The 1,153,433-nt window shown below is 41.6% G+C and overlaps 3 protein-coding genes, 2 long non-coding RNA genes, 1 other non-coding gene and 1 pseudogene across 15 annotated transcripts; 2 read left to right on the top strand and 5 right to left on the bottom strand.

The window, feature by feature from the left end:
* Positions 1-39,047: 39,047 nt before the first annotated feature.
* Positions 39,048-144,689, bottom strand: LOC124722117 (methionine aminopeptidase 2-like). The gene is made up of 9 exons (XM_047247323.1): positions 144,371-144,689; positions 137,614-137,790; positions 97,798-97,923; positions 89,880-90,034; positions 83,746-83,983; positions 75,978-76,072; positions 69,365-69,506; positions 49,068-49,242; positions 39,048-40,147 (listed from the first exon to the last, which is right to left on the bottom strand). Exons 1-9 carry the CDS (start codon positions 144,516-144,518, stop codon positions 39,895-39,897), a joined length of 1,509 nt encoding a protein of 502 aa, XP_047103279.1. The 5' UTR covers positions 144,519-144,689; the 3' UTR covers positions 39,048-39,894.
* A 28,563-nt stretch (positions 144,690-173,252) lies between these two features.
* On the top strand, positions 173,253-205,564 carry LOC124721295. Its single transcript, XR_007006314.1, has 2 exons — positions 173,253-174,053; positions 202,489-205,564. It is a non-coding gene; the product is annotated as an uncharacterized LOC124721295 (long non-coding RNA).
* A 32,997-nt stretch (positions 205,565-238,561) lies between these two features.
* On the bottom strand, positions 238,562-818,393 carry LOC124721462 (ligand of Numb protein X 2-like). 7 transcript variants are annotated; one of them, XM_047246450.1, is made up of 15 exons: positions 818,367-818,393; positions 766,532-766,603; positions 627,109-627,117; positions 558,986-559,292; positions 535,143-535,235; positions 502,222-502,337; positions 331,159-331,265; positions 288,402-288,524; positions 280,688-280,790; positions 276,406-276,620; positions 269,411-269,800; positions 265,292-265,414; positions 249,129-249,316; positions 248,729-248,887; positions 238,562-241,054 (listed from the first exon to the last, which is right to left on the bottom strand). In XM_047246450.1, exons 4-15 carry the CDS (start codon positions 559,258-559,260, stop codon positions 240,919-240,921), a joined length of 2,028 nt encoding a protein of 675 aa, XP_047102406.1. In that variant the 5' UTR covers positions 559,261-559,292; positions 627,109-627,117; positions 766,532-766,603; positions 818,367-818,393; the 3' UTR covers positions 238,562-240,918. The 7 variants fall into 7 exon arrangements, with proteins under 7 accessions (XP_047102406.1, XP_047102407.1, XP_047102409.1 ...); XM_047246451.1 differs by lacking the exon at positions 818,367-818,393 and adding an exon at positions 818,349-818,365; XM_047246453.1 differs by lacking the exons at positions 766,532-766,603; positions 818,367-818,393 and adding an exon at positions 705,978-706,078.
* On the bottom strand, positions 359,907-359,981 carry Trnat-ugu. Its single transcript has one exon. It is a non-coding gene; the product is annotated as a tRNA-Thr (tRNA).
* Positions 590,339-590,456, bottom strand: LOC124723628 (annotated as a pseudogene).
* Positions 818,394-872,155: 53,762 nt separating the features above from the next.
* LOC124721228 lies at positions 872,156-963,167 on the top strand. Of its 3 annotated transcripts, XR_007006298.1 has the most exons (4): positions 872,156-872,654; positions 872,770-872,918; positions 947,142-947,322; positions 962,032-963,167. It is a non-coding gene; the product is annotated as an uncharacterized LOC124721228 (long non-coding RNA). The 3 variants fall into 3 exon arrangements; XR_007006299.1 differs by lacking the exons at positions 947,142-947,322; positions 962,032-963,167 and adding an exon at positions 922,647-922,789 and having other exon boundaries at positions 872,157-872,654; XR_007006297.1 differs by lacking the exon at positions 947,142-947,322 and having other exon boundaries at positions 872,158-872,654.
* Positions 916,253-1,001,994, bottom strand: LOC124721226 (guanine nucleotide exchange factor C9orf72-like). 2 transcript variants are annotated; one of them, XM_047246082.1, is made up of 7 exons: positions 999,993-1,001,993; positions 985,245-985,472; positions 955,584-955,688; positions 949,382-949,590; positions 930,049-930,210; positions 922,614-922,764; positions 916,253-916,853 (listed from the first exon to the last, which is right to left on the bottom strand). In XM_047246082.1, the coding sequence occupies exons 1-7, from the start codon at positions 1,000,737-1,000,739 to the stop codon at positions 916,758-916,760; spliced, it is 1,698 nt and encodes a 565-aa protein (XP_047102038.1). In that variant the 5' UTR covers positions 1,000,740-1,001,993; the 3' UTR covers positions 916,253-916,757. The 2 variants fall into 2 exon arrangements, with proteins under 2 accessions (XP_047102038.1, XP_047102039.1); XM_047246083.1 differs by lacking the exon at positions 955,584-955,688 and having other exon boundaries at positions 999,993-1,001,994.
* Positions 1,001,995-1,153,433: the final 151,439 nt, after the last annotated feature.

The raw sequence follows: 1,153,433 nt of genomic DNA, 5'->3' as shown, positions 1-1,153,433 counted from the left end.
GAAGTTCAAATTTTTGCCGAAAAGGTCACTTGGACTACCTCCACTAACCTAAGTCATCCGACTGCCACCTCTTCCTAGGAATTGGCGGGGAAAGTACTCAGACAATGCTGGGCTACTGGATATGATGGACATAAGTCTTTATTTTTCAGGCAGTCTTTATTTAAACAATTTGAGGCAGTAGCTCCATCCAATGTATTCACCATGAGGTCCATTGTTCTGGGATGCTGTTACTTTGGAACAATTTATTTAGGGACGGATTTCACGTAGATACAAGATATTCGCTCTGACGTGCTTGGGGTCACAATACACAACTTACAGACCTGCAAACTACTCGTAAATCACCGAAATAATGCAGTGCACTGATGTGCAGACACGAAAACACCTCTCACATTATCAAAATAACGCATGTAAAACGCTCTGCAGACATGCCCACTAATTCTAAACTGTCCAAATAATGCATTACATAGCATACAGACCTGCAAACTAGTCTTAATTTACCGACAAAATGTAGTACACTGATGTACATGCACGCAAACAACTTGTAAATTGTCAAAATAATGCATGTAAAAGGCTCTGCAAACACGCTCACAACACTTAAACAGTCGCAAATAATGCACTGCACAAACACTCAGTGCACATAAGAAACGCTTTCAAACTATCGTCAACTGCAACATATTAGCAAACTGCCCCCTACAAAGGTTCCAACACCACCGACAATGGACACAAGCCACCACTGGAGAGACGAACGCAGGGGTGTGAGCCATTGCTCTCAGACCATTGCCGCCTAGAGCCAGCTGGTGAAAGTCTCCTCTATTTTCGGGTATAGGCCCTACAGTTGGAATTATTCGACTGTTATACTGACATCACATGTCTATGTAAATAAAGCCAAGTCACCCTTTGGACGCTCATGTGTTCACCTAATCAATGTGGCTGAGGCATATCTACTGGTCCAGCACCGAGAGAGATGTTTGCATAGCGTCTCACCCTTGCAGACGCAGCTGAGAGGTTCTCAGTGTTATACTGACGTCACAGGTCACGCTATAGACATCTGTTTCAATGTTTCCCAGAACAGCACAGGCTGCATTGTTCCTGACAATCGTAATGGGACACGAACTGCGTCTAGCCGCACGCGCTTTTACCTGCCCAGTGTGGCTGACGCATTGCTGCGAAATGTTTGTGTAGTGACTCACCATCGTAGGCGTATCTAAAAGGTTCTCAATGTTATACTGTCGTCACATGGCTATGTAAATAAGAGCCAAGTCGACTTCTCGGAAATAGTATTTAACGATCGCTTTTGTAGGAGCTTTCGTGATGTCTCAGCTTGTCCGCATGGAAATTCTTGTCTTAACAGAACCTGTTTACGAAAATAGCCCAGAATAACGCGGAATGCATTGCTCCTGATGCTCCCTCCATCTCATGTTACCCTTCCTGAAAATCGTAAAGTCTTGCTATCAACAAACATCTCCAAAACGCAGATGTTCTCACCACTATGTAGAGGCTGCTACAAAGGATGTCTTGTGAATCAAAGGAGCATTGTGATTGGCTGTTACTGAATTTACCCGCCAAATTACTGATGCTGCCAGTGTGGAAGCACTGTCCGCCTTTTTCTTTCTGCAGATGAGACTTTCAGCAGCAAAACTTATGTACAGATCGCGATATTGCACTGACAGTTTTACCCTGCAAAAGTGGCCTACAGAAGACTCTTACTCAATTGCACTGTTCTGCCAATGAGAACGGAAGCTTGAATATTTCAGGGTGAAACCGAGCTCCACGTACCATAGCAATGTAGTAAACACACAATTTGTATCCTGTGCCCAGGCCCCCACAACTGCACGAGTGGTAGACCGTGAAGAGCGGACAAACTGAATAGCTGGGCGGCGGCCATTAGAGTGGTAAACTGACGCGCGGAGTTCGAATGTTTATACATCGGTTTTGGTTATAAAATGCCTTCCCTTCAGTTAGGTCATAAAGATAATGCCTCATTTAAATACGTTACTACAATATATTTTTTAATTTATGAACAAACAGTAACTAGTCACTGTTTATGAATTTATCTTACGTACTACATGGAATCTGCCGTTGCTAAAAGTTATGTACTGGACCCCTAGCATTTTTCGTAGTTCATTTACGATAGATGTACGCAAAATGCATCAAAATACTCGAAGATTTGCCCACTATATTAATAGATATTTTCTGCCTCTACCTTGCTTTAGATTTTATGACGAGAAGTGCGTTATATATGGCATAGTGATTGGCAACTGACGACCAAAATATCAAGTTTCAATCTAACCTAGACCATGAAAACATTACCGATCAGCCAACTTTCTTCAAAATGATCAGAACATACACTCCTGGAAATTGAAATAAGAACACCGTGAATTCATTGTCCCAGGAAGGGGAAACTTTATTGACACATTCCTGGGGTCAGATACATCACATGATCACACTGACAGAACCACAGGCACATAGACACAGGCAACAGAGCATGCACAATGTCGGCACTAGTACAGTGTATATGCACCTTTCGCAGCAATGCAGGCTGCTATTCTCCCATGGAGACGATCGTAGAGATGCTGGATGTAGTCCTGTGGAACGGCTTGCCATGCCATTTCCACCTGGCGCCTCAGTTGGACCAGCGTTCGTGCTGGACGTGCAGACCGCGTGAGACGACGCTTCATCCAGTCCCAAACATGCTCAATGGGGGACAGATCCGGAGATCTTGCTGGCCAGGGTAGTTGACTTACACCTTCTAGAGCACGTTGGGTGGCACGGGATACATGCGGACGTGCATTGTCCTGTTGGAACAGCAAGTTCCCTTGCCGGTCTAGGAATGGTAGAACGATGGGTTCGATGACGGTTTGGATGTACCGTGCACTATTCAGTGTCCCCTCGACGATCACCAGTGGTGTACGGCCAGTGTAGGAGATCGCTCCCCACACCATGATGTCGGGTGTTGGCCCTGTGTGCCTCGGTCGTATGCAGTCCTGATTGTGGCGCTCACCTGCACGGCGCCAAACACGCATACGACCATCATTGGCACCAAGGCAGAAGCGACTCTCATCGCTGAAGACGACACGTCTCCATTCGTCCCTCCATTCACGCCTGTCGCGACACCACTGGAGGCGGGCTGCACGATGTTGGGGCGTGAGCGCAAGACGGCCTAACGGTGTGCGGGACCGTAGCCCAGCTTCATGGAGACGGTTGCGAATGGTCCTCGCCGATACCCCAGGAGCAACAGTGTCCCTAATTTGCTGGGAAGTGGCGGTGCGGTCCCCTACGGCACTGCGTAGGATCCTACGGTCTTGGCGTGCATCCGTGCGTCGCTGCGGTCCGGTCCCAGGTCGACGGGCACGTGCACCTTCCGCCGACCACTGGCGACAACATCGATGTACTGTGGAGACCTCACGCCCCACGTGTTGAGCAATTCGGCGGTACATCCACCCGGCCTCCCGCATGCCCACTATACGCCCTCGCTCAAAGTCCGTCAACTGCACATACGGTTCACGTCCACGCTGTCGCGGCATGCTACCAGTGTTAAAGACTGCGATGGAGCTCCGTATGCCACGGCAAACTGGCTGACACTGACGGCGGCGGTGCACAAATGCTGCGCAGCTAGCGCCATTCGACGGCCAACACCGCGGTTCCTGGTGTGTCCGCTGTGCCGTGCGTGTGATCATTACTTGTACAGCCCTCTCGCAGTGTCCGGAGCAAGTATGGTGGATCTGACACACCGGTGTCAATGTGTTCTTTTTTCCATTTCCAGGAGTGTATAAAAAGTTATTCTGTCGGTCGGAAATCTTGCCTCCTGACAGCGTGTAACCATTTTTGTAACACCTGTGGTTTAGAGAAAGTAAACCTGTAAATAGATGCACAGACATTATGCTAAAACCTTGTTACAAAAACATTTATTAAGCAAGTGCACTGACATACAAAACAACTTAAAATATCCACATACCTGTGAAATGTAATATTCGTTCCTTTCTCGAATTTATTTGTACAATTAATCGATGCACAACTCTTCACCATTGTACTTCTTTTGATTGGAACGTACAGACAGTAGAATTACGAGTAACAAATACTGTATGTATGCCCCAACAAACATACAACGTTGAATCAGGGTCTTCATAAACAACAATACTACACAACACATCCGACTACAACCACTATAATGGCGTCCAGCCGAAGGTTCAAATTATCCCGCGACTGCAGCGCTATAAATGAATCTAGTTATTTTTTACAAGGTCTTTGCCTGTGCCATACGAAATCGACCCTTTTGCATCATGCATATAGATATCGACTGTCAGACACTCATACATATACACACTCAGAACTGTTGTACAAAGTCGGGCTCGGTTCCTCTCGGAACAAAGGCGTTTCTGTTTCTGTTTCTGGCCCTGACCTGCTTGCTTGCTTGCTAGCTTTCTACAAACATCTCCAAACTTTGGGATTACAAGAACATACGTATTTTCACATAGTTAGCCAGAATATTATACCACTTATGCGATACCTCTCGATAACAGACACACAGCAATATTGCTTGCGTAGCAGTATCACTCGCACAGTATAATTCCGAAGAAATAGAGTGGAAATTATTTCTCTAGAAATTCGAAATTTTAGCGAGGTGGAGCGTGCCATAAACCACTGAATAATTAGAAACTTATCCCGTCTGTGAAGACCTTTACGTCAAAACTCGAAAAAAAAAAAGTAGAGGAAACTGATATTTCCACTCGCGAATACTGATGTCGGTGATGTAACAGACTGCAAATCGTTCTTATAATTTACAAAGCCAACTAAGGTGTTTCTCATGTCTAGAGAAACAGAAAACGTGTCCTCCACCCATCTTTCACCTGCTAGATGTACACACCACATTCAATGTCCCATCAACTAAATAAAGGCGCGAAATGTGTACAAGCAGTCAACCGGACAATTTGCCTGGGAGGGAATAATGGTCCAGCACAAACACTCGTCCATATTGAATCTTCTCAAATTTCCTTGCGATCACGAAAGTATCCAAAACATACTATGTATTAGTTCGCTATTCGTCCGTCTTGAGCATGATGCAGTTAAGGCAGCTACATTCCTGGATCCCAACAGGCCTCTGCATTCGGACAGCTCCAGTCGTTAGCTGGAAACGTGAATCATTCCTTCCACAGGCCACTGGCGCCGACAGAATCTTCCTAGGTAACCGGCCACATACATATTTTATAACTGTACTTACAATTAAATATCACGATCGCGGTCTCAATTGGACTACATTTGACAATGAGCTAAGTATCAGGAATACACTCTGCTGACAGCTGTGGCTCTGGAAATAGAAATATCTGTACCATTCTTATGCCTTGACATACTTTCCCCAATGCTATGACAGTAGTCGATGTCAGATCCATACCTTCCTTACGACTGGGCATAGTCATTCCCCTTGCACATTTCGGAACACACACACACACATACTTTGTAAGCCAGATGCTCAAGGCAAACCTATCACACACCCCTTACTACTAAGTATAATAATCCACCAATAACTGATTGCTGGCGATACGAAATAATACTGACCGAAAATCAGCGATGGGTGGACATGTCTCATAAGTTTTTCTTGCAAGTGGTATCACTGTGTCTTAGAAAGGAGTTGTAACCGTCTTACAAACAGCCAGATGTTAAAAAACACGACCATATTACTATCACATTCAGTCTTGGTTCTACAGATGTACGCAAGTATCCACGTTAAAAGCTATTCTGGCTTTATAAATCAAGGTATGGCATTACCTTCGAATGAAGTGGTTTTTCCAGACAAGTACCGTGACACTGAATATAGACGGTGATAGCCTGAGTATATCTTATTATCAGACCAACAGTGCAGTTACAGTGTGTAAACTTTTAGATGGCAGACCTCTCCCTAGTCCTGAATCGGTAGAAATCGGTAAACGTCGGAAGGCTTCGGCAGGCACGCAGTTTCGACTGCTGCCAACATTACGTAGCTGACTAGCTGACTGTGTTGTACAAGGTAGCCATTGTCGTCTGCTTCGTTATTGTTTTGCGCTGTACTGTTCTGCGTGTTTTTACCGTGCAGTTGCGCAAAACATTATGAAAATGCGTGAAGAGGCAGTTGCTGGCCCATCTCGGGAGTCGCCAACAACCCCTACCGGTAGGCCTACGGCTAGCAGGAAACCAGTATTACGTAGCGATGCTCGCAAAATTATATTGCGTGTGATTGAATGCTGCGAAAGGGAAAGGGAGCAGAAAAAATTGCTTCACCCCATTTACAAATCTTCAGTGAGAGCTGCTACATACACAGGACAAAGCATGCGTAGCATTGGAAGATTCGAACAGTTTTCCAAGAATCATCCTGGCGTATCACCACAAACGCCTGGCAAGAAAAGGTCAGTTTCCATTTCAGATATTTTGTTCGCGATCACTTTGAAGGAGCCCCCTATTTCGTCCGAATTACCTTATTTGTCATTTTTCCTTGCTACCGTATTGCTTTGTATGGAAACACCACTGGTTACTGTATTATTTCGAAACACATTCATATTACAGTACATTTCCAAATTCAAAAAAATACACGCAGTGCAGAAGGCATTTTCTTATAAATCTTTCTCTCTCTTAACTTAGGAAAAGAAGTGGAGAAATCGAAGTAATGATCGATGATTGCAACCAGCGTGTCATTCGCGACACGATAGCGGAATTTTATTCAGTGCGGAAGATTGTGCCGAGCCTGCGAACACTGCTTCCAGTTCGGAGAACAACTCACCAAAGTTTCATTGCAATCAGATGATTGGTTTGTGAGGTTTGTGAGCGCATAGTAGACAAACATATATATATATATATATATATATATATATATATATATATATATTCTAATGTACATGACGATTTCAGTTTTGTTCACAAACAACATTTAAAGCGAGTTTTACTTCCAAGCTTTTCGTCTGCTTTTGTGTAACCATGACGCGCAATTTGTAGTGCCAACACTGCAACTGGTAGGCGTTATGTCCACATAACATATTTTCTTTCTTTGTGCATGAGGAATGTTTCCTGAAAGTTTGGTCGTACCTTTTTGTAACACCCTGTATACACAGCAGCAACTGCGTAAAAATGGATGTAACTGTTTTATGTTACCAGAGCCACATTCACGAGATTGAGTGATAGCTGCCGGTCACAGCGGTATCAGTTACACGTCTACAAGCGATCGCAGAAATAAAATGCATGACAATGTTGTTTTTTTACCAGAATCGCTTTCCACACGGTCGTGACAGTTCCTTGGTCGCCGGCCGCGGTGGCTGAGCGGTTCTAGGCGCTCAGTCCAGAACCGCGCGACTGCTACGGTCGCAGGTTCGAATCCTGCCTCAGGCATGGATGTGTGTGATGTCCTTAGGTTAGTTAGGTTTAAATAGTTCTAAGTTGTAGGGGACTGATGACCACGGATGTTATGTCCCATATTTCTCAGAGCCATTTTTTTGAAGTTCCTCGGTCACACCAGGATGACGTGTTCTACGTGTGTAGAAAGGAGTACCGTGTATTTCCATGGAAATACACTGCACATGCCAATATGCGTTTTGCAGAAGAAAAGCAATATTCTTTCTGACCACCTCAGTGATACACAGACGCACGAATAGGATTACTAGGGTATCTGGACAACATGATTATTGTACATGTATACAGCTACAGGAGCATGTCGACACGAATTCGTTGTCTCTACAAGAGCCTAACGCTATCGGTAGTGGGAATAGCTTTCTGAAACCCCTTACAAAGCTTGCGACTTTACCGATAGATGTGTGGTACCCCAGCATAAAGATGAGAAAAGTCCTTACACCTTACAGGGAGGCCATAATTATGGCGCTGGTAGACAAAAAGTTTTTCTTCCACAACGTTTTTCAAACATGATGGTGGGACTATAAATAGCACTCACATCGTGTCTCTCATCAGTGAGTGTGTATTGGTTCAAATGGCTCTGAGCACTATGGGACTTAACATCTGAGGTCATCAGTCCCCTAGAACTTAGAACTACTTAAACCTAACTAACCTAAGGACATCACACAGATCCATGCCCGAGGCAGGATTCGAACCTGCGGCCATAGCGGTCGCGCGGTTCCAGACTGAGGCACCTAGAACCGCTCAGCCACACGGGCCGGAGAGTGTGTATTGCATCACAGCGAGACAAGATACACTTCTGATGGAGGTCGAGTAGATACTACAACACAAACAAATTATTAGACGACTTTAAACAATCTAAACTAGTTAATTTCGATGCATGGAAACAATGCATGTCCACATGAATATCGCTGTGTATTTGTTACTGTCGCTGAATGCTATAACTGTTATCACTTGATACAATACAGATTGATAGTCACATCTCAACATACAATTGACTATAAACTGTTATAAACTATTCCGACTAATAGTTATGTTAGGTTGCAGCCGGATCTGAGCTAAGACGGTGCTATTGTCGTAGGCAATGATTACAGAGTGGACTCAGCAGCACTGCACTCTAACATAAGTAAGCTTCTGGATGCGGTGGCGTGTGGAAACTGCCGAGCACATACCATTGTCAACGCCTCTCATTCGTTTCTGCATCTGGCAGAAACCGTTTTTAGCCTGTGGTGCCGTTGTGTGGTATCAGCTACGACCATCGTCGTGTAGTGCTGGGTGACATGGCGACAGCAGGGGGAGGCGGGAGGAGGTCGGAATACAAATGCAGGTGAGGAGACAAGGACTGTAGCAATGGCTGATGACACCTTCCTCTCCACACCCCGGTATCCACTTCGTGAGTGACTGGGAACAGCAGTCAAAAAACTGGTCACAGAGTGTACGTCCATGTATGGGGATGTGGACACTGTGGCCGGGAGGACAGCAGGCCGAAATCCAGGGGCATCGTGATGGCTGCCCAGGGCTGGCGCCTTCACGGACATCGATTTGGGCTGCAGGACCGGAGGTGATGTGGACGATGGCAGCAGTGGTAGTGGCATGTCGATCTCCACTGGCAACACTCTGGATGGTGACGACCACGACAGAGATGACTGCTGCTGTGGGCCCCAGAAGCGTTCTGGGTCTGTGGGCAAAAACTCTGCATCAGAATCGTTGACATAAGAGCACCACAACTGGTTCTGGTGACGTCAGTGTATCCCAGAAGAATCTTGAACGATGCAAGAGGAATGATCCAATACTTGTGTGATGACACCGTGCACCCAGCACTGTTTCTTGCCAAATACTTTAAACAAAACTTAGTCGTATGGCTGAAACTTTGTTTGATCTGATAGAACGAACTGTTTCCACTGATGCTGCAGAAGATGCGATAGGTGACGATGACCGTGTAATAATTCCACCGGTGACTACCCATCATGTCATACGGAATTGTAGGAGGAAAGAAAAATCTTTAAGGCCTGCTGCAGTGTGTGGTTTATGCACATGACTTTTGAATGCTTAAACGTACTGTTCAGCTTCACCATTAGATCAAGGGCGAAAAGAAGCAATAATTACATGGTGTACACAGTTGTCGGCACGAAACTGTCGAAAATGGACCTACACGAATTGTGGTCTGTTGCCCGAGACTAGAATTTTGGGGGAAACCTTCACGACAAAAAATAGGAAAAAAGCCGATACATTACCAACAGTAGTAGTGGATTTCACAGGGACTACAAAAGGAAATTTAGAGTATGCATTGACAACTGACAACCATCACGTGTTCCAGAATGGACCCTCAACATGAATGTGTGTATGTTGCCATGCTCCAGATGGACATGGCCATTGAAAAATTCGTTGGGTGGAATAGGTTGATGCTCTACGAAAACATTCCAACGAGAGGTCATATACTGAATTTGGGCATCAGTACCCTGCCAAGTATAATTACGTTGGGTGACTTGCTTTGTGTGAACTAGGCCCCAATGACCTTGATGTAACGAAGACAAAATCTCGCTGAAGGTAATGAGGAATCACAACCCATGCACAATCACTCTCTGTACGCAACAGCAGAACACCTGACTGTGTGGATAGTGCGCGATGATGCAAAAAATAGTGATGCACCAGTTGGCCACTGTGGGTACCTGTATTGCAAAACTAGTTGAAGAGCTAGGTCAGAACCAGTTGCTCCACAGTATGCCGAAAGTCAAGAGGAATATTTTGAACAATCTCAAAATTTTGAGTATCAATTTTATAACATGATGTCTCAGATAGATCAAATACTGTGTTGGCACCGGCCAGTAACTGAGACAACAAATCAGCGATTGAATGTTACACAGTGGGTCTGTACAAAAACCCGTACTGATAAACAAACAACAGAGCCCAACACTGCAATTTTTGCATTGTCTGTGGTGGGAGACGCTTGGAACGATTAAACAAAGCCATTAAAGGCCGATGATGAGTAAACAAATAGAACTTCTGACCATGCAAATATTGATGGAACTTGGTAAAATCATAGATAACGCAGGCACCTATTTTTCAAGTTGACTGTAATTGCATTGCTCTTGTTGAGAGTTTTCGAGGCAAAAGCAATGGGCCTATCAGATTAACCACTTCTATGAGAAAAAAACAGCTCAAATCCCGTAAGAGAATGCATTTGCAGCTAAGACAACAAGCTTGGTTGGATCAAAATCAATGAGACAACGATGACTTAACATTGCGTCCTTTAATCGCTGAAATGCTTCCTGACGTTCTTGGGACAACATAAAAGGCCCAACATTGTCAGTTTTGCACTGTCCATACAGCATAGCCCAGCCGATTCAGCAGGGCAAAAATCTGGCCAGCGTTTGCAATAACATTAATGAAATACATTAATTTGCCTGTGATGGCATGTAACTCCTTGATGTTATGGCGCACCAGATAATCCTTAATCACACAAATGTATATCCTGTGCAGTTATGATACATTCTAAACACTCAAGTTCTCTGTGGAAGTTTGAGCACTATTCCTTGTTACACTTCAAGAAAGCCACAGTAAGCACGTTAAACAAACATTCTAAATTTGCCAAATGTTCAGCAGGTATACGACACTAGTGGGGCAATGGTGGAGTCACCCCACTCTGCATTGTTGCCAAATTTATTCAACATGGTGGATCCACGATGGCTGCCATAGATGTGGCAATGTCGCACTCACATCGTGGTGGGAAGTTCAAATTTTGATGGGAAAATAGGTGAACTGGGCTACCTCCACTAACCTAATTCACTCCCCTCCCACTTCCCTCTCCCTTCTCCTTCCCAGCCCCCGCCCCTCCCATCTGGAAATTGACAGGAAAATGACTCAGTCAGTGATGGGGTGCTGGATAGGACAGATGTAAGTCTTTATTTTGTATGCGTTGCTTCCCTTCCTTTCTCTCCCCCATCTGGAAAGGGAAAGAAATGGCGGGAAATTCACTCAGTCTGTGTCTAGCTGCTGAACTGGGAGGATCTCATGATGGTAGACTAATATAACATGCACAAAGCACTGTTTAAACTATTTGTTTAAGAATATTGTTTATTTATTTCTGAAATCGCAATACAACTCGAAATTTATGTTGGTGTTTAAAACAATTTAGATGATGTTAAACAATTGTGTTACATTTCTTTATTCTGATAATGAAAGGAACCACATAACTACACTGCCCAGATCGCGCTAAACATATCTGAAAAACTTACTCGCAAGTGCTCTGTGCACCAGAGTCGTACCCACTGGAAGTTGCCATACACGGGGCCTCTTCACACCAGCCACCGGCCACCACCAACTGCGGGTATGCGCAATAAGCACTTCCTGTCACTCTGGAAATACCTGCAGCCTTCCTCCTCATCTCTGGTGCACTTTCATTCATTGTGGCACACAGATACCCCTTGTCATTGAACATGAACTGCTTTAGGATTTTGGTGTTTAAGCAATGTGCAGAATATTGTCACATAAATATCTTGAAGATGTCACAGGAACTAAGTGTGCCACGGCACAAAGAGAGAGAGAGAGAGAGAGAGAGAGAGAGAGAGAGAGAGACAGACAGTTTTGCAGATGATGTAAGCATATTTAAAGAATTTGCGATGTAATTACATGTTCTACTACAAATACACAGCCACACTTGAACATGGACTCTAAAAAGATCACGGCATACTTGTGACACCTCCTAGCTTTCCTCCCTGAGACACTTCAGGCGCTTTTGTGGGAAATACCACATCCTTCCCTTGCCGTTAAGCATGAGCTGCTTCAGGATTTACTAAATCCTATTGAATACTACATCTCTAAAACACTTTCAGAAAGATCGCTGCACAGTAGTTTGCTTCAATTTTGTGATGTGTACCGCCACACTTGAACACAGACTCTAAAAAGATAGTGGCACCACTTTCCACACACGATGCCATATGACCTGGGGAAACTTGTGTTTGAAGGGGTTAGGGGTTCGACACATTTGTATTTGTCACGTGCAGCCTTTGTCTGGAGTATATGTGGAAGGGGTAAGGAGTGCAGGATGTAACTTGATTCAAGAAAGAAGTGCCAAAAGTGATAAAAGGGGGGAGGGTGGAGTATCTGATAACATGACTGGGACTGACATTGAGACTGGCGCATATTCATGCAAAAGCAGTCTGGTCAGGCTCGTTGGGCAGCGACACCAGACTTTCAGTTGGGAGCTAACAAAAAGTGCCGTAACTCTGTCTGGAACATGGAATAAGCCCACTCCATCATGCTCCTGCAGGAGGGCAAGGGAGGAATATTGAACTTTAAATAATATCCTGGTACAGACAAAGAATCCTATCTCCATCAACATACAGCACACGAGGGTAATCGGAACTAGGAACACTTAGGCCACATGGGAGATGCGTGAGGCACGGTAAACATTCATGTATTGCACACACTGTACAATGTCGAGGGATCTAAGCCAGTGGTCCACAAGGCCAGCCCTGACAGTTTGGAGAAGATTCCTACCGTTGGTTGCCACTGAACAATGGAGGTCATTCATAAAATCAATGCCCAAATAGCGGATGCTGGTAGCCACACTTAGAAGGGGGCGACATATCTCTCAGGTAGACCCTCACCAATGAGCAGAACCTTCGATTTGGAAATGTTAAAAGAACTGCCCAATGCCTCCCCATATGTCGCCACCCAAGATGGAGCCGCGCGGTCATCATCTTCAAGAAGGATGTAGAGGACAAGATCGTCAGCATTGGCCGTGCAACAGAAACGGTGCCCATGCAATGTCATGCCCACCAGGCACTGACGAAGCCCCTAGATTAGGGGCTCTAATGCCAAAGCATTCAGTATCGTGGAAAGTGGGCAACCCTGTCGGACAGAGCGCTCGATCGCTAGAGGCGCAGTGAGGCGACCATTACAGAGATTCTTGAATTCGCGCCACTCAAGACCCACACTACCACCGTTATTATACGAACCGGAAAACCCATGTGTTGGAGGACCAATATCAGAAAGGAATGGTCGACACGGTCGAACGGTTGACTGAAGAAAAGCAATGCTAATGCTCCAGGTAAATGTTGTGACCGCGTGACTGCAATCATGTCCCTGTAACGAAATTTGGAAATTTCTGGTAAGGTCTTATGGGACCAAACTGCTGAGGTCATCAGTCCCTAAGCTTACACACTACTTAATCTAACTTAAACTTATTTACAATAAGGACAACACACACACCCATTCCCGAGATAGGACTCAAAGCTCCGACGGGTTGTCATAGATCTACCAACTGTGTACGATGTGTAAGGCCAATGCCAAATGAAGCTTTCTCTTGCAATATGGGGTAGTAGAAAAGGAAAAGACAGTATGAGCAGTTATGGGAACTGGAAGAAGGATGAGAATTTTACTACTGCATCATGGTTCATCTCCAAACTACATACATGTAGTGCAGTCCAGAGTAGATCTGTGACCCTCATGATGCATTCACGTCTGTCACCTAAGCATTCCATCATCGTTAGTTTGTACCGTACAACAGAGAAAAACTACGCTAACGTCATCTGACAGAGGACTCAATAAGATTTTACCTCATGTCTTTCTTCCAATATATCAGGAAAAAAATACTGTCTGTGTGCTGGCACTGAGCATATGTGGCGATCCTATTAAATACACAGGTATCGATCCACTGGAGCAGGTGGCCAGTGATCAAAGTCGCTTGCACAGACCAGCGTAAAGTTTCATCACTTGTACTGTAGGAGTCCCATATCCCGCAAACTATCAGTCGCAAGAGAGAATCCCTGTGTTTTTGTTTGACACATTGTTTTCTCTTCCGTAACACTACCAAACAAAAAAACCACACAAACTTTATAAATATACTGCAGCTTTGTACACCATCATACATTTTGTTTTTACCACCACGACTTCAAGGTCTGTGTCAGATTCTAAGATGACATTAACACATTTTGATCCATTGGCTGTCGCAGAAAACTAGACATCACACAGTGTAAATTATGTTGCTGCATCCACAACACATAGAATGATTGAAACAAAAGATAGGGATGGTGTTTCTTTCTGATGAAAATGTGGAAGACATCACAACATATGGAAAATGGAAGAGATTTATGGCATTGTGGAGCGTTTCCAAACAGCTGTCTGAAGGTGACTGATGACCTCTACATTTAACCTCATCTTTCACAGTCTCAGGGTAACAGATGTCTCAGTGTACCAGTGGACAGATGAAATAGAAAAGACATCATCAATATATTACAATGTACTGTAATAAGCATCACAGTTGACAATGTGATCAGTTTTAGCAATTTTACCAGTTTTTCCATAATTTCAATGCCAACCAATGACATGGCAACATGCTGTCCAATTTCTGTATCATTGCCAAACCACTCCTCCACCACTTTGCAAGTACCATATCTAGACTGCGAATGTAGATAGATGACTGTGCAGTACGTCCAGTCATTGTTAATTCTCGAAAATATGTATACCAAAGTATACGAAACAGCATCCTATACGGATAGTTTCTACCACTTCGATTCATAGTGTGTAATACGATTATGATTGCCCATCTTTCCTTAAGCTGATAGGAGTCACAGAGCAACCTCGCATTCTTAGGATAAAGTTAGAGATTGAAATGTCTTCTCGCACTGTCTTTAACCAATCCTCCCTGCAACACTGTCACTGATTTAATTTGCAGCTGAACAGAAGTCGGATGCTACTATATGTGCTATATTCCACGTCTCGTACAGGAACAGAGCGAGTGGAGTCCGTAACTGCTGTTCATCAAAGACTGTTCTGCACCAATCTTACTCACGGCACCCATCGAAGTGCACAATATCTCTCCAGGTGCGTGCATTTTGAGGACGTTAGCACCCCTTATCTATATACAGAAGATATGAGAGTGCTGTGACGATACAACAGACAGTTAAGAAGAAACCGTGTGGTTTTATACATGAAGGAGCTCCAGACAGGCGGAGTTTGAAGCATTTTACGTAAATTAACTACGCTAACAATTCTAAAGTATTGTTCTCGTGTCTGGGGTCAGTACCAAGAAGATATTGGTTGGAGAGAAATGATCATAGAACATAATCACATGCACTCTAATGCAGGACAAAAGTGTCCAACGCCTGAATACAGCTGCCCTGCAAGTTTTATCCTACTCACTATGGTGACAAACTTCATGGAGATAAAATTACTTCCTTCTACATAAAAAAAAAATAGAACCTTTGTGATACATGCACAATATAACTTTACAGAGGTGTACAATACCCACTGTTCACATCTGATCATGGTTCAGAAGCTATACTATGCTCACATCAGTCCTATAAAATGACCGTCAGCAATGGAGAGTGCCCCTTACAAGGAAACAGACAAATGCATAGCAGCAATGTTTGACATGTAGAATTACACGCCATTCTGCCACTTACTCCATAAGCATGACATCTGTCAAGCAGATGTATACACAGGGATTGCAGTACCTCACAAACACCTGGCACTAACTTAAAATCACCATAGTTATGAAACTGAAGGCTCGATTTACTCCCAAGATGGGCTAGAGAAATGGAACACGTCCCATACATTTTCGTCCGTCTAGAGGAGGGTGCTGAAAAACGTTTTGCATCGACGGACATGTTTCATCATCACAAAAATGGCTCAAATGGCTCTGAGCACTATGGGACTTAACTTCTGAGGTCATCAGTCCCCTAGAACTTAGAACTACTTAAACGTAACTAACCTAAGGACATCACACACATCCATGCACGGGGCAGGATTCGAACCTGCGACCGTAGCGGTCGCGCGGTTCCAGACTGTAGCGCAACTATGTCTACAGCCATAGTCTCAAAAAGCCTAGAGGCTTCAGTTATGGTTTGCAATGGAATTCGCAGTTGTGTTTTTTGTGAGCGCTGCACGCAAGGCCGACCCAGCCGCCCAAACAGCAAATAGCAATATAGGCAATTCTGGCCTGTCTGTTGCAGTGGAAAACTTGGATGCTATCACAGCAGTGAACGATGATACGAGTCTGGAGTGACTTCGATATTACTAACTAGTTTTGAAGTGGAGTTTCGCTGTATAATATAGCATTTTCAGAAACAAAATCAGGCAATGTGGCATATTGCTTACAATCTACATCTTCTCTCTGAGCGTGTTTCAATTCTGCTGTAAGTACTTCATCTGCTTGCACCCCACAGGCCTTTCTACTTTGGGCATCGGCATTTTTATGGAATCTGCCAGATTTATAGCATACTTCACTCTTGTACTCAGCTAACTTTAAAGCCCAACATGTCATGTGGCTACTGGGGTCTTTTAAATTTAAACGCCATAAAAGGGCAGCCTGGTAAGTTATCGCAGTAAATCTCATGCCATGTAAGTAACGTTTAAAATAGTTAATAGCAAACATCGAAGTTAGCAATTCTTTTTCCATGGAACTATAGGTACTTTCATCTTTATTGAGCTAGCAAGAAGCGTAACCAATAGTTTTTTCTTAGCCAGTGTGCTCATGACTCAAAGAACTGCCCTTGGCGAAGTTGGAGGTGTCACGCCAGAGTATAAATGGTTTTTCAAAGTCAGTGTCCACGAACAGAGGTGCACTTATTAGTACCTCTTTAACTTGTTCCCTGGCGGTTTCACACTTGGAAAACCATTCAAAAGCTACTCAGTTTTTCAACAGGCTTGTTAAAGGTTTAGTCATCGTAGTATAGTATTTTACAAATCGATGGTAGTAATGGAACTGTCAATAGCTTCTCTCAGCCAAGGATCCAGCTTTAGTGTGAGAGAACTAATCATGTGTCCCAAGTATTGAAGTTGTGACTGGACAAAAAATCATTTTTGCAACTTCAGACGTAAATGAGCATTCTGCAACCTCGCTAATACTTTCTCAATCACTCAGCATTCTCTTTAATGGTTCGAGAGAACAATATAGTGTCATCTAAACAGACCAGCCAGGTGGTTTGTTTCAAGCCTCGTAACAACAAATCACCAAATCTGTGGAAAGTGGTTTTTGTGTGTGTGTGTGTGTGTGTGTGTGTGTGTGTGTGTGTGTGTGTGTGTGTTTTTCACAGCCAACAAGGCATCTTTAACAAATCTGTCCTTGGGAAGTTCTGGAAGTCTACTGGAATCTGGTGGTACGTCAGTGCACATCACGAGTAATGAAAAACTTGCAGTTCACCAATCTGTCTAGTGTTTCGTCAGTTTTTGACAAGGAATAAGTATTAGGCGCAGTGACCTTGTTTCCTGCCTTCATATTTACACATAGGCGATAGTTGTTCTCACCACTGATTGATTTTCTTTGGTATGATCACGGCAGGCAATGTCCAAACTAACAGGCTCCGAATTATTCCTGCGTTAATCTGTTGCTGGATTGGTTCTTCCATAACAGACTGTAATTTGTGTGGAATTCGGTATGGTTTTTGCACCATTGGTCTTACATTTTCAGTAGGTATTTCATGGTAAATGAGATCAGTAGCGAGCAAGTACCGCCATGCCATAACAAGCATGAATATTCTATCAAAACCAGATACAATAGACTCTGATCAGAATCTGTTATATGTGACTGATTACTTTGCAACTGTTGTTCAAATGGTGGCATGGTTGTGTGTACTTCTAAGAGAGATAATGACTTTTGTAAGCTTTGTCTCTTACATCTCTCGTCAGCACGGGGTTCCTCATCCTCAGGTGTTTTCTGTATACTGGTCAGTATAGTTTCTCATTGTATTACTGCATCTCATATACCAAACTCATCTACACTCACTAATACACACATTTTCATCCTTCTCTTTACATGCACCTGCATTCTATTGAGATGTTATTTTGGGTGAGCAGAACAACGAACTGATGGCCCCTTTAGTATCTTGGATTTTGCTGGTCAGCTACAGAACCTTCCCAGTACTGCCACTGATCACAGAGGGGTGTTGGCCTTTTAATCCCATAATAGAGGATTTAGTCAGAACTCAAGAAATAGACCTTTTCTCCACGGTTTCTCACTTCTACATGGTGTGATCACCATCTATACGAGGGGTTACCTCACTGATTTTAACACTATGTGGCCTATAGTCCATTACAACCTGCTCACATTACAGAAAGGCACTCCTGAGGATGATATCAAAGTCTGGGCTACTCTGCCTTGTAGCCTCCATCCCAGACTCATAAGAGGTGTCATTAATTGTTAATTCAACTGCACGTATAACTGTGAGATTTTTCATTTCTGTGCCCAAACCACTAATGCAACAATGGATCGGTTTGGTGGCTAACCTATCTGGGTGCCCGTAATCACTAAAAGCCAGACTGGTTTTCCTTGCATCTATTCCTTTACAATCATACTTGCAACCTCGTCCAAACCTCAGTAATTTACAGGGTTTACAGTTCCTACTGGATCCCAGTTTGGGTGGATGAACCTGCCCCAGAGCATTTCCCCGATTAAATCGCCCATTTCTCCTGTTGTGGGAAGGACCACCACGGTTATGGGTTGACCTATGAACTGAATCACTGGTAAACATGTGATGTGTGTCAAAGTCTCGAATAGGAGCAGCAATATATCATCCTACTTCTTCAGTAAACAAATTAACTCCCTTGTGGAGTGAAGTTCAAGAAGCTACTTTGAAGAGTCTTTTCATTTTACGAGTTAATACCGCAGGTAAAAACATCAATCACATATGGCTTCAGCTTCTTCTAGAAGCATGTCCTTACAGGTTGTGTCCCAACCAAAGGGCTATGTTTTGCACGAGACAGCCCTTATTGGGTCAGCATAGTGTTCTATATTTCCACTGATGTTTGGCTAACTGTTGACATTTTGATGATGATGATCATGATGATGATGATTTATGGGTGAGGGCGCTAAACAGCAAGGTCCCCAGCAGTAGGGGGCCAAAGAGAGAGCTGGTGCGTTTTGTTAGTGTGGGTTGCCTACACCAGGGGCAGGTATGCGCTCAGGGGCACACCAGGGGCAGGTATGCACTCAGGGGGGCAAGCCTATTGTTCTCCTTTGATTAACAGGTGCTTAACCTATTGTTCTGCTAAAAGGATCCTTCCCCCTCCCCCCCCCCCCTCAGGACACCTTCAACCCACCCCCTCCCTATTGCTGCTACAGGTACATTTTAGGTCTGAGTTATTGGAATAGCCCTCTGTTGTCAATTTGATTGACTACTTAATTAAATTGATTGATTAATTAACCTCTCCCCCTCTGGTAAACCCCCTTCCCTCTCACCCTCCCTCCCAGAAATTGGTGGGAAAAAGACTCAGTTGATCAGTCATTTGGAGAGAATTCGATTGCATATATTGAATATTGATTAAACAATTTATACACTGTATGGAATATTGTTTATTTAGTTAAAGATTTTGTCCCGAAATCGATTTCAGTTTATGAAATATTGTTTAAACAATTTAGACAATGTGTGGAATATTGTTTATTTAAAAAAAATTATGGGATTCAAGGTAGTGTATGGAATATAGTTTATTTATTTATTTAAAGAATTTTTTAGGAAATTGATCCCCCTCCCTGCCACCCCATCCCTCCTCTCCCCCACGCGTCCTCTACTCGGAAACTGGCAGCTGTGCAGTGGAGAGGAAGGATCTCATTAAGGGAAATTCAAGGGTATATTGTTTACTGATTTTTAAAAAAAAAAAAAAAAAAAAACAGTTTTCAGGGGTTGGATTTCTCTTGTTTATCATTCTCTGCTGTGTGGAAAGATGCAGGTCTTGTAAGAAGTAATTAAATCTATCACCCATCTTTTTATCCAGATGGCGCAAGGAATACAGTCATGAAACACACATCACACATAATTACACAGTTAAAAATCTTTTGATCACAAAGCACGCACAGCCCATCGTCTCCTGTGCACTGGACTGCATAGAACGCAGCCACACATGCTGCCAGAGTCTGGATGCACCGGCAGCCCCCACAAAGTGATGACATGGCTGGCAGGTGTTGAACCACATGCAGGTGTTAATTTGGGTCCCACAAAGAATGAGGCGGCAACATCCCTTTCACACTTGACACCTGAGAAATACCTGTGGAAACACGTGTCTACCTAGACACCGTTGCTGACACGATGACGCATGGCTGTTGAACTTGCGGTCCAGCGAGATGTTCGCATAGCAGATCACCCTCTGAGAGGTTTGCATAGTGGCTCACCCTTGCAGGTGCAGCTAAAAGGTTGTCAGTGTTATAATGACGTCACATGTCTATGTAAATAACAGGCAAGTTATAGACACGCTATAGAAATTTTTGCGATGCTCCCCAGAATAACACAGGATGCATTCTACCTAGCAATCCTAATGGGACAGCCCATTCATTACACATCAGTCCCTTCCCAGAAATAGTAAAGTGCCAAAGAAATAGTTAACGGTCACTAAGCAAACATCTCTCTAGGCACTGGATCGGCAGGTACGCCTAAGTCACGGTGGTTAGGTGAACACATGCGCGTCCAGGGGGTGACATGGCTTTATTTACATAGACATGTGACGTCATTATAATACTCGAAGAATTCTAACTGTATACCCGAAAATAGATGTGCGGCTTTCACCTGCTGGCTCTAGGCGGCAGTGGCCTGAGAGCAATGGCTCACGCCCCTCCGTTCGTCTCTCCAGTGGTGGCTTGTGTCCGTAGTCGGTGGTGTTGGAATCTTTGTGGGGGGCAGTTTGCTAATACGTTGCGGTTGACGATAGTTCGAAAGCGTTTTTTATGTGCACTGAGTGTTTCTGCAGTGCATTATTTTCGACTGTTTAAGCGTTGTGAGCGTGTTTCCAGAGTCCTCTACATGCATTATTTCGACAATTTACTAGCTGTTTGCGTGACTGTACATCAGTCTACTGCATTAATCAGATAATTTACGAGTAGTTTGCAGGTCTGTAAGTTGTGTATTGTGACCCCAAGCACATCAGAGTGAGTTTTGTATTGGTGTAATAAATGAACTACATGAAATCTATCCATAAATAAACTGTTCCAAAATAAATAAAGTACATTCGTTTCTATCCAGCAGCCCAGAACAGGCCGACTCCTTTTCCCACTATTTTTCCCACATACCGCCATCTTGGATTACGTCAGGGAAGGGACGACAGCACCCTCTGGTGGCAGTGTTATGCACTAGGTCAGTTGGACTCCAGACCTCATGGTGAACACACTAGATGAAGCTACTGCCTCAAACTGTTTAAATAAACATTGCATGCAAAATAAAGACTTCAATCCATTCTTTCCAGGAGCCCAGCACAGGCTGAGTGCTTTCCCTGCCGATTCCAAGGAAGAGGTGGTGGTCGGGTGACTTAGGTTAGTGGAGGTAGCCCAAGTGACCTTTCTTCCTGCCATTTTCTTAGGTTAGTGAAGGTAGCCCAAGTGACCTCTTTCCGCCAAAATTTGGACTTCCCACCATTTTCTGGGGGGAGGGGAGGGTGTTAGGTTAGTGGAGATAGCCCAATTGATCTATTTTTCAGCCAAAATTTGAACTTCCCATCATGACGTAATTGCGACGTTGCCATACCTATCGCCGCCATCTTTTATCAGCCATCTTGAACAAATTTGGCAACAGTGCAGAGTGGGGTGACGGTGGCTTTGTCCCACTACTCCCAGCATCCTCGCATTAATGATATACTGACAAGTATGGTGAAAATCAATTAAAAATAACAATAAAATGGAAAACCAAATTGCATTCTCACACAAGAATCGAAAGGCAACCCTGATACGATGAGCATCAGAAAAGGCCGCAATAAAATCTCGACAAGACACAGTAGAATAACTGGATAAAACCATGGACAAAATACCAGTAAACACACACTTAAGAAAAGGGTCAGATGACTGGCTGGATGACTACTTGTAAGTTATGAGCGACCGAGCCATTCTGTGACATGTTCATATCTCACACCTAGTATTTTGGGAAGATTTCTGGACATCTAACAAAAATGCGAAATAAACACCTCATTATCAGTTAAATTTGAGCTCAGGTCTTGTGGGAGACTCAGATCGACTGTGAGGTCGGCATATAATGCATACTCAATTAAAATGCGACGTATTAATAGCTGTGCCTCGCAGTTGTGACATACTGGGAGCTCCTTGTATCATAACATGAAGCCAGGTGTCAATGTGCAATGTCCCACACTAAGCTATGTAAGGACTAGTTCTTTAAACAGTCGTGTGTGGAAGGAGGTAAGCCAAGGTAACACTGAAGGTTTTACAGAACGTGGTTTATTATTCATCACTTCCACCCACTGATCCTATCACCATCAGGTGGCCTTCCTAGTCACAAATGAGGTGACAGCCTGCAGGGGGCTGAACAGTGAGCAGGAGGTGGAAGGAAGTGAGCATCATTGGCAGCCACGTCAGTTAGTTAGTTATCCCACATCCCTGCGTGTCTGGGAACCCAGCACAAAATCATTTCCTTGCCTTCCCCTTGCATGAGAAGGAGAGCATCCTGCACTTCTTGAACCATCTGAGTTGCTGGGCACAGAGAAGGGCACTCTGAGAATTTGAGCAGATGAGTAATTTCTTGTCATAATGTGGTCTCTTCTGCTCCACTGCCCTCGGGATAGCAAACAATTCTGAATAATAAACAGAAAACTACTCTTGTAGCGCTGTCCTGAGGTCATGTAGGAGAACACGACAGAGCAACCAAGAAAATCTCCCTGCTTAGACCTACCTATGAAAACAGTAAATTGGGCTTCATTAGTAGCCAGGCAGATGCCGTACTCCAACCCTGGTTTGGACCCTAGTGCTCTCCACCTGTAATAACTTAAGGTTCCCCCTTGTACAGATCCTAAATGGCCTCACTGCCTGTGGCTGGTGACTGAACAGCCATTCCAGAGGCGGCTGTGCAATGCAGATGGATGCTGGCGATGCAGGAGCGTACAAAGCCCTATATGTTTGGCATACCATGAGAAGTAGTCATCGAATAGACAGCAGAAGCTCTTCAGCCACTGCACATAGGCTAGCAACAGGACTCTTGTGACAGGCCACTATTGACAGTCTAATATCCACATGGTGAACCACATCCTTCATTTTGAGGTATGAAGGACTTTATGACCCCTTAACCTGGCATCCGTATTAAAGTCGAGGTCGCACAAAGGTCTTACAAAGTTGGTGCAGGTGTGTCCTGTTAGCTCTCCAAGACCTGTGATTGACGCATTTAGGGATGTTTAAGGCCTTGAGACGTCTACGTTTTAGTTCTTTAAGGTGTGGACAACCGAGTAAGCTTATCATCAAAAGTGAGGTCCAGGTACTTCACCTTTTGATAAAAAGGTTTCTCCCTATTTTAAAATGGGTAAATTAAAAAGAGAACAGAAGCGATTACAATCAACACAAACAATTTTCTACAAAGAGAATTTAAATCTGTGGTGTAAGACCATTCCTCCAACAACGTGATTGTCAATTGCAATTCGCGAGTACCCACTGCAAGGTTGGAGAATGCACAGAAGATGGAGAATTCGGCCACAAACAAGGAACACAGTATGTGACGCACTGTGGTCATACTACTGTTTATTGCAATGGCACATGCAGCGCCTCAACCTTGTATCTAAGGTACCTGTCCGAGAGGAAGTACCATATGATGGTGGGTAGACATCCATAGAATCCGCACTGATAGAGCTGCAACATAATATTATACCTTCATGTAGTGTCATAGGACTTTTCCAAATCGAAGAAGACATGGATAAGATGCTGCTTAGAAGGATAGCTTGTTGAACTGCTGCTCTGAGCATACCTCCTGATACTGGGTGCAACTTTGTATGGACTTGGTTTTGGGAAGCAACACTAAGCGCTACGCTCCAGTGCCTTTCCTACACAGCTTGTCAAGCTAATGCTATGGTAACTATCGGTGTTAGTCCGTTCCTTCCCTGGTTTTAAAATTGGGGTTAAAATAGATTCTTTCCACAAGTTAGGAAAGTCTCCTGTTATTCAAATTTCACTGAAGAGCTGGAGGAGGACCTTCTCCAACCGTGGGTCCAACTGTTTCAATGTGCAATACTTTATCATGTCATGTCCAGGCAATGAATCACAAGGTACTGACAATGTAGAATCTAACTCCTACAGGGAAGGGCGATTGTATTCCTCCACGTTGGTGGAATGTAAATCAAAATCAGCCCTTTTCTATGTCTCCCACTATCGATGGAAAGCTGGATCCTGGATAGGTTCGGCCGAAAGGGACTTATATAATTCAGCCAGTGTCAGAGCCGTGTCTCTTGGTGATGTTAAGAGAGACCCCTGCTCTTTTACAGCTGCTATTGGCCATCGTGAGTTGTGCCTTGAGATCCTCTTGATTGCTCCCCATACATTACTAGCAGATGTTGACCTATTGATAGAGTTCAGGAATCCTTGCCAAAATCTCTGCTTACTCTCCCAAATTATTCTCCTTGCCTTTGCTCAAATCATTCAAAAGGTCATAAGATTCGTATCGATAGGGCACTGATTGAATCAGCACATAGCCACCCTCCTGTCCCTTACTGCAGAATGACACTCATGATTCCACCAAGGGATACGTTGCCTCCCAGGTGTGGCTATTAACTTTGGAATGGACGCATCAGCAGCCTCGTGAATTACAGCTGTTATGTGATTAACCCAGTTCTGGACACTGTCACACTGTTCAAAAACAGCTAATTACCTGTAAAGCATCCAGCTAGCCTTTCTGAACAATCATCTCGATGGCATTCTTTTGGGATCTGCTCCATCAGGCAGATGGATGAAGATAGGGTAGTAGTCACTACCATGAAGGTTGTCGTCCACTCCCCATTGCGCAGTGTCTGCAAGGGCAGGTGAACAGAAGGAGTGGTCTATGGCCATAGACGAACCATTAGAGGTGCTAAAATGTGTAGGGTTACCTATGTTCAGCAGTATGACATCTGTAGTACTTTTCTGGTCCTCAAGTATCCAACCCCTGGGGCAAGTGGTGCTAGAACCCCATTGTGCACTTTGTACACTAAAGTCCCCTAAAAGAAGGAAGGGATAGGGTAATTCATCAAGAAGATGTGTGAGGACCTCCCTGGGAATGGGTTCACAGGGCAATGAGTACACAGAGCACACTGTAACAGCAACATTGGCTGCTGTTTGAATAGTGACCACTTGCAGTCTTGTGGTCAAGGGCACTGGTGAGGAGTGGAAAGTGTCCTTGATGAATGCTACTACCACCCCTTCACCCTGTCAACAGTAAGGTTGTCTTTTCTGCAGAGATGATATCCTCCAAGTACAGGTGCCTCAGTCTGTTTAAAATGAGTCTCTTGAAGACAGAGGCAGAAAGGTATATTCCACTGGAGTATGGGGACCATTTCACTGGTGCGGTTTTAATTTACCCCACTCAGTCTTTGTGCCAGGGTGGCAAGGCTCTTTTATAGCGAGTGCAGGTGGAGGGGCTGCCTGAGCCTGGTGATGAGGCTTCCAAATTCATGATGTCCTCATCAGTCATACATGCCAGAATGATGTCTTATGGCGCTAGGACAGCTTTCGAACTAAATGATGAGAGCCTTTCCCTGCTCTCTTGCCCTTCAAGGATGAGGAGGGAAGTGTGAGTTGAGAGGCACTCTGCTTTGTGGAGAGTGGGCATTGAGAGGCATTCTGCTTTTGGGGTGCGTTCGTGATGCTCACTGTGAAAACATTGCTGGTCTCTTTTGTCACAGCTGCCTGGATCTCTATCTCTTTACTAATTTTGCTTTGGGATGTACAGGTGCAAGTTCAGGTGCTGGTGGTGGATAGTGGTACACTGGACGCCGTTTGTGTCAAAGTGGTTTCTGCACAGTGAAGAATAAGTGGCAAAGATAGAGGGTTTTGTCGTCTAATATTCCTTTTGACTTCTGCATAAGGAATCCGTTTGATCATGTTTATTTCCCGAATTTTGCGTTCCTAAGCAAAAACAGGACAGTCTTGGCTCGGACTGGGTGGCTCCCTGAGTAGTTAATGCAGACTGCTGGAGACGGGCAGTCAGTCCCAGCTTTATGAGCTGCCTTTCCACTCTTCCTACAGGTCGCTACATCATGCCATCTAATCGTCATATGGTCAAAGTGCTGGGATTTGTAGTATCGCATATGGATAGGTACGTAAGGCCTAACCCTAAGTCAGAGGAACCCTGCCATGTGGTTTTTAGGGAGAGTTGGAGATTTGAAGGTAACAGTGAAGGTGGTGGTCTCAATTTCTCCATTATTCCTTCCCATCCTCTAATCCACACCTGCTGTCCCATGATGCTCATTCTTGTTTCAGCTATGATACGTCCACATCCATGCTTTTTTTCCTGTTTACTTTCGAAACATTCTTTTCTGTTCACACTGTTTTTGGAATTTTGAAGGACTGAAAGTTGTGAGGATTAGTGCTAAATAAAGTGAACATCCCCAACTGTCCATCACCATAAGCTCAGAAACAGTTTGGCCTGCTTAGCTTGTTTAAGTTTGAAACATATCTCAGTTTTTATAGTCTCTTATGATGTCTCCAGCATTAGGAGACTGAGTGTTAGGCAGAGAAACATGCCTTGGGTCGAGGACTTTTTTCTTTTCATAAGTGTTTATCCCATTTTAGTACAAGCTTCACTCTACTGAGGTGTTGACAGATTAATTTATTCAATTTGGGAGTCACTGAGAGTCGATGCAAACCACGACAGACCCTCATGAAACTGTTACTGTAAAAGCAGCATGGAACAGAAATTCTAGCTAGTACCCGGACTGCAAAGAAATTCATGTAATGAAAATCTAGGCCCTAGTAACAGAGTTATGCCGATGGCGTCCCCATATACAGTACAAGTAAGCTGTGAACTCTAGCTACGAAATTAAATTAGGTGTCCAGGATAATACAGTTTTAATGTTTAAAAAGGCTCCCCTCAACTTTACAAAAGTTTAGCAAATGCAGGTTAACAGAGTAATAAACCATACACGAGACAACATAAAAAATAGTGATGAAAACATTCAGCTGAAATACTGGGAGATGAGAGAGAGCGCAAGGTTCTATGTTAAGAGGCTGTGGCGTCTCTCAAATACTTCCAGCCACAATCTAACAATCCCGCAAAAACTAAACTGTAAATCTAGCACTCCCAAACTTCATTACTGCATTGGTCCGAGTAGTAGGGCAAAGTTCTTTCTGGCACATTTTGTTTGTAGGGGTTCCATACATTGAAGGGGTAGCATACATTCAGGGGGCAACCTACAGTTCTTTTAATTGATTTATGAACCCTTAAGAGTTGGTTTATGACCCTGTGGACATACATAATTCATACTTCTGAGAAACCCCCCCCAACCCTAGCCACGACCATCCTCTTCCCCAGCCCTCTGGTAATCCCCAATCCCGTTCCAGTAGAATCACACTTTTGATATAAAATTAATTGATCAATTAAGTAACCCCTCCCCTATGGGAAATCCTCAGCCCTCCAGTCCCCTTCTCCACTCCCCCTCCCCCTCCCCATATGGAAACTGCCAGGAAAATGACTCAGTATGTGCTAGAGAGGAAGGACCTCACAACACAAAATTCAAATCCCCCCTACACGTATACCACAAATAGATTCTATAAAATAAGCACCCACTAACAGCTCCAAGCAGATGCATGGTGCTTGAGAAATAACTCCCTTACTGCAATCTGCTGGGACTGTCGTGACAATATGTCTGCTTCCTAAAGAGTCTGAAAGCCTTGTGCCCAGACCCACAGACAACTAGTGAGTGATCCCAGCGACCCAAGCGACATCAGTGGGGACTACTGGCTGCTGATCACATCACAAAGAGTGACGTGGTCTATCCCCATGTATATAGACAGACAAAAACGAATTAAGTCATTAAATTTCATGAACACCATATATTGGAGGGCCTTGTATGCAAAGGCATTTGAGAACACAGGTACCTTCCTCCACTCGTTGCTTGTAATACACGCAATCATGAAGGCAGCCAAAACAAATACTGAGAAGTAGTTCACAATTTACCCATCCTGAAAGCACCGCGAGTGTCACCACCTGGACAGTTCAGCGACCGCAGAGCAAAAGTCGACATCCTTTAATATTTGATACCTGAGAGATTCCCACCAAACCACCACCTCTCTAAGTGACACTTCCTGTTTGTGTGTGAACCAACATCTGCAAACACGCAGATGGAGGCTTTCATCCCTCCTCGGAATACTGTTTTCCAATTGGTTAATGCTGGGGACAAAGGAAGACCATACAACTGCGATTAAAAACGGCAGGAAATAGTCCATTTGCAGTATCCTACTAAATTATTTGTTATATAAAGGAGTCAAATACATTGCTTAAAACCTTCACTACCACCTTACGATGATCCTTCTCAATTATAAAACATTTTTTGAACATTTGAACATCTTGTATGCACCAGAATTTGTGAACACAAGCAACCTCCCCCAAACCAATAATTCCACTGAACATATCTACTGAAAAAAGCCTTCCGATTGCACACACTTATGATCGTGAAGCATGCACTGTTCGCTGACAGCGGAAGAACTGCAGTCACGCTGACCACACCAGCAGTTGCCGCTGTACCAGGCACTCAGGGCCGCCAAGCCATCAACTGGGGACAAAGTCTTGGAAACTTAGCAATCTTTTAAATCTGGTATGCTTTTTTCCTTTTTTTGTTATTTTTGCAACAGTGTCCTGACCTGTTTTGCAAACCATGTGGCATCTGTTCTCTCTCTTGTTAATTTACTAGATATATGTAACACTCAATTTCCATCAACACTATTTTTTTTAAATTAAAGCCACATTTTGTTGATACATAATATCAGAGGAATAGAGACTGTATCCTAGGAAAGCATACTGCAAGTTTTCATCAGCTTTTTTAAATAGATATATATTTTGTGTTTATTGGGATGTTACAGTACTTAATCTCGGTACAACACTCTTGTGGTCATTAATTTCGGTATCTTTCATGATGCCACCCAGAGGTATAGTACAGTGGACAACCATTTACACTTTGAATGCGTTCCCAAAATAATAGCTCAAAACAATTTCCAGACAAAGAATTTACTACAGTTTTATGTCCACTACCAACATATCCAAGAACCAATTATTAATTTATTTTGGTTGTCAAGTGTAATGTCCATACACACTAACTCTCAGTAACTATTTCCATTTCACTACAAGACAGACTACTTGCAACAGCAACAAACACGCCCCCACCAACTGAGTTTAGTCTATCCTTTCTGTACACTGTTAGTTTGTTCACGTGAACTTACCTTTGGTTTCAGACAGCTTTCAATACCTGCAATGATTTCTGCTTCACTTCTTGCTATGAGGTCTGGTTCTTTCCCAACACAGCTAAAACAACTGTGGTATTGATGGTGCCTAGGTCTACCCCTGTCTTGTGTTTGGTACTCTCTCTTTGAGACTGTACTGTATTCTTGTTTGAAGTTTTCTGAAACATTCTAACCTAAGAAACTGCCCCGTCCACTTTGCACAGCCTCTGCCACCAGTGTAACCACCTCCTGTGTATAGCAGACTCCCGATTTATTCCTTATATTTCGACACCTCTCCACTCTATGATGTAAGTCGAGGAATCTGCAGCCTACACAATCACAGTACCACCTGATTCTCTGATTCAGACCCTCCATTCAGCCTTATACCAAACGTCCACAATTGGTCCTGTTGACAATGCTGCAGATGAGCGGTTCCGTCTTTGAGGATGTTGCGAGTCCCTGCGCCCAGGCACTACGGGCACATACTCCTTTGCTTGTGTGGGGAGTTTCCAGCTTGGGTATAACAGTGTGATCGTCGCCTCGTCAGGGGGCTACCACTGTGTAGATATTTGGTAATCCCGCACGCGCGTGCACACGCACACACAAAATGGCTACAATGTTGGGTTCTGGGCATAGTACCTTTGCAAGAAAGGAAGGGTGCACAGAGAGAAAGACACAAAAGGGGGAATATACACCGCGCTGGGCGGCCTTCTATGAATGATTTGCTCTTTGGTAAGACTTGGAAAAGTAATAGCAGGTCAAACCCAACAAGGACCACATAGTTAAGCATGGAAAGTTGTAGCATGCCAGAAGAGAAGAAAATGAGTGTGCAAAATTACAAATCAAATCCAAGCACAATCAGCACCAAGAAGACTATTCAATGGAAAGGCAGAGAGGCAACAAGGACAGCAGAAGAACAGACTTTCAGCAAGGAAAGGGGAAAAGGGAAGTATTGCTGTAAGGCTGGGGACCCATGGTGCTCAAGCACAGACTCAGGAAAGAGATGACACTCCCCGAGTGGGGGAAGAGGGAGGTGGGGTGCATGTTTGTGCAATGGATGCTCCAAGCATGTTGCAATGCACAGGTTGGATAAACATGGTATTTAATGTGACTTCTGAAATTTTCCCGGCGTATTTCTTCTTCTAATAATTTCCGGGTATGCAGCCGGATCCCGTCGACGCACTATCCCTAACGGGATCCGGCTGCATACCCGGAAATTATTAGAAGATGGTATTTAATGTTACCCAGCAGCAAATTTTCACTTCAAATAAGTGCACTTTCAAATATATAGCCTTTATTTTAATTACTGTTTTTGTTTTATTTCACAGTGTCGTGTTGTTTGTTTCATAGGGATTAGTATTTTATTCCCTGCTCCACAGATATGCAACTGGTGCAACATTTGTTTTTGCAGTTTTTATAGTTATAACAGTCTCACTGACCATAATCTAATGTAGAACATACAGACAGTCTGCAAAAACTAGTACAGACTAGTTCAATCCATTAGCTATGCTCCCGGGTAAAGGAAACTCCCAGAAGTAGAAGTGGTTCAACAAAGTAATTCATTTTCGAATGTTTATTTAAGTGCAGTGAGACATGATTTGTATTTCAAGTGTCATAAAATCACAGCCTACATAAGGGAGGTGTAGAGTCATTGAGAGTTGGAGTGTAGACTCAATTGTGTACTCCTTCAGCACAAGTCAACAGATAGAGATTTGTCACTTGTTTATCATGTTCACAACCTTGAATCATGCACAGTTTTGATATGAATGGTCAAAAATAGTATTTCCTGGAACAGTTTCCCAGACTAATATGACTTAGCCCCTATTTCCACTTCCCTAGAGTCGTTCTGAAGATGCATTAGAGAAAGCAATAGCACAGTTAAGGTGATTGGTGCCAACCACTGTTGTTGAAAACTAAAAGATAATGCACAAGGGCTCATTCTCTAAAGAGAGAGAGAGAGAGAGAGAGAGAGAGAGAGAGAGAGAGAGAGAGCCCACACAAGTAAAGTCTCCTTTGACTTGTAGTACTGAGGTTAGTAAGTAAAACTGCAATATAGCAAATAGTGTGCTGCAACGCTCAGTGTTTGAGCGGTCACGGCTCGCCTGTTGACGGGGGGACCGAACCTCTCGTGTCCGGCCCCACACGACTCGGCTCGGTCACTTACTCGTCTCATGTCTGATGTCCGGATTCCGGACACGCGGATAACCGAGCATGACCGGTCACCGCTGACGTCTCACCTCGCCTTGTCCCGGCTCGCTGCACTGTACTGTACAAATCCAACGCCTCTCTCTCTCTCTCTCTTTCTATTTCTATTTCTCTCTCTCTCTCTCTCTCTCTCTCTCTCTCTCTCTCTCTCTCTCACACACACACACACACACACACACACACACACACACACACACACACACACTATATATTTATCTCTGTCTCTGTCTCTCTCTCTCTTTTAATACAAAAGTAACGTTACCAAGAACGGATAAGTAACACAGCTAAATTCATAGAGCACTTTCTTTTATAATATTTATTCCCGTCTTCCTAACGTCCGGCCATCCTGATTTAGGTTTTCCGTGATTTCCTTAAATCGCTCCAGGCAAATGCCGGGATGGTTCCTTTCAAAGGGCACGGCCGACTTCCTTCCCCCTCCGTCCCTAATCCGATGAGACCGATGACCTCGCTGTCTGGTCTCCTTTCCCCAAAACAACCAACCAACCTAACGTCCGGGAATTTTGTTGTAAATAAAACATTGATCACAAGAGACCAATCTGTGTTAATGTAATGTGTTGTAAGCATCATATAGTGCATCTGATTATGCGAATCAGTCCACATATCAACTCTCGCAGCAAATGTTTTATTAATAACTTCCGCCGGCCAGTGTGGCCGAGCGGTTCTAGGCGCTATAGTCTGGAACCGTGCGACCGTTACGGTCGCAGGTTCGAATCCTGCCCCGGGCATGGATGTGTGTGATGTCCTTTGGTTAGTTAGGTTTAAGTAGTTCTAAGTTCTAGGGGACTGATGACCTTAGAAGTTAAGTCCCATAGTGCTCAGAGCCATTTGAACCATTTAATAACTTCCGCAATAACAGAAGGCATTATGTTGTTTCGTATTGCATCAGCTTGTTCTTTGACATGTCTGCTTATAGTAGAGGGATGTGGCATGACATCTGCCACGTTAACTTCTCCATAATGGGCACCTAGATGTATTAATTCTTGGCCTAGTTCTCTGAAACCACCAGAAACAGCATTAAAAGGTCTCATATCTTTAGCATGCATTGCAACACACTTTGCTGTAATACTATTTTTTATTATTGCCGGTATTCCTGAAGGAGCTGTATCTTTGTGAGGTTTGTTGCAACTGTATTTCTTTCAATGAGTGGTTCCCGAATGGAAACACAATAATGTGGAGCAGTTTATGCACGATACGTACCCAGTAGACGCACTATTTTCGTCTACAACCAACAAAAATGTGCTCCATACTTGGCTTTTTAGACCTTCCTGTCTCTTCAATGTGTAAACATTGGTTTCAATCTTACGTCTTACTGCACTGGCTTCCCCGCACTGCATGATTACAGAGAGAGAGAGAGACACCACAAATGAGAAGCCCGTACTGGCTGCGGTCTCACACAGATAATGATACGTGTAATGTGTTTGAAGTTACGTGCTACGTATTCGGTCACGGCTTCTATGTTCAGTCACTAGAACTAGTGCGGACAGCCTATCCAGTTAGGGTGTGCTCGCCCCATCTCGTATTTTGTGCTCGCTTACTCGGTCATGCAGGACTCTAATAGCAAACACAGAGTTAGCCGATACAATCCATAACTTCTGTACAAAAATTATCACATCCTTTGATGGAAAGAAATCCCTTGTAGGTGATAGTTTTAGTTATGTATTTCTTGAGTTCTGATTAAGTGTAGACTTTTTTTCATAGCTGGAATTCTCTCTTTTTGGTCTAGAAAACAGATAAAATGTTTTGCATTTGGCATCTATGCAGTCCCATTTCTTATGTGTTGGTATTTTTCCATAGCTGGAGTTTTCAAGAAATCAAGCTATATAAACTCAAACACAGCACAAGTATCAAAATTTTCACTAGCTCAACAACTCATTCAAATGTGGGAATTCATGAATATGAGAAGTGGTTCCTTCTTGGCCACATTTTATACGTTAAAAACTGTGTCTGCAAACTAGTATTTGGTGATGACATGAATGACTTTACAGATCTAACATCCCATGACTAAGAATGACTTATCAGCAAACCTCAAACATTCAGTGATAATTATGCATTATTGAAAAGGCTGTAGATGCCATGTTTGAAGACAATGCACATTTCCAGATAAGTCATTTTTTTAAATTTACCCATAACGCAATTGTTTGGATTTTCTCATTTTTGAACTGAGATGTCTGGTATTGTAATCATGTAATGTGTGTGTCGGTTTTTACTTATCTTGCAGCCCCAATTGTACAATATCAACCAGCCCCTGGTTTACAGATGACATTCATGTTATCGGCATTCAAACTTCACAATTTTCATGACATTTATCTTGTTGAATGGACTCTCATTGAACTCTGGTGTTAGGAGATATTTCATTCCATATTGAATTCAATAATTTCACCAGACTACTTCACAAACTGTCATACAGTGCTCTGCTCCAATATTGCTGCCTTCATTCCTGTCCTGACTGAATTCTTTTATTTGACTAGATCTAGTAAGTACCATTTCCTAATACTTTCTTTTAATACACAACCTTTCCAACAGACCAGACCACTGCTGACAAATAAATATGGAAGAATGTAGTGAATAATACATCTATCAAGGAAGAACTACTAAATATGACAATATCCTTTTCTCATCTCAGCTCTCACATCTAAAATATATTGGCAGTTGACCCCAACATAAAGCACATGTAACATATTGTGCATCAATTGGCAGACAGATTCATTATTGTATTATTTCAATATTGCAGATCAGTCACTGTAATCATAAAGGATCTAGGAATACACAGATAGAATGATTTAGGAACAGATACATAAAACTAATCATAGGTAAGGCAGATGCCAGACCGAGATTCGTTGGAAGAAACCTCAGGAACTGCCATTCACCCACGAATGAGGTAGCTTACAAAACCCCCGTTCAACCTATACTCTAATAATGCTCATCAATCTGGGATCAATACCACATACCATCGATACAGGAAATGGAGATCTGAAGAAAAGCATTGTGTTTCATTACAGGTTCATTTAGTAAGGGTGGAGGGCATCACAGAGATGCTCACCCAACTCCAGAGGAAGATGATGCACAAGAGGCATTCTGCATCACAATGTGGTCTACTGTTAAACTTCTTAGAGTTGAACATAAAGTTAGAGAGATTTGAGCTCACACAGTGGCTTACCAACAATTGTTCTTCCCACAAACCATTCACAGATGGAACAACAAGGGATGAAGTGACAGTCGTACATGAAGTACCCCCTGCCAATCACTGTAAGGTGGCCTGTGAAGTGTAGATGTCGATGTAGATTAAAGTATGAGATTACCAAGTGTTAGTTATCACCAGCATTTCACCTTCTCATTCAAGTAGTTGGATCACTACTCTTAATGTAACAAAGACTGAATTGGTTCAACTGAAATGAAAGTATATTGTTTAACTCTTTATTTATTGGCAGGATTTAGGAGTCAGCAGCTTCTGTCTGGAATTCTGTAACTCAACAGCCTGTTAGACCTGTAGGGACACAAAGGTTCCATATTTCATACAGTTTATGCTCCCTATGCTGCATGGCAATACAGTCTGCATGCCATTCTGAAGCCTATACATCAGCCTGGAATGTGGAAACCTGTAACGCAAATGGCTGCTCAGTGTGTGAAATGACACTGAAAGGTCACGTAAATAAAAGTAAGGTAAATTATGATTTTTATGTAGTTACCTTTATATGTGCTAATGTTAACTTGCATAAAATATCAATACAGTACCCTTGTAATATTCAATTATAACATGAAATATGACTGGGACTTGGTAATACCACCAGGTCCAGGCGATGACTTCACTTTCTGTCAAATTATCATGGAAATGAAGTATGTAGTGTATCCAGAACCCAGAAAGATGGAACAATGATTGAAGTGGGGGCACTGACAGTTGTACAAGATTACAATGTACACAAGGATATTAAATAGAAAGTCAGAAACGTATTGGTACCGACTGTTTTATGCAATCGTGGAAATGATTCTTGTGAGTTCCTATATTTCATACTGTGATGTAAAAGGGACACTTCCATTGATTGAGTCCAAATGTAGAACTACACTCTGTCTACTCGTATTTGGAAAGCAAGTGTCCAAAAAATGGGATTGTTTTAAAAGGGATCAAAATTCTGCTCTTTCAACTCCAAAGAGAAGGAAGATACCATTTTTGGTATCAAATGATGTATGTTTTCAAAATGAATGATCTCTCTGGCTAAGATTTATCAATTTGAGAGGCAGGTGTGAACTATGCTCATCTACGAAGGTGGAATTTAGACTTCATTCAAATTGTTCAGAGTGTAACTTTTTTGTGTGTTAATGAAAAAAACAAACTGATTTCTTTTGGGACTTCTCAGTCCCTAATGTACTTTGCCTGTATAGTCCTGCCGGGACTTACAAGTCCTCTGAACATTGTATGCATTTCAATGACTTTGTATCATTTTTTAATTATGGTAGTGAAGTAATATAATGCACTGTTGAAAGGCAAAATCAAACAATAGAAAGTCCAAGATGGAATAACAACAATATTGAAAGAATTGATTGCTACTTGTCACATAGGGGAGGCGTTGATTCACGAGCAGGTACAATGAAAAATGTCAGTAAAATATTTTAGCTTCCAGACACAGTCCTCCTCCCAAAATAGAGAACACACACTCACACATAAGCACAACTCAACACACATTTGGTGCAGTGAAATAGGGAGCAAATGCATAAGCACCACACAGGAAGGAAATTCAAACAACAAATTGAGAAGACTCAACCTTGAAAATGCCATACATCAGTAACATCAATAGTATGTAGTGCTTATGTATTTCCCCCCTATTTTACTGAGTTCTGCTTTGATTGGTGGAGATGACAATGCATAGGCATCTACTGTTCTTCTAAATGTAATTGCTGCATTCCTCGAGTGATATTTCAGTATTTTGTAAAATATTATGTAAGGGTCTCTATGAACTTTTACGAATGCAATTATTTTATATGCTGGAATTGCCAAAAAATTATGTCTGTTAACAGACAGTTTTTCTTCTCGTACCCTAAAGCCACCCAATGGCTTCTCCCATTATCATAATTTTTGACTTTTCAAAGCTGTTACACGCACTCTTCCCGCATGTTCCATAGCAGTCCACACTGCAAGTGGTGTTTATTCTGGCTTTTGGCAAGTGGTCACTTTAATGTGAATGGACCGTATTTCTAGCATTCTTTTTCGCTGTGCCCATCTGCAACTCAGGGCAATACTTAGGCATTCAAGCAATTACATCATGACAACCTCTATTTTCAAACTACTAGGATTTCACATAAAGTGAGAGCAAGAGTATTTCTTTGTTCTAATTATGTCCAGACAAACTGTCAGCACAATGCATTCCAGTGCAAGAGAAGACACATGACTAACCAAATCAGAGGCAGTTCCATAATTTGCAGCATTGGGGTAATATGTGGACTCAGAATTCATCTCTCACAGACTGATATCCTGCACATTTTATACTACAAACGTACTACATATTATGACAAGAAATTTTTGTGCTAAACCCCAAACTTCAAGAGTACTATACATCCAGAAAGATGCACAATAATGTTAACCACCAAAACTGTAAGTGTTGAGAGAGACCCATTTTCTCAAACTTCACCTTCACCTTCATATCTATCCAGTTATTTTCCAGAAAATTGTAGAAATCCAGACCAGTAAAAATAGCTGTGCATAGTGTCTGCACTTACATTATAGTCTACGGAAGAACAGAGCAATTTGAATGAATGCTTTGCCTTAAAGACTAATCACTTAAACACATGTGTAAGAAAAGTACCTACACTGATGTGCAAAATTTAAGGAGAAAGTACCTTTCACATGATGTGTCACTGCCAAATACAACAGCTAAATGAAACTTTGACTATACATAGAATGAAATGCTGCAGTATAGTACAGATGGTGATTGAAAGAAGTATGCAATGAGATAAACAGAAATGACACTTTCATTCAAAGACACCAAAGTACTGTGATTCATGACGGTCCCTTGGGCATTACAAAAGGCTTGTTACAGTTCTTGATAGGGTGTGTGATCACCATGGACAGCACTGCATGCTCTGAAACATGCTCCCATGCTGGCCCCAAGGTTGGTAAAGAGTTCTTGTGGCAGGCATTCCATTTCTCCACCAGTGCAGTTGACAACTGCTGGATTGTTGTCGGAACACATGGACATCCTGCAAATGCATCTTACATGCGCTCGATGAGATTTAAGTCAGGGGATTGGGTAGGCCAGTCCATTCGCAAAATATCCTCTCATTCCAAGAACTATTCTATACGTGATGTTCAATTCAGTCACCCATTGTCAGCCATAAAAATGGTGTCAGGGTTGAATAAACCACTGAAAAGACACACAAGGGGAAGGAGTACAGCATCATAACAACATTGACTAATGAGTGTAATATGTCAAAAGATCTGGAGATCATACACCCACATAACGGACTGTCTATGCACACCATAACACCTGGATCACAAAACCATGGTCTTTGACAATGTTCCTGGGTACATTACGTGTTCCCATCCATCATATGATGGTATGTGCAGCAATGGTGAACACGCTGGTTTTGATTGTCCAGGTGTTATGGTGTGGAGAGACATAATGTTGCATGGGCATATGATCTTGGGCATAGACATGGTACAGTCATCAGACAACATTATTGTGATGCTGTGTGCCTTCCCCACGTGTGTATTTTCAAGTGTGCACTTGGCCTGGACTTAATTTTTATGGATGGCAATGCGCGACTGTGTGGAACAGTGCAGATGGAGGTGTTCTTGGAAGAGAGGATATTCAGTGAATGGACTGGACTGGACTGGACTGGTCTGCTCATTCCTCTGGCATAAATTCCATTGAGTACACGAGAGATGTGTTTGGGAAACATACTGCAGCACATACACATGCATCAATGACCATTCAGCAATTGTCAAGGAAGGAACGGAACACCCTAATACAGAAAGTCCTTACCAACACTGTGGCCAGCATGGGAGCAAATTGCAGAACGTGCATTGCCATTCATGGCCATTACAAACCCTATTAAGAACCACATTCTGCCTTTTGTAATGTCCAGGGTACCATCTTGAATCGCAATGACTTCAGTATAATAGCTGATTATAAATGAAAGTGTCTTTCCATTCATTTCATTGCATATTTCTTTCAATTACCTTCTGTACTTTAATGTAGCATTTCTTTCTATATATGGTCCGAGTTTCGTTGAGCTGTTACATGGCCATGACCCATCATGTGAAAGGTACTTTGGTACTTTCATCCTTAAGTTTTGCACATCAGCATATAGATAATTTTCAGTACTTTTTAATTGGGGTTTTTTGTAATTAAATCACTGTTAATTTTCTTCAGAGACATTCATTAACAGAATATAAAGACAAACAGAACTTTGAAAAGTTCATATCCAGACAAAACAATTATAGATTTTACACCACCAATTTTATATACTCTGAACTGTACTATTTAACATGTCATGTGGACCTGGCCAAGGTGACTGCACCAACTTTCTCCATTTTCTTCATGTTATGGGGTATATTGCTTTTACAGCAAAAATTCTGGCTATTGCAACTAGTAAACTGTAAGGATGACGTGATATCAGTAAATCCACTATTTATGATGAATAAAATCAAGATCATACACTTTCACAAAAACTGATACATGGAAATTATATGTAGGCTCAGAATCAAAATATTGCAGCCCCTTTGTATTTTGCACACTTTAGCCTAAAAAACAGCTATATTATCTTACTTGACATTTATGCTACATCCTAAATTTTGTTGTGTTACACATTTAAGAAATTTAGTCAGTGCATTAAGGAAGACACACAGTAAAATTAGCTATCAAATTCATTGAAAAATTTAAACCAGAAATTAGGGTGTTAATGTTATAAATACTGCATTGATTTGTTCCAGCACCAAGAAAGGTATCAATACATTATTCATTTTATCAACATTCATAATATGAAGGTCTGCACATATTACTGAAAATTTCACAACGTGAGTACATAAAGTGTCAATGTTTCACAACAGAAAGTCTTCAACATGCCACTGTATGAGCAATGGAATCTGGTACAGTTCTTACCAGGAAGCTGCGTTTCACAATAAAAAAAAAGTTCAACATTGTGTATCATACAAGTAAAGAAAAGGAACTATCACAAAACAAGAAAATGAAAAGTACTGTTGCAAGAATTCAATAATCTTCACCCCGGCTCACTACTTCTTTGCATGTTGGACGCAACAAAATTGTATGCTCAAACTGTGCAGTGTATGATCCTTTAACATCACAAAGTGGCGGATATGCATCAACTATGTGTTTGTCCTTCAGATCCTTCAATGCCATGTGGTATTTCGTACAACCGACTCTTTCTAACCAGCGACGGCAAAATGCTAGTGTGCCAAAATGCTTGTTTATTGTATTCAGTAATGACTGTGAGGACTGCAACCTGGAACAGGAAAAAAATTGCAGGTTTCTGTAGTATCACAGGTACATTAAATGGTAAAACACACACACACACACACACACACACACACACACACACACACACACACACACACACACACACACACCTCTTTTAATTTGATAACAAATGATATCATCTTGCTTACAATTTCTGTTAGGTCTAGATGCTGTATCAGCATCTAGACCCCCCCCCCCCCACACACACACACACACACACACACACACACACACACACACACACGACCATACATAGTCTCTCACTGATGATGCATATTTTAACATTTTCTATTTAACGATGATTAAGGTTTTTTTTTAATACTGTTTCAACTGGAATGGAACTATTACCAAAACTTCACAATTATCTACACTAACAGAAAAAGATTGCAACACCAAAAAATAATTGATGAAGAGTAATGAAACTCCGGGAAAACATTTGTCTAGGTAACATACTTAAGAGATTGACATTCCACAATTGCAGGTTAATGTAAGCACTAGATAAGCCATTGCAAACGTAAAATGCTAGTACATAAGTAACCAGAGTAGCTGCCAGCATGTTGAATACAAGCATGCAAAAGTGCATGTACTGTGTTGTACTGGTACCAGATGTCAGTTTGTGGGATGGAGACCATGCCTATTGCACTTGGTCAGTCAACACAGGGAGGGTTAAAGCTTGTTGCGCATGATGCCAGAGTTGTCATCTGATGATGTCCCATACGTCCTCGATTGGAAAGAGATCTCGAGATCAAGCATGGCCAAGGCAACATGTCGACACACTGTAGAGCATGTTGGGTTACAACATGTGGTATGTGAGCAAGCATTACCCCATTGGAAAACATACCCTGGAACGCTGTTCATGAATGGCACCACAAAGGGTTGAGTCACCACAGTGATGTACAAATTTACAATGATGATGTGTAGGATAACTCTGGGAGCCGTCCTGCTCCCATACGATATCGCATCCCTGACCGTAACTTCAAGTGTAGGCCCAGTGTGTCTAGCATGCAGACATGTTGGCTGCAAGCCCCGAAATGGCCTCTTCCTAACCAACACAGGGCCATCATTGGCACTGGGGTGGAACCAACTTTCATCAGAAAGCACAACAGGTCTTCACCCTGCCCTTCAATGAGCTGTCGCTTGACACTATTGAAATCACTGGGATGCACGCTATAGGGCTTATGGCTCGGAACTGGCCTTCAAGTAACCAATTTGTAACAGTTCGTTGTGTCACTGTGGTGCCAACTGCTGCTCAAATTACTGCTGCAGATGCAGTACAATGTACCAAAGCTATAAGCTGAACACATAATGGTCTTCCTTCTCCATAGCGCCACACAGCCGTCAGAGGCCTCATAATCTTGTGACTGCACAATCCCATGACCACCACTGCCAGCAATCGTGTACAGTGGCTACATTCCTGCCAAGCTTTTCTGCAATATCGTAGAAGGAACATCCAGCTTCTCATAGCACCCTATTAAACAACCTAGTCCTAACTGAGTAACGTGTTGATAGTGGTGTCTTTGACACCTTTAAGGCATTCTTGAATAATATCAACTCACCACGTCCAACTTTAAGGTAAGTAACACACACAGCCTTTACAGCATATATTTAAAGCAAACCTCATTTGCATAGTGGTGCTACTATCACTACATTACATGACTCGTGCAAAATTTTAATGGACATCACCTTTGAGACGTGGAAACATGCCTACCAACTTTTGTTTATGTTGCAAAACTCTTTCTCAGTGTTGCAATTTTTTTACTGTCAGTGTAAGTTAAACGATGGTTTGGCATGACCCACACAGTTCTTCAGTTTCCATAGTGATAATTTGTTTAATAACATGACTCAGGACTCTATTGTGTACAACTTTTTCAGTGATACTTGCTGGGGAAAGTCATCATAATACAGACCTTATAGAGGTCTGTCTTCCTCTTTTCATCTAAATGCATTACTAATGAACATTTTAATGACAGATAACTAACAGTTCTCAAATAATATGTTACACAGGTAACTCACTATGATACTGATGTCTACAATACCAGAATTTTTATACTGCAAAACATCCCGATGGTGATGGTGATGGTGATGATGATGATCATGATCATGATCATGATCATGATGATGATGGTATGTTGATGTGGGCGCATGACAGGGAGGTTTTTAACACCCATACCAAAATTTCATGAGATGAGTGTGGTTAAAGGGTGCAAAATGATAAAAATGTAACTACAAATAAAAACAGAAATAACATCTTAAGAATGTGCACACACACACACACACACACACACACACACACACACACACACAAACCCTATCACTGTCGCATCCCCACCCACGTACAAAACACAATGGAAATATGCGAGATTGAAAACACTAAAAAGAAAAAAGCAAGTGAGAGAAGTAAAAGAATACAACAGATAGCTGTGGCTGGCCAATCACTGAAACAAAATGGGTCAGCCAACCACTATGCAACAGTATGCATGCATGTGTGGTGTCCGTTCTTTCAGACATGTCCGAAAGGACAGGCACCATGCAGAATCCGCAGCTGATTCCACGTAACGTCCTGAAGCAGTGATCCCCTCCCTTTCCTTTCCTCCCCCCCCCCCCCTCTCTCTCTCCACCTTCAATTTACATACACTATGCAACACACTAAAATCTCCAGCCTAAAAGCTTTGACTGGAGTCAAGACACTTCACACAACTTTAAAACCTTTATCATACTGATCTCGTCATCAGCTAAAATAGAAGGCAGATCCTCACCGAAATTACCTGCTTCTTTCTTATCACAATATAAAACGCACTTAGTAAAAATGTGACATTCAATGATTTACATGCCACAGTCATCACAGACCACGAGATCCTCTTGCCGTACAGTGACCAATTTGGAGGTGGGTCAGGGTCACTTTACACCACCTGACTGACATGCAGATCTCCCATAACCATATAGTTGCCTTTACCAAGTGCAGCTTATTCCCTCATTGCCAGCCACCTCAAATGTAATTGAAACACACAGAGATTGAAATGTAAAATCTGGAGTTCAATCCTTACTGTAATAATTCTGTGCCCCTGTAGGAACCAAGGTGGAGATTTGGTCCAACCTTGATGTAAAACTTTCAAACCAACAACACCCATCTCTAAAAGGCAATCCTTTTTGTGAATCACATAGAAACTAATCACTCGTTGTCAGTTATGAAGAAGCCTTTCCATTGGTGGAAGAGCCACTGTATGGTGTGCAGATGCATACGGTGTGAAGAGTATTCTATAGACCTCTTGCACAATGACTTGTTGCCTTATGTGAAGCAGTCGCTCAATGGCCTCAGAGCAAAAACTAAATATGAGACTGGTTCTAATTACACCAGTGGCCAGCTCAATTCCTCCAGAGCGCACCACTCCCAGGAGGAACAAAAGACAGAGATGTTGTCAACAAACACAGAACACTAACCAGGAAGTTTGCCTACTGATGCAATACTATTAATAGCTATTGCACACAGTCACACTTAACACCAAAACACTACCTTGATAGACAATCGTTCTCTTGCCCGAAGGGGTCAGACATGACATCACTGATTCGACACCTAAAATAGCATGTCAAGGAGGACTGCATAAACATGTGAAGACTGCCTCAAAAAATGCATTCACGGAACTGTGTGAGAATAATGTGTCTCCGAGTTGTATAGTAGGTATTATCGATGTCAAAAAGTCTATGCACTAAGTGATGCCAGTGCAGGTATACTTGTTACAGAGCTGCTTCCAGGAACGCCAGGTTATCAAAAACGGAGCGTATCTCCTGAAACCATACTGAAAGCAATTAAGGAGCTGTTGGATTCTAAGATCTATACAATGCAGTGGTTGACCATTCGCTCCCAACATATTTCCCACACAGCCATTGAGGATAACTGTATAGTAATGACTTCGATAAGTGAGGTCCTTCCCAGATTGCAAAAGTGGAATTAAAACTTCAACTCACCACAAGTCATGAAAGTGTCCTGGCACCCAAATGAGGTTAAAAAGTTTGAAGAGGATTTCCTTGCTCCACCATGTGATGTGGCATAACACAAAACATTCAATGTTCAGTCTAGCAGTCTCTGTAATGGTGATGCAACATGGGTTTAAATTGCCCAGTACTACACAAAGATATTATTTTTGAAGGATTTCATCTTGTTTTCGGCTGTTAGGATTGCTGGAGCGAAATGAAATCCTTTAAAAATTTTATAGACGCTGTGGACCCATTCTACAAGCAAATAATTGAGAAAGGTATTAAGTCTTAAGTGTACCTACTTATTGTCAATAGGTTTTATTCCTCAGGAAACCATTACACTAGTTACAGACTACTTGTCTAGCCAATGTTAGTGACATCTTGTATCTGAAATGTACGTCCTTTAAAGCTCTGCCACAGACTCTATATTGCTATTCGAGGATATATCACCTCACTAACAGAGAACCTGCAACTACCAGACAACTGACGAAGAATAAAGATGAATGGATTGTGGTTTATCTGCATCCTTTAAAAGAATACTGCCTGCCTTTAGACTTCTAGCAGTACTTCCTCTGGAGAACCACTCATCATTACATGCTTGATTTTACAGTAACATTTTTCCATTGAGCAAAGCCTTTTGGTACGTGTTAATTATTTTTCATGTCTTCAAAATTTTTCGTATTTATTAATACACAAATAAATGGTCAGGATTCTATTGGTACAAATTCCAAAACAATACAATCATTTTATTACAACTGTAAATTACGCCATGCTAGAAGACAACACAAAGGAACCCTCAGATATTTAGACATGGTCACAAAATAAATGGGCTTGACAAATACAACTATAAGAACAAGGAGAACATTTCATAGTAGTAAAAGCCTGTGTGTTGTGATATTATAGGCTCCAAGCCTAGCCTTTGGTGAATGTGTGGAATGTAAATGGTGGTTGGAAATGACAGTTTTCCTGGGAGCACAGAAGGGGTTGCTCAGTTACCTGTACACAGGATTCTTGTTTTTGGGTGACTGACAGTTGCTGAGGAAAATGCATGTTCCAGGTGAGTGGCAAGTTGGTAATGTTTAGTCAAAACACATGATTCAGTGTTAATGTGCATTTACACCTGACACTTTTCTCCAGAGTCACACAGGAAATCGCTCTGACTCTTTACATACTGACAGATATCATTTGAAATTTATGTAATGGATATGTGCCTGATAGCTCCCAAAACATTATAATTTATAATGAATACACGTTAGCCTTAAAAGAAGAGTACAGTAAGGTAACTGTTGAATCAGTAAAAAGCTACATTCAGTTTGTCAGTATGGAAAGTGTAGATTTATATATTATTCTGATTTGTTTGACAAATTGAAAAAATCCACTAGCTGAAGCAACTGAATTCAAGTTACTAAACCTATAAGAAGTGGGATTTGATAGTAGCTTATTCTCCTCCATTTCTCTCAAGTACGACTTACTGAAAGTTTCTTTTCATTTTTTACCCAAATATTTGGACGAGAGACTTCTCATTTTGGCTGCAACATATTTGGCAAAAACATCAAAATTATCCTTTTCTTCATTCAATGTGCATATAGTTCTCGCACAAATAAATCACTTATTCTAACAAATTTACTCTTCATCTTGATGGGTGTTAGGTTACAATGATTCACTTCCTCAGTCTTTTGTGATGTGTCTTGACTGGCAGATGTGTATTTGTTTCCATTTGCCGCCTCCTGCACTGCACCATTCTACTCAAAATACAGTAAAGGAAATAAATGAATTAAGTTTATTACAACTTGTACCAAATGTCATTACTTTTCAATTTTTGTTACAGTCACTACCTACATCAGAAGACAGTTAATGTTGCCAACAAATTTAAATGAAAGTTGACCTTCCCCATATGTTTGGTTGGTACTGATGGCAAACACACTCTTATCCTAGCTCCTCCACACAATACTGGCAGTTATTATTTTAACCATGAAGAGCAGCATAGTGTGGTCTTAATGGCAACTTCTGATGCCATTTACAAATTCCTCATTGTCATAGTTGGCAGGAATGGAAGAGTAACAGATATGGGAGTTTTCAAAGGCAGTGGGGTTGAAGATTTCATTAAAACCACATCATCAGGTCTCGAACTGACGCCCCTCCCAGGAAGAATACCGCGTGTGCCACATGTTTTTGTAGCTGATGATGCTTCTCCTTCACAATCTCATAGTATGAAACCATACACATTTAACAGTTCAGGTTTCATCAGAATTTATAACTTCAGACACCCTAGAGCAAGGTGAATAGTGGAAAACACCTCTGGTATTAAGTCTATCAGACTTGGAGTATTAAGGCTTCTCTGTCTCCAAACTGTGTGGAATCTGTAGTTTTGGCCCTTTTCAGTTCACGTTACTGGTTATTGTTTAAAACATATTCTGCAAACTTACACACATCTAGAGGCATATTTGACTAATAAAATTTAGAAACAAGTGAAATAATACATGGCAGTAATTAAAGAACTAGTTGAAGAATGCTATAGTAGTATGTGAAGTGTGGAGAGAATATTTTGTCAGCAGATAAGGCGAAGTTCCTATCCAATACAGATTCATGTTAACAATTAAACTGGAATAAATAAATAAATAATTAATTTTTCTTTGCTTATTAGTGGTAAATTTCCTCCTGCCCATTTGCACGCTAAGCTTTCTTACATAAGAAACAGCAAATTGAAGTACAACCATTTTGATACATGCAATAATTCTTCAATGCCCTGGCAGATATTGTCTTTGCGCTGTTAATTTGATTTCTTTCAAGTTAGGAATTTTTCCTTGAATCTCTTCTACAGTTGTACTAAATTCTTATACCATTTCTGTTAAGGCATTATATTTCTTCACGCTGTCTTTACAACTTTTACAAGTAACATCCCAAAGTTCAGGTTATATGTAGTACATGTTAATTCTTCAACTTTTAACTGCTCTTTCTTGTCATCCAAGTTCGCTCGACACTTACTGCTTGGTGCCAGGAAATTAGACAAGCAGCCACCTTCCGAGATAATTGTTGGGGTGAATTCGAACTTGCAAACAAACAGTGTTTACAACTGCTCGTACAGATGTGTAAACACATACCATTGGTGGTCAAAATATAAATTTCTGACACAAATTCTTCACCAGTTACATTAGACACAATTTCTGACATAAATGTCATGCAACAGCTGTCAGAATTAAATGTACCTTTAGCAGAAGTAGTAGTTTAACTGTTACCTCCAAACTTGAGTGTTGTTGCTGCATAATGCTTGCACAACTGGAAGTACTTTGCCAATGTTTCAACTGCCAAATGTTTACGACAGACAACAGTGCAAAATAAACTATTCTTTTAATCCAGAAACTTGTTTGCCTACATATTTGGTACCTATGCCTGCCTGTAACTGTTTCAGTTATACTGTATTACAGACATTGGAAAATAGTCGAGGGGATTGTTGGACTTTATGGGAGAATTCTTGTTGACCCCTAGACTATGGGATTCCTTACGTGTTTCAGGTAAAAAATGCACTATCTTAAAACTGCCTCCTCCTATGTCAATACATTTCATCAATTTTTTCTAGATAGTGTATTCCATCCCTGATATAATACTATACAAGAACACCCATCCACAAAAAGCAAACAATGTAAAGTCCACATTGGAATACCAACAATTATGGAAAGAACAGATTGCTACTCACCATAAAGATGACACATTGAGTTGCAAACAGGCATAATGGAAAGACTGTTGCATATTAAGCTTTCGGCCAAAGCCATCATCAGAAAAGAAACACACATGCACTCACACCAGCAAGCACACCTCACACACGACTGCTATCTCTAGAGAGAGAGTGAGGTGTGCTTGTTGTCTGAACGCATGTGTGTTGTTCTTTTCTGATGAACGCTTTGGCTGAAAGCTTGATATGCAAGTCTTTTCGCTGTACCTGTCTGCAACTCAATGTGTCATCTTCACGGTGAGTAGAAATCTATCCTTTCCATTATTGCACATTTACAAAAATAAAACAAAACAATTGTTTCCCAGCAACAAATTTCTTTGTATGTGGCTACAGGCGCATAAAAAAAATCTTGTTAATATGGCAGATATTCCAAGGCCCCACAATGGTCACAGTATTTCCAGCAGATAAAATCTAATTGGATTATTCCATGCAGGGCTGCCAGGTTTCCATCAATTGCTTTGATTGCTGTTCCTTGTCTAATGGGAAGATGTAGAAGCAAATCACATCTCAAGAAACAAAGACAGATTTCTTACTAAAATGTTCCTAATGTAGTTGAGGAATTTCTTTTGTATGTGTTTCTGATCGAGATAGAGTCGGTGAAAAGCAGCAAAGTTGTGTATTATCCAAGAAAAGCACTAGCACTAAATATAAACAATTACAAGAAGAGCAGAAAAGTATTAAAAACTGTTCTGGATATCCTGTTAAGGTCATTATGTAAAATATACTAGAATGAATAAAAGTCAGCTGTCATCAATGTCATCTCTGTGCTAGTCTGACAATCTTCTACTACTACTACAACTACTACTACTTTTGTTTTGCTTTTTCTTCTGTTACAGGTACGACAGAACCATGAACCCAATGCAGCACAGCAGTGTTGCCAGACAGACTGATTATTCTTCATGTTTTGCCATCACTATCAATAACTATACTGAACTCAAACTAATTTCAAGACTGATATGAAGTAGGAACATAAAATTCCAATCTAGACAATTTATTTTATTAATATGTGAACAAAAATGACTTTCCAATGAACCTGTGAATCATAAGAGAAATCTTATGAGCAGTTTTTGTTAGGAGTGACTCCATCTACACACATCAAAAGGGAAATATCTGTAGAAATGCCACACTTAAGAGGGATAATTGGTATAAATATATATAGTATCATGACATTCACTAACAGCAATAAGTCAAGAATTTAACTGACCGTAAGTGACCAGGAGATGCATCAAAATTCTTCATATAGTGAGAGACTTCCATATCTTCATGGACCTGACCACGACCAGTAGATCCAAATGTCTCTATTGCGTATACTTCATTTTCTTCCATTACTGTAGCTTCACCTCCTTTTACTATAGGCACAGTTTTTCCTGCATGAATTCCTGAAAATATAATATTTAAGTATATTTACATTTTCATAATATAGCAACAATATAAAAATACACCATAAAATTACAGGAGGAACAAACTGGATTTTAAAATATTTATCAGATTGTTGTCACAAGCAAACTAGAGAAGCATTTTGTTCTGTCGTACACTTCAAGCTCTTTACAGGGAAAGTGTAGCCATCCTTTTCCTTACTGCTTAATGTTACTGGAAGTTCATGATTGGCTGAAATAAAGTCCTGTACTTTGTTTGTGTAACACAGGAAGTATTGAGTATTTTCATAAGTTTTGTGCTGTGTAGTGCCTGCCGTACTTTTCAAACCAAGAAGGAAAGTAACTTTATAGGTTTCCTTCTGAAGGGAGAAATGCAGTAAGAAGAAGAATCAGGTTGATGAAAATCAGCAGAGCAAACTGACAACTTGCAAGGTAACCTTGACTGTGGGCAGTACATACAGTTTTCGTGCATTAATGTAAATTATAAGATTCAAAATTCACCGACAAGTACATCACACAGCAAAGACCTGCAGTGTTTTAACTTGAACAAACTTGTGATGAAAATTGCTGCACAATGTTGTGGGGTTAAATTCTTAATGTATATACACTTTATCTATGGACAGTTGTAGTTAATGTGCAATTCCTGAAGCATGCTTTTCTCATTTGTTTACTAGTGCTTCTCAGTATTTTATGGAGGTGTCTTTACTACTGGGAACAGTCTCAAATGCAGATACTAGGAATGAGATGTAAAATGTTGTTATACATGATTTTTTTAAATTAAATTACTTTTGAGCCATTTAGTAAGTAGCATATGATAGATGAACAGTGTGTTACTCAAACATTTTGCGCAGATTGTTACCATTATCAATAATGTGTGCAAAGTTTTGTTGTTTTACAGTTGGACCTTTTTTTTTTTTTTTTTTTAACTTTCAAAAATTATTTTGATGGACAGTTAAGAAATTTTTCGCACCTTTAATGACAACAGTCGTAATGAGAGTATCTAATACTGATTTCATTGTCTAATCAGAATTACTTCACTCAAGACGAATTTGAAACCAGTAGAGCTGATTAATTAATGGAGCTTAGCTCAATGCTGTACCAACCATTTCCTGCCATCGTAAACCACCAGTGGTACGCAAGTCCACTGCTGAGAGGAAACATGTTTGAAATACAACCTAAGGAACCAGGTGACACAGAAAAATAACTTTTACACCTTCAGTAACTTTGAAATTTTAATCATACTAACTGCTGTTGAATCACAATTGTCTGAAACACTATAACAACACATCTGATTTACTGGTTTAATCAACAGAGTGTACAACATTTAGGCCCATCAGGCTGCTGATCATAAATTGACCACATACATAAAGCGAGCTGAAGTACTCTTTATATTGCTGGGGCAAAATACAGCAAAATACATCTATCTTATCGATAGTCACTGTATATACTTTGTCGATGAATTAGAACAAAAGTTTTGCTTTCTCACAGTTGCAGTAAGGATTATACCTTTGAGTGTACTCCTTTGGAGACAACATTTCATGGTCAGATAATTTTAACTGTGAAGTGTGCAATGGATGTAGACTCAAATATAGCATTTCTTGCAGCTGTACATGCTTGAAATGGGAAACTATTGGTATCAAGTGCCAAATACCTTGGAGGAGGGAGGAGGATATTAGTGTTTAACATCCCACTGACAGAGAGATCATTAGAGAGAGAGCACAAGCTTGGATTAGGGTTGGATGGGGGAAGGAAATCTGTCAAGCCCTTTCAAAGGAACCACCCCAGCATTTTCCTGAGGTGACCAATGGAAATCATGGAAAACCTAAATCAGGATGGTCAGATGTGGGTTTGAACCATCATCCTCCCAAATGCGAGTCCAGTGTGCTAAAAATACCTTGGATAGAATGCACTGTAGAGTGTTTTACCATGTCTTCTTTTGACTTGCATTCAGTTGAAAATACTGGCTACATTTAGTGTTTGCCATGAGGAAACTCAATGATATGCTTATTATAAAAACTGTTAAAATGAATTATGATTCAAATATTCAAGATGGAAGTGCAATACTGTAAACAGGAACATACGACACAAAAATGGGTTAATTTCCGCAGCTATTAGGTTTTTCTGATGATTGACAAATGACAAAGGAAGTATTTTAGCGTGGTTAAGAAGTTACCAAGAGATATTTTATCCCCTCAATGTAATGCTTCAGTTGTGTTTATTAGCACATTATAATTTTTGAAAGACAGCATCTTCATTAAAAAGTAAAATTTGTGATTTTAAGTATGCTTGGTTCAATGCTTTATTCACCTTTGAGCGTCTTTACGTGTATTCAATGTAAAAAATCTTATGCACATTATGTACAAGATACATATACTGAAGAATTAAGTAAATGACAATAAATAGTTACTCAGCATGATACATATAGTTGTAAAATAAAGTTGTTGTTTATTAGGTTGGTGCGTCAGTTCATAATGTTTTTGTTTTGCACACTAGCATTGCCGAATGGCGAAATCTGAACATTTCCAATATACTCTTCTGTATGAGTTCAATAGAGAGGCAACAGTAACAAGAGGCAGCCAGAAAGATTTTTGCTGTGTATGGGGATAATGCCATTGGAGAGAGCACAGCAAGAAAATGGTTCTCTCATTTTTAGGAGGATCATTTTGACATTAGTGACTCTCCATGATCAGTTAGACCTTCGGAATTTTTAATGATCATTTAAATGCACTAATCCACAATTATCCCTATCAAGTGTCCTTCAGAACTGGCAAATGTGATAAACTGTGATCATTCCACCATCATCGACATTTGCATGCAATGGGGAAGGTTCAAAAATCAAGTTATTCGGTGCTGCATGCTCCAAGATAAATCATCAGTTGGCCATATGTGCCTCTCTGCTTGCGTATCATCAATTGACTTGTAAACAACGCCAACCATTCCCATCCTATATTGTTACTGGTGGCAAGAAATGGTGTATTTCTGTTAACATACGGAAAAGAAAGGAATCACTGAACTCAAAGAACGCAGCAATTCCCTGTACAAAGACCTGCAAGCATCCACAAAAAATAAAGTTATGCATCTAGTGGAACAGTGATGGTGTAGTGTAGTACGAATTGCTATCCCAAGATGTAACCATCACTGCTGACATTTACTGTCAACAACTGACATGTTTTGCAGATACAATCAAATAACAAGGACCTGAAAGACTGCATGATGTGATCCTACTCCATCATAATGCCCGCCCACATTCTGCTAGGTGGACAAAAAACACTACACAAAAGTTAGATTGGGAAGGCATTCCGCAACCACCTAATTCACCTGACCTTACACCCTCAGATTTTCACCTTTTCTGCTCTCTACTGAGGAGCCTTCAAGGAACATGGGTTGATGAGTTCTTTGCCTCAAAACTACATGATTTCTACAGTTGCAGAATCGAAAAGTTACCCCAGCATTGGCAGACCACTGTAAATAGGGAAGGAGAATATATTATTTGTAATCATGTTCAGGTAATTTGCTGAAGTAAACAAGATCAAGATATTTGTAGCCAGCCTAGCGTATGGTGAATTAATTGAGGCACAAAATCATAAGGGCCACAGGCACAGGAACAAAGTTCTGAGAGAAATAGATTTTTGTGAATATCAAATTTGTAGACAAACCACCAACCCTATAGGTCTAATTTGTTTCTTAACCAAGTCTTGACATCATATACTTTCTATGAAAAAATAATGTACCTCCTTCATGTTATGAAAATTTAATTAATATTCAGGTTTATATTTTTTATTAATATTAATTCACAATATTTCTGTGGGTAGTGTGTTCTGACATTGGTGAAGTTTGTAATTAATGAGAAATTACAAACAGAACGTAAAGAACAGTTACTAAATGCAACACACACAGAATTATGATTTGTTCCAACACTTTACAATTCTCATTACCATCATTTTCATTAGGCACATTCTGTGGTTTGCTGTTCAGATAAAACTGCCAATATACCTCCAACTAGGCACATGGATCTGGTTCTGTGGTAGTGTTGGTGCATAAACACTGTCCTTAATGAAACCCCACATGAAGAAGACACAGGGCGTCAAACCGGGTGTCCAAGAATGCCAGTTGAGAATTGCTAAGTCGCTGGCTGTTTGATGATGAATCCAACGGTTCAGTAATTTCATTCAGATATTCACGCACTTGTCGACTCCATTGAGAGGGTGTACAGTCTTGTTGAAAAAATGAAGGTGACCTCATTCAATTTTGGGGACAACCAATTTTGTAACACATCAAAATACTACTTACTGTTAATCGTGTTTCCATCAAAGGACAGACGAACTGTAAACAGACGAGAGGGATATCGCACAAAACATATTAACTTTGGGTGAATCTCTTACCTGTTCAGTCTGTGCATGTGTGTTCTGTAGGCCCCAAATTCTAACATTGTATTTGTTTACTTTCCCACTCAGGTGGAAAGTCACTTCATCACTGAAGAAAATGCATTGTGTGAAACTGTTATCATTGTCAATAGTATTCTGAAGCTCCTCAGAAAATGCCACACGTTTGCGTTTGTTGTCATGACATACAGCCTTTAACAGCTGTACATTGTACGGCTTCATAACCAACCGAAGTCTCAACAAGTGCCAAATTATTGTTGCAGGCAGTTAACTCCCGATTAGCACGACGAGTCAATATTGTAAGACTTTGTTGGAAAGCGGTTTGAATTCATGTAACTTTTTCCATCAGAAACATGAGGGTAGCCAAGACTCTTACCTTTACTTACACATCCTGTGTCTACAAACTGTTGATACCATTTATAAATGCTCCATCCATATGGTTGATCAGTTTGGTACCTCAAAATGGAATGTCTTTACACTGTAATCACAGGATACACTTCGCAAACTTGAGAACACACAATGATTTCTGCTGAGGAGTAGCCATTTTGCAACAGGTGAAGTTAATCAAGAAATGTGAAGACAACTGATGTCTAGCAGCAATGCATATAAACTAAGCAACGTATTCGTTCCTCCAATACTGAGCCGTGGCACAGCGATCAATAGGTCTGACAACATAATACTTTGTAATATGTATATTCTTCTTTAAACACCCTGTATTTAGCAAATGGTTAACATTTCTATTCTTAAACCAAATGTCTATATTTATATTACCAAAAATTACTAGTGTCTAATATCTGTTTGAGTAACAAGATCATCAGTGTCTCCAGCAGTTGCACAAACAAATCATCTTTGATTCAGGAGGCAGTATAATGAAGTAACTATTAATTTCCTGCTCTGGCAACATTTTGGCTGCAACTTCAACTTTTGCCTCTACACGAAGTTTACTTACATCTATAACTTTATAGATTAATTACACATTACTTTTAACATGGACAGATACATCACCGTGTTTTATAGCACAGGGAACTTGCAAGGGTAGCAAGTGGTCAGCTGAAATATTGCAGAAAACCATGAAGCTTGTGGAAAAATGGGGTACAAAACCTTGCTGGAAAACAAATTAACATTTCTTTTGGAGATAACCCTCAGCTGTACATTACAGAATGTGAAGTTAAACTTCGTGTACTGAGAGAACTCGTGGGTTCCCTAAAAGTCAAATTTGACCTCCTGATAGCAGAGATACAACCTACAGTTCTCATGATGTACGATGTTAGTACCACTCCGTCGTTGGAGCACAATTCTGGCACTGGCTGTATCGATGGTAATGCTCCGATACCACCTGCAAAATTTTTTTCTTACACTGCAGGTTCTCATGTATTTTTCTTTATGTGGGCCGTATTGGGTACAGATGGAAGCAAACAATATTTTACCATTATTCAGGAGCTTATTTTTCAAGTTCATATGTCAAGGACACAACTGTAACAATTTTATCTGAATGTGAGGCACCTGGAATGAAAGTTCATTGTCTAGTATCTCCTATAGGAGGGCAAAATCAAGCTGTATGATGAGAACTGGGAATTACAGTTGGTACATGTTTGAAATTGACAAACTCCTGTCAGCTTTCTTGTTGATACACCATTCTTTTTTTATCAGTGGGCAGTCAACCTTACAGCCCCCACCCCCGTACAACACTATCTAGAAACATTACCTTCCATGTAACAATGTACATATTAGTCTTGTGTCACAGCTGTCTAAGGTAGACAATAGTTTAAGTTTGAAACTGGCATCCAAAACTGTGCAAAAGGTGTTTGACGCCAAATCACTGTAACAAAATGAGAGTTGGTTTGGACACTGTGCCGATTACTTACCAGACTGCTGCTGCCATTGATTATTTTGTGAAGACAGGGAAACTTCTAAGGAATGATTTGACCACAGCATAGTTCTTAAATCAAGTTCATAATTGGATTTATTCGATTCATGACTCTTGAAGTTCCATCTATACCTCTGAGTGATATTAACAAACAAATACATAATGAGGCATTACTTGAAAACCAGATCATCAGAAGGGCATTTGGACGCCAGTCCAGTCTAGTGTATTTTTGTCAACTGCAGGTATTTTAAAATTGCACGGCACATTTATGAAGGAGAACGGGTTTTAATTTGTACTGGCAGGGAGATTTACACATGACGCGTTTCAAAAATTCAGTACCCACACCAGGTAAATTCAAATCAGCAACTAAGAGTTATCACTCTTATTCAGAATTTTTACAGGTACCAGTAACTACAGTGATGAAACTGATGACAGTAATTTCTTAGCAAAATTTGATGGGAGAGACTGTGACAATTAGCAGAAACATGCTGAGAAAATTGATGAATCAGATGATAGCATGGTATGTGATAACGAGCAGCAGCCTCTCTATTGCTTATGTGAGCACACTGTTACTCTGCAAATCATGTCAAAAGAGCCTTCCAGCATCTGAGGAAAATTCCTAGACATCTATTCTTTTACATCTGAAATAATTTACAGAGACCTCATTTACTCAGCCATCAAATGCAGTTTTCAATGTTTTGCTGAACACAGACATGCAGATGAGAAGCAACAACAACAAGTTACTCTCAGGTGGATTGCTACTAGATGATCTAACCACTTACATTGCTGAGATGGTGAAGCAAAGAATAATCTTCCCAGAAAGTTGTATGTGCAGGAGAAGATAATTAGAAGTTTGGTGACAACAAGGATTCATTTACTTCTGCGAGATGAAAGTAAAAGATATAGTGGGTTAGTGGTGCAAGGCAGAATAAGCATGGCAAGGAAGAAAAAAAATGCACAAGCCATGGCTGTCAAAATAACTTTTTGGTTAATAATTTGAAACAGTGTATAAATGGTTTTGAGTGAAATTTATTCAGTGATATCAGTTACATCCTAAAATGTGTGTACTGTGTTCATACATTATGGTTCCCAAGTATCCGGACACCCCTAAAGATACACGTTTTCCATATTAGGTGCATTGTGCTGCCACCTACTGCCAGGTACTCCATATCAGTGACCTCAGTGGTCATTACAGATCATGAGAGAGCAGAATGGGGCACTCCACAGAACTCACAGAGTTTGAACGTGGTCAGGTGATTGGGTGTCACCTGTGTCATACGTCTCGACGCGAGATTTCCACACTCCTAAACATCCCTAGGTACACTGTTTTCGATGCGCTAGTGAAGTGGAAACCTGAAAGGACACGTACAGCACAAAAGCGTAAAGGCCAACCTCATCTGCTGACTGACAGAGACCGCCAACAGTTGAAGAGGGTCGTAATGTGTAATAGGCAGACATCTATCCAGACCATCACACAGGAATTGCAAACTACATCAGGATCCACTGCAAGTACTAAAAGGTGAGATGTGGGAAAACATGGATTTGACGGTCGAGCGGCTGCTCATGAGCTACAAATAACGACGGTAAATGCCAAACGACACCTCGCTTGGTGTAAGGATCATAAACATTGGACAATTCAGCAATGGAAAAACGTTGCGTGGAGTGACGAATCATGGTACACAGTATCGTCATCCTATGGAGGATGTGCATATGGTGAATGCCTGGTGAATGACATCTGCCAGTGTGTGTAGTGCCAACAGTAAAATTCGGAGGAGCTGGTGTTGTGGTCATGTTTTTCATGGAGGGGCAGGCACTCGTCATTGTTTTACGTGGCACTATCACAGCACAGGCCTATATTGATGTTTTAAGCACCTTCTTGCTTCCCACTGTTGAAAAGCAATTTGGGGATGGTGACTCCATCTTTCAACATGATCGAGCACCTGTTCGTAATGCACGGCCTGCAGCGGAGTGGTTACATGACAATAACATCCCTGTAATGGACTGGCCTGCACAGTGTCCAGACCTGAATCTTACAGAACACCTTTGGGATGTTTCGGAACGCCGACTTCGTGCCAGGCCTCACTGACTGACATCGATACCTCTCCTCAGTGCAGCACTTCGTGAAGAATGGGCTGCCATTCCCCAAGAAACCATTCAAGCACCCAACTGAATGTATGCCTGCAAGAGTGGAAGCTGTCATCAGTGCTAATGGTGGGCCAACACCATACTGAATTCCAGCATTACCGATGGAGGGCACCACTTGTAAGTTATTTTCAGCCAGGTGTCCGGATACTTTTGATCACATAGTGTACATTTGTATAATACGAGAATGGTCTTTGAGGATACTTCATTGACTGCAACAGATGAAGCTCCTGCAATGATTGGTAAAATAATACAAACATGTTATACTGTGTCATAATTATTCATTGTATTGTCAGAATGTAATAATTATTACAAGGCAAAGAATACGAATGTGACTACAAACTTCAGCATCACGAGTCCACTGTGTATTGTCGGCAGCCTTTGGCCCCATTCATGAATAAGAGAACACAAGTTGTGTGCCCACGGGCAGCCTCATGGGCAGCTCATGCACCCAGCCCTGATCTGGGCATTTAGTTGCTCAACAGTTGCACATCTATTCACCTGCCCACACCTCTACAGCTGTTATTCACCCACGTCACATACGGTCCTTGACACAACACAGTGCCTCGGCACTGGTTTTGGGTAACACAATATTGATACATATGGTATACATTACCTACAGTGGCACATGAAAAGGTTACAAACTTGCCATTTCAGAAATGCTTTTACTCTTGGCCTGAAAGCCAATGATCATGCCCTTTTGGACATCAGATTAGTCGCTCAGTTTCTGCATTATGACAACAACTGCACTGCTTTCCATGTCCCCCAGCATGCTTTATATACCGTCCACTACTAGGGCTGCCACCAACCGCCTATGAGTGGTTATTGCATGATGATGTTGAATGTAGGTGATGGTCACATTAATGTGACTGGACCAAATATTTCCTGTAAAGGGTGCACGGGGGTAGGGAAGTCTGCTGCACACCATACAAGTTTACCACCTGCTGTACAGTTCAATAGTCTCTGTGCTGCCAATTTTCAGCTAGAAATTTTTGCGCACCGCTTGAGCAACACTCAGGCACTGTCTTCTTCTCTCTCTCTCTCTCTCTCTCTCTCTCTCTCTCTCTCTCTCTCTCTCTCTCTCTCTCTCGCCCTCCCCCCCCCCCCCCTTTCTCTCCGCAAGTACAGATGAGTTTAATAATGTTTAATACATGCCAGTTAATCTGTATGGGAAAAGTCGTATTAAACGAAAGGAATATGTTGGGTTGTTTGGTTTGTTTCTTTTATTGATGTGATCTGCTTCATATTAATTCAGCTTCTGACTAAGTAATGAAATAGAAATTTAAGGTCAGGTATGGTAATGGCCAGTGATTTTTCTTGGAGGGTACTGATTCATCATCATCTGTATTCTTTTTACAAACTTTTAAATTGAAGTCAAATACCTGTAGGTCATTCTGAAGAGAGATACCACCACTTCTTTACTACTGCCACCACATTCGGACATCGATATTGAGATGTACACACCAATGCTGGCTGTGCAGAAATGTACAGATTCACAGTTGCACCGCAGGCAACACAGATACCGTGTCAGTCGCGGAGTAGGCAACGAGGCAAGTGCGCACACATTCTTCAGCTAGTTGTGTTCATATATCCCAACGATTCCAGTTGCCAACACTACTGTTCACACACAGTGACATGCTTGTTCTCTGTTATTTCTCTTGGTTCACTTTTCACGTTTCATTTGTGCATTGTCAACGATTCTTGGCTACACAACTGAATTCCTCTCTGTTTGTCCTTTCGGATTTGTGTATGGTTTGCCGTTGTCCACTTGGTCTTTTCAGCTACTCACTGTTTTTCTCAGAAACTACCTGGCACAATCCCAACCGGGTTGTGCCTCACAGCAGCTTTTGCAGGGTCAAATAACACTGCAGGATAAGATTCAGTTGCAACAAAAAGTTCAGTACGAGCAAATGCAGGAGCTGATGAAGCAGAACATGGAGCTCGTGCAAAACATGGGCATGCAGCCTGTGGGTTAAGTACTTATGGGACAATCTTCACAAACATCTCTGCCATTTGTTGTTTTGACGACACCATAGAAATGTGGGGAAACTACCTGCATACATTTATGCTGTATTACAAGACAAGAAACATATCAGATCCTGTAGTCAGAGTGCTCTGTTACTTAGAAGTAGTAGTAGTAGTAGTAGTAGTAGTAGTAATCTGTATGAAACAATTAAAAAGCTGCTGAAGCATAAGAATTTGCTGAACTGTTCACTCTATTAAGTGAGCATCTCTGTCATGAAACTCATACTGTGGCAGCTTGATTGCAGTTTAACCAATATAGGCAGTGTAATAATGCGGCCTGGTTGGCAGTCTGCAAGGCCTCGCCAGTACATGAAAGTTTGAATGTATGAACTGAATTATTCCATACCCTGAGTCTTTAATCAGAGATTTAGTTGTCAGATTAGTAACAGACAAGGAGGTCCAGACTAGAGCTCTAAAATTGCCCAATCCCAAGATAAGTTCAATCTCAAATATTGTCAAAACATTTGAGGTGTCGGCAGCAGATAAAAATGCCTTTTCAGATATGAAGGAGTACTAAAAATAATAACAAAAATAAAAAAAATTATTTTTGAAAAAATACTTTCCCTTACAACTAATACATTTGTCCCACTAGTGCTTTCACTGTTCAAAACATTTTTTGCAGTCATCTTTAGAAATGACTGGCAGCTCCTCCCTCGTTTTTTTCTCTCCATTTCTTCAATGCTGTCAAATCGATTTCCTTTCATGCTACTTTTCACACATGGAAATAAGAAAAAGTTGCACAGAGCCAGGTCAGATGAGTAAGGTGCATGGGGTAGTGGAACCATGCCATTTTTAGCCAAAAACTGTCTTACCGAGATGGCTGTGTGTGCAAGTGCATTGTCGTGGTGGAAAAACCAGTTTCCTGTCTGCCACAAATTGGGTCTTTTTGACAAACACTGTTTGGCAATCTTCTTAAAACTTCCGAATAGAAGTTTTGATTGATGGCCTGATCTGGGGGTACAAACCCTGAATGAACTACACCCTTGACATAAAAAAAGTAAATCAGCATTGTTTTGATGTCTGATTTGACTTGACAAAATTTTTTTGGACGGGGTGACGATGTCTTATATTGGCTTGACTGTTGTTTTGTTTCTGAGTCATAGCCATAGCACCATGACTTATCACCAGTAATGACCAATGACAGAAAATCTGGATCAGTGTCAAGCTGTTGCTTCAAAGCTCGACATTTCAACTCAATGTTCCTTTTCATTGTTGGTCAGAACCCGAGCAACAAACTTGGTAACAACTCTTTTCATTCACAAATATTCCATTAAATTTGCTGAACCGAGCTCCAATATAACACATTAATCTCTGGCAGTTGATCAATTGCCTGTCTATGGTCTGTTATCAAAAGCTCTCAAATTTTTTCAATATTTTCATTGATTCAGACAGTTCATGGACGTCCAGAACAAGGTTTGTCAACAATAGATATGTCGCCATTTTTAAATCTAACAAATCACTCGTATACTTGAGTTTTTCCCATAGCGTCAGCTTGGTAAGCTGTTTTCAATATTAAAACAGTTTCAGCAGCATTTTTAGCAAGTAGAAAATAAAATTTCACAGCAGCATGTTATTCATTTAAACTTCCCATCATTAAAAAGAAACAAGAACAAAAGAGCACTAGCAAAAACAGTCACTGCAGATGAACAGAACAAGCCAGGTCATTGATACAGCCGACACTAAACTGGCAACGAGTTGCGCTATACATACCTAGCGGCAGAAATGCATACTACACAAGCTCCACCCACAGCGATTCTATTTCAGTTTTTTTTTTTTACCTCCTCATAGTTAACAAATAGCTCATCTCTTTACTACCACATGTTGATAAATTACTCCCCATGATGACAATCAGGGTGTGAGTTCTGTGCAAGGAAACATTTCTTGCTCACAAGTAGATTTCAATGGACTTAGTAAACAGATACATCCATGCCGGGAATCTTGATTTCGTTCATGTTCGTTAGATAGTAAGAAAAGTTCCCCCTCAGCACTGGATTCAACCTCACTGCTGCGTAAATCTTGTCCAATTGTTGGAGTGCCATGAACTCTGGCAATGTCCGTATTTCTTTGAAACATGCTAGCCTGTTGCAGGGTACTATGCAGTGGCGCGCCACAGCAAGAAAACAGCACTCCGCATCGATATACAGGTGTTCTCCAATACAATGTGGCTGGCAGGACCACACCAACCATCAATGTTTGCTAGCTCCAGTCTCAGCAGAAGCTAGCTAAGTGCCTAATAAACTCCCAATTGAGTTGGATATTAGTGGTATTATGACCCAATTCCAGGTGGATATGGAGGCAGTAGTTTCTCTGATTAACCAAGAAACTTATCAGCGTTTGGGCTACCCTGTTCTACCGCCACTGCAGAACAGGTTATTTTGTACAGCTGGCAAAAGATTTCTTTGTGAGGGAAAATTACTGTTTGGGTAAAATATAAGACCATGAAACAGGAAATCACTTTGCTAAATGTAAGTTTGCTGTCAGCTGTAAATACTTTTGGTTTACATGCGTTTGCCACATTTGGTATTCACATACTGGATGAGGTGAAACTGACGTCCAGTTCAGTATCGCTCCAGGATTTAGAACCATTATTAGAGACTTACCAACAGTTAATCAAAACAATGTTTGGTAGGATCTAAGAGTTTGAAGGGCATATTTAACTTTGTTGTGTCTAAATTTTGTTGTGCATAACCAGTTCAGATGTCAACATGAGATGCAGTAAAGCCCGAGTTAGACATATTACATGAATTGAGGGTAATTGCACCAATCTCAACTAGTCAGTAGGCAGCTCCCAAGATGATCATAAATAAAGCGAATGGGTCCAGCAGGATTTGTGGTGATTTTAAGACCATGATTAACATAAAGTGTGTCCCATTTATCTTCACCACCCTAAATAACTGTTTGTCCAGATGCAAATTACAAAATGTTCCAAGCAAATGTTATTTAGCCGTCAGGGGGACATCAATCAGTATGATTTCCTTCGTTATAGATTTGTTTTTTACAAAGATATGAACAGTGGTATGACTTTTTTACATGGCACCCTGTATTTTTTAGTTGGTAATTCATTTCCTCTCCTAAAGACCTATTCAAAAATGTATCACAGTGTACCATTCACTGAGACACAACGTTATTAATTACATAACACAACACTGACTTTGAGCCCGGGATCTCAAACTTGTCCACTTGCTGGAGTTGTCAGAAAACAAATGAAAACCAAGTAAAAACATAACACAAAACTGACTTTGACTCTCCTGTACCATTGCCCAGGAGTAGAACATTCAAAGGTGCTCAAAGTGGTTATCCTGGACACCGATACACTGGTACACTCGTCGAATGAAAGAACTATTTACTGCTCCTAGTGTTGCCTGCTGAAGAGAATTACAAGCAAGCACAATACGTTCGTGCATGTCCTCTGGAGTTGTTGGAATACCGCAATAGACAACATCTTTAATGCATCCCCAAAGAAAAAAGTCCAGAGGATTTAAATCAGGAGACCTAGCAGGCTAAGTAACTGTTCCTCCTCGACCAATCCATCTGGCAGGATACCTTTGGTTCAGAATACGATGTGCATGCAAGGCATTATGTGCTGGACATCCATCGTGTTGATCCCACATAAGCATTCTGGTTGTTAGTGGCACTTCATCCAGAAGAGGAGAAAGAATTCGTCTGAGGAAGTTAGCATACGCTGTGCCATCTGGACTAACATTGATGAAATAAGGGCCAATAATTGTAGTACCAAGCATACCAAACCAGAAATTAACTCTCAGGTGACGATGATGTTCCACCTGTCTAAGCCATCGTGGGTTGTCGTTGGACCAACAATGCATGTTCCTTGTATTTACCTGTCCTTTGTTTGAGAAGGAACATTCATCAGTAAATAGAACATTGGAGAAGTTCGGGTTGGCGAGGATTTGCTGCTGTGCCCACTGACAGAACTGTACCCGATTCTGGAAATCATACCCACGCAATTCTTGATGTGGGTTTACATGGTAAGGATGGAACCGGTGATGTGTAAGAATACAATGTACACTCGTTTTAGGTATGCCAATCTCGTGTTCAAGCTGTCATGTGCTCACATGTGGATTCATAGCAACTGAAGCGAGAACAGTAACTTCGGCAGCTTCGTTTGTGCGAGTGCTACGACAACTGCGTTGTCATGGGTTGAAACTTCCCGTTTCCTGAAGCGTCGCAACAAGACGAGAAAACATCCATCGGGAAGGTGGATTCTTGTCTGGATATCTCTCTCTGTACAGTTCCGCTGCCTGTGTAACATTTTGCCTACCTTCAACAACAACAATAAAAGAAACGTTATGTCGATGCAGTTTGTAGGAAGGACAGCCTTTACTGTATGCCTACTCTACACAACAGTATTTAAAGGGACTAAACTACTGTACTAAATGTACCAGTACATAAGAAAACAGTATTGCAATTACTGTTCTGCTAACTTACATTCCCCATAGATGAGTAGCATTTCTACCTTCTCTTCGTTCATGTACATTCTACTCGCATAACTATTCAACTGACGATGGTTGACGGAATGACGGGTGTGCTTTCCACTTATGTTTACATCTGTCCTCTGTCAACGTCAGTATGTGGATGTGTTCCATTACCCCGAGTACCTGCGCTAATCGCTGGGAGCATCAACGTCAATGTTGTGTTATGTAATTGATAACATTGTGTTTCAGTGAATGGTACACTGTGATACAGTTTTGAATAGGTCTTTAGGAGAGGAAATGAATTACCGAGTAAAGAATACGCGGTGCCATTTAAAAAAGTCATACCACTGGTCATATCTTTGTAAAAAACAAAGCTACAATGAAGGCAATGATGCTGACTGATGTCCCACTGACGGCTAAAGAACATTTGCATGGAACATTTTGTAATTTGCATGTGGACAAACAGTTATTTAGGGTGGTCAAGATAAATGGGACACCCTGTACAAAGTAAGACTGACATTCACTCAATCCCTCTGCAGAGGAACTTTCAAGAAAGGTAGCAGGGGCCAGGGATTTTCAAAGATTGATTTGAAGGGTGCATACCTGCAGTTACCTCTACATGCAGATAAGCAGAAAATCCTGGTAGTAAATTGCCTGTTGGAATGTATCAATACAAGAGGTTGCCTTTTTGGGTCACCTCGGCACTGGGAATTTTCAAGAGATATGCAGAGCAACTAACTCACGATACTCCTAAATGTGTAACTATTTGGATGACGTGTGGGTGACTGGTGCTACTCGTGAACACCACACGCAAACTTATCAACTCTATTTCAGCGGCTGCTGGAGAACAGACTCCATTATAACTTTGGGAAATTCGAGTTCTTTGTACTGTCCATTCAGTATACGGGGCGTATATTCAGCAGTAAAGGGATTAAGCCTGATGGCACAGTACATAGGTGCAACTGAGAAGCAGCCAGCACCGAAAAATGTGAAGGAATTGCAGTCTCTTCTGGGGAAAATGAACTACTATGCAATGTTCATTCCCCAGTTGGCTCGCTTGTCCATCCCTTGAACCACTTGAGGAAGCTGTTGGAAACACACCTGTGGCCACCTCCACAAGTAGTGCCATTCGTACTGGACAAGACAAACCTGCCACCCTCGCAACGAATGAGACACAATACAGGTTCAGGTCTGTCTTCTTGGATAAGAATACTGAGGGTACAAAGCAACAGACTGCTTTTGTGTCTAAAAAGACACTCTTGCAAATGTGGGAAAATTATTCACAAATTGAGAAGCTAGGACTAGCCACTTTGAATGGCACTAAAAATTTCCACGTTTTCCTACATGGGAAAAGGCTCCAGTTACTTACAGACCACATTCTCATCTTACAGACAAAACAGTGCAGTGTTTGCAATTGCGCTCTGTTTTTGAGCGATTACCATTAAGACATTCATTTTTGGATCACTGCACTCATGCAAAAACCGACGCATTATCACGCCTCCACAATGGCCCCAACATTGAGTTTGACTGGATGGAAATTGTGTTTTGCTCTAGGCAAGACTATACACCACACCTTCCAAGATTTATTATTCACTACTCATGAATTGCCAGTGACTACTAGCCAGTACCACCTCCTGTGTAGTCTTGTCAGTAGTGCAAAGTGGTTGGCCAGAGTGTCACCCAAAAGAATCAGACCCAGTCTCATGAAATTATTTTCCTATGAAACATGGGCTTAATGTTGTTCAGGGTGGAGTAGTTATCTACAGAGGATGCTAAATGTCGCATCATGGTTCCACCTCTGCTCTGTGGATGCATCCTTCAGCTGCTACATATGTTCCATTGGGGGTCATCGATGATGAAACCTTAAATTTGGTAGCACATTTACTGGCCAGTACACTCTAGCACACAGTGCGTGCTAATCAGGCGTGCACTCGCAAAAAAGCCTCCCCTGCAAGGATTTCCCTACGGCACTGGTCTGAGCATTTCGGAAGAGGATATGCATCGACTTTGCCAGCCCATTTCAGGGTTCACTGTGTGACCTCGTTGTGGATGAGTTCTGATTTTCCCTGTGTGGCACGAGTCTCATCTACGAGCGCACAAACTATGATCAGAGTGCTAACTACTATTTTCGCCACAGAGGAAGCCACTCTTATCTTAGTCTCTGACAACAGACCTCAGTTTGTTTCTGCAGAATTCGAGGAGTTCTATGAATGTAAAGGAAAACAGCTGCCTCTGTCTAACAGGCATTGAACTTTAAGTGGTCACAACCTTCCAGGCACAAATGAGGAAGGCACTGGTGCCAGTGCTCACTGACGTGGCCTTCCGATTCACCTCAGCCATCCGACGAAAACCTCACTGAGATACTGCACGGGCACATGCTGTGCACACTCCTCGATCTGCTACGAGGGCCCTGCAGATGTCGAGCTCAAGTTACACACCACAATACCGGTAGGGCGAGTTTCATGTTGCACTGTAAGCTGAGTTGGGCACCCGACATAATTCTGAGCCATGAGGGGGTGCCAAATATACTCACTGTGGCCAGGCAGAAGAATTTGCTCTGTCACCAAAACCAGTTGCAGCCGTGACACATGCACGAGTACCCTCCACTCCAACCCTGCGCAGGACTACAAACCCAACCAGTCTCGGTGACGAGGCTTTCAGGGCATTCCCACACACTGCCAATGCTCCTAGATTCACAAGCCAGACACAGCTACACCTGAACCATCACCACCAGCAATGGCAGCAGCCAACATGCGAACCAGTGCAGAACTGGCAACCCATGGAGGCTGAGTCACTTCCTGCACCAACAATCTCAATGCCTCAGCAGAAATTGCAGTTAGTTAGTTAGTTAGTTAGTTTATGTCCCATGGATCATCTTTCATGCAAATTGTAATGATGTAGAATGAGTCATTTTACATTCACATTTCACATTAATTTGCAAATATGGCTATATGCTGAACATTTATAAGTTTTTTTAATTAAATTAAATCTACAGATGTGAGTTAGTAATTCCTATCCAACGCCTTTTACACATTACAATGATAGTAATTCTTCTGTGGAACAGAAGGAGTTAAGGAGAAACTTTCAGTTTGTTTTCAAATTTTGCTTTGCTGTCTGTCAGACATTTTACACCACTGGGTAAGTTACCAAAAATTTTGGTTGTGGCACTGTGCACCTCCTTTTGTGCTAAAGACAACCTTAATGTGGAGAACTGAATGTCATTTTTCCTTTTGACATTGTAATTACGTACCTCACTGTTCTTTTTGACGTGCAGTGGATTATTTACAACAATGTTCAGGCAGTAGTCAGAATTCCCAACTCCTTAAACAGATGCCTGTAAGATGATTATGAGCGAGAACTGGATATTATTCTTACAGTACATTTTTGATCAATATAGATTTCCTTTCTTAAAAGTGAGTTACCCCAGAACATTATTCCATATGATATTGAATGAAAATATGCAAAATATGTCTCTCCTCAACATTTGCAATGATTTGAAGTGCAAATGAGGCTGAACTAAGTTGTTTTAGGAGTTCCAAAATGTGCATTTCCCAGTTTAAATTCCTGTCAATATGGACACCTAAGAATTTATAAGTTCCCACCTTATTTATTACTTCCTCATCATGTTTTACACTTACCATTGGTATACTACCCGCAGAGATGCAGAATTGAATGTGACGTGCCCTTTTGAAATTGACAAAGAAACCATTTGCAGAAAAAGTACTTTAGTGAGTACTAGGAGGGCTTGTGGCAAAAACTGAGGCCTAAGCCCCAGGGGTATGCACTGTTCTCTACAATTGTGATCCTGTCTGTCTCAGCACACAGCAGGGGTTTCGAAATACTTGGTCAATGCACTTCTGTCCTCTGCACACTCACCACTATGGTCATCTTCACTCACTGTCACACTCTCAACTCTCAAGACAGACTGGTGCCAAAATAAGGGTCCTGTATAATAATTCCTAGTAAACAATGCTATTATGTTTCAACATTTACATCTGCAAGTCCAATCAGAAAATATAAAGTGCCTTTTTCCCAAGGACCTAGATGGAAGGCAATGTGTCAAGAAAAGTGAGGCCAATAAGCAGGAACAGATTTCACTTTCAAATACAGGGTCCACGAAACTGATAAATAAATAAAAATAAAAGTACAATAATTTAAGAAAAGGCAGTTTAAAACTCAACCACATTATTAGGGACAAAAATATTCTGCTGAGCAGCAAATCAGAAGAGCCCGTTCATTGTCAAATGACGTACTATTACCCCTAATTGCATACAATATTTTACTTTGAAATGTACAAAGTCTTCAAGCTTGAAGCTGCTACTGCAAATTTCACTGCACTTGTTGAAATAGCACTGCCATCGCTCTGGTGCTGCCCTGTGCCACAGTGGCACCATTGCAGCAAATTTTGTCTGCCAAGAAGCCACATCAGTGTGAGAAGTGACTGAAGCTACTCTCTGCATATAGCATTGGTCATCATGATTGCAATGATGGAAATTTCTATCTGAAGAAAGGTACAGTAATTCATGAAAAGGTCAGTTTGTGGGGTCCCCCCTCCCCCCCCCCCCTCAGAAAGTGTAGCAGACATAAGGATTTTGTGTGTTTCATTAACTGGTCCAGAGTGCAACAATTCATCTCTGAAGAAGTTCTGTTGATAATTCCTGGGAGTGGGTTTCCCATTTTACACACGTTCCATGCTAATGTTGATGTCTCTGTTAGGAATAAAAGCCACTTGTATTTTGTATTAAACCATTTGCAGGTGATGAGTGATGACAAACAAAAACAGATTTAAAATGACCACATTTTAGGTTTGGACAACAAGTCTTTTTCTGAATTTACTAAGAGAAAGCACAGACATCCCATTTCACTCATACTAGAACTTTACAAGGATGACAGTCATAATAAAGCAGGGGTCAAACTGACCACTGTCTACCAAATATCGATCTATAATATTTGATACACATTTTGAACACAAATAACATAAAAAAAGGAAAGCACAGAAAACAATTCATGTAATTCAACTGAATTGAAACACATGAGGTGAAAAGAGTCATAACTTGATATTTTCTTTAGTCTAGTACACAACAATACCTACGATTGTATGTTCCATCTCAGCTAACACCAACATAAATATTTCTGTGTTTTGATCTCTGTCTGCATTTCACAAACAAGCCTATCCCTATTCTTGCTTGAAACAAGCACAATCAGTGTTTTACTGTACAATATTAACATTATGACTTTAACTGTAGTTCACAATAACAATAAAATACATTACTCACTGTACTGTGATATGGAGTGACCATTAAGATTGCGAATTGATTTTACTGGATATGTTTTGCCATCAATTTCCACCTCATATGATTCCATCACTTCCTGGATCTCTGCACCAACATCACAAAGTGGAACATCAATACCGGCACACTGAAAAATATTTTGAAGCTTGTCAAGAAAACCGTGTGGAATGTCATTAAATTAAAAAAGTGATGTAGCAATAATCACACAGTATTCTACATAAATCTAGCAACTGCAAACAACATGAGACTTCTCAGTACACAAAAATATGTTGAAAAATTGGTACTACGCACCTGAAAAATATGAGTGACAACCACTCCCAATCTGATCTTTTCCTATTACTAATAAAAATTCCCAGCTTGTAAAGAAAAAAATTTTATTTCTTCACCCTCTCTCCAATTATTTAAAGACTACTTGCAGAAAATTTCCATCAACAAATTTGAGGCACAATGAACTATAATATTTTTGCATGCCCAAGATGTGTAGGAAAAGATGATTTGTAATGAAATGAAAATCAATGTTAGACGAGGAACATTCAACCTGTAGCATCATGTCCAAATACTAACAATTCTGAAACTGACAATTCAATTAACACACAGTCTTACATGCAAGATACTCTCTTCCACACACTTTAAATGTCAAGGACGTGAATTTGTTGTCAGGACCATTTATTTAATACTCTGAGAAATACAGGTAAAGAAATTGAGAATAATGAGACTGATGCTTCCATCGACTTATTGCAGTAGTTTCTATATGTTTGTCTTTCGACAATCTCCTCCTCTCATGCCAATAATGAAAACACCAAAAATGGAGGACAGGGTGAGCAGTGGCAACATTACAAAAAATTACAGTTAACTTTTCCAATGCTGCCACACTTATGTAAAATAATTTTCACTACACTCATTGCATCTCATCAAAATTTCCATCCTTTACAACCTCAAGGTCAACAGGACATTGAACTGAGCTCTCTTCCTTTAACTTCGAAACGCAGTCACCAAACTTTGTTTTTCCTTCCAAATTGCTTCAAAGATCTTGGCACATGCACCACTATACACCTACCAAAGCTGTTGCTTTACAGAAACAATCGCTGTTCTACCAGAGTCTGCATATGTAGTACAACAAATTCACATGTCGTAGATCCAGGTTATGAGGAGGATGCTCTATAACTTTTTTGCCTACTGTAAATAAATGATTGATACATGTTTTGACCAGTGTGGTGGAGTACAGTAAATTTATTGTCCTCTTATCATGTACAGGTGATATAAATTATTTTCAGGACTTTAAGCATTCATCATTTTGCAAACAGCTTCCCATTGCAGTAGTCATTTTTCGTATTACGTGTACCTATATTTGTTTTGTGGAAAGAATTTCAGGAAAACTAAAATGATCATTTACAAAACTTTTTCTAGGAGTAAAAATTTAACTATAAAATTTATCGAAACCACTTACAGACATGTCACCACTGAAAATTTTTAATGACTTATCTTCACCCAATTGGAAGTATTACAACACAGCACCGCAGTTTCTCTGATATGGTGCAATGTTACCATATGTCATTCTTCACTACTTGATTTAAAAGTATAAAGTAAATAGCATATTACTATAAATGACAACTATGGTTGCATGTTATAAAGTTTGACAATAACTGCTTGAATTGAATGTTCTGCTAGTTAAATGGCAGATTTAACTTTAACCCAGTGGAAAGTAGATGTTCTGACCCACAGTGTTTTACATTCTGATCCGAACAGAGCATATATGATGGGAAAAATCATGAAGCAGAGTCTGAGGTTATTTCAGTACAAAACTGAATTTATTAATTACACAAATATAACTGACTGGAGCAACAATTATGTATGGATATAATGAAACACTGCCCAGAACAGTAAATAACAAATCAGAGGAGAAAATAAAACTGTTGACTGTTGATAAAATTATGAACACAAGATTATTATTATTTTTTTTTTTTTTTTACCCTCAACTACAAAATTAACATATATCTTTCACATGTTACAGAAACTGATTTGCTTCAACCTTCTCCATCAATACCAGTTTGTTCCAGGAACTATTCTGTGAATGTAGAGATTATGTTCATAAGCAATACATTTTTTTGTATGACTACTCACAGTGGTGCGAGTATTTCGAGTTTTGACACAATGGCCACAAGGAGTTCAGTTGTGTAATAAGATTGTAAATGCTATTTTTCAAATAGGATGTACTTTTGTTTGTAATATTCATACATGATCATTATATTATCAATCAATGTATCAGAGATATGGTTTGTTTTTAAATTTTTATGTTTGACAGAAATCAATTTCTAAATGATTAATGGAAAATCTCATATAAGATGTGAAACAAATACTAACAAAGAGATAGAGGGGCTGGCCAGTACTTACCTCAGCTCAGTACAGCCGATAGATACACACAAAACAGAACTGAAAATTTACATTCCTAGCTTTCGGAACTTTGTTCCTTCATCAGGGAGGAGAGAGGGGAAAAAAGGGAAGAAGGGAAAGTGGATTCAGTTACTCACAACCCAGGTTATGAAGCAACAGGGAAAGGTAAACAGGGAGGGTAGCAAGGATGGAGGCATGGTTGTCAGAGGGAAGCCAAAGATATTCTACTGTAAGTACTGTGCCAGCTTCAAACCAAAGAGGATGCATACAGAAGTAAAGTATAAAGATAAACACAACTATGTAGGATGAAAAGATGCGTGAATGGCTAAAGAGGAAAGGGAAAGAGGAGAAGACTGAAGAGTGAATGGGAGTGAGGTTGTTTAACGTAGGTTCAGTCCAGGGGGATGGCGGGATGAAAGGATGTGTTTTCCCTGTTGCTTCATAACCTGGGTTGTGAGTAACTGAATCCACTTTCCCTTCTTCCCTTTTTTCCCCTCTCTCCTCCCTGATGAAGGAACAAAGTTCCGAAAGCTAGGAATGTAAATTTTCAGTTCTGTTTTGTGTGTATCTATCGGCTGTACTGAGCTGAGGTAAGTACTGGCCAGCCCCTCTATCTCTTTGTTAGAAATCAATTTCTATCATACATAACGTAAAGGATTGTTCTCATTCTGAATTATCTGTTATCAACAAGAATTTCATCAATGTTCTCAATATTCTTACTTTCCGAGTTCTGTTCATTCGTTTATTATGTTATTTGGATTTTTTGCAAAATGTGTGTAGATTTCTATTGCCTCCGAGATGCTCATGTAGCTTCCTTTTTCAGGACTATGAAGACTAGAAGGATTAGTGTTTGTATCAACTCTAGAGTGTTTATTGTCTTGAAGATGAGTGTTTATTGCCTTGAAGATACATAGTAAATGTGGAGAGGCTGTTTTGATTTCTGTTTATATGCTCTTTGTATCTTACTGCAAATTTTCATCTTGTTTGTCTAATGTAGACCTTTTACAGTTACCACATTTAATTTTGAACAATTATGAAAAGATGATGTGATGAGGTGAAGACAGGCACAAAGAAAAGATTGTTACACACCACACTTTCAGCCAAAGCCTTATTCAGAAAATAAAGGAGAAATACACACACACACACACACACACACACACACACACACACACACACACACAAAACAACAGGAAAGTGGTCTGATCCGCTCTCCACAAAGTACCACTGAGGACACGTAAGACACTGAGGGACCGCGTACATCGAGCGGCCAGGTAAGACATGGGACGACCTTCCTATCATGCATAAGCCCCAGGAATTTCGTAGTTTCAACGAACAGAAGAGCAATGGACCCAAGATGTAAAGATGGTGGAAGAAACCAATTGTGCGGCCAGAAATTTGTACTAACAGTTTTGTCAGCAGAAAAGTAAAAGCCACTGTCGATGCTCCACAAGTAAAGGCAATTGAGACAACACTGAAGATGCTGCTCAAAGAGACAAGTCCATGGAGACTGCAATAGATCACAAAATCATCAACAAAAAGAGAGCCAGAGATGCCCAGTGGGAGACAGGCCATAATAGGATTAGTGGCGATAGCAAAGAGCATGACGCTCAGGATGGAACCCTGAAGCAACCTGTTTTCCTGGATAAAGGTGTCCAACAAGGCATAATCCACATGTACCTTGGAAACTCTGTCATTTAAAAATTCCTGAAGAAAACAGGAAATGCCACCTCAGAAACCCCATGTATATTGTGCACGGAGGATACCAGTCCTCTAGCTGGTGCCATAGGCTTTCTCCAAATTGCAAAACACAGCCACAGTCTGGTATTCCCACAGGAAACCTTCCATCACATGGGTCGACAAAGTGACAAGACGTTCAACTGCAGAACGGCGCGCTCGAAATCCACATTGTGCAGTGGTTAGTAAACTGTGAGAGTTGAGCCACCATAACAGCCGGGCATGAATCATACATTCCCTCAACGTGAACACAAAACTGGTCAGAGAAATGGGGTGGTAGCTACAAGGAAGGTGTTTGTCCTTGCCGGGCTTAGGTATGGGTATGACAGTGGCTTCATGCCAGCATGAGGGAAACATGCCCTCTGCCCAGATGCAATTCTACGTATGAAGGAGAAAGTGCTTTCTGCAAGAGAAAGGTTATGCAACACCTGGATGTGAACATTGCCTGACCTTGGGGGCAGAGGATCGGGATGAAGTAAGAGCATGATCTAGCCCCTCATAGTAAAAGTGGCACTGTAGCAATCACTATTCTTAGAAGAGCAGATTATCACCAGAGGTTCCTCTTCTTATTTTAAATAGAGGAACACAGGGTGATTGTAGGTGGAGCTCAAAATCTCCACAAAATAGTGGCCCAACCTGTTGGAGATAGCACTATGACAACATCTGCTATGGTCAGGTCAGAAATTGGGGAATAGACATTGGCCCCAGAGAGCCATCAGAGGTTGGCTCACACAACAGAAGAGAGAGTGGAACTGTTAAAAGAACTAGTAAATGAAATCCAGCTAGCTTTTTTGTTATCGCAAAGAATGCGACAACACTGTAGGCGCAACTGTTTATAATGAATGCAGTTTGCCATCATACGATGATGGTTAAAAACACTGAGAGCATGTCTCCGCGCACAAATTGCGTCACAGCATGCCTCAGTCCACCAACAAACCAGGACAAGGTGAGGTAAAGATGAAGTGCGAGGAATGGAACATTCTGCAGCGGTAGGGATAACACTGTCAAGGTAGTCCACATGGTCATCACAACTGGGGAAATGTTGTTCGATGAAGTTCGCCAGGGAGGAATAAAGTCTCCAGTCAGCCTTGGTAGGTTCCCATTTAGGTGTGTCTACAGGCGGGGTAGGTGTCAGCAGAAGGATAGCACACAGGAAATAGTCACTCAAGCACATGTCAGAGAGAATGGACCACTTGAGATGACAGGCAAGGTGGACAGTGCAGAAGGAGAGGTCCAAATGGGAATAGGTGTGCATGGAGTCTGAAAGGAACGTGGGCACTGCACGTGAATCCTGCATTTCCATTGTGCTGCCAATTATTTGCACATGATTAGATGTAGATAAAAAGCAAAAATGTTAGCAAATATACAAATTTATAGAACTTAAAAACAGTCACAAACTATGAAACATTAAATATAACACCAGTCTGCCAATGTATGCCTGTAGTATTTTCAAGCTTATTTCTTTACATTATTCAGAAGAGGTGCAAACACAGAGCAACTGTTTTAAGTATATCATCACCTGCTCCTTGTAATGAAATAGAAATAAACAAAATAGAAGGTGACATATTTAGAAATATAATATCAACGTATGCACAAATCACATTTTAAAAAAAAATAATGGAATGTTTACATATTAAGATTAAGATAGGAATCTGACACAGATGAGATTGCTCTGGGGAGGGCAGATACACAATGACATGGTGGAGTAGCTGGGAAACAGGGGTGGGGGAAGAATAAAAGAAGATGGAGACTAAGTGATTACAGAGTGGAAGGTGTGAGAGAAGATTAGTGAAGTGGATAGGTGTGGAGGTGGATTTGGGACACGGACTAGCAGGCACTGTGACTAGGATTACAGGACTGAATGATGTGTTGGGAGAGCAAATTAAATTACTTGAAAGTAGATATTTTGTAATCAACCAGCAAAACAATATGGAAATACAAGTGAAAAATGTTTCTATATCTTTAACAACAATATAAGGAATAGGATAGATTGCTACTTGCCACAAATATGACCCCCTAAGTTGCAGACAGGGACAAAGAAAAGGCTGTTACAAATGCAGCTATCGGACAAAGCCTTCCTCAGCAAAGAAAACATATACACAAGCAAGCACAACTCACGCACACTTGGCCACTGCCACCAGCAACTCCAATTGGAGTTTGTCTACAACTCAATGGGTCACCTTTGTGATGATTAGCAATCTACCCCATTCCTTATATTACTGTTATTCCAACTTGGAGTTTCTATTGTTTGTTTCTATATTCTTATAAATTTCATTTGCTATACATTTTCTTGCTCAATAATTTCTGTCACATTCAGATAACATGGCATTATTATTCTCTTTGACAAAGATATGATGAGGAAATCAAAATCCTATAAGTTTCTGTAAGATGGTTAGTGCTGCAAACACAGCTATAACAAAGTGCTGTACGAAAGATTACCAGTAATTACTGATTGTAACTAGTAGATTCTTACCCTTATTCCTGTATTTGTTGCTTCTCGTACAGCTTCAATAAGTGTATCGTACTTTGGATTGAAAGTCAATGTGAAAGCACAGTCTATTATTCGACCTGCAACAGAGTTAAACAAAATACATCTTTTATATATTTGAAAAACATATTTCCACCACCAAGAGCTTCTGATAAATGATCCTTTATTTACTACAAGTTTAGATCTTCAGATTGACTTATTTGCAAATGGGAGCTATACAGAGAAGCATGAAAGACTTTGCCTAATAGTCCCTGCACATGTACATAAAATAAAACTGAAGAATTTTTCTCCCCTCAAAAAATAAAAAAGAGCCAAGTAATACTGTTATTATTGTAATATATGTGGAATTCAAAGTTATCTGGCAAAGGAGGATTTTGAACTCAGCTGGGTAGCATCATCCATACTTTGCACAAAATATTGGATATTGCATTAATTTTTGCTCAGTCCCTAATTTGGGCACTCCTCATTGTTTGATTAGGCTGCAAAAAAAGGGGAGGGCAAGCAGGAGAGAGTTACTTAACCTTCCAACTAGAGATTTATTTGAAAGGATTTTGAACAGACAACTCCAGCATTTATTTGCCTTACAGTACTCTAAAACATTTAGAGATCTACACTGGAGCTTCTGGTGTCATTACCTTTCATCTGCATCAACATACACGCTCCGCAAGCTACCGTATGGTGTGTGGCGGAGCGGAGGGTGCCTTACTTCCTTTCCTGTTCCCCTCGCAAGCAGAGCGAGGAAAAACAACTGCCTACATGTTTCTGTATGGGCCCTACTCTCTCTTATCTTACCTTCATGGTTCTTACGCAAATTGCAGATTGGTTGCAGTAGAATCATTCTGGCTGTCAGCTTAAAATGCTGGTTCTCTAAGTTTTCTCAATAGTGGCCCATGAAAAGAGCCTCATCTTTTCTCCCGTGATTCCCACTTTAGTTCACAAGGCATCTCCATAATTTTCAGTTACAACTCTTTGGTGACACATAAGGGTCCACTTTAATTGGATAGCCAGAGGTCACCCACACCTAAAACACTGACACTCTACATTATCTTATCTTTGTTGTGGAAGAACTTAATGGTCAGGATGTAGAACACTGGCTTCCTTCCATTTCTCCTGGTCTGCAGTCAGGCCAGCCCATCATGGATGAAATGCTCAACAAAACCACAACAGCTTATGCAGCCTGGACCTCACCATCTTCACTACTGGTTTGTGTTCAGTACTTAGAAGAACAACAGATTTTACTTCTGAATCCTTCAGGGCTTTGCAGCCTTAGACGTTGTCTACACTGATCACAAGTGTTGCACTGCTGTCCAGCACTTTGACTTTGAACAGGTGCAGTCCATCTGCTCAATGTATAGATTTCACTGAATGTACAGAGACCGAGCAACAGTCTATGTTTTGCATGATCCAACATCATCTTGAGATTCTCCTCGGTGATATCATCGTTTTTCTGCTTGGCCTATAAATTTACCCACAAAACTACCTTGTATACTAACTTACTTTGAACTCCACAGATTTTCATTTTTAACACTGTCAAGCTGGCATATAGTTAGTCAATACGGTGTCACGCTCCAAACGAGTCCGGTAAACGAAGATTTCGCTACAGGGCAGTCAAAGTGGGACAGTGCACCACAATATGGGCCACTGTCAACCGGGCGCCGCATCGACACTGAGGCGGGTATTCATGGCGCAGGAGGTAGCCGTGGGTCGCCCGAGCGATGGAGAACCACAGAGTCCCTGCAAGAGGCCCGCATGGAGGACTGCTACACATTCGTAGTCTCCTTAATGGCTCGCAATTTGTTGTGCGAACTGAGACTATGCCACTCTGTCTCCCAAAGCCGAAAAACCTTGTAACGTAAAAACCAATGCAGGTCAGTTATTGGAATGCCGATCTCCATAAGCGGTTTCCGTGTTGCCTGCGTGGTCAGCCTGTCAGCATGTTCATTGCCTGGGATTCCGACGTGTCCTGGGGTCCACACAAACACCACTGAATGACCGGACCATTCCAGGGCATAGATGGACTCCTGGATGGTCGCTATCAAAGGATGACAAAGGTAGTACTGGTCGATAGCTTGTAGAGTGCTCAAGGAGTCAGTACACAGAAGAAGTGACTCCCCAGGTTATGAATGGATGTGCTCACGAGCACAAGATATAGCCACCAGCTCTGCAGTGAAACACTGCAGCCATCGTGCAAGGAATGCTGTTCAATATGTCCTCCATGGACATACGCAAAACCGCCGTGACCATCAGCCATCGTGCCGTCGGTGTAAATCACTTCATTGCCTCGGTACATGTCAAGATTCGAGATGAAGTGACAGCGGAGAGCTGCGGGGTGCACTGAGTCCTTTGGGCCATGTGAAAGGTCCAGGCAAAGCCGCGGCCTAGGTGTACACCATGGAGGTGTACGAGACTGGACCTGGAGTATAGGTGGTAACAGCAAGGACCCCAGTACGGATAGAAGGAATCGGATGCAAACTGCAATTGTACGCCCTGACATGGGCCCCTGATGCGGGAGATGAACCGCTGTGGGTGGGAAAAGGAGACGATAATTTGGATGCGCAGGAGAACTACGAATGTGTCCAACGTAACTGGCAAGAAGTTGTGCACTGACCTGCAATGGAGGAACTCCAGCCTCCTCAAGGCCACTGGTCACCGGACTTGTCCTAAAGGCTCCCCTTGCTAGTCGAACGCCACAGTGGCGCACTGGGTTGAGTAAACGCAATGCTGAGGGTGCCACCGAACCATAAAACAGACTCCCATAGTCAAGGGGGGATTGAACAAGGGCTCTGTATAGCTGCAGCAGCATAGAGGGATCTGCACCCCAGTTGGTGTTGCTCAGGCAGCAGAAGGCATTGAGGCGCTGCCAGCACATCCACAACGAAGGTGAGGAAGCCCAGTCAATCGGGAGAAAAAAAAAACAGTCCTAAAAATCGATACGTCTCCCCTACAGTGAGGAGAGTGTCAGTAAGGTAAAGTTCTGGTTGGGATGAATGGTATGACACCGAGAGAAGTGCATAACACACGACTTTGCCGCCGAAAACTGAAAGCCGTGGGCTAGGGACTATGACTGCGCCTTGTGGATGGCTCCCTGTAGGCGCCACTCAGCAACACCAGTACTGGTGGAGCAGTACGAAATGCAGAAGTTGCCTGCATACAGAGAGGGTGAGGCGGATGGCCCTACAGCTGCTGCTACTACACCGTTAATGGCCCCTCATGATAGATATACACTCAATACAGAGCCCTGCAGGACCTCATTCTCCTGGATACGGAGAGGGGAGGGGGGGGGGGGGCACCAACTTGGACACAGAAACTACAAAGTGACAGGAAATTCTGGATAAAAATCGGGAGTGAGCCTCGAATACAACACTCGTATAATGTGTCAAGGATATGACGTTGCCAGGTGGTGTCATACATTTTTCATAAATAAAAAAGGATGGCAACAAGGTGTTGGTGTCTGGAAAAGGCTGTTCAGATGGCAGACTCGAGGGACACAAGTTTATCAGCAGTAGAGCGACCCAGGCGGAAGCCACCTTGGCATGGAGCCAGTAGGCCACATGAATCCAGGACCCAACCCAACCGCCGACACACCATACATACCAGCAGCTTACAACAAATGTTGGTGAGGCTGATGGGCCGATAGCTATCCCCATCAAGTGGGTTTTTGTCGGGTCTGAGCACTGGTATGGTGGTGCTCTCCCACCAGTGTGATGGAAAGATGCTATCGCACCACATCCAGTTGAAAATCATGAGGAGATGTTGCTTGTAGTCAGATGAGAGATGTTTAATCATGTGACTATGGATCAGATCGGACCCAGGAGCTGCATCGAGGCAATGTGCAAGGGCACTGAGGAGTTCCCACTCTGTAAATGGGGCATTATAGGGTTCACTGTGGCGTGTAGTGAATGAGAGGACATTCTCTTCCCTCTGCTGTTTGAGTGTGAAAGGCTGGGGGGTATTTCTCCGACTCAGAGATGCGAGCAATGTGCTCAGCAAAGTGCTCGGCAATTGCATTTTGCGTCAGTAGATAACACACCATTTATGTTAACACCAGGAACACCTGTTGTGGTCTGATACCCAAAAGCTCATTTGATCTTTGCCCACACTTGGGAAGGTGATGTATGGCACCCAATGGTCGACACGTACCTCTCCCAACACTCCTGTTTCCACATTTTGATAAGCTGGTGAACACGGGCACAGAGCCATTTAAAGGCTATGAGGTGCTCCAGGGATGGGTGCCACTTATGCCACTACAGAGCTCGCTGACGCTCCTTAATTGCCTTAGCAACTTCCGGCGGTCACCAAGGGACTGTTTTTCACCAGGGGCACCCTAAAGAACGAGGGATCGCGTTTTCAACCGCAGTAACGATCATCATCGTCGTTACCTGCTGAACCACCACATCAATATTACCGTAGTGGGGGAAATTCAACGGTGACAGCAGAGGTGAAAGTTTCCCAGTCCACCTTGTTTAAAGCCCATCTGGGCAGGCGTCTGTGGGTCTGACGCCAGGGCAGTGACAGGAAGATGGAAAGTGGTCACCACCACACAGTCTCCAGTGGATAGATGGGAGAAAGCCAGGATTGCAAACCGAGAGATCAATGACCGAATATGTGCCATATGACACACTGAAATGTGTGGCAGCCCCAGTATTTCAGAGGCAGAGGTCGACTTGTGACAGTAAATTTTCGACATCCCTGTCTCAGACAGTAAGAACTGTGCAACCCCACAAGAGGTTATGAGCGTTAAAATCTTCCCAAAGTACGAAAGGTTTAGGGAGTTGATCAATCAGTGCAGCCAATGCAATCAGGGGTACTGCAACATCTGGAGGAAGATATACGTCGCAGACAGTTATTTCTTGCGTCATCTAAATCCTGACAGCTACAAATTCAAGAGAGGTTTGAACGGGCACAGGTTCACTGAATACCGAGTTCAGGACATAGACACAAACTTTACCTGACACACTATTATAGTTGCTACAGTTTCTGTAATATCCCTTATAGCCACAGAGGGCAGGGGTCCGCATTGCCAGGAACCAGGTTCCCTGGGTGGCAATGCAGAAAGCACTTGTAAAGCTTTACAGTTGCCGTAGCTCAGCCGAGTGGTGGAAAAAACCACTGCAATTCCACTGGAGGATGGCTTTATTGTGAGGCTGGGAAGGCACGAAGTGCACAAGGAGGCAGGTTATGCCTCAGGGTCACCTACTGCCTCTGACTATTTGTAGGCATTTCTATGGTGGATGAAGCATCAATGAGATCCAGGTCCGTAGGGGATGCTAAGATCTCCACCGCATCCTCAGATTCTCCACCACATCCTCAGATACAGAACTGATAGGGAGTGGTGGTGTTGGGGCCACCAGAGGGTCCTGTTTCTTAGCAGACTTCTTAGTTTGCTTGCTCTGTTGCTTCTCTCTAGGGGCTTGCTGGGAAGATTTCTCCGAAGCAGCTTCAGGCATAGGGGAAGACTGTGAAGCTGTTCATCCTGCAGCTTTTGGCTCCTTGAGCCACTGGCGAGTGTCCACCGTGGCATTAGTGGAGACATTAGGAGAAAGGGCCACAAAGGACCTCTTCTGCACGAGAGGAGCCGGAGGAGGCTGTTGCTTCTCCAGCAGTGGTATATGATGCCCTTGCCATGCACCATGTGGTAGCATGCAGAGTATGTAGATGTAGACATTCACATTGTCATCATGCAGTACGGTACATAAATTGTCTGACCAACAAGGTTTTTTCCACGTACGAAATAGGTGAAAATTTCATTCCACTGCATACTACTTGGAAATGTACATCACATACGATTATAAATATGGTTGGCTCCTGTCAGTTTCATTGTAGTCCTAAAGCTGATTTTTCTAATATTTTTGTGGACATGGCAAAGGTCTACATGGATCACGTCGTTTAAGTGGTTTTTGTGTTTCCGCAGCTCAAGTGGAGAAAGCAGAGTAATAAGGCTCTGTTATGTCATTCTCACTAGCGGAGTATTTTCGCAGAACCTCTATTTCATGCCAACAATGTAGTAGTTGCCCAGTGGTGACAACAGCTAGAACACCGACAGCTCCTTTCAGTCTAACTTTTAAAAAAATTAATAAAAGCTTTTAAAAATGATTAAAAAAAATCAGCAGATGCTAATTTGAGGTATTATAAAAAACTAAAAAATGTTTTCTTTGGAAGAAAAAGATAGGTGGGAGTACCATGAGACAGTAGAAACTGAGAGAGAGAAAACGAGTATGAACGATGAAACATATCATCCAGCTATTACCCAATCTGTATACACAATAAAGAGGTTTCTGAACAGTAATGCTTTTTAAGAATCACATTAATAACTACTCCAGGCATGTTGATTGCTGTTCCAAACAGTCCCACACATTTTCTATGGATGATTCAGCAGGCCAACGTAGATGTGATAGGGTGTTGCAAGCGTTTTTCAAAGCAGAATGTATATGTGCAGCCCCATGAGCAGAGCTGTTGTGATCTTGGAAGACTGGAATGTCTACATCATACTCATCATGAAGACGCAGAAGAAGGGGCTGCATTTGCTCTGCAATAATGTCGAAAGAAACATCCCAGTTCACGTTCACAGTAATCTGAATGAGTGGAAACAAGTTACAATATAGAAAATACCCCCAAAATATCTCAAAACCACACCTGGCCTGCACTCGACACCTCACAACATTTGAAAAGACACAACTCTTCAGACCACATTGTGTGCCTTCAGTCAGCTACCATTCAGTTTCCGCATCGCTCGACCCAGAGGAGACACTCAGCTTTATGTGCCCCTGTCAGCAACAACATTTTGTAACATACTGGACTCCAAAGGTACACTGCATGCACTTCCCTCTGTAACGTCCGCTCAGTAATCGGTTGAGAGATACCTGCTTTTCCTGACAACAGCAATTCCCATTGGGCCTGAAATTGACTGTAACTGATGAGGAGTGACACTCGTCTCCAGTCATCTCAGCTATAAACTTTCTTAAGACCACATTGTTCTCACAATACACCACAAGGCTTCCAGGCATATACCATTCCTCATAAACGTGTCTGACAGTCTGTACTGACACACGGACAAATCGAGGAACTTCACTGAGGGCTACTTTCTGCTATTATATCACATCTGTACATCGACCCATCTTAGTGCTCCGATCTGATACAACCAACAACAGCATACACAGCACTTCACTGCCACACTTTGCGCCAGCGGCAGATGGTTCCTACCACTTCTAAGCTTTATAAAATGCTCCTGAGTGACTGGTGTGCTCTTGGGGGGGCAGGGGGGAGGGGGACTAATATTTTGTCCAGTGAGTTTATTTGTTAGTAGGGCAGTTGTATTGTACAGTTTGTGCTGCAATGTTAATTTTCAAAACTGCTGCAAACGTCTCAACAAGAAAGACCCTTAGGAGCATTTTATCAACTGTGAACCATATATCCTGCTTGACAATCCATTCCACATTCACAAATATGATGATTACTGCAGTCACCACTAACAACAGCAGAACGATAATAATAATTACTTTCACAAAAGAAAATATTATACTCCTCCGACAAGCATAATGTACTATCCCCTCTCGAGTTTGTGAATTTATTTAGTATTGTTAATAATAGTATTACACGTATTATGTGCTGTTGTGTTTCCTAGGGCAAATCAGAGTAATTTGATACATATATGAGACTAAATGCAAATAAGAATACAAAACTTACTTTCAAAATTAAAGTCATAAACTGTTTTTGGATAAATAGGATTGTCGCACTTGACAAACTTGTTGCTTACCATTGATGTGAGTTCCAAAATCTATCTTCGTAACATCATCGTACAACAAAACAGTAGAATCACCACTGTTTGGTGTATAGTGAGCTGCACAATGGTTGCGAGAACATCCAGTAGGGAAGGCCAGACCTGCCTTCAAACCATTCTCCTGAATTAATTTGCGAGCTACTGATTCCAGCTCCTCACAAATTTGTATCATTGTCATACCAGGTTTCACCCACCGCCGAATGTATTCTCTGGTCTGAAAACATAAATCACTAATAACATGTAATGGCTCAGATAAATTGTTTATAGAGGTGATATTTTATATTGCATACCAACATGATCTTCAAAAATTTATGGCATCACAAAGCACATATGGGATCAATTTCTATCTCTGAACAACAGAATGCCACATTATCTTCGACTGTTGACAGGTTCCAATATTCCTTCCTTCCTTCCTTCCAAAACAACCATCGAATTACAAATGGCTTCTACTATCTGCACGATTTTCTTCCTTCGTGCAGATCATCATCTTCAAATAATGTATACCTGGCACCAAGACTTTTACAATATGCTACAAACACAGAGAAATCTGACTTCTCACAGAAATTTTGATGTAACTGCATATCTGCACCTAGATTCTGCTTCACTACAGAGTGCTCACTATATGGTACATTTTATTACCCTTTATAGTACTGTTTATCCCCCCCCCCCCCCCCCCCACACACACACACACACACACACACACACACACACACACACACACTACACAGTGGGAAACGAGGGTTACATGCCTCTTTATGAGCTGTCATACTAATTTTATCTTCAAGAAGGAATCTGTAACGGATGTAGATTATTCATAAATTCCAAAGCAAAAGCATTTCTTGGAACTTTCTGTGGATGTTTTTAGGAGCTATTACATTTCTTTTTTGAATGTCCACAAGTTTAAATTTTTCAGCACTTCCATTACACTCTCCTGTGACATAAACACGCCTGTTACCATTCGACTGTACTTCATTGTACATCCATAATTGCGCGCGCACACACACACACACACACACACACACACACACACACACACTGCCAACTTCATACAAGCCTTCATAATAAGCTTAAATTTATCTGATTTTTCTCATTCCTGTTGTTTCATGAGATGAATGGGGAAGGACGTAATATGTTGCCCAATTTCTTAGAAATCTCATTCTTCGAGTTTTCACAATATACCACTACATTACGCACAACACCTCTCTTGCAGTATCTGCCACTGAAGCTAGACGAGCATCTCCATAATGTTCACGTCTTTACTAAATGAACCCATGACAAAATGCACCACTCTTCTTTACCTCTTTTCTTAATCCCATCTTGTAAGGGTCCCCCACTAACAAAAAAACTCTTGGGAACCAGCCAAATCATTGTTTTGTACGTCAAGTTCTTTTATGCATTCCTTAGTGTTCTCTCAATGAATTTCAACCTGGCAATTACTTTTCCTGTAAAACTTTTATATGATAGTTCCACTTCAGGTGGTCATGAACTGATACTCTTAGATATTTTACTGTTGCCAGTGATTTATTGACAATCATGTAACTGAACAATCTACATATTTATGCACAACAAGTAAGGATAAGAAAATTTTGCAGAAATGATACAGTGAAAAATAAATAGAAATCTGCAATTTCCAGGGCCGACTGTATAAACATCACTGACTGGAGATCAAATTTGACACTGGATCAGAAACTGAACTACGTTCAGGACTCAGCTCTATTGTATAATGCTAAACTTGGCTCCACCTAAGTAGGTTCAGATTTGATCTTAGGTAGCACGCAACATGCTTTGCAACATGGCTAACATCGGCTACTGAGACAATTATTGCACTTCCACCACACATATTTATCATACATCGTAGATATGCAGTATTTATTTGAAGGTATCATGTTATAATCATGGGAACAAGTGGGCAGAAAAAGGAGTGATCATCAAATTTCTCTCAATGCAAGAAAGATTTGCTGCTGGAAGTTGTGTTGGGCCAGTATAATGATATCTCTGGGGGGACATCACTGTAACAAACAAGGTAAAGGCATGGAGAGAAGCTGCTGTTGACTTTAATTCTCTCATAAGTTTAATACCTTATGGACAGCTCTGCAAGCTGTTGCTATGTCTGCTTTAAACAGATCAACAAGCAATATCTGAAAGGTTCCTGTGGCGTAAAATCTTAAGGTTAACAGCAACATGCACATTACAGTCAGTGGTTAGTTTCAACAGATAGTCTGAGATCCTTAGTTACAATTGCTCTACAATACTTTTCTCCACATGAAACCTCAGCTTAAATGACTTGTTACTTAACTCCAAGAGCAGGTTCACTCTTTCACGGAATGTGCGGGGAGCTCGTTTGGTCTCGTCATCATTGTCCTCAATGGACAAATCTGAATGCTCAGATATTTGTAAAGTAAATGAAAGGAAACAATGTAATTCACATCACATAGGTTTATTGCACACAGAATTTTGCCCAACAGTGGCCAAGAGCACTTGGAAAATGGAGAGTATGGTATGGTTTCAATGGTATGGAATGGCATGGTGATGATGTTATAATTATCTTTACGACCAATAAAGTAGAGAAAGTAGTAACAAATGGAAGAAAAATATTCCAGAATTGACATGGGTTTGAACATGTGATCTTCTGCACTGCAGTCCACAATGCAACCTCTGAGCCATCTAAATGAATGAAGCACAAGTATGTGGTTAGTGTACACCAAAATACAGTACTTGCTTATGTTCTATTTATCAATGCATGTGGAATTGTCATCGCAGTTTAAGGACGTGTTAAGTAGTTAAAAACTTAATACAAATTGCATAGTTACTTGAGCCGAAAGAGAACACATACAAGTGGTGATGAATCATTATTGGCTGCTGTCAAAATTCCCGCACTTAATTGTTCGCTTCAAATATTCTGAATTTTCCTTTCCTAATCTGCTGCCATATGGGTATAAAATGCCTCTGAACTTATCACATAAATTATGAGTCATCTCCCATGAGCTGTTTATGAGATTGATCATTAAGTACACACTTTAGGCAGTAATTTCCTTAACCTAAACTACCACACCGAAAAAAGTATTTTGAGCGTCATCAGCGTAGGAATGGCATAGTCACATATTTACTTGGCATTTTAATTTTAATAACTTTTTTTGTTATGTCAGCTGGTATCTGCTAAAAACAAAGGCAATGAATCATAGTGTCACTACACTATCATCTGATGATCAGAGCTGAACCCGACTTTGAATTGCGAATTTTCGGTGACTTGGCATTTCCAGATTAAGCTTGATCTAAGGTCGTTTTCCGTCTTATCCTAAGGCTAATTGCTTTATACACTGGCCCTAAGTGGTACAACACAAAATCAGCAGTCTTTGTGAAATATCACAGAATTCCCTATTTCTGCATAAAAATGTTGTAAATGAATGTAGCAGTTTACTAGTGTTGGTAGACGATTGTTATCGAATAGCGAAATTGTAATTTTTTTTTTCCTTCATTACACTGAGAATTGTGTACAATCAAACTATCAGTTGATTTCCTGTGTAAAGACCTCTAGCTCTAAATTGGCTATCAAACTGAAACATCCTCCTTCCAATGACCACCCTCCAGTAACAGCTTTAGTTACCAACACAACATTTCCTGACAATTTTGCACAACCTCCCACGTGAAATGGGGCACATTTTTGAGAAGTGTTTAATGCACTGCATCAATTAAACTACATATTTTTTGTAGTACACAAGTACAAATGTGAAAACACCAAATATCGCACTTTAGTTGTGTTAACATGTAAATCAACACTATGTTTGGTCATATTTTGCCTTACCGTAGACCCCAGTTTACACCACAGATCACACGGTCACCACAAACTTCAAACACAAATGGTTAAAATCATACCGAATAAATATTGAAATAAGCATTCTCACTGTTCTGTTTTAATGCCAGAAGCACATTTGCATGCAGTCATGTGGCCTGTGCTCTGATTCGCTAATTAGAGCAAACCGAGCAAGTATGATGTTGATTTATGCGTTCGTGAAGCTAGAGTGCTGTAATTGGCACTTTTTGTATTTATAAGTGTGAACCACCAAAAACCTGCAGTTTGACTGACGCGCTGCATTGAAGATCTCCCCAATGCACATTATTTTTGGTACAATTTGTTGTGCAAAAACATCTGACTATCAGAATTGCTGAATGAAACTACACTGTGTAACAGAATTAAACGATCACTTTTTTGAAACCCCGTAACTGTCTCTCACTGTTTCACGTTAATTTCAAATTTGGCTCAAACATGCCTACAGCCTTCCTCTGTAATGGTACAAAAGTGTGGTGCCCTGCGGCATCACTGATGTACATTCATTCACAATGCATGCAATTTCAGAGATCATGCCTCTGTACAGTTCACAGGCCTACTGGCACACTCTGGTGGGCCGCCAAAGAAACAGTGTTATTTAAGCAATCGCAAACGAGTGCTCGGCCTATACTGTAACCTGTATTACTGTTGTCCAGTCACTGTGTTGAGTGCTACACAGAACCTGTACTTCTTGTTTGTTCTTGCTATGACAAACTTGATGACAAGTGAGGATTACATTTTCTCCGAGTGTTCATGTCAGTGCTGAGTCACCCAACAAACGTCTTCATGGAAGAAATCCTCCAACATATCATTGCCCAACAGCAAGCTTTTGTGCAACAGCAGCAGGCTCTCGCCACCGCCCTCAATCCAGTGGCATCTGCATGTTCGCGGCAGGTTACTCTCCTATCAGTGCAATCATCGCCCTTTCTGGCATATGATGAATCGGCTAAAGATTCAGACTCCTACAGTACATGGTCACACCAACATTTCCATGTTTTTCGTGTGGGCAATGCTAACCCAAGTAGGGCTTTCTTTCTTGCCTGATCTGCAGAGTGTGCGCTGATATGAAACTTCCTCGCAGGTTAAAACTGTGTGCCAGACCGAGACTCGAACTCGGGATCTTTGCCTTTCGCAGGCAAGTGCTCTACCGTCTGAGCTATCCAAGCACGACTCACACCCCAGCCTCACAGATTTACTTCAGCCAGTACCTCGTCTCCTACCTTCCAAACTTCACAGAAGCTCTCCTGCGAACCTTGCAGAACTAGCACTCCTGGAGAAAAGGAGTGCTAGTTCTGCAAGGTTCACAGGAGAGCTTCTGTATAGTTGGGAAGGTAGGAGATGAGGTACTGGCAGAAGTAAAGTTATGAGGACGGGGCATGAGTCATGCTTGGGTAGCTCAGATGGTAGAACACTTCCCTACAAAAGGCAAAGGTCCTGAGTACAAGTCTCGGTCTGGAACACAGTTTTAATCTGCCAGGAAGTTTCATATTATTCCATACCCAATTGCAAGCTGGAAGTATGCACGATATTGTTGCGGAACTGCTCGTCTCATACAACTTGTATCCAGTACCTGTACCAGCCAGATGATAGTTTAGTTGTAAGAGCCTGAATGTCCACTTTTACTTCACTCTGCACATATCTATCTAAAAAAATATTAGAGCATCAACCAATTTTTAACCTTTTTTCTTTTTTTTTCTTCTGAAGGCATAGTTGTTTTGCTGCTCTTTGTGGGCAATGTGAGCGTTCAGAGGAACAGCTTTTTCAGTGACATTTTCAGTGGCTATGTCTTGTTAAAAACACCTTTCTGTTGACAGTAAGATACATGTTTTGTCATAATTGTTGTATATCAAACACTCTTCCTCATTTGTGAACAAAACTAACATAATTATATGTGACTTCTTGTATTGTAACCAACCTGCATCTCTCTCTCTCTCTCTCTCTCTCTCTCTCTCTCTCTCTCTCTCTCTCTCTCTCTCTGTGTGTGTGTGTGTGTGTGTGTGTGTGTGTGTGTGTGTGTGTGTGTGTGTGGTTAAATGTTATGTTGGCTTTTTTATATTTTTTATCTACAGAAGACCATAGAGGCTGAAACAGTAGTGTTGCTCAGTAATTAATTAAATTTAATGTACAATAACTTTACAAGATACAATTAAATGGAAAAATGTCAACTGAGGATTTTCATTGCTATCACGGCTAAAAAATGGAGCAGTGTTGGAACATTACGTTAATTTTGTGGTCACATATGTACCTAAAAATACAATAAATCTACGTATGATATGTCACCTACCTGTCGGTGAGCTTCTGCAGCTATTCTAAATTCATTATAAATGTCAATGTTCATGTGGTCAATTGCTTTCTGTTCTTCTGAAGTGACACGCTGCCTAGCAGTACGATAGTCTCCAATAACGGGATAGTCCAAGCATTGTCCTACTGGATAGAAACCTATAAAAAGGAGAAAGGCACTCAAAGATTTTCAGTCTTTCAAAAACTAACATTCACTTGACATCCTGAGTACAGAAAAAGATAATTGGTGTATATGACAGACATCTCTAAACTCTCATTCACACTAACTCTCTCTCTCTCTCTCTCTCTCTCTCTCTCTCTCTCTCACACACACACACACACACACACACACACACACACACACACAGAAATAAAGCCCTATAACACTCCATACACACACTATTCTCCCGTGAGCATTTCACTGAAGAGCATTTTTAGTACGGCTGAAATTTCCAACACGATCATCCTTACAATACAAAAATCACTAATTGTTTCAAACTGTTTCAACAATGCATGTGCTGAAAAACTTGTTTGCAAATTGTCAGGAACTATCAGGTATTGGTGCGTGAACAAGTCAAGCCGATTGATTGCAAGACTGAAGTATGAAATTACATTTCAATCATCTTGAAACCTTAGTGTTCTTGTGCGAATCAACACCTATCACAGAAGCACAGATGTTTTTTAAACACACTTAATTATGTGAAATGTCACTGTTATTTGCAGTTGTAAATAAATTAGTCTGGCTGTAAGAATGGTTTTTAATTTCTTTATTGCATAATTATGTTCTTGCGCTTAAGTCAGATTACACAAAATATTACAGTTCTCATAATCATGCAAAGTTGGCAAATGATTTACATTTGAATTAAGGAGCCTTTACAGTGGGTGTGTGCATAACTTTCTACAAACATAAGCCATTTATTGTGTTGAGGACAAACCTTTTGATGAAGCCATGTGATCATTATTCTGTAAAGGCATTAAAACGTAACAAAATACTACTTTATGCCCCACGGGCTATACAGCCATGGGTTAAAATTAAGTAATTGTTCACTTTTTAGAATATAAAAGGACAAAATAATAAGTCACTAGAGTCATTAGAAACTGTTTTATTTAAGGCATGGTATAATTATCTTACTTTGCCATGTATTTAATGTAGTTCTTAAAAGCCTTGAATTTAAATAAGATGCCTAGATTCAATCAAGCATGCAGACACGGGGTTAGAAATCATACATTCAGTTTACATAATGTTATTTATGCTATTAGGTTTTCACCGACTGATTCCAAATCATGACTGGTTAATACTTTAACATGTATCTGTGTTCCAGAACTTAAAGTCTTATCCAAATTGTATACAAGACATGCCTAAAGTATGTTCAGTATGTGGATGTAGCATTGAAACAGATGCACACTCATTCATACCACACTTACACCATTAGAGATTTATACTGGCAAAACTAATTAATTTTCAATAAAAATAAATCTACATCTACATGAATACTCTGCAATTCACACTTAAGTGCACGGCAGAGGGTTCATCAAACAACATTTGGATTATTTCTCTACTGTTCCACTTCTGAACAATGCACGGGAGAAACAAACAGTTACATCTTTCCATGTGAGTACCAATTTCTCTTATTCTATTATGATTATTAGTTGTTCTTACATAGCTGGCAGCAAGAAAATATTTTTGTTTTCAGAAGATAAAGTTGTCAATTGAAATTTCATGAAAACATCTCGGTGCAACAAAAAACACCTTTGTATTAATTACATGCCAACTCATGTACCATATCTGTAGCGCTCTCTCCACTATTTTAATACAATACGAAACGAGCTGCCCTTCTTTGAACTTTTGATATGCCCTCCATCAGTCCTATCTGATATGGACCCCATAATGTGCAGCAATATTCCAGAAGAGGACAGACAAGATTGGTGTAGGCGGTCTCTGGTACACCTGTTCCATCTTCTAAGTGTTCTGCCAATAAAAAACAGTCTTTGGTTCACCTTCCCTGTAACATTATCTGTGTGATCCTTCCAATTTATGCTGTTTGTGACTGTAATCCCTAGGCATTTAGCTGAACTGACAGCCTTTGGATTGGTGTGATTTATCATGTAATCAAAATTTAATGGTTTTCCTTTAGTACTCATGTGGATGACATCACACTTTTCATGACTTTAGTAAATGTTACGTGACATCATCATCTACAAACAAACTAAGACGGCCGCTCAGGGCCTGTAACACTACTTTCAGGAATGCCACTTATCAATTTTGTTTTACTCAATGACTTTTCGTCAGTTACTGTGAACTGTGACCTTTCTGACAGGGTATCACAAATCCAGTCCCACAACTGAGACGATACTCCATAGGCATGCAGTTTGGTTAGAAGCCGCTTCTGAGGAATGGCATTGGAAATCTAAAAATACAGAAACACTTTGAGATCCCCATTGAAAACACTCATTACTTCATGTGAATAATGGGCTAGTTGTGTTTTACAAAAAGGATATTTTCTAAACTCATGCTGACTATGTATCAATATACTTTTTTTTAGGCACCATATTTATCCGATTATAAGACAAGGGTTTTTCCCAAAATCATCATTCAAAAAATATGGATTCATGTTATATTCACAGATTTAACTATTGCTGCTGAGGTCAATGTTTTTACATTGACTAATAGATTAATGTAAGGGTTGTCTTACATTTACAGATGTAGCTTTGGCTATTGAGGTTTTGTACAAATTTATTATGAAGAATCCTAAAGGTTAGGGCTTAGCAAACAATACTTTCATTTGAATAGGCTCATGATTGCCTAATTCACAAGAACACTCCATGCAGTAGTGGCCTTATGCAATCACGCTAGTGCAAGGCATACGTGAGAAACTATGAACTAGGCACTATAACAATATAGTGCTCTGCTTAAAAACTGACATTTTTGTGAAACACAGGATGAAATAACATAGCTTTAAATTCTATCAACTTAAAAACTTTAGTTGTATTTGAACAAGTTTGCAATAAAAGTTCACGTACATGTATGGGCACTGTATAAGTACATTAAGGCTGCTTTGTAAGTAAAGGTAACACTCAAAGGCAAAAATCTTTCCCTCAGAAACCAGAAAGTCTGAACCCACGTCAGTGGTCTATTTCGTTATGAGAAACTATAATGATTTAATAAGTGGGTTGCAAATGAGAACTTCAGTTGCTGTTTGATGTATTAAACCACCAGAGAAAAATGTCATCAGCTTTTAGAACACGGTGGAGACATTAAGATGAAGCTAGAAAGAAAATTAACCCAGAGTTAAATGTCTAACAAAGAGAATAAATCACATTGAACTGACAGCAATTGTCATTGCAAGAATAAATTACAGCAGAAAGACTCATTGTGGAGATACTACCAACAGACATCACTAGCTTATGGAACGGGCAAAAGTTCGAGATTTGGTCTGACCCATGATTGCGATCTTTTATTTACGTATTAGCTGCTGTTGTTACATATGACTAGCACCTAGAAGATATTGCCTTCCGTGTGTCAGTATTAATCAGCCTGGTTGCTACTATGGTGAGTGCAGGGACCGGAGCGAGCAGGCAGTAAATTTCATCATGCTGCCAACTATGGGAATCTATATCGCATATCTGGGCTTTTTATAAACATCTACCATGTTTAAACTGGAGTTTGCCTGAATCTATATTTACTCGAAATTGAGCTGGCTTTAAGACTGGCCAAATACTAAATAATAGCATACATTTCTGTTAGAAGTCTAGACTGAGGCCAGTAGCATACTTCCGTATTTCATTTGGCAATGTTGTTGATGCTCACCATGAGATATGAGGAGAATGATATGGGGAGTGTCAGCTGCTGGTTCTACACAGCCAATAAGAGAGCAGTGGGCACATGATATGTTTGGAAGCAATAAACATTGCTATTCTCACTTCAACACAGAAGCAAAATCCACTGTGTGTTCAGGAAAGAAACAGCTTTGTTCCCAGATCCCAACATAACCACAACCTCAGAAATCCCAACATCTTCAGAAGAAATAGCCAAATATTTGTGACAACAAAGATATAATATTCACAGTTGTCCTGATAGGATGATAATTAAAAATACTGATACCACAGATGACAAGCTAAGAAAAACAAAAAATGCAGTGAAGATAAAAATTATTGGAAGAATTCGTTTTTGTTTATTTTATTTCTCCTTATGTTATCAAAATGTAGACAATGAATAAATGGCACAAGTTTATAACAGGTGTAGTGTTAACCTTTTAGGCAGATACCTTACGTCAATAAAAGTCTGTAGTTTTGATTAGACAGAATTTGCCAAAAAATAATATTTTTCTTAAGGAACCTGATAAAAAATGGGGGTCGCCTTATATTCAGTGTCATCTTATACTTGAGTAAACACAGTAATTTGTAATGTTTGAACATAGCATATGTTCCAAAACACTACTGCAAATCATCATCAGCGGTATGTGTCTGCCATTTCAGCAGATTATTCATATTGCCTTTCTTGAGCATAGGTGTGACCTATGCAACTTTAAGTATGGATCATCAAGCAAGTTGGGGTACATGACCACTAAGTATGGAGCTATTGCATCAGCATATTCTGAAAGGAATCTACAGTTTGGACCACAGGCCTTGCCTTCATCAAATGATTTAACCTGCTTCACCACACCGAGGACATCTAATTCTAAGTTACTCACAGTGCCAACTGTTCTTGAGTCAAATTCTGGAATAGTGTCTTTGTCTCATTTGGTGAAGGAATTTCAGAAAACCATGTTTAGCAACTCTGCTTTGGAGGCACTGTCACTGGTAACATTACTATTGCTGTCATGCAATGAAGGTACTGATTGCGTCTTACAGCTGGTGTACTGTACACATGACCACAATCCCTCTGAATTATCTGCCAGATTTTGAGACAGAGTTTCAATGTGGGAACTATTAAAAGCAGCTACAATTGAAGTCCATGCTAAGCTTTGAGCTTCAGTAAAAGATTGCCAATTTTAGAGGTTCTATGTACTTTTTTTGAATCTGGCATGCTTTTTTCATTGTTACTGAACCAAGGTTCTGATCTGTTTAATATACTATGGGGGATCAGTTCCAATTCTTATTAATTTATTTGGTGTAATTGTCATTGATTCTATTTCTTTCAATTTCTACAACATCTGGTTTACTCTTACATATTCAGTTTGTAAGGAGAGGAGATGGCTTCTTAGGAAGGTATGAAGCCAGTTTTTATCTAAAGTTTTCCTATAGACATATTTTGCATTTATATTTGGTGGATTTTGATTTTACAATATTCAGTCTTACCACAATGACCTTGTGGTCACTAATTCCTGTATCTATCATGATGTTCCCTATTTGTTCGAATTATTTGTTGCTAAGAGGTCAAATATTGTTTTTGCAACCATTTACACTTTGTGTGATATTGCAGTGTCTGTGTTGTTCAAAATTAAGATGCAAAATTCCTTGGGACATGGATGCATGTCTGAAGGAACAGGTACTGTGGCGACTACAGCAGTTATGAAATACATGAAAAGCATTCACAGTTGCAAATATGGACAACCATCAGCTGTACACTGGAATGACAACATTGAAAATTTGTGCCGGACCAAGATTCGAAACTGTATTTCCCACTAATTGTGAGCAGTGACCTTACCATTTGGCTATCTGTGCACAACTCACGGTCAGTCCCAAACTTCCACGTCATCATCCATACGTCTGCAACCTGTACTCTTACATCCATTATGTATATCCCCATACAGGAGACATTCTGGGTATGGCTTTCATGGAGTTATATGGGCCATGTACCCAGATGGCTGTTAGTGTGATGCTGCCAATACTCAGACCGAAGATGCTATTTCATTTTAGTCTGTTTTATCTACTGACAGTGATATGGATGTAAATCTTAAAGAAGATATAGTTGTGAAGGAACTGGCCAAATTATTTCACTGTTCTTATTTGTATTTTGTCTTTATCACTTTTAGAGATTCTTGTATAACAATTCTGATGATGAATGCTTGATCTTTGAAACGTGTGAAGTTCTTGCATGTATGTCCGAAGCAACTTTGCATCATAATTCGGATCAACACAGCACTGCAATATCATATTTATCCACTGACACTGGGCAAGCGACTATCAAGTAAAATGTCTTCCCTGTACAGGAATATACATAATAGATGTATGAGTACAAGATGCAGATGCATGGTTGACAACATGTGGATTGTTGGGTCTGGCCATGAGTCATGCTTGTATATCCAAATGATAGGGCGACCGATAGCAAAAAGTGGGAAATCAAGGTCTGACTTATGGCCCAGCTTCAGTTTTCATTGTCATCATTCCATTATACAGCTGATGGTTGTCCATATTCACAATTGTGAATACATTTCATGTATTTAGACTTTGAGTGGGTTCCTGAACTATTTTTCGAAAATAATTTTCGGAGAAAGCATTAGTACAATTTCAGATAAATGCAAAATTTCTGATGCACAACATTCAAATGAATCAGGTAAGGTCTTGTTACTATAACTCTGATATGTGCCACAAAAGAAATAACACTATGTGATGAGTTGATCTCTAGCTGCTGTTGGCATCTTTGATATGCCATGTGGACATCATTTTCTTCACTGTGAACAAAGACTGCTGAAGTGTCATTTTCTGCATAATGCAGATGCAGTGTGGAGCAACAGGGAAAAATTATTTAGTTTGTTTTTTTAGTATTTATAAGTTGAAATGTTTGGTAGACTTGTCCGATTTTTGGATAACGCAGTCTTTTACAAGGGCCTGAGAACTATTTGTGCAACAGTCAGAAAGCAATGGAGAACACACTTTTCAATAATCTTCAGTCCACAGGTCTACAACTGACCTCACCAAAACAAGAATAAAGTGTTCTAACTCTCAAAGAATAATGCAGAGGAGTCAGGATCCACGACGATAAATGAAAGTCTACTGTTGTTTAACTGACTAAAATATTCTGAAAAAATTTCACACGCACTAGCATCAGTTTTGAAAATCATTGAACTTATCCTGTAGTATTCAGCACTCGACACAGCTAAAAATGGTTCAAATGGCTCTGAGCACTATGGGACTTAACATCTGAGGTCATCAGTCCCCTAGAACTTATATGTAACTACTTAAACCTAACCAACCTAAGGACATCACACACATCCATGTCCGAGGCAGGATTCGAACCTGCGACCGAAGCGGTCACCCGCACTAGGGATTTTGCACCCAGTTTTAAATAGTCCTGCACCTGGTCTCTGCAGTGTATTAAGGTAGTTTTTGTACTGTTGGAAAGTTAGGATGATGTCTTTCTTTTCAGTAATGTTACCGAGGACAGCTGCAGGCCATGCAGCAGAAGACAGAGGAACCCACAGAATAAATGTTTTGCACAAATGAAGATAATGTCTGTATGCTTCTACTACAACAGATCAGTTATAATCTGTGTGTTACCTTCTTGAAAAATCAATATGCTACTTGCACTCAAAATCGGAAAAATCATTAAGAAGAAGAAACTATTTTCAACTAATGGTCCCTGTCAAGTTTTCTCGAATGGTCATTTTATTGTCAAGCAAAAATAATGTTGCTCCAGTCAATCTGTAACCAATTACATCATCCATGAAGTTCTCTCCATACCAGTACAACTTTTTCCCACAAAATTTTCATGAGATTTTTGGGGGCACTTGAAGCAAACAAATCATAATGCTAATTGCAATCTTGCTTGACATAGTGTGGCAGATTCATGTAATTCAATGACTACAGCAAAGTCTAACATATTTTAGTATTAAATCAGAACAAAATTTTAAACTGTCAATAAAATTACATTTAAATTTAAACTGAACAGTTAAATGGAAATATAACTGCCCACATACAAAAAGAAAGAGAGAGAGAGAGAGAGAGAGAGAGAGAGAGAGAGAGAGAGGACTTTACTGTACCATTTGGGAAAAGCTCTACAATAGGTATGGATGGTGGGTCCGTCTGCTTTCTTTCCCCTTCTTTCTTGTCATTGTCCTTGCCCTTTCCTCTGTTACGGCGCTTCTTCTTCTTGCCATCCTTAGCACCTGTTAAATGAGGAAGTTACAATAATTATTTTCCAGTGACTAATCAATAATTATTCAAGTACCTGAAATACCATCAAACATTAGGCTGATCACTGAATTATAAAAATAACTCAATTTTCGATAAATAGCACAACACTTGCATAAAAGGTACATGAGTACATTAGAACATACCTGAAAATCTGTCAGAAAAATTTTCACTTGAAGCACAACAATGAAACACGAGAAGTATATTTTCTGGCACAGTAAGACAAATTAACATGTATTGTTTCTTCTCAACTGCTAATATAAAATTAAAGGAGGAGACACCAGTTACATAATTTGAATCTTCGTCCTGTATATATCAGTATCTCATGCAAATGATTGCAATAAGCAAGATAACACTACTGATCTATAGTAAAAACAGCAGTCAACCAGTCACAAATTAAAGATTGAATAACAAAGAAGTGAAGGTGACTGTTATACAAAATATCTAACTTTACCACAACACAAATGTTAATTTATAATTTTCATTAATAGCCAAGTGTGTTAACTTGCCACTTCCAGGATTCAGGGAGGCATGTCTGTCCTAAATCAAAAAATCCATGCCATTAACAACAAGGGCTCATGTGCCAGTCAGCCTGACTGTGTTTTTAGGCAGTTTTCCATATCCAAATAGTTAAATAATGGGCAGGAACACATGTCCTGCCTCCAATAAATGCTACACAAATGTTTGGAAAACATTCTCACAGTTGAACATGTGATTGATACTAAAGGCAGACAGATGGGGTACACAGATTCCATTATTATTATTATTATTATTATTATTATTATTATACATTTTGAGACAAGAAAAGCTACTGTATTACAGAACTTAGTAATGAAGACATCCTCAGGCTAGAGACCCAAGAGACTACTGTCTCTAGTCACTGAGGCTAGTGGCCAGAGACTGGGCGCGCACAGAGGGTGTGTGTGTGTGTGTGTGTGTGTTGTCTACTTTAGAAAAAGGCTTTTTGGCTGAAAGCTCACTTGTTCAGCCTTTTTTTGTTCTGCCTGTCTGCAGATCAACATCTCCTCTACATGGCGAGTAAGCAATCCTTTTCCTAATATTGTCATTATTCCACCCTGTATTTTCCACTGTTCGATTAAGAAGGTATGCTGATCCAGTATAATATTATTGACTTCTTGTGGATGGTAAAAACCATAAAAAAACTGTCTGTGATCTCAAAAACAACTTATTTCATTCCTTTCTATTGATACTATACTGATCGAGAAATCATTATCACTATGCAAGGTAGTTACAGCACTCTGCAGACACTGACATATTCTTTGCCACAGTGAAGGCGTGCAGGTGAGGGTGGTGGTTGTGATGATGATGATGATCATTATTATTATTATTATTATTATTATTATTATTATTATTATTATTGAAGCTTGTGGGCACTCAACGGAAAGGTCATCAGCACCCTTACACTCATTAAAACAAACAAATGTGGCTAAAACCTTGAAAATTATTCCACACTGGTGCACTCAAATCAAGCACACAATCACTCAAGTTGAGATGCTCTAAAACAACGGAGAAAGAGTAAAAATTGCTATACATTAGATTAAAACACGAGTAAAATGACAATGGAGCTAAAAGAATGTAACAGGTAAATGTGACTGGCTGACCAATTACTAAAATATGGGTAAAACAGTCACCCAGTTAACACATTAAAACCATCACCCTAAAATGTTGGACAATTCACAAAACTTTAAAATTTGATCCACATTTTTTGAACATTACTCAAAAGTGACAGCAGATCCGTCAGCAAATCCGCTGCGGCCCGCTAGTCAGAATATACAACACAGTCCAACAAAATGTGGTGCACTGTTATCTGTATGCTACAAGCAGCACATATTGGAGGGTCCCCTTACCAGAGCAAGAAGCCATCCATCATAGGACTGTGGCCTATGTGAAGAAGAATGAGGAGGACCTCAGCCCATCGACGTGGCTGGAAGGAGGAATGCTACGGCTGCATTGTGGGCTTTATTAGATAGAGCTTACTGTATGTCACTTCCAGCCACTCATCCTCCCACTCACGCAAAACTCCAGAGCTCAACAGCGAGGTAATAGCATGCAGAGGGATGGCACAATGAAATACCTGATGACAACTTGCGGGGAACATAAGGAAGGATCTAACAGACAATGCTAGATCTGCCCTTTCATTCCCCGCAAGTCCTATGTGCCCTGCTACCCAGCAGAAAAACACTTCCTTGCCCAGTTGTCGTAGTTGGAGGAGAGCACCCTGGGTATTCCGTACTACTTTATCTGCTGGGTACAAATGTTTCAGAGAGTGAAGGGCACTCAGGGAATCAGAACAGAGAAGAAATTTAGTACTGGAAGAACATGTGGTCTGCTTCAGTGCTCGCAAGATTGCACATAATTTGGCATCAAACACAGTAAAATCATGAGAAGTCGACCCTTGAGGACATGATCCGGGAAAACAACAGAGCCATCAGCAGAGTCCCCGTTTCAACCCATCCATAAGGACGGCTACATAGTTGTGGTGCTCAGATAAAATGTCAGAAAACAATGTATGGAAAACAGCAGCAGTAGTGCAGTCCCTCCTCGGGGTTGCCTCAAGTTTCCCCAAGTGAAATTCCCTGATATTTCCCTGCTTTCCAGACAAGTTTTAGCATTTTTCCCTGACAAATTTTGAGATCTTGAGTGTGGATAAAGTCTTAGATTGACAAAAAATATAGGGACTTCCATGTTTCTAAATGTGTGAGCAAAAATCTTAAGTACTAACATCAACATCTTTTGTAATGAACTGTTTTTAGATGGAGAAAGCAAGCCAAACAGTACATGTGGTCCATTAAGACCACGGACGTTATTTTGTTTCAAGAAAACGAAACACATTTGGTGACGAAAATCTGCATTTTCTTAGAGTCACAAGACATTTTTAAAATACATACCTTCACTGATTTCAGAAATAATCTCATAAAAAAGTAGGCGTCTTAAAAAAGTGTGTAAGGCAGGGAAGAGCTGTTTAAACCAACACTATAAGTGACCACCAATAAAATGTTAGTTCTACTATGCTCATTATTATCAGTTATTACTCACTGTGTTATGTCTATTATTTTAAAGGTAATGTATGCCCACCTGCTTAACTGAGTGGTAACGTGTTTTCCTAACATGCAGCAGGCCCAAGTTCGATTCCTGGCCAGGTTGGAGATTTTCTACACTTGTGGACTGGGTGTTGTGTTGTCATGATCATTTCACTATCACCAACATGGAAGCTGCCCAATGTGACATCACCTGAACAAAGACTTGCAACCCGATGGCCAAACTTCCCCGGATAAGCCTCCTGGCCATCAATGCCACACGATCATTTCATTTTACAGGTATTTTGTATTTTTTCTTTCGAGAAATATATGAGTACATAGTGTAGAAACTGCCAGCAACTGCCACAATTGCCTTCTTCTTGCCATCCATGCTTTCCAATATATGAACTACTTTCGAAGTTCCAAAATGTACTAGAATAAATCACATGTCTATGAAACACCGCAATGTACAACGTACTTGCAGTGAGACAGTCACAATTCCTGAAATCCAGTGCCCATGGCCTTTGGCCTGCCGAGGAGCACTGCAATCCTGGGTCCATGGATAAACAACGGAAATTTGCCGCATTACGCCACACAAAAACAAACCCAGCCTGCGGGCAGATCGATGAGACTAGATCCAACGGGCAGAGCTTGCACATTAGTGGGAAACAATGGGCTTTAGATCAGCAGACACGATCCGTTACAGATACCCACAGAAATTGCGAGTCATTGGAAGTCCACTCATGTGGCAAGCTGTTCACATGCCACAGACACAATGTTGATAAAAAGAGACTGCAGTGATCAATCCATGCAACAGATAACTTGCTTGAATACTCTGAGATTAAGTACTAGTGAGGATAGGTAACAACTCTCCATGAAGATGATTGCCGAGACAGGAATGTAGGAAAGAAATCACACTATCACAACTAAATTTTCAGCCATAGCCTTTTTCAGAAAATGAGAGCACGCACACACACACACACACACACACACACACACACACACCTTCAATAATCACGCAGACACAACTCATGCACATATGACCACCGTCTCCGGCCACTGTATCACCAGTCTCTGAGAATCAGATCTGAACAAACCACTCCTCATGCCTCTCTGCCTCTTGGCAGCTGCAAGGCTAGTGGCAAGAAGTGGTAGCACTGACTGCAAGCTGAGGGGAATGGCAGGAAGGGGAGAAGTGGTAAGAATGAGGGAGTTGGGAAGTAGTGCATGTGCTCAGCTGCACCCACCCAGCAACAATGCATTACATCTCAGTACACAAAAAATTTCATCTACTAATTCAAAAATGAGATTTTTCCAGTGTTTTCTTCAAATTTCCCTGAAATTTCCTTGATTTCCCTGACATGTTTGAAATTCCCTGATTTCAAGAACTTGTGACAATCCTGCTCCTGTACTGCAACAAATCCAAAATTACTCCGTGCCTCTGCAGTAACCAGGGCAGCAGATGGTTAAAACCCTGGATTTCGGGTCATAATTGTTCCACACCAAGTAACTCCCAGCACACACTGCACGCGGATCTGAAACAGCTTGTTCCTCATAGACAGTTGAGGAAAAGGCATTTCAGAGTTGTACGGTATGTGGGTGAAGATGAAGCTGCGAGGAACTTACATGCCTGATGCACCATGAGGAGCTGCCACTGGATGGTAAGTGGTGGTTACCCAGCCTCAGCACAGAGACTGCGTGTGGGACTGGTCCTACAAGCACCCATGGCCAGCCAAATCCCCCCATCGTGGACAGTGTCAATTATCTTCAAATAACAAGGTCTCACTGATCTATACACAATGCATCCATACCCCGGCTGTGAAAGCACGAAAGCCCTATAAAACTAGAGCTGATACACCCTGGCCACTCCCCAAGCCCTGTAGCTAAGGTACTTTATGATGTTTAGTGCCTTGAGACTGGGCTTTCAGGTCTCTCAGTTGTGGCAACCATGACAAGTTGGAGTAAAAAATGAGGAACAGACCTCAGTGAGTCTCTAAAATGTGGGATGGTGTCCATCATATACAAGTCACATAAATCAAAAATATGACAAGAATGACTGAAATGAACACAGACACACTTACTTGTCTGCAGAAAACTGAAAATCTGCCTCTAAAGCCCAATTCTCTCTGCACTGTAAGCTACAACTGATGGCTCGCTGTTGCAACACTGGAGGGGAACAGAAAAGACACAAAATTCTCCACCAATAACGAGCACTGTACAGGACTTCATACCATATACATGAGACTGCTTACTACTATGGCAAAGAGGGTAACACTTAAAACACTGCCCTAAGGGACACCATTATCCTGCTCAAATTGGTTTGACAGCGCATCAACTCAAGCCCTAAAAGCCCCTAAGACAGGAAAGACTGATGCAGTTGCACGAGAACACTGTGTCTCCAAGTAGTGTCATATGCCTTACCAATATCAAATATGCCAATACAATGATGTTTACATAGAAAAGACTGCTGAATAGCCACCTCCAGACACACTGGACTGAAATCTCCAGAGTCCAGACACAGAGTGGCTAAGGACTTGCCTGGTCTCTAACAACAAGACCAGACAACGGCTAACCATTCACTCTAGGGTGTTTCCTACACAGCTCATTAAAGCGATACTCCTGAACTAACTAAAGGAAGGTGTGTGGTCTTTTCCTGGTTTGAGGAGAGGTATCAGAATTACCTCCCTCCATGAGCTGGGCAAGTTGCCAAGTTGCCTGTCTGCCACATAAGATTAAAACATTCGAGGAGGATTTCCTTCAATGCTTCTGGCAAATGTCGAAGCACACAGAATCAGATTTGGTTGTGACTGGGTGCAGTGTCAGGAGTCTCTGACAATGCCGATTCCAGCTCCCACATGAGAAAGCCGAGTTGCAGAACTCAGAACTGTTGAATCTGAAGTCCAACCTGCACCTCTCTACAGTCGTATCGTAGCTACGAAACACTGGATCCTGGCTTGCATTGGCAGTAGTTTTTGCAAAATGCTCTGCCAGCGACTCTGTGATCTCCAGGCGTTGTTTGGAGACACCCCCGTTTCAGTACTGCTGCTATTGGTAAACGACTGTGTTTACTGGAAATCCTCCGGATTGCTTCCTGTACTTTTGTAAAACAAGTGGAAAGGTTTATAGAGTCCAGGAATGCTTGCCACGACCTTTTCTTGCTCTCCTTAATTACACGTCGAGCGTTGGCTCTTGCGACTCTAGAGGATATGAGGTTGTCTGCTGTAGGGCGGCATTTACATTGTCAAAGAGCCGCACACCTGTCCCGGATTTCTGAACAGCACTCATCTGTCCACCAAGGTACAGGCTGTCTCCCAAGATGACTTGAGGACTTTGGGATGGATAAGTCAGCTTGTTGGATAACTCGTATAATGTGGTCCACCCATTCACAGCCAGATGGCTGAATAGTGTCCAGTTAGCCCTGCTGACCACCCATTTTGGTGGGTTCTGTTGAAGCAATGCTCCATCTAGTAAGTTAACACGGAGTGGGAAATGGTCACTGGAATGAAGGTCATCAATGACTTCCCACTGAACAGAGTCTGCAAGGGCTGGAGAGAGAGGGAGAGGGAGAGAGAGAGGGAGAGGGAGAGAGAGAGGGAGAGGGAGAGAGAGAGAGAGAGAGAGAGAGAGAGAGAGAGAGAGAGAGAGGGGGGGGGGAGGGGAGGGAGGGGGGTAGCGTTGATGGCTGAAGGCTGAAAATGATCCAGTAGTAGCACAGAGGTGAGTGGGAGTACCAGTGTTTAGGATGCACAGCTCTTGGGATGTCGTGAGGCCCTCCAAAAACTGACCCCTGACAAGGAGGACAAGTGGAGGTCCAGCCCCAAAAGACATGATGGCATTGATGTCTCCCATGAGGAGATATGGGTGGGGGATTTGTTCCATAAGATCTGTGAGAGCCTCATAGTCTATTGCATCAGATGGGGGTAAATACAGCAAGCAAACTGTGATCCTCTGACACATGTGAATGCCAACTGCAGCTGCTTGCAAGTCAGTACCCAAGGGGAGAGCAGAGGAGTGGTGTGAGTTATTTACAAACACGGCAACACTTCCCTTGGCTCTTTCCCCAGTCAGGTCATTCTTGCAACAGACTGTATAGCCCCACAGGACAGGGACACCAGATACTTTGAAATATGTTTCCTTCATACAGATGCACACTAGGCATTGCTGTGCTAGGAGCATCAGTTCCTCCGTAAGTGTCCTGAACCCATTTAACATTCCACTGGAGGATGGGCGCCATTTATCTTGGAAGTTGTACTTTCACCCTGTCCTTCCACCTGGGAGGGGAGCCTACCATATGAGGAGGCTCAGCTTCGGGGTGAGATGATTGTCCCAGTTTGGCACCTAGCTCTAATGGAGAATCAAGGGATACAGCAGAGAGGATGAGTTCGACATTGTCGGACAATTGACTTTCTGGCACTGTCAGTGGTTGATGTTTTGTCTTTTTTTGTGCTGAGTGGACTTTGGGGGCACAACTGTAGCAGCACTGGACAGTGGACCAGGCTGAACCTTCGGAATGGCAGCGAGCTCCACAACAGCTGCAACCACAGTCCTGTCTGAATTCCTGGGTGAAGGTATGAGCTTCAAAATAACTGAAGCAGAACAAGTGCACTGGCAGATGCAGGTACTAGTGCTGGCTGGCACTGGCAACCTCCATTTTGTAGCAGCGTCAGTTTTAGGGACTGGCTATTTAAGAACAGACACAAATTAGGTAGTGAATGTTGGGGGCTGCATGGTCTTATACATCTTTTTGGCCTCTCCATAAGAGATACACTTATTTGTTTTTATTTCCTGTATCTTCAAGAAAGACACTGCAGTCCCTACTCTAAACAGGGTGAGTCCCAGAGCAGTTGGCACACTTGACGGGAGATGAACAACCAACTCCATGTGCAGCCTTCCCACATTTGCCCCAAGTGGCTTCTCCCTTAAACCAAACAGTAGTGTGCCCAAAGCACCGGCACTTAAAACAGCACACTGGTTTTGGGAAATAAAGCCATAGGTTTTGGGAAATTAAGCCATATGCTAAGGTGAAGGAAGCCAAACCCTAATGAGCTCTGGAAGTTTTGTGCTGCTGAAAGTCATTATAAACAAGTCTGATTTCATAAGACTGCCATCCACCCTTTTCATGATGTTTTGCACATCAAAAAAGCCTTCCCAGGACCATTCAGCTTTCAGTTCTTCTCGGGGAATGTCAAATAGATCTCGACCAGGTCAAGGTGTTGTGCAGTTCAGTTTCAATTGCATACTCCCTGAGGCATTGAGCTTTTTGGAGATTCTTCACTTGTCGGTAACTTGACATTTGAACCAACAGAGTGCCATTTCGCAAGCACTTGACAGATTTTAATGTTCCAGCAATGTCCTCCAATCCTTTTTGTATATAAAAAAAATATGGTGAAATTTTGTGGAAAGTGACCTCTTTTCTTTTAATTACTTATTAACTCATTCTGAGGAACAGCATGTGTTCTATAAGAAGTGACAGACAGGACTGGCTTCCCAAGCTTTCTTGTTAGACTGGGTGTTGTTACCTTCCAGCAGCCCACTCTTTCTACTGGGAGGAGGAAGGGAGACTTTTGAAGGATCAATCATGTGCCAAGGTAACACCTATACAACTGAGGCAGGAGGTTCCACAAAGATTGCCCTCTAACGACTATTTCACCTCAACAACCATGCATCTCATCAGCGTACCATACACCTTGAGATTGATGTTTTTTTTTTTTTAATACAGGTTTATTCCATCCTTGCGATCTGCGTAGTCAACCCAAGATCCCCATTCCCTGTGACACAACATTCCACCACCATGCCACAATGTGGTTGCTGAAGCATACCCAGAGCTTTTGGTGACAGAGGACTGGTGATGCTTACCAGTCCCCAGCTAAGGAATTCTGGGATCGCCAAGCCCATACCCAGCAACTACATGCTGAGCCCCTGAAAGTGGGCGAGGGTGAGTCTGTGGTCACATAGACATGCATTTTCCCTCGCTTCAGTCAGTTGTCAGAGTATGCCAGCTAGTAAGGACATGATCATCATGTCTTTCCACTTTGCTCCAAGCAAGAATAAAATAAAGAAGTCTCTCAAAAAATTTGTGCAGCCTTCCGTCTGGTACAAGTGGCAGAGATGGATGTGAATAAAACAAAAATAAATAAATAAAAAATAAATCCATAAGAAGATAGACAACAATTATTTGAATAATAAACATCAATGTGGAACTTGCAATGAAGTATTGTCACATGAGTGTAAAGAAATAATCAAAGATTGTGAGTCATCTCTCAACTAAACAATCCAAGGAAGCTTATAACCATTCGATTTCTTCAAAATGAAACTGAAAATTATCAGCAGCAAACTACTACAATTCTGGTTATAAAATAGTATTGTTATTTGTTGATTGAAAATAATAATATGTTGTTGTTTATTTGATTTAGTAATTTTTAAATCTGATTTTGTGTGTCCATTGTCAATGAGAAAGCGTTATTAGCCAGCTACAGAGTCGCTAAAGCAGGGACGCCGCATACAGGTGCCAAGAATCTTATTTTGCCAGCAGTCCTGGATGTGGCTGAAATTATGTTAGGTAAGCAGGAGGAAGACGAGCTAAAAAGGATGCCACTTTCTGATAATACCACTGTATGCAGATTAAACAATACAGTCAGTTACATTTGAGAACAATAAACCTCTAAATTAATGAAGAGCCCGCATTTTGCTTTGCAGTTTAGATATTGCAGATTGTGAGCTTTGAAGCTGATGGAAGACATTTTATTTTGTAAAGCACTAGCTGTGAGCATTATGGGCCAGTGTTTGTACGATGTTTTTAGAAAGCACTTGCAACTACCAGACTCATTGAACAAAATGTTTTGCCATTTGTAGTATGGTGCTAAAGCTATGGCAGGCAATAAAGGTAGGCTCATTGCCAAATTAAAATCAATAATACCAAATGTTTCATGGACACAATTCTTTCTTCATCAATAAGCTCAGGCATCCACGGTTTTAACTTCTGATTTAAATTATGTATTTAAGGAGGCAATGAAACTTGTGAACTCTACTAAAGGTAGAGCATTGCCAACTCAACTGTTTCATATTATCTGTTAAGACTTGGGTTCATTCCATGAAAATCTTTGTCACACAGAGGTCAGATGGCTTTCCAAGGGAAATATATTGACACAATTTCTTGAACTAAAAGCTAAACTGTCAACATTCTTACAAGATTCTAAATCTGGTTATGTGAATTATTTTTGTGATGACATTTGGCTATTAAAATTAGCATTCTCACTGATCTTTTTAATCACTTAAAAATTTTAAATGACAGCTTCCATAGCAGAAAAGAAAACATCACAATGGCAAAGGACAAAAATCAAAGGATTCCTCACAAAACTTCATTTACTGTCAATGTCTTCACAAAAGATGGTATTTGAGTCTTTCCCTTACATACAAAAGATTGCTCAAGAAATTGCAAAGCAATAATCAGTGGTAGTAAGTTCTCACATTCCCTGCATGATACAGAGCTTGAATAATTTGGACAAGAAACTATTACGTTACTTTCCAAAGCTGAATTCTGAAGCTGACAAAGGGCATAGATGGACACTAAACCCTTTCTGGATATTTCTGTACAACTGGCTGATCTGAGCACAAGGATGAAAAACTACATAGATTTTGCTGCTCATGGCATGCTTAAAATGGTGTTTAATTCACATCTTTTGGAGGAAGAGAAAAGAAGGATATCCACTGCTGGCAAGAGATGCTCTGAAACTATTAGTGTCATTCGCCACTACCTGTCTATATGAATTTGCATTCTCTTCAGTGGTGAACATAAGACTAAGAGGAGGAAACAGGCTTCAATTAAAAAAGGATATGGTTATTTGTGTCTCAAAAATAAAACCACAATTTGGAAAATTATTAATGAACAGGCACAGGCTTCTCATTGATATTGTTGTATTTTTATTGTATTGTAGGACCTACAACTGTTGCTTGCTTTCATCATTCCTTATCAGCTTCCATGCTCTTCAACTGTTCTGTTTCATGTCCAGATCAAATAGTAATTTAGCCCATCCCTGCCTTCTTTGTTCAGCTATGTTTCAGAGCAGTTCTCCCAGTTCTGTATCTGACTGAGAAAGAATCTGCTACAACAGTCACTCAAGAGGTCTTATGAACTTGCATCAAGGCCAGATTTAAACTGGTTCCTCTATATCCACAAGGAATATGCCTCCTTGACTTTTATTTACAAGTTCTGATTGCAATTAGTGTAGACAAATATTTAGAATTGGCAGCCACTGAACATAGAAAGATTTAGAAATCAATAAAAAGTTTAATCATTCTGTGCATGTACTGCTCATCGAGTGATAGAGTGGACAATTGCTTTAACAAACTAACTGGAGTCCTAGACGGAATGTCAGCCCCAAAAATAACACTATTATATGTTTAGACAGAAATATAAAGACAAATGTTGAAGGTGAAATTATTAATAACTCCCTATTCATTCTGAATACTTTTGGAATGTCATAAATGGTAAACACTGCTACTAGAGTATCAAAAAGTTTAGCATCCGTCTTACATCATGTACTTACACATATAGACAGGGAAAATGGCAAACTATTATAAAAGATCTTTGCCACTCTGATAATTGCTGTAACATCATAGAGCTAAAGACAGGCTTGATAAAACCCACAATACTGCAGGCCTACAAGAGATCTTCTCGGAACATAAAATAATACTTTTTCTAGTGAACTGGAAAATCAAACCTGGAATGAAGTACATGTGGAAAACAGTATAGATGGCTAAGTTCTCTAATGCTGCACATTTTTTAAATTAATTTTTGAGGAGACATTTCTGAAAGTAACCACTTCAAGCAGCTTGGAAAATAAACTAATAACTGTGAGGATCAGAAAGTCCCTCCACACCCTTAAATTTCTCAGTTCTTTACAAAAGCACACCACCAATGCACAATTCCTAGATTTCTATGACATGTACCAAAAGATAAATGAGACGGTATTGCTTGCTGCAAAAAAGGTGTTCAATGACAAAACAATAGATAATGCAGCAAATAAAAGCAAAGCTGTATTGGTATGTCATAAAATACTGAAGTGTAGGAAGAAGAAAAACAAAAGAGGTAGTAGAGCAACAGAAAATCCTCACAAACTGGCGGATTTTGTAAACAAATATTTCTCTGGTATAGTGGAGAAGTTTTAACTAAATGTGGAGAAGTTTTAACTAACTCTTGCTAAAACATCCCCAAAGTGAATTACACAGCACACACAATAGTGATGCTTTCCACAATAAAACTTGAAGCCAGGAATAAAATATGATATTTAGACGTAAATGAGGTTCTAGTCTCTGTTCTGAAAGTGAATATGAATCCTTTAACTCAACAACATTTTGAAAAGACAGATTGCTACTCACCATATAGACAAGTTGAATCACCAACAGGTACAACAAAAATACTGCCATACATTTAAGCTTTTGCCAGGAGGTCTTCTTCCGAAGTAGAAAACACAGACACAGTCACACAAGCACAACACACAGACAAAAATGACCACAATCTCTGGCCACTGTGGCCAGACTGCAATTACGCATCATGGAAGCAGCCATTTGGTGTGGTTGGTGGGGGTAAAGAGGTGGGCATGTGGTGGGGAGGGGGACGGATAGGAAGGTAGGGGTGTGGGAAAGTGTAGTGGTGCTTGTGGGAGCATGCACGGACATGGTAGGGACAGGGTAGCACCACTAGGTGCAATCGGGAAGTTGGGTGGGGCAATGGGAAGGGAAAGGGAGTGTTAAAGGAGAGAAGTAGAGAGTGAGGAGAACTTTTGGGTGTGTTGGCACAATATAAGGCTGTGTAATGCTGGAATGGGAGCAGGGAAGGGGATAGGCAAGTGAACAATTGGAACTAAATGTTGAGGCCAGCAGGTTTAAGGGAACATAGGATATATGCGAGGAGAGTTTCCACCGATGCAATTTAGAGAAGCTGGTGTGAGTAGGACGGTTCTAGATGGCACAGGCTGTGAAGCAGTCACTGAACTGAAGCTCACTGTGTTGGGCAACGTGTTCAGCAAGGGTGGTCCACCTGTCTCTTGGCCATAGTTTGTTGGCAGCCATTCATGAGGGCAGGCAGTTTGTTAGCTGTCATACCCAAATAGAAAGCAGCAGTGGTTACATTTTAGTTTGTAGATTACAACTGCTTTCACAGCCTTTCATGGAAAACTGTGGCCCAGAGAGCACTGGACCGTCCAGCTGTTGAACACGCTGCCCAACACAATGCACTTCACTTCACTTCACTTCACTTCACTTCACTTCACTGCACTGACTACTTCACAGCCTGCACCATTTGCAGCCTTCCTACATATCCCATCTTTCTGAACAACACTGGTGGGGAATCTCTCCACAACATATCGTATGTTCCCATAACCCCCTGGCCTGAACCTTCACTAATCCCTATTCTCCCACCTACCTACCCCTTCCCTACTCCAACTTCAAAACAACCAAGCTTTATATTCCATCAACACACTCACTATTTCGTTTTCCTCCTTTTATCCCCTTCCCTATTTCTCTGCTGCCCTTACCCCCCCCCCCCCCCCCCAAAAAAAAAAACCTCCCAACTGCATCCAGCAGCCTACACTGTCACCACCACATCCCTGTATGCTCCACAAACAGCACTACACCTTCCCCACCCCTACCCTTTCATCTCTTCCCCCTCCTCGCTCCGTGTCTCCTCTTTATTGCCACTACCCATGGCACACTGCTGTTCCCATCAGCCGCAGTTGCAGTCCTGCCAGTGGCAAGAGACAGTCTGTGTGTGTGTGTGTGTGTGTGTGTGTGTGTGTGTGTGTTTTCCCCTACTTTGGAAAGAGGCCTTTTGACCAAAAAGCTTAAATGTATAGCAGGCTATTTGTTGTGCCTGTCTGTGACTCAACATCTCCATATGGTGACTCACAATCTATCCTTTTGGTAATAATGTTGTTATTCCATAATGGACTTTTCATTGTTTGATTTAGTACTTTAATTCAAGTATTTTTTTCCAGATTGCCTGAAGCATGCACAAGCTGGTCCTTACTAAAGAAAGGTAATTAGGTGAGTATAGAAAACCACAGGCCACTTCCTGAAAACAAGGGCTTTCGGTCTTACTTGGAAAATAGGGTGCAAAAGGTAGAGATAATTCAGGAGCTCATTTTCAAGGATAGACAACTCCACTTTTCACTTTTTTACAGGAGAGACCAAACATTAATATATAGCAATCTATATGGTGTAGAGTACTGAGTATTTATCAGGTGATTCTTATTATCCCTTGAAAGTAAATTTCAGTTAAAATTTGGTGGGTGTGTGTGTGTGTGTGTGTGTGTGTGTGTGTGTGTGTGTGTGTGTGATTTTGGAGCTTACAGGTGCTCAATGGTAGGTTATCAGCACCTTTACACACATTAAAAGAAACAAATGTGGATAAAAGTATGAAAATAGTTTCACACAGTGAGGAGGAAACCTATCAAATGACACTTGTGCACTCATTCCCACCTCACTCGCTTTATCCTACATAATCAGAGGGAAAAAGTTGAAATTTGAAAATAAATTTATGAGTTGTCCTGTTTTGTTGCACATTTGAGGCTCCTTCAGCCACCTTCCAATTGCTTTTATCTTTTAGCTTTTCCTGCTTCTTTAGAATGAATGAAGTTCTTGCACATTGTGTTCCACAACTACACTTAAGGTATGGCTGAAAATACAACGTCTTACGACAGAAGACAGTCTGCCATACTGAATACGCATTGTACAGGGTGATTCAAAAAGAATACCACAACTTTAAAAATGTGTATTTAATGAAACAAACATAATATAACCTTCTGTTATACATTATTACAAAGAGTATTTAAAAAGGTTTTTTTCACTCAAAAACAAGTTCAGAGATGTTCAATATGGCCCCCTCCAGACACACGAGCAACATCAACCCGATACTCCAACTCGTTCCACACTCTCTGTAGCATATCAGGCGTAACAGTTTGCATAGCTGCTGTTATTTCTCGTTTCAAATCATCAATGGTGGCTGGGAGAGGTGGCCGAAACACCATATCCTTAACATACCCCCATAAGAAAAAATCGCAGGGGGTAAGATCAGGGCTTCTTGGGAGGCCAGTGATGAAGTGCTCTGTCATGGGCTGCCTGGCGGCCGATCCATCGCCTCGGGTAGTTGACGTTCAGGTAGTTACGGACAGATAAGTGCCAATGTGGTGGCGCTCCATCCTGCTGAAATATGAATTGTTGTGCTTCTTGTTCGAGCTGAGGGAACAGCCAATTCTCTAACATCTCCAGATACTGTAGTCCAGTTACAGTAGCACCTTCGAAGAAAAAGGGACCAAAAACGTTATTGGCTGAAATGGCACAGAAAACGTTCACCTTAGGCGAGTCACGTTCATACCGAGTTGTTTCCCGCAGATTCTCAGTGCCCCATATACAGACATTGTGACGGTTGACTTTCCCGTTAGTGTGGAAAGTTGCTTCATCACTAAACACAATCTTTGAAACGAAAGATTCATCTGTTTCCATTTGAGCAAGGATAAAATCACAGAAATCGATTCTTTTAAACTTATCAGCTGCAGACAGTGCTTGAACCAATTTCAGATGATAAGGTTTCATAACTAACGTTTTTCGTAGGACTCTCCATACAGTTGATTGTGGAATTTGCAGCTCTCTGCTAGCTCTGCGAGTCGATTTTCCTGGGCTGCGAACAAATGCTTGCTGGATGCGTGCTACATTTTCATCACTCGTTCTCGGCCGTCCAGAACTTTTCCCTTTGCACAAACACCCATTCTCTGTAAACTGTTTATACCAACGTTTAATACACCACCTATCAGGAGGTTGAACACCATACTTCGTTCGAAATGCACGCTGAACAACGTCTTCGATTCACTTCTGCCGTACTCAATAACACAAAAAGCTTTCTGCTGAGCGGTCGCCATCTTAGCATCAACTGACGCTGACGCCTAGTCAACAGCGCCTCAAGCGAACAAATGTACAACTAAATGAAACTTTATAGCTCCCTTAATTCGCCGACAGATAGTGCTTAGCTCTGCCTTTTGTCGTTGCAGAGTTTTAAATTCCTAAAGTTGTGGTATTCTTTTTGAATCACCCTGTAGTATGGAATGCCAGAGAGATATTCCTGTCATTTTATTGGCTGCTGCTGAGTTGGCCAAATATGAAGAAAAAATGTAACGGAGCTATCCAGTTGTGTTCCATAGATCATAACCCACATTTCTTGAACACATTTCAGTTCATTTTTTGAAGTGTGAGAAGATTATAATTACATTAAAGTTCAAAAGTACTACAGGAATCAGTTATCATTAAGTTTTATGAACAATGGAGGTGTCCCACCTTTAATAATGTCTGCTGCTGATAACTTTTTAGTAAAACAATTGTCAGGCACAGATGTGCCTCAGTGTCATGTGTTGGTTCAATACTGTTCTTAACATGTATCAATGACTTTCCAGACAGTATAAGACATGGAGAAAAAATTTTCTTTGCTGATGAGAGCAACAGTCACTGAGGAAGCACCACAACTGCTATTAGAGAAAGCAAGGGGCAATATGTAATTAATTAATTAATTTGTACTAAACACAAAAAAGCAGCTTGCACGTCAGGACAAAGATGGAAAACAACTCTGTTGCATTAAGCATAAATGAGAAACCTATAGCGTGTGTAAAAATCACAAAGTTTTTAGGGATTAATACTGAGTGTTGATTAACAGAAAATGAAGACACAAAGATACCAGAAAAAAAGAATGTCATTAGCACAATATGCTCTCAAGGTTCTATAATCAGTTTGTAACACCAAATCTCTTTGGGTGACATACTATTTCTACATACACTCAATTATTAACTATGGGATTTCTTTTTTTTTTTTTTCTGGGGATCAAAGGTGCAAAACATGGACACAGTTCCAAACTGCAGAAAAGGGTCTTAAGAACAACAAAGTGGTAGCCACACTCTAAAAGTTGTAATCACACTCGTAGTAAAGAAATCTTAACAAAACTGTATACTTGCTTCATCAAATGAGTACATTTATCAATCTGTTGTGTGTATCAGGGAAAACTTTAGTATTTCACTAATAGCTCTATGTAGCATGGAGAGCTGCATCAAACCAGTCTCAGGACTGAAGACCACAACAACAACAACAACAACAACAACAACGATAATGGAACAAGAGCCATTTTTGACTTTCATTCACCAAAGCAAAAACAAACAAGAAATTCAAAGCAGCATGTTCCATCAAAACATCTATAGTGCATGACAGTAATGTCCTCCTTTTGAGCACAATATCTCAATCATTATGGGGGGATGCTGACTGAAGGGGGGATGCCAGACTGAAGGGGGTGCATGCAGAAGTGCACGTGGCTTAGCAACACGTTTACGGACTTGGCGACAGTTCTCTGAACATAGTGAAGGGCGTACAGAGTGCATAACAGCATGTTCATGGTCCTGGAGTCACCAGTATGTATTCATATTGTGTGTAGTGACACACTGCAAAACTACTTTCGATATTACAACTTTTCTCATGCAAATCATGAATAATCAAAAGAATATTGTACAACAAATTTCATGCTACAAAACATTCACAGCACTCTTTCTTTTGCATACACCACTCACCATTTCGTCTAAACATCACTCTTACCTGTACAATAGGACATAGATATTTCTGTGGATGCAAAAATATCACTACACAGGAAGGTTGGGAAGAAACAGAACATTGACTGATGGGAAATAGATCATGGTAAATTTCAATGTCAAAATATGAGTACATAGCACACTACATTAGGAAACTGATATCTGTTAGCAGCAGGTTACAGTTCAGGTCTATGACAATACCTTCAAATGAGGAATGGAAGAACTGTTTAATGTGCCATTTTTTTATTCAATTGCCTCTATTGCAAAGTTTTTGAATAAAATTACCAGTTTCGGTTATGCAATACCCATCTTCAAAAGCTACAATAAAAGTGAAAGAACGTAAATTACTTTACTTACATTAAATACAAATGACAATAAGTATAACAAAAACACATTATAGCTCTTATTCTGGCACACTGCAACAATTGATAAGATGTAAAAGTAACACAAGTAAAAACCACCATGCATGCTTCAACCAGCTATGTATAGGATGCAAAGTTATCCTAGATGTCATCAATGCACGCATAACGTACAAATACTCATACAGTAACAAACAAATACCAATACAAAGTAATTAAAAGGAAGTTCATTTAAAAGTACAGAACTTTTAAGATATATTTAGTTGTATGAGAGTTGCCCAGAAAGTAATGCACTGCATTTTTTTCCTTCAACAGTTCTTTATTGAACACACATGGAAGAATGGTGTTTTACCTACACATCCTATTTTTCCACGTAATGTCCCTTGTCATTCCATGACCTTCCTCCAGTGCGGAACAAGGGCATGTACGCCCTGTCAGCATCAATCCTTGTTCTGGTTTTGTTTTGTTTTGTTTTAGGGTGCAAAAACATCTGGGGTCATATGTGCCCAAGTCAAAACTAGACAACATGAAGACACAGAGAATTTAAAGAATGGACTATACATCAATCCCAATTGACATAAGAGAGGACAGCTAAAAACAGGGACGTGGGGCAAAGGGCTACAAAAACACCATACAGAAACGAATGTCCAAAGCTGAAAATTAAATGGCCTTCACCATATTGCTTTGATGGATAAAAATTAAAACGTGGCCGACAGCCCAGGCCTTTGCTAAAATGGCCGATAACTCAGACAGCAAACCCAAGTGGGTATTGTAAAACATTTAAAAAATGGACATTGAGCACCATGTATCATACGACGATGGCTAAAAAGGCAGTGACCAATACGCAACCTAGTTAAAATTACCTCCTCCTGGCAGGAGGGCCGAGATGTGGTCGTCCACGCTGCTGAGACAGGCTTAATAAGCCAGAGCTTATTCCTATGACGGGAGGACCAATAGTGATGCCAAAGAGATACCACCACCCGACAGATGGCAACAAAGAGATCATTGGAGGGAATATAGGAACTAGCAGGCTGAGGTACGAGGACTGCAGCCTTGGCAGCAGCCTCATTTCCTGGCAGACAGACATGGCCAGAAACCCACATAAACATCACAATGGCTCCACCAAGAGTGAGCAAGTGACAGTTTTCCTAGACCCGTTGCACTATGGGATGGGCGGTGTACAGCGCAAATGGGACTTTGAAGGGCACTGGGAGAGTCTGAGCAGAGGACACAAATGAAAAGTCTGTGGCACCGGATGTACTCCGTGGCCTGATACAATGCGAAGAGCTCAGCTGTAAATACTGAGCAGTGTGCCAGAAGCCAAAATCGAAAGACATGGGTGTCAATGACGGAAGGCACATCCAACACCACAGTCAGTCTGAGAGCCATCAGTGTACACAAAGGTACTACTGCCGAGTTCAGTGTACACAAAGGTGCTATTGCTGAGTTCCATGCAAAGGTCTTGAAACAGAAGGGCGGTAGAGTGAGACTAGGAGTAGTGTCCCTTAGGAAGCGAATGAAGGCCAAGTTTAACACAGGCGCTTCACGAAGCCAAGGTGGTGAACAGTTCACACCCACCAGGAAAGTTGCAGGTAGTGTGAAGTTAAGCCGCCGCATTAAGTGCCGAAAGCGGATGCCAGGAGGTAACAGACAAGAGGACGCACCCCATTACTGGCGATGAAAGAAATCATCGAAGGAGGAGGGCATAGGAGGTGTGGCTACACATGGCAGATAAACAGCATGCATATCTGATGAGGAGAAAGTCATGACGGCAGGACAGTGGTAATTCAGCAGCTTCAGCATACAGACTCTCAACAAGGCTAGTGTAAAAGACGCCGGTGGCCAGATGCCACGATGGTGGATAGTGTTGAGATGATGGATGTGCAGATACATAAAAAAGTACCCATAGTCTAGTTTAGAATGGACAAGGGACCGGTACAAAACAGAGGAGGGTAGTCCGATTTGCACCCCTGGAAGTACCATTGAGGACACACAGACATTTAGGGACCACGTACAACGGGCTGCCAGGTAAGACACTTGAGAGGACCAAGAGTGTCTCCTGTCGAGCATAAGCCCCAGGAATTTCGTAGCTTCAACGAATGGAAGAGCAACAGGCCCAAGATGTAAAGATGGTGGGAGAAACCAACTGTGTCATCAGAAATCCATACAGATGGTTTCACCAGTGGAAAACCGAAAGCCATTGTTGATGCTCAAGGAGTAAAGAGAATCAAGACATCACTGAAGATGCTGCTCGGTAAGACAAGACTGTGGAGAACTGCAATAGTTGGCAAAATCGTCAACAAGAAAGGAGCCAGAGATACCGGGGGGGTGGGGGGGGGGGGGGGGGGGGGGGGGGGGGGGAAGACAGGTCATTATATGATTAACGGCAATAGCAAAGAGGACGACGCTTAGAAGGAACCCTGAGGCACACCGGTTTCCTGGATAAAGGTGTCCGCAAGGCAGAGCCCACACGCACTTTGAAAACTCAGTATTATAAAAATTCCTGAAGGAAACAGGGAAGGCGGCCATGGGAGCCCCACGGTAATGAATACAGAGGATACCAGTTCATCCAGCAGGTGTCGTAGGCCTTCTCCAAATCGAAAAACACTGCAATAGCCTGGGTCTGCCCCAGAAAACCTTTCATGGACAAAGGGATGAGATGGTCAACTGCAGAAAGCCCGCGCTCGAAATCCACACTGTGAAGTCATTAGTAAATTGCGAGACTCAAGCCACCATAACAACCGGACACAAATCATAAGTTCCACCACCTTGCAAACTCAGTGGTGAGAGTGATGGGGGCAGTAGCTACAAAGTAGGTCTTTGTCCTTACCAGGCTAAGGTATGGGTCTGACGGCGGATTCACGCCAATGTCCACGAAATGTGTCCTCTGCTACAGATGTGGTTGTATGTATTAAGCAGAAAGTGCTTGCCTGCATGAGAAAGGTGCTGCAACATCTGAATGTGAACAGCGTCAGGCCCTGGGGTGGAGGATCGGGATGAATTGGGAGCATGATCTAGCTCCCTCATAGTAAAGGCGGCATTGTAGCAATCACAATTCTGAGAATAGAAGGGTATCGCCTCAGCCTCCTCCTCTTGTTTCCGATGGAGGAAGGCAAGGCGATAGTGGGAAAAGTTCGAAATTTCCACAAAATGGCGGCCCAAGGTGTTCAAGATAGCAATAGGGTCCACAATGACATAGCTCACTACTGTCAGGCCGGAAACTGACGAATGGATCTGGGTCCCACAGAGCTGTTGGAGGTTGGTCCACATGACAGAGGAAGAGGTGGAACTGTTAGAAGAACAAGTGAATGAAATCCAGCTAGCTTTTTTGCTATCATGAAGAACGTGACGACACTTGGCATGCATCTGTTTATAATGGATGCAGTTTGCCATCGTAGGATGACAGCAGATAGTACATCTCCGCGGGTGAATTGCGTTGTGACGTGCCTCAGTCCACCAAGGGACTGGGACACGGTGTGGTAAAGAGGAAGTGCAAGGGCTGGAACATTCTGCAGCAGTACGGATGACATTTGTGAGTATTCCACCTGGTCATCAAAACTGTGGATATCTTTTTCTTTGAAGGTTGCCAAGGAGGAGTAAAGTCGCCAGTCAGCCTTAGTAAGCTGCCATTTGGGTGTGCACGCTGGTGGGGTAGGCGTCAGCAAATGGATAGCACACAGGAAATGGTCACTCGAGTAGGTGCCAGAAAGAACGGACCACTCAAGACGATGGGCAACCTGGGCAGTGCAGAAGGATAGGTCCAAATGGGAATAGGTGTGCGAGGAGTTGGAAAGGAATGTAGGTGCTCTAGTGTTAAGGCAGAAGAGGTTGAGTTGATTAAAAAGATCAGCCACGAGGGCAACTCTCTGACAGTTTCTGGGAGAACCCCGAGGGAAATGATGTGCATTAGTCATCGAGTAACCGGAATTGGAGAGGTAGCTGCCCAATAAGCTGAAGGAAGTCTGCCCTGGTAACAACGAATGATGGAGGGATATAAATTGTACAAACGGCAAACATCAGGTGAAGTATGAAAAGGTAAACTGCAACAGCTTGAAGATGGGTAGTCAGGGAGATGGGCCGACTATGAACGTTATCCCCTACTAGCAGCATGACGTCCCCATGACATGGAATGTCAACCTCAGGGTGAAGGTCAAAACGAACCAGGAAGAAATGTGATAGCTCAAAGCGGTTGTGAGGACGCAATTTTGTTTCCTGAAGGCAGAGTACAAAGGGACACTGTGGTGCTAAAAGCAGCCATAAATCCTCTTTGTGGGACCAAAGGCCATAAACATTTCACTGGAGGAGAGTTATGAGGAGGAAAAATGAAGGGGTGTCACCTCGGCAGCTGCCGAGTGACAGTATGAGAAGACTCGCTGCTACAGAGCACACAAGCAAGAGGATTCTGCTCCATGAGGTCCACAGAAACATCGGCTTGCTTGTGCTGTCAGTCTGTGGAGACAAACACAGAAAAACGGCTGGTGGTTGGTTGGTTGTTTGGGGGAAGAGACCAAACAGCGAGGTTATCGGTCTCATAGGATTAGGGAAAGATGGGGAAGGAAGTCGGCCGTGCCCTTTCAAAGGAACCATCCCGGCATTTGCCTGGAGCGATTTAGGGAAATCACGGAAAACCTAAATCAGGATGGCTGGACGCGGGATTGAACAGTCGTCCTCCCGAATGCGAGTCCAGTGTGCTAACCACTGCGCCACCTCGCTCGGTAAACGGCTGGTGGTGCACACCGGCGTTACGGAGGTACGGCCAGACTAAGGTATCACATGGGAACACCATCAAAGAGGATCTTCGAGTCGGTGAAGGAGAAGACTGTTTGCCTTTCTTGGACTTTTTCGAGCCTTTCCAGTTGGCTGGAGGGACACAGGTAGCCCTCACGGTAGTATTCCTCCTGTCCTTTCTGGCCTACCGGCTGTGTAGCTGGTGGCCTTATCCCTAGAGGTGAGAGTTTGATGGCCTGTTGCACAGCTGGACGGGGGGATGGCAATGCTGCCTTGACACTGGGCGATTTCACAACCTCAGTGCTGAATCTGAGGTCACATGTCTGCATGGCCATGTCCTTCATGGAGCAAGAGGTAGCAAGAAGACAACTATAAGTGCCAGATGGGAGAACGCAGGGTTTGCGACTGGCCAATAACTTGCAGGCGACAGGGTAATGCAGTTTTTCCTTTACCTGGATCTCCTAGACAGCCCATTCATCAAGATACACGGGACAATCCCAAGAGGAGACGGTATGGCTGCCATTGCAGTTGATACAGCGGGGAGAAGGGGGCAGACAATCTGCCTCATGCGCATCCCTACCATATGTCACATATTTGGCTGTGTTTCAACAAGACGTTGTAGTGTGGTTGAAATGATGACACTGGTAGCAGTGCATTGGGTTCGAAATGTATGGCCGGACTGTGATAATTTCATAGCCTGCTTTGATCTTGGATGGAAGCACCACTCTATCAAAGGTGAGAAAAAGAGTGCAGGTGGGCACTAAGGAGGAATCTATCTTTTCCATCACCCAAATGGATGGCAATGACACCCTGATCAGAGAGGTAAGATTGGATTTCTGTCTTTGTCAGACAGTTGAGCAGCCTAGAGTAAATAACACCACAGAAAGAATTCAGAGTTCTACTGGCTTTGACACGAACAGGATAGCTGTCGACAAGCGAGGCAGCAAGCATTTGTTGCACTTGAGAATCAGAAGTAGTCTCCAAAAGCAAAGTCCTATTCTGTAAACATGATCAAGATTTCACAGGGCTGACAACTGAACAACACCTTTCTGAATAATAAATGGATTTACCGTGGCAATGGACTGACTGTCTCCAGTATGTGATACCACGAGGAACCGTGGTGCGGATGGAAGGGTTTTCGAATCATTAACCTCATTCCATTTACATTTTGTTGACACTGATTGTGAAGATGATTGGCTCATTGAGAGAAACCTCCCCCACGATTGCCACTGTCTCTGATGGCATGCTCCTTACAACTGGGGGGCTCCTTTAACAAGGGGACACACCCACCTCAAGTGACTGCTGACACTTCACGTCACACCTCCCGAACACCTGAAAGAGAGACCAACTGGCAATTTGGAATGGGAGGACCTCAGGCAATCACCCCTCCCTGGGCCTGGCCTGTACCAGCAGGTATGTGCGAACCCTACCTGCCGACCCGGGGATAGGAATTACGCGTTACCCAGTCACCTGTTACATGTCAGATGTGTGGGTCGGCAGTCAGGAGCGCACAGGGAGGAAGAAGAAAAAGAGGAACCTCAAATGATGAAGCAGAGGAACGAAAGGAGAAGGGAAACAAAGAAAGGGAAAAGGAACGAGAGACAGTAGTGAAACTGTCCTCATGTCAACGACAGACAATGCAGAACACTCCAATAACACCCCAGACCCAGACATGTTCCCCAAGGGAGGGAAAAAAGAATAGCAAGAGGATAGACAAGCAACATGGAAGGGAAAAGATGCTGCAAAGGCTGGGGACCCGTGGTAGCCAAGCACGAACCCGCCAGAGAGTGGCAAGCCCCCCTGGGGGTGCCTTGTCCTGGTGGCGGAGCCAGTGCTTCACTGTGTGAATCACTTCCTCGTTGTCCTCAAAATGTCTTCTCAAGTCGTAATGCATCTGCCCTCACAAATGACATCATCACCTCAATGCAACATGTCAGGTGTGACAGCCGTGCATGGTCTCCCCGATCGCTGCAAATTGTGGAGCTCCACTGAACCGCCTTCCGATGACCTCACCCTCCGTGCCCAGCGACTAACTGTACTTCTGTTGACAGCAAATGCTCCATAGACTTTGCACAAGCATTTGTGAATATTCCACCCAGTTTCTATCACTGCAGTGAGAAATTCAATGACGGCACGTTGCTTTTAATGTACATCACCTACAGACACCAATTTGAAACTGTCCTGCAACTACGCTATCTGTCAGAAGTGACAGAAACTTGGCGCACTCACTCAGGAGACTTCAAAATAATACATATGTTATGTTTTGCGTTCATATCATTGTTTTCAGCTGAGAAAAAAAAATGTGCTGCATCACTTTCTGGGCAAACCTTGTATATAAGAAAGCAGGATTGTGAAAAAAAGTTTAACCATATGAAAAATGTATTTGTCTTCTGACAGTTTAAAGCTGGTAAGAATTTTACACAATGTTGAAATAATAGAAATTGCTTACAAAAATAATGCTAAAATTGAATACAGTATGATAGCTCTAAAATTAATCTTGGAGAGAAGGAAGATGGAATAAAATTCAACAACATGCAAATTTCCCTTTTTCTCATATTCCATTTTATGTTTTTGATTCAAACTGTTATAAACTGAAAATAAATCAGGAAATAAATTACAGGAGTATTTCATTAAAATAAACAGATAGCACAATTCATAGCAGGAAGGTAGTTAAGTGCAGCGGTCATCACCAGGTGACGCAGGCTGCTTGAAGTTGGTTACTCTTGGCTAGAGTTGTTGTTGTGCTATTTGAGGTAACAGACATTTCTGGAGGGAGCGGCACACTGGCCCGTGTGTCACGCCTGCACAGAAAACAACAGATGACAGCTGCACAGTTTGTCTCTGTAAGCCTTTGATGGTGCACACTAACACTTCTATGTGCCCGAATTATGAAGTTAATAACGGGCTACATAACGCACTTTTCAAAAATATTTTAGCATAAGGAACAGTCGTGACCTTGTGAAAGAGACTGTTTCCGTGTGCTGTCACTCACCTTTTGGTCGCTTAATAAATATTCATTACGTCTCTATTTTTAGAACCATTAGCACAGGCTATTTGTTTCAGCATGTCGACTTCTTTATCTATTTCTTCTTCAGACAAGGAAAGCTGTGTCATACAACAGATCACCAAGTTAAAGAAGACTTTTTCGGTTCACCAAAGACGGCATAATTTGTCACATATTGTGCTGTCTGTGGTGGTGGGTTTTAATGAATGATCGACAAGTGCTTATTGCCTTTTTTCGTGATTTTCATGCCAAGAAAATTTATGCTGTTCTCTTTCTCTGTTTCCATTTTGAAATTAATCTTCAAGTGCCTAGAACTTTTCATTTGGACAAATTATTAAGGTAATTTACTTGTCCTTCGTAAAGAAAAATTGCATCTATTTTTTAAAATAGGCTAAGTTTTGTTTAAAAATAGGGAACTCTACAAACAACTCATTTTCCAAGTGATTAATACAAATTTCTGCCACTGCCACTGTTTCCAATGACAGCCTTCTTTTTGTCGATATATTTTATTATTAAAGGTAAAGTAACCGAGGAATAGAGTTATTTGGAGGAGCTCAATGAATTTGATTTAGGCAGTACACATCATCTTGTATCAAAGTAGATTCATTTTAATGACTTGTACAGTCTTATCGACTGTGACACCAATGTATAAGTTAGCAATGTCGAGAGAGGCTAATCCTGATTCTTCTGGTAGCCCTATGTTGTCAGTCTCTTTCATAAGGTCATAACCATTCTTTATGCTAAAAGATTTTTGAAAACTATATACAGCTTTTAGTTTGTTATTTACCCATTTATTAACTTTATAATTCATGCACACAGAAGTGTTATCATGCACTGTCGAAGGCTCGCATAAAAAGACAGTACCTCTGTCATCTAGTTTTGTGGATGCATGGCACACGGGCCAGTGTGCTGCTCCCTCCAGGAATCTCCGTTATCTCAAATAGCACAACAAGAACTGTACCCAAGAGTAAACAACATAGAACTATGAGTAACCTGCACCATCTGGCGACAGCTGGCACATTTCACCACCTTCCCACTATAAATTATGCTATCTTTTATTTATTTTAATGAAATACTTTTGTAATTTACTTCTTTTCATTACTTTATGTCCAGTCCTGTTTTATTTTTATTACTGACTATTCTAATCCAAACAAAACTGAATACAAGAAACAGGACAATACACACATTTTCTAATTTTATTCCATTTTCTTCATGTATGAGACTAATTTTAGAGCTATAGTAATTTACTCAATTTTAGGCTGATTTCTGTAATCAATTTTTATTTTTTGAACATTATGTTAAATTCTGACCAGCTTTAAACTGTCAGAAGACAAATACATTTTTCATATTGTTAAATATTTTTTAACAATCCTGCTTGTTTATACAACTAACAACATTTTAAAGATCTGTACTTTTAAATGAACGTCCTTTTAAATACTATGTACAAATATTTTGATGTTATGTACGTATCAACGATCTCTAGGATTAATTTGCATGCTATATACTGTATATCTGGATGAAGCATGCATGGTAGTTTTGACTTTTGTTATTTTTACACCTTATAACTTCTTGTGGTGCAACAGAATGAGAGCTATAACACGTTTTTGGTATAACTACTTTTTGTTTTTAATCTCTTAATGTAGTATCTAATAATTTACTTTCTTTCATTTTTATTGTAAATTCTGAATATAGGTATGGTATAGCCACAACCAGTAAAGTTATTAAAAAATCTTTGCAATTAAGACACTCAAAAATTATGCACATCATGATCACTCTCCAGATTGTCACTTTATGCCAAATTCTGTTTAATCTACCATCGTTACTGGGGAAAAAAAAAAAAAAAAAAAAAAAAAAAAAAAAAAAAAAAAAAAAAAAAAAATGATACAGCTAGCTGGCTGCAGATTGCACACCCATTTCTGTGCTTACAGCATCCAAAGAAAATACGGGTGCTCAGAATGACGTAAAATTTGAACAGAATATTATTGACACCGTGGGAAACATCATGGAATAAAAAAAATTACCAATAGATGGCATTGTAAGCATCAGAATATGCATACCAACAGACGCACGGCACATGACTGTTACTCAGTTTAGATAAGAGATGCGCAACATGACTGTCTCCGTGGAGGATTGTGCGCTGCTGGTAAAGTTCTTTTATAACAGTGACTGTGGGCCAATAACTCTGCAGAAGTTCCAGACACTCGAGGGTATGAAAAGAGGCATTGGCCTGATGTCTGCTAAGGGTCTGGAGAAAATGATTACAAAATTCAAAAAGACAGTTTCTTTTGAAACGCATTGTGGGAGAGGGAGGCAAGCAGCTGATCTGATATCTATCAAAAATGTGGTCACATCATTGCAGGAGGGGTTGAGATGTGGTGTGCAAACACACAGCGCATGAAGAATTGCTGCAACTCTGGACATGCCTGTGAGCACGGTGCACAAAATCCTACAAAACATTCAGCACTGCTATCCACGCAAAATCATCAATGTTGAGGAGTTGCTTCCTGCTGACCTGCCAGCAACACAAACGTTCAACCTGGAATTTCTTGCTTGGGTGGACATGGGCAATGAATGGCTATGCAACATTCTGTAGACAGAGGGTGCCAATTTCCATCTGCAAGTACACATCAATAAGTAGAACTGCAGAATATGGGCAACAGAAAATCTGCACGAACATCAACCGATACCACTATATTCTGCAAAGGTGACTCTGTGGTGTGGGCTGATAGCTTCATTCACAGAAGGGCCATAGTTTTTGAGGATGTGAGTCCTGCAGGTTCTGTTACCTGTACCACCACTGGTAAACACTAGGAGAGTCTTTTAAAAACCAATGTCATCCTCACCCTCAACAGCATGGATGTGTGGGTAGGATCGTTTTTATGCAACATGGTGCTCCTCCACACATTACATAGCCAGTGAAGCAACTGCTGCAGAGGAATTTCGGAATGCTACTATTATCAACTGTCATTTCCCTATGGACTGGAGATCCAGATCACCTGACCTTAATCCATGTGACTTCTGGTTGTGGGGTTATATGAAAGATGTTGTGCTCAGTGCTCCAATTACAAACTTAGCTGAACTGAAGGCATGCACTGCGCAATGCATTCTGAACGTGACCCCTGAGACACTCCTACTTCTTGTAGAACATGCTGTTTCTCGATTTCAATTAGTGCCAGAAAACTGTGAACAACATATTGAACATGTCTTGCGCCATTCTCACAACAATTAAAAACTGATATCATTTTGCTTTTTATGCGGTTTTTGACCACAGGGCTATTAAAAATCGATTTATCCCATCCAATGTGGTACAACATTACCGTGGTGGGTAGGCTTATCTAACTAAAGATGCCGCAACTGTAAACTGCCAAACTTTCATTTAACTTTGTTGTCCCATGACAGTTCCCCCTGCATCAATAATATGCTGTTCGAATTTGATATCATTCTGAGCAGTGGTTCTCTTTCTACAGCAATTTGAAACTGGAACTTTAAATATGGACACCCCGTATTTATCTGACTTCTAAAGTCACCTGACTTCAGTCCTACTGCACACATCTGAAATGCCAGTCAATAACAGGAATCTCAGATATTGATACCTCACTGAGGTAGAGCACTAGTTCAGTTTGAGGGGGTATATGAAGAAATCCGTCATAGTTTTATAATAGAAGCCAGCCAGTCAGCTAAAAAAATTTAGGGAAAGAGAGAAAACTTAAATGAGGACGGTCAGGTCTCCATTTGAGCTCAAGGTTAAGTCTAGTGCCTTAATCACTGTGCAACCTCAGACAGGTTAGGTGACAGTTGAACTGTCACAAATCGTCCTAGATTTCGGGAATTTCTATCATCTCATGAAGATCGTACAGGCATGTCTAATGCAACTAATCAGTAATGAAATTTCAGTCTTCTCAATAGCGAGGTGTGTTCAAAACATTCGTAATTTCATGCCAATGGTGTGTTGGAGCAAAAAGCAACTGGCATCCCTGCACACACCTGTGTCTAACGTGTAATTGCCAGAAGTTTTATTGTTGTATATCTGTTAGTTTTTGTTCAGTGCTGTATCGAGTAGAATGTTGTGTCGCACAGTTTGCCAATTTCAAGATGGCAGAATAAAGGGAGCAATGCATCTGAATTGAATTTTGCATGAAACTCAAGGAAACCTTTACACGGACACACCAAATGATGCAGGAACCCTACGGTAATAAGTGCATATGTTGTACTAGGTTTTATGAATGGTTCATATGGTTTGAAAATGGCTAGACGAAGTTAAAAGATGATCTTCGCTCAGGACACCAATGTCTACCAATGGCACTCATGTCAGGAATGTCAATGAAGTTAAGAATGCCAATCAAAGACTGACCGACAGAGAGACTGCAGAAGAATGTAACGTTTCATCTGGATCATGTCATTAAATCCTGAAATGAATCATGTTGCCACCATGTTCATACCACGGCTCACAAGTCAAGACCAGAAAGACCTTCGCCTCACAATCTGTGAAGAGCTTGTGGATTGCGCAAATGAGAATGAGATATTCCTTAAGAGAATCATAACTGGTGATGAGACATGGGTCTACGGTTATGAGGTTGACACCAAGATTCAGTATTCAAAATGTGTCAGGAAAGGTTCTCAATGGCCAAAACACGCTTACCAGGTCAGGTAAAATGTCACACCCATGCTAATAGTTTTCTCTGACACTGAAGGATTATTCATCATTAATTGGTGCCACAGGGACAAACTGTTAATTGATAGTACTATCAGACATGCAACACCTACGAGAAAATGTGAGAAGGAAATGACCTAAAATGTGGCAAGACAATTTATGGGTCTTGCATCACAATAACACAGTCGCACATTCATCCCTGTTGGTCACTATGCTGCCTCATCCTCCGTACTCTCCAGACCTGGCCCTTGCAGACTTTTTTTTATTTCCAAAGTTAAAAAACCCTATTTAAAGGACAAAGACTTGTCATGATATACAAGATAAAAGAAAATTTACAGACGGCACTTTGTGCGATCCAGCAAGAGGCATACCAAGACTGCTTCCAGAAGTGGAAACAGCACTGGGAGCAGTGTATATCAATTGTGGAGCAGAGTATTTCGAAGGAGACCATGTACAATAAGTAAAATGTAAGCACAGAAAAATTTTGTGGGCAATGTTCCAGAATTTTCTGAACAGACTTCATATTTGCTACTGCTGCTGTTATGGAGAAAGAGTCTGTCATGTTTCACTACATTTTTCAAGTAAACACTTAAACAACTATCAATTAACCAGTTATTAAACTGTTGAGTATTTGTGTATCATCTGAAGCCTGTTTCTGCTCACAATAGCTATGACTTGCTGGAATTTGTTTATTGAGTAAGAGACCTTTTCCTTAAAATTACTAAAAAATGAACCAACGGCACTCCAAATAGTCTAAACAATCAATATGGCAATGACATCATTCAGGGCCATCACTTGTCCTGCACAAAATACTTTTAATTAGACACCACCCATGGTACACAACCTTGAAATAAATTAGTGAACAAAAAATTATTTTTATTGCAGGCTTCACGGCTAAACTGATAACCAATTACTCAATATGTCCTTGGATTCAGAAGTGACAAATGTCTTGGATATTATTGTTCATGGCAGCTACCAGTAAATATCACCCTAATGACTCGAATAGCATGCTTCATAACTCAAAACAATGAACTATTAACCAATATGGGAAATTGATACAACAAAAGAGAAGAACATTAAATTAGTGGTGGTGGTTAGTGTTTAACGTCCCGTCGACAACAAGGTCATTAGAGACGGAGCGCAAGCTCGGGTTAGGGAAGGATTGGGAAGGAAATCGGCCGTGCCCTTTCAAAGGAACCATCCCGGCATTTGCCTGAAACGATTTAGGGAAATCACGGAAAACCTAAATCAGGATGGCTGGAGGCGGGATTGAACCATCGTCCTCCCGAATGCGAGTCCAGTGTGCTAACCACTGCGCCACCTCGCTCATTAAATTAGTGATGAAATCTTCACACTTCAGTTACATGCAAGATGTAAGATAATGATCAATGGAATGCTCTTTAAGTAAATCTGTAAATAAGTTGCACAAAACAACTTGTAACAGCAAACACAGACACCAAGGGATCAAACTTTATGTAGATTTTGAGTTACATGAAGAAGAGAAAGGGCTTAAATTACTAAGAGTGAGGAGGATAATAGTAAAAATAAGGATGAATTGAAAGAGGCAGATGGGTCATTCCATTTTAAATCAACACAATTTTGGGAGATTTTCAGAACTGATGTCTCAGATTTTCATGTATGCAGCAATATATCATAGACTTATGAAAAAATACCAAATTTCAGTTATACAGCACAATTATTTTTGAAGTTATTAATTTTTAAAGATTTAAATTTTTTTTTATAAAAATTCATATTTTTGCACCCTTACATGTCCATATGCTGGCAACCAGTGATGATATAAACCTGGGAGTGGTCTCATTTTAAAGCTGTTGAATGGGGCTTTAATATGATATGCCACAAGATAGGGGTTACAATTTTTAAAAATTGAAAACTTCAAAATTAAATTTTAAAATTTAAATTTCTCAAAAAGTGGAAATTTTAAAAATTTCAAAAAATTATCAAATATAGTTTGTAATGTCTTAATACATATATCAAAATTCTATCATGGGATCTCAATGGGATCATAAGATAATGGGCTTCAGGAATACACGTTTTGTAAATAATTTACCAAATTAGTAAAATTTTATTTTTGAATTACTAATTTTGTTATGCAGTGTGCAGGACACTACTAAATTAATAAAATGCAATGAGTACTTTATTGTGTACCATGTGTGGAAACCTCTCTTTAAAAGAGAACTGAAGCTGATTGACCTACAAATAGAGAGAAATCCTTTTTACTCAGATAAAATGGGGATTTCCCTCAGGGGAAATCCCCTTTCACAAGGTGGAAGTTGATTGGTCAAGCAGATACGACCATTCATTTATTGCCAGTGTAGCATCAGAGTTGCTTGTATGAAGTTCATTTGATGTTTCCTGTGATATTGTATGTTTACAACACAACCAATTTCTTGGCCACTGCACTTATTAATTTCTCACTGTTTTTCCTTTGCAGGATGGATACCACTGACAAGATAGTAAAAATCGTTTGTTTTAATCCTTTTAATATGCCTAATCACTCTCATGCAAGAAAAGGTTTGATACTTGTTACTTCATGGATGTGTGAATTGATTCCAGGAACACCTGAGTTATCCAGGGTCTGTGACAGTTGTAGGAAGCAGCTGACAAAGTTGAGAAATGAAAAACATAGAGAAATTTCCACTTGAACTAGCAACATACATGAAGGAGGTCAGTCTGATACTAAAATTGAAGAAGATGTTGATATGCCATTTTCTAATGAATGTGAAGCTCTGAGTTCTCTTAACAGCTCTCTTTTAGATATGGGAGAATCGCCTGTAAACAAAAAGAGGATGCAATCCAAAATTTACTCTATTGAGAAGGCCAACAGAATCAATGTGGCTGTCAAGAGAAAACTGTTAGTGAATGCATCTAGCAATGATGAGAATGATGATTCACAAGACGAGTTCTTAGCACATGTAAAGAATGTGTACAACAGCTTCACTAGTAAGAAAAAGAAGCTTCAACTGCTGACTCTTATGCCCGACAGCTGGAGTGTGAGGGAAGTAATGCAGGGTTTTTCGGCCTCTAACTACTTAGTTTGACAAGCCAAAATGTTGAAGAAAAAGGGTGCCTTGTCTTGTGCTGGTCTGAAACCAGGAAAAAGTCTGTCAAATCATACCATTCATATTGTTAAAGGATTTTTTACAAGTGATGAAATGAGCAGAGTGATGCCGGGGATGAAGGGCTTTATATCAGTGGAAGATGGCAGCACAGGTGGTAAATAACATGTTTCAAAAAGGTCGATGCTTAATAATTTAAAAGAAGTGTATATAGTTTTCAAAGAAAAATTCCCAGCTGTAAAATTGGAATTTTCTAAGTTTGCAGAACTTAGGCCTAAAAATTGTGTGCTAGCAGGTCAGAGTCGAACACACTCAGTCTGTGTGTGAACCACTCATCAGAATGTGAAGCTTATGTTTGAAAACGCAAGAATGAGTTCAATGACAGATGGCAAAATTAAAACATACAAGGACTGCCTGCAAATGATGGTTTGCAGCCCACCATCAACTGACTGCTTCTTTTCAAATTGTGTTTCATGTCCAGGTACTAAAAGGATTAGAGAACTTTTGGAAAAACCATATGAAGACGATGCAATTGAGACTGTCGCATACAGACAGTGGATCTCTGTGGATAGATGTAACTTGGAAAGAATTCAAAAACCTAAGTGAATTTGTTGATGTATTTTGTGAAAAGCTTCCTGTCTTCCTTCGTCATAACTTCACAGCAAAGGAACAAAGTGCATTTCTGAGACATACTAAGGAAAATCTTCTGGAATGTGAAGTGGCTGTCATTTGTGACTTTTCTGAGATTTATTCAATCATTATGCAAGATGAGGCACAATCATGTCATTGCTCAAATAGTCAGGCAACCACCCACCCTTTTGTGGTGTATTTTAAAGAGAAAGAAATCAAACATTTAAATTTTGTAATAATATCAGACTGCCTCAACCACAACACTACAGCCGTCTACCTGTTCCAGACAAAGTTGATGGAATATCTGAAATGTAAGTTTCAAAGACCTCCCAAAAAATTCTTCTGTTTCTCTGACAGCTCTACGGCCGAATACAAAAATATAAAATCTTTATTAACTTGCGTAATCACAAGCAAGATTTTGGAGTTGAGGCTGAATGGCATTTTTCAGCAACAGCACATGGCAAAGGACCATGCGGTGGGCTGGGAGCCACAGTAAAAAGACTAGCAGCCAGAGCAAGCCTACAAAGACTGTATAAGGACCAATTTATGGATGCAAGGCAACTGTTTGAATGGTCACATCAGTACATATCTAACATAGACTTTGTATTTGTGACCCTTGAAGAATACATTAAAACTGAAGAACAACTGGCCAACCGGTACAATATCGCACCCAGAAACTTCATGCCTTCATACATCTCAAATGTGGAACCAAAGTAAATGTGAAATTATTTTCTTCTGCAGTTGTTTCAAGCATATTTCCTGTTGTAAAGGACATACAGCAGATAATATTTGCAGATATTAGTGGGTATGTAAAATCAATCTATGGTGACACTTGGTGGTTGAGTTATGTTCTGGATAAAGATGAAGACTGCAGTAAAGTGCAAGTTACATTCCTACATCCTTTAGGTCAATCACCCTGATTTATATATCCCATACCACCCGATACACTGTGGATCCCTTTTGCAGATGTGATATGCAAAGTGAATCCCGTCACACAGACTGGCTGAACATACAGTTTACCAGACAGTGAAGTGAACAAATGTGTAGGTATCTTCCAACAATTGAAGTCTCAATGAATTAATTTGTTAACCCTTAACTTTACTCATAATATTGGATTTTTAATGTTACACTTATGTCTCTATGCGACCTTACTCCATTAAAAAAAAAAATGTAAAAGTAATAGCTACTGCTTGTTTCATTGTGATGTGTAGCTTGCTTCATTCAATGAACTATTAAAAATTTTCTGAAATGATACTAATTCTGGTATTTTTCACAAAATGTGTATTTCTGAAGTCCTGTATCTCCTGATCCCATGATAGAATTTTGATATATGTATTAAGACATTACAAACTATATGTGAAAAGTTTTTGGAATTTTCAAAATTGCCACTTTTTGAGAAATTTAGAATTTTAAAATGTTCATTTTTTTAATTGTAACCCCTATCTTGTGGCATATCATATTAAAGCCTCATTCAACAGCTTTAAAATGAGACCATTCCCAGATTTATATCATCACTAGTTTCCAGCCTATAGGCATCCAAAGGTGCCAAAATATGAAATTTCTTCATAAAAATTTAAATCTTAAAAAATTAATAACTTCAAAAATAATTGTGCTTCATAACTGAAATCTGGTATTTTTCCACAAGTCTATGATATATCGCTGCATACCAAAAATCACGGAAATCTGAGACATCAAGTCTGAATCAGTGTGTCAATTTGACATGGAATGACCCAGATGACTTATCTTACCAATATAAGATATTACTGGCAAATGGCCAATAGCTTTTCAATGTACCACTGCCTTAAAAACGAAGAAGACATTTAGAGTCCACAGTGTCATCAGTCTAACATCTCTAGCAGAAAAGATGGCACAGACATTTAAACTGACAGCTACAACAAAATTGAGTCATAACACGAGAATATCAATTTTCTCTCGGAGCAAAAACAGATTGTGTAACTGTAATGATGACAATTCTCTCTGAAAGAGTACTAATAGGAAAGAATTCTGCATTTACTTCATGGGCAGAATGCTCATCCTTTACGCAGTATCTCACATAAAAGCGAGTATGTGATTCGAATGTAAGGGAGACAGAGCCACACACCCACCTAAACTGTATGGAGGGTGGCTGGAAACAGAAGTCTGCAAAGGGAGAATCATAAAGACTATTAAATACACTAATAGCCTATCACTACTGGGGAGAAATAATATCTTACAAGATTGAATGAAACAGGCAAGAACTATGGCATAGATGTAAATTTTGATATGTATAAAGAAATTAGTGTGAAATACCACTACAAATCTTGGTTTGAAAACTGGGCAGTAGTATAAGAATTTCAAATATTTGGAGTGTCTGGTTGCAAAATATGACTACCATCCAGGAAATTAGACTGCAGTTTAACACCACAAAGCCTTCACTTATAAAGAAGAGGAGTAGAGTAGTCAGGGATGGTACTTACAGAAGCAGTTTAGCAGGTGTTACGTTGGAGAATTTTGGAACTTAGAACTAGAGGGAAAATGAGAAAGGATAAACCTTTCTGTAAGGTTTTGAGATGTATTGCTAGAGTGTAAACTAAACTGGAAGATAAAAGTACATGAGCAGTTAATCACAAGTTACATCAAACTGGGACATTTCAAGATTTTGATTTTACCTTCTCAATTTCTACCAACTTCCTAAAAATTCAGGATTAAAATCTAATGTACAGTCACACTGTGTGTTCCATCGCATTGCCATGTCCTGTGACTATCTGACAGGTACAATAGTCCAATCTAAAAAAACATGACATACAAAACTGCCTGTAAACAATGGTGAAACGTTTCCTAATTGAAATTACGTATCATACTGTGCAAAGAATTAGTATTTTCCTCATTCACTTTTCAAAGCATTGAGCAAAATGTTTTATAAGTCTTTTGTGTGCAAGCAAAGCAAAGCAAAATCTTTTGTCAACTATAGGTTTTATGAGCAGAACTGCATTAGATACGGTAATTGCTGCATGATACAGAAGTAGTTTTTTTAAACTACTGCTCCTCTCTACAAACATATTTGTGCAGTTTAAGTTCTCCCCTTCTGCTTCGGCTTCATATAGTTCGGGAAACTATAGTATCTGCTCAACAAGCATGTGAACTTTAAAATAATAGTTTTTATATATAAGAAACTTCCAGGAACGGTCCCCAAGACTCAATTCTAGGTCCACTGTTGTTTCCCATTCATGCACACGACCTTCTATTTAATATACAAAAAGCAGAATTTCTTCTCTTTGCAGATGATACTAGTACTGTAATCAAGGCTTACAAAAGTTGATACTACCTATCGGATTTGACCTGTGACATCATGAAGGTGGCAGCCAACACACACACACCCATGAACAAACATCAGTAACACGCGAAACATTGCAATAGAATGAAAGTAACGGAACAACTGCAGAAGTATGGGGTTTTGGCAGGGACAAACTAAATAAAAAACAATAACAATTGTGACACTATCCAAAAAAAAAGTAACCAAAAAATTATGCACATGAATTCCTCAACAACCAATTCAACCAAAAAACGCAAAAAACAGACATTTGATATTGGACATTTTGCTTGACCTAGATTCAGCTCGAACAAGATAGTGAAACCTGGAACCCAGACAACCTGAAAATTTGGTACAGCAAATTTTGTTTGGCCTATATAGCTCACACGAAGCCCATGGTACACACAACCCAGAACTAGGAGAAGTAAATATTATCAAAACCTAACAAGACCAAAATAACTACAACATACCCCATGACACACATGACTAAAAACTACTAAATATGAACTTACACTAGCAACGCAAACCACAAAATCATAAAAATCTACTCCAACAGAAATTTTGATATGCCCATCTCAAAGAAAATTACAAACATAAAGAAACAGACTACACTTCTTGCAATAAAAGACCAAAAATAGACATGCTTACTAACCAAAGTCAGCTGACAAACAATTCTAGACTTTTATGTGCACACACACACACACACACACACACACACACACACACACACACACACACACACACACACCAAAAGAACAAAATAGTCATTTCTGAAACACTGAAAACACCACAACATACACTCATCCTTGTTTCAGAAAAGACACACTTTGCCCAGTTTAATAAATCCTGCACACTGATGGCACCTTGCACACTCCACCACAAAGCCAGATAACTGTCGAAATTTAATTGTAGACCCCATATTTCCACCCATAGCACCCACCAATGAATGAGTAGTGAATTTTGTTGTAAACTCTATACCTAGTATCAAGCAAAACACCAAAGGAAAACAACTTTCAAATCATTAATAGCACAACGAACTAACAATTACAAAACAGAAAACAAATCAGTGGCCAGTAACTAATGATATTCAAACAACTCATTGACAAGGCAATGAAAAACTCCCATAACTCCGAGTAAAACAGAAAAACTCTCATAACACCAAGTAACACACAGCATGAAGTTCAATTCCACACTAACATCACTTACAAACAATTTAGACACAAACATTCCACACTGCTTACTCCAACACACCCTCTGCATACACAATCCATTTAAAACACACCATGCCTCAATGACATCACACAACATCACGAGTGAAAGACAATGAGTGGTATATGGCCTTTCGGTTAACCTCTAATCAATCCAAACATACAAACAGCAATAGAAGAAATGGTAAATAATGATCTTGAAAGTATTGCCAAGTGGTTTTCTGCAAATGGTCTCACTCTCAATTTCAAGATCTGACAGCCACGTCTAACATTTGGCGAGGGAACAACAGCTTGAGTGCCACATTCAAAATTTTTAGGTGTCCACATTGATGGCAATCAACTTAGTTTAGCCACATTTGCACTTTCAATAATTGCAAATCTTGGGGAGAGAGAAATCAGTGAGTCGACATATTTTATAAATTTTCATTTTATAATTCATATGGAATAAAGTTCTGCAGTAACCTATTTTAAAGAAATTGTTCATTGAGGAAAACCATACTGTAAGAATAATATGTGGTGCTCACCCACGATCATCTTGCCTACAACTGCTTAAAGAGATTTTTTACTACTGCCTCAAAGTATATTAATTCCCACATGAACTTTGTTGTAAAAATCACCAGCAGCAAAAGGAACAATGATGTAAATAATTACAATATAAGAAGGAAAAATGACATTCATTACTCCACATTAATGTCATCTTAAGCACAAAAAGGGGATGCACAATGTCGCCACCAAAATTTTTAATCACTTGCCCAAGGATATAAAATGTCCGACAGAGAGCAAGTTAAATCTGAAAACAAACTGATATTGTTTCTCCCTGATAACTCCTCTTATTTTGTAGAAGAATTGCTATTATTGTGAGGTGTGAAAGGTGGTGGGTAGGAACAGCAACTAACATCTGTACATTTAAACAAAAGCTTACAAATGTTTATCATGTAGCTGCAATTACAAAATAATTTGAGATGTGAATGTAAAATGAATCGTTCTACATCATTATGATCAATCTTACAAATTAGTCAGGGAACATGAAACTAACTAAAAAATATGCTTGAGGTACTCTTCATACCTTCAGAGGTCGTGTCTGCCACCACACTGTTCCCCTGTGAAGCTGTTGCAGAATCAGCTCCAGCAAGTATATCAATACATCCATTGATACTCATATCCCTCAAACGTTGTTCTATTTTGTCCTCATCTTCTCCCTGGATATCTCCAGGTGTGGCATCTGCAGCTGCTGCAGCAGCTCCTGAACAATTGAACGATTACAGAGTACTGATTCATACAAAAAATATTTATTTATTTATTGGCCTATGATATGCACATGGTGATGCACAAACATACATTTGATGTTGGACATTATGATAATTTGCTTGCATGAAGTAATTCGGCGAAAGTTTATACAAACATGAGCTTACATACATGTTTTCTGAGAAGTTATGAACACACAAATTACATACTCAGTTACACATTTGTATTTTAGTGCTGTATTCCTCTGACACATATACACAACAGTACCTGGTTGGACATTCTTTCTACACTTAATCTGCTTAGTAGCAGATGATACAGATGCAAGATTTTTGCACATGCTTGCATTAATGTTTTACTCTTCACAAAATTCTTTGCTGCAATTTGTTTCATATTTCTTTCTGCCCATGTGGAGCAGAAATTCACTTGCACTGTAGAAACAAAGATCAAGTAGGAATGATTTTAATTTTTTTATTAAATATAGTCAGGGACTTACTGTTTTTTATTTCTGATATCAGGCTATTGTCTATTTTAATGCCTTTGTTGAAGGGAGAGTTTTTAAAGGCAGAGGTGCGCATTTCTTTAACATGGAGTTTCATTTTCTGTCTAGTACCATAGTCATAGGCATTTACATTTTTATTAAATTTTGTAATATTACTTTTTACAAATTTGCATAGTTCTAGCATATACAAGCTGCCAAGGGGTAGGACGAGCAACTTTTGGAAGAGAGGTCTGCAGCTATCAGTTGGCTTTGCCTTATTCATTATTCTTATAGCTCTCTTTTGGGTGAGGAGAATGTTTGGGCTATGTGTAGAGTCTACCCAGAATATAATACCATACAGCATTACACTGTGGAATTACGCACAGTAGGCTGTGTGAACAATTTCTGGGCTTGTGCAGTATGCGAGTATTCGTAGGGCACAGCACACTTGGTTTAGCTTACTATTAGTTTTATTAATGTGTGTTTGACACTTTAGATTATGCTGAATCCATAGGCCTAGAAACCTTGTTTCTGCATTTGGGGATATTTGAGAATTGTTATCAGGCATAATTTTATTGGATCTTAGGTGGAAATTTAGGTAAGTGGTTTTCTTTGTGTTAACTATGAGCTTGTTTTTCTCAAACCAATCATCAAGTTCGTCTGTATTTCCATTTATGGCCTCTTGGAGTTCATGTTCATTTTTGCTTGTTATAAGGATACTGGCATCATCTGTGAAGAGTGTACTGGTGCTGGCATTGATGTTTGACAGTAGGTCGTTTATGTACACAAGGAAGAGCACTGGTCCAAGTATTGAGCCTTGGGGCACACCTTGTGTAATACTGCAGTAGTCAAGAGTAATATGTTTCGATATGTCCTTAATTGTTAAGTTTTATTGACACTTTTTGATTCCTATTCGTCAGGTATGAGCTGAACCAGTTTAGTGGGGTACCTTTGATGCCATATAACTAAAGTTTGTTGAGAAGAATCTTGTGGTCTATGGCATCAAATGCCTTGGACAAATCTAGGAAGATCCCAATTGGGTCATTCCATGTCCATTCAACTAGTTTGTGAAAATGTTCCAGCTGATAGTCTCAGATTTGGCTGAAATTTAGCACACCAATGCTACCAAGTGTGGAACACTCATGTACAAAATTTTAAGTTCCCCTGCCAATTAGTTCCAGAATTATGGCTTGTGAAAGAAGGTGGCGTGTCCCGGAAATTGCAACCCGCATCTGGCAACCTATCTTCAGACCCAACTTCAGGTCTTAATAACTTTGGAACTACTCCACACAGTCCAGTGAAATTTTTACAACCCAGTAACATCCATTTAGAGAACACACTCCATTAAACAAAACATTAACATCATATTTCTGGGGGAAAATAAAAAAAACCAAAATGTGATTAAAAAAATGTAATAAGTTAAAAAGGTAAATATTGTAGGTCCCCTCCATGCCAAATAGAATTAGCTCAAAAAGGGTATAAATTTTTTTGTCGTAAGCTTAATGTGGCCTAAACACACACAGAACTCATCTTCCCCATATCAGTCACACAAACAGAGTTACATGCACACGAAAATAAAAAAATTTGAAAAATTACCTGAAAAACATGGATTTTCTAAGTGTGGTAGCACAAAAGCGACAAGTGATATCCCAGCCAAATTTCAAACACTGCATAAGTAGACCATAATATAATATGTGGAAAAATTTCAACTTGTTATTGCAAGCCATTTGTGTATAATAAAAGTTGACAGAGATGTATTTGGTTACGTTTCTTTTAACACAATTTAGCAAGTAATAGTGATGATGCAGACAGCTTGTTTCAGATAAAGCTGCAGCTATTGTTGGGAACCATTAGGCAACAGAAAGTTAAACAATGTTAGTTTTTAGGGACATAATGAGTCATTGTTAGGCAGGAACAACAAAGGAAACAAGCAACAATTACAGGTTACTCAAGTTTTTAAGATTCTACTTCAGACTGGTCAGTACTGTTGTGGATAGTCAGTATGGAGACAGAAGAGTGTTCTAGTGGTGCTTTTGTTCAAACAAATTGCAGTATTGGTAGAGCACAAGCATCTGAATGTCATAAAACAACATATGGAACAAAATGTGGCATTCCCTTTGTACTGTATGATCTGGGTGAATCGGACCAAGATTTGTTGCTATGGAGGTCCGGGATACATCCTGTGGGCACAAGAAGTACAGTTCCAGGAACTTTAGTGTTTGTTATCATCATATGAAAGTGTTTCTGGATAAGTATTCTTTCCTACAAAGAAGTTGTTTTGATCCATTTCGGATTCATAAGAAGACAGTGAAGTGTAGCCTCAGAGAAATTGATATAAAATCAGCACTGAAAATGAAACAGTGCATGGGACTTAATATGAAACCAGGGCAAAAGTTATATTCCAGGTGTGTTACACTGCTAAAAAATGAAGAATATTCTGATAATTTACATGACAGTGACAAAGAGTATCAGCCACCTACACCACACCGGATGAGCAATTAAATACTTCAGTGACTGCTCTTGGTTTGTCTCCCATGAAGACATACAAAGTTGGGAAAAGAGACACGCCCAGCTATGGCAGAAGAAAACTACAAGAAGCTCAAATGGAATTTAAACACAAAATAGCTGACACACTAATGGTGGAAGAGGTAGAACTATGTTTGTGTATGTGACCCCCATCAAAATGCTAAGCTGATGTTTGCTGCTATAAAGGATTCTGGTCTGGATTACAAAGGTGCAATGAAGCTGTTAGTGTGTGACATCAGTTCCTACCAGTGCATGATACACAGGTGTGAAATGTGTCCTGGTAATGCAAATCTTGCAGAACACATGAATAACAAACTGTGTGGTGAACTCCTTATGGATGACAATGAACTTGTTTCTTATAAACAATGGACACACATGGATCGCACAAGTCTTGAAACAAAGCATAGTACAGTGGAAGATTTTGTTGAAATGTGTTGTCAAAAAATCGACAAACTGACCACACACAGCAACAGCACAATCAGCTTATCTCCAGTTTTGTAAGGATAATTTGAAACAAGATGAAATTATAGTAATACTAGACTTTTCTGAAAATTATGCATTTATAGTTCAAGATGCCAACCAAGGATATCATTGGGACAACAGTCAAGCAACTCTCCAGCCATTTGCGATTTACTATAGAGGTGAATCAGGTGATGTGTCTGTCATGAACCTGTGCATTTTTAGTGACTGTTTAATTCATGATGCCATAGCAGTTCATGCCCACATTCACACTGTCATGGCATATGTGAAAAACAAGGTGCCTCACATACATTTTGTCAAATACTTTAGTGATGGGGCAGCTAGTCAGTACAAAAACTGTAAACATCTCAAAAATTTATGCATGCATTACCATGATTTTCAGATTCATGCAGAATGGAATTTTTTCACAACAAGTCATGGTAAAAATATATGTGATGGTATTGGTGCTACCATTAAGTGCATGGCATCATGAGCTAGTCTGCAGCACCCTACAGAAGGTCACATTCTAACACCTCTTCAATTATTTACCTGGGTACAGAAAAAATATCTGTAATACAATCATTCTATGTTTTGAAATGTGAGGTGAAATCAGTTGAAAAGTTGCTAAAAAGCAGACTAGAACATGTTAAAACTTTTGCAGGCACAAGGAGCCATCATCACTTCTTTCCAGCAGACTTTCACTATGTGCAGATGAGCAGATTGTCCGGTTATAACTATAGGTTCACGCACACCATGTCTCTTCACAGTGTGTCTGACTCAGGATTCAGAAGCGAAAGCAGCAACATACAACCAGGTTGCTATGTTATTGCTGTTTATGATGACAAATGGTACTTAGGATGTGTTGCAGAGTGTTGTGAAGCAGAAGGTGATGTACTTGTGAACTTCATGGCACCAGCAGGACCAGCAAGATCATTTCATTGGCCACATTTGGCAGACAGGTGTTTGATTCCTTTTGAACATATTCTTATGACAGTTCCACTTCCTACCACAGTGTCAGGAAGACAGTACAATTTGCCACTCAATGTACAGAGAAAAGTAGCTAAAGTGGGGGAGAGAACTTCTGTTTGAAGCACAATCGACTGGTTTTTAGCAGTTAAGGTGCAGTAAACATTAATGATAGGTTGTGTTACTCTGTCTATATGTTGTTGCTTAGTGATTAAACCGTTGTGGGAGAGGATAAGAAGAGGCAGAACAGTTTACAATATGTTTTTACAAAATTGTGTTGTGGAACAATGGCCACATCACCAAATACATCTGTCAACTTCCACTGTACACAAATTTCTTGCAATAACATGCCGAAATTTTGAGATATATATCATTATGGTCTACTTATGCAGTGTATGACATTTGGCTTGGATATCACTTGTCCCTTTTGTGCTACCACACTTTGAAAATCCATGTTTTTCAGGTAATTTTTCAAATTTTTGTGTGCATGTAACTCAGTCTTTGTGACTGATATGGGCAAGATGAGTTCTGTGTGTTTAGGCCACATTAAGCTTACCACAAAAAAATTTATACCCTTTTTGAGCGAATTATATTTGGCATAGAGGGCACCTACAATATGTACCTTTAAACGTATTAAATTTTTTAAATCACATTTTGTAATTTTTTATTTTCCCTCAGAAATATGTTGTTGGTGTATTGAGTCATGTAGTGTGTTCGCTAAATGGATGTTACTGGGTTGTAAAAATTTCACTGGACTGTGTGGAATATTTCCAAAGTTATTAAGACCTGAAGTTGGGTCTGAAGATAGATTGCCAGATGCGGGTTGCAATTTCTGGGTCACACCATCTTCTTTCACAAGCCATAATTCTGGAACTAATTGGCAGGGGAAACTAATACTTTGTTCACGAGTGTTCCACACATGGTAGAATTAGTGTACTGAATTTCAGTCAAATCTGAGACTATGAGCTGGAGCCTCTAATTGAACTGACATGGAATGACCAAACTGCTTTTTGTTTTTTGTCTAGAGCATCTAGGGTGGAGTGTAAATACTCATATATGGCAGTTGTCGTGGATTTGTTTTTTCTGAAACCATGCTGGGCATCAGGTAGTATCTGGTTCTTATCAAGAAAATTTATTAGTCTTTGGTGATCTAATCTCTCCAAAAGCTTGCCAAACATAGGTAACAGCGATATGGGTCTCTGATTTTCTGCGTTGAGTTTTTCACCTTTCTTAAAGGTTGGAATTACTTTAGCCACTTTCATGCATTTTGGAAATGTACCTGCCATCAAGGATGAGTTGTACACATTTGAGAGTGGGAGAGATATTTTATTTATGCAGTTTTTGACGATAAAATGTGGGATGTCATCGATTCCAGATGAGAATTTATTCTCGAGGTAATTTGCACTTAGTACAATTTCTTCAGGAGTAGTTTCCCTGAAGAATATAGATTCTTCAGGAGTTGTTTTGTTTTGTCTGTTGGGTGTGAGTTTGTTGATGCTTTGTAACAGACGTTTAACAATATTCTCATAGTAAATGTTGAAAACATTTGCAATTTTTTGTGGATTAGTAACTCTGGTGTTGCTGTGGATCAGGATAGTGTTTTCATGTTTACGTGGCTGTTGATTTGTTTCGTTCCTTATGATGTTCCACACTGCCTTGGTTTTGTTGTGCTCTATCATCCTAAACAATCCAGAAAATCTTTAAAGAAGCATCAAATGCAGAAAAGTGTCAATGCAGAAAAGTGTCATTACCCAGTTTAAAAACTAAATCAAGTCTGCAAAGTCTGTGTTAACCTTCTACACCTTCTTTCATATTTGAAATCTGGAAATGCGTGGCATATAACATTTAAAGAAGGGCCCAAGATTTCCAGTTGCATGACAATGTTGAAATTCTACAATGTTTCAATCAGTGTTGCAAATTTCTTACATGTTGGATCTGCCATCCACTGAATAAGCCACTACAGTTAACACAAAAATGGCACTGTCAATACGGACGCAAAAGATTTATATGTATATATAACAAACTGTCACGTCGAAACGTGTACCAGACAGCAGCAGGAAATCCCAAGTGAATATAAACATTATTTCGAAAGCTTATAGTCACGACGTATGTCGCAGTTACGCATAGCCTTCACTATGTTAATATGTACCTGCTTTCCTCTTCTTCTTTTTTCTTCTCTTCTTTTTCGAAGCATCGGGTGCTCCTTCTTCCACCTCTCCATCGTCCACATCGTCAGCGAGCTCTTTATCAGACAATTTTTCTTCCGATTTCCCAGTGTCATCCATTGCGGCCGCCATTCTTCTCCAGAAACACTATATACTGTACTGCGCGTATTTATTTCTCAGTTCTACAATAGCTAACAAGTCCAATCAACAAAACTAGCCTCACTTCTAACCGAAATTCCACCTACACTGTGTACATTGTGTAGATCCACAGCACAAACACATTGACTCTCGACTCTCGGCATCAAAGTGTAATATCTTCCATAGCACTTCCAACGGTACTCACTGGTTCTCACTTGCATTGGGGATAGAGATACGCAAAACCGAAAACTTTGGAGAATCGAGCAATCCATTCTCGGGAACCAAAAAGTAATCGAATGCAAAACCGAGAACCATACAGCATCATACACTTAAAAAAAGGTCCACCTGTGTACTTCCGTGTCTTTAAATGCAGTTAAAAGTGATGCAATTTATCTGCCTCAAGCAGTGCGGCTAAAATCAATTTCCATCGTTTGCTGAAGCCGAGCACATTCAAATTACGGGGCTCGATTTACATTCTTCAGCGTCACCATAAAAATTGTGAAGTCAAAGCCAGTTATATGCAAGCATTACTCAAAACTGACAGTAACACCTGATGTTTGCTGACACAAGTTGAAGGAAATATTGGAGGACTTTGGGTCGACGTTGGCTCTAGTTAATACAGATTATATTCAAATCTCATGTCTTTCTGGAAGGAAAATCATTATCGAATGTTCCACAACAATAATAATGAGAAATTATTCAGAAGTCGAAATGTCTCCTATTTAGTTAAAGAGCCCTGATACCGTTTCGCCATATGGTTTTGTAGGCCATAAAACATTTCGACTATAAGCAAGATCGGTTAAACTATTCTCTCAGTAGACCTGTGAAAGTAACGAAAAAGGTGTACCCGTATGCACTCGTTACTAAAACAATAGTTCTCATTACAAATGTATCGTTACTCGTTACTTTCGTCTCTAGGAAAGTACAAAAAAGGCTCAGTAAAAACTGAATCATAGCAAAAATTATTCAGAGTAGAGAAGATTTAAAAGAAGTATATAAAAATTATCAGGAGGATAAATGTTTAGCAAAGGGTAAGCTCCACAGATACGCCAAGAAAGCGTACAGCAGGATGAAAAGGGTACCAAAAGCCAGCTACTATAAGCACAAAATTGAAACTTCCTCAAATGTCTCCAACACTGTATAGGAACACATAAACACAAACAGGAGAGAGACAGAAGTACCAGCTCATGTAAATACCGCACTTCCAAAGGAAGGCACACAACTAAATGATTCGTATGACGTACCAGATATTTTCAATCAGAACTACATAAATGTGTTGGACTGGTTGGCCAGAAACCAAAACATCCAAATAGTAAATAACACTGAAGCGGGATCGTGTGGGTATCGCCACTTACATGTCAGTCTTGCAGTGAGCCGACTTTACTGTGCACCAACGCACTTTGTTCAGGATGTAGGCTATGGTGACGGTGTGGTAACAGGAAATGATAAGTAAACTTGCCGAAAACGCATTTATTTTACCAAATGAGTAAATGAACAAGTGACAAGAATGAAATGAGATCTCAATGTTCAATAACCGGGGATCGTGACAATTGTTTCTGCATATCAGTTCCACTCGAACACCGACCCTGGAGGGTGTACACTCGTCGCGTCCTATCGCGTGAGCGAGGGAGGACAATGAACGCGTGTCCAGAAAAAAAGAACTTTTTCTCGCAATCGCGGGGCGCCGTGTGTTTCACGGAAGCGACGAAGCGAAGGCGGAAACGAACGGAGAGGGCCAAACAAACATGCGGAGCTCGCGTTAAGCATGATGCACGTGGTTCGCAGATTGAAGTTATGGACTCTCGAAAAACGTGTCTGGACTTACGGCGACTCACTTCGCACTGCCGTTGCTTTTTTGGCTGACCCGCGTCCGTGCGCGCCACACGTTGCCAGAATGTCGCCTATCGGCAGGTATGCACGCCGATGGATATCTGAGGCAGCGAACTTCGTGACGGCCGGGTGGGCAGGGGGGGGGGGGGGGGGGGAGGAGCTCTGATCCGTTCACGCATTTTTGCGGCACTGCCGCCACAACATAAAAAGCTCCAAGACGGTAACAGACTGTATAGTCCTATCACCTGCAGATGAGTCAGAATTCATAAATATAATTAGATCCTTAAAAAAAGAATAATTTAGAGGGGCTGGATGGAATGTCTCCTACAATAATTAAGCATATTTCTAAATACATACAAACAGAAGCCTCACACATTCTTTATAAATCAAACACTACAAGAAACAATATTTAAAAAAATTTCTTAAAGAAAAGCAAAGTAATTCTGATATATAAAATGGAAAACAGAGTGAATCCCAGAAACTACAGACCTATTACAGTCACTGTCCAAAATTGTAGAAACAGACATAAAGGATAGGATAGTAGATTTCATAGAGAAACATAATGTAATGAGTACCACACAGCATGGTTTCAGAAAAGGTAGGTCTAGAAAGACAGCAGTGGCAGATTTCACAGCTTATGAAGTCATGACATTAGAAAACAGGAACAAGCTTACAATTTTTTCTTCGACCTACCAACAGCCTTTGATTGTGTATGTCACAGAGACCTGTTACAAAAAATAAACCAATATGGCAGAAGAGTAGAGCAAAAAAATTATCAAAACATCTATCAAGAATAGGCAACAATGCATAGAGATAAAATATAGAAACAGCAACAGACTGGACAATGTCTTCTAAGCATTCAAAGAGGTAAAACTGGCGCACCACTAGGTTCGGTATTGGGACCATTACTTTTTATTCCATATGCAAATGACATGCCAGAAGCTGTAAATGAAACAGTAATCATGTATGCTGATGATATGTCTCTACTAATCACAAGTAAATTTGCAAAGGACATTGAAATCAGGAAATGCTTAGAGATGGATAGGGCATACAAATATTTTTTCTTGGGGGGGGGGGGGGTGCAGCCTCTTCATAAATGGATGTAAAACAACTTACATGAGAATATAAGTAGATAGGGCAGTTAAAGCAGATGATCTTGATATCAAGCTTGTGGGCTCCAGCAATTCACAAGTTCATTGTAGCAAGTTTCTGGGGTTGATGGTGGACAGTCTCATGACATGGGAGACTCATATAAATCAAATATGCTCAAAAATTAACACAAATATATTTCTCATGAGAAAAGTGTCACAAGCTGTTGAACATGACACTTTGCTAAAAATGTATCATGTTCTAATTTATCCACATATCTCTTACTGTATACCTGTGTGGGGTAGTGCAGCTAATAGACACATAAGCAAATTACTTACTCTCCAAAAGAGAGTGATTAAGTCACTGGAAACCAAGATAGTGCTTAAGAAATAAATTCAGAGAATACTGACAGTGCTTCCTATGTACATAAATGAAACAATTGTGTACATAAAAATAAACTGTACAGCTTTGATGAACAAAATATACATAACCACAGTACTAGGTGTAAAGATAATTATTATATACAGGGTGGTCCATTGATAGTGACCGGGATAAATATCTCACGAAATTAGCATCAAACGAAAAAATAAGAAGCGCAAATGCAAATCTGTTCGAGCATGTCGGGGGAAAACAGATGGTGCTATGGGTGGACCACTAGATGGAGCTGCCATCGGTCAAATTAATAGAAATTGCATTTTTAAAATAGGTACCTTCATTTTTCATTACGTATTCGTGTAGTAAGTAGATAAATAGGTATGTTTGATTTGAAGCATTTGTTTCACTTTGTGATGGATGGCGTTGTAACATTCTCACAATTGTAGTAACACACCCAATATCACTGTGTGCAATTCATTACTTAAATTAGGCATGATAATACGATTGTCCAGTCATAATAATTATGCAGAAGACATAATCTTGTTAAAATAGAACGTTTTACAGTAGCAGAAAAGATAGATGTGGTGTTTATTTATGGCTATTGCGACATAAATCCCAACCAAGCTTGTGCTATCTATGTTGATCGTTATCCTGACAGACATCATACAAGTGTCCAGAACTTTAATCGGATAGTTAATGTATTTGAAGAAACTGGAAGTGTTCAGTCAAAGAAGAAAACACAACCAAGAACTGCAACAAGTGAAGATGCCGAAATAAGTGTTTTAGCTGCAATTGAGGCTAATCTGCCCACCAGTAGCAGACAAACTGAGCGGGAACCGGGAATTTCAAAAACGCCGGATTTAAGAATTGTGCATCATTATACATATCACCCTCACCATATTTCTGTGCACCAGGAATTGCATGGTGCAGGATTTTGATCGCCGTGTAAATTTTTGACACTAGGCACAAAATAAATTACGAGACGATGACAAGTTTTTTCAAGAGTTCTATTTAGTGATGAAGCTTCAGTCACAAATCGAGGTAATGTGAAACGGCATAATATGTACTATTGGGCAACGGAAAATCCACGATGGCTGCGACAAGTGGAACATCAGTGACACTGGTGGGTTAATCTATGGTGTCGAATTATGGGAGGACATCTAATTGGCAATGCACTTTCTACATGATGGATGTGTGGCACATAGCACACATGCAGTTGAAATGGTATTAAATAGAATATTTATGGTGGGTGGATTGGTCGTAAGGCACCATACCATGGCCTGCATATTCACCAGACCTTACACCTCCAGACTTCCAGAATGAGATTTTCACTCTGCAGCAGAGTGTGCGCTCCAGACTTCTTTGTTTGGGGAAAATTGAAATATATTTGTCATCGTGATCCACCACAACGCTTGAAAACATGCATCAGCACACTGTCAATGCATGTGCGACAAATACTGATAGCAATCTACCCACTGTTGAGAGGTATTTCGTTACAGATATTGCCAAATGCACAAGTTGAAGGACATCATTTTGAGCATTTATCACATTAATGAGGTTATGACAGTTGCTCAGGCAGTAACAGCATGCATTCCTGTAATTTACGATAAGATCACAAAACGAAATGTATCACATTGGAACAACAGAAATAAAGTCCAAACATAACTACTTTTTGTGTTTTAATTTAAAAAACCACGTTGTTACCAAACGTTCATCTAAATGGGTGAGGCGTATTAGAAATGTTGGAATATTACAGCGCCATCCATCACAAATCGAAACAAATGTTCCAAATCAAACATTCATATTTATTTATGTAGGAATACGTAATAAAAATGGGGGTACCTATTTAAAAAATGCAGTTTCTATCAATTTGACCTATGGCAGTGCCATCTAGTGGGCCATCCATAGCGCCATCTGTTTATATATATATATATATATATATATATATATATATATATATATATATATATATATATATATATATATATAGGTTTAATAAAATCGGTAATTTTTTATATAGAAGGCTGTGGATTGTTGCGTTATGAAGGTTAAATTACGTGTTTATAGCTTAGTATGAGCAGTTGCCAGCGGGCTCGTGCGTATGCGCAGAGCTGAATTCGCGTATGAGCAGTGCCTTCCTTCCGCTTCTGGCTACTTGGAGCGTGGCTGTTTGGTGTATGAGCAGTAGCAGCAAGTAGCCAGAAGCTACCCAGAAAAATTTTCCTGGTGTGCCCAAGCTGCCAGATTCGCGCATGCGCAGAGCAAGCTGAGTTATAGTGGGGGAGTCCTTCCCCACGTGACCCGTAGCCGTGTATATGTTTCGTGTCTTCGTTTACAGCTCCCATGTCAAATGAAAACAAAACAGATTTCTGTGGCTGGGAGCCATCAAGTGAATTAATATACATTCTCATAACCATGAAAGACCAAAATAAGTTAGTAGTTTCAATTTTCTGATTTTATATTATTTCCACGTTATTAGCAATCAACCATTAATGTCTTAATGAAGCTATTTCTGTCTGTTTTATAGAGAAATTTGCTTCAGTTAATTTTTTTTTCCGCTGAGGCAGTTAGTTTATATGAAACGAAGTGTTTCATCCCGCGCTATTGGCTACTTTCAACCTCGTTCAATTTAAAGTGCAAATTTTCATTTTCTGGGACGAATGATGTTATACCACAATAAAGAACCAAACATGAGAATACAGAACTGGACCTCCAAGAAAATTGGTATCACGAGAACCACATGAAAAGCTGAATATCAGGTACTTCAGTGTCCATCTGGACATAGAAATGTGCAATTAGAGCGGAATGAAGCATTTTAGAATGGTTTATGAAATTCCGATGCTGCTGGAGTAGTCTCTGATGTCCTGTTCCTTTTATGGCACTGTAAGATCTCTTAATGCTATATATGTACGAACATATGTAAACATTGACTTGAAGCTAAGTAGGCAAATTTGGTCGTAGTTTTGAAATAAATATTTTGTTTCAAATATAATGACAGCTGTAGCAGAATTTTATAGATCTGCCTTCTGTGAAAGTGTTTTTCGATCACAAGGCACTTGTCTAGTACTTCCTCAGGGCCTGAAGTTATTTCTTAATTTGTGTTTACTTCTTAAATTTATAGAATGCCATTCTATGCTAAATTTTATACTGGCAGCATACCATGTTTCATCGTTCTAACTTCCCACATGACTTCATATTTATTCCTAGAGTAGAATATAAACTGTCAGTTGTACAGTTTCTTTGCCTCACAGACAACCATGTTAATTTTTTCTCATTTTGAAATAGTATTGAAATTTATTGTCCCATATTCCGGCGTAAGCTACACAAGAAACTGTCTCTTTTTTTTCTTTCAAGTAATTTGTATTCCATCCTAGTAGCTTTTTGCAGTGCTGTGTAGATGTAAACCTGTTGGAAATGCTACATAACAATATTGCACAGTACGAATTTAAAAAAAAAATAAATCTGTCAGTCACCCCTTAGCAAAATTTTATGGTACTTCGAGTTGTGGAGTCTAATACTGAAATGGTATTTTGCCAAGAACTGCTTCCTTATTTGCATCCTTTATCTGTGTGGGATACGATAAAGCAATTGCTCTAAGTACAACTCAGTGTGTCCTTTCAACAACATGCCACACGAGCGGCACGGCTACACATGGTCACGTGATGCCCCACCAGAAATACGAAGAAAAGCGTATGAGCAGAGCAAGCACCAAGCACGGGCTGCCTACGTCATTGTAGCTGCGCATGCGCAGTACAGCCTGTTGTCTGGCGCTTTCTGGTAACTGCTCAAACGAACCATATATTTGTAGCACTGTCTAAACGGTACCATATCGTTTCATATTATAATTACGAGTTGTATGTCGAAGTGCCAAAGTTTTTTTTCCCAGGAAAAGTGACGAATAGATTGTTAATACTCTCAAAAAGTAAAGTATAACGCCAAAACGAAGTGTTTTTAAGAAACGTGGGTTTCATGGTAGTAGATTTTCGAATAAAGGGAAACATTATGTTCAACATGTGGCGTGTGATGCTACAGACAATGAAATACAGGCAAACTCGTCAGTATCTAGAGAAACACCCATTAGTGCTTCGAAGATTACGATAAAACGTTGTGATACACAGTTTTCCCAAAACAGAAGTGATGTGAATGGTAGGTTAGGATACATTTTGATAGATTTGCAAATCCTAACAAGGGTCTTAGGTGAATGTGTCTGTTGTAAAATATGTGGAGGGCCAGTTAGTTTACACAAAGACAGTGAGGTATCGAATGGACTAGCCAGGAAACTTGTCATTAATTGTGCCAGTTGTAAATACACTCATTCGTTTTGGACTGATAACCTCAAATGTTAAGTCCCATAATGCTTAGAGCCATTTGAACCACTCATTTTGGAATTCTGATAAGTGTAAGGATAATTATTTTGAAGTAAATGTTAGGCGGTTTTATGTGTTGAGACCTATTGGCAAAGGACACACTGCAGCAGAAACAATCTGTACCATGATGAATATGCCACATCCACCTTGTAAAATCGACAATTATACAGGATTTATTGGAGCTGCTGTGGAATCTGTTGCATGTGAGTCAATGAAGGGTACTACAAAATGAAGCTGTTGAAATAAATGATGGTATGAGTGACATACCAGTAGTTTTTGATGGCACTTGGCAGAAGTTCAGCTACAGTTCTAAGAATTCTGTTGCTATGGTGACCAGTGTGGATACTGGAAAGGAAATAGATTTCCAGATTTTAAACAAACGTTGTTATAAGTATAAATCAAGAAATGAAGAAGTGCATATCGGTGACAGAAATTATGTAGGAACAAGTGGTGGTATGGACGCCTCTGCAGCTACTGAAATCTTTAGTCGATGTGTGAACGGAAGGGGACTGTGTTACACTAAGTTTTCAGGTGATGGAGACTCGAAAGCATATAACAGTGTAGTAGCAACTGAGCCTTATGGTGAGAAGATTATCACAAAACTGGAATGTGTTGGTCATGTCCAGAACAGAATGGGCACCAGGTTGAGGAAGTTGAAACAAAGTTTGAGAGACAAGAAACTTTCTGATGGTAAAACCATAAGAGGCAGGCTGACAGACAAAATGATTGATGAACTACAACAGTATTATGGGATGGCCATAAGAAATGATATGGAAGACTTGTTGAAAATGAAGCAGGCAGTATGGGCTACCTTCTTCCACAGACTGTCAACTGATTAAAAACCAGTACACCACCGTTGCCCTCCTAGACCTGATTCATTACTCCAATGCCCAGTACTCAAACAGTTCATACAGCCATTAACATTCCATCCCAGCAGCTGTCATAGCTATCATAAAACCTATTTACAGAGACCTGGCAAATCCTGAATTACTGAAGATGTGTCTGCATGGTTAGACTCAAAATCCCAACGACTCTTTCAATAATCTTATATGGACTCGCTTACCAAAAAATGTTTTTGTTGGAATGAAGAAACTAAAGTAGGGGGTCAGTGATGATATTATTGCTTTTAATGATGGCAACATTGGTAGGGTGAAACTGCTATAGCATATGGGAATTAATCCTGGAGTAAACTACGTCAGAGAACTTGAATGGATGGACAAGGTTCGCATTGATAAAGCAGAGTATGCAGTACTGTTGGCCACTAAGGAGTCCAGAAAGAATAAAAGAAGAAAAAACTTGGAAAAAGATCAAGAGGATGATATACAGTATGGTGCAGGCTGCTTCTGAGTGACTAAAAATAAAAAAATTAAGCATATATCAAGTCAGTTACAGTCTTTTGAAACTTTAAAAGTCGTTCCAGAAAATTACAGTTTCTGTTGCATTTTTCCATAAATCTCAGAAACCACTCTGATTAGAGTATCCAGATTTTCAGGGAGTAATAACATATATATCCTGAGTCTACTGAACTAAACGAAGAACATAATGTGATGTATAATTAAAATTATTTAGGATAATGTACAAAAAAGTACACAAAATTTTAAGCATGTAATTAAAAAAATTGTATTTCTGAAAGCAGTGGCTGAAATGCTATTATTGTATTTCAGTAGAATCAGAACATAAAGTTTAATGTCCTGTAAAAGTTTCATGTCAATGGCTACAGTGGTTCCTGAAATACAGGGAAGCCAAGTCATTAAATTTAACATTATTGGGATAGGGCATTCCAACTCCTCTTACACAGTTTGTGGTTATTGTCAAAGTAGATAAAGTGGTATTTGTATTTAATTTCCTTTGTAGTTTCTTAGTTTTAATACTTGCACTTCACAAATCTGACTGTAACTGCAGTTTGTGAAAATAATCTTTCTTTTCTTTATCAGTCATAAGAATATAAGCTGAACATTAACTACTATAAAAGGATAGAAATTATCCACCCAGTATGTGACAGGATTCAGTACTGAATTACCCAATCCAAAGTGTAAAACCTAATTTCATGCAAGCTACTCCTGACGTATTAATGACTATCTTCAAATGTAATGTTATATCAGGGCTCATTGTGAGTAGAATGTGATGAGATTGTTGGTATTTGCAGGAACTACTGCCCAGGAACCAAGACCCTGTCCGCCCGCTGATGGACGCATATTTCAACATAGAATACATCTTCAGATATAACGCGGGGTGGTCCACCTGTGAGCCCTACCCCAGATATGATGTGTAGTGGATCCGCCTCTGAACATCGGTCTGGATATGTAAAGGTAGGCAGATTCACACTCGAACATTAACTCGGGTGTGGTATATTGCGGATCTGCATCCTAGCACCACTCCGTACATTGTGCATAGCAGATCTACTTTCAAACACTATCCCAGGCATGTCATATTGTGGATCCACATCCCAACATCACTCCGGACATAACATGCAGCAGATCCACACTCGAGTGCTAACTTGGGTCTACTGCAGCCCTGGGAGCCATATGCGACAGAAGCACATACACAGAGGTACAGAAAACAGAGCAAAGGCACTGCAAATGTGGAATATGTGGGTGAAAGTGACTGGATGTAATCGAGTACAGTGGTGTACTACACCTCCCGATCAGAAAAAAAAGTGTATTTGCACTAGGTGTTGGTAGCTCTACTACATTTACAAGCAATTGTAGAACACGGAACGAGAGGTTATGTCATGATCGAATGGATAGAAGTGAGATAAAAAAATCGATATAATTGCGAAAATTGAGGGAAAATACGTATAAATTGAGGGAAAATACTATGAAATGCGGGGAAATTGAGGAAGTACTTGCGTGTCTTCTGGTTGGCGCAGAACAATTCTTGTACATGGGAACAAATATGCGACAGCGAGAGACATCTGAGAAAACGTCGACGTGGAAGGGAAGGGGACCAGGAAAACCGTCACTATTTTTTTCGTCAAGTCAGCATTCTACTGTATATCTATCGAGGTAACAGTGATACACGCGAGCTGACTAATGTATTTGACACTTTTCAGAAAAACAGAGAACCATCTGCCTCTAAATTTACATGCATCTGTGTTACAGGATAACAGAGAGTGACCAGGGTGATTGATTGAGATGGAGCTGTATGATTTAATGGCAGACTGATGATGCATTCTTGAGAGGGAGCTGTTGCTGCAGGTCATTTGATCAATTTTTCCGCTGTTCTGTCAGGACTCATGAGTCGCATGACATTACCTGCGTTCGACTCGTATACAATAACGTACTCTGTATGTCGTGACTTAGAGCACTGTCTACTTGCAACCGATAATAGTAAACCTTTCGGTCATCAGAGAACTTCCACCTCATGTGCTCCATTTCCCTGTCGCTTCTTGGGTATAAAATCGAGACCTCAGTTTCATAACTAAGATGATTCTAAGTTACCGATAGCTGCTTGTGAGACACTGCAATCCCTATGTATACATCTGCTTGACAAATGTGCTGTTGATAGAGTTAGTGGCGGCATGACATGTAATTTCACATTTCAGACACCGCTGCTATGCGTTTATCTGTTTCTTTGTAAGAGGTATTCTGCATTACTAATGATCATTTTATGAAGGACTGATGTGGGCATAGTATAATTTCTGAACCATGATCAGATGTGAACAGTGGACGCTATACAACTTTGTAAAGCTAATTACGCATGTATCACACAGAGCCGATCTGTTAAGACAGTAGTTTCTTTATTTTACAGTTTGTTACCATAGTTTATCGTAGAGAAACCTGCAAGAAGGATGTATGTCATGCACTGGAAATATATTTCTTTCATTGGGATATTAACAGCGCTGAATTCCACACAACTGTTGTTCTGGTCTTCAGTCCTGAGACTGGTTTGATGCAGCTCTCCAGGCTACTCTATCCTGTGCAAGTTTCTTCATCTCCCAGTACCTACTGCAACCTACATCCTTCAGAATCTGTTTAGTGTATTCATCTCTTGGTCTCCCTCTACGATTTTTACCCTCCACGCTGCCCTCCAATACTAAATTGGTGATCCCTTGATGCCTCAGAACATGTCCTACCAACCGATCCATTCTTCTAGACAAGTTGTGCCACAAACTCCTCTTCTCCCCAAGCCTATTCAATACCTCCTCATTACTTATATGATCTAACCATCTAATCTTCAGCAATCTTCTGTAGCACCACATTTCGAAAGCTTCTATTCTCTTCTTGTCCAAACTAGTTATCGTCCATGTTTCACTTCCATACATGGCTACACTCCATACAAATACTTTCAGAAACGACTTCCTGACACTTAAATCAATACTCGATGTTAACAAATTTCTCTTCTTCAGAAAGACTTTCCTTGCCATTGCCAGTCTACATTTTATATCCTCTCTACTTCGACCATCATCAGTTATTTTGCTCCCCAAATAGCAAAACTCCTTTACTACTTTAAGTGTCTCGTTTCCTAAACTAATTCCCTCAGCATCACCCAACTTAGTTTGACTACATTCCATTATCCTCGTTTTGCTTTTGTTGATGTTCATCTTATATCCTCCCTTCAAGACACTGTCCATTCCGTTCAACTGCTCTTCCAAGTCCTTTGCTGTCTCTGACAGAATTACAATGTCATTGGCAAACCTCAAAGTTTTTATTTCTTCTCCATGGGTTTCAATTCCACACAACTGATAGGTCAAAAACTGAAGCTATCTAACATTACTACACTGTTGGCAAAGCTATGACAACTTGTTTCCATTTCCACCAAATGATCAAAACACTGTCCTGTCGCACTAACTTAGGTCCCTCTGTTTCTAAGTGGGTTGCAGACAGTGGTGTATACAGCTCTCTCCTATTTCTGCTCAGTTCCGACTTAAATTGGAACGACCACACTTGCAAAGCAGCAGAAATGGCAGCAGTTGCAAGAGGCATAGGGACCATGTAAGATTTTACTGTAGCAGATAGGTTCGAAAAAGGTGACTCGTTACAAGATATGAGAGTGCCAGAAATATAATTCACTAGTGGCTGTAATCATTAAACAACTTCTCCATCAGATACAACACAGGTATGTGGTTGAATGGGAAGACTTGATTCCAAATCATAGACATTATTTCTACTGGAAACCATAGCACTAGAGATCTTAAAAGCTAGTCTACATTTCTTACTTCGTCAATCAGCACACCGTCTACTGTTTGTGAGCCTTCTCAATGACCCATCGCCTATAACCCAGTCGATATATCACCGAACCTCTGATGTGGCATTTAGACAGAATGTGTTGCATATACTGGAGAGATATTTAGCAGTGGCATGATGGAGTTGCAGTTTCATACCACATTCCTTAGCCGAATCACTTTATAAACTGGGTAATTTTATTACGAGGTTGCACTGTCAGCGACGTATAACCGCACTGTTGGTCTGATAATATACATCCCGGCGATCACCACCTATATTCTGTGTCACGGTATTTGTCTGGAAAAACCTTTTCATTTGGAGGTAATTCCATACCTCGATTTATAAAGCTGGTATAGCATTTAACATGGATACTTGTCTGCACTGTAGAACCAAGACCGCTTGTTATAGTAATATGGTCATGTTTTTTAACATCTGGCGGTTTTTTAAACGATTATGTCTCTCTTTCTAAGACACAGTGGTACCACTCGCAGGAAAAACTTATGTCACATGTCTACCTATAACTGATTTTTGGTCAGTATTACTTAGTAGTAGGGGGTGCATGATAGGTTCACCTTGAACATCAGGCTTATAAAGTATGTGTGTGTGTGTGTGTGTGTGTGTGTGTGTGTGTGTGTGTGTGTGTGTGTTGCGACATGTGCAAAGGAAATGACTATGACCAGTCGTAAGGAAAGTATGGATTTGATCTACATCTACATGGAAACTCTGCAAATCACATTTAAGTACCTGGTAGAGGGTTCATCGAACTACTTTCACAATTCTCTATTATTCCAATCCTGTATAGCGCACGGAAAGAATGAACACCTATATCTTTCCGTACGAGCTCTGATTTCCCTTATTTCATCGTGATGATCGTTCCGCCCTATGTAGGTGGGTGTCAACAAAATATTTTCCCATTCGGAGGAGAAAGTTGGTGATTAGAATTTCGTGAGAAGATTACGTCGCAACGAAAAGCGCTTTTGTTTTAATGATTTCCAGCCCAAATTCTGCATCATTTCTGTGACACTCTTTCCCATATTCCATGATAATACGAAACGTGCTGCCTTTCTTTGAACTTTTTCGATGTACTCCGTCAGTCCTACCTGGTAAGGATCCCACACCGCACAGCTGTATTCTAAATGAGGACGGACAAGTGTAGTGTAGGCAGTCTCCTTAGTAGGTCTGTTACATTTTCTAAGTCTCCTGCCAATAAAACGCAGCCTTTGTTTAGCCTTCCCCACAACATTTTCTATGTTATTCTCTCGAATTTAAGTTGTCCATAAAAAATACCTAGGTACAAGGGCTATCCACAAAGTACATTACGTTTTGGAATTAAAAATAAATAAAGTATTGGAAAAAGTTTTTATTATATACAGATGAAAGCCACACTTAAATACTACTTTTTTACATAGTTGCCATTTAAAGTAAGGCACTTATCGTAGCGATGGACGAGCTTGGAAATTCCTTCGTCGTAAAATTCGGCCACCTGCGCCTTCAACCACGTGGTTACCTCTTCTTGAAGCTGTGCATCATCATCAAAACACTGCATAGCCAAACACTTCTTCATTGCTGGGAATAAGTGGCAAACGCTCGGTGCCAGGTCGGGACTGTATGGTGGATGAGGAACTCCCACTTAAAAGATTCGAGAACTTCACGAGTGGCATTTGCCGTGTGGGCCAGGGCGTTGTCGTGAATCAGCAAGATCTTTGAGCCCAACTTTCCCCTGCGCTTGTTTTTTATTGCTCTTCTGAGGTTGTGCAGAGTTTGGCAATACCTTTCAGAGTTTATTGTAGTGCCTCTTTCCAGGAAATCCACAAAAATCACACCTTTTCTGTCCCTAAAGACAGTCGCCATCACCTTCCTTGCCGACATTGTCTGAAAGCATTTCTTGGGTTTTTGGGGGGAATTTGTGTGCCCCCAGTGCATTGACTGCAATTTTGTCTCGCAGTTCACATGCTTAACCCATGTTTCGTCACCAGTAACGATGCGATCGAGTAATGAGTCGTCATCTTTCTCGTAAGCGTCCAAAAACGTTAACGCTGCAGCCATTCGCTGATTTTTGTGAATCTCTGTCAAGATTTTTGGTATCCAACTTGCACAAAACTTGTAGTAACCAAGCTTTTCGGTAATGATTTCGTGCAACAAACTTCGTGAAATTTGTGGAAAACTCATAGAGAGTTCCGTTATTGTGGAATTACGGTTTTCACGGACCGCGGCATCGACTTTTTCGACAAGTTCGGCAGTCACTATGGTGGGGCTTCCACTTCGCTCTTCGTCGTGAACGTTAGTTCGGCCATTTTTAAATTTTATGACCCATTGACGCACTCCACCTTCAGTGATTATGTTGTCCCCATACACTTCACAAAGCTGCCGATAGATTTCTATCGGTGTACAGTTTTTTCCAGTCAGAAACCTTATTACAGCACGCACTTCACACTTCACGGCATTTTCAGTTAACGCTGACATATCAAACTGTCACAGTAACTCAACAGAGTACAGCACGAACCTCTCGCTAGCACGGCAGGATGCCGACTGAGCGGCGGAATGCCATGACACCAAGATGGCCGCGCTAGCCCCGCCCCTAACGGATTCAAACGAAAACGTAATGTACTTTGTGGATAGCCCTCGTATTTAGTTGAATTTACGGCTCTTAGATTAGACTGATTTATCGTGTAACCGAAGTTAACGAGTTCGTTTTCGCACTCATTTGGATGACCTCACACTTTTCGTTATTTAGGGTCAACTGCCACTTTTCGCACCATTCAGATATTTTTCTAAACCGTTTTGCAGTTAGTCTTGATCTTCTGATGTCTTTATTAGTCGGTAAACGACAGCGTCATCTGCAAACAACCGAAGACGGCTGCTCGGATTGTCTTCCAAATCTTTTATTTAGATAAGGAACAGCAAAGGGCCTATAACACTACCTTTGGGAATTCCTCAAATGACTCCTGTTTTAGTCGATGACTTTCCGTCAGTTACTAAGAACTGTGACCTCTCTGACAGGAAATCGCAAATCCAGTCACATAAATGAGACGATATTCCATAAGCACGCAAATTTACTACGAGCCGCTTGTGCGGTACAGTGTCAAAAGCCTTCCGGAAATCCATGAATACGGACTCGATCTGAAATCCCTTGTCAATAGCACTCAGCACTTCATGTGTATAAAGAGCTAGTTTTGTTTCACAGGAACGATGTTTTCTAAACCCATGTTGACTGTGTGTCAATAGACCATTTCCTTCGAGGTAATTCATAATGTTCAAACACAATATATGTTCTAAAATCATGCTGCATGCCGACGTAAACGATATGGGCCTGTAATTTAGTGAATTACTCCTACTACTTTCCTTGAATATTGGTGTGACCTGTGCAACTTTCCAGTCTTTGCGTACGGATCTTCCTTCGAGCGAACAGTTGTATATGATTGTTAAGTTTGGAGCTAATGCATCAGCATACTCCGAAAGGAACCTAAGTGGTATACATTCTGGAGCAGAAGACTTGCTTTTATTAAGTGACTTGAGTTGCTTCACTACTACGAGGATATTTACTTCTGCGTTACTCATGTTGGCAGCTGTTCTCGATTCGAATTCTGGAATATTTACTTCGTCTTCTTTTGTGAAGCATTTCTAAAGGCTGTGTTTAGTAAATCTGCTTTGGCAGCACTATCTTCGATAGTATCTCCATTGTTATCGCGAAGAGGAGGCATTTATTGTTTCTTGCCGCTAACATACTTCACATACGACCAGAATCTCTTTGGATTTTCTGCCAGGTTTCGAGACAAAGTTTCGTTGTGGAAACTGTTATAGGTATCTCGCACTGAACTCCGCACTAAGTTTCGAGCTTCTGTAAAGGATCGCCAATCTTGGGGATTTTGCGTCTGTTTAAATTTGGCATGTTTGTTTCGTTGTTTCTGCAACAGTGTTCTAACCCGTTTTGTGTACCAAGGAGGATCAGCTCCGTCATTTGTTAGTTTATTTGGCAAATCCTCTCAATTGCTGGCGATAATATTTCTTTGAATTTAAGCCACATCTGGTCTACACTTATATCATTAATTTGGAATGAGGTCTATACAAGGGCAATGTACTTAAGGACAATATTATCGAAATGGAAGAGGATGTAGATGAAGATGAAATGGGAGATACGATACTGCGTGAAGAGTTTGACAGAGCACTGAAAGACCTGAGTGGAAACAAGGCCCCGGGAGTAGACAACATTCCATTACAACTACTGACGGCCTTGGGAGAGCCAGTTCTAACAAAACTCTACCATCTGGTGAGCAAGATGTATGAGACAGGCGAAATACCCTCAGACTTCAAGAAGAATATAATAATTCCAATCCCAAAGAAAGCAGGTGCTGACAAATGTGAAAATTACCGAACTATCAGTTTAATAAGTCACGGATGCAAAATACTAAAGCGTATTCTCTACAGGCGAATAGAAAAACTGGTAGAAGCTGACCTCGGGGAAGATCAGTTTGGATTCCGTAGAAATATTGGAGCACATGAGGCAATACTGACCCTACTCCTTATCTTAGAAGCTAGGTTAAGGAAAGGCAAACCTACGTTTCTAGCATTTGTAGACTTAGAGAAAGCTTTTGACAATGTTGACTGGAATACTCTTTTTCAAAGTCTAAAGATGGCAGGGGTAAAATACAGGGAGCGAAAGGCTATTTACAATTTGTACAGAAACCAGATGGCAGTTATAAGAGTCGAGGGGTACGAAAGGGAAGCTGTGGTTGGGAAGGGAGTGAGACAGGGTTGTAGCCTATCCCCGATGTTATTCAATCTGTATATTGAGCAAGCAGTGAAGGGAACAAAAGAAAATTTCGGAGTAGGTATTAAAATCCATGGAGAAGAAATAAAAGCTTTGAGGTTCGCCAATGACATTGTAATTCTGTCAGAGACAGCAAAGGATTTGGAAGAGCAGTTGAATGGAATGGACAGTGTCATGAAAAGAAGGTATAAGATGAACATCAACAAAAGCAAAACGAGGATAATGGAATGTAGTCGAATTAAGTCGGGTGGTGCTGAGGGAATTAGATTGGGTTCAAAATGGTTCAAAAGGCTCTGAGCACTATGGGACTTAACATCTATGGTCATCAGTCCCCTAGAACTTAGAACTACTTAAACCTAGCTAACCTAAGGACATCACACAACACCCAGTCATCACGAGGCAGAGAAAATCCCTGACCCCGCCGGGAATCGAACCCGGGCGCGGGAAGCGAGAACGCTACCGCACGACCACGAGCTGCGGACATTAAATTAGGAAATGAGACACTTAAAGTAGTAAAGGAGTTCTGCTATTTGGGGAGCAAAATAACTGATGATGGTCGAAGTAGAGAGGATATAAAATGTAGACTGGCAATGGGAAGGAAAGTCTTTCTGAAGAAGAGAAATTTGTTAACATCGAGTATAGATTTAAGTGTCAGGAAGTCGTTTCTGAAAGTATTTGTGTGGAGCGTAGCCATGTATGGACGTGAAACATGGACAATAACTAGTTTGGACAAGAAGAGAATAGAAGCTTTCGAAATGTGGTGCTACAGAAGATTGCTGAAGATTAGATGGTTAGATCATATAAGTAATGAGGAGGTATTGAATAGGATTGGGGAGAAGAGGAGTTTGTGGCACAACTTGTCTAGAAGAAGGGATCGGTTGGTAGGACATGTTCTGAGGCATCAAGGGATCACCAACTTAGTATTGGAGGGCAGCGTGGAGGGTAAAAATCGTAGAGGGAGACCAAGAGATGAATACACTAAACAGATTCAGAAGGATGTAGGTTGCAGTAGGTACTGGGAGATGAAGAAGCTTGCACAGGATAGAGTAGCATGGAGAGCTGCATCAAACCAGTCTCAGGACTGAAGACCACAACAACAACAACAACACGACCTCAATCAGCCCATCATCTACTACTACTGTCTGTCATTGCCTATAACTCAGTGGATATATCGCAGAACCTCTGATATGGTCTCGAGACAGAATGTGTTGCAAAAACTAATGAATTATCTAGTTGGATGCGGTGTGATGCAGTCGCAAATAGCGCTTGCATACCACGTTCCTTAGCTGAATCACTTTCAAAGTTGGCTGATAATACGTATACCTACGATCACCGTCATGGTATTTGTCCAGAAAAAACGATCTCATTCAGAGGTAATGTCGTACATCGATTCGTGTAGAGGGTGTAGGTTTTAACATGGATACTTGTGTGCACCTGTAGAACCATGACTGATTGTGACAGTAACATTCGCTAGTTGCTGGAATCGGTTTTTTTTCTTTTCTTTTCTTTTTTTTTAAACATCTCACCAGTTAAATGTCTCCTTCTAGGACACAGTGGTAGGACTCGAAAGAAGAACTTAAGAGACATGTATGCCCATCGCTGATTTTCGATCAGTATTGTTTTATATGGTAGGCAATCACTTACTGACGAAGTAATATACTTAGCAGTATCAGTGGATGCGTGGTATGTTCGCATTTGAGCATCAGGTTTATAAAGTATGATGTGCTTATGGAAAGGAGATGAGTATGCCCTGTTGTTGGGGGGGGGGGGGGGTAAGGATTTGACCTTTAGTACTGTGTTAGGAAGGGGAAGTATGTACAGTTGTAAGGACGGTACAGCTATTTCCAGAGCCACTGCCGACAAGAGGGTGTATTTATGATACTTCGCTCATTCTTGAATGCTGTTCAATTTAGGGCGCGATCATGACATTTTATTGTAAGTATAATGATAAAGATATATGCGACCGGTTTCCTGGTATGATTCCGTGTATGCAAAGTCCGTGGTGGTAATGACTGACATCTCCTGTTAACAGCAGTATCCGTGCGAATGCAGAGGCCTGTTGGATTGTAGGAATGTATATGAGTTAACTTTGCCCTTGTCTAGACGGGCAGATAGCGAACTAATACTTAGTATGCGTTGGGCGGCTTTCGTGATCATGTGGAACTTTGAGAAGATTGTCTGATTGTGATGGATTGTTATTCCCTCCCATGTAAATTTTCCGGTTGACTATACACATTTTGGGGTTTTATTTAGTAGAGAGAAGATCGAATGTGGTGTGAGGAAGATATATATGCCTGTTCTCTAGACATGGGAAAGACCTTAGTTGGCTTGTAAATTAAATGGATGATTTTGAGTATGTTAGATAAGTGAGATCGGTATTCGCAGGTGGAAATATGATTTTTCATGTGTTTGTTTCTAGTTATTCAGTGGTCTAGCGAACGCTCCACGTAGCTATTTTTTGTGTTTGTAGAAATATGATTTCGAGTCTATATGTCGGGAATTATGTTGCGTTAGCGATCGGGAGGCTACTGCTGCGTACTTGATACCGCGAAGTATGGGGAAAATGGTATAATGTTATGGCGAAAATACGTGTGTTCTTGTAATCTCCGAGTCTGGAGATGTGCATAGAAAAGCGAGCAGGCAAGGAAGCAGAGAGAGTAGCCCATTTGTGTCGAGGGGGGAAAAGATCGCCAATTTATAGAACAGTTCTGAGAGTGACTTCGGATCACTGATGTAAAAGGGATGATTTTGTATGGTGGCGGATGTGAACTGTATGTTTACTAGATCGACACGGTACTTGGTGATATATTGCTGGGATGGTGATCGGTTTCACGCTCCAGTATTCTTGAGAGTCTGGTATGTGTATATATTGTAATGTAAAGTTACTGTGGCTAACAGAGTGTAAACTGTGTATATATTGCATCATAAAGATAGTATGGTTTATGTTATGGCATGACTAGAGAAGATGATTGTGTGTCCTATCGTGAAGGACGTATAGATTGAGCAGACTGATAACGACGAGGGTATGAGATAGAGTTTTTAAGTGGAAAATTATATGTGCTATAGATAGGACAGATTACTTGTACATTGATTGGTGTCAGAGTGTAGCAGCAATCGTAATATTTAATTGTAGCTGGAATGGTAGATATGTTCCTGGCTTCCAATATTCTTGTGAGTATAGTATGTATTTTATAATGTGGAGAGAATTTTGTGGATTTAACTGTCAATGCAATTTAGCGATCTATGTAAAATAACCGCAGGAGGTCCGAGAAAGAATAGGTGGATGGTGCTTCGATACTGGCGGCATCAGTAATTCAGCGAGTAAATTGGATTAGAGCAACTGGACAGTGGACGGTGGACTGTGCTTGCGCTCATTGATTGCATTACTTCGCGAGTGGCTCTGTAGGCTCTGTTATGCACTATTTGGACAGTTTACGAGTACTGAGGGTATCTACACATCAGTGTGAAGAATTATTTGGGAGCAGTTTGCTATTGTGTACTGAAATTACGAGTTGGTTGCGTGTCTGTGGGCTGTGCAACATGACCCCAGGCACATCAGGGTGGATGTTTTTATGAGTGTGATAGACATACTCTATACTTAAATAAGTTGTTTGAAAATAAATAGAGTGCACTCCATCCTTACTCACCCCAGCAGCCCAGAGCAGGCTGAGTCGTTTTCCCACCATTTTCCCTCACCATCTTGGTTAACGTCATGAAAAGGACGACAGCGTCCTCTGCTGGTGGTACTGAGTACTAGACCTCATGGAGAACACACTGTTTGCTGCCATCATGGATAAATGTACTTGCATCATCAGCTGGTGTCACGGAGGCGTCCTCTGGCAGCGACGAAATGTACTTAGACAGTTGGGGTCTGGAGCTTGTGGTGAACCCACTAGGTGGCGCCATCTTAGATTATGGCACTTGCATCATCACTTGACGTCACTACAGCGTCCTCTAGTAGCATCGATATGAACTAACTCAGTTGGGGTCTGGATTCAGTAGCGAATGCACTGTTTACCGCCGACATCTTGAATAACTGTACTTGTGTCATGATGTGACGTCACGGTGGTGTTTTCTGGTGGCAGGGATATGAACTAGGCCAGTTGGAGTCCAGACCCAATTGCGAACACATCTGCTTGAAATTGGTTAAATAATAAAGACAAGTCCTTTTTTCCTGCCTTTTTCTTAGGCGTGACGCATTATCCTGTTAGAATTTGAACTTCCCGCCATTTTTTTTGGATGGGTTAGGTTAGTAGAGGTAGCCCAAATGACCTATCTTTCGACCAAAATCCGCCATCTTGGATGACGTCATGTGATGTTGCCAAGTCTGCATGATGCCATCTTGGATGACGGCATCGCCACCATCTTGGATACATCTGGCAACAATGCAGAGTGGTGTGATGTCACCTTTGCCCCCCTTTGAGGGCCGTATCTCATATACTAGAATTGAGAATCCTGCTGGGGGGTATCATGACCCAGTCAGGTTGCCAGAAGAATGCCTCCATGTACTGGAGGCAGAGCTCCTTAAAGCCCTAGATGATCCGAGATATAATAACATTAAATGTAATGCAGTACTCTGCTGCAAATTGACTCACCCACACATACAGCAGGAGGCTGCTGAGGAGAATACCTCGCACTACATCTGGGTTGATAATGGCACTATATCTCAGAGTACATCAATAGGCGAGTGATATTGTGAATCCACCTTGGGTGCTATTCTGGCCTGGTTTTCCAAGATGGAAGTAGGAGGGTCAGCGTAATACCACACCTCGAGATCCATATTCATGTCTATGACCCGTTAAATCGAGTGTCCAGTTGTATCGGACTCCCTGAGGATAAGAAGAAGAAGCAGGCTTGCATTAAGATTCAAAATAAAAAGATAGCACTTGTTTTGCATGGTCAGTCCTGACTTGCAAATGAAAAATTAAACAGCATCTAGAGCACACATATCGATACGGAATAGGTCTTAACAATTGTGGATGTTATAACCTTGATGATATCGAGGTCCCTGTAAAGATTCTGACATCCCAAAATTTGAAGCACAAAATCCTGGAACATCGGTTCACGTTTATGGCCCGAAGAAGAAGCAGAAAAGACAGCCAGATAGCAAGACAAGCATGCAATAGTTGACCACTCCATTTTTCGAAATATGCAGGTGAGTGTGATCTCCATGTAAACATGCTGCTCTCCTCTGAAGGTGATAATCAGCTTTAATGGATCAAAGACGTATTCCGCCTCCTTTACAGCCAATTGTAGAAACATGAGCATAAAAAACATATTTGCTTCAGATGTCTAAATACCTTTTCAGAAGAAAAGAATTTAAAAAGGCATATGGAGGACTGTGAATCCAAAGAACTGGTGTGTGTTGTTATGCCTACAGAAGAAAACAAGTTCATTAAATTCAAGAATGTTCACCACCAGGAACGATGTCCGTTAGTTGTATACTCAGACTTCGAATGTCTCCTTGTCCCTATCATCCACTGTGAAGGGAACCCCTTAGCCTCACATACCACTTTCATGCAAATACACATACCATATGTGGGGCGTACCAACTCGTATGTTCATATGATTCAAGTCTTAACCGCTATGAATGTTATGTGAGGAGTTAATCCTGCAGTTTGGCTGCTCACTGAGCTTGAAAAACTCTCATGAGATGTTGATAGGCTTTACAACACCAACATCCCCATGGCCGAATTAGAAGAGAATAAAAAATTATACAATGATGCAGTTAACTGTCATATTTGTGGGCTGTTGTTAGACAGAAATGCTGGAACTCCCCATAGAGATCACTGTCGCCTTACAGGGAAGTTCTGCGATGCAGCCCACAATGCATGCAATTTGAAGTATCAGTTACCACGACACATACCCTTTTTTTCCAAAATTTAAGTGGGTATGATGCTCACTTTCTAGTTGAGCAATTGGTTAATTTCGGTTGGGAGAAAAATCAGGAAAGTATCCTGCCTGAGTGTGTTGAGAAATATATTTCATTCTCCAAACGAATGACGCCGAAAATTACGCTCCGCTTCCTTGACACGCTACATTTTATGTAGGTGCCACTCTAGAAACTTGTTGAAACTCTACCTTGGGAGAATATGCATATCACCTGATCTGCATACCGCAATGAGGAAAAGTTTCAGCTTGTAACCAGGAAAGGAGTTTTCCCTTATGAGCAGCTGGATAGTAAGGCGAAACTCGATGAAACCAGGCTACCTGACATATCTGCACTAACCAGTACTTTCACAGGCTATGCCATAACTAGTGCAAATTATGAGCATGCCATGAATGTCTGGCGGGAATTCAACATTCCAAATTTGGGTAACTTTGCAAGACCATAGATGGACATGGACGTGTTCCTGCTTGTGGATATTTTCGAAAATTTCCAGAGTGTATGCTTAGCCACATACTCTCTGGACCCTGCATTTTATTACACGGCACCTGGGTTGTCCTGGGATGCAATGCTCAAGAAAATGAGGTGCAGCATCGAACTGTTATCTGATGCTGATGTAATTCTTTTCTTTGAGCGCAGGATCCGTGGAGAACTTTGCCAGTGTATCCTTAGACATGCCAAGGCAAATAATCCATGTATGGGTGCAGGGTTCAATGCATCCCTCAATTCAATTTATATTTGGATGTCAATAACTTACACCGGCACGCCATAATGCAGTGAGTGCCGGTTGGTGTGTTTCAATGGGTGCCCAAAAACGAATTATAGGGATTAGCTGGAAAAATATTGGGTCTGGTGGGTGATTCTGATGCAGGGTATGCGGTGGAGGCAGACCTCATTGACCCTGTTAGTTTGCATGAAATGACAAGTGACTTGCTGTTATGTCCATAGCAACAAGTTCTGTGAGGAAGCACTATCCCTAAACTGATGATCACCATTGGACTCAATCAGCGATATATGTAATTCATTATCATAATCTGCAGCAGTCTCTCAGGTTAGGGATGGAGCTACATAGAATGACCCAGGCTATCTCCTTCAATCAGTCCCCCTGTTTGAAGGAATATATTGAATTAAATACCAAAAAGAGGGCAGGCGCAACTTGTGATTTTGAAAAAAAATTTTATAAATTGATGAATAATTCTATTTTTGGCAAAACCAAGCAGAATGTAAGAAATGAACGTGATAATTTGATTAGAACAGAATGGGGCGGGTGTTGGGATGTAACAAACTGCATCACCAGACCGAATTTTAAGTGGGTCACTATTTTCAATGAGAACTTTGTTGCTGTGGAGATGTCGAAGGTTATAGTAGAGATTACAAAACCAATCTATTTGGCTATGTATATACTGAACACCTCCAAATTTCATATGTACCGTCTCCACTATGAGTTGGAAAATGATTACAAAATTTTTTTAAAAAATTAAAAATGTTCAATGTGTATATATATAATTGAACCAAAATCATCAAAAAAGTTGAAAAACTGTAAATGAAGGAAAAAAATAGTTTACCATATTTCTCACTTTTGCATTTCATGTGCATGTGTGATTGTATGAGTGCATGTGTAAATAGATTAGTTTTTAAGTTTCACCTACTGCTAGCTATCCATGTCATACTAGTTTTAAGTGTGAGTCCCACCCATTTTATTTTAGTGCAGCTGGTTGGGATGAACATTTTAAAGCTATCCACTTCATTGTATAATTAAATTATTTTAGCTGCTTGAGGTGGAAAACGTTTAGAGCCAGCCAGTTCAGGGTATAATTTAAATCTTCAGTTTGGGTGGAATTTCACTAGTAATAGTATTAGTGTAAGAGAAATTATACCTCTGCAATAGCCGTAAACAGTACTGCAGGGTAAAGTAAAAATTTTTTTCAGTCAGTACTATTATTTTCAAAACCATGAATTGTAAATAAAAAAATCAAACAGTAACAATAACTGTGAAGTTAAAAGCAGTATTACTTTGTGTATTGTATAAACAAGTTTTGTGGATGTAAAGCTGTGTTATTGCTTTGAGTATTTATGTCTGAATAAAAAAATTGTTATTCGTTACAATACGTCTTTGTTGTCATTTCACAAATCCCTACCCTTAGAAATGTATATAAAGACTGTGCAAGACGCACAAGATATTAGTTTAAAGCATGAGGGATGTGGCATGCAAAATGAAGGAAACAAAATATATGTAATGACTGCTGGGATTTCGCCTCTCATGCTGCACGAATAAGTTTTTGGAAACAGGGGGAGGGTGATTGTATCTGCTTCCAAAGGCACATAGCAAACATGACTCCTGTGTTTGAGCCATAGACATGGGATCTGTACGAAGATACATACAATCTAAGTAGGAGCTAGGTAGAAAGAAAGAAAGAAAAACACAGACTGTGAGGTAAAAAAATCAATTATTTTCATTAATCCAACTTAAAAGTAATTTTACATTTTCATAAGCAGACACAGCACTATTTTCACACATTTTCTTCCTCTCGAGTTTATGGATAGCAGGCCACCTGTAGAATTCCAGATCTTGAATAGATGCAAACTTGAAGATTCACTCCATCCATGTGATCTTCTTCTCGCCTTTGACGTAGATAATGGTCTCAGGATGATCAAATATACGAAGTGACGCCATCATTTCTTTATAAGGTATACCAGTATTGTCCCAGTGGAGTCCATGAAAGAAACGTTTTAGCCACATGTGATTACATTTTCAAGCAATTTGGGTGCATAGATCCTGAGAAACCAGTACCCAGAACAACCACCTCTGGCCGTAATAACGGCATTGATGCGCCTGGGCATTGAGTCAAACAGAGCTTGGATGGCATATACAGGTACAGCTGCCCACACAGCTTCAACACGATACCACAGTTCATCAAGAGTAGTGACTGAGCAGGCACTTGGGAGAAATGGTTTACTAGTTACCTGGAGCTCCAATGTTAGGTGCGTTATGGATCCATTTAGGGCTGTAAAGAATTCCACGGTGTAACTGGTGTCTGTGCTGGGGGGTCGTCATCCGAGAGGTGTAGGAGTGCCTCTCTGTGGCTGTCAAGGGTCCAGCAGGGTACAGTACTCTGCAAGTTCTTGCTCATGTCGCCACTAATGACGCTTGTCGTTGTGTTCTGAGGACATTCTCAGATCTTGTGGCAGCTGGCAGAAGTGAAGAGTACAGAGTTATAGGACTCCACTTGATAGGTCAGGGGTGCACTACAGAAAGGAAGCAACTATTCGGGTAGTGGAGTATTGTGGGGTGCATATGAGGGTTTTCTAGGCTAGGAGGTACTTTAAGATCCACTGTACAACATTCATCAGTCGATACGCAGTGAGTGGAATCGGGTTGCGTACCAAGTACAGACAATTCACCTGCAAAAGTTTCAACAGTAAACTGTTGCAGTATTCGTAACATAGTTCCAGAATTTACTGCCCTCCAGAAGATTTCTCTCTCTCAGACTGTTCTTGGGACTTAGAGCTGGCTGAAGCCCGATGTATAAAGCTCCCAACTATTTAGCGTGTCGTGGAACATGTATTGGCAAGACAGATTAAACGCCATAGGAGGGGAAGTGTTCATTGCAGTTGGCAAAAATACTCTATCTATTGAGGGTGAATTTGAGTGTCACGGACAAGTTATCTGGTCAAATGGAACAGGTCTAGTCGAAATTAAGAAAATTTATGGATATTTTTACCAGTCACCTGATTCCGCTGTGTCTGTTTGAGAGTCACTGAAGGAAAGTCAATGGTCACTATCGCGGATATACCCACATCATCCGTTATCAACTTTAGGTGACTTTAACCTACTGCGTATAGACTGGAACATCTATGGATTCACTGCATATAGTACAGACAGTCTTGCGAAATGCTTATAAACAAGTTTCCCGCAAACTGCCTTGAACAACTAATTTGGTAACCCACATGTAATGGAAATATTTTGGGTTTTAGCTACGAACAGGGCTGACCTTATCGACAGTGTCAGTATAGATACAGCAACTAGTGATTAAGATAGTATCATAGCGAAGATGGCTATTTAAGTTATTAAATGTGTCAAGTAAAGAAGGAAAAAGACAGAAAAAGCAGCTAAGCATTTCTTAGCATCCCACTTAGACAATGAATGGACATCATTTAGGCGCAGTATGATAGACATAGAGGGATTACGGGCAGAGTATAAACTGACTGTAAATCGGGCTCCAGAGATGTATGTGCCAAGTAAGTGGACTAAGGATGGTGAGCATCCTCCATGTCTTAATAATCAATTTCGGGAATTCTGAGAAAACACAAAATTGTTTCACTCTCGGTTCAAAAAGAAATGCGCAACTATTGACAATCAAAAGTTAGTAGATCAATGCACGAAGGATATAACTCCCACTGACATATCGCAGCAAAAGATCTTGCCGAGAACGAAAGAAAATTCTGGTCATACATACAATCACTAAACTTCTATCAAATCACTCGTCACAAAGTCTGGGTTGGCAATGGAAGATAGTAAAAGGAAAGCTGAAGTTTCAAATTTCACTTTTAAGAAATAATTCACGCAAGAGGATTGTATAAACATACCGTCGTTTGACAGTCATACAAACTCGCACATGGAGGACGTGGAAATTGGCAATGGTTGAGTAGAGAAACCACTGAAGAGCTGAAGACACATATGTCACCAGGTCCAGATGGAATGCCAGTCCGGTTTTACAGAGAGTGCTCTGCAGCATTGCCTCTTACTTAGCCTGTTATTTACCGCGAATCTCTGGCACAGCAAAAAGCCCCAAGCGATTGGTAAAAAGCGCGGCTGTATATAAGAAAGATAAAAGAACTCATCCGCGTAATTAGAAACCAGTGTCCTCGACATCAGTTTGCTGGAGAATTCTTGAACACATTCTGAGTTCATATAATAAATTTCCTTGAGACAGGATAGCTTCTGTCCACAAATCAGCACTGATTTGGAAAGTGTCGCTCGTGCGAAATGCAGATTGCCCTTTTCTCACATGATATCCTAAAAACCATGGATGGACGCCACCACCCTTATTCCACATTCCTAGCTTTCTGGAAAGCATTTGACACGGTTCCCCACTGCAGATTGTTGACGGAAGTGTGAGCATATGGTTTAGGTTCTCAGATATGTCAGCGGCTCGAAGACTTTTTAAGTAATGGAGCCCAGTATGTTGTGCTCGACTGTGAGTGTTCATCGGATACAAGGGTATCGCAAAGAGTGTCCCATGGAAATGTCGTAGGATCTCTTTTATTCTTTAAATACATAAATGACCTGACGGACAGAGTGAGCAGCAGTTTGCGGCAGTTTGCTCATGAAGCTGCGATGTACGGGAAGGTGTCGTCATTGAGTGACTGAAGCAGTGTACAACATTACTTAGACAAACTTTCTAGTTTGCGTGATGAATGCGAGCTTGTCCTAAATGTAGGAAAATGTCAGTTAACGCGGACGAGTAGAAAAATAGTCCTGTAATGTTCAAACACAGCATTAGTAGGTTGCAGGTTGAACAGTCATTTCGATTAAGTACCTAGGCATAACGTTGCAAAGCAATATGAAATGGAATGAGTACGTCAGGTTAGTAGTAGAGAAGGCGAATGTTCGACTTCGTTTTGTTGGGAGGATTTTAGGAAAGTGTAGCTGATCCATAATGTAGACGGTGTACAGAACTTTAGTGCGATCCATTCTTGAGTATTGATCGAGTGTTTTGGATTCCCAACAGTCAGATGGAAGGAAGCCACAGAAGCAGGCTGATAGATTAGTTACCGGTAGGTGTGATCAACCATAACCACCACCACCTAGAGTCAAGGCTGCGGCGCGAATTTCATAGACGGGCCACCATTTTGTGTTTAGAAGCGTTTCAGTATGTGCACGTATGTTGGAACATGGTTTACAAATGCTGTGTACAAAGGTGTCGTGAGAATTACGGAACTAGACCGAAAGTAATGGTATTTTCCTTTCCGAAAGATTCGAATCTGTGTCGGAAATGGCTTTCAGCGATTCATTGGGACAATTTCCAACCCACTCAGCACAAGAAGGTAGGCCTATCTAAAAACCCTCTACCTAGTACAATATTTTTTTTTTTTTTTGCTAGTGGAATTTCATAAATTTTGGATACATTTGACTAAAATTGTGAGCAAAAGTTCGCAGTAAATAGTATTTGTTTTCAAGTGGCTTTATTTTGATTTTGAAAACGAAATATAAACTTTTATCTCGTGTTACATTTTATTCATGTTTAAATTTCTGTGCACTTTGTATTTTGTTACGCATTACCGATACGTTTTATTTTCAGTTTGTGAGTGGGTGTTATATTTCACTCTCGCGTTAGTTACCGGGAGTGCTAATGAATGTTGAAACTGCTGTTTTCATGTTTAAAAATCGATCTCTCTGTATGAAGCATATCTATGTTGTTTTTCTGTATCTTAGTTTTTCCCGTTATTAGGCATTATCCACCTTACTACCAAATGATCATAATTGAACCTAACCTAGACTTCAGGTTATGCTGCAGAATAGATGTCATGACAACCAGATTTCAGTGGTGTCCTGTATCACATGAGCCGCCTCATATAACGATATTCTCGTTAACAGCACATCCAGTTACTTAATCTGTCCGGTATCTTAAATGTTCCAGTTGGTTAATTGACACGTCAAGTGTCGTTTAGTTCATACAGTACGGAATGTTTAGTTGGTATCTTCTTAACATACTTCCAGTTGGATTGTCATTACCGTCTTATTGAGGTGTGTCATTTATGTTGGCATCTGTTCAACTTTATTTTGTGTTTGGCTTGCGTTTGCTTTGCAGTTGTTCTTCTATCCAAACATGAAATTTGTGCTATATCAAGACCCTCATTCAGCGTTACTCATGTACCATGACAATGAAGAAACTGTAAAGTCAAAATTACAAAATAATTGCTATGTTAACATGCAGAATCCAGTAGATCACTGAAATTTGGTGACACTTAATCCATAATAGGAACTTCACTCTTATAATTCCATAAATATCACAGTACTGCTGTAACACAAGCAGTTCACAGGTATATTTATCATACGCTAATGCATGTTGAGGCATGCTCCTAGTGCTTATAGTACTAATTAATAAAAGAATATTACAATGCATTATGCATGTTGTTGTAGATCATGGTATATTATTGCTAGGCCTAAATGATTTATGTACTTCCACTAAGGTGTGACCTGTCAAGTTGATATTGGTGGAAAATGAATGAGTTTCCAGTGTTTTTTTTATTTTCACATACAGACACACATCTCTAGATCATGCTGTATACTGTACTGGCTCACACTACTTTGTTGTAGGTTTGTGGACTTCACTTCACCAAATCTGACATCTGCCGGTGTACGGAATGTTATGATGAAGTGAAAGTCACAAAGCTTACTGTCAAGCTTTCAAGACCAAGACTACAGAGGGTGCTGTTCCATCAGTGTTACCAGGCTGCCCATGCTATTTGTGTACTCCATCCACCATCACTCGAGAAAGTGCAGAGGAAAAACGAGCTAGATTAGACAACGAATGTCTGCTAAGACCAATTAATGATAGTGTAGTAACCAAAGCACAGTATGATTTGAGTAAGCTGTTTTCTACGTTTGAAGCATTTCTGCAGTGCTTCGAAAGAGAAACCATTCCCTGAGAGTGGACCATTGGTAAGAGAAGTGACTGTGTCCTATTTCTACCGCTTACTGTATTACCCATTCCATCTATGTCTGTATCCGCTGTAGTGACGAATGCGTTGCAGTTGTCCTCCTATCGAAGTAACACTGAGATAAGAAAGATAGGCAGTAGCGAAATATCAGACAAACTTTCAAATATCAATGATTTGTCTACAGTATTAGACAAAGCGAAAGAATTAGTCAGTGCAAAAGGAAATTCATTAAAAAGCCAGTGCCTTCTTATACAGGTCATTTTTAATGATATGTGCAGTTCTGTAGATGAAGAAAAATGGAAACAAATTAAATTCTGAAGTTGCTATGTGGCAGTGAGGAAAACTATAGGTTTAATCCTCACTTTTCTGTATTTTGTTGTATCCTACATTCCCAATGCCTATAAATTTTTCAGGTCTTCTGGCACTCTTATTCTTCCTCATCCAAGAACTTTACAGAAAATGTGTTCCTCATATAGTAGGCCTAATGGTACTCATAATGAACAAAATGAAGGTGCGCCCCTCCTGTTTATTAAGAAAAAATCTTTGCGGGAAAGTGATTGTACCATTTCTTTAATGATGGATGAAATTCATATTAAACCTTATTTTGATTACAAGGGAGGAAACATTGTGGGGGCAGCATTTGATAGTGACAAGGCTGCTACTACAGCATATGTCTTTATGATACAATCATTGCTGTCTTCTTTTAAAGTACTAGTGCATGTCCTTCCAGTGAGAAACATTGTAGCTGAACAATTATTTTTGTATGTGAAGAAAATATTGTGTGCCCTTCATGACATTGGTTTCAAAGTTATTTGTGTAGTTAGCGACAACAGTGCTATAAATAGGAAATCTATGGCACTTTTTAGCTCACCTCCAAAACTCAATACAGTTTACCCACATCCAGCTAATCCAACTCAGCCACTATTTTGTATAATTGATTCTGTCCACATCCTTAAGTGTATACGTAATAACTGGGTTAATTAAAAGGACTCTCCAGTTTTGCTTAAATATCCACAATTAGATGGAAGCAGTGATTATTGTCAGGTGTTAATGGCATCTTTTGAAACATTGTGGCAGCTTCATAAGATTGAATGTAATGGTCTACTTAAGCACTCATATGGCCTTACTTTGAGGTCTCTCTATCCATCTTCACTTGAGAACCAGAATGTGAGCCTTGTTTTGCAGGTATTCATTGAATATACAGCTGAAGCCGTTTCAACTGTAGGGGAACAGAAAAACTTATTACATTACCAGACAACTGCAGAATTTATTAAAATTATACTTACATGGTGGAAAATTCTAAACATTAAGACAGATCACAAAGGTGTTCGACTAAATGATCCCTTCCAGTGCCCTCTGTCTTTAAGTAATAATGATGAAAAATTAGTTTTACTGGAAAAGTTTCTTGAGTGGCTCGATAGGTGGAAGGACTTAGGCCTGAAAAATAATACCCTTTCAAAGGAAACCCATATAGCTCTGACACACAAAACCTATGGTTTGATTGAGATGGCAAGGTACTAAACTAAAGAGCTTGGTAAATTTTTTTTTTTTTTTTTGTTGCCCTGGAAAAATTTAAACTGATTCTCTGGAAGCAAGGCTCTCAGTATCTCATATCTGTGAGACAGATTTTTGAGGTGGAAGCCAAGATGAGGATGCAGAACTTGTTACCATTCATGTTGAATTCAAGTACTTTTGATAAACTGCCTGTTACTGAAGGGTTCACCTTTAATTGTATTGAGACTATACAAACAGACTCTGAGTTTTTGGTTGACGTTATGTATTTGGAGGAAGATTTCAGGCAGGCAGAAACATACCTTCCAATATTAACTTATTTAGCAGGATATTGTGTTCACAGTGTACTGAAGAAACAGCAGTTTGAGGTGTGTTGCAAATACCTTCTCTTAGACAAAGAAACGTGCTTGCATGGCGAACAACATGTTAGTTTAATCAAAAATTTGGACGGGGTGGTCTGTTTTTCCCTCAGCCTGATGTTGTGAATGTTGTTATTTACAACGCCATTACTGAACGGAAATTAATATCAGTCCCTAATGAAAAGAAATTTTTGTCATCCAACAGTCAAAGGGTGCTTGTTCATAATGTAACCATAAATGCTGTTCAGGAGAAAAGTTTCTTCTTAACAGACTTTGTTTGCAGTAATGATCATTCAGCAGACAAAATACTGAAGTTGTTAGCCAAAGCATCCATCAATGCATTATTAAACAATTACATTAAGAAAAAGAATGACACCTTTACTGCTTCCTTTAAGAAACGGAACCTTAGCACATTTTAATTTACATACAGTTTACATGCTAGGACATTTATCAGATGTCTCAGGAAATTTGTATTAAGTGTCACACATTCAGTTAAACTGTATTTGGTCTAGTGAAAGCAGAGGAAGGTTCTGTAATCCATATTGGTGTAGCACCTTCAACTGAATGCACACTAATTGTCATTTGGTCCATATAGCCTGTAGTTTAGGATGATTTGCTTCCAACAGTTTCAAATGTCAAAAAGTCATAACTCTGTCCGTGCAGGCTATTCAGCTGAAGTAAATACTTTGTCCAGCACTAAAGGCTAGTTTCCACCTCATCATTGTGAAATGTTATTAGATTGTGTACACATCCATCTGTGCACTTGATATTAGCCTAAGGTTGAAACTGGGCCAGTGTTTCCCCGTAAAGTCTTTATGTCATCCAGCTATTCTGTGCAGAAATATTTACATCTTCCTTTCAATTTGTTGAGCCTGTGCTGCCCAACAAGAAAAAAATCTGTTAAAGTAATTGTGTACTAAACCTCATTACATTGGCATGCAGACATATAAAACTTTCAGTGGCATATTACAATACTACATAGGGAAAGCCAAAAATGGATTGCTCCCATTTTCCTGAAACAGAATGACACCAGGGTGTTTCCTAAAGTAGTTACTTCTCATAACAGCTATTCATCTAAATTTTGATACAGGCTGTCAGTATTGTTGCACACAGGTAACATTTAGTTATTGCTTTGCCTATATTATTTTACTGAGACACAGTTACATTCTAGTAGTTTTTTTTAAACTTTGCTCATAAAACCCCGTGGCAGTGTGAGGCTGTGTGACAGACTTGGAGTGCTCATGCATTTAATCTGCTAGAAAATTTCATAACAGCACACACTTTGGCACTGAGTGAAAAGTTTGTTCTTGAACTGTCACTAGTGACAGAAAATCACTTCACAGCATTAAAATACAGGTGAGGTGTTTGATACACTCAGTTTAATTGAAACAGTTTATTCTAAGATTTATGCAGCAGGAATAAAGTGAAAGAGTGCTACAATTTCTTTTCTTAAGGTGATGTTTATATAGTAATTAAAGTAAAGTTCTTCCCACTTATTTACATGGAGAGTATTCTTGCAAATGTAAAGGAGTGTTGTGTTGTGGCATTTTATTTGAATGTCTAAGATGTTATATCATACACCATTCAGTTTAATTTGTAATCAATGTAAAATCATTACAGTTTTGATTTATGTTGTACATCTTTAGTTAATCCCAGAGTTAGTTCTTCTGATTTACTTTGTTTACACATAAGTTCATTACAAAGAAACTGGCCTGCTTCTAGCTTATGGCAAGGTTTTCAACAAATGTTGCATAGCTGTGCAGTTACATTATAAAAGAGTTATTTCAGTTGTTGCTCAGGTATTCAACTGTAATGTGAGGTTGCTCATACTCAGTATTGCCATTACTTATTAGTTTCAAATGAGTAGCAACATTTTCACGTTGTTGAATTTCCTTCAGTAGTGCATCATCGCAGTGGCACCTTTATACATACATTCCAACAAATGTTTGTTGCTCTGTTACTCTGTCTGAGTTACTACATTTGTCAGCAACATAAGTCATCCTTAGTCACAATTACTAAATTTTACAGACAGAAAGACTGGTAATGTAACCTGTTATAAGCGTCTGACATATTTTTCAAGTGTGTCATTTTTCACGAAATACAATATATCAAATGTGTACAACTAATCAATCATTCTGTGTAATTCCACTGAACGTAGAAAAGGCTTGCTGCCTTTTAAGATGGAAATTGTGATGTTTTTCTGTAATGGAACCAGGTTGTGCCCTGGATTTTGTACTGTCAGCAGGGGTAACATTGGCCCACTTTTCCACAATATTTGACATGTTAAGCTCTTGGTGGCTGACAGAGTACTGCTAAACTGTAATACAATATTTTTTAAAGCATCTATATTCCAAAATCAGTCTATTGTTACCAGATTTTAGAAACTGTTTTATGACCGTAATATTTTTTTTAAAAAAACTGGACCAATGTTACCTTTATGTGGGGTAACTTTTTCTCGCATGTTCAAATCTGTCTACAAAAACCTAAAAAATGCAATGAGTCAATGTTCAACCAACCAAAAAGGATCATATAATAATAGAATGTTACTAAACTTCAATAAGTCATTTAACTTCCAAAATTGAGTTATATAACTAACATTTAATGGGAGAGAATGTAAAAGGAAATACCGATTAGTTTATTTTTATTTTATTATTTGTTGTAAAAGCTCAGAACAGTTTAAATATTGCAGAAATTGATTAAATAAAGTTGTCCAATTCAGGAACTGAAAATTGGTTCCTTTTTTGGTTCTTTTATTTTGAACAACACATCTTTCAAGAATATAACATCGAATCTGGTCTTTCAGGCCACCTCCAACACAGCCCATCTCATTAATCTGTCTTATTTGTCCTGGATACTTTTCCCCATTGAAAAGGACAGTTACAAAGTCATTTTCAACATAATCCTCATTACAGTTTGATGAACACTCCTCAGGCACTGAAAATGTTTCACCTTTTTCACTTGATCCCTCCAGTGATACATCATCAGGATCACCACCACCTGAGCAACTTGACAGTCTGATTCTCTTCTGTCTTTCCTTATTTTTCTGGAAAAATGGAGAAGGGGCAGGTATCTAAGCAGCAAGCGGTTGCAGATTGTTTAACCGAGATGCTTGTCCCAGCATCAGTTGAGGACATTAAATATTCACTTCTTTTTCTAACTGTTCTAGGAATGCATCTCCTACCATGTCAGCTTGATTTTTATTCATTGGCAAGCATTCTATAAGCTTTTCCCTGTTTAATGGAAAAATTCCACACTTTTCAAAGCCGGATATAAGATTTTTGGATATGTTCACTTTTAAGCCATCCATTAGTTCATATATTAAACATGTCTTTAGGCACTGTAGTAAACTTGGAGCTGGACTTGGACTCTTTCCACTTCCTCAAGATCCCCCGCCGTAGTTTCTTCATTGCAGCAAAAACAGCAACATCCAATGGTTGTGTGAGATGACTTGTGTTAGGTGGTAAACACACAAACCTAATGGCATTTTCCTCTCACACCTGAAGCACTTGTTGGTTATTATGGGAAGATAGATTATCACCAGTGATTACAACTGGTTGTTCTTCGTGCTTCACTGCAGGGAGAAAGTGAGGTAAAAACCAATCTTCAAGTGTCACTCCCTCAAACCAGCCACTTTTGGTTCTGTTGTATCAAGTGTGCTGAGGTCCGTTTTCTTACTAAAGTTACAAATGTTTTCTACATATTTTGCACCTCGTTTGCAAATCACCTTCTTACTTCCTGGCTCATCACAGAGGTTCATTTCGTCATAATTCCGGATTCTGGACAGTGGAACATCTTTCGTGGCTTCACTTAAGTTTTCCATATAACTGTTCAAGTCTTCTTCACTGATTTGAGCTCTGACCTTTTTGACATTTGAGCTCATTCTAACAGAGAGTTCATTGTGGCGTTTAAAAAGTATTTTGTCCACTTATAACCAGGCAAATTATTCTTGAACACAGGAATATTGTCACCCTTTTTATCTAAATAACTTTAGACAGCCATATGAAAGTCCAGTTCATCAATTGGAAATCCTTTATGAGATGGTGTTGAAAGGAAAGTTCTTCCTCATCTGTAGACAGTCGAGGCCGACCTACATTTTTTTGACTGCTTGCCAGCAAGCCTGTTTTTTATGATCAATCTGGGTATCCCAAACCTTTGTTCTGTTTCACGTTACGTCATTTGATGTGCAGGAATTGCTTCTAATCATTCTTCCAACTTCTCCAGTGAGTAATTTGCGTATGATCTGCAACAAAGTTTCTTCTTGTGTATTCGTGGCATTGCTGTAAAATAAGAAGGAAAACATTTTTCTGCTTCATTGGGAAGAATTCTGTTCAAAAGAGTAATGAATCTTTAAAATAATTACTGTTAGATAGCGAAATAAACAACCTGTAAGCCTAACATCGTTTGGACCAAAGTAACCCCAAAACATGGACCAATGTTACCCTATGGTGAAATACAATATTTATTTCGTACTTATATGGAGAAATTGACATCTCTCTAAATCTTAATCTAGACAAACGAAGCGATAACAAAAACTACTTACTGAAAATTAGATCACTTCCGTAACTTATAACCAAATGACAGCTGGAATCACACCAATTTGCTGCGAGTTGCAGACCATAACAAAACAAGTGCTGCTGCAGTGGCAAATTTGTGAACTACAAAAACAGTGAACAAGCAGTGTAGCTGATGCTGCCACCTATCGTTTAAGACTAGAAACATGGATATTCGTTGATGTATGTAAGAGCTGCGAGACAAAGAATCTTTGTTTTCCTCTGGGCCAATGTTACCTCCGAAGGGCCAATGTTACCCCAGCTGACAGTAACAGCTTTTTCAGGACGTACAAGTACATTATGTCTGACTTAAATATATTATTGTTCATTACTTCTAGTGTTTTATACATCCTACATTAACATAAACTATTAATAATTATATTATTTTAAGTATGCTGAGGACTACAATTCTCATGTTGCAGTAATTTCTCTACATATTACAAAGAATTAAACTTGCTATAGTCACCAGCAGTGATTTCTGATCTATCTCTGGAGTTACTAAAGTGTCCCTTGTCCTGAAGTTTAGTTCAGTTCTTCATATCATATACAGCATTCGCTTTGTTTTACAGGATAGCTTGATTTCCGTAGTGAGTCACTGTCTCCCGCAGTCACTTAGGTAGACACTTAATGAAATTCTCTTAGGAAATACAGCTTCAAACAATGGAACAAATTAATCTAGAAATAGGTTATTATTGATGGTTTTAGCTTGATACATTGTCTCATTCCAACTGCTGCAAATGTCTGCTGAAGGTTTGCAGATGTTCACAGTAGACTTACATACACGTCCTATTGATAAAACTACTGTTGTTTGCAGCTCTTACAGCATGCATTTTGAACAGCTGACCATCATGGTCGGGAAGACATCTAAAGTTTCACTTGCACATATGTTGCTAATTCTTTTATCTGCAGAGTATTGTCAATCATGCTTGTAAAGTTCTTTGCAACTCTTGTGAGAAAGTAAACAACTGCACTCAGCTTAATACATGCTCAAAATCTGCCGTATTTTTACATGAAAGAAAATTAACATTACGATAACAAAACATGATTATTTTTGTTTCTGAGAACAGGTGAGTTAAAAGTAATTGTTTGCTTAGGGAATGTACTCAGCTTTCCTGAGGGAGCTCTATAGACAGCTACCACATAAACAGGCAGTGTATTAACAAGGAATTAAATGCAACAATTCTCAAACTGTTGAGCAATAATACAATTTTTATGTCCATAGGCTTGGATTCTAACTGTTATATACTATTAAACATGCAAATGTAAATCTGCGAAATGAAACAATATTTTATTTAGAATACTGAAGGGAGAGGAAGTTAATATTATACATATATAATATATATTATAATTATAATAATATAATTATAATATTGCAATAATATATATATAGAACTGTTTTTCACTTGGTCTCATATGCCGGTTCTCTAAATATGCGCAACAGTGCGTTGTGGAATGAGTATCGTCTTTCCTCCAGGGATTCCCATTTGAATTCAAGAAGCATCTCCGTAATACTTGCATGTTGATCCACCACTACCCAGAGAGAAGGCCACAGCACACTCTTGTGATGTCACACAAAGCAGGCCAACCCAATGAGATATTCATAACACCTCTTATATCTCGTAAACCGCTGGAGATATCGAAACAAGATTTTGGCAATTATATATATATATATATATATATATATATTGGCAATTATATATATATAATTATATAATATATATATATATATATATATATATATATATATATATATATATATATATATATATAAATTGCCAAAATCTTGTTTTGATATCTCCAGCGGTTTACGAGATATAAGAGGTGTTAGGAATATCTCATTGGGTTGGCCTGCTTTGTGTGACATCACAAGAGTGTGCTGTGGCCTTCTCTCTGGGTAGTGGTGGATCAACATGCAAGTATTACGGAGATGCTTCTTGAATTCAAATGGGAATCCCTGGAGGAAAGACTATACTCATTCCACAATGCACTGTTGCGCATATTTAGAGAACCGGCATATGAGACCAAGTGAAAAACAGTTATATATATATATATATATATATATATATATATATATATATATATATATATATATAATTGCAATATTATATATATGGCCTTCTCTCTGGGTAGTGGTGGATCAACATGCAAGTGTGTGTGTGTGTGTGTGTGTGTGTGTGTGTGTATATATATATATATATATATATATATATAGCAAAGTACTCTTCTCTTTGTGTGGTATCATTTGCCAAAATCTCGTTTCGATATCTCCAGCGGTTTACGAGATATAAGAGGTGTTAGGAATATCTCATTGGGTTGGCCTGCTTTGTGTGACATCACAAGAGTGTGCTGTGGCCTTCTCTCTGGGTAGTGGTGGATCAACATGCAAGTATTACGGAGATGCTTCTTGAATTCAAATGGGAATCCCTGGAGGAAAGACTATACTCATTCCACAATGCACTGTTGCGCATATTTAGAGAACCGGCATATGAGACCAAGTGAAAAACAGTTCTATTGCCACCAATGTATATTTTGCATAAGGATCATGAAGGTAACATGCGAGAAATTATTGCTCTTTATTATACTCAAATCAATGAAACACTTTTACAACAAAGCTTTTCTTTCTTTTCGCCACCCCATTGGAAAAAGAACAGGCTACGCTTACAAATTACTTTAAACATAATTTAGAGAAAAAATGGGATTTTTATGCAACAAAATAAAGTTAATACCCTAGCAAGGAGGTCATTATAACGCTTGGCTATCTTTGAAACATGATCAAAATCATTTTGTTGAAAGCATAGCAACTCTTGTTTCTCACTTATATGAATGTGTATTAAATTCAGATGATAAAACTACTGTTCAGTATGTTATTTTTTCCAAGTGTTGTGTAGCTTCCACTGTGCTACAGCACAAGTCTATCGCCAAATGTACCTTAACCTGAAAGTAAGATCACTAGTGCTAATAAGTGAACCAAGTGTGTCGTGTACTGTTATAGAAAAATAACAACAAAATTTTGATTTATCTAAAGTGTCACTTTACTTTGATACAAGAATAGAAGTATACTCACCCACGATGAAACATTGATGTGATCTATGTGGAACCTTGTCAATCATAGTAATACACCTATGAGGATATGGACTTTCTTTGACAGAAACACTGATTCCTGGAACTGCCTGGCATTACTCCTCAATTGTGAGGACTGGAATGGGGTGAGCTCAGCCTCGTGATGTCAATTGAAGAGATACTTGATCATGTAATGGCAGCTCGACTTCATGAAAACTGACAATGGCAGAGAGAACTTTGTGCTGACCCCACATCCAAGGGTCCAAAATACTGATTGGCTGTTTCGTTTTATTGGGCAGTAAAATACTGAGCTGTTTTTGGTAGCATATAATATTTGTGTGTTGGTGTAGGAACTCCCTAATTCGCTTACTTCCAAAAAAATTGATGTGGCTTAGGAGAGGGCAAGGAAAGGAAAGGGCATGGTTTAGGAGAGGGAGGGGGATGGGCAAGTGGTGGCACCACGCTTTTATCTCTTTCCCTCAATCTGGTGACTAAAAGTTAGAAAGTCAATTGTATCCAAAGTCACTATCACATTTCTACTCGCATTGTCCCACGAAATAGGGGCCTGTGACACAGTCAATAATGACCTGTCCGTCATATGGGGAAACTAAGCTTGGCGGTGTTCTAGAGAAGCAGGCTATATATATCAGCACTGGGGTTCACCATCTCACTTCACTCATCATCGTGTTATGCTACACTATATATCCATCCATTGCACTTACCTACTCTCCACAAATAGACTTACACTACACCTTTCACACATCCACGCGAAAAGGGGCAACTGTATGGATGAATAACACCCTTTCTGCTAGGTGGCAAAAATGCTACAATGTCATCCAAAAAAACCTAACATTGCCCGGGTATTCACTTTGCCAGTTTTCTATAAGAAAAGTGTACAGTTTCTGCATGCTGGGTGCAGCTGCTTTGCGTGCCTACGGCACACTTTTTGTACATGTCTCTATGGCTAAACTTCTTCATAGCTCTGTAGGTGGCTGTTGTTACCACTTAATGCTGTTTGTGCATCGCAGCTGAAAGCTGTCAAAAGTGCTGCCGGGTGTTTAGGATCCGTTAAGTTGACTAGACTGTAGAAGTGCCTTAAGTAGCAAAAGAGAGCTGTATTAAAACCTCATGCATGATGCAGCGTTTTTTCACAAATCTCTTTGTTGATTACATCATATCTCTTGAACACTGTGTCTTTCAATGATATATTTGTGTACATACATTCAGTGGCATATTTGGATACTGTCTGCAAAATATGTTGCGAATAGAGTTAATAGCAAAGAAGTAATAAATTTAAACATCCTGCATAATGCTGTAGTTTTTCACAAATCTCAATGTTTATATCGCCATATCTCCTGATCTGTGTCACTTACAATTGTAGGTATCCATCCTCTGCCGGGCTGAAAACCACTATTAATTTGTCATGATGTAGACTGATCGACATGTATGGCGTCATTAGACGCAATAGAAGAATATTCGAGATAGTGCCATTTATTACTTACTGACAATACAAGTAATTGCTACTTCTTCTGGTGGCTATGTAATCCAGAGAAAAAGCCGCTGTATCCAATATGGACTCACAGCTTCCCAGGGTGCTACATCAGCTTGGAGTGGAAGTCTATGACTCCTTGAGGTAGGCACGTCCCATCAGTTGCTCTGCTTGTGGAGATGATGGCGACCACAGTGTGTGTGTTTTGATTCACATGCCGCTTTGGGGAGTTCTCCATTCCTCCCAGCTCACTGCCCGCCTTGTCCCCTCAGATGGACAGTGATGTCAGTTACCACATAGCTGTGCTGAATTCTTGACCTGGCCTGCCAGTGCAATAGTTCTTCAGACCCATGTGACACTGGAGTTTAGGGCAGTCTGTGCACTGGACTGGAGTTGTGTTGGCAGATGCTTGGTGTACCCATCAGCACTGGATGCCTCCAGCAGCCACACCGTGAGATCGCTGATCGTCTCGTAGGGCAGCAAGTGCGAGATCAACACTAGAACACTCTCGTACACAAGTTGTAACCACAGGATCACTTGTGAATGATATGAACTGCATCGATCGTACTGAGCGAGTGCTGAAAGGTAATGGGGGTGGAGTATTTATGCCACCAATGAGAGGTTCTGTTCTACGACGTCCTTCATAATGACCAAATTGATTTTGCTCTTCCTGAACCATTAGTGATGTGGTCATTCTACATTTGCTTGACGAATTTGTTACAGAGTCTTTATTGCTTAGTCAAACACTAGCTGGTTGTTTGCGCATCCTCCCTAGTAACTCTTAGGCAATGTTGCAGGAATAGGAAAGCTGTTAAGTCTGTACTGTTCTAACCATTTTTCGCTGAGTTGCTTGCAGTCCCTCTTGAGAGTGGCGAGGTAGCTGTTTTGCCTGATCCAGTAACACTGTTGAAATGTTTACGCTTCCCAGCTAGCTGCTGGCTACATTTCAGCATGATAGAGTAACGCCATCCGTTAGAACTTAGAAATGATGTAATTTTTATAGCTACATTTGGCGAAATATGTGGATACTGTCTGTAAAATTCATTGTCAATGGTGTTAGTAGCAAAATAGTAATTAATGTAAACATCATACATACATACATTAATCCTTGTTCCATAGATCATGAATACGACATTTCATAATGCTGTGGAATGTGTCACTTTAACATAAGTTTCCTTTACACAAAATAATTAATTAATTTTTTTACAGTTACTACTTCATATCTAAGAATTCATCTATTGAGTAGAAGGAGCTGCCATTCAGATATTCTTTTAATTTGCTTTTAAATGTTGGTTGGCTATCTCTCAGACTTTTACTACTATTTGGCAAATGACCGAAGATTTTTGTGGCAGCTTAATTCACCCCTTTCTGTGCCAAAGTGAGATTTAATCATCCAGAATAGTGAATATCATCCTTTCTTCTAGTGTTGTAGCTATGCACATCGCTGTTATTTTTGAATTGGTATGGTTTATTGATGACAAATTTCGTAAGTGTGTGTGTGTCGGGAAACATTCCTCACACACAAATAAAGAAAAGATGTTATGTGGATATGTGTCCAGAAACGCTTAATTCCCATGTTAGATCTCATTTTAGTTTCGTCATTATGTACTATACTTCCTCGGTTCACCGCCAGTTGGCCGAATTGACTCGGTGCTTGTGTTGACATGCGACTCATTGCTCTACAGTACTAGCATCAAGCACATCAGTACGTAGCATCAACAGGTTAGTGTTCATCACGAACGTGGTTTTGCAGTCAGTGCAATGTTTACAAATGCGGAGTTGGCAGATGCCCATTTGATGTATGGATTAGCACGGGGCAATAGCCGTGGCGCGGTACGTTTGTATCGAGACAGATTTCCAGAACGAAGGTGTCCCGACAGGAAGACATTCGAAGCAATTGATCGGCGTCTTAGGGAGCACGGAACATTCCAGCCTATGACTCGCGACTGGGGAAGACCTAGAATGACGAGGACACCTGCAATGGACGAGGCAATTCTTCGTGCAGTTGACGATAACACTAATGTCAGTGTCAGAGAGGACAAACGAAGGAGTCTCAAACGTTTCGGCCTTCTGTGATGGTCCCCTCTTGGGTTTGACCTCCTTTTTTCTTCCAAATTTCCGTCGTCAGTGCGTGCCATTTGGGGAAGGACACCTTACGTGGTGTTTTTGTATTGGTCCATCATGCTCCACCATCTTGCATGTTACCTATTGTCGTGTGGGGGGGACTACGCCCAACATCTTCTGGGTTGTCTCCTTCTCGCCTTGTGCGCACTCTTCTTCTTAGCGCCTACGACAACTGTGGACCCTTTAAACACCTAACATCCAGCACGGTAGCCAGTCCGTTGTGGTGGGGTCGTCATGTACCCTCTTGGTGGTAGCCCCCTGACCACGCAGGGATCGCACTACAGATGCCAGAGCTGTTTCCTCCCCATGCATGCCAAGGAGTATGTGCCCATCTTGTCTGGGGCACGGGGACTCCGGGCAACGGGATATCGGCCAGGTACCCGTTGCTTTGGCTGGGTGGCGCCCTTGGGGAGAGCCCTCGTTCGGAGTAGGTGGCATCTGGGCGGATGTGGCGCAATGAAGCGCAATAAATCACACCAAGCTGGTGGTCGCACGGCCACCAGCGTCTCTAAGCGAGGTAGAGTCGACTTCGATGCTGCGCAATATGACCCTCAGACGTTCCCCTCGTTGGCTGTGCCATGGGAGGGACGCCAATCTAGTGCCAAGCGGGAGCCTTATGTACCGCAATACCTTGTCTGCAGCAGGACTGATGGTGACTCCTTTCTTCCGACGAAGCCTATGTTGTTTGTGGAACACCTGGAGGATAAGTTTGGGGAACTGGCAGGGTTGTCAAAAATGAGGAATGGGTCCATCCTCCTCAAGACGTCATCCCCAGCCCAGTCACGAGCGTTGCTCTTGTGTGATAAGCTGGGTGACGTCCCTGTTACCGTCACTCCCCACAGTAGCTTAAATATGGTCCAGGGGATTATTTACCATCGGGACCTCTTGTTACAATCCGATGACGAGCTGAGAGCCGACTTGGAACGGCGTGGTGTGCATTTTGTCCGTCGTGTCCATCGAGGACCCAAGACAAACAGGGTGGCCACCGGTGCCTTTATCTTGGCCTTCGAGGGTGATGTCTTGCCCGAGAAGGTCAAGGTAATGGTTTACCGTTGCGACGTGAAGCCATACGTCCCTCCCCCGATGCGGTGCTTCCAGTGCTGGAAGTTTGGGCATATGTCCTCCCGTTGCCCATCCAGCGCTACATGTCAAGATTGCGGACGCCCCTCTCATCCCGATTCTCCATGTGCGCCCCCGCCTGTATGTGTCAACTGTGGGGAGCACCACTCTCCATGCTCGCCGGATTGCCCCGTTCTTCATAAGGAGCGGAAGATCATGGAATTTAAGACCCTGGACCGGCTTACTTATCGAGAGGCTAAACAGAAATATGAAAGGTTGTATCCTGCTTCCCTTCGAACATCTTATGCTGCAGCCACGTTATCGTCGCCCGCGCGAGCGACGGTTGTCGCTTCATCTGTGCCGCCTTCAGTGGGCCCTCGGGGCCATGTATCTCTGTCTGCCCCCCTCGTGCCTGGGGGCAAGCCTTCCTCTATTGCCCCCTTAGCAGTTGGGGGCAAACCCTCTTCTGTCGCTCCCCCCAAGCTTACTTCGGGAGTGACATCTGCTCCACAACTGGGAGGCTCGATTCCTCCCCCTCCTTCTCCGGCGGCGTTGCCTCCGCCGGTTCCTCTCTCGCGGAAGGGGTCCCTCGGGGCTCTCCCTTCCTCCGTTTCTTCTCCTTCCCAGCCAGATGTCAGCCAGTGGCTGAAGGTTCCGCCACCTGCTGATCGTAGGGCTTCTGCGTCGTCGTCAGCCTCCGATGCTCCTTCAGAGAAGCTCTCCCAGCCCTCTCACCCTAAGGGCAGACGCGAGAAGAAGGAACGGAATGTGTCCAAGAAGAAGGACGTTCCGGCGGTTTCAGCACCGCCTGCTGTACATAGTCCTGGCTCCGGGGATGAGGTGGAGATCCTCGCCTCTGCCGCGGATCTCGCCCTCACGGAACCCTTGGGGGCCTCTCCTATGGACTCAGCTGACTCTCCCCCAGTGGCGGCGGTTGGCTCTGAAGCGCTGTCTGCCTCTTAGTCGCATTCACGCCCTCCCAGTCCCTTCCTGCTTCCATTCTCCAATGGAACTGCGGCGGTTATTTCCGCCACCTGCCAGAGCTCCGGATGCTTCTGAGTGATTCCCCTGTTCTCTGCATTGCTCTGCAGGAAACTTGGTTTCCTGCACTGCGGACCCCCGCCCTTCGCGGTTATCGGGGATACTATAAGAACCGTGCTGCCTGTCAACGAGCGTCAGGTGGGGTTTGCCTCTTTGTTCACCACTCTGTCTGTAGCTCGCCAGTACCCCTTCAGACGCCTTTAGAGGCAGTTGCTGCCAGGGTTGAGCTCTCGCCGGCTATTACTGTTTGCTCTATTTACATTCCTCCGGATGGGGAGCTCCCCCGCCATGTCTTGGCTGCGCTGCTGGCTCAACTCCCGCCACCATTGCTGCTTCTGGGCGATTTCAATGCCCACAACCCTCTATGGGGTGGGACTGCCTCTGATGACCACGGTCGGGCCGTGGAGCATGTGTTGGCTCAGCTCGACCTTAGCCTCTTGAACACCGGTGCTCCCACGCATTTCAGTGTTGCCCATGGCTCGTTCTCGGCCATCGATCTCTCTCTTTGCAGCCCCGGACTTGTCCCATCCCTCCACTGGAGGGTGCACCCTGACCTGTGTGGTAGTGACCATTTTCCCATCTATTTGTCACTACCCCAGAGTCGTTCTTCTGGGCGCCTGCCCCGCTGGGCTCTCCACAGGGCAGACTGGCCGGCTTTTACTTCAGCTGCTGCCTTTGCGTCTCCCCCACAGGGTGACATTGACGAGGTGGTCCGTGTTTTAACCACATCCATAATTTCAGCGGCCGAGGCTGCCATCCCCCGATCTTCTGGCCTCCCTCGGAGGAAGGCTGTACCCTGGTGGTCGCCAGAGATTGCTGAGGCTATTCGCGACCGTCGGCGGGCTCTCCAGCGGCATAGGCGGCACCCGTCTCTCGAGACCCTCATCGCCTTTAAGAGGCTCCGTGCCCTGGCCCGTCGTCTTATTGCACGGCGTAAGCAGGAGTGCTGGGAGAGGTATGTCTCATCCTTGGGCTCCCATGTCTCCCCCTCACTCGTGTGGTCCCGGATCCGGCGGATTTATGGTTACCAGACCCCTATGGGTGTCCCTGGGCTCTCCTTGGACGGCGCTGTCTGCACGGACGCTGCCGCCATTGCTGAACGGCTTGCCGCGCACTTTGCTCAGAGCTCTGCGACTGCCTCCTATCCCCCCGCCTTTCGCTCTCTAAAGGAGCGAGCCGAGCGGACACCGTTCTCATTCCACACGCGTCGTTCTGAAACATACAATGCTCCTTTCAGCGAGAGGGAATTCCTTGCTGCCCTCGCCGATTGCCCTGATACGGCACCAGGCCCAGACTGCATCCACGCGCAGATGCTGAAGCATCTCTCCAGGGACTGCCAGAGACACCTTCTCGCGATATTTAATCGCATTTGGAGCGAAGGAGTGTTCCCGTCGCAATGGCGAGAGGGTGTTATTGTCCCCATCGTGAAGCCTGGTGCGGACCCACAGGCGGTGGACAGCTATCGTCCCATTACCCTCACCAACGTTTTGTGCAAATTGCTCGAACGTATGGTGGGGCGGCGTTTGTGTTGGGTCCTTGAGTCGCGCGGTCTCCTCGCTCCATCCCAGGGTGGCTTCCGTCGGGGCCGGTCTGCAGTGGACAATTTGGTGCGGCTGGAATCTGCTGTCCGTACGGCTTTTGCCCGACGTCAGCATCTCGTTGCTGTATTTTTCGATCTGCGGAAGGCGTATGACACCACATGGAGGCATCACATCCTCGCCACGTTGCGTGGGTGGGGTCTTCGTGGTCGGCTCCCGGCTTTTCTTCAAAACTTTTTATTGCGCCGCTCTTTCCGGGTGCAAGTCGGTGCCACCTCTAGTTCCTCTTATATACAGGAAAATGGGGTCCCGCAGGGCTCGGTGTTGAGCGTCTCCTTATTTGTAGTGGCCATTAATGGTCTGGCAGCAGCAGTGGGGTCGTCGGTGTCTCCTTCTTTGTATGCCGACGACTTCTGCATCTCATTTAGCTCCACGACTACGGGAGTCGCCGAACGCAGGCTGCAAGTCGCCGTTCGCAAGGCAGCATCATGGGCTCTGACTCATGGCTTTCAGTTCTCTGCTGCCAAGACTCGAGTAATGCACTTCTGCAGGCGTCGGACGGTCCACCCTCATCCTGCACTTTACCTCGACGGCCACCTGCTTGAAGTGGTGGACACTTGCCGCTTCTTGGGACTCGTGTTTGATGCCCGGCTCACATGGGTTCCTCATGTTACTCAGCTGAAGCAAAAATGCTGGCGGCACCTCAACGCCCTCCGCTGCCTTAGCCACACGTCTTGGGGTGCAGATCGCTGCACGCTGCTGCGGTTGTACCGAGCCCTTGTGCAGTCCCGGCTTGATTATGGGAGCCTGGCCTATGGGTCTGCGTCCCCCTCAGTGTTGAAGTTGTTAGACCCTATACACCACTGTGGGGTTAGGCTTGCCACTGGCGCTTTTCGCACCAGCCCCGTGGATAGTCTACTGGTGGAGGCCGGGGTTCCCCCGCTGCGGATTCGCCGCCATCGTCTGCTCGTCGACTATGCTGTCCACGTTCATTGCTCGCCAGATCATCCCAATCGTCGCCTGCTTTTCCCTGCTATGGTCCTCCATCTGCCCGAACGGCGACCTAGGTCTGGGCTTTCCGTCGCTGTCCGCGTTCAGTCCCTGCTGTCGGAATTGGGTTCATTCCCTCTTCCGCCTCCCTTCCGGGTCCGTGCACCTACGCCTCCCTGGTGTTTGTCCCGGCCGTCCGTCCGTCTGGACTTGGCACAGGGACCCAAGGACTCGGTTCCGCCTGTGGCCCTCCGTCGCCGTTTCCTTGCTCTCCTCGCCTCATTTTCGGACTGTCGCCCCGGCTTTGGAGGTCGGCCTTACGGCTCGCGACCAGCGGATGGTGTTGCGCCGTAAGCTGATTGGGATGTGGGCTGCTGAGTGGCGTGGCATGACAGCCCCGAATAAACTGCGGGCTGTCAAGGGGACGACCGATGTGTGGCGTTCCTCCCTGCGGGCTTCTCGCAGGGACTCGGTAGTCCTGTGTCGGCTGCGCATCGGCCATACATACCTGACGCACGGCCATCTGTTGCGTCAGGAGGATCCCCCCTTGTGTCGGTGTGGGTCCCGGCTGACGGTCGGCCACATTTTGCTGGAGTGTCCTCGACTGCGCACACTACGGCAATCTTTTAATCTCCCGGGCACTTTGGCTTTGGTTTTATCCGACGATGCCTCCATGGCTGACAATGTTTTACATTTTATCCGTAGTAGTCGTTTTTATGGTTCGATTTAGGGAGGTCCTGCGCTTTTCCCTTTCTGTGTCTTTTGTCCTTGTGTCTGTTGCTGTTCTGGTGTGCCGTCAGATGGTTGACTCTTTCCTCTTTTTTTTTTCTCATGGTCAGTCAACCAGTCTCCGGCCATCCTCCTTTCTCCTGTTTCTGTCTGTCTGGTGTTCCTCTGTCCTGTTCTGGTCTGTAGTGTTTGTTGCTGCATTTGTGTTCTTTTAGCGCCTGGGGGGACGTCTCCTCCCCCTTTGGTTTTTATCTGCTCCATAGATTTTCGGCTCGCCTGATTTTGGAATGGGGGACTGATGACCTTCGCTGTTTAGTCCCCCTTAAACATCCCAACAACCACCACCACCAGTGTCAGAGAAGTTGCTGCTGTACAAGGTAACGCTGACCACGTCACTGTATGGAGAGGGCTACGGGAGAACCAGTTGTTTCCGTACCATGTACAGCGTGTGCAGGCACTATCAGCAGCTGATTGGCCTCCACGGGTACAATTCTGCGAATGGTTCATCCAACAATGTGTCAATCCTCATTTCAGTGCAAATGTTCTCTTTACGGATGAGGCTTCATTCCAACGTGATCAAATTGTAAATTTTCGCAATCAACATGCGTGGGCTGACGAGAATCCGCACGCAATTGTGCAATCACGTCATCAACACAAATTTTCTGTGAATGTTGGTGATGTCTTGATTGGTCCCCATGTTCTTTCATCTACGCTCAATGGAGCGCGTTATCATGATTTCATACGGGACACTCTACCTGTGCTGCTAGAACGTGTGGCTTTACAAGTACAACACAACATGTGGTTCATGCACGATGGAGCTCCTACACATTTCAGTTGAAGTGTTCGTACACTTCTCAACAACAGATTTGGTGACCAATGGATTGGTAGGGGCGGACCAATTCCATGGCCTCCACGCTCCCCCGACCTCAACCCTCTTGACTTTCATTTATGGGGGCATTTGAAAGCTCTTGTCTACGCAACCCCCGTACCAAATGTAGAGACTCTTCGTGCTCGTATTGTGAACGGCTGTGATACAATACGCCATTCCCCAGGGCTGCATCAGCGCATCAGGGATTCCATGCGACGGAGGGTGGATGCACGTATCCTCGCTAACGGAGGACTTTTGAACATTTCCTGTAACAAAGTGTTTGAAGTCACGCTGGTACGTTCTGTTGCTGTGTGTTTCCATTCCATGATTAATGTGATCTGAAGGGAAGTAATAAAATGAGCTGTAACATGGAAAGTAAGCGTTTCCGGACACATGTCCACATAACATATTTTCTTTCTTTGTGTGTGAGGAATGTTTCCTGAAAATTTGGCCATACCTTTTTGTAACACCCTGTATGTATTGTGAAGGAACTGTGAATATCCAGAGTTCCTTAAATAAATATCTGCAAGGTGATTTTGGGTGGGCTCCAGCTATTATTCTGACTACACGCTTTTGTGCAATGAATACTTTCTCTCTTAATGACAAATTGCCCCAAAATATGATGCCATATGAAAGCAGTGAATGAAAATAGGCATAGTAGGCTAATTTACTGATATGTTTATCACCAAAATTTGCAATAACCCTAATAGCATAAATAGCTGAACCTAACCATTTCAGCAGATCATCGATGTGTATCTTCCAATTCAATTTTTCATCAATGCACACACCCAGAAATTTTGAGTATTATACCTTAGCAACAGACTTCTGTTCATAATATATATTTATCAATGGTGTTATGCCATTTACTGTACAGAATTGTATAAACTGTGTTTTCTCAAAATTTAGTGAGAGTCCATTTGCAGAGAACCACTTAATAATTTTCTGAAAGACATTATTTGCAATTTCCTCAGCTGATTCTTGCTTCTTGGGTGTGATTACTATACTTGTATCATCAGCAATAAGAACTAACTTTGCATCTTCATGAATATAGAGTGGCAAGTCGTTAATATATATTAAGAACAATAAGGGACCCGAGACTGAACCCTGTGGGACACCATTCTTGATACCTCCCCAGCTAGAGGACTCTGCTGGTTTTTGTAGACTATCTGTACTGTTAATTTCAACCTTCTGCAGTCTTCCAGTTAAGTATGAATTAAACCATTTGTGCACTGTTCCACTCATACCACAATACTTAAGCTTATCTAGAAGAATTTCATGATTCACACAATCAAAAGCCTTTGAGAGATCGCAAAATATCCCACTGGGTGATGTTTGGTTATTCATTGCATTTAATATTTGATCAGTGAAAGCAGATGTAGCATTTTCTGTTAAAAAGCCTTTCTGAAAACGAAATTGACATTTTGTTAGTACTTCATTTTTACAAATATGTGATGCTACTCTTGAACACATTACTTTTTCAAGACTCTTGGATAAAATTGTCAGAAGTGAAGTTTATGTTTTCAATTGTTTCTTTATCTGCTTCTTTATACAATCAACTGTCTTTGTTTTCGAAAATTGAATGTATTTTTAAATAAGCTATTCTGGGGAAAGAATTTCCATTATAAGTAGATAAACCATCTGTTTGCAATAAACATATTGCAATAGATTGTTGTAATTAAGACAGCAACTATGTTGTAACGAATCTGTTAATTTTTGCCATATTTAGCTAGTGGAACAGAATAAGAAGGAGCTTTCTCAAAATATTTGCTGCTGTTTGCTATTAATTCTAAACGATTTGTTAATGGATTGAATTCTTGTTCTTTTTGGAAATCTGGATTAATGTAATTATAATAAATTAGAAGCAAATGTTTCCTTTAATCTACTATCTGGACTATTTAAAAGATCTATAATATGGTTTCCAAGCTGTTTGTTAACTCCTGGACTTGTTAATTGACAAATGAATTTAATGCAGTTTTTAACTCTAGAGTTAGAATTAATCCAAGTTAAACAGTCTTTTCCAACAGAGTTATTGTTGTTTACTATTACATTATAACTTCTTTACATTCTCCTTGCATTCAAAAAATAAAATTATTTGTTAAATATTTACACATTTCCTCTTTATTAAAAATTCCTGCAAAATCTTGTGTTATGTCTAAATCCAATAAATAATAGTGTTCCTTTTTAAGTTCTTCCAAAATCTCTGCTAACTCTCTTAAAAGTGTATCGAGTTTAACATCTGCTAATTCTATTTTGTAAGGAATAACAACAGGATTTTTATATTTTTGTTCAATAATTTTTATATCTTTGCTAGTAATTTGTTTGGTTCCTTTAACTGTTTGTGTATTAGAATCTAAAGAATTTTTGCTTTAACTCCATGTCTTGTCAAATTAAATTTAGAAAAATCTAGATCTTAAAATACTATTAAAACCACCACTTATTTCCCATTTTACAAGAAATTTTTCCTTTCTCCTTCGCAATCTATAAAATCTGTTATTTTAACTACCACAATATTGTCGCAAAATGGTTCTGTAATTGGTTTAAATTTTGTTCTCCATTTGTGTAAAATATATCCCCAATATTTGTAACAAGATTATTATTATTCAAATTTTCAGTAAATAACCATAAGCCAAATCTTGCGTTGGTTGGTTTTACTTTATTTCCCAAAAGTAGTGTAATGGAATATTTATTATTTTTTTATAGTAGACATTTCATTCTGAACTCCTATTTATAGAGGAAGAACTCCCATTTATAGAGGAAGAAATTTATTAGTTTTGCAAAAAAGTAGAGAAGCAAAATTGTTAATATAAAGGCATTAAATTTAATTGATTTGAAAAAGTAGTTGAAAATGGGTAGAGGGAAGTAAAGTGAAGTGATTTTCTTACCTATATGAAATAAAAAAAAAATGCTTTGAGTCCACATGACAATAAAAGTTATGTCTTGGAAAATGGAATAGATACATTAGCATATGGCCATTACAAGTTATTAAAAGTGTAATAAAAAATTTTTATAAATAAATTTAATAAAAAATTTTTCTATATAAATTTAGACTATAATCAAGAAGCTCAATGATGTTAGTGTCTTGAAAAAGATTACAAAAATAGATGAGCTAAAGATAAATGTTTTATATGATGTTACAGGCAGTGAATATTTAAATACTGGATTTGGAGAGAAACTTTCTCTAGAGCTCAATATTGATTTTAAGATTACTTTATCAAACAGATTTTCTAAGTTAATTACTAATTTGGATTGTAAATAATGGGAAAAGGACAAATAAAACTGAAATATAAAGCAATGAAGAAATTTAAAAATAGAAATAATGAATTTCGTGATATAGAGTACACGATGTGAATTTTTTAATATAATTTACCTTTGTTAACTAATTCATTTTATACTTTCTTTATGAAGATTTTCAGGGTAACAGAGATTTGACAACCTATAAAATGTAATATTAAATTTAATTTCTTGTGATCACTTAGGGAAATGAGTCATTAAATTTATTTCCTTATGATCACATTGTAAATGAAGTAATGAACTTAGAAATCGGTTGGTTATCGACTATAATGTGGTAATTAGTTAAAATTGGTTGAGTTATTGAAAGAATTAGGTATTGAACTAAAGCTTAGAAATTGGTTGAGTTATTTAAATAGACTGAATTTTTTTAAAAAAATCAGTTGTGTTAATTAGAAAATGTGGTAAAAAGTTAAGTGAGCCAGAATCTACAAAATATATCTACTCACACCTAGACCATCAGACCGGCAGCATTTACCAATGGCTAACATGGTATTCACTTGCCGTTACATTGTAGCAGCATGTTGTATTTTGTATTGTGTAGAGTAGATTTTGGTCAGTATTTTTCTTCCATTGCCTTTTTTCCTTGTTTGGTTTGTCACCACAAAAGCTGTGGATTTTATTGTTCTTGCATTTAAAACTTAGTATATGCCAAGAAGGCATTTTTTTTCTTTAATTATAAAAAAGTGTGTTCAAATTGGCTGTTAGCTCTGTTTCCTGCTGACTGCAGGAGACAACAGTTATTGGCGACAAGGATGGGATTTTCATTTTCAAAAGGAATGGCCTCCTCAGCGGAACTTCTTCAGTCCTTGGTGGAAAATCTACGGCAGATTCAGGCAACACTCACAAGGTCAGAACATCGCTCTCACTCCCCAGCGCTGCAAGAAGTAGCTCATAGAATAGATTCCACTGCAGGTAAATTGAACACTTTGTATGTGGCTCCACTGACATTTCCAGCTTTTGATAGGTCTGTCAAACCATGGTCAAATTATGTAGAACGGTTGGAACAACATTTACTGGCACATGGGGCCCACGAAAAAGTCAAAGTTGGGCTTTCTTTTTAGCAACAGTCGGTCCGTAGGTGTAGTGTTAAATTCAACAATTGAACCCTGAGTAGTCCTCTCCCAATCTCTCATATACCCATATTAAGGGCTGCCTTTTTGAGCACTTCGACGCACAAATACACGTCACCTCTGCCCATCAGACCTTCTTCTCTTGTCGCAAGTCACCTGGTCAGAATTATCAGGAATGGATTATGATGCTCCAGGGTCTCTGCTTCGATTGTAAATTCTGGTGTGTCAACATTGCCTGCAAGCAGTCTTATGCCTCTTTGTTGATCCATTATGTGGTGGTATTTCACGCACCAGACGAGTGTTTTTGGGCTGATATTTTGAAATTACAGGACCTGTCCCTCGACACCTGTCTGCTTATCACTGGGGCGTTTGAACAGTCCCACCGGCTATAACCACCACGTCTTGATCCAGCTGTTTTTGCAGCTTGCCAGTTGGCTAGTGCCAAGCTGGATTCTCATTGATCTGTTGGTCCATCTCATGACAGGAAGTCTTTCACCCAGCTTCCCTCCTGTCCAGACTGTTTCTGGACTCACCAATGGTTGGAGTGCCCCCACTGGTGAGCAAGATGCATGGCTTGCAGCCAAGCAGGCCATATCATCATGGTTTGTCAGGCTTTGCAGAAACATCACATAGATGCCACACTTCCTGTGGATGCACAGGCTCATCATGAATTGTCACCTCAGGGCCTGGATGCCTCGCATTCCATTGACGGCCAAATATTCTCCATCATTCCCCAGTTGGGTAGCCGCTTTCTCCTCCCCTTGGAGGTCACACACCCTCCTCGCCCCATTGCTCAGCAAATACGAAATGTTGTTCTCATCCTCCACATCGGGCTGCAGGGTTTCGCCGTGCATGTTCAGCTTCTTGTCTCTGCTGTTTCTCGTTTTTTTAAGACCCGCCCTATCCCCTTTGCTCTCCGAGACAGGCTCCAGGTGGATCTTCGCCGCTTACAAGATGAAGGCATCCTTTCTCATGTCGTGCACAGTTGCTGGGTGATGCCTATCGTGATAGTCGAGAAGCCGAACGGCGCTTTACGCATCTGTGGCAATTTTAAGGTCACTGTCAATTCTCGGTCCATCATCGATGCCTATCCTATCCCAGCTGTGGATGACATACTCACGTCTTGCGGGATCGACCATTTTCGCCAAAATTGATTTGTGTGATGCTTATTTGTAGCTGCCGTTGGATGAGGAATCGCACAGCAGATCCTAGTTATCAATATCCCGTGTGGCCCTTTCTGGCTTGGCATTGCCAGTGCCCCCGCTATTTTCCAAACTTATTTGGCACACCTCACATGTAAGGTGCCTGGGGTGGCCAATTATCTGGACAATGTTATCGTTGGTGGCTCGTCCACAATGGACCTTGCGGACAAGCTGGATCGGCTGTTTCAAGTTTTTGCCGAGGCTAACCTGCATTGCCGGAAAGAAAAGTATGACTCTTTTGCATAAGAGGTCAGCTATCTCGATTTCACGATTAATGCCTGCGGCCTACATGCCTCCAAGGAGTATGTCGAGGTGACTCGAAACGTGCCTCCTCCCACCAATGTGAAGCAACTGTAATCCACCCTCGGTCAAATCAACTATTATCGGCGTTTTATACCCTACACTGCCGAGATTTCGGCGCCCCTGACCAGGTTATTGTGCAAGGGTGTGCTTTGAGTTTGGGACACGGAGTGTGAGCAGGCTTTCACATGTCTCAAGTCAGCTCTCTCCCACTCTCCTTGTCTGGCCTCTTACAATCCTTCCCTGCGCCGCATTGTCACTGCCAATTCCTTGGACTATAGCCTGGGAGCAGTCCTCTCGTGAGTGGTCGACATCGTTGAGAGGCCGGTGGTTTTCGCATCCAAAAAATTGAATGACACTCAAATTAAATATAATCAAATTGAAAAGGAAGCTTTGGTGATGGTTTTCGCCCTGACGATATTCTACGATTTCGTGTATGGTCGTCATTTCCCGCTGCAGTCTAATCTCAAACCTTTGGTTTCTTTGTATCACCTGGTTTCTGCAGGCCACCTCCAGCATTGAGCACTCTTCCTGGCGATGTTCGACTTTGATATAGTCTAGCGCACATCTGAATGGCACGCAAATGCCAATTATCTGTCCTGGCTGCCTGCCAGGGCGGACCGTGAGTTTAACACTTCCCCCTTGGTTTGTTACCATGTGGAACCGGACGTGGATGCAGCTCTGGATGCACTTCCGTTGGATTCCAATGCGGTCCAGCGGGCCACCGCTCAGGATCAGCCACTGCAAGCTCTCTGCCGCCAAATCGCTGGGGGTTGGCCAACCAGCTGTCGTAGCATCCACAATGCAGAGGTCCAGCAATTTTGGGATCATCGGCACAATATCTTTTTCCGCAGTGGCATCATCCTTTTGCATAGTGATTTAGACGTTCGCTGGGTGGTCATACCGCATGTCCTCAACCTCCTCCACACTGGCCAATGGGGCATTGTCCTCAGCAAACAGCTGCCCTGCCAACACCTTTATTGGCGCAGTATGGATAAAGACATTGCCTCCCTTGTGTCAGCCTGCACTACGTGCCAAACACGTGAGCACCCCTGCGCCAATATTTTTCATGGCCAGATGCAGTTGCTCCATGGGAACATCTCCATTTGGATTTCGCAGGGCTGTTTCGTGGTTCCAAGTGGCTCATACTGTTCGACTCTGGGTCAGGACATCCTTATGTCTCCCACATGATGAACACCACTTCTACTGAGACTGTCATAATTCTCTGGCACCTCTTTGCTGTCAAGGGACTCCCCAAAACGATTGTTACGGGTAACGGTCCACTGTTTACTTCGACCGAGTTTAAGCAATTCTGTACTGCCAATGGAATTTCCCTCATCCATACCACCCCATTTCACCCTGCATCAAACGGCTGGGTGGAACGTTTTGTGCGGATATTCAAGACCCAGCTCAATAAGCTGCTGAGCCATCACCTGCTGGAAGAGGCCATGCTTTTTTCCTGGGTATGTACCGCATCACCCCCCATACCATATAAGTCCAGCAGAGATATTCCCCCCCCCCCCCCCCCCCTTATCTGTACTGGTTTCTGAGGCTTCTCACCCTTACAACTGCACGCCATTACACTCCTTTTTGTGTCAAGCAGGAGGTCTGGGCGCTAACTTTCTCTCATCCACAGGCACGCTGGGCACCTGCCATCATCACCGAGCTCTGCGGCCAGGCAATGGCATCTCTCCAGTGGGCCGACGGTTCCGCCGTCTGCTGACACCTCAACCAGCTCTGCCTCCGTCTGGTAGACCACGACACCCCAGGGAAGCTGCCAGTGCCTATCGCCGACTGCCTTGTGGTGGAACCTCTGCTTCCGCCTCCACCGCAGCTGCTGTCTCCACCGCCAGCTGCCCGTGCTGCATCACTGCCTCCCACCCCTGCTGGCCATGAACCCCTGGATGTCGACCAGGATGCCCCTACTCCTGTGGATGTTTGTGGTGCTGTGCATTTTTTTCTCAGGGGGAGAAATGTCGTAGCGGTTCCTTATTGTTAGAGGACCCACAGAACCGACACACAAGATGGGTTGCTAACTCCGTTTCAGCAGCACGGAGAGAAACATCGCCAGCAGACAGAAACAATAACAGACTTTTCAAATAAACACGGAACTACTTCAGCAGACAACACACCAACTCTGTTCCACCAATAGGAACTTATATGTCTGATGTAGCTCTCTGCCGACCTGGCTTTATAAGCACGCCTAGACAGGCAGTGTTTACCAACCTCTAGGAACAGCTCCGGCCAGTACTTACGCCAGCCCTAGCATTGTATTCACTCGCCATAGCATTGTAGTAGCATGTTGTATTTTGTACTGTACAGTAAATTTTGGTCAGTATTTTTCTTGCATTGTCTTGTTTCCTTATTTGGTTTGTTACCACAAGATTTGTGGATTTTCTTGTTATTCTTGCGTTTAAAACTTAGTGTATGCCAAGAAGGCCTTTTTTTTCTTTAATTATAATAAAGTGTGTTCAAATTGACTGTTAGTTATTTTTCCTGCTGACTGCAAGACACAACAGTCACAAATTTGATCATCATAAAATCCACACGCTTTAAGAGGAACCCCAGGGACCTTGAGAAAATCAGAGTGCTGGTTGCCGTAACTCGAGTGCGAATTATAGCGCTGACCTTTTTCAGTACAACCATCACTACTGATGTATTTTGTCCCCATATATTTTTCCCTTTATTGCACCACTGAATGAAAATGAGATTAATCATTTATTTTTGCAACATGACAACGCCACTGCTGATAAGGCACACCAGTGCCTACGACTTTTTGATGAAATCTTTGGAGGCAGAGTAATTACGAAAGGTCTCTGGGCCATGTGCTCAACAGATCTGTCACAGCCCAACTATTGCCTTTGGGGTGCGGTTAAAACATTTGCATATCAAAATAACCCAAAGACAATGGATGAACTAAAGACAGCAATAATTGGTTATCTGCACTGAGTTACAAAAGAAACATTGGCAAAGGTGTTCACAAATAAATGTAGACGTGTTGATCTATGCCTTAAAGAAAGAGGAAAACATTTCCAGTGTCTACTATGATAGTGATGAGTATAGTGTATTTAACTGTAATTAATATAATTAATAAATTTCATTGTTTTAATTGTAATAATGTTGAATCCCATCTCCCAACATGACTGCAGCCACTAGCAGTGAATCCAGGTCCCTAGCTTATACAACAACATGAATGTACTGCCAACCTTAGGGATTGAAAACAGCAACCAATCACATTATTTCTAAGAATCAAGTCATGGCAGCAAGTACAGCTCATGTGAGCTTTGTTCCACAGAGAGCTCACTGTGCTCAGACTCAATACCATCACCAAAGTTGATAGACATCGCTAACAGTAAAAACTGGGCATGTACACATCATATCAACATCATGGATAGATATTACCACGATTACCCTAACATCTTCCATTGCTTGACAGTTTGTGGGTGTGCAGTTCCACCCATCAGCTATGACCAGTGGTGTCATGAGTTTATGATGAGGAGTATTGTATAGTGGATTTCTGTGGCTGTTTGAGTAACATAAACTATAATTCTTATTTACTTCATGTATGTATGTTTTGTTTTCTTTCTGTGGGTATTTTTATCATGTTATGTTTGCAATATAATTTGTGGTTAAAGAGTTATGTATGGGAACTGTCATTATAATTTATAGTAGCAATATTTGTTTGAATGATCTTTTATTTCTGGATATGTTTGTTTGTTTTCCTATCCTATTGTGCTTGCAGTATAAATGATGTTTCAATAATGTTTGTGTATTGAGACTGTCTTGTATTAACTGTGATTTCTGTATTGTGTAATGGATGCAATGGTTGTATTTAATGCTCAAGTGTAGCAAGAGATGTGTGGGGCCATGAGTCATGCAGTAAATTTTACAGAAAATAGGAGTTATTTGTGATTATTGTGTGTGTGTGTGTGTGTGTGTGTGTGTGTGTGTGTGTGTGTGTGTGTGTGTGTGTGTGTGTGGGGTCCATTATTTTTGTGAGTTTTCATTAGATATATATTGTGATTTAGTTTATGATTTATTTAGGATTTACTTTTGTGGTATCACTGTCTATACTTGAGCTCTACAGGGTTACCCAGGATGAATGATCAATATTCAGAGATTTGACGGGAGTGCTCATTTGAAGCATCTAACTTCATATTGGCATACACCCTATTCCAAAGGTTTTCAAGGTAGAACATTTAATGTACATTTGATTTTGGGCTAGTGGCACACTCATATGTGCCTTAGTACCCACCCTGCTTGAAATTTCATACTAGCCCAACCTACCTCGTTGCTTTCCACCTCTTTGCTTGGTGTATCTTTCTGCAGTTAAACTAGCTCACTGCATACACAGCTGTCCATGGTGTTTCTTGAGTGAAATAGTGGGAGGGATTGAGGGTGTATCAGAGTGGTTCATCAGTTAGCTGTGTTTGTACATGTGCTGGCTAAAATGCCACACATCTACATTAATGAAGAATATCCAGATGTGGTGTATGCTTATGGCTTCTGTGATGGTAGTGCCCCTGCTGATGTTGAAGAATATCATGGCACTTTCTGACATGTAGAATTCCTGAGTGTAGGATGTTTACTTACAGGTGAATGTGTTACAAATACATACTTTTCAATTGATTACTAACTGTTGTACATGCACACATTTGTAAACCTGACAATGTAGGGAATAATACAGGAAATAAATAATAATGTATGTCAAATGTGTTCTATCTTGGAAATCATTCATAATAGGGCATATGTCTATGTACCTGTCATATGCCTGAATACTTTAGCATTCCTCCTTGGTCACACTGCACAGGTCAGTTCCAGTTGTTATTCCACATTCCATTATTATTCACAGTTTATCATTAGGGGTGTACTGTGATTTCATTTAGGATTTACTGTTTTGGTATCACTCTCTCTAATTGTGTTCTATAGGTCAGTTCTAGTAGTTGACTCCACATTCTGTTATTTTTCTTTTCTTTTAGATAGATCTTGTTCCTGTCTTTGTTGTGTCTCCATCTGTTTTGCTATTACTGTACCATGATTCTGAGGTTCTTACATTACATGTTATTTTCTCCCCACCCAAAGCCAAATTTTCTCACAATTTCTTCATTAGTTTCTATATTTGTTATTAAGAATTCCTGCAAGTCTATAATTTGTAATTACAGTTTGGAACTATGAAGACATTGATGAGCAGTAGTCACCATTCTGAAATATTGTGTGTGTTATATCTTTGGGTCCAGTATGATGCCACTGCTCGAGGCTGATGGGTGGAATTACGCACGAGAATTTATCTGGCAAGGCCACCTCTAGAAGAATCTTATCATATACCACTTCTGTTGTAACTTTTGGCCATCAACAACCAGCTGTCAACCTGAATTAAGAGCAGTGTCAATGACCCAGTGGCAGGACGTACTGCTTTGTACATGCTTAATTTCAGTGGCTGCTTCACAAGCAATGCTCTCTGGATCTGCCTGCTCCATACCAGCTTCTTCAAATTATACAGATGGAAATTGTTCTTAGAATGTATCCTTTGATCCTGCAATCCTCTTAGCCTTAATCTCCACTAGACCCTGCCCCACACTCTCCACTTCATTCATTCAAAGCTCACTCACTCCTCTCTGCAATCTTCTTCGTCCTCTGTTCTCTCTATCATTCCTGATACCCTCTCCAAATTATTGTATACCATGTACAGCTCCTTCTGCCTGCACCAGGTTCAGTTCACCAGTTCCACCAGTTAAGTCTTACATGAGAGTACAAGTTCTTAAAGCCAGAGTCCATTTCAGTAAAATTCTTTTGGGTGTGTGATCACATAAGGATGTTGTAAACATACCACATGGCAGTTTTATCACACTGTGACACAGTCACACATCTGGTAGACAAAAAAGTTTTCTTATTTGTGTTTGTGTCTGTTGGACACTCAACTCAACTGTTTGCTTAGTTGTTACCTGTATTATCTCCATTGTTTACATTCCTCTAATAAACTTCCATCATCATATCGAACTATAGCAGCAGGTTATTCTAAAATGAAAAAACGAGTTATTCACTCACTAAAAAGTTACTCCAGCTGCATACACAGTATTTTTTTAAATATACAAGGGTGTTGTAAGAATTATATCTGGTGGTGGTTCAAGAACTTTCTGTCTTTAAAGGTCTTTTAATGATTCAATACCAGGACTAAACACAATTTTTATAAGGACCTCAGAACATTAACATTAGTTCAGAAAGGACTCAAAAGCAAGAGTACATATGTATTCAGCAATTTGGTAGATTATATCTTTTGGGGAAGGCAGTGGAGTTCAAGATAGAATTAAAAGTTTTTCTGCATGCTAACCATGTTAACTCCTCTCACTACAAACAGGTTCCTAAATTTGATGTGAAATGAATTATACTAGACACATAATTCACATTCAGCCTTTTTTAATTATTATTTTTCAGTTTTAAGTCATTTGATGGTATTGTGCATAAATAAAATACACAACATTGACTTCCTTCCATATCTCAAAAACTTTTATTGAGACCTATGAATTGTACGATTCATGTACTTTTGTAACTTGTAATTTTACTAAAAGTGTCATGGCCTTTATTGCAGTGCTCCATCATTTCTAAAAACGTGGTCCCATCTAAAGACAGATTCCCATAGACTGTTAGCTAGTTGTTTGTAAGCAGCATATTAATTTAAACCTGTGTGTTGCAGCATCAGTACTAATTACAGTGAGAACAAAAAGAGGAAAGAAGCCAACATATGGGACAAAAGAAACACTTACTCATATAACTTAAGGAAAATCATTTATTTTGTGAGAAGATCTCAGAGTTAAGATTAGCTCAGTTGCAGCCACACACTATTGGGCAAGTCAAAAGCCATCAGCATTACTGACACATGAGAAGAAGTGATTTGATTGCTAGCTGATTTAAGTGCTTAACATTATAAAATATTTAGTACCTTTGACATGTGAATGGGACACACTTTTACACTAAATGAACTTTTCCAAGTACACATAAAGGAACATTGAAGCATGCCATGCAGAAATGGATATAATAATCATGGAAACAACAATAATAAAAGTGAAACATTCTGGAAATTATAAAAGTGCCTGTCATTAAGAATAAGGAGCTGACACTGTTTTTGAATGAGAGAAAGAAATTCGTTGACTCACACTTTATTCACTGTAATATAAAGCAGACTGTCTATTCCCTGCACAAGTAGCATAGTAAAGAGCAAGAAAAAGAAAAAACAGTGCCTGCCTACCACTCAGTTGGCTGTCACTGATGGACACAAACACATTATAGTAGCGCTGTGACCAAGCTAGCTTTGGTTATAGAGACCCTAGCAATCATGGGTATGACAAGTTGGTGAAGATCAATGCCGGGCATGGCATACTAAACATCATGCATGCAGGGTGTGCGGGCTGTGGGCGGAGCAAGGCTCCACCTGTCTCGGACTTGCTTGGCCCTTCTCGGAAGTACCCAGAACAGCATGACAGTTCATTGAGTACTGATTTGATGGGGGTGCATTTAAGCTGAAAATTGTGTTGCAGAAGGGACACTGAAAAACACAGTCCAGGTCCCCAAGCTCACTGGAATGAAAGAAAACACAAGGTTTGAAGAATTATGGCCTTGAAAGAATTACAAAAATAGTGTTTTAAACATTTTGAGGGCACTGCTAATCTTAACATCTGTTCTTGAAACCATTTGACATTTCAGTTGAAAAAACCCTTGAGTATGTGCAGATGTAACTGATTCATCTGCAAGGTAATTCCTTTTTTAATGATCAATCCATTTAACTTTAAAACTGCCCAGCAAATCCATATTGCTCTCCTCACATAGAGTTTCCACATCTGTGGAATGACGTCTCCATAATTAGGTTGCAAAAGTGCTACAATATTTTGATCAACATGTGTGTGTGAAATAAGTTTTTTTTTTTTATTATGAAACTAGATAATTCATGATTACATAGCAATCTGAATACAAAAATCTGTGAAATTGTCTGTATCTGTCCATGTAGTGACAGGTTGTACTGAATAAAAATTATATATGTTTTTTATTTATGTTGCTGAGAAATGAGAAATATAAAATAAAGTAATATGCAGCATGACTCTATTGCCATTTACATGCAGCTAGTTCACTGTTTCCCCTCATCCTCTTCATCATGCCCAGGCTCCATGGCATGATGGTAGGGGAAGTGTCCAGCTAGGCAGAGCGCTGTGGCACAGGTTGAGAGCCAAATTCTTGGCCGCCCTTGGTTTGGATGAACAATGTAGGAAACGACAGATCGCAATGCACCATAAAGATGACACATTAAATTTCAGACACTTACACATAAGCTTGGCATTCTGGCCCGAGCTGCCAGGGTTGGTGGTCATGCGTGCATGATGTGTGCTTGCTTGTGTGTGTGTCTTTTCCTGATGAAGACTGTGGCTGAAAGCTTACGTTTAAGTATTTTTAATTGTGCCTGTCTGCAACTTAATGTCTCACCTTTACAGTAAGTAGCAGTTTATCTTTCCCTACATTGTTGGTATTCCTACCTCGAGTTTCCTTGGTTTAGATGAATAGTACATGGGTTGCTGACATGGACACACAAAAGGGAATGAAGCGTGTTCAGCATCTACACTGAAGAGGCAAAGAAACTGGCATACATGCCTAATATCGTGTAGGGCCCCCGCGAGCACACAGGAAAGCTGTATCACGACGTGGCATGGACTCGACTAATGTCTGAAGTAGTGCTGGAGGGAACTGACACCACAAATCCTGCAGGGCTGTCCATAAATCTGTAAGAGTACGAGGGGGTGGATATCTCTTCTGACCAGCACGTTGCAAGGCATCTCAGATATGCTCAATAACGTTCATGTCTGGGGAGTCTGGTGGCCAGTGTAATTGTTTAAACTCAGAAGAGTGTTCCTGAAGCCACTCTGTAGCAATTCTGGACATGAGGGATGTTACATTGTGCTGCTGGAATTGCCCAAGTCTGTTGGAATGCACAATGGACATGAATGGATGCTTACGTATGTTTCACCTGTCAAGAGTCGTATCTTGTCTTATCAGGGGTCTCATTTCACTCCAACTGCACATGCCTCACACTATTCCAGTGCCTCCACCAGCTTGAACAGTTCCTTGCTGATATGCAGGGTGCATTGATTCATAAGGTTGTCTCCATACCCTTACATATCCATCCACTCAATACAATTTGAAACGAGACTCGTCTGATCATGCAACATGTTTCCAGTCATCAACAGTCCAATGCCAGTGTTGATGGGCCCAGGGAAGGTGTAAAGCTTTGTGCTGTGTAGTCATCAAGGGTACAGGAGCGAGCCTTCAGCTTTAAAAGCCCATATCGATGATGTTTCATTGAATGGTTTGTATGCTGACACTTGTTGACGGCCCAGCACTGAAATCTGCAGCAGTTTGCAGATAGGTTGCACTTCTGTTACATTGAATGATTCTCTTCAGTAGTCATTGGTCCCATTCTTGCAGGATCTTTTTCTGACCACAGAAATGTCGGAGGTTCGATGTTTTTGCAGATTCCTGATATTCGCAATACACTTGTGAAATGGTCGTATGGGAAAATCCCCACTTCATCACTACCTCAAAGGTGCTGTGTCCCATTGCTTGTGCCCCAACTATAACACCACATTCAGATTCACTTAAATCTTGATAATCTGCCATTGTAGCAGCAGTAATTGATCTAACAACTGTGCCAGACACTTGTTGTCTCATACAGGCATTGCCGACTGCACCACTGTCTTCTGCCTATTAACATATCTCTGCACTTGAATACACATGCCTATACCAGTTTCTTTGGCGCTTAATGTAATATGCTATCAATGAAATAATACTAAAATGAAAAAAGAAAGAAAAGCAAACTTGATAATGAACATCCACAACTAAATTTATGGCATTGTTAACTGTCTAATAATGTAGCAGTCTCACCATTTTATTTAAGTGACTCTGACCTAATGGCTAAGTGCTACCCAGTTTGACTGCTACAGGAGTTGTTTCAATTGAATTCTGGCTGGTTAATAATGCCTCGTCTAAGGAATAGAGGTTTTTATATTAATGGAGGACTCAAAAAGGTTGCACAAAGTAAAGTTACATATTCACTTTTAAACACTACTGAAGACAGTCACTACCATTTTCATAATTTTCTATTCATGTTTAAGCTGGGCACAGGTCAAATATATTCAGATGTTTCACACGCTGTTGTGACAATTTGCACACATTATCCTCACTGCAAACCATTGGCTGGCACAATACACATGAAAGCATAATTTCAGCACTCTGTATTTATAATCACTTTTTGGTAAACACAGTTGTCGTAATTCAGTAAAATTTGGTCAACGGACAATGATGCAGACACACTTTCAGCAGGTATGATATTGCCTCCTCCACTATGCCGTTACCCCAAACCTATTCAACTGCATCTCACAACAATATCACTCGCTAGCTGCACTCAGTGCTTGGCTATTGATTCTTGGCCTAACCTTGACCTGTACAAGTAAAATATGCTAATCTTTGAGTAAAGGACCATGGACCCCTTAAATTGCTGCTCTAAAAAATTTCTTTGGAGCCACAGACAAAAAAGAAAACAGAAAAAGTTGCTGAGGGTTACAAAATAGATAAAGATCATTAAATTTGAGAACAAACAATAAAATTATAATGTATCAGCAATTAAAAATCCTCTGAATCAGGTACTGAGCTGCTTATACAAAAATTCACTATATCTTAATGAAAAATGATAAGTATTACCAAAACTTGTGATTTAAATTTAATTACAAAGACTCTTTTTGTTCAGTAGTTTGTGCGGGTTGTCAAACATGATTGTTGGTGGTTACTTTTTTCACAGCACAACACAAAAATCTGACTTATTTTAGCTACCCCCATTTGTTTGACTTCCTTTGGGACTTTTGGCGACCTTATTTCAACTCACCTCAGGCACCACACATGAAAGGTAGAGAAAGAATACCATAAATTGATAGCTATTCCATACTTATCGTTACCAAACTGTTGATACTAAATACGAGAAAGAAAATATAATTCCAGTGAATCACATTATATAACCAATTGGCAATGGTTTCAAAGACCTTTTCAACTCTCAAACATCTATAATGTATATATGCAGACTGAAGCAGCAAATGAAAATTTGCACCAACTCCAGGATTCAAACATGAGCCTCTTGCTCACTAGACAGATGTGCTAACCACTACATCACCCAGGCACAGTGGCTTTGCACAACTGTATGTTCTACCATATCATGACTCCCTCCTCCATCCAAATTCATACCTCATTCCACATGGAATTCCCCATAAACTTGAGCAGAATCGTAGATGTTCTCTGACTGTATTGGAATAGCACCACAGCATCAAGTGAAATGGGGGATCCTGCCTGAAATCCAGGCATAGGTGCTTCGAGCAAATGATATGATATATGGCTCCTGTGACATTTTCAAGTCTCAAATACCTATGATGTACACACATAAAAAATTTTTTTGCATCAACTCGGTTCTGAGAGTTATGGAACCTCTACAGAAAATTGGAATAGAGATCAACATAAACATCATTTCCACCCTTTTCACTGCTCATGAAAACCACACATTGCATGTTGTACCACCATACAGTGAGACCTTCAGAGGAGGTGGTCCAGATTGCTGTACACACCGGTACCTCTAATACCCGGTAGCATGTCCTCTTGCATTGATGCATGCCTGTATTCGTCGTGGCATACTATCCACAAGTTCATCAAGGAGCTGTCGGTCCAGATTGTCCCACTCATAACGGCAATTTGGTGTAGATCCCTCAGACTGGTTGGTGGGTCACGTCATCCATAAACAGCCCTTTTCAATCTATCCCGGTCATGTTCAATAGGGTTCATGTCCGGAGAACATAGTGGCCACTCTAGTTGAGTGATGTCGTTATCCTGAAGGAAGTCATTCACAAGATGTGCATGATGGGGGCACGAATTGCCATCCATGAAGACGAGTGCCTCACCAATATACTGCCGATATGGTTGCACTATCGGTTGGAGGATGGCATTCACGTATTGTATAGCCGTTACGGCACCTTCCATGACCACCAGCGGTGTACGTCGGACGCACATAATGCCTCCCCAAAACAGCAGGGAACCTCCACCTTGCTGCGCTCGCTGGACTGTGTGTCTAAGGCATTCAACCTGACTGGGTTTCTTCCAAACACGTCTCCGACGATTGTGTGGTTGAAGGCATGTGTGACACTCATCGGTGAAGAGAACGTGATACCAATCCTGACTGATCCATTTGGTATGTTGTTGGGCCCATCTGTACCACACTGCATGGTGTCATGGTTGCAAAGATGGACCTCACCATGGACATTGGGAGTGAAGTTGCACATCATGCTGCCTGTTGTGCACAGTTTAAGTCATAACACCATGTCCCGTGGCTGCATGAAAAGCATTATTCAACATGGTGGCATTACTGTCAGCATTCCTCCGAGCCATAATCTGTAGGTAGCAGTCATCCACTGCAGTAGTAGCCCTTGGGCGGCCTGAGTGAGGCATGTCATCAACAGTTCCTGTCTCTCTGTATCTCGTCAATGTCCGAACAACATCGCTTTGGTTCACTCCGAAATGCCTGGACACTTCCATTGTTGAGAGCCCTTCCTGGCACAAAGTAACCATGCAGATGCAATCAAACTGCGGTATTGATGATCTAGGCATGGTTGAACTACAGACAACATGAGCTGTGTACGTCCTTCGTGGTGGAATGACTGGAACTGATCGGCTGACGGACCCCCTCTGTCTAATAGGCACAACTCGTGCATAGTTGTTTACATCTTTGGGCAGGTTTAGAGACATCTGTGAACAGTCAAAGGGTCTTTGTCTGTGATACAGTATCCACAGTCAACATCTATCTTCAGGTGTTCTGGGAACCAGGTTGATGCAAAACTTTTTTTGTTGTGTGTATATTTGCAGTCTGAAGCAATGAATGAAAATTTGTACCAAGGGAGAGAGACTTGGTAGGATAGTTCATGCAGTTGTGCAAAGCTACTGTGCCAGGATGGTGTAGTGGTTAACACTTCTGCCTAGTTAATAGGAGACTCTGGTTTGAATCCTGGCCTTGGTACAAATTGTCATTCATTGCTTCAGTCAGCATATATGTGCCACAGATGTTTGAGAGTTGAAAAGGTCTGGAACCATGTAATGTGGAACCATATAATTTCAATTCATTGGAACCATATAATTTCAGTTCATTAAAACACCTATACCCTGGTTTCAGGCAGCAACTGAAATCACTCAACAGAGGAAAGTCCACTGGACCTGACGGGATACCAATTCAATTCTACACAGAGTACGCGAAAGAACTTGCCCCCTTCTAACAGCTATGTACCGCAAGTCTCTAGAGCAGTGTTCCCAACAAAATTTTCTCGAGGACTCCCTCATCGAGCATGATTGGTACCTTGTCATATCACAGTACCAAGTACCTAAAAATGCCTAATTAAGAGTCTTTTTATACGTTTTCTATTTTTGGTACTTACAAGAAACATTGACATATTCATTATTGAAAAAATATTGAGCTTAAAACTGCTCATGCAGGAAGTGGCCAAAACAAAAAATCTGTTATCATACGAAATATATTTTTTATTCTAATAGCATCTAGCGGACCCCTCTTGCATAGCTCACGGACCCCTGGAGGTCTGCGGACCACCTGTTGGAAACCACTGCTCTAGAGGAACAGAAGGTTCCAAATGATTGGAAAAGACCACAGGTAGCTCCAGTTTTCAAGAAGGGTCGTCGAGCAGATGCGCAAAACTATAGACCTATATCTCTGACATTGATCTGTTGTAGAATTTTAGAACATGTTTTTTGCTTGCGTATCATGTCATTTCTGGAAACCCAGAATCTACTCTGTAGGAATCGACATGGATTCTGGAAACAGCGATCGTGTGAAACCCAACTCGCTTTATTTGTTGATGAGACCCGGAAAATATTAGATACAGGCTCCCAGGTAGATGCCATTTTCCTTTACTTCCGGAAGGCATTCGATACAGTTCTGCACTGTCGCCTGATATACAAAGTAAGACCCTACAGAATATCAGACCAGCTGTGTGGCTGGATTGAAGAGTTTTTAGCAAACAGAACACAGCATGTTGTTCTCAATGGAGAGGCGTCTACAGACGTTAAAGTAACCTCTGGTGTGCCACAGGGGAGAGTTATGGGACCATTGCTTTTCACAATATATATATAAATGAGCTAGTAGATAGTCTCAGAAGTTGCATGCGGATTTTCGTGGATGATGCTGTAGTATACAGAGAAGTTGCAGCATTAGAACATTGCAGCAAAATGCAGGAAGATCTGCAGCGGATAGGCGCTTGGTGCAGGGAGTGGCAACTGACCCTTAACATAGACAAATGTAATGTATTGTGAATACATAGAAAGAAGGATTCTTTATTGTATGATTATATGATAGTGGAACAAACACTGGTAGCAGTTACTTCTGTAAAATATCTGGGAGTATGCCTATGGAACGATTTGAAGTGGAATGATCATATAAAATTAATTTTTGGTAAGGCGGGTGCCAGGTTGAGATTCATTGGGAGAGTCCTTAGAAAATGTAGTCCATCAACAAAGGAGGTGGCTTACAAAACACTCGCTCGACCTACACTTGAGTATTGCTCATCAGTGTGGGATCCGTACCAGGTTGGGTTGACAGAGGAGATAGAGAAGATCCAAAGAAGAGCAGCACGTTTCGTCACAGGGTTATTTGGTAAGTGTGACAGCGTTACGGAGATTTTTAGCAAACTCAAGTGGCAGACTCTGCAAGAGAGGCGCTCTGCATCGCGGTGTAGCTTGCTGTCCAGGTTTTGAGAGGGTGTGTTTCTGGATGAGGTATTGAATATATTACTTCCTCCTACTTATACCTCCCGAAGAGATCACTAATGTAAAGTTAGAGAGATTCGAGCACGCATGGAGGCTTTCTGACAGTCGTTCTTCCCGCGAACCATATGCAACTGGAACAGGAAAGGGAGGTAATGACAGTGGCACGTTAAGGCCCCTCCGCCACACACCGTTGGGTGACTTGCGGAGTTTAAATGTAGATGTAGAACCTCCACTTTATTCAACACTGAGGTGCTATTCAAATACAGTTGAAGAACCTATGCAATGCTGCTCAAGTTTAGGGGGAATACCAAGTGGGCTGAGATGTGAAAGGGAATTTGGATTGAGGAGGAAGGCATGCTAGGATAGTCTGTGTAGCTATGTAAAGCCAATGTCCTAGGGTGGCATAGTGGTTAACGTATCTCCCTAGTGAGCAGGAGAATCATGTTTAAATCCCAGCCTTGGTACAAATTTTCATTTGTTGCTTCAGTCTGCAAATATACATAGTTGACAATTCTTTACTCTCTTAATAGATCAGACAAAAATGTAGTTGCTATGTTAATGCTTTGAACATGTCTTATGTAACTATACACAATTATTATTAACTTGGTTGCCAAGAAATAAATTTTGGAAGAAATTGCCATTTTATTATGTTATAGGTTACTTGTGATTAAATATTAACAACCACTCATATTTGAGCAGCAAATACCTGTTAGTTATAGCCGGCCAGGGTGGCTGAGCGGTTCTAGGCGCTACAGTCTGGAACCGCGTGACTGCTACTGTCGCAGGTTCGAATCCTGCCTCGGGCATGGATGCGTGTGATGTCCTTAGGTTAGTTAGGTTTAAGTAGTTCTAAGTTCTAGTGGACTGATGACCTTAGAAGTTAAGTCCCATAGTGCTCAGAGCCATTTGAACTATTTGTTAGTTATACTGACATATGCTTCAAAATTTAAATTATTAGTACTCATCATCTATTAAATAGTGCCATAAGTTTACTCCTGAAGCCTGGTACACATACATGCATTGTCAACCTCAGTATCTGACCAAACTATCCCCATTATCAACTTGGATATCTAATCAGACCATTAACTCATTAATTCTTTGCCTTTTATGAATAGCACTTTGCTACTATCAACGTACTCTTTTTGTTGTTACTTTCATACAAATACATATAGACAAAAATAGGACAGTTTGTCAGAAAATAAATGACGTGGTTCAAATATTAGCTCTTAAAATACTTCACATTTCATATACCTTTCAACTCATATAAACAAAGCGTATCTCTCTCAACTTAATATCAACACCTCAAATATTTCACTCTTGCAACATTAATCAATCTCCTTATTTATGTCAATAATCACATAAAAATTCCTGCATGCTACTTAACCAATCCATACATCATTAACCTCATTACATTAATTATTCTCATATTTCCTATTATTCATCTAAACAAGTAACTCCTCATCTGTGTCATTTTACATTTCTGCCTATTTGTCACAATCACCAGCTATTAAGTAAGCACAATTGTTTACAGTTCATCAGCTCTCTCATGACTCATGAAACAAATCTATAAAATTGTATAGGATTTTTTATTGATACCAATTAGCTTCACTCAAACTTTAGACAGATGCTTCCTTTCAGCTCTGGCACTCATCTCTGTTCTCCTGGCACAACTATATCTGACGTAAAACAATTACATAAAACATGTTTCTCAAAGCTGCAGCAATTGTCAGAAGGGTTGCACTTCTGTCATGCTGAACGATTCTCTTCAGTCATTGTTAGTCTCATTCTCGCAGGATCTTTTTCTGGCCACAGTGATGTCGGAGATTTGATGTTTTACCGGATTCCTGATATTCATGGTACACTCGTCAAATGATCATATGGGAAAGTCCTCACTTCATCATTACCTTGGAGATGCTGTGTCCCACCACTCTTGTGTCGACTATAACGCCACATTCAAACTCACTTAAATCTTCATAACCTGCCATTGTAGCAGCAATAACCGATCTAACAACTCGGCCAGACACTTGTTGTCTTATATAGGCATCGCTGACTGCAAAGCCTTATTCTGCCTGTTTACATATCCCTGTATTCGAATATGCATGCCTATACCAGTTTCTTTGGTGCTTCAGTGTATATAGGAAATAAATCTCACCCAGCTGGGAACATAGCAGTCACCAGCTGATATACCAGCAACAGTTTCTGGTTCCTTGCTGCTGTTATGAATCTACTTCACTGTCTGGTTTATATCTGTCTTCACATGGATAGTATCTTTTTTTGTTTTCAGTATGTTCCTTGCCATGAGCTTGCTTTGTTGGCACATTAATTCCACAGTGTTTGGATGTTCGATCCTATGTGGTCCTTTATAAAAGTGATTGTATTTATGTATCTCAGAATTTATTTTCCTTTAATTTGGCCTGCACCTTTACTAGCACCAAGTTCCCCACTCAATAAGTTATGGGTTTTACTAATTTCGTATGTCTATCTTGTCTCCACTTTGTCTTCACCCTCATACTCGGATCCACTGGTTTTAAATTTTTCTCCCATGTTGTACCACTCCTGGTGGGTATTCTAATAACTCACAAAAAATACTCTCAGATTCTTGGTTAAGTAGGATCTCACATGGTACAAATCCCTGACATGTTCCAATTATTCCAAATATTACTTCCATGACCCATGCTTCCTGTGACAGTATGTCCTACATATATGATTCAGCTCCTTCATCATCCGTTCCGCAAGGTTGGAGGTCAGCGTTTATCTGGAGATGACAAACTGATCTGTCTGATCTCTATCAAGCATTTCCCTCCAATCTTTCAACCAAAATTGTGATCCACTACCACTCAGGATTCATTTAGATGTACATACATTACTGAAAGAGCTGTTTTCAAACTTATTAATGACAGGTTCACTGGTGGCCATTTCCAATCAGTAAAATTCACAAATTTGGAGACCAGTTCTTCAGAAACTAGGATTTGTGCATAGTTCTCCAGTGCTGCAGGCAAAGGTCCAGACAGATAATGGCTACAATGTCTTTAATCGATGCTGATTTGGTTGCAGTGCCTATTACACTTCTGTTGGAATGTGGCCAACTTAGTCTTTTGGCAGGTATCACAGGTACTTAGTACCTTGCATATACACTTGCCCATGTTATTAAAAGTACAATCTAATTTCAGCTTCTCAAGACATTTCTTCAGTCCATAATAGGCATTGCTGTTGTGTATACCAGATTAACTTATCAACTACATGTTCTGGCACACACAGTTTCCAATTTCCTTCACTTCCATTGTTTCTTCTACATACACATCTACCTCTATACTCTGAAAACCACCATGAGGTACAAAACAGAGGGTATGTCCCATTGTACCAGTTATTAGGGTTTCATCCCATTCCATTCACATATAGAGTGTGGGAAGAATGGATGTTTGAACACCTCTGTGCATGCTGTAATTATTCTAATCTTATCCTCATATCCCTATTTGTGTGATATGGTGGGGATTCTAGTACATTCCTTGAGTCATCATTTAAAGCTGGTTCTTGAAAGTTTGTTAATAGACTTTTTGGGGATAGTTTATGTCTATTTTCAAGAGTTTTCCAATTCACTTCCTTCAGTATCTCTGTAGCACTCTCCCATGAACCAAACAAACCTGTGACCATTTGTGTTGCTCTTCTCTGTATATGTTCAGTATCCACTCTTGGTCCTCTTTGGTACAGGTTCCACATACTTGAACAATATTCTAGAACTAGTAGCACGAGTGATTTGTAAGCAATCTCCTTTGTAGACTCATTGCACGTGCCCAGTATTCTACCAATAAACCAAAGCTTTATCCACAACTGAGCCTATGTGATCATTCCATTCCTTATTCCTGCAAAGTGTTACACCCAGGTACTTGTATGAGAGGCAGTGGCTCATTGATATTGCTGTGCAATGAATAAGTACAGGCATGGATTTGGGGAATTATTATAAATTTCGCACAGCTACAGCTGAAATGTAGTAGTTATGAAACCAATTGGCACATATGATGGTAGGCATGGGCAATGTTGATATTTTGCAAACAATTCTGTGAGGCAAGTTTTTGACACTGCTCGCGGGGGAGGCAAGCACTGTATAGAAGAGTGAAGTAATCAGGGCAGCACAGGGCACTGACATTGCAGTTACAACAGTGCCTAGTGACCCTTGTGTAGGGGCCGACTCAGGCTGAGGAAAGCTGACTTTCTAATTACTAAAGTGCCCTCCACTTATCGCTCCCAGAGGAACTACGTCAGAGGTCTAGCAAAAAGACATATAAATAAGCGAGCCCAGAGGCTCAAATCAGGCAGTCATGTTGCCATTCTGTCTAGGTCTAGAACCAGAAAGAACGATGACTGCTTAATTTGCAGGCCAACCATGACAATCTTCTGGTGATGGATATTGGCAGCCAACTAGCCTGCTGAAACTACCTCCAACCTTCACTGCACAGACGCTTCATAGCTGTGCAGGGCAACCACACCTAGGAGCTGCACTGGCGCAAGGAGTGAGAGGGCTGCTGGCCTCTGCTCTCTGGGTGACATCATCCAGCAGACTGCAAGCTGCCATCTGCAGGCGCAGTACTGGGATATGAACTCATGGCCCACGAAGTGCAGAGCTGTCTGCAGTCACTGAATGAGCTGACCTGGGCAGACAGCCAGAGCTGCTAAGTCTCACTACAATGACAGCAGTCGGCTGCTTCCCTGTGGTGCTCTACATGGTGTCCACAAGTTGTGCTTGAGGGAGCAGTCATCGGTGTTGCAGGCTACCAGTGCAGCCAACACATGTAGAGGCCACTTACCCATGTTGTGAGTAAGAGTGTTACATCTACAAGGCTGTGCGACCGGACACCGATGCAGCAGATTTCAGCAATGCCATTGACACTGACCCACGCACACTCACTGCATGAAGCATTCATCAGGATCAGTGAAAGGTTGGTTGTGAACCTTCGAGCCAATAAAGTCAATGGCATACTTGCCGGTGTTTCTCTGCACACTTCAGCGTGAGTCATCTTTCTCTTGCAAACCGTACCTCTCGGTCGTTGTGACGTATTACAACCCCTGAGCTTGGGGGGGTTGTTTAATATTACAGTCATAAGATACCAGGTTTTTTTTTCCATTTTGTGACGTGAACAATTTTGTGTTTCTGAGCATCTGAGGCAAGTTTCCAATCTTTGCACCTCTTCTAAATCTTATCAAGATATGACTGAAGTCTTATGCAGCTTCTTTCAGGTACCAATTCACTACAGATAACTGCATCATTTGCAAAAATTCTGAGATTACTGTTAATGTTATTTGTAAAGTCAATAACGTACAACATGAAGAGCAAAGGGCCCAGCACACTTCCCTGAGGCACACATTAAATGACATTTGATGATGACTCTCCATCCAAGATAACATGATGTGTCCCTCCTACCAAAAAGTTCTCAATCCAGTCACAAATTTCACTTGATACCCCATATGATCGTACTTTAGAGTATAAGCAGAGTTGTGGTACTGAGTCAAGTGCTTTTTGGAAATCAAGAAATATTGCATCTACCTGAGTGCCTCGATCCAAAGCTTGTGAGAAGTTGGGTTTCACATGATCGTTGTTTTCGGAATCCATAATGGTTGGCATTGAGGAGGTCATTCTGTTCAAGATACCTCATTGTGTTTGAGCTCAGAATATGTTGTAAGTTTCTACAACAAATCGATGTCAAGGATATTGGATGGTAGTTTTGTGGATCACTTCTACTACCCTTATTGTAGATGGGTGTGACATGTGCTCTTTTCCAAGAACTGTGTACGGTTTTTTGTTTGAGAAATCTACAATAGATTAGAAAACGGGCTAACTCAGCTGCAAATTCAGTATAGAATCTGAAGGGATTCCATTGGGCCATGAAGCTTTCTTCAGTTTTACTGATTTCAGCTGTTTCTGAACATCACTGAAACTAGTACTTATTTCATTCATCTTTTCAGTAGTACAGGGATTAAATTGGGGCAATTCTCCTGGATTTTCCTTTGCAAAGGAACATTTGAAAATAGAGTTAAGCATTTCAGCTTTTGCTTTGCTACCCTCAATTTCAGCTCCTGTCTCATTCACTAGGGACAAGACACTAACTTTGGTGCCACTAATAGCCTTTAAATACAACCAAAATTTCCTTAGGTTTTGTGAAATATCATTTAACAGTACTCTGCAGTGGTACTCATGAAGGCATCATGCTTTGCTCTCTTGACAGCCACAAACATTTCATTCAGCATTTCGCTATCTGTAGTCCGACGCTTTGATTTAGACCTATTATACAGTAATCTCTGTTTCTTTAGAAATTTATTTACAGTGATTGTATACCCTGGGTGTCCCCTCGCGCTGTGAACTGTTCTACTGGGTACATATCTATCCAGTGCACTGTAAACTATTCTTTTGAATTTGAGCCATAGTTTGTCTACGTGCTATTGTCCTGTGCTGAAAGTTTCAAGTTTCTCATTGAGATATGATAATACTGATTTTTTATGTAGTTTACTGAACATATATACTTTACTGCTTGTTTTAGCTGTCCTTTGTACTTTAGCAATCATTGTTGCCACAACCATGTCATGGTCACTGACGCTTGTTTAGATGTGGACAGCCTCAAAGAGGTCAGGTCCATTTGTTGCCATTAGATCTAATATATTTCCATCGTGAGTGGGGTTCCTAATTATCTGTAATATATCACAGGATGTCTTATCACACCCACCACTAACAAAACTGTAGTTTTTGCAGTTGGTTGCCATATGATTAAAGTCTCCACCGATCATTACAGTATGATTGGGTAACTTACATACAAGCAGAATGAGGTTTTCTCTGAAGTTCTTTGTTATATCAGGAGATGAGTCTGGTGGGCGACAGAAGGATCCAATTATCATTTTATGCCCAACCCTGATACTGAGTCTTGCCCAAACAATCTCACAATTTCTATCTCAGTGGATCTGAGTTTCTTGTTACTGTGACAAATATGCCACCTCCATTTCTCATTTGCCAATCCTTTCGATATACACTTAAATTTTCCCCAAAAATCTCACTGGTATCAATTTCAGCTTTCAACCTTTCTGTACCTAGAATTGTTTGAGCTTCATTGTTCTTCATGAGCACTTGAAGCTCTGGCACTTTGTTGTGAATGCTTTGGCCCTTAACCACTAGGATTTTAATGCTCTCACCTGTGGGAGGCATTTATTTCGATCTTACACTGATACGTTTGAATTTCCTACAGCTGTCGTTATCTGTATTGGATAGAGAGTCATCTAATCTAAACAACCCTTGTGTGCACCCCACACACTATCTGCTACTGAGTAGAAGCTTCTGCTGTGTAGTGCACACCTGACCCATTTGAGGAACCCTACAATTCTCAAAACTATGGCACAAGTCCAGAAAGTAGCAGCATAGCCTGTCACAGAATCTTTGAAGTCTCTGGTTCAGTGCTGCCACTCGACTCATACCAAAAGGGCCATGATCAGTTCTGGGGACAGTGCTGCAAATTGTGAACTTCATTGCAACTCCATACACAAGGCTGGAATTCTCAACCTTCTCTGCCAGTTTCTGGATTGACCCAAGTATGACCTAGAACCCAGATGACAGGCATCATTTGTTCCAATGTGGAGTTGGTTGCACCCTGTTCCCTCAATGGCTGCTGGAATAGCCTCTTTAACACGTCGAATGAGGCGGCCAAACGTACACACCAAGTGCACCTAGTGTCCTTTCCTCTCCCTTGCTGCCATTTTGCTGAGGGATATCGTCATTTGCCGTGTGTAGGAACTACTGATGATTACGAGGCCCCTACCTTTTTGCACTTGCCTGCTCTTGACACTGGACAAAACAGGGTTTCCCCAAAACTAGTGAAATGAGTCCCACTAGCTCAGTTTCAGTCTAAGACAGCACCTCAAATTTGTTGGTTATGGGGATCAGTACAACACCCTGAGTCCTCCCTGGTCCCTATCCACCCTGTACAACATGCCTAGATTCACCATTGACACATCACTCACAGTCAAGTGGATGAGTAATGATGTATTCTGTACTTTCTGCAGAGGAGACAGCATCCACAGGAGAGGATAGCCAAAAATCTTATTTAGTGCACTACCAAAGGAAATTAAAAGTATACCAATATTCCACATATTCAAAAAAGAAATTTAAAAAAATGTTAATTAGCAAAGTTTTTATAGTGTCAAGGAATACTTAAATCACCAGCATTCAGTATACAGTAGCTTATTTCCCTCATCATAATGACCCAAAATGCTCATTGAAAATTAAATTGTATTCATTTATTATTCTAATTTAGCATATTATGAATGTTGTTATGCATATGGTTTCATGTAATAATATTTTATTTATGGACATATAATTGTAAATCTTTTCATGTCCTATTTTCTATGCACCCTATGCAAGGCAATGTATGACAAGTCCTATATCATTTTTATAATGATGAGATACAAGGATGCTAAGTAAATAAATAAATAAAGGTAGCTCTGGTACCGATATCACAGGTACACGACTCTTGGTAGCTCTTTCAGTGCACTGATTTGCAGCATATGCCAATCATTTGACAGTAGTCAGGGCGATTTCCTGCTGCTTTTGAATATCAGCCAACTCATCCCGTGTTCGAGAACAGCAACAGTGGGGCTGCAATTTGGCTGGTGCAATGTATTACAAGGTAAATTAAACCTGCTGATTATCTTTTAATCTGTTGGGCTAAAAAGTTGCTAATTCCCTATAAGAACTAAAGCAAAAACACAAAACGAGATTTCTATTAAGACAAAACAAAAACCTGTGGTAAAAATTACCAATTTCCTAGAATGTTTCGAGGTTAATTATAGTTGTTAGCAAATTCAAAAACAAAGTTAATTTATGATAAATGCAGATAATACAGAGGACTGCTCCTCTTTAAGGGGAAAACAATATGTAACACAATATGTTAGTTAAAGTATCTGCTACAGTGACTAAATCACAAACATCAATATACTACAAATTACTCTTAGATTTTGCAAAGGACAATAGAAGCTTCTGAAAAATCACAAAAACATACTTTTATTTGTGTTGACATAAAATGATATTCAGGGCAGATGTATTCTTTGGCAGAACTGAGAACCACAAACGCTGAGTCGCTACAAAATACGTCACGTATCCAAAACACTCATACCGCTAACTTACGAAAGTATAGTTTGAAAGTGTGCGAAAATTCTCAGAAATAACCTATTTCTAGCATAACTGTAGAATGAAATTAGAGAACAATTGTTTTGAACAAGGATAGCCCTACTGTTCTCAAACCACAATCAAGTTTAAGCCTACAATTGATGATAACATTATGAGTTTACTGCAGCACATGCGAATGTTCGAAATTTCACATTACAAATGGGTATTGATACACTCAATGAAAGATTATGCAGAACCTATGTGAACAGTAAAATATGTGAATCTAGAACTTTAGATCAGCAGATGAATCTCCTACACATGGTCTCACAAAAAGGAAAGTTCTGAAATAGTCTTTTATATATAAATAAACGTGCGTATTGCACTGATTTCTCACTTATTTGTTTCTGTCACACTTCTACACTGGCGCGCTGAAGAAGAACACTGCAGTGTGAGTTTATTTCAGTCAATTATGTAGTATTCCATTGTGGATGTAATAGTATCTACAATCTCTTCTTCTCAAGCACACCTACATTTGTTCTTAATTATTTTAAGTTTGTCATCTTCATTTTGCTCCCTAGGTACATTCCTCAATAACTTCCTTATGAAGTCTTCATGTTCCCCTCCCTTCATTAGGTTGAACCGAATTTCTTCACGTTGCAGCCTGTTCACTGTTATCCTCCGAGAATCACTTGATAGTCTTGATAATGCATCAGGTATTATTTTAGTTTTTATGGGCTTGTGTGTCACTTCAAAATTGTAGACTTGTAGCGCAAGTGCCCATCTTGTTAACTGACTGTGGCTTGATTTGCTGATGGTTAGAAATGGCATGGTTTTGTGGACAGAGACCACCTTCACATGTCTTCCTGCCAGATAGTGACAGAATCGTTTGGAGCCACACAATTGCTAGTGCTTCCCATTCAGTAATAGAATATTTTCTTTCCCATGGATTCAAACTTCTGCTACCAAAGGCTACAGTTTTTATCACTTTGGTATCCCTGTTTTCTTCTCTTGATATAGATGTAGGCCTAATCCATAATCCGAGCTGTTTGCAACCCTATAGAAGTCTTTAGTAAAATCAGGAAGGTACAATATCTCTGCATTACACAAGATTTCTTTAATCAATTCATATTCCTCTTCACATTTTTCATTCTAGTGCCACATCAACTTTACCTTAGTTTGCTTCCTCAAGTTCAAGGCATTGGGTACAGGATCCTTGAATTTTCTGTAGAATTGACAGACACTGAAAAATGCTCTCAATTGTTACTTACTGCTGGGAATGGAAAACTGCCTAGCAGCCTCCAATGTACCTGGACTCAGGCAAATACCTTCTTCTGAAATTAGGTAGCCTTGAAACTTCACCTGCAATTTACCAAATTCTGATCTGTTCAGATCTGTCATCACCCCTGCTGTCTCAAATGCTTCAAGACCTGCATCTAATTTGTCCAAATATTCATTCCATGGCTTGCTCACAATGAATGTATCATCCACACAGGCATTGACTTTACTGAGTATCTCTTCGCCTATATTTTTGTCCAGTGCTCTGATAAATTTGGAAACAGACACATCAAATCCGAATGGCAAAACTCTGAAATGGTAACTCCTGCCAGCATACGTAAAGATGATATGCTGGCGAGATTCGGGAGACAGAATTAAGTGCCAGTAGCCAGTGCTCAGGTCAATACTACTGAGTATTTTTGCTCCTCAAAACTCCCAAATCAGTTCTAGAATTTCAGGCCGGAATTGCTTTGGTTGCACGATTCTGTTCTCTGTGTGCACATCCAACACCGCCCTTACTCTCCCATCTTTTTTATCCATCACAAAAGAAAACTCTTATACTGACTGTTAGCTCTTTCTATAACCCCAAGGTCCATCATCCTCTGTATCTCTCCTTCTACTACTCTCCTTTTTGCCTGAGGAATGTGATACTGTTTAATATTGAATGGTCTGCAGTCTTTTATCTTCAGTCTGCATTCTACCCCTTTCATGATACCCAACTGCTGATAGAAGACTTTACAATATTTGTACAATACTGTAACCAGTTTCCTCAAAACCTCTTCATTTAAGTGTGTCCTTGTACTAATCCCACACACACTGTCAGCACACCTCCCTCCTCTACCTCTTCATTTAACTGTTCAACTGTAGGCCTCTCTTCGTAAGTTCACCCACTTAAATCCTCATCCTCGTCCTCCTCATTCTCCTTCTTCTGCTTCATTCTCTTCTATAAAAGTTAAGATCCTCTTCTCCCCTTTTCACCCTTTCACCTCAACAGTGCCTTCATCAGACCTCACTACCACTTCCACAGTGTCAGAATTTTACGTACTGCGCACTTCCGCTTCTCGGTAGCTTAGTTCAGATTGTTATGAGCAATTATAGTGAGCAGTCATTGTTGTGAGCTGCTGTTATTTTGACTTGGTAAGTAGAATAACTTGTTTGAGGTTGATGCGACCCCACCACACAGTTTACATTACGAACTCAGTAATTTTAAACACTTTATATTTTGCATTTCTTACAGAAATATCATTCAACATGGCTAACAAGGCCAGAGTGGTTGTTTATGATCCAGATTTGCAGACTGTTATCACTAAGTGGTTACATGAGGTGGAAGATATTGAATACAGTGATGCTGAAACTGCCAACGAAAGTGATCCTGAACGCAACAGTGAACACAATACTGAATCAGAACTGGATATATCAGATAGTGATGAGTGTGAACAAGTTAGAGAAGGAACAAAACAGAACACTTTCTATGGACGCAACAGCTATAAGTGGTCAACACTGGAACCTAAGAGAAATGTTCAAATGCCTGCTCATAATATTATAGTACATCTTCCTGGACTCAAACAGAATGCACGTCTTGGCCATTCTTGTACACCACTGCAGGTATGGGAATGCTTTTTTTCAGAGGACATGCTAACTGAAGTTGTAACACACACAAATGAGAAAATCTAACAATATGGATGTAGACATGCTGATAAAACCAGAACAGAATTGAGAGATGTTTCACTGACAGAAATGAAGGCATTTATTGCATTACTGTACTATACTGCAATTTTCAAATCCAATAAAGAGAATCTTGAATCCCTCTTTGCTATTGATGGTACCAGTCATGATATATTTTGCTGCACAATGTCATTGAAACGAATGTTAGTTCTGCTAATCTGTCTTCGGTTCGATGACTCCGGAACTAGGAATGAGAGACTGAAAACCGATAGTGCAGCTGCAGTATCATATCTGTTTAATTCACTAGTCAGGAACAGTCAAGACTGCTACTGCATAGGAGAAACAGCCTGTGTTGATGAAATATTGCTAGGATTTCATGGAAGATGCAGATTTAAAGTGTATATGGCATCGAAACCTGAAAAATTCGCCCTCAAAATCATGATCTTATGTGATGCCAGAACACATTATCTTCTAAATGCCTACATATATATACCATCAAAGGCAGCGATGGAATGGGTTTGTCATCTGAGGAGAAGAAATTATTGATACCATCACAGAGCGTAATTCGACTGGCCAAACATGCCCAGGGTACTTGGAGAAATATCACAGCTGACAATTACTTCAGCTCAATAGAAGTTGTTGATGAATTGAAAAAATTGAAGCTAACTTATGTAGGCACTCTGAAGAAAAATAAAAGGCAAATTCCATTAAAGTTCTTGCCACGAAAAGCATAAACAGGCCTCATCCGAATATGGGTTTACTAAAGACAAGACCCTGGTTTCATATGTGCCCAAGAAAAATAAAACAGTGGTATTAATTTCATCTATGCTTCACTCTAAAAGCATGGATAATGAGACAGGCAAGCCCGAAATAATACTTTTTTATAATCAAACTAAAGGAGGTGTTGACAGATTAGGTAAACAATATACGACCTCTTCAACTAGCTGGCACACCTGTTGTTGGCCAATGGCAATGTTCTTTGGAATTCTTAACATTGCTGGTGTAAATTCACATGTACTTTCTTCAGCCTTCAGGGACAATAAACCCCTCTCAAGATTTGATTTCCTAAAGGATCTTTCAAGGCAGCTGTGTGAGATGTACCTAAATGAAAGGTTACTCAATGCAAGACTACCTAGAGAACTCGGAGGTTCTATTGGACGTATTCTCAATAAGCCATTGCCTTCTTCAGTGCAAAATGTTGGTCCAGTGAAATGGAGGAGGTGTTTCCTGTGCCCTCGATCATCGGCTAAGAAGACTGAAGTGGTCTGTATAAACTGCAAACGACATATTTGTACATCCTGTAGGCACTCAATCTGTTTCGAGTGTGTGAATGAATGAAAATTTGCTCAAGTACATGGTTTGTGGGATTACATTAAATTGAACCTTACCTGATTAATCTTTGTTTTGTTTGATATTTTGGGCACTAATGCACATAACTGAACTGCTCTTAATTTCCAAAGTTATGTTTCAAACTTTTTTTGGTAATTAACAGATACTTTACAATTTGAAGTTGGTGAGCTAAGGAGATATTACTCTTTAAAAAGGCCATTCTTATGTTTCAGTTTTGCAAAGCTGTTTTGATGGCAGTAAAGACTACACAGCAATGGGAAGAGCCTGTATTCATTACTTTATATTTATGTTCAAATGCCTGTCTAGAAAAATCGATAAGAGTCTGGGGTATGTAAATACCCCACGACACAGTTTAGTTCATAAAACATTCGTGACACCGACTTGGGGTTAATCAGCAAGAATGGTTCCCACCACACTTAAGCCATGTCCACACAGCTACTGGCAACATGTTTCAGTTGGAAACATGGTTTCCTGCAGTGTTTCACAAGTGTTTCATACTTTGCTTGATGTCTCTGTTTCTGTCCATACTAGCAGAAAACATTTCTCAATTTATTCGCATCATCTGCATCGCTGTTTGTCGTATTGTTTCGTATTGTCTACCATGTCATGTCTAGATGAGAGAACTATATGTGCTGCTGCAGTATTAATGCTCAAAGGTTTACACAAACAAAATGAAATGCATCTTCATAGTTTTTTCTTTTTGCATTTATTTATCATGACTTTTGGCGTGAAGGTCATACACCCATTTCTCAGTGTTTTGGAGTTTAATGGAAGAAGGTTGGTTTTAAAATTACGATATTATTTTGATGTAGGAGAGTATAGTAGTTGGTAACGGTTGATGACATCATTTTAGCTGCTGTATGAAATCGATTTGCTAATGTGCAAAGAGATGTCACTGTCAAACTAAAACATGCTAGAGAAGAGGTGGTGGGAATAACTTACTACGGGAATTGAATATGCAAGACAGCTGTAGTTTCCGCAATTTCCCTCAGACATCATCTGCCGATTATGAATTTCTAGCAAATATGATAGCAAACCATGGTGCCACTGAAGAGATGTCTAACGGTTCGCTCGGTAGTCCAGGGTTCCTAGGGATGGCTACCATCGCAAGGGATCATGACAGCCTGATCTTAGTGACATCTGTTGGTTTGCTCAGTAGTTGAGGGTCCCTTACGATGTTGACTCCAGACTCCTGCAGTAGTAGGGGTGAGTCTTATTACATGCTGGTAAAGTCACACGTGACATCATTATGATGTGCACCCACTGTATCGAAGTTAACAGAGACCGTTATCAACTTTTGTGATCATTCAAGGTGCATAACTGTGGTAGACGTTTTTGCATATGAATTAAAGGAGCGGCTCATTGTGTCCTCAAATGGTCTATTCATTGCAATTTTGGAAGATAATGATGTCTGCTTTTTCTTTGGAAGTATGAACCTGCCAACTTTCGAAAAATAGACTATGTAAATGGTAAAGTTGGCTGTTGTCAGAATGCAGTTACTGTGGCTTACTCAGTTAACTGTAAATGTTTAGTAACAGAGATCTCATTAGCTGCCACATGGCAGCATTGTATGGAGTCCACATTAAACTTGACCCAGGTAGGGAACTATCTTCAAGAATGATTCAGTTGTTGAAATTAAAGACTGATATGTCTAATGCCAAAGCAGAATTTGACAGATACTTTCCATATACCAATTACACATACCAGTATCACTGAAGAAATGCATCAGAGAATCTGAAGTTGCCCTGTTGGTTTATTACTACTATTAAGAAATACTGAATCTGACCTACTAACACCCTTTTTAGAATTTCAGTCTCGCCTGAGTGAAAGACAGGTGACAGTTTGACTCATTTGCTGCGAGACATCAGGAAAGTTATTAGTCAAATCTTAAGTTAAATTTAACTTCTCATTTCGTTTCTGTGTACATGATAGGTACAGCATTTTTGCTGAAAATAGTGACCAAAGAACTTTTCTCTCAAATGCCAGTTACTCATCACAGTCTTAAAAACTTGGGCATGACTAGTGGTAATGTATGTAAGCAAAGTAGTCTACATGAAAAATAATGCACTCCTCTTGAATGCAAGAGGGCACAGCATGCATTAGATTATTTTTCCAGGCGATTTAATACCTTCATCCCATTTTACATGGAATTCAACATCTGGCATAGTCCATATCAATTCAGGCAGGCTAGGAAAAAATCTTCTCTTTATAGTCTCAGATGTTATTGAATTTAGCGTATGTTAAAATGAAGGACTGAGTAAGGAACACACATTTTTTTGTTTTCTTCAAAAAAATTTCTGCTGTGAGATACAGCCCTCCAAAGATGACATTACACATACCATTCTGAAGATGCAAATTTTAGAAAAAAATTTTAAAATGCTCTATCTCTGGAACAGTTCTAGATATTTTGTTGGTGTTTTTTTTATTTGAAAGATAATTGCTTTATGATTACAAAGAAATTGTCCATTTGGACTTATTTGCCAAAGTTCTTTTACTATAGCATTCTGAACTTTTTTATAACTTATGGAAAACAACTTTTTTTCAAAAATGCAATCCATAAAATTTAGATTTTTTTTCTGTTGATTAATAGCATTAGTACATTCCCTGACAAGGAGAGCTTCCACTTTTAGATTGAACAGGTTTTATAAACAATTGAAATTTTTGCCATACATAAAACCTGTTTTAATACCACATTATCACATAACAGGCATATAAAAATCAAAACCTAGCCGTATTTAAAATAATTTTGAAAGATGAATAAGATACTCATTTTTGAAGCACTTTAAATGGTTCCAAAATGTATGTGAAAGGCCCAAAGACTTACAGGTTTCAATTTATACAGCTTCTGTGCATTCTGTTTTGTACTGAAATTAGTCAGTCAATGAACTAAAAATGTGTTCCTCTACTTCAGTATCTTTCTTTGATATAGAGTGATGCCTTCCTGTAGAACCAGTAGGAACTGGAGCACTTACAATCTTCAAAACATTGTGAGCAGGAAGTGAGCACTGATGGGGTTGCTGTCCTTCGGCTGGACACCTATATCCGACAGCTGGTCCATGTGGTAGCATAAAGTTCACTACTATTTCGTTTAACTTGTAAATGGTGTCTGTAATCTCTGCAATCCACCAGTCATAGTCTCTCTCTCACACACACACACACACACACACACACACACACACACACACACACACACACACACACACACACACACCTTCTCAGGCTGTGAATTTGAATATTATCCTGCTGTTTCTGAACGAATGAAATTTCTTCATTCTTGCTCTTTAAAGTGCATGCAATATGAGTTCACCCATCACTTTGAGTCCAAAAATGTGTCTTCTGAATTCCTTTCACAGGAGTAGTTTGGACCATTCTTCTTTTTTCTGCTCATGGAATTCTTCGATTTCCTCTTTGGACAAAAGAAGATGTCATGACTCTCCTAAAATACTCAGAATTCTGAATCGCAGCTGGCTTTGGTCTGAAAGGATTACTTTTTGTAGCATGATGCTTCAGGAGGCCTCAGGAGGCCTCCTACACCATCACAAGGCCTCTTCCCATGACCAGTAGCACTGTATACCCAATCAATTGGCACAAGCAACTTACTCAATTCAAAAAGCAGGTAACTATATTTTTAAAATGACTAGGAGCACCATCAGAAATAATGATGATGATTTTCTATGCCCCTGTTTGCAGTTGAAGAATTTTGCACATTGCTAGCAAAGTGTGTGCTGAGTCATGTCCTGTATCATCACTTATTTCTGCAACACTTGTGGCCTTGTTTTGAAAATATGTCACTCCTTTAAAAATTGAAACCTGATCATAACTCCAATGATACCCTTGTACTTCTTGTGGGAGAATTACAGACCAGTTCTCAGCAAAATCACAGTGAAGCACTAAACATAGTTCCTCAGGTTGTACACACCCTTTCATTTCTGCAATGTGTTGTTGTTGCCATTTCTTCATATGCAGGCGTATTACTGCTTTCACTGACCATTTGCCAAGTTCATCAATGAAACTGCCAAAGGCAACAGTTTTCTTAATTAGTTTATTTTTCTCCCATGTCGCATGTGTAATTTCTGCAAAGTTATCTGCTATGTCTTCCATGCCAAATGGCTGTAAAGATAGTCCTCCCTTTCCAGGGCAGTCACCACATTCTTGAAACAAACAAGTCTATCACTTTACGTCACACGCCCAACCAAGGTGTCATATGTCATGTGCTCCAGTAAGTTCAAAATTCGCGCAGTACACACATAAACAGACATCCCTAGGTGGGTGTGGAACTACCCACTTAAGTCATAGTGCGTAAAATTTTGATCTTCCAATATGTGAAGTTGTATAGTTGCTCTTATAAATTGCAAAAGTTTCTTCAATACTTTGAGTCATGTACCTCTTCACTTTCACAACTTTTTGACCTTCAACTGTTACAATTATAGTGCCTTTTTTGTTGGCACTCTGGCGAGAACAGTCTCATTTATCTTCCAGATAAAATGACTGCACTATTTGAACTTGAGCTGCTGCTACAGGATGACCATGATAGACATCTTGTCTTCCAAAGACTCCTTTTACACACCTCACATTTCTTGATTTGCCTACCATTTACTTTGATACTGATTGAACATGGTTCAAAATTATTTTCTTTGAAAATGTCACTGGAATAATAGTTAAAACTTGCACATTTTCACTGTAGGATGTACAATATTCATTAGCTAAATTGATATTTGTGAAAAGTTCCTGGCAAGAGGTGCAAGAGTGCTTTGGTTCATTTTCTTCTGAAGGTGGAATTTCTACTTTGAAGAGTGTGGTCAGTTTTGCTGTAGTGTATTCATACATAGCTTTAGTAATTTCTCTGTTCTTTCTTGATGCATAGAGCTTATGACTCAACTTCACTGACCACGGTTTCTTAACAGGACTAACACCTACCTCTGTAGTTGACTGATTCAGGGTATTTAATTCTTCCTCTATTGATCAAAATCTGTATCATCTGCACCATGGGAGGCTTCACCTTGTTCAGATACTATCACTGTTGTTATTCTGTCAAAACATTTAGAACACAAAAGGTTGTCACTGGAAACATCTTCATCTTCACTTTGAAACAGAGTCTTCAAATGAGAACACTTATTCCCAACCAGAACAAAGTCTGTTTTTTGTTTCTCTTATATATCACTCTTTTACGGATATTCAAATAGTCACCACACTTCAATCTCCTGTGGCTCCAGTCTGAAGACACTTGAAACAGTCCTTTTCACAAAACACCCTGCAACTGTGTCAGCTGTCAACTTCCTCACAAAAACACAGAACTCACTAGATGGTCTCAGATTTCTTAGAAGCCTCTCCAGTAAACCAATTAGCACTGAACAACTACAATACAGAAACCTGTAATGAACTACTACGACAAAGAAACTGACAAGAAACTACAACAAAGTGTAAGAAATATCTGTGGCAATGAAAGTGAAAAGAAATAACTGCAACAAAGAAAGTGAAAAGAAATAACTGCAACAAAGAAAGTGATAAGAAATAACTGCAACAAAGAAAGTGATAAGAAATAACTGCAACAAGGACAACAGAAATAAACATTGTGACAAAGAAATTAGTGAAGACATACATTACCCTTGAATGTTAAAAGAAAAAGATTTTTTAAAATAAAATCTGTCCAACTTAAAAGTGGAAGCTCTCCTTTAGAGATAATATAATACTACATGGTACTAATCAACAGAAAAAAATCTAAATTTTCTGGATTGGCATTTTTGAAAAAAAAAAAAAAAAATACTGTAAATTATAAAAAAAATTCAAAAGGTGGCAGTAAAATAACTTTGAAAGATATGTCCAATCGGAAGATACCATTGTAATCATAGAGGAATTATCTTTCAAATAAAGAAAACTCTAACAAAATATCTAGAACTGTTACAGAGATACAGCATTTTAAAAATTTTTCCAAAATTCTGATCTTCAGAATGCTGTTTGCAGTGTCATCTTTGGAGGCCTGTATCCCAGGGCAGTAATTTTTTGGAGGAAACAAAAAAAATACGTGTTTCTTACTTACTCCTGAATTTTAACATATGATAAATTCGATAACATCTGAGAATATGAAGGTAACCTCCCTGCCTGAAGTGATACGGATTATGCCATCTACAGAATTCTTCGATTTAGTGCTCATCAACTTTGGAAACTGCAATGAAAGTACAGTTGCAAATTTTAAAATGTGTTGAAAGTAAGTGTCAGATGAGAAATGTTAACAAATTGTTGTGTTTTACTGATATAAAGAACAATTTGCAAATATTGTCAGCTTAGTACAGTCACTTGAAACTGGTATTTGAGAAAAAAAAGTCTTTGGTCACATTTTCAGCAAAAATTCTGTACCTATCATGCACACAGAAAAAAAATGAGAAGTTGAATTTAACTTTAGATGTGACTAACGACTTCTCTTATGTCTCATGGTGAATAAGTCCGACTGATGCCTGACTTTCACCCTGGTGAGATTGACAAATATTAAAAGTGTGTTTGGAGGTCAAAAAATGGCTCTGAGCACTATGGGACTTAACATCTGAGGTCATCAGTCCCCTAGAACTTAGAGCTACTCAAACCTAACTAACCTAAGGACATCACACACATCCATGCCCGAGGCAGGATTCGAACCTGCGACGGTAGCGGTCGCGCGGTTCCAGATTGAAGCGCCTAGAACCGCTCAGCCACTACGGCCGGTGTTTTGTCAGGTTCAGTAATCCTTACTGGTTGTAATAATTGGTTGTCAATGTGGAAGATATCTGCCATACTCTGCTTTGGTGTTAGACATTTCAGTCTTTAATTTTAACAACTGAATCATCTCTGAAGGTATTTCCCTACTTGTGTCGAGTTTAACATCAACCACGTACAATGCTGCAAATCGGTAGCAATTTTTGCATTAAAAAAAAAGGTATTCTCGGTAGTTTTTAACAGAGGACCTCTGTCACCAAACAATTGCAATTAACCAACTGAGCCACAGCGACTCTATTTCGACAAGAGCCAATGTTACCATTTACATAGCCTATTGTGGGTCTTTTTTTCCGAAAGTAGGCAGGTTGATGATTTCAAAATAATACAGACATCAATAGCTTCCAAAATTGCAGTGAATATACTACCAAACTGTGGCCAAGAGCAAAACAGACCACCCAGAGGCACAACATGCAGCTGAACATAACATGGTTAGTTTTAATGGCTGCTTCACAATCTGGATGATCTGTATGGGTCCTCCCCTTACAACACATTCTCCACTCCCAAAATTATCCTGGCCTCAACCTAAGGTAACCTACTGTATCCACTCTCTCCACCCAACAGTTTCTGCCCTCTCTGTATCACCTCCTCCCTCTCCACATCTCCTCACCCTCTTTGTGTGCTGCCCCCTGCCATTGCATCTGCCCATCTTTCCTCATCCCTGCTCCTGTCCTTTTCTGCTCCGTTTCCCCCACCCCTCCTCATTTCCCTGCACGACAGCCTCCTGACACTGTATCTCGTGGCAGTCTTGTCGTGCCTGATACCAGTCCCTGTAGGCTCTGCCAGACGACGCTTTTCTCTCCTTCAAACTGTACCCTGCTATACCTTTCCCTTCCCCTTCCTCTCCAGACTGCTGCTTCCATTCAATGTGACAGTTGCATTCTGGTCTGAACTGCTGAAGATGGCAGTCATATGTGCACTTGCTTGTGCGAATGAATGTGTGTGTGTTTCCTTTTCTGAAGAAAGTTTTGGCCAAAAGCTAAATGTGTAACAGTCCATTGTGCCTGTTTGCAACTCAACATGCTATCTTTACAGCCGGTAGCAATCTATTGCTTTCCTTGTATTGTTGATATAGCAGCCTGGAGTTTCCATTGTTTGATTTAACGACAACCACTGCTGTGTATGTCTCATTAAATCTATGTTCCCTGAACTGCCATTGGAAAATGAAACCAGAATATATCATGGCAAGGCACAGCTCTTTGCTCCCTAATATGGACTACTATAATTTTGTAAGGGTTGAGGATGACACTACATATTAAATTTGGAGTTATGCGATGACAGCCTACTCGGTAGGTAATTATACTAGTCAGAGAATATTAAAGTTTTGAATTTCTTTTCACCGAGATATGTTCTAGCTTAAAATACAGGTGTACTGTCAAAAACAACAGTCAAGTTCTCCAAAGTTGGTTAAACTAATATAATATCTGATGAACTTCTACATTTTTGTTCTTGTTTTACATATAAATTACAACCAAGTGAATCAATGATTGTATACGTAAAGATTCATCCTTCTATGTCAAAGTTTCGGTCACACTCGCCTATTGCTTCATTGACAGCAAATTAAAATCAAATCATTCATTGCTTTTCGTACATGAATGATAATAACCAATCCGTCATCTATCCAAAAGAAATTTTTATCACACCACAATCTATAAGTTATGTGAATAAATTGCGCATAACTTTCAATATGTAAACTATTTATAAAAGTGGCTTGTACTTGCCACCACATTTATTTTCTACTTTTACTGCTATACTGATTCTGAAATGTACATTCCCTTTTTTTGTCATTCATTGATGATTACATGCCACATTTTGATTTTACAGTCTATCTCAGATGACGAATTTTAGTTCGTGTTGTCCTTTATTTTGGGTGTTTCTCATTACTTTTATTATTTTCTTTCCAGTTCTGATTATTCTTATATATATGACAAACTATGATTCTCCTTTCTCTTACTGTACATATTATCCACACTCAAAAGTGTTTTTCCCCATTATTTCATTAAACTACTACTACTACCACCACCACCACCACCACCACCACCACTACTACTAATTAAGAGCCTCTGAGTACTGAGAAAAGTGGGCCTTAGGTCTAATGACATCATACCTACCATGAACACCTTCCCACAGTGGGATAGTTCAGATTTTGTGTGGGTCATTTAAGGAGAGAACTAAACTGATCCAAATTAACTTTTATGTCTTCACCCATTACATTTTCTCCCTTGTAATGCAAATGAGTTCCTGGCCTTCAGAAATTAAGTGTGTAGATTCTTAGAATGAGATTTTCACTCTGCAGCAGAGTGTGCGCTGATATGAAACTTCCTGGTAGACTAAAACTGTGTGCGAGACTGAGACTCGAACTCGGGACCTTTTCCCGAGTTCAGGTCTCAGTCCAGCACACAGTTTTAATCTGCCAGGAAGTTTCATGTAGATTCTTCTTACGTAATGTCCCAAACTTCCAATAATACAGTACTGCTTCCTTTTTTGATGGAGGTTTAGTCAACTAAACTTTCCACATCTATTCTTATATTTATTCTGATTTTAGTTCCAGAAGGTATGGACATATGCATCCATAAAAAATTAGTGCTGGTATCACAAACTCATTAGTCTTTTTTTAAATTCCTATGGAAACAAAATATACTTATAATATTCAGTAGAAATAGGTACAGGGATTTAGATGGAAGAGTAAAAAATACCATTTATATTTCCTCCAGTGTTTTATTAGATCTATATTCCAATAAACAAGTGGCCTTAAAATATGGTGTTACTCATAACTTATATTTTTAACACTTGTTTGCCACAATGGAGATTGGTGTAAAAGTGATATAAAAATCACTTACATCTCTTATCAATTTGATAATGTATCCGTCAAGTGAACACAAATGTACATTAAACTGCACCCATACAGAAAGTAAGAAAATATATGACTAAGTCTTTTACAGTTCATACTTTACCACCAACACTTAAATTTTTGTTAGGCACAAGAAGTATAGTAAAAATTACTTCTTGTAGATTCTATTCTGTAACCTCAGGAGGCAAAGGAACTATGCTTTCCTCTATCTGCCATCTAAGCAAAGGTGTAAATGAACAATCAAAATACTGTCAGAAAATTGTCTGTGGCTATCAGTAATCAAAACATAGTAACAGTCAAGAATAGATGAACTGTAGGTATTACAAAAAGTGTATAATTCAACAATCTTTGTAAGTATAAATCACTATACAGCACTAAAACTTACGTCAAAACAAGTGAATTTTGAGGTACTACTAGCTCTCCCTCCAGAGAGAATTGGGAGGGGGGGGGGGGGGGGGAGACCACTTATAAACAAATTCCTAGTTTACAGAAGGTAATATTGTTTTGACATAAGTTCATTTAAAATTTTATCTATCAATCTGTACAGTGGTCTACAATGAGAGATGTTCTGGTAAAAGAAAGTCAGTAATGTGACCTCACATAGTAAGGCTCCATTTTAATGCGAAGTTTAATTTAGTTGTCAAGCTGCTGGAAATGTTCTGAGATGGGCATCTATAAAAAGGACATTAATTTATCTGAAGAAGATAGCACAATCTCAAAACTGTGAAATACATGCTGTCATTTCTTCCAAAATAAAATTATATAATTTAATATATATAGTCAGTGTTATTCATCAGCAACAAAACAGGGAAAAGTCAAATTATAAAACAATGCTACTAGTTACATTTATTTAAAGAAAACTATTGTGCAGAAATTTCAGTGGAACAAAACAGTCTGCCAGTATGACTGTCCAAAATCTTGGAAAAGACAGGTTGCTGCTTACTGTAAAGAAGACACTTCAAGTTGCAGACAGGCACAATTAAAAGACGTTTACATAAAGCTTTTGGCCACAGCCTTCATCAGTGAAAGAGAGACACACACACTATTCACGCACACACAACCAGCAACTCCAGCAGATGCTGGAGGGCAATCGTGTGTGTAAGGTGTGCTTTCTTTTGTGTGTGTGTGTGTGTGTGTGTGTGTGTGTGTGTGTGTCCCTTTCACTGCTGAAGGTCTTGGCCAAAAACTTTGTGTAAGTGTCTTAATTGTGCCTGTCTGCAACTTGACGTGTCCTCTTTATGGTGAGTAGCAATCTGTCTTTTCGTACAGTGTTGATATTCCTACCTAGAGTTTCCATTGTCTGATTGTCCAAAATCTTGTGATGTCCCACTGACAATATTGAAGATGTAACATTGATAAGATTATTTCTTATTTGATAATAGAAGTAATCAAGTAGCTGCATTATTATAGGTGTAACAGCTAACTGCATACATCACAAGAATGTGGAAAATGATGAATATGGATGCAAAAGTGGTCCAATTTCTTATACAGCAAATCATGAAATAACAGAGTACATGGGATATTCAACTTAATTTTTTTCCACCAGTTAAATGAAAAAGTATGTGATACACATACACCCTGTACTTGTCTAAAGCATAAGTTTTCAAATTTATTAGCACAAGTGTATTGTTATGTAAGAAATTTCAATCCAATTTCATAGTCTGTGCTCCCCAAAACATAAATCTGACATCAGAGGATCTTAAAATATATGTGAAGCACCTCAATGTAGGGCAACATCATTTTTTTTCTCCACGGCTGATTTAAAAATTCAACATGCTACCACGTAATATCTGACATAGCACTGTTCATCCAGAATAGTACAAATCTAACTGTTGGAGGTGTGTACCAATCTTAAGCACATAGAAATTTTTAATATCATATTGATATCTGAGATGAATGCCATAAATTTGTCATTTCTGGTATACAAAATAGCATCTATAGTAAAATTTTTCATGTCTTACTTCAATTTCTCACGAATTTATGAAATAACCATTTTATAAAATAGTAGATGGACATATGTACACATACACACAGATATAACTGTTAGAAGACTTTTGGAAATGTGTACAATACACATTTTTTTCAGAAACTCAGATCACAAACATTAGAAATAATCAACTCTTTGGGGCTAAAACACCAACCACATCAGTCCTCAGTACAAGTACAATGCAATAATTCTATTTTTGGAAACATATTCACTTCACTTATAACTCTGTTCCTAGCCAAGAGACAACCTCGAGAGTCACCTTACTGCCTGTTTGTTTTAACATTTTCACTGCCGCTGAATGTTTTACATTCTCCAGACTGTGTCCATCCACTGCCAAAAGACGATCTCCACACCTACAAATATTAAACATTTGATTAGATAAACAATTCCAACGATGGTACCAATTTTTTGAACTAAACTTAACTTGTAACTGTAGAAGTTTACAGAGTGAGTGAGTGAGTGAGTGTGTGTGTGTGTGTGTGTGTGTGTGTGCGCGTGCGGGGGAGGCGGCATGAATACACATGGTTGTGTTGTATAGATGACATCTTAATTCTCTGTATTTTATTCAAATACAGAAAATCACACTCTCAACATTTGAGGATGAAGGAAATAAAGAGCTAAAGCAGTGAATATTTCTGTGACTTATTTGCAGAACAAACATTAGATCAAATATATTTTTTGTTCCATAAATTCACGGTAAGGAGATCCTCAAGGATGTCGAACATGTTACAAGACAAGAATTCATAACATATATACTAACAAATGAGATATTTATGTTCTTTTGTAGACCCTACATAATATCATTGTCACAGGTATGTAATAACTAAAAATATGAAACACACTTTCATTTAAAGGGTAATACCAAACTTGTCACAAACATGTAAATGTAGGTTACAGTAGTTATGCGTCATCTAACCCACACATACATTGATCACATTGCTCCAATGAAATAGTGCAAAAGTCATATTTTATGTAACTCACATGATTTGATACTATTAATCAAATATTTATTAATAATATCAAATAATGTTAGTGTTACATGTAATGTATCTTCTGCACTATTTCATTCAAGTACAGTGATCAATGTGTATACTGGTTATTACAGGTCATTAACCTCCTCACCTCCTACCCCCCCCCCCCCTCCCCCCGCCCCCCATTTCCCAAAGAACAATGGACGTTGGCATTTGTGAGGTGGCTTGCATGTGCTCAGCGATACAGATAGCTGTGCCGCAGGTGCAACCACAAGCAAGGGGTATCTGTTGAGATGTCAGAAAAGTGTAGTTATGAAGAGGGGCAGCAGCCTTTTCAGTAGCTGTAGGAGCATCAGTCGGATGGTTGAATGATCTGGCCTTGTTTACATCAACAAACATGGGCTTGCTGTGCTGGTACTACAATATGGCTGAAAGTAAGAGGAAACTACAGTCGTAATTTTTTCCTGAAGGCATGCCTCTCAACTGTATGATTAAATGATGATGGCATCCTCTTGAGTAAAATATCCCCCATTCAGATCTCCAGGCATCCTCAGGAGGAATAAAATTGGTGTACAATAGGTTGGAGCATGTAATTTTAGATCCCTTAATTGGGCATGTAGGTTAGAAAATTAATAAAGGGAAATGGGTAGGTGGAAGTTAGATAGTTATTGGGAATTAGTGAAGTTTGGTGGCAGAAGGAACAGGACGTCTAATCAGGTGAATGCAGAGTTATAAAAACAAAATCAAATAGGAGTAATGCAGAAATAGATCTAATAATGAATAAGAAAATAAGAATGCAGGTAAGCTATTATGAGCAGCATAGTGAATGCATTATCACAGCCAATATAGACAGGAATCCATCACCCACCACAGCAGTAAAAGTTTATATGCCATCTAGCTTTGCAGATGATGAAGACATTGAAAAAAATGTATGAAATGAAATGAGCGCATGGCATTGTTGGCTGGGAGGCCCCATCCAGGGAGGTTTGGCCACCAAGTGCAAGTCTTATCGCAGTCGACGCCACATTGGGCAACTTGCGTGCCGGTGATGAGGATAAAATGATGATGAGGACAACACAACATAGAGTCCACTAGCGGAGAAAATCTCCGACCCGGCTGGGAATCAAACCAGGGCCCGCTTGCATGGGAGGCACCCATGTTACTACCCAGCTAAGCAGGCAGGGAAAAAAAAGAGATAAAATAACCTATTCAGATAGCTTAAGGGAGACAAAAATTTAATTGTGATGGGGAACTGCTATTCAATAATGGGAAACGGAAGACAAGGAAAACTAGTAGGTGAATATGGGCTGGGAAAAAGGAATAATAGAGGAAGCCGCCAGGTAGAATTTTGCACAGAATGTATACATGGAAGAGACCTCGAGGCACCGGAAAGCTTCAGACTGATTATATAATGGTAAGACAGATTTTGGAACCAGATTTTAAACTATAAGACATTTCCAGAGGCAGATGTGAAATGACCACAAATTATTGGTTATGAACTGTAGATTAAAACTGAAGAAATTGCAAAAAGGCAGGACATGAAGGACATCAGACTTGGATAAGTTGAAAGAAGCAGAGGTTGCTGAGAATTTCAGAGGGAGCATTAAGCAACAATTGACTAGCACAAGGGAAAGAAATGCAGCATAAGATCATAGGGGGTATTGAATTTAACTGACAAAAGCAGAAAATATGAAAATGAAGCAGGTGAAAGATAAATACAAACATTAAAAAAATGCGAACAATAGAAAGTGCAAAATGGCTAAGCAGGAATGGCTAGAGGGCAAACTTGAGGATTTTTAAGCATATTTCATTAGGGTAAAAATACAAACCATATAAAGGAAAATTAAAGAGGCCTTTGGAGTAAAGAGAACCACCTGTATGAATATTAAGAGCTCGGACAGAAAACCAGTACTAAGCACAGAAGGGAAAGCTGAAAGTAGGAGCATATAGAAGTTCTGTGGAAGGGATCTGAACTTGAAGGCAGCATAATAGAAAGGGAAGAGGATGAAGAAGTATTGTGAGAATAATTTGACAGAGCACTGAAGTCTAAATAAGGTCCCTGAGTAGACAACATTCTGCCAGAACTACTGATACCATTGAGAGAGCCAGACATGATAAAACTATTCCATCTGGTGTGCAAGATGTATGAAACAGGTGAAATACCCTCAGACTTCAAGAAGAATGTAATAATTCTATTTTTTTTTAAAAAAAAGCAAGTGCTGACAGAACTATCTGTTTAGTAAGTCATGGTTGCACAATACTAACAAATTCTTTAGAGAAGAATGGAAATGGTAAAAGCCAACCTCAGGTAAGATCAGTCTGGATTCTGGAGATATGTAGGAAAATGCAAGGCAACATTAAACCCACGATTTCTCTTAGAATATGGGTTAAGGGGAGGCATCCCTACATTTATAGCATTTGTACGCTATGAGAGTGTTTTTGACAATGTTGACAGGAATGTTCTCTCTGAAATTCTGAAGGTGGCAGGAGTAAATTACAGGGAGCATAAGGCTATTTACACCTTGCACCAAAACCAGGTGACAGTTATAATAGTCAAGAAGCGTAAGAGGGAATCACTGATTAAGAATGGAGTGAGACAGGGTTGTAGCCTATCCTTGATGTTATTCAATCTGTACACTGAGCAAGCAGTAAAGGAAACCGAAGAAAAATTTGGAGTAGGAATTAAGAAATAAAAACTTCAAGGTTGTCCAGTGACACTGTAGTTCTGTCAGAGACAACAAAGGGCTTGGAAGAACAGTTAAATGGAATGTAAGTCTTGAAAGGAGGATACAAGATGATCAACAACAAAAGCAAAACAAAGATAATGGAATGTAGTAAAATCAAATCAGGCTATGCTGAGAGGATTAGCTTAGGAAATGAGACACTAAAAGTACAAGATGAGTTTTGCAATCTGAGCAACAGAACAGCTGGTGATGGCCAAAGTAGAGAGATGTAGATGGGCAATGGCAAGGAATGCATTTTTGAAGAAGAGAAATTTGTTAACATTAAACATACATTTAAGTAATAGGAAGCCTCTTCTGATGGTATTTGTCGAGAATGTAGCCATGTAGCGAAGGAAAAATGGACGGTAAACAGTTTAGACAAGAAGAGACTAGATGGTTTTGAAATGTGGTGCTACAGTCAAATTCTGATGATTAGATTGCCTAAATACTGAGGAGGTACTGAATAGTGTGTTGTTCCACCTTTGGATAGCAGGATTTTTTGTGTGGCATTCATTCCGTAAGTCCTCAACAGGCTTCCAGATGTATGTGGCATGAGATTTCTATGCACAGGTCATGCAAGTGCGGAGCTGCTGCCTGGTACTGTTCTAGGTGTGTTCTGTAGAGTTCAGATGAGATGAATTTGGTGGTGAAGACACAAACTGTCAGTGAAGACAACAAGAATGGAGAGACGCTGGTGGTCCACAATAATGTTCACATAGTCCACAGCTGTCACAGTATCTCGTATTACTACTTCAGGCCCTAAGGAAGACAAGATGAGTGTCCCCACAGCATAATACTGCCCCCTACCAGCCTGCATCTGACGTGCAGTGTATGTTTTGAGCAGCAGCAGTTCACCTGGATGACAGAATATCAGGACATGAACACTGACCTGTTGTAACAATAAACATAATTCATCCAACAGAGTGAAACACTTCCACTGAGCCACAGTCCAACACAATGATCCCGTGCCTACTACAGCTGTAATTGAGGATGTCATCAGACAAAAGTGGGAACACACAGGGGTTGTCTGCTGTGGAGTCCAATGTTCAACACTGTGTGCTGAGTGGTGTGCTCTGAAACACTTGTGAGTGCACCAGCACTGTTTTCCCTTAGACCAACCACAAGTCACTGCCTATCTTGCTTTACAGAGCGGAAAAACTTCCAACCTCCACATTCTGTGAGATGTGGATGTCTGACATCTACTCATTACCTACTCGTGGTTTCACAGTACTTCAACCACTTTCGTAGATGCACAGAACAATACCAAGTGAGCAGCCAATTGACTGAGCTGTTTCTGAGACATTTGTTCCCAGGTGCCAAGCCATAACAATCTGCCCTTTGTTAAAGTAACAGTCAGCAGATTTCCCAATTTGCAGCCTGTACTGCTGCTAGAATGTTTCTTCATTTGTCTCTGCTTTGCATATACACTTTCATTACCATGTCACATGCCTACAACATCACCAGGCAGTATTCAGTCTCACCAGTGTACATAACTTGGTTCTGCTAAGAAATTCATCAATTGGGTGGAGTTGGGCACCAATAAATCTGTTGGGCTCCACTTAAACTGAACTTTATTGGTAGATAAACTTATTATGGCTGCCAACTGAGAAGGCATGCTTCTGAATAACATACACATTTCTGGGCAAAAAGGAAGTTAACTTTATATCATTAAGTAGATTATTATTTTCTGTAGTAGTGATTTCATTAATTGAGCAGTCAGTTTGAAAAAAGGTATATTATTTGCGACACATTTCTATTAAGGAATAAACATATTGGGAAATAGTTGTTAACACCCCTGGTTCCTCAAACGCACTGCGATATTCCTGAATTCACGCCACAAGTTATTTGTATTAAAGGGTTTTGAACATTGAAAACATTAGCTTGACTTGATGAGTTACCCCAAAAAAATTACCTCACATGCATATTACAAAGTGAAAGTAAGCCAAGTACAACAGCTATTTTATTGTGAATCTTCAAATTCTGTCAGCATAATTCATGACAAAATAGTTCTGTGGATAACATCCCAATGTCAGTGTACAATGGGCACAATATTTCAGCAAGCGATCACATTGCCATCGTCAGGTGCACTGATGATGCTCATAATGATGGCGATGCGATTGGTTGCTGAAATATTGTGCCCTTCAGATACTGACATCCAGCCATTCATCGTGACCTATTTCATCAGCTATTTTATTTTGATACAACCAAATACTGACAACATCTGCATTGTAGATCAATATCTGTTTAGATGCTTCAGCTGTTATGTGGTAAAATCCCTCCAATTAAAATTATTGTCAAGTGATGTGTTGTCTGAATTTTATTTTATATGAAAGTTTGTCAATAAGGCAAGGAGCGTAGCTATTGTTCCAGCTACTGTTATACTAATATTAATTTCTTCTCATTTTACTGTTTCACCAAGTGGGATCTTATGCATCTGATTCAGTTCTGTTCTGAAATAATGCCAAGCGAATGTTGTGTGCTTTGCAAGCTTTTGACACAGCATTCTGTTTCATCTTGGTGTGTGAGTTGTAGTGTTAATTTTATTTGTTGCTTCAGAAAAAGATATTAACATATTTTTGCTGCAATTTTTCCATTGGAACATCAGTATGACTCTTGATTTGCTTCCTCATGAACGGTGAGATCACATTTATTGTAGGGATCAAGTCCCAGCAAATTTTTTACTTTCTGAGAATTAACAACTATAAATCTGCCCTCTCCGGTAAATTGCTCCTATGCAACATCTGTAATAAATTGACCTTTGCCTGGATTCTGTTGGCTGTTGTAGCTAAATAGTGAACTCTGAAACTCAATTTTGGAAATCCTAATTTCTTATATACTTGTAGATAGATTAATTATGGAAACTGGTTAATCTGAAATGTCAATGGCACTTTCTTAACACAAAATGTTACAGATAAAGATTTTTCATTTGCAGAAAAGATCATTCACATTACAGTTTGACCATGAAAAGTTACTGACTGGTTCATGTTCATTGTGAATGTCTTTCGATTTTTTATACTGAAACACTTTTTTAAGCACGAGTGTCCCATTTTGATGCCTGCCCACCTGTGTCCTGATTTTTTACAATATTTACAATGTCTGTTTCAAAATAAATAATGTTCTCACTTGTGGTTAACACCAATGTGCACAAGATTTGAATTTATTGTTAAAGAATCTGTTTACGAAATGTAGATTCCTTCATGGTCTTTGTATGCTTTGTGACTGTGCTGATAACATAGCCATACTGGCCGCCCTTGTGGCATCAACATGAGGTCATCTGCACCCTGCAGTGTCGTTGTCACTCAGCCTCTGTTACAGTTGTGGATATACAGACTTGGCCTCTCTCAGAGACTTGTATTGGGTGTTGATCTGTACTTGCATTTTAAAATTAAGTGAAAGGAGTTTATCGAACACTATGCATGCATCTCATTATTTTACTCTCTGTCGTAGAACCCACCAACTCCTTGGTACCTACCAGTGGGATGACCAAATAATTATCATTTGTTGTCACCCAGACACCTACACAGCATCTTGGTCCATCCTTATACCACTCCCAACCTGGCACATTCTACTCTAGTCCTGTCACAGGCTTCTCCCATTCCATCAGAGGTAAGGCCACCTATGGAAACAGCCATGTCTTATTTTTGCAAAGCACATGATGTTAGGATGACCACCAGCACAGCAGTTTATCAGAATGAATTGTAACCAAAAGCAAAGTTAGTCACCCATTGGCAGATCACACTGTTGAGCACAACATGCTTGAATTCAATAGCTGCTTCACAACCCACGTCATGGATCTCCCCCTCCCCCCTCCAGCATCAGCTTTCCTGAACTATGTAGTAGGGAGTTATGCTTGCAACACAACTTTTGCCCCCAAAATCCTCCTGGCCTCAATCTCTGTCAATCTACTGGAACCACTGTTGGGCATGCATATGGTAAGTACCAAAACTACAAATAAATGAATTGGTATACTAAGTAACCAGTGAAAGGAAAGTGGGACATAAATCTGCAGTTAAAGCTTAGAAAATTGAACTGTAGTAACAGACAAACTGAAATGTGCAGGGATACAGCAAAACAAAGAAAATGCTACAGTATATGCACAGTAACTTGTCATTTCTTGTGAGGAATGCTGGGAGGACATGAACATGAGTCCCACTTTGCACACACATCACTACCCCAAGGAAGGCAACAAATAAAACAATAAACATGTATGTATGCTTTTAGCTTTTACAAAAGCAGAGGTAAAAAAATGGAGGTCATGAGTGCTTAAAAACCAAATATAATTGAAACATAGTGAAGTTTTCATTTTACTACACAAAATATGAATCAGTACTACCTTAATTTTCCATCCTTAGCTGCTGGTGAGTTTTGTACAACAAAAAGAATGTGTATAGCTTCCGGACCTCGCACAGGATCTTCGCCACCAACAATGCTGAATCCTAGACTAGAGCCTGGGATCCTGTGTAAGACTACAGTTTTTGGAAACTGAAGGCACCTGAAAATGTATAAAACAGATGAGTTGCACTAAAGAAACAAATATTTAGACCTTGCTAACACTACAGACAATAAGGTACTTCAATCATAATGTTAAGGAATGATTTGGGAGATTTTGTGCTCAATGGATTCACAAACTTTTGTGCCCTTACTGGCTAGGGGTACAATAATATTTTAAATTTTTTAAATTTTGAACACATTTCATTTCTGTTGACTCTTGTATCTCTTGATTATTGCATTACCTTGGTAATTTTTGCCAGTAAACCCAGGATGGTATAAAGTTGAGTGAACCTGCTGATGTTTCAGGACCTTCAAGAACTTCAAGAGTTACTTCTCTCTTTTCTACTGTAGCTTTCAAGATAGCTACTGCCTGTGTGTGAGTAAGACCAAGGAGGCTGGTTCCATTTACATTCAATAAAATATCGCCTTTCTGAAAAATTAAAATAAGTGTATTGAATTAAGGTAAGCTGTGGAAATCAATCAAATACACATAATTCTGTTTCCTGATTAGAAAGGGAAAGTAAAAACTGATAAATATGTTATTTATCTTATATAAGGCTCACTAACTGGTGGCACCACTGAAACAACTAGAAAAGTAAAACACACACACACACACACACACACACACACACACACACACACACGCCCCTCTTGCTATTCCTCTATCTTTCAATTTTAATGCAGGTCCTTTATCAACTGATTGAAACAGATAGGAAACAAGGCATTATTTAAAAATTCAGTTGTCCATGCACTGAACAGAGGTAAGAGTCATTCCAAATGTTGAACCAACAATATTAGACACAGTGAAAAAATTATACATGCTAATGACAGCAGTATTATAGTCACTGAGAAAACAAGAGAACTCTTTGCAGAGAAAACAAATGAAACCCTCAAGACCAGGAACAAATGCTGATTCACAGTTGAAGTGGTGTGAAAACATGAAGATACTTACAAACAGAAGCCATCAGCATGTTATGATTGTCATCAGTGTGTAAAAACCAGTGTCTTTAAGACACTTCTTTTCTGGGGAGCTAAATATTGTGTTCATACTTACCGTCAGAAACTGCTTGTATTGGTACCTGGATAGATGCTATGTTTGTGTCTATGTTCTCAACTGTTGTTTGCCGTTATGTGGAAGAAGAATAAACTTTGGCTCATTGTGGCTGTGCTGTTTGTGGTTCGCAGTGTGATACAACTGGCAACAAGTGTGGTGTTCCCTTCCATGTGCACAGGTTATTTAGTTGTTTCTTTGATTCTTATATCTGTGCAGGCAGTGCTCCAATCTCTCCTTGAGTAGCAGCAGGCTCTTACAGTTGCTATCAAGAGTTTGTAGTCCACACTGACTGTGCAGTCTCCATGCTGTTGACATACCCGCTGCCGTTTCCCTCTTAAGATAATGTGGTGGAAGTTTGGGAGGCTAACGAAAACCAGCTTTGGCAACACTTTCTTCCATTTGCTGTCACTGATGCAAACATGTTTGAGGCTTTGTCCCTTTCTTTGATTTCTCTTAGAATCTACCAGTTGCTGCACCAGGTAGCCCACTCCAGGAACCTGCATCACTTTTGTTCAACGAAATGTACGAGTTGTTCTCAAATTATCAACATAAACGCACACATGCCATTGCAGTGCACATACAGTCCTATCATTGTCATAAATAGCCCCACCAGTCTTAGTAGGCTTGAGCAGCTGAACTCTGTGGCCTCAGTCGCAAATGTCAGTTTGTTACCAATGCTCATCACAATTCCTATACTAATTGCACGGTCTGTGATGCCATCGTCTGGTCAGCTCATGATAAGGAAGTGTATCAATGCACAGTGTGAGAATCCACCTTTGGCTGAAGTCTTAAATACTTCTCAGTCTTTCGAGGTATCTCGTGCTGTCTGATCAGATTGAGGCTCGACATGATGAGGCCGTGGTGCCTCCCGTTCCTGGTTGTTGGAAGTCAGCCAGTTCTCAGGGGAAGGACAATGTGGCAGCAATACAAATGCAGCCTCTGCACCACATGGGACAGCAATGCACCAAATGACAACAACAATCACTAGAACCACAGCGATGGCAGCACCCCATGCTCTGATCTCACCTGTATTGTTTCGTGGAAAATAACAGGGGTATGTGCCCTAAGCGCCAGGTGACTTGCAACAAATGGCGGAAAAAAGGATGTACTGAGTCTCAGTGTGGTTCTTAGCCCCCTCCTGTGGAAATGCACATGGATGTTAATTGGGTGTCTCCACTGCTTACAAATTGTAACAAACTGTTTGTTGAAGTGTGAGTGACAGGCAAGGTGCTCTGACTACAAATGGACACAGGTGCAGCTGTGTCTCTTACCAGCAATTGGATTCTATGTATTTTGAGTTCTCGTCTCTTTTCTCAGATGGGTTAGGTTGTGGCACTAATTTTGTGGCCCACATTACCCCGAAACTTATGGTACAACCAAGCTTTTTCTGTGTGTTCCGTATTCCAGTGGGTTTGTGTGTTTGAGTGAAATCTGAATTGGACAGGCTGCCATGGCACATTACATCAAGTGAGTGGTCTATCTCCCTCGTGACTGTCAAAGAACCGATTGGTCAGTGTCACCTCTGTGGCAACTTCAAAGTTTCGGTTAACGCTCAATCTATTTTATCACTGACACCTACTCCTTGCCCAGTCTGGACGAGTTACTGATTAAACTCAAGAGCCAGTTTTTCTCCAAAATTGATTTATCTGAAGCCTATTTACAGGTGCTGTTGGATGAGGATTCTAAATGGTTCCTTGTGATTAACACTCCCTTTGGGTTGTACCAATATCACTGCCTCCCGTTCAGTGTGGCGAGTGACCCTGGTGATTTTTCAGCATTTTTTGAAACAACTGACAGTGTCCACTCCAGTGCATCAACTGTCTCAATGAGATTTTCGTGATGGGTGCTTCTGTGTAAGAGCATTTACGTAACTTACACACCTTGTTCACAGTCTTACATACTGCAGGACTGAAATGCAACTTGGCCAGTCACCCATTGTGTATTTGGAGTTTGAGGTTTCTTGGGATAGTTTCAAGCCTTTACGTTATCTTGTTGCCTTAGTCACAGCTCTGCCTTGCCCTCCAAATATCAAAGAAATACAATCATTTTTTGGTAAAATTGCTTAGTATCACAAATTTATTCTGGACACAGCTGTGTTGGTCTATAATCTCCTTGAGCTGGTTCAGAAGAACATTCCTTTTCAGTGGATGCCAGCCTGCAAGCATGCATTCACACTTTTGAAATCTAAATTTCATTCTGTTTCTTGTTTGGCTACAGACACCCCTCAGTACGGACTTGGAGCCATTCTCACACATTGAAATGAGGATGGTTCTGAACATTTGATAGCTTACAGATCAAAAACACTCAACTACACTCAGCAGCACTATTCCCAAGTTGATAAGGAAGTGCTTGCTATCATCTACATTCTCAAAAATTTTCATATGTTCTTATATGAGTCTACATTCCACCTCGTTACTAACAACAAGTTCTTGGTTTCACTGTTTAATCCTCCCGCTTTGTTGCTCGACAAAGCAGCGCACTGCCTCCAGCATTGGGCCTTGTTTCTGTCTCACTACAATTATGAAAAAAGTTTTTGGCCTACTGCACAACATGTGAATGCTGATTCACTGTCCCAGTTTCCGATGGGGCCAAATCCTATTTTTGATAAGGATGAACTCCTTCATTTTCACTTAGATGTTAACGTGCAGTGTGCAGGGGAAGGGTTTCCTATTATGGGCCCCCAGATTGCACCTGCTGTCACTGCTGATACAGTTTTGCATTAAATTGTTCACCTTGTTTAGAATGGCTGGCCAGACAGGTCTCTAGCAAGGCTTCACATCCTTTGTGTAACTATTTTGCCCTACGTCACCACCTTTGGGTGTTTGATGGAGGTGTTCTCTGAGCTATGGATGGGATGTCGCCTAGAGTTGTGATCCTGGCCACCCTATCATGGGATGTGCTTCAGCTCCTACATAAGGGACATTGTGGGGGCCTCACATACTGTTATTGCCCCTTTGGCGTTGATGGTGACAATGCACATCTTGTTGCAGCCTGCCCTCAGTATGCCACCTAACAGGCGGCACTGCATGCAACACTCTCTCTGTAGCCCACTCGGCAGTGACTGAGGGAATCCATCCACGACAATTTTGTGGGACTTTTTCTACATGCTTACTCATTGTTGGTTGTTGAAAACTTCCATACATTATCCACAGTCCTTTGACATCAGCTGTGGCAATGATTCACGCTCTCCTCACAATTTTTTCTATTGAAGGTTTGAATTACAAGCTTGTGATGGATAATGGTCCACAGGTTGTATATCAGGCCTTCTACGATTGCTGTGCTCATCAAGACATTCACTACTTGACTGCTGCTCCTTTTCACCACCATTCTAACAGTCAGGCGGAACATCTCATCCGAAGGTTGAAATGAAGAAGTATGTCGCTGACTCCTACACGGACAATGCCTTGACAAACTTCTCGAGTTCGTACCAGTTTATACCAGTGAGGGACTGGAATCTGACCGACATGCTCCATGGATGTTGGCTATGGACTCTCCTGCATCTGCTCATGCCACCTCCCCAATGCCCACCGCCGTGGCCCTTGTCACGGTTTGCTCCTGGCTCCGTGCTCTGAACTTGGTGGTTTGACCACTCACCAAAGCGGATTCCAGCTACAGTCCACAGCTGCCAAGGCCTCCACCTCTGTATTGGTTCACACCAGTGACAGGCTAATGGCGCACCACCATGAACAGCTGCATTCTCGCACCACGGCGAGGGCCGCAGAATCCCCGCTGCTCCCTCCACCTCCTTCCTCACAATATGTCCCTGTCTCACAGAGCATCTGTGCTGCAGAATGGACCCACCCTCCTTGTGGCTATCACCACCTCCTGCCTCACCTCTGGGGTCCAGCCCCTGGCAACTGCTGCTGGGCCTTCCCATAATGCTTTGCTGCTGCCTGCGATTCCGCTGCCAGCTGGTCTCGTGCCTTCAGGTCCTACAGCACCAACACCACCAGTACTGCTGACCGAATGGCTGACTGTTACACTTTTGGTGCAGTCCCACCACATTTAGGGAATGGACATCTAGATGCTATCAGTGTCCTAGCCACCAGTCTTCTCGTAACAGTACATCATGGAGAAGTAGCTGCCTTGTGTGTCCACAGCCACTCCACTTCCACCCCTGTTCACCAGTTCCAGCCCGGAAACTCCTCCTGCCACCACAATCACTGCCTGCAGCGTTTGCCACAAGAGGCCACAGATGTTTTAACAATCACCCCAACATTCACAAGTGGAACATCATTTCCTCAAGGGGGGAGTGGGCGGGCTGCTATAATCCCATACTTAATACTTGGATATTACACTGTAAATATTATGCCAATGGCATCTGCATGAGTTGGCCACTAGATACCAACCTGCAGTGAGCAACACAGCTTGTCCACACAGCATGGCATCCACCACACCATCTACTGGAGCTCTCCTCTTTATAAGCGCATTGCAGCAGGCACTTGCCTTCATATTGTGTTCATAGTTATTGTCAGCAACTGCTTGTATCAGTACCTGGATTGTGTCTATGTTCTCAACTATTGTTCACCTCTCTCTCTCTCTCTCTCTCTCTCTCTCTCTCTCTCTCTCTTTTTCTACTAGGACTTGAGATAATTGAGCTTTATTTGAATGGTCAAATGCCTAAAGCCTACGGGAGGACAACGGTTCAATCCTGCGTCCGGCCATCCTGATTTAGGTTTTTCGTGATTTCCCTAAATTCCTCCAGGCAAATGCCGGGATGGTTCCTTTCAAAGGGCACGGCCGACTTCCTTCCCCGTCCTTCCCCAATCCGACGACCTCACTGTCTGGTCTCCTTCCCCAAAAACAACCTAAAGCCTACATGCATCACCACACACATATAAAGTAGTATAGTATTTACATGAATCAATGTGCAAAACCATTATACAGGGTGTTACAAAAAGGTACGGCCAAACTTTCAGGAAACATTCCTCACACACAAAGAAAGAAAATATGTTATGTGGACATGTGTCTGGAAATGCTTACTTTCCATGTTACAGCTCATTTTATTACCTCTCTTCAAATCACATTAATCATGGAATCGAAACACACAGCAACAGAATGTACCAGCGTGACTTCAAACACTTTGTTACAGGAAATGTTCAAAATGTCCTCCGTTAGCGAGGATACATGCATCCACCCTCCGTCGCATGGAATCCCTGATGCACTGATGCAGCCCTGGAGAATGGCGTATTGTATCACAGCCGTCCACAACACGAGCACGAAGAGTCTCTACATTTTGTACCAGGGTTGCGTAGACAAGAGCTTTCAAATGCCCCCATATATGAAAGTCAAGAGGGTTGAGGTCAGGAGAGCGTGGAGGCCATGGAATTGGTCCGCCTCTACCAATCCGTCAGTCACCGAATCTGTTGTTGAGAAGCGTACGAACACTTCGACTGAAATGTGCAGGAGCTCCACGTGCATGAACCACATGTTGTGTCGTACTTGTAAAGGCACATGTTCTAGCAGCACAGGTAGAGTATCCCGTATGAAATCATGATAACGTGCTCCACTGAGCGTAGGTGGAATAACATGGGGCCCAATCAAGACATCACCAACAATGCCTGCCCAAACGTTCACAGATAATCTGTGTTGATGACGTGATTGCACAATTGCGTGCAGATTCTCGTCAGCCCACACATGTTGATTGTGAAAATTTACAATTTGATCACGTTGGAATGAAGCCTCATCCGTAAAGAGAACATTTGCACTGAAATGAGGATTGACACATTGTTGGATGAACCATTCGCAGAATTGTACCCGTAGAGGCCAATCAGCTGCTGATAGTGCCTGCACATGCTGTACATGGTATGGAAACAACTGGTTCTCCTGTAGCACTCTCCATACAGTGATGTGGTCAACATTACCTTGTACGGCAGCAACTTCTCTGACGCTGACATTAGGGTTATCGTCAACTGCACGAAGAATTGCCTCGTCCATTGTAGGTGTCCTCGTCGTTCTGGGTCTTCCCCAGTCGCGAGTCATAGACTGGAATGTTCCGTGCTCCCTAAGATGCCGATCAATTGCTTCGAACGTCTTCCTGTCGGGACACCTTCGTTCTGGAAATCTGTCTCGATACAAACGTACCGCGCCACGGCTATTGCCCCGTGCTAATCCATACATCAAATGGGCATCTGCCAACTCTGTATTTGTAAACATTGCACTGACTGCAAAACCACGTTCGTGATGAACACTAACCTGTTGATGCTACGTACTGATGTGCTTGATGCTAGTACTGTAGAGCAATGAGTCGCATGTAAACACAACCACCGAAGTCAACATTACCTTCCTTCAATTGGGCCAACTGGCAGTGAATTGAGGAAGTACAGTACATACTGACTAAACTAAAATGAGCTCTAACATGGAAATTAAGCATTTCCGGACACATGTCCACATAACATCTTTTCTTTATTTGTGTGTGAGGAATGTTTCCTGAAAGTTTGGCTGTACCTTTTTGTAACACCCTGTATAGCAATGAGCTGGGTAAACTACTTTCTGTAGGCAGGTAATACTTTAGGTGAGTGAAGTATCCACAGTGTGTACACGTAACATACCCTTCAGAAGACTAACTCACTGAAACTTCATTAATTGGCAACTATCAACATGCACAAAACTTACAATGTAATACTCTGTTTTCTCAAAATTATTATACAGTAGTGAAACCAGGAGCTTTACTGCCACAATGTCAAAAAACCTGATAAATTTCAAAAGTAACAACTGAACTTCATTGTTAAGGATAAATAAAGCATTGAGTATTGCATTCCAACTTCTAGGTTTGTGATTCACAAGCAGCTCATAAATATTTAGCTGAAATAGTTAGGACATGTTTGCCATATTTCTTATGAAATCATTTACAGTGAACTGTGGTCTGGTAAAAAGCCTCTTGGGGCTCCTCTGAGCTGTCACAAAGATCATCTTAAATGTACCATGAAGATGAACAGACTCAAGCAGCAAGATGTCTGTCTGGCTTTATGACGACGAATGCAGTATGCATGGATAAGCTAAGAGAGAAACAGGAAGGTTTCACCAAAAACAAACATGTACAGCTTTACTTGAATATAACATCATCCAAAATACTTGTATATAAAAACATCATCCACATCTCTGTATCAATGTCAAAACCACTCAATCTCCAAGTTTTCTCATAACTTTCATTTATATCCTATATACTTCTCTCCTCCGTGCACTTACTATGTCTGCCTGTAGCTTATCAGTTCTGTCCAATCTCCTCATGAGAGAAAATTTCAAATCAGTTTCTAGCAATTGTTCCCAAGTCAATTCTGTGTCCTTTCTATTGATGCTTTTGATTACAGTGAACTGGTATACCAGAGTTAATAACTGTTTTCACTCTGTACTTTATCTGATAATGAACTATTGCAATTATTCCATTTATTTTCTTGGTGCAGCTCAGTTCACACTTACAAGTATGACCAATGGTTTGGATAATTATGCTAAAATTACTAAAGTAGCCAAGCAGGAATTGTCAATTGAGTTTATTATGAATTCATTTCAATTTGTAATTTTTGTCACTTACAAGGAAACATCACCAACTTGAGCTCATGTTTTAAGGAGAAAAAAGCATACTAGCAAGATACCAACCCCACATGAAAATTTGGGCCGTAATGCTGATATATGCAGTTATGACCTTCTGAAAGTACAACTTTTAAACTTTTGCATGCACTATTTGTTTGACACTAGCTCTGCCCCCACTCTGACTGCCTAATGCCTGAGTGCCAAATTTTGTACATGGAGTGACAAACAGAGCTCTCCTATTCACTGGGGAAGGTGGACACACCTGCCCTATGTGTTTTCAAATCTTGTTAGAGAACATTTTATTTTACACGTGCTGCCATGTATCCTGTGGTATGATGGCACGATAGAAACAAGTAGATGTTATGTCAATATCCATGTCTTTAAAGCTAAAATGACATTTTGTGGCTTTCATGTTTATACTTGTGCACAACAAAAACATTCAATTCAATTTGTGATGTACCATTGAATCACACTGCATCTGGTAGTGAGATTACTCATGCAAAGCAACTTCTGAATGGATATCTGTGGCATCTGTAGTCAAGGCTGTGTACTGGGGAAGGGTCTGCAATTGAGTGTATGCTAATGTAAGCTGAAGGTATTGCAGAATATGCACAAATATGCCACCTCTGTATAGAACAATGTGGATATCTATTTTGACTGGCTCTTGCTACTGCTAGGAGGTGATACATGTCACGTCTGACTGTGAATTAAAATAATCACCAACAGATATGTTTATTGCCTATTAAACTATACAGATTTTGTGTAATTTATTAAGTAAATTTGTAATGTAAATGTAGTTATGCAAATTTTGTGATTTAGTTGTTACACAAGAGAGAGAAGTTTAAGTTTTATATAAAAATTATAAAAATTGGCAGGAATGTATACACTAACTCAGTGTGAAGTGGTACAGTAATTGTGGCACGATGTAGGCTCTGAAAGGTTTATTGTGGTATGATGAAAGTTTAGAGGAAATCTGGAATAAAACTTTAGACCACCCATCGAGATATAATTTATAAGAGCTCAAGCTACTAATTTAAAGCCACAAAAGGAAGAGGACATAAATCTGGATACATTACACGTACATGATTAATGTACAATTCACAATAAAATGTATGGCAGAGGTTTCAAACTATTTCTCTACTATTCCACTCTTGACCGGCATGCGGGAAAAATGAGCACTTCAGTCTTTCTATGCAAGTTCTGTTTTCTCCTATTTTATCATGACCATTTTTCCCTATGTAGAGGGGCACCAACACAATATTTTTGCAATTGAAGGACAAAGTTGGTGATTGAAATTTCACAGGAAGATACTGCCGCATTGAAAAATGACTTTTTTTCCAATGATTTCCACCCCAATTCACATATCATGCCCATGACACTCTCTCCCCTATTTTATGATAATACACAACAAGCTGCACTTTTGCATTTTCTAAGTGTTCTGCCAATAAATCACAGTTTTTGTTTTGTTATCCCCACAACATTACCCATGTGATCATTCCAATTTAAGTTATTTGTAATTGTAATCTCTAAGTATTTGGCTCAATTTAAAGTTTTTTGATTTGTGTGATTCATTGTGTAACCAAGATTTAGTGGATTTCTGTTGGTACTCATGTGGATGACTTCACACTTCATTAGTTAGAGTCCATTTCCACTTTTCACACCATACAGGTACCTTGTCTAAATCATTTTGCAATTGGTTTTGATCAGCTGATGACTTTACAAGACAGTAAATGAGAGTATCATTAGCAAGTAATCTAGGAGGGCTGCTCAGATTGTCCCCTATATCATTTATGTAGATCAGGAACAGCAGAGTGCATTTAACACTTCCTTGGGGAACACAAAATATTACTTCTGTTCCATTTCATAATATGCGAAAAACCTATCAGTTATGCAACAGTTGAAAAGTGTGAACTGTTTGTAAGAGCATCCAGAGTGATTAACACTAATAGCTCTGCTCCATCAAATACTATTTCAGAAAATTTGTAATAAATATTGTCTATGTAAGCACACTTTACTATTTATCTCCAATATCTAGGGACCAGAAAAATTCTCATTTTATGATAAATGTAAATACAGATGCAAATTCTGCTTCAAAATGCGACAATGTGAAACTACCTAATACAAGCTATTTTGTAGCAAATTGTATCCAAATGAACTATTTTATCAAGACAGCTTTATTTTCTGCATATAAATAATAAAAATGTAATGATTTTTCAGTTACTCATATCATATGTTATCTTGAAAAGGCAAATTTCGAAAAGATAATTTGCACAGGGATGTGTTTGCAAAACAAGAAGTGCACAACTTATCAACGGTCTAAATGTTCTAATGCAATTCCAACTGTGGGTAGTTGAATGATCTGTGTAAGATACATGCCACTGCCCCATAATGCAACATATTACCACAGTCTAATATACACTCCTGGAAATTGAAATAAGAACACCGCGAATTCATTGTCCCAGGAAGGGGAAACTTTATTGACACATTCCTGGGGTCAGATACATCACATGATCACACTGACAGAACCACAGGCACATAGACACACGCAACAGAGCATGCACAATGTCGGCACTAGTACAGTGTATATCCACCTTTCGCAGCAATGCAGGCTGCTATTCTCCCATGGAGACGATCGTAGAGATGCTGGATGTAGTCCTGTGGAACGGCTTGCCATGCCATTTCCACCTGGCGCCTCAGTTGGACCAGCGTTCGTGCTGGACGTGCAGACCGCGTGAGACGACACTTCATCCAGTCCCAAACATGCTCAAAGGGGGACAGATCCGGAGATCTTGCTGGCCAGGGTAGTTGACTTACACCTTCTAGAGCACGTTGGGTGGCACGGGATACATGCGGACGTGCATTGTCCTGTTGGAACAGCAAGTTCCCTTGCCGGTCTAGGAATGGTAGAACGATGGGTTCGATGACGGTTTGGATGTACCGTGCACTATTCAGTGTCCCCTCGACGATCACCAGTGGTGTACGGCCAGTATAGGAGATCGCTCCCCACACCATGATGCCGGGTGTTGGCCCTGTGTGCCTCGGTCGTATGCAGTCCTGATTGTGGCGCTCACCTGCACGGCGCCAAACACGCATACGACCATCATTGGCACCAAGGCAGAAGCGACTCTCATCGCTGAAGACGACACGTCTCCATTCGTCCCTCCATTCACGCCTGTCGCGACACCACTGGAGGCGGGCTGCACGATGTTGGGGCGTGAGCGGAAGACGGCCTAACGGTGTGCGGGACCGTAGCCCAGCTTCATGGAGACGGTTGCGAATGGTCCTCGCCGATACCCCAGGAGCAACAGTGTCCCTAATTTGCTGGGAAGTGGCGGTGCGGTCCCCTACGGCACTGCGTAGGATCCTACGGTCTTGGCGTGCATCCGTGCGTCGCTGCGGTCCGGTCCCAGGTCGACGGGCACGTGCACCTTCCGCCGACCACTGGCGACAACATCGATGTACTGTGGAGACCTCACGCCCCACGTGTTGAGCAATTCGGCGGTACGTCGACCCGGCCTCCCGCATGCCCACTATACGCCCTCGCTCAAAGTCCGTCAACTGCACATACGGTTCACGTCCACGCTGTCGCGGCATGCTACCAGTGTTAACGACTGCGATGGAGCTCCGTATGCCACGGCAAACTGGCTGACACTGACGGCGGCGGTGCACAAATGCTGCGCAGCTAGCGCCATTCGATGGCCAACACCGCGGTTCCTGGTGTGTCCGCTGTGCCGTGCGTGTGATCATTGCTTGTACAGCCCTCTCGCAGTGTCCGGAGCAAGTATGGTGGGTCTGACACACCGGTGTCAATGTGTTCTTTTTTCCATTTCCAGGAGTGTATCTCTACTCAAGTGATTGCAAAAGGGTGTATAAATTAGGCTCCACACTCACTAAAAACCACAATAAAAATCAGAATAAATAATACTGTTTACATTCACTGAATATGGTATTCAGCAATGTAGCTTATCCATCACTTGGTGCACTACTGTTGCAGCATACAGTGAGAGGGTTGCATACATTTGTTTGTTAGTTAAAGTTCACAAGTTGGTATAATGCAAGCACTTTTAACGTGGCTATTTTAGGTGGCAGGTGTTTTGAACTGTGGTTGCATCAATATGGACCTGAAATCCCTCACTGACAATACTCTGCCAACCTCAAAAAGCAATTGCGCAGTAGCTGTACCGAAATGCCTTTGTCTTTTGTGTTACTCGTCATTTTCATTTCTTATTTTGAAATGAGTGGGAAGACTAATACTAGACTATCACGGATTTCGATTAAGATCCTTGACACCAGAAGGGATTGGTGAACCCTGCGTATCAGTTCTGCTTTCGCAAAACCCATGTGTAGGCTGCTGCCCTGCCAGAGAGAGGCAGGATTTGTTTCTTGAGACCACTCCTTTCCCATCTGGCAGACATAATTCTAATTTGTATATACTTGTGACTGTCTGTCACTATATAGTGTCCACAAACTGCACTATAGTCACTGAAAAACAAAACTTGCCTCTATCTTGACCATGCTAAAATTCTTCCCCTAACATGCAAAAGGAGTTATTTTCAACTATATTTCCACTCTAAGTGCTTTGTCAACTCTATCTGTAGTGTTGTCAGGTATGGCTTTCACAATTACAAATGCCCATGAAAGGTTGAAATTAATAATCTGCAAATTTTGTAATCACTGAATTGGGTGAGAAAAGAAAATTAATGTCGAGAACCATATTAAATTCATTTCACCAGCAGGAGAAAGCTGCTACTGCTCAACAGAAATGATTTGTTTAAAGCTTTATACAGCCAAAGGAAGGAAACAAAGGCCCTTTTGGAAAACAACTGTTGAAAGTTTTGCAAAAGCAAACATTCCATCACAATCTTCCACACTCAGCACTTTTTATCAAACAATTTCAAAGCATTAAGTCTCTGTCTTCACTCATGAAGTGTGACAACCTTTTAAATTTGTGCATCTGGTCATTTGCAAACAAGGAAGTCATATGCAAATTTCAACAACAATATATGCATATTTTACCAAAAATAAATGCACATTTTGCCAAAAATTGATGCGAAATTCGCCAAAAACAGATGCTACATTTTCTTGTCCTTACCAATACATTAATATAGACCCGCTTCTGTCTTACTGTGGGTAAACATGGGCTTGGTTGTTATGTTTTAACTAGAGGGATGGTACATTTGGAGTTAAAGAAGAGAATTCTGTTTGATTATCAGTCTAAAACTAATATTGATAGCTCTGGAGCCACCCTTAAAAGTTGTGGCTTCTTTACTTATTTTAAAATGAAACACTGGAAACTCCAGGTAGGAATATCAACTACGTAGGGAAAGGCAGATTGCTACTTACCATAAAGAAGACACATTAAATTGTAGACGGGCACAATTAAAAGATACTTACACAAAGGCTTTGGACACAGCCTTCATCAGCAAAAGAGAAACACACACCATTCATAAGTACAAGCAAGCACACCTCACGCACACGATTGGCAGCTTCAACCAGAAAGCAGCATCATGTGGTATGGAGGCAGCAATCTGGAGGGGACAGTGAAGGAAAGGATAGTAGTGTATGGGTGAGGAGGAGAGAGGAACACTGTATGGCAGATTGTGCAGTGACTAGAATGCCAACAGGTGCAGCATGAGGAGGTTGTGGGGCAAAGAAGTGAGGGGGAAAAAGGAACAAAAACAGAGAGGAGTGGGGAAAGATGGGCAGGTGCATTGCCAGAGGGCAGCAACCAAAGAGGGTGGGAGCAAAGAATGGGGAGGAGATAATACGACAGAGGGGGTGGAAACTGTTGGGTGGAGGCTGTAGGGACAGTATGTTACAGGAGCGGAGAATGTATTGTGAGGATAACTCCCATCTTCGCATTTCAGCAACGCTGGTGATGGAGGGGAGGATTCAGGTGGCTTGGGTAGTGAAGCAGCTGTTGAAACCAAGCATGTTATGTTCAGCTGCATGTTGTGCCATGGGGTGGCCTACTTTGCTCTACCATGGGATGGCCTACTTTGCTCTAGGTCACAGTTTGGCGATGGTCGTTCGTTCTAGTGGACAGCTGGTTGGAAGTCATACCACAACAAAATGCTGTGCAAAGATTGCAGCAGAGCTAGTAAATGACATGGCTGCTTTCACAGGTGGCCCGGCCCCTGATGGGGTAGAATAAACCTGTGACACGACTGGAATAGGAAGTGCTGAGTGGGTTGATTGGGCAATCTTGCATCTGGGTCTTCCACAGGGATATGATCCTTGTGGCAAGTGACTGGGACTGGGAGTGGCATAGGGATTGATTAGGATGATGTGGAGGTTGGGTGGGTGATGAAACACCACTTTAGGAGGGGGTGGGAAGGATCTTCAGTAGGGTGTCCATCATTTCAGGGCATGATAGTAGGTAATCAAAGCCCTGGTGAAATATGTGGTTCAGTTGTTATTGTCTGGGGTGGTACTGGGTGACAAAGGGGAGCATCCTTTGTGGCTGGTTCTTGGGGGTGGTGGGAGGATTGAGGGTGTGAGGGGGATGGGCATGGGAGATCTGTTCACATGCTAGGTCTGCAGGATAGTGCCAGTCTGTAAAGGCCCTGGTGAGACCCTCAGCGTACTGTGCAAAGGACTCTTGTCATCCCATATATGCCATCCCCAGGTGCCCAGGGTATATGGGAGGGATTTTTTTACATGAAAGGGATGACAACTGTCAAAATGCAGATACTGTTGGTGGTTGGTGGGTTTAATGCGAACAGAGGTGTGGATAGAGCCAGCAGAGAGGTGGTGGTCAATGTCTAGGAAGGTGGCATGCTGGGTTGAGGAGGACCAAGTGAAGCACATTGGAGAGAAGGTGTTGAGGATGTGAAGGAATGAAGATAGGGTGTCCTAGCCCTTTGCAACAGTTTAAATGTATTATCATTTTTTCATTTACTTTAACCTGCTAATACACAGGATTGAGAAAAAACAGATGTGGGGCTAATTACAAGTGGCCCTACTCTTTTCATAAATGATCAAACGAAGACCAGATGGAGGTCCTTTCATATACAGAGCAAATAAAGACTGGATGGAGGATTAGAAATTGTAGCACAAAATTAAAGACTCTCCCAAAACACATAATTTTCAGTACCAAGTGTAGTGCAAAAACGTTGGAAAATGTGACGTCAGCAACTGAAACTGTTACTGGAATAGAATTGGTCAGAAGTAAGTTATTTTCATTTGACATCACATCTAGAGCCATCACCATATATGTGGCAAATGAACTGTCATTTTAAGTTTGTACGTGAATTCAGCCTCAAGGAAAAACAGGTCAAAACCAAATTTTGACATTTGACAACTATCAGTTACCATGTTTTAGTAAACTGCTCCCTGAGGTTTATGAAATTTTTACATCAGAACAGGGAAAAATACCAGATTTAGAGACATTTCCTAAAAACTGCTGACTGTGCAATATAACCTAAAAACTGCCAATTTCACATAATTTTTTCCATCATCATTTATGTGACCTTTTCCTATCCCTGCCCACAGCCCACTTGACAACTAAGGTAAATTCATATAAAAATGTAAATGGCTACTCTAACGGACACACATGGTAGAAAGCTGTGGCCAACACTTCTTATTCATCCTCAATATTTATTAAGTTGCTAACAGTGCTTGCCTATTTGTGTATTTTAATAGAATATTTACTTTATTTTCTCTTTATTCACTTTAGTTTTTTCAGTAAAGTTCTCTGACACACAGTTATGGTTTATGTGATTCTGGAGTAATATTTTAGAGATAAACAACAATGTTTAAAAAATATCAGAAGAATGAGCAAATTTAACACAGAGAAAAGGTAAAGGGTTTCAATCTTACCAATATCCGCATTGTTCTTCCAACACAGCCTTGAGGGTGAATATTTGCAATGTAAATTGGTATGTCTCCTTCATTACTTCCAATTCCACCACCTATGCGCATTCCAAGATTTTCTTTTGGATCCTGAAAGAAGCAGAGAATAATACATTACCAATTATTAAACAAGTAATCCAAAGGATAATAACCTGCCAAAAACCTAAGAGGTACTAAAACCACTTCTTTTCACTTTTGCCATAGTCAAACACTGACAATGTCCATGTGTGGGGGAGAAAACTGAGAAATAATACTCAAACAAGTGGCACTGCACATGGCATGGATTGTGTCTAAGGACAATGAACTAACCTATGAAGAGAGACTATTTCTACATTTTTAACATACGCAACAGAGAGAAATATAACACACACAGTAACCACAAGAAAAAGATTCTAAATAAAATTGCAAAAAAATTGTTCCTGCCACACAGAGGGAGATGGATAGCAACATTAAAACGCTGACAGATAAATAAGATTTGGAACATTTGGTTCCTCTTGTTTGGCAAAAGAGAGAGTAAAGTGACCTACAACTTCTCATGTCCTGACAATTAGAGTATTTACAGAGTGAATTTTTACTCTGCAGTGGAGTGTGCACTGATTTGAAACTTCTTAACAGCTTAAAACTACGTGCCAGACTGGGATTCAAACCTGGAACATTTGTGTTTCATGCAAATGCTCTACTGACTGAGCTATGCTGGCAATGCTCACAACCCCTCCTCATAGCTTTACTCCATTTTCTCCACAAGTCCTGCAAGGTATGCAAGAGAACTTCTGTTATGGAAGATAGGAAAGAGATATTGGTGAAAGTAAAGCTGTAAGGGCACATCACAAGTCGTGCATGGATAGCTAGTCAGTGGAGCTTTTGCCACAAAAAGCAAAGGTTCAGGGTTCGGGTACCAGTCCAGCGCACAGTTTTAAACTTCCAAAAAGTTTCTATTACAGTATTTGTCAGCTTTTGTATGAGATTTAATTTGGTGCCACTTACATAAAAGATATTTTTTGTCTTCATTAAATCGAGTACATGACTGTTTTACATGAAAGATCCTCTGCCTCCGCATGTAATTTTCTGTAATATAGGATGGTGTGAAGGAATCTCGCTTATACATGAACTTTTCTTTATCAGCTTTAATCTACAAAATGAAATTGCAATGGAGTTGGAATTAATGGTACAAAGCAAATTATATTTCATTTTCATGTAATTACAGGTTATCTGTGGCCAATATTTTAAGATGTGGTACTGCACACACAGAAATTTCACATTATGTCCGCCAATAAGATGTGTCTATGTGGCTGCCTTTTCTTGCATGTACTTCACATTCCTTTGCTGGTGTTTTCTTAGCTCTCTTTTCCAAGTTTGGAAAACGTCTGGCTGTAAGGGGAGTCACTTTTAGTGTTTGAGGTGGGTGTCCAACCAATGATCCTTATCTTGGAGGAGATATGATTAACTGTTAAGACAGACTGATAATGGATTTTGTTCTGCTTTTTACCATTGTAATGTTACTTTTAATACAGAAAGTCACTGAGCAAGCCACGTTCAATAAATGGTGGATAAAAACATTGATAATATCCTTTTCAGTCTGGTCCATGGCATTCACTACCTGTGCAAAAGGGAATCACTGCTATCCACAGCTCCAACATTCTAATCACAGCCCATGGAAACAGACAGCTGTTACACGATGCCATATTTTTAACCTACTTTCAAATCCATCATCATGAAACATGGTGCACTGAAAAGTTTTCTGCTTATAGTGCTGCTGATACATTGTCCATAAAAAGGAGGAATTTCAACCAAGACCAAAACTGCTTTTCTGGAAAATAGTGTGTCAAGTGACTTCCTCTCTATATATAAATGATCCACCACCTCTTATAGTGGTTCCACTACAATGGCATGCTACTTTCTATGAGCTTAGAGCTGCATGTGTAATTTCAGATTCCCTACACCAATATTCTTTCATGCAAACAAGTGAGCTATCAATGGTCCGCAGTTCCACTTCTAGCTGTTGCAGTTTATTTCTTATTGACTGGACATTTTGGCGAAGAACTGATAAACACTGAGGACTCCTTACCTTGGAGCCTTCTCGTTTTTCTTGTCTTCCTCTAAAAAATCATTTTGGATGACAAGGAGCTACAGTTTCCTTGTCATTCACTTCACTATCCACTGTTGTTTCTGCTGTCTCCTCACAAATTTTTGCATGTTTCCTTGTCATTCACTTCACTATCCACTGTTGTTTCTGCTGTCTCCTCACAAATTTTTGCATGTTTTGCTGTTAATGCTGATGGTTCTATTGCTTCTAATTTTTTTGAGGTGTTTTTGTTGTTCCTGTTGTGTCTGATGGTGACTTAGCGACTAAGAGTTTGCTTCTGAAGTTATTTTCGTGTTTTTTCTTTCTTTTTTTATTTTCTTGGTTATCAGGTTCTTCATATATTCCTTACCCAAGCTGTTCAGGTGTAGTCTGTGTTTTTTGTGGAATGTGCATCCTATATCACTCACACCAACGCATTTCACATTTTTAAAATGCCTGCAGATTTTAGCAACCTGATTATTGGCACTTTGTATCTCTTTATTAACACAGAAGTGCCTCATAAGATCATGCTGATGCAGAATATTCACAATTATGACATTTGTATGTGTGAGATTTTTCAGACACTATTTAAGATCACGCATAGCACTCGCCATTTGGTTTTTGTATATGTTATTAGAACCTCCCAAAAGTACAACAAAGTCTTTATCATATAGATTTTTTTACCTCTGTGGATGCAATTATCTTTTTAATTTTACAAAGTGGGGATCCCGGTTTCACTATACCACACAAATATATATTACTTTCTTCTCTTAGTTTATTTGCACAACCATAACCATGACTGTCTGAAAGCACAAACAGTTTCCTCTTGGATTTTACAGTCTGGAAGTCATTTTGTGTTGTTTCACTAAACACTTTAATACAACTTTGGATCGGCAGATTTCCACTGTCCATTTTTACACTTGGTTCCTTATTTGTCAGTGTCAATACATTTTCTTCTCCTGCTTTATTCACACTGTTCTTTTGTCTTTGCCTCGTTCATGAGATCTGCACGGGCCTGCACTTCCACAGGCATCAGTAGAAAGTACTTGAAACAAGTTTTCATGTACACAGATGTTACTTTCACAGTTTTTTTGATTTAGCACTTGTTTCTTGCTGCTATTGTATGCCACATTTGTTCACTTTTCCTTAACAGTCGCACTATCATGCAAAAATTTCAGCACATTCAGTTCACTTTTTTCAAGCTGTAATTTCAAAATACCCATTTTTAAAGTGCCAATAATAAACTGTAAACTAGTTATGTGTTCATTTAGTTTGCTAATTTCATCCTTACAGTTTTCACATGGTTTCTTCTAAACAGAAAAACACATTTTTTTGGAAAGACACATGCTTAGCTTTTACCCTTGCTGTCATCCTGATTCAAGTTTGTTCACCCGGCTCTCACCATCAATCAAATCTTTTATTAGGAAGTTTTAAGAAGATTGCCCATCAGTGTTCATAAAAAAAACCCAATTTGTGGCAGACAAGAGACTGGTTCCTCCACCACAACAATGCACCTGCACACAACTATCTCTGTTTGAGTATAGGCTGACCTTTGTAGAAAACACAGTGGTTGAAACACTATGAATAAGAGGAAAAATATGTTCTGTATGGAAATTTCAACACACTACAAAAATTTTGGATATGGTTGAATGAGATTTTTAAAAATCATGAGTTGAGCTTTCACAAAGGGGTGCAAAAAGCAACTGTTAAAAACTTTTAGCACTGATACTGACCATAATTGAGTTATGTGATTTTTGGCCACAAATGGCACCATCTGCGGCAGTGATCGCAATTCAAATTGTGTGAAAATATCCGGGATAGTGCAGATTTTGGTACATAATTGTTCTCTTGGCAATTCAGTGGAAACTATTAGGGTTTTCACTACACATTATGCTGCTTAGCATATAGAGTGTATGCTAGCCAATATTTGAAATTAACCATAATTTGTCTATTAAGAGAAGAAATGCTGTTTGGTTATAAAACTTTTCTGTCACAAACTGAAAAGAAAGAAAAATAATCTTTACCTTATGAATAGTCACACACTTCTGCTGCATTGAAAAATTAGAAGCATATGAGCTCCTTTGGATGGATGAATCATCTGCCACTTCCCGGACATTATTTGGTGTATTATCCGATGTCTGTGGCTGTGCAACAGTTTCTATTGACTCCATGTGGAGAGCGTCACAAGACTGGCTGTGTAGTCGTTCACGTGCAGCATATGTTGCTGGCACAACATCAGATGAACGAGATACAGCAAAACACTGTGACAACACTTTATCCGGGCTACCTAAGGTCTCTGGTGCCGATTTTGTCCGACCATGGTATAAAGGTGGGAGCCGATCGGCTTTCTCCTGTTCTGGTGGTGGTCTTTTCAGCTTCTTTCGTGCAATCACAAGTGTTACACATTCATTGCTCTGCAAAATAAAACAAACACAGTAAAAAATGAGCAGACCACTCACTCTAACCATTCACTAAAAATTTACTGTATCCATAGTGCAATACATAGTAAAACTAGTCAGAAAGAGTGTGATATGTGAAGACTGTGTGCTGGAGTTCTATTGGGCTAATTGTAGAGGGGAACTGAGTGGGGAACTCTTATGTGGACCTCCCATGGGACTGTAGGCCCTGCAAAGAAGACAAGAGGATCACTGAACAGGAAGCAAAGATGTTTGTCTTTCAGGCTGAATTAGATCTACATCTGCATTTACATAGATACTACGCCAGCCACTGTACAGAGCTTGGCGATGGGTGCCCTGTACCACTTCTTGTCATTTTCCCTCCTGCTTCACTTGCAAATAAAGTGAGGGAAAAACGACTATCTATATGCCTCTGTATGAGGCCTAATTTCTCGTATTTTATCTTCGTGGTCCTTACATACTATGTATGTTCACGGCAGTAGAAATATTCATCAGTCAGCTTCAAATGCTGGTTCTCTAAATTTTCTCAATAATGTTTCTCAAAAAGAACATCGCCTTCCAACCAGGGATTCCCATTTGTGTTACTGTAGCATCTCTTAACACACTCATTTTGTTCGAACCTACTGGTAACAAATCTAGCAGCTCACCTCTGAATTGCTTTGATGTCTTCCTTCAATCTGACCTGATACGGATCACAAACACTTGAGCAGTATTCAAGAATAGGTCGCACCAGCATCCTATATGCGATCTCCTTTATAGGTGAACCACTCTTTCCTAAAATTCTCCCAATGAACTGAATTTGATCATTCACCTTCCCTACCACAGTTCTCACACACTTGATCCACCTCATATCACTTTGAAATATTACGCCCTATGCCTAGATATTTAAACGACTTGACTGTGTCAAGCAGGACACTAGTAATACTGTACCTGAACATTACAGGTTTGATCTTCCTACTAATCCACATTAACTTACATTTTTCCACATTTAGGGCTAGCTGCCATTCATCACATCACATCAACTTTTATCTCTCTACAGTCATTCAACTTCAACACCTTACCATAAACCATGGCATCATCAGCAAACATTCGCAGATTGCTGCCCACCCTATCTGTCAAATTGTTTATGTATATAGAGAACAACAGCAGTCCTATCACACTTCCCAGGCTCACTCCTGATGATACCCTTGTCTCTGATTAACACTCACCGTCGAGGACAACATACTAGGTTCTATTACTTAAGTAGTCTTCGAGCCATTCACATATCTGTGAAATTATTCCATATGCTCGTACCTTCATTAACAGCCTGCAATGGGGCAATGTGTCAAATGCTTTCCTGAAATCTACAAATATGGAATCTGGCTGTTGCCCTTCATCCATAGTTCTCAGCATATCATGTGAGAAAAGGGTAAGCTGATTTCGCATGAGCAATGCTTTCTAAAACCATGCTGATTCATGGACATAAGTTTCAGTTTCAAGATAGTTTACTATATTCAAACTGAGAATATGTTCAAGAATCCTCCAGGAAACAGAAGTTAGGAATATTGGTCTGTAATTTTGCAAGTCCATTCTTTTACCCTTCTTGTATACTGAAGTGACCTGCATTTTCTCCAGTTGCTTGAGACTCTGCTGAGCAAGATATTCATGATAAATGAAGGCTGGGTAGGGGACCAATGCTGTGGAGTACTCTTTGTAAAATTGAACTGGGACTCCATCCGGACCTGGGGATTTATTTGCTTTCAAATCTTTCAGTTGTTTCTGTATGCAAGAGATGCTTATTACTATGTCATCCATATGGGAGTCTGTTCAATGGTCAAATGATGGTACGTTTGTATGATTCTCCTGAGTGAACGATTTCTTTAATGTAAAATTTAAAACTTTGGCTTTCGTTGTTCTATCTTCAACTGCCACACCAAACTGGTCAACAAAAGACTGAATCAAAGCCTTAGACCCTGTTAGTGATTTTACATACAACCACAATTTTCTTGGGTTCTCTGGCATATCTTTTGCTAAGGTGTGACAGTGGTAGTTGTCATACGCTTCACGCACAGGTCTTTTGACAGATGCACGAATCTCTTCTAACCTTCACTTGTTGTCATTTAGGTGTTCCCTTTTGAACTGAGAGTGCAACAGCTTTTACTTCCTCAGCATCCACTGAATTTCGTTACTAAACCATGGTGGATCTCTTCCATCCTTTATCCACTTACTAGGCACAAAACTCTCCAGATCACAATTTACAATCTGCTTAAACTTTGTACATAATTCCTCTAAATCCATCTTTCTGGAACTAAGTAACACCAATTCACTGTCTAGCAGAAACACTCTCCTAGCCATCTTGACTGATTTATTAACTTTTATAATCATAGTTGTTATAATGAGATCATGATCACTTGTGATTTCTATACTGAAATTTTTGATAAGGTCCGGCCTACTTGTAGCTTCAAGGTCTAAGATATTTCCACTATGTGTGGGCTGCCGAGCTAGCTGCTCAAGCCAATTTTCAGAAAATGTGTTCAAAAGTATTTCACAAGATTGATTGTCTGTCTGCCTGTCTGTACCCCCCTCTATTGGATGCTTTGGGTACTTACATGCTACTGGCCGTAGACTTTGAATGATTCTAGAACTGTCACAGCAGAATCGGGTGGCCAGTAAAAACATCCAGCAATTAATTTGGTTGCACCTACACCCATTATACGTGACCAGATGACTTCGCTGTCACACTCAACTTTGACCCCAATAGAGAGTACATTTCTGTCAGTTGCAATGAACACTCCCCTTCCTATGGCCTCTAATCTGTCTTTCCAATATACATTCCATGACTCATTAAATATCTCAGAGCTTTCCACTTCAGGTTTCAGCCAGTTCTCAGAATAATTTGAGTTGAGAACTTTCCTGGAGGGCAGTAAATTTGGGAACTTTACTATAAATACTTTGACAGTTTACTAATAAAACTCTGGCAGTCGAAGTGGGTTTACTCTGAATGCTGTTTGACTTCCCTTGCTGGATATCAACTGGCGAATGTTCATCAGAGCACCTCAAACTACAGCCTAGCCTAAATTCCCTCATGTGCATTCCACGAGTACTTTCCTACGTGATTAGCTGCTTCCTTTGTGTAACGCATCCCTGACTTATCAAGGGGGGTCCTACAAATCCCCACACAATAATTCAGGTCTAGAAATCTACAGACAAGACCATCACAGAGTTGACGAAGCCTTTGGTTGATACCCTCCACATGGCTCCAAACCTAAGCACCCCGATTAACTCTGGGAACAATGCTGCAAATTGTGAGCTCTGCTTGCACCCCGTGTGTGAGGCCAGTAGTCTTCATCACCTCCACCAGCCACCTGTATGAACTGAGGATTGCCTCAGAACCCATGTGGCATCCGTCATTGGTGTTGACGTGAGCCATAACATGCAGACGACTACACCATGCATGCTCGATTGCCACAGGCAAGGCCGCCTCCAAATCTCAGATGACCCCCCCCAACCCCCCCCCCCGACAGGCATACTGAGTCCACCCTGGCTTTCTTTCCAGCCCTGACTGAACACTATCTGCCAAAGGAGCTCCATAATGTGCCTAACGTTGGAGCTCCCAATAACTAGCAAACCCCCCTCCCGCCCGCCCCCATGTGCCTCTTCGGACCCCGCCGAAGGAGCAGCCACCTGTCCGCTCACAGGATGAACAGGCGAGACCAGGTGACCAGTTTCCACATTGGCCCTCTGCCTCGAGTAACACAAACACGTTGCCACATGCCACTCGCCCTGCTGTGAAGGCAGATCCACCACATCAGGTGCACTAGGAGATGCCTCAGAAGCAGAGTCCGTGGGCAAAATAAGCAACACCTGAGGTGTCCCATGTGATGCATCAGATTCTCCACTACCACTACACCCCAAGGCAGCAGCCTGAAGGTGACTGACCATAGTCAAAAGCACATTCTGCTGTTCATGAACTGTGGTCAGTTCCTCCTGCATCAGCACACAGTATGCACACATCCTAGCCATCCTAGTAGAAATAACTGAAAAAATGAATTATAAAAGCAGACAATCCTAGATATGTAACTTGCTACCCTGCTGATGTGTCACTAACGGACACATTAATGAGCTATTTACCTGGATTTTCAGTGAGCAACTATTGCACTACAGACTGAATGAATTCACACTTACAAAAATGCAAGATCAAACCTCTTAAATGCAAAATTTGAACTGCGTATGTTGAAGGGAGGAACTGGGTAAACTTAAAAAGTAATGCGCAAAGCTACATTTGGGCTTCCAGTATCCAACAAGTTTGAATTGTTACCTGAAGGAGGAGGTGCAGCTGTAGGTCACAGTAGAGCATAGCAGACTTTTAGTGAAGAAACTAAGCGTAGATCATAAGAGAGTTTGGAAAGAAAAAATCTTGCTGAACGATTCTAGTCCTGGCAGGGGTGTGGGTACAGGACAAATTAGGAACAATATACCAAACTGCAAGTATTGTGAAGCCAAGTGCTAGTCTCCACTAGGTGACAGGACGTAAGTAAGTTGTGTAAGGATTTTGACAAAAAGGATTAGGTGATCATAGTAGTTGGAGCCTGGCTAAAGACAGAAATAACAGCAGTATGGGTGTCACGGATGGATCAATACTGCTGTGAGCCATGTGAATATGTAGTTGAGCAGGGTGTTGCTGACTGAAATGAAATCTCACATGAGTACAGTGTTTGTTGCTACAATTGGATGGAGGGGATATAACAGACATGGCCTATACCTGAATAACAGAGGGACAGACAGGTTAGCTGAGTAGCTGAGCTTATTGCACAAAATGAAGATGTATTTTTTTCAGAGGAGGTAAAGGGGGGGGGGGGGGGTGAAGGTGCACCATCACAAAAGCAAGATGCCTGTGGTTAATGGTTCAGTGGTGGTGGAGGGATATCTTTCTCAGGTTAGAGTCAGGAGGATTGAGTAATAAGGCCAAAGAACGTCTTGTCTGTTTGGAAAATTTAGAGGTTTACTACATCTAATCTGTATTACTCTTTCAACTTGCTGTTTTTTCCCATCATCTGTTTTTATTTTTCACTATTCTTTTCTTCCTGTACCACATAACTGAAGCTGGTACAGTGTTTGTTTATGCATTATCTTTAAATTCCAACTCTCTTTAGCAACTTTCCCTTAATTTTTACCTCCCTCTTTCATTATACGCAACAGTAATGCCCATGACAACTGACATACAGTTTCTGGTGGGTCCAGATATTCACATTTATAGTCAAATCTTTTGAACAACCCAGAATGTTCAAGTAGCATGTAGTATCAGTTTTATGTTGATGAATAAATCAATTTTCAACATGACAGACACAGAGGAGAGTATGGGTATCCTTACAAATATATAATGTCATTCATGTTACGGTTTAACGTATCAGTGTAGGCATGTTGTGGTCAATGTGTGGGGCTGCCAAGCGGACGCAGGTTCGATTCCTAGTACTGCCAGGGTTGTTTCCTTGGTGGGAGAACTGGGATGGGGTGCAATCAGCCTAATGAGGCGTCCTGAGGAGCTACTTGATTGAGAAATAGCAGCTACAAGGTCAAGAAAGCCAACAACAACATGAGTGCTGTGTGTGCTCACCCCATGCCCCTCCAAACCACACCCAAATAATGCTACTGGCAGAGCATAACATGGCAGTCAGGCCCAAATGTGGAGCTTTGGTTGTATTGTGGGCATGTTGATTGAAATCAGCTGCAACTTCAATCAAGAGATCAATTTAAATATCCAACTACATCACGGAGCCTCCTTCAGCCAGAACTAAAAGTTCGACAGAGTGTCTTGTGAATAATTGTAGATATCCAGGATACACACAGGATTCATATTTTGTAACAACCATGTGCTTGGAATTATTATCTGTGAAATTTCCAGATCACAAAAAATTCATCACGACAAGCATATTTTGACAAACATGTGGAGATAAACCCGCATATTCCGCTACTTTCATCACTGAAAAACTCTTAGCATTCTAAAGTACTGCGACCTTTTCATGCCATTCTATCATGTCCCTCTTGCATCCCCTTTTACAAAAGTAATATCAGATAGGAGCTACATCATAATGCCTCTGTGCATGCTCTAACAATGTGAATTTGAGAATAAACCACTACTCAAGCAAACAGAATAGGTGCTGAGCAGAAGACAGGCAAAGATGAAGGTTGATCATTATTTTGTCTTTTGGATGCACATTCCTTCTCAGAGCTAACCCCCCGCTCCCCCCCCCCGACACACACTATATTTGTTATAACAGTTATCAATGAACAATCAATTACAAAAGGTAAGATCAGCCATAAATCACCAAAAATAGTGATAATATGATTGTTATTTTAGTGGCTAATTTTGAAATATGTTTTTGACAGTGAATATCAATTCTGAGACCTGAATAAACCCTACCAGTTTCAACATGAAGGTCTGTTCACCAAACAAACCCATGACAAGTAACTGGTGGCTCTTATGTATCACTTTCTGCATGTGTGAGTAAACTGTTTATACTGATACAAATTAATCAAAATATTCATTCAATGCAGCACTGTGATCCTGAACATATAACTACAAAATTAAATTGTAATATATACAATAACAGATTAATCATCACCTGAATTAGCTTTGAAGCCTGATCAAGCCAACAGCTTGCCAAGTCTTTGCCATTGACAGACAGAATGCGATCATAAGGTTCTAGGTGTCCACTTTGCGCAGCAGGACTGCCCTGCATGATTTCCATTATAAAAATACCTGGTTCCATCCACCAACCACTCAGGCGAACACCAAGCTGCTGATTTGGCTGATGTTCAAGTGTTACAGTGTGAACCTCTACAACAGTAAATAAAACAAAAAATAAACTTTATGGTTACATCCCGCAGTCTCATATTCTGAACAGGTAAATCTCATTAGAAAAAGTTGTTCAATGAAAGCTATAAGACACAAATAAGAAATGGTATTTATGTCAACAAAAATTAATATTTTTATTTGGAAACATACAATTCTGAACTCTGTGGGGGAAACAGTGTTGAAGCTTGATTAAAATGTACAGCAAAAGGGAAATTTTGTAAATTATCACGAAAAAAGGATATGTGTATCACAGTCCTATGCAATGTTATGTCTGAAATTTGCTTGCATGTACAAGGCCAATGTGAAAAACACACAGTGAAAGAATAGAGTAAAAAGGAAGTTTTTCACTATAGCTTGTTGGTATAGATTAGCTATGAACCTGTGATAACACTGGTCAATGATACATACAATTCAATCCAACAAAGCTTCACATACTTATTTTTACATCTATATTTAAAACTTAAATCACATTTAGAACACATGTATTCTTGCATAAAAGTGAAGTACATGTATATCACATCTGAACTCTAATGACATTAGTTCAAAAATATTTGGGAGACTGTCATTTTTAAATAACTTTCTTGGAATTTATGTTAAAATCATATTTGCAATAATAATAACTGCATTACTATTATTATTAATATTGAATAATGAAACATTTAGAAAATAACAAAAGAATGTGTAATAGGAATTAAGTACTTCTGTTTACATCATGAATAATACCTTTATCTATGTGTTTTGAAACCACTTTCTCAGCAGTAAAAACAGTATTATATTTTTGATATAAATCAGATAGTCATCTGCGAGATGTGTCATGCCCCAATGACTAAATTTATAGGTGGCACAAATACCTTATTACATCCAAGACAAGTGATGGTTATCTGCTCACTTCTAGAAGTGTGTAACAAGTCTACAGTTATGTACCGACAGGATGAATATTACAGTTTTTGTATATTCACAGTGTGTCTTTGCCAGACTCATTATTTTGTTCAGTACCAAACTTTTTTGTTGCTGTATATGAATCTTCCAAGTCTCAAACAAACGAAACTTAGCGAAGCAATAAAAAGCTTGATATCCAAGTCAGAATGAACACATGCATAACACTCTCCAATTCCTTCAAACAAAACATTTTTTCATTTATGGACAAGACATCTGTTTATACAATCAGGTGACTAAAGTCATGTGATAGTGACATGCACATATACATATGGCAGTAGTATCATGTACACATGGTAAAAAAGGGTAGCACACTGGTGGAGCTGTCATTTGCTCTCATGTGACAAGGTTTCTGATGTGATTACGGCTGCACGATGGGAATTAAAAGACTTTAAATGTGGAATAGTAGTTGGAGCTAAAAGCATGGGATATCCCATTTTGGAAATCATTAGGCAATTCAATATTCCGAGATCTAGAGTGCCAAGAGTGAGCCGAGAATAGCAAATTTCAGGCATTAACTCTCACCATGGGCAATGCAGTAGGCACTGACTTCACTTAATGACCGAGAGCAGTGGAAATTGCGTAGAGTTGAATGTGCTAACAGACAAGCAACACTGCATGAAATAACCACAGAAATCACAGTGGGATGCACGATGAATGTGTGTGTTAGGACAGTGTGGTGAAATTCGGTGTTACGGGGCTATGGCAGTGGATGACCAATGCTAACAGCACATCGCTCGCAGCACCTCTCCTTGGCTCGTGACAATATTGGTTGAACCCTAGGTTACTGGAAAGTTGTGGCCTGGTCAGATGAGTCATCATTTCAGTATGCAAGAGCTCATGATGGGGTTTGAGTGTGGTGCAGACACCACAAATCAATGGATCCAAGTTGTTTACAAGGCACTGTGCAAGCTGGTGGTGGCGCCATAATGGTCTGGGCTGTGTTTACATGGAATGGAGTGGGTCATCTGGTCCAACTGAACCAATCATTGACTGGAAATGGTTATTTTTGGCTACTCTGAGACTATTAGCAGCCGTTCATGAACTTCATGTTGCCAAACAATGACAGAATTTTTATGGATGATAATGTGCCATGTCACCAGGTTACAATTGTTTGTGTTTAGTTTGAAGAACATTCTGGACAATTCAAGTGACAATTCTGGCCACCCAGCTCACCTGATACGAATACCATTGAAAATTTATGGGACATAATAGAGAGGTCGGTTTGTGAACAAAATTCTGCATAGGCAACACTTTCGCAACCACCAAGCACCAAGCACCACACAAGCACCACGGCTCAATATTTCTGCAGGGGCCTTCTGCCAACTTGTCAAGTGCATGCCATGTCAAGCAGCTGCACTACGCCACACACAATTAGTCCGACATGATTTTTTTTGTTTTAACTCGTCTAATTCTGTAGGACCAAATTGAGGAGCAAATCTCCAAGGTCAAGAAACATATCAGTACATGAAATTACAATGTAAAAGTAATAACAGATAAAATAAAATGTTTATGAACCCAAAAAAAGACAATCCAGAAATTTATGTAAATGCAATCAGTAATACAACACAGAAATCAGCTTAATTTTTCAAGGAACTCGTCAACATAATAGAAGGACTGATCTGTGATGAAACTCTTCAGTTTCAATTTGAAAGCTCATGGATTACAGCTAAGATCTTTGAGTTCTTGTGGTAGCTTATTGAAAATGGATGCAGCATTATACTGCATACTTTTTTGCACAAGTGTCAAGGAAATGCAATCCAAATGCAAATTAGATTTCTGCCTAGAATTAACTGAGTGAAAGCTGCTAATTCTTGGGAATAAGCTGATATTGTTAACAAGAAATGACATTAAAGAATATATATACTGAGAGGCCAATGTCAGAATCCCCAGACTAATGAACAGGGGCTGGTAAGAGGTTCACGAACTTACACCACTTATTTCCTGGACCATCCACTTCTGAGCCAAAAATATCCTTTGAGAATGGGAAGAGTTATCCCAAAATATAATACCATACATCATAAATGAATGAAAATAAGCAAAGTAGACTACTTTTTGTGTAGACCTATCACGTACTTCAGATACCATTAGAACACTAAACATGTCAGCATTAAGTCTTTGAACGAGATCCTGAACGTGGCTTTCAATGAGAGTTTACTATCTATCTGAACACTTAGAAGTTTGAATTGTCCAGTTTCATTAATCATATGCCTATTCTGTGAAATTAAAACATCAGGTTCTGTTGAATTGTGTGTTAGAAACTGTAGGATCTCTGTGGATGGCACATTGGAAGATACAATTATCTTCTGAATCTGTAGTTAATCTAGTTGGACCAGTATGTACTCTGCGTATTTTTGGATGCACACATTTTTGCAATACTTCATAGATCATGTCACATGTCACAATTGTAAACAAAAAAAAAAAAAAAACCACACACACACACACACAAAACAAACAGACAGACAGAGAGAGAGAGAGAGAGAGAGAGAGAGAGAGAGAGAGAGAGAGAGAGAGAGAGAGAGAGAGAGAGAGCTAGCTGAGTACTGGCAATTTCAGAACACAAAGTAATATCCAAATAGTGTTCCTGTAATGACACACTAATATTTTCAATTCAGAAACTGGTACTGTGCATATAACCGGTTTTATTGTAAATGGTTGTCTCTTCGTGGATTTAACAACCTCTTTCAGTGTGTAATTCAGTAAAGGCATCAGCTGTCATCTGATTAAATGAAGTCCAAGCCAATTATAAAATTACTGTCTTCACCACTGCAGACACCGAGTATAAAAATTGTTTGAATGCCAACATGAAGATGATGTGTGTACTGGTATTGTTTCTATGCTGTAATATCAGTACTCTGTGGCTTGGTGAGGATTATTACTGGCGACAGGGACAATGAAGACAAGCAATTTGTGAGTATGTGTTTGTGATGTTGGTCACTTCCCACCACTACAAGGATGCACAATCATACCAACAGAAAACCCTGTAAACTACAGAATACTGGAGACACATTAATCTAAAAGCAATATATGAACAAACACATATACCTGTGGAATTGTTACTGATTCTTAGCAAATATTTATCTTTTAATCAGTTAACAATTACTAACACAAACCTTCTACATAATGAGATGAAGAGCGGGCGGCATAACTTTCAATTCTTTCACGGTAGACGCCGAGGCGTAGGACAGGACATAATTTCCTTAGAGCCTGGCATGCCTGAAAATGTTTAGAAATTTTTTGTTACACTTAGTACAGCACACAAAACCAGAATGTTTGTGATTTATGGGCACCATAAATATTGATAGATTGTTGATGCTTGTAACAGGATCCCATCTCTTGATGATTTCTCTCTCTTAACAGGAATATGTTCATAGCAAAGCCATATGGTCAGCAGAGTCTAACGAATTCATAGACTGAGACAGACAGAGAGTGAATCAGCAAAACAGATTTCACAATTATACTCCTCTGTTAGTATACATAACTGTACCTTTCTTATAACACTGTATTTCTTGACCCAATGTTTGTCTGAATTTATCATATTTTGCAGCATTAAATAAAATGTACAATAACCATTATCAAAACATAGCAAAACATTTTTTCTTTCACACAAGTGCTAGTCCTACAGAGCACATATTGTGACACTAATGACACATTGCCCCACACTTCAATTTGGTCACCCACTGCTGAGAAACTTCAAAAGATCATGCTATTTGCAAAACTTTTGCCGACGAGGTTTTTTCACAGAGTAAAGCCTTGTGGCACACTTCCTTGTCTGGAGCTAAACAGATAACTGTGTCGCGTGCTATACACTCTGCATAAGAGTCATTATGGGCATCAGTAAAGATTTGACACTTACGGCAAAGGCCGTGAAGTTTGGCTGCCCAGGCCTTGCATGTCTAGTTTGATTTCTTGCGGCATCAGTAGAATTCAACTCACACTGCTATGATGTGTGTTCGTTTGTGATGGTAGTTGGACAATAAGCTACATGTGGGATCAAAAGTAAGATCTGCCAGTTCTTATAAAGGGGCAGGCTGACACAGTGATTGATACACCTTAGGTGGAATCCACGAGAGGAATAAGGCTTAGCAGAAATTTGAGTTGTCTCATCCCAAGCTGAAAAATGCTGTTTGAGTCTTTTTTTGTAAGCTTTCTGATCCTCGGATGGATCATCATATGGAGGAAAAGTTGGTGGACAGACCAGTGGAACAGTACCCCTCTGTTGATGGAAGCCGACAAAGTGGTCACTGCCAAAGTAAGCTGTTCAATCAGGGACAGTAGCACAGCGTCTATAATGACTAAACCTGATGAAACTACACTTAAAGACTGCACGTAAGGAAATGATTCCAAACTCATCGCCAATCATGTAATAACCAAGTTATACACAAAACCGATCCAAGTAACACAGATGTGGCTTTATTCATAAACCTCTGAACAATAACGGAAATAAGCCTCTTGGGAGTCCACACGTAACAAGACAAAAGAATCATACAGAAGATGCAATATAAATGATACACAGAACAACTGATGTCAGCAGTACATACTAAAAGAATATAGTGAGGATGAGTCAGCACTGCTCCGTGTGTGTCACCGACAGACAGAACAGTGGAGACTGTGTGTGCAAGCTTCCTACAGGTGGCCGTGGCCGGTCTGTGCTGATACAACCGGCAGTTGATTCAAGTACACACACAAGGCTACACTACACTCAGCACATTCACACTCACATGTACTAGTAGCACGATACAACATCTACCATAGCTATTGTAGCTGACAAGATGGTGTTTCAAGTTAAGCATAAAGTAATATTCTGCCATCTATATCATATTATAAAGATTGAAGAGAATGTCTTTGACATTCTAAGGCTTATTGATGACTAACAACATCTACAAAAGAAAAAAAGGTGCAACCTCGATAGAAAAAAAATTACATGTAATTGCATCACGGTCACAAATCTCTACAAAGATTTCCTATCTTCTGTTCTCAAAACTAACAACATGATATAATGAATGTTATAATTATCGTGTGCTGATCGTGAACAGCACAAAATTCACAATCAGTTATTTATACTGACAAGAGGTTATTGCAGATCTCATTGACTGAAATGAAATGTCAGTGGTCCCCGACCTGTGAGCTCTCTGGCTGGCAGCACAGAACACCACTGTCTGTTTAACATCACAAGGAAATTTCCACAATTCAAAACAACAGTTACAGAAAGCCCATCATCTTTCACTGAAAACATCCTCAAATTTCTCCACATAATGCTTGATCTTTTAGAATGGTTTACAAGAAAGCTGGGGATTTTGCTCTGATCTTGTCTCGTCCTACCATGCTCATTGCCTAACAGCCTGACTAGTTCAAAAATGGCTCTGAGCACTACGGGACTTAACATCTTAGATCATCAGTCCCCTAGAACTTAGAACTAGTTAAACCTAACTAACCTGAGGACATCACACACAACCATGCCCGAGGCAGGATTCAAACCTGCGACCGTAGCAGTCTTGCGGTTCCGGACTGCAACGCCTAGAACCGCACGGCCACCGAGGCCGGCAGCCTGACTAGTTGTGAGGTTCTCAGCAGTAGGTACCCCTAAAAAGTTTCATTGTGCTGCTTACCAATTCTGATTATAATCACATGGAAGCTTTCCTCATTCTACCGAGGAAGGACTGCCTCTCAAGTTCATTGGAGATTTTAAGAATGTATACATCAACAGTGCACATTTGTGATGTAAGCCATCCAGTCTTGTACACTGCCTCGGTGTTCAAATTCTGATACTTTGGACAGTGTCCAGTTTGCCCCCATTGAGCACCACTTTTTTTGGTGCCTTTTTTAGAAATGCTCTACCTGCCACATGGATCTGAAATGAAAAGTCTATGCCTCACTGTCAGCTGGGTCATTGGAGATAAAGTAAAACCTTGGACGGAGGAGAATGGGGGAAATAACTGGCCATGACCTTATCAGAGGTTGGCACCACCTCCCTTAGTGGGCGTGACTCAGGACTGTCTATTAACAGGGTCACTTGGTATCAGATATTCAGAGTATGTCACAGTATGTATTGTAATGACAAACTATGGTAGCAGAGTGCTTAAAGCCATAGGCAAGGACTGATGCAGTTTGCTAACAAACACCACTGACCTACATCACATCCTTTCAGCAACAATTTCACCTCCTCGGAAGGTGTAAACCTGTGGCATAGGAGCACCAGCCACATTGAAATTTATCTCCAGCATACATTCTTTTAAGTCTTACCTGTACGAGGAGATCAAGTCCTCCTGAAAGCACATTTCACTAATGTATAACTACTGTTCTGTCAAAAACGTTCGAAGATAAATTTTATTTTCCACACAGGTGGGGGAGGGGGGAGGAGTGAGGGGGGGGGGGGTGGAGGAGGGGTCCTGCAGCAGATGGAGGATGAACTGGGGAATTTTTTGTCTTTCTCATACAGACATCTACATCATTCTCATCTCTGACAAGACTAAGGCTTATTGTCGCCAGATAAAAACGTTGGCCTACTTCTTGCTGATTTATGATCTACCTTAAAAAGGTTGTTTTTGTCTTTGGTGTAGCGGGTGGTTCAGCAATTGTTTTTTGTGTATTGTTGTGGGTTATGCATTTCTAGACTTTTTGTTAACTTTAGAATCCCTGCCAGGCAGCTGAGCTGGCGTTGGTAGAACAGCATAGTTCAGAAACCTGCCACGGAGATCACATGCATCGCATCCTATGGACCCGCTGACAGAAGCATTTACTTGCGAGCAGCAGTAAGCAGCGCATGCCAGTGTTCCTGCAGAGTTAAACTGCCACGAACCTAGCCTTGCGCTTCATGCCCAGAGTTGGCGTGTACTGTCATTAGCCGTCCACACCAGCCATGTAAATTGTAACGTGCATATCTATGTGGGTTCGGACACTCAGTTTCCCGTGGTTCAATTTGCATGGTGAATTCGTTCCACTCATGGGGTTCTGTTCCCCAGTTGTTACGGAGTCACCATCAGACTGCAAAGTACCTGTGAAGAATATGTTGAGTAGCAACGGTGTCATAATTTCAGCATTTTGTAAAGTGGTGACAAAGGGCGTTCTTACAGGTGTGATATCCCTGTTCTTTTTCCTTTCCCCATTTTCATAGTATTCACTTTGGCCTACAACTGACACAGCATTTCTGCAACACTCACAGGCACATTTGTGCCTACAGAAGGAACAGCAGAAGGAGCTGCAGCCACCCACTCGCGGGGCACTTTTCTTCTCTGCCCCTGACGTCGTTTGCTGGTTCTGATGTGGCTACAGAAAGGTGGGTGAATTATCTACGCCGATTCTTGCTGCACTCTCGGGTAAGGCATATCGTCAATAGGGCTCAAAAGACTGCCTTGGTGTTGTCATCATCCAGTAGTGAGGGTTTATAGGAAGTTGTCCAAAATTTGAAGCCCTCCACTGAGCCTGGGAAGCTTCTCTTTGAGGAACTTTTCAGCCGTTTATGCAGTATTTTGACCATCAGACCCACATGGATGTGGCACAGTTGCTGTTTAACTGAGCCAGTGGTCCTTTCAAGATTGTCGTTTGTTGCATGTTCGACAGATTGCCCACACGTGCAGACCAATGTGTGGGGTATTCTGTCAAATAGGACATTTGGCAATTGTTTATGACAATCAGAGAGCTGCAAGTCAGTCATTGCATGCCCCGATGTTTTCCCTGGATTCTGGCGCTGTCTCTGATGCCCCATGCATGTCGTGCCAGTGTATTTTGCCGATGTTGATTCTGGATGGGTGGCTAGTCAAATTTAAAGTCGACACGGGAGTGTCAATCAGCCTCAGTTAGGATACATAAATCATCATGGGGTGCCCAGAGTTGCAAGTAAACACTGCATTAGTTCGGGAGGGCAATTCTCCATCTCTACAAATTATGAGAATGTGGAACGCCAACTTACACTGTTAGAGGTCAATTCGTCATTAGTGCAAAATACCTTAGGTGTTGACACCTTTTCTGTTTTTAGTTTTTGGATCATTCACAAAGTGCATTTAGTGTCTCAATCCAAACCTTTTCATGATCTGGACTCCTTACTGCAGTCCTACAGCCCGCTGTTTGAAAACGCCTTGTGCTGTGCAGAAAATAACTTGGCCCATATTTCTCTTCAGCTGTCGGCAGTCCTGAAATTTTGTCGCTCCCACCCAAATTGCAGAGTTGACAGGATCAAGGTGCCACTTCTCTATATCGTCAAGACAGTGGGCCGCCCCTTTGGTAGTGATTCAGAAGCATGATGGCACCATGAACATTTGCAGCAGTTTTAAACAGTCAGTCAGTGTGCAATGTGTTGCAGAATCATATATGATTCTGGCAAAATTTGGGGGGGGGGGGGGGGGGGGGGCAGTAGTTTTCCCACATTGACTTCTGTGACACTTACCTGCAGCTGCTGTTGGACACAGTTTCTCACACTTTCCTGGCCCTCATCCCTCCTTGTGGGATTTACTAGTTTAATCATTTACCTCTTGAAACCATATCTGCACCGGGAACTTACCAGAGATATTTGGAGCAGTTGATTCATGACATTACCTGTTGCATTAATTACATTGATGGCACCTGGGTCATGGGGCCTACTCGAGAGAAGCATTTACGGAACCTTCAGTCAGTTTTTCAACTTCTCCTGGAGAATGGCCTTTGTTGCAAGCTGTAGAAGTGTAGTTTTTCCCCCCTAAAGGTGCATTTTTTGGATAATGTGCTTAGTAAAGACGGTCTCGTCCATACATCCGATGTTAAGTCCCATAGTGCTCAGAGCCAGCCATACATCCGACCATATCAAAGTGACTGTCAAGCTACCAGCAGCCAAGAACTTGAGGGAGCTCCAGTCTTTTTTGGATAAGATTTCATATTGTGCACAGTTCATTCCCAGGCTGTGCACATCTGCCAGTCTCTTAACTGGCTTCATCAGAAGGGCATCAAGTTTGTCTTGTCTGTGGACTGTCAATGGATGTTTCTGTCTCTCAAGCAGTGTTTGTGTACTACTCCCTATCTGGTTTCCTTTACACCAGGTAAATCTTTAAACCCGGCCTGTGACGCATACCAGTATGGCATTGGTGTCATCATGTCCCATCAGAACCAGGACAGCATCACACAGTTCATCACTTATGCACTGAAGACACATCCCACTGCACACCACAATTACTCACAGGTGGAAAAGAAGGCACTAGTTACTATTTTCAGGTTTAAAAGTTTCACATCTTCCTGTACAGACTGAGATTCCTTTCATCACTGACCACAGACCATTGGTTTCCTTATTTGCCCCTCGTTCCAAGCTGCCATTTAGGATCACCCACTGATTGCAGACGTTGGTCCACTTTCTCAGTAACTATCCTCATGACATCTGTTACTGCTTCACCACCCAGCATACCAGTGCTGATGTGCTCTTGCAGCTACCAGTCGGCCCAATGCAGAATTCGATTGGCAGGTGGCTCTCATGTTCCTGTTGGATGATGCCTTGCAGCAAAACATGTCAGATTTTCTACTGACAGCATGAAAAGTCATGACTGCCACAACTGGAGATCCATCTGTTTCCAGAAAATAATTTCACCAGTCCAGATGAATTGACCAGAGTATGTCTATTCTATTGCAGATCCAATTTGACACACATTTTTCTTCTACGTGCTTAACTCCACATTGTCCCGGGGGTCTTCATGCTTGCCACAGATGAGCAATGCCGTCAAGTGGTTGTCCCCTCACAGCATTGCGTCCTTGCATTGGGGTATGACTCGGGTGAAGGGATTGGTGTGATGTCACACTACTAGCTGGTTATCAATCTGGTGTGAGCTTGTGGATGAAGGTATTGGCATGATGTCAGGGGAACGAGCTTGCAGATGAAGGCATTCTGTCTTCCTTGGTGGAGCCCACGGATTTCGAGCTGCCCCTCTCCTTCTGCCTTCTCTGCAGCTTCGTTGGTAGAGGTGGTTTCATCCCCACTACCACCAGTGGACTTGCCTTTGCTGCAGGCTACATGTTCTTCCACCCTTCTGGCAGAGCCAGCAATGTTGGTGTTGCCTTCTTCAGCGGTCAGTCCACTGCCACTTCTGCACTGGACATCACGGCCAAAGCCTGGTCATTTCTGGCTCTAAGTGGCCTTTTCAGGTGGGAAGGATTAAGTATCCCCGCCAACAGGCATCACAATGGAGACAGATAAGCTGGCATGGGTAGAACAGCGCAGTATTTCAGAAATCTGCCATGGAGGTTGCACGCATCATGTCATATGAACAGACCCACTGACAGAAGTGTTTACTTGTGAGGAGCAGTAAGTGGTGCACACCAGCGCTCCTTGCACTTCCTGTGTAGAGTAGTTGTGTGCTCGGTCGTTAGCCGCCCACACCAGCCACATGCTGAGTAAATTGCCACGCGTGTATTTAAGTGGGTCAGTACACTTCACTTCCTGTAGTTCAATTCGCAAGTTGAGCAGCTTCCACTCATGGGGTTCTGTTTCCCAGTTGTTACCGAGCCACTGTTGGCATGTCAAGTACCCGCACAGAACATGTTGAGTGGCAGCATTGTCACTGAACATAAACTGGGTCAAAGAAATATAGTGGAGACAAACAAATATCAAATAGAAATTATAGTTATATACTGGACAATTTCAAACTACATTTAGTATTGCCAGAAAAATCAGAGTTTATTAACTTATCGTGATGTCAAAGAAATAAATGTTAATTCCTTCAGACTGTGTGTGTGTGTGTGTGTGTGTGTGTGTGTGTGTGTGTGTGTGTGTGTGTGTGTGTGTGTACACTTTAAATTATAGGAAATTACCAAGTGCAATGTTAACAAAACGACATTACAAAAGAAAGAAAAATTGTGTGTACATATCCCTACCTGGTGATGTGTGGCATTTGTCATGTCAGTCCCATTAATTTCGATGAGTTGATCACCAGGGCGCAGACGACCATCCTGGGATATTAAACCATCTTCAAATACTTCTTGCACCACAATACAGTGCTGGAACACAATAATAATAATAATAATAAATATTCTAAAAGTATCTACGATCACACAAAACCAATGTAGTAAGGAACAAAATGAACAGCAGAAGAGAGGAAAGAAAACAGCAGAAAGCTGAAAAGAGCACTGCAGAAAGAAAAGCTCACTTGTCTATGTAAACATGATTCTTAGTTGGTATGTAGTGGAAAAGGTTAATAACCCTGAAAATATTATGGGAATGATTCAACAGAACAAAAATGCTAACGAATAGAAGCATCGAACACCACCCATGTAAGAAATTATAACAGATTCTAAGGCTTTCAATTGTGACTGTTTGATACAACAAATTAATAATTATAGAATAATTTTTGTAAGACAGCTATATAATGGTAATTTGATAAACTGTGAACTGTGCATGAAATATTAAAGAATGTTTATATGAGTATATTAGCAAGATCCTGCGAATCACTATTGCCGAAAATCATTTTTATATCCAATGAAATTGCATAGAGCATTCAATGTGGGACAAGCAACAGAGCCGAGGAACTACAGGATGAAAACACCAGGCAGATATGTCTAAATCACACTGTTAACAATATTCATATAAAAAGAGCATTTTCTTTATAAAGCATTTCTGACAACTATCATAAATTAAACAAACTTTTAATTAACACACAAACATATTTTGTCATATTTGTGAACTTTTACATGTTGTTTAACACACAATACTAACACATATAAAGTAACAGGAAACTTTTACAAATTAGAAAAGTCTTAAACAATTGCTGAAAAATCACAAAAGCTTTAAACTACTAGTGATACATGGTGTTTCCCCATACACGAGTAAACGAATTAAATTGCTTTTGTGGTGTCATCTACTATAAGTGTTTGATATTATAATGATGGCACCACCAGATGAATTATTAAGAGTGTTTGAGGCCAGCCTGGAGCCAACTCCTCCCAGAAGCTCCACAGCGCCACCACCACAAGCCGCTACTGACATGTTTTCGGCAGTACTTAGTTGTTGTGACAGTATGTATTCAACGGTATTAGTTGCCTATTACAGACATTGTGTGTGTGTGTGTGTGTGTGTGTGTGTGTGTGTGTGTGTGTGTGTGTGTGTGTGTGACAATGTGTTATTGGACAAATACTATAAGTTCATGGTTTGAGTGTACTTCATATTCTAACCCAAGGACACGGTAATTTATTGCTAGAACAGTACAAACACATGGAAGACAGGGTACAGTTCAATTAGAAATACAGAATTGGCTGGCAGAACCTTGGGCTCTGGCCTTTATATGAGGGTAACTCCAAAAGAAATGCACACTATTTTTTTTAAAAATCCATCTTTTATTCTACATGTTTGAAAGTTTTACAGTGTGTAGATACATCCTTTAGGAACAATATTTTCATTTCTGCACATAATTTCCATCACTCTCAACTGCCTTACGCCATCTTGGAACCAGCACCTGTATACCCGCACAGTAAAATTCTGGGCCAACCTGTTGAAGCCACTGTTTGGCAGTGTGCACAAGAGTCACCATCTTTAAACCTTGTTCCACGAAAAGAGTCTTTCAGTTTCCCAAAGAAATGATAATCACATGGAGTCAGGTCAGGACTGTAAGGCGGGTGTTTCAGTGTTGTCCATCCGAGTTTTGTGATTGCTTCCATGGTGTTTTGACTGAATATGGTTGTTCATTGTCGTGCAACAGCAAAACATCCTGCTTTTGCCGGTGTGGTCGAACACGACTCAGTTGAGCTTGAAGTTTCTTCAGTGCCGTCACATATGCATCAGAATTTATGGTGGTTCCACTTGGCATGATGTCCACAAGCAAGAGTCTTTCGGAATCGAAAAATACCATAGCCATAACTTTGCCAGCAGAAGGTGTGGTTTTGAATTTTTTTTTTTTTTCTTGGGTGAATTTGCATGATGCCACTCCACTGATTGCCACTTTGTCTCTGGTGAAAAATGAGGGAGCCATGTTTCATCACCTGTCACAATTCTTCCACGAAATTCATCTCCACCATTCTAATACTGTTCCAAAAGTTCGCTGCATACCGTTTTTTTTTTGTTTCTTTGTGAGCCACTGTCAACACCCTGGGAACCCACCTGGCATTCTGCAAACACTTCCTTCCCCTATCCCAACGTAGCGTGACAATTCGTTCCCTGTCATGCGTCTGTCAGCGGTCACCAATTCGTTAACACTCTGCACATTCTCTACACCACTGCGAGGACAATCCTCAATATTGCCGTGCTCGGTTTCATCACGTAACCTCCTTGCCCACCGACTAACTGTACTGCGATCGACAGCAGCATCTCCATACACCTTTTTCAACCTCTTGTGGATGTTTCCCATCGTCTCGTTTTCACAGCACAGGAATTCTATGATAGCACGTTGCTTCTGACGAACGTCAAGTGTAGCAGCCATCTTGAAGACATGCTGTGACGGCGCCACTCACGGGAACAGGTTGAACTAAGTTTGAAAACAAGCGGGAAGGATGTATCTACACACCGTAAAACTTTCACACATTCAGAATGAAAACTGTATTTTTACAAAAATAGTGAGCATTTCTTTTGGAGTGACCCTCGTATTCACTCATTCCAACGGGGGGCACAATCGGCAGGCTGCGCACGCAACTGCTGTTCTATTAGCAGGCCGGGTGGCCTCTAGTGGCCGAATCAAGCACAAACTTCACGTAAGAACCATGGAGCGGCATACACACACACACACACAAAACTGGTAGTCACAGCACTCCTCTTCCTTGGTACTTCCTGTGCTCACGGCCATTTCTCCTGTGGTCGACATTGGCTGCTGAGTCATGCGCACGCAACCATTGGTGTGTAGGATGGGAAGCGGCGCGAGCACAGACAGGTGCAGTGTCCACCCCTTTTCTGAGGCCACATGGTAGGACAGGCGACGTTGGTGCAGCGTCCATTTCCAGGTCCGAGTCCAACCACGGCAAGGAGGTTGCGGCGGAACAGGTGGCGCTGGCTGTGACGGCAGCATCGGCCGTGACAGTGTGGGATCTGGGTTCCCGCTGCGGCCCCCGACAGCCGATGGGGGCAACCACAGCACAGGAGGAAACGCCATCAGCGGCGGCGGAGAAGCTGAAGGCACTGGCCGTGATGTAGGAGATCTACATCTACATCCATACTCCGCAAGCCACCTGACGATGTGTGGCGGAGGGTACCTTGAGTGCCTCTATCGGTTCTCCCTTCTATTCCAGTCTCGTATTGTTCGTGGAAAGAAAGCTTGTCAGTATGCCTCTGTGTGGGCTCTAATCTCTCTGATTTTATCCTCATGATCTCTTCGCGAGATATATGTAGGAGGGAGCAATATACTGCTTGACTCCTCGGTGAAGGTATGTTCTCAAAACTACAAAAGCCCGTACCGAGCTACTGAGCGTCTCTCCTGCAGAGTCTTCTACTGGAGTTCATCTATCATCTCCGTAACGCTTTCACGATTACTAAATGATCCTGTAACGAAGCGCACTGCTCTCCGTTGGATCTTCTCTCTCTCTTCTATCAACCCTATCTGGTACGTATCCCACACTGGTGAGCAATATTCAAGCAGTGGGCAAACAAGTGTACTGTAACATACTTCCTCTGTTTTCGGATTGCATTTCCTTAGGATTCTTCCAATGACTCTCAGTCTGGCATCTACTTTACCGAAATCACTCCTATTACCTACTCCCAGATAATTTATGGAATTAACTGCTTCCAGTTGCTGACCTGCTATATTGTAGCTAAATGATAAAGGATCTTTCTTTCTATGTATTCGCAGCACATTACACTTGTTTACATTGAGATTCAATTGCCATTCCATGAACCGTGTGTCAATTCGTTGCAGACCCTCCTGCATTTCAGTACAATTTTCCATTGTCACAACCTGTCGATATACTACAGCATCATCCGCAAAAAGCCTCAGTGAACTTCCGATGTCATCCACAAGGTCATTTATGTATATCGTGAATAGCAACGGTCCTACGACACTCTCCTGCGGCACACCTGAAATCACTCTTACTTCGGAAGACTTCTCTCCATTGAGAATGATATGCTGCGTTCTGTTATCTAGGAACTCTTCAATCCAATCACGCAATTGGTCTGATAGTCTATATGCTCTTACTTTGTTCATTAATGGCTGGGCAGCGGGTCAACGTGTCACAGCACCTGCCCCTCAGCCACGTGGACGACGCAAAGGTGTTGCCCACAGACACTCTCGATTACCGCTGGCACCTATTTTGGCCAGCTGCCAAACCCGCGAACCCGAACAGCTGTGCCAGACCGGAAGCGTTGCAATGTCGTTCCTGGCGTATGGCCTGATGTCGGCTGAAGCAGATGTAAAAGAGTCTGGGGATGATGACTGTGCAACAACTCTGCCAGGCTAATCTGCGAGAACTGAGGAACCAGTCAAGAGCTACTTCCAGTGACACACCCAAAACTTATTTTTTCATCTGAGTCTTAAATGTCTGTACTAGTCGTTCTGCTTTCCCGTTCGATTGAGGGCGGAAAGAAGGAGACGTGATGTGGCAAACAGTACTTTTTTTTACAAAAATCTTCAAATTCCTGATATATGAGCTGGGGGCCACAGTTAGTAACTAACGTATACGGAGACCTTCCGCTGCAAAAATTTTTTACAAAGCAGAAATTGTTGCTCGCGCAGAAGTAGACAGACAACACACCACGTGCGGAAATTTAGAATAGGCCCCAATTACAACAAGCCAGTATAAATTCAAAACAGGTCCCGCAAAATCAACATGAATTAATTCCCAAGGCACTGTCGATCCGGTCCCAGTGACTAAGCACTGGAGGCCGCCTGAAGGGTGGTACACTGTGGGAAGGCCGCAACAACTCGCGCTATTTCCCCACCAATCTGGTCAAAAAACATGTACGCGTGCTAACACTTTTGTACGTGACACATCCCAGTAGTCCACATGTAATAAATGCATAACCTCACGCCGAAGGGCAGACACGACTACAACCCGAGGAGCAGTGTCTTCTGTAGCTAACAGCAGCACTCCATCCCACACAGAAAGACAATTTTGTAATGCAAAATAATTTTGAGTTTTTCCGGCCAGCCCTGTTACGTAAGAGAAACAACTTCACTTAAAATAGGATCTGTGGCTACCGTGGCCTCAACTTTAGTGCTAGTAATACGAAAATCATCAACAACATGTTGAGCTTCCACATCTAAATGAAAACAAAGTCATTGCTCTTTATCGGACTATATCAGGACGAATTGGCAAACGCAATAAGGTGCCAGTATTTGCATGTTGCACCCTAGGTCGAAAATGTATCTCACAATTGTATAGTGACAGGAAAAGAGCCCACCGCTCTAATCGATGTGCGGCTTTGTCCGGCAAGGACGCCAAAGGGTTAAAAAGAGACACCAGTATAGAAAAACTGGAAATTTTTTTAGCGCATACACGCTCGCCAAAGCCTCTTTCTCTATCTGAGAATAACGCTTTTGCACTGAATTTAAAGATTTAGAGGCATACGGCATAGAGCATCCACACTTATGAGCAAGGACGGCGCAAAGACCAAACTGAAGACAGATCTGCCACGAACACAAAGGTGTTGTTGACCCAGCTCAAAAGTGGTCAACCAAGGGGCCAACTGCAACGTAGATTTTAACTACTTGAATACCTAGTCACAAGCCGTGGGCCACTGGAAAGGAACATCTTTACATAATAACTCACGGAGTGGTTGGTCACAGTAGCAGCACCCGGTATGAATGTGGCAGTACGTAGTTTTGCCTAAAAGCCTGTAATTCCTTGACAGACGTGGGGTGTGACGACGCAGTAATAACACCAATTGCCGGCGCAATGGTTTCTGCTAGCACACACAACTTCAAAACCCAAATAAATAATGGACAGTTGAAAAAACTGCGTCGTGTCCAATTTGCACTTTAACCCTGCAGATTGTGAAACAGAAAACACAAAACAAAGGTTCTGCAAATGTTCCTCTGTACAGGCACCAGACACTACTACGTCATCTAAATAGGTGATGCAGTCTTGAACTGATGCAATAAGTTGCTCTAAAAAGCGTTGAAAAATTGCTAGTCCGCCTGCCACAAATGGTTCAAATGGCTCTGAGCACTATGGGACTCAACTGCTGTGGTCATAAGTCCCCTAGAACTTAGAACTACTTAAACCTAACTAACCTACGGACATCACACACATCCATGCCCGAGGCAGGATTCGAACCTGCGACGTAGCGGTCGTGCGGTTCCAGACTGTAGCGCCTTTAACCGCTCGGCCACTCTGGCCGGCCTCGCCTGCCACACCAAAAGGCAAATCGATAACTAGAAGAGTTTAGATTCCTCGTAGAGTGGCAGCTGTAAATATGCCTCTGTTAAGTCAATCTTTGAAAAATAATGGTTCTCCGATAATTTTCTAACAGCTTGTCAATGTGCGGCACAGGATAGGTATCAATGATTGATTGTGCATTATAGATTTTTAAGAATCACCGCAGAGGCGTAATCTACCGGTAGCTTTTTGACTATCACCAATGGTGCCGACCATTTACTAGAAGAAAGGCATCGAAGGCCATCTAATTCTACTTTTACTTGATCCCATGAAGTAACCCAGAAAAGAAAAACGGTGCGGGCAGGCCGTTTCATTGTAATATGAGCCAAAATTCTGTTGTACAACCCAGTCCTGGAGAAAATAGAGAGTAAAATTCGGCACAGAGATCAGCTTAATGTTGATATGGAACTTTATCAAAAACCAAATGCACTTCATCATAGATGGAAGATCCAAACAGTTTGAAAGCGGAGCCGCCAGCATTGCCACCCGCGCCGCCCCGCCAGTCAGAAGGAAGAATAGTCGCAAATAATTCATCATTTTAGGAAGAGAACCACAACTGTAACTTTTTTATATCATAAGATGACATTGTCTTGTATATGCGTATAATCAGTTTAAATAAAACTTTCTTAAACTTTGCATGTGACTTGATTATTTTTTATTACAGTAAAAGCCAAGGTAGCTCAAGATATCTTTAGCGCCTCCTCCTTGAGGTTTTTCTGTATCCGCCACTGATCCCAACCGAACAGATTTTCAGGGTAAGCATTGTCCACAACTAGGAATGGTAATGAACGAACCACAGCCTCATAAGCCACAGGTGCAGAAAACTGTACAAGAATAGGAATCTGCAGTTTGTTATAACTCGCCAGCCTCTGTGACACTGGAGTCAGAGGGAAAGAATCCAAGTCCACAGCAGTCTGAGAATTCACCGACGTTACTCCTGCACGCGTGTACACCTGCTTCTACACCTACATCTATACTCTGCAAACCACCATGAGGTGCATGGCAGAGGGTATATCCCATCGTACCAGTTATTAGTGTTTCATGTGTGCGGCGCGGGAGAAGTGATTCACTGAATGCCTCTGCGTGTGCAGTAATTATTCTAATCTACATCTACATCCATACTCCGCAAGCCACCTGACGGTGTGTGGCAGAGGGTACCTTGAGTACCTCTATCGGTTCTCCCTTATATTCCAGTCTCGTATTGTTCGTGGAAAGAAAGATTGTCGGTATGCCTCTGTGTGGGCTATAATCTCTCTGATTTTATCCTCATGATCTCTTCGCGAGATATACGTAGGAGGGAGCAATATACTGCTTGACTCTTCGGTGAAGGTATGTTCTCGAAACTTTAACAAAAGCCCGTACCAAGCTACTGAGCGTCTCTCCTGCAGAGTCTTCCACTGGAGTTTATCTATCATCTCCGTAACACTTTCGGGATTACTAAATGATCCTGTAACGAAGCGCGCTGCTCTCCGTTGGATCTTCTCTCTCCTATCAACCCTATCTGGTACGGATCCCACACTGGTGAGCAATATTCAAGCAGTGGGCGAACAAGTTTACTGTAACCTACTTCCTTTGTTTTCGGATTGCACTTCCGATTAATTTTATATGGTCATTCCATTTTAAATCACGCCTAATGCCTACTCCCAGATAATTTATGGAATTAACTGCTTCCAGTTGCTGACCTGCTATATTGTAGCTAAATGATAAAGGATCTTTCTACCTTCACGATCCTTATGTGAGCAATACGTAGGGTCCAGAATGAGATTTTCACTCTGCAGCGGAGTGTGCGCTGATATGAAACTTCCTAGCAGATTAAAACTGTGTGCCCGAGTCTCGGTCGGGCACACAGTTTTAATCTGCTAGGAAGTTTCAATACGTAGGATGTTGTTATATATCCCTAGAGTAATCATTTAAAGCCGGTTCTTGAAACTCTGTCAATGGACTTTCTCGGCGACACTCCCGCTGCTTAAACAAACCTGTGACCATATGTGCTGCCCTTCTCTGTTTACGTTCAATATTCTCTGTTAGTCCTATCTGGTATGGGTCCCACACACTTGAGCAATATTCTAGAACTAGTCGCACGAGTGATTTGTAAGTAATTTCTTTTGTAGACTGATTGCACTTCCCCAATATTCTACCAATAAACCGAAGTCTACCACCCGCTTTACCTGCAACTGAACCTATGTGATCATTCCATTTCATATCCTTACAAACTGTTACACCAAGGTATTTGTATGAGTTGGCCGATTCCAACAGTGACTCATTGATGATATAGTCACAGGATATTAAGTTTTTTCGTTTTGTGAAGTGAAAAATTTTACATTTCTGAACAAGTTGCCAATCTCTGCACCATCAACAACACGTTAAAGCTATGGTGGGAAGAGAAGTGGTAAGAAGGAGCGTCTGCTGCTTACAAACACTGCTAACATTATCACCCGTAACAGTGTGTACACTACCACTTGGTGTCTACAGGTAGCTGAATACTGGCAGTGCTCGGAGACAAATGAATGTCTTTCAACAATCCGTACAAGATCCATATCGTACAGCAGCTTGCACCACAGGACGCACAACAACGTGTTGACTTCGCTCTCCACTTTCTCGCAAGGATTTAAGTTGACGAGACTGGCCCTGGACCATCCTATGGACAGACGAAGCTCATTTTTCTCTGATGGACGAGGCGAACATACAGAACTGCCGAGTGTGGGGATCTTCACCTCCTCTGCATGATGAACGTTTCACCGTATGGCGTGGTTTCACGCCTACATTCATTATTGGCCCATTCTTTTTTGAACAGGTTGGCGCTCAAGGACCAAAGACGTGCAGTGTGACAGGGCAGCGTTACTGTGATATGTTTCGCCAGCATGTCTTACCCGCCCTACAGGAAAGAGACGCACTGAACTCAACAGTTTTCATGCAAGATAGGACCCCATCGCACATCGCTCTTTAAGTTCTCCTGCTTCTCCGAAACGCGTTTGGAAACGATCGAATTATCAGCCGGTCGTTTCCAAATGCTTGGCAGGCAACCACGATAACCTGACGACTGCACTTGCGCTGGCACAAGCAGAGAAAATCGGCACTACTTGAAATGCTCAACATGTCAACGATCATTCTTGGCAAAGATAATATTCTTTATAACAAGCGCTCAACATGTCGGCCATAATTCAGCAACAGGGACAACGTTGTGGACAGCACAGTACAGCATATCAGTAAGTGTAGTGAGAAATTGGCCTCTGGCATCTGTAATGACGGTGGATGATCGCAGTAAACTTTCAACTTCAGCTAACCCCACAACCAATCACACGGATTGACGGCTGAGGACCTGGGAGGCCAATCGTGATGGTAGTGGCAGCTCAGCACGCGATCCTCACACAGTGATGTGTCCAAGAGATCTTTCTCAAATGTAGCAGTATGAGATGGAGGGCCATCCTGCATAAAAGTCTTCTTTTCCAACAGGTGTTTATCAGCCAGGTAAAGGATGATGGAATTCTGTAACATTTCGGCTACCTCACACCTGTCACGCTGACACACTGAAAAGCAGCACCCCACATTTCCACAAAGAAAAAGGACCTCATCACGATTTATGTGGTAAATCCACACCACATCGTGACTTTCTCATTATGCAATGAGGTTTAACCGACAGTTCTAGGTCTTTCGTTGGCCCAGTTTTACACAAGATTCTCATACGGTATCACTGACGTGTTGCTACGCAGCGCCACCTCTTGGTCGGTTTATGCACTCATTTTTTGTTTTAATAATAAAACTCCATGTCATTTCAGGTATGTGTGTCAATTTCTATCTCTCTACCTACATTATTTCACGAATTAGTGCGTTTTCAAATGCTAACAACGTCTGGGTCATCGTGGATAACAATTAGCGCAGGGTAGCATAATAAGAAATACCTCACTACTACAAATAAGCACCAAGATTATGAGGGCTGCACTATTAATATGTGATGTCACCTCAAAGTTGCCTTAGGGGGAGTATGCCACTATAGGATGATAAGATACTTTTAAAATAAGGACAATGTCCAAGTATGTAGACACATCGCTAAATTTACACTTTAAACAATTATCACTTCCACCCGTGTCAAAACGAGACTAAGAAAAATATGAGGGATCATCGCAGCACCGACAGAGGTGACCGCTACCGCTACCACAAACCGCACAAGTAACTCCACGTAGTCCAGATGCCTGTGTGGTAAGCAAGACTTCGCATGCTGCACGTCTAGAAAGGGTATATTCTGGCAGCGACTGAACCACATTAAACCCTCCCTTCTCCCCCGAAATGTCAGGGAAATGTACTTTATTAAAAAAAGAAAAAAGTACTAGAAATGTGTATGAATTTGTCTCTGACACAACTTACCTGGCAGATGGCTGGAGAGAAACGCCGCGCTGTGAAGCATTCAGCTATGTCCCTAATGCTCACGACAAAGCTCCCCTTCCCCTTTCTCAGTGGACCGATAAGAATCAAGTGCCCCATCTCTTCCCTTACTTTATCTAGAGCAAATGTGTGAGCGACATCATTTGTGGTCTGCCAGCGCTCCCAGGCAGAATAAAAAGAGTAAGAAGACATAATTACAATTAATCTATCAAAACACGATATTTAAACAAACAACCTCGTGCTACACCCCTGTATTGTCAGCGTGTGCCGTCACTATTGCAAGGGTGCTTAATTAAAAGGAAAAGACTAATATTAATGAATAAATGCAATAATTTTAACAGCTGTGTGACCGGTTACGAAGTCTCGTAACCGGTTGGCCCTGACTACTATTAGCACGCAATCTGACTGCATAAAATAAAAATAAAGAATGACAAGGAATTTCCATTAACACAATTGATTAATTAAGTCCCCTGCAACTATAAAAGCTACGAAACAACAAAGCACAAGTGTAATTGTTCTATGTGTGGTAGTGTGACTCAACGTACATGTATCTGGCTCGGTTCTTTCTCAATACGACAAAATATTTTAAACACCATTTACAATGAACTAATTGAAGAACCAGAAATACTAGAATTGCACACAGAAACCAGAATTACAAGTATGTACCTGTGAGCAAGAGGGATTGTTATTAAAGAAAACTGTAATACCTTTTTACCTCATTATATATTAACGAAAATATTCCATTACACCAGCATCATAAACCAAAAGCCCATCTCCTTTCTCAAATATATTCTGACAATTGCATCTTCTTCCATCTATACATTACACCAACCGAACACTACAACATTTCAGTCAACACTCAGATCGTCTACTCTCTCGCCCAACAGAACAACGACTGCTCTCGACGTCCTCTGAACCACTATTGCGCCCAGTGCAGGCGGCGGAATAATAATCTTTGGCGCAGTCTCTGGTGCTGTGACTCAGCGTAGCCACATTTCACTATATGACTCGTAAACTGCTAGGGAAAAATTCGAGTATGTACACCTAAAACTCACTGATATAAAAAATTATTATACCTCATGTTGGATTATAGCCTACTGGTAAATAACGTTGGACACTACGAGTAGGAGCGTCTCTCCACATCGATAAATGAAAAAAATAATAACCACTGCCGTCCTGCATGGAGCTGTACACAAGAGACCTGTTTTCGGAGCTGGCTGTAGAGGGACCGACACACTGTGCAACTGTCCGTGGGCTATCACAATCAACGCAAGCCGTTCGTCGCAACATGCGGCACCCACAACCACAGAGAGCTTTGTGACAGAGCCAGAAAATACCGTGAATACTCTCATACATCATTAGCCCACGTGATCGCCAAAAGCTGAGGTCTGATACGGCGAACAGTGCACCACCAGCCGAAGTGTGCTGCAGCATAGTAAAATGCAAGTTGGTATTAAACACACTCTGATATTCTTTATTACATGTATCTCTCGTTCGTTGAGAAGTGTGCTAATGTTCTCACCTATAAGGCTGGAAATGCTTATTATTATTATTTATTTATTTGCTTCGGAAACTCACGCTGATAACTATCACATTGGCATAAACTTTGTTACTTTACGGTTTGTAAGGTTGCTGGCACCCAACTGTAACTTTCACATCAAAAACTATTTGTTAGCAGCAAATCTTGTGATGCTTTTGAAATACAAAAATGCTGTAACACACTCCTTAGATACTGATGGCTAACTTTGTAGAAGGATTTCTCTAAACCGGTCATGTAATGGTGAGCCAGTTTTGTTATCAGTAGTTGCGACCAACAAGTGAATATTACAGAGACGCTTCGTGAACTCAAATGGGTATCCCTGGAGAGAAGACGTTCTTTTCCTGGAAATTTAGAGAACTGGCAGTTGTTGCTGACTGCAGAACAACTGTTCTATCACCGACGTACATTCTGCGTAAGGACGATGAACATAAAAGAAACATTTGAACTTGTAAAGAGGCATATAGACCCGCTTCCTTCACTCACTATTTGAGAGTTACGGAGAAGGTACCATGCAACATACGATGGCTTGCGGAACTTGTACATAGAACTGGATGTGTTCTAAAAATTTAGGAGTCAGAACCGAAAGAAACGTCATGATCATGTTATCAATTACTAAGCACGAAGTGTCCTAGAGTTCATACCAGCAGTTCATATATTAACGTAGACATTACTGTTTCACGAGTCAGTCCCACAGTTGTTCTGATTATGCATTTGTACACCCTGGACTAGTTTTCCATGTAAGATCAACAATATGGTTTTCACGAAACTCTGCTGGGTAACTTTATTAGGTGCATAGTCTGAGGTAGGTTGCGTGATAATTATACCCCACTTCTACAAAATCCCACCTGTTCAGGGTACTAAGCTCACGAGCGATTACCGTAACCTGATGTATTTTTATTATGTAACACACCACGAGAAACGCGTTTCAATCCGAATCATTTCCCTTAACATGTTTTGCAAGGGATAAATAATTATAAATTACAGCGAACATGATGGGTAATCGTGGGTATTTTTCGACTGCATATTGACATTAGTGTAGCGTGGAGGAAGTGTCACACATTTCTGCATATAAAGCAACTTGTTGCTGCGTAAGAGCAGTAGGTAAGTAGCACCTAACACAATTCGAAAACATCATGAACAAACCAATCACGAAAGGGTGTTTTATCCGTAGTGTCAATATGTATTTTCGCATTTATGACTGGAAGTGTCTTCATAATGCCATGGCCGACTTACAAGCTCATATTACTTCCCAGTAGACGAACTGAAGAAAAAAAAAATACATACAGGATGAATCACCTGAAACTTGCACCGCAGATATTGCGGAAATGGAAAAGGCTATTGATGTGCAGTTTTCAGAGAATGGATTGGTAGTCAGGGGCTTGTATTGTTAGCAAATAAATAGAGTGTAATAATACTCAGAAAGCGTATTTTTGTGCGTACACTTTTTTAAATGGAACAATGCTTACTGACATTAACAAACTAAAAGTAGGGTAAATTAGCATGTCAGTGGCGTTTGATGCAGGATTCTAGTGCGAGTGATTTACGAGATATAGTATTTTAAAAGTTTCCACACCAACACTTGTTTGTGCCAGTAACCTGTGTAGTTGGTACGTACGATGTTGTTATGTTTGCTTACAGTGTGCTTGTGTGTTCCTTGAGTGCACTGACCTGCTGGTCAGTTAGTGTGTGAGAGTCCAAGCAGCAGGTCGTGAGTGGACGATGGGATTTACTAATGCAGAGAAAGCCGACATGTTCACGATGTATGGAGAGTTCAGGAAGAAAGCAGTTCGTTCTTTTACGGTGTATATGGGAAGATATCGCAACAGACATCAAGCACCTCGGCAATTATTTATCAACCTCTTCAGTCAGTTACATGAAAGTGGTAGTGGAACACCCAAATAACATACCGGAAGGAAACAAGTGACGACACAAGAGGGAGAAATTAATGTTCTTGCTGCCGTTGCAGTTGACCCGTACGTTAGCCCATGCGCAATCCGATGAGGAAGTGGCTATGAATCAGGCAAGTGTCCTACCTAATCTCCATCGACATAGGTTCCATCACTACCCCATGTCTCTCCATCAAGAACTACATGGAAACGACTATGAGAACAGTGATAACTTCTGTATAGGGCTTTAAGACAGGATACTCCAGATGTATCATATATCTTGTTTAGTGATGAAGCCACATTTACCAATCATGGCCAGTTAAACCGCCAAAACATCCACTACTGGTCTGATGAGAATCCCCACTGGCTTCGTCAGGTGCAACATCAGCGTCCATTGAGTGTAAATGTGTGGTGTGGGATAGTGAACCACGAGCTCACAGGCCCGGTTTTCATAAACGGAAAGCTGAACGCACACAAGTAATGCAGTTTCCTAACAGAACATCTTCCATGGACGCTAGAAGACTTTCCTCTGGTGACTAGGAGGAACCTATGGTACCAACATGGTAGTTGTCCAGTACAAAGTGGAAGAAGTACTACAGCTTGTCATCATGAATTTATTCCAATCGTTGGATTGGGCGCAGAGGACCTGTACATTGGCTGACCCGTTTACCGGATTTGAAGCCTGAAGACTTTCTGTGGGGAAAGCTGAAAGATGCTGTCTAGGACATACCAACTACACCCCGATTATATGCAACAACATATTACTGTAGCCTACTAGGATGTGTCTGCTCTCTGCTGATATCCTAGGATGTATGCACCAGTCATTCCATATCACACTGGAAGTGTGTATTACCACTGCTGGTGGTCATTTTGAACAAAACCTCTGAGGTCAGTTGTCTCATTACTGGTCAGCATCCACATAACTTGTGTGTGCACTGACGTTCTTAAGCGTGTGCTACTACAGGTATTGTACAAGTGTCGTGTGGGAACTTTTCAAAATACTCTATCTCGTAAATGACTCATACTAGAGTCTTGCAACGAACACCACTGACATTCTAATTTACCCTCTTTCTAGTTTGTTAATGCCTTCAGAAATTGTTCCATTTCTTTAAAAAAGTGTATTTGCATAAAAAAACAGTTTCTAAGTATTATTACAGTCTGTTGATTGGCTAACAATGCGAGCCCCTGGCTACCAATCAATTGTGTGAAAACATCACATCAATAGCAAAAATGGCTCTGAGCACTATGGGGCTTAACTTCTAAGGTCATCAGTCCCCTAGAACTTAGAACTGCTTAAACCTAACTAACCTAAGGACATCACACACATCCATGCCCGAGGCAGGATTCGAACCTGCGACCGTAGCAGTCGCGCAGTTCCAGACTGTAGCGCCTAGAACCGCTCGGCCACCCCGGCCGGCCATCAATAGCACTTTCCATTTCCACAGTATTTGCAGTGCAAGTTTCAGATGATATACACACACATGGCTGGTCAAAACTTTTCGAGCATCCATGATAGAATGTATATACTTTACTTCCGTGAACAAACACACTAAGTATATATTTTATCTCTCTGTAAGTAAGTACAATACAATGTGGTTTGTATTTTAGCCTCTTCAAAGAACCCACCCTTAACCCTCGAAACAGCTGCACAAATTCGTGGCATTCTGGAGATAAGATTTTGTAGTGTTTTTGCAGATATTGCAATCCAGCACATCTCTAAATTATTCCACAGATCTCCAACATTACATGACATCAGTTTTTTTCATCTCCCTGCCAAGTTCATCCCAAAAGAGTTCTGTGGGATTTAAGTCATGTGACTGACGTGCCCAATCATAAGTAGGGGGGCAGGTATGCACTCAGGGGCAAAGCTATTGTTCTTCTTTGATTGCCAGGTACTTAACCAATTATTCTGCTAAAAGAATCCTTCCTTTTGATTGACAGCCACTTAACCTATTGTTCCCCCACCCCCTCCCACTCCCCTGCTCCCTCGGGAAACCTCCGACCCACCCATCCCCCTCACAGCTACAGGTACACTTCCAGGTCTGAGTTATTGGAATAGCCCCTCTCCCTCTTATCAGTTTGATTGACTACTTAATTAAGTTGCTCAAGTAATTAACCTCTCCCCCTTTGGTAAACCCCCCTCCCCACCCACCCACCCTCCCTCCCTCCCGGAAATTTGTGGGAAAAAGACTCAGCTGATCGGTCAATTGGTGGGAAATCTATTGCCGTGTATGGAATATATGGAAATTGATGGCTCTTCGGTGAAGAGGAAGGATCTCATAACAGGAAATTCAAGGGTATATTGTTTATTTATTAAACATTTAGTTTTTGGGTGTTGGATTACTCTTGCTCGTCATTCTCTGCTGTTTGGAAACATGTAGGTCTTGTAACAAGTAATTACATGGGGCAAACATGATGCACAAATTAATTTTCGGCACTGTACTCTGGGTGTCTGAACCTAATGTTTGGCACTTAAACCTATTGTTCTGTTAAGTGGTTTTCCATGTCACCCACATTTCCTTAAACTATTGTACTGCCTTTGATACCAAGTTAAGTAATTCGTTATGTCCTACCACCATTTTCTGGTACGTTATTCGAATTTCACATGCTTTTGAACACTATTTCTGGCCCATTCTTCTTTGTAACCCATCCTTTTAAACTATTGTACTACGTTTTACATAAAAATTATGCAAATTAACCTATTGTTCTACACTTAACCTGCTGTTCTGCTCCATGTCACCCACGCACACACATCCTCCCCTTAACTATTGTACCGTTAACACCATATTGATATAAAAAATTTATGCAAATTAATTAAATTGATATTCTTCACATATAGGGTGCAGAATTTTTTTTAATTTGCAGCAACCTATTGGTCGGTGAAATCAATGGAATATAGTTTATACAAAAGATCACTAGTAAAAAAACACATCCTGCCACTCGACACCCGATGCCAACACCTCCCATTTGTCAGCAGAGATACATAGCTGCCGTTTTCATTCTCATATTTACTGAAATGGAGACAATGACTCACTATATTTCTTTCCATATTCCTCACACTAGCAAAAATGACTGGGAAGTCTTCACATTAGCAAAGATGATTGGGAAGGTGGAGCTTTTGCCAGCCATAGTTGTCAGTGCATAACCGAAAATCATTAACATGTTTCCCAGTGTCATCATCTTACCCAGTCTTGGTTCTATGATTGTATAGAAAATATCTGACCCCATTAACTTGGCTGACGGATGGATTTCCATGTAGACAAATAACCAGCAATCCACTCCCTTCCAACATTCTTGAATGCTTCCATACTGATTCTGAAATATAATTTGCTAACGAAAGTAGACAGTCATCCAGATACACAACATACAATTTCACCAAGATACAATCTACTATACAGCCGTCAGTACTGATGTTTGTTAGTTTATGTAACCGATTTCCGTTTCAAATAATTAAAACAAGACACACAAAATTCTGTGGCGCGCCTACAACCGACCGTCCGCGAGCCGCAGTATTTAAATTCCCGCGACTCCGCACTACCAGCAGCCGACCTATGGATCGTTACAAGAAGTTGGCCGGTGGACCGTCACAAGGCGATACTACCGGCTACACCAAGCCAGTAATCGACGCACTCACCAGCCAGCGGCAGGCGCTGATCGGACTACGTAATGCATCCACCAATACGGGAACCAGCCAGTGAGAAAGTCGTAGTCACCCGCGTCGCCAGGATTTAAGATCGCGCGCTGGCTGTAAGAGGCAGTTCATCTATCTGTTGATGACTGATATTCATCCCCGAACTCGCAGCCGCTGCTGCCGCCCTGTCCGCCGTCGCTGTCTGTCTTCGTAGTCGAGTTCCTGAGGACAGGTCCTGCTGATCACGACACTTTCGAACTCGGGAAGTTTTCAGTAGTCATTATTGAACTTAGAAAAATGTTCATATCCTTTGTTGGCACAGATTTCAGCTCAGAACCAAGGCAAGACATACTATGAGCCAGGATAGAAGACATATTATGCGCCAAGACAGTGACTCTGCCCTTTTTTGCACCAAGTGTTTGAGTTTCCTGCTAGGAACAGTAAAATTTTGTTCTTTTGTCCAGGACACGTCAAGTAGTAGTTAACCTTTTGTTGATTATCCAGAAGAATTTTGTTTCCTTTTTCGATTCATTCATCAGATAATTTTGTTCAAAGTCCTTTCAGATTGTGTGCTGATAAACGTGTTAAGCGACAGTGCTTCCTGTTCTCAATTTCTGGGAGGCTTCTCACTGGCGACGAGGTAAGGTCTGTGAAAACGCATCTTGCTCCAGGAAGCATTCGTTTTGTGCCCTGTTTCCCATGGCAAATGCAGCAGAAAATGTGGACCTCATGCACCTAGTTGTCGTCCTACTCCAGGAGATGCAGCAAACCAACGAGAGGCTGGTGGCACAACTGGAGGCCATCATCCAGTTCGCACTTATCTCAGGCCAGCTCACGTAGATCGACTTGTCGGTGTTCAGTATCTGCCAGCCACCTTTGTCCTCACCACCCTCTGACTGGGTCGATCCCCGGAACTGCTATGTCGCCTGGCTCTAACAGTATTTCTGCATCTATGATGTGACAGGTGATACACAGCGCCGTGTCTTTCTATTAGCTGATGCTGGCCCATCAAGTGTGCAACTCATCAAGCAGCTTCATCCTGAAGCTGAGCTCCAGGCCCTGCCATACACCCATACACCACCTCGAAGGCTAACCTTGCCAAATACTTTGACTCCCATATCCATGTCACTGCGGCCATTTGGAAGATTTTAGATGACAGAAGCAAGCCTCAGAAACCTATGATGAATGGATAGATCGTCATCAAGACCTGTCCCAGGAGTGTAGGTTTTCTTGTTCCAATGGTCAGTGCCGTCAGTCATACACATCCTATTTGGTAAAGGACTTGGTGTTGGTCCATGCATCTGATGAGGCCCCCACCATGAACTTTTAAAACTCTAGGACTCTTTGTTAAATGGATGCCTCCCAATCATCAGGACCTACGGACAATCTCTCCACTCCTCAGCGGCTAAGCAACACCCACCTTTGGTGTTTGCCTCACAACCTGCACCGACCAGCTGCCCACCCCAGCTTCAGTCTCAGAAATGTGATAACGAGGCCTCCTGCCACCCCCCAGCCCCCCACACACTGGCCAATATCAGCAGGATCCCTTCCCTCCAGCGTGCAGTGCTTCAGTCACCAACTCCACCAGCAGTGTCAGTTCCGTCAGTCCAAGTGTGCGTCATGTGGCAAAATGGAACGTAAGGCTGAAGTGTGTTGCTCTTGCACATCTATGTCAGCGGACAATACTCATGACAATCAGTGCAAACAAGATCGATGATAGGCCATTCTCGTCAAGGTGGACATTGTGTATATTCACTCCATCCTCCCATCTTCCACCAACTTGATGGGGCTGAATGTGTAGCTCAACAAGGGTTCTGGTCGCCTTGCAGATTGACACAGGCTCAGCAGTCAACATTAACTGGGGACACATCAGAGTGAATAGGGCCGGGCCCCCGCCCCCTACATAATTTCTCCACACCTATCAAGTTTTAGCAATGACGTGATTTCCATCGCTGGGGTCTTCCATGGGCGTGGACAGTATGGGAATGCCTGTATCATGGCTCACATATTCATAGTTTTTGTCCCGGGTGCATGTAACCTGCTCAGGCTGGACCTTTCTAATGCTCTGGGATTTGAAATTCATGATTCGACACTGGCAGTTCATGCACAGAGTCAACCACCCCATCCCAGTAGTTTCCTTGAGAAATTTCCCACCATCTTGTCAACCACCATTAGAGGGATCAACAACTTTGAAACATCATGCTGCCTCACATGATCACTAAGTTCTGTGATGACTAAACTGTGCCTTTTGCCCTCTGTGGCAAGCTCTGTGAGAAACTCAAGTTTCTGCAAGAGGATGGCCTCCTTTAATCTATTCCAAACAAGGGACGGGCAACACCCATTGTCCTGTTGGAGAAACCAAATGGAGCGATCCATGCCTGTGGACTGGTATCCCAGGCAGTTGTGGACTCGTACCCCATACTGAACATGGAGGATATTATCGCACACCTCACAGAGGTAATTGTTTGCTAACGTCGACCTTAAAGATGTGTATCTCCAACACCCCCTTGATGACACATCTAGTGAGCTGTTGACAATTAACACCCCCTTTGGCTTTTTTCGTTACTACCACTTGCCATTTGGCATTGCAAGTGCGCTGGTTATTTTTCAGTGGTATATGGAACAACCAATTCGCCGAATCCCCAGGACAGCTAATTACATTGACGACATCTTGGTCACAGGAAAAACAACCATGGATCCGATGACCACTTTAGAGGCTTTGTTCTGCACGTTTCAGATGGTAAACTTCCACTGCAATCTTCATAATTGTGAATTCTTTGTCTAGCAAGTTGAATACTTAGGCTGTGTCTTTAGTGCTTTTGGCATGCACCCCAACCCCATTTACATCGAAGTGGACCTAAAGTTCTTGATTCCTGGGGATGATACACAACTGAAGTCAGTTTTGGGGCAAATCAGTTACTATTTATCCCACATGCAGCGGCAGAGGCAGAGCCTTTTCACCAACTTGTCAGAAAGAATGTCCCATGAGAGTGGTCAGATCAGTGCAACAGGGCCTTCTGGACCTTGAAGCAGCCCCACCTGAACCTTACATGCCTTGTAATCTTAGCCGTTGGTCCTGGTAGTGGATGGATCCAATTACAGAGTGGCGGCACTATTGTCTAATATCATCAAATTATGGCCACCAGTTTATTCTACATACCTTTCACAAACCAATCCCCTCCCTCTTCTTCAGGTTTCAGCAGCAGTACCTATGGCAACAGCTCGGCATCTGCAGTGATTGGCCCTCTTCTTGTCCAGCTGTTCCTATGACATATGATTCAACTATCGGATTTTTTCCCCATCTGCTCTTGCGTGCGGATCCTGGATTCTACGTTGCCCCTGATGTCTGTTTTCACTTGGGCGCAGCAGCAGAATAGGGTGTCACTACCTTGCCCATGAATTCCAAACTAGTGAAGTGGCATACAGTTCAGGATAAAATTCTCAGGAAAGTCTTGAGATGTGTTATTTACAGATAGCTGGTGAATCAAAAGCAACTGCAGACTCCCGACCTTCAAGACTTCTTTAACTGATGCTGAGAGTTCTCCACTCTCCAAGGGGTCCTGCTGCTCCAAGGGACAATGGCTGCAAGCAGGTGGTCATCTCTGGCTGAGTCCAGCAGGGGATGCTTGACCTCCTACACCAGGGCCATTGGGGTGGGGGAGGGGAGCTCATCCTCACCGAACAGCTCACCTAACATCATCATATATATTGAAGAGAGATGGATTGCAGCCATCCCTGTCTGCATCAACATGTATACAACGGATAGGCCTAGGCGGATCCAGGCCACCTGGGCCATACCATGGTGGAGACTTTGTGTGCCCCTGGGTCCATGCACTGGCAGCATGTTAACCAGCATTATCAGGAGGCCTCCCCAGCACTCAGATATTTTCCTTCATCTACCACCTCCATCCCGTGGTCCAGGATACACCTCGAATTTACAGGGCCTTTTATTTTTTATTTTGCACAGCTAACAGAGTATCCTCAATACACATGGCTCCTTTATGTCCAGAATCTAATAGCCTTGCTGAACATTTATACAGAATTTTGAAACGTAGATGGTCAAACTGTGTCATCATTCCATTGCAGACACATTGTCTTTATATCAGCTTCCTACTGGGTCCAACCTAATGAGGGGCTGTTTCCCCCATTCCCCCCCTTTGGTACTAGTTGCCAATCACACATCCCACACTTCTGACAACTCCCTGCTCCCACCCTCACCACCACCATTATGTTACACAGGATCCTGTCTGCATCAACATGTATACAACGGATAGGCCCAGGCGGATCCAGACCACCTGGGCCATACCATGGTGAAGACTTTGTGTGCCGCTTGGTCCATGCACTGGCAGCATGTTAACCAGCATTATCAGTGAAGAGGTGCCTGATCACCAAGTAACGATTTACCTGAAGTATGTGTTCCAGAGCTTTCTTTGTGACATGCAGCTGGTGACCCAATACCATCCTGGGAAGAGGGGCACTAACAGGTCCAAGAGCACGTGCCAGCCATGCCGCTTCATGTCAGTCCTCAGCCAGGCTCTTCCCCCTGGACTAGGAGGATATGGATTCTGCCTCTTCCTCGACACCTCCATCCTCGTGAGGGTGGGGGGAATGCTGTGGCAAGTTCTCTGCAAATGGTGGACAGCTGACTGTCCTCAAGCCACAGCATTTAGACTCCCACACTACCAGCAGCCGACCTTTGGAAGGCAATAAGAAGTTGGCTGGCAAGCTGACAGCGCGCAATACTAGCAGCCACACCAAGCCAGCAATCGATGCACGGACCAGTCAGCAGTGTGCACTGGACGGATTATGTTATGCATCCACCAACAAGGGAACCAGCCACTAAAGAGTTATAGTCATCCACATGGCCAGGATTTAAGACCGCACTCTGGCCGCAACCAGCAGTTCATCCATCTGCTAAAGACTGATGTTCATCTCTGAAGTCGCCGCTGCTGCTGCTGCCCTGCCCTGTACTTGTAACCGCTGCTGTCTGCCTTCAACGTCGAGCATCTGGGGACGGGAACGAGTTTTGCTCAACATGACACTTTCGGACTTTGAGAAATTTTCAGTGGTAACTATAGAACTTAGACCAATTTCCAAACCCTGTGCTGGACACAGACGTTACCTCAGAACCAAGGCAGGACATATTACACAACATGGTAGTTTTTTTGTTCCAAGTGTTGTTCGAGTTTTCTGCTACAACCTGACAAATTTTGTTCTTTGAATCTAGACCCTTCAAGAAGAAGTTAACCTTTGTTGAATATTCAGAAGAATTTTTTTCCTTTCGATTCAACCATCACATCAGTTCTGTTCAAAGTCGTTTCAAATTGTGTGTTGATAAACATGCTAAGTGACAGTGCTTCCTGTTCGCACTTTTTGGAGACTAGTGTTTTTATAGCTCATTATCGGCTCTCATTATCGGCTCTGATTGCCTGGAATGTTTATGTTTCTACACAATTCAATCGTCAAATCATATGTACTTCCTTTAATTTTCTGGAAGGTGCTTGTTTAGATCATACCTTAACTCTGTCTTAATACATGTATGTGTGTAGGACAAATACTGTGATGTGTTTTGGTAAAGCAATCTAATCTGTATGTCTACCAATAGCAACTGTTTCCTGTTAAAGATGAGTACTCCTACAGAGAGCAAACACAACTGGGGTAAGTCCAAGGTGGCAACACTTTTGGTCATGAGATATTCTGGTCAAACCTCATTTTGGTTGCATTTGCAATCCAACTTTTAACTCCTAGCCCAGTTGTACTATTTCGTGTACGCTGTGTCGTGGATACCCTATTGGCAGGAGTAGGGATCGGATCCAACAACATGTATGTGTTTTTTGTATGCATAGTGTTTCTCTACACACCAAAACGCAATGGGAAATCTAGACTTTGGTACACTCACATACAAAATAGTATAATAAGAGCAGTCATGTGCTGCAGGAAGTGATACCCCTCCCATACAACAGGGTCTCAATCTACATGTTAAATAATCAGATATATGGACATACAGATAATAGTTTGCATTAGATTCCCACCTATCAAATAGAACTCTGTCATGTGCAGTAATTGCTTTACCGATAGTAGGTTCGTGTAGATGGAACCTAAGATACGTTTCTACAGCTTTTTTAATTTATTATTATTATTATTATTATTATTTTATTACAGGCGTTTATGGACAGTCCGCTCTGACAGTCTCTCCAATGTGCGTTCACTCTTCTCCAAAATCAATCAGCTGATTAATTGCTGAAAGCAGTAAATTTCCCACCACTGAACTGATGGAGAGACCTACCGAAATAAATGGTTAAACTTACGATTCATGGCTTAAAATTAGGCAAACGCAGAGCAATGGTATTAGTTGTTAATCTAAGTCATGTCATAAAATATATGCTAATGTTGTTGCGCACAGAGCACTTTCATTATCTATCAGTGAACTTCTCTTGGGTTCCTCTGTTGTAGTAGTAGTAGTAGTAGTAGTAGTAATTTCAATATGAGATCCACGTGAGCATTACTTTTCATTTCATGGAATGATTCCTCTTTATATTCCATCCAAATATTTTGATTCCAAATAGGTACGAGTTGCAGCTCGTATGTATTGGGAGCGAATACCACAGAATTCAAAATCCAACAGACGGTATCTTACAAATCACTCTCCGCAAATCTAAAATCAGTAAAAACGATTCGACGTATGAGGACTTACAGGGGACTGGCCCAATACGACATGTCTAAACCTGCCATGAAATTTTTCACACAGGAAGAATACACCGAAAGAAGTGCACTGTCAAAATATTAGTTGCTAAGACACACTGAATGCATTTAAAAAAATTTAAAGTTACTCAGTTTTGCCGCATGAAAAACCGCTTATAACAGCGGTTTAAATTGCCCTTGTTGCCTAGCGCGTGATCTTGCCAATAAACAGACGCAGCTGTGACAAGAGAACACGCGAATTTTAAGCACTTTGATTTACCATTGCAAAATTGTCTCAGATCGTTAATTTTTTGAACAGCTTGCAGTTCACAGTGACAGCTAAATTGCTGCAGATGTAATTGTTACACAAATGACTGGCAGAGGAAACAAAATCAAGGCAGTGTATGATGTTACATAACAGATGACGTACATCAATCGAAACTGATTTATTGACAAGAAATATTTTATATAAATTCCTGTACCATAGTTATTATGATAATTTTAGAATAACGTATATTTTATTAACAATAAAAATTTCCTTGTTTATTCTCCGTAGTCGTCCCAAAAAATGCGAATTGTGTCTTGGCTGACGAAAACAAACTTTTTACTTACAAAACGTACACCTGATAAAAGAAAAATTAATGCATTCACGCACTTCACAGTAATTACTAGCTTTATTTAGACAGAACTGTGATGGAGTAAGAAATGGTCATGGCCGATGTTCTACATATTGTGTTGCATACCAGACGTACTTTATCAAATTCGTAAAATGTAATTATGCAAACTGACAATAAACAAATGAGTGAATTTTAAGAACACTGCTACCCTGATAAACATGGAATGACAAAGAGTTGTCTAAAATAAAATTGTCCGACAATTTTCTGAAAAATACTTCAGACTGTCGAAAAAAATTTTTTATCACGGGGCTGAATCACACTATTAGTTCTTGGTGGAATCCGAATTACGAATATTAAGGCTTTTCGTCCTCTTCCTAAAGACAGATGTGTCGTTACATCCAGGTCAAGAGTCCACCAAACGAAATGAACTATTTTCTGCAACTGGCATGACGACATTTTATTCTCCTCCATTTTTGCCAGGTTTCGCTACATATCACTGGCATTGTGGTAAATGAATGTGTCATGGTATTCATTGACTGTCGTTTTTTATTCAGTTTGCATGCAGTTCTTGCACGGATCCTTACTAACTGGCTTTACACACTGGATTTTAGGGGGATAACAAGAAGCTACAAATTTATCTACAGTACCTTTTATTAAGTTCGTAGCTCGTGGTCTTGCGGTAGCGTTCTCGCTTCCCGAGCACGTGGGCCCGGGTTCGATACCCAGCTGGTTCAGTGATTTTCACCTGCCCCGAGATGACTGGGTGTTGTGTTCATGATCATCATTCATCCCCATTGTATAAATGGAAGAAAGATTTACACACTGTACAACATATGCGCCAAAATGAACCATTCGGAAGTGTGCAAGAAAAACTGTTCGAAAGATTTAGGAGTACTCGGGAGAGTCAGTGTACTGTTACCAAGGGAAATCTACAAGACTACGCGCTCTGAATTGCAAGTGAGATGAACATTACCGATTTCTAGGCTTCTTTGACCTGGCTTAACAGATTCAGAAAATTATACAAAAAAGGAAGTTGCAAAATTACGAAGTTTACTTCAAATAGACGTGTAGAGATGATGTCATTTATAGGTAGTGGAAATGAAGTCCATTCTTCTTGACAGCGCGCAGGGGAACGATGCAGGAGACCCGCACCACCATACTAGGCAAGGTCCTAAAGGAGGTGGTTTGCCGTTGCCTTCCTAAATTAACTAAAAAATATCACCCATGAGAGTCTTCAAGAGAAGTAGGTGATTTCTACTGCATAACACATTATTCTAATTTTATCTTTGCGAGGTTGGGAACATTAACTTGATACCTCATTACTATGAAACTCGGGAACCTACACAAAAACATGCTAATACAAGCATATACGATGGGAAAACAAAGAAAATTAATTCAGTTTGACTTCCATTGTTAACACTTAGCGATACTGCAGAGGCAACTGTTAATTATTTGGATATTAAACGAGCTGAAATTTCGAGTGAACAGTAACTGGACAACTGGGTGAGCGTAACTATCAGAGGAAACTGGAATTCGCTTTAAATTTACGACCACGTTGTGCTGTGTTATCTGTTTACAGATGTATCGTCAATCAGGGATGTGCGCCTGCCATGTTTCACATTCACTGCCTGCTACAACTACGGTAGGGGAGTACATTACTCCAGCCGCCTGTCAAGTTACGAATTTGGCAATTTTAAAATTTTTTTAAAAAAATACTTGCAGTGCGTCTTAGGAGCTAAAATTTTCAAATTGTTTCTTTTAGTGTATCCTTTTCATATAAAAAATTTCAGGGCAGGTTTCAACACGCTAGATTTGACTGTGCCTTTGTTAGCGCATATCAGCAACTTTTTTCACTCCATATTGTTATGTACAGAACTAGCAGTTTGGCAAACGAATGAATGCCTACCGGTTTACATCACAATACATCTTATAGCTGCAAATGTATTGTAAATGGTGCTACATAATTTGAAAAATACATAGCACATCTTATGTATAGCACTTGTCTTGCCCGTATTAATGATCTAATCCTGTTTTATAGCAAAAATATGGATTGGCAGTACTACCGCCTCTCCCTCATGTGCACAGGACTGGTGGTAATATGACAGTTTTGAGTTTTGCCTTGACACCGTGCCTCTAAAATGCACCACCTTTACACACACACACACACACACACACACACACACACACAGTCATCCCCTCTCCTGTATCTAGCCGTTAACGACCCACAGCCTCTCTCCAGCACGTATTCTGTTAGTCCCCCTATATCTCTGCATAATTTATTTTTTTTAAGCTTTGGCAGTTAGTACACTCTAAAAGCAAGCAAAACGACGCACTATGAAGGAATTTTCCGAGTGGGATGGAAATTGGTACATGTGATGTACACGCACAGAAAAATGTAAGCCCAGGATGGCTTACCGCGATGGGCAATAAAATGAGGCATACAATATCGTCGACGAATTGCTGTGCCATAAAGACGCCACGAACGACAACCAAAGGAGTCCTGCTATCAAAAGAAATGGCATCCCAGACCATCACTGCTGGTTGTTTAGCCATATGGCAGATGACAGTCATCACTGTCTGGGACATCTCCAGACACATCTTTGCTAGTCATTGGGGTTCAATTCGAATCGGGCCTCATCACAGAAGGCAATTCTACTCCAGTCGATGACATTCCAGGCCGAAAGACGTGACCGGAGGCGCTCAGACAGCGGTGGTATTCAAACCCGACTGTCGCTCGCCATACAGCCTGACAACCCAGACTGATGGGCTGGGGGCGCCCTTTCTTTTCAATAGCAGGACACCTCTGGTCGTCATCCGTGGCACCCGCTCCAAACACTCTCAGTTGAGGAGAGATCTGCCGACCGTGCTGGCCATGGTAGGGTTTGGCAAGCATGGAGACAAGCAGTAAAAACTCTCGCCATGTGAAGGCGGGAATTATACAATTGAAATACAAACACAGGGTGGCTTGCCACAAAGGACAACAAATTGGGGCGTAGAATATTGTCGAGGTACTGCTGTGCCATAAAGTTACGTTGTGCAAGACGCGACAGTTGGCTGCGACTGCGACGCTGCCCCCTCCTCTTTCCCCACCCTGGCAGACGGCGACACGGCCGCAACGCGACTGGAGTCGTCGCCGTTTCCCAAGCTCCGGTCGGCGGCGGCGGATTCAAATACATAAGAAAAATAAGAATTCCGATTTTCTTGCTGTAAAAAATACTGTATGTTAATGCAACAAAGTTACATCGGCTCCCAGAGTTAGTTTTTCGATACAGATTCTCCTTTTACTTTAAAAAATTGAAAAGTATCTCTTCCGGTTTTGCGTGTTTTTTTCGCTGTATATTACTTCTCTATCGATTGTGAGGAAAGTAAAAGGCACAAAAAATTGATGTTTGCGTATCTTACAGTTTCACATCACAGCTTGATAATGAGGTGTCTATTTTTCCGATATTCGCCACAGTTATCCAAATACTTAATTTACAAGTAACCTACTGCATAAAATTTGAGTTGTGTACAGTGAAAAATGTGGTCGCTGGCTACTTTACGTATGGTTCACGTTAGGTCATACATCGTTGCCGATGAAAAGAAGCTAACATGTCGAAATTATTTTTTAAGTTGAGATCAGATTGATATCGATCTCCGTTTCCGAGATTTGGGCTCACTGGTGCAGTGCTGCGACAGCTGCCGCAACAGTCGCGCGTCGCATCCCAAACTCGAACTGCGCATGCGCCAGCAGGCAACTTCTGACGTCACGTAGCAACCCGTCGCAGTCGCTAGTGTGCGTCGCGTCTTGGACAACGTACCTTTACGGCCATTTTGACGATCTACCGCGCCAACTGGACAGAATTTCGCGTGATATCCCTCAGGAGGGCATCCAGCAACTCAATCAATCAGTGCCACGTCCAATAACAGCTTGCAAAAGGGCAAGATGTGGACGAACAGGTTACTAACTTGCTCAGTTTGTGAGGATATCTCTCTTGAACAAATCATCCAATTTTTCTGAAATTGTAATCAATTGTTTTGTCTGTACATGTATATCACATCCACCAATTTCTGTCCCATTCATACAATTTCTTCGTGGTGCGCCGTTTTGTGTCTGTGGGTTGACATTTGGAAGACGTACAGTTTATAGATATTCTGTCTGGGTGGAGAACCTGTATGACAACTGGATGGTAAAAATAGCAACACACACCTAGTAAGGTAAGCAGCAAGAGCATATACATAGCTGTACATTTACGTATAGAGTACACAAAATGTAGAAAATACGAAAAAACGGGAAAAATGTGGACAGTATGGAAAAAATGTGGACAGTATGGAAAAAATGTCTACAGTATGGAAAAAAATGTGTACAGTATGGAAAAAAATGTGTACAGTATGGAAAAAAATGTGTACAGTATGGAAAAAAATGTTGACAGTATGGAAAATAAAAATTGGAGAGTGTGGAAAAATCCGGTTACAAGATGGTAATACATGGCGTCTGTATTTTTATAGAGAGAGAGAGTAGACAAAATTTGCGGCATAAGGACTAGATATATCCGTAAGGACTAGATATATAGCCGGCCGTTGTGACCGAGCGGTTCTAGGCGCTTCAGTCCGGAACCGCGCGACTGCTACAGTCGGAGGTTCGAATCCCGCCTCGGGCATGGATGGGTGTGATGTCCTTAGGTTAGGTATGTTTATGTAGTTCTGAGTCTAGGAGACTAATGACATCATATGGTAAGTCTCATAGTGCTCAGAGCCATTTGAACTAGATATATCAGGAAGACATGACACCATAAATACAATTAAGGAAAAAAAAACCACACACACATGATGCACAGTGAGTAATTTGAATACGTGGTAGATAGGTGCTGTGGGTCATATCTCCCCCCCCCCCCCCCAAATCCACTTCCGTACAGAAGACCTGGCCATGGGGTACCCACAATACAACACACGCACGCACACACACACACACACACACACACACACACACACACACACACACACACACAAGTGCAACTGGGCTAGGAATTCACAAACGGACTCCCAAGTACAGCCAGATTTAGAAAGTACGACCGGAGGATCACGTGATCAGAAATGTTGCCATCTTGGTCTTTAACCAGAGGTTTTTTCTACTTGTGCAAATTATCCCTTCAACAAAAACCATTTGCTGTTTGTAGACATTCTGGCCATATTGCTATATTAAAACGCATTCCTGTGTTTCCCCACACAGATACTAATACTAACAAGGGAACCTCCCCATCGCACCCCCCTCAGATTTAGATATAAGTTGGCACACTGGATAGGCCTTGAAAAACTGAACACAGATCAATCGAGAAAACAGGAAGAAGTTGTGTGGAACTACGAAAAAATAAATAAATATACAAAACTGAGTAGTCCATGTGCAAGATAGGCAACATCAAGGTTAATTGAGCTGAGGAGCGCCGTGGTCCCGTGGTTAGCGTGAGCAGCTGCGGAACGAGAGGTCCTTGGTTCAAGTCTTCCCTCCAGCGAAAAGTTTAATTTCTTTATTTTCGCAAAGTTATGATCTGTCCGTTCGTTTATTGACGTCTCTGTTCACTGTAATAAGTTTAGTGTCTGTGTTTTGCGACCGCACCGGTAACGGTGTGATTAGTAGACGAAAGGACGTGCCTCTCCAATGGGAACCGAAAACATTTGATTGCAAGGTCATAGGTCAACCGATTCCTCCACAGGAAAAAGCGTCTGATATATTCAATACGACACTGGTGACGGCATGTGCGTCACATGACAGGAATATGTTGTCGACCCACCTAACTTGTACACTTGGCGAATGGGTAAAAAGATTCTTCTACCTTACCCGATTTCGGTTTCCTTGTGTATGTGATCATCACTCCGAAAATAGTGATGAAAACATAAGAGTTTGTCACATAAACTGAAAATAAGAAATTAAACTTTTCACTTGAGGTAAGACTTGAACCAAGGACCTCTCGTTCCGTACCTGCTCACGCTAACCACGGGACCACGACGCTCCTGAGTGAATATCAACCTTGATGTTGCATATGTTGCACATGGAGTACTCAGTTTGTATATTTTGCTTATTTTTTCGTAGTTCCACAGAACTTCTTCCTGTTTTCTCGATTGATCTGTGTTCAGTTTTTCAAGGCCTATCCACTGTGCCGACTTATAACTAAATCTGAGGGGGGTGCGACGGAGAGGTTCCCTTGTAAGACTGACCAAAAATACGATATAAACCGGTACCTCCCACAAAATTAAAGTAAGTACATATGAGTTGACGGCTGAATTGTGTAGAAGCACACACATTTCTGGCAATCAGGAACGATAATGAGTTATAAAACCATGCTCTGTATGTCTATTGTTTTAATAATTTGACACGAAAATAGATTACATAAACTACCAAACAGTAATACCGACAGTTGTATCGTAGATTATATCTAGGTGGAATTCCATGTTGCGCATCACTACGATTATTCGTCATAACCAAATAAAAAAAAATGGCTCTGAGCACTATGGGACTCAACTGCTGTGGTCGTAAGTCCCCTAGAACTTCGAACTACTTAAACCTAACTAACCTAAGTACATCACACACATCCATGCCCGAGGCAGGATTCGAACCTGCGACCGTAGAGGTCGTGCGGTTCCAGACTGTAGCGCCTTTAACCGCTCGGCCACTCCGGCCGGCCATAACCAAATTACATTTCAAAATCAGTATAGGAAGTAATGAATTATAGGAATGTCGTTACAAGGAAGATTTGTTAACGGTGGGAGTGAGTGAGTGACTGGCTCTTTGTCTACGTGGAAATCGCATTTCGGTTGGCTGCTAAAGTTATCAGTCTGATGCAACCTCAACCATAATTCGCTTCACTTTCTAAGCCCCCGGTAATAGAAAAAACTTTCAGAAACAATTCCGTAGCCGACCGGAGTGGCCGAGCGGTTCTAGGCGCTACAGACTGGAACCGTGCGACCGCTACGGTCGCAGGTTGGAATCCTGCCTCGGGCATGGATGTGTGTGATGTCCTTAGGTTAGTTAGGTTTAAGTAGTTCTAAGTTCTAGGAGACTAATGTCCTCAGATGTTAAGTCCCACAGTGCTCAGAGCCATTTGAACAATTCCGTAAACAGCTTGTGGCACCGTCAGGATCAGTTTACGCTCGAGACTTTCCTCACCCTACAGCGGCCAACAGCTACAGGCCGCACGCTGTCCGACCAAGCGACAACGGCGCGGCTCTGAGAGTGTCTCTATCAACTGTCATTTTCTTATTTCAGGTTGTAGTACCAATGTTGCAGCTACTTACTGGATTTTTCATGTTGAAACTTACGAACATTGTTCAAGAGTTGTAAAATAGACTTGGAAGTGGAAAAATAATCTAACACTTGGCGACATATTATTTGCTTTTAATTTAATAGAGGGATGAAGGCAGCAGAGGCAGCTCGGAACCTTTGCATTGTGTGTGGGATGAGTGCATTTGGGCAAAACATGTCGTCGAAGGATTTTTCTTGTTTCAAGGAAGATCGTTCTGGCACGACCGATCTTCCACATTCAGGAAGTCTCAGCAGCAGACATACGTGATGAACCGTACGTGATGACATTTGCATTCGATAGGCAACGTTCAGAAGTAGGGTGTAGGAGAATTCCGTGCTCTGCTTCAGAACAAGAAAAATCTAAGCACTGATTATTACTGCATTTTTGCTTGAACGCCTTCAGTTCATACACTGAGCAGTCCTACGCAACACTGTTACTGGTGACAACTTACGATGCCTTTATGTTAACTTCTTAAGAAAAAAATTAACAGCTGAGCTTTAACAAGAGACATATACTCGAGTAAAGGACAGTGTGAATATAGTTTGCGACTTTTTAACACTAAATTAATGACTGAACCCTAATAAAAGACACATACTCCAGCACAGGTCAGTATGAAAAATGATACTTTGTATATTCTGCCTCAAAACGGATTTTGTGAACTACCCGTTCCTCCTCCATCGCAGCTGGTATTTGGTGCCAACAACTGAGACACCTTTCAGTTGCAGTGTAAGAAAAATGACAGACAAAACTGCATTGGGTATTGCTACGACACGATACACACACTGCTGATTTCAAAAACAAAACAATCCAAGAGGTTGTTTGGTAAGACACCCCTCATGCACCTATTATTCTGATCTTATGGCCTCAAATGTGTACCTTTCTCACTCATCATCGAACAACCGTCACGAAAATGTTTCAGGACGAAAACGCACTTCCAACCTGGCTTGACGAGATCTTTACCGCAAAATCAGTAGATTCCTAGAGGCGCGAAACCGATAAACTACCTGAGCATTGTGAATCTTCAGGTTTTGGCGGCGCAAAGACTGTTCCATTAAGTTTCTGGTGTGCAGCCGCAAGAATTCTCCGTTTTCTTCTAATATTTCGGCTGTATAACGTTCAGCCATATTCAGAGTGAGCCGCAAGACTTGCTGATTCGTGCCGATACAGGCACATTCTAATTAAAGATATCTTACGTTTTATTAAAATAGACTTTCGTCGAATACTGTATGCTGTACAGTGTGATATGTAATTAGAAACAACAAGACTTGCATTTTACATAAAAATAATGATTAGATATGTTAATTAGCATATATCTGATGAATTTTATAATGATGTAAGTATTGGAAATGAACGAAAAAATACAATGGACAAAAGTACCCGATTACCATTCTCCAATGCTATCGAGTGAGCCACCGTGCTTGGCGTCTAGAATTGCCTTAATTTAAAGAATTAGACTTTCTGAAGTTCCGCAGAAAACTTCAAAGCCGATTTTCTCGAGCATTTTTCAGAACTGCATCGAACTACTTCGGATATTGATATTTGAGTCCTGGACTTCACATACCATAAATACAAAAAAAGCTGCAAGTGGAAGTGAATATCGCCATTGGTGAGCGCACATAGAAGTCGTCATGCACGACGTACAGAACAGTATTTTCGTTTCCATATGCTTTATTAGTCTCAGACAGAGCCCGTTATAAACAAGGCATTGCTCTTCCATTGCAAAATATAAAACATAATTGAATAGGACAGTTAGTCTACAATGTAGATTAGTCTGACTGCACGATTACAATGAATGCCACAAAATTTTAACAAAAGCCCAATTATACATATACATAATGAAACGTAAGAAAAGAACCTAAAACTTTGAAGTTCTTATCTTAGAAAGACGGGTAAAATAGCAACTACATTCCGCAACGAAGTTATTTAAGGAGATAAGAGCTACTCTAAGAGAAAAATAACCCTTAATTTTAAAAATAATGTACAGTACGGATGATTCTACTTATCACATTCTGTTAGTATATGTACAATGTCCTCGTCAACGAGGCAGTTTCGTTGAAAAGAATCCGAGCTAACATCCCAAAGATGTTCGAGCTCACATGCGGTTCCTCTTCGACGAAATGACTTGGCTCAAACTCGTTTAGGGGTTGAACTGCACGTGTCGCATTACACGCCATAAATAAGACACTTGTGACCCTTTGGTTGAATTGTCTGGCTGATGGCAAGTTTGCGGCATTGTATGAAACATACAATGTTAACATAACATATAACAACAGTAACAACAATATCGGGAACTAAATTAACGACCCATAAAATGATGTAGGCCACACAGTTGCGATTTGGTTAGAATAACGTTTATTCAGAAAGCAAACTAATAGCGAAAGTGGTCGAATTTAGAATTACTATTACACTCGAGCGCATATCCATTTGACACAGTTCAATCAGTCACAGTCTCATCGAGAATTACAAGCCCAATACTCCATCTCGTTAACTACGCGAAAAGTTAGAATTCACACCATGCGCGTCGCTGCTCAGCGCTCAGCGACACCACACAAAGCGAAATTAAGTCGTTTCACTTCCTAGCTACCTAAAGACCGACCGTCCGCTTCCCGTCTCCACCTGCACTGTCCCTCTACCCATCCCAGCCGCGTTTCCCGCGCGCAGAATATCCTCGCTCAATTGACTAGTGCAGCCGCCCATATGATTGGCTACAGCTTATTCTACATTATTTTGCATTTTAACATATTTAAATAATCAAAGCTTGACCACTTTCACGTCCTAAATAAATTAACAATAATATCCATTACATAATAAACGTTAAATACTTTTACATAAAACCAATACAATTTCCTTCTTAGCTTTGAATGCCCGGCCAGTAGCCCTGCACCAATGTGCTTTCTGATAAATAAATAAAGAACAAATGTAATTATTATGCACTAAACTTTACAGTAAATATTTTATTACCTAGTGATTCAATAAGGTGTCATGCTGTCATCATTCAATATGTTTTGTGTTGAGAGTCGGTCGGAGTGGCCGTGCGGTTCTAGGCGCTACAATCTGCAACCGAGCGCCCGCTACGGTCGCATGTTCGAATCCTGCCTCGGGCATGGATGTGTGTGATGTCCTTAGGTTAGTTAGGTTTAATTAGTTCTAAGTTCTAGGCGACTGATGACCTCAGAAGTTAAGTCGCATAGTGCTCAGAGCCATTTTTTTGTGTTAAGGAAATGATGATCTGGAGATTAACTGAAAATACTGATCCTTTAAATTTACTATTTATTTTAAACAAATAAAGTTACAGGGTTGATATTATAACATTTGTCATTTTAATGGTTCAATTGGCTCTGAGCACTATGGGACTTAACATCTGAGGTCATCAGTACCCTACACTTAGAAACTACTTAAACCTAACTAACCTAAGGACATTACACACATCCATGCCCGAGGCAGGATTCGAACCTGCGACCGTAGCAGCAGCGCGGTTCCGGACTGAAGCGCCTACAACCGCTCGGCCACAGCAGCCGCCGAAGGTTGTTCGACAGAGAGAAGAAAAGGTGAATGTCTGAGGGCGCAAGATCAAGTGAATAATGTGGACGCGAAATGACTTCTCAGCCCAACTCCTGTGTGGTTTTTTGTTCAAAAACGTTCAAATATGTGTGAAATCTTATGGGACTTAACTGCTAAGGTCATCAGTCCCTAAGCTTACACACTACTTAACCTAAATTATCCTAAGAACGAACACACACACCCATGCCCGAGGGAGGACGAACCTCCGCCAGGACCAGCCGCACAGTCCATGACTGCAGCGCCCTAGACCGCTCGTCTAATCCTACGCGGCTTTTTTTTTTTTTCAGTCAGGCCGAATGCAGGCGGGAGATAGCGTGGAGTAGCATCACTTCACGCAGTCTTCTTGGTCGTTGTTCTTGGATTACGTCTGCGGGACGTCTCAGTTTTTGAAAACATATGTTAGCAGTGATGATTGCACCTCGGGGAAGCAATGCGTAGTACACCACACAGTGCTGTTCCGCCAAATGCATAACATTATCTTGTGTGGATGCGCGCAGCAACTGGAATACCAACACGCAAGACAAAAACGTTGCGAACTTATGCACCAATCTAATAGTTCAGGAGATATGTCACAAACATTGAGATGCGTGACAATGTTGCGTTTACTTAAGATGGAGCGCAAATTACCCAAAATATGTTCATCCAGTGTTTCATAATGAGAGCATTTAGCCACTTCCAAAAAACTTTAAGCATAATTTCAAACCTTTTCTAAACTTTTTCTAGCTTACTTACGAGGGTGAGTCAAATGGACACCTTAAATATTTTTTAAATACTATTTATTGCGCAGAAGTGGTACAAAGCTGTATCACTTTTCAACATAATCTCCCCCATGCTCAATGCAAGTCCGCCAGCGATTACAAAGTGCATAAATTCCTTAAGTAAAAAATTCTTTTGGTAGTCCACGCAACCACTCATGCACCGCGTGACGTACCTCTTCCTTCCGAACGGAATCTGTAAACATGCTGCAATGTCATTCAGTGTCACTCGGCGGTTTTCCTTCACTACGGCTTCAAATGCTGCATTGTTCTGTGGAGTCACAACTCGTTGTGCCTGACCTGGACGAGGAGCATCTTCCACTTAAGTCACAACATTTGCGAGCTTCCTACTCCATTCGTAGACTTGCTGCTGTGACAAACATGGATCACCGTACTGAACCTTCATTCGTCGATGAATTTCAATAGGTTTCACACCTTCACTACGCAAAAACCGAATAACAGAACTCTGTTATTCCCTGGTGCGAGTCGCAAGTGGGGCGGCCATCTTTATATTGATACTGCGACGGTGTGTGTGTGCATCTGCTCTCTGCTACCACCTACAGGATATTCTGCACGCTGTTTGTAGCACGCATACCAACTTATAGGATAACGGCGCGAAATTTCGATTTGTTATTACAAATTTAAGGTTTTCATTTGACTCACCCTCGTAGTTAACATCAAACATTTAACAGATTTTTGTAAAGTAATGAGAGTTTTGAAGCTGTCATATGCATGGAATTTCGATTCTTTAAAGAATCACGGGTAAACTATTAACAGCTGAGAAAGGAAATGCTAAAAACGTCACGGATAAAAATTGATTATGACCTGCCACAAGGAACTATCCCATTCGTCATTTGAAATGTTTTAAGAAGGCACAAAAGTAATAAGCTACGAGCGGAAAGTTGAAATTTTTCAGCATAACTGTTTCAAACGTTTCACTGTTTAAAACTTTTCGAACTTAGCGAGCAGCGTATAATTACTTTTGTTGCACTGTACAGCAGGACAGCAGTTTTTAACGAACAGACACGAATAGAAAAATGCTTAGCGCGATGATGACAGCACTGAAAATTTAAGCGACCGAGAGACAGATGTGATTCAAGTATTGTGGGGTTCCTGTACGTTAAGCTCAACCGAACGCGGATGACAAAGAAGTTGCCATAGAAGATGTACGAGGGCTATCCACAAAGTACATTACGTTTCGGAATTAAAAATAAATAAAGTATTGGAATTTTTTTTATTATATACAGATGAAAGCCACACTTAAATACTACTTTTCTACGTAGTTACCATTTAAATTAAGGCACTTATCGTAGCGATGGACGAGCTTGGAAATTCCTTCGTCGTAAAATTCGGCCGCCGGCGCCTTCAACCACGTGGTTACCTCTTCTTTTGGGACAGAAAAGGTGTGATTTTTGTGGATTTCCTGGAAAGAGGCACTACAATAAACTCTCAAAGGTATTGCCAAACTCCTCACAACCTCAGAAGAGCAATACAAAACAAGCGCAGGGGAAAGTTGGGCTCAAAGATCTTGCTGATTCACGACAACGCCCGGACCCACACGGCAAATGCCACTCGTGAAGTTCTCGAATCTTTTAAGTGGGAGTTGTTTCCTCATCCGCCGTACAGTCCCGACCTGGCACCGAGCGACTTCCACTTATTCCCAGCAATGAAGAAGTGGTTGGCTACGCAGCGTTTTGATGACGACGCACAGCTTCAAGAAGAGGTAACCACGTGGTTGAAGGCGCAGGCGGCCGAATTTTACGACGAAGGAATTTCCAAGCTCGTCCATCGCTACGATAAGTGCCTTAATTTAAATGGCAACTATGTAGAAAAGTAGTATTTAAGTGTGGCTTTCATCTGTATCTAATAAAAAAAATTTCCAATACTTTATTTATTTTTAATTCCAAAACGTAATGTACTTAGTGGATAGCCCTCGTATGTTGACGCCCAAAGTTGGCTGACACATGCGAAAGATCGGGATGTGGCACTCGGTGAACCTCTGAGCACGAATTTCCAGGCCGTTGGGGACGGCTTATCGGACCTTCAGGCCGACAATGCGGAAATCAAATTTCACATCTTCGAATAATCCTACAAAAATTTCAGATACGCCAGCACGCTTGCGTCAACGAGACAAAATAATTGCCGATAACTGTGCCGGCCGGGGTGACCTAGCGGTTCTAGGCGCTACAGTCTGGAACCGCGTGACCGCTACGATCGCAGGTTCGAATCCTGCCTCGGGCATGGATGTGTGTGATGTCCTTAGGATAGTTAGTTTTAAATAGTACTAAGTTCTAGGGGGCTGATGACCTCAGCAGTTAAGTCCCATAGTGCACAAAGCCATTTGAACCATTTTGCCGATAACTGTACTTAGAAAGGTAGGAAAGTTACTTCAACTTTTATAAGTATAAACGTTAACAGCACACAGCCTTCACAACCAGCGAGGTGTCAACCGCTAGCTGAGGGTCCCACTCACCACCATTAATCACCTCGCGTACTATCAGTATTAGAGCATATTTTTAATTACGTCAGATTATAAAAAAGTTGCCAGAACTTTGAATCCTCCACACATATATGCACTCGTAAAATAAATACAGCACTGTGTAGTCCCAACCAAACTCTTTCGCCTATTTAGTGGTTAATCGAGTAATCAGTGTATTACACTAAAGAAGACGCACTCGAATATATATATATATATATATATATATATATATATGAAGCACAAATTAAAAGGTCTCTATGTAAGCTCGCCATGTTTATTTACAATAAATATTTAAAGATGTTTCTGTTGTTTAAAATGATGGGCATGTGTGTGAAAATTACATATTTCATTTGTTTATTAACGAAGTAACACACTTAGAATGATGTGTGAGGTCGGAAAATTATAACGAGGAGAGGAGCTGCTCCCAACATATAAACTACTGCCACAATTAGAATAGCGGAGCTCGGTTAAGTGCAAGAGTAAATCAGTTCGAACGACGGAAAGCTCTCGATCTGTCGCGACTTGCCACTCAGTGAGGTAGGATCTGTAACGTTCAGATGACAGCTTTTGGGTGACGTGCCATGACAAACATTTTCTGTACATCAGCAGGTGACAGGTTGCGGTCGTACGGTGATACAATATGGCTGTGAGCTGATATTTCAAACTTTTACGAGTTTGAAATTCTGAACATCTGTAAGGTCTTGGAAATATTTGTGCTGCTTTTGAATGAAAAAGAATAAATGTTTTTAAGTCTTCCGTTCACTTTTTATTGGATACCATCATTGATCCTCCAGACTCTGCGCCATTTAATTATCTTTTAATCTTTTAAATGAGTGTGATTTAAGACTGATTCGATCGTACATCCCTGGGACGAAGAAAACTAGGGTATCATATTCGTCCATTGCTCTTGTTTCGTGCAACCTGGCAAGCCAAAAAACCTGCAAACACGCCGAAAATAGCAAAGGAAAGGGAAACCGAAATACTTTCTGCTCTATGCGCACTTCTATCAAATTTTCAAATAGAAAATAGAATAGAGCTTCTACTTGGAAACAATTTGAGATTCGTGATATCATCTGTACTTGCCCTGCAGTACTTGTGCATAGAATAGTGGTTTAACAAGGTTGTCAGGAGACAGGAGTCGTGAATGTACTCCTAGGGCTCTGAAGAGAAGAGTGCACAGTATTAATTCCACTCGCAAGCCGTCTTCTGAAACACGACCTAGTTCAGACTGATGTTAGAGGCACCTAGAAAAATGCAGTCACACTTCTCTGTCGTAGACAACTAAGCAGCCCCAGAAATGAGTAAATGTGATTTAGTACAGAGGAAGAAAATCAGAGTTGACGACGAGATCATTAGAGAGAGAGCACACGAGCTCGGATGTGAAGGAAATCGGCCACTTTTTCACGGAAATTACGGAAAAGCTACCTACATCTGGGTGGCCGAACATGTATTTCAACACCCGTTCATAGACTGATAAACCTGCATAAATCGGAAAAAAACAGCATCTGTCGGACTAAGCTCAAAATTTCCGTTCAAATGCGTTTGACTCGGCCCTCACATTATATTCGAGCGTAGACTCTTCGTGCAGTTACGAACGTATTGTGTAACTGAAAGATCAAAGAAAAGTTGAACCGTATCTAAATTAATGCTAATCAATACGTATCCACGAACTACTGAACGTCCAAGTCATTTTAATTAACACTTGCCTTTCGATCTATGTGGTTCTCAGTTAATAGGCATATTGTTACAACAGGAGTATTTAATTTGACTCGTTCTGTGGTTTGACTTTATCTCTTAGACTTTTGAACAACGTGCAGTATAATCTAGATTTCTATTCTACGAAAACTGTCAAAAAACATTCATAAGGTATTCCACAGAGTGGAGAGACACACAATTTTATCATCGTCGAAAGACTGCGACAAGACACTGGAAGGTATTCGTTTTCAGATAGCAGATCGTCCATGCCGATTTACGCGCATTACAGTTTGTCGTAAATCATTAAGGACGAGAGCGAGCTTCTGTCCTTCCTCCAGGCTTGTCTCCTCTGATAAATCATTCACGGCGTCTTTAGAGCGGTTTGGGCCTTGTATGTTTCAAATAATCTATTGGTAACGGAGCCTTGTTTTAGATGTACAATGACGCTTAGCAAGCCCCCTTCAGGTGAGTGGCGGAGGGTACTTCAGGAACTATTAGGGTGGTGCATAACTGGAGATCGTGAGTGGAGCTGTGGACGCCAGAAAATGGATTGGCAAGTGGAGAAATTGGAACATTTCCGACATATTCTTCTGTTTGATTTAAATAGAGGGGCGAAAGCAGCGGAGGCAGCTAGAAACATTTGCGCCGTGTATAGCGATAGTGCCATTGGACAGAGCACGACAAGCAAATGGTTTTCTCGTTGTAAGGAGGAGTGTTTTGACACCAGTGACTCTCCGCGTTTGACGAAGATCGTTTAAAGGTACACTACTGGCCATGAAAGTTGCTACACCAAGAAGAAATGCAGATGATAAAAGGGGTATTTATTGGACAAATATATTATACTAGAACTAACATGTGATTACATTTTCCACGCAATTTGGGTGCATAGATCCTGAGAAATCAGTACCCAGAACAACCACCTCTGACCGTAATAACGGCCTTGATACGCCTGGGCATTGAGTCAAACAGAGCTTGGATGGCGTGTACAGGTACAGCTGCCCATGCAGCTTCAACACGATACCACAGTTCATCAAGAGTAGTGACTGGCGTATTGTGACGAGCCAGTTGCTCGGCAACCATTGACCACACGTTTTCGATTGGTGAAAGATCTGGAGAATGTGCTGGCCAGGGCAGCAGTCGAACATTTTATGTATCCAGAAAGGCCCGTACAGGACCTGCAACATGCGGAAGTGCATTATCCTGCTGAAATCTAGGGTTTCGCAGGGATCGAATGAAGGGTAGAGCCATGGGTCGTAACACATCTGAAATGTAACGTCCACTGTTCAAAGTGCCGTCAATGCGAACAAGAGCTGACCGAGACATGTAGCCAATAGCACCCCATACCATCACGCCGGGTGATATGCCAGTATGGCGACAACGAATACACGCTTCCAATGTTAGACTATTCAAGAATTCAAATTAAAAAGTCAATCCTGTTACGCTTATTGACTTGATTTTTAAGACAGCTGGGTCATGCTGGTTCACCTTGAGTAAATATGTAAAATGTCACTTGTGAAGTGATGTAAATTATAAATTCAATAAATGTTTGTCAAATATATTTTAAATTAAAGTTTTTCGGTGGCCTGGTACGTACCACTCACTCAAATTCTCATTAGCAGTGTCGGTAGCACTTTATACTTCTGAGGGGAGACAAACGAATTGAACTGTACCGACGATAACTGCCTATGATCGGCAAACAGTGTCAAGCTGCAACTTAACAAACTATCCGACTGTTTTCATTCCCCTCATGTATTAATGACCTAGAAATACTAGAAACGTACATCTTATAAACGACACTTTTTTTATAGTTAGTTCTGTTTAACAGTCGACCAAATACTTACCAAGGCAGTATCAGCTCCACCAACGATGGTGATTCCTAGATTTGTGGACAATCGTGGTATCTCTATATGGCTGATTTCTCCTTCTAGCACAGGCAGTCGTGTGATACCTGTAACAACGAAAGATAGGACTACTTGAATAATCATCGCTACTTACGCGGCGTGCGGTTAAAGGCGCTGCAGTCTGGAACCGCAAGACCGCTACGGTCGCAGGTTCGAATCCTGCCTCGGGCATGGATGTTTGTGATGTCCTTAGGTTAGTTAGGTTTCACTAGTTCTAAGTTCTAGGGGACTAATGACCTCAGCAGTTGAGTCCCATAGTGCTCAGAGCCTTTGAGCTACTTACGCCACAGGTCTCTGTAATACATATTCTTACTGCTGGAGAAACAAATACTTTAACACCACCTATCCATTTACTTCGAGAAGATAGTGGTAGAGAATGCAGTTTAATTGCTAAGTAACTCTAGTAGGGAAACGTCATTTTGAAAAACAAAGTAACATACACTACTGGCCATTAAAATTGCTACATCAAGAAGAATTGCAGATGATAAACGGGTATTCATTGGACAAATATATTATACTAGAACTGACATGTGATTACAATTACACGCAATTTGGGTGCATAGATCCTGAGAAATCAGTACCCAGAACAACCACCTCTGGCCGTAATAACGGCCTTGATACGCCTCGGCATTGAGTCAAACAGAGCTTGGATGGCGTGTACAAGTACAGGTGCCCATGCAGCTTCAACATGATACCACAGTTCATCAAGAGTAGTGACTGGCGTATTGTGACGAGCCAGTTGCTCGGCAACCATTGACCAAACGTTTTCGATTGGTGAGAGATCTGGAGAATGTGCTGGCCAGGGCAGCAGTCGAACATGTTCTGTATCCAGAAAGGCCCGTACTGAAACTTTAACATGCGGTCGTGCATTATCCTGCTGAAATGCAGGGTTTCGCAGGGATCGAATGAAGAGTAGAGCCACGGGTCGTAACACATCTGGAATGTAACGTCCACTGTTCAAAGTGCCATCAATGCGAACAAGAGGTGGCCGAGACGTGTAACCAATGGCACCTCATACCATCACGCCGGGTGATACGCCACTATCTCGATGACGAATACACGCTTCCAATGTGCGTTCACCGTGATGTCGCCAAACACGGATGCGACCATCATGATGCTGTAAACGGAACCTGGATTCATCCGAAAAAATGTCCTTTTGCCATTCGTCACCAAGGTTTGTCGTTGAGTACACCACCGCAGGCGCTCCTGTCTGTGATGCAGCGTCAATGGTAACCGCAGCCATGGTCTCCGAGCTGATAGTCCATGTTGCTGCAAACGTCGTCGAACTGTTTGTACAGATGGTTGTTGTCTTGCAAACGTCCCCATCTGTTGACTCAGGGATCGAGACGTGGCTGCACGATCCGTTACAGCCATGCGGATAAGATGCCTGTCATCTCGACTGGTAGTGATACGAGGCCGTTGGGATCCAGCACGGCGTTCCGTATTACCCTCCTGAGCCCACCGATTCCATATTCTGCTAACAGTCATTGGATCTCGACCAACGCGTGCAGCAATGTCGCCATACGATAAACCGCAATCGCGGTAGGCTACAATCCGACCTTTATCAAAGTCGGAAACGTGATGGTACGCGTTTCTCCTCCTTACACGAGGCATCACAACAACGTTTCACCAGGCAACGCCGGTCAACTGCTGTTTGTGTATGAGAAATCGGTTGGAAACTTTCCTCATGTCAGCACGTTGTAGGTGTCGCCACCGGCGCCAACCTTGTGTGAATGCTCTGAAAAGCTAATCATTTGCATATCACAGCATCTTCTTCCTGTCGGTTAAACTTCGCATCTGTAGCACGTCATCTTGGTGGTGTAGTAATTTTAATGGCCAGTAGTGTACCTCCGTAAAGTCAGTAATTCGTGGCAAGCTGCCCTGTACTATCAGCATTGCTTCACGATTCTACAGAAACTTAAGAAGCAGTCAGATCACCTGAAAACAGCCATCGTCTTATGTATTTTGCAACTGTCATCTTTGTGTAAAGCTTCAATAATATACAGCTACCTCTGACTGTCAACACAAACAACGCTATACCCTTGGAATTTAAACTGAGTCAACACTATTCCTTCTAGAACTTATGCACAACGAAAGATATCGAAAGAAAAATGAACTCCCTGAAGCAATGGTTCACCGGAATGAAAATTTATTCACGTAAAATAGGGATTATAGAGCGTATATGATCCTATTCATAGGACACGCAGCTGCTCAGAGATGGGCTTTAACTGTGATTTTAGGATCTTGTTTTGCCTCTTCTCGCTACAATGTAGTCCTGCAAATTGCATACCAATGTCGTCTGTGTTAAAGTCTACACTATGCTTGCATCCTACAAGTTATGTATAGCTGCTAGGTCTCTTTTTCTACTTTTTCTAGTAGAGTACTGCTGTTTGCTACTGCATCCCGCCATTAACTAAATGATCCATTAAATATCTATAGTCTTCTATAGCCCGATCCACGAACTATGGCGGTTCGCGCATGTCGAGGCACGGACGGGGATTGCATTGTTGACGATTCCAAGCGACAGTCGTAGTACGCGCATGCTCATGATTTCTGCTTGAAGAAAGCATATATCCTGCAAATTATGTCTCTCGCTTGCTTACGCAGAATTTATCACTTACCATCTCAATCAGCGATGACAACTCGCAAAAAATGGGATCTAAATTCACTAAACAACTCGCTACGATCACGTTTAATCCTCACATTAGCTATGGCACTCACAGCGGAGTGCTCAGGGGACAACTGAACGCTCATTGGCTATTGGAGAATACGTGACGCAGGTGCGCAGAACAAGCCTAAACTCGACCGCCATGGTGCGTGACTCCTACTGTAGTGCCTCTGCAGCCCCTCCCGATTTTGAACTGTAATTTGCTAATGAAGCTCCACTCAGCAACGGAACTCGATGCATAACATAGTCTATACTACATGGCTGTCAGTCGTCTTTTTTATCAGATTCTTACTGCACTGGAGTACCGGCTATTCTCTGTAAGCCAGCATAATTACCAAAAACGTTTCATTAGAAAACTACAGTCTTCTTCATCATTACCCTCCAGATTTTGAAATGCGATTTGTTTATGAAGAATACCTGATACTCAAGCAGATTCCATAGCAAGTGTGTATTTGTTGCACTGTTCTATTTATTAAACACGTACGCCCCCGGTAGCCGAGTAGTCAGCGCGACAGAATGTCAATCCTAAGGGCCCGGGTTCGATTCCCGGCTGGGTCGCAGATTTTCTCCGCTCAGGGACTGGGTGTTGTGTTGTCCTAATCATCATCATCATCATCATCATCATCATCACCACCACTTCATCCCCATCGACGCGCAAGTCGCTGAAGTGGCGACAAACCGAAAGACTTCCACCCGCCGCACGGTCTACCCGACGGGAGGCCCTAGTCACACGACATTCACACTCACATTCACATTTATTAAACATTAAAACAATAGGACGACAAGTGCTCACTGTCTGTTTGCCCACTTGTCAGTCACTCACACCATAGTAGCAAAATTACCTAAGGTAGCTTCACTTACGATACAGCCAAGAGCATATCCAATTTTGATCTGGGGACGGAATAAAAAAAATCTTAAGCTGGGTCCCCCGCGCTTGTTTTGCCCTACACACAACACGAAGAAACCTATGCGAAACATTAGTTGAGCGTAGTGTGTTCGGGAAATACCTCCAGATGTTGCTTTATGGGTAGTCAAATAAATAAACATAAATATAAACACGCATTTATTTAATTTAAATTATTTAATTAGACTATTTTAAAAGTGGGAGCACGACTACTTATATTTTGAGTAGGAACGTCGGAGACAGGAAAATGAAAAACGTCACAATGCAAACTTCGCCAGGCCCAGCCTCTCCCTTCACTATTATGTGTCATCGATGCGACCGCATGTTTCATGCTACAACTGGTCTGCTAAGCTATCATACGCATTTCCGTACTTGAACGCCAAGCAATAATGGAAATGCAGGAGAAAAATGAAAACTCGGGCACGAGTAGCAGCCAACGATTTTAAAAATATTTTTCAAGGATCTCAGCGAAACGGTTTATGACGTCTCTAACGCGTTCCTTTTAGCACTCATGTGGATGACCTCACACTTTTCGTTATTTAAGGTCAACTGCCACTTTTCGCACCATTCCGATATTTCTTCTAAATCGTTTTGCAGTTTGTTTTGATCTTCTGATGACTTTATTAGTCGATAAACGACAGCGTCATCTCCAAACAACCGAAGACGGCTGCTCAGATTGTCTCTAAATCGTTTATATAGATAAGGAACAGCAAAGGGCCTATAACACTACCTTAAGAGCGCCAGAAATCACTTCTGTTTTACTCGATGACTTTTCGTCAATTACAAGGAATTGTGACCTCTCTGACAGGAAATCACAGACCCAGCCACATAACTGAGTCGATATTCCATATGCACGCAATTTCACTACGAGCCGCTTGTGCGGTACAGTGTCTGTAGGAAGACTTTTCTTTCTGGAAGGTCTGATTTCTGAACATTCGTTGTAACAACTTTGGTAAATTTAGTCTTTGTGACTTTCGTCAATCACGCTTGTGTTTATGGATCTACTTTGGCCTATGTTCTGATGACGGGCTGCGACTGAAACGTGTCACAAGATAAGAATTTCTGAACGAGTGACCGTTATTGTAGCAGTGGCGTAAATCTCCCCACGGTTGCAGGCCTTCTGGTTAAAAAATTACGCCACTCACTATGGTCAGTTTTTTTTTTCAAGATATCGACAACCATACACAGAAAACTATGAGCAATAAGTACGGGTATAGTTCGAAAAAACCTGGTCTCCATTTCAATATGTACGGTTCCTGTTGCCTCCGAAGATCGGCAAAGGAAGTTAATGAGGTATGCGAGGTGTTTTAGACGTGAACAAAAGGTCTTGAAGTAACTCAGACAGCAGGTACGGCAGATCGCATTCATAAGTCACGGTACACAGACACTTAAGGGTCCTGAAGGTTACGATTACGTTGTACTCAGACGGTGGGTACACCCATCTGCTGCCTTCTCTCTCTCTCTCTCTCTCTCTCTCACACACACACACACACACACACACACACGCACGCACACACACAGAGAGAGAGCGAGAGAGCGAGCGAGAGAGAGAGAGAGAGAGAGAGAGAGAGAGAGAGATCCTAAGAAACGGGTGAGGCGACGCGGAGACCACTCAGAACTTGGACGTGGAAGTTGTGCATTGAATGAACTGAACTAGGGCCATTAGCTTCAGCGCAGGCAATGTTGACGACCAGAAAGTTTTGCCCTTCTGGCCGTCGTTTAGAGCTTCATCTCATACTTCTGCAACTTGAAATGAACTACGAGCAATGCCCTAAGCTTCTACCATAGAACTTATGGCGTTTAGAACACAGGCTCAAGAATGTCGAATGAAGTGTTAAAACAATTCTGATTAAGATTTAACATTACCCGAGAGCATTTTCACTTTCCCCGTTTCGTGTCGTCTTTGAGCCCACCGTGACAAACAGTCTACGTGTATATCTACGTCAACATTCCGCAAGCCACCATATTGTACATGGCGCACGGTAAATTGTACCACTGCTAATTATTCCCTTACCCTTTCCTGTTCCACTCGAAAATGATTATATATACTCTCTCTCTTATGCCAGATGTACGTTGATGGCAGTAGAATCGTTCTACAGTCAGCAGCAAATGCCGGTTTTCTAATTCTCGCAAAGGTGTTCCACGAAAAGAATGTCTTCTTCATTCCTATTTGAATTCACGTAGCGTTTCCGTCAAGACTTGGGTCTTGATCAAATATACCAGTAACAAATCTAGGGTATCGTAATTATTTATATCTGCTCCGTGCTTTTGTTCACGCCAGTTTTCTCAAGAGCACCTACCAGCCTCAACTAATGGCAACGTCGCATGTGTGTAACGGAAGTAAGGACTTCTGCTTACAAAGGCTGTTGGTCGCCGGGAAGGGTGCTCATGGAAATGTAAATATGTTTTCAGAATGATATCTTCAAAGATATCATTCACAGTTGTCAGTGTCATTCGCCCAACAATATACCTTACTTTATTCTTTAAATATTTTCGAAATAACGCTGAAAAATTTAAGTTTAAATAACCTGTTTTATCGCTTTTCCTAAGCTGTCAGTGTGTCCATGGTATGCGTTCTATTTCCTGACAACTGATTTCAACGAATGTTGAATTTACGAGAAGCCACTTAGCAGACGCGAACCTTTTCTTTCTCAATGGTTATTCTATTCATATATATCTTACCTCTGGCTGCTGCAGTTGCTTTACGCCACCAAGTGCTTTGGAAGGAGATTCGAGAATTCAAGATGAAGCTGGACTTCATTAATTTTTGTTATGTGTTTAGTAGAACACCGTAACTGTAAAGTTTTCGAACAACGATAATCACACATTTTCCCAATTAGGATGCACAAACACTGAATGGACAACATCCACCACCCGTGTAATGTCTTCAAACGACAGCCTGTGAAAAATAAAGGGGATTACAGTATTTCGCTCATAGTTGTAAGAGCTCGATTTCGCAGTTACCTCAGTCTCTTGGAGATAAAGCGTATTTATATTGTTTAGCACAATACAGTTAAAAATATAAAAATAAAAAGTCTAACGAACTAACACATATGATATAATTCAGACAACATTACCTACAAACTAAAAATAAAATACACTGCTCCACAAAAGCTTGGAATACAATCTTAAAATGTAATATACGATACTAGAGGCCTCACTGACCTAGGCATTTCATGCATTACTTCGTTAGAGCCCAAACACTGAACTAAGTCTACTATTTGTATGCTTTGTGGCCGTTTCTCAATCAGTTAAAATATACCGCTGACGCAAAGGCACACCACGAGCAGTCCAGTATCAACAGCAGCTTCTTTCAGTTAGCACTGCAGTAACATGCCACATTGAACTATACAATACTTTGATAGTTGATTTACTTTCAGCAGGTCATACACAGCAAGATGCTGCCGATCGTTTACATGTCAGTCAAAGTGGTGTGTCTAAGGTGTGGGGAAAGTACACAAAGACAGGTAATGATAACGTTAGACCTCGCAGTGGTCGTTCAAAAAATGGCTCTGAGCACTATACGACTTAACTGCTGAGGTCATCAGTCCCCTAGAATTTAGAACTACTAAAACCTAACTAACCTAAGGACATCACACACATCCATGCTCGAGGCAGGATTCGAACCTGCGACCGTAGCGGTCGCGCGGTTCCAGACTGACGCGCCTAGAAGCAAATAATAAGGCCTATACAAGCTGGATCCACACTCCACTATTATGAGAGTCTAGTTGACTATCATTTTGGAAGTCCTGCTATTCGCACAGATGACCATAGCAGACACAATAGCCATAATCTCTACATCTACATCTACATCCATACTCCGCAAGCCACCTGACGGTGTGTGGCGGAGGGTACCTTGAGTACCTCTATCGGTTCTCCCTTCCATTCCAGTCTCGTATTGTTCGTGGAAAGAAGGATTGTCGGTATGCTTCTGTGTGGGCTCTAATCTCTCTGATTTTATCCTCATGGTCTCTTCGCGAGATATACGTAGGAGGGAGCAATATACTGCTTGACTCCTCGGTGAAAGTATGTTCTTGAAACTTTAACAAAAGCCCGTACCGAGCTACTGAGCGTCTCTCCTGCAGAGTATTCCACTGGAGTTTATCTATCATCTCCGTAACGCTTTCGCGATTACTAAATGATCCTGTAACGAAGCGCGCTGCTCTCCGTTGGATCTTCTCTATCTCTTCTATCAACCCTATCTGGTACGGATCCCACACTGTTGAGCAGTATTCAAGCAGTGGGCGAACAAGCGTACTGTAACCTACTTCCTTTGTTTTCGGATTGCATTTCCTTAGGATTCTTCCAAGAATCTCAGTCTGGCATCTGCTTTACCGACGATCAACTTTATATGATCATTCCATTTTAAATCACTCCTAATGCGTACTCCCAGATAATTTATGGAATTAACTGCTTCCAGTTGCTGACCTGCTATTTTGTAGCTAAATGATAAGGGAACTATCTTTCTATGTATTCGCAGCACATTACACTTGTCTACATTGAGATTCAATTGCCATTCCCTGCACCATGCGTCACTTCGCTGCAGATCCTCCTGCATTTCAGTACAGTTTTCCATTGTTATAACCTCTCGATACACCACAGCATCATCTGCAAAAAGCCTCAGTGAACTTCCGATAGTATGTCAGCGCTACAGCTGATCAGAAACCATCATAATGTACAAGATGAGAGCTTCTGTGAAGTTTGGAAGGTAGGAGACGAGGTACTGGAGGAATTAACGCTGTGAGGACAGGGCGTGAGTCGTGCTTGGGTAGCTCAGTTGGTAGAGCACTTGCCCGCGAAAGGCAAAGGCCCCGAGTTCGTGTCTCGGTCTGGCACACAGTTTTAAGCTGCCAGGAAGTTTCACCATCGTAATAGTTGCACGAATCCCATACTTGCAGCAACTTTGTGTTTCGGACGCAGAGAAACAACCGCAACATCGTGATGGTATGTATGAAAGGCCACTCTGGGATACCTGGAAATGAACAACTAGATCTCCTAGGAAAGCAAGCATCTCTACATGGAACTATTAAATATGATCAACTCCCTCTCTCAGATATGATATCCATGCTCAGAAAGCGGTTGTCATCGGACTGGTGAAAGGAATAGTCGAGGTCATCTAAAATCAATGACAGTCACTACGCACTAATTTATCCCGCAATTTCCTAGAGTACTATAGTAAGACACAAACATCGAGGAGCTTCACGGCAGTTATACCACGGCTGAAATTTAATCATTGGATACTCAACAAACACCTCCATCGGCTCAACTTAAGTGCCACCCCTCTGTGTGTTTGTGGAGAGGAAAAATATCCATACCATATATATTCCTACAGTGTCCTCGGAACACGTATCACAAAAGTGAACTTGCAAGTAATCTTTGAGCTCTTGGTCATCAGTTCCCAAATAGCCTCCACACCTTGTTATCATCCAACGATAGACCATTGTCTAAAATACTTTACAAGTTCGTCAGCAATGCCAACAACTTGATATAGCTTCTTGTGCTGCTAATCTATTGCCTTGGTAATTAGAACGCGCGGGAAAGACCAAAGCACAATTAACTGACCATATTCCCATGTGCTACTCAGCGTGATATGGAACACAGCGTATAAATGTATGTCACTCGGTGTCTCCTATATGTGTGTGTCCTAATACTGTATAGCTGAAATACCCATATTTGGCTCTTGTACGCTGTCCTCATGTTGTGTGTATATGATACTTATCGACCTGCACCAATATTCAATTCTCTACCCGCAGTTTTTGAAACAGTTCATACAACACATAAAAAAGAACATTTCATTGCAAATTTAGATACATAAACATTAATATGGATTGAATTAGGAATATCTGAAATGTTTACCAACGGCGATTTATCATTTTTATTGTGTTTCTAGTAGGATTTTTATAGCACACTACCTTTGTTACATTTTCGTCTTTCTTCCTTGTTTCAACATACTGTGGGTGTAAAATTTGTGTAATGTCAGAATCTGTCCTTTGTTAAGCTTACGTAACTTGGTACCTGGGTACGACTTAAACTAATGTATGCCGGCCGGGGTGGCCAAGCGGTTAAAGGCGCTACAGTCTGGAACCGCGTGACCGCAACGGTCGCAGGTTCGAACCCTGCCTCGGGCATGGATGTGTGTGATGTCCTTAGGTTAGTTAGGTTTAAGTAGTTCTAAGTTCTAGGGAACTGATGACCGCAGAAGTTAAGTCCCATAGTGCTCAGAGCCATTTGAACCATTTAAACTAATGTATACTCAGAACTATAAAAAATAACTGTAGTATAACATTTCCAGTGTTGAGGTGGCTGCAAGGGCACATTCCGATAGCCAATAAATTAAAAAAAAAAAGAAAAAGTGGGAATTTTTTTGTGCTCGCATCGTGGGTGCTACCATAACCAAGGTAGCTGAAGTATTTGGTGCTTCAAGAGGCACTGCATACAGGAAAGCGGGAAAACATCATGCGCTAAGTCACGAAAGTGTATGTTGAGTGATCGTGAGAAATCGTTGTTGACAAGGATTGTGTCGAAAAGTAAAAGGACGACAGATACAAAAGCCACTGCTGAATTGAATGTCACGCTAGCGAACCCAGTCAGCACCAAAACAACAGCAAGGGGATCCTTAAACAGGGAATTACAGCGCGAGCTGAAGTTCCAAAATCACTCATCAGTACTTCAAATGCCTGGAACAGGAAAAAGTGGCTCCGAAGGCATAAAACGTAGACTGTAGAACAGTGGAAGGAAGTCATTTGGTGAGATCAGTCTTTTAATTCACGCTGTATCCAACTTCTAGCCGACTGTACGTCCCAAGAGTGAAACATAGAGGGGCTTCGGTGATTATTTGGGCATCCATATCGTGGTATTCAATAGGTTCTATGGTTACTCTGGAAGGTGGCATTACTGCCAACGATTATGTGAGCATTTTTACTGATCGGGTCCATCCAATAGTACAATGTTTGTTCCCAAATGACGAAGGTGTGTGCCAAGAAGACAGGGCTCCTATTCATAAATCTCGCATCATTCAGGAGCGATTTTGTGATCTCGAGGATGAATTATCGCATCTCCCCTGTCTATCAAAGTCACCAGATCTCAATATGATCGACCTTTTGTGGTCTATATTGGCGAGAAGGGGGGTGTGGGGTGGGGAGGGACAGATCGCTATCCACCTCCATCATAGTTGCCTGAACTTACCACTATTTTGCAAGAAGAATGGCATAAATTGAAAACCATACATGACCTGTATTTATCCATTCCGAAACGACTGGGAGCTGTTTTGAATGCCAATGGTCTTCCTACACCATGTTAGGCATGGGAATGTGTTGTGTTTTTGGTATTTGCAAATTTTGTCCACCACTGGTTGTGTTTCTCGCTAGCCGCTTATGAACTGATTTCTTAGAGAAGACCGTCTTCCTTCACAGTGCCTTCTGCAGTCTCCCAAGTAGATAGAAATACCAGTAAGTAAGGCGGATAAGTATCACAAAACACACTCATTGCTGGTCGCAGATACTGAGCGGTGAAAACGAAGCCTTCTGCGACTGAAAATATCGTTTAGACGATAGCAGTATTGTGCCATGGTGTTAGTGTATCCTCTAGGTACAATGTGCTCCTGGCTTATGTTTTGTATGGTCCAAAAGAATGACCACCTCTCCGGATGGTTGAGTTAAAAACCACTGTCATTATGGTATAGAGGAACGTCGTAATTCTCTGTACTCTCTGTGTTTACGGTTGACAGTAATGATTCCTGCAAGGAAGCCTTCTTCTTATCGTTCAAAATATCGCAGAAGAACTTAAACGTACTTCAAGCTTACCTCATCACATCTTCGGTTCAGGAATGAGCGTGTGTGATGCCCACATTACCTATGCCTTTTGAAATTGTGGAACATTATACTTTTGCGGTGTGCTAGCCCTTGATGAGTGTTTAAACGTGCTTCAAGTTTCAGCAATATCGATCGCAGATATTTTTTGGCTACCGTGTTTCTTGAAGTACGACACAATGTATGATCGTGTTCTGCACGGAAGGTGGCATTCCGGTAAACGGACAACCACGCCAACGATGTCAGGGCCCCTATCAACCGAGGTAGTATTTGCCGGGCAGTCCCTCATTGCTGTGTACACAGTCAAAGATGGTACAGTAAGGCATAGAGAAGACGCCTACCGGACTCTCTGCGGTGGAGGGCAATAGGAAGAAAGGATGCAGCAAAGACGCAAACTCATGTGGCTCGGCGGCTTAATGTGAATCGTTCTGTTGTTTTAGGATGAGGCGACAGTTTTAGTGACCGAAACTGTATCCCGAAGACCGGGACAGGGCCAACCATTCGTGACATCAGAAAGACAGGACCGTTATTTGTCTGTAAGAGCACACCGTTATCGCCTTAGTACAGCACAACTGGCATCTGACCACGCAGCATCCACTGGACGTGCTGTACCGAGGCAAACTGTGTACAGAAGGCTTCGGCAGAATGATACTTATTGTCGGAGACTTGCTGTATGTGTACCTCTGACGCGTCTTCACAGAAGAGAACGTCTGGAGTGGAGTCGTCAACATGTCACCTGGTCAGTCGAAAAGTGAACCAAATCTCTTTTCACAGATGAGTACCGATTTAGTCCGGAGAGTGATTCTCGGAGGATTCGCATCTGGAGGGAACGTGGAACTCGATTTTGGGACCCAAACACTGTGGACAGAGACTGATATCGAGGTTGATCCCTAATTGTGTGGACTGGCATTAAGTTAACCACACGAAAACCTCTTCACGAAATTGTACGGGTCGATAGGCAACGTTAAACTGCTGTCAGGTATCGTGAAGAGATCCTGGGACCTCATGTGCGGGTGTTGTGAGGTGCTGTGGGCCCAGACTTTGTGCTGATGGACGATAACAGTCGACCTCACAGAGCACAGTTGGTTGAACTTTTATTGGAAATGGAAGATATTACACCTATGGAATGGGATGCTGCCCTCCCGATTTAAATCTCATAGAGCATGTCCGTGGTGCACGGGGAGACGGGTTGCATCACGTCAGCTTCCACCAACCAATCCAAGACTTGCGAGCAGCTCTGAATGAGGAACGGGCATTATGCGTCAACATGAGATTGATGATATCATTCACAGTATGCCCCTTCGTTGTCATTCCTGTATTGCTGTCAGAGGTGGTAACACACCATACTGAGCACGTTAACCAGTTGTCAGAACGTGTGTGAAAATCCGCTAAAGTTGGAAAACACCAAGAACATTTTTGTCTGTCGTTACGGTTTTTGCAGTTGTTTACTTTTCTGCATTCTTTACACTGTTTCTACTTAACCATCATCAGTGGATACAATTTCGTGGTAAAATAAACGCAACCTCGCAAAATTTCCTTTTGTTGCTTTAATTTTGGACACCAGTGTATGCTACCTCCTTAATAGCATGAATTATCACCTAAGCTAACCTCCTTAATCCCCCCCAAAATCTAGTGAAGGAGACTGGACGTACTCTGGCCTCTGGTGACGGCGTCTGGCCACTGTGAAAGCAGCCTTAAAGTTGACGGGCTTGGAGAAATGTCCCACCTAACGTGTGAACCTCTCGAAAGAGTAAACAACTCGACAAGTTCCATTTTGTTTGGCAGCTCTGTGAAGCTACTGTGGTCGGGTGGTGTGAACAGAAACAACGTTTGGCTGTTTGTAACCGATGGTGCTTCATTCATCGCTAAAGCAGCCAAGGGGCTTCAGATTCTCTACCCCAGTACGTTGTATATTACTTGCCTTGCACATGCGTTACACAGAGTTGCGGAAGAGATGTGACCAAATTACCATGATTTGGGCAAACTATGTGAAAGGTTCGCTTAAGGTGCAGAAATTCAAAGAAAAAATACCTTCACCGTCCCTTCTCCCTCAATTTGTTCCTACACGGTGGGGTTCGTGGCTTAACGGTGCTGAGCCGTAATGCGCCATCTACACCAAAATAAAGACATTCTTTTGTGAGCTTAATAGGAATGAATCAAGTACTATCAAACGTGTGAAAAAAGTCTTTAGAGACACCTCGTATGGATACTTGGCACACATCAACACCAACTTTTCGATGGTATCAAAAGTCACCAGGTGACTGGAAGCTGCTGGTACTCAACTGTGTGACGCCCTAGATACTGTGAAACATTTGCAAAGTGAGTTGCGCTAGTCGAATTCGCGATAATTTAGCTGACAAAGTGAACAACAAACTGCAAAGTGCTCTCCAGTGGAATCCGCAATATTCTACAATGTGCAAAATTTTTTACAGTCTTTCTGGGAATGCCATAACATTTGAAGACAGTGCAATAAAGTTGGCCTGCAATGACCTTGCCGCCTTCAAATACGCTCCTGCGACGTCCTGTGATGTGCAGAGGAGCTTCGCTAGGTACAAAACCATCCTAAACGACAACAGTGGAGCTTTGAAAATGGAAAACCTGAAAATGCGAATTGCGATTCAATACAGCTCTGGAGAAAATGAAGATTGGAACGACGTATTAGCTAACTTGAAATAGATTGAATAAAAGGTATGCAGTACTAAAAACACAGTTTTGTTGTTTGGATAGCTGTTATTGTCTCGACTGTACTTCGTGTTTTTTTCTTCAGTCCCATGCAGTTTCAAACACAGATAAACTTAAGTCCTATATTCACGATTTGTTCAGAAGTGAATTTTGTATTACATGATACATAAAAAATGAACAAGAATACTTTCCGACAAACTTATATAAGGTCATATTTTATTTTAGGTCGGCGTCGGCACCTTTCCTAAGCCCGACCGTTAAGGGCAGCCAATTACCCCTGCTTCGCGCCACCGCTTATCCACTTGTCTGCAGCGCGAGCTTGAATACAGTTCCTGGCAGCCGCTTCACGCGCACTGAAACTGTCACACTGAACGAGTACCAGGACGCTGTCTCTCGTGGCCTGCGTATTCTCAGTAAATGACTGTTTGTCATATATCCACCATCTGTGTTATCATGTTCGGCATACCTCGGCTGTACTCGTGTTACGCTTGCCAACACATCAACAAATAATAAAATAAAAAATAAATAAATATATAGTATCGGGGGACGCGAATCCTAATAACTTCAATGGAATTCCAAAAGCCTCAAACGCTGCCAAACGACTAACACGTAAGTATGCAGATTTTGTGTATTCGAGGCAGAACCATCTCCACATTTCAAACACACAACAGTAATTTTGGTAAACATTTTTGGAAACAGTGATTAATAGAGTATTATATTTAAACTAAAGTTCAGCCTTGATCACAACACTTATGTCACAACAACATAGGTGACCGGTTTCGGTTATATTTATATAACCATCTTCAGACCTGTGAATTAATTTTAGAAAATACTATAGACCAATCTTAAAATAAAATGAAAAGTGTCTAATGTCGACAAAATTTTAACAAGATAAAATAAAACTTATTATACCCATGGCTTCCTTGGAGGATGGTAGGCGGAGCTCTCCTCAGCTGCTACGAAGTCAACTGATGGTTATGAGTGCTGAGCATGAGCTTAAATATGCAGAGGCTCCGTCTACTTCCTCTCACACTACTTCACAACTGCCAATCAGAGTTCATAATATGACGCTATCGTCAAAGTATAAAAGTACGAAATACACTAATAACATAAAATTGATTCATTTAAAATGTCTGATTAACATATAGTTAGTATGTGTAAAACTTATTTATATTTTAGATAAAAACGGTAAACTACGATGTGTAATAGCTGTGCCCTCTATGGGCAACCTTAATATTATTACAGTGTCAGTTAAATCAAAGACGTAAAATCCTTGGAGTTGGTATATATCGATTATACCGAGTCGCCTATATCACAATTGCATCTTTAATAGATATTGCAGAATCGTCTTACTTTAACTGTACTTTTCATAGTGACATTCTTTATAACAGTAGGGTAGCAGCCAAGAGTACGTGTGGTGTGAACTCAAGAACGATCTGCAGAGGGCTGTTTAAGGAACCGAGGTACTAACAACTGATTCCCAATATATTTATGCCTTAATGAAATTTGTCTTTAAAAATATATCTTTTTTTCAAACCAACAGCTCAGTTCATGGAATCAATATTAGAAATAAGAATAACTTTCACAAAGATTTAAAGTCACTTACTTTGTTTCAGAAAGATGTCCACTATTCAGCAACACACATTTTCAATAACACGCCAGAAGCCATAAAAAGTTCAGTTATTAATAAAGTTCAGTTTTAAAAGAGTCTAAAGGATTTATTGGTGGCCAACTCCTCCTCCCTCGATGAATTTCTTAGCAGAAACGATTGATGCGTGTATGTTATTATTAATATCACAAATGTGAATATTGTGTATAATCTACCTTCTGTAGAAATTTTGTGCAGTAAGGCGTTGGCTGCAAATGCGTGCTGTAAAATGCTTTTGTTCTATTTTTTTAACTGATGCGTGGCTAAAATAGCCTAAGAATTATAATATTTCATATGCACCTAAGTGTATTAAACATTTAATATTTGGTGATAAGTTTCATATCCTTTTAATTATAAACTGCTTAAGTTTTTTAGACCGATTCCACATCCACAAGGGCAGTTTCATTTGGGATCTGTGGAAGGTACATTAGCATAACTGTTCTTTGTATTCTGACATATTACACATTGCAGAGGGTCTCTTCATTATGGATCAATTGGAGCGAAAAGAACATCGAATCACACCTAATCTAATCCGAAAGTAAGAAATATGTCACCAGTCACGAGTAACGAGCAATGAATATATCCTTCTTTTTCTGACTCGTTGAATAAAGAAAAAAGGAAAGTGATTATTGAAGTAGCGAGTTATAACCGTCAGTAGGACAACGAACTGATGTCTTTGAATACAAAGAAAAGATTATAGCGATTATCTTCAAATCTACAAGTCTGCTATTTATAATTCCAAATTTTTACTGAAATATTGATCAGTACCTCTCAGTGATGCTGTTTAAACGAAAATACACGTACTTGCATCTGGTTTTCCTCATCCTGTTGAGAGTACCGATGAAAGAAAAGTTTAAAAATTGTGCAAAATAAATTGTTTTATGATGTCTAAATGTTACTATCAAACAAATATATGTGGCGGTTTTGGATTCTTTATAATGTATTTCATTAAAAAGTAGGTCATCTGAAGAAGGAAATTGTTTCATCGGTTCTTTAAAGAGATGTCTTGAGCGATTTTACTCGCAGGGTTAGATACGCTTGATCAGAGTGTTCCCTCGACGCACGTTGGCTGTATCTCGCACCATCACCAAAATGGATTCTAGGACTCCATTAGAGTGAGAGCTGCGGCAACAGCGATCAGGTGTCACGTCGACAGCTCGCCGCGGATCCCACGCATATGATGCACTCCTGTCTACGCGCCCACAGAGAGGAGTGCCAACTTCGAAACTTAACGCTAAGCAACTTGTAATCAAATGAATCGTCACAGTCGTTAATTACAAATAACTTACGTAGACCGTTTTCAATAATTCCGAAAACTGTCATCGGACCTAAACTTGGATAGTGATGACGCGTCAGTTTCAGAGTGATAATGCACTGCAATCAAATGTAAATACTGCGCTGTTAGAACAAATGTATTACGAACGTTCAGAAATACGAAATATTTTTTAGATGAAAGTCGTTCCAACAACTACGCAAACATGTAAGTAATTTGGTTTGGAAAACAACAGTTTCTCATGCCTCCGATCATGTGGGAAGGTCGTATGTTACAGCGTGACGGGCCTTGTGTTTCCACTAGGCCACGTTTTGGAATCGATCATCGTCACATGTTGCTCACAGAATACGACTTCTATCTCAACAATAATAGCGTTGTCTGATATTCATGCGCGTCTTATAAACACACACACTTCATACTGAAATATCCGATGCTTTTACGCGAAACAATGTAACATGTTTTAATATAGAATATGTGGGACGATTTGCATGCGCTGTGTGTGCAAAGGTCACACTTGCTGATCTGTCTCTACTAAGACGCTAAAACACACACAGAAACATATCGAGCATGAAAACGATCTTTCACAATATAAATAAATGACCTTTCACAATATATATAAATGAACTAGTAGATAGTGTGGGAAGTTCCATGCGGCTTTTCGCGGATGATGCTGTAGTATACAGAGAAGTTGCAGCATTAGAAAATTGCAGCGAGATGCAGGAAGATCTGCAGCGGATATGCACTTGGTGCAGGGAGTGGCAACTGACCCTTAACATAGACAAATGTAATCAGTTACTTCGGTAAAATATCTGGGAGTATGCGTACAGAACGATTTGAGGTGGAATGATCATATAAAATTAATTGTTGGTAAGGCTGGTGCCAGGTTGAGATTCATTGGGAGAGTCCTTAGAAAATTTAGTCCATCAACAAAGGAGGTGGCTTACAAAACACTCGTTCGACCTATACTTGAGTATTGCTCATCAGTGTGGGATCCGTACCAGGTCGGGTTGACGGAGGAGATAGAGAAGATCCAAATAAGAGCGGCGCGTTTCGTCACAGGGTTATCTGGTAAGCGTGATGGCGTTACGGAGATGTTTAGCAAACTCAAGTGGCAGACTCTGCAAGAGAGGCGCTCTGCATCGCGGTGTAGCTTGCTGTCCAGGTTTCGAGAGGGTGCGTTTCAGGATGAGGTATCGAATATATTGCTTCCCCTACATATACCTCCCGAGGAGATCACGAATGTAAAATTAGAGAGATTCGAGCGCGCACGGAGGCTTTCCGGCAGTCGTTCTTCTCGCGAACCATACGCGACTGGAACAGGAAAGGGAGGTAATGACAGTGGCACGTAATGTGCCCTCCGCCACACACCGTTGGGTGGCTTGCGGAGTATAAATGTACATGTAGATGTGTATACAGGAAGTTTGTAGAGTACATGGATCGCTATGTTCCGGTAAAAATTGTGATTTTCCTGTCTGTCTGTGGACAAGACACAATTGTATACCTACAGTCTTGGTCAAATGACAAAGTGCTATGTAAAACTGGTATTTAAAAAGATTCAAAGATACATAACTGAGTACGGCAAGTCATCCACCACCACTTCTCTCTAACATTTACAATGGTTATTAAGAATGTTTCTCACGAGCTAAGGTAAAATTTCGTTTTTCCGAAAAACATCTCAAAATACTCTCTTTTTTGTTACATATGACGTAGTACTCTTGTTGACCATTTCGAGAAGCTGAATGTTGATTTAGTGAAGACAGAGAGAAAAAAGCTGTATGATGATCCTTTCGCTTTTGGGAACAGAAAGAACATGGAAGTCGACAGTTCTGGAGATCACCAAGCAATTCTGCCCCCTGAGCAGGTCGGTAATTGTGGCGAATCGAGTTCTTTCGCACTTGTTGCTGTTCTCTTGGGTTAGTCGGCTATTCAGCCAATATGAAGCAAATTAATCTGCCGTTATTATTATGTATTCATCAAGTGGCGTACTGGTCAAATGTCATCTAATAATTTTTTGCTCACTTCTCCTCGTGTCTCCACTTTTGTTGGACGTGCATCATCGGAAAGAGCAAAGCAAAACGCATGAACGATACTTACCCAAAGTGTTACTTCCTCATTTCGTCATCAGTTGCGATGCTGACTTTCGGTTTTACCTGCGGAAATTGAACGTATTAGGGTTTTATTGATATGCCGTCAATCGCTGTGCCTTTTGTTCTTGATTCAGACGATGTGGTACACCGAAACCCCGCAAAACGAACTGTCTCGTATAAGATCTCAGTCGGCCGCCTATCCCAAGAGTACACAGAATAAGCTGATAGATGTAACGAACGATCTGTATTGTCATTCTAACAAAATGAAACATGTTTTTTCTCTTGTGAAACTTACGAACAAAGTTCCTTTTTAAGGCCGTGAATATGGAAGACACGGAATCCTCGATTACCGAATGAAATCGCTCGCGGCACATAAGTATATGCAATCAGACCACTTTTAAAATTAGAACCGAAGTACTATCCCCGTTGCAGATCAATAATTTATAGTGACCGAATGTCGTCTGCGGCAAAATCACAGACGACTTTAATTTATAAAATCTGCAACAATGAATTAAATTAGATGCTGCAGCTTCGTATATTTGGCAGAATTGCAACAATGGAAAGATGCCACCGCATTCTCAAAATTTTCCAAGTAAATGTCTTATATAAACGACATATTTTGGAATTTTTTGAAGCCTGTCACCACTGGAGACAGTGTCACAAGTTATCCTAAAATCGTAACGCAGCGCACACACACATGTCATACTAACATGTGTAAATCGACCTGATGATTGAGGTTTAAAACTTCGAAACGCGTTGTACATATAAATAAACAGTGACTGATAACAGTAAACTTGTTGCTTCATTCGACGTAAAAAAAACAGCCTTTTAGGGTATAAAGATTTAGTCGGATCGAAAATTCTTTTACACAAATGAAATCCTTAGGCTATGTGATATCTTAAATTGTCTATGGCAGTATTAAAAATTTTTAGGCAAAACGTGTGAGGTTCAAAGTTATCTAGTACCATCCATGACAAGTTTAAATTCAGACAAGCTATGAGAATACAGCTTTGCAAAACTCAGGTCTTTCAAGTAATCTTTTACTGGATGCCAGTAAGAACAATGTAGGAAACACAAAACACTGAAACGAAATTTCTGGGGACAGTTATATGAGTGGGTCACATAAATGAGATAATATCGAAAGAAGTGGTTCTTCTTGGAGTGACAGTGTCTGCTATTTACGATGTAGCTACATTTTTATTTTAAATCTGTGGCCAGATTCCGTATGTGTTCAGTTTCCCTGGAGAGGAAAGTTGGGGTACTTTACTTGTTTGTGTACTGTGGAACAAGCTCGCATTTGCCTAGACGAATGTGGAAAACCATCAAAGAATACTGAAGCTAGCCGATATAGTCGTTAATCAGGAGCTGGCAATCTGTCTCATCTCCCACTTTCTACACCAGGTGCTGGACGTTCAGTCAGTAAGAGCAAAATAACTGAGTATCGCAACTACTCGTACAGACATACACCACACGACTTCCGTCGGCATTAGAGTTTGAACCAATCATAATGATAATGGTACTTAACAAGGAAATTATGACCGAGTAATGATTCTGTATTTCGTTCGCCAAGTGGGAAGATTCGAGTCTACTTCTTCGTTTTTATTCAATAAATCAAGGGTACTCCTCAATTTGTGTTATTAGTCCCTGTTTCTATGCCTTTCAACGGTATGCTTTTCGTCTTCTTTTTCCTGGCCTTATCCCGTGTCTTCGTGGGATCGGTACATCAATTTGGATTTGACGATGTTAGTGGTAGAGGTTGGCCGGATGGCCTTCCGTCGTCACCCCCTTCCATCCCGGAACTGAATTTGATTTTTGTACCCCACCTGTCTGCGTCTTACGTTGTCTGATGCGAAAATGTGAGAACGTCTTCGAAATGTTTGTGGATCGTGTAACTGAAGCGAACCGTAACTGGGAAGCCGCCTAAACACCATCAGCGCTGCCCGGCACACGGCCCTCTAAGTTAATCCGGCGGGAAGATGCTATCTGGGGCCGGCGGGCTTCCGCTAATCTCGGAAGCGGCGTGCTAAGGAGCGCGGCTGCCCTCGCCGTAAGAGGCACGCCGCTACAAGACACAATCGCGGAGCTTCTGTTGCACGTGGTTAACAAGCCAGGTCAGGCTCCTATACATAGCACAGCCGGAGGTACTTCAAACAGACGTCACAGTTGTTAGTGTCAATGCTATTGATAAAATTGATAACTGGAATATGTTAGAGAATTACCTGTATACACTACTGGCCAATAAAATTGCGACACCACGAGGATGACGTGCTACAGACGCGAAATTTAACCGACACAAAGATGATGCTGTGGTATGCAAATGATTAGCTTTTAAGGGCATTCACACAAGGTTGGCGTCGGTGGCGACACCTACAACGTGCTGACACGAGGAAAGTTTCCAACCGATTTCTCATACACAAACAGCAGTTGACCGGCGTTGCCTGGTGAAACGTTATTGTGATGCCTCCTGTAAGGAGGAGAAACGCGTACCATCACGTTTCCGACTTTGGTAAAGGTCGGATTGTAGGCTGTCGGCATTGCGGTTTATCCTATCACAACATTGGTCGAGATCCAATGACTGTTAGCAGAATATGGAATCTGTGGGTTCAGGAGGGTAATACGGAACGCTGTGCTGGATCCCAACGGCCTCGTATCACTAGCAGTAGAGATGACAGGCATCTTATCGGTATGGCTGTAACGGATCGTGCAGCCACGTCTCTATCCCTGAGTCAGCAGATAGGGACGTTTGCAAGACAACAACCATCTGCACGAACAGTTCTACGACGTTCTCAGCAGCATGGACTATCAGCTCTGAGACCATGGGTGCGGTTACCCTTGACGTTGCATCACAGACAGGAGCGCCTGCGATATCTCACCAATTGAAAACGTCTGGTCAATGGTGGCCGAGCAACTGGCTCGTCACAATACGCCAGTCACTACTCTCGATGAACTGTAGTATCGTGTTGAAGCTCAATGCCCAGGGGTATCAAGGCCGTTATTACGGCCAGAAGTGGTTGTTCTGGGTACTGATTTCTCAGGATCTATGCACCCAAATTGCGTGAAAATGTAATCACATGACAGTTCTAGTGTAATATATTTGTCCAATGAATACCCGTTTATCATCTGCATTTCTTCTTGGTGTAGTAATTTTAATGGCCAGTAGTGTAATTGTCGGCCGAAGTGGTCGTGCGGTTAAAGGCGCTGCAGTCTGGAGCCCCAAGACCGCTACGGTCGCAGGTTCGAATCCTGCCTCGGGCATGGATGTTTGTGATGTCCTTAGGTTAGTTAGGTTTAACTAGTTCTAAGTTCTAGGGGACTAATGACCTCAGCAGTTTAGTCCCATAGTGCTCAGAGCCATTTGAACCTTTAGTAGTGTAATTGTGTGAGGAAGTCTTGTCCTCAGTGCTTTTCGAATCATAGTCAGAATGCTTGTCCTTGTTGTGTTGCAGAATGGTATCAGTGCGGACGGTAAGCCACTATGGCGCAAAGTCCCACAGGCGGACTCTGTGGAGGAGGCAGGTAGCCCAACTCGTGTCGAGCACGTCTAGCTCATTACAGACTGAATTCCCCTTTAAATGCTTTGTTTCTGGTACTCTGGTACCTGTTGGCATTCTACCGTGCGAATTGCGCCTTAGTGTATTTGCATCCAGTTTAAATGGTTTTTCTTGTACAACAGATACTCCTCGAGAAAGTTCTGCAGTGGCAACAGCTTTCTGTCGCTGAAGGTTAACTTTGGCATTATGTTCAGTTGGAACCTTTAATATCACGCTCACATTGTACCGTTCACTCACTTCATACATCAGACTTCGGCTGTGCTGCAAACTGCTCGCTGTGCACTCCAGTTGCCTGCCCTGCAAGGCTGTAAACCACAACATTCTGAACCTCTGGCGAACTCTCTTCAGTAGATTCAGTCCTCTCGACTCGATCATCCACTATAAGAACTCGTCTCTACCTTTCTTTCGTTACTCTGTTTTTGAGGAAGAATGTGTGTGTGTGTGTGTGTGTGTGTGTGTGTGTGTGTGTGTAACGCTTATGCCAAATCTGCAACATCACCGTCAAGAACTTCTTGTGTATTCCCTGTAGTACCTAAATCAACAACATCGCCTGCATTTCCACTCTGTAAGAGGCAAAAATCAAGCGCGCATGCACATCCTAGTGCATCTGGTCCAAGTTCGCCAGCCATATCACAACACCCATCAAAGGTCCAAATTCGCCGGCCACATCACAACAGCCATTATCACCCAATGGGGCAAATACTATTGCACTCACATCACCCATGTTGCTGTCTCCATACTCAATCACTTTGGTACATCCCTACTCATTCCTGCTACCTCAGACTCTATAGTTCTACTTGATATTGCAGCTGGTATTTCTACATTAGTCTCCTTAACTTCAACAACTTCGTTATTCTGTGCCTTTCTTACATTCTCAGGAAACTGTAGTAAGACACCATCTACAACTAATTTAAACCTCCCACTAAAAATACACTCCTGGAAATGGAAAAAAGAACACATTGACACCGGTGTGTCAGACCCACCATACTTGCTCCGGACACTGCGAGAGGGCTGTACAAGCAATGATCACACGCACGGCACAGCGGACACACCAGGAACCGCGGTGTTGGCCGTCGAATGGCGCTAGCTGCGCAGCATTTGTGCACCGCCGCCGTCAGTGTCAGCCAGTTTGCCGTGGCATACGGAGCTCCATCGCAGTCTTTAACACTGGTAGCATGCCGCGACAGCGTGGACGTGAACCGTATGTGCAGTTGACGGACTTTGAGCGAGGGCGTATAGTGGGCATGCGGGAGGCCGGGTGGACGTACCGCCGAATTGCTCAACACGTGGGGCGTGAGGTCTCCACAGGACATCGATGTTGTCGCCAGTGGTCGGCGGAAGGTGCACGTGCCCGTCGACCTGGGACCGGACCGCAGCGACGCACGGATGCACGCCAAGACCGTAGGATCCTACGCAGTGCCGTAGGGGACCACACCGCCACTTCCCAGCAAATTAGGGACACTGTTGCTCCTGGGGTATCGGCGAGGACCATTCGCAACCGTCTCCATGAAGCTGGGCTACGGTCCCGCACACCGTTAGGCCGTCTTCCGCTCACGCCCCAACATCGTGCAGCCCGCCTCCAGTGGTGTCGCGACAGGCGTGAATGGAGGGACGAATGGAGACGTGTCGTCTTCAGCGATGAGAGTCGCTTCTGCCTTGGTGCCAATGATGGTCGTATGCGTGTTTGGCGCCGTGCAGGTGAGCGCCACAATCAGGACTGCATACGACCGAGGCACACAGGGCCAACACCCGGCATCATGGTGTGGGGAGCGATCTCCTACACTGGCCGTACACCACTGGTGATCGTCGAGGGGACACTGAATAGTGCACGGTACATCCAAACCGTCATCGAACCCATCGTTCTACCATTCCTAGACCGGCAAGGGAACTTGCTGTTCCAACAGGACAATGCACATCCGCATGTGTCCCGTGCCACCCAACGTGCTCTAGAAGGTGTAAGTCAACTACCCTGGCCAGCAAGATCTCCGGATCTGTCCCCCATTGAGCATGTTTGGGACTGGATGAAGCGTCGTCTCACGCGGTCTGCACGTCCAGCACGAACGCTGGTCCAACTGAGGCGCCAGGTGGAAATGGCATGGCAAGCCGTTCCACAGGACTACATCCAGCATCTCTACGATCGTCTCCATGGGAGAATAGCAGCCTGCATTGCTGCGAAAGGTGCATATACACTGTACTAGTGCCGACATTGTGCATGCTCTGTTGCCTGTGTCTATGTGCCTGTGGTTCTGTCAGTGTGATCATGTGATGTATCTGACCCCAGGAATGTGTCAGTAAAGTTTCCCCTTCCTGGGACAATGAATTCACGGTGTTCTTATTTCAATTTCCAGGAGTGTATCTTACACCCCTTTGTGACGTTCTTCCCTACTCTGCACATTACTGACAGGTCTAACTACATTAACGGTAGTCGGCCGTCCCGCACGAACAGGTAAACTACCCACAAGTCTTGCTCCTCTCCCTTTCAGTTTCCTCCTTCTTCCTCTCTACCTCCTCTACTTCTTTTTATTCTCTTCATGATCCCACAGCTTCTGTATATGTCCCATAATTCTCTAATAATCTCTTAGCGTTATCACGTCTGCAAGACTCAGTATCAAGTGTTTCTACTGCCTTAGACTGCTTTGCATTGTCCGATCACACCTTATCTACTTCGTCGTCTCTTATAATTCTCAGTGCCCCCTCTGCCGTAGCTTCTTGCGTTATCGAAAACATTAGTCCCTGTGGTACTGACCACAACATGAGTACCTCTCATCAATTACGCAAACATAAACGAAAAGAAACACCTAAACATGCCATTATCCCGCCGGCCTGGGTGGCCGAGCGGTTCTAGGCGCTACAGTCTGGAACCGCGCGACCGCTACGATCGCAGGTTCGAATCCTGCCTCGGGCATGGATGTGTGTGGTGTCTTTAGGTTAGTTAGGTTTAAGTAGTTCTAAGTTCTAGGGGACTGATGATCTTAAAAGTCCCATAGTGCTCAGAGCCATTTGAACCATTATTTTTTGCCATTATCCCAGCACTTCTCACTACCTTACATGCTTAAATACTGAGCCGTATTCCTTATTCTGCAGAAAACAAAATTTATGATAACACTGAACCGTAACACTATCATATAACTTCTTACTGTACCTTTACTACTTTCGTCGCGAATGGCTGCTTGTAATTACCTGAACACACCGAAATATTGACTAAACTTAGCTTCACCTCCCAGATCGCTACTCACGGTTAACATCTTATATACTACTAGACACGGGACCACACCTCTTCCTCGTGACACCCATATTACTCGTATCCACCAGGTGAAAACTAACACTCATATTTATGCCTCCTCAAAAACACCGTCTGCGTTCCGTGTCACACAATAAACTTAAACGCATCACTCGCCATAACCTCACAGTCAAACAAAAACAAAACAAAAACCTGCTCTCACCCCACCGTGTTGGACAAAACTGTACCCCTGGAGCAGTCGATTCACATTTCTCTTCCGCGGATTGAGTTTGTAGGCGTTGTCTGCTGTCGCCAAACGGTGTGGTGGCAGCTCAGTAGGAGAGTGGTAGAGTGACGGTCGATGAGCCAAGTAACGTACAGGTGGCCGAGAAAAACGTTTTATGCAGCTTTAAATATGCATCACATCATTAGCAAAGTGAGGCAGACACGCCCCACTCTGGCGACTTGGCCAGCGTCGGCTCGCACGCGGCTGGCTTTCGACCTGGCGAACAGATGCACGGCTACGAGTTCTGTGATGCTGACATCAGGCTGGGCGACGGCCAGTGGCCTCACAGTAGGCAACGGACTCGACGTCAGCGGCGTTCTGCTACATCCTCCGTGGAACGGTCGCAGCCGGCAACTCTGGTCGTCGTCGTCGGAGTGCACCGCAGAGGCGCAAGGAGACTGCCGTGCACGGGGCACGACCGGCTGTCCCCTGCTAATGGCAGAAGCGGATGGCAGGTCAGTGGCACAGTCCCACAAGGAGACTCAGTGCAGGAGGTGGCTTGCAGCTGGCGGTGCCAAATCGTTACTTCGTCTAGCGTGGACCTGGCATCGTGGTGCTGGTGCCGGAGTCCGAATGGATCTGCCTCAAAACTCACGCCTATTTATACGGCTCTTTGGCGCACCCAAAGCGTACAAGCCGAGAACGGCAGTGACGGCAGGCGATGAGACGGCGGCAGGTTCCGTTCGCCTCATACGCTGTGGCCCATTCCTCGGACTCTGGCTTCAACCTTGCTACGAGGGCTTGTTGAAAAGTAATGCATCAGAATTTATTTACGTGAAAACGCTAGCAACTTTTAAATGAAACAAACGTTATTAACGTTTTGCATCTTTATTCTTCGTGTCTACATATTTCCCGCACTGTGCCGCTAGAGGGGTACGTACTGGAGCGCACAGCTTTGCGATGTGTAACGTAAATACGTCGGTGCGTGACAAAAACAGTGTACTGTAAGCGAGTTTCGAACTCGAAGAGTTCGTTCACACATGGAGCACCCCCTCCTTCAGCATTATAATACTAGAACACAGACGAGTGTTGCGATATCTGCAACAATCCGAAGTTTTGGGTTCACTGTCATAGATCATCCTCCGTAGAGTTCCAACCTGGCCCCAGCCGGTTTTCACCTGTTTCAAATCATATAGAACACCTTCGAGGACTTCATTTTGATAGTGATGAAGTGGTGCTAGCAGAGGTGAGGTTGTGGCTCCGTCAACAAAGCCAAACATTCTACAGGACGGTATCAGCAAACTAGTCTCTCTTTGGGAGAAATGTATTCGCTGCGAGGGTGACTATGTTGTGAAATAAATACAGTGTGTTCCGAAATTCCCATTACAAGCTTCTAGGAGTTGTAGAAGGGAGTCAGTACGTAATATTTTGAATAGGAACACATGTCTGGAAACGTATCTTTTCCGTTCTACGACGGTTTCGATTCAGGTGTTTAACTCATCCACTTGCGCTTGAGGAATTGAACTGGGCGTGACGCAGAGCAATTATTAAGTAATAATTCGAAAGGAAACATAACGAAAAATCCATTTATCGCTTAAGCAAATTTTTTGTATTAACACTTAAACATTCAGTGTAAACATTATTCCAAAACAAAAAAGTACTCAGCATACTGTACATACAGGACAGTACTGATTTATTACACCACCACCTCGACGTGGCGACCGCCAACGTTGTTACAGACGTTGTATCTACGATGCATGGTCTGGTACACACTCTCCGTACCACCTGCAGCCTCTTCAGTTACTGGTGCAGCGGCCAGAACTCGTGCCACCAGACCTTCATCTGTCTCTACAGGAATCTGGTAAATTAAACTTGGCGTACGATCCCGCAAGAAGTAGTCCGCGTCGTCCTATCTGCCCTATTACATACCACGACAAGCAACTCTCAGATTTTTCCCGTTCGCTGAGTAGACGTGGACACGTTACGCATGTGACTTGAAAGCGTCATAGTACGTTTCCGGACCGGGGTTCCTATTCAAAATATTATGTGCTCACTCCACTTTACTAGTCCTACCTAGAAGCCTGTAACGGAAATTTCAGAAAATACGTATGTAGACACGAATAATGAAGATTTAGAATGTTAATAAAGTTTGTTTTATTCAGAATACTTCAAGAGTTTTCACATAAAAAATTCGAAGCCATTAGTTTCGAACACGCCCTCTCTGACCATTTAGGAGCGGCACTGGAAACAAGTCCTTACTTATTACTTAATAATTGCACTGCGTCACGCCCAGTTCGGTTCCTCAAGCAGACGTGGGTGAGTTAAACATCCGAAGCGAAACCGTACCGTTACCGGACATGTGTTCCTATTCAAAATACTATGTAATGACTCCCTTCTACAAGTCCTAGAAGCTTGTAATGGGAATTTCCAAACGCTCTGTATTTATGTCGCGACATAGTCACCCTCGCAGCGAATACATTTCTAACAAAGAGAGACTAGTTTGCTGATACCGTCCTGTATTAATGTTTGACTTTGTTGACGGAAATGAAATGATAATGAAATGGACACCCTAGCTGCAAACTGGCGCTAATGTACTTCATTGGGGACATGTTGAAAATGTGTGCCCCGACCGGGACTCGAACCCGGGATCTCCTGCTTACATGGCAGGCGCTCTATCCATCTGAGCCACCGTGGGCACAGAGGATAGTGCGTCTGCAGGGACTTATCCCTTGCACGCTCCCCGTGAGATCCACATTCCCAACATGTCCACACCACTACATTCGTAGTGCGCCTACTAGATGTTTGCCCATCATACTCATTACTCGTGGCAGATTAGTCTACCAAGTCCCGTACGAGTTCGGGCATAGCGTGTGACTTGTTGAGGGAGGCACAACTTCACCTCTGCTAGTACCGCTTCATCACTATCAAAGTGAAGTCCTCGAAGGTGTTCTGTATGACTTGAAACAGATGAAAACAGGATGGGACCGAGCCGGGACTTAATGGAGGATGACCGATAACACTTAACCCAATGCGTCAGATTGTTGCAGATGTCGCAGCGCTTGTCTGTGTTCTAGTATTACAATGGTGATAGGGGGAGTGCTTCACTTGCGAACGAAGCCAGAGAACGTCACAAAAACATTCCCGAGACAATAACGCTCCCTTCTCTGACCTGGACCCTCCCACCATTATTGGAGGGTGTTTGCTTTCGGGCATTTTAAGCTGTACACGCGAACGGCCATCTGTCCGACGGAACATACAACGTTATTCGTCTGAAAAGGCCAGCTGTCGCCACTCGATGGATTTCCAGTTGCGGTAATTGCGTGCAAATTCCAGCCTTCGTCGCTAATGAACAGCAGTCAGCACGAGTGCACGAACCAGGCGCCTGCAGCGGAGGGCCGTACGCAACAACGTTCGCTGAACGGTCGTTGAGGAGGCACGTCTGGTAATCACTTGGTTCATTCGGGCATTCAGTTGCTCAACAGTTGCACGTCTATTCGACCGTACACATCTTCGTAGCCGTCGTTGACCCTTGTCATCTATGGCTCGGGTGCACAACAGTTGCCTCCGCGTCAGTTTTGGATCGCGCCATTTTGCCATGCACAGAATATTTTAACTGCGGTGGTACGCAAACACTTTCCATACTTAGTCGTTTCAGAAATTCTTTCACCCCAGGCCCGAACCGATGATCATTCCCTATTTGACGTCAGACAGGTGACTCCGTTTCCACACTATAAAAATGACTGCACTTGTTTTCGTCGCCCCCCCCCCTCCCCCGACACGCTTTACAATACTTCGGTGTTGTTCTTTTTTCGTTTTTTGAGGGGGGGAGGGGAAATTTATTCTTTCGTTGCACGATTCGTTTGAATGTGGGCTGACAAGGGGAGGCCGCCAATTGTGAAATTCAGATCCGATTCATACTGCGCATAATAAAAGCTCATGGCCAGAGGTGTAATGTGGCAAAGCACCAAGATGCACTTCTCCGCCGTTCTCGAGAAAATCGACAGTTAAAAGAAACCGTTGCGGTAAAAAAATCTCTACGATTAGTAATTTTCTACAGCGTGGTGGTGCAGCGGTAAGCGCTTGGGTTCGTAATCCGAAGGTCGCCGGATCGAATCTCGCTCCATGCAACTTTTTTTTAGTATTTGTTTTTTGTAATTCATATATATAATTCCCGGCAATCAGTTGCAACAATTATGCATATAATAAGTTGTTGAAAGTCGTTTGTCGTGGAAAAACTGGCGACTTCGAACATCATTGTGTTTTCCGCAAACAAAGTTGTATTTCACAAATGTTATTAATTGTCTTCATAATGTTAACCACGTATAGTTAACGGAAGACGTAGAAACGAATACGTATAGCGTAAGTCAAACGTTCGAATTAGAATAGAGACCCCACGAACACAAACTTGCTGTGGTAGGTATGAAATATAAACTCCGTTACTCGATCGTTGCACTTGAAGGACAGATGTTGAATGGGCCGAAACGAGCCGTCCCATAACAGCGTAGTTGCCTGCTAACTTCGAAAGAAGGTAGATGCGGTCCCTAGCGCAACTTACAACATCGTCGAAAATCAGTGCGGACGGGACAGCTTTGGTACACCCTGTTAAACAAACGGAAAAATGGAGGCGGTACAATTGGAGAGCGATCCGCCTTCACCAACATGCATAAGCAATTCGTTAATAGTTTATATATATATATTTGAATTGCAAAAAAATTATAAAAAAATATTGCATGGCGCGAGATTCGATCCGGCGACCTTTGGATTACGAACCCCAGCGCTTACCGCTGCGCTATGACGCTGTAGAAAATCATTAATCGTAGAGAGTATTTCACCGCAACGGTTTCTTTTAACTGTCGATTTTCTCGACAACGGCTGAGAAGTGCATCTTGGTGCTTTGCCACATTACACCTCTGGCCATGAACTTTTATTATGCGCAGTATGAATCGAATCTGAATTTCACAATTGGCGGCCTCCCCTTGTGAGACAAATTTCAGACATGCCGGTGGCGCAGATTATTTTCCTCACATAATTAATACCATGGGTCTTGTTTTTTAATCTTGCGTTGTGATACATCTATACGTCTACATACAAATATCGCAAGCTACCGTATGGTGCATGGCGGAGCGTACCTGTACCCTAACAGTCATATCCTTTCCTGTTACACTCGGACATTAAGCGAGGAAAAACCAACAGCCTATATGCCTCCGTACGAACCCCAATTTCTTTTATTTTTGTGGTCCTTATGCGAAATGTATGTCGATGCAGTAAAATAGTTCTGCAGTCAGCTTCAAATGCCGGTTCTCTAAATTTTCTCAATAGTGTTTCGCGACATGAACGTCGCCTCCCCTTCACGGAGTTCACGAAGCACATCCGTAATACTTGTGTGTAGCTCGAACCAACGGTAAGAAATCTAGCAGCGCGTTTCTGGATTGCTTTATGTCATCCTTTAATCCGGCCCCGTGCGGATCACAAACATTCGAGCAGTATTCAACAATGAGTCGCACGTGTGTTCTATACGCGGTCTCCTTTACAAATGAACTACACTATCCTAAAATTCTCCCAATATATCGAAGTCGACAATTCGTCATCCCTACTACCGTTCCATTACCTATCGCTTTGTAACATGATGCCTAGACATTTCATCGACGTGACTGTGTCAATCAGCACATTACAAGTGTTGTATTCTATTGTTTTTCCTACTCATCTGTATTAACTTACATTTTTCTTCATTTAGTGATAGGTGCTATTCATCCCACGAGCTAGAAACTTTCTCAAAGTCATCTTCCATACTCCTACACTCATTGAACGACACCTTCCCATACACTACAGTATTAACAGCAAACAGTAGCAACTGGTACTCTCACTGTCCGTCGGATCATTAACGTATACAGAGAGTAATAGTGGACTATCACACTTCCTTGGGGCACTTCTGAAAATACACTTGCCTCTGATGAACGCTCGCTGCCGAGGCCAACGTACTGAGTTCTATAACTTAGGAACTATTCGTGACAATTAGTAGATAAGATGCAAGCCTCATCAGCTGCTACGTATCGCAAAACAAAATCATTTAATAGATTTCCGGAAACAACCCTTAACTAGAATGAAATTTTCACTCTGCAGCGGAGTGTGCGCTGATATGAAACTACCTGGCAGATTAAAACTGTGTGCCGGACCGAGACTCGAACTCTGGACCTTTGCCCTTCGCGGGCAAGTGCTGTATCAACTGAGATACCGAAGCACGACTCACGACCCGTCTCCACAGCTTCAATTCTGCCAGTACCTCGTCTCCTACCTTCCAGACTTCACAGAAGCTCTCCCGCGAACCTTGCAGTATATTTCTCAACAAATATCGATTAATGATGATATTTACCCTGACAAGATTCCACCTTTCACCTTTTTGGGTGGGTAAAGCAACTGGACTCGGTATTTCATCATTACATTCATCACAGCTCAACAGACTTACACGTACAAGTCGAGAACGGACGTCAGGACAGGAGATGAGACGGTGGCAGGCTCCGTTCGCCTCATACGCTGTGGCCCGTTCCTCGGACTCAGGCTTCAACCAAGCTACGAAGGCTAGTGGAAAAGTAATGCTTCAGAATTGCTTCAGAATTACTTTACGTGAAAACGCTAACAACTTTTAAATAAAACAAACGTTAGTAACGTTTTACAGCTTTATTCTACATGTCTACATATTTGCCGCACTCTGCCACTAGAGGGGTACGTATTGAAGCGTACTACAACATGGTGTGCCCCGGGCATGGATGTGTGTGATGTCCTTAGGTTAGTTAGCTTTAATTAGTTCGAAATTTTAAGGGACTGATGACCTCAAATGTTAAGTCCCATAGTGCTCAGAGCCATACAACATGGTGGTGTGTAACGTAAATACGTCGGTGCGTGACAAACAGAGCGCTCTGATCGAGTTTAGGACTCGATAAGTTCGTTAGCACGTGAAGCACCCCCTCCGTCAGCATTTTAATACTAGAACACAGACAAGTGCTGCGACATCTGCAACAATCTGACGCATTGCGTTCAATGTCATCGATCATCCTCCATTAACTCCCGGCTCGGCCCCATCCTGTTTTCATCTATTTCAAAGCATAGTACACCTTCGAGGACTTCACTTCGATAGTGATGAAGCGGTGCTTGCAGAGGTGGGGTTGTGGCTCAGTCAACAAAGTCAAATATTCTACAGGACGGTATCAACAAACTAGTTTCTCTTTGGGAGAAATGTGTTCGTCGCCAGTGTGACTACGTTGTGAAATAAACACAGGGTGTTCGGAAATTCCCATTACAAGCTTCTAGGACTTGTAGAAGGGTGTCAGTCCATGTCATTCTGAATAAGAACACATGTCCGGAAATGTACCGTTTCAGTTCTATAACGGTTTCGATTCATCCACTTGTGCTTGAGGAATTGAACTGGGCGTGACGCAGTGCAATTATTAAGTAATAATTCGAAAGGAAACATAACGAAGCATCCACTTATCACTTAAGCACATTCTTTTGTATTAACACCTTAACATTACGTGTTAACATTATTCCAGAACAAAAAGGTACCCAGTATAATGTACATACAAAACAGTATTGATGAATTACAACAGCGGCTCGCTGTAACGGCCGCCAACGTTGTTACAAACATTGTAGCTACGAAGGATGTTCTGGCACACACTCTCCATCCCACCTCATACCTGTTCAGTTTCTGGTGCAGCGGCCAGAACCCGAGCCAGCATATCTTCATTTGTTTCTACTTTGCATACGACCCCGCAAGAGGTATTCCGCGTCATCCTGTCTACCCTATTGCATATACGACAAGCAACTCGGAGACTTTTTTCTTTCCCTGAGCAGACGTGGACACGTTACGCATACGAATTGAAAGCGTCATAGAAGTGAAACAGTACGTTTCCCGACCGGGATTCCTATTCAAAATATTATGTACTCACTACACTTTACAAGTCCTAGAAGCTTGTAACGGGAATTTCCGAAAATCCCGTAAGCAGACACGAAGAATAAAGGTGTAGAATGTTAATAACGTTTGTTTTATTCAAAATTCTTTAAGAGTTTTCAAATAAAAAATTCGGAGGCATTAGTTTCGAACACGCCAATTAGACCACTTAGGAGCGGCACTGGAAACAAGTCCGACAAAATCCTTGCGCCATTAGGCACTTGAGCCTGACGTGTCGGCAGCGTGTGCTCACAGATGACTCGATTCACCAACTCAGATGCTGTTGCACTACAAGTGTGTGACGAAGCACGGTCGTATTTATCGGACTACGTTTACTCGCAAAACTGTCTCCGCTGAAGTGTCACTCGTCGCCACCGATTCCGCATAAACTCCCGATGCTACTGACATCAATAGATCATTTATTTTCCTTTCTCCCCCTCCGCTTCAATTTACAAAATAAGGACTTGTCAAGGAAACTTCTCCGCAAATATCGTCTCGCTACTTCTAGTACCTCATAGTGTAAGAGCAAAAAGCTTATGACACTGAACGACTGGTAATGCCTCTTTCCACTTTTGCCGGAATAATACAGGGTGTATTGAAAAGACTCACCTCGGAAGATGTTCTCCGTAGTTGAGAACGAAACGTCAGGGAGAAGAAGTTCTACAGATCGACCACGGCAACTTAGCCCGGAAGAGTTTACTGATAAAGACGCCGGCCGTGAAAGCCTACATGGAAAGATTGCTTTCTGTATTCCCGACACCATTTTTACTAGAACAGAAGTGGTTGCACACCGCTGCTACTTAGCGGGAACCATGTAAAATTCCAGAGTTTGCTCTTTCCATTTGAGTATGTTGTTCACGCACATATCTCAAATAATATAATGCACGGTGTACATAAAGCCCAGGAACACTTTCAATTATTTATTGCACAAGAACCAAACATCTTACAGATATCATACATGTCATTTTGAAGAGAAACCCTGGAAGTTTTTTTCTTTCATGTATACCGCCACTGCGTAGTTCGGTAATTTGCCGATAGTCAGCGCTAGTCGCAAACAAGGCGAGTTCAGGTGCGGAGCGAGCTTTCTGTATATTGGAGTTCGACAAAAACAAGTGTGCTACAGCTGTTCAGCGGATGTTTAGAACGAAGTACGGTAAGAAGCCACCAACATAGAAGGCCATTTACCACTGGCACAACAAATTCGTTACGACTGGTTGCTTGTGCCTGGCAAAGAGAAGCGGACGGGGATGGCGATGGCATTGTTGATCGCTTAATTTTTTGCGACGAAGCCACTTTCACGCAAATGGGTAAGTGAATAGCCATAATTGTCGAATCTGAGATACAAAAGCATCGACACGAATACGTTGAATTTGAGCGTGATTCCCCAAAGGTAAACGTTTTTTGTGCCTTGTCACGACGAAAACAGTACGGGCCATTCTTCTTCACCAAGAGCACTGTCGCTAGATATTCCTACTTGGACATGTCGCAGCAATGGCTGATGCCTCAAATGCAATCGGACTCTCCATTCATCTTTCAGCAGGATGGGGCTCCACCCCATTTTCATCGTGAAGTTCGTGGGTACCTGAACACGGAGCTGTCGCATCGATGGATCGGCCGTGCTACAGAAGGGGGCAGCTGTTTCACGAAATGGGCTCCCTGATCACCAGATTTCACTCCGTGTGACTTTTTTCTGTGGGGACACATTAAAGATCTGATGGATGTACCGCCTCTACCACGTGATGTAGCAGAGCTCTGGGAGAGAATACGGAAAGCGACTGCCACAGTCGACGATACCATGCTGGGACGGGCATGGCAAGAATTCGATTACCGTATTGACGTCTGCCAGGTCACTCATGGTCGCTTATCGAATGTTTGCAAAAAAACCTTTCAGAGTTTCTCTTCAAAATGCAATACGTATGACATCTGTACAATGTTTAGTTCTTGGGCAATACATAATTGAAAGTGATCCCAGACTTTACGTACACCCTGTAGTTATGATTTTTTTTAAAAATCGGATGATTCTTTTGGATACACCCTGTATGTGGTTTTTGTGAATACACAATTTTATTTACGAAATACCTTATTTCCACACTGCTTGAATATGGCAAGATTTTAAACATGGCTGAAACAGCAACTGTTGAAATTCTTCACGGTAAATGATGACAGCCAAAACAGTTGCAGGATAAAAATGGTTCAAATGGCTCTGAGCACTATGGGACTAAACATCTATGGTCATCAGTCCCCTAGAACTTAGAACTACTTAAACCTAACTAACCTAAGGACATCACACAACACCCAGTCATTAGCAGGATAAACCGTGGTCAAGAATTTTAATAAATTTTTATCTTGCAACTGTTTTGGCGGTCATTATTTACCGTGCTTGAATATGGCACAGGACACCAAGTAAACAAAGACCGTTTCGAAGCACAAAACGAGTAATATATTACTAATTCATTCCGATATAAGCATGCTCGTGTTCTAGATATTTCATGTCTTATTAAATCAGACTTTCGTATTAAGGTTATCGTGGTAGGCTGTATTTCATTTTTATTAGTACAGTGCATATTTTAAAAGCGTTTTCCAGTTACTTATTGAAAAAAAACATTACAGAGGAATTAATCATCAACAATATATTCTCTCACATTATATGAAACAGTCTTACACTGTTCATGTAGTTTACCGATTCCACGCCTGTACAAACCTCCAGATACTAAGTTAAAACAACATTTGAACTGCATTTTCGTCCACAAAAGAATTTTCTTTACGATTGTTCGATGAGGAGCAGAAAAGGTAAATATCTGAGGGCATAAGATCAAAGTAATAAGTGCGTGAGGGATGACTTCCCAAACAACCTCCCGAATATAGTTGTTTGTAAAACCACCAGAGAGCGTTACCGTGTTCTCGCAGCACGAAATGTAATTTTGTCGCTCTTTATTCTTACACTGGGACCGAAATGTGTCTCAGTCGTTGGCAACTAATACCAACTGCAATAGACACACCCCTGGGGAGGAGTTCGTAGTACAAAACATTGTACAAAGCACCCTTTTTGAGCCAGAGGATGGAAGATATTTTTCACACTGACCTCTGCTGGAGTTTACGTCTTTTATTAGGGTTCAGCCGTTAATTTACTCTTAAGAAGTGAGCATAAAGGCATCACAACACTGTATAGGAATACTCACTGAGCGATCTGATGACGTTGGAACAGAAATACAGTAACAATCTCCCCTTTGATTTTTGCTGCTTTGAAGTAGAGAGTAAGAGGTACTACTATGCCCGACTTCCGAACCTCGCCTACTGAATGCAAATGTCGTATAACTGATAATGTTCGCATTTCATCACGAACGCCAGTTTTCGAGACTTCCTGACAAGAGAAAATCTTTCATTCTAGAATGGTCTTTATTCAAACCAGAAAATGGTTTCTGACGTGTTTTGCGCTAGAAGTTCTAGCCCCCTAAACAACACAAATGCTTGAAGTTGCCTTTGATGCCTTAACTCCTCTATTAAACCCAATCAGTCGAACAATATGTGAGACTTCACGCGTGCAGCATGTGCCGCCTTGGGGCCAGGGCTCGGCTTCTCACTCGGCTATGCTGGATCCTTCTCGGGGGTACCTGGAACGGCGCGACGTTTCATTTAGCATTGCGGTGCGGCATACTGCTGTTAGCACAACTGAGTTCAGCAGAATCGTGGTGTAACATTGGTAGAACATTACGTAGGAAATCAGCATACATTGCACCATTTACATTTCCATCGATAAAATGGGAGCCATCCTTCCTCCCATAATGCCGCACCATACATTAACCCGCCAAGGTGCTGATGTTCCACTTGTCGCAGCCATCGTGGATTTTCCGTTGTCCAATAGTGCATATTATGCCGGTTTACGTTACCGCTGTTGGTGAATGACGCTTCGTCGCTAAATAGAACGCGTGCAAAAAATCTGTCATCGTCCTGTAGTTTCTCCTGTGCCCAGTGGCAGAACTCTACACGACGTTCAAAGTCGTCGCCATGCAATTCCTGGTGCACAGAAATATTGTACGGTACAATCGATGTTGATGTAGCATTCTCAACACCGACGTTTTTGAGATTCCCGATTCTCGCTCAATTTGTCTGCTACAAAACACCGACTTGGCCATCATTATTTGTTGCAGGTAGTGGTTGACGTATCATATGGGGCTGAACACTTCCTGTTCCCTTAAATAACGTAACTATCAGGCGAACGGTCCGGACACTTGGATGATGTCGTCCTGGATACCGAGCAGCATACACAGCACACGCACGTTGGACATTTTGATCACAATAGCCATACATCAACACGATATCGACCTTTTCCGCAAGTGGTAAACGGTCCATTTTAACACGGGTAATGTATCACGAAGCAAATACCGTCCGCACTGGCGGAATGTTACGTGATACCACGTACTTATACGTTTGTGACTATTACAGCGCCATCTATCACAAAGCGAAAAAAGTGGTTCAAATGGTTCAAATGGCTTTGAGCACTATGGGACTTAACTACTGTGGTCATCAGTCCCCTAGAACTTAGAACTACTTAAACCTAACTAACCTAAGGACATCACACACATCCATGCCCGAGGCAGGATTCGAACCTGCGACCGTAGCAGTCGCGCGGTTCCGGACTGCGCGCCTAGAACCGCTAGACCACCGCGGCCGGCGAAAAAAGTGGTCCAACTAAAACATTCATATTTCTTTACGTACTACACGAATATGTAATAAAAATGAGGGTTCCTATTTAAAAAACCGCAGTTGTTATCCGTTTGACCTATGGCAGCGCCATCTAGCGGGCCAACCATAGCGCCATCTGGTTTCCCCCTTCAAGCTAGACGAGTTTCGTTCTTCGCAGTTTTTTCGTTTGATGCTTATTTCGTGAGATATTTGGCCCGGTCACGATCGATGGACCACCCTGTACATATATATCAAGTCACAAGCGCAGGAGCTGGTAATGTTATTGATAACCACTTTATAAAGTGACCAGACACGTGACTAAAAGTGGTATTACCACTACAGAATGGGTCTTGTGTTCCCCATGCAAGACTGTTCGGAAATTTTCATGATGACTTGTATTTTCTATTTAATTACTGTATTATGGACTATAACGACGTCACTTTGGATATTAATGGTATTGCCTCACGGCAAATGCTTCTGTAATCACGTTATTTTTCCATTTCTTGCAATCTCTATATCTTTCTCTATGCAAACCGGCACTGCCATGCTGTCACGCTGCAGTGCAGAGGCACCATACGTCATAATATTTAGAGCCATTTTGTTGAAAAGTTGCTTATTGGAGATCCAAACACGAACGATGATACTGAGGACTTGATATTAGGCGTGTATTTCAGCTGGGGTAGACCTACTCCTCCTTGAACTCAGCACGTGATGAAATGCCATTACTCCTGGAATGACCTTGGAGATAAGGAGACGCTGATGCTGACATACTCAGAAATATGACATGTGCAATTGGCTGAGATGGTTTACGATACTACTGGTAAGTCGCTGACAGATGATGATTCAGCATTTTCCGCTAGAACACACGGTGTCCAACCACAGACATATAGGACATTAGTGAAAGAAAAGGAAAAAAAAAGGAAGGTTAAAATGGCTCTGAGCAGTATGGGACTTAACATCTGAGGTCATCAGTCCCCTAGAACTACTTACACCAAGGACATCACACACATCCATGCCCGAGGAAGGATTCGAATCTGCGACCGAAGCGGTCGCGCGGTTGCAGACTGAAGCGCCTAGAACCGCTCGGCTACAGCGGCCGGCTGACATTAGTGCAAACTATGCTTCAGTACTGCTCCAGTATATTGGATCTGCACCAGCTCGGATTGAAGGAAGATATCGAAACAATTCAGAGGCGGGCTGCTACATTTTTTACCAGCGTGTTCGAACAATACGCAAGTTTTACGGAGATTTTTCAGGATCTCAAATGCGAATTCCTGGAAGCAAGTGACATTCTTTTTGAGGAACACTACTGAGAAAATTTAGAAAATAGGCATTTAAAGTTGACTGCAGAATCATCAAAAAAGTATGTCATCACACCAGTTCCCAGAACTCCTGAAGATAGACGTTGACTGTGGATATTGTATCACAGACACAGTCCCTTTGACTGTTCAGAGATCTCATTAAAACCGCCCAAAGATGTAAACAACCGTGCCTGAGCAGCGCCTATTAGACGGAGGGGTCTGACAGCCGATCAGTTCCAGTCATTCCACCAGGAAGGAGGTACACGGCTCGTGTTGTCTGTGGTTCAACCATGCCTAGACGGTTAATACTGTGGTTCGATCACGTCAGCATTGTTGCTTTGTGCCAGGAAGGGTTCTCAACAAGGGAAGTGTCCAGGCGTCTCGGAGTGAACCAAAGCGATGTTGTTCGGACATGGCAGAGATACAGAGAGACAGGTGGTGTCGATGACATGCCTTGCTCAGGCAGCCCAAGGGCTACTATTGCAGTGGATGACCGCTACCTACGGATTATGGCTCGGAGGAACCCTGACAGCAACGCCACCATGTTGAATAATGCTTTTCGTGCAGGCACTGGACGTCGTGTTACGACTCAAACTGTGCGCAATAGGAAGCATGATGCGCAACTTCACCCCCGACGTCCATGGCGAGGTCCATCTTTGCAACTACGACACCATGCAGCGCGGTACAGGTGGGCCGAACAACATGCCGAATGGACCGCTCAGGATTGGCATCACTGCCTCTTCACCGATGAGTGTCGCATTGCCTTCAACCAGACAATCGTCGGAGACGTGTTTCGAGGCAACCGGTCACGCTGAACGCCTTAGGCACAGTGTCCAGTGAGTGCGGCAAGACGGAGGTTCCCTGCTGTTTTGAGTTGGCATTACGTGGGGCCGACGTACGCCGCTAGTGCTCATGGAAGGCGCCATAAAGGCTGTACGATACGTGAATGCCATCCTCCGACCGACAGTGCAACCATATCAGCAGCATATTGGCGAGGCGCTCGTCTTCATGGACAACTCGTGGCCCCATCGTGCACTTCTTGTGAATGATTTCATTCAGTATAAGGACATCGCTCGACTAGAGTGTCGAGCATGTTCTCCAGACATGAACTCTATCGTACATGCCTGGGATGGATTGAAAAGGGCTGTTTATGGACGACGTGACCCACCAATCACTGTGAGGGATCTACGCCGAATCGCCGTTGAGGAGTGGGACAATCTGGACCAACAGTGACTTGATGAACTTGTCGTTGGTATGCCACGACGAATATAGGCATGCATCAATGCAAGAGGACGTGCTACTGGGTATTAGTGGTACCGGTGTGTGCAGCTGGACCATCACCTCTGAAAGTCTCGCTGTATGGTGGTACAACATGCAATGTGTGGTTTTCATGAGCAATAAAAAGGGCGGAAATGAAGATTATGTTGATCTCTATTCCAATTTACTCCGGAACTCTCGGAACCAAGGTAATGCAAAACTTTTTTGATGTGTATATTTCCCGGAAGAACCATGAATATAAGATATGAGACATTAGGCCCATACTGATAGTCGTTTTTCCCTCGCTCTATTTGCGAATGGAAGGGGAAAGGAAGTTACTAGTGGCAGTATTGAAGGGTACCCTCTGCTACGTACTATACAGAGTAGGTATAAAGATGCAGATGCCTTATCTTTGAGGTCTCTGTGACATTATCTTTTGACAATGTAATGGATGACCACAAGTTACACCTGCAATAAGTAAAATTTTGTTATTTGCTAATCTTTCTGTAATCGCACTTTTAATGGCCAGCAACGTATTTCACACACCATTGCGTGTTAGCATTAATTTTTAAGACCATATCACATTGTAATATTGTCTGTCTTACAATTTGTAATTAGGAATAAGTATGTTGCTTTAATGAGCAAAATTAACACTGTAATTCGAATTTGACAAAAGACAGGTTAACGTGGGCATGTGTGGTCGACCCTAGAATGTTAGTGAACGTACCTGCATTACAAGTGTTGAGACAGAGAGTATGTCAAATACGAGGGTGTGCTGAAAAGTAATATCTCCGAATTTTTTATGTGAAAAGAACGCTTTTTAAAGTAAAGAAACATTATTAACATAAATCTTTATTCTTCACGTGCACGTATTTATTTCTCAACACAGTCACCCTGGTGACGAACACATTCCTCGCAACGAGAGACCAGTCTGATGACACCATCACTGTGCAATGTCTGTCTGTGTTGACGGAGCCACTACCACACCTCTGTTTGTACCGCTTCATCACTAACAAAGTGATGTCCTCGAAGGTGTTCTTTAAGCTTTGGAAACAGATGAAAATCAGATGGGTCCTGTCGGGACTCTATAAAGGATGGTCATTGAACTCATGGCGTCGGACTGTTGCATGATGTCGCAGTGCTCGTGGGTGGCCTGGCGTTGTCATACTGAAGGGAGGGTGCTGCATGTGTGGACGAAGTCTACGAATTCAAAACTCAATTGCAGTACACTGTTTTTCACGCACCGCCACGTTACACGCTACAATTTGGAGCAATGTAATGGCAGGGGGCTGCAAATATACAGACATGAAGAATAAAGATGTATGATGTTAATAACGTTTGTTTTAGTTTAAGAATTTTTGCACAAAAAATTCGGAAGTATTACTTCACGGCACGCCCTCGTAGTAACCACAGAAGATCGGACATGAAGCTTGCAGGGCTGCTAGATGAGTTTCTACAGCGTCTACGGCAATGCAGAACTGCACAAATGGAATTTAGAACGCGTAGCTCCTATTTTAGGATGTTTCTGCATTTGTATGATGCGAACTTGTAGTAACTAAAGTGTCGCAACTTATATTTTCTAAGCATTTAACCCCCTATGACAATTGTAAAAGAACTCTATCGGAACCACACAAGACTGTCTCCGAAGGCCTCTGCTGTGCAACTGTGTATTCATTCCAACTTTTCACACTCTTCTTCCTTTCATACCTTAAATTTCATTAAAATGATGGTGATTCAAAATGGCGATGCTGTGGGCAGCGCATACCTGAAAAGAGAGAAAGAGAATACTTAGAAAAAAACTAAGCAGTGAACTTTCGAGGCACATAAGAACAGTTACTTGGTATACAAACATAATTAAGGCTTCAACGCTACTTCACACCTGCAGGCCACGCAATATTCATGTTAATAAAAAAGGTCAGGGCGCACTGCCTCAAATTCACGTATTCTAGGTGATTAGTTTATGTGCGGTGCTTTGCCACTTGGCGGCATAAGTTACCACCTTCGTGCTTCCAAAAGTACACACAGATAGTTGGGAAAAAGAGACAATACTTCAGTTTGTAACTATCACAACTGCTCCCACAGAACAGACTATGAGCGGCATGTGAGCTTTCCATACCTATGGTTACTACAGTCGCAATACGCGAAGTAAGTGTCCATCAACTTACAGAAAACGAGCGACCTGCCCCGGCTAGCACAAAGTGTCTATGGCTGGATTACTTATGTGGTGAAGTAATAATAAAACTTTCCTACGCTATTCATTAGTGAAAGCCATATCAAAATCCCTACACTAGTTTCTGAGATAAGCCTTCACATCGAGGTAGTCTTATGCTCAGGAAATGAGTGCAAGGCAGCAGCTGCAGGAACCCTGCATCGCTGCCCGTGGTAGGGTTTAGTTTGCTGTTGCCTTCCTATGAACTGTTACTAAAAGGCAAGTGCGTACCTGTGTGGAGTGAGTGGACAGGGTAGTGATGGGTTTGTGTTGTCACGGATCGAGGGCATAGCTGTTAAGTCCCATAGTGCTCACAAGGGGACCTCCCCATCGCACCCCCCTCAGATTTAGTTATAAGTTGGCACAGTGGATAGGCCTTGAAAAACTGAACACAGATCAATTGAGAAAACAGGAAGAAGTTGTGTAGAACTGTGAAAAAATAAGCAAAATATACAAACAGAGTAGTTCAAGGGAAGATAAGCAACAATAAGGACGATAGGAACGCAGGAGCGCCGTGGTCTCGTGGTAACGTGAGCAGCTGCAGAACGAAAGGTCATAGGTTCAAATCTTCCATCGAGTGCAAATTTTAATTTTTTATTTTCAGTTTATGTGACAAACTCTTATGTTTTCATCACTTTTTTGGGAGTGATTATCACATCCACAAGAAAACCTAAATCGGGCAAGGTAGAAGAATCTTTTTACCCATTCGCCAAGTGTACAAGTTAGGTGGGTCGACAACATATTCCTGTCATGTGACGCACATGTCGTCACCAGTGTCGTATAGAATATATCAGACGTGTTTTCCTGTGGAGGAATCGGTTGACCTATGACCTTACGATCAAAAGTTTTCGGTTCCCATTGGAGAGGCACGTCCTTTCGTCTACTAATCGCACGGTTTTGCAGTGCGGTCGCAAAACACAGACACTAAACTTATTACAGTGAACAGAGATGTCAATGAACGAACGGACAGATAATAACCATGCAAAAATAAAGAAAGTAAAATTTTCAGTCGAGGGAAGACTTGAACCAAGGATCTCTCGTTCAGCAGCTGCTCACGCTACCACGGGACCACGGCGCTTCTAAGCACACTTCGTCCATGATGTTGCTTATGTGGCCCATGGACAACTCAGTGTGTATATTTTGCTTATTTTTTCACAGTTCCACACAACTTCTTCCTGTTTTCTCAATTGATCTGTGTTCAGTTTGTCAAGGCCTATCCACTGTGCCAACTTATAATTAAATCTGAGGGGGGTGCGATGGGGAGGTTCCCTTGTCAGAGCCACGGATCGGGGGAGGGGAGAGGGAAAAACTATGTGCCCGCACACAGCCTGCTCTGCTCGAACAACACAAATGGGGTCGCCCAGCTTCACGACCCCATTAAACAGACGGATCACCATCGACAGTATCACATGCCCTCACTTTCTGAGACACTGCGGAGAGGTTTGGAATAGAATCCAGGACACTGGTGCAAAGACTGGTGATGAGGAACTTTAAGCCACCTCCTCTCCTCGCCGACTAAATACTTGCAGTGAAAATTTTCCGTCACCAGGATTCGAACTGGCTTACTTCCGTGTCTAACGCCACTGCACATGCGTCCATTAAATATCTCGGCTGCGGAAGCGGGTTATAGTCCAGTCAACGAAGGAAAATTAAGGGAAAAATTCGTGTAATCTCAGTTTTTTGTACAGTGACTGGAGGGAGTGTCACGAACAACATACTGAAGATCGAGACTGGTGTGTGTGTGTGTGTGTGTGTGTGTGTGTGTGTGTGTGTGTGTGTGTGTGTGAGCATCTCGGAAACCGTGGATTCTAGCGACAACGTTTCCCACTAAAAAATTAAGCTACATTTGATTTCCTACAAAAAATGTCCGATTCACTGTTTCTCTACAGCTAATAATTTTCGCATTGCCGGGTATAGAAAATTTCAGATTATTCAAAACAGTGTTTTAATGCAAAAAATTAATGTCTATTGTTAAGAGAAGTGGGTTAAGAACAAATACTACATCTGTGTGAAGTGCCTCCGTATTAAAAGGTAAATTGTGTTATCGGGGTGTAATAGGCTGGAAATGGTAGGGGAGGAGGGGGGGGGGGTGGCAGCAGGAGCAGGTTAGAAGTGTGAGGGGAAAGTAGGTCGCCGAATTGTGGTCATGTGCTTTCCTCCTCAGCAGGTCTGCAAATGAAGAGCGAGCAGGCAATTCCCTATTCTCTCTATCGCACTACGTCGCAAAAAACCACTACAGGGTGCAATATCCACCCTTCCATAGCTCTCTTCATGAATCATGGGACCATTGCTTTTCACATTATATATAAATGATCTAGTAGATGGTGTCGGAAGTTCCGAGCGGCTTTTCGCGGATGATACTGTAGTATACAGAGAAGTTGCAGCATTAGAAAATTGCAGCGAAACGCAGGAATATCTGCAGCGGATAGGCAGTTGGTGCAGGGAGTGGCAACCGACCATTAACACAGACAAATGTAATGTATTGCGAATACATAGAAAGAAGGGTCCTTTATTGTATGATTATATGATAGCGGAACAAACACTGGTAGCAGTAAGGCGGATGCCAGGTTGAGATTCATTGGGAGAGTCCTTAGAAAATGTAGTCCATCAACAAAGGAGGTGGCTTACAAAACACTCGTTCGACCTATACTTGAGTATTACTCATCAGTGTGGGATCCGTACCAGGTCGGGTTGACAGAGGAGATAGAGAAGTTCCAAAGAAGAGCGGCGCGTTTCGTCAAAGGGTTATTTGGTAAGCGTGATGGCGTTACGGAGATGTTTAGCAAACTCAAGTGGCAAACTCTGCGAGAGAGGCGCTCTGCATCGCGGTGTAGCTTGCTCACCAGGTTTCGAGAGGGTGCGTTTCTGGGTGAGGTTTCGAATATATTGCTTCCCCCTACTTCTACCTCCCGAGGAGATCACGAATGTAAAATTAGAGAGATTCGAGCGCGCACGGAGACTTTCCGGCAGTCGCTCTTCCCGCGAACCATACGCGACTGGAACAGGAAAGGGAGGTAATGACAGTGGCACGTAAAGTGCCCTCCGCCACACACCGTTGGGTGGCTTGCGGAGTATAAATGTAGATGCAAATAAAAAATTTTTTTATCGACACTGAGAGGTGAGCCAGACAATACCGAATCGGTGCATATTACCATTCCTTTACGCACAAGAACCACTAGGCTGAACAACACAGCGACAGAACGAATTTCATCAAGCCGAGCTGTTCTAGGCGCTTCAGTCTGGAACCGCGCGACCGCTACGGTCGCAGATTCGAATCCTGTCTCGGGCATGAATGTGTGTGATGTCCGTAGGTTGGTTTGGTTTAGGTAGTTCTAAGTTCTAGGGGACTGGTGACCTCAGATGTTAAGTCCAATAGTTTCCAGAATGAGATTTTCACTCTGCAGCGGAGTGTGCGCTGATATGAAACTTCCTGGCAGATTAAAACTGTGTGCCGGACCGAGACTCGAACTCGGGACCTTTGCCTTTCGCGGGCAAGTGCTCTACCAACATTTTTTTTTTTTTAAATAATCTCATTTTGTTCGTTGTATCTGCTCGGGGCGGACGTCGCAAGACACCCGTTTCTGTTCGTTGTTGATCCATTAACTCAGTTTTTTTTATTACACAGAGCAGCTAACCCTCTGACCGAACACGCTGAGTTACCGTGCCGGCAAGCTCTACCAACTGAGCTACCCAAGCACGACTCACGCCCCGTCCTCACAGCTTTACTTCCGCCAGTACCTCGCCTCCTACCTTCCAAACTTTACAGAAGCTCTCCTGCGGACCTTGCAGAACTAGCACTCCTGAAAGAAAGGATATTGCGGAGACATGGCTTAGCCACAGCCTGGGGGATGTTTCCAGAATGAGATTTGCCTCTGCAGCGGAGTGTGCGCTGATATGAAACTTCCTGGCAGATTAAAACTGTGTGTCGGAAATCTCATTCTGGAAACATCCCCCAGGCTGTGGCTAAGCCATGTCTCCGCAATATCCTTTCTTTCAGGAGTGCTAGTTTCGCAAGGTTCGAGGGAGAGCTTCTGTAAAGTTTGGAAGGTAGGAGGCGAGGTACTGGCGGAAGTAAAGCTGTGAGGACGGGGCGTGAGTCGTGCTTGTGTAACTCAGTTGGTAGAACACTTGCCCGCGGTAGGCAAAGGTCCCGAGTTCGAGTCTCGGTCCGGCACACAGTTTTAATCTGCCACGAAGTTTCAAGTTCCATAGTGCTCAGAGCCATTTGAACCATTTCAACAATAGGCATAGACTTGCATATATTATCTTTGCACTGGATATAATCGAAAACATTGAAGACAAACTTAAAAGGTGATACTCTCAGTATCTAAACTATTACTGACGGCGCAGTACATCAAAGAACCAATAAATGGAGGCGTTGATGTCGCAGTACACCAAAGAACCAATTGATGGCACTATTAGTTTTTTACCTCGGGGACAGGAGTAGTTTTGGAAGTTTATGTCAGTGGCAGAATTAAGTGCCGCAATCTCGTCTTTACGAATACAAACTAACACTGAATTTATTTGGCTAGGATATATGGATTTACTGGTTTCGCTTCCTGTATTAAAAACTTAACGAAATTGCTTTGTTCTTTCGATAGGTTTCATTTATATTTGACTTCTTGACCAGGAAAAGCGAATTTATTGACAAAGTGATTCTGTTTTTTACCGACCGAAGTACAGGGGCGCAGCCCCGAATCCTCCCGCGGTCAGAAAAATGATATCGAATCCTCCCAAGCCCGCAAGGGTCTGAAAAACGATGGGACCGAATCCTCCCGTTTGAAGCAGGTAGCAGTTCTAAACGTTATCAATACTCGAAACAGGCAAAGGAAAGCATATGAAGTTACAGTAAAAGATGTAAAATTTTTCGCCTGTATTGTATGTTTAAAAGTTTTATCTTTTATCTTACTGAGGTAAAGTCCAGCCGGTACAGCGCCAGCGACCAAGTCCCTAATTGGACTTCAGCATCCGGTCAACAAGGACATCACTGAATTAAGACCATTGTCTTGGTTTTGAAGTAAGGAGTCAAGAACGGCTGCTTTTATGAGGAAACCATCAGGGTATGGGTCCAGAGAAATTTAGAGGTGCAATTGAAAGCTTTAAATACGGCGATTTTGCCAGCGTTTGAATCCATATCGTCTCGGCGAGACCTATTTTCATTTAATATTTAATGGAGAACAGCAGCGGTTTATCATTTACGGACGGAAGTGTGAAGCGGAAGCGAAAGCGTAGCACGCGCAGCGGGGATGAGGGCAATTGAGGCACGTCGGGAACGTGGGAGAGGATTGCTCTCCGCTTTATCATTTCTGTCTCATTACCCAGCGCAGCCAACTGGTGTACAAGAGAGTTATTCGATTTGTGTCACAAGAAATGTAGCGCTAGGGTGGTTCTCCGTTTCTGCCACGATTAGAAGCACCAGAAACTCCCCAAAAAACTAATCTACGAACATACAATTTGACTGTATGGGCGTCCGCAGCTTAGGTACGTGACAAAATATTTCTAAATTTTTCTACAGACTTAAAATCTTCTAAAAACTTTTTGGTAACCGCATTAGCTCTTAGCAGTTCCTTTACTGCAGAATCACACACAACCGCCTTGACGGTGATTTAATCGCATCCTTGGGTGTATATGTCTATGAAAAAACATAACACCAATTAGAAGGTATAGTAATGGCAAAACAAGACAATTAACCAGACTGACAGGTGGACAAATGCTCACACAACTAGTTTAACACTGGTTTGTTAAAATACACGTTCTCTCAACATTCGGATGGCGTTCGAATTGCCACAACCGCCTAAGCTGGACCGTTACAAGATGAAACATCAAAAATTCCAGTGGGTAGCAGGTGCACTTGTAACCATCTAGCTTAGGCGGTTCCGGCAATTTGAACGCCATCCTAACGTTGGGAGACCGTGTATTTTAACGAACCAATGTTAAGTTAGTTATATGAGTATGTATTCATCCGTCTTTCTAGTTAATTGCCTTATTTTACCATTATTGTATCTTCCAATACTTTTTTTTTTTCATTTATGTCTACAGCTGACGATGCGATTAAATTATCGCGAAACCGGTTATGTGATCCTGTGATAACGGAACGGCTAACAGCTGCTGTGGTTACAAAACACCTTTTTTGAAGATCTGAATAGATTTTTAAAAAATTTAAAATTTTTTACTAAAGTACGAGATTAGTTTGTAGAAACGGATCGTGACACTAGACCTTGCACTAGAGTTGCTGAGTGCAGAGTTGCTAGTGTCGAATGAGTTGACAGTTTAATTAACGAGGGCTATCCACAAAGTACATTACGTTTTGGAATTAAAAATAATGAATTGGAAATTTTTTTAATTATATACAGATGAAAGCCACACTTAAATACTACTTTTCTACATAGTTGCCATTTAAATTAAGGCACTTATCGTAGCGATGGACGAGCTTGGAAATCCCTTCGTCGTAAAATTCTGCCGCCTGCGCCTTCAACCACGTAATGACTGTCTTTTGGGACAGAAAAGGTGTGATTTTTGTGGATTTCCTGGAAAGAGGCACTACAATAAACTCTCAAAGGTATTGCCAAACTCTGCACAACCTCAGAAGAGCAATACAAAACAAGGGCAGGGGAAAGCTGGGCTCGAAGATCTTGCTGATTCACGACAACGCCCGGGCCCACACGGCAAATGCCACTCGTGAAGTTCTCGAATCTTTTAAGTGGGAGTTGTTTCCTCATCCGCCGTACAGTCCCGACCTGGCACCGAGCGACTTCCACTTATTCCCAGCAATGAAGAAGTGGTTGGCTATGCAGCGTTTTGATGACGACGCACAGCTTCAAGAAGAGGTAACCACGTGGTTGAAGGCGCAGGCGGCCGAATTTTACGACGAAGGAATTTCCAAGCTCGTCCATCGCTACGATAAGTGCCTTAATTTAAATGGCAACTATGTAGAAAAGTAGTATTTAAGTGTGGCTTTCATCTGTATATAATAAAAATTTTTCCAATACTTTATTTTTAATTCCAAAACGTAATGTACTTTGTGGATAGCCCTCGTACTACTGGCCATTAAAATTGCTACACCAAGAAGAAATGCACATGATAAATGGGTATTCATTGGACAAATATATTACACTGGAACTGACATGTGATTACATTTTCACACAATTTGGATGCATAGGTCCTGATAAATCAGTACCTAGAACAACCACCTCTGGCCGTAATAACGGCCTTGATACGCCTGGGCATTGAGTCAAACAGAGCTTGGATGGCGTGTACAGGTACAGCTGCACATGCAGCTTCAAGACAATACCACAGTTTATCACGAGTAGAGACTGGCGTATTGTGACGAGCCAATTACTCGGCCACCATTGACCAGACGTTTTCAATTGGCGAGAGATCTGGAGAATGTGCTGGCCAGGGCAGCAGTCGAACATTTTCTGTATCCAGAAAAGCCCGTACAGGACCTGCCTGCAACATGCGGTCGTGCATTATCCTGCTGAAACGTAGGGTTTCGCAGGGATCGAATGAAGGGTAGAGCCACGGGTCGTAACACATCTGAAATGTAACGTCCACTGTTCAAAGTGCCGTCAATGCGAACAAGAGGTGACCGAGACGTGTAACCAATGGCACCCCATACCATCACGCAGGGTGATACGCCAGTATGGCGATGACGAATACACGTTTCCAATGTGCGTTCACCGCGATGTCGCCAAACACGGATGCGACCATCATGATGCTGTAAACAGAACCTGGATTCATCGAAAATATGACGTTTTGCCATTCGTGCACCCAGGTTCGTCGTTGAGTACACCATCGCAGGCGCTCCTGTCTGTGATGTAGCGTCAAGGGTAACCGCAGCCATGGTCTCCGAGCTGATAGTCCATACCGCTGCAAACGTCGTCGAACTGTTCGTGCAGATGGTTGTTGTCTTGCAAAGGTCCCCATCTGTTGACTCAGGGATCGAGACGTGGTTGCACGATCCGTTACAGCCATGCGGATAAGATGCCTGTCATCTCGACTGATAGTGATACGAGGCCGTTGGGATCCAGCACGGTGTTCCGTATTACCCTCCTGAACCCACCGATTCCATATTCTGCTAACAGTCATTGGATCTCGACCAACGCGAGCAGCAATGTCGCGGTACGATAAACCGCAATCGCGATAGGCTACAATTCGACCTTTATCAAAGTCGGAAACGTGATGGTACGCATTTCTCCACCTTACACGAGGCATCACGACAACGTTTCACCAGGCAACGCCGGTCAACTGCTGTTTGTGTGTGTGAAATCGGTTGGAAACTTTCCTCATCTCAGCACGTTGTAAGTGTCGCCACCGGCGCCAACCTTGTGTGAATGCTCTGAAAAGCTAATCATTTGCATATCACAGCATCTTCTTCCGGTCGGTTAAATTTCGCGTCTGTAGGACGTCATCTTCGTGGTGTAGCAATTTTAATGGCAAGTAGTGCATAAATGAAACCTGGATTCCTGCATATTAGAGACACGCATTTGGAGGTTTCACTGAGAAGTTGAGGAGGTGGCTACAAGGAAGAGTTTGTGCATTAGTTAAAGCTCTGGAGGAGCGGTGTTCCAACATCCGTCTGCCAATTCCAGTACATTGTCTGTCTGTTACCTTAGGCGAAATGCGGGGTACTTCTTTCATCGTGGCAGCTGATAGGTTCCAACGCCTCTCATCACACTGAAAACAACGATGTCGGCGGGACGTCAAATTACACTTCCTTCCTTCGTACAAAAATAGATACAACACTGCGTGCGCTGTAACGTGAACAGAATGAAAATTTCATTCCGAAAAGGCGACCCATTATACAGGACCCCATTTAGAGCAAGATGAAACGATGAGACCTTGCCGTGAAAAGCAACAATCACAACCAGATACTAGACTAACTATTCAATTTAATGAGTTTTTATCGAAGATATTTTTTGCAGGTTTCTCATCATGCTCACGTTCCTGTTCTCCTACACAACAGTCGCCTTTGTCGGCTGCTCCAATGTTGAGAGGAATGCTCATGCCTAGACTTTTGTCACAATGCGAGTTACTTTGGAATGCGCTGCTATCTGTGCCAGTGTTCATTTCCAGTGCCGCCTAGGGAGCTCGCTACAGCTCCCTGTAGCTTTCATTTCTGCGCGGACGGTGCGGCCACGGGCAAGTTGAATCAACTGTAGACAACCACAGCAAAAATTTCCTCGTCCTTTGTATAGGAAAGTTATTTGACAGGAAGACAACTAGACGAGACACTGCACTTCTAAAAGAAACACGTTTTCGTGCAGTAATTACAGATTAGTACCCCATAATTTCCCGTGAACAGCTTATCATTAGAGTGGAAGAGGACTGGTTTTCAAAAGAGAATGAATCTGCTCGTTTCAGGAACTTAGTGGCACTCGCATCGACTAATTTGATGCAACTACTGGGAATTTAAAAACAGATAGCAGGAAAAATATTAGAAACAATAATGTTCTAAAATGGTTTTTACTGCTGTTATAGGTTACAGGTTATTGACGATTTATGAAATTCGAGCAGTTGCACTATCAATATTTTTTTGTGGGAAAGTATCTTCATTCGGCGATAGTAAAGAAATGCAAACGAATGTGAATAAAATTTCAGCTTGGTGCACTGAATGGCACCGCTTTCAAAATGTGGATTAATCAGAGATAATGCCTATAACAAACAGAAAGAATCCGATTACTAAACATCCGGTGCACATCACATCGTTTAAATATTTAGGGGTAACAGTAAGGAGCAATTTGGCATGAAATAAAACCGTGAAATCATTTGAGAAAGGCACAAAAAATTTACATTTGACGGAAGAATTATGAGAAAGAGTACAGTACTGTAAATAAAATCACAAACAAAACGTTAGTTTTACGAATTCTACAGTATTGTTCCAGCGTTTGAAGTCGTTACCGAATAAATGTGTCAGCAGAAATCGAACGAATTCAGAGACTCGCTGCTAGGACGTTACCCCTTTTGTGAACATTAATACATCTCAATTTTTATGTCATTATAGTCTGTTGCATATTATTTTAGCACAAATAAAATCAGAAAAAAACATTTTTCGACCTTCCCTTCACTTTTCGAACAGGCAGTTGAGAGCTCTATCAGGTCACAATGGTACAGTCATCGATAAACATCATTTCATGGCCAATTGTACTGATAATACCAGTTTTCCCCCTGACTGACCCATGAAACACCTTAAACTGCGAACACGAAATCAGATCTTGATTCTGTATTATAAATAGCCCAGTTCTCACATTTTAAACGACTAGCAATGAACTCTGACCCAGACCTCTTAAATTCTGGGTTTGAACTTCATCTGAAAGTGAAAATGCTTGAGAAACAGTAAGGTTGGTGTCCTGTCTGAGAGTGTTAAAGATACAACTCATTCCCCAAGCAAATCACCAAGAAAAATTCCCTCCACTTTCTAGACTTGCTTCGATTTATGCATGCACTGCTTCAACAACTTCCAGAGACAATCTGTCAGGACATGCACCTCATTGTAGATGCACATCCCGACGATGCAAAGTTTCAGTTCGTGATGAAGAATGGGGTTTTTCTATACGACTATCTGGATTGAATATAAAGTCTCAACAAAACCATAATGTTGGCATAGCTACATTCAACAGTAGCCTTACAGGCAAAGCCATAACTGATGTGGAGTATGGGCATCTGGTGAATGTTTGGCAGGATTCAGTATCTCTAATGTAGGGGGGTTGGCAAAGCTTGATATGGTCACTGACATACACCTACTTTGGAATATTTTTGTGAAATTCCAGAGTGTGTGCATGAGCACATACATCCTGGATTCTGCCTTATATTAAATTGTGCCAGGGCTTTTTATAGTACACCATCCCAAAAAAGACACAAAGACTAATATCGATACGCCGATCTTTTTCGTATGAGGGATTTGCAGCGAATTTGTCAACCTGTGAATAAGCATGCTGAGGTATAAAACCCATCAATGGGCGAGGAGTTAAATGCATCCAGCACTTTGTGTTACATCCTATAAGAGGATCTAAACAACTTACACAGACACGCCACATGACAATCTCTGATCAGAGGAGAGTTTCGTAGCTATCAGAAAAGAATTTGTTGGATTAGGTTAATTCTCAGATCTGGTTGCTGATTCTTGTGTAAGGTACTTCGTGGAGACAGAACCGGCACATCCTGATATTTTGCACGATTTGTACAGCGATCTGCCGCTATGTCTGCAGCACCTAGTTCAGTGCAATGTTTCCACCCCCGCACTGATAGCGATGCTGGTAGGTAAATACACATATATAAAGTACACCAGAAACCTCCAGCAGTGTCTGAGTTAGGGAATGAAACTGACTAGAGTAACCTGCACTCTTTCAAGCCGTCAGACTTGTCGAAGGAGTGTATCGATATTGATACTGAAGAGAAGGCTCCATGATGTGAAACTTCGAGAAAGACTTCCTTAAATTAATGTCAATGCTATGTTTAGCAAAACAATTGGGAATTTATGAAACCATTGCGAAATTCACGTAGTTTACCATTGGAAGTGGCGTTATGTCACAGGAGAGTATATTGGCAGGCCAAGTTTTAAATGGGCAACTATGTTCAATGAAGCATATGTTGCTCTGTAGATGGCTAAGGTTTTGCTAGTGTCCACAACTCCTGTCTATGTCGGTACATCAATATTTGACCAATCCCAGCTCCACATGTACCGGTTTCATTCCACACATCCAAAGTTGGTTTATACAGATAGACAGTTTCATCCTTGGGGTGAAGGATGTGATCCAACAGATCTGTCATATATGGATGTGTGGCTGATAATCCTTATGGCATAATGCCTCGAAAGAACATGGTAATAGGACCAATGAAAGAGTAGGCCGATGGGTCACAGATTTGGAGTTTGAAGGCCTCTGATCAAAAACGTATGCATATTCTGTAGATACAGGCGAAGGTGTACAATGTGCAGCCTCAAAGGCGCTCACGATCACCGATTATGATAAGTGTCTGCTCAGTAGTGATGACAATGTCCTGCGTTTGGTACAGCAAATAAGCATTTGATGGCAAGACCATGTGGTACACACTGTATTCTGAAATGCGTAATGGTGTTTCAGGATAGGATGTGCGGAGAAAGAATTTTTAAGAAAACAATTCAACACATTGTGCCATTTCTGAATTAATTAGAATTGAAGTTAGCCAATAAGGCCATTGCATGTGCAAATTCGAAGGGCCCACCAGCTAAAATTTGCGCCTGTTGTTCTCATAGTGGTAGAAGATAGCGCAAGGGACTTCTCAGCCTCCGGCTCTGGTTCAATACTTACTACAGTGCCATGCCCAATTTTTGTAGCAGTCTCTTGTTTGGTGTTAGGAAACCAGAGGAGGACACATTTCGCGAGACCATCTCTGGTAGGCCACTTGAATTCACACGTGGAATGGCTGACTGGCCAACTTCAAGCTAATTAACACAGAAACGGCGCAATGTACCGAATTTTTTTCTTAACAACTATTTCTAAGCACAAACTACCCTGCAACAGTTTTACAGGCTTTTAAGATTGTTTCAGACCACCTGACCACCCTTTATAATGTACATGTGTATATTATTAATTGAATGAACCTATGAGCACGTGTGTGTGTGTGTGTGTGTGTGTGTGTGTGTGTGTGTGTGTGTAGCTTTGTCACCTACTGCTAGTCATTAGTGTCAAATTATTTACTCTTTCCCATGTAAAAAGCGTCTACTGAAACAGTAGTTTCAAAGAAGGATACTGTAACTGTATTAAAGAATGGCAGCTGTATCAAAGACTGCCATGGGGAACGTAGAATATAGATGGTTGGTTGGTTGAGGGGTCATGTTACCAGTAGTAGTGTATAGAAAGTATCTCTGCATAAGTTTCTAGTCATTATTATTAAAGTCTCTCTAAATGTATTGCTAGCAAAGAAAAGAAATGTTATCTGAAAGTATTATAGATTGTGAGTGTATCTAATATTATAACATGGTAGTAAGATGAAGGAAGTTGGGGAAAATAGTTTTCTTTGTGTGTGTGTGTGGGGGGGGGGGGGGGGTAATAAATAATGGTGAGAGCCGTAAAGTATATCAATAACATGACATATTATTAAAAGTGATAAGTCATAAGTTTGAAGACACATAATTGCCAAAATGAGGCCTCAGCCATTTTTTGAATTTCCCGGCATTTTTACGCCTCACAACTACCTCAGAACGGCTCCTGCTGACGCTTCATATTGCATACACTACGGTGTAAAGACCACAAGTGACGCAGAATTGGCCTAGAGATGGGAGAGGAGGGGCAAGGAAGGGCTAGAGAGAAGGGACTGATGAGTCCCACCACTGCCTGGGAACCTAGGAGACTGGCCTTGGAGGGCATTGCCCTTTGAAATGGCCGATACGAAAAACAATCGGCCCCCCTGTTCTGAAACCGACCCTGATACACTACAGTTTTACGCCCGACTCGGCTTGCAGGTACAGAATCCTTTATACCAACATTTTCAAATAATATGCAATATTTTCTGCAACAGAATTACCACAAAATGGGGAAAAATATAAAGATCGAATAATCATAGGAACCATTCAGAATGAAGCACAGCACGATCCTCTTCCTACTGCTCACAACAAAATAGCGCCAGTATTACGTCCGCTGAAATTCAAACTGCTCTAGAGCCACAGATAGTACACACGTGAAACCATTGCGATGTGTTCACATCGTACCAAAGTAAGAGTAAAGCGACACCGCAGTACCTTCAGAATGTTATATGATTTCTCTCTTGGAGCGGTACTCAGAGGTACTTTCACACAACAAAGCGTTAACAAGACAGTATGGTCCATATAAATGTTTAACAGAAAATCTCAGGGATCTTAAATGGGAATACTTGGAAAAAGGATGACGCGCTTTTCGCAAATCTCTATTGGCCGAATTGGGAAAATCTGTATTCGAGAAACACTGTGCATCTATTCTGCTGCCACCATCCCGCGTCAGATATACAGACACTTGTTCATTCTTCGAACAACACGCAAATGGATTAGGAAAGAAAATGGATAGTGTTGGTACGAAGTAGACTCCGCTACTCACTGCATAGCGACTTACAGGATATAGAAATGAGAAGTGGAAGTACGAAACTACACAACCAGAACATATGAAGAAGTCGTGTAATTAAACACACAAAGAAGTATGTCACATCAGACACCATTAAAGATGTTGTTGGAGGAAGATAGCATTGACTGAAGTAAGCACTCCGGACAAACCCAGTGGCCATCACGCTAATAACGCGGTAACTAGCGTCTAACTTCGCTAATGGCCTCGTTCCGGCGAGAGTATATCCGTTTCTTCAGGCACGCTCTATCCGACTGACGCGATCAACCGATGATTAGATTCCGTAGAGCTACCAAACTGCGGAGATTTCGGTCGATACATTTCCCTTGCTGTTCCATACATTTCCAGACTAAGGTACGGTGAAGTAGTGGGCAGTCGATGTGTTCGACAAACTAGGAACGTTAAAGAGCAGCTTTGTCTACACAGCTGTTACTTTGCAAGATGGGATTGTTTAAGGAAGATGCAGATGACAAGACAACACTCGGCCACCAACTATGTTGAAATAAACATCTTGGCTCATGTTGATTGTAACGTGAATGTGTTGGGTCAAGTAACGGTACGGTCACAGAATCACCCTCGACGCACTGTGGGCTGTCGGTGCACTCGACACCTGTATCGTGGGGCCACACTACATGCCTCCAGTACTTACTGCCCACTGACAATGTACAGCCTTATGGTTCGCTATGAGATACCAACCCGACTCCAAATGTCCACTGCATGTGGCCCGCTTCGCAATGTTAAGATGGACCTCCGTTCACTGTCAGTCCTCTGCGGCCCCTGTAGGTTAGGATATTTTTACGACCACTGCTGTTACGCCCTGTTGCACGGCTGACGTCGTACAGTCTAGAATCTTGCATGACCAAGTAAGTGGGCGAGAACAGCCTACTGCATACAGGGTGGTCCATTGATAATGACCGGCCCAAATATCTCACGAAATAAGCGTCTAACGAAAAAACTACAAAGAACGAAACTTGTCTAGCTTGAAGGGAGAAACCAGATGGCGCTGCCATAGGTCAAACGAATATCAACTGCCATCTATCACAAAGCGAAAAAAGTGGTCCAACTAAAACATTCATATTTCTTTACGTACTACACGAATATGTAATAAAAATAGGGGTTCCTATTAAAAAAAACGTAGTTGATATCCGTTTGAACTATGGCAGCGCCATCTAGCGGGCCAACCATAACGCCATCTGGTTTCCCCCTTCAAGCTTTGTACTTTTTTCGTTTGATGCTTATTTCGTGAGATATTTGGCCCGGTCACTATCAATAGACCACCTTGTATATGCTGCCGGCGCTAGTCACAGTAGCCGAGCATGACCGAATCTTAGGCAATATTTGACTCCAAAGACGCTAAACGCGCACAACTACATCCAGCATAAGTTTCTCATTCGTGGTATATCTGTCTGTAATCGTGCAGCGGAGGAATCCAATGCAGTAAGAAGTAAGACTGAAACCAGTATGTAGCCAATGAAGAAACGGGAGGGTCTGAAAAATCAAATATGGAGTACTTTTCTGTTCGCTGTAGACAAAAAGTCTCATGGGTACGTACCGTGCTTAAACTGATCTACATTATTTTGTCTCCAGTTGGAAACGAATAATTTGAAGATACACAGTTGTAAGCAATGTCATACACACACATCATCTTCAGGGATGCCGGCAGTAATAAAAAATAGTAAAGCAGCAAAGCGTATAGTAATGAATGCTGGAGATGTAAGAGCTTTTGCCGTTGTTTCTGGTAAAGGTTTCAAAGAACTAGGCCAAGAAATGATTGATCTAGGTGAACATTATGGAGACGTCAGCGTTTCCCATGTCACCCCACATCCATCTACTGTAAATAGACATATCAAAGAACAGGTTGATGCAACTGGAAACAGCATAATGCCCACTGTGATCACGGCAGTTGATATGGAGACCCCGTTATCTAATACAGAGTGGTCGGTTGTGAATAAAATTTTATTTATAACCAAATTCCATGAATTTAAAAACAATAGAATAAATGTATAAAAGAGATTGAAGACAGAATGGCTGATTGGAAAATTTCACTGTAAATGTATAATTTTGTTTGTCTCTCCGACAAGGGTGTCAGTATATGGAAAATCACGAAAGGCTTCCTTGTGCTTCCCATAGTATAAATAGAGCACTTAGCTGTAATTTGACGAAGACAGTTTGTTAAATAATGCCCTGAACAGCACAGTAACAATAAATACTGCAAAAGGCGCTCTACGACTCATGACAGAAAGTGGCCTATGGTCATCTTTGAAACAAGAGGTCAGCACACGCTGGAACAGCTCGTACACCACGCTAGAGTCACGAAGTCGCTGCTTTACTGACGGAAAAGAATTTCGCTTGTTGATTACAGGGATATGATAATCAGCTTACAGTAAGGATTCTGGATTTCCTAAAACTGTTCGAAGAAGCCACGGATGAATTACAAGGCGGAAAAGAACCTACACTCAAGTTCTACTTTGATTTCCCAAATTTCAACAAATCTGCTGTGTCGGTGACAATGAGCGTGGAGTCAATTTAATTACTATAGGTACAATTACTGTTTCATTATGATACGAGGGTAGTACACATTTGCAGTTAACTGGCGTAACTGATGTATACTAAAGTGTATGAAATTTTAACATGAGGCACGACGTATTAAAAATCGAGCTCTGCCTTTTTTACGTGAGACGGTTTTAATTACTTCCAAACATAAAGTTGCTACGTTCCCCTCGCCGTCTGTCTGTGATTTCAGTATGCTCGACACATATGAGAAGCAGGAAATTCTTAGCTGTGTGCGACACTCCAGGTACGACATGCAATCTTTGGTTCAAAGTGGTTCAAATGGCTCTGAGCACTATGGGACTTAACATCTGAGGTCATCAGTCCCCTAGAACTTAGAACTACTTAAACCTAACTAACCTAAGGACATCACACACATCCATGCCCGAGGCAGGATTCGAACCTGCGACCGTAGCAGTCGCGCGGTTCCGGACTGAAGCGCCTAGAACCGCTAGGCCACCGCGGCCGGCATGCAATCTTTAACGTAATCATTTTTGTATAGTTAGTTCATAGTGTGTTCGTTACCTAGAAATAAAGATCGTTACAGGGACCGGTAGAGTAACACATCCTACGCAGCAGATTAAGTAGACCTCTTCATTTTAATGCACCCGGGCGATGACAATGAGAGTTTAAAATGTTGGAGCGTCTCTGAAAAGGATCTACCAGGGTTTGTTGCGGTTGCAAGATATACCCTAGCAATAAGCGCACCTAGTGAATGGTACTTTATTAAAGCTGGCACGTTAGTAACAAATCACCGCAGCCATTTAAACTCAGAACGTGCGAGTGAAAAGGTACACCATAAACTATACAATGTTCATAGGGTGTTTTCTTTATATAAATCGTCGACTCCTGAATTTCGGTTATAGTATTCCTTCAATGTTTACGTAATGTGGTATTTCCGCCAGGTAGAATCCGGCTTCTGTTTGGAAACGAGTCTTACGTTTTTTTTCTGTGATCGTACAGAAGTATCAAATTTCTTTTCATGCGCTGTATGAAGTCAACTATGTCACGTAAACGTTGTAGAAAACGTTGCTTGTGTGTGTGTGTGTGTGTGTGTGTGTGTGTGTGTAAATTGGTAATTTGTGGTAAGTTCTATGAGACCAAACCACTGAGGTCATCGGTCCCTAAGCTTACACACTACTTAATCTAACTTAAACGAACTTACGCTAAGGACAACACACACACACACACACACACACACACACACACACACACACACACACGCCCGAGGGAGGACTCGAACCCCCGACGGGGGCAGCCGCGCGAATCGTGACAAGACGCCTCAAACCGCACGGCTACCCCACGCGGCTGTGTGTGTGTGTGTGTGTGTGTGTGTGTGTGTGTGTGTGAGAGAGAGAGAGAGAGAGGGGGGGGGGATGGCAGGCATTGGATTTGTGCAGTAAGGCGATGTCAGACGTCAGCGCAGATCGTTCATGCTCTGTTACTCGCGTATCCGGAGGCCGGTCAACAGACAAAGTGAGTACGTAACCCAGCAGCCATGTCGGGCTGTACTCTAGCGGCTCTGTTCCTCCTTCAGAAAGCAAGTCTAAAAGGTCAAACACAGGGCATTGCAGCATTCTAGTACTGCCATTCTGTCACGTATCCGTAGCAAATGGCTCTGAGCTCTATGCGACTTAACTTCTGAGGTCATCGGTCACCTAGAACTTAGAACTAAGTAAACCTAACTAACCTAAGGACATCACACACATCCATGCCCGAGGCAGGATTCCAACCTGCGACCGTAGCGGTCGCACAGTTCCAGACTGTAGCGCCTAGACACGCATCCGTAGCACCTCATATTATTGCACCGATGCCGTACAACCAACTGGCGCAGCCGGTACAGTCAATGTAGACCAGGATAGATCGATTAGCGGAAAAAATCTTGTAGTAAATTTTCCGCAGTGCCAGGAGGAAGTTTCGTGAACAAAATACTGAAAGTCCTGATCTCCGGGGTGGGAGATTTTCTCGAGTAACTCGTACACTGCGGCTTGTAGCGAAAATGTTTCCAGGTACAATATTAAACTCCATTAAATTTTGTACAAAAAAGGGCCCTATTCACTTTTTCACTAGGACTAACAGTTTCCGCGGTACAGGAGATAGAAAAATCACAAGATTATTTAAAATCTTGCGCTAACGGTATAAAATTAATGTTTATCGATAAATGAAGTGGGTTAAAAACAAATATGTTCTGTGTCTACCACATCTGCATGCAGCAGAGCCGTATTGTGTTCCGGGAGTGAAACAGGGTGGAAGAGGGAGATGTGTATGGGATGAAAGCGCGAGGGAACGTAGGTCATGTGCTTGTGTTCATGCATTTGTATGCATGCAAAATGAAAAACGAGCTGTGCTCGTAGTGGGGGAAGTTTCCTTTCCTGAGAGAACGGTACAGCTAGCCGTACGGGATGACAAGAATTCATTTCCCTTTTAGCAGCGTAGAACAGTGTCCGTAAACTTACGTAGATTCTGTCCACATGCCTTTCTTGCGTTACTGGCAACTCGTACCTGCTTACCACGCAGGGTTAACACACTTTGTGGAAATTAAACACCCCCAGGCACGTCTGTGCACTGCGTCGCCACTAATTCGTAAGGCACGCCGGGAAGGATTGGTATAACTTTGTGAGACACCCTGTACTTACTTATTACGATGTTGTAATGTGGACAGAGTGGGGAATCACCTGCTGCACCTTTCGTTTGCAGACCTATGAAGGAGGGAAACGCATGAACACCATCAGGTGAGCCACACCTTCCGTCGTGCTTTTACCCCACACACGTCCCACCTCCAACCGATCGAGGTAGAGCAGTGCTTACAAGGGAACCTCCCCACCGCATCCCCCTCAGATTTAGTTATAAGTTGGCACAGTGTATAGGCCTTGAAAAACTGAACAGAGATCAATCGAGAAAACAGGAAGAAGTTGTGTGGAACTATGAAAAAGAATAAGCAAAATATACAAACTGAGTAGTCCATGCGCAAGATATGCAACATCAAGGATAGTGCGAGCTCAGGAGTGCCGTGGTCCCGTGGTTAGCGTGAGCAGCTGCGGAACGAGAGGTCCTTGGTTCAAGTCTTCCCTCGAGTGAAAAGTTTACTTTCTTTATTTTCGCAAAGTTATGATCTGTCCGTTCGTTAACTGACGTCTCTGTTCACTGTAATAAGTTTAGTGCCTGTCTTTTGCGACCGTGAGATTAGTAGACGAAAGGACGTGCCTCTCCAATGGGAACCGAAAACATTTGATCGCAAGGTCATAGGTCAACCGATTCCTCCACAGGAAAACACGTCTGATATATTCTATACGACACTGGTGACGGTATGTGCGTCACATGACAGGAATATGTTGTCGACCCACCTAACTTGTACACTTGGCGAATGGGTAAAAAGATTCTTCTACCTTGCCCGATTTAGGTTTTCTTGTGGATGTGATAATCACTCCCAAAAAGTGATGAAAACATAAGAGTTTGTCACATAAACTACAACAAATGAATGCAACAGTTTCACAGTCGCACAGTTTTCCCTGTGCTCTGTCAAAACATGTTTTTAACGTTTTCAAATTTTTCCGCGTGTAGACCAACAAATCCTGCATATGTCCAAGCAAATCTGAACAAGTCCTGGAATTCTGGAGAGCGAAGTTGATTATGTATGAGTGCCTGAACTTTGATAATTGACTGAAAATAAAAAATTAAACTTTTCACTCGAAGGAAGACTTGAACCAAAGATTTCTCGTTCCGCAGCTGCTCACGCTAACCACCGTGCCACGGCGGTCCTGAGCTCACCCTATTCTTGATGTTGCATATTTTGCACATGGACTACTCAGTTTGTATATTTTGCTTATTTTTTCATAGTTCCACACAATTTCTTCCTGTTTTCTCGATTGATCTGTGTTCAGTTTTTCAAGGCCTATCCACTGTGCCAACTTATAACTAAATCTGAGTGGGGTGCGACGGGGAGGTTCCCAAGTTAGCACACTGGACTCGCATTCGGCAGGGAGAGCTTCAAACCCGCGTCCGGCCATCTAATTTCAGATTTTCCGTGATTTCCCTAAATCGCCTAAGGCATATGCCGGGATGGTTCCTTCGAAAGGGCACTGCCGATCTCCTTCTCTATCCTTACCCAATCCGAACTTGTGCTCCGTCTCTAATCATATCGTTGTCGACGGGACGTTAAACACTAATCTCCTACTCCACCTCCTCCCCCATCCTGTCACGAACCAGAACACAATTCATACCTTAATACGGCTCTACTGCATTTAGAGATAAACATTATTTTATACCGTTAGCGCAATACTTCTAATGATCTTGCGATTTTTCTATCTCCTGTACCGCGGAAACTGTTTGTCCTAAAGAAAAAGTGAATAGGGGCTTTTTTAGAAAATTTAATGTGGTTCAATTTTATGCCCGGAAACATTTTAGCTAAGCCGCGGTTTTTGAGCTATTCGAGAAAAAAATCAAAAAGTGACATTTAAAATCACCTCCACTGCAACACTCACACCCCACCGATCATGTTTTTAGTACGTTGTTCAGGACACTCCCTCCTAAACGATATTTTTTGCCCTAATTGTCCTTCGTTGACTGAGCTGGTCACTTCACTTCACACCGCCGCCTGCTTCCAGATCTGCAGCATCTACAGCACGACGAGGGTGGCTGACACGTGAGTGAGTGTTAAAAACAAGCGCGTTTAACGAGCAGGCCAAACTGATATACTCGTACTGTCGACAGGGAATTATGAGAGAGTGTAGATGAGGGAACAGTGGAGTAATTCGATACGTGGTGCAATGCGGCGAGTGGTGGAAACCAGGAAAAGCGGGATCGAAGAGTGTGGATGCGCGTCGGCGGTCGGCGCCGGGCTGGCTGCAGCGGGGCGGCGCCGCTGCCGCTGCCGATCGAAGGCTCGCCAGCATCTCCCACCTCTCTCTCTTTAAAAGGAGCACACACGTGTCTAAATTTAAACCTACTTTCTATTTCTATTTTTTAATCTTGTCCTACCTGCATCGGCAAGAAATAAATGGTGAACACGTCTTTACATTTGCTATTCCTTTGGCGTCCCCAGACGTTTCATACGAAATGTCAGGTTTGTTCCGAGAAAAAAGCTAAGGCAGACCCATTATTTAATACTGAGACTGACAACAAACTAACACGAAGATTGTGGTTTGTGTGTGTGTGTGTGTGTGTGTGTGTGATATATATATATATATATATATATATATATATATAGAAGCTTCAGCCGGCCGCGGTGGTCTCGCGGTTCTAGGCGCTCAGTCCGGAACCGCGCGACTGCTACGGTCGCAGGTTCGAATCCTGCCTCGGGCATGGATGTGTGTGATGTCCTTAGGTTAGTTAGGTTCAAGTAGATCTAAGTTCTAGGGGACTGATGACCACAGATGTTAAGTCCCATAGTGCTCAGAGCCATTTTAGAGAGAAGCTTCACATTGTTGGCGTCTGAACAACATACCCTTGAGAGCAACATGTGAGATAAACGCACTCTTTTGCGGGATCTTTGTTCCGATTCTACTTACTGCTTCGGTGAATGGACATTAACAATCCCAGATCTACTTAACTATAAATACGAATAAATGTCACGGTGGTATGGAGTAGCATCCAGAAAAGTACATAAATGGCATAAGCCATTTTCTAACGAGTCTACATCTACATCCATACTCCGCAAGCCACCTGGCGGTGTGTGGCGGAGGGTACTTTGAGTACTTTGTTCTAAAGGTTAGTAGTAATGATATGCAGTTTGCGTTTGAAAATTTTGTGTTTGCTCCTCCCTCATAAATGCTCAAATTGCTAACAACAATTACCGTCCTCAATTTATCACTGGGAGAGTCCTTAGAAAATGTAGTCCATCAACAAAGGAGGTGACTTACAAAACACTCTTTCGACTTATACTTGAGTATTGCTCATCAGTGTGGGATCCGTACCAGGTCGGGTTGACAGAAGAGACAGAAGATCCAACGAAGAGCGTCGCGTTTCGTCACAGGGTTATTTGGTAAGCGTGATAGCATTACGGAGATGTTTAGCAAACTCAAGAGGCAGACTCTGCATGAGAAGCGCTCTGCATCGCGGTGTAGCTTGCTGTCCAGGTTTCGAGAGGGAGTGTTTCTGGATGAGGTATCGAATATATTGCTTCCCCCAACTTATACCTCCCGAGGAGATCACGAATGTAAAATTAGAGAGATTCGAGCGCGCACGGAGGCTTTCCGGCAGTCGTTCTTCCCGCGAACCATACGCGACTGGAACAGGAAAGGGAGGTAATGACAGTGGCACGTAAGGTGCCCTCCGCCACACACCGTTGGCGGAGTATAAATGCAGAGGTAGATGTTATCTCCAGAAATATTTATTTCTTAAATATCGTAGTATTTAAACACCGTGTTACTTTGGATGCCTGCCAAGCGCCCCCCAATAGGGAAAGAAATGCCGTAATGTAAGACGTTTGCAGAAACTGAAGAAATTAGAAATACTCGTATCCAAACATTTACTCGTGTTGTTTCAAAGAAGTCGAAATCATTTAAACAGCTTGTTGTAAATTTCTGCATTTATATATTTGGCACCACAGTGTAGTTTCTGGCGATTTCTTTAATCACCAGTACAGTATAGCATTAGACGTAAAGAAATTGCTTTCTTTAAAGAGAAACAGTCTGATTAAACTTCACTACACATAAGAGCAAAGTTGATGTAATATTCGTTACCACATCGTGGAACAAAAAAATACGAACAATCAGCATCGTAAAGAAAGTAACGCAAAAAAATGAAAACGTGAAGATGTGGAGTAAACAATGAGTGGAATAAGAGCTAACCATCGAGCACGCAGCACGTCGCTGCAAATGATGGACTGCACACTGCAGTCCAGGTTACGCACTGCCACGGGTGTATCCCTTATAGAAAGGCCTTCCCCTACGGATGGTTTCACAAGTTTGACAACGAGCAGCTAACAGGGCACATAATGGAAGGCGAAATTTACTAGCATCCTCAAGAACAACGCACTTACGCTCGTGTATACGAACTTCCCAGGCAACGAATGTTATCCCGTCGCCTGTCTTTGGTGTTCGAGGCGTCTGCAAATAATTTAAGGTCAGCGACAGTGTCGGCCGTATACTCATCGGGAAAATGAAGAGGCTGAAGACGATGTACAACAGAATGCACAGCTCGTCAAAGTCGATCATTAAGTTATTCCCTACCAAAGCTACATCACGTGAGTGTGTGTTGGTAGATGCACTAATTATCGCATCCAAAACAAGTGAAACAAATATCCATTTGAAGTTGCAGAGAAATTAAAATGTTGTCAGAAAATTGCTACGCCACGCTGCAGTATGTATTCGGCAAGATACATTCACTTGAGCCTTTGATGACAGCCAGAACAGAGGCTAACAGCTACCGTGCGCTAAATACGTAAGCGAACCGTCTAGTTGGGTTTCTGAAGGTCCCGTAGCATCTTCTTTTCACAATGTTGTACAGTTGCGTGCCCTAAAACAAAAATATTAATCCGTTACCCACAATATAGTTAGTATACTGTCAAAAACAACGACTGGACTAGTTATACGATACGAATATCCCATAGATACGGGATACACAGCGAAGAGGAGAGGAGTAATGGAACTAAAATGTAATATCTATGTACCTATAAAAAGCGATAAGCTGTAAACCAATGGTAACTGACAGCAAGAACTATTAAAGTCATTCAAAAAGAAGCAGACTGCAGGCTGAAAAATGAAAACCGCTCAAGAGATCGTAACGCCATTGCCTACGGAAGGTGTGGGTAGTGGTGTACACGTTCCGCTTTTAACCCGCCCATGCTTGCCTGGTGGCCAGGCGGGCAGGCCGCCGCGCGTTGTCAACAGAACGGGCAGGCTGCTTCACTCCCAGCCAAGCCAAGCAGAACCCAACCCGGGCAGGCTGCGGGAAACTTGCTTGCCTGCCCATATTACTGCTGAGCTGCGCTACGCAGCCGTTTAGTCTGCGCGCGTCATTGTCGTATTATGAACGTTAATCAAAAGTTTTTATTTTACCTGAGCACCAAAAGACAAACCCCAACATTTTATATATATATATATATATATATATATATATATATATATATATATATATATATATATTAATTTCAGGTAAAAAAATATTGGGTTTTATTTGTATATTCTTCCTTTACGCGTATATTTCGGGCTTCTTATCTATATACATAAAAATTGCCAAATGTGTTGATAAGCGTAAAACTCGAGAACGGCTGGACCAATTCGGCTAAATTTTTTTTGCTGTGTTCGAAATTCTCAGGACAAGGTTTTTATGAAATAAAATTTTTCGAAAATCGACCGAAAAATTGGAAAATTTGAAAAAACTGAAAGTGCGTTTTCATTGTGTCCGTGTGTTTGTATTGCATACAATATTGATGAAATTTTGCACACTATACTTTGAAACCAAGAGGAAGGTCACAGTCTACATAAAATTTCGTATGGTGCATGGCAGAGGTTCCTTTACATAACGGAATTCGACAAATTGTACGTATTTATTCCGATCTTGATGAAATTTGGCACACTTGATATTCAAAGCAGGATGAAGGGCGCTGTCTGCTTAAAATTCTGAATGGTGCATGGCGGAGGGTACTTTACTTACACACTTCTACACCAACCTACAATTTTATTCCGATCTTGAAGAAATTTTGCACACTTGACCATGAAGAGGAACATCACTGCCTACATAATATTTCGGACAGTATATTGAATAGAGTATCTTACAAAAGATTTTGACATCGTTTGCGGGTTACCATAAAAGTTCACTATGTACGCATGTTTCCATGGAGAAGGTTTTTGAATATTTACACACACACACACACACACACACATATATATATATATATATATATATATATATATATATATATGTGTGTGTGTGTGTGTGTGTGTGTGTGTGTGTGTGTGTGTGTGTGTGTGAATCTGAAAATTCATTTCATTAACATCAAGGTTTTTTGCAGCCAATATAACACGTTCACTCAACCAAAAATGGTTTGCAACTGTTAAACGACATTTGCTGCGCGCGAATTGTCTAACACGATGACTGTGAATGTGTCAGACAGCTCTCAAATTTCAAAAAGATCATAAACATTTCGTTTAAAAGAAATATATATATATATATATTTCTTTTAAACGAAATGTTATATATATATATTTCTTTTAAACGAAATGTTTATGATATTTTTGAAATTTGAGAGCTGTCTGACATTTATATATATATATATATATATATATATATATATATATATCAGTTGCAAACCATTTTTGGTTGAGTGAACGTGTTATATTGGCTGCAAAAAAACCTTGATGTTAACGAAATGAATTTTCAGATTCAAAATATGACACCTGGCGAATTGCTGACATACAAGTCGGTTTATTCCGTTACTAACCAAGATGATGTAGTCAACTATACTACGGAATTTTTAAATTCGTTGGATTTCCCCGGATTACCGCCTCCCACTCTAATTAAGTCGTATCGGAAATTATCATGTTGCGAAAGGTAAACCAGCCAGGTCTTTGTAATGGCACCCGGCTTGTGGGGGAGAAATTAAAGAACAACGTAATCGAAGCCACAATTTTAAAAGGAAAGTACAAAGGTGAAGACAGTTTGATTCCAGTATCACTAAGATTCCGACCGACATGCCATTCGACTTTACACGGTTATAATTTCCAGTGCAGCTTACATTTGCCATGTCGATAGATAAATCGCAAGGGCAGTTGTTATGTTTGTGGCATTAAACTTGAAAATCATGTTTTTCACATGGCCATTTGTATGTCGCATATTCCCCTGTCGGGACACCTTCAACTTCATTTGTTTACGCACCAGAAAACAAAACTATCAATGGTGCGTATCAAAAAGTATTGCAGTAAATACTACCTATCAATAAACTTTGACACTGATTCACTGATCACCACAAAAGTTGGCAGATATATAAGAGTTTTCATAGATAGGTGAAGAGGAGATGAACTGAGGTGGCGGTTTCCAACAGAGAGAGGACGAGGAGAAGGATAGAGGGTGGGGGGAGATGGGCCAATGGATGGATTCAAAAATGGTTCAAATGGCCCTGAGCAATATGGGACTTAACTTCTGAGGTCATCAGTCCCCTAGAACTTAGAACTACTTAAACCTAACTAACCTAAGGACATTACACACATCCATGCCCGAGGCAGGATTCGAACCTGCAACCGTAGCGGTCGCGCGGTTCCAGACTGTAGCGCCTAGAACTGCTTGGCCACTCCGGCCGGCCAAGGGATGGGGAGAGGGGGGAGGTGATCAGAGAGATAGTGGGAGAGGACTAAATGGATAGAGAGAAAATAGGGGAGGGAAGATGGACTACGAGAGTATGGAATAAATAAATGCCCAGGCAACGCAATGCAGTCTGTGCTGCACTTTTCAACACCGAAACGGATGGATATTTGTACTAAAGAAGTGAACCTCCACCCCCCCCCAAAAAGAAGATTGGTCACCTCCCCAGAAGAATAAATTATCTACGCCCCTATTAACCACTGTACTGCAATGAGAACCAAATTAAGATTTTGTAAGTCTAGATTCTTTAACTTCAGTATGTTTCAGCCAAGTATGACACCAATTATATAAATATTTAACTACGTTTCCAGGATGTATTTTACTGGTTCTGTGAATTCATTCGAAGTTGGCAAAATCATTCTAAATTGCCAAAATGCATTTCAACAAAATCGAAGGAATTGTTTCGTATCCAGTTCGTCTAAAAACTATAGTACTGGGAATACAATGGCGACCCTGAGCCATTTTTTGCGGCTCCTACGTTTGCGTCATGAGAGTCCACACTTATAGTCTAGGTCTGCGTCATGAGGGACCATATTTCGGACCATCATGATGCAGACTAAGACGACGAGTGTTTACTTGCATGATGCAAACCTAAACGACGACTGTAGACCCTCATAACACAGACCTAAACGACGAGTCTGAATCCTCATGACGCAGATGTAGATGCTGTGGAGAGTGTCTCAGAGTTTCCATTATATTCCTACTACAACACATTCATTCATGGAAAAAGACGCTCTTCATTTTAGGAGTATTTGTAGTGTCTAGGTCTTCAGCATCTTGACTCTGCATGTGGGATTCCCCTTAATATAGAAATAGAAGAATAAAATTACATTTTGCAATGTGTGTGGAACTCAACAAAATAAATTGTAATTTAAACTCATAATGTGTATTGCCTTAATCCACAAATGAATATTTTATTTTGCAGAACACTTTTCAACATAAAATATTTACAAATTTTCCTTCAGTTCCCCTGAAAGTATTATTTAGGCCAAACCAAATACTCCTAAAAATATTTGCCTACCTTTGCAAACCCAAGTAACAGAAAATTGTTTACAAACAATAATTAATGTCACTTGGGAGGATTGAAATCAAAAAGTTTAGTCTCAAATAAAAATGAACTGTATGCATTACAAAATTTCTATCTCAGAAATTGACGCCCAGAAAGCACAAGAAAGAAAACTGCACTCTTAATTAGCAAATTTGCACTCAAACTCATAGTTTCCTGTTTAATGTTCTACTGTATTCTCAATGTGTCTGCTGATTAGTGTTTGAATTAATTATGACGAGATCGTTAAGTCTGTCTGCATTAAGACGTGATCGTTTTTCGCTAATTAGGTTTCCAGCGCAACTAAAAATTCTCTCGCTAGAAGCACTAGTGACTGGTATATTTAATATTTTTCTTGCCACACACGCAAGTCGAGGAAGTCGTTGGGAGTTATTTTTCCACCACTGTAGAATATCTCCGTCGTTCACACAGTGTTCTTGCCAGTATCTGCTGACTTCATCATGTAGGAGAGGAGACTCTTCTGCCCAGTCCTCAAATTTCGCCATTTTGTACGGCCCTGGATTTGTTTCTTGGGTGCTGTGATTGGGCACTTGCACTGAAACTGTACAGGTTCCAATTAATATTTGCAGAATAATGTGAAGATCGTACTACACATAGTTGAAATTATAATAGTTTTTAGATGATGCTATCATTTATCGTCCAGTAAAGTCACCAGAAGATCAAAACTAACTGCAGGACGATTTAAATAAAGTATATATTTTTGGTGTGAAAATTAGCAGTTGGCAATAAATAATGACAAGAGCGAGGTTATCCCTGTGTGTACTAAACTAAGTCCGTTAAACTTCGTTTACAAGATCAACCAGTCAAATCTAAAGGCTGTAGATTCTACTTAATACCTCTGATTACAATTACGACCTACTTAAATAGGAATGGACACACAGAAAATGCTGTAGGCGTTTTAATGCCGAAACACTCTTTTGGAGCATTGCTACGCAGTTGGAGAGCCTTACGATTGACGGAAGAGGTCGAAAGAGTCTAAATAAGCGCAGCTGGTTTGGTATTTTCGTGAAACAGGGGAAAGAGTGTCGCGGAAATTACACAAGAGTTGGGGTGGGAATCATTACAACAATGGCGTTTTTTAACGTGGCGCGATCTATAGATGAAATTTCGATGACCAACTTACACCTCCGAATTCGAAGATATATTGTTGAGTCCCATCTACATTGGAAGAAATGATCATCAGAATAAAATACAAAAAAGCAGCGCTCAGACTGAGAGATGTAGGTGTTCTATCCCGCGCGTTGTCAGGCGCAGCAAGCTGAGCGGGTCCCGTGAAGCTTGGCAGGCCTGCGGGAACCTAGGTAGCCCGGGCTTGCGGGAGCCCGTATCGCCCGCATTGCCCACTATGCCTCAGTACACGCGCACTCTTGTGTTTACGTCGCGGCAGGCTTAACTGCATGAATGGCTGCAGAGGAGCTAGGGGCTAGCTGGCTGCAAGGGGAATTTGTACACCTCTAGGTGTGGGAACGCTGAGGCGCGAAACTCGCCGCCAGAGGGATCCATCTAACGACAGAGCGAGCACGTGCACGTGTCAATGCTCCACCTAGCCAGGTAAAAATTTACCATCCCTCGGCTCTCTTCTTCACTACAATATGGTGCTCCAAACGTAAGAGTAAATTCTCAGAAATTTCTTCCCCAAAGAAAAGCCTATGTTTGATAGAAGTAGACTTGCTTTAGAAAGGTACATGCTACGTGGTAAACGCAGTCCTTAGATGATCATAGATATGGATCATCCATTGCGTCGGGCACACTGATAGCGAAGTCACTCTGACGCCCAATTATGTGACGTGTATAACAACCAGTCGACTTATGTGACATGTCTAACCACCAGAGAGGAGCGCAGCAGCTATCACTAATTAAACTTTAATAAACCTGTACGGACATCTGACAACTTTTGCCACACCTGCATTTCCAGTTTATCACGAGTAGTCTCCACATCGCACGCTTTCAGGCCTGACTCCGACACTAACATTTCCCCTATTATTTCCAAATACCACTCCCATGGGGTACACGGAAATAGCAACACTGGGGGAATGGATTTGGTGGAGGCCGTGCCTTTGCCTGCCACAATTTATATATATAATATATATATATATATATATATATATATATATATATATATATATATAATCTCGAACAATGGAAGCATTAGTGCTGGACCTGGACATGTGCTTATAATAAATATTCAGCAGACTTGAGTGGTTCGGGCTGATACCATTTTATGTCACTGCATCTTCGTCGATTCCTTCTCCATTGATTTTTTCACAGCATCTTGGTACATTTAATTCATTTCATCTAATTCAGTTACTCATGTACACTACTGGCCATTAAAGTTGCTACTTGGTACACCAAGAAGAAATGCAAATGATAAACGGGTATTCATTGGACAAATATATTATACTAGAACTGACATGTGATTACATTTTTACGCAATTTGGGTGCAAAGATCCTGAGAAATCAGTACCCAGAACAACCACCGTTCAGGAGGGTAATACGGAACGCCGTATTGGATCCCAACGGCCTCCTATCACTAGCAGTCGAAATGACATGCATTTTATCCTCATGGCTGTAACGGATCGTGCAGCCACGTCTCGATCCCTGAGTCAATAGATGGGGACGTTTGCAAGACAACAACCATCTGCACGAACATTTCGACGACGTTTTCAGCAGCATGGACTATCAGCTCGGAGACCATGGCTGCGGTTACCATTGACGCTGCATCACAGACAGGAGCGCCTGCGATGGTGTACTCAACGACGAACCTGGGTGCACGAATGGCAAAACGTCATTTCTTCGGATGAATCCAGGTTCTGTTTACAGCATCATGTTGGTCGCATCCGTGTTTGGCGACATCGCGGTGAACGCACATTGGAAGCGTGTATACGTCATCGCCGTACTGGAGTATCAGCCGGCGTGATGTTATGGGGTGCCATTGGTTACACGTCTCGGTCACCTCTTGTTCGCATTGACGGCACTTTGAACAGTGGACGTCACATTTCAGATGTGTTACGACCCGTGGCTCTACCCTTCATTCGATCCCTGCGAAACCCTACATTTCAACATGATAATGCACGACCGCATGTTGCAGGTCCTGTACGGGCCTTTCTGGATACAGAAAATGTTCGACTGCTGCCCTGGCCAGCACATTCTCCAGATCTCTCACCAACTGAAAACATGTGGTCAATGGTGGCCGAGCATCTGGCTCGTCGCAATACGCCAGTCACTACTCTTGATGAAATGTGGTTACGTGTTGAAGCTGCATGGGAAGCTGTACCCGTACATGCCATCCAAGTTCTGTTTGACTCAATGCCCAGGCGTATCAAGGCCGTATTACGGCCAGAGGTGGTTGTTCTGGGTACTGATTTCTCAAGATGTATGGCCAGCCGGAGTGGCCGAACGGTTCTAGACGCTTCAGTCTGGAACTGCGCGACCGCTACGGTCGCAGGTTCGAATCCTGCCTCGGGCATGGATGTGTGTAATGTCCTTAGGTTAGTTAGGTTTAAGTACAGGGTTATTACAAATGATTGAAGCGATTTCACAGCTCTTACAACAACTTTATTATTTGAGATATTTTCACAATGCTTTGCACACACATACAAAAACTCAAAAAGTTTTTTTAGGCATTCACAAATGTTCGATATGTGCCCCTTTAGTGATTCGGGAGACATCAAGCCGATAATAAATTTCCTCCCACACTCGGCGCAGCATGTCTCCAATGAATTCGAAAGCATCGTTGATGCGAGCTCGCAGTTCTGGCACGTTTCTTGGTAGAGGAGGTTTAAACACTGAATGTTTCACATAACCCCACAGAAAGAAATCGCATGGGGTTAAGTCGGGAGAGCGTGGAGGCCATGACATGAATTGCTGATCATGATCTCCACCACGACCGATCCATCGGTTTTCCAATCTCCTGTTGAAAGATGAAGTCGGCGCTGTCGGTCTCCAGTTGTGGCATGAGCCAATTTTCCAGCATGTCCAGATACACATGTCCTGTAACGTTTTTTTCGCAGAAGAAAAAGGGGCAGTAAACTTTAAACCGTGAGATTGCACAAAACACGTTAACTTTTGGTGAATTGCGAATTTGCTGCACGAATGCGTGAGGATTCTCTACCGCCCAGATTCGCACATTGTGTCTGTTCACTTCACCATTAAGAAAAAATGTTGCTTCATCACTGAAAACAAGTTTCGCACTGAACGCATCCTCTTCCATGAGCTGTTGCAACCGCGCCGAAAATTCAAAGCGTTTGACTTTGTCATCGGGTGTGAGGGCTTGTAGCAATTGTAAACGGTACGGCTTCTGCTTTAGCCTTTTCCGCAAGATTTTCCAAACCGTCGGCTGTGGTACGTTTAGCTCCCTGCTTGCTTTATTCGTCGACTTCCGCGGGCTACGCGTGAAACTTGCCCGCACGCGTTCAACCGTTTCTTCGCTCACTGCAGGCCGACCCGCTGATTTCCCCTTACAGAGGCATCCAGAAGCTTTAAACTGCGCATACCATCGCCGAATGGAGTTAGCAGTTGGTGGGTCTTTGTTGAACTTCGTCCTGAAGTGTCGTTGCACTGTTATGACTGACTGATGTGAGTGCATTTCAAGCACGACATACGCTTTCTCGGCTCCTGTCGCCATTTTGTCTCAATGCGCTCTCGAGCGCTCTGGCGGCAGAAACCTGAAGTGCGGCTTCAGCTGAACAAAACTTTATGAGTTTTTCTACGTATCTGTAGTGTCTCGTGACCATATGTCAATGAATGGAGCTACAGTGAATTTATGAAATCGCTTCAATCATTTGTAATAGCCCTGTATTTCTAAGTTCTAGAGGACTGATGACCTCAGAAATTAAGTCCCATATTGCTCAGAGCCATTTTCTCAGGATGTATACACCCAAATTGCGTGAAAATGTAATCACATGTCAGTTCTAGTATAATATATTGGTCCAATGAATACTCGTTTATTATCTGCATTTCTTCTTGGTGTAGCAATTTTAATGGCCAGTAGTGTATTACCAATAGACTTTGATGAGGAATTCCGTGACGCTCCAGCGCTTACTAAATGAACCGAGTCTTCCATATCTCCTAACTGATAAAGAGACCCACACTCATCAGGGCAAACAAATATTCAGCCTGGCAGCTGTTGTTCTGAGCAGAAATTTTATGTGAGGGTCCCACTTTTCGTTGCTCCAGACCATTACTTCTGTACATTTTATGGTATTTCCAGTAGTTTATCGACAATATTTTAAATGAGATGTAAGGGATATTCCTGCGCATTTACACAAAATACCTTACATTTACTTACTGTTGAGCGTTAACAACCAGTGTCGCACCAACAGTCGATCCGTTGCATATATCTATCAATTTTGTAACGATATTCAGCCGTTTCGAGTAACAGCCTCATGGAAACACTATATCATCCATATCTAACGCTGCCTTGAGGCACTCCTCAAGTTACTTTCACATATGACGACACTGTCCAGTTAAGATTGAAGAAACTGTTAGAGTGTCCTGAATCCAGTTAAACAGTTGGTCCGATATTTCGTAAGCTCGTATTTTGCTCACTAAGAGACACTTTGGCACTGTACAGAATCCCTTCTTGGGAAGTCGAGGAACACAATTAAGCTAGGCGCCATTATCTACGGCCCTGAGTAGTAATTATCTACGGTCGTGAGTAGTATACCAGAGTTCCTACAAGCGCAGGTAAACATAGGACGACACATCGCGTCTGGTGAGCACCGTTTCCAAAACGCACTAACAGGCGTCGAGAAAAATTGCAGGATCTCGGTAGGCTGCAGCCTTGTTGTTAATATGGACTTGTCGTATAACACTATAGCTGGTAAGTTGTAGGATAACAAAGCTGGTTCCCAGCGAGGTAACGATCTTATCACATCACGCATAATGTTACACATCCGGTGTCAGGTAACCCATTTGGGCTCCTTGGTGCCCCCAATCCCTCTTCCCCAGGGAACCACCAGTCCGCACCTCCTCACCCTCTCCCCTCCCTCCCCAACCTTCTGAACCAATGAGTATCACTCATTTTTGTATTTTCAACAATTTTACGTTTTTTCATTTTTTCGTATTTTATGCAATTAAAACAGCTCCATCCCAATCTTCCCATCGCCTCAACGTCATGTTGCTCTCAGGCAGTCACACTGCAGTAGGTACATCAGTCAATGAGAACACAGTAAAATGGAAAGCCCAATGGAACAAAAAGATTGAAGCTACCCCTCGTCCCCCTTATTACCCTTTATAACTGCTCAACTGTGTAGACCTCACCAGTCGAGGTCTGCGTATCATGGAGGAGACGTTCAGATTTGTCACATAAAAAATAATTTTATAGTGAAAGGGCTTAGAAATAATAACGATGACACAAAAGTTTAAAAAAAATGGTTCATATGGCTCTGAGCACTATGGGACTTAACAACTGAGGTCATCAGTCCCCTAGAACTTAGAACTACTTAAACCTAACTAACCCAAGGACATCACACACATCCATGCCGGAGGCAGGATTCGAACCTGCGACCGGAGCAGTCGCGCGGTTCCGGACTGAAGCGTCTAGAACCGCTCGGCCACCACGGCCAGCTACAAAAGTTAAATTTATGCTATATTATTAACAATATCTTTTTGCAATACAACTTTTAGCATAATTTTGTTGTTGTTTAGTAAGTGTTTTTCTCTTATTTGCAATCGTTTTTCATATATCTCAGTGTTTTTATGTATGAAGCTGTTGTTTCCATATATACAATAACTGCAAAGCTAACTTTTGTTATTGATGTATTTACACAACTAGTTTTTCTTACAAGTTCTTAAACTTTAAGGTTGCCCACCACCACCAGGAGCAAAGTCATTTCATCGTATACGCCAAAATCGAGGGCCTCCTAGCTCCTGTGGCGCATTACGAAGAAGACCGACTGTCTCCCATACAACCTTCATAGAGCAACATGTACCATACGCGGCCGCCTATAAACTCGTATGCTACGACTCCAGTTGCAACAACTTCGAATCATACATTGGGGCTTATTCTTCTAGATATTTTCTTGCTGAACTCGAAAAACTTGCGTCGGAAGTTGGTGGCAGTTATTGCGACAACATTCTTATGATTGACTCACAAGAGAAAGATGCCTTGTAGGAACAGTCTATTGATTGTCATATTTGTGGTCCGTCGTCGGATAGAGAAGTGAAAATTTCAAGTAGACGCTATTGTCATCTAACGGAGGATTCCATGACACAGTTCACAACTTGAAGTATTAACTACAATGACACATACCTCTCAGCACTGAGGTAGAGCGGGCTCTGAACCTTTTGTCTGCAAAGGTTTAATACATTCAGGGGCAACTATATATTTAGGGGCAAATTATCCCTCGTCTCTTACCCCAGTGTTATGCTAATTGATTTATGACCCCTGACGACAATTCATCCAGAAAATTAAAATGAAATGAACACCCTTAGCTGTTTCCAGGATTTGACATACGTCAACGGGGACAGATGAAAATGTGTGCCCCGACCGGGACTCGAACCCGGGATCTCCTGCTTACATGGCAGACGCTCTATCCATCTGAGCCACGGAGGACACAGAGGATAGTGCGACATTAGGGATTTATCTCTGGCATGCCTCCCGCGAAACCCACATTCTCAACGTATTGTCACGCACTACATTCGTAGTGCCCCCGCCCATTATACTCATTACTCGAGGTGCGTTGCCGATTCCCGTAAGAGTTCGGGCACTGTTTGTGCATTCGCACAGAAGAAGAAGATGGTCAAATGGCCGGTGAGCCTTAACTATATACTAAGATGGTATCTGTTCTTTCGGACAGATACCATTGTTGACCATGCAGCTCGTTAGAATGAAATTACAATGAAATGAACATCCTTAGCTGATTACAGGCGTTGACATATGGGACTCGAACCAGGGATCTCCTGCTTACATGGCAGACGCTCTATCCATCTGAGCCACCGAGAACACACAGGATAGTGCGACTGCAGGGATTTATCTCTGACACGCCTCCCGCGAAACCCACATTCTCAACGTGTTGTCCCGCACTACATTCGTAGTGCCCCCGCCCATTATACTCATTACTCGAGGTGCGTTGCCGATTCCCGTAAGAGTTCGGGCACTGTTTGTGCATTCGCACAGAAGAAGAAGATGGTCAAGTGGCCGGTGAGCCCCTATTCCTCCCCATCACCTGCCCCTCTGGGAAATCCCCAACTCGCCCCCCTACCGCTCGTCGATATGAGCACACTTTTGATATCAAATGAATTGAATGATTAATTAAACTGATCAATTAATTACCCACTCCCCCTCTGGGAAACCCCCAGCCCTCCCCTCCCCGCCGGCCGGGGTGGCCAAGCGGTTAAAGGCGCTACAGTTTGGAACCGCGCGACCGCTACGGTCGCAGGTTCGAATCCTGCCTCGGGCATGGATGTGTGTGATGTCTTTAGGTTAGTTAGGTTTAAGTAGTTCTAAGTTCTAGGGGACTGATTACCTTAGAAGTTAAGTCCCATAGTGCTCAGAGCCATTTGAACCTCCCCTCCCGATCTGGAAATTGGTGGGAAAAAGCCTCTGTCTGTGATGAAGGGTCTCACGACACAAAATTCAAATCATTGTCAATAATATATTGTTCAATTGAATTTGCTTATGCTTTATTTAATCAGTTTGTGGAAGACAAGGCTCCTCCCTTCCCCACCCCCACTTCCCATGACGTAATAACTATAAACAGCAAAGAACTTAATGAAGTGCGGTATATTAGCCACCATTTTGGTTCACCCGTACGCCTGGCTGTCGTCCGGGTGACTTGGCACACTTTGGCGCATGCATCTGCCACACCGCAGAGGTCGGGGCGCTACCGAGGCTGTAGTTCCATCGCGCCACCACTAGGCAGCAGCATCGTTCCAATTGGCTTCCCACCCCTAAATCGCTCACTCCGTGCTGAGCTGTCGGACACGAAGGATTTTACTATGGAGCACTCATGCGAGGATCACAGGAAAAAAAGTGACAGCTGTTGCGGTATAGTATGCATTTTGCTGGATATTTTAGCTCAGTTTGGAACTATGTCACTGCAGTCTCCCGGTATGTAGTGTCCTCCAGAGAACGTAGAGTCGTAATGTATTCAACTGAGGAGATGTTGAGAGAGGAGTTAAATAAGTGTATTACCTGTAAGCATACAGCTGAGGACTCCATCCATAGTATCCCACACGAGGAACGGAAGGAGGTGATAATGATGAGCATAGGTGGATTACTTTTCAGCAAATAATGATAATACATTTCGCAATTTTTTTTAATGGCCAGTCACATGACAGTGCAAGAGTGTTATCCATCTCGTCCACCCCTGGACATTTACTGTGCTGGCCTGACGCTATCGAGGGATATGTTCTGCAGGTAGATCAGGAATATTCCACCCACCTACACGATGAGCATAGCGACTTGCCACTATGTCCGGAGCGCCTAGTCCGCCAAAATGGTTCCATCCCAAAGCTGTTGTCAACGCTGGGGAATAAACAACGTTATATAATTCACTACAGAAACCTGCAGCAGTATCTGAAGTTGGTGATGTGACTTTTTATTACCACACACGGAATCTCTTTCAACTAAGTCCTCACGACATGTGAGTTCGAAGAAGACTTTGAGAAATAAATGAATAATTCAACTTTCGGAAAAATCATGCAGAAAGTTTGAGAATACTGTAAATTTCATTTAGTTTACCGATGGAATGGGTGTTATGGCGTATGAGATTATGTCTCCAGACCAAATTTCAAACAGGTCACCATCTTCAATGAATAACTAGTCACTGTGGAAATGCCTAAGGTTTCAGTGCAGTTCACGGAAACTGTCTGTATCAGTATGTGCGTTCCGGATTTCACCAAACTTCACATATACCGCTATAAGTTTACAAAGTCTGACTCAGCCGACCCCAAGTTGCTTTGTATGGGTACAGACAGTTTCATCTCCTAGGTGATAGGCTACGATCGATATGATGTAATTAGATCATCATCATCATCATCATTTAAGACTGATTATGCTTTCAGCGTTCATTCTGGAGCATAGCCTCCCTTATACAGTTCCTCCATGATCCCCTATTCAGTGCTAACATTGGTGCCTCTTCTGATGTTAAACCTATTACTTCAAAATCATTCTTAACCGAATCCAGGTACCTTCTTCTCGGTCTGCCCCGACTCCTCCTACCCTCTACTGCTGAACCCATGAGTCTCTTGGGTAACCTTGCTTCTCCCATGCGTGTAACATGACCCCACCATCTAAGCCTGTTCGCCCTGACTGCTACATCTATAGCGTTCATTCCCAGTGTTTCTTTGATTTCCTCATTGTGGACACCCTCCTGCCATTGTTCCCATCTACTAGTACCTGCAATCATCCTAGCTACTTTCATATCCGTAACCTCAACCTTGTTGATAAGGTAACCTGAATCCACCCAGCTTTCTCTCCCGTACAACGAAGTTGGTCGAAAGATTGAACGGTGCACAGATAACTTAGTCTTGGTACTGACTTCCTTCTTGCAGAAGAGAGCAGATCGTAGCTGAGCGCTCACTGCATTAGCTTTGCTACACCTCGCTTCCAATTCTTTCACTATATTGCCATCCTGTGAGAATATGCATCCTAAGTACTTGAAACCGTCCACCTGTTCTAACTTTGTTCCTCCTATTTGGCACTCAATCCGTTTATATTTCTTTCCCACTGACATTAGTTTCGTTTTGGAGATGCTAATCTTCATACCATAGTCCTTACATTTCTGATCTAGCTCTGAAATATTACTTTGCAAACTTTCAATCGAATCTGCCATCACAACTAAGCCATCCGCATATGCAAGACTGCTTATTTTGTGTTCACATATCTTAATCTCACCCAGCCAGTCTATTGCTTTCAACATATGATCCATAAATAATATGAACAACAGTGGAGACAGGTTGCAGCCTTGTCTTACCCCTGAAACTACTCTGAACCATGAACTCAATTTACCATCAACTCTAACTGCTGCCTGACTATCCATGTAAAGACCTTTAATTGCTTGCAAAAGTTTGCCTCCTATTCCATAATCTTGTAGAACAGACAATAACTTCCTCCTAGGAACCTGGTCATATGCCTTTTCTAGATCTATAAAGCATAGATACAATTCCCTGTTCCACTCATAACACTTCTCCATTATTTGCCGTAAGCTAAAGATCTGGTCCTGACAACCTCTAAGAGGCCTAAACCTACATTGATTTTCATCCAATTGGTCCTCAACTAATACTCGCACTTTCCTTTCAACAATACCTGAGAAGATTTTACCCACAATGCTGATTAAAGAGATACCTCTGTAGTTGTTACAATCTTTTCTGTTTCCATGTTTAAAGATTGGTGTGATTACTGCTTTTGTCCAGTCTGATGGAACCTGTCCCGACTCCCAGGCCATTTCAATATTTATTAGATTCAATCACAAAATCTTTGACACATCTCGATATGCAGCAAATAATCCTTTTTCAATAACGCTTCAAAAAAAAGTTATCGGCCCGATGAAGGATGAGGCGAATGGTTCAATGATTATGAAGTTTGTGGGGCTCATATAAAAAGTGCACACCTACCGTATAGATACAGGTGTCACCCAGAGACGGGTTAAGGGTGTGCATTGTGTGGCCTGAAAGGCTGTCACGATCGAAAATTACAAGAAGTGCCTTCTAGAGGGCACTGGTGCAGCTCCACACATGGTGTGTCAAGTAATCTTTGTATCGATCATGTATGGAATAGTTTGATGAGCAGTTTATCATAGTTCTGTTAAAAATGTGTGTGAAATCTTATGGGACTTAACTGCTAAGGTCATCAGTCCCTAAGCCTACAAACTACTTAACCTAAATTATCCTAAGGACAAAGACACACACCCACGCCCGAGGGAGGACTCGAACCTCCGTCGGGACCAGCCGCACAGTCCATTGTCATAGTTCTGTGTGTGTGTGTGTGTGTGTGTGTGTGTGTGTGTGTGTGAATATGACTGTCACATTGCTTGGTTGGTTGATTTGAGGGGAGGGGACCAAACAGCGAGATCATCAGTCCCATTGGATTAGGGAAGGATGGGGAAGGAAGTCGGCCGTGCCCTTTCAAAGGAACCAGTCAGGTAAATCACAGAAAACCTATATCACGATGGCTGGACACTTGTTTAATCGTTATCCTTCCGAATGGGAGTCCAGTGTGCTAACCACAGCGCCACCTTGCTTGATGCCTCATTGCACAATATATGTGTCTATATAATGTCCGCACACTATGTGTGCTTGTACAAATATTTTGTGTGTGTGTGTGTGTGTGATTTGTTCTTCGCCTGCTGCTGCTACTGCTAGTCCCCTATTTCCCATGTACCCCATATGGTATACAGAGATATCATCGACTGAAATGTAAATACAAATAAATTATTAAGAAATGTAAATACTGTATACAGAACGATCAGAAAAAAGTAAATATTAAATGGTGACGAAATCAATCAGAAAGGAAATGTAAATATTGTATAAAAGCGTATATAGAAACAAACTGGAAAATATAGTATTTAAGTTCCAGTATCTGACTGTCATAAGAAGAGAATATCTCTGCAGCGCTAGTTGTGTATATACATCAACAAAAAATTGTAAAAAAATAGCTTTGCAAATTACTGTATATACGAAAAAAATAGCGTCGTATATAAACACACTGAGATGTGTCATCAAAAACCATTATAAAGAAGAGAAAAATATTGTCAAGAAATAACAAAAAATGATTGTAAAAACTTGTATTGCGAAAAAGATGTTAATAATAAACCATAAAATTAATTTTATGCCATTGTTATTATTCATAAACCCTTTCACTATAGAATTATTTTTTATGTAACAAATCTGAACACCCCCCCCCCTCCCCCATGATATACAGACATCAACTGACGAGGTCTGCATAGTTGAACAGTTACTAAGGATGATAAGGCAGAGGAGAGGGAGCGAGAATCTTATTGGTCCATTGTGTTTCCCATTATTTTACTATGTTCCCATTGTCTGAGAGACATATCGCATTGTGACTGGCTGAGAGCAACATGGTGACGATGTGACATCAAAAACATCGGGATGGACCTCTTGTAATTGGGTAATATACGAAAAAAATGTGGAAAAAGGTGAAATTGTTGAAAATACGAAAATGGGCGAATAATACGTAAAATTGAGGAAGGATGGAAGCACTTACATATCTGTCTGGATGTGGTCTTTGCTGGTGCATCTAATGACGTAACAGTAAACTGGTAGTAACAAACAGAAATCACGTGATGTGACTTTACGTATCTTGTTATTAAAAAATAGATAGTGTCTGATCCTCTCCCTATGCTGTCCAGCTCCTGTGTGACCCCTCACTTCCAAGTGAGCCCGTTATAAAAGATGAAGGTGCGGTAGAGGTACTTGACCGTAACTGGTTCAGAGAGTGGGGGGTGGGGAGGGGCTGGTGACTCTCCTGCGTTACCTCGATCAATTCCCGATGGTTCCCTGGGGAGAGGGAGTGGAGGCACTGAGGAGCCCACGCGGCCGACCTGTCGCCGCGTATGTAACATGACACCGGATTTGATAAGATCGTTATCTCACCGGGAATCGGCTTTCCTATCCTACTACTAATCAATCTCGACGTTACCATATCAAGTCACTGCGGCCTACCGCAGTTGTGTTCAGCATTTTAGATTCTGTTCCTCAATTCCTTATTCTTAATGATTCGCCGTAGAAGTTCTTCATTGGTAATTCATTGTGCCCAGGATATTTCTAGAACTCGTCAATAAACCACATTTAGAATGCCTCAGATTTCTTCACTGTTGCCTTATTAAGTGTTCATGCCTCCATTCCATACAAGAGCACTGGGATTACATACCTTTTAATATTTCTGAGACTTAGATTCAACTTTAAATTACGGTTGGTAAAAAAAAGCTCATCTTAAAAAGACACCTCCAGCTTGTTCACTTCCAGTATTAACTTCCTGCGTATGATTGAGTTTACCGCAGAACCAAGAACCGAGACACTTATATTCTGAAACAGTGATCAGATGAGATCTTTGCAGTTTTGCTTATTAAAATTAATCTGGAGGTCAGAATCGTTGCTAACTGTTAAATTCTTTAAATGCTTCTGCAGCGATGGTAACTCTACCGATGTAGTTGAAGACGGTTTTTCAAAATTCTTTGACCAAAGAAGCAAACTTTCCAGAATTCAAATCAAGAACTGTTGCCACCATGAGTAACTTTAAAATATATATCCTCGGTGTACCAAAGCAGCCGGCCAGGGTGGCCGAGCGGTTCTAGGCGCTACAGTCGGGAACCGCGTGACCGCTACGGTCGCAGGTTCGAATCCTGCCTCGGGTATGGATGTGTGTGATGTCCTTAGGTTAGTTAGGTTTAAGTAGTTCTAAGTTGTAGGGGACTGATGACCTCAGATGTTAAGTCCCATAGTGCTCAGAGCCATTTGAAGCATTTTTTTGTACCAAAGCAGCTGAAAACACATCATAAAGGCAAGTATTCCGGTCCACATTAGATAACAATTAGATTTCTTTCGGGGTATGCTCATTTAGCCCCGTACTTAAGTCACATAAAATTGCTCGCTCGACGAAAGATCTCTACCTAAATAAGGGAAACTTGCACAGGTCACACCAATACTCAAGACAGGAAATACGAGTTCAAAAAAAAATGTTCAAATGTGTGTGAAATCTTATGGGACTTAACCGCTAAGGTCATCAGTCCCTAAGCTTACACACTACTTAACCTAAATTATCCTACGGACAAACACACACACCCATGCCCGAGGGAGGACTCGAACCTCCCCCGGGACCAGCCGGGAAATACGAGTAATCCGATTAATTACAGATCCATATACTGTCGCCTATTTGCAGTAGGATTTTGGAACATATACTGTGTTCGAACATTATGAATTACCTCGAAGAAAACAATCTGTTGCCACACAGTTAGCAGGATTCAGAAAATATCGTCACTGTGAAACACAACTAGCACTTTATTGTCACGTAGTAATGAGTGCTATCGGTAGGGAATCTCAAATTCAATCCATGTTTATAGATTTCCAAAAGGCTTTTGAAGCGGATTCTCACAAACGCCCTCTAATCAAATTGTGTGCCTATGGGATATCTTTATCAGTTGTGCGACTGGATTCGTGATCTAAGGTCTGACGGAAAGTAACGAGTAAAACAGAAGTGACATTTGGCGTTCCCCAAGGAAGTGTTATAGATCCCTGCTGCTTCTCATCTACATAAAAGATTTAAAATAAAATTTGAGCAGCCATCTTAAGACTGTTTCCAGATGATTCTGTTATTTAACGTCCAGTAAAATGGTTCAAATGGGTCTGAGCACTATGGGACATAACTTCTAAGGTCATCAGTCCCCTAGAACTTAGAACTACTTAAACCTAACTAACCTAAGGACATCACACACATCCATGCCCGAGGCAGGATTCGAACCTGCGACCGTAGCAGTCGCGCGGTTCCAGACTGTAGCGCCTAGAACCGCTCGGCCACCCCGGCTGGCTCCAGTAAAATCACCAGAAGATCAAAACCAATTGCAAAAGATTCAGACAAGACATATGTATGGTGCGAAAAGTAGTAACTGACTTTAAATAATTAAAAGTGCAAGGTTATCCACATGAATCCGTAAACTTTCGGTTACACGATAAATCATACAAATCTGGAGACTGGAAGTTCAACCAGATACCTAGGAATTACTATTACGAACCATTTAAATTGGAACGATCATGTATGTGGAAGGCAAAACGAAGACTACGTCTTAGTGGTAGGACACTTAGAAGATGTAACACACCTGCTAAAGAGATTGCCTACACTACACGAAGCCATCCTCTGCTAGAGTATTGCTGTGCCGTATGGGATCCTTCCCAGGCAGGATTGACAGAGAACATCGAAAAAGTTCAAAGAAGGGCAGCCTTTTTTTGCATTACTGCTAAATAGGGGAGAGAGTGCCACGGATATGATACGCGAGTTGGGTATCAGGAAAACTAAGGCGTTTTTCATTGCGGCGGGATCTATTCACGAAATTTCGAACTTCATCGTCTGAATGAAAAATAGTTTGTTAACACCCAACTATATAGGAAGAAATGATCACTGAAACAAAATACGAGAGATCTGAGCTCGCAGGGAAGGATTTAAGTGTTCATTTTTCCCGCGCGTTGTTCGAAAGTGCAACGGTAGAGGATTAAAGTGAAAGTAGTTCGATGAATCCTCTGCCAGGCACTTTAATGTGAATTGCAAAGCAGTCATGTAGATGTAGCTGTGTTACGTATTCTGCCAAAACTAGTGACTCAATAGTGTATATTGGTAATCACTTTTCCACTGATTTTTATACTTATTTCTCTTCTATACAGTTTGCTTCAATTGTATCAGAATAATAGTTAAACAGGAGTGGGGAGGATTAAGATATAGTAACCCTACAGTCTCCAAAATAGTATGACAGTTTAATTGTACTGGCATACCTTAGATGTCAACAAGTGTCATTCATAATTTTTTTTCGGTTTCTTAGGCTTTCGTGCTACGAAGAAACAATAACTACAATAATAAATGAAAAGCACCAGTTTGATTTTGTTCTACAATAAAAGTAATATTGTAGAACAAAAGCAAACTGGTGCTTTTCATTTATTATAATGTTGTTCTACCAAGAACCGACGGAAGATTCTGTTAACACAATAACAACAACTCAATGGCTAAGGTAAAGATGCTGACGCTCACGTTGCGTCGCAATGCTAGTTCATGAGAAGTTTATTAAATCTGAACGAAACATTCTGTGCGTCTAGACACTACAGCAACACTGCCAAAAGCAGCTGTTCTCCCCAAACAATTGGGAGAATGACGTTTTTTACATACGCGTGCTGTCGTGGTCTCATCGAATAAGGGCTACGTACTCCGAGGTGCAAACATATGTACCTTCCCATTTTCAGATACCATTTATAAATGGAAGCAGATTTCGAAACAAAATATTACCTAGAGTGAACCAAGTTGCTGATAACAGAACCCGGAACTGACACTACGAAAAAGTCAATTTATTTCCAATGTCCATTCTCTAGGAACTCAATTTTGATTCAGAAGATGCTAAGAAAAAGGTAATTAAATATTGTAAGGATATGGGCGGCTCTGAATAACGGGAAATAACAGCGGAACTCATGAAGAGTTGATCAAGACCCACTGTACAGATGTTTCACTGTAGCTGCGTCTTCCGTATCCTCACAGAAATAAAACAGTTCCTTAACACAAAGGGCACGGACATCTGTAATGCAGATGAAAGACAACAGCTCTGTTTCACTAGAAAAGGCAGTGCGCAAAAAGAAAGGCACAGACAGCATTACAAAGGCAATTCGTTGAAGTAGATTTTCCCACAGAGTAAGGAGACAACATAACAATACAATATCCATTTACTGAATGCTGCTTCATGTTTTCAGCACCGCCACTGAGAAAAAATTTCTGCCGAACACATGGCTCATCACAGAGGCATATGCTCAAACATATTCTTAGTTCTGTCGAAATCGCATCAGAAGTAGAAAATAGCAAACCTACGTCACACATTCACTTGCTTGTCAAGTTATGGGTATATCACATCGCTTGAACTATAACATTAGTATATCTTTTACGAAAGTTTGAGTCCTTTATCCCGCTAAAATACAAATTTTTGTTGCAAACTCTTCAACAAGAGCACTGAAAACAATTTATCTGTAAAACGATTCTCTCTCTCATGTGATTGTGAGAGCTTTCGACAATGCTTGCCTGTGGAAAAATTGTTTCCAGGACGAAATGGGAGTACTATTCCTTCCACGCAGACATACTGCTGCTTATATTAACTGTGCCCCTTCTCTTTCCTCGACTGCTGTGAGTTGGAAACCTGTTTCAGCTACAGTAACAACATTTTTTATGCAAACAACGATTTTGTAAGAAATACTATTGTTTTGTTACATATTTTCTACAGATAGCTAATATATATTGTGTATAATAAAGCACTTTCTAAAATTGGGTCATTCTTTATTTTCCCTACACCAAACACATTTAGGTCAACTCTTAATACGATAGTTGTTATTACACCATGATCTTAACACATCCTTCGAAATAACTCGCCAGCATTAAGGAATCATGATTTTAGTCCCAAAACGTAGAACTGACAGACAATATCGCTGTTTATCGACATTGACGGTCTTCTATAGGGTTAAAAAAACTATTTTATTACTCGCGAAGTGCGAATCTGTACTAAACACTCATTTATCGTCTGTTAAAAAACGCCTTGCGATGTGGGAATAGTACATCATTCGAATCCAATTACAGTATATCGGAAAGAGCTGATTCAGTAACCAACAAACAACATGTAACACAAAATTTATATAATTCGCTGCCTACACCCATGTCATCAATTGAAAAACACTTATTTTTAACACATGCTCTTGCATTACTTCACTCACAGCACACCATGGACAACTGCTCGTTCAGTGGGATAGGTTAATGACAGAAAGACACCCTGAGCATAGAGGTTGAAAGCAACGAGGTAGGTTGGGCTAGAATAAAGCGTCAAAGAGGTTGGGTAGATAAGAAATGTGTGCGCGCTATTAGCCCAAAAACAAATGTGCATAAAATGTGTTTCCATCTCGGAAAACAGTCGGAATAAGGAATATAGCCGTACAAAGTTTCTTTCTTTCTAATGAGCGCTCCTGTCATATCTCTGAATATTAACCCCAACAGGCATTAATGTCAGTCCAAAAGTCACGCATCCAAGGGTTAAAATTTCCTGTGGTTTACCTAATCGTTTACGAAGTTTCCAGGAAGGGATCAGGCAGGAGTATTTCACTCTCTAGCTGAGTATATACGGTAGTAAACCTTCCTGACAAAGTGAAACTGTGTATGCCATGGGTTGGAACGTGGAGCTGCCCTCTCAAGAGTTACTAGTGCAACACAGGGTCTAAGAGAGCTCTGTGGAACATGTAAAGCATGAGAAATGTTCTAACAATGTGAAGCTGTGGGGCTCACTGCCACGCCTAGAGGGTTGAAAAAGCATCTTTCATTCTGAAGAGTTCGCTTTTTTCGAACTTCCTGGCATACTCAACCTGTATGCCACATCAGTATTCTAACCTGGAACCACACCTTCTGTGGGCAATGCCTCTATGCACTGAGCTATCTACGCAAATTAACACTACTGTCGGTGAAAGGAAGCGCAGTTCTAATTTGTAAAGAAGTTTCACTAGAAGGGTTCTTCAATATGACCAAGGCCCCTTCGAACACCTAACCTTGCTCTATTAGTCAAGTGATGCGTTTTTGACGATCTCAATACTGGCAGGCCGTCAGACTTTCAAAAGTGTACAGATAACGGCGATCAGAAACAGTTCACCGCAAGTGCTGTTCTTCTTCTGGGACAAATTCAGTGTTCAAATGTGTGTGAAATCTTATGGAACTTAACTGCCAAGGTCATCAGTCCCTAAGCTTACACACTACTTCACTACTTAACCTAAATTATCCTAAGGACAAACACACACACACCCATGCCTGAGGGAGGACTCGAACCTCCGCCGGGACCACCCGCACAGTCCATGACTGTAGCGCCTTAGACCGCAAATTCAGTGTAAAAAATTTTCCAGGAGTTGTGTCACTGGCGTATTTTTTAGATCTACCAATGGCTTTTGACACTACTAGTCATTAAATTCTTCCAGACTACCAAAGACAAGTTACGATGAGTAGTGTAGCTGTATCAGTTCAGGCACAGTCTAAAATGTCCTACCTACAATGATGGCATCAATGACATCATAGGAGGAGAGGGTAGGCCAATTGCCCTATGCCTAAAACGATGAGAAATTCAAAAATAGCAAAATTAAGCTAAGTGTAAAATTCAAGATGATGGGCTTGAGAATACGGGCTCAATCCTAAATGACACATTACTCCACGAATCCGAGATGGTGGGCATGAGGAGATGAGCACATTAGTAACAGCGTGTACGTCAGTGTCTCTTAAATTCAATATAGCGATCTACGTTGGCAGACCTAAGAGTACGGTAACAGCTCAAAGTGTCATATAAGTCCGAGAATTCAAGATGGCTGACCTGGAGATACGAGTACAGTCTTTATAGCAATCCACGATGGTGTATATGATTATACAAGTGCAGTTTTGAGACCATCTACATCGGCGTCACTTAAATCCAAGAATAAGCTACATGTTTACCTGATCACTTGTTTCATAAGTGCCGGCCGAAGTGGCCGAGCGGTTCTAGGCGCTACAGTCCGGAACCGCGCTGCTGCTACGGTCGCAGGTTCGAATCCTGCCTCGGGCATGGATGTGTGTGATGTCCTTTGGTTAGTTAGGTTTAAGTAGTTCTAAGTTCTAGGGGACTGATGACCTCAGAAGTTAAGTCCCATAGTGCTCAGAGCCATTTGAACCATTTTTGTCTCCTAAGTTTAGAATTCAGCTTAAAATGGCGGTAATTAAAAATAAAATAAAAAATAAAATATTGATTTTCCTATGACGTTATAGTTCACTTGCTCTAAGTTTAAAAACAATGCAGCATGCATGCTTAAACATACCTACCGCCAAGTCATCCGTTGCCTACTCAATTGCGCTGATTAGTTGGAAAAGGATGCCGAAGTCAGTAAGCTGGGCACATTTGTATTTGTTGAAAATACTGGCGGAAGGCACGTAGCTTTTGCCACGTAGGCCACGTATGTAATGGTCGCGTCAGCGCCCTCCATTTTCTTGATGTTCAGCATCGATACTGTTTGTTGATCCTTCTAAGTAGATGTAATCTGAAACACACTAGTCTGTGCACGGGACACATCAGCGCTGGATAGGGGCTATTTCGCTACACTGATGCTATCATTGTCGGAATAACTCTGCGACCATTTACTGGAACTACAGTCTAGACAACTACTTTTATGGCTAATAATTAACTAAGGTAAAATGTACAACACTGGAATTATTTGCGGTATTAATATCACAGAATATGTTAAACATAGGTGCGCAGAGGAAGTAAAACTGGATATCAGTGACAAATCTTAAGATGGTTACTTGAGTGCTCTATCCTCTGTGACATGCACGTGTTGATAACAGGTGAAATGATGGACGTAACTCTCACAAAATTTGTTTAGGTGTTTTTAGTTGAACATTAACGCAGAAACGAAGAATATTCTCTAGTAAAGTCGCTTTGTCATACTGTGGCAATGGTTTATTCCAATAAACAGTCTCAATGTCCACATCACACTGTATGACATGTTGCTTATACAGGGAGAGTCCGAACTCAGCCAACAAAGTGCCAAGAGTTGTTCTGGGTGGTGGTCAGACTCTTGGACGGTGGGTCCGACAGTGTTGCCGTAACTCTGCAATCACTTACTCATCTTCTTCAACAGACGATGTCCACTGTTGGTGGAGAAACAAAATAGGGCGTACAGTACCATGGTGAAACACGATTGCGCATGAGCCAAGCAAACATCTTTACTTATGGCATCCTGATGGTAGCGCTATCTGTAGACAACCGACAAAACACGCTGTAATGCGAGCTGTGGAATTAGATGAACATGAAGCAGCCTCTTCAATTTCTTGCAGCGTTGTCGTCCTCAACCTTGGTGATTTCAGGAACGTCAAGGCCAAAGACACGCTTTCCCAAGCTTATATCCTGTGTTTCTGTTTATTAAATTATCATTTGCAACTATATGGACGGCCTTCTCGCAACACAGTCCAAGAAAGAGGCAGCAGTGTTCATACAGTGATCGCCACTGAGTGTTTTATTTTTTTTTTATTTTAATAAATGGTTCAAATGGCTTTGAGCACTATGGGACCTAACTTCTGAGGTCATCAGTCCCCTAGAACTTAGAACTACTTAAACCTAACTAACCTAAGGACATCACACACATCCATGCCCGAGGCAGGATTCGAACCTGCGACCGTAGTGGTCGCGCGGTTCCAGACTGTAGCGCCTAGAACCGCTCGGCCACTCCGGCCGGCGGTTTTTTTTTTTCCCTAAACATTATGGCGCTTGGGTCCGTCATATCTATCCTTAATACTGTTACAATTTTTTTTACCAACACACAATGACACTGAATCACAGTTGTTTTCTAGGGGTGTTTATAAAGTGGCAGCTCCTGCTCTTGCACCATGATAGGAGAGTACAGCATTCGTTGTAAATTATTTTATGAGCTTCTAACTAGATGTGACTTATTTAGTTTTACCTGTGTGCTTAGTAGTTTAATTCGAAAATTTATTACGTGTTTATGTATTTACTAGGCACAATCCCACATTTTAATCTCTCTGTAGGGTAGAATTCCGCCGTCCTTAGTATGGACAGGTAATGTGATTACTGTATTCACACGCAGGCTGAGCTGAGGACCCTTCGCTTACAGCTCAAGGCAGTGCTGGCTTCGGTCATGCAGCTTGAGGCTATTGTCAATGGACTTACTGTGATGGGCCGGACGTGGAGATCTAAGGGGCGTACAGCACGTCCCATGTGTCCTTCAGTTTGTCCACTTCTGTTGCTGACCTGCTACTGACTGCACTGAGCTCACATGTGGTCAAGTTGGAGGTCTTTCCAAGATGTCGCAGACAGCAAAAGACTTTCCATGGGACCAATTTAAAGGCTTCCCCCATTCATCTCACAAACATGTTTCAGGCGATATCTGTTGTCGATAAAGATCCTGAGCCATATGCAGTCGGTTATCCTGTTTCAGAGTAAGCCTCTTGGTCTGTCAGATGCGGTCATTCATAAAGGATGGATTACTGGTGGACGGGAGCTCCAATGTTAGGCACATAATGCACCTCCTTAGGGATATGGCTGCCAAGGAAGGGAAGTTCAATATGGAGTCTGTGAGAATACTTGGGAGTCGTATCAGATGTGGAACGGGTCCTTTCAGATGCCATGAATAGCATAGGTTGCAGCCAACTACAGTTGACCGTTCACGAGATTCTTTCTGGTTTCTGGCAGCTATCTGAAGTGATAAAGAGTGCTAGTCTCGCTTGCAAGATGAAGGCAGAGCTCATCATCGTAACATCGTCGACAGAACCGATTGTGTACTTTTGGTACAGTGTGAGGTGGAGGGTCTGAATCAGAGGCCCAGAAGGTTCTGCGACCGTGTTAGGCTGCAGATTCCCGGACTTTCACCATAGGGTGGTGAGGTATCGAGTTCCGCTTAATTTGCCAGGCGTCCACTACACACAGGAGGCGGCTACACGGGTAGTGCGGTCTGTATGGTGAGGACTGGGCGGGCTTTAGGTTTAAGGGTATCGGGAAAGTTCTAAAAGGACCTCAGTTTCAAAGTGCGCAGATCAAACACGGAACGAGAGTAGACCTAAAAACAATCGGTATTATAGTCTTAAACTGTCGTACCTGTATCGGGAAACAACCAGAGTTCCATGTGCTAACAGAACGCACTAGAAACATATATACTCTTTGACAAGGATATTTCCTCTTTGAGTTTTTAACTTTATGATATTTGTGAAAATGCTTTTACTGGCTGATATGTTCTACATAAGATTCAGTGCAATGGATAAAATGCTTCTACAATACTCAAGCTGTATAATACATTCTTCCATGCCAATATTACTGACGACGAAAGTAACTCTGTTTTCGTAACTACACGGATGAACCAGTTTCGATGAAATCTAGTGTGAAGATAGCTTGAACCCTGAGGAAGAACAAAGGCTATTTTAGAAAGTAAAGAATTGTCCCATAAGAGGGTGAAGTAGGGAAAGCAACATCTGTTTTTACATCAATGAGCATAACCCATGTTAAAAAATACGAGGGTTGGCATTTACACAGTGGCAACTATTTATTCACAACCGTTACAAAAGAGTTACATGTTTGCACCTGTTACTGTCCTTCAAAGTAATCACCGGCGTTGTGTAGAACCCGTTGCCAGCGATGTGGAAGGCGTAGTATAGCGATAGCAGAGCCTGTTCTGTTGATGGTGCGAATGGAGCGGTCTACTGCCTGTCGAATCTCTGGAACAGTTCTGAAGCGAATGCCACGAAGTGGTTCCTTCATCTTCGGAATCGAATCGAAGTCACAAGGACTTAAGTCCAGGGAGTATGGTGGATGATACTGTACTTCCCCGTGCCATCGACTGAACAGAGCAGCCACAGAGCGCCCGCGCATTGTCGTGCAAAATGATGGGTGGGTTACGCAGAAAGAGTCGCCGCTTCTTTCGCAAAGCTGGTCGCAGGCGATACTCCAAAAACGAACAGTAATACTGTGCATCGACGGTCTGCGGTGGAGGAACGTTAATGCGTTACGAGAACACCATCACAGTCGTACACGCGAATCACCATAACTTTAGACCGCTCCATTCGCACCGTCAACAGAACAGGCTCTGCTAACGGTATACTACGCCTTCCACATCGCTGGCAACGGCTTCTACACAACGCTGGTGACTACTTTGAAGGTCAGTAAGAGGTGCAAACATGTAACTCTTTTGTATCTGTTGTGAATAAATAGTTGCCACTATTTAAGCTCCGACCTTACATTTAATTTTTTGCACAAAGCATACGTTATATAACGTACAGCTACTTCAACAGCACGATGCATAGATGCGGGCTCCCATCCAATGTCTGCATGACGCACGCACTACTCGGTTACGACGCTGAGCATGTCGCTGCATCGTGTGTCGGGGCAGCTGGGTGGGGATGAGGCGCACATTACGAGCTACGCTTACACGCGACGGTAATTGACGTTATTGCTCGCACAATAGCTTACTTGCCATCACTCATCACAAAAATACAACTGACATGCGAGTGCAGTCGCAGGGAAAAGCTAGTACCAAATAAACGACCACTGTTGCAGAAGTAACGAAAAAGCCGTGCCAAATTAAAAAAAAAAAAAAAAGCTAAGTCTTCAAGATTGTCGGAGCTATACAGATCCTCAAAATTTAGCACGGACTATAATGCGAGACGCCTTCCTGTCTCGAAATCTGGAATAGGATCCAAAGAGACTCTAGTACGTAATGTACACCTGCACAAAAAAGTCAATACTTTCATTGTGCAATGATGAAGGTGACGTTACAGATGATAGTGCCAGTAAAGGGGAATTACTAAATACGGTTTCCCAAGAGTGCTTCACCAAAGAAGACGTAGTAAATATTCCAAAATTCGAATCAAGAACAGCTGCCAACATCAGGGAATTAGAAGTAGATTATTCAATCTGTATATTGAGCAAGCAGTGAAGGAAACAAAAGAAAAATTCGGAGTAGGTATTAAAATCCATGGAGAAGAAATAAAAACTTTGAAGTTCGCCAATGACATTGTAATTCTGTGAGAGACAGCAAAGGACTTGGAAGAGCAGTTGAACGGAATGGATAGTGTCTTGAAGGGAGAATATAAGACGAACATCAACAAAAGCAAAACGAGGATAATGGAATGTAGTCGAATTAAGAGGGGTGATGTTGAGGGTATTAGATTAGGAAATGAGACACTTAAAGTAGTAAAGGAGTTTTGTTATTTGGGGAGCAAAATAACTGATGATGGTCGAAGTAGAGAGGATATAAAATGTAGACTGGCGATGGCAAGGAAAGCGTTTCTGAAGAAGAGAAATTTGTTAACATCGAGTATTGATTTAAGTGTTAGGAAGTCGTTTCTGAAAGTATTTGTATGGAGTGTAGCCATGTATGGAAGTGAAACATGGACGATAAATAGTTTAGACAAGAATAGAATAGAAGCTTTCGAAATGTGGTGCTACACAAGAATGCCGAAGATTATATGGGTAGATCACATAACTAATGAGGTGTTGAATAGGATTGGGCAGAAGAGAAGTTTGTGGCACAACTTGACTAGAAGAAGGGATCGGATGGTAGGACATGTTCTGAGGCATCAAGGGATCACCAATTTAGTACTGGAGGGCAGCGTTGAGGGTAAAAATCGTAGAGGGAGACCAAGAGATGAATACACCAAGCAGATTCAGAAGGATGTAGGTTGCAGTAGGTACTGGGAGATGAATAAGCATGCACAGGATAGAGTAGCATGAAGAGCTGCATCAAACCAGTCTCAGGACTGAAGACCACAACAACAACATCCTCGTCGTAGTGTACCAGCAAATCACTTAATAAATGCAACTCTTCTGGTCCAGATTGTATACCACTTAGATTCCTTTCATAGTATGCTAGTGTAATAGTTCGATACTTAGGAATCATATTAAACTGCTCGCTCAGCGAAATGTCCGTGCCTAAAGACTAGGACGTTGCACAAGTCACACTAGTACTCTAGAAAGGAAATGAATCTAATCCGATGAATTACAGACCTATACCACTAACGTCGATTTGCTATAGGATTTAGAACATATACAGTATTCGAACATTATGAATTACCTCAAAGAAATGGACTATGGACACGCAGGCAGCACGGATTCAGAAAATATCGTTCTTCTGAAAAACAGCTATCTTCATTCACAGGAAGTAATGAGCGCTATCGACACGGGATCTCAAACTGATCCCATATGTATAGATTTTCAGGAGGCCATTCATCCGTTCCTCGCAGGCGACTTCAAATCAGACAGCGTGCCTATGGAGTATCGTCACAGCTGTGAGACTGGATTCGTGATTTCTAGTCAGAAAGGTCAGAGTTCGTAATAATTGGCGATAAGTCAGCGAGTAAAACAGAAGTAGTATCTCGCGTTCCCCAAATAAGCGTTATTCACCCTATGTTGTTAATAGTACATATAAACAATTAAAGAGACGGTTATGTATATAATCAATTCAGGAGACAATCTGAGCAGCCATCTCAAATGGTTTACAAATGATGCTGTCCTTTACCTCTATGAAAGTGATCAGAAGATAAAAACCAATAGCAAAATGAATTAGAGAGAATATTCGTATGGTGCAAAAGTGTCAATTGACCCTAAATAATGATAAGTGTGTAGGACATGCACGTGAGTACTAAAAGGAATCCGTTGACTTTAGGTTAGACGATAGATCACACAAATCTAAAGGCTGGAGTTCAACTAAATACCTAGCAATAACAACAATTTACGAACAAGATAAATTGGAACGATCACATCGATGGGGTAGGCGAACACAAGACTGCCTTATACCGGCAGAGCACTTAGAAGATGCAACATGTCTACTGAAGAGATTACCTATACTACACTTATCCGTCCTCTGCCAGAGTATTGTGCGGTATGGGATCCTTACCACATAGGGTTTACGGAGGACACCGAGAATGTTCACAAAATGGCAGATCGTTTTGTACCATTGCGAATCAGGGGAGAGAGTGTCACGGATATTATACGCAAGATGCGGTGGCAGTCATTAAAACAAAGTCATTTTTTCGTTGCGGGGAAATTTTTTCACGAAATTTCAATGCTAAAGTTTCTCCTTCGAATGAGACAGTATTTTGCTGACGACCATCTATGTAAGGATAAACGTACATCATAATAAAATAAGAGAATTCGGAAGCAACACAGAAAAATGTAAGTTTCCGTTTTTCCCGCGCGCTTTTCGAGAGTGGAACGGTAGAGAAATAGTGCAAAAGTGGCTCGATGAACTGTCTGCCACGCACTTAAGTCTGAACTGCGGCGTAGTGATGTAGATGTAGCTGTAGATAACAGAAGCCCTCGATCTCCAACAGCTCGCGACAGAGTAATTCATTCTCCTTTCACCCCAATTACCTCATCACTGAGAATAGCATCACCGCTTGCAATACAGAACGCATCAATTCGTGGAACTCGCCGATGACAACGCTGTGACATGTCGTCATGCCTTTTCGCACCGAAACTGCAACTGTGCGCAGCTCTGTTGTGTTCCTGGTCTTGGTTCCAGCGCTGTGAGTTGTTTACTCAATCCAGCCAAATGTATTCCCATCCATCGCAGGTAGTAACTGTACCACGTACAACATACAGACCCGTTGGAGTCGAGAATGATGCCAGTCGTTATTTCGCACGCCAAATATCGAAACTGTCACAGAGAATGTCTGCAACAAAAGGGGCGAAGGCAAGCTGTTAGTGTTCCTATGTTAACTGCCTGCTAGCAGGAAGAGTGCGGGAATGCGACGGACTTGTCGCAAACAAACAAAATATATGCTGATTTTAATTAAACTTTCCTACTTGAGCCAGTATAGGTGGGAAACTACAATATTGGCCATTAAATTTGCTACACCAATGAGAAATGCAGATGACAAACGGATATTCATTGGAGAAATATATTATACTAGAACTGACATGTGATTACATTTTCACGCAATTTGGGTGCATAGATCCTGAGAAATCAGTACCCAGAACAACCACCTCTGGCCGTAATAAAGGCCTTGATACGCCTGGGCATTGAGTCAAACAGAGCTTGGATGGCGTGTACAGGTACAGCTGCACATGCAGCTTCAACACGATACCACAGTTCATCAAGAGTAGTGACTGGCGTATTGCGACGAGCCAGATGCTCGGCCACCATTGACCACATGTTTTCAGTTGGTGAGAGATCTGGAGAATGTGCTGGCCAGGGCAGCAGTCGAACATTTTCTGTATCCAGAAAGGCCCGCACAGGACCTGCAACATGCGGTCGTGCATTACCCTGCTTAAATGTAGAGTTTCGCAGCGATCGAATGAAGGGTAGAGCCACGGGTCGTAACACATCTGAAATGTAACGTACACTGTTCAAAGCGCCGTCAATGCGAACAAGAGGTGACCGAGACGTGTAACCAATGGCACCCCATACCATCACACCGGGTGATACGCAAGTATGGCGATGACGAATACACGCTTCCAATGTGCGTTCACCGTGATGTCGCCAAACACGGATGCGACCATCATGATACTGTAAACAGAACCTGGATTCATCCGAAAAAAAATGACGTTTTGCCATTCGTGCACCCAGGTTCGTCGTTGAGTACACCATCGCAGGCGCTCCTGTCTGTGATGCAGTGTCAAGGGTAACCGCAGCCACGGTGTCCGAGCTGATAGTCCATGCTGCTGCAAACGTCGTTGAACTGTTCGCGCAGATGGTTGTTGTCTTGCAAACGTCCCCATCTGTTGACTCAGGGATCGAGACGTGGCTGCACGATCCTTACAGCCATGTGGATAAGATACTTGTCATCTTGACTGCTAGAGATACGAGGCCGTTGGGATACATCACGGCGTTCCGTATTACCTTCCTGAACCCACCGATTCCATATTCTGCCAACAGTCATTGGATCTCGACCGACGCGAGCAGCAATGTCGCGATACGATAAACCGCGATCGGGATAGGCTACAATCCGACCTTTATCAAAGTTGGAAACGTGATGGTACGCATTTCTCCTCCTTACACGACGCATCACCGGCGCCAACCTTGTGTGAATGCTCTGAAAAGCTAATCATTTGCATATCACAGCATCTTCTTCCTGTTGGTTACATTTCGCGTCTGTAACACGTCATGTTCGTGGTGTAGCAATTTTAGTGTATTTACCGCATGGGTAATGATATTCGGACTGTGCGCTGTTGGATGTTAGTAGTTGTTAGTAATGTTAAAGACTTGCCGTTAGGCGCCGGTACTAGTACGGCGACGCAGGGTTGAAACACAAGTACCAGCGTACATAACAGTTGCAGACAGTCAACATGGGTCGGGACAATGTGAGCAGGGCTTTATTAGTCCACCACAATATTATTGCAATTGGGAGTGAGTGCCCGTCGCTCGGCTTGTCGTGAGTTTGTATCGTGATATTTCATGAGGACACGCTGAAACACTTAACATGCGCACAACTGCGCATGCGTTTTCCTTAGTCACCACTGTAGTTGTTTACTATAATGCAACCGCACGTTTCCGACAACGGCCACCGGAGACCAAGTGCAATAATACTCTAGCTGGGTTATAACCATAATTCTGTTTTACAAAAACAATAGCAATAGTGCTGCTGCTTTTCGCGAGTGCCGATGCATTAAAAGAATACTGAGAGGTCCTTGTTTGGAGAAATCCGAATCATTCGCCTATCGTTCGGAACTGCTTGGCCACCCGAACCCTTGTGCTTTCTGGCTGTGGGGTTACCTGGACAGGGTTTATCAACGGGACACTAACACACGTTGGGGGTTGATGATGAGCATAGCGGGTGAGGTAGCTAACGTCCCATCTGAGGTATTTTGGACAGTAACAGAGCAATCTCTAGTGCGGTTCCAGGCTGTCGTGGATTCAGAGCAACATTTGTAACATTGGAACGTAAGAATGCTACGCAACTAACAAACGTTACCCTCTGATGTAGAAATTGAAATATGTTTAGTTCCAGTGGTTCATTCGTTATTTCTCTTCCGCCTGTCCTTACAGATGTTTCTACAAACTTTCATTGTTCTACGATCGTCTGTTTTTCACGGGAGCACTCTCAAGTAGCGAAAGTTTAATTATAGCCACCCTGTATCTAGCATTAAATATACCCCCACCCCAAACACAAATCATAATGTGCGCAAACGTGAGCTTAAATTGCTGTTTCTACTATACCGTGAGCAACAGCTTCCAGAATGAAGAAAGTCTACTACAAAACATATTCTGCCTATAAGATATCATTTTAAAAGGAAAGGTACGAACGTCACATGAGAGTGGTAGAAGAAGATTTTTACAGTGAAGCATCCAAGTAGAAATGGCCACAGGTTTGTTTAGACTAGAGCTGTAAAGAGCCGCGATAACGCACTCCATTCGATACTCCAATGGATCTAGTACCTATAACTTTAAAAGTTGCTGAAGCTGAATGCAGATTTCTCGAAATTCTGGAGCCTGTGTCGTTGGACAATTTGTCGTCATCATGGCGGTTAAGAAACAGTTCTGTATTGTTACGTATTGTAAAGTATTGCTGCCGCAATACTCTGTTTCGTAGCACTGCTGTAGGTATGATACTGCCCTATCGCTGGGAGGAAGAGGGCAATTAGCTGCTTTGTCTTCAACAGCGAGTACAACGCATCACTGGAACTTTATCTCTACAAACACGGCAAGCGCTCCCAACTACACGCATTTAAACTGGTGCAGAGGTACTCTGATTGCAACACAGCCGCAACACTAATTGGTGTAACAAATCCCTGAAGGAGACACTGGAAACGAATAGTTTCTTACTAAAACACTGAACAAATATCTCTGATCAATGTATGAAAGTTAGTCGACACAATTTGGACCCATCCTGTAAAGAGTCGAAACACGAACGGTCGAGATTGCAAACACAGAAGTTGACGTGAGGTAATAAGTCTAAATTTTCTTATAGCTTATAAACTAGACAACAACGTGACATATGGCAAGGAACACAATCAGGCATTTGATCTTGACACAATAATCAAAGAAGGATACAGTAGTGTTCCAAAATATCCTGACATATTAGCAGTACGGAAATGATGACATGTGAGTAGAGGATGCTCCAAAAAGTGTCATCCGATTTCACTAGACTATATCTTTTTCATAACTGAAAACAGAAACTTGGAGCTAATTTTAACTTACGCACAGTGATACGAAGGTTTTTCTTGCAAAGAAGAAACCAGCAACCAGCCACAATGTACGTAAACAAATAGACAAATAGCACCGTTACCGCTTTCGAACCGACAGTTTCATCTTCAAACGGCTGTTCACATCCACATGTACATTTACTGATAATTGAATTGGTTTTCGGCTCTTTAATCCTCTTTGTAGTGAAAGATACTAGGCGCGCTGGTGACCTATAGTAAAAAGATGTTACAAACGTCCCATTTAACGTAACTGTCCCTAATAACGACAAAGCTAAACGTAAACAAATCTAATTAGCTGTTTAAATTTGTTGCAACATTCTGGGTGAAATGCACGAATAATTAAGAGGTAGATGATCTACACTTGCCGAACGAAATGATTTGCTGCTTCACGACAATGATAATACTAAACTTGTACTAAAACGTACATGCGTATCCGTCATTCTTAACAGTTTCGTTGCAAATAAATCAGAGATTGGACTTTCTGCATCTAAAATATTTACAATTACACATCAGTATTAAAAAAACTTTGAAGAGTTCCTTCAGTCCCAACATGCACGGCAGTGGCACTAGTGCACCACAGTATATTTACTGAAAATGCGTACTTCATTGCACGGTGGCTACTCTAATTCACCAAAGGTTCTTTTCCGCCGAATTACTTTTATTAGAGGTTTCACCATCGATTGCGATATTTCACGTGACCACGCGGTAGTTGTCTAGGCGAGATGACCTAAGTGTAAATTCTATTGAATCACAAATAGGTAAAGTAGAGAGACCGTTCCGCCAATAAGAAATTGACGTGAAACAGGAAACTGAGGTGAGTGGCAGCCGTTCATTAGCGCCAACGTCATCGCTTCCTGCCCCAGCTACTCTTCTCGCCACTACAATCAACTTCCCCTTTCCATCTGTTTACTCAGCGCCAGTTCTCGCTGCCGTCTCTCATGCTCTAGCGACCAAACAGTTTTATTCCATTCCCGGGAACGTGACTCCTTACTTTCATAACTAAATGCCTCTCTACAAAGGCAAGCGCGCCAAAGAAACTTAAGGCGACCAAAATAAAAGCTAACGAAGGCGTGGAAAACTTAAAAATTCTTCTGACTTACGAAAGGCAACACATTTAGCTTACTAACATCTCGTCAATGAGGTAGAGCAACTCACTGCGTTATTAAAGGAGACCTCGAAACTGCAGCGCTGGAAGACAGCCGCGCAGACTAGATGGACTGCTAGAGCTTTTCACTCAACTACCACACAACGGCCGCCTAAGCAGATGACGATAGCTTCATCGAGCGGCAATTTGAGATTTTCCCAGACGGTTTACGACAAAGGAATCAAACAATGACGATAATTTGAAACAAAGATGATATTCATGAGATACGTGTACAGTGTACAAGCGGCAAAGATATAAGAGCTCTGAGACCACTGTAGACTCCGTTCAGATGATAAAGGTCACCCAGGGGAACACGCAGGCATTTGGGCTAGTTGTATTCAAGTTCATGACATTCAAATATCGTCACCTGATATCAAAGTGACAGCAAATCCCTCTCTTCATCCCTCACTCTCCCCTCTGGACCAATGAGGAACGTGCACCCCCTACACCTTCGTCTTTTATAACTGGGGCATTTGTGTGGGAGGTGGTGTTATGGATCTACACAGCATAGGGAAAGGATGTGTATTTATTACGAACAATATTACGTGACACTAACAGACAACATATCCAGGTGGTAAGTATTCTCATTTTAACGTATTTTCCGTGTTTTGCTCAATTTTACAAATTTTCCACAATAATTTTCCTACTTAATAAACCCGTCAGGTCAGCCGAGAGCGCTAATGCGCAGCTTCCTGGACTCGGGTAGGCGCGCCGGCCCCGGATCGAATCCGCCCGGCAGATTAACGACGTCGGCCGCCTGGATGTGGTTTTCCACATCCCACTAGGTCAATACCGGGCTGGTCCCCACGTTCCGCCTCAGTTACACGACTCGCAGACATCTGAACACGTTCGCACTATTCCATGGATTACACTAGAGGCAGACAGCTTGAGTAAACTAATTCCGTCCCAGGGGGTACCGGGTGGCGGCTGGAAGGGCATCTGGCCATCCCTTAAAATTAACCTTGCCAAATCCGATCCTAAACGTGCCGACCCTGCGAAACCGCGGGACAAGGCGCCAGCGAAAGAACGAAAGATTTTCCTACTTAATAACTGGAGGCACTCTTGAGCTAGGTGGTATAGGAAGAGTTTGTGTCTATACCTTTATACCAAATTACGTCACTCTAGGTCTATTTCTTAATAACAGTTTAGTATTACATGACACCAGCACAGACCACACCCAGGCAGATATGTAAGTACTCACATTTTTACGTATTTTTTATATTTTTTCGCAATTTCCCCAAGTTTACGTATTATTCAAGCTTTTATTTTATAACTGGAGGCACTTTGGAACGTACGGAGAGGTTGTAGGATGTGTCTATTGTTCATAAGAAATTCCGTCCCATGAGTTCCACTTGCTAATACCAATATTACGTCATTCAAAGCACCAGCAAAGAATACACCCCGAAAGATATGTAATTACTCTCATAGATCCAAAATTTTACATATGTTTTCCGTATTTTCCACAATTTTACGTATTTTGTACAATTACGGAAGAGTGACGTCATGATGCTCTCAGACAATCACAATGCTCTAAGTCTCTGAATTACATATCACTTATACAGAGGCACTCCTCCCCAACTTTATAACTGGGACACCTGAGTGGTACAATAGGCACAGGTTTGTTAATAACAAGTTATGTGACTTGAGATGTATTTTCTTGTAACAGTTTAATATTTCGAGGCACCAGCAAAGGTCTCACCCACACAGATATGTTAAATACTCCATTCATTCAGAATATCACTCGATTTCGTGAGTCATGTGGCAATATCACGTCGCATCGTATCGTATCACAACGTTAAATCATGACGTCGCGTCGTGGTATGTCGCCTTAAGCCAGTCACTAATAATGTAACATGGTCCTGATTTATACATCAGTACTGTCACCACTCCATTACTAGTGTGTGATGTCAAAGTGTTTGAAACGAACACACTGGCAGAAATATTGACGTCATAGAGAATTATGTACGCACAACAATTTCTAACCAAAGATATCGCATAACAAATGCCACATTACATTACTTGATTTTGTGACGTTTTAGTAAAATTCTAACTCTTCCAACCAAAGATACTATATTTGTAGAACAGGATGCTTGCGGACACAGTGCTTAGCAATTACCCAGAAAGTTATGGTATATTGTTCTTCGACTCGTTCGACGACATTGCTGCTATATTAGATACGACCGAGAGATCTCCCGCCCGTGGTAATAACGGCAAACAAAACCCAAGACGTTGGTGAAAATATCAAAGACTAGTACACACCAAGGTAACGAGGAACGCCTCCCCTGTATTCCTTGGATAATGCTGGCACTGTATCAAAATCCTCGTACAATGGGAGAGCTCCACATGTCTGCCGAACACTACACCGGACCATCTACCCAGGAGCGGTAGAGAAATTTCCAGAATGTACGTGTAATCACCTCCGATATAGTAGCTAGCACAAATGACGCTAAATCATTCATGTCACTGCGAAACGGACACTATTGCAGCTCTCGGTTAATACAATCTACAGAACGGCAAGCTGAGTGTTTATCGTTTTCTGTTCAAATGGCTCTGAGCACTATGGGACTTAACATCTGAGGTCATCAGTCCCCTAGAACTTAGAACTAATTAAACCTAATTAACCTAAGGACATCACACACATCCATGCCCGAGGCAGGATTCGAACCTGCAACCGTAGCAGCAGCGCGGTTCCGAACTGAAGCGCCTAGAACCGCTCGGCCACAGCAGCCGGCTTAGTTTTATTACACGTCTGTGAACTGCAGGAATAAACCGTACTATCTTTTAACAGAAAAACCGCTATTTAATAGCAAAAATACACGCTATTTGGATTCGTTACAATGATATCATCAAGTGTTGAACTTTTAAGTGTCTACTGCGAATTCATCTCTCACATATCGTTAGTGCTCGGACAGCATACCGTCTACAACGTTATCGTCGATGATGAATCGCGTATCAGATAATATCGGAACCTACAACTTCTGGAAGAAACGCTGGCAGAGGCTACCTGCGCAGGGCCATTTTATTAAGTCGACTGTACTAGGGAAAAACGTTCTGAGAAGCATATGCAGTAGGTTTGGTCATGTTCGCCATCGTGAGGGGCATCATTTAAGAAAAACGCGTTCTGACATCCCGACATCATCACTCTGTAGTGGAACCGTGACACAGCTGGAAAGACGGTATTCCCGCTAGCCATAGTTGCGAGGGCGTAAGAATGCTAGTTCCCCAGCCTTGGTTCTACGTGAAAACAACAATTCAGGCGGAAATTCCACAATTCCAAAACAGATGCACGTATAGCTGTTTTGTGCAATCGACTTCCATGTTAAAGCTATAGGCATACAACACACAATTTTATAAGCCACTATAGGTCCTGACTGTCTGTCTTAAGTATAGTATCGAGATAGGGTGTTGGATGCTACCATTACCAAATGTATGTCACCCGAGACCTGCAAAAGTGTTAGCGAGTTACATTAGGTTTTGCTCTGGCGGGAATAATTGAGCGTCATCTGTGTCAGCTACCTTATCAGGGGTGATTCATTACACATACATCGCGCAAATTTCTCTAACACTCCTGTGGAGATGGTCCGGTGTAGTTTTAGACAGACAAGTGGAGCACTCCCGTTGTACGAGGATTTCGATACCGTGCTAGCAATATCCAATAAATACAGAGGAGGCGTTCCTCGTTATCTAGGTTTGCATCACTCTTTGATATTTTCACCTACATCTTGGGATTTGTTTGCCGTTATCATCACGGGTGGGAGATCTCTCGGCCAGATCTAATATAACAGCAATGTCACCAAACAGGTCGGAGAGCACTATACCATAACCTTTTCCGTGATTGCTGAGCACTCCGTCCGCAAGCATCAGCGTTCGTTGCCACATTCCCACACGCTGGAGTCTGAGGGGTGATCTACCCTCCACCAGGCGATACGATTTTCGCTGGCGTTGTTGGAGATACTGGATGACACTCTAGAGGCATATTTTGCAGCTCTGTTCTACAAATGCAGTATCTTTGGTTGGGAGCATTAGAATTTTACCAAGACGTCACAAAATCTAGTAATGTAATGTCGTATTTGTTATATGATACCTTTGGGTAGAAATCTGCAGTTCTTATAGAATTCTCTATGACGTCACTATTTCTGCCGATGATTTCGTTTCCAACACTTTGAGGTCACACACTAGTAATGGAGTGGTGCCTTACTAATGATGTATAAATCAGGACCATGTTACATTGTTAATGACTGGCAACATCATGCTCTGGGATTTATATTCAAAATTCGAGTTTTAACTCCACTATTTATACTCGCTATATGTGCTTCAATGTCGTATCCTTGGGCACGACAGTTTTGAATATCTAATCCATTTTTTCTAGCTCTTCCAGCATTGCATTAGTAAGGTATTCCCCTGTTGTCTCCGCGACGGCTCGAAAGCCGATGAAGATTTCTTCTATTGTGCCAGTTGATGTATTACTAAATCTTAAGATAACTGACATTTGTTCAACTGGACTACGGTCTCTTGTGCACTCGAGCAAAATCGAAAAATATTTTGACTCTTTTACCCTACGAATCAAACTATCAGTAACTGTTTTTGACAGCAATCTGATAAATTCATTATGAATATCGTCGCTTCGATAATGATGTGTAAGTTGGGTGTTTCCAGTCACGGCACCCTCCTTGTACCATCCGAGTTAGCAAATTGCTAAATAGTCTGCATGAAAACTCTTATTTTGAGAATTTGAATAAACCAACCACCAACGATGTCGAGTTTTCACCATTATTTAGTTTTCTTGAGAAATGAAAATTAGAAATGTACTTATGATCAACGTCCTTGGAATGATCTTCGTCGCTGTTAGACAGGGTGTTTCCGTACGAGCGTGGTAAAATGTAACAGGACATAGAGAATGCTCCACTGGACGATTTGAGGTACGGAACCTGGGATCTGAGAAGCCAGTTTAAGGTGATATGGAAGTAAACTTGTCTACGGCTTTGCCTAGTATCACTGTTTTACAGCTTATTTACAGCTAACATGCGTACAAGTTTACACATACTGTGCAGTTTATTTACATCTACATTCTTTATTTCCTTCAGCGTCGGCCGGAGTGGCCGTGCGGTTCTGGGCGCTACAGTCTGGAGCCGAGCGACCGCTACGGTCGCAGGTTCGAATCCTGCCTCAGGAATGGATGTGTGTGATGTCCTTAGGTTAGTTAGGTTTAAGTAGTTCTAAGTTATGGGGGACTGAAGACCTCAGAAGTTAAGTCCCATGGTGCTCAGAGCCATTTTTTTTATTTCCTTCAAGGAAACAAGGAGGACGACCCTGATTACTACGAAGTCATGACGCAGGTTTTTGTTTACTTGTCCACAAGGTGGCTCTATTGTATCATATTTACATTATCGCATGACAGAACGTGCTATGAATCAACGAAAGACCCATTCATTACTCAGTGCTATTCATAGACGTACAGTGCAATAAATGCAGCTGTACCGGTACTGCCGGCTGGTGTGGCAGAGCTGTTCTAGGCGCTTCAGTCTGGAACCACGCGACCGCTACGGTCGCAGGTTCGAATCCTGCCTCGGGAATGGATGTGTGTGATGTCCTTAGGTTAGTTAGGTTTAAGTAGTTCTAAGTTATAGGGGACTGAAGACCTCAGAAGTTAAGTCCTATAGTGCTCAGAGCCATTTGAACCATTTTGTACCGGTACTGTTTCGCAGAACTCAATGACATGCACCTTATGTGAAGGAAACGATCATCCGTCACGACGAGGGTTTACTCCTCCCGATCGAAGAATGCGGGAAACTGGTTCATTGGAAAGAAGAAACCGGGAAACGTGGGACCTGCCAACGAGAGGGCCTCTCGCACACCCGATTTTGAAGAGGAGATGCTGGAACATGTTGCAGCGGACCTCACTACATATACTCGTATTGCACGTGAAATGGGTGCTGCACATACTAACGTGTGGCGACTACTTCACGAACAAGAATTACACCCATATCACCCATAAGGAGTCCATGCAATGCTTGAGACTGACTTTGAACCAAGGTCGCATTGTGTCAGTGGTAGCTGCAACAGTGGACTGATCGACTAGATTTCCTCGAAATCGTGCTGTTTACTGACGACTGACCGTGATGGTATTTCAAACAGCAGGAATAGGCATGTGTGGGATGAGGAAAACCCTCACGCTGTAGTAGAGTCACACCATCTAGTACGTTTTGCTGTGAAAAGCGACAATCTCATTGTGCCACATCTTCTACCTGGCTGTCTCAGTAGCCACCTGTACTGGGGTTAGTGCAAAGACTTCTACCTGAGTTGTTGCAGAACGTACCCTTGGCTGTTCGTGGGAGGATGTGGATACAACACGACGGTACACCGCCTCACTTCAGTGTGGATGTAGGCAACCATCTAAATGCTGTATTTCTGGTCGCTGGACTGGAAGAGGAGGTCCTATTCCATGGCTTGCGAGGTCGCCTAATCTGAATCTCCTTGATTGTTTCACTTGTGTATGAGACACCAGTGGATACCGAGATGGAATATATTGCCATAATTGTAGCTGTCTGTGATATGATTCGATACACACCAGGAATATTTGTCAGGGTGCGTCAGAATCTTGTTCGAAGATGTCATGCTTGTACTGAAGTTGATGGCCGTCAGTTGCACCAGATCTTGTTCAAAATGATTCAAATGGCTCTGAGCGCTATGGGACTTAACTTCTGAGGTCATCAGTCCCCTAGAACATAGAACTACTTAAACCTAACTAACTTAAGGGTATCACACACATCCATGCCCGAGACATGATTCGAACCTGCGACCGTAGCGGTCGCGCGGATCCAGACTGTAGCGCCTAGAACCACTCGGCCACCCCAGCCGGCCCAGATTTTGTAATATACAGTACAAATGGTTTGTTCATTATGTCAATGATAGTTTTTGCAGTTAACTGTAACTAATGTAAATATAAAAGTAAACATTAATGTGATTTTATTCCTTTTATCTCCTTAAGCTGGCTTCTCCGACCTCAGGTTCCCTGCCTCAAATTGTTCAGTGGAGCATCCTCTACATCCTGTTGTATTTTTGCACACTCTTACGGAAACACCCTGTATAACTGCTCTTTAGGACCGCTTTGAACAATATCATGTAGCTATAAATATATACAAATAAATGCTTCTTTAATTTCAGCACTTACATCCCTGCTATCTGGCAGACAACACAGCTTTTCTTCGTGAGTCCCACTGTTCAACACAAGAGTTTCAGATTCTGATTGGCTAGAGAGTGATTCTATGTCTATTTCCGATATTTATGATTCATGTCTCTGTGCGTTTGGAGTACCTCCCAAATTCAACGGAGTATCAAACCTACACTTGAAACATGATTCGATAACACTCTTTCATCTTTTCTTTTCTTTCTGCAGAACCAAATTTCCATTTTCTTCCGATCTCTATCTCTCTTGGAGCCTGGGCCTGGCATGTTAAAGACATGAAGGTCATTTATTGTATCTGTAACCTGTAGACAATATCGACATTTTTACAAAATTGTTAAGGCTTTCGTGGCCACTTGTTGACAAACTGCCTATTGGCTTCTGTCTCGGGTTCTTCGGCCGACGTTCATCTAATGATTTTTCTGACGTTTCGCCAGCACGAGTGGCTGGCATTGTCAAAGCTTCACCACCGGCAATGGAGGGTGAAGCTTTGACAATGCCAGCCACTCGTGCTGGCGAAACGTCAGAAAAATCATTAGATGAACGTCGGCCGAAGAACCCGAGAAACGCGAGACAGAAGCCAATAGGCAGTTTATCGACATTTTTACTTCTTTGTGTAAGTACCTACAGCCTGTCTACGTAAATGTGTCCCATGACGTTAGGGTTACAAGAAAGCAAAAGCTGGTCGTTGCACTGCGATGGAGCGTGCGGGATGGCGGGGGGAGTGAGGTGTGATTCTCTGAATCCAGCATTTCAGGCGCCATGCAGCTATTAGCGGCAATTGCAGGAACGGCAGACGGAAGTAACAACGTTTCGTGGAAGTGTATTATTGCGAGGCTCATGTTGAAATCCATTTTTAACTTCCATATCTCAATAATCTGATTTGTACTAATGAATACCCGTTGGGCCAGGAATAGCTTCATCGCTGATTGTTTTATTAAGTACTACTGAGCACGCATTCACCGAGCAGCTGGAAACGGTACTGTAACTGTGTTTGTGGAGCCTCCGGCAGTAGTGGAAAACATAAAATCAGAGTCACGAGGCCTACTGATATACACTCCTGGAAATTGAAATAAGAACACCGTGAATTCATTGTCCCAGGAAGGGGAAACTTTATTGACACATTCCTGGGGTCAGATACATCACATGATCACACTGACAGAACCACAGGCACATAGACACAGGCAACAGAGCATGCACAATGTCGGCACTAGTACAGTGTATATCCACCTTTCGCAGCAATGCAGGCTGCTATTCTCCCATGGAGACGATCGTAGAGATGCTGGATGTAGTCTTGTGGAACGGCCTGCCATGCCATTTCCACCTGGCGCCTCAGTTGGACCAGCGTTCGTGCTGGACGTGCAGACCGCGTGAGACGACGCTTCATCCAGTCCCAAACATGCTCAATGGGGGACAGATCCGGAGATCTTGCTGGCCAGGGTAGTTGACTTACACCTTCTAGAGCACGTTGGGTGGCACGGGATACATGCGGACGTGCATTGTCCTGATGGAACAGCAAGTTCCCTTGCCGGTCTAGGAATGGTAGAACGATGGGTGCGATGACGGTTTGGATGTACCGTGCACTATTCAGTGTCCCCTCGACGATCACCAGTGGTGTACGGCCAGTGTAGGAGATCGCTCCCCACACCATGATGCCGGGTGTTGGCCCTGTGTGCCTCGGTCGCATGCAGTCCTGATTGTGGCGCTCACCTGCACGATGCCAAACACGCATACGACCATCATTGGCACCAAGGCAGAAGCGACTCTCATCGCTGAAGACGACACGTCTCCATTCATCCCTCCATTCACGCCTGTCGCGACACCACTGGAGGCGGGCTGCACGATGTTGGAGCGTGAGCGGAAGACGGCCTAACGGTGTGCGGGACCGTAGCCCAGCTTCATGGAGACGGTTGCGAATGGTCCTCGCCGATACCCCAGGAGCAACAGTGTCCTTAATTTGCTGGGAAGTGGCGGTGCAGTCCCCTACGGCACTGCGTAGGATCCTACGGTCTTGGCGTGCATCCGTGCGTCGCTGCGGTCCGGTCCCAGGTCGACGGGCACGTGCACCTTCCGCCGACCACTGGCGACAACATCGATGTACTGTGGAGACCTCACGCCCCACGTGTTGAGCAATTCGGCGGTACGTCCACCCGGCCTCCCGCATGCCCACTATACGCCCTCGCTCAAAGTCCGTCAACTGCACATACGGTTCACGTCCACGCTGTCGCGGCATGCTACCAGTGTTAAAGAGTGCGATGGAGCTCCGTATGCCACGGCAAACTGGCTGACACTGACGGCGGCGGTGCACGAATGCTGCGCAGCTAGCGCCATTCGACGGCCAACACCGCGGTTCCTGGTGTGTACGCTGTGCCGTGCGTGTGATCATTGCTTGTACAGCCCTCTCGCAGTGTCCGGAGCAAGTATGGTGGGTCTGACACACCGGTGTCAATGTGTCCTTTTTTCCATTTACAGGAGTGTATGTCGAGCACAAACTGTGAGCAGAGCGGCGCTTTCACATCGACTGACTGTGCACATTATAAAACCTACTGTATATCACACATCTCTGCAATGAACTGACAAGATAACAACTGGACTCAAGAAATGTAATGAATGACAATCGGATTACACTTAAGGTAAAGGCATATATGCTGGGTGCCACACTCAATGGCGTCCTAAGCTCACAAATTATGGTTCAAACACAAAGTTTCGTGAGTTCTTTCATTTTTCCGGTGGCATGGGGACGGCAAAATCTCATACGGTTATATTGTGGAGTAAAAAGTGTGAATTACGGCACATGTCGTCTAAACGCACCGCGGGAAGAAAGATTAGTACACCCTTTTAGAGGTTCCCACTTCACTCAAGATTTATTGTTGCAACAGTGCATATGGAGTCCAAGAAATGATTACATTTACGGATCAACAGCGCAAACGGTTCTGAGCTACCACGTATCGACTCATGCTGAAACACGTCCGAGGGGAGTTTGAAAAGTCCGAGAGATGGCACCACCAGCGCGTATCGAGGTCATGTTTAGTTAGTAGCATCTTTGGAAAGAACCGACAACAAGTTTCAGCCATATTAGTCTATTTCTTTGTATTTGGCTTTCGTGGGAATCAAGGAAGTCGAATGATTGTACAAAAAAGGATGAAAAAGAATTTCGTGTGGTGATTAAACATTACTTTATGAAAGGCAAAACGCCTCATGAGACTAAAGAGAAGCTTGATAAATATTACGGTGACTCTGTACCTTCGATTAGAACAGTTTATAAGTGATTTCAAAATTTTCGGAATGGCAATATGGGCACAAGTGATGCTGAACGACTCCAGAAATCATTAATAAAATCCACGATATGTTGGTGGATGACAGAAGAGTGAAGGTGCGTGAGATTGCTAGCGCTGTGGGCATCTCGAATGAACGGGTACATAATATTTTGCATAAACATTTGGACACGAGAAAGCTATCGGCAAAATGGGTTCCGCGACTGCTCACGCTTGACCAAAAGCGGAATCGTGTGAAGTGTTGCAAGGATGGTTGGCAGCTGTTCAGGAAGAATCCGAAGGACTTTAAGCGTCGTTTCGTCACTGTGGATGAAACATGGATACATTACTATACGCTTGAGACCAAACAACAATCTAAACAATGGGTTACCAAGGGAGAATCTGCACCAAAAAAGGCGAAGACCATTCCTTCTGCCGGAAAGGTTATGGCGGCTGTATTTTTGGATTCGCAAGGGATAATCTTCATCGACTATGTGTAAAAGGGTAAAACTCTATTACAGGTGCATATTATTCATCGTTATTTGACCGTTTGAACACCGAGCTGCAAGAAAAAGGCCGGCGACTGGACCACAAAAAAATCCTTTTCCATCACGACAATGCACCAGCACACACCTCAACAGTAGTGGTCGCAAAATTAATGGCTGGCCGCTGCTGTCGAGTGGTTCTAGACGCTTCAGTCCGGGACCACGCTGCTGCTACGGTCGCTGGTTCGAATCCTACCTCAGGCATGGATGTGTGTGATGTCCTTAGGTTAATTAGGTTTAAGTACGAGGTCTATCCACAAAGTACGTTACGTTTCGGAATTAAAAATAAATAAAGTATTGGAATTTTTTTTATTATATACAGATGAAAGCCACACTTAAATACTACTTTTCTACATAGTTGCCATTTAAATTAAGGCACTTATCGTAGCGATGGACGAGCTTGGAAATTCCGTCGCCGTAAAATTCGGCCGCCTGGATTACGGAATCTGTGCTTTCTGAGGAAAAGTGTTCACGCCGTTCGAAAATCATTGTCAAGAAAGTAGATCTGCCTTTGTCAGCAGTACATTTCAACAAATTAAATATATGAAATCACCACACTCTTTCAGGATACTCGTACTTTGGTTGGTTGGTTTGGGGAAGGAGACCAGACAGCGAGGTCATCGGTCTCATCGGACTAGGGAAGGAAGTCGGCCGTGCCCTTTGAAAGGAACCATCCCGGCATTTGCCTGGAGCGATTCAGGGAAATCACGGAAAACCTAAATCAGGATGGCCGGACGCGGGATTGAACCGTCGTCCTCCCGAATGCGAGTTACTCGTACTTTCAGAATAACACCGACCACTACTTCATTTGTGTAGTCCATTGTATAATTAGTTTATTAATGCTTTTTCTCGTCGCGACGAGCCGGTTAAAAAACATTGTTATTCGTGAGGGCTTCATGACTGTTTCTAGCTTGCAGTGAAAATGTGATGTCCACATGTACGTAGTATAATGTCTCTTATTACGTCCATATCCAAGTAATGATAGTGAAACTTATGTACTTCGTATCTTGGACGCTTTTCGCCAGGAGCACAAGGGATCACACATGTGGAAATTACGCCTTTTCGACTTTTTGTAACATAGCGTAGAGATACGTCAGCATAACGGGCAACAAAAAAAATGGCTCTGAGCACTATGGGACTTAACATCTGAGGGCATCAGTCCCCTAGAACTTCGAACTAATTAAACCTAACTAACCCAAGAACATCACACACCAGCGGTCGCGCGGTTCCAGACTGTAGCGCCTAGAACCGTTCGGCCACCCCGGCCTGCTAACGGGCAACAAGTAGATAACCTTGTTTTGTTTTCCTGCCTTGCTTCGAGATCACATGCTTTCATAATATTCCTTACTTCCTTATTCAATACCCTAACGATGAATCGCCTGTCCCTTCTTACGATCTGAAAACATTGTGGAGGGAGAAGGTATAATCCCAGTGGCTAATGGCTCACCAGTTACTGAACTGTGCAGTGTTCTTAACAAACGAATAAACAAAACAAAAAAGCATACAGAAATAGGACACAGGAAACTATTATGTACTAACGAAAAGAGATGGGGCGTTTAAACGGCGAAAAACGAAACACTACTCAGTGATAATAAAATTCAGTATACTGTAAGGCTGTAGTTTTCGTATGTGCAATACTTCGTGGCGTGGAATGTCAGATCCCTTAATCAGGCAGGTAGGTTAGAAAATTTAAAAAGGGAAATGGATACGTTAAAGTTAGATATAGTGGAAATTAGTGAAGTTCGGTGGCAGGAGGAACAAGACTTCTGGTCAGGTGAATACAGGGTTATAAATACAAAATCAAATATGGGTAATGCACGAGTAGGTTCAATAATGAATAAAAAAATAGGAGTGCGGGTAAGCTACTACAAACAGCATAGTGAACGTACTATAGTGGCCAAGATAGACACGAAGCCCATGCCTAATACAGTAGTACAAGTTTATATGCCAACTAGCTCTGCAGATGACGAAGAAATTGATGAAATGTATGATGAGATAAAAGAAATTATTCAGGTAGTGAAGGGAGACGAAAATTTAATAGTCATGGGTGACTGGAATTCGTCAATAGGAAAAGGAAGAGAAGGAAACATAGTAGGTGAATATGGATTGGGGCTAAGAAATGAAAGAGGAAGCCGCCTGATAGAATTTTGCGCAGAGCATAACTTAATCATAGCTAATACTTGGTTTAAGAATCATGAAAGAAGGTTGTATACATGGAAGAACCCTGGAGATACTAAAAATAGATTATATAATGGTAAGACAGAGATTTAGGAACCAGGTTTTAAATTGTAAGACATTTCCAGGGGGAGATGTGGACTCTGACCACAATCTATTAGTTATGAACTGTAGATTAAAACTGAAGAAACTGCAAAAAGGTGGGAATTTAAGGAGATGGGACCTGGATAAACTGAAAGAACCAGCGATTGTACAGAGTTTCAGGGAGAGCATAAGGGAACAATTGACAGGAATGGGAGAAAGAAATACAGTAGAAGAAGAATGGGTAGCTTTGAGGGATGAAATAGTGAAGGCAGCAGAGGACCAAATACGTAAAAAGACGAGGGCTAGTAGAAACCCTTGGGTAACAGACGAAATATTGAATTTAATTGATGAAAGGAGAAAATATAAAAATGCAGTAAATGAAGCAGGCAAAAAGGAATACAAACGTCTCAAAAATGAGATCGACAGGAAGTGCAAAATGGCTAAGCAGGGATGGCTAGAGGACAAATGTAAGGATGTAGAGGCTTATCTCACTAGGGGTAAGATAGATACCGCCTACAGGAAAATTAAAGAGACCTTTGGAGAAAAGAGAACCACTTGTATGAATATCAAGAGCTCAGATGGAAACCCAGTTCTAAGCAAAGAAGGGAAGGCAGAAAGGTGGAAGGAGTATATAGAGGGTCTATACAAGGGCGATGTACTTGAGGACAATATTATGGAAATGGAAGAGGATGTAGATGAAGATGAAATGGGAGATACGATATTGCGTGAAGAGTTTGACAGAGCACTGAAAGACCTTAGTTGAAACAAGGCCCCGGGTGTAGACAAGATTCCATTAGAACTACTGACGGCCTTGGGAGAGCCAGTCCTGACAAAACTCTACCATCCGGTGAGCAAGATGTGTGAGACAGGCGAAATACCCTCAGACTTCAAGAAGAATATAATAATCCCAATCCCAAAGAAAGCAGGTGTTGACAGATGTGAAAATTACCGAACTATCAGTTTAATAAGTCACAGCTGCAAAATACTAAAGCGAATTCTTTACAGACGAATGGAAAAACTGATAGAAGCCGACCTCGGGGAAGATCAGTTTGGATTCCGTAGAAATGTTGGAACACGTGAGGCAATACTGACCCTACGACTTATCTTAGAAGAAAGATTAAGAAAAGGCTAACCTACGTTTCTAGCATTTGTAGACTTAGAGAAAGCTTTTGACAATGTTGATTGGAATACTCTCTTTCAAATTCTGAAGGTGGAAGGGGTAAAATACAGAGATCGAAAGGCTATTTACAATTTGTACAGAAAGCAGATGGCAGTTATAAGAGTCGAGGGGTATGAAAGGGAAGCAGTGGTTGGGAAGGGAGTGAGACAGGGTTGTAGCCTATCCCCGATGTTATTCAATCTGTATATTGAGCAACCAATAAAGGAAACAAAAGAAAAGTTCGGAGAAGAAATAAAAACTTTGAGGTTCGCCGATGACATTGTAATTCTGTCAGAGACAGCAAAGGACATGGAGGAGCAGTTGAATGGAATGGACAGTGTCTTGAAAGGAGGGTATAAGATGAACATCAACAAAAGCAAAACGAGGATAATAGAATGTAGTCGAATTAAGTCGGGTGATGCTGAGGGAATTAGATTAGGAAATGAGACACTTAAAGTAGTAAAGGAGTTTTGTTATTTGGGGAGCAAAATAACTGATGATGGTCGAAGGAAAGAGGATGTGGGCAATGGCAAGGAAAGCGTTTCTGAAGAAGAGAAATTTGTTAACATCGAGTATTGATTTAAGTGTTAGGAAGTCGTTTCTGAAAGTATTTGTATGGAGTGTAGCCATGTATGGAAGTGAAACATGGACGATAAATAGTTTAGACAAGAATAGAATAGAAGCTTTCGAAATGTGGTGCTACAGAAGAATGCTGAAGATTAGATGGGTAGATCACATAACTAATGAGGATGTGTTGCATAGGATTGGGGAGAAGAGAAGTTTGAGGCACAACTTGACTAGAAGAAGGGATCGGTTGGTAGGACATGTTCTGAGACATCGAGGGATCACCAGTTTAGTATTGGAGGGCAGCGTGGAGGGTAAAAATCGTAGAGGGAGACCAAGAGATGAATACACTAAGCAGATTCAGAAGGATGTAGGTTGCAGTGGGTACTGGGAGATGAAGAAGCTTGCACAGGATAGAGTAGCATGGAGAGCTGCATCAAACCAGTCTCAGGACTGAAGACCACAACAACAACAATACTTCCACTGCCCATATGCGGCATGCCGAAGTGAGCAGATGGCAGGACTGCCTTCCAGCTCCCCGCTCACCCCCCAACGCTCCTGCAGTGCTCGCGTGACGCGCGGCTCGAGAAACCGCACCACAACCACAAAGCAGCGCGACCTGGCGCTCTCTCTTGTCGCGTCCCAGTCGCGTCGCAATTTGCGCAGTCTCATTTGAACCTGTGACGTTACAAAAAAAAAAAAAAAAAAAAAGCGCGCAGCGCTGCGCCGCGCCACACGCGCTATACGCGTCTCAATTTGCGCCTAGCGAGATTCGCTGCACGCTTACTTTCCGTCACACGCAGCGGCTTCACTGATGCTCTGTTGTTTCCTGCCCTGCAGGGAGCTTTGCACATTTTCTGTGATAGGTCCAGTGCTACTTTTCTTGTGAGGCCTAGTAGGGTTCCCTGAATGCTACTTGCGCTGGCCAATCAAGAGTCCCGTTTGGCAACTGCAACTGACGTCACAGCCACAGAGTGGGAACTCCCAGGCAATGCCAGTTAACCGTCGAGACGGACCAGTACATCGCGCGCTCGACGTCCAACGATCGAAAAAAATTTGATTCTAGCACATCTTAAAGCTTCATGATGAACTGCCTATCCTTCCGTTAAGGGTCATATTATTGCGACAGTTCAGTATTAAGTTAACTACTGCACGACTTTCGGGAAGTTTGCAGTGAAAAACAGAAATTGCTATGAATTTGCGTTTGGTGCATGTTAGGTCATATGTTGCAACATATGAGATGTAGCTAACATATTGAATTTTTCTTTAAACTTTGAAGGATATTTCTATCTTTTATCAAGTCTCCGGGAAGATCGTACAGGGTGTTTCAAAAATGAACGGTATATTTGAAACGGCAATAAAAACTAAACGAGCAGCGATAGAAATACACCGTTTGTTGCAATATGCTTGGGACAACAGTACATTTTCAGGCAGACAAACTTTCGAAATTACAGTAGTTACAATTTTCAACAACAGATGGCGCTGCGGTCTGGGAAAAACTATAGTACGATATTTTCCACATATCCACCACGCGTAGCAATAATATGGCGTAGTCTCTGAATGAAATTACCCGAAACCTTTGACAACGTGTCTGGCGGAATGGCTTCACATGCAGATGAGATGTACTGCTTCAGCTGTTCAATTGTTTCTGGATTCTGGCGGTACACCTGGTCTTTCAAGTGTCCCCACAGAAAGAAGTCACAGGGGTTCATGTCTGGCGAATAGGGAGGCCAATCCACGCCGCCTCCTGTATGTTTCGGATAGCCCAAAGCAATCACACGATCATTGAAATATTCATTCAGGAAATTAAAGACGTCGGCCGTGTGATGTGGCCGGGCACCATCTTGCATAAACCATGAGGTGTTCGCAGTGTCGTCTAAGGCAGTTTGTACCGCCACAAATTCACGAAGAATGTCCAGATAGCGTGATGCAGTAATCGTTTCGGATCTGAAAAATGCGCCAATGATTCCTTTGGAAGAAATGGCGGCCCAGACCAGTACTTTTTGAGGATGCAGGGACGATGGGACTGCAACATGGGGCTTTTCGGTTCCCCATATGCGCCAGTTCTGTTTATTGACGAAGCCGTCCAGGTAAAAATAAGCTTCGTCAGTAAACCAAATGCTGCCCACATGCATATCGCCGTCATCAATCCTGTGCACTATATCGTTAGCGAATGTCTCTCGTGCAGCAATGGTAGCGGCGCTGAGGGGTTGCCGCGTTTGAATTTTGTATGGATAGAGGTGTAAACTCTGGCGCATGAGACGATACGTGGACGTTGGCGTCATTTGGACCGCAGCTGCAACACGGCGAACGGAAACCCGAGGCCGCTGTTGGATCACCTGCTGCACTAGCTGCGCGTTGCCCTCTGTGGTTGCCGTACGCGGTCGCCCTACCATTCCAGCATGTTCATCCGTCACGTTCCCAGTCTGTTGATTTTTTCAAACAGATCCTTTATTGTATCGCTTTTCGGTCCTTTGGTTACATTAAACCTCCGTTGAAAACTTCGTCTTGTTGCAACAACACTGTGTTCTAGGCGGTGGAATTCCAACACCAGAAAAATCCTCTGTTCTAAGGAATAAACCATGTTGTCTACAGCACACTTGCACGTTGTGAACAGCACACGCTTACAGCAGAAAGACGACGTACAGAATGGCGCATCCACAGACTGCGTTGTCTTCTATATCTTTCACATCACTTGCAGCACCATCTGTTGTTGAAAATTGTAACTACTGTAATTTCGAAAGTTTGTCCGCCTGAAAATGTACTGTTGTCCCAAGCATATTGCAACAAACGGTGTATTTCTATCGCTGCTCGTTTAGTTTTTATTGCCGTTTCAAATATACCGGTCAATTTGAAACACCCTGTATGTAAAGTGCTTTGTACAGAACTCACGCACCAGCGAAAAAGCCAGAATGAAATATTCACAAAATTCCTCGTATCTTGTAAACGCTTTCGGATACAGAATGAAGATCTTGGTTAATGATTGTACGCAAAGAGGGAAGTATTACCCCATATGATTAATATGCGAAACTTCAATATCTGCCACTAAATTCAAGCGACAGCAGATTTTTCAATGAAATAATGTAATATTTAAGCGTCATCGATAGCTGATGAGACGAGAATTACCGTGGATTTGGAAGAATACTTGTGAAGAAATTTCAGTTTATTTTTATACTGAGAATGGGCGTTTTCATAAGCTGTTTACTTGTCTTCCCATTAGTTGCTGATTTATGATTCTGCCGATATTTCAGCTTCATTGGAATGTTACCGAGATGAATATTTACAAACTCTGCTGTGTTTTGGCGATAGAAGCAAATCTGAACGTGTCAACATGGGACCTTACGTGTTACTCACAGCTCGTAACAGATAACGTGTCTGAACAAAAATAAGGGTGATGCTAAATCTGGGGAAAATAAAACGCTACTTCCGTTCAAATTTCGGCGAAATCCTATACCCCAGTGTATTTTTGATAACGAATGATATGGATTGAAACTGGACAACGGATTTTATTTCCATATCTCAATCTATAAAAGGCGTTGAAAAAGAAAAGAGCCGTACGCATAATTACAGAAACCAGTACCTGTATGTTAGAAGTATTGACCCTGGCTGTTGAGACACTTGTCCCACTGTGACACGAAGCGGCGAATGGCTGTCTCATAAAGTTCCCGGGGCTACGATGTTAACTAGTTCCGCACGTACAGCTGGACGTCGTCGTCCGAGGTGAATCGTTTGCCCCTCAGAGCCTTTTTAAGGGGACCAAAAATGGCGTAATCATAGGAGGAGAGGTATGGACTGAAGGGAAGGTGGCCTGAGAACCTACCATTTGAATTTCTACAGGAGTGCCGCGACTGTGTTGGCCGTATGAGGCTTTAAGTTGTCGTGGAGCAGAATGACCCCACGGGTGAGATGGTCTGGTCGTTTTGATTTGATTGCTTGGCCGAGGGTGGTCAAGGTTTGCGATTAAAGCTGGGCATTCAATGTTGTCCCGTGCTGCAGGAAGTGAATCAGAAAGGGGCCATCTTGGTCAAAGAACGTCAGAATAACCTTTCCTGCAGTCGTGTGGATGGCCTTGGCCTTTTTTTTTTTGTAGTGGTGACCCTGGATGCCTCCACTGGAGACTTTGTCGTTTTGCTTCTGGTTCGAAGTGATGACACCATGACTCATCTCCAGCCACCACTCGTGCCAGGAACGCATTCCCTTCCCGAGCATAGCGCTGCAGATGAGCAGGACAGTCGGCCATTCGACATGCTTCCTGAGGTGGTTGAAGACCGTGGGGCACCCAACGGGCACGTGTACAGACATTCCTTCATGATGGTGTGAACACTTCCAACACTCAATGCGACCACGGCGGCTGTGGCTTCCACTGTCACTCGGCGGTCCAGTGTAATGAGCGCATCCACCTGCTTTTTTTTTGTCTCATTTTGTTCGTTATTGTTCGTTGCATTTACTCGGGGCGGACGTCCCATTACACCCGTATGAGTTCGTCGTTGATCCGTTCACTCAAGTTTTTTTTTATTATAGAGGACAGCTAACCCTCTTTTGTTTGTTAATCTAATTTTGTTCTTTATTGTTCATTGAATTTGTTCGTGGTGGACGTCCGATGACATCCGTTCAGATTGTTCGTTGATCCGTTCACTCAGTTTTTTTATTACAGAGGGTAGCTAAACCCTCTGACCGAACACGCTGAGCTACCGTGCCGGCATTGGACGATGTCATCGGTAATGCAGTGTGGTGTTCCAGACCGTGCATCATCGGCTAACGACACCCGTCGTTCCCCGAACAGCTTGTGCCGCGCCTTGACCCTTCTTGCAAGGGACATGCAGTGATCGCCGTACACTTGTGACATTCGTCGATGAATGTTCGTTCCTCCTACTCCTTCCGCTGTCAGAAAACGAGCAACACCTATTCGCTCTTCTTTTGACGTCTCAATATCACTATTTGCAATGCGGCTGGCAGCGTTGGACGACTGATGTATGCTGCTGATATCTCTGTACAGTCACGTGACGTGCACGCGTGCCCTCTAGCGACTGGCTGTGAACGTCCACGCTCTGGTCAGAACCAGACCTAGTTACACACCCCACGATATTACCCTCCTGCCACCGGATGCGCATTCCAGACTCCGGCTCGTTTCTTTTTGGACGCCCCCTTATAAGTAATATGAAAACCATTAACAGCATATAGCATGCCATGTTTCCTTTCCTAGCCCTATACAGAATGAGGGATTGTACTTTTTCACCACAAACATCTATTAGTTTGTCAAAAATACTGGTAATTTGTTACCATCTTGATGGTAAAGTTGTAATGGAGCTGAAATGGCAATAGAATCATAAAATAACAACAAATAGAAAGGCAAGTCAACAGTTTCTTCACATATGTTGCTCCAAACCCACAGCAATTCTCGTTTCACAAGCTGTGGATGGGGCTTAAATATTACATCATTTCACTGAAAAAAATCTGTAGTCGCTTCAATATCGTGGCAGATATTTCACATATTAGTGATACGGCGAAATACCCTCCTCTTTACGTACTATCATTGGATACAATCTTGTTTCGATATCTGAAACCGTTTACGAGATATGGGGAATTTTGTGAAGATCTCACTCTGCCTTTTTCTCTGGCGCGCGAGTTAGGGACAAAGCGCTTTACATACGATCCATTTCCTCAAGATTGGTGATACACAGCAATATCCTTCAAAGTTTACAGAAAAATTCCGTGTGTTTGCTACATTTCATATGGAGCAACATACGACATAACATGCACCAAACGCAAATTCATGCGACCTCTATTTTTCACAACAAACTTTCCGAAATTCTTGCAGAAGTTTACTTAACACTAAAAATCATAATAAATATGACCCTCAACAGAAAGATATGCCGCTCGTCATAACGCAGACGAATGAAGCTATAAGATGTGCGGGAATTAATTCTTTTAACGAAATACTTTCTTTACAATCGTTCGAGACAGATTGACGTTCGGCCTGCTTGCGCGCCTAGCCGTTCACGTTGTCAAGCCAGCCACGTTTTCCCCTTATCGCTCCAGGCAGAAGCCGGGATGGTTCCTTTGAAAGGACACGGCCTATTTCCTTCCTCATATTGGACATGACCCGAGCTTGTGCACCGTCGATGTCGACGGGACGTTAAATCCAATCTTCCTTCCTTTTTCAAGCCAGCCAGCTGGCTTCCGCGCCGAATCATACATCGCGTGAGAGGTTCAGCATACGAGGTAGCCGACACCCGTATTTGCTAACCGGCACTCATGGACGCCAGCTCACAAACTTGCAGCGAACCTTACTCCGTTTGAGACTGGGCTTCACATTCTGATGGCAATGTGTCCCATACGTTGGGCAATCACACTGTGGCGCTGATACCGTGCGTTTTGCCCATCGTCCGCTCGACTGTTTTGTTGACGACACCAGATCTAACGACAGCCCAGTCACGATAAACGTCTATTCCTTTCGCCGTTACGACTACAGCGCGCTTTCATTTCTCGACACAGTGGCTATCCAGTGTAGAAATTATTATGGTGGTTCGACAAAAAATTTGATTAAGACAGAGTTTTGCAGATGTTAGACGACTGTGTCACTGAACTACGGAAATAACAGATATTATGAAAAGCCACACCTACACGTTACAACCTAGTAAGGTGAGGAACGCAAATAGGCACTGGGAGGAGAGTAGCAGAGGTACGGTATAAACAGTGTTCGTACTCCTTATTTACAATTATCTCCATATGTCCCTGTAAATAACAGGGCTACAGAATGACTACACTACCAATACATTCTGTCATACAGTTTGTATAAATATGCTGAGTAAAAGGTTTGTTTGAGTGAATATTAATAATAGTTTTAGCAGGCACAACAGCAATATCTCAACAAGTGTAAAGTACGATATACTTCACACACAGAATATAGGAACAGCAGATACGTTCATGAGGACTTTCTCTAAAGATGTAGTCGTTGGATGTGTTCATCTCTACGTTATTTCTACAGCACGAACCCCCCTAATTGAGTACCTAGCGAAAGAATGTATCTCCTTAAAAGCTCACAGTGTGTACCTCTGGGTAGTGAGAAATATCTAATTTGTAATGCAAGATAAAAAAATTTCAGAAGGATTAACATCTGTGACAGACAGAAATCACGGAAGAGCCGAGATATTTACCCTCAATAGTACGGAAAAATAAGTGTATGATTTTTTTCACGAGGCTGTTACAACTGGCCAATGGCTAAACGGAGCACTGAAGTCTCGGTGTAGGTTCAAATGCATGGAAGGAATCGTTTTTGAGGAAAAGCTGATGCTATATTTATGTGATGCTCTGTGCCGCTGGAGAGAGAGCGCCGAGTTTTTTCAAAATCAAACGGCATACAAAACAGAGTTACACATAGTACCCAAAATACATCTCAAACGAGTAAATACATCGAAGTGCAGTTATAGCGGACAATGTGGATACTTTTTCTCTGGTAATGGAAAGAGACTTCAAACAGAACTTAAGCGTGATACAACATGTGTCGAACTTAATTAAACAATGACAACACAATAGCGCCGTACGCCAATCTCCTCCCATCAGGAGAAGATGTCTCATAATAGTCTGCCCTACTGTACCAAATGAACCCAGATACGGTTCGCGTGTTTATTAGTGCAATTTTCGTATAAAATGCTCAAAATTTTCATATCGAGCGCTGGTACATCCTATAACGACGCTTCTACACGTTGAATTTTATCTACACTTATCATTGAACATGTCAGGGTTATAAAGCACTGCATGTCTTCCGGATTCGTCAATGTTTCGTCGTAGACCTGATGTTTCATTTTTTCCCAAACATGAAAGTCCAAAAGTGTAGGCGCGCAAACCATTTTGTGTTTCCCGAATCACCGATCGATCTCCAAATGTTCTGTTAACGTCTGTAATTATCTGTGTGAAATGGGTGGGAAACCAGTCATTTTGGCGTCATACTCCCATAATTTATGTCCATTGAGATCACCAGTCGTTGCAGTCTTCGCAACCAGCTTGCATCCATCATGGAGTAGTTATACGAACACTTGCAATATCTCTTTCATACTGACAAGTGTGTAACAACAATCTCGCTCACTGAAATGTTCTCAGCTCACGACGGAACAATGAAAGTAGACCTTAATGGCCGCTAGTATTGTCATTAAAAATGATACAGCTACTATCAACGTGTAACACTGTCTACAGTCCACTTACACGATTACAGAGCACGGTAATTATGGGTGACATACGGATTGCTGCTGCTTGTCTGACACTCCACGGTGGCTGTAATGGATAATGGTTGGCTTCTTCGGACAATATTCATCGTTTCCATTAGTATCTGGATCAAACCACAAAATTGCTTTAGAGGACGGAGTTATTAACATGACTTGTGTTATATCAATGACTAGCTGCAGAGGTGTCACTCAACTTTAGCTTGTGGGACAAGAAGTTAGCATGATGCGTCACTGGAGCTGTTTCATTATCTACAGCACGCAGAGTCCTTGGTCGACATCTAATCAGTGCCAATGGAAGTTGCGAAACTGTGTCTCGATGGCGAAGCTCCTAACGACGAAGCACGTGCTTATGGGATGACATCTGTCAGAATATCAACCAGTCACTTTACCTTTTTTCTCACCTCACGCACCTATCATCAAATTTATGTCGTCATATCCGCTGCGTTAGTAATCCATTACAGTCGTGCAGATAAATCAGCTAAATATACGAGGTGGGCCAAGTCAATTGTCACTGGCAACCCTTAGCCTTGAGTTGCCTAGTGTAATAATAGTAGTGGTGGTGGTGGTAGTAGTAGTAGTAGTAGTAGTAGTAGTAGAAGAAGAAGAAGAAGAAGAAGAAGTAGTTTATAGTGAACTTGATTAGTCCTTAGTGTGACGACACTAGCAGTTTGAGATTACGTTGTTTGTTGTGGCCTGAGGAACAATTAATAGAAAGACAACTAGAGAACAGCACGTATTTGTTGGCAAACATGGAGGAAACATGACCATAATAACAATGATATTTGTGATATGTTTGTGGAACGTCTCCCAAACATCCAACATCAAACTGCAGCCGCTTAAGGAAAAACTGATACGGCAACAAGATGCAGCATACCACATTTTGGAGTTATTGAGCGGAGCACTACTGAATGGCCTCCACAATCTCCAGATATCACATTCATGGATTTTTCAATTGGCGTATTCTACAAAGTGAGGTTTATTCCGTCCAGATTCCTGATGTTGAGCATTGAAAGAACGACTCCAAACAGAATTTGAAACCATACAGTCGCGAGGATTTGCGACAAAATTTGAAAATCAGTGTTGACAAGATGCAGTGTTTCCAGAACAGCATGGAAACCACTTGGAGCATCTTTTGTAGGTTCACTGAACGCTACATGTATTTGTGTGTTGATAATAAATTTGTATTTTTATTTTTAGTGTTACTGTACCAAATGCATATTTGACAAGCTGACTTGTCCGAATCCCGTATAAGTGTCGACTGGAATAATCTATTTCTGGATTGTGTTGCCATGATTAGGGCTTTAACATACCAAGAATGGCTAAGTGAACTATTCAACTTTAAAAGTTTAAATCTAGCTGCGTATTCCTAGAATGACAATGCTTTAAATAGAAGGCTACAATTACGTGTTACTACCGTATCGCAAGAAATATGGAAAGAAATTCATAAAGCACTATCAAATTGCTAAAAGGTTACGAGGTAACGGAAACGAAAATACAGATTCTTTTGGAAACAAGAACACTCCCCACACGACCAATGCGTGACATGCCAGTCTCCATTCATAATTACGATGTGTACATGCAATTAATCTGTTCTAATACAGTTCTTTATAAGTATTATCTATCAAAAATACTGAAATAACATGAGGTACTATTTACTCTGCAACATTCCAATCAATTGTAAGGTGCGCTCTGGATATGCGAATTTTCGATCAGTCACTGCACATCAGCAATTACTATTTAACGCTGTTTACGTTAATAACTACCACCTGGAGAGACATGTACACATAAAAATGGGAAATACCGTAGATATTGTGACGAACTCAATCCTGGAATGTAGGCAGACAATGGAGGCTGCGGCACACATTCATAAAGGTTACAAGATCTTAGTGAAATGCTTGAAGACATCGTTGTGCACAATTTAATGCAAGCATACTATACGTGGCCATATCTACTCAAGACGGGATTTGGAGATAGTACCTTCATATTAGAAACATGGACCCTCTGTAATAATCCGACAAAATTAGAGATACGGTGACATTTTGACGACTGGCGCATGAAGATTGCTGTCGTCTACGTATTCAAGTAGTAAACACAGCACAACTGCATACCCGTAAAAGTAAATACAATTATAAGATTTATTTAAATCTAATTGTGTGCATAATAAAAGAGAATGGTAAGATGAAATAAACTACTGGTTATCACTATAAACTTAAATCTGACTTTTCGTAAGACGCGCAAGCCAACGGACCTCTCGGTGCACATCTGAAATCGAGAACCTTGCCGAATAAATACGAGTAGATACTTAGCCTTAATCGCCACGCTGTTCTCAGCACAACAAATGGATCGCGAATCACACTATGCTTTATTTGCTCCTCAAGTCAGTCACGAAATATGGGGTCTGGCGGATACTGAAGCATAAGTACGGGGAGCATTGGCACGAATTTTGTGCAATCTTCTGAGGACACAATAGCAACAGATATACTGAGATATACATCGCCCACTCAAAACAAGCGCTCGAATGGCAAAAAACTACACATATTGTCTGAAGTTAGGCCTCTGCAAATAAAACATTTTGTATTCTTCGAGTTAAACTTGCAAGCTGACTGGTCGTGGTCGATACATAAAATAATTCCCTGACGTTTCTTAACAAGATTACGGATGACATTGGGAGATTATTGATCAAGTATGGGGTTGACACAATCTTTAGACCCACCAAGAAGATAAAAGAAAGCTTAAAAGCGGCAAAAGACGTACGGCGTCCACCAGCGACACTTCGGTGGTATGAAATTCCATGTACTTATGGGCAGGTGCACATCGTAACGACAAACAGACGTGTCAACACTCGCCTGGCCGAACTTAATAGGAACTGCCACCTAGGACATACTGACAAATCGGCCGTAGCAAACCATGTTTTACGCGACGGAAACCACGAAATAAAATTCAATTACACGTGCGCTCATGTAGAAAAGTACACTACTGGCTATTATAATTGCTATACCACGAAGATGACGTGCTACAGACGCGAAATTTAACCGACAGGAAGAAGATGCTGTGATATGCAAATGATTAACTTTTCAGAGCATCCACACAAGGTTGGCGCCGGTGGCGACACCTACAACGTGCTGACATGAGGGAAGTTTCCAACCGATTTCTCATACACAAACAGCAGTTAACAGGCGTTGCCTGGTGAAACGTTGTTGTGATGCCTCGTGTAAGGAGAAGAAATGCGTACCATCACGTTTCCGACTTTGATAAAGGTCGGATTCTAGCCTATCGCGATTGCGGTTTATCGTATCGCGACATTGCTCCTCGCGTTGGTCGAGATCCAATGAGTGTTAGCAGAATACGGAATCGGTAGGTTCAGCAGGGTAATACGGAACGCCGTGCTGGATCCCAACGGCCTCGTATCACTAGCACTCGAGATGACAGGCATCGTATCCGCATGGCTGTAACGGATCGTGCAGCCACGTCTCGATCCCTGTGTCAACAGATGAGGACGTTTGCAAGACAACAACCATCTGCACGAACATTTCGACAACGTTTGCAGCAGCATGGGCTATCAGCTCGGAGACCATGGCTGCGGTTACCCTTGACGTTGCATCACAGACAGGGGCGCCTACGATGGTGTACTCAACGACGAACCTGGGTGCGCGAATGGCAAAACGTCATTTTTTCGAATGAATCCAGTTTCTGTTCACAGCATCATGATGGTCGCATCCGTGTTTGGCGACATCGTGGTGAACGCACATTGGAAGCGTGTATTCGTCATCGCCATACTGGCGTATCACCCGGCGTGATGGTATGGGGTTCCACTGGTTACGCGTCTCGGTCACCTCTTGTTCGCATTGACGGCACTTACAGTGGACGGTACATTTCAGATGTGTTACGACCCGTGGTTCTACCCTTCATTCGATCCCTCTGAAACCCTACATTTGAGCAGGATAATGCACGACCGCATGTTGCAGGTCTTGTACGGGCCTTTGTGGACACAGAAAATGTTGGACTGCTGCCCTGGCCAGCACAGTCTCCAGATCTCTCACCAATGGAAAACGTCTGGTCAATGGTGGCCGAGCAACTGGCTTGTCACAATACGCCAGTCACTACTCTTGATGAACTGTGGTGTCATGTTGAAGCTGAATGGGCACCTGTACCTACACACGCCATCCAAGCTCTGTTTGACTCAATTCCCAGGCGTATCAAGGCCGTTATTACGGCCAGATGTGGTTGTTCTGGGTACTGATTTCTCAGGATCTATGCACCCAAATTGCGTGAAAAAGTAATCGCATGTCAGTTCTAGTATAATATATTTGTCCAATGAATACCCGTTTATCGCCTGCATTTCTTCTTAGTGTAGTAATTTTAATGTCCAGTAGGGTAGAATAACCCAGAAGACCGTCGCCAAGACTTTACCGACTGAGGGTGCAGTTTTGAACTTTTTGTTCGGAGTGCCCCTCCACTGATTGCCGTTTATTCCGGTTGAAAGTGATGAAGCCATGTTTCATCGCCTGTGACGATGTTCGCCAAAAAAATTTTACCATCAGCCTCATAACGCACTAGCACAGATGGCCGTTCGTTGCTGTTTATGGTCTGCTGTTAGGTAGCGAGGAACCCAGTGGACGCACTCCCTTTTAGTACCCCAACATGTAGACGACTGTGTCAGCACTACCAACAGAGACATCCAGTTGAGCAGCGAGGTGTCTAATTGTGATCCACGGGACAGGGAGATCGGACAGGTTTGCGTGACTGTACTGCGATGATGACAGACGCTTCGCCTAACGACTCACCGTCCTTTTGTTCACTGCCAGGTCTCTGTAGACATTCTGCAAGCGCCTATGAATATCCATCATGCACTGGTTTTCCGCGAAAAGAAACTAAATGAAAGCTGTCTGCTTGGAAAGCACCTCCGTTACAGACCACATTTTGAAGGCTACGTATATCGCCGCAGCTACCGGGAACTTCTTGAAACTACAAGTACTGAAGCGGGAATGTTCTACGAGGTCCTACAACAAATTCCCCTTTTTTCCACCGAAACTGGACGAGAAAAAAATACGTCGCATTACTTATTGAACGCCCCTCGTAAAATATGGTATTTTTAGTTGTTCCAAATTATCTCACTTTAGACATAGAACTATAAAAAAAAAAGAAAGAAATCTGAACAAGCTTGGCGAGATAAGGAATTAGTCAGCAACAAGATAGGCTATGCTTATGTTTTCATGAAATTACCAAGGATTTCATACATTGGCTTGTAGAAAAGGAGTATTCGAAGGTAAATTTTGAGGTGTAAAATCGTCAACAACATAAACGATATCTAGAGGACTGTAACTTCATTCACTGAATTTACTTTCTTGCTAGAACTATAGTTCATCGTATGGTTGTTCAGAATCACACACAAAACCAAGTATTATATTAGGCACACCACGATGCCAACACTAAAAACAGCAGTGCAGCATTCTTTCACAGTGCGTGTGGTCTGTCCTATGAAAGTCACGTGACACAGACAAGGTATTTTGTTAATTTTGGTCTTCCGAAATAACAAGTTGTCCTTCACCGACCCCAAAAGGTCTGCAATCTTAGCTGGTGGACGTAACATCACTTTCACTTGAAACTTACAGCTGATTCTTCTCATTTTAAACGAAATGTTGCCCACAAAAGGAAGAAAAGCTAAAGACTTTGCCGGCTTGTTCTCTTTATCCACTTCCTGAGTCTTGATTTTAACTGACAGTGCTGTGTTCATCTGCTGGGTGGAATAAACATTCTTTCTACACACTGAATTCCAACATTGCACTTGTCTTTTGCAACCGATCAAGTCCACTATTGCCGCACACTGTATTTCCACTGGACATTCAATGGAGTGTAACAGAACTGTGGTTGTGACCACAGCTGTATCTTTTTCTGACTCCATTATTAAAGAATCTGTGGAAATAGGCCTGATATAGCGACTACCAGCTTAACAGTGTCTGGAATCCATCATCTCCACGATTTGTTCTAATCGAAGAAGAGACTGTGCGCCAACGGCCGTGGCGAGCGGTAAAACAGAGGACACGTCAGTCCAGCGGTTCCACCAGCGAGGGCGCTGCCGCCGTGAAGTGTAGTCCGTCTGTCAACTTGAATTCTGACTCATGTGCGGAATACTCGCAGCGCGCTATATAGGGCAGAACGGACCAATGGCTCACCTGAAGATGACTGGCAGGTGTCCAGTAGAAATTCGTGCAATGAATTAAACGACGACTGGCTGCAAGATCGAAATTTCTTTTACAGTTGTATTGTGTTTTAGTAGTACAGGTCAACTTCATCCACCAACACAGCACGGCAGCTTACGCATCAGGGGCAAAAAAAAAAAAAAAAACTATTTAAAGCCCCTGACATGTAGGCTGCCCTTCACAACAGCTGTATTGTGGGAGTAGTATCCACCTCCTTCAACGACCTGTTTCTCAAGAGCTACATATGCACAAGGGCGTGGGTGGGGACAGGGCTGAGATGAATATAGTTGGGACGGACAGAGAGAGGGGAATGAGAAGATAGATATGGATACATGGGGGAAGATGATGTCAACAAAGAGAGGGGAGAGCAGATGATGGACAGAGAGAGGGGAGGACGAGATGAAACACACACACACACACACACACACACACACACACACAGGGAAGAGAGAGAGAGAGAGAGAGAGAGAGAGAGAGAGAGAGAGAGAGAGAGAGAGAGAGAATGGGGAGTAGGAGATGAGGCAGATAGATGTGGGAGGATAAGGTGAAAAGAGATAAGGGGGGAGGAATAGGTGGTGGGAGAGAAGGCGAGGAGGAGATGTGTGCAGCATTTGTGTCGAACATGTACGCCAGCGAAGCAGTGAGGAAAAGGGTTATTAAATATAATGAACCAGCCTATGTGGACGTGGTCGCACACAGAGTGGAAATATCCATGTGACGATATTGCTACTCAAGTGGCAATATCCAATGCCCTCGCATTCCGGCAATACAGATTTAGGTTTCCTTAAATAGGGGCGGTTCCTTTGAAAACGACACAGCTCATTTCCTTCTCTTGTCCGCCTCTCCAGTGACCTCGTAGTGGACCGTACGTTAAATCCCTCCTTTCTAACACATTCCAGTGTGTGAGAGTAGTATTCTCTTGGAAAGTTATCATCAGCGACAACGACGTTCATGCAACAAAACTATACCACCTTCATTAACAGAGGAACCGCGTCTACTCGTCATCACCGATTTTGTCGAAATTTATGGTATCTGAGGTTCAGAAACGAAACTGCCTGGAGTGGGAGCGCTAGATGGCTAACCATAGCCCATTTATGTTAGCGTAGTTACTAGGCAGCGGCTGGTCCAACTGAAAGAGTACAGAACGGTAATCCGATAGTTGTGGAAACTTGTTTTTAGGTTTTTACTTTATTTACACCGCATATTAACCGAAATAATGCTCACTATATTGTATTCTTAATTTTTCATAAAGGGCACGAAAAGGAAAGACAAAGGTAAGTCAATAAATTTCCAGGACGGGATAGCACTAATAGCGTCGACGAGGGAAACAGCCACGTAGTTGCCAAAATGCAGCGTTCATAACGTGTGCAAGATGCCCAGAAAATTACTGCTTCTCATATTTTAACGGTGAATATAGTCCGCCCCGGTAGCTGAGTGGACAGCGTGACAGACTGTCAATCCTAAGGGCCCGGGGTTCCATTCCCGGCTGGGTCGAAGATTTTCTCCGCTCAGGGACTGGGTGTTGTGTTGTCCTAATCATCATCATTTCATCCCCATCGACGCGCAGGTCGCCTAAGTGGCGTCAAATCGAAAGACCTGCACCAGGCGAACGGTCTACCCGACGGGAGGCCCTAGGCACACGACATTTCCAACGGTGAATATTGCCCTCAGCACATGCAAAACAACTGTACAATAATATACAGTATTTAATTTTATGAACGTAGTTTTCATATGCGTCTTACACAACCCCGTCCAGGAAATTTATTTGCAGTCCCAAATTTTCGTTTGCCTTTCCTTTTCACGCATTTTTTTGAAAGTATTAATAAATACAGTATATTGAACATTCTTTCGGTTTATTTACAGTGTAAGTAACGTAAAAACTCAATTTTTTTTAAAACAAGTTCCCGCGTCCCACGGATTACTGTTCTGTACTTTTTTGCGCTACACTAACTACTGCATAGGAACAACGCTAACATAAATGCGTCATGCCTCGCCAGACCCGCGCCAAAAATGTTTTTTCATCTAAACGCTCGGCAATCTGGATTTACCACTTGTGTCACTTTTGTTTCTGGCCAAGCCCTACATATACCACAAACACGATGAGTAGGCGCGGCGCCCTCGTAACGTTAGCATTTATCCACTTTTTCGAGCAATGTGGCGGTTATCAGTGCATGCTGACGTTAAAGCTAACCAAGTACGCGTTTCAACAATCAAGAGGGAAGTTAGTTATGGGTTTTAGACAAATAACAACAAAAACCAAAGTGACTAACAGTGGAACACCATTTAAAGTAGTCAGTCACGAAAACCGGCGAAAATCCATAACGGGCAAAATTAATGCAATAAACAGCATTTATGTTACAACGGATAATTCAGAACTTTGCAAATGGAGAAACTAGATACTATGTCTTAAAACAGAATCAAATATTTAACAAGTGGCTTTGGACAATTTATTTCTGTAGGCAACGCAAAACTACGTAACGAACTTTGTTCAACACAAATTCGAGGAGTGTGTTACCCAAATACCTGAACTACTACGTGGAACACAACTATCTGACATTGGCAGTTACTTCAACGTAAAGACAAAAACATTCACTAGCTTTTTCAAAAAATGTCGCTAGAAATTTAGTTTAGAGAACGATTTTAGTTCGGTCGTATGAAACTGATTCTCATACAATAAAATCAACAGCAGCTCCTGAAGCTGCTCCATTTAGTGTGGAACCGACTAAGATATAGCAAGCCATATTTTCGTCCGAATCCTACGTTATCGAGTGAATATATTTGACGCAGAGAAAGGAAGTGAGTGACAAGGCTGTACGATTGCAAATGTTCTATGATGAGAATATCAGTTAGTGTCATTGTAGTACACAGTTACACGTGAATGAAGAGCGAGTCTGAAAAACAAAATCTATATTGACAACTCGATTAACAGACAAGTAAGTGTCTTTCTTCATTTCTTTGGTATATAAGCTTTTACTTCTCATATGATTCTTAACAAGATTCATTTCGGAGATGAGATATTAGAAACAGATGTATTCGCTTAGTGTGGTGAATAACAGAAGACCGAACAGCACTTAATAACAGAGCCATGGCTTTCTCGAGAGAAGACGACAATGAATGACGCTCTGTCACCAAACTTTTACAACAATTACGTCGAAAGATCCGTACCCAAAGATTGGAAATTTGCACAAAACACACCAATACCCAAGGGCTCATAGTTATGCATAACTTAAATTGGAACGAACAAATACATAATGTTGTGAGGGAAGCAAACGAAAGACTGCGATTTATTGGAAGAACACTTAGAAAATGCAACAGTTCTATTAAAGAGACTGCTTACACTACGCTTGTCCGCCTTCTTCTGGGGTACTGCTGTGCGTTGTGGTATCTGCATCAGATAGATTTGAAAGAGTAATGTTCTGCAAATACATGGAAAGAAAGATCCTTTATCATTTAGCTATAATATAGCAGGTCAGCAACTGGAAGCAGTTAATTCCATAAATTATCTGGGAGTAGGCATTAGGAGTGATTTAAAATGGAATGACCATATAAAATTAATCGTCGGTAAAGCAGATGTCAGACTGAGACTCATTGGAAGAATCCTAAGGAAATGCAATCCGAAAACAAAGGAAGTAGGTTACAGTACGATTGTTCGCCCACTGCTTGAATACTGCTCACCAGTGTGGGATCCGTACCAAATAGGGTTGATAGAAGAGATAGAGAAGATCCAACGGAGAGCAACGCGCTTCATTACAGGATCATTTAGTAATCGCAAAAGCGTTACGGAGATGATAGATAAACTCCAGTGGAAGACCCTGCAGGAGAGTCGCTCAGTAGCTCGGGCTTTTGTTGAAGTTTCGAGAACATACCTTCACCGAGGAGTCAAGCAGTATATAGCTCCCTCCTACGTATATCTCGCGAAGAGACCATGAGGATAAAATCAGAGCGATTAGAGCCCACACAGAGGCATACCGACAATCCTTCTTTCCACGAACAATACGAGACTAGAATAGAGGGGAGAACCGATAGAGGTACTGAAGGTACCCTCCGCCACACACCGTCAGGTGGCTTGCGGAGTATGTATGTAGATGGAGATGATGAAGGAAGGAGACCGGGGGGTTGGGGCGGTTAGTTACACAGGATGTTCTAAAAGAGATATGATCTCTGTTTTGGTCCGCATACGTAACCAAGTGGACAGCGCATCTGACGGCCGCGCAAAGAACCGGAGTTCAATTCGTGGAACAGTCAGGGGTTTTTCCGTAATGGGAGTACTAGAACAGGGTCAACGCAGCACTGTGATGACAAATAACGAGCTACTCGAATAATAAGTAACGGCTCCAAGCTCTGGAAAGCCGGCAACGGTATGCAGAGGCGTGTACTAGCCCCGCATCCCTCCGGGCAGAGGATGAGGCGGAGGTGGTCGGCAACGCGTGGTCCTCTGGGTCTGATCGCGGAGTTCGTTTCGCGATACTCGCTTCAGGGGGGTAGGACGTCAAACGGGCCGACTTGGAGCAGGAGAGGCATCACAGGACATTTTAATTTCCACTGTCTATACTTTTACAAATAAATTCATAAAACTTTGCCAGCATGACCAGGAAGGATTCAGAATTCACACTCATTGTAGTTGAAGTTCGAAAACATAACAAAATAATTTTTTTTACGAGTGAGATTTCATCATTTTTTTCACTTACTAATGGCTGCATTTGTTGCTATAGGTACACTTTTCTTCATACGTTAGAGAGAATCTTCGATGAATTTTGCACAGCATACATACCATACTTACCGGTGTATGAAACTCTAGAATTTATTTAATTTATGAAAAAACGAATGAGCTGTTGTATTTTAAACGTCATGTTTAGAAAAAACACAAATTTTGTAGTTAATTACCTCAATTTTTACGACAGTTTTTAATAGATTTGGAAAATTCTATAGTTCCATACACCTTTAAGTAGGGTTGGTAAGCTGTGCAAAATTCATCGAAGAATCTCTCTTACTTATGAAGAAAAGTGTACCTATAGCAACAAATGCTGCTATTAGTAAGTGAAAAAAAATGATGAAATTTCACATGTAAAAACAATTATTTCGTTATGTTTTACAACTTCCACTGCTAAGAGTGTGAATTCTGAATGCTTCCTGGTGATGCTGACAAAGTTTTATAAATTAATTTGTAAAAGTATAGACAGTGGAAATTAAAATGTCCTGTGGTGCCTCTCCTGCTCCAAGTCGGCCCGTTTGACGTCCTACCCCCCTTAATTGAGGAAGAATTGTGTTACACATTTTAGCAGTATTAAATGTCACCTAATACATTAGAAGCGCCAGTTATGCAGAGACTCAAACTACCTTCACGTAACAGCACGGTAAGGATGCACCAAACAACGAATCGCAGTAACAGTTACTGAGCAACCGATTGTTTGCCTCCCACGGGTCCGCGGAATTATTCGTTTATTAAAACAGCATTACGCACTTATAGTGTGGTCGGTTATATGCAACATATTCTGCCGTAGTAAACTGTTGACTGCTTCTGCCGCTGGTAACACACGGATATCAAAGACAGCAGAATGGAAATTAGCATTTCACGTCCCGTCGATGACGAGCTCGTACTAGCTCGGTGGAAAAAGGAAGGGAGGGAAACGCCTCGAAAGGAGCCGTTTCGGAATCGGACATTAGGAAGAAAAATAAGACGAGATGACAAGTTACACCTGAAACGGCCGAGTGGGGAATTTGTTTTTAAAGTTTAGCGGCGCGCTACTGAAGAAACGAGGGCTACATATGTAAGGTGAAGACTAGGGCGATATCAAAAAGAGTATTTGTGCGCACCGTCGCTGATGACGTTGATGGCGAGCCTGCGCTGGGAGGTCCAGGCGCCGTGTCGGGGCGGGCGGGACCAGTAGGGCGCTCCCGAGAGCAGCATCCGCGCGACTGCCGCTGCCAGCCGCAGCCACCGCCGCAGCCCGCGTCCGCAGGGCGGCGCGTGCGCAGGCGGCTCGCCGACACGTGCTGCAGCCCGCTACAGCTTCAATCCGACAATAACACCAATCTCTTTAGTAACGAGGGGAGGCCGCGACGTTTGGAACGCGGATTTACACCAAACTCCGTACACTCGTTGTACTCCGTGAGGGCAACAAAATGTGTAAGCAGTAGCGCGTACTTCTCAAGCGTTATTGAGAAAATCGCAAGATAAAGCCGGCACGGTTGCTCAGCGTGTTCGGTAAGAGGCTTTAGCTGCCCTCTGTAATAAAAAAAAACTGATTTAATCGATCAACGACGAACTTAAACGGGTGTCTTACGACGTCCGCCCCGAGCAGATGCAACGAACGAAATCGAACAAAATGAGATTTAAGAAGAAGAAGAAAAAAAAGTGGTTAGCGTTCAAAGCCTCGTAATCGGTGGATCGAGTACCGTTCGTCAGTTTCTTTTTTTTATCATCAACACAGTCATTTTCTTTACTATTTATATTCCAATTGATATAATGGGAAAATACGTGTAATCCTATGAACTTTTATTAAATTTACAATGTCATTTGGCTGCTACAAATGTTTATTATCACAAATAATACACTACTGCCCATTAAAATTGCTACACCAAGAAGAAATGCAGATGATAAACGGGTATTCATTGGACAAATATATTATACTAGAACTGACATCTGATTACATTTTGCCGGCCGGAGTGGGCGTGCGGTTCTAGGCGCTACAGTCTGGAACCGAGCGACCGCTACGGTCGCAGGTTCGAATCCTGCCTCGGGTATGGATGTGTGTGATGTCCTTAGGTTAGTTAGGTTTAATTAGTTCTACGTTCTAGGCGACTGATGACCTCAGAAGTTAAGTCGCATAGTGCTCAGAGCCATTTCAACAATTTGATTACATTTTCACGCAATTTGGGTGCATAGATCCTGAGAAATCAGTACCCAGAACAACCACCTCTGGCCGTAATAACGGCCTTGATACGCCTGGGCATTGAGTCAAACAGAGCTTGGATGGCGTGCACAGGTACAGCTGCCCATGCAGCTTCAACACGGTACCACAGTTCATCAAGAGTAGTGACTGGCGTATTGTGAGGAGCCAGTTGCTCGGCCACCACTGACCAGACGTTTGCAGTTGGTGAGAGATCTGGAGAATGTGCTGGCCAGGGCAGCAGTCGAACATTTTCTGTATCCAGAAAGGCCCGTACAGGACCTGCAACATGCGGTCGTGCATTATCATGCTGAAATGTAGGGTTTCGCAGGGATCGAATGAAGCGTAGAGCCACGGGTCGTAACACATCTGAAATGTAACGTCCACTGTTCAAAGTGCCGTCAATGCGAACAAGGGGTGACCGAGACGTGTAACCAATGGCACCCCATACCAATACGACGGGTGATACGCCAGTATGGCGATGACGAATACAGGCTTCCGATGTGCGTTCACCGCGATGTCGACAAACATGGATGCGACCATCATCATGCTGTAAACAGAGTCTGGATTCATCCGAAAAAATGACGTTTAGCCGTTCGTGCACCCAGGTTCGTCGTTGAGTACACCATCGCAAGTGCTCCTGTCTGTGATGCAGCGTCAAGGGTAACCGCAGCCATGGCCTCCGATTGTTAGTCCAAGCTGCTGCAAACGTCGTCGAACTGTTCGTGCAGATGGTTGTTGTCTTGCAAACGTCCCCATCTGTTGACTCAGGGATCGAGACGTGGCTGTACGATGCCTTACAGCCTTGCGGATAAGATGCCTGTCATCTCGACTGCTAGTGATACGAGGCCGTTGGGATCCAGCACGGCGTTCCGTATGACCCTCCTGAACCCACCGATTCCATATTCTGCTAACAGTCATTGGATCTCGACCAACGCGAGCAGCAATATCGCGATACGATAAACCGCAATCGCGATAGGCTACAATCCGACCTTTATCAAAGTCCGAAACGTGATGGTACGCATTTCTCCTCCTTACATGAGGCATCACAACAATGTTTCACCAGGCAACGGGGGTCAACTGCTGTTTATGTATGAGAAATCGGTTGGAAACTTTCCTCATGTCAGCACGTTGTAGATGTCGTCACCGGCGCCAACCTTGTGTGAATGGTCTGAAAAGCAAATCATTTGCATATCACAGCATCTTCTTCCTGTCGGTTAAATTTCGCGTCAGTAGCACGTCATTTTCGTGGTATAACAATTTTAATGGCCAGTAGTGTATAATATTCATAGCTATCGACTAGTAAACGACGAAACGTATAAAGTGATACTGAAAATGTATGCTTGACCGTGATTTGAGAAATCCCTTATAGCTGGAAGGAGCCCGAAACTACCTGTTACCTGCAAGTTTTGACCGGCACACACGGCTTTCGAAAGATGTACAATTAATCGTCACTTTAGACATTACGATTACAAGTTGCAGGATGGTATTTTTCGTCAAAACATGGAAAACATAAAGTTATGAATATTATATTATTTGTGATGATAAATATTTGTAGACTGTCTAATAACATTGTAAATTTAATAAAATTTCATCCGATTACACGTATTTTTCCCATTATATCAATTGTAATATAAATAGTAAAGAAAATGACTGTGTTGAAAATAAATAAAAAAACTGACGATCGGGACTCGATCCAGAGTTACGGGGACAGAACGGTAACCACTTTTTATTATCTCATGTTGTTCGTTTTCGTTCGTTGTATCTGCTCGGGGTGGACGTCGCAAGATACCCGTTTCAGTTCGTCGTTGATCCATCAACTTAGTTTCTTTTATTACAGAGGGCACCTAACCCTCTGATCGAACACGCTGAGTTGCCGTGCCGGCGACCACTCGGCTGCCGCAGCTTCATGGTAAAAATGGCCACGCGCACGTATATATTTGAGGACCGAAATTATCTTGCGATTTTCTCAATAATGCTTGAGAAGCACGAGCTACTGCTTACACATTTTGTTGTCCTGATGGAGTACTACGAGTGTACGAAGTTTGCAGTAAATCCGCGTTCCAAACGTCGTGGCCTCCCCTTGTAAGTAGCACTCGATTCACAGCGTGTAACGCAACGGCGAAGCAGCTCTTAGAATGCGTGTCAGAACGGTCCCCAGAATGTACGTCGAACTCGTGAATTGAAGAGCGCCCTATACACTATCTGATCAAAAATACGCCGACATCCCTATGAATAGCGGAGCTGACCACTATATAGATGGCGTCTGTATGAAAGAAGGCGGCGAGCGTTTTGTAGTGAGTAGAGCAGCAGTAACAGCAGAATAGGGCGCTTAGGAGAGCTCACTAACTGCCAACATCGACTAGTCATTGGATATCACCCGAGTAACAAATCCGTCGCGTACAGTCCGACCCTTCTAAAGCTGCCCACGTCGACTGTCGGTGATGTGGTAGTGAGGTGGAAACGTGACCAGACACATCTCGTGTACTGACGTGCATTGCGGAGTATAGTTGTAAAACATTGGAAGGAATCACAGGTGAGTTCAAAAGCAGCCCGGCTGTGCGTGCAGAATTAAGAATAATGAGGTGCAATGGAGAAGCAGCTCCTCATAAGCAACACGTTGCTGTAGTGAGTGCCAAGCGGAGCTCGTGGTGGTGTAAACAGGAACGGCACTGGTCAGTGGATAACTGGAAACGAATGATTTCAACTACACACTATGTCGATCCGATGGAACGGCTCGGGTTTGGCGAACGCCTGCCATCACGTGCAGTGCAACCAGTGAAGTACGGAGGTGATGTTCCGGTACGAGTTCTTTTCCGTGGTCATGGTGTGGTCTCCTTATCGCGCTTCAGAAGACGCTAAGTACAGAAAGATGTAAACATATTTTACAGCGTTGTGTACTGAGTACAGCAGTGGTCGGAGATGATGACAATGCACCCTGTCACCAAGCAGCACCTGTGAGGCAATGGTTTGTGGAAACAACATTCTGAAATGAACTGGTCTGCGTCATTGGGACGCGTTAACATGTTGATTTCGCTCCAGACTCCCGTGTTCATCGTGACTAACATTTCTACTTTCGGCTCGTGAGGAAGAATGGGCTGCCATTCCACCACAGGCGTTAAGAAACCCCACCGAAAGTGTACTAAAGCAGAGTTCACGAAGCCAGAGCCGAAGGGAAAACACACTTTATATTAAGTCGACTAATAGTTGTATTGATGCTTTTGATCAGATACTGTGTAACACTGGATTGCTGACCGAGTTATTTTTTAGCCTCTGCATTGGGCGTAAAGATACCGCTGTACTGGAGAAGAATATGGTCAGAATCGCCGTTTATGTAGCCATAAATGTTTGCTTTCGAAATTGTATCCGCCACTTCCTCTTCAAACAGTTTCTCAGGTATCAACACGAAGCTGAGTAAGTTCATTCCCGGCCTTCCCACCGACATAAATTTCTCGCTGGTACCGGAGTTCGAACATGGCTATTTCATGCTGGAGCTATAAACAGCATCCGTGAAATGATATCCACCCGTGAAGGTCTGGGAAAAAAAGGACTATTATGGTTTAATGTCCCGTCGACGATGGATGTAGATGTAGGTCATTAGAGACTGATCACAAGCTCGTATTTTGTTAACCGTGGGGAAGGAAATAGGCCGTGCTCTTCGAAAGGTAGCATCCCAGTATCTGCCCTACAGAAATCGCGGACAACCAACATCAGGGTGGTCGGAAGTGGATTTGAACAGTCGCCTTCCGGATGCTAGTACCACTGTGCCGCCTCACTCTGTGTGAAGGTTTCGAGTCTGCCCGTAACTTTTCCTGCTGGAATATCGCATCGCTCTAAGATTACATGCCCATCTTGATGTGGTGCAAATAACAACCAAACGCTCTCCTACATCTAAATTTATACTCCGCAAACCACGTTACAATATGTGGCAGAGTGCACTTTGCAAAGCACAGTCACTTCGTTCTTATCTTGTTCCAGTGATGAACGTTGCGCGGGAAAAATCAACTATTGGTAGTCCTCTAATTTTATCTTCAAGGGCTTTTCAAAAGACATACGTAGGAGGTAGCTATAAATTGGTTCACTCTTCTAGAAAGGTACGATCTCGGGAATTTTAACAGTAATCCGGGACCACACGAGCGAGGGGGAGACATGGGAGCCCGAGGATGAGACATACCTCTCCCAGCACTCCTGCTTACGCTGTGCAATAAGACGACGGGCCAAGGCACGGAGCCTCTTAAAGGCGATGAGCGTCTCTAGAGACGGGTGCCGCCTATGACACTGGAGAGCCCGCCGACGGTCGCGAATAACCTCAGCAATCTCCGGCGACCACCAGGGTACAGCCTTCCTCCGAGGGAGGCCAGAAGAATGGGGGATGGCAGCCTCGGCCGCTGAAATGATGGACGTGGTTAAAACACGGACCACCTTGTCAATGTCACCCTGTGGGGGAGACTCAATGGTTGCAGCGGAAGTAAAAGCCGGCCAGTCAGCCCTGTGGAGAGCCCAGCGGGGCAGGCGCCCAGAAGAATGACACTGGGGCAGTGACAAATAGATGGGAAAATGGTCACTACCACACAGGGCAGGATGCACTCTCCAGTGGAGGGATGGGACAAGTCCAGGGCTGCAAATAGAGAGATCGATGGCCGAGAACAAGCCATGGGCCACACTGAAATGCGTGGGAGCACCGGTGTTCAAGAGGCTAAGGTCGAGCTGAGCCAACACATGCTCCACGGCCCAACCGCGGTCATCGGAGACAGTCCCACCCCATAGAGGGTTGTGGGCATTGAAATCGCCCAGAAGCAGCAAAGGTGGCGGGAGTTGAGCCAGCAGCGCAGCCAAGACATGTCGGGGGAGCTCCCCATCCGGAGGAATGTAAACAGAGCAAACAGTAATAGCCGGCGAGAGCTCAACCCTGGCAGCGACTGCCTCTAAAGGCGTCAGAAGGGGTACTGGCGAGCTACAGACAGAGTGGTGAACAAAGAGGCAAACCCTACCTGACGCTCGTTGACAGGCAGCGCGGTTCTTATAGTATCCCCGATAACCGCGAAGGGCGGGGGTCCGCATTGCCGGAAACCAAGTTTCCTGCAGAGCAATGCAGAGAACAGGGGAAACACTCAGAAGCATCCGGAGCTCAGGCAGGTGGCGGAAATAACCGCCGCAGTTCCACTGGAGAATGGAAGCAGGAAGGGACTGGGAGGGCGTGAATGCGACTAAGAGGCAGACAGCGCCTCAGAGCCAACTGCCGCCACCGGGGGAGAGTCAGCTGAGTCCATAGGAGAGGCCCCCAAGGGTTCCGTGAGGGCGAGATCCGCGGCAGAGGCGAGGATCTCCACCTCATCCCCGGAGCCAGGACTATGTACAGCAGGCGGTACTGAAACCGCCAGAACGTCATTCTTCTTGGACACATTCCGTTCCTTCTTCTCACGTCGGCCCTTAGGGTGAGAGGGCTGGGAGAGCTTCTCTGAAGGAGCGTCTGAGGCTGACGACGACGCAGAAGCCCTACGACCAGCAGGTGGCGGAACCTTCAGCCACTGGCTGACATCCGGCTGTGTAGGAGAAGAAACGGAGGAAGGGAGTGCCCCGAGGGACCCCTTCCGCGAGAGAGGAACCAGCAGAGGCAATGCCGGCGGAGGAGGGAGGGGGAGGGATCGAGCCCCCTGGTTTTGGAGGAGATGTCACTCCCGAAGTAAGCGTGGGGGGAGCGACAGAAGAGGGTTTGCCCCCAACTGCTAAGGGGGCAACAGAGGAAGGCTTGCCCCCAGGCACGAGGGGGGCAGACAGAGATGCACAGCCCCGAGGGCCCACTGAAGGCGGCACAGATGAGGCGACAACCGTCGCTCGCGTGGGCGACGATAATGTGGCTGCAGCATAAGATGTTCGAATGGAAGCAGGATACAACCTTTCATATTTCAGTTTTGCCTCTCGATAAGTAAGCCGGTCCAGAGTCTTAAATTCCATGATCTTCCACTCCTTATGAAGAACGGGGCAATCCGGCGAGCATGGAGAGTGGTGCTCCCCACAGCTGACACATACAGGCGGAGGCGCACATGGAGAATCGGGATGAGAGGGGCGTCCGCAATCTCGACATGTAGCGCTGGATGGGCAACGGGAGGACATATGCCCAAACTTCCAGCACTGGAAGCACCGCATCGGGTGAGGGACGTATGGCTTGACGTCGCAACGGTAAACCATCACCTTGACCTTTTCGGGCAAGACATCACCCTCGAAGGCCAAGATAAAGGCACCGGTGGCCACCATGTTAGTCTTGGGTCCTCTATGTACACGACGGACAAAATGTACACCACGTCGTTCCAAGTCGGCTAGGGACGTCACCCAGCTTATCACACAAGATCAACGGTCGTGACTGGGCTGGGGAGGACCCATTCCTCATTTTAGACAACCCCGTCACTTCCCCAAACTTATCCTCCAGGTGTTCCACAAAAAACAGAGGCTTCGTCGTAAGAAAGGAGTCACCATCAGTCCTGCTGCAGACAAGGTATTGCGGTACATAAGGCTCCCGCTTGGCACTAGATCGGCGTCCCTCCCATGGCGCAGCCAACGAGGGGAACGACTGAGGGTCATATTGCGCAGCATCAAAGTCTACTCTACCTTGCTTAGAGACGCTGGTGGCCGTGCGACCACCAGATTGGTGTGATTTATTGCGCTTCATTGCGCCACATCCGCCCAGATGCCACCTACTCCGAACGAGGGCTCTCCCCAAGGGCGCCACCCAGCCAAAGCAACGGGTACCTGGCCGATATCCCGTTGCCCGGAGTCCCCGTGCCCCAGACAAGATGGGCACATACTCCTTGGCATGCATGGGGAGGAAACAGCTCTGGCATTTGTAGTGCGATCCCTGCGTGGTCAGGGGGCTACCACCAAGAGGGTACACGAGGACCCCACCACAACGGACTGGCTACCGTGCTGGATTTTAGGTGTTGAAAGGGTCCACAGTTGTCGTGGGCGCTAAGAAGAAGAGTGCGCACAAGACGAGAAGGAAACAACCCAGAAGATGTTGGGCGTAGTCTCCCCCCCCCCCACATGACAATAGGTAACATGCAAGATGGTGGAGCATGATGGACCAATAGAAAAACACCACGTAAGGTGTCCTTCCCCAAATGGCACGCACTAACAACGGAAATTTGGAAAAAAAAGGAGATCAAACCCAAGAGGGGACCCTCACAGAAGGCCGAAACGTTTGAGACTCCGTTTAGTCGCCTCTTACGACAGGCAGGAATACCGCGGGTCTATTCTTACCCCTGAACCCGCAGGGGGTGTGACGAAACGCGCTGCCTTTGGATTTTCACACTGCCCTTAATCAGACGCACCTGGCAAGGGCTCCAGACTAAGTAGCAATACTCATGTACACTCCTGGAAATTGAAATAAGAACACCGTGAATTCATTGTCCCAGGAAGGGGAAACTCTATTGACACACTCCTGGGGTCAGATACATCACATGATCACACTGACAGACCCACAGGCACATAGACACAGGCAACAGAGCATGCACAATGTCGGCACTAGTACAGTGTATATCCACCTTTCGCAGCAATGCAGGCTGCTATTCTCCCATGGAGACGATCGTAGAGATGCTGGATGTAGTCCTGTGGAACGGCTTGCCATGCCATTTCCACCTGGCGCCTCAGTTGGACCAGCGTTCGTGCTGGACGTGCAGACTGCGTGAGACGACGCTTCATCCAGTCCCAAACATGCTCAATGGGGGACAGATCCGGAGATCTTGCTGGCCAGGGTAGTTGACTTACACCTTCTAGAGCACGTTGGGTGGCACAGGATACATGCGGACGTGCATTGTCCTGTTGGAACAGCAAGTTCCCTTGCCGGTCTAGGAATGGTAGAAAGATGGGTTCGATGACGGTTTGGATGTACCGTGCACTATTCAGTGTCCCCTCGACGATCACCAGTGGTGTACGCCCAGTGTAGGAGATCGCTCCCCACACCATGATGCCGGGTGTTGGCCCTGTGTGCCTCGGTCGTATGCAGTCCTGATTGTGGCGCTCACCTGCACGGCGCCAAACACGCATACGACCATCATTGGCACCAAGGCAGAAGCGACTCTCATCGCTGAAGACGACACGTCTCCATTCGTCCTTCCATTCACGCCTGTCGCGACACCACTGGAGGCGGGCTGCATGATGTTGGGGCGTGAGCGGAAGACGGCCTAACGGTGTGCGGGACCGTAGCCCAGCTTCATGGAGACGGTTGCGAATGGTCCTCGCCGATACCCCAGGAGCAACAGTGTCCCTAATTTACTGGGAAGTGGCGGTGCGGTCCCCTACGGCACTGCGTAGGATCCTACGGTCTTGGCGTGCATCCGTGCGTCGCTGCGGTCCGGTCCCAGGTCGACGGGCACGTGCACCTTCCGCCGACCACTGGCGACAACATCGATGTACTGTGGAGACCTCACGCCCCACGTGTTGAGCAATTCGGCGGTACGTCCACCCGGCCTCCCGCATGCCCACTATACGCCCTCGCTCAAAGTCCGTCAACTGCACATACGGTTCACGTCCACGCAGTCGCGGCATGTTACCAGTGTTAAAGACTGCGATGGAGCTCCGTATGCCACGGTAAACTGGCTGACACTGACGGCGGCGGTGCACAAATGCTGCGCAGCTAGCGCCATTCGACGGCGAACACCGCGGTTCCTGGTGTGTCCGCTGTGCCGTGCGTGTGATCATTGCTTGTACAGCCCTCTCGCAGTGTCCGGAGCAAGTATGGTGGGTCTGACACACCGGTGTCAATGTGTTCTTTTTTCCATTTCCAGGAGTGTATTTGTCGAACGAGGGTTTTGTAAAATAACTAATCTGACAATGAGAATTCTTCCAGTGAATATTAGTTTGGCATCTGTCTTTCCTACTATTAATTTGATGTGGTCATTCCACTTCAAACTGCTCTTCACACATACTGCCAGATATTTAATGAATGCGACTGTTTTTAGTAATTGTTTAGCAATCGTGTAATCTTTCAAAGCGACCGCCATCCATCAGAAGACACCGACTACGGAATAAAACACGGGATTGATGTAGAGAACCACCACTAATGCGCATAGCGCCGTACTGAGAACAAAGCGAGTGGTCCCACATGGTTAACGCGATCGTGTCTCAACAACCGGTACCGTGAAGTTAATTACCTACCCGCCACATCAAATACGTCCTCTGCTGTCGACTCCTGAAAGGTCGCTTCCCGAGTGGTACAGTGGATACTGCTGGATGGTGATGTTATCGTAGGGAAAACATACCTGATATCGATTAGATGTACGAGTATATGCGGCAGTCAAATGAAAACGAAACACATGGAAAAAAGTTAGTAATCGCCGTAACTGTCAAAATATTTATCCCAATGTGAGACAAGACGTTCAATGACTTCACGGAAAACATTGGCGATTGCCTAAGGAACCATGACTGTATCGAGGCGTGCACCTCTAAGACCGAATCGAATCGACGGCTACGAATGTCTTTCTTCAGAGCCTGCCCACATGTTGCCAAGGAATGCTGCATAAGTTTCGCTGGGAAGCCCACACATATCCTACATACAGTCCCGATCTCTCTCCACGCGTTTTCCATGTTTTTAAAGTGCTGAAGAAAGGTACTGGTGGCCGTCGATTTGTTTCTGAAGAAGAGGAGGACGCCTGTATACATTCACGGTTCCGTAGGCAACCGCAAACATTTTTCCATGAAGGCGTTAACCGTCTTATTTCACAGTGGGATAAATACACTGAAGCGTCAGAGGAACTGGTATAGGTATTCAAATACGGGGGTTGTCCAGAAAGTAAGTTCCGATCGGTCGCAAAAAGGAAACCACAGTGAAAACCAGAAACGTTTTATTTGCATGAGTTAGGTACACCTGCCACCTACTTCTCTACGTAGTCGCGAATCCATCTTCGAGTTTCGTCGTAGTGTTGTATCAACTGTGCTTTCGGCCAGTTAACTGCACTGGTCTGCAGCTCGTTGTCTGTGAAAAAAAATTTTCTTCATAGCCAGCGGTTCTTGTGAGCAGAGATGAGACTCAGGGCGAGCCAATTACGGACTGTATTGTGGGTGATCAAACACTTCTCATCGGAAACGCTACAGGAACGTCTTCATTGAACGTACAGTGTGCGGCCGAGAATTGGCCTGAAGAAGGAACTGCTCGACAGTTGTGTTATGTGGGCTGCATGACACAGGCGAAATCTCTAACCAGGCCCTCATACTTGGCGGGAGACGCTATTCCCTACGAATCTTTTCGTGTTCACTGTTCACTCAAAACCGAAAAGAGCGACGCGACACGATCGACGGGCATACTAGGGACACTGCCCAACACATCTGTGCAAAGTTTTACCGGATTTTCAGAATGGTTTCCATTTCGCGACCGATCGGAACTTACTTTCTGGACAACCCTCGTACAAAGATATGTAAACAGCCAGAATACTGCGCTGCGGTCGGCAACGCCTATATAAGGCAGCAAGTGCCTGGCGCAGTTGTCAGATCAATTAATGCTGGCACAATGGCGGGTTATCAAGATTTGAGTGAGTTTGAACGTGGTGTTATAGTCGGCGCACGAGCGATGGGACACAGCATCTCCGAGGTAGCGATGAAGTGAAGATTTTCCCGTACGACCATTTCACGAGTGGACCGAGAATATCAGGAATCCAGTAAAACATCAAATGTCCGACATCGCTGTGGCCGGAAAAAGATCCTGCAAGAACGGAACCAACGACGACTGAAGAGAATCGTTCAACGTGAGAGACCTTTCCGCAAATTGCTGCAGATTTCAGTGCTGAGCCATCAACAAGTGTCAGCGCGCGATACATTCAGCGAAACATCGACGATATGGGCTTTCGGAGCCGAAGACCCACTCGTGTACCCTTCATGACTGCACGACAGAAAGCTTTACGCATCGCCTGGGCTCGTCAACATTAACGATGGCCTACTGATGACTGGAAACATGTTGCCTGGTCGGACGAGTTTCGTTTCAAATTGTATTAAGCGAATGAACGTGTACGTCCATGAAGACAACCTCATGAATCCAAGGACGCTGCATGTCAGCAGGGACTGTTCAAACCGGAGGGGGCTCTTTAATGGTGAGGGGCGTGTGCAGTTGGAGTGATATGAGACCCCTCATACGTCTAGATACGACTCTTGACGGGTGACAGGTATATAAGCATCCTGTCTGATCATATGCATCCAATGATGTTCACTGTGCATTCCGGCGGACTTGGGCAATTCCAGCAGGACAATGCGACACCCCACACGTCCAGGATTGCTACAGAGTGGCTCCAGGAACACGCTTCTGAGTTTAAACACTTCCCGTGGCCTCCAAACTCCGCAGATATGAACATTATGGAGCACATTTGGGATGCCTTGCATCGTGCTGTTCAGACGAGATCTCAACCCCTCGTACTCTTACGGATTTATGGACAGCCCTGCAGGATTGGCATGGTATGGTACTACAGGGATGCTGGGTTGTTTTTGGGGAGGAGACCAGACAGCGAGGTCATCGGTCTCATCGTATTAGGGAAGGATGGGGAAGGAAGTCGGCCGTACCCTTTCAAAGGAACCATCCCGGCATTTGCCTCGAGTGATTTAGGGAAATCACGGAAAACCTAAATCAGAATGGCCGGACGCGGGATTGAACCGTCGTCCTCCTGAATGCGAGTCCAGTGTCTAACCACTGCGCCACCTCCTCGGTCCTGCAGGATTCATGATGTCAGTTCCCTACAGCACTACTTCAGACATTGGTCGAGTCCATGGCACGTCATGTTGCGGCACTTCTGCGTGCTCGCGGGGGCGCTACACGATATTAGGCAGGTTTACCAGTTCCTGTGGGTCTTCAGTGTATATTAACAATACAGCGATTACTTTAAAATAATAAACAGTTTACTTACTTTTTTGTCTGTCTCGCTTTCATTTGACTGCGCTTTATTTTTAGGGTGTCCCAGGAGGAATGGCCAATATTCAGGGATATGACAGGAACGATAATTCGAACCAAAAACGTCTAGTACATATGGTCTCCAAATTGCATAGTCTAAGAGCTATGAGCACTACATCTTCGATGCTGTGAAGGAAATCTCTTCTACTGCAAGCTCTTTACTTCCCGTATTTTGAGAGGAGAAAGTATGGGCCAAAACAAGAAAAAAATGTCCAGTAAAAATGGGCTCTAAAGAACAAACCTTAAGAGGTATGAGCATTTTTTCAGTGTCGCCACTGTGAAACACGTCTCTTCTACTCAACAACTGCTCAAACCTCTTAAGGTATGTATTTTATAGCCCATGTTTACTAGACTGTTTTGCTTCGAATGACAGTTACTGTCATATCCCTCCTAGGACATTGTGTACACACAACGCGCATTCGGTGATGGGGCTCGTAGGCCCGATATCGATCATGGCACAGTAAAAAGAAATTGAAGACACTTCTAACACTCAGAGACATATTTTCTCCTAATCAAAAATAAATCAAAACTATTTATGGCGTAGGTGTGATGAATGGTAGTAATGTGTAAAAGTGGGGTCGTAAGTTTAAAGCTGGCAAAACGAATGTAAATGGCGAACAACGGAATGGGCGACCCTTGGCCGGGGCTGAATGGCTGGAAAACAAGACTGAAGAAAAGATTCGTGGCGACCTCCGATTGATTTGGAAGATACGAGCGCAATGTTTCCAGAATCCTCCCGATATCTTCTGAATGAAATCATTCGTGAAACAATTGGTTTTCAAAAATCGCGTGAGCTCACAGATCAATACAACGTCAAAAGAACCACTTCTTTAGCGGAATTTCTAGAGAACTTCGATTGGGAGATGAACAGTTTCTTGATTCTACTTGTGTATGGTGACGAAACGTGTGTGACCCACTACATACGTCAGACGAAAAGAAAATGAATGCAGTCGTGATATCCCTTCTCACCATCAGCTAAAAAATTCAAAGCTGTTGTTAGGGCTCAAAAAATCATGACCTCTGTCTTTTGGGACCTCATTCAATTTTTACTACGGGAGGAAACAATTACCTATTATTTCATCCATTTTGGTTGGAGAGCACGGCAGTTGTTTTCGTTTATTACATTTTAGAAATACTGCAACGAGCCACAGGTTTTCTTGAAATGATTTTATTATACCATTACTAGTTTTGGGCATGAGCCCATCCTCAGATGGTAGGTTTGACTTCTTACAAGTTTTATAGGTAGTAATGAAAAGTCGGAATGTGAAATGCAGTGTTGAAGCGCAGCTTTTGGACACGACGCAGGGTGAGCTAAGTCATGCAATGCCATACATCAATGCTCATTTAACAAAGGAGTTTACCCATCTTGTCGTCCTCCTCCAGACATCTGTTCCTTTGGTGTTAAACTGTCCTCCTTAGATATGTGTGTGTGTGTGTGGGGGGGGGGGGGGGGGGTTATGTAGCACTCCAGGTAAAACTTCAATGCAAATTTCTGCCACGTTGACTGGAATTGCTCAGGCTCCATCGGTGACATCAGGTGATCATATGGTTACTGACGGGACTTCTAAATTTGAAATGAGAGACAGTGCACTCATCTGCAAGAAATATCTTTAAAAATTTAATGTCTGCCAGTGATATGCCCCAGGATGTTCTAGACAAATGACTAAGCTGACAGCCATACGTGAACAGATTCTATGAGAATATATGGCCCAATATGCTGGAGTTAGCTCTCAAATTGTTCATCCTAAAGAAGAAATCGTCACTCAAAATATTATGACGCATATTGTGCATCAATATGCCCACATATGTATGAATTTACTATGCCAGATGAAGGCATGGAAGTATGTTCTTATTTAAGCATGTTCATATTTTTCCATATATGAAACATTTCAGAGAAAATAAATTGTGAAAGATACATTTTTTTTATTTCTCTCTAAAATCCCTTGCATGTCTATATCATATAGCTATCACAAGGACTTCGTAGTAACTGGTCTTGCAATAATACCAGAGACCGGAAGAAAAATACGGGATACTGCTTCCTGATGACATACATGCGATAATGGCTGGACCATCCAACTGTGGCAAGACGAATATTCTTATGTCACTGCTATCCCAGCCAGATGGGGTTACCTTCCGAGAATTTTGATGTGTTTTCGAAAACATTAAGTCCAAATACGAACTATTATAGGAGATACTGCACAGCATTAATGATGTAACTACTCAATATTCGGTGAAAGCAGCCAGAAACAGTAAAGCTGACAGTGTGTTTGCATTTGATGATAATGCACTAAAACACGCCCCTCTTCAGCAGCCACACTTATCAAGGAATATTGCATCAATTACTCCGTGACTGGACATTGCACACCATACAGTCATCTGTTGAGGGTGATGAGACTACTCGTTCACGAAATGCGGATTCTCAGTCCCCAAAATGCGCCGTTTTGCTTACTGACGAACCCATTCAAATGGAAGTGGGCTTCGACGCTAAACCAAACCATATTCACATCACACAACCACTGTTTCATGGCCCTGGGGCTTAATGGCTGATGGCTTTGAATTTTGTATGGGAACAGATGCAGGTCTTCAACAATTCGTCGCATTGTCTCCCTGTTGATTCCCACCTGTTGTGCAGCTCGTCTGATCGATTTCCTGGGGCTAGTTTGAAACACAGCGCGTGTCTTCACGATGTTTTCAGGCGTTTTCACCCTTTATGGACGACCGACATTGCCAACACTGTTATCACGAACACTACCCGTTCTCTCAAACTTGCGACTCAAATTATTGATTATTCACTTGTACGCTTGTCTTCAGCTTGAACTAGGTCGTAAACTTCCTTTGAACCGCATTTAGGCTGTTATTGCTCGCATAGTTGACCTTCACAAGCGCTATACGCTCAGGCACGCTGCTGTGCCGTGACAATTTCACGTTCAAATGGCCGACAATAACAGGGCGCGTGCGCATCAGCATACTAATTCCCATCATGATCCGCGACCAACCGTGCAGTTTGAACGTCCTAACGCAGACCCTTCATCTACATCTATACTCTGCAAGCCACCTGACGGTGTGTGGCGGAGGTTACCTTGAGTATCTCTATCAGTTCTCTCTTCTATTCCAGTCTCGCATTGTTCGTGCAAAGAAAGATTGTCGGTATGCCTCCGTGTGGGCTATGATCTCTCTAATTGCCCGTACCGAGCTACTGAGAGTCTCTCTTGCAGACTCTTCCACCGCAGTCTATCATCGCCGTAACGCTTTCGCGATTACTAAATGATCCTGTAACGAAGCGCGCTGCTCTCCGTTGGATCTTCTCTATCTCTTCAATCAACCCTATCTGGTACGGATCCCACACTGCCGAGCAGTATTCAAGCAGTGGGCGAACAAGCGTACTGTAACCTACTTCCTTTGTTTTTGGACTGCATTTCCTTAGGATTCTTCCAATGAATCTTAGTCTGCCTTCTGCTTTACCGACGATTAATTTTATATGGTCATTCCATTTTAGATCACTCCTAATGCGTACTCCCAGATAATTTATGGAATTAACTGCTTCCAGTTGCTGACCTGCTATATTGTAGCTAAATGATAAAGGCTCTTTCTTTTTATATATTCGCAGCACATTAAACTTGTCTACATTGAGATTCAATTGCCATTCCCTGCACCATGCGTTAAAGCATTGCAGATCCTCCTGCATTTCATTTCAGTACAATTTACCATTGTCACAAGCTCTCGACATACTACAGCATCATTCGCAAAAAGCCTCAGTGAACTTCCGATGTTATCCACAAGGTCATTTATACAGGGTGTTACAAAAAGGTACGGCCAAACTTTCAGGAAACATTCCTCACACACAAATAAAGAAAAGATGTTATGTAGACATGTGTCCGGAAACGCTTAATTTCCATGTTAGAGCTCATTTTACTTTCGTCAGAATGTTCTTCCACCTACGCTCAATGGAGCACGTAATCATGATTTCATACGGGATACTCTACCTGTGCTGCTAGAACATGTGCCTTTACAAGTACGACACAACATGTGGTTCATGCACGATGGAGCTCCTGCACATTTCAGTCGAAGTGTTCGTACGCTTGAGGCGGACCAGTTCCATGGCCTCCACGCTCTCCTGACATCAACCCTCTTGACTTTCATTTATGGGGGCATTTGAAAGCCCTTGTCTACGCAACCCCGGTACCAAATGTAGAGACGCTTCGTGCTCGTATTGTGGACGGCTGTGATACAATACGCCATTCACCAGGGCTGCATCAGCGCATCAGGGATTCCATGCGACGGAGGGTGGATGCATGTATCCTCGCTAACGGAGGACATTTTGAACATTTCCTGTAACAAAGTGCTTGAAGTCGCGCTGGTACGTTCTGTTGCTGTGTGTTTCCATTCCATGATTAATGTGATTTGAAGAGAAGTAATAAAATGAGCTGTAACATGGAAAGTAAGCGTTTCCGGACACATGTCCACATAACATATTTTCTTTCTTTGTGTGTGAGGAATGTTTCTTGAAAGTTTGGCCGTACCTTTTTGTAACACCCTGTATATATTGTGAACAGCAACGGTCCTACGACACTCCCCTGTGGCACACCTGAAATCACTCTTATTTGAGAATGACATGCTGCGTTCTCTTATCTAGGAACTCTTCAATCCAATCACACAACTGGTCCGATAGTCTATATGCTCTTACTTTGTTCATTAAACGACTGTGGGGAACTGGATCAAACGCCTTGCGGAAGTCAAGAAACACGACATCCACCTGGGAACCCGTGTCTATGGCCCTCTGAGTCTCGTGGACGAATAGCGCAAGCTGCGTTTCACACGATCGTCTTTTTCGAAACCCATGCTGATTCCTATATAGTAGATTTCTAGTCTCCAGAAAAGTCATTATACTCTAAGATAATACGTGTTCCAAAATTCTACAACTGATCGACGTTAGAGATATAGGTCTATAGTTCCTCAGATCTCTTCGACGTCCCTTCTTGAAAACGGGGATGACCTGTGTGCGCCCGCATCTCGTGGTCGTGCGGTAGCGTTCTCGCTTCCCACCCCCGGGTTCCCGGGTTCGATTCCCGGCGGGGTCAGGGATTTTCTCTGCCTCGTGATGACTGGGTGTTGTGTGCTGTCCTTAGGTTAGTTAGGTTTAAGTAGTTCTAAGTTCTAGGGGACTGATGACCATAGATGTTAAGTCCCATAGTGCTCAGAGCCATTTGAACCATTTGAACCTGTGTGCCCTTTTCCAATCGGTTGGAACGCTACGCTCTTCTAGATACCTATGGTACACCGCTGCAAGAAGGGGCAAGTTCATTCGCGTACTCTGTGTAAAATCAAACTGGTATACCATCAGGTCCAGCGGCCTTTCCTCTTTTGAGCGATTTTAATTGTTTTTCTACCCTTCTGTCATCTATTTCGATATCTACCATTTTGTCATCTGTGCGACAATCTAGAGAAGGAACTACAGTGTAGTCTTCCTCTGTGAAACAGCTTTGGAAAAAGACATTTAGTATTTCGGCCTTTAGTCTGTCATCCTCTGTTTCAGTACCATTTTGGTCACAGAGTGTCTGGACATTTTGTTTTGATCCACCTACCGCTTTGACATAAGACCAAAATTTCTTAGGATTTCCTGCCAAGTCAGTACATAGAACTTTACTTTCGAATTCACTGAACGCCTCTCGCATAGCCCTCCTCACACTACATTTCGCTTCGCGTAATTTTTGTTTGTCTGCAAGGCTTTGGCTATGTTTATGTTTGCTGTGAAGTTCCCTTTGCTTCCGTATCAGTTTTCTAACTCGGTTGTTGTACCACGGCGGCTCTTTTCCATCTCTTATGATCTTGCTTGGCACATACCGTACTCAACTAATGCATATTATACGATGGTTTTGAAGTTTGTCCACTGATCCTCAACACTATCTGTACTTGAGATAAAACTTTTGTGTTGAGCCGTCAAGTACTCTGAAATCTGCTTTTTGTCACTTTTGCTAAACATAAAAATCTTCCTACCTTTTTTAATATTTCTACTTACGACTTAAATCATCGATGCTGTAAACGCTTTATGATCGCTGATTCCCTGTTCTGCGTTAACTGCTTCAAATAGTTCGGGTCTGTTTGTCGCCAGAAGATCTAATATGTTATCGCCTCGAGTCGGTTCTCAGTTTAACTGCTCAAGGTAGTTTTCAGATAATGCACTTAAAAAATTTTCACTGGATTCTTTGTCCCTGCCACCCGTTATAAACGTTTGAGTCTCCCAGTCTATATCTGGTAAATTAAAATCTCCACCCAAAACTAAAACATGGTCGGGAAATCTACTCGAAATATTTTCCAAATTTTCCTTCAGGTGTTCTGCCACAACAGCTTCTGAGCCAGGGGCCCTATAGAGACATCCAATTACTATGTTTGAGTCTGCTTCAACCGTGATCGTCACCCAAATTATTTCACATTTCGGATCTCCGTCAATTTCCGTCGATACTATTGCACTTTTTATCGCTACAAAAACGCCTTCCCTTTCCCTGTCCGGCCTGTCTCTGCAGTATTCATTCCAATCCGCGTTTAGAATTTCATTACTGTTTACATCTGTTTTCAGCCAACTTTCCGTCCCTAGTACAATGTGGGCATTGTGACCGTTTATTAATGAGAGCAGTTCTGGGACCTTCGTGTAGACGCTCCTGCAGTTTACTATTAGGTACCACATTAATATTGTTATTCCCTGTTGCGTTTTGCCTACTACTACTACTTCGTCGCGTCTCAGGATGCGTCTTGCCGGGCCTAGGGAGGGATTTCTCTAACCTCAAAAACCCACATGTGCACTCCACACGTACTTCGCTGCCCTTGTAGCCGCTTCCCCTATTCAGGGGGACCCTACATTTCGCCACCCGATAGTGTTCATATGTTATGACGACTTTATTTCATATAGTTCAATAATTGTCACTCTATAGATATCGTACTGTATTTAGTTTTTCAAGGCTTATGTCACTTTTATGACTGTACTTCATTTTTTACATGTTTGTGTTTCACGTCCATTTACGACACAAGAATTCATTCCTTCAGTGTTAGCAACAACGAACAATGCACATGCCTCTAGGAAGAACATACCTATGTTAATCATTAAGCGTAATCCTATGTGCTGAATATAAATTGATCGTTGAGCTACTCCGTATCATTGCTGCGTCAATGTTCTTAACTTGCACCAGGCAAAATATTGGTATAATGTGTCAAAAGTGTACCAAACAAAAATGTCCATTTGTGAAATACCGATATTCGTGTGCAGATTCTTTACATTCGTTCTTTACACTAAAGGAAAACATTGTTGAAAGGTACTCTAACAAGTACATGCAGACACGTCTTGCCCAACAACAGACGTCCTCTCCCTTTCGAGAACAATTTTTGTACATTTTCAAAGAATGAAATTTCTTAAAGAAAAATATAATGATTTTGAATTTTTTTATCCTTTGTGTAATTTCAGCTGGAACATCCTACAAGATTTTCAAGTACACTAGCTCATTTTGTAACAGACTTTACATAGGTTTTAGATCATTTTTCTGCTATTTTATCGGTATTTCCAGGTCATTTTGATGACAACTTTCCAGATGTTTTAGTTGTAAAAATTCAGTACCTGATGTTACAGGTCCTTTCTCATATAATAAAATTAAATGAATTCTCACTAGGGACAACTGTCCCCACTGGCAGCACACTGCGGCCGCCCCAGTATCTCATGTATAATGGACTAAACGAAGGAAATATACGAGAAATTACTTCGCGGATTATGGCCAAAATGAGAATCGGGTGTGAACTGTCGGTCAAATGTGATATATGAGCCTTAAATCGCTCCAACGAACGGCTAGATGGCCATTTCTTTCCCTCAAACCTGTCCAGGATGAGAAATTGCTCTGCAGTATTTACAGATATGTTAACTAGTTTTAGGCGATAGTGGACATGACAAATTACTAAAAAGTTAAGTTATTAAGAGCTCTTTTGCAGTTGGGTTCATTCGCACACATTTCTTTTGCTTTTGTGGAGCAAGCCCTGCATCATGTTCTCGTTTGCGCGAAATCATGCACGGTGTATCAACAAGAACTATCTGATTTGGCACGCCTATATTTCTGAAACTAATAAACATATACAATGAATTTTGTTTTTTGATGAACGGGAAACTCAAAGTTTTTTTTTTCATAACTTTCCATAGGTATTAAATATGCACCCCTTGAGATGCACGGCATATGTCAATACGGCATTCAAATTGTTCCCACATTGCAGCGAACATGTCTTGAGTTACAGCTTCAAAAATGGTTCAAATGGCTCTGAGCACTATGGGACTCAACTGCTGAGGTCATTAGTCCCCTAGAACTTAGAACTAGTTAAACCTAACTAACCTAAGGACATCACAAACATCCATGCCCGAGGCAGGATTCGAACCTGCGACCGTAGCGGTCTTGCGGTTCCAGACTGCAGCGCCTTTAACCGCACGGCCACTTCGGCCGGCAGTTACAGCTTCTACAGCTGCTGTTATGCGATGCCTCTGTTCATTCATTGTTGTTGGTAAGGGGGGCATATAAACAGAGTCTTTTATAAGCCCCCACAAAAAATAATCGCATACAGTCAGGTCCGGTGACCTTGGAGGTCAGCACTGTAAGGCTCAATCGTTTAGTACAGTATGCTTTGATTTAAAAATTCCCGCACTTGCAGGTACCAGTGCGGCAGTGCCCCATCCTTTGGGTAAATGAAGTCGCTTGAATCAGTCTCCAACTGTGGGAAAATAAAGTTCTCGAGCATTTCTGCAGACTCCTTGTGAAACAATGGCGGATGCGTTCGACGTCTCTGTCAGACACTCGGGGACAGCCCGGTGATTTGCCTTTACACAAAGAACCCGTTTCTCGGAATTGTTCATGCGATCGTCTAACGCTCTGTAGTGTAGGTGGATCCAGAACAAACCTGGTACGAAAGTCACGCTGAACAATTATTACTGATCCGCACTGCGCAAAACGTAGGACACAAAACGCTTTCTGTTGTCCCAACACCATTTTTACTAGAACTGAAATGGGGGCACATTGCTGCTATCTAGCGGGAACCGTGTAAAACTCAGTTTGCTCTTTCGAACAACAGGTTGTTCACGCACATTTCTCAAATAATATAACAGTTACGATTTTTTAAATTGAATGATTCTTTTTGATAAATCCTGTATATTAAAGCACTAAATCCAACTAGACAGTAGGTAAGCAATAATCTGCTGTGAACAGTGATCGGTACCCAGTAGAAACAGGAACCCAGAAATAGTCACAAGAAGCGACGGGTTCTGGCAACGTTCCGTGAATTTTCGGTACTTACATAGCGATTTAAAAATGAGTGGATGGTCTAGCTACATTCTATTCAACGAAAATTACTTCAAAAATGGTTCAAATGGCTCTGAGCACTATGCGACTTAACATCTGAGGTCATCAGTCGCCTAGAACTTACAACTAATTAAACCTAAGGACATCACACACATCCATGCCCGAGGCAGGATTCGAACCTGCGACCGTAGCGGTCGCTCGGCTCCAGACTGTAGCGCCTAGAACCGCACGGCCACTCCGGCCGGCCGAAAATTACTTACACACGTATCTAAAGAGGGGAACGTTCTGTTGAAATGTGACCGCCAAGTTTTACCTGGTAACAAAAAGTGACTCAGAAAGCGTATTAATTTGAAGAAATTCACGGACCTCAAAAAAAGTTACATTAGCAGCCCTAGAAAATGATTTGTATGAAACATCATCTGGCAGTTACTCTGACAACGCTAGACAAATTCACTCAGCTATAAGCATGGTGTGAGTGAGCCCATGTTAGGTGACCTCGTGCCGCTGGTGCAGTCACCGTTTATCGATTACCTGGCTTACGGTGATCGGATAGGACGGCAGGAAACAGAACGTGACTGCACGCAGCACACATACGATAATAACCGGGACTGGCTGGGCACATGATAAACCGTGACAGCTCGCTAAAATCGCAAACGTGACAGCAAGCTTTTTTTAATACTCTATCGAGAAGGGCAATAACTACACCAGCATTCAGCTGCAGACAGCATGCAGTTAATGTGAGGGTTATATATTTTAGAGATTCTTCTTATTTGACAATCGCAAGAAGAACTCAATGAAGAACGAATGTTCCTACGACATCATTTGCTACGAAAAATAAAAAAAACTCACTATCAGTTTCTTTGGCTACATAAACTTGGCGTTATACCAGCCACATTTGACACAGACGATACTCATAACAATCGGTTCTAACACCGCTCAGTAAATTAAATGCATCCCGTCACGGTTGCTCGACTTTATACCATTTCATTTTGGTCTTTAAGGATTCTGAAGTATTTCGTGATTCTTCTAAACACCCCGTATCTTAGCCATTGCGTGTAACATAAAATACATATTTTTCGTCTTATAGCTTCACTTTCCGCAAAATCGGAACAGGAGTAGTATGGAGGCGCTTCAACAGTCTCTTGGCGAACCCAGTAATATACCTTCGTAACTTCCTAAACTTATCACGATAAGCTGTGTACTACAATTCAGTCATCGCAGTTATGTTCCAGGCGTTTGATAGCGGTTCAGGTGCCAGTAATAGTCGATAAATGTCAATTTATATACCTATGTTGTTTATTTGCCTCTGATTTCCAACTAGATGGCATTAAATTGGCGTCGTATTTCGCCAAACATGATTGTTGCATTCGTCACGATTTAGTGAATATTTCGAGAGAAACTTTCAATAGTGAACCTGATACTGAACAAGTACTGAATGTGGATAATCTACAACTCACGAGGAGAACACGGAGGTGCCACAACCCGATTTCCCAGAAATTTCACTCAGCGGAAGAGGGTTCAAAATAAGCGAGCACATGTCTCGGCTTATTCGTAGATACTCAATTGTTTCTGAGAAAAGGACGGTCAAGTTTTTCGAGGTAATATCTGTGTCTTTGAATGAGTAAATGGTTCAACCGAAGAGGTGGCGCAGTGCTAGCGTCACGGCTTCACAGTTTTGCGCCCCGTGTTCGATATCCAATTATTATCTGCCCATGTCAGTAGAAAATTACTACATGAATGTTTTCCATTGCATAATGAAATAATGTTTCCCTTATTCGTCTACTAATAGTATGTCTGCCGATCTACAAATGTATAGCTGCTGAGGAACTGAACGTACATGTACACACACGCCGGCCGCTGGTGGCCGAGCGGTTCTGGCGCTAGTCTGGAACCGCGCGACCGCTACGGTCGCAGGTTCGAACCGTGTCTCGGGCATGGATGTGTGTGTTGTCCTTAGGTTAGTTAGGTTTAAGTAGTTCTAAGTTCTAGGGGACTTATGACCTCAGCAGTTGAGTCCCATAGCGCTCAGAGCCATTTGAACCATTTTGTACACACACACACACACACACACACACACACACACACACACACACACACGGTAAGAATGGATAGGGCAGCAAACAATCACTGAAGTCATTGAAGTGTAGGAAGGCCAATACACACTACACCACAACTGACAAAAAATACTTCACTGCTCTAGCTATACACCCCCCCCCCTCCCCCCCCCCCCGCATCTCGTGGTCGTGCGGTAGCGTTCTCGCTTCCCACGCCCGGGTTCCCGGGTTCGATTCCCGGCGGGGTCAGGGATTTTCTCTGCCTCGTGATGGCTGGGTATTGTGTACTGTCCTTAGGTTAGTTAGGTTTAAGTAGCTCTAAGTTCTAGAGGACTGATGAATGTAGCAGTTAAGTCCCATAGTGCTCAGAGCCATTTGAACCCCCCCCCCCCAAAAAAAACAAACCTCAACTCGTAAACAACAGATCACAATGCAGCGCGCGCGCACACACACACACACACACACACACACACACACACACACACACTGGGAATTGAGGAAAATCATTGTAATAACACAACTATCGCAAAAGCCGACCCCAAAAGATCTCACCAGGAGAGAATGGCAACAGCTGCGTATGTTTCTGCCTTGCCAAGTGGGTAGAGACTAAGCAGATTAGGTACAGTCTTACTTCCCATCCTATCTCCCGTCTTCCCTCCCTCTCCTCCCCCATACATAGTGATACCGGTTTTCCAGACCTATTCCATTCTGTCGCTAATGGTACACAAAGAGCTCCATTCACTGCAGGCGTTCTGCTTTGTTCCATGTTGGGTTGACAATGATGTACTGTTTCAGGTCCGCAGAAATCAAACGTGTTTCTAGGAAATGCCAGCCCCTAGAACAGTAGTGAAATACTTGACTAATCATCATGGAACAGCCGGCAGCATGTTACAGCCCTCGGCTATGTCTTGAAGTGGAAACAGATAGCTCGAGTAGTTGAACTTGAGAGAGGGGCAGACATGCCAAGACCAGGTGGGCACTGCAGCCGGTGAGCTCACTGCGGATGATCGCTATTCGGTATGCTGGTGCCGGCCACTCCCGTCCCCGTACCCACCACAGCAGCCTCTCGTAGCCCGCACGCTCAAAATTAGTATCTGCGGAAGTCTTGTAAATAAACTGTCATGCATGTGGGTATTACATACATTTCTGATACACAAATATCAACACAGAACAGCTGCTTTCACGCTATCTATTCACATGTCGGAAATAAAATCACAGACTTTTTACACCCGACGGCAAGCTACACTACTGGCCATTAAAATTGCTACACCAAGAAGAAATTCAGGTGATAAACGGGTATCCATTGGACAAGTATATTATACTAGAACTGACATGTGATTACATTTTCATGCAATTTGGATGCATTGATCCTGAGAAATCAGTACCCAGAATACTGGCCGTAATAACGGACTTGATACGCCTGGGCATTGAGTGAAACAGAGTTTGGATGGCGTGTAAAGGTACAGCTGCCCATGTAGCCTCAACACGATACCACAGTTCATCAAGAGTAGTGACTGGCGTATTGTGACGAGCCAGTTGCTCGGCCACCACTGACCAGACGTTTTCAATTGGTGAGAGATCTGGAGAATGTGCTGGCCAGGGCAGCAGTCGAACATTTTCTGTATCCAGAAAGGCCCGAACAGGACCTGCAACATGCGGTCGTGCATTATCATGCTGAAATGTAGGGTTTGGCAGGGATCGAATGAAGGGTAGAGCCACGGGTCGTAACACATCTGAAATGTAACGTCCACTGTTCAAAGTGCCGTCAATGCGAACAAGAGGTGACCGAGAGGTGTAACCAATGGCGCCCCATACCATCACGCCGGGTGATACGCCAGTATGGCGATGACGAATACACGCTTCCAATGTGCGTTCACCGCGATGTCGCCAAACACGGATGCGACCATCATCATGCTGTAAACAGAACCTGGATGCATCCGAAAAAGTGACGTTTTGCCATTCGTGCACCCAGGTTCGCCGTTGAGTACACCTGTCCATGCGAAACAAGTCCTGCTGACGTAAATATTGCTATTAAACGTGCCTTATCAGCAAATTGTGTTGTTTATAAAAAGATCGCAGATTCGTGATGGCATAGAAAAGGGGGAAAGAAGTATACCTGTACTAAGAATAATTTGGACCAGTCTACGTAGGTGGATTTGGGATCAAAAGGAAATCTCAGGCGTTACATCAGCATACAGCGAAAATCTGAGACATTCAGGAAGAGAATTCTCCGACGTGGCAGATCAATGAATGTTACGAACAACTGACTGCTTGAAATGAAAGAGAGATTCAGGGAAAGGACATAACTACATTTAGAACACTCGTCGAAAAATCATCAATTTGTACTCACTGTAACAACTGGAGTCAATAGAGCCTCGATAGAAGAACGGAAGATAAATTTTGGTGAGATCATGGTGATGTTTTGCGAGGAAAAAAGCAATTTCATAAGATAAATATGTTCCATCTCGCTCGTCAGTTGAGAAAAACTTGGGACTCAGTTATGTCCGTGCTTTATTTCTCTGTCACAAAGCACGTCCAGATTACAATTCTATTTCGTCTTCTCTTTTTCAGCACATTTCTTGTAATCCTCGTATACCCAACTGATGTCTTAAAATTCCTCTTCCAACTCTACTAACCTATCAGTCTGTAGTTTATTCTCCCTAAGGTCGATGTTATTGCATATTAGGCCAGGATAAGTTGGACCTGTGTTCCTCCCCATCCTCTTTTAGCCTGCAAGGAATCTGCTCAAAGGAAAACTCTGAAGACAAATTTGATAAGATCTTTTTTCTCGAAAACTCAAACTCTCCCCCATAGCCTTCATATAATTATTCTGTCCAGTATTTGAACATGCCAACATTTGTGAATGAAACGTTGGAATAAATAACCACCTTCCCCGGGCATTCTTACCGTAAAAACTGGATAAAACAATCCCTCTGAAGATAGTCTTAGCTTTTCTTCACTACTGTGTAAATAGCGTTCTGAGATGCGAATACTGACCAAAAATCTGTAAGCACTACTTCTGCAATACCTATAATTCTGCTCATGTTTTAATGAGACAAGCTCACTGAGTTTCCTGATCTTAACTACCCATCTAATAAACTAATCCATGCCATTAATGAAACCTTTCTGATGTAGGTACATTTCGTAATTCACTTCATCCTAGGAAGTATATAGAACTTTTAAAAGGAATTTGACATGGAGTGAACCTTTATCTGCCCACAATATTACGACTTTTAGTTCAAGTTACTGCTCAAAACATAAGCTCAGTTATTGACGAGACATACAACAGATCCTGTCACCATCCTTACACAACTCTCACACCTACCCTACGTTTCCTAACAACGTGTATTATTTAAGTAGTTCCTCTCCACTGGGCCAATTGCTAACTTCCTAAATATTCCTAATGGCCTTCCTGATAACGTCTCTACTCTCTCTCTCTCTCTCTCTCTCTCTCTCTCTCTCTCTCTCTCTCGCGCGCTGCTGTGTATCTTCTAATTCCGCAATATATGGGAAGTAGCCCACTGTCATAGTCAATCATCTGAAGCTGCAGAACGAGCAATACATTATTTGCTACTAGTTTCAGTCAATAATAACATCTGGCGATATAAAATATTTTAGTTATACTAATGATATTCGTGTTAATTCATACTAGTAGCAAATAAATTATTGCTCCCTCAGAATGTTTACTATGAAATTCTTCTTGTAATGGTGTCTAACAGAAAGAGGAAACTAGGGGCGATGTCATTAGAGACGGATTGGGCAAGGAAGGCGAAGGAATTGGCCTGTGTATATTTTGAGGGAACCGTGGAAGCCTAAATCTGAAAGAGTTCGAGTGCAGTGGGTTTAAATTGTGCCTTTATCCGGCCGACCTGTTCATCTGTCATGGAACTCAACTGATACTCCGCTAGACTGCTTGCTACTTTCACCCTGCGCCATACTCCATCGCTCAACAACTTTCGACAATTCATTCGTTTCTCATTAACGATCAAATTTTACATCAGTAATATCAGAAATTGAGTCCGCCTTGATGCAAAACACCTTGTTACTCGTTTATTTCTTTATTATCCCAAACTAGTTTAGGTGACAAATATCACCATCATCAGTGGGGTTTTTTAATCTTATTTACTGTATGTTGCAGCATGTTTTAAGCAATTGTTGGCGCTGTTTGCAACATATTTTCTGTGCTCTTTTTTCTGTTGCCGTCTTTTTTTGTTAGTGAACATCATGTCATGTTCGTTGGATGATGTGTGGCTGCTTTTATACACAGAAAAACCAAACTTTTGCACTTTGTTTGTGATCCAGAAACGAACATGACATGATGTTCGCTGAGTAAAAAGACGGCAACAGAAAAAAAAGAGATAGAAAATATGTCGCAAACAGCGCCAATAATTGCTTAAAACATTCTGTAACATACAATAAATAAGATTAAAACACCCACTGATGATATGATATTTGTCGCCTAAACTAGTTTGGGATAATAAAAGAAAGAAACGAAAAACAAGGTGTTTTGCATCAAGGCGGACTCAATTTCTGATATTACTGTTCTATGCAAACAGGGACCAAAATAGAATAGTTCCAAGATTTTTGTTTTACAACAATTTTATACAAACGTAACGAAATGATGAAGTTTCACAGAAAAATAACGATATTAACGACTTCCATTTACCTAGAAACGGCAACGCGCAAACACGAAAGACAGATACGACTGCCTTGTAACCTTGCTTAACATCCACGTGATGAAAGAAAAGTGAAAGAACATTTTCTTTCTCAGTTAAATTTAACAGTAAACATAATACGAGATCTAAAATTACACACAGAAGTGATAAACTTCCTCGAAGTTAGTCTACGAAATTAGACGGAAACTTTTTCCGAGATGGATCTATTTAAATTCGCGGATGCTGGAATGCGACGATCTCCACTCGATGTGAGAAACTGCACCAGTGATGAATGCAGACCGCTTCAAATAGAACGGCGTGCCTCGCTCCACGTGTGCACTTCGCAAAACTAATGTCCACGGCTGATCCAGCTTCTGTCGACAGGGCATCCATCAGCAAAACTGAGCTCTAAAACCTCTGATGAGACGATAGCTGTATCTGCACTAGCTATGAAAGGACGTTTGGTGGAAAATGGAGGCCAGTGAATGGCTAAAGAAGCGTTCGCCCGGTGACGTTTCGACCCAATCACAAGCCAGATATTGTCCGCTACATTAACCTCATGGCAAGAACAACATTTAGCTCCAATCACATATCGAAGGCAGTCAATAATCTATGTCCTGACAGCGGATTACTGACTCACCAATTTCACTGACAATCTGTTTGCAACTTTCGAATATGTTATAATAATATTTCCACAAAAACTAGCACAATGCTCCTACATGAAATTTCGTAACGATTTTTATCGTAGAGTCTGGACGGAGCAGCACTGCCTAATGGATTGCATCAGTAATTTAAAAAGGGAACTTTGTTGTATACAATTAAAGATACGAGATGTTTGCTTTGCGTTCTATGATCTCTGCCCTGGCTATCCTGCATCCTGTGGTAATTACAGGCACCGAACAGTCCTTATCTATGGAAAATAGACTTTGCTGCAATCTCTAGCCACCTAAAATGTAAAAACAAGTTAGAAGAACAGATGCTTGAAGACAGTGGTGTCGTCATATGGCAGCTGAAAAAATATAACTTTATTACTCCAACAAATGGAGAAAGAGTTATAATAAAAGTACTTTGTCATACGAGCAAATATATCTTCTGGAACGTTTCTGCTCGTGCACTTCGTTCACAAAGCCTATTTCAATGTTCTCTTTCCTCCAACAGTGTAGGCCTATCGTTGAGCACTTCCTCCCACTGTAATCCTCTCCAATTCACGGCATCCTTCACCTGGCTTCTCCATCCTGTTTGTTACCTTCCAATTAGTCTTCTTCCAGATTCTGTCCATCTCAGAGTTGTTCTTCGTTGTCTTTTTTCCAATTCTTTCAATGTGGCCAAAACATTTCAGCCTGTTTCTTTCCAAAGTTTCTTTTAGAGAACTGACCTGAAGTGCTTTTCGTATTGTTTAATTTCTTATTTCTGCTCCTGCTTCTTCAATTATCCTCTGCCAGGTACTTACTTTTTCTTCCAATTTCTGCTCATTGTTTATTCATAGCATATTACTACTGCCAATCTGTTAATGACATAGGCTACATATTTCTAACATATATGGTATAATGGTGTATAAACATACAACTACAATAAAGGGAAACGTTTTAGCAAAGACCTCTATGAATTTCTGACCAATTTACTCCAAATTTTTGCATGATACTCTAATAAATGTTCGGACGGACACAAGCTAAATTTTTAAATATATGAGGTATATAATAATATACAAAGACGAAATGTTGTTAGCAAATATCTCTTAAAGTTCTTGACTGACTTAGGTTGTATATCTAGTTCCCATGCACATTTAGAAATTGCGAAGCATTGCCGGGTTCGCTTTTATTGTACTATTTTCCCCCTTACTCCAATTTCGATCACTGAAGGTGCGCAGGAAGATGAGGGCAGCGTACGTGTCCATGAGCGCCCGAATTCCTCTATTTGGACCGCCACGGTCATCATGTACTATGTATGTTGAAGGAAACAATTTGTTTATTACCACTTACTCCAACATCTGTTCCCAGAAAATAAAAAATAAAGGCATTTAGTGAGCACTGCATCTTTCGTAACTCATCGGCAGTTTATAGGCATTTAGTGAGCACTGCATCTTTCGTAACTCATCGGCAGTTAACTATATAGGAAAAGACAGTTTGCTACTAACTGTAAAGAAGACACGTCAAGTTTCAGACAGGCACCATTGAGTAAAAGACACTCACATACAGTTTTCGGCCGCCGCCTTCGTCAGTACACACACACACACACACACACACACACACACACACACACACAACCGCCAGTTAAATTAGAGATAAACGCAGTGCTATAGAGAGACCGCTTCAGCACCACGGCGAATGAAACTGTGGGTGTCACGTGGTTGCGATGTCGTCGGCATGACAAGAGCGCGACAACGCATTTCATTTCATCACGACCAGTTCGTTGCTGCCCTCCGCACGCGACACTCCATCTCCGAGGCTTTCCACGTGACACTAAGTCGAAGGTGTAGCCAGACTACCCTGTTCAGAGTCAAATGCTGTAGACAACAATATGTCGCCGGCAAAAGTATTGCAAATCATCCGTATATTCAACTGCTGAGTATCCATCCTCTAGAATTACTAGGCTACAGACATCAAGTTTTTCTTGGATCTCGACCGATGACGATGGATGGATGGATGGATGCTAATTTCTGTTGTATTTCGATCAATAATAAGTTAAAATTTCATTGTGAGTAGGAAAAAATTGAGTGTCTTTGGGCCAAAAACGTCGTGTTACCATGCGCCGATGAAGACACGCCATTTCACAAGTGTGGTTCGTACTATCCAACAGCTTATTAATTACAAACATTAAAGGACACTCTGAAAGTGATTATTGTTTACGGTACCTTTTTGATGGACATCGTGTTGGACGGATTTTGTGCGTGGCCGGGATGAGCAAGAGGAACTTTTGTTAACTTGGTGCTGAGGCTGGGCTTTCTCCGGATTCACAGTCGCCGGGCACCTGAGAAAATGAAGCATACACTGAAAGCTATTTCAACATTAGTAGTATGGTAATTTTTCATGACTAGTGGCTAATAATTTTGGTTACTGACGGCACTAATAAAGGAGGAGGTTAGTGTTTAACGGCCCGTCAACAACGAGCTCATTAGAGACGGAGCACGAGCTCGGATTAGGGAAGGATGGAGAAGGAAAGCGGCCGTGCCCTTTAGAAGGGACCATTCTGGCATTTGCCTTAAGCGATTTTGGAAAATCACGGAAAATCTAAATCATGATGGCCGGGCACGGGTTTGAAACGTCGTGCTCCCGAATGAGAGTCCAGTGTGCTAACCATTGCGCTACCCCGCCCGGTCAGACACGTAAGACTGTGGAAATAAAGCATGAAAAGTACCACATCCACAATCCAGAAAATACAGTTAAAACGTCATTCAGAAAATTGTTTACTGCTTTTCCATTAGCACGGAGGCAATACGGGAATTTTCACCCTGATGTTTTCCTTAAAGCGACTACTCTGGCGCTGTTTTGATGTTCTCTCTTTGAAATTGAACCCCTCCAATGCGGAAATTACGTCCACTGGTGGAACGTCAACGTTAACAGGTGTAAAATGAAATTCGTGTCTCACGACTCGGCTTAACGCACTAATTCTAAAATTTATTGATTGTAGTGAAAACTTTGTTTCAAATCCATCAGAGCTGCGGAAAACGCTACCTGTACTTACTGAACAGAAAATTTTCTAAGACCTTTTTCGACTACACTAATAATAAAACTGTGAAAAACCGTCGTGTCTGTCTGTTTGAACGCACTAATTTCCAAAACTACTTGATGAATTTTCGTGGGGTTTTCACAGGTAGCCTGGGGTAATGTATAGACATTATTTCATCAAAATCAAAATACAGAAAAAGGAAATCGTAATATAAAGTTTTATCTAAAATCAGCTCCTCAGCTTCGTAGTTCGGGTGTTTGATCATCAAGACGTACTACACCAAAGAACCAATAGACTACGCTGTTAATTTCTAAGTACAATTAGTACATATTGTCTAAACGTATTTTAAAAATTTAGATTATCTCTCACGAATTGTTTTGAGATTTCTGACTATGTCTGAACTAAATAAAAACAATCTATTCCTTTATGTACGCCTCTAGTAAAATATAAAATATTCTCTAACCACATCCTGATTTTTGAGAATGAAATTATCGAATACTACAAGCAAATTATCTTGACTGTCATCTAATGGTATAATTTCTACTGTTTTCGACATCAGCTTGGCTCTATTATTGCACATAGAACAGAATTAGGCAATCTTCTTCTTAAGTTGCCAATCCTAAGATTGATTTGCAGCAGCTCTCCATTCAGTGCGATTGTCGGCCAGCCTCTTCAATTCCGTGAAACTTCCGCATCCTAGGCCCTGCATTATCTGGCTTATGTACTTTCTTCTAGGTCTGCCTCTTGCCCTTTTGCCCTCCACAAGGCCTTCCGTTATAGTGTGGAGAAGACTTTCATGTCTCAGAATGTGTCCCATCCATATATCTCTCCTCTTCTTGACCGTCTTCCAAAGAACTGGAACTTCCTCCGCTCTCTGCAGGACTACTTCATTTGTCATCCTGGCCGTCCATGGAATTTTTAACATCCTTCGCAGACACCACATTTCGAATCCTTCAATCCTTCTTCTTTCGTCCTCTCCAAGTGTCCAGGTTTCGCTGCCGTAGAGAAGCACACTCCCAACAAAGGTCTTTATTAACCGCTTCCTTAACGACAGACTTATCATATTTGATGTGAGGAGTCCTTTCCTTTTATAGAATGCAATCTTTGCCTGATTTATTCTACTTATTACATCTTTCCTACTACGACCATCTGATGTTATTCTGCTTCCCAAGTAGACAAAGTCTTGTATTTCTTTCAGCTCTCTCCATTCAGCCTTATATTCGTAATTGCTTGATTATTTTGTTTGCTTGCAACTAAGATTTTTGTTTTTGACTTATTAATTTTCATGTTGTACCGTGTAGCAAGAGTGTTTTCCATTTCCTCCAACACTACTTGTAATTCTTCCTCATTTTCCGCTAGGACAGCAATGTCATCCGCAAAACGCAGCATATCAACTATTTTTCCCTGGATCCTGATTCCATTAGCTTGTCCTAACTTTTCTCTGACCTCGTCCATTGCTTTCTGTATGTACATATTAAAGAGGACAGGGGAGAGTGCACATCCTTGTCTCACACCCTGTTTAATTTTTGTTTGTTGTTGATGTTCCCCACATCTCACTATTGCCACCTCTTCTTTGTATATGTTCCATATCGTTCTCCTGTCCTTGTACTTAGCTCCAGTTTCCCTCAATATCTGGAATAGTTTTTTCCATTCAACCTTATCAAAGGCTTTTTCGAGGTCAATAAATGCGATGTAGGTGTCCTTTCCTTTTTCCATTCTAATTTCTATTATGAGCCTTAGGGCCATAATGGCTTCTCGCGTACCTCTCCCTCTTCTAAAGCCAAACTGGTCTTCTGTGATCATGCATTCCACGTTCCCTTCAATTCTTCTGAGGATGATGGTCGTCAAAATTTTTGATGCATGTGATGTTAGGCTGATGGTTCTGTATTGTGCACACGATTTTGCTGGCATTTTCTTTGGTAATGGAACAATAATACACTTTTTGAAGTCCTCAGGCAGCTCTCCAGTATCATATACACTCCTGGAAATGGAAAAAAGAACACATTGACACCGGTGTGTCAGACCCACCATACTTGCTCCGGACACTGCGAGAGGGCTGTACAAGCAATGATCACACGCACGGCACAGCGGACACACCAGGAACCGCGGTGTTCGCCGTCGAATGGCGCTAGCTGCGCAGCATTTGTGCACCGCCGCCGTCAGTGTCAGCCAGTTTGCCGTGGCATACGGAGCTCCATCGCAGTCTTTAACACTGGTAGCATGCCGTGACAACGTGGACGTGAACCGTATGTGCAGTTGACGGACTTTGAGCGAGGGCGTATAGTGGGCATGCGGGAGGCCGGGTGGACGTACCGCCGAATTGCTCAACACGTGGGGCGTGAGGTCTCCACAGTACATCGATGTTGTCGCCAGTGGTCGGCGGAAGGTGCACGTGCCCGTCGACCTGGGACCGGACCGCAGCGACGCACGGATGCACGCCAAGACCGTAGGATCCTACACAGTGCCGTAGGGGACCGCACCGCCACTTCCCAGCAAATTAGGGACACTGTTGCTCCTGGGGTATCGGCGAGGACCATTCGCAACCGTCTCCATGAAGCTGGGCTACGGGTCCCGCACACCGTTAGGCCGTCTTCGCTCACGCCCCAACATCGTGCAGCCCGCCTCCAGTGGTGTCGCGACAGGCGTGAATGGAGGGACGAATGGAGACGTGTCGTCTTCAGCGATGAGAGTCGCTTCTTGCCTTGGTGCCAATGGATGGTCGTATGCGTGTTTGGCGCCGTGCAGGTGAGCGCCACAATCAGGACTGCATACGACCGAGGCACACAGGGCCAACACCCGGCATCATGGTGTGGGGAGCGATCTCCTACACTGGCAGTACACCACTGGTGATCGTCGAGGGGACACTGAATAGTGCACGGTACATCCAAACCGTCATCGAACCCATCGTTCTACCATTCCTAGACCGGACAAGGCAACTTGCTGTTCCAACAGGACAATGCACGTCCGCATGTATCCCGTGCCACCCAACGTGCTCTAGAAGGTGTAAGTCAACCTACCCCTGGCCAGCAAGATCTCCGGAATCTGTCTCCCATTGAGCATGTTTGGGACTGGATGAAGCGTCGTCTCACGCGGTCTGCACGTCCAGCACGAACGCTGGTCCAACTGAGGCGCCAGGTGGAAATGTGCATGGCAAGCCGTTCCACAGGACTACATCCAGCATCTCTACGATCGTCTCCATGGGAGAATAGCAGCCTGCATTGCTGCGAAAGTGGATATACACTGTACTAGTGCCGACATTGTGCATGCTCTGTTGCCTGTGTCTATGTGCCTGTGGTTCTGTCAGTGTGATCATGTGATGTATCTGACCCCAGGAATGTGTCAATAAAGTTTCCCCTTCCTGGACAATGAATTCACGGTGTTCTTATTTCAATTTCCAGGAGTGTATTTGGCAGATTAATTTATACAAATTTATCTTTTATTTCTGTTCCAGCTGCTTTGATGATTTCTGCAGGCAATGAGTCAATTCCTGGCGCTTTTCCGGCTTTAAGTGCCTGTAGTGCCTGATCAAATTCAGACCTTAGTATGCTGTCTCCTAGTTCATCTTTATCTACTTCTCCTCACTTTCAATCATGTCATCTTGTACGTTGCCTCCATATAATTTCTCTAGGTATTCCTTCCACGTAAGTGCTATATCTTCATGATTATACACCATCTTATTATCCTCTCTTATTAGGGCATTACATCTAATCCTTTGTCCTCCTGAGAAGAAGCGTTTCACTGTTTTGTATGCTAATTCAAGGTTCCCTTTCTTCAGAAGGTCTTCAACTTCTTTGCATCTGTCTTTAAGGAATCTTTCTTTTACTTGCTTCAACTTCCTGTTGATTTTGTTCCTAAGCACTCGGTATGCCGTTTTCCCCTTCTTCCGTTTCATTATTTTTGAGCTTCCTTCTTTCCTCAAACATAAGTATTATTTCATCAGTTATCCACTCCTTCCTCTTTTCAGGTTTTTGTTTTCCAATTATCTCTTCAGCTGCTTTTATTAGGCCATCTCTCATATTTTCCCAATGTTGTTCTACATTCTCTATAGGATGCTGTTGAATTAGATCCTTAGCCCTTTCTTGGAACTCCTTCTGCGTCTCACGGTTTCCAAGCTTCCCTATATCCAGTTTTCCATTTCCTATTTTCTTCCTTATGCATTTGAACTTGAGTCGGCATTCCGCAACAACCATGTTGTGATCATTCACAATATCTGGGCTTGCGTATGCTCTAGGGTCTTTTAGTTGATTTCTAAATCTATTTTTGACTAGAATGTAATCAATTTGGTATCGTTCTCTATCCCCTGGTAACTTCCAGGTGTATCTTCTACGGGGGTGATGTTGAAACCACGTTTCGATATTATCAGTTGATTCCTGTTACAAAATTCTATAAGTCGGTCTCCTCTATCATTCCTTTTACCAAGGCCGTAGCGTCCAACAGCTGGCTGTACCTCTTTATCTCCTACTATTGTGTTCCAGTCTCCCATGATTGGAGGAGAAGATTAGTGTTTAACGTCCCGTCGACAACGAGGTCATTAGAGACGGAGCGCAAGCTCGGGTGAGGGAAGGATGGGGAAGGAAATCGGCCGTGCCCTTTCAAAGGAACCATCCCGGCATTTGCCTGAAGCGATTTAGGGAAATCACGGAAAACCTAAATCAGGATGGCCGGAGACGGGATTGAACCGTCGTCCTCCCGAATGCGAGTCCAGTGTGCTAACCACTGCGCCACCTCGCTCGGTTCTCCCATGATTATTAAATTTGTTTCTCCTTTGATTCCTCTCAAGGCTCCATTTAACTCTTCATATACAGCTTCAACTTCCTCATCCTCCTGGTTTGTGGTAGGCATATAGACCTGTATCACAACCGTCTCTGTATGTTTGGTATCCAGACTGACAAGTATTATCCTTCCTCCATATTGTATATATCCCTTCACTCTCTGCCCCAATTTTCGACTCATAACTACTCCAACCCCACCTGCTCCAGGTCTATCTTCTATCGTTCCTGTGTGAATTATCCTGTACTCATCACTCCAGATATCTCCGCAGTTAGGCCATCTCATTTCAGACACTCCTAGTATATCCAACTTCATTTTCTTCATTTCTTGCTTAAGGTTTTCGAGCTTCCCCATCTGCAGTAAGGTGCGGACGTTCCACGTTCCAATTCTACTATAGCTCTTTATTTCCTTTCTTCCTATGAACTGTTGAAACGAGATCTCTGGTAGTCCCCTCCCGGAGAACCGAATGAGGGGCTACAACTCCGGATTGCATTTTTACTAGAGCTTGTTTCATATTCATATTCTGGCTGCTGATACTTGAGAAATCTAATTAGATCTTTAATGAAGTGGTTTCTCCTTGCCTTCTTCATTCTATGCCGTTGGCCATCATGTGGCTCTTCCGCCTTTAGGGACAGTTTCCCATCCCAAGGACAAGAGAGGCAATAGCTTGCTGCAAATGAGTCGCCTATTTCAACTGAGAGGTATATCATCTGTTCTCAAAAAATGATTGTCTGTACCTTTATGAGGCAACTATAGCAAAGTTGCACTAGTTAGTTCTTATACATTTTTAACTCCAAATATTGTGTCCAAAAATAACAAATTATATTGTGATGGAGAGACAATTACTGTTGATAAATATGCTTCGAACAGCTTAGAAAAATTTCTCCATACAAAAGAGCCTAATATACATATACATCAAAGAAGATGAAGTTTTGAGTTATTATTGAAATTGATATTATATTTTATACGGATATAAATAATAGTATTCGAAGTGTGCTTGGATTTAGTGGCCAAACTATTCTTGCTAAAGGAAGGACTGTTACTACCGATGTTCGTAAAATCATTCCATTAGAGTTAATCAACATAAATTTTAATCTAGCTGATGGAATGTTTGTAAAGCATACAGATCATTTTCACTAAGTAATTATTATTATTACTTCATTCAAGCCTAATGTTGAATTTGGTGGACCACTAATTGATGAACCACATAATCCTGTATATATTCCAGTTCACAATAAAATTCAGGATTCAGAAGTAACTATAACTGATGAAAATAATAATTTAACTGACTTCAATTATGCTTGTGTAACAGTTGTTTTAGAAATGGCCTAATAAAATTTGATCCTTATTAAATCCAGTTTACTGATTCCCTGTGAACAAGAAAAGTAAATATAACCTGAATGTTCCTAACGAGGATAGTGAAATTAACATCCACATAAGAGATGGATGACTTCATCCTAATCATGCTCAATTGTACATGAGCCTCAAGACTGTTAAAGTAGGTTGGTCATATTACCCAAAATATGACAGCAAATCCAATGAAAAATTAATCCGTAATTATGTGGCAAAGCTGCTTGATTTTACAGCCATACAGAGAGGAAATAATGTTTTATTTAGAACTGAACATTCATTTATTTCATCATCAATTTTGTTCCACTTCAGTTCATCTCTTGCTGATAAAATAAGCATGGAAGGTCATATACTTAACAACAGAAACATATAGTGCATGAAAACTCAAACGTTTTATCCACTTGGAATGCTTGGTTCATTTTTCAATGATTAGAAGGACATCATGTTTGATGGAGATCTTTCTGTAATTTTACACTGTTTTCTAACGCTGGAAATGCTATGATTAGGTGGTACGATTACAAGAATGCTTGAATTAAAATAATAGATACTCTCTCAAATGAAGATAGAATTTTTGTAGTATCTTTGGAAATTCGTGTACCTATCTTAAATATGGGCCAAATTATGTGCAAAAGCAACGAAAAAGTAAAAATTCCGATATCCTTTTATGAATTACAAATTACTGAAGTCGCTGCATTGAGTGGTAAAAAGAATTTTGAGTTAGATATTACAAATTTATATAACTCCACAGAATCTGATATGCCTTACGAGTTCACATTTATTAAATTTCAGACAAAAGTACGAAAAAGTAATCAGATGTCTGATTTGTCAGTATCTCATCATGTTAAGATATGCACACTTTATCTTGAGAATGGAGGAAATAAAGTTATTCTGCGAGAAATGTGGAACTTAGATCCGCCAAATAATTATTTGAAGGCTTACGACTCTCTTCTGGATTTTGAAGGAGAAATGGAGATGTTTTATATAAGTTCATGTAATTTCATAAAGAATTATCCAATTTATGTCGTAAATATGACTCGTAGAAAGAATGTAGTTGCCACTCAAAAAACAACGCTGAAACTTTGTGCAACTTTTAATGATAAAATTCCTGCAACTACCCTTGCTTATGTAATTATGTATGGTAAAAAGAATCTTACATATGATGTACAGCACAAGATATTAACTGAATATTTTAAGCAAGATAGATAAGATAGCCTTTTTCATGTAGATTATGCTAGCTTTTTGAATTTTTAACATCGGTTACTATCTGGCTGAGAAATAAACAACAATCGATCTATTTGTATGCCGGCAGGCGGCGGCTGCAGTATAGAGATCCCACCTGCGACAGAGAACTGACTCGATTGACTGATTCACGAAGTGGGCGCGATCAACATAGCAATCAAACGACATTTTCCGCTTCGCTCCACCTACTTATTTCCGTCTCGATTGCTCAGTATATCTGTACTTCTCGCATAGCAGTTGAAAACTTCATTCACAGATGGAGCTGGGGCAGTGTCCATTCAGAACAGTATGGGAATATACTTCGATGATGATTATGTTTGGTTAGTGGCGGGCTCAAATGCGCGGTCGTCAGCGCCCGTGCAACGTCCCAATTCTTTACACAGTGCAATCCTGCCACTGTCGCAAATGATGATGATGATGATGATGATGATGATGACAGCATAAACACCCCGTCCCCGGGCACAGAAAATCCCCAATCGGGAATCGAACCCGGGACCCCGGGACACAGAGGCAGCGACGCTAGCTACTATACCACGGAATATACTTCGTTTCTCACGTAAAAATTATTATTCAATCTCAATTTGAGTCCTCACATTCATATTTACAATTAATTTCTTCTAAAAAAAGAAAAGCATAATGTAAAGAAAATAAGGTATTTCCATCCGAAATAAATCGAGGACCATATCTCCATTTGAAAGTTTATCACTCAACATATCTCCATTTGAAATCCCGCGTCCCGCCATCCTGATTTAGGTTTTCCGTGATTCCCTAAATCGCTCCAGGCAAATGCCGTCTTCCTTCCCCGTCCTTCCCTATTTCGATGAGACCGATGACCTCGTTATATGGTCTCCTTCCCCAAACAATCCAATCCATTTGATAGTTTATCACTCAAATATCTACTAGAATACGGTTTGTAAACGGTTTTTGCTACCTTGTACAGGCAAAGCTGGTGCTTTAGCTAATGGTTTGGCTGGCAATTACTAAATCATTTGCTGTCCTACATTCTTCGAGAACATCTGACAGCTAATCTGGCAGCTCAAGAATCTACGAGCAGAAGAAGATGGAACAGTAGCAGTATCAGAGAAACAAGTGACACATCGGCAGCAGCAGAAAAAACCCGGAGTGTGAAAATAAGAAGCAACAAACGAACAAATGGCAAGGAAAAATCCTTCGAGTTTCTCCGATTGGCCTGGAGTTTTGCTTAATTTTACTAATAATTTTTTTTAATAAATGGAGCCTCTACACAAGAAACTCAATAATGCAAACAATCCTAATTTATTTAAAAGAATTAGAGAGCTAGAAATAAATGTTTTGTACATTAGCTAGAAGTAAATGTTTTGTACAACATTACTGGATGCGGATATTTTAATACTACATACGGAGAAAAAATTTGTATGGTGCTTAATAACAAGTTTAAGATTATTGTGCCATATATATATACACATTTCAAATTAATAAATAATTGGGTTTTCAATTTGTTGAAGTACAGATTAAATTGAGATACAAAGAAAATGAAAAATATTAATAATGAGTATCATGATTTGGAATTTTTAGTTTAATTAATATTAATATTCTTACTCGCCACTGCGCTGGCACATATATGTTTTCTCAAATGACACTTACAAAATCATGATTCATTACAAAATCATTTGTAAATAAAAATATTTAAAAATTGTCTTTATAATAAAGGAAGTCATTTCCCTAGTTTCTTCAATTGATTTCTTTTTAAAAATAATATAAAAAATTTACAAATTTAGCTTTTTTATATAAAAATTCGAGTAAGTGAGCGAGAAATAAGGCGGAGCATGGCAGATATAATTTTTAGGTTCTGCGTCACCCAGTGAAAATATATCAAAATTATACATAAAAAATAGCTAAATTTTCAATTTTTTTAAAGAGTGGAAATCATATATGATTTTTATGGCTCGCCAGAAACATTGAAATTATTTCGCCTCTGATGACCAAATACTTCTCTTACAGTGGAAATTACATAAAATGACTGATGGAATTCCCATGGATTCGCCACTGTCATCAGCCATTAGCGACCTTTTTTACAGATTTTGAAGAACAAGCGTTGAACACTGCTCTCTTCCAGCCATCTTTCTTCTTCAGATCTGCTGACGATATGCAGGGTGGTCGGAAATTCCCGTTACAGACTTCTAGGACTTGTAGAGGGGAGTGAGTACATCGTATTTTGAATAGGAACCCATGTCCAGAAACGTAATCCAACGAGACTACAGAGCGTTAAAGTTACAGGCGCGGGCGTCTGTAAATGTACGTATACACAGGATGATTCCGTGATGGTGTTACAGACTTTCTAGGATGATGGAGAATGATAAATGTATTAATCTGAAGGAAGGATCCCTATACCGGAAACGAACGTGTCGAAAGTTATAAACGAAAACCGTTCTGATACCTCTGACAGTTGAATACAAGTACCGGTTCTTGTGTTGTGAAGAGTGTAGGGCAGGTAACTTTCAGTGGTGGTAGAGTGGACAAAAACGACAAAAAACGTCCAATAAACGTGGGCTCTAAAGTGCATGCCTGAGGAGTTAATGTGAAACATCTCCTGTACTGAGCAAGTGTTCATACAGGGTGTTTCAAAAATGACCGGTATATTTGAAACGGCAATAAAAACTAAACGAGCAGCGATAGAAATACACCGTTTGTTGCAATATGCTTGGGACAACAGTACATTTTCAGGCAGACAAACTTTCGAAATTATAGTAGTTACAATTTTCAACAACAGATGGCGCTGCGGTCTGGGAAACTCTATAGTACGATATTTTCCACATATCCACCATGCGTAGCAATAATATGGCGTAGTCTCTGAATGAAATTACCCGAAACCTTTGACAACGTGTCTGGCGGAATGGCTTCACATGCAGATGAGATGTACTGCTTCAGCTGATCAATTGTTTCTGGATTCTGGCGGTACACCTGGTTTTTCACGTGTCCCCACAGAAAGAAGTCACAGGGGTTCATGTCTGGCGAATAGGGAGGCCAATCCACGCCGCCTCCTGTATGTTTCGGATAGCCCAAAGCATCCACGATCATCGAAATATTCATTCAGGCCGTGCGATGTGGCCGGGCACCATCTTGCATAAACCACGAGGTGTTCGCAGTGTCGTCTAAGGCAGTTTGTACCGCCACAAATTCACGAAGAATGTCCAGTGTGTAAAAATAAGCTTCGTCAGTAAACCAAATGCTGCCCACATGCATATCGCCGTCATCAATCCTGTGCACTATATCGTTAGCGAATGTCTCTCGTGCAGCAATGGTAGCGGCGCTGAGGGGTTGCCGCGTTTGAATTTTGTATGGATAGAGGTGTAAACTCTGGCGCATGAGACGATACGTGGACGTTGGCGTCATTTGGACCGCAGCTGCAACACGGCGAACGGAAACCCGAGGCCGCTGTTGGATTACCTGCTGCACTAGCTGCGCATTGCCCTCTGTGGTTGCCGTACGAGGTCGCCCTACCTTTCCAGCACGTTCATCCGTCACGTTCCCAGTCCGTTGAAATTTTTCAAACAGATCCTTTATTGTATCGCTTTGCGGTCCTTTGGTTACATTAAACCTCCGTTGAAAACTTCGTCTTGTTGCAACAACACTGTGTTCTAGGCGGTGGAATTCCAACACCAGAAAAATCCTCTGTTCTAAGGAATAAACCATGTTGTCTACAGCACACTTGCACGTTGTGAACAGCACACGCTTACAGCAGAAAGACGACGTACAGAATGGCGCACCCACAGACTGCGTTGTCTTCTATATCTTTCACATCACCTGCAGCGCCATCTGTTGTTGAAAATTGTAACTACTGTAATTTCGAAAGTTTGTCCGCCTGAAAATGTACTGTTGTCCCAAGCATATTGCAACAAACGGTGTATTTCTATCGCTGCTCGTTTAGTTTTTATTGCCGTTTCAAATATACCGGTCATTTTTGAAACACCCTGTAGCTTTGAGGTACGACCGCGCCTATAACTTTGACGCTCCCGCGCCTGTAACTTTGACGCTCTGTAGTCTCGTTGGATGACGTTTCCGGACTTGGGTTCCTATTCAAAATACGATGTATTCACTCCCCTCTACAAGTCCGAGAAGTCTGTAACGGGAATTGCCGACCACCCTGTATTTTTAATCTGGTCGCATAGCAGTGAGGCGCTACAGTAGTTTCCTGATCAGTTCAATGGTATACATTCCAACATAAGATTTGCAGTGGCGGTGGACAAGGACGGGAAGTTACCTTTTTTTGGGTGTCTTGCTTGATGGGAAATCAGATGGACGACTCCGTCAATCTGTGTACAGAAAACTGACGCATATAGATCAGTATCTCAACGGCTGTAGCTTTCACCATCCACCTCAGAAGAGAGCTACACTGAACACCTTAGTACTCAGAGCCAGAACTATTTCGGACATCTACCACCTCGGTTACGAGATTAAGCATCTGAAGATAATGTTCAGAGGAAACGGGTTTTCTGTCCGTGACATCAGTTCAATATTGTTGAGAAAACCATGACGTGACTCTTTCAAACAAGCCAAGAGAACCAACATACAGCACGGCTTCCGTTCTGCTATGAAACAAGTAGAGTGGTAAACAGGCAAGGAATCCGACCTCTCTTCCAGCCACCCAGAAAACTTAAAGAACTGTTGCGACCCATTAAAGATATTCTTGGCCTCAGAGTGCCGGGAATTTATAACATTCCTTGCGAGTGGGGCAAGAGTTACGTGGGCCAGTCTATACGGACGGTTGCCGATCGTTGCGTCGAGCACCAACGTCACCTTAAATAGAGGCATTTGCATAAATCAGTGGTTGCAGAGCTCAGCCTGTTAAATAAGCACAAGATCTTGTTTGAACAAACGAGAGAATACTAGCTCACACTTCGAACTATTGAGACGCTGTGATCAGGGAAGCTGTTAAAAAAAACTTCAACAGAGACACCGACTATGCACGTAGCTACGTACGGAAGCGTGCACTTGACAAGGAAAAACACACTGAGGAACACATCCCGTAGTTCACCGCCTGAGCCGGCCGGAGTGGCCGTGCGGTTCTAGGCGCTACAGTCTGGAGGCGAGCGACCGCTACGGTCGCAGGTTCGAATCCTGCCTTGGGCATGGATGTGTGTGATGTCCTTAGGTTAGTTAGGTTTAATTAGTTCTAAGTTCTAGGCGACTGATGACCTCAGAAGTTTAAGTCGCATAGTGCTCAGAGCCATTTGAGCCATCACCGCCTGATGCGATCGATGGCATTGCAAGCAACGCTGGAGAGCGCAACCTCTGTACGCGCCATCATAACATAATCCAGTCAATCGGATGCCGTTCTGGGGGTGTAAAAGAGGGAACCTTGCCAGCTCACAACATCCAGTTTAGTCTCTGACGAGGATGATGGCGAATATCATCGAAAGTTTGTAATTTTATCGGAATTTGACGCGGCAAGAGGATCGAGAAATTTTTATGCATATATATGATTTTTACTCTTAAAATTTTTTTATAAAAAAACAGCTATATTTTCAATTTTTTATTTAAAAGATTTGCTATTTTTACATATAATTTTGACACATGTTGAGTGGGTGACTCACAACCTACAAATTATACCTACTTTCGAGTTTTCGCGAAATACAATGACTCGTTCTGCCTGATGACACGATTCGTTTAATTGGCGCTCCGTGATCTATTCACGGCTGTGTAGCATTCTCCAGAGTTATGAGGCGTGTTTTTAAGTAGGTACCGTTTTCAAATTAAAAAAAGACGTGCTAAGATAGCTGAATAATTTTATTTTTACGTGAAAGCCTGTGCCTTAATCTACGCACTGGCGCCATTACAGTCTGATTCTTCCTGTTTTACGTTGTGTACTGAGTATTTAAGATGCCTCCGATAATCGTGAGTCCCGCCGACTGTAAAGTTGGGGCTGTTATAAGATTTCTTAGTGCTAAAGGCCTAAAAGCGATCGATATTCATGGTGAGATCTGTGCAGTTTACGGAGAAAACATTATGAGTGATGGAATGGTAAGAAAGTGGGTGAAAGCATTTAAAGATGCGCACAAATGTGCATGATGAACAACGGAGTGGGCGTCCGGTCGTTAATGAAAGTTTGATGCAGGAAGTGGACAATAAGGTGAGAGAAAACAGACCCTTTACAATTTCCTCCTTGCGGGATGACTTTCCTAATGTTTCTCGTAGTGGTTTGTATGGCATTGTGACCGAGCACTTGAATTACTGAAAATTGTGCGCACGTTGGGTCCCGAAAATGTTGACGGATGTGCACAAAACCAAACGTTTAGAAAAAAAATGGGTTAAATGGCTCTGAGCACTATGCGACTTAACTTCTGAGGTCATCAGTCGCCTAGAACTTATAACTAATTAAACCTAACTAACCTAAGGACATCACACACATCCCCTAACGACATCACACACATCCATGCCCGAGGCAGGATTCGAACCTGCGACCGCAGCGGTCGCTCGGTTCCAGACTGTAGCGTCCAGAACCGCTCGGTCACTCCGGCCGGCCAAACGTTTAGACAGTGCATTGACTTTCCTTGAGCGGTACCACAACGACGGTGATGATTTCTTAAGCCAAATTGTTACGGGCGATGAAACATGGGTGGCCTACGTCACACCAGAGTCGTGGAAGTTGAGCAAGGGCATCGTTTTGCTGCAAGGCAATGCCCGTCCGCATGTGGCGAATCAGACCAAAGATCTCATCACATCTTTTCGATGGGAAACTCTAGATCATCCTCCGTACAGCCCCTATCTTGCGTCCAGTGACTACCATCTGTTCCTGCACTTGAAGAAACACCTGGGCGGTCAGCGTCTTCAAGACGTTTAGGAAGTCAAAACCGTGGTGATGCAGTGGTTAACAAGACAGGCGGCAGGCTTCTATGAGGAGGGTATTAAAAAACTGGTACAATGTTAAGACAAGTGCCTCAATATTGACGGAAATTATGTAGAAAAGTAGATTAAGGTACAGTCTTTCGTGTAAAAATAAAATTACTGAGATATCTTAGCACGTCTTTTTTAACCTTCTAACGGTAAGGTTGGGGTTGGATCTGACCCCAGTGAGTCTGTTTCGTTTATAACTATCCACTCCCTTTTCTGAGAGCGCTGTGGTTTCAGCTACCCCAATAGGCAGTCGTCCCGAGAACGACGAGGAGGCCACGTCAGTCTGGTGAGTGACCTGCAGCTACCCTCTCTATCCGAAACCTACATTACCCGCGCTGGTTGGATCCGACCCCACCTTACTGTTTACGTCACACTTATTAGTTTCTTTTGTGGGGAGGATTCAACCCCATATCGATGTTTATATTACATCTAAGTTTCGTTTTCTCTTCTAGTATTTTACTAAAATGGCGCATCAACTCCTTAGAACTCCTGAGGAGATACACAACTTTCTCCGATAGGAGGCTGAGTCAGAGGATGGCGAAAATATCGATGCAGAAAACTGTTCAGAAACCACCTATTACATTATGTGTACAAAGACATTTATTCTTGAGAACTTTATATTTCGAAACTGCTGACACTATAATTATTTTCTACAAGTAGTAAGAGATGTTTCTCATTTAGTTCCTATCTTTAGAAATTCTAAAGCACTCAAGTTGATGACTAACTCTGTTGATTTTTACTATGTTTTCAATAATTTTATAGACAATATTTCTATTAGATATTTCTTTTGCAATCAAGTTCCTATTATTTTCCAAGGTACTCTATATTCTTACTTATTGACTATAAAAATAAAAAAAACTTGTTATAACAAATATAATATGTGTTTAATTGATAATACAACTTTTTCCCATTATTCATTTTTTATTTTACCCCGAAAAATCGATATTTGGAGGTTGGGGTCTGATCCAACCACACCTTACCGTTTATGTCAGGAAACTTCACCTTACCGTTAGAGGGTTAATTTCAGCCGGGCGGAGTGGCCGTGCGGTTCTAGGCGCAACAGTCTGGAGCCGAACGACCGCTACGGTCGTAGGTTCGAATCCTGCCTCGGGCATGGATGTATGTGACGTCCTTAGGTTAGTTAGGTTTAATTAGTTCTAAGTTCTAGGCGACTGATGACCTCAGAAGTTAAGTCGCATAGTGCTCAGAGCCATTTGAACCATTTTTTTAATTTCAGAACGGTACTTACTTAAAAAACAAGCCTCTTATCATCACGTACATTTTACAAATGAGTATCGTTAATGGTGCCGCTGCCCCACCCCCTCCCAACTCCCACTCTTCTATGCGGTATTAACCCGCTCTTACGTATTTTATTTGTTTGCTGCCACGATCTTTTGCTTGGTATTATCGTTCCAGTTTATCTAGAATGATCCGAAGGTATCTTACTGTGTTCTGAGCTCTTATTCTCTTCCCCCATAAATTCACTGCAGCATTTTCTGGGGGGTTTTCTGCGTATATGGTATTAAATTTGTGTGTGCAAAGATAACTAGTTCAAATGGCTCTGTCTGAGCACTATGCGACTTAACTTCTGAGGTCATAAGTCGCCTAAAGATAACTAGTTGCGACTTGGATGGACCTGGGCGTATGCGCCAGTTTTCCATCAATTCTTGGCGGGGTGTCTGTGTAACGGTTAGTCTTAAGCCGCGTCCACACGGGACAAATGCGCGGCACAGGGCAGCGTACTACGGCGTCGACCAGGCGGAATTGCGCCGCATGGAGCAGACTATCCGTACGTGCGCAGCAATGTTGCGGTGTGTGTGTGTGTGTGTGTGTGTGTGTGTGTGTGTGTGTGTGTGTGTGTGTGTGTGCCCGCCCGTCAATAAAAGTACAAAACGAGGAATGTTGTAACAAAGCACTAACGAAACATTTTCTTTGATGAACTGGCACAGAGCGGAACTTGTTCGTTATTGGGCAGAGCGGCGCGGTTTAACGTACACACAGAACGCGGCGCTCTGCCGAACCTCTTTCTTTGGTTTTGCGGCCGGTGTGGACGTGGCTTTGGAAGACACGGCTTCGGTTGTTAGCGGCATGACACAGAGATGCGGGAAACGGAGTTGCCAATGTCTTTTACGTTTCTGATGTCTTCACTTCACTACGGACAAAGTTTGTGCTTAGTACGATGGGTGATCGGAAACTAAGGTTACAAAGCTGCAGTGAAACGTCTGTATTTGATTTCACGCATCCAATGCAGCCAGCAGGCAGTATATACACTACTGACCATTAACATTGCTACACCAAGAAGAAATGCAGATGATAAACGGGTATTCATTGGACAAATAAATTATACTAGAAGTGACATGATATTACATTTTCACGCAATTTGGGTGCATAGATCCTGAGAAATAACGGCCGTAATAACGGCCTTGATACGCCTGGGCATTGAGTCAAACAGAGCTTCGATAGCGTGTACAGGTACAGCTGCCCATGTAGCTTCAACACGATACCACAGTTCATCAAGAGTATTGTGACGACCCAGTTGCTCGGCCACCATTGACCAGACGTTTTCAGTTGGTGAGAGAGCTGGAGAATGTGCTGGCCAAGTCAGCAGTCGAACATTTTCTGTATCCAGAAAGGCCCGTACAGGACATGTAACATGCGGTCGTGCATTATCCTGCTAAAATGTAGGGTTTCGCAGGGATCGAATGAAGGGTAGAGCCACGGGTCGTAACACATCTGAAATGTAACGTCCACTGTTCAAAGTGCCATCAATGCGAACAAGAGGTGACCGAGACGTGTAACCAATGGCACCCCATACCATCATGCCGGGTGATACGTCAGTCTGGCGACGACGAATACACGCTTCGCATGTGCGTTCACTGCGATGTCGCCAAACACGGATGCGACCATCATGATGCTGTAAACAGAACCTGGATTCATCCGAAAAAATGACGTTTCGCCATTCGTGCACCCAGGTTCGTCGTTGAGTACACCATCGCAGGCGCTCCTGTCTGTGATGCAGCGTCAAGGGTAACCGCAGCCATGGTCTCCGAGCTGATAGTCCACGCTGCTGCAAACGTCGTCGAACTGTTCGTGCAGATGGTTGTTGTCTTACAAACGTCCCCATCTGTTGACTCGGGGCTCGAGACGTGGCTGCACGATCCGTTACAGCCATGCGGATAAGATGCCTGTCATCTCGACTGCTAGGTATACGAGGCCGTTGGGATCCAGGACGGCGTTCCGTATTACCCTCCCGAACCCACCGATTCCATATTCTGCTAACAGCCATAGAATCTCGACCAACGCGAGCAGCAATGTCGAGATAAGATAACCCGCAATCGCAATAGGTTACAATCCGACCTTTATCAAAGTCGGAAACGTGATGGTACGCATTTCTCCTTCTTACACGAGGCATCACAACAACGTTTCACCAGGCAACGCCAGTCAACTGCTGTTTTTTGTATGAGAAATCGGTTGGAAACTTTCCTCATGTCAGCACGTTGTAGGTGTCGGCACCGGTGCCAACCTTGTGAGAATGCTCTGAAAAGCTAATCATTTCCGTATCACAGCATAATCATACTGTCGGTTAAATTTAGCGTCTGTAGCACGTCATCTTCGTGTAGCAATTTTAATGGCCAGTAGTGTAAATTACGTTATTTTTCGACACAGTTTCCATATCGATTTAGGCACTTGTCGCTTCGTGAGACGAGTCTGAGTATACCCTCCTTGTATAAATCGTGTCCTTGCTTGTTCAGCCACGTTGTAGCGAAGTGCTTCACCACCTCGTCGGAAGCGAATAGTCGGCTTCATAGGTGCTCCCGTAAGTTCTCCTGCATCAGCTCCTCAACACCACATGTGTTCAAATATGTTGAGGACTTGCTGTGTCTGCCATTGCGATCCTCGTCGGTGACGTTTGTCTACCGGCTGCTAACTTTCGACACCATTCTGCGAAATGCGGACGAGACATTACATTCTCTCGGTAAACCTATACCAGCTGCCGGTGAATTTCTGCCGCGGTTACACGTTTCGTTCACATAAATCGAATAACTGAGCAGATTTCTTCGCGACACCAGTCTTCCAAACGAGTCGCCGTTTGTGTTCACCTATAACAACACAACTTGAGCTGTACGTGGCGGGTGGATGAAACTCTGCACAATTGCCAACGGCGTTGATCAGAATTACCGTACACTAATAATTTCTCTATAGCAGTCGAAACTCAAGGGATATCGGTCTTGCAGCTTTAGTTTCTGACCCCGCCTCGTAACAGTGGACAAAACTACTCGATATTTTGTAGGTATCGAGTGCACAAGTTAACCAGTTCTCGTCACTGTCCAAAAATGTGGACTTAAATGTTATGTATTTTGTGAATCTTGCGTAACACAGAGTATGCAAATAAAAGAAGCATTGAATCATTCATGGTTTCCACAAAAGTACTCTTCATATAAATTTTACTGCTAGACAAATCTTTAATTATCTCCTTATCACGACTGAGTGAACCATAGTATCGGACTTGGGTCACAAGAATTTCTATCCCTACTGGTAGTTTCTACACCTAATCATCATACATTGAACGTGAGCAACATACATGAATATAACGTAGCGACATACCACATGAACTCTTCTAACACGGAACGTCCAATTGCTCTCTCCCTTACACCTGGTCCAGTTGTAATTCTCAGGTTCGCCCACAGTCTTTTCTGTTCAGTTTTCTCGAAGGCAGTGTTGACATGAGACTCACATCAGTACTCGAGTTGACATGCGACTCAAGTCACTAACTGAATTACATGTAGCATCAGTTGTTTAAAGTATACACAAATGCGTTGTTGGTAGGTAACATGGATTAGCATACAGTAACTGACGTGCCGCACAACGTTTCCATAGCGAGATAATTTAAAAACGTACCTGTCCCAACAAGAGTACGGTTCAAGTTATTCACCGTCGTCGTGGGGAGCATAGGAAGGTTTAGCTTGCTACTATTAACTTGGGGTATCTCAATTTTTATAGGTGATCAGTGACTAAAGCTCAAAGTCGAATGCTTTATAAGGTCCGTTGACCGCAGTCGATCTCCAGCTTCTTCGATGCAAAAAGTTTTAGACCTGATGTTTTCACGGTAGCACCTAAAGCAAGAACTACATTATAAATAAGAAATTATTCGCTTATCAAATAAAGAAAGGACAATAATGTAATAGAATTCGTTTGAGCTAAAAGCCATAGTGGAATAATTGATAATGAAAACATTGATAAGCTAGCAAAGAAAACAATCTGCAAAATTTACAGCTGGCTGTCATCGAGAATTACAGATAACTGAGAAGAACAATGGTATACAGGTTAAGCTATTTATCCGCGATATCCTTTCATATAGCAGTGCCAGCGGCATTAGAGTTTAAGTCACTCATACAGTCATTACCGAATTTATATCGCGAATTGACTTCAGTACGTTATTTACTGTGTGTGTGTGTGTGTGTGTGTGTGTGTGTGTGTGTGTGTGTGTGTGTGTGTGTGCGCACTCGGGTTAATTCTACTACTAAAATGTGAAATATATTGATGAAATATATGTTGACCTTCTGGCAGATTAAAACTGTGTGCCGGACCGATACTCGAAGTCAGGACCTTTGCCTCTCGCAGTGCTCAACCGACTGAGCTACGCAAGCACGACTCACGACCCGTCCTCACAGCTTTACTTCCGCCAGTATCTTATCATCTACCTTAGCTGATCTCTCTGTGTGCTTTAGCTCATTCACTGCAGTATGCTTCATATTTTTTATATAATTCGTTGAAAAATAAAATGTTCTTTGTAAAGTGCTGATTTCCATTAATAAATAGTATAAGTGTAAGATCTTATAGGAATAATTTTAATTTTAAGAACAGCTTATAATTTCCAGTCATGTATACTCGACACAGATCCTAGACTCACGGGTAACATTAGAGGATTAGCTGCAGGAGCTTCCTGTGCACTACGTTTTTCGTATAGAAGTTAAACCATCTCTGCATCTTGCATACGAACTGTGGTCCGGCATTTCCATTCGCAGATATGAGATTCAGAGAATCGTCTGATCTACAGGGCGTTTCAAAAAGAAAGAGCAGATTTCAAACATTTATTTCTCAAAAACTACAAATGATAGAAACACAATTCAAACGTTTCTTGTCAGAGAAAGGTTCAAAGTTTTTCAATGGTCCGCGCAGAAGTTCCATGCAAATCCGCAGTGGCGCTGGCGTTTGTTTGTAGGAAAATGGCGACGACACCACAGGAACGATCATTTTGTGTGCTGCAATTTGCAAAGTTAGAGTCCATTGTTGGTGTGCAACGTGCATTCCGCCGTCAATTCAACAAACAGCCGCCTCGTCATAAGCAAATTTATGAGTGGCATCACAGATTCGTAGAAGATGGTTGCATCTGCAAGCGAAAAAGCACGGGTCGTCCACGCACATCGGATGAAAATGTCGAGCGTGTCCGTGCAGCTTACGAAAGGAGCCCTAGAAAATCCACGACACGGGCAAGTCACGAACTAAACATGTCCAAAACAACGGTATGGCGCGTTCTGAGTAACCGTCTGCACATGAAGCCGTACAAACTGCAGTTATTGCAAGCATTGCGTCCTGACGACCACAACAAAAGGTTCGAATTTTCAACTGCAATTCTACAGGACATGGAAGAGGACAATTTTGCCGAACGATTAATTTTTTCAGATGAATCAACGTTTCACATTTCTGGTAAAGTTAATCGGCATAACGTACGAATTTGGGCGAGTGAAACTCCGAGGGACGTTATTCAACATGAAAGAGACTCACCAAAGGTTAACGTCTTTTGTGCAATTTCGGTAAACAAAGTTTATGGACCTTTCTTTTTCATGGAGAAAACTATCACAGGAACCATTTACCTGGACATGTTAGAAAACTGGCTATTTCCTCAACTTCAGGAAGATTCAAATCACTTCATCTTCATGCAAGATGGCGCCCCACCACACTTCTCTGAACCTGTACGACGGTACCTAAATAACACCATTCCAGGACGGTGGATTGGAAGAGCAGGAGCACAAGATCAATGTCATCGTCTGTGGCCTCCCAGGTCACCAGACCTTACTCCCTGCGATTTTTATTTGTGGGGGTACATAAAGGACTGTGTTTATGTCCCACCTATGCCCGCTACTCTTCAAGAGGTACGACATCGAATTGTTGCGGCCGTGAATTCGGTAACTAAAGACCAGTTGCGTCGTGTGTGGCAAGAAATGAGATACCGGTTTGATATTTGTCGTGTAACAAATGGTGCTCATATTGAGGTACAGTTTTGATATTTGTTGTGTAACATTTGGTACTCATATTGAGTGAAGGACCGTTGGAATTGTGTTTCTATCATTTGTAGTTTTTGAGAAATAAATGTTTGAAATCTGCTCTTTCTTTTTGAAACACCCTGTATATGGCTTTAAAGGGAATACCAAAGAAACTGTCTGAAGCCACCAACTAGTGATTTATCGTAGGTCTTATAGTTAAAAAAACAGAGACTATCGTGTATTTATACACTTTGCGTTACATTTATTTATGTTTGTAATATATTACTAGTCACAGACCTTTTTCTTTCGTATATAATGAAGTCGGCAGAAGACTTGTGACGTCTCCCTGATAAATGCTCGCCAGTGTGTTCTTTTACAGCGATGATCCTCAATCTACACAGACACAATGGGCTCTAACTGGCGAAGAATCCTCGACCCCCCTCCTCCTCAAATACACTACTGGCCATTAAAATTGCTACACCACGAAGATGACGAGCTACAGACGCGAAATTTAACCGACAGGAAGAAGATGCTGTGACGTGCAAATTATTAGCTTTTCAGAACATTCACACACGGTTGGCGCCGGTGGCGACACCTACAACGTGCTGACATGAGGAAAGTTTCCAACCGATTTCTCATACACAAACAGCAGTTAACAGGCGTTGCCTGGTGAAACGTTGTTGTGATGCCTCGTGTAAGGAGAAGAAATGCGTACCATCACGTTTCCGACTTTGATAAAGGTCGGATTGTAGCCTATCGTGATTGCTGTTTATCGTTTCGCGACATTGCTGCTCGCGTTGGTCGAGATCCACAGACTGTTAGCAAAATATAGAATCGGTGGGTTCAGGAGGGTAATACGGAACTCCGTGCTGGATCCCAGCGGCCTCGTATCACTATCGCTAGCAGTCGAGATGACAGGCATCTTATCCGCATGGCTGTAACGGATCGTGCAGCCACGTCTCGATCCCTGAGTCAACAGATAGGGACGTTTGTAAGACAACAACCATCTACACGAACAGTTCGACGACGTTTGCAGCAGCATGGACTATCAGCTCGGAGACCATGGCTGCGGTTACCCTTGAAGCTGCATCACAGACAGGAGCGCCTGCGATGGTGCACTCAACGACGAACCTGGGTGCACGAATGGCAAAAAGTCATTTTTTCGGATGAATCCAAGTTCTGATTACAGCATCATGATGGTTGCATCCGTGTTTGTCGACATCGCGGTGAACGCACATTGGAAGCGTGTATTCGTCACCGCCATACTGGCGTATCACCCGGCGTGATGGTATGGGGTGCCATTGGTTACACGTCTCGGCCACCTCTTGTTCGCATTGACGGCACTTTGAACAGTGGACGTTACATTTCAGATGTGTTACGACCCGTGGCTCTACCCTTCATTAGATCCCTTTGAAACCCTACATTTGAGCAGGATAATGCACGACCGCATGTTGCAGGTCCTGTACGGGCCTTTCTGGATACAGAAAACGTTGGACTGCTGTCCTGGCCAGCACATTCTCGAGATCTCTCACCAACTGAAAACGTCTGGTCCATGGTGGCCGAGCAACTGGCTCGTCACAATACGCCAGTCACTACTCTTGATGAACTGTGGTATCGTGTTGAAGCTGCATGGGCAGCTGTAACTGTACACGCCATCCAAGCTCTGTTTGACTCAATGCCCAGGCGTATCAAGGCCGTTATTACGGCCGTTATTTCTCAGGATCTATGCACTCAAATTGCGTGAAAATGTAATATGTCACTTCTAGTATAATTTATTTGTCCAATGAATACCCGTTTATCATCTGCATTTCTTCTTGGTGTAGCAATTTTAATGACCAGTAGTGTATATCCCAGTAAGTTAATACCTAATTTATTTAATAATGATGGGAACTGCTGCAGATGTTTTCACCAAATTAAGAAAAGTGGTGTCCACATTAAGTCCACTACATACAATCTTTCTCGATCTTGATGGTTTCGATAGTTTGCTGGTTTGGACAAAACAGCTGTTCAGCTAAAATAACATTCCAGAATTTCACAGCAAACTTACTTCGATGGTACAGATCGGAAGATCCACAGATCAGCCCTAGATGTCTTACATTTCTTTTATGAATATTTTAGTGGCATTTTATATCCGCACACTAACATTCCTACGCCTTAGAGCAGTGCCGGCCACGACGCGGCGTGCCGGACTTCATGCCTGCAGTGTCTGCGGGCTGCAGAGGCTCAGCCTGCAACTTGAACATTCCTTCCCGGAAATACCTGGCATTGCGGGACATTTTATTTAGCACTGCGGTGTGGCATTTTCCGGTCGGCACAATTGTCTGAGCTCGGCAGATTCTTGCTGTCAGCGCTGTTTAATCTTCACTATTTGTTTGTGGTATGAAGGATGTTCACAGGTCCAGTGGCTGTTTGCACAAAAAGAGGGAGACTCGCGACCTATCGTCGCAATCCTTTAAAATGAATGGGAATGACAGAAGAGAGGGATGAGAATTCTGAATTCGCATTCAGAAAGAATTTAATGGTTTAGTCGACAATGAAAGAGCAAAAAATTACAACTATCGGCAGACGAGATTCGTTGTTCTGTACATCAAGAAGCACTTTGTGCTAAATTTGCAGCCCGGAGCACGTGAAGAACTTGGTGCTACAAATAGTAAAGTTTATGAAGTCCCCGCATTATTCCGTTGTCAATTCCACAGTTTCAATGGAACAGAAAGGAGAATATGGAGACTTCACGTATTACTGCAAAGTACTTTGGTTACATCAAGGAGCGTGCCTGTTACGATTTTTCGGTTTAAAACTCTCTATTGTTGAATTTATGACGGAAAAAGAAGTACAGGAATGTAAATTAGAACATCCGGAATAGATTGCAGACTTCCCATTTTAATTGGACTTAACCGCACACTACCCACAATAAGACACTGCAAGGTGACTTATTTCTAATTTGATGAGAATGCATTTAAAAAGAAAATCGCGTTCTGCATGGGTCACATTCAGACAAAGACAGTCCAGTTCCCTAAGCTCACTGGCGTTAAAGAAAATGGGAGGTCTGAAGAATTCACTGTGGCCTTGAAAGAATGACAAGGATAGTTTTATAATGATTTTAAGGTCACTGTCAATCTCATATCTGTTTCTGAGCTGTTTTTCGAGACTATTTGCCATTTCAGTTAAAAGCGCCCCTGGGCATGTGCAGATGTAACTGATTCACCTTCAAGGTAATTCCAGTTTTAACGATAATCTTTTTTTTTACGTTAAAACTGCCCATGACACACTATATTGCTTTGAACACGTAGAGCTTCCAGATCTCCAGAACGACACTGCAAAAGTGCTACAATGTTCCAATCGACATATTTGTGTAAAAGACCTTTTTTCCAAATATGAAACTAAATAAGTCCCGATTAAGTGGCAATTTGGGTGCGAAACTCTGTGAAATTGTCTGCATATCCATACGCCGACAATTTGTACTAGCTCAAAATTATGTTAGGTCCTCCATGGGGCAAACAAAATTAAATAGACCTCAAAATTTGTTTTGTTTTGTCACCTGTGTTTTGTACGTAGTGCGACGTAGTATGTTGCCATTTAAACGCGGCCTTTCGCTGTTTTCTCCTCTTTCTCCTTCTCGCTCTGAGATGGCATACCGTCGCGGTGGCGGAAATGTGAAGCGAGGTTGAGGGCTTTGGCAATGGTGCCCAGGCATGCCCAGCAAGCAGAAAGCTTGGCCATACCTGCTTTACAGAACCGAATCCGGGTGTCGGTGTAGTATAGATTTCGAGGGTGAATGGGTCCTCTGCGAGCAGAGTCCAGTATTTTAAGCTGTGCTGTCACTAATGTAGTTATTATTTTAGTCTGCAAGCAGCTGAACGATCACAGCTGAAACGTTCGCCAATTTCACAAACGAATACAATTTCTTGGATTTGTCCACAGAAAGAAACTTCATTTAAGAGTCGCCCAAGTCTCCTGGCATGGCTTTCGGCGCGATCCTGATCTTACAACTAGCTGTGCACACCCTTTAAGTCTCCTGAACAAGTCATAACGCTGAGATTAAAATACTTGTGGATATTTGGCCTGTCACAGATGATAGCCATATAACGCAGAAAATACACTACTGGCCATTAAAATTTCTACACAAAGAAGCAATGCAGATGATAAACGGGTATTCACTGGACAAATACATTCTACTATAACTGACATGTGATTACATTTTCACGCAATTTGGTTGCATAGATCCTGAGAAATCAGTACCCAGAACAACCACCTCTGGCCGTAATAAAGGCCTTGATACGCCTGGGCATTGAGTCAAACAGAGTTTGGATGTCGTGTAAAGGTACAGCTGCCCATGTAGCTTCAACACGATACCACAATTCATCAAGAGTAGTGACTGGCGTATTGTGACGAACCAGTTGCTCGGCCACCATTGAATAGACGTTTTCAATTGGTGAGAGATCTGGAGAATGTGCTAGGCAGGGCAGCAGTCGAACATTTTCTGTATCCAGAAACGCCCGTCCAGGACCTGCAACATGCGGTCGTGCGTTATCCTGCTGAAATGTAGGGTTTGGCAGGGATCGAATGAAGGGTAGAGCCACGGGTCGTAACACATCTAAAATGTAAAGTCCACTGTCCAAAGCGCCGTCAATGCGAACAAGAGGTGACCGAGACGTGTAACCAATGGCACTCCATACCATCACGCCGGGTGATACGCCAGTATGGCAATGACGAATACACGCTTCCAATGTGCGTTCACTGCGATGTCGCTAAACACGGATGCAACCATCATGATGCTGTAAATAGAACCTGGATTCATCCGAAAAAATGACTTTTTGCCATTCGTGCACCCAGGTTCGTCGTTTAGTACGCCATCGGAGGCGCTCCTGACTGTGATATACCGTCAAGGGTAACCGCAGCCATGGTCTCCGAGCTGATAGTCCATGCTGCTGAAAACGACGTCGAACTGTTCATGCAGATGGTGGTTGTCTTGCAAACATTCCTATCTGTTGACTCAGGGATCGAGACGTGGCTGCACAATCAGTTACAGCCATGCGGATAAGATGCCTGTCATCTCGAGTGCTAGTGATACGAGGCCGTTGGGATCCAGCACAGCGTTCCGTATTACCCTCTTGAACCAACCGATTCCATATTCTGCTAACAGTCACTGGATCTCGACCAACGCGAGCAGCAGTGCTGCGATACGATAAACCGCAATCGTGATAGGCTACAATCCGACCTTTATCAAAGTCGGAAGCGTGATGGTACGCATTTCTCCTCCTTACACGAGGCATCAACATCGTTTCACCAGGCAACGCCGGTCAACTGCTGTTTGTGTATGAGAAATCGGTTGGAAACTTTCCTCATGTCAGCACGTTGTAGCTGTCGCCACTGGCGCCAACCTTGTGTGAATGCTCTGAAAAGCTAATCATTTGCATATCACAGCATCATCCTCCTGTCGGTTAAATTTCTCGTCTGTAGCACGTCATCTTCGTGGTGTTGCAATTTTAATGGCCAGTAGTGTATTAGACTTGTCATTCTGAGAAAAGGTCAGCAGCTGGCAAACAGTAACTGCCTCCCCTAGTATGGCACAATCAGGTAATTGGTCTGACATACTATCAGGCCTCTTTTGAAGGGATTTAGCCAGCCGAATAGAAATATCTCACAATAATCTTCAGTCGACGCTGATAGTTGGTTCCACTCAGACAATTCCACAGTCTGAACCTACGCTGACCTCTCATGACCTCACTGCATTTCTGATAATGAATAATGGATGAATGCATAAGTAGTGGCACAATGGATGTACAAGAACTAACAGCGATGCAAAGACAGTACTGCCGCACAGGCGCATGCTCCATCGACCTGTGGTTCTACCCATGACTATCCACAACACCCTTCCAGAGGCCATTGCAGACAAGGCAGTGGAGCCATAGGTCCAGCAGCTATAAAGATACCAACTGGACATTAACGCGACACTTTACCCGAAGATGATGAGTAAAAAATTAGTTGAAAAATTGCTGCAAAACGACGCTGTGACTTGAGTGATAACCTAAGAAGACATTATTATCAAAATTCTCCGAGAAAGCCTGCATTCCCATACAGTTATTATATTATACTAAAAAACTCTCTGGTGATCAGACAAGGATTTCCGCCAAAACTGCCAAATGGGCTACCTAGATACATATAGCCACTGCTTGCGACTGTTTAAAATACGTAGACAAAAGGTTCATTATTCTCCTTATGTAAACAAACTGGGCACTTAACCTTATGTAAAAAAAACCAATCACTTGGGCTCGTTTTGTTTATTTAGGATGTACTTAATGGACCATAACGGTCACTTTAAATAATGTAATTTATGGCTCAAGATGGCCACCAAGCAGTCTTTGATTACCCAGGTGTCCGATTACTTTTAGCCAGTGAAATAATGCGCTTGATTAGTGGCTAGTGAATGTAGTGTTTCAACATTTGAGTTACGACAACAGGGATGTGAAATTACTGAGAGATAGGCTAGCCTCCCATTGCGTAATCTGCCAGCACAGCAGTAATGCATCGTGCAGGCGAGGCAATGACACCAATTTCGGGGTTTTCGTGTTGTTGTCCGAGAATGTGATCAGGAGTGGTGTACTGGAACAAGTGAACTGCTATCTGGTATAAATAATGCTCAGTTTTGAGCTGATTCATTCGTAGTCCAGCAGTACCTTCAGGTTTCCTGGGCTATGCCAGGTAAGGAGACAATATGAAGACACCAGCCACAGTCTACTTCCTGCAGTAAGTACCACCAGACTTGGTTCCACAGCGCAGCAAGCCTGCTGGTCCACTCTAGCAGCATGCAGGTCCTTGGCAAAAAGCAGCGGGTCACCACACAATCACAATAGCTGCCATCAACAACGTGGTGGGTGCTACCTATGCCACTCACCTTGGCCACCAGACTTCGGTCCTCTATTCTCCATCCACACAATTACAATACGTGTGTCTGACTTCCTTAACACTACACTAGACCATCTTCTCTAGTATGGTAGAGAAATTTGCATTATTTAAATAGCAGGTAACTATAATCGCCCCCAACACCAGGGACATAGTCTCTGTCACAAATGGCACTTAATTATTTAAGATCGGGTATTCCGCCACAGCAAACATGTCGTAACGTGAGGACCACTTTGCAGATAAACGATGATAACAGTTTTAACGGCAAGTACTCTATACCTCTTCCCCTTTCTCTCTAGACCAATCAGAAACGAGCGCACGTGATACCATTCTCAGACAGGTAGCACTACCAGGTGTAATGAAGACACGTAATTAAGATGTGTAAAGAAAATATCTCTGCAGTATTATTAGTATATGTGAGATTACTACAACTTTCGTTTATTAACTACAACAAAATCCAAGTACGGTCGTTGCTATTAACGTAAATTCGACTGATACACAGAATTCCACAGACACGTGCTGAACAGCTAGCACATTGCAGTGTTTAAAAAAATTATAGTTGTGAAAGCTTATCTGTGCATTAATAATGAGTATCCTTCAAACACAGGCAGGGTGCTGAAACTGACATATCCCACACTACATACTAACCACACTGGGTAAACTGGGAATAAATATAGTGACTAGATGTTTTGGCGGCGAGAATGCACGTTGGCGGTGGATGGTCTTATCTGCCGTCAGCAATGATACTGCTTCATACGGGTATCTCTTTGCTACGGCTCTGTGCAGCAGGATAGTCTACGCTGAATAATCGTCAAGGTCATCCAGATAGCCATATCTGCCTGTCTGTGAACTCCTGTGGCCGTCCTTTGTTCAACATTTTTATTGCCATGCGTTACTATAATTTAAACAAACACCTACTCCCTTGCTATAAGGTGGCCTAGGTGTCTTTAGAAGGAACTTACTTCATTCGTACACCATCACGCATACAGAAAAAGGAAACGCATCCACCCTACCCCTGGCTCTGGGGAATCCACGTAAAATAGTATAATTACAGCCACATTTAGGCGGTATGACCAAATACTGCTGTCATCATGAGCCTTTACCCAGATGTTAGATACAAATCATTAGTTGAACTGTGTTCGACGTGTGCAAAGTATTATCTATCTGTCTATAATTTTAATTATATAATATGGAAGTCGACTGCGCAAAATTGAGCTGCGGGAGTGTGCTGGTCTAAAGAGATAATGTATTCAGAGTCGTTTACTACTACCAAGGTGCATAAGTGCTGGACTGAGTTTGGGAGCTGCATCTCTCGTTTATTATAGACATTATAACTGATATTTTATTAAATATACACCGCTAAGTACGCGTTTTTGGTGTGCTGAGGAGCATTGTGCATGTTGCTCATTGTTGCTGGACCCTGTGCACCAAACCCATGACTCTGGAATATCCATATCACAACTCACGAAATATAGTGCACATTCAATAATGTTTCGAACATCATGTGGCTGGAAGCATTGTCATATTGACCCATACATGATGGTTTCTTGTTACTAGAGTGAATAATCATCGTTAGCAAAAAAATCGTTGTTGGTGGTGGCATTTCACTGCCAAGACTCATTCAAGTGTTTATCTTACACTTTTATGAACAGTAAAGCACACTGACATGAGGTCTAAACCGATATCTTCCAGAGCATTAAAAGTAAATACTTTTGACTTGTGTGGTTGTGCACACATTCCATATAAACAGAGTCAAGAACTGAAACTTCCTGGCAGATTAAAACTGTGTGCCGATGGTAGAGCACTTGACCGCGAAAGGCAAAGGTCCCGAGATCGAATCTCGGTCCGGCACACAGTTTTAATCTGCCAGAAAGTTTCATATCAGCGCACACTCCGCTGCAGAGTGAAAATCCCATTCTAGAGTAAAGAACTGGTTATAATGCTATGCTCTCTATTTCTACAGTTTTAATTATTTAACTTACATGAGTCACCTAACAGTGATTCTGACACTTCTACTGTGGACTGTATGTAGGATGGATGACTAACTATTCGTAAGCAAATCGGTGTGGGCTACATTACCTTCTCAGTGGCTTTTTTGATAGTGTTGAAAATGTGGAAGATTCTACCGACCATAAATATGAGAATGCACAGAGAAACTATACATGTCTAGAGTGTCTAACTGTCTTGCTGAAGCCGCGCGGAGTGGCCGCATGGCTTGAGGCGCCATTCACGAATTGCGCGGCCCCTCCGGAGGTTACAGTCCTCCCTCGTGTGTGTGTGTGTGTGTGTGTGTGTGTGTGTGTGTGTGTGTGTGTGTGCGTGTGTGTGTTTTGTCCTAAGCGTAAGTTAGTTTAAGTAGTGTGTAAGTCTAGGAACCGATGACCTCAGCAGTTTGGTCCCTTAGGAATTCACACACATTTGAACATTTTGTCTTGTTGACAGAGATATAGAAACAAATTATACCTTTCTTGTACGTAAAGCAGGCAATGCGCTTTGGGAAGACTTACTAAAATTATGGTATATGTAGTTCTAATATCGTTCTGCAATTTGTCTCTGGAGGAGTAATACTAGCTCAGATGTTGTTGATCATGACGTCTTTTCCGGATACAGCTCCTAAAATTCGAATACAAACGTGTTTTATTTTTTAGCTGGATGTGGAAGACTGTCTTGTTAGTGGATTATTCGATAATGATAGGATGCAATACCTCGATACTCTACTTTTAAAAAACCAGTCATGAGCTATAATGATTTGCCAATGGCGGAAGGATGTGGCTGCCTATTCATTAATCGTTTCGTCAGAAAAGTTGGCTGGGGCGGAAGTATGGTTTTTATTTGCAGCTACTATGGTTATCAGATGCACAATCCTTCCAGAAGTTTTTGTTAGGATGTTAATAATCCGTAAAAAATATCTAATGACAGTAATTCTGGCAACACAAAGGTGAGAGTCCTGTTTGTATTGCTGGTAACAATATAGACCATATTATACCTTCCTGATACGTAAAGGAGGAATTGTTTGTCGAGCAGACTTTACCTATTAAAGTTTTCGTACTTGTATATGTATCTATAAGACTGATTTGCAGTTTCTTTCGTACTTGTATATATAACTGTAAGATTGATCTGCAATTTCTCTACTGCGGGAGTAATACTAGATTAGATGTTACTGATCATGAAGTCTTTTTAATGTTGCCGAACACATTTTATATTTTTAACTGGATGTGTACATGTTGTAGAAGACCGTAGTTTTAACGAATTATTCAGAAATGGCAGGATATAATACCTTGATACTGTGCTTAAATACATCAGGATATATAATGGTTTATAAAACTATTCGCTGTATGCCTACAATTTTAATGTGGAAATCGAACACACAAAAACAGTGATACTGGCAGCTGTTTTGTAGGCAATGTTGTGGCTGAATTTAGAGTTACTCCACCGGATAATTGATAGTATCTGACCTGCCCAAATTACTTCCTATAGAACTGCTATACAAGAACATCCCAAGAACTGACAATATGGAATTATATGGGAACAATTTTTGACTGTCTCATGTCATTTGAGATTCTCGAACAATGTTAACATGAATTGGAAGTAAAATTACACGTTTCTAAAATGTTTTGTGAAAAAACTAAAGATACCAATGAATGATGCCAATGATACCAGTGACACCAATGAAAGAACATTGACTAATGTAGCACAAGGAACGTACCTTTTTTTAAGATGATCCTGGAGGTCGCCTCTTGAGAGCACTTTATCACAAACATCTGTGTTGGGACACTTGACGGATAACTTTTCTAACAATCTGAAAGAAAGAAAACACATCTTCATAAATATGTTACTAACTAAGTTCATCTACGTATTACATTAAATATACAGGGGGACCCAGAGGAAATGGTAAATATTCAGCAAAGATCGTTCGAAGCAAGCAAGTCTAGTAAACACGGTCTCTAAAATGCATACCGTAACAGCTATGGAAACTTCATCTTAGATACTGTGAAACAAATCTCTTCTACTGCAAACTCTTTGCTTTCCATATTTTGAGGGGATACAGTACGGAGAAAAACAAGATAAAACTGTATAATAAACATGGGGGGTTGTGCTGGCGGTGGAGCAGGGGAGGGGCAGGCGGGTTCGCGTGGCGTGGGGAATGGTGGAGGAGTGGCCGGTGCGGGGGAGGGGGGGGGGGGGGAAAGAATAAGGGATTGATGACAGTTGTTGTTTGGTCTCCTTAAACACGTACTCAGCACCAACATCTTAAGGTAAGTATTTTAGCGCCCGCGCTTACTGGTCATTTTTTTTTCTTTGTTTTGGTCCATATAATCACCTCTCAAAATATGGACAGCACAGAGCTTACAGTAGAAACGAATTTTTTCTCAGTATCGAAGATGACGTAGTGCTCATAGCTCTGAAGTTACGCATCTTAGAGCTCATGTTTACTATACTTTTTTGCTTCGAATGAGCGTTCCTGTCATACCGTGAATATTGACCTTTCCTCCTGGAACACACACTATAAAGTGTATGATACAACTGACAACGTCCGTGGCAGAATGATAAGTAAAACACAGATGTACTGCGCAGAAATACGCTGAGAGCGCCGATAATGTTCAACTACACACCTGACAATGAATCACAATCATAAAATATTTATGAATATGTATCTAGAGTGGCCTAGGTCGAACAGCCAACACGGATTTTCAGTTGCCCAATAATGCATGTTATGCAAATTAACATTTCCATGGGTCGTGAACGTAGCCTCGCCAGTAAATAAAATCAAATTAATATATGTCTCATCCCTCTGAATCTGAAGATGAGCCCATCGGCAGAATTCAATGCGCATATCGACTTGTTCTTCGAAGGAATACATCATTCACATTCGGCTGATTCGACGATACTAGGCTCACCGTTCCTATTAGTGCTGTATTGCGAAACCATTGAATGGTGTTAACATATCAATGGCATGTTAGAGGGATATGCCATATTCGGCGAATATTTACTATTTGCACGATATACGAGAGAGAATTGTCAGAGCATGTGCTTCGATAAGTGCTGATGTCATAAGGAATACCACTCAATCCATGATAAGAAGATTGCAGCACTGCACTGATACGACCGGTCATCACTTCGAACGCCTTCTATAAATGGACGTTCATGCCACCTTTTTTACCTTCGTTGACCTTCAAAGACCTTAGTGTTACACATCATTGGATTCGTCTCGATAGCCGCTATCAAAAAATAAGTACCAAACTATAGCACCCCATTTAAAAAAAAAAAAAACAAAGTTGACCTTCATACCTCTAACGCGACACCACCTAGCAAAAAGAAACCGACATATTATGGCCCCCATTGTCCCATGCAACATTTGTCTCATAAACTTTTCAGCTACTATCACATTTTCGGAGTTATTCTTGGTGGAAATAGTTAGTGACTCACCCTGTATAAGAGTATTTATAGCGAACAAAGATGCCACACAGATTCTAAGAATTCTAAGGAGTGCTCATTAAAGACCGAAAGAGGTACCCTACATTATCTACATCATCATCATCATCATCATCCTTCGAGCAATTCCTCAGTATTGTTCGTCAGTCTACTGACGATTTTATGTATCGAAGTAGTACTTTCTGCCACTGAAGCACACCAAACCGTACTAAAAACGACGCGTTTTTGAGAGATTTTTAATGTGGTGTATCACTGAAATCGCACATTTTTGTAATAAGCGAAAACCACGAAATATAGCACGCTAGTTTCGGAAGTACTAAAATCGAGATGGCGGTTTCTCGATTTGCTTCTATCAGCCAATCATAGCACAGACACGTGGTCTCATCAGCGAATCATAGCATCGAGGAGGGTACAGGACATGTCATCTAGTCAGCCAATCACAAAATCTCTTTTCCGTCGTTCTAACAGGCAAATGCCTCGAAAAATATTACGCGTACTATGTGGAAACTGACACAGTCTATGATAGTTATGAAACTAACACTGCCAAATCAATAGTAACACGGCCGAGCCCGCTTTGAAGCGGGACTCAGACCCCAAGAAAAAGAGTACGTTTGCTCACTCTATAAATATTTTGAAGGAGGACAAAGACTTAGTGGCTAATAAGTGTGTGGAAAGTCAAAACTATAGAACACGAAGACAGAGAGGAGTTAAAAAACGACTATACGTCAATCCCTATTGACATAATAGAAGACAGCTAAAAGCAGGCATGTGGAAAAAGGTCTAAAAAAGACACCGTACTGAAACGGAGGTAAGAAACTATAAATTAAATGAATTGATAACTAAATCAAGATCCTAAGCTGCCGACAAGCGTTGGTATACATCAACAGGGATAGTTGAAAATGTGTGCCCCAACCGGGACACGAACTCGGGATCTCCTGCTTACATGGCAGACGCTCTATCCACTGAGCCACCGACCGCACAGAGGATAGTGTGACTGCAGGGATTTATCCCTTGCATGCTCCCCGTGAGACCCACATTCCCAACTTAATGTCCACACACAACATTCGTAGTGCCCCTGCCCAGTCATTACTCGCGGCAAACAATCTTACCGAGTCTCGTAACAGTTCGGGCAATGCGTGTGCATCCGCACAGAACAAGGTCAATGGCCAGTTAGCCTTAACTGTAACATGCGACACGTCCGAAAGAACGGATACCACCTTCATATAAAAATTAAATGGCCGTCGCCATATTCCTTTGGTGGATAAGAAGTAAAATGCGGTCGACATCCCGTGCGTCATTACCTAAAATGGCCGATAACTCACGGTAAACCCAAGCGGGAACGTAAACGGTTAAAAAATGGGCATTACATCAGGAAGCGGCGGACAGTTAAAACTTGGGAGCAATGTGTACAAAGTTGTGGGATAGCGCCACTCATCAAATGACGATGGCTAAAAAGACAGTACCCAATACGCAGCCTAGTTAAAAATGACCTCCTCCCAGCAGGAGGACCGAGAGGGGATCGTCCAAGCCGCTGGGAGAGTCTTAATAATCCTCAGATTATTCCTGTCAAGGGAGGGCCATTGCCGATCCAAAGGGACACCACCTCCTGACAGACGGTTACACAGAGATCATCGGAGGAACAGAGGGAACTCGCGGACTCAGATACGAGGACTGCAGGCTTGGCAGCAGCGTCAGCAGCCAGGTCTCCTGGCAGAATGGCATGACCAGGAACCCACAAAAACATCACACTGGCTCCACCAAGAGTGAGCAAGTGACAGTTTTCCTAGACCCACTGCACTGTGTGTTGCGTAGTGTACAGCGCACATAAACTTTGAAGGGCGCTGAGTGAGTCTGAGCAGAGGATACAATTGAAAGGGCTGCGTCGCCGTATGTACTACATGGCCTGATACAGGGCGAAGAGCTCGGCTGTCAATACTGAGCAGTTTGCCGGAAGATGATATCGAAAGACATGGGTGCCAATGACAAAGGCACACCCGACCCCTTTGTCAGTCCGAGAGCCATCAGCGTATACAAAGGTACTATTTCGAAGTTCCATGCGAAGGTCTCGAAACAGAAGGCGATAGACCGAGGCTGGAGTAGTGTCCTTAGGTAGCGAATGAAGGCCAAAGTTAATCGGGCGTTTCATGAAGCCAAGGTGGTGAAGGGTTCCCACTTACTGGGAAAGTTGCAGGTAGTGTGAAGTTAAACCGCCGTAGCAAGTGCCAAAAGTGGACTCCAGGACGTAAACGAGAAGATGGCCGTGACCCATACTGGCGATCAAAGGAATCATCGAAGGAGGAGGCCACGCATGGCATACAAACGGCACGCATACCTGGTGAGGAGAAAGTCACGACAGTAGGACAGTGGCAGTTCAGCAGCTTCAGCATACAGACTCTCAACCACGTTAGTGTTATGGGCGCACATGGCCAAACGGATACCACGATGGTGGATAGTGTTGAGACGACGAAAGAGGGATGGATGTGCAGACGCATAAACAAAGCACCCATAGTCGAGTTTCGAATGGACAAGGGACCGGTATAAAGGGAGGAGGGTGGTTCGATCAGCACCCCAGGAAGTACCACTGACGATATGTAGGACATTCAGGAACCGAGTACAGTAGGCTGCCAGGTAAGACACATGGGATGACCAAGAGAGTTTCCTATCGAGCATAACCACACGAATTTCGTAGTTTCAACGAACGGAAGGGCAACAGGCCAAACATGTAGAGATGGTGGGAGAAACCATTTGCGCCGCCAGAAATTTATACAGACGGTTTTGTCGGTGGAAAAGCGAAAGCAGTTGTCGATGCTCCGGGAGTAAATACGATCAAGACAGCGCTGAATGCGCCGCTCAGTGAGACAGGTCCGTGGACAACTGCAACAGATGGCAAAATCGTCAACAAAAAGGGAGTCGGAGATGCCCGGCGGGAGACAGGCCATCATAGGGTTAACGGCGATAAAAAACAGGACGACGCTCAGGACGGAACCCTGAGGCACACTGGCTTCCTGGATAAATGTGTCCGACAAGACAGAGCCCACACGCACCTTGGAAACCCGGTCTTTTAAAAATGCCTGAAGGAAAGAGGGCAGACGCCCACGGAAGCTCCACGTGTAAATAGTACGGAGGATACCAGTTCTCCAGCAGGTGCCGTAGGCCTTCTCCAAAGCGAAAAACACGACCACAGTCTGGGAGTTCCACAGAAAACCATTCATGACATGGGTGGACAAAGTAACGCGATGGTCAACTGCATAACGCCGCGCTCTAAATCCACACTGGGCATTCGCTAGTAAATTACGAGACTCAGGCCACCACACCAGCCGGGCATGGATCGTATGTTCCATCACCTTGCAAACGCAGCTGGTAAGAGAGATGGGGCAGTAGCTAGTAGGAAAGTTTTTGTCCTTACCGGGCTTAGGTATGGGAATGACGGTGGTTTCACGCCAGCGTCCGGGAAATAAGCCCTCTGCTGAGATGCGGTTCTACGTGTTAAGCAGAAAGTGCTTTCCCGCAAGAGAAAGGTGCTGCAACACTTGAATGTGGACGGCGTCTGGCCATGTAGCGGAGGATCGGGATGAACTGGGAGCACGATCTAGCTCACTCATAGTAAAGGCGGCATTGTAGCATTCACTATTCAAAGAAGAGATGGATATCGCCCGAGCCGCCTCTGCTCGTTTCCGATGGAAGAAGGAAGGGTGATAGTAGGAAGAACTCGAAACTTCCGCAAAATGGCGGCCCAAGGTGTTGGAGATAGCAATAGGGTCCACGATGACATCGTCAAACTACTGTTAGGCCGGAAATTGGGGAATGTATCTTGGTCCCAGAGAGCCGTCGAAGCCGCGCGGTGTAAGGCGCCTTGTCACGGTCCGCGCGGCTGCCCCTGTTGGGGGTTCGAGTCCTCCCTCGGGAATGCGTGTGTGTGTTGTCCTTAGCATAAGTAAGTTTAACTTAGATTAAGTAGTGCGTAAGTTTAGGGCAGATGACCTCAGCAGTTTGGTCCCGTAAGGCCTTACCACAAAATAAAATCAATCAAGAGCCGTCGGAGGTTGGCCCATACGACAAACGAAGGTGTGGAACTGTTAGAAGAACTAACGAATGAAATGCAGCAAGCTATTTTGCTATCCTGAAGAAGGCGACGACGCTTTGCACGCATATGTTTATAATGAATGCAGTTTGCCATCGAAGGATGGCGGTTAAAACGCGCAGAGCACGTCTCCGTGCGCGAATTGCGTCGCGGCGTGTCTCGGTCCACCAAGGGACAGGCACACGAGGTGGTAATGAGTAAGTGCGGGGAATGGAACGTTCTGAAGCAGTAAGGACAACGTTTGTGAGATAGTCCACTTGGTCATCACAACTGGGGACATCTTGTTCTTCAAAGGTCACCAGGGAGGAGTAAAGCTCCCATTCAGCCTTAGGAAGCTGCCATTTGGGCGTGCGCGCGGATGGGGTAGTAGGAGTCAGCAAACGGATAGCACACGGGAAATGGTCGCTCGAGTAGGTGTCAGAAAGGACGGACCACTTAAGACGAAGGGCAAGCTGGGCAGTGCACAACGATAGGTCCAGCTGGGAATAGGTATTGAGGAGTCAGAAAGGAAAGTGTGTGCTCCACTGTTAAGGCAGAAGAGGTTAAGTTGGTTAAGAAGCTCAGCCAAGAGGGCACCTCTCTGACAGGTCCTGGGAGAACCCCAAAGGGGATGATGTGCATTAAAGTCCCCCAGTAGCAAACACGGGGGAGGTAGATGCCCAGTAAGCTGAAGGAAGTCAGCTCTGGTGACAGTGAATGAGGGAGGGACATAAATCGTACAGAGGGAAAAAGTCATGTGGGGAAGGAAAAGGCGAACTGCAACAGCTTGAAAGTTGGTAGTCAGGGAGGTGGGTTGACTATGAAAGTCACCCCGTACGAGCAGCATGAAGCCCCCATGAGATGGAATGCTGACCTAAGGGAGAAGGTGCAAACGAACCGGTAAGAAATGTAAAAGGTCAAAGCAGTCGTGAGGGCGCAATTTCGATTCCTGAAGGCAGAGTACAAGGGGACGCTGCAATGCTAAAAACAACCGTAAATCCTCTTTGTGGGACCGAAGGCCGCGAACATTCCATTGGAGGAGTGTCATGGTGAGTAAGAGAGGTAGGGGCGTCACCTCGGCGGCTACCGAGTGACAGCCTGTGAAGAGTCACTACTACAGGGCACAGAAGCAGGAGGATCCTGCTCCATGGGGTCTGCAGAAGCATCAGCTTGCTTGTGCGGTCGGTCTGTGGAGTCCAACGCTGAAAAGCGGTGGACTCCACAGAGTCCGGCCGGGCTAAGGTATCATGTGGCGACACCATCGAAGAGGATCTTCGAGTTGGTGAAGGAGAAGACCATTTGCCTTGCCGGTTCTAGGTGCTTCAGTCCGGAACTGCGCTGCTGCTACAGTCGCAGGTTCGAATCCTGCCATGGGCATGGATGTGTGTGATGTCCTTAGGTTAGTTAGGTTTAAGTAGTTCTAAGTCTAGGGGACTGATGACCTCAGATGTTAAGTCCCATAGTGCTTAGAGTCATTTGAACCATTTGCCTTTGATGGACTTCTTTGAGCCTTTCCGGTTAAAGGAAGACTTGGGTGTTGTTTGGCTAGAGGGATGGAGGAAGTCTTCACGGGAGCACTCCTCCTGTCCTTTCTGGCCTACCGGCTGTGTAGCTGGTGGCTTCGCCCCTTGAGGCGAGAGTTTTACGGCTTGTTGCACAGCTGGACGAGGGGATGGCGATGATACCTTGACACTGGGCGATTTTACAACCTCAGAGCTGAATTGGAGGTCGTATGTCTGCATGTCAATGTCCTTCATGGAACGGGGGGTAACAAGAACACAACTATGGGTACCATACGGGAGAACGCAGGGTTTGCAACTAGCCAACATCTTGCGAGTGACTGGGTAAGGCACTTTTCCCTCACCCAGCTCTCTTGAACAGAACGCACATCAAGATACGCAGGACAATCCCGCGAGTAGGAGGCACGGCCGCCATTGCAGCTGATACAGTGGAGAGAAGGAGGTGGACAATCGCCCTCGTGCGCATCCCTACCACAGGTGACACATTTGGCTGGGTGTCAACAAGGCGTTGTAGTGGGGTTGAAACGATGACACTGGAAACAGCGCATCAGGTTCGTAATGTACGGCCGGACTGTGATAATTTAATAGCATGATTTGAGCCTGGACGGAAGCACCACTCTATCAAAGGTGGGAGAGTGCGGGTGGGCACTACGGAGGAATCTACATTTTTCATTACACGATGGATGGCAGTGACACCCTGATCAGAGAGGTAAGATAGGATTTTGGCCTCAGTTAGACCGTCGAGCAGTCTGGTGTAAATTACACCACGGGAAGAAATCAAAGCTCTATGGGCCTCGACACAACCAGGATAATCGTGGAGAAGTGAGGCAGCAAGCAGTTGTCGTGCTTGAGACTCAGAAGTGGTCTCCAAAAGCAAAGTGCCATTATGTACACGAGAGCACGATTTCACACAGCCAGCAATTGCATCTACACCTTTCGGAATAATAAACGGATTTACTGTGGCGTAGGACTGACCGTCTTCTGTACATGTGACGATGAGGAACTGTGGTGCAGCGGGAAGGGTCATTGAATCATTAGCCTCATTACGTGTAAGTTTTGTAGACGTTGAGTGGGAAGATGATTGACTCACTGAGTGTAATTCCCCACGATTGCCAGCGTCTCTGATTAAGCGCTCCTTCCAACTGGGGGCTCCCTTCACAAGGGGGCGCACCTACTTTAGGTGATTGTTCACATCTCACGTCACACCTCTCGAACACCTGACAGAGGGACCAATCGGCAATTTTGGAAGGTTACAGCTCAGGCAGTCACCCCTCCCCGGGCCTGGCCTGTACCACGGGGTACATGTGAACCCTACATGTCGACCCAGGGCTGGGAATTACACGTTACCCAGTCACATGTTACGCGTCGGACGTATGGGCCGGCCTCCACAAGCGCACAGGAGGGAAGAAGAAAAGAGAGGATCGTCAAACGCCGAGTCGGAGAAATGAGGGGAGAAGGGAAACAAAGAAAGGAAAAGAGAGCAAAAAAGAAAGGTGAGACTATTCGTACATCAGCGACAGAATGCAGAACATTATTAATAATACCCCAGACATGTCCTCCAAGGGAGGAGAAAAAGAATAACAAAAGGATAGACATGCAGCACAGAAGGGAAAAAATGCTGCAAAGGTTGGGGCCCCGTGGTAGCCCACCACGAACCCGCCAAAGAGTGGCGAGCCCCCTGGGGGGAGGGCTGGAGGGAATTGATACCATGTATCATGCAGGGCTGTCCACAAATCCGTAAGAGTACGAGAGGGTGGAGATCTCTTCTGAACAGCACGTTGCTCAGTAATGTTCATTTCTGGGGAGTTTGATGGCCAGCGGAAGTGTGTAAACTCAGAAGTGTGTTCCTGAAGCCACTCTGTAGCAATTCTGGACATGTGGCGTGTCGCATTGACCTGCTGGAATTACCCAAGTCTGTCAGAATGCACAATGGACATGAATGGATACACGTGATAAGACAAGATGCTTACATACGCGTCACCTGTCAGAGTCGTATCTAGACATATCAGGGGTCCCATATCACTACAACTGTTCACGTCCCACACGGTTACAGAGCCTCCACCGGTTTGAACAGTCCCCTGCTGACATGCAGAGTCCATGGATTCATGAGGTTGTCTCCATACCGTCCATCCGGTCGATACAATTTGAAATGACACTCGTCGGACCAAGCAACGTGTTTCCAATCATCAACAGTCCAATGTCGCGGTGTTGACGGGCCCAGGCGAGGCGTAAAGCTTTGTGTCATGCAGTCGTGAAGGGTACACAGGTGGGTCTTAGGCTCCGAAAGCCCATATCGATGATGTTTCGTTGAATGGTCGCACGCTGACACTTGCTGATGGCCCAGCATTGAAATCTGCAGCAATTTGCAGAAGGGTTGCACTTCTGTCACGTTGAACGATTGTCTTCAGTCGTCGTTGGTCTCGTTCTTGCATGATCTTTTACCGGCCGAAGCGATGTCGAAGATTTGATGTTTTACCGGATTCCTGATATTCCCAGTACATTCGTGAAATAGTCGTACGGGAAAATCCTCATTTCATCGCTACCTCGGAGGTGTTGTTCAAAAAATGGTTCAAATGGCTCTGTGCACTATGGACTTAACATCTGTGGGCATCAGTCCCCTAGAACTTAGAACTACTTAAACCTAACAAACCTAAGGACATCACACACATCCATGCCCGAGGCAGGATTCGAGCCTGCGACCGTAGCGGTCACGCGGTCCCAGACTGAAGCGCCTAGAACCGCACGGCCACACCGGCCGGCAGGAGGTGGTGTATCCCATCGCTCGTGGCCGACAATAACACCACGTCAAACTCGGTTAAATCTTTATAACCTGCCATTGGGGCAGCAGTAACCGATCTAACAACTGCGTCAGACCTTTGTGGTCTTCTATAGGCGTTGCCGACCGCAGCGCCGTATTATGCCTGTTTACATATCTCTGTATTTGAATACACATGCCTATACCAGTTTCTTTGGCGCTTCCGTGTAACTGGCTAGCTTCTAGCGTAACTTAAAGGAAGACGTAGTTGACTTAGAAGGTGACGAGAAGCCAACCTTATATTTCGGTCTGCCGTGATCTAATGCCTTAAAAGTACATTGTACTCTGCAGGATAACGATGAAGAGGTACGTAATTTCATTTCATCTCTTGCGAGGTTTGAGTGTTGATATACATGTATTTTCAGCACCTAAAACCTCTGAAACTAGCTATTGGTCCCTGTATAGGCCAGAAAATGGACTTCAGTATGCGCATAAAACTGCAACGTTCATGACGTTTAAATACCGCACATCAAGGAAGCTAACCGACGAAAAACAATTGTGTTCACCATACGGCCCGAAAGATGTGTGCTGAAGGTAACTTGCTAAGGTTATTACTGTAATATGTGCTGATGAACTAATGGTATGATTCCAACTTTATTCTGAAAACATTAATTTTAACATACAGGTTTTCAGTGCATGTTCCCATTCACAACAGCCAAGAGGCATATCCAGGACATAATGAAAAGACGAAATTTAATGACTGGGCAAATGACGTAGCTGAAGGCTATGCTAACTATCGTCTCGGCAATTGAGAGCGTATTTGTCAGTGAATCTTTCCTAGCAAAGTCGGCTGTACAACTGGGGCGAGTGCTAGTACGTCTCTCTAGACCAGCCGTGTGGTGGCGCTCGGTCTGCAATCACTGACAGTGGCGACACGCGGGTTCGACGTACACTAACGGACCGCGGCCGATTTAAAGGAAGTGTGGTGTCTGGCGGTGACACCACATTGTACATATAATTCACTTTCGTTTGAGAGTAAGCTTTTTCATTTTAATCCTCTCAACTGACATTCATTATTGCTCAAAAACCATTTTCAGTTACTTATGTTTGGTAAATTAGTGAAATGTTTTTACGAAGATCTGGTCTGGCTTAAATAACTCGTTTAGTGGAACTGAAGGATATTTTGGAAATATTTACATCTCTTCTGCATAATAAAATAGTCATTTGCTATCGATCAACGCAATATATTCTAAGTTACTTAAATAAACAATATTTTGTGTTGAGTCCCACACGTATTTCCGAAAGTAATTTTATTGCTACATTTGCATAGTAACGGGAGTCTCGTAACTAGAGTTCGAAAACTGAACACCTATACACTGTCCAAAAATACTTATAAAAATTACTCGAAACAATCCTACAACGACATAATGCCTGGAGAATAGGGCGAAAATATTAATTACATTAAAAATTCAAAATTTTCAATTGGCTCTAAGCATTATGGGACTTAACATCTGAGGTCATCAGTCCCCTAGAACTTAGAACTACTTAAACCTAACTAACCTAAAGACATCATACACATCCATCCCCGAGGAAGGATTTGAACCTGCGACCGTAGCAGCAGCACGGTTCCAGACTGAAGCGCCTAGAACCGCTCGGCCACAGCGGCCGGCTGAAATTTTCTTTTTTTTCTGGCGGTATGCAACAAGGTGAGAAGAAAGCGTAACATGAATGAACAGCTTCTCCTTCCAGACACATATTTTTTGGATTAATGTAGGTAATACGAAAAATTGCTAAAATACATTTGGGGGAATTAGAACTATTTTGGATACTTAGAATGAATTTAGGAAACCCCCAATACACATCTGTAAAAAATAATTAAAATCAGTATAAGCCCTAACTACGGTCACTCTTTGCTGAAACATACTACGGTTACAGAAACTAGACTTTCAAAACATTACTTTAGTTGGTGTTCCGGTATAATAGTAATCTTCACGTTCTTAGGTGAAAAGAATCTCGATCGTCAGAGATGGTTCTGCGTACTACAGAAAATGTGTGTTAGAGGTGACTTGACGGTGATTTGAATTGTCAATGGCCAGCACTAGTCGAAACAGGGTGAAGTTGCAGACAAAACCGTTCATATCTACAAATTAATGAGACCAAAAAACACCGGAAAGGAAAAAAGGACAAAATATACCATTTTATGGCCTACAGTTACCCAAAATGAATACACAGGGTGAAGAAAAAATGCGTCTCTTGGCGGTCGGCATACGATTCCCTCCCCCAGTCGGAGGTTCGAGCCCTCCCTCGGGCGCGCGCGCGCGCGTGTGTGTGTGTGTGTGTGTGTGTGTGTGTGTGTGTGTGTGTGTGTGTGTGTGTGTGTGTTTTAAACTTAGCGTAAGTTAGTTTAAGTTAGATTAAGTAGTGTGTAAGCATAGGGACCGATGACCTTAGCAGTTTGATCCCACAGGAACTTACCACCACCATGCGATTCCTCATCCCAATTCAAGACAAAAATGTATGTAGCAAAACCCAGTCTCACCAATACGTTTAAAATAAATGCGATTTAAAAAACGAAGCGCTGGCAACGGTGTACTACCGCGGCAAAGAAGCGCCAAACTTCTTTTTCAATTAAAGCGTCAAACTGTATCCAATTAACACCTCCACAATGCGGTATCTTGTGTATTTCTTTCTATTGCTGTTACCTTTGTTTAAAAATCAGGACTTAACGTGAACTTCTTATAGCCGTAGACGACCAATTTGTTTCGTCCATAACACAAATAACGTCAATACAAAATAATAGTGGATACAGTAACATAGTCTGTATCCTATGAGGTACAAAAACCACAATAGGTACGTTACACTAGATGTAACATTATGCTAGGCACGGTTATTCCATTCTGTACGGTTGATGTCCAGGCTTATCGTCGCAGAGCCATTATGTATACGTATGAGCAACTTTCACTTTATGGAAGATGTTGAAAGGGACCACGTTGCATTTGCAAACATTTCGCTAGTCGCGGGATCATACTTTTCCGGACCCTACACAACGCACATGCCTCCACCATTGTCGAAAAGGCATGCACGCGAGCTATTAGGTTGCGCACATCCGTGGAAAGAGAACTATAAACTTGTCCCTTTCAGTGTCCCCATAAATAAAAATCTAGTGGATTAAGGGGGGGGGGGTTGTTTGGGGAAAGAGACCAAACAGCTAGGTCATCAGTCTCATCGGATTAGGGAAGGAAGTCGGCCGTGCCCTTTCAGAGGAACCATCCCAGCATTTGCCTGAAGCGATTTAGGGAAATCACGGAAAACCTAAATCAGGATGGCCGGACGCGGGATTGAACCGTCGTCCTCCCGAATGCGAGTTCAGTGTGCTACCACTGCGCCACCTCGCTAGGTTGTGGATTAAGGTCCGGGAAACGTGGACACCAGAACATTGGACGTCCACAACCAATCCATTTCCCCAAAAATGCTTCATTTAAATATTTGCGTATATTCATTCCAAAGTGTGGTGGTGTACTATCATGCTGAAACAATAGCTATCGCCGAACACCAAGTGGAACGTTTTCTAATGCGTCAGGTAAAATGCTGCAAAGAAACGTACGATACAGGGGCGCAATCAACTTGTCCGGCAATAGGTAAGGGCGCAAAAGCACTTCTCCCACGATCCCAGCCCACAGGTTTATGCCAATGCATGCCTCAAAGCCACGTTCACGGGTGACGTGGATTATGTTCCGAAGAATAACAGCTCTTGCGGAGGTTGAAAATGCCTTCACGAGTGAACCTAAATTCGTCAGTCCATATCACATTATTCATAAAATGTTCATTATATTCCACTTGGTGCAAAAGCCAATCACAAAACTGTACCCGTCGCACGCAGTCTTCTGCCCGCTGGTGTTGAGTTAACGTGTAGTGATATGGATACAGTTCATCCTGCAGCACTTAAACAACCAATATTTGAGGTGAACCTGCGTTGCAATATCACTGGTACTTCGACGAGGTGACTGGTGAACGATTTCGAGAATCGCATCCTCTGTCTGTACAGTAGAATACAATTCTTAGGACGACCTCTGTCCATTACTTGTAGACGAAGATTACCGGTTTCCGGAAGACGTTGCTACAGCGACGAAAAAGTTCTTATCGGGATGGTGTCTTCGAGGGTACCATGCAGCATATGCACGAGCAGCAGCAGCAGCTTGGTTAATGGATGCACCCAGCGCCTAAAGCATATCGATGTATTCATCGTTTGTGTATTCTATCGGTAAGGCGCCCTATATGAACTTGACAGGACCAGTTACAGCTGTGCACTGCACGGTTAGTAGACACATGCATGCATTGTAATGGACCCCACTGTCATGTGGGAGGCTACTGTCATGTGGTTGGCTAGTGATGTCCTACTTACAAACGTCAGCTCCGGACCATCCCATTCGTCCTGCTGCATATTACGGAGACTGAAGACGACTGAGACCGTAAGCTTCGTTTCCGTCACCATCACAACGTCGATGCGGTGTCGTGTTACGAAGTCCTTTAGTTCCGCTTTTTTAGTGCGAACGCCGTAAGCACTCCAGTTAAGAATGACGAGACGTCTCGTTGGCGTTCGTGGATCCATTTAAGGCGGCACGAACGCTTTGGTTATTCCTTCCACCAAGCTGAGGAAGGATGTGATTTTCTGCTGGAGCGTTGTGAAGAGCATTGCGATGCCCGTCAAAGCTTGTGAAAATGGCTTGATAATACTTTGCGATGTCAGATGGCTGCGACAGCGGGTGCTGATTCCTGCGTTCCCGGACGGTTGTGGAACCCATCAGAGAAGATTCTTATTGTCCGCCGGCGTCTGCTGAAGTGGTGCCTCTTGCTGTGCAAACACCAGCTTCGGTTGCGTCTGTACTTGCTTTACCGTCTTCGGTTCCCTAGTCTTGGTCTTGCGAAGTAATTGTTGATATTTTTCACAGCCTTTCCAAGAAGCCGGATGGTCCTTTCACGATTTGTGCATTTTGCCTTAGCTGTGCGCGGTACTGTGCATTCTTTCGAAGGATGGAAACCTCCAGGGCGGACACAACATACTGGTAACGAGCAATAATTAGCTGTGCGCTCAAATCTCTGGCACTTCATACATTTGTTTGATGGTTCAAATGGCTCTGAGCACTATGGGACTTAACTGCTACGGTCATCAGTCCCCTAGAACTTAGAACTACTTAAACCTAACTGACCTAAGGACAGCACACAACACCCAGCCATCACGAGGCAGAGAAAATCCCTGACCCCGCCGGGAATCGAACCCGGGAACCCGGGCGTGGGAAGCGAGAACGCTACCGCACGACCACGAGATGCGGGCACATTTGTTTGATCCGTCTTTGTTGTGGTGTGATTCAAATCGCACCCATGTACCAGGTAATCAAAGACAGTATAAATTTGAAAACTTAATAAATCACGGAATAATGTAGATAGAAAGGTAAAAATTGGCACACACGGTTGGAATGACAAGGGGTTTTATTAGAACCACCCCATATTGCTAGACGCGTGAGAGATCACTTACGCGCGTCTTTGGTGATGATCGTGTGCTCAGGCGCCACTTTCGTCATGCTTGGCCTCCCAGGTCCCCAGACCTCAGTCCGTGCGATTATTGGCTTTGTGGTTACCTGAAGTCGCAAGTGTATCGTGATCGACCGACATCCCTAGGGATGCTGAAAGACAACATCCGACGCCAATGCCTTACCATAACTCTGGACATGCTTTACAGTGCTGTTCACAACATTATTCCTCGACTACAACTACTGTTGAGGAATGATGGTGGACATATTGAGCATTTCCTGTAAAAAACATCATCTTTGCTTTGTCTTACTTTGTTACGCTAATTATTGCTATGCTGATCAGATGAAGCGCCATCTGTCGGACATTTTTTGAACTTTTGCATTTTTTTTTTTGTTCTAATAAAACCCCATGTCATTCCAAGCATGTGTGTCAATTTGTACCTCTCTATCTACATTATTCCGTGATTTATTTAGTTTTCAAATTTATACTGACTTTTTGATCACCCTGTATATAGTACATATTGTATGACACAGATCTTGTTGTTTTCCTTCCATTTCGAAAGGTTCACGACGAAGATTAGGATTGGTAGCAAGTCGCTGTTTGGTTCCTTCCTTGTCTTTTATTGACGTACTCTTGCCGCCGGGAAGCCTTTTTCGTGTAGTGCCCGGATCACTTCCACCACTAGAAACGACGCAGGTAAATGTTTAATGACTATCTTCAGTTCCTTTGCCTCAGAGAGGCTAGTGGGTGTGAAGTAGAAGTTGGTTTTGTTTAAAGCAGCTCATTGCCCGTTGATAATCTTCACGGGATTCCAAATGGCATTTTATACTGTCTCCCAGATAAATTGCTTTGAGAGAACCCTGTGGCTGTCGTTTGAGAAATGCATTCAACTGTACATAATTTTCCATATAATGTAGGGATATTGGCGGTAATTTGCGGCGTGGTGGTGTCACTTCTGCAGGTCCTGCGTTAGTTGCAGGGCGTTGTTCGTTTCTGCTGGTGATTCTCCTACTGTAGGCGGGGAAGGGACAATAGGAGTGAAACGATTGGCCGTTTCCACCTCAGCTTTTCGTTTGCGCGGATTCTCCTCCGCTGTTTCTTGCCGGTGGTGGCGGCGTCTCAAACTCGTCCTCTTGTGGATTTTGCGTTTCGTTTTCCCGTTCCGTTTTTCCTCGCTTTCTGACGATGAAGATACTTGGTGTGGCAGAGCTGCTTCCATTTCGTGGTCCACAATGATGTCGTCTTCAATTGGTGCGTTGGGCGCCGGTGGGAGTTGTTCCACCCAGGTGTTGTACAGCCCTGCTTAGGCAGAGCTGTAGTTGTTCTCCGTCAGTCCGCGCGCCAGTAGGGCCGCGTGGTGAGTTGTTTGCCTGTCGGTGTCCGTAGTCCTTGCATGTTCCTCCGAGGCTCGGTCCGTTGTTGGCGGAGCGGCCGGCACGGACAGAGACTGCGCACACCCAACCGGACGGCGGCCGACTAACTCCCGAGCTGCCGAGCTGTTCAAGCCGTCGCATCGCGTGCTCCGCTCACAGAGTAAGTTGCTACGGAGCGTACCACAGCGGGAAGGCGGTCAGGCAAGCAAGATTCCTTCAACGTGCGTGGGTTGGGCATACGTACAGGTAGTTGGCTAGGTTGGGAGTAACACAGCGTGCCCGTTCTGCTGACGACGTGTGGCAGCTTACTTCTGGGCTACCGAGGGCCACCACGAGTAGGTTAAAAGAAGGAATACGCACAGCTCTGCTTACAGGGCTTACCGTAAGCGACACCTTGCAGCCATGTCGACACAGCTGTTTGTGCTGTGTCATGTCCTAACGATGGCACTACACCACGGGCCACGAGTTAATATTACAATATACTATCTGACGAAGCCAATCGTGGTCACGAATTTTACTTGCCTCTTTTATTAATTTCCAGGAGAAAGGTAAGTTGTTTGCGAGGTGGTTCTCAGATAATGTGTATCAACGCTACTAGGTATAATGTTGTTAATGCTCTTACTCGTAAACATGCACGTTCCTGAATGAAAGTTTCACTCTACAGCGGAGTGTGCGCTGATATGAAACTTCCTGGCAGATTAAAACTGTGTGCCGGACCGAGTCTCGAACTCGGGACCTTTGCCTTTCGCGGGCAAGCGCTCTACCACAAGGTAGGAGACGAGGAACTGGCAGAATTGAAGCTGTGAGTCGTGCTTCGGTACCTCAGTTGGTAGAGCACTTGCCAGCCAATGGTAAAGGTCCCGAGTTCGAGTCTCGGACCGGCACACAGTTTTAATCTGTCAGGAAGTTTCACTGACTGTGTTGTTTTTCACATAGAGTCCAACATTGGATTGCTGTAATCTTCAAGGTGACCACGTAACCGTTATCAAAACATTATGCTTGCAACACGAGTCAAATAAGAATGGTTATTGGCTCAAAGTAATGTGCAGACAGTATAATAAAAGCAAACCTATGCGTTCACATTCCCAGTATGTCACTAACTATGAGGTTGCGGTCAGGTTGGAATGCGATTGGTTGTGAAATGGCAAAGGCAATGAACGGGAAAGATACAGTATCTTATTGTGGTGATAGACTGATCTGTAGCTTATTTCGAGGCCTAGGTTAGGATAAAATGTAGCGGTTTGACTCGTAAAAAATAAATTAAGTCTTTATTGTCGCATGTAGTTGACAGTTTCTTTCGATATGTTACGAACTCTCAGCAATTTAAGCTATGGTCTTGGTTGATACCTAACCGCACTCTAGGAATTCGCGATATATTCGTAAATACCAAGCAAGAATACAAATCTAACTGTTGCTCATTTCACTCGCAAGAATTTAACCTGTGTTCTTACGTTCCTGTTTCAACACAACTTGTGAAAGCATAGCTTTGCTTGTTACTGTACTGTTTCTAAAGTAATTTACACATTAACCATTCCTATTTTAATCCAGCTGCATGTGTAATATTTTCGCAGCGTTTGTCTGTTCATGCGACGAAAAAGTGTTGTTGCGATTGGCTGACTAGATGACCTATCCTGTTCTCTCATTTGATGCTTTGATTGACTGACGAGATCATGTGTCATTGCTGTGATTGGCAGAAGCAAAGCGAAAAGCCGACACCTTAATTTCAGTGTTTCCGGAGCTAGCAGGCCTTATTTGGTGGTTTAAATATTTATACTCGCGTATAGCGAAAATATGCAGTTTCAATAATACACCGCAAAGAAGACCTCTCGAAAACGCGTCGTCTTTACTATGGTTTGATGTGCCACAGTGGCAGGAAGATATATCAAATCCTTACTGTCAGTCCTACCACCATTTTCAAGTAGGAATAACATAGGAGGTATTGGACACTGAAGGATAAGCAGCATTATTCATCACGCATTTTTTTTTTTTTAGAAAGTGCGATAGAGCGTACGTTCGTCAACATACTTGTTCCCTCATATGTTCAGAAAAGATTAGGACGTCATTTCACCGAGAAAACAAAACATAATAATATGGTATAAAATTGTGTCTAGTTGCTGTAAAGGAAGCAGAACAGCTCCTGCCAGAAGAAAAGTAAGGAGGCAACATGTAGATTCTCTGCCACTGGACACTGGACATCTATATTACATTACTGGCCATTAAAATTGCTACAACAAGAATAAATGCAGATGATAAACGGGTATTCATTGGACAAATATATTATACTAGAACTGACGTGTGATTACATTTTCACGCAATTTGGGTGCATAGATCCTGAGAAATCAGTACCCAGAACAACCACCTGTGGCCGTAATAACGGCCTTGATACGCCTGGGCACTGAGTCAAACAGAGCTTGGATGGCGTGTACAGGTACAGCTGCCCATGCAGCTTCAACACGATACCACAGTTCATCAAGAGTAGTGACTGGCGTATTGTGACTAGCGAGTTGCTCGGCCATCATTGACCAGACGTTTTCAATTGGTAAGAGATCTGGAGAACGTGCTGGGCAGGGTCAATGCGAACAAGAGGTGACCGAGACATGTAACCAATGGGACCCCATACCATCACGCCGGGTGATACGCCAATATGGCGATGACGAATACACGCATCCAATGTGCGTTCACCACGATGTCGCCAAACACGGATGCGACCATCATGATGCTGTAAACAAAACCTGGATTCATCCGAAAAAATGACGTTTTGCTATTCGTGCACCCAGGTTCGTCGTTGAGTACACCACCGGAGGCGCTCCTGTCTGTGATGTAGCGTCAAGGGTAACCGCAGCCATGGTCTCCGAGCTAATACCCCATGCTGCTCCAAACGTCGTCGAACTGTTCGTGCAGATGGTTGTTGTCTTGCAAACGTCCCCAGCTGTTACTCAGGGATCGAGACGTGGCTGCACGATCCGTTACAGCCATGCGCATAAGATGCCTGTCATCTCGACTGCTAGTGATATGAGGCCGTTGGGATCCAGCACGGCGTTCCGTATTACCCTCTTTAACCCACCGATTACATATTCTGCTAACAGTCATTGGATCTCGACCAACGCGAGCACCAATGTCGCGATACGATAAACCGCAGTCGCGATAGGCTATAATCCGACCTTTATCAAAGTGGGAAACCTGATGGTACGCATTTCTCCTCCTTACACGAGGCATCACAACAACGTTTCACCAGGCAACGCCGGTCAACTGCTGTTTGTGTATGAGAAATCGGTTGGAAACTTTCCTCATGTCAGCACGTTGTAGGTGTCACCACCGACGCCAACCTTGTGTGAATGCTCTGAAAAGCTTTGCATATCACTGCATCTTCTTCCTGTCGGTTAAATTTCGCGTCTGTAGCACGTCATCTTCGTGGTGTAGCAATTTTAATGGCCAGTAGTGTAGTAAACGGCTAACCTAGCTCACGGTACACCGTTTCAGTTGCAGACTTAATATCTGACGGCGTGCAGGATCAACAAAAATTTGATTGCATTTCGCATAATTATTGACCGACTTCAAAAATTTATAGCGCTGCCGTAATATACCAGTTAAGAGGTATAGTTCTATGCTAACGGTTTAACACATTAACGCACATACTACATTTAGGAACTGTGTATACGTCTCGAGGCCGTGTAACTCAAGGCGCGCAAATTACGCGAGACTACATTCGTCCAGTATTACAGAATGAGAGTACTTAGCGACTTCCAACACACTGCACACACAATTTCAAACATTTTCTGAACTTTATACAACATCAAATACTCGTTACATTAACTCATTTGTAAAGGAATTTATCATTGGACGGGATTTACCGGTGCTCCGATATTTAGCACGGAAAGACCCATATTAGCAGGAATAGCGAGCTGAGGGGCAAAGTAGTACAGGGTGTCCACAATGAGACTCCAACATTTTAATATCCTATATCTTTCTCATTTCAGATGGTGGACCTGTGAATCCTGAACGGGCAGACAGAGCAACTCAACAAGTTTGTAGTGTGCAAATTTGATATGCCAAATGGCCGTAGTGGAGCTGCAATCAATTGTTTTAGCAAAATGGAGGATATGAAGGGGCGTGCACAAGTGATCTGGTGGTATGCAGAGACAAAATCGGCGACCCAAATGGAAAGAAACTTTCGTCGAGTTTACAACAAAGCGCCCCCGTCGTTCAAGACTATAAAGAAGTGGTGTGATCAGTTTTTGACTACTGGGACTGTTGCGAAAGGGCACGGTGGTGGTAAGCCTGGGATCAGCCAACATCATGTGGAACAAGTGCGGCGGTCATTCGAACAAAGTCCACAGAAGTCGGTGCGACAGGCAGCACGAGAACTTCGTATGAAACGTTCAACAGTGCACAAAGTGCTTCATCAGCGATTACGTTTGTACGCATATAAAGTGCAGGTTGTGCAAGAAATCAAGCCTGATGATCGACCAAAGCGAGAAGAATTTGCATGTGTCATATTAGACCGCATTGCCGCGGACGAGACATTTTTATCACGCGTGATGTTTACTGACGAGGCAACCTTTCACGTTCAGGGGCTGTCAATCGTCACAATGTGCGCATCTGGGTGCCCGAAAATACACATGCACCTAGGGAACACATGCGCGACAGTCCGGAAGTTAATGTGCGGTGTGGTTTGATGATAAATCGCATTGTTGGGCCGTTTTTCTTTCAGGAGCCGACTGTGGATGGAGCCATCTACCTGGACATGTTGGAACAATTTGCCGTGCCACAGATAACAGACCGGCAGCCAAATGTGATGTTTCAACAGGACGGTGCACCACTCCACTGGAGCCCTGATGTCCGAAAATTTTTAAATGACACATTCCGGCAACGATGGATTGGCCGTGGAGGTCCAATTCCTTGGCCGCCACGTTCGCCCGACATTACACCCCTCGATTTTTTCTTGCGGGGTTATGTGAAAGATCGGATATACGCTACACCAGCAAAGGACCTGCAAGACTTGAAATAACGCATAAGAATTGTCATCAACTCTGTCACAGAACAGATGCTCCGCAACACACGGCACGAAATCGATTATACAGGGTGTTACAAAAAGGTACGGCCAAACTTTCAGGAAACATTCCTCACACACAAAGAAAGAAAATATGTTATGTGGACATGTGTCCGGAAACGCCTACTTTCCATGTTAGAGCTCATTTTATTACTTCTCTTCAAATCACATTAATCATCGAATGGAATGGAAACACACAGCAACAGAACGTACCAGCGTGACTTGAAACACTTTGTTACAGGAAATGTTCGAAATGTCCTCCGTTAGCGAGGATACGTGCATCCACCCTCCGTCGCATGGAATCCCTGATGCGCTGATGCAGCCCTGGAGAGTGGCGTGTTGTATCACAATCGTCCACAATACGAGCACGAAGAGTCTCTACATTTGGTACCGGGGTTGCGTAGACAAGAGCTTTGAAATGCCCCCATAAATGAAAGTCAAGGGGGTTGAGGTAAGGAGAGCGTGTAGGCCATGGAATTGGTCCGCCTCTACCAACCCATCGGTCACCGAATCTGTTGTTGAGAAGCGTACGAACACTTCGACTGAAATGTGCAGAAGCTCCATCGTGTATGAACCACATGTTGTCTCGTACTTGTAAAGGCACATGTTCTAGCAGCACAGGTAGAGTATCCCGTATGAAATCATGATAACGTGCTCCACTGGGCGTAGGTGGAAGAACATGGGGCCCAATCAAGACATCACCAACAATGCCTGCCCAAAAGTTCACAGAAAATCTGTGTTGATGACGTGATTGCACAATTGCGTGCGGATTCTCGTCAGCCCACACATGTTGATTGTGAAAATTTACAATTTGATCACGTTGGAATGAAGCCTCATCCGTAAAGAGAACATTTGCACTGAAATGAGGATTGACACATTGTTGGATGAACCATTCGCAGAAGTGTACCCGTGGAGGCCAATCAGCTGCTGATAGTGCCTGCACACGCTGTACATGGTACGGAAACAACTGGTTCTCCCGTAGCACTCTCGATACAGTGACGTGGTCAACGTTACCTTGTACAGCAGCAACTTCTCTGACGCTGACATTAGGGTTATCGTCAACTGCACGAAGAATTGCCTCGTCCATTGCAGGTGTCGTCGTCGTCCCATGTCTTCCGCGGTCGCGAGCCATAGGCTGGAATGTTCCGTGCTCCCTAAGACGCCGATCAATTGCTTCGAACGTATTCCTGTCGGGACACCTTCGTTATGGAAATCTGTCTCGATACAAACGTACCGCACCACGGCTATTGCCCCGTGCTAATCCATACATCAAATGGGCATCTGCCAACTGCACATTTGTAAACATTGCACTGAGTGCAAAACCACGTTCGTGATGAACACTAACCTGTTGATGTTACGTACTGATGTGCTTGATGCTAGTACTGTAGAGCAATGAGTCGCATGTCAACACAAGCACCGAAGTCAACATTACCTTCCTTCAATTGGGCCAACTGGCGGTGAATCGAGGAAGTACAGTACATACTGACGAAACTAAAATGAGCTCTAACATGGAAATTAAGCGTTTCCGGACACATGTCCACATAACATCTTTTCTTTATTTGTGTGTGAGGAATGTTTCCTGAAAGTTTGGCCGTATCTTTTTGTAACACCCTGTAGACTTGATATTCTTCACGCTTCCCGTGGCGCCCATGTTCAAGTGTACTGAACCGTCCACCTGTGTATGAAAACTTGATGAGCTGCTGTATGATTTCCCTGTATTTGTTCATCAATAAATTGTGTTTCCCCTCAGATTTTATGAATTCGTATGTTGGACACGCTGTATTAGTGGCACGCGGCTTTTAGCAAGTGCAGCAAACAAAGCGACTGACTTGCGTAGCACGAAGCTGGACGGCGAGCAGAGCGGCTGGTTGTGCGGCACGGGCTGGCGGTCGACGGGGCAGGCGCGGTGCGTGCGCAGGTAGCCGCGCAGGCACGGCTCGCAGAAGGTGTGTCCGCACGCCATGTCGACGGGCGCCACCAGCGGCTGCAGGCAGATGTGGCACGTGAGGTCGTCGTCGACGGCGGCCGCGTACTCGTACACGTGCGGCTCGCGGCCGCCGTGCTGCACGCCGCACGCCGCGCACTTGCCGCCACCAGTCTCCATTGTGGCATCACCGACGCTCTAAATCATTCTGCCTGCAACACAGTGCACAATTTTATTCACTTCGCCTACTTTATTACTCAGATTAGTTCCGGTCGCTTACTATTACAACCGACATGGTTAACATTCTGTTGTTCTCGAGCACGAGGCTTGTGACTGTGGAGGCCTAAGACTTATTTATTTATTTATTTATTTATTTATTTAACCTGATCAAATGGCTCTGAGCACTATGGGACTCAACTGCTGTGGTCATCAGTCCCCTAGAACTTAGAACTACTTAAACCTAACTAACCTAAGAACATCACACACATCCATGCCCGAAGCAGGATTCGAACCTGCGACCGTAGCAGTCGCACGGTTCCGGACTGCGCGCCTAGAACCGCGAGACCACCGCGGCCGGCTAACCTGATCAGATTAGGGCCATCAGGCCCTCTCTTACATCGGACCAGTGATCCACACATGCAGCATTTCACACATCAGAGTTACATCATAACAATAGTTTAAAAAAGAAAATTACATTACTCTAGTGACAATATGAATAAAGAGTAATGACTAAGACCTAATAAAGTAAATGCTGGCAGTATTTTTACAACAGGTGCTATACATACAAATTATGATAAAAGCAATAATAATAACTGTTGTGTACATAGTTCCGCGTAGTCAGCGCGTACACAACTTTCCCACTAGAGCGCGCCCCGCTAAGCACAACAGGGCAGGCGCAGCGCTCGTCCGTGTCCGCACTACGAGATGGCGCTGCCATAGATACGGACCAAATTCTGCTTCCGCCGATCCGCGTATTAATATGTAACGCAGCCAATGAGATTGCTGCTAACGTAGAATCTTTTCTCCTCACGGATCACACTTGCGCAGTGATACTTGAACGTGTGAAGTATTATAACGAGTGTACAGACTGCATTTGTCGGCACCAGTCTGTACCAGTTTGCATTAGTCTGTACCAGTCTCTACGAGTTCTACAATTGTATGTACCAGTCTATAGTCAAGTTTCAGTCTGCGCCTAATAAGCTTACCATATTCCTGTACATAGCCATGAAGATAAATGTATAGACACTTTTGTCAAGTATCAGAGATATATGTGAGAATAAGATTAGCGTACCAATACCAAAGGAACTTCAGATTGCCAATTGTAAATAGCATCAAGAACCAAGTTAAGTAATTTTTATGCTTGTTATTATTTTCATAAATGTGTGTGAAAATTAATCAAGTTCTGTTTAAAGTTGGTCATCGTCAATCTACTACTCTAAGCGTGCAAGTGGCATTTCTATCGTCTGACCTAATGGCAGAAGATAAACACGCCATGATAAGACCACGAGACATATTGCTGACACTCGGTTACTTCGTTAGAGCGACAAGTCAAATAATCTGATGGTGTGTGTACTGAAGGTCTTACAGTACGTACACCAGAATAACAGTAAAAGAAATCTAATAATAATGATAAACACGAGAAAAATTGTCAATAGTAATGAAGATTTCTGCAGATGTACATTAATATCTTGGTGTGTAAAGTAGATGTTTATCAGTATGTCGAGTTTTGGGGAGGTGAGATTTAAGGAGGGGGAAAGAGGGAAGTAATGAGGTGAAGTGCATTCATGTACAGAGGAAGGCATTACTGTTGATAAAGTAGATACGTCATTGAATGTTTTTTGAAGTCGGACAAGTTTTTAAGTTCCCTAACATAACGAGAGAGGTTATTTCAGAGTCGAGTTCCCGCTACTGTAAAGGACTTGGAGAAGGTGACTGAGCGATGCAGTGGAACAGAGAGGATTTTATTATGATGGGAACGTGTGTTTCTGTCATATTGTTCCGACATAAGCGTTAAGGGCGAGGAGAGAGATGAGGGACAGTGTACATTTATAAGTCAGTAGTTGAGACAGAGTGTATGGAAATCTCTGCGTTTGTCTGCACGCAGCCAGGACAATTTTTCATATGCTGGTGAAATTTGATCAAAAAGTCGAACGTCACAGATATATCGGACGCAGGCATTCATGACCAGTTCCAGACACCGCGAATTTTCCTGAGAGAGGTTCAAATGGCTCTGAGCACTATGGGACTTAACATCTTAGGTCATCAGTCCCCTAGGACTTAAACCTAACTGACCTAAGGACATCACACACATCCATGCCCGAGGCAGGATTCGAACCTGCGACCGTAGCAGTCCCGTGGTTCCGGACTGCAGCGCCTAGAACCGCACGGCCACCGCGGCCGGCTCCTGAGAGAGGCCTTGTAGGATAATATCGCTGTAGTCAATGATTGGGAATATAAGCGCTTGTACTAATTTCTTTTTCAGATCGAAAGGGAAGAGTTTTTTATATTTTTGTAGGACATGAAGGGATGTTGATGCTTTTTTGCACACTGCTGTTACGTGCTCTGTCCAACTTAGATTTTCATCTATTATTACTCCCAAACTCTTTGCTGAGCGAAAGAAATTAATATTTGTTCCATTTAGGATAGAAGATGGTACGGATTCCCGATGTTTTGGGCTTATGAGCTTAGAGTGACCAACAAGTATCGCTTGGGTTTTAGATGGGCTTTAGTTTTAACCCTATGTCCTGTGCCCAGTTTGATAGTGCATCGAGGTCAGTATTGAAATTTTCAATAGCTTTCTTAAGATTGCTGGTTTCGCACTTATAGTTAACGATATATACATTGATGAGCCAAAGAAACTGGTACACCTGCCTAATATCGAGTAGGGCCCCAGCGAGCACGCAGAAGTGCCGTAACACGACGTGGTATGGACACGACTAATGTCTGAAGTAGTGCTGGAGGGAATTGACTTTATAGATACTGCAGGGCTGTCCATCAATCCGAAAGAATACGAGGGGGTGGAGATCTCTTCTGAACAGCACGTTGTAAGGCATCCGGATATGCTCCATAATGTTCATGTCTGGGGAGTTTGGTGGCCACCGGAAGTGTTTGAACTCGGAAGACTGTTCCTGGAGCCACTCTGTAGCAATTCCGGACGTGTGGCATGTCGGATTGTCCTGCTGGAATTGCCCCAAGCTCGTCGGAATGCACACTGGACATGAATGGATGCAGGTGATCAGACAGGATGCTTACGTACGTTGTCAGAGTCGTATCTAGACGTATCAGGAATCCCGTATCACTCCAACTGCACACGTCTCACACCATTACAGAGCCTCCACCAACTTGAACAGTCCCCTGCTGGCGTGCAAGGTCCATGAATTCATGGGGTTGTCTCCACACCCATACAAGTCCATCCTCTCGAAACAATTTGAAACGAGACTCGTCCGACCAGGCAACACATTTCCAATCATCAACAGTCCAATGCCGGTGTTGACGAGCCCAGGCGAGGCGTAAAGCTTTGTGTCGTGCAGTCATCAAGGGTACACAAATCGGCCTTCGGCTCTGAAAACCCATATCGATGACGCTTCGTTGAATGGTCGCACGCTGACACTTGTTGATGGCCCAGCACTGAAATCTGCGGCAGTTTGCGGAAAGATTGCACTTCTGTCCCGTTGAACGACTGTAGAGTGGTCGTTGGTCACGTTCTTGCAGGATCTTTCTCCGGCCGCAGCGATGTCTGAGATTTGATGTTATACCAGATTCCTCATATTCACGGTACAATCGTGAAATTGTCGTACAGGAAAATCCCCACTTCATCGCTACCTCGGAGATTCTGGTTCCCATCGCTCGTGCGCCACGTCCAAACTCACATAAAACTTGATACCCTGCCATTGTTGCAGCAGTAACAGATCTAACAACTCCGCCAGATAATTGTTGTCTTATATAGGCGTTGCCGATCGCAGCGCCGAATTCTGCCTCTTTATATATCTCTGTATTTGAACACGCATGCCTACACCAGTTTCCTTGGCGCTTCAATTTATATCAATCGTCATGCTGTACACTCTTCTACATCTACTTCCAAACTCCGCACGCCACTGCGTGCTACAGCCGTACCGCTATCGACCTATCCCCATCTTCCTCCGCAACCCACTACACTCTCAAAAAATATGTTTTCATTACTTTCACGGATGGATTAGACGGAGAATAATGTCCGCACACTTACGTGCTTAAGCAAACCAACCCGAGTCTACCGCTCAGATCTGTGCGGGATGCTACAAACAAAAGGTTTCGACACGTGCGAAAGAAAAAAAAAGCCACGGCTCAGAAGTCTGTGTTATCTGTAAGATAGGTCAACGATGTCACATGGAGACCAAATTTCACGACAGCTCGGTCCAACGTCACCGTGGACGTGTCATCGATGCGAAGGTCGTCACACACCCTCTTACCCGCATTTCACTCTTGCTTTTGACGCCTCTGTGATGGACGTCAGAACCGCGACGGCCAGTTTTGAAATTACACGTTCTTCTTATGAGCGGCCGACATTTCACAAACACAGGTGCTGATAATCGACACGAAAAGGCCTCAGGAGACAGCATAATGATCGATAACGACAGTTCGCAGTGCGATGAGCAACAAGATGTTCTAACCAACGTTCGACAGTGCATCTACATCTGGATGCACTCTCGAACGGCACGCGGGAAAAACGAGAGCTTAAATTTTTCCGTGCGAGCCCTGATTTCTCTTATTTTATAGTGATGATCATTTCTCCCTATGTATGTGGATGCCAGCAGAATGTTTTCGCAATCGGGGGAGAAAACTGGTGATTGAAATTTCATGAGAAGATCCGGTCGCAACGAAAAACGCCGTTGTTTTAATGATTGCCACTCCAATTCACGTATCATGTCTGTGACGCTATCTCCTCTATTTCGCGATAACACAAAACGAGCTGCCCTTCTTTGTACTTTTTCGATTTCATACGTCAGTCCCACCTGATGCGGGTCCCACACCGCACAGCAGTACTCCAGAATAGGGCGGACAAGCGTGTTGTAAGCAGTCTCTTTAGTAGACCTGTTGCACCTTCTAAGTGTTCTGCCAATGAATCGCAGTCTTTGGTTTGCTCTACCCACAATATTATCTATGTGAGCGTTTCAATTTAGGTTATTTGTAATTGTAATCCCTAAGTATTTAGTTGAATTTACAGCCCTTAGATTTGTGTGACTTATTGCGTAATCGAAATTTAGCTGATTTCTTTTAGTACTCATGTGAATAACTTAGCACTTTCCTTTATTCAGGGTCAATTGCCACTTTTCGCACCATACAGATATCTTATCTAAATAATTTTGCAAGTCGTTTTGATCATCTGATGACTTTACAAGACAGTAAATGACAGCACCATCTGCAAACAATCTAAGACGGCTACTCAGATTGTCTCCTATGTCGTTAATATAGATCAGGAACAATAGAGGGCCTATAACACTTCCTTGGGGAACGCCGGATATTACTTCTGTTTTACTCTATGACTTCCCGTCTATTACTACGAACCTTTCTGACAGGAAATCAGTGCTTACAACCTTAGACGGTTCAACTCTTCTCTGAGAACATCGCTCGACTGCAGCCCAACTGAACGTGATCTGGAGTGTAGCAGAACCGCAATTTTTGCTCTGGCATATAACGTGGAGCCACTAAAGACGTTTCAAAACCGCTGAATGAAACGTGGACGTGACCAGAAGCAGCAAAGGGTGTTTATGCTTTTTTTAGCCCTCCTGTGGCGGGATCACTGTTGCGATATGGACACACGAGTGGTTAGAAAAACGGCAGAGAGTCGTAAGTACCCCCCTTCCCTTTCCCCTCCCTCCCGACCAGTTCGATAACACCGCCGGTGCCACCCGCGCACCTTTGCTGTGCACTTTAAAAATGTCGCTGTATAAAGACATACATTCAGTTCCTAGGCGCCAGTATGATAGACATCCCTTACATTTCGCATACGGCCAGCAGGTTCTATTTCAGAGACGTACTGCCACACAGCCGAGATGTGTCCAAATGGTTGCCTGTCACACTGGTGCCTACGAACTTGTGAATGGCTGTCTCTGTACAGGTGCATTTTTTTAAAGTGCCCAACGAAGCAGCACAGATGGCACCGAAGGTGTTGCCGAACTGGGGAGTCTTAGAGGGAACCCCTTTGCCATTTTATTCACTCATCTGTCATTGTCACATCCCTTGTAATCATGCCACAGGGGAGCGTTAAACAAGAGGGCTAAAAAAGCATAAACACCCTTCGCTACTCGGATCGCGTTCAAATTTCGTCAAATGACTTTGATCGGTCCCTAGCTATCCCACTCTGTATCCCAGAGAAAAAATAAGGGTTGCGCTACACTCCAAAGGGGAGCGATCACGATGAGATAGATCGGAGGTCCACGATGTCCTTAGGTAAGGGTTGAATCGTCCGCGCAGTGTCAGGAGTGTTGAACATCAAGAACTCATCCCGTTGCTCATCTGAAATACAAGAGGATCTGCAGCGAATTGACGCATGGTGCATGGAATGGCAATTGAATCTCAATGTAGACAAGTGTAATGTGCTGCGAATACATAGAAAGAAAGATCCCGTATCATTTATCTACAATATAGCAGGTCAGCAACTGGAAGCAGTTAATTCCATAAATTATCTGGGAGTACGCATTAGGAGTGATTTAAAATGGAATGATCATATAAAGTTGATCGTCGGTAAAGCAGATGCCAGACTGAAATTCATTGGAAGAATCCTACGGAAATGCAATCCGAAAACAAAGGAAGTAGGTTATAGTACGCTTGTTCGCCCACTGCTTGAATACTGCTCAGCAGTGTGGAATCCGTACCAGATAGGGTTGATAGAAGAGAGAAGATTCAACGGAGAGCAGCGCGCTTCATTACAGGATCTTTTAGTAATCGCGAAAGCGTTACGGAGATGATAGATATATTCCAGTGGAAGACTCTGCAGGAGAGACGCTCAAGTAGCTCGGTACGGGCTTTTGTTGAAGTTTCGAGAACATACCTTCACCGAGGAGTCAAAAAATGGTTCAAATGGCTCTGAGCACTATGCGACTTAACTGCTGAGGTCATCAGTCGCCTAGAACTTAGAACTAAATAAACCTAACTAACCTAAGGACATCACACACATCCATGCCCGAGGCAGGATTCGAACCTGCGACCGTAGCGGTCGCTCGGGTCCAGACTGTAGCGCCCAGAACCGCACGATCACTCCGGCCGGCACCGAGGAGTCAAGCAGTATATTGCTCCCTCCTACGTATACCTCGCGAAGAGACCATGAGGATAAAATCAGAGAGATCAGAGCCCACACAGAGGCATACCGACAATCATTCTTTCCACGAACAATTCGAGACTGGAATAGAAGGGAGAACCGATAGAGGTACTCAAGGTACCCTCCGCCACACACCGTCAGGTGGCTTGTGGAGTATGGATGTAGATGCAGATGTAAATGTAAATGTAGGTCGCATTGCAAACTGTCGTTTTCGACCGCGAGATATATGTGAATCAAAGCCCAAAGGGAAGGAGTGTTTTCATTGAAGGAAGAAAGACTGAGTTTAACGTCCCGTTGACATCGAGGTCATTAGAGACTGAGCACATGCTCCGATTGTGTCCAGGATGGGGAAGGAAATCGGCAGTGCCCTTTCAAAGAAACCATCCCGGCATTTGCTTGGAGCGATTTAACGAAACCACGGAAAACATGAATGGTGGCCGAACGCAGGTTTGAACCGTTGTCCTCCCGAATACGAGTCCAGTGTTGTTAACCACTCCGCCACCTTGCTCGGTTTTCCATTGATGCTCTTTATGCCACCTCCTGACACCTTTTCGTGTCGATTCTGAATGCTCATGTGTCTGCAATGTTTTCCTCAGACACCCATGAGAAAACAGCGTGATTTCTAAGCTGGGAGTTGCGGTTCCAACCTCTGTGGCAGAGGCGTCGAGAGAATGTGTGAAATGTGGATAAAACTCCGAGTGACGACATTCGCATCGTGTGACACGCCCATGGTGACGCTGGGAAGGATTATGGTGAAATTCGGTGCCAATGTCACTTCATCAACGCACATTACACCTCACACGAACTTTGGAGCTCTGATAAGTTTCTTTTTTCCGGACGTGTCGTCAGCGTGCCGTTTGAAGCGTCGCCAAGCCCGAGCGAAACGTCGCAGGGTGCCACGCTTGTGCACAGTTACAGGGAAAGGCCGTGGCCACTTTTGAGCCTCATTTCAAAACCTCTGCGTCGCAATGGGAGACAATAACGGAGTTTCGAAAATGTGCCCCTTTAACTGCGTTGCGCAGTGAACGTCTTACAGCAGGATCGGCAAGAGTGCGAAAAACGAGGAGTGTGCAGAATGTGTCTGCGGTCCGAGGTCTGGCCTGTCTCCACACTAATCGAGACGTCTCGGATTTCCTCTGTCCTACTCGGAAGTACTCGGTACAACGCGACACTTCATATGATAGTACTATGTAACATTTTTCAGTCGGCGCCATTTTCTTCAGTTCGGCAGAATTGTGGTGTCAGCTCTGTTTATACTACGCTATTTGTTCGTGGTATAAAGGAAGTTCACAGGTACAGTGGCTGTTTGCACAAAAAACGCTGTCTTCAGACGTATCGGCACACCATTAAAAATGAATGGGAATCACAGAAGAGAAGGATGAGAATTATCAATACCTAATAAGCAGTCGCATAACAGACAGATACCTGAAATCTTCTATGGAATGACATTAAAACAGTGCGCAGAAAAAATTTAAAGATATAAATGTCGATTAAATAGGAAGAAAGTACAACGATCGACAGACGATTGTGCTAAATTTGTAGGTATGGAGCAGGTGGTGGTACGAATTGTGAATTTCCTGCACTGATACGCATTATTAGACTGTGAACTGCAACAGTTCTTGATGGAGACTTTATTATATATATTTTTGCATAGTACGTTGGTTAAGTTAAGGGGCATATCTGGAACGATTTTTCTATTTAAAACCCGATATTGCTGAATTTCTGGAGGAAAAAGGAACCAGAGTATCCGGGGTCGATTGCAAACTTTGCGAAGTACACTTGAGTTAGCAAAATGCTGTATAATTATATAGCCCAAATGATGTAGCTGGCCGGCCGGAGTGGCCGAGCGGTTCTAGGCGCTACAGTCTGGAACTGCGCGATCGCTACGGTCGCAGGTTCGAATCCTGCCTCGGGCATGGATGTGTGTGACGTCCTTAGGTTAGTTAGGTTTAAGTAGTTCTAAGTTCTAGGGGACTGATGACCTCAGCAGTTAATTCCCATAGTGCTCAGAGCCATTTGAACCATTTTTTTTATGTAGCTGTTGTTTTGTTTAAGTGATATACCACACATTAACATTTTACAGGGGATCTCTAATTAAAGTTTCCACTTACAAAACGCTGGTGAAAGGGATCCACTGCTCAAAATTACATCAAATTTGAACGGCATATTATTGACGCAAGGGGGCACCGTGGAAAAAAAATTAACGAAAATCTGACGAATAGAAGGCGCTAAGCGTCAGAATATACACACCGACAGATGAGCTGCACACAGCTGTTGATCGGTTTGCGTCCGAGACGCCCGACAAGATTGTCTCCGTGAAGGACCACGTACTGCTGGTGAAGCTCTTTTACGAGAACTGTAACTGTGCGCCAGTGTCCCTGGAAAACTTCCGGACACTCAGTTACCTGAAAAAAGGCATTAGTCCGATGACTGCTACGGGTCTGGAAAAAATGATTACAAAATTCGAGAAGACAGGTTCTTTCGAAGTGCAATGCGTCAGAAGGAGGAAAGCAGTTGATCCGACGTCTGTCAAAGAAGAGGCCACAGCATTTCAGGAGATGTTGAATGGTAGTGTGTAAACATGCAGTGCATGGGGAATTTCCTGAAGACTGGACATGCCTGTGAGCACGGTGCACAGAATCCAACGAAACACCACGGACTGCTATCCACACAAAATCACCCAAGTTCAGAAGCTGCTTCCTGCTGACGTGCCAGCAAGACAAACGTACGCTCTGGTATTTCTTGCTCGCATGGAAGTGGACAATGAATGGCTACGGAACTTTCTGTGGACAGCCAACACCAATTTCCATCCCCAAGGACATGTCAATACGCAGAACTGCATGTACATCAACTGGTACCACTTCATTCTCCACAGGTGACTCTGTGCTGTGGGTTCATGGCATCGTTTATTGTAGGATCCCCCCCCCCTTTTTTTTGAGTTCTTAGGGTTCCGTTACCTGCACCATCACTGGTAAACGCTATGACAGTTTTTGTCATTCCAACCGATCAACAGCGTAGGATCATTTTTATGTAAAATGGTGCCCCTCCATAGATTACACAGCCAGCGAAATAGCTGCTGTAGAGGCATTTCGGAAACACTAGAATTATCAGTTGTCATTTCCCTACAGCCTCGCCATCCACATTAACTCATCTTAATCCGTATGACTTCTGGTTGTAGGTTTATCTGAAACGTGTTGTGTTCAGTACTCGATTTACGAAATAAGCTGGACTGAAGGGACACACTGCGCAATGTATTCTGATCTTGACCCTCGAGACACTCGATCTTTTGTGGAGCATGTTGTTTCTCGATTTCAACTTGTGGCAGAAAATAGTGCACAGCATATTGAACACATCTTGCGCCAGCTTCACGACAGTTAGAAACCTATGTCTTTTGCTACTTATACGGTCATTGGCCCCAGGACAATTAAAAGCAGATTTTTTCCCACACTCTAGGGTAGGGCCACACCACCTACAAATTTAGCACACCACAGAGGACGTGTTTACCTAAATATCAGTGCCACACCTGTTGAATGCCGACCTTGTGCAGTCATACACATTAGACAGTAAGGATGGTGTAATGCGTTACTCAAAGCATAGTCGTCATATTGCGATTCATCTATAGTTTGTAGCCGATCCCATTTACCTTAAGAACTGCGCCATCTATTGGTGAAATGTCATTAATAGGTGTAAAAAAAAAGCATAGGGCTCTAAATAGAAAGATGCTGAATGAAACGCGTTTGGCTGTCAGGAGAGTGTGAATGATGCCGTCAAGAGCACCGTACACAAACACTGTCAAAAGATATTTCACAAAACCCAAAGAAATTCTGGTCGTGTACAGCCTATTAGTGACACTACAGTAAATGTCCAGTCCCTAGCAAATGAGACAGGAACTGAAGTTGAGGGCACCAAAGGAAAAGCTGAAATACTTAACTCCGTTTTCGAATGTTCTTTTACAAAGGAAAACCCAGGAGATGTGCCCCAATTTAATCCTTGTAAAACTGAAAAAAGGAATGAAATAAGTATTAGTATCAGTGGTGTTGAGAAACTGTTGGAATCATTAAAACTGAACAAAGATCCAGGGCCCAATGGAATCCCTGTCAGACTTTATACTGAATTTGTGTCTGAGTTAGCCCCTCTTCAAACGATAATCTATCGTAGATCCCTTGAACAAATAATCGTACCCAGTTCTTCGAAAACAGCACAGGTCATACCTGCCTACAAGAAAGGTAGTAAAAGTGATCCTCGAAACTACTGTTCAATATTCTTGACCTGTCTTATAACATAATCTGAGCTCAAACATAATGTGGTATCTTGAAGAGAATGACCTCCTCAATACCAACCAGCATGGATTCCGAAAACGTCGATCGTGTGAAACGGAACTCACACTTTTCTCAGACTACATACTGGAAGCTTTGGATCGAGCAGTCAGGTAGATGCAGTAGTTCTTGATTTCTGAAAAGCATTTGACACAGTTCGGCATTTACGCTTATTATCGAAAGTACGATCATACGGAATATCAAGAGAAATTTGCGGTTGGATTGAGGACCTTTTGGTAGGACGGACACAGCATGTTATCTTGGATGGAGAGTCATTGTCAGATGCAGAAGTAACCTCAGGTGTGCCCCAGGGAAGTTTATTCGGGCCGTCACTGTTCACACTGTGTATTAATGACTTTGTAGACAACATTAATAGTAACCTCAGACTTTTTGCAGATGATGCAGTCATCTATAACGACGTACATCCTGGATGAAGCTGTATCAATATTCAGTCAGAGCTTGATAATATTTCACAGTGGTGCGAAGATTGATAACTTCCTATACATGTTCAGAAATGTAAAATTGTGCACTTCACAAAACGAAAAAACGTAGCATCCTATGACTACAATATCAATGAGTCACTAATGGAATCGGCCAACTCATGCAAATACCTGGGTGTAATATTCTTCATGGATATGAAATGATCACATAGACACAGTTGTGAGTAAAGTAGGTGGTAGACGTCGGCCTATTGGTAGAATACTGGGGAATTGCAATCAATCTACAAAGTCCCGAGTTCGAGTCTCGGTCCGGCACACAGTTTTAATCTGCCAGGAAGTTTCAATCTACAAAGGAGATTGCTTACAAATCACTTGTGCGACCAGTTCTGGAATACTTTTCAAGTGTGGTGGACCCGTGCCGAACAGGGCTAACAACAGATATTGATAACGACTCTAGGAATATACTACAAGCCCCTCCATATCACTCACATAGGGATCGTGAGGATAAGAATAGAATAATTACGGCACACACACGGGCATTCAAACAATCATTCTTCCCGTGCTCGATATATGAATGGGATGGGAAGAGACACTAATAACTCGCACAATTGAACATAACTTCTGCCATGCACCTAACGGTGGTTTGCAGAGTGTAGATGTCGAATTTTTTTGGGTTCCATGACGTTTCCCCTGCAGCAATAAATTGCTGTTCAAATTTCACATCATTCTGGGCAGTGGTTCTCTTTCTATAGTGTTCTGAAACTGGAACTTTAATTATGGATACCCTACATATCAATATGGATAATACTTAGATGGGCCAGCTCTTAATATGAAGACTGCGATTACACCATGATCTTAATCTTCCTATGAAAAAACCGTTCCAGCATCAAAAAACAAAATGTTTTGACACATGGTACCATACTGAATACGAGTGTGTGTTCTAAAAATATCCAAGAAGAGAGAATGTGTCAATATTGCACGGCCATATGCTGGTACGAAGACTGGCTATTTTTAAATGTGACATAATTTTCTTTGTCACTGGAAAATTAGGCCAATATCTGGTATAGAGGGTCTTGTGATGGCGTATTGTATCACAAACTGGTCGCCTATAAAATAAACTGGAGATCAGCTCGGCTGATGGTGTTCCTGATATTTTTATATAAATATCAGCTGGTGTCCTACTATTCAGAAAAGCAAGAATGGATGCACCTAAATCTAGTAATATGGTGGTGGCACAGCAAAGCTTTGACTACTATGGTGTGGTATTTCTTATACATTCCGTATCTTTGGTTGGAAAGAGGTAAAACTGCAGTGCTTATAGAATTTACTGTGTTGTCATTACTTCCTCAATGTGGTCGTCTCTAGAACATACACTATTCAGTCACATATACTAATAATGAAGCGATGGCTTAGAAATGATACATAATTCAGCCTCATGCTCCATTTCGCTAGGCTGACAGCATCATGACGTCAACGCGACACTATGTTATGTTGTCACGATGCAACGCAACATCGCAATACGACACTGCGACACTAAACTGCGCCATCACGATGCAACAACACGTTGATGTAACATCGAGAATCGTGGGTCGGAACCCACATACGCGGTTAAAATTTTGCGACGTACGAAAAATGTGGATAAATATGTCAAACTGTGGAAAATATAGGAAAATGAATGATAAAATGCGTAAAATTGTGAACGAATGAGAGTACTTCCATACCCACCTGGGTGCGGTCTCTGCTGGTACCTCGAATGATGTAATATTAAACTGTTATTAACAAACATGTCGAGTGACATGACTTAATGCAAATCGTTATTAACAAACAGACAGCACTTGATACTCTCCTTACACTGCTCAGCTCCAAACTGAACCCCTCCCATTCAAATGCCCTAGTTATAAGAGCTGACGATGGAGTGCTTGAATCTCATTGGCCTATGGGTAATGGGAGGGGGGAGGAGGAGGGGAAGGGATGGGGTTCCTTAAGGTGACTTTGAGCAGTTACCGGTGGTTCCCAGTGAGAGTGGAGGGGAGTGGGGTAACCTTGAATGTAAATACTACTGAGTCCCAGTACTGTAAGATTACGCTACTGACGACGAACCACTAGAAACACTAACAATTTGTAAGATACCTGAAAGTAGCCATCTGGAGCACCTTAAGTGAAATGACTATATAAAAACAAAATGTATGGAAAAGCATATGACTGGCTTCGAGTAATCTTAAGGAATTGTAATCCAGTCATGAAAGTGGCTTACAGAACAACTGTAAGACTAATTTTTGAGTACTGTCCATCGGATTCGAATCCTAACCACAGCATATTAATGGGAAGCGTGTATAAGATCCAATGCTTAGCGGTATACACACGATCATTACGGAGATGCTAAACGAACTCCCGTGGCACACACTAGAAGAGAGGCTTTGTGTATCACAGAGAGATGTACTGTTAAAAGCAATCCGCGAGGTTACATTCCAGATGACGTACTACTTCCTCCAATACACGTATCACGAAATGACCAAAACGCGAAAATCCAAGACATTAAGGCTAATATGAAGGTTTAACCGACAATTATTTTTCCCACAAGCAATTCGCTAATGAAGGAGGGATGGAGGTTAAATAATGGAAGAACTCTACACCACATCGTTAAGGTAGAATACTGGTGTCTGGGAAAGGAAATTTTTGGTGCATTTAAAAATTATCTACGTGGTAAATTCTCCAAGTTCATCTCTGCGCCCATGGTGTCAAGGAGAAATTAAGGGGGCGCGGTGAAATGTAATGCCATCGAATGTTTTTTACGCGAAAACTCTTAAAGCTTTTGAAATAAAAACAAACGCTGACAACATTTTACATCCTTAGCCTTCATGCCCACATACTTGTACCTTCTACCGCAAAGGGCTCCGAATTGTATTGTGTAGCATGGTGGTGTGTAATGTAACTATGCCGTTGCGTGAGTAGCAGCGTGCTGTATTCGAGTTTCGAATTCAGTAATAGTTCACACATGGAGCACCCTTTTCTTCAGCATGACAATGGCAGACCATACACAACCACTGCGACGTCTGCAACCTCTTTGGTTTCACTGCCATCGATCATCCTCCATGAAGTCCCGACTTGGCCCCTCCGATATTCATCTCTTTCCAAAACTTAAGGAACACGAAGTCAAACATTCTGCAGTGACGGTATCAACAAACTGGGGTTGGGGGTTGATTTGATGGAAGAGACCAAACAGCGAGGTCATCGGTCTCATCGGATTAGGGAAGGATGGGGAAGGAAGTCGGCAGTGTCCTTTCAAAAGAACCATCACGGCATTTTCCTGATGCGATTTGGGGAAATCACGGAAAACTTAAATCAGGACGGCCGGACGCGCTTGAGATCCGTGGTGAATGTGATATTGTCTGACTCGTTATGAACAGGTATCTGTGGTGAAGATTTAGTAATAGCGAGAGAAAAATACGTAGCGAAATGCAGTACACCGCTGGTGTGTGTATTAAAACCACACAACCACGACGATAATAGGAAAAGCAGTCATAGTATATTCTCTACTTCGACACATGTATAAAACGACATTAACACCGCAAGCTAAATGTGACAAGATCAACTACTCTTACATCACGAGACAGAGGCGGTGTTCCTACTGACAAAATGTGGAAGAGGGAAGCCCGATGTGTTTGATCGTTTCCGAATGAGGTCAGCTCCGTATTTAATTACACGTTCCGTTTTCTAGGAGACATCACATGACTGCTTACAATAGTTTGGTGACTCGTTGCAACTTCTGCTGTCATAGTATAGATGTCCCCAAAAAGACTGATGCTACCCACACCCCCAAAGGATCCTGGAACAGACTTACCGGTAGTCTCCCACCAAAATCATTTCATGTGATTAAGTCATTCATCCGCCAGGAAAGTGATGTTCTCCGATTAGCCGTGGAGAGTGATTCAGGACCAGCATCAGTTAGTGTGGAGAGAGAGAGAGAGGGGGGGGGGGGGAACACTCCTTTGAATGTTCACTGTGTGATGCACAATTACCGCTGCATATCTTTGCGCGGAGAAATTATTCCGGATAATGTCATGTGTTTAGGTCATGGCTTTTTGTTTAGAGATCGCTGAGGTGTTGCTCGGACGCTGGAAAGTAAAGGCACATTTTAGAGCAAGGAACGGTGACGAACAATAGGACACACTCCTCGGAGATGTGCGCAGAAAGCTCGACGTCGCACGGTGTAAGATCAACTATAATAAAGGGTAGTAGAAAAGATGTTTGCTAATAACAAATTGTCGAAATTTGGTTAGTTCGGAGCAGTATGAAGCACTTCGTCTGACGGGGTGAAGTAGTTCCCCTATTGATTTTAACGGTGTATTCAAACCAGCAACTTACAATGCACGTGCGGGACTATAGGACAGTGGGGGGAGTGGGCATCGCACGGACTATAGGATAGTGGGGGGAGAGGGCATCGCACAACGCCGGAGGTGCTGCGCTCACAACCAGTGCAGCCGCGTCTCCTCATCTTGTTAGGAGATGCGTATTAATTAGATTTGAGGAGAGGGGAGTATGAGATCGAAGCGATGAGACACTTTGTTGACGTGGAAAGTCGTCGAGAGCAGTGGTTTTGAACTCGAGTAGCTGTGTAAAATACAGGGTGATTCAAAAAGAATACCACAACTTTAGGAATTTAAAACTCTGCAACGACAAAAGACAGAGCTAAGCACTATCTGTCGGCGAATTAAGGGAGCTATAAAGTTTCATTTAGTTGTACATTTGTTCGCCATTTCAGCCAATAAAGTTTTTGGTCCCTTTTTCTTCGAAGGTGCTACTGTAACTGGACTACAGTATCTGGAGATGTTAGAGAATTGGCTGTTCCCTCAGCTCGAACAAGAAGCACGACAATTCATATTTCAGCAGGATGGAGCGCCACCACATTGGCACTTATCTGTCCGTAACTACCTGAACGTCAACTACCCGAGGCGATGGATCGACCGCCAGGCAGCCCGTGACAGAGCACTTCATCACTGGCCTCCAAGAAGCCCTGATCTTACCCCCTGCGATTTTTTCTTATGGGGGTATGTTAAGGATATGGTGTTTCGGCCACCTCTCCCAGCCACCATTGATGATTTGAAACGAGAAATAACAGCAGCTATCCAAACTGTTACGCCTGATATGCTACAGAGAGTGTGGAACGAGTTGGAGTATCGGGTTGATATTGCTCGTGTGTCTGGAGGGGGCCATATTGAACATCTCTGAACTTGTTTTTGAGTGAAAAAAAACCTTTTTAAATACTCTTTGTAATGATGTATAACAGAGGGTTATATTATGTTTGTTTCATTAAATACACATTTTTAAAGTTGTGGCATTCTTTTTGAATCACCCTGTTCTCGATTCTGATTGACTAGAAGATCTATAACTTGAAACATTTCGTGGAAGTGGCGGAATCGAGACATATCGTGGGGATGAGACATCTGAGGCGCAGTGATGACGTTGTCGTAGACGTTAGCTAGGTTCCAATGGTTCAAATGGCTCTGAGCACTATGCGACTTAACTTCTGAGGTCATCAGTCGCCTAGAACAGAACTACTTAAACCTAACTAACCTAAGGACATCACACACATCCATGCCCGAGGCAGGATTCGAACCTGCGACCGTAGCGGTCGCTCGGTTCCAGACTGTAGCCGTTAGCTAGGTCTTAAACCCCCATGAAGCTGTGGTAGGCCGTACGAAACGACACCCAGCTAGTGTGACTGTCGACATACCATAACTTTTCGGACACTTTGCAACTGTAAATGAATACCACCCTACTTGTCGAGAATGCTAATGTTTTGGAGTGTAAATTTGCTGTGGTCGGTATTCCGACATGATTGCCTCAGCACATATTCAAAACGCAACTTTGTAAATTTCAACTTCTTGCAAGCGCTACACTCAATCCACTTCATTCGGTGCTCCTTTCCATCTATATGTGAAAGCATTCTGTCTACGTGAGCTGACCTCATATCTGCTGCATACACGCTGAAATCTACGAGCGCTCTTGTTTTAATTTCAGCTTTAATGATACACTTCAACGCGGCGTCTCCTGCTTAATTAGGCAAGCGCTAATTGTTAAGTGGCATTTTTAGCACGTATAAAACTGAACCATATGCAGGAACTCGGAGAATTTTGTCCTGCCCACTGTCAGTTCAATGACATAATTACAGCAATGAGTTTAAAAGCAGGATTTGCAGAATGTTTTCTTATTTAGACGACGCAGACGTTGAATTCGACGAAAAGAAAAGTGCGCCATCGGGTTGTTAACTTGTACAATGAGAATCTGCAGTTGGTGGCTGCTGCAATCCCTGTTACTTAACTCAGTGTGACAGCTACTTGTAATTTAGGAGTGCTCCCTAATCATTTAATTCACTCGATCAGAATGCTTGTAATTTACTGTAAGTAGTGAAAATAGTATTAATCAATAGTGCACATTGTATAATCCACCATTTATGTAGTCTGCTTACTCATTTACTTCTGCATGTAGGAATCTCAATGGAGAGTTTCTGCGATGAATTGCTTTTGGTAGATAATTTCGCCGGTGTTGAAAATAAAAGCGGAGGAATTTGAGTCGCTTACAACTCATAAACGAATCTTGTCTTGTGTGTGTGTGTGTGTGTGTGTGTGTGTGTGTGTGCGCGCGCGCGCGCGCGCGCGCGTGTTGTGGGAAGAAATCCATTCGTAAGGGCGCGCGCGCGCGCGCGGACACACACACACACACACACACACACACACACACACACACACACACACACACACACAGCTCCTCGCCAACTGCTGATCACCGGAGAAACGTACAAGAGAAATATTGCGACCCTCTTTTTCAAAGCAGATGGCTGACAGATGACAGAAAGCATTTCATTTGCAGTCTCCAACTGTTAGAACGGTTGCTGTCGCTGCCCCCGCCCCCCCCCCCCCTCGCGAAGTTGGGGCTGACAAATAGAGAACAAATAGGTCACCACTGCGCTAGTCCACTGACAAGGAGACCGCTGCCTTGCTCGAGGAACGCAGCGTTTGTCTGGCGTCAGGTCATGATAAAGACGGCCGCCTGCGATTCTCCGCAGCTTACCAGAACGATTAGTCGTTCTTTTGTAGGCCGCCCAGAGACTGATGGGGCTCGAAACGGACCCTGGCGGTGGCCGCCAGCAAGGGCAGGGAATCGCCTCCGCTACTCCCTGCGTCTTTGGGTTGCCTCATATGACAACACAACAATCTATCTCTCTGTAATAGTCTGTATTTCGGTTCTACTAGATTTTTTACGGTTACAGCAAGTTCACTTCACCAGCTGATCTGCACTGTAATCAGAGAGACAATTTAACCGCATATTTACCCTCTGAAATATACCCGAAACTAGGTAGCTCAAAGTATAGCAACCATCGGATCCCACTTCGAAAGACTCGTTCGTCTTTCAGTTTGAAGACTTAACGTGTGTGGTATCGATAGAAACGATGCCACGGAATAGTTTCTCAAGTTGGCACTATGAGAGATACCGGCGACAGCGTCCTCTAGCCGGTGCTGTCGAGGTCTACGAGCTCCATGACTGCTTCAGCCCATTTCAGCAAATGCAGACGGCCGGGACACTTCGCAACTCACCTAAAGTTATGTACTATGTTTGCTTATGTTTATCCACTAGTAAAAGTGCTTTACCTGTATTGGCAGTATCGACATAATTTCCCTTTTCCCGTTCCTACCCACGCGCCGCCTCCCAGGCGGGATACAAAAAGGTGACTCTCCAGCTCAGCAAACGGCACCATCCTCAGTCTGAATAAGTTTGCTCTTCCTACTTCACTAGGAGGACAGCGCAGTGTTGCTGTAATGAACAGAGTGAGACCGGTACAGTAAATGTGTGTGCTCGTTCCAGACGAAGTTGGTAAACCGCAGTTTAAAACCGAAAGCTACACGTCACAAGATCAACTGCTCTTACATCACCAGCCAGAAGCGGTGTTTCTTATTGTCAAAATGTAGAAGATGGAAGCCCGATGAGTTTGGATCGTTTCCTAAGGAGATGAGCTCCGTATTTAATAAGACGTTCCGTTTGCTAGGAGACATAATTTGAATGCTTGCAATAGTTTCGTGACTCAGTGCAACTTCTGCTGTCATAGTACAGATGTCTCGAAAAAGACTGATACTACCCACACCACAACAGAATCCTGGAACAGACTGATTGTTAGTCTTCCACCAAAATCATTTCATGTGATTTTAGTAGTACATCAGCGAGGAAAGCGATGTTCTCCGATTCGGTGTGGAGAGTGATTCAGGACCAGCACCAGTTAGGGTGCAGAGAGAGGGGAACACGCCTTAGAAAGTTCACGGTGCCTTTGTGCCGAAGGAACCAGCCCAGCCTTTGTACACTAGTTTCGAGATTGACCGAAGTCCGCGGAGGGCGCCCCAATCGCGCATCAGGCCAGCGCATGCGCCGACAGTTGCTTCGTGGCTGTTGGCCGCGGTGGATGACCTCGCTGGGGATATCTAGCACCTCTGCTATATAGGGCCGGCCAGTGTGGCCGAGCGGTTCTAGGCGCTTCAGTTTGGAACCAAGCGACCGCTACGTTCGCAGGTTCGAATCCTGCCTCGGGCATGGATGTGGGTGATGTCCTTAGATTAGTTAGGTTTAAGTAGTTCTAAGTTCTAGGGGACTGATGACCTCAGATGTTGAGTCCCATAGTGCTCAGAGCCATTTGACCCATTTTTTTGCTATACAGGGTGGTCCATTGATAGTGACCGGGCCAAATATCTCACGAAATAAGCATCAAACGAAAAAACTACAAAGAACGAAACTCGTCTGGCTTGAAGGGGGAAACCAGATGGCGCTATGGTTGGCCCTGCCAAAGGTGAAACGGATATCAACTGCGGTTTTTTTTTAATAGGAACCCGCCATTTTTTATTACGTATTCGTGTGGTACGGAAAGAAATATGAATGTTTTAGTTGGACCACTTTTTTCACTTTCTGATAGATAGCGCTGTAATAGTCACAAACGTATAAGTACGTGCTATCACGTAACATTCCGCCAGTGCGGACGGTGTTTACTTCGTGATACATTACCCGTGTTAAAGTGGACCGATTACCAATTGCGGAAAAAGTCGATATCGTGTTGATGTATGGCTACTGTGATCAAAATGCCCAACGGGTGTGTGCTATACATGCTGCTCGGTATCCTGGACGACATCATCCAAGTGTCCAGACCGTTCGCCGGATAGTTACGTTATTTAAGGAGACAGGAAGTGTTCAGCCATATGTGAAACGTCATCCACGACCTGCAACAAATGACGAGGCCCAAGTAGGTGATTTAGCTGCTGTCAAGGCTAATCCGCACATCAGTAGCAGACAAATTGCGCGAGAATCGGGAATCTCAAAAACGTCGGTGTTGAGAATGCTACATCAACATCGATTGCACCCGTACCATATCTCTATGCACCAGGAATTGCATGGCGACGATTCTGAGCGTCGTGCACAGTAGAAATTACGGGACGATGACAGATTGTTTGCACGCGTTCTATTTAGCGACGAAGCGTCATTCACCAACGGCGGTAACGTAAACCGGCATAATATGCACTATTGGGCAACGGAAAATCCACGATGGCTGCGACAAGTGGAACATCAGCGACATTGGCGGGTTAATGTATGGTGCGGCATTATGGGAAGGAGGATAATTGGCCCCCATTTTGTCGATGGCAATCTAAATGGTGCATTGTATGCTGATTTCCTACGTAATGTTCTACCGGTGTTACTACAAGATGTTTCACTGCGTGACAGAATGGCGATGTACTTCCAACATGATGAATGTCCGGCACATAGCTCGCGTGCGGTTGAAGCGGTGTTGAATAGCGTATTTCATAACAAGTGATTGGTCGTCGAAGCACCATACAATGGCCCGCACGTTCACCGGATCTGACGTCCCCGGATTTGTTCCTGTGGGGAATGTTGAAGGATATTTGCAACCGTGATCCACCGACAACTCCTGACAACATGCGTCAGTGTATTGTCAATGCATGTGCGAACATTACGGAACGCGGACTACTCGCTATTGAGAGGAATCTCGTTACACATATTGCCAAATGCATTGAGTTTGACGGATATCATTTTTAACATTTATTGCATTAATGTGGTATTTACAGGTAATCACGCTGTAACAGCATGCGTTCTCAGAAATGATAAGTTCACAAAGGTACATGTATCACATTGGAACAACCGAAATAAAATGTTCAAACGTACCTACGTTCTGTATTTTGATTTAAAAAACCTACCTATTACCAACTGTTCGCCTAAAATTGTGAGTCATATGTCTGATTATTCAGCGCCATCTATCACAAAGCGAAAAAAAGTGGTCTCACTAAAACATTCATATTTCTTTACGTACTACACGAACATGTAATAAAAATTGGAAATCCTATTTAAAAAATCGCAGTTGCTATACGTTTGATCTATGACAGCGCCACCCAGCAGGCCAACCATAGCGTCATCTGGTTTCCCCCTTGAAGTAGATAAGTTTCGTTCTTTGTAGTTTTTTCGTTTCACGCTTATTTCTTGAGATATTTGGCCCGGTCAGGATCAATGGACCACCCTGTATACGGCGCAAGTGCTTATTTTTTTGGGATCTGTGTATCTTCGTGGTGTATGTATGACTGCCTGGTGTTATTTGCTATATGCAGGATGCAGAAGTGATGATTTTGTATGGTGCACGGTACGATGTGTGTTTACAAAAACGATACCATATGGTGGTACAACCGTTTGGGGCTATAAACTCTCGTTGCAGATCGGTTTCACGCCAAATAATTCAAGATTTACTCTACAGTTACAGAGCAGTGTAACTGACTGAGTGTCTTTGGCAATAGTTTCCACCGAGCGAGGTGGCGCAGTGGTTAGCACACTGGACTCGCATTCGGGAGGACGACGGTTCAATCCCGTCTCCAGCCATCCTGATTTAGGTTTTCCGTGATTTCCCTAAATCGTTTCAGGCAAATGCCGGGATGGTTCCTTTGAAAGGGCACGGCCGATTTCCTTCCCAATCCTTCCCTAACCCGAGCTTGCGCTCTCTCTCTAATGACCTCGTTGTCGACGGGACGTTAAACACTAACCACCACCACCAATAGTTTCCATATTTCATCATCTGTAGACCAATTTTACACGGTTTAAACTGTCAGTGCAATATGAATGCTGTATATTTTTCCGGTCTGTACAAAAATAGTTTTCCGCTGAAATTCTCGTAATTTGTCCGTCTGTAGAAAGAGACGGACAGTGCTCCTACACCAGCAGTAGCATTTTGGCGGGTAAATTCAGTAAGAACCAATCGGGATGCTCTATTCACTGGAAGTTCCATGACGTCAGTCACGAAACATCCTTTGTGGGGAAGCGTAAGAGTCTCTAAAGATTGGCTCAAACAATACAGGGACAGAACAAGGCATCTAAGGGAAGTTCCGTGACGTCAGAGACTCATGTCTTTCTTTTTTTTTTGTTCGAGTGTTCAGGGACAAGTCCAAGCAGACCAGCCTCCTCTGGTTGGGACAGGTGGGGTGCTGTCTCTCACCTGATATTGTGGCTCCTGACCAGCATTGTAAGATATCGAATACTCATCGAAAATTCTAGCCATTTTTCTCATCTGTAGGGCAGTGCTTCGAATACCATGAGAATCTTTTAAAAATCTGTTCTGCCGTGTGTCTTTTTTTTTCGGGATCTATGATGGGTTTTGAAATATGTCATGAACTTTTAGACACGTAATTGTTCTCATCTTCCTGTCTGTGCTTAGACACCAGTGTGGGTTTCCCATTGTAGAACTGTGCTTTGGAAGGCGAGGAAGATGAATAATAAGTACCTTGACATCCCTGTCCCCAGCAGCAAATATAAACTAAGCCCCCTCAGCGTTTCAAGAAAGTGATGAACACCAAAACAGTAGGTATGTGTGTAGTGCAATTTTTTTACATCACTTCAGTCCTCGTTTCTCCGTAATTTCTACACGTACACCAGTTTAGAGGTTTGTTTCAGTTATCATTTTCGACAGAGTCTTTTTCCTGCCAATTCCGGCACCGGGGGCCGAACTGCACAACAACTCTGGGTTCGGTGTGGGGCGGCGGAGGGGTGAAGTGGACTGCGGCAGTCGTCGTGGGGTTGCGGACCACTGCGGCTGCGGCGGGGACGGAGCCTCTCCATCGTTTCTAGGTTCCCGGTTAATATACAACAACAGCTATTAAAAGATGAAGAAATATCGCTGAAACATGTAAAACCCAAACAATACTAAGCAAGTGAGGGAGTTTATTAGTTCTTACATGCATAGAAAAATCGTATTACTCATGTTTACAGCAATTTTAGCTAGTTCATACCTGTACACAACTGACACATTCGTACTCCGTTTTCTTTGTGCATTTTCCACTAACCATTTTCTTACAAACAGTGCACTTTTAAGTAGTTTTATTACACTTGCAGAATTTAAAGTCTTGAGATGTCTGTGCTATTTCTTTTTCACTTTCATTTCCATTCTTTTCATAATCGTCAGTGGTCCTATAGAGTGAGCGACTCTTCACACACACAGAGCGTAGTCCCTTGGCAAGTTGCCAAACGAAAAGTTTTTTTTTTTATCTTCTTAGCAGTAACAGCCCTGAATACTGCATATGCATTTATTCCTCCTAGGTCAAGAGTACAGCAGTAGTAGTACACTAGCCACCTTCCTGAGGAAGCCTTGCCTGAATACTGCCTGGTCATTTTGTCTAATACGCCAACACCAAACTTTGCATTTATAGTAACATTAGTTTGAAGGGAGTTCATCACTAGTACATTTCTTACTTTCTTTCCTCGATGGAACGGCAAGTAAGTATCATAATGTTTTAAAAATTTTTGTCGAATCAGAGAGGCGTTCACAGACTTTAGAGCATGTCGTATTTGTCTTCTTCGTCTACTTACGGTTCTTTCAGTGTCTTGGGAGGTTTGAGGGAAGTGAAGTAATTATCTATAGTGACGTTGCTGTATCTGGATAGAAATGATTCCATAAGACGCATCACTACATAATCTGAAACTCTTTCATCTTGGGATCGTGCAGTACCCTTACCAAGATAACGTAAATACTTGTTGTCAACACCTACAGCTAACAATTACTTTTTTCCACCCTTGTCAGGCTTCGAAGCCAGTAATTGTGTTTTACTCGGGAAGAGTTGCACATGTATCACTGTGTATGATCTGGGTTTGCAACACACGGTGCAGTTTTTTATAAATTTGTTCCAGACAGCAGAAACCAATGCCAATTTATCAATCTGTAAATGCACAGGGCGTGTAGACTTCTCGTCGAACCTAAGGAATCTCATAATTTTACAGAATCTATTTCTATTCATAGTTCCCCCACACAAAATGGTATGCCTCAGGAATCTGAATATAAACTGTGGAGGTCTGTACTTCCTCAATCTCTCACACCACGAGCGTAAGACATGCTTTTGTTTCTTCTGTGGTAATTGACCAGCTGTCATTTCCTAGTATTACTCTGTACTATTCTACTGGATTGTCAGAAAAAATTTCCCCACCATCTGAATCATCCTCCAGAACTCTTTGACAAAATTATAGCATAATCTTAAAGGGGTCAATCTGATCAATCTGGACGTTAAACGTGAAACCTGCGAAAAATCATAATCAGCTGTGCGAAATGTGCTGTTTTTCTACGTAATCAAAGTACATTCCATATTCATAAAAGGAAATGTTGCTCGAATCATTCTGTAAAACATAACTACAACTTAAAAACAAAAGGGTCATTTTGACCCCTCTGAGCGTCCTAGTGTTAAATGCTACGTAACACAGGCCTGTCAAGGTGAAATTCAATGTGCACATTCGCTAATCCGTAGTCGCCTTATACAGTACATTAAGACTCAAGTTGTGCATTTTGTGCACTTTGTATGACTGTGTTTGCTTGTCTTTGGTACAATAGGGCAGGGATTTACGGGACCTCTCCTCCTGATGGCGGGACAGTTGTTTACGGCGCTGTTATCCGGTTGCAACGAATCATTTTTCATCGTTGAAGTCGTCTATACATGCTACAGAAAAAGTATAAGTAACAAAGTCATTGTTATTTATTATTTCAGTACGTCACTCAATCTGGCGTGTTTCACCCACCTCGCCCTGTACCTTCTTGCCAACGACTAAACTGAGCTATAAAAATCACATTGATCTGTAGTTTCTTGCGAGTATACAGGGTGGTCCACTGATCGTGACGGGCCAAATATCTCATGAAATAAACGTCAAACGAAAAAACTACAGAAAAAATCTTGTCTAGCTTGAAGGGGGAAACCAGGTAGCGCTATGGTTGGCCCGCTAGATGGCGCTGCCATAGGTCAAACGGATATCAACTGCGCTTTTTTTCAAATAGGAACCCCCAATTTTTAATACATATTCGTGTAGTACGTAAAGAAATATGAATGTTTTAGTTGGACCACTTTTCCGCTTTGTGATAGATGGCGCTGTAAGTGTCACAAACATATGCCTCACAATTTTAGACGAACAGTTGGTAAAAGATAGGTTTTTTAAATTAAAATACAGAACGTAGGTACGTTTGAACATTTTATTTCGGTTGTTCCAATGTGATACATGTACCTTTGTGAACTTATCATTTCTGAGAACGCATGCTATTACAGCAATAAATGCTCAAAATGATGTCCGTCAACCTGAATTCATTTGGCAATACGTTTAACGACATTCCTCTCAACAACGAGTAGTTCGCCTCCCGTACCGTTCGCACATGCATTGACAATGCGCTGACGAATGTTAGGCGTTGACGGTGGATCACGATAGCAAATATCCTTCAACTTTCCCCACAGAAACAAATCCGGGGACGTCAGATCCGGTGAACGTGCGGGCCATGGTATGGTGCTTTGACGACCAATCCACCTCTCATGAAATATTCTATTCAATACCGCTTCAACCACACGCGAGCTATGTGCCGGACATCCATCATGTTGGAAGTACATCGCCATTCTGTCATGCAGTGAAACATCTTGTAGTAACATCGGTAGAACATTACGTAGGAAATCAGCATACATTGCACTATTTAGATTGTCATCGACAAAATGGGTGCCAATTATCCTCCTTCCCATAATGCCGCACCATACATTAACCCGCCAACGTCGCTGATGCTCTACTTGTCGCAGCCATCGTGGATTTCCCGTTGCCCAATAGTGCATATTATGCCGGTTTATGTTACCGCCGTTGGTGAATGACGCTTCGTCGCTAAATAGAACGCGTGCTAACAATCTGTCATCGTACCGTAATTTCTACTGTGCCCAGTGACAGAACTGTACACGATGTTCAAAGTCGTCGCCATGCAATTCCTGGTGCATAGAAGTATGGTACGGGTGCAATCCATGTTGATGTAACGAAACACCGACGTTTTTGAGATTCCCGATTCTCGCGCAGTTTGTCTGCTACTGATGTGTGGATTAGCTGCGACAGGAGCTGAAACACCTACTTGGGCATCATCATTTGTTGCATGTCGTGGTTGACGTTTCACATGCGGCTGAACACTTCCTGTTTCAAAAAAATGGTTCAAATGGCTCTGAGCACTATGGGACTTAACTTCTGAGGTCATCAGTCCCCTAGAACTTAACCTAAGGACATCACACACATCCATGACCGAGGCAGGTTTCGAACCTGCAACCGTAGCGGTCGCGCGGTTCCAGACTGTAGCGACTAGAACCGCTCGGCCACCCAGGCCGGCTGTATAAGTACAAGTACATCTGAGTGAAACCGGGTAACTGTTGCATTCAAGTGGTCGCCACGACCGAAGATAATAGTTCATATTTCCCATTTTGGTGGAATGAACGGCAGAGCAGAACTGTCAGCATTTTACGTCGAAAATATGTCAACCGAAAGACTATAGAACGTTTCGGTGGCCACACGGAACGTAATGTAGTTTCCAGTACGTTACGAATGGAGTAAAATCGCAACCACAGTTCTCTTAATTTGGGGGTTGGTCTCGGTAGCCGTACGGAGTGAAGACAGAACTACACAGAAGAAAGGTGGATACATGAGTAAAGATCTGGACCGTATCGTGAAGTCTGCTGCGGGCATGCAACGCAGCATCTTCTGTTGAATGTAAGAAAGTGCATTGCAACTTATGGTGACAATTTTAGACATTCTAAGTATTAAAAATGTTACCTGACAAATAAAATAATAATAACCAACGACACACAAACACTAATCCCAAAATAAAACCATTTCTTAATGGTGATAAACGTGTTTGTTTGACTCGAAAACAATCCGAAACAGAGTGTATGTTTATAAGGGCTTTTTGTTTCAATTAACTTTTTTGTCACCGCCCGGGATACTGACAGTTCCTTCTGGGACATCTGTGCACATTATAATTTAGAGTTCCCCGTTACGTTCTTTCGGTATACGAAGGCTAATCACACAAACTACTCTACGGATTTTGACACAGTTTTCACTAAGATAGACCGATTCACAGTGAAGGTTTGTGCATATAATTTATTACCGCTACGCCAGACAAGTCATCGTGCCGTAGAGAAACTATATGAGATACTCTTGTTCACTTACATGCAACACTTTTAATATATTTTTTCGTAGAGTTCGCTGTCACTCTAATATTTGTACAAATGTTCAAAAGAAAAGTTTGTAGACTAATAAGAGTAAACAATTTGTAACTTCCCATTACGAATCCTGGTGGAAGCTACGACAGATAAGCAAGGTGGCACTGAAGAGGGAACGAAGCAGCTAATTGCCATAGATAAACATACTCTGTTGACGGCATCCATCCCCTAGTACGGTACGGGCTCAGTGCCGACGCGACTTTTCCAGGTGTAGGGAAGCAGCCTACTCACGCCGTATAAAATTCACATCAGTCTTTCCATTGTGTGCCAGCCAGTCCGCTGTAACCAGTTCTGACGTCATAAATGTTGCGCAATACTTTAAAAATCAAGTAAATAACCTGAAACGTTTCTATCATGTCAGGAGTAATACTAAATCAATATGTGTTAAATATCAGTTCAATAACTTTAACCATTTTGGAAATTTGGACGTTTTTTTTTAAATCATTGGCGCAACAGAAAAGAGCTAGAAACTTAAAAATTTATATTTAGATTCCTTTTTTATAATAATTTAGTAGAAACACAATTCTGGATCTCACAAATTAAAATTTTAGTTGAAATTCATGATTTTATGGTTTTTGTCTTAAAAATTAAGGAAGCAAGATAGATTAAGTAGGCGAATAAATAAAGCTAGGATGTTTAAATTTAAGTAGAAGGGAGATTCGCTATAATCATAAAGATGTGAGAAGTTTCAACTGAATAACTATAAAACTATAGCAATAGCATATCTCTGAAGGGCAAGACCAGAGCTCGTCTACTGCGTGTAGTGTAATTAAATTAATTCTCTCGGCCAAAATATTTGACTTAGCCACGTCAGACTTTTATTATGATTACTTACCTGTATGCTGATTGCACATTTAAATTGAGAGCTTCATCGGCCATCAGCAAAGGAAGCAATGATTTATTCGATAACTTAAAGTGGTGCATTACTAGCCCAGCGGCTAGTCGGGAGAGCTGATTTGATCAGGCGTTCCCTTAACCGTCCGCACCGCGGCTTTATATGTACGAACGCTGCGCGAGGAAAAAGGCCCCAGTTCTCTCCAGACGCTGATTAGTGCACCACCTGTGCCTGGAGTCGCGTCGCGTCGGTATCATTGCTATAAACAGCTTCAGATGCCGTAATAAGTTACTCGGGATACGCGTAACCATGAAATCGTTTTCGAGTGAAGTGTTAATTCTGGGATGACTTTAATTATCTATCTTCAGTTTGCGTATGTCGCATTTTCACTTGCCGCCGCGGGACAGACATTCTACCATTATTTAGCGTGGCGTTTGATGAACATTATCATCAAATTATGGCGAGCATTCACTTAAACATTTAATTTGAACAGTTATAGTTGCATCAGCGCATTAGACTCTGAACTGCTCTGGTAGTTGGATTGTGTGGATTCTTTTTTGTCTGTGACTTTCAGAATATAGTGAACATTTTAGAGAAAATGGTTTTTGATTATGAATCCCAGACGATCTCCTAATTCCTCAGAGCTATAAGCTGTAGCTATAAATGTATTTCTCACATGAAGTGGGCACTAGGAATTCTAATTACAGGCTTAACGTTTTGCTAACCACTTTCTGGTTGCCAATATTATAGTTAGAGAGCCAGTGTTGAGAACGGCAAACAACAGCATAAATACAAAATATTTATTCTACTAATTTCCACCCGCCGCCCCACACAGGGATAAAAAATTACGTCACACGTAACTAGGAACATTTTAATGGAAACTAAAAACGCAGAGACACTCGCATTTATAAGCAGGTCAGTTAGATTACTCTTATGGTGACCACATTTTTTAACAACGAACTGGTAATGTGTACGTAATGAAACTAAATTTATGCGTATCATTAGTTACACGAATAGTATTAAAGCCAAGTTCCAATGAGCGAATAATACGGCCTCAATCGGTTTCCTCCTCCCATTGCATCCCAAGTATTACAAGTCCAATCGGAAAAAAACTAGTTGGCGGGGGAGGGCGTCGGAATAAATAAATGGAAATCCGGTGGTGCAATATCGGCCGAGAATGGTGAGTGAGGCAATACCTCCCACCCCACCTCACTAATTTTTTCGAGGATGCGTCTTGCCTTTTCTGCTGACAACAGCTGGGCACTTTTAAATTGAACATTTATTTACTCCATCCAACCGTTCACAGTGAAGATCTGCATTCACAGCTGTCCAGGTTTCAGCACTTCAAAATGAACGTCCTCGCGAAAACTGCAGCAAACACACAAAAGCATATTTCTGGGGATTTAAATCTGGCTTAGCTGTACTTCGTGGCGATCCATTCGCATGATAGCCATTTCCTGTTGCGTTGTGGATTATTATAAAGGATCCATTTTATCGTCTCCAGTAATCAAGCGATCAAAAAACGCTTTTGTAGTGTGCCGCTGAAGCAATAAGTTGCGTGTGGTTGATCGGATAGCTTCCTTTGTTTTCACCAGCACTCTAAAAAAAAAGTACTCCGTCTTCAGGCCACGAGTGGCCTACCGGGACCATCCGACCGCCGTGGAGGGTGCGGATAGGAGGGGCGTGGGGTCAGCACACCGCTCTCCCGGTCGCTATGATGGTATTCTTGACCGAAGCCACTACTATTCGGTCGAGTAGCTCCTTAATTGGCATCACGAGGCTGAGTGCACCCCGAAAAATGGCAACAGCACATGGCGGCCAGGATGGTCACCCATCCAAGTGCCGACCACGCCCGACAGCGCTTAACTTCGGTGATCTCACGGGAACCAGTGTATCCACTACGGCAAGGCCGTTGCCTTGTTTTTACCAGTCTATTGAAAATGTTCTTGGATGCTTGACCAAGGTTGGTGTAGAGAATCTGACAGTTCCTCGACTGTCGTACACGGATTTGCTCCCATTCTCGCCCTTAACATGCCATTGCCTAAAGCTGTTCGTCTTCCTGATCGATACGAGTCGGAAAGATCAAAATTACCAGATTTGTATTTAGAAAACCAACTTCGGCATTTGTGAACGTCTAATGCACTTACATAAACGTCGCAATTTTTCTGGGGGGAACTATTGCGTTACTACTCTCGTTAAACTCAAGAAGCATACGATGTCGGATATGTACTGGTATTTGACTGAAGATGGGATAGTGGCCTTTGGGCGTCAGTGATGAGTGTAGGTTCTGTCTATTAGCTAGCGGCAGACGTACAAGTGTATAGTGTAGACATGATGAGCTGCCTATTCGAGGGTGCATTCTTCCACGACACACAGGTCCTACGGTGTTGGGGGGCCATCAGTTACAATTTGTGGTCGCATTTGGTATTTCTGCAGGATAAAAAAACCAGTGCTCGCTACATTGATGATGATGATGATGATGATTGGTTTGTGGGGCGCTCAACTGCGCGGTCATTAGCACCCGTACAAAGTCCAATTTTTACACAATCCAATCTAGCTACAGTCACGAATGATGATGATGCTGCTGATGAAATGATGAGGATAACACAAAGACCCAGTCCCCGAGCAGAGGAAAATCTCCAGCCCGCCCGGGAATCGAACCCGGGACCCCGTGATCCAGAGGTAGCAACACTAGCCACTAGACCACGAGCTACGGACGCTCGCAGCATTGCACACGCTGTTATACCCGTGCTACGGGCATTTCTTCCACAGGGCAACGCACGTCCACATACGGCGGCCGCGACACATCGTGCTCTTCGTGGTGTAAAACACGTGGTCGAACCAGCAAGATAGCCAGATCTTTCGCAAACTGAACTAGTACGGAACATGATGAAGGGGACACTATCGCGCTATGCAATTCGGCATCTTTATGATCATTTGCAGGTGAGAACACACGCCTGCGTTGCCACCAGATGGGAGTATACGGTGTACCGATGCATGGACACCCTTTACTGTGAAACGTATCTTTCAAGTGGTCTGAATTTGCTATCGTTCATAATGGTTCAAATGGCTCTAAGCACTATGGGACTTAACATCTGAGGTCATCAGTCCCCTAGACTTAAACCTAACTAACCTAAGGACATCACACACATCCACGCCAGAGGCAGAATTCGAACCTGCGACCGTAGCTGCCACGTGGTTCCAGACTGAAGCGCCTAGAACCGCTCGACCACAGCGGCAGGTTTTGCTATCGTATACCCACATAATGATGAACTACCTGCTAGATCACTTGTCAATAAAATGGCCTTGTCGTTGAAGGTGTTGCATTTTTTCCGCGGTAGTGTATATTATGACGTTATCTGTGATCACGAAATGTGTGGTTCACTTACTGACGGGTAATCGCTACTCTCACGCTGTCGTGTCTCTTGGATTCAGTCCAAAGCTCACTCCGCCAAGAACACCAATTCCATTACCTCCTTTGCTATTCTGGTAGGCAACTCAACTCATTATAGATAGTATTCATTTTTACAGTAACGTTTTACGACTCGTTCAAAGTCAAAGTTAACCGAGCGTTTTAGTGAAGCACTTCTACAGAATTCCGGGAAGGAAAGACGGTAGGTTACAGTATAACGTCAATTTCAAAAAGTTAAGTGTATTCCACCCGTAGAAGCAATCGTACAAACGTGCCGCCGATGCAAACTATTGGAAAACACAGAAATCGAAAAAAAGATAAAACCATAGAAATCGAAAAAAGAGAAAAACCACAGACGATAAGTAACGGCCTCCGTCACATAGGAGACAAGCTAGACAACGAAAGGACTGAAGAACTGACGCGTCTACCTATGCTATAAGCAGTAGTCAAAATTAAATACGAATGTACGTCAATTATCTGTCACGTAATTAACTGGTATATTTAAGAGGTAATGAAGGAGTAGATAAGATTACGCGAAACAATATTGGGAGAGAAAGATGCGTGCTAGAATGACCGTACACTTAATCATTAGAAAACGGATTTACTATTGTGACTATAGTACAAGAATCAGAAAGAAAAAGTCGATAACAAGGAACGTATGTACACGAAAATAACAAGCTTATAAACAAATCTTAATGATCCCCCAGGCTGTGGTTAAACCATGTCTCCGCAATATCCTTTCTTTCAGGAGTGCTAGTTCTGCATGGTTCGCAGGAAAGTTTCTGTAAAGTTTGGAAGGTAGGAGACGAGATACTGGCAGAAGTAAAGCTGTTAGTACCGGGTGTGAGTCGTGCTTCGGTAGCTCAGTTGGTAGAGCACTTGCCCGCGAAAGGCAAAGGTCCCGAGTTCGAGGTTCGGTCAGGCACACAGTTTTAATCTGCCAGGAAGTTTCAAATCTAGATGAGTTGCAACGAATCCTTCTACCTAGAAATAACATCACACATAAGCAACAACAACAAAAAAAAACTCTTAAAATCGAACAACCTCAGGCAAATAAACTTTCTTCAACACAACATATGTGCTGGTGTCAAATATCGATACGATATTTAGCAAAAACATGCGAAATAGTTCCTTCAAAAAATGCAGCACTGCGATGAATGAAAACTTGAAGATATAGAAATCTAAATGTGTTTCGTATCTTCTGTTAAAAACAGATACAAAAATTTAATTGTCCCGACAAAAGACGAAATTAAGTGTTATTATATGCAAAGAATTAACCCTATTAAAAAAATACTAATCAGAGAAAAGTCACAAGCTCTTAAGGCAAGTTCTAAGTTTGGAAACTCAATAACACGATAACCAAGCAGACGATACACTAACAGTTGTACGAGAGGTATCAGCTGAAGGACAAAACTTGAAATACGTCGAACAGAATATTAACAGCGTTAGTTGTAAAGGAATACGAAGACTTGCACAAAATACGCACCCAACCAGTCGCAGAATTGCTTAAAGTTCTTCCTTTACATTTCAGGGGCAATTACGTTTTGTGCCCTCGACACTTTATTGGAAGATCCATAGTTATCGTTTCGTTAATATTAAAAGCAATTTTGTTCTATAAGCTGCCAAATGACGTCATTTGTAACACCAAAATAACAAAGTCACGTAAATTCGGTGGAAAGCTGTTCTGCAGCTTCAAAATTATGCAAACCACGTTCTGGGGCAGTCCTGGCGGAATGGATAACGCAACCTATTTTTTATTTATTCGAGTATACAAAGAAAATGCTTGACATAAGTTAAACAAACCCGTCAACATTTCTTCCAATCCCTGTACAAAAATGTCGACAGAATAATTATATAAGCAGAGGGTCCCGATTTCGAATGTTACCGAAATAACTTTTAAACCAGAAATTTTCATTTTTCCTAAAATCTAAGGTAAAGTCCGTTGTCATACACGATGTTATAGTAACACCTTATCCGTTTTTGGTATTTCTTATTCATTTATGCTGATGTTAACGGCCGTCCAAAACTATAAAAAAATGGCAACACGACCTTTATAAAAACAAAGATTCGACGGAACCATGAAATGCTGGCATTACGGCAGATGATGTTCTTAATCTCGTAAGCATTCCCTAAACTTGATATTACGTCCTGCCGTCAGACGCTAGTCGAAAATGGAGAAAAGGCTTAAGTTGCCTCTCCCCTACGATATCTTTTGCATGGACTAACACAAAAATTACACAGCATAGCTTCTCTCGAGAGCAACCAGGGCGTTCACAAACGTACGACAAAAAAGTGGATACCTTTGCACTTTGTTGTCGACAGTTGCTTCTTTGGAAACTGATGTACTGCTACAAAGCAAACAGAAGTAATGCCCACAAACTAAAGGAAGAAAAAGGAAAAACATGTCCAGAGGTAGAGGGCAAGAGCTCTACAATTACGGCGGCGCCTCTCGCGCAGTTAATTATCTTCCGGCTGCCGCACTCACGCTTGTTTACTCCCGCCTACAATTGCGGACTCGAATGCACACACAAAAAACATTGTCGACAACCACGATAATAAGCCATCTGCTGCCTTTCAACGGCAATGGTACATTCCATAACACGCACCAGTGATGTTACGTTTTCATTAACCCTGACATCTTCCTAGGTAAGTTTGACAATGCAAAAGGAACATCTGGTTGTTTTCGAACGCAGATTTCCATCTCCAAAATATATCATGTTCTTTCATCGTACAAGGTTAAAATTTTTAATCCATATTTTGCTTGCCTGGAATATCACAGAACAGATATTATCTATCTACCAGCTGTCAGCGAACAAGATGATACAGAGGTTAAGATCCCTGCCCGGCTATCCAGACGTCGTTTCTCTAATTCGCTTACTGCGCATGCGGTATTGTTCCCCTGACTAACTTGCCCACCCTTCCATAATTGGAATATTAATACAGACGGCTCGATCGGTTCCGTCACATCTGTATCGCCATCTAAGAAAACGTGAAATAATAAAATAACACACGAATAAACAATCGCTTTAGTTCTACCATTATGGCTACTCTAAATAAACTTTCACAACCAAATGCTACCAATCCTGAATTTCATTGTTCCTAAGTGGTACATACATTTAACTTCAACCCCACATATTGTTTGACATCGTTCTGTGCAAAATAGCTTTTATTTTCAAGAACGACTCCATGCCAAAAGGGTAATGGCTCGACAAACACGAGTTCAGAGGATGCGACTGAGTTTATTCTTAAAGAAGCGGAATCAGCAAATAAGCAAAAACTGTTAATGGAACTGCCAGCGAACCTGTAAGTGACGAATGGGCTACTTGGCAAAATGCCGCCTATTGTCACAAAGAGGTGCGGCTAGCCTGGCATTTCTCATCAGACGCCGTGACGCTAACACCACTGCCAAAGTTCCTGGAAATGATATCGGCAGATCGTCCTTACCCCAAATAGAAAATTCACAACCATTACCAGAAACCGAAAGCTGAACCTCCTTGTGCCAAAAGCTGTGGCAGCACATCGCCGTACTTCTACCGACACTTGGCTGTTAGTAAACTCGCCCTCCAATTAATGTAGTTTTCTTTTATTTTCATCCGTGCCATCTGCCAGAACGAAGCACGCGACTTTTCTTTCTAGTTAAGGTAAGCTGCACTTACTTTCTTGCTAGGACTTTTCACCACCCTATACTAAACCATACAATCGTACTAATTCAAGTTCACTTTTTATTTTTACATCTTATGACTTCTTCTATACAAGCATCAGAGAAAAACTATGGAAGTCTATATCAATGCAAGGACAGTCTGATAATTTTAGCGAACAAGAGCAACATAAATGAATAAGGAACACAAATTCCAGGGTCTGTCATCATAAACTACAGTGTTTCAGGAAAAAAAGCAAAACTTATTTCGAAGACTGCATCTCGTCTCCAAATGTCATGAATTGGGAAAAAAAAATGGCGTTTCAGTAAGGAAGGGAAGAGGGAGTAAACACAAATCTTAAGCTGAAGTTTTCAAATAACCAAGAATAGAAAAAAAGTCATTGATTTTTACAAAGAAAACATACTCGAAGGGTGCAGAAGTAAAACGCACCAACTATGGTAGAATATGGTAACAAAACATAGGCTTTGTGGTTGCACCTTTCTACTAGTCTGGAAATGAAATGGGATTATATCCCTATGGATTAGTACAGTCTATGGACTTTAAGTCGGAATTTGAGAAACGACAAATCACGCAATGAAGATGTTTTTATTAGATTTTATTAGAAGAATGAAAAAACCGTGTAATTTTATGTTTTGGCTGTTATTCAATGTTATAAAGTACGGACGCCAGATCAAATTAAAATTAAATGACTGCATTGACAATCATAAGATCAAGATTTAACAGAAACGAGAATGATGTAAGAACAAAAATTCTTTCACGCTATCAACACACAGAAATTCATATTTTCCATGTAAAAAACAGTGCACAAGGCCATATACCGGAACATCCAAGCAACGATATACAAAATACAGTTCATTCAGTTCGTCTACTGACATCCAAATATAAAATAGCTTTGTCATCTTTTACTTTTTACAAAAACAATTCCATAGTATTTTACTTTCCGTAGGAAACGTCATTTGAATAAAACTGCAAGCAAAATATTACTTAGTTTCGGACTTTTCAACCGCAACTTCATATGTTACACAATTAAGAAAGTCAGATAAAAATTTTGTACTAAAAGCAGGGTCTGACAAACTTGGAGTTGCCAATATTAATGAAATTCTCCAACAGCCATGTAACTGAGATGTTATTTTATTTTGTTTTCAAGGCTGATATTATTTTGACGATTTCTCGAAACCTTACATGTCTAATATCGCATTGCAATGTAACATAGCTAGACACCATAAAGTGCAACCCAATCGACTGAGGCGTATGACACATTTTTGGCGCTGCTGCTGAGTTAATGCAGGAACAAGTGATGTTCCGATAGCGACATACGATAGGTGGTTAACCAGTACGTATATTAACGATCATCATCTGACACAAACGACAGCATTTGTAATTCCACACGCCTTGTTAGTCATTATAAGTCAATCTTCCGTTACTGATGGCTGCACTGAGGTAAATACACACTTCGTTCATAATTAGATTTGGACAGAAATATAATAATATAAAGAATTCGAATAAAAACTAAAACGCACAGCATACTGCTGCTACTGTTATTTACTTTTTCCATGAAGGTTTTCGAATATATTATGTCTTATCTCCAGGTTGCCTAAATCAAGGGGGGAAAATATACATTCAGGTGCAAACTTATTGTTCACTTTTGATTGACAGGTTCTTAACCTATTGTTCTAAGTGTAGTACGACCCCCGGGGGTTAATCCGCTCTTCCGAGAAACCGCCCCCCCCCCTCCTCCTCCCCACCACACCTGGAACTCTCGTCACTGATAGAAGCACACTTCTTATATCACATTAATTGATTAATTAATTAATTAATTTAATTAATTAACCCATACCCCTCTGGGATACCAAGCAGCCCCCCTACCCATCCCCTCCCCCACCTGGAAATTGGCGTGAAAAAGATTCAGTTGATTGTCTATTTAGTGTGGAATCGATTGCAGTGTATGGAATAGTTTAAACTATTTCTTTTAGGGATGGAAATGTGCGGAATATTGTTTACTTAAACGATTTATTGGGAGCATGGCTGTGTATGGAATATAGTTTATTTATTTATTTAGTTAAGAAATTTGGCGGGAAATGTATTGTTTAAACAGTTTGTGGTAGACAAGGCAATGTGTGGAATATTGTTTATTTAAACAACTTATGGGGATACACGGCAGTGTTCGGAATATAGGTTATTTACTTATTTGAAAAATTTGTCAGGAAATTGACTGCAATGAATGAATGTGTGTGAAATCTTATGGGACTTAACTGCTAAGCTCATCAGTCCCTAAGCTTACACACTACTTAACCTAAATTATCCTAAGGACAAACACACACACACCCATGCCCGAGGGAGGACTCGAACCTCCGCCGGGATCAGCCGCACAGTCTATGACTGCAGCGCCCTTAGACCGCTCGGCTAATCCCGCGCGGCTCAGATGTTAAGTCCCATAGTGCTCAGAGCCATTTAAACATCGTGCTTGAGATCGTGTTTTTAATATTTGGCCACTTATAAGACGATTAAGTCTCTCTTGCTACGGCCCTGGTGCCACTCACAAGAATAAAAAATGAGGCATGTCCATCCATCACAGATTTTGGCTCAATATTGTTTGGTACCAGGGTTTGGCATTCAGTTCTTGGCGAATATTATACTTAGTAAAGGATGTGTGATAGATTCGCTTGATCAGCAGGCTTGTAAGTTCTTTGTTGGAATGTAAAGTTATTGTAATCATTGATCGGACATGTGCGAAGAAAATGGCTATATTCGGTAGTAAGGGAGGTATGGTTTTGACGTGGGAGATTGCGATTTCAGTGCACCGATAGCCATAATGGGGATGAAGGATTTTACATGGAAAATTATATCCAGTCAGAGTTATTTCCGATACTTTGCTCACTGTCGAATGTCATCAGATTGGGGTTGCAATCGTAATATTTAATTCTAATTACAGTGATAAATATATGGCTGGTTTCGTAGAACGACATCGCAAGCATGGTGTGCAGTGTATTTGGCGGAGGTAGCCTGTGGCCGGAATGGATGGGCATTTCTGTCTTAAGGCTCTCGCAAGCAGCGGTACAAAGAAAAGTTCCAGCTGGACAGTTAGTTGGTTCTTCCCCGCAGCTCCAGGGATAAGTCATGGTGATGACACCGCCTGGATAGCTGAAACCTGGACTAATACCCACTCCGCACTGGGCTGTCTCTGCAATCGTATGTGTTGCATGTATTTACCATGGAAAATTGAATTATTCAATGTCAATCACTGACAAGAGTGGAGGTGGACATATTAATAACAGCTTAATTCCTACCAGTCCAATCATCTCTGGATGTCTTCTGTGGCTAGGGTGGTGCACTCTGTAATATACATGAGTCTATGACAGCAGCAGTGTACTGTGGTCTCTCACCGTTGGAACTGGCAGTGTACGAGGTTACAGGCTTGCTGCATGTGGACATCTGGGAGGTGAGTGGACTGTATGTTGTATGTACGAATCTTCTCAGTGATCTCAGGCATCTAGCCGTAACAACCACTAGGATCATGGTTTAGTGTTTCTCAATGCATTGTAGTGCACTCTGTCTTGTAGTGGCATTTGTTGCTGTTACTATCCTATCACGTGGTAAACCGTTCTTCCTCCTCCTCTTTCGGAATATAGTGTAGAGGACCAATTTACGGATTCTATAGTGCTTTAAAAACCCAATTGCAACGTCAAATTCTCGAATGATAGCAGTCTCCGAATCGTACCCGTGATTACTACTACTACTACTACTACTACTACTACTATTGCAATCCTAGCATGCACCAACCGGATGCAAGGAAAAACTGACCCTCAGAAAGGGTATCAATTTAATTAATTAGCCAATTAATCTGACAGAGTGAGGAAATATTTCCAAGACATCCACAGCTGGAAGTTTATCAGGTAAATGCTGCTCTGTTTGTGGTTCATCCGACCGTGATCGACGGCGCATGCAGGCCTGGCAGTGGCACTTGAGAGAGAGAGAGAGAGAGAGAGAGAGAGAGAGAGAGAGAGAGAGATAGCGCATGTGTTTCGATAGGAATTTATCAGGTATGAAATATCAAAGGGATGCCGTTACTTGAAGCTTTTGTTCGGGAAATTTGCGCGGTCCGGCGACTGCTGCAGTGGCGTGAGCTAGCGCTGTTTGCGGGCTGGCGGACGGCAGATGGCCCGTGTTCGGGATCGAAAGATTCTTAATAGTGTAATTACGGGATACAGCCTCGTCAGCCTCAAAAAGGTTTAAGTAAACAGTACTGCATACATTGCAGTCAATTTCCCGACAAATTCTTTAAATAAATAAATACAACTATATTCCTAGCCCTGTCTTGTATCCCCATAAACTGTTTAAATAAACAATATTCCACACACTGCCTTCTCTACCACAAATTACTTAAACAATATTCCATATACTATAATCGATTTCCCACCAAATCTTTAAATAAATAAACTATATTCCACACACAGCTTGTACCCAATAAATTGTTTAAATAAACAATATTCCGTACACTGCAATCGATTCCCCCCCCTCCAAAATAGCCAATCAACTGAGTCTTTTTCACACTAATTTCCAAGTGGGGGAGGGGGAGAGGAGGGGAGGACTTGGGGGCTTCCCTCAGGGGAGGTCGTACTTAATTGATCGATTTAAGTAATTAGTCGATTAATTTGATATCAAAAGAGCGCTTGTATTGGCAAGGGGAGTTCTAACAGCGGGAGGGGGAGGGGCAGAGGTGGGGGTGGGTTCTCAGGACGGACGGATTATCCTCAGGGCGTCATAATCCACTTAGGAGAAGAATAGGTTAAGGACCTGTCAATCAATAGAGAACAACAGTTTTCACCCGAATGTATGCTTGTCCCTGATGTAGGCAACCCGTACTAACAAATTGTGCTCATGCCAACATTACCCTACTATTCGTCTCAAGCTGTGAAATCATGACTCTTAGATTATCAATGCTTCATTGGAAAAGAATGGTTGATGTTATTGCATAAAAATATGGAAATATTACATTCTACACGTGCATCCATTGTCGGCAATATCTGCTAGATGTCACGTCTACAACGCATTGTTCATTATGCATGCCATGTGATAACTCATCTGTATGTATTTCGCTCTCTGCTATCATTGATAAGGGAAGAAGTTTTGTAACAGAGAGGATAATTTTTTCGATCCAAGTAGAGGTGTATACATGAAACGCTAATGTGAAGGATTCGTATATCTCTGAGATGAAAGTATATCCTGATTATACTAATAGCACCATTGTGAATAACTGTCACAGGAATTGCGGAGTTCATAGCGTCACTACTATCTGAATAAAACAGTGCATGAACGTCAGCCGACTTGCTCCACTGAAATATCTCACCGACCAAATAATCTGGTAGGTCATGATGTAGGGGAGGTAGGAAAATCACTCATTTCTACAGCAGTTAAGGAACACTGGCGCTTTCTAGCAGCGAATGATGTCTGTACCCATGCTAAAGTCGGTGCATAGAGATCACAACATACTCGAAAGTATTAGAATTGGACTGCTGCTGATTAGCGACTGGTAGGCGTATATTTTGCTAAGTATCAAATATTAGAAAGAAACCGTGCGGAATTAACGCCGGAAGGTGATGCATCGTTTCCTTGGCTATCTCCAGAGTCATTAACCCATACAGAAAGCACGCTCAGCCAATTTGGCCACCAATCCATTTTCAGCAGCCACCGTGATGCCTCCTGAGAGTCACTTATCTTATGAGAACTCGCTTCCTACTAATGAACCTTCCCAACCGATTAAGATGTGTGTGTGACCGCACACTATCGCCGTTTACAGACAACGTACTCAGGGAATGAGATATATGGACGTATCTGCCAACACTTCAATGTACTTGTCTGGTTTTCCTGATGGTATCGCGGCTAGAGTAATCACAGTCAAGCATCCTCCAAAGCGTTGAGAGGTTTGGTGCAGATTACATGGATACAAGTACTACACTTGCGTATTGTGCTGGTAACTGTGTAAGGTGTCAGGCAAATCCAACACCTTCCATGAAAACCCTGACATGATAAGCAAATCCAGTAGTATGTCACATAGCTCCGAATAAATCGTGACATTAAATTAACCAAAGTAATACGAGTAACGAGTGAGCAAATGGAATACCATGGACTAACACAAGAATGCCTAAATGCATGTCATACCTTCCCACCGTGAGACAGACGCAGTTCCGAGGGGAGAAACGAGAACAGAAGCTGAGAGCAGAACCGTGTTAAGCTGGAAGGCCCTACGATAAGGGACGGACGGACACCCAGGTCGCCAGCTAACCGCTAGGTCCACACCACCCGCAAGTTTTAGCATGAGACTTTTTCGCGTCTCTGTTACGTCAAGACCACCCCCCAAGCCCATGTTAAAAGCTAGAGCCCTCCAGAAGAACAGTATAGATCTTACAATAACGCTAAAAGGACCACACCAGCTGCAAGTTTTAGCGTGAGACTTTTTCGCATCTCTGTTACGTTGCAAACTTTAAAAACATTGCCCCACCACGAAAAGTATAACGTTTCTCATTGGATAGACAGAATTTTTGTAGGCGGAGCTTAAGGTTAACATTGAGACCCTGATTGGTCAGATGAAAACACAGCCAGATAGTTTTTTTTTTAAACCAACTTCGGTAAATTGTAGTAAAGAGAAGTTAGAGGGGAGTTGCTTCCGAGAGGGCGAGCTGGACGGAGCTGCGCCGGCCGCCGCCCCCTGACGAACACCGACAAGGTAATGAACGCACGCGATGCCGCATTTTTGAGCGCATAAAGCTTCCCTCAGAACTGCAGAAGTCTCATCTGTTACATCCCCTTTACGTAATACTAGTGTCGATCGTCAATTAAAGCTCATGGTGTTCACATTTGCCACTTGAAGTAAAAATCTGAAACGCAATGATTTTTCTGTTATATAGTTATTGAGAAGCCACATCAGCCACTGTAATTTACGACAAGTTAGATAAGTGATTAAAGATAATTGAGGGTCACTGTAGACCATTTTGATAGTTTTCTCTCTTGTGAAAATTTAAACCTAGATTACAAATGTGATATGGCATAGGTCATCCTTCGATCCATTGTAGAACTTGGAAACCCATTCAGGGAATATTCGTTCACATTTTTGTTGAACGCAGTTGGTTTTTACCATCCTGTATTAAAACATTTCCTTTTATCAATAGTGCAATTTATAAACGATGTTTTGTGAGTAGAATAAAATTTCCAATGGTAAACTTAACTGCTTTTTCGACGTTATTTTACCAGCTAACTAAAAATAGGAAAGCCTTGAACCCCTTCCACTAAATTTAGTTAGTATTAAGATTCTTTTACAGGGAGTGCAGTGGAGCTGACGCTGAAATCATTAAGTCTTTGGTTATATCATCGCTAGTCTCACTGAACTCTTCTGAATTCTACATGTCATGTGTGGTCTGACATCTCCTTACCAGCAACAGGTCCCAGGTTCAAACTAGTCAATTCCCTAAAAAAACACGCTCAGAGCGTCGTTGCGCGAAAGTGGTAGGGAGACACGATATAGAACAGACAGACACCATGCAGAATGTTTAGAACTGCGGTTACTCTGAGTAATGATGTCGCTAGACAGCAAGTACCCTTGGCGAAACCAATGACGCTCTCACTGCCAGCTGCATACTAAAACGAACTATGTTAACATGTACAGACTCTAGTTCGATGGAAAGGAGAACTGATGAGTTTATATTTATAAAGGTTTAGAGGATCACAGCTATCTCTTGAATCTGATTAAAGTGAAGAGGACGGCAGTCATTCCGTCAGCAGCTTACATTTGCAGCAATTTGGGATTTTTTTTTTTTACCGGAACCTTTCTACTTTCTCTAATTCAACAACTCTGGATGTCTATAAGTCTGTTTCATAATTTCAAATGGATTGTTTCCAACATACACTAGGCGAAAAAGTGTTGATTACCCACTGAACGCAGCTTACGTTTTGTCCAGCTTCACAGCACATGCAGAATGTGTCATTACTATAACCGAGTTTCTATCATAAGGAATTAAAGGCGACAATCTAGTGAGCTGGGATAGGACCTAATAGTAGAGGCACACAAGTTCGGGCATTCCGCCATGGCGATTCACAACAGTTACATTTGCCTAGTTCAACATTATCGAAGCACCAAAACTAGCCATCGCTCTGGTACACACAAAAATTTAACTGACAAAAAACCAAGGAGACTTGGTGAGCCACGTATGCTACTACGCCAGACGTTTGCACAGTAATTAAGCGCTTCCTTCAGTTTCCTCTACAAATGAAAAATCACTTTGTCGGAGAACTGTGTATTTCCTTTCACATAAACTTTTTCTATAGATTACCCCAGAGGTCTCGAGCCCCCTAAAATGATTCGTTAACCAAACATAAAAATTTCGGCAGTGTTTCAACTGTTTTTAGTTTCACTAAAAGGAATAAACATGATGAATAGAAAAATGGTTCAAATGGCACTGAGCACTATGGGACTTAACTTCTGAGGTCATCAGTCCCCTATAACTTAGAACTACTGTAGCGCCTAGAACCGCTCGCCCACTCCGGCCGGCTTGAATAAGAAAAAGGTCTGATTAATGATCACACGCGGCTTCTTTCATTAAATGCTAAAGTGAATAAAAATATATCCTGTATTATGTTGGGAGAAGAAAGCGGCGCGAAAATAAGAACGTCAATATCATTTACTCACAAAAATATATTTTTCAAAACTTGGACTGACCGAAGGTAATGATTTGTGTATACTGTGGAATGTAGAGGGCACAGGCTGTAGCACTTCCGCTGAAGACACGCCGCCTAAACATAGCGGCTATGTGCCTGGCACTCTTGCTTATTTTTGTAGCGCTTCTCCGAAGTCTGGCATCGCTGGATGTTGCAGTTTTTGTGGTGGCTATGAGCTCAAAGAAACAGAGGACCAGTATAGAACGGAATCACATTTTTCTTAAAGCGCCATATTCTTACACGAGAGCGTACATTTTCCTTTGTCCACAAGATCTTGACACTTGACCAACTTTGTGATCGTATATATTTCACAAGGTGGCCGTTCGGCTTGTGGTGATGCCTATTTCCTCTTTTCTGTTATGTTCTACGCATATGCTACTGTCTATTCCACAGTGGGTTAATTCAACACAAAACATGCTCTCCAAACATGGCACCTCTAAAGAAAGTGGATAGCCAGTTATTTTAGGAATAAAGAAACTAGTGGGGGTGGATGGTAGGGGGCGGGGTGGTGGTGGTGGTGGTGGTGGTGGTGGTGGTGGTGGTGGTGGTGGGGGGGGGGGGGGGGGATACACCACACAGACCGAAACCTAGTATGTATCTACAGGGTATGCACATGCAGCACCCACAATGACTTAACAGTACGCTCAATCATGATGTTTCTCACAACATAGCTTTAAGTCAGGAGGGCAACACACAAATAAAAAAAAAGGTAAGAAGTCAGCAGATATAGTTGAGGTTCCGGTCTCTGTTCTAAAGGCGTGCATATATAGCATACACTAGCCCATTAACGAACATAACAAATGAGCCATGTAGTTCTGCCATTGTTTCCTAAAGTACGCACGAGTTGTGCCTTTCTTAAGGAAAGCTAATGCGTGGAGTATTGAAAACAACAGGTCAATTCTGAAAAATAACTGAATCAATCATGAACGGTAGACTAATGAGTTACGTGAATAAATACAATTTTTTTAACAAAGCACAGTTACGTTTCCGAAGTGAGACAAATAAAAAAACGGACATTACAGAGTTCAGAAAGGTAATACTTGAAGTTCTTGACAAGGATGACTGTGTTACAGGCATATTCTCAGATTTTGCTAAGGCTTTCGACACTGTTGACCACAAAATACTACTAAACAAGCTAGAAGCACTGCGCATAGCAAAAGAGTGGATCCAGTCTAACTTGGAAAACAGGGTGCATAAGGCAGAGGTAGTTCACACATCGCCTGATTGTAAATTTTTAGCAAAACAGTCATCTGACAAGAAACATACGAACATCGGTGTTCCTTAGCATAGCGTATTGGGTCCAACTCTGTTCACAGTATAATTCATTGACTTCCCAGATATTATAAGACATAGAGAAAAAGTTCTCTTACCTGATGACATCATCATAGTTACTGATAAAAAAACTAGCACTCCTATTAGATAAGGCCAATGAACCTCTCAAGCATATTTACGACTGGGTAGTACGTAATAAACTGACGCTGAACATAGGAACATAATTCTGTCGCACTGAGCATAGATGACAAATTTATAGACTGTGCAACAAACACAAAGTTTTTAGGGATGAATATTGACAGTCAGTTAACATGAAATGAACACACGAAGATGCCGGCAAAAACAATGTCCTCAGCATGTTTTAGGATTTTATCATCACTCTTTAACAGCCAATGTTTTGTCATGACATACTACTACTACGTACGAGGGGCGTTTGAAAAGTCCGTGCAAAGTCCGACAGATGGCACCACCAGAGCGTATGGAGGTCATGTTTAGTTAGTAGCATCTTAGGAAAGAACGCACACCAAGTTTCAGCTATACTGGTGTATTTCTTTCTGTTTGGCATTCGTGTGAATCAAGGAACTCAAATTATTGTCAAAAAATGGACAAAAAGAATTTCGTGTGGTGATTAAACAGTACTTTATGAAAGGCGAAACGCCTCAGGAGACTAAAGAGAAGCTTGATAAACATTACGGTGACTCTGCACCTTCGATTAGAACAGTTTATAAGTGATTTCAAAAATTTTGGGGTGGCCATATGGGCACAAGGGTTGCTGAACGTTTTGGACGCCCTGTGGAGGTTACGACTCGAGAAATCATTTATAAAATCCATGATATGGTGATGGATGACAGAAGAGCTAAGGTGCAAAAATTGGGTCTGAGCACTACGGGACTTAAAATCTGAGGTCATCAGTCCCCTAGAACTTAGAACTACTTAAACCTAACTAACCTAAGGACATCACACACATCCATGCCTGAGGCAGGATTCGAACCTGCGACCGTAGAAGTCGCGCGGTTCCGGACTGAAGCGCCTAGAACCGCCCGGCCACCACGGCCGGCCAGTTAAGGTGCGTGAGATTGCTAGTCCTGTGGGTATCTCAGATGAACGGGTACGTAATATTTTGCATAAACATTTGAAAATGAGGAATCTATCTGCAAGATGGGTTCCACGATTGCTCACGTTTGACCAAAAACGAAATAGTGTGAAGTGTTGCAAGGATGGTTTGCAGCCGTTCAGGAAGAATCTGCAAGACTTTAAGCGTCGTTTAGTCACTGTGGATGAAACATGGATACATTACTATACTCCTGAGACCAGAGAACAATCTAAACAATGGGTTACCAAGGGAGAATCTGCACCAAAAAAGGCGAAGAACATCCCTTCGGCCGGAAAGGTTATGGCGACTGTCTTTTGGGATTCGCAAGGGATAATCCTCATCGACTATCTGGAAAAGGGTAAAACTATTACAGGTGCATATTATTCACCGTTATTGGACCGTCTGACAACCGAGCTGGAAGAAAAACGCCGGCGATTGGACCGTAAAAAAAAGTCCTTTTCCGTTACGACAATGCAGCAGCACACACCTCAGCAGCTGTGGTCACAAAATTAATGGAAATAGGATTCCAACTCGTTTCGCATCCCCCCTATTCTCCAGACTTGGGTCCCTCGGACTACTATTTGTTCCCCAATCTGAAGAAATGGCTGGCGGGACAAAGATTTTATTCAAATGAAGAGGTGATTGCAGCAACCAATAGCTGTTTTGCAGACTTGGGCAATTCCTATTATTAAGAAGGGATCAACAAATTAGAACAGCGTTGGACGAAGTGTATAAGTCTAAAAGGAGACTATGTCGATAAATAAAGGTTTACTCCAAACACCTAAGTAGTTTTTATTTTTGCGCGGACTTTTCAAACGCCCCTCGTACATTCAGTTCTTAGCTATGGGATTCTTTTCAAGGGATCGAAGTCAGAAATTTGGATAGTTTTAAAAATTGCAGAAAAGAGACGTATCAACCAACTATTCCCTGCACCTAATGTATATGAAGACAAACTAAAATTAAATTTAGCTCCAGCAAATACACAGGATCCATCGAGTACAGAAGCCTCTGTAACATCATTCTCCAACACAGTAGTACAGGTAGAAGCTGTCTTTAATTCTTATTAGTTTATACGCCGGTAACCTACTATGCACTATTCTTCTATACCGACGCGTCTCGGAGGCTCCACTCAGTGCTGTTTTGCTTGTGTAGTCTATCCACTCTTGGAGCCAAATATAATTTAATCCAGCGTCAGATACATTAGGTGTAGGTAATGACTGACTGATTGTTGCTTTTGCGAAAGCAATTTCAGACGCGTTACCTGGCCTTGAGGATTTTAATAATGTCTGTTCATTCTGCTGAGTTTAACATCTCACTCACCATGGGTGGATGCTGACTCAGTTTTTCAGGTGGGCTATTGGAAGGACAAGGGGGAACAGTGGCTTGTTTACGGGCTTGGAGTCAGTTTTCCGAACTGACTGGAGTTAGCATCAGCAGCAAGTTCATAGATCCGGAATCACCAGCACGTATCCTTGAAGAGCGAAACTGAGTTCGTATTAAAGAACATTGTACAGGCGGTGCAGCTGTTAAGACACTGACTTCATATTCGGAAAGATGGAGTTTTCTCTGTCCGGCTATAATGACTTAGATTTTTCAAACTCATTTCAAGCAAATTCTGGTAACGGTCCTTCAACAAGGCCACAGCCGAACACCCGTTCTATCCTAATAAAACATACTTATATATATTCTGTAAGAGTGTATATTTTTTGACCTATTTGTTTTCACAGTATTATGTCAAGTCAAGTATCATCGTAAGATGATCCCTGGATGAATAATTAAATAAATAAAACGACGGTACATTGTACTGCGCCGAAAAGTATAGCTGAAGTATAACAATCAAATGAAAGCCACATTCTCTACTCAAAGGTCTCAACTTAAATATTATATTAATATATGGACACGTTACACCCCAGCCTACTATACAAAGTAACGACATTAGTTGGGTATGTCGTCATGACTTGCAACACTCTCTTTATGTGAGATAGAAACTTTCTGAGGGGTAGGGAATCTAACTCTGAACTGTGCTTTTGCGGGCAACGATCTTCGAACTCAGATCCATATTGCAAACTTCAGTCTACGAGTACCTCTCTTCCGAAACTCCGCACACGTACAATCCATTATAACCAAATTGGCTGGAAGGTCCCGAGTTCCAGTCTCGGTCCGGCACACAGTTTTAATCTGCCAGGAAGTTTCAAATTGGACCAGTTCAAAAATCGTATAGTTGCGGCTTATTTATTGAACGTCAATAGACAAATTACGATAATGCTGTTTATTATTTTATTAACAGCGACGTGCTTCGAGTTCGATTTGAACGTGAGCAAATGGTGGCACGGTTTTTGTTTATCGTCTCTTAAAAAGGAGAAATATTATATAGTGGGTTCATCCAATTCAATTAAAAGGGAACGAATGCGGCTCCGTAGCGAACACGAGAAGTTCGAATGACCACATTCGATGAACTACATGCGCGACACGGATTCGTTGCAGTGCAAGAACACGCTCTTCAGGGAATCTACTCAGCCGAAACAAACAATGGCTGTCGTCATCAGTGAACTAAAATAAAATTACTACTTCAATATACGGCAAGATCTTAAAAGTTCTTACTCGGCACATTACAACTGATTGGGTAACTAACTATTGAAGAAACATTTCCTGAATTTACTGATATTTAATATTGAACAATAAATGTACAATTTTTCAACATCTTTGAACTAGCCGCTCGTTTTTTCTGTAGATGTAAAATGGTGTGTCATGTGTGGCGGCGGATACGTCACTGACAACTGAACTTTAACGATTTTAGGCAGCTAGACGGTTATGTGGTGGAATTTCGGCAAATAATATGAGGAACATAATGCTGAATTAGTTTTTGACTTCAAATGGTTCTGCAAACGGGTAGGTTTCCAAAATATAAATTGTTAAAAAGATCTTTGTAACTCCAGTCCACTTCACATTCACTGTATTAATCCTATCCTTACAATATTCTAGGGTTTTGTCGCACAAAAGTGGCCATTTTTCCACGAAAGAAACGTCTACTTCCCAAGTCACGTGTGGATCTACGAGAAGTAACTGCGGAAACAAAAGAAGGCAGGTAATCTTAGAACGAATTAGCTAATGTACACGCTGTTGAAGACGGCCGCGCCTGAAAGATGTGAAGGCGCGACGTTTCCTGTGGCAGAAGTACACGGCTGAGTGAACGCACCGCAGTTGCGGGGCTGCCGTGTGCCGTTTGGACTGCAGCTGCCCCTGGCACCTGCCGTGTACATGTGAAAGCCACCATATGGCTCTCCAAGTAACGGTGCGTACGAGCTGCTTTAGAGACGGCTGTCACACAAACGTAAAATGGGCCTTCGTAATCGGCTCGCCAAATAAGACCAAGAAAATCGTTCAGCCTATTATGGCCTCAGACTGATATGACTAAACACACAGTCGAGCTGAAAACTCAGAAAGCCATATAACGGTGTGTACAAGCTGCCTTACAGACGGCTGTCACACAAACGTAAAATGGGCCTTCGTAATCGGCTCGCAAAATAAGACCAAGTGTACTTTGTTTTCGGATTGCATTTCCTTAGGATTCTTCCAATGAATCTCAGTCTGGCATCTGCTTTACCGACGATCAACTTTGTATGATCATTCCATTTTAAATCACTGCTAATGCGTACTCCCAGATAATTTATGGAATTAACTGCTATACTGTAGCTAAATGATAAGGGACATTTCTTTCTGTGTATTCGCAGCACATTACACTTGTCTACATCGAGATTCAATTGCCATTCCCTGCACCATGCGTCAATTCGCTGCAGATCCTCCTGCATTTCAGTACAATTTTCCATTGTTACAACCTCTAGATATACCACAGCATCATCCGCAAAAAGCCTCAGTGAACTTCCGATGTTATCCACAAGGTCATTTATGTATATTGTGAATAGCAACGGTCCTACGACACTCCCCTGCGGCACACCTGAAATCACTCTTACTTCGGAAGACTTCTCTCCATTGAGAATGACATGCTGCGTTCTCTTATCTAGGAACTCTTCAATCCAATTACACAATTGGTCTGATAGTCCATATGCTCTTACTTTGTGCGGAACTGTATCGAACGCCTTGCGGAAGTCAAGAAACACGGCATCCACCTGGGAACCCGTGTCTATGGCCCTCTGAGTCTCGAGGACGAATAGCGCGAGCTGGGTTTCACACGATCGTCTTTTTCGAAACCCATGCTGATTCCTACAGAGTAGATTTCTAGTCTCCAGAAAAGTCATTATACTCGACCATAATACGTGTTCCAAAATTGTACAACTGATCGACGTTAAAGATATAGGTCTATAGTTCTGCACATCTGTACGACGTCCCTTCTCGAAAACGGGGATGACCTGTGCCCTTTTCCATTCCTTTGGAGCGCTACGCTCTTCTAGAGATCTACGGTACACCGCTGCAAGAAGGGGGGCAAGTCCCTTCGCGTACTCTGTGTAAAATCGAACTGGTATCCCATCAGGTCCAGCGGCCTTTCCCCTTTTTAGTGATTTTAATTGTTTCTCTATCCCTCTGTCGTCTATTTCGATATCAACCATTCTGTCATCTGTGCGACAATCTAGAGAAGGAACTACAGTGCAGTCTTCCCCTCTGTGAAACAGCTTTGGAAAAAGACATTTAGTATTTCGGCCTTTAGTCTGTCATCCTCTGTTTCAGTACCATTTTTGTCACAGAATGTCTGGACATTCTGTTTTGATCCACCTACCGCTTTGACATAAGACCAAAATTTCTTAGGAGCCACCAGTCCAATCCGCAGAAGATGGCGTCCAACCGCCGACGGAGACATGTCCACATCCGTTGCAGTGCTCCTTCGTCGCGCCAGTACTGTGGACAAAGCTCTTCTGTTCGTTACGATCGAGCGTGGTAACATTGTGTCATCTAATACTTTGTCGGCGCAGAATACGGCCCTCTTCTCTAAATTGGTTCCACATGCGCCTCACTGTTCACGCAACGTGGCCAGCACGAGTCGAAGTGTCACGGGACGACAGACCTGCCTCCCGAACGCACTCACATGCCCATAAATTATGCTCTTGTGATGATCATGAGCGTATAGCTTTGGTGGCCGGGAGACCCCCCGCGGGGCGGTTCGGCCGCCGCTCCACAAGTTCTTTAACGCCACTACGGCGACTTGCGAGTGAAGGAGGATGAAATGATGATGAAAGACACACAACACCCAGTCATCTCGAGGCAGAGAAATTCCCCGACCCCGCCGGGAATTGAACCCGTGACCCCGTGCGCGGGAAGCGAGAACGCTACCGCAAGACCACGAACCGCGGACTGCTTTGTGATGTATGCGAGACACATTGGCACTCGGTTACACGTTTCCACTCTGTATGACTGCTCCGCACCGACTGAGTGTTGCGTAACACTGACCTGTCCGGACACACAATAAGGGGACGCTGTTGGGCCTCCGTACACGTCACCTCTCTGAAGTTTAAATCACGTATCACGGTTCCGCTGTTCTACACGTCCTCTTATCGTGGCGTGTTGCAGACCATTGCTTTCGGGGTTCCCATTTTTACAAAGAGTAGTGTATATGGCTAATGTCGCCAAACTCTTAGACCAGAGGTACGATTGTATGCTGAAAAGTATCCAGATCCTGCCGAGCACTCGCGATCTGTCTTTGCAAACATTTATGTAAGAGACTTCTAGAAACTGGAAGTGTTTGATGATGTTTGGTTTGTATGGCGCTCAACTGCGCAGTTATCAGCGTCCGTGCAAGGTTCCAGTGTTTACACAGTCCAATGTATGTCACAGTCCAGTCTAGTCACTGTCACGAATGAGATGATGACGAAATGATGAGGACAACACAACCACCCAGTCCCCGGACAGAGAAAGAAACTGGAAGTCTGGAGAATAAAATACGCCTAGGAAAAATAAGAGCAACTGATGAAAGAAACGAAACTAACATTTTAGCAACAGTAACGCACAATGCATATGTCACTAAGAGGCGTCTCGGACGTACGAGAGGGATAAACCAGCGACTGTTCTGCAAACACTACATTCCACCGCATTTCACCCTCTTCACTGTTCGCTGCATCTAGAGCTTCGTGGCAATAACTTCCAAAAATAGGTTACAGTTCTCCGAATATTATCTATGAAATGTGCAGAGTGATGTGGCATAGGCATAGCAATGTAAAGTTTTGTTTAAGGAAGACACATCGTTTCCAAACCGTGAGCAAGTTAATCTTCGTAAAATGCACCAATCGTTGAAAATCCATGCTGACTCAACGAAGTGGATAAAAACTATGCTCTCGGTCTATCGACGTTTGGTGCGTGTATATCATTGGTCCCAGTTTTATTGATGGGAATCTAAGCACACTCCAGTATCTCGAGTTCCTACGATATGCTGCTGCCACAGTTATTGCAAGACATCCCCAGGACATTACGCATTCAGTGTTGTACCAACATGACGGATGTCCCTCCTATTCACAAATTAATGAGAGACCCTCCGAAGAGAACATTTGGAGAGCATCGAGAGTTGATCCTAGTGTATACTGTTTCGGTGTGTGATAACAGTCAGTCAGTACTACATTCCTTCGTGTAACTATCACCAAAGATACGCTTTCTCGGGGAACTGTCCTTTGCCATTTAAGTCCGATAAATTATAAGTAAGTCTCTGGGCCTTACAGTGTCTAAGCTTCTCAATTCTCACGACGCGATATTAATTTTGGGTTCGAATCCTTTCAATGTATGTTCAGCACAAGTTTATTCTTTTAACGGACACTGTTTTTCACTTCTCGTTTATTAGAGGAATCACTTTGACAACGAGTGGTAAAGATACTAGTGTGAGAAGGTCCAAACTATTTTCAGTCTCAGTACTCTTTAATAATCCGCATAAAGAGAATAAAGTCCTAATCCAACATAAAAGTTCCCGTATTGTCAATAAATCTCTTCACAATCGTCGGTATACAATCGTAGCGTTTCGTTTAACACGTACAATCACCATTCACTTGAATATCAATGTTCGTATACCCTATCACCTCTAATTGACTCCGTCTCTGAATTTATCCCAAAATAATCTTTTCTCCACCACTCCAATGTCAAATCCAGTTCTAAGAATGCAATTTAATTAGGCTTCTAACCCCAAAATTGCGACTACCACGGGAGAACTGCGAACACACTCGCCTCCGCTGAAAACAAAAACTCAAGAGACCTAACAATGCTGCGCATTGGTTTATATATTACATTCAAAACAAAACGCAGCTCTGTTATGTCCTCCTTGGATTCCCTTTGTACTACTTTGCGTTACTCTATTTCGAATATCTACTCTTTGTAAAATTTTAACTAACTATTGCTTCGAAATGCTACTACCGTGTTTTGGCTCTTAGGTCATTTCGTATTGCATAATTTAATCTAATACTCGTTTCTGTAAAACCACTCTCTAAAGAGCGGTTACAATTCTCACTAGACAAATGGTATTTTCTGTCTATTGGTGACATGATGTTAGGTGACGCAGAGTGTCATCCATACGGCAAATGACTGCGGTAACCCAGGCGATATCAAACTCCATAGCATGTGGCGCTCTTCGTCGTCAACGGCTGCTAAGAACGGGGCCCGCCTCACAGCACTCACATGCCCGGCAAGTCTTTGGTACATATTGCAAGCACCGATCAATGTAAATATGAGCATTACGGTCGTCGGAGCAAACTTCAACGACACACAGTAGTTCTGTGCGAGCTTCTTTGTCAGATATTGCTGAGAGTCTCTTTCTGTTGCCGTATCTGTCCAATAACAACCCTACCGTGGATATTCTACGGTTAATACTAGAACATTAAAACCCAATCCAGATGATTTACGTAAACGGAAAAAAAGATTTGTTGCAATATTCTTCTATAGATACATATTTTTATTTTTGTTTTGCACATTACGACGTTATGTTGAAACTATGCAACCACCGTTTTCCCTGTGCACGTTCACAAATAATTCTTCTATTAATATACAGACTTGGTGGAAGTGACAAAACTGCTTCCCAAGCTAGTCTTCCAAAACAAAAGCCACGCCATATTCAACTTTACCTATGTTTCTTCCAATGGAACATTTCGTGGGTTTTCTCGTGCAAGGTGGAAAACGTTTGGTGCATACTAATCACAACTGTTGGCAGATAATTAGGTTGCATTAGTTCTGCGCATTTTTCAAGTCTTTGCAAAGTATTCAGTTTCATGAGCGCCGCGAGCCGATTTGCGAAACACCAACTATGTCGTACCCTCTCCTATCCTCAGCTATGTTCGGCAGGAACTTTCCTATAAAGAAGTTCTTTACTGGCACATGTCATTTATCCTTTTCTCCTAATTTTTCGTTGGTATTACACGCACACGATCAACAACACCGACCGTACGAATCCCCAATATTCCGGAGGTTCGTAACACTGTCTCGTGTGCGTATCTGATTTGCTTTTCTTATTGTTAAGATTCTCAGAGGCTTGTAACACATTTATATACACAACATTACTATTACGTAAGTACCACAGATTCCCGATATTTATGCATAAGAAAGATGGAAAGTCATGAACACTGTGTCCAGTACACCGAATGAAAACAATTTTCTCTTGATTTATTTACAGATGCATACGGTTATCAGAGCAATAGAAATAGAGGAGGAGGAGATAAGTGTTTAACGTCCCGTCGACAACGAGGTCATTAGAGACGGAGCGCAAGCTCGGGTGAGGGAAGGATGGGGAAGGAAATCGGCCGTGCCCTTTCAAAGGAACCATCCCGGCATTTGCCTGAAGCGATTTAGGGAACAATAGAAATGTATATACGAGTATTTTGGGGCATGTCAGCTTTGTGATGTGCTCGCACTGATTATCTTGAGCTTCCACTGTTTGGGTTGGGTTCTTTCGGGGAAGAGACCAAACTGCGAGGTCATCGGTCTCATTGGATTAGGGAAGGACGGGGAAGGAAGTCGACCGTGCCCTTTCAAAGGAACCATCCCGGCGTTTGCCTGTAGCGATTTTAGAGAAATCACGGAAAACCTAAATCAGGATGGCCGGACGCGGGATTGAACCGTCGTCCTTCCAAATGCGAGTCCAGTGTCTAACCACTGCGCCACCTCGCTCGGTCCACTGTTTATTATAGCATTGAAGAAATAAGTCCGCGGGTCGGTTGTGGATATGTTACGGACCTGTCCCTACCAGTGGTCAGATACAAGTAATGTAAACTAGGTTATTTCTCCTTCGACCAAGGAATGTCTGATAACTAACATGCTGCTTCTAACAACTGTTCGATTAATGTATGATAGGCATAAAGAAACTACTGAGTCGGACTGGTTTTTTCCAACAATCCTCTGTGACGGTGCAGCCTGCAGTTGACGTTAGTCTGTTCGTTCTGTTAGGGGCCTCCAAGGATGAATTAAGGCCAACGATTAAGCATTTCGTAGGCTCAAGGTAAAGCTGCTAGTGATGATCACAAAGGTGGAGCTTCTGCGCCACTTCAGTTGGAATCTCCGACAGAACAGTAGGGAGCTAGAGAATTTCAAACAGATGGCCTCCGTGGTTCCCGTGTAGCGTCGCTTTCTCCAATCCCACCCACAGGGTGACGTATCTATTTAACTACATATACTTTTTGATACGCTTAACATGTTGGTAACCTATTTTAACTTTGAAGGAAATGCACTACGGCCTCGTACAATAGCGAACAGCGTGTTATCGTAATCCTATTAACACCCTAGGTTGCAGGTATAAAGTTCATTTTTCAGGTGAAACCAAGCGGTAGTTCTAGATGAGCTATGTTGCTCTTCATGAGTTCTCCGCAAGTTAGTACGCTGCCTTCAAATTGTTCATTAATATAAATTATAGAGTTTCAAATTGTGGGAGGTGGTTTTGTATTTCATTCATCTCTCTACTCAAAGGGAGTTGACGCTCGAAGTTAATGAGTTGAATTCTGGTGGGCGTCGATAAAATGTACGCAAATGTAATCTCCAAAACGGTGATGGGGGAACTTACGAATATTAAATGAAACAAGAGTTATAATGATGTGATTTATTATAAAAAAATTAATACTAAACACAGGCAACCTGTGGCAACATCCACATGGTAAAATCACAGACAAATAAAAAAAATGAATGGCAACAGGAGACAACTTTAACAACTTTAATGTTCTTGGCATATCTCACTTAGGAGACGGGGGAGGGGGGGGGGGGGGGAGAAAGCTAATAATCTCGCAAAAAAATTTACTTACAATAGTGAAATGCCTAGTGATTGTCTTAAGGTTACTCGAAGTAATTCATATTTGAGAGAGGAAAAGCGTCAATCCTGTTGGCGAAGTTGAAAGCAAACTTTTCATTACAGACAGAATGCAAGTCTTCAGTGAGAAGCTCAAAATAAACGAATTACGAAAATTTTATTACGATTTCCTTACGCCTCAACTTGTGGCTGCGGTTCGATCTCACCATAGTACTGCACGTGATGGTTCACGTGCCTGTAGAATCGATCACTGGTGGAAACGACGCCTTCGCCAGTGGCGAAGACCAAATTAGCCCAAAAATGTTTCTAAGTTCCCAGTGCATCGGTTCTCAGCTATGAAGTGGGATGGCGGAGGTGCCGGATCTTGAGCTCGATCTCAGAACTCTACTTTCCCATCTGAACTAAAATCGGATGTGAAGTACGAGGAAACCTCGCATTGCCGCATTTTCCGTCTCCCACAATGCCGGTATTTGATTGGCTAGCCTCCGAATATTCCGAGCGCCGACCGATCAAACCGCTTTTTATAAAAAAAACTTGTCTCCTTCGGGACGGGTTAACCAGTGGCTTGTTTCCTACCATACTACATCGAAAAAACTCGATGAGGTTATCTGCCTCTTTACCGTCAGGTGCGTCTTTATAATTTACAGTCTGTTTACGGTACCCAATAGCAGGAAGTCTCACAACAAGTAAACACTGTTCTTCTGCAAAATCAGTGTGTTTGGTTCCTTATCATTATAATAATCTCTATGTTGAGATTAGACGTTCCTGTGTCATACGACCGACGACACAAGCTACAGATAGCTTCTTTTCGTCCTCCCTATTTCAATAATCTGCCTCACACCCGACCTCCGTTTTTATATTCCCAAAAAACATGCATTTTCCGTTAACAAATGTAGTAATAATCCCACGTCAATCACTGTTGCAGGAATGATCTGCGAATCTACAGAAACAACAACGTATCTGCTACTCTGCATGACATATAAACTACACTACTGACCATTAAAATTGCAACACGGTGAAGACAGCACGAATGTACTACACGCACGGATATACAAATGATCAGCACTTTAGTCCAGCAATACACAGTAGATAGGAGTAACACCAGCTGCACTCTACATATAAGGAAAGGTTACGTAACGGGTTTCTCATTTAGAAATTGTATTTAATTGTTGCTCACTTATGACACCATCGTCTTAAGCCTCACGCAAGGAGAAGGAACGTCTGCGAGCAGGTGTCGGAATTCGACACAGGCAGCATCGTGAGTTACTGAGACTGCAGTTTACCGTTCCTCGATTCTTCTGTTCGGAATCCCACGACTGCAATTGCAATGCGGAGTCGACGGGTTCGTGAGGGCCATACTCGACGTCGTGCAGGATCTCAATGGCCCCGTGAAACCAGTACCCCAGAAGCTCTAGAAGAGCATAGCGTTCCAAAGGATTGGAAAAGGGCACAGGTCATCACCGTTTTCAAGAAGGGACGTCGAACAGATGTGCAGAACTATAGACCTATATCTCTAACGACGATCAGTTGTAGAATTTTGGAACACGTATTATGTTCGAGTATAATGACTTTTCTGGAGACTAGAAATCTACTCTGTAGGAACCAGCATGGGTTTCGAAAAAGAATATCGTGTGAAACCCAGCTCGCGCTGTTCGTCCACGAGACTCAGACGGCAATAGACACGGGTTCCCAGGTAGATGCCGTGTTTCTTGACTTCCGCAAGGCGTTTGATACAGTTCCCCACAGTCGTTTAATGAACAAAGTAAGAGCATATAGACTATCAGACCAGTTGTGTGGATTGAAGAGTTCCTAGATAAGAGAACGCAGCATGTCATTCTCAATGGAGAGAAGTCTTCCGAATTAAGAGTGATTTCAGGTGTGCCGCAGGGGAGTGTCGTAGGACCGTTGCTATTCACAATATACATAAATGACCTTGTGGATAACATCGGATGTTCACTGAGGCTTTTTGCGGATGATGCTGTGGTATATCGAGAGGCTGTAACAATGGAAAATTGTACTGAAATGCAAGAGAATCTGCAACGAATTGACGCATGGTGCAGGGAATGGCAATTGAATCTCAATGTAGACAAGTGTAATGCACTGCGAATACATAGAAAGAAAGATCCTTTATAATTTATCTACAATATAACAAGTCAGCAACTGGAAGCAGTTAATTCTATAAATTATCTGGGAGTAGGCATTAGGAGTGATTTAAAATGGAATGATCAAATAAAGTTGATCGTCGGTAAAGCAGATGCCAGACTGAGATTCATTGGAAGAATCCTAAGGAAATGCAATACGAAAACAAAGGAAGTAGGTTACAGTACGCTTGTTCGCCCACTGCTTGAATACTGCTCAGCAGTGTGGGATCCGTACCAAATAGGGTTGATAGAAGAGATAGAGAAGATCCAACGGAGAGCAATGCGCTTCGTTACAGGATCGTTTAGTAATAGCGAAAGCGTTACGGAAATGATAGTAAACTCCAGTGGAAGACTCTGAGGGAGAGACGCTCAGTAGCTCGGTACGGGCTTTTGTTGAAGTTTCGAGAACATACCTTCACCGAGGAGTCAAGCAGTATATTGCTCCCTCCTACGTACATCTCGCGAAGAGACCATGAGGATAAAATCACAGTGATTAGAGCCCCCACAGAGGCATACCGACAATCCTTCTTTCCACGAACAATACGAGACTGGAATAGAAGGGAGAACCGATAGAGGTACTCAAGGTACCCTCTGCCACACACAGTCAGGTGGCTTGCGGAGTATGGATGTAGATGAGACATATTGTTCGCTCGGCCGTAAGGTCGGTAGAGCTACGTCACGTACATCGTTTCAGTCAGACAACAGTGAAACGACTACTGGAGAAGCACGGATCTTCAGCAAGCCGAGAAGTGTTGCGGCTTCCCTCGAAATGGCAGCAGCAGAGAGAGGCTGATGCGATCAGTGCCTACAGCGGAGGCATTGTCCTGGATGTATCGAACTATGGAGGCTACGAGTACAACGAACGTTACAGTATTTGCATTCATCGTCGTCATACTAGTCGAGCACCTGGTGTGCAATTGTCTACTCAACACGGTCACCTCTGGTTCACATAGACAGTAATTTGGATAGTAGCCGCTACATTTCCAACGTGTTAAGGCCGGTGGCTGTGCCCTATCTTCGAGACATTCGTGGTCTCCGTGTAACTGCCTTTTGACAAGATAGCGTGAGACCGCATGTCGTCTATGCTGTCCTCATCTACCTCGAAACCGTATGTGTTCGACTTCGGAGTTTACAAAGACTGCAATACAAGTTACTGTTATCTTACAAAATAAATAGATACACGGGTGAATTTTTCGTGTTGGCTGCACAGATAAAACGACGGTGGTTGTAGTTTCAGCGTCGTGTGAAAGATATATTGTGATACAAAAATAAGATACAGGAAGAGAAATGCTATAATTGAAGAATTTACTGATATCGTTCCGAAAGAACGCTACAACAATCATTTCATATAAACAGCTCCCATCTCAAATAACAAGTGAAGTCACGACAGGCGAGTGAGCTCGCTTCCCCGAATAGCCTACTGACGCGTGCGTACCTAACACTGGGATTCCAGACTCGATATTTTTCCTTTATGCAACTGCTGCAACTTCTATTGTTTTTTAGAGGCTGAAATAGGCCACAAACCACAAGTTACTACACTTTTAATTGTCTCCGTATGTATTAAAATCTGAAACAAATCTACGCCATCATCTAAGTGCTACGCATAAGGAACGGTCTGCCAATGGCTCGGACAGCTAGTTAAACGACGCAGTAGCTGGCCTCGACGTCGAGGACGCGGGTAGGAAGGAATTTGGATTATGCTGTCTTAAATTCACGCGTTCCTAGGGCGCACCTGTGACAATACTTTCTACTGATTTGTTTAAATAAGCCTTTTTGTACATATCATACGTCGAGAAATATTCTGCGACGCCCAAATGGTTCTTCTGTATATAATGAGAGTTATTTGCCACGAGCGGACGCGACTTATCGCAACGTTATCGGCTGAAGCTACATCGCTTCTACAATGGGGTCAGAAATGTAATTGCCGTAGCAAATTCAGAAGCGTATCAAATCTATTAGTGAGAATCATCAACATGCCAGAGAGATTACTAAGTCAAATGTTCCGAAAAAATGCACAGATACAGTTCGCTATCAAGAGGCAACTGTATATAAACCCAGACGTTATTTTTATCGCAACCAGTTATTTCATTTTTAAATCTTCTCTTTTGCTATTAGCGTGTCCTGGTGCGTCCCTATAGAAATGTTTAATAACTATCACAGCCTTTAAAGCCACTTCAATAAGAATGGAGATGAAATTTCATAGATAAAACATGCGCCTTCGTAATCACTAAACTGCTTTCGTCGTAAATAAAAGCCTGCCTCTGCGAGGATTCCACAGATATTCTCCGCAGTCGATAAAGGAACACAAGGTATCGTTCTAAAACCTGAATAATCAATCTGCATAGTTAATAGACGTTTTGGTTTCCTTGTTATTTGACATCGTGCAGTCATCGTTTCGGTTAAACAGCCGACAGGCCACCGTGTGATGTTTGTAAAATGTTATGTTACTAAGCAAACCAACGGGCTTGCCGCAGTGGTAACACCGGTTCCCGTCAGATCACCGAAGTTAGCGCTGTCGGGCTTGGCTAACTCCTCGATGAGTCACCGTCTGGGTCTGCCGAGTGTTGCTGGCGAGCTAGGTGCAATCAGCACTTGTGAGGCCAATTGAGGAGCTACTTGACTGAGAAGTAGCGTCACCGATCACGAAAACTGATAACGGCCGGGAGAATGGCATGCTGAACCACACGCTCCACCGTATTCGCGTCCGATGACGCCTAAGGGGTGAGGATGACAAGGCGGCCGTCGGTATCGTTAGGCCTTCAAGGCCTGTTCCAAAGGTGTTTTTTTTAGGGGGGGGGGAGATGGTTTCTAAAGTCAGTTAACAAGAAAGTCATCCTAGCATCAATAAAGAAATATCTATATTTAACTACTAAGAACCTTTACTGACGGGGATATCACTAACACGGAAACAACCGAGCGAGGTGGTGCAGTGGTTAGACACTGGACTCGCATTCGGGAGGACGACGGTTCAATCCCGCGTCCGGCCATCCTGATTTAGGTTTTCCGTAATTTCCCTATCCTCCAGGCAAATGCCGGGATGGTTCCTTTCAAAGGACACGGCCGACTTCCTTCCCCGTCCTTCCCTAATTCGATGAGACCGATGACCTCTCTGTCTGGTCTCCTTCCCCCAAAACAACCCAACCCCAACTAACACTGAACGAGTTGGAAGTCATTTCCGTGACGGGCAAGAAGTCCTAACATTCCGTTACCTAAGTATCACAGTTCGCTATCCACTGTTTCCCTTCATACGACATGGAAGCAGTTACATTCCTGTCTAAAAACAATGAATCAGATGTGAGACAGAATGACACCAAAGACAAATTATAAAATTAGTTGCCAGTACCATCAATAACAGAAAACTAAAATAATCTCTCTTAATACTGCAAAATAGCCGTAACAAAACTTTAATATACCACTGAAGGGTAAAATGGATTAAAAACGTGTTACGTGCTATGTTATATCATCAAGACGCTCACATTTAAGTCACAGATTGGTCTGGGATCCTTACCAGGTGGGATTGACGGAGGACATCGAAAGGGTGCAAAAAAGGGCAGCTCGTTTTGTATTATCACGTAATAGGGGAGATAGTGTGGCAGATATGATACGCGAGTTGGGATGGAAGTCATTAAAGCAAAGACGTTTTTCGTCGCGGCGAGATCTATTTACGAAACTTCAGCCACCAACTTTCTCTTCCGAATGCGAAAATATAGGTAGGAATGATGATCAAAATAAAATAAGAGAAATCAGAGCTCGAACAGAAAGGTTTAGGTGTTCGTTTTACCCGCTCGCTGTTCGGGAGTGGAATGGTAGAGAGATAGTATGATTGTGGTTCGATCAACCCTCTGCCAAGCACTTAAATGTGAATTGCAGAGTAATCATGTAGATGTAGATGTTCAGGGATGGAATCTGTTCTTTCGGGCGAGCATGTCCGAAAGAACAGACACCACCCTACACAATGTATAAACGCTAGACGGCGTTACGATATTCAGTGCGGATGCACAACAGTATCCGAACTCTTGCGGGAATATAGTTAGGTTGCGAGTGAGGGGACCAGTGGATATAGGGCGCTACTCTTGAGATTTGGGTCGGGCGGGGTACGTGCTCGGATAGCCGAGCGGTTGAGGTGTACGCTCGCGTAAGGCAGGAAATTCGATTTTCATCTTTCGCCGTTGAGGTCGTTCAAGGTCGCACTGCAGCTTTCGCTATTTCTGTTACTACACTAATGAAGTAAAACGTTCTAACCACTTGCATAAAAACGTGGCGGCACGCTATACAGAAGCGATTCCGCGTCTTATGGACTCGACAGGTCCTAGGTACGTATGTGGCACCACCCGTTTACGTACAGGCCATGCAATTTTCGTAAATTACGGGCTGGTATTTGGTGGGCGCTGAGATGGCGACTAACAGCGCACCAGACGTGAGCCACCATTCGTATCAGGCGAATTTCATGCCCGAGACATCAACGGGAGTTCAATACCGTGCTCCTCGAACCACTGTAGCACGATACTGATCTTACACGGACAGTTACCCTGCAGGAAGATGCCATCGCCGTCGTCTCGAGCACGAAGACATGCAGGTGGTCTGCAATATGTTCGTGTTGTCCACAGCTGTTCAAATGGTTCAAATGGCTCTGAGCACTATGGGACTTAACTTCTGAGGTCATCAGTCCCCTAGAACTTAGAACTACTTAAACCTAACTAACCTAAGGACATCACAAACATCCATGCCCGAGGCAGGATTCGGACCTGCGACCGTAGCGGTCGCGCGGTTCCAGACTGTAGCGCCTAGAATTGCTCGGCCACCCCGACCGGCTGTCCACAGCTGTCACGGCTCCTTTCTTTATCAGCACATGTCCCACGGAAGGGCAGATGAATGTTTCCCATAGCATAATACTGCCTCACATGGCTGCTTCCGAGACGACGACGATTTTTTTTTTTTTTTTGGGGCGCTCAACTGCGCGGTTATCAGCGATCGTACAAATTCCCAACCTTTACACAGTCTAATCTCGCCATTTCACGAATGATGATGAAATGATGGAACGCAGACACCCAGTTCCCGGAAGGAGAAAATCCCCAAACCGGCTGGGAATCAAACCCGGGACCTCTTGATCTAGAGGCAGCAACGCTAGACGCGATATGTGGACTGCGTGACGCGGCTAATGTTTTGGTAGGCGATCGCCTACATGACTGTATATCCATACACGACCGTCGACCCGGCGTTACAAGAAACGCGATTCATCCCACCGGGTGACACGTTTCCACTGACTCATGGTCCAATATGGATGATCCTGTGCCCACTGTAGTCGTAACTTAACGCTGTCCTTGGGGCGCCACGGGAACATTTAAGGGCCCGGTTCTACAAAGGGTTCCGTGTTCTACAAATGCTATCACCGGTGTGCTCCAGAACACTTGTGTCTACGCCAGCATTGTACTATGTCGCCAGATCTGCTACAGATGGCACCCGTCCGGCGCTAACGAGCGGGCACGCCTACGGATTCCACGTTCTGTGAAGAGGCATGGAAGTCCGACACTGTCGCTAACCCGTAGTTTTCACAGTCCTTGAACCCACTTTATATAGATGATCACAACAGTAGCACGCGAAGAAGCCGAACCGATCCGCCGTTTCCGAGATCGTTCCCAGTCGATACATCTGTGTATTAGGCCATTTGCGGTCAGAATCGTCGCTAGAATAATTCCTCATTCGTCACTGCGGCCTTTAGCACGTCACGTGCCCGCAACGCCAACATGTGTCATTCACTCTAACGGTGGGCAGTGGTCATAATTTCTTGGCTCATTTGTGTACGTTCACTTAAAGGCCAACATATCTGAAACACGAGGCTGCTGAGAACGTTTTAGTCAAAAACGGAAAATAATTGGCTAATGTGAAACTGAATGGCGTCAGTCTGGAACCGCGTCGCAGGTTCGAATCCTGCCTCGGGCAGGGATGTGTGTGATGTCCTTAGGTTAGTTAGGTTTAAGTAGTTCTAAGTTCTAGGGGACTGATGACCACAGATGTTAAGTCCCATAGTGCTCAGAGACATTTGAAACTGAATGTATCATCTCTGGCACGCATTTATCATCTATGGCACACTGTAAACACTTTAAACGTATCCGTAGCTAATCTCTTAATAGGCACAGTGGACAGACTAGTAAAAGAACGACCCCTCATTAAGGAGATATGTGCTGCGGCATACCACGAGCCATCGAACTACTGAAAAGTATTCTATAAATAGTATACACTTCAGTTTAAAATAAATGACATCAATAAAAGAACATTTTAAGATTACTCTCCGGTATATATAATAAAACGTAATGACCTTCCGAGAATGCACAGTTTGGTCTTCACAATTTCTTAGTACATACAACTTTATAACATGGAAAGCCATAGCCGTCGAAATTCATGCTAAAATGAACTTGAATAAAACCACAAACAGTTGATAATTTACGATTCATTCACGACTGTAGTCTTTTACAAGGATCTGAACAACAAAATGAGTGCCTCATCCCCTGCACTGTTCACCCCAATGCTCTGCTGGTTATTATTTGTTGACTACTTCCCCTCTTTATGGGGTTGGATTCTGTGACCACGAACATTGGGTTTGTCTCCGTGTGCTAATCTATGTGACAGTACAACCACCTGAAGATACTGCTTTAGCGCAGCGAAACCAGTAGGGAATAAATTATCAATTAAAACCTGCCTGCGGTTTTATGTGAGTTCATTTTACGACGAATTTCTTAGTAGTATTAACAACTGCTGCACTGGTATGTCTTTACAATCGATGTTCACATATAAATTTGCAAAGGGTGTACGGGCATAACATACTCAACTGTATTTTGTGAGCAGGCTGCGACAATTTTCGAGTGCAGGTCTCCCCCTACCCACTATTTTTCAGAGGGGTCTCGAATCTATTACGAAATAATAGGGAAACTTCTAACTGAAATCCTCTCAAAATTGTCCAACTAGAAACTTACATACCTTTCTTAAACATTAGCAGCTGGGTTACCAACTTCCGCATCGTTTGAGAATATGAAGCAACAAAGTTTTCATTTTAAATCATGCTTTCAGCTGAAATTTTTTTTAAAAATATAGAAGCTATGGGCTTATATTACAAGAAAGTAATACATTTTCATTGTTCTTGTCGCACGAACGTGGAAGTAAATAAGAAATATGATGGGACATATCCAATATTTACGATGCAGCTACCGATCAGAATCAGAAAGCACTGCAGAATATATTGCTGGAGCAATATTTCCACAGCAAGACGTTCGAAGTGTTCTTGACTACACATTCAAGCTAATGTGAATGGGGTTCATACGGGTACATCCCCTTTCCAAGAGGCTATATAATTTATGACAATACTAAAAATGTCCACACTTAAAACTTGACAACCATTTGAAGTTCATAATCAAACTGAATGAATTTTTAAAATTAAAAAGAAACACAATTTAACTGACATATGTATTTTTTACTATAATTACAGACGAGGTATGTTTGTCACACTTTCATCGATTAACGTTAACTATTGTAGTATAAAAAACCAGATCTGCTTTCAGTCATTCCTGCACAACAGCGTTATAAAATGTTTCACAATGTTCTCAACAAATTCATGTTCTTTCATTTTGTAGTAGCTTTGGAAACAGTCACAGAATATGGAAACGATAAACGTCTGCAGAGTAGATTCGGAACTCTAATCGTACGATCGCTTGTACCTCTTACTGCAACTGAGTACATAGCTCTACAGAACCTGACGACGAAAATCTACGAAACGACACAGTCCGTTAGCAAAAGATCGATATCCTAAAGAAAATAGAATTCGCGTGTGCGGGTCTGAGCACTTCATTCATTTTCGTTTAACATCCCCTCTTTGCCCTCCCCCATCCCTCCCTCTAACGAGATTACTCCAGATTTCACTCAGTCACATGTCACCTTCTCCCGTGTTTCGTCGCAGAGCAAACTACAAGAATATAAATGGTTTTACAAAAAATATGGAGCCAAATGACACTGAGGTCTGTGACGAAGAAGAAATAAGTGAAATGTATAACGTACTAAATTCGCTTCTGCTTGTACACTAACCGGCAACGTCTGAAAAAAAAAGAAACAAAATAATCATTAACAATTTGTATAGTGAGTTTTACGGGAGCAAAAAAATAGTCATTAACAAAATTCCTCTCATTCGTCCACAGCATTCATAAACGACTACGTTTTTGTTGCACTTTACATTCATACTAATCAGACAATCGTTTTAACCAATGTGCTTCACACTATATTTTTTATAGGTCCTGCCTTTAGCAAACAATTATTTTTCTTCTTATTTACCCAGACATGTTTGGTTGAAAGTACAGCATTTCCATTTTTTGTTTTTTGTCAAATAATAGGATAAATTGGTTTTTACTGTCCCTATACATAAAGAATTTCAGTTTTTACGTAAGGCATTCACAAAGTAACAGATTTTTTTTTTTAAATTGTAAATTGCTGATACATGCCGTGGTTTCTGTAGCTTTCTTTACGTTGCAGCATAGCTTTTTTTTAACTTTGTCATCAGCAATCTTACCGAACTTAATAAAGAAAACTTATTTACTACGAAAATTACGCATGGAATGTTAAATTGCTGATTTACATTATTTTACTCTAACGAAAACATCAACAGTTTAACATTCCAGATGTAATTTTGGATGTAAATAAGTTCTCTATATTTAATTCTCTATGGCTACAGATTCCAAAATTAAAACGAATAATAGCCATGATGCAAGGTACATAAATGTAAAGAAACCACACACCTTGTTAACAAGGTATGACTTAAAATAATCTGTATCAATTTGCGAATAATGTATTTAAAAACTGAAATTGTATTTGTATGGAATGGCTCTGAGCACTATGGGACTCAACTGCTGTGGTTATCAGTCCCCTAGAACTTAGAACTACTTAAACCTAACTAACCTAAGGACATCACACACATCCATGCCCGAGGCAGGATTCGAACCTGCGACCGTAGCAGTCGCACGGTTCCGGACTGCGCGCCTAGAACCGCGAGACCACCGCGGCTGGCATTTGTATGGAGACTAAGAAGCATTTTTCCTATTGTTTGACTGAAAAAACCACACACACACACACACACACACACACACACACACACACAAATGAAGATGCTGCATCATCAGCAACATTTGTCTGGCTAACAAAGAAAAAAAATTGTTTTTTGAAGACGGAACCTACATAAGAACTTTATCCGTAAGTGAACACGGAAAAAGGAATGAGCTTGAACCTCAAGATGAATCCTTCACACTAGTCAGTTTACAGCTTTAGAGCAACAGCTTTTCTTATATCGATGACGGATTGTTCAATATTTTATTTACATTCATATGGATATTAGCGAAAATAAAGCACGACTGAAAATGAGAACTGTACCATCAATTCGTCAGATTAACAAACTTTAGTATTTAAACCCATAATGTAACACAATTCAGCAGCAAAGCGACAATAAGAAATCAGAACAAAACCAATAATAATAATAATAATAATTATAATAATAATTTTATTGTTAAATAACGCTCTAAGTGTATTACTGTTTTTCACATGTGAGGAATTAACAGCCATCGTGCCATATACAAAATAAACTTGCTTAAGAGCAGTTCAAGGAAATCTGGAGACGTTACGAAATGTAATATACGAACAAAACAACACTTGTAACGGAAAGCGTCGAAAGTGTCTTTCACAAGCTGCCTGCAAAGAGCAGAGCAGGGCTACTAAGACGCCACGCATTACACACGATCTCAATGAACGCGCTGTTTCACTATCTTCGAAATAATTAAGCACTCCTGATCAGCATTAATACCGTGACAGAAATAAGAACCAGTTTCTTCTCATCGAGAATACAAAAAGTACTGCACACAATAAACGTATCGCCACGACTCAAGCTTCTGGAGAATTGAATTTAAAACGTTGTCCTGCGAAGGTTTCATACATCATTCGCAGCATCAAGACTATTCCGTAGCAAAGAAAATGGCTGAAACCTAAGTTCTGTGCATGTTTCAAAATTAATATGCACGATTTTAACAGACTAGCCCAGGTGAAGAGGTACAGGTAACAAAACACATACAAAATCAATAATTTGGACGCAATAAAGCGCAAATATTGCTGATGGGAGAGTGAATACAGCGTTAGAAATAAAAATCTCGGTGTTGGTTACTTGAGAAACCATACTTCAGATCAAAAACGGATTATCGATATATATACATCATTTTATCCAATGAGTATGACACAGGCTTGGTCTAAAACAAGTGGATCATCATCACGGACCGCAGAGAGAACAAATATGAACATGCTGGTCACCCGATTAAAAATTCCGCCAATCACCTATATGACGTTTTGTAAATCCAGAACATCGACTTGCTTCGCAAAAAACAAAAGTTAATGGTATCTTTAAAAAGAGCCATGCAGTGATCGTACCACGGCCTAAAATAGGCCTGCGTATAACATCCATAGCGCGATGAGCAGGACAAGTAGGATGAAGTATGTAGTGAACAAACTCTGGGTTTCGGCCTGGGGCATGTTTGTTGAGCGCTGAGTTGCACACCGAGAGATACAAGCGACCAGCGTGTACTAGCGGCGTGTCGACGCCGCTCCCGCCGCTACCCACGTTAACACCCACGCCTGGCCATGTCTAAAAATGAGTGACCACCTCTTTGGACTGCTGCCCAATTCCCGCCCGAAAATATGAGCTTCAGCAAATAGCACCACAGCTCGCGGCCATTTTGACCCGCCCCTACCCAGTTTCACCGAATAGCACACCCAGCTAGATTCTTCGATTACAGGAAACAAGTTTCCGTTATAACGGAAATCGACGAAACTGAGAGGCATGTACGACCACTACTCTGCACTTGTAACCTACACGAACACGCATATCCGTGAACCTTACTGCAATATGTGGGCAATATAGTTTCTATTGGAAGTCACAAGGACGTATCCGTATTACAACAAGGAAGTTTATAGCAACAGACGATGCTACCGTTACCACCTAATTCATGTTACAATACATCTGCATAATTCTCTACATGGTTACGACGTTTACGTTCTCATTCATGCTGCACAAACTTCAGAAAGGAGGAAAGATATCATTACCAACTTTTTTTAAATGCTCTCATGGGAGTGAAATTGAACTAACTGCATAACACAAAAAATGGTTGAAATGGCTCTGAGCACTATGGGACTTAACTGCCGACGTCATCAGTCCCCTAGAACTTAGAACTACTTAAACCTAACTAACCTAAGGACATCACACACATTCATGCCCGAGGCAGGATTCGAACCTGCGACCGTAGCGGTCGCTCGGTTCCAGACTGTAACGCCTAGAACCGCTCGGCCACCGAGGCCGGCTGCATAACAGAACGCTGATGCTGCATGAAAATAGATTTTAACTAGTAGCAAATATTGTTTTCCTACGTAAACGCGCCCGTTACACAAATCTTGCAAGTGATTCGTTCACACTGCGGAAACTAACTACAATTTTAAAATTTAGAACTTAACGATTTCGTGCTTAAGCATGTAACTACCGTCGGTCACCGCGGAGGGCGTTCCCGTCTGCCCACATGTTGGCCGTTATTTAAGCTCATGCAGAGAACCAACCATGCACAGGCAGGATGACGACTCCAGCGAGCGACCAAATGGGTATAAAAATCTGTTTATTTATGTAACTTTGACTAATTGCTTGTAGATTACATACATGATTACTTACTAATATTATAACTTTACAGTGTAAATTGCCTTGAAGGTGACCCCTTCGCGAGTTGAAACCGGTTGGTGGCAAAATAAATACTGCGATTGTGACTGTCATTTTGAATATTTGCACAATAATGCTACTATAGCTAGACCAGCGTTAGTCAACCTGGCCCATACAGAACAGTAGCGGGCGATACAGATTTCATGGAGGGCGGTAAGCGGTAAGGGATTTTAAAAAACATTTTCACTAGATTTCCATAAAATTTTGACTTAAAGTATTTGCTAAGCAATTATTTTTACATGATGTAACCCGCTGTACCTGTCATTTATAAATTTCATTAAGTAAAATTACAACTGTACGTTACAAATCACCATTACTATGGAACCGGTGCGCGATTAGAACATTTTATTACAAACAGACGTAAGAAAAACTGAGCGGACGGCATAAAAAGTTGACTACCCTATCTGTACAATAATTTAGGAAGGCATCACTTACAAACTGGCCCGATTTACTTGCACTTAATTACCCGTATGGCAGATTGAGGAGCACGCAGTGTCGAAATGTTTATCAGCGACAGACACTAGCAAAGACACAAGCTGTGTCTTCAAGAATGAAACCGATGGTTATGTTAAAACATGAATTATATATGTAACACAGGAGAAACTTAGCTTACGATAAACGGAGATGAAAATCTGTAACTAACAAACATATTATGATAACCTGTAATAGAGCTGCCAACTTTATTATACACTACTGGCCATTACTACTGCTACACCACGAAGAAATATAGATGATAAACGGGTATTCATTGGACAAATATATTATACTAGAAATGACATGTGATTACATTTTCATGCAATTTGGGTGCATAGATCCTGAGAAATCAGCACCCAGAACAACCACCTCTGGCCGTAATAACGACCTTGATACGCCTGGGTATTGAGTCAAACAGGGCTTCGATGGCGTGTACAGGTACAGCTGCCCATGCAGCTTCAACACGATACCACAATTCTTCGAGAGTAGTGACTGGCGTATTGCGGCGAGCCAGTTGCTCGACCACCATTGACCAGACGTTTTCAACTGCTGAGAGATCTGGAGAATGTGCTGGCAAGGGCAGCAGTTGAACATTTTCTGTATCCAGAAAGGCCCGTACAGGACCTGCAACATGCGGTCGTGCATTATCCTGCTGAAATGTAGGGTTTCGCAGGGATCGAATGAAGGGTAGAGCCACGGGTCGTAACAAATCTGAAATGTAACGTCCACTGTTCAACGTGACGTCAATGCGAACAAGAGGCGACCGAGACGTGTAACCAACGGCACCCCATACCATCACGCCGGGTGATACGCCAGTATGGCGATGACGAATACACTCTTCCAATGTGCGTTCACCGCGATGTCGCCAAACACGGATGAGACCATCATGATGCTGTAAACAGAACCTGGATTCATCCGAAAAAATTACGTTTTGCCATTCGTGCACCCAGGTTCGTCGTTGAGTACACCATCGCAGGCTCTCCTGGCTGTGATGCAGCGTCAAGGGTAACCGCCATGGTCTCCGAGCTGATAGTCCAAGCTGCTGCAAACGTCGTCGAACTGTTAGTGCAGATGGTTGTTGTCTTGCAAACATCCCGATCTGTTGACTCAGGGATCGAGACGTGGCTGCACGATCCGTTACAGCCGTGCGGATAAGATGCCTGTCATCTCGACTGCTAGTGATCCAGCACGGCGTTCCGTATTACCCTCCTGAACCCACCGATTCCATATTCTGCTAACAGTCATTGGATCTCGACCAATGCGAGCAGCAATGTCGCGATACGATAAACCGCAATCGCGATAGGCTACAATCCGACCTTTATCAAAATCGGAAACGTGACGGTACGCATTTCTCCTCCTTACACGAGGCATCACAACAACGTTTCACCAGGCAACGCCGATCAACTGCTGTTTGTGTATGAGAAATCGGTTGGAAACGTTCCTCATGTCAGCACGCTATAGGTGTCGCCACCGGCGCTAACCTCGTGTGAATGTTCTGAAAAGCTAATCATTTGCATATCACAGCATCTTCTTCCTGTCGGTTAAATGTCGCGTCTGTAGCACGTCATCTTCGTGGTGTAGCAGTTTTAATGGCCAGTAGTGTAACTCTTCTTTTAATTCTACACTTCCTGATAAAATAAATGAAGCGTCCAGAAGATAGGGGCGGATGTCAACGTAACATAGTACACGTACACACAATCGGTGGGTGTGTAAATGATTAAAGCTGCGACTGTCCGTGACAGGTAGAGTGCGTTAGTATCGCTCGCGTTTAATGTTACCACGCCTAATAGGGTACGGACACGAACAGCGTCAGATGTTGAATGACACGGAGATGCCGCGCTCTCGTGAGAGACAGCGTTAACACCTGACAAAGTTTGTAAGGGACCTCACTGTGGATCTCAATCTGGCCGGGGCGTTCTTATGTGGCACTGACGTTATGTTGGTAGCCATAAGAACGTTAGGACCAGGCCTTCGACCATAGATACTGATAGACTGGGCAAGCAGTGCAGCGGCTATACATCTGCCGTGGCTGCAACATAGAATCACCTGACTGTTGGCAGAACGTCGGCGGGAGTTCAAGGCAGCATTCTGATTCCTGATTTCACTTCCAGTATTTCTCAGTGGATTTCCTGCTAACTTCACCATATTAAATGTAGCTTATGTAAACACAGCTAGAAGTGATAAATTATTGCGTAACCACGGTACAAATTTAGTTTTACAGCCATTACTTCACAATGAACTTTGTGAACTGCTGAAACACTTTCGATGTTCGGCAATATATTCGCCGCGAATATTTCAGTGTTACCAATTATGAGATGCATTCTCTACTAACAATACGCGTTACGCACTGCATAAAATGTAAATATTGCGTGTGTGTGTTTTAGTGCCGTGGTTGTAGAAAGTGTTATAGACTTCATAAATCGGCATAAACAACGAAACCTGTAACGTAAACACACGTGTTCACATCGAATGTAACGAACTCAATTGTGTCGTTCACCCACAAAACGTAAAGCAGTTTCATTTGAAAGCTCTTTTTTGGTTTAAACAGTTTGTTTCGTAGATGTATCAAATAAGATATCTACAAAATCAGTGCCTACTTACATGAATACTTGTTCCACAGATCATGAATATGATACTTCGCAATGATGTGTCAGTTCAATGAAAGGTAGACCTATCATTACATGATAATTCTTCCAATCACTTATTTAAACCTAAAAAAATCGTCTACTGAGTAGGAGCTGTCATTCATAGATTATTTTAGTTTGATTTTAAATGCTGGTTGGCTATCTGTCAGGCTTTTAATGCTTTTTGGTAAATGACCAAAGATTTTTGTAGCAGCATATTATTTATCCCAAACATTACAGCTTATTATCTGGAAACTAACATAGGCCATACAACTACCTTTTTGCAAATGGTATTCAGTATCTGTTTCTGATATTCGTATGTTTTGTAACTGGGAAGTACAAAATAAAACTAAACCCTGATGAGAAATCAAACCCCTAACATGTTTTTGCAAATTGTTCTTTAAAATAATACCAGCATAAATCACCCCTTTTTGTACCAAAGTCAGATTTAATCCAGGATAGTAAAAATCATCCTTTCTTCTTATGTAGTAGCAATGCACATTGCCATTGCTTTTGGAGTGGGAAGGGTTATTGGTAATAGATCTCTCTCTCTCTCTCTCTCTCTCTCTCTCTCTCTCTCTCTCTCACACACACACACACACACACACACACACACACACACACACACACACACACACACACACACTATATATATGTATTCTTCAAAGTGCTTCGAACAGATGCGTGTGTGCGCAGTAGGCTTGAAATCTTTTCGTTTCACTGCCTGTATCCACAGCTGCCTGCGCCCTTCATCCTTTGGAAACCTATACGAAAGAGAGAAAGCAGCTTTGTAGCTTACCATTTCAAGAAATATATACGATTGCAATGTGCGCCTGGAAACACACACAGCACTTCAAACCGCCAATTTACGTAACTGTGGCGTTCTGGGTAAGGATATGATACACACAATAGCTTATCAGTATTCAAGAAATGCCGCTAAATTAAACTAATAATACTTACACGTGAAATTTAATGTTACTTCCCTTCACAAAACGCTCGGTACAACCATAAGCACAACAAGATACCACCATTGTTTTGCCAGTAGTCACGTGGTATAGCAGTAGAGATGTTGGTGCCACGAAATATACGTCATGACCAGTCTACCAATATCTATGGTCGAAGGACCAGGCATACTCGTCATTAAGGTATCAGTCGACAGCGTCTGCAGGACTGCCGTACTGTGTTGCACCAAACACATGGTACCCATTCCACATCTGCTCCTGGCACAAGTAATGGACTCCGTGCTGCACTAGAGAATTACCATCCTATCCGTAGGTTGTCATTAACACCACCACACAAACTGTAATATTTCTGGCTTAGTCAGCTATCATATTAGGCTCCAAGAAGGTATTCCCAGAGCAGTGGAGATGCAAGAAGTATATAGATGACGAAATGTGGTGTGAGGTACCTGTGACAGATGTTAGATTCGGTACCATTCCCGTGAGAAAGACCGCCTGCATAATGCTACTGCTCTGTGATTGACTGCTGTGTTCGGAGCAAGGGCAAACGTTAAAATATAGTTATTATTAGTTAAACTACTCACTGGAATGACTTCACTTTTTAATATAAATATATCTCAACAGCTGACAATCAATCAGTCATTTTAGAATTATTAAAAACAATTTAAATAAAAAACAAAAGACTGACGAAATTGCAGACGTAGTACTTCGGAAGCGTTCGGGTCACGCCTTTTCTGGTATGGCGCGCGAAGTGGTTCGGGCAGTTCGTCACTCTGGGTTTCGGCCTGGGGCATGTTGTCTGTCGTAAGAGGTTTACCAATTTTTATTTAAGTTGCTGTTCGTCACTCTGGATTAGGCAGTCGAGATGTACAGTCATGCTGTCTGTAGCAGGATGTGTTTGCCAGTATTCAGTATTAAAAGATTCACTCCGGTAGTCATGAGGCACAGACACGTGCCACAAAGAGTGTAAAGATACACTTTCGTAAACATTGCGTTTGATCATGTACTTTGCTGTATCAAAAGGTGTTGTATGAAGATCGTGTAGTCTTCTCGTGTGGCTATATTAAAATACGCGAGTGGCATCCCAAAGAACTGATACATTATTTCTGAACAGAACCTCGCTAAAAGTCAGTTTCAGCCTCAAGATACAGAACCTACGACCAGCGTGCTGTTTTCTGCACTGGCGACATCAACTTCAAGACAGCAGGTTAGTGAACTATAACAGAACCTTCGTATTCCACACAGTGCAGTGGAAACAACTAGGCGCCCCACGTGTACTGCATGCACAGAACAAATGTGCTCAGTGACACGTCATCTGCAGTAATGCAGAGGAGGTAAAGGAGGATGATCGTTATTGACACCAACAATCAATTCATTCTTCCTTTCTTGCCGTAAAACGGCTACGTTTGGATAGTGATGGGTACAACCAAGTGAAAACAATACTCATTTGGTAGTAGTTTTACGTACCCGTTGAATTATTCATTCTTTCGAGTGAAACGAATCTGTTGCAGTAACCGTATGGAAACTGTTGACGCAGTTCGACGCATTCAGTTCTGAGCGGAAACATTCGATCGTTTTGGTATTCTTAAATCATTATTGTTAACTGCACTCATGTTTGCTTCTTACTCAGTGCCAATAAATAACCTAGTTTCTATTTCGTTCATGTTTATGAATAGACTTTTTCTTAATAGTGAATTTTGTGTCTGGATCAGAGTGCTGAATGTGATTTGGAGACGGAGGAAATCACAAGACTGGATAAAAAGTGATCCTTAAGAAACATCCAATGCGACATATAGCATCCGCAATGATTGTGAAACTCTATTAATTAAAAAAAATCTAAGATATTAGCGAATTATGAAAAATATTTCTCGGAAAAAAATACTTCGACAATCGGCAGTACTACGTCCTTCTAAGGCAAACTATTAAGTCACTAAACAATTAAAACGAATCATATGCTTTCCATTAAAGTCACCTCAGCATTTCCAAAAATAGTATTATCGATGATGGCTGCAAACCAGCGGGAAGAGAGACAGAGCTTCAATAAATTAAAATAAAAGGTAACTGTTCATTTATATAAACATAAATTTACACCCTAGCACCAATTATTAACATTTTAAAGCCAACCAAAAAAATCCATATTTAATGCAAGTAGTACTAAAAATTCGTATTCAAATGCACAAAATCGACTGGTCAAACGGTTCTTTATACCAATACATTGTCCCTTCACCACGCCTGGTGTGGTGCCGTGACCGGGAAGCATGGCCTGCAAATGAATGGCGTCGCATGATATTCTGCGATGAATCGTGGTTCTGCACTACCCCCAGACGACTCTGACCTCACAACAATACAGCGTCACGGACGTTCTGCAACCACATGATTACGTTAATTCTCATTCGTCAGTATCCAAGTGTCATTTTTCAATATGACTATGATCATCCCCAAATGGCAGTTTCCCAGATGTGTCCCCAGTACAAGATGTGAGGGAGCAACTTTCACGTCAGCTCTGTCCCAGTGGCTGTACCCAGGATATTAAGGACCAGTTACGATAGTTGTGGACCTTGCTGCCCCAGGAGATGACACCCCTCCCAACCGAATCAATATATAAGCCGGAGTGGGTGCAAAGTCATTATGGTAAGTGGGCCTACAGTGCCACGTTACTACGTAAATTTTACTCTATTTTGGCGTCACTGAAGTAACATCACATATCCTCTCAAACTGTAAAGTTTCCTCCTCTTCTGGGTACTTCACTTTTCTTTGTCATGCAGTGTATTTATATGCAACATTTCCAAACATTTATAAATAACAGTATTCGCGTAAGTCCACAATATAATTAAACCTAAGAATGTAATACTTGGAAATCTCTGGCTGCCCTTGAACAGTCTTCCAAAGTTTAACAGTGTTCCATGTCTGTCAGACTGCATGCAGCAATTTGACTGCTACAGTGAGGGAATTAGTTACTGATGGCTCCATTAAATTTCGGGTGTGCAGCCGCATAAATTCCACTTTTGCTTCTGATATTTCGGCTGTATATCGTTTAGCTATCTTTAGAATGAGCCGAATGACTGACGCTCCAGCACGCCCTCAGTTCCTTTTAAACTGGGGGACCGTGCCACTGCGCATGTGACCACAGATACACGAAGCGACAGAGAAGTTGATCGGAGGCAAAGAGGTAGAACATATGCACGAACTAGATCTGTCGCTGCGTGGTCGATTAACGCTGGGATATCGAAACAGAACTGCGAGATATACTGTGGTAATGTCTTTGTAAGTTTATTATAGAAAGTGCTCGATTCCATGTTTTATCCCAGCTGAAGCTGCTATCTCTTAATTAAATTCCTTGCCAACTGAATTTCAGTTGCTTTTTTTTTTTACAACTGAGCCCCAGAAAGATGAATTCGAGGCTACAATTTCGACGTTATCGTACACAATAGTGCGTCCAGTGTCAATGCAGTGCTCTGCCACAGCCGACTTACTAGGTTATAAGGGCAGAGTGTATCTGCGGGGCTCTGTGCATCTCTCATGGACTGTACATGTCGTCTGTCTGATACACGAAAGGCCACACTCACAGGTGATCTTGTAAACTCCAAGCTTCCAAAGCATCAAACCATATTTGATGGAATCCAGGAGCGCTGCTGTCTTTGGAAGAGGGCGAACAATCACTTTTACTTTGTGTTTGCTGAGGATCCGTCCTATTTTTGACGATACACTTCTCACATATGGCAGGAGAGCCATGGATTTAAAACTTTCCGTGTCTCCTTCTCCATGCCCAACGTTGGTTTCATTCGTAGTGCCTCACATATATACTGTGCACAATAACCGTTGGCTTCAAAAACACTCTTCAAATGTAGAAGCTCGTCCTCTAGATAATGTGTGCTCTGTACCAGCGTTAAGAGAACACTCATCGCCTGGGATGAATAATTGCAGCTATATGCACGTAAATATAAATCCGTAAGCGTTGATATCCGATATACTGCATGTCCAAAGTGCCGTCATCCTTACGTCGTACCAAATCCAAAAATGGAAGGCATCCCTCTTTTCAATTTCCATTGTAAACTGGATTTATCTATGGATGGAATACAGACAATTTAAAAAGTCTAGTAATTTATCTTCACCATGGGGCCACACTACAATTGTGTCATCAACGTACTCCAAAGTACTGTGGGCGCCTTTTCCTCGACGATCTCCACAAACAAGTTGGCCACCAAGAGCGACATGGGACTACGTATGGAGAACCGGTCAGTCTCTTCAAAACATTCGTTATTAAATAAAAAGTACGTCGAGGTCGTGACATGATTGAACACAGCTGAAATCTTTTTCCGCTTTCTCTTGGAATATTTTTGCTGGCAGAAAGGGATAAGATGGAAGTAGGACCCTGTTCTTACTGGCGCAGTTTCATCTAATTACGACTTTATCCCTGACCCCAATAAGATTACAACTTAATTAATTGGCCTCTTATGTAATTGCGCGCTCTGTCTCGACCCTCTATCTCACCCCTCCACCTGCCCCTAGTGTCTTGGTGGGGACGAGGAGTCCAACAGAGATTGAGTATAGGCACCTTTCGGTAAATGTGGCTCCTGAGCCCGGACTCCGCGTGGAGCGTCATTTCGTACACAGCAGAACGTAAACCGTATTAAACGCCACCGATTTCTTATTACAAAAAGCCTATCTTTCTCACAAAAAATGAAACGGTAATAACATACTACTGCTACTAGCACACACTTCCCGTGCCTGAAAGTGGAAATCATCTCTCCCGAATAAAATCCATCACATCATTTGCATCAGTCGTTCTGATTTGGAGGGGAACACCTAACGGATATACCGCAGATTGATGTATAAACTCTTGCAAAGCCATACCCCTACAGTACTACGACGTGATAAAAAGAACATGGTCGTTCTCATATTGCTTGAGAATAAAACAAAAAAAAAGTAAGGTTTCCAACAGAAGATACTGTGTGTGTGTGTGTGTGTGTGTGTGTGTGTGTGTGACTGAGAAGGTTGCATAACTACTGACTTCAACCGATGAACACTTTGTTTGGTGGTTACTACAGGACAGTCTTGTTACTGACATTGGCATTATAAATTGCACCGAAAATGACACGCTCTTTAACAAGAAGAAGCATCCCATTACATATCCCGTTTTTGCGATAACACTACGATAGTTAACTTCTGTGATCAAATGGAGAACTTTTCTGCAGCTACGCACAGGCGACTATTATCTTCTGGATTTGGACATAATGCAACATTTTGCTGGGATTTCTAATTAAATGCAGACGTATGACTACCTAATATCAAATAACCGCTTCTCCATGGAGGAAGACTGCCGGGGAAACTGCAGCAATGTGACTCTAGACAATGATAGAAGAGTTGGGATTGACTTTTGTTTAACGATCTTGGGCTCAAGCTGTATTGTAAAGATATATAACAAATCACAAGCATGGGAGTGAACAAAGTTACTGGTAACCACCCTATAGATTTTATATCGTGTGCAAATACGCGGCTACGATAAATTTTTACGTCTTCCTTCACTAAAGGACATGGAATTACCAGGTTGGGGGCCCTAATATACAGTTACAGAATGGATCGTGTGCAAGACTGTTTAAGCGTATTAAACACCAACAAACAGAAATTGCAATGGGCTCCGTGCCAACCACTTCCATGTGGCATCAGTTAACGAATAGCTTACAAAACATCTGCTGGATGGTGTTTAATAACGTTCTGCAGGAGCAGTAAAAATACTCGAAAATTGAATGGTGTACAGATGAACTTTCCAGACACTCTGAAGACCAAGAAAAGCTTGTAAATTACGTTCTGTCTCTATGCAATTTAATTATTTAGCTGTAAACTATGTGGATATTCTTAACACTGACTCAGCCAAAGACGATGTTATTGTTACACTGAGGTGGAATATTAAAGCAGGAGGAAACAGATTTCTCACAATCCAGAAAATCTTTCTCCACAATACCGTCAGATGCGGATATTTCCGAATTGAGATTTACTCCCATAAATAATGTTACGCCACAAGTCTTAAGAACCAATGTACTGAGCAGACGTAAGCCATTAAAGAAATTACCCCTTTTAGTGCTGTTAATGTATACGAAAAAGAAAACAGGAAAAAACGAAAACTGAAGTATATAGTGAAAACAACGGCCACCAAGGAGGAGGAATATAATCACCTACTAGACAAAAAAAGGAAGAATAAGAAGCCAGTGCAGATGTACAGGCAGATCTAACATATTACTTTAAACACAGAGTATGGAGAAGTCTGGACACAAGTGGAGAACGTAAGACATCTGTATTTGCTGTAAGCGCTCGCAAGTTAGAGCACTGAGCAATAGAACACTGGACTCGATAATGTTTACTGCATTAAAGACCACACCGAAAATCTGATTATATAGTGCCACTCCCTTGTGGATCAGTGCTTCGAGGTGTAACACCCTACCAGCGCTGCTACAGGCAGTTAACCTGTCTTTTTGTGTATACACCGTTACTCCCCAAGCCAAACACCTACGTGGGCAGTAAATCTAGCCGTATACATACATACTAATGTGACAGCGATTACACCTGATTGTAGCGTTTCTGTGGTTGTGTTCCGCAATGAAAGACCTATAAGTGTCCATGTCCACCGCGAAACCGCACTAGAAAATCGGAATCATCTCTCGGAAAGAGCCATGTAGGCGTTAACATAATTCCAGTTTAGACCTGTCCGGGCGAGTATTCGTAGGTACTGTACGGTTGTTTTAATGTCAATAGTGTAGTCGTGGGCCGTGACACATTCGGGTAAACCATTAGAGCAGACTTGATTTATGCTGGTGAAAAATATAATCGTTACCAGTGTGTTCCTTCAATTGTTCTATTTACCGATACAGTCTTATGAGCAAAAAAGCATTATTTAGTAACAAAAACACACCCTGCCTGTACTCGTAACAACAACAGTAATAGTAGTAGTAATAATAATAATAATAATAATAAACATTAAGTGTAAAGCGTTGGACGTTATGATTTTATCAGAAAATCACCTCTTCCTGCTTCGCATATATTGTTAGAACTTCCAACATCGTCTGATAACGAAGTAAAAATCAGCTAACATCAGACAGAGTCAATCTTGAAGCTTCTGAGAGGGGAAGGCTCTATAAAGGATGTTACTACATTTTTTTATCGTTATCTTCTAAGGTGGTGGTAAAAGCGACATCTTATTCGATAAAAAATGTCTGGAATGCATGAATGTGATATTTTCCTCTGATATGACTTTACAGGGGTGTAATCTGCCAAGGGACCATACTTGTATAATTAAGTTACAGAGCACGATAATTATTTTCCATATATATTAAGCTAAGCTGGTATAGGTCTCGGGCTGCTAAGTAAATCGAGTAACTCAGTTTTTGCAGTTTCATGAGCCTGTTGGCTACACTTTGTGGCAGTGACCCTCTTCCTGTTGCTGTAACACACACTGTTCTAAGTAGAAGACTCACGAGAAAACCAATAACGTATTGCTGGACTTCGTGGAAGTAGATTCCGTCAACACGCTAGCATTATCTATTATTATCGGGCAACACGGTTTTCGCGTGGAACACTACTGAGAAGTGACATTTCGCGAAATAGCAGAGAAATTAGCGATCGACAGGCGTATTCCTCTCGCCAGCACCGTTTTTGTGAGTGGCACAAGATATTGTACTGAGTGAGTTTCTTAGGAAGAGAGACGCGATGTTCTGTTGCAAACAATAAGACACCTAGTGTTCGGACAGACTTTTACGATGAATCTGTACGTCTAACGTTTGTTCAGAAATATATACGTATTATAAGCACTGGACATTCAGTAAAACAGCCTTCTATGAAAGTATTTTTTTCGCAATAATTATAGCCTACATCTATTAAACCAACTCAGTAAGTGTCTCAGACTGTCGATCAGATCACGTAACACATCTCGAAACCCGAAATATGTTACTTATAGGATAATAATAGATTGAAAAGCTAATCGTAGGTGTTTATTTACAGCACCATAGTGACGTTAGCGCTGCTGTATGGTGGAGCCGCAGCACATCTGGACATTATTTCTACCAGCTATAGCTGCGAGTGCATAATAATAATGAAGCCTGCTTTCCCAGTCTTTGTAAAGGGGCACTTTTTATATTATTAAAGCTATCTAAAAGCGTTTGGGGAGGTACTGCATTCCATATAGGTTTGCTTACAACGTGTAGGAAATCATGAACCTATAGATAGTCCACAGTAGAGCTGTCAGCATCGCTGTTTGGCAGCACAGGTAACTAATTTCCAGACCAAATAACTAAAACTATAGATATACACAGTACGGCGTTATAATCCATAACTGAGCATGATTATACGGAATGTACGCACAGCCACACAAGTCAACAGTATTTTTACTTTATTTTCCCCTCAGTAATCGTAAAAGTGTAGGACAAACACAGCAATGCGCCTTAGTACGGCGATATGACCACCACCAACAAATGAAAAGCATCAGGTCTTGATGATGACACTACCAGACACGCAATCTTCTAGTCATACCTTCTAAATGTGGTTGTAATCACACTATCTTACGAGCGTGATGTGATGTGATGTGATGTGAGTACACACCAGGGCATAGGTTGGACAGATGAGACTTCTTTTCCTGCATGCAAAACGCATACTGTATGAAACCACTTTAAAGGCTGCCAGACTACTTTATAGCGACAGAGTAACTGTTTATGTAAATAATAACGTATGGAGGTTCAAATGGCTCTGAGCACTATGGGACTTAACATCTGAGGTCATCAGTCCCCAAGAACTTAGAACTACTTAAACCTAGCTAACCTAAAGACATCACACACATCCATGCCCGAGGCAGGATTCGAACCTGCGACCGTAGCGGTCGCGCGGTTCTAAACTGTAGCGCCTAGAACCGCTCGGCCACTTCGGCCGGCAACGTATGGAGGTAAAAGATGTTTAACAGAGGATGGAGACAAGCGGTCCCAGGGTGACAGAGCTATCAAAAGAGCCTACGAAGCAATACCTGCTATTTCTGTAAATTCGGACGTCTCTTCTTACCGACGCGCATTCAGTTTCTTATTTAAAAAAAAAACAGTCTATATTATATGCGTCGAAAGCAGTATATTCTCCAACACCCAGTACTAGTATTTACAACTGTATTCACACACACACACACACACACACACACAGCAATGAAAAGACCTCTGGAAAGAAGGGATACACAAAAAAGTGTTTTAATGAATGAATTTCTACCAGTTTAAGCCAGAACTGAATCTTATAGTAGGGAGCAAAATGAATAGCGTGTTTTGCTCCTGTTCACTTGAACTCTTTGCCAGTCACTTCCATGTAGTATCAATTAACAACTAACAGCTACTAACTGTCGTTTTTTAACATCGTTCTGCGGTTTGCCTACTGAAATAATCAGCTCCATTGCATGGTTAGTGCGTTATGTATCTGAAAAAATCCTTTCTCGACCTTTTCGCACATATCTCTGTCAGTTTTTGGAGTCAGATGGGGCTGTGATTCTAATAGATCTCTCCAGAACCAGGGGAAAGTGCTAACGCTAAAACACGCATGTACATAAACTGGATGTTTACGGTATTCGGTTGTAAAAATGCATAGCTATTTTCGTGTGTTGGCCTCGTTCAGTGGCGGCTTTCGAAAGGTGGAATCCACCCGCTTTAAGTAACAGTAAAAAGATTTAGTAATATCTTTTACACACACTTCCCCTCTCCGAAGCACCAGGCTTGACTCTGATACGGCAATGGAAATCAAAAGGCAGGGTTCCTACGAAAGTAAAATACGAGTACGAAGTCTGAAGCATACATTCATTCAATTTATCATGAACGTAGTAGATACATATAAGATATAAACTGTCATGACAGAATCACACAGATTCTTTCATAACACATGTAACAAAATAAGGCGTTTGCATATTCTGGTTGGAAATTGGTAGAGAGACACGCACTGTCCTGTCGTGTTACTGCAATGTTAGTGCTTTGTCAAACCGTTCTTGCTATTTATCTCAAAAATTCTCTTCAGCATTGATTTTGTTACGGTTTGTAGTTCATGCAGTGAAATTGCCGCCAGCTCTTCTAGTGTCGCTCTTTTCAGCTCAAATACGGCCTCAAATTGCCTTCCATTGCGATAAACACGCCTTGTAAGTATTCCCGAAAAGTTTACACGGAGTTCAGATCCAGGCTACGTGCGAATCGGGGCAAGACACCACTTTTTTTTGGTAGTAGAAACATGCACAGATGCATTATGTTGTTGAAACATTAGACTTTCGACGCCTAGGTCCTTGTAAATTCTAATCAATTCCGTCTCTAGCATCTCAGTGTAAATGCTGGAGTTCGTCCCAGTGTTGAGCCCTTTGGCGCACAAGGCTGCCCAAATCTTAACACGCGCGATGTCTGTCATTTGACAAAATTTGTCGTACACGTCTGGCCGTTACTGGCAACTGTAAATCAACAAGAAGTCAAGGAGGATAACGGTTTATGGTCCTTGCTTTGGGCGAAAGTAACAATTCTAATGACTCAAATAATTTTCTACTTTGCGCATAAAAAATGGTTCAAATGGCTCTGAGCACTATGGGACTCAACATCTGTGGTCATCAGTCCCCTAGAACTTCGAACTACTTAAACCTAACTAACCTAAGGACATCACACACATCCATGCCCGAGGCAGGATTCGAACCTGCGACCGTAGCGGTCACGCGCCTAGAACCGCACGGCCACACCGGCCGGCCTTTGCGCATATTTTCCGTTGTGTCCATATCGTGCACCCAATCTAACGAAATTATCAATCACTGTACTTGAATGGTTCAACTTCTCGGCTATTTTACGGTTAGAGAGGTCCATGTCCATCTACACACCGATTTTTGCTTTTTCATCACATAACTGTCTTCCGCGATCAATGTCACAGACCCGGTTCATGTACACAAGTACTGTCACTAGTGGTGTCTGTCTGCTATCTGCAAAAAAAAGGCACGTACGCACACCCTAATATCGCACACAGCCGACTGCCTTTATAACAAGTTCCACTCTCCACCATCTGAATCGATGTCTTGTTATATACTGTACTACTGACATCAAATGCGATACCATTTGACTGTATTTGTCCGTATACTGGATCTCATACCTTCGCATATACACTGTGCACTACTATTCCAAACGGCAATGTTAATTTTCCTACAAATATTCGCGCATTTATACTGACTTCTACAACTGTATTACATGATTTGTGCTTCGCATCACATGTTGTTGGAGTTCTAACAATACATACGAAGCAAGAAGAGATAAATACTCGGTAAAATCTTAACGTCCAGCACTTTACACTTATTATTGTTTTTGTGGTTGTAATGAGTACACGCAGAGTGTCTTTTTGCTACTAAATAATTATTTTTTTTGCTAATAGATTGTATCGGTAAATACAATAATTGATGAGAACACACTGGTAACGATTCTACTTGTCACCGGTATAAGTCAAGTCTGCTCTAAAGGTACTACCCGAATGTGTCGCGGCCCACCACTACACCACTGGCATTAAAACAGCCGTACAATACCTACCAATACCCGCCCGGAAAGGTCTAAACTGGAATTATGTTAACGCCTGCATGGCTCTTTTCGAGAGATGATTCCGATTTTCCACTCGTGTGGAACGCATGCTTATAGGTGTCTGATTGGGGAACACAACCACAGAAACGCTACAATCAGGTGGTATCGCTGTCACTTTAGTATATATGCATACAGCTAGATTTACTGCCCACGTAGGTGTTTTGAGGTTGGTAGTAATGGTGTATACACAAAAAGACAGGTTAACTGCTTGTAGCAGAGCTGGTTGGGTCTTAGACATCGAATCAGTAATCCACATGGAAGTAGCGCTATATAAACAGATCTACCGAGTGATATTTAATGTAGCAGCCGTTATCGAGTCCCGCATTCTTTCGCCCAGTGCTCCAACGTATGAGCGCTTACAGCAAATACAGGTGTCTTATGTTCTCCACTTGTGTCCACACTTGTCCATACTGTGTGTTTAAAGTAATATGTTAGACTTACCCGTACATATGCACTGGCTTCTTATTCTTCTTTTTCTTTTTTTTTCTTTTTTGTCTAGTAGGTGATTATATTCTTCCTCCTTCATGGCCGTTGTTTTCACCATATACTTCAGTTTTCGTTTTTTCCGGTTTTAGTTTTCGTGTGCATTAACAGCACTAAAAGGCGTAATTTCTTTAATGGATTACGTCTGCTCAGTACATTGGTTCTTAAGACTTGTGGCGTAACATTATTTATGGGAGTAAATCCCAATTCGGAAATATCCGCATCTGACGGTACTGTGGAGAAAGATGTTATGGATTGTGAAAAATCTGTTTTCTCCTGCTTTAATATTCCACTTCATTGTAACAATAACATAGTGTTTGGCTGAGTCAGTGTTAAGAATATCCACGTAGTCTACGGGTAGATAATTAAATTGCATACAGACAGAACGTAATTTACAAGCTTTTCTTGGTCTTCAGAGAGTCCGGAAGGTTCATTTGTACACCATTCAATTTTCGAGTATTCTTACTGCTCCTGCAGAACGTTATTAAACACCACCCAGCAGATGTTTTGTAAGCTATTCGTTAGCTGATGCCACATGGAAGTGATTGGCACAGAGCCCACTGCAATTTCTGTTTGTTGGTGTTTAATACGCTTGAACAGTTTTGCATACGATCCATTCTGTAACTGTATATTAAGGCCTCCAGCCTGGTAATTCCATGTCCTTTAGTCAAGCCGCGTATTTATACACGATATAAAATATATAGGGTGGTTAACAGTAACTTTGTTCACTCCCATGCTTGTGATTTGTTATATATCTTTACAATACAGCGCAAGATCGTTAAACAAAAGTCAATCCCAACTCTTCTATTATTGTCTAGAGTCACATTGCTGCAGTTTCCATGGCAGTCTTCTTCCATGTAGAAGCCGTGGTTTGATATTAGGTAGAAACCCCCAGCAAAATGTTGCATTATGTCCAGATCAAGAAGATAATAATCGCCTGCGCGTAGCTGCAGAAAAGTTCCCCATTTGATCACAGATGTTAACGATCGTAGTGTTATCGCAAAAACGAGATATGTAATGGGCTGCTGTTTCTTGTTAAGGAGCGTGTTATTTTCGGTGTAATTTATACTGCCAATGTCAGTAACAAGACTGTCCTGTAGGAACCACCAACCAAAGTATTCATCGGTTGATGTCAATAGTTATGCAACCTTCTATACAATGTTTGAGATGCTGTACAGCTTTCTCTAGACGTGTATTTTGTAAAGCTGTGATACGCACACACATTTTATCTTCGGTTGGAAGCATTTTTTGTTTTTGGCTTTATTCTCAACCAATATGAGAAGGACCATGTTCTTTTTATCACGTCATTGTGCTGTACGGGGATGGCTTTGCAAGAGTTCGCACATCGATCTGCGGTATATCCGTTAGGTGTTTTCCCTCCAAATCAGAACAACTCATGCATATGATGTGATAGGTTTTTTCGGGAGAGATGGTTTCGACTTCCAAGTACAGTAAGATTATGCAAGTAGCCGTAATACACTGAAGAGCCAATGAAACTGGTACACCTGAATAATATCGGGTAGGGGGCCCGCGAGCACGCAAAAGTGCCGCCACACGACGTGGCATGGACGCGACTAATGTCTGAAGTAGTGCTGGAGAGAACTGACACTATGAATCCTGCAGGGTTGTCCATAAATGCATAGTGCGAGGGGATGGAAATCTCTTCTGAACAACACGTTGCAAGGCATCCCAGATCTGCTCAATAATGTTCATGTCTGGGGAGTTTGGTGGCTAGCAGAAGTGTTTAAACTCAGATGAGTGAACCTGGAGCCATCCTGTAGCAATTCTGGACCTGTGGGGTGCCCGTCGTCCTGCTCGAATGGCCCAAGTCCGTCGGAATGCACAATGGACATGAATGGCTTCAGGTGATCAGACAGGTTGCTTACGTACGTGTCACCAGGCAGAGTCGTATCTAGACGTATCACGGGTCCCTTATCACTCCAACTCCACACGCCCCACACCATTACAGACCCTCCACCAGCTTGAACAGTGCCCTGCTGACATGCAGTGTCCATGGATTCGTGAGGTTGTCTGCATATCCGGACACGTCTATCCGCTCGAAACAATTTGAGACGAGACTCGTCAAGACCCGGCTACATGTTTCCAGTCATCAATTTTATTCCCATAAAATGTTAGAGCTAGATCGTCGATACGCTGTTGATTGGTAGGTACCAGGAAGGCCAGGCGTAGGTCGTCGGGATAGTTTCGGATGTGCTCCCAATTTGAATAAAAAAACTCCAACGCAGACATGAGCTGTAACAATAATCTTTATTTAGAACGTGACCGTTCCCTTACGCTTACAAAAAGTCATATAGACTCTATTACGTACAATAAATGTTACATATTTCACTTCTGATTGAACACCATCATTTTTCTCAGGTTCGTCGCCTGCAATTTCTACGCCAACATAAAATGGATTAATACCTTGAAATAATTTATTTTTACATTTACACTGGTTCTCTAAATCTACCCATGACTTGACTTTTCCAATTTCTGCGCTACATTCTGGTTTGGAATACGTAATAAACTTAAAGGCATTACGCCTACCATATTTTCTCCATGGAACACCGGATGACCTATCCGGCTTCAAACTAAACGGTCCAAGTTTATTAGTACACGCTAATCTAACCTTTTCTAATGCACCTTGGTCCTCAAATATTTTCTTGTTAGCCCTGTCATCTAATGTCAATCGCTCCACTCTTACATTAATACGATATACATACGTTATAATTTTGTTAATAATAACAGCATCATACTTGTTAGCAAAGAACTTAAACTCATCCGTTATATCATAGTGTTTAAATGTTGAAAGGTTGTGTGCATTCTCATCATATTTCTCCGTGGTTCCCATCTTTCCATACTCAAACCTAACGGAATCCGATTGTGCCAATCAAATTCTTCAAACACTATTACATGATGGATGCGACTATCGTACCCACCAAATCCGAATTCGGAACAAAACGGCATGTACACATGTTGCTTCCGGGAAATAAATTAGGGTGGATTTGCCAATGTTCGTATCTCCATAAAGGTACAACTGCTTCTTACGTACCACTTTGGACCGAAAGGCCTCATTATACCAGCGGACCACGCGGCCCGCCCAGCCATTATACGTAAGGTGACACTCCGTTCCCATAACGAACTGTAATGAATCGGCTTTCTCGTTTAATGTACGTATACGCCGATGGGCTGAACGTACTGAGTACATTGATTATACAGATCCCTTTCTTGTAAATAATTGGTCGCGTGTGCGTTTCATTGAAAAGTATTTTGAATCGTTTCAGGCCAAGAAGTGCGTTGCACGTTGTTTAATGGAGTGTCACCTTACGTATAATGGCTGGGCGGGCCGCGTGGTCCGCTGGTATAATGAGGCCTTTCGGTCCAAAGTGGTACGTAAGAAGCAGTTGTACCTTTATGGAGATACGAACATTGGCAAATCCACCCTAATTGAAAAAGTTATTTCCCGGAAGCAACATGTGTACATGCCGTTTTGTTCCGAATTCGGATTTGGTGGGTACGATAGTCGCATCCATCATGTAATAGTGTTTGAAGAATTTGATTGGCTGCGGTGGCGCCCATTTGCGTCTATTTTGAAAAGAATTGTTGAGGGGCGCCCTGTTACTGTCAACGTGAAGAATAAGCCGGGAATGACTATCAAACATCGTGGACTTGTCATATTTGTTTCAAATGAATTCAATGTTGGTGATGAAGCATTAATATCCAGACTCCATGTAGTACATGCCGATTGCCATATAGTTCATTGTTTGAATGTTAATGCCGGTGTTGACGGACCCAGGCGAAGCGGCAAAGCTCTGTGTAGTGCAATCAAGGGTACACGAGTGGGTCTTCGACTCCGAAAGCCCATATCGATGACGTTTTGTCGAATGGTTCGCACGCTGACACTTGCCGACGGCCCAGCAATGAAATCTGCAGCAATTTGCGGAGGGGTTGCACTTCTGTCACGTTGAAAGATTCTCTTCAGTCGTCGTTGGTCTCGTTCTTACAGTATCTTTTTTCCGGCCGCAGCTATGTCGGACATTTGAAGTTTTACCGGATTCCTAATATGCACGGTACACTCGAGAAGCGGTCGTACCGGAAAATCCCCACTACGTCGCTACCTCGGAGATGCTGTGTCCCATCACTCGTGCGCCGACGTTCACACTCACTCAAATCTTCATAACCTGCCATTTTAGCACCAGTAACCGATCTAACAACTGTGGCAGACACTGGTTGCCTTATACATGCGTTGCAGACTGCAGCGCCGTATTCTGGCTGTTTACATATCTGTGTATTTGAATACGCATGACTATGACAGTTTCTTTGACTCTTCAGCGTATGTTACTACCGTTTTATTTTGTGTGAGAAATATAGGGTTTTTGTAATAAGAAATCAGAGGCGCTTAATACGGGTTACATTAGTCTAGCTGCGAGCTCCAGCTGTTCGGGACGATGTGCCTGAGTCTGCCCAGTTATCACAGTAGTGTCAGGCCGCGTAGAGTTCTGGGTCCACAGCTGGGGGCCGCAACAGCAGCAGTCTTTGCTCTGCTAGCTTGTCGACAGAATGGCTCGTGGACGCCTGGGGAATCTGTGAAACATGTATTTTTTTGTTAAATAAAGTGCATTTCGAACCCTATACCATGGCAGGGGGAGAGAGTAGTGCGCTGACGGCTACAGCAGAGCACACAGCCAGGGCCTGCATCATCATCCTTCTTCAATACGAGCTTGTACTCGATTTCTAATGGCTTCGTCATCGGCCTGATATTCAACCCTAACCTTCTTTCTTCCCTCTTTCGTAGTAATTTAATCGCTGATAATATTCCGAGAGCCAGCGAAGCACTGCCAAATCTTACTTTAACGTACGAAAACCATGAGTTCCACCAAATCTACTACAAGGAAACTACATTCGAAACCACTGTCCACGATGCTGAGAAGTCATGATGTCAATGGAAAGGGAAGCCTCAGAGAATCAGCGTTCGACGCTGCTGACAAAAAGGAAATTATTTTTTCTTCCTACTTCTTTTCGCTCTTCCCTTGGTTCCCAATGATGTTTTTAGCATTTTCAATAGCTAAAAAATTTCAGTTTTCTTTTTTTACCCTATTTTTGGTCTACAGCATATACAGCAAAGTGCCGCCTACAAGTCTTCCTAATGATCAACATTGCGTTTCTTCCTTTAACTATAATCTGAAACATTTCTTTTTATTATACCCTATACTCTTTACGAATAAAGATATTTATTAAGCAACTTTCCTCTCTAGAACAGAGTAATAAATCGGTTCTCCCACGAGTGATGGACTAGTAAAGTGGGTACGTAACCATTTGTGAAGATTGGTAAATGCGGGAGAGGTATAGGCACATTGTAGCTCGTGAGGTGTTCTCGAATAGTTTTATTGTTATGAGCACTTTTGGACGAAATCGCTAATGAAGGCAGGAAATGGACTGTGAAAGATGTAGTAGCGGCCCTTACGACGCGGTTAGACTTGGCTGTTAGTAACCTGTGCTAGCAGCAGCCCACACCGTCTCGAGGACAACATAGTACCGAGAAGACGGTGACAAATAACTGTCGACGCCGGGCACAATTCAGCAACGGCGTGTTTCACTGCAAGTGACATGCCAGCTGCTAATGGCTCACTGAGAGGTTCGCCGCCAGCCATTCAGCTTACAGTCCGATGCCAGAAGTTGTTGCGAAACGGCCCGTAGACAGTGTCTGGCAGTTGTGGAGGCCGTTGCCTCCGTCGCCGGGCTAACACTGACAGGTATGTAGCGTGCCAACAGCTTCCTTTGGCCGGGCACCAATTTGTAGCTTCAGCGAGTACTTCTAATACCAATTACCCATTGTTGACATGACTGATGGAAAACGAAAAAGGATAAAGACAGCCGAACAAGAACGCAGTAAAGCTTCATTATTTTTCGGTATTACACACTTACCGCTGACGTACTATTACTGATCGGTGCTGGTAATGAACACAGTTGCAGAACTGAACTTTCCGGGCAGTTTACAAGAACACAAATTACCTTATGCATTTATGTCTACGTGTCCCAATCGTTAGTCCCGGTTAATCGAATGAAAGACCAATATTTAATTCAAAATACTATCGTGATTTGCTACACGTTATCAAAGCATGATCCAGTAACGCAAAGTTTATTACAAAGCAGAATTATAATTATTTTTATTATATTATTAACTCACAGGGAAAAATCTCTTGTTTTAGCTCCGAATGCACATGTATGACATGCTCTTGGCTCTAATAACGAACGTAGTGAAATATAACGATTACAGCAACAACATTAAACAAGATGTCATAAAGAAAACTACCCTAGCTAACCATAACTATCCAGCTATGAAATGGAAGATCTGCTCTTTCACCGCAGAAGAGATAAAAATCTTGATCAGTATCATTCTGAGAGCTTCATATGAAAATGGTTGTAATCAACTACTTCGACTAACTACACGATATGGTAACAGACTTTCTAGCAAATACAGGACTCAGCCATCTAGACCTCAGCATAAATGAAGGTAGCAATGAAAATTCAGGTATCGCAGCACAGGTGGTTAATTAAGCTGAAAAGAATCACATACAGATAAACACTTTCTTCGTTTCTAAAATTCAACCAAATCGATGTCGCGATGTCAACGGCAGATATTTAATTGTGGAGAGAATACCGCTCCAATCGTCACTTAAATTGTAATGTATTACTCAACGAATGCTGTGAAAGTGCCATATGTACAAGACATAGGTAAGGAATGATTGAGAACCAAAGTTAAGAGCAACATTAGTAATACGCTGAGAGGACTGATCTGACATAGACGAAGGCTTAAAGGTTGAAAGAGGTAAGGAATGTTAAAAGAGTAAACATATATCATGTATTTGGTTTCTTTGACTTCTGACGCGAGTACCTCACCTGTCAGCATTCGTGTGAATTTTGTTCTGTTTTTCCCTGTTTAAAATGTAAGGATTGGTGTTTCTGAGCTAGAGATGGTAACAAGTCCTCATTTATCTAAACAGGTGCGGGAAACCACTTAAACATTATATTAAATATGGTCGGTGTAGTATATCAGCTATCTTGAATTCGGCAAGTGGATTCGATCCGGGTGTGGCTATGTCCACGCACGCTGCACGATATGCTACAAGAGCAGGCATCATAAATAATTGGCTACAGAAATGAAAAGCAACTCAGGCTTTTGGATAAGGTCCAAAGTCAAGTCAGAATTTTGCAGTGAGTGGAAAAAGTCAAGGAGGAGGAGAAGGAGGAGAAGAAGAAGAAGAAGAAGAAGAAGATTCCACTAAGACTCCAACGACATCATCTGTTGTAAATACCAAGGGACAAAAGAAGAGCAGGTTAAGTCAAAACTTTGCAATGAGGGGAAGACGTCAAGGGCAAGAGGCAGTAGAAGAAATTGACGACTCTGCAGGCACTCCAATCCCAATCAAAAGCTCGAGGACTAAATCAATTACAAAACCCACTGCATCAACTTGGGGCCAGTTGGAAAACTCAAGCCCGAAACCAAAAGAAGAAAATGAGTCTTTGGGTCCACATTTAGTAGTTTTTCTTTCAAATACAATAAATTGACAACTGGACTGTTTTAATGTTTTTTTCTAACGAGTTAATAAATTTTACTGGTTCTCAAACAAATTTATATGCTGCAGAGACCGGCAATCATACTTTGAACGTTTACTATGATGAGTTACCACTGTCCTGGGAAAACTGATTCTCTCAGGTTACCGTAGGTTGCCAAGTAAAAGAATGTACTGGCAGGAGGAACCTGAGAGCAGAGTAGCTTTCGTTTTAGAATCTATATGGTGAAACTGATTTGAAGATATCTTGCGACATATATGCTTGAATGACAACACAAAAATAAATTAAGATGGGTTTTCACAAAGTGAGGCCACTGTTCAACATCTCAATGACGCTTACAAACAAGTTCCCTTTGGCATTGCAATGTCTTTTGGTGGGAGTATTGCACCACCGTTACGGGAGGCATGGGGCATAAAAGTTTATGAAAGGCCAGCCAGTTAGATTTGGTTTGAAGTTGCAGGCTTTGTTGTTGTGGTCTTCAGTCCTGAGACTGATTTGATGCAGCCCTCCATGCTACTCTATCCTGTGCAAGCTTCTTCATCTCCCAGTACTTACTGCAACCTACATCCTTCTGAATCTGCTTAGTGTATTCATCTCTTGGTCTCCCTCTACGATTTTTACCCTCGACACTGCCCTCCAATACTAAATTTATGATCCCCTGATGCCTCAGAACATGTCCTACCAACCGATCCCTTCTTCTAGTCAAGTTGTGCCACAAACTCCTCTTCTCCTCAATTCTATTCAATACCACCTCATTAGTTATGTGATCTACCCATCCAATCTTCAGCATCCTTCTGTAGCACCACATTTCGAAAGCTTCTATTCTCTTCTTGTCCAAACTATTTATCGTCCATGTTTCGCTTCCATACATGGCTACGCTCCATACAAATACTTTCAGAAACGACTTCCTGCCACTTAAATCAATACTGGATGTAAACAAATTTCTCTTCTTCAGAAACGCTTTCCTTGCCATTGCCAGTGCACATTTTATATCCTCTCTACTTCGACCATCATCAGTTATTTTGCTCCCCAAATAGCAAAATTCCTTTACTACTTCAAGTGTCTCATTTGCTAATCTAATTCCCTCAGCATTACCTGATTTAATTAGACTACATTCCATTATCCTCGTTTTGCTTTTGTTGATGTTCATCTTATATATCATCTTCCACAGGAACAATGCGAAATAACAGGGTTGGAAAGAAATTGAATTTACAATTGAGGAATGAGTCTGGAAAATAAAGAAGAAAAATGTGTTTCAGTATCTAATGGCAAGTAGACACCAATGAGATTGAATGACAGTGCAGTCTTGACAGTTCTTTCCAACTGCGATAATGTGAGACATTCGCAAAGTGTGGAAAGATTCACCAGATCGGAAAGAAAGGGAGTAGAAGTAAAAATAGCCGATGTTCTGAAACAAAATAATCTGCATATGGGAATAATTGATTTGCATGATCAATTCAAAGCTCTAAATAGGACAAAAATGAGGAATAAGAAACGAATGTGGTCCCTATTTGTTTGGGGTATTGACGTACGTTGCATACAGGGATGGTAGATATATATCGAACGTTGGGAAACGATCTGTCTATCTTCAGTTTCCAGGCAAGTTGTTCTTCAAATTTTCAAAAGACATGGCACCCCAGGAGCAAAACCTGCTCCATTATCAACATTTATTAAATTAAATGATATAAGGCAAGCTAAAAAATATCATCTCATCATTAAAGGACAATCAAAGTATTGTGGGTGCAAGGTATATCAGAATCGAACTGTATGCATGTGTATGAAATGCCAAGAACCAGTTCCTCCACATTATTCTGAGGGGTTTCATAAATTCTGAAATACCATTAAGCTAAGAAGAGGGAGGGAAAACAAGATTCAGATGAGAACTTTTCTTGTGGGCCAAAGCTGATTTCGTTGTATATAAGGCAAGCAAGCATGTGTAATAGCAATAAGAGCTCAAAATAATAACTTGTAATATGTCTGGAAATGTGTTTCATTTGTAACCTTAACTGCCTAGTGGCACCGTAGCACAACAAACCGTACTTCAAATGACGCGTCTTGGCGAAATTTTTAACTGGCTCTATCATAGAAAGTGCATACGCACGCATTTTTGGAATACGCAAGTATAAATACTCGTACGTTAGCCACGAAACACGGTCCGTTAGCTTCCAAGCTACTGAAATCACTATGGCAGCTGATCGATTAGCTGCTATCAGTCAATCACAGCGAGAAGAGCAGACGCAATATTGTCAGCCATTTACAAGACAGCCGGCCGGAGTGGCCGAGCGGTTCTAGGCGCTACAGTCTGGAACCGCGCGACCGCTACGTCGCAGGTTCGAATCCTGCCTCGGGCATGGATGTGTGTGATGTCCTTAGGTTAGTTAGGTTTAAGTAGTTCTAAGTTCTTGGGGACTGATGACCACAGATGTCAAGTCCCATAGTGCTCAGAGCCATTTGAACCATTTACAAGATAACTATTTCTTCGCGTACACACACGAATTAATACGCACGCATACAGAAATACGCAAAGCTATGTATCTATATATAATTTTAGTTGTCAGAAATGCTGACCGACATAAATTCATGCTATAGTGTTCTTCTTCGGGACGACAACGTAGAAGTGTGCGCAAAAACAGCTATGTCAAAAATCCGTGCAATATTATTTATTTATACAGGGTTATTACAAATGATTGAAGCGATTTCACAGCTCTACAATAACTTTATTATTTGAGATATTTTCACAATGCTTTGCACACACATACAAAAACTCAAAAAGTTTTTTTAGGCATTCACAAATGTTCGATATGTGCTCCTTTAGTGATTCGGCAGACATCAAGCCGATAATCAAGTTCCTCCCACACTCGGCGCAGCATGTCCCCATCAATGAGTTCGAAAGCATCGTTGATGCAAGCTCGCAGTTCTGGTACGTTTCTTGGTAGAGGAGGTTTAAACACTGAATCTTTCACATAACCCCACAGAAAGAAATTGCATGGGGTTAAGTCGGGAGAGCGTGGAAGCCATGACATGAATTGCTGATCTGTTGAAAGATGAAGTTGGCGCTGTCGGTCTCCAGTTGTGGCATGAGCCAATTTTCCAGCATGTCCAGATAGACATGTCCTGTAACGTTTTTTTTCGCAAAAGAAAAAGGGGTCGTAAACTTTAAACCGAGAGATTGCACAAAACACGTAAACTTTCGGTGAATTGCGAATTTGCTGCACGAATGCGTGAGGATTCTCTACCGCCCTGATTGGCACATTGTGTCTGTTCACTTCACCATTAAGAAAAAATGTTGCTTCATCACTGAAAACAAGTTTCGCACTGAACGCATCCTCTTCCATGAGCTGTTGCAACCGCGCCGAAAATTCAAAGCGTTTGACTTTGTCATCGGGTGTCAGGGCTTGTAGCAATTGTAAACGGTAAGGCTTCTGCTTTAGCCTTTTCCGTAAGATTTTCCAAACCGTCGGCTGTGGTACGTTTAGCTGCCTGCTTGCTTTATTCATCGACTTCCGCGGGCTACGCGTGAAACTTGCCCGCACGCGTTCAACCGTTTCTTCGCTCACTGCAGGCCGACCCGTTGATTTCCCCTTACAGACGCATCCAGAAGCTTTAAACTGCGCATACCATCGCCGAATGGAGTTAGCAGTTGGTGGATCTTTGTTGAACTTCGTCCTGAAGTGTCGTTGCACTGTTATGACTGACTGATGTGAGTGCATTTCAAGCACGACATACGCTTTCTCGGCTCCTGTCGCCATTTTGTCTCAGTGCGCTCTCGAACGCTCTGGCGGCAGAAACCTGAAGTGCGGCTTCAGCTGAACAAAACTTTATGAGTTTTTCTACGTATCTGTAGTGCGTCGTGACCATATGTCAATGAATGGAGCTACAGTGAATTTATGAAATCGCTTCAATCATTTGTAATAGCCCTGTATATAAAACCAGACTTCGGAATTCGAAATTTTCCTTTGTGAGAGACCACGATTACAAGGTTCGTATCCCAACATGAAGTTCCAGATGCGCATTTTTATTGTTCACGTCGCTTCCGCATAATCTTTCACTGACTGTATCAGTACCCGTTTGTATTGTGATATATTGTGACATTTCGACCTTTTTGTGTATTTGCTTCAATTCTTATAGGGAATCAGCAATCTTTTAGCTCAACAGATTAAAAGATAATCAGTGAGTTTAATTTGAAGTTGGTTGTTTACTGCTGTGTTGCAAGGCATTCCAGATATGCTCAATAATGTTCATATCTGGGGAGGGTTGGGTCGTTTCGGGAAGAAGACCAGACAGCGAGGTCATCGATCTCATCGGATTAGGGAAGGAAGTCGGCCGTGCCCTTTTAAAGGAACCATCCCGGCATTTGCCTGGAACGATTTAGGGAAATCACGGAAAACCTAAATCAGGATGGCAGGACGCGGGATTGAACCGTCGTCCTCCCGAATGCGAGTCCAGTGTGCTAGCCACTGCGCCACCTCGCTCGGTCATGTCTGGGGAGTTTAGTGGCCAGCGGAAGTGTTTAAACTCAGACGTGTGTCCCCAGAGCCACTCTGTAGCAATTCTAGACGTGTGGGGTGTCGCATTGTCCTGCTGGAATTGCCCAATGCACAATAGGTATGAATGGATGCAGGTGATCAGACGTGATGCTTACATACTTGTCACCTGTCAGAGTCGTATCTAGACGTATCAGGGGTCTCGTATCAGTCCAACTGCACTCGCCCCACACCATTACGGAGCCTCCACCAGACTGGACAGTCCCCCACTGCCATGCACGGTCCATGGATTTATGAGGTTGTCTCCACAAACGTCCATGCGCTCGATACAATTTGAAACGATACTCGTCCAACCAGGCAACATGTTTCCAGTCATCAACATTCCAATGTCGGTGTTGACGCGCCCAGGTGCGGTATAAAGCTTTGTGCCGTGCAGTCATGAAGGGAACACAAGTGGGCCTTCGGCTCTGAAAGCCTGACGATGTTAAGTTGAATGGTTCATACGCTGACACCTGCTGATGGCCCAGCATTGAAATCTGCAGCAATTTGAGGAAGGATTTCACTTCTGTCACGTTGAAAGATTCTCTTTAGTCGTCGATAGTCCCGTTCTTGCAGCACCTTTCCCGGCCGCACCGATGTTGGAGATTTGATGTTTTACCGGATTCCTGATAGTCACGGTACACTCGTGATATGGTCGTACAGGAAAAGCGCCACTTCATCGCTACCTCGGGGATGCATTGTCCCATCGCTCGTGCGCCGATTATAACATCACGCTCAAACTCACTTAAATCTTGATAACCTGCCATTGCAGCAGCAGTAACCGATCTCGTAACTGCGCCAGACACTTGTTGCCTTATACATGCGTTGTCGATCCCAGAGCAGTATTCTGCCTGTTTACACGTCTCTGTATTTGAATACGCATACCTATAACGGTTTCTTTGGGGCTTCAGAGTATATCAGCGATGGAAACTTTAATCATTCAACAACTAATTGGGAAAAATTACAGTTTTATAAGTGGTGGGCGTGTTAAGATGATAATGATGATGATGGTGGTGATAATGGTGGTGGTGGTGGTGGTGGTGGTGGTGATGATGATGATGTGTGGTTTGTGGGGCGCTCAGCTGCGCGGTTATCAGCGCCCATGCAAATTTCCAACCTTTGCTCAGTCCAGTCTCGCCACTTTCATGAATGAAGATGAAATGATGAGGACAACAAAAACACCCAGTCATCTCGAGGCAGGTGAAAATCCATGACCCCGCCGTGAATCGAACCCGGGACCCCGTGATTGGGAAGCGAGAAAGCGACCGCGAGACCATGAGCTGCGGACGCGTGTTAAGATATCCTGTGAAACATTACTAAATGCCTTCTCTGAAAATTACCTACAACAGATAGTTAGGAACCCCATGCAAGATGGACATACACTACTGGCCATTAAAATTGCTACACCACGAAGATGACGTGCTACAGACGCGGAATTTAATCGACAGGAAGAAGATGCAGTGATATGCAAATGATTAGCTTTTCAGAGCATTCACACAAGGTTGGCGCCGGTGGCGACACCTACGTCGTGCTGACATGAGGAAAGTTTCCAACCGATTTCTCATACACAAACTGCAGGAGACCGGCGTTGCCTGGTGAAACGTTGTTGAGATGCCTCGTGTATGGAGGAGAAATGCGTACCATCACGTTTCCGACTTTGATAAAGGTCGGATTGTAGCCTATCGCGATTGCGGTTTATCGTATCGCGACATTGCTGCTCGCGTTGGTCGAGATCCAATGACTGTTAGCAGAATATGGAATCGGTGGGTTCAGGAGGGTAATACGGAACGCCGTCCTGGATCCCAACGGCCTCGTATCACTAGCAGTCGAGATGACAGGCATCTTATCCGCATGGCTGTAACGGATTGTGCAGCCACGTCTCGATCCCTGAGTCAACAGATGGGGACATTTGCAAAACAATAACCATCTGCACGAACAGTTCGACGACGTTTGCAGCAGCATGGACTATCAGCTCGGAGACCATGGCTGCGGCTACCCTAGACGCTGCATCACAGACGGGAGCGCCTGCGATGGTGTACTCAACGACGAACGTGGTTAAGCGAATGGCAAAACGTAATTTTTTCGGATGAATCCAGGTTGTGTTTACAGCATCATGATGGTCGCATCCGTGTTTGGCGACATCGCGGTGGACGCAAAAAAATGGCTCTGAGCACTATGGGACTTAACGTCTGAGGTCATCAGTCCCCCAGAACTTAGAACTACTTAAACCTAACTAACCTAAGGACATCACACAGATCCATGCCCGAGGCAGGATTCGAACCAGCGGTGAACGCACATTGGAAGCGTGTATTCGTCATCGCCATACTGACGTATCACCCGGTGTGATGGTATGGGGTGCCATTGGTTACATGTCCCGGTCACCTCTTGTTCGCGTTGACGGCACTTTGAACAGTGCACGTTACGTTTCAGATGTGTTACGACCCGTGGCTCTACACTTCTTTCGATCCCTGCGAAACCCTACATTTCAGCAGCATAATGCACAACCGGATGTTGCAGGTCCTGTACGGGCCTTTCTGGATACAAAAAATGTTCTACTGCTTCCCTGGACAGCACATTCTCCAAATCTCTCACCAACTGAAAACGTCTGGGCAATGGTGGTCGAGCAACTGGCTCGTCACAATACGCCAGTCACTACTCTTGATGAACTGTGGTATCGTGTTGAGGCTACATGGGCAGCTGTACCTTTACACGCCATCCAAACTCTGTTTGACTCAATGCCCAGGCGTATCAAGTCCGTTATTACGGCCAGTATTCTGGGTACTGATTTCTCAGGATCAATGCATCCAAATTGCATGAAAATGTAATCACATGTCAGTTCTAGTATAATATATTTGCCCAATGAATGCCCGTTTATCATCTGCATTTCTTCTTGGTGTAACAATTTTAATGGCCAGTAGTGTTTATTGCATCTAATTGCAAAAAATAGATTTAACTTATTTAAGGATGCCCACATCGAAATTGGTATCTGTGACCATGGCGTGGTTGTGGCAACAATGACTACCACGGCACAAAAGACAACTGGAACAAGCAGAAAGATACATATGGTTAATGAACTAGATAAAAAATCAGTAGTTTCATACTTCAACGAGGTACTTGAAATTTTCAGCACATGGCACTAACATGAAGAAGAAGTTTAAAAGAATAGTTGACCATGCACTGGATATATATGCACCCAGTAGAACAGTTCATAGTGGAAGGGACCATCCATGGTATACAGTCACTAGAGAGAAACTTCATGAAACTCGTTTCGCTGTCAAGAGAGCAATGCGTGATGCCTTCAATGACTACCGCAGCAGAATACTGTCAAAATGACATTTCCCAAAACCCATAGAAATTATGGTCGTATGTGAAGGCTGTTAGTGGCACCAAAGTTAGTGTCCAGTCCCTAGCGAATGAGACAGCAACTGAAATTGAGGAAAGTAAAGCAAAAGCCGAAATGCTTTAACTCCGTTTTCTAACATTCCTTTAAAAAGGAATACCACGGAGAATTGCCCAAATTTAATCCTCGTACCACTGAAAAGAGGAGGGAAATAAATATCAGTCTCAGTGGCTTTGAGAAACAGCTGAAATTGTTAAAATTGAACAAAGCTCCAGTTCTCACCTCCTCAATATCATAAGACTACAATATCAATGATTTACTCTTGGAATCCGGCAACTCATACGAATACCTGGGGGTAGTACTTTGTACGGATATGAAATGGAATGATCACACAGGTTCAGTAGTGGATAAAGCGGGTGGTAGACTTCGGTTTATTGGTATAATAATGGGGAAGTGCAATCAATCTACAAAGGAGATTACTTACAAATCACTCATGCGACATGTTCTGGAATATTGCTCAAATGTGTGGGACCCGTAACAAACAGGAAGAACAGGGGATACTGGACGTATACAAAGAAGGGCAACACGAATGGTCACAGGTTTGTTTGCTCCATGGGAGATGGTCACAGAGATACTGAAGGAACTGAATGGCAGACACTTAACGACGAGCGTAAACTATCCGGAGAAAGTCTATTAATAAAGTTATTAATAACGTTTTAAGAACAGACTTTAAGGGATGACTAGGAATATTCTGCAACCCCCTAAGTATCGCTCACATAGGAATCATGAGGATAAGATTAGAATAATTATTGCACGCACAGAACCATTCAATCAATCATTGTTCCCGCGCTCAATACGTGAATGGAACAGGAAGAAATCCAAGTAATAACCGGTAAAATGGCACGTATCCTCTGCCATGCACCTCACGGTGGTTTGTAGAGTATAGATGCAGATTGGCTTTTTTTATTTTCTTCCAGGAATGTGGTTAGGTTTGCGATGTAAGAGCACACCTTAAATTGCTGCGAGTGAAGCAATGACATCCGTATTCTTATTTGAATGAAATACATGGCTGTTTTATTCTGAATACGTCTCGGTTTCCACATTAGTCTTCGACGTAACAACGCAACTTAAATTGTTTGGAGTGAAGCAGTGACATTTATATTTTCCGCTGCCAGAAATATTTGGCTGTTTTTCTCCGAATAGGTCGCAATTTCCATGTGTGTGGTTACGTTGTTTTCGCCTCTTTCCTTCCGAATATATCGCGATTTTCGAGAGTGTGGTTAGGCTGGGACAAAAGAGCACAGCTTGAACTGCCACAAAACACCTACTTATGGTGACGGACTCATCTGTAGCTTAGCCCGAGGTCTAGATGACGTTGGAAGGTAACGGTTTGGTTGTGAGCTAGCGTAGCCAACGAATGTGAAACTCTACTTGTGGTAACGGATTTATCAATAGCGTAGACCAAGGTCCACGCTGGACTGGAAGGTAATAGTCTGGTTGTGAGTGGATGACGACTACGAATTTGAAAGCAAAATATCTGGTTTTGGTGACACACCTCTCTGTAGTGTAGCCCGAGGTTTAGGTTAGGTTGGAAGGTAACAGTTTGGTTGAGAGTTGGCGAAGCCATCGAATGTGAAAGCAAAAAATCTGGTTTTGGTGACACCTGCGAGTAGCATGCCTCGAGACTGAGTTTAGGATGAAGGGTAACAGTTTGTTTGTGAGTTGTCGATGACTACGAATGTGAAACGAAAAAACTGATTTTGGTGGCAGACTTACTGTAGCTTGTGGAGCAGCAGTGAAATGTTTAATCTTGCTTGTCACGAATAATCGGCTATTTTCCCGAACGTGTCGCGAATGTCAAGGGCGTGGATAACCAGGAAACTAAAAGCACAGTTTGAATTGGTGGAGCCAACTACTTGTTATAACTGAGATTATAAATCTCCTGTTTCACGATCTCAATTTTTAAGCAAGTTATAGTTTGTCGTAGCTAGTTCGAGAACTGACTGGTCTTCCTTCTGTCGTGAAGTGTGCAAGAGTGGGAGGTAAACAATTCACAACAGTTATGGGGAACAGGAGTCGTTGGTGAAACAGACTAGGCGAAATTTTGTAGAAAGGAAACATGGCACAGGCCGTAAAATTCGTGGAAACTAGGTTCCCAGTGTAATTCATAGACGGTCAAAAAATGCTTCCTTGAGCCAGTTAAATTCCGGACCAAGGAGCTGTTGATAAGAATAATAAAAAGAAACATCCTCCCTGGGACGACGATCGTTAACGACTGCTTCAGTTCATGGAACACTGGAGGTTTTCAGAAACTTAGAGTAAACCACTGTCTGAACTTTATAGATCCGAAAGATCGTTCCGTTCACATACAGAACGTGGACGGACGTCTGAGGTGCCATCCTACGTTACTGCAGGAAGAGCGAACTTTTCGTGGGTTACCTAGCTGAATATATGTTTCATCGAGCATATCACCCGAAAGAAATATCACACCACTTTTCCGCTGGGGTGGGTAAACTTTACCCGCCCGGAGGAACTGCGAGGCAATAATTCATTCGAAGAATGCTGCCGGCTACAACTGCGCGCCTTTCGGGCAAACCGGCGACTTCACTTTCCTCAACATTAAAGGGAAGCTACGTTATGGTACCACTTTCCTTGGAGCTGTACACTCTGGGTATTACTTTGGTACATCTACTTTATTTCTGTTTCATGCTTATATTTTTCGTCGTTTGTATGTTTGCGCACTGAAAAAGTGATGATGTGACTGGCTGATTACATAATGTGTAATGTACTCTAATTTTTTGGTGTGATTGGTTGATGAGATCACGTGTCCGTACTCTGATTCTCTAACAAATGCACATCACACAGCGCAATCTCGATTTCACAATTTCCGAAGCTATCGTGCCGTATTTGGTGGATTTCGTATTTATAGTTGCGTATTAGAAAATATGCAGTTCGGATGATACAGCGCGTTACAAATCTATCCAAGACACGTCCTTATTTCGGTTTGCTACAGCGCTATTTAGTCCGATACCGATATACAAAAAGATATCATGTTCAGCGCTGTAGGAGTAAAAACTAAATTTCACTTGTGTTCTTCCTGTAAACATGCAACTATTTTTAAGTAGAAAATCCGAACATAATAATTCACGGCAGTAATGGCTTAAGCAAACCAAATATATGCAGTTTGTTTTCTGTCAACTCTTAGATGAGTTGTCAGCTGTCCACGAACCATATGAGAGATGTAAAGTACTGGGAAAAAATTAAGGAGTGTATGACAGCAGGTTCATGCCATCAATAATTCTTATCACTGACGTGGCCAATACACTACGCTACTTTGTTTTCAGACACGCTGCTAACGTTTGATTGCAACGCAACTAATAACTTTCCCTACAGAACCTCCGGAAGAAAATTTGCCGACCGAAGTGGCCGAGCGGTTCTAGGCGGTCTGGAACCGCGCGACCGCTACGATCGCAGGTTCGAATCCTGCCTCGGGCATGGGTGTGTGTGCTGTCCATAGGTTAGTTAGGTTTAAGTGGTTCTAAGTTCTAGGGGGCTGATGACCTCAGAAGTTAAGTCCCATAATGCTCAGAGCCATTTGAACCATTTGAAGAAAATTTTGTAAACAATTTATTCTCCAGAAAATATTTGTCTTTCGTCCTTGTTCCCACCAATACAACGAATGTCCGTAATGTTCACTCAATAATAAGTAATCGAAGTGCAGCAGAATTAGTACTTTATGTACACTAGGTGGGGCGGCAGGTAATAATCCAATGGTCGTTACTTCGTTATGAAAAGGCACTTAAATTGTCTGTGCGTGCTTTACACCTACCGCCGTCGTTTACAAGGGCATGAAAACTATTTTTTCGGTCAGCCAGAAAGCGATGGAGAAGATACTAACCATAATTTCCAGTCTGCAAGGCCACCTTAATCCTTGTGCTCACTGAAAGAAAATGTTTCTACTTGCTATTTACTCAGCGGTATCAGGAACTATGACTATATACAGAAGTTTTGGGTTTTAACTCATTGATATATTCTTTAAAAGTTCACACGCAGAAAATATGTCTGCGTATTCTAGCTACTAACCCTATCGGAAACAGCACTATTAACAGTTCAGAGGCGACTCTACGGTAAGTTCCAAGTAAAATGGTGTATCACCTTGACTGCTAAACACCAAAAATAATTGTTTGTCTTAGAAGTGGAAAATAATCTTGCCACTTGCCACGCGGTTTTGTCAACATTACGGGCGGCATACAAACAGTTACTTCCGTGAAATCTAATCGATCCAGGACAGTGTACACTGAGGAGCCAGAACATTATGAACACCTGCTTAATAGCTTGTTTGTCCATCTTTGGAACGAATCGTATCACTGGTTGTACGTATCAGGGATCCGACAGTTTGTTGGTATGTTTGCGGAGGTATGTGGCATTAGATGTCTACGCACAGGCCATGTACTTCGCGTAAATAATGGGCCGCTGATTTGCGTACGCTGTGATGGCGCCCGCAGTGACCCATAAGCGGTGATGGCGCCCGATAGCAACCCACATGGGTTTCATAGGATTTACACCACGCGAATTTGGTCGTCAAGACATCAACGTGAGTTCACTATAACGTCCCTACAACTACGGTATCACGGTTCTGGCTCCGAGACACGGACAATAATACTGCTGAAAGATGACATCGTCTTAGAGGAAGACACCCAGCATGAAGGGATACAGGTGGTTCGCAGCTATCAGCGTGTCTTCGATTACCGTACTACCACAGGTCCCGTACAAGTTCAGGAGAATGTCTGCCAGCGTTCATGGTGCCCGGCGTTTCGAGCCGCAGTTCACCCTGATGAACGGCGTTTGTGGAGACGACCATAGACGTAGTGTAGCAAAAATGTGATTCACTCGAGAGAGCCGACACGTTCCCACTGATCAACGGCCGAATTCAGATGGTCCCATGACGACTGCAATCGTAATTGACGACGTCGTTGGGTCAACATGTGAACACGTAGGGGTGGTCTGCTGCGGAGCTCCATGTTCAACAATGTACGATGTGCTACGAAACACTTCTGTGTGCACCACCATTGTCCTCTTTCAGCAGATATGCGACAGATCAACATCCATCCAACGGTACGGAGCAGACTAGCCCCCAAACCCCATGTTCCGTGAAGAGTCGTGGACGTACTACCATTCAGCGCCTAGTCGTAGTATCACTGTCCTCCTACCTCTTTCTGTAGATGCTCACGCCAGTAGCACGTAAACATTCGACGAGCTTCGCCGTTTTCGAGATACTCGTTCACAGTCTGTGCGGAATAATAATATGCACTTTCACAAAATCGCGTATCTCAATCGATTTCTCCGTTTGCTGCTCATATCTTCGCTAGAGTGATCCCGCGTCAGTGTCTGCTTCACTTATATACTTTTCTTACCGCGTCACGTACCGGCAGTGTCACCGGGCAGAATCCAACGTCGCGGAGGTCAGTAGTAATAAAGTTATGGCTTATCAGTGCACAGTCCTCGCAAGTTCACTTCCTACTCTAACCGAAAAGGTATGCACAAGTGCACAGCTCTGACGTCATCCGAGGCAAAACGCATGCGGGCGTTGACTGACGCGGACAGTCTGATCTCGGCGCGAAGTGCGTCTTCCCGACTGCCTCTCTGGGTGTACTTACAGTATATAGGGGCGCAGCGGACCGCCAAACGGAACATCTGCTACCAACTGCCCTAGGCACAGGTAGCAGTACATAAATGGTCCCTTTCTCGAAGACGTATTAATTAATAGCTCTGTCGTTTAACAATTTATAGTCTTGTTAATTTTTTATGTAAATAGAGTTAAGTTTTAGTTAATAAAAAAGTTTTAGCCCAACTGCATTTGCAGGCCGGAGTAGCCGAGCGGTTCTAGGCGCTTCAGTCTGGAACCGAGCAATCGCTACGGTCGCAGGTTCGAATCCTGCCTCGGGCGTGGAGATTACATTGTTGCCAGACTGCCACGCTTTAACGTCCTTTTTCTTCCAGATGTACTCGCCGGACGAAATTTTGAGAGAGACATTTTTTTATCGCTGGCATGTGAGCAGTCGCGCTGCGAAGCCCGAGTGCGTGAATTTCGCTTCACCCTGTATAACTTTTACAGGATGGTTATAATTAAAGTACAGATACTCACAGAGATCCCGTGTGACTTGTGATTATCGTATGGAAACATGTAAGTAACCTTTATTTTCATGTAAACCACACGCTCCAGAATACGCGAGCACAATCTGTTACTGCTCTACAAATGTTACAGCCATTATCGTAGAATATCATTTTTGATGTACACTATCGTATGGACCCCTATGGGAAAAAACGTACTCTGGGAACATCAGAGAAATTAAAACCCGGCTCAGTAGTACGTCCAATGAAGATGACTGTCAGAGTGTATAAAAACCAAAAATACAGACCCTGTATTTGGAAACACACTACATAAAAAATCTTCGTTGATCCATTATGGATCGTGGGACGACGGCTGGCATGAACTTCTTGATGCAATAATTTATCAACAGCCGTATGTATTGCAGATATTTTATTTTATTAACTTCTATGTGCTACCAGCTTCGGCATTACATTGATGTATCTTCAGGCCCCACTCGTCATAGTCGTAAAATCGCTATTAGTCTGTGTCGCCTGGCCACCAAGAGCTATTGCAGGACGATTGATTTACGGATCCAGTTATATGGCTCCTTCCGTGTATAGCGATTTTACGACTATGACGAGTGGGGCCTGAAGATGACATCAATGTAATGCTGAAACTGGTAGCACATAGAAGTTAATAAAATAAAATAAATTTCTGCAATACATACGGCTGTTGGTAAATTATTGCATCAAGAACTACATAAAAAAATAACCACCCAAATATGTTTTGTGATTAATCACTGCATACACAATTTCAGAGAGAGATTAAGAGTACGATCGACATGTATTGCCACTCTGATAGAAAATCTCCTAATGACAGCAGTATCATGGAGGTAAGGAACGGAAATATTAGATCGGAAAAGTATTGCACCATGATCAACACGTACAACTAGCGAGCTCTGCCGGTTAAGTCCAGTACTCAGGAAGTAACCGGATGTCAGGCATAAATTCAGTGTAGCACTGGTCGAAGACTGGCCTGGTTTCCCGACTCCAGGTGAAACTGATGTTTTGTTTATATCGTATACGCACACAAACCTTGCACGATTCACGGGCAAAAGAGAAAACAGCTATTCTGTCGTCGAATGCCAAGACAGGAAGAGTCAAATCAGGAAACAAACTCGCATTTTGTGTGCTCAAAGAGCAAACGCATTTAAGTTTGCGCACTGTAGACTAATTTACATGAACGAATCGTACAAGGAAACTTTAATGCCACAGTGATGCACGTCTAACAGAAAACCACACACTCAAAATGGACACTACCATTCACACAACTCGTAATAAAACTGCATTTGCTTAGTGTTGAAGGTGACGGTAAACAGACAAAATGTATGGTTACAAAGGAGATACGTAACGGTTGGAAGAGCCACAAAACAGCGTGGAGAGCATTGGCTAAGAATGTTATATAGATAATCAAGAGATTACACCTTTGAAGTGTAAAATATGATCATTTAGACCGTCGGAAGGGGCTCTACTGTCAAAATACGCAGCCGCAGCAGCCTGTAGGCACGCCTGCTAATAACTCCACTACACCCAGCTCTCTGACAACATACATCACAGTAAAGGGAAGTAAGTTTCTTATCCACCAACATGACTAGGAATCACATCGAGAGAGTTGTTAATTTTCTGCTGGGGTTTCACCGCGACAGCCGACATCAACAAGACCTTCTCGTGGCCTTCCGAATGGGTGTCGGCACTCTTTCGCCATTTGTCTCGGAATCACTTCGCAAGTCGAAAAATAAAAATAGGAATGCCTGGTCAGTGTTTTGGTTAATCAGTCGCGCTCAGTGCTCACCGCGATTGCCGTTATGCTTATCACGTCTCGAATTATTACGAATGCAGCACAGTGATGTATCAAATATATGTCTGGCATCCCACTTTCTACAATTCTATTTCTATCCGTGTGCACTATGGCCACTCCGTTGCAACATAGTGACTTCAGTCTACAAAGCTCACACTACTCACCAGTATTGTACAGCACACAGTGCTCTAAACCTATTGCCTAGCAGTCGAAAGATAAAGAACTACCTAATAGCCTTCTTCATTTACTGATGAAGACCACGAATGCAGTTTGTAAAAAACGTAGTACACACAAATCGGCTTACAGATCCTGCACCGAGCGAGGTGGCGCAGTGGTTTGCACACACGCATTCGGGAGGACGACGGTTCAATCTCGCGTCCTACCATCCTAATTTAGGTTTTCCGTGATTTCTCTAAATCTTTCCAGGCAAATGACGGGATGGTCCCTTTGAAAGCGCACGGCCGACTTCCTTCCCCGTCCTTCCCTAATCCGATGAGACCGATGACCTCGCTGTTTGGTCTCTTTTCCCCAGACAACCCAACCCATAGATCCTTTCACTACTGTAATAAGCCCACACGGCAATTACACATCCTCGAAACGTTCTCCACAGATAGTTACATATTCCGTAGATCATTTACACCATTCTTTTATCGAAAAGATGCGGAACGAGTCAGATTGTAGGATATGTATACATGATTGTATTCTATTGTATTGTATGTTAACGGGGAACCTAGAAACGACGGAGAGGCTCCGTCCCCGCAGCAGCCACAGTGGTCCACAACCTCACGACGACTACCGCAGTCCACTTCCCCCCTCCGTCGCCCACACCTAACCAAAGGGTTATTGTGCGGTTCGGCCCCCGGTGGACCCCCCAGGGAACGTCTCACACCAGACGAGTGTAACCCCTATGTTTGCGTGGTAGAGTAATGGTGGTGTACGCGTACGTGGAGAACTTGTTTGCGCAGCAATCGCCGACATAGTGTAACTGAGGCGGAATAAGGGGAACCAGCCCGCATTCGCCGAGGCAGATTATAAAACCGCCTAAAAACCATCCACAGACTGGCCGGCTCACCGGACCTCGACACAAATCCGCCGGGCGGATTCGTGCCGGGGACCAGGCGCTCCTTCCCGCCCGGGCCATTCATGATTAGTGTTAACATTACAGTACACGTCTTACGCATGGTTAGTAAAGGTCATTGTTACCTCTAGTGTTGCGGGCGTGGACATCACTGCTCTTCTCAAATTGTGACTGATTATTTACAAGATATTTCATTAGGGAATATGTGTACTGTGGCGGTGCAGTTAAAAAGCCAAACCCCTTGACGAAGACTTACAAATCACCTCAGAACACTTTTAGACCAAAATTAATTTTAATATATTTCCTGTGGGAACTGTGTCGAGCATAACGTGGAGAGTAGTGGATTTGGGAAAATAGAATTAATTCCACGTTATGTGGAATGACTACTTTCCCGCCTTATACCGATGATGAAATCTTGTCAGGTTTCCATCCGGGTGGCTGCGTTGTAACTCCGCGACTGGCGATGATGAGGGTAACACTCACCGAAACGTCGCAGAATTTCAGCGCACACGCCAGGATGGAAACCCGGCAAGATTTCATTAATTTGACATTGCCTATAAAAGAAAAGACACATTATGAAATAAGGGGGTTTCTGAAATTATTCTCTCTCTGAAGTAAATAGTTGTCGACGTTTAACTTGAGTTCCCTTCGAACTAATACTGTACATTGGTATCACCCAAGTTTTATACCCACCATAATTGCTCCACCACATCAGATCCGCACCAGTTATTGCCCTGCCTCCATTATTTTTATCAAATCACTGTATCTCTACGCTGCACAAATTGAAAACTAACTTATGCCAGAATACACGCAAAGGAGTAACAAACCAATAAAAATGGGAAGAAAATGAACAATCGGTAACAGAAAAGACTTCTAGACAGTTGAATCACAATCTACAACGATAAAAGTGTCACATACTAAAATTTAGTCTCATTTTACTAACAACGTTAATGCCATTAAAATAAAATGGAAGGTCCTGGCCAGGTACCAGCAGAAGAAATAAACGGTAGAATTAACATGTCGTTGGCGTCTGTGAGATTGAAGGTGGGACTGTTTCTCCAACAAGGCTACGACCATTTTCTTCCTCTCAGGTGATTTAGGGAACCCACAGAAATTCTACGCCAGGATGGGCAGAAAGATGGTTTGAACACCTCTCTTGAACAATAATCCAATGAATTCATGACAGCGTCGCCTAACTCGGGTTATACTAATCTGCTGCAGCGAATCGCTTTGTAAACATTTTCTGTAAATTTTATGTTACGATGTTGTTATAAAATTTAAATAAATAAACCAGTAAATATTTGTCGGCAACAGATGTCGAAGATCAAGTAAAACTACTACCTTATCCTTAAAACTTATCAGTATGACGAGTGAGATACAAAAGGTATTCAGAAGTCACACGTTTCATGACAAACTTTTTATAGTTCATTCTCTGTCTCCAGGGGAACTATCGAATTACAAATGGAGCGTAACGGCTGCTTAGATTTGGTCACTGGATAAGTGGACATTGCATTCTTATCCGTCAGTGCATGTTAACATTGGGAAACTATGTTCATGAACTGTGTAGTTCAATGCTTGCCTCTATAAAAGTTTGTTTGGTTAAGTTTTTCTGGCCTTTGTAAACTGAATCGACAAATGAATTAGAGAGACTTTTAGACAATGAAGCTCAGATTCGCAATGGTCAGACGCAACAGTAACGCTAACTGTGAAATATTCGCACATCACAATTTCTGATAAAATGAAACGTGATTTTTTTACTGAATAAATATTTTTAATCTTCGATTCCTCGAAACTAATGGTATGACGAGAAAATAATCTCCAACTAACAACGGATGTAACTGATCACTGAACCTGCTAAAAGTCTGAACCGATCAAATCCGTCGAAAAACGTTCCTTCTAATCACAACTTTATTCTACAGTTTGTTATTGTTCAATATTTAGTACTATCAGTACGTCGCTTCGAAATGACGGACTAACGTGGGGATTCCGCGAATCTGACTAAACAAACCATGCATGACTCGCGACCCGTTCTCATTGCCTTACTTCGTACTTTCCACACTTCGGCCGGTAGAGCGCTTGCCTGCAAAAGGCAAAGGTCCCGAGTTCGAGTCTCGGTCTGCCATGAAGTTTCATATCAGCGTACACTTCGCTGCAGAGTGAAAATTTCATTCTAGATTCCACATTCCTTGGTTTATGGAAAGCGTTTAACACGGTGTCACATTAAAGACTGTTAACGAAGGTAGAAGCATAAGGAATAGGTTCCCAGATATGTGAGTGGCTCTAAGATTTCTTAAGCAATACAACCCAGTACGTTGTCCTCGACAGAAAGCGTTCATCAGACACAATGGTATCGACAGGGGAGCCCCAGGGAAGTGTGGTAGGATCGTTTATGTTCTCTATATACATAAATGACCTAACGGAGAGGATGACCAGCAGTTTACACTTGTTTGCCGTGGTGTACAAGAAGGTTTCGTCGTTGACTGACTCTAGAAAAATACAAAAAGTATTAGACAAAATTTCTAGATGCTGTGATGAATGGCAGATTGCTCTAAATGTATGACATGTGATTACATTTTCACGCAATTTGGGTGCATAGATCCTGAGAAATCAGTACCCAGAACAACCACCTCTGGCCGTAATAGAGGCCTTGATACGCCTGGGCATTGAATCAAACAGAGCTTGGATGGCGTGTACAGGTACAGTTGCCCATGCAGCTTCAACACGATACCACAGTTCATCAAGAGTAGTGACTGGCGATTTGTGACGAGCCAGTTGCTCGGCCACCATTGACCAGACGTTTACAATTGGGGAGATATCTGGATAATGTGCTGGCCAGGGCAGCAGTCGAACATTTTCTGCATCCAGAAAGGCCCGTACAGTACCTGCAACATGTGGTCGTGCATTATCCTGCTGAAATGTAGGGTTTCGCAGGGATCGAACACATCTGAAATGTAACGTCCACTGTTCAAAGTGCCGTCAATGCGAACAAGAGGTGACAGACGTCTAACCAATGGCACCCCATACCTTCACGCCGGATGATACGCCAGTATGGCGATGACGAATACACGCTTCCAATGTGCGTTCATCACTATGTCGCCAAACACGGATGCGACCATCATGATGCTGTAAACAGAACCTGGATTCATCCGAAAAATGACGTTTTGCCATTCGTGCACCCAGGTTCGTCGCTGAGTACACCATCGCAGGCGCTCCCGTCTGTGATGCAGCGTCAAGGGTAACCGCAGCCATGGTCTCCGAGCTGATAGTCCCTGCTGCTGCAAACGTCGTCGAACTGTTCGTACACAGGGTTGTTGTCTTGCGAACGTCCCCATGCGTTGACTCAGGGATCGAGACGTGGCTGCACGATCCGTTACAGCCATGCGGATAAGATGCCTGTCATCTCGACTGCTAGTGATCAGAGGCCTTTGGGATCCAGCACGGCGTTCCGTATTACCCTCCTGAACCCACCGATTCCATATTCTGCTAACAGTCACTGGATCTCGACCAACGCGAGCAGTAATGTCGCGATGCGATAAACCGCAATCGCGATATGCTACAATCCAACCTTTATCAAAGTCCGAAACGTGATGGTACGCATTTCTCCTCCTTACACGAGCCATCACAACAACGTTTCACCAGGCAACGGCCGTCAACTGCTGTTTGTGTATGAGAAATCGGTTGGAAACTTTCCTCATGTCAGCACGTTGTAGGTGTCGCCACCGGCGCCAAATTTGTGTGAATGCTCTGAAAAGCTAATCATTTGCATATCACAGCATCTTCTTCCTGTCGGTTAAATTTCGCGTCTGAAGCACGTCATCTTCGTGGTATAGCAATTTTAATGGCCAGTAGTGTAACATCAGCAATTCATCATTAAAACTAAACACTAATTTTCTCAGACTTACGGTCCGTTTCTTTGAGTATTTAAATAAGACGTCTTGTCTTCTCAGAGCGACAGCGTTTTAATGTGTAACATCCCTTTCACTACGAGTCACATTTTCGGAGTAGTTGTGACTCAAAAGAGGATAGTTTCATCCATTGCGACCATTTATTCAGTTGCTCTGATTTCAAATCTAGGTCCCTCATAGTTTCGCGAAGACACACTTAACTCACTGCTTGTGTTATCGTTAATTGGTTTATTCATTTTCTTTGTCAGAATTATATTCACTGTTTATTGATAGCGTAAGTTTCACTATGCTAAGTTTCAACTGTATGAAGAAATCTGTAGTTATACACCACCACGTGACAGCACATCAAAATTTATCAAAAATAAACGCAAAATACATCTATTTAAAAAAAAAGATAAAAATTCGCTTCACGTCTTCCTAAGAGTGTGTGTCCATTTCTTCCAGTCTGACTACGTAAGTGCACACCAGATGTGATTTAAATTCAAATAAATAGTATTGACGGCAATTGAGAGATATATACCAAATAAACTAATAAGATATGGAGCTGATCCCTACAGAGGTCAGAGCACTGTTCCAGAAGCAACGAAAAAAGCATGCCAAATTTCAAAGAACATAAAATACCCAAGAATGCAAAGTTTTACAGAAACTCGAAACTTTGCTCCAACTTCAACGCGAGATGCTTTCAACAGTTTCCACAGCGACATTCTGTCTCGAAATCTGGCAGAAATCCAGAGAGATTCTGGTGATATGTAAAGTACGCCAGCGGAAAGACACAATACCCCCAATGCGAGATAACAATGGTGATGTTAGGGATGACTGTGCCATTAAAGCGGAGTTACTGAACACAGTTATCCGAAATTCCTTCACCGAAGAACATGAAGTAAATATTCCTGAATTCGAATCAAGAACAGCTGCCAACATGAGTAACTTAGAATAGATGTCGTCGATGTAACGAAGCAGCTTAAATCACTTAATAAAAGCAAGGCCTCGGGTCCAGTTTGTATACCAGTCAGTTCCTTCCGATATATTAGCAATCACATACGAGTAGAAGCGCTCGCTCGTCGAAAGATCCGTACCTAACGATTGCGAAGTTGCCCAACTCACGCCAATACCGAAGGACGGAAATAGGAGCAATCCTCTGAATTATAGACGTCGATTTGCAGCAGAATTCTGGAACATAGACGGTGTTCGAACATTATGGGTTACCTCGAAGAGAACGATTTGTTGAGGAAAAACCAACGCGGATTCAGAAAATGTTGTTCTGAAACTCGACTAGCTCTCTGTTCTCACGAAGCAGCGAGTCCTATCGACAGGGGACGTCAAACTGATTCCATAATTTTAGATTTCCAGAGGGCATTTGATACCGTCCCTCACATGCGACTTCTAACCAAATGCGTGCGACTGGATTCGTGGTTTCCTCTCAGAAAGGTCACAGTTCGTAGTAACTGATGGAAAGTCATCGAATAGAACAAAACTAATATCTGGCGTTCCCCAAGGAAATGGTACAGGTGCTTTGCTGTTACTAATCTACATAAACGATTTACGAGACAACCGGAACTGCCCTCTTTTTGTTTGCAATTAACTCTGTCATTTACCGTCTTCTTACAAAACCTAACAGGTCTACTAAAGATACTGTTTACACTGCGCTTTTCCGCCCTCTTCTGAAGTATTACTGAGCGGTCTGGGACCCGCTTCAGGTAGGATTGACAGAAGACACCCAGAAGTTTCAAAGAAGGACACCTAGTTTTGTATTGTCGCAAAATAGGGGAGAGACTGTCACGGATATGATACACGAACTGGTGTGGCAGTCATTAAAGCAAAGGTCATTTTCGTTGCCGCATGATCTTCTCATGAAATTACAATCACCAACTTTCTCCTGAGAATGTGAAAATATTTTGTTGGTCCCCACCTACGTGAGGAGGAATAATCAACATAATAAAATAAGAGAAATCAGAGCTCGCGCGGGAAGATTTATGTTTTCGTTTTTCCCGCGTGCTTTTCGAGAGTGGAACGGTAGAGAAATAGCTTGAAAGTGGTTCGATGAACCCTCTGCCAGAAACTTAATTGTGAAACGCATAGCAATCATGTACATGTAGAACTCAATCATGTGGCACACAACCTTATGTTTACGAATATACTGAAGGTCATGCGAAAATATGTATCCGATTTCCAATCACTTGATATTCTAAATGTACTTACGTGTTGTGTGTCACTGTGAAATCTTGACTGGCGCTCAGCGAGTCGAAAATTCCAGATCTCTTTTCCAGATGCAATCTTATGTAGCCATAAGTCTTGGCTATCTAGTCTGCGACGCAGTAATTAAAGCATTCAGGAGAAACGGCCACACTTCCATGACGAATTGCTTTGAAGCGATCACCTGCCCCCAACAGGGGCTTGCGCTCCGTTTCTAATGGGCTCATCGTTCTCTTCTCTCTCTCTCTCTCTCTCTCTCTCTCTCTCTTTGTTTAATGTCATACCGGCAACGGTATATTCAAAGCTTTAATATTTCTATCAAGCATTTGTTAATATAAGCAGCCGACCTAGTATGAAAGCAATTAACGCTTGAATAAGATTACAATTCGTTGTCGAAATTTCTATCTGCTAAGTTTTCAACAAGAGCGCCTGGTCCCATCGAAGGCGAATGAACTAACTTCACAAAAGAATGTGAAGGCAAAGAACAACTTTCAGTGAGTGTACAAAAGCAAATATATTATTTATCCGAAAGGCAAGATCATTCTGATAACTCAGACATTACATGTAACGTGACTGTGACTAAAAAAAAAAAAAAAAAAAAAAAAAAATGTAAAGCTGTCTTCAATCCGAAAGTTGTTTTGACCGCCAAAATGCTTTGCTAAATATAGCCGTACTAGAAGTGGTATGCCCATGCCGTTCTCTGGCATTACAACAGACTTAACGAGCCAATAACAGGAGAACTTAAAGGTTATCGGGGACTCCAAACCATAGCGCAATTTGGATTTTTTCAAATTCAAAAATAATACCCAAGGGTGAAAGAGAAAAGAATCCTAGCATTTACCCACTCTGCCAGCTTTATTCAATCAAAGAATAGATAGTCCTCTCAGAAGCTAAGCTGAAATTGCAGAAATGCTGATTAATATGTCTTCAGATTTCCCCCACTATTTCGGATGACAAAAAATATCCATAACCTAACCTGTGTGGATTTATAGCGTAAATTCGGCCGAAACTGATGTTGGCGGTACTTGCGATCATTTCACAAAGCGAACACACAGGCGCGACCGCGCGCGTGCACTCCCCCGCGCGCTTGTGTGTGTGTGACATTAATTTATACTACAGTTTTCACCACGCTCGATCTTTCCTGAACACTGAGTTCTTCCCTGCGACGTGCTGCCGAAAGTTATAACAGCCATCACGATGAGGACCAACCGAATGGTAAGCAGAGTCGAGTGAGGATTTCTCAGGGATATTTTAAGATGGCCTCTGCAAACGCTGACGTCAGAACATCTGGGGATGAATTGCGGGAATATATATAGCTGTAGGCGTGCTTTTCGTGCATGGGATATAGCTCTGGTGTCGGACGTCTCGTGTCGGCTTCCTCGCATACTGATGTCTATGCTTAAACAACAAACAATAATCTCGATAGAATCAACTGCGAAGCCGTCGCATTTACGAACATTCGCTGCAGCGCAGAAAATAACAAATTCTTACGCAAAAACCTAAAGGAAGTTGAGCAACACACTAATATCTCACAGCAGAGAATCGCCAACAGTTACGGCAGAATATTTCTCTCTCTCTCTCTCTCTCTCTCTCTCTCTCTCTCTCTCTTTCGGGCTAGAAGCCGTAAAGAACTCTAAAAGGGAGAAAAAAAGGATAGGCGCCACGATGTCCTCCATCTAGTGCCAGGTAACAGGTAAACATTACCACTTCCCAATCGACAAAAATATATGCTAAAGGCAACAGACATTTGCTTCCGAGTCCAGTAACGTGCTTCAGTTGGTACCAACATTAAATTCTAAAATGCATTTCACTGTTCTTACGGCACTTCATTAACTGTTATTTAATTTTTATAAATGAAAATGGAAACCAGTTGTTTCATGTTGTGTCATGTCAGTTTTCTCTGCCGTAATTTAATGTAGGTTAAACGAGGTAATTAACACTAAGTGACACTGGTGTGTGTATGCAATTAGTCCTAAATTATCTTATTATATAATTTACTAAAGGCAATCGATTTTATTGGTATTAATCTATATGCAGTAGTTTCCTGATAAGTAAGAATAGCATTTTTATGTTTCTAAGTTGGTAGGCTTGAGAGATCAGCGAGAAAGTTACTAATGGCCATTGAGAGGCTTGTCTTCAGAGCTGGTTTTGTGTTCAATTGGCATGGGTCACCTTTGGATTTACTCTTCTGATATAAGCGACAGTAAGTTCAATTCACAGTAAAATTTTCTACATTATAAAGTATAAAATCAAACAGGAGTCGTTTGTAACCACATTTACAGCTATAGTTGTACAAGTAATCAAATAGATTTTCGTGAATTAAGTTCCCAGTAACATCCAAATATTACCAATTATATGCTGCTTAGTATTGCTTCTAATGAGGAAAATGTTAGCCTCTGAGATAATATAAATTATTTCCGCTGACAGTGCACATGTGGGATGATTATGGAAAAGTGCAACATGATGAAACCGGTTTGAAAGAAATAAGCACAATATTTACTCATTTTTGGTTGGCTTTTATAGTTAGAGGGACTATACCAACATTCGTGAACATTTCTTTTAGATCTGTAAGAATGACTTCATGGAGGTCGCATAATTCCATAACAGATTAAGTTCTGACCGATCGTGTAATGAACTGCTGGGAGGAAGTTAAAGTAAAGCATGCAGAACATTCGGAATTTATTGCAGACTAATGCTAACCATGCAGCTACTATACGTAGCGTTTCAAATACTACTACAGGACTGATGGTAGTCTGGGTAACAGTGTTACCCAGAGGGTGAAACGTCTAGTACAGATGCAGCAGACTGTCTTCCTGTGCTTGAACAAGCGTATCATGAAAGTCGTCAAACCTACTTTGATACTGAAGTGACTGCAAATGCGGATTTACACGCATGGTTTAAAGTTGGTTCTGAATTCCAGAATTAATAATAGAAGTTGCCATTTATGATTCCCTGCAGATTTTTAAAACATTTTCAGCACAGATTTTGCGCTTCTGAGTCACTGGTACGAATATTTACCAGCCCATAACTCATGATGGACTAAGAAACACACAATAAATTGAGCAGTTTTATTGATTACTACTCCGAAAGAGTGCATTACTGACATGTATTTCATTGTTACGGGCATAAACCATATTGCCAGTTAAATGGTTAACAAATGGAGCGCAAGGTTGGCTAGCGTAATATTGCGAAGAAATCACCCATGTCGTTTACAAAGGAACCACACCTGAATTTGTGGGTTGACCGCAGACCTACGGCGGATGGACAAAAAATGGAAACATCAAAAAACTACACATTAGCATTCCTAATACGGCGTAGGAAACTCGTTGGCATTCAAAACAGCTTCCAGCCGTCTCAAAATGGATAAATGCTGGTGAGTATGGTTTTCAAGGGAATCTTACTCTACATTCTTCCAGCAAAATAGTGACAAGATCAGAAAACGACAACAGAGGTGGATAGCAATCAGGCACCCTCTCTCAAAAGTAGACCACAAAAGCTCAATAATATTGATACCTAGTGACTGTGGTATCCAGAGGAGATGTATAAATCCAGCCTGGTGCTTAGAAAAGTAGTCCTGGACGATGCAAGCTGTGAATAGCAACCCTATAGTCTTCAAACACAGCATCACCGTTGAAAAACAAACACTGTACCATGGGATGGATCTGGTCAGCCATAATCCTTGGCAGTAATGCGACCTTTCAGAGTAACCGTGGGGTCATGGAATCCACGAAGTGTCTGCCCAAATTATCACCGAAGCCCCGTCATGTTTCACTCTTGGGACGTTGGGAAGCTGGAAACAGTGTACAGCAAGATTCATCCGACACCCTTGGTGTCAGTGTAAGGGAGTAGTGAATTAAGTCATCAGTCATCATCAGAATGGGAAGAAATTACATGTGGTGTCCCACAAGGATCCATCTTAGGGCCATTGCTTTTTCTTGTGTATATTAATGATCTCCCATCAGTTACACTACCAGAAGCAGAGTTCGTTTTGTTTGCAGATGACAAGTATTGCAATAAATAGCATGTCGAGTGTAGTTCTAGAAAGACCTGCTAATGATATTTTCATGAATGTTAATAAATGGTTTAAAGCCAACTAACTGACATTAAACTTCGAAAAGACTCACTACATGCAATTCAGAACCTGTAATAGGTTTCCACCCAGCATATGCATAAAGTATGAAGAAGAGCAGATAGAAGACGTTGACAGCCTTAAATTCCTGGGATTACAACTCGATAATAAATTCAGTTGGGAGGAGCACACCACGGAACTGCAGAAACGCCTTAACAAATCTGTATTTGCAATTCGAGTGTTACCTGACATAGGCAACAAAAAAATGAAAAAGCTTGCATACTTTGCCTACTTTCATTCCATAATGTCATATGGTATAATATTTTGGGGTAACTCTTCAAGTCAAACAAAAGTTTTCAGAGTCCAAAAGCGTGTAATATGTATTATTTGTGGAGTAAACTCACGGACGTCCTGTAGAAACCTCTTCAAAGAACTGCGTACACTAACTACTGCCTCTCAGTATATTTACTCCTTAATGAAATTTGTCCTAAATAATATATATCTTTTTTCCAACAAACAGCTCAGTTCATACATACAATACCAGGAACAAAAATGATCTGCACAAGGACTTAAAATCTGTAACAATGGAAATTTGTACTGAAATGCAGGAGGATCTGCAGCGAATTGACGCATGGTGCAGGGAATGGCAATTCAATCTCAATGTAGAAAAGCGTAATGTGCTGCGAATACACAGAAAGATAGATCCCTTATCATTTAGCTACAAAATAGCAGGTCAGCAACTGGAAGCAGTTAATTCCATAAATTATCTGGGAGTACGCATTAGGAGTGATTTAAAATGGAATGATCATATAAAGTTGATCGTCGGTAAATCAGATGCCACACTGAGATTCATTGGAAGAATCCTAAGGAAATGCAATCCGAAAACAAAGGAAGTAGGTTACAGTACGCTTGTTCGCCCACTGCTTCAATACTGCTCAGCAGTGTGGGATCCGTACCAGATAGGGTTGATAGAAGAGAGAGAGAAGATCTAACGGAGAGCAGCGCGCTTCGTTACAGGATAATTTAGTAATCGTGAAAGCGTTACGGAGATGATAGATAAACTCCAGTAGAAGACTCTGCAAGAGAGACGCTCAGTATCTCGGTACGGGCTTTCGTTGAAGTTTCGAGAACATACCTTCACCGAGGAGTCAAGCACTATATTACTCCCTCCTACGTATATCTCGCGAAGAGACCATGAGAATAAATTCAGAGAGATTAGAGCCCATACCGACAATCTTCCTTTCCACGAACAATACGAGACTGGATTAGAAGGGAGAACCGATAGAGGTACTCAGGGTACCCTCCGCCACACACCGTCAGGTGGCTTGCGGAGTATGGATATAGATGTAGATGTACTTTAGTTCAAAAAGGGGTTCAGTACTCAGGAACACTCATCTTCAATAATTTGCCAGCAAACATAAAAAATTTTGTTACAAATAAAGATCAGTTTAAAAGGAGCCTGAAAGACTTACTAGTGGCCAACTCTTTCTACTCCATTGACGAACTTTTTAATAGAAACAAATGATGTGTGGATATTCATACTATTAGTCTTGTTATTTCAGCTAAGAAAAAAAGAAAAAAATTGAAATGTTCCACATCCACGAGGATCTCCTCAGCACGGATCTATGGAACGAAAAACTAATCTAATCTAACCAAACGACTTTCTTCCATTGCTCCATGGTCCAGAGTTTATTGCTTCGGCATCACATTTTCCTGTGAATGGTATTTGCACCACTGAAGAGCGGCTTTGGAATTCCAGCTTGCCCTGCAGTTCCCTGCTTATGGAGCTCTCTTCGTGTCTTGGTGCTGACAGGGTTCGCCAATGTGACATCCAGCTCTGCAGTCACTTCTGCACCTGTCGTCGTCCTATTTTCCGTCACAATCCTCTGCAGGAACCGTCTGTAATGCTCACTCGCAACACGTTATCGTCTGCGTTGTGACTTTCCCCGTACGCAGTATAAGTCTCCGATACGGTGCCTCTTGAAACACCAAACACTTTGGTTACCCTGGTTACGGAAGCACACTCGATACGAGCACCAACAATCTGTCCATGTTCGAATGCATCTGGCTCCGACACAGTGCACTTACAGCTATACAGAACACTTTATGACCACTACTGACACTTGAAAAGTATTGAGGACATTGTACAGGTGCTGATCGTAGTCATATACAAGTAGCCTTCAGGTCCTTCAAGTGTGGTAACCATTACAGTTAAGAGTCGAAAACGAGCGCCAGAAACCTCACTGAGCCTTTAAAATGTACAATTGTGTTCCCCATATGCAAGGCCGATAAATTAAAAATATGACGAGGATTGAAATGTCGTGTGGCTAGAGCCTCCCGTCGGGTAGACCTGTCGCCTGGTGAAAGTCTTTTGAGTTGACGTCACTTCGGCGACTTGCGCGTCGATGGGAATGATATGATGATGATGAATAAAACACAACACCCAGTCCCTGAGCGGAGAAAGTTTCCAACCCAGCCAGTAATCGAACCAGGGCCCCTTTGCATGGCATTCCGTCGCACTGACCACTCAGCTATCGAGGCGGACATGACGAGGATTAAGATGAACACATATCACACTCATCCGCGGAAAATGTAAAACTCGTCTTTGCAATCCACTTTCCAACCTCCTCACTGTAAGTTGTAAAAGGCGTGTTGCTGTTGCAGTGTTGAATGAGGAACAGAACACTGCAAAATCGTCCACAAATAAGGAGCATTGCACAGGACTAATTACCTCAGATGTTCTACTGTTTGTGGGCTGGGTTGTTTCGGGGAGGAGACCAGACAGCGAGGTCATCGATCTCATAAGATTAGGGAAGGACAGGGAAGGAAGTCGGCCGTGCCCTTTCAAAGGAACCATCCCGGCATTTGCCTGGAGCGATTTAGGGAAATCACGGAAAACCTAAATCAGGATGGCCGGACGCGGGATTGAACCGTCGTCCTCCCGAATGCGAGTCCAGTGTGCTAGCCACTGCGCCACCTCGCTCGGTACTGTTTGTGGCTATGGCAAAGAGGGTCACCCTTAAAACAGTTCCCTGGGGAACACCATTCTTCTATTCAAACCCATTCGAAAGCACGTCACCAATTCGGTACTGAAAAAAGCGATTTTGATAAGAAGGAGCAAATAAACATGCGGCGGGGGTGACCAGAAAGCCACATTGATGGAGCTGTCAGAAAATATGTCTCCAAGTAGTGTCGTATGCCTTACTGATGTCAAAGAATATCCCTACACAATGCTTTCTCCACAGGAAAGCAAGCTAGATACCCGCCTTCTAGCACGGTCAGGTTGTCAACAGTGGATAAACAGCTCCTGAATCCAAACTGAGAGCAGCTCACAGGCAGACCCGGCGGTGTTCAAACAGAGCCAGCTTGCTGAGGATAGCTCTGTTGGTCATCCATGTCTGCAGCTTCCTTTCGATAACTGCTCCATCCGGCATGTAATTCAAGAGTGAGAAGCGGTCACTGGACTGAAGGACATCAATTTCTTCCTACCGAGCAGAGCCTGCAAAGGCTGGAGAGCAGAAAGGGAGGTCGGTGGCCGAGTACGACCCAGTAGCAGCAGAGAAATGAGTGGTATTGCCCGTGTTTAGGATGCACAGCTCCTAAGACATCATGACGTTCTCTAAAACTCACCCTTGGGGCGAGCAGAGTAACAGTTCCATACTTCAAGTCTCTCAGGACAAAAATGGTCGGCGGAGTTCATCTGCAAGATCTGAGAGAGCCTAAGAGTCTATTGCATCTTAAGGAAGTAAATACAGTGAGCATATAATGATCCTCTTAACCTCACGAACTTCGATGACAACTGCTTGGAGGTCAGTAATCAAGGAGAGGGCAGAAGTGTGGTGTGCGTTACTGACAAACACAGCTACCTCTCCCTTGGTCTTGTCCCCAGTTAGATCATCCTTACAGTGGAGGGGATAGCCCCATAGCACTTTGCTGTCAGCACGTTTACTGTGTGTTTCTTGTAAACACAAACACAGGGGACGCGCCTACGATAGGAATTTCATTTCTTCCCCATGTGGCCTGAAACCATTGGCGTTCCACTGTAGTATGGGAGCCGTTTTATTCAAATGGTTCAATGGCTCTGAGCACCATGGGACTTAACTACTGAGTTCATCAGTCCCCTAGAACTTAGAACTACTTAAACCTAACTAACCTAAGGACATCACACACACCCATGCCCGAGGCAGGATTCGAACCTGCGACCGTAGTAGTCGCGCGGTTCCAGACTGAAGCGCCTAGAACCGCTCGGCCACAACTGCCGGCGTCACTTTATTAGTGAGGTCTTTCTTTCACACTCACTCTGAGCCACAGTGGGGATCCTGCAACGGATGGAGGCTTACTTTGGGGGCTAGATGGTTGCCCCAGGCAGACATCATATTCCATTGTCTTCGAAGCTGAATCATCATAAGCGTCAGAGAGAATGAGGTCTAGATTGTCTGACAGCTTACAACCTGTCTTCTTCAGTGGCTGACACTTTCCATCTGATTTGTTTGCCAGAGGTGGTTTCGTTGGAAAACTGCGGCAGTGGTAGCGCTAGCCTGTTTACTGGAACCTTCCTTTTGAGGTGCCGGAAGCTCTACAATGATGGCGGCTGTGGTCTTTCCTGATGTTCTGTGGGGACCTACGGGCTTCGGAATAATAGCATCTTGACAATGGCACTAACAAACGCTGGGACTACTGCTGACACTAGCAACCTCCGTTTATTTAGTGGCATCGGCTTTCGGAATAGGATTTTTAAGAATTCATCTAAACAAAATAGTCAATATGAGAGGCTGCATGAGTTTGTAGGTCTTTATGGCCTCACCATACAGGATACGCTTCGTTGTTTTGAGCTCCAGTATCTTCCTTTCCTCAAGGGAGACAATGCAGTCTCTATTCCAAAGAGAGCAATTAACGCACTGCAGAGGAGATGAGCAGGTGCCGCCACAAGTGGCTTGTCCCTTACAGGATAGAGTCGGGTGCCCTAACCTCTGCCATTCAAAATAGCAGATTGGATTGGTGACGTAGGATCATACATTTAAGCGAAAGGAACCTGCCTCGGTATGCTCTGGAAGTGTTGGGCTACTGAAGGTAAGAAGAATACACGAATCACCAACCCATTACTAGGAGAGCAGTACTGGTAGGAGGGCCATAAGACTTCCAGAGATAAGGTATCGGGGATGTACTGTTACATCTTAGGAGACCGCACGAGGTATATACAGAGTCACCCTCACCCCTGGGGACCTCAGCCAGCCCACGGACCCTTCCATATCTTCTCCCTCCCACCCTTCCTTCTCTCTGGATTAATAAGATTCCAGATCCCCCCCACCCTCCTTTCCATCTCCCTTTTAATATCAGAACAAATGTGTAGGCTTCCTCATTCTTGTTCTAGGCACCATAGTGAGAGAATCAGGTTTTCTTCGGGATCAGCGTGTGGATATTTGTTATAAATAAATAACAATAATAAATTAATTTTATTATTATTCCAATAATGTAAATTTCGCAATTCAAGGTCTGTACGCTGTAGTGTGACCAACATCAGTAGCACAGATATCCTACTCAAAAAGTGACTGCAAGTATCATAAATTACAAGGTAAGGCACTTTGACATCATAATGTGTCAATTTGACGAACAGCCAAAGTTGCAAAATAGTTCTTTTTATTATCTGATGATGACCACTGTCGGGTTTTTATCCACATCCATTCTCAAATCACCCTGCGGAACGACAGGCTGAAATTGCAATTTGTTACATAAAGTACCAAACAGCCAGTGCGTGTCACGAAGTGCAATGTCTAACGTATCAAATACGTACCATCCAATGGGAATAAATATTCCTCCTCATGACTAAAAAATCATGACAATCGTTATCCGAAGAAGTACAATGCAAGTGGTCATGAAACTGCATACATAAAGAAACTGACAGCATAACCTCAGTCAGCAGGAGGAAATTTTCCTGCTGGTGGCACCTCTATCGGACGTTTAGGCAAGTCTTTATTGTACAGCATAATCATCATCAATACAACAAAATAATGAATACATGAGTGTGTACTAATCAGCGATAAAAATTATACGTCGTTTTTCTCTACAGAGTTTCTGAAATCGAAAGAGGAAGTCAGTTTATAAATAAGCCTACATAAATGGCGTCACACTTAGTGCATTACATGAGCCATCGTTTACAAACAAGCATAGGACAGATAAAAAAAAAAGAGACTAAAACAAAACCATAAAGTAAAACCAGTTCTACTTTTTCTCAATTAAAAGACGGCATATTTTAAAATGAAATCACAAATTACAAATAGTCTAAAAACAAAACTTTATAATAAAACCAACTTTTTGAAGATGATGTATTTTAAAATGAAAACAACCATTAACAACTTTAACAAACATTAAGTTTAAAATGGCATATAACGTATGAATCAACACATTTTTCCACCGTAAGTCGGACCCTTGTGGCCTAAATGGAAAACAGGACCTTTTTTATTTTGCCTCCACGTGCGATACTACCCCTGGTACCAACGAGGTATGAAAATAGGAGGGAAGAGAACTGACTAACGGGTGCAACCGCAATAGTTACAAGGCATACTACAGCACAGATTCTTAATGCGCTTTTATCCTCACTATCTGGTTACCAGACACTGCCAGCTCTGCGCTGGCAGTTCGTTAGGAAAGCGTTTTTCCCGTAAAATACTGTATCACACCCACCAGTGAACTAAAACAACTAAAATCATCCTCTTACTCAGAATACATTTAATTTACTTATAGCAATTAGCCTCTAGAGCAGCACCGATTACCCCACAAGGACAAACATATACAATGGAAGATCTTCAGTTCTTCAAAGCTGCCTCATCCGTGAAACATTCGTATAAAACAATCCACGCAAAAATCAGAATTAAAAAATAATCGAAAGAATGAAAAGGAGCTACTAATAGCGGATGGGCCTGGTTAGGTGGAGGAAAGTTGGATTTTCTACTGGGTTTTCCCGTATACAGCCAAAGTAGCCATCCTTCCAGGACGCTCTGACATAGAATCATAGAATAACAACCTCATTTTCCTTCACAGACTTGCTGCTTACGATAGCCAGTGAGGGTGTGTGCAGGGGAGAGGAGTTAAGGGACACAAGGCGTAAGAGAGGTTACATCTACCAATCGTCAGATAAAGGAAGGATGTGTGAAGGAACAGGCAATGAATGGAGGGTTTGAAGGAATTGTGCTGTGGCTCCTGCCCGGGGTAGACGGAGGAGGTGGAGGGGGTGAGGGGGCTTCGGGGGGGGGGGGGGGGGGAGACACAGGAGTGAGAATGGGAGGAAAAGGCGAATCGGGAACAATCATTTGGAGTAGCATTAGAAGCTGTTCTGGAACAGGGTCCAAAAACTGACTGTAATGGAAATACATCTGTTCATTCATAACCGTATCCAGCATATCCTACGGCGCACGATGCAAAATCTTCATACCTTTATCTATATTACCGACTCGGTGACCCCCATCCATTAAATGCTGCCCGAACTCGGTTCTATTACCGGGACCTTCATGCTCTCTGAACAGTTTATAAAAACTTCGGACTGTCTATTATATGTAAAGACTCACACGAACCGCACTTTTAACTTGTAGCCCCATCCCGCTATCCCAGCCTATTTCTAAGTTTATATGCCAACTGCCCACTCGATCGAAAACCCACCGCGAATCTCTTTGAGAACGCACAGGCCAACTTACCTGAAACAGGCCCCTTATATTGCAACATTAGAAATTTCTTAACATAATCCACCCGCGGTGGTTCTTTGCCCATCTTTTCCCTGTACACACTGGACACCACTGATGCTATACAGCCGTTACCTATCGGTAACTTTTAAAATATCTAACTCTCTCTTAACGCCATCCTCATCTACGGATAATCTTACTATACGTGAAATCACAGCCCGAAAGTAATAATCTTATATCTGAAAGGACGATCCGAGTCACTATATATGATGGCATCAGACTGTATCGGCTTTTGGGTAATCGAAAAGCCGAAACCATCTTTTCTTGTGATAAGCAGGTCTAAAAGACTTGATTTCCAATCTGCGCCAACTTCCAGTGTATATCTGCTCTTCGGATGTTGCTCACTAAATAGATTTAAAATCTTATCATACGCCCCTTTACAATCATAAAAACGTCATCAACATATCTTCTATAAAAAAAACAACGTCATCCCAAGCGCTCCTTCCATCTACCGAAAGTGTTAACATGCAAACTGGTGATAAAAATGTTAGCTAGAAAGCCTGAGGGAAAATTACCCATTGCAAGTCCGTCTGGCTACTGGTAAACTTTTATGTCGAAACTAAAATAGTTATAGGATGAAATAAGCTGGAGGAGATCCAGAAACTCAGTCATCTCTCCACTACTCATAGTCGCATTACGGACAGTATTATCCTTTGAGCATAAGGGTCTCATCAACTGGGATGTTCGTGTATAGATTCACGATACTTCAACCAATTGTACCATGGATGTTCTGTTGCAATACAATCGGTTTTAGCAAGCTCAATATGGAAACGAAAAGAGCGACTAATATTTATACCTCCACGTGGACAATTGCTTGCGGAATCGCCATTTGAGCGTAGATACCTCAAGGCAAGCTCTGTGTCCAATCTTATATTCTTTTATGCTTAATCAGTGTCCTAAAATTTCTACGAGTACAACCCGTTGAAACTTAATAGGCCAGGTCCTTGTGTTTAAGACTCCGGACATTTTATCTTTTAAATTATTGGAGTGAAGAAGAGAAGATTGCCACAGGGAATTATTCTACCCACAAAACGCACAAATTGTCCTACTTTAGAACAGAACTTGTTTTCCACGAAAAAAAAAAAAAAATTAGCGCAAGCAATGTTACCGGTTATTTCTGTGATGTGTACAAGTCGTCCCAAGTACTGCGAGTTTAAAAGAAAATATCTCGGCTGTCTATCCGACATACTGGTTCCATTTTTTCACGAAAAAAAAATGTACTACATGCGCTTCAAACATAGAAATTAATATTTCATCAATCACGCAAGGGAAGTTTCAAAATCAAACTATATGTTTTCTGACTCAAGCGACATTTATATAACACAGTTGTCCTGTCTTGACCACAAATATTTTTTAATTGAATCATTACTCCTTACACATTTCACTGACCATCTTCAAATGACTGTGCAACAGGAACAAAATGTCACAAAAACAATTATGCACGTAAACCACAATATTATTCACAGTTCAAACATACCATAAACTCGAATCGATGCACAGTCCTTGGTTCAAATGGCTCTGAGCACTATGGGACTTAACATCTGAGGTCATCAGTCCCCTAGAACTTAGAACTACTTAAACCTAACTAATCTAAGGACATCACGCACATCCATGCCCGAGGCAGGATTCGAACCTGTGACCGTAGCGGTCGCTCGGTTCCAGACTGCAGCGCCTAGAACCGCTTGGCCACTCTGGCCGTCATGCACAGTCCTCATCAAACTTCCTAGTACCAAGCATAAGCGCAAACTGAACTAATAGTGCAAGCATTCTGCAACTATAAAACAGTTTCGTACGTCAGATGAGACTGTAAAAAAACTCTACGAGAGAAACACGTGTGACATCAAGATGATTGACAAACGCTTACTACATCCTTGACGTGCCGACATGCCCTACACCCCACGTGACAATCAGTTATGGTGGGTCGATTAATAAAAATCAATAAAACCAATAATCCAACTATTATAATGCTATGCATCATCACTGTATAGCCTCATTCGCAATTACGTAATAACTGCCATAGGATCAGGTAACAAAATTATTGTTTGAAGTGTCCACACAGTAGCCAGGATGTTCACATTTACGTTATGTGTAGGACGCGATTTGGACAGATCTCTAGATTCTGCGCACTGTGTCCTCGATTCCATTTCTTTTCTGCTGGCATCAGGTCGTCCGTTTTTGCAAACCATATAAGTGTGCCAAGCTTCTTTCAGTCCATCAATCCAGTTTGCAATTACGCGACATAAAGTCAGACGACTGTTGGATTGGGAAAGTGTCAACAATAGGCAATATCTACATCTACATTGATACTTTGTAAATCATATTTAAGTGCCAGGCAGAGGGTTCATCGAACCACCTTCACAATAATTCTCTATTATTACAACCTCGAACAGCGCGCGGAAAAAAAACAACACCTCTATCTTTCCGCCCGAGCTCTTATTTCCCTTATTTTATGATAATGAACGTTTCTCCCTGTGTAGGTCGGTGTCGACAAAATATTTTCGCACTTGGAGGAGAAAGCTGCTGATTGAAATTTCGTGAGAACATCAGCTAGAACGAAAATCGCCTTTCTTTTAATGATGTCCACCCCAAATCCTGTATCATGTCAGTGACACACTTTCCCCTATTTCGTGATAATACAAAACGTGCTGCTTTTCTTTGAACTTTCTCGATGTACTCCGTTAATCCGATCTCTTAAGGATCCCAGACCGCGCAGCAGTATTCCAAAAGACGACGGACAAGAGTAGTGTAGGCAGTCTCTTTAGTAGATCTGTTTCGTTTTCTAAGTGTTCTGCCTTCTCCACAAAATTTTCTCTGTGTTCGTTCCAGTTTAAGTCGGGGCAAGAAGCGCCTGCCGATAATTCGAGTAAATACCGGGGCATGTCATGGTTGATAACGAAGTAATTGACTCCACTTGAGCTCGGCGGCAGATGAGACGGGTGACCTGGCGAGGGCATCTGGGGTCCCCTGTGTCCACAGATCACAACATACTTGTCTTAATGGTCTGTATAGCTGGCGCGCTCCCTTTTAGACTCCGTTAACAGGGGCAACCATCGTTGACTATAATGCCACTGCAACTACAATGTCGCGTCGCTAGAACGCTTGGAGGCACGAACGGGTGCCACTACACAGGGTATATCGCTAAGGAGGTAACCATCTGTTTGTAAATAAGTGCCTAACAGCAAAGCCGACCAACCCACGTTTGTGTTGTTTCCACTTCATATCACAAATCGTATATTATTCGTACGATCAAAAGTTGAATACAGGCAAGAGGCCGATAAATCGTCGTAACTAAGTACTACGGCTGTTGCCTGAATATCATATATTGAGGAAGACATGACGTAAAATAGTGCGTACGTAAAACATAAATGGTTATATTTAAGTTTCATTTCAATATATACACAACACATAGCTTCACAATACCAAAACCCTCCAGCGTGTAACTTGTGTTTACTTTCTGAAAAAGACTGGCACTTACGTTTTCTGGCCACTCTGGAAACATTCCAGCCGATGGACGTTCCAACAAGAATTGCAGGGAATAGGTTATTTACAATAAATGACATCGACTACAGTAGGTGATACTTCCATTAAATTAATAAGGACCCAGAATCTCTTGGAAAACAGAAGGGGCAAAAATTTTTTTGGAAGTGTGTGGACGTGAACTTGCTACCTTTCACTTCACAGCTCACATCCTATCAACTGCACTACGGCTTCAACATAGCAGCCTGCCCTCCGTATATACTTTACACTATATAAAGAACTGTCAATATTTGATATTTAACTATGACAAATTGTATCACAACGACGTGCTTTTGACAGATCATCATTGTGGCGTAGCAACGAAACGGTATACTGTCACGGCACACAATTATAACATTCAAAACATGAAATAATGGAAGTCTTTATCCACCGATACTCAGTAATATGTCACTTTATTGTAACAAATCATAACTAACACGCCGCGTTTTTGAGAGGTCCTCAATTTGCTAATGCTCTGAAACAGCTTATATTCATACAACGTACTTTATGATAACCAAACACGTAGTTCTGGTTGTGAGGTAAAAACGATGTAGCGTCTCATTGGCAATGTTCCTCTACACAAGGCAAAAATATAACACGCCAGGTTCTTCGTTTCCCGATCCGCAGTGCGGTGGAATGTAGAATTAAAAAAAAAAAGTTCAAATGTGTGTGAAATCTTATGGGACTTAACTGCTGAGGTCATCAGTCCCTAAGCTTACACACTACTTAATCTAAATTATCCCAAGGACACACATACACACCCATGCCCGAGGGAGGACTCAAACCTCCGTCGGGACCAGCCGCACAGTCCATGACTGCAGCGACCAACGCCTCGTCCACAAGCGTTTTCACGTCCCGTGAGAGGACGGATTTAAAGAGAAAGGGGAGGAAGAGGATCTAGCAGTCAGTTATCGACAAATTAAGCTTCAGTGCCCGTCGTCGATAAACAGATTGGTAGTTATTAGAAATTTTCGTGAGTTACAAAAACGGCTTGGACAATTTCAATTTTACATTTTCTAAATGGGGTGTACTGTATTATGTTAGGCTTAAAACACATTAGACGCGTTTATGGATAAAAGATGCTAATAAAATGGTTGTTGTTCAGCTGCTGAACAACTCAGCCGGATTCGTGTCAGTAAACCAATGCAGTTCGGTTGATGTTTCTCTATATGTTGATCGCCTTGCTTCTGTTTCCAAGCCGCAGTTTGGAATTTAATGTGAATGCTATTTCTGTGTTTGTGCCACGTAGGCGTGACAGAGCGACGTCACTGGTTCGAATGAGAGATTGTGGGGTGGCTGGACCTACGACTTTGCCGCCATTGTCCTAATTTAGACTAACAACGTGGTCCTGTTCTACTGCAGGATTCGCTTTCTTTCTTCTTCCGAGCTTAAGGTTCCAGCAACATCGAAGTATAAAAAGCGATCTCAGCCTTCTTGTGTGTACCTTATTTCATGTTGTTTCAACACGGGAAAAAGTGGTGGATCGATTAATTTAGGGAAAAGTAGTCTGATGATACTACGCTCTGTCCTCTGTATACAGGGTGTTACAAAAAGGTACGGCCAAACTTTCAGGAAACATTTCTCACACACAAATAAAGAAAAGATGTTATGTGACAAGTGTCCGGAAACGCTTAATTTCCATGTTAGAGCTCATTTTAGTTTCCTCAGTATGTACTGTACTTCCTCGATTCACCGCCAGTTGGCCCACTTGAAGGAAGGTAATGTTGAACATGTGCCTTTACAAGTAGGACACAACATGTGGTTCATGCACGATGGAGCTCCTGCACATTTCAGTCGAAGTGTTCATACGCTTCTCAACAACAGATTCGGTGACCGATGGATTGGTAGAGGCGGACCAATTCCATGGCCTCCACGCTCTCCTGACCTCAACCTTCTTGACTTTCATTTATGGGGGCATTTGAAAGCTCTTGTCTACGCAACCCCGGTACCAAATGTAGAGACTCTTCGTACTTGTATTGTGGACGGCTGTGATACAATACGTCATTCTCCAGGGCTGCATCAGCGCATCAGGGATTCCATGCGACGGAGGGTGGATGCATGTATCCTCGCTAACGGAGGACATTTTGAACATTTCCTGTAACAAAGTGTTTGAAGTCACGCTGGTACGTTCTGTTGCTGTGTGTTTCCATTCCATGATTAATGTGATCTGAAGAGAAGTAATAAAATGAGCTCTAACATGGAAAGTTTACAATATACATAAATGACTTAGTTGACAACATCGGTAGCTCCGTGAGGCTATTTGCAGATGACACGGTTGTCTACAAGAAAGTAGCAACATCAGAAGACTCGTACGTACTCCAGGAGGACCTGCAGAGGATTAATGCATGATGCGACAGCTGGCAGCTTTCCCTAAACGTAGATAAATGTAATATAATGCGCATACATAGGGGCAGAAATCCATTCCAGTACGATTATGCCATAGGTGGTAAATCATTGGAAGCGGTAACGACCGTAAAATACTTAGGAGTTACTATCCGGAGCGATCTGAAGTGGAATGATCACATAAAACAAATAGTGGGAAAGGCGGGCGCCAGGTTGAGATTCATAGGAAGAATTCTAAGAAAATGTGACTCATCGACGAAAGAAGTAGCTTACAAAACGCTTGTTCGTCCGATTCTTGAGTATTGCTCATCAGTATGGGACCCTTACCAGGTTGGATTAATAGAAGAGATAGACATGATCCAGCGAAAAGCAGCGCGATTCGTCATGGGGACATTTAGTCAGCGCGAGAGCGTTACGGAGATGCTGAACAAGCTCCAGTGGCGGACACTTCAAGAAAGGCGTTACGCAATACGGAGAGGTTTATTATCGAAATTACGAGAGAGCACATTCCGGGAAGAGATGGGCAACATATTACTACCGCCCACATATATCTCGCGTAATGATCACAACGAAAAGATCCGAGAAATTAGAGCAAATACGGAGACTTACAAGCAGTCGTTCTTCCCACGCACAATTCGTGAATGGAACAGGGAAGGGGGGATCAGATAGTGGTACAATAAGTACCCTCCGCCACACACCGTAAGGTGGCTCGCGGAGTATAGATGTAGATGTAGATGTAAGCGTTTCCGGACACAGGTCCACATAACATATTTTCTTTCTTTGTGTGTGAGGAATGTTTCCTGAAAGTTTGGCCGTACCTTTTTGTAACACCCTGTATAGAAATACGTAATGTTTTAACAGGTTCTTATATTTGGATTTTAACGTGTTTTCAAAAAGCAATCACGTGACATGGCACAGTGGTTATGGCACTGGACTCGTATACAGGAGGAGCAAGGTCCGTACACGCTCATGGTTTTATTATACTTGTCACGAGTACGAGACAGCCAGTTTCCTTTCATGTCATTGTCCAACAGTGTCAGATATCAATGACGAAAACATCTTAACTTCCTTACCTCTTTAAACGTACTTGGCAGTAGCAGTCATAAGATAAGACATTAATAAAGAAGTTGCATAGGATCTAAGGAAACATGAAGTAAATTTCATTGGCCTAGTCTAAGTTGAAGCTGGGACACCCTGGGTTAAACGGTTAGAAATTTTATTCACGAGGAAGTGTGAGACTGGTGTTAACAGCAGTTTGTAATTATTAGCTCAAACTTCATTATCTGTTTTGTACGTATCTTTCGTCAGTGAGCACAGGTCTAAGTTGAAGATATAACTTACGCCGTATACTTCTATAAAGATACACTATCACAAATGGTGGCAAAAAAGTCTATACAAAGAAAGCATATCAGCTATAATCGGTGTTAATCTGTGTTCTTACTGCACGACTCGCTCAAACTTACCTCTTCAACGACAGCCTATAGGAGACGTATACGCCAACAAAAAGCTAACTGAATATGCGCCACAAAGTCATGATTATAAGAAATGGATCCGGCGTACTTACTGCTGCACCATTTGAGAACTGCGTACTCCGTCCTTTAGATTTAAGAGGGACTTTCAAGAGGGGAACAAACAATATTTACGATACTACCGAGCCCGTATTGATGAGAAATACGATGCAATGTTCCTCCGGACATGCATGGACATGCAAGCATGGCCGAAGGACCAGGCATTGCGGCGACACGATTGATGGCATTCGAAGTTTGGGTCTGGTCGTGAGTCTTGCTCGATAGCCTAATCGTAAGGCGAATTCTTGTGATGAGCGAGAAATCTGGATTTGACTCCCGGTCCGGCACTTTCGTAACTGCCAATGTGTTTCATGTACATCAAATAATACGTAGGTTGGAACTTAAATAGTGGCAACACTGCTGTAGTGGAGACACTATGCAATGAAATCTACTATTGTCGCTGATAGCACACGTTGTTGACATACCTACCTTACCTCCGAGCAAATTTGCTCGCCCATCCCAAGTCACTGGCGTGCGCACAATCGAGGGAAACACAGTCACTTGTGAGCGACAGGTCTAGCGTAACGGTGTCACTATGTTTTCGAAACAAGAACAACGGAGTGGATCAAGATTGAATGTGCCAGGGGTCGTACAGCACGACAGTCTCATCAAGGTCTTCAAGAGGCGTGCGGGGAATTGGCATTACCGTACAGAACAGTAGTACGTTGGGTAAAAGCCTTCAACGAAGGTCGGCAAACTGTGGCAGACATGCATCGGGCAGGTCGTCCTAGCGTCTCTGAAAAAGAAGTGCATGCTGCTGCCGCGTTAGTGGACAGTGATCGACGCCATACAATTCGTGAGGTCGCCCACGAAACCGGACTAGCGCATACGACTGTGTTTCTCATCCTGAAGGAACGCCTGGGCATGCGAAAAATTCCATCACGATGGGTTCCGCATGACTTGACGGAAAACGAAAAATGTGTGCGTTACGACGCTGCTCAGAGGCACTTGGAGCGCTATGAGCGCGAAGGAGAGGTTTTCTTACGCCGATCGTAACACTGGATGAGACATGGGCCACATCGTACAAGCCAAAACTGAAACGCTAATATAAAGAATGGCGTCATTAAGGGTCGCCACGAAAGTCGAAAGTGCGTCAGAGCCCCAGTATGGTGAAAGTTATGGTGATTCTCGTGTACGACTGTGATGGTGCTATCCTAACGCATTACGTTCCTCCACGGCAGACCGTCAATGCACAGTATTATTGTTCGTTTTTGGAGTATCACCTGCAACCAGCTTTGCGAAAGAAGCGGCGACACTTTCTGCGCAACTCACCCATCATTTTGCACGACAACGCGCGGGCGCATACAGTGCAAGCTGCGGCTGCTCTGTTCGGTCGATGGGACTGAAGTACTGTACCATCCACCATACTCCCTGGACTTAAGTCCTTGCTACTTTGATTTGACTCCGAAGATGAAGGAACCACTTCGTGGCATTCGCTTCAGAACTGTTCCAGAGATTCGACAGGTAGTAGACAGCTCCATTCGCACCATCAACAGAACAGGCTCTGCTAACGTTATACTACGCCTTCCACATCGCTGGCAACGGGCTCTACACGACGCCGGTGACTACTTTGAAGGACAGTAATAGGTGAAAAATATGTAACTTGCCAATCCTCGAAAATTAATCTGCAAATAGCAAAACTGGAAACAAAAATCTTGATAATTGGCTTAAAATTAGGCAAATGCCGAACAGTAGTATTAGTTGATGATCCAAATCTTGTAGATGAATGATGTCAAAATGTGTGCAGTCATTACAACCCAGCTGGTTGGGGGGTTCGTTACCAATTGTTTGTATGAATTAATTTGAATCTATTACCATCAGTTGCAGTATTGTAACAGAGATAACGTATTTCTCTGCATTATGATCTAGCACATTACCATCTGAGCTGTAACTTGAGCACATTTTTACAGGGAAATAAAGGTAATCTCCTCTCTGCAAAGGGGAATGAATATGTTAGCCAGGAGGGGATAAAAGATAGTTCCCAAAGACTGTATGGGGCAAAACCATCTGATGACACAAAACAGTATAGATATTACACGATTGCGCAGATATCCATCACACGAAAGCATTACTACTTTCTCAGAACCAATAGCTGAAGAAGAAAGAAGACATGATAAAAAGCATGTCAAAACAGGAATCCCAGAGTACACCGTATTCCCTACGAGTTTTATAAAATTTGCTGATTGATCATCAGGAAAGAGTTCATGGATGTAGCGAGGGAGAAACACTTATACTCTGAAAAAGAACCTGGAATAATAATTAAAACACACACACACACACACACACACACACACACACACACACACACACACACACAAAGAATAACATATTCCAGGCTGATAGCGTTGTTATGTGTAGAGTCAAAAATGAGAGATCGTGTCACAGAGACAATTAAAACAAGCCCCTCCAGAAATCCTCAGGCTTGAGAGACATGTAGCATCATAGATGGAATTTGTTCCTTAAGAGACACGGCCGACTTCTCATGGCAGCATCGTACACAAACATGAGGGATACAGGATACAGAATACCGATTTAGAGAAAGCCTTCTAAATAGCTTTCGAAGTGCAAATGAACAGACATCTTACGGAAGTATTCCCAGCCCAACATTGTGTCACACAGGGTGTCCTTTACTGGTGATACTGTTCCCCATCTCTTTAGAACCATTATTTTGTATGGTTAGCGCCGGCATACCAAGCCTACGTGTTAGGGGATGATGGTTCAGTCCAGCGCCTATGCCGATGATGTTTCCATAGTAATTACGAAACCCTAAGACATCATGAAAATCTAGGACGTAATGGACGATTATAAGGAGCAAAGGGGGCAGCTATGAGCAATTATAAAACATAGCTCTTACTGTTCACTGAAAGTACACATCGCACGCCACATATCTTTGGCGAATGTGTTGAAATGGAAGTGGTGGGTGTGAAACGAGGAAAAATAACATACATGACCTAACTGCTGTCATTTCCAAAGACATGGTGGAAAAAGTAAGACGTGCTCTGATAGCAAATAATGTAAGAAAATTTAATATCATTCACAAGACTGAAAACATCAACACATTGGTCCCGTCCAAAATGCGAAGTAGCCGCGCAGTCTAAGGCGCCTTGCTACGGTTGGCGCGGCTCCCCCCGTCGGAGGTTCGAGTCCTCCCTCGTGTGTGTGTGTGTGTGTGTGTGTGTGTGTGTGGGGGGGGGGGGGGCTAAGTTAGATTAAGAACTGTGTAAGCCTAGGGACCGATGACCTCAGCAATTTGGTCCCATAGGAACTGACCATCACCACTACCACCACCAAATTACGTTGCACAAGTCATACCCATTGGCAGAAAACATACATAGTACAACTAAAAAAATACATAGGTTTGTTCATTTGGAAAGGTGTCGTGTTTCGTGTTGCAAGGGACCAGCTGATAAAATCATCTACAAAAGGCAACTTACGTTTAACAGACTACGAGCCAAAATCTACATCTACGTATGTACTCCACAAACCACAGTACGGTGCAGGGCTGAGGGTAAGTCTCCAATTCCACTCGCAAACACAGCGAGGTAAATACGACTGTCTAAAAGGCTCCATACTAATCCTAATTTCTCGCATCGTATCTTCATGGTCCTTAAGCGAAATATGCGTTGGCGGCTGTAGAATCGTTCTGCAGTTGGCCTCAAATTCTGGTTCTCTAAATTTGCGCAATAGTGCCTTGCGAAAAGAGAACCGTCTACTCTCTAGGAATTCCCATTTCAGTTCACGAAGCATCTCAGTAATACTTACGTGCTGATCGAACTTACCGGTAACAAATCTAGCAGTCCGCCTCTGCATTGCTTCGATGTCTTCCTTTAATCCCCGGTGGGGATCACAAACACTCGAACAGTACTAGAGGATTGGTCATCTAGCATTCTATAAACCATTTCCTTTGTGGTTGAGCAAAGTTCTCCCAATAAAACGAAGTCGAGCATTCGCCTTCCCAACTACCAACGTGACGAAAACTCCATGCCAGATTAAACATAAGGACTTGAAGTGGGCGACGGTATGCGTGAATCTATCAGCTCCCAGACACACTCGGCAGCTTAAAAGTTTACAATTGGGTTAATCCCGACAGCATCGCCTCGGCAAAAAATATAACTGACAGGTCATCTGAACTGCCTGTAGTGCGGTACAGTTGGCACAGCCATACACCGAACAGTAGGTTGCTACAAAAAAATCTGGTCTGTGGAAATGGCTAAGTTTAAATAAACGAGTGTTAACGAAATAAACACTAAGAAACAATTGTACTCATATATGGATATCAAAGAGATTCCAGCGTCCAACATCCGTCGCCTGATGTTTACCTTAGCCGAAACACACACTGGCTCACGACTCGAACTGTTCACGAAAGCTTCGGTCCGACCACATCCACCTAACAGATGTTTCACTTTCTAAATGACTACGTTAGGAAGGGACTCATGGCGTTGAATTATCCCAAATTTACTGGTGCAGACATGGACTGGTCTTCATATTCATCCGATAAGACTGCTTATGACTACTTTGTGGGACTGTTTACCAGTACTATCTGACCACGATGGACGAGCTTGAATCGTCGATCTTAGTGACAACTGAATCCATTTTGATTGAGACACTACAAGATGTTATGGCAAATTTCGTTGTTAGTTTGCGCTAACACTCTATATCAGCGGTAGACATTTTGAAAATACTGTGTTGTTATTGCAAAGTCCACCTGCGGAGGAAAATTTTTAATATATGCACGCTGTCATGAATTTTACAGCGTACAGAGCTATTTGCTAGCAGCTTCTGTAACTACTGTTTCGAAAATGTTATATAAAATTCTTATAGCTTTCACAATAAACATACCGTTTGTTGCATTCTTCTGTCGACATTTGTTTTCATGGTAATTCATTTTAAAATTACGACGTCTTTTGAAACACTTCATAACTAACCGAACGATGTGGGGCTTTGGTATGCGGGAACACGACGGTTCAAATCCACGTCCGTTCATTCAAATCAAGGATTTCCTTAAACCAGTTGAGAAGACTCCCGGGATAGTTCTCCTGAAGGGGCATGCCCGAATTTCATCCCAACCTTCGCCAATTAGAGTTTGTGCTCAGTTTTTAATGACCTCGTCATCGACGAGACGTTACGCCCAAATTTTCCGTTCTTCCTTAATAAATAATTATACGTTCCGCGTATTTGTAATCTGCTCCTGCAGCTACACGAGAGATACTATCGAAGATGAGAACCGCATAAAAATTACAGCAGAGTTAAATACCTCTTTGACATCCGTCACCTTGAATATTTCCCTGTCATCGGTAGTTTTGATTTGGCATCCCCTGTAACTTTTTAGATGTGTCAACCAAGGTACACTGTAGGGTAACTGTGCCTAGCGTGAGTTAGCTATATTACTGTACTGGTATAGGCGAGGAGGCACATGGAGGGAAGGAGGGAAGCAAAACTTGAATTATCGCAAGCCGCTGGCGCGCTACACGTCTGACGCCAACATAGGAATTCGGAATCTGCTATCTGTGGCTCAGGCAGTCTGCCCACACATCTGTCACGCAACTATGTACTTATTATTTAGCACATGAAACTAACCAGTAATGCAGCTATGTTGTCCAGCTGTCTCTTCACGTCTTCATTGTGTCCTCGTGTAGGTTCTTTATCACAATGAATCTGTGTCCGTCAATTAGTGTCGCTACATGCTCCGTCCATCATCATTTCATAACAGCCATATGATATTATACTCAACTACTGCCCAATTACTTGTACGTGCAATCTGATAATTCTAAAGAGGACACTGTACACAGAATTAACGTACTGTATGTAATCGCTAATCGCTCCAAAACACTCTTCATAAATCATAACACGAATTAGAACATGTGTGTGTGTGTCCACAACAGAATTAAGAATATTGAGTCTAAACACGAATTGGATTAACTTCTTGTCAACAACTACGCCACTGGAAACGGGGAACAAGTACACAGTGTACTGTAACCTTTTTTGTAAAAAACTTGGACCCATTCAACTGAAGTTCAAATGGCTCTCAGCACTATGGGACTTAACTTCTGAGGTCATCAGTCCCCTAGAACTTAGAACTGCTTAAACCTAACTAACCTACGGACATCACACACATCCATGCCCGAGGCAGGATTGGAACCTGCAACCGTAGCGGTCGCGCGGCTCCAGACTGGAGCGCCTAGAACCGCTCTCATCTGAAGTAATTTACGGAAACCACAGAAAAGCTAAATGTGGAGGGACGGACAGGGATTTCCACCTTGATCTTCTCAACACCTAAAGGCCTTCATCTACTGCAGTTGATTAGACTGGTACGCAACACCAGCTCATAAGGTAAGATTTCCCGTTCCCGCGGTTGGAACACGATGCATACGATTGACTGATTGATTGTCTCGTTGATAGCATTTACTTGTTAATTTTTACCTTCATCACCTCTACGGGACCGAAACATAGTGTGTTAAGAATAAGCAATTTTTATTGTAGAATCCCGAATATCGAAATTTTCCAAGTACGTTTTCACGATATGTTAGTTGCCTTTCTCTGAATGTCCGTTTGTTGAGATATTTCAACATTTCTGTTAAAGGCTGTCCCTTGTGAAACATAGGTGATACCATTCGCGACGCTCTTCCCCGTAAACGCTCGTCGACATAACTCTATAATTTAAAAAATTAATACAGTGTCATCAGAGAATACATATTTTCCTTAACGGAATACTGCAACTTGTATATCAGCACCACGACTCATGGAAAACATTTATCCGATGTAAGGTTGTCGTAAATGATAACATGGCAACAGTAATCGACCTTACAAGAATGTGTAAAGATTCCAATCTCTCGGCATGGCCCTTTGAAGTGAACTGCGTGCGCAAACATTTTCAGCCGTCCTCTGGTGATGAAGTGCCTGCATTTATCGCTGATCATTGTCAGACTAGTGCGGGATATAGATTATAACAGTTTTCCTGGATCTGCGACAACTCGAATATGTGAAGAGATCAAACTAAACGGTGCTCCACGAGCTCACTGGGCAATCCTAGCCAAGTCGTCACGCAGCGCCAATGGTTAGTAAGGTACTAGGCACCAATCACACAGGCGGACAATTGTTTTCCATTGTTTCCGTAAATTACTTAAAACGAATGCCGAAAAAGTTCCTTTGGAAAAGACATAGCCCATTTCCCCCATTATCTTTGTACAAATCCAGCTTGAGCTCCATCTCTAGTGAGCTCTCCGCCATTAGAACGCATGACTAATCTCCCTTACCCGGGGGACAGCCTCTTTTTGGACAAAACTGTGATATGACTCAAATAGGATATCACACAGGATATTTCAAAAAGAATCAGCCGATTTCAGAAGAATATATGTTCTATATGAATGTAGATAGAACTTTGGGGAGAACTGTAAGTTATGCATCGACTCTTCAAGTATAGTCTGGTGCCATTCGTAAGTTGGTTCACATGTTTGTCGGTAGCGATCTCTCTAGTACAGCTCTTTCAGTACGGCGTTTTCCACAATAACGAAGATAGTATTTTTGAGCAGACCTGGATGCCACCGCGCTGGCATCTGCATGTGAGAGCATTTCTTAGCGTGAACTGCGTCGACGATTGATGGGCTGTCAGCGGCGCTCGTGTCTCGCGTTTGCGACAGACTCTCCTCCCCTTGCAACATCTACAGCGGAACTGCGATACCTCATGGCCACAGCAGTGAAAGTATGGGACGAGTCTGAAAATTGTCATTTGTCCGGTGAATACTAGTCGAAGGAGAATGAAAATTTCGATCCTACACGAGGACCCAAACGTTGTATATGCATGCATGTACTATATATCCTTGAGAAGTCGAGTTGTTCTTTTGAATATAATTATTTTTACTTATGTGTGCGTTAAAATTCACCTTAAGTTTCTATATTCACTATCTTCAAACATTTAGAAGATATTATTGTCTTGGGGAAAATCGGGTGAATCTGTTTGAATCAGGCATCATTACAGTCAGCGTCAGTGCACACAATATCTAGTCGCAGGGTCTCAGGCGTAACCAAAGAAACACAGCAACCTACAATCGTGATTTGTTAAGGCTTCATTTCCTTTTACAGTACGTAATTTGATACTCTCGCCATGAGTGCGATGAGTCAGTTAGTTAACATTTAAGTTCAAAGCATGAGTTTCACAAAAATTTTCTTACGGTTAGCAAAAATTTTGAAATACGACTTTCAGAGTGCGAACTGCTAAGTTTAGGGACGTTTTCTGGATTTTTAATGCCTGGTTCGATGGATTATCTCGAAAACTCGAAAATTACGTCCCTTCCTGCAGAGGAAAACTTGGAGGAAGGGAATGGAGCTGGTTACTACCGCCGGAGTCCAAATGCAGTTTTCTCCCACGGCGAGACCACAGCGGCAATGGCGACAAATAGGAAGTTTTCGTTCATAAATAAAATTTTATCTCACCAAAAAAAGACTGTCGATTGTTTTATTTAATTCCCGAACAATTTAGTGCCGCATGAAATAAAATCTGTTTCCAGCGATTCTCTTTTAACTAGCTGCACAACTCACATTGTTTTTACTTCCCCTGGAAATTAAGCTAATCGGCATAAAGGATGCCAGTCACGCCGATGCAGTGAAATTGCCTGATGGTGAGGTGGAAAGCTTCTAAAAATTTATTTCACCACGTAGATCTTCGGAATGGTAATATTAAACGTATACGAAATGGTTCAGTATTCTACGCGATAAATACGGCAGAAATGTTTGAGGATGGTGCATAAGGGCAAACAGGTACATCAGGTATTCGATACCATCCAGTCCACAAACGTTTTTAATGATATGTCACCGCTTAAACCACGGCGGTACAAAGGTTGGCAGTTATTTATCACAAAGGAAAACCGTTCCGGATTCTACGGAAACCCTATAAGAAATTGAAGTATAAAATACAGTGTAATGCCCCTACCACGAATAGGGCAGTGCTTACACTGAACAGAGATTCAACATATCCTGTTAGCATACACATGTCAGTTAAGGCCAAGAACATATTACGTGAGGTCGCACCATATTTTCAAATGTAAAAGCAGTGAATACATGACGAATTCATACATTACGCCAAGAAATAAATTATTCACGCAATAGGGACTACGAGCAGGGGGAGGAATACAGGTTAACAAGAACAGTACTACGTGAGTATGGAACCTCCAAATCTGCCTGATTATCACGATACTTAACTTGCGAAACTTGCTTCCAGTCACGGCATTGACGATATACTCACGTGGCATATCAGAGCGACGACCAGAGCAAGTAGAGAATCAAGAGCAGTACAATAAGTATGATGTAGTTGACGACGAGCGCGTGGGACTCGGTGCCTCCCTTCATGATGGCGGGTAGCTTGCAACTGGCGGGCCTCGGATCTGGCTGCCCGTCACACCCACGCACTCCCACTCCAGAGCCCGCGGCCACACATAGCCGCGCTGACAGCTCCAAACATCCGCACTCCCCTCAAATCCACCGTGACGTTCTTACCTCTCCAGCATTCGACCGAAAAGAAACGACCCCGCTACATTCTCGCTTGGAGCCACCGAGCTGTACCGCGTTCAACCCTTGTCCACTACAGACAACTGAGCTATCCGCAACAGTCTCAGTATTATAGTCTTAATTGCATGGCACACCAACTACGGCACTGGTGTCGACCCACAGAGAATATTAGGATATAATGTCGTCAAGAAATAAAAAAGATACTTATAGATTCAACTTATGATGGAACTACAACCATGTTTTTCAATTATAAAACAAGTTGCGGATGCTGCGAGTTCGGAAACATTTCACTTTTGCGGGCACAAAGACGCCTTTCATTCGTGAAACTTCCTGGCATATTAAAACTGTGTGCCGGACCGAGACTCGAACTCGGGACCTCTACCATCTGAGCTACCCAAGCACGACTCACGCCCCGTCCTCACAGCTTTACTTCCGCCAGTACCTCGCCTCCTACCTTCCAAACTTTACAGAAGCTCTTCTGCGAACCTGCAGAACTAGCACTCCTGAAAGAAAGGATATTGCGGAGACATGGCTTAGCCACAGGTAGGAGACGAGGTACTGGCAGAAGTAAAGCTGTGGGGACGGGGCGTGAGTCGTGCTGTGGTAGCTCAGGTGGTAGAGCACTTGCCCGCGAAAGGCAGAGCTCCCGAGTTCGAGTCTCGGTCCGGCACACAGTTTTAACCTGCCAGGAAGTTTCACATCAGCGCTCACTCCGCTGCAGAGTGAAAATCTCGTTCTGGAATATGAACTCCATTTTGAGTTCCAACATGTTTGTCACTGGAGACACCCTCTTGTGTCGTAAGAACAGAGAAATACAATGCAAAAGATTATCAGCAGGTCGTAAACGGGTGTCTAAACGGGCTTCTCAGACTTCAATGAATGAATTTTTACCCTTAATTAGCTATTCATACACACCTTAGGGCGAGCTCATCTGTTTACACAAGTATGCCCCATACAAAACTAATTCGTCTGCATATGTGTGGACGAGAAACTTTAATACAAAGCTGGTTGTGATAGGTTTCAGAAGCAACTGTGTTAGCCCGCTTGCACTCGTCGTCCTCCTCCTTCTCATCCCCTTAATGACCAAGCTTCTTTCTTTCAGTTATTTATGACTATTATATGTTTACAGAAAAATAAACGTCCCCAAATGACAGCGACGGAAAATTGTTGCGCGTTCATGAAAATTCTTGCCCTTCCTCACAACAAGTACTAAAAAGTATAAACAATGTGCGTTCGTGATTACAAATAGCAATTCGTCAAGTTTTACCTAAATTTTAAGATTTGGTTTGACAACAAAACCCGAACATTAAAATTGTATGTCTAATGAAACTGTGACCACGGAACGTAACTTATCAAAGATATCCAACGAAAAGTAAGTAACTGGATAAAGTTAAAGCACGACAGAAGTTAGCTCTAGCATGGATAAAGTCTGGTATTAACCAATAGCCAGCCGGTGTGGCCGAGCGGTTCTAGGCGCTTCAGTCTGGAACCGCGCGACCGCTACGGTCGCAGGTTCGAATCCTGCCTCGGGCATGGATGTGTGTGATGTCCTTAGGTTAGTTAGGTTTAAGTAGTTCTCAGTTCTAGGGGACTGATGACCTCAGATGTTAAGTCCCATAGTGCTCAGAGCCATTTGAACCATTTGTTAAGTCCCATAGTGCTCAGAATCATTTGAACCATTATCCAATAACAAAACCGCAGAAATTAACTAGGTTGGTGATCATAGCAAAATCCATTGATCTCAAAGCCCATAAAACGCCAATACGAAGAATTCTTAGATTACTGGAACAACAGGAATAGTGTGTGTGTGTGTGTGTGTGTGTGTGTGTGTGTGTGTGTGTGTGTGTGATCTAACACTGTTCACACATGACACAACTATCTATAAGAAAGTAGCAACGCCAGAAGACAGTATCGATTTGCAAAATGATCTGCAGGGGATTGATGAATGGTGCAGACTCTGACGGTTGACGCTGAATGTGCATAAATGTAACATATTGCGCATACATAGGAAAAGAAATCCACTACTGCACAACAACACTACTTATGACAAATTGCTAGAAACAGTGCATACCAGCGACCTTACGTGGAGTGACCGGATAAAACAAATAGTAGGAAAAGCAGATGCCAGTCTGAGATGCATAAGAAGAATCTTACGGTAATGTAATAATGTGATTCATCCGTGAATGAAGTGGCTTACAAGGAGTTTGTTGGGCCGATTCTTCAGCATTGTTCATCGATCTGGTATCCTTACCAGGTAGCACTGAAAGGGAGCGGGAGAGGGGGGGGGGGAGGAAGTGGGCGGAGGGAGGGAGGGAGGGAGGGAGGGAGGGAGGGAGGGAGGGAGGGAGGGAGGGAGGGAGGGAGGGAGGGAGGGAGGGAGAGAGAGAGAGAGAGAGATCCAACAAAGAGCGACTCGTTTTATCACAAGACAGATTAGTCCGCGCGACTACAGTGCCAGAAGCTCCAAGAGAGGCGTTGTGTACCATGGAGGTATTTACTACTGAAATTTCGAGACAGCATTTTCAGACAAGAGTCGGAAAACATATTACTTCCTCCCACATACATATGGCGAAATGTTCACGACGAGAAAATCTGAGCTAATGCAGAGGCTTTTTCCCACGCACCTTTCGCGAGTGGAACAGGCAATCAGCTAGTAGTACCAGAAGTAACCTCCGCCACATACCGTTAGGTGCCGTGCGGAGTACGCTACTGGCCATTGAAATTGCTACACAAAGAAGAAATGCAGATGATAAACGGGTATTCATATATTATATTAGAACTGACATGTGATTACATTTTCACGCAATTTGGGTGCATAGATCCTGAGAAATCAGTACCCAGAACAACCACCTCTGGCCGTAATAACGGCCGTGATAAGCCCGGGCATTGACTCAAACAGAGTTTGGATGGCGTGTTCAGGTACTGCTGCCCATGCACCTTCAACAAGATAGCACAGTTCATCAAGAGTAGTGACTGGCGTATTGTGACTAGCGAGTTGCTCGGCCACCATTGACCAGGCGTTTTCAGTTGGTGAGAGATCTGGAGAATGTGCTGGCCAGGGCAGCAGTCGTCAATCTTCTGTATCCAGAAAGGCCCGTACAAGACCTGCAACATGCGGCCGTGCATTAACCTGCTGAAATGTAGGGTTTCGCAGGGATCGAATGAAGGGTAGAGCCATGGGTGGTAACAAATCTGAAATGTAACGTCCACTGTTCAAAATGCCGTCAGTGCGAACAAGAGGTGACCGAGACGTGTAACCAATGGCACCCCTTACCATCACGCCGGCTGATACGCCAGTATGGCGATGACGAATACACGCTTCCAATGTGCGTTCTCCACGATGTCGCCAAACACCGATGCCACCATCATGATGCTGTAAACAGATCCTGGATTCATCCGAAAAAATGACGTTTTGCCATTCGTGCACCCAGGTTCGTCGTTGAGTACACCATCGCAGGCACTCTTGTCTATGATGCAGCGTCAAGGGTAACCGCAGCCACGGTCTCCGAGCTGATAGTCCATGCTGCTGCAGACGTTGTTGAACTGTTAGTGCAGATGGATGTTTTCCCTCAAACGTCCCCATCTGTTGACTCAGGGATCGAGACGTGGCTGCACTATCCGTTACAGTCATGCGGATAAGATGCCTGTCATCTCGACTGCTAGTGATACGAAGCCGTTGGGATCCAGCACGGCGTTCCGTATTACCCTCCTGAACCCACCGATTCCATATTCTGCTAACAGTCACTGGATCTCGACCAACGCGAGCAGTAATGTCGTGATGCGATAAACCGCAATCGCGATAGGCTACAATCCGACCTTTATCAAAGTCGGAAACGTGATGGTACGCATTTCTCCTCCTTACACGAGGCATCACAACAACGTTTCACCAGGCAACGCCGGTCAACTGCTGTTTGTGTATGAGAAATCGGTTGGAAACTTTCCTCATGTCAGCACGTTGTAGGTGTCAACACCGGCGCCAACCTTGTGTGAATGCTCTGAAAAGTTAAACATTTGCATATCACAGCATCTTCTTCCTGTCGGTTAAATTTCGCGTCTGTAGCACGTCATTTTCATGGTGTAGCAATTTTAATGGCCAGCAGTGTATGATGACGTGTTGAAGCAAAAAAGGTAGATTTCCGTTGACCATCTTTAGAGATAGAGAGCAAATGCAAATTGGGGAGAGACCGTCCGTGCTGCACCAACAGAATCATTCCGGTGTACACCTCAAGCGATTTAGAGGAATGACGGAAAACCTAAATGTGGATGTGTCGTCCTCCCGAATGTGAGTCCAGCTAATCACTGCGCCACATCGCCCAGTCCAAACAAGACGACTGAAGTAGACGACATTCCCTCAGAATTACTGGTATCTTTGGGCGAACACACCATGAGAAAAGTATTTCACTTGACATGCATAATATACGAGACAGGTGAAATAACCTCAGACTTCAAGAAGAAGAATGTAATTCAAATTTCAAGAAAGACATGTATTGGACAGATTTGAATGTGACAGAACCATTATTTAGTAAGTTATAGTTGCAAAACACTGACACGGATTATTTATACCGGAATAGAAAAACTGGTAGAAGTCGATCCCGGGGAAAATCATGTTGGGTTCCGGCGAAATGTAGGAACATGCGACGCAAAACTGACCCTAAGACTTGTTTTGGAAGAGAGGATGATAAGGCAAACCGACGTTTATAGCATTTGTAGAGTTAGGGAAAACTTTGGACAATGTTGACTCGGCTACACTCTTTGAAATTCTGAAGGCAGCAGGGATAAAACACAAGGAGCGAAACGTTATATACAGCTTGGACAGAAACCACACTGAAGTTACAAGAATCGAAAAACTCGAAACGGAAACTAGCTCGGAGGGGAGTGGGACAGGGTTGTAGCCTATCTCTGACATTCTGCAGATTGAGCAAGCGGTAAAGGAAACCGAGGAGAAATTTGGAATTGGAATTAAAGCCCAGGAAAGAGAAATTAGAACTTTAGGTTTGTCGACGACGCTGCAATTCTGTCAGAGATGGCAAAGGACTTAAAAACAGCAATTCAACGGAGAAAAGAGGTTATGAGACAAAAATGCAGACAAAAGTAAAGCAATGGCAATGTAATATAGTCGAATTAAGTGAGGGGATGCTGGAGAAATTATTTCAGGAAATTAGTACATGAGCTTTGCTATTTGGTCAACAAGATAACTGACGACGGACGAAGAAGAGAGACTGTAAATGCAGACTCGCAAAAGATGTCAACATCTTCAAATAAATTTAATATTTAGGAAGATTTTCTGAATGCACATGTCTGCAGTGCAGCCTTGTACGGAAGTGAAATGTAGACAATAGACATCTCGAGAAAGCAATAAAGTAGAAACTTTAGAAATATGGTGCTGTAGATGAATGCTTACAATTAGATGGGCAGATCGGATATCTAATAAACATGAACTGAATCAAATCAGAGAGAAAAGGGCTTTATGATGTAGCTTGACTAAAAGAAGGAAGTAAACTCAGGATCGAACCCTCGACCTTCTGCATACTAACCCAAAACTCTATCCACAGCACCAACTGTACAGCACTGCAAATTTGTGCTAACAGATGTAGCTACCATACATTTAGTTACAGTGTTGCCAGATTGCCACTCTTCACCGTCTTTTTTCTGCCGCATGTACTCGCCGGACGAAAGTTTGTGAGAGAAGTTTTTTTTTATCGCTGGCATGTGAGTAGTAGTGCTGCGAAGCCCGAGTGCGCAAATTTCGCTTCACCCTGTATAATGTGTCAATACAGTCATACGGACTCATTCTAAAGAAACATTTTACAGGAAGCAGTTAATCGACGGCGGTGAAATTTTAGTGTGGCAGTAGTTCATCGGTGCGTCACAGGTATACTAAACATTCACAACACATTGCAGGATGATATAAACACATGGTACATAAACTAAATACAAGTGGTTGTGGTAGCTTTATTGTGACGAAAACACTAAAAGTCTCTATTTCGAATACTTTTATTGATGGACAAATGTAGAATGAGTTTTATGTGGGACTCGTTATTTTGTAAGTATCACTGTTGTTATGCTTATTTGTGTTGGTTGCTATGATATATTTTAGTTTCTACTGGCAACAAAACAAACTGCCTTTCATTTCGTTGCATAAACGGAACTAAACCTCCATGAATTTTGAAGCAACTAAGGAATGGCGGAAAACGAGAAAAATAACGATAATATGAGGTATTCACTGTGTTCATATGCTGTGTACATGTGGAGAATACGATGGTCAGACAGACATGTTCGTAATGAAATAGATACACAAGACCTAATTACTCAAAAAATTAAACAGACATAGGCACATAGTATTCAGAGATGGCTATAGCGCAATGCTACCAATCTGAGATATTGTTTGTAGAAATCGAATGAAGTTATCAAAAGAGGTTAATTCAGAGCTTCATAGTGTAAATGTTTATTCATCACTGTGAAATATTTACTTCTGTAGTTTTAAAGATATTCAAATATTGTTGCGTAACTGGACGTACCTCATTTATCTGAGATCGCCAGTGTATTCAGATCTGTATTAATATGTAACTGTGATTTATTGTCGAAGCTGTAACTTAGCCATGTTTAAGAGTGTCTGGTCCTCTGCCATTGTTTGAAGTATTACCTGTCGTCCTAAGCAAGCGTCCGCCACCAAAATTCCCCACACTGGGATTACCTCACATGTAATCCTTTGCTGTCGCACCTCGCTAAGGTGGAACGCCGCGGCGATCCGCCCTGAGCACAGGGTCGACTTGCGTTCAGCAATACACGTACACCTTACCTTCTAGCAATTCTGGACGACCGAATAGCTTACAGTACTCAGTGATAACAGAACACGCACCACCATCCAGTGCGCAACGATACACTTCATTCAAAGCGATTTCACTGATTTATCCGATAGTGTGGTATGCAGTTTTTGGGATTTAGAAACGGGCGTAAGTAGGGCTCAGCAATGGTTATTGCTGCACAAGGATAATGCAGTATACAGGGTGGTCCATTGATAGTGACCGGGGCAAATATCTCACGAAATAAGCACCAAACGAAAAAACTACAAAGAACGACACTCGTCTAGTTTGCAGGGGGAAACCAGATGGCGCTATGGTTGGCCCGCTACATGGCGCTGCCATGGGCCAAACGGATTTAAATAGGAACCCCCATTTTTTACTACATATTCGTGTAGTACGTAAAGAAACATGAATGTTTTAGTTGGACCACTTTTTTCGCTTTCTGATAGATGGCGCTGTAATAGTCACAAACTTATAATTACGTGGTATCACGTAACATTCCGCCAGTGTGGACGGTGTTTGCTTCGTGATACATAACCCGTGTTAAAATGGACCGTTTACCAATTGCGGAAAAGGTCGATATCGTGTTGATGTATGGCTATTGTGATCAAAATGCCCAACGGGCGTGTGCTAGGTATGCTGCTCGGTATCCTGGACGACATCATCCAAGTGTCCGGACCGTTCGCCGGGTAGTTATGTTATTCAAGGAAACTGGAAGTGTTCAGCCACATCTGAAACGTCAACGACGACCTGCAATAAATGATGATGCCCAAGTAGGTGTTTTAGCTGCTGTCGCGGCTAATCCGCACATCAGTAGCAGACAAATTGCGCGAGAATCAGGAATCTCAAAAACGTCGGTGTTAATAATGGTACATCAACATCGATTGCACCCGTACCATATTTCTAAGCACCAGGAATTGCATGGCGGCGACTTTGAACGTCGTATACAGTTCTGCCACTGGGCACAAGAGAAATTACGGGACGGAGACAGATTGTTTGCACGCGTTCTATTTAGCGACGAAGCGTCATTCACCAACAGCGGTAACATAAACCGGCATAATATGCACTATTGGGCAACGGAAACTCCACGATGGCTGCGACAAGTGGAAATCAGCGACCTTCGCGGGTTAATTTATGGTGCGGCATTATGGGAGGAAGCATAATTGGCCCCCATTTTATCGATGGCAATCTAAATGGTACAATGTATGCTGATTTCCTACGTAATGTTCTACCGATGTTACTACAAGATGTTTCACTGCATGACAGAATGCCGATGTACTTCCAACATGATGGATGTCTGGCACATAGTTCGCGTGCGGTTGAAGCGGTATTGAATAGCATATTTCATGACAGGTGGATTGGTCGTCGAAGCACCATACCATGGCCCGCACGTTCACCGGATTTCTTTCTGTGGGGGAAGTTGAAGGATATTTGCTATGGTGATCCACCGACAACGCCTGAGAACATGCGTCAGCGCATTGTCAAATGCATTTGCCAAACATTACGGAAGGCGAACTACTCGCTGTTGAAAGTAATGTCGTTACACGTATTGCCAAATGCATTGAGGTTGACGGACATCATTTTGAGCATTTATTGCATTAATGTGGTATTTACAGGTAATCACGCTGTAACAGCATGCGTTCTCAGAAATGATAAGTTCACAAAGGTACATGTATCACATTGGAACAACCGAAATAAAATGTTCAAACTTACATACGTTCTGTATTTTAATTTAAAAAACCTACCTGTTACCAGCTGTTCGTCTAAAATTGTGAGCCATATGTTTGTGACTATTACAGCGCCATCTATGACAACGCGAAGAAAGTGGTCCAACTAAAACATTCATATTTCTTTACGTATTACACGAATATGTAATAAAATGGCTCTGAGCACTATGGGACTTAACATCTGGGGTCATCAGTTCCCTAGAACTTAGAACTACTTAACCGAACTGACCTAAGGACATAACACACATCCATGCCCGAGACAGGATTCGAACCTGCGACCGTGACGGTCGCGCGGTTCCAGACTGAAGCGCCTAGTACCGCTCGGCCACAACGGCCGGCCTAATAGAAAATAAGATGCCGTTGAAGTTATAATGCTCCTATGTCTTAGAAATACGGTGGATTCTTGTATGATCAGGATTAAACTGTAATTTCCATCGCTACGCAGAAGCAGATACACAAGGCGAAATACATCCCCCTCAGCAGTACTTTGGAAACTAATGCACTGGTGTCCAAAATTAAGGCAACAAATCCTACTTCCCTGTCCTGTGTCTAATTCACGATACAATCATACAACTGTCAATCTGATGTCCGTACGATTGTATCCTGCACGGAAGATGGCATTCCCGTCAACAGACAACGATGCCAACGATGACGTCAGGAGACTTATGAAACGAACTATTGTTTACCGGGGAACCCCATATCCATAATCACTGTGTACACAGTCACAGACGGTGCAGTATGGCACAGAGAAGATGTCTACCAGACTTTCTGCAATGGAGGGCCAGAGAAAGAAAGGAAGCACGACAGTCACAAACTGATGTAACCCGATGGCTTAATGTGAATGGTTCTGTTGTTTCTCAGATGTGGCGACAGAGTATACAAACCGAAACTGTATCCTGAAGATCAGGGCACAGCTGACCACTTGTGACTTCAGAAGAGGACAATTATTTGGTTGTAAGAGCACGACAGTACCGCCTTAGTACTGCACGGCAATTGGCAAGTGAAGTCGCAGTATCCACTGGACGTGTGGTATTGAGGCAAACAGTGTGCAGAAAGATTCAGCAGAGTGGCCTTTATTGTCGTTGTATGTCTACCTTTGAGTTGTCTTCACAGAAGGAACGTATAGAGTGGAGTCATCGACATGCCACCTGGGCAGTGGAACAGTGGGCCAATATTGTTCTCACAGATGAGACTCGACTTAGTCTGGAGAGTGATTCTCAATGGATTCGCATCTGGAGGGAACGTGGAACACGATTTCTGGACCTAAACATTATGGAAAGTGATCGATATTCAGGAGTATCCCTAATAGTGTGGGCAGGGATTATGTTGACCACTCGCACCCCTCTTCATGAAATTATACCGGTGATTCGGCAAGGTTTAACTGCTGTCAGGTATCGTGACGAGACCTTTGGTCCCCATCTGCGGTTGTTGCAAGTGCTGTGGGCCCAGACTTCGTACTTTTGAACGATAATGCTCGACCTCATAGAGTGCGGGTGGTTGATGTTTTCTTGGAAACGGAAGATCGTGCACGCCTGGTATGGCTTGCTCGCTCTCCCAATTTCAGTCCCATGGAGCATGTCTGGGATGTAGACGGGTTGCAACACGTCAGCATCCACCAACCACTCTCCTTAAGAGTGCGAGCAGCTCTGCAGGGAGAATGAGCGTTATTGCCTCAACATGAGAGTGATGACATAATTCACAGCACGCCTCATCGTTGTCAGGCCTGTATTGCTGCCAGAGGTGATCACACCCCACATTGAGCTCATTAACCACTTGTCGGAATGTGTGTGCAAATCCATTACGCACGTTGCAGTTGTTTACGTTCCGTATTCTTTACGCTGTTTCTAAATGGTTCAAATGGCTCTGAGCACTATGGGACTTAAAACATCTGAGGTCATCACTCCCCTAGAACTTAGAACTGCTTAAACCTAACTAACCTAAGGACATCACACACATCCATGTCCGAGGCAGGATTCGAGCCTGTGACCGTAGCAGTCGCGCGGTTGCGGACTGAAGCGCCTAGAACCACTCGGCCACAGCGGCCGGCGCTGTTTCTAATTTACAATCAACTGTTTATAATGTTTTGAGGCAAAATAAACGAAACTTTCCGAAATTTCCGTTTGTTGCTTTAATTTTGGACACCAGTGTACATGCATGTTTAGCGGAAATATTACTTGAAAGAGGAATGAGGTTGGACCCCTCACTTACTGGATCACAGACATGCAAGTACACATCTACATCTACATCTACATTGATACTCCGCAAGCCACCCAACGGTGTGTGGCGGAGGGCACTTTACGTGCCACTGTCATTACCTCCCTTTCCTGTTCCAGTCGCGTATGGTTCGCGGGAAGAACGACTGTCTGAAAGCCTCCGTGCGCGCTCTAATCTCTCAAATTTTACATTCGTGATCTCCTCGGGAGGTATAAGTAGCGGTAAGCAATATATTCGATACCTCATCCAGAAACGCACCCTCTCGAAACCTGGCGAGCAAGCTACACCGCGATGCAGAGCGCCTCTCTTGCAGTCTGCCACTTGAGTTTATTAAACATCTCCGTAACGCTATCACGGTTACCAAATAACCCTGTGACGAAACGCGCCGCTCTTCTTTGGATCTTCTCTATCTCCTCAGTCAGACCGATCTGATACGGATCCCACACTGATGAGCAATACTCATGTATAGGTCGAACGAGTGTTTTGTAAGCCACCTCCTTTGTTGATGGACTACATTTTCTAAGCACTCTCCCAATGAATCTCAACCTGGTACCCGCCTTACCAACAATTAATTTTATATGATCATTCCACTTCAAATCGTTCCGCAAGCATACTCCCAGATATTTTACAGAAGTAACTGCTACCAGTGTTTGTTCCGCTATCATATAATCATACAATAAAGGATCCTTCTTTCTATGTATTCGCAATACATTACATTTGTCTATGTTAAGGGTCAGTTGCCACTCCCTGCACCAAGTGCCTATCCGCTGCAGATCTTCCTGCATTTCGCTACAATTTTCTAATGCTGCAACTTCTCTGTATACCTCAGCATCATCCACGAAAAGCCGTATGGAACTTCCGACACTATCTACTAGGTCATTTATATATATTGTGAAAAGCAATGGTCCCATAATACTCCCCTGTGGCACGCCAGAGGTTACTTTAACGTCTGTAGACGTCTCTCCATTGATAACAACATGCTGTGTTCTGTTTGCTAAAAACTCTTCAATCCAGCCACACAGCTGGTCTGATATTCCGTAGGCTCTTACTTTGTTTATCAGGTGACAGTGCGGAACTGTATCGAACGCCTTCTGGAAGTCAAGAAAAATAGCATCTACCTGGGAGCCTGTATCTAATATTTTCTGGGTCTCATGAACAAATGAAGCGAGTTGGGTCTCACACGATCGCTGTTTCCGGAATCCATGTTGATTCCTACATAGTAGATTCTGGGTTTCCAGAAATGACATGATACGCCAGCAAAAAACGTTCTAAAATTCTACAAGAGATCGACGTCAGAGATATAGGTCTACAGTTTTGCGCATCTGCTCGACGACCCTTCTTGAAGACTGGGACTACCTGTGCTATTTTCCAATCATTTGGAACCCTCCGTTCCTCTAGAGACTTGCGGTAAACGGCTGTTAGAAGGGGGGCAAGTTCTTTCGCATACTCTGTGTAGAATCGAATTGGTATCCCATCAGGTCCAGTGGACTTTCCTCTATTGAGTGATTCCAGTTGCTTTTCTATTCCTTGGACACTTATTTCGATGTCAGCCATTTTTTCGTTTGTGCGAGGATTTAGAGAAGGAACTGCAGTGCGGTCTTCCTCTGTGAAACAGCTTTGGAAAAAGGTGTTTAGTATTTCAGCTTTACGCGTGTCATCCTCTGTTTCAATGCCATCATCATCCCGTAGTGTCTGGATATGCTGTTTCGAGCCACTTACTGATTTAACGTAAGACCAGAACTTCCTAGTATTTTCTGTCAAGTCGGTACATAGAATTTTACTTTCGAATTCAATGAACGCTTCACGCATAGCCCTCCTTACGCTAACTTTGACAGCGTTTAGCTTCTGTTTGTCTAAGAGGTTTTGGCTGCGGTTAAACTTGGAGTGGAGCTCTCTTTGCTTTCGCAGTAGTTTCCTAACTTTGTTGTTGTACCACGGTGGGTTTTTCCCGTCCCTCACAGTTTTACTCGGCACGTACGTGTCTAGAACGCATTTTACGATTGCCTTGAACTTTTTCCATAAACACTCAACATTGTCAGTGTCGGAACAGAAATTTTCGTTTTGATCTGTTAGGTAGTCTGAAATCTGCCTTCTATTACTCTTGCTAAACAGATAAACCTTCCTCCCTTTTTTTATATTCCTATTAACTTCCATATTCAGGGATGCTGCAACGGCCTTATGATCACTGATTCCCTGTTCTGTACATACAGAGTCGAAAAGTTCGGGTCTGTTTGTTATCAGTAGGTCCAAGATGTTATCTCCACGAGTCGGTTCTCTGTTTAATTGCTCGAGGTAATTTTCGGATAGTGCACTCAGTATAATGTCACTCGATGCTCTGTCCCTACCACCCGTCCTAAACATCTGAGTGTCCCAGTCTATATCTGGTAAATTGAAATCTCCACCTAAGACTATAACATGCTGAGAAAATTTATGTGAAATGTATTCGGTCGGTCTTACCTGCACTTCGAAAAAATAAGCCACTATGATGCTAATGGTAAAAGTTTGAACCTATCTGCCACTGAGTTTCTTTGAGATATCACATCCCCTCCCCCAATTGTAGATCCTGGTTTTTTGGTCTGTAGCACTAACTTCTTTTGGGGGGAAACATCCAGCTGTGCCTCAGTTTGGGGATGAAACTTATTAGAGTCACCTGCGCCACGTCCTTCGACCAGTCACTCCAGTTCGAGAAGTTTAAAGACGTCAAAACCGAAAGAAGGGCTCGAGACAGGCGATTTCGAAAATGATTTTTTAAAATTAATGAATAACTGAATTTTCGGAAAAACGAAGGAAAATGTAAGAAACGACCACGAAATTCATTTAGTGTATCGTTGAGATAGACTTTTCGCGCAAGGGATTACATTATCAGACCAAATTCTAAGTGGTTCACTATCTTCAACCAAGGATTATGGGCACTTCGATAAGGTCAGACATGTTTACTGCTACAAAGTCTAAAATATTTCCATTGCATGTGATTTGTCTAACCAGTTGTTTAGGGTATTTTCCGGAAAAAAGTGATCAAACGTACAAGACTGTCTGACTGCACCATCATCATTGAATCCCTAGACATCCCAGGCTATACTCGGTACATTAAAGTCGCCTCCAACTAATACTGCATGTTCTGGGTAATTCCGTGCTACTGAACGTAGACATTCCTTGAATTATTTTACAACTATTACGGCCAAATCAGGTGGCTGCTTAAAACATCCAATACTTGGTTTCACCTAGACCTGCTACTCGTATCCAAGTAACTTCACAGTCAGGCTGAAATTCGACCGCGAACGACACAATACATCCGTCAACAGCAATGAGCACTCCCCTCATATGTCATCTAATCTGCGTTTACGACATAGATTTCATGCTCACTAAATATTTCAGAGCTTTCTACTTCGTGCGCCGTCTTTTACCTATTAAAGCGCGTGTGGTTTCAGTTCCTCTCTTATATCTAGTCATTATGTCAGGGACTTACAAAACCTCTCTACTGCATACTACGATTACTCCATCTGCATACGATGCTTTTTATTATTTCTAAGTGTATGTGTCATTTGACGTTTCTCGCCCCTTCTCTATCACTAACAAACTCCACGTGTTTTTTTTCAAGGGGTTTGCGAGCTCACTCAAACCTTAGCATAGATCTCTGTCACTTTGGGAGCAGATGATGCAGTGATTCCTTGGTACAAACTTTTAGTTTACTCGGAATTTATCCAAGAGATCTTCAGACACTTCGATCAGGTGCTTATATTGCAAATTACGACTACGTCCTATGTACTTACCTCCTGTATGACCACGTTCAATCTGGATTTTTTATCTTATATTTGGCATTTGTTCCGTTTCTTTTTTTCAATATTATTTCCATATATTTCCATGTTCTATGTATGTAAATGTATACGTGTATATATGCTCTTCTTGCTTATGTTAGCAGATGTGGATTGCTGTTTTTATCCGTCAATTGCGACACACAGTCCCAACCCAGCCAGAGTATTTAAGAAATACCCTTCTTCCAAATATTAATCTACATACACTATCTGCCAAAGCCATCGCTAAATCGAATGCGCATACATGGATTGCTGTGGGGTATAGTAGCTCAGTTACACTATTTTGTGTGTTGGTTTCCCGCAGGTGTTCCCGCTGCCTGGCGTAGGTTCAGGAAACAGGGGTTGGGAAATCATCCAAATGCTGATTTAATAGTAATTCACTCGGAAATTGTTTGATGCTGATCCATCATCGCTAAGTCTGGGGTAATATCCGACAGTGGATCCACTAGAATTACGCCCCGGATATTGTGTGTGTGTGTGTGTGTGTGTGTGTGTGTGTGTGTGTGTGTGTAACAGAATAACACCAACACAGTGCACCCACAGCAATCCCTGAATGTGCGCATGTTTTAGCACAGGCTTTGGCAGTTTAGTGTTACGTAGACTGACATTTGGAATAAGTATAGTATGTAGATACTCTGTCTGGTTGGGACTCTGTATCACAGCTGGCAGCTAAAAATAGCAACCCACATCCTGTAATGCAAGCAATAAGAGAGTATATACACTTGTTACATTTACACTGGTGTCCAAAATTAAAGCAACAAACCGCTGTTTCCCCGTCCTTTGTCTAATTCACGATATAATCATACAAACTGTCAACAGACGTCAGCACGATCATGTTCTGCACGGAACATGACATTCCGGTCAACGGACAACCATAACAGTTCGAAACGAAGCATAACAAAACATCCATTTATCACTTAGCACATTTGATTGTATTAACACTCATACATTACGTGTTTTACATTATTCAAAAGAGAGAACCAAGCATACTCTACGTACAGAATTGTACTGATGCATTACAACAGCGGATCCATGTGGTGAACACTAACGTTGTTACGGACAAACTACCTACGGAGCATTTTCTGGTACACATTCTCCATCCCTTCCGGCGCTTCTTCGACTAGTCCCAGCAGATCTTCTCCCGTCTCCACAGGAGTCTCGTAAATTGAACTTTGCAGACGACCTCACAAGCACGCAGTACACGTCATCCAGTCTACCCTACTGCATACCAGGTCTTTCCTCTTTCCCTCAGCAGACGTGTAGCACGCGTTACTCATGTGAACTGATGCCACTGTAGAACGGAAATAGCACATTTCCGGACATGGGTTGCTATTACAATTATTATCTACTCATTACCCTCTGCAAGTCCTAGAAGTTTGTAATGAGAATTTCCGAAAGTCTGTACATGTGATGTCACTCATTATTATTTCACAGATGTGTTTTTTGTAGCAACAATATTTTCAATACTACAATGGACTAGCTGTCCAGTCCAGCGAGTATCTTTGGAATTCTATGGATCTGTCGAAACTCCGTTACTAGCGATGGCCATACCCGATTTTTTTCTGTAACTAATATAAGATTCTTATAATAATGTCACATATACATATAATATTGCAGGGTTAATTTGTTTATGATCGATAAAAACAACCTCAGCTGTATCAAATGGTTCAAATGGCTCTGAGCACTATGGGGCTTAACTTCTGAGGTCATCAGTCCCCTAGAACTTAGAACTACTTAAACCTAACTAACCTAAGGACATCGCACACATCCATGCCCGAGGCAGGATTCGAACCCGCGACCGTAGCGGTGCGCGGATCCAGACTGTAGCGCCTAGAAGCGCTCGGCCACTCCGGCCGGCTCAGCTGTATCATTACACATTTATTGTCCTACGGTCGGTTTCGTTCATGGCGAGTTGTGTCTCAGTCATGGCATAAATGGTCAGGTTGTCGTGGGTATTATTGTTTAGCCATCGTAATTGTAATTACATGGCTTCACTCCAACTGGGAGTGCCGTCTTGCTGAAAATAGGTTCGTCCACGCATAAGCACTTGTTTTCGAAGCAGGACGGTTGGAGGAGACTGAGCCTGATCCTGATTAGTAAGCGAGAAAGGAGGGTTGTTCCTGGCGCTCATCTGAAGAAGCGTTCACAAATTTCCACCGTCGTGTTGGGATTTGTTTGCTGTGGGCGGGATGCCTCTTTCTGGGGTGCCTGCTTCCATAACAGTGATCTTTCCACCAGCAACCAAGTCGGTCGTCAGAGAATATTACACCTAAAATATTGCGCGGCCGCAGCCATACTCCATGTAACAGCGTTGAGGTGTGGACTACCCCAACAGAAGCCACGCCGTCGTCCTGCTGCTGAGTTAATACCCTTGCTTGGATCTATCTGCCTCGAATAACCCACAGTGGCTGGAGATACTTATAGGCTCTCTAGATGCGTATTTTTAAGCGGTCGTTACTTCTACCAATAGGGGAACGTTTCCACACATATATCCATTAAAATTGCTACACCACGAAGATGACGTGCTACAGATGCGAAATTTAACCGACAAGAAGAAGGTGCTGTGATATGCAAAAGATTAGCTTTTCAGAGCATTCACACAACGTGCTGACATGAGGAAACTTTCTAACCGATTTCTCATACACAAACAGCAGTTGACCGGCGTTGCCTGGTGAAACGTTGTTGTGATGCCTCGTGTAAGGAGGAGAAATGCGTACCATCACGTTTCCGACTTTGATAAAATGGTTCAAATGGCTCTGAGCACTATGGGACTTAACATCTGTTGTCAGCAGTCCCCTAGAACTTAGAACTACTTAAACCTAACTAACCTAAGGACATCACACACATCCATGACCGAGGCACGATTCGAACCTGCGACAGTAGCGGTCACGCGGTTCCAGACTGAAGCGCCTAGAACCGCACGACCTTTGATAAAGATCGGATTGTAGCCTATCGAGACTTTGGTGCTCGCGTTGGTCGAGATCCAATGACTGTTAGCAGGATATGGAATCGGTCGGTTCAAGAGGGTAATACGGAACGCCGTGCTGGATCCCAACGGCCTCGTATCACTAGCAGTCGAGATGACAGGCATCTTATCCGTATGCCGGTAACGGATCGTGCAGCCACGTCTCGATCCCTGAGTCAACAGATGGGGACGTTTGCAAGACAACAAACATCTGCACGAACATTTCGACGACGTTTGCAGCAGCATTGACTATCAGCTCGGAGACCATGGCTGCGGTTAACCTTGACGCTGCATCACAGACAGGAGCGCCGCCGATGGTGAACTCAACGACGAACCTGGGTGCAAGAATGGCAAAACGTCAGTTTTTCGGATGAATCCAGGTTCTGTTTACAGCATCATGATGGTCGCATCCGTGTTTGGCGACATCGCGGAGAACGCACATTGGAAGCGTGTATTCGTCATCGCCATACTGGCGTATCACCCGGTGTGATGGTATGGGGAGCCACTGGTTACACGTCTCGGTCATCGCATTGACGGTGCTTTGAACAGTGGACGTTACATTTCAGATGTGTTACGACCCGTGGCTCTACCCTTCATTCGATCCCTGCGAAACCCTACATTTCAGCAGGATAATGCACGGCCGCATGTTGCAAGTCCTCTACGGGCCTTTCTGGATACAGAAAATGTTTGACTGCTACCCTGGCCAGCACATTCTCCCGATCTCTCACCAACTGAAAACGTCTGGTCAATGGTGGCCGAGCAACTGGCTCATCACTATATGCCAGTTACTACTCTTGATGAACTGTGGTATCGTTTTGAAGCTGCATGGGCAGCTGTACCAGTACACGCCATCCAAGCTCTGTTTGACTCGATGCCCAGGCGTATCAAGGGCGTTATTACGGCCAGAGGTGGTTGTTCTGGGTACTGATTTCTCAGGATCTATGCACCCAAATTGCGTGAAAATGTAATCAGTTGTCAGTTCTAGTATAATATATTTGTCTAATGAATATCCGTTTATCATCTGCATTTTTAATGGCCAGTAGTGTACACACACACACACACACACACACACACACACACACACACACACACACACACACACACACACTAGTAATGTAAGAATGACTTAGCAATGATAAAAATTCAAGACTGAAGGACATATGCTGTTGCGTAATTGGCTGAAAGTATAATGACGTTGACAGGAGTGGAAAGTAACTCACGTAATTGGAAAATGGTTGAAAATTTGGGGAATTGTAAGAATGTGGAAAAATAAGTAACACCGGGGAAAATTTTGAAAAATGATAGTACTTACGTATGTGCCTGATGAGAGTACTCTCATATCCGCCTGGGTGTGGTCTCTGCTGGTGCCTCGAATGACGAGAATCGCGTAATATTAAATTTGATTTGGTATTAAAAAATACCCATACCCTACACTTAGAGTGACATGACTTAACGGCGTTACAATGTTATTAAGTTGTTATTAAGGAACAGTCACAACCTCGTCCTCCCCCTACGCAGCACAGCTCCAGAAGGAAGCCACCCTTTCCCGTGCTCCAGTTACAAATACAGGAGGGGGAGAGGGTGCTCCAGCATTACTGGTCCAGTAGAGCGGTAGCCTGACACTGGAAGTCCTTATCAGTGAGCTTGAGATACGATCGCTATCTCAACTCGTTCTCTCCCTGCTTGCCTTTGTTCCTTTAAATCACGTTATCTGCCCCTTTAAATGACGCCCCTATAAATCGCGTCCCTTTCAATCTAAAACTGGTGCTGGTATCCTATTATCGAGTGAATTCAAGAGTCTGATTCTTTACGAGTGTAGAGTCTCTTGTAGAAGTATGGTGAAGTACAGTGGAAACTTCATTAAATACATCTTTTGGACATGTTATATTGTATCAGTGTTCTACACACTTGCTCAGTTCCGTGTATCATTACAGACCCTGTAAGCACCCAGCTTCATTCATTTTTTATTAGAATTTGAAGTCATTTTGACTATTTCTCGACCGTGACTGTCTCAAGAACTATGTACAGGTTTTTAACGACCACTACCTGTCACAAAATTTGATAACTAATGTATTATTTATTTACTGTGCGACATGTTTCGCAGGATTACCTCGTCATCAAGCTCTATTGCATTACAAGAGCCCAGCCAAAGATCCATAAACCTAATATCCCTATCACATCAACTGTCAATATTATAAATCATCCAGGCTACAAAGTTACACATAAGCAGCATTCAATTTTACAAAAACAAAATAAATTTAAAACCCCTTTATCAGTGAAAAATAGCTACCACGCAATTCAAAGTATTAAAGATCTTCATATCTCATCCAAAGCAAAGCTCATATCCCTTGACATAGTTAACTTATATAGCAGCATAGCCATCAAAGAATTCATAAATATAATCAAATATAATATATTAAAAGGCCAGACTATGTCCACAGCTGAAGTAGTTTAATTAATAGAATTGCTAGAGCTTGTCCTTTCACACAATTATTTTACCAAATGTACAAACAAGATGAAGACCTAGCAATGGGAAGTCCTCTAAGTGGAATCATTGGAGAAATTTTCATAAACCAAATTGAAAATGAACTCCTCAACAACAAAGACATAATAACCCACAAAATTGTACACTACTGCAGATATGTTGTTGACAAATTCATTGTATACAATGTAACTAATGAAGAAATAGAAACTCTAATAAACAGGTTCAATAATTTACAACAACAACATCCAGTTCACCTTAGAACACGAGAAAGATAACAAAATTAATTTTCTAGACATGACAATAACTAACACAGACAAAACCCTAAATATCTATGTATACAGAAAACCAACATACACAGACACTGTCATTAATAAATCTTCCACACATACCAACTCACATAAACAAGCTGCATTTAGATCCTTCTTAAACAGAGCACAGAAATTCGTACTTAATGCTGCCGACTATGAGACAGAAATGAACAATATGAAATACATTGCACATAATCATGGCTATCACGAACATGAAATAGACACACTTTCCCAATGCACAACAAAAACTGACAACAATCAACAGGACACAGCTTCCTCACACAACATCCAAAAACCCAAGTACACTACTGGCCATTAAAATTGCTACACCACGAAGATGACGTGCTACAGACGCGAAATTAAACCAACAAGGAGAAGATGCTGTGATATACAAATGATTAGCTTTTCAGAGCATTCACACAAGGTTGGCGTCGGTGGCGACACCTACAACGTGCTGACATGAGAATAGTTTCCAACCGATTTCTCATACACAAACAGCAGTTGACCGGCGTTGCCTGGTGAAACGTTGTTGTAATGCCTCATGTAAGTAGGACAAATGCGTAATATCACGTTTCCGACTTTGATAAAGGTCGGATTGTAGCCTATCGCGATTGCGGTTTATCGTATCGCGTCACTGCTGCTCGCGTTGGTCGAGATCCAATGACTGTTAGCAGAATATGGAATCCCAACGGCCTCGTATCACTAGCAGTCGAAATAACAGGCATCTTATCCGCATGGCTGTAACGGATCGTGCAGCCACGTCTCGATCCCTGAGTTAACAGATGGGGACGTTTGCAAGATAACAACCATCTGCATTAAGAGTTCGACGTCGTTTTCAGCAGCATGGACTATCAGCTCGGAGACCATGGCTGCGGTTACCCTTGACGCTGAATCACAGACAGGAGCGCCTGCGATGGTGTACTCAACGACGAACCTAGGTGCACGAATGGAAAAACATTTTTTCGGATGAATCCAGGTTCTGTTTACAGCATCATGATGCTCGCATCCGTGTTTGGCGACATCACGGTGAACGCACATTGGAAGCGTGTATTCGTCATCGCTATACTGGCGTATCACCCGGCGTGATGGTATGGGGTGGCATTGGTTACACGTCTTGTTCGCATTGACGACACTTTGAACAGTGGACGTTACATTTCAGATGTGTTACGACCCGTGGCTCTACCCTTCATTCGATCCCTGCGAAACCCTACATTTCAGCAGGATAATACACAACGGCGTGTTGCAGGTCCTGTACGGGCCTTTATGGATAAAGAAAATGTTCGACTGCTGCCCTGGCCAGCACATTCTCCAGATCTCTCACCAATTGAAAACGTCTGGTGAATGGTGGCCGAGCAACTGGCTCGTCACAATACGCCAGTCACTACTCTTGATGAACTGTGGTATCGTGTTGAAGCTGCATGGGCAGCTGTACCTGTACACGCCGTCCAAGCTCTGTTTGACTCAATGCCCAGATGTATCAAGGCCGTTTTTACGGCCAGATGTGGTTGTTCTGGGTACTGATTTCTCAGGATCTATGCACTCAAATTGCGTGAAAATGTAATCAGTTGTCAGTTCTAGTATAATATATTTGTCCAATGAAAACCCGTTTATCATCTGCATTTCTTCTTGGTGTAGCAATTTTAATGGCCAGTAGTGTACATAACATTACCATATTTAGGTGTCATATCAGAGAAAATAGCCAACCTGTTTTAAGAAACAGACGTCAGGATCACCTTTGCCATCAACAACAACTTAAAAAAGAAACCAATACGTGACATCTCACATCCTACAGAGAAACTGAACAAATCATGAATTTATAAAATTACATGCAGTCATTGCAACAAATATTACATTGGTCAAACAGGAAGAAATTTTAAACCCGTTTTAAAGAACACATTAAGTGTTACAGATTTGGAAACCGAATAAATCAGCTATAGTGAAACATATAAATGAAGCAGGTCATAGTGTTACAATAGACAACGATCTCAAAGTACTACATAATTTAGAAAAGAGCTGGAAAATGGACATCTTGGAAGAAATGGAAATATTCATCCATGGCCACTTGAAGAATAACGGGATCCTGAATGAAATGACAAATTTAAAAAATTCACATTTCTTTTCCAATTTCACTCCAGTGCTCTCAGAATAAAAGATGCATAACATCACAGTCTTTTGAGTCTCGCCCCAGCAGTACCCACAAATATGTAAAATAAATAGTTCTTATATCTTCATTTGTACAATAATATTGTAACTGGTGCTCAGTTTGTAATGTATTTCGTCAACCTACATCTGTAATACTATAACAAGACGTGTATCTGACACCACATAGATCGACAGATCGATAGACAAATCGAAACCAGCTGTATTTTGACTACCAACTTGTACAGTGCACTACAGATAGGTTTTTGAGATCGTGTTTCCAAGTTACTGTTATGTTTGTGAAAATTTGTGAACAGTGATCAAGAAAGCCAAGAGAGCCACAGAAATGGAAACACCTCAGCTCATCATAGCGAGACTGCCACGCCATAAGAACAAAGTGAGTGACTGTTACAAAACATTTTCATGCAAACATCAGCCCAGCGTACAAAGTGACATCGCCTCTTACTAGGTTCTCTCTTCTTCCGCAGGGTAACCACAGCATTAATGAAAAGACTGTTTAACATCTGTATGATCTTATTGTGAAATTGTTTTTGTAATGCCATATAGCCTTATGACCCGAAACATGTCGCATATTAAATAATTAAATAATACATTAGTTAACAAATTTTGTGACTGGTAGTGGTAGTTAAAGACCTTCACACATTTTTTATTATTCTTTAAATATGTTGCATTTTCAGATACGGCATTATGTGTTATTACATCTGCACAGATTTGTGGACACTTTGCTATCTATTCTTTAGATGCACCAACTTGTTCCTTCGGATGGATACCGGAAAATCCTATATCAATTAAATACTAATGTTTTTTCTTCTGAGGGTGAAACGCCATTGCATTTGTGACTTTCTGATCTACGATACTAAAAACAGAAATTATTAGTGTTTCCATTCGGAAAAACAAAATTGATACCAATATCCCAATATCTCTGCAATTAATGTTGCTGTAACAAGAGACTAAACGACGTCAAGTGAGAATTTCCTTTCGATTCACTGAGTGGTGACGGAAGTACTATAACAGTTCCGGTATTACTTGACATTTACACAGGCCGGCATTAGCTATCTCCACTAGCAGCAAAAGCATCTGCGACAATGTCTGGCCTCAAGAATCAATGACTGACTCATTCATGTTACAGTCTGTCTCATTTTCCATCAGATCTATATCAATCCGACTCGCTGAAGTTGCTTGTAACTATGTTTTGAGTTTATGAGACCACTGTTTGAGTATTATGCGACAGGTACAGGAAATATACAGGGTGTTTCAAAAATGACCTGTATATTTGAAACGGCAATAAAAACTAAAAGAGCAGCGATAGAAATACACCGTTTGTTGCAATATGCTTGGGACAACAGTACATTTTCAGGCGGACAAACTTTCGAAATTACAGTAGTTACAATTTTCAACAACAGATGGCGCTGCAAGTGATGTGAAAGATATAGAAGACAACACAGTCTGTGGGTGCGCCATTCTGTACGTCGTCTTTCTGCTGTAAGCGTGTGCTGTTCACAACGTGCAAGTGTGCTGTGGACAACATGGTTTATTCCTTAGAACAGAGGATTTTTCTGGTGTTGGAATTCCACCGCCTAGAACACAGTGTTGTTGCAACAAGACGAAGTTTTCAACGGAGGTTTAATGTAACCAAAAGACCGAAAAGCGATACAATAAAGGATCTGTTTGAAAAATTTCAACGGACTGGGAACGTGACGGATGAACGTGCTGGAAAGGTAGGGCGACGCGCAGCTAGTGCAGCAGGTGATCCAACAGCGGCCTCGGGTTTCCGTTCGCCGTGTTGCAGCTGCGGTCCAAATGACGCCAACGTCCACGTATCGTCTCATGCGCCAGAGTTTACACCTCTATCCATACAAAATTCAAACGCGGCAACCCCTCAGCGCCGCTACCATTGCTGCACGAGAGACATTCGCTAATGATATAGTGCACAGGATTGATGACGGCGATATGCATGTGGGCAGCATTTGGTTTACTGACGAAGCTTATTTTTACCTGGACGGCTTCGTCAATAAACAGAACTGGCGCATATGGGGAACCGAGAAGCCCCATGTTGCAGTCCCATCGTCCCTGCATCCTCAAAAAGTACTGGTCTGGGCCGCCATTTCTTCCAAAGGAATCATTGGCCCATTTTTCAGATCCGAAACGATTACTGCATCACGCTATCTGGACATTCTTCGTGAATTTGTGGCGGTACAAACTGCCTTAGACGACACTGCGAACACCTCGTGGTTTATGCAAGATGGTGCCCGGCCACATCACACGGCCGACGTCTTTAATTTCCTGAATGAATATTTCAATGATCGTGTGATTGCTTTGGGCTATCCGAAACATACTGGAGGCGGCGTGGATTGGCCTCCCTATTCGCCAGACATGAACCCCTGTGACTTCTTTCTGTGGGGACACTTGAAAGACCAGGTGTACCGCCAGAATCCAGAAACAATTGAACAGCTGAAGCAGTACATCTCATCTGCATGTGAAGCCATTCCGCCAGACACGTTGTCAAAGGTTTCGGGTAATTTCATTCAGAGACTACGCCATATTATTGCTACACATGGTGGATATGTGGAAAATATCGTACTATAGAGTTTCCCAGACCGCAGCGCCATCTATTGTTGACAATTGTAACTACTGTAATTTCGAAAGTTTGTCTGCCTGAAAATGTACTGTTGTCCCAAGCATATTTCAACAAACGGTGTATTTCTATCGCTGCTCGTTTGGTTTGTATTGCCGTTTCAAATATACCGGTCATTTTTGAAACACCCTGTATATACTGTATGTCACTAAGCAAAGGTTACAAGACATGTTTTCTTCCCACGTTGCACGAAAGGTCATGGAATACCAAAACACCAAAGATACCTTTAGAATGCGATTTTCACTCTGCAGCTGAGTGTGCGCTGATTTGAAACTTCCTGGCAGATTAATACTGTGTGCCGGACCGAGACTCGAACTCGGGAGCTTTGCCTTTCGCGGGCAAGTGCTCTACCAGCTGAGCTATCCAAGCACGACTCACGCCCCGTCCTAACAGCTTTACTTCTGCCAGTACCTCGACTCCTACATTCCAAACTTTACAGAAGCTCTCCTGCGAACCTTGCAGAACTAGCACTCCTGAAAGAACGGATACTGTGGAGACATGGCTTAGCCACAGCCTGGGGAATGTTTCCAGAATGCGATTTTCACTCTGCAGCGGAGTGTGCGCTGCTATGAAACTTCCTGGCAGATTAAAACTGTGTGCCGGGCCGAGACTCGAACTCGGGACCTTTGCCTTTCGCGGGCAAGTGCTCTACGAACTGAGCTACCTGCAAGGTTCGCAGGAGTGCTTCTGTAAAGTTTGGAAGGTAGGAGATGAGGTACTGGCAGAAGTAAAGCTGTGAGGACGGGGCGTGAGTCGTGCTTGGGTAGCTCAGTTGGTAGAGCACTTGCCCGCGAAAGGCAAAGGTCCCGAGTTCGAGTCTCGGTCCAGCACACAGTTTTAATCTGCCAGGAAGTTTCAAAGATACCTTTGCTGAATCTCAGTTTCCTTATGTGGAATAAACACTTCATATTTAAAAATAGTACTGGCTAATTTTGTCGAACAGTAGGAAAATGGAGAAAAAATTAACTGAAAGACAAATATATTACAAGGATTACTGAAGATGGACAGTGACGTACAGATTTAGTGGTGGATAAACTGCTGGGGAAAACAAAAACAACTACAATATCATCAAAATGAGATCATGCGAACGAGAAGAAATCAAGACGGCAGGCAGGAAAGATGGGCATGCATTGTAAATACCTTATCTACTGAAAATATTAGAGATAGACACTGCCTCCAGATTACCGGCAAAGTGACCGAGATATCCTATACATACGTTTCTTTCTATCTGAATGCAACTAAGGAACGATCATTTCTTACAATTCGCTCACAAACAGCGTACTCCAGATATATCATCAAGCAAGCCAGACACGGCGAAAAAATATAAACAGCTATAAGTTTAAACTGTTCGATGTGTGTAATACGATAAGAACAGTTGCTCGGACAAACTGTAAAATTGTGCGGCGTGACGGCACAAGTGGTCAGTAGTAGTTCATTTAGGGGGACATAGCAGGGCGACGCTCGATTTTGGAACCGATATTCGTGATTTTTTCAATAAAATTATAAACAAATTACAAAACTGACTTTAGACCTTTACTGTACACACTCAAGATTGTATTACATATTTCTTTTAAGTAAAAAAATTGCACCCAGAGGACACTACACGGCATCGACGAAAGACCATTGTGAAGTGCGATGGGGGTTCGTGGGAGCGCTGAACCCCAGAATTTTCAACATACAACAAAATTTCAACTTCTTTGAAACTGATGATAATGTGTAACGTAACACGTAGGGATATTTAAAAATGTTTAACAAAATGGCTGCACTTCGAAATAAATGTCAATTTTTTCAACAAAAAGAAGCCGTCGTAAAAACGTGTACCAAAAATCGAAATTACAATATATCGCAATAATCCTACATTTTGCAGTAGAAAAAAGGACAACTCTTAAGTTACATGATGGTACAATGTAATTGCATATATATTTCACGAGTTATAGCTCCCGCTAACTTGAAAAAAAAAAGCGTTTAATGTTTCAACTTGAGTTTTTCGATATTGAAATTGAATAAATCTTTAATTGGCACCCCCAGCACCGTACAGCAGCCGGCCGTGGTGGCCGGGCGGTTCTAGGCGCTTCAGTCCGTAACCGCGCTGCTGCTACGATCGCAGGTTCGAATCCTGCCTCGGGCATGGATGTGTGTGATGTCCTTAGGTTAGTTAGGTTTAAGTAGTTCTAAGTCTAGATGACTGATGACCTCAGATGTTAAGTCCCATAGTGCTTAGAGCCATTTGAAACACCGTGCAGCTGGACTTTTTGTCGCCGATGTCGAATACACTCATTTTGACGAAATTATATCGATTAACTGACTTCCGCTTACCAATCGAACCCCTTTTTTCACGACTGGAATTACTTTTCGAACCTTTTCTATCCGTGTAAATACGTCTGTCATTTTCAAGCACTCGTGTTTTATTTCGTATAAAAAACACGCTAAATGACCAGTTAAGTAGACACGAGGCAAAGCAAGTGCTTGCCATAAACGAATCATGTTACGAAGAGAAATATTGTTGAGAATAGTATTTTAGTTGTACTAATGCCTCCTGTGATATTATCCGAAACTAACTCCTATTCCGTCGGTAACTATAATAGTGTTAAATCGGTTGCATTCGAGCGCTCGGATGCGCCATACTCCCTTGCAGTAAATCGCGTTTTTAACATATAGGAATCAGCATGGGTTTCGAAAAAGACGGTCGTGTGAAGCCCAGCTCGCGCTATTCGTCCACGAGACTCACAGAGCCATAGACACGGGTTCACAGGTAGATGCCGTGTTTCTTGACTTCCGCAAGGCGTTCGATACAGTTCCCCACAGTCGTTTAATGAACAAAGTAAGAGCATATGGACTATCAAACCAATTGTGTGATTGCATTGAAGAGTTCCTAGATAACAGAACGCAGCATGTCATTCTCAATGGAGAGAAGTCTTCCGAAGTAAGAGTGATTTCAGGTGTGCCGCAGTGGAGTGTCGTAGGACCGTTGCTATTCACAATATACATAAATGACCTTGTGGATAACATCGGATGTTCACTGAGGCTTTTTGCGGATGATGCTGTGGTATATCGAGAGGCTGTAACAATGGAAAATTGTACTGAAATGCAAGAGAATCTGCAACGAATTGACGCATGGTGCAGGGAATGGCAATTGAATCTCAATGTAGACAAGTGTAATGTGCTGCGAATACATAGAAAGATAGTTCCCTTATCATTTAGCTACAAAATAGCAGGTCAGCAACTGGAAGCAGTTAATTCCATTAATTATCTGGGAGTATGCACTAGGAGTGATTTAAAATGGTATGATCATATAAAGTTGATCGTTGGTAAAGCAGATGCCAGACTGAGATTCATTGGAAGAATCCTAAGGAAATGCAATCCGAAAACAAATGAAGTAGGTTACAGTACGCTTGTTCGCCCACTGCTTGAATACTGCTTAACAGTGTGGGATCCGTACCACATAGGGTTGATAGAAGAGATAGAGAAGATCCAACGGAGAGCAGCGCGCTTCGTTACAGGATCATTTAGTAATCGCGAAAGCGTTACGGAGATGACAGATAAACTCCAGTGGAAGACTCTGCAGGAGAGACGCTGAGTAGCTCGATACGGGCTTTTGTTAGTTTCGAGAACATACCTTCACCGAAGAGTCAAGCAGTATATTGCTCCCTCCTACGTATATCTCGCGAAGAGACCATGAGGATAAAATCAGAGAGATTAGAGCCCACACAGAAGCATATCGACAATCCTTCTTTCCACGAACAATACGAGACTGGAATAGAAGGGAGAACCGATAGAGGTACTCAGGGTACCCTCCGCCACACACCGTCAGGTGGCTTGCGGAGTATTGATGTAGATGTAGATTTTAACATGTATGGCACACTTCATACGAATAAATTTTAAAAATTAACAGTCTAAGAAACATTTTAAGCCAATAACAAATTAGGCTAAAAGTTTCTACTCTGGTCTAACCTCTATGTTCTATGGCGTCAGTTCGCTGTACGCCCTTGCAGGCAGACTAGTTCCCTTTTGTGAACTGAGGAGCGGCCCAACCATGGCGTAATTTAATTTCACGCTGGGCTCTGCGCCTGCAGAATTTCCCACAAGCGTTCACCGCGTGCGCACAACGCTACTATCACACAATTCATGTAAAGACGAGATCTCGTCACAGGACTTACGTACAGAGAATTCCTCGGATGAAGAAAGCATTTCTTTTTGACGCATAACGATAGAAGCGTTACACTATCGAAAGCTTGAATTCAATGTTACCAGAGCAGTAAAATTATTACTAGACACAGGAAATATTACAACTATGTCCTTCACAGAATTTCTAGACGGACGGACTAAATTTAAAAAAGCAAGTTCGATACAATATTTTCGTATTTCGGACGGCAATCATCACTATACTAACAAGAGTCCACCATGCCAAATAACACAGTACACTTTACCCACATAACAACAAATCACAAAAAATGAACAAGGAAGGGCAAGAGCGACACTTACGCGGAAGTAAACGAAGTATAATATGGCGAGAACTACGATGAGTATTAGGTAGTTAACGAGAATGCTCTCTGACTCCTTGCTCGGCATTGCTGTGTATATGCTAACGCTTGCGCTGCCAGTAAGCAACTGGCCGCGACTTCAGCTTCTTCTCAAGAGCTCCTGCGTACTATCTAGAAGCCCTCTCCAGAGCCACGAGTTGAAACCAACATCTCGAGGCCAGCTAACGGAAAGATATTTCTGGTTACAGCAGACGATCCTACACACACTCGAAAATCCATTAGCGAGACTTGCGCTAGGACGCGTTAACCGACGTCTTCGTTTGCTTAAAATAACACAAATCGCCTAATTGAACACTTCGTTACGATGTATCTGAAGCAAACAAAAAATTCAACTGTGAAGCGCTTAGTTACTCTGTGCAATATCTAACGATCTTCTTTGATCTACAATCGACAAACGATGAACGCCCGTCGAGGGTATCTGTAAATAATAGTGCTTTTTTATCAGTGCAACATATCACAGCGAAAGAAATGCCACGCACACTCTCGTCCTGGTAATAGAAGTCCTAACACGGAATATCGAACAACCCTTGAAACGATCTTCATGCTTCGTTCATATTAAGTAGTTTGTACATCATCAGAGTGAATGTGCATCTCAGTTCCAAATTACAGTCACAATAACTAATAATGGAAGCCAACGGGTCCAGTTTTCAGAGTGTTTTCAGTTGTTACTTCCTAAGTTATCATTGTTAGTTTTTCATAGTACGATGAAGTACTCGTGTGATTTGAATAAATTACGACACACTGGTGATTTTGTCACATTTCAGCGATAAGGTGCGATTTAAACGGCAGCCACTCGTGGTGAAGGACGCCGCTTGCCATGTTAGGAGTATCTGTGCTTCCGGGCTGTACAGTGCTCTCCCCACTATCTGCTGTCTTGCAATTTGTGTTGTTACAACTTTTCAAGATCGAGGGAAGTTTTCTTTAGTTGGGTTCTGAAAAGTCAATAAGGGTGGAAAAAAATTCTATGACACCGTTTTTAAGCACCAAATCGAACCCGTCACGTGGATCATCAAAAAATGGTTCAAATGGCTCTGAGCACTATGGGACTTAACATCTGTGGTCATCAGTCCCCTAGACTTAGAACTACTTGAACCTAACTAACCTAAGGACATCACACACATCCATGCCCGAGGCAGGATTCGAACCTGCGACCGTAGCAGTCGCGCGGTTCCGGACTGAGCGCCTAGAACCGCTAGACAACCGCGGCCGGCCCACGTGGATCATCCTGGACGCTTTAACGACCACGTTTAAATTCGGCCGCCCATTTCTTCACGATGCAAATTGAATGTGAAAAGCCGCCGTACACATTTACAAGCCGTGAATGAATTTCGGTCGGCGTTAAACCTTCTTTTACGAAGAATTTATTAATTGCAAGATTCTCCATTTTTTTCGATTTTCAACACCACGCGCACCACACCTTCTTCCTATGGCTACCTACAGTCAACTGCTGCCTGGAATGACTTGCAGTTTTACGTGGCGCCTACTAATACAGGGCTATTACAAATGATTGAAGCGATTTCATAAATTCACTGTAGCTCCATTCATTGACATATGGTCACGACACACTACAGATACGTAGAAAAACTCAAAGTTTTGTTCGGCTGAAGCCGCACTTCAGGTTTCTGCCGCCAGAGCGCTCGAGAGCGCAGTGAGACAAAACGGCGACAGGAGCCGAGAAAGCGTATGTCGGGCTTGAAATACACTCACATCAGTCAGTCATAACAGTGCAACGACACTTCAGGACGAAGTTCAACAAAGATCCACCAACTGCTAACTCCATTCGGCGATGGTATGCGCGGTTTAAAGCTTCTGGATGCCTCTGTAAGGGGAAATCAACGGGTCGGGCTGCGGTGAGCGAAGAAACGGTTGAACGCGTGCGGGCAAGGTTCACGCGTAGCCCGCGGAAGTCGATGAATAAAGCAAGCAGGGAGCTAAACGTACCACAGCCGACGGTTTGGAAAATCTTACGGAAAAGGCTAAAGCAGAAGCCTTACCATTTACAATTGCTACAAGCCCTGACACCCGCTTTGAATTTTCGGCGCGGTTGCAACAGCTCATGGAAGAGGATGCGTTCAGTGCGAAACTTGTTTTCAGTGATGAAGCAACATTTTTTCTTAATGGTGAAGTGAACAGACACAATGTGCGAATCTGGGCGGTAGAGAATCCTCACGCATTCGTGCAGCAAATTCGCAATTCACCAAAAGTTAACGTGTTTTGTGCAATCTCAAGGTTTAAAGTTTACGGCCCCTTTTTCTTCTGCGAAAAAAACGTTACAAGACAAGTGTATCTGGACATGCTGGAACATTGGCTCATGCCACAACTGGAGACCGACAGCGCCGACTTCATCTTTCAACAGGATGCTGCTCCACTGCACTTCCATCATGATGTTCGGCATTTCTTAAACAGGAGATCGGAGAACCGATGGATCGGTCGTGGTGGAGATCATGATCAGCAATTCATGTCATGGCCTCCACGCTCTCCCGACTTAACCCCATGCGATTTCTTTCTGTGGGGTTATGTGAAAGATTCAGTGTTTAAACCACCTCTACCAAGAAACGTGCCAGAACTGCGAGCTCGCATCAACGACGCTTTCGAACTCATTGATGGGGACATGCTGCGCCGAGTGTGGGAGGAACTTGATTATCGGCTTGATGTCTGCCGAATCACTAAAGGGGCACATATCGAACATTTGTGAATGCCTAAAGTTTTTGTATGTGTGTGCAAAGCATTGTGAAAATATCTGAAATAATAAAGTTATTGTAGAGCTGTGAAATCGCTTCAATCATTTGTAATAACCCTGTACATGGACCAACGTAAGCGGGGAAAAATCACGCCAGTAGTGCTTCGATCTGTGCGCTAGGCCGAGAACTTTTCGGCCATCCCCCATTTATCTTTGTATCGGTACTGCATTGAAAATATCTATGCAACAGTGCAATCGTCTACGGTATGCGCTGTGTGCCTTGTTTAGAAACAAACATTCGGTTCACTGAAGGTACTTCGTGCTGACAACAGTAAAGCCCACTTCACTCTGCGCCCTCAAGCTTGTATGCAGTGCTGTTGCACGAGTAGAGGTTTTAGGCACATGCTTGACGACATATGGAAGTTCTGGCCGTGAGTCGTGCTCGGATAGCCACACGATAGGGCGACCGCTCGCGATTAGCGGGAAATCCGGTATCGACTACGGCCCGGCATAAATTTTCACAGTCGTCATTCCATTATACCGCTGATGGTTGCCCATATTCGAAACTGCGAATACATTTGTTGTATTTCATTATGGCTGTAGTCGCCAAAGTATCTGTTTCTTCGAATATGCACGCACGTCCGAAGGAACATTGCAGCGTAATTCGGGATAGCACAGGCACTGCAGTGTCGTATTTATCCGCCGACACAGAGCAGGCGACTTTCAAGTAAAATGTCTCCCCTGTGCGGGAATATACATAATGGATGTACGATTACAGGATGTAGAGACGTGGTTGACGACACATGGAAATTTGAGTATGGCCGTGAAGTTTGCTCGGATAGCCAAATGATAAAGCGACCGCTCGCGATAAGCGGGAAATCCGGGACCGAGTACCGGTCCGACGCAAATTTTCATTGTCGACATTCCATTATGCAGCTGATGGTTGTCTATATTCGCAAATGCGAATACATTCGTTGCAGTATATATAGATTTAGTGAGGAAGAGATGGGCGATATGCACTCCGCGTGTAGGTTCACTCTGTGCAATGCAACAGGAGTACAACGACGCTATTCTAAACTGCTCCCGCAGCGATGGCAATCGCATCACGGCACTTTTGCGCCTTTGCATTATTCTTTGTTTTGTGTTTTATGTTTCAGTGATTGCATATTTTTCATGTTGTGAAGTATTTTCACAAAAATGAATGTAATTGGAGTAACACACCGTAAATCATAATTAGAATATTACTCTGTAAGAAGCAACTGGACACACGCGTCCCTTACACCATAACACTCAGAATGTATCTCATAACAACCTCCTAAATTTTGTCAGTGAAGTTCTGGTTCACCCCGTCTAGAATGTGAATATCCCTGGGTGTAATACGGAAAAGAAAATACACAACACTTCAGATGCTGCAAAGTACATACACTTTCTGACAGCGAATTTTAAAAACCTTATATTTGAAAGCTACGCAATTCAGTCTGCACTAGATGAACGAACCGAATGTCAAACCAACGAATACAAGGTTTTATTTTTATTTTATTTTAGGCTCGACAGGATTCTTCTTCGGTACACACAACAGTGGTTCAATATTTCGATGTGTCCATCTATGCCAATATGTGGTACGACAAATATTGGACATACGCACTGACCTAGGATGTGAATACGCTTCTGCTTTCTGCGGTGTTGAGAGGAATTAAACTGTTGTCAAAAAGGAAACTGTTTTTTATTTTCCTCAAACCAATCCATAGAAGCCCTCCTACAAGGCACATCTCTCTCTCTCTCTCTCTCTCTCTCTCTCTCTCTCTCTGTGCGTGCGTGCGTGTGTGTGTGTGTGTGTGTGTGTGTGTGTGTGTGTGTGTGTGTGAATCTTTCTGCAAGGTCTCATCAATCAAATTCTGTGAGCCAGAAATGAAAAAAAAGGTCATTGCGTCTGTTTTAAGTCTGAGCAACTCTACAGCACACCTAAGTAATTTTTTTCACCAGGTAATTCATCATTCACTTGAGGATACGAGGGCGTCTGAAAAGTGATGCCTCCGAATCTTTTATATCAAACCTCTTAAAGCTTTTAAAGTAACACAATCGTTATTGACGTTATACATCTTTGTTCTTTGTGATTACATATTTATTTCTCAACATAGTGATCCTGGCGACGAACACATTTCTCCTAACGAGAGTCCAGTTTGTTGGGACCGCCACTGTACAAAGTTTTAGTTTGTTGACGGAGACAGAACCTCACCTCTGCTGGCAAAGTGAAGTCCTAGAAGGTGTGCTTTAAGTTCTGGAAACAAATGAAACTCCGTTGGGGCCAATCGAGGCTGTATGGAGGACGATCGATTAGCGTGAACCCAAGACGTTGAATAGTTGCAGATATCGCAAAGTTCGTGTGTGGTCTGGCATTGACACGCTGCAGGAGAGGGTTCTCCAAGTGTGGATGAAGTCTTCGAATTCGAAATTAGATTACATCAAAATTGTTGGATGTGAGGTCCGCCAATCATGCAAAACACCGTTTTTTCTCAGTACCCAAACATGTTTCGCCACCACTGTGCCATCAACAGTGGGTTTTCGTTTTTATTTATTCTGTAATGTGAACACTTTTGTTAAATGATTCGCCACAATATCGGTACAAAAACGGGCACAGAGAAACGTGTATCAAGTGCTGGTTACTTTGAAAAAATAAAAAAAAATCCTTTAAAAACCAAGAGATATCCTATACTATACTCTTTAGGGAGAACACAGAAGGAACGCAAAGAGAATACTTGAGGTATATGCAAAAAGGCATATTGGCGGACTGTCAATTCAGCTTATTGTACAAAAAACTGTTATTGGAAGGACGCAGGGGAGTAATGGGCCAGCCTGCAACAAATCGGCTGAGACAGCTAGTGCTCGTAATCCACATGTTAGTTTCTGTACACAATTATTTTACCAATGAAGCAAACTAGGAAACCTATAGAACAAGTACGCTGAGGCAGTGGAGTACGAACGTTTGGTGTGCAATTATTGTACCTTTGCAAATAGTCCTTATTTCACTGATGAAAAATCTTACACACACACACACACACACACACACACACACACACACACACACACACACTATTTCTTACCGAAGCGCTACTTGTTCTCCTAGTAGTAGTACCACGTCAAATACACAGAAGTATACGGTACCAGAACAGATCACTACCGGCTAGTGGTTAGGAAAGCACCCACCCATATTTTTCTTAGTCGCTGGGTCGCACGTGGGAACATCGGCTGGCCTGTACGTTTGTCTGATTTGACACGACTGAATGTTTTTCTCTGGAGTAAGATCAAATATGAAGTGTTTGCAAACGTTCTGACGACAGGATTCAAAACATCGCACGGCTGTTACGTGTGCACCGATATCAAAGAAATGTCTTCAGTTTCTCCTGAAGTACTGGTACCAGACTCTGGAACGTATACTGCCGTCAACGGTCTGCGTTTTAACATTCCATAAACAGAATTTTCTGTTCATAACCATTTTCTTTTTCGGTGACATTTTTGTTGCTGAGTTGATCTAGTTAAGTTTACACTTTTTTTTTTTTGCTCATTTCATGTTATTATTTAACAATATTCATACTCTGCTCTGCAAAACTTAAGAAAGAAAATTATTTCGAGCAGTTAGTTCATGAGTCCACGCGAATAGTAAATGGTTGTGAAAACACACCTGACCTCTTAGCAACAAATAATCCTGAGTTAATAACCAGCATCAAGACCGATTCAGGGATTAGTGAACACAGAGATGTCGTAGCGAGATTGAATATTGTGATCCCAAATCCTCGAAAAATAAGCGAAAAATATGCCTGTTCAGAAAAGCAGATAAAAATTCACTTGACTCCTTCCTAAGAGACAATCTCAACTCATGCCAAATCAATAATATAAATGTGGACCAGACGTGGCTTAAATTCAAAGAAACAGTATCGGCAGCAGTTGAAAGATTTATACCACATAAATAAACAAACGACGGAGCTGATCCTCCTTGGTTCACAAAACGGGTTAGAACACTGTTGCAGAAACAACGAAACAAACATGCCAAATACCCAAGATTGGCGATCTCTTACAGAAGATCGAAATTTAGCGCGGACTTCAATGCGAGATGCCTATAACAGTTTCCACATCGAAACTTTGTCTCGAAATCTGGCAGAAAATCCAAAGAGATTCTGGTCGTATGTGAAGTATGTTAGCGGCAAGAAACAATCAATAGCTTCTTTGCGCGATAGCAATGGAGACACTAGCGAAGACAGTGCTGTCAAAGCAGAGTTACTAAACACTGCCTTCCGAAATGCCTCCACAAAAGAAGAAGTAAATATTCCAGAATTCGAACGAGAACAGCTGCCAACATGAGTAACGTAGAAGTAAATATCCTCGGAGTAGTGAAGCAACTCAAATCACTTAATAAAAGCAAGTCTTCTGCTCCAGAATGTATACCACTTAGGTTCCTTTCAGAGTATGCTGATGCATTAGCTCCAAACTTAACAATCATATACAACCGTTCGCTCGAAGGAAGATCCGTACGCAAAGACTGGAAAGTTGCACAGGTCACACCAATATTCAAGAAAGGTAGTAGGAGTAATTCACTAAATTACAGGCCCATATCGTTTACGTCGGCATGCAGCAGGATTTTAGAACATATATTGTGTTCGAACATTATGAATTACCTCGAAAAAAACGGTCTATTGACACACAGTCAACATGGGTTTAGAAAACATCGTTCCTGTGAAACAAAACTAGCTCTTTATTCACATGAAGTGTTGAGTGCTACTGACAAGGGATTTCAGATCGATTCCATATTTCTGGATTTCCGGAAGGCTTTGGATACTGTACCACACAAGCAGCTCGTAGTGAAATTGCGTTCTTGTGGAATATAGTCTCAGTTATGTGACTGGATTTGTGATTTCCTGTCAGAGAGGTCACAGTTCGTAGTAATTGACGGAAAGTCATCGAGTAAAACAGAAGTGATTTCTGGCGTTCCCCAAGGTAGTGTTATAGGCCTCTTGCTGTTCCTTATCTATATAAACTATTTTGGAGACAATCTGAGCAGCCGTCTTCGGTTGTTTGCAGATGACACTGTCGTTTGTCGACTAATAAAGCCATCACAAGATCAAAACAAACTGCAAAACGATTTAGAAAAGATATCTGAATGGTGCGAAAAGTGGCAGTTGACCCTAAATAACGAAAAGTATGAGGTAATCGACGTGAGTGCTAAAAGGAACTCAAACTTCGGTTACACGATAAATCAGTCCAATCTAAAAGCCGTAAATTCAACTAAACACGTAGGTATTACAATTACGAACAACTTAAATTGGAAGGAACACACAGAAAATGTTGTGGGTAAGGCTAACCGAAGACTGCGTTTTATCGGCAGGACACTTAAGAGTATGTAACAGACCTACTAAGGAGACTGCCACCACTACGCTTGTCCGTCCTCTTTTAGAATACTGCTGTGGTATCCACCCCCCCCCCCCCCCCCCAAACATCCACACAAATGACGCTTGACCGCTGGGGCTATGGCGCAGCTTCGCGTGCGATTGATACATTATGCACGCTACGTATGTATCTAAAGAAACATGGAATTAAATATTATTCGACCTTTTTAATACTCCATGTACAGATTCGTGCTGCTATTACAACAGTACTGTTAAATTCCATCATATTCCAATTTTGGCCACCAGGAACGAATCTGGGACTGTAGGGCATGTCGTCGTCGTCGTCGTCGTCTCCGGTGCTCTTATTGAACAACTTATGTTAAGCAGCAGTTAATAATGAAACCGACATTATGCCTTTCTCAAGCTTTTGACCTTTCCTGTCCACAGACAGTTCCTAATCCATTTCACATGGAAACATTTCTATACGCTTTCTTGCAGTCATAGCGTTATATTTGCACCTGGTGGCCAAAACTGGAACTAAATTTTTTCGAGCGTAAATCTATCCCGCACTAACGCATTCGAATATGACCAAGTTTCGCTGTCACACCGTAATTACAGCCCACACTAGACCTATATGAGAAGCTGCACTTTAATTATAGCCACTTGGTGATACTACATATATTCTAAGTCATTCATATACAGCTAAACTGTCATAAAATATGTGTGGAACCATTTAAGGTATGGTAATTCTGTTCTCTCAGGCGAAATATTAAGAAAGTCGTCATTAAACGACATAAAAGTTTCTTCTCATACCATAACTATCTGTAATAATAATTAATAATTGTGTCAACTTCGCTTTTTCATGCAGAGTTCCTTGTAATGTTGCTTAACGTCATCGGTATTGTCATAGGGGGAAGGGCGACTTCTGCCAATAATGCAGACTGTCCTCGAACGCCCTTAGCTACACTACTATATAATTTATAAATTTTAGTACACTCGGAACGAAACAGATTAAACTTTCCAACTCTGCTCTAGCAGAGAAAGGAGCAGACGATGAACGTGTTAAGAATATTTGACCACTTCGCTAGTGGAATACAGATACTGGCAGAGAATGAAAACAGATTAATAGATAAAATGAACACATTTCTGCAACACAAAGCCTGTTCTTCCATACATGAATTTACGAACTGTTAATTCCAGCGTGTTATCTAGAGCTCGTGGCCTAGTCGTTATCACTGCTGCCTCCAGATCGAGGGTCCTGGGTTCGATTCCCGGCCAGGTCAGGGATTTTCTTCTCTCAGGGACTGAGTGTTGTGTTGTTGTTATTTCCTCCTCCTCCTCCTCATAAATTAAAAAGGTAACTGACCAGTTATATTATTTGTAAGCCAACTGACACACACACTCGTGGCCGGCCAGGGTGGCCGAGCGGTTCTAGGCGCTACAGTCTGGAACCGCGCGACCGCTACGGTCCCAGGTTCGAATCCTGCCTCGGGCATGGATGTGTGTGATGCCCTTAGGTTAGTTAGGTTTAAGTAGTTCTAAGTTCTAGGGGGACTGATGACCTCAGAAGTTAAGTCCCATAGTGCTCAGAGCCATTTTTGAACCACACACTCGTTAAGTGGACACTATCCAGTGCGGATAGTTCCTTTGATTAGAGCGACTGGTAATAGAAACGCCAGAGTTTAATGGCTTCACGATGAGGTTACTGTCCCTCACCTCCCGGCATTTTTCCCCCGGGACCTGAATGGTTTCCTGGCTGAACTGCGGAATGACAGCTCAAGGGGGAATGACATAAGTCACACTGAAATCCCTGGAGGTGTCCTCAGCCTTTGTGTTGGCTTGTTCTTTGGCAGCCAGCAAAACGACACATCTTGCCGGTAGTTGTAGGAGAAGTATGATGGATACCCCCTGTGAATGCAGTAGCATACACAGTGGTTGGAGAAAAAATTGAAAAAACCGAGTAAAATTCACGCTTGAACAAAAACGCAGATGCTAGCCAAACCTGCAGATTGCGCTTTCGTATTTGACCACGAACAGCGCCTGTGCAATGCCCTCAATAAGTTGCAAGTGTCAGCTGTGGTCAGAACGGTGTTGCGTGTAGATGTGAGTGCATTATGTGGGAGCTAAGTGAACTCGAGCGTGGGCAAATTATTGATGCTCGTATGCTGGATGCTTCCGTAACCAAGGTAGCCAATGTGTTTGGTGTTCCAAAAGGCAATGAATCGAAGATTTATACTGCATACAAGGAAAGCAAGTCGGGTGATGCTGAGGGAATTAGATTAGGAAATGAGACACTTAAAGTAGTAAGGGAGTTTTGCTGTTTGGGGAGCAAAATAACTGATGATGGTCGAAGTAGAGAGGACATAAAAAGTAGAATCGCAATGGCAAGGAAAGCGTTTCTGAAGAAGAGAAATTTGTTAACATCGAATATAGATTTAAGTGTCAGGAAGTTTTTACTGAAATTCTTTGTATGGAGTGTAGCCATGTATGGAAGTGAACCATGGACGATAAATAGTTTAGACAAGAAGAGAATAGAAGCTTTCGAAGTGTGGTGCTACGGAAGAATGCTGAAGATTAGATGGGTAGATCATATAACTAAAGAGGAGGTATTGTATAGGATTGGGGAGAAGAGAAATTTGTGGCACAACTTGACTAGAAGAAGGGATCGGTTGGTAGGACATGTTCTGAGGCATCAAGGGATCACCAATTTAGTATTGGAGGGAAGGGTGGAGGGTAAAAATCGTAGAGGGAGACCAAGAGACGAATACACTAAACAGATTCAGAAGGATGTAGGTTGCAGTAGGTACTGGGAGATGAAGAAGCTTGCACAGGACAGAGTAGCATGGAGAGCTGCATCAAACCAGTCTTAGGACTGAAGACCACAACAAACAACAAGGAAAGCGGAAAAAAATCATTTGCTAAGTCGAAAAACGGTTGTTGAGGCGTCGTTACATACGATCATTCACGAGGACTGTGACGAAAAATAAGAGGACGACAGCTTCAAAAGCCGCTGCAGAACTGAATGTCGTGTTCGTGAACACTGTCGTAGCTCCTCAAGTAGGGAAATACAGAGAGAGCTGGAATTCCAAAATCACTCATCACCGATGCAAATACCCGTAACGGGAAAGCGAGGTGTCGAATCCATAAAACCTGGACTATGCAGTAATGGAAGAAAGTCATTCGGTCGGATGAGTCCTGTTGCACACTCTTTCCAACTTCTAGCCGAGTTTATGTCACAAGAGTGGTTTGGGCAGCAATATCTTGTGTACCATGGTCCCCATAGTTACTGCGCAAGGTCGAATTACTACCAAGAATTATGGGATCATTTTGGCTGATCAGCTCAATCACATGGTACAATGCTTGTTCCCCAATGGCGAAGCTATGCTCCACGACGACAGGGTCCAGGACTGGTTATGTGAGCAAGAGGATGAATTATCGCATCTCCTCTGGCCGCCACAGTTGCACATCTCTATATTATTGAGGCTTTGTAGTCTACTTTGAAAAGAAGGGTGGGTGATCGCTATCCACTTCCGTCATTGTAACTTACACTTTCACGAAAGTCAGATGTTACGCTCTAAGTACCAAATTCACTTTTTAATGTATTGACATTAACTCTGATCTCTAATCTCTTCACGGATCGACAAAAAAATTAATTTAAGGCGTGAGTGTGGTACGAGTCGTACAGCGTCTCCACATTATTTTCATTATCGCTGTTGATGTCTGCCGTATGGCACTGGCAATTTGAAACACTTGGCACACTGTTACACGCCTGTAAATAAGTCAGCGTACACATTCATTAAAACTTACACAAAAGCACTCCGTCTTCAGGCCACAAGTGGCCTATCGGGACCATCCGACCGCCGTATCATCCTGATCTACATCTACATGATTACTTTGCAATTCACATTTAAGTGCTTGGCAGAGGGTTCATCGAACCACAATCATACTATCTCTCTACCATTCCACTCCCGAACAGCGCGCGGGAAAAACGAACACCTAAACCTTTCTGTTCGAGCTCTGATTTCTCTTATTTTATTTTCATGATCATTCCTACCTCTGTAGGTTGGGCTCAACAAAATATTTGCACATTCGGGAGAGAAAGTTGGTGACTGAAATTTCGTAAATAGATCTCGCCACGACGAAAAACGTCTTTGCTTTAATGACTTCCATCCCAACTCGCGTATCATATCTGCCACACTCTCTCTCCTATTACGTGTTAATACAAAACGAGCTGCCCTTTTTTGCACCCATTCAATGTCCTCCGTCAATCGCACCTGGTAAGGATCCCACACCGCGCAGCAATATTCTAACAGAGGACGAACGAGTGTAGTGTAAGCTGTCTCTTTAGTGGACTTGTTGCATCTTCTAAGTGTCCTGCCAATGAAACGCAACCTTTGCTCGCCTTCCCCTCAATACTATCTATGTGGTCTTTCCAACTGAAGTTGTTCGTAATTTTAACACCCAGGTACTTAGTTGAATTGACAGCCTTGAGAATTGTACTATTTATCGAGTAATCGAATTCCAACGGATTTCTTTTGGAACTTATGTGGATCACCTCACACTTTTCGTTATTTAGCGTCAACTGCCACCTGCCACACCATACAGCAATCTTTTCTAAATCGCTTTGCAACTGATACTGGTCTTCGGATGACCTTACTAGACGGTAAATTACAGCATAATCTGCGAACAACCTAAGAGAACTGCTCAGATTGTCACCCATGTCATTTATATAGATCAGGAACAGCAGAGGTCCCAGGACGCTTCCCTGGGGAACACCTGATATCACTTCAATTTTACTCAATGATTTGCCGTCTATTACTACGAACTGCGACCTTCCTGACAGGAAATCACGAATCCAGTCGCACAAATGAGACGATACCCCATAGGCCCGCAGCTTGATTAGAAGTCGGGTGTGAGGAACGGTGTCAAAAGCTTTCCAGAAATCTAGAAATACGGAATCAACTTGAGATCCCCTGTCGATAGCGGCCATTACTTCGTGCGATTAAAGAGCTAGCTCAGTTCAGGATGCGGATAGGAGGGGCGTGTGGTCAGCACACCGCTCTCCCGGTCGTTATGATGGTTTTCTTTGACCGGAGCCGCTACTATTCGGTCGAGTAGCTCCTCAATTGGCATCACGAGGCTGAGTGCACCCCGAAAAATGGCAACAGCGAATGGCGGCTGGATGGTCACCCATCCAAGTGCTGACCACGCCCGACAGCGCTTAACTTCGGTGATCTCACGGGAACCGGTGTATCCACTGCAGCAAGGGCTTTCCCTAAAACTTACACAAACTGATTGGAAATTAGCAAAAATCTGGTAGAACTGAAGTGCAGCAATTTCGAGTTTGTGTATAAGACACTGTTTACAGTTCGAAACTGCCAAATCATTTTTGGCATGCTGTCTGCAGCAGTATGCTACGGGAATCGCTACAATGAGTGAGAAACCGACATGTGCCGACTTGTCAACAAGAGTGGCATTCACCAGCATGTCCATCGGATATTGATGCGAGTAAAGGGGTGTATTTATAGTTTAAAAAATGGCAGGGAAAGGTTGGTAAATTCGTGCCAACTGGCACAATGGTTTTACAATCCCCTTGCGTCCACGCGAAGCTAACCCTTATAAAACCATACACAGCGATCTGTACGTTTTTCTGGCTGTCTTGAGCCACACGGTCACACACTGTGAACAAGATTAACGGCAGCCTCATCGAAAAAGACGAATTGTTCAAATTATTACGCCACTCGCTACATGGATGACCTCATTGCAGCAACTTTTATCTCTCGTTTTCTTTAATGGAATGAGTGCAAATCGCCCACAGCGTCGCATGCGTCAGTGACCCCATGGGGTAAAAGAGCACGTGTGAGTTTTGCTCCCGCGGTGTGTCAGCGCTCAAGATCAAGTGGTAAAGAACATCATGGAAATTCAAATGGAAATTCATCGGAAACCGTACACACACACACACACACACACACACACACACACACACACACACACACACACACCATAGCACCCATTAGGCCACCTATAGCCTATGATCTGAATCTGAGTTGCGTCGACGATGCTCAGTGACCATCATGCAACGCTTACTTCTAGCGTTGCTCCTAGAACGTCCGTACTTCGAATGATGCTCCACCCACAAGCGCTGTATGAAGAGTCGCCAGGGCGTAGCCCGCCTATGAGACATCACAGGCGCGCTTGGCGCCGGCTGAACTGTCAATTACAAAGTTACTCCAGTCGAAGTATGCACATTTTCACATTTTCTTCGTGGCGCGGAAATTTTCACAATCAACATCGTACATTCTCCTGTACACGTGCACAGACAATCTTTGCTCCAAATTAAACTTATTTCTTAACAGTGCTAAGGTTTCATATTTCATTTTTGTCTTGACCTGTAAATAAGGCTGTACATTACAGCTGCGCGTGGCTTTTATCGGTTAACTATGGTTTACATTAAATCTGGAAGCTCAGATATTTTACGCGCAACTCTTTCCTTGTTTTTGTTAGAAACTCATTATACTAACCCTCCCTGGACATAATTTTCCGTCTTTTATTTTTATTTTCTCTTATCTTTGTTTTGACACAGCGTACTGGTGCCAGCTGCAACGCTCAGTTTGAAAAGGCAGCACTGCCATTCGTCCGGATTTCAGCGCCCTCGGATGTTGTCAGTTTTAGCTGCCAAACAGAAGCGAACAGACTGAATGGTCTATTGTGCGCCATATTTACCGTGTGTTGCAACGAGGTGATGAGGTAGGCTTCAGCATCAGGTTTCCGGATCTAAATTTAATTCCTCAGGCGGCCACCAACTCGAAGATACGGCCGCTTTCTTTTGCAGCTATGCGATCTTAAAAACGGTGTATGTTGCGGAACGAGGAGTCCAAATTACCGCTTCACGAACGTCACCAAATGCTTCGAGCGAACCTACAAATTCGAAGGTGTAAGTTTTTTGTTGTCTATCTTGAGTTTGCTCTCATACGTTAGGATACTTAACGATCCACCTTCAATAACAATAACTATGTACACGGTCTTCTAGGAAGCTACTTACATTTTTTTTTATTATTCGATCTGACAAGAAAGAAACGATATTGCTCGTATTAGTAAACAATTATTTGTTGTAGTGTATTAGGGTGCTCTCTTTTCCGGTCTTGAACAGTATGCTTACACTCAGAAAAGCTTCAAAAAATCGAGTAACTTAATAACAGTGGACAATAAAAATACTACAGCCGTATTTTTGCACTCCCTGGAAGTCAGAATTTGGCGGGGCTCCAGCGTAGCCTCCCGGCAGACATAAAGAAATTTTGTGACTAGCGGAAAGAAGGAATAAGACTTGTGTGGACTGGTCCGACTTTCAAAGCACTCATCATTAACTGAACAAATCTGATATGTACACAAATGTGCGGCATCCTGACATATGGACCAGTTTCTTTTTTTCTCTCTTTTTTTTAAGCTAAACAAATGGCTCGATGAGCAGATATCAATAAACATGTAATGATATAAAATTATATCAGAGCAAACCGTTTACATATCCTGACACTGCCGTGTGATGTATACATACTGACAAAAATGTGTGTCAGGCCGGGAACCTGCTTACTACGACCAGTCACCTGAACCAATAGGCAAGCATCCAGTACAGAAACAAACTTTCTCAGTCAGGCCTGGAAGCATGGTCACAAGGAAGCCCTTGACAGTGAGGTCGCATGTTCAGTCTTTAGCAAGGCTCATTTGAAGCGTTGTGTTGACAATCATGACAGGAAAAATATTAGCTGCTAATGATTCACTTTTGCATCAGGAGGGCAACAGAAATTGAGTGACCGGGAGATGCAGATATCAACCTTCTATCGGACGTATGTACTGTTGTTGTGGTCTTCAGTCCAGAGACTGGTTTGATGCAGCTCTCGATGCTACTCTACTTATCCTGTGCAAGCTTTTTCATCTCCCAGTACCTACTGCAACCTACATCTTTCTGAATCTGCTTAGTGTATTCATCTCTTGGTCTCCCTCTACGATTTTTACCCCCCACGCTGCCCTCCAATACTAATTTGGTGATCACTTGATCCCTCAGAACATGTCCTACCAACCGATCCCTTCTTCTAGTCAAGGTGTGCCACAAATTTCTCTACTCCCAAATTCTTTTCAATATCTTCTCATTAGTTACGTGATCTACCCATCTTATCTTCAGCATTCTTCTGTAGCACCAAATTTCGAAAGCTTCTATTCTCTTTTTGCCCAAACTATTTATCGTCCACGTTTCAGTTCCATACGTGGCTACACTCCATACAAATACTTCCAGAAACGACTTCCTGACACTTAAATCTATACTCGATGTTAACAAATTCCTGTTCTTCAGAAATGCTTTCCTTGCCATCGCCAGTCTACATTTTATATCCTCTCTACTTCGACCATCATCAGTTATTTTGCTCCCCAAATAGCAAAACTCATTTACTACTTTAAGCGTCTCATTTCCTAATCTAATACCCTCAGCATCACCCGATTTCATTCGACTACATTCCATTATCCACGTTTTGCTTTTGTTGATGTTCATTTTATATCCTCCTTTCAAGACACTGTCCACTCCGTTCAGCTGCTCTTGCAAGTCATTTCCTCTCTCTGACAGAATTACAATGTACTCGGCAAACCTCAAAGTTTTTATTTCCTTCCATGGATTTTAATTCCTACTCCGAATTTCTCCTTTGTTTCCTTTCCTGCTTGCTCAATATACAGATTGAATAATTTCGTGGATAGGCTACAACCCTGTCTTCCTCCCTTCCCAACAACTGCTTCCCTTTCGTGTCCCTCGACTCTTATAACTGCCATCTGGTTTCTGTACAAATTGTAAATAGCCTTCCGCTCCCTGTATGTTACCCCTGCCACCTTCAGAATTTGAAAGAGAGTATTCTAGTCAACCTTGTCAAAAGCTTTCTCTAAGTCTACAAATGGTAGAAACGTAGGTTTGCCTTTCCTTAATCTTTCTTCTAAGGTAAGCCGTAGGGTCAGTATTGCCTCACGTGTTCCAACATTTCTACGGTATCCAAACTGATCTTACCCGAGGTCGGCTTCTACCAGTTTTTCCATTCGTCTGTAAAGAATTCGTGTTAGTATTTTGCAGCCGTTGCTTATTAAACTGATAGTTCGGTAATTTTCACATCTGTAAACATCAGCTTTCTTTGAGATTGGAATTATTATATTCTTCTTGAAGTCTGAGGGTATTTCGCCTGTCTCGTACATCTTGCTTATCAAATGGCAGAGTTTTGTTACGGGTGGCTCTCCCAAGGCTACCAGTAGTTCTAATGGAATGTTGTCTACTCCCGGGGCCTTGTTTCGACTCAGGTCTTTCAGTGCTCTGTCAAACTCTTCGCCCTCTATATACTCCTTCCACCTTCCTGCTTTCTCTTCTTTGCTTAGAACTGGGTTTACATCTGAGCTCTTGATATTCATGCAAGTGGTTCTCTTTTCTCCAAAAGTCACGTATGTATTACACGTCACAAAAATGGACATAGCCGACATTCAAGAAATGTTCAAACCAAACCATTAACTTGCTCCATGAACAGCGAATGAAAAACTGTGCGCCACAATGATCACGAACTTCGCACCATCAAGATCTGAGGTGAACTCTTTGTAAGTTACAAACCGTGCAGGACGTTCACTAGGTATCCACTCTTATAGAATGCCTATAAAATGATATTGGTCTAACGGGGTGATGAGAACTGATGGAATGAGATGGCATGAGAAACACGGTGTCGTGGAGCTCAGCGTGAAACCGGCTATTCTTTAAGGTGTAGCTGCAGACGGTGCAATAATATGTTTTATAGGCACGGTAAAAGACAAACACCCTGAACCTGAATTTGTCTAGTGGTATGAACTGTAATGTCACACTTTTCAGGAGGGGTAGTTTGCTCTAAAGGAGTACGATTTGTATACGAAGACCAGGAATCAAGCGAAAGCAAGTTCTTTTCACCACCTATTGGCCAAAAGCAGTGCTCATACTACAGCTGTAGTTCTCATACGACCATTTTCCACTCTTGCTTCCTGTGACGTACATAGTCCCTACTGCTCTTGCAATATCACGCACACGAGGAACAATTTTAGGGGGCAGAGCACCTCCAACTTCTCGCAGCACAATAAATAACTTTCCGGCCAATTTATCTTCCAGATTAACAGTCGCCATAATTGCGTCTGATGGTGTTAAGGCATTGATGTCACTTGATCTTCAAACAACTCTCTTGGTGCCTCTAATTCCCAGGGTTCCTTTCGTACGCATTTCCTCTTCAAATCCCGATTGATCGGAGTTGAAAAAAACTCCTTACTGACAGATGGGATACGTTTGTTTATCTCATCTACAAATTTTTGTGTCGATTCTGCAGTTTACTGTGCATCGTCAAGTTGACGCTTTGTTTGAAATTTCTTTATCATACGTCTTCCAATGTTGGAGGTTATGTTACCATCCCCTTGAAATCACTGTATTCTATGTTGGGCTCAATTTGATATGCGTAACGTAGTAGGTCACTAGCATGCAGAGCCTGTAAATTGTATCGAGCTTCCTTGAAACGCACAGACACAACTTTTTGTAACAAGTACACCTTGTCCTCTGAATACCCGCTGTTTTTCTTATGCACTACACGGTCATATTGCCACGGACTTATTCGAAATCTGTTCATAATTTTTTTTAATATGCTGCGGATGATCTTCCATATACGTAATTATGTTTAGTACCCGTTCCTTGGACGATTTCCTTTACTATGTTTCGCTGAAGCTCGGATTTATAGCTCCCTCTCCCACAAGAATGATGAACTTTCATTGCTAAGCACGTATCATCATTGTACTCCTCATGTACACTACTGGCCATTAAAATTGCTACACCACGAAGATTACGTGCTACAGACGCGAAGTTTAACCGACAGGAAGAATATGCTGTGATATGCAAATGATTAGTTTTTCAGAGCATTCACACAAAGTTGGCGCCGGTGGCGACACCTACAACGTGCTGACATTTCTCATACACAAACAGCAGTTGGCCGGCATTGCCTGGTGAAACGTTGTTGTGATGCCTCGTGTAAGGAGGAGAAATGCGTACCATCACGTTTCCGACTTTGATAAAGGTATCGCGACATTGCTGCTCGCGTTGGTCGAGATCCAATGACTGTTAGCAGAATATGGAATCGGTGGATTCAGGAGGGTAATACGGAACGCCGTGCTGGATCCCAACGGCCTCGTATCACTTGCAGTCGAAATGAGACAGGCATCTTATCCGCATGGCTGTAACGGATCGTGCAGCCACGTCTCGATCCCTGAGTCAACGGATGGGGACGTTTGCAAGACAACAACCATTTGTACGAACACTTCGGCGACGTTTGCAGCAGCTATCACTATGGCTGCGGTTACCCTTGACGCTGCATCACAGACAGGAGCGCCTGCGATGGTCCACTCAATGACGAACCTGGGCACTGCACACCCACACCCCGACTGGTTTGCCGGGCTCCACCACGCATCAGTTTCTGAGAGACTGCACTTCTTCCGCCTTGCAGAGTGTGCAGACCAGATGTCACACTACTCCCTGAACACAGCGTAAGGTGGCAGCAACCATTTGATACCGGAGAAATTCCTGTCCAAACAGATGCGCTCTCTCTCTCTCTCTCTCTCTCTCTCTCTCTCTCTCTCTCGTGGATACGTTCTGTCTTTGTGAACAAACGTACACAAAAGATGTGCCCCCCCCATCCCCACTCCCTTCCTACTCTTAACTCATGCAGACCTGAAGTTGGTAATTGTTACATCGCAGGAAGGTAGCGTCTGTTGTGTGTCACACTGACCACATGTTTGTCCTGAACAAAGTAGTGACTACCTGGTAAACCACCCCCTTCACCGAGCTGTGGATGTCTTGGAAATATTCCCTCACTATAGCACACTGATTGATTAATTAATTAAATCGATACCTTTTGAGGGTGGACAGTTTTTCCTTGCATCCTAGTGGTGGATACTAGGACTGGTATATTTGGTGGGATTTGATCCAGAGCGGCCTGGTTTCCACATCCTACTGGATTTTATTTGACGTACCTCGTGTTGGAGGATACTTGCATAGGTCATTTGGTACGAAGACCATTATATTGGAGGTAGCTGCAAATTTCAGCTCAGTTGCATTCCATGTCCTTAAACAATTTGCAGAAGGAGCTGCACAGTTGCGTGCTCACTATACCAATACCGGAAACAATCAATCGAGAATTTGATACTGTGACTGGTTTTTTTTTTAAAAAAAGCAACATGCATTTCCACAGGGCATTTCCAAAGGAACAGGCGCTATGATGACAGCAACTGTTACGACATAGATTACATGTATTCGCAACTGCGAATATGAACAACCGTCAGCTGTATAATGGAATGACGAGAATAAAAATTTGTGCTGGACTGGGTTACCGACATATGGATGTTTGAGTGTGACCATGAGTCGTGCTCAGATAGCCTAAAGGTAAGGTGACTACTCACGATAAGTGGGAAATCTGGGCTTGAGTCCTGATCCGGCCAAATTTTCATTGTTATCATTCCATAACACAGCTGACGGTTCTCCATATTCGTAATTGCGAATAAACTTTAAGTATATGTTCAAGAATCTGCTATTCTTCCATCCCCTGAAATGCGGAAACTATTAGCCCTCGAGAAAAATGGATAAGACCATTTTTGTAAGAAATTTAATGCAGTTTAATTTTGTACTGGGAAACATTTCCACTAGGAGCAGCGATTTCCGAGTTATTCGAGAAAAACATAAAAACTGACCTTTAACCTCCCACTCCAACGCTCACTTCATACCTGTCAGTATTTTGGTATGTTGTTCAAGATACTCCCTCCTAGCACTGTGCAAAAATTTGCGGCTGAACGATCTTCCCTAATTTTCCTTCGCTGACTGGATTATTATGTTCAGTTCTATTAGTATTAGCAAGCAAAGGACACCTAGCGACGTATGGACAAAGTTCATAATCCATCAGACAAGGAACACTTTGTAACAGCCCTGGAGAATGCTCAAAGATAATAACCTGTGGGCGAACACAGCTAATGTAAGTCCCATAGGACGGGCACAGAGAGGCTTTAACAACTTGACCAAGATCTGCAGGCAATAACTGACATTTTACTACACTACTGGTCATTAAAGCTGCTACACCAGGAAGAAATGCAGGTGATAAACGGGTATTCATTGGACAAATACATTATACTAGAACTGACATCTGATTACATTTTCACGCAATTTGGGTGCATAGATCCTGAGAAATCAATACCCAGAACAACCACCTCTGGCCGTAATAAAGGCCTTCTTACGCCTGGGCATTGAGTCAAACAGAACTTGGATGGCATGTACGGGTACAGCTTCCCATGCAGCTTCAACACGTAACCACATTTCATCAAGAGTAGTGACTGGCGTATTGTGACGAGCCAGTTGCTCGCCCACCATCGACTAGACGTTTTCAATTGGTGAGAGATCTGGAGAATGTGCTGGCCAGGGCAGCAGTCGAACATCTTCTGTATTCAGAAAGGCCCGTACAGGACCTGCAACATACAGTCGTGCATTATCCTGCTGAAAAGTAGGGTTTCGCAGGGATCGAATGAAGGGTAGAGCCACGGGTCGTAACACATCTGAAATGTAACGTCCACTGTTCAAAGTGTCGTCAATGCGAACAAGAGGTGACCGAGACGTGTAAACAATGACACCCCATACCATTACGCCAGGTGATACGCCAGTATGGCGAAGACGAATACACGCTCCCAATGCGCGTTCACCGCGATGTCGCCAAACACGGATGCGACCATCATGATGCTGTAAACAGAACCTGGATTCAACGGAAAAAATGATGTTTTGCCATTCGTGCACCTAGGTTTGTCGTTGAGTACACCATCGCAGGCGCGCCTGTCTGTGATGCAGCGTCAAGGGTAACCGCAGCCATGGTCTCCGAGCTGATAGACCATGCTGCTGCAAATGTCGTCGAACTGTTCGTGCAGATGGTGTTGTCTTGCAAACGTCCACATCTGTTGACTCAGGGATCGAGACGTGGCTGCACGATCCGTTACAGCCATGCGGGTAAGATGCCTGTCATCTCGACTGCTAGTGACACGAGGCCATTGGGATCCAGCACGGCGTTCCGTATTACCCTCTTGAACCCACCGATTCCATATTCTGATATCAGTCATTGGATCTCGACCAACGCGAGCAGCAATGTCGCGATACGATAAACCGCAATCGCGATAGGCTACAATCCGACCTTTATCAAAGTCGGAAACGTGATGGTATGCATTTCTCCTCCTAACACGAGGCATCACAACCATGTTTCACCAGGCAACGCCGGTCAACTGCTATCGGTTGGTAACTTTCCTCATGTCAGCACGTTGTAGGTGTCGCTACCGGCGCCAACCTTGTGTGAATGCTCTGAAAAGCTAATCATTTGCATATCACAGCATCTTCTTCCTGTCGGTTAAATTTCGCGTCTGTAGCACGTCATCTTCGTGTTGTAGCAATTTTAATGGCCAGTAGTGTACTTACCTGGAAGTTGACTGGTGGTACAGGCGGTACCACCGTGCATTTAATGCCACCACTGCCTGTGGTGGAACCTCGTACTTACACTGTCAATAGTGTTTATCATCAAAGATACAAGAAACAGAAAAGGAATGGACATTACTTTGATCAGTCAGAGGCCTAGCATTCGTTTCATTTGATGTAGGCAAAGTACAGAGAACTTGTAATTTCTTAAACTTTCCCGGCGATTTTGTGACATCTCCGAGCAAAAACACTGTCCAACTCAGACAGCTTGGCAGCAGAGTTAGAACACCTACAGCAAGTGTTCGCAGACAACGGATACTCAACAAGGGACATCCGCAAGGCGCTACATCCCTCCAGACGACCTGATACTGAGGGAGAACAAGAAGAAGAGACCAGGAGGGTAGCCTTTCTACCGTATGCAGGACCTATATCTGCTAAGATCAGCAGGATATTGAAAAAGCACAGTATCAAGAGTGTGTTCTGCCCACCAAACAAGATCAGGACGCTTCTTAGAACTGTTAAGGATGATCTGGGATTGAGAAAACCTGGTATCTACCATATACCATGTCATTGCGGTATGTCTAACATTGGCCAGACCACCAGGGCCGTTGATATAAGATGTAAAGAGCACCAAAGGCATACAAGGCTCCGACAAGCCACGAAATCGGCAATAGCAGAACACTGTTTGGAACTTGAGCACACCATGAATTATGATAAAACCAGGATCTTATCTCAGACCCCCAAATTTTGGAACTGTCTCATCACTGAATCGATCGAAATCAAGATGACAGAGAATTTGATAAACCGGGAAGCTGGGTACGAACTCAGCACGGCGTAGAACCCGGCTTTGGACCTATTACAAAACAACAGAAGAAAACACAAGACCAGGAGAATGACAGGGGCGCTGGAGAAAGTCTGAACGGTTACCAAAGCAAACGCAGCCTGTCGACAGTGGGAGGAACGCGCCTGGCGGGCGCGGACCTAGTAGGGTACGCCATGAAACGGCCGCCACTGGGGAAAACAACGGAAGAGGGCGCGGACGGAAGACGGAACATCTGGCGACCAACCGACACGGTCGCAGCGGGAGCGGACGGCGTAGGGGACGCCAGACACCGTCCAGGCATAAATACGGGACACGGTCAGCCTGTCGTTCAGTCACAGGAAGCACCCAAGGAAGATGCCGAGGTACGACGTCGAAATATTCAGTTAGATACACGCAGACCAGCGGCAGTACACACGATTCAGCGAGATATTACAGAGAACTTAACTGAGATAGGCCGGAACCACTGAGCCACCCTACTCCCTCAAGGATGTGGAAAAGGAACTACCTAGGCAAATACAGTGATGAGCTGTAGCATTATGACCACTGTCCACCGAGAGGCTGAATGCCGTCTGGCGGCTTTGCAGCCCATGACGCAGTACGGGAAGTGTAAAGGAATATCAACATTCGTACATCTACTGACATAAGTGACATTGACAAAGGACAGATTGTTACAGCCTGGCGCCTGGGAATGAACATCTCGTAAACGGTGAAGCTTGTTGGCTTTTCGTGTGCAACTAGCAGGTGCCAACTGGTGCCTTTTAACACATACAGCAGCTCCACGAATTGGCTCCACGCATCACCAATTGAGTTATGCACTGGTCCGAAGATGGTCTTTCTCAGCCCATCACACAACGTGGAATTTGGAGGCTTGCCACTCCTTAAAGCACAACAGGCAGATCTGATGCCAGAGTATTTTGGCACAGAAGACGACCCCCCCCCCCCCCTACACCTCACCGTGTTCCCATGCTGACCCGACGACGTTGTCAACTACGACTGCAGTGGGCATGGAATCACTGAGACTGGACAGTCGATAATGGAAACATGTCATCTGGTCGGATGAATTGTTGCACCAGATCGATGATCAAGTCCAGAGATGTACTCTTTTAGGCAAATGGCTGCTCTAAACAGGCACTGCACCACGGGCATAGCTGGTGGTACCAGTATTATGCTATGGGAGAGGTTCAGCTGGGCTTCTGTGGGCCTTGTGGAAGTAATCAAAGGCACCATGACAGCTATAGACTATCTGAACATTATTACAGATCACATGTATCCCTTCATGTCTGAGCTCTTCCTTGTTGGTGATGACATTTTCCAGCAGAATAAATGCCTGCACAAGAAGGCCAGAATCATTCTCCAGTGGATGAAGGAGCATGATGGTGAACTCAATTTGACATATTGTCCACCAAATTCACCTGATCTCAACTCCACAGAACACATCTGGGACGCCACTGGGCACTAGCTAAGGGCCCGCAACTACCGGCCCGTAATTTATGGGAACTGCGTGATTTGTGCATGTGGACCTTTGGTGCCCATTCCTACAGAAACCAACCCAGGACCGGTCGAATCACTGCTGTACTGCATTCCAAAGGTGGATCAACCTGCTATTAAGCAAGTGGTCATCATGTTTTGGCTAATCAGTGTAGTTAGATACACGCTGTCACTTTGAGGCACGTTTCTGCTCTCATGTAACAGGCAAAATCCGATTTTACGTAATTTCAAGTGGCAAAAATGGAAGTTATACAGTAATCTCAAACACTCTGCGCGACATCTGTATGTTCTTATAGGCCCAATGAATTGTTTATGCCATAATTTTATCCAAAGACAATGTGGCTTTTTCGTATTAAAAATTAAAGGTGACGGAGGTTTGTGTGTGATCTGGCTGTTCCGAATAGCAGATACTTTTGCATCTCTGTCCATAATGATAGAAGACAGGAGTTAGGCAGCTGTCGATTTTATTCTTTAGTTTCTATTTCGAACTGTGTATGTACATATTCTTTATTAATATCAAAAAACAATATAAAGTGTACACAATGAGGCTGTATAGTGGCTTAGCTAGTGGTTAACACAAAAACACGTAATTTTTCGCTGCAGTGGCACTGGCTGTAGTGGCCGCGGCTATAGTGATAACGAGACAGTAGCAGTACTGTTTTATGTCTCCGTTCACATGTAGGTTAACAGAGCAGTCACAGGGTTCACGCAAATAACAGGAAAAATATTATTAGCACCACAAGCAACATTAAAGAATAACGGCAGACTACATAATACAGGCTCATCCAAGAATCGCGGCCCGCGGGCGCAAGGCAGTGTAGTTCAGCGCCCCGTCCGCGACCGCGTGTTGCTACTCCTAGGAGAGAGAGAGAGAGAGAGAGAGAGAGAGAGAGCTGCGGAGCGAATGAGATCTCACAGCACTGCTCTGCGCTGGACCGTCCCGCGGTCTGATCCAACGTAAACAAAATATTCTATTTTAGAAATAGTTTTATGTAAGGGATACAGTGTCTCATTCGTACTGTTAGTAGTTACAAGTAAATATCTTTTGTTATACTTCGCGCTACAGCTTTTTTTATCCCTTTTCAGAGTTTAGAAATCGGATCCTTAGTTTGCCGTTTGGTAGGTAATAATTTTAACTGACCAAGTTTGAAAACTTATTAAAAATAGAATTAAGGTTATAAAGCCCTTTAATTCAACATTGTTAAAGAAGACAATTAACATTTTACACGTTTTTCTTTTTCGAGGAAACTATTTTGTCTAGGTTTGGTACAATATTCCGTGAGACTGCTAACCTCAAAGAGTTGCTCAAATTTTTATCGCCAAGTAATGAACGGTTCTTAATTTTAGCAAGCTTTAAAAGAGAGAAAAAGCGCTCACAAATATACGTAAAACCAAACATTGAAATTTGGCCGTGTGCTTGTGCAAAAGAGGATATTTCTCTCGTGGAAGACATCTGTAAAAGTCGTCCAAAGTTTTACACATAAGAAAGCGGTTCTTCAGGCGGATATCGCACTGCAGGTCAAATCAGCTCTAGTTGAAGCACTTGTGAGACATCCTCTTCCGGAAGGGAAAACGGACGAACAAATATATATAAGGTCGGTTGAAGCTCACTTATCTCCAAAAATCTGTTTTCAGACTGTTCTTGTAATTCGCAAATGATTTCAACATAATGTGAAAAATCCACATTTCTTTAACACTGTCTAGTGCAGGAAAGTGTCCACAATTCTCCTCGCGCAGCTGTTTTCCCCACAAAATAAGTTTTTTTTAAATGCTTGAATCGTCTGCACTAAATCAGCAACAGAGTGATTTTCGCCTTGGAGTGAAATGTTCAAAGTATTTAAATGACCAGTAAGGTCACTCAAAAAAGCCAAATTCGCCACCCACTTAGGATCACAAAGTAATTCTTCTGGACATCATTTCATTTCAAAAAGATATTTATTTCACCCCTCAAGGAGAAAAACCGACGAAGCACCTTTCCTCTGCTCAGCCATCTTACTTCGGTGTGGTAGGGGATTTCCGGGTATTCCGCTTCGATATCAGCCAGAAATTCTTTATATTGGTGATGTGTGAGTCCATGCGATCGAAGATAATTAACCGTTCGAAGAACTGTGTCCATACCATTTTCTATATTGACAATCTTCGCACAAAGTGCCTCCTGGTATATCAGACAATGGACTGCCGGGAATAAGAAACAGCCGACTTCAGCCATTTTTGACCTGACGTAACCCAGGAATCCAGTGCGCATCCCTCGTAGCGCACGGGCTCCATCTGTTGTTACACTGGCCAGGCGTTCCCATTTTAAATACATTGGCTCTAACACGTTTTCCACGGCTAGAAAAATATCCAAACCCGTGGTTGTGTCTTGTAATGGTATAAGGTCGAAAGGCGCGGTGGGCGGTCCGCACGGCGAGCTGAGCTACACGGCTCGGCCACTGCTACAACATACGAATTCGCCCGGGGCGCTGGCCGCGGGCGATCGCGGGAGCTAGCGCCCCAGGGGCGCAGTTTGGACGAGCCTGGCATAATAAAAGCTTGTGGCGCAACGACCTGGTGCAAATCTTTCAACTGGACACCACTTTGGTGATCTGCATGTTCCTGTGCTGCCAGGTGGTCGGTCACCGATTCAAATAATAACTGGGCCCAACATTCCTTGCCGTCGCTTGTCAGGCGAGAACTGGTGTTTCTAACATGGCAAGTCCGTTACCTTGCAGACTGCATTCATGTATGGGAGTGACAGAACACTTAAATGAGAAAGGGTGGAAGCAATGCATTATGTAGTTTGTTGAAAGAGTTGTCTCAGAAATATTAGCAGTAGGAGTGCAACCGATAAGTATTGACTTTACTGCAAAATGTGTGACGCTTCTTGATTATTTCAAATTAGGTAGTTTAGTTTTTGTGACCCGTTACAATATGTCGTTATTGCAAAATATTGTTCACAGACATAATGAAGCCAGTGAGTGGAAACTATCATCCTCAATATGAGAGGCCCTCCGATTCATCGGTGATGAATTAATGCTGATAGCACTGATATCTATTAAAACAGAAATAAGGGGACACAGTCAGTGTGTAACAAAACAATCACAAAAATCTGAAGCTAAGAATGTAAACTTTTCAAACCTGATAATTCTCATATCCTCCTCACGCCCATAAATAACTGCTGCGTAGAATTTGTTTAATGAACTTTTTTGCCTGTAATAGTTGCTAAGACACCGAAACCAGAGAAAAAAAACCTTATTTTTCTTTTTCAGAAAGACACAACTGGCGGTACCATACATGATACATTGGGTCTAAACAACAGGCTTTGAAAATAAATAAAAGTGAAATCAGTACATATTATCATTATCTGACAAAATTCCCACATCACATAAAAAGGAAAACGTATTAAACAATACAAAAATATTTTGACAGTAGCAGGTAAAAATAATAACTTGAATCAACAAAAGTAGCAAAAATTATGTGTAGCATACAGGTCTACAGACGTCTAGATTTTTCAAAGTTAGAAGTTGTCTTTCACACTATATTTACAACAAACTAAGCTACAACATGGAATATGGCATAGCAGTCTCTCTCGTCAGACAGATGTCCTGTAAAGTCGTTTGTTCTACCGCGCGCAACTCAAGGCCGACTGTATTATATACTGGAACGTCATACGTTCAAATTATTTCTGTGAGCTCAAGGTTCCTATTTAATAAGAAACTGTTTTTTACCATTATTTATTAAGTAATTTTTTTCTCTGATGTAGATTAGTACTGTTCTGAATTACAGACTCAATTTTATATTACGACACTTGGTTGCACAGGTATATGTATATCGAAATTTACATTTATAGCCGGCCGGATTGGCCGAGCGGTTCTAGGCGCTTCAGTCTGGAACCGCGTGACCGCTACGGTCGCAGGTTCGAATCCTGCCTCGGGCACGGATGTGTGTGATCTCCTTAGGTTAGTTATGTTTAAGTAGTTCTAAGTTCTAGGGGACTGATAACCTCAGATGTTAAGTCCCATAGTGCTCACAGCCATTTGAACCATTTTTACATTTGTACAGCATATTGCACAAGGTGGATCCACTTGTTTTTGGAGCTATTGCCCTGGCAGGGACAGTATATCTTCGGATTAGGGCAGAACGGCGACGAAAACGAAAAGTCAGACGTCGTTGGGTTCGACCCTGGCTGAAACGAAAGGACTAAGGCAGGGGAATATATTCACTGTTAATGAAAGAACTGAAGCCCAAAGATCCGCAAGAATATCGGAACTTCGTTAGGATGGACATGGACTGTTTCGAGAAGCAGCTGTCTATGATAGAAGATGGAATCGGAATGTGTGACACAGTCATGAGGGAGGCTATCTCACCTTCTCCAAGGTAAGAATTCTATGTTTATGCGTTTTGTGATCATACCAGCCAAGATTACTGATAAAATACCGGTAAACGCCTTGTTATGTTGCAGGCTGGTTGTAACATTACGTTTCCTGGCGAATGGGGAATCTTTTAAGAGTCAGCCCATCATTTCAAAAGTAGTTGTGGATGTATGTACTGCAATTTGCAGCACTTGAAAGGACCAATACTTAAAGATGTACTTGTGTTATTTTTCCAAGTTTTGAATATACGGTTTATAAGAACTACTCAGAGTTTTTTCAGTCCTCGTCTATCGCACTGCGCGAAACTGCACGGACTTGTCGCCTATCACTGCCAGTTTCTCTTTTCTGACATGCTGAAATAAACAACAGAAGCAATCAAAACAAACATGAACTTTCGTAAGCTAAGATATTACGATACAAATCGAAAATCACCCTGTGGCGTTATATGCATATTACTCAGAAAAAAACGATTGCCGACGTATCATATTATGACACAGCGAGGCACATGTAGAGGGTTGGGGGGTTGGGTTGTTTGGGGGAGGAGACCAGACAGCGAGGTCATCGGTCTCATTGGTTTAGGGAAGGACGGGGAAGGAACTCGGCCGTGCCCTTTGGAAGGAACCATTCCGGCATTTGCCTGGAGCGATTTAGGGAAATCACGGAAAACCTAAATCAGGATGGCCGGACGCGGGATTGAACCGTCGTCCTCCCTAATGCGAGTCTAGTGTCTAACCACTGCGCCACCTCGTTCGGTGCACATGTAGACCTTTCCTCGCTGTATACCTGAATTAAGGCGCTTAACGCCTCTTTGCTCCATTTCATTTCTAGAATACGAAGGTATCAACAGAAAAAAATCCTTTCACAAACAGCTTTTTAATACAAAAAAAGTTTCTTTTCTGCATTTATGAAACCTGCTTACTGAAAAAAAAAGGAAATCAGAAGATCCCCAACGCGAAAAATCCCAACACAAAAATCTGAAATTAACCACCAGCCGCCAAACAATAACCAAACAACAAGGAGAAAGCACTGTGGTACACCCTTCTGCGCATGCGCGAGTTACGGCTGCCTACTGCCCATGCGCGGATTGAGGGCAGTTTAGAACTGCTCTAGTCTGGCGCGGGGACAATGTGTCTGCTAATTTTCGTAGTTTCGCCCGCTCTACCGCTAGATGACTGTCGCGCTAGACCAGTACCGTTCGCGGCAGATCGTCGTGTAATACCCGCTTAATACTGCACATTGCTCTAGACATTTAATCGTTTCTTTGTGTTTTTATAGCTCACAAGTGAACAACATTCCTTTAGTTTTTGATAGTTCCTTTGTTTTCACACAAAGCAACTCAAGAAAACGTAGAAAACAGTTAAAATACGCAAGGGAAGCAACTCAGTGTGCATCTACAAAATAGAAACTGTACCTGTAACTTGTGGCTCGTAGCAGATACGCGCAACCAGTAGATTCAAAGGCTCCAGGCGGAAGGACAGCTAATCTGAAATGTTGAACAATAGGCTTGAACACTTTCATTTTCATATAGCAATAACAGATTCAAGTGATGCCGCGCAGATTAAATCATCATCATCATCATCATCATCATCATCATCATCATCATCATCATCATCATCATCACGACATTACTGATATCAACTCCGTATGCTTTTCGAATAAAGTACAGTATGTATTACACTTCACTGTCATTTATTCACGCATTTCATAAAGTACTTTTTGAAATGTCCCATAATCTTAAAGGGGACACTGGTGGAATAAACAGGGAAAAAGTTCTATAAACACTAATACGAAGGAAAGTAGCTGTTTTAATGTTGGCCAGATACACCACTTAGCTATGGTTTAGTCAGAGCCGCTAATCCACTGACATGTGTCATGCACGTCGAACGACATCAAGACCGCGTATCATCTGGGTAAAGAAGAGTGGTTGTTCCAGACAACAACCAGGGATCGCGAGCAGTCGAGTAGATATGAACCACTCTCCTGCGTGCTCAATTCACATCAATCAAAGCGTGTTCCACAGCAAACGTGTGTGCTATGCATATGAACAAACTCAAGTGGAGCTAGGTGTGATTGATACTGAGGTAAACTATGCGTAAGAATGAGTGGCAGTCACATTCAGCACAACCATAATGTCAACAGACACATAGTTACCACAGGAAAGACTGGCCAATCTCTCAACAAGTATTTGTTCCCAAACATATGTTTGAAGGACTTATTTTTTAACTATTTTCGAGCCATACTATCCCCTGTAAGAACCGCCAAGTTAACCGAGAGTGCTAATGCGCTGCTTACTGGACTCAGGTAGGCGCGCCGGCCCCGGATCGAATCCGCCCGGCGAATTAACGACGAAGGGCCGGTGTGCAACCCAGCCTGGATGTGGTTTTTAGGCGGTTTTCCACATCCCCCTATGTGAATACCGGACTGGTCCCCACGTTCCGCCTCAGTTACACGACTCGCAGACATCTGAAATACGCTCGCACTCTTTCACGATTTACACTACATGCAGACAGCTGGGGTACACTACTTCCGTCCCCCACGTGGGGGGAGGGGGGGGTACGAGGTGGCGACAGGAAGGGCATCTGCCCACCCTCTGAAACTAACAATGCCAAACTCCATACTAACAACCCAGACCTGGCAGTAGCTGGAGTGGGATCTGGATACGACGAGTATCCCCTGTAAAATATGGGACACTATTCCTCATCACAACTAAGAAATTAGCAAGCGACATTGGATAAACAATGGGATATCTTCGTCAACAATTGTGTGCAATGGGATTAGATAATTAAACAAATATTTAATATCATACAAAAAGCTAGGCTAGGTAACTAAAGAAGACTCGAATACATTATTCTTTAAATGTATGATCGAAAACAATAACAATTCTTTACCTCACCTAAAACCGATGCAGAAGAAAACATGAAAAATCGGATTTAAAGATAAAATACGTCGGATGCGATTTCAGCCTCTGGGAATCCGTGAATGGAGTTACATGAGTCAAAAGTGACTGAAATCGAATTCATCTATTACTGCAATGCAAGCGAACGAAGAAAAAAAATGTCGGGTGATGCTGAGGGAATTAGATTAGGAAATGAGACACTTAAAGTAGTAAAGGAGTTTTGCTATTTGGGGAGCAAAATAACTGATGATGGTCGAAGTAGAGAGGATATAAAATGTAGACTGGCAATGGGAAGGAAAGCGTTTCTCAAGAAGAGAAATTTGTTAACATCGAATATAGATTTAAGTGTCAGGAAGTCGTTTCTGGAAGTATTTGTATGGAGTGTACCCACGTATGGGGGTGAAATGTGGACGATAAATAGTTTAGACAAGAAAAGAAGAGAAGCTTTCGAGATGTGGTGCTACAGAAGAATGTTGACGATTAGGTGGGTAGATCACGTAACTAATGAGGAGGTATTGAATAGGATTGGGGAGAAGAGAACTTTGTGGCACAACTTGACGAGAAGAAGGGATCGGTTGGTAGGACATGTTCTGAGGCATGAAGGGATCACAAATTTAGCATTGGAGGGCAGCGTGGAGGGTAAAAATCGTAGAGGGGGACCAAGAGATGAATACACTAAGCAGATTCAGAAGGATGTAGGTTGCAGTAGGTACTGGGAGATGAAGGAGCTTGCACAGGATAGAGTAGCATGGAGAGATGCATCAAACCAGTCTCAGGACTGAAGACCACAACAACAACAAGCTAAACCATACTCGTCTGCACCTGCACCTCAACACCCACAAGTCATCTCATAGAAGAGGTACCCTCGAAACAACAGTAATTAGAGATTGTCAAAACTTGAAACCTTAACGGAATTTGAATACCTAAACGTCTTCCACAGCAATGGGTACACTGGTACGCAAAATCATCGCGCTCTCAATCCTGTTGCGATGGGTCCTGAGAACGCAAATGAGGGATGGCTGGAAAGCCTTCCTCCTATTATCTAGTGCTTTTTCGGGCATTTTATACTTCATGATAGAAAAGCATCAAGTGTAATGCATCCTAAATTAGACCGCAAAGGGCAACGTAAATGAGATCTAGGCTTCCGCGAATAGAGAATTTATCAGATTCTTAACCAGTGTGGTCTGTTGCATGACAGTCGGGCAGAACAATGGCAGGAGGTGACACACGAGTTTGGGACATTCTAGCACGTCTCCGGTAGCGGAGCAGTGTTCGGCGTTTGGACAAACAACGATTAACGACCAAACGAATATGCTGATAACTGTCAATTGAGATGACGGTCGCAGAAACCTTAACCCGACTTGGTATAGCATAGCTGTAAAGCGGTAAAGCTTGAATCTTCGCCGTCCATTTGCTTAAAGTGCGTTGTCCATGGTGCGACTGTTACCTGTGACTGACTGGCTATTCCCGTCCTTTCGTGCACAGGTATACGGCGACCATGCTGCTTTCCAAAGCGCGGCCCCAACAGCAATGGGCAGTCGGCAACGGGATGGACAGAAGCGGGGGATTGGACTTCATTTTCAACTACTTAGATATTTTATTACATGAGGACTACACGATAATGTTATTGTGCCTTCTCATCAGGAGGAAGAGGAAAAAGGAGGAGAAGAAATGGAAATGCCATGTGGCTAGGGCCTCCTGTCGTGCAGACCGGTCGCCTGGTGCAAGTCTTTCGAGTTGACGCCACTTCGGCGACTTGGGGGTCGATGGGGATGAAATGATGATGATGATGATGATGATGATAAGGACAACACAACACCCAGTCCCTGAGCGGAGAAAATCTCCGACCCAGCCGGGGATCGAACCCGGGCCGTTAGGTATGACATTCTGTCGCGCTGACCACTCAGTTACCAGAGGAGGAGGTGGAGGAGGAGAAGATGATGATGATGATGATGATGATGATGATGATGATGATGATGGCGATTATTATGACTACTAGTATTTTCGCAGCACATGACGGTGAGGGTTGTTATAACATTTTGACTAACAGGCCATCTTCTAAATAACACAAAATTCAGACTTTGATATTTAAAATCAGTTTCAACATGGGACGCAACTTACAGGAAGTGATACACGAGGAAAAAACGTGCAAATGGTTCAAGAAACCCATCAGTACAGCTGAAAAACTTGTAGTGACGCTAATTTTCTTCTCTATTATACACATTTTTGTGTAAAATATGGAAGAGAAAATTTCCTCTTTGTCACAGTTGTGATTGTGTAACATTTCATATCTTTCTTACACATCATGGAACGTTACGTGATTCCTCATTTCTTAATAAGCAAGAATGTTTTCAGATGGTGATTAAACCTCTTCATGTTACATACTGTCATATTTCACGTTTGAGGAGAGAAAAAAGTAAAGCATTCTGAAGATAGCTATTTATTGACACTCTTGCAAAATGGTTCAAATGGCTCTGAGCACAATGGGACTTAACTTCTGAGGTCATCAGTCCCCTAGAACTTAGAACTACTTAAACCTAACTAACCTAAGGACATCACACACATCCATGCCCGAGGCAGGACTCGAACCTGCGACGTAGCAGTCGCGCAGTTCCAGACTGTAGCGCCTAGAACCGCTCGGCCACATTGGCCGGCACTCTTGCATACTATTTAGTTTGGCTCAGTACCGAATCACTGTGAAAAGTCCATATGTACCCTCCCGCTATCGATAGGTTTGCAGAAACGAAGAAAAAAGCAGTTAATATAAATCCATTAAAATGCCTAGCTGCTTTTTAACAAACTTACAAAATGTATTAAAAATTAAACACTTTAATTTTATATTCAAAGGAAATACATCATGCTCCCAAGATCACCAGTCTCAAATAACATCGGTCGGTTGTGACATACTCCTAAACGTCTCATTTTTGAGTTGTAAGTTATGTACATCACTAAATTAAACATGCTTTTTTTCTTTTTTTGGACTCAAGTAAAATAAAGTGAAACTGGATTTATTCGTTTGTCACCTCTACTTTTTCGCACTTCTTCGAGTTTGCATGCAAAGTTACCCCGCAAAGACTTTTCCATATAGACGTTTTAGTATTTTTACTCCTCCACAGTCATTTTTGTCGCACATCATTCTACGACACAAGCAGAACACAGGAGTCGCCGTACTGTATGGCGTTAAATATCTTATTTGGCTGGTTTTCTTTCTCACACAGTACATAGCATTAATAAATACTGTTTCAAAGATCATCAAATTGAGGATATCTCGAAAACGTGTCGCCTTAGCTACAATTTTTTATAATAAAATGACAGGAAACGGCATATCGGTAGATAATGGCTTCCTGTAGTTTACGTTTTTTGTGTTACAAGTTGTGTACTATGAAGGTTTCAATGGTACGGCACAATGATGATATATCAAAAGCGCATATTGTAGGTACAATTTGCATATTAAACATCAAATAATGACATTTGTAGATACAGTCTTTAGGCAAGTGTATGCCATATACGGAAGTCTGGTTGCTATTTCGAAGCTGTTGCAAAGCTGATAGCGTCATGAGATAGGTAGTGGGTTCACGTCCACCTCCTTCGAATTTTTTTCCTCTTTTATTTTCTAAAAGATTCTAAGTCTTTGTTGTTCATTTATATACTTCAAATATTGTATTTGTTGTAATTCTTGTTCGAAAGGCCAAAGACAGAACGTTTCCCCACTGGCCAAAACTCTTAACGTGACTGTCAGTCGATGTCTGAAAGCAAACACAAATTACCCCTCGAAGTTTTTGCTATTATGAAATTTTCTATAACAAATATATCGGTATCTGTCTCTGGGTTTATAGACTGGTTCACGTCTGTATTTTGCCGGTAAATATCTTTTCTCAGTCATGGTGAGCAGTTCGAAAAACATCTCCTCTTCCATTCGAATGAAAACATGAAAACAACCTTGACCTCGAAATCTATATGATGAAGTACGTTATTTCACATTGTTAGTAGTCAGTTGCAAACTCGAGAACATGCATATCGCACGCGCAAACTGACTTAGACACTATACCCTACATATATTCAATTTAAAACCGAAAACAGGATGAAAATTCAATTGAGTTAACGAATAAATTCTACTAGTATGTATCTCAGATCGTTGTGCAGCTTTATGTACTCTTCCTCTACCAGCAATTCGCTGTTCGTCATCGACGATTTCAGAATCTTCTTCGCGAGTTTCTCCGCTCTTCTTCGACCTTCGCTAACAGAGTTAACGCACTTATTTTGCGCGCGTCCATTCTCGTTAAGAACTTGTGTGGTTTGCAAGCCAGAGAGACCCGACAACGCATAAGGGCGAGCGCAAATCACGTTAACCGACTCGTCTCGTGTTGCTGATGGTGCTCTTGTTGGGTTGGATGTCCAGTCCACGTCAACGTTAGCCCTCTCGTCCCGTGTGAGGACGGCTTAATCCCCGTGATTGTAGCCGACTCCGAGACATACCCTCTTCAGCCCTTGTTGCCAGCGCCGCCACGGAGCCGACTTCACCGACCTTCAGTCTGCCTTCAGACCAGTTCTGTCAGCCTAGTCAAAGCGTTGTCCGTCATGTTGTTATTGTAGATATCGATGGGGCCTATCCCGAGGACTTGCTCTGGAATGGCTCTGTACTCGATGTTATTCATATTCGGTAACGGAAGTGATCAACACTACGGGTGCATCTAATTATTTTGCTTTGTCTTACAACTCACCAACTCACTGGCATACACCAACAGAGCGACCGAGCAGTTCATTTTTATAGTGTGGTTTCCAACTTCTGTGCATGCGAAAATGATGAATTTATCAGAAAACAAAAGATGTCTTTCCATTCCGGAGAAGATAAACACAACTGAAGAAGTTCAAAGTAGTCCTAGTGAACCTAAACTGAGCAATGCAAAGCGTCTTAAAATTAGCATGCAGCCAAGGTACGTATTTCAGGCAAAATGCTAAAATAAAAGGCTTTAGATTTCTCAAGGAAATTAAATGTTAAAATTTTCATGATCCTTCTGAGTAGTTATCCGGTTCAAAATAAGATGTGGTATTAGTGGCCGCAGAGTTCGTGAGGTGGTCAACAGCGCGGATAATGTCACTACAGAATGCTGCAAAGAGCAAAAAGTTAACCACAAAAGACAATCTGAAAGACTTGACGCCGGGTGACGTTGTGCAAATTCCACAATATTTCGTCGGAGCAGCTGTCCGACATCTTCAGGTAGTTGAAGCTTGCTGATGGCTAGGTACGGCTGACGGTACCCGCACGTCGACGCCCCTGTATGTAGAACGCGCGCGCGAAGAATGTGCACGCGCGGAAATCACGCATGTGCAATGATTTACAGATGGATGGCGCCATACTCAAACGCCCTGTGCGCCTTTTCTTGCCGTAAACGCTGAATCACAAGGTTCCATCTGCTTTTCATCGTACCAAAACACAACGAAATGGTAAAGTACCTTCTTTTACCACATACACTGCTCTTTACATTCGGATGGAGTGAATTTAAATTCTGAAGAACCGTAGGTAGAGTATCAAGCCCATGTGGCCACACCACAAATGTATCATCTACATACCGCACACAACAAGAGGGTTTGAGAGTGGCTGACTGTAGTGCTTTTTCTTCAAAGTCCTCCATAAAATAATTGGCCACTACAAGAGACAGGGGGATTCCCATGGCGACACCGTCCGCATGTTCAAAATATTGGTCATGAAATCGGAAGTGTGTTGAAGGAAACATATGTTTGAATAATGCCATTATGTCCTCCTTAAACTTATTGCTAATGAGTTCTAAAGAGTAGCGCAAGCGTCCTTTGTAAATAGAGACACAACATCAAAACTTACTAAGACATCTGACGACTCCAATCTAAGAGTTTTCAAATGACCTATGAAATCCTCAGAGTTTCGAATATGATGGTCGTACTTGCCTACGGGAGGTCCTAATAGTGAAGTCAGATATTTAGTATGTGCTCCTACGTTATTTACACTACTGGCCATTAAAATTTCTACACCAAGAAGAAATGCAGATGATAAACGGGTATTCATTGGACAAATATATTATACTAGAACTGACATGTGATTACATTTTCACGCAGTTTCTGTGCATAGATCCTGAGAAACCAGTATCCAGAACAACCACCTCTGGCCGTAATAACGGCCTTGATATGCCTGGGCATTGAGTGAAACAGATCTTGGATGCCGTGTACAGGTACAGCTGCCCATGCAGTTTCAACACGGTACCACAGTTCACATCAAGAGTAGTGACTGGCGTATTGTGACGAGCCAGTTGCTCGGCCACCATTGACCAGACGTTTTCAATTGGTGAGAGATCTGGAGAATGTGTTGGCCAGGGCAGCAGTTGAACATTTTCTGTATCCAGAAAGGCCCGCACAGGACCTGCAACATGCAGTCGTGCATTATCCTGCTGAAATGTAGGGTTTCGCAGGGATCGAATGAAGGGTAGAGCCACGGGTCGAAACACATCTGAAATGTAACGTCCACTGTTCAAAGTGCCCTCAATGCGAACAAGAGGTGACAGAGACGTGTAACCAATGGCACCCCATCCCATCACGCTGGGTGATACGCCAATATGGCGATGACGAATACACGCTTCCAATGCGCGTTCACCGCGATGTCGCCAAACACGGATGCGACCATCATGATGCTGTAAACAGAACCTGGATTCATCCGAAAAAATGACGTTTTGCCGTTCGTGCACCCAGGTTCGTCGTTGAGTACACCATCGCAGGCGCTCCTGTCTGTGATGCAGCGTCAAGGATAACCGCAGCCATGGTCTCCGAGCTGATGGTCCATGCTGCTGCAAACGTCGTCGAACTGTTCGTGCAGATGGTTGTTGTCTTGCAAACGTCCCCATCTGTTGACTCAGGGATCGAGACGTGGCTGCATGATCCGTTTCCGGCATGCGGATAAGATGCCTGTCATCTCGACTGATATTGATACGAGGCCGTTGGGATCTAGCACGGCGTTCCGTATTACCCTCCTGAACCCACCGATTCCATATTCTGCTAACAGTCATTGGATCTCGACCAACGCGAGCAGCAATGTCGCGATACGCTAAACCGCAATCGTGATAGGTTACAATCCGACCTTTATCAAGGTCGGAAACGAGATGCTACGCACGTATCTTCACACGAGGCATCACAACAACGTTTCACCAGGCAACGCCGGTCAACTGCTGTTTGTGTATGAGAAATCGGTTGGAAACTTTCCTCATGTCAGCACGTTGAGTTATCGCTACCGGCGACAACCTTATTTGAATGCTCTGAAAAGCTAATAATTTGCATATCACAGCATATTCTTCCTGTCGATTAAATTTCGAGTCTGTAGCACATCTTCGTGGTGTAGCTTTTAATGGCCAGTAGTGTACATTGGGACGGAGAGGCGCCCCAGCCTTGTGGATCTTCGGTTGGCCATAGTGTCTAGGAGGAACTGCAGTCTTTTGACGCAAACCCTTGGTGACTTGCGCTGGAATTGAGCTATTCCTTATGAGTTCCGAAGTCTTTCTCTGGATCCTACCCGTCAGATCACTTTTTAATTTACTGTATGCACGATCGTCGAGCAGTTTGCATGTGTTGCTACTACATCCTGTGTATGACAGAAGTATAGCAGCATTTCCTTTCCCAGCAGGTAAGATGATGATGATGATGTCTTGGTCTGCTCTCAGTTCACGTAGAGCGTTTCTTTCAGCTGAGGTGATGTTAAAGTTGGATTTCTTAGTTAGAGCTCGAGTCAAGATGCGGTATGTTTCACGCCTAATCTCTTCGGCAGCATCCTTAGGAAGTTTCGAAACAGCCTGTTATATTCCACTAATCACATCGCGGATGGGAATGGTCCCCAGTGTAGGTGCAAAATTCAGACCCAATGTAGGTGCAAACCCAGATAGGTGCAGACCCAGTGTAGGTGCAAAATTCAGACCCGTCTCTAGCTCCGAAACTGCATCATCGTCCAATGTCTTCTCCGTGAGATTAAACACTGTACTTTATTTTTTCTTGGTGTTTTGGTACGAAGGAAAGCAGATGGAAGCTTGAGACACAGCGTCTACCGCAAGCTAACTGACAAAGATCTATATTTGCAGGCCATTAAGCTGCCATCACCCTGCGCAATGCAGTAGTGCATTACGTACGCTAGTTCATGGAGCGGCGTGTGGAATCTGATCCCGAAAGCCTGTCGAGCGAGATACGACATTTGAAGACAATTTTCCGACAAAACGGTTATTCTGAGAGACATATGTAATGCATTCAGGACCAAACGAGTTCGAGCCATGGAGCAGAATGGAGATACGAAGACACCCACCACTTTGGTCTTCTTGCCGTATTTTGGTGCCCTGTCGTCATGAATCGGAAGAGTCCTCCGAAGATATGACATTAAATGTGTTTTTCGACCATCTGCAAAACTGAGAAACCTCTTGGGTTCGATTAAGGATTATCTTGGTCTGAGGAAACGTGGCGTGTATAAGATTCCTTGTCGATATGGGGAGGCATATATAGGTCACACATTTCGCACAGTACAAGAACGCTGAGATGAACATCAGAGTATCACGCCTACACCAACCGAAGAAGTCGGCAACTGCTAGACACTGTCTAAATACAGGGCATGACTTATAAAAATATGGAAGTTTTATCCCTGGCATCATCTTTCTGGTATTGCGTCATCAATGAAGCAATACATACCCGTACAGCTGGAAATCTCATCAACAGTAGGCCCTCTATTGTTTCTGATCTATATTAACGACATAGGAGACATTCTGAGTAGCCGTCTTAGATTGTTTGCAGATGGTGCTGTCATTTACCGTTATGTAAAGTCATCAGATGATCAAAACGACTTGCAAAATGATTTAGATAAGATATCTGTATGGTGCGAAAAGTGGCAGTTGACCCTGAATAAGGAAAAAAGTGTGAAGTTATTCACATGAGTACTAAAAGAAATCAGCTAAATTTCGATTACGCGGTAAGTCACACAAATCTGAAGGCTGTAAATTCGACTAAATACTTAGGGATTACAATTACAAATAACCTAAATTGAAACGATCACATAGATAATATTGTGGGTAGAGCAAACCAAAGACTGCGATTCATTGGCAGAACACTTAGAAGGTGCAACAGGTCTACTAAAGAGACTGCTTACAACACGCTTGTCCGCCCTATTCTGGAGTACTGCTGTGCGGTGTGGGGCCCGCATCAGGTGGGACTGACGTATGACATCGAAAACGTACAAAGAAGGGCAGCTCGTTTTGTGTTATCGCGAAATAGAGTAGATAGTGTCACAGAGATGATACGTGAATTGGAGTGGCAATCATTAAAACAACGGCGTTTTTCGTTGCGACTGTATCTTCTCATGAAATTTCAATCACCAGTTTTCTCCTCCGATTGTGAAAACATTCTGTTGGCATCCACCTAGATAGGGAGAAATGATTATCACGATAAAACAAGAGAAATCAGGGCTCGCACAGAAAAAATTAAGAGCTCGCTTTTCCCGCGTGCCGTTCGAGAGTGGAACGGTAGACCCTCTGCCAGGAACTTTATTGTGAATAGCAGAGTAATCACGTTGATGTAGATGAAGGAATGTGGGATTTCATTTGAGCATAGCCTGGCACCCTGCATTGGCTGCTATTAAATCACGACGAGAAAAATCAAGATTTTTCGATAACAGACCCGTTATGACATTGGTCTGGTATGGTTTTTTAGTGAGTGACGTCTGGGCGCACTGTTAATAAACATAGCGTACAGTGCACGCGCAAGAGGACCACTCTGCGATTTTCGGCAGAGGGCGTTTGAGTATGCGCCATATATCTGCAAGTTATTGTGTATGCTTGATTTCTGCGCCTGCGCATTCTTCGCGTGCGTGTTCTGTATACAGCGGCGTCGACGTGCAGATACCGTCAGTCGTACGTAGCCGCCAGCAAGGTTCAACCAACTGAAGATGTCGGGCAGTCGTTCCGAGGAAATATTGTGGAACTTGCACAACGTCACCCGGCGGCAAACCCGTGAAGACTACTAACAATATATCGGCCGGAACAGCTTGAAGAGTCACAGTCTGAAAGATATTTACAACACAGCCAAACAGGACCTTCTTTTAACTTATTGTTGTACAAAGGCTGCCCATGATTTGGAGGAAATACAAGCAAGTAAAGAGTGACGGTAGTCTTTACCACAAACAAAGATGCCTCCGCTAAAGAGCGACCACTAGTGTTCGGTAAGACAGCGAAGTTTCGATATTTCAGAGGAGTACAATCGTATCCTACCGACTACGTGACTCGTGGTAGTAAAAGGGATGCAAGACAGAAAATCTCTTCAAGAGGCACATTGAAAATTTTCATACCAGTATGCATCATGAGAAGAGAAAACTACTTTTTCTTCTCGAGAAATGTTCGGCTCACCCTGTAGCAGTTCAGTAACATAGAACTGGCATTTTTCTCCAGTTAATTGCAAGAGCCATCTTCAGCTTCTGAATCTGGGCATCATAGCTGACACAAAAGCAAAATACAGGAAAATGCTGGTTCCAAGGTGTTATCGCACATCTTCAGAGTGCGAAAGAATATTCTAAACTGGACATGTAGGTAACCCATAGAATTGCATTGTAGGTTAGGATAATCTTTGCACATACACTAAATATGTATAGTATTCCCTGTCGTTTCTATCTGAACATCATTAAAATTTTTAGAATAGGTCTATAAATTATATTCATTGCAGTACAGATACGTATATGTAGATTTTGAATTTATTTTTACATATCTAGCAACGCACCACATAAGGACTGATTGAGACAAGTTGAAGCCAAAACGCCGCGCGGGATTAGCCGAGCGGTCTAAAGGCGCTGCAGTCATGGACTGTGCGGCTGGTCCCGGCGGAGGTTCGAGTCCTACCTCGGGCATGGGTGTCTGTGTTTGTCCTTAGGATAATTTAGGTTAAGTAGTGTGTAGCTTAGTGGCTGATGACGTTAGCAGTTAAGTCCCATAAGAATACACACACATTTGAACTTCTTTTTTTAAGCCAAAAACAATACGCAAGTGCTTTCAAATAGTTGGCACCACAAAAGCAGAAACTCAGGCTGAGCCTGAAAATGTTGAAGATTTTGATGTTGATTTCGGTGTACAAGAAGACAATGACTGGGTTCGTATTTCACATAGAACGGGTTTTAATGATTTTGTTGAGTGTCATGCTGATACTCCCATGTGTTGGGCGCAACGTGATGATGAAATAATTAAAGATGTTGTCACCATCAGCTGAAAAAAAAAAAAATAGTTCTAAGAAATACGAAGAATCTCAGGGTGAATCTGTGCACCTTCTCATTCTGTCAGAAGAACTTTCTGCACTGGAACTAACACATTACGTAAGATGAAGAAACATTAGTAATGACAAGATGTGCACAGTTATTGCATATCAACACTGATCCATGTGTGGCTTCCAAACAACAAACCACATCTGAAATTCTTTAGGCCTACTTAACTTTAACTGTAATTTATGCATAAGCCTATTTGAATTACTGTACCTACTACTGTACAGTATATGTACCTTCTGTTTGCGTTCATTTAAAGTTATTACAAAGCTTAATTTTGAAGTAATTCTCAATTGTACAATTATTTTATCATCTTCCTTCAAAAACTTATAAACGAGGTTCTACGGTAGTGGGTTGGATGTCTCTCACCTATACCCATGCTCAGCACAAATTTAAATCACCTTTCTCCACAGTAGTGGGGGGGGGGGGGGGGGGGCAAGGAAGGTATCACCCCACATTGCGGCTTGCCTTCCTGTTCTCTTTTGACTGACACGTCCTTAACCTAACACTTCACCACCCATTCCCCCTCCCTCCCCCATCTTTCTGGGAACTCCCATCGCCGATACAAGTACACTTCTTATATCGATTTGATTGAGAAATTAATTAAATCGACCAATTAATTAACCCCCTCTGGGAACACCCCCCTCCCAGCCCTCTCCCTCCCCTGAAAATGGCGGGACAAAGACTCAGTTGATTGGTCATTTGGAGGGAAATCGATGCAGTGTATGGAATATTGGATAGGGATGACTGGGGATGATTGGAGTGGTAGGTATTCGGATGCTATCACTACGTCCAGTGCATACATCCATCATTGTGAATCTTCTCTCACGCAACGCACACCCATCCCCCCTCCGTTATGCTCACGCAGCACACTGGTCACCTTACCAGCCCTTCCTGCTGTGGGCAAGATCAGACAGGTCGGAGTATCTTTATACCTGTCCCAGGCTGCGCTAATACGTTACTTCCAGTTGCCGACTCCTCGTGAATGCCGCTGCAGCTTGGATGTATACAGTAGTTCTAAACAATACCACCCTGACATAGACCCACCAGTTTAAAAAATCTACTTTACCCAATCCGAGGCAGAGATGTTGATCATACACCTCGAATTTCTCATTCGAAATGTAAATTTCTCCCTTTTATACGAGTTAATTTCGAAGATAGAAGAAATCGTGCCATGCACGCGTTTACACATTGCTAAAGTATCGTTACTTGTGAAAACTCGTACAGGACTATGGCATAGACTAATTTCCCTCTAAGTATTCTCTCATCAGGTAGAAAAATACTGTTTCTTATCTGTCATGTCCTGCATCACAAGACTAGAATGTTGAACTCATTTTTGGCTCATGATGGAATGCTAAGAACTACCACTGTCACAGGACGCCGCCTCACATTCGGACACTCTCTTTACGTAACAACACAGAGAAGTTGTAAATATAAGGTTCATACTAAGTATCACTTTACAAATTCGGTAATACATCTGATTTATTACGATGGTTGTCTCTCTTTTTGAGGTGATATATTCAAATATCGTTAAAAGATATCGCTGCAACGACAAAAAAAAAGCCCAAGTGAAGAATCATATCCGTGGTGCCCTAGCTATCGCCTCCACGCGACAGGTGGCATGTCACTGATACAATTTGATAGGCTAAATAATTAAATTTATCATTACAGTCACTTTGCATGGCGAGAAATTTTTCCTTTTCAGTAGTCGGAATACATTCACCAGGTAGTTCAATTGGGTATCACTGGAGGAACACTATTAAGAACCGACATTTGAAGTTGGCCACAAAAGGACTCTACGCCGGCAACATACATTTCACGTGATGACCGCTCCATTAAAAACATTATCACGACTATGTTACCGTCACCCTGCATAAAAAGCGGCCTTGATTCAACAGGCACATACAATAGTCAATGATAGCGTTATGCTTTCTGGAGGAAATTTTCCGAACCTGTCTGCTAAGGATCCCATACATCAAAACTCCGGCGCAGTTTTTTTAGACACTCCCTTTGCATCTTGTAACTGTTCCTCAGTCCCTGCCCTGCCCTCCCTCCCTGCATGTGATGATTCTAATTTATGTCGGAACTGAATGGAAGTCAGGGAGTGCTGTATCTAGACCTTCTGCATCCCGTGTAGAAACAGGACGAGCTGAATTAACACAACAGGGCCATGTTTTGACCACTCAGTGGAAACGAGAACATGTTGTAGCTCTGCCAACCATATACGATGTGTAAGGCCAGCGCCAAACGATGCTTTCTTCTGCAACACAAGGTAGTAGAAAGCAGTATGAGCAGTTACAGTAGTGTTTCTTATCGAGAGACTCCACATCATACAGGAACTGGAAGAATGATGTGGATTTTGCTACTGGATTGCACAGCTTCTCCAAACTACATACAGGTACTGCAGTCCAAAGGAGATCTTTGTCTCTCAGGGTACATTCATGTCTGTCATCCACACATTCTCTCTATCCTCGTTATTTTGTACCATCCAACAGAGAAAAACTACGAACTATAAACACTCCGCTAATGTCACCCGATAGAGAACTTGAGAAGATATTACCATGTCCCTGTCTTCCCACATATTGGAAATAAATACCGTCTGCGTGCTAGCATTGATCATACGTGATGATCCCATTAAGTATACAGTATTAGTCCACTGGAGCAGGCAACTGGTGATCAAAGTCGCTTCCACAGACCACTATAAAGTTTTTTCGCCTGTAGGAGGACCATATTCCACAGGCTACCACCCACAAGAGAGGGACCCCATGTTGTTCCTTCATAAGTTGTTTGATGAATTTGCTTTTTTGCTGTAACACATCTAAGCAGTGTATGACTGCAGCTTTGGACACAGCCATAAATTTTGTTTTCCCACCATGACTTCGAGATCTTTGTCAGATACTAATTTACACTGTGTGATGTCTAGTTTTCTGTGAGGGCCAATGCATCGAAAAGTATCAATGTCAGTTTAGCACCTGACTGTGTGGCTGTTACGTAGCTGCAGGCATACACTGCTTCGATGTGTTACAGCAAAAAAACAATGCATCACACTGCTTATGAAGGAACAACAGAGCGACCCTCGCTTGCGACTGGTAGTCTGTGGGGTATGGTCCTCCTACAGTACAGGCGACAAAACTTTATAAGGGTCTGTGGAAGTGACTTTGATCACTGTCGCCTGCTGCAATAGACTAATACAAGTATACGGGGTAGTTATAATTAAACTATATCTATTTTACACATTGTAACATGGAAACTAATTAACGTACGAGTACCAAACTTGGTAGCATTAAGGTCCAGAGAATGGGGTGGACGATTTCCATGTGTGTCAGTGTCACCATTCAGTTCCATCTATGGCCACCAGGTGCCATGATCAGTCATCATGATTCATAGTCTCGCACACCTGACCAGTCGCAGTGCACTTGTTGACGTAAAAACATGAACTTGTACAAATGGAGCAGGGCATTATTGGTGAAGCTCTATTATCAAGTCAACAGCTACAGCTGCACTTTGAGAATATCGCCAACTGAAAGGATTATGGAGAAGGGTCCTCTTTCCCCACCTGCTATGCGGTGCATGACGAGGAAGTTCGAATCAACTGGAAAACTGGACGTCACTCCAGTAAGAGACCAATGACCAGTTGGACCACAGATGGTTGATGAAATCGCTGTTGTTATGGCAGACAACGCTGCATGCAATTCCCCATTCCCAGTCATCAGGCAGTGCACGTGCTGTGTCACGACAGTTGAACACCCCATGGTGCACTGTACTGAAGGTGCTTCGAACCATTCCCAAATGGTATCCACATAAGTAAGATCCATATCTTACAGCAGCTTCCACCACAGGACGCACAACGACATGTTAACTTCACTTTCTCGCAAGGACTAAAGTTAACGAGGGCTGGCCCTGGGTCATCCTATGGACAGTAGAAGCTCATTTTTCTCTGACAGGTGAGGTAATGAAATGAGCTTTTGGCGTCATTGGCCGGGAGGCCCCTTGCGGGGTAGGTCCGGCCGTCTTGGTGCAGGTCTTATTACATTCGACGCCACATTGGGCGATCTGCGCGCCGGATGGAGATGAAACGATGATGAACGCAACACCCAGTCCCTGAGCGGGGAGAAACCCCGACCCTGCCGGGAATCGAGCCCGGGATCAGTCACGCTGGCCACTCAGCTATCGGGGCGGACGACAGATGACGTGAACACACAGAATTCCCGAGTATGGGGATCTTCACCTCCAGTCACTGAGCACTTTGTAGGAGTAATGGTACAAGTCTGTAATGGTATGATGTACTGTAGCACCACGTTAAAAGTGTTTCAATTGAACTGAGTCTGCATTATTTCTCTTCCTCAAGTCCTTGACATTAATGCTAACATGTTTGGCCCTCATACAGTAATTAGTTCACGTGTTATAACATGTTAAATAGGGGAAGTTTAATTATAACCATCTTGCATTTGATGGGATCATCACATATGTTCAACGCTAGCACTCAGACGCCATTCACTTTCGATATATGGGAAGACAGGGACGCAGTATTATCTTAACTAGTTCTCTACCGGGTGATATTAGCGAGGTTTTTATAGTTCGTAGTTTTTTTCTGTTGAATGGTACACAATAAAAGGACAGAGAAATGTTTGGGTGACATATGAATGTACCCTGAGGGATGCAGATCTCCTTTGGACTGCAGTACCTGTATATAGTTTGGACACACACTGCAATGCAATAGCAAAATCCTCGTCCTCCTTCCCTTTCCCGTATGATGTGGACCCTATCTCATTTTCCCGATAAGAAACACCACCTTAACTGCTTGCACTATCTTTCTACTACCTTGTGTTGCAGGAGAAAGCTTCGTTTGGCGCTGCCCTTACAAATCGTACTCGGTTGGCAGAGCTACGACAACGTGTTCCCATTTCCACTGAGTGGTCAAAACATGGCCCTATCATGTTAGCTCATCCTGTTTCTCCACGGGATGCAAAAGGTCTTAGATATAGCGCTCTGACTTCCGTTCAGTCCAGACACAAATTGGAATGATCACATGGACGGAGGACAGGGCAGGGACTGAGGAACAGTTACAAGATACAGAGGGACTGTCTAAAAAACTGCGCTGGAGTTTTGCTGTATGGGATCCTTAGCAGATAGGTTTGGACAGAAGGTGACTCGTTTCGAGATATGAGAGTAGCGCTAATGTACTCTTGGGTGTGCCTGTAGAACCAAGACCACTTTTTATGTAGGGTGACAGGAACATAGTCGTTGTGATCATGTTTTTAATAGCGGGGTCCTTACGCAAAATGTCTGTTGCCAGCGAAAGAATCCTTTTGCCATCAGCTTAAAATGTTGGCTGTCAGTAGGGTTCCCCAAAAACAATATCGTCTTCTCTGCAGGGATTTCCATTTCAGCTATCTGGTGAGTATACTCCGACTGCTAGAAAAATTCTGCTCACCATGCAAAGTGACTCTCATAATCAATTTAGTTAATTAGATTATCAATGTGATATCAGTGATGCGCCGGCTGGTGGGTGGAAGCGATGGCTAGGGTACCATCAATATGATTCGGGAGTGGGAGCAGTAACCAAGCATTTTTCGCCGCGGCAATATCTTTTAACGAAATTTCAATCTTCCATCTAAACCGGGGCAGAGACCCATCGTAATAAAATCTGATGTATTACGGAATTTATGAAGTGATACGTAGCATAAATCTGTTATTTACAATTTCTCTGTGCTGTTACCTTAAGAGATTTCGTATGTGGCGAAGCATTTGGTTACTCTAAGGGAGTTCAAAAGTTAGGAGGCATCCTGTGACAGAGGTAGATCTTAGCACTATGTCGTGAGCCAAAAATGAGGTTAGTGTTCTAGTCCTGTGATGCAGGACGTAACTGATATTAAGCTGATTGGGACAGATTTTTTCCTACGTGATGAAAAAATACCTAAAGGAAACGTAGCCTATGCCATACTGTTACACGATTTTCACAATAAGTAACGATACTTTAGCAATGTTAAAAAAAGCGTTTATGCCCTGATTTCTGTAAAAAAAGGGAGAAATCTGCATTTCGCGTGATTGGGTACAGTGGATTTTGTAAAATGAGGGGTCTATGTCGGGGTGGAATTGGTTACAACTACTGTATACATCCAGCCTGAGGTTGTTTCGTTGTGCACCGTGGCTGTTGGCAGAAGTGGTCACTAGGCTTCGGCAACTGGAAGTTGCGGATTAGTTCACCCTGAGATAGGTGGTGAGATACAAAGAATGCGCCGACCTGTCTGATCTTTCTCGCGGCAGCGGTGGCTAGCGGAGTGACCAGTGTGCTGGGCGAGCGGGATAGAAGCGGGCTTGTGTGTTGGGTGAGAGAAGATTAAAAATGGTGGGTGTTTGCGCTGGAAATATTGATAACATCCGAATTCCTACCACTCCCATAATCCCCGAATGCCCTCCACGGTTGGGAATGGTGCACTCTGGCATACACGTGTGTCCACGACTGCGGTTCAGGCAGTAGTTTTCATCGACCTCTGAGAGTTTACGCCAGAAGCATTCTTCGTGTGGAATGGCTTTGAGCACTATGGGACTTAACATCTGTGGTCATCAGTCCCCTAGAACTTAGAACTACTTAAACCTAACTAACCTAAGGACATCACACACATCCATGCCCGAGGCAGGATTCGAACCTGCGACCGTAGCAGTCCCGCGGTTCCGGACTGCGCGCCTAGAACCACTACACCACCGCGGCCGGCTCTTCGTGTGGATATCGAGACATTAGCGCGCAAGATATGCGAGTGTTTCAGCTACTTCAGAAACCTAGCCATGACAACTACTGCTACTGGCTATATTGTGGTTTAAGAGTGTCAGGTTTAGTGCTTCTCAATACATTGCACTGGATTCTGTCTTACAGTGGTATTTGCTGTTGTCTCTGTCCTATCGGGCAGCAGGCCCTTCCTCCTTCCGATTGTAATAGAACCAACTCAGGAATTCTACAGTGCTTTAAAAACCGAATAGCAACGTAAAATTCCCAACTGATCAATTTAATTTCCTATAACTGGGCTGCGAGGACGCATGCATTTGTTACGGACAGGCATATCCTATGCAGGTGCTGGTCTCTCTCCTGGCCGGTACGGAGAGGGCTACCTTGTACAGAGTACGTTCCATAAGTAATGCGACCATTTTTTTTCTGACGTAACGGTACACCACAGCGTGTTGTAACAGGCTGGGCTAAGTGGATGAGGGTGTCAGCTTCAAAACGCTCTTTGTCTCATTCGGCTGCGAGCTGCCGGAGAGTCAGGACGTGCGTTTCCGTCAACCCCGTTTTGAGTTCATGTGACACGCCACAATGGATCATTCTGTAGAGCAACGGTACGCTATCAAATTTTGCGTTAAACTTGGGAAGTCCGCCACCGAAACGTTTCAATTACTTCAGCATGCCTTTGGGACTGATTGCTTGTCCAAATCACAAGTTTTCCGATGGCACAAGTCGTTCACGGAGGGCCGAGAAGACATCACCGACGAACCTCACAGTGGACGGCCATCAACCTCACGAGTCGACGAAAATGTGACGCGTGTGCGCGATTGTTTGAACTCTGACAGACGGCTGAGCCTTCAATTGATAGCACAAACTCTAAACATGTCAAAAACAACCGTTTTCCGCATTGTGACCGAAGATTTGAACATGAGAATGGTGTTTGCCAAACTCGTCCCAAAAGTGTTGACCGACGAACACAAGCACATGCGAGTGCTTCGGTGCCGAGAAATGTTGAAAATGTGTGAAAATTATCCTCATTTTTTAAACTCTGCTATCACTGGTGATGAGTCGTGGATTTTTGAGTACGACCCTCAGACAAAAAGGTAGAATTCAGAGTGGCACACCCCATCGTCGCCCCGTCCCAAGAGGGCACGCATGAGCAAGTCCAGGATCAAAACCATGCTCATTGTCTTCTTTGGCGTCAGAGGCATTATCCACCACGAATTCGTACCTACTGGGACTACAGTGAACTCAGCTTTCTGCTTGGAAGTGCTCAAAAGACTGAAAAGGAGGGTCTCGCGCTGCCGAAGCGACATCAAGGACACGTGGAAAGTTCACCACGACAACGCGCCGAGTCACAGCGCCTACATTGTCAACGACTTCCTGGCCAGGACCAAGACGCCATTGGTTTCCCAGCCTCCCTACAACCCTGACCTGGCTCCCGCTGACTTTTTTGTTTCCTCGGTTAAAAGGAGTCATGAAATGAAAACATTGGGACATGATTGAAAGCACCTAGGCGCATGTTACGTCAGCTCTAAAGGACATTCCGGAAAAGGCATTCCAGGATGCCTTCAAGGCATGGAAATGCCGCCTCCAGAAGTGTATCGACGCAAGAGGGTGCTATTATGAAAACTTCTGATTATTAGTACGAATATATTCAATAAATGATTTTTTATGAAGTTGGTCGTATTACTTATGGAACGCACCTTGTAGACGGAGATCGCTAGGTTGTGTGATCGGTAGGATTTTCCTTTTTTTTTCACCAGATATGTGTTGCGGAAACGTTGTGGTGGAGGTGGGGTGTTAGTGCTCTTAAATGTCGGTGCATACAAGATCTGAGATATATTTAGCACTACGACGTATTTGTTGTGGAAATTTCATTACTTGATTTGCATGATGTTTGCGTGTGATACTCAAATGTTGAAAATATGTTTTATAAGAATAAGGATCATCGTAGGGTGGAAGTGTGCGTTTTAAGTGATCTATTTGACTCCTGTAAACTGATAAATAATTAATTTGATAGGATAATGCAAATGGATTAATGTACTCTATTATTCAAATCGAAATTGCGTCAGCTCTCCCTTTATCTCCCGCACTTCCCAATAGAAACACCGAATTCTTAGAAGAAACGCTAACTCTTGTCTGCATGGTTCAAGACATTGGTTCACACAAATCGGGAGTGGCCTCTTGAGAAAGGCAGAGACAGAAAGCTAGTATGGAATTTCTCAATCAACAAAATGCCGCCACCTGATGCATTGTTTGGAGGCTGCGAGATGAAACGAGGCCGACATGCGTCCGTGGTTGGCGGTATTTAGTGACGCGATCTGTAATTAGAACATTGGGCAGTTTTGACCTTCGCGTCAGCAACCTGTCCATAGAAACATGCGCATGTGGCTACTATACTGCACTTCATTCCATTCATGATCTGTAGACCACTTTTGCTGGGTTTAAATGGCAGTGCCAGATGACTGCTATATTTTTCTCGATCTGTACAAAATCTGTGCTGAGATCCTCGTAATTTGTCCATCTGCATAAGGTGGCGGTGGGTTCCAAAATATGTCATGAACTTTTAGATATGTAATTGTTCCGATTGCTTCAAAAAGTGAGGAAAATAAAAAAATATGAGTCTTAACATTACTGACTCCGGCAGCAAATATAAACTACACCCACTCAGCATTTCCATGCGTGATCAGAATAAAAAAGCGCCGCAATTGTTTAAATATTTCATAATGTCTTGTCACCCATAAATTACTTAAATAAAAAGTATTCCATACACTGCAGTTAATTTCCCGACAAATTCTTTAACTAAATAAATAAATTACATTGGACCTGACAATCAAAGGAGAACAATAAAATTGCCCTTGAATGCAGGCAAACTGCACTAACAATTTGTGCTGATGCTGCCCTTACTCTACCACTATCACGAAACCAGCCACACAACTGAGATGATACTATGTAGGCACCCAATCCGATAATAAGATGCTTGTTATGACTGGTGTCAACAGCCCTCTGGAAATATGGAATCAACTTGAGATACCCTTCGATGACCCTCATAACTTCATGTGAATAAACAGCCAGCTGTTTCACAAGAATGATGCTTTCTGAATCCAAGCCGTATGTCAGCACACTTGTTTTCTTTGAAGTGTTGCGTAATGTTCGAACACAGTGTATGTTCCAAAATCCTCATGCAAATTGACATTAGTGAAATAGATCTATAATTCCGCAGATTTCTTCTATTGGTATACATTATGGATTGGCCGACTTACCTTTATTCAGACTTAAATGCTTCGCCACACCTAACCTATCTATTTCTAAATTACTCATGTTTGAAACTGATCTTGATACGAATTCTGGAATATTAATTGCATTTTCCTTGGCGAAGTAATTTCGGAAAACCGTTTTTAGTAACTCCGCCTCAGCGACACTGTTGTTGGTAAAATTAGCATTACTATCACGCAGGGGTGGTATAGAGAGTGTCTTGCCACTAGTTCACTTTAAATATGTACATAAAATCTCTCTCTCTCTCTCTCCCTCCCTCCTTTCTTTTTTTTTCCAAGATGGAGTTTCGTTATGGAAACTATTACAACCATCTAGCATTGAAGTCCACACTAAGTTTCAAATTGCAGTAAAACATCACCAATCTTGGAGATTTTCCATTGCTTCTACAACAGTGTTCTGACCTGTTTTGTGTGCCATGGTTGATCTGTTCCATCGCTTATTAATTTACTTTGTATGAAACTCTCAATTACCATCAATAATACTACTCTGAACTTAACTGACATCTGGATCCCCTTGAAATGATGGAACAATATTCATAAATGACTACAGTCACTTCTTAAAAATGTTCTACCACTGAGCTGTGTCTTTCTCGATGGTCAGGAGACCACCATTCCATATTGAGGGCGGCCACAAAGAAATGATTACAACATTCCCTGATATTTCTGGGTTTTCCAGTAAAGTTTGTAATATGTTTCAATGTTTTTGAAATTTTATTTGTATTATAAAGACAAAGTTTTAACTGTTTTCTGTCAATAATTAAATCTGGTACAAAACTCACAAAAATTAAGAAGACAAGTTTAGCTATGTTAATTTACATAGTTTATTTTTTATTTCATTCATTTTTAGTAGGTATTTTTATAAATAATTTAGGACTCTTATAAAATGGACGTAATGTAACATAAGTACTACAAAAATAAGCTAATAATTTATAGTACTTAATAGTACACATTAAAATTCTAATATTTGGTAGATCAAATTATTAAAGGTTTTAACACTGCTCCTCAATTGCTCGAATCTCAGCTACAAGTTCAGCTTTTTTTTTACAGCAAATCTTTATTTTTTGTCATTTGCTACACATTTTCTTTTCAAATCTTCAGATTCAGTTACCTTAGCTTCCTTTTTCCAACGTAAAGTTTCTTTTGAGAATAGTGAATGTGAGTTCAGGTAAGAATAAATTAAAGATTTTGGCACAATGTGTAATTAAAGTTTCATTTTTTCTATTCTCAACTAAGCATTCAGAATTGAATGAAAAACCTCTTTCAAGATTAGCATTGCCATGATATAAAATCGTAACTATCTTCAATAGTTTTACTAATTATTGTAGATTGGTATGCATAAGAATGAATTCTTTTCAAAAATGACCTCAGCATTAGTTAGCCTGTAAATAATTTTTGAAAGGTAGTTATGCTGAAGGCTGAGAACATAAATTGTTGAAATCTCTAGTAATTCTCTCAGCCGCAAAACCACTTATATAACTACTCGTATTTTCATTCAAAATTGTTGAGTAGACTTTCCAATCTCCCACTTCTGACTTCAGTAAAATGTACAAGACTTAGATTAAAACATGAAAATGTTTCAGGAAGCTTCTATAGTAAGGGTGATATTGTCAATTTTTCTGTAAAAGTTATGAAAGCAGTCGCAGGACCTTTTCTAAATTGTAAAATCACAGGATTCGTGACATTGATATTTTTATGGCTTTTTTTAGTACCAAATCCTAAGTCTATTTGATTGTGCAGAAGCAAACTGCTTTTATCAGTTACGTCTGTACTTGCTAAGGAGTAAACAGACTTCAGTAGATTTGCAGGTGCAATAGGAGCATTAGTTTGATATTGTTGCAGGAAGTATTGTGATTCAGCTGCTAATGACCGAAAGGATTCTGAATTCGCTGACAGAAAACATTCTGAAAGAGTCTCAATTAAAACTTTGCAACGGGTGCTAGTTGTTCCTTTTTATCACGCTATAAATCCTCAACCATTTTGTTAATATTCCAAATAATTTCCATAGGACATGCAGCAACACTTCCATTTTCTATCCAATGGACTGCACAAAAGTTTTCAGGATAGAGATTTGATTCTGAATACTCTGTTACTTGAGCACAACGAGTCGGTACATTTTTAAACAGATAATAAATCGACTTTTAAACTGAACAATATTCCAATTAGTGGCTTCAATTCTAAGTTTAAATGCACCATTCATGATATGAAGACTGCAACTGCCCATACCAAGTATCACTGATTTCTTTAGTAGATTACAGCTCCGATTTCAAACCTCTAAAAAATTTATAATTAACATTTGGTCCATCCACTTACATGTGTAAAATTTTATTACAGCGTACAAGAGAGAGAAGCATTTCCGTGAACAACAGAAGATCTGAAGCTCTTGTACGACGACGAACAGTAGATGTCAAGTATCACGTACAAACCTTTTTTTTTCGTCGCTGAAAAATCTGATATTTACACTGTGAAGACAAAAGTCATGGGATACCTCCTAAATATCGTGGGACCTCCTCCTGCCTGGCGGAGTGCAGCAACTAGATGTGGCGTGGACTACGCAAGTCGTTGCAAGTCTCCTGCAGAAATATTGAGCCATGCTGTCTCTATAGCCATCCCTGATTGTGAAAATGCCGGTGCAGTATTTTATGCACGAAATGACATCTCGATTATGTTCCAGTAATGTTCGATGGGATACATATCGGGCAATCTGGACAATTCATTCGCTAGAATTGTCCGGAATGTTCTTCACACCAAATGCAAACAGTTGCTGACCAGTGACATGACATCACTGGTTGCGAACATGAAGCCCGTGAATTGCTGCTAATGGTCTCCAAGTAGCTGAACATAACCATTTCCAGTCAATGACCGCTTCAGTTGGGCCAGAGGACCCAGTCCATTCCATGTAAACATAGCCCACACCATTATTGAGCCACCGCCAACTTGCACAGTGCCTTGTTGACAATTTGGGTCCACGGTTTCGTGGGGTTTGCGCCATACTCGAACCCTATCATCAGCTCTTACCAACTGAAAACGAGACTCACATCACCAGACCACGATGTTTCAGTCGTCTAGGGTCCAACCGATATGGTCACGAGCCCAGAAGAGGTGCTGCCTGCGATGTGCTGTTAGCAAAAGCACTCGCGTCAGTTTTCCGCTGCCATAGCCTATTAATGTCAAATTTCGGCGCCCTGTCCTAACGGATACAAACGTCGTACGTCCCATATTTGTTTCTGCGGTTATTTCACGCAGCGTTGCTTGTCTGTCAGCACCGACAACTACGCACACGCCGCAGCTCCGGTCGTTAAGTGAAGACCGTCGGCTACTGCGTTGTCCGTGGTGAGAGGTAATGCCTGAAATTTTGCATTCTCGGCACATTCTTGACACTGTGGATCTTGGAATATTGTATTCCGTAATGATTTCCGAAATGGAATGTCCCATGTGTATAGCTCTAACTACCGTTTCAGGTTTAGTCTTAATTCCCACCGTGCGGCCATAATAACGTCGGAACGTTTTCACAGGAATGACCTGAGTACAAATGACACCTCCGCCAATGCACTGTCCTTTTATATCGTGTACATCGCCATCTGCATGTGTGCATATCGCTATCCCATGACTTTTGTCACCCCAGTGTGTATCCACTTGAGTTTCTTGACAAACTTTGAGTCACTCGTCAAATCTTATAAGAAAATGATTACAGGAATTAATAGATTCCCTCAGTCTGTCTTCAAAATAAGGTGCAATGCCATGAAGAATTGAGTACGCAATTTTAGTTCGCTACTGTTCCATTATTCCGGCTCTTTCACTTGAGAGTCATCAGTGAATACACAAAGTATTTCTGTACGGCGTACTACTACTTTTGAGAATAAAGGAGCTGACAGTATTTCGTGATTTCCGAATTTGCAGTCATTTTCTTGATTTATGACTGGATGAAAGATGGTGAATTTTTGTGACGAATCATGTTTCATTGTTTCGGTACTAGCATGTTGTAGGCAAGTTAAAAAAACTTTTAAGAGGAGTGGTATTTTTGTAGATTTTTAACTTTGCTAATATGTTTTACTCCTTTAGTGGCAACTTTGAAAGCTGTTATTCCCGTATTACTGAAAGAAAATGTAACATTACAAAGCTTGCATTTAGCGCTCTGAGAATCGTTTCTAACTTCTTCTATCCAAAACTGGGAAACTGGGTCAGTCAACCAATAGCTTTTAAAACATGCTGAATGCAATACCCTGAAATATATATATATATATATATATATATATATATATATATATATATATATATATATGACATTTTGACTGTGACAGTATTCTACCGACGGTATAAACGACACAAGGAAGTAACAAGGATTTTCCACCGTACATTACAGGGACGGTCCTTCTCAGAAACAGTACGATACGTATTTGCAATACAAAATATGAAATTAAACTAGTTGGTCTACACAGTCAAGAAGCCTCACGGCAGTTTGGCTCAAATGGCTCTGTGCACTATGGGACTTTTAACATCTGAGGTCATCAGTCCCCTAGATCTTAGAACTACTTAAACCTAACTAACCTAGGGACATCACACACATCCATGGCAAAGGCAGGATTCGAACCTGCGACTGTAGCGATCGCGCGGTTCCAGACTGAAGCGCCTAGAACCGCTCGGCCACAGCGGCCGGCACGGCAGTTTGTAAATGTACAGGGTGTGCTAAAATTTCGAGTGCTGAACCAATATAGTTTAGACAAGAAGAGAAAACAAGGTTTCGAAATGCGGTGCTACAGAAGAATGCTTGAGATTAGATGGGTAGGTCACGTAACTAATGACCAACTACTGAATAGAACCGGGGAGAAGAGGAATTTGTGGCGTAACTTGACTAGAAGAAGGGGTCGGTTGGTAGGACACGTTCTGAGGCATCAAGGGATCATCAAAGTACGAGGGTCACTCCAAAAGAAATGTACACTATTTTTGTAAAAATACTGTTTTCATTAACGAATTGGTGACTGCTGACAGACGCATCACAGTGAACGAATTGTCACGCTACGTTGGAATAGGGTTGGGGTCTGAGCACTATGCGACTTAACTTCTGAGGTCACCAGTCACCTAGAACTTATAACTAATTAAACCTAACTAACCTAAGGACATCACACACATCCATGCTCGAGGCAGGATTCGAACCTGCGACCGTAGCGGTCACGCGGTTCCAGACTGAAGCGTCTGAACCGCACGGCCACACCGGCCGGCTTGGAATAGGGGAAGGAAGTGTTTGCAGAATACTGAAAGTGTTGGCGTTAAAAAAGGTTTGTGCCAGGTGGGTTCCCAGGATGTTGACAGTGGCTCACAAAGAAACAAGAAAAACGGTATGCAGCGAACTTTTGGAACAGTACGAAAATGGTGGAGATGAATTTCTTGGAAGAATTGTGACAGGTGATGAAACATGGATCCATCATTTTTCACCAGAGGCGAAGAGGCAGCAATCAATGGCGTGACATCATGCAAATTCACCTAAGAAAAAAAAATTCAAAACCACACCTTCTGCTGGAAAAGTTATGGCTACGGTGTTTTTAAATTCCGAAGGACTCTTGCTTGTGGACATCATGCCAAGTGGAACCACCATAAATTCTTATGCATATGTGACGACACTAAATAAACTTCAAGCTCGACTGAGTCGTGTTCGGCCACATCGGCAAAAGCAGTATGTTTTGCTGTTGAACGACAATGCACGGCCAAATGTCAGTCAAAAAACCATGGAAGCGATCACAAAACTCTGATGGACAACACTGAAACACCCGCCTTTCAGTCCTGACCTGGCTCCATGTAACTATCATCTCTTTGGGAAACTGAAAGACTCTCCTCGTGGAACAAGGTTTGAAGATAACGACTCCCTTGTGCACGCTGCCTAACAGTGGCTCCAACAGGTTCGTCCAGAATTTTACCGTGCGGGTATACAGGCGCTGGTTCCAAGATGGCGTAAGGCAGTTGAGAGGGATGGAAATTATGTGGAGAAATGAAAATATTGTTCCTAAAGGATGTATCTGCACACTGTAAAACTTTCATGCATGTAGAATAAAAGATGTATTTTAAAAAAATAAGTGTGCATTTCTTTTGGAGTGACCCTCGTAGTATTGGAGGGAAGTGCGGAGGGCAAAAATCGTAGAGGCAGACCAAGGCATGAATATACTAGATTCAGAAGGGTGTAGGTTGCAGTAGTTACTCGGAGATGAAGAGGCTTGCACAGGATAGAGTAGCATGGAGAGCTGCATCAAACCAGTCTCTGGACTGAAGTCCACAACAACAACAACAAAAACAACTGTATTGGTTGGAGAACACTGCTATATACTGGGTGTTTCAAAAATGACCGGTATATTTGAAACGGCAATAAAAACTATACGAGCAGCGATAGAAATACACCGTTTGTTGCAATATGCTTGGGACAACAGTACATTTTCAGGCAGACAAACTTTCGAAATTACAGTAGTTACAATTGTCAACAATAGATGGCGCTGCGGTCTGGGAAACTCTATAGTACGATATTTTCCACATATCCACCATGTGTAGCAATAATATGGCGTAGTCTCTGAATGAAATTACCCGAAACCTTTGACAACGTGTCTGGCGGAATGGCTTCACATGCAGATGAGATGTACTGCTTCAGCTGTTCAATTGTTTCTGGATTCTGGCGGTACACCTGGTCTTTCAAGTGTCCCCACAGAAAGAAGTCACAGGGGTTCATGTCTGGCGAATAGGGAGGCCAATCCACGCCGCCTCCAGTATGTTTCGGATAGCCCAAAGCAATCACACGATCATCGAAATATTCATTCAGGAAATTAAAGACGTCGGCCGTGCGATGTGGCCGGGTACCATCTTGCATAAACCACGAGGTGTTCGCAATGTCGTCTAAGGCAGTTTGTACCGCCACAATTTCACGAAGAATGTCCAGATAGCGTGATGCAGTAATCGTTTCGGATCTGAAAAATGGGCCAATGATTCCTTTGGAAGAAATGGCGGCCCAGACCAGTACTTTTTGAGGATGCAGGGACGATGGGACTGCAACATGGGGCTTTTCGGTTCCCCATATGCGCCAGTTCTGTTTATTGACGAAGCCGTCCAGGTAAAAATAAGCTTCCTCAGTAAACCAAATGCTGCCCACATGCATATCGCCGTCATCAATCCTGTGCACTATATCATTAGCGAATGTCTCTCGTGCAGCAATGGTAGCGGCGCTGAGGGGTTGCCGCGTTTGAATTTTGTATGGATAGAGGTGTAAACTCTGGCGCATGAGACGATACGTGGACGTTGGCGTCATTTGGACCGCAGCTGCAACACGGCGAACAGAAACCCGAGGCCGCTGTCGGATCACCTGCTGCACTAGCTGCGCGTTGCCCTCTGTGGTTGCCGTACGCGGTCGCCCTACCTTTCCAGCACGTTCATCCGTCACGTTCCCAGTCCGTTGAAATTTTTCAAACAGATCCTTTATTGTATCGCTTTTCGGTCCTTTGGTTACATTAAACCTCCGTTGAAAACTTCGTGTTGTTGCAACGACACTGTGTTCTAGGCGGTGGAATTCCAACACCAGAAAAATCCTCTGTTCTAAGGAATAAACCATGTTGTCTACAGCAAACTTGCACGTTGTGAACAACACACGCTTACAGCAGAAAGACGACGTACAGAATGGCGCACCCACAGACTGCGTTGTCTTCTATATCTTTCACATCACTTGCAGCGCCATCTGTTGTTGAAAATTGTAACTACTGTAATTTCGAAAGTTTGTCCGCCTGAAAATGTACTGTTGTCCCAAGCATATTGCAACAAACGGTGTATTTCTATCGCTGCTCGTTTCGTTTTTATTGCCGTTTCAAATATACAGGTCATTTTTGAAACACCCTGTATATACGTAGTACGTTCTACGGCGCAAAGTTTCCAATGTTTACACCATAGAATAACAAGCACGAATAAAGATCTCAACAATAGAAATAATGCGCAGTAAGCTTCCAGCTGTAGTCCATAGATGGCATTCTACGTTGTGAAGATCATGCTGACACAAAGTAGCCCCTCTCGGCGGAATATATACACTGATCAGCCAGAAAATTATGACCACCGATCTAATACCGATATAAACCGGTCCAGGCGATAGCAGTCTCGCATGGCAAGGAATGACTGCTAGTCGGACAAACGCACGGTGCATGTAGTGTCAATGAGGGTGCTGTCCGTGTGTGGAATAGGCGCGAGATCTGAGTTGGACCGAGGGCAGGTTGTGATGGCCCGGAGGCTCGGCACGAGCATTTCGGAAACTGCACGACTTGTCGGATGTTCGAGGAGTGCTGTGGTGAGTGTCTTCAACACGTTGGCAAAACGAAGGTCAAATCACGTTCAGAAGTCGTGGGGTTGGGAGGCCATTCCTCGTTACAGATGTAGGACGTCGTAAATTAGGCAGACTTGTAAAATAGGACAGGCGGGGAACTGTAGCGGAACTAACATCTGACTTCCATGCTGGGCAGAGGACAAGTGTGTCTGAACACACAGTGCAACGAATACTCCTCATGATGGGCCTCCGCAGCTGACGTAACACGCATGTGCCAATGTTAACACCACGATATCGGCAACTACGACTAAAATGGGCACGTCACAATCGGCATTGGATGTAGGCGCAGTGGCAGAGCGTTGTATGGTCTAATTAATGCCGATGCTTTCTTCATCATGCCGTTGGGAGGGCGCTAATCTGTTGCCTTCCGTGGGAACAGCTCTTTGACACCTGTACTGCGAGATGGAGACAAGCAAGCGGAGGCTCCATTATGCTCTGGGGAAGATTCAAGCGGGCATGCGAGCCAGTGGAACTCGTGCAAGGCACCATAATGACCAACGAGTATCGTACACTGGTTGCAGACCACGTTCACCCCTTTGTGACGATTATGTTTCCCAATGGCGATGGCATTTTTCAACAAGACAATGCGCCAAGTCAAAGGCCAGGAGTGTGATGCAGCTGTTCGAGGAACACAGTGGCGAGTTTTAATTGATATGGTGGCACCCCAACGCGCCAGAACTAAATCCGATCGAACGCATCTTGGATGTGATTCCCGGAATTTACGAGAATTAGATGACGTGTGTGCAGTTGTGCTGCCGCCAACTTCCTCCAGCGACCTACCAAGGCCTCATTGCTTCCATGCCACGATGCGTCGCCGCTGTTATCTGACAAGGAGACGGCACGACCGTGGGGTCTGGGATTTGTCCGCAATTTTGTGTGGTGAAAGAGGACACCTAACACCTTACGTGGTTAAAATATTAGGACGCACTACTCGGAAAATCCCGAGAAAAATCGATCCAAAGTTTCTTAGGTGCCTTATGAGTATAAAATGTGAGTACACTGCCGAGCCGCCGTCTGGCCTACATGGTTAGCGCTCGGACCCTTACGCCAAAGGTCTCGGGTTCGGTTCCTACTCCGGCACTTTTTTTCTTCTGTTGCTTGCAAAATTGCAGCGCATGTAACAGGAGAATCGTGAAATTAATTCCCGGGAAGACTGTATAAAAATTCATTCTATAATTCACCATCAATTATCGTCACCAATATTCCGAGACATGATTCAATATGCCTGGTTTGCCTCAAAATTGTCAGAAACTCTAAACATTTTCGTAAATGTTAATGGGGCATGTTTTTGTACAGATTTAATGCAAACGCCCTGTGATTGTAAAAAATCCGCTTTTATATGTTGCGCAAGGTGTCGCAAAAATTATTGCTTTGTTTGTTTTTACGATAATTACCACTGCGGTTCTTGTTTATAATTATTATATGTATAAAAATTGAATGTTGTCCAATCGACTTTGATATTCTGATTAAAAAGGCAATGTTTCTCCTCATATACTTTACAATGAAAAATGGAAAACCCACCGCCATGAATTGTGTTGTTGGACAAAAAGAAAATAATTTTTATTCAATGATGAAACAAATTTGCTAAAGATAATGTAGGTTTGGGAAACTTTCTGAATAATTGGTGGAATAACGAAAGAAAATGAAACAGAAGAAAAAAAATTCCAGAGGAGGAATCGAACACGGGACCTCTGACGTAAGTATCCGAGCCCTAAACATCTAGGCCAGACGGCGGCTCGGCAGTGTACTCACATTTTATACTCATAAGGCACCTAACAAACTTTGGATCGATTTTTCCCGGGATTTTCCGGGTAATGCGTCCTAATATTTTAACCACGGTAGGTGATAGGGGTCCTCTTTCACCACACAAAATTGCGGACAAATCCCCGACTCCACGATCGTGCCATCTCCTTGTGAGCCAAAGATGGACATACCATATTAGCTACGTGGTTAGAACGTTCTGGCTGATCAGTGAGTGAGTGAGTGAGTGTGTGTGTGTGTGAGAGAGAGAGAGAGAGAGAGAGAGAGAGAGAAATATTATCACTACAGAGATGATGACACATTAAGTTGCTATCTAGCATCTTTTGTGCAAATATAGTAATTATGCATAAAGCCTTCAGTACCCAGATAAACAACACCACAAAATGAGTATCCTGACCAAGACATCAGAATCATATCCTGTCACTTGAAATATTAATGTGACTAACTCATACAAAACATCATTGTCACATCCCTTACTGAAACCCTCTCTGGATCCAATGCCTGCAGCTCCATGACACTCCAGATGCAAAACATTTGCCTTACTTATCCTTTTTCACCTTTTATTCAATCTGTCAAATGTTGATTTACTTTTTCCCCTAACTTCCTTTTAGCACTTTTCACTATTCAGCTCATATAGTCTTCTTACAAAAACATGATGATCACTCCATGACTGGAAATGACCTGTACATGTATCTCAACACTTTTCAACAAACTGACCAAGGGGGAAAGAAATGTTAGGGCAACTTGACACCAAGGAGGAGAGCACTGAAAATTTCAGCATATATTTCTATGGTTTCTGTAGCATACTACTTTTGATGTAACTTTAATATTTGTAGCGATACTTAGAAGCTACTGAAATGATGTCCACTATTATTTCACAGTTCCTCACTCACTATCTAGAAGCAGTTTCCCATATATTCCCAGTAACAGGAGCTATCCAACTAAATGATTAGCTAAACCCGAACAGCTGTAATGGGGTGATTTTGGACAGTGCAACTATTTTATTAAAACAGAATAGATACAACATGGACTCTGCCAAAATTACTTAACTTGGAGGAACACAGTTTTTATTTCTTTGGTATGAATTCTGTCTGAAGATTGGAACACCCAGCATGGTCAACAATATTGTTACATTCTTCACTTCCTGCAAGATCATTATAAAGAAAATGAGACCAATATTTGTTTTAGAAAGAATGGAAATCGATATACAAAAAGAGCAAAATTAGCCCAAGTAAATGTACAAAGATGTGCTGAAAAGTTATTTGTCTGAATTTTTTTATACAGAAACACGTAAGACTTTCAAAATGAAATATGCGTTATTACCATTCTACATCTTTATTCTGTAGGTCTCCATATTAGCAGCCTTCTGCTACTAGAGGGTTCCGATTGTAGCATTTAAAATGGCGGTGTGTAATGCACTTATGTTGCTGCTTGAGAAACAATTTCAAATTTGAAGAGAGTGCCTACACATGGAGCATAATGGAAACAGATGGATGTGGGACCTTGCATTGAGATAAAGATAGCTGATATCTTTCACCCGAGCTGTCAACCTTAGGTGTGCCTGACCACACTGTTTCCAGCACTCACAGAAAATTAAAACATTGTGTCAAGCTCCGCTAATGTGCCACATGGCATAGTGACATAGTTATATGTACATGGTTACTAACCTCTCAATTTTCATTTTCTACTGTATCACCGCTTGGGTCCTACAACTGTAATAGCTCTATTTTGATCAAGAAATTATATCAAGAGGTTATCTGTATTTTGCAATTTTTTCATGTACTGCAGTGCCATGTCACTCTGTGGCCCATTGGTATAAATATATGTAATTGTTCATAAATCCTGTATTGGACTGACTACTCATAAGCCATCAACTAAATATAAGCCACTCACTTAAATTTGGGACAGGGTGGGGGTGGGGTGGAGTGTGGGGGGTTGAGTGCGAGTAGGTGTGGTGTGGGTGTGGGGGCTGGGGTGGGGGGAGGGGGGGGGGAGCGGTGGAGCAGAAGATAAGAACTCAGTGGAGCAAAATTGACGCTACATTAACCATTTGCAAAAGCTGTTCACAATATGGTCACTCTCAACTACATATTTTTATGATGCAATGTAAATAAATTACACAGATATCATTTGGCACAGACGTCAATGTTAACTTCACTATCAGTATTTCTGCCCCCCCTCCTTCCTCCCTCTGCAGTAACTGCTAACATTACAGCAATTTTTTGTTTTTCATTACCAGTTATTCTAAATGAGATAATTTTTATCACTGTCACACTGCTCAGCACATCCCAAAAGACAGGTGTCAAGGATAAGAGTGCCACTGCCACATTTGGATTACGTGACGCTGGAAGTTGACAAGTATCTTGGCCATAATCTTCTTGCAGACTCGGTGCAAATGTCATAGTTTCCTGGAAAGATGGGCCACTTGTATGTATAGGCCTGTGCACCTATCAATTTTCCCACTGATTTCTGTCTGTGGTACATTTAAGCCTTTGACATTTCCAAGGCCTTTAAATTGAGTAAATTTTCTTCATGGAATGGCAGTTTGCAGCTTAATTGCCAGTTTGATCCAACACCACCCATTACGGTACACATTAGATTTGTCCCAAGCACACTTGTTGCCAGTTCTCTGTTAGATAGACACTTTGCATAATGAATAACTATGGGTTTGAAACTTGTATTGTAATTGTGATGAATTCTGAAGTTTGTTTATTTTCTTTTGATGCTGCTCTCATGGTGAAAATTAAAATTTACTCATTTAGAGAAAAACTGTGCCTGCCCTGCCACGTAAAATAACGGGACTGTGAACACCACCAAAAACGAAATGTCAAGAAACAAAGATGATTACATTGTTACCTCACGTACAACGAAAATTCCCAATTACTAGCTGACATTACTACGAGTTATGCACTATGGTCGCACATTTGCCTGAAACACCATTGACCAACTACTGAAAGAGAAATGACGGAGTATGTGTTAATATATTTCTGACAAAAGAACTGCTGAACAATTGCACAGATAAATTAATAAGCAAGTGAGAAGGGACTTGATGATTGCTTAGACTGTGGAAATGGGAGTCCAAACTGAGGTACCCTTACTTATGTTTGGCCACCCTAGGGACAAAAATCTTGAAGCTTTCCTCTGCAAGTGATAAACTTACTTCACAGTGAAAGGAACCAACTAGTGGTTGAAAATGCTCATACTGCAACACATTTAGTCAAGAAGGAGACAATGTACCTCATGGTGACATCCACAAATTTCATTGTGTATGAAGATCTTTGTCAGACATTGCTTGCAACATACTGAGGGACACTGACGAACTGGTCATAAAACTGAAAATCTTTAAAGGTCATTAAGAAGTTCATCAAATTATTGCACACGATTATTTGCATAAGTTGCACTGGACTCACATTCAGAATGAAAGAGGTAGAAACCCCCGTCCTGCCATCTGGAAATAAGGTTTCCAATGGCGTCTTTGAATCACTTAAGGCAAATATTGGAATGGTTTCTTTGAAAAGGCCATAACCTATTTCTTACTTCATCCTTGGTCAATTCACACTTTTCTATCTCTAATAAACTAATTTTTAATGACGTAAAACCCTAACCTATCTTCCTTCTACACGGTACATTCTGTTGAGTGAATAAGTGAGGACACATTCACAGACACATTATGAGCATCTGACAAGACCACAGAAGGCAGAACATTGCAGTATCACAGGGGAAAGGATGAAAGTATGCGGAAGATATAATTCTGAAGCCCCAATAAATTTAGTTAGCTGCAGACTAGTGGAAATGCGTGGAACAGATGGCAAGGACAACAGCACCTCAAGACTGGATCAGTTTACAGGAATGATACAACTAAGCACTTTTCAACTTAATCACTTCCAAAACACAAGCATATAAATGTGTTGAAAACATCACAAGCACATATAGCATGTATGTGGTGAAAGAATGTGATCTGTGCACTGACAAGAACTCGCAATCAATATGCCACACTTGATAGGTGCCAAGCAGGATGTCTTACTTTGTTCATTGAGTGGTCCTACCTGGCTGGCCCAGTATAGCACTGCATGTTGTTCTGTACTAAGCCCATACTACTGGCTGTGCTTGGTATAAGTGTATCACCATACTTATTGTATTGCAACCTGTATCTTTCAATACCTTATCGGGTGATCAAGAATTTTTAAATGATGACACTGGCATATTTTAGAGACTTGGTATTATTTATCATGACCACTGGTGAATATTCCAAGAGACTGTCACATGACATATATTATGTATATGTTTTAGCCTAGCATGCGTGCTGTTGAACTATAGGTCATCAGAGTATGTTCATATATAACGAAACCCATTGTGGCTTTATCACTGCACCTAAAATACCAACTGTGGTAGTTTGCTTAACATTTATTAAGCAGGTGATCATAACTTTTTGGCACATCAGTGTGTTTTATGTAATTTAAATGCAAATAGAAAAGTATGGATACCATAAATGTCTCTAATCCACAGTCCTCAATGTGCATTGCTGTTATGTACAGCTGATGTGTGTCCATGTTTCCTTATTTTTCACTAAGCAGATTTTATACTTCTGAGAAAAAATATGTATTTACACTTATTTTGAACATCTTTATTTAAGACTTTTCCATGGCAAGTGTCTTCAATTGACATTTCTCAAAAATAGCACAGCTGCTGATAAATGTACATCATGACAGACAGACAGACTAAGTGATTCAATCGAGAATCTAAAGCTGGTGCAAGCATATTATTCATGTATCCAGCAACGCCTCAGAAACCATCAAAAAATAATAAAAAGCCAATCTAACAAATATTCAGTGGATACTGATGAAATACCAGATTCTATCATCAAAACAAGTGAAACATTTATTGTAAAAGCAATAGTAAACATCATAAACTCGTCATTTGAGACTGGTGTATTTCCAAATAGACAAAAAACTGCAACAGTGCAATCTCTGGATACATAGGGTGCCAAAGATGAAATCGCTGACTATAGCCTAGTGTCAGCTTTGTCAAGCTTCAGCAAAATTATGGAGAGATTAACAGCCTCCTTCAGAAAGGAGATTGACTCACAACATGGCTTCAGGGCTGGAAAATCCTGCCAGCTGGCAATTTTCACCCTCAGATAGGATAACCAGCAGTCTTTAACGGTTTACTGATGACACTGTAGTGTACGGAAAGTGTCATCTTTGAAGGACTGTGCACAAGAATACATGATGAGTTGGATATAATTTTTATCTGATGTTATGACTGGTAGCTTGCTCCAAATGTGGGAAAATAAGAAATTCATGATGCCGTGAGGTACGAGATGCATGCACTTATACACAATACACTTACATATGCTGTTAGAATTCTCACTCAAAATATAAGTTGCTCATCGATGATGACAAGGTACAGATGACAATTATTGAACTATATAAAATAAAATCGTCATAACTTCTGAACAGTTTGCGTTAGGATGTTCAAATTGCACGGTTGGCCGCGAGGCATGAAGAGAATTAGCATGCACATGTGCCCTCTTGTTGTCAGCCATTTTCACATAAAAACGTTATGATACACGAAAATTGGTGCATTTGGAGGCTGAGAATCTGCATTTCATGATCAAAAAGTCTCTTTACCCTCAACGGGTGATTGTATGGTGTGCAAAGTCCAGTCATGGAATAATTGATGTGACATTCATTGATGGCTCAGTGACTACCACATGGTACGTGAAGGTTTTGGAAGATCATTTCATCCCCATTATCCAAAGTTACCCTGATTTTGATAAGATGTGGTTCACACAAGACAGAGCTCAACCACATGGAAGCAGGAGTGTGTGTGATGTACTGGAGGAGCACTTTGGGGTCGCATTTTGGCTCTGTGGTACCCAGAGGCTACTGGCGTGGGCCTCGATTGGTCACCATATTCTCCGGATCTGAACAGATGTGACTCCTCCTTGTGGGGCTATATTAAAGACCAGGTGAACAGCAATCACCCCAAAACCATTCCTGAGCTCAAAACAGTCTTTCAGGATGTCAGCAACAGCGTCGATGTTCCGATACTTCTGCAGGTTATACACAATTTCGCTATTCGTCTGCGCCACGTCATCGTCAATGATGGCAGGCACATCGAACTTGTCATAACCTAAATTCGAATATCTGTAGTGACGTTTACATGTTGAATAAAGTGTGTGCACACTGCAGTTTGTAAATAACTGTCACCCTGTACTGTGGCAATAAGCAGTTGCCACTGTCACATGGAATTATTTTCGGGGAGAAGCCAACAATTTGAAAAAAATAAATAAATAAAAAATTAAAATAAGTAGAATACTGAAAAAGATTATCAGAATGATAAAGCAAGGTAAATGAAATAAGCCCAGTAGACCATTGTTTAAAACTCTGCAAGTATCTTCACACATAACTGTGATTTTCACTTATAAGAAGCTAGGCAGAGACTTAACTTACAGCTAAACATAGTAAGTACAAATATATGCAAGAGAAGAGTCTGTCACACTGGAGATGTTACACTATCATATGCCTTCTTATTTGAAATACACACTACCACTGAATACATGTAAAGTAAAGCTTAAAAAGTTCTTGCTGGACCATTGTTTGTACTCTGTGTTAACTACATTATTACTTCGTTCACTGTGCAGTATGTTTACCCACCTCCATAGTGGAGGTCACTAACACAAACATGTGGTGGCACTCGACTGCAAGGTAAGCTGATTCGAATCTGGGTGGTGGTTAAAAGTTTCACTGTCAATATTTAGCCAGCAAGGGGAGGAGAGGTGGTGGCACAAAGTTCCTGACCACTAGTCTTTGCGCCAATGTCCTGGATTAAATTCCAAACCTCTCTGCAGTCTCTCATGAATTTAGGGCATGTGACACTGTTGATGGTGATCTGTGTGTCAGATGGGGACGTTCAGCACGTTAACACCCTTGGTGTTATTCAAGTGGAGTAGGCAGTGTGTCAGCACTGGTTTCATCCTTTCCCTTCCCTTTGTCCATGACAACACAAACCCAACACTACACTGTAAAAGCACTCATCATAGTCATCCAAACAACACAGATACACACTTGACACTGCATAACAGATCGGAGGAAGTCAATGGCAAACCATCTCCACTAGTACTTTGCATGAGCAGGATTCCTGCATCTGCTCACCCTATGCTCAATCCCTGAGTATGGGACTGACTATTACATTTTATATTAGGTTTACAGTATTATTAACTTTATGTTGAACTTGTAGACTCATTTATTAACCACTTTAACTAAAAATTAATTGCATTACCCTTGGCTTGTTGTATACGGTGTGTCCAAATAATTCATTAAAATAATTTTCTCAATCAAACCAAAACTAAATAAACCATTCCAATTAAGAAAAGGACAGTTCAATAGCACTTGCTTCCTTTTCAATATTTTAACCACCTATCAAAAGTAAATACTGTCACTCTTAAAGCTTAATTTTACAATAGTTTATTAAATGCCACATTTCTTACATGAGGTTTTTAACAGCACAGCTGCAGCACAAAATGAAGTGGACCCCAAATTGTTTTGTTAAATATATTCTTGGACTACATGGACAAGCAATGAAATAGAACAAAATTATTTACATAATTCTCATGCTTTATTTACATAAAAAGAAAAATGCAAGCAGTAACAGATTTTTTTAATGAAACCATCACCATAGTTTTTTATTATTTCCAACAGAAAATGCTTAAAATTAATTTTGTTACAAATAATTTTAATACTTTCATTTCCCCTTTGCTACGTAAATTAAGGAGTGCACAAAACGTTTCACCTAAAATGAGGAACTGCTGGGTACCATGACAACATGGCTTGAAAAACAGCTGACAGGCATTTTTGCCTTTTTTTTATAATTGATTGTACATAACCTTTTTCTGATGGTGAAATTTTTTAAAATTTCTGGTCCCCTCCCCTGCACCTTTCTGTGTATTCTCAGTTATGATAATTAAACATTTTTATTGGTCTTCTCCATTTATTCCATAATTCATGACTGTCTCTCAGAACAATGTAAGAACACAAGGCCCTTTTAATTGGCAGCTAGTTGACCCTCATCATAAATCTAAGAGATGGACCACGGGTGTTATGCCAGCCGAACATTATTAATATGGAATTTTTCACACACTGATTTATAAATTTTGAACTGTTTCTCCAGTTTGTCCAAAAACACACAAACTTAATAGGATTAACTATTATTGGTAAAGACTAAAAGTTTTACAAAAGTTACCAAAAACTTCTTCCTGCCCTAATCAATTGCACGAAGTTTTATGATCTGTGACAGTAAGTGATAATATGTTTACAATAAGGTACAACTGATACATAAAAATCAATAGTTATGCATAGTTGATATGGAAGCTGACATTAATTTGCTATTGCACTTGTACTGAAGAAATGTCTACCACATACTGTGATGGAATTTAAGGCAATAAACAAGAGAACAGCTTATCTGACACTGCTACAAAAATGCTTCCGTGTTACTCAAGTCAGTTCTTCTACACCAACTGAGAACAAAGACGGCGATGGGAAGGATGACTTCTCCGAAATCCTGGAAAGTATTTTGTTGATTTTGCCATTAGCTTAGCAACTTCCAATAATTTGGTTGAACTTGGAGCCACAACCAAAACAAATTTTCTGAATGACAATAATGTGCCACACTAGCTGTTGTCACTTGGATTAAAACATTTTTTCCCTATAGTGTTTATTACTGTAAATTTTCAGGTGCCCATTAAAAGAACATAAAACACTTAAGCCAAAAATTACATAGGTTGTGCACTGTTAATGTTCAATGGGTGGCCAGATTATCTCAGCGCAATTCAAGCAACATTTGGTGCCATGTTTATTTTAAAAGTCCAGCCATCCCACAGCATTTTAACAATGTATGAACAATATAAATTTTGACAGTAGCTCAAGTATGTACATTTAATAGGTAATAATATACATTTGAAAATCACTAAAAACCCAGAACTGTACAGACTACAAAATAAAAGGCTATTTTAATCCAAATAATGACAGTCAATTTGGTACATTATAGTCATTCAGAAAGTTTAGCAACTATTGCAGGCTTCTGAATCATGTCAGGATTGTTACCACATAAGGAGTTTCATCGACGAATGTGCATGTCACCAGATGGGAATACAATAAATCCAACTGACTGTGGGGCCACTAACAAGAGATTCCAGGACTGTACAAAAGATTTGGAGCAGATTGCAAAAGGGATTACTTTCTAGTCATTAGCAAGATGAATTTTAAACTGAAAACTGTGTACAGGAGGGGCAACAAAAGGCCAATCAGTACAAACGGTAAGAAATAAGTCTCAACGGCAAGCTGCAAATAAGGAAACATAATGATAATGTAGAAGAAACAGGTGAAGTAGAACAGTCAACATCAAGTACAGGGTAATGACATACCAGTGACTGATAACACCAGAAATGGAAAGCAGAAGGGTAATTGGCGGATTAATGATGCATATTAAGATGCAACTGAAGTAAAGAGGACATTGTGGGATTAAATGGCTAGATGAAATTATAAATGACAGAAGAATGAATGTTTCTTGGAGGCTACAAGAGAAACACAAAGCCTTGTAAACATGTAAAAGCTGAAGAACATTATTTAGGTCTTGAGAATGACAGTCCAACAATGCAAGGGGCAACTTTTGGGCAATGAAAACCACAATAATTGATACTCAGATGAAAAGAAGTGTTAACAATACGTGCAAATTATTTTGGCATTCCTCTAGATTAAGATCCATTGTAAGAAGAAGAATGTCAGAAGATAGTGGAATGGAAAGGGGAAGGAGATGTAGCACCAGTGACCACATATGAGTGAAAGGGCACCTTCAGTCACAGGAACAAAAATGCATCTAAAGGGAATGGAATTGTGGCACAATGGCTGAAAATTGAGGGAGATGTGCTGCAATGTGAGATACTGCACCTCACATACAGGTCCTGGAACACTTACAATTCCTGATGAATGGCTAGGAGCTCTAATAAACCTTGTCTGCAAAACAGGCCACAAGACAGGCTGCAACACATATCAATGTATATTGCTCCTTATCATGATATATGTGATATTTTTGATAATTTTATGAGACAGACTTGAAAAATCTGTGGAGCACATCTTCAGGGACGTCGCACAAGCTTTTGCAAGGAGCAGTCAACTATGGACAACCATTTTATTCCGAGACAGCATAAGCACAATTTGGACTTGAATGCCCTGTTTGTAAAGAACACCTGTCATCAACCATGTTTATAAACTACACCTGTGTTCAATCCACAGTTTGGTTTCAACACCACAGTCCCATTGACATTTAAAAACAAGGCACTTGACAGCAGTCACTGACAGGACCTAAATGTTATCACGACAAAGTTTAATATAACCAAAAAGCTGATAAACCTAATAAAAAGTGCATATTAGTATCAAAGCTGCAAATTCTGTCAGAGATTTCAGTTCCAATGGTGGCTCATACAGAATGATGCAATACATCCATTATTGTTTACTCATGTAATGGATCGCTAAACACACACAAACTGTGCAGTGATATAGAAGTGGATGGATATCATATGAATTAGACATTTATTTGAAGGTTAAAATACAAACAGAATGGAAAACTTTTACAGTCTCTGAAAGACTCTGACACCCAGCAATTTTTTACACGAAGGAAGGTAAGTATACTTATCCATATCATCATATGCCAAATTGTAATCTACAGCTTCGAAACAAACTACTAGGTATGTGTGTAGGGGGGAAAACCTCAAGATCTTCAAAACGAGGATGAAGAGCAGAATTTTTGGAATGCTTAAAGATGGACAAATAAAGAATTTTATGATATGAAGAATATAAATCTGATTACACACATTATAAAACAATATCAATTTTGGTCAGCTGATCATGTAGCTTAGATATCTGAAAATGCAACTAACATTTCTGTGACTATGGAAATTCATACCATCATCCTGGTAGACTCAGACCACATTGGCTGGATGAAATGGACAACGATCTAATCTTGCTGAGTGTTTCAGATGACTCAATGAAGGAAGCTCTAAATCAAAGGACATGCAAGCAGTATGTAATGCCACTGTGTGGTCTTCAGGGCCTGTGATCACTGGGTGATGACAATAATGATGTATGCTAGTAAAACATGCGATGTATAAGACTCCTTAAGCAAGAATGTATAATGAAATAAGACCCCACTGATTGACTATAAACTGTAAAACACAAAAAAAAAAAAAAATTGGTACTTGTACAATTCACAAAGAGCTTTCATACAAGCTTCCAGTTTGTACATGTTTGAACAAAGTGAAGGATTAATCGCAAATTGCGCTTCTGACAGCCATTTATGAGCACATTAATAAGGCTTGCTTCGAGATACATAGTCTTAGTCTTTAACTCAATGCCAGTCAATAAACGACCTTTAACTTTGTGCTCGTGATCAAGGAAACACAATAATAATAAGAAGTGTCACCTATGTATAGTGCCTTATATCAGACACAGTCTGAGTTGAGTTGGATATCACATACAGTGGAAACGAACATTTATATGCGCCACGCAATTAACAATGAAACTGCTTCTGCAAGAAGTCAACAAATGGTGCCTGTCATTAAATACTTGATTGCTCATTTTCACACAATATTCTGCAAACGTCAGCGACAAACGAAATATGGATTTCAATGAGGAACTTCGCCTATTTACATAATTGCCTGATCAGATATCAAAGTCCCTCATTTCTGCCAATTAAGAACTAGGATCAAAAGGGAAAAAAGTGTGAATAGTGCTTTAACTGCCCTTACGGCCACCACCACAGTGATATGCTAACAGACTTGAGGTCAACTCAAAACCTTCACAAACAAAGTAAACAGCTCCAGCAATTCTTGTACATTTTCAAACTGAAGATGCCACACCTACTTTTCTCCAAGTTAAACAAGTAAAAGCAACTGTAGACTAAGAAATATACCACAGATCTGTATCCTTGTCTATCAGATATGTTTGATACTATTGTGTAGAATGATCGAAGGACAAATTAATGAATAAAAATGTAGACTGAGGGAATCCAGAAATTTGTTGCACATATTACATGCACAAACAGAAGACTGTTGCTGAACAGAAATTGGAGGATGAAAATAAAAAGACATAAGGAACTTGCAAGAGACAAATATGCAAAAATAAGTGAATAAGAAAAAGATAACACCATAATAAAGCTACAAGGTCTGAGATTCCGTATTAATATCAAAGTTCCGGTACCAGTTTCGAAAATGCCACAGTATTAGTGATGGCCTCAGTGAAACCTATATCTGCACTACCTGAAAAAAATGTGAAGCACCCAGAAGGGGAGGAGAAAATGAAGTGGAACTTCATAGGTTGGGAAGATACGTGATGATGTGATGCTATTTCAGTGGTCACAAAATCAAGTCGAATTTACAAAAAACTTAGCACTAAGTGCCTACTTATCAGTATGACATTGCACTTCCTCTGGCCTGGATGTGTCCACTGATTCACTTGAGAAGACTGCCATAAAGCCATAGTATCCTCTCTTGAGGCTAGTTTTCCCACAACTGTTGTAACTGGTCCTCAATATCCTGGATACTGGTATCGGGTCGGAGTTGACGTCCAAACTGGAAGCTGGTCCCACATACAATCTATTGGGGATAGATGTGGGATATCTTTAGCCACGGGAGTACCTCAACATCGTGCAGATAGCCCCATTGAGATGGCCGAAATAATAGCACTGTACCTCTCCAAACAGTGACAGAATGGGGCTTCTCACCAGGTCATCGTCGTACTTGCCGACAGTGGACGTCGGGGTTGGGGGGAGCTGTTACTGCAGAACCATGATTTATTACTCGACACAATGCAGTGCCACTCATCAGCAGTGTGTGCTTCCTCATTGTAACACTATTCCGAACACAGCTATTTGTGTTGTGGTGTTAGTGGCAGTCTAGGCACAAGACAGTAATTCCCTAGACCAGATGCTGCTAGTATGGCATGACAGACTGTTCCACGGGATCCACTACTTGTTTGCAGAAGAGATGATGTACTCGGTGCACAATAAAGTGATCCCCATTTGCGGCAGGCACACATGGTCGACCAATTCTTTGTCCACTGGTGTGCCTGCTCTAACATTGCTGTGCAGTCCAACACAGGGCCACTGTCACAGCCAAACACCCCACAAACCCGGATATTGTGCAATTCAAACAGCCAGCCACAATGAGGACCTGTCCAAATTCTGTCATGTGCCGATAACGCCATCTCACAAGAGTATGTGGCATCTCCGTATCTTTTGCAGTGATCATTTGACATATGGCACTGTTATGCATCTTATGTACCCTGATGAGCTCGGTAACCACACTCGGCAGGAACACTGCTAATGCACCATGACGGTGTGTACATGTCCAAAGTTACATTGATATCTGACCGTGTCTTACGGGTACTTCATATTTTTTTGTCAGGAAGTGTGTTGTGAGACCGCAGTTTTTTCATTGAGACTTCACTATCTGTTGTAACAAATGGAAAAGAATGTGGGCATTTGGTAGCCTTGGAAACACAGCCAGCACTAACGTGCAAGTTACATATACATCTACATTTTGCAGAACTGGGAAGTGCGTGTCCACTGTCTAATTCAGATGAAGACCTTTCTGGCCGAAAGCTTATTTGTTTCACCATCTTCTTGTTGCACCTCTCTGTAACCTGATGTCTCCACTATACTGTGAGTAAAAATCTATCCTTCTAACAATGTTGTCATCAGTCCATTGTTTGATTTCATCTCCTTTTTCCCCTTCATGTTTTTGCTGCCATACTCAAAAATAGTAGATACAAGATGACAACATAGTTTTTCACAGCAATATTCTTGAATATTTGCTTTACACAGAGTTGAATCCTGAGTTTTTGACGGCTTCGTCGTCACCATCATCATCCTTGTGGGGACATTTTAGTAGGCAGTGGCAGATGGGATCTAAGGTATGCAACAAATAACTTTTTGTCAGTGAACGTATTGCCAAGAAGAATGTTGACAAGCCAATCCCATGTACACTGCATTGACTTATTATTTGTTCTGTTGAAGCAGAAGCAGTTGTGAGGCCAGTGTGTGTCCATTTCAAAAGACAATTTAAGTTCAAGAAAGCCCAATGGGAAAATTTCACACAAGAATTTGACATCAAAGTCCTAAAATTTGATCCACCTATGGCGATGTATGACAAACTTGTTAAATCAGTTCGAGTCACTTCATGCAAATATATTCTCGAGAGGATGCAGACAGAAGTATATCCCGAGACTTGATGAGGATTCCGAGACTGTTGCAGAGATATGGACAATTATTTGATAATGACCCAGTTTGTGAGGAAACAATACAATCTGGTGAAGACATTCTGTATACTGTATCAGATTCCAGAAGTAAAAAAATGATATCAGAAAGCATGGAAATTTTTGAAGATCCCAACAATGACCCAACCATTGCTCCTCTTGATCTCTCAAAGATATTTCTCAACTGCATTACCCATCAATTACTTCTGAATTGTAAGACAAAAGGAAGATCTACAAACTCCAAACTCCTGAGAAACGCTGACAAGAAAGACCTCGGCACTCCTTTTGTCTTAGAAGGACTGAATATAGTATTAAAGTCTATGGAAAACAATAAAGCTGCAGACCTAAACAAACTACAAACAGAACAAATTAAAATGTTTGGACCTTCTACAACATAGTAGATATTAAATCTTATGAACACATGGATTCCGAAATTGCAAATTCCCGAGATCTGATGCAAAGCCAAAGTAGTAGCACTTTTAAAGTCCGGAAAAGAGCCAACAGAACCAAAATACTTTCAAAAGTTTCACTTCTCTGTCATTTTTATAACATACTGGAAATGTTGATTCTAAATGGAATATTACAGTACGTCAACAAAAGCCTCAAAAAAGAGAAGTCAGGATTTCGCTCAGGAAAGTCTTGTAATGGAGAGATCCTTAATTTGGTACAACACACTGAGTCTAGTTATGAAACAGGTCAAGTCACAGGTGTGACTTTCACTGATCTCACAGCAGCTTATGATACAGTTTACAATACAGTTAACAACAAAAAGCTGGTTAGAAAAGTGGATTCAGTCACAAAGGATTATCATTTAACACAGTTCATCCAATGCTTGGTGCAAAACAGCAAATACTTTTTCACACTGAAAAAATAACAAAAATCAATGAAGTATTCAGGAACATGGTCTCCCTCAGGGAAACGTTTGTTCTCACTGTTGTACAACATCTACACAAATGACCACCCAAGTGTCACTGGGACTTGTAATGGGACACCCTTTTCTAACATAACCTTTTTTTTATAGAAATAACTGATATCATTTATACTATCGATTCTTTTACAGGTGAAAATTATATCAGCTGTTTAACTGAATGAACTTCATATGATTCTGTATACAATGTATTATATTTCAGGCTGCAATGTATAAAAAGAAATTATGTGTTACAATCGATATGTACTAACAATTAAAATTACTCTTTTTTTTAATTACTCTTTTTACGAAACTCTGGCATATTTGAAAATCATATTATTAATTGCACAATCTAATGCTAATTATTAAATTTATTTCTGGATTCATTTACAAAATAATGATATATTTTAGCAAATATTATTTTGTCAAGAAAGCCTTTAAATTATTTTGCTTTGTAAACTCTTTGGAATATTGTGAGTACTGCAGAATATAGGTATTAGTGGGCATACCTCTGCTGGAAAAACACTTTTTTTTAAATTTTGTCTACAGCAATGTAATTTGAATATTAAGTAGAAATTGTAAAAACAGTGTGATATTTAATAACGTAACAAAGAATAAAATTCAAGAAATATACAGGCAAATCTTCATCAGTTATTTAATCAGGAACCCACAATGTTAAATCAAAATTTCAGCCACAAGAATGTACCCCTGGATGCAAGACTTGAAGCCAATAACAAGAAGAGAAAATGAAGCTAAGTAAATAAGTTTCTCTTTTGTATATCTTATGCCTCTCAAAGCTTTTGAAACTAATGAAGACACTATGAAAAATTTAATAGTGATGTGTGGGAGGGTAAGATTACAGACTGGACCATTTACTTATGCTGGTGATGCAGCAAACTGCTGCCCAGGGCAAAACTTTTGAGGAGCTGGAGATATAACTTACAAGAAATCTTGAAGAGCCAGCCAAGTACTATGATGCCATCCACCTGAAGCAAAATCCCAGAAAGACCCAAGTTTGTGTATTTCATCTATGATATAAGGGGGGGGGGGGGGAGAAAGTGCTCCAAACACTTGCCCCAGCACTATGTCTCTGCAATTGAATATTTTGCACCAATCTGTCAAAAGTCTGTACATGCCAAACAAGTTGAAATAGCTATGAACAAGACAGGACACACTGACACGCTGTCTGTTACCAACACCTATCAGTAAACTCTACCAAATTATGTGTATAGCAATACCAAGTATTTTGAGGAAGGCAGCTACAGATGTGGGGAAGAAGAAACAGGAAACTATTCCCAGACATCCCATTTGGATACGAGGACTAACAACAAAGACCCACATCAAGAAAGAGATTCATGCAGACAACTACAGCAATTCTTTCATCTCCCGGAACTTGTCATGTGGAACTTCGGCAAGATTCTATACCTGAGGCACACCGAGAAAACAGTCGGAGGCTCACATCTACCTTAGGGGACATGAAAGACTCTGAATAGGATGGGAAATGGGGTGTCATGGTGCAAAGTCAACCCCACGAAATAGTGCTTCAGCAGTCATTATGGAATTTGCCACTGTGGTGACTGGCAGGATCAACATCATTTACTATTCTGCAGGAACATGATTTTGCTGCAGCTAACAAAATAGCAGTAAAAACTGTCGAATACTGGGATCTCCACAGAATATGAAGAGAATTATCTTGCTATTTTATTGTTTGTTTTTCTTTATCTTCCTATTTGAATTTCATAAATTGGTGTTTTAAATACAAATCGTTGTATTTTTGTTGTTATTACTTTCTGTCTTCACTTTACTGATTTTCTCTGAAGTGGATACTTTGCATATAATTGATTTTCATTACAGTATGTTATTAAAGCCCTACCAGTATTGTAATAAGTTCATGTCCTAGGCACGTAAAAGAAAGAATTAAATAAATAAATAAATAAATATTTTAATTGGCCACATTAAGTCATGGGAGTCACCGAAAGCTCAAGATTAAGTACAAATCTGATGCAGCAAGAACTCAATAAAGCACTTATTCATAAACATAAGATGTTTCAACTTCTTTATGTTTTATCTGTCATTTCACTCTCTCTCCATATGCACATCATTCAGAAGTTACAACTACAGCTTCGTGGACTGATCACTGATACGAAAATCCTCACTATACGGGATTGTATATGGATACACCACAAAATGAAACTGATACACATGCAGACTACATACACAGAAAACTGAGCAAAACATTTTTCATAATATGAATACTATGAGACTGTATGTCATTTGATGGTCTCAGACTGTATATTTTGCTTAAGCCCAGTTAATACTGAAGTATTGTGTAATATTCTGGGAAAACTGTGGAGCAAATCTGTGATCATTTTGATAACAGAAAAAAGTATGATTAATAGAAGGGGCACAGCAAAGATCATTACATTAAGAAAAACTGTCACTTCCATGTACTTACATACTAAATAATGTAATTATTATAAAAGAAAAATTAAATAGTAGCACTCCACCTTTCAACCATAATTAATCTGTACACAACTACCGCATAATGTAAATAAATGATGTATGCATGCAAGAGAAAATTCCGCCCTGTTATAGAAAGGCATACTCCGTCCCAAACATCAGACTAACGCATTACCCAAATCCACAAAAATACTAATGAACAGACAAGATTTCACAACTATGAATGATTATCTGGCCAAACACATCTACAAAGTAAAGGAGTTCCTAGAAAAATAAACTGTAGCACCCATTACAATTTTATCTGGACAGTGTATAGAGTAATAAAATATTGTGTAATATTGCTTTTTGCTAAAAAGATGTGTGAAAAATTTCAAGAATTGTAATTCATAATTAAGGACTAGCCCAATACCGTTTATAAACTCTGAAGTCCTACTAGATACACAGGACCAATAAACCAACACTCTGAGGCTTGTCATTATCATCAAACTTCGCATTAAGTTACAATCCCAGAATTAAATAGTGGCGATGGTGTAGCTTTGTAAACAGCATCGAGTGTTAGGGAAGTAGGTTCATCGTAAAAAAAATATCTACAGTTTTCAAAGAAGAACTCTCAGGCTGGTCATCCCTAGTCAACCAATGTGACACGCGATTCCATCAAAACAAAACGTACGGCTCACAAAGCCTTGTCAGTCCAACTGAACAATATCATGGCAACTAGCGCTATTTGCAACCATTTCTAACACCCTAAATGACGTCTTATTTTAAATTTTATTGTGATTATCACTCCTTCTGTCGTTTCCTACATAGGGCCTATCATACACTTTATTCGATGGTTCACTTTGCATTAACTGTAATAACAGCTCTACGGCATCCACAAGAAAGTATAAAGTAAAAAAGATGTATGGGACTACTATAGTAAATTCTTGTATCTGCATAAACAATGTCTTGAACATTCAAGTCGTAGAACACGAACTGACTTTTGCAAGACGCAACGTGCGTACAACACACATCGTGAAGCTTATCTCTAGAAAAGAATGCAACAAACCGACTATCACGAAATAAATACACGACTGATGAGCATTATCTGAAATTGTGTGTGTCTGGACGTAACAAAAAAATGACGTAATTATTTTCATAAAAAAAGAAAAAAAAGAAATTGTCGTTGGTAATATCAAGTAAACATGTCAAATATCGACGCTTAATTATTCAAATACAGAGAACAGAGGTACAAGCCTTTTGCATAATTTTTAAACGGTACGTATAATATTACTTACATAAACAACATTACATACCACAACACGCTGACAGCTACAGGTGTTCCAAAGTTACCACTCAAGAAACACAAACGAAGCAGCTCTCGCTTGTTCACTGGTGTAATCGTTGAAACTTTTGCACATATCGATATTAGTTTCGTTGTCCTCAGTTATGTTCTGGGTGCATTCTAATTTCTATTTTCTCTACAGTTTTTACCGTCTATATCTCCCTCTAAACCGTGATGTCTTAACAGATGCCCTGTCATCCTGACCGTTCTTCATGTCAATGTTTTCCATAAATTCCGTGCCTCGTCAATTCTGCGGAGAACCTCCTCCTCCCTTACCTTATCAGTCCACACAATTTTCAACATTCTTCTGTAGCACCACATCTCAAATGCTTCGATTTTCTTCTTTTCCAGGTTTTTCACTACCATACGAAGCTGAGCTATAAACGTATATTCTCAGAAATTTCTTCCTCAAATTAAGACCAATGTTTGAAAGTAGACTTCTCTTGGCCAGGAATGCCCTTTTTGCCAGTGGTAGTCTGCTTTTTATGTTCTCCTTGCTCCGTCCGTCATGGGTTATTTTGCTACCTAGGTAGCAGAGCTCCTTAACTTGATCCACTTCCTGATGACCAAATCTGATGTTAAGCTTCTCGCTGTTATCATTTCTGCTATTTCTCATTACTTTCCTTCTTCTTCGATTTACTCTCAATCCATATTATGTACTCATTAGACTGTTCGTTCTATTCAACAGATCTGTAATCCTTCTTCACTTTTACTGAGGATAGCAATGTCGTCAGCAAATCTTATCATTAATATCCTTTCACCATGAATTTTAATTCCAGTCTCGAACCATTCTTTTATTTCCGTCATTATATCTTCGATACATAGACTGGACAGTAGTGGCAAAAGACTACACTCCCGTCTTACACCCTTTGTAATCCGAGCACTTCGTTTTGGTCTTCTACTCTTATTGTTCCCTCTTAGTTTTTGTATGTATTGAATATTACCCGTCTTTCTGTATAGCTTACCCCTATTTCCCTCAGACTTTCGAACATCTTGTACCATTTGACATTCTCTAACGCTTTTTCCAGGTCAACATATCCTAAGAACGTGTCTTGTTTTTTTTAGTCTTGCTTCCATTATAACCCGCAACGTCAGAATTGCCTCTCTGGTGTCTTTACCTTCTTACCTTCCCTGAAGCCAAACTGACCGTCATCTAACGCCTCCTCAAATTTCTATTCAATTCTTCTGCATATTACTCTTGTCAGCAACTGCAAAGCATGAGGTGTTAAAGTAAATGTGCGTGAAATCTCGCACTTGTCGGCTCTTCCAGTCTTCGGAATTGCGTGGATGATGATTTTCCGAAAGTAAGATGGTATATCGACAGACTCATACGTTCTCCACACCAATGTGAATAGTCGTTTCGTTGCCACTTCCACCAGTGATTTTAGAAATTCTGATGGAATGTTATCATTGTCTACTGCCTTATTCGATCTTAAGTCTTCCAAAACTGTTTTAATTTCTGATTCTAATATTGGATCCTCTATCTCATCGATATCGACTTCTGTTTCTTCTTCTGTCATGTCATCAGAGAACTCTTATCCCTCATAGAGGCGTTCAATGTACCCCTTACATCCTTTTCTACCCCTGCACTTCACAGTGGAATTCCCACTGAACTCTTAACGTTTCCACCTTTCATTTTAATTTTGCCGAAGGTTGATTTCACTTTTCTGTATGCTCAGCCAGTGCTTCTGACGATCATTTCTTTTCCGAGTTCTTCACATTTTTTATGCAGCCATTTCGCCTTAGCTTCCTTGAATTCTCTGTTTATTTCATTCTTAAGTGAATTGTATTTCCGTATTCTGAAATTCCCTGAAAATTTTTGTATTTCCTTCTTTCACCGATCAACTGAAGTTTTTCTTCTGTTACCCATGGATGGTTTCTTCGCAGTTACCTTCTTTGTACCTACGTTTCTATTTCCAGCTTCTGTTTCTAACTAACCGGAATTACAAGAACAAAGTAGTTACAGCGATCGAGTCACACTAGATGTCACACAGTGCAATGTAATTGAACGCAGTGAGAATGGAAGCGTTGGTAGATTTTATTGCAGCTACTGAAAAAGTTATCAAAAAGCGAAATGTATTATTGTCATCCCTGATGTATACATCAGTGCTAGAGGTGTCACAGTATACAGTAACTGTTAGAATGGCTGAAGAATTTAAACTGTCGCACGTGCTTTACCGCAGCTGGTTGTAGGACCGTGATCTAATTATCATTTGCTCGATTCTGCACAAGAATCACTAGAATTAAGATTTGGCAGATTGAATGGAGGAATTCCTGTTACATCTGCTGAAGCATACCAGAATAGAATCCCTGATGCTACAAAAAAGCCTCAATTATACCACTGAAAGATCAGTAAGGGACATTCTTGGGTTGTGTTGTTTTGGGGGAAGAGACCAGAGACCAAACTGAGAGGTCATTGGTCTCATTGGATTAGAGAAGGATGGGGAAGGAAGTCGGCCATGCCCTTTCAAAGAAACAATCCCAGCTTTTGCCTAGAGCGATTTAGGGAAATCAAGGAAAACTTAAATCAGGAAGGCCGTAACTGGGATTGCACTGTTGTCTTCCCGAATGCGAGTCCAGTGTGCTAATTACTGCGCCACCTCGCTCAGTAAGGGACATTGTCATGAACATTGCAGCGAAGTGCAACTTGCAATTTGAGGCTGGATCTGAGAATGGCAGCATAGATAAAGTCAGTAAAAAATATTAACAACTTTAGGCCGATTCGCACTAAGCGTCAAAGGAACGGAATGTCCGGTGATGTCATCATCAAAAGATGGAATGTTCAACATTAGACGGAATATCAGTTCGCTTAAGGCTGATTCTAACTAGATGTCAACGGAACATCAAGCGACGTCACTGTCAAATCGTGGAGAGTTCACACCGTATGGAACGCGAAAATGATGTCATTCCGCTTAGCCTAGTACCGAACGGTGAAAGTGAACTTGTCTCTAGAGACTAAGTTGCATTGCGGCTTACGAAGTGAGCCGAGGTTTGATGGGACACACAAATATCAGTCACAGTAATGCTGCGGGAAAGACAAAGTCGGCATGATCTTTCACGATCTTCCACTATACTGTAATATCATTGGAAGTAAATATAAACACACTGAAATTAAATGTAACTTTGAAAAGGAGATCTTTTAGTTACTGTATTACTTATTTGTTCCCTGCTGGTGACAGCAACTGAACCCAAAACCACACGCAAGCTGCGTAAGTCTTCTTTTTACTCTTTTTAATCATGATTATAGCAGAAATTAAACTTTTAAGAAAGAGGGAAAAACAGAGCATTAATTCAAGTTCTTCAAATTTATTACAGACGATATTTATTTTTATGTCACTGACTGAATATTAGTAGCAACAGCATAATTACGATGTGAACTGAAAGGCACTAAGAAACGTTACAAACAAAAGATAACCTAGGATAAATGCGCTTTGTGTAAAAGTCAATATCTATTACTTGTCTTGCGCCTCAGCTGTACATGGTTTCTCGAAGCGCTTATGCTGCACATTTTGCTCCTTTTCTTTGTAGAGAACAGCCATCTCTGTTGCTGTATACTTTGTTCCTTTCTTGATGAACCACTACAGCAGCTAATGTAACTTTCAGGCTTGACATCTGGAGGTTTAACATCTCCAGTTGCCTTGGAGAAGATATTGTGTAACTCAGATGGGCAAATTATCTGTTCCTTTTCTCCTTCTGATTTAAATCTGTCATCATGAAAGTTATTGACGTTCGCTGAACTGGATGCCTGTCTTATTTTGTCTAGGCAGACAGAGTGAATATGTTTACACATGTTCCATATGATACTGGAATCTATGCAAAGCATGTATATTGATGTATGCTCTCAATACAAATCTATTTGCAGCTGCAGTCGTGCAAATTTTCTGAAACAAAAAACTGATATCCACCTGAGAAGTAGACAGTACAATCCGCCTTTCCTTTCTCCAGCTATGCGTTCATGAGTCACTCCTGCACTTAAGCCATAGTTTGTGTGCTTATCCTGGAGTTCTCTTGTAAGATATCCCTTTGTCAGAATAATAAGCCTGTGATGTAATTTGTCCCTGATGAAGCTCATTAATGTATGAATGAATTTGTCTAGACATCTCAAATTTTTACCATTCAAATATCTGTATTTTATTGTTCCATGCATTCTTTCAATATCTGTGTTTGTGTTGCTACCGCTGTTGACTCTGTAACAGAAGGCCCAGCACTTGGTGCTTTTAGAATAATGTTCTTGTAGATATTGGGTTGGTGTATAAATTCGTAACATTTTTCCATAAGTCTAATAAGCATAACAGATACACATAAGAGAAACTGTAGTAATTCGTGATGACTGGGTATTGTGTGATGTCCTTAGGTTAGTTAGGTTTAAGTAGTTCTAAGTTCTAGGGGACTGATGACCATAGCTGTTAAGTCCCATAGTGCTCAGAGCCATTTGAACCATCTGAACTGTAGTAATTAATAATACATTCTTCGTCACTATTTACAACAGTCTGCCAACGTTGGGGTAACTTTTCGATTCCGCGACTGTAGAAATCACGTAGTTTTGAGGTCAAGTTTAGAGCGCATATTCATCTAGACAGGAAGCGTTTTTTATCAGTCTATCAGAATACAGGCGGGCCTTATCGTGAAGTAGCATCACTTTACATGGTCTTCCTGGTCCTTGTTGTTGGACTTCGTCTGCAAGATGTCTCAGTTGTTGACAATAAACGTCAACTGTGATGTTTACACCTTGGGAAAACAATTCATAGTACACCACATCGTCGCTGTACAACCAGAACCATAACATTATCTTTTGTGGATGTGCGCTAGTCTATGTACAGGGAATTGCTGGTTTGTTTGGGCTCTGCCAAACCTTTCTTTTCCTTATTTTAACATAAAGACCGCCTTCCTTGTCACCAGTAAGGATACAGGCTACGAATGGACAGTGTCGTTCACGAGCCAATTGATGAGGAGTAATATGTTTGTAGACAGGCATGCGGTGGCGGCGTTGACGATACACACGACGACGAGGCATAGTGCTTCAGTACTGTTGCAGATAGAGCACACAGCGGTATGGTACCGCTGGCGTGCACTGCCCGCTTATATAGAAGACGAGTGACCTTGATTACGTAACGCACTGATAACGGACTTATGACTCTGCAGGCACCAGCAGGAGTGCGCTGTAGCCAGCCTGGCGCCGAGCCAAGTCGGGCGGGTTGCGTCCCCGACTCCCTAGGCGCTGAGCGGGCAGTGAGGCCCAAGCAGTTATATTAAATGGACCTACACTCCTGGAAATGGAAAAAAGAACACATTGACACCGGTGTGTCAGACCCACCATACTTGCTCCGGACACTGCGAGAGGGCTGTACAAGCAATGATCACACGCACGGCACAGCGGACACACCAGGAACCGCGGTGTTGGCCGTCGAATGGCGCTAGCTGCGCAGCATTTGTGCACCGCCGCCGTCAGTGTCAGCCAGTTTGCTGTGGCATACGGAGCTCCATCGCAGTCTTTAACACTGGTAGCATGCCGCGACAGCGTGGACGTGAACCGTATGTGCAGTTGACGGACTTTGAGCGAGGGCGTATAGTGAGCATGCGGGAGGCCGGGTGGACGTACCGCCGAATTGCTCAACACGTGGGGCGTGAGGTCTCCACAGTACATCGATGTTGTCGCCAGTGGTCGGCGGAAGGTGCACGTGCCCGTCGACCTGGGACAGGACTGCAGCGACGCACGGATGCACGCCAAGACCGTAGGATCCTACGCAGTGCCGTAGGGGACCGCACCGCCACTTCCCAGCAAATTAGGGACACTGTTGCTCCTGGAGTATCGGCGAGGACCATTCGCAACCGTCTCCATGAAGCTGGGCTACGGTCCCGCACACCGTTAGGCCGTCTTCCGCTCACGCCCCAACATCGTGCAGCCCGCCTCCAGTGGTGTCGCGACAGGCGTGAATGGAGGGACGAATGGAGACGTGTCGTCTTCAGCGATGAGAGTCGCTTCTGCCTTGGTGCCAATGACGGTCGTATGCGTGTTTGGCGCCGTGCAGGTGAGCGCCACAATCAGGACTGCATACGACCGAGGCACACAGGGCCAACACCAGGCATCATGGGCTGGGGAGCGATCTCCTACACTGGCCGTACACCACTGGTGATCGTCCAGGGGACACTGAATAGTGCACGGTACATCCAAACCGTCATCGAAACCATCGTTCTACCATTCCTAGACCGGCAAGGGAACTTGCTGTTCCAACAGGACAATGCACGTCCGCATGTATCCCGTGCCACCCAACGTGCTCTAGAAGGTGTAAGTCAACTACCCTGGCCAGCAAGATCTCCGGATCTGTCCCCCATTGAGCATGTTTGGGACTGGATGAAGCGTCGTCTCACGCGGTCTGCACGTCCAGCACGAACGCTGGTCCAACTGAGGCGCCAGGTGGAAATGGCATGGCAAGCCGTTCCACAGGACTACATCCAGCATCTCTACGATCGTCTCCATGCGAGAATAGCAGCCTGCATTGCTGCGAAAGGTGGATATACACTGTACTGGTGCCGACATTGTGCATGGTCTGTTGCCTGTGTCTATGTGCCTGTGGTTCTGTCAGTGTGATCATGTGATGTATCTGACCCCAGGAATGTGTCAATAAAGTTTCCCCTTCCTGGGACAATGAATTCACAGTGTTCTTATTTCAATTTCCAGGAGTGTATATTCTTCCGTGGCTGCAGGGTTAATTTTACTCTGGATGTTGCTACTGGAAATTCTCGTACTGATTAAATAAATCAGTCCGTTGTGAAAACGCCTCCCTTCCTGGACTTGAATCTTTCGCCGATCGAGATGGCATGTCATGTCATATGGCTACCTGCTGATTTTTCTGATTTTGGCTTACGATACCCATACACACCATTTTTGAACTTTCCCCGTTGCATGGAAATGTCGTAGGATGGTGGAATGATCACAGTTGATCACATTTCCCAGTTCTCGAGTATACTGACGTGAATCATTGTGGATTAACGTGTTTAAACGATCCTCAGTAAACTTGGAAAGTCTTCCTGAAATTTGAGGGTCAATAATGTTAAGATGATCCTCCTGAAAACGAGAAAATCATTTTCTCGCTGTGCTCTGTCCAGTGGCATAACTCCATCCATGGCACAAATGTTTCTGGCTACGTCCACTGCTGCACCCCTCTACTGAACTGAAATAGAAGAATAAGTCGGAACGCATGAAAGAAAACATGAATCTCATTACAAATAAGTACCCCCTCATACAGTTATAATTGGTGGAGACTTCAATCTACCCTCGATTTGTTGGCGAAAATAAATGTTCAAAGCCGGTGGTAAACAGAAAACATCTTCCGAAATTGTATTAAATGCTTTCTCTGAGAATTACTTTGAACAATTAGTTCATGAGCCCACATGAATTGTAAATGGTTGCGAAAACACACTTGACCTCTTAGCTCCAAATAATCCTGATATAATAGAGAGCATCATGGGGGATACAGGGATTGTCATTGTAGCGAGGTTCAAAACCATATCAATCAAAACCACTAAAAATAAACGCAAAATATATCTACTTAAAACAGCAGATAAAAATTCGCTTGATGCCTTCCTAAGAGAGAGTCTCCATTCCTTCCGAGATAATTATGTAAGTGTAGACCAGATATGGCTCAAATTCAAAGATACAGTATCGACAGCAATAGATAGTGAACCGTGAATTTACTTTCAAAACCTTTTCTTACGAATTTACTTTATTTACTACCGATTCATCGAGAACATTAACACATTTAATCACACTTTGTGAGCGTGGAAGTAGTTGCCAGGGAGTAACTGATGAAATCAAAATGAAACTGCTTTTAACAAATAGGAGTACTTGTACTACAATTATTAATAAAGTGTGATCCTTGACCTCTGTAACCGCTAGTCGTACATCGCGAACCGGGGGCTCAAGGATGCATCAGTTTGAAAAAACTCTAAAGCATAGTGCCACACTGCCCGCTGAGCGCACACCTCAAGTGACTAGCGCGCGCGTCCGGGATAACGCCCGCCTGCTGGTGCCTGCAAAGTCCCTTATCAGCGGCGTTACGTAACCAAGGTCGTTCGCTCCCTATATAAGCGGGCAGTGCACGCCAGCGGAATCCCCGGACTCGCACACGCATGGTGAACATTCGCGCGCCGGAGATCATCGCCGTCAGTGTCTAGTGTGTGTGCTTCGTTTTGTGTTTCGTGCAGTTACAACTCCACTGTTCACATGTGCCGTCGCAGCTCTCCGTGTTTTGTGCGCCGTGTCAACAAGTGTCAGTGTTTTTTCGTCCAACGTGAACGGCTTCTTGTTTTTTGTTTTTTTGTAACTACTTTCTTTGCCCGCCATTTTTTGTATTTTCTGTGTCACCTATCTCATATTATTGTACCCCATACGGCTGAAGAGCGGCGTATTAAGCTGCTGCCAGCCCGCCTTGTATGAGGTGCTGAAAATTACAATAAAGGAAAAAAAAAAAGCCAGCGGAACCATTCCGCTGTGAGCTCTGTCTGCAAGAGCACTGAAGCACTACGCCTCGTTGACGTGTGTATCGTCAACGCCGCCACCGCATGCGTGTCTACAAACATATTACTAGCCTCGAAAATAAACTTGGAGCAAATGGAACAGCCCAAGGCGCTATATTAAATGGACCTATATTTTTCCGTGGCTGCAGGGTTAATTTTACTCTGGACGTCGTTACTGGAAATTCTGGTAGTGGTTGGTTTACACTTGCCATTGTACGTTGTGAAAATGCATCACTTCCTGGACTTGAATCATTCGCCGATCGAGAGGTCATCGCCTACAAGACGTGGCATTGTGGAATAGATCCTATGACTCAAAGTAGACCTAGTTATGTATATAGCAATATGCCATTTACACTGTATATGCGCTCCTGTAGAAAAGTTAGTAATAATGAAAAAATTTGTGTATGGATGAAAGGACTTGGTGTACCCCTCGCTATACGGCGCGGCCCACTGGACGCACATGGCGACCTCACATGCGCCGACGCTCAAGAGGGAGAAGTCATCTTGTGTTCCAGCGCGCGACCGACTAACCGATCGATCCAACCGCCAATGACCATTGCCTGCACAAACTCGAGCAGACTGGCGGCCTAACGCGCAGACTCAGATGCAGGAACCAAGCCCTGACCGGGCGGCCAACTCGCTGAGTTCTCTTACTGGCGGCCTTATAGGTTGATCCGAACGAAAGACATACTAGCACTCCGGACGTCAGACAGACACTAGCTGCCTCACAACTGTGGACGAGAGACAGCTGGGGAGATGAGGCTGACCCAGACTCACTCCGACTCACTCCACACTGACTCCGACTCACCCAGACTGACCAACTGGCGAGCTCACAGCGCCCCTTAAATGCACGTGAACAGGCAACCTTTCCCCTTTCCCACCAGAGGGAGACACCAAAGCTGCGATTGCTACAGCGGCGCCACCGCCAGAAACGGAGGCCGACTGCTTCACACTACGCACTGCGGCACGCTCTTCAAAACAGCCATTTTTACCACGGCTTAGATAGATTCATACCGCATGCGTTAATAAGAGACGGGACTTATCCACCATGGTACACAAAACACGTAAGAACACTGTTTCAGAAGCAACGAAAAAAGCATGCCAAATTCAGAAGAATGCAAAATCCCCAAGACTGGCTAAATTCCACAGAAGCTCGAAATTTAGTGCGGACGTCAATGCGAGATGCTTTTAATAGTTTCCACGATGAAATATTGTCTCAAAATATGATAGAAAAGCCAAAACGATTCTGGTCGTATGTAAAGTACACCAGTGGCAAAAAACAGTCAATACCATCACTGCGCGGTAGCGATGGAAATGTTACCGATGACGGTGCCACTAAAGCGGAGTTACTAAATACAGTTTTCCGTAATTCCTTCATGAAAGAAGACGAAGTAAATATTTCAGAATTCGAAACCAGAACAGCTGTTAGCATGAGTGACATAAAAGTAGATATCTTAGGTGTTGCGAAACAACTCAAATCACTTAAGAAAGGCAAGTCTTCCGGTCCAGATGGTATACCAGTCAGGTTCCTCTCAGAGTATGCAGACACAGTAGCGCCTTTCTTAGCAATCATATTCAACCGCTCACTTGACGAAAGGTCTGTTCCTAAAGACTGGAAAGTAGCAGAGGTCACACCAATATTCAAGAAGGGAAATAGGAGTAACCCATTGAATTACAGACCCATATTGTGGTGTCACCGCCAGATACCACACTTGCTAGGTGGTAGCCTTTAAATCGGCCGCGGTCTATTAGTATACGCCGGACCCGCGTGTCTCCACTGTCAGTGATAGCAGACCGAGCGCCACCACACGGCAGGTCTAGAGAGACGTACTGGCACTCGCCCCAGTTGTACAGCCGACTTTGCTAGCGAAGCTACACTGACCAATACGCTCTCATTTGCCGAGACGATAGTTAGCATAGCCTTCAGCTAAGTCATTGGCTACGACCTAGCACGGCGCCGTTACCAGTGTATATAAAAATGGAGATTATATCTGTACAAGAGCGATGTACACCGATTATGGATTAAAGTTAAGTATTAAAAGATTTTCGTACTTTATTGCAATTCTCAAGACATTGTCCTGTTCCAGACCTTACGCCGGTCTGCGTGTATTTAGACGCGTGCATTTCGGCCTCCTCTAGAAAAACAGTGTTGGCTTTTCTGCCAACACTACACATATCACTGACCTCAATTTGCCCTATGATTTTGGAGCACTCGAACACTATGAATCACCTTAAAGAAAATGACTTACTGATACATAACCAACACGGATTCAGAAAATATCGTTCTTTATTCCCATTAAGTAATGAGTGCTGTCGACAAGGGATCTCAGATCGATTCCATATTCCTAGATTTCCAGAAGGCTTTTGATACCGTTCCTCACAAGCGACTATTAATCAAATTGCGTGCATATGGAGTATCGTCTCAGTTATGTGGCTGGATTCGTGATTTCGTCTCAGAGAGGTAACAGTTCGTAGTGATAGACGGTAAATCATCGAGAAGAACAGAAGTGATATCTGGCGTTCCGCAAGGTAGTGTCATAGGCCCTCTACTGTTCCTTATTTATATAAATGATCTAGGTGATAATCTGAGCAGTCCCCTTCAACTGTTTGCAGATGACACTGTAATTTACCGTCTAGTAAAATCATCAGAAGATCAATTCCAATTACAAAATGATCTAGAGAGAATTTCTGTATGGTGCGAAAAGTGGCAATTAGCACTAAACAAAGAAAAGTGCGAGGTCATCCACATGGGTACTAAAAGAAATCCGATAAATTTTGGGTATATGATAAATCGCACAAATCTAAGGGCTGTCAATTCGAATAAATACCTAGGAATTACAATTACGAGCAACTTAAATTAGAAAGACCACATAGACAATATTGTGGAGAAGGTGAAACAAAGACTGCGCTTTGTCGGCAGAACACTTAGAAGATGCGACAAACCTACTAAAGAGAGAAGGATAGGTTTGACGGAGGACATCGAAAAAGTGCAAAGAAGGGCAGCTCGTTTCTTGTTATCGCGCAATAGGCGTGAGAGTGTCACTTATATGATACGCGAGTTGGGGTGGCAGTCACTGAAACAAAGGCGGTTTTCTTTGCGGCGAGATCTATTTACGAAATTTCAGTCACCAACTTTCTCTTCCGAATGTGTAAATATTTTGTTGACACCCACCTACGTAGGGAGAAATGATCATCATAATAAAATAAGAGAAATCAGAGCTCGAACGGAAAGATTTAGGTGTTCCTTTTTCCCACGCGCCATTCGAGAGTGGATGGTAGACAAGTAGTATGAAAATGGTTCAATGAACCCTCTGCCAGGCACTTAAGTGTGAATTGCAGAGTAACCACGTAATTGTAGATGTAGATGAAACGTTCAGATTTCTCCACTTAGCACTTCATTTTCTAGAGTCCACATCTCCACTCACTACCTCAGATGGCAGAATGATAATATGTAAGCTCAAATAGCAACAGTGAACTACAAATAAAAAATTACAATCGATAAACAAACCCATAGCAACCGCAATACCAACGCACAAAACAAAAACGCTGCAGAGTTGAACACCAACCCAATCCAATCCAAACTCAGGTGTAACAGTATTTGAAATCAGTCGTTCCAGGTTCAAATGGTTCAAATGGCTCTGAGCACTATGGGACTTAACATCTATGGTCATCAGTCCCCTAGAACTTAGAACTACTTAAACCTAACTAACCTAAGGACATCACATGACACCCAGCCATCACGAGGCAGAGAAAATCCCTGACCCCGCCGGGAATCGAACCCGGGAACCCGGGCGTGGGAAGCGAGAACGCTACCGCACGACCACGAGATGCGGGCAGTCGTTCCAGTGCTAAAGGAAATACGTGCTCAAATGTTATAAAGCCTATTTCTTGCACCAAACTCTTCACTAGCTTTTAAGGTTCAGCTTGTCTTCACTTCGATTTGATTTTAGTGCATACATTTTTCCTCCATACCCTGTCAGTGTGCCATGTGCGATACAGTTTTCACAGAAGTTCTTCCATCTGTGAAAGATAAGCATTATAAAACGACTCAGCTAAATGTGACATAAACACCTGGGGAAATATTTCCCTAGTTTATTCTTTATTTCATTAAAAAAAAGTGACAGTATCTCTTGATGAATCCTGTTTGAAATAAGAAAAGCACACAAGAAAAACCTTGTCTCATGTCGTCAAGCACAAGAAGTGTAATTAACTCAAAACCATAACCATTAGTACCATGAGTCCCATCGATGTAAATACAGTCACTGCCGTACTTCTTCAGAATTTCACACATCTTGTGGTTTGTAGAACAACACACAGGGATTATCGCTAGCACTGACTTCATTACCCGCACTGCTACACTGATGCCGTCGTCCTTACGTCTCATGAAGTTCGGATGAAAATTATTACACTGCTCAATGTTGTACGAATCTTTTTTGTCTGTAGATGGGTCTACTCTAGCTTGGAATCAGGTGAAGTGTGTTTTATTTTGTCGAGTATCGCATGGAATGGAATTCCGTTAGCGATGTCAACACATAACGTGTTTCTCGTGTTTCTTTCTTCTTCTGTCAAACTTAACGTTTAAAAGCATTTTGATGCCCCACCTGAGTAACCACGTATTTTATCATCTCAAGCTACAGTTGCTTCAATGCTAGAAGGGCAGACACCTCCTGTTTTGTTAGTTTCTTAGATTTTCATGTTGCGTATGCCCTTATTTTCAGATATTTGTTGCCCTGAACGATGATATACGAAGAAATGCCGAGTGACGTCGCCCGAAGTACTATACGACCCGTACTTGTTGACGTAAAGTGACTACATGTTTCTCTCAACCTGCGTCTTCCAGGCACCGAAGTCCTAGAAAGATGCAAATTCGGTCTTTCCTGATGCGATCGACACAGCATCATTCATTGGCCATTGATTATAATAACATTCATTCTAAAGGGCTGAAATATCGCACAAAGGATATTTCATTTTCATGAAACTACTTTCCGATGCATGTTCGTTTTTTTCCACGGCATAGAAAAAGTTGCGCTCATGTTTGAACTACTTACCACATAAACTACACAAATATTTATAAAACTGTTGAACTTTTACTTCTGGAGTGACATCACTTAACTTTCCTGGATGTGCATGTGACATGTGTTCCCTCAGACTATTGTTATAGTTGAATAATGGAGTTGAAAGGAATGGAAAGGAAATGGGATGGGAAAGAGACAGGAAGGAAATAGACTTTCAGCTGCACAGGGTATTGCGGCAATGCAACGATGAGAGTTGAAAATTTTTGCTGGACTGGTACTCGAACTCGGATGCTCTGCTTCTCTGGAATGGTTGGCTTAACCACCTCAGCCATCCGGACACGCTTTTCGTGGCAAATTCCCAATATCCCCCTCGCCACACTGCAACTACCCTGCCCATTAAACTCCCTCTCGCAGATTTCTGATTCCTACAGGAGTTCGGACACTGGTTGTGCATCCCCCTCAAAACTTTTTCATCAAACAGCCGTCGCGCCCATAGAATTATAGACTTGAATATTGTGCTGGCCGGTGTGGCCGTGCGGTTCTAGGAGCTTCAGTCTGGAACCGCGTGACCGCTACGGTCGCAGGTTCGAATCCTGCCTCGGGCATGGATGTGTGTGATGTCCTTAGGTTAGTTAGGTTTAAGTAGTTCTAAGTTCTAGGGGGCTGATGACCACAGATGTTAAGTCCCGTAGTGCTCAGAGTCATTTGAACTAACTTGAATATTGTCTATTCTGTTGGACATGTCCGAACCCGGATGGTCTGCTTCCCTAGAATGGTTGCCTTAACTGCCTCAGCCATTCGCATATACATTTCGTCAGACCCAACATTCCACTGGCCACAGCACAACGACCTCTGCCCTTACTCGCAAACACTGTTGAGACACTCAAATTTATAATCCTATTGGCACAAGTACTGTCTCGTGGAAAAGTTTCAGTGCAGATGAACAACCAACGTCCAACAAGAATCAGAAATCTGCGGTGCAGCAGGTGGGAAGTTGGAAATTAGGGGTTGACAGGAAGTGTGTGTGAATGGCCGAATTGGTTAAGGCAACCATTCTAGTGAAGTGGAGCTTCTGGTTTAGGGTGCTGATCCGGCACAAAGTTTCAGCTCTCGCTGTTGCATTGCCATAATGTCCCTGTGTGGCTGGAAGTTCTATTTCATTCCCATCCCATTCCCTTTCCATTCCTTTCACCCCAATTATTCATGTATATGTCCCAGTCGCCTCATGGTGAGTGATGAATGTTCTGTCGGACATATCTGACATACAGTGCATAGGCAAAATAATGTGAACAATGACAGTAGTGGAATGGTTGTATTTGATGCTCAACACCGCAGGTAAGGCACATGTCGCGCTGACTGGTTGGTTGATTTGGGAGGTGGGGACGAAACAGCAAGGTAATGGGTCCCATTGGATTAGGGAAGGAAGTCGGCTGTGCCCTTTCAAAGGAACCATCCCAGCATTTGCCTGAAGCGATTTCGGAACGTCACTGAAAACCTAAATCTGGATGGCCGGACGCGGGTTTGAACCGCCGTCCTCCCAAATGTGAGTCCTGTGTGCTAACCACTGTGCCACCTCGCTCGGTTGTCGCGCTGGACTGTGCATATTCAGTACGGAGTAGGCATCAGTGCAGCTTGTTTACGAGTAGTGTACACTTCATATTTGCATTCAGAGGCCGAGATCGACGTGGAATCGAAGACCTAATAGAGTTCCAAAGAGGACAGATTGTGGGGGCCCGATTAGCTGGAGCAGCAGTAACCAAGACAGCCGACTTACTGAATGTTTCAAGAGCAACTACACTCCTGGAAATTGAAATAAGAACACCGTGAATTCATTGTCCCAGGAAGGGGAAACTTTATTGACACATTCCTGGGGTCAGATACATCACATGATCACATTGACAGAACCACAGGCACATAGACACACGCAACAGAGCATGCACAATGTCGGCACTAGTACAGTGTATATCCACCTTTCGCAGCAATGCAGGCTGCTATTCTCCCATGGAGACGATCGTAGAGATGCTGGATGTAGTCCTGTGGAACGGCTTGCCATGCCATTTCCACCTGGCGCCTCAGTTGGACCAGCGTTCGTGCTGGACGTGCAGACCGCGTGAGACTACGCTTCATCCAGTCCCAAACATGCTCAATGGGGGACAGATCCGGAGATCTTGCTGGCCAGGGTAGTTGACTTACACCTTCTAGAGCACGTTGGGTGGCACGGGATACATGCGGACGTGCATTGTCCTGTTGGAACAGCAAGTTCCCTTGCCGGTCTAGGAATGGTAGAACGATGGGTTCGATGACGGTTTGGATGTACCGTGCACTATTCAGTGTCCCCTCGACGATCACCAGTGGTGTACGGCCAGTGTAGGAGATCGCTCCCCACACCATGATGCCGGATGTTGGCCCTGTGTGCCTCGGTCGTATGCAGTCCTGATTGTGGCGCTCACCTGCACGGCGCCAAACACGCATACGACCATCATTGGCACCAAGGCAGAAGCGACTCTCATCGCTGAAGACGACACGTCTCTATTCGTCCCTCCATTCACGCCTGTCGCGACACCACTGGAGGCGGGCTGCACGATGTTGGGGCGTGAGCGGAAGACGGCCTAATGGTGTGCGGGACCGTAGCCCAGCTTCATGGAGACGGTTGCGAATGGTCCTCGCTGATACCCCAGGAGCAACAGTGTCCCTAATTTGCTGGGAAGTGGCGGTGCGGTCCCCTACGGCACTGCGTAGGATCCTACGGTCTTGGCGTGCATCCGTGCGTCGCTGCGGTCCGGTCCCAGGTCGACGGGCACATGCACCTTCCGCCGACCACTGGCGACAACACCGATGTACTGTGGAGACCTCACGCCCCACGTGTTGAGCAATTCGGCGGTACGTCCACCCGGCCTCCCGCATGCCCACTATACGCCCTCGCTCAAAGTCCGTCAACTGCACATACGGTTCACGTCCACGCTGTCGCGGCGTGCTACCAGTGTTAAAGACTGCGATGGAGCTCCGTATGCCACGGCAAACTGGCTGACACTGACGGCGGCGGTGCACAAATGCTGCGCAGCTAGCGCCATTCGACGGCCAACACCGCGGTTCCTGGTGTGTCCGCTGTGCCGTGCGTGTGATCATTGCTTGTACAGCCCTCTCGCAGTGTCCGGAGCAAGTATGGTGGTCTGACATACCGGTGTCAATGTGTTCTTTTTTCCATTTCCAGGAGTGTATTTCAACAGTCATAACAGCCTACACAAAGCATTGGAAAGACATCATCGTGTAATAGTGGGCACAAATCAAAACTAAATGACAGATCGTCGTACGCTAACACGAATTGTGTCAAAACAACACAAAACTACGGTCGCTAACGTGCCACCTTCGAGACCCCGTCTCCATTGACACTGTCCTCCGAGAACTCCATAAAGCTAACATTCATGGACGAGCTGCTATACCGAAACCATTAGTGATGACAACCAATGCAAAGAAGCGTAAAACATGGTGTCAGGAGGATAAATCCTGGACCCCTGTCAATGGAAACATGTCATGAGGTCCGATGGGTCAACATTTTCGTTATTTCCAACATTGGGCCGGGTTTACGTCTGGAGAATGACAAAAGAAGCCTACAATGATGATTGTTTGATACCAACGGTGAAGCATGGAGGTGGAAGTGTGGTAGTGTCGGCAGCCATATCACGGTATTCTGCTGCTCCCATCATTACTCTCAAAGGCCTTGTTACAGCCAACGAGTACGTGAATATTTTAGGTGATCAGATGCACCACTTGATTCAAATGTTGTACCCCAACAATGATGCCATATTTCAGAATGGTAATACACCCATTCACACAGCCAGGAAAGTACAATCGTAGTATAAGGAGCAAGAAACTGAACTGCAACGTCTTCCCTGGCCAGCACAGTGCCCGGACTTGAACATTTTCGAACCCTTGTGAGCGGTATTAGAGTGCAGACTCTGGAGGAGATTTCGGCCTTCCTTGTCACTACAGAAGTTAGAAGAGATTCTGATAGAAGAATGGCATAATATTCGACTGGAGACTACACAATCATTATATGCCTGTATTCCAAGAATAATTGCAGCTGTATTATGGGCAAATAAACCATTCCCAAGTAGGTACAGATGTTCACATTATTTTGCCTATGCCCTGTATATTTCTGATGGTATTGTCTTAGTTGAAGAAGGAGAAAATATTCGTACTTTGATAACACCTCAAAAATTTCGCACGACAACAATGAAAACTACGCACTTGATAGATACGCAATTGACCACGTGGACCACTAGGCGTCAGGCAGCAACCCGCTGAACATCGCGTATTTTCCGTCTGTTACCTCGTGCAGCTTCGGCTCTTTCAGAGATATATCGGCTCTGGTGTCGGAGTTGCACAAAAGGGAAAGTGAGGCTAATAAGATTCCATCCGTCACAGCAAACAGTCAGAATATACAGTGATATCAGAATTAAGGTACTAGTAGTGATACAGTTTTTTAATGTCCAAAGCAAACTTCACAACGAATATCCTTGATCAGTTTTGTATGGGATACCGTGAAGGAGTCGAAAAACATTATAAATATCGACATTTATTTGCTAACGAAACTATAGAGATAGAAACAGACCAATCGACGTTTATAAGGGAATACACAGAGCCTGTTTATCTGATTCATTGTATTTTTTCCTTCATAGCATATAACTTCAGAAAAAAACTATATTTTTGTTTTTCAATAGAGCTGACCTTCTCATTTAAAAAAAGATTATTTATTGGTTAAAAACAGTCTTGGTTGCAATTTTAGTTCTATATTTTTCAACAAAGCGTTTCGCATTATTTAGGCATCTTCAAGTTATCCTTTATACCTTGTTGGCTGTAACAAGACCTTTGAGAGTAATGATAGGAGCAGCAGAATACCGTGATATGGCTGTCCACACTACCACACTTCCACCTCCATGTTTCACCGTTGGTATCAAGCAAGATAAAATGAAGATTTCACCTAGAGTTGACTGAATTAGGACTATATTGAATTCTTATTATTTCTTTGCAATTTGCATGTGTATCTAAAAGCACATTTAATCGTGTTTGTAGCTTTCTTCGTTGACATCGTATCACAAACTAATCACACTCAAATTTGTTACCAAATAATTTTAAAATAGCAAAAGTATTTCTCAAATTAGTATTTTAAGTTGGTGCAATAACATGTGGTTGCATTTCGATAATTTGTTGTGCAAGCAGTTCTTCCCATCTTTCTTAGTTTTTGATTTCTTATTTTTTTTCTTCTTCAGCACTCACTAGCCATTTCTTATCAGGTTCTAAATCTTCAATTTGTTCTTGTAAGTTATCAATTGTTGATTGTAGTTTTACTGACCATGTTTCCTAAAGCATAGTAAAACTTCTTCATAATTCAATCTTGAAATTGTTCACCTAATCTCATTTTTAACTTCATAATTAGTGAATATAAGCCTGGTTCATCGATAAATACTGTGTGTGGCAATTGTTTGACAGGTATATCAAACCGATATTCCCTATATCTTTATAATTTTTTCTATGTTTCTCTTTTGTGTAATATAAAATTGCTTCTCTTGTATTCTTAATTTCTAAATTTCAGCCACAGCCAGGTGAAAGTTGGTAATTGGAATTTCATGAGAAGATTCTGTTGCAACAGAAAACGCCTTTCTTTCAATGATGGCCAGCCCAAATGCTGCATCATTTCAGTGACACTCTCTCGAATATTTCGTGATAATGCAAAACGTGCTGCCTTCGTTGAACTTTTTCTATGAGTTCAATCTCATTAGGATCCCAAACCATGCAACAGTATTCTAAATGAGGACCAATAAAACACCTGCCAATAAAACACCTTCTCTGGTTAGCCTTCCCCACAACATTTTCTGTGTGTTCCTTCCAATTTAAGTTGTTTGTAATTGTAATTCCTAGTTGTTTAGTTGAATTTACAGCCTTTAGATTTGACTGATTTATCGTGTAAGCGAAGTTCAATGAGTTCCTTTTAGCGCTCATGTGGATGACCTCACACCTTTTGTCAATTAGGGTCAACTGCCAACTTTCTCCCCATTCCGATATCTTTTCTAAATCGTTTTGCAATTTTTTTTGATCTTCAGATGACGTTATTAGTCGGTAAACGACAGCAGCATCTGCGAACAACCTAAGACGGCTGCTCAAATTGTCTCCCAAATCGTTTATATTGATAAGGAACAGCAAAGAGCCTATTACACTACCTTGGGGAACGACAGAAATCACTTCTATTTTACTCGATGCCTTTCCGTCAATTACTACAAACTGTGACCTCTCTGAGAGGAAATCACAAATCCAGCCACATAACTGAGACGATATTCCATAAGCACCCAATTTCACTACAAGTCACCTGTGTGGTGCAGTGTCAAAAGCCTTCTGGATATACAGAAATACCGAACTGATATGAAATCCCTTGTCATTAGCACTCAACACTTCATGCGAATAAAGAGATAGTTGTGTCTCACAAGAATGATGTTTTCTAAACCCATACTGACTGTGTGTCAATAAACCTTTTTCTTTGAGGTAATTCATAATGTTCAAACACAATATATGTTCCAAAATCCTGCTGCCTATCGACGTAAATGATACGGCCCTGTAATTAAGTGGATTACTCCTACTACCTTTCTTGAATATTAGTGTGACCTGTGCAACTTTCCAGTCTTTGGGTATGGATCTTTCGTGGAACGAATAGTTGTATATGATTGTAAAGTATGAAGCTAATGCATCAGCATTTTCTGAAAGGAACGTAATTGGTACACGGTCTGGACCAGAAGACTTGCTTTTATTAAGTGATGTAAGTTGCTTCACTACTCCGAGGATATTTACTTCTATGTTACTCATGTTGGCAGCTGTTCTTCATTCGAATCTGGAATATTTACTTCATCTTCTTTTGTGAAGGCATTTAGGAAGGCTGTGTTTAGTAACTCTGCTTTGGTAGCATTTTCTTCGATAGTATCTCCATTGCTATTGGGCATAGAAGGCATTGATTGTTTCTTTCCGCTAACGTACTTCATATACAACCAAATTCTCTTTGGATTTTCTACCAGGTTTGGAGACAAAGTTTCGTTGTAGAAACTGTTATAAGCAACTTGCGTTGAAGTCCACACTAAATTTCGAGCTTCTGTAAAAGATCGCCAATCTTGGAGATTTTGCGTCTGTTTAAATTTGGCATGTTTGTTTCATTGCTTCTGCAACAGTGTTCTCATGCATTTTGTGTACTAAGTAGGATCAACTCGGTCGTTCGTTAATTTATTTGGTATAAATCTCTCGATTGCTGCGGATACTTTTTCTTTGAATTCAAGCGGCTTATGGTCTTCACTTACATTATTAATTTGGAAGGAGTTGAGATTGTCTCTCAGGAAGGCATCAAGTAAATTTTCGTCTGCTTTTTTGAATAGGTATAATTTTCGTTTGTTTTTGGAGGATTTGGGGTTTAAAATAGTCAATCTCCCTGTCAACCCTGTGATCGCTATTCCCTGTATCCGTTTTGATGCTCGTTATTAACTCAGGTTCATTGGTTGTTAAGAGGTCAAGTGTCTTTTCAGCATCGTTTACTATTCGAGTGGGTCCATGAACTAATTACTCGAAATAATTTTCAGAGAATGCATTTAGCACAATTGTGGATGATGTTTTATGCGTACCTCTGGAATTAAACATGTATTTTCGCCAACATGTTGAGGGCAAATTAAAGTCACCACCAACTATAATCGTATGAGTCATGAACGTGTTTCAAATCAAACTCAAGTTTTGTTTGCACCTTTCAGTAACTGTATCATTTGAATTGGGAGGTCGGTAAAATAATCCAATTATTATTTTATTTCGGTTGCCAACAATGTCCTCTGCCCATACTAACTCACAGGAACTATCTACTTCAGTTTTACGACAAGACGAACTACTTCTAACAGCAACAAACACAGCACTGTCAACCGTTTTTAGCCTATTATTTCGGGACAACGTTAGGTTCTTCACATATTTTCGGCTGAGCTTATTTTTGGCTTTAGCCAGTTCTCAGTGCCTATAACGATTTGACCATCAGTGCTTTCTATTAGCACTTGGAGCTCTGGTACTTTCCTACCACAGCTACATTCAAAATTTCGTTAAACGTATCATTATACGATACCAATTTTAAAACAAATATACACAAATGGGCACAAATTTCGTCATTAAAATTTAGTATTTATTGTCTATTATCGAACAACTCACTTGATCCAAGAAATTTAAATACCCCTTAGAAATATTTTCTCAAAACGAATCAAACTCAGATTTTTTTATCTTTATTCTTGTAATAATAGATCCAGTCCGAGCCAGCATGATAAGATGTATCTAAATTAACTATACCACATTTATATTCTCAAGGATGATTAGGTAATTCATCAGTCATAAAAACAACATGAAAGTATTTGATTTTTAATGTTTTGCAAGTTTTCCTGTATCAAAATTACTTAATGCATTAGGATACATATGAATAATTTTTTGCAGTTTCTTTATTCCAGCCTCATCTTTCTTCTCCATAGCTAAATTATATCTTTTTGTTCTTCTAATTCTACATCACCTTCTTTCTTCTCCATTACCGCTTTTGCAATACCAGCTGCTCCACCAGCTACTGAACCAATATTTGGGAAATATGGTATTGTCAGCAATAATAAAGGAAAAAATACTCCTTCACGTTTTTAGTTCTGAATCTTCTTTCTTTTTTGTTGGGTATTCGATAATTTTTTTCACAAGTATACCTAATGTAATGAGTAAATTACTGCCAGTTTTTTTATCACTCTGATGAGCTCTTACAACTTCATTTCTATCTCTTTTTCTTTTTTGTGCATCAGCTAAAAAATTATCAATACTGTTCAATTGTTCATTATTGAGTTTAATTTTAATTAATTTGGGCTTAGTTTTACTACTAGGTATCAAAGTGTAATCAGTGCTAAAATTTTTCTTTTATAAAGATAAAAAATTTATCAGTATTAATATTTATATAGTCCCAATCCACGATCATCAAGATACAGTCTAAAGCTTGCTTCAGCTGGCACAAGTTCAGTACCCATTCCTAATTTTTTCTTTCCAAACATCATTCATCTTAGCACACAATTTTCACTTTGTCAGCATGTGTGTGGCAAGTTATTCAAAAATCTAATATTGAATTACTTTTGGATTATTGATAATAAAATCACTAAATTTATTTGTTAACATTTGCCTTATTCATACTTTTTCATAATTATAATTTTTAGTTTCAGGCAATTCTTCTCCATGATAACTGCTAATCTGTCTATTAAGTCTCTGATATAATGAATCCAAATAGATTCAGTTCGTTTTTCTGTATACTTTTTTTAAGCCTTCACCTCTTCCCATCTGAAATATCTAACTACTAAATGGTTACCTCAATTCTGGAAAATAATTTTCAGCATTTCTTTTCAAAAACTTTTGTATTTTTCACATTTTCTTGATATTTTATTTGCATTATTACCAGAATATAATGCTCCAGAATTGAATACTATATCTGTATAATTTGATAAATCAACAGCATTAAATTTTTCACCAATATCATCCATAGTAAACTGTCTTTTAGTAAACATAGTCATTAATCCATTTGTACATTCATATCCTTTTCCACAAACAGTTAATTGATCTCACTCAGGGTTTATTAGTAAATTACCAACATACTTAAACATACTAACAAGTTTCAATTGAAGAAGTCCATCTTCACTATGATTTTGTCACTTATATTTAATCTTCACTTTCACTTTCAGCTTGAGCTCTCTTTATCCTATCTTTAATCTCTTCTATTTACTTCTTCAATTGATCTTGTATTTCTGTTTCACTTAATGTATAGTCTATTTATTAGGATGATTATCAAACCATTCATATTTTGGACATACGTATCCTGGTACATCTCCAGACTCTTCTAAATGTCTGTGATGATATAGAACCATTAGTTTTCCTGCCTCTCTGTTTCCTTCAATAGCTTTCAGTACATTATTACCTAAACCTTTGATTCCTTCTTTAACTTTTTTGATTGCACTTAAAACAAGTTGATCTTTTTTTATATTTTTCATACTTTATTCTGTTTTCTTCCAAAACTCGAACCTTCTTTCTATTCTTAGATTTTTCCTATTTTGTTTAGCTTATTTAACAACTTCTTCATCATACTATGAATACATTTACCAAGGGTAAAAAATTAGTGACTTTTATTTTTATGGACAGATGTATAAAAAATAGTAAGATAATGATTTCTCTTTTCATTATTAAAAAAATAGAAACCACATTATCTGGCCCACATTTAGCTTCTTTATTGGTATAATGGTGACCAATATATTCTAATTTTTCGTGTTCTATTATTTGCTCATCAACTTCTTTAAATTCATTTATATTTTCAAGTAAAATACCTTCACCATGGCCTATTAGATATGCATTTTCATTTGTTAAAGTGCTCATTTAACAATAATAAAAAAGAATTAGCTTAGAAATCTTTTATATAAGACATGTATTTCCCTTTGTTACGTTTCCTAGTCATGTCTATTTCAAAAAAATCCAAACTAGTCTTTCCAACATTTACTACACACTTCTTTAAAGTCATCACATTTTAAATCACCATCAACAAACTTACTCAAATATGATTTAAATTTTTTATGATCTTCTCTAAAAATATTTAAAAAGTTTAGATTATTCAGTACTAATTGCTTTGGTATTTTGAGTGTGGCTGAGATAAACAAAAACAATCTGTTCCTTTATTTCTTGTTCTAGTTAAGTATTCTCTAACTACATCTTGGTTGTAAAGAATGAAATCATTGAATACTACATGTGAATTATCTCGAAATTGATCTAGTGGTATAATTTCGTCATTATTTTCAGTAAACAACTCATTTTTCACATTTTTATAATTACTTAGAATTTCAGTTGATCTAAACTTTTTGAACAAACATACAAGTGATTTATCTTATTCCAATTTAACCATCCTGGAGCTAGAATATAATTGTGAATCATTAAAGTTGTTTTCCCACATCTAGTTACTCCTATTACTGCACATCGAATAGAATTTGGTAAAAACTGACTGTTTATTTTTTAATTTTCTCTCTGGAATTCTTATTTTTTATTCCCAATCTATTTTTATTTAATTACATTAAATTTTATTAATATTAAACAAATTGCCCATTTCAATTGAGTGATTATTCGTCTGTTCCCAAAAACAACATTGACTGTACCAATATGAGAAAGTTTTAATAATGTTGCACTAGTTGGTTTTTATACAGCATTCCTAACTCCAAATATTTTACAAAAACACAGTAAATTATATTGTGAAGGAAAAGCAATAGAAAATCCTGTTGGCCAATATCATTTGAAAACTTTGGAAAAATTATTCATTCAGAAAAAGCCTAATATACATATTAAACCAGATGAAATTTTAAACAGAATCGTTATTGAGAGTAATGTTAAAATATACACAGACGTAAATGTGTGGAAGTGTGGTTGGATTTAGTGGTCAAACTATAGAAGCTAATGAAAAACCAGTTGCTAATGAAGTTCCTTAATATATTCCATTTGAATTAATCAATATAAATTTTAATCCAGCTGGCGGAATATTTGATAACCTTAATGATCATTTTAATTGAGATGCTGACAGTATCGCTTCATTAAAGCCATTGCTGTGTTTGGTGGATCAATAATTCACAAACCGCATTATCCTATATGTATTCCATATTTTGATACTACACAGGAATTAGAAAGAACTATAACTGTGAAAATGATATTTTAATTGACTGCAAAGGAGCTTGTGTGACTGTTGTTTTAGAAATGTCTTTATAAACTTTTATCGTTATTAAATGAACAAGATTCAGAGTTATTATTTCTACTCATTCCTGTGAAAGAAAAATCAACATATAATCTAAATATTCCTAAGAAGGATATAGAATTTAACATAAATATAGGAGATGGATGGTTTCATCCTAATCACGCTCAGTTATACATGAGCTTCAGTATTACTGGAGCTGATGATACATGTTATCCAACTTAATTAGGTAATCTAATAAAAAGGTAGTTGATAATTATGTGGCAAAGCTATGTGACTTTATAATCATAAAGAAAGGAAATAATGTTATGTCTAGAATAGAGCATACCTTTATTTTGTGATCAGTTTTGTTGTATTTGACTTCATCTCTTAATGATAAAACAAGTATGGAAGGACATATCCTTAGTAATAGTAAAGTAAAAAAAATATCCACAGAATTTGCTTGGTGATTTCTTGAGGGAATATAAAGAAATTTTATAGGAAAGGAATCTTACTATAATTTCTACTTGCAGTTCCAGTGCTGGATATGCTCTTCTTATATGGGCTGACTACAGTGATGCTGGAGTGCAAATGAAAGATACACTGACAAAAAAGATAAAACCGTGGTAGAATCCATGGAAATTCGTGTACCTACTGTTAAATGTGAACCCAATTATGAGCTTGAACAATGACAAAAATACTGAAAAATTCCAATATATTTCTATGAACTGGAAACTGTGGAAGTTGCTGGTTTAGGTGACAAGAACAATTTCGAACTAGATCTAAGAAGTTGGTACAACTCGATAGAGTTTCTATGCCTGATAACCAGTTGGCTGATTGATCATTATATAATCACGTAAAGCAGAGTAATCTGAATTTGGAAAACGGAAGAAGCGACATATTTCCTCAATAAGAACGGAATTTAGAATCACCAGGTAATTACTCGAAAGCTTATGACGCTTTTCTCGATTTTAAATGTGTTACTGAACTGAAAGGAGATGTTGATATAAATCCATATAATTTCATGACAAATTATCATATGAAATTGGTGGGTACATTTAACGATATTGCCCCAAAAGACACACTTCTCTATATAGTCATGTATGGTAAGAGAATTTTGACATAAGATACTCAGCACAGAACACTTATGCAAAATTTTAATTAGTCGATGATGTCTCATTTCATTCATTACATTTTTTTCTGGATAGCCCTTTTCCTGTTGATTATGTTAGTATGTTGAATTTTTAACCTTGGTTAATAATTATCTGAGAAATAAACAAAAATCGATCTTTTTAATTGCCCAGGCAGCACTTGCTGCATATACATCTAACTTTCAGCTGTGTGAACTGGCCATGACTTCCACTTTGCTCCGCCTCCTTATCGCTGTCTTGCTCACACAGTGGCTCTTGCTTGTCACACAGTGTTGGCACACAAGGAAGTGTTTCAAATTCTGGTTACTAGATGTTGTCAGCGTATCAAAGTTTATTATGAAGTTTTTAAGCATATTTTGCCTATTTCTTAGACGATGTTCATGGATCAAACTTTGAGTTCTTAGTATTTAAGCGCGTTACTATCATTGTCTTACTGGTTAGAATTCGTTTTAGAAAGTTGAGACACTTTTTCGTGAGGCACAATGTTTGTAAACAATATTTTCACTTTTTTTTAACCGAGTTTCACAGTTTAAACTTCGGCCTTATGCTATTTAAGACAGTTACTGTTGTTTTCAGTGTGAGCTGTGATTGAAATTTATGTAGCATTTTTCGCCTCGTGTGGAGAGCCCAGTGCGTCCGAAATTGTAGCTCAGTGTGTTCCGTCAGAGGGTTAGCTTCTCTCTGTAATAAAAAAAAAACTGAGTTAATGGCTCAATGATGAACCTGAACAAGCGCTATTGGACGTCCGCTTCGAACAAATAGAACAAACAATAACGAACAAAATGAGATCTACAAAAAAGAAGAAAAGCTCTAAGGTGAGAGGATTCAAATTCTGAAATGTTTCCTAGGGCCATTTCATGGTTTGAATCCTGCTCAGATAATGGGTATTTTTTTTTTAAATTCTGGGTAGTGTTGTGCAGGATTTCTCCACACCAGGCAAGGAGTTTTCCTGAAAAAATAACATATTTTTAGTAGTAAATATTCAACTAAAACTTTTTTCATTATGTTAATAATCTTTATAGGAATTTTAATTATTTTAAAGAAGATAATATAAGAAATGAAAAACATTTAAAAAATCATAATGAATTTCATGACCTAGAATTTCTACTTTGAGATATTTTATTAATATTTAAAAGTTTTTCAAAACCTTTTTTTTAGTCATGATAATCTAGTGTTGGATAGCCACCCAACACTGAATCTGAAACACCAAAATGAGTAAAATCTAAAATATTAATCGTAATAATATAGCACAGTAATCGATGTATAGTAAATTGCTTCTTGCCTTTGGTTTAATTTTGGGTAAACATGAATAATTTTATTTTTTTGTTTTATTTAGCTCCATTTACTGTTTATCTTCAAACCTGATTTTTTTCTGATAGGGGAATGCAAGAAATAAACTTACTCCTCATTTATTTTCTTTTAATGATCAAATATTTTATGATGGAGTCATAGGTAAATGTGAATTACTGTAATTATGCGAATTTACTGTAGTTATGTACCTCTCTTTTCGTTTTTTATTTTCTCTTATTTTTATATGAATTTTATAATAAAATCAATATTTTTTATAATTTTTGTTTAAAAACGTGGGTTAGAAATTAGAATATGCAATAACAGCAAGGAAAAAAGTGAGTATAAGCCTAGTTTCCTTTTACTATGGAAGAAAAATTACTCAACAACTCACACTTTTTGGAAGGATAATTATAATTATTTTAAAATTTATAACCTATCAAAGAACTAAAATAAATATGAAAAATAAATCTTGAAGCCTGGTCTTTTTTAGTATGTATTACTCTTGAAGACATATTAGTTACATAAACTTTAAATAATGGTATAAAAGACATGTTTTCTAGGTCTGACATTCTTCCAAGTGGCTTATCTTCAAAGTGTTAAGATTGATTCATACTGGACCATCATGTCACATTGCATCAGCTTCAGTGTGTACTCACACTGGACATCATGTCACATCAGTCTGCATAGCCCAATACCAGTTGGTGAAACTGGAGTTATTAGCAGGGGCATATTCTCCATGAATGCAATGGATCCATTGCATGTGCTATTAAATATATGAGAAGCTAACTCGCATTTTTTTTTTACACATTGAGGTGAAAAAAGTCATGGGATAGTGATATGCATATATTCAGATTATGGTAGTATTGCATACACAAGGTATAAAAGGGCAGTGTATTGACAAAGCTGTCAGTAGTACTTATTTATGTGAAATTGTTTCCAACATTATTATGAATGCAAGACGGGAATTAATAGACTTTGAATATGGATTGGTAATTAGAGCCAGATGCATTGGACATTCCATTTTGGAAATCGTTAGAGAATTCAATATTCGGAGATCATAGAGTCAAGAGTGTGCTGAGAATACCAAATTTCAGGCATTACCTCTCTCCACAGACAATGCAGTGGCCAACAGTCTCCACTTAACGACCGAGAGCAGCAGCAGCGTTAGTGTTTGTCAGTGCTTACAGGCAAGCAACACCCTGTGAAATAACTACAGAAATCAGAGTGGAACGTACGACGAATGTATCTAGTAGGACCATGAACTGAAATTTGGCGTTAATGGGTTATGGCAGCAGGCGACAGAGGCGAGTGGCTTTGCTAACAGAACGACATCGAGTGCAGCGCCTCTCCTGGGCTCGTGATCATGTCGGTTGGAGCCTAGACGACAGGAAAATCATGACCTGGTCAGACAAATCTCAATTTCAGTTGGTAAGAGCTGATGGTAGGGATCGAGTAAGCCACAGACCCTACGAAACTGTGGACCCAAGCTGTCAACAAGGTACTGTGCAAGTTGGTGGTGGCTCCATGATGGTGCAGGGTGTATTAACATGGAATGGGCCCTGTGGTTCAGATTGTAACACCTCCGTTTTTGTCCTGACCTGATCTGATCGAATAGCAGCCCAATATTTGTTATTAACATGACTGTGAACCTAATGGGGCTGGTAATCGGAATTGACTGCTATGGAAGTTGTTACTTTCCAGTTCGTCCTGTTCAATACTATAATACTGAATGTATGGTAATAAGGAACACCAATAAAGTTTTACTGATTATGAACTTATATACTTCTCAAGGTACAAAAAGGAGACAGCCACTGCCCTCGTCATACATATCTAATTACGGCTAATCTCAGCACAGGCTTTCTTCATTTGCCATTATCCCATTATCGTCACACGCTAATCCATCACTGCATCCAACGATGCAATCCAAGGATAGGCCAGTAGACACGAAACTAAATATCGGCACTAGTAACGTCCCTGATTACTTTTAAAAAGATACTTCATCCCTTTCCCGGTATTCATTTATTATTTAGGGGTCTAACCACGGCGATGGTGACAGCCTTCTCGGTTAAAACCCCTGTATTCCAATAATGGCCTCCACACACACACCATTCCCGCCAACCACTCTGGTGCATCTCGACACTCGCTCTTGCAACACGTCACAATCGATTGTTCGCCCTAACGACCTGTGCCGAGTGCAAAGTTATAGTAAGGGCCTAGGGATCCCTTACAAGATGAACTGATCATTTACTGGAAATGGTTATGGTCGGCTACCTGGGGACCATCTGCAGCCATTCATGTACTTCCGAAACAACGTTGGAATTTTTATGGATGACAATGCGCCATATTACTGGGTCACAGTTACTCACGACTGGTTTGAAGAACATTCTGGACAGTTCTAGCGAATAATTTGGCGACCCAAATCGACCGATATGAATCCTATCGAACATTTGTGAGACATAATTGAGAGCTCAGTTCGTGCACAAAACCCTGCACTGACAACACTTTTAAGGCTCTGGAGGGCTATACAAGCAGTATGGCTCAATATTTCTCCAGGGAACTTCCAACGACTTGTCGAGTCAATGGTACATTGAGTTGCTGCACTAGACCAGGCAAAAGCAGGTCCAACACGATATTGGAAGGTGTACCACGACTTTTGTCACCTCGGTGTACATCCATTTGTATTAATTAAATCATAATACAATACCCCTTTCACAGCCTGTATATTATTTCCTTTAAACCAACATCTAGCTTCTGTGCTGCACAAGACTTGGTGCGCCTGGATGGGCACTTCCTTGCACACATTTTCTCTTCTTCTGCCTTGAATTCAACTGTCAGCGTGCATTAGTGGGTTTAGTGACAGCTTAATGGGTCGTGTTTTATGTGACTGAATAACATTTTGGCCAGGAGTTTCACAAAATGGTTGATTGTAACAGTGATGTTAGAGTCCTTTTAATAAATCCTTCGACTCACAGCCATTGTATAAAAAGTTAAAACTTATTAAAAATGGTCGATCTACAACCTACGACCTGTTTCAGCAACAGAGACCAAATCTAAAAATTTCATACAAACATTTAATCCTGATGGGATGTATGGCAGTGAAATATTGTGTAAACTCTTCCGTTGGCTATGTTTGCGACTGGTAAAGGACAAATCTCCTTGTAAAAGGAAACATCATGGTTATGCACACATTAATCATAATATAGTACCCTTTTCACAGCCCACTGCAATTTCAAAGTACAGAAAATCAGGATCTCATATCCATGAATTGATAGCCCTGGGCATATTTTGTAGAAGCAGGGTTTATTTGTAAGTAGATGGACAGAAACTTTGAAAGCATTTTAAGGCACAACGAAGCAGTGAACCAGAGCAATGAAATACAGCCACCTGTTATTTAGAACAACAAGAATTATAGTTTCAACGAGGCAGTGAAAGCTTCCACTCCAACAATCGAGGCAGTTATGTGGATTTGTTGGCTGAGCTTAACGAGAAAGTGAGAATCCACTTACTACAGCCTCTGGGTTCACTGGATTATCTCCTCTCATTCAAAAACAATTAAAAAGTGTAGCGGAGAGCCGGGCAAAGTGGACATGATGGGCAAAGTGCCCACTGGAGTCATGGGAGAAGCTTTAATTTATTCTTCATGAAGGGTCCAATGACTCCGTGAAGTCTCACCCATTTGGTGTGACATCCCTCAGAGCTATAATTTTTTTCTGGATGTTAGTTATCCTGATGTAAGGTAAGTAGATACGTTATTCATTGTCGAGAAAGAAAGTGACTTACGGTTTTTAATAAAATTATGGTGGAAGTCTCATATATTGACTCCATAATCCTACCTCAGTTATTGAAATTTCGACTATTCTACAGGGTGTACATAAAATCTGAGAATACTTTCAATTACTTATTGCACAAGAATCAAACATTGTACATATATCACACATATGTCATTTTGAAGAGAAGTCCTGAAAGTTTTTTTCCAGGTAGACCGCCACAGTGTAGTTTGGTAATATGCTAATAGTCAGCGCTAGTCGCAAATGCGCTCCACATTCACTTCATTCACACTGGGATGTCCGCTTCTCTTTGCACGGCACAAGCAGTAAAAGCAGCAGTACAAAGAAGAACTCGGTGGTGATTCTACAGTAAGTCATAAGAGTGACATAGAAGCGGTAGATAAAGAGAGAGAAGAAGAAGAAAGTAAAAAGGATAATCGAAATTTAGCTGAAGAGAAGAAAGCCAGTTAAAAGAAAATTGTGAAGAGAAAGAAAACCGACCCTAAAACAACTCTTTTAGATAACAATGATGTAGACAGAGTGCTTGTACCACGAAGAAAAATTATGAAATTCAAGGTCAGGAGAGCAGTGAATTTAGTGCCAGTTATGCTCCACCTGCACCCTTGAACTTTGCACCGGAGTTGAGGAACACAATTTGACTTTTATTTGTGAAATATGGAATTAATAATTCAAATCAAGTTATACAATAAAATATTTTTTTTGTTAAAATAGTTTTTTACCTCTTATTTTTCAGTTTAAAACTAAGTGGCCACTTTGCCCACTCATTTTGGTCAAAGTAACCGTTTTGCCACTTTGTAAAAATCAATTTTGTTTAAAATACATAATCTTATCCTAAGGTAATCAAACTATTTGATATTATACTTCAGTAGTTTCAGATTATAATCACTCATTTCTATGCACTTCCACCTATTGCTACTCAGCTTAAAAAATAGGAATACCTTAGCCTGGCCACTTTGTACAGCTCTCCCCTACATGGTGTTACACTCTCCAAAATAAAAACTCAGATGACAGAAGAGAAGTTTGTTTTTATTTTACTATATGAAACACCAGATGTCACAAGTCTTTCATAAATTTCAATTGTGTTCAGAAAAATTTGTAGTGTTTAGTTATGTTAGCAGTGATAGAACAGCAGAGACCCTAGTGAAGGTGCAATACATCGTCTTGAAGAATTTGAATGCAAAAATAAGTTTGGTGTGCGGACGTATGATGGGGCAGCTTTCATAGTGGGACATTCAGTGTGCAAAAAAAAGCTAGAGAAGTAACTGCACTGTTTCTGCACTATTACGCCCACCAGCTGAATTTGTTTTTACCACAGACACTATCGTGTATGAGTGTATATAGAGTATTTTTCTGCTGATATTAGTGCTTTTTGTCCATTCCTCTAAAAGAACAAACTTATTAGGTTACAACAGTGGTGAAGAGACTTCAAGAACTTGCACCAGCGAGATGGAGTTATTCAAGTCGCTTGGTACGAACTCTGGTAGATTATAGGGTTCAAACTGATGGTATGTACTAGTACATTTTGGAAAATCCAGAAAACTGGGATACACTGCTTTCAATGAAACAAGTGGATTTCTCACAATATTATGTGTTTGTAGTGACAGATGTTAAATTTAACATTGTGCAGTCGAAATTCTGCAGCAAGTAAGTGGAAGACTTGAAACAAAAGTGGTGCATTTGGAGATACGGTGGCTTTCAGGAAATATGATGCAAGGCTGAAAGCATATGTGATACTCCAGGAAAGAGAAAAAAAGGAAAACAGCACAGAAACATCTATAAAAGATGAACACAGGAAGACGTATCTACAGATATTAAATGATATAATCAGGCAGTTAAACTTCAGGTTTAATTCGCTGCATGACTTGAAGTTTTTTTAAAGTTCTCTAACTGTGCAGATGTTTTTCCTGAGGAAGTGTTTGAAAAATTAGGGAGCATATATGGGATGCTTTTTGATACTGTTTGATTAAAATCTGAAGTGAGTGCTATGTTTATGTCACAACGTCTGGAAGCCAGGTCTGCGAAGGAAATACGTGTACATAGTTCCCTGCATCAAAATAAACTGCAAACTTAATTTCCAATTCCCATAAACGCGGTGAACTGATTGTAACCATACCAGCTACAGCGTCATGAGCAGAACGATCATTTTCCGTGATGAAAAGAATATAGACCTTCATTAGGAATGTTCATTGACAAAGTCATCTGTCCTCTCTCTCCATCATCTCCATAGAACAAGGACGTAGCCAGGATTTTGTCAAAGGAGGGAGGGTGGTTCGATTTGTTAAAGAGGACCTTAAAAAGACTCGCGGTTTTCATTTATTCTGAAAATTTCCATAAAGAACAATAAATCATTTTGTTTGTTAATGACCTCGGAGTTTTCATCAAGCACAGATATAATCTCGTTACTTAGGAGTGTTGTATTTTTCCATACCACTAAGAAGCAGTCATGTTCCAGTCTCTCATTAGCCTCCAAGGTCATTTTACACTCATCTTCTTTCAGTCTGGATTTGAGCTGAGGAAACGATCAGGAATAGACAAGCGCTAATTTTCTTGGACTCCATGATTATTACCAACAGGGCTTTTGGAATAAAGAGATCTTTGTTTGACAGAGAAGCTAGAACAGTTTTTGCTGGCGAAAATACAAACGAACTCGAATTATTCATCTTTACACTTTCCCCAATTTTCTCGTTTAAGTATACATCTGCCACCTCTTGCAGTCTAAGAAGGATCATTTTTTGTATTAAAGAATGTCCCAGCAGACAAATGCATGTGATTAAATGAGGAGGCTTTGGATAATTATATTAATCACATAGCTTTTAGTGCCAGGAGTCTCTCAACAGATGCTCAACTCATCTTTGATGCAGCTTTTTTATTTATGGAGAGTGGCTGCATCATTATGGGGAGTGAAATCTGTCAGGAAAAAAAGATATTTGGAAGGAAATTGTTTAATGCTCTACCTGATCACATTTAGTCTTTACCATGGGAGCAGTTTAAAACTACTATTTAGTGTAAGCTATAAGAGCAGCCCTTCTACGATATTGAAGAATTCTTCTCTAGTAATAGCATAGTGTTTACTTGAGCTGCAGCTCATTTCCATGACTCCAACAGCAACCATTATATTTAAGTTAATTATATACTTGTATCTGTTTTATAGATGTATTATTATTGTAATCTAATTTATAACTTAAATATGTCTTGCGGTATTAAATTACTATCATAGTAGAGTTGTATTCATGTATTTTGATAATGTTGTATCTTGACGCTGTCTGTCCAGCTGTGGCTGGTGAATGACATAGAAGTGGTAATAAAACTAATAAAGGAATTGGCTATGGACTATAGTAAGGGATCAACCCCAGAATTTGCCTAAATTGAAAATGAGAAACACAGGAAACCGTTTTCAAGGTTGATAGCAGATGGATTCAAATCACCTTGCTTTCTGGATCCACGAAAATGCTAATTCAGTGGCTCAACACACAGAGCAACCCCAAGTCGTTGGAAAATTAAAAAAAAAACTGGCTGTTGTACATTGTTTTAAAATAAAATAAAATGCATCACAACGGAAGATTGAATCATAAAATTGCTTGTTCCTTTAACTGTGCATGTTAAGTCATCTGATAGAGCATGAGCACACGCAAATTTTAAGATTTAATTGTACATGGAATTGCTGGCTTCAGCTAATATAGTATTACAAGACAATAAATAGATAATAAGTATAATAGATAATAGATCAATAGCTAATAACATAATAGATAATAAATGAAAATAATTCAGAGGTTTATTGAGTAAATGTTTATTGAATGTGAAATGTTAACTTTCGTAATTTTAAAGATATTATTGTTGTGTCTTTGGATTTGCCTTGTTTTTCTGAGATTGCAGATGCTTTCAGATTCGCTTTAATATGTATCTGAGACTTATTGTCGAAGTGTCCGCTTGCTTAGCTGGTTGGTACCGTGCTTGCCTCCCATGCAAGTGGGCCTGGGTTCGATTTCCAGCTGGGTTGGAGATTTTCTCCGCTCGGGGACTGGGTGTTGTGTTGTCTTCACCATCATTTCATCCTCATCACCAGCGCACAAGTGGCCCAATGTGGCGTCGAATGAAATAAGACTTGCACTTGGAGGCCAAACTTCACCAGATAGGGGCCTCCAGGCCAACAATGCCATACATTCATTTCCATTTTCTATTGTAGAAGTTCAGAGAGCTGTAAATTAACAATCTTTAAGATCATCTGACACTCCACCATTTCCTGGATCATTACCTGTTGCACAAAGGCCATGTGAGCGGCAACCAACCAAGCCTCCAGCGTTGGGATTTAGCCGTTTCCAGTAACGCTGCTTGTCTCTGCGCATGGCTGGCTGGAACTATCAACCAGCCAGGCTGGCCATGGCGTGCCCTGTGCCACCTAGATAGATCAGGCATTACCTGTGCCCTGCGTCCACTAACATTCAGCCGTGAAACAAATTCATCTCTCCTCAACACCAGGCCTAGATGGACGAATAATTCGCCCCCAAACTCATAACATTAAATGGCCAACTTTGAAGCACTTCCCAGAGCATTCCTTGCCTTGTCAGTTTGCAATAGTACACTACTGGCCGTTAAAATTGCTACACCAAGAAGAAATGCAAATGATACACGGGTATTGATTGGACAAATATATTATACTAGAACTGACATGTGATCACATTTTCATGCAATTTGGGTGCATAGATCCTGAGAAATCAGTACCTAGAACAACCGCCTCTGGCCGTAATAACGGCCTTGATACGCCTGGGCATTGAGTCAAACAGAGCTTGGATGGCGTGTAGAGGTACAGCTCCCCATGCAGCTTCAACACGATACCACAGTTCATCAAGAGTATGGCTGGCGTATTGTAACGAGCCAGTTACTCGGCCACAATTGACCAGACGTTTTCAATTGGTGAGAGATCTGGAGAATGTGCTGGCCAGAGCAGCAGTCGAACATTTTCTGTATCCAGAAAGACCCGTACAGGACCTGCAACATGCGGTCGTTCAGCTGAAATGTAGGGTTTCGCAGGGATCGGATGAAGGGTAGAGCCACGGGTTGTAACACATCTGAAATGTAACATCCACTGTTCAAAGTGCCGTCAAGGTGAACAAGAGGTGACCGAGACGTGTAACGAATGGCAACCCATACCATCATACCGGGTAATGTTCCAGTATGGCGATGACGAATACACGCTTCCAATGTGCGTTCACCGCGATGTCGCCAAACACGGATGCGACCATCATTATGCTGTAAACAGAACCTTAATCCATCCGAAAAAATGACGTTTTGCGATTCGTGCACCCAGGTTCATCGTTGAGTACACCATCGCAGGCGCTCCTGTCTGTGATGCAGGGTCAAGGGTAACCGCAGCCATGGTCTCCGAGCTGATAGTCCATGCTGCTGCAAACGTCGTCGAACTGTTCGTGCAGATGGTCGTTGTCTTGCAAACGTCCCAATCTGTTGACTCTGGGACCGAGACGTGGCTACACGATACGTTACAGCCATGCGGATAAGATGCCTGTCATCTCGACGGACCGTTGGCCGTTGGGATCTAGCACGGCGTTCCGTATTACCCTCCTGAACCCACCGATTCCATATTCTGCCAACAGTCATTGCATCTCGACCAACGCGAGCAGAAATGTCGCGATACGATAAACCGCAATCGCGATAGGCTACAATCTGACCTTTATACGAGGCACCACAACGACGCTCCACCAGGCAACGCCGGTCAACTGCTTTTTGTGTATGAGAAATCGGTTGGAAAATTTCCTCATGTCAGCACGTTGTAGGTGACGCCACCGGCGCCAACCTTGTGTGAATGCTCTGAAAAGCTAATCATTTGTATATCACAGCATCTTCTTCCTGTCGGTTAAATAACGCGTCTGTAGAACGTCAGCTTCGTGGTGTAGCAATTTTAATGGCGAGTAGTGTACTTACAGAAATAGAAAGTTATTATTTGAATGGGGTAATATGTCGTGAGGGGATGTAACGAGTAGATATAAGAAGTGTAGTGGAACGATGGTGCCTTCTATTGATACAAGACGTAATTGCTTCCCTCTCTGAGTACTGTGTGTGTGTGTGTGTGTGTGTGTGTGTGTGTGTGTGTGCGTAAGCAGTTGTGTTATTTCATTCTGAATGGCGTAGTATTCTCCAATCCAATACATGCTAGTTGCACTCCATATTTATTCGGAATCGTAAAAAATAACTGGATTCGGTTTAAACTGGTGTCATTTCAGAACTGAAAAACATTGATTGCATATTGACGTAACTATAGGCGAAACATGAGGTTTTACTGATAAAGGATACAAATGGGATTCTGTTGGCAATGTGGAAGGCATAATTTTTATCTACACTGTTTACATTAGGTCCTAACACAAATGCTTTGAGTTTGTCTAATTTTTTTTTTTTTTGCTCTATTTATGGTCCATTTAACATTTTTTTCGACTGTTCTCTCCAGCTGTATCAGCTGTCGCCAATTTACTGCTTTCGACACATATACGATGGAGTGTTTTGGTGGAGAGTGAAACGTGTTCGTGAAGGATAGTCTAAGTCGCTGTCACCGTTGAAACTGCTTCATATCTCATCGCTACAGGTACTGTGCGGCTGGATAGTCTAAAAACTTAACCATCAGGGTCGTCCAGATAGCTATATCTCTCTGCTTGCAACCTCCTGTGTCCATCCTCTGTTTAATATTTTACCGCCATACGTTATTATAATTTTAATAAACAATTACTTTTTCTCCACAGAGTGGGCTGGATGTCTTAAAAGTGAATTTCTTCCATTAGCATGTCGCCTTGCATGCAGGAAAGAAAGTCGCAACCACCTTACCCTTGGCCTTGGTGAATACACGTAGAAGACTGTAATTACAGCCGCACTTTAGAGGTTATGACCGAAAGTGCTGTCATTTGGAGTCTTTACCAAAAAAATGGCTCCGACCACTATGGGACTTGACTGCTGTGGTCATCAGTCCCCTAGAACCTAGAACTACTTAAACCTAACCAACCTACGGACATCACACACATCCATGCCCGTGGCAGGATTCGAACCTGCGAGCGTAGCGGTCGCGCGGTTCCGGACTGTAGCGCCTAGAACCGCTCGGCCACTCTGGCCGGCGGAGTCTTTACCGATATGTCTTTGTTATCAGTATGGATAATCGAGTATCTGTGTTTGAAATGTGCAGATTGTTACCTATCTCCCTATAATTTTAATTTGTAGATCGATTACTTCAATCCGAGCTCATGATGTATTCTGAGCCGTTTACTACTACTACAGAGAGTGCGTGAGCATTGGGCTAATGCTCAAATGGTTCAAATGGCTCTGAGCATTATGGGACTTAACATCTGTGGTCAGCAGTCCCCTAGAACTTAGAACTACGTAAATCTAACTAACCTAAGGACATCACACACAACATCCATGCCCGAGGCAGGATTCGAACCTGCGACCGTAGCGGTCACGCGGTTCCAGACTGAAGCGCCTAGAACCGCACGGCCACACCGGCCGGCTGGGCTAATGCCACAAATCTAGATTCTACGTATTATTTTCTCAAGACATACATATTAGTCCTATTACTTCAAACGATATCAGACTCATCCATATACAGTGATGGAAAAAAATCGTAACATCTAGAAGGCGTGATCCGGTTGTCCCTGGGAGCCGCCACCGGTACCGGAGCGGCCAGGGCTGCCCAAACCGCCCTGTGCTGAATACTTCTCGGCTGATTACGACTCGCGCAGAGCCAGCGTGACTTTCTGGTGAATTTGAGCTGTAATATCTCGGGAAATAGTTTTTGTAAAGAAATCAAATTTGCCCACCTTGTACAATTTTCCTTCTGATTTTGCTAAAAAACTATGCTCTGTTAAACATACCAAGCAGTATAACTGTAATGAAAGTTGGGCGCGAAAATCAGGCCTGAAAGCTATGTAAACTTCGGATTCGCATTTCTAGTAGAGTGAACGCACGATGAAAATGAAATTTACAGTGCAATAGATTGACAGCACAACGATAAGGAATAAAAATTTTTATTCCCTCACTATTTACCAATAATCTACAAATTAGTCGAAAAGATGTTGATTTTTATGAAAAGATGAAAGCAGGGTATATTCGTTACTTCTTTTAAAAATACCGTTTTTTATTAATGCTTCAAAGACAGTCTCATTCGAACAACAAATTTTAAGGCCCCCATGCTCCCCACAACAATAAGTTTAATTTCCAATATTGGCTAACAACAGAGGCATCTATTTCCCATCCCTCTTTTCGATCTGGGCTTTGGACAGGCATTGGCGAAGTTAAAAATAGATTTATTTATTTTTTTAAATTTTTGCCTTTTTTTAATAATTCATTCAGAAGAGTCAATAAATTTTCTCAGATTTAGTTCCCATCTGCGCATTAGCGTAGTTTTTTGCGAATGTTCATTGATGATAACAGCCGGAAAACGTCTCCCTGTGAATCGCAGAGGATGCTTGTCATCGTAGCGCCTTCCCCTACCACCTTTTTTCCGTTCTGTAGCTTATTTTTCTACAATCTCCCTTACGAGAGAAAGGTGAAACTCTGCTAGTGCCATTTTTTGCCCTGTTACCGACAAGTGGAGAGCATGACCATTTAGAATGCACAAATCCAGAATGTGGAAAAAAAAAATATTTCTTGTACCATTTCACAGTCTTACGCACTGATCGCAATGAGCTCAGTAACATGTCATAACTGTCAACTGCGCCCATACTCGAATTGTAATCTACAATACATAGCGGTTTCTTTATTTTTTCGCTAGTATTTCTGACAGTCTTCTCTGTTTCAAGATTTGTGTTGTGTGACTTGTGGTCAACATGCACACCTCTCTCTAATCGCATCGCTTGATAGCAAGGACCTTGTCAGTGGACCTAAACTCAGTTTCTCATCGTTTTAATTTCTTCTGCAGTTTTGGCATGTTGCGCCTATTCTTACGAACAGTGCCACATGCGACTGGTCCATGGTTCTGAAGCCAGAGGAACAGGTCCGGTCTGGAGTAACAATTATCGACATATAGAATATGACCCTGTTCCAGATGCGGTCCCATAAGAGTTACCACTACGTCGCCACTTTTTCCCAAATCGTGGAACCCAATTTCTGTTGTTGCGCCTGTCTATACAATAAAATCCAAAATAAACCCACTCTGTCAGTCACACAGTGCAAATGTCTTTATTCCGAATCTACTTCGTGTAGTTGGAATAAATTGCTTAAAAGGTAATCGTCCTTTGAACAGCAAGAGACTTTCATCTGTACAAAGGTTGTGATGTGGGCGAAATGATTTACGAGACGTCTTACGAACGTTGTCAACAATCGTCCTAATTTTAAATAGACTGTCGCCTCCAGTACTCGCAGAGTTATTACTGAAGTGTAACATTCTCAGAAGTAGACAAAAACAGTCTCGGGACGTACTTTCGCTGGAAACTGGAGTGTTCAAAAGTGTATCTCTGGACCAATAATCGCTTAATTTTTAACTCCTTAACTTGCGCTATTAGAAGGCAAATAGCGACAAAACAATGCATTTCCTCAGATCCAGAGTCTTTCCACTTTGACGGTCGAGAATTCACAGATTCTGTAGTATTTTCTCTGGTGTAAATGTAAAAAAGATTTGTTTCGTCTGCAATAAATTGCAACAGTTCTTGAGACATAAATATCACAAAAAATGATAAAACGCGTGGGTCAGTATCTAATTGACATTTGTGTCCTGGACTCTAGTCATCGAAGTGATGGTTTAACCGCTGGAAATCGGTTTCTTTACAGTCAAATGTGTCACTTAAGTGCGCTATTTTCCGAACCGTTCCACTGTCACTTTTTGATTCCTCGGATTCAGAGGAACTGCTGACTGTAATACTTGCTCCCCTCTCCGATTTAAAGGGCTGAGGACTACAGCTTCGAGACTCTGTTGAAGACTCGTCACTGCTAGCAACGTCAGATAATTCTAACTCGCCGGCTGACATGGCCGAGCGGTTCTAGGTGCTTCAGTCTGGAACCGCGTGACCGCTACGGTAGCAGGTTCGTATCCTGCCTCGGGCATGGATGAGTGTGATGTCATTAGGTTACTTAGGTTTAAGTAGTTCTAATATCTAGGGCGCTGATGACCTCAGATGTTAAGTCCCATAGTGCTCAGAGCCATTTGAATTCAAAATCACTGTCGCTCTTAGTGAGCATACCCAGGATTTCTTTATCCGTGCAACCACGGCGACGAGACATTTGTCACGTAGAAAACAAGAAAACACAGGAATCGAAGTCAATTTCTGCAAAGGAGGATCATAGCAACAAACATTTATGCCCTCTCGGACTATACTGTCAGGCCACTGAACAGCTAATGGAAGAGCAGGGCGGAAATACAGCTCTGCGTGCTTACACGTCTGTAGCGTTCAGGCAGCTGTGACTCAGCGCGCCTAAATTCGTTCAAAAAAATGGTTCAAATGGCTCTGAGCACTATGGGACTTAACAAAAAAATGGTTCAAATGGCTCTGAGCACTATGGGACTTAACATCTTAGGTCATCAGTCCCCTAGAACTTAGAACTACTTAAACCTAACTAACCTAAGGACATCACACACATCCATGCCCGGGGCAGGATTCGAACCTGCGACCGTAGCAGTCGCGCGGTTCCGGACTGAGCTCCTAGAACCGCTCGGCTACCGAGGCCGGCCCTAAACTCGTCCCAAGCGGTGGAGAGGCCTGTGGCGTGGTACGTGTCAACACGTCCTTAGCGCTGTCGGGAAGACCCATGGACCGCACTTATACGCATCAGGCGCACCAGGGGAACGGCGAGGCATGACGAGTTAAGATGTTCAAATGTGTGTGAAATCTTATGGGACTTAACTGCTAAGGTCATCAGTCCCTAAGCTTGCACACTACTTAACCTGAATTATCCTAAGGACAAACAGAAACACCCATGCCTGAGGGAGGACTCGAACCTCCGCCGGGACCAGCCGCAAAGTTCATGACTGCAGCGCCCTAGACTGCTCGGCTAATCCCGCGCGGCCATGACGAGTTATCACGTCCCCAGCGGTCAAAGGGCTAAAAGCGATAGCACCAGCGTCATTGCAGAACTGTGTGCTGGAGGAGCAGGCCAAGACTTCCAGCTGCAACCTAGCCACCACTGATAAACACTGCCGTCATGCACCGGTCAGCCGAAATACACACACCCGACATTGTCATCGCCGTTTGTTCGGGGTGGATCCATCTAAAAAAAAAAAAAAAAGTGGGCAATATGTATGGATCCACCAAGGTATGATCCGAGGTAATGCCTGAAAGGCAGACCTGTCAGGGATACCTCCGGGAATGCTGTTCAGGTCTGGATCCGGCATGCAGTTCGTCTGGGCCAGATCTGCATGCCCGAACTACACGCTCAATAATTCATGGATAATGATCGGTATGCATGCACCCACGTATGTTCTGGTGTAGCATCTGAAACGTGAATCATCCTGCGCTAGGTCCAACGCCGCCGCCGCCACTGCCTCCAACAACACCTCTGGCATCGGTGGAGAGAGGGAATGGGAAGTCAACATGTGAAATAGCGTAACTGTGTGTTTACAGCAGAATAACGTCAACACACTACCTCCAACCGCAATCCATGTATGTGCGCATGTGAGTGTGAGTGTTTTAGCATTGCTTTTAACCCTTTGTGTGGTCAATGCGTGAATAAGTATCACCCTGGCTGGGTTGGAGCTCTGTATCAAAGCTGGATGGCATAAAACAAAGTAGCAAGTCACTTCTGGCCATATAAGCAATTAGAGCATACATTTACATGGACAAATATCGAAAAAGGACACGATGTGGTCGCACAGGATATCTGCATTTATACTTAGAGAATGGTAGAAATGTGACATAAGCGCTAAAGCACTGGATCAGAGTGTATGGACAGATGTCTTGTATGCTTTCCTAGCTATTAGGATGAGTGATCTACTAGAATCACTACACCATCTCTCTCCAAAATGACTGACATCTGTGCCAATCGTTGAGAGGGAGAGCTTGTCGTAGATCCTTTGGAAAAATAGATGGATTTCGTTATTTATACAGAGGGATAGGGTGTCATGACGTCACAGACATACTTAGAGAAAAACAAAATCGTTATATGAATGGGGTAATAGGTTGTGCGGGGGTGTAACGAGTACATATAAGAAGTGTAGTGGAACGATGGTGCCTTCTATTGATACAAGACGTAATTGCTTCCCTCTCTGAGTACTGTGTGTGTGTGTGTGTGTGTGTGTGTGTGTGTGTGTGTGAGTAAGCAGTTTTGTTATTTCATTCTGAATGGCGTAGTATTCTCCAATCCAATACATGCTACTTGTACGCTATATTTATCCGGAATCATAAAAAATAACTGGATTCGGTGTAAACTGGCATCATTTCAGAATCTAAAAACATTGATTGCATATTGACGCAACTATTTTATAGGCGAATCATGAGGTTTTACTGATAAAGGATACAAATGGGATTCTGTTGGCAATGTGGAAGGCATAATTTTTATCAACACGGTTTACATTAGCTCCTAACACTAATGCTTTGAGTTTGTCTAATTTTTTTTTTTTTTTTGCTCTATTTATGGTCCATTTAACATTTTTTTCGACTGTTCTCTCCAGCTGTACCAACTGTCGCCAATTTACTGCTTTCAACACATATACGATGGAGCGTTTTGGTGGAGAGTGAAACGTGGTCGTGAAGGATAGTCTAAGTCGCTGTCACCGTTGAAACTGCTTCATATCTCATCGCTACAGGTACTGTGCGGCTGGATAGTCTGAAAACTTAACCATCAGGGTCGTCCAGATAGCTATATCTCTCTGCTTGCAACCTCCTGTGTCCATCCTCTGTTCAACATTTTACCGCCATACGTTATCATACTTTAAATAAACAATTACTTTTTCTCCATAGAGTGGGCTGGATGTCTTAAAAGTGAATTTCTTCCATTAGCATGTCGCCTTGCATGCAGAAAAGAAAGTCGCAACCACCTTACCCTTGGCCTTGGTGTATACACGTAGAAGGGTGTAATTACACATTCAATACCTTCTCTTGCTGACAGTATGGGTAATGTAACAGATGATGATAATGAGAAGGCTGAAATTCTAAACCTAGCTTTCAAAAACTCGTTTACGTTAGAGGACTTCAGCACCATTCACACTTTCAATTATCGAACAAATGCAAGGATGGCTGACATAGTGTTCAGTGTATCTGGGATTGTAAAGCAGTTAAGATCCTTAGACGCCAGGAAGGCATCTGGCACAGACGGTATCCCCATAAGATTATATGTTGACTATACTACAAATACAGCACCATTCTTATACATCATCTATCAGAGATCATTGGAACAGCGGAAAGTTCCACGGGACAGGAAGAAGGCCCAGGTCATAGCATTTTATAAAAAGCGTAGAAAATCGGATGCACATAATTACCTGCCAATTTCACTGACATCGATTTAGAGGTTATGACCGAAAGCCTTTAAAGATATGTCTTTGTTATCAGTATGGATAATCGAGTATCGCCGCGCGGGATTAGCCGTGCGGTCTCAGGCGCTGCAATCATGGACTGTGCGGCTGGTCCCGGCAGGTGTTCGAGTCCTCCCTCGGGCATGGGTGTGTGTGTGTTTGTGCTTAGGATAATTAGGTTAAGTAGTGTGTAAGCTTAGGGACTGATGACCTTAGCAGTTAAGTCCCATAAGATTTCACACACATTTGAACAATCGAGTATCTGTGTTTGAAATTTGCAGATTGTTACCTGTTGTTGTTGTGGTCTTCAGTCCTGAGACTGGTTTGATGCAGCTCTCCATGCTACTCTATCCTGTGCAAGCTTCTTCATCTCCCAGTACCTACTGCAACCTACATCCTTCTGAACCTGCTTAGTGTATTCATCTCTTGGTCTCCCTCTACGATTTTTACCCACCATGCTGCCCTCCAATGCTAAATTTGTGATCCCTTGATGCCTCAAAACATGTCCTACCAACCGATCCCTTCTTCTAGTCAAGTTGTGCCACAAACTTCTCTTCTCCCCAATCCTATTCAATACCTCCTCATTAGTTACGTGATCTACCCACCTTATCTTCAGCATTCTTCTGTAGCACCACATTTCGAAAGCTTCTATTCTCTTCTTGTCCAAACTAGTTATCGTCCATGTTTCACTTCCATACATGGCTACACTCCATACAAATACTTTCAGAAACGACTTCCTGACACTTAAATCTATACTCGATGTTAACAAATTTCTCTTCTTCAGAAACGATTTCCTTGCCATTGCCAGTCTACATTTTATATCCTCTCTACTTCGACCATCATCAGTTATTTTACTCCCTAAATAGCAAAAATCCTTTACTACTTTAAGTGTCTCATTTCCTAATCTAATTCCCTCAGCATCACCCGATTTAATTTGACTACATTCCATTATCCTCGTTTTGCTTTTGTTGATGTTCATCTTATATACTCCTTTCAAGACACTGTCCATTCCGTTCAACTGCTCTTCCAAGTCCTTTGCTGTCTCTGACAGAATTACAATGTCATCGTCGAACCTCAAAGTTTTTACTTCTTCTCCATGAATTTTAATACCTACTCCGAATTTTTCTTTTGTTTCCTTTACTGCTTGCTCAATATACAGATTGAATAACATCGGGGAGAGGCTACAACCCTGTCTCACTCCTTTCCCAACCACTGCTTCCCTTTCATGCCCCTCGACTCTTATTACTGCCATCTGATTTCTGTACAAATTGTAAATAGCCTTTCGCTCCCTGTATTTTATACCTGGCACCTTCAGAATTAGAAAGAGAGTATTCCAGTTAACATTGTCAAAAGCTTTCTCTAAGTCTACAAATGCTAGAAACGTAGGTTTGCCTTTTCTTAATCTTTCTTCTAAGATAAGTCGTAAAGTTAGTATTGCCTCACGTGTTCCAACATTTCTACAGAATCCAAACTGATCTTCCCCGAGGTCCGCTTCTACCAGTTTTTCCATTCGTCTGTAAAGAATTCGCGTTAGTATTTTGCAGCTGTGACTTATTAAACTGATAGTTCGGTAATTTTCACATCTGTCAACACCTGCTTTCTTTGGGATTGGAATTATTATATTCTTCTTGAAGTCTGAGGGTATTTCGCCTGTCTCATACATCTTGCTCACCAGATGGTAGAGTTTTGTCAGGACTGGCTCTCCCAAGGCCATCAGTAGTTCTAATGGAATGTTGTCTACTCCCGGGGCCTTGTTTCGACTCAGGTCTTTCAGTGCTCTGTCAAACTCTTCACGCAGTATCTTATCTCCCATTTCGTCTTCATCTACATCCTCTTCCATTTCCATAATATTGTCCTCAAGTACATCGCCCTTGTATAAACCCTCTATATACTCCTTCCACCTTTCTGCCTTCCCTTTTTTCCTTAGAACTGGGTTGCCATCTGAGCTCTTGATATTCATACAAGTGGTTCTCTTCTCTCCAAAGGTCTCTTTAATTTTCCTGTAGGCAGTATCTATCTTACCCCTTAGTGAGACAAGCCTCTACATCCTTACATTTGTCCTCCAGCCATCCCTGCTTAGCCATTTTGCACTTCCTGTCGATCTCATTTTTTAGACGTTTGTATTCCTTTTTGCCTGCTTCATTTACTGCATTTTTATATTTTCTCCTTTCATCAATTAAATTCAATATTTCTTCTGCTACCCAAGGATTTCTATTAGCCCTCGCCTTTTTACCTACATGATCGTGTGCTGCCTTCACTACTTCATCTCTCAGAGCTACCCATTCTTCTTCTACTGTATTTCTTTCCCCCATTCCTGTCAATTGTTCCCTTATGCTCTCCCTGAAACTCTCTACAACCTCTGGTTCTTTCAGTTTATCCAGGTCCCATCTCCTTAGATTCCCACCTTTTTGCAGTTTCTTCAGTTTCAATCTGCAGTTCATAACCAATAGATTGTTACCTATCTAACAATAATTTTAATTTGTAAATCGATTACGCCAACTCGTGCTCATGATGTATTCTGAGCCGTTTACTACTACACTACTGGCCATTGTTACACCACGAAGATGACGTGCTACAGACGCGACATTTAACTGACAGGAAGAAGATGCTGTGATATGCAAATGATTACCTTTTCAGAGGATTTTCACAAGGTTGGCGCCGGTGGCGACACCTATAACGTTCTGACATGAGGAAAGTTTCCAACCGATTTCTGCCGGCTGGGGTGGCCGAGCGGTTCTAGACGCTACAGTCTGCAACCGCGCGACCGCTACGTTTGCAGGTTCGAATCCGGCCTCGGGCGTGGATGTGTGTGCTGTCCTTAGGTTAGTCGGGTTTAAGTAGTTCTAAGTTCGAGGGGACTGATGGCCTCAGATGTTAAGTCCCATAGTGCTCGGAGCCAACTGATTTCTCATACACAAACAGCCGTTGACCGGCGTTGTCTGGTGAAACGTTGTTGTGATGCCTCGTGTAAGGAGGAGAAATGCGTACAATCACGTTTCCGAATTTGACAAAGGTCGGATTGTAGGCTACCGCGATTGCGGTTTATCTTATCGCGAAACTGCTGCGCGCGTTGGTCGAGATCCAATGGCTGTTAGCAGAATATGGAATCGGTGGGTTCAGGAGGGTGCTGGATCCCAACGGCCTCGTATCACTAGCAGTCGAGATGACAGGCATCTTATCCGCATGGCTCTAACGGATCGTGCAGCCACGTCTCGATCCCTGAGTCAACAGTTGGGGACGTTTGCAAGACAGCATCCATCTGCACGAACAGTTCGACGACGTTTGCAGCAGCATGGACTATCAGCTCGGAGACCACAGCTGCGGTTATCCTTGACGCTGCATCACAGACAGAAGCGCCTGCGATGGTGTACTCAACGACGAACCTGGGTGCCGGAATGGCAAAACGTCATTTTTTCGGATGAATCCAGGTTCTTTTTACAGCATCATGATGGTCGCATCCGTGCTTGGCGACATCGCGATGAACGCACGTTGGAAGCGTGTATTCGTCATCGCCATACTGGCGTATCACCCGGCATGATGGTATGGGGTGCCATTGGCTACACGTCTCGGTCACCTCTTGTTCGCATTGACGGCACTTGGAACAGTGGACGTTAGATTTCAGATGTGTTACCACCCGTGGCTCTACCCTTCATTCGATCCCTGCGAAACCCTACATTTCAGCAGGATAATGCACGACCGCATGTTGTAGGTCCTGTGCGGGCCTTTCTGGATACAGAAAATGTTCAACTGCTGCCCTGGCCAACACATTCTCCAGATCTCTCACCAACTGAAAACGTCTGGTCAATGGTGGCCGAGCAACTGGCTCGTCACAATACGCCAGTCACTACTCTTGAACTGTGGTATCGTGTTGAAGCTGCATGGGCAGCTGTACCTGTACACGCCATCCAAACTCTGTTTGAGTCAATGTCCGGGCTTATCAAGGCCGTTATTACGGCCAGAGGTGGTTGTTCTGGGTACTGATTTCTCAGGATCTATGCACCCAAATTGCGTGAAAATGTAATCACATGTCAGTTCTAGTATAATATATTTGTCCAATGAATACCCGTTTGTCATCTGCATTTCTTCTTGGTGTAGCAATTTTAATGGCCAGTAGTGTCCTAAAGAGAGTGCGTAAGCGCTCTAATGCCATAAACCTAGATTCTACGTATTATTTTCTCGAGACACACATATTAGTTCTATTACTTCAAACGATACCAGACTCATCCATATACAATGACGGAAAAAAATTCGTAACACCTAGAAGGAGTTGTGCGACATAAATGAAAGTTGGATGGCGTGTTTCTACTTCTGAAAGACGCTGTCCATTCAAATTTCGTGCCAGTCGCGTTAAGAGGCCGCTCGTGGCGTCACAATGAGGTTGCAAATCAGGTTTGCTTTAAATACTTCACGTAACAGTCGTGAGCTTTAGTTACCTTTGAGATTGAATGTGATGAGTTGATTTTAGTCAAGAATGCTTTAAGGCCACTAAGACGCCAATATCAACACCTCACTGAGTTTGAACAAAGTCGTGTAATAGGACTACAAGAAGCTGGACTTTCCTTCTGCGATGTTAAGAAAGACTTAGTAAGAATGTAGCCACTGTACATTATTGCTGGCAGCTATGGTCACGGGAATGTACGGTTGCAAAAAGACCAGGCTCGAGATAGCGCACTACCGGGAGGAAAGACCATTATATTCGGTGTTGGCTCTGGCGCATCATACTGCATCTGCAGCGGCAGTTTGAGCAGCAGTTGGCACCATAGTGACTCAACGGACTATTACAAATCGAATGCTTCAAGGACAGCTCCGAGTCAGGCGCTCTGCAGTCTTCAGTCCACTGATCCCAAACCTCCGCCACAGACGACTTCAGTTGTGTCAAGCGAGAGCTCATTGGGTAGTGCAGTGGAGGTCTGTCGTGTTTTCTGATAAAAGCTGGATCTGCCTCGGTGCCTGTGATGGCCGTGTGTCACGGAGAAGGAGGCCAGCTGAGGGGCTGCAAGCAACTTGTCTGTGTGCCAGACACACTGGACCTACACCTGGAGTTATGGTCTGGGGTGCGACTTTGTATGATGGCAGGAGCACCCTTGTGGTTAACCCACGCTCCCTGACTGCAAATCTGTACATCAGTCTGGTGATTCGACCTGTTTGGGGGCTGCGCCGCGGTAAAAATTGCTGTTTTGAAGAGCGCGCCGCAGCATGTAGTGTGAAGCACACCCCGTCCATTTCTGGCGGTGGCGCTGCTGTGGCAATCGCAGCCTCGGTGTCTCCCTCTGGTGGGAAAAGGGAAAGTTGCCTGTTCACGTGCACTTAAGGGGCGCTATGAGCTCGCCAGGTGGTCAGTCGGGGTCAGTCTGGGAGTCGGTGAGTGAGTTGACAGAGTCAGTCGGAAGGCAGACACTCGCATGTTAGTCGGTCGTCTCTGGGTCTTAGTCGCTGTCGAGTTGTGCACTGGATCGGGTTCGTCGTTACTCCACTGTTGGACGAGTTGGCAGTCGGCAGCAGGCAGGTCCACACAGTGCGAGTACGAGCCGGGAATGTGGTCGACACAGACGGAAGGCCGTTTGTCGATCGGTCGGCTGGTCATTGGATGGCAACGTGTGCTCTGTTAAGCACTGATACCAGTATCAGTCGGGAAGAGTTGGCAGCCAGCAACAGTCGGGTCCGTACGCTGTTAGTATTCGCCGGGACTGCTGTCAGCGAAAGCGGGCTGCCGTTGGTCGTATGCTCGGCTGGTCGTCTTAGTCGACGACATCTTGGATCCTCAGGATAAACACCATTTTCCGAGTCGGGATGTGGTTGGACCTTGTCGGTTCATTGGAACTGAGCAGCGACGTAGTCTCCACAGTGCGAAGCCAGGCCAGGACTTTTGGCAGCGGGCACGCGCTGTTGCATTTGGAGGCGGAGCTTGTTGCATTTGGAGGCACTAGCTGCGAGAGAGACTTTTCGCTTTCCTCCGAAGCAGGTTCCTCAAGTTGAGTAATTAGTGACGTCTTTTTAAATCTCGACTGTTACGATTTGTTCGTTATTTGTGGATTGTTGTTTCCTGCGCCATTCACGTGTGTGATAACAAGTGGTGTGTGTTGATGTCTAGAACCCGCGGCCTTCTTCCGTAGTGATTTGACAGTTGTGACTTGTGTTTTCTGTATTCTTTTAAACTTGTCTGGAGTGGTGTTTGATGCCTTGATCTTGGTGAGGCCGAGTTAGAAGGTGTAGGTATCTTGGTTTACTCGACATCGGCCGATATCCTCTGTTGTTTGTGCAGTTGGACCTGGCGGTTGGAAATCGGTCAGATTGTCGGTCGGAGTGCTAGTATGCCTGTCGTTTGGAGCTGCCTCTGTCATGTTTGCCGGATTCGGTGTGTTAACGAATTTATTGCTTGGAGTGTAATGGCCTAATCCCTGAAATACAGTATGTTTTGATCTTCCCTATCATCTTGAGAGGCGGTATCTGTGTACTGTAGAGCATGTTAATTTGTTTGGCCAACCTTGTATAATTTTATATAGGATTGCATTTCATGGGCTTTTATTTAAATGGTTATTTTAGTATATAAAGTTGCCACCCTTCCACTGTAAGACTTTTCTTATAAGTTAAAATCAAGTTGCACCTTCGGTGGCAAAGTTAATTTTTTAATTTTAGTGTTTTGTACCATTCCAATCCCTCCTACAGGGTGCATAGTTTGTGTGCTTGTGTGAATTGTTAAAACTTTTAGTTTAAAGTAATCTGGTGTGTTGCAGATTTGCACCAGTGTAGTCTTTCAGAGGTTATTGTGAGCGGTCGTAACTGCGGCTGTGTCAAAAGGGAGCGGCAAGGTTCTCAGCCTGAAAGCTCATACAGTCAAAAATTAGTTTCTTTCTGCCTCTGAATAAATTGTAACTTGATATTTAGAGGGTACTTTCTGATTATAATTTTAAATCTGTTTCTTTAAAAAAAACGCTTTTAGGAATAAAATTGTGAATTTGTGAAAAAGCAATTTGATTATGATTTCATCAGTTACTCCCTGGAAACTACTTCCACACTCACATAGTGTGATTAAATGTGTTAATATTCTTGGTGAATCGCTAGTAAATAAAATAAAATTTTAAGAATATTCTTTGAAATTAAACCCACGGTTCAGTGGCATTCATGAAAAGCATTTCAGCAGGTGTTTTCCAACTGGATAAAGCTCGCCCACATACCACTACTGTAACCCAACATGCTCTACAGAGTGTCAACACATTGCCTTGGCTTGCCCAATCACCACATCTGTCTCGAGTCGAGCATATATGGGACATCAACGGGCGACAACTCCAGTGTTATCCACAACCGGTATTTTATTGATCAACCAAGTGCAATAGGCATGGAACTTCATCCCACAAACTGAATCCAGCACTTGTACAACACAATGCATCACCATTTGCATGCTTGGATTCAGCATTCTGGAGGTTACAATGATTATTAATGTACCATCATTTTACATTTGTAATGGTTTATCTCGCACTTACATTAACCTGCGATCTTAAAATATTAATCACCTAAATGTCTTACTGAGACCAATGTCTTCCCAGAATTTCATTTCTCTACATTAATTATTTTTCGGTGTTGCAATTGTTTCTGTCAGTATATCCTAGGGTAGCATTACCATGTTCTTCTACAGGGTGAACATTAATAAAACCTACAGACTGCAGATACAGATTCCTGACTGGAAGAGGAGAAAGAAAGATACGGCGAACATGTGTCCAGAACTGCGTCATTGCCACAGTAGATGGCGCTGACGTATGAAACTTCCTCTGACTGTGTACCATATGTTCCTTGTGTGTTGCAGGCAGTGTGATTGACGCAACGTACTGTAAGCAGCAGAATGGTCCGACATTCATGTCAGGAACAAGTCGAGACCCTCACAGACACCTATCACATCACACACTTCAAGCCCTTTTTAGGCCCAATCGTGACCATGGGTCATTTCAGACAGACGAACGTGTAGGGAAGTGGTGGACTGTGCATGCACCAGGTTTGGAGGACCTGGTTCTACAGGATAATTGATACACACCCTCGTAAAAGCTCCAGGCAAGTGGCCCGCCAAGACGGTGTAAATGAAAGTACAATGAACTTTATCCTGCATGACAACCGCTACTATCCCTGTCACCTGCATCGAGTACAACGATCATCAGCAGCGAATATCTCTCTATGGGAAGGATTTTGTCGAGCGTTTTTGCAACTCACCATCACAATTATGTGACTTCTGCCATCAGCCCTCTTTACATACGAAACAACCTTTACCAGAACTGGCATCCTCAATCTGCGTAAAAGTCATCTTTAGTCTACAGACACGGCATGTGGTGAGAGGAACTTTCATTCGTCAGCACCATCTACCGTGATGACGATTGTAACGACACAAGTATACATCACACAGTGTAAGAATTGTTCCATTTCATTTCGTAGAAGTTATTTCGTTATTTTCTGTCATAACTTAAAAAATACGATCAGTAGCACGGCGGTTGTAAAAAACCTCTATAAAGCAAGCAGTGAGATGATAGAGCTCTGAGAGTGCATATGCCATCTAACGCCAGCAGGGCAGCTCGTCGCTGTTGGGTGCTGCCACCAGCACGAGAAGTACGCAACCAATAATCTTCAAATTTATTTTAAATGTATAGTTGTAAACAATGCTTTTTGTATTAATCTCTCTATATTGTTAAGTAGATCTTAATTTTAAAAGTATTATGAACCTTTGTAACTAAAGTTGTAACGAGCCATGGCTTTAGGCTTAAGTTGAAATCTAAAGGGACTTCCCCGCGGAAGGTTAAGATGGGGGAAACGTTACAAAAGAAAGTTCGAGAACAGTTCTCTCTGTGAGTGGGAAGGGTTGTGAAGAAGCGTGGGGTGTGGTGCCCGCATAGTGTGTTGTGCGGTGATTAAAATGAATAGAATCATTGTTAAACTGCCTAGGATGGACGGGAAATTATTGCTACAGATAATTCTACAGTATTAAGCAAATATTCGTCAAACAAGCAGAAGTGGCAATGTTATTACGAGGGTCATTGGGAAGTCGTTGTTTGCTGTGAAGGAGGTAGATATTACGTTGCAGCATTACCCACTGTACTGGCCAAATATTACGATGGAAATTACGACTTGGAAGCCACTGTGTAAAAGCTGCTAGACCATCCATCAGCAGTAAAATCTCGCCAGAGGCTGCAATACGTTGCTGAACACCACAACAGGACTGAAGTATTTATTTCTATGGTGAAGTTCAGTATATTGTATTTTTCATAACGACGAAACATTTGTAAAAGTCATGATTCGTCGTCCTCTTGTACAGGGTAAGTAATACAAGTTAAGCGTGTAAAAACAAGCTTTATCACAGTATTGTTATTTCGGTAGATGTTTGGTATGCCCTTTACACATACTGTGACATTTAATCAGCAATATTTTCAGATCATAAGCTGGTTGTACATAGGCCTATATAAAGTGCTTAAAATTACTATTGCCATATTAAGCAGAGCACCAGATTGTGTACAAAGTACCAGCAATATTATTACATCGACAAATATACTAAGAACAGCTGCAGAAGAAGACAACAAGAGGTATTATACACATTTTCATTAAACTTAACTACAAAAAATATTATTACTGTGGTGTCCATAACATATAATTTTAATGATTGATGATGTGTGACTAACTAAATTTATGTTTCAACAAAAGTGCAGGGAAGTGGTTTTGTTACATTGCATTGAAGTACTATCAGTTCAAAAATTTTGTATGTTAAAAATTATCATGAAACGTCAGCATAAAAACTCATTTTCAGTCAGTGATCAATTTTGTGTAAAGATAACGTTAAGGAAAGATGTTTGTTAGTTACAAAAGTTACACATAACATGACCACAGTAGCTGTGCATCTTTAATGCTTAGTAGGATCTTTTCACTCAACAGTTCAGTGTTATTTTACATAAAAGTGTCTCAGGTTTAAAATAGATTTGCTCCGTACTGATAAATGTGTCATTTGCTGCAGTAACGAAAATAATACATGTGTAGGATCCATATTGTCCATATGCAGTGTATGTCGCTATTTCAAAGTGATTATGACTTACATTCCGTGCTCTCCTACCCCATTTTTGCTTGTCAAGTTACTATATCAGTTCCAATTATTCAGAATTATAAAGATTGTGTGGTAAGAGCTTAGCTATGAAGTACTTAGAGTGATTAGTGCAATCAACACTGAGGCCTTACTGCACACTAGTGTCCACCCATTATAATTATGAGTCTGATCGCCAACCATGGTCATTTGTAGGCAAAAACTGATCCGTATAGAACTGGGTGGGACATCGCACGATACATTTTCGGATTCATGTTCATAGTTCTCTTTTTTCCTCCATTTCCAGTAATGAACACTTATGTGTTTTGTTAATGATAACCCCATTTATGGTTGTCAGGCTTCGGAGCTGTATTCCACATTTCTATAGACATCTAGGTTGATACTTTAATAAATATACACCACTAAGTATGCATTTTTGGTGTGCAGAGTAGCACTGTGCACCATGTCGCCTGTTGTTGCTGGACTCCACACACCGATCTCATGACTCTTGGGTACCCATATCACGGCACATATAAAACAGAGTGAGTTCAATCACACTTAGAAAGTCATCTGACTGGAAGTGCCGCCATCGTGATCTATACTGGATAGTTTTTTTGCTATTATTGTGAATAATCATCGTTGGTAAAAAGCATTTGCTGTTGGTGGTCATACTGTTGTGTTATGATGCAGTCAGTGTTGTTCTACACTTTTACAAATACAGTACTAACACAGCCTGACAGGGCAATGCATGCTCAGCAACGTGCTCCCATGCTGGCCACAAGCTCTATAAGAAATTCTTGTGATAAAGCATTCCAGTCTTCTAGTGCGGTTGACAACAGATGGATGATGGTTGGTGCATGTGGAAATGCCACAGTATGTCTCCCCAACTCTTATCGTACGTGCAGATGGGATTTAAGCCGGGGAGAACAGGCAGTCCAGTCCATTCCTCGAATATCATCTGGTTCCCCAACCTGTGTTGCTCGATGCGGTCATGCACCGTAATCCATAAAAATGAAGTCACCCCCAAATGAACCCGTGAAAAGACACAGGTGGGGAAGGAGTCTGTGTTGCAATAATGTTGACTGGTGAGTATACCGAGTTCAAAGAGTTGGATGTCACGACGCCTATGCAACATTATGCCTCACAACAGCATAACACATGGACCACCAAAACGATCACCTTAAATAACATTGCTGGGTGCATTACGTGTTCCCACCTCTCACCATATGACGGTTCACCAAGAATCACTACTTGCACTGAATCTTCTCTTATCTGAGAAGAGCACACAACCCCTCTGCTCATTGCTCCAGTCCGTGTGCTCTCGACACCATCGAAAAGAATGTGTCTCATGCGCAGGTGCCAACAGAATACAGCATACTAACGATCAGGCAGAGACCACCTCCATTATGCAGTTCCCTGCCACTATGGAATGTAATATTGCGTCCCTTGCAGGCCCACCAGTTATGCCTGCTGTTTGACATAGGTATCTTCTTAACTCTTCCACAATATAGTGTTCATCTGGTGCTGTGCTTGACTGTGGCCGACCACTTCATTTCCTTCGGACAGCAGTCCCTATGGTTCAGAACACTCTCCATTTGTGTGAAACAGTGCTGTGAGCAGTAGCAAACTCCTGAACTGCACTCGTCACACTTAGTCCTCCTTCTAGTTTCGGTATGATTTTTCCACATGTAAAGTCTTCCAAATGTATTGGATCATGTTGTAATGGGAAACACCACCAGAGTGCACGGTAACTGTTCGTTGATTCACACACATTGCTATCGGAGCTCTTACGATATCTGAGAGCTGGATTCATGGTAGAACCTTAACGTCCAACATCCGTTGATATTATTGTAAAGAGTGCAAGTATGGAGTGTTTTTGCTACTAAATTCCGGCCGGGGTGACCGAGCGGTTCTAGGCGCTACAGTCTGGAACTGCGCGACCACTACGGTCACAGGTTCGAATCCTGCCTCGGGTATGGATGTGTGTGATGTCCTTAGGTTTAAGTAGTTCTAAGTTCTAGGGGACTGATGACTGCAGAAGTTAAGTCCCATAGTGCTCAGAACCATTTTTTGTTACTAAGTCATGTATTTTTTGTTAACAAGACTAGGCAGCTGCTTGCAGATGCATAATGGAAATAACTTCATGCGTTTTTATTCCTCTGGCTGTTACTGGTCTTTGCCAGGTGGCACACACTGTCAACAGTATCAGTCGCCAGTTCGCCAGTTTCCTCCCATACCAGCAGCACATGGGCTATCCTTGGATCCTGTTTCTCTGTGGCTGTTAGAGCATCCCATCTTAGGAGATGGTGCCAGTTATCAGATGAAAACCGTTGGAAAATAATTGTGGACCGTTACTCCTAGCAAGGCACAAAAGTTGGTGATTCCCCTTCATTTTTCAGCTTTGTGCAGACCGCTTCCCGAGCTTCCTGTCAACCAATGTCCACACTTTGACTTTGTGTGCCTTGAAACTCATGAGAGAAATGTTGCACAACAGAAGACTAGCCAGTATTCCTAGGGTTGTCTGCAGGCTTACAGTGGAGTCTTCGACCACTCGCTTCCTGGGTCTGTAGCGGTGCACATAATCACGTCATTAATACGGTGCTGATTGCACTGTTACCAGGCACGTGCAACTCATTGTGCGTGTATTGTTCACATTTTTGAATCACGGTGGTAATTGGTCTTTGGATGATATACTTACCAGCAAATGGTGCTCAGTCTCTAAATTCATATTTTATAGAATCATGACCTCAGTAAGTCTATGACTTTTCATATAGGAAGAGCTTATTTTTCTGCTGCACTGTGGCCATTGTTCAGTCACGTCTGTGTGTTTTGTGAGGTCATATAGAGTTTGGATTATTTCAGCATCTACACTCATGCTCGTAAATTAAGGATAATACTGCTGCATGGTGAAACATCGCTCTGGTGGGCAGTTTGCGGGTTTAAATCACCTCGGTGTGTGACCATGCAGTGCATTTGACCTGCGGTCGTCGCATGGTGACACTGGCAGCAGTTCGCATACGCAGAGATGTATTGGTGCATGTTAGAGTACAGTGCAGCGAGTAAGTGTGCAGACGTTTTCAGACATGCTAATGGTGACTGTGTGTTGAAAATGGCTCAAAGAATACATGTTGATGACATTATGAGGGGTCGAATACTAGGGCGACTGGAGGCTGCTCAAACATATCAGGTCGTAGCACGGGCTCTCCGTGTGCTACAAAGTGTGATCTCAAGATTATGGCAACGATTGTGGCAGACAGGAAACATGTCCAGGCACTCCAGTACAGGACGTTCACAGTGTACAACATGACAAGAAGATAGATATCTCACCATCAGTGCCCGAAGATGGCCACCGAGTAATGCAGATGGCCTCGCTCGGGACCTTACCGCAGCCACTGGAACAGTTGTCTCCAGACACACAGCCTAAAGACGACTGAACAGACGTGGTTTATTTGCCCAGAGACCTGCAAGGTGCATTCCACTGACCCCTGGTCACAGGAGAGCCCGTAAAGCCTGGTGTCAAGAATACAGTACATGGTCATTGGAACGGTGGTCCCAGGTTATGTTCACGGACGAGTCCAGGTATAGTCTGAACAGTATTCTCGCCGGTTTTTCATCTGGTATGAACCAGGAACCAGATACCAACCCCTTAATGTCCTTGAAAGGGACCTGTATGGAGGTCGTGGTTTGATGGTGTGGGGTGGGATTATGGTTGGTGCACGTACACCCCTGCATGTCTTTGACAGAGGAACTGTAACAGATCAGGTGTATTGGGATATCATTTTGCACCAGTATGTCTGCCTTATCAGGGGTGCAGTGGATCCCACCTTCCTCCTGATGGATGATAACGCACGGCCCCACCGAGCTGCCATCACGGAGGAGTACCTTGAAACAGAAGATATCAGGCAAATGGAGTGGCCTGCCCATTCTCTAGACCTAAACCCCATCAAGCACATCTGGGATGCTCGTGGTCAACGTATCGCTGCACGTCTTAAAACCCCAATGACACTTCAGGAGCTCTGACAGGAACTGGTGCAAGAATGGGAGGCTATAACCCAGCAGCTGCTCGACCACCTGATCCATAGTATGCCAACCCATTGTATGGCATGTGTATGTGTGCATGGTGATCGTATCCCATATTGATGTCAGGGTACATGCGCAGGAAACTGGCGTTTTGTAGCATATGTGTTTCGGAGTGGTTTTCTCAACTTATCACCAATACTGTGGACTTATAGATCTGTGACATGTGTGTTCCCTATGTGCCTATGCTATTAGCACCAGTTTTGTGTAGTGCCACGTTGTGTGGCACCACATTCTGCAATTATTCTTAATTTATGAGCACGACTGTATTTATGAGTCTTATAGTGACGCCACGCTGTAATATTGCGAGAGTTACATGTCTGGCAGATCTAGCCCATGGTCGACATGGTCCTAGGTTTGTATTTTTTGTGCTGAATTTTTCATTTGATGTACTAGGTATGGTTCACATGTAGTACAGGATACGTCTGTTGTACCAGTCCCGCTCATGTATGAGGAATAGGGAGGGATGTGCTGGGCATTTAAGGTGTTAGTGACATTTATCTGCAAAGGCTTTGAAAAGCTTTTGCTGTGGCAGGATGCCCTCTCCCTGAGTGATTGAGCTCCATTTGCGACAGCTACTAGGTCAAAGGTGATTACACATTCATTATGCAAATTTCTCTACCAGAGCTGGGGAGATGTCTGGCCTAGTGTTAGACAGATATGTGGATGTCTCCCATTCATGACCTGGTGGCCATGATCGGACGAGGAGTTCCATATCCTACCAGCATCTCATATGGCTCGTTCGACCTGCGAATGCTGGGGAGAGTTACTCATAACCTTAGTGTGTACTAGTCTTTCATATTCCCGCCAACTTGTTGGCACCTATTTGCCATTATTACCGCAGGCGGGAGATCTCTCGACCAGAACTGATATAGCAGCAGAGCCAACCACCAACAGCATCTTCCTCGGTAATTGCTGGTTATTGTGTCTGCAAACATCAGCGCCCATGGCTACACATTCACACATCAGAGTGTGACGGATGATCTGCTCTTCAGCAGGTGAGATGATTTTCGTGGGGGGTTGGTGAGATACTGCTCCGTTTCTTTGGTTGGAGGCATTAGAATTTTACTATGATGCCACATAATCTGGTAGTGTAGTGCTGTGTGCATTTCGTATACAATACCTTTGGTTAGAAATGATTAGTGCTTATAGAATTCTGTATGGCATTACTATTTCTACCGATGTGTTCATTTCTAACACTATGTAGTCACACACTAGTAATGAAGTATTGGTTAAGCAGTGATACATAAATTGGGACCAAAGCTGACAACATCATGACATTGACACACTGTGATGTGATGTTGTGATGTGACACGCCCCAACACAACGTAACATGACACCGGAACATGACGGTGTGGAACTATGGAATGCAGTGTTGACACGCAAGACATGTAACTGGATACAATGTAAAAAATTGTAGAAAATAGGTAAAACTGAAAGTATCTACATATTACCTGTCTGGGTGTAGTGTGTGGTGGTGCCTCAAAATATTAATCTATTACTAATAAAGAGATAATGAGTGACATAATTTGTTATTGACTAACAGACTCGGCATATCTCTATGGTAGCCAGCTCCAGAGTGTAACAGTTATTAAAGATGGAAATCTGCAGCAGTATCAGTGATACCTAATTCTCCATTGTGATTGCCTGAGAGTATCATGACGTCATTGTGACATTGGTAACAGGCTTGCGTAATTGGACCAAATATGTAGGACTATGGAAAATACGAAAAATATGTAAAACTGAGAGTACTTGCATATCTTCCTAGCTTAGATCTCTGTTGGTGTCATGTAATGTTGTTAACAAACAGACACATTTCTCCCAATGCTGTCCAGCTCCTGAGTAACCCCTCCCACAGAAGTGTCGCACATATAAAAGATGAAGGTGTGGAGGGGTGCGTGATCCTCATTGGTCCATAGCAGAGGGAAGAGGGTTGCGGCCATCTTTATCTCACATAACTGGTTACATCATGACCTTGAATGCAAGTGGCACAATTGCCCTGTTGATTTCCTGGGTGGCCTTGATCAATTCACGGTGGTTCCAAGGGCAGAGGATTGGGGGTACTGAGCAGCCCAAGTGTGTCACCTGACACTGGATGTGTAACCTGATACCCTCTCATCTTATCGAAGGTATATGCCTGTTCTCTCCTCGGCATCCTACTTGTGAGGACACACAATGTGGCCACCTGAAGGCTGGCCTGTGATGCTCCTATCTACTGACCAGCAGAATGCTGGAGAAATGGAGAGGACAGCAGGGTTTGCCCAAGATTTGTAGACACCACCAGAGGTGAATCTCTGCTGGCCTGAAGGTCACATGTCTACTAATGCTCAGATGGAACCTGCAGGTGTTGCAGAATGTGCCGGCAATATCTGTGGCCCTCGCAAAAATGCTCTATCATAAAAATGATGAAATGTATTTAGGCTGATTTTAAACACGCCAAAATGGTAAATAATTATTTATCATTTTCACAGTAAAAATCCTATGCCAAGTGAGATTGGAATCAGTTGGTGTTAATCATAACAATTAAAGATTGTTTCATGCATTGGAATAGTGTCGCTCAACAGTTTAATGTTGAAACTAGATGGTTGTAGCTTGGTTCAGTAGAGCTTTATTAGTGAACCATGGGATTTGACCTACTGAAGCTGGCAATAGCAAATCTCCACAAGACTCACACAGCGCTCGAGTGGTAGAGGAGGGGATATGATAACCATCTAAAGCTTGAGGGATGGGGGAGAGGAGCATGTGTCCACATATCTCCGGACATCGACCAGAAGGGCAGTGGGCAGCAATGACCTGCACTCATTACGTTAGATATTTTTCAGGGGTGACCAAAGTTACAGCTTCAAGATAGCACCTGTGCACATCAAGTTCTTTTCTGATACTACTGCTCACCCTGATACTATTGCTCACCAATAATTGTTTAAATGAAAAATTGCTGCTTCAGCAGTTGACAACATGTTCATGAAGAACCTAGAAAATGTTAAAGTAACAGTTTTACATGATACAAGAATAGAGTAAATCAGACAATTTGGGACCAACAATGCATTTTTATTCCATAAATCACAGTATGCAGTAGCTGGTCTGCACTTCGTAATCCTACACAATTATATGTTATCCAACCAAGATATTCTTCCTCGACCTTTTCTTCTTTTACCCTTGATCTTTCCTTTTATAAAGTATATATTTGACGGTCTGTAAGATATGTTGTAGGTATTTAGTTTTTCTTCATTTAAACTGGTTAATATTTCTTGCTTTTGTGTACTCTTCGCATTATTTTGGTTTTAGTTATTCTTGCTGTCCCTGTGCGACAGTGCCTGCCTGCGTTGTCCATTAAGTCCTAAGAGTCTCGATGATCGAAATCTTGTAGAACAGCTGTAAACTGATTCCCCGGAATTATGTTAGTGATGTATGCTACACAAATTTTCAAGTAAGGTGTTTTTTTTCCTTATTTATAAGGGGTGATCAAAAAGTTTCCGTTTGAAGGTGTTGCTGCAGCGTATACATAGCGTGATTCCGAAGCGGGTATATAAGCGTCGACATGTACACACAGCATTAGTGTGGCATTCGTGTACGCGCCAACTGCAGAAACGTGGACTATAGTGACATAATTACCAAATCCGTCCAAACATGACCAACATGCATTATTATTTTCTTGGCTGCTCGACGACAAACATCGGAAGACATCCATCAGAGACAGAAGAATGAGTATGGGGAAGCGTGTCTGTCGAAAACCACAATTGTGGAATTATGCGTCAAGCTCCCTGCTGGTTGCGACAAGAGGTGCTGCTGCTTCATGATAATGCATGTCTCCATATCGCAACTGTAATGCAGAAGTTACGACAAATGAAGTGGGAGACACTCAAGCATGTGTCCTATAGTCTTGATCTCTCTCCATGTGATTATCAAGCTTTCGGTCCCTTAAAAAAGGCCTTGAAGGGTCAACAACTCCTGTCCAACGAGGATGTGTAGCAAGCAGTTAACGACACAGCAGGACATTGTGTTTCACCAAATGGGTATCTTCAGCCCAGTGAATTGGTGGGATGACTGTACAGGGTGGCAGCAAGTCAAGGAATATTTTAAGGAATGGGTTTAACAAATTTTATTTCAAAGTCCCCAGTCAAATCTTTACAGGTTTTCTCCCAGAGCAACTTCCGCTCTGCCTACATGGTACAAGTTGCTTGCCTGTGAGAACCAAGACAGTTCTGTCCATTTAAAGCTACTGACAAGAGATGCCTTAAGCCCTCTGCTGAAACTGCTATCAATGTCACACCATCGGTTTTAGCCAATAGTGTGTGTGGGATACAGCTCATGTTTGTGAACGCTGGACGATTCTGCAGTGCAGAACTCGGTTACCTCGCTCTCTTGTGATCCAGACTGCGAGCAGAACAGATGTCTTTTTGGGAGACAGAGCCTCTGGTTCGGCATTCCTTGACCAGCCATTGACATCAATTAACATGAACCGCCTCCCCTTCCATTGCCCATTTCAATTAGTTTTTTGGCCCCCTAGACTGGCCTAAACCTGGTAACTTCCGACCATAGGCATGCCCTTTGTATACAGTACACTGAAATATCTTCTCTTTATTTTATCTAATTTCCTATTCTGACATTTAACGGCAGTCCTGGATGCCCACTCACAATTCCTGACCGTTTGACGTCCTATACACTGTCATCGTAAGCAGAAGCTAACAACCTTTTCCCCTCTTCCCTGCCCATGTACATGACTGCCTCAATGCTCACAACACTTTTGTCTGATTGGTATACAGATTCTGGAATTTACAGCCTTTGAATGAAACTTTCTGATTACCCCTTGTATTATCACCACAAACTACAGCGACCAGATCTGGTTTCACATCAAACACTATATGCAAGTAGGTACCACCACTTTTCTGTACATGAAAGTGACATTAACAACACGTTGTGAAGTCATAGTCCTCTTTGTAGTATATTCTTAGAGCCATCATTTAAAGCCAGTTCTTGAAACTGTATGAGTAGACTTTCAGTTTATGTTTCTCTTCAAGAGTATACTAGTTTAGTTTCTTCAGCATCACTATAACACTCTCCCACAGGTCAGACATACCCGTAACCATTTGTGCTGCCCTTCTTTGTATATGTTCAGTATCCCCTGTTAGTTCCATTAGGTATGGGTCCCACACACTTGAGCAATATGCTATAATGGATTGCATGAATGATTTGGAAGCAATCTCCTTCATATATTGATTGCACTTCCCAATGTTCTACCAATAAAGCGAAGTCTACCACCTGCTTTACCCACAACTGAGTCTATCTGATCATTCCATTTCATATCCCTACAAAATGTTACATCCAGGTAATTTGTATGAGTTGGCTGATTCTGTGACTCATTGATATTATAGCTACTGGATATCAAGTTTCTCCAATTTGTGAAGTGCATAGTTTTGCATTTCTGAATATTTAAAGCAAGTTGTTAATCTTTGACGTATCAAGATCTGACTAAATATTTAGGCAGCTTCTTTCAGACTGTACTTCATTACATATAATGTATTATCTGCAAAAAGTCTGAGATTACTGTTAGTATTGTCCAACACACTTCCCTGGGGCACACTTTTTGTTTTGCCTGTCTACAACTCCACGTCACCTCTGTATGGTGAGTAACAATCTATCATTTCCATGTTGTTGTTGCGGGCTTCAGTCCTGAGACTGGTTTGATGCAGCTCTCCATGCTACTCTATCCTGTGCAAGCCTCTTCATCTCCCAGTACCTACTGCAGCCTACATCCTTCTGAATCTGCTTAGTGTATTCATCTCTTGGTCTCCCTTTATGATTTTTACCCTCCACGCTGCCCTCCAGTACCAAATTGGTGATCCCTTGATGCCTCAGAACATGTCCTACCAACTGATCCCCTCTTCTAGTCAAGTTGTGCCACAAACTTCTCTTCTCCCCAATCCTATTCAATACCTCCTCATTAATTATATGATCTACCCATCTCACATTTCGAAAGCTTCTATTCTCTTCTTGTCTAAACTATTTATCGTCCATGTTTCACTTCCATACATGGCTACACTCCATACAGATACTTTCAGAAACAACTTCCTGACACATAAATCTATACTCGATGTTAACAAATTTCTCTTCTTCAGAAACACTTTCCTTGCCATTGCCAGTCTACATTTTATATCCTCTCTATTTTGACCATTATCAGTTATTTTGCTCCCCAAATTGCAAAACTCCTTTAATACTTTAAATGTCTCATTTCCTAATCTAATTCTCTCAGCATCACCCGACTTAATTCGACTGCATTCCATTATCCTCGTTTTGCTTTTGTTGATGTTCATCTTATACCCTCCTTTCAAGACACTGTCCATTCCGTTCAACTACTCTTCCAAGTCCTTTGCTGTCTCTGACAGAATTACAATGTCATCGGCGAACCTCAAAGTTTTTATTTCTTCTCCATGGATTTTAATACCTACTCCGAACTTTTCTTTCGTTTCCTTTACTGCTTGCTCAATATACAGATTGAATAGCAACGGGGAGAGGCTACAACCCTGTCTCACTCCCTTCCCAACCACTGCTTCCCTTTCATGTCCCTCGACTCTTATAACTGCCATCTGGTTTCTGTACAAATTGTAAATAGCCTTTCGCTCCCTGTATTTTACCCCTGCCACCTTTAGAATTTGAAAGAGTATTTCAGTCCTAGTATATTTATTACATCAGATGTTTCTCTTAAACATATTTCTTGCTACACCCAGTCTGCGTTTTATATCTTTTCTGCTTCATCCATTACCTGTTGTTTTACTTCCAAAATATCAGATTTGATCTACTTTTAGTGTCTCATTTTCTAGTCTAATTCCCCTCAGCATCACCTTATTTAATTTGGCTGCATTCAGTTACCCATGATTTTCTACTGCTGTTAATCTTAATATTTCTTTTCAAGACACTATGAATTTAACTTTAATTCCCTTCCAAAATTCCTTCTTTACTGACTTCTCAATGTACAGACCGAATAACTTCGGGGATAGGCTATAACCTAATCTCAGTCCCATCTTCACCACTGCTTTCCATACATGTCTTTTGCCTAGTGTAACTGTAATCTGGTTTATGTACAAGTTTTAAATAATCTTTCCTTGTCTGTGTTTTATTACTGCCACCTGCATAATTTCAAAGACTGTTGACAAGCCAATATTGTTGAAAGCTGTCTCTACATTTAAGATGCTATAAACATAGGTTTGCTTTTTTTTACCCTAAAATAACTTGGCGTTGTTGGCCGGGAGGCCCCATTCGGGGGAGCTCGGCCGCCGTATCGCAAGTCCTTTTTATGTGACACACATCGGTGATTTGCAAGTCAATGACGATGAATGATAAACAACACCCAGTCCCTTGCCGGAAATCAAACCCGGGCTTCCTGCGTGGTAGGCAGTAACTCTAGCGCTATGCTACGGAGGCGGACTTGTAATGTCAACACTGCCTTGTGTTTTTTTTTTTTTTTTTTTAAAGAACATCATGTTCACCAATGACTGTAGAAGCTATTTATTTCACAATGGATTCTGTACCATTGCAAAAGATTTTGCTTCAGCACAAGTCAGACTTCAAAATTCATCAACTTGTATACAAGTAAATCTTTTGCAGTACCACTTTAAAATGACCCAATGGCTGAAACCACAATTTTGAAATAAATAATTTCTACAGTCAACACTGAATATGATGTCCATTAAAAAAATCTACTTGACTGTGAGTCCCAACCATGAGAAGTTAATCTACTGCCTTGTGTATTCCTATATTACTCCAAACTGATCTTCCTAGAAGTCAGCTTCTGGCAGTTTTTCTATTCTTCTGCTAACAATTTGGCAGCCACAACTTATTAAACTGATGACTCAGCAATATTCACACCTGTCAGCACCTGCCTTTTTCAGAACAGGAATGGTCGAAGTTTGAAATTATTTCCCTGTTTCATATATTGTCCAAATCAGGTGGAATAGTTTCCTCACTGGTGGCTCTCAACAATACTGAGGGATTATCTGCTACTATAGGGGCCTTCTTTCGACTTAGGTCTATCGGCACTCTGCACATTCTTCTCACACTACTCACATCTACTCCCTCTTCCCTTTCTATAGGATTGTCTTAAAGTTCATTTTTCATGTAAAACCTATTTACCTGTTCTGTTCACCTTCCCCTTCTTTGCTTAGTACTGACTTTTCATCTGAGCTCTCAATATTCATACAGCTGTTTCTCTTTTCTCCAAAAGTCTCCTTAATTTTCCTACAGGTAGCATCCATCTTTCCCCTAGTTTACATGCTTTTACAACCTTGCTTTTACCTTCAGGCACTCCTGATTCACCATTTTGCACTTTATCTCACTAATTTTTCAGGTGTCTATATTTCCTGTCATTTTTCATTTACTGTATTTTTATATTTTCTTTTTTTGTCAGGTACATATTGATTTCCACATGAGATATTTTACAACGAAATTCCAGCAAGAAGCTGTCTCTTTGCAAAGGCCCCATCTTGTGTGTATTCATCTTCTTATTCGTCTTTTCTCAGTTTTGCTTGACAAAAGGCCCACAAAATGCTTGGCCATAAGGTGAGTAGCTTTTGGAGTTCACGGAGGCGACTAACTCGACCATTTGTAGTAGAGAGGATACAAGAGGATATGTATCACTGTTCACTCTGCCTGCTTGTTTTGCCCCCATATTTTTATATACCTGATGTGATGCCTAACTTTTTCACCCAAGATTACTTTTGACCCATTAAAGACATAACTGTTTTCTCCTAAATGAGCAGTGATGAGGGGCCCTTGACACAAACAGTAATGCATTTTCCCAATTTCATTAACAACTGAGATACAGGACTTAAAAAGTGGAATTATACTACTTTTTGCTACCACAGTGTCAGATGCCAATGAGAAAATTCAGTGGTAAGACCCTTTGTCAAACTAATAAAAAACCACAGATAAATTTAATATCAGTATTTTTACACAGTTGTTGAAGCCATTGAATGGCCCACCACCTGGTAGTTTACACTATTTTTTGAAGTATTCTTGCACCATCAATGCAATAAGTACACTACTGTTGATGAAAACCTGTGTCATCGAAACAAGACGTATTTTGCAGTTATGTGTTGATCTTTGTAGGAATTATCTGAAGTGCAGTGTGTATGCAGAACGGGTTTCTTACGAGGAATGCTGCAATTCCTTTACTGGGTGTTGCTTTTAAAACACCCACATAGCTGAATTGTTAGTGAAATATAAACCATTACTACTAAAAAATTGGTCGACATGTCAGTGTCACAAAAACAAATGAAGTGCAGCAGAATTGTATACAGAGGGATTACCTAGAGGACACTGCCCAGCTCATCCGACCTTTGTTAATGCAATCAGTAGATTTGGCAAGACTGCAAGTTTTTTCCGAAGAAAACATACACGAAGGAAGACTTCTACCAACAAAGCTGCAGAAGTAGCAGTTCCTGCAGTTGCTGCAATAAGTCCACCTGTCAGTTTTCGTAATGTACAAAGAAAGGTTGGTATGAGCTAAAGCAGCATTCTGCATATTCCTTAGAGACATAAATATCAACTCCCGTATCTCTCTACATCAAGAGCTACATGGCATGTGTTTGATACTGTCAGTGTGCTCTCCAGCAAGACAATAATATTGTGAGGAAAACATTGTTTACTGATAGAGCCACATTCACAAATCATGGGGAAAAAAAGAAGAAGAAAAAAGACAGCAGATACTGTCTCACTTAGCATGAGTGAGAGGCTGGAATCGTGATCTTGGCCAAGTGACCTCAGTGAGGAGAAGACAGCAGGTCATTCTAACAGCACAACTTGATTCGATAAGAGAGAGTAAAGGTTGCAGAGAACACTTATCAGCCTGATGATATGTAGGAAGGGCAACAAAGCCGAAATCCTGAAAACCATTCTTGTGAAATAGAGGGGTGGTCAAGACACCAATGTGCTTGAAAAAGTATGCCACATTCCGTCATTGCCAGCTAGGCATAACATCATTGCCTCTGATGAGCAGTGATGAATACCATTCAACGTGATGAATTCCACTTTCGAGACTGCTACATGTCCAGTCTGCTGTAAGTTGCCAACCTTTCAACTATTGATGAGAAGACTTGGAGACTTCTGCTTTCAGCTTGCTGAGCTGTACTGACAATGTCTCGTACACCATCCACGTGTAACAGTATTCAGAGTTTGCGCTGACTGCTGCATCTCCTGACTCGTACCTATAAGCAGTCAGTGACAACCTCAGCCTTCCTCGGTGGAAGGACTACGCTGTTGTCCATCTCTACACCATACAGAGCTGCTGAGAGGTTACCCGAGCACACTCCTTCAATGTCTACGAGAGTAATCTGATAATACACAATATCCATCCTGGGCAACAACACCTGTTGTACAGGTTATGTCAGCTGCCAATGGGGCCACCCACCCACCCTACACTGTGATTTTGTGAGCTGGAAGCTGCAGGGGGATGTACTCTGCAGATTACCGAGACAGTGTCAGCACGTTCTGAGGCCATGTGCTGCACGGCCACTGGCCTGAGTGTTGACACAGAGAAGGATACATGATTGTAAATTGTAATGTATTAAATTCTTGTTCTGATAATGTTGTATCATTGCAGTGCACTGACTGGCTTGCTCAACTGCACATCATGCTCTGTCATCCCAGTAACAGTAGGGGTTTCGACCCAGGACCCTACAGTAAAATTTCATTCATCATAACCAACAGTTCTGAAAAGCCTGCAACAGTGTCATTCCGTCATTTCTGTTTTATTTAGTGAAACACTGCTCCAGTTATAAGTTTTTTTCGTGCTTAGCATGACACAGTTCAAGAATTTATTCTCATTGTCAAGTGCATTTGTTTACAAAAGTATTTTGTGTGATATTTGCAAGTGTGTTTTCCTGTCTCTTTTGTACTGTAACCATCTTCCTGGCCAAGAGGAATCTACTAGTATCAGACATAGGCCTTAATTTGAGGAAGAAATTTCTGATAATGTACATTTGGAGAAAAGCACTGTAAGTAGTGAAACATGGACTGTGGGAAAACTGGAACAAATGAGAATCGAAACATATGAGATGTGGTGATATAGAAGAACGTTGAAAATTAGGTGGACTGATAGGGTAAGGAATGAGGAAGTTCTCCGCAGAATCGGCAAGAAAAGGAATATATGGAAAACACTGGCAAGGAGGGACAGGAGAGGACATCTGTTATGACATCAGGGAATAGCTTCCACGGTCCTGGAGGGAGCTGTAGAGAGTAAAAGCTGTAAAAAAAGACAGGTTGCAAGTGCTACTCTGAAATGAAAATGTTGGCAGAGGAGAGGAATTTGTGGTGGGGCACATCAAACCTCTCACATGGCTTATGACTAAAAAAAGGTAGTCTCTTTGACATTATAAGGTACTGTGCAGACTCCATTATGCAGAATAACACACACATGCAAACTGTCATTCACACTGTTTTTGAAATCAGAATATGTTACAGAGAGATATATACATCTCTCCAGCAGGAAAACACACATGCAAACCCCCCCCTGCGGGTCCGGGGATTAGAATAGGCCCGAGGTATTCCTGCCTGTCGTAAGAGGCGACTAAAAGGAGTCCCTCCCCCTCAAGGGGGTAGTTAGCGCCTGCGTCCGGAGACGGACTGTTCCACGACCTCTATTTGCGGTCATTTTGCTTTTTCACTTCTTGTTTCTTCCTTCCTTTGGTTGGTTCCTTTCTTTGCTCTTCTCCATCTCACTGTCTTCCTTACTCTTTCCCTTGTCTTCTTCTCCTTGCCTTCTCATTGCCTTCTTCTCCTTGCCTTCTCTGGTCTCCGCCTCGGCATTTGAGACAGTCTGTCCTCTCTCTCCCTCTCTCTCTTCTTTTTCCTCTTCTTCCTTCCTCCCTGTGCGCGCCTGAAGGCCGACCCACGCATTCGCACGCGTAGCCGGTGACGGGGTAACGCGTAATTCCCCGCCCTGGGTAGACAAGTAAGGCGCGCACGTACCCCCTGGTAAAGGCCAGGCCCAGGGAGGGGTGATTGCCTGAGCTGATACCTTCTGAACATGCCGATTGGTCCCTCCGTCTGTTTCTCGGGAGGTGTGACCTGAGGTGTAAACATTCATCTAAGGCGGGAGTGCCCTCTGAGAGGGTCCCCACAAGGAAGGAGCGCGCCATCGGAGACGCTGGCAATCATGGGGGATTCCTCCACAATGGATTTCTCTCCATCTCTCTCGACTTCTGCCCAAAAACAAAAACTTGACCAGCCACCAGTGACAAAAGTACTACCGCCTGCCCCACAGTTCCTCGTCATTTCTCGATCTGAGGACGGAAAGGATTTTTCCTCTGTCAACCCTTTCGTTATCCAGAAGGGCGTAGATGCCATAGCTGGATCTGTCAAGTCGTGTACCAGGTTGCGTAATGGTACCTTGTTACTAGAAACTGAGAGTGCCTTTCAGGCACAAAAACTGCTTCGGGCCACACTCCTGTACACGTTCCCTGTCCGGGTGGAGGCTCACTGCACTTTGAATTCGTCTCATGGTGTGGTCTATACTTGATCACTTGACGGATTGACTGACAAGGAGATTCAATCTTTCCTCGCTGAGCAGGGCGTGACGGCTGTCCATAGGGTCATGAAAAAGGTCAACAATTACCTTGTATCGACCCGGACACTTTTCTTGACCTTTGACAGTGTTCAGCTGCCGTCGCGTATCAAAGCGGGCTACGAGGTTATTTCTGTTCGCCCCTATGTCCCGACACCTACGCGCTGCTACCAGTGTCAGCGTTTTAATCACACTCGCCAGTCTTGTTCCAACGCAGCTAAATGTGTCACTTGTGGCAGGGATGCCCATGAGGGTGACTGTCCACCTCCGTCTCCTCGTTGTGTGAACTGTCGGGGTGACCATGCAGCGTCCTCCCGCGACCGTCCCATCTACAAGGAAGAACGCTGTATCCAAGAAATTCGGGTCAAAGAGAAAGTGTCCACCTCGGCTGCTCGCAAGCTATTTGCTAGTAGGAAGCCCGCGCTGCTCCCAGCGGGAAAGTACAGTACTGTCCTCGCCTCTCCTCAGACTACCAGGGAGGTGGAGATGCAGACATGCGATCTGCCCTTCGGCACCATGGTCGTCCGTTCGGCCAGTGCTAAGATCGCGCGGTCGACGTCTCCTCTTCCTCCCGTCACCCCTCCAACACAAGCACCTTCATCAGCTTCTGCCAAGACAAAGACCCAGAAATCAGATGCACGGGCCTTCAAGAAGGAACCGTCCCGTGCAGACTTCCTACGTACCTCGCACTCCCAGCCGTCGACCAGTACTTCCACTAAAAGACCTTCCAAGAAGGCTCATAGGAAGCACAGTTCTCCTCCTCCACGGCGCATTTCTTCTCCTGCGCCACCTAGCAGTTGCTGCCCCAGGCCGTCATCCATTTCGCCTGGCCGCACCACTGGTAGCCGAACATCTGGCCATCCACTGGCGGAGGAAGCTCCTCCTCCCGGCCATCTTAACGAGAAGGCCGATGAACCTATAGAACCAATGGACGATGGCTGTCCGCCTACTGATAGCGGCGGCAGTACTCGCTCGAAGCCAGGCCCTCAGCGGCCTTCGAGGTGACCCCTTCTTGCATCTTCTTTTTCTTCTCACGATGGCACTTATTCACTGGAATATTCGCAGCATTCGCTCCAACCGAGAGGACTTGGAAGTTGCTGCTCCGCTTGCACCGTCCACTCGTCGTAGCCCATCCAGGAAACTAAGCTCCGCCCATGCGATCACATTGCCTTGGCACACTACACCTCTGTTCGTTTTGACCTACCCCCTGTGGTAGGTATTCCGGCTCATGGAGGGGTTATGTTGCTGGTCCGGGATGATATTTACTATGATCCCATCACATTGCACACCGGCCTGCAGGCAGTTGCCGTCAGAATTACTCTCCCCACTTTTACATTTTCTATTTGTACCGTTTACACTCCATCGTCGTCTGCCGTTACCAGGGCAGACATGATTCAACTTATTGCTCAGCTACCTGCACCATTTTTGTTAACTGGAGACTTCAATGCCCACCATCCCCTTTGGGGCTCTCCAGCATCCTGCCCGAGGGGCTCACTGTTAGCAGACCTTTTCAACCAGCTCAATCTTGTCTGCCTCAATACTGGCGCCCCCTACTTTTCTTTCGGACACATCTCACACCTATTCCCATTTAGACCTCTCTATATGTACTACCCAACTTGCACGCCAGTTTGAGTGGTATGCCCTTTCCGATACATATTCGAGCGACCACTTCCCGTGTGTCATCCATCTCCTGCATCATACCCCCTCTCCGTGCTCAGCTAGTTGGAACATATCCAAAGCCGACTGGGGGCTCTTCTCTTCCAGGGCGAACTTTCAGGATCAAACCTTCACAAGCTGCGATAGTCAGGTCGCACACCTCACGGAAGTAATTCTCACTGCTGCTGAATATTCCATCCCTCACACCACTTCTTCTCCACGTCGCGTACTGGTCCCCTGGTGGACCGCAGCATGTAGAGATGCTTTACGTGCTCGTCGACGTGCTTTACGCACCTTTAAACGCCACCCTACAGTGGCGCATTGTATCACTTATAAACGATTACGTGCGCAGTGCCGTCGTATTATTAAAGAAAGCAAGAAAGCCAGCAGGGCTGCTTTCACAAGCACCTTCACCAGTTTTACTCCTTCTTCTGTTATCTGGGGTAGCCTGCGCCGTCTATCTGACACTAAGGTCCACTCACCAGTTTCTGGCTTGACGGTCGCGAATGACATCCTTGTGGCCCCTGAGGATATCTCCGATGCCTTCGGCCGCTGTTTCGCAGAGGTTTCGAGCTCCGCTTATTACCACCCTGCCTTCCTCCCCTGAAAACAGGCAGAGCAGGCTAGGCCACCTAACTTCCGCTCCTCGAATCGTGAAAGTTATAATGCCCCTTTCACCATGCGGGAACTCGAAAATGCACTTGCCCGGTCACGGTCCTCCGCTCCAGGGCCTGATTCTATTCATATTCAGATGCTGAAGAACCTTTCTCCTGCGGGTAAAGGTTTCCTTCTTCGTACTTATAATCGCATCTGGATTGAAGGACATGTTCCCGCATGCTGGCGCGAGTCTATTGTTGTACCGATTCCTAAGCCGGGGAAGGACAAGCACTTGCCTTCCAGTTATCGACCCATCTTGCTTACCAGCTGTGTCTGTAAGGTGATGGAGCGAATGGTTAACTCTCGTTTGGTTTGGCTGCTCGAATCTCGGCGCCTACTTACCAATGCACAATGTGGATTTTGTAGGCGCCGCTCTGCTGTTGACCATCTGGTTACCTTGTCAACCTTCATTATGAATAACTTCTTGCGGAAGCGCCCAACCGCGGCTGTATTCTTTGATTTGGAGAAGGCTTACGACACCTGTTGGAGGGCGGGCATTCTCCGCACCGTGCATACATGGGGCCTTCACGGTCGCCTCCCTCTTTTTATTCATTCCTTTTTAATGGATCGACAGTTCAGTGTACGTGTGGGTTCTGTCCTGTCGGACACCTTTCGCCAGGAGAATGGGGTGCCACAGGGCTCAGTTTTGAGCGTCGCTCTCTTCGCCATAGTGATCAATCCAATAATGGATTGCCTCCTAGCTGATGTATCAGGCTCCCTTTTCGTGGACGATTTTACCATCTATTGCAGCGCACAGCGTACATGTTTCCTGGAGCGCTGTCTTCAGCGTTCTCTTGACCATCTTTACTCGTGGAGTGTCGCTAATGGCTTCCGTTTTTCTGCCGAGAAGACAGTCTGTATTAACTTCTGGCGCTACAAAGAGTTTCTCCCACCGTCCTTACGACTCGGTCCCATTGCTCTCCCATTCGTGGAGACAACAAAATTTTTAGGTCTTACATTTGACAGGAAACTTAGCTGGTCTCCACATGTGTCTTATTTGGCTGCCCGTTGTACCCGTTCACTAAATGTCCTCCGTGTTCTCAGTGGTATGTCATGGGGAGCGGATCGAACCGTCCTACTTCGCCTATATCGGTCGATCGTCCGCTCAAAGCTGGATTATGGGAGCTTCGTATACTCCTCTGCACGGCCGTCCATCTTACGCCACCTCAACTCCATACAACATCGCGGTTTACGTCTTGCGATCGGAACATTTTATACTAGTCCCGTCGAGAGTCTTCATGCTGAAGCCGGTGAATTGCCACTGCCCTACCGGCGCGATATACTGCTTTGTCGCTATGCCTGTCGGCTACTGCCAATGCCCGACCACCCGTCTTATCGTTCCTTTTTTGACGACTCCCTCGATCGTCAATACGGGTTGTATGTCTCTGCCCTGTTACCCCCTGGAGTTCGCTTTCGTCGCCTCCTTCAACACCTTGATTTTTCACTCCCTGCAACCCTTAGAGTGGGCGAGAGCCACACGCCACCTTGGCTCCAGGCTCAGGTTCGCGTTCACCTTGACCTCAGCTCGCTCCCAAAGGAGGTTACCCCCGGTTCGGTATACCGCTCCCGTTTTGTTGAACTTCGTTCGAAGTTCATTAATATGACCTTCATTTATACAGATGGCTCTAAGACCAATGACGGGGTCGGTTGTTCTTTTATTGTTGGGGCACAAAGTTTCAAATACCGGCTCCATGGCCATTGTTCGGTCTTCACAGCTGAGCTCTTTGCCCTCTACCAGGCTGTTCTTTACATCTGCCGCCACAGACATTCAGCTTATGTCATCTGCTCTGATTCCCTGAGCGCCATCCAGAGCCTCAGTGATCTGTATCCAGTTCACCCTTTCGTGCACTGGATCCAACGCTCTCTTCAGCAGCTGGTGGACGACGGTTCTCAGGTTAGCTTTATGTGGGTTCCTGGCCATGTCGGTATCCCTGGGAACGAAGCTGCAGATGCCGCGGCCAAGGCTGCGGTCCTCCAGCCTCGGACAGCTTTTTGTTGTGTCCCTTCATCAGATTGTAGCAGGGTCATTTGTCGGCGCATTTTATCGCTGTGGCATGCCGATTGGGCTGCACTTACGGACAACAATCTTCGGGCCTTGAAACCTCTTCCCGCGGCTTGACGTCCTCCTCACGCCCCTCTTGGCGGGAGGAGGTAGTTTTGGCCCGGTTACGAATTGGACACTGCCAGTTCAGCCATCGCCATCTGCTGACGGCTGCGCCGGCGCCGTTCTGCCCATGTGGGCACTTGCTGACGGTCCGCCACATTTTAACGTCCTGTCCGGATTTTACTACACTGCGTCTTGATCTTGGCCTGCCATGTACTCTTGATGCCATTTTAACAGATGACCCAGGAGCTCGCGTTCTTCGTTTTATCAAATTGACCAACCTGTCTAAGGACATTTAATTATGCTGTTTTTTTTAATCCTATGCCTGTCGATCTTTTATCATGTTTTCCCTTTTAGTTGCTGTTTTAAACACTTGTACCTCGCGGTGCATTCCTAATGTAGTCTGGGCGCTAATGACCGTTGAAGTTGTGCGCCCTAAAACCACAAAAAAAAAAAAAAAAAACCACACGCAAACACCACACAAAATATTTCTGTAAAACACAGTCACTAGTGTAAAGTAATGGTAACAATTTTTTTAACTCAAAATTGTAGTTGTACACAGTACACATACTCAAAAATAGTTGCCAAAACCGTTGGCTCATTTGTCCCATTGCAACACTAGCTGGTCAGTTCCATTCTTGAATAAGCTAGTAGGCTGCTGTCGGATCCAAGCCTGGACACAGTCACACACTTCATCGTCTGTTGCGAATCTATGTCCACAAATAGTTTGTTTTAGAAGTCCAAACACATGAAAGTCACACGGTGGAAGGTTGGAACTCTACGGTCGATGTTCCAGCGTTTCCCGCCAAAACTGCTGCAATGTCATCTTCACTGTATTGGCTGTATGTGGACGGGCATTATCATGCAAGAGGATGATGCCATTGGACAAAGTGCCTCAGCATTTCGAGTTGATGGCTCGTCTAAGGTTCTGTAAAGTGGCTTGATAATGCTGGGCATTGATGGTGGTTCCCCGTTCCAGGAACTCGACAAGCAGTGTTCCCCTGTGGTGAAAAAAGGACATCATGACCTTACTAGAGCTGGTGTGCACAGCCTTTGATTTCTGTAGAGGTGGTGAAGTTGCATGTTACCACTGCTTGCTCTGACACTTTCTTTCCAGTTCAAAATGGTGACACCATGTTTCGTCAACTGTGACAATACGCGACAGAAAGCTGTATTCCTCCTCACGATAATGTTTCAGATGATTCAAAGACAGCGCCATTTGAGTATTGGGCTGTTTGGTGATCAGTTGGTGGGGAACCCAAAGTGCGCAGATTTTTCAAAAGTTCAAGTGTTGATGCATTATGGTGTGGGCGGTGCCCACGCGAATACCCAGTAACCGATAAATCTCGTCTACAGTGATTCTGCAGTTGCCCAAGACTAAAGCATTCACTTCTGCAACCATTTCTGGTGTGATGACTCGATGAGCCTGTCCAGGACGAGCATCGTCTCCCAGTGACTCATGCCCCTCAAGGAATCGTTTGCGCCCTTCCACAACACTTGAGCAACTCAGACTGTACTCACCTTACACAGCCTTCATCCGTTGATACATTGCATGGCATCCATCTCCCTCCACCACCAAAAATCGAATCACTCCTCGTCGCTCCAGCTTACTTGCCTGCACGTTCGGTGGTGGACGATAACTTGTGTGACCACCTTCTGTTCAGCTTGAAATCACATTGGTGCTATGCAACATCAAACGGTGTGCATGCGTCAGTCTCTCTACCAATAGATAGTGCCACCATACCCGCAGTTAGGCGGTGCCACCTTATTCGTGAGGCAAAGGTAGACCCATTAACGAGGTTTCACTTGAATGAATCTCATAGAAATATTGCACTTGAGAACTTAGCAGAACAATGTGGTTCCAACATAACAAATTCCCTATGAGATACATTAATCATTTGTCTTCAAATCAGTGTTTGGGAAGAAGAAGTCCTATTCAGAGGTAACCACATGATTGTCTCAATGATTGTCTGACCTGACAGCATTATTTATTTATATTTGTATTTATTTCATTTCATGTTCCATAGATCCTCAGAGCGAGTGAATCGCAAGGATATGGAACATGTCAGATTCTACATAGTTCAAATATAACTTGTATAAATACAATAAAAAGATACAATGTAAATAAAATCAACCAAACAGCAGAACAATCAATTAACAGAAAATTGTGTTTCACATGTTAAGGATGAGTAATATATTTATTATATTTAATGTGTCAGATTGTACACATTTGAAATATATCTTACATAAATAAAAGATACAATGTAAATAAGATATAAGCTAAACAACAGTGCATTCAGTTAACAGAACATCTTTGTTTCACATGTTAAGAATGTGTAATATATACAGGAGTCAAGATAAACTATATATTCCAAATGAAATACAGGAATACCAATAAATAATTCTCATATGCCTATGATAGTTCTCAAAATAAAATTAATTATACTAAGTTTACAACACTTACAAATTTAGTTATTATATACATTTTCATTACATATTCATCATCTGTATAAAAAGATCTCTCTATAAGGTACTCCTTGAGAGTTTGTTTCAATGCTGGCAATCTTTTGTGAAGGCATTTGATGTGTGGTGGGAGACCATTAAACAGCTTAATGCTGGAGTAATAAGCTCATTTATGAACCATAGTGAGGCTTTTCAGTTCAATGTGCAGACTGTTATTGGTTGTTGTATTATAGTCATGAAATTGGCTGCTATCTAAGCGCCTGCAAGAGTGCCTGTGATGGACACCACCCATTATTCTAATGAATTTTTTTTTTTTGTTCAGTTACAATTTTCTTTGCAAGAGGTTGGTTCCCCCAGAATATAATAGCATCTGACATTAATGAATGAAAATAGCCGAAGTATGAAGCCTTAATGGTGTCTGCTTCAGCCACTGAAGCAATAACCCATAGTGCAAATATTGCTGAGTTAAGAGTTTTATAAAGATGAAGAATGTGTGCTGACCAGTTACATTTGCTGTCTATATAAGCACCCAGGAATTTTGTAACCTCAGCTTTTTGTATTTCTTGATCTCTGCACTAAATTTCTTCCAGATTTCTTTTGGAGTATGGAATCTCATATAAAGGGTTTTATCTGTATTGAGTGAGAGATCATTTGAAGAAAATCAGTTTACAATATCATTAAAAACATTATTCATAGTTTGTTCAAGATTGTTGCCTGTAAAATTGTCATTTAGAATTGTAGTGTCATCTGCAAAAAGAGTAAATTTACTGTTTGTATCAGTACAAAGTGGGAGATTATTAATGAAGATGAGAAATAGCAGTGGACCCAAAACAGAGCCTTGTGGCACACCCCAACTTATTGAGCCCCACTGAGATGAGGCAACGTTTTTGAGCCATTCAGCATTACAGTCTGCTTTCGGTCCCTTAGGTATGATTGGAGCCACGAACCAATGGTACCACCCAAACCACAATATTCTGCTTTTTTCAAAAGGATTAGATGATTTACACCATCAAAGGCTTTTGAGAGGTCCCAAAAAATACCTACTGGAGACATTTTTTTGTTCATGGCTTCCAGAACTTGGTTGGTGAAACAGAATACTGCTTGTTCTGTAGAAAGACCAGCACAAAATCCAAACTGACTCTTGTTTAGGATATTGTGGAAGCTAAGATGATTGACAATCAAACTGTGCATGAGTTGTTCAAAAATTTGTGAAAAGATGGTTAAGAGGGAGATTGGGTGATAGTTTGTAACATTGTTTTTCTCACCTTTTTTAAAGAGTGGTATCAGTACAGCTAATTTGAGCCTGATGGGGACTATTCCTTCTTGCAGAGATGTATTGAATATGTTGCATAAGACTGGATTTATATATTTATAGCAATATTTCACTATTTTACAGGAAATATTATGCATGCCAACAGACTGTTTATTTTTTAATGAGATAATAATTCTTTCAATCTCTTTTACTGTAATATGAGGTAAGGATAATTGTGGGGTCTATTACTGATAGCTTTCTGTAGAAAAGCTAATGACTCATCCACAGAACCTTTACAGCCTGTCTTCTCTGCTGCTGACAAAAAGTGCCTGTTGAAGATTTCTGCAACCATTTCAGGTTTCTTTACAATATTGGTACCGTACCTTGTTTAATTTCAATGGGTGTGCTGTCCTCGTTTTTTTGCATTTCCCACTTTATTACATTCCATATTGTTTTTATTTTGTTATCAGACATATCAATTTCAGATTTAATGCAAATATTTTTTGACTTATTTATTACCGATTTGAAGATGCTACAGTAAAGTTTGTAGTGCTGACATTTCTTTGGATCATTACAAGTTCTGAGGGAATAATCTCTTTCTTCTGCAGGTTGTTTCTATTCCTGCAGTAATACATGACTTATTGAAAGTACTTACATTACTGTTTCTAATTATTTTTTGGGGAATGTGGCTTCAAAGATAGACATAAATTCATTCAGAAATGTATTATACTTTTTGTTCACATCTGTGTCATTGAAAACTGGACTCCAGTCTATCTCTTGCAGGCTGGTGTTGAAATTTTGGAGGTTTTCATCATTTATTATCCTAAAAGATTTCCAAGAATTTTCAGAACTGTTGCTCAGATTGGTGTCATTGAGAGTAAGCAATTGACCACCATGATCAGAAAGGCCAAGAATTGGACATACACTGATATTGTTGACTCTTGACTTATCTATAAATATGTTGTCAATCAGACTTCAATAGTTCTCGGTGACTAGTTGGAAAATTTACTACTGTTGTCAGATTGTAAGAATCTACTAGATGTTCTAGATATGCTTTACTGTTGCTTTCATTTAGGAAATCTACATTGAAATCACCTGTAATTATTAGATCCTTGGATTTTGAGTACACTTGCCATAAGACAGAATCTAACTGCCTCAGGAACACCTTTATGTTCCCTGAGGGAGCTCTGTATAGTGTTAACACTACAACTGTAGGGTCACTTACATTAATTTCTATGCCGCAGATTTTAATATCTTGTTCGATACAGTGATTCTTTACATTCAATGTGCTATATGATATGTTATTCTTTAAGTAAATTACTACTCCACCATTCTTCATGATACATCTACAGTAATGTGTTGCTAGATGGTATCCACTGAGCTTTAACATTTCAACATTTCTCATATGGTGTCCACATAAGCATAAAACATTGGCATCCTTTATCTTTTGTGGGTCATCTAAAAGAACAGAAATTTCATTAACTTTGTTTATAAGCCCTCCTAGATTATGGTGAAAAATTGTCACAGCTTTGGTATTTGCTGAAAGCGGCTGCTGTTGCCTAAAAAAGTATTTGTGGGCTCAGAAACAATAGACTTATTGTTAACTGTTTCGTGGAAATTCTGAGCTTGAAAATTAGTCTGATGGGATTGCTGGAGCCATTTAAGGGGAATAGGATCTGAGTGAGAGGATATTTTGTTGATTTCTTTCACGATTGCTGCATTTAAAAGAGTACCTAAGGTTTGTTTATCTGACCTGTTAAGGTGCATGCCACGTCTGGTAAATAACTCTCTTTGAAAATTACTCATATCTACAACACAAGTATTGCTGAACTGTTTACAAGTCTTTACTAATTTAGAGTTCGTTCGAGAGACAGATTCATTTACACAGGACTGTGGGATTAAGTCATGTCTCTTCGGAATGTTCACAATAAATACATTAGAATGCTGAAGCACCGTTAATTTCTCCTTGAGTGATCGTGTAACATCAAAACCTTCATCGCAGGCTACATTGTTCGAATCACCTATTATAATCGCATAATTGTTTTTTACTCTATCAGAATCACAGCCTGCTACGACTTCCTGAATTTTCACACCAGGTTTCATGATTCCACAAACATCAGCACTATTAAACTGTTTTTTACCATTTTGGCCATACCTCTTCCATGACTGACTGCAAAAATATGAACACGATTTGTTGTTTCATTTACAGCAGAAATTTCTCTTCTCAATGCTGGAAGTTCAGGCTTTGGCAAATAAAACGTAACTTTTTTATGACAATTTACACTTTTTGGAACATTTGGCAAGGTCTCTTTAACATTGGAATTCAGCTTTAGTTCTGAGTCACTCACTGGAAAACTGTTACTAGAACAGAGTATATTAAATTCGTTTACATTCTCAAACCTTTTATCATTTACTATCAGTGGCATTTTTGCACCTAATGCATTCCATTTGTTTAGACTTCTTCATCTGGGGTAATGCAAAGTACGTTCCAGCAATTGTGGACGTGGGAGCAAATTACTGCTGTACGTAAAGTGATTACTCCAGATATTTTGACAGCAGTGAGTTCAACAGTGAAGCAGCATGTCCAATCATCATTAAAATGGTTCTAACACTGAACGTACTCTTTAATCCTGTGGTGCAAGATTTTCGCAGCACTGGATAGCTTTTAATGGCCACTTCTCTGGTGTTTTTAGTCTGACATGAGGCTGCAAATGCATGCAGGGCATAACACCAGCAGGGATTGCCTACTGCGGTAGGTTGGGTGCATTTGCAGCTTCAGGACTGATTGAAAATGCCAAAGAAGCAACCATTAACAGTTGCAGTGGATGCTATGCACCATAGGGTTAAAAAAATCAACAGAAATGTGATGGAAGATAATTTTTGGTTTCATTTACGTCATGTATTATTTTGATGTACAATTTATTCTAATAATTCTGTCATTAACAAACATCCCTTTGCAAGTATGAAATCTTCTCGTGGATGTCTTAACTATTTGCTAAATACTGTGGGAGGTAAGAAGAAGTTCATTGCCTCATCTTAATGTTGGCTGCATGACTTTCCAGAGATATAACATTTTCCTTGCTACATTGCATGTTTAAACCATGATAAAGTCTAATGCACAGCCATGACATATAGTTTTACTTAGTGACTCTTTGTTACATCTACAAGATAGTATAACCACTAAATTGGTCCATTGAGAGCTGCTATTCTGTCCAGAAAAAAGTATAGTTTCATGTGTGGGATTCGGATGGGGGGTTTAAAGGTTTCCCTGCTGACAATGAAGTCAAGAGTGTTGTTAAGTCATTTAGCAGTAGTAACAGATATCCAGTTAAAAAGTGGACCATGAGCTTCAAGGTAACAGCATTTTTAATGGGTTGTAGTGACCTGCAAATGCTTGTTTTCACAAAAAAATCACTTGAAGGTTTGGCTAAGCTTTTTACTCAGGGTGAGAGGAGTCTTACATCATGGGCTTCAGTGAAGAAAGCTTTGCAGAAAGAATTCCATGTGAAAAAAGTGCTGCGGAGATCAACCAACTGCTGTCTTCAACGAAAGGAGAAACGGGATGTCTCTCTTCAAGAATATTTTCTCGTAATGAAGGCAACTGACAGCCGTGCTGATGTTGGTAACGACTCGGTATTTCAGTATGTGATTGATGGGACAGACAGAAGACATCTCAGGCACAAAACTTCTATTTTACAGTGCTGGAAGTGTGACACATTACGAAACAGGCGTCAAGTCATTGCCATTATTTTATAACAAAAGTTACAGTAATGAAAATTTAAACTCAGTTACAAAACATGTTGAAGACTCCAGTAATAGAAATATTAAAAATGCAGCTTGGGATCCAAACAAAAAGTTTGCAAGTGCTCACAAGTCAAGTGTTTGCAACCACAAGAACAAGGGAAAGAAATGCTTGAATTGCAACGAGTTTGGCCATATCTCATCTGAATGCAGGAAGGAGAATAACAATCAAAAGGCAACTTTGAATGCAATCACTGTTAAAGAGAGTATTAACAATCTAAAAAAATACGAATTAGTAACTGAAGGGTGAAGGCACTAATTGACTGTGGCAGCCAACTTAATTTATTACGACAAGATGTTTATGAGATTGTGGATGCTCCAAGTTTGCCAAAAGCAGATGTAGTCTTGACATGATTTGGGGAAAACTTTGTCTCTCCACAAGAATATTTTACAGGCACTGTTGAGACCATTGATGTGAAAATTGCAACAGATATTTGTGTGGTTTCAAGGGACAATATGAATTTAGAAATGGTAGGTGGAAATGATCTTCTAGATCAAACTAAAGTTATAATAAACTAGAGTGGAGTAACTATTTGGAAAACAGAAGGGGAAGTTCATCTTACGTGTATCCATGTAACAGACAAACCAAAATTAGATACTGGAAGCTCTGTTAATGATGAAACAGTGGAGATTTAGTGACTGATTACACCCCAACAAAGTCAAAGCCCACTGATGCCAAAATGAAGATTACTGTGACAGAACAACTGCCAATTCATATTAGGCCCCGAAGATTGTTACCAGGAGAGAAAGAAATCATTGCCGACAAAGTCCAGAAGTGGCTTGATCAAGGAATAATAGAACAAAGTTCATATGAATATGTTAGTCAGGTTCTAGTTGTAAAAAAGAAAAATGGATATTACTCTGTCTGTAGAGATTACAGGAAATTAAACAAGACCATAGTGGAATATTGTTACCCATCCTCCTCAGAAGATCTTTTATATAAACCACAAGGTACCTGTGTGTTTTCCACACTAGACTACTATAATTTTTTTCATGTTGATATTGAAGAAGAAGAAACCTCTTTTGTGACACATTCAGGACAGTTTCAGTTCAGGAAAGTTCCATTTGTCTTATCAAATTCACCTGCAGTGTTCCGGCATTTTATAAACACTGTTTTTTGGACATTGGCTCGAGAGAACATCGAACCAGTATTTATTTGCATGGATGATATTACAGAACCAACAAAGAGTGATGAAGCACTTCAACGACCTAGCTTAGTGTTAGTAACTGCAACAGAATACGGCTTGGAAATTAATTTTGGAAAATGCCAGTTCTCAAAGAGAACTGCCGAGGTTCTTGGATGTGTTACACAGTGGACAAATCTGACCTTCTTAGGTGAAGACAATAGCGGTTCAAAACTCTCCAGAACTGAAATCTGTTGCAACAATACAAAGTTTCGTAGCTCTAAGAGGATACTTCAGGAAGTTCATCTCAAATTCCTCTGCTATTGCCAAACCTCTGAGTGATTTACTGATGAATAATTGAGAATATAAGCTTGAAGAAGAGCAGAGGTAAGCATTCAAGATGCTCAAAGATATTCTTTCATTGGATACAGTTTTAAAAATCAACAACCCAAAATGTAAAAGCAAGCTGCATATGGACGCAAGCAAAGGTGGTTTTGGAAACATATTATTACAAAAAAACTCCAAATGGTGATAAATTCCACCCAGTCTCATATACGAGTACAAAAACAACTCCTCGAGAGGAGCTTGAAGTTTTGGCTATTGTTAATGCTTTAAGGAAATGCTGGGTGCATTTGCTATGAATATGTTTTAAAATTGCAATGGACTGCACTCTATTTCAAAAGACTATGGGTAAGAAGGACTTGTCACTAAGAATAGCAAGATAGGCTTTAGTCTTGGAAGAGTATTCTCGCATGATCGAACACCAATCTGATTCTAGAATGAAGCACGTAGTTGTCTTAAGTCATGTGTGAATGTACTGCCTAGTTTTGTGGATGGTTTCATAGCTAGGACTGGGAAAGCTCAAGAGAAGGATGATGTTTTAGCAGCAATCAAGGGAATTCTCAAAGAATGGCTCTATGAAAAATTTTTAATGAGATATTGAATTCTGTTCAGGTTCTGTGATGGAAGAGGGACTTTGATGGTTCCATGCACTATGCAACCTGAAATCATCAAGCTTGTGTGAGAAAGGTCATTATGCACTTAAGTGAAATGAGGAGGGAGTAAAACAAGATTATTATATACCAAATTTGACTTACAAAGTGAAAAGAGTGATCTAAAATTTTGTAAAATGTTTAATTGTGAATAAGAAATCAGGAAAGCTTCCTTCCTCCCTTATTCAAAGAAAGTGAGCCATTATAAATTTATCACTTGGATCATACTGGTCAACTTCAATCAACGCACAAAGGATACCATTACATTCTAAGTATTATTGATGCATTTACCAAGTTGACCTGGCTGTACCCTGCAGGAAACTAATTTGAGAAATCCAGTCCAAGCAATTACTGATAGAGGGACTTGCTTTACTTCTCAAGAATTCAAGGAGTACTGATATTATAGAAGGTACTGAACACATTTTAATAACAGAACTGCCTAGAGCCAACAGTCAGATTGAGAGGATCAATTTTACGTTGGTTAAAATCATTGCTAAGCTTTGTATTGATAGCACTAATGAATGGTACAAAGTGGTACCATCAGTTCAGTGTGCCATGAGTTTAACACACAACAGAAGTATTGGGAAAACACAATTTGAACTTCTGATAGGAGTTAAGATGCACACAGACTGATTTTGACATTACAAAATTATTAGATGATTAACTTATTAATGAATTTGAATAGGGATGCAGTAAATGGAAGGAAGATGCTAAGCTACAGATCAGCACGGTGCATGAAGAAAAATCAAGTTATTGTCAACCAACGGTTGGTGACCTGGTGGCAATAAAATGAACACGGACTGGACCAACACTAAAGCTGAAGGCCAAGAATTTAGGTCCCCATTGAGTCACATTGAATTAAAACTATTGAGACCTAGATGTATGCTGAGAAGGTGATAACCACAAGGATACCAGGACTACAACATAATCTGAATTCATGTAACCCTGGTGAAGTGATTACTCAGCATCCGAGTCGGGATGATTGTCAGGCTGACTGAATGTGTGATTCAGATGGTGTTTAAGGGTTTCCCCTGTTGATGAGACTAGTGACATGCCAAAGAATCCAAATACTGGGCAGTACTTTTGTGTGTTCATGGAAAATGCAAGTTTGTTGATTAAATAAAAAAAAAACAATGGGAATGCCAGGTAGGAATATTAACAATGCAGTATAAGACAGATTGCTACTTACCATAAAGATAACACGCTAAGTTCTAGACAGGCACAAGTAACAGACACTTAACAGATAAGCTTTCAGCCTCAGCCTATGTTGGAAACAGAGAAACACCGTTCATTCACACAAGCAAGCACACTTCACGCACACGTGACCATAACTCTGGCTGCTTAGGCCAGAAAGCAACTGTAACTTGGGATGGAAACAGCAATCTGGAGGGGGCACGGAAGGGGAAAGGAAAAAGATAGAAGTGTATGGGTGGGGGAAGAGAGGAGCACTGTGTAGAGGAGCCTTTGTGGGACAAAGAGGTGGGGAAAACAGCGAAAAAGGAGAGCATTGTAAGACAGGTGGGTGTGTTGGCAGAGGGTGTTAAACAAAGAGGATGGAAGACAAGAATGGGGAGGAGGTTATAAGACACAGGGAGTGGAAATTGTCGGGAGCAGGACATGGGGAACAGTATGTTACTGTAGGTTAAGGCTGGGATCATTATGGGAGCAAAGAATGTGTTGTAAGGAAAACTCCTATCTGCACAGTTCAGAAAAGTTGGTTGTGGAGGGAAGGATCCAGATGGCTCCCCAGATGAATCCCTTGCTCTCCAACCTGCTGACATCCTACTGCCATCTTGGGGCACCACTTTCCAATTCCTATCCTACCCACAGTGTTCCTCCTTGTCCACACCTCATAGCACCTAAACCCTGCCTAGCTGACCTTTTCAACTTACCACATCTCCAAAACTCCCTATCAACACTCCACAAAATCCAGAGCCAAAATATTCCCATATCACTGTTGTTAAACTTTCCACCAAAACACTCAGCTCCACAGAGGTTTCAGTCCTATCCAAAGGGCATGTCTTTAGCCCCAAACGTAATCATACTGGACTTGTCGAAGACCTATTCTTCTTCTCGTGATCCCTGCAATGGGAACACTTCTTTGCTGCCAATCTCTGCAGCTGAAGTCAACCTAATTCCAACACTAAACCCTGCCACTCCCAGTTCATACCATCATCCAACCATGATTCTCCCCCCCCCCCTCACCCACATAATCATGTGCTGATCACCTTCCAGGAATTCCTTACCTCCAACTTAGCCTCACAATCCTTCCCCAGGTCCCTTCCTCATAACATCAACCTTAGCAGAAGAAAGATTAGCCACACACAACCTCAAAATTAATCCTGACCTAATCATCCTATCCGCAGAGAAAGATTATGAATTACAGTGACAGTTTGGTGGATGGCCCCCACCAATTATCTGACTGCTTTACCTACGTAACCTGTCAGAATGATCCCTTCCCAGAATTCCCACACAACCTCCGATCCCTTAGGCCCTTCCCTGAACCTCTCCCCTGACTCTCTCCCTCAACTCTGTGACACCCAAACAGCCACCTTCTACGTGCTCCCCCAAAATACACAAACCAAAGAACCCTGGATGCCCCATTGTGGCTGGTGACTGTGCCTCCACTGAAAGAATTTCGGCTCCCTTTGACCAATAGCTCCAACCAGTTGCCCGTAATCTAGCCTCTCATATCAAAGATACCAACCACTTCCTTCACCGACTCACCACTATCCACACTCTTTACCTCCTGAATCCCTACTTGTCACTGTTGACGCCACCTTCCTGTACACCAACATCCCTCATGTCCAGGATCTTAAACCGCTGCTGAACACTACCTTTCTCAACATCCTTCAGATTCTAAACCCACAACCTCATTCCTTGTAAACCTTATTAACTTTATTCTAACCCAAACTATTTCTCCCTTGAGAGGATGGTATGCAAATCCGTGGCACAGCTGTGGGCATCTGCATGGTACCCTCCTATGCCAAACTGTTTATGGGCCATCTAGAGGAAACTTTCCTAGCTTCCCAAAATGCCAAGCCACTAGCCTGGTTCAGGTTCACTGATTATATCTTCATGATCTGGACTCAGGACCAAGACACCCTACCTTCATTCCTTCACATCAATATTTTATCTACCATCCGCTTCATGTGGGTCGCCTCAAACCAGCATGCCATCTCCCTAGACGTTGACCGTCTCTCTGATGGCTCCATTCGCACTTCTGTCCAGATTAAAACCACCAACCACAGCAGCATTTCTATAGTTGTCATCCCTCTCACACCAAAAAATCCCTGTCATACAGCCTGGCCACGTGAGGACGGTGTATCTGCAGTGACAAGAACTCCCTTGCCCAGTATGCTGAGGGCCTCATCATGGCCTTCACAGACAAGCAATATCCCCAGCTCTAGTCCGCAAACAGATCTCGTATGTCATCCCCCCACCACCCCCAAGAACCAGTCACAAAGGAGTGCCCCCTCCGTCACCCAATGCCACCACAGACTGGAACTGATCCAAATCCTTTTCCAGGGTTTTGATTACCTATCATGGTGCCCTGAAATGAGGAATATCCTACCCAAGATCCTTCCCACCCCTCCTAAAGTGGTGTTCTGTCACGCACCAAACCTCCACTACATCCTAGTCCATCCCTATACCATTCCCAAACCAACCCCTTGGCACAAGGATCATGCCCCTGCGGAAGACCCAGGTACAACACCTGCCCAATCCACCAAACCAGCCCTTCCTGTTCCAGTCCTGTCACAGGTTTATCCTATCCCATCAATGAACAGACCACCTGTGAAAGCAGCCACGTTATTTACCAGCTCTGCTGCAATCACTGCACAGATTTTTATGTTGGTATGTCTATCGACCAGCTGTCCACTATGATGAACAGCCACCACCAAACTGGCCAAGAGCTAAGTAGGCCACCCTGTGGCACAACATGCAGCTGAACATAGCTTCACTGCCCTATCCATCTGGATCCTCCCCTCCACCACCAGCTTTTCTGACCTGCACTGATGGAATTTATCCTTACAACACATTCTCCACTCCTGTAATTACCCCGGCCTCAACCTACAGTAACGTACTGTCCCCACATCCTCCTCCCAACTGTTTCCTTTCCCTCTGTCCTATCACCTCCTCCCCATTCCCATCTCCTACCTTCTTTGTTTGACACCCTCTACCAATGAACCTGCCCATCTTTCCCAGGTCCTCTCCTTTTTTGCTCTGTTTTTCCCCACCTCCGCAATGCCCCACAACCTACTGATACTGCACCTGTTCGCATTCTAGTCTCTACACAGTCCACCACACAGTGCGCCTCTCTTCCCCCATCTGTACACTCCTATACTTTCCCTTTCTCCTTCCCTTTCTGTGCCCCTCCAGACAGCTGCTGCAGTTTCTAGCCAAAGCTGCCGGAGTTGATGGTCGTGTGCATGATGTGTGCTTGCACCTGTAAATGAATGATGTATGTTTCTCTTTTTCCAACAAAGGCTGTGGCTGAAAGCTTGTGCATAAGTGTCCTTTAATTGGGCCTGTTGGCAACTTAGTGTGTTATCTTTACAGTTTGTTGATTAATTTTTTTTACAGTTCAGTACTAAAGTTTGTAACCAGGAGAGTAATAAATAGTTCTCCATGAAAGTTACATACACAAACCAAAAAAAGTTTTACATCACCTTGGCTCTGAGAGTTCTGGAGCCTGTAAGAAAATTGGAATAGAGATCAACATAAAGATCATTTCTGTCCTTTTTATTGCTCATGAAAACCACACATTGCATATTGTACCACCATACAGTGAGACCTTCAGAGATGGTGATCCAGATTGCTGTTCACATTGGTACCTCTAATACCCAGTAGCACCTCCTCTTGCATTGATGCCTGCCTGTATGCGTCGTGGCATAATATCCACAAGGTCATCAAGGCACTGATGGTCCAGATTGTCCCACTCTTCAACGGCGATTCGGTGTAGATCCCTCAGAGTGGTTGGTGGGTCACGTCGTCCATAAACAGGCCTTCTCAATCTATCCCAGCCATGTTCGACAGGGTTCATGTCTGGAGAACATGTTGGCCACTCTAGTCAAGTGATTTCATTATCCTGAAGGAAGTCATTCACAAGATGTGCACGATGGGGCACGAATTGTCGTCCATCAAGGCGAATACCTCGCCAATATGCTGCCGATATGGTTGCAGTATCGGTCAGAGGATGGCATTCACGTATCATACAGCCGTTACGGCGCCTTCCATCACCACCAGTGGGGTACATCAGCCCCACATAATGCCACCCCAAAACGACAGGGAACCTCCACCTTACTGGACTCCCTGTACAGTGTGTCTAAGGCCTTCAGCCTGGCGAGGTTGCCTCCAAACACGTCTGCGACGATTGTCTGGTTGAAGGCATATGCAACACTCATTGGTGAAGAGAATGTGATTCCAGTCCTGAGCAGTCCATTCGGCATGTTGTTGGGCCCACCTGTACCACACTGCATGGTGTCGTGGTTGCAAAGATAGACCTCGCCATGGATGTCGGGAGCTAAGTTGCACATCATGCAGCCTATTGCGCATAGTTTGAGTCTTAACACAATGTCCTGTGGCTGCACAAATTGCATTATTCAACATGGTAGTGTTGCTGTCAGGGTTCCTCCGGGCCATAATCTGTAGGTAGTGGTCATCCACCACTGTAATAACCCTTGGTCGGCCTGAGCAAGGCATGTCATTGACAGTTCCTGTCTCTCTGTATCTTCTCCATGTCTGAACAACATCACTTTGGTTCACTCTGAGATGCCGGGACACTTCCTTTGTTGAGAGCCCTTCCTGGCACAGTTATGGATCCAATCGAACTGCAGTATTGACCGTCTAGGCATGGTTGGACTAACAAGCCGTGTACTTCCTCCCTGGTGGAATGACTGGAACTGATCAGCTGTCGGGCCCCCTACGTCTAATAGGTGCTGCTCATGCTTGGTTTTTACATCCTTGGGCAGGTTTAGTAACATCTCTGAACAGTCAATGGGACTGTGTGTGTGATACAGTATCCACAGTCAACGTCTGTCTTCAGAAGGTCTGGGAATCAGGGTGATGCAAAACTTTTTTTTTTTGTGTGTGTATATAAATAATTTTCCTCACTGCAATGCACTGTGTAAGCCATCACATACAGTACACAGAAGGCAACACATGAGAGGAAAGTCTTCAGCATGGTGTCACATAGCTACGATCAGTTACCACATAGATGGTGCACATAACAGAAATCTTATTATGCTTTTGCCAAACAACTTACAAATAGTTCGGTCCATGTATGAATAGTTGTGTCTACCGCCATAGAGGTTGCTAATACCAGGAACTACTTCCTTTATTCACCAAATAGTTTGCAGATGAAGATTCTTCCACTAGCCACAGATTTGGACAGGCACGCAGTGCAATTCAGTCAGTTGTCACAGAATCTGAATAGCTGTCACAATTAAGCAGCAGTTGCAGTTCCTGCTATCATTGCCGAGTGTTGCAGCATGTATATGTTAAGAGTCTGAACTAGAAACTGTCAGCAACAGTAGTCCAGTCTGAAAAACTGTTAAGTCAGTTAGCCATCATTCACTGAGTTAGGTTAGACTCATGTTCAGAACTTTTATATCAGTGGCACACCTTCTCATCAAACTAAAGCTGAGTGTTTATTGTGTACATTTATTTAATACACAATTATTTCTCGTTGTTGAATAAAATACAGATTGCTGCTATAGTAATTTAATGATGTATTTATTGTGATGTATCCTTTTCAGCTAGACTGCCATCTTAAGACCATGTTCCTGGTCGTTGTCACTCTGTATTGTATTATATTATATTGTAACGTGGTAAGTTTTAGGACTCTTATGCTATAAGCTGCTGTGTGGTTTGCTCCAGTTGTTAATGGTCCTGCCTTGTAATTTTACATTTTATCAGATTTGACAGTTGTGACAGTTGGCCAACTGTTAATCTGTCAAATCTGATGATGAACCATCAAATTATAAAAATTAGAAGAATGGACCATCACCAACAGAAGCAAACCACAAAACTTCTCACTGCATTGTAAAAATTATTTTTTGTAGTTATACCTTGCCCATTGGCCAGACAGTTGCACTGTGCAAGCACACCACATCAATACGAGAACTACTTTCTGTGGTAGGAGTTCACATACTGCTCCCTTTATGTTGGGCACCAAACTTATTGGTTAATACAACACATTGTTACAGAACATGCTTACCATTGCCACGTATCTCTAGTCATTCCATGTCACAAACATCTGCTCTTTCTGTGCAGTTAATACATTCTTGTTTCTTCAGTTCTTCATTGCTCATGAAGTCGGACAGTTACTTTCCGTTTTGTTGCAAGTGCCGACAAGGTCTGTATTCTTATTTGTTAGTTTGTCAACCAAATCTGGACTAAAGTTCCAGTTGTCAAGGTAAATGCAGTAATCCTGTCTGAACAAATCATAAGCAAGCTCCAAAGCAATTCAAGAATTTATTTTCTTATCAGTATAACAACTGACATCATTTGTCTCTTTAGTCTCGCCACCACTGTACATCGCAGTGGAGGCAGAGGAGCTGGCCTGGGTTGTGCCACAGAATAGTGTGTAAACCTGCCATGGAGGGTACATGTGGTGCGTAGTATGTGCAGACCTGCTGACGAAGATGTTTACCTGCTGAAGAGGTCGGCGCTTATACTGGGTTCAATTACCACAGACCTCACCTTGCATCTCCTATTGTTGTCTAGTGCTCAGCCGACGGCTGGCCATGTGCTGAGTTACTCCCATGCATGTCTGTGCAAGGATTTGGATTTTCTGCTTCTCAGTTCTATTCACAAGGCTCTGTTCCCCTTTCTTCAACAAGCCGCCTTTGAAGTGCCCGTGCCAACAGTGTAGTGTACACCAGTTCAGATGCTAAAATATCTTTTCCAATGTAAAAAATAAAGTGCCATATATATGTCAGGAACAGCTTTCATACAATAAAGAAGTGTTTATGCCAAATCAGTTAAGTTATGAAGGGGTAAAATGCTTCCACCTAAGGTATGCTTCAAAGAGCAACAGGGATTTGTCACTAGTTATGTCCTTTTGTTGCGTATAAATTAACGTGAATCTGCAACTCAGATATTCCATAACTGAATGTACTCTGAATAGTTGTCTATTCACAGTACTATGTTTCCCATATAATCAAAAATTTACTTTTAAAATATACAACAAACTTAACCTTGTGCACAGCTTTGTCAATTTTATTTGGTTCAAAAACCTCACCATAAATCTACAAATGCTATAAAATGTATGTTCCCTTTCTTCAGTTTATCTTCCAAGGTACTTCAAAAGGTCAAGTATTGCCTTGCATGACTTCATGTTTCTTCGGGACCCAAACTTATCTCCCCTGAGGTTTCCCATACAGTAAGACAAGGTAATGGTTGACTGCAACTGAGCTTTCCTTGACACAATGTTTAATTTTCAGTTTAGTCTTGCTGAGGCCATGGGAGTGTACATTTGGGTATCTGTGTGGTTGTGTGTATATTCTAGAAAAAGAGCTAGTGTTCAAAAGCTAGTGTGAATGCTATTTTCTGTTATGTGTTTCTGTGCTCCACACTCAATCTGCTATTGGTGAGAGGTTGCCTTTCCTTTATTCTCTGTATTGCTGCAGCCAGAAATTTCCATTTTTGTAATGACTTTTAGTTTCTCGTAGATATCTTATGAAATAAAACACATGCAGAATCTGAACTATCCAAGCATTCCTGTGTGTCTGTACTAGCACAATAACAGCGTTCAAGGCAAGATGTCTATGCACCATAAAATTCTTTGAGAGTTTACCACCGTATTATTTTGAGCACATAAACCAAATAAAATTTCCCTACGGAACTTTCAAGATCAAACAATCCTGATATCTGAATTATTTTTGTTGGTTTCTGAATGAAAGTTGCGTATTGGAGATGGATGATTATGTATAATTTTGTTTCATTTGCTCAATGTGTGTTGTGTTTTTAATTTCTGCACTTCAGGTAATAAATAGGTATGACATATTAAATCTATGAATTTTGTTAGTTTGTCAGCACAGTAATTCGTATATATAAAAGTCTCAAAGTCATTTTATCTAATTGTTCAACTATCTTTTAAAATTTCCTGTACATATTTTCCATCCTTCTTTGTGTCCAGGTCCGGGACCAGTATTGATGAAGTTAAAAAAATTGTTTTTATTTTGTGTTTGACAGTTTTAGAGAAGTAGCAACGTAATTTAATCACCAATGGTTAATGATTTTTTTATTTAAGCCTAGAAATGGCACAGTATATACTGGTATATTGCACGTTCTACTGTCATACCTGGTTTTTGGGGGCACTTCTCCAGAGCAAACTGTAAGTCTGCCCATTGACTTACCTTTCTTTCAGTTCTGGCTATCAATAGTATTTGGAAAATGCCTCCCATTAACTCATAAAGGGTTCTCGTCATCTGAGCACCTTCCTCTGGCAGCTTTTCTCCATTCTGTGGTATAAGATTCAACAAATTCTTTTACCATACAGATAAAACTCTGCAATTGGCATATTTAGCTCTGTTACTAATCTGTGAAGGGTTGGGTTGATTTGGAAGAATAGACCAAACAGTGAGGTCATCGATCTCATTGGATTATGGAAGAAAGAAGGCTGTGCCCTGTCAAAGGAACCATCCCAGCATTTGCTTGGGGCGATTTAGGGAAATCACGGAAAACCTAAATCAGGATGGCCGGACACGGGATTGAACAGTCGTCGTCCTGAATACGAGTCCAGTGTGCTAACCACTGCACCACCTCTGTCTGTTTAATCTGTGGAGAACATGAACATAGAAACAACACAGGTCCGGTATGTGGAAAAGAGTATTCTGTACTACTACACAGGCTTTTGTTCCGAGTTGATTAAACTCAGTAGTGTATCAATGCAGTTAACAGTTCTCACTATTGAGTTGCAATATACAACATATCATGGTTTCTTGATCTTTTAATAGTGTTCCTGTCAGTCTTTCCCACATCAGTGATTTCTTTGATGTTATAGGTGGTGAGTATCTCCACTTCTCTAATGTGATTCCACTTCATATCAAGCATTATGTCAATAGACATAAACTGGTTTTCTCCTCATTTCTGTTTGTCCTGCAGTTTTGGCACATTACAGCTATTTCTATGAACGGTACCACATGCAGTTTTTCCATGATTAGAAACCTGAGGAATAGGTCTGCGCTCAAATATCAATTGCCAACATGAAGTGTGTTCCCATTCCAAATATGGCTTTGTTATTGAAACCAGCCTAACAGTCACACAGCATAAACATTTTTATTCCAAACCCACATTGTTTGGATGAACTATACTATTTGAAAGATAATCAGCCTTTGAACAACAATAGGCAGGGATTTTGATATGGCTGAAATGCCCTTTTGAAAAGTTCTATTAATTTTATCAGCAATGTTTCCAATTTTGTACAACTTTTTTCCTTCATTACGACCAGCATTGTCACTAAAGTAAAGAATTTTCAGAATTAACAGTAAAAGTCTCTTGACATAATTTGTCTCTGGACCAATAGCAGTCATTAATTTTCAGTTTTCCACATGAGCCATAAGTAGACAAATAACAAAAGGCAGAATACAGTTCCTCAAATTCCATTTCTTTCCACACTGACAATCAAAAATGTACTGATTCTGGCATATTTATCTTTCTGTATAAATAAAATCTACTTATTTGAACTGCTATAGACTTCATCACATCATCTGTTACAACTAACCAGCAAAAATGAGGAGATGTTAGAAACTTTCTCTAATCCACACTTGCATTCTGAAGCTGAATTGTTCAACACATGCGTAAATGAACTAAAACCACTTTTCTTGCAGCCTCCTCATAAAACTCAATCTCTCTTTCAGATGCTTCATGCACATGCGCGCGCACACCTATAAAAACACACACACACACACACACACACACACACACACACACTGAAGGACTTCTATCTCTTGTCGACACATACAGAGGTACATGGCTTATGATTGTTCCTTCGAGAGCCTGTCCAAGACTCATCACTATCATCGCCAATGAAGAGAAAATTCTCACGTTGCTTTTAGTGAGAATCTTCAAGATTTATTTGCAAAACTGAACCTTAAGACAAAAAACTTATATGAAAATAGCAACACAAAACCATAGCAGAAGAACTGTGACTCATCGCATTAACACATCAAGAGCACTATGGTATCTGTCACCCCAACTTAAAATGCCTGGAACACAAAGGGATTAGCAGTGTGGTGGCACATGTAAACACAACCAAAGCACCTGGAGGAAGGGGCAGTGAGCGTGCATTACCATACCTATAGCACTTCAAGTAGAGATTTCGTTATATCATCACAGAGTTCAGCAAAGACACTTTTTATGGGACTGAAAAGATGAAATGACTATTTCTGTATAGATAAATTTATTTTTAATTGGATTATATAATTTCAGTAAATTTTCTGAGCACTTTTTAATTTACAAAACACTAGAGAATCACAGTTGGAATATTTCATTTAACACACATACACTACTACCTTTTTTCTTTTAAAAAAAAGGCTATTTTACAAACACAAACGAGAACAACAGCAACAACAATGATGACAACAACAACAACTGCTAACTGGAGCTAAAATTAATTTATGATTGCAGAAAGTCCAGGAGGGGATAACAACAATGTAGAAAGGATGAGATTGCTACTTAACACATAAAGGAAGTATTGAACTGCAGACAGGTACAATAAAAAGAATACTAGAAATATATAAGCTTCTTGACAATGTCTTTCCTCAGAAATGGCACTTACCCACAACAATAACAACAGCAACAACAACTTACACACACTTGGCAAAATGTACTCTGCTCCCACAGCAGTAAGCACATACACCTTCTATCATGCCAGTGTGCCTACAAGTCCTTTATTATGCTGTACTTCTGCCCCCTTCAGCACAGCTTCCTGATGCTGCACCTAGCAGCCGTATCCCGTCCCTAGCACGCCTCTGCACATCCACAAAGGCAGCACTACCATCTTCCCTCCCTCACCCCTATTCTGCTATCCAGTGCACATCCAATTACATACCTCCTTCTTACCTGTACCACCCGACCCAGTGCACTGCTGCTCACATCAGATGCGGTCACAGTTGGATCTTAGCACCTGGAGGCAGTTGCCGTGCGTGCGTGCGTGCGTGTGTGTGTGTGTGTGTGGTAGTGTGTGTGTGTGTGTGTGTGTGTGTGTGTGTTTTTTTTTTTCTACTTCTGAGGACGGATTTTGTCCACCAACTTAAATATTTACAGTATTATTTTTCGCTGTGCCTGTATGTGACTCAATGCCACCTTGATGTGGGGAGTAACAATCTGCCCTTTCCACACTACTACTAATTACTTACTGAATTACAAAATAATAATTTGTTTTCATTTTCAGTTTTTTCATTGAAATGTTATATGTAGTATTGTCTCAATTAAAAATATTTTGAACATTTCTTTGTCTTAAACCTCTAAAATACAATAATCTTATTCAAAAATACACAATAACAGAACAATGTTAACATTTAAAATAATTCTGAGCTTTCATAACATGACAAACAACCAAATATTCCTCACAGCCAGGCAAATAATGCTACAGTGAACTCTATGAATTTATAAATTGAAAGCCAAAGTTTTACACAAGTTTACTGTAACAAATAACAAGGTTTAGGTGTCATGGGGATGTGTTTCAACAAAAGGAACTTCCTGTAGCCATATCTGTTGCATCTGGCTCCGTGTATCCTCTCTCGGCAGTTGCAGTGGCTGTAAAATAGAAAGTATAATTTAGCTTCCTGTTATTAGTACAGGTGTAAAAGAATAATACCCCAAAGAAAAATGTTTCCAAAAAGAGTGCTGAATTCCCATTTCAGAATCTTTAAGTGCACCATTTTGTTTTTAATAAGTTCTCAAATACCAGTAGCTTTCTACCACAAATCTGCCTCTGAACTACCAATTTTTCTATTTTTATTTGTCCACAGTATGTTTCTAGTTCTGTTAAAAGATGACTGCATTCTCAATGATAGTGTTCTCCCTTTCTTTCTAGTATGAACACTGATTCCATTCCATAACAACAACTTACAACAAAAACTCTTTTTCTTAATTATCATATTTACCTGAGTATAAGATACACCCCTCCCATTTTTCTTAAAGAGGTTCCTTCAGGAAATTTTATTTTTAACATATTGCAACTAATTAAAATTAAAAAAGTGCTTAGCTGATATGAAGTGTCTTTTGAAACAGCTAGATTTGTAAATTGTTCTTCTGCTGCCATGGCTAAAGTATACTGTGCGTGGTAAAACAGTGCTATCCAAAACCAGGCCATAGATGACTGGGGAGAACGGTGGCTGTGGAGATATGTACAGGCGAACAGAAATGCAACTGTTTACCAACTGACCACCCAGAGGAACAGCAGGCTATCAACAGTGTTTCCTCAATGACTGTACAGCAAATGTAGCCAACAGGACAGTTCAACGTGTTACACAGCTCGCAGTGTACCTGAATGGTTCAAAGAGTACAATAAACACTCCAGATTTAAATCCAACTGAGAATCTATGGGACCACCTCGATCGGGCTGTACGTGTCACAGATCCACAACAGAGAAACCTAGCGCAGCTGGTCACGTCACTGGAGATGGCATGGCTCCACATCCCTACCGGTACCTTCCAGAACTTCACTGACTTTCTTTCAACAGGTTTCACAGTTGTCCGTGTTGCGAAAGGTGGTTATTCAGGCTTCTGACAGATGGTCACATTAATATGGCTGGATATAATTTCATAAAATTGATGTTACACTGGAGGTAATTACTAAGTATTATTATTTTGTGGCACCTTCCTAAAAAAAAAAAATTAAAATAGTGTCTATGCAGCACAAGAAGGTTAGAACAGAGTCTACTGTCATTGATGCAGCAACATGGAGCTCATCCTCTCAAAATCTTTGACCTGCGCAGCACAGGCACAACCGTGGCCAGTGGGATGGATGATTCACAGCCAGTTACAGTATTTGATATAGTAGAACATTAAAACAAATCGCTGGCATACCAGATACTGCCTTTGACTGCATGAGTGACAGGAATACAAATGGTAGTGTCAGCAATTTTTTGAGACTACACGACCTTCTCGAATTCTTCAAACTAAATCTTCACATGATCTCAACTATCAAAGCTTCATTTGTCAGTGTAAGATGAATTCTATACTAATCTATCACACCACATAAAAACATTGACCTCAGCATTAGTAGTTAAAGACCACTCCCATATTTTTCGAATGAAGAATTTGGCAAAAGAACCTTGTCATATATAATTGTGTAAATATGGTAACAGTATTTGGTGCATTAATTTTTGTGTTATACATTACTGATATGTCATCTGTTCTGTCCCACAGCAAGAACCATCTACACACTGACAAACTTCAATTACAGTTAATTCCAAGAGCAATGAACCTAGGATCAGTCACCACGCATTTCAACACAAACATACTTCTCTTGTCATGATGGCCACAGAATGTAAGTCTGAAATTCAATTAACCTAAAACTGAAGAAATTGTACTTCCTCTTACCCTTTGGTTCTGAAAATATTTTGAAATCTTACTCAAGAACAGTTCACAATTACCTTTTCGTGCTAGGCATGTTAGGCAAATGAGAAACTTTCTTGGTCTGGCAATTCGACTGCATTGGTATCAACAAAATTTGGTTTTTGCATGGAAACTAGCTGCATAATAAGATGTACATGAAGAGGCAATTCAATTTAAGGTTACAGTTTTGTTTATAAAGCTTTTAAACTAGTAGCTCTCCATTCATATGAATAAATTTTAATACCTCTCTAAAAAAACTTAACGTGTGACCAAAGCCAAAAAAGTACTAAATTTCATTACACAGCTACAGACATCAATCCCAACTGCCTTGCAACATCGCAAAGTTCATATAAATCTTTATTTTGAGTGAATATTTTTGAGTTTGATGAAAAGCATGGCAAATGTATTTTGCGGATGTTTCAGAATCACATTTCATTGATGGCTCTAATCACTGGAAAAAACATGGGTCAAAATTGCATTAAGTTGAAAGAGGACTATATAGGTGCATTTTCATAAGCTATTTTCCTCTCTACCATATACACCACCACCACCACCACCACCACCACCACCACCACCACCGCCGCCGCCACTTTTGACGTTAGTATACAAAACTTATAAATGAAAGTAACTTTTGTGTGATGTGTCACTGTCAAGTAATATTGCTTGATGGCACTTGGTCTACATATACACATAGAAAGAACTGGTACAGTAAAGTACAGAAGGCAACCGAAGGAAATATGCAATGAGAGGAACAGGTAGCATTTTTATTCAAAGACAATAATTAAACTGAAGTCACAGTGATTTATGATGGTCCCCTGCACAATATAAAAGGCAGGACATGATTCTTAATATGGTGTGTGATAACCACAGATGGCAGCGCACACTCTGCAGTGTGCTCCCATGCTGGTCACAAGGTTGGTATGGAGTTCTTGTGGTAGGGTGTTCCATTCCTCCACCAGCATGGCTGACAACTCTTGGATGGTCACTGGGCTTCAGTACATCTCCCTATGTGTCCCACATGTGCTCGATGGGATTTAAGGAGGGGGAGTGAGCAGGCAAGTCCATTCGTTGAATATACTCTTGTTCGAAGAGTTCCTCAACCTGTGCTCTTTGATCAGGCCACGCATTGTCATCCAATGAAATGCACCCTGGAAAAGATGCACGTTGGGAAGGAGTACAGTACCACAAAAATGTTTATCAGTGCTATTGTGTTCAAAGATTTGGAGGCCAGTATGCCTATGCAACATTATGCCTCTTCACACCATATCACCTGCACCACCAAAACGATCATGTCTGACAATATTCCCAGGTGCATTACATAGCGAGATGTGGGAACACGTAATGCACCCAGGAACACTGTCAAACATGACCATTTTGGTACTCGAGTTGTCATCGTGTGGAGAGGAATAATGTTGCATGGGTGTACAGTCCTCCAAATCTTTGAACACGTTACAATCATTGGGCGATGTTATTATGACATTGTGCTCCTTCCCCACACGTCTTTTCAGGGGTACTTTTGGCCCTGATTTCATTTTTGTGGAGGACTATGTGCACAAGCATTGAACAGTGGAGGTGGAGGAAGTCTTAGAATGAGAGGATAATCAGTGAATGGACTGGCCTGCTTGTTCCCCTTATTTAAATCCCATGAAACATGAACTTTATAGTAACTGCTGTCTGAGACAAAAACACAATACCATTCATCTCACTCCATAATTCTTTCAGTTCCCTACTGTACTATACTGTAGCAGTTCTTTCTATGTACGGTTCAAGTTTCATTGAGCTATGTTACTTGGCAGTGACACCCAGCGAGGTGGCACAGTGGTTAGCACACTGGACTCGCATGTGGGAGGATGGTGGTTCAAACCCATGCCTGGCCATCCAGATTTAGGTTTTCTATGATTTACCTAAATCACTCCAGGCAAATACTAGGATGGGTCCTTTGAAAGGGCACGCATGATTTCCTTCCCCATCCTTGACACAATCCGAGCTTGTGATCCGTCTCTAATGACCTAGATGTCGATGGGACATCAAACCCAATCTTCCTTCCTTCTTACTTGGCAGTGACAAACAAGCGATAGTTATTTTTGTCCATACATTTTGCACACCAGGGCATATAAGTTAATTATAGCTACTATCCTAACTGTTTCTCCAGTGAATCTCAAGAATATACGGCAATTGATAAATTTAAGAAACTGTATTTTTTAAATGTTTGACATGTATATGCTGCTTCCACAAACTGCCTCCATTCAAAAAGTGGCAGATAAGTAAAATTGTTACATTCATTATCTTTTACGTTTTTCACTTGAGTTTAATACCTTCTTCATCATTACTTAATTTCCCAATAATTTGTCTTGCTCATAGTTTAGAGCTCCAGAAATAAACTTCTGCTTTGTGTCATAGCAGGTACAAAAATATCCAATTATTTGACTTTTGTATTCGACAGGAAATGGCCATTTTGAGGTTGTATTTACTGATATTTTTACCCTTTTAGTAAGAGGTGTTTCCTCAAAATTATGCCTTTTGTTAGTGAATGCCAAAAACATGTTTATTATGGCTGGTTTTTTAATGAAGGGCAACTGAGAACAATTTGTATACTTAGAATGAGGCATACGAGATGTGCTAGTAAGCAAGAATGACTTAAGGGTACTTTCAACCAAACAAGAGTTTCTTCAACACACAGATGTCGGTGTACAGTGTAGTGATGGAGGAAAAACATTGTTCGCAGTATCCGCAAAAACCTGAAATTTAGCTGCGGGGTCAGTTGTTCAGTAACGTGTGTAATTCTGAATATGATGTAGAATGTAAAAATTAACAGCAGTAACTGCAAAATTAGCAAACATCACAATGTGACCAGGTTTACATTAGATGATCAAAACCTGATTTTTTTATGAGTAATCTATTTGAAATTACTGGTAGGAGAGGAGTAATTTCTATGAAAGTAGTTGGATGTCAGTGTTTTATAATCAAATCTGATGACTGAAAAATTTGAGAAGCACAATTATTGCCTAAACAACACACTGGAAAATTAATTGGGGATAGCATTTGCTGGAATCTACACAGAATCTGCTGAGTCTGCATTAATGAAGCAGATTGTTTGCTGTGTCAACTACTCCTACACCTACTCCTACTCCTTGTGTTCCTACTAACACAACCTGCTGTGAGTCACTTCAAATTTCGGCTCTTCACCAGTCATTGGTGATTAACGGTCACTCGAAGAATAAAATCGTGAGTTTTCTCCACCACTGGATATCTGATACTTGAAATCAATTTCAGCAAATTCATCCTCACTTGCATTAATATTCATGTTTGAGCAGTCAAAATTTTACACCGAGAGTCGAAAGTAAGAGTTTTATGTAATACCCTTAATTCTCATTTGCTATGGCACAGAAGTACGAAATCTTTCTTTGCCTTCAAAGTGGTTACATCATCTGTAAATGGCATCATGCTAATATCATGACTAGCACTTTTTACCAAAAACAGAGGTCACACTTATTGGAACTACAAGGATTAACTCACTATTACTGCATCCAAAACAACATTTATGAATGCTGCAGTGCTGCATACATTTCCTCTTACCCAAAAGTACTTCGTCTACCACACCATTGTGACATCACTGAAGTGGCCTGAATTACTATCTGGAAGCTGAATTTTCTTAATTTATGGTGCCTCCTGTTAGTTCTACACTATGTGTTACATGACTGAAACTTAGTTTTAGTGATAAAATTGCCACTGTTAGGGATACCTATATATCAGCTACTGTAAGTTGTGTACATTCTTCAGTGATCAGTTCACAGAAAGGGTTTTTGATAGCTTTATATATTCACAATTGTGAATGATTTTCAAAATTTCAGTGTACAGTAATTAAAGCATTACATATGTATCATAGCAACAGTCCTCCATTTATGATACAATGTTTTAGTTAAATTTCTCTGCATAAATAGTATAAAGATTTTACCTTCAATATATATGAATAAACTCCTGGCTTCAGTTTTTCAGCTGCAGCCAAAACAATGCGGAAGTCACTGTCTTCAAGATTTAAGCACTTCATCAAGAAGTGACGGTGGGGTGGGGAACCAAACACAGAAGACGAAACTATTTCAGCATATCTGTGAATTAAAATATAACAGTAATTCTTCCTGGTCCTTCCAGGTACTGATTTTTTTTTTTTTAAAAAAAAAAAAAAAAAAAAAAAAAAAATTACAAGTTTTATTTATTTAGTTTTCTACGTCATAAAGCTGCCAACATGTATGGGTGAGCATCAAAAGAATGGGAAACACTATGATATTACTGTTGGCTTCTCATTACCTACAAGAGTAAGTGCAAATAAAATACCAACAAAGATGTAAACAAACACAACACGGAAGACGGAAAGATGTTACAACAAAATTTTGTTTGCTACCATCTTGCATACTAAAAATAAAAGTAAACAAACAACTGGAACTCCAAATTGGTGTTAAAAATGAAAGTAGTATCTTATGTACAGTGTAGATACATAGTTGTGAAACTTGTTACCATTTACTGATGAAGAACAAGCACTGCAAAAAAAAAATAAATGTGCATGGACAGATATGCTTAAACTGTTATGAGCAACATCAGAATATTTTTCTTTCTGCAGCTTATTTCAAATGCAAATATACAGCTGTGAAAGACACACATTATCTCAAGTGTGAAAGACACACATTATCGCAATCAACATAATACAACAAACATTACACAAATTGGGGTTACCATCTTTCACCCTACAAATCATTTATTTAAGATACTCTGCAGATGGGCTTCGTCAGATTAAGATCAATTCAATTTGGTAGCCTCACTATGTGATTTCACTGTCATTCTCCTAAACCACAGAAGTACAATTCTGGCTGTAAGACATGGACAGTTTCCCTGACAGAAAATGTCATCGCCATCAGGGAAGACGTTGAGCATGAAGGGATACAACTGGTCCACAATAATGTTGGCATAGTTCACAGCTATCACAATGGCTTTACTGCCCCCACCAGCCCACATCCACGCCGCGGCGCACATTTCAACCAATCGTTTGCCCAGATGATGACATCTATGAACACAACCGTAGATCTGGTGTAACATGATTTGTACAACCAGGCGACATGTTCCCATCGATCCACAGCCCAGTCTCCATGATTCTTTGGCTACTGCAACTGTGATTGACAACATTGTCGGGAACACAAGGGTGTCACCTGCTTTGGAGTCCCATGTCAACTGTGTGCCCCGGATTGTGTATTCTGAAACAGTGCCTGCACCAGCACTATACTCCATCTCCAAATTTGGAACAGACTGCCACCTATCCCACATTACAGAGCAGGCAAGTCTCTGATAACCACTTCCTGTAAAGAGGCATGGACATATGAGATCTCATCGCATTACGGCTTCACCATCCTTCAACCACTTCCCACAGACGCACAGGAAAGTAACAAGTGAACTAGCAAACACCTTTACCAGTTGCGAGATGCTTGTTCCTATGTGCTGGGTCAAAACAATCTGCCATCTGTCAAAGTCACTTATGTTAGGGGATTTCCCCATTTGTGTGGCCGCATGTATTGTCACTAGAACAATTTACTATTCGCCTCTGGCACACTGTTTACCAATATCCCTATTCTCTATGATACCTCCCCTTTCACATTTTGTCTTCCCTCATCCTTTCTACAGGTGGGATTTTCTCATCCTGGGGTGTTAGGGTGACCTGAATTCCCTCTTTAGCCTTCCTCAGCATATCCCTCTTCCCTCCCTGATAGAGGAACCATTAGTTCCAGAAGCTAGGTAGTGTGTTCCAGCACCACACACACTTCACTTTCTGAAGGTCCATTTTGGCCAGCAATACTGTCCCATAATATATTAGTTTTCTCTATCAAATTTGCCTCTGATAAAATTTTTGAGATATCTGATAAAACCAAAACTATTGATATGCTACACGTAACTGTGATGAGAAGGCAAAGCTCTACTGCGCAACTCCCCACGTATGCCTCAGAAACAATCGATTCTTCCGTCTTAGCTATGTCTTCCACAGATCACTTGAATGATTCTTTCATCCAAATAATTTTGAATGAGTCAATTTACACGAGATGTACACATGATTACTGTGAACATTAATGAACACAATGATTTTTAGTCCTAGTCATGCAACTGCACTTATAAGCTAGTTTTTTCTTTAACAGTCTACCAGTTTTTCAACAGAAATTCATCTGTGAATGAGTTGTTCAGGGGAAATTAGTTTAGGCTAGATTTAAAACTTGTTCTGTTACCTGTAAGACATTTTATGTTACGGGGCAAGTAATCAAAAACTTTTGTTGCTGCATATTGAGTTCATTTCTGAGCCACTGGCAGCCTTATTAATGGGTAATACAGGTCATTTATTCCTCCAGTGGTGTTAAGTTGTTAAGTATGGAGATCATTATTTTTCTAACATTTTGATGGATTATTTATTTATGACAACTTTCATTAGCACATATGTATGCATTTTGGTGGTTAACTTCCCTTTCTCTCACTAATAGACTTCTGTCAGGTTTGGAAAACTACTGAGAGACACGCACGAGTCCAAGCTTTCACAGTTCGGATAGAATAGATATGCCTGCCAAGATCCAAAATCTGAATCTGACTCCAGGTGTCGTGAATTACTGCACACTCTTCCTCGAATACTTGGTCTTCAGATTTGTGTAACTAAGTTTTGCAAAATGGTATCACTTATTTCTGGAACAAATTTTTCACTCTGCGGCAGAGTACACGCAGATTTGAAACTTGCTGGCACATTAAAACTGCGTGGTAGCCCGCACGTGGAGGTACACTGGAGAAAGTTCAGAAGTAGAAGATAAGGTACTGTCACAAGTAAAACTGCAAGGGTGGGTCAGATGGATTGGTCAGCAGGGCACCTGCAAAAGACAAGAGGTCCCAGATTCGAGTCCTGGTCCAACATGCAGTTTTAATCTGCCAGGAAGTTTTGGTATCACTATTCTTCCTACAATTCTGATCTGTATTCACCATGTGCATTTACATGAATGATTTGAGCCTAGTGGCATGTCTTTTGATTCTTTCAACGTTAGCTGTCACAAATACTCAAACCTGCAAAAGGTAGACATCTCAAATTCAAATCCCAGTTCAGCACACCATTTTAAACAGCCACGAAGGTTGGGTATCACTTTTCTTCCAATGATTCCAATTTCACTGAGTGCACTTAAATATACAATATGATGCCAGTAGCATGTCTCTTGATATTATTTTGATTTTTACTGTCACTAATACTCAATAAAAATTCCAAACGTTGGGCTAGTACTGTAAATACATCACCTGAGTGTATAGTACATGGTTTCCTTTACAGATCTACTACACATTTCCATCTGGCTTCCCTACTATTGATTTTAAACATTTGCTCCATTTTATACAGCATTACACCAATACAGTTACAAGCATCAGAAGTTTACCACTAATATTGTAACTAGATATGACCCACATATTTTCCTTCTTTTATTACAGTCATTTGTGTGTTTAGAAACAGTACAACCATTCTGTACACTAACTAGAAATAATGTAAGTTGTTCTCCATTTTCCTACAACTATCCTATGAATGATACATTCTTTGAGACAAGAGCATAATCAGCACACAAGCAAAGTACTTATGATATTATCTGATAAGTTTTTATGTTTATTGATAACATTAGTGACCCTATCCTCACTGCACAATCAATATTACTTTTGCATAACATCTGTCACCTGCTATAAATTACAGGCTTCTATCATTCAAACCTCTCGAGTGAGCCACATATTGAGAGAATATTCTGTACGATCGTATCTCAGTTAACAGTCACCAATGCGATATGACATCAAATGCCTTTCAAAAATGATCTGATTTTGTGCAATAAGGAAACAGTGTCATTTGTATACAAATAACACAACTGTGTAATTTGGTCATTCTCGTTTACATTGGTGTTTAGTGGTAAAATGCAAGGGTCATAATTTTAGAGGTCAGAAGTGTATATCTCATGAAGGATGAAATGCTAATTACTTTGTTGCAAGGCAACAACACAAATTGTTTGTGCCTCCACTTAGACTGATTTCTTGCTTACTTATTTCCATAAACAATTACTGTTTCATTTGCCCATTAAAAGATTTTCTTTGTAACTTTTGGTTTCTTCACTATTATTGTCTTTATCTGTAACTACCTATGAGAGGCAAATATACGGTCACACACTTTAATAGATAGCCACTTTGGAACAATCAGTAAATCAATTTTTTTGTTATTAAAAGTGTGTGTAGCTAGCATCTGTCTGGTTTGAGACATACATTATATGCAGATCTTTACTATTTATTTTAGCTTAGTCACAGGAATTTTTATTTACTCTAAAATTCCCAAATTTACTGAAAATTTTACACACTCACAGGCCAGGTAACAATTGGATTAAGACTGCTATTGTACACATCACCACCTCAAACTCATCATTAACGATGTGATTGTTTCCGAATGAGGGAAAAATAATTCTCTGTACACCTCCGTACAAGCCCTAATTTCTCGATATTTTTGTGGCCCTTATTAATTTCTCGATATTTTTGTGGCCCTTATTAATTTCTCGATATTTTTGTGGTCCTTAAGCGTGATGTACGTTGGCAGGAGCAGAATCGTTCAGCAGTCAGGTTCAAATGCTGATTCTCTAAATTTTCTTAATAGTGTTTCAAGAACACTGCCTTCCCTGCATGAATTCCCATTTGAGTTCCTGAAGCACCTACGCAACACGTTGTGTTTGAGTCTACCTGTAACACATCTAGCAGCCCTCCTCTGAATTGCTTTGATGTGTCTTCCTTCAATCTGACCTGGTATGGATCCCAAACACTCATGCAATACTCAAGAATAGGTTGCACCAGTGTCCTATACGCGGTCTCCTGTACAGGTGAACCACGCTTCCCTAGAATTATCCCAAAAAACCAAAGTCAACCACTTGCCTTCCCTACGACAGTTTTCACATGCTCATTCCACTTCATATTGCTTTGCAACATCACACCCAGATATTTCAATGACTTGACTGTCTCAAGCTGGACACCAGTAATACTGCATCTGAATATTACAGGTTTGTTCTTCCTACTCGTCCCCATTAAATTACATTTTTCCACATTTAGGGCTAGCTGCCATTCACCACACCAACTGAAAATTTTGTCAAAACCATCCTGTATCTTCCTATAGTCACTCAAGTTCAACACCTTGTACACCATGGCATCATCAGCAAATCCTACATTAATGACATCTTAAGAACAAGGTGAGTGCAGAAGTACATAACAGTAATTTTCCTCTTACTCCATATGCTAATGAAATACGTCAAGGAGCAACTTACAATGGTATAAAATGGCCTCTATCACGCAACACATGCACCACATTTAAAACATTACAATAGACATTCTTCCATGGAACAGAAGGAAGTTTCCAAGGAGAACAAAATTTTACTTTGGTGTCCATCAAATATTTTGAATGACTGGGTAAGTGATCAAAAATTTTAGTTGCAGCATTATGCAACACTTTTTGTGCTAAAGACAACCTTAGCGTAGCGTAACAGATGCCATTTTTTCTTCTGGTATTGTAATTGTGTACCTCACTGTTCTTTTTGAACTGCAGTGGATTATTTACAACAAACTTCGCGAGGAAATAAATATGGTGTGAAGCAGTAGTCAGAAAGCCCAACTCTTTAAACAGGTGTCTACAAGATGATTGCAGATGAGCACCACATGTAATTCTTATAGCATGTTTTTGAGCAATGAAGATTTTCTTTGTTACAGAGACTTACCCCGAAACATTACTCCATATGACATTACTGAATGAAAATATGCAAAATATGTCAGCTTACTGATTTACCTCTCCCCAAGATTTGTAATAATTCACTGTGCCAATGTGGTTAAACTAAGTTGTTTTAGGAGTTCCAAAATGTGCTGTTTCCAGTTTAAATTCTCATCAATATGGACACCTAAAAATTTTGTTGCACCCTACTTATTAGTTCCTCACAATGTGTTACATTCATCATTAGTGTAGTACCCCGATATCTGCAGAGCTGAATATGTTGTGTCTTTTTCAAATCCAGAGTGATTCCATTCACAGAAAACCAGTCAATGAAACTTTTCAGAACAATATTCACCATTTCTTCAGTTGATGTATTTATTCTTGGATTGATTATAATGTTAATGTTACGCAAAAAAGAACTAATTCTGCTTGTTGTATATTCGACAGAAGATCATATACATGTATGAGGAAACATGGCAGACCTAAGACTGAGCCTTGGAGAACCCCATGCGTGATTTCTCCAGTCAGAAGAAACTTCCCTTATTACACTGGTTGAATTACAAAGTACAACTTTATGCATTCTTTTGTTTGGCTAGGAGAACACTGTGATTCACACAAATGTCATAGAAAGGTCACAGAGAATACCAACCGGTGCAACTTCGTAATTTAATGCTTGTAAAATTTGGTGAGCGAATGTGTAAATGGCATTCTCAGCAGAGCATCTCTTCTGAAATCCGAAATGTGATTCACTGATGATATTATTGTTGCTCAGGTAGAATACAATTCTAGAATACATCACCTTCTCAAAAATTTTGGAAAATGATGCCAGCAGTGAAACAGGTCGGTAGTTACTGGCATCTCTCCTATTATGTTTCTTATAGAGGAGTTTAACAAAGGCATGTTTCAATCTCTCTGGAAATATGCTTTGAGTCACTGAGGTATTATGCATTTCAGATAAGACAGGGTTTATTACATGGGAACAAATCTTTAGCACTCTGTTGGAGACACTATCAAATCCAGATGAGCTTTTATTTTTGAGAGAACGAATAATTTTCTTAATGTAAGGGGTAGATTTGGTGACACATTCATATGACAATTTTATGAACGTTGCTTTTTTTAACATATTGCTGTGGTGTTTCTTTTGAACTGTTTAGCTCTGTATTTTCTACTATATTTAACAAATGATCATTACATAAATTTATTACCCCTGTCTCATCATTTATAGCTCTTCCATTTAATTCAATAGTGATCATATCCTGTTCTTTGGTTAGTTACCCTGTCTCTCATTTCACTACATTCTATATATACAAGTATGTTGTCAGAATTACTTACTTCTCACATTTCACATTGATTTTTTAAAACTTTCCTTTGTAATTTTGAGTAGTTTTTTAGTGTGCAACTACTGCAGGATCTCTACTTGTTCTTGCCAACTGATACATTACCCTTTTTCTTCACAAGATATTTTAATACCGCTAGTGATCCATGTTTTTTTACATGACTGTTTAATGTCCTTTCTGAATAGCTTATGCAGAAAGCTCTTTTCAAATAATAATAAATAGTTATTACATATTCATACAATATTCAGCTATGTAGGATTTTTCTATGTGCTGATTCAACCTACCTTAAGCAATGAATCTGACTTAGTAGACAGTGTGCCATTGTGCTGATCTTCTGTACAAATAATGTCACAACTTTAGCCCAATCTGGTGGCTGCAATCTTCTCAAGTCCTTTAACAGTTCTTGAACTAATGATGCACTGTCCTTCACAGGATGCAGTATTCTCCTGTAATAAGATATATTACACATCACTGAAGCAGAAAAAATATACATTGTGGCAGACAAACTGTATGTATTGCGAGATTGATTTCAGAGTACAAAAATTATGGCTGATGCGGCATATTACAGTTACTGCAGTTCTAAATTTCTGTATCAGCTATAGAATTTTTGAAACATGCTATTTTAGAAATCGATCCTTGAAATAAATCTCTGTACACAACCAATATTTAATAGAAAACATACATTTGAGCATAAAATTATAAATCACTTATATGTAGTTTAGTAACTGCTAAGCAAAAGCAGATTGTTCTGTGAGTTCGCCACAAAAATTTCTCAAGCAATTGAGAAGTCATCTTAACATAGCAACACACTTCTTAAATATGAACTATGCCCTTCACATTGTCACTTAATATAAGAGGAGAGGTATGCAGCTAAGCTAAGGACACTATTATTTTTAAGTAAATGTAACAAATTAAGCTGGAATATGGTTTGTTAGATACTATTATACCACTCTATCAGATATCTACAAAAAGACAAATGGATATAGCTTTGTCTAACTTGTGTGGCAGTGAGGAAGTACAACAGATCACAGCTTACTGACCTCCACTTTCAGTCGCTAAGACAGTGGAAACACAGCTATTCTTTATAATTGTTCTGTAACTGTTTAAAAGCTTTAATATCGCATAATGAGTTCTTTCTTAGTGGTCCCCTCTTTTCTGACTCTTTTTTCCTTATTTATCTAAAGTCCTTTACAAAAAATTTGCCCAATGACAGGACAATGCAGTGACTACATCCAAGCGGAAAGTTAAACATGATGATAATCTTTAACAGTCTCCGAAACACACTACTAACACTGTAGCCTCTGACAGTTCATACAGGAAATACCTTCTTCCCCTTTGTTTTATGCGCTTACTGTGTACTGGTAAATAGTTGTATAAAAACAGCCCAGTATTTGAGTCCATTTATTGCATAATTTGTTTATACCATATTTATGCTGTATGCTACGACTGTATCTAATAGAACCACAATCTAAATTTACTTCACCTTATGCAGCAGCAGTGATAACAGTTTTGTTCAAAACTATTTTGCAATAGTCTTTGTCTGGCTGTTGAAACACTTAGTCCTTTAGCATTTGTCACAAATAAAGTGGACAGCAGTTGTTCCCTCACACTGGAGCATGTGCCTACAGTCCAGAGCACCTGCCACTCCTCTCATCTTACCACAGAAAAAGTTATTTATTGTTGTCATGTGAGTTTCCAATGATGAACCAAGTGAAGGATACACAACACCCATTCAATGGAAATGTAGACAGACCTTCTGATCCTGAGTGGAGTTGTCATCATCAGTGTTCCGCTTCTGCTCAAAGGCAGGTTTTCAGATGTAGCCCTCCACGCACTCATGTCATTTGCTACCCACTTCGTTTCCTCACACTTGTTTCCTGTTCTTATACTACCTACCATTTCGTATATTCTGCATAATCTTCTTCTTTTGACACTAACCATTTGCTCCGTAGCATCCATCAGTAAACAGTCTCTTCTCATCCATTGTCCAAGCCAATTGTGTTTCCTCCTCCTGATTACCTTTAAAATTTCTCTCTCTTCCCCCACTCTTTCAGCACCACCACATTCTCACTTTGTCTGCCCATTTTACACTTTCCTCCCTCCACCAAATCCAAATTCTGAATGCTTCTTTTCTTCTTTCTTCCTTTTTCCTCAGTGTCCATGTCTCAGTTCTATATAATTTTACACTCCACATAAAGCTCTTCGCCAGTCTCTTCCTCAGGTCCCTGTCCACACAATCACATAGAGGCCCCCTCCTCTTATTAAATGCCTTATTGGCAATCGTTTATTAAATCTCATCCTTATTACATCTCGATGTCATCTGTAGCTATGCTTGCCAGATATTTGCAAGCACTAACTCGTTCTATGTGTCTTACCCTAACTTTTTAGCTGTTCCTACTTTTCTAGCACTTATCACCGTATATTTTTGTCTTTTTCTTTTTAATTCTCATTCCAAACTCCTTGCAGGTCTTCTTCTTGTTTTTTTTTTTTTTTTTTGCTGATAACACCATATCATTCACAGATCGAATACATGCTATCCTCCTGCTACCAATCCGCACTCCCCTTTTTTGTTTGAAATATTTTTGATTAATATGCTCCAAATATATGTTAAACAGTATTGGGGGGAGAGAATAGCCTTGCCTCACTCCCCTTCCAATTGGGCTTTCCTCTGTCATCTCATTCCCAATTTGTACTTGTATTTTCTGTTGTAGGTATATGTTCTTACCCTCCCGAGTTGACACCATTCTTCCTTAAAATGTCCATTAATTTATTCCACTGTACTCTATCAAAAGCTTTCTCAAAGTTAATAACAACAGACTAAACTTCTCTTCCTCTTCCAATGTATCATCACCTATAATTCTCGGCAGTCCAATTGCATCTCTTGTACCTTTCTCTCTTCTAAATCAGTACTGTTCCTCTCCATACTTTTTTCTAGTCTTCCATGAATGTTCTATTTATCACCAGTAGTAGAACTTCTGCTGCATTACAAATCAAACTTATGGTTCTAAAATCCTCACATTTCTTGGCGTTGCATTTCTTCTCAACTGATATCATCTGAGAGAAAGTCATCCAGCCATTTATCTTTTTCATACATCTTATTACATAGATGAGTTAGTTCTTCCACACCACTACTCCCAAGGTACTTAAACAACTCTGCCTGTAACCATTAATTCCACTTGATTTGTGATTCTTCATGTCTCTTAAAGCCCTTTCTACCTCTCCTTCCAAGATGCAGCATCATTCGTCCTCTTCTGTAACTCTCATCTCCTCTTCTAGTTCAATATTGTTTGGTTTTTGATCAGCTTCATATAGGCAATCTTCACTTTCCCAACAGTTTATCCAGTTTATGAACCATAGTACCATAACTTCCTTCTGTTCCCATACTTGTCCTGCTTTTCTTTGTTTCAAAGACTAGTTCAGAAGCTAATCTATACATCATTTTATATTTTCCTTCATTTTCTAGTTTCTCTATTTCTTTCACCTCTCTTTCATTCTGTTTCTCACCATAATTCATTATTCAGCAGTGAGGCAAGTCAATCATCATTCAAATCGGCCTTCTTTGTAGAGACTGGACATCATGTGTTAGTCTGACCTTATATGGGTCCTATATAGTTGAGCATTATTCGGGTATGGGCCATAGGTGTGTTTTATATGTGCTCTCTTCTGTAGACATCCCACAGTTTCCTAGTACATTTGCTTCACATACAACTGAGCCTATGTGATTATTACACTTCATATTTATACCTATGGTTATCGTCAAATATTAGTGTAATATGAATTAATGTGGCTGTCCATTCTTTAAATATGTTTTTCAGCAGCAAAGAATGTGTTTCTGACAGTCCCTTTGAATCTTTTCCTATACTTCTGTTTTATGTAGCTTGTCATTCTCACTTTTCTTGTTGAATAGTGTTTCCCTTTCATAGATGGCACTTGACTGACAATGCACGTTTTGAAAATATACATTTACAAAATGGTCTCAAGATGAACAAACCAAATTCACATGTGAGTCACACACTACAATGTCTTACAATATACACTGTCTGATGGTGAGCCCTATACACCAGTAAGTCATGTGAATGTTGAAGATGCAATCAAATAAATTGACAGAACTACTCAGAATGACTTTAACAATTCCCATGTAAAAACACACAACTTTTTTTAAAAACTTATTCATATGCTACGCAGGATTTCAAACTTACACTATTCATGTTTAGCACAATTGACAGAGTTTTACAGGTAAATGACCTTGCTGGATGGTAAAACACACACATCTCTGTATTTTAAATTAATTTTTATTTGATTTTAGCTGTTAAAATTAGAATATCTCCCTTGTGAATGGTAGGCTACATCATTGCTGTGTAAAGGAAATGAACATATGACGTCAGTGGCCAGAGTTCCCAGACGAGAAGTTCGGCCGCCAAGTGCAATTCTTATTGAGTGTGACGCCACATTGGGCAACTTGTGCGTCGACAGTGGGGATGAAATGATGATGAGGACAGCACAACACCCAGTCCCTCAGGGAGAAAATCCCCCACCCCAGCCGGGAATCAAACCCTGGCCCCCGTGGGTGGCAATCCAATGTGCTGACCATTCAGCTAATGGGGCGGACCATGGCTGTGTAGGATGCATTTGCTGCCACATCTGTAATTTTGGAGCCTGGTTATGTGGTAAAATGTTTTATAATGTGTTGTTCTCCCACATTATGGCTTGAGAAGCACACTGACTGTAGCTCCAGTATGTGCATTTTGAAGGGTTATACTAAGTAAGTCCTCTTCTTACCCATTCAACTAAACAATATTATTTATTTTATTTTTATTTTAAATATATTTTTATTTTAACAATATTACATATGTTAGCCACCCACTCAAAAATATCTTCAGAATCGAAAAATGAAGTAGTCGTGATTTCAGAATAGAGGGATATTTACAGCTAACCGATGACACAGATTGCAGCAGATCATTATTGTTCATGAAATTTGTCTTGGCTGTGGGGGGGCCCTGGAACAAAATTGCCAAAGTTTCTATTCTCTTCTTATCTGTACTGTTTAGCATTATATGGAAGTGAAATAAGGATTATACACTTCTGACAAATATTTTCAGAAACTACCTCTTAAAATTTATGTTTATATTTGGAGTTTCCAGTCTCAATTTTATATCCCCATTGCTTCTGCCAAATTTTGCTATCCAAATTGCAAAACTCATCCATGACATAAAGCATTTCATTTCAGAATACACTTCCCTCAAATTACATAACTTAGTTCCACTATATTCTGTTCATTTCTTTAATTTTTTTATGTTAATACTATAGCCTCTTTTTCAAGGCACTATCCATTTCCTTCAACTGATCTTCCAAGTCCTTCGTCTTTTGATAGAATTACAATGTCACTGACAAACTAAATACTTTTTTTCTTTTCTCTGAAATTAAATTCCCTTTCCAAACTTCTCCTTAGTTTCCTTTAACAATTGCTTAATATAAGGTTGAGTAACATGGGGGAAGGCCTATAACTGTATCTTACTCCGTTCTCAGCTACTGCCACTCATTTGTATCTCTTAATTCTTATAACAAATCTGGTTTCAGTACAAGTTGCAGATTTTTTTCACTCTCTGTGCTTTATTCCTAATGACTTGTGATTTTCAACCTATATTGGTAAAAGCCTTTTCTAAATATACAAATGTGGGTTTATCTTTCTTCAACCTTTTCTGTAAGTGGCAGAGTTAGTATAGCTTCATGTAGTCTTGCATTTCATCAGAACCCAGACTGATCTTGATCCAGGTTTTGAAGTTCTTCCTTATTAAAATGACGATCTGGTGATAATCTTTGATGATATGATTATTACACTCTTCTTGCTATCTGAGGCTATTGTGCTTGTCTCATATAGCCAGCATATTAAGTGAAGACTTTTTTGTAATAGTTGGGTTTCCCAAAGATCTTAGTAATTCTTGCAAAATGTCATCTTCACCAGGTGGCTTGTTGCAACCCAGGTCTTTCAGCACTCTGTTAGATTCTTATTGCAGTATCGTATCTCCCACCTCATTTTCATCTGTTCCTCACCCCTTTCCATAATACTGTCTTCAAGTTTCTTGCTATATTTTACATCCATTTTTCAACATTATCTTATTTGCTTTTTTAGCTGCATAGCAACAGGGATGGTGGGGGGGGGGGGGGTGGAGGAGGAGGAGGAGGAGGGTACTTTCACTTCTTTCTCTTCTACCCAGTCCCAAGGTCAAGCCTTGTGTGCAACTCTGGTTATTCGTGCAGCTGACATAGGTTTATATAACCGTGTAACCAAAACATTTGGTAGTGTTATAATTATGTAATTTGTTGTCAGAATGATGATGTACGAGGGCTATCCACAAAGTACATTACGTTTTGGAATTAAAAATAAATAAAGTATTGGAAATTTTTTTTATTATATACATATGAAAGCCACACTTAAATACTACTTTTCTACATAGCTGCCATTTAAATTAAGGCACTTATCATAGTGATGGACGAGCTGGGAATTCCTTCGTCGTAAAATTTGGCCCTGCGCCTTCAACCACATGGTTACCTCTTCTTGAAGCTGTGCGTCATCATCAAAATGCTGCATAGCCAACCACTTCTTCATTGCTGGGAATAAGTGGAAGTCGCTCGGTGCCAGGTTGGGACTGTACGGCGGATGAGGAAACAACTCCCACTTAAAAGATTCGAGAACTTCACGAGTGGCATTTGCCGTGTGGGCCCGGGCGTTGTCGTGAATCAGCAAGATCTTTGAGCCCAACTTTCCCCTGCGCTTGTTTTGTATTGTTGTTCTGAGGTTGTGCAGAGTTTGGCAATACCTTTGAGAGTTTATTGTAGTGCCTCTTTCCAGGAAATCCACAAAAATCACACCTTTTCTGTCCCAAAAGACAGTCGCCATCACCTTCCTTGCCGACATTGTCTGCATGCATTTCTTGGGTTTTCGAGGGGGAATTTGTGTGCCCCCACTGCATTGACTGCAATTTTGTCTCGCAGTTCACATGCTTAACCAATGTTTCGTCACCAGTAACGATGCAATCGAGTAATGAGTCGCCATCATTCTCGTAAGCGTCCAAAAACGTTAACACTGCAGCCATTCGCTGATTTTTGTGAATCTCTGTCAAGATTTTTGGTATCCATTTTGCGCAAAACTTGTGGTAACCAAGCTTTTCGGTAATGATTTCGTGCAACAAACTTCGTGAAATTTGTGGAAAACTCATAGTGTGTTCCGTTATTGTGAAATTACGGTTTTTACGGACCGCGGCATCGACTTTTTCGACAAGTTTGGCAGTCACTATGCAGGGTCTTCCACTTCGCTCTTCATCATGAACGTTAGTTCGGCCATTTTTAAATTTTATGACCCATTGATGCACTCCACCTTCAGTGATTATGTTGTCCCCATACACTTCACAAAGCTGCCGATAGCTTTCTATCGGTGTACAGTTTTTTGCAGTCAGAAATCTTATTACAGCATGCACTTCACACTTCGCGGCATTTTCAATTAACGCTGACATTTCAAACTGTCACAGTAACTCAACGGAGTACAGCACGAACCTCCCACTAGCACGGCAGGATGCCGACTGAGCGGCAGAATGCCATGACACCAAGATGGCCGCGCTAGCGTAGCACTGGTATATAGAAGTCAGAAATATGGAATTTAAACATCATGAAACAAATAGTTTCCCCAAAAACTGACGTTTTAGAAAATTTTACATCTAATGGGATTTAAAGAATGAGGTAAAATTTTAGTAATTACGAAAGGACAGGTTGAGTTGCAGACAGGCACAACAAAGACTTCTCTCTCTCTCTCTCTCTCTCTCTCTCTCTCTCTCTCTCTCTCTCTCTGTGTGTGTGTGTGTGTGTGTGTGTGTGTGTGTGTGTGTGTGTGTGTGTTTTTTCCTTACTTTCCTAAAGAAGGCTTTGGCCGAAAGCTCAGTGTGTAACAGTTTTTGTTGTGCCTGTCTGCAGTTCAGCTTGTAATATGTACGGTGGATAACAATCTATCATTTTCATAATTGTTGATATTTTAAGCTGGGCTTTCCATTATCAGAATTAAAATTTTGATGTTCTGTTAAGTTACCTTCAATAATCCTCGAGTTTTCAAAGAAAATTTAAATTTTGTACAAGAAGTCAGAAAACAACAACAAATAATCCACCATTTAGGTATAAACTAGAACACAGAGGTTACAGCAAAATATTCTGTCTAGAGAACGATTATGACATACTAAGTATCAAAAAGATTGATGTAATTTGGAAAAGGTACAGCAACAACTGAATAGAAAGTTCAGATGGTATATACCAAAGTTCCATTTAAGAAATAGTACCGACTGTGTTTATTATGATATAGATATGAAATGCTCCTTAAACACGGATCTACAGTAGAAAAAATTAACACGTCAGTGCAATCCAAATTGGGAAAATTATTAGTAATTTATGGTGCACAGAACTTTTACAGCACTGAGGTAGGTGTGCCAACAGTTTAGAAGCACTCATTCTGTTTCACAGTCTGTACCAGACTGCTGTGACCCAGGAGCTGCCTCGAGATTCGCTCACTCATAGGTGTGTGTCGCCATTAGTCAGCATGTCAGTGCTAAACTTCATGATGAATTGTGTTGTGCTGCTAGCAGCAACCATGAATGTAACCCACGGACAGCTGTGTGCAGGTACGTTTTGAGGGATCACATTTTATTAGAACTGTTAGAAATTGAGCTTCCTTGTGAACAGCAAGTAGTTGAATGCTTCACCCGGTCTGGTCCAGCACACTTTGTATGTCCACCGCATTCTAAATCCATGTGGCGAGTGTTGTATTAAAACCTTCCCCTTTCTTTAGGCATCATTTCGTCACTGTGGATGAAGCATGGATACATTGTGATACTCCTGAGGCCAAAGAACAATATAAACAATGGGTTCCCAGGGGAGAATCTGCACCAAAAAATGCGAAGACCATTCCTTCAGCCGGAAAGGTTATGGCGACTGTCTTTTGGGATTCACAAGGGATAATCCTCATCGACTATCTGGAAAAGGGTAAAACTGTTACAGGTGCATATTATTCATCGTTATTGGACCATTTGAAAACCGAGCTGCAAGAAAAACGCTGGCGATTTGACCGCAAAAAAGTCCTTCTCTATCATGACAATGCACCAGCACACACCTCAGCAGTTGTGGTCGCAAAATTAATGGAAACAGAATTCCAAGTCGTTTCACATGGGCCCTATTCTCCAGACTTGGCTCCCTCGGACTATTATTTGTTCCCCAATTTTAAGAAATGGCTGGCGGGACAAACATTTTATTCAAACAAGGAGATGATTGCAGCAACTAAAAGCTATTTTACAGACTTGGACAATTCCTATTGTTCAGAAGGGATCAACAATTCTGAACAGCATTGGACAAAGTATATAAGTCTAAAAGGAGACTATGTCGAAAAATAAAAAAGGTTTACCACAAACACTTAAGTAGTTTTCATTTTTGCACGGACTTTTCAAACGCCCCTCATACTTCTCATTTCTCCAATGTTTCTTAATTTTTCTACAAGTGACCTCTATCTATCCTATAGTCCCACCCACACAGATTTGTATTTCTCTTCTCACCACCCTGCACTGCCACTTTCCGCTTGCTGTCAGTTTTATTTTCAGATGCCTGTCTTCCCTCTTGCCAGCATCATCTGTTGAATTTTTATATTTCCTCTTTTCACCAACCAAATTTATTATTTCATATTATCCCAGGATTTCTGCTTCACCTTGTCTTTTTCCCCACTTTTCTGCTGCCTTCACTATTTCAGCTCTCAAACTTACCATTCATCTTCTATTGTATTCCCTGATTAATTTCCAATCTGTCTAACCCATCCAGTTCTCTTTCCCAGTTCTCTAAGCCATCAATGCAAGTAACGGATCTAACAGTCTACCCTATCATCCAAAGAAGACCAGTTTTGATTTTTCTTATAAAGCCTTTTCCCTTGAAAAGCCATTGCCCAGACTACATATCAACACTTTTTTAGGTACCAGTTTGTGACGTGCTGTCAAATAATTTTGAGCCAAGGTCTATTTTACCTCCTGGAACATTTTACCCAAGAGGATGCCATCATTATTAAATTACACAGCAGAGCTGCATCCTCTGTAAAAATTGTGGCTGCAGTTTGAGCTTTGTTTAAGCAGTGACATAAGTGAGGAGAGCAGTCTTCTTCATTTCAGAACGCTACAGAGAAATTGTCTTTGTACTGGACAGGAGTCACTGGTGCCAACATAAGCTACAACTTGCAGCTGTTGGACACTGAGCATACTATAGGAGTCTGATCCCAGACTCCTACATTCATCAGGAGTGAGCCGAGTGGGATGCAGTAGCAAGGGCCTAGTTACGCTTGGGAGCACCAAGAAAACATCACAGACAATAACACGTTTATTGGGCAATAATACAGGACTGTCTTTCGAAGCACAATGCCTCAGCCAACCCAGCATCTTGTCTGCAGTGGAAAGCCAATGCGCACTCGTCTTTCAGTACTGCCAGCACAGTGAAGTGCTGGGTGGTGGCTGCTACGTCACAGGGCAGTCGAACTCTGGCTGTCTCCAACCCTACATATCAATCTCCTAAGTGCTCTCATTGTCATTTAAGGTTTACACTCAGGAGTTGGGTCTCAGGTCCACCTGAAGTATTCACTGACTCACAGCGGCACCTCTCTGCCTCCGTTCAGGAGCTGGCAGCATCGATGTCTGCCACAGGAACGGGATGAGTAGCTGCAGTGCCCCCCCCCCCCCCCCTCACGAAGGCGGATGATTGACAGTGTCCAGGTCACTCAGGTCAAACCCCCAGCATACCTGCAGGGTGATAGCGACCTCATCAGCAGTGGCTCGGAAGTTGGCAGTGCAACAATGTCCTTCCAGCTGGACTCGTGGTTCCATAGACAATCAAAGACATCTAGGTGTGCCAAGGTTGGGTAGTCTGCAATCAGCAATCAGACATTTGTTAAGAAGTGTGGGGTATTTATACTGGTACTTTCAGTGCACTCTGTAGCAGTGGGGATTGTTATGACATCATGTGTACTGATTTTTCCACCACTGTCAGTCAGCTCTCTTAGTGACTTCAGGCCTTTGCAACTTCACTTTTCAGAGGCTCTTTTCTGCTGATTCAACACCTGTTTACTTGTTGTTGTATTTTACAATGCCTTCCTTATGAATCTCTGCTTTGTCCCTAGTATGACAGTATCTCTCAGCTTCCACATTTTCATTACGCTTTGCTTGCAGGCTTTGGCGTTCAGTTGTTCCCCCATGCCGCAATAGCTTCCATGTTTGCTGAAACTCGCTCAGCATTTTCCCTAGTTGGCAGTCTACTGGTCACTGACACTGGCAGTTTGGGCTGGGAGCTGCCAAGGTAGAACCTTTATGAAGTTTTGGTATCTGCTGGGAATACTATTCTGGGGGCGTAACAATACAATAGCTGGCAGCAGAGGCTCTGCTGTATCTTGGATGTAACCCCCAAACGCCCTGGGCTCCAATTTTTCTGAAGAGTTTCATCACATGCTCCTGCTACTGCTGTTGTTATTGTTTTTGTGTTATTGGCTTTCAACGTGAAGTTATCAGAACCCTTACAAATATAAGTAGAAATTAATGCAGTAGAAATTAATGCAGTTAAAACAGCATAAAACTAGGAAGAGGCAGTCTTACGTAAGTACATGTACTCTCCCTGAACCTCACTCATGATCATCCACAGCATCAAACTAGCTCACATCCTTTATAGGATAGCATAAAATGGGCAGATGTTCTAAAACTGGCTATTAAAACCCAAGTAGTATAAGAGAAAAACTGAAGTAATGATAAAGAAAAATGTGACTGGCAGATAAAACTACGGATGAGCCAGACACCCAGATAAAACACATTAAAAATTTCTCCATAAAATTTTAGGGAACAAAAAGGATATTTCACAAAACATTAAAAATCTCACCAAAAACCTTTAAAAGCCATACCATGTTCATTCGATTGTCAGTTACGATGGAGGGCAAATTTGTCAGCAAATGAGCTGGTGTACCCTGGTCTGAACATAAAACACAATCTAATAAACTGTGGTGCACCGTGATCTACACATCACAAGCACCACACATCGGAGTGTGCTCTTGCTGGAGCATGAAGCGATGCATCACAGGGCTGTGTCCTATTTGAAGACAAGGGAGAATGACCTTGTCCTATGTGCATGGTGGTATGACGATGTTTGATTTGTGGGGCACTCAACTGCACGGTCATTAGCGCCCGTACAAAGTCCCAATTCTTACGCAGTCCAATTTTTTCACAATCAAATTTAGCCATTGTCATGAATGAAATTGGTGATGGTGATGAGGACAGCACAAACATCCAGTCCCCGGGCAGAGAAAATCCCCAATCCAGCCGGGAATCGAACCCTGGACCCCGTGGGGGAGAGGGGCATGGGCTCTAGAATATCAGTGCCTTTACAACAGCACTGACAAATGCCGACATTTTGTTAATTTGCCATTTCCTTTAGTCTGTTATCTAGATACAAGAACACACCGAATGTTGCACATGAACTGGCATGAATATATCACATATATTTTAACAAAATTTTAAATGTGTTAGTACAACCAACCGTTATGGTGTTTCAGGGAGGTGGGAGACTTAGAAAAAAAAATCTTATAATAGAAGAAAGGAAAAAAATATACATACTACCCCTTGGTCATGGGTGCAGCTTACAATTTACAATGCTGTACTACACTGCTATACAGCACTACATTACATAGCACTACACCACAATATACTACTGTACTTGGTATCAGAACCAAGTTAGATTTATCATTTGTCTGGATGCTGGCTCCGGTGCACTGAGAGACAACTCAGGATTCACAGGGGCTGTGCTGTTGTGCCACCTGAGGTGTAGAAATTGGGAAATGGCTATCAGGGTCTCACTAAATCCTTCCTGACCCTTCCTGAGGCTCATCTCCCTGCTTCCAGAAGGTTGTTGCAGGTGGACACACTGTCGTGGTGAGTCTCATTGTCATGATGTAAGGTTTCTTCTTGACTGTCTTTCAGTTATGTAGGCTTGAAGTTCACGAGCTGATACTTCAGCTGTTAGTGAGTTCAGATTATGCCACAGTTCTTCATTCCTAATTATGTTATACACCGGTGTGTTACCAAAGATGTTCCTGTCCTGGTCTGTAACATCTTGTCTAATGACACACTCCCAGATGATGTGTTCTAGGGTGCTGATTGCTGCACATTTACAAGTGTCTGTGGTGCATTGGAGTTAGGTCCAAAGGTAGCAACCCAAATATCACCAGCAGTGCCTCAGTCGGCATTGTTCTACACATGCCATTCAGGTGCAGAAGTATACTACTCTGCAGTCTCCATACAGCTTGTGCTGCCCATACTCACCATACAGCTTGTGCTGCCCATACCTTTCTGGCTTTATGCATCCAACTGCTCAACCCATACTCACAATGACAATTAGCATCACTTTCTAGTATCTTCTTACCGTACTTAGTGGCAGCTGAAAACTTCTTTGGCCAACTGTTACTATTTTGTTTTAAGATTTTAATTCCTCTCTGGCAGACAATGTCTTACATGTATAAAAGTTTCGCTTTTTTTGATGTTGATATGAAGGTGCCTGTATACTTCTTTTCTTTTCACAGGTTGGTCATTTATTCTGGTTGTGTGGTTTCTCAATTTTGGTAATGTTCTTTTTAGTAACATATAAAGTGTTTTGTGTGCTGCTATCATTAGTTTGTTTTCTATGCACCATTTACTTAGTCTTTCAAGAACGAACTTACTATTTTCCTCTAATTTAGTCGTCGTCTTGGCAGATACTATAATCGCAGAGTGTCTGTGTAGGTGATGCAGCCTCTAGTGTTTGTTATACTCTGAATCTGGTGCAGTTATGGCTCTATGCCAACATCCCAGAACTCTGGCCTGCCAACAGAGCTCTCTGGGAACCTAGTGGCGATGTTTTTCATAATTTTCTTTCCAGGACATTCTAATTGCACCAGACTGGCTGTGAAATAATCTCATAGGCTGTTATAGTGCCACTTAGCACAGTCCATCTGTTTCAGTTTTTTCAACAGGGCACACCACCATCAATTATCAAATGCTCCAGCTATATCAATTATTATGCCTGTAACATAATTTTTGTCTGTTACCTATTGTGTGTCTGTGGTCCCTCAAGGCAGTGGCATAGCAGCTTTTGCTGTACTTTGGCTAGAGCATTTACCAAACAAATTGGCTTGTAAGATTTCAATTTCCTTGGGTCTTTGCCTTCCCCTCTTTTTAGTACAGTGATATTCGGGATCATCCAGATTCTGGGCACCCGTCCCTGCAAAAGGTATTCATTTAATAACACTAATATATATGGTACAATTTGGTCCACTAGCTGATGCAACACTTCTGCCATAGTTCTATTAGGCCTGGTGCTTTATTCTTTTTTAATTTCATTACAGCTAGTGTCACTTCCTCCTGGACGAAAGGAATCACAACACTATTATTCACTTGCTGTTTTAGTAATTCAGAGTGAAGATGCTGATGGCATTCTGTCTCTTCCATCATCATCATTGTCTAGCAACAGAGTTCTGAGTAAGCATTGTACTGATGTATCCCACTTGAAAATACAGTTGGTGATAAAACCTCACGTGTTGCATGTTTGTATGGAAAACCCCAAACATCTGTTACCATTTTGTGCTTGATGCATGTTTTCCATTTTTACACTCTTATTTGGTGTAATAATTCTTTCTGTTGTTGTTTGATTGTTCAGTAGAAACTCAGCCATTATTGTCACTGCACGGTGAGACTCCAGGGAATTTTAAACCCTCTCGATTTGCTAACAAATGTTGGGACCCGCCTTGTTTTGTGCTGTCAGCAACACCTGCATCAATTTGTCAGCTTTGGTGTCAACTTCAAACCCAGTTCCTTGCAGTGGTCGCATCTCAAATTCTGGCTTTAAAAGTTCCCAATTCACTTTGCGGAGATAATGGTCAGTTGTGGTTTGCAATGTGGTCACATTTTGTTGAGTCTGCTAAGGTGATATCTACCTATGCTGCCACACCCACGTGATTTTGAAAAGTAGGCGCTTTGAGAGGCGTATTCGTGACATGAAAGTAAAGTTCTTGTACAGTGTACAGAAGGTAGAGTCCTCTTTCATCAGTTACTCACTATGCCACAATGTTGATTTTACACCTGCGTCCATTATGAAAATGTCTTTCGTGTCGACACAGTCTTGCTGCAGTTGTTAGCTTTTCTATGTGTGGTTGTATCTCCTGGCCACATTGAAAATAGTGATTAGTTATGTGAAGTTTTATTCAGGCAGACGTTATTTCTATTGTCACCTCATGTTCATCACATAGTTGATGTATCTCTGTCACTGTTATATCTTCATCTGGCAATACAATGGAGGCCATTGGATGATGACCTGATGATATGATCTGTGCTGTAACTGGCATGTTGGGTAATGCTCCACTTCTGGAATATGGCTCCTGTATACATAATGTGTCTAGGTCCATATCTTCTAATACTTTTCTGAGTTTTTGAATCACCTTAGCACTGCGCACATTTATCTGGCAAATTTTAATCATTTGTCTACATTTCATTGCCTTTTGGGTGCAAGTTGATTGTATGTCAATGCTGTGGGAACCTAGTGCGCACATAGCTATGGGGTCATTCTAATCTATGATCATATATAATTCGGTCATGTGCCATTACTAATTGCTTGTACACATGCTCAATATCAAGTGTCTTCTGCCTCTTCTTACAGATGATGTCAGTTGCGGTCTGTAGTTCCTCTGTATTTGTAGGCAAGTTGACACTGACCTGAATGTGATCAGCTTCCTCTGTGACTGGAAAATTTATGGTCCAACTGTTTGAATGAATGTGCCTAACCATGTGTGTTATTTATATTTTAACACAAGCGTTTCCTCCAATTTAGCTCTCTCATTGTGTTTTCACACATTCTGTAAACAGGCCGCAGGCCCAGAGATAAACTTCTTCAATTGCTCATGTCATGTCCATCACTGTTTATATCCTTTGCATAATTCCTGTTGCCATCTGTAGGTTCTTCTATGATGTGTGTATTTTCATAATCTCCCTCTACTGGCTGTTGTGGGCTATCACATTCTGCTACAATAATGCTTTGGACGCTGTCACACCTTGCATTCTTTGAACTTTCAGCTTTTTCAGAATTTGAGACAGCTTTTTCAGAATTTGAGAGTACTGAGAGTATGTTCTTCTCTAAGTCTTTCCTGTCTAGAGATAGGCATGCTGTCCGTCCCTTGTTTTCTTTTCTTCCGTAGCCACCTCAAGAAACTCTTCTATTATTCTTATTATTGGCTTTTTCATTTTTTATCGTATTATCACCCTTGTCTATATGGCAAGCCACGTTTCCAGTTTGTTTCACCATGTCTATTCTTGTTCTGCCCTTCACACTGTACAAGAATCTTTTGGCTCTTCAAGCATCCTGCTTTCTTTTTGATGGTAGTTTTTGTTTCTTACAAAGATAATAATCCATCTTATCAATGGGCTTGGGTTTAATGATTTTCTTCGAGGACAGTGTTTCATATTCTTCAACTGTGGTTACCTGTGATGCTCATTAGCACATTATTTAATGGTTCAGAATCCATGCATACTGGTTTGCTTTCCTTACAGTACTTCACAATGTACTTATTTTTTTTTCTGTGGATTACCTTCAACATATAATTTACTGTCACCTTCTCCCATGGACCTGTTTCAAACCTAACATTTGTTTCTTCTAAGAACTGTTTCCTGCAGGTGGTTCCCTCCAAGCTCTGTTCATACACTGAATCAGTTAATTCACTTTCTGGCAAGATAACTGGGACATCCTACACTATCATTTTTGGCCTCCACTTCCTGGGTGGCTCTCATATCATACTTCTATTTTGCTCCAAATTTTGTTTCAGCTTCCCGACTTCCTCTTCTGTTTCAGTTTCAATTACGACTACACTGTTTGCTGTCTTTATCTCCTTGATTCTGATCTTTTTTTCTTCAGGTAGCTGGCTTCATTTGTGTTGTCTTGATGTTTGATTTTGTGGCAGCCACCTGAGAGAGCAGAGCAGTGGCTGCCACACTAGCAAACGACCGGACCATCTTGATTTGTTTCCCCTCCCTAAGCCTGGTATTAACTTTTTCTAGGCATTCTTTGTGCCCAGTCAGTTTCGTGTGTCATCTTTCCTAATGAGTGGGTATTTTTCTAGCAGTAGCCTTTGTGGTTACGCCGAGCTCCTCATCAATGTATTGTATTATGTCTTGAAGTTCGTCTGACTACATTACTTGTTTCTGAGTGTTCAGAAGTTTCATACTGTGTGGACGAGATGCCTTGCCTTTGCTTTGTTGGTACTCACATAACCATACAGATGCTGTTGTTGCTGATGCCTATGCTGTGTCCACAGACACTGATGTCACACGCCTGCTCTGTCAGTGAAGTTGATGTTCCTGATAGCCAGTGATGTGACACGTGAAGCCGGTGCTGCTGCCAGTGTAAACTATGCTTCATTTGGCCCGAACACTGACACTTCCAATCCAGCACAGCACAACACCGCCCTGGCCACGGAGAATGACTGTTACATCCAGGTGAATACAAGAAGAGCATTTACACATCTCTTATTATCATAGTAACATCCGCATGGATCACACTCACACACAGCCATATTGATCCTGTTACACACACTAACTAATTGAATACGAATTTTCCACCACAAATGTATACAAAAAGGTAAAAAGGTGTGCAGAGTGTGTGTGTGTGTGTGTGTGTGTGTGTGTGTGTGTGTGTGTGTGTGTAAGCTCCATTTGTGTAGAGGGATCAGCTTTCGAAATAGGCTTTTTAAGAGTTGAATCAAAAGAAGAAGCTGTAACAGTGGAAACAGTGGCCCTATAGATCTTCTTGGCCTCACTATACAGGATGCGATTTGTTGCTTTGAGCGCATATATCTTCCTTTCTTCAGGGCAGACGCTGCAGTCTCTAGTTCAGGCAGGGTGATTCACCGAGCAGTTTACACACTGCAGAGTAAATGAGCAAACAACATCATTACGTGTAACCTTACCACACTTGCTCTTAGTGTCCTCTCACTTTCAACAGAGAGTAGTATGCCCAAAGCACTGACATTAAAAACAGCACACAGAGCTGGGGAAATAAGGCCATACATTTAAGCAAGGGAAACCTGCCTCGATACGTTCTGGAAGTATTGTGCTACTGAATGTTCGGATAAAGGAATCCAATCTGACTAGTCCGCCATCTACCAATTTCATTGTATTTTGTGTTTCCGTGACACCTTCCTGATCCCCTTATCTTGCAGTTCCTCTCTGAGAAGATTTACAAGATCTGTGCACAATGCATTACCGTCGCTGTAGTTGAAGGCATCGTGTAGCTCCATTTCAACTCACGTAGCTCATTTCAACTGCATATTCCTTGAGGTGTTTAGCTTTCTGAAGGCTCATTGCTTGTTGGCAACTAGATGTTTCAACTGACTGTGCCCCAATGCACAATTGCTTTACAGAGATTAAACTGTCAGCTATATTCTCTAAACCATTTAGAATGTAGAAAGGTGAAACTTTCTCTAGTCCGTCCGGGTCTTATGGGAGATGTATGGCAGTGCTCACCATTTCCCAGCTTGGGAAACCTGGGATTGCCAAGCCTGCACCCTGAAAATGAATGCTGAGCTCCCAGAGGTGCTCCCCATTTAGAATGACCTGAGGGGCCATATGTTGCTCGATCAAAAATACCGTGAACATGACGAGCATTATTCTCGCTGTCACTTGACTAACGGTGGACTTCGGAATGGCCCTTGAAGGAAAAATGGCCCTGCTCCAAGCAGATGTGGTGGCTCATGCTGCCTCAGTTCTTTCGGCAATGGGCAACACCCTGTATGTGTTATTAAGTTTCTCGGGTCAGCTGCATAGCTAGCACCTACATTTGCCCTGTACGTAATGATCTACGACCCCGTCTCTGTCCAACATTCGATATTCACTTTTTAAAATACTCCAGTATGTATAGAAATTAAATGATACTAAAATATGAATTATGTTCTGGGTCTGTTGATAACGGTCAACAGCTTGAGAAATGATACATTTTAAGCTGATGTTTTCTCAGGATCTCAATTAAACAGAGGTATTACTCCTGAATATTTTTGGAGATTTGTTATCCTCATGTCCACATCATTTTATTTATCACATGGCTAGAGAAGTACGAATATAAACTTGTGGCACACGTATATATTTACATTGCTGCCTGTACATAAAAACAGGACAAGTGTGAGCAGGACTCTCACTCTTGAAGGTCTGTACACACTTAACTATGTATGATATATGGTTCATCTATAGGTTTTGATGAGTAAGATTGCAAGTATCAAAATGTGTCACATAAATGGCCACATCTTTTTATTGCACTGATTTAGAAGCTTACATGTTTTACACCATAGACCTTGGTATTTCTCATGTATTTCAACTTGCTATCTCTATCCATTCCTGACAAAATTAGATCTTAATAAAAAGATGGGGAGACAGATGGACCACAAAGTGATCCTATAAGTGTTCTGTTTATACCAATTAAGGTACAGAACTCTAAAAATGAGCCACAACAGATGTATGGTTATTTCATAATGTCATACACACAAATAATTTTACTCGTGATTACCCATGAACTCCTGTTACGTCATCTGTAGCATGAACTCTGCCTTGTGCATTGACAAGACAACCATCAGAATTAAAAGGTAAAAGAAATGTTTGTTTCACTGCACCAATCTGTGAGGTTTGGGTTAAATCAATTGCAGTAACAGGATATGGATTTGATGAAAGCTCTGTTGAACAGAGTTCTCTGCATCCAAATTCATCCAAAAGAAGACCCTGGAAACCAATAAGGAAACATAAGAAACTCCATAAAACATCAAATTACAAAAGAGAATATTTACTAAAGAAACACATTCAACTTAAAAAAGGATGTACACAAATTTATCAGTAATTATATCAAGATAGTATATAGAAAATAAAAAGCACCAGAGTTCGAAACCATTCAACAGCAACATGCAAACAGAAAACTGGCTTTATGACAGAAACACATGAAGTGAGAAACTATGCTACAGCTACACAAAGTGAAAGGTGAAGAGCTCTGAATAAAAGGATGAAATTTGGACACTGACTAAGAAGGCAGTACGGACGAAAAAGACATCTAGTCAACAGTAGTTATCGAGCTCAAAGTGCAAGGAGGTAAAGGAAAAAACACACTCTCTCTCTCTCTCTCTCAAGCAGGTCCACTTTACATATTCTCATTAGCATGTCTTTAACACCCAATCGCACTGTATAAAGTAAATGAAATGACTAGATTAACACTTGCACAGTTGTCACAGATTCAAATTAGAAACTGAAAAATAGAGAATACTTCCTTACAAAGTGAAGGACATTGGAGTCTTGTAAAGTTATCATCATCCTTCACATGACAGGATATACTTACAGCACATTGCTCTCCAAGAGCTGTTTGTGTAACCGTTTGAACTCGTGCTACTACCTGTCCTCCAAATAAATCTTTGTTCTCGTTCTGAGGCTGAATGCATCCTGTTGCAGTTTCCCTTGCAGTACAAAGGGTTTAATACAGGACTTCTATGCAGCACAGTCAGATATACAAACTGCACTGTCACAGAAGATGACTCCTTAATCTTGGATCAATTCAGTTCAGGCCCAAATATGTGTTTCATTTCAAGAGCAATCCATCTAAGCAATATTTACATGGCTCAGACATAATGCGCAACACGACCTCTGCATCTTTTATGAAAATTTTGAAATACAAAAACTGTGTACTACAACATATCAAAATTAGAATAATGTCAATAAACCCAATAACAATGAACATTCAGCATAAGAATTTGCTTCATTTCAAAAATATTCGTAATCAGTGAGGACTAGGGTGCTGGCCAAGTGCCAACGCTTTAAGATTTGACCTTACACTTCCTGTAATAAAAAAACCCTAAAACAGAAAACCCAAACAGGAATGAACAGCATGTAAGACACTATTTAACAAACTGGGAATTAGAGCACTCCCATTGTAATCTGTTCTCTTCTGATATTTGTTAGCAATAATACACACTGATTTACGAACAGCTGTGCCTCTTTGACAAGAGATCTGCATGAGGAGAGTATGTCATTCATTATGTCCGGAAACGTGAACATTAATATGTAAATATATTTTTAATGGGTATCAACATGAATCTGCATGAGATTTGTAACGCTCTCGCGATGGCTAAATGTACCAGTCACGTATCTTGCCGCTCTTCTTTGGACCTTCTCAATCTCTCGAATCACACCCCATACAGACGAACAGTACTCCAAGACTGGACGAACTAACATATTGTAAGCAATTTCCTTTGTTGAAGGATTGCATCGCTTCAGGATTCTACCAATAACCTCGCTTCAGGATTCTACCAATAAACCGCACTCTAGAGTTCGCCTGACCCGTTACTTGTGTAATCTGAACATTCCATTTGATATCATTTCGAATAGTCACACCCAGATACTTGACGGACGTTACCGTTTCCAAAGACTGGGCATTTATTTTGTACTCGTGTATTAATGGGGATTTTCGCCTTGTTATATGCAGTAGGTTAAATTTACTAATATTGAGAGAACTGTCAGTCATTACACCATGCATTTATTTTATGCAAATCCTCACTGATTTGTTCACAACTTTCGTGTGATACTACTTTCCTGTAGACTACAGCATCATCGGCAAACAGTCTACGGCCCTGTCAATACCATCAACCAGATTGTTTATGTAAATCGCAAAAAGCAGAGGACCTATTACGCTGTCCTGGGGCACACCTGAAGTTATGCTTGTTTCTGTTGAAGTCACCCTGTTCAGGATGACATACTGCCCCCTGTCTGTTAGAAAACTTTCTATCAAACCGCATAAGTCATCAGATAGACCATAAGCGCGCACTTTTTGTAGCAAGTGACAGTGCGGAACTGAGTTGAATGCCTTTCGAAAGTCGAGAAATAAGGTCATTATGAATGAACACAAAATATGTTCCATGATTGTACAACAAATTGAGGTCAGTGAAATTGTCCGTTAAATATGTGCATCCGATTTTCTACCCTTTTTACAGATTGCTATGACTTGGGTCTTCTTCCAGTCCCATGGAACTCCAATGATCTCTGATGATGCATAAGAATGGTGCTATATTTGTAGCATAGTCAACATAAAATCTTACGGGGATACCGTCTGGGCCAGATGCCTTCCTGGCATCTAAAGATCTTAACAGTTTTACAATCCCAGAACACTAAACACTATGTCAGCCATCCTTTCATTTGTTTGTTAATTGTAAGGGGGAATGGAGCTGCAGTCCTCTACCGTACACGAGTTTTTGAAAGCTAGGTTTAGAATTTCGGCCTTCTGTTTATCATCGTCAGTTACATTACCTGTACTGTCAGCAAGAGAAGGTATTGAATTATTTGTAGCGTTCATAGATTTTACGTACGACCAAAATTTTTTGGGGTTGTTTTTAGAATCTACAGATAAAATATTGCTTTCAAATTTGTTAAAAGAATCTCTCAGTGTCCTTCTGACAGCTGCTTTCATTTTGCATAATTTCTGTTTGTCAGTGGAGCAGTGACTACGTTTAAAACGACTGTGCAAAATTCTCTGCTTTCACAGCAACTTCCTAATACGTTTGTTGTACCAAGGTGGATCCTTTCCCTCCCCTATATTTTTGTTAGGCACATACTTCTCTAGCACATGGTGGACAATACCTTTAAATTACGACCAAAGATGCTCAATATCTTTGTGCCCCGTGGTGAATGCTTGGAGCTGACTATGAAGATATTCATTAATGACAGTTTTATTTGCTTTCCCAAACAAGAAAACTCTACGCTGTTTTTTTTTTATGTTTCAGTTGGTTTTCTAACCAATTGCTCAAGGTTGTATGTTGCCAGATTAAAGTCTCCACCTATAATTTGGATATTTACTTCCTACGTACTCAAGACTTTCCCTGAAACGTTCTGCGAGTTGTGAGCAATCAGTGATTAATCAAATAATCTGTAGACAAGGCTGAAGTCTTTTCTCTGGGCCAACCCTTTCATTGACAGCTGCAGGATCTAAGATCCACTAAATATTCCAATGGCTATAAAAGTATAAAATGGTAAAAAAAAGGAATGAAAATTAAAATTTAATATCTTTCCTGACACTGACTGCATTAAAAAAAAGTCTATATTTTTAAAAGTACATTTTTTTTTGACAAGTATAGTTTTTTATTCGGAGAGTATGGTACTGAAAAAAACAGAAAAGTCCAAAGAAAGAATAAGTTCTAAACTTATGTTAACTTGATCAAGAAACAGTTGTAATTACATACATGAAAAACAATGACATGGAATCCCTCAAGTGCAAGACAGCAAGAGGCCAATGACATTTACGGCATTTGACGCCCCACATATTGTCTACCATGCAACCACAATATTGGCTGCAAATGGTGACAGGGGGCGGGACTAGACATCTCCAACATTGAGAACAGCACGAGGCTATGGAGTGTAGTTTAACTGCTTAGTTGACAAATAACTCATGAAAGTGCTACAGTGTCAATACAAAGCAGAGCAATGGGAATGACAAACAAAGCAAACATTGCATTATATGTACAACAAAAGTTGCCGAAGTTGACAATTTGTCAGAAAGGAACCCAAGGAATTTAACAGAATGAGAAAGAAGTTGCAGATGAAATATTAGTGTTTCTGCAAGACGAGTCAGTGGAATGTGTGGTATCGTACACGCTTGTCAGTGCAGACAATGTACATGAAGAGTACCATGATGACAATATGTGCTTAACAAGTGAAAGTGATATTGAAATAGGTTTCAAGCCATGTAGATCATCTTCATCAGACAGGGAGCCACAAAGCCAGTCTCCAGGAAAACATAACAAAGGACAATCGTCGTCCAAGGAGAGGTTACTAAACATAATCACACACATAGAAGATAATCAGCAGCAGAGTAAAAAAAACAATTATGAACAGATTCAGAATATGTCCGCAGCTATATGATCATATAGTGCATAAGAAAAACTACAGATATTCCAGGAAAAACAAGGCACACTTGTTACCAAAACTTGTGTTTGCGTGTTTCAAGGATTTTGATATAATTTACAGGATGGGTACAAAAGTGATGTACTATGTTATGCACATCAAATTGCGATAGACAGAGATTACAGTGATTTCAAGGTAAGTAGTGGATGGTTGCACAACTTCAAACAGTGCTACAGAATTGAAAGAAATAAGATAAAGAAATTTCAAATAAAGTGCCAAGTTGATGATGCACAGCAAACTGCAGAATCTTTGTAAACATGATAAACAAACTTACGAATTTGTTTTCAACTCCGACCAATTGAGATTTGAAGAGGAAATACATATGAAAGGAACTCTGAAAATTAGAGGTACCAAGAGAGTTGGATCAACATCAAAGCCTTTATGGATTCATATTCAATTATGCAAATTTTTAATCTGGATGGTAAATTGGCCAGAAAGTTATTTATTGAGTTCTGAGAAGTTGGAGGCTCTGCCCCCTATGACTCTTCTTCATGCATGTGACCTTGCAAGGGCAGTAGGGAATACCTACGTCACAGCAAGCTAGAGTGGGATAATGGGCATAAGAGAACTACAACTGTGGTATGAGCACTGCTTTTGGCCAACAGCTGGTCAAAGGGACTTGGTTTTGCACGATTTCTGGTCTGTGTATAAAAATCTTATGCCTATAGAGCAAACTACCATCCTGAAAAGTGTGTGACATTGCTATTCATACCACCTGGAACCACTGGACAAACTCAGCCTTTGGATGTTTATTTTTTTCCATGCCAATACAACATATTATCACACTATCTGCAGCTACGCCTTAAAGGATAATCAGTTACACAATAACCAGCATACACACATCGCATTCGGTTGCATGCCATCACATTTCATCAGTGTGTTGTTACACCAGTATGCTTCTATATGCATTCTTTAAGAGTGGATTCCTAGCTGAACATCCTGCATGATTTGTAACTTCAGAGGATTCGTCTCCTATCTTGATGGTGCAAAGCTTTGTGACCACTGTGGCATGCCTTTTCTCATTCGGTGTCCATGCTGCAAGTTAACGGTTCGTTTTAAACATTTCTTGGATGTCGACGATGTCCATTCTGTGAAGTGTAATACATGCATCTCATCTCTGCACCTCTCGAACACTCATTTTCTGTCGACCTCCTTGTGCACATGCTCAGTCATTAGTAGCTAACATTTTTCGTGTCAAATGAGCCTTGCTAAAGAATGAACTTGTAAACTCACACTCATAGGGTTCCTTGTGAGGAGCTGTGAACATAACGAACCATTACAAGTAGGGAGACAACTTATTAGGCAGGACAGCTCCAATCCTAGGTGAAAATCACCACCAGGAACGCATATGTGACTGACTGGAAATAGAAAACAAGTTGAACATGATAGCGTCTTTCAAGAACCTGAATATGCAATATTTTTAAAAAGCTTGTGTAACTAGACCAACCTAGAAGAAAAAATCTGAAGTATGACTACTATTTTCTCTCAAACAGAAAAAAACAAACACTACACAAAACCAACAAAGATATTTGATTGCGAGTTCTCCTCTCAATGGATCTCTCCCGAGCTGAATTATCCAAAATTTGATCAGAAATGTGGAAAACTTAAGTATAACTTCTAATGTTCGTGTGTATTTTTATATACTACACAGCCTACCTGAATTATTCAACACAGAAATATTTCAGATACATAAGACAATAATTAGTTTTAAAAAGTTTTACATGACTGTGAAACCAACCCATGAGAAGTTAGTTAATAACTACTTCATAGTTTACATTTACCTGCAAGTATAGACCAACATGAAATGGATAATGTACATTAGGAATCACCAGGCGTGAACATACTCTTTCACTGGCACTGAGGAATTGTGCCAAAAAGTATATGAACTGTAAAAAATAACAAGAAACATTTTTAGAGATCGAACAGGAACAAAGAGTTATACTTCTTAGCTTAGCACTAAATTTACTTGCTAACTCTAATGCTGCAAACAAGCACACCTAAAGCCTCTTACTGGAACAGCATTTTCAAAAGCTTACTCATGATTAAGTTGCATATGCTACAGCTGAAAAAATTATATATATATATATATATATATGAGTGTGATTCAATAAATAAGGTAACAAGGGCACACATGGATGTATAAATACCTCACGCAAATTGAACATGCCTAGACAGAAGAGTGAATCAGAGCTTTCAAATACCACCAGTGGATGGAGATAGCTGAGCCATTGCACTTCAGAATATAGTTTTTCTAGATAGGGGCTTTCACTTGTACATGGTTGGTGACTGAAGTGCGAAGTGTAATACGATTTTTGCATTTAATGAAAATGTTCTCAGCTATAATTCATTGCCAACAAATGGATGTTTACAGAGTGAGTGTAATGCTACAAAAACAGGCATGGTTTTGGTTCCAAGAATTTGATAAAGCCGGAACAATGTGCAAGATGAGAAAAAGTCAAAGGTGGCCAAGCACATCCACCTCCGAAGACATGTGCTGTGTAGAAGGGTTCGTTCAAGTCTATCATTGCATTTGTGTAAGGCAAATTGCACACACAGTCGACCTCTCCATTGGCAGTGTAGTGGACTTCATGCACAACAAATTGGAATACCATGTATGTCAATATATTTTAGATAAATGGCAGCATCAGTGGTAAAGATTGAAATCCTGTATTTTACAGATTGATTTCAGTCACTGTGTGACCATATTTAAATCTTTATGACCAATGCTGCCATTTATACAACTTTTATTGACAATAATACGGGTGTGATGCACGCAGTTCCCAATGGAATTAGACATCAATACCAAGGGTACTGTAGAAACTCTCAGACAAGAATATAGGCAAGTGAATGGGATTGTCTCTCCAGTGCCTAATATGGTATCAGGCAGAGTGGTTTTCTCCCTGCACCATAACATCAAAGGGGGTGGAACATGGGTGCATTATATGACGTCTGACAAAGAAAGCTCAATGTAACAACACTCCACCCCCCTTACAAGATTAAAAGGATGGTGTCTACAAAGAAAGTTATGGCCATGGCCTTTTGGACACACTGAGTCATTAGTTGATTTCCCCAGCTATGGAAGGACTGAGAATGCTGCCAGTTACTGCGTTGCAATGGAACAGCTGCTGAAGGTGATTCAGAGGAAACATCTTGTGTCATTGCATGGCAATGCCCAATCATGTAGGGCCTTGGTTATGCAGATAACTGCATTGGAAAATCCTCTATATATCACTGATCTTGTACCAAGTCACTTTCACTTCTTGGACCATTAAAGAAACACCTGGCTGGCCACCACTTTAGACCCAATTGTAACATTCAGGGCGCTCTTGCTAAGTGACTCATAAACCTACACCCTACACCCTGACTTATTGTATGCCAGTTTTTACAGATTAGTTTAGTGACGTAACAAAGACTTGAACAACCATGGTTATATGTACCACTGCCTTACTAGCTTTGTGTATTTCTTAGATTTTGTGAATAAACCGTTTCTACCACAGGACTTTTTTCTGAACCACCCTTGAAATTCATTTCAAACAGGTACCTGATTCATTCATTAATAGTTGGTGGCGACTTCAATCTACCCTTGATATATTGTTGAAAACACATTTTTAAAGTCTGTGGTAGGCATAAAACATCATCTGAAATCGTACTAAATACTTTCTCTGAAAATTATTTTGAACAATAAGCTCAGGAGCCCACTTGAAGTGTACATGGTTGCGAAAGCATAGTTGATCTAAACATGACCTCTTAGCAGCAAATAATCCTGAGCAAATAGGGAGCATCATGATGGGTACAGGATTAGTAACCCCAAGGCCATTGTAGTGAGACGACACCGCAACATCCAAATCCACCAAAAATAAATGCAAAATACACCTATTTGAAAAAGCAGATAAAAATTCACTTGATGCCTTTCTAACAGACATTCTTCAGTCCTTCCAAACTATGTAAGCATAAACCAGGTGTGGCTTAAATTCAAAGAAATAGTATTTATGGCAGTTGAGAGATTTCTACCAAATAAATTAATAAGAGAGTACTGATCTCCTACAGTACACAAAAAACTTGCAAAAGCAGTAGAAAAGGCACGCTAAATGTATAAGAATGCTAAATGTATAAGAATGCAAAATCTCTAAGACTAGCAATATTTTACTAAAGTTCAAAACTTAGTGCGGACTTCAATGTTAGATGCTTTTAATAGTTTGAATGACAAAACTCTGTCTCAAAATTTGACAAAAAAGCAATTGTAATGTTACCAGTGACAGTGCCACTAAAGAGGAAATAATAAACACAGTTTTCCAAAATTCCTTCCCAAAGAAGATGAAGTAAATACTCCAGAATTTGAATCAAGAATACTGCCTACATGAGTAGCTTAGAAGTAGAAGCAGATTTACTTCACACGGCAAAGCAGCTTCAATCACAATAAAGGCAAGTCTTCCTGTCGAGACAGTATACCAATTAGAATCATTTCACAGTATGCTGATACAATAGCTGCATACTTAACAATCCTATGATACCGCTCACGTGCCGAGAGATCTGAATTTAAAGACTGGAAAGTTGCACAGTCTTCAGACCAATACACAAGAAAGGAAATAGAAGTAATATGCTGAATTACAAACCCACATAACCGACATCAATAATTTGTAGCAGGATTTTGGAACAATACTGCGTTCATACATTATGAATTACCTCGAAGAAAATGATCTAGTCGCTGTGTCATCTGAACAAGACACTGCTAGGACAAAAGCACCACGGGCGCAAAGATCGCCACAGGTGGCGCTAAGGATAAAGATATCGACTTCACCTTGGCCAATTGCCCACCAAGTGCAATCCGCCAATGACCGGATGACAACAGAGAGAAGCCTACTCGAAAGACAGAAGAGCAGCTCTCGCCCAGTTGGTTATAGATCATTGGCCAGGGCTGACTTAGACAGGGAACGTCATTAGTGAACTCTTAGAAGTGATCAGGCAGTTTGCTATGTGCTGTGAAGTTCACTTACGATTATTTGCACTTAGCCATTGAGGGCCTTTTTTGCATTATACTACATGCAGTGTTGCAGACCTCAATATCTGAAAAGTCACAAAGATATTACAAGTCACAAAGATATTACAAGGCTTAAAACAGAAGTGCAAGTTCCGTTGTGAATGTGGACAATAGTAGAGTAACTATATGATCAGGGACACAATCACGCAGAATGTGTCAGACAATAGGATCAGAGAACAGATTCTGAAACATTCTAATCCTCCTCTTGAGCGGATATTGCAGATCATTGATTATCAAGACTCTTGTGATTTTACTGTAGACAGTTTTCAGTATTCTGGTAACATTTTTGTTGTACAACAGAAAGGTGGAAACAGCGCTAGTGTAACGCAGTCCCGTAAACAGTCACATTTAATGGCACACAAACAGCCTTGCAGACAGAATGCTGTAACACATCAACAGCTGAAGCACAAGCTGTGCTTCACTCACCAACAGCGTGGTACAAAATCTTGCTCCCGATGCTGTACAGCACATAAACATGAACATTGCCCGTCACACCAGGCCACTTGCTACTCCTGCCACTGAACTGGACATGTCCAAAGTGTTTGCTTAAAAACACAAAAATGTGAAATAATTGCGCCCTCCTATGCAACAAGTGCATGTTGTACATTCCACACGGCAATCGTGTGCTGTTATTCAGACAACTAGTTCCCCGGTGCAATGTGTGTGTAATAAATTGTATGTACCTTTAGTGATTGCAGGCCATACAGTAAAACTTCAATTAGATGCAGGTGCATCAGTGTCCTTGTTAAACTATGAAACTTATGAACTGTTAGGCCAATCAAAACTGTTTCATGCTACAAATACGCTTACAGCGTACAACAGCCAGAACATTGCAGCGGTAGGAACAATTAACATTGCGGCCACGTATCAGAATCTGCAGAAGACCGTTTCCTTCCAAGTGCTATGAAGTAGACACCAGTTAATATTTTTGGCCTCTACTTGTTCGACTTGTTTGGTCAAAACATTGTGGCCAATATGCTAGCTGTGTCTCATTTCAGTCCAACTGACAGTGTTGCCAATTTTCACACCTTGTGTGCTCCTGGCACAGGTAAGGCCAATAACTTTGTAGCACACGTTATGCTTCAAGACAACGTGCAACCGCACTTTTTCAAAGCACGTGCAGTGCCTACTGCACTTTGTGAACAGGTTGCAAAAGAACTGGCTCACTGGCAAGAAAATGGCACAATTGCACCAATCTCTGCAAGTCAGTGGTCTTCCCCAGTAGTTCATGTTCACAAACCATCAGGAAAAATGAGGATTTGTGCTGATTTCAAAGCTACTGTTGATCCTCAGACAGTTATGGATACTTATCCATTGCCTCACACTGATGAACTCATGGATTGCTTAGGTGCACGTCACTATTTTTCAAAAATTGACTTTTGTGATGCTTACCTTTAGATTCCTCTTAGTGAATCATTGCAAAATGTGTTTATCATCAATAACTTCCCAAGTTCTTTCGTTTGCCTTTCGGTAGTGCATCAGCACTTGCAATTTTCCAACACTACCTAGAACAGCTAACTACTTGTGTACCTTCATGTACAAACTACCTGGATGATATTGTAGTTGCTGGGTGCATAGCAGAAGAATATCTTGCCAACTTGCACCCTTTATTTCATGTTTTGTGTGGAAGCCCATATAGTGGCTCCCTTGCATCGCCTTTGCCAAGAACATGTTTGTTTTGTTTGGTCCCATGATTGTGCCATAGCCTTTCACAAATTGAAAATGGCATTGCTCAATGATCGATGCTTGGTTCATTTCGATCCAAACAAACCTGTCTATTTGGTCATGGACCACAAGCCTTTGCAGCCGCTCTTCAATCCGGCCACACTGATCCCTATTTGTAGTGCTCAGAAATTGCAATGTTGGGCTGTTCTCTCCCACTACCAGTACGAGATGACTTATTGGCCCACTTCTAAGCATGAGAACGCAGACGCTCTCGCATCTACCTATGGGACCTGATGCTGACTTCAACACTTTCAAAGTGGCATGTTTTCAAACTGATGCACAACAAATGGACATTGTCGAGCAGTTTCCCTTGCATTATCACAAATTAGTGCAAGGCGCTTTTTCCAATCCCAATTTGTAAAATTTGCTCCGATACATTCGTACCGGATGGCCATCTTCTATCAAGCACCCATTGGTTCCTTGATCTTTTGCATGTCGACATGATCTTTCTGCTGTTCATGGTGTCATTTTGCTTCACACAAAGTCAGGACATTTGTGTGTGGTGATACCGAAAGTGCTTCAAAGACATGTACTCAGCTTATTACAGCAAGGTCATTACGGTGTTGTCCGCACAAAACAATTAACGCACAGACATTGCATACGGTTTGGCATGGACATGCGAATAGAAAGGATGTCTGAACGGTGTCAAGTGTGTGGGGAACATCAGACCACCCCTCCGCAACATTTTTTTGAGTGGTCCAAGGCAGAGCCACCTTAGCAATGTGCATGTAGACTTTGCTGGCCCTTACTGGGAACACACACTGGTTAGTAGTTGTCAATGCATATAGTAAATTCCCCTTTGTTGTTTCCATGTCATCATCAATAACATCTCGCTCCACTTTGCAAGCACTTCAGTCCATATTCTGCATCACAGGTCTGCCTGAATTGCTTGTCATGGACAATGGACCTCAATTTGCCTCTGCAGAATTTTAAGATTTCTGTACAGCGAACAGCATTTGCAATCTCACCTCAACTCCATTCCAGCCACAATCAAATGGCGAGGGTGAATGTTTTGTTTGCATGTTCAAACAGCAAATGGACAAACTATGCTTGTCATCCACACAAACAAGCCTTGCTTTGCTTCTTGTCCTTATTGCTCCCAGCCCCGTGATGGCCCTTTGCCCACAGAATTTGCTACGTGGGTGACACCACCACACACTCTTGCATTTGCTCCATACCCTGCTGTGGTCAGCACCTACAGACGCCAGTCAGCCAACATATCAGATTAACTAACCTGTGTTTTATAGACGCCATGGCAGAAGAAGTCATGGGAGCACAGTTTCATTACTAATTCAATTGGTTCATGTATGTTTGGAGAAGGCAACTTGTTCGGAATAAACCCTCAGTCTCCGAGGTAAAACCATGTATTTAACTTGAAACAAGGATACACATTGATGTTAATGTATATTTCTGAATTTCTAGTAACTCCTAATTGTTGCTGATGGATTCTTTTAATTTTGTTTCAGGAAATAAATGAGACCCAAATGACAAATACGTTGTGTGAATTCAATGGCAATCATGAGAAGAGTGATGCAAGTGTTCAGACTTAAGTCTCTAACAGAATTGTGGCCCTTAGGAAAAAAGTGAAATGACTGCAGATGAAACTGAAGTGGCATGAAGAAAAGGTGGAAACAATGGCAGAATTGACCAGTGCTGAAAAAAAGAAGCTATGTAAATGACAATCTGAAAAGTGTTCTTCAGGAACATTTTAGTTGCTTTCCTTTAGATTTTATTGTTACCCAATTGAAAAACACTGATGCAACGAAGCAATTCAGACAATACAGTGAGCTAACGAAACAATTTACCCTCACTTTGTATTTCTATTTCCCTGTGGCATATAGATTTGTACACTCTTATGTTTCTTTTGTCCCACCCCCGGTATTCTTCGAGGTTGGGTGTCATCAGTAAATCCCGAATTTGGCTAGCTACAACAGGTTTTCTACTCTCTAAAACAATACCAGTGACAAATGATATCTTAAAGAATGTGCACTTATTGTTATAGTATGTCAATTAGGAAGCAGTTTGTGTGGAACAACAATAAAAAGGGCATGCATGTTATGTTGATTTGGACAACACTGATTATAGATTCAGAAGAGCTAGCTACTGAAGCTTTAGTTTTTCAGATAGTGTCATACACTGCAAAGGTTAAGTGTCCAAGTGCACAGTTCTTTGTGAATAAACTGTCATCAGATGTAATGACTGAAATTGTGAGAGTTTGTGTACTGAAACTGTTGTCTGTAAGTCTTCTTGCGATGTGAGTGATATGTGATGGTGTCGCTGTCAACATTCAGACACTGAAGAATCTCGAGTGCTCACTGAATCTGGAATCTCGAGTGCTCACTGAATCTAGGAAAATTTTGCCCCTTACTTCAAGCATCCTGCGAATGACAATGTTCATGCAATTCGTGGTCCATGCCATTGGTTTGTAATACTTTAGCTGAAAAGAAAATTATTAACTGTGTAGCCAGTGATATGAAGTGGGACTTCATTTCGAAGTTACATTACCTGAAAGAGTGAATCTTTAAAAATTGCCAGTTCACTCTCTGGTTCACATGTGAATTTCTATAACAAGAAAATAAATGTCTCTTTAGCAGCCCAATGAGCTCCAGTGTTGCTGATGTGAATGAATTTCTAGTGTGTTGTCAGTACCCAGATTTTCAGAATGCCTCTGCCAATGCCAATGGACAGTGTCTTGAAAGGAGGATATAAGATGAACATCAACAAAAGCAAAACGAGGATAATGGAATGTAGTCGAATTAAGTCGGGTGATGCTGAGGGAATTAGATTAGGAAATGAGACACTTAAAAGAAGTAAAGGAGTTTTGCTATTTGGGGAGCAAAATAACTGATGATGGTCCAAGTAGAGAGTATATAAAATGTAGACTGTCAATGGCAAGGAAAGCATTTCTGAAAAAGAGAAATTTGTTAACATCGAGTATAGATTTAAATGTCAGGAAGTCGTTTCTGAAGGTATTTGTATGGAGTGTAGCCATGTATGGAAGTGAAACATGGACGATAAATATTTTGGACAAGAAGAGAATAGAATCTTTCGAAATGTGGTGCTACAGAAGAATGCTGAAGATTAGATGGGTAGATCACATAACTAATGAGGAGGTATTGAATAGAATTGGGGATAAGAGGAGTTTGTGGCACAACTTGACAAGAAGAAGGGACCGGTTGGTAGGACATGATCTGAGGCATCAAGGGATCACAAATTTAGCATTGGAGGGCAGTGTGGAGGGTAAAAATCATAGAGGGAGACCAAGAGATGAATACACTAAGGAGATTCAGAAGGACGTAGGTTGCAGTAAGTACTGGGAGATGATGAAGCTTGCACAGGATAGAGTAGCATGGAGAGCTGCATCAAACCAGTCTCAGGACTGAAGACCACAACAACAACAACAACTCTGCCACTGTAGAATTCATTAGAATTATTGATAAACTGTTTGACGTGTGCAACTCTAGCAATGTTAATGCTAAGGGCTTTAAACAACCATTGAGAACTGAAAATGTAAATTATTGGACTGAATTTCTTTGTCGTGCAGAAAACTTCCTTCAAACATTAAGGACTGATGGTGGGTGTACATTTGTACATCGATGAAACATTTGTGCTGGGTTTTTTTGATGTGCTTACATGGTGTTAGAGGCCTCTCCCAGGAGTTTCTGTTTCAGAATATTGAACCTCAAATGTATTTTTTAACATACGAACTCTCACAAAATCATCTAGAACTTTTTTTTTTTTTGTCAGATCTACCTTTGGTTGGAGCAATAATCCCACCACATTACAGTTCCAGTCAGTTCTGAGAACAATGTTGCTCAAGAACAATGCTACTACAAGTGACAAGAGTAATATAGATGACACTGAGAAAGTGAGGTCTTTCAATGTTCACGAATTATTGTGCCATAAGAAGCACAGTGATAAGTTCACTAATAATAGTGAAGATACTGGTTACTTTGAGGCTCGTGATTCAACACTACTTAGTGACTACCAGGAGAATATTATTTATTATACACCGAATAGCCAAAGAAACTGGTATACCTATCTAATGTTGTGTAAGGCCCTGTGAGCACAGAGAAGTGCCGCAACATGATGTGGCATGGACTCGACTAATGTCCGAAGTAGTGCTGGAGGGAACTGACACCATGAATCCTGCAGGGCTGTCTATAAATCCGTAAGACTATGAGGGGTGGAGATCTCTTCTGAACAGCACGTTGCAAGGCACCCCAGATATGCTCAATAATGTTCATGTCGAGAGAGTTTGGTGGCCAGCGAAAGTGTTTAAAACTCAGAAGAGTGCTCCTGGAGCAACTCTGCAGCAACTGCCCAAGTCCATCAGAATGCACAATGGACATTGTTTGATTGTGTGAAGGTTCATCACATATTTGATGAGATAATCATAATAAGAAATTTTTCATGTTAACTTTTTGGTCATTTTGTATTGTTATATAGTTTTACCATTCAGTAAATAAAATGTGAATAGTGGAAGCAAAAAATCTGTTGCACAGAGGTAACATTTTTGTGAAGCATAATTTGTCAGCAGTCTTAGTGGCAGTATGGAAATTACGTATGTAAAAACATCAGAATAATGGCAAATCAAACAGGATGTTTATGTACCTGTCACTTAACAGAGTCAGGTCTAGACATATCAGAGGTTCCATATCACTCCAACTGCACACTCCCCACACCATTACAGAGCCTCCATCAGCTTGAACAGTCCCCAGCTGACATGCAGGGTCCATGGATTCATGAGGTTGTCTCCATACCCGTACACGTCCATCCGCTCGGATATAATTTGAAACGAGACTCGTCCGACCAGGCAACATGTTCCCAGTTATCAACAATCCAATGTCAGTGTTGACAGGCCTAGGCAAGGTGTAAAGCTTTGTGTGGTCATCAAGTGTACACAAATGTGCCACCGGCTACAAAAACCCATACTGATGATGTTTTGTTGAATGGTTCGCACGCCGACACTTGTTAATGGCCCAGCATTGAAATCTGCAGCAGTTTGCAGAAGGGTTGCACTTCAGTCATGCTGAATGATTCTCTTCAGTTATCGTTGGTCCCATTCTTCCAGGATTTTTTTCTGGCCAAAGTGGTGTTGGAAATTTGATATTTTACTGGATTCTTGATATTCACAGTACACTCGTGAAATGGTCATAGGGGAAATTCCCCACTACCTCAGAGATGCTGTGTCCCATCGCTCGTGTGCCAACTATATAACACCATGTCCAAACTCACTTAGATATTGATAACCAGCCATTGTAGCAGCAGTAACCGATGTAACAACTGCGCCAGACACTTATTGTCTTACATAGGTGTTGCCGAATGCAGCACCGAATTCTGCCTATTTACATATCTCTGTACTTGAAATGCCCATACCACTTTCTTTGGCGCTTCAGTGTATGTTGGGATATGTTGTGAGAAAGAGTATGCAAATGTTGACATGTGCTAAGTGTAAAGAACTTATTAATGTTCCCAAAATGTGCCCAAATGATCACACATGCTGTAAGATTCCTGCGGCAAATCCAGCTGCTTTTACTATAAAGGTTGACAGAGGTGGTTTGCCTCACCCATCTGCAGGAATGTTTACAATAGTGCAGCACAAAGAAAAATGTTTTTGTTCTGCTCTAGTGAGATTTACTTTAAAATCAGACCATCTTTGGCCTATTAATTCTGTTTGTTTTCTTTGGTGAACAAGCCAATGTTTTTAGCAAAGTGCATAAACTAGTCACTGCCATTAACTGAGGACGTGTGAGTCACACTTAATACAACATATTGCTACTATGCACCTTCAGATTAAATTAAAGGCAAACACAAAAAAAGTAACAGCTGCTGCACAGAGTAACTATTCTGGCACGAGGCAGAGGTTGGGGAAGGTAATTACATCTACCATTGTATGGCATGTGAATATACACTCCTGGAAATTGAAATAAGAACACCGTGAATTCATTGTCCCAGGAAGGGGAAACTTTATTGACACATTCCTGGGGTCAGATACATCACATGATCACACTGACAGAACCACAGGCACATACACACAGGCAACAGAGCATGCACAATGTCGGCACTAGTACAGTGTATATCCACCTTTCGCAGCAATGCAGGCTGCTATTCTCCCATGGAGACGATCATAGAGATGCTGGATGTAGTCCTGTGGAACGGCTTGCCATGCCATTTCCACCTGGCGCCTCAGTTGGACCAGCGTTCGTGCTGGACGTGCAGACCGCGTGAGACGACGCTTCATCCAGTCCCAAACATGCTCAATGGGGGACAGATCCGGAGATCTTGCTGGCCAGGGTAGTTGACTTACACCTTCTAGAGCACGTTGGGTGGCACAGGATACATGCGGACGTGCATTGTCCTGTTGGAACAGCAAGTTCCCTTGCTGGTCTAGGAATGGTAGAACGATGGGTTCGATGACGGTTTGGATGTACCGTGCACTATTCAGTGTCCCCTCGACGATCACCAGTGGTGTACGGCCAGTGTAGGAGATCGCTCCCCACACCATGATGCCGGGTGTTGGCCCTGTGTGCCTCAGTCGTATGCAGTCCTGATTGTGGCGCTCACCTGCACGGCGCCAAACACGCATACGACCATCATTGGCACCAAGGCAGAAGCGACTCTCATCGCTGAAGACGACACGTCTCCATTCGTCCCTCCATTCACGCCTGTCGCGACACCACTGGAGGCGGGCTGCACGATGTTGGGGCGTGAGCGGAAGACGGCCTAACGGTGTGCGGGACCGTAGCCCAGCTTCATGGAGACGGTTGCGAATGGTCCTCGCCGATACCCCAGGAGCAACAGTGTCCCTAATTGGCTGGGAAGTGGCGGTGCGGTCCCCTACGGCACTGCGTAGGATCCTACGGTCTTGGCGTGCATCCGTGCGTCGCTGCGGTCCGGTCCCAGGTCGACGGGCACGTGCACCTTCCGCCGACCACTGGCGACAACATCGATGTACTGTGGAGACCTCACGCCCCACGTGTTGAGCAATTTGGCGGTACGTCCACCCGGCCTCCCGCATGCCCACTATACGCCCTCGCTCAAAGTCCGTCAACTGCACATACGGTTCACGTCCACGCTGTCGCGGCATGCTACCAGTGTTAAAGACTGCGATGGAGCTCCGTATGCCACGGCAAACTGGCTGACACTGACGGCGGCGGTGCACAAATGCTGCGCAGCTAGCGCCATTCGACGGCCAACACCGCGGTTCCTGGTGTGTCCGCTGTGCCGTGCGTGTGATCATTGCTTGTACAGCCCTCTCGCAGTGTCCGGAGCAAGTATGGTGGGTCTGACACACCGGTGTCAATGTGTTCTTTTTTCCATTTCCAGGAGTGTATATTGAATGAAGCAAAACAATAAATAAAAATTAAAAGTTGAGGTTTACACGTTACTAATTTGACCACCACCTTCCTTTTCCAAAATTCGCACCAGTAAATTGTTAACATAAAAACCTTTATTAAAGATTTTTTCCCCAGTTAGCAGCTGAAATTAGCAACAAAGCAGTTGTTTAGCAGTTTTGCTGCCTAATGATGTGTACAGATTTTTTTCTCATTAGGTTTAGAGAGAAATACACTTTGCATCAATTGTGTGAATGTTCGTCACATATCTCATGAGGTAACTACAGTAACAAATTTTTATGTCAACTTTTTTGTTATTTTGTATCACTACTATAGTTTTACCATTCACGAAATAAAATGTGAATAGTGAAAGCAAAAAATCTGTTGCACAGAGGTAAGATTTTTGAGAAGCATAATTTGTCAGCAGCCTTAGTGGCAGTATGGAAATTATGTACATAAAAACAACAGAATAATTGCTAAATTGATCTTGCAGGGTAGGGTTAGAAGGTACAAGGGCAACAGCTAACAGCGAACGATACACACACACACACACACACACACACACACACACAGCGTACATCAATTGTAATTGTATTTTTTCTATGCAGCAGAACAATTTGACACCTTGCCCCAATTTAACATGGCGACTGTGACATCACATATCATGGTTTTGCTTCGTGTAATAGTCTCTCCAGTTTAGTGTTGAGCTCAATGCTGACCTCTGCGCATGTAAACATATAGCGCCCCAGTGGTGGAAGCTGGCAAAGTCGATAAATCGCTGTCAAAAACTATTCTGATGGCTGAATCTGAGACCACTGTTTTTAATGTCTAATAAAACACAGCTCCAAGTCTCACTTAAAGGGTAATTTGTCTCTATTCATAGGGCTGTCAGATAGTTTTTCCTGAGACGCCACAATGAAGGTATTATACCTAAATTTGCAAGATTTGTTCATTATATTCATACAAAACTGGCCAACAACATTAAGAAGTATGCTAGTTTTGCCTTAGCAAGGGAGTGCATTCGTTTTACTTGCACACAACTGGATCACTAGCCAAGAATTTATTTTACTTGTAGTCAGAGGTATCAAAATGTTCAAATGTGAGTGAAATCTTATGGGACTTAACTGCTAAGGTCATCAGTCCCTAAGCTTACACACTACTTAACCTAAATTATCCTAAGGACAAACGCACACACCCGCGCCCGAGGGAGGACTCGAACCTCCACCGGGACCAGCCGCACAGTCCATGACCGCTCGGCTAATCCTGCGCTCAGAGGTATCATCACTGCTGTCAGCTGTATTCTGGAAATGTGTGGATAATTATTCTTGGGCACTATCAGACTAGGTTCACAGGAGTGCCATCAGTATGTAGTCTTCAAAGTTTCAATGGCGTTGTTCTTGACTCACGGTATTGGATGACAACATCCTTTGACAGACTGTCATGACCTCACGAGTAAAGAACTGGACGATGCCGTGCTATCAGTTTTGCACAAAGGCCTAAATTTTGCTCTTATACTGAGGAATGTTCCCATCACTGAATTCATTTGCAAAGTTGAGCAAGTGGTGCCCAGCTTTCCTGAGGATCAAGCCAAAGAAATTAGGCAAGAGGTCTCGCACATATTGGATAGGGCACCGTCCCCATGGAATAACATCTCTCTCTCGAAATGGGAGCAGTCCGGTACATTAGAGAGGCCCAAGATTTAATAATTCTACCAGCGGACAATGGCAATGCCACGGTTCTTCTTTCAAGGGATGATTATCTGGGAAAAATGGATATTTACTTGAGGACTCGGGATACCGAAGACTGCAGAACAACCCAAGTGAATGCATAAAATGGAAAACCTTTACTTTTGGAGAATAGTTCATTGCCTGATGATGTACTTAGAAAACTTCATCCTGGTGCTGCCGATCCAATGACATAATGTACCCAAAGTATATAAGCAAGGGTTTTCATTTCAGCTGATCATGAATAACTTGGGTGCTCCCACTTACATCTTGGCCAAGTATTTAGCGTCTGTTCTTGGCCCTTATGTTGGAAACTGTGAACATATTATTTCCAATTCTGTAGTTTTTAATGCAGCGAATGAAGTCTCTGTGTCCTGGTCCCTCCGATTTGCTAGTCAGCTTTGATGTAGTATCCTTTTTGCCCAGGTCCCTCTTGAAGAATCTTTGCTGTTAATTGGTGAAAAACTGGACAAGGAAATGACTAAGCTTTGTCACCAAGTGCTGATGTACTTTTTATTCAATGCCATATATTTTGGACAAACTGATGTACTGGCTATGGCTATGGGGAGTCCATTATCCCCTAGAGTTGTGAATTTATTTATGGAAGAATTTGAAGACATAGTGCTGAGAATAGCATTTTTAAAACCTACCTGTTTTTGGAGGCACATCGGCAATAGGCCCATGGTTTGCATTGAGAGAGATGCTTTGAACCGTTTCCGCAATTGTTTTAATTGTCTTCATCCCAGCATCAAATTCACGATACAGGTTGAAGGAGATGGAAAGCTTCTGTTCCTAGATGTCTTGGTTTACAGAGAGGATGATGGAACACTGGGATGCAGTGTTTATCAAAAGCCCATGCACACGGATTATTACCTGCACGCATTGAGCTGTCATCCATCATTCCAATGCATAGGGGTCTTACAGATGTCAACAGAAGCTTATGACAACTCAGATGCAGAAAACTTGACACAAGAGCTGGATCATCTTAAAGTTGTGTTCAAACAGAATGGCTATACAAACAAACAGATCCATTGCACTTTCCATTAGAAGATATATGTTACTCAGTTGCTTTCCTACCTTTTGCTGGCAATATATCTTTGAAAATAGGAAGAATTTTAAAAAGATATGAGATAAAAAGCGTTTTTCATCTGACAATCAAGATCAGAGCGCTCCTTGGCTCAGTAAAGGATGACTTGGGATTAAGGAAGCTTGGTGTGTACAAAATCCCCTGCCATTGTAGGAAAGCTTACATTGGTCAAACAGTTTGTACCATTCAGGGCCAACGTATTGAGCACCAACACCACACACACATAAAAGAATCCATTAAAATTTGACTATCTGACAATCTTATAAGCAGAGAAATGGGTTACCCTTTAAGAAAGATTTGGAACCCTGTTTTATCAAACATTAAATAATAATTGCCTTTGATTCAGCCATCAGAATAGTTTTCGATAATGAAATATTGATTTTGCCAGCTTCCATCACTGGGGCACTATATGTTCAGTTGTGTTAGAGGGGAGTTGCAACAATCTCTTGTGCACACACTGTTTGCCTTCCACAGTGTATACAGGAACCACCGCTCACGGCCTGAATTCAATTCCGGCGAGTTCATGCAACAGCTTACTCACCTGAAGATGGCGACCAAATGTACTGCAGAAATAGTGTGTCAAGATGACTTCATGATCTGGCTGCAGACCCGAGAAGAATATTATCTCTTATTACACCAGGAAAGCCTAAGTAGTCAGATAAGCATGTCTCATCAAGCAATGTCCAACATGACAATGTTCAACATTGTCCCTTCTTCGAGTTTGAAAGGATATGCGCCATCGTCGAATAGTTGGTTTGACTGTCTGCAGCTTGTTGGCTAATTCCAATCACTGTCTTTCCCACTCAAACAATACTGTTACTCCCCAAAAAAGAATCGTTAGGGAAAGACTGAATGAATATAAGAAGACAACGATGCAAGTCCCAATCTGTCCTAGAATTATGTCACCAGCTTATATTGTACATCTTTTTCATGTCAAAAAATATTCTTGTACAATGCAATCTATATAGGATATAGGAAAGCAAGATATATAGCTGCCTCCAGTACAGCTAGATTGTCGGCTTTGAGTCAATAAATCCTGAACCTGCACTAAGTGTGACTAAGAAGCTACCTTGTCACCTGGTGCCAGGACCATACGACAGTTAATTAGTTGCTGCAGTAGTTTTCTTATGATTTGTTAATAGAACACTTCTATAACTACTGGGGCACATCCACTCATTCCCTTGGTTGAGATAGGTGGGATTTACACTGCCTCCCTTCACATGATGGTAAATCGTTCAGTTTACTGTACTGCATTTAAAAATTCTAGATGGATTTTCTTTGATTCATTGTCAAAGTGTCACAGCAATATGTATTTCATTTACTAGTACATGGGAGTTTCATTCCATATCAAATCCAGGCCCCATTAGAGGGAAGGGTCCTTATAGGACTCAATGCCGTTAGAGCTGAAATCCAAACCACCCTCCTCCATGACTGCATGATGGAAACGGGATGCTACATTCAGGCAGCCAAAGACAGTATGTAGTCTTGGCAAAGTCGCCAGGTATTGTTTGGAGGCACTGCTCATTCAGTACTCATGTTATAGGTGTCTGACAAATATTCTCAGAAATCTGATAACTTTCTACAAGTCGTACTGAACTAATAGAATGGCTGATTTGGTCCAGGGACACTCATGGTGATCTCATTTTGTTCTCTTTAATGGTTGGCATTTGACTCTTCTATGGGCTGCACGCCTGCCCCTGAATGCTTATTGCACTCCTCACTACACCAAGGACCAAGCTGTTATACGGGACCATAAGACTGCAGAACGATTGCATCACTGATGAGGTGGATTCGTAAGCGTCCTTTTTGACAGCCACCTTTTGAGCACAATTTGGCTGGTTTTCTAGGTGTATCCAGGTTAGGAAATAGTCAGAGGAGTGTAGTTACCATCACTTTGCATAAGTGGAAGAAATTAGCTCCACCAAGTTGTGACTGTGGTGCTAGAAAGCAGGCTGTCCATCACGTAATTCGAGAATGTCCTCAGAGAGCTTTTCTTGGGGATCTGACAGATTTCCTGGCGATGACAGAGGGTTCAGTAGATTACATACTAGATATTAGTTTGTAGTCTGAGATAACTGTCATGTTTTGTGATGTAGCCATACCCTAAATAAATGTGAGGATGGAAAGTATACTGAGCCATATATGGCAGAGGATGATCCCAAAGCAATAGTGCAATGGACAGTCTGCCCCTTCAGAAGATAGAGGCACTGAAAACAAGAGGCTCTCAACAGCTCTACACCTGCAGAAGATGGTAATGTATGACTATCAGGGCAGTTTAAGAAAACTTGTGTTAACTGGTATGATATGATCTTATGCTCTTCCTGCTTCATGTGCTGCTCAGTTGCATTTCCCAAAACTTACAAGCCCTTCTAGATGATACTGTACACCTATAGTGTGTACACCTGAAAGGCCTCCCAGGACTGGGATGACTGACTTCATCTTGCGCCTTTTACATTCTGGCAATGTAATTATGTTCATTTCAGTGACACTTACTTTATTTGCTCCTACATTCTACCTTATTGATTCCTGACTGTCAATCTTCATTAAATATCTGCAGAACATGACAGCTGTTGAAATTAAGTTTTTTTAAAAAATACAAAATAACAAGTGCAAAAAGAAGATTATGGTTTAGCATCCTGTTACCAACAAGGTCATTAGAGACGACAGCAGAAGCTCAGATTGTTTTAAGGACGAGGTAGGGCACTGGCTGGGTCCTTTCAAAGGAGCCATCCCAGCATTTGCCTGGAGTGATTTAGGGAAAATCATGCAAAACCTGAATCTTGATGGCCTGTAGAGTATTTGAACCATCATCCTCCTGAATGCAAGTCCCGTGTGCTAAACAATGCACCACCTCATTTGGTAATTGATAATTACAATGAATTTTCGAGTCTGATGACTTGACAGGAATATATATTAAGAGAAACTCATTTTTTAACTGCTGTACCCTCATCCACATTGTAGAGTTACTAGTCAAAGAAAGAAATATGATTTTAGTCCCACAAGTACTTAGAAAACTCAGTCTACCTTCATAGGGCTACACGTCTACATAGTTCTTACACAACCAGGCTGGAGCAGATATATCAAAATGTACATCTCTATTTCGCAAGCCACTTTATGAAGTATGGACAAGGGTATTTTGTGCAACACAGTAATTTCTTCCCTTTCCTGTTCTAAGTGTGCATGGGAAGAATGACTGTTAGTAAGCCACTGTAGGGCTCAAAATCTCTCTCTTTTTACCACAATTTCTTTTTTTGAGATCTTGAGAGATATAGGATTAAGCAATATGTCGGTTAACTCCTCTAGGAACATACGAGAGGTGTTCAATAAATAATGCAACACTTTTTTCTGAAAGCAGGTTGCTTTTATTCACGAATCCAATACACCATATTATTCCCTGTCTTTTGACTACAAAACCCAATTTTTCAACATAACCTCAGTTCAATGCAACAGCCTTACGTCACACTGAGAGGGCCTGTATGCCCACGCAGTGCCACTCTACTGGTCGACATCAGAGCCAACGTCTTGCTGCATCAATAACCTCCTCATCATCCATGTACTGCTCCCCATGGAGTGCATCCTTCATTGGGCCAAACAGATGGAAGTCGGAAGGGGTGAGATCTGGGCTGTAGAGCGATTGGGAAGACTAGTCCAATTAAGTTTTGTGAGCTCCTATTGGGTGCACAGACTTGGGTGACTCCTTGAACTGTCAAGGAGAATGAGAAGTTAGTTTGTATTTTTGTGGCGATGAACATGCTGTAGTTGTTTCTTCAATTTCCTTAGGGTAGCACAGCTGTGTGCAGCTGGCCGGCATATTGGAGATCAGACAGGTTTGTGCGACCTTGTTGCGACAGTGACAGACATCTCGCCCAATGACTCACTGTGCTTTTGTTCACTGTCAGGTTCCTGTTGACATTCTCCAAGCACCTGTATATGTGAAGATCTGGTTTTTTGCCAAAATAATCTCAATGACAGCTCTCCATATGGAACGCACCTCTGTTACTGATGCCATTTTGTAGGCCGTGTATAGTGCTGCCAACTATCTGAACTTCATGAAATTAGAGCAGCAAAAGTGGGATTATTATTCCACTATGTCCCACAACAAATTCCGCACTTTTCAAACAAAACTGGTCAAGAAAAAAATGTGCTGCATCGCTTATTGGACACTCCTCGTACATTCTCAAAATTTCAACAGTGAATCACAACACACCTGACATCGGAGATTGATCAGCATCTCCATGACTCTTTCATGCTTACTTGTAAGACTCCACTTGATAGACCGGGGGTCCACTGCACAAGGGAAGTAGCTACTCAGGTAGCACAATACTTGTTGAGGCACAACAGGGTTTTTTATACTAGGCGATGGTTTAAGGTCCTCTGATGAACACTCACTAGACAACACACAGATAGCAAAACCAGACTGTCTTCTGAGTACAGACACTTTAAATGTCAAAATTTTACCAGTAATTGTTGAAGCATTCATAACGAAGATCCTGACTTTACTGCCTTCCAGGAAAGTCGTCGTGCTCAAATTATTCTCACAACCAAGAGCTGGCTAAAAGCTGAAGTAGGAAGTTCTGGAATATTTAGTGAGGCATGCAACATATATTAAGAACATAAATTAAATGCCATAGGAGGGGAGTTGCCAAAAATATTCTCTCCACTGAAGCTGAGTCTGACAGGGAAGTTGTCCATACACATATGACAGGTGTAAGTATAATCAAGTTACTTGTTTGATACCTTTACTGGCCACCCGATTCTGCCCTGAGAGTTTTAGAATCATTCAAAGAAGGTCTTCACTCAGCAGCACAAAAATGTCAGCTCATTTAATGTTAGTAGGAGGCTACTTTAACCTACCGAGTACAGACTAGGATGTTGATTGGTTCATTGCAGGTGGTACAGAGAGTCAGTCTTGTTAAGTACTTTTGAACACATTTTACGAAAACTATTTTGAGCCGCTAATTCAACAGCCCACGTGCAATGGAAATATTTTAAAACTTGTAGCTACAAAGAGGCCTGATCTTATCGACAGTGGTGTCAGTATAGAGACAAGGATTAGTGATCGTGATATCATAGCAATGATTGTTACTAAAGTTAAATCAATCAGGCAGGCTAGGAGAGAACTTTTGCTAGAAAGAGCAGGTAAGTAGTTTTCAGCATCCCATTTAGACAATTAACGGACATTATTTAGTTCCAGTATGATGGTCGTAATGGAATTATGGATACAGTTTAAACAGATTGTAAAACATGCTCTGGAGAAGTATGTGCCAAGTATGTAGATTAAGAACAGAAAAAAACCATGACTGCAGTGCCTTAGACTGCTTGGCTAATCCCGCGCAGCCAGAAAAGACCCACTGTTTTTAAACCCTTGTCAAGTCAGCCATTTTGAGCAGTGAATGCTAAAAATGTCATACGTTCTTAAACTGCCATGCAGTATTCTATTTAAATTGCCATATATCATGCTGCATGCAATTTAAAAATATGAAAAAAAATACTTCTTACAGAAGTATGTAGTTGATTATGGCATACCCAGATTGTCATACTTCTTCAATTTAATTTGTTTATAAGTGACAAAATAAAAAGTATTTTTAAGAAACAATACAAATTTGATTTTGTTTCCATATTATTAACACTACACTTGAGACAAAGAAAGCTCATCGATGTCCATAAAATACATACAAATTTCTGAGTAAAATGACATAATAAAAATGAAAAATTTAATATGATTTACAGAGATGATAATTATAATAATTGGACAGTGCATTACAGTATGCCTTATGTATGTAGTTCTGTATAGTTTCAGAGCAGAATACATTTTACCGTAGGTCTTTCGCTAAGTCCCATATTCATTAAGAATGCTATAGAACCTCTTACCTCAGCTATTGTCACATTCTTCCATTTTTTATATGGGCTGGATAAAGTAGCATGTTCAGATATAAACTACCTAGCTGAGCAATTTATTTCAGCAACAATTTGTTAAAGTAACACTGCTGTGAAAAATATATTGAAATATTCAACTGCAGAAGATCCTACTGGTGGCATATGTGTTGGTCCAGGCACCTTGTGAAATGGATGTGGTAGTGGCTGTAGTGTTTTAGTTACAATCACTTCAGTGTACTATGTATTTTCCAGTCTGTCTTCACATTCGATCAACATACCAGCAAGAACATCAGTCACTTTCTGAACAACTACTACTTTCACTAAAATACTCTGTATCACTAGCCGGCCGGTGTGGCCGAGCGGTTCTAGGCGCTACAGTCTGGAACCGCGCAACCACTACATTCGCAGGTTCGAATCCTGCCTCGGGCATGGATGTGTGTGATGTCCTTAGGTTACTTAGGTTTAAGTAGTTCTAAGTTCTAGGGGACTGATGGCCTCAGATGTTAAGTCCCATAGCGCTCAGAGCCATTTCTGTATCACTAGTATTTTCCAACAACGCATGAAATTCATTATTGGAGACTTTTTAAAAAATAAGTTGCCAAAGTGAATGAAATAAACAAACTGAAAACATTACGTTAAAGAAAAGTACCACAGAAACAATATTATATAAATGCACTCTACAAAAACATCATCAGATGAAATAACAAAATTTAAACAAGTATTACAAAACACCACGTCAACAAACGAACAATCCAGTAGCAGAGTTATCGATCGTCAGTCAATTTATACGCTAAGTGAAAGTAAACAGGGTACCGACAAATCAGCATTCTGACTGTAGGGTGGTAACGATAGATCTTTACACTGGCATGCAAAGTATTATTAATGAAATTCAGAAAATGCTGTGGAAGAATAGATTGTTTTGCACTCTCAGTTCAAAGAAAAGTGAGCAAATGATGAGAGGCAAAATTTATTATCATGCATTTGTAAAAAGATTCATGTGTGAAGCATACATCAACTACCACCATAACACCTTACCAAAAGGTCTGACTGACAATCCAAGGAAATTCTTATCCTACATAAAATCACTAAGCAGGTTGAAGGCTTCCATCCAGTGACTCACTGACCAGTCTGGTGTGACAATAGAAGACAACGAAAGGAAGACTGAAGTTTCAAATTCCTCATATAAGAAATCATTCATGCAGGAAGATAGTAATAAAATAGCACCGTTTCACCATCACACAGTCTCCTGTATTGACGATGCAGGCTGTTAACGAAGGTACAAGCATACATGATAGGTCCCCGCATATGACAGTGGCTCAAAGACTTCTTAAATAATAGAATCAAGTACATTGTCCTCGATGGTGCGAATGATCATCACAGACAGGGGTATTGCCAGGGGTGCCTGAGGGAAGAGTGACAGGACCACTCTTGTTCTCTAGATACATAAATGATCTGTCAGACAGGGTGAGCAGCAATCTGTGACAGTTTTCTGATGCTGCTGTGGAGTATGGGAAGAGGTCACCATTGAGTAACTATAGGAGGATAAAAGATGACTTGGGATAAATTTATATTTGATTTGATGAATGGCAGCTTGCTGTAAATGTAGAAAAATATAAGTTAATGCAGATGAGCAGAAAACAATTCCGTAATGTTCAAATACAGTATTAGTATTGTGCTGCTCAACACAGTCACGTCGATTAAAGATCTCGGCATAGCATTGCAAAGAGGTATGAAATGGAAAGAGCACCTAAGGACTGTAGTAGGGAATGCTAATGGTCAACTTCAGTTTACTGGGCGAATTTTAGGAAAGCGTGGTTCATCTGTAAAGGAGTAGTCATATAGAACACTAGTGCGACCCATTCTGGAGTACCGCTTGAGTGTTTAGGTTCCCTTCTGGGTTGGATTGAAGGAAGACATAAAAACAATTCACAGGCAGGCTGCTACATTTGTTACAGGTAGGTTCTATCAACATGTGAGAACAGAGAAGGTTTGGGACCTCAAATGGGAATCTCTGGAGAGAAGACAACATTCTTTTCATGGAACATTATTGAGGAAATTTAGAGAATCAGCATCTGAAGCTGACTACAGAACAGCTCTACTCCCACCAACGTACATTTCGTGTAAGGACTGTAAAAGATAAGATAGTAGAAATTAGGGCTTGTATGCAGGCATGTAGACAGTCATTTTTCCCTTGCTGTATTTACAAATGGAACAGGAAAGAAAATGACTAGTGATGGTACAAAGTACCCTCCACGGTGTACCATGCAGTGGCTTGTGGAATATGTATGTAGATGTAGAACCTGTCACAAAATATGCTGCTCCTCTTTGGACCGCCTCCATTTTCTTTATCAATCAGATCTGGTAAGGTTTCCACATTGAAGAGTGATACTCAAATATTGGTTGAATTCTTCTAATAAATCTCAGTCTGGTATTTGCCTTTCCTACGAGTAGTTTTTATTGTTGCTTCACTTTATACTTCTCCATATACAATCTCTCAAATATTTAACAGATCTGACTGTCTCCAGTGAAAGACAATTGTGTAATCAAACAATAATGGGCCTTTTGCCTATTTAAATGAAATACTTAACACTTGTCTATATCGAAGATCAACTGCTGTGTCCTGCACCATGGGTCAATCTTTTGCAGGTCTCTCTCCCTTTGACTACGAGGGCTGTTTGAAAAGTCCATACAAAGTCCGAGACACGGCACCACCGGCGCATTTCGAGGTCATGTTTACTTAGTAGCATCTTTAGAAAGAAAGCACACCAAGTTTCAGTCATATAGGCCTATTTCTTTGTGTTTGGCATCAAGGAAGTGGAGTGATTGTCAAAAAATGGACGAAAAAGAATTTCGTGTGGTGATTAAACATTACTTTATGAAAGGCAAAACGCCTCAGAAGATTAAAGAGAAGCTTGATAAACATTACGGCGACTCTGCACCTTCGATTAGAACAGTTTATAAGTGGTTTCAAAATTTTCGGAGTGGCCATATGGGCACAAGTGATACTGAACGTTCTGGACGGCCTATGGAGGTTACAACTCCAGAAATCATTGATAAAATCCATGATATGGTGACAGATGACAGAAGATTTAAGGTGCATGAGATTGCTAGCGCTGTGGGTATCTCGAATGAACAGGTACATAATATTTTGCATAAACATTTGGAGATGAGAAAGCTATCCAAAAGATGGGTTCCGTGATTGCTCATGCTTGACCAAAAATGGAATTGTGTGAAATGTTGCAAGGATGGTTTGCAGCTGTTCAGGAAGAATCTACAGGACTTTAAGTGTCGTTTCGTCACTGTGGATGAAACATGGATACATTACTATACCCCTGAGACAAACAACAATCTAAACAATGGGTTACCAAGGGAGAATCTGCACCAAAAAAGGCGAAGACCATTCCTTCGGCCAGAAAGGTTATGCCGACTGTCTTTTGGGATTCGCAAGGGATAATCCTCATCGACTATCTGGAAAAGGGTAAAACTATTACAGGGGAATATTTTTCATTGTTATTGGACGCTTTGAAAACCGAGCTGCAAGAAAAACGCCGGCAATTGGACCACAAAAAGTCCTTTTCCATCATAGCACTGCACCAGCACACACCTCAGCAGTTGTGGTCACAAAATTAATGGAAATAGGATTCCAACTCGTTTAACATCCCCCTTATTCTCCAGACTTGGCTCCCTCGGACTACTATTTGTTCCCCAATTTGAAGAAATTGCTGGCGGGACAAAGATCTTATTCAAACAAGGAGGTCATTGCAGCAACTAATAGCAATTTTGCAGACTTGGACAATTCCCATTATTCGGAAAGGATAAACAAATCAGAACAGCATTGGACAAAGTGTATAAGTCTAAAAGGAGACTACGTCGAAAAATAAAAAAAGGTTTATCCCAAACACGTAAGTAGTTTTTATTTTTGCACAGACTTTTCAAATGCCCCTCTTACAGTTCTGTACTGTTCTGTCTTCTCTATATACAATAGCACCAGCCATGAACAGCCTCGTGGAGGTTTTGACAGCATCCACTACAGCATTTACATATATTGTGATGGTAACGCTTCTGTAACTCTTCCTTGGGGCATGCCTGGAACTACTCTTATGTCCAAAGATTCTATCCATTAAGAATAACACGCTGTGCTCTATTCACCAGGAACCCTTCAATTAATCACAAAGCTGGTGTGATATTTTGTACACTCACACTTAGTGTGTCACACAACAGCTTGGAACTGTACCAAATGCCTGCTGGAGGTAAAGGAACATGGCATCAACTAGGATGCTGGTATCTACTGCAGGTCTCTTGGAAAATAATAGAGTGAGCTTTGGATAAATAGAGTGAGCTGAGTATCTGAAGATCATATTTTGTGGACTCCATTCTGACTCTTACATGAGATTTTTTGGTCTCCACAAAGGTCATAATACACAAGCATAAAACATGTACTAAAATTTTCAAGGTTGACATCAGCAATAAGTTCATACTTGTGTGCATCTGTTTGACAACCCTTTTCAAAAATGGGAATGGCTTGCATGTTTTTGCAATTGTTTGGAATGCTTCATGCCTCCACTAATCTACAACAACTGGAACTAGAGATGAGCAAATTCTTTTGCCTACTCTACATAGAAATTTATAGGTATCCCCTCAGTTCAGTTCAAGTCGGCTTTCCTCTGTTGAGAAATGCTGTGGCGACAAATGCAATAGGCGCCAACAGCAACCCGCACGACATGCGTCGGAGACAGTACTTCAGTTGGTGTGAGATGGAAATTCAAACTGGCCAGCATATTAGCAGATCGACAGAGGGTGACAACGGTAACCAGGCCAGCAACAGCTCTGAGGTGTGCTCACAGCCCCGACCAGCATGCGCTGGCCAAATTATTTCCTACTTCCGCCAAAACTAAGTTTGAGCCAATCGAACAGAAATGTTACTTCACGGGATGACTACTTAGGGCCATGTTGTAATGGCAGGCAGCAGTTCCAGTGCAGCCAGCCACACTGGGGAGACTTGCTTGCATGATATGCTACCACAATCAACTCTTCTACTGTTCACCATTATCATGAAGTGGGGCTGGCCAAATGGTTTGCTGCCGTGTGGAGAGGATGCAGTATTCTGTTTCGCTACATCACCTACATTTGGGAAATGTCAGACTTAGTGTCAGTATTACAAAATTCATTCTTACAGACTTTAAAGGGATTCAGCTGTGACTTATTTTTCAGAACTCAGATTATTTAAGAAATCATTCCATCAAGAAAGTTTTTATTTTTGTTCTTCAGAAGTTAGTTACTGTATTCATCCAAAACCTGCGAGTCTATTTCTATTCTAACAAAATTGACGATCTTCTTCCTCCACACATAAGTCCCAATATAATGTGGCACAGATCAACAGAATTAAAATTCACTCATGTATCATGCTATGAAGTGGCTAACATTATAAAATCCCTAAAAAAACTCAAATCTTTGGGCTGGGATGAAGTTCCAACAAAAATAATAAAGGCAGGATGTGATAATACTGCATCCCAACTCTGTCAGATAATAAATCAATTGTTTGATGAGGGCTGCTTTCCGGACAGACTGAAGTATGCCGAAGTTTGACCTATCCACAAAAAGCACAGATGAGAGAAGATAGGAAATTTTTGCCCAGTATCAATAATACCAATTATTTCTAAAATATTTGAGCGAGTAGTGTGTAACCAACTAGAAAAATATAACAAAAAACATAACATTATTCTTAATAATCAGTATCGATTTAGGAAGGGCCAAAGCACTGTGCATGCTATCAATGAACTAATCACTAAAATAAGCAAATGCCTCAATAACAAGGAGAGCATATCCGGTATCTTCTGTGACCTCAGTAAGATATCTCATGCAGTAAACCATAAGCAGCTGCTTCTCAAATTAGCTTCTTACGGCTTCTATGAAAAATCTTTAAGTTGGTTCACGTCTTATCTCAAAAATAGGAAACAGAGACTAGTTATACAATATAAGGGCAAGAACGCTTGCTCTAGCTGGAAGGAAATACAAGTAGGTGTTCCCCAGGGGTCCTTACTAGGCCCATTACTATTTTTATATTATATAAATTACATGCCAGGTAAGGTAACTTCAGATACCCCACTCTGTATGAAAATGACTCGACAGCAGTAGTATACTGTAAAAACAATGAAGAATTAGCACAGAAAACGAAACAGACTCTTCAAGAACTAGAAAATTGGATAAATAATAATGCTATGAAACTAAACCTAACAAAAACATAAACTGTACACTTCAGGACCAAACAAACTGTTGAACATATAACACAGTTAAGTTATGAAGGCAGAGAACTGATAACTGCAGAATCTGTTAAATTTTTGGGAGTGACCATAAACAAAAACTTGTCATGGACTGATCACGTGGATTGTTTACTGAAGCAGTTAAATAGTTTTGTTTACAAAATGAGGGTTCTAAATTAAGTAACTGACTGAGCTGTTAGGAAAATTGTATATCATGCATATTTTATATCAGTTGTAAGATATGGCATAATTTTTTGGGGAGTTGAAAAAGGGCAGCTCATTTTGTATTATCACGTAGTAGGGGAGAGAGTGTGGCAGATGTGATACGCGGATTGGGATGGAAGTCATTACAGCAAAGACGTTTTTCGTCGCGGCGAGATCTATTTACGAAATTTCAGTCACCAACTTTCTCTTCCGAATGCGAAAATATTTTGTTGAGCCCAACCTACATAGGTAGGAATGATCATCAAAATAAAATAAGAGAAATCAGAGCTCGAACAGAAAGGTTTAGGTGTTCGTTTTTCCCGCGAGCTGTTCGGGAGTGGAATGGTAGAGAGAGAGTATGATTGTGTTTCGATGAACCCTCTGCCAAGCACTTAAATGTGAATTGCAGAGTAGTCATGTAGATGTAGATGTAGAAGCCTCATCAAGGTGTTCAAGCTACAGAAAAAGAATTATCAGAGCTATGACTGGAACAAACAATAGACAATCATGCAAACCTTTATTTGCAAGCCTTGATTTACTGACAATTCCTTCCATGTTTATATATGAAACACTTCTCTGAGTTAAAAAAAACCCACATCTTTGTGACAGAAATTCATTTAAACATGCTTATGAAACAAAGCACAAGCAAGATTACACGTTACCTTGCCACAGACTAACATTATTTGAAAATACTCCGTATTACATGGCTTTGAAGCTTAGCAATAAAATGTGTTCAAAGTTGAAGGACTGCAAGCTCGAACCCACAGGTGCAAACACTGAAAAATATTTAAAAAGCAAATGCTAGCTACTACAATGTGGATGATTTTATAAACGTTGAAGATGAGTGGGAGATATTACATTTGTTTCGTTTTCCTGTTTTTTCTACATTATGTTTTATGTGTATGCTTATGTTCCTTTTTAATTGAGGTATATGTTCTTTTTATACGTGTCCATACTTATAAACTACATATTGTGTAAACCACGTATCTAAATATCTTTATGAATACATATATAATAATTTTATGAAAGTATGTGCTCTTTGAAGTACGTCCATATTTATAAACTAGAGAAACAAACATGAAAAATACTTTTAGAGTGATTTTAAACCACTGTGGAAATTTTAAGGAACAGGAAGAAATCTAACGTAATTTTCTTTTTGTGTTGTAATGTGCTTCTGGGCACTTCCTTTATTTTAATGTATCTTGTTTTAAGGTATATTTAGGTAGGCATACAGTTATTCATTGACAAGTCACCAATGTTTCAATCAAATAATTGTATATAACATGTCATTTGACAATAAAGATTCTATTCTAGTCTTGCACTGAAAAAAAGGAGTAAAACTGTTTAATTGGTATACCTGGTGAATGTTTCATGTAATTTAACTAAGGGAAGGGGACATATCAAGGGGTTTAGTTGATTTTTTAATCCTGTAGTCATTTATCTTAGTATCTTTCATTTTAGTGTATGCATGACAATTGAAAGACAGTAACATAATGTGATCTTCATCCGTGAATCAATTTTGGAAAACTGAATTTAGTATTTTGGCCTTCTATCAGCCATCCTTCATCCTGGTGCCAGTATGGCCACTGAGTGAGTGCATGGATGGCTCTGATGCATACTTCCTCCTGGTGCCAGTAAGGTCACTGAGTGAATGCATAGATGGTTCCAATGCTTTTATTTAATTACATTGAGCTTTCACTTTCAAATTCACTGAGCCACTTGTGGCTCTCTTTATGCTCACTTTAGTGAGTGCTCACTGCAGAATGCAAACAGTTCACAGTACTGGAGAACTGCCAGTTCAGAAGCACCCTCCTTTGGAGCCTGGATTATGTGAACTACTATTCAGTGTAATATGGTAAAGTCCTCATGGTTGCTCACCACTAACAATTTATCACCGAGGTGGGCTTAAGGCTTACTCTCACTGCAGGCAGTATCACCACAATCCTTTACCCAAATAAAATAACCACAACAGACAGTAGTTCAAGTCATAAATCTGTATAATTTTCTACTTAGCTTCATTTGGTAAGTTCAGCTACCTGATGATGATCATGCTGAATTGAAACAATATCTATGCTACTGAAAACAATAACAAAATAAAAAGTAGTGTAGCAAAGTGGTACTTCAGCTACTACTAACAGCAAGTTTTCTACAAGGTTATCGGTTTTATGGACATCATTGAAGCAACAATACCTGATTTATGTCAGTAGCAGAGGTTCCCATTACAACTGTACAGCCAAATGTTTGTAGATGTGATGTTAAAGCACGCTCTATTAGTGGATGGTCCAGAATTTCTGAGGAGTACCGATCTGGCACTGTCCCAAATCCACAAGATTTCACTGATACTAACATGTAACAAAGTTCCATCATCCAGCCATCAAGCTTATCATTCGTTATGAAAGGTGCACAGTTAAATGGACCCTGTAGAACATTACAAAAAGAGCAAAAGTAATTAACTAAAACAGAAAATAACATATAAGCACCATCAATTGAACACATCAGATGAGATGAAGATGATGATGATGACAACGATGATGATATGGTTGGTGTGGTACACAACAGTAAGGTTCTTAGCAGTGCACAAAAAAAAAAAAAAAAAAAAAAAAAAAAATGTTGTGATACAAGTGTCAATAAGATGCAATTCACAGAATTACAAAACTTCAAATACAAATAAAAATACTAAAACACAGCAGACACATGTACACAAAAACAGAAATATGGGAAGTAAGTATTACGTCAGATCTAAAACTTAGACTAAGAAAGGAAAAAGCAATGGGAAGAATTAAATAAGCATAGCAAATAGCTGTGTAGCCAATTGCTGTAATAAAAAGGATGAGCCAGCCACTCTGCTACAAACTAAAATCTCCAGCCCAGACACTTCACATAACTTTAAAACCTTCACCGCTCTCATCTTGTCATCAGTTAATAGAGGACAGATCCCCACTTAAATCTGCTTCTGCCAGTTTATCACAACATAAAATGCACTCAGTGAAAATGTAGCATACAATGATTTGCAAGTCACATGCATCACACACATGGGGGTTCTTCCGCCCGAGTAAAAAGCCATGTGAGGCTTACTAGAGGCAAGTAAGGGCCATTTCATTCCAAAAGAGTGACCAGCAGGAGGAATGCCATGGTCTAATACTTGGCTTCACCAACCACAGTTTATTGCCATCGCTGCCAGCCACTCCTCCCACAAATACAGACCGAGCAAGGTGGTGCAGTGGTTAGCACACTGGACTCGCATTTGGGAGGACGATGGTCCAAAACCTGTGTCCGGTCATCCTGATTTAGGTTTTCCATGATTTCCCTAAATCACTTCAGGCAAATGCCAGGATGGTTCCTTTGAAGTGTGGGTAAAACATTTTAAAATATAGAGTGTTTTTATGGAAGACCTTTCCAGGTCCCAAAGGTGTGATAAACATGTAAGTTTAAGAGTCAATGTGAGGCCTAGAAACCTCACAGTGTCTTTAAAATTAATAACAGTGTCCCTCATCCTCAATACAACAAATTTAAAATGGAACACTAACAGGTAAAAAGAATTCAGACAGACTTCTCGGCTGAGAAACTGAAACCTCTCATCGGCTTATTCATCCAACTGTCAGAGCACCAGTTGCAACTAATGAGTTCTTGTTGCAAAGCTCAAGGAGAAACAAAATACGGAGAAGTTGTCAACAAACAAAGATCATATGATAGGACATTTAACTACTAACATGTTACAGTTAAAAGCAATGGCAAAGACAGTCACAATTAAAAGTCACCTTGAGAGACACTATCCTGCTCAAAGCGATCAGAGAGGACATCATTGACTCGATACCTAAAACAGTGTAGTGAAAAGAAGGGCCATATAAGGTACGAAGACGTCCTCGAAAGTCCCTGAGCTATCAGTCTGGGTGCCAACACTACCTTTCCGTACAGGCTGACTTCAACACGGAGGCAAATGACTTCATGAAACTAGGTGGCTGTGTGGCCTTAAATGCATTCTTCCCAACAGAATAGGAGATGCAATGGGTGACTTCAACCTCCTGTATTTTCTTCTCTATGCAAAGATAGGGCATTCTTGCTCCAAACTGGATGGGCTTAAGAACAATTGACACACATGGACGAGGCAGCACAATGAAGACGTGGTTTGTTGGTAGTGAAGCTCCATCTTCTACACGTATCCTGCCCATTAAAACCCAAGGTAGTGTGATCGAAGCATTGACACCTAAAGCAATGCACGGGGCGTAACTTTAAGGTGAGAAAGCTTGCCACAATATACTTAGGCAACTTCAGTAGATCGGAAGTTGGGATAAAAGAAGCTGACTGCTGAAGCTCACCATCAGCCATTTTAATGAAATTCTGTACTTTACTGACAAGTTCACCTTCCCATTCCTGTGGGAGTTCCACAGTATTGATATCCCTAATGTCTCGCACCTCACAACCCCTTTACAACAATTTAGCCCAGTGTGCTGCTCACCATTGATAGTGTATTCTCCAAGTTGTTTAGCATTTAACAACCTGTTCACTTGGGTAACCTTCAGTGTCTCGATCAGAAATGTCCCAATGTGCAGCTTCTTGATGGATTTACACTGTCCTCCGAGTCCCTCTACAGCTTTAAGGATTTAGAAAGGCGACAATTTTTCAAATAAACCTTCTACACATTCACAGCAATAAATTCAATATCTACTACAGGATGTGGTCCATTACTATTATTACTTTCTCTTACATTTACAGTCATTGCAACTGGACAAGCCATTCATGATCTCTTTGGCGTCTGAATGTTAGTATAGCCCAATGGACAAGTCAAACTGCTCGGAGTATGAAAAAGTAATTTAAGCTTCATGGGAGGGCCAAGATAAGCTAGAGAAGTAAGTGTTTACCTAGATGGAGCCCCACTTGCCCGCGTACGACTTATAAAAATCAGGTTTAGCAGTTTCCCCAGAGGTTGCCAGGTGACTGTTCTGCCTCAAAAACTATGCCTCTTATTGGAGTGCAACATACCTCAAGAGTCATGATTTTTTTTAACAGATGCTTTTACCAGTCTCACAATCTGAATAGTTAAGCCAAGATTCCCCCTTCCTTGATGCACAACATTCCACTGCCGTGCCACACAGGGGTTGCTGAAGCATATCCAGAACTTACGGGGGTACAGAGAGGACTGGCAGTGCTCACCTGCCCCAAATCAGGTAAGCTGAATTCACCAAGCACATACTCAGCAGACGAATGCTGAGCTCCCTGAGGTGCTTGCCACTTAGAATGACGTGGGAGGGGGGGGGGGGGGGGGGAGGAGGACATGTGGTTTCATCGAATCCCTCTCTCGCTAGAAGAGAAAGCCATGGGCCACAGGACAAAGTCCTACAGATCGCCCCACATATTTCATCACAGTGGAGTAACGAGAAGAAGGTGCACCTCCACCAGCCCCCCCTCCTCCCACTGATTGCAACATGTTGCAATTATTAAAGTTACTCTTTCTTTCATCAACATACAATCTCCTAACTCTACAGTGAGGCTTTTCTGTGGAGGCTGCCTCTGTCACATCCATTGGAGAGCAGACAAAGTTGCATGTTCCATGTATCCCATATGCCACAACCTGCTGCAATGTGGAATGCATCAGTAGGTTTACAGATAAGACACATTTGCTCTTTGAAGTTTTTGATTACAAGCTGACCATTTACATAACTGGTATTTTACTTTAATCTTAATCTGTAATATGCGCAATACATGTATTTAACCACACACAGAAGTTATCTACACAAAAATTCCTCTATGAAGTAGGAACTGTTGAATGAAAACAATTTTATTTTGTTTCTAACTCTTTTTTGTTAATTGTCAATCACTGCAAGCCACCTTTCTCATTCTTCCATCACCAAAACCAATAATTACATGAAGAACGTATGTTGCTGAACATAGTGTCACAAAGAGCTATTACAAATGATTTCCAATTCCAGCTCCAATCCATATGCACTTCCCGGAATACTGAACATTCAGTTTTACATATTTCTTTTCCTCCACACTTTCCTGTTAGTGACTATAATATATCCTGCCTTGGTCAAAACTGAGTGAACTGTGTTTTGTCTAAGTTAAGTGGCAGGCCATTTACTGAGAACTAATTAAAAACTTTTCCAAATAATTCATTTATTGAAACTTCCTGGCAGATTAAAACTGTGTATTGAAATGAGACTTGAACTTGGGACCTTTTTCTTTCGTGGGCAAGTGCTCTTCTGTCTGAGCTACACGAGCATGACTCACAACCCATCCTCACAGCTACACTTCCACCAGCACCTCATCTTCTACCTTCCAAACTTCACTTCATGTCTCCACAATGTCGTTTCTTTCAAGAGTGCTAGTACTGCAAGCTTTGCAGGAGAGCTTCTGTAATGTTTGGAAGGTAGGAGATGAGGTACTGGCAGGAGTAAAGCTGTGAGACAGCAAAGTTGGTCCTCACAAAAGCCTATAACTGAATATCTGTGGCAACAGAGGCACCCATGAAAATGCAATAACTATGCCCTTTGGACTATCTGAATTTCCATACACACTGTACTACCTATGAAACATGGCACAGACCTTTCAATACTTTACTGATGAATTTACGCTTTGCATAAACTGATGATGTGTTGGTGATATTGTTAATCTATGAACACGGTAAATAGCTACACACAGTTTTATGAATGTTTGATGACTACAGAATCCTCATAAATCCAGCCAATAGCACCATCAGTAGTAACAAAGTGAGGATTTTGGGTTTGCATGAGCAGTATGTATCCAGCAGGTATGCACATTGTAGCACTTACAACATACCAGAACTCGGAGAGAGTGTACAAAGTGTGACGGTGCTTGGGGATAAGCTTTTACTGTTTTTATCCAAAGCCCAGGCACCACTCCGTGCCGTATCTCCCAGCCCTGAAGCCTGTGGTTCCACATGTTGTCACTTGGACTGACAAACTACGGATGGCAACTGTAGCCTGTGAGACACTCTTGTTATGCATCTGATTGCAAGCGTCCCACCCGTGATTTCTCAGGTGCCTCAAACTGTGCTGGTGGTGCCATACTACAGCAGAATGTAAGCAGACCTTCCCCCCTCCCCCTCTTTCAAGATGATCTCAGAGATGCAGTCCTCTTGGCCACTATTTTACACAAAACTTTTAGCAGGCTATGAAGCAGTCAGATACTTGAGATTCACGGTGGATGGATAAGCATACAGACCATCAGCCACTGGCTTACATTGCTGCGAAACTGTCTAGAACGGAAAGCATTTTCACACCAGTGCATGTCATTGAGCATGTGGCAGTGCAAAATGACAATTACGAATTAAAGGACTTGTTGAAATGTGAGACAGGCTTGCACTTGCATCACATGCAACTGCCAGACACTGATACACTGTGACAAGACTGACATCCCCGATGGTTGGGGGGGGGGGGGGGAGGGGGGGTGTTGCTCCTTAAGTAGGTTGTGCAGGAGCAGCAGGGAGGGAAGTGCCCCCCACCATCAAGGGGACAGGTGGAGTCTGACAGCTCCGAGAGCCAACTGTATGCGGCAGAACGGAAGATGGTAGAAACGTCGTCGTAGCGGTGGCATAGGTTGATGTCATATGCCTCAGTGTAGGTCAATTGGTCCAGGGTCTTGTATTCCATTATTTTTCTTTCTTTCTGGAGAATCCCGTAGTCTGGCGAGCAAGGCAAATGGTGCTCTCTGCAGTTGACACAGATGGGAGGCAGGGCCCAGGGAGTATCGGGGTGTGAAGGATGTCCACAATCCCGACAGGTGACGCTGGAAGTACAGCGAGAAGACATATGGTTGAACTTCCAGCACTTAAAGCACCGCATCAGGGGAGGGATATATGGCTTTACGTCACAGCGGTAGATCGTCACCTTGACCTTCTTGGGTAATGTGCCACCCTCGAAGGCCAAGGTGAAGGCACCGGTGGCAACCTGATTATCCCTCGGACCCCGTTGGATGTACCAGACAAAATGGACACCTCGCCACTCTAAACTGGCGCACAGCTCATCCTCAGACTGCAAAAGAAGGTCCCTGTGAAATATGATACCCTGGACCATATTTAAGCTCTTATGGGATGTGATTGAAACAGAAACATCCCCCAGCTTGTCACATGTGAGCAGTGCCCATGATTGGCCAGAGAATGCTGTTTTGATCAAGACAGACCCTGACCGCATTGTGGACAAGCCCTCCACCTCCCCAAACTTATCCTCTAATGCTCCACAAAAGACTGAGGTTTCATTGACAAGAAAGATTCCCCATCAACTCTTGTACATACGAGGTACCAGGGTGAATAAGCTTCGCTGCTATCCTTAGCCTGGGGTTCCTCCAATGGTGTGGCCGGGGGAGAGGCGAGGGGGGGGGGGGGGCTACGATATGGGGTCATTTTTCTTAGCACTGAAGATAGATATTGATCACTTAGTGACTGCTGAAGTTTGACCACCAGCAACAGATGCCGACCAGGGGACCTCCCACGGGTGCCACCCAGCCGCAGCAAAGGCCACCCGGCAGGCTGGCCATTGCTGGGAGTTCCGATGCCCCAGGGGGATGGGAATTTACTCCTTGTCATACGTGGGGATTTAACGACACAGGCATCAGCAAGCGATCCCTGTGTGGTCAGGGGGCTACAACCAACCAACAGGGTACATGGGGGGGGGGGGGGGGGGGACCACAATGGACTGGCTACCGTACTGGATATCAGGCACAAAGAAGTCCATTAGCAACGTTAGTGCAGAAAACGATACTGCATAGTGGATGGAGGAAAATGCACCCAGGAGGGTGATCCCGTCCAATAGCTGAAGAATGGGTGGAAGTTCAGATCCACATTGACAAAGGATGTGAGAGGTCTAAGCGCATGATGGACATGATGCACCATGTAAGGCACCCTTCCCCAATTGGCTCGCTCTTCAGAAAAATTTGGAGGAAAGGAGGTCAAACCCTACAGGGGACCATCACATATGGCCGAAACATGAGAGACTCCTTTTAGTCACTTCTTACGACAGACAGGAATACCTCGGACCTACTCTAACCCCCGGACCCACAGGGGGGATCCATATTGGAACAACAGTGACTGACACACTCATATCTGTCTCACTCATCTTTGCAGTAATGGTGTGAGAAGTAAACGCAAGCAGTACTTTCGTATCTTTCTTTGTAATGGAACCTATGTGAACAACATTTAGTATTCCTGCTTTGGCTTTTATATCTTCAATTTTGGTTCGTGCACCCTGCACAAGCGTTTGAACACCAACTTTAGTACCGCAAACAGCCTTTACATCGCAGAAGAAGTCTTTTCATAATACTCCATTGTGGTAGTTGCTTAACCCTTTCGTGGACAAAATTATTGAGCATTTTTTTTAATGAATGGAGAGCAGATAGTAGTTAACAGATAGGTATGTTTATCATACAGAATATCAAATTTGCTCCAACTGTGAAAGTGAGGTCACACAACATGGTGGGAAGTATTCTTCCCACTGCCCTTCCTTGGAGTTAAATGACAAAAACAACTTTTTCAATATATGTCATATTTATTTTATAAATTTACTTCTCTTGTTAAAATGATTGTTCACAATCACTTGCCATGAAATTTTCTGAAACATGGGTCTATGCAAAGTGGTATTTGACAATATGTACAAACACAGCGAGTGCTCTTTTCCACAGCTTTGGTACTACAATGACGGCATGTCCAGTAGGTTTCTCCTAAAATGGGTTGATGCTCCTCTTGTTCCTCTTCCTTTTTGGCCCCACCAGCGTTTGTCTTCACTATATCACACAACAGTCTTTATTTTGTTGCCTGATGTAATTATCTTTTTCTTATAATAAAGCTTCTATGATTTCTGAAATACTTGCTTCAATATTTTGCAGTATTCTAACATCAGAGCTGTTCCTAGATAGTTGATACAGTCTCCTTTTTGTCCCACAATATATTTATTCCTTGTGTGATCCATGGTTTATTTTTCGATTACTGTTTGATTTCAGTATTATGTTTAGGGGGCAAAAAATTTTCAAAAGAGGAAGTAACTTTATTAATGAATGCCCTGTATTTTCCATTTGAGTCAGAAGTAATGTAAACATCTATCCATTTCATGTTTTTAAGCAATCTCTTAAAATTCTCAATTTTTGACTGATTTATTACCCTCCTGTACTTCGATTTAATGAATTTTTTATCCTGACGAGTTTCAACATGTAACACAAGATGCAGCACGTCATGATCAGATAGACCATTTACTACTGGTTTTCTGATATGACCTTTTTTCTTAGATTTGTCTACAAAGTTGCAAAGTTCACAATAGGCATTAAAATGAATGACAATGTTAATTGATTGCAATAATTGTTCCCTGACAGAGCTTTTCAATAAACCCACATTAAAGTCACCAGCAATCACTGTTTCCTGGATGTTTACTGTGATATGGGACAACAGAGCTTCCAGATTTTGTATGAGGAGATTAAAGTTTTCTGTGTATACTTACTATTATAAACGATTTATTATGAAATACTACTACTGTTGCACAAACTTCTAACAAGGGTAACTCCCCATTGCACCCCTCTCAGTTTTATTGGTAAGGTGGCCCAGTTGATAGCACCTCAAAATCTGAACACAGATCAAATATAAAAACAGAAGAAGGTGTACTGAACAGCGGAAAAAGAAGCAAAATTGAAAAAATTAATGGTCCAAGCTTAGGATGTGCACCATCTAGCAAACTTCATGAACCACAGTGTCGTGGTTATGTGGTCATGGTGTTGGACTGCGAAGTGGGAGATCCATGTTTGCATCTCCCTTGTGAGCCCCCCCTCCCCCACACACACAAAACTATCAACTGTCTGTCTGGTCACTGACGTACCTGTTCGCTGTATGCAAATTTGTGTGTTTGTCATGTTGTAACATCCCTTTGGAACAGTGAAGTGTAAGGAAAGGACCTCCAGATGTACATATGTATTTGTTTTACTCAAGTACCACAAGTTATGACTTGCGTTCCATTTTGGAAATTTTGACTCTTGAATACCTCTGTTGTACCATAGTTCACACCTGTTTATTTGTCGTTTTAGTTCCTGTGAGAGGTATATGCAGCATTTCACCTGCTCTCACTATTGATCACATTTACTTGTGATTGTAATATTTTCTTATAATATGACTCATATTCTACAACCAATATATAGTATGCCAACTGCCAAGGCTATAGAAGGAGAACAGATATGGCAATGTCCAATGAAAAGTTCACAATTTCGTGGAGTGGGGTCGGGTGGGGGTGTAGGAGGGAGTTTTGAACAGGGATCCGTTTCACAGTTCTACAGCATGACCACATAACCACAACACCATGGCTATCCATGTTTGCTCGATGTTGTACATCTTGAGCTTGGACCGTTCGCTGTTTCTATTTTGCTTGTTTTTGCACAGTTCAGTACACCTTCTTCCTGTTTTCATGCCTGATCTGTGTTCAGTTTTTGACAGGCTCTCCACTGAGCCACCTGACTACTAAATCTGAGGGGGTTCCATATTTTCTCCACAGAAGTAAGAAGCTAAGTTGAATCCTGTAACATTTAATACATCTATACCAGTGGTCACATGATGTTCAGAGAGGCAGATTATACCAACTGGTTTGCTCAACTCTAATTCTACAACACAAATAATCAACTCATTAAGCTTACCCCTTAGTCCTAGGATATTTTGAGGCAATAAGGATACCTGATTTTGTGCCCTCAATGAATTACAACTGGATGAACCTAATTTTTCCGTCAATTTTTTAATATCTCTAGTTTCAATCAGAGGCTTTCTGCATTATCTGTGTACATTAAAATTTCTTTCTGGCTGCCTGTTTTATCAATGTGAATGTAATTTTCAGCCTGTCTCTGAACATCTTTTGTTTCTGCCCTTCCTACCCTAAAAAACTGCATTTCTGTCACTTGTATCCTCTGGTACTTTACCACTTGTTATAGTGTGGCCCCACTTAAGTTATTTGATATTAGCCCAGACAGTTTTCCCTTCTCTTTCCTGTTGAGGTGAAGGCCATGCCTAGTCTAGTCCCACCTGCTGATAACAGTCAACAGGAACCACTCCGATATGAGACCCCATACCTGATCCAAGCAACCATTCCACCTCAAAATTAACTCTCCTATGAGAAGAGTGTAATGGAATTGGCCATGGCACCCCAGAACAGATACAAGCACAACACTAATATGTCTTGTAGCTGAAGCTATCTATACCATGTCATCCTCAATTGAATAATTAGGATCCTTGTCTATGTTGTTGCCTGCCCCACCCACTGTTACCACGGTATCTTCCTTTGTGAAATCTTTGCAAACTGAACATACATTCTCTATCACCTGACCCAGATTTGCATTAGGTTTCAAAAAACTTGTGACCTGGTAACCTGACCCTAGTTCATCCTGTAACAGTTGGCCAACATCTCTACCATGTTAACTACCTAACAACAAAAGTTTCTTCTTCTTCACAATTTTTTCTGACTTCTTACTTCTCAAATACTTTTTGAAAGTGTTGCCCTCAGATCTAGTAGATTTCCTTCAGAGCTATCCGTTGAAAGTAGTTTTCAGAAAAAGCATTTTGTACTGTTTAACAGGATGCCTTGCACTTTTTGGTTTCGCCCACCCACAGTTAAACCATCACCGTCCTATATAACTTAGACCTTGGAATATGCTACTGTTCAATGTCATAATCCACATTCCAGTAAATGTCGTAGAACCAAAATAAATATTGCCAGTGTCCTGTTCTTTCCTTGTCTACACATTTATGATGTAACACATGACAGCAACATCACAGTACGGATCAAAACTGATGTCTCATATCGGTAGATTCAACACACCTACAACAAAGTACAAAGGAGGGCTTCTAAAGAATTTTAACTGTGACAGTGAAGCAGTAACACATGCAAATTGAGAGTCAGGCCTTGTAATTCACTTGGCGGTTAACTCAAGATAACTTGATGTAATTTCAATGAACACCATAATCATAAAACTAATAGATCTACCATGTATGTGTATGTGTGGTCTTCAGTCCTGAGACTGGTTTGATGCAGCTCTCCATGCTACTCTATCCTGTGCAAGCTTTTTCATCTCTCAGTACCTACTGCAACCTACATCCTTCTGAATCTGCTTAGTGTATTCATCTCTTGGTCTCCCTCTACGATTTTTACCCTCCACGCTGCCCTCCAATACTAAATTGGTGATCCCTTGATGCCTCAGAACATGTCCTACCAACCGATCCCTTCTTCTGGTCAAGTTGTGCCACAAACTTCTCTTCTCCCCAATCCTATTCAATACTTCCTCATTAGTTATGTGATCTACCCATCTAATCTTCAGCATTCTTCTGTAGCACCACATTTCGAAAGCTTCTATTTTCTTCTTGTCCAAACTATTTATCGTCCATGTTTCACTTCCATACATGGCTACACTCCATACGAATACTTTCAGAAATGACTTCCTGACACTTAAATCAATACTGGATGTTAACAAATTCCTCTTCTTCAGAAACGCTTTCCTTGCCATTGCCAGCCTACATTTTATATCCTCTCTACTTCGACCATCATCAGTTATTTTGCTCCCCAAATAGCAAAACTCCTTTACTACTTTAAGTGCCTCATTTCCTAATCTAATTCCCTCAGCATCACCCGACTTAATTAGACTACATTCCATTATCCTTGTTTTGCTTTTGTTGATGTTCATCTTATATCCTCCTTTCAAGACACTGTCCATTCCATTCAACTGCTCTTCCAAGTCCTTTGCTGTCTCTGACAGAATTACAATGTCATCGGCGAACCTCAAAGTTTTTATTTCTTCTCCATGAATTTTAATACCTACTCCGAATTTTTCTTTTGTTTCCTTTACTGCTTGCTCAATATACACATTGAACAACATGGGGGATAGGCTACAACCCTGTCTCACTCCTTTCCCAACCACTGCTTCCCTTTCATGTCCCTCGACTCTTATAACTGCCATCTGGTTTCTGTACAAATTGTAAATAGCCTTTCGCTCCCTGTATTTTACCCCTGCCACCTTTAGAATTTGAAAGAGAGTATTCCAGTCAACATTGTGAAAAGCTTTCTCTAAGTCTACAAATGCTAGAAACGTAGGTTTGCCTTTCCTTAATCTTTCTTCTAAGATAAGTCGTAAGGTCAGTATTGCCTCACGTGTTCCAGTGTTTCTACGGAATCCAAACTGATCTTCCCCGAGGTTGGCTTCTACTAGTTTTTCCATTCGTCTGTAAAGAATTCGTGTTAGTATTTTGCAGCTGTGACTCATTAAGCTGATAGTTCGGTAATTTTCACATCTGTCAACACCTGCTTTCTTTGGGATTGGAATTATTATATTCTTCTTGAAGTCTGAGGGTATTTCGCCTGTTTCATACATCTTGCTCACCAGATGGTAGAGTTTTGTCAGGACTGGCTCTCCCAAGGCCGTCAGTAGTTCCAATGGAATATTGTCTACTCCGGGGGCCTTGTTTCGACTCAGGTCTTTCAGTGCTCTGTCAAACTCTTCACGCAGTATCATATCTCCCATTTCATCTTCATCTACATCCTCTTCCATTTCCATAATATTGTCCTCAAGTACATCGCCCTTGTATAGTCCCTCTATATACTCCTTCCACCTTTCTGCTTTCCCTTCTTTGCTTAGAACTGGGTTTCCATCTGAGCTCTTGATATTCATACAAGTCGTTCTCTTATCTCCAAAGGTCTCTTTAATTTTCCTGTAGGCGGTATCTATCTTACCCCTAGTGAGATAGGCCTCTACATCCTTACATTTGTCCTCTAGCCATCCCTGCTGAGCCATTTTGCACTTCCTGTCGATCTCATTTTTGAGACGTTTGTATTCCTTTTTGCCTGCTTCACTTACTGCATTTTTATATTTTCTCCTTTCATCAATTAAATTCAATATTTCTTCTGTTACCCAAGGATTTCTACTAGCCCTCGTCTTTTTACCTACTTGTTCCTCTGCTGCCTTCACTACTTCATCCCTCAAAGCTACCCATTCTTCTTCTACTGTATTTATTTCCCCCATTCCTGTCAATTGCTCCCTTATGCTCTCCCTGAATCTCTGTACAACCTCTGGTTCTTTTAGTTTATCCAGGTCCCATCTCCTTAAATTCCCACCTTTTTGTAGTTTCTTCAGTTTTAATCTACAGGTCATAACCAATAAATTGTGGTCAGAGTCCACATCTGCCCCTGGAAATGTCTTACAATTTAAAACCTGGTTCCTAAATCTCTGTCTTACCATTATATAATCTATCTGATACCTTTTAGTATCTCCAGGGTTCTTCCATGTATATAACCTTCTTTCATGATTCTTAAACCAAGTGTTAGTTATGATTATGTTGTGCTCTGTGCAAAATTCTACCAGGCGGCTTCCTCTTTCATTTCTGTCCCCCAATCCATATTCACCTACTATGTTTCCTTCTCTCCCTTTTCCTACACTCGAATTCCAGTCACCCATGACTATTAAATTTTCGTCTCCCTTCACAATCTGAATAATTTCTTTTATTTCATCATACATTTCTTCAATTTCTTCGTCATCTGCAGAGCTAGTTGGCATATAAACTTGTACTACGGTAGTAGGTGTGGGCTTCGTATCTATCTTGGCCACAATAATGCGTTCACTATGCTGTTTGTAGTAGCTTACCCGCATTCCTATTTTCCTATTCATTATTAAACCTACTCCTGCATTACCCCTATTTGATTTTGTGTTTATAACCCTGTAGTCACCTGACCAGAAGTCTTGTTCCTCCTGCCACCGAACTTCACTAATTCCCACTATATCTAACTTCAACCTATCCATTTCCCTTTTTAAATTTTCTAACCTACCTGTCCGATTAAGGGATCTGACATTCCACGCTCCGATCCGTAGAACGCCAGTTTTCTTTCTCCTGATAACGACATCCTCTTGAGTAGTCCCCGCCCGGAGATCCGAATGGGGGACTATTTTACCTCCGGAATATTTTACCCAAGAGGACGCCATCATCATGTAATCATACAGTAAAGCTGCATGCCCTCGGGAAAAATTACGGCTGTAGTTTCCCCTTGCTTTCAGCCGTTCGCAGTACCAGCACAGCAAGGCCGTTTTGGTTATTGTTACAAGGCCACATCAGTCAATCATCCAGACTGTTGCCCTTGCAACTACTGAAAAGGCTGCTGCCCCTCTTCAGGAACCACACGTTTGTCTGGCCTCTCAACAGATACCCCTCCGTTGTGGTTGCACCTACGGTACGGCTATCTGTATCGCTGAGGCACGCAAGCCTCCCCACCAACGGCAAGGTCCATGGTTCATGGGGGGAGATCTACCATAGTATAACTAAAACTCGAACACTGAAGGTTTTAGGTATGTATCAAAATATGTTTGATATTTAGGAACAAAGTACTGATGTATAATGGCAGCTGTTTCTCCCTGCAAAGAAATCTTAAAGATAAAATACAATAAAATTAATAAGCAGTTCCCCCCACTATTCCAGTAGTTACCTTGCTGTCCCCATACCAGTCAAATATGAAACCAGATCACTTATACATCAACAGATCCACTGCTTCCACAAAATTTGTTTCTGAATCACATTAATTTCACCAAACAAATTTTTTGCTTTACATTTTTTGGTCTCCCTCAGTATAGAAATTTCCAGTGTGACCCTGTTAGCCTACTGTTAATAATGATCCCACCATAAACAGGGTGTGTTAATATTGCACCCTTTCTTCTATCTCTAATACAGAACATATTTTTGGCATCAGCTACAATATCTGCTACTACATCCAAAGCTCTTTATTCACGTGTGGGGTCAGGAAGGGCAGAAGAAAAAAGGGACTGGAAATGTTTTTAAAACAAGTTATTCTCAATACATATGCTTCAAATGGTATCAACTCTATTCAAGTATCACAATAATCACCACAAGAATATGGAAACCTAACTTACCCATGTTAGAACTTATCTCGAGATGAATAAAACTACTGCTACTAGTACTACTACTAAACCTACCTGTAACTGTGTTTGGAGACGGGCAGCAGTACGAATGAGCCACTGATGACACAAACACCGTAACTCCAGGAAACTGGAATACTGACTCAATGACACCAACACAGAGATGGAGTGTGGTAGTCTACGTTGTCCACGATGCACACGCACACCAAATGTTAAAGACTGAGCAATAATATCTAAGTCAGAAACCACAAAAATTTTAGGTCCCATTGCACTTGTTTCCGCTGCCTGACTAACAGTATGATTTGTAACATATCTAATAGCACGGATCATGTCGATGTTGCATGTACTTTTTTCTGCCTGTTCCATCCACACATGAACAGTCTGTGGACCCATTATATCATCCCATCTGGAAAGTACTACCACTGAAATAAGATGTTCTTCAGCACTAGGTAATACAAAGGAACTAGAGAAACTTGCATTAGCAGTGTAACTCACAGTCGGTAATTTTGAACCTGTGGTAGCCCCGACCCACATATTCTTTTCAGCACATGATTCAATTGCACTAATATGAATTAAATGCTTCACTTCATTTTTCACAGCATTAGCAATATTGGCACTCATGGCTAAGGACCTCACCATCTGAAATTCCTTCTCTTCTTTTCCATCAAATACATTTAAACAGTCTCCTTCAGAACACAGGACGGGTGGACACTCTGACTGATTTTCCACCTTCCTCTCTGAAAGTAACTGGCAGGTTTTTCCCAATGCTGTCCTTGCATCCATTACAACAAGCATACTGCACATACAGAAAAACCATCAGCTTGTATAATAATCACATTTTGTTGTGATAATACTAAATACGAAGAGTGGCTACCTCCATTCCAAATACATTTGTCTGTCGCACACCCTCAAGGAAGTAACAGAAACTTGTCAGTTCCCACACCAAAACCCAATTAGCCAACAAATCTAGGAAAGCAAAAATCCATGTATCATGATCCATCAGATCTGGAACTGCAAGGAAAATGATGCCTAATCCACTGATTGTTATAATGAGTGCAACATAAAGTCCTGTCATATCAGAAACGTTCATTATTGAATTTATTTTCCTTCCATCTTCTGGATTATTTTACATTTATTTTGATTATAAACAGACATATCTTCTCCTAAACAAAATAAAACAAGAAATGACATTTCACTCAGCCACTTTTTGAAAGTAAAGTGTTATCGTTCCATGCGATAATACCCGGTAAAAAGCTTCAAGACGTCTGTGATCGTGCGTTAGCCGTAAACGGTCTTCTCTGGCAGTCACCAGCTGTACAGCCCTTCTTGTTTACTTGAAGATGTTATGGAGGGGAACTATCCCAGAACACACTGCAGCTCGACCCTCACGTACGACCGTAGTTGCTTTGCAACTGTTCCGCCAAGATACTGATATTTATAATGCAACGACGAATATTAAAACGCTATCATTGAATTGGATGGTTCTATTTCGTACTTTACTTAAATATTCTGCACCCCCACAAGATGTACTACAGACCCGTTTTTGCGAGTTATAATCAATTACTTTGCATTGGATTAACGACAATTTAACAGTCTGTGTTCAGAGTTCTGGGAGTTTCCTAATTATTAGGAACGAGTATTAAATTCAACTACTGAACCTTGCTGTGACACTTTGTTCCATCAGGTACATTAAACGTCAGTTGGATAATATTCTGAAAACGGCTGTCATCCACTAAGCATGTTCAAGTCCACAACACATAATCATTTGCAGGCGGAAAAATTTAAGACACAGTCCATTCACTTCACATATATTCCATACGAACAAACTATTCTCCTCCACTCAACAAACACCAAACATTCCAAAGACATAACGCCATGTTTACCTAAGACTTCCCGTTTCCCATAATCTTAACAACCAAAGTCACCAAATATCTACAATAAATACTGCAAGAAAAGGTGTTAAATATTTTATGTAGGGAAACCCTAGATTGTACATATATGTTATTATATTTGTCGATGTTAAAGGTAGCTAACTGACACTGATCGTCACGTCACGGCGCCGACTTTAAAGGCCCGTCCAGTCCACACGCAACGATCTGTCTGCGCAAATGTCTGCGCACATCACATCTGCGCAGACAGATCGTTGCGTGTGGACAGAAGATTTGCACCAACCTGAGGTGTGTGCAAACCTGGAAGTTGGAGTTGGAGGTTTGAGCGAAACCTCTCAAATCTGTGGGTTCAAACCACATCTGCGCAGACAAGTTGGAGCGTGTGGACAGGAGATCGCCGCAAATCTGGCGCGAAACAGCTGTTTGCTCAGTCTAGTGTTTGTATTTGTGCGCACAGGGCATTAAAATGGCTGATACTCGTCAGTGTTCTCGAGAGTTTGTTAGTGAATTCATTGAAATATATAGAAACCACCCATGTTTCTGGAAGATTAAAAGTAAAAAATATAGTGACCGAGACAAAATGACGGCACCATACAATGCTCTAATTGAAAAATTGCGGGTAGTTGACCCCTCGGCAAAGAGAGAAATAGTAATAAAAAAATAAAAAATTCTTTGCGAACTGTTTACCGAAAAGAGTTATCCAAAGTTCAGAAACCTAGAAGATCGGGTGTAGGAGTAGATCAAGTATACCAGCCAACGTTATGGTATTTTGATCTGCTTGGCTTTCTTAAGGTTCGCCCTGCAAATCTCGCGGTAAATTTACGTGAGAAAACTGCTTTCCTTTTCCAGCCACTGTCTACACCATTTTGACCGCTTTCTCTGTTTCCTGCGGTTGGTCTGAATGTTTTTTGCAACGCAAGTTGCGAACACAGACCACAACAGAACTTCCTCCATTTCTATATATTAAAAGAACTGAATTAAATTTTTGACGTTTACGGGGAGTGTAGTCGCTAGCCACTGATATTTCTTTTTTCCACCGACAGATGGCGGGCGAGTAGTAGATTGGGGTTTGTGTCGTGTGAACACACCACATTTGCAGCGATCTTTTGCATGTACAGACATCTGCGCAGACAGGTCGTTGCGTGTGGACCGGGCTTAAGGAGATTACATGACTACCAGAAAAGGGACTTGGAAATCGGTTTACGAAATCCAGTTTTGATTGTCAAATGTATTCAGGGTGATAAAGAAATAGACTGGGAACTTCAGACACTGCAAATTGTTTCTTTCAATATGTGTTTGTGGCAGGCTTATTTATTGTTAAATAGCTCTATGGATTGTGTGTGAACCGATTTTGGAAGCATCACTGGTAAATATTTATGGGGGGTTTGCTAGCCAACCTCAGTAAAAACAAGGCAGTTCAATTATTAAAAGACAAATAGAAGATGTAAAGAGAACCTATAAATCTTGAAGGGGAAGATACTGACTGTTGCACAATGACAGTTGCATAAAAGTCTTCACTGGATTAGCAACTAAACTTAACCTTACACAAATCAATTTTTCATGTAAAACTATGCTGGGTGCAATTTGAAGTAAGAAATGAACAAAATCGATACTTCAACTTTCTAAAGTATAAAATGAGAATCCTCTTCCTCGAGCTCCTTGTATAGTGTGTAAAATTTCCCTTCTCTAACACATAATGACACTATTCGGATCCTCACTGTGTTTTTGTGTTGTTTTGCGCTTCTGTCTTCCTTCTCTAATACGCAAGCTATCCTTGAGAGCTGCAAACCATTTGAGTCCAATAAATGTTATTTTCGTACATATGTGGATTCCAGCATCCGTGCATTGAGCTTCCTTGTTTTGTTAAAAATCATCTAGCAAAGATCTCAATGTCTGAAAAAAAAACTGGCGAGGACAGCCATGCAAGTTGAGATCACATGACCTGAATTGACTTCCATGTGCCATGTCATGATGGACAATGTGAATACACTTTGATGGGATGGTGGCGTGATGTGTCGGTGCTGTGACAGGCAGTCTGAATTGGCCTTCAATCATTGTCAGTTACTCAATACCTATACTGTGCTGTGACTGTTTTTATCACAGATGGTAACTCATAACTTTACTTTCACCATTTAGTAGTAGGCTAAGTGATTTCACGTGACCTGACAAACAATGTAAGTCGTGTTTGGGTAGCTCAGTCGACAGAGCACTTGTCCCCAAAAGGCAAAGGGCCCGAGTTCAAGCCACAGATCCACATACAGTTTTAATCTGTCAGGGAGTTTCATGCATATGAGTTGTTTACAATTTTTCATACAACATACAGGGTGTAAATGGTATAAGCTACCAAAAAATCCTGTTAGTAGAACATACATAGTTGATTTAAAAGTCTAATAACATGTATGTCCATTTCCTAAAGTTGTCCCAAAAAAAAAAAAAAAAAAAACAGTTCATCTCGGAACAACGTTTATCGAAAAGTAGACATTACTGCTGCACATATTGACATTGTGAGTGTGAGTCGCAAACACATAGGCCACAAAGGCCTGTGTGATTGAGTCACAGTAACACATCAATCGTTGGCAGTCGTCGAGTTACCTGTGCAGACGTTATTGCAACTCCGTTATATGTTACTATGGAAGGGAGATTTACTATCACTGAACTATGCGAGATTCATTTAATTTATGGCGGGGCAAAGGGTATTGGAGGGCAGCTGTATGAATTTATCGAGAACGCTTCCCACAACGAAGACTTTCTGCATGACCCATATTTGTTGTTATTCACCAAAGGTTTGTATCATCATAACTTTCTACTTTTACTCTATTATTTTGCTATTAATTTGTAACAAAGTACAGTGGTTATCTTTACCTCTAATTCTGTATGCGAAACGATCTGTCTGTTCTGGTATGCTTTCGTTTTATTATTAAGTAAATCACGACATAATACAGTTTATGATTGTGTATTTGCCAGCCAGGGTGGCCGAGTGGTTCTGGGTGCTACAGTCTGGAACCGCGTGACTGCTACGGTCGCAGGTTCGAATCCTCCCCCGGGCATGGATGTGTGTGATGTCCTTAGGTTAGTTAGGTTTAAGTAGTTCTAAGTTCTAGGGGACTGATGACCTCAGCAGTTAAGTCCCATAGTGCTCAGAGCCATTTGATTATGTGTTTATTTTGCATAGATTGCAAGATAATGGCTCTTTACTACCCCCGTGGAAGGCAGAGGCCCACAATGTGAAGAACGTACTTTGGAAGCTGAGTAAAAAGTTCTAGACCATATCCACGAAGATCCTACTCAGACTACTAGAAGCCCTGCCTGCCAAGTGGGTGTACCACACATTGTCGTTCATCGCACTTTGAAAGAGGAGCGTCTGCAGCCTAACCATATTCAACAGGTACAAATGTTGTACGAGCTAGATTTCCCTCCATATCGAGAATATTCCCACGGTAGTTTTTGTTACAAAGTGCACAGCATTAGTTTGTAAACAAAATACTCATTACAGATGAAGAATGTTTCACTAGCGACAGAATAATCAGTACCCATAACATTCACACATGGAGTGCACAAAATCTGTGCTAAGTAGTAGCATCACATTTTCAACGCCACTTTTCTGTAAATGTATGGGTGGGTACAATCGATGAATGCAGTGTTGGGCTTTACGTTTTACCTGCACAATTGACTGGTAAGGATTACTGAACCTTTCTAGAGGAAACTTTTTAGCAACTTTATTAGAAAATATCCCGTTAACCGTATGTATGTGGTTACTCCACGATGGTGCTCCACTCTCATTGGTCACAGAGTATGAAGATTTTTGAATAGACGATTTCCAGGAAGATGGATAGGACGTTTTGATCCATATTGATGGCCACCACACAGACCTTATTTAAATCCACTGGTTTTTTACTTTCAGGCCATATGAAGGAACTTATTCATGCTCAGCAAGTAAACAATGTGGGCGAACTTACACAGAGGATTTTCGATGCTGCCAATACCATAAAGGAAAATGTGTGTGTGTGTGTGTGTGTGTGTGTGTGTGAACGAGTATAATGAAACCGGCTTTACTGCAATGAAGCATGTGTTAGATCGAATAATGGGCATTTTGAACAGTTATTGTAGTATTGGCGTAAAGGAAAACAAAGTAATGTTGGTTTCATTTTCGTTATGGTACTGTTGTAGAAACGGAAAAAATCTAAATTTAGTTTTCGTCATGGTATTTTTATAAAAATAGGAAACAGCTGACTGTAATTAACACTCAACAAATTATGTGGTAATTGATTGATTTTGTGCTGAGGGGAAAATATTTTATTTCATGTTAGCTTTTTTTACTACCATGTCCTTTGTTATGCTAATGTTGTAAAAGAGAAAACGTCTGGTTGTTCTTAATTCATTGTTTGCATAAAACAAATTACACATTCTTGAAAACTCAGTGACTGTTCACATTGTTTGTTTCAACAGTACCTAGCCACCGTGCCATAAAACTGAATGACATGTGTACTAACAAACAATCAGAAATTGAAAATATTTTCAATAATCATTTTTTAAATGTTGTTGAGAAAATAGGATCTAGATCTTCACTAGAAGAGGCAAGGCTACTAATAGAAGAGGCGATACCTGTGCAGTTTGAAACAACTGTAATTCCACCAACCTCTCCCTCTGAAATCAGTAAAATAATAAACTCACTGAAAAGTAAAAGCTCTTACAGAATTGATGGCATTTCCAGCAAGGTACTTAAAGCTTGTTCCCCACAGATAAGTAGGATTCTCAGCCACGTATGTAATAGCTCTTTGGAGCAGGGTGTTTTCCCCTATAGACTGAAATATGCCATTGTAAAACCATTGCATAAAAAGGGGGATACGTCGGATGTCAACAACTACCGCCCAGTCTCTCTTCTGACAGCTCTAACAAAAATTTTTGAGAAAGTAATGTATTCAAGAGTAGCCTCCCATATTTGTAAAAATAAAGTACTAACAAAATGTCAGTTTGGTTTTCAGAAAGGCTTTTCAACAGAAAATGCTATATACGCTTTCACTGATCACATATTAAATGCTCTGAATAACCGGACATCACCCATTGGTATTTTTTGTGATCTCTCAAAGGCCTTTGATCGTGTAAATCATGGAATTCTTTTAGATAAGCTAAATCAAAAAATGGTTTAATTCATACTTAACTGGAAGAATGCAGAAAGTTGAAATAAGTGGTTCATGTAATGTTAAAAGAACAGCTGATTCCTCAAACTGGGGGGGAGGGGGGGGGCAATCAAGTAAGGGATCCCTCAGGGCTTGGTCTTAGGTCCTTTACTGTTCTTGATATACATTAATGACTTACCATTCCACATTGATGAAGATGCAAAGTTAGTTCTTTTTGCTGATGATACAAGTATAGTAATAACATCCAAAAACCGAGAACTAAGTGACATAATTGTAAATGATGGTTTTCACAAAATTATTAAGTGGTTCTCAGCAAACGGACTCTCTTTAAATTTTGATAAAACACAGTATATACAGTTCTGTACAGTAAATGGCACAACTTCAGTAATAAATATAGACTTTGAACAGAAGTCTGTAGCTAAGGTAGAATTTTCAAAATTTTTAGGTGTGTCCATTGCTGAGAGGTTAAACTGGAAGCAACACATTGATGGTCTGCAGAAACGTCTGTGTTCAGCCATGTATGCTATTAGGGTTATTGCAAATTTTGGTGATAAGAATCTCAGTAAATTAGCTTACTATGCCTAATTTCATTCACCGCTTTCATATGGCATCATTTTCTGGGGTAATTCATCGTTGAGTAGAAAAGTATTCATTGCTCAAAAACGTGTAATCAGAATAATTGCTGGACCCCACCCACGGTCATCCTGCAGACATGTATTTGAGGATCTAGGGAACCTCACAGTAACCTCACAGTATATATATATTCACTTATGAAATTTGTTGTTAATAATCCAACCCAGTTCAAAAGTAATAGCAGTGTGCATAGCTATAACACCAGGAGAAAGGATGATCTTCATTGTGCAGAGTTAACTCTGACTTTGGCACAGAAAGGGGTAAATTATGCTGCCACAAAAGTCTTTGGTCACCTACCAAACAGCATCAAAAGCCTGACAGATAGCCAGCTAACATTTAAAAATAAATTAAAAGAATTTCTAGACGACAACTCCTTCTACTCACTGGCTGAATTTTTAGATATAAATTAAGGGAGAAAAAAAACTTAAATATTAGTGTCATGCAATATTTTGTGTAATGTAATATCTTGTACAGACATCTTTTATTAACCTGACACGTTCCACATCATTACGAAGCGTCGTATTCATGATCTATGGAACAAGTATTAATCTAATCTAATCATTGTACATGTCTGATGTTCACATTGCACTGGTTCGGTTCAAATGGCTCTGAGCACTATGCACTGGTTTGTCTGTTACCTTTCTCTCACCACCACATCAATGTTAGTAACACACAAGCAAGATCCTGTGCCGTCAGCTGACAATGTAAACAGAAATGCTTCGACTATCCAAATTCCAATAACTGTCTTTTAGGAATAAAAAGTAAGGAACATGATACAACGACATTTCATTAGACGTTTCCGTAAAGCACACCAACATGTACCATCTGTATAATTTTGGCAGCTTATACCGTTTACTCCGTATATAGAGAATATGGTTCATAATAATGATATATATAATAAACGAAAACAATATTATAGGCCAGTTCACACTGGCCATCACATGGTGTTCAGTCAAAACATTATGCCATATATTATTTAAAATGGCAGCATCCACACTGGTCATCACATCACATCATGGCACCATCAAAGCTTCCTGCGAAGAAAGTTTTGACGGCTGACCTCATAATCTGTAGTTGACCACATGGTCCCCAAGCTTATTTCCTCCTGATTTGCAGCCATGTGCGTATTTCCATATTTATATTGTCATGGTTTTTGTAGTTGATATCAGTCATTATTCTAAGTCTTTTTTGTTCATCATTTTTGTTGTTTGTTACAAACTGTTCCGTTTTGTGATTTCTTTAGTTTAAATTTATAATTTTGTAACCAGTGATGAAAGATTAATAGAAGTAGTGAGGTTGCAGTCTGTACTGCACAATATAATTGTACTAAATTACTAGCTCTCTACTACATTCATAAAGTGGATTCTTTTATATGTTGTTGTTGTTGTGGTCTTCAGTCCTGAGACTGGTTTGATGCAGCTCTCCATGCTACTCTACCCTGTGCAAGCTTCTTCATCTCCCAGTACCTACTGCAACCTATATCCTTCAGAATCTGCTTAATGTATTCATCTCTTGGTCTCCCTCTACGATTTTTACCCTCCACTCTGCCCTCCAATACCAAACTGGTGATCCCTTGATGCCTCAGATCATGTCCTACCAACTGGTCCCTTCTTCTTGTCAAGTTGTGCCACAAACTCCTCTTCTCCCCAATCCTATTCAATACTTCCTCATTAGTTATGTGGTCTACCCATCTAATCTTCAGCATTCTTCTGTAGCACCACATTTCGAAAGCTTCGATTCTCTTCTTGTCCAAACTATTTACCGTCCATGTTTCACTTCCATACATGGCTACACTCCATACAAATATTTTCAGAAATGACTTCCTGACACTTAAATTTATACTCGATGTTAACAAATTTCTCTTCTTCAGAAACGCTTTCCTTGCCATTCCCAGTCTACATTTTATATCCTCTCTACTTGGACCATCATCAGTTACTTTGCTCCCCAAATAGCAAAACTCCTTTACTACTTTAAGTGTTTCATTTCCTAATCTAATTCCCTCAGCATCACCTGACTTAATTCGACTACATTCCATTATCCTCGTTTTGCTTTTGTTGATGTTCATCTTATATCCTCCTTTCAAGACGCTATCCGTTCCATTCAACTGCTCTTCCAAGTCCTTTGCTGTCTCTGACAGAATTACAATGTCATCGGCGAACCTCAACGTTTTTATTTCTTCTCCATGGATTTTAATACCTACTCCGAATTTTTCTTTTGTTTCCTTTACTGCTTGCTCAATATACAGATTGAATAACATCGGGGAGAGGCTACAACCCTGTCTTCCTCCCTTCCCAACAACTGCTTCCCTTTCGTGTCCCTCGACTCTTATAACTGCCATCTGGTTCCTGTACAAATTGTAAATAGCCTTTCGCTCCCTGTATTTTACCCCTGCCACCTTCAGAATTTGAAAGAGAGTATTCCAGTCAACATTGTCAAAAGCTTTCTCTAAGTCTACAAATGCTAGAAACGTAGGTTTGCCTTTCCTTAATCTTTCTTCTAAGATAAGTCGTAAGGTCAGTATTGCCTCACGTGTTCCAGTATTTCTACGGAATCCAAACTGATCTTCCCCGAGCTCGGCTTCTACTAGTTTTTCCATTCGTCTGTAAAGAATTCGTGTTAGTATTTTGCAGCTGTTTCTTATTAAACTGATTGTTCGGTAATCTTCACATCTGTCAACACCTGCTTTCTTTGGGATTGGAATTATTATATTCTTCTTGAAGTCTGAGGGTATTTCGCCTGTTTCATACATCTTACTCACCAGATGGTAGAGTTTTGTCAGGACTGGCTCTCCCAAGGTTGTCAGTAGTTCCAATGGAATGTTGTCTACTCCGGGGGCCTTGTTTCGACTCAGGTCTTTCAGTGCTCTGTCAAATTCTTCACGCAGTATCATATCTCCCATTTCATCTTCATCTACATCCTCTTCCATTTCCATAATATTGTCCTCAAGTACATCGCCCTTGTATAGTCCCTCTATATACTCCTTCCACCTTTCTGCTTTCCCTTCTTTGCTTAGAACTGGGTTTCCATCTGAACTCTTGATGTTCATACAAGTGGTTCTCTTATCTCCAAAGGTCTCTTTAATTTTCCTGTAGGCAGTATTTATTTTACCCCTAGTGAGATAAGCTTCTACATCCTTACATTTGTCCTCTAGCCATCCCTGCTTAGCCATTTTGCACTTCCTGTCCATCTTCTTTCTGAGACGTTTGTATTCCTTTTTGTCTGCTTCATTTACTGCATTTTTATATTTTCTCCTTTCATCAATTAAATTCAATATTTCTTCTGTTACCCAAGGATTTCTACTAGCCCTCGTCTTTTTACCTACTTGATCCTCTGCTGCCTTCACTACTTCATCCCTCAAAGCTACCCATTCTTCTTCTACTGTATTTCTTTCCCCCATTCCTGTCAATTGTTCCCTTAGGCTCTCCATGAAAATCTGTACAACCTCTGGTTCTTTCAGTTTATCCAGGTCCCATCTCCTTAAATTCCCACCTTTTTGCAGTTTCTTCAGTTTTAATCTACAGTTCATAACCAATGGATTGTGGTCAGAGTCCACATCTGCCCCTGGAAATGTCTTACAATTTAAAACCTGGTTTCTAAATCACTGTCTTACTATTATATAATCTATCTGATACCTTTTAGTATCTCCAGGGTTCTTCTATGTATACAACCTTCTTTCATGATACTTAAACCAAGTTTTAGCTATGATTAAGTTGTGCTCTGTGCAAAATTCTACCAGGCGGCTTCCTCTTTCATTTCTTAGCCCCAATCCATATTCACCTACTATGTTTCCTTCTCTCACTTTTCCTACTACCGAATTCCAGTCACCCATGACTATTAAATTTTCGTCAGCCTTCACTATCTGAATAATTTCTTTTATTTCATCATACATTTCTTCAATTTCTTTGTCATCTGCAGAGCTAGTTGGCATATAAACTTGTACTACTGTAGTTGGTGTGGGCTTTATATCTATCTTGGCCACAATAATGCGTTCACTATGCTGTTTGTAGTAGCTTACCTGCATTCCTGTTTTCCTGTTCATTATTAAACCTACTCCTGCGTTACCCCTAATTGATTTTGTGTTTATAACCCTGTAGTCACCTGACCAGAAGTCTTGTTCCTCCTGCCACCGAACTTCACTAATTCCCACTATATCTAACTTTAACCTATCCATTTCCCTTTTTAAATTTTCTAACCTACCTGCCTGATGAAGTGATCTGACATTCCATTTATTTACCATTTATATACCAGTACATTATTTAATATTTTACAATGACATAGCCTGAAATAAGTTTGCAACTTGAACCGAAAAAAGTACTGTGGGTGGAACTGGATTGATTAGTAAGTGGCATTTATTTGTATGTTGTCAGTCATTTACAATGTTTCATAAAGGAATCGACTGAAATCTAAGAATTTTTAACATGTTGCAGCCCAGTCAGCAACTGTGATAAATTAATACGTCAAAAATCCGCCTCAGTTGCAAAATATTACTGGTCCTTACCCAGGTTTTAGCTACAGTAATCTAGTCTTCTTCAGAAGCGTAAAATAAACTAATACACGCCAGAAACATAAAAAGCTAAAGTACCGTGGTACAATGTTAAGCTACATTACTTAGCTGAGGAACAGCCCTGTGCCCACTTTGTGGAAAGCGGTCGGTTTGCCACGGACGCTATGTTGGAACCAACTGTGGCATGCAGATATGTACTGAGCAATATGGCAGATCATGTGCATGCGTGCACGGAAAGTCAAAGGCGCCTGCCATTAGCTGTCTTTATGTTATGTAGTGAGAAATTACCTATAATGTTAAACCGTAAATTTGTGAGAGAACAAGGCACTAAGTAGATAGAATCCCAATGAGCGTTAACTGTAAACCGAGACCTTATTAACTGATAAGAAATTTACTTAGACATTAAGTTCAGCTTATTAGATTAAAAACCACATATGATCACTGCTATGTTGCATGGTTCCACATGATCTCAAGTGGGGGATGAGCAAGGTTATATGTCAGTAATGATAAGTTTAATACTTATGCATAATGGTTTAAAGTATTCTGCCATAGGCAGATAACTTTGACCTTGTTGCTCTAAAGAAACTTTTTAATGAAAACTATACTGTAGTCATGCTGTATACAACGTTACCTTTGAGATATTATTCCTATCAAAGGTTAGTTTGCAGACTATATTTTGTAAATGCTTGACCTATGCCGGTCAATATTACGTAAGTGTGATGATGCAGGCATTGTACACCCAGTCACACCCTACTTTAAATATTAGATTCTGATTTATGCTATTAACCTACGTGAGACACTTATACTTTGCTCACTATTAGACCATGTCCTTAATTTATGTTCCTGTTCAAAAGGGAAGAATACAGCTCATGTTCACATTATTAGCTTGACCTTTGTCAGTCAGTAGTATATAAGTGTATTGGCAGTGGCGTTGTACGCCCTGACACACCCTACTTTAAATATTAGGTCCTTATTTCTTGGTAGTCTATGTGAGAATTCCACCACACTCATAATAATCCTCATCCTAAATAGTTAATAGCCTTATAGGCAATATCCTAAATAGGTAATATATGATACACTAGAGTGTGTATTTCGACAATTAGAGTGGCATAACCTATTTAAATGCATAGGGGTCTTGAACCCACTACTAACTAATAATTGACATTTTCCCTTAAGAGTTTTGTTACATTTCGCCCTTGTGACTTACATAGTGGATGGTCATACATATTATATTTATAGTTAGTGTATGGTTAAGTTATTACTGGTTTCCTAATCACAACATTGACTATCTGTGCATAAAGTCATAAATGATGCCCTAAGCTTTACACACCCAGCCAATAATAAACGCATAGTAATGTAGTGCCGTAACATAACAAAGTTAGCCAAATTTCACGTTAACAAATGGATGTATTATTCCATGTATAATGGAAATTATTTTATTTCCACCTTCTCCTAACCCTGAGAAGTTCTCGCATTATGGATATATAACCTAGTTCATTCCCTGCATGAGATCGTGTGGAACCATACAACATAGCACTGATCATGTGTGCTTTTTAATCTAACAAACTGAACTTAATGCCTAAGTAAGTTTCTTATCCGTTAATAAGGTCTCGGTTTACAGTTAATGCTCATTGGGGTTCTATCTACTTAGTGCCTTGTTCTCTCACAAAATTACAGTTTAACATTATAGGTAATTTCCCACTACATAACATAAAGGCAGTCAATGGCATGCACCTTTGACTTTCCATGCACGCATGCACAGGATCCGCCGTCTTGCTCAGTACATATCTGCCTGCCACAGTCAGTTTCAATGTAGTGCCCGCGGCCAACCGACTGCTTCCCTCAAAGTGGGGACAAGACTGTTCCTTGGCTAAGTAACATAGCTGAACATGGTACCACAGTACTTAAGCTTTTTATGTTTGACCATGCCTTACTCTGGCATGTATTAGTTTATTTTATGCTTGTGAAGAAGGCTAGGTTACTCTCGCTGAAACCTGGGTAAAGACCAGTAATATTTTGCAACTGAGGCGGATTTTTGACATAGTAATGGATTGAAACCTTTGGGCACTGTAACAGTGGCAAAATTCTTTTGTGTGAACTATACATCAAGTAATTTATTAGAGTTGTTTGTTTAAATATGTGTTTGTGGCAGGCTTATTTATCTCTGGATTGTGTGTGAAACAGTTTTGGAAGCATCAGTGGTCAATATTTGTATAGTTTCACTGGTTAATCTAAGTACAAATGAGGCTCTTGAACTATTAAAAGCCAAATACACGATGTAAAAAAACCTATAAATCTTGAAGGGAAAGGTTTTGAGGAAGATATGATCATTGAAAAAAATGCATTGGACTAGCAATTAAACTTAACCTTAAACAAATCAATTTTTCGTGGGGTGGGTGGTTTGTTGGTTTAAAGAGGGGGGGGGGGGGGAAGGGACCAAACTGCTAGGTCATCGGTCCCTGCATGGGGTGTGATGACAGACTGTAACACTGTGTTCCTTTTAGTAATTGTGGGTGCAGTTTGATGCATCAAATGAAAAATTGGTGCTTTGACTTTCTAAAACATTAATAATGTTCATGTTCCTCTTTGTCCAGATTCTTGGAGTGTGTGAAGTTCTTCTTCTGCTCAATGTAATAACATTTTTCGGACTCACACTCTTTGCATTGTTTCACACTTCTGTCTTCCTTTTCTATCGCACAAGCTGTCCCTAAAAGCTGCAAACTATTTGAGTCCAACAAAAGTTATTTCTGTACAAGTGTGGATTATAGTATTGATGTATATAACCTACTGGATAGTGGATGTCCCACAAAAACTATTGAGAATCACCTGCTGAAGGCCACAATTCCCATGAAAAAGTTGTTGCAGACATCCATGAGATCAAGTGACTTCAACTGATTTGATGTGATGGGCTGTGTGAATACACCTTGCCATGATGGTGGCATGATGCAATGGTGACATGAGTGAACTGGCCTTTTTAGAGGTACCACTGGAAAAGTATCTTGTGTTCCAGGCTGTCAATAGGTGGTATTTCAATAGTTCTCTTGTTGCAGATATCATAATTATGTATTTCTTGTCTCGTGCTGAAAGCCCCTGGATTTCCTTTACACTTTGAGATAAAGACACATACTGGCTGAAAGTGACCATTATTCCTAACTGGATGAATATAGGCATGTCCAAAAGAACAGACACCATATCCATGTAAGTACACTCCTGGAAATTGAAATAAGAACACAGTGAATTCATTGTCCCAGGAAGGGGAAACTTTATTGACACATTCCTGGGGTCAGATACATCACATGATCACACTGACAGAACCACAGGCACATAGACACAGGCAACAGAGCATGCACACTGTCGGCACTAGTACAGTGTATATCCACCTTTCGCAGCAATGCAGGCTGCTATTCTCCCATGGAGACGATCGTAGAGATGCTGGATGTAGTCCTGTGGAACGGCTTGCCATACCATTTCCACCTGGCGCCTCAGTTGGACCAGCGTTCGTGCTGGACGTGCAGACCGCGTGAGACGACGCTTCATCCAGTCCCAAACATGCTCAATGGGGGACAGATCCGGAGATCTTGCTGGCCAGGGTAGTTGACTTACACCTTCTTGAGCACGTTGGGTGGCACGGGATACATGCGGACGTGCATTGTCCTGTTGGAACAGCAAGTTCCCTTGCCGGTCTAGGAATGGTAGAACGATGGGTTCGATGACGGTTTGGATGTACCGTGCACTATTCAGTGTCCCCTCGACGATCACCAGTGGTGTACGGCCAGTGTAGGAGATCGCTCCCCACACCATGATGCCGGGTGTTGGCCCTGTGTGCCTCAGTCGTATGCAGTCCTGATTGTGGCGCTCACCTGCACGGCGCCAAACACGCATACGACCATCATTGGCACCAAGGCAGAAGCGACTCTCATCGCTGAAGACGACACGTCTCCATTCGTCCCTCCATTCACGCCTGTCGCGACACCACTGGAGGCGGGCTGCACGATGTTGGGGCGTGAGCGGAAGACGGCCTAACGGTGTGCGGGACCGTAGCCCAGCTTCATGGAGACGGTTGCGAATGGTCCTCGCCGATACCCCAGGAGCAACAGTGTCCCTAATTGGCTGGGAAGTGGCGGTGCGGTCCCCTACGGCACTGCGTAGGATCCTACGGTCTTGGCGTGCATCCGTGCGTCGCTGCGGTCCGGTCCCAGGTCGACGGGCACGTGCACCTTCCGCCGACCACTGGCGACAACATCGATGTACTGTGGAGACCTCACGCCCCACGTGTTGAGCAATTTGGCGGTACGTCCACCCGGCCTCCCGCATGCCCACTATACGCCCTCGCTCAAAGTCCGTCAACTGCACATACGGTTCACGTCCACGCTGTCGCGGCATGCTACCAGTGTTAAAGACTGCGATGGAGCTCCGTATGCCACGGCAAACTGGCTGACACTGACGGCGGCGGTGCACAAATGCTGCGCAGCTAGCGCCATTCGACGGCCAACACCGCGGTTCCTGGTGTGTCCGCCGTGCCGTGCGTGTGATCATTGCTTGTACAGCCCTCTCGCAGTGTCCGGAGCAAGTATGGTGGGTCTGACACACCGGCGTCAATGTATTCTTTTTTCCATTTCCAGGAGTGTATATCATTCTGGCAATATCGGCCATGACCTTCTTCTTCTGTGCGGATGCACACATACTCCCCAAACTCTTATGTGACTTGGTAAGAATGTCTTCCACGAGTAATGAGTGTGTTGGGGTGGGACACTACGAATGTAGTGTGTGGACATACAAGGTGAGAATGTGAGTCTCGCGGGAGGCATGTGCGAGATATGCCCTGCAGCTGCACTATCCTCTGTGTACTCGATCTGTCATATGGATAGAGCATCTGCCATGTAAGCAGGAGATCCCGGGTTCGAGTCCTGGTTGGGGCACACATTTTCACCTGTCCCCGTTGATATGCAGGGTGAGTCACCTAACATTACTGCTGGATATATTTCGTAAACCACATCAAATACCGACGAATCGATTCCACAGGCCGAAAGTGAGGAGAGGGGCTAGTGTAATTGGTTAATACAAACCATAAAAAAATGCACGGAAGTATGTTTTGTAACACAAACCTACGTTTTTTAAATGGAACCCCGTTAGTTTTGTTAGCACATCTGAACATATAAACAAATACGTAATCAGTGCCATTTGTTGCATTGTAAAATGTTAATTACATCCGGAGATATTGCAACCTAAAGTTGACGCTTGAGTACCACTCCTCTGCTGTTCAATCGTGTGTATCGGAGAGCACCGAATTACGTAGGGATCTAAAGGGAACGGTAATGGTTCTTAGGTACAGACGAGTCTGGAACAGCACATTACGTCCACATGCTAACATCTTTTTATTGGTCTTTTTCACTGACGCACATGTACATTACCATGAGGGGTGAGGTACACGTACACACGTGGTTTCCGTTTTCAATTACGGAGTGGAATAGAGTGTGTCCTGACATGTCAGGCCAATAGATGTTCAATGTGATGGCCATCATTTGCTGCACACAGTTGCAATGTCTGGCGTAATGAATGTCGTACACGCTGCAGTACATCTGGTGTAATGTCGCCGCAGGCTGCCACAATACGTTGTTTCATATCCTCTGGGGTTGTAGGCACATCACGGTACACATTCTCCTTTAACGTACCCCACAGAAAGAAGTCCAGAGGTGAAAGATCAGGAGAACGGGCTGGACAATTTATGCGTCCTCCACGTCCTATGAAACGCCCGTCGAGCATCCTGTCAAGGGTCAGCCTAGTGTTAATTGCGGAATGTGCAGGTGCACCATCATGCTGATACCGCATACGTCGACGCGTTTCCAGTGGGACATTTTCGAGCAACGTTGGCAGATCATTCTGTAGAAACGCGATCTATGTTGCAGCTGTTTGGGCCCCTGCAATGAAGTGAGGACCAATGAGGTGGTCGCCAATGATTCCGCACCATACGTTTACAGTCCACGGTCACTGTCGCTCTACCTGTCTGAGCCAGCGAGAATTGTCCACAGACCAGTAATGCATGTTCCATAGATTCATTGCCCCGTGGTTTGTGAAACCCACTTCATCGGTAAACAGGTAGAACAGGAACGCATTCTCTGTTAATGCCCATTGACAGAATTGCACTCGATGATTAAAGTCATCACCATGTAATTGCTGATGTAGCGACACATGAAACGGGTGAAAACGGTGATGATGCAGTATGCGCATGACACTACTTTACTCAGTCCACCGGCTCTTGCAATGCCCCGTGTACTCATGTGTGGGTTCATGGCAACAGCAGCTAACACACCAACTGCACCCACTTCTCCTGTGACGGGCCTGTTACAGACCCGTTTGCATGCTATGGCCATACCTGTTGCATACAGTTGACGGTAGATGTTTTGCGGGCCTGTTACGGACCCGTTTGCGTGCTACGGCCATACTTGTTGCATACAGTTGGCGGTAGATGTTTTGCAATGTGCAGCACGTTGGATGCTCTCTGTCCAGGTACCGTTCTGTATACATCCTGCAGGCTTCATCTGCATTTCGTCGACACTCGCCATAGATGAGTATCATCTGCGCCTTTTCAGAGTTCGAATACACCATGGCCATAGTTCGTACAACACTACACCATCACAGACGTCTGTTAACACGGTGTACTACAGTTGGTCTGCGTGCGGAGACGATTGCAGAATAACAATAGCAGCAAGCGCTACATGCGGACACTACAACAGCTAGACCAAACCACAACAGTGCACTACAGCCACACTCGTAAACACGGTCGTCATCGTAAACATGTCCCTGCAGATGCTGCTCGCCGACCGTGGCCCGTGTTTGTTACAACACGCAACTGAACGTCGGAGGTTTCAAGCGTCAACTTTAGGTTACAATATCTCCGGATGTAATTAACATTTTACAATGCAACAAACGGCACTGATTATGTATTTGTTTATATGTTCAGATGTGCTAACAAAACTAACGTGGTTCCATTTAAAAAAACGTAGGTTTGTGTTAAAAAACATACTTCAGTGCATTTTTGTATTGTTTGTATTAAACAATTACACTAGCTCCTCTCCTCACGTTCGGTCTGTGGAATCGGTTCGTCAGTATTTGATGTGGTTTACGAAATATATCCAGCGGTAACGTTAGGTATCTCACCCTGTATATCAACGCCCATCAACAGCTGAAGGTATTAATATAATTCTACTTTCGTTCACTGTAACATGTAGTTGTTACAACCTATATGATGGACACAAATAAGGAAGAGGAGAGATCCTATGACAGATACCTTGGGAATGGCATTCTCCAATTTTTGTTCTTGGGAGATTGCTCCATGGAGTGATACTGCATGCCTTCGATTTTCAGTATAAGTTTGAAGGTTTGCCAGAATAATGACTCCAAATACAATAACACTTTATCATGTTAAACAGTATCTTCTGCGAGATGTAATCAAATGCCTTGCTGAGTTCACATACACTCCTGAAAATTGAAATAAGAACACCATGAATTCATTGTCCCAGGAAGGGGAAACTTTATTGACACATTCCTGGGGTCAGATACATCACATGATCACACTGACAGAACCACAGGCACATAGACACAGGCAACAGAGCATGCACAATGTCGGCACTAGTACAGTGTATATCCACCTTTCGCAGCAATGCAGGCTGCTATTCTCCCATGGAGACGATCGTAGAGATGCTGGATGTAGTCCTGTGGAACGGCTTGCCATGCCATTTCCACCTGGCGCCTCAGTTGGACCAGCGCTCGTGCTGGACGTGCAGACCGCGTGAGACGACGCTTCATCCAGTCCCAAACATGCTCAATGGGGGACAGATCAGGAGATCTTGCTGGCCAGGGTAGTTGACTTACACCTTCTAGAGCACGTTGGGTGGCACGGGATACATGCGGACGTGCATTGTCCTGTTGGAACAGCAAGTTCCCTTGCCGGTCTAGGAATGGTAGAACGATGGGTTCGATGACGGTTTGGATGTACCGTGCACTATTCAGTGTCCCCTCGACGATCACCAGTGGTGTACGGCCAGTGTAGGAGATCGCTCCCCACACCATGATGCCGGGTGTTGGCCCTGTGTGCCTCGGTCGTATGCAGTTCTGATTGTGGCGCTCACCTGCACGGCGCCAAACACGCATACGACCATCATTGGCACCAAGGCAGAAGCGACTCTCATCGCTGAAGACGACACGTCTCCATTCGTCCCTCCATTCACGCCTGTCGCGACACCACTGAAGGCGGGCTGCACGATGTTGGGGCGTGAGCGGAAGACGGCCTAACGGTGTGCGGGACCGTAGCCCAGCTTCATGGAGACGGTTGCGAATGGTCCTCGCCGATACCCCAGGAGCAACAGTGTCCCTAATTGGCTGGGAAGTGGCGGTGCGGTCCCCTACGGCACTGCGTAGGATCCTACGGTCTTGGCGTGCATCCGTGCGTCGCTGCGGTCCGGTCCCAGGTCGACGGGCACGTGCACCTTCCGCCGACCACTGGCGACAACATCGATGTACTGTGGAGACCTCACGCCCCACGAGTTGAGCAATTCGGCGGTACGTCCACCCGGCCTCCCGCATGCTCACTATACGGCCTCGCTCAAAGTCCGTCAACTGCACATACGGTTCACGTCCACGCTGTCGCGGCATGCTACCAGTGTTAAAGACTGCGATGGAGCTCCGTATGCCACGGCAAACTGGCTGACACTGACGGCGGCGGTGCACAAATGCTGCGCAGCTAGCGCCATTCGACGGCCAACACCGCGGTTCATAGTGTGTCCGCTGTGCCGTGCGCGTGATCATTGCTTGTACAGCCCTCTCGCAGTGTCCGGAGCAAGTATGGTGGATCTGACACACCGGTGTCAATGTGTTCCTTTTTCCATTTCCAGGAGTGTAGTTCAGCGCTACAATTTTTCTGTCCTCAGACCTCTGCCTTACCTTTGTAATTAAGTATAGTGCTGCAAGAAACAGTGAATGACCCAAGCTCAAGATGTGCAGCATCAAATGAACTGCAAGAATCATGGCGTTGTGGTAATGTGGTCACAGTGATGAAACGCAAATCGTTAGATCCATGTTCAGATTTCTGTCATGCCCCATTATTCCCACAAAATTATTAACTTACCATCTGGTCATTGACGTGTCTTTTCTCTATCAGCAGTCTTGGCAGTTGTCGTACTATACATTGGCCATAGAATATGTCATGTGGTAACAATATATCACTGTTCCAAGTAAATGTGATGAATGGTGACAACAGTGGTCAAGTTGCATATACATCTCACAGAAATGAAAACAACAGATAAACAGGTGTGATCTATGTTACAACAAAGGAATTCAAGAACCAAACTTCAAAAAAGGAAAACATGAATCGTAACATGTAGTACATGTGTAGAGCCTACCTGGTTAGCCATGTGGTCTAACACATTTCAGAAAGGCATGCCACTCCCCAGAATGAATCAGCCTGGTGGATTAGAGCCGAGGTCCAGTGTGCTGGCCAGTCTATGGATGGTTTTTGAGGCGGTTTTCCATCTGCCTCGGCAAATGTGAGCTAGTTCCCCTTTTTCCTCCTCGGTTACACTATATTGGTGATTGCTGTGATGACACTTTCTCCATGTACGTGTACACGATGATTACTCTACCATGCCAACATTGGGGTTACACTCATCTGGTGTCAGATGTTCCCGGGTTGGTCCTCTGGGGGCCGAACTGCACATTAACCCTGGGTACAGTGTGAAGCACTGGTGGGGTGAGTGGACTGTTGTAGCCTGTTGTGGGTTTGTGTACCACTGCAGGCTATGGAGGGGATGAAACGTCTCTGTCGTTTCTAGGTCCCCAGTTCCATACAACACAATACAATACATGCATAGAACAGATAGGAGGCACATGCATCTAGTGGCCCCCACTTTTCACCAACCTGTTGCAGATGGACATTACACCATAACACAGATGCAAATTTGAATACAGCCAACAGACATGTCAATGACCAGATAGGAAATTCACAATTTTATGAAAAAAATTGGGCAAGTAAAATATGGATGAGAATTATGGCTCAAAGATCATATTGGAGTAAAAATTCCAGGTTGCAAACCAAGATTCTAATTTCGTAGTTTTGCCCAAATAAAAAATTTATCTATACCCACAAAACGTTATCTTCATTTAAAAATTTTAAATCTAATAAATTATATTCTTTATAAATAAGAACGATCAAATCTCATTTACCCATATCGAAAAAAAAGAAATTCTCATTATCTCATTGAAAAATATACAAATCTAATAAATTTTATACTTTATAAATAAGAACCACCAAACCTCATTTGCCTATATCGAAAAAACCATATCCATATTACCTCATTTAAAAATTTACAAATCTAATAAATTTTATTCTTTATAAATAACAACCATCAAACCTCATTTGCACATAACGATAAAATCAAATACTCATTTCCTCATTTAAAAGTTTACAAATCTAATGAATTTTTTTAAAAACCAAGAACCATGAATCATCGCTTGAAATTTAAATTAAAAAACTCAAAGGTATATTTTAACCATAACATTTTAATAAAGTAAAAAATAAAAATTCATTTGATATAAATACAACGAAAACAAAGTGATGAACAAAGCAGAAGTATTTAAGAACTTAGAAATTTATAGTAAAGGAAAGTATGGATTGAGTGAAAGAGATTTGGAAAATTATTGTGAAGAAAATTGTTCTAGAAATAGAGCAAGATGAGATCTGTTGGAATTTATTGATAATTTGAATAAGAAAGAAATGAATAAAGAAATTAAGAAAAAAGAACTAAAATATATAACTGTAAAAGAACTTGGATCAGTTGCTAAAACAGAGAATTTGAAGAATTATTCCAAACTTTATAAACAGATTTAACCAACCCTTACTGTAAATCCTGTTGACAAAATTAATAACAATGATAACGATAATGAATTGAATAAAAAAGTTTAAAAGAACTTCATCAAACCTGTAAAACGAAAAAATGTAAAAAAATTGTTATAAATTTAAGAAAAGTCTATGAATCGATCTTATCAAAAAATCTGAGGGAAAAATTAATAATGATAACAATTTTAGTAAAAAATCTTTAAGTGATCTTCATATAATCTTTAAAATGAAAACCTTTAAATATTATTCGAATCTCAATAAACAACAAATAATCAGCCATATCAATTAATCTGATTAAAACAGTGATACTGATAATGAGAATTGAAATTAAAAGCTGCTAGTAGATAAATATCAAGAAATGAAAAAAGTATCAGAAAAATCTACCAGGTTTCAGTTTTCTAGATAATGAAGATTTCTTTCAAATCACCTAAGCGAATTTCTAGAAAAGTTTCTGTTTCTACACCAAGAATAATGACTTAAGGAATTAACACTAAGGATAATATCATTGAACCACAAGAATGTTTTAATCAAATTAAATTAGAAATAATAACGAAATTAGTGAATATTTGAATACAAACAAGAGCAATTAAAGTTAACTTTAAATTTTTTTGTGGTTTTAAAACACAAGTAGCGATACAAGAATTTAATTTTAAAAAACTTATTAAGTTTAATTAATAAAAACTGATTTAGAAGAATATAATAAAAAATCAACAAATAAACTATTAACTGAAATGGAAGAAATGCAATGGAGAGAATCCTGTTGGTAATTATTTTATATACATAGATTAGTATTAAGTGCTAATAAACACAATCCAATTTTTGGTTCTTCTTTTATCGATTTACCAAAAGTCATTAAATATAAAAAGTTAGAGTTAACATAAAACACACAGATCAAATAGTCCTCTATGGGCTATAAAATTCGCATTATATTGCATAGATAAATATTCAGAAAGATTAAATAATTATAAAAATATTGGAGTAGTGTTAGATGAAATTACTGAAAAAGAAAAAATTAATTTCCCAGTTCACTTAACAAATATTCCAAAATTTTTAAAGAAATCTATTAATCAATGAATTTTTATGCATATGAAAGCAATGAACAAGAAGAAGATAGAATTAATGTATATTCTTTTTCTGCACAAGAAATACAAGAAGAAAATACTCCAGATTATTGTTGGATAAAAATCTAACTAAATTAATAGTTTCACAAACAAGTGACACAAGGGAATATTTATCTTTGTAATCGATGTTTAAGATATTTTGTTCCACAAGAAACATTAGAGATTCATGTACAAAGTTTTAAAGAAAATAAAGAGTTAAAAACAGATCTGACTTTTAAAGGTCACAAAATGGAATTTAAAAATTATGGTCATTCATGAAGGGACCTTTTGCATTTTATGCAGCTTTCAATATTTATTAAACTGTATTAAAACTTGTTAACAAAATCCTGAAAAATAAAAATGAAAGACATTTACCAATCTCACTCAGTTACTATGTTAAATATTCTAATGGTCATTAAAAAATCTAGATACTTATACTGGTAATATTGCAGCAAAATATTCGATGAAATGTTTAAAGAAGAATCTAGAGAAATTGGGAAAATATATAGTCGAAATATTCCAGTGAATATGACTGAAGAAGATAAAATCAATATTAAAAAGTCAGAAACTTGGATTATTTGTGAAAAAGAATTTGTTTTTGGCATAAAGAAACAAAGAGATCATCGTCATTTAACAGAGAAATACTGAGGAGTTGCACATGAAGAACACAATGTTAATTATTAAAATCCTATATTTATTCCATTTTATATTAATAATTAAAAAACAAGGTTTTCATTTGGTTATCAAAGAATGATCAATAGATATAATGTTTAGTTTTAGATCGAAAATGAATACTTATGAAGTTGGTGATAAATAAGGTGAAAATCTAACAGAGTTAAGAAATGTGCTGTGAAAAATGAAATTACTTTCGATTATTATAAAAATGATTAACTGACAAAGTAAAACAGTGAAGGAAAATGAATTTTATTATATCATTTAAACATTGTATGCACCTGTATGCAGCTAGTGATAAAATTGTTTATGTTCTGATAATAATATATGTGTTCTTTTACAAAATGGAAGAAATCGATCGCCATATGGTCACTATAAATAAAACCCATAAAAATAAAAGATAATAAAAATGTTGTCATATGAGATTTAAACATTTACACAGAAGTATATATAAAAATAAATTAATTAGTTTCCAATATTCTTTCATGATCTGGTAATTTTTGATGCACAGCAAATAAAGTTTACAAAAATTTTTCCACAAAACCTCAACTTTTTGATGATCCCTATCTTTATTTTTTTTGAAAAAGCAAAGTTATGTTCTTATCTTTTGAATGATCACAGTTATGAAAATATTTAGAAGAATTTTTATTTTCCTTTCCACATTTTTCATAAGTAAATGTTCAAATACATTAATCATGAATATGTTATTTTGGTTTCTGTCTTTTATAGTCATTACAACCTCATTTTGATGGAATATTCTGTTTTGTTTTTTAATTTCTTTATGAATTTCTGTTTCTTGATTGCACAGTGAAAAAATCATTTTAGTTTTGCTTTCTATTTATCAAAAAAATTTTTTCTTGGAATTGAAGAATAACGAAAATAAATTAAATTATTTCTAAATAAATGAAGCTGCTTGTTTATGTAAAAATAATATACTTCTTTATAATATTTAAGATGGTTGAATAATTATCAACGAAAAAAGTATCTTTGACTTCATGTAAATCAACTTAGTGAAATCTTAGGTTTTAACATTATTGAGACACTATAAAACGACATGTTAAAGTAAAACATAGGAAAATTTCAATACTGGTATTTCACTGCTTTGTAAAAATTATTAATCAACCTGGCTGACATTATTTAGTTTTCAGTTCACAATTGCCATTTGCAATAAATTTTCAAAATTTCGTTTATGGGGAAGTTTTTCCATCCATTAGAAAACATGGTGATAATAAAATGAAAGAGAAAATAACTCACTTGGAAATGTTAAATAAAATAAAAAAATGAAGTACTGAAGGTTTCAGAGAAGAAATAATTACTTTGCTATTATATATTGTTCCTCAATTCAGTCATCGAAATTCATGACCAACTTCTGTTACTTATGATTACACGATTTTAATTATGAGTGTTTAGTTATTGGAACACTATCTAAAAATGTGCAAAAGCAAATATTCTTTATCAGAAATAGACACATAGACTGTGAATAATTTATAGCAATTAATTAAGTACCAAATTCGGCAAATTTAAGATATTTATCCACCATATTTATTTCAATACTTTGGATGAATGTTCACGAGAACAGCTAAATGAAGATAAATATGCACTAACAAATGGTTCTGGGAATAAAAAAATTTCGTAGTTCCTATTTCATAACCAAACTTTGTATAATGTTCATTAAATTTTTATGTTCATCTAATAAACGGAAGTCATTAAATTTATCATTTAATTCCATCAACCCAAATTTAATGTCCTCAAATTATTTTGACATTAAGACGTGTTTGGGAACCTTTATTTGAATATCACAATAAACTCCATCTTCTTTAATTAAATATAACCATAATGAATATTTCATTCAATATCAAACATGTTTAATTTCCCAATGCACACTTCATTTCTATATAACATTTTTATTAAAATTTTAAAAAATTACATAACTTTAATGTCCCAACTATTGTGCAATATATCAAAACCTAACCAAGTAACATATAGTTTATTATTGTTCTCATTTAAAGCTTTTTCTACCGGATTATTCGTTTCCATTAGCATAAAAATTTAATTTTATTTGTTCACCATTTAAATCTTTTAATTTATATGTGATTTGATTGGTTGATTTATCTCTATAATTTTAAAAATTTTTGTTGACTAAAACTTTTTTAAACATTCTTATCTTAATTTATCACCAATTTTATATCTAAATTCAATATCTAGCAAATTGTTTATGTAAACAGTTTTCAATAAGATTTTTTCAGTGTCTTTATTTACATCTTATGTTATTTACATCTTATGTTATTATATTCAACAACCATTTTAGAAATTAAGTCGACCCATTTATAAACTCCTTGAAGAGCAAATTTCTTCCACATCTTTTCTCTCAGTGTTTTGTGATATCGCTTGACAATAGTTGTTTTTAATTCACTAAAAGTTAATAATGATTAATTTTAATTTTTTTTATTAATACTTGAACTTGTTTATTGTAAAGTTCTTTACCATTATCTGTTTGACTCATTTATTTTTTGAAAATAATCAACTATATTTTTACCTGTGTTATCTTTGACTGGAATAGCCCAAGGAAATTATGGAAAAAAGTTTTTAACTGGTAATAAATTATGTCTATATCCCTTAGTTATTTTTCAAATTCCTTTGAGATTACCAGTATCCATTTCAACTAAATCGTCTTGACATAAATTATCAATTTCAAAAGAAATTACATTTTCCTTTTGAAATTCTTTACGATTGGTTTATGGAAGTCATTACTAATTTTTTCACGAATATTTAGACCTTTACCTACAAAATTTCTGTAATGAATTTACTCTTATTAGTTTCAGACATTGAACAAGGATCTTTGATACCTTGTTTTCCATTTTTAGTCATTAATCTATGTTGATTATGTGTTTCAGTAAAGTGTTTGCATTTCAGAAAGTAAATGGAATTATCACTCTTCATTCATATAGAAAAATGTACATAATTTGCTTTCAATAGTTTGATTCTAAATACTTGAACACATTTAGATCTATACCGACTTTCTCATATAAATTATTAATTTCCTAAATGGATAACTTAAGTTTACTTTCTAGTAAAACTATTTTATCTAATGCCTAATGGATACTTATATTCGTGTTATTTATTTCTTTATTATGATGTTCGATGTTATCATCATAAATACCATTTCTTTCCTTAAAGGCTGTGAGAATTTTATGTATTCAGGTTTCGTAACAAGAGTTAATAATTTATTCTCTAAATAATATTTGTTCACTACATTTTATACACCTGTTGGATCGTATTTTACATTCACAATTCATCTACCTTTACAAACATTATAACCTTTAGCTACTTTAAAAAGTCATTTAATTATTTTTGAAATTGTTTAGTTACACTTACTATTTTTGAGTCTACTTGAACTGGAAATTTAGATTTTTGACTTTAATTTACTTTGATTCTAATGATTGAAAATCATTATTGAGGCTTTTTCTATACATTTCAATTTTTTAAATTTAAAATTTAATGAAACTTGTAATAATGCATAATAGTTCCAAACCAAATAAATACTAATGTTCACATATCACTCCGCCAAAGTTTTGTATTCTCTCGATATTGTAGTATGGATGATTTTTTCCCAAATAGTTAAATAGTTGTTTAGGTATATTTCCTCTATATAAATCACAAACAAATTTAAAATCTTCATTTTTATATTAACTAATCCAATGAGTACCAACATGATCAGAAATATCTAAATTTGCTATTTCACATTAAAATGTTTTGGGCCACTAGGTAATTCATCAATAATAAAAACGCCAGGCAAATATTTAATTTTTAATTTTGTATGTAATTCTTCTAAGTCAAAATAAGATAAAGGATTTTTAAATTCTTCAGTTGTTTCCTTGCAATTTTTTTCTGCTTCCACTTTAAGTCTTTTCCATTTTATAATTATTTCTTTTTTGTATTTCTAATTCTTTATCACCTTTTTAATATTTAAAACCGCATTTGAAGTTGCTGCATAACCGCCAGCATGTGAACCAGCAGTTGCTATATATAGTAAAGCAGATAATAATAATGGTAAAAATCCATCTTTGGTTTTTGTTCTTTTTTGTTTATTAAATATTCAATAATCTTTTTCACTTCAGGAATAGCTAATGTATGTTTCCATCAGCTTTTTCTCTTTCATTCTTTTTTGAACATTAGTTAATAATGGTTCAATACTACTTAATTTTTCATTATTAAGTTTAAGTTTAATAGATTGTGGTTTAGTTTTGGGATTAGGTAACAAAGTATAATGAATTGAAAAGATATTAAAAATTGTTAAACAATTCAATAAACCACAACCATTTTCATCAACATTTAAAACCATTGCTGGTTTTGGTTTTTCACACATTATTCCTCTAACTGCAGTTGCAGAAATTTTTTCTCCTAATGAAGAACCACTTGCATTTATTGTTTTTTGGAAGTAATTGAAGTTTTTTGTCTGCTTCGTGTATTTTTTTCCAAATCTTTCATTTCTCCATAAAAATATCTTATTTTTCACATTTTTCAGCTAATGGATTAATTTAGTTTCACCTCTTGAGAATCTTCCTTCTAATGTTGTTTCTGGACCACAATAGTTATAACCAGATAAATGCGTTTCAAACGATAATTTCTTAATTAAAGTATTAACTACTATTTTTCATTTTTCAGATGTGTGTGGAAAATTTTACAAAAATCTAATTAAATATGGAATTCCTTTTGAATCATTAATAATAATATCACTAAATTTGTTTGTTAACAATTGAGTTATTGTAACTATTTCATTATGATCATTTTTATTTCCTGCTAATTCTTCAACAGGTAACGCTTTTAATTCATCAATTAATTGACAAACGTCATCCATCCAAACATGTTCGATTGCTTTTTCTGAATATTTTTATTAAACCTTGACAGACATTTTCAAATGAATCACTAAGATTATTTTATGAAAGACTAGGTCATTATTTTACAACAATTGTTTTCATCATATTATTATAATTATTTCCTCTACTTCATTTAATTCTATTTGGATTACTTTCATTGGATACAGCATTTGTGTAGAACATAATTATTGTCTAATTTTCTAAATGAAGACAATCAAATTCAGTACCTAAGCCAAACATAGTTCTTTATTTTCTAATTAAAAGTTTCATTAATTTGTCTGTCCCATGAAATTAATTTTCAACAATATTTAATTGATCACCATTGAATTCTATTGGTCATTTTCAAACATACTTAAAGTACACAACAGGTCTAAATCCAAAAACATTATCTTCTCTCGATTAACATATCTTACCAATCTTTGTTGTTTAGTTTTCTTTCTTTTGTATAGTTCTCCAACAATCAATTTATTTTTGATTCACTGAAAGTACTGTTAAACAGTGGCATATCATGTTGATTAACTGATGGAATATTATTAAATTCTTCTAAATGATGTTAATTATAAGGTACCATTTATTTTGCAACCTCTCTGTTTTCTCCAGTTGCTTTTAAAACTTTTCTCCTGTTCCTTCAATTTGTGGTTAAGTTTCTCAGTTGTATGGATAACTGGTTGATCTACTTTTATAATATTTCACATTCTGTTTCTTTCCATTTCTTAAACTCTTCCTTTTAATTGTTCCTTTACTCTCTATTTCGTTTGGCTTTCTTAATAACTGCCAGATCACATTTTGCATACATTTAGTAAGGATAAAAATTTGATAATAATTTTTTTTGCATTTAATGTTTATGTTGATCGTTTGCATTTAATGTTAATGTTTAACATTACCATTCAATGCTTATGTTCAATATATATGTTCAACCTTTTAAAAATTCTTAATCTTTTCTCTATATTTACCATGATTACTGTTACTTGACAAATGTATCATAATAAAACCAAATTTGTCTTTATTCGAACATTTGCTACGCAATTCTTAAAATTCATAAAACTTTAAATCACCACTGACAATTTCCAGATAAATATGATTTAAATTTGTTTCATCTTGTATTTTTTAAAAATTAAAAGTATCTCTAAGTAATTGTTTTCATGTTTTTGAATACATTTGGCTTAAATAAATAAAAACAATATATTCCTTTCTTTCTTCCACTAGTAAAATATTCTCTAGCTATATCTTGATTTTTGAGAATGGAATCATGAAAAACGACAACTGAATTATCTTCAGATTCATCTAACAGCCTAATTTCATTATTATTTTCAATAAAATTAACTATTTTTTCCTTAAATTTAATTTCCATATTCTCACATCTGTTTATAAATTCCTGATGATTTGATTGATCTATGTTTTTAGAATAAATATACAAAAGATTACTTTTTTCGAATTTACCCACTCTGGTGATAAAAGATAATTATCAGTTAATAACATTGTTTTTCCACAAGCGCTTGGACTATGATTGCACATCGAATAGAATTTGGTAAAATTAACCATATTTCTTTTTTAATATCTTTTCTAGAATTCTTATATTTGGTTGACCTGTCCATCATTTATATTCATAATTCTTACTAACATAAATGAGTAGATTATTTCAACAGATTGATAATTGTTCTGTTCTTAGAATAACTGCTCCAACAAGAGAAAGTCATAAAAGTGTTTCAATAATTGTTTTTTATAGAACTTATTTCACTCCAAATATTAGATAAAAAACAGTAAACTTTAATATGAAGGAGAAACAATAGAAACTGCTGATGGTCAATGTAGTTTGAAAGTGTAGATAAGTTTTTTATTCAAAAAATCTAAATATTTATATTCAAACAGATAAAATTGTAAATAGAATAGTTATCGAAAGTGATATATGATTATACATGGATATAAAAGAAAATAATACTGCAATTGTGTTAGGATATTAAAATCAAATTATTTAACCTAATAAAAAACAGTTGCTAAAGATGTTCCTAAAATTAGCCTATTTGAATTGATTAATGTAAATTTTAATTTGGCTGATGGACTATTTGTTAAACATAATGATCACTTACATCAAGAAACTAATATTATTGCTCCATTCAATCCAAATGCGAAATTTTATAGCCCAATAATTTATGAACCAAGTTGCTTTAAATATTTCAGTTTTCGACACTAATCAAAATTTAGAAATAACAATAACTGATGAAAATGATAATTTAATTGTCTTTAATGGTGCTTATGTAGCATTTGTTTTAGAAATGAATTAATAAATTTTTTCCTTAATTAATCATTAACCAAATCGAAAGTTATCAATATTACTCATTTCCTGTTAATGAAAAAACAAAAAATAATTTAAATCTTTCTAACAAGGCAACAGAAATTAATAATATTGGTAATGGTTGGATTCATCCTAATTTTTCACAAATTTGTATTACTTTTGATGTTATTCACACAGATAGAACTGATTTTTCTTCATATAATGGTAATTCGAATACTACACTAATTGACAAATTGTTTTAAAATGGTTTCATGTCATCCATGTATTTCTTCTTCAACCCTTGTTCTATTAACTTCGTCCCTTTCGAATGAATTAATTATAGAAGGTCATATCCTTAACAATAGAAAAAAGAAAACTAAACAAAATAGAGTTCTTTATGCGCTAGAATTATTTCGAGGATTTTTTAAAGATTATAAGGAAATAATGTTAGAAGATGATTTAACCGTAATTTTCACTCGGAGTTCAAGAAAATGTCAAGAAGATTCTATTCTTCGATGGACTACTGAAAATGATAGTTCTATACTTCCAAAAAAGGTAAAATTGTCATGTAAAGTATGGAAATTTGTGTTCTTGAAGCTAAATGTTATTCAGAATGTTGAACTAGACCAAGAAAGACTTCAAAAACCAAAAATTCCAATTCCTTTCATTGAACTTCATTTGATTGAATTTGCTAGTTTACAGGAAAAAACAAATTTAGGACTAGATGTTACTAATTATTATAATTTTACCAAGTCTGATATACTTTACTTTCTTTTTCATGTTTTCCAAAATAATAGAAAAAATAAGCAATTACTTGATGCTTCGTTATTCGATCATGTTAAATTACAACAGACAAAATGGAAGAAATGAAGACTTACATAAATGAATAAAAATTAGAAAAAATTAAAGAACTTTTAGCGTCATAATGTCATTTCCTTTCGACATATTTTCATCAAAGTAGAAAGATAAAAACTGAATACTTCAGATTTTCAAAAATTCAAATGCTTTCCAAATGTTTGAAAAACGTTTTATTTTTTGAATCCTGAAATTTTTATCTATACAAATAAAAATGAATATGAATGGTAGCATTTAAAATCTATTAACTGAACTTAACAATTATAGTAATGGTTGTTCAGAAGTGTTGCAGTGGCTGCTCATATTCTCTCTACATTGCACATCTTGGGCTTGGACTGCTCACTGTTTCCATTTTGTTTCATTTTTCACTGTTCAATATACCTTCGCCATGTTTTCATGTTTGATCTGTGTTCAGTTTTTGACAGGGTATCCACTGAGTCATCTTAGCACTAAATCTGAGGGGGAAGGATTGTGTGATGGTGAATTTCCCTTATTAGTATCTGTGTTTCATCACAGGCTCCATTACTTTGGCTAAAAGTATTATTCTTAAAACTGCTCTAAAACTGGACACTCCACACGGATCACCTTTCTTATACATTCCCCATTTATCTCATTCTTTGGACATCTGATGAAAACACCAGGAAACAGAATTAGTAAAGGAACAACAGAAAAACTGTGGAATAGTAACAACATTAAGTGATGATAGAAATTAAGGAAGATGTGAGAGAACTCCAAATTACAGTGGATGATTAAAAAAACTGAACAGAGAAAACCAGAATACTGCAAGACCCACAAACTAGGCTACAGACAAAGAGTAATAAACAGGCTACAGGAAGAGTGATCTCAGATGAAGAAAGAAAATAAATTTCTGAAAGAGTGAAGAAGTATTGGGCTGTCAGACAAGCAAAACACCTTACATATAATAACAAATTATTTTAATCGTTTATGACAATTGTACTATTGCACTGTCTTATTGAATTCTTAATGAGGTGTGTAGACTGGTACTGCTTGTGTCAGTTTCAGGAATTCTGAGGCGGCACTGAAGGTTAAACATTTGATGATTACTATGGCTAGTCGTTGAGGAAACACCGAATAATTTTCTACAGAACTGTGCCGGATATGCCGTAAATATCTGCACAATCTGAGTGCTTGTACGAATTTGTAATTTTTACAGTGTCCTTAGGGTGTACTTCAATGTAGGTTTTAATTGTGGAACAGCTTATATTGTGCCACACGAAATAACACTCATGAGTTCAGTGGTAGTTTCTTATCTTTACTCATGAAGGGGGCTGATGGTTTTGGAACACATAAAATATTAGTTCCAATTATTACAACTTGAACAAGATGAAATACTTATAAATTTGTTAGAATTCCTGTCCACAGGAATGTCCTTAGTATTCATTACTGTCACACAACATTAATGTATCACTTGATACAGAACAAGATACTACTCTTCTCACAGAGTACAATTGACTATAAACATATACACAGAGTTCTGTCTGATACAACTTACGAATTGCTGCCTTGGCCGAGAGATGATGCTGCCATCCTCGGCAGTGATTGCTGTCTGCGCTCAGTGGCAGTGTGTTCAGACTTAAGTAAGGAAGCTGATGCAGTGGCATATGGAAACGCTTCTAGGTGTGTCTACGCCACCATCTCTCATTTGTCGTTGCCTCTGGCAGAAACTGTGTTTATGTGTGGTTCCATCGTGAGGTACCAACCATTCCATGGTACCTCATTCTTCAGACAACAAAACATTCCTCCCCCAAAACCTCCATGCTCTCGTCGTTTTGTGCTGTGTCACGTGATGATGGTTGGAGAGGTAGGGGTTAGGGGAACAGTCGTGAATGTGTACGTAGGTTAGGAGACAGGGAGTGGAACTACAGCTGATGGCAGTTCCCTGTCTGCACCCTAGTATCCACTCTACGAGTGGTTGTGAACACTGGCCAAAGAACCAGCCTCAGGGAGCACGTATGCATCCAGTAATGAGGCTCTCTGAACGGGTGGACAGTGAGAGTCTTCTCAGGTGACATTGTAGTTGTCCGAGGCCGGTGCCTCCTTGGACGTTAGTACAGGCTGGACAACAGCTGCCAGCTTCAGTGTTGAGTGATATCAGTGATGGCGGGAGCAGTGGCTGCTGCTGTGGCGGCTGCAGTGGCATGTATCAGTCTCCATAGGCACCATTCTGGACAGTGCCAGTCATGACTGGTGGGGAGAACTGGAGGTGACTTCTGTGGCGACAGCATGATGTCGACCTCTGTGGACACTGCTCTGTATGGTGCCAACAGCAGCTGGCGGAGAGGTGGAGATCTGCTGCTATGGACCCTAGTGCTGTGCTGGGTCTGTGGGCAAAAATTCTGTGACAAAATCACTGCCATACTAAAAGAGCGCTGCCACAGCTGGTTCTGGTGATGTCGATGCAACCCAGCAGAATGTTGTAAGATGTAAGAGGAACATCCTAAGGCTTTTGTTATGACACTATACTCCCAACACTATCTCTTGCCAAAAACTTTAACGAAGATTTCATCTTGTCGCTGAAACTTTGTCTGACCCAGCAGAACGAACTATTTCTGTGTTGACCACAGAAGATACAACAGGGTACAGTGATGGTGACATGCAATAATTCTGCTGGCGACTTCCTGTCATGTGGTAAGGAGCAGTAATAGGAAAAGAAATATCTCTAAGGTTTCCATCTGTCTGTGGGAGGAATGTACTTTCAGCATGTGACTTCTGAATGTTCGAATGAACTGCTCAGCTTCACCATTTGACTAAAGGTGAAAATGTACTGTAGTTACGTGGTGGGTGCCATTCGCAGAAAAGAACTGTTGAAAATCAGCTGATGTGAATTGTGGTCCTTTGTCTAAGATGAGGACCTCAGGAAGACCTTCAAGACAAAAAATAGAAGACAAAGCCAATACCACACTGGCACATGAATAAATAAACAATATCAAGAAAATGGGTATTGGAGAATAGCTTCAAATGAAACAATATACAAGTAAATAGAACCAGTAATGAGCACAATCAGGAAGAAACGTATCTCATTCTTTGGACATCTGATGAAAACACCAGGAAACAAAATTAGTAAAGGAATAATAGAAAAATTATGGAATAGTTACAACATTAAGGGATCATAGAAATTAAGGAAGACATAAGAGAACTCCAAATTACAGTGGATGATTTAAAAAACAAAACAGAGAAAACCAGAATACTGCAAGACCCACAAACTAGGCTACAGACGAAGACTAATAAACAGGCTACAGGAAGAGTGATCTCAGGTGAAGAAAGAAAGTAAATCACTGAAAGAGTGAAGAAGTATTGGGCTGTCAGACAAGCAAAACACCTTACATGTAATAATAAATTATTTTAATCCTTGTATGACCACTGTACTATTGCATTGTCTTATTGAATTCTTAATGAGGTGCATTGCATTATTCAATAACAACAACCTGTATAAACGTTTGTATAAGTGACTAGAGTGATTCATTGAAGGCCATAAAGTAAAATAAAACATAATAAATAAAATAATAAATACCACACTGAGAACAAGAGTGGATATCGTAAGGACAACAGAAGTATATTTACTGAATGTACCTACCACCAAAAACCATCACATATTCCAGAATTTATCCATGAAATCAATATGGATGCATTGCCATAGTCCAGATGGATGTGGTCACTCAAAAAAGCATTGCATCACTGCTGATTGATATTCCACTCAAATACTGCAAGAAGTCATCTGCTCTAACTTAGCATCCACGAGCAGTGTGGCTGTGGAATTCTGGCAGAAAACACTGACTCATCATCTGTTAGCACTTCTTTTTCCAGTTTCATATGACAGCTCAGAGAATTGTGCATGTCATATTTAGCATAGTTGACACACAGCAACAACAGCACTTCTTTATCTCCAAGGCCATTCCATAATCATGACATTCTGCCATGTGTCAAGGTCAAGGAGGTGTGGGGAGAGGATGGCCCTCCTGACTCCCCTGTGCTCCTGTGAATTTTACATGAAGCACCCTCTACCCCCACGCATCTCTCTCTCCCCGTGCCCCCTCCCCACCCCCCACCACCACTTTCCATTCATGGGAGTAAGACTCGACTTCAGTTCATATACATCATGTAATATTTCACTGACATCAGAATCAGCATTCATTTGCAATCATCCTCAAGTCCTGCACCCTGTGCCCTCCGCTTTGCATGAAGCAACCCCCACCCATTGTGTCTCTGCTGGTGACATCATTATACTATAACTAATATGTATGAAGTGCTGCATATGCTGGCACTGTTTAAAATGCTGTCCATGTAGGGAGGGGTAAGTATTGGTCTACTTATAATCGAAACTATGTTTTATGATTGTAACAGAAGTAACAGGTTGTAGTTCTTTAATTTTTTATTCTTTAAGGGGCTCTGGAAAGGTTCAAAATCATGAAGTGTTCAATTTTTATTAATCTTGCATTTTAAAAATCTACAAACATATTATGCCAGTTTTTCGTTGCCGCTATTGGTGAATGATGCTGCGTCGCTAAACAGAATGCGTGCAAAAAATCTGTCATCATCCCGTAATTTGTCTTGCTCCCAGTGGCAGAACTGTTACAGCACCATCTATCACAAAGCGAAAAAAGTGGTCCAACTGAAACATTCATATTTCTTTACATACTACACGAATATGTAATAAAAAATGGGGGTTCCTATTTAAAAAACGCTGTTGATACTCTTTTGACCTATGGCAGCGCCATCTAGCGGGCCAACCATAGCGCTATCTGGTTTCCCCCTTCAAGCTAGATGAGTTTCGTTCTTTGTAGTTTTTTCGTCTGATGCTTATTTCCTGAGATATTTGGCCTGGTCACTATCAATGGACCACCCTATATATATATATATATATATATATATATATATATATATATATATATATATATATATATATATATAGGGTGGTCCATTGATAGTGACCAGGCCAAATATCTCAGGAAATAAGCATCAGACGAAAAAACTACAAATATATATATATACCAGGTTTACCAACTATAATAGATTTATAGGTTCTAAAGTAGAAGTTGTCTGTATAGAATCTATTAAGAAAGCTGTGGAAGGGGCAGTAATAGAAAACAGTGGTAATAGAGACTTGACTGCAGCATATATATATATATATATATATCGCTCGCATAATAGTTGTGTGTTTCATGTTTATTTAGTCTTTTCTGATCCTGAAAAGATTCGTAGTGAATTCTATTAACTGAAGTCTCTGTATTATTGAAGGATAATCAAGGGTAAATGTAAAGTGACTAAAAATCCTCTGAAGGCTTTTAAGAAAAGGAGAAACGTTGGAAAGCCGAGGTAGGTGTTATTACCATAAACAGTAAAGATGATAACCAAGTGTGTGAACCTAACCTCACTGGTACACCTGCCCATTGGAATGAAAGTGAGAAAGAAAATACTTTGCAGAGGAAGCTTGGTTCAGTTAGTGAAAAGTATGAATGTTTTATGGGCTAAATAGATGTTAATGGCATATTTAATACGTCAGTTCTCAATGGAATTTTTGCAAACTGTGTAAGATGTACTCAGAGTAGTGAAGTTGGTCTGGAACTCTCTACAAAAAAAAAAAAAAAAAAAAAAAACGTAGGACTCCCCAGTGAAACGGAAATGAAGTGTGGTAAGTGTTCATACATGACCACCTTTTGGAACAATGTTGCAGTAATTCCAAATGAAGAAAATGGAATCAATATCTATGAACACAACTTTAGATTTGTTTATGCCTTGTGTACAGTTGGTAAGAATGCTACTATAGGTGCAGTTTTCTGTGACATGATGAACCTTTCAAATCCCCCCACCAGGTTTACCAACTATAATAGATTTATAGGTTCTAAAGTAGAAGTTGTCTGTATAGAATCTATTAAGAAAGCTGTGGAAGGGGCAGTAATAGAAAACAGTGGTAATAGAGACTTGACTGCAGCATTCACTAGTACCTGGCATAAATGGGGACACATCTCTTCGTGATATAGTATCTGCCACCAGTATATATACAGGGAAAGTTTTATATGTAACAGTAATAGCTAAATAGTGTAGATGTCTACAAAAAAATAAAGGTACACAGGAAAATATTTGCACAGATAGTGGCAGCAGTGGAGGAATGGAAGTAGCTTGTGTTACTAGTATATTTCAATGTTCTGTTGCATGTGATGTGTGAATTACCTTGGTGATGGTGATTCTAAAACTTTCAAACATATTCAAGAACTGAAGCCCTATGGTGATGATGTTGTAGTGCAGAAATCTGAGTGTATTGGACGTGTACAGAAACGAAGATCAAGACGTTGGCGACTGAAAGCTTCGTACAAAAAACAAAAATTCAATGATGGTAAACTGTTGGATGGAAAGGGAAGGTTAACTGACAGTGTAATTGACAAAATACAAAACTATTATGGAATGGCTATGACGCAAAACACACAAAGTGTCGATGAAATGAAGAAGGCTGTTTGGGCTCGTTTTTTCATACTTTTTGAACTGATGAAAGTCCCCATCATTAATTGTGTTCCAAAGGAGAAAACAATTGGCGTAAGTACAACAAGGGATCAATAACTGTTGAAGTGTACACTCATAAACATAGTCTACCTGATGCGGTAATGGAGGTGATAAAACCTATTTTCAGAGACATAGCAACACCTGAAGTATTGAAAAACGTTGAAAACCCCAATGAAAGTGCAAATACTGTTACATGGTCAAGAATCCCCAAGACTGTGTTTGTTGGGATAGAAACACTTCACTTTGGTGTGTATGACACTGTTGCTACTTTCAATAATGGTAACGTTGTAAGGTGTAAAGTATTTCAAAATATAAGAATGAAGATAGGTTTCAATATGGTACGAACTACGCTTGCTTTAGAGAAGGAACGTGTTTGGGCCACTGATAGGGCTGTAAATGGCCTAGAAATACAAGGTAGAGTGAACAGGAGGAGAACAAAGAGGAATCTGGAGAAGGAGTTTGCAGAAGATGAAGATAATCCACCTGAAAAAAATAAAAACGTAATCCAAACTTTGTCGCTCGATTCCCAAAAAATTTTATCTTTTCATACAATTCACATGTTTTCTCAGGATCTACTGAACCAATTTGCTTCAAATTTTCAAGAAATGTTACATAGTCCCTTCTACATAACTTAACACAGCCTTTTTGCAAAAATCTGTATACTGTCGACTTTATCAACAAAAATGGCATGAAAAGGTAGTGAATTTTCATTACAACAGAAAAAATTAATCTCCAACAACTGAATACAAATTTTTAACAATCACGCTGTTAAGTTATGGCCAATACTCCGCTAAGTAACCTTTAAGAATTTCAATTTCTTAGCTCAAATACTTTCTGAGAAAACATAAAATTTATAAGCGCTGTTTCAACACTTGAAATATAGGGCTTTCCAAAGCCCCTTGATATGAAAGCACAGCACTCTGTCACAGCATTTGCATCTCGACAATGACATCGACTGATTAAGATATTGACTGGAAGTATTTTTTAGAAAAGTCCACCATTCTTACAACACACTTCAAAGCATTCAGTTCTCTATATTAAATCATTTTAGTATTTGTCCGCAGCACAATGTGATGGAAGTGCTGATGATGAACATATTGATGTAACTTGCTATCATTGCCGTGATATTCTACAAATTGTAATGAAAATATTGTTGGCACTTATCAGCCACACCTCGTGAATGTCCTAACAATACAAACATAGACACACAGAAGACAATAATAATGGCAGTAGAGGTCACAAAAATATATTTACAGCGATCTATATGTAGTTCACTCACTTGTGAGAGAAATGTCAAAGGGTTAGGTCAACACTCCCTGCTGCGAGCTAGTGTAAGTATTAATGCCAATAGTGATGAATAGAGAAAAACACAAAGCAAATCAGCTTAAGTAATAATGCGTGTTTTCCTTGCAGATGAGGTGATGTCGCAGCAGCAGGCACCTAATATGAACATAATGCTGTTCAACCAAACCTACTATTTGAACACCAGTGTGTTTAGGTGTGTCAGTTTTGGTATGATATCGAATTGAGAGTCCTACTCAGTGATAGTATTTGAAAACCCACGATTTAGTGATGTCAGAGTAATGTTAACCATGGATGAATGGCGTTCATCATGTGATGTATCAACACAGATTTCAGTCTTGTTCCACAGAAACATTTTCTGTCCCTCAATTATACTGGATGAACATACAGTCTCTGTAGGGGACTTCCCTTGTACAGTTAAAATATTAAATAATCGAGACTGCATACATCCACATGTGCAGTCTTCGAAGAGTTTAATGAATGCCAGCTATGCAATACAGCATTGCCTACAGTGCTGGCAAAGAAGCCAATCATACAGCTACCGATTCTATGAGACATTGTGGAACAATCTACTTCCCACTCATTGGAAGAAACCATAGCGCAAGTCTGCAATGCATGTTGTGCATCGATGGAGGTGAAAGTGTATGATGGAGGTGAAAGTGTGGACACTGAGCTGTGATGTTATTTAATTTTGTTTATATAAAAATCTTGTATATGGCTGCACGTTCAGAGACTGTGAATAGTTACAATTGAAAGGAAATCAGCCCTTGGTCACTATTTTTAACAAATTATCCTGGTTTCGACACTGCTAGGAGTGTCTTCCTCGGAATTTAAAACAAAGAATGGTCTATATTCTATAACATGGCCACAGAATTATGACGAAAAATATATGATAGAGTATAAGTACGGAATCGTCGTGAAAGACTGGCAGTACTTATATGTCATTTATAAAATAATAAGTATGCCAAAAGGGCATTAGTCACAAAGATATTTAAGATAAAGAATAATGTGCCCTTAGTGGCTCGCCATCACATTTTTCTTTGTCTTAAATATCTTTGTGACTAATGCCCTTTTGGCATATTTATTATTTTATAAATGACATGTAAGTACTGCCAGTCTTTCATGACGATTCCGTACTTATACTCTATCATACATTTTTAGTCATAATTTTGTGAGCATGTTATAGAATATAGACCATTCTTTGTTTTAAATTCTGAGGAAGACACTCCTAGCAGTGTCGAAACCAGGTTAATTTGTTGAAAATAGTGACTGGGGGCTGACTTTCTTTCAATTGTTTGTTTATATACTCAGCTATATGTAAGAGTTTACAAAACCTCTTGCAATCCAATGTAAACTAACAGTTACCACAATGACCGACTGGATGAAACAACCTCACCACAAGAGTCTTGTAGTAAGCGACACATCCTGTAATGGTGAAGCTGGAAACCTGAAAAGGTGAATGGATCATTATTTCCCAATATCACACATTCTTTGATTATTGGGCCTTCGGGCTGTGTGGAAACTAATCTTGTTCTAACACAGTTAAAACATCCTGAGGGAGTACGTTTCGAGCATGTTTATATTTTTTTCAAGAACTCTTTTTCAGCTAAAATATCAGCTATTGTAGGAGATTCTGCAGAGCAGTGAGGAGTAACGTACCAGACGTTCAGTGAAAGCAATGATATTCCACCTCCTGAATGAGCAAAGTCAAACACTGTATTCATATTTGACGACGTTACAGCGGAAAATCAGGATGAGCTCCGCAGATATTTCTGCTTTGGGCGCCATATGCAAGTCAATATATTTTATTTGAGCCAGACACACTCAATGATCCAGAAGCAATTGGTCAGAGATAATGGAAACCTTATTATCGCTTTCAAACAGGGCAGTCTGAATTTAAAGCATATTTAACGAGTACATGTAGGAACTGACAGGCCATTTACTGAATTCATTACCAAATGTGGGGATTAGTCGAATAGCTCGCAGTAGGGCTTTCTTGTTATAGACAAAACTAGGAAATTGAAGGAGGGTTAACATAGACGAAACTTCAGTGAGATTCTGCATAAAAGGCAGTGTATCAAAACGTATATGTATCAAAATACTGTAGAGTATGGACAAATTTGCACGTATGTTGCAGATTCGTTAAGAGCACGCTACGCGCATGTGTCTATTTGACGGAAAAATCGAGGCAATCAACGGAAAGTTAATGGAATCGGAAAGTCTTAATCGAGGAGGGGACTATAAATGTCGAGGTGTTGAGTGCTAGAATACAGCAATGTGAAATATATTTCAATGAGAAAGTTGAGGAAGTTAACGCAAAACTCAGATATGTGTGGATATACCGACGCGATAGCTAAGACCTTGAATCCCGTCATCACCAGTAGTCTCAAGGTGTATATAAGTTGTACACTATCTCAAAAGCAGCTTAGCATGCAGCAGCATGTCGTTGACAAAGTGTAAAGTTACTGAGGAGCGGAAGGGTAAACGACGGAAGTTAAGATTGTTGAAGTTAGGGCAGTTGCAACGAGATCAGCATCTCTAGGAAACATTTAAGCCAGTAACCGACAGTCTGAAACTGCTATCACACACTATGGACGGAGGCAGAAAAGAAGAAAAAGAAGTGGAAGATGGGGGAGTAAATGCTATTACTGAATTCATTAATCATTACAGTAATGCTGAGGAATTTGACGGAACACATGGGATCAGAAGGATGAAATCATGTATGTTAGATACGCACCCTATATGTTTACCTGAGAGTGCAATAAGAGTTGGAGATAAGGCTTTTGAAAGAACGCCCGGTTTATAAGAGCTGATGTTCTTAAAATCTTCTAACGTCAGAAAGTACACCCCAAAAAATATAAACGCGTATGGTCAAATATTACGAATGCACATGCGACCACAAAAGGACGAATGAAATCCTCAGATAGTGACAAATACAACAATATAATTAAACAAGTGGTAGTAACTGCACGTAGCGTGGGTAAAGGGGTTGAAGTCCAGCATAAAAGACTGAACAATCTACCTCTAGAGTATATATATTATGATGAACCGAATGAAATCATAGATCGATTATGACTACTTACAGCATCAGCTGCTGCAGGGAATACATATCACACGAACGAAATATTATCAATCATATCTGAGCTTCGAGAAAGACGCATCATCGATTAATTATGAACACAATTGTTCATGAGCTTCTCAGGTCTGCAAGGAGAAAACTGCTGCACAGACATGTGATGATACGAGGATTAGATGACTTATGGCAGGCTGATCTCGTACAGATACGAGACTACTCAAGATCGAATAACGGCTTCAAATACACTCTAATCGTCATGGATACATATTCCAAATTCGCTTGGGCCATACCTGTGCAGATAAAGAGGAAGAACGAATCGGTGCTCCCACAACCTTCAGACCGACCAGGGTGACGAATTTTCCAAAAGGTATTTCAAAGTGGTAATGGAACGATATGGGGTAAATCACTACTCAACAGTCTCCGTTTTGAAAGCTAGTATTGTCGAATGGTTGAACAGGGCAATCAAAATCTGGATGTGAAATCAATTTAATTTTCAATGGACGTACAAATCGCGAAACATTCTACTATAAATCATTGACGAGTATAATCGCACTACTCACCACATAATTAAGAAGAGAAATATTGATGTCCGTGATAATCGACTTCTAAATACTGTACAGTATACAACCGTATGAAGATGATGGATCCACTCAAGCAGAAAGGAGTTCAACGTAGGTGACTTCTTACGTATTTTGTAGCACAAAACCGCTTTTGAGAAATCGTACTTACCGCAGTGGTCAGCAGAGTTATTTACTGTTTCCGAGGTGCAGGACACAAACTCGAGAAATACATCTTAAAAGACAGCGATGGTGAAGAAACTGCAAACAGTTTTTACACAGAGAAATTACAGAAAAGCTCTGAATTAGACGTGTTTCTCGTAGAGTGTATCATAAAACATTGATGGAACAGGGCATTGGTGAAATGGCTCGGCTTCTCATCAGAGCAAAACAATTGGGTGAACGCTCGCAATTTGCAATACAGTAATTGTATTTGTATAAAAGGAAACGCAAACCTCAAAGCACGCAGTAGCGTGATACAAGTGCTAGGAAACATATCCACAAAAGTGGACGCGGTATTCTCGAGAATCTACCATTCGAACTTCATATCTCTGAATGCAATTTTTTTGGTCCTGGAAGGAAACTGAAACAGCGCCTACCTCGTGTTGATAAGGGTATTAATACCCTAGACAACGTACGCAAACAGCACGACATTACTTATGCTACAAATAAAGATCGGTGTATAGCAGACCAAATATTAGTTGAGAAGCCTAGACAGATACTTTGAAGAAGGGATACTGGCACACAATAACGTATTGCTGAATCCGTGGTCGAACAGGCAAACTTAGATTGTGTGCAGGAATAACCGTCAAAAAAATAATGAATGCAGCTCGTCGTACACTAAAAAGAAGAAAAAACCTACGAAATATTTAAAAATTGCATCGATCCATCGGTGATATTGACGAAAGGTACCTTGAGGCAATCAGGAGGAAGGAAAAGAACTGCTAAAAGGCCAGGGTGTTGCCAGTACCAAATACATCTGGCGGAATAATTCTGTTCCTAATCCCTGCATTTGCTGGGCTATCAGCCACTGGTTCCTTAGCTGGTGGAGTCGCTGCCATAACTCAAGCAGTAGAGGAATGTACAAAACCCTGAGAAGCAATTACAAGAATCTAAACGTTATAAGATGTCCACGGACACTATCGCTATCGGTAAAGACCTATATTTAAAACCATACAGGAAAGGGCTTGGATTGCACATAAACAAAAAGGAAGCCCATGGCGATAAACTGGACAGACTGCTTGCAAACATAGACCTGCTTCAACTCGTCAGGAAACTCAAAATCCCGAGATTTCGAGACTTTTTTTTGTGCATGATACATTGCCAGAGGCAATGTGGAAATGCAAAGAATGTGGAATTGTCAGTTGAGATGTTGTGGGGGGATACGGAACCCCCCTGGATTACGCTAAAAAAAAAAAAAAACCGGAACACCATCCACTAATTTGCCTAATTCGGCGATTTTGGGCCACCTGAAGAATTCTGTTGTTGCTTTCCTACAGCAGTGTTGTACAATTTTCTACGCTACCAAGACTTCAGTTCATGTCTCTGTGGAGTGTGGACATTTCTGCGCAATGTGCCTCTTGACAAAGCATAAAAGCAAACAGTATGCACATCACTCCATCATTTGAAGCTGAGATGTGATGTCGTTCACTCTAACTCTAAAAGAACGTTTCTCTACGTTAAAAGCGGATAACGTCCCTTCAATAGATCTGAGCAGTGGGAAGTGGAGTATAGCACTGATCGGTCTGGAAACATACAACAGCATAGCTAATGTCACTGAGGTAAATAATAAACAGCATCTGGCTCCTAAGATATTTACGATATAAATCCGTGTATAAAACGATTTGTAAAAGACTTTGAGCTACATGCAAACGTTAACAGATTTAAAACAGAGGTAAAAATATCAGAAGAAACAGTGGGCTTTTGTTACAATGGTTCAGTAGGAGCGCTACTAGGTTTCTCGAGGAAACAACAGCTGGTGCGTAATACTCATAAACTTTACAAGTTGAACCAGCAATTGGACACTTCGTGTAGAGTGTAAAATCGCGACGAATTCGTACCTTCACAACATATTAGTCCATACTATGTGGGCCCGGGTTATAAAATGGCAGACATTCCCAATAATCCGCTATATCTTCCTGTGACTGTTCGGATATTATAACATCTCGAATTGAATATCGTGTATCAGAACGCGAATTTAGTCGATTTTCACAGTGAGGTGATTATATTATGTCTTCATCTGAAGAAAATTATGGGTATTAAGTATAAATACAGCTTACCTAACCATCAGAAGACCACTTTGCAGCAGAAGCAGTTTATGATAACATGCGGCAATTATGAGAATCTCAAATCCACTGGATTAAACTCTCACAATTACATCACTCAAAGTTACGACTCCAGTTTAAATCAACGAGCATACATATCGTCAGCCAGGACTATTATTCCCACAAACTGTTCGCTTCAGCAATTTTTAATACTAATGAAGAGGTACAAATTGTTATTCAGTGTCAAGATGGACTGACATTATCAATCTAGAGCTTCCTATATTTGGAGGGGGTATCTGTAACTAAGAAAGCCACAGGGCAATCAGTAGCATCGCGCTTTACATATGATACATTCGCCTTTTTGTTTCAAGAAATAAGATAGGAGTTTTATGGAGCTGAAATCGATCACACCAGGGATGTGAGGATCGCATTTACACACAAGACATACGTCTCTACATCAACATCGGATCTGAATGTTCTATAAAACACAGGATGGTACATAGATGGATCGATAGATAACAACTTGTACATTCTAGGACAAGGAGAAGAAGAGCATAAAACTGTGCTGGATAAATTGATATGTAAAGTACCACTCCTATCACTATCAGGCAAAAAGAATCAGAAACTTATACATGTTCCGTTCTCAGGAGGCCTTAACTTCCCATTCATGATTGTCGTTTGAATATCCTATCCTTCCACAGTCATCTCGCCAAGCATGGTCTCTTAAGACTTCTATCCAGCTAGGAATGCTTCGCTTTATTATTCTGGCGCTGCAGACAGGCAGGAAGGGGAGTCATCAAAAATATTCCAGCGTATTTGACAACTGTAATCTAAGCAATGCAAGAGTTAACCTAAGCACCCAGTTTTTTTCTGTACGATAAATACAGACTTGACTGGACCAGAAACGCATATGGATTATTGTACAATACGTATGTAAGATTTTACACATCATATTATAAGAGTGATTATGGTTTTGGATGCACACTTAGCCTGCAGAAGTTTAAGGAATTATGACTTACCGAGGTGATAAATTGTTCAAAGCAACACAACAAGGTCAAGACTAGAATTGTGGACATAAGTATTGAATTAAAATCATACAAGAACTTTCGTGTAGGCACTGCAGCATATGCATTAATATTACATGCTCGTCTCGTAAATTACTGGCTGCTAACAGGGATTGAATCTCAATGTAATGTGCTGCGAATACATAGAAAGATAGATCCCTTATCATTTAGCTACAAAATAGCAGGTCAGCAACTGGAAGCAGTTAATTCCATAAATTATCTGGGAGTACGCATTAGGAGTGATTTAAAATGGAATGATCATATAAAGTTGATCGTCGGTAAAGCAGATGCCAGACTGAGATTCATTGGAAGAATCCTAAGGAAATGTAATCCGAAAACAAAGGAAGTAGGTTACAGTACGCTTGTTCGCCCACTGCTTCAATACTGCTCAGCAGTGTGGGATCCGTACCAGATAGGGTTGATAGAAGAGATAGAGAAGATCCAACGGAGAGCAGCGCGCTTCGTTACAGGATCATTTAGTAATCGCGAAAGCGTTACGGAGATTAGATAAACTCCAGTGGAAGACTCTGCAGGAGAGACGCTCAGTAGCTCGGTACGGGCTTTTGTTAAAGTTTCGGGAACATACCTTCACCGAAGAGTCAAGCAGTATATTGCTCCCTCCTACGTATATCTCGCGAAGAGACCATGAGGATAAAATCAGAGAGATTAGAGCCCACACAGAAGCATGCCGACAATCCTTCTTTCCGCGAACAATACGAGACTGGAATAGAAGGGAGAACCGATAGAGGTACTCAGGGTACCCTCCGCCACATACCGTCAGGTGGCTTGCGGAGTATGGATGTAGATGTAGATATACAACGTGTGGTATAGCTGTAGAGGCATTACACAACATACGGGAACTTTTCCACAATCCAATAAAAACTAGAAGTGATGAAATGAAATGAAATGTCGTGTGGCTAGTGACTCCCGGCGGGTAGACCGTTCGCCTGGTGCAGGTCTTTCGAGTTGACGCCACTTCGGCGACCTGCGCGTCGATGGGGATGAAATGATGATGATTAGGACAACACAACACCCAGTCCCTGAGCGGAGAAAATCTCCGACCCAGCCGGGAATCGAACCCGGGACCTTAGGATTGACATTCCGTCACGCTGACCACTCAGCTACCGGGGCCGGACACTAGAAGTGATGAAGGATAGAAATTGAATTCATAGTAATTGAAACCTTACAACTCTGTCATTTACAAAGCACTGATGGCGTTTGTGATTTTTCAGAAACTACGTCCATTAAATGGCGTCCTCCTATACGAATAAATTCGTGAAATCTGCTGTTGAGATTCCTCATTGACCGCTGCAACATCTCAGCTGGGATACTGTGAATTGCATCCCGAATTCTCTGTTTTAACTCATCCAGGGTTCTTGTTCGAGTCGTGTAGACTTGGGCTGGGTTGTTTGTGGGAAGAGACCAAATGGCGAGGTCATGGGTCTCGTCGGATTAGGGAAGGACGGGGAAGGAAGTCCGCCGTGCCCTTTCAAAGGAACCATCCCGGTATTTGCCTGGAGCGATTTAGGGAATCACGGAAAACCTAAATCAGGATGGCCGGACGCGGGATTAAACCGTCGTCCTCCCGAATGCGAGTCCAGTGTGTTAACCACTGCGCCACCTCGCTCGGTGTGTAGACTCCGCTCTTGAGGTAGCCCCTCAAGAAAAAATCACTAACGGATAAATCTGGCGATCTAGGGGGCCAGGGAATGTTACCGAATGGTGAGATCACACGGTTGCCAAACAATTCTCGGATTTATGCCATTGATTGCCGTGCAGTGTGTAATGTAGCTCCGACCTGTTGAAACCAGGCTTCTTGAACGTTTGGAAAGTTGCTCAATGCAGGTGTAACGAAAGTTCGTAACATCTCATGGAACGATCGGCGTGGACAGTTATTGTTTTTCCCTGTTAATTTGCGAAAAAATACGGTCCGATAATCTAATGTGATGAAACACCACACCATACTGTCACTTTACCAGCGTGTAAAGGGCGCTCATGAACCTCATTAGGATTTTTTTTTTTTGCCCAGTAACGGTAGTTCTGTTTATTCACATAATCTGTGAGATGAAAATGTGCCTCATCTGACATCCACAACTTGTTTAGGAATTCATCGTCATTGTTTATTTTTGTTATCATTTGTTGACGGAATCCTAATCGTAACCAGTAATCGTTGTCCTTCAATTGTCGCATCATCTGTAGTTTGTACGGATGAAATTTTAAATCAGGATGAAGAATTCTGTGAACACTCACCCGCGACGTTCCACCCTCTGCTGCTTGCTTACGAATTCAACGCTGTGGGCTCCGTTAAGATAGACTCGCGTACAACATCAATGTTCGCTGGAGAACGCACACTTCTTCGTCGTCCTGTTGGTTTCTTCTCGAGGGCGGATCCAGTCTCTTCAAAGTTATCAATCCAACATTTTATCGCGTGTTTCGACGGAACGGCATCATGACGGAACGACATCATCCTAAATTATAAAAGCGTCGAAACTCCCTCTGCGCCGATGCTATAATACTATCATTGTTTTTATAAAACATTTTTATGTCTTACACACGCTGTTGTCCGTTCCACTGATCCATGATTACTGAAATAGCGGACTGTTTACTCACTAACTGTCTCGAATCCGCATTGCTGCCACCTGCCCATGGCTGCCACAACACATTTCAAACATTCCCGTTATTCTGTGTCACCCTGTACAAGGCATTATACAACGATGCTTCAAAGAGATTGTTCAGACACACAAGGGTTTTATGGCGAATGTAGAAAATGTTCAAATGTGTGTGAATTCCTAAGGGACCAAACTCCTGAGGCCATCGGTCCCTAGACTTAGACACTACTTAAACTAACTTAAACTAACTTATGCTAAGAACAACACACACACCCATGCCCGAGGGAGGACTCGAACCTTTGGCGTGAGAGGACGCGCAATCCGTAACGGCGCCTCAAACCGCGCGGCCACACCACACGGCTGCGAATGGTTTTTTTTTTTTTATTACAAGAGGTGGAGCCCTCCACGCCGACACCGGCATGATGGCCAACACAAATAGGTCTACTGCCATCTCTGCATAAGGGTTAGTATTGACTAAAGTGAGGTGTCGCAGGATGTGGGTACTGCGATGTTTGCCTACGTCTGGTTAGGGTTAACCATTAATACGCGCTCATCTGGAGATAGATTGGGTCGAAATCGAACGAAGGGTAGCGCTTTGAAGGGCAGAGGAAAAAAAGTGCCAAGGCAAGAGCAAAGGGAAAAAAACCTCTGCGATAGTTAGGTCGGGTGGTAAGAGCAGTAGCGGTTGTCTTGCTGCCTGCGATAGGTCGTGCAACGATAGGCTTTGTTAGTAGTAGGTACCATGCATGTCGATACCTTGACGTTGTGCGGGTGTGCTGCTCGGCGGCTGGCGTTGGGAGCTGGTGCAGAGTCCTCGTTCAGCGTCAGCAACCTGCAACAGTTAGATTTATTATCGATCTTGTGTCCGATAGGTCATATACCGGATGCACAGTGTGTGGGAATGTTGGCGGATTGTTTGTGCGTCTGTGGGCGAGCTCGTCGGTGTCCCTGCTGTGGCCTGTTGGTCGGCTCTAATAGCAGCTTGTTTGCGTATGTTAGTTTACCATAGGTGGCTATGCCCTAGCTAGCAGTGTCTTTGGCCGCTTGTGCTTCCACCTGTGGTTGTGATCGTACTTTCCCAGAGTGAGGATGAAAGGATTGTTCGAGTGTCTCGAGTTCCTGTACACTCGTGTGGCGTGTTTCTTGAATACTTCCTTGAGGGTATCAAGGCGGTATTCATGGTGAAGATCCACGTGTGTAGCGTGGAGCGTTGCTAATGATTCGTAGCACCTTGTTCTGTATGATCTGCAGGCGGCGCAGTCTTGTAGGAGCTGCGTATGCCCAGACGGGAGCTGCGTACGTCATCAGAGGTCTAATCAGTGTCATGTATATGGACCTCGACGCCCTCCTATTCAGTGTGCTTTCCCTGTTGAGCATTGAGTAGAGTTGTTTGAGCCTCGCGTGCACTCGGTTGGCAACGTACTCGATGTGGTCCCCCCATGTAAGTTTCCGGTGCAGCCAGACACCAAGGTATCTGACTTTCTCTCGGAAACGTATTGGGCTTGTATGTAGTGTTATTGGTCTACAGTGTTGGTGTTTGCGCAGTAGTTTCGGTCTGCGTGTTAACAGAACTGCTTCGCACTTGTCGACGTTTACTTTAATACGCCATCGCTCCAACCAAGGCTCAGCTGTTCTGAGTGCTGTCTGTATTCGTGAATTGATCGTCGACGGTTTCCAGTCTTGCGCAAGGATGGCGGTGTCATCCGCGTAGACGGCTAACGTCGTGTTTTGTGTTGCTGGGAAGTCATTAATGTACAGGTTAAACAAGATGGGCCCTAGGATGCTTCCTTGGGGTACTCCAGCTTGGATACTGTGTTGTGTTGATTGTTTATCCTGCACGTTAGTGTTGAAACATCTGTTCGTGAGATATGAGTGTATGAGACGTACGAGTCCGTCCGGGAAACCAGCTTCACTTAGTTTGTGTAAGAGTCCGTTGTGCCAGAGACGGTCGAAATCCTTTTCGATGTCCAGGAACACGACCCCTGTGGCTTTGTTCATGTTGTAGCCGTGTGTTATATGTTCGACTACGCGGAGGAGTTGTTGTGTTGTCGAGTGTGTAATGTGCGCGTGTACATACATTACTCGTTAAAGCTTGTACTATGGTAAGTGAGCAGGGTTCACCTTATGAGAAAGGATTTTCGTATAGATATCGACCGCCTGTACCTGAATGGTGGCAAATCAAACTTACACCCACTCTGTAATAACAATAATACGTCAAGCAAGTCCAAAATGCAATTACACGTCAGGATGGACCAAAAGCAACACAGAAGATGCTACCAATTTGATAATAATACGGTCGCCAGCCTAATTAGGCATTAACTGAGTTTCTTCCCTGTACAAGTTGGTATATATTCATGCAAAACAACAAGTAGTAACACTGAATAATATAGCAGAATTTTAGAACCAGAAAATCTATTGAACTGATAGTTTCACGTTCTGTACTGATATGGAAAAAAACCATGAATACATAATACTACACTATAATGCATACTACAAAACTTTATACTGTCTATTAATCTGATTAAAATCGGGCATAGGTTACCCTAGAAATAGCACTTTCGAGCCACACACCAAATGTCAATTTTGATAAAGACAAAACACTGATAAATTTTGACTTTTATATTGACTTCAACTTTTGCTGGTCAAACCAATTTAGAGCACTTCAGAATTCAAATGAATAACAAGGGGGGCGGGGGACCCTGAAACTGTTATGATCACTGTATTAAAAAAATGATTACTGAATTTATTATGCATTCAAGATTTCCAGTATATAAGTTACTACTCTTTTCATCTCATTTACTGATCATTTAAATACCTTTATATCTGTCTCGAAATAATAAACTTCATTACTATATCAATATTAAAGTTATCTTTCAACTTCGTTAGACCTTCGTTATTCAGTTACTGGTTCATTAACAAAACATTTCTTTAAGCACCATTCTAACATAGCTTGCTCTGCAAATAGTTATTATTAACACAAATTTTAATTTTCATTTCGGGACACTCGGATTGCACAACATTTGGAAAGGACCCTGTCTAGGTTAGTTGTGAGGATAATTAAATGATGAGAAAGTTCTGGTAAAATTTAGGTTATTATTGCACAGTTCACTCTCTGATCCATACGAATACAGTACTAAAAGTTTCAACCTGCTTGTATCGCTGCGGCGGTTGGCGGGCGGCGAGATGGCGAGGCACAGAGCACACATACAAGAGCTATGGCTGTTGATGTATCGGCACTTTAATTCTTCTAAGCGTCGCAATACTTTTCCATTTAGTGCCTATGTAATTTTGCCATGCTGTGTAGGCGTTGGAACGGCATACCCGAGGCTCAGTGAAGCTACGCCTTCCAGGAGAGCCTCCTCGCTCCAGAAGGTGTTGCTCAAACCAGTACCAAACTCCAACTACTACTGCTGAGCCCGTTGTGCCGTGCAGTGCCCGTGCGCATTTTCCCGCGCTCGCCTGCCATCCACCTTTTACCGCTACCTTACAGACAGGGTATTCACCCGAGGTTTTGCATTCTACATATCCTAACACATTGCCTATGTATGGAACAGACGCACAATTACAATTTTAAACATCTTACAACAATTCCAAAATTTGTTACATTTCAACTCTATGACAATATTACTTGACATTTGACATAAACATTGATCTTCACATTGAAACTTGTTTACAGTTTTCTTAACACAATGACATGAAACAAAAAAGAAATGAAATCACAACATCAATTACACAAGTTTATCGAAAAATCAGAAGAAAAAAATTATTTATATGTACAATAGTCGTTGTCGTTGTCGTTACAAGTGGTGATTTCTAAAGCCGAATTGCTCCGGTCATAGGGTGTCATTGGCGATGCAATGCCTAGTGATACGTTTTAATATTACCCTCTCAACAATCTTGCTGAGCGAACACAGCAGACTGATGGGTCGGTAATTTTGTGGGAGGGAGTGGTCTTTCCCTGGCTTCCTGAACATCAGGACCTTGGCCGTCTTCCAAAAGTCAGGGACGTGTTGGTGTTTCAGGATGGCATTCGTTAAGTGTGTGAGGTATTCTACGGCTTTATCCGTGAACTCCTGGAGGACACGGTTTTGAATGCCATCAGGCCCAGGGGCTTTTCTAGCGTTGGTGTGTTTGATAGCCCATGTGATTTCATTTGTGCTAGTACGTCTGATTTCGTTGCGCGAGGGCTGGGCTACAAGTCGTGTAACCTCCTGGTCCGTTTCAAGTGTGAATACTGGGTCTGAGGGAACCAGATTCGGCATGAAAGACGCTGCAAGTGTTGTGGCCATAAGCTCTGTCTTCTCCGTCGCGGAGTAGGCTGGGCCGTCTGGTCCTTGTAACGTGGGAATGTAATGTTTCTCCCTGGTGAAGTGTCTGGCCAGCTGCCATACGCCAGGACGTGTGGTATCTAGCCCAGCGTGTTTCTGTCCCCATTGCTCGTTTCTGAATGTTTGTATTTTATCCTGTATTATGCCCTGGAGTCTGTTGACGTGCAGTTTATAGAACGGGCGCCTGGTACGCTGCCAGTATCTCCTGAGGCGGTTCCTCTTTGAGATAAGGAACAGGATCTCCTGGGGCAGGGCCGTCGAGTGTTGTCTTCGTGTTGTAAATGGAATGGCGTCAGTTATTGCATCTTGGACGGCAGTTGTGAGAGCCTCCACAGCTTCATTGATTTGCTGTGTGTTGTTAATTTCGTGGGTGTCAGGAATGAGACTATCAAGCGCTTCCTTGAACAGTGTCCAATTCGCTCGCTTGTAGTTATGCAACCTGCGTGGTTCGATGTCCTGCAGTGTTTCTTCCATGTGCAGTATTACAGGCATGTGGTCTGAGTCCAGATCGTTTTCAACTGTAAGGTTGAGTGTGCATGTGATGCCCTTTATGAGGGCTATGTCTAACACGTCTGGCCTGTGTCGAGCCTGTGTAGGCACGAACGTGGGAACGTCCGGCCCAAGTATAATGTAGTTTCAGCCTAGTGCGTGTTCGTACAGTTTCTTGCCGTTGGAGGTTCGTATTCGCGAATTCCAATCGGGGTGTTTTGCGTTTAGGTCTCCAGCGGCGATTACCCGCGGTGCTATGTTGAGTACTGTGCTGATATCGCGTGTTACTATGTTTTTAGGAGGATTGTATATCGATACCAGTGTGGTGTTGGCTCCGTTGAACTTGACCCTGACGGCCGTGGCCTCTAGTCTTTCAAGCGCTGGGAGCTCGATGTTCGTCTGTTCTATGTCTCTGTGTATGATGATTGCAGTGCCGCCCCCCCTCCTGCCAACCGCTCGGTCGGTACGATAGACGCAATACCCTGGGATGTTTAGCTGTTTGCGAGGCGTAAGCAGTGTTTCGTTCACAAGAGCGATTCCGATACCCTTTTGCTCCATGAACGCGGCCATTTCGGCTTTTTTGCTTGCGATCCCATTGACATTCCAAAACAGGATCTGTGAGTTTGTGTTAGCGTTTGCGTTTCTGGGCTGGTGTGGCGTATTATCCATGTAGTAGTGTAAAAAGTGGTGTGATAGTGGCTTGGAAGCTAGTCCAGTTGAGCGTGCTCGACATGAACTGCACGAAGAGTTGTGAGACACACCCCATAATCTTCGTGACTATTTCGGTGGTCGTGCGTCCGGGGAATAATGTTTCCATTATTCTCTGGAATGTTGACATAATATTGGTCTTGTCGGCCTGTGTGTTGTTGGTCGTGTTAGCGGCCGCTTGTTCCTGTGTTGGCGTCTGCTGAGGGCTGGCCTGAGTGTCGACTGTTCGTGTGACCGCTGTGGGCGCCTGTGTATTCTCTGTGGTGAGTGGGTGTGTTGTGTGGGTTGTCGAGTTGGTGTCCGGATTGTGTTCGTGAGTGTTGGTGTCCTGTTGCCTGTGTACTTGTTGTGGTGTGGTCGTGTTCCTCCTGTTGTGGCTGTTTCTCCTTCTCCTCCTTTGGCGCTGTGGTCGTCCCTCTATTGGTGCGTCTTCTGTAGCCTGTGGTGGGCTGCAGTCCTCGATCTCAGGGGGTAGGGTGTTGTTGTTGCTGGTGTCGTGTGGCGTGCCCGGTGCTGGTGTGGTGTTAGGTGTTGTATTTGTCTGTAGTGTGTCTGTTGCTGGGGGTGTTTACTGAGCGTGTCCTGAGCTCCTGGGCTCCTCTGACCGTCCCGCGCTGCTGGGGCTGCCAGCGACCACTCCAGCGAAGGATACTCCACTTCTTACTGGGCGCGGGGGCGGTTTCGGAACTGTGATGGCGGTAGGTTTAGCGTGTTTGGCTATTTTGCGCCTCAGAGCTGCTTTGTATGCAATGCACCCCCTGTAGTTTGCCGGGTGGGCAACACCACAGTTGGCGCACTTGCGAGGTGCTGTATGGGAGAGTTTGCAGTGTTGGGTCGTGTGACCGCCACCGCAAATGCGGCAGCGGGGAGCGAGACCGCATCGGATACCCGCGTGCGCAAAGCGCTGGCAGTTATGGCATTGTTGGGGGGTGCGCGGCGTGTTGTAGATCTCTACATTGACGACCATGTGAAGAAACAACTTCAGCTTCAACAGGTCGCGGGACTTGGCCGTGTCGGCCAATTCCGCCATGTAGTTGTGCGACGGTCTTGCTGTGGCGAACTCTGACATTCGGTTTACCCGAATGCACTCCCACCCGAGAGCAGAGAGTTCTTCGTGTACTGTGTCGTCGGGGTTCGTAAATCTGTCCCCTTTACCACGTGCTGCTGTGTCTTTTCAAGGACTGTTCTGTACGTGAAGTGCTCTACCTTCCTTTCTTTAAGAAAGTCCAGCAGATTCGAGTAATCTGACTTGTTCGCTACGTACAGTGCGGCGTGTTCCCCAGTGAGCTTAGAGTAGTACGTTGTGGGGTTGTGTTTCTTATTAAATTCCTTGTTTAGGAGACTAAGGTCTCCGTAGTTGTGTATGATGACTGGTGGGAAGCAAGTCGCGGTATTGTTTGGGTTCTGCGTAGCTGCTTGTGTGTTTGTGGATGCTGCAGTCGCAGGGTTGTTTATGTTGGTCCCTGTGTTGCCTTTGTTGTTGATTTGCGGTGTGGTTGGAGTTGGCAACAGCACTCGGCCGTTGCCTCGTGAGTTTGTGGGCTCACTTGTTTGTGTATTTGGTGGCTGTTTGCGTCTTGGGCCGACCTGCTGCCACGGTCCGTCTTCTTCAGTGTTGGCTGTGTCCTCCGTCGGCTCTGGCTCCGGTTCCGTCGGTGCCTGGGCCGCCAGAGGTGAAAGGGAGGGCATGTTCTTCGAGTTTTCAGCAGGCGCTTGTGTTTGTGGTGTGGGTGTTGCTGTCTGCGTGTGTTCACTGCCCATCAGCTCTGCGATCAGCTCTTGCTATTCCGCAATCTGCTTGTCCTTCGAGGCAACCTGCTCCTGGAAGGTGGACAGTGGGACGGAAATTCTGGCGGGAGTAGCCGGCATTTCCGCCTCTTGGGCTGCAGCTTTGCTGCGGGTAAGTGGTGGGGAAGCACAGGAAAGATCGGACATCTTTGCTGTTTGGAGGAATTTTATTTGGATAGGGAAGGATGTGCGACAATTTTGCTATTTTTACGAAGCGACAATATTTGCTTTTTCAGCGAAAGTGCGGTGTATCGTGTCCCTACGGAAGAGGAGGGGGGGGGGTCCCTACGACCTATCTGCGCAGTGTACAATGCGCGGCGCAAGAGAGCGCGGGTAGAAGAGAGCGGCCTACAGTGCGCGGGGTTATCCGACGTGAACGGGCCCCTGACACTGAGAGTACCCTACCAAAGAACGGGAGAGTCCAGCTGGGGAGATTTGCAACCGAAGTTGCAGGAAGTTGAGCCGAAAATCTTGCCACTTAGCGCCCGGAAGCGTAAGCGGCTTGCGCTAGTTCGTGCCGCTCAGAATAGAGTCACCGGCAGCTACGCCAGTTGCAGCTTATTTGTGACCGTTCCGAGGAGCCATCAGACGGGCAGCTACGCCAGGTGCAGAGAGCAGCGTTGCGCTCGGGTCGGCTGCTCGACTGCGAGTGCGCGGCTGCGAATGTAGACAAATTGTGTTTAAAGAGGTGGCATTCATTGCATTCTCCAATACGGCTCAAGTATTAACGAAGAATTCAACGATCTAACTCGGTGCAATGTGCTAAAACTCGGAAACGGCAACGTGGTTGACACGATTTTACCATGCAAATCTGTGGGACGATGAAGGTATGGCTTATGAAGGTATGCTGTCGACGCTCAGAGCGTATGATCATACAGGGTGGCGCACGAGATGTGTTACCAGTTGTTTCTTTCACAATTTACGACACACATTAGATATCCCGCTGGGATCTCTACAGCAGAACCAGCAGAGCTTGGAAAAACGAATGAGTTGCGAATTGACGTGTAATTCACGATACTGCCGCTAGGAGACTAGTAAGCAGCAATGGCTAACAATGGAAGACTGACGACACAGCAACGATCGGCAATTGTGTTACTTTTTCATGAAACGAAAAGCCTTGTTGTGACTCAGAGGCGTCTTCGACAATAATTTAACACACGATGGGTCCCTTGCAAGAAGACCATCCACAGGTTGTACGATAAATTTGCACAGGAAGGAAGAGTATTGGAAGCGAAGCGACCTCGGCCGAAGCCTGTTTGTTCGCCGGAGAATATTGAAGCGGTACGAGTTGCTGTACAGAGAAGTCCCGGGAAATCGTGTGGAAAGGCAGCAGTGCAACTGGGAATATCCAGACGCTCCGTTCAACGCATTCTTAAAAGTGACCTCCATATGTACCCATACAAGATGACCTGTGCACAGAAGGTCACTGAAGAATACAAGCAGCAGAGACTACATTATGCTCCGAGGATTACAGCGTCGGAAGTAATTTCCAGTCACGGACTTATTGGACCCTTTTTCTTTGAAGAAAGTGTGAACAGTGAGCGTTATTTGAGCATGCTTCGCAATAGCTTCATTCCACAGCTTCTTGCTATTGCCTTGCCCTTCAACATGCAGTGGTTCATGCAAGATGGAGCAAGGCCACACTGTGTTGGAGTTTTTACACGAGCATTTCGACATGCGGATCATTTCACGCAGGTTTCCAGGTCGCTTCAATGACGGACAAAATTGGCCCCCCAATAGTCCAGACCTCAATCCATGTGACTTCTTTATTTGGGGGTACCCAAAGGAACAAATTTTCTCGAAACGTCCACGTGTTTTAATGGAGCTCAGAAGACTTATTCTTCAAGCTTGCAGTGAAATTACGGAAGACATGTGCCGTAGGGTAATCACTAACTTCAGTGTTCGTTTGAAGGAAGTTAGGAAACGAAATGGTGGACATATTGAGCATGTGCTGTGTTAGAACAAATCTCCATGGACGGCTCTTCATTGTAGTATATGTTCCTTTCAGATTGTATTGACAATAAAGTTTATATTCAAAAACAAAATGGTAACACATTTCGTGCACCACCCTGTAGAGACAGTATAGTTTACATCAGAGTCTGTGAGAAGATTTGTTGGTTTCAAGAAATTTATAAATGTGTATCTCTCTGGAAAAAGAAGGACGTCCTGTCCTCAAGCAGTTGAAGAAGAGATACAAAGAACATTGGCTTGTGAAAGCTTCAGAAAATTCAGTTATTATTCAGATAGCTTACTATTAAATAAACAATTTCTTTAAAAAAAACTTTCGTTTATTTATTCACTTCCTGTTTCACACCTCTTCACTTACAAGCCTTAGGTGAGAGTTTAACTTGCGTTTGCCACTGCACTCACTCCTCGTAAAGAAGACGTCCCAAGGGCCCTTGTGAGCAGACGCATCATTGAACAACTGACGTCGTGGCAGCCAACGCTGGCAGGAAGCGGCGGGAACGGCGACCTTGCTTGGATTATGCCGACTAGCCTAAAACATTAATTTGGTACCGCGCATGCGCCATGTGCAGAAGAATTGGATTACAAGCAGTGGCGGCTCGTGACCAAAGAAGGTGGTGGTGCACTTTGCTCACGAAGGAAAACATCAACAAAAGAGAGAAAATCAGTACACTGCTCATGTTTTTGTAACGCCTGATGTAAACAGAGCGCTCGCTCATGTCACTCCTGCATCTACTCGCAATAAAACCAAAAGGTGTACACAGAAAAAAGGTATTACTTTTGCAGAATATAAGGAATTAAAATCAACTGCAGCTCTATGTACTCAAAAAGTGGTAGGCATGCCTTACTAACCTTTTTCAGCAGGACTGATGCTAACGTCGCTCGATTTTATCTCTGAATTTGGATGTGGTGGTGATCAATTGTACAGGAACTCTATACTTCTTTTCTTCATATTTGCAAATCTTTCAATCACTCTTTGATTGAAGTCTGCAATTCCTAAAACGAGGTCTCGTTCAATAGAGAGCATCGCGAGTGCTGATAGTCTTTCTTGGTCCATAGTATTCCACAAGAAGGTTTTGATGCGATTCAGCGAAGAAAAACAATGTTCTGCTTCTCATGTTGTCATTGGAATTGTAATTATGTCTTTCAGGAGCTTCACAGATTCGCTCAGTGTATCACAAAGATTATTGTCCGTTATGTACTCGAGAAAGCTCAAAGCTCCACACATGCTTTTTGTTGTGACTTGGCAAGACAGCCAAGCCACTATGAGATAGCCGAAAGGCATGCGTTTAAGCTCACGCAGGCTGGCGTGAGGACTGGAACAGTTAAAGGAGTTGAGTCTAGTAAAAAAAGTACGTAGCTTCTGGAATACTTAACTTTAGTCCATAATTGGTGAACATCGGTCTGACGGTACAGGCATCACAAGATAAATAGCAAATGATAATGGCGCCTTGCTAGGTCGTAGCAAATGACGTAGCTGAAGGCTATGCTAACTATCGTCTCGGCAAATGAGAGCGTAATTTGTCAGTGAACCATCGCTAGCAAAGTCGGCTGTACAACTGGGGCGAGTGCTAGGAAGTCTCTCTAGACCTGCCGTGTGGCGGCGAGGCGCTCTGCAATCACTGACAGTGGCGACACGCGGGTCCGACGTATACTAACGGACCGCGGCCGATTTAAAAGCTACCACCTAGCAAGTGTGGTGTCTGGCGGTGACACCACACTTTTGAACTTCTCGCTTCCATAAGTAACAGAGAGTTCTGTTCGAAGTTTCTTTGCTTCCAAAAACGAGTAGCATTCAGTAGTAGTTCTGAAAGAAGTATCTGGAGAACTTGAAGAGTAAGTAGCGAATTTCTCTGGTAGATAGGGAGAAGCCGCAACTAGGTGTTCAGTGAACTTAATTCTTTCTTTTGCCTCGTAACTTATGACATCACATACTTCTTTTGCCTCCGGCAGTAGATTACACATCGCTGCGCCATCTTCAGTTCTCCCTCTTTTATGGTACTCGTGTAAACCTACTGAATTTTCACTCACTCCTTCCCTAATGATCGCAATTTAAAGCTGTCAGTTGATTCTGTGCGTAAGTTGGGTCAATATCCCTTTTTTGTAGCTTGTTATACAAAATATCCACATGGATCATGATTTTATGAAAAAATGAAAGCCAAAAACTGAACTTTTCATCCTTCAAAATTGTTACTAAGCCACAGGCTTGCAGGATCGCGTTCTCATTACACAGTTTTTACCCCCTGGCTCGTATTATTTATGCACGTGATAATATCTTCCCTATATTCGAAAACGGTATTGACGCTCCTTGACTGAAAATTCCAATGAGTAGGCACTGAACGTGGCAGTCGTTTTCGTACTATTTCGTTGAGAACTGCTGTTCTTTGAGGAGATGCTGAAAAGAAGCTGCAAAGTCCCTGAAGTATAGTGAAGAATATTCGAACTTTTTTTTTATTAATGGAGGTGGCTGTAAGCATATTGAGATTCAACTGGTGGGCATAACAATGAATGTATGAAGCATTGGGAAACATTTCCTTAACAAGAGCCTGCACCCCACGTGGCGAACCACTCATGACTGCTGCAGTATCATATGTTTGCGCTATTAGCTTATATGGACAGTTCCCCAAATGATTATTTATCTGTTCGATGATGGACGTTGCCAAAGACCGGGCATCATGGTTTTCTGGTGCTATGAAGTCCCAAAATCTTTCAACTGGTTTCCCGTTAATGGTGTACCTATATACTACAACCATCTGGAGAACACAGGCTATGTCACTGCTTTCGTCAGCTCTTATGGTCAAAAATTCAGCACCCTTAATTTCCTTTCTAATTTACTCTTGGCAGACTTGAAGCATGCACTGGAGGAGTTCATTCTGGATGGTTTTTGAGGTTCCTTTGAAAACTGTAGCTTTCTCTAAATGCGATTTTAATAGAGAGTCTAATTCTGCACTAAAATTAATCAGGGAACGAAAAACACCAGGATTGGAAGATGATTCAGTCTCATCATGTCCTCTAAGGGCAAGTTCCAATGCACAACAGAAACGAATACAGTTAATAATTAGATTAAATAGGCACCTATTATCGGTAACTTTTTGGTTGTGTAATGCCACGGACCTTCTGTACCCTCTGTCTAATTGGGTAGCTATATTCACATTGCCCAGACTTGCCATATTCAAAACGTTATTTACATGGACTGAAGAAAGTTCGGATTTTCTTATTTTGTCAGGGAGGTGTTGAATGTCAGAGACTCTGTGTTTAGACCATGAAAGATCTCCTCCAAATAATAAAAAAGGAAAACAAAATAAGGCATTTTTCGTGTGACAACCACACAGCCATCCATGCTTGTACAATTCAAAGTTAAATTTCCTATTCAATTGGCGACTGTTCGTTTTAACGGTTTGCGAAATTGTTAAAGCAGGAGTTGGCCTACCTAGCCTCTTGATTTCTAATTTTTCTTCAAACTTTCGCGAACTGAAGGGTTCAGAGAGCAATGAGATTACCTGATCCATTATTTCACGTATTCACTTGTCACTTCAGCCTCAAAATTCACTGTAGCACACACTAAAATAACTAACGCAACGCGCAGGAAATACTTCGCTCACAGCTACACCTGAACAGGTAAGGTGGCGCGAGAATCCCGCTTTGTTCGAAGATCCCATAGTTCCGTTTCCCTTCGGAAGAGTTCGGGCTCTCTTCCTGTGGCTGACAGCGTGGCCCGGGTGAGGTGTTTATACACACAAGCCCGTATACGAGCATAGTGTTGCCAAGCGTTGCCCCCGCACCCCGCACCCCCTCTGAGACACCCAAGTCGACATTTGCACCACAGTGCAGCCCCCTGTCGCCGTCGGCACATTCCGTCCAACTCCGCTGCGTTCGGCGTTTGGAGCCCGGGCATTTCAAAAGAGATAAACGGAGCGCTACTTCTCCACTAGTATAGAACGCTCAGAAGTCAAAGACAGTTGAACAAAATTATTCCTTGGGGGTAGCGCAAACCTGAAAACCTATACAGGAGCCGCCCCTGATTACAAGTATTGCAAATATGCTCGTAGTGCCAGTCAACTGTGTTGGATTTCACGTCTATACATGTACGAACTACAGCTAACTCCTACTCTCACGAAAAGCGCGAACGAAGCGGTACTTGTGGGCGAGAGATGCACACGCAGTGATAAAAAACGTCAGTGTTGCACTAGATTCACACAAACTCAGACGTCTGCCTCTTTAGGTACATTTGTATCCGTACCCAGGACTGCGCGCCGCCCGTATGTAAATCAGCACTGAACGGCTCTTCATTTGTCCAATCAGCCAAGAAGTACTCTGCACAAAATGGTTCAAATGGCTCTGAGCACTATGGGACTCAACATCTTAGGTCATAAGTCCCCTAGAACGTAGAACTAGTTAAACCTAACTAACCTAAAGACATCACACACACCCATGCCCGAGGTAGGATTCGAACCTGCGACCGTAGCAGTCCCGCGGTTCCGGACTGCAGCGCCAGAAGCGCACGGCCACCGCGGCCGGCCACTCTGCACAAGCTGATGACGAAGACGCTGCTAAGAGTGCTCATTTGTCAGACGCTGACAGCTTGGTTCCAAGCATAATGTCACCACCTTCCGACGATGAACAATGGCATAACTCATGAACGATTTTCTTTCTATACATCTGTGTAATTTTTTTTTCACATTTGCTTATGCACTTCCGTGTTCCTTTGTGTTTTTTTTTCCGCTATAGGTGAACAGATCGATACTGATCTGTCACAGCAACCACCAATGTCGCCATTTTCCTCTCAGAGATTATGGGGTTTCGTTCAAGCTGTGGATGAACCACTACAAGAAACGACACCATTGTTTTTCTAGTCACAGCTCATGGGGGATGACAACAGTCGTTGAGAGGTAGATACATGAGCAACAGTATTACTATTTCTTTGTGATTGCATACAATGCTTTTTTTGTAGATACTCTTCATGTTGATATTACAAGGGAAGAGGAATCGAAACTAAACCAAAAAATACATGAAATGTATTTGCAGTTTAAAATAAGAATAACCATTAGCTGCACAATGGAATGAAGAGAATGAAAATCCGTGCCGGACTGGAACTCGAAAGCAGATTCCGCACCGCCTTTATATGAGAGGTCGTCTTAACTACTTTGGTCATCTGTGCACACTAAGGGAGGACACGGGAGGACGTCGGTTCAAACCCACGTCCGGCCATCCTGATCTAGGTTTTCTGTGATTTCCCTAAATGGCTTCAGACAAATGCTGAGATGGTTCCTTTGAGAGAGCACGGCCGACTTCATTCCCTAATCTCACAGGACCGATGACCTTGTTATTTGGTCCCATCCCCCAAATCAGCCAACCGACCTGTCTGTGCACAACTCACGGCCAGACTCAGACTTCCATATGTCGTCGTCCCAGCATCACAACCTTGGGGTTAAATATTATGTAATTCCTGTACAGGGAGGACATTTTAAGTGAAAGTTGCTGCCCTGTGTAGGCGGATAAATACGATAATGCAGTGCCTGTGTCGTTAAGAAGAACGATGCATTATTCAAAAGAAATTGGTTCAAATGGCTCTGAGCACTATGGGACTCAACTGCTGAGGTCATTAGTCCCCTAGAACTTAGAACTAGTTAAACCTAACTAACCTAAGGACATGACAAACATCCATGCCCGAGGCAGGATTCGAACCTGCGACCGTAGCGGTCTTGCAGTCCCAGACTGCAGCGACTTTAACCGCACGGCCACTTCGGCCGGCGATGCATTGTTCCTTCAGACACGTGTGCATACGTCGACATCTGCGTTTCCTCAGCCTAGTTGTAGCAGAGTGGTGCCTTCAACGTCTACGTCACCTCGACCGAGACCGTCTGGCTATCATCGTCGACATAGTGGTAGCAATGTCGCTGCTGTCATCCTGGGTCTAGCAGTAGCTGCGCCACAGCCCATCTAGTTCCCTAACAGCGGCTAAATCACGCACCCACATTAGACTACTCTGTGGTTGCTCGTGCTTTCAGTGATAGGATCTTACAGTCCCACATTGATAACGTAATGCTGGATTTCGAGATTTGGCTATCCTCCTTCGTGCCTGTCAAGCAGTGTTGGAGAAAGAGCTCCATGGAATCATCAATGCCTAATGTTATCCCGCTGGCAGGTGCAAAGTGGTTCTCAACTGCTGCTCCCCCTAAAGAAGGCATCAATGATGATGCAGAGACAAGTGTTGTCAAACTGAGGGTGAAGGATTGTTTGATATTGCAGGACATGTCAATTGCAGGTTGTTATGGAACTTTCACCGAGAGCATCATACTAATGCGTTTTTTCAGTGTGAAGGGAAGAGGGTCTGGTAATGCTCTCAGTCACGTACTCTGCCTTCACGTGTTCTCTCACGGTTTTTTTTTTTTCAATTAATGGGGGAGGGGGTCCAGTTTAATCCCCCTTGCAGATGATATTTCCGCTAAGAAGGCTTGTATTAATGTCCAGAATCTAGAAGAGAAGGATGAATTCTTCTTCACATGGTCGCTTCTGACTTGCGAAAGAAATTACCGAAAAGACACATGTCGTACAGATAAATATGAGACAACCAATGTCTATGGACATTATAACTTTTAAGGCATCTTATTCCCCGTTGCAATCCCAGACCTGCTAAAATTCCAGAGGCAGAACCCTAATTACTAAGTTCATGTTTGTGGTCATGATGTAGTCATGTTTGTGGTCTTGGTGTAGATGAGAAGAAAAGCAAGCCAGATGATGTGAAGCATAAGGTAGTATGACCCCTTTGTTTTTCCAAAGCACCCAGTCAGCGTTCTAGACACGTAAACCCTAATTACTCATTTCATGTTTATGGTCAGGATGTAGATGAGAAGAAAAGCAAGCCAGGAAATGTGAGGCATAAAGTAATTCGACCCCTCTACTTTTCCATAGTAGCCAGTCAGCGTATTAAACGCGTAGATTTATTGCTGTTCTCCAAAGGCGAGAAGCAACAATACGTTTGGATCAGAAACATGTCTCACCTACTTTCCGCAAACATCGAAACACCATGGCATGAGGCACTTTTGTCTCAGATGCCTCGACTCCTTTACTAAGCGTGAGTATTCAGAGGGACATCTGACTGATTGCTCGAGCCAGGAACCGGTACATGTGGAAATTCTCACTGAGGATAAAACGTTCTTAACTCTTTACGGCCAGCAACTGCACAGGTACGGCGGCGGCCATATTGTCATGCCAGCCTATGACCGTACGGGTAAGCTTTCGCGTTTTTATCGTGTGTGTGCCATGTGTATCAGTACAACTGCTTCCTTCTGTGACTGAATGATGCTGAAATTTATTGCGAACATTGGGATCTGCTTGCGTTTCCATGTATTCGATCTATGCGAACTAAATTCGATACTTGCACTTGTTTTATAGTGTTAGGTGAGAATGACGTGTTCGAAAGGTTTGAGTGACGATGATATTAGAGAACTATTACTATATGAAGACTCACCCTGCGGAGTCTGGTAGTGATTTCGAAGACCACGAAGGTATTACCAAGAGAAAGTGAATACTCATCGAGTGACGTTAAAATTATTCACGAACCGGGTCCTTTACAGGCGAGAAAGAAGGAAAAGGTCAGAAACAGTGAGTACAGATGACCGACAGACGGTGTGTTTACACCTCAGAATTTCGCTTCTTCTAACGATAATTCTAAAGTGAATCCTTATTATGGACTTAAAGTGAAGGACCTAGTGAAAGTGAATGTTTTGAGCTTATACTGGACAGGAAATTCATGGGATTCATTACCATTGATACTAACAGCTTTTGCAAAGCAGGCGTTTTGTGAGACCCTGAGAGGGCAAATAGCTTTATAAAATTGAGTATATTGTGAATTTTTTGACAGTGAAATTCATATCATTTCTAAATCCATTCAGAGATTTGTGCATTGACGAGTCTGTATTTCTGTAGAAAGGTACAGTTATTTTCAAACAGTATATACCTAGCAAACAGCAGTGATTTAGAATAAAACTGTTTATATTGTGCAATGCCGAAACTATATATTATGGTATGCATTCGAGAAGAAACAGAAATTAAAGATACTTGTGGCTTTGATGTTTCTGGCTGCTGTAATTGCTCTGTTGAAACACTACCTCAACAAAAATTTTACTCTTCCATGTAATACTTACCAAGTAATTATATACAATAAAATGAGTTGATGAGAAAATAGGAAACCAATAGCTTGTTTTATTGCAAAAGCCTATGTAACTAAACAATCCCTAAATAATTCAGTCCAGAGAAGCAGTTTAGTGTATAAAAACCTAGTCTTCAAAGGGTTAATGTTGAAGAATGCCCACCACCAGGAACGATGTCCCTTTGTTGTATACACTGACTTTGAGCGTTTTCTAGTTCCTGTGGTGTATTGTAAAGATGATTCCGACGCCTCTCACATCACTTTCACAGTATGATGCGTATTGTATGTGGCAGTGTATCATGTTGTATGCTCAAATGATTCCAGTCTCAACAAATTTGATTCATATATCAGGGATAATCCTGCTAGATGGTTGCTGTCTAAGATCGAAAAACTTGCATGGGATGGTGATGACCTTTACAGCAAGAACATTCCAATGATCAACTCGTAGGAGAACAATGCATTATACAAGAAGGCAGTTCAATGTCTTAGTTGTGACCTGCCTTTGGATAGAAAAGTGGAAACTGCTTCTAGAAATCATTGCTACCTAACAGGTAAGTTCTGCAGTGCAGCTTACAATGTGAACATAACGTACATACGTACGTACTTACTTACGATTACTTACTTACTTACGATTAGCTGCAGCAAATACAGTACTACAGAAAAGGAATTGCTTGCCATTGTTTCGCGGTTCTAGGCGCGCAGTCCGGAACCGTGTGACTGCTACGGTCGCAGGTTCGAATCCTGCCTCGGGCATGGATGTGTGTGATGTCCTTAGGTTAGTTAGGTTTAAGTAGTTCTAAGTTCTAGGGGACTGATGACCACAGCTGTTAAGTCCCATAGTGCTCAGAGCCAGCTTGCCATTCCTTTTGGAATTAATTATTTTAGATGTTACCTTTATGGTCGCAAGTTTACAGTTCTTACCGACCACTCTGTTCTGCAGTGGTTATTGAATCTTAAAGACCCTAGCAGCAAACTTATGCGCTGGGCCATGAAACTGTCAGAATATGATTTTGAAGTTCGGCACAAGCCTGGTCGGTTGCATCAAAATGCTGATGCGTTAAGTAGAAAAGTGCGTGTCATTCAATCAGACGAGGTATCAATTGAAGAGTTAAAAGAAGCACAGCAGGTGGACGTTCAATGTCAAAGATACGCCACCTTGCCAGAATTTCAAGTAACAGACGACCTTTTGTATCGAAGAACTCCCCATGGAAATCGTTTCGTAATACCGGAATGCTTGCAGCAACGTATAATACGGCAATGCCACGATACAATCCAAGCATGTCACAGCGGAAAACGCGCTACGAACGCTCGAATTGCGACACGTTATTGGTGGCAATACCGACAACGTGACGTGGACGGGTATGTAAGATCTTGCCTGCCGTGTGCACAACGAGCACAAAATAGGCATCCGCGAGTGCCGCTGCAAACACTTCCTCAGGCATCTTCACCCTTCCAAATTCTTGCTTTAGATTTCCAAGGTCCTTTTCCACAGTCACAACAAGGTAACAAATACATTTTGTCTGTTATTGATCACTTTTCACGTTATCTAATTTTGGTTCCCCTCCCCGACATGACAGCTGAAACTGTGGCGAGAGAGTTTGTAAATCGTGTGATACTACCTTTTGGAAGTCCTGATGTCATTTTAACGGATCAAGGAACCAATTTCATGTCTGCTTTATTTGTACAAGTTTGTAAATTGCTAAGAATCAAAAAATGGCGTACAACTCCCTTCCATCCTAAAGCCAACGGTCGCGTTGAACGCGTACACCGTACAATTTGTAAAATATCATCCTATTATGTTGCAAAAACGCACGCTGATTGGGACAGATATGTACCGTATATTTATTCTGCATACAACACCCGAATACATGAATCCACGGGGTATACCCCTTACGAAGCTGTGTTTGGACGGCCGATGAATTCGCCGTTCGAAATAGACAAACTACCTCAAGGTGTAGAAATAAAGGAAGTAAAAGGTTTAGCCCGCCGGCTAAAAGCGATCTGGTATAAGGTAAAGAGGAATAATATCAAAGCTACTAATAAACAGTTGCACAGGCAGAACAAAAATGCTGTTTTACCGACTTATCAAACAGGTGATTTAGTGTTACTACGAAACCCGGCAATCAAGAAGGGACGAACTAAAAAGTTCTCTCCCCGCTTTGAAGGCCCGTATCGGATTGTACGGTTGACCTCACCAGTCAATGCATAATTGCAATTAACCGATCGTACGGTGATAGTGCACTTTGACTGCCTGCAACCTTACCACGGTAGGGCTGTGTCACCACAACAGGTCGCAGCCCCCGATCCGCCTGTGTCACCTCCACCTCAAGTGGAACAAAGACGAAAGAAAAAACGGAGGAGATTACCTCCACAGGGTTGTAGATACCCTTTGCGGAATCGACACCCTTATGGGTTGAGGTCGCGTGATTAATCACGCCTAATTAGAGTTTTATGTTATGTTATATTGCAGCTTAGTTTAAGTCATTTTCTCCAGGAGCTTGGAAGCAAGACGTGCCTGGCCACCACGGAGTTCCCAGCCATTCTCAATTGTCAATTTCCAGTCCTGTCATGTATTTTTGCTCATTTTTATATGCATGATTATGTTTTATGTTTTGCAAGCAATGCCACGCATTAGACGTCACGCAACTGACTTGCTTCAAATGCAACCATTACACTTGGTGTTGGGAGTACCGCGGCTGCTAACTCCGAATAATATTCTTCAATGTCCTCTATTGCCATCTATTTGGCAAACCAGTACATGTGGAGTATTTTTACTCCGAGCTTTTCTTAATACTTGTTACGTTGACGTCTGGTGTATTGTACTATATGTCGTAGTTCTGTATTTGCTGCTGCTAATCGTAAGTAATCGGAACAGATAAAGCCAGGACTTGAAATGCATACGCCTCGTACGCTTTGTTTACGGGACCAGCTGTTGGCGGGGCAACACATCAGCTGTCGCCTCCCCTCCTCTCTTGCGCTGTCCCAGCTCCTCACCAACAACTGGCCAGCGGCCATCATTTTTTCTCAGCCAGTAACAGCGCTCCGCGCGATGACGTATCTTATCACCACGTGCGCTGCCGCCTCCAGCGTCTCAACACGCGGCGCGTCCGAGTAGTTACAAAAACAAACCGCAAATTACTGCCCTATCCTCCGTGTATGACAGGCTACAATGCATTTACCATCATTTTATATAACTAACAGCCTTTTTAAAAAACTCTTATTCTAGATAATTAGCAATTTCTAATTCATCGTTATTTCTTGTACACGCTAAGCGCGTGATATTTGTCGCTGCAGTAGCGGCCGGTCTCTCGCGGCTACACGCCGTCTCACATTACCGCTGACGTGCCGGTGCCTACTCCGCACCTACGCGTGCGCTGCGCGCTCGCTAACAGCTCAAAGCTGGTTTCCTTCATGCAGCCGGAAGACACGGCAAACAAAATTCATTCAAACATCCCAATAAATCTTAACATAAATATTAAGTAGATGTGATTCATTGCTTAAATTCTTTTCCTTGTTTTGTTTCACATTAGCTGGATAAATCACACGAAGTTCTTAACGATTTACATTATTCTGCATACCTTAGTCTGCCAATCCTATAAGTGAAGTTTCACTACTGCTTTGATTCATTGTATAAGCTACAAACTACAGCCCTAAACCTCTTACACATCGAACTATGAGGACATTTAACGTTATCTTCCTTGGACAAGGCCAGATGTGGGCAAACCAATGCAATGCCACGGGTTTTTCACACTACTGACGAGGCACAAACGACCAATCGTCCGGGCTGCCGTATATCGGTGGGCGATTGTTCCTTGGTTGCTACGCAGTTATTTTTGCCCTCCCCATTTATTTTACTCTACCGCAGTGGTCATTGTTCTATCCTGTTTTCCTTCTTCTGTCGATGGGGAGGCCCCTACAACATGTTAGGTACCCTCTTCCGACAGTACCGGTCTTTTAATCTTACCACCCATTTACACCGAGATATTGCTCTCCCTTGTTGCAGTCTTGCCCCAAAATATCGGCCGATGATCCATTGTGAGATACGTACTTTGCCTCTAATTACCCGGTGATGTAAGCGCTACGGGAACTGTGCCTAGTTGTCCTTTCAGTTCAATTTGTTATCGTCAGTTTTAAAACTAACACACACGCAGCCTAGCAGCCAACCCCAGGTGGCCAGTGTTACATGTTAACGTTGAGCGTTCCGACTACTTACAGCGTTATTATTATACATCATTGTGTTTTTATTTTCCTGTCAATATATGCCATTGAGTTTAATTATGTCATTATGCTAGCGCTAGTGATTTATAGTTAATGATTTTCATTTTATGTAGTGTTATGTACTGCGCGCACAAAAAGTGACGCTATTTATGCATGTATGCTATTCTAGCTTCAGAGCTATTTTTATTGCTTGAACAGTCAACATTTTCCTAGTACAGCAGGTCGCTAATAACGCCGCTGATACTTTAATTCCATGCATCGTAGGAAACCCATGTGCCTAGACTAATTCTTATTAAGTCAGACGGACGCCCTTAGGCCCGCTGAACCACGGTATCGCAGGTAGCTCCAATGCACTGCCTACCCCTCAATTATTAGACAGGTTGCCTTAGCACTGTCCGCAGGTTGCTCCATTGCCCTGCAAATTATATAATCATCAATCCAAGTCTGCAGATTGCACTAATGCACTGCTGAACTTATTAGCCGAGTCACTCGCAGGTAGCTCATTCGCACCGCGAACTTGTACTTACACGTCACCGAATCCTAGGCTCCTCGGTTGACCACAAAACAATTCATACATCAATTACCGTGACACAATTTGCGCTCACACTACGCCTTTGGCACTCTACCACAAATGAACTGAGCCCCAGACGCTCTTTTATTACATTTTATACAACGCCACTTTCTTCTACATGGCAATTCCATTGCAAAATCATCGGATTCTGCCAAAGATTCAGATACCGTTCCGCAAATGGCAGTCTTTTCCGTTGCTGAACGGATTCGTTGCTTTTCACCATCTGACAGTGCAAACTGCACTTTTAAGAACAATGTTGTTATATACACACACTGTCGGATTCTACTGACGTAGTCCCTTATGCACTTCGTCAACCGACTAAAAACCAACATCCCATGACGGATTTCGTATCCGATTCGGAAGTTTGTGGCCGGCCGCGGTGGTCTAGCGGTTCAGGCGCTCAGTCCGGAACCGCGCGACTACTACGGTCGCAGGTTCGAATCCTGCCTCGGGCATGGATGTGTGTGATGTCCTTAGGTTAGTTAGGTTTAAGTAGTTCTAAGTTCTAGGGGACTGATGACCACAGATGTTAAGTCCCATAGTGCTCACAGCCATTTGAACCATTTGAACCATTTGGAAGTTTATGTTCGGGAAATATTCCCTTTATTTTATTTCTTGTCAGTTATTATTACTTCAATGTCATGTTTTATTGTTATCAATTTATAGTTATGATTAATGTTAGTACACTTTATGGTTATACGTTATTTTTGTGTCATATTCGGTATTCCCTTTTAATTTTCATTGTTTCTCGACTGGAAGTATCTCTGATAGCACCTATTGGCCTTCAATTCGTATCCGCCATCAGCTACCATTAGTCACACATTTACACAACACTTCATACGCCCAATAACAACTTACAACACACTCACACTGTTCATATTCACACTACCTTGGTGTGACTTGTTGATGTTACCAGACCTCTAATGTCATATACTAAGCACATGAACAAGGCTTTTATCGTTTATGCCCTCCGCTCTTCGGAAGGGGAAAGGGAAGTACGTACGTATGTACGTTATGTTCAGTAGCAGTTTCTTTTAATCAACAACGTAATCAATTTACCTGTTGAACACTTAAGTTGTTCTGTTAAAATAGAATAAAACGTCTTTGTGACATCAGCTATTCGTTTATTATTGCTTTGCAATAAACTGTTACTTATAAGTTGCACTTACAATGTCTTAGTCACGGACGCAGAGCCACTAGCGCTCTCCGACGCTGTTATCTGAGCTCAGCACTCCGCCGGCTCAGCGCTGATAAAGCTGCGCTGCGCCGCCTCCACTGCTTCACGCCCAGCCTCTGTATTCACGAGCAACAGACTCGCTCTCGCTAACATTCATTTCCGACTTCAGTACAGTTAATCTCTCTATTGACCACTTCTGTAAGTAAAGATCCTATGATTATTGAGTTAACTTGAGTTGTCCTACCCTCATTCGGGTTTTCTACAGCTGAAAAACCACTCAATATTATTTCTGAAATTTATGAAGTACTTCACCTGTCTCGCCGTGTCGAGCCTTAGCGGGGTGGGTGCCCCTGCGTAGTGGCCAATGCGTGGGAGGTGCCTAGGCTGCGCAGGTTTACACCGTGATCACAGGATTCCTTCTCATTTTATTCATTAAAAAAAACTTTCTTCATACAAAATCTCAAATTAATTAACGACACTTGGCCTTCGTCCCATAGCAGGTTGAAAATTTTTTTCCAGCGAGTTACGCTTAGTCTGCACTGCGTAGTACTGCCTCCGCGTTCAGCGTCTTTTTTGCTGACGCGTGATTGATCAGCGGATACTCAGTGTTGAATTACACCATTGTCTTGCCGCCTTGCTACCCCCACGGCTGCCAAACTGTTGGTTGCCTGCTGTGATTCTACTTCGTGGCCTTCTTCATCAGTAAGCGTGACTGAACTGGTCCCTCGTCGCTACTTGCCAGGTAATTATTGCTACAACGTTGTACCCCCTCTGTCATCTCTGAATTACTCATCAAGTAAGCCAGGAAATTTTTACTTGTAGGGTCACTAATACTTTCTCTCGCAGTCGACCGTTATCAACATTGGAAGCTGAAAGCAACTTCCGTTCAAATGGCTGTCAATTTATCATCCGCAATGGGAAGCATGTTAACCTCAATGGTTGTCGTCGTCGCCGTTAAGGCGCCTCCATTTCACGTCTACCCTTCCACATCTGGCGTGCTTTTTGGACGTCGTCATAATCTGGTGCATACTCCACATTATGCTACTGTGTTAGCTGACGTCAACTTAACATTATTAGAAGAGGAAGACCGTGCTTTATATGATACAGCTCAGCAATTGTCAAAATATGAAACCTTCTTGACGCAGACGAAGGAACATGAGTTTCTCCGATCTTTGTGGGAAGTGACTAGAATTATTTCAACTCTTCGAAGTCAATTGAACAGTATTAGGGATGCAGTACCACGGCCTCGTTTCAAACGAGCCTGGTTGCCCGTTGGAGGTACATTATTAAAATCTGTCTTTGGGACTCCTGACGAAACAGACGCAAAACGCTGGGATTTGGACACACAGCAAGCGCTTTCGGAAACACAAGTTAATCACGAAGTGTTGGTACATCAACAGGTGCGCCTGACACATCTTGAGAATAACCTGTTAGCCACAACTAGACAAATACAAGTTGTAGCCGACAGATTAACACGACACTATGGTACACTTGAACAATCCTTTAACCAAGAGTGGACTCATCTTCGCTCGGGATTACGTAATCTGACTATCACATTGGACATTGTGAAGACCACGCAGATTCTTTTATTTAATATACACACAGCACAGTTACACGTGCACATGTTACACTCGGCCATTCAACTCGGACTGCAAGGAAAGCTCAGTCCACATCTGTTACCCTCAGAGCCCTTCTTGCACATCCTACACAATGTGTCGTCGCAAATTTTGGCCCCTAAACAAATGCTTTATGCCGTGCGGGAAAGCAACCTCCCCTTTTACTATGCTGCGTTGGAGGTCCGACTTACCCGTAGTTCGGACGGTATTCGGATGCGAATGAGGTTGCCAATCACGTGCGCAAATTGCGAATACGAGTGCTATCAAATATACACTTTTCCAGTCTCTTGGGCTACCCTTCACCACCATGTTGTTTGGCAGACTCAAGAATTTTTAATAGTTAGTCGGGATCGACAAACTCACGCCACTCGCTCTCGCGCTGAACTATCCAGTTGCTTCCATACAACACATTACTTATGCTCCACGCTAATTTTACACACTAACACTACTGAGTGCGAGATGTCACTGTTTTTAGCTGAAACTACTACACCTCTATGTCCTCGTGTTCTAGTCTCACTTCGTCAACCAAGAATTCAGCCTGTTGGCAACAGTTTTGTGTTCGCTGTTCCACAGACTGTCACCGCCACCCTGGTGTGCCACCGTTCAATGTCAGAGACTGAATCCTACCGGGTAACACCGAATAATAGTGGCCTAGTGTATAATAGTTCAAGATGTGACGTATACGCTGCTTCTATGAGGATATCAGCTCAATTGCACTCCACCTTTCATGTCACCATTCCCACATTTACCTTATACCTTCCTGAACTCTCCTTTAAACTCCATCACCATGAGAAGCTAAAGAATGTACCGAATACCAATTATTCAGATCTACTCCAATCGATCAATCATCTCCTTACCCAGGAACATAACCAAGTTGCTCTTGACCGAGTGGCCTCACATATTGCTGATTGGCACTAAACCAAGCGATTAACCACCGTTGTATTAGCCAGCGCAGGTTCGGTAATCATAATTGTAATGATTCTGATTATAGTATCCTGGATACTCTGTAAAAGAGGGTTTTGCAAATGTTTCACTTCCTTCCGAGAAGTAGTACCACCCCCACAACCTGAAGGTGAATATCACACCTGAAACTAACCCCCCCCCCCCCCCTTAGAATTAAGTTGTAGTCTAGGTGTCAGGTCAATGAACTAATTTTGTAATGGGTTTGTATTTCTATGTAAAGTCTATGGAATCACTATTTAACTGTCGAGTCTTAACCCTCATGTAAGTCATTTTGTTTTCTCTTTAAATTTTTGTCATTTTGTAATGTTCTCATTCACCCACTTGGGCAATTACCATTGTAATCCTAGATGTAAGAACTCAAAGTAATATTACGGGGAAAAACCCCCTTGTGACTGTTAGGCCGGGAGCGGCGAGGGCGGCTTGGAAACAGCTCCGCGCTCTCATAGCTTCAGACCTCGGCCCCGAGTAGTCGCTCCTCTAGCCTCTGCCTCTCTGATGAGCAGACGGCAACCCCTCTTGGGGCTGCTCAGCCCTCCGTAGGCACCAATGTATCATCGTTACAGGAATAAACTGGGTCCATTCCACTTCATTACTTTTCATTTTACAACGCCCTCCGCTCCTGACCTCTATCCTGACGAACAAATGCATGCAACTTGAAGTACAAATTGCCTTGACATATACCTGTCTTCTTTCATAGTTAGAACAGGTATAATGCTCACTTTCTTGCTGAACAGTTGCATGCTTTTGGGTTAGGGAATGATAGGGTCAGTATCAAACCTGACAATGTAGAAAAATACATTTCATTCTCCATGCGAATGATGGCAAGAATATCGGTTCACTTCCTGAATTCACTACGATTTATGCAGCCACCTTGCTGAGACAATGCATCGAGAGGATGAGCATTTCCTGACGATGCAAAGTTTCAGCTTGTAATGAAGAAGGGTATCCTTCCATGATGGAGAGACTGTGTGAAACCAAATTTCCCAATATAACAACATTCACCTGCAAACTCACAGATACTGCCAAAACAAATGAGAAGTGTAGGTTCATGGTGAATGTTTGGCAGGAGTTCAACAACTCTGACTTAAAGAGATATGCCAAACTGTACATGGAGACAGACATCCACTTGTTTGCAGACGTTTTTGAGAAATTCTGGAGTGTACACCTGGGCACATACACTCTGCATCCAGCCTTCTATTACACCGTGCCAGTGCTTTTGAGGGACGCAATGTTAAAAAAGACAAATATCAATCTCGAGCTGTTGAGCGATTTTGATATGTTGCTTTTTTTCGAATCTGGGATTCGCAGAGGACTTTGTCAGTGTATCTACATGTACACCAAGAGGTATAGCTCGCAACTGAGTGAGGGGGAGTACAGATCATCTGACTGTTTCAGTTACATACTTTACTTGGATGTAAATAATCTCTGCAGACAGGTTACGCAACAAACTCTGCCATTTGGAGTGTTCCAATGGCTGTCCAAAGATGAAATCGTCAGATTGAAGGATAAGATCCTCAATGTAGCTGCTAAGACTGGTAGGGGATATGTCCTGGGGGCAGACCTGTAGCAGCCCACTGATTTGCATGATACGCATAGTGATCTGCCATTGGTTCGGAATGCCTCCTCACGCAAAATTGTTCCATCCCCAAGCATGATGACAACGCTGAGGAATAAGCAGAGACACATTCTACATTATAACAGTCTCCAGCAATGGGTTAGGTTGGTGATACAACTCCTTAGAATCACCTGCAACATCTCTCACAATCAGCGTCCCTGACTGAAGGAGTATATTGATTTAAAAACCAAACACAGAGCTTTCCCAATAGGTCATTTTGAAAAAGATTTTTACAAATTGATGAATAATTCAGTTCTCGGCAAAACTACAGAGAATGTTAGAAACCATCATTATATTCATTTATTTTGCTGTTGGGATGGACATTATGGTGCAAGAGAGCTGGCCACAACCTTCAGTGAAGGACTAGTCGCTGTGGCGATGGCTAAGGTTTCAGTGGAGTTCATCAAGTCTGTCTATATCGGTATGTGTGTTTTTAACTCTCCAAACTCCACATGGTCCGATTCAATTACAAGTTTGCAAAACCAGTCTTTGCTGATGTCAGGTTACTTTATATGGATACAGAGAGTTTCATCTATTGAGTGAAAGGCTGCAATCCATATAAAATAATTAGGTGTAATCCTGAGGAATTCGGCACATTTGGATTTATGGTCGATAATCCTCATGGAATAACACCTCAGAACAAGAAGATTATTGGTCTGGTGAAAGACGATGTGAATGGCTCGCAGATACTGGTGTTTGTTGGGCTCAGACAGAAGATATATGCGTACTGTGTAGATGCAGGTGCCACCCAGAGACAGGCAAAGGGTGTGCACCATGTGACCTCACTGGCGCTCACTACCTAAGGCTATGAGAAGTGTCTGTTTTGTGATGATGAATGTACTCATACAGTGCAGCAAGTAGCCTTTTGGTCACAGGGCCATGATGTACAAGCCATGACGACAAATGCTCCATCTGTGTGGGAGTGATCGGAACTCTACCATTCCCACACTATCGCTTAAATGATTTTGTGTGTGTGTATGATATGTATATACTATTGTGTGTACCATGTTCATCACTGCACACTGTGTGTGCCTGTAAAGAGGAAAACAATTGTATGTATTTTGTGTATTTATGTGTATGAGTATGGTCCTTAACCTGCTGCTGCTAGTACCAATAGTGTAAATATTGCAGATAATTAAACAATCATTCCGCTCCTCTTTTAGAATAATATATCTCTACTGTTGTGAATACCATATAATCGAACAGTTACTGTTATGTAAATAAAATTATTCAACATTTATGCAATCTCTTCTTGAAACAACGTATTATTACTGATATTATGTACATCTGTTGAAAATCATTCTGCATTTATGCGCTCTCGTTTTTGAAGAAAATGTGTTTTTTATAATAATAAACCATGAGTTAATTTGACATACCTGTGTTATTATTATTATAATTATTTGATCCTGTCTCCATTAAAATTATTTTGAGATGGAAGTAAATAAGAACAACTGTAGACAAGTTTTTTTTTCATTTTACACACAATCATTCAGCTTTACAGAAGGATCCAAATAATTGTTATTTATATGTTTTGAATTCACACTTAATCATATTCAAGCCAATAGGTACAATTATATACATGGGCATTCCTTCAGTAAAATCAGTCTTCACTAATTTTATAGTTACAGGTTCGACACTTACACACTTTGGTACAGGAGGAATACGTGCACTGATGCATTGTTCCACTTGAACTCTATTTATACAGTTATTGCAGCATTTCTCAACAAATTCGAAGTACGCACCTCTCACATATTGATATCAATGACACGGTCTATCAGTAGCAACTGATAATGCTCAATATAGGTCTTTCAGTTTAACAACACTTGAATGTTTTAGATATACATTCATGTCCCATGAGGTTAATTCTAGCATTACCTCACCATGAGTATCTGCTATAAACATTTTACAATCAAACATGTGAATGTCAATAGGGGTATAAATGTATCATTCTTGTCTGTCACCTTCCTATCTATATATTCCATCATACTGCACAGATAGTCCAACTCATACCATGGATACTGCGCTTTAGCGCAAGCGAGTTGTGAACTGCTTCAAAGTCATTGTTAGGTGCCCACATGTAGCACCACCAAGAGTGACACTGTAGGTGGTAACTAATAAAAGTACTGTTGTGGGACTTGGCTATTGTGGTTGTGCTGTGGCCTAGTCAGATGACACCAGCTCTGAAAGGTTGGGAAGACATATAGTGGGCTGTGACTGAGTTTCCTCATTCAGCTCTGAACTCATTCTCATTCCAATGTTTACTACACATTTCTTTAAAATCATCAAACTTTAATTCTCAACCAACAAACTTGTAGTAAATAACACTTAAATTTGTGTCATCCTGCCTAAAGATGTTAAAAAATTAGATTATCTTGAGAGGCTCCCACATGCCTTGCTCATACTGTGGCATCAAGCAGTCAGGCCAGCAAGATGAGTGGTCTCCCAAGCAAGTGGATTCATTTTTTATTTGTCAAGTAACATGAGCTCTAGTACTCACAATTAAGTTACAAATTATTCTCCTGTTTGAATATTAACCAACGGAAATGGATAACGCACATCTGACTATTAAAAATTTACACAACTCTGATTGTTCACTACGCACTGGCAATACCACATGTTCTTTCTTATTCAACGGCTTTGATCAACACGTGGCCATCGCACTGAATATGAATGGCGCACACATTATAAATTCTGAGTATCATGACAACATACTATTCGAAGGAAAAGGCCACCAATCTTTTTCTTTTCACTATCTTATTTATTCCGATAAATTCTATAACCTAAACACACAAATTCTATAACCTACAACAATAACACATGCGAAATTCCGCCCAGTGGGCATGGCTTTACATTGGTGATTCTCTATCTTATGGTCCCATAATTATTTAACACTACAGTGCACTTTCTGGATAGGATGGTGGATCTTTTGCTATATCTCACACTTCGACTCTCACACCCATCACCACGAAAATCTCCTCCAGACCGAGCGGTACAAAAAGGAACATGTATAAACCACTTCCTCTGAAACTATCTTGTTACTCCCCCATGCCAACTTCACATACTTAAATTTCATGAAATACATCACACTGGCAACATACAATACAAAGAATAGTCACAACGTTATAATCACATCACTTTCAGCTTTCCCACTTTAATTAGTATTTATCCCAGTTTCACATGCTGCCCCACTTCGTAACTTTCTTTCCTACTATGAACTCTGGAGGATATATGCACGTCTTCCTGTGCAATGCAAGCCAAGTGGCGTTGCTGGATAGACGGCTGACTCACCTTGCTTCTCTCTCAGAGTATTATAGTTTGAATCAAGCGTCACACAGAAACATAACACTCAAAGTAATATTAAGAACATATTCATCACACACGAGAGTCCTCAATTGATACCATGGACGAGTACTTCTCTTTATCCTTTGTCTCATACACAGATTGAGACTCACACAGTACTCACCACGTGGAAGTACTCGTCTCTAATTTCAAGTCCTGCACACGCCATTTCTTAAATATTTCCAACTTATAGTACACACGTTAGTAATTCAGCTTAACTTAATCACTCGAAGTATTTCAACTTATTGCTACACGTGGTTTCATTGTGACTGTTGGTCACTTCCGAAGATTACTACGATCCCCTTAATATTACCTGCCTGACATTTAATTCTCCCCACAAAAGTTCCTGAAATAGAGAAATTATTATTCCAAACTACCCTTAAGTATTTCACATGCATACCATGTCTCCACTCTTTTGTCTTTACGGAGCACACCTAAGACGGGTCTTACCAACACTAGATTCAGCAGCAGAGTGCTGAAACACGGCCGATCTCGCACCTCCGCCAAGGTGGGGGAGCACCATGCTACCGTATTGGTCAGTCACATTTCAGGCAGCTTAAAGCTCAGGTAAATTTCATCTCTTTGGTTCCACCAAAGGTGACCAAAGGACCGTCTCAAAGATGATCATATATTGCACATTCACTATCTGTGGTTAGCAGACGACCATACAGTCATTCATTTCACAGATCTCACCAAACTGGATGTAGAGATTTATTTTGTGGGAGTGCACATGTGATCAATTAAATAAATAAATTGTTATTCTTTCCTACACTGGTATCCGGCTTCGGTGTATTAATTGAAATTGAGTTATTATTAGAAAAAATATGTTGTTCTGACAAGAATAACGAAGAATGTTGTACATATTTTCAATGTCGGGCGGTACTGTACCCTTTCAATCTCTCATTAGTTGCTTTGCTCCCTTCGAATATGTTTGATGTAAATAAAAGCAGTCTATTCCTTTGTGTCTTCCTCTAGTAAAATATCCTCTAATTGTGTCCTGATTTTCAAGAATGAAATCATCAAATACTCCAAATGACTTATCTTGACTTTCATGTAGTGAAATTATTTCTTTGTTATTTTCAATAAAAGTAGTAATCTTCTTGTTATTTTTGTCTTCAGATTTTGCGCACGTTTTATAGACTCTTGATATTTAACTGATCTAAACTTTTACAGTAAATATACAGATGACTGATTTTATCCCAATTCAACCATTCTGGAGATAGAATGTAGTTGTCAAGCATTAATGTTGTTATGCCACAACCATTTGGTCCTTTTATTAGGCATCAAATAGAATTTGGTAACAGCTTGCCACATTTATTATTTGATTTCTTTTCTGGTTTTCTTATTTTTCATTCCCAATCATTTTTCATTTAATTAGTTATATTTCATTATTAGTAAATGAGTTGATTATTTCAATTGAGTGGTAAGTCTTCAGTACTCAAGGAGAAATTGACTGTATCTGTAAGAGACAGTTATAATGATGTTGCACTGTTTGGTTTCTATACAACATTGTTAATTCCAAATATAACATAAAAATAACAAACCCTATTGTAATGGAGAAAAAATAGAAATTCCTGTTGGTCAGTATAGTGCAAAAACCTTAGAAAAATTGATTCACATGGAGAAGCCTAATATAAACCTTAAAGAAGATGAAAGCATAAACAGAGTTACTACTGAGAGTGATGTTAAGTTGTACACGGACATAAAGGATAGTATTGGTAGTGTTCTAGGATTGGTGGCTAAATTATTGCAGGCTATGAAAAAATTGTTGCTAAAGATTTTTCCACAGAAATTAATGAACATTAATTTGAATTTGGCTGATAGAAAGTATGTAAAACATAGTGAGAACTTTCATTGAGAAACTAACAATATTGGTTCATTAAAACTTATATCGAGTTTGGAGCATGAGTAATTTATAAACCTCATCATCCTTCATTTATTCCACCACACGATAAAATTCAGGACTTAGAAGTAACCATAACTGATGAAAATGATAACATAGGGAACAAAAATAATTTTTTCCCTGGCCTAAGTTTACAGAGGCTATTTAGGTACATATGATCATGAAGTATTTAGCCTATAAATTATTTTGTTTGAATAGACTCTTGTTATCATGACAGCCCATTTTATAAAAAAATATACGTTTTTCACTAATCTACCCTCATTAACGCGTATTGTTTGATGTAAGGTAACTGTACGTAATGTGGCCTGTGACTCAATATGGCTTAGTGCCTTTGTCTTACAACTATGACAGGAATCCGACAGATGGCACCTCTCGCGCATTTGGCAAACTACGTTAAATATATCTGCTTCTCACAGAGAGCGACAGGACTCACAGCCATTTTACAGGTGAGCTTTTGTTATTTGCCATTCAGTCGTTATTATTTTGTGCACGTAAGCTTCTTGTGTTACTAATTCATTAGTTTTTCTAAAACCATGATACTGTGTCAGTTACTACATGCAATTGCCCTGTTTGGACGTTTTTGTTACAGAAAGTATGAGTTCTTCATGAAAGTCTTGAGTTAATAACCCTGACCATTTCTGCTACATATGTCGTAAATATTGTCAGGAATAGCAACGACGGAACATTAATGATTTTGTAAAACAAAGGTATTGGGCACATTTTTGAAAACAACTTGACAACAAGATACATATTGGGCCCCACACAACGTTTCTAAGACTTGTGTGATTTCACTTCGATGTTGGAGTCATGGAGGACGAAAAGGGTTTCCATTTGAAATACCAATGACATGGACAGAGCCAAGAAACAGCCTTGATGATTGCTACATTTGTACTGTAAAAGGTAGGGATCGATACATAAAGCGCTCTTCGGTTTACCCAAATGTACAGTCCACTGGGCCACCAATCTTGCATTGTGAAGATTTGCCAGTACCGATATTTACTTCCTTATCACATGGTTACTTTGATGACGTCGAAATGTTACACAGTCAGAGTAAAAGCAATTGTGAGAGTGAGTTTGAAGAATGCAGTCCTACACTGCAAGGCTTTTCGCAGGATGAGCTAAACTACTTGAATCGAGATTTAAATTTATCTATAAGAAGTAAGCTGAACTTCTCGTGTTAATATTAAAAGAAAATCATTGCCTTCAGCCGGATTATCAACAACATCCTATCAAACTAGAACACGTGACATTCTTCCATATTTTAACAAGATGAATGATATTGTATATTGTAGAAATATTTATGGGCTTTTAAATTTAATGAGTCTTCCAGTATCCTGACCAGAAGATTGCTGACTTTTCCTTGACACCTCAAAAACAGTTTTAAAAGTATGTTACTGCATAATAGAAATAAATTTTCTTTGAGCTCAATAGCTCATTCAACCACACTTAAGGAAGAATATCAAAATGTTAAACTTGTTTTAGAGACAATTTCATTTCATCAATTTCAGTGGTCAGTATGTGCAGGTTTAAAATGGTCAGCAAAGTAGATGCACTAAACATCCATGTTTTCTTTGTATAATGGACACTCATGCCAAAAAAAGAACATTAGAGCAGGAAAGACTGGCCGCTGAGAATGAACCTCACTATAGGAAAAGATAGCATCGTTCATGAACCATTGGCCAGTCAGAAAAGAATCATTCTTCCGCCACTACATATTAAACTTGAGTAGTAGGACCACCTTCATTTGGTGAATTTTGTTAGTGTGGGTTGCCTAAATGAGGGGCAACTATGCACTGAGGGCAAACCCATCGTTTTCCTTTGATTGACAGGTCATTAACCTATTGTTCCGCTAAAAGGATCCTTCCTTTAGATTGACAGGTCCCTGCCCCATCCTCCCCCCTCCCCAACCCCTCAGGGATCCACAACCAACCCACTCTCCCCCTCGCCGACAGAAGCACACTTTCAATATCAATTTCATTGACTAATTAATTAAATCGATCAATTATTTGATTCTGCCCTTCGAGAAACCCCCCTGGCCCTCCCCCTCCTGGAAATTAGAGGGAAAATTTGTAGGAAATTCGTCTGCAGTGTATGAAATATTGTTTAAACAATTTAGATAAGGTATGGAATATTGTTTAATTATTTATCACAGTGTATGGAATATAGTCAATTTATTTAGTTAAAGAATTTAGCAGGAAATCGATTGCAGTGTATGGAATGTTGTCTAACAATTTAGACAATGTGTGAATATTGGTTATTTAAACAATTTATGGAATTCAAGATGGTGTATGGAATATAGTTTATTTATTTATTTTTTTAGAATTTTTTAGGAAATCGATCTCGACCCCCAACCCCTCCCTCCACCTCGCTGGTACAGGTGCACTTTCAGGTCTGAGTTATTCAAATAGCCCCCCTTCACTTTTGTCAATTTGATTGACTCTTTCATTAAATTGATCAATTAATTAATCTTTCCCCCCTCTCCACCTTCCCTTCTATACCTGGAAATTGGCGGCTATGTGGTGGAGAGGAAGTATCTCATGACAGGAAATTCAAAAATATATTGTTTATTTATAAAAAATTCAGTTTTTGGGTGTTAGATTTCCCTTGCTCATCATTCTCTGCTGTTTGGAAAGATGCAGGTGTTACAGGAAGTAATTAATCGATCGCTTTCTTTTTATTGCAATCACGCAAGGAGTATTGTCATGAAATACACAACACACGTAATTACACAGTTAAGAACCTTTTTTTGAATCGCGAAGCATGGACAGTCCACTGGACTGCACAGACCGCCACTGTACATGCTGCCAGGAGTCGGGAGCCGGCCAGTGTGGCCGTGCGGTTCTAGGCGCTTCAATCTGGAACCGCGTGACCGCTACGGTCGCAGGTTCGAATCCTGCCTCGGGCATGGATGTGTGTGATGTCCTTAGGTTAGTTAGGTTTAAGTAGTTCTAAATTCTAGGGGACTGATGACCACAGATGTTAAGTCCCATAGTGCTCAGAGCCATTTGAACCATTTTTGAACCAGGAGTCGGGATGCACCAGTGGCCCCCCATAAAGAGACGCCATGGCTGTCAGCTGCCGAGCAATGGATGGGCATCCATTCAGGTCCCACATGCATGAGGAGACGGCATCCCTTTCATACTTGACACCTGAGAAATTCCTGTTGAAACAAGTGTTTACCTAGCCACCGTGGCTCATGCATAATGTTCATACCTGTAGCTCCAGTGCCGAGCGAGGTGTTTACCTAGCGACTAACCATTGTGGGCGCAGCTAAAACGTTGTCAGTGTTATACCTGCGTCTCATGTCTATGTAAATAAGAGCCAAGTCTCGCTCTCGGAAATCATAAAGTGTCACAGAAATAGTTAATGGTCGCTTTTGTTGTTGTAGGAGCTTTCATGACGTCTCTGCATGGAAATTTTTGCCCTCACAGGACCTGTTTACGAAAATAGCCCAGAATAACACCGAATAGCATTCTTCCTGATGGTCCTAATGAGGCATCCCGTGCTACCCATCCTGGATATCGTGACATCCTGTTTTCAAATACGTCTCAGAAACGGTAAACGTTCTCACTGCTAAAAGCCTTCATCATGTATGTGTAGGCTTACAAAAGCTCCATTAATCATAAAAGTATTCTTGTTGTTTGGAAGAGAGCACTGTCTGAGCACAGACTGGAAAATCAGAATTATTACGCAAACAGAATTCGAAGCACTGCCCTCCAGAAGAGAAAAATGTCTGACCTACAGCTGTTGCTCTGGAGATGTCCTAATGCCACAGTGGTGGATGAGGGACAACATTCCGCTTGTCTTTGAACACTTGAACAAAGAAGTAGACATCACATTACTCTCAGAACCTTATGTAGATACCTTGCCCCCATCTTGTTCTAACTGGCCCATAGAGGTTCCTATGTCCCAGCACATAGGAAGTCTTGTGAATGAATCGAGCATTCTGATTGGCTCTTACTGAATGTACCTGCCGAATTACTGATGCTGTGGGTGTGGAAGTGCTGTCCGACTTTTTCTTCTGCAGATGAGACTTTCAGCGGCAAAACTATTTTGTACAGATCGCCATATTGCACTGACAGTTAAACCCTGCAAAAGTGGCCTCCAGATCGTCTTATATGGGAAGACACTTCCTCAACTACACTGCTTTGACAATGACGATGGAAGCTCGATTATTTCAGTGTAAAACCGATCTCCAACCCGGCTATATATGACCACTTGCCATATCGATGTAGTAAACACGCAATTCGTATCCTGCGCCATATAAAATCATCACTTCTGCATCCTGCATATAGCTAGCTACCACCAGACACTCGTAGATATAACGTAAAGACAGATCGTATATAGTCCTCGCAGCACTAGATATTTCCCACGAGGTCTGTTGGTCATCCACCACAGCCGATGGTCACAAGTCATCTGCCCGCACACATACACTGGCCTGATGCATGACCAGAGCACTCTCAGTGGACTGAGATCACTCTCCGAACTCTTGTACCACGGCTGGGTCGTTTCCCCTTGGCACAAAGGCGTTACTGTTTCTGGTCCCGACCTGCTTGCTTTCTACACCCATTCCCAGACTCTGGGGTTACAAGAACATATGATTTTCATACGGTTTGCCGGAATATCATACCATTTACGTGACACTTCTCGATATCAGGCACATAGCAGTATGCTACTGATCATTTGCACAGTATATTTCCGAAGATATAGACTTAGGCTGGAAATTATTTCGCTAGAGGAACTCGAAACTTTAACGAGGTGCAGCATGGTGTTAACCACTTATTAACTAGGAACTTACCCCATCTGCGAAGATATTTACGTGAAAACTCGAAATAAGTATAGGAAACTAATATTTCCATTCACAAATACCAATGTCAGTGATATAGCAGATTCCAAATCATCCCTATAATTTACAAAGTCAGTTAAGATACTTCTCATGTCTAGAAAACCAGCAAACGTGTCTTCCACCCGTCTTTCACCTGCTGGATGCGCACACCACAATCGACGTGCTCTCAACCAAATAAAGGTGGGAGTTGTGCAGAAGCCGTCAACTGGACAATTTACTTGGGAGGGAATAACGGTCCAGAGCAAACACATATCCATATTGAGTTTTCTCAAATTTCCACGGAGAAAACACGTGATCACGAAAGCTATCCAACACATAGTGAGTATTGGTTCACTATTCAGCCATCTAGAGGGTGACTGGTTAAGTCAGCTACATTCCTATACCCTAACTGGCCTTTCCATTCGGACGGCCGCTGCCATTGTCTGGAAACGTGAATCATTCTGCCACAGGCCAACGCCGCTACATACTCCTCCCACACCAAACAGAATCATCCTAGGAAATTGGCCACATATATTTTATCACTGTACTTACAATTAAATATTACGAATGCGGTCTGAATTGGACAACATTTGACAATGAGCGAAGTATCAGAAATACCCCCTGCTGACGGCAGTGGCTCTGGAAATAGAAATATCTGTACCATTCTTATGACTTGACACATTTTTCCGAGTAAAAAGAAATTTTTCATTCCCTTTGCGGCTATCGTAGTATTCCAAGTCAAATCCATACCTTCCTTACGACTGGACATACAAATTCTCTTTGCACATGTCAGAACACTCACACACATACTTTATGGGCCTGATGTTCAAGGGGAACCTATCACGCATCCCCTACTATAATATTTCGCCAGTAACTGATTGCTGGCGATACGAAACAATACTGAGAGAAAATGGGTGGACATTTCTCATAAGTTTTTCTTTCGAGTGTGTCTTAGAAAGAGAAACGTAACCGTCTAGCAAGCTGCCAGATGTTAAAAACACGGTCGCAAAGATTATGTTACTGTCACATAGAGGTCTTGGGTCTACAGGTGCTCACAAGTATCGCTAACGATATCCGTGTCAAAAATTATACAAGCCTTATAAATCGAGGTATGGCACTATCTCCAAATGAAGTGGTTTTTCCAGACACATACCATGACACTGAATATAGACGGTGACTGTCAGAGTGTATATTAACTGATCAATAGTGCGGTTACACTTCGCCCACGGTGTAAGCTCTCAAAAAAATCACCGAATTTAGAAAGTGTTTCGCTTAAGGAACGCGGTATGAAGCCAGTATTTGAAACTCCCTCATAGCGTCGCTAGATATTTATCCAGTATTTGTAATGTATTCTGTTATAATGCCACGTCAGAGGTACTACGTTATATCCATTGGGTTATAGGTGATGATTGATTGAGAATGATCAAATACAATAGAAGGTGTGCTAGCGGAGGTCATAAGAAATGTACGCTAGCTTTTCAGATCTCTAGTGCTACGCTTTCTGGTAGAAATTCTGTCTGTGATTTGGAATCAAGTCTTTCTATTCAACCATATACCTGCGTTGGATTCTATGCAGAAGTCTTTTAATGATTACAGCCACTAGTGACTCATATTTCTGGTACTCTCATATCTCGAAACGAGTCACCTTTTTCGAACTCATCTGCTCCAGTTAAATTCCAATGTGGTTTTAGATAGTCCATATTCATCTTGTAACTGCTCCCCAGTCTCTGCACTGCCATCCTTGCAGCTTTGCTAAGGTTATCATTTAACTCGGAATAGAGCAGAAGTCGAAGAGAGCTATGTCTACCAGATTCTGCAGCAAATGTAGAAACAGTCTAAGCTGAGTTAGTACGACAGGAGCGTCTTTTGGCAATTCGATGGAAATGGGAACATGTTGTCGTAGCTCCGCCAACCGTGTATGATGTGTAAGTTCAGCATCGAACAAAGCACGCTCCTGCAACACGAGCTCATATAAAGACACGGAAAAATTAGGAAGACTCAACATCATTCAGGTACTGAAGTCTGAAGCAAATCCGCATTCCTCTGGGTCCATTCACGTTTGTCACTCCAAAATTCTATCATCATCATTCTGTACAATCCAACAGAGAAAAATTACGAACTATAAAAGCTCCACTAACTTCGTTCGATAGAGAACTCAATAAGATTTCTGTCGCATCTCTCTCTCTGTCTCCCTCTGTCTCTCTCTCTCTCTGTCTCTCTCTCTCTGTCTCTCTCTCGCTTTCTCTCTCTTCCGGTATATACATTGCTGGCCATTAAAATTGCTACACTAAGAAGAAATGCAGATGATAAACGGGTATTCATTGGACAAATTATTGTAACAGAACAGACATGTGATTACATTTTCACGCAGTTTTTGTGCATAGATCCTGACAAATCAGTACCCAGAACAATCACCTCTGGCCGTAATAACGGCCTTGATACGCCTGGGCATTGAGTCAAACAGAGTTTGGATGGCGTGTGCAGGTACAGCTGCCCATGCAGCTTCAACTCGATACCACAGCTCATCAAGAGTAGTGACTGGCGTATTGTGACGAGACAGCACCTCGGCCACCATTGACCAGACGTTTTCAATTGGTGAGAGATGTGGAGAATATGCTGGCTAGGGCAGCAGTCGAACATTTTCTGTATCCAGAAAGGCCCGTACAGAACCTGCAACATGCGGTCGTGCATTATCCTGCTGAAATGTAGGGTTTCGCAGGGATCAAATGAAAGGTAGAGCCACGGGTCGTAACATATCTCAAATGTAATGTCCACTGTCCAAACAAGAGGCGACCGAGACGTGTAGCCAATGGCACCCCATACCATCACGCCAGGTGATACGCCAGTATGGCGATGACGAATACACGCTTCCAATGTGCGTTCACCACGATGTCACCGTATACGGATGCGACCATCATGATGCTGTAAACAGGACCTCGATTCATCCGAAAAAATGACGTTTTGCCATTCGTGCACCCAGGTTCGTCGTTGAGTACACCATCGCAGTCGCTCCTGTCTGTGATGCAGCGTCAAGTGTAACCGCACCCTTGGTCTAAGAGCTGATAGTCCATGCTGCGGCAAACGTCGCCGAACTGTTCATGCAGATGTTTGTTGTCTTGCAAACGTCCCCATCTGTTGACTCAGGGATCGAGACGTGGCTGCACGATCCGTTACAGCCATGTGGATAAGATGCCCGTCATCTCGACTGCTAGCGATACGAGGCCGTTGGGATCCAGCACGGCGTTCCGTATTACTCTCCTGAACCCACCGATTCCATATTCTTCTAACAGTCATTGGATCTAGACCAGCGCGAGCAGCAATGTCACGATACGATAAACCGCAATCGCGATAGGCTTCAATCCGACCTTTAACAAAGTCGGAAACGTGATCCTACGCATTTCCCCTCCTTACACGAGGCATCACAACAACGTTTCACCAGGCAAGGCCGGTCAACTGCTGTTTGTGTATGAGAAATCGGTTGGAAACTTTCCTCATGTCATCACGTTGTAGGTGTCGCCACCGGCGCCAGCCTTGTGTGAATGCTCTGAAAAGCCAATCATTTGCATATCACAGCATCTTCTTCCTGTTGGTTAAATTTCGCGTCTGTAGCACGTCACCTTCGTGGTGTAGCAATTTTAATGGCCAGTAGTGTAGAAATCCAATATGGTCTGCATGTTGGCATCGAGCACATGTGGCGATCCTACTAAATATAGAGGTATTGATTCATTGGAGCAGGCGACCAGTGATCGAAGCCGCTTCCACAGACCAGTGTAAAGTGTCAATGCCCATAATGTAGGACGAGGAAGATGACTGTATCCCACAGACTACACTGTCAGTTGCAAGAGAGGATACCTGTGTCGTTGTTTGAAACAGTGCTTTATTTTTGATGTAACACGCTTTGTACTCTGTCATACATTTTGTTTTTACTGCCACGACTTCGAGGTCTGTGTCAGGTTCTAAACTGACAATAACATGTTCTGATCCATTGCCTCTCACAGAAAAATAGATGTCGCACAGTGTAAATCACTTTGTTGCTGCTGCTGCCACAACACACACACACACACACACACACACACACACACAGGATGATTTTAAGTAAAAGACAGTTAACGACATAAGGACACTGGAAGAGTTTTGAGCCTTTGGAGCGTTTCCAGACTATATCTTAGGAATTATACATTGCAAGTGATTCGTAGCATACTACTATGTGGCTAATATCGAGAAGTATCGCGTAAATTGTATGGCATTCTGGCAAACCAAGTGAAAATACACATGTTCTTGTAATCGCAGAGTCTGGAGATGGGTGTAGAAAGCAAGCTAGCAAGCAGGTTGGGACCAGAAACAGTAACGCCTTTCGCCGAGGAGGACCGACCCAGCCTTGGTACAAGAGTTCGAAGAGTGATCTCGGTCTGCTGAGAGTGCTCTGGACATGCGTCGGGCCAGTGTATGTGCGTGGGCAGATGACGGTCGTCGGCTGCCGTGGATGACCTACAGACCTTGTGGGAAATATCTAGTGCTGCGAGGACTATATACGATCTGTCTTTGCATTATATGTACGAGTGTCTGATGGTAACTAGCTATATGCAGGATGCAGAAGTGATTATTTTATATGGCGCAGGATACGAATTGCTTGTTTACAATATAAATACAGTAATTGGTGATATGTAGTCGGGTTGGGGATCGGTTTTACAGTGAAATATTAAAGCTTCCTTCGTCACTGACAAAGCAATGTAGTTGAAGAAGTGTCTTCCCATATAAGACGATCTGTAGGCCACTTTTACCGGGTTTAACTGTCAGTGTAATATGGTGATCTGTACAAAATAATTTTGCTGTTGAAAGTCTCGTCTGCAGAAAAAATGTTGGACAGTACTTCTACACCGGCAAAACATCTGTAATTCGGCAGGTACATTCAGTAAGAGCCAATCAGAATGCTCTATTCATTCACAAGACATCCTATGTGGTGGGACATAGGAGTCTCTATGGACCGGTTAGAACAAGATGGGGGCATGGTATCTACAGAAGGTTCTAATGAGATGTCTTCTTCTTTGTTCAAGTGTTCAAAGACAAGTTGAAACAGACCATCCATCTCTGGCGGGATGCTGTCTCCCATCCACCATCGTGGCATTAGGGCATCTCCAGACTAAGAGCTGTAGAACAGACATTTTTCTCTTCTGGAGGGCAGTGCTTCGAATTCTCTTTGCGTAACTGTTCTGATTTTCTCGTCTGTGCTTAGATAGTGCTCTCTTTCAAACATCAAGAATACTTTTATGATTAACGGTGTTTTCGCAAGCCTACACATACATGATGAAGGCTTTTAGCGGTGAGAACATTACTGTTTCTGAGACATATGTTGAGAACAGGAGTCACGATTTCCAGGATGGGTAGCACGGGATGCCTCGTTAGGACCATCAGGAAGAATGCTATTCGGTGTTATTCTGGGCTATTTTCGTAAACAGGTCCTGTGAGGGCAAAAATTTCCATGCAGAGACGTCATGAAAGCTCCTACAACAACAAAAGCGACCATTAACTATTTCTGTGACACTTTATGATTTCCGAGAGGGAGACTTGGCTCTTATTTACATAGGCATGAGACGTAAGTATAACACTGTTACACCTCGCTTGGCACTGGAGCCACAGGTATGAACATTATGCATGAGCCACGGTGGCTAGGTAAACAGTTGTTTCAACAGGAATCTCTCAGGTGTCAAGTATGAAAGATATGCCGCCTCTCATGCTTGTGGGACTCGAATGGACACCTGTCCATGGCTCGGCAGCTGACAGCCACATTGTCGCTTTATGGGGGGCCAACGGTGCACCCCAACTCCTGGCAGCATGTGCAGTGGCGTTCTGTGCAGTCCAGTGAACGGTCCATGCTTCGCGATCAAAAAAAAGATTTTTAAATTTGTAGTTACGTGTGATGTGTATTTCATGATGGTATTCCTTGGGTGATCGGAATAAAAAGAAAGCGATCGATTTAATTATTTCCTGCAACACCTGCATCTTTCCAAACAGCAGAGAATGATAAGCAAGGGAAATCCAACACCCAAAAACAGAATTTTTTATAAATAAACAATATACTTTTGCATTTCCTGTCATGAGTTCCTTCCTCTCCATCACAGAGCCGCAGATTTCCAGGTATAGGAGGGATGGTGGAGAGGGGAGGGAGAGAGGTTAATTAATTGATCAATTTAATGAAATAGTCAATCATATTAACAAGAGTAAATTGGGGCTATTCAAATAACTCAGACCTGAAAGTGTAGCTGTACCAGCGAGGTGGAGGGAGGGGTTGGGTGTCGGGATCACATTCCTGATAACGCCTAAAAATAAATAAATAGACTGTATTCCACAGACAGCCTTGTATCCCATAAGTTGTTTAATTAAACAATATTACAGAATTGTCTAAATTGAGGGAAGGGCTGGTGGGTGTTTCCTGGTGGGCAGATTTGATTAATTGATCGATTTAATTAATTAGTCAATTAAATTGATATCAAAAGCGTGCTTATCTCGGTGAGGAGGAGGGCAAGAGGTTTGGAGATTTCCTGATAGTTGGAGGAGGAGGATGAGGAGGGGTGGGAGAACAATAGGTTAAGTATCTGTCTATGAAAAGGAAGGATATTTTTAGCAGTGCAATAGGTTAATGACCGGTCAATCAAAGAAGAACAATAGCTTTGCCCTTGAGTGCATACCTGAAACTGATGTAGGCAACCCACACTAACAAAATGCACCAAAACGAAGGTTGCCCCACTCCTAATTTGGTCTTATAAAACAGTTTGTTAAAGCTTTAGATAGGAAAGGCGATTGCTTCAAATATATTTGTCAATCATTTCCTGATCTCAGTATAAAAAACTTAAAAGAAGGAACTTTTGCTGGGTCTGAAATCCACACTGTTATAAACAACGATGATTACACTAACCACATGACTCAAGTTGAATTGGAAGCATGGACAAGCTTTGCATCAATTGTCAAAAGGTTTTGGAGTGAATCATTTTCCGTAATAGTAGACAAAATGCTCCAAAATTTCCAAAAACTAGAAACTAATATGAGTGCCAAATTGCATTTTTTGCACTGTCATTTAGATCAATTTTCTGACAACTTGACAGATTACAGTGAAGAATAAGTGTAATGGTTCCACCAGGACATTAGGATTATTGTGGAAAGATGTCAAGGCCGTTGGGATCGCCATATGCTGGCATACTGCTGCTGGAACCTGCTGAGAGACTGTCCGGACCAAAAACACCAAAGAAAATCCCATAAAAACCTTTCTTTTAATTTTTATTAATATGTTTTTGTTGTTATGGTTATTTTTATTATTCTTTGTATCATTTATAGCACTTTGTTCATTTGAAATCATTTGATAACTTTAAATTAAATGTTTTAAAAATTATTCTACTCTTTTTTATAATTTAATTTCCAGTACAAATGGATTGCCTTTATCTCAAAAAGTAGAGTCAATTCAATAAAAATATTATTATTTTCGTTTTCAGCAGACCATATCTACCTGGAATTTTTAATAAATCCCATGCCACAGAATCAGTGTTAACCTGTGTCATTTGATTGACTTCAGTGGTGTTAGTGTAACAACTGTTTTAGAATGGCTTAATAAAATTTTACTGCTAATAAATAATGAATAAGACTGAGACCCTGTGAACAAGAAATTTAAACATAACCTTAATATTGCTGAAAAGAATACTGAAATTAATATTGGCATTGGTGACTGTTGGATTCGTCTTAATCATTCTGAGTTGTACATGAGTTCTAGAATTGTTCAAGCTGATGGAAATGATCATCCACCACATGATTGTAAATCCAATAAAGAGTCAATTGATAACCATGGAGCAAAACTATCTGACTTTGTAACCATAAAGAGAGGAAATAATGTTTATCTCAAATACAAAATCCTTTTATTTCATTATCAGTTTTGCTGCATTTGACTTCATCTCTTACTGATAAAATAAGTATTAAAGGTCATATACTTAACAATCGTAAAAACAATGGTAAAATACGAAAGAAGAAAACGAGGTTTTTTTTCCCACTGGATATGCCTGGCGGATTTTTCAAGGATTTTAAAGAAATTTTGTAGAAATTTTTACTTGGAGTGCTGGAGAAGTTAATCTTAGTTTTGCTAACTGCAATGACACAGGCGATGAAATAAAGAAATACTCTTCCAAAAGAAGGTGAAATTATTGTAGAAAACATGGAAATTCCAGAGCCTGTCGTTAAATACAAACCAAATAACGAGTTTGAACAGTGAGAAATTATCCTGAAAAAGTCTAAAATTTCGATATCTTTCTATGAGTTACAAACTGTTGAAGTCGCTAAGTTATTTGGCAGCAAGAATTTCGAGCTAGATATCACGAATTACACAACTCAATGGAATTTGATATGCCTTATTTTGTTATTGTTGAGTTTCAGGCTATAAAAATAACCAAGTGATTGATTCATCACTGTATGACCATGTTATGCTTGATCACTGTAGTTGAAAAACGGAAGAAATGCGGTACCTCCTCAAGAAATGGGGAATTTTAATCCACCATACAGTTATCTCAAAGCTTATGATGTTTTTGTGATTTTAAACGAGTTACACATTTGAAGGGTGATGTTGATATGAATCCATATAATTTCGTAAAAGATTATCCTATCTATGTGATTTACATGACACACAAAACGAATGGGGTTGCCTCTCAGAAAACCATTATGAAACTTTATGCTACTTTCAAAGATAAATATAATTATGTATAGAAAGAAATATCTCACATGTGACAGAAAGCACAGAATAGTAACTGAGAATTTTAAAATAGCTGATGTATTTGAGGAAATACAGGCCTTTGTGGGCATTTCTAATGTTTCATTGTAATATTTGCAGTGAGTCAGAAAACCTTAGTAAAGGTCTCAATTGCAAGCGAACTCTATGTCAACTGTACGAAACGTCAGTTTTTTATTTTATTTATTTATACGTTAAATTCCATAGGGCCAAATTGAGAAGCAATTCTCCAAGGTCATGGACTGTGTCAGTACTAGAAATTACAACAGAAAAGTAATAACAGGTAAAAATAAAATATCTATGAACCCAAAAAAAGTCAGTCCACAAGTTTGAGTAAATGCAATCAACGATACAACGAGAATTAGCTTAATTTTTCAAGGAAGTCCTCAAAAGAATAGAAGGAGTGACCCATGAGGAAGCTCTTCAGTTTCGATTTGAAAGCATGTGGATAACTTCTAAGATTTTTGAATTTGGGTCGTAGCTTATTGGAAATGGATGCAGCAGTAGAATCGTTTTGTATGTTCTGGGACACTAGGACAATTTTATAAAAAATAAACAATCTTTTGTGACTGTGTCATTTACCATTTTCTTATTTTTATAAAATTTTCCTGTTGCCCAGAACATCCAAAATGATTTTACTTTCTCTTTTACCTAATAATAATACAATAAGATAATAATATCTATAATAAAAATAATTTATTTTACATACATTTCCCATGTGAATGTAATGTAATTAAATAAATTAGAGAATTAACTATTATTTAAAAAAACAATTTTTAAGAAAGACTTTTCTACCTAATTTTCTTAGTCCCAAAAATTATCCTATTTTTGATATATGTGAAAAACTCGTTTTTGAAAATTACTTCCAAAAAATTAAAAAAAAAGCATTTTTATATTTGTTTCTTAGCCCCAAAAAGTGTCCTATTTTTCACTTTTGTGAAAAACGTGTTTTTTAAAATTATATCAGATAGGTAAGAAAATTAATTTGCTTTCAGCTACCTAGTTTCAACTACTTTTTGGATGTAATTAAAACAAATGAAAATATATTAATTAAAAGAAAAGTAAATTATATTAAAAATTTATTGATTTTTAAAAACTGTAAAATACCCCACAATGTCCTACCCACATTTATCTGTGTTTCGGACTACTCTGATCCTATGTACACAGCACTACACGAAGACTAAGTTCTGAATTAACAGAACGCATTCTTTTATTCGGCCTATTATTAAGTACATAGGCGAGTGTATTGGATGTTTCAGCCAAATGGCTAGCACTCTCCACACAAATACGCTATAATAACCTGTGATACCCGCACTCTCATTGGTCAACGATTGTGTGAAGTTTGGCTGAAGTAAAGGAGCTTGATGAATGTATATATAGTTGGAGTCCTACTAACAAAGTATCTTCTAAAATCAACTTCTTCATCAATTTATTTCAGGCTCAAATTCATTATTTTCTTAATATTATTCCATTTTAAAATTGGAGAACGATCGTGAACAATTGATAAATGTGGTTTTGAACGACAAAATTAAAAACAAAAATAGAGAAAATTATATCTAAAGTGAAGTACGTTCCCATATTAAAGTAAATGGAACTAACATCAGTGCCATCTGTCGACAGAAGTTAGAATCTAGTTAGTTCAGACTAATGCCACAGATGTCTAAGTACAGTTTGGTACATATAAAATGAAGTAGAGTTTCATACATGCAAAATGTATCTACCATGACTCAGCACTTTTGGACTTGTAAATTTCTGTTTAATCTCAAGACTACGTAAATTAGTTTTTTACCATAACTTTTTTATTTTTATAGATATTTGAATTCTGATAATATTTGTGGTTAGGTCTTTTTCCCCCTTAAAAACCGCTACCCGCAATACACGGAAGTAAGTGGAGTTACATAACTCGCAGGGCAAGGGGTAAAATCTATTTTGTTATTTCTCTGTCAAATATTAACCGATTTTCAAAATTCAAAATTCTAAAATAATCTACATAAAAGAGCTATCCAGAAAATATATAATAAAATAAATCAGAAATCATTTAATAAGAAACATACTAAAATTTTCAGTTTTTATTTTTTCTATCTCTCTTAAAATGTTTCAGATATGTGTATAAGCATGAAGTTAAGACTTTTATAATTTTTGTAAGTTTTTCACTCATTTATATAGAAGCAAATGTTAATCATTAAAAATTTTCAATTAGTAACGTATATTGCGCATCATACGTAAGATTCTTTTTACCATACATAATTACATAAGCATTCATTCGGAATTTTATCATTAAAATTTGCACGAAGTTTCATAGTAGTTTTCTGTGTAGTTACAACATTCTTTCTGTGTCATATTGACTCCATAAATTGGATACTTAGTTATAAAACTAAATGGATTAATATCAATATCTGATTTTAGTAAAGTAAGACGTTTAAAATCTAGAAATGCATCATATGCTTTAAGAAAATTATTTGACGGATTAATATTCCACATTTCTTGAAGAAAAACTTCATTTCTATCATTTTTAAATAAATATTCTGTAGTTTCACATGATCAAATAATGACGAATCAACTAATTGATTATTTTTCCGATTTGTCTGAAATAGAAGGAAAACAAAATGTGGCATATCAATTTCTGTAGAGTTATGGTAATTTGTTATATCTAGTGCAAAACTGTTTTCACGAGATGATCCAGCAACTTCTTGTGTTTCCAGTTCATAAAAAGAAATAGGAATTTTCGGATGTTTAAGAATAATTTCACGTTGCTCAAGTTCATAATTTGGTTCATGGTTAACAACTGGTACACGAATTTCCATATATTCTATAATAATTTTTCCTTCTTTAGGAAGTGTATCTTTTATTTCAATTCCAGCATCATTTTTATCAGCCCAACTAAGAATTACGTCTCCAGGAAATGAACTACGTGTAAAAATTACGGTTAAATCTCCTTCCCACACAATTTCTTTATAATCTTTACAAAATCCACCAAGTAGTGATAATTGATAAAGTACTTCATTTCTTTTACTATTTATTTTTCCTGTATTAATTATGTGTCCCTCTAAACATATTTTGTCAGTAACAGATGAAGTTAGATGTAATAAAACCGATGAAGAAATAAGAGATGTTCAATACTAGATAAAATATTATTTCCTTTCTTTATCATTATAAAATTAAACATTTTTGCTAGATAATTATCAATTAATTTTTTGTTTGATTTTCCATCATACATTGGATAATCTATACCATCATTCCAATAATACTAAAATTCATGTATAATTGTGCATGATTTGGATGAAACCAGCCATCACCAATGTTATTTCAATTTCTGTATCTTTGTTAGCAACATTTAAATTATTTTTAGTTTTCTCAATGAGAGGGAATGAGTAAAACTGATAACTTGCAATTTTATTCATGATTGTTTCAACAATTACTTACTTATTAAGGAAAAATTTAATTAACATATTAAGATATTTCTAAAATAACTGTTACAGTAGCACCATTAAAGTCAATTAAATTATAATTTTCATCAGTTATAGTAACTTACAAATCTTGTACTGTATGAAAAATTGGAACAATTACAGGATATTTTGGTTAATAAATTATTGGCCCACCAAATTCTGCATTATGTTTAAATGATGCAATAAAATTAAATTCTTTATGAAAATGATCATTATGTTTTACATACATTCCATCAGCAAGATTGAAATATATATTTATTAATTCAAAAGGGATTATTTTAGGACATCTTTAGCTACAGCTTTTTCATTAGCTTCAACAACTTAATTACTAAAACCAAGTAAACTTCCAATACTATCTGCTATTTCCATATATAATTTTACATCACTTTCAATAACAATTCTGTTTAAAATTTCATTTGCTTTAATGTGTATATTCGGCTTTTTCGAAAGAATAATTTTGTTTTTCATTTTCAAAGTAAATTGACCTACAAGAATTTCTATCGTTTCACCATCACAATAAAGTTTATTATTTTTTGTTGTAATATTTGGAGTTAAAAAGTTGAATAAAAACCAACTAGTAAAACATTAGTATAATTATCATGTATTGGAACAGTACAGATGATTTATCAATAAGTTGAAACAATCTGCTCATTTATTACTGAAAAAATAATTAATAAATGAACAAAACAGATTGGGAACCTAACATAAGAATTCGAGAAAATAAGTTAAAAAACAAACATGGTACACTTCTACCAAATTCTATTATATGTGCAACAATTGAGCCAAGTGGTTAAGGAAAAACAACATTAATGACTGATAATTATATTTTAGGTCCAGGATGGTTTAATTGGAATAAAATTAATCATTTGTATGTTTATTCCGAAAGTTTAGATCAGCCAAAGTATCAAGAAAAAATAAAAAAATGGGAAAAATTGAAATCAAACATAATGAGAAGATTGCTACTTTAACTGAAAATAGTGACGAAATTATTCTATTAGATGAATGTGAAAATAATTCAATTGTGGTATTTGATGATTTCATTTTAGAAAATCAAGATATTTTACTGGAGGCAGACACAAAGGTATAGATGGTTTTTGGTTAGCTCAAACTTATTCAAAAATATCAAAACAGTTAGATATAGATAATTTAAATTTTTTAAATATTTTTAGACAAGATGATACAAATTTAAGTCATATTTAACATGAGTTTGTTGGTGGACATTTAAAGTTTGATAATTTCGAAGAAATGAATAGTAAATGTTGGAATGATGAATTTAGATTTTTCACAATAAATATGTCTAGAAAACCAAATGAAGGTAAGTTTAGAAATAAAATACAATATCTTATAATCCTTTAATTATTTTTATCTCCAATAAGTGGACCTTTTAAAAATGATATTACATATCTATTAGACTATGATGATGGTGTTTTACCAGAAAATATAAATGAATTTAAAGAAGCTCTTCATTACTTAAAAAATATGAAAAATCAGAAAAAGTAGAATCAATTTATGGCTAACATTTTACGAATTGTTCATGGTCTAACGATAATGGTACATCTGGAACAGACACACATGGTTGTTTTTATTATGTAAATGTATAAGTAAAACATATTACCTTATTAATTTTTATAAAAACAAATATATAACATAAACATAAATGTTAAGCAAAAATATTAAACATGAGCATAATTAATGTTTTATCTTCCTTAATAAAAGTTTGCATAGTATGATGAAAAAGCTAAACAAAATTAAAAGAAAGCTGAAGAATTAAAAGATCAATTTAAGCTTTGGAAAAAGCAACCAAGAACAGAATATGAAAAATATGAAAAGGAATATTAAGCTGTTATTGATGCTATTGAAAATGTAAAGCAAGGTATTGAAGGGATAGATTATAATGTTTTAAAAGCTATTGAAGAAAATAGAGAAGTTGAAAAACAATTTATTTCATATTGTCATCATATAGAAGATTTTGGACACTTAGCACCAGTTAAACCATTAAAAGAATGGTCTGATAATAATATTTCTGGAAAATATGTTTTTACATTAAGTGATTCATAAATTAAAGATATATTTAATAAATTCGAACAAGAGAAAAATTAAGGAAAGCAACGGAAAAGAAGCAATCTGATGCCATAAAAATTAAAGAGGTACAGTATGATAATGATAATGCTGATGAAGGACAAGCAAATGTTGGTAAAAAGTGTTAATAAATGTAAGTGAAAGAATTTTAAATGATATTAACCATGGTGAAGATACAACTTTTGGATTAAAACCTGTTGGAGCATTTAAATTTGTTGGTAAATTACTTGTAATATTTAATGGCGATAGATTAAAAATTGGTGCAAAAGAATGTGAAGGTACAGCTGGATTAATGAATTTTTTAACTAAAAAACAAATTACTATAGATGATTTAAATTAAAAATATTAATTCTGTTGATTTATCAACTTATGCAGATAAATGATATTGTTCGGGAGCACTATATTCTGCAAGTAATCCAAATAAAATTAAATAAAGAAGAGGTAAAAAATACAATAAACTGATAAAAGAAATCGTTAATGTATATTTTCCAAAAGGATATCAGCTACCATCATCAGATTCTTCATCAACAAGTGATGGTTTAATTAAAAATATTCGGATAAAGCAGTTGATTATGTTTGAATGAATGATTTTATACAATTAATTGATAGATTAGAAGTTATTCATGGTCAAAAAGCAGCTGGAAATAAGAATTATCATAATGAAAAGGTAACTATAGCACAAATGTTAACAAACAAATTTAGTGATTTTATAATTTATAACTGAAAAGGAATTCCATAATTAATTAGATAATATATATCCTCCACATGTATTTTGGGTAAAGTGTTAGATACGGAAAAGGATTAGTAAACACCTTAATTAACAAATTACCATATTGAAATGCATGTTCCTGGTAATCGAATTTGTGGTTCAGGAACGAAATTAGAAGAAAGATTAACTAGAGGAGATGAAGGAATAAATCTATTAGATGAAGCTTGTAAAAAACATGATATTGCTTATATAGATAAAAAAGATTTAGAAATAAGGCATATAGCTGATAAAGAACTTCAGTTAGCTGCAAAAGAAAGAATGTATGCAAATGATGCATCATTTGGAGAAAAATTTGCAGCAACAGCAATTAAATGAATCATGTATGGAAAACGAAAAATAGGAATGTGACATAATGTTGATGAAAATGGTTGGGGATTATAAATTTAAAAATCTTTATTAAATTTTTAACTATATAAATGAATAACTTTAAAATTGATTATACTATCTAATGGCAAAACAAAACCAAAAATCAATTAAATTAAAGTTAAACAATGAACAATTAAATGCAATCGAACAATTTTTAGCAGATGTTTAAAAAAGAAAGAAAGAAAAGAAGGTAGGTGGAAACTTACTTATTACATTTGGCATTCATGGTGATAAAAAAATTATTGAATATCTAACAAAAAAGACAGATGGTAAAGGACTTAGACAACAAGAAGGCTGATTTTTACTATTATTATTAGCTGCATTACTTTAATTAGCAACAATTGGTTCTTTAGCTGGTGAATCTGCAGCAATTGCTAATGCAATTATAACCAAAAAGAAAGCTGATATGAACTATAACAAAAAAGACATAATTTAGAGATGGAAAGGAAGCTGTTAATGGAATAAAGAAAACAAAAACGATTTCCATAAAGGAGTTGATAAATATCCTAATACATTAAGTAACTTTTATATAGAAGAACTTACTAAACAATTAAAAATTAAACACTTTCTTGGTGTATATATGATTGATGAATTACCAAATAAGCCATTAAAAAATGAATGTGGTACAGTTAATTTAGATACATCAGATAACCCTGGTACGCATTGGTTTTGTTATTATAAAGAAATTCTTAAAAATATGCTTTCCATTCGCTTGGTGGTAATATACCATAACAACCATTTAACAATTTAGGAAAAAATGAACTATACTACAATACAGAAAGAATACAAAATTTATGTATATTTGTTTTAAAATTGCTATGTGAGAATTATAATTTGAATCATATTTTAGATTTAATAAATGGGCATTTTTGGAATTGATATATATCTAATTAAACAAAATGAGCAAGTACATAACACATCTACATTCGATCTATGAAAAATTGAAAATATGATTAATCAGTTTGATACAAAGTTTACTAATGCAATTAAACATTTTCAAAAATAATTTAATGCTAATTTTAAAGTAACTTTAGGCTATATTGGTGTTAACGGTAGAAGACTTGCCAATGTAAATGATCCAATTGGTTTAAATGATGTAGTTTACTAACAATACTTAGAAAAAGAATATGGTACAAGACCAGAATACACAAGCATTCTAACACAATTTAATAACTATGATAATAAAGAAGATTATATAAGATTCTTTGAGATTTAAACCAAAGAAATGGTAATATAGACAAAATTATGGCGCATAATAATAAAGAAATAAACAATATGAAAAGAAATCATATCAGTGCTTTAAATAAAATTGATTCAGAATAAAGTTATGTTAAATCAATACAATCAGAAACTTAAAAAAAGCTTAGCCAAAAAAGTAGGTAAAGGTCTAGAAGTATTTGAAAAATTACATTAATTTTAACTTTATTAAATTTTTAATATATGAATGGAAAATCATTATACACATGACTATCACATTTATTGTTTAAAGTGTAAAAAGTTTACTGATACTCGTAATCCACATACAGCAACAACTGAAATGGAAGACGAAGAATTGAAGGCCTTTGTACATTTTGTAAAAGTAAAAAGAGTAAATCTGTTAAACAAATCTTGTAAACTGAGGTCTAAATAATAAAATAATAATCGTTAAGAAATAATTAATTAATTACATAACCAATTAGAAAGAATTTTAAAAAAGGGTTGTATCTTCTAATATCTGTGATTTATGGCAAGCTGATTTAGTTGAAATGTATTCTGGTAATTTAAGATGAATTTCTAAAATAAAGGTTATAAATATTTATTAACAATAATTGAAGTTTTTTTCAAAATATGCAATCGCTGTTCCTATTAAAGATAAAACAGCTAAAAATATATTTGATGCTTTTCAAAAAAATTTATAGATAGATGACCAAATAATTTACAAGCATATAATGGTAAAGAATTCTATAACAAAGAATTTAAGAAATTAATGAAAAAATATAACATTAATCATTATTCAAAATTTTAGAATTAAAAGCACCTGTTGTTGAACGATTTAACAGAACACTTAAAGAAAAGATGTGGAATAAATTTGCTTTATAAGGAAATTATAAATTGATAAATTTAGTTGAAGAACTAATTGATAAATTGAATAAAACAAAACATTCTATAATAAGAATAAACACAATAGAAGTAAATGAAAAAAAATTAAATATAATTCACATTGTATCTAGTGACCAAGTCAAATTTAAAAAAGGTGATAAAGTAGGAATCAGTAAATTAAAGGTCTTTTTGAAGAGGGATATACAGCTAATTGGTCAGCAGAAATATTTGAAACTGAATATGTATTTTATACTAATCCAAATACATATAAATTAAAAGATATAAAAGGAAATATTTATGAACAAGAACTACAAATAACTAAAAATCCAGATGTATCCTTAATTGAAAAAGTTTTAAGAAAGAATGGAGGTGTAGTTTATTTTAAATGGTTAGGTTTTGATAATTCACATAACAGTTGGGTAAATAAAGAAAAAGTAATTTTATAGTAGTTGAGTTTGGTCTTGTGTATAGTTATAAAAATATTAAAATAGTTCAGATGACAGACAATCCTAAACTTTTCTTTCATTCTTTGTTACAGATTTATTGTATTAGGATTATAATTCAATCTTAACATTTCTTCACAATTTGCATGTCTTTCTTATATAGTTGTTTCTGTCAATTTTTCATTGTGTTCTAATGACACAATAGCCATATTCACATTCATCATCAAACAATTTTAAAAGAATGAATGTTGGACATAAACTGTCATCAATTGTTTTAGAAACCACATGTGGCAATAAACTGTTTATTTCTTCGTTTCTTTTACCTATTATTTCTGAAGCAATATTAACTGTTCCTCTTAAATTATGAATATGAACATCTTTCATTTTAATTCTGTCATCTTTTTATTGAATTAATTTTGTGTTTAATTTATGCAATTCCTCTTGTAGTTGTATACAATTATCTTTGTGTTTTATTTGATATTTATAAACATCAAACAGTCTTTTGTAAATTTATATTCTCCATGTTTTCTAATTGATGGTAACACTTCATGAGTAACCCATTATTTAAATTGTTTAGCTTCATCTTTTTTGGAAGTTAATATTAATGAATATAATCCCAATTCATTGTCAAATATAGTATTTTTTGTTTATTTAAATTGGTGCTATTCGATAGCAGTCTTTGTTCTAATACATTTTCTAATGTAATCCTATAATACACATCAACATTTACTATAATAGCCTGTAGTGGATTATTGTATTCAAAATTCTTAGCATTATCTTTTGCTGTAAACCATGGATTATTATCTGCATCAATAATCATTAAAACTTGTTCATTGTTGTAAGCTTGTTACTGAACAGATCTACAACCGATTCCAATAAAGAGTAATATCTATTATTAGTTTCCCAAAAATAAACATTATGTGAAAGTTGTAGTTTGAATTTAAATTGGAGAATTTACCTTTTTTTATAAATCTCATAAACATTATTTTCTTATAAATGGAGAACCAAAACGAAATGCAAACTAATCTACAGGAAACTTATGTACTAATTGAGGTATGTGAAATATTTCCCAGTAACTACAAGCTCTTACAATCATTTATTTGATAGAAATCGACAATTTAGAAATCAGGACTATGAATCTAATGATGATTATTATCGTTCTGATATTGATTCTTATTTTTAAAATAAGTTATATGAATAATGTAAAATAATAAAAATTTACTACTTTCTAATTCTAATAAATTTTATCTGTATGAATGGAGCTCATTGAAGGTCAACAAGATTATTCTGTGAATAATTCATTTTTAAATATTGTAATACAGAGAAATCAGTTGATAATTTTACTTAACAAAAATACGCAAAAAATGGTTACAGAACTATATATGGGCTAAGTTTAAATAAATATCATATAGAAAATTACAATAAAAAATGAATTCCTTGTCTATGTGGAAAAAGTGTTGCTAAATATTATTTTAAACAACATTTAAGACGAAATCCAAGTGAAGAACATACTAAAATGGAAAATGAATCTACAATGAATAATGAAATTTAAATAATAATCTTTTATGATTCGTTATCTATCCATCTATTAAATAATTATTACAATAATTTTTACAATAATAATGAATTTTTTTGTAATAAATTGAGGAGTAACCTAATTGATTGTTAAACGAAATAGTAAACTAGTGAAGTAATTCTCTTAAAAACTAACTGTTAAAATTGTTGTTTAAAAACTAAATAATAAACTAATTAATTGTTAAACTAATTTTTGGAAAACTAATTAATTGTTAAACTTATTCTCTTTTTGATTAATTACTTAATAAAAAATAATCCTTATGCATCTATTAAACAATCATTTGATTAATAAAAATTATTTTTCATATATATTAAATTTTTTTGTAATAAATAATAGAGGAAAATGGAAAGATACACTGCTGTTCAACTATAGTTCAATTCTTTTATCTTGGCGGCTCGCGCATGCCCGCCCAGACGCTGGAGATTGCTGCGTTGCCAGTTGCACGCGACGCACGTGCCAATAGAAGCAGCGCCATAGTATAGCATAGTTCGCAAGCTTACGTGTAGGGGGGAGCGCGCAGTTCATGAAGTAAAGCCACCACGGCCGCATTAACCCTTTCGCTGCTACAAAGACGTGCTCTCTGCATTACGCGCTGTGCGCGATTTTGTCACTGCACTGCTCGCCTGTGCAGACACATTATGTTCCGACTGCTTTGACACTCTTTATCATTCGATTCCACAAAAACTATTTGGCTCAAAAATTAGATTTTTACCTATCTTCTTGACTGATACCTTCCCCCCATAAATGATTTAATTTTGTTTCGATGTTCAACGCAGTTATTATGCAGCATTAAATATAGTATACCTTTGCACGAAATTTTGAAGAGTTTGCAGAGGTAAAAGTCCACAGAGTACACTTTCCGTATGGTCGATTTTAGTTGCCGCAATGTTGAGAATGAAATGTGGACAAGATACCTATATATTTCATTTAATTTAAGTACCACATAAGTGTCGTATGTAATATTGAGAAATATTCCACCTTTCGCGACTGTAACAAAAGTTTTACTTACACTGGGCATGTTTGGCTTTATTTTAAAGCACTTCAATCAATCAAAAGGAAGTAGACAAAATACATTAAACAAAACTGTGGACTTACAAAAACATTAAGACTTGAATATACCATCTGTCACTGAAGTGCTCAGAGCTATGTCAAATATAATTTTGTGTGTGGCACACACAAACAGCATTTATTTGCTAAAACACTGATGAGCCAACACAAACGTTGAATATTGTGCTACCGCAGCACAAAACTACGAAAGGTGACTTGGCAATGGAGGACACAAAATACAGTCCTCTTATGATGCTTCAAAAGAGAGAAACGCGTCTGGTCTAAATAAGTCGCTTATTACAGTTGCAGAAGAGGGATATATTTCAATACTATTGGTAAAACTGCGACTGTGGAACAAAAACAAGAAATAGAACATGAATACCATTGTGTATGTGCCATACCTTTCACCGATGGAAGTATTTTAAAATAAAGCCAAACGCGCCGTGTGTATATAAAACTTTTATTACACTCGCGAAAGACGGAATATGTCTCAATATTACATACGACACCTATGTGGTACTTAAATTAAATGAGATATTGTTATACAGTAAATATTATATGAAATTTAGGTAGCTTGTCCACATTTCATTCTCAACATTGTGGCAACTAAAATCGACCATACGGAAAGTATACGCTATAGACTTTTACCTCTGAAAACTCTTCAAAATTTCATGCAATGTTTTACTACATTTAATGCTGCACATCAAAACAAAATTACGTCATTTATGGGGGGAAGGTATCAGGCAAGAAGACGTGTAAAAATCAAATTTTTTGGCCAAATAGTTTTTGTGAAATCGAATGATAAGTGTGTCTGCACAGGCGAGAAGTGCAGTGATGACAAAATCGCGCACAGCGCGGAATGCGAGGAGCACGTGTCTGCAGCAGTGAAAAAGTTAATGAAGAGGCAAAGCACTAGAAATTTCATTCAAACGAATAAAATTCGTGAAGTAAGGCACTCCAATATTGTTTTTAAATAAAGAAAATATTAAGCACCGCACAAGGTATGAACTCATAACGTTTCACTTTGCAGCCTAACACCTTAACCGTTCTGCTACCTCAGCTCATCTAACAGTGTAACTCCATACGGACCCTTTTCTTTGCTATCGCCTGAATTAGGAGTCTTATTGCTTGTTTGGTTTAATTAATTAATAGAATATGAAGCAATTGGTATAAAGAATGCTTTTTCCAAACTTTCTGTAAAAGAAAGTCTGCTATCAAGACATTGCTTTTGTTCTATTACTTTATTTATGACTGAACGTTTCTAAAACTGAAGACACTCGTCCGTGCTCTGCACTGCTGTCGAGATCTGGCAACGTCGTTCTCTGTTCATTGGCTGACTGTGTTTTGTGACGTCAGATGCGCAGAACGAACCTAAACTCGGCCGCCAAGATATATGACGCGCACTTTAGAACAAAGTGCTTTTCGATAACAACTATATACTGTTGAAAGACGTCGTGAATTTTGTATTCAAATTTATGTAATGCTGATTTAATTAGTTTTATTGTTAGTAATGACTCAATTATTATTAGTAATCATGGAAATATTGTTAGAAATACTACAGCTGTACTAATTGCAAATAATATTTCTGAAAATAATACAAATATTGTTAAAAATAATATAGCTGAAATAAGTGAAAATCATGAAAATTTAATAACAGAAGTAAGTAAAAATTATTAAAATACTGTTTATATTTAAATATCTGAAGAAGTAAGTTATAATCAAACAAATATTGTTAAAAATAATAGTCAAAGTAAGGGAAAAGCTTAGGAAAAAGTTACCATAATATGATATAAATGATGTTTTTCTAACTAAAGAAGATAAACCATAAAAAAATTCCTATTTTCTACAAATATACTTGTAAAACCAAAAGATAGAAAAACTATTAAAGATTACATAGTTGCAAAAGCATTTGTGGACAGATTACTAACTATCAATTGAGAAAATAGTATAGATATACTTGATCCTAATTATTTCTTAAATGCAGTAAAAACAAAAATTTTTTTAATTGTTATATTTATTTCATAGTACATCATGGTGTACAGATAAATTTTGTAAATATAAAATGCAAACATATAAAATAAATGAAAAAGTTCAAGAATTTAGACAACAAACACCATATTATACTATTTTAACACAAAAAGATTTTAATAAAAAATTTAAATATGTTAAAAGACATTTCTAATTTTTAAGCACAAGGATCAGGATGGTCATGAAATAGAATTATTGGTATACTACTAGCAATTAATAATTATGTTCCAGTAAGAGGACCATCTTATATTGATTTACCTGAAGTAATAAAAAACAAAAAAGCTTATATTAATGTAAAAGTAATGATCAAAAGTGTTTTTTATTTTCTATAAAAGCAGCTTTGTTTCCTGTAGCTGAACATGCAGAAAGAATAACAAAATGTAAAAATGTTGGTGCCCCCAAGAACCATGGACCTTGCCATTGGTGGGGAGGCTTGCGTGCCTCAGCGATACAGATAGCCGTACCGTAGGTGCAACCACAACGGGGGGGTATCTGTTGAGAGGCCAGACAAACGTGTGGTTCCTGAAGAGGGGCAGCAGCCTTTTCAGTAGTTGCAAGGGCAACAGTCTGGATGATTGACTGATCTGGCCTTGTAACAATAACCAAAACGGCCTTGCTGTGCTGGTACTGCGAAGGGCTGAAAGCAAGGGGAAACTACAGCCGTAATTTTTCCCGAGGGCATGCAGCTTTACTGTATGATTAAATGATGATGGCGTCCTCTTGGGTAAAATATTCCGGAGGTAAAATAGTCCCCCATTCGGATCTCCGGGTGGGGACTACTCAAGAGGATGTCGTTATCAGGACAAAGGAAACTGGCGTTCTACGGATCGGAGCGTGGAATGTCAGATCCCTTAATCGGGCAGGTAGGTTAGAAAATTTAAAAAGGGAAATGGATAAGTTGAAGTTAGATATAGTGGGAATTAGTGAAGTTCGGTGGCAGGAGGAACAAGACTTCTGGTCAGGTGACTACAGGGTTATAAACACAAAATCAAATAGGGGTAATGCAGGAGTAGGTTTAATAATGAATAGGAAAATAGGAATGCGGGTAAGCTACTACAAACAGCATAGTGAACGCATTATTGTGGCCAAGATAGATACAAAGCCCACACCTACTACAGTAGTACAAGTTTATATGCCAACTAGCTCTGCAGATGACGAAGAAATTAAAGAAATGTATGATGAAATAAAAGAAATTATTCAGATTGTGAAGGGAGACGAAAATTTAATTGTCATGGGTGACTGGAATTCGAGTGTAGGGAAAGGGAGGGAAGGAAACATAGTAGGTGAATATGGACTGGGGCTAAGAAATGAAAGAGGAAGCCGCCTGGCAGAATTTTGCACAGAACACAACATAATCATAGCTAACACTTGGTTTAAGAATCATGAAAGAAGGTTGTATACATGGAAGAACCCTGGAGATACTAAAAGGTATCAGATAGATTATATAATGGTAAGACAGAGATTTAGGAACCAGGTTTTAAATTGTAAGACATTTCCAGGGGCAGATGTGGACTCTGACCACAATCTATTGGTTATGAACTGTAGATTAAAACTGAAGAAACTGCAAAAAGGTGGGAATTTAAGCAGATGGGACCTGGATAAACTGACTAAACCAGAGGTTGTACAGAGTTTCAAAGAGAGCATAAGGGAACAATTGACAGGAATGGGGGAAAGAAATACAGTAGAAGAAGAATGGGTAGCTTTGAGGGATGACGTAGTGAAGGCAACAGAGGATCAAGTAGGTAAAAAGACGAGGGCTAGTAGAAATCCTTGGGTAAAAGAAGAAATATTGAATTTAATTGATGAAAGGAGAAAATATAAAAATGCAGTAAGTGAAACAGGCAAAAAGGAATACAAACGTCTCAAAATTGAGATCGACAAGAAGTGCAAAATGGCTAAGCAGGGATGGCTAGAGGACAAATGTAAGGATGTAGAAGCCTATCTCACTAGGGGTAAGATAGATACTGCCTACAGGAAAATTAAAGAGACCTTTGGAGATAAGAGAACGACTTGTATGAATATCAAGAGCTCAGATGGAAGCCCAGTTCTAAGCAAAGAAGAGAAAGCAGAAAGGTGGAAGGAGTATATAGAGGGTCTATACAAGGGCGATGTACTTGAGGACAATATTATGGAAATGGGAGAGGATGTAGATGAAGATGAAATGGGAGATACGATACTGCGTGAAGAGTTTGACAGAGCACTGAAAGACCTGAGTCGAAACAAGGCCCCCGGAGTAGACAACATTCCATTGGAACTACTGACGGCCTTGGGAGAGCCAGTCCTGACAAAACTCTACCATCTGGTGAACAAGATGTATGAAACAAGCGAAATACCCTCAGACTTCAAGAAGAATATAATAATTCCAATCCCAAAGAAAGCAGGTGTTGACAGATGTGAAAATTTCCGAACTATCAGTTTAATAAGTCACAGCTGCAAAATACTAACACGAATTCTTTACAGACGAATGGAAAAACTAGTAGAAGCGAACCTTGGGGAAGATCAGTTTGGATTCTGTAGAAACACTGGAACACGTGAGGCAATACTGACCTTACGACTTATCTTAGAACAAAGATTAAGGAAAGGCAAACCTACGTTTCTAGTATTTGTAGACTTAGAGAAAGCTTTTGACAATGTTGACTGGAATACTCTCTTTCAAATTCTAAAGGTGGCAGGGGTAAAATACAGGGAGCGAAAGGCTATTTACAATATGTACAGAAACCAGATGGCAGTTATAAGAGTCGAGGGACATGAAAGGGAAGCAGTGGTTGGGAAGGGAGTAAGACAGGGTTGTAGCCTCTCCCTGATGTTGTTCAATCTGTATATTGAGCAAGCAGTAAAGGAAACAAAAGAAAAATTCGGAGTAGGTATTAAAATTCATGGAGAAGAAATAAAAACTTTGAGGTTCGCCGATGACATTGTAATTCTGTCAGAGACAGCAAAGGACTTGGAAGAGCAGTTGAATGTAATGGACAGTGTCTTGAAAGGAGGATATATGATGAACATCCTCAAATGCAAAACAAGGATAATGGAATGTAGTCTAATTAAGTCGGGTGATGCTGAGGGAAGTAGATTAGGAAATGAGACACTTAAAGTAGTAAAGGAGTTTTGCTATTTAGGGAGCAAAATAACTGATGATGGTCGAAGTAGAGAGGATATAAAATGTAGACTGGCAATGGCAAGGAAAGCGTTTCAGAAGAAGAGAAATTTGTTAACATCGAGTATAGATTTAAGTGTCAGGAAGTCGTTTCTGAAAGTATTTGTATGGAGTGTAGCCATGTATGGAAGTGAAACATGCACGATAAATAGTTTAGACAAGAAGAGAATAGAAGCTTTCGAAATGTGGTGCTACAGAAGAATGCTGAAGATTAGATGGGTAGATCACATAACTAATGAGGAGGTATTGAATATGATTGGGGAGAAGAGAAGTTTGTGGCACAACTTGACCAGAAGAAGGGATCAGTTGGTGGGACATGTTCTGAGGCATCAAGGGATCACCAATTTAGTATTGGAGGGCAGCGTGGAGGGTAAAAATCGTAGAGGGAGACCAAGAGATGAATACACTAAGCAGATTCAGAAGGATGTAGGTTGCAGTAGGTACTGGGAGATGAAAAAGCTTGCACAGGATAGAGTAGCATGGAGAGCTGCATCAAACCAGTCTCAAGACTGAAGACCACAACAACAACAAAAATGTTGGTCTTGATCTTGATAAAAAATTCCAAAAATAGAAAATATAATTAATGTATCTATTCATGTATATTCATTTGATGATGAAGATGAAAATTATCAAGTGCATCCATTAAAAATAACAAAATCCAAAATAGAAAAACATGTAAATTTACTTTATTTCAAGAATGATAATAATTCACATAATTGTTATATAAAAAAAATATATCCAGACATGTATCGAGTCAAATGACTAAACATACTGAAGTAAAATCTATTTGTGATATATGTTTACTACATTTTAATAGTAAAGAAAAATTAGATGATCTCACAAAAAATTGTTTAACTAATAAACCATTAAAAGTTGAAGTGCCAGGTAAAGGAGAATCTGTATATTTTAAAAATTATGAATTTACACAAATGGTTCTATTTGTAATTTATGCTGATTTTGTAAGTTTATTTTTAAAAATGGATAATTGTGAACCAAATCCAGGAACAGCATATACAATGATATTTCATAAACATGAACCAAGTGGATTTTGTTATTATATTAAATATATATATGCAAATTATAAAGACATTGTTGTTTATAGAGGACCAAATTGTCATACAAATTTTATAGAATGTATAAAACAAGAAGTTTTATAAATTGGAAGAATTTATTCTGAAACTGAGGAAATGAAACCACTTACAAATGAAGAAAATAAAATACATAATAATTCTAAATTTTGTACATTATCTAAATATTATTTACAAATAATAATTAAAAAATTTCGTCATCATGATTATGTAACTTGAAAATATATTGATCTATTATGCAATACATGTAATTTATAACTACAGCAACCTGATTTTGTACCTATTTATCTACATAATTTAACTAGTTATGATTCACATCTTTTTGTGAAAAACTTTGTTATGATAATAACGAAATAGTTTTTATACCAAATAATGAAAATAAATACCTCAGTTTTAGTAAATATACGAAGAAATTAAAAATGAGATTTGTGGCTTCTTCACTTGATAAACTTTCATCAAATTTAAAGAAAAGACAATTTAAAAATATTAAAAATTATGTTTCATCAGGATTAGTTAACTTAGTAATTAGAAAAGGTGTTTATCCTTGTGATAACATGGACTCTTGGAAAAAATTTGAAGAAACGCAATTACCAACAAAAGATAAATTTCATAGTTAATTAAATGAATGTGAAATAAGTGATGAAGATTATGAACATGCACAATTAATTTGGGAAAAATTCGATATTAAAAATCTTGGTGTATATGGCGATTTATATCTTCTAACATATGTATTATTGTTAAGTGATGTATTCGAAAATTTTAGAAAAACATGAATAAGTACATATAATCTAGATCCATCTTGGTATTTTATAGCACCAGGTTTATCTTGGGATGTGTGATTATGATATGTCTCTAATGGTTGAAAAAAGAATAGGATTAGGAATTTCACAATATTGTAAAGATATGTAAAAGCAAATAATAAATATTTAAAAGATTACAATAATACAGAAATAGCAAATTCTATAATGTATCTAGATGCAAATAATTTATATGGTTATGCTATGAAACAATATTTACCATATGGTGGATTTAAATGGGAAAAACCAAATAATTTTAATTGTGCAAACGTAAGTGAAATGTCAAAGAATAGTCAAGATGGATATATATTTGAAGTAGATCTAGAATATCCAAAAGAATTGCATGATTTACCTAAACATTTGACATTAGCTCCTGAAGGAAAACTTGTTCCAGGTACAAATGAAAGTAAATTAATAATTACTTTAAATAAAAAGTGTAATTATGTAGTACATTATAGAAATCTTAAACAATATTTATCTTTAGGAATTAAACTTACAAAAATACACAAAATTTTAAAATTTAAGCAACCTGATTGATTAATGAAGTAAATAGATCTAAACATGCAGCTAAGAACTAAAGCTACATATGATTTTGACAAATAGTTCTATAAATTAATTAACAATTCTGTATATGGTAAAACAATTGAGAATATAAGAAATAGACAAGATATAAAATTAGTTTCAAATACTAATATATGAGATAAACTTGTAGCTAAACCGAACTTTAAATGTAGAACTATATTTAAAGAAAATGTAGCTTCAATCCATAACAATAAAACTTTAATAAAATTGAATAAACCTGTTTATGTTGAATTAAGTATACTTGATTTATCAAAAGAATTAATGTATGATTTTCATTATAGAGTTATGAAACCTAAATATGGAGAAAATATTGAATTATGTTATCAAGATACAGATAGTTATATTTACATTATTAAAACAGAAGGTTTCTATGAAGATATGAAATTGATGATTGATTATTTTGATACAAGTAATTATCCAACAGATAATATATATGGTATTCCACAAGTAAATAAGAAAGTTGTTGGAAAAATGAAAGATGAATGTAATGGTAAAATAATGGAAGAATTTTTCGGCTTAAGAGCAAAATCGTATGCTTAGAAATTTGGTGACAAAACAGAAAATAAAACTAAAGGCATTAAAATGTGTTGTTAAGAACAAAATATGTTTAGAAGATAGTAAAGATTGTTTGTTTAACAAATAGAACAACATAGAAAATTTAATTTAATTAAAAGTGAGAAACATGAAATATATACAATTCAAGTAAACAAAAAAGCACTAAGCCCTCATGACAATAAAAGATATGAATTGGAAAATAAAATAGATACATTACCATATGGTCATTACTCATTATTGAAAATCTAATAAAAATTTCTATATAAATTTTTTTCTATATATATGCAGATTATAATCAATAAGCTCAATGCTGTTAGTGTCTCGAAAGAGATTAAAAAATAACTGAACTAGAGATTAATGTTTTATATAATGTTACTGACTGTGAATATTAAAATACTAGATATGGAGAAAAATAATGATTTTAAAGTTATTTTACCAAACAGGTATTACAAATTAATTGATCCTTGGGAACTTGAAGTAATTAAAAAAGGACAAATGAAACTGAAATATAAAGGAATAAAGAAACGTAAAAATAGAAATAATGAATTTCATGATATAGATTTCACAATGTGAAATTTTTTAAAAATTATTTTTCTCAGCAATTTTAACACGTTTTTCACAAAAGTAAAAAATACAATTTGTGGGGATAAGAGAAAGTTGTAAAAAATGCTTTTTTATATTTATTATTTTAAAAAATGCGTTTTTCACAGAAATAAAAAGTAGGACCTTTTTTGGGGCTAAGATAAAGTTATAAAATGCTTTTCTAAAAAATTGTTTTGACAATAATTTAAAAAAATGAGTTTTTCATAAAAGTCAAAATAGGACAATTTTTGGGACTAAGAGAATTATGTAAAAAATGTCTTTTTTTAAATTGTTTTTTAAAATAAAAGTTAATTCTCAAATTTATTTAATTACATTACATTCAGCTATGGGAGATTATGTAAAATAAATGATTTTTTATAATAGTCATTATTATATTATTATTATGTAATTTTGTATGTTCTGGGGGAATAGGACAATATTAAAAACAAAAGAAAATCGTGAGTGATGCTGTCACTAGAGATTTTGTTATTTTTTATAAAATTATCCTAGTGTCCAAGAACATACATAATGATTCTACTTGCAGCAGTATACTGCACACCCTTTTGCACAAGAGTTAAGGGAGTCCAATGCAAAATGTGGGTTTGATCTCTGCTGAGTATTAACAGAGTGAAAGCTGTTTATTTTTGTAATAAGCCAATATTGTTAACACAAAATGACAGTAAGGAATATATATATATATATATATATATATATATATATATATATATATATATATATATATATATAGGTTCGTGAAATTACACAACTTATTGCAAACTACCCATCTCTGAGCCAAAAATATCCTTTTAGAATGGGAAGTGTTACCCCAAACTATAATACCATATGACATAAGCGAATCAAAATAAGCAAAGTAGGCTAATTTTCGTGTCAAACGATAAATCACTTCAGATACCGTTTGAATAGTAAAGATGGCAGCATTAAGTCTTTGAACAAGATTCTGTATGTGGGCTTTCCATGACAGTGTACTATCTATCTGAACACCTAGGAATTTGAACTGTTCAGTATCACTAAGCATATGCCCATTCTGTGAAACTGAAACATCAGGTTTTGCTGAATTGTGTGTTAGAAACTGCAAAAATTGAGCCTTACTGTGATTTAGCGCTAGTAGGGGTGAGATGCGTTTATAAAAATTCAACAAGAGAGTTCTCTTAGCCTCTCTCACCTCAATTCTCCACAATATCACCTAGACGTGGTGCCCCTGTTAAGCTGAGCAACCCAGTGGAAGGTTGGGTAACCAACCCCAACAGGAAACTGGGTCAGGGAGCTGACAGGATGTGGAGGACAGTGGAAGGCAACAGGAAACCACCACTGGAATTACTTCCCTAGATGTTCATGGGATGGAACTCTTTGTACAATATTATGGAGGTAAAGCTTCCCCTCAATCGGATCTCCAAGAGGGGAGTACAATGAGGACTCCAGAGGTTAGGGCAAATGGAAAAGGAAGGAAGGAGAAGAAGAAGGAAGACTTATTGAGGATTGGGACTTGGAATGCTTTGCTTTAACCCTCCTCTAGGGCTGGAAATCAGGAAACGCCAAACACGAAATGACAAGAAAAAAGTGAATGTACTCGGATTGTGTGAGGTGAGATGGGTAGGTTGTGGAGAACTAGAAAGTGCCGACTTCCGATTGTACTATTCAGGTGAAGACAAAAAATGGAATATATGGGGTTGGAATTTTGATAGGTAAAAGACTCAAGGACAAGGTTATCAATGTTGAATATGTTAGTGGAAGAATAATAATGATGAGACTGAAAGAGAAAAAGAAAGACTTAGTTACCATCCAGGTCTACATGCCAATAAGTAATCATTCAGATGAAGAGGTTGAAGAATGTTATGAGAAGATAGAAAACTTATCAGAGAGAGACAGAGAGAAAAGAAATGAATGTATTTTTATAATGGGGAGTGGAATGCGGTAGTTGGTGAACGAATAGAAGGAAAGGCTCTGGGAAAATTTGGACTGGGAGAAAGAAATGAGAGAGGGCACAGATTGCTGGAATACTGCAATGAAAATTTCATGGTAGTAGGAAAGACTCTATTTGATAACAACAAAAGATGACAGTATACTTACATATCTCGATTTGACAACAAAATATATCAAATTGATTACATAACGACAGAACAAAGATACCGAAATTGCCTAAAGAGTGTCAAAAGTTATCCAGGGGCAGATAGTTATTCAGATCATATATTAGTAGTAGCTCAGGTTCTAGTTAAATTGAAAAGGACCTGGAAAGGACAGAAGAGAGAGCACATTAACTTTGAGAAACTGAAACACAAAGGCAACGGTGAAAAATTTGAGAATGCATATTGCGAAATCATGATTTAAGGACAGCAAACAGAATGCACAGAAGGAAGATAGGATCGTTTTAAAAATGTGATCATAAAAGGGAGCTAAGGAAGTCATGTAGAGGATAAAAGTAAAGAAAGAATGGGTAACACCAGATATGACAACCAAGATGGATGACCGCAGGAAATGGCAAACTCTAAACACAGAAGAAGGTAAGCACAACTGCATGAGACTATATAATAAATTAAGAAGGGAGACACAAAAAGCAAAGGAGAAATAGACAGAAAAGTTTGACAAGACACAGAAGTTAGAGTAAGAAGGAAAATATGGTTTGATGTACAAAGAAGCAATGGATTTGACATTCAGGGAAAAGAGAAAAAGCAATGGACTAAAAGAAGTAGAAGCAGCAGACGGGAAAATGGTGAGTGAACCCCAAGAAATAATGAGAAAATGGGAAGAATATATAGAATGGCTATACGCTGCAGACAGCCGACCAAGTGAAGAAGAGCTTGGGATAGAAGAAGAAGATAAAGTTGTAGATGATGACAAAGGAAATGCAATACTAACTAGTGAGATTGAAGCATCTATGAAGGAGATGAAAAATGGAAAGGCAATGGGAATTGATGTGATTCCTGTGAAACTATTAAAGTCATTGGAGAAAGAAGGAAAAAGGGAGTGGATTGAATTGTGTAATGAAATATACATGACAGCAAAATGGCCAAAGGAGTTTACAGAAAATATCTTAATACCTACAGAAAAGAAAAAGACAGCAAAAAGTGTGAGGAACATATAACAGTCAGCCTGATATCACATGCAGCCAAAGTCTTGCTGAGGATGCTCAACAGAAGGCTATATGGAAATCTGAATTGTGTAATAGGAGATGAGCAAAATGGTTTCAGGCGAGGAGTGGGAACTAGAGATGCCATTGGGCTACTGAGAGTGATAGAGAAGAGGTACATGGAGGAGAAAAGGAAAGTGTATGTTGTGTTCATTGATCCTGGGAAGGCTTTTGATTGTGTCAGATGGGACAAACTGATGTGAATCCTAAGGAAACATGGAGTTGACTGGAGGAATAGATGGCTAATTAGAAATTTATATTTGAGCCGGTGAGCAAGAATAAGAATAGGAGGTGTAATGAGTGAAGAAATTGAAATGGGAAGAGGTGTAAGTCAAGGTTGTTGTTTATCACCAACACTGTTCAATATCTATCTGGAGGAAATTATTAATTAAAGTTTTGATGGAAGGAGAGGAGTTTGTATAGGGGGTCAGAGAGTGGATTTGCAGACGACATGGTAGTGATGGCAGAGAGTGCAAGGGAGATGGAACAAATGTTAGATGATCTAAACACAAAATTAGAAGAATATGGAATGAAGATTAACAAGAAGAAAACGAAAAGCATGGTAATTAGAGAAAAGGGGAGAAAATGTCGTATGAAAATAGGGGGAGAGGAAATAGAGCAAGTGAATAACTTCAATTTCTTGGGAGGTGTAATAATGGATGATATGTATTGCACAAAAGAAATTAGGAAAAGAATTGGAATGGCAAAAGAAGGATTCTAGAGGAAACAGAAATTACTTTGCAGACTACTAAACAAAGATCTGAGGAAAAGACTTGCACTGTATGGTGTAGAGACCTGGACATTGAGGAAGGAAGATGAAAGAGGATTGGAGGTACCAGAGATGTGGATGTGGAGAAGAATGGAAAAAGTGAAATGGGAAGCCGAGGAAGGAATGAAGAAGTATTAAGAAGAGTTGGAGAAGAAAGAAATGTGCTGAAGTCATCAGAATGATAATACGGATCTGGATTGGACATTGTTTGAGGAGGCACTGTTTATTGAAGGAATGAACAGGAGGAATGGTGGAGGGAAAAAGGAGAAAAGGAAAAAGAAGATATCAAATGGTGGACACAATCAAAGGAGACAAATATTCAGAAATGAAAAGACTGGGTATCGACAGACAGAAGTGGAAGAGGCTTAACCCATGACAAGACCTGCCATAAGGCAGAATACCATACTACTACTACTACTACTACTACTACTATTGTCTACAAGCCATGAACTTAGGTCATGAACTGCACTATTTGAAGCCGAGCCAATGTTGCACACAACATCTTTTGCTACCAAGCTAGTCTCATCAGCAAACAGAAATATTTTATAGTTACCCATAATACTAGAGGGCATATCATTATATAAATACGGAACAGGAGTGGCCCCAACACTGATCCCTGGGGCACCCCCACTTGACCATACACCACTCAGACCCCACATCACAGCCATTCTCAACATTGCGAATAATGATCTTTTGCTGTTTGTTACTAAAAAAGAGGTGAACCAATTGTGAGCTACTCCCCGTATTCTGAAATGCTCCAATGTGTGGCCTGTGTCTTCCACTAGCAGATGGAAGACGAAATGAGATAAGACACAGTAGAGACTGCTCTCGCACTACTTGAGATATTAAATTAAAGTGGCTTACACTACCTTTCATGGTTTGCTCTGCATGTAGGTGAGTGCGTTTGCAACTATGAAATGTTTCCTAGGAACATTTCATGGAAAGAATCCTGCTCAAATAGGGGGAATATTTAAAAAATCCTGGGTATAGCTGCCCAGGGTTTTTCCACACAAGACTGGAGTTTTGGAGAAAAAAATCGTGTTTTGAATAGTAACTTTTCAAGTAAAATTTAATTTCATTATTAAACATTTTCCTACATCAAAGGGAGCTCTACTGAAGAAGCTCAACAGCTTGAGCAGTTGTAATTCTTTTAAAAGAATTAATGAGTTGAAACTAAATGTTCTGTATAGTGTTACTGAATGTGGATATTTGAACAGTAGATATAAAGAGAAAATTTGTTTGGGGATCAATAATGGTCTTAAAGTTATTTTTCCAGACAGATATTTGGAATTAATTATTGGCTGGGACATTCAGTTTTTTGAAAATAGAAGTATTAAGCTGAGCTAGAAAGGATTGAAAAAAGTTCATGGATATAATGGTAATGAATCACATGATCTGGAACTCACTGTGAATTTCGAATAGATTTACCATTGTTTCCGTCCATTTACCACATTTTTTGTAACTTTTATCAGATTCTAAATAACTGAAAAAAATAGCGAAAATAATAGAAAAAATGGTCGAAAACCCTAGAAAAATGAAGAAAATACTTGAAAAAAATCAACGGGTCACTCCTCTTCGTTTACTATGATACTATGAAAATGAATAGTAGAATAAATTTGTATGTTCTAGCTAATTTTCCCAGAAATTGAAAAAATCTTGAAATTCCGAGGGAATTCCGAAGAATTTTGCGATTTTTGACAATTTGGGAAAACATACAAATTTATTCTAATTATATTGTGTTAAGGATTTTGAAGCTGTCTTGCTCCAACATATTCTTGATGGGTAGTAGGCCTGCATACAACACAATGTGGGCAATATCTTACATCACTGCTGGTTGGTTCCCTTTCTCTTCCAGTTGCATATGGAGTAGTGGGAGAACGAATATCTGCCTCTGACAGGTAACTTAAAGTGTTAAATTGTGGTGAACCTGTGTGAGTTGTACTCTACCCAGTATGGATAGTTAAGAAAAGACTAAATCTGTGGTGAACATATCTTGTAGCTACTGTTCGATAATGTTGTAAAGTGTTGGAAGACAAAGTTAGCTTTCCTGACCTCTGGTCGGTGCTAAACACAGGTAGCGCTGTGGTCAGGTGACTGTTTTTCGTTTTGAAATGTCTTATGTAAGAAGGAAACGATCTACCATCCGGAGGACAGGCACATTCAGAGAGAGAGGTGACTTGTTTGACTCCTTCTGCTATTCTACATGCATACAAGGCCGGCTTTAGGCATGTACAAACGATGCATCCACACAGGGCCCTGCGTTTCTAGGCACCCTGCACAAAACATTAGAAGATAATTTGGAAACTGTCATCTGTAATTTTGTTATTAAAATGGAAAAAATGAAATGTCTCTGAAGCTACTTTTAATGTAATGTAATTCAGTTATATATCCATTGTGAAACGACTATGGCCACTGGAAAACGTCTCAGAAAATTATACTTGCATCTGAGCCGAGGAAACCAGGGGGAATGATGCTGATCCACTTCAGTAATATCTATTGTCAATACATGACTATTGCTCATGCATAAATTAAAAGGTACCTGATAAATTGTTTCTCAGAGCCTTTTCATGCCCTTTCTATACATTATTGTAGCTAACAATCAAGCACTACATTTTTCCATCAGCAGGTGTTCTCACAGCATGATTTATTCATTGTTGTCAGTTTAAATGTACGGTACTTTACAGTTCACCCCGTTTCACTTGTTGTGTGTGCTCTCTGTATGAAGATACAGTCTTTTAGTCTGCCCTGTGAAGTTAAAAGTGCCAACAGGGAAATGTTTCGTGAAAGGGACAGAGTTAGAAAATACGATTCAGGTACTCAGATTAAGAAAAAGCTACAACATGGACAGTTTCTGAACTCACAAAAAGGCGCTTTCGAAAAATTTCTTCGACCTTCAGCTTCAGATAGTGAGATTAAGGTGTGCTTAAACGACGATTGGATTAACAGTAGCATCTCATCATGTTGCGCTTTAAATACAACTTCACTTGAAGCACTGGAATGCGGACCTCCTACTATCCCACATTCAGATAGGCCTAGTAGTAGCAATTTTGAAGTAATCACAAATTCTCACTCATGCACTTGGACTAATACGTTAACATCCCCCATAATAAATAAAACTTTACAGGAAGGTCCTACTAAAATTGCAAATTTTGAGTATCTCTTAAACAAGAACGGAAGAAAATTTTCAACTCGTTTTTACATGAGAACTTTACTAAACAGAGAAAAAAATGTATCGTAAATGGCTCGTGTATTCGAAATATACTGACAAAGTTTTTGTTTTTGTTGTAAACTTTTTGGATCTCCTTAAAACGAACTGTCAAGCGATGGACTCTGTGATTGGGTTCATTTAGGAAATCGGCTTCAAGAGCATGAACAATCATTTCACCACATAAACTGTACAAAACAATGGATAGAATGTGAGATACATTTGAAACTATAAGTGCAATTGATCAACTTGACCTACTGGAAAAAGAGAAGGAACATTGGCGTCAGTTACTAAAAAGAATTACAGTCACCATCAGGTATCAGCTAATCATCGAAATGATAGCAGAATTTGACCCTGTATTGCAGGAAAATTTAAGGCAGATAAAAACTCAAGAAATTTGAGACCATTATCTTTGGAAAAACATTCAAAATGAACTCATAAATTTGTTTGTGAACAAAGTAAGAAACAGCATTGTTAATTTTTTAGAAGAAAGTAAATCTTTTTCTGTCATACTTGGTTGTACTCCTGATTCAAGCCACAATGAACAAATGACATTGTTTGTCAGGTTCATAAATTTATCAGTTGACTCAGTGACTGGAGAAGCACACTTCCTTGACTTTCTGAACGTCGCTTCACCAACAGGAGAAAGTATGACTGAAACCCTTTTGTCAGAACTAGATTAACTAGGACTCCATATTCATGATTCTAGAGGCCAAAGTTACGATCCAAGAGCATTTTACATGCTATGTGCCAGATACTCTTAAGCTTGCATTATCAGATGTGGCAAAATCTACAGTAAAAGCACTCACATTTTTTGGTGTAATTCAAAGGATATACATTGTTTTCAGTGCATTTACTCAGAGACTGGAAATCTTATTAAACAGGGTACCAACGTTAACAGTGAAGAAGATTTCAGCTACCCAATGGGAAAGTAGGGTGGAGAGTGTCAGAGATGTAAGGTACCAGACAAGAGAAGTCAGAGATGTCCTTCTTGATGTGAGCAACAGCACTGTTAAATCGAAAACAAGGAGTGAAGCACACTCAATTGCTGTGAACGAATTAGAAAGCTTTGAGTTTATTACAGGTGTTGTCATACGGTATTACCTTCTCTTTGCCATTAATGCAGCAAGTAAGGCACTTCAAGCAGAAAACATGGATGCAAACGTAGCAACTAAATCACTTGAAAGTCTAGTGAAGTTTATTTAGAATTTCTAATAAGAAGGTTTTGTTAATGTGCAGATAACAGCGAAAGAGATAGCTGAAATTTTACAGATTGAACCAATATGTGGAGAAAAAAGAATTGCCAACAAGGCGAAGCTGTTTGTTTATGAAGGCGACGACATGGTTTGAAGAACTTAACCTTCAGAGGAGAAATACAAAATCGGTTTTTTCCTACCCTGTCGTTGACACAGTGTTAAAAAGTTTGAAAGAAAGATTTGGGCAACTGGCTAACTATTCTGAAATATCCGGCTTTTTGTTTTCTCCAGAAAGTTTAAAATGCATACAGGACGAAGAACTGAAAGTGCTATATAAAATCTTTGAGGAAGAGGTAAGTGTAAACTTAAATCTTGAATGTTCGAAAGGATCTGAATTAAAGCGTTCAGCGAAATGGTGCACGAGAATGTGAAAACTACTCTATTAATACTGAAAGACTTGAATGACATTGGGAATCTATTTCCCAACATTTATATTGCCTGCAGAATTTTGCTAACAGTGCCAGTGACTATGCCTCCGCTGAAAGGCGTTTTTTGTGTTTAAAGCTCATCAATATTTATTTCAGAAGCAGCATCTCGCAAGAACGCCTGTCTTTTCTTGCCATGCTGTTAGTTTAACACGAAGTGATTTCAAAATTGAATTTTGAAGATATTATTGATGAATTTCCTCGTCAAAAAGCAAGGAATAGATGTTCTGTGTAAAGTGTGTAAAGTAGGAAAGCCATAGTGTTTATAATCTACAACTCATTTAATTTCTTGTAAAATATAAAGCACATTCAAGTGATGAAAATAAAAAAGTGAATATCCTGAATAACATTTGTGAACCTTATTTGATTTTGAATTTCATTAAATTGGAAGGATTCCAATAGCTAAGTTAGTTTTTACTATTAACATTTTAGTAATTACCATACCTATTAAGATTTCGCCTCCAATTAATTACTTTCCTATAACAACAGTAGGCCTGCTGTAGTAACAGTTTGTTGATAAATTGGTAGTATGTAACGATAAAACTTCTTTTGAACGTGACGATATTTTATAACCTGTGTTGGAGGAGGGGTGGGGAAGGTTTGAATGCGGGAGAGACCCGTGCGGAAGTTCACCCATCGTCCTGCGCCAGCTAAGACCGACGTTGCATATGCAGAGATGGAGCAGTGGGAGAACGAAAATGTGCTTCTGTTAATTAAATATAAGCATTCAGTTGCGGCAAACCTGTGCGAGTTATACTCTGCAATATGGATCATCATGGAGACACTCAGTCTATGGTCTGCTGTGGTCTGGTGACTGTTTTTTGTGTTGAAATACACTATGGTCTACCGCTAGTGACTGTTTTAAGTGCTGAAATGTCATGGATAACAAGGGAAAAAGCTATTACTCTCGTAAGATGTCGCTGTTTCGTCGCATACGTTTACCATCGCTGACTATCATTTTATAGGGGATCATGTGAATATACCACAATTTCTGAACTGTATTCGGATATTAATTTTGTGAACAGTTGCTGTTAACACCTTCAGAAACCTATAAATGAGTTGTGTCAGACAGAAGCACTCTTGTATTTGGCGTCTAAGGTGTAATTTCATTCTCTTAAAGTTTGGGACCGGAGTGTGTGGAACTTGCTAGCTGAATGTAAGTTTAAGGTCTGCTGGATGGCGTTAAATCACCATCAGCATTTTCGGATTACGTGTGTTCTGCACTCTCACCTTGTGTGCATACTTCTGATTCTCAAGAAAGACGAAAAAATGGCCCACCGATTCAAAAATTGCACTGCTCGTCAGAAACGTGTATGAAAAGTTCAGCTTCAAAGTTGTGATAGTTTCGGGTTTGCGGCAGGAATACAAATACCTTAATGTGACAGTTCAATGGATAGTACTACTATACGTCAGAACTACACCTGTTCTACTAGTTTGAAGTTATAGTAGACTTGTAAAATGCACTGTGCAAAATATCATCGTGTTGATTCATACAGTCGAAGGTCTATATCGCTAGCGCTAGTCGGATGTTCAGTTTTGGGGAACGTCTTATGCCTTTTCTGTGAAAAGAATAACAACAACATGCGTTCCATCCCTTTCAACCTATCAATAACTTGTTTAATCCATGTAACACAGAATCGCGACAATGAAAAGAGGTGAACCAACACAGTAAAATTTAGTGTTTAGTTCTGAGATGTTACAACTTGGGAAAATACGGAATGTTTATGCGGGGATTCATAGCAAATATCATGTTGTTCTTAAAGGTGAGGGAGGGAGCCTCATTCTGTTCGTTCAGGACCCTGGATAGCGTAACTTTCGATACGTTGTTCTTTGATTTCGCCATAAATAGACATGTAAATTCAACGACTTGCTGTATGTGTGATGGCTGTAACCATTTAGGAATCCTATGGAGGCAACTGGTGTTTAGTCTGCAACGTTTAAGTTGTGTAACAATAGCTTAATACATAGTAGCAATACTAGGAATAAGAACGATCTACTTAAAGACCTAACACCACTTACCTTGGTCCAAAAACGGATCCAATGTTCAGGAACACACATTTTCAATTAATTTCCAGCAACCATTAAAAACTTGGATTCAAATAACACACAGTTTAAACAAAGTTTGAACGAATTTTTGGGAGGCAACTCCTTTCACTCTGTAGATGAATATCTTAACACGGACTGTTAGACAAGCTTAAGTGAAAATGTGTGTTAGTTTTCAGTTTTGACAGCACTTGGTCACAACAGTCAAGATTAGGTATTTGGTATATGACAAATTTATTAAAAGAGCATAACTATCTTTCATTCTGACAGGATATTAATTCTGTACGTATCAGCATTTTCAGTTTACTATAATGTACTCACATATTTTGACACTCTACAGACAAAGGATCAGGGAAGTGAGTATTATATTCAAATAAGTTATGGTTCCTTATGTTATATTTTCTGACTTGTTCCACACTCACGTTTATCATCTCATTTTTGGGTCTATGGAAGTAAAACTGAATCTAATGTAATCTCCAGAATACTGGCAGTATGACGTTTGAGAAAAAGGATGTTTGTACAGGTCCAACCTTCCTTGCTAACTAACCTACTTGACTTGTTTTCCTCGGCTACTATTCACTCAAAGGTGTGTGGCCACTGCTTCGACTAACTCTTAAGTTTGGTTCTTCCTGTTAACAACAAATGTACATGCGTCCTCTTGATCTCAGACACTTTGTGCAGGTTCAGAGACTATGGTTGTAAAATTTACAGAAAAAATAAATTGTTTGTGGAGCAGACTGTGGCTATTTACCGACAACGACATATCCAGCCTCACATGGCAGTTCCTTTATTTATTTTTATTGAATTTCAATCCCCCATCCAGACCTGGCTAGCAGCAGCATAGGCGCTGCTCTTTAGCCTATACACAGAGCAGTAGTGTTTTTTTTGATAGGGCATTGAAACGTGCAAACTTATATGCACACAACATGTAGCATCGACATTTGAGAACGAATCAGGCTTATACATATTTATAAGTTGAATCATACCCATACAAATGTGAAAATCATACAATGGAAAAGTATGATATCATCTACGCGAGTAATGGTCTGCACCATATTTGTACATCATATTTCAAGACGGAAACTGAACTGCTACCATCAAAAGAGTGCAGCGCCAGCTGGTGGTTGATGAATGTAGCATCACCCAATGACACAGCACAGGTTTAGCTTAGTCTGGTGGACGGAGTATGAACGCCATGCCTTGAGAGTATGAGCAGAAAGTAAGGGAAAAGACGTGTGAAAGCACTACCCACTGCACAGTGTCACATATGATTAATGCACACTGACTGCACTCCACATCTCCAGGTGGAGAGAAGTTGCTGGGGTGCATGACCCAGCAGGCCAGTCACAACTGGATGACACAACCACCATGCTAACATCAGAGCTGTTCCTAGAAAGTAGATACAGTTTCCTTTTTGTCTCACATGATATCTTTATTTCTTGTGTAGTCCATGGTTTATTTTTAGACTTCTGTTTGATTTGAGTTACCTTTAGGTGAAAACAATTTTCAAAAAATTCAATGAAAGATTTGTATTTTCCATTTGAGTCAGAAGTATCGTAAACATCTATCCAGTTCATGTCTTTGATCAGTCTCCCAAAATTCTCAATTTTTTACTTATATATTACCCTCCCGTACTCAGATACAACAGATTTGGTATCCTGACGAGTTTCAACATTAAACATAAGATTCTGAATCTCATGATCAAATAGCCCATTTACTACTGGTTTTGTGATGTGACTTTTTCCCTAAATTTGTCTACAAAGATATTATCAATAGCAATCTCAGAGCATGTACATACCCTGGTTGCAAAGTTCACAGGAGGAATTAAACTGAATGACAGTCTTAATGATTGTAATAATTGTTCACTGACAGAGTTTTGCACAGGAAGAGTTCAGCCACATGTGAAACGTCAACCACGACCTGCAACAAATGATGATGCCCAAGTAGGTGTTTTAGCTGCTGTCACGGCTAATCCGCACATCAGTAGCAGACAAATTGCGCGAGATCGGGAATCTCAAAAACGTCGGTGTTGAGAATGCTACATCAACATCGATTGCACCCGTACCATATTTCTGTGCACCAGAAATTGCATGGCGACGACTTTGAATGTCGTGTACAGTTCTGCCACTGGGCACAAGAGAAATTACGGGACGATGACAGATTTTTTGCACGCGTTCTATTTAGCGACGAATCGTCATTCACCAACAGCGGTAACGTAAACCGGCATAATATGCACTATTGGGCAACGGAAAATCCACGATGGCTGCGACAGGTGGAGCATCAGCGACCTTGGCGGATTAATGTATGGTGCGGCAATATGGGAGGAAGGATAATTGGCCCCCATTTTATCGATGGCAATCTAAATGGTGCAATGTATGCTTATTTCCTACGTAATGTTCTACCGATGTTACTACGAGATGTTTCACTGCATGACAGAATGGCGATGTACTTCCAACCGCTCGCATGCGGTTGAATAGCATATTTCACGACAGGTGGATTGGTCGTCGCCGGCCGCGGTGGTCTAGCGGTTCTAGGCGCTGCAGTCCGGAACCGCGGGACTGCTACGGTCGCAGGTTCGAATCCTGCCTCGGGCATGGATGTGTGTGCTGTCCTTAGGTTAGTTAGGTTTAAGTAGTTCTAAGTTCTAGGGGACTGATGACCTCAGATGTTAAGTCCCGTAGTGCTCAGAGCCATTTGATTGGTCGTCGAAGCACCATACCATGGCCCGCACGTTCACCGGATCTGACGTCCCCGGATTTCTTTCTGTGAGGAAAGTTGAAGGATATTTGCTATCGTGATCCACCGACAACGCCTGACAACATGCGTCAGAGCATTGTCAATGCATGTGCGAACATTACGGAAGGCGAACTACTCGCTGTTGAGAGGAATGTCGCTACACGTATTGCCAAATGCGTTGAGGTTGATGGACGTCATTTTGAGCATTTATTGCATTAATGTGGTATTTACAGGTAATCACGCTGTAACAGTATGCGTTATCAGAACTGATAAGTTCACAAAGGTACATGTATCAGATTGGAACAACCGAAATAAAATGTTCAAACGTACCTACGTTCTGTATTTCAATTTTAAACACCTACCTGTCACCAACTGTTCTTCTAAAATTGTGAGCCATATGTTAGTGACCATTATAGCGCCATCTATCACAAAGCGAACAAAGTGGTCCAACTAAGACATTCATATTTCTTTACGTACTACACGAATATGTAGTAAAAATGGGGGTTCCTACTTTTAAAAACACAGTTGATATCTGTTTAACCTATGGCAGCGCCATCTAGCGGGCTAACCATAGCGCCATCTGGTTTCTCCCTTCAAGCTAGACAAGTTTCGTTCTTTGTAGTTTTTTTCGTTTTACACTTATTTCGTGAGACATTTGGCCTGGTCACGATCTATGGACCACCCCGTATATAAAATTATGGGAATTAAAATTTTGGTGGTAACCAAAATACTGACAGGACATTCAAAAACTGGCCGACTGCACTAGTGTGGAAGTAGAGTTCTTGTTGTCCTATGTATATATTGGTGGAAAACTAAAAAGAGCACATTGTCATACTGCTTGACTTGGAATACTGTGACAGGGTATGTGACACTTGGAATACTGGAATAGGCTCTATGACGTCTGAATGGAAGATAGTGATGCAAGTTGGTGTATATGGATAAAATGTGGCTGACACAAGATCGCCAACCTAGATAAAACACAACTGACCTGGTATTCTGGTGCAGACTCAGAATGACATGACAACTTAAGATGTAGTTTTATGAGGAATGCTGCTTCTTTGGGAGACGTGAGTGTCATTCCATTTTACTGAAGTTATTTTTAAAGACTTGTTTCAGATATTGCATTGCACTCTTTACCGGGCCCAATAACCCCAAGCTGTCAGTAACTGAAAGGTCTTTTTTAAGAGATCTTGCTATGAGATCAGAATACTAAATGGCGAATCTGGATAAAAAATGGTTGACCTGGAATTTTGGTGCAGTCTCAGCATAGTATAGTGCAATTGGCCTTCATCAGATGGGGGACTGGTGGGGTGTGGAAAACCCATGACTCTTTAACGATGTCATCCACAACATCATCAGTGACATCAGGGTGTTAGAATCCCTTGTTGTACTCATTCTCTCCTTACTTAGCTACTAACTGATTTATTCAATAAAGCAGGCCAATTCTACTCCAACACAGCGTGTATGCCATACAGGGCAGCCTACATGTTAGGGCCAGAAAAATCTTTCTTGCCAATGACTTGTAGGCTGCCTTCCAAAGCAGATTGATTTTGCTGGCCAATATTATTCCCGCACGAATGTCTATCTTGCAGGGCAGCCTGTGCACCTGATTTTGAAGACCAATAGTATTCCCACACGAATGCCTATCATGCAGGGCAGCCTATAGACCAGCGGCTGGAAAAACACGTTTTTGCTTGTATCTCTGCTCCTATTGGGGCTAGGAGGTTATAAATCCCACATTCTTGATACTTGTTAGGCTTGCTGTGTCTCTGCCAAATTTGGTTGAAGTCAATCTGTTGATTTGTAACGAGGAGATCCTATACATATATACATACATACACTTTTCTTTATATATATATATAATCAATGATTTGTGCCAAAATCCTGCAAATCAGTCAATTGTCACATCAAAATCGTCTCATTCTATGTTGAAATTAGTTGGCAAGATGCTACAGAGAAACTGTGTACTTCACATTACCCAGTCATTTCTTCGTTTGGCAAACTCCAACTTCGATAGGTAATGTAACTTGCTAGATCCATAGTGATAAGCATTGCAGGATTACAGCTGAGCATAACTGGTGGCACTGTGCATCCATTTGAAAGCTGTGCAGAAGACGTACAGTGAGTTGATCATCAGACATAGGCATCACATGTTTCCTCAAGATTTATAATTCATTTCTGATGAATGGAGGTGTGGTTTCTTAAACAAGACATTTGTGTGAGAATTATTTGCAGATGGCCAAGATAGTGAGGGTTTGCTATTATGAATTAGACAGCACTTCACATGACGACTTAGGATTGTTGACAGCTCAAACAAGTTAGCAAAGCACTGCTAGAGAGGATTCTTGCAGGTTTCAGGAGGTATTTGACATCATCTCTTTTCACAATTTCTGCAAAATGCGGTTGCAGTGCTGATGTCCAATATAATGCCAGATGCGTTCAGATTAGACACATCTGATGGCTAAGACGTCAACGCTAGTGCTCCTCAATCCATTGTAGTGCATGTTAAACTTGATACTGTGGACAGCTGTAAGGGCGCTTATGCAGAAGTCTTTTGCTGGCAAGATTGTGGATGGTCATGATACTAAGTGTCAAGAGATGAGATGTGAAACAGCTTTGTGAGTGGATTTGAGGAAATTTTGCCAGTTTGCTAGGTTTTGGGACATCAAAATACGTTCGACTATAGTTAGACTTTTAAATATTGCCGACAAGTATCGAACTTAGAGCTGTTCAGTGCCATGGGTAGTTTTATTTTATCAAGGCACTTCTGGAATATTTCAGATGAAGTTCAGGCTTCGAGTATTTTATATGGAGTGGGAATATGATGGGAAACTGAAATATTCGTGTGTTGGTCAGTGGAGGCTACGTATCATTCCACCCTATACATCAACAGGTTACTGTGAAATTGTAACAAAATATACCATATTACAGCGAAATTGTAACAAAATGCCCCTGTTATAGTAAAACTGTAACAACCGCATAGTATTACAAAAACTGTAACTAAAACACAACACTTTGCCCAATACATGTACATGTAACACTGAAATTGCATCAAAATACCCACGTTACAGAAAAAATAGTAACAAAAAGGTCTCATGTTACAGGAAAGTTATAACAAAGCACCCCATGATACAACAAAAATTGTAACAAATTACGCACTGCTTCACTCTGTCACAGCAAGATTTGCTGGACGTCTGCAAGCTGTGGAGATCCATGACCGCATTAGAGCAGACCGCAGATCTAATACGACAGGTTGGTTTATGTTCTGCATCACTCATATACCAATCAAGCTGATATGGAGTTATTAAACCGCGAGAATTCGTGCTTTTAAAAGTTACGCAATCGGTCACATTTCGAGCATTTTGCTCACGCTCAACAAGCTGTCTGAAATGTACCTAATATGTGTAAATTAGTATATTTTTGTCATTTTATAATAAAATGCTCATATTTTGCTATTTAAAATATTTATTTGGAGTACAAAACAATCAGTATATCTATGATGTCGATAATAATCTTAGGACAACTACAAGTGCCAGCCTCTGAAGGCACTTGTAAAAAAATTGGTTTGGTTCAAATGGCTCTGAGCACTATGGGACTTAACATCTATGGTCATCAGTCCCGTAGAACTTACAACTACTTAAACATAACTAACCTAAGGATATCACACAGATCCATGCCCGAGGTAGGATTCGAACCTGCGACCGTAGCGGTCGCCCGATTCCAGACTGAAGCACCTAGAACCGCTCGGCAACAGCGGCCGGCCAGCATTTTCAGGTACTGTCTTCTAGTATAATTACATTTGTGTTTTCTTTATATATTCTTTGATTATGTATGCCAGAAATATTTAAAATGAAAAAACAATCTCAGTGGCCACCTACATGCTACTCGAGCCACCGAAAATTCTTCTTTCTGAGAATCCACTAAATCAGCATCTACTTTTACCGATTATAATAAGTGATGATTTCGGGTTTTACATATTCCTCTGTTGTTGGATAAGTCTAGTCATAATCATGGAGTGTACTAACCATAACGACAACATTTTTTCTTTTTTTATTTGTTATATAGGAGACTGAAACTCAAAGGTACGCTATGTCATCAAAGGTATCCAGACACCTCCAAATACATACGTTTTTCATATTAGGTGCATTGTGCTGCCACCTACTGCCAGGTACTCCGTATCTGCGACCTCAGTAGTCGTTAGACATCGTGAGAGAGCAGAATGGGGCGCTCCGCGGAACTCATGGGCTTCGAACGTGGTCAGGTGATTGCGTGTCACTTGTGTCATACGTCTGTACGCGAGATTTCCACACTCCTAAACATCCCTAGGTCCACACTTTTCGATGTGATAGTGAAGCGGAAACGTGAAGGGACACATACGGCACAGGCGTACAGCGTACAGGCCGACCTCGTCTGTTGTCTGACAGAGACCGCTGATATGACCTTCATGCTCTTCTGATGACTGTTCTGTCTTGGTACAGCGACCGCTGTTTTCACTGTCTACGTCACCATCAATATTATCGGCGCTAACAAATGCTACTTCAACATCTTCTAGGTCATCTTCTTCCAGCCACTCCAAAATTCTTTGTTCTTGTCTGTTCTTGTATAAAAACACAAAATAATGTTAGTTTATTCATTTCATATATATTTAGCCATTGTAAATAATAAAAAACACAATAAAACAAGAGCAATGCACGAAAATGACATTTTAAAAAATACAAGTAGCGTAGTGAATATTTACGTCGACACTCACGCGATGCCGGCCAGTGTGGCCGTGCGGTTCTAGGCGCTTCAGTCTGGAACCGCGTGACCGCTACGGTCGCAGGTTCGAATCCTGCCTCGGGCATGGATGTGTGTGATGTCCTTAGGTTAGTTAGGTTTAAGTAGTTCTAAGTTCTAGGGGACTGATGACCACAGATGTTAAATCCCATAGTGCTCAGAGCCATTTGAACTCACGCGATGATTTAATTGCTGCACGGCGTTCATCGGCCCAACTAACTGACTTATGCGAGCGACACCCGTATACTGACACAAGGGCAACAGTTTGCGCATGTTGGGGGACACATAAAGCCCAGCTACTGAGTGAACGAGAACCCTGTAGACACTGGTGACAAAAAGGAACAGTGTTTTACAATTTCTGCGATTAAAATACTCAGAGCATGACTGCTCATGGGTTAACGGATAAAACACTATAGTTTAAACAAGTTCCATTCACATATGGAGAGTGCACGGAAGATTGTACGGAAGATTTCGCTATCGTGTGTAAAGAAAAGCTCCAATAACGAAGACGAGTGTGTGCGTGAATAATACTTTCTTGTGAATGAATGATATAAAAGTGTGGCTGCATAGTTGCATTTCTCACACCACACTGAAGTCTTTGTTTGTTACACAGATATTAATGATCGCTGTCCCTACTCTGTCACCCAGTGATACTTACAGGCAACGTAGCAATGTCGATATCCCTACATAGCACGCCCCTTGTTGTGCAGAAGACTGTGGGAAGCTGTGTGTGTCTGTCATCGACCGTCTGGTGTGGCGTGTACAGATGTGCATGATGAGCCATGTTATGCCTGGGGACAGGAACAGGCACAGCTGGATCGATCCTTGTAGATGCATTGTGGAGGGCCACCTGACTGGTAGTGCTGTGGTAGGCATGTAAGTGAGACATGAAAGGACCATTCATCAATAGAGGTGTTGCCTGTAACGCTGATACCCTACAAATGGTACGGTAGTACATGGCGTGGGAGCTGTCTGGTGAAGCTGTACCAGGATTGAGACTGGATGGGCAGGGCCACTGGCTGTGGCAGTGGAGTAGTGCATCAGCAGGTGCATCTGCAGCAGTATGTAGACAGAAGTGGCGTGTGTCATGTTGGAACCCTCAGGCAAATGATTCTGAGTGCACTGTCTGTTGGTAAAAGATATGAAATAGAAGCATTGTCGGCATTGTGCGGTAGTGCATATATGTATTCGACTCTCTGATTGCAGGCTACGTTCAAAGTTAGTGCGATGTACCTATGGACATTCACCATTGAAGTATTAGTGATGATTAGCGCACTTATGTTCTCTGGGTCGAAGTCTTTAAGGTCTATATTGATAATGACAGGTTCTTCTCAGTTCAGAGAGGTCGACTGCATTCTGGATGGGAGTCAGTCATCACTGTCATTGACTCTCGCTGCAGTGTTGGGCGGCATTCTCTGGATTGTCAACATGTGGTACCCTTCCAGGCTTTATGTGCTTGATCGAGACAGTCGTTGCTTTGCTGTTGAGCAAGATGTCGAATTTGTGTGTATCGCTTTTGAGGACTTCGAGTGGTATTGTGTAGGATTGTTGTAGAGCTGGTCTAACTGAATCGTTGCACAGCATGACATAACCACAGTATTGCAGTGCCTTGTGAATGAACACCATAGGAGTGCAGTAGTGCAGATAGAGGCACCTACATGCATCTCATCTGGTCTTTCACACATTGCGCCAGAGCAGGAAGGTCCATCTGTTCAGGAAGCTGTGTCAGCAAGACGAAACCTGAAGGTAGTATTAGTGGATGGTTGTATAGAATTTTGACTAGCAATGCTTGCAGATCTTCTTCTAATGCTGATCATACTCCTAACAGTACCCACTGTAAAAACTCTGTCAACAACCCCTGGTGGTATGAGAGTGGCTTCCAGTGCTCTGTGCCACTGCTCAACCAACCCATAGCTCTGCAGGTGGTATACTGTTGTGCTTAATGCTGCTTAGGTTGCATAGAGCTTCGAATAGAGAGGAGCCAAACTGTCAACGCTGACTAGTTGTTAATGTCAAGTGTGAGCTCAATCAGGCTATCAACTTAGCCATGAGAGACTGAGCCATTGATTCTGCTGTGATATCCTTGAGTGGTATCATTTTGACCTATTGGGACAGTCTGTAGATTACTGACAACAAGTATTTATCTCTCTCTCATTCTGGAAGGGGCCGACAGGGTCGAAGTGTACATGGCAGAAGCGTGTCAGTGGTATATCAAATTTTCCTAACTGTGGTGTGTATGTCTGCTAACTTGGCCGTTTTGGTATGTTATGAATGTTTGTGCCCAAGTGTGGCACTCTTGTTTTATGTATGACCAGACGAATCTCTGTGTAATGAGACGAACTGCCGGCCGTGGTGGCCAAGCGGTTAAAGGCGCTACAGTCTGGAACCGCGCGACCGCTATGGTCGCAGGTTCGAATCCTGCCTCGGGCATGGATGTTTGTGATGTCCTTAGGTTAGTTAGGTTTAAGTAGTTCTAAGTTCTAGGGGACTGATGACCTTAGAAGTTAAGTCCCATAGTGCTCAGAGCCCTTTGAGACGAACTGTCGGCCTGATGCCTCGATGAGACAAGTTGTGAAGTTGTTCTAAGCTTGCATACCATATTGTCTTTGGTACCATGGGTCGGAATCTGTTGTGGGATATGCCACAAAGTATCAGCTCTTCAGACCTAGGTATTGTTCACTGTTCAAAGTGAAATCATGGTAGAATCACTGTTTAGTATGTCCGTAATGTTTGCCTCATTGCGCTGTTTGGCTGATAACTCATTGCAGTCAGTGGGGAGAGAAATTATGTTGACACACGATAAGTAATCCACAATAATATTGTTGGACCCACGCAGGAGCGAACAACTTTTGGGTGTTGTGTGATGAGGTCAAGATGTTGGTAGCCATTGACACAGGCACTCTTTGACTGGTTGCTAATCGCATTGCCGAGTGGCTTGTGATCTATAAACACTATGAAGTGTTTACCTCAACATCTTCCCTGAAGTAAGTTACCACCTCACAGACAGCTAGTAGTTTGCAGTCAAAGGCAGACCACTTGGACTGTGAAGTCGTGAGCTTTTTTGAAAAGAACCACAACTTGTTGCAGTACTGCCTCGATTGTGGTGTCATTTGTGTCTGTGGTAACGATAAGCAGCACATCCGGGATGGGATGAGCCAGTGAAAAATGGTTCAAATGGCTCTAAGCACTATGGGACTTAACATCTGAGGTCATCAGTCCCCTAGACTTAGAACTACGTAAACCTAACTAACCTAAGGACATCACACACATCCATGCCTGAGGCAGGATTTCAACCTGCGACCGTAGCAGCAGCGCGGTTCCGGACTGAAGGACCCAGAACTGCTCGGCCACAGCGGCCGGCTGAACCAGTGTAATTGCTCCTGATAGACAGTCCTTAGCAAGTTCAGAAGGGTCCTTTATTTTATCGGTCCAAACTACTCATCTTTTCCTCTTCGAAGCTACTGGTAATTCAGACAGAGGGGAAGTTGTTTGGAGAGGTCAGTTCGGTGTGCTGCAGGTTTGATACCTGTGGCATTTACTGTATGGCCTAGAAAGGTGACTTCAACCTTCTGCAGCTGACACTTCTCTTTATTAACGCCCACGCTTCAATTCTGTAAGGCAAACTTATTTGAGGTTCTGGTTGCGTTGCTGTGATGTGGCCGAAAAAATGAAGATAATGTTTAAGTAGGCATAGCAAAAGTTGAACTTAAAATGTATACCGTGTATGATGCACTGGCACCTTTGCGCTGCATTCTTAGACCATGTAGCATGAAGAAGTATCGAAACAGGCGAAATGGTGTGATCATCGTCGGTTTTGTAACGTCATCATGGTACATGGGAATTTGGAGGCACACCTGTTTACAGTCGATCTCACTGAAGATAGTTGCACCTGCAAGTGAGTGTGTGAAGTCCTGGATGTTCGGTATCAGGTAGGTGTCATACACTGGTCGGAAGTTGAGAGCTCTATAGTCCCCACAGCGTCTGATGCTCCCATCTTTCTTCCGCCTGAGTTTCAGCAGTGACGCTGGTGCGCCCATTGTGCATTCATACGGACTTCGGCAATTCCAGCAGGACAATGCGACATCCCACACGTCCAGAATTGCTGAGTTTAAACACTTCCGCTGGTCACCAAACTCTCCAGACATGAACACTGTTGAGCGTATCTGGGATGCCTCGCAAACATGCTGTTCAGAAGAGATCTCCATCCCCTCGTACTCTTATGGATTTATAGACAGCCCTGCAAGATTCATGGTGTCAGTTCCCTCCAGTACTACTTCAGACATTAGTCGAGTCCATGCCACATCGTGTTGAACCACTTCTGCATGCTCTCAGGGGGCCCTACACGACATTAGGCAGGTGTACCAGTTTCTTTGGCTCTTGAGTGTAGCTCTGTGTTACAGCGTATCCTGCAACCTTCTTCCTCCATTATGGGCCACATATTTTACATAGCACAACTTGTTCAAGCTTCTTAAAGCGGCTTTGTCATCTATCAGCGTCACACCTCTGACCCATATGTGACAACTGGGCAAACTGGGGAGTTATATATTAGCAGTTTTGTTCTTCTTATAAAAAGGCTCTCTCTCAGAGTTGTCAATTTTCAAAGTAAGCTCGATTCCTCACTTGTCCCACTTACCTTGTAGCCTTCCCAATGCTGCTATTGTATGATGTTAAGGCTTCCAAGTAACTAAAAGACGATACACCTTTTAAACATCCCCAATTGTATTTAAATCTTTAGGGGTTCTTCTGGCCTCAGAGTGTGACATTACAATGTATTTTATTTTCATTTACTATGAGACCAATTTTTACATATCTGGCAAGTTTTCATAACTATGGCGCCTGACCGGGTTGCCTCCAAACACGTCTCCGACGATTATCTGGTTGAAGGCATATGAGACACACTCATCGGTGAAGAGAACATATGGTTTGTGAACTTAAATGGGGATCCCTGGAGGGAAGTCAATGGTCTTTTCGCATGTCATTATTGCAGAAATTTAGAGAAATAGCATTTCGGGCCGACTGCAGAATGATTCTATTGCCGCCAGTGTGCATTATGAGTGAGGATGATGAAGATATGATGCGAGAAATTAGGGCTTGTATGGAAGCTTTCAAACAGTCTTTTTTTCACTTGCTCTATTTGCGAGTGGGACAAGAGAGGAAATGACTGCTAATGGTACATCGCTACCTGTGCCATGCATCATACAGTGGACTGCAGAGTATGTATGTAGATGTAGATGGAGTTAGATAGCTGTTTAGCAGACAATATAGCCACTAAGAACGGTTCTCATCTATAAAGCACTAGTTGAAAATAGATTGGAAAATACACACACTCTCTCTCTCTCTCTTCACTCCCAAAGTGTCCTCCTCCTCTATCCCTGCCAGTTCAAAAGCAGTTTGAATGTAACCAGCAGTGGAAAGCTGTGGCAGTCTTCGTAAAATGTTCCACTTGAGTGTCAGCATTTGGTTGATCTCGTTTGTTTATTGCACCTCTCAGAAATATATCTGCGCCCCCTGCCCTCCCCCCCCCCCCCCTCAACACACACAACACTCATCTCTCACAATTCGCAAGCAACATGGTTCTAGAAGGCACAGAAACGAATCTTCACTGGCCGGTTCTGCATGCCTCCTCATCATTTCGACCACTGCCTTCAGCCTTCAGGAAAACATCATAGGATTTTCCTTTTCTCTCTCTTGGAGGCTCTCTTGGAGGCTGGGGCTCACACTGGCCAACTTCAACTTCATCCCCATCTCCTTGTTCTTCTTGGTCCTCTGATGCCTGCTACAAACATAGAACAAAGAACAATAGTTATATATTATATTAGGTATACGAAGATTTGTTTACAGGTAGACACATGCAAAGAAGAATGGAACAAATTGCAAATGATTTTGAAGGAAAGTAGAATGCTTATAACACAAGAGGAGCAATAGATAGAAAGTATCTTCACTCAAAATTTCCACATGGTAGTGACTCTCACTTGCTGAATCAGATATTCTTCAACAGCATAATTTTATTTTCCCTTGAAGAAGCTAACTTGCAGTTAGATGTAGAAGTTGGAACCAATGGACTAGTTGGTGATGCTCGGGTATTTGCAAAAATTAAATTCTGGGAATGTCATGTTGGTGGAATTATTCTGAACATTTCTGGAGGCAAAAAGATAGGGAACATAAATACAACAACACCAGTGGTTGTGCCACAAGAATATTATGAAACTGTATCCCTTGAAGGGAATCACTAATGAAGAAAAAATTCTGAATTACAGGTTGTAACAAGGAAGAAGGATAGTGGAAAGTGTGTTCAGTATTCTGGCCAGTCGCTTCAGGACTTTTCTTACTTCTATAAATCTACCTCCACAAAAAGTGAAGCTGTGTCCACATCAACAGGATATCTGTTGTATCTTGAGCCACAAAGCACTGACGATGTACATTAAATGCAACCTACATGTTGTGAAGCTGCCTCTGGATGTGCTATATGTGGAGGAGCGAACAGAGACAATTTTAAAACATATTATAATGGTGCTGGGAAAAATGTCCTTGCCAGACAAATCACATTTAATAACCAAATGTAAACATATGTACCTCTCTCAGGAACATCATTGAAGTTGGGAGCTCCTCTCTCACTCACACTCTCTACGTTACTCACACTTTCGTCAGCCATGACGGATGGTTCCAGAAATTTTAAAAGTGGGAACCAATACACTTCCAACTGGTAAACAGTCTGTATACTGGCTACAGTTTTGCTCATTCTTTGCCATATCTGCAACAAACAAAATTATGTAAAATATTTGTATGTTATGTAAATATTATTTGCATATATATATATATATATATATATATATATATATATATATATATATAGTGAGTTAAATATATATAGTGAGTTAAATAAGAATGTCATTACAAACTTTTGCCTTCTAATTGAAATAACTAGTGCGGAGCCCACTGACTTTCTTATTTACATCTTCTGAAGTACATCCTGGTCGCACTTCACAGCTAATGGCATCTGCAATTTTTATAGCTTAATATATTTTTATGTTATGGATGCTGAAAGTTATACAGGACTTTATACAGTTCAACCAACTTTGTCATTGATGAAATACACCAAGTAAAGTTTCCAACAGCCATAGACACTACATTAAACCAAGGAGGCTAGATTTATACTTGCAGTAAACAGAAGACGATTACTTTCTTTGATCAAATCTAAGTGGTCTTAAGGCCGGTATTCCACAATCAAATTTCTTTGACAAAGTTGGTGTGTCAAATACATTTGACATAGTGTAATAAGGAAATTTTGTCAAATTGATGTGATCAGATCTAGTCTCTCACCTTTTAGATTTGATCAAAGGAAGCGATCGTCTTCTGTTTACTGTAAGCGGCTGCCATAAATGACCACAGTGAGGAACCACTGAGTATTTTGTATATTAAGGGACAGGCACATTCAGAATGCAAAGGAGGTCATATTTAATAGCTTATTGTGACGCTAAAAATATAGAAAGATGTTTCATAATCTGTAATCAAATAAAATGTTTTCCTTTTTTAAGCTGGGAGGAGGCAATCCACTCTCTTCCTTCAAAGCGAATTAGGATAGTCTGCACTTTCAGATTTGTATAAGAAGCCCAACCAGGAAAGATGTGAGATGAGTTCATTGTCACCACTGTTGTTTATTTCTTCACTGAAAAGGAAATTAAAGAACTGTTGTTGTTTGTTAATGACAGGAAATTAGCACAATACAAATCATTTGAGTATGCAGCAGTAGTAGCTGAAACTGAGTAGGAATTGAGTTTTGTGCTAAATTTAATAGAATATGTGATGGCTGTGGGTTAACAAATGCGCGTGAAGAAAGTGTCATGGTCAGACGTGCTAGAGAGCTAAATGTTGCAGGCAGGAAAGAAAAACTTGATACGTACACACAATGCATAGAAGCAATGACAAGGCCCAAAGGTCTTTTATACAAATAAATAGCAGCTAATGTTCAAGAATGCAAATAGTTTGATGTATTAAAATGAGTCTGCAGTTCGTAAAGAAATTACTGAAATGGCATACAATAGGGTTAAAAAGCATCAGAAAGTACTTGGCAAGCATGCAGATGTACTCATAATCAGTTTCTTTTGAACTGATCATGTCACAATTCATCTCATCTACATCTACATCTACATTTATACTCCGCAAGCCACCCAACGGTGTGTGGCGGAGGGCACTTTACGTGCCACTGTCATTACCTCCCTTTCCTGTTCCAGTCGCGTATGGTTCGCGGGAAGAACGACTGTCTGAAAGCCTCCGTGCGCGCTCTAATCTCTCTAATTTTACATTCGTGATCTCCTCGGGAGGTATAAGTAGGGGGATGCAATATATTCGATACCTCATCCAGAAACGCACCCTCTCGAAACCTGGCGAGCAAGCTACACCGCGATGCAGAGCGCCTCTCTTGCAGAGTCTGCCACTTGAGTTTATTAAACATCTCCGTAACGCTGTCACGCTTACCAAATAACCCTGTGACGAAACGCGCTGCTCTTCTTTGGATCTTCTCTATCTCCTCCGTCAAAACGATCTGGTACGGATCCCATAGTGATGAGCAATACTCAAGTATCGGTCGAACGAGTGTTTTGTAAGCCACTTCCTTTGTTGATGGACTACATTTTCTAAGCACTCTCCCAATGAATCTCAACCTGGTACCCGCCTTACCAACAATTAATTTTATATGATCATTCCACTTCAAATCGTTCCGCACGCATACTCCCAGATATTTTACAGAAGTAACTGCTACCAGTGTTTGTTCCGCTATCATATAATCATACAATAAAGGATCCTTCTTTCTATGTATTCGCAATAAATTACATTTGTCTATGTTAAGGGTCAGTTGCCACTCCCTGCACCAAGTGCCTATCCGCTGCAGATCTTCCTGCATTTCGCTACTACAGCATCATCCGCGAAAAGCCGCATGGAACTTCCGACACTATCTACTAGGTCATTTATATATATTGTGAAAAGCAATGGTCCCATAACACTCCCCTGTGGCACGCCAGAGGTTACTTTAACGTCTGTAGACGTCTCTCCATTGATAACAACATGCTGTGTTCTGTTTGCTAAAAACTCTTCAATCCAGCCACACAGCTGGTCTGATATTCCGTAGGTTCTTACTTTATCAGGCGACAGTGCGGAACTGTATCGAACGCCTTCCGGAAGTCAAGGAAAATAGCATCTACCTGGGAGCCTGTCTCTAATATTTTCTGGGTCTCATGAACAAATGAATCGAGTTGGGTCTCACACGATCGCTGTTTCCGGAATCCATGTTGATTCCTACAGATTACATTCTGGGTTTCCAAAAACGACATGATACTCGAGCAAAAAACATGTTCTAAAATTCTACAACAGATCAACATCAGAGATATAGGTCTATAGTTTTGCGCATCTGCTCGACGACCCTTCTTGAAGACTGGGACTACCTGTGCTCTTTTCCAATCATTTGGAACCTTCCGTTCGTCTAGAGACTTGCGGTACACGGCTGTTAGAAGGGAGGCAAGTTCTTTTGCGTACTCTGTGTAGAATCGAATTGGTATCCCGTCAGGTCCAGTGGACTTTCCTCAATTGAGTGATTCCAGTTGCTTTTCTATTCCTTGGACACTTATTTCGATGTCAGCCATTTTTTCGTTTGTGCGAGGATTTAGAGAAGGAACTGCAGTGCGGTCTTCCTCTGTGAAACAGCTTTGGAAAAAGGTGTTTAGTATTTCAGCTTTACGCGTGTCATCCTCTGTTTCAATGTCATCATCATCCCGTAGTGTCTGGATATGCTGTTTCGAGCCACTTACTGATTTAACGTAAGACCAGAATTTCCTAGGATTTTCTGTCAAGTCGGTACATAGAATTTTACTTTCGAATTCACTGAACGCTTCACGCATAGCCCTCCTTACGCTAACTTTGACATCGTTTAGCTTCTGTTTGTCTGAGAGGTTTTGGCTGCGTTTAAACTTGGAGTGGAGCTCTCTTTGCTTTCACAGTAGTTTCCTAACTTTGTTGTTGTACCACGGTGGGTTTTTCCCGTCCCTCACAGTTTTACTCGGCACGTACCTGTCTAAAACGCATTTTACGATTACCTTGAACTTTTTCCATAAACACTCAACATTGTCAGTGTCGGAACAGAAATTTTCGTTTTGATCTGTTAGGTAGTCTGAAATCTGCCTTCTATTACTCTTGCTAAACAGATAAACCTTCCTCCCTTTTTTTATATTCCTATTAACTTCCATATTCAGGGATGCTGCAACGGCCTTATGATCACTGATTCCCTGTTCTGTACATACAGAGTCGAAAAGTTCGGGTCTGTTTGTTATCAGTAGGTCCAAGATGTTATCTCCACGAGTCGGTTCTCTATTTAATTGCTCGAGGTAATTTTCGGATAGTGCACTCAGTATAAAGTCACTCGATGCTCTGTCCCTACCACCCGTCCTAAACATGTGAGTGTCCCAGTCTATATCTGGTAAATTGAAATCTCCACCTAAGACTATAACATGCTGAGAAAATTTGTGTGAAATGTATTCCAAATTTTCTCTCAGTTGTTCTGCCACTAATGCCGCTGAGTCGGGAGGTCGGTAAAAGGAGTCAATTATTAACCTAGTTCGGTTGTTGAGTGTAACCTCCACCCATAATAATTCACAGGAGCTATCCACTTCTACTTCACTACAGGATAAACTACTACTAACAGCGACGAACACTCCACCACCGGTTGCATGCAATCTATCCTTTCTAAACACCGTCTGTACGTTTGTAAAAATTTCGGCAGAATTTATCTCTGGCTTAAGCCAGCTTTCTGTACCTATAACGATTTCAGCTTCGGTGCTTTCTATCAGCGCTTGAAGTTCTGGTACTTTACCAACGCAGCTTCGACAGTTGACAATTACAATACCGATTGCTGCTTGGTCCCCGCATGTCCTGACTTTGCCCCGCACCCGTTGAGGCTGTTGCCCTTTCTGTACTTGCCCAAGGCCATCTAACCTAAAAAACCGCCCAGTCCACGCCACACAACCCCTGCTACCCGTGTAGCCGCTTTTTGCGTGTTGGACTCCTGACCTATCCAGCGGAACCCGAAACCCCACCACCCTATGGCGCAAGTCGAGGAATCTGCAGCCCACACGGTCGCAGAACCGTCTCAGCCTCTGATTCAGACCCTCCACTCGGCTCTGTACCAAAGGTCCACAATCAGTCCTGTCGACGATGCTGCAGATGGTGAGCTCTGCTTTCATCCCGCTAGCAAGACTGGCAGTCTTCACCAAATCAGATAGCCGCCGGAAGCCAGAGAGGATTTCCTCCGATCCATAGCGACACACATCATTGGTGCCGACATGAGCGACCACCTGCAGATGGGTGCACCCTGTACCCTTCATGGCATCCGGAAGGACCCTTTCCACATCTGGAATGACTCCCCCCGGTATGCACACGGAGTGCACATTGGTTTTCTTCCCCTCTCTTGCTGCCATTTCCCTAAGGGCCCCATTACGCGCCTGACATTGGAGCTCCCAACTACCAGTAAGCCCACCCTCTGCAACTCCCCGGATCTTGCAGACTGAGGGGCAACCTCTGGAACAGGACAAGCAGCCATGTCAGGCCGAAGATCAGTATCAGCCTGAGACAGAGCCTGAAACCGGTTCGTCAGACAAACTGGAGAGGCTTTCCGTTCAGCCCTCCGGAATGTCTTTCGCCCCCTGCCACACCTTGAGACGACCTCCCACTCTACCACAGGTGAGGGATCAGCCTCAATGCGGGCAGTATCCCGGGCAACCACAGTCTTAGTCTGATCAGGGGATGCGTGGGACGAGCTGGCCGTCCCCGACAAACCCCCATCTGGACCCCCACAGTGATGCCCATTGGCAACAGCCTCAAGCTGTGTGACCGAAGCCAACACTGCCTGAAGCTGGGAGCGAAGGGATGCCAACTCAGCCTGCATCTGAACACAGCAGTTGCAGTCCCTATCCATGCTAAAAACTGTTTTGCAAAGAACGTCTGAACTAATCTACAGAGAGCGCAAACAAATCGACAAAATTTAAACGGTTATTAAAATACAAGATTGCCTAGTAAATGCACTAATGCTGCTACTTGCGCACTGCTGACACTGCTCGGCGGCGGAAGGAGACTACGCGAATTTACGCTATTCAGGTACTAAAACGCGATGCTACAACTCTCAAAGACTATAATACGCCCGAAATTTATGAATTAAACAATGCAAGTACCAAAAACATGCAAAGAAATTAAGAATTAAACTATGTAACAAATGAGTGAGCTAGGAGTATACGACTTGCTGCTGCAGCTGCTTATACAACGGCGGCAGGGAGCACACTGACTGTGACCAACCGACACTGGCCGTTCAAAACAAAAACAGAAGACAAACGACTACGCGAATTTACACTATTCAGGTACTAAAACGCGATGCTACAACTCTCAAATACTATAATACGCCCGAAATTTATGAATTAAACAATGCAAGTACCAAAAACACGCACAGAAATTAAGAATTAAACTATGTAACAAATGAGTGAGCTAGGAGTATACGACTTGCTGCTGCAGCTGCTTATCCAACGGCGGCAGGGAGCACGCTGACTGTGACCAACCGACACTGGCCGTTCAAAACAAAAACAGAAGACAAACAACTACGCGAATTTACACTATTCAGGTACTAAAACGCGATGCTACAACTCTCAAATACTATAATACGCCCGAAATTTACGAATTAAACAATGCAAGTACCAAAAACACGCAAAGAAATTAAGAATTAAACTATGTAACAAATGAGTGAGCTAGGAGTATACGACTTGCTGCTGCAGCTGCTTATCCAACGGCGGCAGGGAGCACATCTCTCATGTTAAAGCGTTATCGATGATACAATTATGCCTCGGCTACTATGAACTACATACATTACAACAGACTCAAATTTTATTATTACATGTTAAAATTAGCAAGGTGAGGGATATTAGTTTAATTACAATTCATATCCATTTAATTGCCATTTGTATTCGTGTTGGGGAAAAAAAATCACTGTTTCATTTCATGACTGAGACATATAATACTAACAGAATGGAATACAGCAATTTCTCACTTGATATCATGTGGTTACTGTTACTACATGCCAGTAATACCCGTTTAGCAATCCACGACATAGTTCCCCCCCCCCTCCTCCTCCAGTGTCAAAATCAAAACTTTCTTCCCAAGAAACCTTGACTGTGATTGTGATCTTTATTTGTCCTGTAAGTTACAGCTATGTTCTTGTAATATTGAACACATCATTATGCTTACAATCTAAACAATATATGTACATTATGTTAAGCAGTAAATACATATAATAGCTTGCACAGTATCTTCATAACATTACACAGTCCACAATGATTTACAAAGCATACAAAAGAGTTAAAAAACACAGTTTTGTGATATAAGATTATCTTATATTGTACATGAGTAGTTTTAATTCTAGTTTACTTTCTAACACTAATTTCTAATTTAAGTTTCTCTTAATGTGGTACATAAAATATACCACTCGCTGGATGAACTTTTGCTCACTGTCTGCTTATGTAGAGAAGAGTTGGGTTAAGTGGACAGGTCAAGCCAACTGGTCCTTGCTTGTAAATCGTAGCAGAAGTTTTTTCCTGTGTCTTCCACCTGATGGCTCAAGAAACTTCTCACATCAAACAACTACAGCTATTAGAAACAGCTCAAAACCAGCAAGCAATTGTTTTGAGTGGGTTTGTTTGTTTCCAAAGGTTAGCTGTTTTTCCCCCACTCATTTTGTTTATAGTTAGTTTGTTATTTCAAGAAGAGTACTGGAAAAGCCAAACACACTATAGCAAAGGTGTTTACTCCTTACAGCAGATTGTTTTGTATTAATGCTCGTTAAACAATTGTTTAGTGACTTAGAGAGGAAAAATGTGTGCTTAGGTTAACTGGACACCAAGGCAGTTATGGTATGTGGGCCAGACCACATAACCCCAATGTAATTATTTCCTTTTGTAAATTACATATCTTTATCATTTCAAAAGCATTTTCCATCTTTTTTGTACAAATTGTGATAAAGTGTACTTTAGACCTACTTTAGTTCAATTACAATTTTTTTTCTTTCAGATGCCATACAACCAACCACTGGTTATATTCAGTGGAACATCTCAAAGTAGCAGAGACACTTATCAAAGAAGGAAATAGAATTATTGCAGCATCTAATGAATTTAAAATTCCTCAAACAATGCTAGAATGTTTCGTCAGCAGATCTATTGATGACAGTGAAGTAAATTTTGGGCCATCAAATGAGCACAAAAAATGTTTACTCAAAAGAAAACCTTTCTGTGCATTCCCACTTAAAAGAAATTGCTGGTATGCCTTATGATTTATCTTTCACAGTTATGAGGAAGTTAGCATATGAATTTGCTGCTGCTAACAAGTAACTCCTGCAAGATTGGCAACAAGAAAAATGGCTGGTAGAAGTGGTTTTGTTCTTTCATGAAAAGGCATAAACTAAGCTACTAGTCTGAGCAGTGCAACTACTTTCAGTAGGTCAAACGTTAGTAAATTTTGTACCAATTTGAAAGAAGCTTATTAAAAATTCAAATTTGGACCAAAAGACATCTACAAGGGTTGAATGAAAAGTAATGCCTCCTACTTCGTTAATTGGGTTTGGATGGGAATATTTTAATAAATCAAATGCATAAATAATCCTTAGAATGTGATCTTTAATCACCAATATTCACTTTTCCACATGATCACCAGCCAATTGGATACATTTCTGTTAACAATGAACAAGTTTTCTGAAACCACCACGGAAGAAGTCGACACTCTGTTCCTGCAACCACAGTCTCACAGTTCTCTCAACGTCTTCATCAGAAGCACAATGATGTCCCCGCAAATCATCTTTCATTATCAGGAACAGATGGAAGTCAGACAGTGCTAAATCTGGACTGTATGGAGGATGCTGTACAGTGGTGAGATTCAGTCTCTGAAGATCTGCTGTGGTGGCACCTGAAGTGTGTGGTTTGGCATGATCATGCTAAAAGAAAACATTTCCCTTTACCTTTTGGACCCTTGTTAGCCATCGTTTCAGAGTTCACAGGGTTGTGATGTTACATTCTGAATTTATTATTGTTCCATGATCAAGGAAATCAACAAGGATTGCGCCATCTGCGTCCCAGAACACTGTGGCCATGATTTTTCCAGCTGAGGGCTGAGTGTTGAATTTATTTTTCTGTGGCGAGTCTTTGTGTCGATAGTTTCGTCTCTGGGTCGTAATGGTGTACCCACGTTTTGTCTACTGTCACAATTGAATGGACAAAGGCATCACCTTCATTCTTGTAACATGAGAGGAGTTCCTGGCAAATTTCAAGTCTGCGCACTTTCATTTCAGGAGTCAGCATCTGAGGAACCCATCATGCACAGTTCTTCCGACAGCCAAGCAAAGCAATAATGTGACCCACACGTTCTTGTGCAATGCCGATTTTGCTTGCAATTTCTCTCTGAGTAATACAACGATCGTCAACATTTTGATTGTGAAACTCCTTGTTTGTCATGCAGATCAGATGTTCCCACCTTAACATCTTTAAACTTACTTGCCCAACGATGCACAGTACTCACATCAACACAATCACCATAAACTGCTTTCATTCTCTGATGAAGCTCCTTTGGGGTGACAGCTTCTGCTGTCAAGAATTCAATGACTGCACATTGCTTAAATTGCATTGACCAACTGTCTGCGTAGGGTTCCATACTTTATATTGTAACAACACAACTATTCAATGCTAAGGCTTCCCACCAACTGGAGCTATAGAGAAGAGACTATGGAACAAGCCAGTACACGCCGCATACCAATGCTGCCAACTGTTGAATAGTTACCCTCGTACAACCTTGATGACTTTGCCTCACAATGGTACAGAAGCCAGGAAAGGTAGTGTCTCCACATGGCTAGAAGCAAGTGGTGAAGATAACTTCTACAGAAAGAGACACGCCCTTTAACCATGTGTAGAATTATCAAGAGCACTTGAAAAGCAGTTCCTCCATCTTTTGTGTTCCCACATGTCCATTTTCAAGGTCATATACTCCACAATGGCCTAACTGGAACTAGAACTACTTAAACCTGACTAACCTAAGGACATCACACACATCCATGCTCGAAGCAGGATTCGAACCTGTGACTGTAGCAGTTGTGCTGTTCCAGACTGAAGCGCCTAGAACCGCTCGACCACTTCGGCCGGCCAAAGAACATCAAAAACTGACTATCACCAATAATCATGAAAACATTTGCCAAAGAAAATCACAAAGTTTTGCTAACGATACTGCCACATTGCAGCCATAAGCTGCAGCCTTTGGATGTTGCCATTTATGGGCCTTTCAAGTCCTATTACAAGAAAGCCTGTGACAGGTAGCTACTAAATCATCCTGGTTAAGCAGTTCGTATCTATGATGTAGTTGGCTTAGTGGGTGAAGCATTTCCATCTGTTCTCACTCCCTCTAATATCAGCAGATGTTTCAAAGCTACAGGAATAATGACTTTCAATGACAAATTCTTTGAGGAAGCAGGTTTTCTGTTCAGCCTTTTGAGCAGCCTGAGACTGCAAGAATAGTTTCAGAAAGTAACGTCCCTACTGGAGTTCCAGATCCAGTTCCTTCACCTTTTCTGGTGTCTCTTAGCGATCGAGTTCCTTCAGTTCCTGGTACCTTCATTGGTAATATAATTCCCTCTTGTCCGCATGAACAAGAACTCCAAGCAGAATTATTTGTGCCTCCTGAAGCCTTGCTTCCATTTCCACAGTGTTTTCCCTGAAAAAGAAATAGTCATTGCCGAAAGAAAGGAGAATCTCTTATACTTATGAGTTCACCTGTAAAAACACACCTAGAAGAAGCCTTTCCCAGAGAATCAAAGAAAAAGAAGAAACCTACTCCACAAAAACCAGTACTCAGTTGGCATTAAAGGAATCTGACTGTTCTTGAAATGAAGACGTTCAAGAAGATGAGGATTTTTCAGGAATTGAAACAGGTGACTTCATAATTGGTAAAGTGCATGGAGTAAAAAAGGGCACAGGTTCAATTTTATAGCTGTTGTGAAGAAGTACCTTTGGCCTGGTGTTCAAGCGACTTTCTATAAGCACCACATACCTTCCAATAGATTTTCCTTGAGGGATGAAAATGCATTTTTTTGCCACTACTAATATTATTACAAAACTTCCCCATCCACTTAAAGACTTCCGCCAAAGATTTGATGACATGATTTGTTTCACTGTTGATTTATAGAAATACAGCCTTCTATACGATTGTTGCCATTTAAAATTTCGATCGGTTATGTTTAATGTATCAACCACTAACTAAATGTTGTTGCAATAACATTTATAGCTCGGTCCACACAACCTTACTAGTTAGGTTAAGTGGTCACTTTGTGAATAAGTTAATTAGTTAAGATTTAACAAAAATTGAAAGTAATAGTCTTCAAACACCTCACTGTAAAGAAAACATGTACCTCAGACATATTCTAAAATGTAATGAAAGTAAGTTATATAGATAATGACTTAAAAAAAAGACGACCCAGTTAACCTAACTCAGCCACACTATAGCATTCTTCTTCTATTACAAACTTTTTTAGAGTTGCAGGGAATATCATCTCTCTTTTGAGGTTTTGAAGTCCCGTTCCTGCCGTAGCAGGCCTGTGTGAATGCTGCCGTTTGAAGTGCAATGTGGAGTGTGGAATGTTTCGTGGGAAAGTTCCGTTGCGTAAAGTATGAACTGGCCTGGTAGTATTTCAGATGCTGGTACTTCAATAGCTCCCCATGTTGTTCTCATAAAAAATCACAACTTGCGCTAAACTTGCTTAAAAAGACTGTAAAAGTTCATCACACACACACACACGCGAACAATTCTATGACACTGCTCTAAAATTAATTACACACACACACACGATATTCGAAGTGGCG

The sequence above is a fragment of the Schistocerca piceifrons genome, chromosome X (genome assembly GCF_021461385.2).
Source record: "Schistocerca piceifrons isolate TAMUIC-IGC-003096 chromosome X, iqSchPice1.1, whole genome shotgun sequence".
Taxonomy (NCBI): domain Eukaryota; kingdom Metazoa; phylum Arthropoda; class Insecta; order Orthoptera; family Acrididae; genus Schistocerca; species Schistocerca piceifrons.
Note: the sequence above shows the minus strand (reverse complement) of the source record. Positions and strands in the feature narration are given on the sequence as shown.

Excerpts from the sequence above, each read along its gene's own strand:
- LOC124722117 (XM_047247323.1), bottom strand. The coding sequence starts at position 144,518 with ATGGCGGCCGCAATGGATGACACTGGGAAATCGGAAGAAAAATTGTCT. Across the intron at positions 97,924-137,613 it reads GGCAGACACGACCTCTGAAG|GTGCTAAGGATGGCAAGAAG; the intron begins GTATGAAGAGTA and ends CTCATTTAACAG. Across the intron at positions 69,507-75,977 it reads CAACAAATACAGGAATAAGG|TGTGCCGGTATTGATGTTCC; the intron begins GTAAGAATCTAC and ends AATATTTTTCAG.
- LOC124721462 (XM_047246450.1), bottom strand. The coding sequence starts at position 559,260 with ATGGAGACTGGTGGCGGCAAGTGCGCGGCGTGCGGCGTGCAGCACGGC. Across the intron at positions 331,266-502,221 it reads ACACGATGTCCATCAAAAAG|GTATCACACGACTGCCTGTG; the intron begins GTACCGTAAACA and ends TCGTTGTTACAG. Across the intron at positions 269,801-276,405 it reads AGGCTTCAAAGCTAATTCAG|AGCAATGAATGTGTAACACT; the intron begins GTGATGATTAAT and ends TTTATTTTGCAG.
- LOC124721226 (XM_047246082.1), bottom strand. The coding sequence starts at position 1,000,739 with ATGTGCAGTATGCTTGTTGTAATGGATGCAAGGACAGCATTGGGAAAA. Across the intron at positions 955,689-985,244 it reads CTGCTACTGACATAAATCAG|TTCATATACTTTTTGGCACA; the intron begins GTATTGTTGCTT and ends TATTTTTTACAG. Across the intron at positions 930,211-949,381 it reads GACGTAACAGGAGTTCATGG|GAGAATACTGCATCCTGTGA; the intron begins GTAATCACGAGT and ends ATCTTATTACAG.